The sequence below is a fragment of the Ambystoma mexicanum genome, chromosome 6p, assembly GCF_040938575.1.
Source record: "Ambystoma mexicanum isolate Mex_15411 chromosome 6p, UKY_AmexF1_1, whole genome shotgun sequence".
In the NCBI taxonomy this organism is placed as follows: Eukaryota; Metazoa; Chordata; class Amphibia; order Caudata; family Ambystomatidae; genus Ambystoma; species Ambystoma mexicanum.
Genome location: NC_090935.1, coordinates 789,689,720 through 790,781,006, shown reverse-complemented (window position 1 = coordinate 790,781,006; position 1,091,287 = coordinate 789,689,720). Strand labels below are relative to the sequence as shown.

At 45.3% G+C, this 1,091,287-nt stretch overlaps 1 protein-coding gene across 1 annotated transcript; it reads left to right on the top strand.

Moving 5' to 3' along the window:
• The first annotated feature begins 161,449 nt into the window (after positions 1-161,449).
• On the top strand, positions 161,450-1,051,229 carry LIX1 (limb and CNS expressed 1). Its single transcript, XM_069625450.1, has 6 exons — positions 161,450-161,895; positions 495,826-495,989; positions 708,210-708,350; positions 776,591-776,686; positions 949,195-949,272; positions 1,046,350-1,051,229. Exons 1-6 carry the CDS (start codon positions 161,814-161,816, stop codon positions 1,046,632-1,046,634), a joined length of 846 nt encoding a protein of 281 aa, XP_069481551.1. The 5' UTR covers positions 161,450-161,813; the 3' UTR covers positions 1,046,635-1,051,229.
• The last annotated feature ends 40,058 nt before the right edge of the window (positions 1,051,230-1,091,287 follow it).

The window sequence follows — 1,091,287 nt, the reverse complement described above, 5'->3', positions numbered from 1 at the left end:
TTCCTCCCACTTACCCCCCCCCCTCCAGTCCTTTTTCAGAGCGCCACGGGACCACTCCGGTGGTGATAGTGCGCGGTACAAATATCCTTTAACATTAACACAAAGGATCCAATGGGAACGTACTATGGATCAGTTGGCCGGGTATATTTGCGTATGGTTTTCCTCCAACACCACTCTTGAACAAAGTAGTCCACAAAATGCACCAGGAGCACTTGACAATGGGCCTCATTACAAGTTAGCCGGTCCGGAAACAGCAGTAGCGGTAAATCCGCCACCACCTTTGTTTCTTGACCGGCTGATTCCGAGTCCTGCAGGCGGGAGGTGTCACTCCCGCCAGGTCTGACCTGGCGGGAGTAACACCACCCGCCTGCAGGCAGACATGGAAACACCGGCTCTGTCATAGACAGAAACAGTGTTTCCATGGTCCCATGGGACTCCATGGGAATGGGGATTTACAGAATTCTGCCTCCAGAATTACCGGGTCACCAGGGTTGTAATGCCCCAGTGATTCCGGAAATCACAGCGGCAGAATGGTATTACGGGTCCGGCGACAGCCTGCCGTTTGTTCCGGCATGGCTACCACTGGACTCTTAATGAGGCCCAATGATTCAAAGTGCTCCAATGTGGGCACGTCAAACGTGGTATTCCCACGTATTAAAATGTACATTTGCCTACCTATAAAGCTAACATGCACTTAAAACATGTCACAGAATCGGGGTTTAATCCTACATCCTCAACATCAGACAACCAACTTGGAAGCTTGGCTCCTGAAGTCAGAGTTTTGACACCTTAATTAGCCTGACAGATTCATGGAAATTAAAAAAGAAACCCATAAACCAAACACCAGACACTGCTACTTTAACAAATGGAAAGGATTTGTGGCATGGTGTAAAAGGTCAAATATCAACCTAATTGAATGTTCAGCATCACATATAGTGCGCTATCTACTACACTTGTTAGACTAATTCATTAAAAGTTCATTTAGCCGCACTATCTGCATATACAACATTGCAAAACAAGGTTTCTTAGTGGAAAGTTCCAGTCGTGAAAGCCTTCATGGGGGAGTAAAAAGGCTTTACCCTATGGTTGCAACCACACACCCTGGTTGGATTTAATTATTGATTTCAATAAAACCATGGGGCCTCCGTTTGAGCCTATGCATAAAGGCAGCTAAAAAGATCTCCCTTACAAAGCCGCTTTCTTTAGAGCCATCACTTCTATTGGAAGGGTAAGTGAGCTTCAGGCATTGTCTGTGACAGAAACCTTTGCCACAATACATAAAAACAAGGTGGTCTTAAGAACTCACCCAGACTTCTCACCAAAGTACATTTCTAAGTTCCATGTCAACCAATCTATTGAACTGCCAACTTTCTTTCAAGACCCACAGAACTGTGGGGAGAGAGCACTCCAAAAACTAGACGTTCATAGAGCAGTCATGTTCTACCTCAACAAAACAAAGCCACTCAGGAAAACAGACCAGTTCTTTGTGTCCCTTAGCAGCATGAAGAGAAGGGGATCCTGTTCCAAAGGCTACCATTGCTAGGTGGTTTCTAAGATGCATACAGCAGTGTTACACATTATCAAACACAACACTGCCATTTACTCCTAGAGCACACTCTACACATAGTACAGGGGATACATTGTCATTCATCTCAAACGTGCCTCTGGAGGATATCTGCAGGGAAGCCACATGGACATCAATGCACACTTCCACACAAAATTACTGTGACACATAATCAAGACATGACTAACGTGTCACACCCCTGGATTATCACACAAATCCTTCCTAGCCACGGAAGCCAAATGCAGTTGACCCCTCCCACCTTAGTTGTCACGGGCTCCTGATTTAACTAGCAACAGTCCCCTCGAGGCAGCCAAAGGGGGGGAAGAGGGTTAGGGAGAGGTTGTGGATTGGTAGGGGGTGGTTAGGGTAACCGGGAAAAGGTTTAGGGAGCTTGCAATAGGATAGGACTGGGGAACACGGGAAAACTCCTAACCTGACCATGTAGCAAACACTTGTCTGAACCCTTGATTCTTAGATAATCAGTACCCTTCTTGGTTAGGATACAGGCTCCTGTGTCTTAAATTCATACATCTTCACAGAATGAGCGAAAAAACATAAGCACATAAAGCATGAATGACCTGAAGCCCTGGATGACTGACACATACACATGTGAACATAATAATGACTACAATAATCTTCTTAACTGGCAATGCCTCAAGAGCATGACTCAACCCCTCTTACTGCAGTCAGAACATGATATAGAATTAAAGGTTGACTTGAAAACGTAATGGATTTGTACAAACATGAAATGGACTCAATGAGCAGCCACAAACAAACATAGCGTTACTTCACGCCATGCATTGAATGCTGCTCCCGTATTCTGAATGTTCCGTTCTGTGAAACATTGATATGCCGCTTATGGTTCACACTGCTAGGTACTAACACTGCGTGCGTTTGAGAAAGGCACACAAATTCACACGGTGGTACACGATAAGTTCAGCAATGATTTCAAGCTACAACAATATCGCATATTCAAAGTTCCCAACCACTTAACTGAGGCCTGGGGGGGCTCGCTGTCACCTCCCCAGGCAGATATTCTCCTGCGTTGTACAGACTTGTGCCGTGCTCCTGCTCCACTACGAATGCAAGTGTAACGTTGCTTGGAATGCAACGTTTCACAGCCTGGCCCGGGAGCTGTGGATATGCCTCCTACATTCGCTGTGTCTCTGCACCTGCTCCCTATGGCCCGTGCCTGCCACGCCAACAATCCCCAACAGGCAGCAAGGTCCTAGGGATGCCTTAAATAGCAAATGCAACACACCTGCCTCTCTCTGGACCAACGGCACCCCAGAGGTTCATGGGAACTGTAGTTTCTTGCCTGATTTCGCCCGCAACAACCTCCCACGACTGCATTTCAGGCCCCTTTTCCTCACCTTACCCCTCTTCTAGAGCCCTTCCCTGGACCTGTCTTTCCTGGGTGAGACCGACGAAATAGTCTGACCAAACTGTCTGCATGTACCTCCTCAGCCGGCTCCCAAGAGTCATCCTCCGGCCCACAACCCACCCAAGATATGAGGTACCAAAATCATACACCACGCCACCTGGAGTACAAAATCATCTACACTTCAAATTCCTCTTGACCATCCTTCATCACCCCCCAGAGCCTTTCTTGTCATCACACCAGGAGCTGCAGGTTTAACCAGAGAAACGTGGAACACTGGATGAATCCTCATATGAGAAGGCAATCGTAAATGTAATGCAGTATCAGACACACATTTCATCCAGTATAAGGCCCTATGAAGCGGGACAAACATTTACTCGATCGCCCACCACATACTAGAGACTACATCTTCTCTTTCGATCTGCTGTTTCTTATGATTCACCTTGGCCTTATTCAGATTTTGCTGTGCCCGCTCTTGTATCTCAAGAATCTCTTGCGAACGTTCAGTTACTGCCGGGATCTTATTGAACTTAGGCACCTCTTCAGGTAGCATTTGGCAATCCCGCCCATACAAACAGAAATGAGGAGACATGTCCAATGAATCATGTTTGGTATTATTGTAATAAAATTCTGCCAACCAAAGAGACCGAACCCACGAAGACTTGCCCTCGGCCAAAAAGTGTCTCAAGTATTGCTCCATGGTCTGATTTACCCTTTACGTTTGACCGTCCATTTGCGGATGGTAACTAGTGGATAATGCACAAGAAATTCCGAGCAATTTACAGAAAGCACGCCAAAACCGAGAGGTGAACTGTGACCCTCGATCAGACACTTTGGTTCTTGGTAAACCATGCAATTTTATAATGTGCTGCAAGAATAATTCCGTCAAGATACCAGCACTTGGAATTCCATCACATGGTATAAAATGAGCCTGTTTTGTTAAATAGTCTACTACCACCAAGATGGTGTCACAATTTTCATTTCGGGGCAACTCTGTCACAAAGTCCATGGACACACATGCCCAAAGTTCTGTGGGAGTGGCTAATGGCTGCAATAATCCTGCTTTCTTTAAATGATCTGCCTTGGATCGTACACAAGTCTCACATTCCGTCACATGTTTCTGTACCTGAGAGGCCCACCCCTCCCACCAAAAATATCGTTGCACCATATCTTGTGTCTTCCTCACACCACCATGCCCTGCCATGGGCGAATTATGGCAACAAAACAAAGTTTTCTGTATCAATGCCTCATTAGGAAGGAACAACTTCCCCTCATGATAAGGCAGACACTTCAGTATGACTCTGGCTTTCCCCTTTTGTACCCACTCAGTACACTCATCCTTGGGGAAACTTGGGGAAACTCTGACGAACTTCCTCCAGCACCACCTCTGTTACCGCCCCCACAATCATTTCCACCAGAATGATACTTCGCTCCACCGGACACTGCCCTCCCTGATTCTCCTGCGTGGATAGGGCATCGGCCTTGCCATTGCTCTGACTCGGTCTCTATGTTACCACAAAATCAAACTCTTCTAAGAATTGGGCCCATCTGAACTGCCAAGAACCCAACGCCCTAGCTGATCTTAAATATTGTAAATTCTTATGATCAGTGATGACCACTACCGGATGTCAGGCACCCATGAGGTAAGTACGCCATTCCAAAAAAGCCTCCCTAATGGCCAGAAGCTCTTTATTCATGATGGCATAATTCTGTTCACATGTTGTCAATTTACGAGAGAAGTATGCCACTGGGTGTAGTATACCCCTCCGCCCCCCATCTGACTGTGACAGAATTGCCCCTACGGCCAAATTAGAGGCATCAGTCTCCACTTGAAACAGTTTCTCCAGATTGAGGTGACAAAGAATCCGGGCCTCCGTGAATGCAGTTTTTAATCTCTGAGGCATCCTCTGCCTTCTGATCCCACTGAAACTTGGTAGCTTTCTTTAACAATCTAGTAATAGGTGTGATAATCGCAGAAAACTGTGAATGCATCTTATATAGAAATTGGCACAGCCCAAAAATGATTCAATGTCCTTCACACACTGAGGCGCCGGTCACTTGGTCACTGCCTGTATCTTCCTCTCATCCATAATAACTCCTGATGGTGTCAAAATAAATCCCAGAAATTCCACCCTGGTAGCATGAAATGCACATTTCTCCAGTTTGGCGAACAAATGTTACTCCTGTAATCAAGTCAAGACTGCTCTGACATGCTGTACATGCTGTTCCTCCGATTCAGAAAAAATCTAAATATCATCTATGTACACAATCACAAACACATCCAAATATTCTGGCAACACCTCCTGCATAAAATGTTGGAAGGCAGCAGGGGCATTACATAACCCAAAAGGCATCACCAAATATTCAAATAAACCAAACTTTGTCCCGAAAGCCGTCTTCCATTCATCACCCTCCTTCAACCTGATGAGTTGGTACGCGCCCCCCAAATCCAACTTAGTATAGATCTTAGCCATCTTGACCTCGTCAAGCAAAACAGAAATTAAAGGTAATGGGAACCGATTCTTAATGGTCACCCTATTTAATGCTCTATAATCGATGCAACGTACCCTCCTTCTTTGGCATGAAAAACAAGGGAGATGAAATGGGTGACTTTGAAGGTCTAAAAAACCCACAGGCCAACATCTCCTCTAAGTATTCCCGCAAATGGTTTGTCTCTTTTTCAGATAAGGCATACACCCGACTGCAAGGTAACCTAAGGCCTATGGGGTGGTAACTGAGATGCCCCCCTTTGTCAAACTCGTCAGCAAATTCTTGATACATTACAGGCAGGGAGGTAGCTACGGCCCCAATTTGCACCTGCTGGTTTACTCCTTCAACCAAAAAAGGCAGTTGGACCCCTATCACTGTCAAATGAGAGGCACACTGTTCTTCCCCAAAAGTCAACATTCTTCCTCGCCAATCTATGCAAGGATTATGTGCCACTAACCAGGGCATTCCCAAAATCACACTAAACTGAGGAGCCACAATTAAGTCAAATGTGATGGCCTCCTCATGACCCTCACCACACCACATCTGCACTTCTGGAGTCTGCGTGGTAATGGGACCTGACGTCAAGCATGACCCATCCACTGCCTGCACCAATTCACGCTCCTTCTTGATTCTTGTGGGAATTCCTAACTTGGTAGCCAGAGCAATATCCATTATATTTCCTGTGGGCCCAGAATCCACCACTGCTGAAACCATTTCCTTGCTATTTGCAAAAATCAAAGACACCAGTAGATATATTTGAGGGGCCTTAATCTGCACCGTCACAGCTACTGCTAAAGGGAACTCTGTCTCCTGCTGGTTCAGTTTTGTTGTTCCCTCACTTACAGAGCCCCTTCTTTTCCCGCCTCCACCCTTTTTTTGCCCCCACTTCGAGTGGGAGTATTGGGACAGTTCCTGATGAAATGCCCCGATGGTCCACAATACAGGCACAAGTTATTGGCCTTCCTTTTTTCCATTTGTTCTGCTGTCAAAGGTCCCCGAACACTCCCAATCTGCAGGAGTTCTCCCTGCTCACCACCTGAATGTCCTCCATCTTCCTTACTCCTATTCAAATATACAAAAGGCATTCCGTCTGTCCTTCTCTTCTCCCCTTTCAGTTTCCCCAATCTATTGTCTAATCTCAAGGCTAAACCAATTAAAGCACTACATGACTCTGGCTGGGGTTCCACATGAGCTATGGCATCCTTAAACTCATCCTTTAATCCTTGATAAAATAACGCAGCTTGCTTGGGTTCTGGCCACCCTGTTTCCACTACCAAATGGTTAGATTGCATCACATACGTTACTAAATCTTTAGTACCCTATCTCAATGCTAGTAACTCCTTTTCTCCAGCATGGGATCTGGCTTGGATTCACGTGCTCATGAATATTCCCCGTCGTCAGGCTGGGAATCCTCGGTAAAGAAAAAATCAGTTTCAGTTTCGTTTCTGAACTGTCTTTCTACTAATAACCAATCACTGGTCTCTGGGTCATACTGCCCCCAGCCAATGACTGCCCTCTACCTAAGCCCCTCCTCTGGCAGCCATCTTCAGATTTTTACCGCACGTTCAAGTGTTGGGAGTCCTCGTGCTTAGCTCTCGAGCTTTAACTGCGTGTTGCGTTTTTTTCAAAGAGTTTACTCTCATTTTTCGGTCAAATTCGAGCCTCAAGCTCCACCGATTCATTTTCCGATTAACGGGGACCCGTTTCGGAATTTTCTACGCACCTCAAGGGCGATTTTTCTTCTAATTTCACTTCTTGGAGAATTCCGGTAGATATTAGAGGCCTACCACGCGTGGTCTTGGCTCAAGACAAAGGAGACTCGACGCCCGTTGGATCGAAACTGTTCAGGAACTGGCCAGGATGTGGACTGCAGAACGTCTTCAAGGAGGATGAGCAGATGAGCACTCTGTGTCTCTACTGCCTGCACGCCGACAAGTCGCACGTGGAGGACGACTGTGCGTTCTGTAAGAACATGTCCGTCCGGACCATGAAGGACCGTCGGAAACGACTCGCTGACTGGCTGGAGGCGAAGAGCCCAGCAGCAGGTGAGAAGAAGAAGTCTGATTGGTCTTCTAAGACCTTTGAGGGCACTCTGGCGACGGGGGCCCAACAGAAGGCAAAGCACTGCGAGTCCACAGGCACCGGGAGCGCCGTTTGTTTGGGCTCCTCGGCTGCCAGGCCGTGCGCAATGTCACCCACGCCATCAATCACGAACCAACGCTCTGGCTCGGTGAAAAGGAAGAGCAGAATCCGGGTAAGCTTCGGGAGAAGCCCCGGTCGATCCCAGCGGAGAAAGTCAAGGGGGAGCAAGGCAGTGACCCTGCCCCCACAGGGAAGGCCTCTGACGCACCTAAGGTCGTGAAGGCCCACATTCAACCGGCTAAGGCCTCGATTGAGTGAGTCGTGGCGTCCCTGGCAAAGCCCGCAGAGGCGACCCCAGTGGATACGGCCTCCAGACCTAGAGTTTCCCTGCCTTCCCGGAGGGAATCGTCTTTCCAAATGATCAAAAAGACCCCTGTGAAGCGTCAGCTCCACCCCTAGTGGACTCGGATACCTCCTCCGAGGACGAGCTGTCTGTCATCAAGGCAGTCCTGCACAAGAGGTTAGAGGTCGTCAGGCCCGGCGGGAAGGATCCCGACAAGGTGGACATAGAGAGCGAGGGTGGAGCTGACGAAGAGCGGCAGGTTGAGGAGGAACCGGAGGAGCCTCGGCCCACGCTCTTGTTTCAGCCGATGCCAACACCATCCGACAGGTCGGAAGACATCTTGTTGGCACTGCACACCTTGTGCACGGAGATAAGGACAAGGTTGCCCTTACCGCCGGCGGATGATCCATCGGAGCCTGGACTGGCAGAGAGCCTTCCGACCAAGCGAGGCGAGTCCATCCACCCCCACCTTTCCATCGTTCACCTCCATCCCCTCCTCCGAGGGATGAGACGGCGACGACAGGGACAGACGATGGCGGAGACAACGGAACAGACCTCCCATCGCCCCCTCCCCGGCCTTCCCCTCCCAACGAAATTCCCTTGTTTCACGCCATGATCGTCAGGGCCTCGGAGCTCTTCCAGCTATGCCCCGAAGAGCAGAAGAAGGAGGGATTCCTGTATCAACAACGGGAGGCCAAAAGGAAGACCGTACTCTCAGTCCCGCTGTTGGATGACTTCTGGGATGAGGGACTGTCCCTTCTGAAGAACCCGTCCACGGCCCCTGCGAAGAGAGACCGGTACGAGAAGAAGTACCGAGTCCCAGATTCCGCTCCTATGTGCCTCACGGCGCAGCCGTCTCCAGACTCAGTAGTCTCCGCAGCGGCCAAGAAGAAATCGGCAGGGACGACGGCATTGACTTCCACTTCCCCGCCAGATGGCGAGGGGAAGAAGCTGGACGCCATGGGACGTTGGGTCATCTCGTCGGCAGCGACGAACATTAAGGCGGCCAACGCTCTCGCTATCGTGGCCCGCTATGATAGGGAGCTGTGGTTTAAAATCTCCCCCCTCCTGGACTTCCTCCCGGACGACAAGAGAGCAGGGGCCCTCGAAATCCTGCAGGAGGGCCAGGTGGCTTCCGATCACGCCATCACGGTAGACACAGACATCGCTGACACCGGGTTTCGCCAGATGGGCAACAGCGTTTGCCTTCGCCGGCACAGCTGGTTCAGGACCCACCGGTTTCCGTCAGGACGTGCAAACCAGGGTACTGGACATGCCCTTCGACTGGAACAATCTGTTCGGCAAGGCAGTGGACGAGTCACTGCAGGCCATGAAGGCGGACACTGAGATGGCCCGTGCCCTGGGCACGCTACATCAGCGATGGCCATCCTTTCGGACCTCCGGAGGCAAGTCCCACGGTGCCTCCAAAGGATTTGGCGGCAGCTCGTCATACCGCCAGGCGGCCCGTTCTTCATCGCAAGAAGCCTAAAGAGGCCGCAACAAGGCCGGTGGACATCGTCGCCATCGCCAAGGGGACAGGACCTCGGCGAAGCAGGACTGAACCGGCCGTGACATTGGGCCCCCACCCGAGCACCCCGGTGGGAGGCCGACTGGCGACATTCATCAGCGTGTGGGAATCCATCTCCACCGACGGTTGGGTGCTAGATGCCCTGGCCCACTGGCACACTCTGGAGTTCCAAAGGAAGTGCCCAGACTTTCCACCGGTGGCCTGGAAAGAAAACCACATCCCACAACTACTTTGGCAACGGGCGCAATAGAATTCGTCCCGAAGAGGCTCCGGGGCTCCAGAGTATTCCTCGTCCGAAAGAAGACCGGCGATTGGCAGCCTATCCTGGACCTCCGCCGCCTCAACAGGTACATAAAATCCCAAAACTTCTGGATCGTCACGCTTCAGCACGTGCTGGGACAGCTGGAAGAAGGGGACTTCCTGTCGCTGGACCTGGAGGATGCATACTTCCACATCCCCATACACAAAGGACATTGAAGGTTTCTACGCTTCGTGGTCCAGGGGCGGCACTACCAGTTCAAGGCACTGCCCTTCAGTTTGCAGTCGGCACCAAGGGTCTTCACCAAGTGCCTGGCACTGGTGGCGGCGCGGCTGCGCCTGCAGGGGATCCACGTCTACCCCTATCTGGACGATTGGCTCATTCGAGCGAAATCAAGGTAACTCGCCGTCGACCGCACAGCGAGGACCATCCGCCTGCTCACGGAACTGGGGTTCTTGATCAACTTTGTGAAGTCCTGCTTGGTGCCATCACAGGACGCCCTATTCCTAGGGGCCAGGCTCAACACGGCGGCGCGGCTTGCTTCACCGTCGGACGAGAGGATAAAGGCCATCCTGGACAAGGTACAGCGGCTGTTGACCATGGAAGTAGCCAGGGTGAGGTCCATCAAGTCCCTGCTCAGCATGATGTCGTCATGCATCTACCTCGTGCGTCTGTGCAGGTTGTGGATGCGGCCACTGCAGGAGTTCCTCAACGCCCGTTGGATACAAGTGGCGGGAAGCTTCGAAGACAAGATCTCCCTCAACGAGACTTTCCATCAAGCGATCCGGTGGTGGGGCACCCGTGCGCATCTCGCGGTGGGCATGGACTTCCAGACCCCAGCGCATCAGGAAACTGTGACGACGAACGCCTCCCTGCCTCCCTGGATGGATGGGGCGCGCACACCAGAGATCTCCACGCAAGAGGCCTTTGGCTCCCGGAGGAGAGGTCACTGCACATCAACGTCCTTGAGCTCCAGGCCATGTTCTGGGCCCTCAGGTCCTTCCTTCCGTCCCCCAAGGGCAAGGTGGTACGGGTCTTCACCGACGACACCACCACGATGTTCTACATCCGGAAGCAGGGGGACACCAGATCTCCAGCTATATCCAAAGAAGCGCAGGATCTGTGGTGCTGAGCCGTCGCCCAGGGGATGTTCCTGGTACCCTTTTACCTGGCAGGAGTGAAGAACACCGTCACCGACTCACTCAGCAGGGAGCTGGGCTCTTGCCACGAGTGGGAGCTTCGGCAGGATCAAGTAGATCTTCTATTCCGACGATGGGGCAGTCCCCTGATCGATCTGTTCACGACTGCGACGAACACCAAGTGCCGGAGGTTCGCCAGCAGGTTTCCCCAGCCCGGGAGCATGGGGGATGTATTCTCCTTCCCCTGGGACGGACTGTTCCTCTATGCATTCCCACCGTTGCCGCTGCTACTGTGACTCATCAGTCAACTCAGATGGTCCCGGTGCAGGATGATCCTTGTCGCACCGCCGTGGCTGAGGCAGATATGGTTTCCGGACTTGTCAGCGTCCCCTCCAGTCAAGCTTTCGGCTGACACTGATCTTCTCGCCAGGGTGGAAGGTGCGATCCTGCATTATGACCCAGGATCTCTGAACCTGCAGGCCTGGCTCCTGCAGCACTAGAGTTTGGAGGCTACGATATCCCGGCGGACTGCAAGGAGGTACTTGCAAAGGCCAGAGCATCGATTCTTAAGTGCTATGGACATAAGTGGAAGAGGTTCTCTGTCTGGTGCCATGCAGAGAAGATCAACCCTCTACGGATTACGGCCCCTCAAGTACTGCCGTACTTGCTGTCGCTGGCCAAGGCAGGGCTGGCACGTGCCTCCATCAGAATTCATCTAACGGCTATCTCACGCTACACTATAACTCTGGACGGTCATTGCTGTGGTCCCACCGCCTGGTGAAGGAGTTCATGAAAGGAATGTTCCACTAGTTCCCTCAGTGATGGCTCCGGTCCCGGCGGGATCTCACGTGGTGCTGAACAGGCTCATGGGTCCGCCATTCGAGCCTTTGCATTTGGCACCCATGAAATTCCTATCGTGGAAGACGGTGTTTCTTGTGGCCATCACCTCCGCACGACGAGTGGGAGAGATCCAGCCCCTCTCCTGTAAACCGCCGTACCTGACATTCCACCAGACGAGGGTAGTGCTGAGGACACACCCCTCCTTCCTGCCCAAGGTGCCGTCGGACTTCCACCTCAATGAGCCCTTGGTGTTGCCTGTTTTCTTCCCGTTGCCGGCTGAGAGGACTTTGCACTCGCTGGATGTGGCTAGAGCGCTGAAGTTCTATGTGGACCGCACAAAGAGTTTTCGGAAGACATCACAGCTGTTGTGAACTTTGGCCCTGTGAACCAAGGGAAGGCCCTCTCCAAGGCTTCCATTCTAGAGACCCAAGCTACTCCTCACTGATGACGCCCAACAAGGCTGAAACATGTCTGGGGATGCTTGTGGTCTCGTGCAGAAGGGATGTGACCTATCAGTTTGGGCTGGACTGCCCCTTTTGGGGTAGCACCAAGCCTGATTTGCATATGGTTTTTCCCCTTCTGTAATGGCTTGGCAGGCTGAAAAACGATGGTCTGGAGAGTTGCCCAGAGCTTTGCCCGTGGTTATGATTAATTCAAAACCTTCCAGCCATCACCTTTCTGTTTTGCCAAAGTCACCCCGAGTGGGACAAGTATGCCCAGACGTGGGTCCCGTGCCTGCTGTGCCTAGATACCCAAGCTTCTCCTCACTGATGAGGGCCAACAAGGCCGAAACATGTTTGGGGATGCTTGTGGTCTCGTGCAGAAGGGATGTGACCTAGCAGTTCGGGCTGGACTGCCCCTTTTGGGGTGGGACCAAGCCTGATTTGCATATGGTCTTTCCCCTTCTGTAATGGCTTGGCAGGCGAAGAACGATGGTCTGAAGGGTGCCCAGAGCAATGCCAGCGGTTAAGATTCATTCTAAACCTTCCAGCCATCACCTCTTTGTTTTTGCTTTGTCACCCCGAGTGGGACGGGTATGCCCAGACGTAGGTCCCGTGCCTGCTGGGCCTAGAGATCCAAGCTACTCCTCACTGATGAGGCCTAACAAGGCCGAAACATGTTTGGGGATGCTTGTGGTCTCGTGCAGAAGGGATGTGACCTAGCAGTTTGGGCTGGACTGCCCCTTTTGGGGTGGGACCAAGCCTGATTTGCATATGGTCTTTCCCCTTCTGTAATGGCTTGGCAGGTGAAGAACGATGGTCTGGAGGGTGCCCAGAGCAATGCCAGTGGTTAAGATTCATTCTAAACCTTCCAGCCATCACCTCTTTGTTTTTGCTTTGTCACCCCGAGTGGGACGGGTATGCCCAGACGTGGGTCCCATGCCTGCTGGGCCTAGAGACCCAAGCTACTCCTCACTGATGAGGCCCAACAAGGCGGAAACATGTTTGGGGATGCTTGTGGTCTCATGCAGAAGGGATGTGACCTAGCAGTTCGGGCTGGACTGCCCCTTTTGGGGTGGGACCAAGCCTGATTTGCATATGGTCTTTCCCCTTCTGTAATGGCTTGGCAGGCGAAGAACGATGGTCTGGAGGGTGCCCAGAGCAATGCCAGTGGTTAAGATTAATTCTAAACCTTCCAGCCATCACCTCTTTGTTTTTGCTTTCTCACCCCGAGTGGGACGGGTATGCCCAGACGTGGGTCCAGTGCCTGCTGGGCCTAGAGACCCAAGCTACTCCTCACTGATGAGGCCCAACAAGGCCGAAACATGTTTGGGGATGCTTGTGGTCTCGTGCAGAAGGGATGTGACCTAGCAGTTCGGGCTGGACTGCCCCTTTTGGGGTGGGACCAAGCCTGATTTGCATATGGTCTTTCCCCTTCGGTAATGGCGTGGCAGGCGAAGAACGATGGTCTGGAGGGTGCCCAGAGCAATGCCAGTGGTTAAGATTCATTCTAAACCTTCCAGCCATCACCTCTTTGTTTTCACTAGATAGTATAGCCTGGATCTGACATACTTTGAATCCAGGATGTCCTTGACCTCGAATTCTGGCTCTCCTGCGATTACTAATGGCTTGGGTGGTGGTGCTACACGGGTCCCAGGTTGAACAGGCTTTAGGAGAGACACGTGGAACACAGGATGAATTTGCATATTAGATGGCAGGGCTAGTTTGACGGCTACCTGATTTATCACAGAGGTGATGGTCAATGGGCCCAGTTATCTCAGACGGAAGGTTCGGGTTCCTTTAATGGGCACATGTTTAGATGCCAGCCAGACTTTGTCTCCGACTTTGTAATTGGGGGCTTTTATTCGGCGTGTGCAAGGTTTTATTTGCTGGTATTTCCAAGGTCGTAGGGACGTCCAACTCAGAAGTGAGTGGATGCCGGCCATATATGGTATAAAAGGGCGTTTGCCCTGTACTGGTGTGTAGGGAATTATTGTTGGTATATTCAGCTATCCATAATAGATCTGACCAGCTCTCTTCAGCTTGATGTAGCATACAGCATAGATACTGTTCGAGCATTTGATTTGTTCTCTCAGTTTGACCATCCGTTTGGGGATGGTGACTGGTGGATAGTCGGATGTCGATTTGGGCCATGGAGCAGCACTTCCTCCAGAGGTTGGACACGAATTGAGTACCTCGGTCCGAGACCAGAACCGAAGGAAACCCATGGAGCCGTACGATGCGTTCAAGAAATACCTTTGCCAGAGTGGAAGCGTTTGGGAGGCCCCTTAGAGGAATGAAGTGTGCCATTTTAGAAAACAGGTCTATGACCACTAGAATGGTGTTAAACCCTTGACTGGGTGGTAAGTCAGTAATAAAGTCGAGGGATAACGTGTGCCAGGGTGCTGGTGGAATATCCAATGGTTGCAAGAGTCCAGCCGGTTTCTGTTTGGATGATTTGTTTTGTGCGCACACCCCACAAGATAGGATACATTGAACAATGTCTTTACGCCACGTGGGCCACCAGTAATTCCGTTTCACCTTGGCTAAGGTTTTTGCAATTCCCAGATGGCCTTCGATTAACGAATCATGATAGCTGGACATGACTTGTTCTCGTAGTTCTTGGTTTGGCAAGAATAAGCGGTTTCCTAAATAGGGCAACTGGTCCTTTACCGTGTAATGTTCTCCTTGTGTACACCACTCTTGCAATTGCTCAGAACTCATCACGTTTTGGATTTTTTCGTGTAACTCCTTCTGAGTTATGGTTGCAGTGATTCCTAGGAGTTTGTCACATGGGATAATGGCTATTGGGTCAGTGGTATTGTACCCTTGTTCTTCAATACCCATACGGGAAAGGGCATCGGCCTTCCCGTTTTTCACTCCTGGTCGAAACGTGTTCACGTAGTCATATTCAGCGAAGACAAGGGCCCCGCGTAGTTGTCGTGAAGATAGAGCCTTTGTGTTTTCAGGTACTGGAGGTTTCGATGGTCAGTTATTATGGTGATTGTTTGTCTAAGAGTTCTTTGTCCGTGATAGCGTAATTGAGCTCGGGGGGGGGGGGGGTGAATTTATGCGACCAGAAGGCGACAGGGTGTAATTGACCCATTTCTGGGTCCTTTTGTGAGAGAACAGCGCCCATGGCCATACTTGACGCGTCCGTCTCCACCACGTACGGGAGGTCTGGGCAAGGATGACGTAGAATTGGGGCAGAAGTAAATCGAGCCTTAAGTTCCTGGAAAGCCTTTTCTGTTTCTTCTGTCCACTGACATTTTTTATTGCATTTTCTTAGTAACGATGTGATGGGATGCACTATTTGTGAGAACCACGGAATGAACCAGCGGTAGAAGTTTGGGAAACCCAACATGCTCTGGACTCCCTTGAATGAGTTTGGTGATGGCCAGTTTAGGATCGCATCTACCTTGTGTATATCCATTCGGATACCATTCGAGCTGAGAATGAAGCCAAGGAATTCCACCTCGGAGACAGGGCCGGTCTTTGCGTCAGGCAGCCCAGGCGGCTGCCTGACGTCAGTCAGGCTCTAGGGGCGCTGCACCAGCAGTCCACAGTGCCAGTGCTAGAATACACGTGTAACACGTTTGTTTCCTAATATTATAAAAATTAATGTGCCTGTTCATTTTTATAATGTTAGGAAACAAACGTGTTGCCAGTTTATTCTACCACTGGCACTGCTGCAGGCTGTGGCCTCGGCCAGGGCAGTTTCTAGTCCATTTGGTGCCCAGGGCGAAACACTAGGAATGCGCCCCCCCTGCACCCCATCCCATGCGCCACTCCCATCGCACCCTGTGCTCCACTCCCGCCGCGTACCACTCGAACCGCGCACCACTCCCACTGCACCCTGCGCTACATTACCAAACTACACCGTTAAGGAACTCCTACACAAAGTCAAACAGTCCGTCACACAAGGAATGAATTGCCATTTGCAACAGTGGACCACTTTTTCACTGGTGCCCAAGACAATTTTATGCCCCAGTCCCACTTAGGCTGCAGATAATGAGGACTGGGCACACCAAGAGACCATGAATATGGCATAGGATGCAGTATATACAACCAACAAAGAACACAAGATGCTGAAGGGGGTTTGGAGGCAACCAAAGCCAAAAGGGCAATGACAAGAAGACACCTGAACCCAATAAAAATCACTTTAACATTCTTTGAATGGGAATCAAGTGTATGCTTTGATACAGGGAAGTCTTGACTGTTGTAAGGATACATGGACCAGGATTATTTATGTATTCATGCAATTTTTGTCGGGTACCTGCATATTTATTTATGCAATGTGTGTCGGATACAGGTATCCGACAAACATTGCATGAATAAATAAACCGGTTTGTGGCTTAAAGAGTATTTACTCAGCAACACTGGTCAAAACTATTATCCGCATAGTGAAGTAACTCATCACCAGTGCCATGGAAGTGGTTTAAAGTGTAATTGATATATAGTTTGGAAAAGAAGCGGCATGAAAGAAATAGCGCTGCTTTAAACTATTATTTTGGCCATTTTCTGGGCTTGCAGGGACGCACCATGGGCCCAAACGGGTCTCTGTTTGTACTGTGTCGGGGCCCACGGCGCGTCCCTGAAAGGCACGCCCACAGCCCACTGCACCTCCCCTCCCATCTCAATGCCAGCACGAAACCATTTAGTGACTAATGGGCCACCATTAGCAGTTTCCTGCCGGCATTGTGAAGAAAGGGGCTGGTGTTAGTTGCAGGGGGACCTAAAGTGTTTTTATTGGTGTGCTTATGCCCCCCACCCCAAGTGGCGCGAAAGTGGTCAGAGGGATCCTCTGACTTCTGTAATGTCACGTAGTACTTTTGTACTACGTGACATCACAGTCGGAAGGAGCAGCGCCAGGACCTGACCTGCGGAACTTTCACCACATCAATGCACCGCCCCACAAACTGGGGAATTCCATCCCCTCCAGCGGCTGCAGGGACCGGGGCAATTGCGCCCCCCCCGGGGCTATTGCACCCCGGGCAGTTGCCCGCCTCGCCCGGGCCAAGAAACGGGCCTGGCCTTGGCCCTCAGGCAGGGCAGACAATTGGCAAATAAATTAGCAACATTTGTTGCTTTATTACATTCCCCCGGCCCCTGGTGGCGCCGGTGTAAATTTCAGGAAATCCGGCAGTAACTACAGCCTGCCAAACAAGCACACTTCTTTCCTCCTGCTCCCGTCCTCGCAGGGGAGGCCTATTGCTGCATAGGTGTTTTATTTATTTTAAAATGGTATTGCGGAGATGACTGGGCCAACCAAGAACGGCCTCTAGGGGCCACAAAGCTAGACACTTTTGTCAAGGCTCAAGTAGTCATGAAAAAGGAAGCGAGCACTGGTGGTGGACTCTCCGCAGGATATCAAAAGGCCAGTTCTCGGAAGACCTGGGGAGAGTGTCACTGTCAGCAGATCTTAGACAGTTGCAAGTTCCAGCGGGGTTGGATTGGTCCGTCCGTTGGCCATTCGGCCTATGGCCAGGCCAAAATCACTTCGAGGGCGAGGCCTTGGGGGCCAGTACCACGTGTGGGCCGGTTTGGAGGTTACTGCGCCCCCTTAGTTCCCAAGCAAATTGTTCATTGTTCCCTCTTTCCTGGGCATGCACTGCTGACTTTATTTTAGTGCAAGAGTTTCATACATGTCACTGTTCGCTCAGACTTGTCTTATACTCTTCTTTGTCGTTGTGCTTCTTTTGTTTGGAATAGCAATCAGGCTAGTCTAACGAGATAAACAAACACCTACACAAACGTGCCTTGTGAATGATGGTGTGAAGGATGGATGCAGGCGCTGGACCAAAAGCTGAGCGAAGTCTGCACAGCAGCTGGCTTGGGAAAGCAACTACAGTAGAAACCGTCTCCGTGGATGGTTGGCCCGTCTTCTGTATAATGCAAATACCCAGACTTGCAGGATGCATGCTTCATTGGGGGCGACATGCTGTAGCATCAATTCATGGCCTTTAAAATACCCTGCACGGTGCAGCTTCCGTTCTCCTTTAACACAAACGCTGGGTTGGCCATGAGTAGCTAACGCCACATTAATCAAAGCCAGGTCTCTAAAGAATGGTTCATGTGTTGGGGAATCACCTGCTCACACTTTCTGTCGTGTGTCAACCAGTGCGCAAAAGGTGTTTCAGAGCGTGGGGCTCTTGATGCCACCCATTTCTGCATTTGATACACCAGCAGCTAAACACACCCTGGGGAGGCAGCTCCTTCTGCATAGTCAATTTCTCTCCCAAGCTCGGGACAATGTTCTTTAGCATAGTGGAGAATGTGAAAAAGCGCAGGGCTGCAAGGCTGGGGGGAGAGGGTGGAGGGCAAAGCGCACTACGCCTGGGGTACACTGGAGATGCTTCCCCTGATACCCGCAGTACTCCAAGTCCCTTGAAATGAAATTCGTCTATACACTGCACAATGTGCAAGGGCCGCTGTTATTCAAGCAGCACGCAACTAGTAATCTGCAAAAAGTAAACTTAATGAGTCCCAAGAAAAGGTTGCCTTCCACCCTTTAAGAATTTGATTGTTTTTGTTTTTATGTTGGGATGATAGACATCGTTTTTCTTTGCGATCTTACAGTTTCATGGTGCTGTCGGGAGCTAAAATGAGTGATCACTAAGGAAACATTTAAGAATTTTGAGAGTTCACAAGCATGAGCGAGACAAACCCCAATACTCAAACTGCCATTTCTCTGCCGCAGTAATGCACTGCAGTGTGTTTCAATGTCCACATTGTAATGTCATAATTTTAGAACGCCACCTCTCCAACATTAACATTGGGAGCTATGTTGAATTGTACATGCATGTCAACTCTCTGCATATGTTTAAAGTAGACTTTACCACTCACATGGAGTAGTGATATTGTTTACGTGTGTCCCTCCTAAATATATTTAACTTCCCGTGAAATATTTGATGCAATACATATTGCATAAATGCATGTATTTTAATGCTGAGGTAGACGGTCTTGTACAGCTATCAGTGGGTATGTTGCTGGTGCTTGTTCTTGGAGGTTCGAGTAACACTGTTCAAGACCAGTTCACCTTTTAAGAGTGGCTAAATGTTTGAGGTCATACGAATGACATTAGTGTAGATCTGAAATTGTCGATTCTCTGACCTGAGTCACAGCAGCAAACTGGTCATTGTTACTAAAAATGAAGAGCAAAAGCAGACTAACATAACCAGGCCTGTTTGGGTTTGACTCTCTTATTGCTGTTTTCTGAGGTTCATGAAATTCAGCAGATGCCAGCATTGACAATTTTGTTAACTCATAGTCCCGACTCCTGCTTCTCAGCCCATGACGCATGCATGAGATCACCGGTCGGGGGAGGGTGCGCCAAAGATGCTTCCCGCCTGGGGTGCAATCTGTTGTAAGATCGGCCTTGCTCGGAGACATGAAATGAACACTTTTCGAGTTTGGCATAGAGCTGCAGTTGGCAGAGTTTTGCCAGTACGGATCAAACATGTTTGACGTGGTCCTGTTTTGATGCAGAGTATACTAGGATATTGTCAATATATACCAAAGTACAGACATCAATTAATTCCCTTAAGACATCGTTCATGAAGTATTGGAATGCAGCAGGCGCGTTGCAAAGGCCAAAGGGCATTACTTGATATTCGTACAGGCCATACTTGGTACGAAAGGCAGTTTTCCATTCGTCACCCTTTTTAACTCGAACGAGGTGATACGCTCCTCTTAGGTCTAATTTTGTGTAGATTTGGGCATCTTGGACTTGATCAAGCAGTTTAGCGATTAAAGGCAGAGGGTAACGATTTTTTACGGTAATCTGGTTCAGTGTGCGATAGTCGATGCACGTTCTCAAGTCCCCTTCCTTCTTCGGTACGAAGAATAGGGGACTGGCTGCTGGGGACTTCGAGGGAAAGATGATCCCGTTTGCCAGGTATTGGTCGAGATAGGACTTCAGGTGCTGGTTTTCTGGTTCTGTGAGTGCGTAGATTCATCCACAAGGGATCTGTGCGCTGGGTATCAGGTTAATCTGGCAATTGTATGACCTGTGCGGTGGTAGGGTATTAGCTTGTTCCTTCTGGAATACATCTTGAAAATCCTGGTACTCACTTTGTAGGGTGCCTGTTGCCACTGTTCCAAGTGCAGATGTTCTGGCATCAATTGTTTGTTTCCCTTGGCGATAACACGTTTGAGCACAATCCTCAGAGAAGGCCAACTCCTTTGCTCGCCAATCTATTCGAGGATTATGAGCTGCCAATCATGGCATTCCTAAAATCAACCGGAACTGAGGTAACTTGATGAGATGAAAAGCGATAGATTCTTGATGTCCATCCTGGCACAGAAGTGTTAAAGCTGCAGTTTATTGGCATACTGGACCAGAGGATATTTCCGTTCCATCAACAGTGGTTACTGTGTCTGTGGTTAATTTAGGACATAAAGGAAGTCCCATTTTTGCTGCGAGATCTTGGTCTATGTAATTCCCAACAGCTCCACTATCTATGTACGCTCTTACTGCGTGCATCCGAGATGGTTGTTGGTGATTGATCAAGATCACAGATAGTGCAAAATGAGAAGTCTGTAGTTGACTTTCTTCGCTCGACAAGTGGACCCCTACACTTGCCGGGCTGGGCAGTTTTCCGACTCCTTGGTGGTGTCTTCCTTGTCTGTGGCCCCTACTGTTCTCCTCGGTGGCTTCACTGGGCACTCTTTAAGGAAATGGCCCGATTTTCCACAGTACAAACATAACTGCTGCTGTCTCCTTTTATCCCTCTCTGCTTTAGTCAAGGCGGATCTGACCCGTCCGATCTGCATTGGTTCCCCTGAGCTTTGTTGTTCGAGAGACATTGTCCTTTGAACGCACATACATAGGGCGAGGGTCTGGTCTGGTTCGATCTGCTCTTCAGTCTTGCAATCTTTGATCTAATTGAACAACAAGGTTAATAAATTCTGCACAGTCTTTCGGGGGATCCACTACTTGTGCGAGAACATCCTTTAGCTCTCCCCGCAGACCCCGATGAAATAACGTGGTTCTCTTCTCCTCAGGCCATTCTGCTTCAACCACGAGTCTATTGAACATGGCTATGTATGTTAAGAGGTCTTGGTTCCCTTGACAAAGGGACAGAAGTTTGTTGTCTAATGCCTGTCCATGAGTACGACAGGCGAAAGGTTTTTCCATTTCCTGTTGGAAACCCCTGAAATCATGTAGCAAAGGATCGTCTTGATTCACAAATGGTACAGACCAGTCTGCGCCACTTCAGTTCGGATAGGATAGCACAAAAGCGACCCGTGATTGGTCATTTGGAATGGCCCCTAGTCTTCAGAGGAAGTGCAGACAGCATTGATTCATGAAAGTTGCATACTTCTTGGGATCCCCCATGAATCGCTTGGGCGGGGCCAAAGGAACTGCCCCAGGAAGGGTTATCTGAACAGGGTTGGCTGATGGTACTGGCATTGAAGGCACGTTACCCGGTAATGGTGCATGCCCCGCTTGCGACTAGAGAAGTTGCCGGCTTAAGTCATCAGTACGTTCTTTAGCAACTATCAACTCTCTCCTCAGGGTGTTGGTCTCCTGCCTGGCTGCATGTACTTTGGAACGTAACTGCTCCAACATTTGGGCTAACTGGTCGGTTTCTGACGTTTCCATGACGCCCAGGTGGATTATGGTGTGAGGCTTTGTGTTCTGTAACGATCACCTGGTATCCACTGGGACGCCACTCAGCCTGTCTGGACTTCCTACGACCTCAAACTCTTCCCTGGAATCTGCTCGACCGAAGACTGGGCCTGAAACACAGGATTGCCAGAGTTTAACTCTCTATTGGCTCTGCTTGCTTGACCCCCTCTTCCTTAGGTCCAAACTTTCCCCCTGTCCACTCCTCACCTTGTTTTTTTGTGTAGCGCACTCTCTGTCCTTCCTTCGGGACAGGGGTGCGTTGACTGATGCTGGCTCGATGTTGCCTAGTTGCTTCACTGGCAATGGCCCGATGGACTGGGCTTGCTGTGACTTCATCCCGACCGGTAAGTAGAATGAGTCTTATGAACAGTTCTGTTGGCTCTTGTCTCTTTAATAATGTGTATTTCCTTCCTTAGGTGACGGAGGGGTTTGAAGATGGCGACGCGCTGCTGAGGTGAGTAGAACCAACGGTGAGTGAGTGCGCAGAGCGCGATGCTAATCGCTCTTCTTTGCATTAACCAATGTTCATTTTTGTGTCCTTTTAGGTGCCGCAATAACCCAGCGTGGATGCGAGCTGAGGAGATGAGATGCAGTGAGTAAGCGCGATGTGTGGCGTCTCCTAAAGCTTTCGCGCTAACCTGGTATGTCTTTTCCCCTTTGCAGGTCGACTGGATGCTGCAGAGCTGAAGTTACTCCGATCGGCGGGAGTTCAGGTAAGCGTTTAAATCGTCTTACAGTTTTCGAGCAAGCTAAGATATGCAGAATGCTTACTAATGTCTTCTGTTCTTTTATCCTTTCGTAGGATGCGGCGTGCCGAGATGGAGATGACACCGTCGTAGCAGCCTGCAAGACTGGAGGAGCGATGGACAGAAGCTGGATGCTCTTCAAGGTAAGGGTATTATTAATGGTGTTCTTGTTCTTGCAGGAGCGCCGGGCGCGCAAGAAAGAAGAAGGCCTCTTGTAGAGAGATCTGTCATGATCTCTGCTTCCAAAAGGTCAGGGTTTTCCCAACTCCCTTGGAAGCAGATCCATAACCCAGGTTCCGAGTGCCAACCAGTCCCAATTGGGACCTTTTGGACCCAGTCCTGGCGCCAGTGGCACCAGGCTTATAAATATGCCCAGTCCCAGCGCTGGAAGCGCCGGGCTCATAATGCTTGGGTGGACTTACCTGCAGCAGACCATGCTGCTTACTTGCCTGCCAGTTGAGCCTCTGATCCTCTTCTGTTTGGAACTACTTTTCCTGTTGGGTGGGGCAGGAGCCACTCCCTAGATTCAGAATACTGGAACTCTTCTGGAAAGCAGGAACTCTTTTCTTACCTAGGCGTGGCTGTGGAAGGAGACACCTAAGCACTACAGGAGGCTATTTAAACCAGACCCGATGGATGAATCTTGCTTTGCGTTATTCTGCATCCTCTGCAGCAGAACGCTCATCGTGTCTTCTGCATCTGATCCTGGGCCTAAGGAAAAAGGCTTACCATCCTGAATCCAGTCTTCAGCAACACCTATAAAGACAAGAAAGAACAGGTTAGCATTACGGTCTTCAGTGACAGCTCTTCACTTACCTGGTCCATCGGCTGTCACCAACGCCTCGCGCTGCATTCCGGCATCTGAAAGACAAAGGCTTATCTACTCTTCGTGCGCTCCGGAGGTCTTCACACTGCATTCCGGCATCTGAAAGACAAAAGCTTACCAACTCTTCGCACGCTCCGGAGGCCTTCGGCGCTGCATCCTGCATCGGAAAGACAAAACAAGGTGCGTTTAAAGACATTGGGGATCTTTAATACTCACGTGCCATTACTCCTTTCCACATCTAACCCAGTGGGTATTCCGGCACCATGCAGCCGCTCCGAACTTGTACCTGCAAAATAAAAAGACAGTTAGAGCGCATCGTGAAGCAGGCAACACGCGCTTACTTACGTGCTTCCAGGCGCTTCTATTCATCACACGGGCTCCATCTTCAACTCACTTCAGCCCGTCATCCGCCATCGCCGGAACCCTGCAAAACAAGAAACATCATTACTAAAGACTTTAAAGACATTAGAATTACTCGAAACTTACCGTTCGTGCAGTAAACGACGGACAGCAGTCCTCTGAAGTCAAGAGGCCTGCTCCCCTTATCCAGTGAAGAAACTGGTTACAGCACCCTGCCCCGAGGCAGATGGAGAGCACGGCTTTCACTTACCTAAGGTGAGAGCGTTAACCTTTGGGGTTCTACAGGAGAAGAGAAAGGGAAGAAGAGAGAGACATTCAATAACCCAGTTCCTTAATCCCATATTTTCTATCTGCAGACATCTTACCCTTCGCGTCAGACATACAGTGCACAGAGGTCCAGCCCAAAGAGCCAGGCGTGTGTTACACATCACCTTTGAAGATACGGTATACGCCCAGTCAAGACCGGCGCCTCTACGGGAATCAGGTGAGGGTTACAGAACGCAAAGCCTACCACAAAACTCCCGTCCAGGCGCTATGGAAACCTCGGATACCGACCAGCTAGCCCAGTTACTTGGGGAACTAAGGGCAGAAGTGCATGCAGCCCGTCAGGAAACGAACGCTCTAAGAAGGGAACTGATTATTTCCAAGGAGCGAACAGATGATCTCGCTAGACAATTGCTACAGTCACAAGCCGGACAGACCCCGTTACCCGCATCTGGGGGAAATCTTCCTTCTGCATCCTCTATGAATCCAGTGCAGATCAACCTACCTGGGAATGTACCTCTGGCTCCGCCCGAACGATTTTTTGGTGACCCAAATAGGTTTGCCGTATTTATCAATCAGTGCCGGTTGCATTTCTTATACCGGCCAGCAGCCTTTCCAACTGATCCAGCTAAAGTAGCTTTCGTGCTTTCGTACCTTAGTGGCAATGCGGCAGACTGGTCGATCCCTCTAGTAAATCAAGATGATCCGGTCCTCCATGATTTTCAAGCTTTTCAGCTCAGTATGGAAAAACTGTTTGCAAGACATTCACAGGGGCAGGCCTTGGACAATGAGCTTCTTTCGTTGCGACAAGGTAATCAAGACCTTTTGGCTTATATTGCGTCTTTCAACAGACTGATAGTGGAAACACAATGGCCTGAGGACAAAAGGATTACGCTGTTTTATAGAGGTCTACGTGGAGAGCTCAAAGATGTGTTAGCCCAAGTAGTGAATCCCCCACAAGATTGTTCGGACTATATAGACTTAGTCGTTCAAATAGATCACAGACTGCAGAACAGGAAGGCCGATCGTTCCAAGTTTGATGCTCGAGTATTTTCCAAACCGCCAACTCCTTCCAAAGGAGTAGACTCCGGGCAACCCATGCAAATAGGGGGTCTGAAAGGTCCTCTAACACAAAAGGAGCGGGAAAGGAGAAAACAGTTGCAATTATGCCTCTATTGCGGAAACTCAGGGCACTTTCTTCGAGACTGTCTGGTGAAACCTGCCAAGAAGGCAGTAGGAGCTGCAGTTACCAAAGTTACAAACTCTGAGCAGGGAAACAACCTCGCCCGACAAGAATAGAGGTCCTCTTGCCGAGCGTGAAAACCAGTTCCGTGACCTCGCATTTCGTGATACCTATGGTCCTCATTAGCCCTGATAATCCGGATCGATTACATGCAATTGAAGCTTACGTCGACAGCGGTGCCATCGGCAATTATGTGGATCATGAAATGGTTTTGAGGATGAATCTAACTCTTTGTCCCAAGGCTGTAAAGGACGTCATTACTACGGTGGATGGTACGGAGATAGCCTCCGGGCCAGTAACGCATACCACTCAAGAGGTGACGCTAGTAAGTCAAGATGGACACCATGAGAAGATCGTGTTCGATGTGATCAAGGCCCCTCAGTTTCAGATTATTCTAGGAATACCTTGGTTAGAGAAACACAATCCTCTGATCGATTGGCGAGCAAGAACGGTCCAGTTTCCAGAATGTGTCTCTACTTGTCACCCTCCACCTGGTGTTGCACTGGCAGCAATTTCTTCAGAGACTCCCCAGTTACCTCCCGAATACCTAGAATACCAAGATGTTTTCCGGAAGGATCAGGCTAACTCTCTACCTCCTCATAGGTCTTATGACTGCCAGATAGACCTGATACCTGGATCTACTCCTCCTTGTAGTAGAATTTATGCCCTCACCGAGCCTGAGAACCTTCACCTTCGACAATACCTGGATCAATACCTGGCAAATGGGTTTATTCGTCCTTCCAAGTCCCCTGCTTCTTCAGCTTTGTTCTTCGTTCCAAAAAAGGAAGGAGACCTTAGAACTTGTATAGATTATCGCTCCCTGAACCAGATCACCATTAAGAATAGATATCCGTTACCTTTGATCCCTGAACTCCTGGACCAAGTCAGAAAAGCATGCATATATACAAAGCTGGATCTTAGAGGAGCTTACCACTTGGTACGAGTAAAAGAGGGCGATGAATGGAAGACGGCCTTCCGCACCAAGTATGGGCTATTTGAATATCAGGTCATGCCCTTCGGACTTTGCAATGCCCCGGCCGCCTTTCAATATTTTATGAACGATGCCCTCAGAGAGCTCATAGATGTGTGTGTTGTTGTTTACATTGACGACATCCTCGTTTATTCTTCATCGGAATCTGAACATCGGAAACACGTGAAAATGGTCCTCGAAAGATTGCGTCAACACAAACTTTTCGCTAAGTTGGAAAAATGTGTTTTCAACGTGACTGAAGTTGAATTCTTGGGATTCATATTATCACCTGGCGGAGTGCGTATGGACTCAAAGAAGGTCGATGCAGTTCTCAAATGGCCATCACCATCCTCCGTAAAAGGTGTGCAAAGCATGTTAGGCTTCGCTAACTTTTACCGCAGGTTTATCCCCGAATTCTCTCGAATAGTCCAGCCCATCACTGCCTTGTTAAAGAAAAATAAACGTTTTGAATGGTCTACCGAGGCGGAATAAGCTTTCCAGGATTTGAAGACTAAATTTATCTCTGCACCAATCTTAAAACACCCTCGCCCCGAACTCCCCTACATCGTGGAAACTGATGCTTCAAGCCTTGCCATGGGGGCAGTTCTATCACAAAAGGACCCGGTAACCAATCAGTTGCATCCCGTGGCATTTTGGTCCCGCAAATTCTCGCCTCCTGAAATCAATTACACGATTACTGACAAGGAACTTCTGGCTATCAAGTCTGCCTTTAAGGCTTGGCGGCATTATCTGCTGGGGGCCCGACACACCGTTACTGTGATTACGGATCACCGAAACCTGCAATATTTGAAAACCGCAAAAGCCCAATCCTCTAGACAACTCCGTTGGGCATTATTCTTTGCCGAGTTTGACTTCATAATTACCTATCGACCTGGTACAAAGAACGGTAAAGCTGATGCCCTTTCTCGGATGGGAGTGGAAGAACACTTGATTAACCCTAAACCTGTACCAATCATTCCCGAACAAAGAATTCTGGGTGTAATCGCCACAGAATCCATAGAGGAAGTTAAGGATAAAGCCAGGCAACTTGTAACTCCAGCAGACATACAGAATTGGCATCTGCAGGGAAAGGACTTTGCAGTAAAGGACAACTTATTGTATTTCCAAGAACGATTATACCTACCCAGCACAGATTTACAGAAAAAAGTAATCTCTTGTTATCACAATTCTTTAATGGAAGGACATCCCGGTATGGCGAAGACCTCAGAAAAGATCAAGCGCTACTTCTGGTGGCCGTCTTGGAAAAAAGATATCAGAGACTTTATAATGTCCTGTGGAGTATGCGCCCAAAACAAGAGTCAAAAGGAAAGACCAGCAGGCCTCTTACGCCCTATTGACATCCCACCTCGCCCTTGGCATACGCTTTCTATGGACTTCATCACCGATCTACCTCCATGCTCCGGATACAATACGATTCTAGTAATCGTGGACTTATTCTCCAAGATGGCGCATTTCATTCCGCTCAAAGGCTTGCCAACAGCAGCAACTCTGGCCCGAGAATTTCTCGAAAACGTCGTCCGAATGCACGGTTTTCCTTCGGTTCTAATTTCGGATCGAGGTAGTCAATTTATTTCTCATTTTTGGCGAAGTTGCTGTCGGTCTGCTCAAATTGATGTGAGACTATCGACCAGTCACCACCCTCAGACCGACGGACAAACCGAGAGGACCAATCAAACTCTGGAACAGTATTTACGCTGTATGCTGCAACAAACTGAAAAAACTTGGAAAGACATCCTTTGGATAGCCGAATATGCCTACAATAACTCTGTCCATTCGGGAACTGGGAAAACCCTGTTTTTTCTTTTGTACGGCAGTCACCCTCGAACCTCGGAGTTGGATCCCCTCCAAGATCTTGAAACACCAGCAGTAGACTACCTGCATTCTACAATCACCCAAGCCTTTAAGGAAGCTGTTTCTCACCTTCAAAGGGCTAAAGAACAATACAAGAAAGGAGCAGATCAACATCGGAAGGAAGCCCCTCAATATCAAGTAGGGGATCAAGTCTGGTTATCCACCAAATATCTACCTCTAAAAGGGCCACGCACATTCAACCCAAGATACCTTGGTCCCTATTCCATCACTACCATAGTAAACCCAGTAGCGGTCAAGTTGGACTTGCCCCCGCACATGAAGATACATCCGGTCTTCCACGTCTCTCTATTAAAACCCGTGCAACCTCAAACCCGACTAACTAAATCTCCAAAACCTATCCTAGTTGATGGAGAACTCGAGTTTGAAGTCAAAAGCATTCTGGACTCCAAGATCTCCAAATCTAAACTATTTTACCTAATTGACTGGAAAGGCTACGGCCCCCAAGAGAGATCCTGGGAACCTGCTGAATATGTCCACGCTCCTCGCCTAATCAAAAGATTTCACCGAACATTTCCTGACAAGCCAAAACCCCCGGAGAAGCCCGGTTTGGGAGGGGCCTTGAGGGGGGGTACTGTCATGATCTCTGCTTCCAAAAGGTCAGGGTTTTCCCAACTCCCTTGGAAGCAGATCCATAGCCCAGGTTCCGAGTGCCAACCAGTCCCAATTGGGACCTTTTGGACCCAGTCCTGGCGCCAGTGGCACCAGGCTCATAAATATGCCCAGTCCCAGCGCTGGAAGCGCCAGGCTCATAATGCTTGGGTGGACTTACCTGCAGCAGACCATGCTGCTTACTTGCCTGCCAGTTGAGCCTCTGATCCTCTTCTGTTTGGAACTACTTTTCCTGTTGGGTGGGGCAGGAGCCACTCCCTAGATTCAGAATACTTTAACTCTTCTGGAAAGCAGGAACTCTTTTCTTACCTAGGCGTGGCTGTGGAAGGAGACACCTAAGCACTACAGGAGGCTATTTAAACCACACCCGATGGATGAATCTTGCTTTGCGTTATTCTGCATCCTCTGCAGCAGAACGCTCATCGTGTCTTCTGCATCTGATCCTGGGCCTAAGGAAAAAGGCTTACCATCCTGAATCCAGTCTTCAGCAACACCTATAAAGACAAGAAAGAACAGGTTAGCATTACGGTCTTCAGTGACAGCTCTTCACTTACCTGGTCCATCGGCTGTCACCAACGCCTCGCGCTGCATTCCGGCATCTGAAAGACAAAGGCTTATCTACTCTTCGTGCGCTCCGGAGGTCTTCACACTGCATTCCGGCATCTGAAAGACAAAAGCTTACCAACTCTTCGCACGCTCCGGAGGCCTTCGGCGCTGCATCCTGCATCGGAAAGACAAAACAAGGTGCGTTTAAAGACATTGGGGATCTTTAATACTCACGTGCCATTACTCCTTTCCACATCTAACCCAGTGGGTATTCCGGCACCCTGCAGCCGCTCCGAACTTGTACCTGCAAAATAAAAAGACAGTTAGAGCGCATCGTGAAGCAGGCAACAAGCGCTTACTTACGTGCTTCCAGGCGCTTCTATTCATCACACGGGCTCCATCTTCAACTCACTTCAGCCCGTCATCCGCCATCGCCGGAACCCTGCAAAACAAGAAACATCATTACTAAAGACTTTAAAGACATTAGAATTACTCGAAACTTACCGTTCGTGCAGTAAACGACGGACAGCAGTCCTCTGAAGTCAAGAGGCCTGCTCCCCTTATCCAGTGAAGAAACTGGTTACAGCACCCTGCCCCGAGGCAGATGGAGAGCACGGCGTTCACTTACCTAAGGTGAGAGCGTTAACCTTTGGGGTTCTACAGGAGAAGAGAAAGGGAAGAAGAGAGAGACATTCAATAACCCAGTTCCTTAATCCCATATTTTCTATCTGCAGACATCTTACCCTTCGCGTCAGACATACAGTGCACAGAGGTCCAGCCCAAAGAGCCAGCCGTGTGTTACACATCACCTTTGAAGATACGGTATACGCCCAGTCAAGACCGGCGCCTCTACGGGAATCAGGTGAGCGTTACAAGATCCGAGCATGGTGAGTCTCACGCTGCAGGTGCAGAGAAACGCAAAGCGTGTTTCTCGGGCCGGGCGTGGTTTAAATAGTGTATCCCTGGGCTGGACCACACCCAAAAGGCTAGACCGTCCACTCAGTTCAAGGAACTGAATTATATGGGGGCATCCATCTTGCCCATAATACATTGCAAGTCCAATGCTAAGTGGATCTTAGGGCTGTGTGTGAGATCGGCGCCGCAGGCGCCAGGTCTGAGTCCAAGTGGGTCTCTGGGGGTATGGAGAGGCCCTCAGGGGCCAAGTGGGTGACCATGGCCTGGCTGCAGCCTAATATCTCAGAGGGCTGGGCGCAGGAATCGTGACAGGAGGTCAATGCACACCTTCACGAATTTCTACTTCGTCGACTGGGATTCCAGGAAGGAGTCCAGAGTCGACCAAGCAGTGCTCGCTTGAAGGTGAGCCTGGTGAGGTGGTAAGAGATGCTTAATGTTGAGTTGTTGAAATGCTTTATGTTGAGCCTTGCCACCTCCCTTGGTTGTGCATGTGTGTACTGCTATGTATTCTTGTATTCATGAGCATGTGAATCCATGCGAGACCCCATGCTGGAGAAGGAACAAGTTACTTACTTGTAACTGTTGTTCTCCAGCATGGGTCTGGCATGGATTCACATGCAAACCCTCCCTCCAACCCCTCTGTGGCTCTTCTCTTGGTCCTACTGCCACTTTATGTGCTACCAAATCTGAAGATGGCTGCCAGAGGAGGGGCTTAGCTAGAGGGCAGTCATTGGCTGAGGGCAGTATGACCCATAAACCAGTGATTGGTTATTAGTAGAAAGACAGTTCAGAAACGAAACTGAAACTGATTTTTTCTTTACCGAGGATTCCCAACCTGACTACGGGGAATATTCATGAGCATGTGAATCCATGCCAGACCCATGCTGGAGAACAACAGTTACGGGTAAGTAACTTGTTCCATCTTGAGCCAAGGACACATTTCGCCAGTCAAATAATTGTGCAAATTCAACTGAAAACCCTGCCCAATCATAGAGGATTTGCTTGTCATTTTGTACCAGTGGAATTAACCATGCTGCTGTGTCTCCAGTTAAATAAGAAGTAACAAAAGCTGTCCTGGCCTGTGCAGACTCAAAGGCGGTAGGTTTGCACAAGAAATGTAACTTGCATTGTGTCAAAAAAGTAGAAAACTTTCTTGGGTCCCCTGCAAACCTCTCAGGGGCTGCTATGGAACACCCAAATGTTGTTGCACCACCACGGTAGTGGACCAACTAGATGACCCTGCTGATGACGTCATCGCTGCCTCCCCATGCAGTGGCGTACCTTGCACAACTACCCACTAACTTGCATCTTCAACGTAGCCGCCTCTTGCAGAGACTGAATCAATTCTGCCTGAATCTCCTGTAAGGCTTTTAACACCACTGTTAAAGGGGAGGGGACTCCATCTGACTTGGGTGGCTGAATTATTCCAATTTGGGGCTTGGTGAATGTGTCACCCCTGGAGTATCACACAACTCCTTCCTAGCCACGGAAACCAAATGCAGTTGATCCCTCCACCTTGGTTTGCACGGGCTCCTGATTTAGATAGCAACAGGCACCTTGAGACAGCCAAAGGGGGGGGGGGGAGGAGAGGTTGTGGATAGGTAAGGGGTGGTTAGGGTAACCAGAAAAAGGTTTAGGGAACTTGCAATAGGATAGGACCGGGGAACACAGGGAAAAAAACGCTAACCTGACCATGTAGCAAACACTTGTCTCAACCCCTGATTCTTAGATAATCGGTACCCTTCTTGGTTAGGATACAGACTCCTGTGTCTTACATTCATACACCTTCACTGATTGAGCGACAAACATGAGCACATAAAGCATGAATGACCTGAAGCCATGGATGACTGACGCATACACATGTGCAGATAATATTGACCACAATACTCTTCTTAACTGGCAATGCCTCTAAAGCGTGACTCAACCCCTCTTACTGCAGTCAGAACATGATCTAGAATTAGAGGTTGACTTGAAAACGTAATGGATTGGTACAAACATGAAAAAGACTCAATGCACAGCCACAAACAAACATAGTGTTACTTCACGACATGCATTGAATGCTGCTTCCATATTCTGAACGTTCCGTTCTGTGAAACATTTATATGCCTCTTATGGTTCACACTGCTGGGTACTAACACTGCGTGCGTTTGAGAAAGGCAAGTTCAGCAATGATTTCAAGTAACAACAATATCACATATTCAAAGTTCCCAACCACTTAACTGAGGCCGTGCAGGGGCTCGCCGGCACCCCCGCAGGCAGAGATTCTCCTGCATTGTATGGACTCGCACCATGCTCCTGCTCCACTGCGAATGTGAACAGAACGCTGCTTGGAAGGCAGTGTTTCACCGCCGGGCCCGGGTCTTGTCAAGTTCACCACCTGGCCCGGCACCTGTGCATATGCCTCCTACATTCGCTGTATCTCCGCACCTGTTCCCTCCGGCCCGTGTCTGCCACGCCAACAATAACCAACAGGCAGTACGGTCCGAGGGTCGCTTTAAATGGCAAATGCAACACACCTGCCTCTCTCTGGACCAACAGCACCCCAGAGGCTCATGGGAACTGTAGTTTCTTGCCAGATTTCACCCGCAACAACCTCCAAGGACTGCAATTCAGGCTCCTTTTTGTCACAACAGGTGGGACAGGCAGTATTGAAACATTTATTTGCCTCTGTTCCTCCTATCAACCCACCGCCTTCATTGACACTGCTACCTAGTCTAGGCAAAGCATGTGATTTCTAAGCAGATCCACAATCCTCAGAAGACAAAGATTACATACCTGTAATAGTCTTTCTGATGCTTATATTTTCTTACATGCGCCCAACCATCCTCCCTTCTTTGGGAGTAGAAGGTACCATAGGAAACATATTTAATGTAAGAGTTTGCAACAGACTTCTTCACATTCAGATTTCACTATACACTTCAGACGACCTCAGGTCAGAAAAATAATAATCGGAGGACCTCAACACGTGAAGGATTAAGAGTACAGTAAATGTCACAGTTGGGATAGTATTACAGAAATGCCCCGTTGAGATACCTTATCTAAAATCAAAAATAATGTAATACTCCAGATCAACCACTAGATGTAGGCCTATGCAAAGCATATGAATCTAAGCTGGTACAAGCATCAGAAAGACGATTACAGTTATGTAATGTTTGCTAAGATTGACCATTTGAGCCAAGTCACACAATACACAACGTAACCTAGTAGAAGTCATACGTTCTCCAGTTCCAAGCCACATCAACAAGGCATTGCAGATATGGAAATCAGCCCACATGCAATCCTTTTTCTCCAGGAAATTGTCTTGGTCTCAAAGGGCAGTGTGTCACCCTTATTAGGGATCATCAGTGCAATATAGTCCCAACAGCCTTTTCGTTGGCGCATTGGGCCATGTATACACCAAGAAAGTTATGGTGGGTTTAAAAAGGCTTGAAAAATCTTTCACCTGAAATGTGAAAGTAAGATAGTCCATTTTAGCCAAGTCACACATTCCATGACGCCAGTAGTCACCACTGGAAGGTCACCTCCAGTTCCAAGCCACATCAGCAAGGCATTGTGGGTATGCAAATTATCCCAAATGCAAAGCCTTTTCTCCAGGAAACCTATACACCTGATTTCACCCTCATCCATGCAGTATAGTCACATATGTATATATTTTGTTACGGATGTATATATATATATATGTTACGTGCCGAAAGGCCGCAGACATCAGGGCGCGGTTGAAAGACGGATGAAAAAATGTTAAACTCAATTAGGAAGGATTCTCTGTAGTAAAAACCTTAGGGGCAAATACCTTCCTGATATTAGCCTGCGCTTTATCTAGGGTGGTGAAAGTATGAACATAAGCAGAGAGTTCTTTAATTAATCTTTCGCCGAACAAATTGCCTTAGGTCTTTGGACCTACCTCCCCTTCTGCCATGTCTGCCAACTTAGACTCTATTCTCATAAGTAGCACTTTACGCCGTTCCTTGGAAATGGTGGCGTTGGTATTGCTGAGCATGCAAACCGCTCTCTGCACCCAGCCCCGCAGGGTCTGCACATCTATAGGTGACTGAGAAATCGCAGCTCCATCTGCCATTATAAAAAATCTGCGTCAGGGGACCCAGCATGTCTAACAACTTGTCTTGACAGCCCCGCAATGCTTCATATACCACTTTTGTGCGTCCTTTCCTTTTTGTGACAAGAAAGAAAGCATGAACTGGTCGATATCGGGAGTGAAGGCCACCTTGTCTGGGATGACAGGCTTAGGACACTCGGAGAGGAGCGTGTTCCTATCTTCCTTAGGTAAGGGTCTCCTAACCCAATGCTTTAAAAAGGAAGAGACAGCGTCTGATGGATGCCACTCCGCTGACCTGGGATGTTGAATAAGGGAAGGGTCAAAGAAAGGAAACCCACTTTCGTCCAATAAAGGAACCCCAGCACCCTGGGAGAGATTTACTGAAGGATCTTTCCTTCTTCGCCTTTTAGGCTGGGAGTCAGAGTCTTCAGAACTTTCTTCCGAAGATATGGGTACGGAAGGAACTCTAGTAGCTGGCCCTGACTGACTTGCTCATGAAAGGAGGGACTGAGAGTGACAGGAGGCCCCCTCTGCAATTTTCCACTTAAAACCCTTTCTAGGGGATAGGTCCTGAGATGCAGAGGTGGAAACCGGACTTAGTTGTCCTTCCAAGTGCTTGGACATTGCAGCACACTTAGGCGGTGCTTGTGAAGGGAGTGAAGGTCCTGCCTCAGAGTAATAATGGAAATCAGAAATTTAATTTATGAGTCTATTAAATGCCGAAGCAAGAGTGGAGCTAAGGTCATGTAGTGCAGAATCCATTGTCTCCTGAATATCCTGTGTTACTGAAGAAGGGGCAGAAAGGGACGCCTCCCCCGACCCCTTGACTGAATTATCTTCACATTATGTGTCACTTTTCTTTGAAGACCTGAATACTTGCATCAGCAGAAGAAGCCCCTGCCCCCCCTTATTGGTTACCATGGTCACTGGAGTTAGGGAAATACGTGGGAAGGGATAGAGAAACAACAAGAGTTGTATCAGCCTTGTGGAAAAAACACACCAGTGTAAAGCAATTAAATGTTGAAATTGTATACTGACACAGCGTAACGTCTGTTGGATAAATAAGCCACTTCAAGTGTGCTTCACTACACACACGCTGAGCTGCTTCTTACAGCTGTTCCTTTTCCCCCTTGCAGGGGGTAGGCCATAGGCAGCCCGAATAACGTGGTGAAATGAGGTAGAAGCAATATTCTCCTTACCGGAGCAAAGCGAACATGGCAGTTGAGCAGGCGTCACGCGGGTGGGGATACTTTGAGTCAGGAGGTGCCCGACACCTGCTGCAGCACCACACGTGCTGTCTAAAGCAAGTCTGCGCGCAGCAGACTGAAACCACCAGGGGAACAGAAACCAAGTTCACGCTGCTTCTCTAATACAGCGAGGTGGCGTCTCTGTGGCACAAGCGCAACCCAAGACGGCTGCATATTAATATAATGACTGAACGGTCTCAGGGGAAAGACCTCCTACAAGGCTGCAACCCCTATGGTTGGAAGGAAGAACGTTTCCCTTGAGGGAACGTCGTTTGAAACCACTAGCAGACGAAACCTCTGACAATATTAAAAGAGCACCGTAATAGAATTCAAAGGCTACAAAATAACGTGTTACTGAAACTATAACACCTGACTAGCAACAAAGTACACAACTGAAGGGAGTGACTTAGCTTGTGGCGTCAGCAGCAAAGAAAGAGTATTTGTTGTTAAAGGAAAGGACTTATATGGGGGAGGGTCTCTGCCCATTGGTTGATGCCAGGGCATGACCTATGCTCCATCTTTGTTTGGGACGTTTTCCCTGCACTTTGGTTAAAGTACAGTCTTTCAGTTTTGAAGATAAATCAAACCTTTTGTGTTTACGTTTGTTTCTCTTTACTGCTATGGTGTTAAGTAGTAAAGAGTGTACAGCATACTATGAATCCTCCTATCTTGACTTAGAATCCTAATTCAAAAAGTAATATTTTCTCTTCCGAAGCACTTATCTCCTAGAAACTTACCAACAGTATACGTTGCTATAGTGGAAAATAGATGGTATGTCGACTTGTGTGTCCTGCATGGTTGCCATACCAGTAATGTGTCTGGGTGGACACCAATACACAGAGTAAACCAATGGTAACTGAAAAAGAATTTCCTGCAGCGCTTGAACCATCGACACGCATGGATGCTGTCCACACTTTGTGTCGTCTTCACATAATCAAGTTTCCAGGCATATAGATTTCAGTAGTGAGTGTGACGTCCATTTGTACGAGGGGCTAGGCGTGCACCTTACAAAAACGAGTGTCTCCATTAAAAGCTGTGTGGTGGTCGGAGGTTACCAGATGTGCTTCAATACTGTGAAATACTCCACTCCGAGGCACAGGTAAGGCCACAAGACAATTAAAAACAAAAACGCGCTCCTGAGTGCTTTTCCCCCGGCCTGGCCTTCTTCCTGGTTCCCTGCTCCCTCCTCCCACCAATCAGCATGGTGATTGGCCACTAGGGCCTCATCAACGAAGCAGTGGCGAACTAGTTCACCTGCACCAGAGCCCCAAACCTCCACTCCTAGGCACAAGTAAGGCCACAAGACCCCAGCGCCCCAGTCTCGATTTTAATAAAAAACTAAAACAAAAAAAGGCTAACGCACTCTCGAGCGCTTTCCTCTGACCCACCCTTCTTCCTGGTTCCTGTCTCCCTCCTCCCTCCATCCCGCCCACCAGCACGGTGATTGACCAGTATTCCTTTCTAACACACCATCCCAGGGCAGCCCCCTGCCCAGCAGCACCTGTGGCTAAGGGCCCCAAGGCAAAGGGCGGCTCCTACATAGGTGGGTCCCGACTGTGTCTGTAAGTGTCAGCAGGAGAAGCCAGTGGCCAGCCGTCAACCAGCAGCGACTTTCAAGGTAGGTGTGGCCTGGGAGGGGAGTAGAGCAATCACTCTACCCCAGAAGCCCTGCCACATAGCAAACTGGATTAGATTGGGATAGTACTGTGAATATTAGCCTGTGCCACATTAAGATAGTATTGTGAATATTAGCCTGTGCCACTTTAAGATAGTACTGTGAATATCAGCCTGCGTCACACTCCTAGATAATTGTTGATATTGCTGTTAGTCACATCTAGAGAGTGCCACTTCAACATAGTACTGTGAATATCAGCTTGCGTTGCACTCTTAAGAGAATTCTTAATACTCCATTGAGTCACATCTAGAGTGCCACTTCAAGATAACATTGTGAAAACTAGCCTGTGAGAGTACCACTCTAAGATGGTACTTTGAACACTAGCCCGTGGCACATTGGGACATTACTGTGAATATCAGCATGAGACACATGCCTGAATATTTGAAATTGTCCCATTGCCTAGGTGGCTGAAATCTTGTTGCTCTAACTACTGCCTGCTACGTTTCGAAACCTAGGCCTCTTTCACGCTGTCTGGGTGTTCCAATTTTACCTGTCACTTTTTGAAACCTAGCACTTTGCTCCCAGCATCCAGGTATCTCAATTCTAGCTGCTCTATTTACTGTCTGATGCTTTCTAAGTACTGCCTGCTTGTCATTTTTTGAAACCTAGGCCTTTCTCCCTCTATCCAGGTATCTCAATTCTGGTTGCTCTAATTACTGCCTGCTGCTCTCTAAGCACTGCCTGATTGTCATTTTTTAAAACCTAGGCCTTTATCCCATTAGCCAGGACTCTCAAATCTAATTATTCCAATTACTGACTGCTACTCTTTAAAACCTAGGCCTTTCACCTGTATCACAAATCTAGTTATTCTAATTACTGCCTGCTATTGTTTGTAAGTGAAAGAGACTGGGCCCTATGTTTTAGAACACTCCTGCACTAAGCTCTAGCTTTTTTGTGCTTCTATGTGTATTGCAGCAAGGTCACAGGTTTTTGTTGAGGTGAAGCCCACACCTGCTTGTGTGATTAGGAAAAAGGGGTATTCCTGGCTACCTTGCAAATCAAATTTTTGGGAAAATAAGTTCTCCACGCTTTTTGCGTTTATTTGAAAAGTGTAGGTTTATTTCACCACAAGTGTGGACTCTTATTCCTAGTATTGGTCAGCCAACACGTATTTCAACCTCATGGGTCTTTATCAAGGCAAGGGTTGATTAGGTCTGGCCCGGATGGGGTTCTAGATTGGTCTGTGAAGATCCTGTGTGATCACAACGTTGGCCCTGATGGACCTTGTGTGAAAATTCCCAGGAGCGTTTTCTGATGCTGTGTTTGCAGGTCACTCACTTGCTATTGTTTGTAACCTAGGCCTTTCTCCCATTGTCTAGGTGTCTCGAGTCCAGGTGCTCTAATTGTTGCTTGCCACCCTTAGAAACCTAGGCCTCTCCCTCATCTCCAATCTAGTTATTCTAATTACTGCCTACTACTGTTGAAACCTAGGCCCTTTTCCCATTGTCTAGGTGTCTCAAACTGAGGTGCTCTAACCATTGCCAGCCACTCTTTGAAACCTAGGCCTTTCTCCTGCTGCCTAGGTGTCCCAAATCTAGGTGTTCTAACTACTGCCTGCAATTCTCTGAAACCTAGGCCTCTGTCCTGAAATCCAGGTCTACCACCTCTAGAGATTTCTTTAATACTGCTTGCCAGGCCTTCCCAGACCTTCTTGTGCTCGCTAGGTATAGAACACCTAGGCATCTAATCATATAGGCACCCCATATCTTGGCACTGGATCACTGCCTGCCATTCTGGGAAGCCTAGACCTCCATCCTGTTGTCTAGATCTCAAGCCTTGAGGTGTTTAATCTATTGCTGGGACTCGCTGAATCCTAGAATACTCCCGACCTGCGGAGATCCTACATCGAAGAGTAGTCTCTCATGTAAACATCAGGGAAACCTAGGCTCCAACTGTCGTGTTACATCTAACTTCTGGGCATTCTATCAGCACCTACCATAATAGAATCCTACACCCTCCGATACCCAATAACACCCAGCAGCCCTAAAGCTAGTAATTACCCAGTTACCCAGCACCCCATAACCCCAAACAGCCGAGTCACATGAACCTGAAGACTCCGCCCTTCAAGATGAGGTAGCAACACCCTTGAGATTAATGAGGATGCAGAAGTTACTCAAACATCAATAATCAAAACGACTCAGGCAGTTGGCAAAAAGGATAACTGTTTTAATATCAATTATCTAAAACAGGGAGTACAGCCGACATAAACGGACGTCTCAGCGTATGGTTCTCTCAGTGCATCCTTAAAAAAGCATTCTTTTATAGCAAAAAATCGTCATTGATGACGTCAACCTGAGTATTTACTAACGTCATCCTACGTGGCAAACTAAAAAAACCTATTGGAGAAAGTAATTGGGTCTAGGGGAACATCTAAGTATACGTTCCATACTAGTCTGAGAAAGTGATAGGCTTCTTAACATCAGGTGGGGCAACTAAGCCCTCCCCTCAAACAGGTCACTATGAACGTCACTAAATACACAGCGTCCCATTGGTTACCCAACTATAGGACCCTTAATCACGCGGCCCCCTACAATTGGTTGGCACTCTAACCTCTGTTCGTACTTTTCCACCTACGTGTAGCAGCACGCAGGCTGGGCTTCCAGGTGCTTGTGAGCTAGTCTTCAACCATAGCTTCCTACCAATTAGCATATGATCTATCATCTCCTCAGTGGTCTGCTCTTAATTAGGACTTTGAACTTGTCCTTGGGAGCGTTCTTTAGCTCTGGAGAATTCAGGGGAGTGAAGGCACGCTCTGTCTTCATGTGTAGGTGTGGTCATCATGTTCTTCCAACTACATCCTTCCACGTGACTGAAGACCACAAAATTGAGCTCTAGTGCATTTAAAATACTATTTTCTAATAAACCTGTGAAGTCTTCCTTGTTTTTGTCCATGCCCTGTTCATTCAATTGTTTTTAACTGCGACACACTAGAAAAGAAGCAGTCCTTTTTTAGTCCAGCTCTGCTATAATGCGCAGTGGAACCATCCATTCTTTACTCACTCCTATATATATGTATACATTGGCGCATGTCGCAATCTTTTCACTATAAAGCTAGCTTCAAGAATACTTCATCTGCTTGCGTTTCCTTGCATATGTACACATGTAAAACGACTTGATATCTTCATCAGTTCTGTAGCATAAGATTCTTCATCTTGATCCTAAGATGTCACTTATCTTTGATACTTTCTTGACGCCTTATAGAATATCTTCATTCTCTTGTCTATGCATCTCTTCTATGTACGTCAGTCTTGCTTCATGTGTGACGTCAACATTCTTCTCTTCCATTCTGCTGTCCAGTTTCTTCTGGGATTTCATTCAAATGGCCATCATACTGTCTCGTATGCAAGTATGGTTTTCTCAATGGGAAGCTTGCTTCCAGGATTCTCCTTGGTATCTGTATATTCAATGGGTTTGCTCATGTCTCACACTCTGGTTCCCAGCATACAGGCAATATGGGTGAAGTCGTTGAGGTGGGGGCATTTGGCTCCTTCTCTACACTCCCCCCTCTGGGCGATTCATTGACCACTCTCCCATCATCCTTTATATGTAGACATCCTTGTCTGAAAAAATGCTTCTTTGGGATCCATATCTTTATGACTCCTTTCAGGCATCCATCTGATTTCACATGCTCACCCTTATTCCAAATCATGGGCATGCACTTTCCACTTGGGCTGCAATAGATCCATTTTCCCACAGACTTCTTATGGTTCTTTGGATACAGGAACTTCGCTCCCTCAGGTGCTTGGATGCTGGCCTTCACAAAATCTCTGATTTCTTCATCTGTCAAGTCTCTGGCCTTCCATCCTGATTCAACATCGATCATGATTTTCATCCATATGGCTTTCTTTACTGTCTTCTTGCATTGTGTGATTTTTATCCTGATCACACAAAATCCAAGCAACACCAACACGATCAGGGCTCCAAGGAACTTGTCTGCCATCCATTATGGAACCCAAGAAAAGATCGATCCAAACCAGCTATCATCAGCAATGTCTCCTACTGCATCTATCATCTGGACGTGTAGCTTTGTCAGTATCTCTATGGCCTCTGTCAAGGTGCCATTCTCGTCATCATGAGAAGGTATGAACGTGCAACATGATTCTCTGATTTTTGCACAAAACGCCTCCATCCATAGCTGTGATCATGTCCAGGACGTATCTATTCTAAAGAGTCATCAGTCGTATGGCTCTCATCTCTTCTCCGATAGCATTGAATCCCTTTATAGTAGGGTTGATTGTCTGCAGCAATTCCCATCTGGTAATCTGCAGCCATTTGGTTTTTGCTCCAACCTGGATTCTCGGCATGAAGATCATCGTGTATACTGACGAAGTCTGGCTAAACAGTCTGGCTAAACAGTCTGTGTTCATATGGGATGGAGTCAAAAGCTTCTATTGACTTGGCTTCATTTAATCAGCTCCACAGATCTCTTCTTCCTCAGGTGAGCATCTGCTTTCAGGAAACTGTCAAGACTTAGTCACTTTTAGGAATCACCAACACTGGAACATGAACATTCACTAGTGAGGATCGTCCTCCCCAGACCTTGGGTAACTTCATGTACGCTCTGGATCCACAAGCCCAATAGTGATCCATGATCACTGCTGTTCTTACTCCCATTTTGGAAACATCAACTGTAGTTTTGCACCCTACATTAGCTGCCATGTGCTTTTTTCCTTTTCTCTGGATGCACTCTGTCGCACTAATCAATGGGATCAAAGTCATTGGACCCGATTCATCTTCAACCCACGTGCGTTGTTTGGCATACTTGGCTTAGAACACTCATTGGCTATTTTCTGTACTTCTCGTAAATATTAATCTTTTAGCAGGTGAGCTGTGCATAACACCAGCCCCACTTCCCATCCTGTTCTGGACTTTACCATTCCATAGATTAACAGCTGGGCTCATTCCCAGCATCCAGGCATCCAAGTTATCTCCTCCTTCTCAGAACAGTTCAGTCTCTTCATTTCTTCAATAATGATCTCATCCTGTCCTGTAGCAGGATGCACAAGCATTTTATTTTTCCATTTAGACTCTTTTTCCATCTGTGTAGTCTTGATCCCCATTGCAGAGCAGCCCGACTTCCTTGAAACTGGCATCTTGTCATGCATGCTGCAAGGTGGTTGAGACATCTAGCCTCATTCTCTGGAATTTCCCTAACAATTTCCCTAACAATGAAAGTTTGAGCAACAGTTTTAGCATAAGGTACGAGAGCACAAACGTAGCAACTCTCTTTAGATGTCCTCTGTCCCACTTCTTTCATATGCTTATACCATATGATATTCCCCAAGTGTGCTGTACTATCCAGGTAATCATTCAACTCATGATCATTCTCCCTAGCACTTCTCTTAGGTCTCATTCTTTTCTTATGAGCTTCTATAATCATCTCTTGAAGTATTTCAGCATAACGCTTTCTTATTGGACGTATCAAAGAAACATTTGTCAGTGGACTTTACATGTGCTACCTGTGTAGGAGAAAGTTCTAGAAGCCTTTTCCTATCCTGATGGCTTTTCTTAGCAGCGATGTATGACGGCCATAGAGAGTCTGCTATAACCTCCATACGTGACCTCCCTTCAAAAGGTAACCCAGGTTTATTTATCACAGGACCAGGTGCCCACGTATGTACCTCTAGAGTAGGAACAATTACATAAGGTCTTGGCTGCCTTGTAGTTGCCACATCTGTACCCTCCTTTGGCGTAGGAAGATCCAAAGAAATCTTTGCTCCATTTGCGTCTATGTAGTATGCAGTACGCACTGTAAGTGAAAGCAATATCACTATAAACAAAATGCAAGTGTAAATCACGTATAAGTATGCCCATTTACAACAATAGCTTCTTGCACATCATGGACGTCTCTCGTGATCTGCCATGATGATGTTGCTATTGATGCTGCCCATTCTTACTCTTTTTTTAAGGAAGGAAAAACTGTTTTTTTAATTGGGCAACATCATGCAATACTCTGGAAGCTGCTGAGCCGGCTCCACAAGTTTCCTCAATCAGCTGGCTGCTACTAGACGATAAACAAAAGTTCCCAATGAAGATAGCGAATTGTCCTTTCACCAGACGATATGAACATCCTCCTTCAGCATGAAACAAAGTACTTGAACCAGTAGACTTTTGGATCTTTTCCCTCGAAAGTCTCATTCAGTTCTCAGTGTTCTCTCAGAATAAAGGTTCACCTGCGTTAGTATGTCTCTCAGTATTTCATTAAGTGCTGCATTATTTCCCCAGGTATCTCTCAGGAACGTGCGGACATCAGTTTGTCTCCCAACAAGATGCGGGCATTCCTCTATCAGATAGTAGAACACCAAACCGACCACTCTATGCGCATTATCAGCTGATGGGGGCATTTGTGTTTTCCCCACTGTACTCAGGAAGATGAAGAACTTGCTCTATTATAGCTGCGAGCAATCTCCTCATGATTGGACCAGACTTAGGATCTTGCAGGAACAGATGAATGCTAGTAGTTCTCTCCACAAGTGCAGGGTATGCGCACAAAATGAACAGAAAAAATGGAAAGAACGATCCGTGAAACATTGTCATTGGGCACCGCCGAAGAGAAATTCAGTGAGAAAGAATTCAAAGAACTGTTCCCTCTTCCAGTCATTGAAAAGGAACTCCAAATCTGGCATGCTTTCCTTCTCGATCAAGAATTAAATGTGTCTCAGTCCAATGTCAACAAGTTCCTGTGGCTCAAGAACAAATAGCTTCCCTTAACTCCTTTTTTAGTGACTGAAAAGAGTGTCCCAAAATAAACCACAGTCCAATATACTCTGTTTATTTGACAGCTTCTGCGTCCTCTTTCTTGTCATAGAGCTAGTCTGCATGTGCTGTGGTTCTGTAACGCTCACCTGGTATCCACGGGGACGTCACTCAGTCTGTTCTGACCTCTTACGACCTCAAACCCTTCCCTGGAGGCTATTCGACTGGAGACTGGGCCTGAAACACAGGATTGGTAGAGTTTAACTCCATGTTGTCTCTGTGTGCTTGAACCCCTTCTTCCCCGGGGTCCAACGCTTCCCTTTGATCCACAGCTCACCTTGTTTTCTTAGATAGTGTGCTCTCTGTCCTGCCTTCAGCGCAGGGGGGCGTTGATTGATGCAGGCTCGTTGCTGCCTAGTTACTTCACTGGCAAGAGTCCGACAGGTAAGTGTAATGAGTCTTTTGAACAGTTCTTTAACTTCGTTCCTTTCCTTCCTTAGATGATGGGCGACGTCCGGGGATGGCGGCATGCTGCTGAGATGAGTAGCACTGAAGGTGAGTGAGAGTGCGATGCGCAATGCACCCCTTTCGTATTTGCATTGAACAGAGTTATTTTTCTGTGTCTTTTAGGTGCCGCGACGTTTTCAGCGTGGATGCCGGTTATGAAGAACAAATGCAGTGGGCGCGGTATGCAGCGCCTCTAGATGTTTCCACGCTAACCTGGAGTGTCTTTTCTCTCATGCAGATCAATGAGAAGTTCAGGAGACAGAGTTCCCCCAGAGTGGCTGGGATTCAGGTAAGCGTTTGAAGCTCATACAGTATTTAAAAATAAGCGAAGATTTGCTGAATGCTTACTAATGCCTTTTTTCTGTTCTTTTCCCTTTTCCTTAGGAAGTGGCGTGCCGGGATGGGAATGACACCGCCGAAGATGCCCGTAGAACAGAAGAAGCGATGACTGATGGCCAGAAGCGCCGCAAGGTAAGGCTGTTCCTAACGGTGTTCTTGTTCTTGCAGTCGGTGAGCGCAGAAGAATGAAGCAGGCCTACTGGAGACCGATCCGAACACGGTGAGTGTCACGCTGCAGGTGCAGAAAACACAAAGCATGTTTCTCAGCCTGGGTGTGGCTTAAATAGTCTCTGGGTATCCCAGGTGCCTCTGGACTGAACCACACCCAAAAGACTAGACCGCACATGCAGTTCTGGGAACCGAAATATGTGGGGGCATCCATCTTGTCCCCATCAATGCACTACAAGTCCAATCCCCAATGTTATCCTATGGGAGTGAGTGAGTCTGGTGCCACACGCACCAGGTCTGACTCCAAGTGGGTCTTTGGAGGGATGGAGAGGCCCTTGAGGGCCATGTAGGTGATCGTGGCCTGGCTCCAGCCTGACCTCTTGGAGGGCTGGGGACATGAGGGGCAGGAATCATGACAGGTTCTTCCCCGATGCTTGCTTATGACGGGGGTGGGAGTGCAGGGGGTTCTCCAGCTTAGATGTTCACGTCTCTGAGAAATATCCAAGCGCGCCTGCCTTGTACCTTCACTGCTGACAGTGTCACGTCTTCCACTACGAATGGGCCATTAAAATGCATCTCATGCCACCTCCACGTAAAGTCACGAATCAAGATCTAATCACCAGGAAAGAGTTTGGGAAGACAAAGTTTTTGAACTCCGGTTGTTGTAGCATCTCCTTCTGTGTTCCTGCCCCACACCCTTTCCGCTTAAGCTGGTCTGAAATGACAGAGATACTTGTAGTCATGCATGTAAAATAATCACGTAACTCCTTTCCTAACAATTCTGCTGTTTTCTGGGCATCACTTCTAGACGGAGGTGTGAGAGGTGTCCTCATTTGCCTCCCTGTCGCTATTTAATGGGGTGTAAGATGGTGGTTGTAACCTGGTTGATTTCTCAACACATCCTATGCCAGTGGTAGCCAATGCAACCATTCTTTCTTCAAGGTAAGCTTCAATTTGGCTATTCTTTCTTTAAGCAAGGCATTGAGTCTCTCACAGATTCCGTTAGCTTGATGGTGATAAGCTGATGAAAACTTGTGCTTTTTACTAAGCAACAACCTTATCTGTTAAAAGACTTCATTAACAAAATGAGGGCCATTATCTGATCTTAATACTTCACATATTCCACATCTAGGAAACACTTCTCGTACTAAAAACTTTGCTGCACAGGTGTAGTCTGGGTGTGTACATGGACCAGCATCAATCCACCCATGAAAAAGGACATACCACCACAATCATATATCTGTATCCATTGCATTAGTGGCATAGGAGACCCATCAAATCTGGGGGGGACAGGGGACACCTTGAGACTTTTATTTATTTACTTATTTATTGATTTTAGTCAAAGAACTCGACTTTTTGTAAAATTAAAATAGGCAGTATGTATTAAATCACATATATCATCACTGTATAAAACAAGGGAAAAGAAAAAGAGAAAACAGACGAAAATTAGGTAAAAGAAAAGCAGTTCAGTCAAGACTCAGTCTGAGATGTCCTGTGCATGACTGTGAGGTGGGCTGTTTCCCTGTGCAGACCAGACACTGCCTGAACACAGTGTGCACGTTTGGGACACTCCAGTGGTATTGCCACCCACACGCAATCTGTACAGGGTGGGTGCCAGTACTTTGGAGGGCCCAGCCCGCTGCCATTAGCCTGTTAATTGAGAGTGGTTGTCATACAAAATCAAGCATGCGTGAGCAGTGCCCGCTGCAGAGGTTCATAAGACCGACATGAGACCACCTGAAGTAGACATGGGGTTTTCAGAACCAGGGGATGGTGACAGTGATGGTAACATTGCGGAGAGTGTCATTAACCTCCACGAGGGAAAATAAATGCAAAGCGGGGGATCGTGCAGAGTACCAGGCCACCAAAGTGGCAGATTCCAGCTGGCGACTGCCCAGCCTGTGAGCAGGGGCTGCAGCTTGGGCAGTGGGCACACTGTGGTCCCCTGCAGTCACGAGCCCCACAGGGAGCGATCAGTGATGTGCACCTTCTTTGGAAAGTCTAAACCTGGGGCAGCTGTGGACAGATACTGCGTGGGCTCTGCCCCAGGGCAGAACTGTTGGTCGCAAAGACATCTTTCCAGCACTCAGGCCTTCTGACAGACCAATGAGATAATGATAGGCTGCACTTGCAGGCAGCAAACAGAAAGCAAGCAACTCCTGCGAAATAACTTTAACCTGTGTGGTGAACGCACCAAACTTTGCAGGAACCTCCTTGATGAGTCCTGGAAAGCAGAATCCCCATATCCTTGTCTGCTCTCTAGGACATCACTTCTCATATTAGGAAAAGCACCCAGCCACCTTAACATTTCCTGTCAGCTCAGACCCCCTCTGGTTAATGCATTTTCCATTCTTGTTGTTTACTTCTCATTATTAGGCTAAATGTTTTATGCAAATCAGCTGACACGAAGCCAGGCGACCAATCTAGGAAGGCTGTAATTCCATCGGATGAGTTCATTCAAGTGAAATCTGTATTTAATTTCCATAATTATACCTCCCTATTCTGATAATGGGAACTGATTGCTCCGAAAACACAAACTGAAGAAAATCCACTTGATTTTAAAATATGAAAATTACACATCCCTTCTGGGGAGAGGGTTTTGTTTTACAAATATTTCTCTATTCTCTGCAGATGGCGGATCTGTACTAAAGGCTTTTCTGAGTATGCTGGCAAAAAGACATTTCACTTATGATTATAAATTACTTTTATAACATATTTTTGTCAGGACATGAAAATAAATCACGTCCCCTGTATACTAGAAATTATTTGAATGTCTTAACTATTATCCTGCTGAAACTTACATCTAACCTGTTTGTGCTGTAACTGTTTAGAAAACGTTATTTCCATGAGAAAATCAAATAGAAAACATATCAAACAGTGCACAATTGTGTACACATTTTATCTACACAGCAAGATGTTTTAAGTTCATAAACAATCAGAGACCAACCTACATTGTTCTTCAACAGTGTTGCTTACAGTACACGCTTCACAAGTTCAGAAGGATGAAAGGCGGAGTTGCCCTGAATTGCTGTGAACCAACTGTGATCTGAACATTGCACATGTTTTACGGCAGTGGGGTGGGCTCACCACCCTTGTTTCCGGTGAAATGCAGGAGTAAAGAGCATCCACAGATCATGGGCAGATGTCTTCTAACTGTAAGGCAGCCCCCCTAAGGGGGCACATAGAAAGAGTTACCCTGGGAACTGGCCATGTTTTTCAAAGTGGCCCCATATTACACAGTGTGAGCAAGCCTGACCCCTTTTCCATAAGAACATTTGGGAACAAAAGAGGCAACCACACGAAAGAGGCCAATGATGCCGAGGCCCACCAGGACAGCTCCAGTATTCCGTGTAGGCCAGCCCAGCCCTACTCAAAGGATGTCCATTGGGGGCGCTAGTCTCTTCCAAATAGAGAAAGGTGGCTGCTTTAGCAATTCTAGCATTTCGTGGGGCCCACCAACATTATTTTTACTCAAGGGGGTCAGCATAAGCAAGTTTGGGACCGGCTATCGACGTTTAGTGTTTTATTCTAGTGCGACATGGAAGGGATAGGCATGGTTTTCAGAGGGGTCTGACATGTATCTATTTTACGACTGAGCTATCGGGTCTCAAATGCGGCATTATTGGGCATTCCTTCAATAGGATTTAAGGAAGGGCAACTGGCCATGTCTAAACTTTAGGATAATTGGTCAAATCCACCATCCATCCAAACAATGCAAAACATATGCTGTGTGCAAACTTGTGGGCACGTGAATGTCTACAAGTCGTTCATAAACAAGAGGACATTTGATAACAGTAACTACGAGAAACCGTAAAAAGGGAGCGCGTCGCTGCATGCGTGAGCACATCACCTTGTGTACCTATATGGTCAATATGGTGGGGGTGGGAGGAGTACATTAATGCACATGAGCAGCGGTTCTTGGAAGTCAGGAAGGAAAACCATTTACTTTCATCCTTGCAACACAGGGCACACTGGCATGCAATGCTAGAGCGACAACACTGCACGTGTAACCCGCATGACCTAATTAAATGCCAGGTGTTGGGTGATAACAACTACCAGGAATAACTGAGGTTCAGGGTCCAGGTCGCTCTTTGAAAGTTGCAGGAGTGTCATAGATCTGGGTCTGTAGCCTGTAGCCTGGGGTGCACTGGGCTCTGCCAGAAGGCCAAGAAAATGCACCTGGTGTACATTTTGTTGGCAGGTGTCTGCTCTAGGGGGATCAAGGAGCAGAAGGGCTGAGAGCAGCAAACATAGGCAGGGTAAGAGACAGACCAATGGTAAGATAGCTCCGTGGGTTAAGCCCTCGCTGCTGTGATCTGTGTGTGATCAGCAGGTTGCAGGTTCGAATCCCGGCAAGGCCACCTCAGCCTTTCGTCCTCCCGAGGTCGATGAATGAGTACCAACTTTGGTTGGACGATATTGTTTGTAAATATGTTCTATGTAATTAAGCGCTTTGGAGAAAGCACTCTATAAATAAAACATAATTATCATCACACTCCATGTCTACAGTCCCAAGCCATCAGTGGTGAATATGAAAGGAGCATTGCTTTAAGCCCATGGGGAAAGTACCTCTGGTGACATGTCTTGATGGCTTTGGTGCTGCCCACTACCAGGCATGTAAACACTAAGCCTAACACGTGCCACATGCCAGTATGGACACACACAGAACCACTGGAACGAGGCACAGGCACAAAAGGGCTCAGGGCACCAGCAAAATACTTGCATAGCAGACCTCCCCACACACACGAGAACCCCTAACTGGCTTGTACTCCAACTCCATGACAGATCCCAATGTGAGCAATGCCTGTAAACATAGCCTATTAGTACCATTTCTCCCTGCTTTGCCCTCCAAATCTTGGAAAGGGCCACACCGACATCTTGCAAACTGTACACTTCAGCAACACCAAAATATCCACACCTTAAACAATGCACCCACTTGACAGGGTCACAAATGTGCCACCTTTTGGGCGCAGTATAAATGTTTGATAGCAGAACATGCCACAAGACACAGTCATAAGGCAAGACATAGGTAGGAGGTGCATCTGGCGCAAGATGGCTTACTTTCATTTCGGTGGCCTCCGTCAGGGACAGAAGATAAAGGATTAATTTTGGAAGATAAATATGTACCAACCTGAGACAGAGAGAGCTCAGGAGCAGAAAGCAGACAAGCAGTCTTCTTCTATTCTCTCACTGTCCTTCGTCATCGTCACTCACGATCCTCGGAAGCCACACAGCACACGTTGCTGCCTGCTGGCTTGGCTTCTGAAGATGAGGGAGGCTGGCAAGCTGCGCTGAAGTGCACTGTGCACTTCAGCCCAGCCTGCACTAGCACATGCCGTGTTCCCTAGGGGTGGGAGAGGAGGGGAACCCACAAGCAAGAGTTGTTGTCAATAACTCTTGCTCATGGTCCTCCCCCACTGTTGTTGTTGTACAGTGAATCAATCATGCCATGGATGGGAATCGAATCCACAGTGTCGGCCCGCGCCTGCTGCATGCAAACTTCAGACAGACATGATGGACACAGGACACACAACTGGGGGGGATAAAGGACATTGTATCCCCCCCACTTATCTCCCCCATGTCCTACGCCCATGCATTGCATGTCGACGTAGTCGATGGGAAAATGCTGAAAGGGACCATTAGGTCTCAAGATAACTCCCTAACTGTGCGCAGTGTATGCCCAGCGGTAAACCTTTGACATATGGTACAGTTTACTACATAAAATGCAACGTGTTCTACCGAATTCGGAACAAACCATTCCTCCGCATTTGTTGCAGAGAGGCTCTCTCTAATGACCTGTGCCGGGTAGTGTGTTGTTCTAACGGCTCCCTTAATAAGGCTACAGGCATCACCAGTTCACCAGTGCTGTCTTATCGCCAAAATGCTTCAGAGGGGGATAAAGAACATCCCTTCCATGTCCACAGGTCTTTCTCATCCTGAGGCACTTCCCCTTGGATTTCTACTAGCTGAGTCCTAGACAAATCATTATAACAATCAGGCACAATCATAATCATCACCATGCTTTTATTCACATCAGGCATATCAAATGACATAATAATATCTGAAAATGCAACTTGTTTTGCTTCCTCGTCTGCTGCTGATTTCCACGTGAGATCAAGTCTGCCCTTTTAGTGAGTGCTGCGCATTTAACGACTGTGATGGCTACTGGGAGTTGTAGTGCTTTAATGAGTCTGTCCAATAAGGCTGCGTGCTGCACTGGAGTGCCGTCCGCTCGGAGTTAGCCCCTCCTTTTCCAACGTGCTAGCCCTGCGTGCACCGTCAACGTCACATAGGCGCAGTCACTGTACGCTGTACTTTCTGGTCCGCATGTCTCTCGAGCGCGACAATCAGCGCCACTCATTCTGCAGCCTGTGCCGAAAAGTGAGACGGTAGTCATGCACGTATCAATACTTCAAACTCTCCATTGGCCATGTGCTTCACCACAGCGGCACCTGTATATCTTTGTCCATCATTTTGATCGATTCTAGAAGAACCGTCAATAAAGAGAATCTCCCCAGGTGCCAACGCATTTTCTTTCACCCTCGGGAGCTCATCATGGAATTCCTCATAGTTCGAGCAATCATGTGCATGCTCGTCCTCTGCCAGTGGTTCTGCTACAAACATGGGAGGATTCACTATTCTGCATCAAACTATTTTAATCGCTGGATTCGATTTAACCACCTCATAGGCAGAAGCCCTTTGAGATGTCAACATGCCTTTGGGTTTTTCTAAAATGGCAAACAAAGCATGTTCAACGAATAACGTCATACGACAACCCATTACTATGCTGGCAGCCTTCTCAATGGCGAACGTGGCGGCTGCCAAAGATTGTTCACAAGAAAAATTACCCCTCATTATTGGGTCTAGGATCCCACTGTAATATGCCAGAGGCTTGTACCCCATTGTGAGTACAAATCATCCAGAAATCTTTCACACATGGGCAGCGCCACTATAGAAAAAAACTTCTGTAGTAGTTCTTTTGAGTAAGTATTTGTTTTTAATATATCGTGGTAGCCCTTAGTTGAGACACATGTTTTCGGAACATACTGTGCCTTTTTCAATCAGGGCTGTTAGCGAGTACATTTGCAAATTTTGATTCAATTTTTTTTTAAAGTAAACCAACAATAAATCAAACAAGGAACATTTCACATGTAAAAATAAATATATTTGAAAATCATTAACAGAAAGCGATGAAAAAAATGGTAAAAATGCATTTGAAATGTTTATGTTTGGTTATTCATTTATATTGCGCACCAGACCCGAAGGTATAAGGGCGCAGGAGCAGCAAGGTTAATCTCAGCTTGGTTACAGTGCTGTACAATAATTACAGCGTGTACATAGGTTAAAGCAGTTGCAATTTATTGCATCATAAAAAGGAAATGGTTTTCCACAGAGATTAGGAGGGGGGAATGGGGTGGATATTAAGGAAATAGAAAAGAGAGAGGAAATACCAAATTGGTAAACGTTTGTTTTTTAAGTTCTTCACTATATGTAAAAGAGCCATGTGGTGTCACAAAAGTTAAAATAAAGCTGGTTTCTTACCAGTAGTGGCTTTAAGTTCTGGTTAGCTAGGATCATGTACATCTATCATCATTGGTCGTATAGTTGTCAAGGGTTAAATCCCTCCTAGGGAACAATGTAATATAGCTCAGTAAAAGTCTATGTACTTTCTGCATCCTTTATCTATTCCACGCCGGGCAGTTATATCTTTGTCGTGAAAAAATTGTGAAATTCTAATGTTTCTGAAATTAATAAAGGCGCGTTCTACATCGGCGTCCTCTATATTTCTATCTGCCATAGTTGTAATATAATACATTTAACTACACAAAGGGCAACATTAGAGTAGTTACACTACCACGTTTACTATCTTTCCATATTTGCTCTTATTTGCGTTAACACTCTGAAAATAATAACAGCACATTATTCATCTGTGCGCTCTACATTTATATCTGCCACAATGTAGTGTACACTATGAGGGGTAATCTGTACTGTGCTAAATTTAACTAAACAGTCAACAACATTAAAAGGGTTTCATTGCCGCGTGTACTATCCTTATGTGTTTACTCTTAATCACGTTAGCACACCAGAATATGTCACAGTATGTGGTTTTAATAGCCCGATCCGCAAGGGATGCAGGAATTGTCCTATTCCCTTGACCGTGATTAGGGCTTAGCTGAAAAGTATCTATGCAATCTCTGCGCGTCGGCACCATTACCTTTGCACGCAGCATTCTTTTTAGTCTCCTTCGTACTAGTGTTGCTATAGTAACGCTAGCCCCTTCTTACTTTTCGTTCTTTAGCATTCACGGCTGCCATATTTTGGGCCCTGTGTGAGTACAGCTGTCATAACAGTGCCATTCATGTGTAAAAACAAAATAAATTCCTCAGCATAATTGGGAATCCGGAGCTGTGCAAATTGCCTTTAAAATAACAAATATGGAAAACTTGAATTTAGCGCTCCAAAAGAGACTGGACAATGAAGCGGAAAAAAACGCTTCATGGCAAAATAGGCTGAGTGACCTCGCAATGAGAGACAACAATGACAAATCAACCTTAATGGAGGCCATATTAACCTGCCTGAAACAACTAATTCCAAAGGTAGCGGACACGAACTCCAGAGTACACTAACAGGAGCGGCAAGGCGGAAATTCGACCCAACAGACAAGTAATGAAATTTGGGCACATGGACAAACACAAGCACACCTGGAGATTCCAACTATGGACCAACCTGATGGAAGCTCAGAGGAACACATGAAAAGAATGCCCTTCTCAACACAGGACGACAACCTACCCGCACAAGGTCCCTGGCAAGTGGACCCGATGCTAAATACCAAAGACAAAGGACCAATTGCGGTCAATGTAACACCGAGCAAGAAAGTAAATTCAATTACAGCAGACGGCGAAACAGACAAAATAAAAACAGTGATTTTAATGGATGATACACCTCGAAGCCTAAATAAAAATAATTCCTGCACACTCTCAAAGATAACTTTTGGTATATTTAGCGGAGCCCCCAAAACCTTGCCCAAAACGACCAACACTATAACAAAGCAAAAAGAAAAAAAAATTCAAATAACAACGCTGGTAAAAAAACAATGGACCTAAAAAAACAGACAAACAGGTCAAGAAAATTTATAAGGAACCTAACTATGCCAACTAAACTAGGCCTATTCTTTCGCGAGACATCAGAATTACCCAAAAAACCTGTACAATTGGCATCTGTAATGACTATAGCTAATGTACATAAAGAGCCTAACGTGAAAAACCCCAAAAAACGCATGAGACGGGAAACAAATGACATGTCGACCGAGGTAACAGCATCTTCAGTGGACTTATGCAACTTATCAACCTATTCCGTTGACTCAGATGAAAGTAACAACTGGGACTGCCCTGAGGAGCTGAATGAATCTCAGCATGCACAAAGGTGCTGAGTAACTTGGCAGTGCATACATCAACACAAGCACAACGTCAAGCAAGTCCAAAAGTAAACACGAGTCAAAGGTAATTTGCCCAAGCGGCTAAACAAGTAAAAACTGTCAAAAAGGTCATTGCTAACATGACAAGAAAACCGAAAGGCACAAATAACAAGCAATAAGGACATTTTAACCCGAGACAAACCACATCGCAGAGACAGAAAAATGTTCAACAAGTAGCTAAATAAACTCTGGCTGAGACAAAGGCTGCATCTTGGAAACTTCAATTAGAAAATGTCTTCGAAGATGACAACAAAGTCAACTTGTACCGAAAAAACATAATGCATTTATTGCACACGGTGCCAGCTTTGCGGACCGTGACCACGCATGATATACGTATTGTGGAATACGCAACTGAAGAATGAGTTGACAGAGTGCTTTTACAGATAAATTCTCAGGCAGTCTGAAAAACTCTAATGGCAGCAAAGAGGAACTGCTTTTTCTTGGCTTTGAAATTTCAGAAGAGATTCACAAAGAAAACGAAAATCAAAATAGTAAAAAGGACATTTCCTCACCAGCTTCATCTAATGAACAGAGAAGAGACGAGCTAAGGAACACCTTGAAGATCACGTCAACAGCTCTACCATACAAACAAGATGGAACCGATAAAACCAAAACTAATTCACATAATTTAGAGGTCTGTAAGCATTAGCTAGAACTTAATGGAAGAGAAGCCCTATCTACCCTGATATCGTGGAACACGAGAGGCTTCCAACATTAATTGAATTAATTCTCAGTAGACTTGAATGACAATTTCGCCATCTGCCTACAAGAGATGCGATCTCCACCAGTGAAAGACGGCTACTTAACACTCTTAAATCCAGCCCAGAAAAACTCACAAGGACGCCCATTCTCAGGCCTATTAACACTCCTAAAAAATAGGACAGACTGGGAAGTCATCAAAACCGAAAATCCAAACAGCTTTGTATAAAGCACTCTGATACAACATTCTATAGGGGAAATGCAGAGATTCCAACAACTGCTACTGATCAATGTCTACTAGAATCCAGCCAAAATTTCAGCAGAAAGATTTATAACTTCAGTAATGTCCCAATTTGACAACTATCAAAAAGATATGTTGAATTATCAATCATCATCTTTGGGGGGATGAACCTAGCATGGTTCAATGTAAAGAATGAGGACAAACTGCTCAAATATAAGCAAAACCAGAAAATAAACTCGAAGAACAAGATGGGATGCCGAAATAGAAGCCCAAGATTGTGTGATGGTTAACGGGCAGGTAAAAGGAGACATGCACCCAAATCCGACCTGGCACAACTTGGGTCTCAGGAAGACCTGAGATTATATCTGAACTTCGAGAAATCTATGGCACAGAATTGAACAATTGACGATAATTCCAACTGCGAACAGTGATCATGACCCCTTAGTAATGCTCTGGCATGTTGATCGGAGAACTGAGCTACACAACTCAGGCCAAGAAATGGAGATAAATTGTGGAAGGAACAGACTCAGGATATCTGCCAAACAGATTAACAACTTATCTGCAACCTTTCAATCAGTGAAAGGATCACTTGTGGAATCGACAAATTAAGTACCATTTTTACTCTATCAAAAAACGGGGCTAACGGTGATGAAAAATGCCAAACAAACACACAACCATGAATGGAGCACAAAGGTGAACAAAGAAAGAAAACAACTCCATAGAGATATCCGGTATTTAAAAAATAAATTGGGAGAATTAGCCTCATGTGATATTAAAAAACGGAAACTAAAATATCGGAACTGGTTAAAAGCATTTGCATACCTGCGTGATCAAGAACGTGGGGAGCTGATGCTGTCTTTAATAGGAACACACAACTCAAGAGACATTTGGCAAATTCTAAATAAAGGGTATGGAAATCAAAACGAAATAATGGCCAATGGTGTCTCAGAGGGTGCTTGGATCAAACACTTTACGGAGGTATTCTTTGCGATACCCGAGATAATGGCATTCTCAACTTGGGAAGACGCAAATACCTGGGACACACGAGTTTGTGTTGAAGACATAATCAAAGTTATATCAAAGCTAAAAAACTTGCGCGCTGCTGGCCCAGACGGCATCACCAATGTGATGCTGAAAGCAAACAAACAGGAATGAGCAAAATGTATAGTAATACTTTTCTCAAGAATCGCGGACCAAAAATCTGTTCCATCGTCTTGGGTGTCGGCGATAAGTGTTCCAATTTTTAAGAAGGGCAACCAGGACGATCCATCCAACTTCCGCCAGATTGCCCTTCTAGATACCATTGGTAAAATATTTGCATCCTTCTTGCAAAAAAAACTAACAAACTGGGCAACAAGAACTGGAGTAACCGACTGCCGCCAGACAGGTTTCGCCAAGGGAGTGGGAATCGAGAACAACTTGCTAAATCTGCTAAAACTTGAAGCGCTGAAAAAATGTAAAATCTCTTCATGGCATTTGTAGACATGCAACAGGCATTCGACACAATAAATCGCGAGATGCTATGGCGGAAACTTCAAAAATTGGATTGTCCCGACAATATACTACATCCAATAAAAGCGCTACGCCAAAATACCTCGATCAGAGTCCGGATAAATGCAAAAGGCTATCCGAGGCTATTGCCACCAACAAAGAAGTAAAACAGGGAAGTCTGCTTGCTGCGTCCTTGTTTAAATTGTGCATTGCCAACATCCCAATTGCCTTTGCAACTGTGAACTGTTTTCCTCCCACAGCAAATGGACACCATACAAATTATACAATATACACAGATGATATAGTTCTATTTGACTCTACCCAAATAGGCCTCTAAATGCTCCTTACGGTCTGCTGTCAATTAGAACTTTTAACTTGTGCTTGGGAGTGTTCTTTTTCTCTGGCGAATTCAGGGGAGTGAAGGCACGATCTGCCTTCATGCGTAAGTGTGGTCGTCATGTCCGTCCGACTTCATCTTCCACGTGACTGAAGACCACAAAATCGAGCTCTAGTGCATTTAAAATACTATTTTCTAATAGACCTCTGATGTCTTCCTTGTTTTTGTCCATGCTCTCTGAACAGGAGTTTCGTTCTTTCACACAATTTGTATCCAATGTCTGCTCAACCCAGCCCAATACGGCCTTGGCTTCTTGGGCTCATTCAGCCTCGCCTGTCTGAGTTTCACTCCTGTTAATTCAATTGTTTTTTAACTGCGACATACTAGAAAAGAGGCCTTCCTTTTTTTAGTCCAGCTCTGCTATACTATGCAGTGGAACATCCATTCTTTACTCACTCCTATATATGTATGCGTTGACGCATGCCGCAATCTATTCACTATAAAGGTAGCCGCAAGAATATTTCATCTGCCTACGTTTCCTTGCATATGTACATGTGTAAAATGACTTGATATCTTCATCAGTTCTGTTGCATAAGTTTCTTCATCTTGATCCCAAGATGTCACTTATCTTTGATACTTTCTTGATGCCTTATAGAATATCTTCATTCTCTTGTCTCTGCATCTCTTCTATGTACGTCAGTTTTGCTTCATGTGTGACATCACCATTCTTCTCTTCCATTCAGCTGTCCTGTTTCTCCTGGGATTTCATTCAAATGGCCATCATACTGTCTCGTATGCAGGTATGGTTTTCTCAAAAGGAACCTTGCTTCCAGAATTCTCCTTGGTATCTGTATTTTCAATGGTTTTGCTCGTGTCTCACACTCTGGTTCCCAACATATAAGCAAAATGGGCGAAGTGGTCGAGGTGGGGGTATTTGGCTCCTTCTCTACAAACACGTCCTATGCCTTGTACCCCCTAACTCCTTGGACAGTGATCACACAGAAAGAGGAACACCGTAACGCGCCAACTGAATGGATAGACACCCGGTCATCGCAACGTAAGAGGAAACCTCAATACTGTCCTAGAACAAGACATGACAGGTGGCCAATTACACTGCAAACCCTACACCCAGACCACCACCTACCACTGAGGACCCAAAATGCCCCGACACAGAATTGGACGCCGACAAAGAGAGCAGGAACATGGAACAATTAATACGGATACACATACTTATTGCCTTCAGTAGAAGCCACCTTGAACACAGAACACACCCTGCCAAATACTACGATCAACAGAACAAACGTTGTAAGAGAAAAATCCTTATATCTTACACTGTACCTCGCAACAACCGCAGAGCCTCAATACTACGACATTGACATCTCGAGAAAAGCAAAGCAACACCCCAAACAATCGCAAAAAAGACGAGAGTACCCAAGAAGAGATTGGGATGATACCAACCCCCTAACTCCAGATATCACAAGAACAGAAGGGCACTATCGATATTCACATCAAACCACACAAGATGATTAAGCACTAGGCCTCAACAACTCAACTATCAATCTAACAGACTGATTCAATCAAGATGCAGCCTTTGCTGATCTTCAACCAACCGACATCAATATAAAAGCACCCCGATTGAACAACCACAAATCAAAACAAGAAACAACAAATAAACAAAACCATACCATTGCAATCTAATCAGTGCAAGGTCGATGTCCAAACATGCCACTGAAATCTACGACCTCCTATGTGCCGAAGGTATCGACATCTTATTTGTAACTGAAACATGGCTAGATGTCAATTACAAGATCACTCTCAACACCTGCCTGCCTGATTACTTCAAATACGTCCAAGCAAACAGGAAAACCAAAAGAGGTGGTGGATTGGCAATCATCCACAAGGAACATCTGGAAATTAAACTAGAAGACCCATTAAACATCGATAAATGCAAATCTCTAATCCTCCGCCTAACACCAAACCCCAGAACAAACCTGAAATTCATACTATTATACAGGCCCCCAACTTACGATTATACCTTCGTAGACGCCTTCACGGAAGCAATCACCAACATAGCCATCGAGCACAATCATCTGATTATCCTCAGAGACTTTAACATCTGGTTGGCTGAAGAAAGCACTGCCACACACAAATCTAAAGCCATCCAACTAGCAACAATGAATCTACATCAACTAGTCAAAGGAGCATGTTAGCCGAGATTAAGTTCAATACAGGCTATTATGCTGTGTGAATCCTCAATTTTGTTAAAGATTTATAGTTATCTGCACGGTTGGACACCTGTATTGTGACCGTTACAATACGTTAAAACGTTGAATATTCTCTCATGGTGTTCTTTGCTATGCGCCAACTATATTTATGATTATCCAGGTGATGTGAGCGCGGATGGGCGTTGCATGGGACAATCGCATCCAGTCAAGAGTTTAAAGCAATCAGAAAACCACAACCGAGCAGTTAGAAAAAACTGGAAAACAGTCAGAAACATGTGAGAAGAACTCCCAACAAAGAACAGGATTCTCTCCCGATGATCCATGGGAAACAAACCATGGTGAAACAGGTGTAGAGAGAAAATACAGTCTGCCTCATCACGAGATTGGCGGTAACCCTTAAATGCAGTGGTAATGCTATTACCGCTGCATTTAAGGGTCCGTCAAATCACAGGTTTTGCCGCCTTTACCCACAGCTCTGAGCTGGGGGCGAGTCTGCCGCGATTTTATCAATTTTCGGTGCTATTACTGCTGCGCTAATACCGCTGGTGGTAATAGTGCCAAATATTTCCTATTGGGCCCAATGGCGAATGGGAATTTACCATTCCACCAAACCCGTGATCTGGTGCTAATAGCGCCGGGGGTTGGCGGTAACGCTAATTTCCCTGGCAGTGATACCGCAGGGGATACTGCCCAACTCATGATGAGGCCCTGTGTGTGTAAAAAGAGAAAAATAAATTAAACAGGTGTCAAAAATGATGAATGGATCAATGTGATTATTGTTGAAAAAGACGTCACCCGGACAATCATACATATAGTTGGTGCACAGCAAAGAAGACCATTGGAGAATATTCATAGTCAAATGAGCAATCCACACAGCAGGACATACCCTAGAGGTAATCTACTCCAAAACAAAAAAACTCATTACCACGGCACCACCAATTCAGATCCTCTGGAGCGACCACCTCATCATTCCCTGCATACTCACAATGCCCACTCCAATGACCAAGCAACAGGACAAGCCACTGATCATCAAAAAAAGAAATTGGTGAAACCATCAAAAACACCAACCTAACTGAACTACTACTGGAACTCCGCAAACCTCAAGCAACAACTATGGATGAAGCTGACCTAGACAAAAAAATAGATCTACTCCACAACTGAATAACAACAATTGACGAGATCGCCAAAGAAAAACCTTTTACTGCTTCATGCAAAAGAGCTACGGCAAAATGGTTCACCCCTCTACTCAGCGCCATGAAAAGAAAAAAAAGAAAACTCAAACTAGAATGGAGGATCGAAAACGACTGCAGAAATAAAATTCAAACTTCACCAACATACCCGCTCATACATATAGGAAATACAAAAAGCAAAAAGGAAATACTATGACGACAGAATCTTCAAGGCACCAAATACTCAAAAGGAACTTTTTAAAATCATAAATGAAATAAAAAACCCACCTAGCTGCAACAACACGCCAATCCCATCGAAGAAGCTATGCAATGATCTAGCAGACCATTCAAAAAACAAAATCATTACCATCCAACAGACAATACAAAGCAGACCATGCCCACAGAGTACGGAACACATCTACCCCCATGAGGAACGCCCGAACAAACGCTGAAGCTTCCCCCAAATATCAGTGGAGACATTCGTCAAACTGGTTAATCAAAGCAACAAAACAGATTCCCCCGCGGATCCCTGCCCCCTGGGCATATACTAATCAATCCTCTCACAAGGAACAGCCATGGAATACCACAGGAACGTATTCAACCTTTCAATCTCAACAGGAAAGTGCCACAACCCTTGAAATCGGCATACATCAGGCCGCTACTCAAAGATATATCAGGAAACGTGTAGAGGAGCTCTCCAACTATAGACCCATCTCCAACCTCCCATACCCAGCTAAACTGCTCAAAACATACATATACAGAACTACCCAAGAATTCATATAAGAGCGCCGCCTACTAGACCAGGCACAAGTAGGTTTTAGACCAATGAGAGGAACGGAATCAGAACTCCTCTCAGTATGGGATTACCTAAAGGCAAACGCAGATTCAGACAACAGTACCGCTTTGATACTTCTAGACCTCTCAGCAGCATTCGACAGAGTTAACCATGACATCCTCATCACTTTATTGGAGGAATTTTGAATCACCCACCATGCACTACTATGGATCAAATCCTTCTTAACAAACAGAACAGAGACCATATGGATCAAACCTTTCAAATCCAACCCAAGAGAATCCTCATGCGGAGTACCACAAGGATCATCCTTCTCCCCGTTATTATTCAACATCTACCTGTCTCAACTAATCAAGATTATCAAAAGTCACAGCCTCACCTGTTACAACTAAGCTGACGATATACAAAAGTCTGAACTCGAATTACCTCAAACTCAACCCAGGCAAAACAGAAATAATGATCATCACAAAAAACGGAGGAGATAACCACCACATCCCCTAACCAAGGGACCTCGGTACAACCCCAACCTCATTGTCAATTGTAAAAAACTTAGGAGTCCTGATGGACAACAAACTTACTCTAGAGCCACAAGTAAACACTTTAATCAAGAAATGCTTCTTTCTCCTACTAGCGGTAAAAAGGATCCTACCATTCCTGTCATTCACCAACAAAACCCTCACCGTCATCGCTCTCGTCATATCCAGAATAGACTACACCAATAGCTTATATCTGGGCATGCCTGACCGACTTCTAAAGAAACTACAACGCATAAAAAATGCGGCGGCCAGACTGCTCCTCAAACTACCCCGAAGAGAACACATCACACCAGCGTTGAAAGCACTACACTGGATACCAATAAGACAGCAAATCATGTTCAAATCAATGTGCATTGCGCACAGAGCAATCCACGACCAAGTCACAGAGTTCCTAAGAAAAAAACCCTGCAACAACAGAAAATTCAGAGGATCTTCTTTCTCTCACCTCGCCCCAAAAACCTGGAACGAGCTACCAAAGAACATACGTAACACAAGAAACCACCTACTATTCAGGAAACTCCTCAAATACTGGCTTTCCACCCCATAGCTAGAAGAACACCTACGGGGGCATATACACAGCTGAAACAATGCTGAGTGAAAAAAACGATCCCCCCGATCCTCCTAAGCTATCGCCCATAAACAGAAGTTAAGGAAGAACAACCTACAGCATATCAATTTACCAATTTGAGAGATAGATATGATAGGACGATACCTTAGAATGAATACAGATAGATTGGAATGTAAGTGCAAGGACAATATATCAATAACACCCTGGCCTGCACATCACATACAGGCAACAATGGACCACCAACAGAAAATAGGTTAACAAGGGGGAATGGGTGACTGCTAATTTACAGCACCAATACCAGAGTGGGGGACAAGAGACACCACTTCCTATCACACTTAGTTCAAAACAACAGAGCAGGAAACGTGCCACAACATCATCCATAACAATTAGATGGACAGGAAAGAAAAGTGGAAATGTTGCCTACTGATAGGACAACCGGACACATACAACAAGATTTATACAGACGTAGAGATATATAACCCACTAACCCTATGCTCAAATCTCTGCATACTTAAACTCACACAAAAATCCACACAACCATCTTCTCGCTCAGCGAACCACACCCACTTCACCGCAACAGCAAACAAACGAAATATAAACCGCACCAACAGCACACGAGGTCTCGCATCAATTCGATATTCACACCAAAGCTCAACGTATGGTGAAAACCGACCTAAAGCACACCACTTCTCTCACTTTCCTACTCCCTCTTCACCCTACTAACCCACCCCACCTTCTAGTTTACAGATCCGCTAGAAAGCCTGGGGACCAATTCCGTTGGTGACGTTGCAAGGTACAAATACCTTTAACATTCCAAAATGCGATTTTGGGGTAAATCAATGAGTGTACCACTCGTTTTCATTCCATCTGTGTTTTTTGTTCCTGTGACCTAAAGTACCGAGTAAACGGCGAAGCAGAGTTTACTGTGTGCTTGCACTGTTGCACATGGAGCTCGCGGAGGCCCTATATACCTGTTGACCATTTGGTGATTGGCACAATGGTAACTGCGGCCCCTGACGTGTTAGGTGAGAGGTCAACTGCTTTCACCTGTTGCTAGTTTGTGTTTAAGTATGTGCGTAGCTATGCATGGGATTTGTAAAGTGCAAAACTCGCTGGCAAGCAGCAGAGTACTATGCATAGGTGATACACCCAGGGGGTTGCAAGTGGGTGCAGGAGTGGCATAGGAGCTGGGATGGGCAGAGGGGGAGAATTAAGGTTGAATGGAACGATCAGTGTTTAGGTTTTAAATTACACCCAGTATGATCGTGTCACTGCTCTAAATCCTCTGCCTGCAATCTTGGAGTCTTCATGATTGCTCTGGGGCTTTCTTGTCCCTAAAAGGCTTATTAAACACACATATCCATAAAGATTCCCATACATTGCAAAGGCCACCTAACATGTTTTGACAGCTATGTTCTGAAGCGAGCTACACTTTGTTCCCTCGTGTCACATAAAATGCATGTGCTTTCTCTACTCCCCTCCTTTTGGATACAACCCTCTCACTCCTTGCTTTTATTTCCAGGACGATTAAGTTACTTGCATTTTACAAGTTTCATAACCGCATTCCTTATTTCATAAACACCTCTCCTGTGGTCTCCCGTCAGCCGTTAAACTGTATTTATGCCGCCAGTGCACTAGGGTGGAGTCCAAAAAGTTTTATTTTCAGAGTCACGCTTTGGTATTTTCAAAGAGATTTACTGAGCAGAGCGAGATTTACATGTTTCAAACGTGTTTTATTTCCAATAAAAACGGTAACGACCCCTGTTATGCCTGGAAAGTGGTGTGGGTTCGAGCGGACTCTAGATGTGGGAGAACATTGGACCCCGTATGCCCCCGCTGCACCCCGAAATATGGGCGAATTTCTTTCCAGTTGCCAGTGCCGCCTGCTCCCCAATCTCCCTCGAGCCCTTCCCAGAGGCCACTGGCTGTTTTAGTTGGCTGTGCTGCTGCCCAGATATGCTGGGAAGGTCTATGATTTTATACAGACGGATGTAAGCTGCAGATAACAATTTAGCAACATGGAAATCCAATTGGCGACTCTTCCTGATCTCCCCGCGTCGGCCGCCATGTTAAAGTTGTTTCAAATGAACAGACTTCTAGGCTGACTTATGGAATGGACTGGCATCATATCATTATGTAGTCCCTTCTCCACGGAAATATTCATTCTCTTTTAAAAGAACCTGAGGCCATATAGATGTCAAAATTCTATTCTAAATGTCAGTCTCATTGTGGGTGGTTAATTACTCGTGCCTATCATACACCTGTAATGTGGACATTCTCTGTATTCTAAACCAGATTTTGTATGCTATTTTGTGATATGGGTTGATTACATTTTAACTTAAAAAGGCCCCTGACTTCCGTGTGTAGTATCACTGGTTGGGTTGCAGGCTAGCATGATGTCATGTTGTGGTCCATTCACCCCTTGGTATTCATTAAATGCTTTTTCATTATATGTCGTTCCAAGATCACACAGCTTTATAGAAATGAACATCCATATGAATACATTGTATTCTACACAATGGTCTCATTGATGTCGTAGTGGACAAATGATTTATCTAGCCAGTGACATCGCTCAGTATTTTAAAGTCGATTTTTCATCTCTCTGTTATGGGTAGTTGGTTACATGCACTCTATCTTATGGCCTTACTAAAGGCCCCTAACCGTCTCATGTTGCTTTACTGGTCAGGTTGTGCTCATACCTGTGTGTGGGTGGGAGCCAAGTGTGTGAATCTTTTCTCCGTTATAACCTCTGGCCTTTGTATGTTCTCTTCCATTTGTTCAGATGTACTGTCGAATTAGAAGAACAGTCCCCACTCGATACTTATGTTCAACCCCCTCCTTATGCTGTCCCATTTTTGGATCAATTTTTGTTCCAATTTCCTTAGTGCCAGGTCTCTATCTCCTCCCGTGTATTTGGTTTTACGGTCTGTATTATAAACCAAAACATATCTGTGAGGCTATGTTTCTCACGGCAGACGTGTTCCACCATGGGCTTGTCCGGAACTTGATTTTTTATGCACGATCTGTGCTTGCATATGCGCTGTCTAATTTCTCTTTTCGTTTTTCCAACATAAAATAGGCTGTAAGGGCATTTGATCGCATATACCATGTCGTCCTACAGTTTGTAAATTCTTTCAGGTCCTATTTGATGTCATTAAGGACATTTCTCATCTTTTTTGTTAATCCACATAGCAAGCATTGATCACACTTATTGTTGCCTATTATCGGGCTCAGTCCCTACATGCTTGTGAGGGTCGCATGAATGGACCAACATCTGTTCATGGTTTTTGGTCTTTTTGAACTCAAACCAAGGTTTGTTTGGATGGAAGTCAGTTAGTTGGATAGTTGTCCCATTCTTGAGCACTACTTTTTTAGTGTGTCACTTATGGGACTATGTGTAGTCTTTCTTGTGCCTCTTTGTTATGTTTAGTTAGGGTCGTTTCCCTGTCAATGGTTTTTGCTCTTTTTCATGCATTTTTTATTATTTTGCAGGGGTTGCCACTTTACCTAAGGTGTACCACCAGATTTTCCAGAGTGTACCTTGTATTGGTCTAAGGTGGAACAATTCCTCCTGATGCCTGAGAATTGGCCATAGGGAAGATCATTTTTTAGGTTGTTGGGGTGGTAGCTGCTAAAATGTAACTTAGGGTTTTTATCTGTGGGTTTTCAATACAGGCTTGTCTCTATTGCTTTTTTATGGATGTTAAGATGTAAAAAGGCCACCGATTCTATGTCCCACGTCATTGTAAATTTTATGTAGGGATCACACATATTAAACCAGGTCTTGAACAGCTAGAAATCACCAGAGGTACCCCTCCAAATCAACAACAGTTTGTTGATGTACCTGTGCCCGTTTTTGATGTGTCTTCAAAAGGGATTCAAAATTGTCCATATATAAATTTGCAAAGTTGGGGCGCGAATGTCGTGCCCATACTCATCCTGTGTATTTGGCAGTACATCGTTTCTTCCAACAGAAAATGTTTTTCTGTCAATGCCAAGCGAATACACGGCATCCAGTATGAACTCTGTTGGTACTCTCTCTTCTGGGTTAGGGCTCTTGTCTAAGTATAGCCTCATTACTTCAATGCTTGCAAATTGTGGTATGCTTGTGTAAAGCTCCTCAACATCTAGGCTTACCAAGATGTTGTGTTGCTCTATATTAACATTGGCCAAAACGGTCCTCATTACAGGTCCGGCAGTAACCGTGCCGGAAAAACCGGCAGGTAGCCGCCAGACCTGTAATGAATTACCGTTGCCTGACTTGCCGGAAACACTGGGGCATACAGACCCGGCGGTCCTGTAAGTCAGGCGGCAGTAATTGTTAATCCCCATTCCCGTTGAGTCCCACAGGACTCGATGAGAATGGGGACCACTGAAACACTGGTGCCGTGTAATAACGGTGCCGGTGTTTCAGTGAAAGTCTGCGGCCAGGTGCCGTTCCACCCGCCAGGGCAGACCTGGCAGGCAGGACGGCACACGGCCGCAGACTTGTACTTTGCAGGTCTGGAACCAACGATGGTGGTAAGCTTACCGCCACCATTGTTTCCGGACCGGCAAAGTTGTAATGAGGGCCAATGTTTATTATTTCTGTTGTGTAGCATATGTATGATTTCATATTGGCCAAAAAGGGCATCATAAAAAAGTCTGCATACCTAGACAGTGGTTCTAAAATGGAGCCCATTGCAGACACAATTTGTCTACCGGGAGGGTGGCCATTGTATTAATGCATCTTCGGTAGGATGTAGAATGCTGCTGTGGTGGGATACAGTTTGTTAAGAAATGTTTCTGTTCTTCCTTCTCTACTTGCATGCTGGGTTAGTCTGGCGATTTCTTCTTTCAGTTTGGTGGTTGGATCTGCATATAATGGTTTATAGTGTTATTGATTACCCAATAGTTTAATTTTTTCTTTTTTATATTCTGTCCTTCCCCGCCAACACACAGGAGAGCTTATACATTCACATTGCTTGTAGTTTCTCAGAACATATAGGCACAGAGTCCCCTCCTCCCACCACATGCGTTTCTCGGTGGACGCTGTTCTCGGGCCTCATTCAGCCTGGTCTGGCGGCGGCGACGGATCGTCCATAGAATGAAGGGCTCTCACAATCAGGCGTGGTTTATATGTCAGGGCCGGATAGTTCTGATCATAGTCCAGCACCGGTGCCCAAATGTCCATAAATCGGTGAAGCGATCCCGCTGTAGCTGCCGTAACCTTCTCGGCTATCAGAATATCCCAGAGTTTGACCCAGCAGAGGGTCATCAAGGGCCCTTCCGTGGACTTCCAAGTGCGGGCCACCGTGGTTTTAGCTGCCAGCAAGAATTGGGATACTAGGGTTGCTCTCCTCCCTGATCTCAGGTATGAGTCTGGCAGCGGAATGGTCACCTGGATGACATCTTTTATAGTGGCTAGGCAGTGGGTCCAGAACTCCTTCACTCGGGGGCAGGTCCACCACATATGGAAGTAGGACCCTGGGAGGCCGCAGAGACGCCAGCAGTGAGGGTCTAGGGCCTGTTGGAAGTGATGGAGGCGTAGGGGGAGGGGGGGTAATACCAGCGCAGAAGCAGTTTGTGGTCGCACTCCTGGTTGGTGATGCAGTGGGATGCTGTGCGCATTCTTGTCCAGATGTCCACCCACGTGTGGTTTTCTATAGCGTGCCCAAGGTCCATCTTCCATTGAGACATATAGGAGGGCTTGGAATGAAAAGGGTCATCTTGTAGCAGTCTATAGAGGGCTGAGATCTTTCCCCGAGCTGGTAGGTCATTCACTGTTAGCTCTAGTGGAGTAAGGGGTCTTGTGGCCGCCGCTCAGGTCTGGGGGTGGGAGCACCAGTGCCTGAGTTGGGCGTAGGTGTATCTATCTGTCTCCGCTAGCTGGAATGTCGTTTTACAGCGTTCGAATGTTAGGGGGGAGTCCCCATCAAAAAGTTGCCCCAGCGTTTCAAGGCCTCCTGCGACCCAGTTCCTAAAGTTCCTTGGATGGGCTGGGTTGAGGAAGATTGGAGAGAGTGCACTCAGGTCTCCTGGAACACCACAGTGTCTGTGGGCCCACTCCCAAGCCTTTATCGATTGTTTCTTGGCAGTCAGTATTCCCGGCCAGCTCCGGCATAAGGCGGTGGGGAGAAACGGGAGGAAGCGAAGGGGGAGAGGGAGGCAGGATTGTTAGATCTTCACCCTTTGTGGCCGCCCTGTGGCGAGCCGCCATGCTTGGAGGTGGGCCAGCTGCGCTGCCATTTGATATTTACGGAGGTCGGGCACCCCCAGTCCACCCAGTCTCGTGCTGGCCATCATCGATCTTTGCGAGATGCGTGCTTTCTTCCCCTTCCAGATGAAGTCAACCATCTTTCTTTGGAGCTGCTGTGGGGGGGGGGGGCGGGATTAAGGTTGGGAGGGAGGCGCAGGCATAAAGAAAGCGAGGGAGATTTCTTGCGACTGCCAGCGGGTCAGGTCCTTTTCCAGTTCCTCAAAGAGTGGCGGAAAATTAGACTGATAGACTTTCGTTGAGTGAGCGGGGATCTGGACCCCCACGTATGGGATCGATTGGGTGCTCCGTTGAAATGGGCCTCTCTCCTCTCAGGCCTCTCGTTCGGCCGGAGTCAGGCCCACTCCGAGCGCCGCTGACTTTTGGAAATTAATGGCGAATGCCGATGCCATCCCGAAGACATGGATTTCAGTCAGGGCCACCTTCATGGAGCCTTCGTTGTTTGTGATGGTGAACAGAACGTCGTCTGCGTAGAGGGCAACTTTATGTTGCGCGGAGCAGATCTTCAGACCACTGATACAGGGGTTTGAGCAGTGGGGACAATGGGCATCCCTGTCTTGTCCCGCATGTGTGAGGGATTGAGTCTGATAGGCGGCCGTTGACTCTCAGCCTGGTCTTAGGGGCCTGGTAGTTCGTGAGGATCATTTTCCGAAAGGTTGGGCCAAAGCTGAAAGCCTCTAGAGTGAGGCGCAGGTAAGACCAGTCCACCATGTCGAAGGCTTTGGTTGCATCTAACGCCAGTAGGGCCAGTTGTTGGGAGTCCCGATTGGCGATCTCTATTAGGTCCAGTGCCCTGTGGATGTTGTCTTTTGTCGACCTGTGATTTATAAAGCCTGTTTGATCCGGGTCTATGATGCTCGGAAGGATAGGTGCGAGACGATTGGCCAAGATCTTAGAGTATAGATTGGCATCCACATTCAACAGAGAGATGGGTCTATACAAACTGATTTCTTGGGGATCCTTCCCAGGCTTGGGGATGAGGACTGTGATGGATTCCTGCATCGTTGGGGTGACCATTCCAGTGGCCACGAATGAGTTGAAGAGGCGGGCCAGAGGGGCCACTAATTGGGGCTGGAAGAGTTTATAAAAGCAGGTGGAGAATCCATCCAGGCCTGGGGCTCTAGATTTTAAGCTTTTGATGGCTGCCTCCACTTCCTCGGTTGTAATCAGTGCTTCAAGTTCTTCCCTGGCCGCCGGAGTCAGATGCGGGAGGGCCGCCTCTTGGATGTATGAGCGCTGCTCGTCCGGGTCCCTCAGGGCTGCCGTCATTATTTCTCAGTGGTGGGCGGTCGCCAGGCGTAGTTTCTCATGGTCCGCTTAGTGGATCACACCCTGCTGGTCGCGAAGGCCCAGGATGGAATTTCTACTCTTCTCCTTGGCCAGCTTGTTAACCAGCAGTTTGTTAGCCTTATTGTTATGGACATAATACCATTGCTTGGTTCTTGTTAGTAGATTTGCTGTGGCGTCGGCGTAGTGGGCTTCGAGCCTTTTCCTTGCCATTTGTAAGACCCTTTAGGATTTCGAGGCCCAGCCCTTTCTTTTGTGGGTGGCTTGAGCTTCACAGACTTTGGCTTCCAGGACGGCACGGGTCGCTTGCTATCTTTTGTGGAATGCGGCACCTTGGGTGATCAGTTCTCCTCTGAGTACTGTTTTCATGGCGTCCCAGGTGTTGGCAGGGTCCTCATCATGGTTTTCTGCAAAGACGTTTTTTATTGTTCCGGCAATTGAGTCCCCCAGATTAGGGTCTTATAGGATCCACTGGCGGTGAGGAGGAGGGTCCGGGCCTTGGGACCGCAGGGTTAGTGTGACTGGGGTGTGGTCCGAGAGGATCCGGGGGCTGATTGCTACATCGTCTGTGAAGGTCAGGATCTGGGGGGAGGTCTGGAGCAGGTCGACCCTGGAGAAGGTGCGATGCACGTACGAGTAAAAGGTGAAATCCTTCTCATACAGGGACAATACCCTCCAGGAGTCCACAATGTTCAGTGTGCGGAACAGGTGGAGCAGGCCAGTGGCCAACTTCATATCTCTGGATGTCGGGGGGTGGGATCTGTCCATGAGGGGGTCCGGGACCCCGTTGAAGTCCCCTCCCATGACGACATGCCCCTCAATGAATGGAAGGAGGGAGTCTTCTAGGTCTTGGTAGAAGCCTTCTTGGTGTTCGTTCGGAGCGTACGCCGAGATGAGGGTATAAAGTTGACCAAGGAAGGTGCATTTGATTGCCATAAAGCAACCATCCTGACATCGCAGCGAGTCCAGGATCTGGGGCTTCAGATCTTTTGCGAATAGGATAGCGGTGCCTCCCTTCTTAGTTCCGTTGGAAGCAAAGAATTGTAACGGAAAGAGTCTGTTTCGAAGGCGAGAAAAGTCAGCTGGGATTAAATGTGTTTCTTGCAGGAAAGCGATCGAGGATCCGTCATTTTGTAGCCTTTGCAGAATGGATTTTCTCTTCAGGGGGGAGTTCAAGCCCCTAACGTTTAAGGTGGTGAACTTAAGTTTTAGATGCAGGGGCTGGTTCAAAAGATTTGCTTGCTGTGGGGGGGGGGGGTTGGGGGAGATTAAGTCAGCTATGGATGTGAGAGCATGGTTATTTCAGGTTCTCCTGTGGTTGAGGGTTTTAGAACTAGTCTCCAACGTGAGATATGAGCATTCAACAACAGCAGGTCCAAACTGCGACCAGAGGGGCCAATTTTGAACTATCGGCGTGGCCCCTGGGTGCCCAGGCTGTCGTCGGACAAAGCCAACATGGTTGAAAGTCCCTCCAAGGGTAAAGTGGTGGCATCCGCCTTGGAGGAGGGTATGGACCGCATGGGGTCCGCGGCGAGCTTTAAGAGATTTAGGTGGTTCCAGTGCTATGTGTCCTGTGCGGCCGTCCTTGCACGTCATTTGGGTTTGCGGTTCCTCTACACTCTTGACCAGGTGGCCCATTTCGGCTTTGGGGAGGTTGTGTTTGGAGCCGGGCTTGTTCGGCCCGGGAAGGATGGGTCTGAGGTCCCAGGGGAGTCTGGACGAAGAATTGATGCTGCATCGTCGAGGTGGCTGATGGTGCGCGGGGTGCCCTTGTACGAGAATTGTTGTGCCGTGGGAAAGAGCCACCAGTAGCGGATCTGCTGGTCACGGAGGAAGAGCGAAAGTGGCCGGAGCATTCTGCGCTTTTGGAGAATTAGCGTGGAGAGGTCCTGGAAGATCTGTAGTGGGGCGCCTTGGAATGAGAGCTCGCCCTTTGAGCGGCCTTTCGCTGCGATGGCCTCCTTGGTGGTGTAAAAGTGGACCCCTGCAATTACGTCCGGAGGGGGGTCTGTGTCCATACCCCAGCGAGGGCACAGTCTGTGGGTTCGATCCAGCAGGAGCTGGGCCTCATCCAAATCTGGCAGGAGAGACTGGAAGAAGGTGCTGACGTATTCAGGGAGCTCCTTGTAAGAGAATGAAGAAGGCACTCCTCGGGGGCGCAAGTTATTGCGGTGAGAGCGGTTTTCCATGTCTTCCTGTTTGTATCCGAGAATTTTGGTTCTCTCCATTAATGACTGGACGGCGCGTTGTGTCTCCGTTAGCGAGTTGGAGTGGTCTGTGGTCAAGTCCTCGACCTCCCCCACCCTCTGCTCGATGCTGCTGACCCTTTGCTCTGTTTGCTCTAGTTTGGCAGTGAGTTCTGTCATACAGGTTCTAAATTCTGATTTAATGTCACACATGAAGGCCTGGAGGTCCTCTTTGGTTGCGAGCGTCCCTTTGTCGTCAGTCGCCTTCTGGGGTGTAAGTTTAGGGGGGTCTGTTTTCTTTCCCCTCTCCGAGGCCTGCAGCATGGTAGAGATGTCAGCCGATTTGGGGAGCTTCAGTGCTTTGGTCATGGCTCCGGGATGAGGGGGCGCCCTCCGGGGGGTTAGCCCCGTGTCCACGTCCTGTGGAATCTGAAGAGGCGGTGGCCGGGAAGGTGTGGGGATGGATAGGGCCGGGGCGTCCCAGGTGGTTGTACAGGCGGGCCGAGCTTCCAGGCCCTCAGGGAGAGGTGAGGTTCGCCGTGGTGGAGCAGTCCAGCAAGGTAGGGTGGCTGTCCAGGGTGAAGGTGACGAAGACAGGCACTCCCCGGCTGGAGAAGAGAAGAAGTGGGCAGGGGCGCCCCAGGAAGCCGGGGGAGGTGTCACACTCCGTATTGGGGGTCAATAATTGGGGGACTCAGGGGCCCTCGCAAGGAAGGGGGCCAGCGTGGTTCAGCAAGCTCCTGGGGGAGGTGTTTCAGCGGGCACCAGAGCGGCTAGGGGGAAGGCTGGTAGAAGGTAGCAGGGGGCCTCTGCACCAACCAGGATGGCGTTCAGCGGATGCTGGATTGCTGCCCCAGATGTCCGTGGGCAGGTGCGTTGCTGGCGAGGCCCGTCGGAGCTCCAGTCACGGTCCAGTGATGAGCTTCAGGCAGGAGGGAAGGGGGGGCACTTTTAACTCAGCCCCTGCCGTGAGCGTTCTGGTGGTAGATGGGGGAGTCAGGGTCCCCCCCAGCAACAGGCAACAGTAAGCAGGAGGTGGGCAGGGGCGCCCCAGGAAGTTGAAGAAGGCGTTAGTGCAGGGCAGAAGTAGGCGTCAGCGGAGGATCCGTGAGGGCTGCTGGAATTCAGGTGGGGGCCGTTGTTGTGAGCTGACGGTGGGCGGGCTGCTGCCCCTGAGGCCGGTCCAAAGCTTATGGTGCCGTGGCCACTGGTGATCGAGTGGATGGTGGAGGGCTGCAGGAGTTCAGGTGGGGGCCATTGTTGTGGGATGATTGTGAGCGGGCTGCCGCCCCCGAGCCAGGTCTAAGCCTCTAGTGTAGTGGCCACAGGAGGGGATTAGGCCCCTTCAGCAGATTTGGGCAGGGGCGCCTCAGGAAGCCAGGGGGATGACCCTGCGTGGCGTTGTCGGGTCCAGGCAGGCCGGGGCCCCCAGGGGGCCACCAGCGCTCAGATTTGCGAGGGGCCACCCCACTGGGTCAAGTAGATGGTGTCCGAGCCCCTGGGGGCCCAAGGCCAGCAAATGTCGATGGAGCGTCCCGCTCCCGGAGGATGGCCCCAGGTGCGCCCGCTCCCCAGGCAGTGGGCGATGGTGCTGTGTTGTTGGGTCCCCCCCGCTCCCGGAGGCCAGTTCCAGGTGTGCCCGCCCTCCCGGGTGAATGCGGCAGCGTTGTGCAGGCTCCGGTCCAGGCAGAGAGCGGGGTCCCCACGGCGAGGAGCCGGGGCACTCCGGCACTGGTGAAAAGCGACTCGTGGAGACGGGTCCTGTCAGAGGGCAGGCTGGGTTTCACACGGCGCCAGAGCACAGCCTCAGGGAGGGCACCCCGCCACAGTGTGCAGATCAGATCAAGCCTCGTAGGTAGGCACCCCGCCACCCGATGCGGCTCAAGAGCTGGTGAGGGTTGCCAGCCGCCAGTCCAGGAAGAGTCGCGGAGATGCGGCCGCCATTTTGGGCCGGACTACAGATGCGGGCAACAGTTCTCCCCGCCACATTTTGGCAGTTCGCAAGAGCATAATGCTCTCAAAGTGCTGTCATCGGCACCCCAGGACCTCCGAAGCCGGAATCTCGCCATTCCATATAAAAAGCCCGACTGGAAGCAGACATAATAGGGCTTAGCCGCGGAGCCATGCGGAGGCCATAAAAGGAGCTGCCTCATCGCCGGCGCTCCAGGCTACGCCCACCGGAACTCCAACTTTTTAATGAAAATATAAAAGTACAGATTTTATTGTTTTAAGATTTACATATCTCACCTTCATCAACTCATCTAATAAAAATGACTTGCAATACATACATTAATATAAAGTGCAAAAGTGTGCAATGGGGTTAGTTAAAGTGCCTTACGTGCAGAATAGTTGATGAAGGTCAGCTAAGTAAATCTCAAAACAATCAAATCTGTCTTTTTATATTTTCATTAAAAAGTTGGAGTTCCATGTGAAGTGATTGGAGTTATTGGCTACTACATTATTCACAAGATGTTCATTTGAAATAAGTAGAGAGGAAGAGGGGCACTATGTGGTGTTTGTAGTATTTTGATAGAATGTATCCCTGTTCTGCCACAAACGCCCCGAAAACAAAAAATAAAGGTCTAGACCAGTTTTTTTAATGAGTTTGGATTAAGCCATTACCAACTAAAAAGCCCTGCTAGTTCACTATGGATTGGCCCAGATGGCATTTTTGTGGGTTTGCTCTGAGGCCGGCCTTTCTCAGGGCCCAGGTGACCTCATATATGTGGCGAAGATGTTCGGACCAACTCTCACTATGAATAACAATATCATCCAGGTAAGCTCTACAAGCTTGAACTGAAACAGGCCCTGTGGTGTTGAAAAGGCTGTTTACTCTCGGTCTGCTAGATCCAAAGGTACCTGCCAATAACACTTAGTTAGATTTAACATTAATATGTGTTTAGCTGGCCCAACTTTTTGATGAGTTCATCGGTTCTTGACATCGGGTAATTAGCAAACAATGAAATTGAGTTCAATTTCCTGAAGTCAATGCAAAAGGCCCAGAACGATTGGGTTTAGCTAGTAACATTATAGGGGAGCACCAGGGACTCTCGGATGGCTCGATTATGTCTGCCTGTGCATGTCGTCTATCTCCTGTTCAATCATTTCTTTTAGTCTCCGAGATCCCATAAGGCTTAGGATTCATGCTTTTTCCTGCCAGGGTCCTAATGTAATGAAAATATGTGTAACTCTCCCTGTGTAGTTTGAAAACACTTTGGGAATTTGATCTAATACATCTCTATGGTCTGCATCCATCTGTTTGTGGTATGAGGTTGTTTAGTTAGCCCTTTTGTTCTAATACTTTGTTGGGACCATACCATCGGGAAACTATTTTATTTTCTGAGGTAGGCAAGGGGACTAATATTGGCTGCCCAATCAAAAAGGTATCAGTGACTGCACGCCTATTATAGACAGCTTGTTGTTGTTCCTGTGCCTGTCCCAGATGTTTTCTTACAATTTCTCACACTGCTTTCATATGAGCTTTTAACCTATGTGCGGTTTGAGAAAAAAAACAAGGCTGCCTCTCTCCTCTCCCAGATCTCCTTCAGCATATCTAAAACATCTTGGCATTCCTTTCCATATAGAAGTTCAAACTGAGAATATTCAAGGGAGGTTTGTGGGGTTTTCATGACTGCAAAGAAGGCCCAAGGTATTATTCCGTCCCAATTCTTTCTGTCAGTCTCCACTAGTTTTCTTAAAATCTGTTTACGTCTGGCTAAAACGTTCTACAAGACCGCGGTTTGGGGATGATATACAGACGTCCCTAGGTTCATAATATTTTCCTTTACCTCTTGCACCAGGTGGGACGGACATAAAGGTTGTACCTTGATCCATAAGGATTTCTTTTGGGAACCCTACTCTGGAGAGGAATGGTAGTAGGAGTTTTAAGATTTGTTGCGTAGTATTATTATGCAGGGGAAAGGCCTCCAGATAGTGAGTGGCCTAATCAAGGATCATAAGGATAAAGTGAGTGCCCAAGTTGGAGGTTTCTAGCATCCCACTATGCCCATGGCAATCCTGGAAAAAAGGAATGTCAATTATTGGTAATGGTTGTAAAGGAGTGGGTGGTACAGGATTGCTGTCTGCCTTTTAACATGAACCTGTGAATAATTTGGTTCTGGGTTTTCCCTATCCCTTGGTGAGCTGCGGTGAGGTGGGAGTGTGCTAACTCTAACACTGTTCCTCTGTGAGTATGGGGGTTCCACCAATTGTGTTCGGTGTATTCCATCAGGTGTTACATCGTACCTATAAAGTAATCCCTTTTTTAGGAAAAAGAAGGAACTAGGCAGATTACGTCCAGCTTCTTCAGGAGCTACCTTATAAAAGGCTTCTGTGAGGATGGGGCCATTTCTCTGAGCAAAGGACAGATCTGGTAAAGGACCATCTTCTTCTAGTTCTAGATTTTTCTCTACAACACGTAGGTCTGCTTCCCCGAAACCTTTAGAACCCCATTCAGTTTCTTCCTGTTCTTCCACTCCTTGGGGAACTGGGAACAATGCTTTCTCTAAAATGCCTTGAGCAACAGTTTCTCCTTCCCTTACCATATACGGATTCTTTCCATGATTATGAAAAAAGAATATTAAAATCCTTTCTGAAGTCAGGATCTATTACTCCTGCCATGATATCTAAGCCATGTCTCAAAGCCAGACCTGACTTGGAGGCGAGTCTAATAAAAGTCCCTTTTGGAGGGGTTAATATTAACCCTGTGGGAAAGAAATGCCTTTCACCTGGTGGTATCTCGATTTCTTCTGTACTCTGCAGGTCAAATCCAATGGATTCAGCTGCCACTGTGGTGGGATTTTTGGCCTTGGAAATCAATTTTGTGAACTTTATGGCTCCCCAACTTCTATCAGATGGTATAGATCCCACTTCTAACACCATTTGTGGTGAGTCAGGAGAAGGACACAGGCTCACTGAGGGCATGATACCAAGGGCCTCATTGCGAGGATGGCGGTAACCCGCCGGTGCTACTGGTGGGTTTCCGCTGTCTTTGTAACACTGAAGCTGGTGCCTGACTTCCCGGTGCCACCCGGACATCACAAGTCCCGGTGGATCAGGAAGTCAGGTGCTGGAAAATGTTAGTCCCTGTTCCCCTGAGTCCCACAGGGCTCCATGGAAATGGGGACACGGAAGCACTGGCACCCTGGCTAACGGTGCCGGGGCTTCTGTGAAACCTCTGCAGGTGGGTGCGTTACACTGCTGGGCGTAACGGCCCCCGCCCGGAGTGTCAGAGTGTGGTGGTCCGGAAAGGGTGATGGTACGTTGCTACCAGCACCCTTGTTTCCTGACCACCACACTCATAATGAGGCCCTATGTATTTTATTAAACTAAAAGGATAAAGCCAGTCTTTCTCTAATACTATGGGTGTTCCCTATCTAAGCTATTAACTATAGTGTCACAGCACGCTAGATGCAGTGGTCTCTGTGGCAATGCTGGTGGCATCTGCTGGAAGCCTCCCAAAGGCTGCATCGCGGAAACCCCAATATCGTACCCGCTAGGCATTGTAGCAGTCTAGGGGGCGTCCATAGGCATGCAGCATTCATTGGAGTGAATCAAATCCAGGAAGTCACGATATCTACAAAGAGGGATGCAGAACGCGAGGTCGGCACGTCGCTACTTCCAGAATTTAGTGCTCGTGAGTGTTCGCTCCTAGGGAATCTGTGTGTTGCGTGTGGTGTGAATGCTTCTCTTATTTAATACCTCGCTGTCATTCCTGCATCCTTACTTAGTGCCTAAGTTACCTGCAACCTCCATCCTCTCCTCCAGAGCTTTTGTCTCCATCCTGTGTAGATATCATCAGACTGTCTCCAATACCTGGTTTTTCAATCGCCATCCATTTTTAAAGATGTGCTTACATCAGGCGCTGGAATTCAAGACACATCTCCAAGACATCTACCAACAAGGGTTTTCTTCCCGAGAGGATTTCCCTGTTGCCTTTCTACCATCTGGGACACCTGTCTACCAGAGGGTGGAGGTTAACTGGGAGGTCCTTATTTGCAATCGTGAGGTGTATTTGCTCTAATGGTCAGTTTAACATCAGCGCTCAGCTTCTCATTACATATGGTGCTAGTCAGCCAGTCATGAAATGTCCAAAAGGAATGCCAGCTTTCCAAAACTAACCTTACCAACCCTACCACTATAAAAAAAACCTCAAGTTATGAGAATGACTCCCTTCTCCTGAGGGTACTTCTAATACCATTTTTTAGTACCAAAAGCCTTTCTTGACTTCTTGGACCAGAATTCTTCACTTCCTTGGTTGGGTTTTTGGGCTCTTTTTAATACATAATCCGCAAATAGTCTCTTGCGACTTCTTAGATTAAGCTCTTTAGCTCCTTAATTGGGTTATTGGGTTTTCTCTACTCTTTGGAGATCCTTTTTGGAGTGCTCTTATTATTTCTCATTTTTTATTGTACTTCTGAGCTTTGTTGTACTTCACTTGCAGTGTGATTGAAATGTTTACTTTCAGTAGGTTCTCGCCGTCTCTGGTTTCTTCTACAACACTATATTTACTTTACATAATGTTCTGAATTACTTCCCCCTTTTCCAAGGGTCTTTTTTTTATTTTCTCTTCTCACATTATTCACTTGTTCACCAGTTCTTTCTCTAGAATCACAATATTTAAATCTTGTTTGCTTCACATTTAACTCTGTTTCATATATGTCACTGGGAGGAGTTAACTGTGCAATATAATGATCTCCCTGGATCCTCCCATGCTTCCCATTCTCTCAGTTATCTTCGTTTTGACAGGAGAAAGTCCTCTGGAGCCTTCTTCCATGGAGGCCCTTTTTCTGTTCCCTGCTTGCTGACACCTTCCACTCGCTGGCCTCTCTCGTTGTGCTTTCCTCTGTCTCTGTTGTGGTGACCCGGTCCCCTGTTGCATGACCGGACACCCCATAGGCTTCTTGTGTTGGTGGTATTTTTGGACCCTTGCTCCAATATGAACTCCCTTCGTGATCTTGCCACCACCTCTTATTGAGCTCCAGCCCTTGTGCTTTCTCGCATTCCAGGTACACCGCAACTCTGGCGTACTGTGCTGTGATGCTGGGCGAGTTCGAAAATCACAGCTTTTTGATTTCCTTCTCCGTCAGGACGGGTGCAGCATGGGGTCTCACCCTGCCTGCGTAGGTGGTTCTATCTCTCATTTCGTTCTCTTGCGTCTCTCTCTGAGGGCAGCTTTATCCACTCACTCATCTCAGTGGATGGGACTTCTGATTTAAAGAGACATGATTTGCTTCCATAAGAGTACTGTATCTATTAGTCCCAGTACTGATACACTGTTATTGTGGTTTCTTTGTCGCAGACGTGATAACTTGCTGTATTTGGTATGTCAAAACATTTCATGTAGGCCACTGAACTGGATGGACCCCAGCCGGCCCATAAGACTGGGGGTCTCCAAACAGCCCTTTAAGATGAGTAGCAGCACCCTCGAGATAGATGGGGATGCAGGTTCGTACTCTTGCACCAAATAATAACGACAACTCAGTAGTTTGGCAAAGGGAGTCCGTTTAATTACAAGTACAAAAAACAGGGAGTTCAATGAACATCAGCAACCGCTCGATCTTCCTTCCTGCTTAAACTCCACTTAATTTCAGAAAAAACACAGTATTTATATCAAAAACTCATCATCACTGGCGTGCAATCTTAAAATCCTAACATGCAACGTGATTGGTTATAGGAAGGTAACTTTAACATAGGTACTATAACTGTATGTGGTAACGGGGAGAGGGAATTGGATAATCAATGTCAGGTGGGCCAACTAAGCCCTTCCTTCAAAATGGCCACTATAAACGTCACTAAAAGTACGACGTCTCATTGGTTCTACTCACTATAGGACCCTAGATGACACGGTCCACTGTGATTGGGTGGCATCAACCCCATTCATACATTTCCACTTACGTCTAGCAGCATGCAGAAAGATTAGCCAGAGCATGGAGTTCGTCTGCATCCCAGCTTTCCCTCCAATAATGTTACAATCATTCATCACCTCAGTGGTCATGTGTCAATTACTTCTTTGTGGTTTGGCCTCGAGTCTGCTCTTGCTCTGAGAAAAGTAAGGAGTATGGGTATGGCAGGGGTCCATGCGTAGGTGTGAAAGTCTCATCTCTTCCTGCCTCCCTTGTCACGTGATTCGGACACTGTAAAATCGGCCTCTTCGTCATGCATTTTCATGTATTTGATTTAATTCTGCCAGTCTTCTATCATCTGTGTCTTATCTTGACCTTTCTGGACAGGATATTCTGTTCTTTTTCTCTTTAATTGTATCCACTGTTGGCCTCTTCCAGCCGAATACGACCTTGGCTTCTTGGCATGGTTACCCTCAGCTGGGTTTCTCTGCATCTTAATTCTCTATTTGTTTGCTTCAGCACTCTCCTCTTGAGACCTTTAGTAACCTTTGTTCAATTCTGCTCATGTGCATAGTGGATTTACACTCATCTATAAAGTGCTTTTGATGTATATATCTGCATATTTAGCGCTTGCCGCAATCTATTGTACTACTAAGCATGAGCAAGCTTCACGATTCCTTTGCTTCTTGCGGTTTCTTGCATCTATACACGTTTAAACTAACTGAATATCTTCATCGTGCATATGGCATGTGTTTCTGCATCTTGACATCAACTGCTTCACCTTAGGCTCAGGATGTCACTTATCCATGGTATTTCGTCTCTTTGTCAGTATTCTCAGATCATTATATCTTCTATATGTGTGTCCGTCCGATTTATTATGACGTCACCATTCGTCTTCCTTTAATATCTTCTTGGCTTCTTCGGGTATTCCATTCTGACAAATGTAATTTTGTCTTGCCTGTAGATATGGCTTTCTCAATGGGTACCTTACTGTCCAGATTTTCTTAGGTGTTGGTACTTCAATAGGTGCTGTTACTCTTATAGGCATTAGGGAGAGCCCAGTTGCGGCTCTCTGCTGGTTTATCTGTTCATCATATGTCACATATTTCGGTGTGAACGTACATGGCACTTTCAAGGGAGTGGCTGGAGTGTGGATGATGTTTGGCACTTCCTCTTCACTCCCCCCTCTGGGTGATTCATCGACCACTCTCACTTCTTTCCTGGCATTCACTTGTATTTCATCCTCTGGCTGAAGACATCTAGGTCTGAAAAATGCTTCTTTGGGGTCCATATCTTTACGACTCCCTTCAAGCATTCTGCTGTTCTTACATGCTCATCTTTGTTCCATGTCATTAGTTGAAATTCTCCACTTGGATTACAGTAGATCAATTTTCCCACATATTTCCTGTGTTTCTTCGGATATCGGAACTTTGTTCCTTCTGGTGCATAAATGCTGGCCTTCACAAAGTCTCTTATTTCTTCAACAGTCAGGTCTTTGGGCTTCCAGACTGACTGAACATCAATCTGGATTTTCATCCCTATGGCCTTGTTTGCAGTTTTGTGGCACTGAGAGATTATTTGCTTGATTATACAGAATCCAAGCAATATCATCACCAACAGGGCTCCTAGGAACTTGAATGCGTCTCTCATCCATTATAGAACCCATAAAAACAGCGATCCAAACCAACTGTCATTATCAACTTCGTCAACTTCCTCAGTCATCTGGTTTTGTAGTTTTGTCAGCATACCTATTGCTTCTGTTAAGATTCCATTTTCGTCATCATGTGACAGTATAAATGTGCAACATGATTCTCCGACTTTTGCATAAACACCTCCATCCATATCTGTGATCATGTCTAAGACATATCTGTTCTGGAGTGTCATTAGTCGAATTGCTCTTAACTCTTGTTTGATTGCATTAAATCCCTTTATGGTTGTTTTGATGGACTGCAGTAACTCCAATCTGGTTATCTGCAACCATTTAGTGTTTTCCCCAACCTGAACTCTTGGCATTAGGATTGTGGTGAACACTGATGAGTTCAAGCTGAACAACCTATGTTCATATGGGATTGCATCAAAGGCTTCTATCCATTTGGCACAGAAGTAGTTTTCTCTCTTCATCCTGGTTATCAGTTCCACAGATCTCTTCTTCCTCAGGTGAGCATCTGCTTTCGGGAAACTGTCAATATTCAGATCACTTCTTGGAATAACCAATGCTGGAACATGGACATTTACCAATGTACATATACCTCCCCATGAGTTCGGCAATCTGATATATGCTTTGGATCCACACGCCCAATAATGATCCATGATCACTGCTGTTCCATGCATCATTCCTGTAGCATCGAAGATGCGTCCAAAGTTCTATTTTCTCCCATTTTTCTTGTGCCATTGTTTCTGAAGCACAGTTTGGAATTCTCCAATGGCACTTTTTGTAGGGGTCCTCCTCTATCTTCGACCCATGTTAGAAGTCTTGCAAGTCTTGGCCATAATGGTTTGCATATTATCTGTCCATTTTCAATTGTTTCTTTATAGTATCCAATGATCATCCATGCTCTGCAGATCACTACTCCTTTCTCCCATCCTTCTGGAGAAAGCACTGTTCCCCAAATGTGCATTTGACCTCTGTCTTCCCATCTTCAAGCTTCTTCTGTAGATTTCCCTTTGAAGTTCAGCGCTTTGTTGGTTTCTCTTCTGATCTCCGCTCCTTTAACTCCAGGCTTCTCATATCTGATCACAATGTTCTTTGTTTTGCCATTGTTTCTCGTCTTTATGTCTTGGACATAATCATCTTCTTCTGGGTCAGTTGCTTCAGTTGCCCATTTGAGTAAAGCATAATTTCCCATGAACTGGCCTCTGGTCGTGTACATTGCTTAATGTGATAGGCAGTGCGCTGTCTTGACATCTATTTCAACAGCTACGAAGATTTGGGACTTCCCCATGCTGTAGGGTAGGAGTGCACACACAAAGCATTCTTCCTCTGAAGTTCGTCTTCCAACTTCCTTCATATTTTGGTGCCATATGTTGTTTCCCAAGTGTGCCGTGCTGTCCAGGTAATCGTTCAATTCATTATTGTCTTCTTGTGTGCTTCTTCTAATTCTCAAGGTCTTCCTGTAGTTTACTATAACCACATCCTTAAACACATCTGTATAGCTTATTCTTGCTTGAGGATTCTCAGGTATCCCCATCAATGATCTGGGCATGTCCTCATGTATTATTCTTGTAGGAGTTTGTGCAATTTGCTTCATCCTTTCAATATTCAATATACCAATCAGGCATGAAAATGCCTCTTATAATTTCTGTATGTATCTTCTCTCCAGGCACTGCCCTGATATAATGTCTTGTAGGATCAGGTGTGCTTTCAGGTGTTGTCTCTCTTTGCTTATTCTCTAAAGCTTTTTGTCTCTTTAAAAGTTCAGCTTTCTCCATTTGTCTCTCAACTTCTCTTGGTGTGGAACTTCTCATCGTTGTTTGTCCAAGCTTCCCCCATTCTCTGGAATGTGATTCTGAACTTATTGACACTGGACCAGGTGTGTATGTACTCATTATCTGTGTACTTGTACCCTTCATCAACCCTTTTTAAGGTTCACTTTTCCGACCCTGTCTCTGGCGTTTCAATTCATTTGCTACCATAAGTGTTGCGCATGTCTCATTATTTATCACATCCATCTCAAGTTCAGTCACTCTATCATTCTTTCTAGGAACTAGAATGACTATCTAAGGTCTGGGTACCGTTGTAGGTTTCATACGTACATCATTAGGTTGGTGCATGGGAACCTGAACGCTTTGTGCACCAATGAAAAACGCAGTTCTAATCGTCAATGACAGTAGTATGATAATGAACACAATGCATGTTTAGATGATGCACCTATATGGTCATTTACAGCATTTGTGCCTGGGCCAATATGAATGTCTTTCCTCATGCGGGAGGACAACGTTAATGTTCTGGTTTCCCATCTCGATCATCTAAAGAAACAAAACAAATTCTTTAATACATGCCATTTTATCTGGATTCTGCTGCCTATGCTTGCAGGTCACAAATGCTGGACTGTTTATCCTCTTTGTCCGAATAAAAGACTGTCTCTTGTCTCTGGAAATAGTTTTTTTTCCATTAACGAAAGTTCCAAATGAGGCAATAAATTCAGTAAATCCCTAATTTGCATATTCCATGTAAACCAATTCCCAGTCTATGCATCTAATCTGTTTTACTCCAGATGACATGTTCGTTCTTTGTCAGCATAACCAAAAGTGAAGTCCTTTGCAACATCTTTACGATCTGTCCCTCGAAGGAATGTTGGCACACTTCTCCTGTGATTCTGATGCTGACTAGAAAGTTCAACCTGCATTACGATACCATGCAGGAGCATACTCAGATGTGTAGTGTTAGCTGGGTCTCTGATGAACGTGAGGACGTCGACATTGGCATGTCTCCCCACAAGTTCTCGAAAGTCTTCAATTAAGAGAAAAAATATGTTACTGGCTAGTCTGCTATTCTCCTGTGACAGGAACATTTGTCTTGTCCTTGCTGTACTACGGGAGAAAAAGAAACTGCTCTGCAATCACTGTGAGCAGCCTCCTTATTGTCTTTTAGTTTTCAGGATCTTGAAGACACTCTGTTATGTTTGTGAGCTTTCCCACCAATGACGGGTATGACCTCAATACTAACTCGAAATAGATCAGAATGTCTTTGGTGAGGTCACTATTGCGTGACACCATAAGTAAGTCCAAACAGGGGTTCTGTGTCGAAAGAATCAGGATACTGTATTCTCTTCCAATTGATGTATCCTCGATCAAAATTTTGAATCTCTTTTCTTATCAAGGCTTCAGTGTGCCTCAGTCCAAAGTTCAAAGTCAACAAGCGATTTTGTGGCTTATACGTGCAATTCTTCTTCTTCACCCTGCAACTAGGATGCACAGAGTGTCCATGTTTTTATGTCCTTTTTCCCTTATTTTGCTCAAAGGAAGTGTCCAAAACTAAGCCACAACTTTGCACAAAAGGTCTTTGTCCTTGCTTTGCTGGTCATGCGTCCTTCTTCCTCATCATAGATCTCGTCTGCACGTGCTTTGGTTCTTCCCTGTTGTCTGTAGTCTCTTCGCGTTGGGGTGCAGGCAGAGGGTCTTCTCCAATGTATGGCTTGATGTCACCCAGAAAGATCCAAGCTCTTCTTCCCTGTAACCTCACTGCAGAGGGTGTGACGTCCCCCACTCTAAAGGGGCCGTTGAACCTTGGCTCGTCCCACTTTTTTCTTGTTTGATTTCTCACCAGGACTGTGTCCCCAGGGAATATTGGAGGAACACATCATTCTGAAACTTGGCATGTTACAGCATGTCCTTCTGTGTTCTGTACTGCCCTACACCCTTCTTGTTTTTGCTGCAGCTGTCCTGAAATTACAGTAAGACAAGATGTCATGCAATTCAAGTAATTTTGCATTTCTGATTCTAACTCTTCTCCTGTTGGCTGAGCATCACATCTAGCTCTATTTCGAGGTGTTAATGGCGTGTGCATCCTCATGCCCGTCACGATTTCGTGCGGTGTGAGATGATGCTCAGAACCAGGCTGGTTTCTGAGTGCATACAGTGCCAGTGGAAGACAGTGCAGCCATCCCTAATTCAGAGTAAGCTTCAACTTGGCTATCCTTTCCTTTAATAAACCATTGATCTTCTCACATATGCCAATTCCTTTGAGGATGATACGCCGAAGAAAACTTGTGCTTTATACCAAGCAACAAGCTAATCTGTTCAAATACTGCATTAACAAAATGAGGACCATTGTCCGACCTCATGACTTCATACACTCCCCATCTGGAAATACCTCCTCCACCAGGAATTTAGCCACACAGGTAGAGTCTGGGTGTGTACATGGACCTGCTTTAAATCCATCTAGAGAATGGACACACCACAACAATTAGATACCTATACACTTTACATACTTGAATCATATCGACATAATCAATATGCAAGTGCTGAAAAGGCTCATTAGGCCTTGGGATAACTCCTCTAATCACACGTAGTGTATGCCCAGCCGTGAACTGCTGACAGATCATACAGTTTACCATGAAAAATACAACGTGTTCTGCCAAGTTTGGTATGAACCAGTCGAACCAGTCTTCGGTTTAACAGTGCTGTCTTGTCGCCACAAGCTCTTGGAGGGGTTTAAAGAGCACCCTCGTCGCTTCCATAGGTTCCTCTCTTACTGTGGTGCTTCTCCTTGGAGCTCCATTGCCTGAGTTTTGGGTTATATTGCTATAGCCTTCCGGCTTGCTTCGTGCAACAATCATTCTCTCATGCACATCAATTATTTTCATATTCATTATTATTTTGTCTTTGGTTGCCACACGCTTGACTTCAGTGTCTGCTGCTTGATTTCCACGTGAGATAAAATCTGTCCCTTTCGTGTGGGCGGTGCATTTTACGTCTGCTATGCCCACTGGGAGTTGTAGTGCCTTAATGAGCCTGTCCAATAAGGCTGCGTGCTGCACTGGCGTGCCGTCCGCTCGGAGGTAGCCCCTCCTTTTACAGCGCGTTAGGCCTGTATGTACTGTTGACGTCACATAGGCGGAGTCACCGTACGTTGTTACTTCTTGGTCTGCGTGATTCTCAAGTGCGAGAATCAATGCCAATAATTCTGCAGCTTGTGCTGAATAATGTGAGGGTAATCGTGCACTAATAAATACTCAAAACTCCCCATTTGCTGTGTGCTTTACCACAGCGGCGCCTTTATATCTCTGTCCATTTTGATCAATCCTCGAAGAACCATCAACGAAGACGATTTCTCCTTCTGCCAATGCATTTTCTTTTACTCTGGGAATCTCATCATAGAATTCTTCATAGTTCGCGCAATCATGTATTGGCTCTCCTTCATTGACTGGCTCTGCTATAAACATAGCTGGGTTCACTATTTTGCATCAAACTATTTTAATCATTCAATTTGATACTGCATAATTGGGGATCCCTAAGACTAGTGACTAGTGACATGCAAATGGCCTTTTTTAGTTTAACAAACACTTCTTCGATGGTCTCGGTCCACACAATTTTTTCTTTCGTTGCCTGTGCTTTCTTTAAGACTTGTAACAAGGGCCTGGTATAAGAACTGTAGTCAAGGACCCATGCCCTGACATAATTACATAATCCTAGAAAACTCTGCATTTGTTTTATCGTGTGTGGGTTGGCTGTTTTTGAAATGGCTTCAGCTCTTTCAGGGGTAACATTTTTTCCTTCATGTGAGATTAGCTGGCCTATATACAGCACTTCTTGTTGACAATACTGTAACTTCTCTTTGTCAACTTGATATCCTTTCTCCGCCAGTATAGTTAATAGCTCAACAGAATCGTGTCTGCACTTTTCCTCTGTTGTGCTGCAAATATAAATGTCATCCACGTATTGCAAGACAACACTCTCTAATGCTATATTGCTTAAGTCCATCTGCAGGACTCTGTTGAAAATCGAAGGAGACTCAAAATAACCTTGAGGCAGCCTCATGCTTTTCAGACGAACTTGTCTGAACGTGAACGATTTCAAATCTTGTAAGTCTTTGTGCAATGGGATTGAGAAAAATGCATTTTTCAAGTCAATCACTGTGAAATACCTTACTTCAATGGGTATATTACATAGAATCGTGGACGGGTTTGGGAATAGAGGGAACTCGGCCTCGACTATCTGGTTTATCGGGCAAAGATCTTGGATTAAATGCCAAGGGCCTCCCTTTGATTTTTTAATCGGATAAACCAAAGTATTGCATGACGACTCTGACATCACTAAGATGCCCTGCTCCATCATGGCAGAAATTCTCTTAAAAATTCCTTCATGTGCGTCCCTAGACATGGGATACTGACATGGTTTTGGTAAAATTGCTCCTGGTTTCAATTTAATCTTCACTTCTCTGACTCCTTTCAGTAATCCTACGTCATAAGGGCCTGTAGTCCATACTGAGACAGGCACCTTTGCCATGGCATCATCAAAATATTCAGGATGTTTTTGTGCCGGCATCACTCTCTGAGACACCGCTCTTTTGATCATTTGCACCCAATAAATGAGATTAACCTCAACTGTCACCTCATCTTCACCTATTTGCTCTTCAAATAGATCGTCATCAGACACGTCAGTCAATCTGTAACCTTCCCCAATGGCGATTACTGCGCACCATTGTCTGCCTTCATCATCACACCCATCAAGCAAATTCATCTCTCCTCGCACTATGGCTGCTTGTATTGTCAAGGGAAACACTTGTCCCTTTTCCTCATGCATAGGTATTCTTGGACTGAACAGAAACTCATCTGGGGTTCCCATTGTTTTGTCTAGAAAGCCTGGTAGACATGACATTAATATAAGCGAATATTTCGGGTTATAATGGAATAGCTCTAATAGCCATTTGTCCTGTGTGTGCTCTAATGATTTCACACATGTTCAAATAATGCATTCCTGGAGTTGAACATACCATGCCCTTTTCTTTGAACAAGAGTCTCATGTTTAACTGTGTCATTAGGTCTCGTCCCAATAAATTTACCGGTGTCTGCCTTGAATATAGCAGTGGCAAGTTCATGTCACATTCTCCTATGGAAACTGGAAGTTCTTTCGGAAAAGGAACACGACTTGTTGCTCCTGTGAAGCCCTGAGTATTTATGGCATCGCCGGACATATAAAACTTGCCTTCACGTATACACAAGCATGTCGCACCCATGTCAACTAAGAAGGAATATTCTTTTTCCCCTATACAGAAATCTACCCTTGTTCCTCGTGAGGGTTCGGTGTCACTGATAGGATAGAACACATCAGGTCTCCCAGTGAGCTGTCGTAGTCCATATATAATCTTGTCCCATTCTGAGTGAATGAATTTCCCCTGTCATTCGTGGCATCTCTTATTCCCGAATTCAGTACCTGACCTGTGCCTGTTGTTTGTAACAATTGCATTGGCGACTGTTGAGACTGTCCCTGTGGAAAATGTGTCACCTTCTGCTGTGGTTGCAAGCTTTGCTTTACTCTCGGCGCTTGCTGCTACACCGTGTGATTCTGTGTAAACCCATTTCCACCCTGCTGCGAGAACGCAGATGGATTCACCATCCCTCCTCTTGTGAACTGGTCATTTTGCACCATTCCTTGCCTTCTGCACGTGCGTGATAGATGCCCTGTCATCCCACATGTCGAACATGTTGGCGGTGGTCTGATTATTTGCCCATTTTGCATATCCTGGTTTCCACTTTGCATATTGTGAAAACCTTCTTGATCACTCTGCCATCCTCTTCCTCAAAAGCCTCTTCCCCTTGGGTAAAGCCCGTTATTGCTTTGATCAAACTGCCTTTGATTTTTGATCTGCTGTGTATTAGATCTGTCTGTGTTAGTTATCATTGCCCCCTCAATGGCATAGTTCGATAATTTTTTCTGCACTAATTTAGCTTCTTCACCTTTTCATGCAACATCCTTTTTGCGATTCTTCTCTTGCAGCAATCTGCAATAGTACGCGATGGTCAACTGTATTTCAGACAATGGCTTAGCCTCAATCCCTACCAATTTCTTGAGCTGTTTCTGTACCTGTTCTGGCAGCCCTTGGCATAATATATGGTAAAACACGGGTATAGATTTCCTCCAAGATTCACGAGTTTCCAATACCCAGGCGTCTTGAAAATTCTGAATGTAAAGCAAAGGATCATCTGACTCCTTCATCTTGCGTGTCATTATAACTCCCATATCAGAAGTATCCGGGTATAGCACTCGAATCGCTTTCCATACCGCGGTTCTGCAATTGTTAAACGGTGCTCCATCATGCTCATTATTAACTGTGGTCACCCCAGGGTAACCTGCACGTGTGCACACATCGTCAGCTCTATCAACAAGTATGGCGATTAAAAGAACCTTAATATCCCCTATAGCTAACATGTTCCCCCCGTCATTTTTTCTAACTCATGTATCCATTTTCCGGCTCCAGATGTCAACATTGGGTGCTTATTTTTCAGGTTTTCTCTATCCATGTGTGGCCAAGGTATATATTGTGGCCTTGTGCCTCCTTTTTCGAGTAAAGGGAACTGTGACACATGACACTCCTTTTCCTCTCTCATCATTTGTCTGTCTACCGAAGGGGTAATATTCCTGCATTGCTGTCTACCTGGCAATGTCCTTAATCTGCTCACATAGGGTGGTGGAGACACCCCCCTCTGACTGTATGATACTCCTTCATGCCGATCTGATTGTATGGCTAATTCCGATGTCTTGGGTGCAGACCCACTAGAATCCAACCATCTTATTCCCTTTCCCGTAGAGGAGCATTTTTCGTGCCTTCTCTCGTCTTCTCTTTCTTCACATTCTTCTCTTTCTGCGTCCGATATTGTTTGTGCCCAACTCATGCAACTTCTCTCATCCTCCTCATTTCTATTTAGAGTTAGCCTATCTAATGACAGCTCTCTATTTCTGCTACTTCGGGAGGCATCCTCAGTATCGTACAGCTGAGTGCTCTCAAGACGCTCATCCTCTGCTTTCCTTTGGGGTACCTTTTCAAGCCCCATCTCATCATAAATCCTATTGATCGTCTCTCCGATGCTTCTGGCGTTGAAGTCATCTTCGATATTTGCCCTTGACGTGCCTGGTACTGAATTGTACTCAGGGAAGAATTATTCTATATCTTCCCAATCTACTACTGGATCAGGTTTTTTAACCTCTCTTTCCAGATATTTGAGATCCCGTGCTCTCTGTCTTCACTTACATTCTATGTCATCATCAAACTCTCTACGCTTCCTCGCTTCTTCTCTGACCCTCTCTTCTTCTTGTTTCCTTGCATCGCTTCGTTCATTTGCCCTTTGCATTTCCTCTTCTCTGTCTTTTTATTCTCTTCTCTCGTATCTTTTGTTCTTCTTCTTCTATTCTCCTTTGTTCTATTCTATCCTGATCATCAGCTGTTCTCTGCTTATGATCGCGTTTTCTTTGTTCCTCCGCCTTTTCCTGTTTTCTGACCTGCTCATCATGATATAACTGCTCTCATTTCTGCCTATCTTTTTTCTTAGGCCCTTTGTCTCTCAATCATTTTTCCTTCTCTTTCCTTTCTAAGTCATCTTGTTCTCCCCTTTGTTTCACATCCTCAATGCCTTTACCATCGAGTTTCAATAAAATCTGACCTCCCATCCGTTCGTTCTGTGTGAATGCCATCTCATCAGTCCTATACTCATCTCCTTTCCATCTCTTTACCTCTCTTCCCGTATCTAGAGATGTACTTGCTTGTGCTTGGTCTCCTTTTTCCTTTTCGCGTCTCCTTGTCCTTCGGGACATTGGAGGTAATATCTCTTTCTCTGTCTTTCTATGGGCTTTCGTCACTACTTTGCATAGGCGACTCATATGCCGGGTTGCTATATCCTGTGGCTGCTTTATATTCCCTCAGTGGGTATAATCCTTTGTCTTTACTAGCTTCGCTTTTCGCTTCAGACGGGGCGGGTGGCGCAGAAGGCTCTTTACCCCCCTCTGTGCATATATTCAGTATCCAATCTAACGGTGGCTCCTCCTCCTTTTCCTCTTGGTACATTTTCCAAAGCTCTAAACTAGCTAGGCGTTTGTCTAACTTTTTGCCTGTATACGTGGTGTGAAAATATGTCGTCATGTGCTGCAGGACCGTTTTAGATAGCGATCCGCCTTGTGGCCATTGCATAAACATTTTGTTTGCGGTCCCTTTAACTCATTCTGAACTGTACTGTTTAAGCTTGGGTGCATGCTTCGGCAGCTGTTTTTGCATGTGTATCAATGAGGTAATGTCTTCCATGCTTAACCTGTTTATCCTCTCCTCTATATAACACTTTGTTATGCTTTACGTTTCACAAACAAGATCAACAACGTGAGCGAGCACCAATCGTCGCAAGCTCCAATCCCGTTTTTCCAACAATAATTTCACTTTCACTTTTGTTAATTACAACCATCAATCCATGCCATGCAACATTTAATCATCACAATCGTGCAATTTTCATGCTATTTTTAAAAAGTGTTTTACCTTATGATGTCATATATCTACTAAAACACATAAAACAGACTCCGGCCGGCACACGAACATCATGCCATCTGCTTCCTCAGATGCATTCTGCCCCTAATTTGTATTCCGACATGGAATTTAAGCCCATTTCTTTCAGATTGTCTTTAATCAATCTGGCCGTCTACGTCATCTTATCAATTCAGGATTTTAAATGAAGGCTTCTGCTAGCGCTCTTTAAAGCCTAGGAACGTGTGCGTATACTCTTATCTCGGTCACTCCCAGTATCTCTCTATATTGCTCGGCCACCCTCAAGTCAATATTTTCCCCTTTTATATACATTATACTCTTACTCTGATGTTATTTTTGTCCCACCTCCCTCCGTTACCTTCCCTTTACTTGTTTTAAGGCATGCAACTTTTTTGCCAAAGCATTCAGTCTTTTTCACTCACCGTTTGCATGTTTTTCCTCTCCGGATGCTTGGGATCACCGCCTTGGTTACCGCCTTTCTGTGCCGCTCGTTCAATCAGCTGCTCGTTGACGTGGGAAGAGGTTTTTGGGGGAAAGCAAAGGTCCCTTCGCACCTAACCTGCAGGGTTTTTAATTAAACTAGCCACTATGGGGAGCTTCTCGTTCTTTCATCTGGATGGCAAAGGACTTCTGATATTGCTGAGGACCCAAAGTTACTTATGTCGATGGTCAATGGGTCTCTTATCTAATCTTAACCATCTAATCTCTGCTACCAAGTGAACTGGATGGACCCCAGCCGGCCCATAAAACTGGGGGGGGTCTCCAAACTGCCCTTTAAGATGAGTAGCAGCACCCTCGAGATAGATGGGGATGCAGATTCATACTCTTGCACCAAATAATAATGACAACTCAATAGTTTGCAAAGGGAGTCCGTTTAATTACAAGTACAAAAAACGGGGAGTTCAATGAACATCAGCAACGGCTCTATCTTCCTTCTCACTTAAACTCCACTTAATTTCAGAAAAAAATACAGTATTTATATCAAAAACTCATCATCACTGATGCACAATCTTAAAAACCAAACATGCAACGTGATTGGTTATAGGAAGGTAACTTTAACATAGATACTATAACTGTATGTGGTAACAGGGAGAGGGGATTGGATAATCAATGTCAGGAGGGGCAACTAAGACCTTCCTTCAAAATGGCCACTATAAATGTCACTAAAAGTACAACGTCTCATTGGTTCTACTCACTATAGGACCCTAGATTTCACGGTTCACTGTGATTGGGTTGGCATCAACCCCATTCATAGTTTTCCACTTACGTCTAGCAGCAAGCAGAAAGGCCATCCAGGTGCAGGGAGTTCGTCTGCACCCCAGCTTTCCCTCCAATTATGTTACAATCATTCATCACCTCAGTGGTCATGTTTCAATTACTTCTTTGCAGTTTGGCCTCGAGTATGCTCTTGGTCTGAGATAATTAAGGAGTATGGGTATGGCAGGGGTCCATGCGTAGGTGTGAAAGTCTCATCTCTTCCTGCCTGCCTTGTCTCGTGATTCAGACACTGTGCAATAGGCCTCTTCTTCATGCATTTTTGTGTATTTTATTTAATTCTGCCAGTCTTCTGCCATCTGTGTCTTATCTTGACCTTCTGAACAGGATATTCTGTTCTTTTTCTCTTTAATTGTATCCACTGTTGGCCTCTTCTACCCAATACAACCTTGGCTTCTTGGCATGGTTACCTTCAGCTGGGTTTCTCTGCGTCTTAATTCTCTATTTGTTTGCTGAGGCACTCTCCTCTTGAGACCTTTTGTAACCTTTGTTCAATTCTGCTCATGTGCGTAGTGGATTTACACTCATCTATAAAGTGCTTTGGAGGTATATATCTGTATAGTTGGCACTTGCCGCAATCTATTGTAGTACCAAGCATAAGCAAGCTTCACAATTTCTTTGCTTCTTGTGGTTTCTTGCATCTGTACACGTTTAAACTAACTGAATATCTTCATCGTGCATATGGCATACGTTTCTGCATCTTGACATCAACTGCTTCCCCTTAGGCTCAAGATGTCATTTATCCATGATATTTCATCTCTTTGTCAGTATTCTCAGATCATTATATCTTCTATATGTGTGTCCGTCTGATTTATTATGACGTCACCATTCGTCTTTCTTTAATATCTTCTTGGCTTCTTCGGGTATTCCATTCTGACAAATGTCATTTTGTCTTGCCTGTAGATATGGCTTTCTCAATTGGTACCTTAATGTCCAGGTTTTCTAAGGTGTTGGTACTTCAATAGGTGCTGTTACTCTTATAGGCACTGGGCAGAGCCAAGCTGCGGCAGGGCCGGTCTTTGCATCAGGCAGCCCAGGTGGCTGCCTGACGTCAGTCAGGCTCTAGGGGGCGCTGCACCAGCAGTCCACAGTGCCAGTGCTAGAATACACGTGTAACACGTTTGTTTCCTAATATTATAAAAATGAATGTGCCTGTTCATTTTTATAATGTTAGGAAACAAACCTGTTGCGAGTTTATTCTACCACTGGCACTGCTGCAGGCTGTGGCATCGGCCAGGGCAGTTTCTAGTCCATTTGGTGCCCAGGGCAAAACACTAGGAATGTGCCCCCCCCCGCACCCTATCCCATGCACCACTCCCACCGCACCCCGTGCTCCACTCCCGCCGCGCACCACTCCAACCACGCACCACTCCCACTGCACCCTGCGCTACATTACCAAACTACACCGTTAAGGAACTCCTACACAAAGTCAAACAGTCCGTCACACAAGGAATGAATTGCGATTTGCAACGGTGGACCACTTTTTCACTGGTGCCCAAGACAATTTTATGCCCCAGTCCCACTTAGGCTGCAGATAATGAGGACTGGGCATACCAAGAGACCATGAATATGGCATAGGATGCAGTATATACAACCAACAAAGAACACAAGATGCTGAAGGGGGTTTGGAGGCAACCAAAGCCAAAAGGGCAATGACAAGGAGACACCTGAACCCAATAAAAATCACTTTAACATTCTTTGAATGGGAATCAAGTGTATGCTTTGATACAGGGAAGTCTTGACTGTTGTAAGGATACAGGACCAGGATTATTTATGTGTTCATGAAATTTTTGTCGAGTACCTGCATATTTATTTATTAATGCAATGTGTGTCGGATACAGTTATCCGACAAACATTGCATGAATAAATTATCCGTCTCCATGTACCCGACCAACATTGCATAAATAAATAAACCGGTTTGTGGCTTAAAGAGTATTTACTCAGCAACACTGGTCAAAACTATTATCCGCATAGTGAAGTAACTCATCACCAGTGCCATGGAAGTGGTTTCAAGTGTAATTGATATACAGTTTGGAAAAGAAGCGGCATGAAAGAAATAGCGCCGCTTTAAACTATTATTTTGGCCATTTTCTGGGCTTGCAGGGACGCACCATGGGCCCAAACGGGTCTCCGTTTGTACTGTGTCGGGGCCCACGGTGCGTCCCTGCAAGGCACGCCCACAGCCCACTGCACCTCCCCTCGCATCTCAATGCCAGCACGAAACCATTTAGTGACTAATGGGCCACCATTAGCAGTTTCCTGCTAGTATTGTGAAGAAAGGGGCAGGTGTTAGCTGCAGGGGGACCTAAAATGTTTTTATTGGTGTGCTTAAGCCCCCCACCCCAGTGGCGCGAAAGTGGTCAGAGGGAGCCTCTGACTTCTGTAATGTCACGTAGTACTTTTGTACTTTTGTACTTTTGTACTACGTGACATTACAGTCGAAAGGAGCAGCGCCAGGACGTGACCTGCGGAACTTTCACCACATTAATGCACCGCCCCACAAACTGGGGAATTCCATCCCCTCCAGAGGCTACAGGGACCAGGGCAATTGCGCCCCCCGGGCTATTGCACCCCGGGCAGTTGCCCGCCTCGCCCGGGCCAAGAAACGGGCCTGGCCTCGGCCCTCAGGCAGGGCAGGACAATTGGCAAATAAATTAGCAACATTTGTTGCTTTATTACATTCCCCCGGCCCCGGGTGGCGCCGGTGTAGCTGGCGCCAGCCAGGCCCATGAGCGCACGTACGGTGTGCCCTCCTCCAGGCTATGGGCGCGCACTGACACTGAAGTGTGGATCGATTGGTCCTGGCTGGTGTTGTTCGCCCCGGCCATTACAGAAAAGAGGAGCGATTGGGTCACTAAATCCTGAAGTTGTTCCCATCACAAGCACACACTGCCAAGCAGCAGCAAAATCAGCAAATACAAACAGTTGCCGCATTCTGCCCTCGCTGATTGGGCCTTGTTTCAGGAAATCCGGCAGTAACTACAGCCTGCCAAGCAAGCACACTTCTTTCCTCTTGCTCCCGTCCTCGCAGGTGAGGCCTATTGCTGCATAGGTGTTTTATTTATTTTAAAATGGTATTGCGGAGATGACTGGGCCAACCAAGAACGGCCTCTGGGGGCCACAAAGCTAGACACTTTTGTCAAGGCTCAAGTAGTCATGAAAAAGGAAGCGAGCACTGGTGGTGGACTCTCCTCAGGATATCAAAAGGCCAGTTCTCGGAAGACCTGGGCAGAGTGTCACTGTCATCAGATCTTAGACAGTTGCAAGTTCCAGCGGGGTTGGATTGGTCCGTCTGTCGGCCATTTGGCCTATGGCCAGGCCAAAATCACTTTGAGGGCGAGGCCTTGGGGCCAGTACCACGCGTGGGCCGGTTTGGAGGTTACTACGCCCCCCTAGTTCCCAAGCATATTATTTGTCATTCCCTCTTTCCTGGGCATGCACTGCTGACTTTATTTTAGTGCAAGAGTTTCATACATTTCACTGTTCGCTCAGACTTGTCTTATACTCTTCTTTGTCGTTGTGCTTCTTTTGTTTGGAATAGCAATCACGCTAGTCTAACGAGATAAACAAACACCTACACAAACGTGCCTTGTTAATGATGGTTTGAAGGATGGATGCAGGCGCTGGACCAAAAGCTGAGCGAAGTCTGCACAGCAGCTGGCTTGGGAAAGCAACTACAGTAGAAACCGTCTCCGTAGACGGTTGGCCCGTCTTCCGTATAATGCAAATACCCAGACTTGCAGGATGCATGCTTCACTTTCTTTGTTCCATTGGGGGCGACATGCTGTAGCATCAATTCATGGCCTTTAAAATACCCTGCACGGTGCAGCTTCCGTTCTCCTTTAACACAAACGCTGGGTTGGCCATGACTAGCTAACGCCACATTAATCAAAGCCAGGTCTCTAAAGAATGGTTCAAGTTTTGGGGAATCATCTGCTCACACTTTCTGTCGTGTGTCAACCAGTGTGCAAAAGGTGTTTCAGAGCGTGGGGCTCTTGATGCCACCCATTTCTGCATTTGATACACCAGCAGCTAAACACACCCTGGGGAGACAGCTCCTTCTGCATAGCCCATTTCTCTCCCAAGATCGGGACAATGTTCTTTACCATAGTGGAGAATGTGAAAAAGCGCGTGGCTGCAAGGCTGGGGGGAAAGGGTGGAGGGCAAAGCGCACTACGCTTGGGGTACACTAGAGATGCTTCCCCTGATACCCGCAGTACTCCAAGTCCCTTGAAATGAAATTTGTCTATACACTGCACAATGTGCTATTCAAGCAGCACGCGACTAGTAATTTGCATAAAGTAAACTTAACGAGTCCCAAGAAAAGGTTGCCTTCCACCCTTTAAGAATTTGATTGTTTTTGTTTTTATGTTGCGATGATAAACATTGTTTTTCTTTGCGATCTTACAGTTTCATGGTGCTGTCGAGAGCTAAAATGAGTGATCACGAAGGAAACATTTAAGAATTTTGAGAGTTCACGAGCATGAGCAAAACAAACCCCAATACTCAAACTGCCATTTCTCTGCCGCGGTAATGCACTGCAGTGTGTTTCAATGTAAAGTCCACATTGTAATGTCATAATTTTAGAACGCCACCTCTCCAACATTAACATTGGGAGCTATGTTGAATTGTACATGCATGTCAACTCTCTGCATATGTTTAAAGTAGACTTTACTACTCACATGGAGTAGTGATATTGTTTAGGTGTGTCCCTCCTAAATATATTTAACTTCCCGTGAAATATTTGCACAGCTATCGGTGGGTATATTGGTGGTGCTTGTTCTTGGTGCTTCGAGTAACACTGTTCAAGACCAGTTCATCACCTTTTAAGAGTGGCTAAATGTTTGAGGTCATACGAATGACATTAGTGTAGATCTGAAATTGTCGATTCTCTGACCTGAGTCACAGCAGCAAACTGGTCATTGTTACTAAAAATGAAGAGCAAAAGCAGACTAACATAACCAGGCCTGTTTGGGTTTGACTCTCTTATTGCTGTTTTCTGAGGTTCATGAAATTCAGCAGATGCCAGCATTGACAATTTTGTTAACTCATAGTCCCCGCTCCTGCTTCTCAGCCCATGACGCATGCATGAGATCACATGTCGGGGGAGGGGGCGCCAACGATGCTTCCCGCCTGGGGTGCAATCAGTTGTAAGACCGGCCTTGAGCTGCGGCTCTCTGCTGGTTTATCTGTTCGTCATACGTCACATATTTCGGTGTTGTAGAGGAGTTCCCAAATAAAGCCTGAACTCCAACCGCCCATTTCAAAGTACCAGGAACGTTCACACCAAAATATGTGACATATGATGAGCAAATGGACCAGCAGAGAGCTGCAGTGGGGCTCTGTCCAGTACCTATCAGAAGAACAGCACCTATTGAAGTACCAGTACCAAGGAAACCATGGACAGTAAGGTATCCATTGAGGAAACCCTATCAACAAATGAAACGAAATGAAGATCGTCTAAGTATAGTCCCTGAAGAGACCAAAAAGGTCTTAATGGAAGACGAATTGTGACGTCATGAGAACCCGGTCTGACTCGCATATAGAAGAAATGATGACCAGAGAATGACGCAAATAGATGAAACGCCATGAACAAGGATATCGTGAACTTAAACTGAAAGGGCGATGTCAAATGTAAGAAACTTAAGCTGAAAGCATGGCAAAGATATTTGACCAGTTTACACCTGTACATATGCTTGGAACTGCAAGAAAACTAAGAAAATCATGTGGCTTGCTATGCTTAGTAGAAAGATAGTGTGGCAAGTGGCACTATACATAATCTACCTCAAATTAAGCACATTATATAAGTGTATTTCCACTTTGCACGAGAAGCAGAATCAACCCAGGCTACTAAAGGCCACACGAGAAAAAGCTTCCTTTTTAGCAAAATCGAGAACAGACGGCTGAAACGAAACTCTGCATAGGCAACTCGTGCAGGAAAGTCAAGGTCGTACCAATAGAAGAGACGAACAGTAGCTACATTTAATTGAAACTAAGAACAGAATATCCTGCCTTTTAAAGGTTGAGATAAGAAGACGAAGGCAGGTGGTGGGTGAAACAAGAATCAAATACACGAATTGATGGAAAAGAGGCAAATTCACCATGTCCGAATCACGTGATCAGCCGAGCAAGAAGAAGCAAGGACTCACACCTACCATGGCACCAGGCCAGGTGAAGATATCAGAACTTTTCCAGACAGAAGATGCAGTCTCGTGGCCAGCCACAGTGAAATAATTGACACATGGCTACTAAAGTGATGATTGAGTGTAACAATAATTGGAGGAAGGCTGGGTAACTAAGGGGCACCACGCACCTGGCCGACCATTCTGCGTGCTGCTAAGCAAAGTGGAAAAGTATGCATGGGGTTGGCGCCAACCCAATCACAATGGACCAAATAATCTAGGGTCCTATAATTAGTAGAACCAATAGGACGTTGTACTTTTAGTGACGTCCGCAGTAGTTGTTTTTGAAGGAAGGGCTTAGATGCCCACCTGACAGTGTTTACCCAATGCCCTCACTCCGTTACCATATACAGATATAGTACCTATATTAAATGTACCTTTCCCGAACCAATAGAATTGCATGTCAACTTTTGAGTGTTACACATCAATGATGAGAGTTTTCAGTATAAATGCTATGATTTTTGTGAAGATCGTTGGAGTTGAAGCGAGAAGCAAGATCGCACCATTGCTGATATTCATAACTCCCTGTTTTTTGTACTTGTCATTAAACGGACTCCCTTTGCCAAACCGTCGAGTTGTCATTATTGATTTGGTGTTGAAGTATATATCTGCACCCCCATCCATCTCACGGGTGCTGCTATCTTGTCTTAAAGTGCTCCTGAGCAAACCCCGACTATATGGGCAGGTTGGGGGTCTCGGAGCACACTTGGTAGCAGAGGATGGTTATCGATTATCGATTAGAATAAGACACTCATTGACCGTCGACATAAAGTAACTCTAGGTCCTTGGGAATATCACAAGTCCTTTGCCATTCGGCTGAGTAGACTGTGAAGCTCCCCGTAGACAGAGGTAGAGTAAAAATAAAATCTGCAGAACGAGGTCTGAAGGGACCTGTGCTTCCCCACATAACCCCTTCCCACTCCTACGAGCAGATGAGCAGGAGAAAAGCCGGAGGAGGTGGTGACGAAGGCGGTGATCCCGAGGATCCAGAGAGGAAACATGCGAACGGTGAGTGAAAAAGACTAATGCTTTGGTAAAAAGTATATACCTTAGAACAAGTAAGGGAAAAGGTAACGGAGGGAGGCGGGAAAACAAAATATAGTCAGAAGTAGAGAAGAATGTATATATATATGGGGAAGGAAATAATGACTCAAGAATAATTAACTAGACAGAGAGAGGATACCGGGGAGGACACCCGAGAAGAGAGAGGATACCGGGGAAGACACCCGAGAAGTGAGAGGATTCGCCTAATTCCTACACTTTTAATATAAGCGGCTAGAAGAAACCTGCATCCAGAGTCCCAAATAATGGTGAACGAATAGGCCACCACCGCGATTAAAGGCGCTTTTTGTGAAAGGGATGGGTTTAAACTCCATGTCGGGGTAAGAGTATTAGAGGCAGAGGAATATGTGGCCAGCTGAAGTTCGTCTAGTCTGTTAACATCTGTCTTATGTGTTGTTTGTTGTGACGTCATATGAGGAAATCCGAAGGGCAAATGAACATAGAGACGCAAAGAAAGAGGAAGAAGATAAGTTCAGAGAAGAAGCGAGGAAGTGCAGAGAATTCGATGATGCTGTAGATCGTAAGTGAAGACAGAGAGAACGCAATCTTGAATATCTGCAAAGAGAGATTAAAAAAACCCGATCCAGTGGTAGACTGGGACGACAAAGAAGAATTCTTTCCTGAGTACGATTTGGTACCAGGCACATCTAGAGCAAATATTGAGGATGACTTTGACACGAGAAGCATCGGAGAAACAATCGATAGGACATATGATGAAATGGGGCTAGAACAAGTACTCCAAGGGGAGGGGGAAGATGAGTGCCTGGAGAGCACTCAGCTTTATGACACTGAGGATGTCTCCCAAAGTAGTGGGAATAGAGAACTATCCCTAGACAGATTGGAAATAAACAGGAACAAAGAGGACGCAAGAAGTTGCACGAGTTGGGGGCAGATAATGTCTGACACCGAAAGAGAGGAGCGTGAGGAAAAGGAGGAAGAGAGGATATGCGAAAAATGATTCTCAAGGGGAAAAGGAATAAGATGGTTAGACATGGTGAGTCTGTACCGAGGGCATCAGAGTTAGCCACACCATCAGACCGAAACAAAGAAGTATCTCACGGTCAGAGGGGGGTGTCGGCACCACCCTATGTGAGTCGGCTAAGGACATTGCCAGTTAGGCAGCTATGCGGGAACATTATCCCTGCAATAGACAGAAGAACAATGAGGGAAGAGAGAGAGGGCTATGGGTCCCGATTTCTGTTGCTTGAGAAAGGAGGGGCGAGACCACAATATATTCCATGGTCACACATGGATCGGGAAAAACCTGAAAAATAAGCTTCCAATGCTAACATCGGGAGCCGGAAAATGGATACATGAGCTAGAAAAAATGACAGGAGGGAACACGATAGCTATCGGGGATATCAAAGGTCTCGTTATCGCCATACTTCGTGATAGAGCAGATGATGTGTTGACACGGGCAGGTTACCCTGGTGTGACCACAGTTAATACCGTGCATGACAGGGCTCCATTTAACAATTGCAGAGCTGCGGTATGGAAATCACTACGAGTGCTATATCCAGATACTTCCGACATGGGAGCTATCATGACACGTAAAATGAAGGAGTCAGAAGATCTGTTGATTTACATACAGAATTTTCAAGACGCATTGGGTACTCGAGACTCAGGAATCTTGGGGGAAATCTATACCCGTGTTCTACCATATATTGTGCCAAGGGCTGCCAGAACCGGTACAGAAACAGCTCAAGAAATTGATAGGAATCGAGGCCAAGCCATGGTCAGAAATACAGTTGACCATCGCACACTATTGCAGGCTGCTGCAAGAAAAGAACCACAAAAAGGGGGCTGCATGAAAGGGTGAAGAGGCTAAATTAGTGCAGAAGAAATTGTCAAAATATGCTCTTGAAGGAGCATTGATAACTAGCACAGCTGAATCGAGAATGCCACAAGTCAATAATCCACAGTAGAATAATCAGGGCAGTATGGGGTTTTACCCCAGGGGAAGAGGATTTAGAGGAAGAGGATGGCAGAGTAATCAGGGAGGTTTTCAGAGTAATCAAGAAGGTTTTCAAAATATGCAAAATGGCAATCAAGATATGTCAAATGGGCAAGTGGTCAGACCACTGCCAGTATGTTGGTTGTGTGGGATGACAGGGCATTTAGCACGCACATGCAGGAATCAAGGCATGATGCAAAACGGCCAAGGAATAGGAGAAGGCATGGTGAATCCACTTGTGCTTTTACAGCAGGGAGTTGCATAGAATCACACGGTGCAACAGCAAATGCCAGGAGCACAGCAAAACTCGCGACCTCAGAATTCAATGAGTTTTCCACAAGGACAGCCAGCAGTCGCCTATGCAACTGTCACAGACAGTAAGTACAGGACAATCTATGAACCCTGGAATGAGGAATAATACTGGTGATGGGAGGAGTCCATTTGCACAGGTGGGACAAAATTATATATGGACTAGGACAGCTCACTGGGAAACCTGATGTGTTCTATCCTATCAGTGACACCAGACCCTCACCGGGAACCAAGAGTAGATGTCATTATAGGGGATAAAGAATATTCCTTCCTCGTTGACACGGGTCCAACACGTTTGTGTATATGTGAAGGCAAGTTTTCCTTGCCTGGCGATGCTATAAATACTCAGAGTTTCACAGGAGCTACAAGTTGTGTTCCCTTTACAAATGCACTTCTAGTCTCTATAGGAGAATGTGAAATTAATGTGCCTCTATTATATTCACGACAAACCCCAGTAAACATTTTGGGTTGAGATCTAATGACGAAGTTAAATATGACAATCTTGTTCACGGAGGAGGGCATAGTATGTTCAACTCCAGGAATGCACTATTCAAACGTATTCAAAATGATTAGAGCATACGCAGGACACACAGCTATTAGGGATGTACCATTGAAGCCCGAAATATTCGCGTATGGAATATGTGTGCTAATGGCAGGGCTGCCAGGCCTTGCAGACAAGATCATGAGGGCTCCAGATTAATTTCTATTCAGGCCAAGAATACCTATGCACGAGGAAAGGGGACAAGTATTTCCCTTAATAATACACACAGCCGTGATGCGAGGAAAAGTGGTTTTGATTGATGGTTATGATGATGAAAGCCGACAATGGCGCACAGTAATCGCCATCGAAGAGGGGTACTAATTGACTGACGTCACTGTGATCTGTTTGACGAGCAAGCAGATATGGGAGAAACAACAGTTGAGGTAAACCTCACTTTTTGGGTGAGAATTATCAAAATAGAAGTGCCTCAGAGAATGATGTTGGCACAGAACCGTCCTGAATATTTTGATGACGACATGACCCAGGTGCCTGTCTCAGTATGGACTACAGGCCCCTATGATGTAGGCTTATTGAAAGGAGTCAGAGAAGTGAAAATTAAACTGAAACCAGGAGCCATTCTTCCAAAAGCACAACAATGCCCCATGTCCAGGGAGGCAGATGAAGGCCTTTGTAAGACAATTTCAGCTATGATGGAGCAGGGCATCTTAGTGACGTCAGAGTCGTCATGCAATACTGGAGTTTACCCTATAAAAAAATCAAAGGGAGGGTCTTGGAGGCTAATTCAAGATCTGAGTCTGATAAATGATATTGATGAAGCCGAGTTCCATTTAGTCCCTAACCCGGCTACAATCCGGTGTAATATACCTGTTGATGCAAAATATTTCATGATGATTGACTTGAAAAATGCATTTTTCTCAATCCCGTTGCACCGTGACTCACAAGATCTGACGTCATTCACGTTCAGACAGATGCGTCTGAAAAGCACGATGGCTACCACAGGGGTACTGTGAGCCTCCTTCTATCTTTAACAGAGTCCTGCAGATGGACCTAAGCAATATTGCATTAGAAAGAGTTGTCTTACAATATGTGGATGACATCTTAATTTGCAGCACGACAGAGGAGCAATGCAGATACGATTCTGTTCAGCTATTGACTATACTGGCTGAGAAAGGATATAAGGTTGACAAAGAGATGTTACAGTATTGTCCACGAGAAGTACTCAACATAGGTCAGCTGATCTCACATGAGGGGAAAGGATTTAACCCTTTTAAAGAGCAGAAGCCATACTAAACACAGCCAAGCCACACACGGTAAAGCAGATGCAGAGTTTCTTAGGCCTGTGCAATTATGTCAGGGCATGGGTCTTCGACTACAGCTCTTACACCAAGCCTTTGCTTAACTCAAAAGAGCGATTTGCACAGCACCAGTTTTAGGAATCCCAAATTGTGCAGAGGAATTTTACCTGTTCTCACACACGGATGGCAGCGTTATGACGGCAGTGCTCACACAGAGAACCACATTGGCTTACAAGCCCCTAGCATACTATAGTGGAAATTTGAACACAGTGATGAGAGGCCATTTCGTGTGCGAACAATGTTTAGCTGCCGCAGTGTTCGCCATCGAGGAGGCTACTACCATTGTAATGGGCTATAATGGGATCCTCAATGACGTGGTACGTCGAGCACTCGCTATTTGCTATTCTAGAGAAACCGAAGGGCACACTAAAATCTCGGAGAGCTTCTGCTTATGAAGTGATCATATCGAATCCTTCCATTAAAATAGTCTGATGCAAGATAGTGAACCCAGCTATGTTCATAGCCGAGCCAGTCACTGAAGGAGAGCCAATACATGACTGTGTACTCAGAGACCCGCGGCCGGCCCATAGAGCCGAGGTTCGCTCAGAAGTGCTTTAAGACAAGATAGCTGCACCTTTGAGATGGATGGGGGTGCAGATGTATTACTCCAACACCAATCAATAAGGACAACTCAATGGTTTGGCAAAGGGAGTCCGTTTAATGACAAGTACAAAAAACAGGGAGTTATGGATTTCAGCAGTGATGCGATCGTCCTTCTCGCCTCAACTCCAACGAACTTCATACAAGTTGTAACATTTATACTCAAAACTCATCATAATTGACGTGTAACACTCAAAAGTTAACATGCAATTCTATTGGTTAGGAAAAGGTAACTTTACTATAGGTATTATATCTGTATATGGTAACGGAGTGAGGGGACTGTCAGGTGGGCATCTAAGCCCTTCCTTCAAACATGACTACTGTAGACGTCACTAAAAGTACGTCGTCTCATTGGTTCAACTAACTACAGGACCCTAGATTATTTGGTCCATTGAGATTGGGTTGGCACCAACCCCATGCATAATGTTCTACTTTGCTTAGCAGCACGCAGAACGGTCAGCCAGGTGCAGGGTGCCCCTTAGTTACCCGCCCTTCCTCCAGCCCTTGTTACAATCAATCATAACTTTAATAGCCATGTGTCAATTAGTACATTGTGGTTGGCCTCGAAACTGCATCTTCTGTCTGGAAAAGTTCTGATATCTCTGCTTGGTCCGGTGCCAAGCGTAGGTGTGAACCCGTGCTTCTTCTTGCTCAGCTGGTCACGTGATTCCCACATCGTGAATTTGTCTTGTTTCTCTCAATTTGTGTATTTGATTTTCGTTTCACCCGCCACCTGCCTACGTCTTCTTATCTCGAGCTTTCAGAGGCAGGATATTCTGTTCTTAGTTTCAATTAAATGTAGCTACTGTTCATAGCTTCTATTGGTATGTTCTGGGCTTCCCTGGCACAAGTTGCATCTGCCGAGTTTCGATTCAGCCGTCTCTCCTCGTGTTACTAGAATATGAATCTTCTTGCGTTTGGCCTTTAGTAACCTAGGTTGGTTCTGCTTTTGTGCAAAGTAGAAATATACTTATAATAAGGTGCTTCATTTGAGGTAGATTATGTATAATGGCGCTTGCCGCACTACTCTTCTACCAAGCATAGCAAGCCGCAGTATTCTCTTAGCTTTCTTGCGGTTCCAAGTATATTTACAGGTGTAAACTAGTTGAATGTCTTCATCTTGCTTACAGCTTGAACTTCTTTGTATTTCAACATCGTTCTCCCCCTTGAGATTCAAGGTATCTTTATCCATGGTGTTTCGTCTCTGTGTGTTATTCTTTGGTTGACATTTCTGCTACCTGTTAGTGTGTCCGGGTCCTCGTGACATCACCATTCGTCTTCCTTTACGGCCTTTTTAGTTTCTTCTGGGACAGTACTTAGGCAATCTTCATTTCGTTTCATTTGCTGGTAGGGTTTCCTCAATGGATACCTTACTGTCCATGGTTTTCTGGGTATCGGTACTTCAATAGGCGTTGCTCTTCTAATAGGAACTGGGCAGAGCCCCACTGCGGCTCTCTGCTGGTTTATTTGCTCATCATATGTCACATATTTTGCTGTGAACGTTCCTGGAACTTCAAAATGGGCGACTGGAGTGCAGGCTTTATTTGGGACCTCCTCTACACTTCCCCCTCTGGGCGATTCATCGACCACTTTCACTTCCGTCTTTGGATTCATCTTACTCGGTTCTTCTGTATTTATCTTCCCTTCATCGCATGGTTTCATCCCTTCTTCTTCTGAATCTGTACATGATGGTTTGAAGAAGTGTCTCTTTGGAGTCCAGATTTGTATTACTCCTTTCAGGCTTTCTGCTGTCCTTACATGTTCGTCTTTATTCCAAGTCATCAATTGACATTGTCCATTTGGGCTGCAATAAACCCATCTTTCCACATAGTTTCTGTGCTTCCTGGGGTAGAGAAACTGTGTTCCCTCTGGTGCGTGAATGCTGGCCTTCACAAAGTCTCTTATTTCTTCATCAGTCAGGTCTTTGGGCTTCCATCCTGGTTTGACATCAATCATGATCTTCACCCCTATGGCTTTTTTCGCAGTCTTCTGGCATTGAGAGATTATTATCTTGATAACACAAAAGCCTAGTAATATTGTTACTAGCAGGGCTCTCTAGAACTTGAATGCATCTGCCATCCATTATGGGACCCATGAGAATAGTGATCCAAACCAGCTGTCATCATCGACTTCCTCAGTTTCATCGATCATCTGGTTCTGCAGTTTTGTCAGCATACCTATGGCTTCTGTTAAAGTTCCATTTTCCTCATCGTGAAAAGGTATAAATGTGCAACATGAGTCTCCGATTTTTGCACAAACTCCTCCATCCATAGCTGTGATCATGTCAAGCACATATCTGTTCTGGAGAGTCATCAGTCGGATGGCTCTTAACTCTTCCTTGATTGCATTAAATCCTTTTATTGTTGTTTGATGGTCTGCAGTAACTCCCATCTGGTTATCTGCAACCATTTAGTACTTACTCCAACTTGGATTCTTGGCATGAAAATCATTGTGAACACTGATGAGGTGAGGCTAAACAGCCTCTGTTCATATGGGATTGCATGAAAGGCTTCTTCCGATTTGGCAGAGAAATCATTTTCTCTCTTCATTCGAGTTAGCAGTTCCACAGATCTCTTCTTCCTCAAGTGAGCATCTGCTTTCAGGAAACTGTCAATATTCAGGTCACTTTTCGGGATCACCAGTGCTGGAACGTGGACATTCACTATTGTGCATATGCCTCCCCAGTTTTTCAGCAGTCTGATGTATGCCTTGGATCCACATGCCCAATAATGATCCATAATTACGGCAGTGCCATGAACCATTCCTGGGGCGTCAAAAACTCGTCCACAGTTCTGATTCTCTCCCATTTTCCTTGTGCCATTATTCCTGAAGCAGAATTTTGGGCTTTCCAATGGAACTATCTGCAAGGGTCCTCCTCTGTCTTCGACCCATGTGAAAGGTTTTGCAAGCTTTGGCGTAATGGCTTGCATCTGGTTTGCACTATGTTGATGGTGGGCTCGTAGTGACCGAAGACCATCCATGCTCGGCATATCACTACTCCTTTCTCCCATCCGTCTGGTGAAAGCACTGTTCCCCAAATTTGCATTTGGCCTCTGTTCTTTCATCTACGAGCTTCTTCTGGAGTTTTTCCTTGGACATCTAGATTCTGGTTCGCTTCTCTTCTGATTTCTGCTCCTTTAACTCCAGGCTTCTCATATCTGATCACAATGTGTTTCGTCTTTCCATTGTTTCTTGTCTTTATGTCCTGGACATAGTTGTCTTCATTTGGATCAGTTGCTTCAGTTGCTGTCATGATTCCTGCCCCTCATGTCCCCAGCACTCCAAGATGTCAGGCTGGAGCCAGGCCACGGTCACCTACATGGCCCCCAAAGGCCTCTCCATCCCTCCAAAGACCCACTTGGAGTCAGACTTGGCGCTTGTGGCACCAGACTCACTCACTCCCATAGGATAACATTGGGGATTGGACTTGTAGTGCTTTGATGGGGACAAGATGGATGCCCCCACATATTTCGGTTCCCAGGACTGCATGTGCAGTCTAGTCTTTTGGGTGTGGTTCAGCCCAGAGACACCTGGGATACCCAGAGACTATTTAAGCCACGCCCAGGCTGTGAAACATGCTTTGTGTTTTCTGCACCTGCAGCGTGACACTCACCGTGTTCGGATCGGTCTCCAGTAGGCCTGCATCTTTCTTCTGCGCTCAGCTCCTGCAAGAACAAGAACACCGTTAGGAACGGCCTTACCTTGCGGCGCTTCTGCCCATCATTCATCGCTTCTTCTGTTCTGCGGGCATCTTCGGCGGTGTCATTCCCATCCCGGCACGCTGCTTCCTAAGGAAAGGGGAAAAGAACAGAAAAAAGGCATAAGTAAGCATTCAGCAAATCTTCGCTTATTTTTAAAGACTGTACAAGCTTCAAACGCTTACCTGAATCCCAGCCGCTCTGGGGGAACTCTGTCTCCAGAACTTCTCATCCATCTGCAAGAGGGAAAAGACACTCCAGGTTAGCGTGGAAACATCTAGAGGTGCCGCATACCACGCTTACTCACCGCATTTCTTCTTCATAACCAGCATCCACGCTGAAAACGTCGCGGCACCTAAAAGACACAGAAAAAGAACTCAATACAAATACGAAAGGGTTGCCTCGTGCATCGCGCTCTCACTCACCTTCAGCGCTACTCATCTCAGCAGCACGTCGCCATCCCCGGACGCCGGCCATCATTTAAGGAGGGAAAGGAACGAAGTTAGAGAACTGTTCAAAAGACTCATTATACTTACCTGTCAGACTCTTGCCAGTGAAGTAACTAGGCAGCAACGAGCCCGCATCAATACACGCGTCCCTGTGCTGAAGGCAGGGCGGAGAGCGCACTTTCCAAGAAAACAAGGTGAGCTGTGGATCAAAGGGAAGGTTTGGACCCCAGGGAACAAGGGGTTCAAACACACAGAGACAATAGGGATTTAAACTCTACAAATCCTGTGTTTCAGGCCCAGTCTCCAGTCGAGTAGACTCCAGGGAAGGGTTTGAGGTCGTAAGAGGTCAGAACAGGCTGAGTGACATCCCTGTGGATACCAGGTGAGCATTACAGTTGCCCAATTCAGTGAGGCATCACTTCCAATGAACTGGCCTCTGGTCTTGCACATTGCTACGTGTGAAAGACAGTGTGCTGTCTGGACATCAATTTCTACAGCTACGAAGATCTTGGACTTCCCCTTGCTGTATGGTAGGAGTGCACAAACAAAGCATTCCCCTTCTGAACTTTGTCTTCCAACTTCTTTCATGTGCTGGTACCAAATGTTGTTTCCCAAATGTGCTGTGCTGTCCAAGTAATCATCTAGTTCGTTGTCGGCTCCGTGCATGCTTCTCTTGATTAGGTTTTTGTGTAGTTCGCTATAACTATATCCCTGAATGCATCTGTATGGCTCCTTCGTACTGGAGGATTCTCAGGTATCCCGGTCCATGGTGAAGGCCTCCTCATCTGTGCCATTTGAGTAGAGAAAAATCTGGCAGTTCCTTCCTTGTCCTCATATATCTTTTTCTTTCTGGTTAGAAATGTCTGCATCCACAATGGCATTGGTTCAGTATATGGCTGTACTGTAGAACTTGTTCTTGTCCCTTTCATTAGAACATATATGCTTGGCAATGTTGTCTCTGTGGGTTTATTCTTCAACTCCTCCTGTCTTTTCCTTGCTCTGGCTATGAATGGCCATAATGTATCTATCATCAGTTATGCTCGTGCAGAGATCATCTCCGAGTTTGCTTTTGCCTTTCTTTGTGTTGGATCAATAGTTTCTGATACTGCGGTTTCTGTTGGCTTTTTTTCAGACTCTTCTTTCTGACATCCGCTTTCTTCATTTGGCTCTTTGCTTTGCTTATAGTGAGATTTCTCATAGTAGCCAGTCTTTTCTTCTCCCATGCTTTGGATTGTGGTTCTGCAGTCATTGACACTAGGCCTGGTGTATGTGAATTCAATGTTTGCATGCGTGTGGTTGTCAGTAACCTTTTTACATTCATACCCTGCTGACCCTGTCTCCGGGTTTTTGATTTGCTTGTTACCACAAGTGTGTGTTTGTCATTGCTAATCACATCCATCTCAAGTTCATTCATTCCACCATCAGATCTTCTAGGGACTGGAATGACTATGTAAGGTCTGGGTGCCTTTGTGGGTTTCATGCGTGCATCATTAGGTGGGTGCACTGGAATTGGAACGCTTTGTGCACCGATAAAAAATGCAGTTCTGATCGTTAATGACAGTAAAACAATGATGAATATGATACATAAATACATTATGCCCCTGTAGGTCAGGCGGCAGCATTTACTTCCAGAGAAACGTGGGCGTCTCTCCTCCTGTGGGAGGACCAGATTGCTGCTTTGGATCCCCATCTCGATCATTTGCAAATGTCCACCCTTTACTATACTTCTTTGACCAATACTGTTTGTCAGATCCTGTGTTTAAGAGGTTCAGATGTACGACAAGTGTGCCTCTTCTTGTGGGCGTGAATCGTCTCTTATTTCAGGATACAGTTCCTTTGCTAAAGTATGGGCAAAATCAAATAACACTTCAGCAAATCCTTTTACTGTGCATGCTCAACGTAGGTCAGCTCCCAGTCCACGCCTCGGATTTGCTTCAGTCCTGAAGACATTTTGTATCCTGGTCGATATGAAGAATAGAGAAAAATAACAACAAATGGAAGAATGGGACAACCTTGACACTGCTTCCTCGATCTGTTCCTCGGCGGAAAGCTTTCTAGAATCTCCTCAGATAGTTCAGTTGATGGTTCGAGAGTTCTATTTGTAGTACGATTCCATGCAAGAGCATGCCCATCTGTGCAACATTAGCTGGATCTCTAATGAATGTGAGGACGTCAACATCGATTGGTCTCCCCACTAGCTTTGGAAAGTCAGTGACTAGACGAAAGAGGACATTGTGAGCCAACCTGCTTTCTTCTAGTGACAAGGACATCCGTCCTGTCTTGCTGAGTTTTTCAGGATTGTATGTCTGCACTGTCCGCGTGGAGTGCAACTAAGATCACAATTTAGTTTAGGAGTTGGCTTAGATGTTGGGTATTCGCTGGATCTCGAAGAAACATGAGTGTATCTGTTGTTCTTCCGACAAGATTTGGACAGTCTTCAATTATACAAAAGAACAATGTGTTGACAAGCTCATTTATTTCCTTCTCTGTTTGAAACATTTGGTTTCTCCTCACTGTATTCAGGAAGTAAGAGGAATTGTTCGGCAATTACAGTAAGCAGTATTCTTATTTAGTTTTCAGGATCTTGAAGAAAGTCAGTGACACTGGTGAGCCTTCTCACCAATGAAGGGTATGATCTTAGCACTAGATTAAAGTATGTTACCACGTCTTTGGTGATGTCACTACTGTGGGACACCATAAGTAATTCCGAATAGGGTCTCAGTGTGGAATGAGCCTGTATACTGTATTTTCTTCCAATGTTTGTGTCCCTTTTTTATCAAGGCCTTAGGTGTTCTTCAGTCCAATGTTTAAAGTTAACAGACTATGTTGTGGCGTTTGTGTGCAATTTTCTTCTTCACCCTGCAACTAGGATGCACAGAATGTCTGTTTTTATGTCCTTATCCCCTTTTTGCTTAGAGGAAGTATCCAATTTAAGCCACAATTTACAAACAGTTCTTTATCTTTGTCTGGCTGGTTATGCGTCCTTTTTCTTTGTCATGGATCTCGTCTGCACTTGCTGCGGTTCTTCTCCGTCGCTTGTAGACTCCTCTCATTGGGGTGCAGGCAGGGGGCCTTCTCCGATGTAGGGTTTGATATCGCCCAGGAAAATCCAAGCTCTCCTGCCTTGTAGTTTTATTGTGGAAGGAGTGCAGTCCTCCACTGTGAATGGACCGTTGAATCTAGGCTCATCCCACTATTTCCTCGTATGGTTCCTTACAAGGACGGTGTCTCCAGGGAAAACGGATGGTACACAAACTCCTTGAGCTGTGTCGGTAGTAGTATCCCTTCTATGTTCCATGCTGCCCTGTACCCCTTTCGTCATCGCTGCAGCTGATCTGAAATTACAGTAAGGCAAGATGTCAAGCAGTTCAGGTAATTTTGCATTTCAGACCCTAAAATGTCTCCTGTTTACTGGGCATCACATCTAGCTCTATCTCAGGGTGTCAGAGGAGTACCCATTCTTCTTCCTGTGGCTATCTCGTGTGGCGGAAGATGATGGTCGGAACCGGGTTGGTTCCTACGTGCATACAGTGACAAAGGAAGGCAGTGCAACCATCCCTTTCTTAGAGTAAGCTTCAACTTGGCTATCCTTTCCTTTAATAGGCCGTTGAGCTTCTCACAGACCTTGTTACCTTGCAGATGATATGCCGACGAAAACTTGTGCTTTATACCAAGCAGCAAGCTAATCTGTTTGAATATTGCATTAACAAAGTGACGGCCATTATCTGATCTCATGACCTCGCAAACCCCCCACCTGGGGAACACCTCTCTCACTAAAAATGTGTCCGCACAGGTAGAGTCTGGGTGTGTACAAAGACCTGCCTCAATCCATCTGGAGAATGGACACACCACAACAATTAAGTATCTGTACCCGTTACATACTTGAATCATGTCGACATAATCGACATGCAAGTGCTGAAAAGGCTAGCCTGGGGATGACTCCTCTAATTACTTTTAATGTGTGCCCAGCTGTGAATTGTTGGCAAATTATACAGTTTACTATAAAAACAATGCAACGTGCTCGGTTAAATTTGGCATGAACCAGTCTTCTGCGAGTGTTGCTGCTAGATTCTCTTTTGTCATGTGTGCCGGGTAATGTAACTGCTCCAGCGTTATTTTCATTAGGGATGTAGGCATCACCGGCTTACCAGTGCTGTCTTGTCGCCACAAGCTGTCAGAGGGGTTTAAAGAACACCCGCAACGTTTACAAAGAGTCTTCTCTTCCTGTGGTGCCTCCCCTTGGAGTTACATCAACTGGGTTTGCCCAAGATTGTTATATGCTTCAGGTGTAGTTCGTGCAACCATCATCCTTTCATTGATAGGGATGACTTCCACTTGCATGATCGTCTTACTTTTGGATGCCATACGCTTGTCCTACTTGACTGCTGCGTGATTTCCACGTGAGATAAAATCTGTCCCCTTCGTGTGGGCGGCGCATTTCACGACCGCTATGCTCACTGGGAGCTGTAGTACCTTAATCAGACTGTCGAATAAGGCTGCGTGCTGCATTGGCGTGCCGTCTGCTAGCAGGTAGCCCCTCCTTTTCCAGTGCGCTAAGCCTGCGTGCACTGTTGACGTCACATAGACGGAGTCACTGTACAACGTCACTTCCTGGTCTATGTGATTCTCAATGGCGAGTATCAACGGCAATAATTCTGCAGCCTGTGCTGAATAATGAGATGGTATTCGCGTGCTAATAAGTACTCTGAATTCTCCATTTGCTGTGTGCTTCATCACAGCAACGCCTGTATATCTTTGTCCATCACTTTGATCGATCCTTGAAGAACTGTCAATAAAGATGATCTCTCCTTCTGCCAAGGCTTTTTCTTTCACTCTGGGAATTTCGTTATAGAATTCGTCATAGTTTGCACAGTCATGTATTATCTCTCCTTCAGTGACTGGCTCTGCTATAAACGCGGCTGGGTTCACTATTTTACATCGGACTACCTTAATCAATGGATTTGATATGATCACTTCATAAGCAGAAGCTCTCTGAGATGTCAATGTGCCCTTTGGTCTCTATAGAATGGCAAATAGTGAGTGCTCAACGTACAATGTCATGGAGCATCCCATCACAATGGTTGTAGCCTTCTCTATGGCGAACGCTGCGGCAGCTAAAGTTTATTCGCACAGGAAATGACTTCTCTTTATTGGGTCAGAATTTCCACTATAGTATGACAGGGGCTTGTACCCCAATGTGGGTCTCTGTGTGAGTACTGCTGTCATAACGCTGCCATTCGTGTGTGAAAACAGGTAAAATTCCTTTGCATAATTGGGAATCCCTAGAACTGGTGCTGTGCAAATGCCTTTTTTGATTTCAGCAAATCCTTCCTCCATGGTCTCAGACCATTCAATCTTTTCTTTTGTCACTTGGGCCTTCTTTAGGGCCTGAAGTAAAGGCTTAGGGCCTGATCACGACTTTACCGCCGGCGGTATTAGCCCTACCGCCGAACTCCCCGGCGCTAATAGCGCCGGATCACGAGTTCGGCGGTAATGTAATTCCCCATTCCCCATTGAGCCCATTTGGGAATGCCCCATTCCCCATTGGGCTCAATGGGGAAAATGTGCGCTCTTACCGGATTTCCCGCCGGCGGTAATAGCGCGAGTTTTCGGCGGATTTCCCACCAGCCAAGAGCTGGGTCGAAATCCGCCGAAGTCCTGATTTGGGGGACCCTTAAATCCGGCGGTAATAGCGCGACCGCCGGATTTAAGGGTTACCGCCAAAGTCGTGATGAGGCCCTTAGTGTAAGAGCTATAGTCGAAGACCCCTGCTCTGACATAGTTGCTTAGGCCTAAAAAGCTCTGCATCTGTTTTATTGTGTGTGGCTTAGCTGTGTTCAGTATGGCGTCAGCCCTTTCTGGGGTCACTCTCTTTCCCTCATGTGAGATCAGCTGGTCTATGTATAGCACTTCCTGTTGACAATATTGTAGCTTCTCCTTGTCAACCTTATATCCATTCTCAGCTATTATAGTCAATAGCTGAATAGAATCGTGACTACATTGCTCCTCTGTCGTGCTGCAGATCAAGATGTCATCCACATATTGCAGGACAACACTTTTTAATGCAATATTGCTTAAGTCCATCTGCAGGACTCTGTTGAAAATAGACGGAGACTCACAGTACCCCTGGGGTAGCCTTGTGCTTTTCAGACGCATCTGTCTGAACGTGAATGACATTAGATCTTGTGATACACGGTGCAACAGGAATGAGAAAAATGCATTTTTCAAGTCAATCACCGTGAAATATTTTGCCTCAACGGGTTTATTACATAGGATTGTAGCTGGGTTAGGGATTAAAGGGAACTCGGCCTCAACAATATAATTTATTGGGCGTAAATCTTGCATCAGCCTCCAAGACCATCCCTTTGATTTCTTGATCGGATAAACCGTAGTATTGCATGATGACTCTGATGTCACTAAGATGCCTTGCTCCATCATAGCCGAAATTGTCTTAAAAATTCCGTCATCTGCCTCTCTGGACATGTATTGTCATGCTCTTGGGAGAATTGCTCCTGGTATTAGCTTAATTCTCACTTCTCCAACCCCTTTCAATAGGCCTGCGTCATAGAGGCCTGTGGTCCACACTGAGACAGGCACCTGGGCCATGTCGCCATCAAAATATTCAGGACGGTTTCGTGCCAATATCATTCTTTGAGGCACTTACCTTTTGATCGTTCTCACACAAAAGGTGACACTCACTTCCACCATGGTCTCTCCCATATCTGCTTGCTCTTCAAACAGATCGTCATCGGTGACATCAGTCAAACGATATGCTTCTTCAATGGCGATTACTGCGCACCATTGTTGGACTTCGACATCATAACCGTCAATCAAGGCCACTCTCCCTCGTACTGCAGCTGTGTGTATCATCGAGGGAAATACTTGTCCCTTCTCCTCGCGCATGGGTATTCTTGGTCTAAATAGGAACTCATCTGGGGTTCTCATGGTTCTGTCTGCAAGGCCTGGCAGCCCTGCCATTAGTATGCGCATACCATACGCGAATATTTCTGGCTCTAATGGTATAGCTCTCATAGCTGTGTGTCCTGCGTATGCTCTGATCATTTTGCATACATTTGAACAGTGCATTCCTGGAGTTGAACATACTTTGCCCTCCTCCTTGAATGAGATTGTCATGTTTAACTTTGTCATTAAATCTCTACCCAAAATGTTTACTGGGGTCTGATGAGAATATAGTAAAGGCACATTCATTTCACATTCTCCTATAGAAACTGGAAGTGCATTTGTGAAGGGAACACGACTTGTGGCTCCTGTGAAACTCTGAGTATTTATGGCCTCACCGGACAAGGAAAACTTGCCTTCACGTATACAAGAGCATGTTGCACCCGTGTCAACTAAGAAGGAATATTCTTTATCCCCTATAATGACATCTATCCTAGGTCCCGGTGAGGGTCTGGTGTTACTGATAGGATAGAACACATCAGGGTTCCCAGTGAGCTGTCCTAGTCCATATACAAATTTGGCCCACTGTGTGCTGGTGGATTTCCCCCATTACCAGTGTCACCCCTCATTCCAGGGCTCGTTGTTTGCGACAATTGTAGCAGTGACTGTTGGGACTGCTCTTGTGGAAAACTTACTACATTTTGGGGCCGTGGGTTTTGATGAGCTCTTGGTGTTTGCTGTTGAACTGTGTGATAATGTGTAACTCCCTGCTATAAAACTGCAGGTGGATTCAACATGCCTGCTCCCATACCTTGGCCTTTTTGCATCATGCCTTGGTTTCTGCATGTGCGCGCTAAATGCCCCGTCATCGCACACAACCAACATACTGGCAGTGGTCGGATCATTTACCCATTTGACATATCTTGATTGCCATTTTGCATATTCTGGAAACCTCTTTGGTTATTCTGAAAGCCTCCCTGATTACTCTGCCATCCTGTTCCCCAAATCCTCTTCCCCGTGGGTAAAACCCTGTATTGCCATGATTATTCTGCTGTGGATTAGTCACCTGCTGCATGCTCGATTCGGCTGCGCTGGTTATCATGGCTCCCTCAAGAGCATACTTTGACAATTTCTTCTGCACCAATTTCGCTTCCTCACCCTATTGTGCGGCTTCGTTTTTGCGATTCTTTTCTTGCAGCAGTCAGCAATAATGTGCGATGGTCAGCTGTAATTCTGCCCATGGTTCAGCCTCAATTCCTACCAATTTCTTGAGCTGTTTCTATACTGGCTCTGGCAGCCCTTGGCACAATATGTGGTAGAACACAGGTATAGATTTCATCCAGGATTCATGAGTCTCAAGTACCCATGTGTCTTGAAAATTCTGTATGTAAATTAAGGGATCCTCAGACTCCTTCATTTTTCGTGTCATTATCGCTCCCACATCAGAAGTGTCTGGATACAGCACTCGTAGCGCTTTCCATACTGCGGCTCCATCATGCACTGTATTAAGTGTGGTTACACCAGGGTAGCCTGCTCGTGTCCACTCATCGTCTGCTCTCTCACCAAGTATGATGATTAGGAGACCCTTAATATCCTCTATAGCTAACGTGTTTCCTCCTGTCATTTTTTCAAACTCATGTATCCACTTTCCGGATCTCGATGTCAGCATTGGAAGCTTGTTTTTCAAATTTGCTTGATCCATGTGTGGCCATGGAATATATTGTGGTCTTACTCCCCCCTTCTCGAGTAGTGGAAATTGGGATGCATAGCCCTCTCTCACTTCTCTCATTGTTCTTCTGTCTATTGCAGGGGTAATATTCTCATATCGCTGTCTGCCTGGCAATGTCCTGAGCCTGTCCACGTAGGGTGGTGACAACACCCCCCTCTGACTGTGAGATACTTCTTCGTGTCGGTCTGACTGTGTGGCTGACTCTGATGCCCTCGGTGCAGACTCGCAAGTATCTGACCATCTTATTCCTTTTTCCCTTGGGAGTCGTCTTTCGCTCCGTCTCTCTTCCTCCTTTTCCTCGCGCTCCTCCCTGTCTGAGTCAGACATTGTCTGTGCCCAACTAGTGCCACTTCTCGTGTCGTCTTTGTTCCTACTTATTTCTAGTTTATCCAGGGATAGTTCTCTATTCCCACTACTTCAGGAGACATCCTCAGTGTTGTACAGCTGAGTGCTCTCCAGGCACTCGTCTTCCCCCTCCCTTTGGGGTATTTGTTCTAGCCCCATTTCATCATATATTCTATCGATTGTTTCTCTGATGCTTCTGGTGTCGAAGTGATCTTCCATATTTGCCCTAGACGTGCCTGGTACTGAATCGTATGCAGGAAAGAATTCTTCTATATCTTCCCAATCTACTACAGGATCAGGTTTTTTAACCTCTCTCCCCAGATATTCAAGTTTGCATGCTCTCTGCCTTCGCTTATGTTCTACATCGGCGTCAAATTCTCTGTGCTTCCTCATCTCTTCTCTGACCCTATCTTCTTCCTTTTTCTTTTAATTTCTTCGTTCATCTGTCCTTCGGATTTCCTCATCTCTTCATCTCTTTATTCTTTTCTCTCGTATTCTTTGCTCTTCCTGCTGCTTCTGTCTGTCTTGATCATTGGCTGCTCTTTGTTTGCGATCAAGCTGTTTTTCTTGCTCTTCGTGATATAGCTGTTCTCGCCTTTGTCTATCCTTTTTCCTTATTCTCTCGTCTCTCAATTCCTTCTCGTTCTCCTTTCTCTTTATATTGTCTAATCTATCTTTTTGTTTCGCATCATCAAGGCCTTTACCATTGAGTTTCAATAAAATTTGCCCTCCCATCCATTCGTTCTTTGTGAACGCTATCTCATCAGTTCTATCTTAGTTTCCCTTCCATCTTTTCCCTTCTCTCTATTTATTGAAAGCTGTACTTGTCTGTGTCGGGTCCCTTCTTTCATCCTCACGTCTCTCCTTGTCCCTTGAGACTGTGGAGGCGATATCCTTATCCTTTTCTCTCCCGTGATTTTCGTCACTACTTTGCGTAGGTGACTCATTTTCTGGGTTACTATACCCTGTAGCTGCTTTAAGTTCTCTCAGCGGGTATAACCCCTCATCTTTGTTCTCTTCAGCATCCGTTTCGGATGGGGCAGGTGGCGCAGTAGGTGTCTCACCCCCCTCTGTGCATACATTAAGTATCCAATCTGTTGGCGACTCCTCTTCCTTTCCCTGTTCATACATTTTCCAAAGTTCTAGAACAGCGAGGCGTTTGTCTAACTTTTTACCAGTGTATGTGGCATGCAAATATGTCGTCATGTGTTGCAAGACAGCTTTAGATAAGGACCCCCCTTGTGGCCATGGCATAAACATTTTGTGGGCGGTTCCTTTTACCCACTCTGTACTGTATTTTTTCAGTTTAGGGGCATGTTTCGGCAACTGTTTGCATAGGTGTGCTAATGGATTTATGTCTTCCATGCTTAGATCTATTCACTTTCTCCTTATATAACACTTGTCAACGCCTCACGTAACTTCCAACAATATGAGCAAGCACCAAACACTGCAAGCTCCAGTACAGATTTTTTTCACAAAATTTTATATATTCTATTTAATTCAAAAAACATCAATTTGCATGCGATATTACCTCAGCTATTCAATCGCGTAAATTTAAATCAGTTTCCTCAAGGAAAATTGGTCGACTTGTGACGTCACACCAAACAACATGTAAGACAGACGTTTAACAGGCTAGACGAACACCAGCTGGTCACAGGTATCTCTGCCTCTAATGATTACCCCTTCATGGAGTTTAAACGTACCTCTTTCACGGCGTCTTTATTCGCTGTGGTAGTCTATTTGTTCCCCATTATGTGGGACTCTGGATACACATTTCTTCTAGCCGCTTATATTAAAAGCGTAGGAATAAGGCAAATCTTCTCACTTCTCGGGTGTCCCCCCACACACCCCGGTAACCTCTCTCTTCTCGGGTGTCCTCCCCGGTAACCTCTCTTTTGTTTATTAATCCTCGAGTCATTATCCTCTTATATATACATTCTTAGCTACTTCTAGCTATGTTTTGTTTTCCCACCTCCCTCTGTTACCTTTCCCTTTACTTGTTCTAAAGCATGCACTTTTGCCAAAACACTCAGTTTCTTTCACTCACCGTTCGCATTGTTCCTCTCTGGACCCTTGGGATCACTGCCTTCGTTACTGCCTTCTTCGGCTTTTCGCCTGCTCAGCTGCCCGTAGGAATGGGAAGGGGTTGCGTGGGGAAACACGGGTTCCTTCAGACCCTGGTCTCCAGACTTCTTTTACACTACCACTGTCCATGGGGAGCTTCACAGTCTACTCAGCCGAATGGAAAAGGACTTGTGATATTGCCGAAGACCTAGAGTTACTTTATGGCGATGGTAAACGGGTGTCTTATTCTAGTTAATAATCGATAGTCGATGACCATCAATCTCTGCTATCAAGTATACTCCAGAGACCCCCGGCCGGCCCATAGAGCCGAGGTTTGCTCAGAAGTACTTTAAGACGAGATAGCTGCACCCTTTTGATGGATGGGGGTGCAGATTTATTACTCCAACACCAATCAATGAGGACAACTCAATGGTTTGGCAAAGGGAGTCCGTTTAATGACAAGTACAAAAAACGGGGATTTATGGATTTCAGCAGTGATGCGATCATCCTTCTTGCTTCAACTCCAACGAACTTCATACAAGTTGTAACAATTATACTCAAAACCCATCATAATTGACGTGTAACACTCAAAAGTTAACATACAATTCTATTGGTTTGGGAAAAGGTAACTTTACTATAGGTACTATATCTGTATGGTAACAGAGCGAGGGGATTGGGTAAACACTGTCAGGTGGGCATCTAAGCCCTTCCTTCAAACATGACTACTGTAGATGTCACTAAAAGTACGACTTCTTATTGGTTCTACTAACTATAGGACCCTACATTATTTGGTCCATTGTGATTTGGTTGGCACCAACCCATGCATAATTTTCTAATTTGCTTAGCAGCACGCAGAACGGTCAGCCAGGTTTGGGGTGCCCCTTAGTTACCCGCCCTTCCTCCAGCCCTTGTTACAATCAATCATAACTTTAATAGCCATGTGTCAATTAGTACATTGTGGTTGACCACGAAACTGCATCTTCTGTCTGGAAAAGTTCTGATATCTCTGCTTGGTCTGGTGCCAAGCATAGGTGTGAACCCGTGCTTCTTCTTGCTCGGCTGGTCACGTGATTCCCACACCGTGAATTTGTCTCGTTTCTCTGAATTTGTGTATTTGATTTTCGTTTCAACCGCCACCTGCCTACGTCTTCTTATCTCGACCTTTCAGAGGCAGGATATTCTGTTCTTAGTTTCAATTAAATGTAGCTACTGTTCATAGCTTCTATTGGTATGACCTTGGCTTCCCTGCCATGAGTTGCATCTGCCGAATTTCGATTCAGCCGTCTCTCCTCGTGTTATTAGAATATGAATCTTCTTGCGTTTGGCCTTTAGTAACCTGGGTTGGTTCTGCTTTTGTGCAAAGTAGAAATGTACTTATAATAAGGTGCTTCATTTGAGGTAGATTATGTATAATGGCGCTTTCTGCACTACTCTTCTACCAAGCATAGCAAGCTGCACTGTTCTCTTAGCTTTCTTGCGGTTCCAAGCATATTTACAGGTGTAAACTAGTTGAATGTCTTCATCTTGCTTACATCTTGAACTTCTTTGTATTTCAACATCGTTCTCCCCCTTGAGGTTCAAGGTATCTTTATCCATGGCGTTTTTGTCTCTGTGTGTCATTCTTTGGTTGACATTTCTGCTACCTGTTAGTCTGTCCGGGTCCTCGTGACATCACCATTCGTCTTCCTTTACGACCTTTTTAGTTTCTTCCAGGACAATACTCTTCATTTCGTTTCATTTGCTGGTAGGGTTTCCTCAATGGATACTTTACTGTCCATGGTTTTTTGGGTATCAGTACTTCAATAGGCGTTGCTCTTCTAATAGGCACTGGGCAGAGCCCCACTGCGGCTCTCTGCTGATTTATTTGCTCATCATACGTCACATATTTTGGTGTGAACGTTCCTGGAACTTCAAAATGGGAGACTGGAGTGCTGGCTTTATTTGGGACCTCCTCTACAACTGTGCGAATTATGAAAAATTCTATGATGAAATCCCCACAGTGAAAGAAAATGCATTGGCAGAAGGAGAAATTGTCTTCTTTGACAGTTCTTCGAGAATGGATCAAAACGATGGGCAAAGATATACAGGCGTCGTTATGATGAAGCACAAAGCAAATGGAGAATTTCGAGCACTGCTTAGTGCATGAATACCATCTCATTATTCAGCACAGGCTGCAGAATTATTGGCATTGATACTCGTGATTGAGAATCACGCAGACCAGGAAGTAACTGTGTACAGTGACTCCGCCTATGTGGCGTCAACAGTGCATGCAGGCTTAGCGTACTGGAAAAGGAGGGTCTACCTCCGAGCGGCGGCACACCAGTACAGCACGCAGCCTTATTGGACAGACTGATTAAGGCACTACAGCTCCCAGTGGGCATAGCGGTCATGAAATGCACCGCCCACATGAAGGGGACAGATTTGATCTCACGAGGAAATCAAGAAGCAGACACAGAAGCCAAGCATATGGCATCCAAGAGTGAGACGATCATGAAAGTGGAAGTCGCTCACACAAATGAGAAAATGATTGTTTCACGGATTGCACCTGAAAGTTACAATAGTCTGGGACAAACACAGTTGATGGAACTCCAAGGGGAGGCACCACAGGAGGAAATAAACTTATGGAAACGGCGAGGGTGCTCTTTAAAACCCTCCAAAAGCTTGTGGTGACAAGACAGCACTGGTAAACCAGTTATGCCTATAGCCCTGTTAAAAGTAGCGGTGGAGCAGTTACACTATCCGGCACACATGACAAAAGAGAATCTAGCGGCAATGCTCACGGAAGACTGGCTCATACCAAACTTAACCAAGCACGTTGCATTTTTATAGTGAACTGTATAATCTGCCAACAGTTCACAGCTGGGCATACATTAAAAGTAATGAGAGGAGTCATCCCAAGGCAAATGGCCCTTTTCAGAACTTGCATGTCGATTATGTCGACATGATTCAAGTATGTAACGGGTACAGATACCTAATTGTTGTGGTGTGTCCATTCTCTAGATGGATAGAGGCAGGTCCATGTACACACCCAGACTCTACCTGTGCGGCCACATTTTTAGTGAGGGAGATATTTCCCAGGTCGGGGGTATGTGAAGTCATGAGATCAGATAACGGCACCCATTTTGTAAATGAAGTTTTTGAACAGATTAGCTTGGTGCTTGGTATAAAGCACAAGTTCTTGTTGGCGTATCATCCGCAAGGAAACAGAATCTGTGAGAAGCTCAATGGCTTATTAAAGGAAAGGATAGCCAAGCTGAAGCTTACTCTAAGAAAGGGCTGGTTGCACTGCCTTCCTTTGGCACTGTATGCACTCAGGAATCAACCCGGTTCCGACCATCATCTTACTTTGCATGAAATAGCCGCAGGAAGAAGAATGCACACTCCCCTGACACCCCGAGACAGAGCTAGATGTGATGCCCATTCAACAGGAGAAATCTTAGGGTCTGAGATGCAAAATTACTTGAAGTGCATGACATCTTGCCTTAGTGTAATTTCAGACCAGCTGCAGCAACGACGAAAAGGGTGCAGGGCAGCAACGAACACAGAATGAAATACTACTACATGCACAGCTCAAGGACTTTGTGTTCCATCCGTTTTCCCTGGAGACACTGTCTTGGTACAGAACCATACTAGGAAAAGGTGGGACGAGCCAAGGTTTAACGGTCCCTTTACAGTGAAAAACTGCACTCCTTCCGCTGTGAAACTACAAGGAAGAAGAGCTTGGATCTTTTTGGGTGACATCAAACCATACATCGGAGAAGGCCCACTGCCTGCACCCCAGCACAAAGAGACTACAGACGACGGGGAAGAACCACAGCACATGCAGACGAGATTCATGACGTGGAAGAAGGACGCATGACCAGCAGCAAAGCAAAGACAAAGAACTTTTGTGCAATAGTTGTGGTTTCACTTTGGACATTCCTCTGAGCAAAAAAGAGGATAATGACATAAAATACAGACACTCTGTGAATCTTAGTTGCAGGGTGAAGAAGAAAATTGCATTTATAAATCACAACATAGTCTGTTGACTTTGAACTTTGGAATAAGGCACACTGAAGCCTTGACTAGAAAAGTATATGCCAATTTTAATCGAGGACACATAAATTGGAAGAAATTACAGTATCCAGATTCCTTCTACACAGAGACCTTGTTCGGAATCACTTATGGTGTCCAACAGCAGCGACATCACCAAAGATGTGGTGACATACTACGATCTAGTGCTAAGATCGTACCCGTCATTAGTGGGGAGGCTCACCAGTGTCACTGACTTTCTTCAAGATCCTGAAAACGAAAAAGACTATAAAGAGATTGCTTACTGTGATTGCCGAGCAGTTCCTCCTACTTCCTGATTACAGCGAGGTAAAACCAAATGTCCCAAGCGGAGAAGGAAGCAAATGATCTTATCAACGTATTCTTCTTTCTCTTAATCGAAGACTGCCCAGAACTTGTCGGGAGAATTACAGATGTATTAACTTTTCTTCGAGATCCAGCAAATACAGAATGTCTGAGCATAATCCTAAACAGCATAGTAATCCAAGTTGCTCTCCACGCAAATGGAAAGTTTAGACATTGTTTACAGTGAAGTGAAAGCCTACAGTCCTGAAACTCAGCAAGACAGGACAAATGTCCCTGTAACCAGAAGACAGCAGGTTGGCAAGTAATGTTTTCTTTCGCCTAATCACGGATTTTGTAGAGCTAGTGGGGAGACCTGTAGATGTTGACGTCCTCACATTCATCAGAGACCCAGCTAATTCTACACAGATGGGCATCTCTTGCATGGCATCGTGATGCAAGTGAAACTTTCTAACCATCAACAGAACTATTTGAGAATATTTTAAACTTTCCACCGAGGGACAGATCGAGAGAACAGTGCCAGAGATCTAATTTCTTATTTTTCATATGGACAAGGACACAGCATGTCTTCGGGAATGAAGCAGATCAGGGGCACAGACTGGGAATTAGTATATTTTTAACATGCACAATAGAGGGACTTGTTGGATTATTGCCTGTTTTTGACACACACATAGAAAAAGAGAACTGTGTCCAGAAATAGACAATCCAGTGTTCAAACAAAGAGAGACAATTGTTTTGATACCTGCAGACCACAAACCGAACCAAACAGAATCCAGAGACAATATTGTTTAGAATTTGCATTAAAAGTCAGCACATTTTGACAGATGATCGAGATGGGGGTCCAGAGCAGTACTCTTGTCCTCCCGCAGGAGGAAAGATGTTCATATTTCTCCGGAAGTAAATGCTGCCGCTTAACCTACAGAGGCATAATGTCTGTATGTATTATATTCATCATTATTTTACTGTCATTAACGATCAGAACTGCATTTTTTATTGGTGCACAAATCATTCCAATTCCAGTGCACCCACTTAATGATGCGTGCATGAAGCCTACGAAGGCACCTAGACCTTTCATATTCATTCCAATCCCTAGAAGAACTGATGGTGGAATGAATGAATTTGAGACGGATGTGATTAGCAATGACACACACACACTTGTGGTAACAAGCAAATCGAACAGCCGGAGACAGGGTCGGCATGGTATGAATGTAAAAAGGTTACTGACAACCACACGCATGCAAACATTGAATGCACATACACCAGGCCTAGTGTCAATGACTGCAGAACCACAATCCAAAGCCTGGGTGAAGAAAAGACTGCCTACTATGAGAAATCTCACTATAAGCAAAGCAAAGAGCCAAATGAAGAAAGCGGATGTCATGGAAAGACAAGAAGAGTCGGAAAGAAAGCCAACAGAAACCGCAGTATCAGAAACTATTGATCCAACACCAAGAAAAGCAAAAGCAAACTCGGAGAAGATCTCTGCACGAGCATAACTGATAGCAGATACATTATGGCCATTCATAGCCCGAGCAAGGAAAAGACAGGAGGAGTTGAAGAATAAACCCACAGAGACAACATTGCCAAGCATACATGTCCTAATGAAAGGGACGAGTACAAGTTCCACAGTACAGCCATATACTGAACCAATGCCAGAGTGGATGCAGACATTTCTAACCAGAAATAAAAAGATATATGAGGACAAGGAAAGAACTGCCATATTTTTGTCTACTCAAATGGCACAGATGAGGAGGCCTTCACCATGGACCGGGATGCCTGAGAATCCTCCAGCAAGAAGGAGCCATACAGATGCATTCAGGGATGTAGTTATAGCGAACTACATGAAAACCTTAAGAATCAAGAGAAGCATGCCCGGAGACGACAACAAACTAGACGATTACTTGGACAGCACAGCACATTTGGGAAACAACATTTGGTACCAGCACATGAAAGAAGTTGGAAGACGAAGTTCAGAAGGGGAATGCTTTGTTTGTGCACTCCTACCGTACAGCATGGGGAAGTCCAAGATCTTCGTAGCTGTAGAAATTGATGTCCAGACAGCACACTGTCTTTCACACGTAGCAATGTGCAAGACCAGAGGCCAGTTCATTGGAAGTGATGCCTCACTGAATTGGGCAACTGATGCAAATGAAGATGACTATGTCCAGGACATAAAGACAAGAAACAGAGCTCATACTAAGAATCATGTAATCAGGTACGAGAAACCTGGAGTTAATGGAGCTGAAATCAGATGGGAAGTGAATCAGAAGCTAAATGTCCAAGGAAAAACTCCAGAAGAGGCTCGAAGTTGGAAGAACAGAGGCCAAATGCAGATTTTGGGAACAGTGCTTTCACGAGACGGATGGGGAAAAGGAGTAGTGATTTGCAGAGAAAGGATGGTCATAGGTCGTTACCAAGGTACCATTGACATAGTACAAAATGAATGCAAGCCATTGTGGCCAAAGCTTGCAAAACTGCTGACATGGGTCGAAGACAGAGGAGGACCCTTGCAGATAGTGCCACTGGAAAGCCCAAAATTCTGCTTCAGGAATAATGGCACTAGAAAAATGGGAGAGAATCAGAACTGTGGACTGTAACGCTCACCTGATTCCCACAGAGACGCTGACCCGAACTGGACTGCTACCGTTTCTTCTATCGTGAGGCGCAGGGCCCGGAAGATGCTCTGGACGGGGCCTCCGAATTTGGATTGCCTTGCTTGTAGAGTAAGTTTTCTGCAGGTGGAAGAAAAGGGATTGATTACCAGCTGGGGTGGATATGTGTTCCCACCAATCTCCCGTTTCTCACTCTTCTTGACCCCCCAACTTGGTTTCTGCGAGCTCTCACCTTAGGTATTGTAAAGATGAGCTCTCCATCCTGCTTCAGGTGCAGGGGTGCGTAGAATCCAGTTACGTCACTGGATGGGAAATAGTTGCGGACACTGTGTCCTTCGTCTCTCCTACGGTAGCCGTAAGTATGAGTGTCTTTTCTCCACAGGAGCCGGGGCCCAGAAACCTAAAGCTGGTAAGTCTCTTGGTGAGTATTTGTTCTCCGTGCTTAGTTAGTGCTCACCATGTATTCCTCTTATGCAGGTGCTGGGATGTAGCTGGCGTCGTGACCGCGGTGGAGGAAGGTAAGTGAAAGAAAAGCGACTGCTTACTTCTAATGATTGTCTTTTTCTGCTTACAGGTGCCGAGATGCTGCCGGCGACACAGCCGCTGTCGCGCGTGATGAGGCACGTAAGTAAGTGGAAGAAATGTGTCCGCTTTAGAGCGGGCACCTCTAATGACTGTCTTTTTCTATTTTTCAGGTGCCGAGATGCTGCCGGCGTCGTGGCCGCGGTGGAGTTCGGCGAGGCCACGGATGGGTAAGGCAAGGCGGCGCGGCTGCGAGCGTTTGAGAGCGCTGCTAATCTTGTACCTTTCCTTTGCAGGATCGTCGGAGGTAGGATTGCTGAGGCCGGATTCCGGTAAGTAATTTCTAATGCTCGCCTTCTCTTTTCTTGTCTGTTTGCAGGTGTTCCGGGTGCTGGCGGGCGTGTCAGGAGCCAGGATGCAGGAGCCGATTCGGTGAGCGTCCTGCTGCTGATGCAGAATAATGCGAAGCACGTGTATTCCATCGGGCGTGGTTTAAATAGCAGAGAAGTGCTTCAGGTGTGTGTTCTTCCACCGGCCCCACCCAGGTAAGAAAAGAGTTCCTGAATAGAGGAAATAGTTCCTCCCAGCCCTGATGGCTGGGGACTTCAGCCAGACTGTATTGTTCTGGGTAAGTATGCAGCATGGTCTGCCTCAGGTAAGTCCACCCAAGCATTATTACACAGTTTATCAATATGAGCCCGGCGCCTATGGCGCCGGGACTGAAGTCCTTTATGAGCCTGGCGCCAAAGGCGCCAGGACACGGTCCAAAGGGCCCCTGTAGGGGTCTGCTGGGTCCGGAGATGTGGAAGAAGGGTCTGCTTCCGGGGGCGCTGGGCCAGTCCTGGCTCCTCGGGAGTAGTGCTCATGACAGCACCCCCCCTCAAGGCCCCTCCCAAAATTGTCTTCCCCGGGGGTTTTGGTTTATCCGGAAAGGTTCGATGAAATTTCTTGATTAGAGGAGGAGCATGGACGTGGTCATAGGGTTCCCATGACCTCTCTTGAGGCCCGTAACCCTTCCAGTCAATCAGGTAGAACAGCTTTGATCTGATGATCTTAGAGTCCAAAATGTTTTTAATCTCGAATTCAGGTTCTCCATTCACTTGAATTGGTTCTGGAGGTTTGGTTAGTCTGGTTCCAGATTGCATGGGTTTCAAAAGCGATACGTGAAAAACAGGATGTATTCGCATATGAGCTGGCAATCCTAGTTTAACGGCCACTGGGTTTATTATGGCCGTAACTGGATATGGCCCCAGATATTTGGGATTAAAAGTGCGAGGTCCTTTGAGTGATAAGTGTTTGGTGGACAACCAGACCTGGTCCCCAATCTGGTATTGAGGGGCCTCGCTTCGGTGTTGATCTGCTCCTCTCTTGTACCTTTCTTTAGCTTGTTGTAAATGTGCAGCAGCTTCTTTGAAGGCTTTGGTAATAGCAGTGTGTAACTGATCCACGGCGGGTGTTCCAAGATCTTGAGGTGGATCGAGGTTGGAAGTTCGAGGATGAATTCCATACAAAGTGTAGAAGGGGCTTTGCCCGGTTCCAGAGTGAACGGAATTATTGTATGCATACTCAGCTATCCAAAGGATGTCCTTCCAGTTACTCTCTGACTGTTGTAGCATGCATCGTAAATATTGTTCGAGAGTCTGGTTAGTTCTTTCAGTTTGACCATCGGTCTGGGGGTGATGGCTGGTTGAGAGTCTTACATCGATTTGAGCCAATTGACAGCAACTATGCCAAAAATGGGAAATAAACTGGCTTCCTCTATCTGAGATTAGTACCGATGGGAATCTGTGTAACCGGCCAATGTTTTCAAGGAATTCTCTGGCTAGTACCGAAGCTGACGGTAAGCCTTTTAACGGAATTAAGTGGGCCATCTTGGAAAACAAATCCACAATAACGAGAATAGTGTTGTACCCGGAGCAGGAGGGTAAGTCTGTGATAAAATCCATAGAAAGGCTGTGCCAGGGAGACGGTGGAATGTCTAATGGTTGGAGAAGACCAGCCGGTCTTTTCTTTTGACCCTTGTTTTGAGCGCACACTCCACAGGACATCACAAATTCTTTTATGTCTTTTCTCCACGAAGGCCACCAGAATTGTCTTCTCACTTTCTCTTCTGTTTTGGCAATGCCAGGGTGGCCCTCTATCAATGAATCGTGATAGCAGGAGATTACTTGCCTTTGCAAATCAGCGTGTGGTAGGAATAATCATCCTCGGAAATAAGGCCAGTCATTGGGCCTCATTACGACCCAGGCGGTAAGTTACCGCCTGGGTCGTACCTTTACCACCATGGCGTAAACTATGTTTACGCCATGGTGGTTGGCAGACTTACCGCCCCATTCCGAGGTGAGTGGGGCGGTAAGTCCCCATTAACCCATTTACCCTTCCCCATTCCCATTTTTGCCCCATAGGGCATAATGGGAGTGGGGAAGGCGTTAATTACGCCACCCTAAATTACGGTGGCGTAATTAACAACAAGGTCCCTTAGCGCCATGGATTTTAACACCTGCTAAAAGCAGGTGTTAAAAGCTCCATGGCGCTAAGGGACCTCGGAATCAGGCGGTAAGGGTCGGCGCTGTTTACGCCGCCGTAAACCCCTTACCGCCTGGGTCCTAATGAGGCCCATTGTTTAAAGTGAAATCCATTCCTTTTTGTAGCCAGTTCTGCAAGTCTGTTGGGTTCAGAAATTGTTTAACTTTTGCCTCAATGTCCTCGATGGATTGTGAAGAAATCAGGCCCAAGATCCTTTGTTCAGGAATTATCGGTACAGGCTCTGGGTTGACAATGGTGTCTCCCATTCCAATCCGGGAAAGAGCATCTGCTTTGCCATTTTTTCTGCCGGGGTGGTAAGTGATCACAAAGTCAAATTCGGCAAAGAACAGGGCCCAGCGGAGCTGTCGAGAGGATTGAGCCTTGGCGGTTTTCAGATACTGTAAATTCCGATGATCAGTGATCATCGTGATGGTGTGTCTGGCCCCAAGGAGATAATGACGCCAGGCCTTAAAGGCGGATTTAATAGCTAACAGTTCCTTGTCTGTGATGGCGTAGTTAACCTCAGGCGCCGAGAATTTTCGAGACCAGAACGCCACGGGATGTAATTGGTTAGTCTCTGGGTTTCTTTGTGAGAGGACCGCTCCCATTGCTAAGCTGGATGCGTCGGTTTCGACGATATAAGGGGGATCTGGGCGTGGGTGCTTCAGTATTGGCACAGAAGTAAACTTGGCTTTTAGCTCTTGGAAGGCTTGTTCAGCTTCTTCAGACCACTCAAAACGTTTATTCTTTCTTAAGAGAGCCGTGATGGGTTGTACCACTCGTGAAAACTCCGGAATGAATCTGCGATAAAAATTGGCAAAGCCTAACATGCTCTGAACGCCTTTTACAGAAGTAGGTGATGGCCATTTGAGAATAGCGTCCACCTTTCGCGAGTCCATGTGGACGCCTTTGGGTGTCAGGATAAAACCCAGAAATTCGACTTCAGTGGCATGGAAAACACATTTTTCAAGTTTGGCAAATAGCTTGTGTTGGCGAAGTTTTTCAAGTACTGTTCTAACATGATTTTGGTGATCTGCTTCCAAAGAGGAGTAAACAAGAATGTCATCTATATAGACGACAACACAGACGTCAATGAGCTCCCTGAGGACATCATTCATAAAATATTGGAAGGCGGCCGGTGCATTACATAGTCCGAAAGGCATCACTTGGTACTCAAATAACCCATATTTAGTGCGAAACGCTGTCTTCCATTCATCGCCTTCCTTGATCCGTACCAAGTGATAAGCCCCCCGTAGGTCTAGTTTTGTATATATGCAAGCATCCTTCACCTGGTCAAGGAGTTCCGGGATCAGAGGTAAAGGGTATCTGTTTTTTACCGTTATCTGATTCAGAGCGCGGTAGTCTATACAGGTTCTGAGGTCACCTTCTTTTTTTGGCACGAAGAACAGAGCCGAGGATGCAGGGGACTTCGATGGACGAATAAAACCATTGGCCAAGTACTGGTCCAGGTACTGTCGCAGGTGAAGGTTCTCGGGCTCGGTAAGGGCGTAGATCCTGCTGCAAGGAGGACCGGGTAGTAGATCTATCTGGCAATCATATGACCTGTGGGGCGGTAAGGTGTTAGCCTGTTCCTTTTGGAAAACATCTTGAAACTCTCGATACTCTAGCGGTAATTGCAAACTGTCGGCCGTTACTGACGCTAGGCCAATGTCTGATCGTAGATAGCAGGTTTGTGCACACTCTGGGAACGTTATCGTCTTTGCTCGCCAATCAATCTGAGGATTGTGTTTTTCCAACCAAGGGATTCCCAGAATTATTTGAAATTGCGGAGCCTTGATCACGTCGAACACTATTACCTCCCGATGCCCGTCTTGGCCTAGTAATGTCACTTCAGTAGTGGTATGGGTTACCGGCCCGCAGGCGACCTCAGTCCCATCCACAGTGGTGATGACATCTTTAACAGCTTTTGGGCAAAGACGTAGGTTCATCCTGGAAGCCAACTCGCGGTCCACGTAATTTCCTATAGCTCCACTGTCCACGTATGCCTTAATTGCATGCAATCTTTCTGGCTGCTTCGGATTTACGAGGACCATTGGCATAATTAAGTGCGAGGTCAAAGAACTGGTTTTTAAGCTCGGCAAGCGGACCTCTACGCTTGTCGGGCAAGGTCGTTTCCCGGCTCAGTCTTTTCGGAATTCTTGTTGGAAGCTCCTACGGTCTTCTTAGGTGGTTTTACAGGGCAGTCTCGAAGGAAATGTCCCGAGTTCCCACAATAGAGACACAGTTGCATTTGCCGTCTTCTGTCAAGCTCTTTCTGGGTTAAGGGGCCCTTTACAACCCCAATCTGCATAGGTTCGGTGCCATCGACACTTTTGGAGTTGCTCTGAGTCTTAGTGAAGATTCGGGTTTCAAACCTGGATCGATCCGCCTTCCTGTTTTGAAGCCTGTGATCTAATTGGACCACCAAATCAATATAATCCGAACAGTCCTGAGGTGGATTTATGACCTGGGCCAGGACGTCTTTGAGTTCGCCGCGTAGACCTCGGTGAAATAGCGTGATTCTTTTCTCCTCGGGCCATCCAGTTTCCACAACTAACCTATTGAAGGATGCAATGTAGGCTAAGAGATCCTTGTTGCCCTGTCGTAGGGAAAGGAGTTCATTGTCCAGGGCCTGCCCCTGGGAATGCCTTGCAAAAAGTCTTTTCATACTCGTCTGGAAGGCTTGGAAATTACGAAGGATTGGATCATCTTGTGTAACCAGTGGAATTGACCAATCAGCGGCACTGCCGCTAAGATACGAAAGTACAAATGCTACCTTGGTCTGGTCATTCGGGAAGGCCGCGGGCCTAGAGAGAAAGTGCAATCGGCATTGATTTATGAACACTGCAAATCATTTAGGGTCTCCAGCAAAACGTTCAGGTGGTGCCAGTGGCACATTTCCAGGTAGGTTGATTTGAACGGGATTGGTTGAAGTAACTGGGGTAAAATTCCCACCTGGATTGGGCAGAGGGGTTTGCCCCGCTTGGCTCTGTAATAACTGTCTGGCAAGGTCGTCAGTTCGTTCCTTTGACACTATTAACTCTCTCCTGAGGGCGTTCATCTCCTGGCAAGCAGCATGAACTTCAGCCCTTAATTCCCCCAGTAGCTGGGCCAGTTGATGTGTATCAGAAGTTTCCATAGCGCCTGGGTAGGAGATTATTGGTAGGCTTCGCGTTCTGTAACGCTCACCTGATTCCCACAGAGACGCTGACCCGAACTGGACTGCTACCGTTTCTTCTATCGTGAGGCGCAGGGCCCGGAAGATGCTCTGGACGGGGCCTCCGAATTTGGATTGCCTGGCTTGTAGAGTAAGTTCTCTGCAGGTGGAAGAAAAGGGATTGATTACCAGCTGGGGTGGATATGTGTTCCCACCAATCTCCCGTTTCTCACTCTTCTTGACCCCCCAACTTGGTTTCTGCGAGCTCTCACCTTAGGTATTGTAAAGATGAGCTCTCCATCCTGCTTCAGGTGCAGGGGTGCGTAGAATCCAGTTACGTCACTGGATGGGAAATAGTTGCGGACACTGTGTCCTTCGTCTCTCCTATGGTAGCCGTAAGTATGAGTGTCTTTTCTCCACAGGAGCCGGGGCCCAGAAACCTAAAGCTGGTAAGTCTCTTGGTGAGTATTTGTTCTCCGTGCTTAGTTAGTGCTCACCATGTATTCCTCTTATGCAGGTGCTGGGATGTAGCTGGCGTCGTAGCCGCGGTGGAGGAAGGTAAGTGAAAGAAAAGCGACTGCTTACTTCTAATGATTGTCTTTTTCTGCTTACAGGTGCCGAGATGCTGCCGGCGACACAGCCGCTGTCGCGCGTGATGAGGCACGTAAGTAAGTGGAAGAAATGTGGCCGCTTTAGCGCGGGCACCTCTAATGACTGTCTTTTTCTGTTTTTCAGGTGCCGAGATGCTGCCGGCGTCGTGGCCGCGGTGGAGTTCGGCGAGGCCACGGATGGGTAAGGCAAGGCGGCGCGGCTGCGAGCATTTGAGAGCGCTGCTAATCTTGTACCTTTCCTTTGCAGGATCGTCGGAGGTAGGATTGCTGAGGCCGGATTCCGGTAAGTAATTTCTAATGCTCGCCTTCTCTTTTCTTGTCTGTTTGCAGGTGTTCCGGGTGCTGGCGGGCGTGTCAGGAGCCAGGATGCAGGAGCCGACTCGGTGAGCATCCTGCTGCTGATGCAGAATAACGCGAAGCACGTCTATTCCATCGGGCGTGGTTTAAATAGCAGAGAAGTGCTTCAGGTGTGTGTTCTTCCACCGGCCCCACCCAGGTAAGAAAAGAGTTCCTGAATAGAGGAAATAGTTCCTCCCAGCCCTGATGGCTGGGGACTTCAGCCAGACTGGATTGTTCTGGGTAAGTATGCAGCATGGTCTGCCTCAGGTAAGTCCACCCAAGCATTATTACTATGGCGCCGGGACTGAAGTCCTTTATGAGCCTGGCGCCAAAGGCGCCAGGACACGGTCCAAAGGGCCCCTGTAGGGGTCTGCTGGGTCCGGAGATGTGGAAGAAGGGTCTGCTTCCGGGGGCGCTGGGCCAGTCCTGGCTCCTCGGGAGTAGTGCTCATGACAGCAACGAGTTTTTGACGCTCCAGGAATGCAGTAATTATGGATCATTATTGGGCATGTGGGTCCAAAGCATACATCAGACTGCCGAGAAACTGGGGAGGTATATGCACAATAGTGAATGTCCACGTTCCAGCATTGGTGATCCCGAAAAGTGACTTGAATATTTTTTTTAAAAAACTTTATTTTTGTTCAGAGAAAGGTACAACAAGACAAAACTGGCCAGCCGTCAGCGAATCGCAACACCCTATAACAACATATACGAACATTTACAATATACATTACACTTTTGCATTTTGCTTGACAGTACTAGAGCGGTGACGATGGATTGTCCTCTTCATCAGATAGCATATTGCATAGATAGAGCCTGAACAGCGACCATATATCTTTGGGGCGGCATCTTGATGGCAGTGTAATAATAAATTGTTCTTCAAGTTCATTAACCATCGACAGGTCTTTCAAGAAGTCCTGTCGCCTAGGAGGATCTATGGACTTCCAACATTTCAATATATTTTGCTTCGCAATCACACATGCTAAATTAAACAATCGTCTGATGGTAGTTGCAGCTTTACCAATATCCCCAAAGAGGTATTTCCGCGGGAAGGGTGTAGCAGGTCTTGCCGTGATGTCTTCCAAAATCTCTGCCACCTCCCCCCAGAATTTAGATATTGGTGGGCAGGCCAATATATATGATAGGAGTCTGCGTCAGGGGCGTCACATTTAGGGCATTTCCCTGTGTGGCCCTGCACAAACTTAGCTAACTTGGCTGGGGTATAGTGTAACTGGTTCAGAACTTTAAACTGAATAAGACGTAGCCCTGAGTTCATGGATACACATTTAGTCAACTGGCAGTATCTCGACCATGTGGCTTCACACAGCTCCACCCCCAGATCTCGTTCCCAGGTCTCCTTGACATTATTGCATGGCCTGGAGTGGGTCTGAACAAGGCCGTGTAGTGCTGACAGACTTTTCGTGTATCCCCCTGATTCCGTCATGCCTGCAATACATTCGTGTGTGGGTGGCTCTTCTGGGAAGGAAGGCCATTTGGCACGAAGGCAGATTTCATCCTGTGAAACTGAAATCGCTTTAGGTGATCACCCCCCACTGCCCCGACAAAGTCATCTAGTGTACAATACCTCCCTTCTGGGAACATGCCCCGCATTCTTAATTGCTTCTGTGGGTCCCAGGCACCCTGGACTGCCTTATCAAATGTGGGGTTAATGCTCGGGAAGTTCCACAATGGTACCTCCGGATCATATGGGGTCGTAATGGCCAATCTCTTATATATCATGTCCCATGCATGTGCGGTGGCGCCCACAGGATCATATCTGCACGTGTCCTTACGATTAGGGTCAAACATGACAGCTCGCAAGTCTGAGGGAGATGCCGCAAATCTTTCCAGGGTGATGTGTGGTGCCGTGTCCTCTGGATCAAACCAGTGTCTCGCAAAGTGTGCCTGTGATGTTAAATAGTAAAGTTCAAAGTCTGGTGCAGCAATCCCACCTTTTGCAAAGGGTTGTGTCATTTTGGACCATTTCAACCTGAGCGTTTTCCCTCCCCATACAAATGTAGTTGCGAGCATATTGAGTTTTGTGAAGAATGTTCTGCCCGGGCAAATCGGTATATTGCAAAAAAGGTATAGGAGTTTGGGTAGCACTACCATCTTCAGTAACGCTATTCGGCCACATAGGGATAGAGGGAGCCTGTTCCAGACTTGTAATTTAATAGTCAGGGATTGTAGGAGCAGTGTACTCCCGTCCCTGGATACCATGATCCCCAAGTAACGGATGTGTGTTGGTGACCATTTGAATCCCTGTGTGTCTGACATATCTCTAGTTTTAGGTGTAAGCGGAAACAGTTCTGACTTAGAGACATTAACCCTGTACCCCGAGTATTCAGAAGACCTCTTGACCTCAGCCATAATTGGCGCTAGATTTACCTCTGGGTTCATAATATATAGTAGGGTGTCATCTGCATATAAGGAAATGATTTGTGGTCTCCCTGTCATGCGAAGACCTCTACATGCATGGTTTTGACGGACGTATTCAGCCATGGGTTCTATTGTAAGTGCGAAAAGGATTGGGGAGAAGGGGCAGCCCTGCCTGGTGCCCCTACCCAGGTGAAACAGGGATGACATGGTTTGTTAGTACCTTTGCACCCGGGCGAGTATACAACAACCTGACACAGCTAACGAAATATCCTCCCAACCCAAATCTCTCCAGGACCTGAAACAGATAGACCCAGGAGACAGAGTCAAAAGCTTTCTCAGCATCTAGGGACACCGCCACCGCATCCGCCGCTGGGTCTATCAGAGTCATTACTCCAAAGAGTCTGCGCAGATTAAGAGCAGTGGACCTTGTTGGTATAAAGCCAGCCTGGTCGGGATGTACCAATATAGGCATATAGGGCAGGAGCCTGGTAGCTAGGACCTTAGTGAAAATCTTCGCATCAGTATTAATGAGTGAGAGGGGTCTATAAGACCCCATGTCCTGTGGGGGTCTACGGGGCTTAAGAAGGACCATTATCACTGCTCCTCGCATAGTGTCTGGAAGTATGCTGCGCTCCATTGCCTCTTCCCATACTTTCAGTAAGACCGGGGCTAGTATATCATGATATTCTTTATATAATTCGGCACCTAGGCCGTCAGGGCCTGGGGCTTTACCTGATGTTAATGCTTTCATTGCCTCTGTAATTTCCTCAAGTGATATGGGGGTGTCTAGTATCAATCGTGTCTCCGGGGTCAGGGTTGGGAGATCAATCACGTCTATATATTCCACTATTTCTTCATTAGTTTTGGTGTCTTTATTAGCATATAGTGATTTATAGAATTCAGCAACCATATCGTTAATTTCTTGGTCCCTACTGACTATGTCACCACTAGGTGTATGGATTGCCGCTATAGGGGGATTGCTGTGTTCGGCCTTAAGCATCCCGGCTAGGAATCTCCCTGCCTTGTTACTCTCCCCGTATCTACGAGCCCGGGCTGGGGCAGCCATGTATTGTACCTCCCTCGCAGCAAGTTTATTAAATTCTGCCAGTGTAGTGTGAATATCTAGTAGGGCCTTTTTACTGTGTGTACAGGTGTATTCGAACTCTAGGAGCTCAAGTTTGGCCTCCATTGTATCCAACTCCTGCCTAACCGCCTTCAATAGACCCGTAGTTTTGGCCATAATTGCGCCCCGCACCCATACCTTAAATGTTTCCCACAGTGTAGCGCACCGGTTTACTGACCCTTTGTTTAGTTGGAAAAATTCCTCTATTTCAGTGCGCAGTGCTTCACAAACGTTAGGGTCTCTAAGTAGCACAGGGGGCATTTTCCAGCGTCTAGCCCTTGGGGCTGCCTTGCAGACACACAACATAATTGTCACAGGGGAGTGATCTGAAAGGGTACGGGGGTACATATCACAGTGCTGGACCATATTCGTGAGCGTGGAGCTGATAAGCCAATAATCAATTCGAGATTCAGAATCATGCACCAATGAATAAAAGGTGAAGCACTGTTCTTGGGGATGTAATTCTCGCCAAATATCTACCATGGCCATCTGTTGCATTATTTGTCGTATCCCTAATGTGGTTTTGGTCAAGGTTCTATGAGAAGTTGTAGACCTGTCGAGGGTTGTGTCGAGTATTGTGTTAAAATCACCTCCCCAGATCACTGCCGCATCATCAGCTTCAACCACCAAATGATATATAGCATTATAGAATTCAGGGTCGTCAATGTTGGGGCCATACGTATTAACTATGACCATCTTCCGTCCCGCCAGCTCGCCCCATATTACCACATATCTCCCTTGAGTGTCAGTTTTTGCGTGCTGTACACCACAGAAGCCCAGATTCGGATGTATCAGGGTCATAACCCCTCTGGATTGGGAGGAGTACTCAGTATAGTATCGCGATGCATCCCATCTCGGGAGAAAATTGGAACAGACCTGCCCCAGTGCGCGAGTTTCTTGCAGTAACACTACCTGGGGGTTATGTCTAGTTATGTATCTAGCTGCGATTTTCCTGGCCTTAATCACGTTAAGTCCCCGGATATTCCATGAAAGAAGTTTAACAATTACCTCCCTGTCCCCCAGTACCATGATGTTCCAATGACTATCAATGTGTGTAGTGAATCGCTCACGCCACCAGCCGTAACATTTGTACCCAATGCAACCAGTCTCTGCGTTTTGAAACTCCTGCCAACCGTGGCATAACTTTGTACCCTGCCCCCACCCCCGCCCGCACCATCAACCCCGACCCGATGATGTAACCCAATCCCTATAACCTGTGGAACTTTCCTGAGGGTCGCTAGTTGCATTCCAGGGCCTCCATCAGCAGAGGCTCACGACCCCACCTCAACAAACAATATCAATTGGAGCCATTGCTCTCAGGAGAGAGGTCTTCACAGCTAAGTATGTTTCCGTAAGACCATGTCAATCAGCTGAATCCGGGACTTCATCTCCCGGTCTTGGTGGCCCGTTCCGATCTCGCGGATGTTCTCTGGGAGGGATGGGGATGGATGCCTCAATGTACATTATGGCCTCCGCCGGGGTCTCAACGAAATGCGATCTGCCGCCATGTTGAATCCGTAGTTTCGCCAGGAAGATGAGGGCGTACGGGACATGTCACAATCTCAGGAGCTTTTTGGCCTGTTCGTAGGATCTGCGTTGCATTTGGACGTTGGGCGAAAAATCTGGATAAATGTGGACTCTGCTTCCTTCATACTGTAGGGAGCCTTTTTCCCTTGAAAGTTTCAGGATCGCGTCCCTGTCCCTATAGTTCAGGAGGCGCGCAATAATCGTGCGCGGTGGCGCCCCAGGTTTGGGTGTCGGCGCTAGGGTACGATGGGCCCGTTCAACAAGAAAGTGGCTAGAGAAGGATTCGGTGTCTAGAAGAGTTTTCAAAAGGGCCTCAACTTGTCGCTCCATGGGCCCCTTACAGAAGGATTCCGGAATGCCGACAATGCGGATATTGTTTCTTCTAGATCGAGATTCCAGGTCATCGCATTTTGCTTGAGTCTTACGCAGTTCCCCTTTCAGCTGTGCTATGTCTCGACCATGTTGCGTCAGGATATCTTCATTTGTGCTGATTTTGTTCTCAGGGTCCGTAATGCGAGTGCTCTCATTGTACACTCTAGCCTTAAGGGAGCTGATAGTTGAAACAATGTCGTCCAGCTTTACGTTCACTGCAAGGAAGCCATTCTGCACCATGGTCATTAGGCGGTCTTCTCTGTCGCCCTGTTCAATCGCAGTAGGATTGTCGTCCCCCATGTTTATGGCGGCCGGCGTCCCCTGGGGTTGGGAGCTGGCATAGGAGTCCATTGGGCCAGTCTTTTTCATGCCTGTGCCTTTCTTCTCGTTACGACCCATGGGTCACCCGTGCGAAGCAAGGGTCGATGACTCGGGTCAGGCCCGCCGTCCGCACAGGATAAGCACTGTCTCTGGGTGACAGCCAGTGTAAAAAGGATTTTATAGAACTTTTACTCCGTGACACAGCCGTTGTCTCTGGGTCCGCACGGCTCTACCTCCCTCACCTGCACTCGCAACGTCGGGCGAGGGTTCGCTCGGCAAAAGGCCCAGTGCATGATTCGGCTGTGGCCTTGCGTGAAAAGATGGTGCGCCGACTCAGTTGTTATCCGGGAGGCGGGCCGGAGCCTGATGTCTGCCCACACGGTTGGTCCCAGGCCCGTGTCGCGGGCCTGCGCTTCGGTGTTCAGCGCTCCTCCCCCTCGCGGCATTGTGCTGATGACGGCACCTCGGTCTGGCGTAGGATTCTTCCAGAGCCCCGAACGGGCCCCGGTCCACTGGAGAAGCCGTTAGGTCGAAACGGTCTGCAAACTCCCCCACACCTCTGCGGTTTCGAACAGGATCTGCACACAATGTGCAGTAGGAGTACGGGAAACGGACGGTGTAGTAGTTACTTCTCTCTGCGGCTCCAATAAGGATTTATTTGTATAAAGGAAGTTCGTGGGATCGGAGCGCTCCGATCAGGCGGCCATCTTAGTTGCGCGCAACAGCGCCTCCAAAATGACTTGAATATTGACAGTTTCCCGAAAGCAGATGCTCACCTGAGGAAGAAGAGATCTGTGAAACTGCTGACTCGCATGAAGAGGGAGAATTACTTTTCTGCCAAATCTGAAGAAGCTTTTCATGCAATCCCATATGAACATAGGCTGTTTAGCTTCAGTGTTCGCAACAATCTTCATGCCAAGATTCCAGGTTGGAGCAAATACTAAATGGATGCAGATAACCAGATGGGAGTTACTGTAGACCATCAACACAACCATAAAGGGATTCAATGCAATCAAGGAGGAGTTACGACTATCCAGAACAGATATGTACTTGACATGATCACAGCTATGGATGGAGGTGTTTGTGCAAAAATCGGAGAATCATGTTGCACATTTATACCTTCTCACGATGAGGAAAATGGAACTCTAACAGAAGCCAGAGGTGTGCTGACAAAACTGCAGAACCAGATGATTGATGAAACTGACAAAGGTGATGATGACAGTTGGTTCGGATCACTATTCTCATGGGTTCCACAATGGATGGCACATGCATTCAAGTTCCTGGGAGCCCTGCTAGTGATGATATTGCTAGGATTCTGTGTTATCAAGATAATAATTTGCTCAGTGCCAGAAAACTGCAAAGAAAGCCACAGGGGTGAAGATCATGATTGATGTCAAGCCAGGATGGAAGCCCAAAGACCTGAGTGATGAGGAAATAAGAGACTTTGTGAAAATTAACATTCATGCACCTGAGGGAACAAAGTTTCTCTATCCCAGAAAGCAAAGAAACTATGTGGGAAGATGGATCTACTGCAGCCCAAATGGACAGTGTCAACTGATGACATGGAACAAAGACAAACATGTAAGGACAGCGGGAAGTCTAAAAGGAGTCATAAAGATATGGACTCCAAAGAGACATTTCTTCAGACCATCATGTACAGACCCAGAATATGAAGAAAGAATGGACCCAGGCGATGAAGTGAAGGTGAATACAGAGGAACAAAAGAAGATGGATCCAAAGAAGGAAGCAAAAGTGGTTGATGAATCGCCATGAGGGGGGAGTGTAGAAGAGGTCCCAAATAAAGCCTGCACTCCAACCGCCCATTTCGAAGTACCAGGAACGTTCACACCGAAATATGTGACGTATGATGAGCAAATAAATGTAACGCTCACCTGATTCCCGTAGAGGCGCCGGTCTTGACTGGGCGTATACCGTATCTTCAAAGGTGATGTGTAACACACGGCTGGCTCTTTGGGCTGGACCTCTGTGCACTGTATGTCTGACTCGAAGGGTAAGATGTCTGCAGATAGAAAATATGGGATTAAGGAACTGGGTTATTGAATGTCTCTCTCTTCTTCCCTTTCTCTTCTCCTGTAGAACCCCAAAGGTTAACGCTCTCACCTTAGGTAAGTAAACGCCGTGCTCTCCATCTGCCTCGGGGCAGGGTGCTGTAACCAGTTTCTTCACTGGATAAGGGGAGCAGGCCTCTTGACTTCAGAGGACTGCTGTCCGTCGTTTACTGCACGAACGGTAAGTTCCGAGTAATTCTAATGTCTTTAAAGTCTTTAGTAATGATGTTTCTTGTTTTGCAGGGTTCCGGCGATGGCGGATGACGGGCTGAAGTGAGTTGAAGATGGAGCCCGTGTGATGAATAGAAGCGCCTGGAAGCACGTAAGTAAGCGCTTGTTGCCTGCTTCACGATGCGCTCTAACTGTCTTTTTATTTTGCAGGTACAAGTTCGGAGCGGCTGCAGGGTGCCGGAATACCCACTGGGTTAGATGTGGAAAGGAGTAATGGCACGTGAGTATTAAAGTTCCCCAATGTCTTTAAACGCACCTTGTTTTGTCTTGCAGATGCGGGATGCAGCGCCGAAGGCCTCCGGAGCGTGCGAAGAGTTGGTAAGCTTTTGTCTTTCAGATGCCGGAATGCAGTGTGAAGACCTCCGGAGCGCACGAAGAGTAGGTAAGCCTTTGTCTTTCAGATGCCGGAATGCAGCGCGAGGCGTTGGTGACAGCCGATGGACCAGGTAAGTGAAGAGCTGTCACTGAAGACCGTAATGCTAACCTGTTCTTTCTTGTCTTTATATGTGTTGCTGAAGACTGGATTCAGGATGGTAAGCCTTTTTCCTTAGGCCCAGGATCAGATGCAGAAGACACGATGAGTGTTCTGCTGCAGAGGATGCAGAATAACGCAAAGCAAGATTCATCCATCGGGTGTGGTTTAAATAGCCTCCTGTAGTGCTTAGGTGTCTCCTTCCACAGCCACGCCTAGGTAAGAAAAGAGTTCCTGCTTTCCAGAAGAGTTCCAGTGTTCTGAATCTAGGGAGTGGCTCCTGCCCCACCCAACAGGAAAAGTAGTTCCAAACAGAAGAGGATCAGAGGCTCAACTGGCAGGCAAGTAAGCAGCATGGTCTGCTGCAGCATGGTCTGCTGCAGGTAAGTCCACCCAAGCATTATGAGCCCGGCGCTTCCAGCGCTGGGACTGGGCATATTTATGAGCCTGGTGCAACTGGCGCCAGGACTGGGTCCAAAAGGTCCCAATTGGGACTGGTTGGCACTCGGAACCTGGGTTATGGATCTGCTTCCAAGGGAGTTGGGAAAACCCTGACCTTTTGGAAGCAGAGATCATGACAGTACCCCCCCTCAAGGCCCCTCCCAAACCGGGCTTCTCCGGGGTTTTGGCTTGTCAGGAAATGTTCGGTGAAATCTTTTGATTAGGCGAGGAGCGTGGACATATTCAGCAGGTTCCCAGGATCTCTCTTGGGGGCCGTAGCCTTTCCAGTCAATTAGGTAAAATAGTTTAGATTTGGAGATCTTGGAGTCCAGAATGCTTTTGATTTCAAACTCGAGTTCTCCATCAACTAGGATAGGTTTTGGAGATTTAGTTAGTCGGGTTTGAGGTTGCACAGGTTTTAATAGAGAGATGTGGAAGACCGGATGTATCTTCATGTGCGGGGGCAAGTCCAACTTGACCGCTACTGGGTTTACTATGGTAGTGATGGAATAGGGACCAAGGTATCTTGGGTTGAATGTGCGTGGCCCTTTTAGAGGTAGATATTTGATGGATAACCAGACTTGATCCCCTACTTGATATTGAGGGGCTTCCTTCCGATGTTGATCTGCTCCTTTCTTGTATTGTTCTTTAGCCCTTTGAAGGTGAGAAACAGCTTCCTTAAAGGCTTGGGTGATTGTAGAATGCAGGTAGTCTACTGCGGGTGTTTCAAGATCTTGGAGGGGATCCAACTCCGAGGTTCGAGGGTGACTGCCGTACAAAAGAAAAAACGGGGTTTTCCCAGTTCCCGAATGGACAGAGTTATTGTAGGCATATTCGGCTATCCAAAGGATGTCTTTCCAAGTTTTTTCAGTTTGTTGCAGCATGCAGCGTAAATACTGTTCCAGAGTTTGATTGGTCCTCTCGGTTTGTCCGTCGGTCTGAGGGTGGTGACTGGTCGATAGTCTCACATCAATTTGAGCCGACCGACAGCCACTTCGCCAAAAATGAGAAATAAATTGACTACCTCGATCCGAAATTAGAACCGAAGGAAAACCGTGCAGTCGGACGATGTTTTCGAGAAATTCTCGGGCCAGAGTTGCTGCTGTTGGCAAGCCTTTGAGCGGAATGAAATGCGCCATCTTGGAGAATAAGTCCACGATTACTAGAATCGTATTGTATCCGGAGCATGGAGGTAGATCGGTGATGAAGTCCATAGAAAGCGTATGCCATGGGCGAGGTTGGATGTCAATAGGGCGTAAGAGGCCTGCTGGTCTTTCCTTTTGAGTCTTGTTTTGGGCGCATACTCCACAGGACATTATAAAGTCTCTGATATCTTTTTTCCAAGACGGCCACCAGAAGTAGCGCTTGATCTTTTCTGAGGTCTTGGCCATACCGGGATGTCCTTCCATTAAAGAATCGTGATAACAAGAGATTACTTTTTTCTGTAAATCTGTGCTGGGTAGGTATAATCGTTCTTGGAAATACAATAAGTTGTCCTTTACTGCAAAGTCCTTTCCCTGCAGATGCCAATTCTGTATGTCTGCTGGAGTTACAAGTTGCCTGGCTTTATCCTTAACTTCCTCTATGGATTCTGTGGCGATTACACCCAGAATTCTTTGTTCGGGAATGATTGGTACAGGTTTAGGGTTGATCAAGTGTTCTTCCACTCCCATCCGAGAAAGGGCATCAGCTTTACCGTTCTTTGTACCAGGTCGATAGGTAATTATGAAGTCAAACTCGGCAAAGAATAATGCCCAACGGAGTTGTCTAGAGGATTGGGCTTTTGCGGTTTTCAAATATTGCAGGTTTCGGTGATCCATAATCACAGTAACGGTGTGTCGGGCCCCCAGCAGATAATGCCGCCAAGCCTTAAAGGCAGACTTGATAGCCAGAAGTTCCTTGTCAGTAATCGTGTAATTGATTTCAGGAGGCGAGAATTTGCGGGACCAAAATGCCACGGGATGCAACTGATTGGTTACCGGGTCCTTTTGTGATAGAACTGCCCCCATGGCAAGGCTTGAAGCATCAGTTTCCACGATGTAGGGGAGTTCGGGGCGAGGGTGTTTTAAGATTGGTGCAGAGATAAATTTAGTCTTCAAATCCTGGAAAGCTTGTTCCGCCTCGGTAGACCATTCAAAACGTTTGTTTTTCTTTAACAAGGCAGTGATGGGCTGGACTATTCGAGAGAATTCGGGGATAAACCTGCGGTAAAAGTTAGCGAAGCCTAACATGCTTTGCACACCTTTTACGGAGGATGGTGATGGCCATTTGAGAACTGCATCGACCTTCTTTGAATCCATACGCACTCCGCCAGGTGATAATATGAATCCCAAGAATTCAACTTCAGTCACGTTGAAAACACATTTTTCCAACTTAGCGAAAAGTTTGTGTTGACGCAATCTTTCGAGGACCATTTTCACGTGTTTCCGATGTTCAGATTCCGATGAAGAATAAACAAGGATGTCGTCAATGTAAACAACAACACACACATCTATGAGCTCTCTGAGGACATCGTTCATAAAATATTGAAAGGCGGCCGGGGCATTGCAAAGTCCGAAGGGCATGACCTGATATTCAAATAGCCCATACTTGGTGCGGAAGGCCGTCTTCCATTCATCGCCCTCTTTTACTCGTACCAAGTGGTAAGCTCCTCTAAGATCCAGCTTTGTATATATGCATGCTTTTCTGACTTGGTCCAGGAGTTCAGGGATCAAAGGTAACGGATATCTATTCTTAACGGTGATCTGGTTCAGGGAGCGATAATCTATACAAGTTCTAAGGTCTCCTTCCTTTTTTGGAACGAAGAACAAAGCTGAAGAAGCAGGGGACTTGGAAGGACGAATAAACCCATTTGCCAGGTATTGATCCAGGTATTGTCGAAGGTGAAGGTTCTCAGGCTCGGTGAGGGCATAAATTCTACTACAAGGAGGAGTAGATCCAGGTATCAGGTCTATCTGGCAGTCATAAGACCTATGAGGAGGTAGAGAGTTAGCCTGATCCTTCCGGAAAACATCTTGGTATTCTAGGTATTCGGGAGGTAACTGGGGAGTCTCTGAAGAAATTGCTGCCAGTGCAACACCAGGTGGAGGGTGACAAGTAGAGACACATTCTGGAAACTGGACCGTTCTTGCTCGCCAACCGATCAGAGGATTGTGTTTCTCTAACCAAGGTATTCCTAGAATAATCTGAAACTGAGGGGCCTTGATCACATCGAACACGATCTTCTCATGGTGTCCATCTTGACTTACTAGCGTCACCTCTTGAGTGGTATGCGTTACTGGCCCGGAGGCTATCTCCGTACCATCCACCGTAGTAATGACGTCCTTTACAGCCTTGGGACAAAGAGTTAGATTCATCCTCAAAACCATTTCATGATCCACATAATTGCCGATGGCACCGCTGTCGACGTAAGCTTCAATTGCATGTAATCGATCCGGATTATCAGGGCTAATGAGGACCATAGGTATCACGAAATGCGAGGTCACGGAACTGGTTTTCACGCTCGGCAAGAGGACCTCTATTCTTGTCGGGCGAGGTCGTTTCCCTGCTCAGAGTTTGTAACTTTGGTAACTGCAGCTCCTACTGCCTTCTTGGCAGGTTTCACTGGACAGTCTCGAAGAAAGTGCCCTGAGTTTCCGCAATAGAGGCATAATTGCAACTGTTTTCTCCTTTCCCGCTCCTTTTGTGTTAGAGGACCTTTCAGACCCCCTATTTGCATGGGTTCCCCGGAGTCTACTCCTTTGGAAGGAGTTGGCGGTTTGGAAAATACTCGAGTATCAAACTTGGAACGATCGGCCTTCCTGTTCTGCAGTCTGTGATCTATTTGAACGACTAAGTCTATATAGTCCGAACAATCTTGTGGGGGATTCACTACTTGGGCTAACACATCTTTGAGCTCTCCACGTAGACCTCTATAAAACAGCGTAATCCTTTTGTCCTCAGGCCATTGAGTTTCCACTATCAGTCTGTTGAAAGACGCAATATAAGCCAAAAGGTCTTGATTACCTTGTCGCAACGAAAGAAGCTCATTGTCCAAGGCCTGTCCCTGTGAATGTCTTGCGAACAGTTTTTCCATACTGAGCTGAAAAGCTTGAAAATCATGGAGGACCGGATCATCTTGATTTACTAGAGGGATCGACCAGTCTGCCGCATTGCCACTAAGGTACGAAAGCACGAAAGCTACTTTAGCTTGATCAGTTGGAAAGGCTGCTGGCCGGCATAAGAAATGCAACCGGCACTGATTGATAAATACTGCAAACCTCTTTGGGTCACCAGAAAATCGTTCGGGCGGAGCCAGAGGTACATTCCCAGGTAGGTTGATCTGCACTGGATTCATAGAGGATGTAGAAGGAAGATTTCCCCCAGATGCGGGTAACGGGGTCTGTCCGGCTTGTGACTGTAGCAATTGTCTAGCGAGATCATCTGTTCGCTCCTTGGAAATAATCAGTTCCCTTCTTAGAGCGTTCGTTTCCTGACGGGCTGCATGCACTTCTGCCCTTAGTTCCCCAAGTAACTGGGCTAGCTGGTCGGTATCCCAGGTTTCCATAGCGCCTGGACGGGAGTTTTGTGGTAGGCTTTGCGTTCTGTAACGCTCACCTGATTCCCGTAGAGGCGCCGGTCTTGACTGGGCGTATACCGTATCTTCAAAGGTGATGTGTAACACACGGCTGGCTCTTTGGGCTGGACCTCTGTGCACTGTATGTCTGACTCGAAGGGTAAGATGTCTGCAGATAGAAAATATGGGATTAAGGAACTGGGTTATTGAATGTCTCTCTCTTCTTCCCTTTCTCTTCTCCTGTAGAACCCCAAAGGTTAACGCTCTCACCTTAGGTAAGTGAACGCCGTGCTCTCCATCTGCCTCGGGGCAGGGTGCTGTAACCAGTTTCTTCACTGGATAAGGGGAGCAGGCCTCTTGACTTCAGAGGACTTCTGTCCGTCGTTTACTGCACGAACGGTAAGTTTCGAGTAATTCTAATGTCTTTAAAGTCTTTAGTAATGATGTTTCTTGTTTTGCAGGGTTCCGGCGATGGCGGATGACGGGCTGAAGTGAGTTGAAGATGGAGCCCGTGTGATGAATAGAAGCGCCTGGAAGCACGTAAGTAAGCGCTTGTTGCCTGCTTCACGATGCGCTCTAACTGTCTTTTTATTTTGCAGGTACAAGTTCGGAGCGGCTGCAGGGTGCCGGAATACCCACTGGGTTAGATGTGGAAAGGAGTAATGGCACGTGAGTATTAAAGTTCCCCAATGTCTTTAAACGCACCTTGTTTTGTCTTTCAGATGCGGGATGCAGCGCCGAAGGCCTCCGGAGCGTGCGAAGAGTTGGTAAGCTTTTGTCTTTCAGATGCCGGAATGCAGTGTGAAGACCTCCGGAGCGCACGAAGAGTAGGTAAGCCTTTGTCTTTCAGATGCCAGAATGCAGCGCGAGGCGTTGGTGACAGCCGATGGACCAGGTAAGTGAAGAGCTGTCACTGAAGACCGTAATGCTAACCTGTTCTTTCTTGTCTTTATAGGTGTTGCTGAAGACTGGATTCAGGATGGTAAGCCTTTTTCCTTAGGCCCAGGATCAGATGCAGAAGACACGATGAGCGTTCTGCTGCAGAGGATGCAGAATAACGCAAAGCAAGATTCATCCATCGGGTGTGGTTTAAATAGCCTCCTGTAGTGCTTAGGTGTCTCCTTCCACAGCCACGCCTAGGTAAGAAAAGAGTTCCTGCTTTCCAGAAGAGTTCCAGTGTTCTGAATCTAGGGAGTGGCTCCTGCCCCACCCAACAGGAAAAGTAGTTCCAAACAGAAGAGGATCAGAGGCTCAACTGGCAGGCAAGTAAGCAGCATGGTCTGCTGCAGGTAAGTCCACCCAAGCATTATGAGCCCGGCGCTTCCAGCGCTGGGAATGGGCATATTTATGAGCCTGGTGCCACTGGCGCCAGGACTGGGTCCAAAAGGTCCCAATTCGGACTGGTTGGCACTCGGAACCTGGGTTATGGATCTGCTTCCAAGGGAGTTGGGAAAACCCTGACCTTTTGGAAGCAGAGATCATGACAATAAACCAGCAGAGAGCCGCAGTGGGGCTCTGTCAGAAGAACAGCACCTATTGAAGTACCAGTACCAAGGAAACCATGGACAGTAAGGTATCCATTGAGGAAACCCTATCAACAAATGAAAAGAAATGAAGATCATCTAAGTACATTCCCTGAAGAGACCAAAAAGGTCTTAATGGAAGACGAATGGTGACGTCACGAGAACCCGGACTGACTCGCATATAGAAGAAAAGAAGAAATGACGACCAGAGAATGACGCAAATAGACGAAATGCCATGAACAAGGATATCGTGAACTTAAAGTGAAAGGGCGATGTTAAATGTAAGATGTTTAAGCTGAAAGCATGGCAAAGATATTTCACCAGTTTACACCTGTACATATGTTTGGAACTGCAAGAAAGCTAAGAAAATCGTGCGGCTTGCTATGCTTAGTAGAAAGATAGTGAGGAAAGCGCCACTATACATAATCTACCTCAAACAAAGCACGTTATATAAGTGTATTTCCACTTTGCATGAGAAGCAGAATCAACCCAGGCTACTAAAGGCCACACAAGAAAAAGCTTCATATTTAGCAAAATTGAGAAGAGACGGCTGAAACGAAACTCAACAGAGGCAACTCGTGCCAGGAAAGCCAAGGTCGTACCAATAGACAAGACGAACAGTAGCTACATTTAATTGAAACTAAGAACAGACTATCCTGCCCCTGAAAAGTCGAGATAAGAAGATGAAGGCAGGTGGTGGGTGAAACGAGAATCAAATACACAAATTGATGGAAAAGAGGCAAATTCACGGTGTCCGAATCACGTGGCCAGCCGAGCAAGAAGAAGCAAGGACTCACACCTACGCATGGCACCAGGCCAGGCGAAGATATCGGAACTTTTCCAGACAGAAGATGCAGTCTCGAGGCCAGCCACAGTGAAATAATTGACACATGGCTACTAAAGTGATGATTGATTGTAACAATAATTGGAGGAAGGCCGGGTAACTAAGGGGCACTACGCACCTGGCCAACCATTCTGCGTGCTGCTAAGCAAAGTGGAAAAGTATGCATGGGGTTGGCGCCAACCCAATCACAATGGACCAAATAATCTAGGGTCCTATTGTTAGTAGAACCAATAGGATGTTGTACTTTTAGTGACGTCTGCAGTAGTCGTTTTTGAAGGAAGGGCTTAGATGCCCACCTGACAGTGTTTACCCAATCCCCTCACTCCGTTACCATATACAGATATTGTACCTATGTTAAAGTTACCTTTCCCAAACCAATAGAATTGCTTGTCAGCTTTTGAGTGTTACACGTCAATGATGAGAGTTTTCAGTATAAATGCTATGATTTTTGTGAAGATTGTTGGAGTTGAAGCGAGAAGGAAGATCGTGCCATTGCTGATATTCATAACTCCCTGTTTTTTGTACTTGTCATTAAACGGACTCCCTTTGCCAAACCGTCGAGTTGTCATTATTGATTTGGTGTTGAAGTATATATCTGCACCCCCATCCATCTCACAGGTGGTGCTATCTTGTCTTAAAGTGCTTCTGAGCAAACCCTGACTCTGTGGGCTGGTTGGGGGTCTCGGAGCACAGTGTGAATGTACCTGGTACTTCGAAGGGAGTGGCTGGAGTGTGGATGATGTTTAGCACTTCCTCTTCACCACAATATGTGCAGCCAGAGGTAGTTACTCACAGGAATGGGAGTCCTTGTCCCCATCACCAGGGTTACCCTCAAAGGCTATTAGCTGAGAGTGGGGTGTGAATGGACTAAGAAAACAACAAAGCCTGAACGCGGAGACAAGGGCAACGCGTCTGGCTCTACTGTTTCTGCTGCTGTGCTGGAAGTCTGTTAAATGTTCCAGTGCCTGTGAAGAGCAGGGTTTTGCTTCTTTTGACCTGTAAGGCGAGCCTGATAGTCTAAGGCTAAGGCTGAACAACATTAAACAACATTGAACAGCTTACCCCTGTTGTTTTAAGGGGATTGGATTTGCTGGCCACGCCCACCAGGAAACCAGCTGTCTTAAGGCAGGCCACGTGACCCTTGCGGCGCTAAGCCCAAATGCGTAGACAAGGGCAACGCGTCTGGCTCTACTGTTTCTGCTGTTTGTGCTGGGAGTGTGTGGAGGAGGGGGTGCCGTCGCGAAGCATTCGCCCTGGAGCACTGGAGATCGCACGGCAGAACGCCTCTTCTTAAACTGCCATAAAGGGACGGTAAGGTTTGTCTGCATCACACCACACTGACATTAATTTGGTCGGGTACCGCAAGAGACTGTTGAAGTTCTCTCCTATGATCTTGTGGGCCCCGGGCTAACCTGCCGTGATATACGTGGCTCTAATTGACATTATTGGAAATCAGCAACATTGAAATTCTATGGAACGCCGTGAGCAGCAGGCGTGAGAGTCTCTTTGCATATAGTTGCTCCTTGATCGTGGGGCAACTGGGGCAACTTAGCTGAGCCCCATTTCCTTTAAGATCTGACCGAGGACTGTGGGTCTAAGACCTTTAACTCGGTCGGAGGCTCTGAAGGTCTCTTTTCAGCCCTCTTTTCCCTCCGTGTTTGTTAAAACCCGGCGGCCAGATATCGGTCTGAGAAAGGGCTAGGAGTGACGGAGAGTGACAGTCCTGCAGTCCTGGCAGGCCGGGTAGCCAGAGCCAGGGCTGTCATGGACTCTCCCCCCCTTGAAGAGGATGATGGCCGATGTCTCCGCAGCTCATGCCTTAGAGCGCCCACAGTAGTTTCTACACCAACAAAAACAATTATAACTTTAAAAGACATAACCAATGAAAAGTTGGACCAGGCATTATGTCCAAAACCAAAAGGGAAGATTAAGACCTCTAAACCACCCAACATACCCCTGACAAACACCAACCTTGTTGAAGTGACAGGCCGGGAGACCTCGGTGGCTGCTGAGACGGGGCTTTCCAGCGTGGAGTCTGTGGATGTAGTGGCCGCGGAGGGCGTGCCCGGAGTCCGGGCATCGCTGGTCGAAGTGGACACGCCTGCCCTTGGCTTGCCGCCCCCTCGGCTCCCAGCGTTGCCTCCTGGAAGGGGGGCTCCGCTGGTTGGGGCGGGTGGCGCCGCGCCTGATCGGGCACCATCGCCGGCCAAACGCGGCGAGGGAGAAGTGGGAGAGGTTCCTGCAAGAGGCAAAGCTTTGGTTTGCTCTGGTGCCTCGGGCCACGGCCTCTCCCCCTCCGGTAGGCCTGAGCTGGCCCCCGTGGGGGTGTTGCCGGAGGACCCGGAGGCGGGGGCCATGCGGGCCCGGGTATTGCCGGAGGCGATAGCTATGGACCATGAGCCCTGGGAGAGTGGGGGCCCCAACGAGCAGTGCTGTGAGGCTTGGGGGGGAGGAGAGACCGCTTCGCCATTGGCTTCCACGCCGGAGGGAGTGCAGCGCCCAGACCCAGATCAGGAGGCGACCTGGGCGCCCCCTCTGGATTGTAGCCGGAATGTACAGGCTCAGAGCCGACAATAAAAACTTTACCGCCCCCGGTGGTGGAAAACAAAAAAACACACGAACTTCTGAAAAATGGCAAAAAACGCCAAAGAACTATTCAGTCCCAGAAAATAGGGAGCTCTCGCAGTAGAAAAAATGTAAAAAGCTCAACAAAGGGGTTACTGAACCAAGGAAATTACCTAACCCAGAAAAAACCATAAACACGCACATTAGCACTGTAAATTTGAGAGACTTTTTCAACCTTAAGCTACCATCAAACCATGTTAGAAGGGTCGAACTAACAGATCTTGAAATTCTAGAGGCCCTAAACAATTGTATGCCAGCCTACAAACAGAGACGGATTGATTACCCTACATCACAGGGTCCCTCCTATCCATCAAAGGAGGACCTTGATCTAGCTGGACGGAGTAAAGAGCAGTCGCCTCCAAACAATAGAGGCCAAGATTTCCAGAAGCGGCTGGCGCATCAAACATCACCGTCTACTGGTCAATTTCTGAACCAAGAGCCTGTGGAGGTGACAGACAGTCCCACTACAACAAAGAGAACTTTGGCTGAAAGTCCTACTTTGACAGAAATCAACCCACCTCTCCCTTTACAGTTAAAGACTAAAATTCCAACACTACCAGGAAAAATAAGGGTACTTAACACAATCACTTCACCCTTGGAAGCCAACTCTTTGATGTTGATGGCGAATTCAAACTTAACTACCAAAGACTTAACCTTTAACATAACTGAGGACGCAAACCCTGCTTCAACGCTCACACATGCTAAGTCCACAGAAAGTCCACACTTGGCACAGGATAATTGTGAGGGACTAGAGGCAGGGCAGAAAACGAGGCGGGCACAAAGTAACAAAAGTGACCATTCAATTGTTATCATTGACAAAGAACCTCTAGAAACTGCTCAAGGCAAATTGGTCCAAAGCCCTAAGTCACAGACAAACAGCACACCATCATGTATAAAAAATACTGTGCAAAGATTTAACAATGACCAAGACCTGTGTGACCCCTTAAACGTGGTTAAATCACGCAGAAAATCTCTGGACCTTAACAAACCCTGCTCCTCGTTTCGAATGTGCTCTTCGCCTCATTGGCTCGACTTATCAGTGAAAGGGAGATCCCCTTTGCCCACAGCGCAAAATCGGAAAATTCCTACGACAAACAACCTTGATATGCCCGCAATTATGTCGACAGTGACAATCGCTCCCTCTCCATTCATGAAGCTGTATGAAGGGATTAGCGACACGTTGAAAGATCACACATCAATACAATTGTTACAGCTGACCAAACTGACTTTTTTGGATGCCTATATTATATCACAGGAAAACACCAGAATAAGTGTAGCCCAAGAGAGGGCCCTGGATCCCGTGGGGACAGGGTTCCACCAACACCCAAAAAGACTATCCAACAAAGAAGTTGGCACCCAAACAGCTTTCACAATTGACTTAACTGTGAGCTCAAGCGAGCCGCCGACAGTAGCAAAGGCCAATCCAAATAGTGCGGCAAAACCTGAGACGAGCAAATCTACACCAATATTGGAGCCAGTATTTGTGCTGAATAAATCTAATAAAGGGACGCCTAAAGAAAATGTCAAGTTGTTAAATAAGTCTGGAAAAAAAGCACCTTGAGTGGCAGTAGCGGAAATAGCAACAACAATTGAAGTCTTAAGCACAAACGAATCACCGAAAAAAACCGAAGAATTCTTGGAGTGTGATGACTTGATGAACTTGAGCACTTACTCTAATGAGGAAGTCCAGCAAAAAATAAGGGCTGAAAAACCAAGGAAAGAGCCTAAAATTGTAACTCCCTGACAATCAGAAAATCTCAACAAACTCACTAAAGAAGAAGGAAAATCTTATAGAGTGGAGAGTGGACACATTAATAGTAGACATGGAAACCGAAAAAGTCCTACCAACATTGCGAAATCAGGAAACTGTGAGAGTTCTTCGCGGAGGTACTACAAGAGACATGAAAGATCGCCTTCCCCTCAGCGGAAAACAAAAAGGTATAAAACATTGCCAGAACCCAGCGAAATACTGCACGGGCCTTTAAAACCCCATTATGTTTCAAGAACGGAAAAGTACAACACAGTACACACTAAGAAGAGGCAACAAGATGGATCATGAAACTAGAACAGATTGACGGAAATGATGATGAGATCACGTTAAATCGTGGCACAGTGCTCGCCTTGTTTAGTTACATGCCGTCACTAAAGCAAATGAGATCTGAAGAGCTACTAATTGTTGACGCGAGTCATAAACGGGGAAAGGCACTGGCCCATTTGTACATCGCTTCCATAGACATCAAAAACAAACTGAAAAAAGATTCTAATAAATTGCTTAAAATGGGATACAACCTAACAGAGTCCTCGAGAGAGGTCACTTCAAGGTCAAGCGTATTTTCCCGTTCACGTAAGCGCGCCCCGAGTCAGAGACGAGACATATAGGCCATAAACCATCTACGAGAGAGAAGGTGTAAACTTAAGGACCACTTCAAGGAAACTAAAAAGTCTCCAAAACAAACGTTGGGAGGGCACGCCTCCAGGTCCTTACTAGGGGACCTTAAGAACAGAGAAACTGAATTCACACCTTCAAACAGACTATCGTCCCAGTCTCACCACGAAACACGGAGGTCGAACATCCGTGGACAAGACGAAAAACCAACCAAGACGGTGGTCTTCTCTAGAAAATCCCTGGTAAGGAACTTGTGGGCTTGGCTTCCAAAAGTGCTACAAAAACAACATAAAAGTTAGCAACCCCTGACTCTGGACCACGCCGACCAACTGCAACAACACCTAAAGCCAGCCACAGGAGAAATAAAGCTTTGCTCCTGGAATACAAGAGGCCATGGTCATTTTACGGCACCCAGCGATATAAAATTAACAGCATTTGACGTCCTTTCCTTCCAGGAGACCTGGCTAACTGAGCTGCCCTCCCTCGATGGTTATGAAATCTTCTTGGCTCCTGCTAAAAAAGGCCCGTTGGGGCGCCCTTCATCGGGAATCTTGACAGTGGTTCGACATAACTGTGGTTTGTCCAACGCAAATGTGTTGAGAAGCAACCAATCTTTACTAATGATCAGTGCTGAGCTGGTCGAGCTCAAAACAAACAAAGTTAAGAACGCAAAGCTGACAATAGCAATAATGAATATGTACTGGAATCCATCTTCTGTTGACGCCAGTAACTTCGTGAGATCGATGGAACAAGCCATTGATGAGGCTACTGCTTTGCACGTCGCCTCATATCTATTACTCTGCGGAGATATCAACGCGTCTTGCCGTCAGGGAAAACAAAAAGAACATTTGGGTCATATCGCCTCGACCTCAGTTTCAAGAGGGAAGGTTTGGGCAAACCTTATGTCATCTCGAGAATTACACAATATGAGTGAGGTTTTGCCCAAAGAAACCTTGTTGCCCACATGGGAAAATGGTTTATCCAGTGCAACGATTGATTACATCTTTGTCTCTGACAGTTTGGCCAGACTAATCACTACATATGACGTGATACGGACAAGTAAAAGTGACCACAACTTGCTTTACGTCACCTGGCAAATAAAACAGACTCTAACTTCGAAGTCAATGACGTTCTTGGAAACAAACAATCGAGGATCTAGAATAAAAATGTCAGCTAAAGCAATAATTGACCTTACACAAAAGTACTGCGCCCAAAACCCTTATCCTTCGGCAAAAGATATTGACTACTTACCACTCCTAGAGATCTATAAAAAGAAGAGGGGATCAAAAAACAACGTAGAATCTAGGAAACACGTGTATGACAAACATTTGGTTGAGAAAAGGAAAGCGCTAAGGAAAGTGAAGAGGATTGCCAAAGCCCAAGGTTCCATAAAAACAAATCAGGCAGTAATAGAGGCCACCAGGTTATATAAATCATGGCTAAAACACCACAGATTGACACTATACCAGCAAGATGCCGAGGAAATCCAAATAGCCATACGAGGGAACAAAAGCCGAGAATTCTGGTTGCTCCTAAATTCAACAACACTACAAGATAAAGCAACTATAATTAACAATGTAGGTGAAGCCACATGGGTAAACTTCTTTAAAACTCTCTTTGCACCACCTGAACCAATCATGGCGTCAAAAAAGATCCTTGAACCAACAAAATGGATTGTTATGGACGATCAAGAAGACATAACTCGTCAGATCAGGTCACTTAAGAACTCAAGAGCTCCTGGTGCTGACGGTATTACAAACGTGGACCTTAAGGAACATCCTGAAGAATGGGCAGCGCTCTTGTGTGAAATCTTCCGAAGATGTGCACAATCAAAGTCAATCCCGCCATCATGGAAGTCAGCGACGGTGGTGCCTATTTTCAAAAAAGGGAACAAGGGCGAGCCGGCGAATTACTGCCCAATCGCCCTGTTAGATTGTATAGGAAAAGTGTTCGGGTCTCTCCTCCTAAACGAATTCAAAGCGTGGGCAAAAACGGCGCCCTGCGAGGATTATTTGCAAACAGGGTTTAAAAAAAACCTCGGTACATCTGCAAACATCTTGATTATGAACACCATGAAACATAAAGTTCTAGAGGGAGGCCCAAAGATCTTCATCGTTTTTGTGGACCTTACCCAGGCATTTGACCGCGTAGATAGGTCACTGCTATGGAATAAGTTAGCGGCATGGAACTGTCCGCCTTCTCTCTTAGAACCCATTAAAGCCCTGTACACAGAAACCAACATGAGGGTGCATTTGGATCAACAAGGACTTCTCTCTACTTCGATTCCCACACAAAGAGGTGTTAAGCAGGGATGCCCTTTGGCCCCGGCCCTGTTTTTAGCATTCCTTGGAGACATTAAAACATCTGAAATAACTGTCCGAAGCTTTGCACCAAAGATTGGGAAATCGCAAGTTGGAAGACTCTTGTATGCAGATGACGTGATACTCCTAGATTATACACCAATAGGACTACAACGTCAGCTGAGTAATTTTCAATCATACATGGAAAAGAACAACCTAGAGATTAACGAGAAGAAAACCAAACTTATATCACTGTCCAAAAGCACAAAAACCAATGGAAAAACGAAATTAGTGCTGAATAAAAACCGGATTGAAAATGTGGCAAAATTTAAATATCTGGGTGTCATCTTGGACAACTCCAAAAACGAGACAGGCATGCAAAGTCTTCTAAAAGAAAAAACAAGAAAACTCACGGCTCAAGGCAGAGCTATCGACAGGAAATTGGGCCGATTTTCCCTGATTCCGGTGATTCACTTTTATAAAATGAAGGTGGTACCAACCTTAGTCTACGGAGCAGACGCCTTGCCCAACATCCCTATATCTCTTTGATCTACCTTAGAAGCAACGTTTTGGCGGGCAATTTTGGGGCTCCCAAAATGTGTCCCAATAGCCTGCATAAGGCAAGAACTCAGTTTACTTTCCCTCGAGGGATCAGTAAGATGTAACTCTATGATGCTCTATGGCAAATGTCTGCTTGTGGAGAAGCCTTCAGTATACTATCTGATCTTACAAGAAATAAACGACTTGAGCTGCAAGATGCTAAACAGCTGTTCAAATCGGATTAAGGAAATTCTACAAGAGGTCTCATTCGATGTGGAGACCCTCAATAACAATCCAGTAAAAGTACTGAACAGACTGAAGGAACTCGACTGGATCAAAACAGCCGAAAAAGCCGCATCTTACAAATTAACGAAACATTTGCCGGCGAACATCCGAAAACTGAACGAGCCCCAACCGTTCATCAAACAGTTTCCATCCAAGCAAGCAAGGTCCATGTTAATGAGAGCAAGACTGAACTTGTTACATGCAAATGAGATATTATACATACGAGGACGTGCAACAACAAATGGCTGTAGACTCTGTGGTCAAATGAAAGTGGTGGAAACCATCCGCCACTTGCTACTTTCTTGCCCTGGGACTTTGAAGGCAAGATCATCGTACCTGAGCCATGTTTTTTCAGACTTTGTGCTGCAGGACGAAGCCCTTTGTTGTGCTATGCTAATAGCGGGCGATAAGACCTCATGGCTATTGGCATCCTATAACATCGTACGTAAGAAACAAGAAATCTTCCAAGATTTAACAGATCCAGCGGCGACCAGTATTCCTTAAACCTCAGTCTCGCTGGCACCCGCATAACCTCTTACAGACACAAAAGAAAAGAAGAAAGACAAACAGAGATAAACAAAGAATATTTTAATTTTTTTTTTTATTTGATTAAGTGTATTTGGTTTATTACAAACCTTTCACCATCAATAAAACATTTCATTTTACAAAGAGATCTGTCATAGCCAGTCAACATCAAGCAGATAAAAAAAAAATGGAAAAAAGAATATTTTAATGGGAATAGAGTCTAAATTGAAACAGAGCTCTACTCTTCTTCTTTTAGATTGAGACTATGATCTTCGTTTTGTAAAAATCTTAAAAATTAAAATACAAAATAAAAAAATAATAATATTAGCTGATCCCATCCCCATAGACATCAATGGGGCATTTCTGGCTGTTCATACGACGACCCCTAGAATAAGGGCTTGGACTTCACCACAGTGGGTGGCTGCTACCTATGCTTTGCCTCTTATGTGGGAGGGAAGCTTGCAAGGTTACTGGCTGTGGTGTACAGTGCGCCTCTACTGTGATGGGGAAGGCTGCATATAGGCTTCCTGTGCTGGACATGCCAAGTGAGGGAAGCTTGCACTGCTGCTAGAAGTGCTGCAATCGTTGTCTGAGTGGCACCCCTGGGCTGCTGCTGCCTGTGCTTGACTTGTTGTGTGTGGAAAGCCTGGATTGCTGCCACTTCTCTGCAGCTGTTTAATGGCAGGGAATGGGTACTGATGCCTGAGATATACCTGCTCTGTTGGGGCAGGTATGCCAAAAGTGCCTAGATGCTTCTGGGTTCGGTGCGCTTTACAAATGTCATCATAAATAAATAAATAAATAAATACATAAATGAACATGTTCAGTACATTTTAGGGAACCGTGCACTGATGCTACCTATGCTGTATCTAGCATGGTAAAATGGGAAAAGCCTGGCAGTGTTCTGGGAGCTATTTGGAAAATGGAATATGAATCGTGAATGCCTGCATAACTGGGCAAGACATGACATGGGCTTGTGAGTCTGGACCCGGTAAATGAAGGATCTGTGAGGCTGTACCTATGCAAGTGAGGTTGCACCTGGGCGCATGGAAGTGTTCTTGGTGCGTGAGATCACACAGTGTGACTGCATCTGTGAAGTAGGACCTGGGAATATAACGCTGTTGTGGCATATGATGGCAGCGTCTGGGGAAATGAGGGCACACGTGGGCTTCTGATGGTTAACCCTGGGTTTATGGTGCTGAACATGAGCATGTGAATCTAGATACATGAGGATGTTTCTGGCAGCCGATAGCAGTACATTGCCATGCAAGGCTGAACCTGGGCATACAAAGATGTTCCTGGCATATGTTGACGGTGAATATAAGACTGGATTTGTCACATGAAGATGTCGCTGCCGTATGTTGACATGTCATGTAACACTGGTCCAGTGGGTGAGAAGGTGTCTCTTTCACAAATGGTGGCACATGGGGTATAGGTAAAGGAAGGTCCTTAATGAAAACGTCAAGATGATAGTTGTGGACATGCCCAAGAGTTCTTTAGTGATCCTTTAAGCGCTTTGAAACACATCGTGAATAGGCGCTATATAAATAAACTATCATATCAGAGAGGCTTGCTTGAAATTGAGGTTGTTCAAGAATCAACCATATGCAATTAAAGAACTGCATAAAACAGAGCAATATTTGATTCGATTTCCTGATCCAAAAAATAGATTTAATTATCTAAGGTTTAGATTGAATTTATGCCCAACAAATGAACTGAAAGTGATGCGTAAAATAATCACAAACGGAGACTGTAGATTCTGTGGGGTTCCGCATCAATTGGAAACTGTAAAGCATCTCATTGTAGCTTGTCCTGCATTAATTGAGAAAAGATGTCAATTTTTTAAACATATGTTTACTAATCAGTGTATCCTTGAGTATGAAGTACTATGGGGAAAATTATATCACAGTCAAGAAGCAAAAATGAATATTGCAATATTACTGTTTATTAATGCTCTAAACTTAAACTTAAATGAGCATATCCCGGTAAATAGCAAAGAATGATTATGGTACAGCGCAGAGATTGTGTGCTTTGTTACGCTTTCAAGTGAGATAGTGATACGTAGTATTAAATAATTGAAAAATGGAGAAGGATAATAAAAGATTTTGCTATGATGGGAAGGAAAGGTACAGATGAAATGTAATTAGAAATGTGGTATTTTATTGGGTTTTATTGTAAAATTGATAATTCGTTCCTCTTGATCTTGCTTTTATATAACGGGAGATAACAGCATATTTCTATATGTTGGGTTTACACTATGTAAATTGTCAAATATATTTTATGTGTAATGTGTATAAATTTGAAAGGCTGTGTCCAATACAGCTAAATCAAATAAAAAAAAAAAATAAAAAAAATAAACTATCATATCATATCCAGAAATCCATTTTTAAGTTTTGTCCTCTGAACCCCCAAAAGTTGGAGGCTAGCCCAGCTACTGATTTCGCAGACCTTCTGGCACCGTGATAGAGGCATTGCTTATATACTTGTGGCGTTGTTGACATGCGCAGCCGGCTCGAGCCATTCTCGAAGTTCGTGGAAGGAGAGCGGTCTATTATTGTGCGATTCTTGCTCCAGCTGAAAGAGGAACCCGTCCGCCTCAGCACCCCCGCTCAATGCCTGCCCCTGAGCGAGGAATGCCTTTCACTGGCCGGCTTGCGGGTGGGCGGGTCCCACAGGGGGACGCGGTAGGAGCGGGCCTGTCAGGCAGCCTTACAGCTAATTAGCTCCGCGCACAACAAAGATAAGCGAGCCAGGGAAGGGGGACCCCCTGGGCCATTCAGACCCCGGCCAATGTCTGATTGGCAGATGTTAAAAGGGATTCCTGGGTAATCCGCAGCATCAATGAACGGCCCAAATTCGGCCCAGAAGTGGAACGATGCAGGCATGAGGACAGTGCGCGGGTTCACTCTGGAGCAGGCAGCATGGACAGGACGCTGGAGTCGCTGCAGCTGCTCGTGAGCCAGGTGCTGCCTCACCGGGACCCCGGCGCCGTGTTCAGAGACTGTAAGTACACACTGCTGCTAGGCACGGGGGTGCGTGCCACCACATCACTCGCCCCCACGCGTCCGTGGGCTTCGGGACCTGTGGGAGTGTTGGGCAACCCGCGTCCCATGTGCGTCGCCTCAGCGCATCCAAGGCTGCACCGCGGTTCCCGGTCGTCGTTTTGCGTGGCCGTGGACTTGAACGCAGCTATGATGCAAAGTTACACTTCCCCGGCGCGCTTCCCCCCTTCTTTGTGTGTGTGTTTGTCTTCTCCCCATGGATGGAAGATTTCTCTCAAAGGGATCGTCACCCGCATTCCATTTTTGGATGGCCATTTGAATAGTGCAGCTTTAGTCTGGGTTGGAGATTTCTATGTTCTCGTTATTTCAATTAACGCAATGAATTATATCGGTGCCATTACTAATAAGTTGTGCATAGTCTATCCAAGACAGTTTCCCTAACTGTATTTCAGGAAGGTTATTTTTCGAAACTACGGTGAAGATGAGGAGGGCGATGGGGGGCGGGGGTGGGTTGTGTGGGAATTATTTTGACAAGTCTCTCTGGGGCCGTGAACGTTATTAACTTGGCAATCTCGGTCCTAGGCTGCGTTAGTGACAGCGCTACCCGATATCCGGAGATACGGCTGTGGGCGAGGTTCCCACGCTCGATAAACACGCTGCTCGCGTGCACATCCAGCAGAGTGCGTGCGTGTGTGAGTGCCCTCGAGCTCCTCGCGCGAAGTATTATCCCGCCCTGATTGGTGGAATTTGGCAGCGACTCCCTTGAAGCTACCCACAATAAGCCTGTAGCACGGATCTCTTTCGGACTTGGCTTGGCAGGGGGTTTCTTGCTCCCTTTACACGGGTTTCCTGTGAATATATCAATGCATGAATGCATGGCCACGCTTTTGCAGCGCTGCTTTGCTAAATGGTCTTCTCAAAGCGCTATCTTTTCTATGAAATTAAGACACGTGCAGAGCAGCCATAACTGCCTTACAACACGGGCCCCGCCCACCAATAATCAATAGTTTTGTGTTACATTGATAGACTGGTCACGTGTGATATTCGGGTGGCATGTTTTCACGGGCAGGCGCCCCACCTCGCGCTTTAAGCTCTTGGTCTACAGGTGTGGGTGACCTGATGAGGTGATGTCACCGGCAGCACCGTTTCCCCACTGATGACGAAGGCCTTCTGGAGCCTGTAGTGTTGGCCAACTTTCAATGTAACTGACAGTGCTTTAGGTACGCTTGATTTGCAAGTGGAAACGCTAGGGACGACACGGTTGGGCTCGTTTTGTTAAGATTGTCGCACAGCGTGGAGGGCCATACAGTGCTCAGATGGCACCTGTCTCGGCTCGCTGTCCAGTGGCTTGGACTCGTCTGCTGGTCTGGAGGTGGACAGTGCCACCGCCTCGAGGGTGCTGTTAAATCACCGTTTCACTGAAGTGCCACATACATACAATGTTATTTTAATTCCTTTTGTGATATTGTGATTTGCAGAAATGTTGCCAGCTTCAAAGGGTTCGGAACCTGCCCACACAATGGGTTGCAGTACAACATGGGCACACAGAGTCCTAAAAAAATATCACTCGGTTGGAGTGACGCGGTGGCCCACTGTTAGTGCTCTAGGAACGTGATGCCTATGTCGTCGTCGCCCGGGTACCGTGGTCTCGGAGACACGGGAGAGGGTCCCAGGCCAGATAGGCGCCTTCTTCGCGTGCGCAGCACCGTGTGCTTTGGGGGGCGTGTCAGAGGTGGTGTTGCAGCAAAAACACACACCCGGCGCGTAACCACTTTTTCTCTGTGGGATTGTGCCCAACTCATGGGGCACTGGACCATCTTTATCGGCGAGGCCATATTGGTATGGGGCTGTGTGCTAAAAAGTGACTGCAGACCCTCCCCAATGGACACCATCCTCCAGAACCAGTTATTTGACATGTTTCCTTCTCAGCAGGGGTTTCCTCACACTTCAGGCAACGGTGATAAAATGTGCACACGTGCAATGGGCGCTATGCTAAATGCACACACACCTGTCGCATTGCCAGGAACCTTCACTCACTTCCGCCCTGCGCCCTTTTCACACACGTGGCGTTACAGCTAGTGCCATCTTATGCCAAGGCAGTACAGTCACAGTACCAGCTGGACACGAGGTGTACCTTACTGCTAAAGGCACGGCGCTTGTTACACGCACCTGTAGCTACAATTCGTGTCAGCAATGTGCCCCGAGTTGCGCACGCCCAGTGGGACCCTAGGGCAATGGCGAACTTGGTGTTTAGTCTAATCGAGGGCATTTTGACATGACAACATCGAATAGGGGGCCCATTAGAGACTGCGATGACGCAACAGTGGCGGCTGCTGAGTTTTTTAACTGGAGGGGTGTACATATTTGTCCCAGATAGCGTAGTGCGGGACCCCGAACCAATGAAGGTGGGTTCGGCAGGGATGGGTAAGGGGGTCCCCCCCCAAGAATTTTTTTTTAAATAATTAGTTTAAATGGTGCATTTTAGACCACACTTTTTAGAAAAATTGAGTACAAAGCCAAACAGTTTGCAATTGGTTTTGAAGGGTAACTCATAACAAAAAATCCAATGGTTGCAAGTCACCAACAGTGCACAGGAGCATTTCTCCAAGACAGTTTCATGATGCCTTTTCCCACGCGTGCCAGTATAAAACATTTTCACAGGCTGCACCCATGCTGACTGCACCATTCTACCTAGTATTCCCATATACGAACATGCTCAAGTTTGCTTTGTGCATAAGGCCAGCAATGATAGGTCCATGTTTGTTCTGCCAATACATGGCAGTATCCCCACATGAGAACATACTCCAGCTGGCTGTACCATTAAACATGCATGCCACAGTATGAAAACCTGTCCAAACTGGCAGCACTCAAATACCAGTTGAGCTTCATAATAACACTTATCATGCTTGCTTTATCAACCATGCCTTGTAAAAAAAAATACCATGCCTGCTCCATGGTGCGCCAGCGACTTGCACTCAGACATAATCACATTAAATGTGATTATGGGTGAGTGCGAGGTGCTGGGGGCCCCAGGAGGCAGATGTATGTCAGGAGCTGGGGACCCAGGGTACAGCCATGGCCATTTTTACTGGGCATAAAAACTGGCATGCCCGCCTCCTGAGACCCCTGAGAGCCTCATAGGCACACATTCATGGTATTCTTTTTATAGATGCCCATTAATAAATGGCATTCCTTCCCACATTGCACTCCAGCTCCTCACATGCACAGATCATCAATTATGTCGGCATGCAAGACCGTGGGCTTAGAGGTCCGGCCTGACATTGCATGTCAACACAAGCATGCACGCATCCATACACATCATTTACATAAAAAATACATGAACATCAACAAACTCACCTTCTGCCATGGGTCCTAAAGTTTCCTCTCCAGCCTCTGCTAGCATGAACAGGAATCAGGGAGCTTCCTGGTTCCTGCACATGCATGCAGGGGCCTGAGCTGAGTGACGAGACTCCCCACTACAGCCTGCTCTGTGCAGGAGCGCCCTCTTGCACATACAGACATGCAGTTCCCCAGCTAGCATTTCCAATGAGCTATGCAAGACTGGGCAAGCAAAACGCCCAGAGCCTTGCATGGTCATTGATCGTGCGCGGCTGAGGAATGTAACCGTCAAAGGGAAATTATGTTTCCCGTTGACAGTTCAGAGCCCTGCCTCATCTGAAAAATAAAAGCTGAGGCAGCGCTCAGTGTTTCACTGGGCTGGCTCCTTAATAATGGGCAAGAGGAGGCTAAGACGAGGTGGTTCAACACCCTCTCTGCTTATTATGGTCGAGCAGCCCCTGCTGGCAAGCTACGGTTTTGCAAGTATTCAGTGGCTTTAGTGACTGGCTGTGTCCATGGTGGTACGGGTAGTGGGGGGGTTGCAGAGGTGATTTGGTGCTTCACCTTCAAATCCTGTAAGGGCACACAGAGCCTTTCATACTTCGGGTGTTCTTCAGCGTTGCCAATAAAGCATTTTAAGGCCAAGACCAATCCAGTGCCTCCTCATGTCTCCCTCCGTAGCTGGGCTGCACTTTCCATCAGTGGTTGCTGCGTGCGCTATTAGAAGTTCCAGGCCTTCTGTTGATGCACGTGCACAGTGATGGCAGATGAACGTTCACTGTTAAAGTGCGTGTCTTCTTTTAATTGGCTGTAATGTTTAATCATAAGGTGCATTGTAGAGTGTCCTCCTTATGTTGTGACTAAACAGGAGAGTTTGATTAATCTATGCACTGCTTCATTTTGCAAAGACTAACTACAGGCATTTTTGGTGATGCAGGACTCGCCCCACTTCCTTCCAGTCTCCCTTCTCTTCATTTCCCCCTCTTTCTGGATACGGTTTTCGTACCCTGCCTTTCCAAGCATTCTGATCCCTTCACCATTATTTGGGGTTGGTCCTGGTTGTCCTTTTTGGTTCCATTTTGCTAGATGCAGATTGAATGAGTTGATTGACGTGTTGTTGTACGCGGGCTTTCGTTTAGTGGGTTCTTTTCTATTTGCAGTGGGTTAGTTTCCTGATTAGTGCTTAGTATTTACTAATGTACAATAGGATTCGGATTAAGATTATGTGCCTCATCAAGAGTTGGGTGGTATTACCGCCTGGATACCGCCAGGGTTAATAGCGTTACCGTCCAAACCCCTGTTGCTGTTAGCACCGGAACACGGGTTTGGGGGAAAAGTAATTCCCCATTGGGCCCATTGGGGAATTCCCCATTGGACCTAATGTGACATTTTCAGTGCAATTACCGTCAGTGGTATTAATGCGTGGTAATTGCACCAAAAATCAGCTAATTCCTGGTGCATTTACCCCCAGCTCAGAGATGGGGTAAATGCTGCCAAACCTGTGATTTGGTGGACCCTTAAATGCAGCAGTAATAGAATTACTGCCTCATTTAAGGGTTACCGCCAAACTCGTGATGAGGCCGTATATGTGAGTGACTTTTTGCATTTAGGCATTATATAATATGTTTAGTTTTGGCAAAATATTACTGTAGGAGATGCTCCAGTGTATGGAAACAGCCCTCTCGTTGGATTGCTGTTTCCTTAATGCAAAAGTGTTCCCAAAAAAGAATCGTTTTTTTTTTTTATACCGTTCAATTTACTGAACACACAGTAGCAAAACGTTCCAAGCCACTCTGGATGGGCTGCTGCCATGCAACACAATATTCAGGAATCCGTGTGTAGCATGACGACTGCTGAGTGGCTTTTCAGTGCTTGGAAACAGAAGTGCAGAATGAGCAGATTTAGCAGTAGCAGTCCAAAACCAGGTGCGGCACAAATCCATTTTTAGTTGTATGTGATAGACAAAATGATCCATTCTAGTTTTAAGGGCTTGAGGAAGATTGGTAAAGAGTCATGTTATTGTGATTTGTACCACACACTGCTGCCCTTTTGATGGTCTCCAGTCGCCCAGGCGGGTCTGAAAATGAAGGGGGCTGGGATGGATTAGTTGGTTAGTTGGATTGAGAGGGAAAAGCGCAAGAGAGCTTTGATTTACTGTTGGTAGCTTCAGTTCGTAAAATACGGTCACGGTGTGCAGCTATGTTTTTAGTTGTGAGATGGTCTATGTGACAAATCACTTGTCTCCTACTCTTGTCTTTCTGACACCCACAGATTCAAAAAGACAGACTTGCACTTATCAGCAAAGGTTCCGACCAGGATAATAGCATAAAACATCTTCCGGAAATTCCAGGGCCATATTCATAAAGCCTATGTGGGCCATTGACCAGGGCTTGCAAAATCTAATATCTTATTCGCGTTGCTGAGGAGATTTTATGCAGGGCAAGTATCATTTGCATGGTACCCGACCTTGCCAGCAAGTATGGGGATGCTTGAAACTTTTATTTGAAATTCACTGTAAACAAAGTTTGTTTGGAGTAAATGGCAAATGTATTTCGGTGCTTAGCTGGCCCTTAGGTGTCAACATTGCACCAAATATGAAGTGTGTGTGTGCATGGTGACATGCACCATTTTACCGAAAGCAATGGCAAATATTTTGTCACCCATCACCATGGGCCGAGAGCATTTCTATAAGGACGAGTGTATACACTTAGGCACACGCCCTGCAGGTCTAGTTGGATTTTTAAGAATTTGCAAGGCCAAGCTGCACACCCATCCTGGGAAACAGTCCTTTTTTTGATCTGTCAGCCAGTGCAGTTGATCAAGAGCTTTTAGACACAGATGCCAGGTGTTTTGTGGAGGTGATTAGTTAGGAATCATCATTCTGCGGCTTCTATAGACAATAGATTGGTTATGCTACATGGCGGAGGTACACTCACTACATCTGTGTAATCCATATGCAAAATCATTAACGCAAGCATTGCTCGAATTGTGCTAGTGAGAAAGAAAAGAAGTAACCCGTCTAAGTACTTGCAAAGCATGGAATCCTGATTTTACTTCAAGAATTTGAAGTGCAGGTGAGAGTTTTTAATGCATGATATCTCTAAGATTTCACATGGGGAATCTTGCATGGGCCAGATATTTAGATGCCAGTCAATGAATGGAGCACGTGCCACCAGGCCTGCCATTTTGAAGGTGTTCAATTTTAGTTTGTTGGCCACAATCTGTGCCCACGTTCATCATACACAGCAAGTCATTTTCATTTCTCTCAGAAGATGAAGAGGCAATTCAAATGAAACACTTGCGATCATCCTGATAGTGTAAGTATTTCATATGATAAGCTTCCAGAAGTGTCATCAGTGGGAGAGTGTAAATGTTAAGCAATAACAATAAAGAGGATCAATAAATGTCACCAGACTTTTTTCTGTGGTCTGAGCAGAATGTAGGGATGGTAACAGTTCTCTATGACCCAGAAACTGTTAAAATCCAGTTCACAACTGTGCGGGTAGCCCAACTTGCTGCCACCTGCTCAGGAGGACATCCTGTTCTAGAGCGTCACATCCTCCCAAGTGATCCAACGAAATGGCAGCACCAACCTCAGTGAGGTTAATAGTGTTTCACAGGGTTATCTACTTGAGGTGTTAACTTATATTTATTTTAAAAATGACATAGAACAGAGGTCACATGGGGATCCAGAAGTTTTGCTTTTCTGGGCCAGTGAGAGGAACACAGATGATGGGAGTGTAATAGTCTTTAAGGGGAAAGCAACAGTGTTTCAGGAGTTACGAATGACGATGGAACATGTCGCTTTCCGCATAAGTGGTGTCAATCTTTTGCACAAAGAACTCAGCAAGTCTACTGCATAGTCCTTGTGTCTTTTGCACAAAGAGTTCAGCAAGTCTACTGCATATTCCTTGTGTCTTTTGCACAAAGAGCTCAGCAAGTCTACTGCATGGTCCTTGTGTCTTTTGCACAAAGAGCTCAGCAAGTCCACTGCACAGTCCTTGTGATGGGTGAATGAGCCTGAGTTTCCAAGGGATTCAAAAGTCCTGTAAGCATGTTGTAGAATCCCTCTGTGCAGCAGAAGATGTGGCTGTGCAACCATCTATCCCAAGGGCAACACAGGGTTCCAAAAACAAGCTAGACCAAACTCTCTGTGTGTGGGTGGCAATGGCAGAGCACCCAGGCTTCAGTGACGGGCGGGGGGAAGGCTGGTGGGCAGGTGCAGATAGTCCCACTAGATAATACTAGAGGTTACCACACACAGACTGAAGAATAAACACTCTTCTTATAGGGTTACACAAATCACACTATGCTCAAATAAGTACTTTAGTTGGACACACTAGTACAGTATGTAAATATATATAATAGAGGAGAGGGCCTTGGTAAACTCTTCCCATATCTGAAGCTAAATGTTTGACCTGTTCCTGGTTAAAAACTCAGTGCTTTATAATGGGAGAAGAATAAAGTACCCCTACACACACGCAACACAATGCTATAGTAGCGTTCACTGTATTCCTCACATCCTCATGCATACAATAACACAGGTTACGAATAGGTAAACCATGTAGATCAGCGTAGCACCAAAAGGATCTGAAAGGGTTAACAAATTTCAAAATGCCCACACGGCCCCCAAACGTTGCCATACTGCTTCTTTTACCATAATTAGAGAGTTTCAATGCACTACCAGAAGTATCTGGAAACAAAATGTCACGTCAGGCACATACCCTTCATTATCACTTTGCAGGAGCTAAAACATTTATAGAAAATGTCCTCATTGAAATAAAGACGGGCAAACCACGGTTATGGGTTCAAACTGGACAAAGGACAACAGGGAAACCCCACAGGTGCGGCAAAGAAGCAGCCAACGAAAGGATCACCAAAGAAGACCACCTCTAAGAACTCCAGGTACGAGACCCAGACAGCTGGACAGGAATGGATGCTAAACAGATTTCACTCCCCGTTCTCAGTTCCAGGCTTGCAACAAATCCTGAAATATTCAAATAAATAAACATTGGAGCCAAAAGCAGTTTCTTCCACGCTAGGGTACTACAAGATTTCTGATATGCGTATTCACTGGTTAGTAGTGCTGCAGCCTGACCCCAGAATATGTTCCTCCCTGGGTGTACAGTAAACGTGATCTAATCTTACTCTATAGTCTGGGGCCCTGGACCTGCCCTCTTATGTATTTCTGTATTGTCTAATCAAGATGACAGTCTGTGCCTGTAGAATAATTTATTATGATCTTGCAAAGAAATGTTCTATTCCTTAGTTTCAGTGATTGTCCAGTTTATTAACCATCACATACATTCTTCCACCTACATGTCTTTTGAGTTACAAACTAGTCATCTGAGTGTATTTTGGTGTCTTTTATAATTGTTGAAGTTAAAATCCCCATGACTGCGAGGCAGCTTTATTCCGCTTCATTTGGTAACTTCATCTACAATAATGTTCATGTCTACAGATCCACAGTAGCCCGTCCTCCCGTTGAGTTCTCCAGCTACATCGACCTATCGCACAATCTATCGTAGACCGGGCCACATCCGGCGGCCCACCTTGTACGTCCACACTTACTATTTGGGAGTTTGCTCCATGGAATGCATTTAAAAGGTAATCCCTGGTCAAAAAGCCACCACAATGTAACTGGGAAGCAAGAGCAAATCTGAAGCCCATCACACACCCAAACACTACATGTTTGTAATTACCTATTTCCCCTTTAAAATGAACCATCCCGTGATGGTAGCAACCAACACCGGGTACCCAGGATGGCCAAATGTGGAGTAGTGGTGACCCACTACTCCTCTAGTCCCAGGGAGACCCCATACCTTAAGGAGCGTGGCCCAGAGGATTTCAGAGGGAGGCAGCAAGATCAACTACCTAGAAATTACCCCAGCATGGGACAGCTGGTCCAGCCAGTAAGGGGACTGGTAGGAGGATGAGGGAAAAGCCCACCAAGGGATTCCATCTGTCAAAGAAGTCAGGGTTCAACCAGTATGGCCAAATCTGGTCCCAAGGTGCACCTCACTGATGATGGCAATGAGCCTGAAATGCATCTGGGTTTGCTTTTGGTCTCATGCACAAGGGATGTGACCTAGTCTTTCAAACTGGACTGCGCTTTCTGGCATGGGACCCAGCCCGATTTGCATATCATCCATCCTGTGCTGCACGCCAGCCCTAGAATATGCTAGGAACCTTTTCCTCACCACCGCTGGATGAGAGGTGTTGGTGGCTGTATGGTCATTCGGCTCTGGCGATATATGCACCTGGTACACCCTTCTGTGCCACCAGCACATGTGGTTCCTAGAGCATGGACCTACCTTGCCACATGCTGGTTCCCCCACTTGCCACGCTTGCCACTGTCCTCTTCATGTACTGGCTTGTCAGGCTGAAAAACAAGTGTCTGGCATTTGCCCAGAGCAATGTCTGTGGTTATGATTAGTTCAACACCTTCCAGACTACACCTTTCCTTTTACTCAGACCTGTTCCTCTAGTGCAGCAGTGGCAGCAGCCCATCTTCATGGTAATCCTCCAGCAATTCAGTTCAGTATCTGGGGAATGTCCAGGGTCTCCCTTAGATGATCACACTCACTCAGAAGCTGGCGTAAACCAGCCCTCTAAAATGATCACACCCCAAGTGAAGACGAAACGAAATTAAAGCAAACGCAAGCCTACATCCAACACACTTGTAGGCTGATACTCACACTGAGCACATCATGAGCACATCATGAAATGCTTAAAAAGCACCCCTTTCTAGGAGTCCTAATGGCTACAGTAGGACATTGCATCAATGGGTTGCAGTGGTAGGGGGACTTCAGTGGAAGTCCTTTTGACCACAAAAAACAGACCCAGAAAGTCTTCAGGCAAATATTTTAGGGGTCCCCTATAAATGAACAAGAGAACCCCAAAATAGAATTCTGTCCTATTATGCAACTTCCTTAATTGTTTACAGATGACGAACATGTCCAAGTGGGCGGCATTTGGGTTGCAATTGCAGGTTTGCCTCCTCTTCCTTTCTGCTGGCTTCTTAAGGTGCTTAGGTTTGGAAATGTGGCTAAACTGTTTGGTATTTGCTATGCTTCCTGTTTTGTTGAAAGGAATCCAAAGATAAAGTACAGCAAGAATAATTAGAGATTGGAGGAATTGTTGCTCCGTATTGGAATCTGATGCTGTTACGTGAGTGTCCTTTAAGTCTAGAGTTTTCCAATCACCATTAATGGAGACATGGGGCTGTTGGTCATAAACCATGGCTACAATTAAATGAAATAATAAAATACTCTGGAGCGGGGGGTTTCACTTTAAAATTGGGGTGCATCATGCTAAAATAATAGGTCTACGGCATAGCCCTTATCGTGAGTATGGACTTTAACTCATTGGAAGAGGTTGAGACTATCCATCCCTCTGGCCCGAACAGTCTGGCAATAAAATCACAGAGCATGCCAGAGTAAGATTGTTGTTAGTAATACAAAGTCAGGAGGTCTATGGACTAACGCGTTATTCGCGGGTAAGATAGATGAGGGGGTTGAGCGATTGCTGCTGCGATGTTTGTGTGATCTGCAGGTTCAAATCCCGGCAAGGCCAGCTCAGCCTTTCATTCTTCCGACGTTGATAAATAATTACTAACTTTGGTAGGGATGAGTAATGTCTTATTGCTGAAAAAACGGAACTCCTTTATTTCCCTGCTAACACTCTTCCTCCTCCCTCCCCTCCTCCTTTCATTCTCTTTCACCCTCCCAGCTCTCCTTCTCTCCCCATGCCCGTATCCTTGCTCTTCATACTGACCCCCACCTCTCTCTATCTCACCACATTTCTCTTACTGCCAAATCCTGTCACTTGCACCTCTACAACATTCGTAAAATTCGATCCCTCCTTACCTTTCATGCTACTAAACTTTTAATGAACTCCCTCATCTTCTCCAGACTCTTCTACTGTTCCTCCCTTCTCTTTGGACTCCCGTCCTCTCATCTCTCCCCCCTCAAATCTGTCTACCACTCTGCCATCCGCTCCCTATGCCTTCTCTCACCTCTTTATTCCATCTCCTCTTCTCTCACCTCTCTAGGTTGGCTCTCTTTTCACTCCCAGCTCAAATTCAAGTTCCTCTGTCTTGTCTTCAAATCCCTCTATGGTCTTGCCCCCCCCTACCTCTCCTCCCTTTTTACTTTCTATACCCCTTCTGGTTCTCTCCGCTCTGCTAATCTTTTCCTACTCTCTCCTCCTCCTCCACCCTGCGCCCCCTCCCGCTTCCGCTCTTTCCAACTCCTTGCTCCCTTCCACTGGAACCACCTCCCCCTCCACATTCGCTCTTCTCTAAAATCTTATCTTTTTCACTCACCTCCCTAACACCCTTTGTTTCCTCTCCATCTTCTACCTACCCCTCTCTTCTCACCTCTTACTTCTGTTCTTCCTTACCCTCTCCATCCTAGTTACCTCCTTCCTCCCTACCGCCTGCTCTTATCTAGTCTTACTTTTTCCTCTCTTCTTACTCACACATTCTTGCATTCCCTCTTACTCCCGCTCGTACCTCCACTAACATCTACCACTCCCTTGCACACCTCTGCCCCTCCCTAATCCCTCCTCACCTTTGCAATATTGTAAATTGTTCTTTATACTGTTTTTGAGTTGTGATTCAATTGTCATTTTATGTTTGTTGTATTTTACTTGTTCTCATGTAAAGCACTTTGGATTAAAGGGCTATATAAATGCAATAAAATACAAATACAAAATAAATATGCTCTATGTGCAGTGCTTGGGTGCAATAACACATCATTATCACTCTTCAGGTTTGTGTGGTGTGAGTGTTCATTTAATAAGCATGGTTTCTCGTCCTGTGATATCTGAAAACTTAAGCACGATATGGATATTTTGTTACTGAAAGAAAACACGGGTCAATACATTTTATTTTTCCAACATGTGCTTACTTATGCTTTGTAACATTTTGGGCACCGTATCTAGGAAAATAGGGTTTCAAGATTCAATGACTCTTCTAGGTCATGTAGATGAAATCATTTTAACAGCCAACCTTGCATTGTTCAAGGTACCCACAAACTGTTTTTAATCGGTAATGAAAAGTGGACATTCGCTTTGTTGTATTGAGTGCGTTTCTGGCATGGGCGGTCACTAGATGCCACGGGGAAGCAGCCATGTTAGTAGAGGCGCTTCAAGTCGTTGTTGTAATCCAATTCTAGTGGATTCTTTTTGCCTATCATATCTTCTATAAATATTGATTCAATTAATGTGCTGCTACTTTAAGAAAGTTGGTGTAGCTTTAATTTCTCTTCAGCTATAGAAAAAATGCTTCAGTTGTTGCAACCCAACTGCTTTCAAGTGTCTTATGTCTTTGAAACCAAGCCTTCTAGTTTTCACTTGTTTCTCTGAACTCATTCTATAGACCTGCATCTGCGTCTTTGACTTTGCATTATTGATAAACCTGTCTTAAATTGTTCAAAAAAGATCTGGCTATTGGCTTTCATGGGACAGTATTTCACTGGTGATGTTTACAGCCAATGCTTCCCAACCCACCTAAACACTTCCCTTCTATTAGAATAATGGCTAACAAAGTGTCTGGAGCACCAGTGCTTAATTTGTGGCAGTGTTTGCCGGGGCTCAGCCCTGGTACTTATTTTTGAGGTTCGGCACTTATTGTCTCAAACTCACTTTAATTATGAAGTGATGATAGTTGGTGCATCCATCAACCACAATGAGCAGGTGCTAGCTGTAGTATAACTCCAATATGTTGACACTGTGGGGAGCAGCGATGGGGGTGGCAGCAGTGGTGCGGAACTGGCCAGCCACTGTCACAGGAGTGCTAGAAATTATTTGGGCCCTGGCACTTATGTTTAACAAATTAAGCACTGCTGGAGCCCCTCTAAGTGCTGTGAATCCTGCTTCTTTTGGGAGCCTTCTTATTTATTTAATGGTCTTCTTTGTCGGATACTATGTGGCACTTCATGTCGAAGAATCCACAGTGGCCGTTTCAATGGATCACTCCCAGATGTGATTAGATTACCCTTGTCAGAGTGCTTGGCTTCATTCAAATGTAAGACGCACTGACAATACTCTGCCTTTGATACATGTGTGCACCAATTCCAAAACTAAAAAGCAGACAAAAAGGTGCGCACAAGAAGGGCTCATAGCAGAGCAGGACGGGTTCCCGTAATGCCATTATAAATGCAATGTTCCCCATGCCGTTTGGGTGATGAGTATCCAGTCCTGTGTTTAGTTTGGGCTATTAGGTGGCGCTTGCGTCACCTATAAGCCGAAACGATTGCATTAGAGTACAGATAGAGAAACATGGCATATGAGGAGAGACAAACAGCTTGTAGGTTTGTCTATTTGCCCACCCGTTAACTGCCCATGGCCATGCTAATCCCTATGGCCGTTCCCACACAGTTCCTACCCCCGGCCCGCCGCAAACCCCTCCTCATAGAAACTTTGAACTCACTTTAATCAAGCCTTACCATGAAACTTTTACACTTGAAGTGCCTGTTGGGGTTTTTGGGCAAAGAAGTCTTCTGAGACTTAATTGGAGCTGTAAACCGGCTACTGGTGTAATAAACATGTCTTAACCAGGTCTGCCATCAGCCACTCGATATATAAGCACTATGCCTTGTCCTTCCCTGAACTTCTGTTAAAAACAAGCATCGGCAAGGTGAACAGTTTTGGTGTGTGTGTAGGATTAGGCATTTGCCAGGCACTGCTTTTAGAGCCCCAGGTACTCGCACCATGTTGCACCTTCTGCCATTCGTGGCCAGTTAATAGCACTATGGCAGTACCTGGTAAGTGCCTTTCCCTCATGCCTACATGAAAGCCCAAAATGTTGGCATTGCCAGTGTTTGTTTTCTTTGCATTCTAGGACTTCACTTTTGTTTTTTTTCCATTTTAAATTCTGGACTACAAATCCCAGAATGCACATAGTGAAACCATGACTGGATGGATGACCATCTCCCAAATGACACGTGGTGTGTTTGTTGCCTCTCTGACTGTGATTCCGTGACTGATGGTTGCTGCTATGGATCTGCAAGTGCTGCTGCGGGCTTGCTTTGCGTCTTTCTCTGTGCCCCATCTCCGGGTGAATGTAACACTGACTTTTTATTGTGTTTGTTTTATATTGTATTCCAGTAAAACCTTCGACTGTAGTATGATAGCATAATAAATGTGCTTCACGTGCTGCAGTCTGTGTGTGCTATGATGTTGCTGCAGAGAAAGGTGGCGTTACTTGTTTTTCTGTAAAGTTGCTCAGTGGGTTGAATGCCTGATGCAGCAATAGCGTAACTGGCGCAATATATCCTGCAGCCACTCCCCCTTTTATCCTTCCCAGGTCAGTAGCAGGGACATCATTCATTCGTTAAAAGTGACATATTAAAGGCACCAATCAACACTTCTGTCTGTGTTCCAATTTGCAATGCTCGAAAACAGAGCAGCACCATGAAAAAAGATGAATTCAAAGTCGAGTGCTGTATGCAAAATAAAATATTTGAATGCATTTGTTCAAACACAAGTAATGCAAAATCCCACATTTTAAAATTGGGAATGCGATGTTTAAAGCCAATTGTACATCAATAAGAAAGTGGCTTTCTGATTGTTTTGCAATAAGTCCCAGATGTCTGAACAACCTTCCAATAAGGGATCTCACAAGTGTATCAACACATACATTGTTCTGCAGCACAACAGCTGAATGGCCTCTTGACACTTCCATTTTGCAACCTGCTTCTGTTCCAAAGCCACCATGGCCAACATGAAGACATGTGTTGGATGGGTGGAGGGAGAAGGTGTGGGGAGTCCCCTGGGGGTCGTCTGTCGTCATGCACCGACCGGTGACTTGCACTAACTGATAAAGGTCAACTGGGTTTTGCTTTATGCCCTCTATTGTATTTGAAAGGCATATGTCAAAAGCTACATTTCCAACAAAATATATGCTGAATTCAAATCCGTAGATGTGGGGGTTCCCAGGGGCTGAGGCTTTCTTCCAGTGAATGAAACCCCACCCACTGTTATCTACGGTTGTAACCCCCCATCTAACCGGTCCAATCGGCTTGGAGGTTCTTGGGACACCCAGAACTAGCCTTTCCCTTTTATCGAAGTACGTTTGGCTGGTGGTATCCTCATGGCAGTTCTGGCTGGATTGTGGAAACTGGCCTTCCTATGCCAGTAGACATGGCGTAACTATGCAGCCCGTGCCTGCAAATGTTGGCATCTAGTCTTACTGTGATAACCGTAGCTGCGGACATTGGCTTCCTCCGACCCCCTCCCCGGCCTGTGGAGTCTAACATGACCGTGCTAACTGAGGCCCATGGAATCTGCCATCATCACTGTTGCTACAGAACACAATTGTCTCTGGTTCTTTTGTGGTAAATTCACACTATAGCAGGTGAATGTTTCCAGGTGTCTGTTGCAAGATGATTTCAGAAGTTCACGTGGAAGCCAGAGACGGCCCATCTCACCGATCCTTCAAACCTAAGAGTTGCCAAACAGTGAGATATATACATGGGCCTTGAACTGCTAGGAAACGTATTCCCCACGCCATTATACTTCCTCGTGCTGCCGTTATACAGATGTGTTAACATTGGTCTCCAGCCGCAAGGCTTGCCGGGCCTGACCTCCATGATCTCGGCTATGCAACCACATTCTAATGCCACTCGGAGGAAAGGCTAATTCCGAGTGCATACAGATAAACGAGTCCCTTTTGCATGCAAACTCTATGCCGGCCCACACCCATGCTTAAATGAAATGTATTTCTCGGTTATTTCTATCACGCTTCTGAGCATGGGAAAGCATATCTTACTACAGTAATTCCAGTGTTACAGGGCCCTGTATGATGAGACCATAGGACTTTGATTCAAGGTGGAATGCATTTTTACCCACACACACAGATTTAATTTCTGTGCTTTTGTGAATCTAGCAGGCTTATAAGTCATTTAAAAAAAAAAAAAAAAGGATAGCAGATCAAAAAGGATGTAATTGAGACGAGACGTGTACAATGATATGTACATTTGAACATTTCACAAGTATGTGAGCTCACGGGAAGATGTGTTTTTAAGAAGGCGACAGTTCTGCCAGGCACAAGTCCATCTGGCTTCCAATGCTGCTCACCAAGGGCACCTCTGTGGGTTGATGTACAGGAGACTGCCCAGCACGTGCGTTCATTTTAGGACACTTGACCAATTGAATGCTCAAGTGGGGGGAACCCCGAGTTGAGAGGGGTTATCATGATATCTAAATACCAACTGATAAGAAAGAAAAAAGTGAAAACTGCCCTGTATACACACGGCACTTTGTAAAACACTATAAATACAACAATTCTAGTTTTTGTTACACAACTATTGCCTTTGTCAGTGGTTGTTATATTATTGCGGGATTGCTAATGATTGTTCTTATACTTTAATTTTGCTGGCAAAACAATAAAAAGTATATCATTTTGATCCCTGAGCTGTGAGCCCACCGTGCAGTACAGCCGGCTTACACACAGCTCTGAGGAGGTAGCCCTGGGCACGTTTACGTCAAATCCATTCACCCAAGTAATTAAGTATACTATAAGTGCTGAAATAAGGCTGGGCTTGTGGATAGGATGGATGGGTTCGTGATGCGGCAGGCTAATTGTTAAAATTAGAAATTATATAATTGAATAATCCTCCCTTAATCCCACGGGAATCTCAGGCCTTTGAATTTACAAATTCTAGAAAGTAATTTTTCCAACTCGTTTCTTGGGAGGCGCCCAAGACTATTTGAACAGTTGACTTTCAATAGCATCAAATGCTTAGGCTTATCCGGTTCCATGAAGGCATCCGCTCAGCTGGGCAAATTTATATTAACAAAAAGTTACTCTTGATTATACCAAAATACAATCATTACTAAAAAATGTGACCTGTCCTCTAGTGAGGTAAATACTGTATCCCTTGTGTCTAATGTGGCAGCAACAGAGTCATAGTGTTTTACAGTGGCCTAGAGGACACACCAATGCCCCAGAAGTCTCAAGGGTTTTAATTAAGATTTGGATAAGATTTTGGAGCAGGGACCCACTAAAGTCTCTCTCTCGCTCTCATGAGCTTTTCCCTCCCTAGCCCATGCGCCCCTATGCACCAAGCTAGTTCCTAGGCATCGGTAAGCCCTTCTAATTCTGGTGGCCTAAAGGTAAACTCCTTAGCCAGCTGAATGCCTCTGAGAATTCCTAGGTGGATCCTATCCAGGGTTCCCACAAAATAAAACTAATGTCTAGAATCGGAATAAGTGCTTTCCAATTGCCCAGACGCCAGTCATCCTTAATGCTCATTCCCTCGTGTTCCTCACCTTGATCTCTGGCCTCCAGTCTCTAACTCATACTGTTCTCCCACTTCTTCCTTCGACTAACTCTTCTGTCATTCCTGATGTCCCCTCTCTCTACTTCCTACCTCTACCCTCCTTTGCTATTCTGTAATACTCTCTCCATTCACTACACTCTCCTCTCACTCCTCCCACAATACTCCACTACTCTATTCTCCTCTACTTCTTTTCACTTTACTCCACTCACACCACCTCCCCAGTCAACCTCCTTTCACGTTCATTCACCCTTTTAACTCATTCCTGCTTACTTGCTCTTCTACACTCTCACTAAGTCTCGCTCCCATTGCACGCACTCACACCAGTACCACTTTCTCTCACCAAGCAATGCCTCACCTTTCAAACACTCTCTCTAAGTTTCCTCTTTGCTCAGCTTTAGCAAATCTTCCTCTGCCTGGTTTCTTGATCCACCTCCCTCCCCCTTCACATCAGCCGAACAACCCACACTCACCGGTCCCCTCTGCTCTCGTTTATTCTCCCTCCCCCTTACCTCCTGATTGGTGCTCTGCGTCAGCAAGTTCACCTGGACAACTGTTGCTTTCTTTCTCCCCCTGGACCAGGTTGCAAGTGACAGAAAGTATAAAATGGTCTTTAAACTCTATACCCTTTTCGCACACGGGTCAGACGGTTCTTTGTAATGGTGGCCCAGTATGTACAAAGTCGCTATTACAGTTCTTGTCGTTGGATGGTGTTCTCAAATTGCTGATTTGACTGGCATGATCCTGTTACTTCCTCACTTTCTGCCACCTCTCTCACCTCTGAGCGCTGAAGTCTGGCTTTCCCTGTAAGGACTCCTGGTAGCTGTAATCCTACGGGGAAAGAGTAAGACTGGCCAGTATTTTGCACAATGGGTAGCAGGTGATTAACAGTGGTACTTCACATTTGCAGCCATGCACTGGTGGAAGAGTGAGAGACTGTATTTGTTTCTGCCCACCAGAATTTGGCGTGTTACAGGAGCGGACTCCTGTCATCCCTTGTTCCTCTCAGGAACTTTGGACCTGTCTCCTGCTTTCAAACCGACACAGGCACTGCAAGCTTTGCTCTTGCCTGCACCGGCCCGCTTCCTGGTGGAGGCAGAGTTAGCCCATATCACGTGGGCGATCACGTGACCCGGCAGCACACTCAAAGCTGCGCCAGAGCCGCCCGAGCGGCGTATTTGTTTCTGCCCACCAGAATTTGGCGTGTTACAGGAGCGGACTCCTGTCATCCCTCGTTCCTCTCAGGAACTTTGGACCTGTCTCCTGCTTTCAAACCGACACAGGCACTGCAAGCTTTGCTCTTGCCTGCACCGGCCCGCTTCCTGGTGGAGGCAGAGTTAGCCCATATCACGTGGGCGATCACGTGACCCGGCAGCACACTCAAAGCTGCGCCAGAGCCGCCCGAGCGGCGTATTTGTTTCTGCCCACCAGAATTTGGCGTGTTACAGGAGCGGACTCCTGTCATCCCTCGTTCCTCTCAGGAACTTTGGACCTGTCTCCTGCTTTCAAACCGACACAGGCACTGCGAGCTTTGCTCTTGCCTGCACTGGCCCGCTTCCTGGTGGAGGCGGAGTTAGCCCATATCATGTGGGCGATCACGTGACCCGGCAGCGCACTCAAAGCTGCGCCAGAGCCGCCCGAGCGGCGTATTTGTTTCTGCCCACCAGAATTTGGCGTGTTACAGGAGCGGACTCCTGTCATCCCTTGTTCCTCTCAGGAACTTTGGACCTGTCTCCTGCTTTCAAACCGACACAGGCACTGCGAGCTTTGCTCTTGCCTGCACCGGCCCACTTCCTGGTGGAGGCGGAGTTAGCCCATATCACGTGGGCGATCACGTGACCCGGCAGCGCACTCAAAGCTGCGCCAGAGCCACCCTTGCGGCGATAAGCCCTGTGGCGTCAAGCCCACTGGCTGTTGAGCGGCTGTTTGGCGGATGGTGGCATTATACCACCATGCCTCAGGTACTGTTTATTGCCGCTGCACCTACTAACATTAATTGCTTAAATTCCGAATTGATGTGTGGTTGAAATTTTATCAGTTCTTATTGCTATTTGAGTTTGGTGCCCTGCATTTTATCAAAGGAGAAAATTGCATCAAACTCTATCGTTTTGATATAAATCATTTCATGTTTACCCTGAAAACAGGTATGCCATCGGAGATCACTAGAGACCCCATGGTTACCTCCCCAAGTTCAATGCCTAGTCCAACGGATCTAGCTTTGCTTTCAAAGACGCCTGTGAACCAAAATATCCCAAAATCACAGGAAAAGACCAAAAGTCAAACTCGTATTTCTAAGAAAAATATTATTTTAACCCCAATTAATAAAACTCCCACTCAACCTGACATTCGTAAGTTTTATGAGACAAAGTCAGGTGGTATAGCAATGTCTGATCCGATTAACTTGGCATCTCTTGTTAAGGTATCTTCGAATCCACCGCTACCTAATTGTTGTCCAGGTAGTGAAACTCTAAACCAATATCCTACCCTTAACAATGAGGCTTCTACTTGCCCTTTTGAGTTCTACTATTTCGGATCAAACTTTATTAACTGTACCTCATTTTCTTATTAAACCTATCAAATCTGTTCAAACCTTTGCTACTGTTTTAGAAGAGTCGACTCTTCATATTGAAGACACGACAATCGAAAGCCATAAAGTAGTGCGTGATATTTTGACCAAGAACGTCTCGCTGGCCTCAGTAATCATCGAAGACGTGGGATATGTCAGTCCAAATAAATCCATATCTCCTCCCTGTCAAAATTCTCCTGAATGCAGGGACTTAGAAAGCTCAAGAGCTTCAATAATGACTGACTATGCACAACCGTGCTCCATGGATTCAATAAGACAGGATGAGGAGGTGTCTTTTTTACATCCGACCCCCCGCCGCTGTCAAACTACTGACAGGAAACAACAATCTTTTGCTACCTCGGCTAATCCTGCCTTATTAGAAATCACTTTGGGGGCCATTAACACTACTATGTCCACTCTATTCAAGCTTTTCGACTCTTTAGACCAGACGATAGCTGTTCAAACTGTTAAACTAGACCATATAAGTGATTGGATGAAAGACACCTCACTTAAATGCGCTAAAAGTCTTTCATTAGGAAACCTGGAACAAAGAGTAGTCCATCTCGAATCTCATTTGTTATCCCATCAAGGTTTAAATGAACACTCTGGGGTACCCATTACACAACGTCTCTCACATCTAGAAAATTTGACTCGAAACCCTCTGACTATTACCTCAGTATTGCCAACATTTTCTAAAATTATCCGTCCGATTGAATGTGTGGAGGAAATTGTGACTTCAAAAAATAATGAGTCCTGGATCGGTGTGGCTTCTCCTGTGAAGAGTGATGTTCAATCTGCCGCCAGTAAACAAAAGGGGGGCGTCAACCAAAACCCACAAAAAATTGGATCTTTACTAGTGAACAACAAAAAAACAAAATCTGTCTTAACCAAAGCTACACAAAGAAATAAAAAAACTCTGGCGGTGATGGAAATTGCTGTTCACAGTGCTACTGCCCCTTCAGATAGTCGCAATGTGGTTACGAATAGCGAATCTTCTGTTGTTAAAGCTTTGCCAGCCAATTTCCCATCTTCTCAAGTTGCATTAAAGGAGGTCCCAAGGTCGCCTCCTATGTATTATCCCTTGAATGAGTTGGTACATCTGTTAACATTCAAGCCTGATAATATATAAAAAAAAAACAATCCCTCCCTGTTGTACAAACAACATTACCTACTCAATGTGATGTCATCAATACAGGTGCTAGTAAGTTACCCCCCTCTGCCGCTTCTACAGTGGGAGTTGAAGACCGTTTAAGCTCATTAAGAGCCGCTGTAGACTCCTATCTACTAAAACAAATTTCTGAGGTGTTGCCCGAAGCTTCACATGCCATTGATCAACCTCTTCAAACACATAACCCCTTTCATAATACCCAAAATGAAGCTTCACTTCTTTCAAGCAGAACAGATAATTGTATGAATTCCAAACCTTCTCATTGTAATAGGAATTGTCCTCAAGATCTTTCAAAACAAAATAATAAGAGAAATTCTGATTTACGTAATGATGGCACCAAACCTTACATAAATGACGATGACATTGCATTTTCAAAGAAACTCAATCAATTCCATACTTTAATTTTGAAGTGTCGCGATGGGTCCTTTCCAAAATACGACTTATGTCGTGCTAGTGTTTTAAATATATTTGGAGATATTGAGGGGTTAGATGCCATTTCCTCCACTGATTTGGATCAAGTTGAGTTTCTTTGTGACAAAAATCTTTCCATCGTTAGACTCTGGATAAAGTCTGGAATCGTTCGGAATACCTTGTGGAACGCCAGAATGGATCTATTCAATCTTGGCTTTTTACTAGCCCAAGATCCAGCACGTCAGCAGTCTAAGGAGATTGATGGTAACAAATCTATCGTAGGAACCACCCTTGCATCGTCTTGTGCTTGCAATTTTTGCACTAAAGACTCTTCATCAGACCCCAGAGCATCTGGTAATTCTCACTCATAACCACGAGCAGTTATTCCCACTACTGAACTTTCACTTGCCAGCTGGAATATCAGAGGCTATTCTCATCTGCAGTGGACTATAAACAACGAGTTGAACACTTATGACATAGTGGCCTTGCAAGAAACGTGGCTAGTACATCCCCCTATATGGGATGACCATGAGATTAGTCTGCTGCCAGCAGTTCAAGCTTATAAAGGTAGACCTACAGCTGGACTGTTAGTTGCAGTGAAAGTGAGTAAGGGTTTAAAGATATCTCCCTGGAAAGCACCAAATAAATTTATGCAATTGGTTAAAATCTCCTTTAACTCACAGATATACGCACTTATTAATCTTTACAGAAATCCGTTAGGAATCAATGATGACTGCTTTTATGATGCGCTTTCTCTTCTCTTCGAGTACATTTCTGCACAAAATAATATCTCTGGAATCTTACTCATGGGTGATCTGAACCTTTCTTGCTTTGATTCGTACACCAGGAAGATGAATCGTGAGGGTGCAAAATGGATCTCCTTTATGGAAGATCACGACTTAAAGATGGCAAATGGTGCGATTATAGGTGACATTCCCCCAATGAACACCTGGGAGAGAGGCAACTCAAAATCCACGATTGATTACATCTGTATGTCCAATAGCATCTTTACGAATACCACCAAATTTATCATAGTAAAACAGTCATCTAGTGATCACCATGTTTTAGCACTATTTTGGGCAGTTGAAATTGAAAATCACTCGAAAATTGCATTTTACTACAATCAACCTGTATCTGTTAATAATGGTAAAAACCGCTTCAAATGGTCTGTTAATAAATTACTAGCTTTGCTATTTTAGACAACCAACGGTTACATAAGTCTGGTTCGTATATAGATGTGTTAACCACTTTTGCGAATCTTTATCCCACTCATAGTAAATTACCTAAAAGACATGTGCATGGGTTTGATCTAGCTCTCTGTGAAAGAAAAAAGGCTTACAGAAGAGGGATCAGAAATCATCGTAAACTCCCCATGATTGATCAAATTAAGGCAGTTAAGGTTGCTACATCGAGATATCGAAATTGGGTTCGCATGAGGCGAGCAACTATGTATCAAATAGACAGCGAACACTTTTTGGTAGCTTGTCGTAGCAAAAACTCTGCCTTGATTTGGGATTTGTTGAACAAATGTAATACATCACCCCAAGGTCATGCACAACTCAATGGAGTTTCTGAATCAGTGTGGGTCACACATTTTGCTACTCTATATGATGACTCCAAGATGACCTGCTATAGGTACAACAGCAGCTCTATAAATGGGTGGGCTCTGCACTGCACAAGATCTATTATTCAAGATTTTATTAAATCATCTTCTTCATCTAGAGCAGCAGGCCTGGATGGTCTTACTAATTTAATGCTCAAAGAAAATATAACAGAATGGGCACTAATCTTGAACAATGCTTTTCACCACATCATACAAACCAAAAATATTCCTGATTCATGGCGCTCTTCTGTGATCATTCAGATCTATAAAAAAGGTGATCGAATGGACCCTAAAAGCTATCGTCCAATAACGTTACTGGATGTTCCAGGCAAAATATTCTCTAGGTTGGTGTTAAGAGATTTTAATGTTTGGTCAAACAAAGCAAATCAACGTGACCCAGCACAAACTGGTTTTGTTGCGGGTTTAGGTACTGGCATCAATTTAATTACTTTAAATGCTATAAGACAACAAGCATTTAACAAGAAACAAACCAGATACTTTGCGTTTGTAGATCTCCACTCCGCTTTTGACTCGGTCTCAAGACCAAAACTCATAGATAAGTTACTCAAAGCAGATTGTCCTCCAACCCTTATTGATATTATTTTTGCCCTCCATTCATACACTAAGGTCTATGTGAGATTGAATTCTGAGGGTCTTCTCTCATACCCAGTTCCAACATTTAGAGGGTTGAAACAGGGGTGCATTTTAGCACCCGCCCTGTTTAATTTTTTTATTAATGAGGTACGCTGGATCTTTAGCAACATAACAACTGATGCTCTCAAACTGAACGGTGTAAAAATTTGTGCCTTGTGGTATGCGGATGATCTTGTTTTAGTGTCTAAAACTCCCAGTGGTTTACGTAATCTTTTGTCAGCACTATGCTCCTATTTTAAAGAAAATGAACTAGTAGTAAACACTGGGAAAACACAAATTGTCACGTATGTTCCGAAAGGTTTACGTAAACACTTGTTAGAATGGCAAATTGAGGGAATACCCATAAAGATGGTACCAAATTACGTTTACTTGGTCCTAATTTTCAATGGTTGTCCAACGCTAGACTCGCATCTGAACAAAATTAAACATAAGCTAGTCACGGCAATCTGTCAAACTCGAGTAATTGTTTCTAAATATGGCAAATTCTCTATCAAAGCTGCCATCACATATTGGAACCAGAATGTTGTAGCAACTATCCTTTATGGTTTAGAAACGTTAATTGTTCCCCCAGGTTTTCTCAATTTATTAGAAGCTAAGTTTTGGCGTGCAACTTTACATCTTCCACAGTGTACTCCTGGTGCGCTGATTCGCTATGAATTGGGATTAACCTCTCTAACTGCCATATACAACTGGCGTCTATGTGCCCTATTTCGCAAATGTTTGTTATCTTCATGTGATAATTCCACACTATCTTCCATCTCTAGCTATTTGCTTAGCTCCGCAGAAAAATTTCCGAGACATTGGTCTTCAAAAATCTTAGCAATTATGGTGAACGCTGACATATCACTCGAGCTTCTTGTACTTCATCTGGAGCAAGCCAAGAAGAAGGTGCACATGATGGACTGGATTGACACTAGAACTCAGTGTTTAACCTACAAAGATTTTGACTCTACAATCTTTGGACCCAAGCGTTATAAAGACACAGCTGCTTATTTACGTTTGGCAATATTTGCTGCTATAAGAACGGCCATTCTTCGGTTGCGGTTTAACATCTGGCCCACTCGTGAGGTTAAAACAAGAAGAAAGCAAATCCCCTCTGACCTTAACTGGTGTAGGTACTGCAAAAATATAACGATTGTCGAAACTTTACAACACTTATTATTGAACTGTCCTGCACTATCCACTTTAAGAAAATTGCACTTTGTTAACCACTTTGCGTATTTTGCACAAATTGATCCTAGAAATAGATGGATCGCCATGGCAGCCACCGAATGCATGAGCATAAGAATCGCAACCATCAATTTTTTTAAAAACCTTGAATATGGAATGAAATTAAGAGTTCTTTGCTTATCTCTTTCTGAAAAATTTGTATGATGATATTTTAGCATTTTATAAACTTTTATGAATATTTTTGCTACTTGGATTTGATGTTTATGGATTTTGCTATTTCTTATAAATTGAAAAAGTTGATGTAATTTCAACTATATTCAATAATAAAAAATAAAAAAAAGAGAGACTGGGGCCCCTCCCAACTCTCACACTGTGCCTCTGGGGCAGGACTGGCTTTGGTAAACTCCTTGGTAAGCATCCTTCTCGGGTTGAGAGGGGTTCCAATCCCCTTTTGACCGGGTCTTAACCCTGGCCCTTTCACAAGTGGTATTTGCTCAAATTAATAATTGACTGTTTTGAATTACAGTGATGGACGGAACTATGTGATTATTTTGCGGACAAAACTATCGAGCGTGAAAATGACGAAATGCATAATGCTGAGAAACAGAAACTGCACTTTCTTAATAAACGTCTTAAAAGTACCTATATTGTACATGTGAAATCTTTTTTTAATGAAATATATTTACCTTTCCTATGTATCCTCATAGGTTGCGTTTGTCTAGGAAGTGATTTCCTTTTCTCAGACTTCCCTATCAACACACGCAAGATTTCACGCGACCAGTTTTTTTTTTTAACAACTTTATTTGCAAGCTCATGCTAGACGTAACTAAGTCATTTCGTACCACCGCAACCCTGAACCAAAGCAAAGGAAAGCAGGGGACATCCCCATAATCCCAATCGCAGCATGCTACCATGACAGAAAGTGATCAAAGTAAAATGAAAGGCGCACGGAAAAGAACGTGGTAAACCTGTAAGTGCAAGAAATTCGGGAATATTTGTATAGGCATATTTCAAAAATAATAGTCAATACAACCTTTTTATATTCAAAATATTTTCGGGTGCCAGAATGGTGTCTTGCTTCATTCACGTGTGTTTTGGTGTTTCGTTTATCTAGAAAAGAGGTCACATTCTAGCTGCAGGTAGCTACTTCTTTTCTCGAGAGACAGCACCCAACAAATGGCACAGAGTTTTTTTAAACACCAGCAACAATTTTGAATTGCATACTTAAGCAAAACCAGAAGTATTGAAAACCCTAGTAAAGCAAACCTGTCTTCAGCCATTCAAAATGGTGCTTTGCCTCAATGGACCAATGTACTGAAAGCCAAAGAAAACCGGTGCCGGTTTCTATATTGTGAGGTAAATGTTGAAAACCACACCCCCTACCTATTCACCTGTAATTTATAAATCAAAATGTTCGTATGCATTTCAAATGAAGCATCCCATTATATAAAGTATTACAGTAATGTAAAAATTACTTCTGGGAAAGCAGGTGAAATATTCAAATTAAAACAGTGTATTTACTGTCGCATTTATCCAAAATACCACTATTTCAAGAATATGTTGATCAGAGAAAATATTGTGATGTACTTCTAAACACCATTAGAAACTTATTATAAGTGGCCTGAGTTATAAAGCTACCTGTTAGATTTTATAAAAGGTATATAGTACTGTTTGGAATCTATAGGACAGATTGTTTTCTGAGTTGGCTTGGCCAGTGCTGTTTTGTTGCTGACTTGACCACCTGTTAACCTCCACCCTGCATACATGGTGGGGAAGGGTTAAATGTCCTAGGAGACGTGCCTTGATCATCTGGAGTGAATAAGATTTGTTTGCCTTTTAATCATGAAAATCCATTAAGTTCATAGATCAAGGGCTAAAATGTTGCATTTTAGCGCACAGTTTTTAATAAATTGGGTAAAAAGTAAAACCATTTGCAATCGGTGCTAGGGGGCCCATAGGGCAGGCATGGTATTTTGTACTGGACATCTATCATAGATGTCCAGTAAAAAGATACCATTCCTAGCCCCTCTGCCCTACAGCGCCTAACACACACACACACACACACACCGCCCCCAAGCACCCATCATCATACAGGCGCTCATAACACAAGCATACACGCATCGATATACACACACACACATACACACACCCCGCCCCCGAGCACCCATCATCATACAGTCGCTCATAACACAAGCATACACGCATCGATACACATATTTAAAAAATAAATGAACATAAACTTACCTTATGCCCAGTCCTGAAGTTTCCTCCCCAGCCCCTGCATCATGAACAGGAATCGGGAAGCTAGAGTACATGTGTGCAGGGGCCTGAGCGTGGGTGCTGAAACATCCAGCTCTAGCCTGCTCTGTCTGTATGTGCAAGGAGGTGCAGGAGCACCCCTTCACACATACAAACATGAAGTTCCCCAGCCACCATTTCCAATGAGCTATGCAAGACTAGGGAACCAAAACCCCCCCAGCCTTGCATGGCTCATTGAGCATGTGTGGCTGGGGAACTGAAATGTCAAAGGGAAACTGTGTTTACCTTTGACAGTTCAGCCAGCCCGGGGCACTCCCTCAGCTGGAAAAAGCAGCAGAGGGAGTACTCAGTGTTTAACTGGACTGGCTCCTTTGCTCATCCATAATGGGCAAGGGGCAGCTGGGTCGATGCGCCCTTGCCCATTATGGACAAGCCACCCCTGTCCTGGGCTTCCCCCTGCCCTGCTCCCTCCTACCCCACTCCCTGCATAGTCCCCGGGCTCCCCCTACCCCACACCCTACATAGTCCCAGGGCCTCCACCCTGCTCCAAAAGACCACCTGCGCTTTCCACAAGCAACCCCAGGGTTACCTCACCCATTTGCAAAAACAACCCTAGGACCCCTCTCCTTACCTTGTATAATCCCGATCCCGTTTTGTTCCTGCAACTGGATTCAAACCCTGGAAGCACGCTTTTTGGAAAGGAATAGAGAGCGCACTTTCAGGGTGTCTATTTCCTGGGTCAGCCTCTCCTTCTGACCCTAAGCCTGCTGCCGTCACACTGAGCATGTGCAGCGGGACCATGGTAGGATGGGATAGGCACAAACGTGCATGTCCCATCCCACGCTGGCTTGTTCTTTCCTCCCTTTTTAAAAATATATATATATATTTTTTGTCAGTTTAGGTTGGGGTCCTGCCCCCCTGCCCAGGGAATCAGGCTGCACCCCCTGGGGGGGCCTGCCCCACAGTTTGAAGACCACTGATCTAGGGAATGGGATCCAATCGGCTTACCAATAAGCTCTTTAAATCGACCCCAGAAATGTGGGCGCCAGTCTTGGATATATTCTTCAAATCGATCAAACATTCAAAACTGTTCCCTAAATCATGGAAAACCTCCTTTGTAAATCCCATCTTTAAAACAGTCTCACGCAGCAATCCAAAAAGCGATCTCCCTATAATGATTATGGATGCTGATAGTAAAATCTTTGCGTCACTTGTATTAAGACAGTTACAAATATGGGCTGTTGAAAAGGTTATCTTTAAAAAATTCAAATTGCCTTCAGGAGAGGCCTGGGAACATCCTTGAATGGCCTAATATTGACGTGTATTCAGGATTTTGCCTGGTGCAGGAAGTATGTCTCAGTATACGCCGCATCAGTAGATCTTACTTCCGCCTTTGACATGATGTCCAGGGATTGCCTCTGGAGGAAGTTGGCAGTGTGGGGGATTGAAGACTGTCTTCTCTCTATTTTGGTAGGACTCCATGAGGCTTCGAATATCCAAATTAGATTGAACCTGGAGGGCACTCTGTCTAATAAAATGAAGACAACACTAGGATTGAGGCAGGGGTGCATTCTCGCCCCATGCCTCTTTAACCTATTTATGGCCGATCTCATATCAGTTGGATCTCCTATTCAGATGACTTTGTTATTTGATACAACTTGCATAGGTCTGCGGAGGGTGATCAAAGCATTTGGGAAATTTGCGGTCACTAATGGGTTCCTTATAAACCCTCAAAAAACAATAATTGTGTAGTCTACTAGTTGAAAAAAAACACACAATTTACCTGCTCTGTAAACAATATCAAGGGAGGACGGCCTAATCCATTTAGGATTTCCGTTCCTGAGCAGGCCTCTCAAATATGTGTTCTGGAATTATTTGAGAAATAAGGCACTGACACTGTCCATTCAGCCGAGACAAATTGGTAGTAGATATGATAAATTCTTGGTTATACCAATGGTAAAATATTATGAGGGAAAATTGTCCCCAAACCTCTGTATGGAATGGAAATGAGGTCTCTGTGGTTGGTACAGAGTTTGGCTCGGCTTGAAGGCCTTATATGGAGACGGGCTCTACCCATGCCAAACTGTACACCGATTGTGTTTTTCTGATCTGAGCTGGGGTTGAAATCAGTGAGGGTGAGATGTGAATGCATCATGAAACAAGTGAAGTAAGACATGGACAACAGATTCATAGTTCAAAATAAAATGGTTTATTAAATCAAATGTCAAGATGGTAGAAGGCCTGACTTGCCCTATGCGAAGGTGTCAGGGATGGCACTCTATTAAGAGTGGCACAGGACACCCAAAAAGGGTTTGGGTGGTTGTGCCTAAATAAAGTGGACAGAGAAGCACACACACAGCTGAAAGGAAGAGAACAAAGAGTAGGCAAGAGTAGCAAGGAAAAGGTACAGAATGAATTCCCTCTTGGGGTATATGCAGATATAGGAAAAGAGTATTCCACGAACCTTAGGAAATACTCAAGCCTTCTGCACAGTTTGCTATAACAGAGGCCCACGCTGTTTGCTCATGGCTTGGAACAGCAGCTATGGGTGTCTGTAATGTAGAAACGAGACAAGGGAAGGGGCAGAGGTTGACTGATGGGAACCAACAGACAAGCTCTGTACAAAAGGGTCTACAAACAGGACAAGAGAAGATACTTACAGACAAATCCAGGAAAAGGAGGTTGATAGCAAACTAGCAGAAGGAAATGAAGGGAAAGTCGTGTAACAGGATAGTATAGCAGAGGACAGTAAGGAACAAGGTTGAGAGCTCAGAGGAGCAGGAAAGCAATGAGCAAGCCCACAGGAGCAGGGCTGTAAGGTAGAGAGCCCAGAGGGAAAGGGCTTAGGGCAGCAGAGTAAAGCAGGCTGCACGGCAAGGAACCCAGAAGGACCGGGCAGCAAGGAGTGAGCCCTGAGGGGCAAGGCCGCTGACCGTAGAAGGTTGCAGAGGACTGTAGAGGGCTGCTAGGCCGAGAACCCAGCGGAAAAAGGTAGGTAGTAAGCAGCGGAGCGTGATCAGCTGCAAAGTAGGAAGCCCAGAGAACAAGGGCTGTAGGCAGCCGGAGTGAGGCAGGCTGCAGAGCAGGGAGCCCAGAGGACAAGGGCTGAGACTGGAAAGCAGCAGAGCGTGATCAGCTGCAATGTAGAAAGCCCGGTAGGGCAAGGGCGGAGGCTGGAAGGCAGCAGAGCGTGATCGGCTGCAATGTGGAGAGCCCGGCAGGGCAAGGGCAGAGGCTGGAAGGCAGCAGAGCGTGATCGGCTGCAATGTGGAGAGCCCGGCAGGGCAAGGGCAGAGGCTGGAAGGCAGCAGAGCGTGATCAGCTGCAATGTGGAGAGCCCGGCAGGGCAAGGGCGGAGGCTGGAGGGCAGCAGAGCGTGATCGGCTGCAATGTGGAGAGCCCGGCAGGGCAAGGGCGGAGGCTTGAAGGCAGCAGAGCGTGATCAGCTGCAAGGCAGGAGCCTGGAAGAGCAGGGCTGAGACAGGGAACCCAAAAGGCTAGGGCTGTAGGCAGCAGGGTGTAGCAGACTGCAAGGCAGGAGCCCACCAGGGCACTGGAACAAAGAGCAGGTGAACTCAGGAAACAGCATACAAAGTTTGTAGCTCGAAGCAAATAAGGTGCTGGAAGGACACTCAATGCAAGAGACTGAGCTCTCGCAGGCAGCAGCCTTTATACTTCCCAGCCCAGCACAGAAGCAGGCTAATTGGTTGCACCTGGCTCAGCACACCTGCAGACAATCGGCCACCTCCCTCTCTGTTCCTGAGCTGGTGGAAGCAGAGCAAATCCCTAGGGCTTCTGGGGATTGTAGTTCTGATGAAAAAAAAATAGGAATAGCCAGGAATGGATGGTTATACCCAAGTGCATTATGGTAAGTGTAGTTTTCTGGGAAAAATAAAAAGGCACCAAAGTCTTGCAAATGGGAAATAAAGTCCAAATAGTGAATAGCTGTTGATCCAGGAGTTTTCTGTAGATAAATGAATAACAATTTGTCCATATTGATTGCCAATGTATGCGCCCATGGCGCAGGCATGACAGAAGGTGGGATTTCCCTACATGAGCGAAACTAAGGAACGTCTGAGTCAAAAAGTTCAACTTAAAAGTCAGTCGGTGTCCAAAACCTATCCTTGCCCTCACAACTAAAGCTAAACAATATGTAGGGATGTCAGTAATTAAACAAATGGTGATCAACACAAAGTTCAGAGATTCCTCCATCTCTTAGCTTCCTTTTCAGCTCCCCTTCCCCAAGTTCAAGAAAGTTCCATAAAAGTCTCAAGATGACCTTTCCCAAGTTCAAGGCAATACACTTACACACAATCCTCGGGGTTCCCTTCCTCAAGTTCAGTGCAACACATTTTAAACAAAAATTGTCTTGAGGCACCATCCTCAAGACGGTATTTGCAGTTCAGCAAATCTCAGGGTTCCCTTTCCCAAGATTTCACTGTGCCAACTTGTACTGATTTTAATCTTTCAAAGTTCAACATAAATCTAGGTCCACTTGATCCTCCTTCTAGCTCTTTTTACCAATTCAATCACAATGCTCCTTCTTGATTTATTTCAAAATGTCCACCCATCACAGGTCGTGCAATCAGGATCCTTAGGCTCTCCAGCCCCCACAGGTTCTTCTGTACTTGCCCCGGTGCACATTCACCTAGTTTCACCTTGGCGGCCTCTTGGCTCTATGTGCAACTTTACACTCTTCTGGTTAACCTCTTGGCTTTGACATAACGTGTCACACACTTCTTGCCAGTCTTTAGTCTTGCCGCACTGAGTCCATTCATAAAGTTAACTTGATGGTGTTCTTGTTCATGCTCCACCTTTATGTTGCACTCTTTCACGCTCTTTTCCATAGCTTTCTTTCAAATGGGCACTTTCCCCTTTGCCTTTCATCTGCTATTATCTTTGCCCGTTAAGTTTCCTTCAATTCAATATTCAACATGTGTAATTTTGCATTGTTTCAAATTTTCCTTTAGTTCGGGATTCAGTATGCGCCAAGGGACACTTCGGTATTCATGAGTAGCCCTTCAGAGCATCCCGGCTTTGCGTGACATCTCCTTCCACTCACCAGTCTTCGCCAGTCCTCCTTCGGCAACTACACAGCTTCTATTCTGCTTCACCGGCGAGTGTGCCGATCCGTGCTAGTCCCGCTCGCACTCTGGGTGCCTTCAGGCACACGCTGGCAGCTCTGCTCTCTTCCACTGATGCAACAGTGTACTCTCTTCCTTTTCCCTTACTCGCAGCTCCAGCTGCTTTCTCTAGATAATGGAGGCTCCCTCACCCGTGGTAGCCAAACAGCCTGACTTGCCTTCGGCTCCACAGGCCTTCTATGATATCGGCCAGCATCCTGGCTTCTTCTCAGGTCCCACAACTGCTGCCTCCTCACGATACAGGTCCCCTGCTGGTCTCTCCCACACAGGCCTTCCTGTTGCTCTCTGCTACTCGTTGGCTCTCTTTTTATACATCTGCACCCACTTGATAGGATGCAGGTGTGAATTCTCAATTGGGCTTGCCTGACTATAATTAAAGGGATGCCCACAGGCATCTTTTTTTTCCCAGTACTAAAGTGGTGAAATGAGGTTTTAGTGTTCATCACTCCTAGTCGACTCTTCCCCGTCCCAGTACTGTCAGAGGTAAAATGTGGTGAAATGAGGGGAGAGGTTTTACAGTAGCTAATGAAGGCTGGGGGAGGGTTAGGTTGGTCTTCAACAGGGAAAAGAGGATACCATGTCTCGCCTGTGGTCTCCCCATTCCCAATCTCCAAGTACCCTTCTCCTGCCTCACTTCTCCCCCCTCAGGGGCAGGATCCAAGAGCGGTGGCCTTTTCATGGCCATCTGGAAAGAGGATCCAGGGGGATCCAGGGGGAGAAGGAGTATGGATACCATCAGGTTTCTCACAGAGAGTAGATTGGAGGGTGTTGTCTCTGGTTCATAACATTGTTGCTTCCTCAAAGGCCACATGATATGGTGACCTATTGTTGCTAATGGAGATGAGACGCAATGCGACAATAAATGGCCTCTCAGAATATACTCAAAGGTTGTTGGGAGAACTGGGCACTGTGAGGAACCTCAGGGTATCCTCACTTTTTCCACCTGGATTCTCCTCTCAGGTGGCCAGGGAAAGGCCATTGTTTTTGGACCCCCGACCCTTGGGGTGGATATGCGAGGGAGGATCACCTGGGCAAAGGGAACTTGGGGAGTGTGGAGAGGGGGATACCAGGTCTCCTTAGGTGAGACATGGTATCCCTCGATACCATGTCTCCTTAGGTGAGACATGGTATCCCACATTCCCTTTTCAGAATGCACCTTCTATCCCTCAAGCCTTTGTAGGCTACTGTCAGCCCTTTCCCTTTTCTTCCCTCCAAATTGTCCCCCAGAAACACTACCTTAACACTAGGACGAGGAGGAGACCAATTAGGAGGACACATCCTCATTTGATTGATGCAAACCCATATCAGAGACAACAACAAGTTATTGAAACACTTGTGTATAGGCGCGTTATAAATGCCATATCATATCATATCATATCATACATACTCCTTTTATTGAATCTAACATCCCCAAACACCACTCTGGTACGGAGATGAAAAAGAGTGCAATGTGGGTATGCATACAGGTGGAACAAACAGGCATGTCCATCCAAGGATATCTGCCATAGTCAGGTAATTGGACTTAATAACCCAGACCTGGAGTCAATTCACATTCCTCATGGATATAAAAATGCTCACCGCATGGAAGGATGAGGAACAGGCTGGAGAGAAGTGAGCTGAAAATCCAGGTGCCAGGAGCGGGGTCAAACAGGAGAAAGAGATGTTAAGGCTGGGGTTGGCTGCAAGAGGATTTTGAAGTCTTGCTACCCTCCATATACGGTCCACACAGCAAGAGCTGTGGCACTCCCACAAACCCCAGCCTCCATGGGAAACCAGGAGAGCGAGTGGTGCTTTCTGTGGCTGCCGCGAGGGAAAGACGAGGCTTGGGGAAGCCAGAAAAAAGAGTGAGGAGTGTTGAGAGGCCTGTTGCAAAGGACAACAAGCAGAAGGGAGCTCGCGCGTGTGACCAGTGAGTGGAAGCCAGGGAAAAACACATACCGGGGCACTCCGGGAACTTGTAACAAAGTCCTTTTGAATACCGAACAAACTGAAAGTTATTGCAAGTACTTTTGAATACCGAACAAACTGAAAGTTATTGTAAGCACTTTTTTAATACTACATAGTGTAAAAAGCAAGTTGAACACTCGTTAATGGAGTGAAAGAAAGGTGGTGCATGTAGAAGATACCATGCAATGTATTGTACGAAACAGAAGTATTGGCAAAGTCAAGAGAATACCAAGAAGGGTATGAAATGAGAAATTAAGTATTGGCCCAAAGCTAAAAGGGTTTCAGGAACTGCAGGTTTAAAGGAAACCTCTGTTGGCAAGAGCCGGATGAATACAGAAAAGTGTACCAAAGTGCATGTTGGCCAATCAAGCCATGGTACAGTGTCAGAAGAGTGTGACACTGGAGAACTAATCATCACTGTCAAATGGAAGCAGTAGTTAATTGTAGATGGAAGCAGTCAAGAAGGGGTATCGGTTGTGTGACCTGTAATGGGTGGATTGTGTGGTCGGACAACTGTGCCTAGACCGATTGGCCCCTGTATGGAAAAGCCAATGAAAGTATCCATAAAGAAGTTTGTGTTTCGCAAAACAACCATGTATGGATTTTGAAGTTAAGAAACAGAACTGCTTATGTGAACTGGTGAAAAGTACTGTGTGGGTGTCATCAAAGGCCTCAAATCAACAGAACTCAAGGGTCCCCTGGGAAACTGACCTGCCAGCATTTAGAAACTTGCACACTGAAAAAGTGGGCCTTTTTAGGCAGACTATGCAGGTGTCTTTCTGGTGAACTGTGACCATTCAGACCCACTTTTTAGCAGAAAAGCAAACAGCAAGTGATTAAAAGTATATTGTGTTAATGCCTGAAAGAAACAGCCCTGAACATTCAACGCACAAGCAAAGTGAACTCTGATCAGTAAAACTCAGTGTGTGTCAAAGAATAAAGGCTGATGTTAGAAAATGCAGTATGGGAGTTCATTTCAGCCAAGGACCATGGGCAAAATTCACAAATTGCTTCCCCCACTGCCAGCCTGGTTTGTCCATCCCATCTGTTTACAACTGCAATACAATGTGTTGTGCCTGAAGAGTGCTGGAAAACAAACTTTCTCTAGACTTGCTATCTCTGAAGGCTTGGCTCTCTGCAGGACAATTGGCCCTGGCTGGTGCATTACCAAAATGTGGGGGGGAGGTGTGAAAACAAGGGCTACAATCAAGGGAAGCTGAAACTTTGAAAGAAATGCAAGCCTTTCAGATCAGAATGACGTTTCTCTTCAGATAAGAGGACAGGCCTTGTGACATCACAGGGCTGGCCAGCTCATTATCTGCAGTGGGAGATCTCTGTTAGCAAATGCATCTCCCATTTACGATCTGGAGCCATCAACTTCAAACAACCAACTTCAAACAACAAAGAGACTAATAAAAACAGGTTACAGCCTGGCCAAAAGCGACAAATGGCTTGCAAGAAGCAGCACTCCTATTTGCATTAAAATAAATATTTACTATTAATTTAAAATGACTATTATGACAAGTTACTTGTCCCAGAAACCACGAGTCGTACTATATTGATTTGTCATTTATTTAGATAATTTCCAGGTGATTTAGTGGAAATAAAATCACTCCATCTGCGACTTATAGAACTGTAAGGGCCATCTAAAATGGGGTTCTGGCTGATCTGAAAATGTCCCGAATTTAAGAGTTGGCAAACTGGTGGAGGGTAAAATTAGGAATATGGGGAGTAAATTGCATGGTGCAGACTCCGGCTGTCATTTTATTGCATTCCCCATGATATGCTGAGTCAGAAAATATATACATTATGGCAGTTGCTAGTAAAGCACAAAGTTTTTTCCACATAACACATTTTTGCCAAACAGTTGCCATGGGAACAAAAGGGGATTTCAAATTAAAGTTGCCAAATGTCTCTTCCAGACTTCTAAACCAATCCATAGAGAGAGGCTGGACTTGGGAGGAGAGAGAAGAGCAACTGTCCAATCCTGGCTGCGGGAACTCTTACAGGGCACTGCCCAAAATTGAAATCTTGATGGTGTCATCACTGCTATATAAAGTGGACGCCCTATGAGAGAAAGGGAGAGCTGATGAAAGTTACCATTCGACAGCTGTAAAGAAACACCAGAGGAAATTGCTGTGATTGGGAGCTGTCTATTGCTGGGTAGACCTAACAACGCTAACTGGGCTCTATGGTGAAGAGTGGGGGACCATCATTGAGAGTGGAGTGACCAAACCCCTGCTCTGTCCTTGAAGGGTCCTGAGATGCAGCTTGCTTTCGTGGAGTTTAAACAGAGGCTTTCAAAGTGAGTAGAATTGAGCCAATTGAAACCAAATGCGGGGGAATCTGCTTGCCTTAAATCCGTTCCCTTTGTAGTGGGTGTGGGGCAAAACTGTGTAGCTCCTTAGCCTATTTACAAAACAAATATTAATTTAATGAATTCCCTTGTCAGCACACCACAGTGTGATTTCTTTTTAAATTCAAAATTAACAAAGCTCATTGCCAGTGTGTGCTGAAAACTATAGTCTGTAATGTAATTGGGCAATCTTTATGTTCACCATCTCCCAACACAGGCCTTTAAGTGGAGGGGGTCTGAAATCAAAAATTCTTAAATCATTTTAATTGTTCTGTCCAATTTTCCCCAACACAGACCAAAGTAGGGAGGGGGTGTCCTGAAAAATCCACTTCTAAATCACCCTGTTTTTTTACTGCTAGCCTTTTAAGCAGGCAGGAAAGTCAAAATTGCAAAGCACTACATCTGTAAATTGTTTTGTTCACTGACCAGCGCTAATTATTTCTTGAAGTGTAATTTGTAGCAAGAAAAGTATTGTAATTTGTGTTTTTCCCAACCCATTGTTGTGATTTATTTGTGTAACAAGAATTTAACTGTGAGCCACAAAGAATGTGGTGTGTGTAGTTTAGTGGGATTTCTATTACCTATAATTTGAATAATAGACATATATTTCCTTTACACCGGCCTGGTTCTTGGCTCCTTGGTAGCTCAGGGGGAGGGATCCAAGGGGTATGATATGCATCATAAATAGGGCTGAATAAAGACCTGAAATGAAACTATTTATTGTGTGAAACCTAGATTGGAGAGGGAAGGAACTCCCAGTGTTGAGGGTGGCCTCTCAATAAATCATTACAAATGATATCAAAAGAGCTGGGAAATGTCTCAAGGAACTGTGTTGTTTTTGAAAGCTGGAAGATTTGAACTTTTAGTCAAGGGAAGCCAGATATCTTGTGAACTGTTTTGCCCTTGGGGAAGGGGAAGCTGAATACAAGCCAAGAGCTGGAAGAAGCTCTGAACTTTCTTTTGAACGCTATTCAGTTTGATGCTGACATCCCTGTACATTGTATACAGTTAGTTGTGAGGGCAAGTATAGGTTTTGCAAATGGGTGAAGTGTAGAGATGCACACCTGTAGAGTTAACAAAATTATGATTTGAGTTCTAATTTCTATATGATAGGTCAATTTTTTAAACGACTGTAGGTGCTCCCAGAGAGTAAAGTGCTACCTTTACTGAGAAATACTTAAACTGGGAAGATTCACTGCAAAAGCACGGTGAATGAACTGAGGCACAGCAATAAGCAACCACTGTTGCAATGATTTAGTTAAATGTAAGGAAACATAAATGAGTATATTTTAACCAAAGTAATTCAAATAATTCACAATTGTATAGAATACACTTTCAATACCAAAATTTATATAAAGAACACATATGAGTATTTTCCAGCATACACAAGTTCTATTATTCCAACTAATTCTGTCAACAGTGAAAGAAACAAATCAGTCCTTCACATGACAAATGTGCATTGCAATTCAACAATATCTTCATAAACACAATAACAATTACATAACAAAATTCAAGAAATCAAGTCCCAATATACGAGTTGACTTAAGTTGTGTGATGTTTGTGTAACAAGTGTCCTCTCTTCTTAACTACGCGTTTCGGGCGATAAACGTCCTTCTTCAGGTTATATATATTGGGTGAAGGTTCTTTAAATCCCTCCTGCAAGTAATTATAAAAATATTTCAGTGGGAGTTGTAATTTTGAAGTACGTGAATATCAATACTGAATTACTTAACGGTATAACGTGGCACTAACCTTGTTGGTGGACCTGGAGTAAAGTCCAAGTATTTACATTCTGGTAGACTGTAAAGTCACTGAAAAACATATGTATATCCGTGTTATTCAGAAGCGAAATAAAGCGTGGCTCAGGGGGAGTAAGCGCCAAAAATTAGCGCTGGGTCCCCCTGTCGCCACACATGGTTCAATCAAACAATACAAATGTACCAAAGGCAACAGTCTGAATCTTACCTAAAAAATATGTGACCAAAATCAATCTGTTTAGGTCGGTAGGGGAGACTTGGTAGATTCTCAATGTGCCGGATTGAATTCTGATAACATACCTGTAACATATATTATATTTTTTAATTTCAGGGGTTGCTAACATATTTCAATGTGTAAGTGGTAGGTGATTAAGGAGAGACAGCCTACCTGTCTCAAAGACAGCGTACAGCGTACGTTCTAGCTTGATGCAAGTCACGGCACGATAACTCGATTTACTCGTGTTTATGTATTGAAGAAAAAATCTCTGCTGAAAATACCAAAACAGAGTATCAGATATGAAGGCACTATATATGTAGCCGTAACGCTAGATGTGTGGTTTATAACTCGTAACCTATAAGTACCTTAGTTTTATGAGTCCACTCTGTATCCTTCTCTTTGCACACTTCCAATGTCTGTTTACCTCCGCCGTCTCAATTGGAGAAACGCGGGTTACATGGGAATGCTTCTACCTTAAATGTCCTTCTATTATTTCTATGGCAACTCGAGCATGGGCGCCATCTTCGATTGGGCAAAGACGCTATTAACCATTTGAATCTAATTTCTTGCCTGGTCTATTAGTGCTCGTAATGATACCAAAATTAAGGGAGAATATTACAGTTTTGTAAGCCATTCAAAGTGCAACTTATATGTTGATATGGTAATTTAAAGTCAATTCAACAGAGAAATACATCCCAACACAGCATGTTGAAACACGGGTAACTGGTTTCAAAAACCCCATCTCCAAACACGTAGTAGCATTTAAAATCTACAGTGTATACCACTTCCTAGATGTAGGTACATTATTTAAAAAGGCACAATAATGTAATTTACATATATAATTGCATTACAAAAAGAGAGTCTCAATCCCTTTACCCCTAATTTCAACAAGATTACATTGTCACATCAATTCCCACTTAAAATCTCACAAAAAACAGTTCAGATCCCAATCAATATTCATTCCACGGGGATACATAGTATCAAGCTTCTCGATCCAAAAGATCTCTCTCTGTTGTAATAGTTTCATCAGATTACCCCCCCTTCTTGGGAGTTTAACTGATTCCAAAATCACAAATTTCATCTGTGCAATGGTGTGTCTTTCTGCCATAAAATGTTCTGCTACAGGTGATTTGGTAGAACAATTCCTTATATTTGACTTATGCTCTCCCCATCTCACTTTGGCTTTCCTACTGGTGAGTCCAACATAACATATGCCACAAGGGCATTTTATTCCGTATATTACATTTTTTGTATCACAAGTAGATGTGTGCAGCAATGAGATTTTTTTACCATTATGAGGATGGCAGATAGAGCTTCCTTTCAATACATTGTTGCAACAATTACAATTGTTACATGTTAATGTACCCCTGTATGTTTTTTCCACTTTAGTTTTTTGTGAGAAATCAGATTTAATTAAGTGGTCTTTCAGCGATTTACTCTTGCTGTAAGCAAAAAGTGAAGGAGTGGGGAATAATTTTTCAAGTGTTGGATCTAATGACAGCACATTCCAGTTATTCTTGATGATGTTTTTTATTTTACCACTTTGTTGGGAGTAAGTAGTGACATACACTAACTCGTCTTCTTTTGATTTTATTTTGGGCTTAAGGGCCACTATTCTTGGAATATCTCTCACCGTCGAGTAATGTTCAGAAAGGACTGGCTCACTGTACCCTCTTTTAATGAATTTGTTTTTTAACTCCATCGATTTTCTCTCAAAGTCTTCTTCATCAGAGATAATACGCCTATAGCGTAAGAATTGGCTCAAGGGTATACTGGTAATGGTTTTCCTGGGATGGAAACTTGTGGCTAAAAGTAAACTATTCCTATCTGTTTCCTTAGTATAGACTGTTGTAGCCAATTTGTCAATTTTCCAATACACCTTCACATCCAAAAAATCAATGTAAGTCTTACTGGTCTTATGAGTAAACTTAATTCTTGGCGCCAATCCGTTCATGTATTCAAAAAATTCCTGGATTTCGTCTTCATTCCCATGCCACACACCAAGGAGGACTGGAGGCAATGGAATGGATGTTATTAAAAAGTGGAGAACAGGTGAAGAGTGATCCTCTATTTATTCTTAAATTACTAAGCACAGTACTTGAGAATAATTTTTTCTCCTTTGAAAAGAGGTACTTCATTCAAATTTCTGGAACTTCAATGGGTGCAGCAATGGCACCTAGCTATGCCAATATATATATGGCTTATTTGGAAGAAACAGGAGTTATCAACAATCCAAGATGGAACAATAAGTTGAAATTCTTTACCAGGTTTATTGATGACCTCTTTGGGGTTTGGCATGGGACTGAAGATGAAATCCAGGAATTTTTTGAATACATGAACGGATTGGCGCCAAGAATTAAGTTTACTCATAAGACCAGTAAGACTTACATTGATTTTTTGGATGTGAAGGTGTATTGGAAAATTGACAAATTGGCTACAACAGTCTATACTAAGGAAACAGATAGGAATAATTTACTTTTAGCTACAAGTTTCCATCCCAGGAAAACCATTACCAGTATACCCTTGAGCCAATTCTTACGCTATAGGCGTATTATCTCTGATGAAGAAGACTTTGAGAGAAAATCGATGGAGTTAAAAAGATCAAATTCATTAAAAGTGGGTACAGTGAGCCAGTCCTTTCTGAACATTACCCGACGGTGAGAGATATTCCAAGAATAGTGGCCCTTAAGCCCAAAATAAAATCAAAAGAAGACGAGTTAGTGTATGTCACTACTTACTCCCAACAAAGTGGTAAAATAAAAAACATCATCAAGAATAACTGGAATGTGCTGTCATTAGATCCAACACTTGAAAAATTATTCCCCACTCCTCCACTTTTTGCTTACAGCAAGAGTAAATCGCTGAAAGACCACTTAATTAAATCTGATTTCTCACAAAAAACTAAAGTGGAAAAAACATACAGGGGTACATTAACATGTAACAATTGTAATTGTTGCAACAATGTATTGAAAGGAAGCTCTATCTGCCATCCTCATAATGGTAAAAAAATCTCATTGCTGCACACATCTACTTGTGATACAAAAAATGTAATATACGGAATAAAATGCCCTTGTGGCATATATTATGTTGGACTCACCAGTAGGAAAGCCAAAGTGAGATGGGGAGAGCATAAGTCAAATATAAGGAATTGTTCTACCAAATCACCTGTAGCACAACATTTTATGGCAGAAAGACACACCATTGCACAGATGAAATTTGTGATTTTGGAATCAGTTAAACTCCCAAGAAGGGGGGGTAATCTGATGAAACTATTACAACAGAGAGAGATCTTTTGGATCGAGAAACTTAATACTATGTATCCCCGTGGAATGAATATTGATTGGGATCTGAACTGTTTTTTGTGAGATTTTAAGTGGGAATTGATGTGACAATGCAATCTTGTTGAAATTAGGGGTAAAGGGGTTGAGACTCTCTTTTTGTAATGCTATTATATATGTAAATTACATTATTGTGCCTTTTGAAATAATGTACCTACATCTAGGAAGTGGTATACACTGTAGATTTTAAATGCTACTACGTGTTTGGAGATGGGGTTTTTGAAACCAGTTACCCGTGTTTCAACATGCTGTGTTGGGATGTATTTCTCTGTTGAATTGACTTTAAATTACCATATCAACATATAAGTTGCACTTTGAATGGCTTACAAAACTGTAATATTCTCCCTTAATTTTGGTATCATTACGAGCACTAATAGACCAGGCAAGAAATTAGATTCAAATGGTTAATAGCGTCTTTGCCCAATCGAAGATGGCGCCCATGCTCGAGTTGCCATAGAAATAATAGAAGGACATTTAAGGTAGAAGCATTCCCATGTAACCCGCGTTTCTCCAATTGAGATGGCGGAGGTAAACAGACATTGGAAGTGTGCAGAGAGAAGGATACAGAGTGGACTCATAAGACTATAAGGTACTTATAGGTTACGAGTTATAAACCACACATCTAGCGTTACGGCTACATATATAGTGCCTTCAAATCTGATACTCTGTTTTGGTATTTTCAGCAGAGATTTTTTCTTCAATACATAAACACGAGTAAATCGAGTTATCGTGCCGTGACTTGCATCAAGCTAGAACGTACGCTGTACGCTGTCTTTGAGACAGGTATGCTGTCTCTCCTTAATCACCTACCACTTACACATTGAAATATGTTAGCAACCCCTGAAATTAAAAAATATAATATATGTTACAGGTATGTTATCAGAATTCAATCCGGCACATTGAGAATCTACCAAGTCTCCCCTACCGACCTAAAGAGATTGATTTTGGTCACATATTTTTTAGGTAAGATTCAGACTGTTGCCTTTGGTACATTTGTATTGTTTGATTGAACCATGTGTGGCGACAGGGGGACCCAGCGCTAATTTTTGACGCTTGCTCCCCCTGAGCCACGCTTTATTTCGCTTCTGAATAACACGGATATACATATGTTTTTCAGTGACTTTACAGTCTACCAGAATGTAAATACTTGGACTTTACTCCAGGTCCACCAACAAGGTTAGTGCCACGTTATACCGTTAAGTAATTCAGTATTGATATTCACGTACTTCAAAATTACAACTCCCACTGAAATATTTTTATAATTACTTGCAGGAGGGATTTAAAGAACCTTCACCCAATATATATAACCTGAAGAAGGGCGTTTATCGCCCGAAACGCGCAGTTAAGAAGAGAGGACACTTGTTACACAAACATCACACAACTTAAGTCAACTCGGATATTGGGACTTGATTTCTTGAATTTTGTTATGTAATTGTTATTGTGTTTATGAAGATATTGTTGAATTGCAATGCACATTTGTCATGTGAAGGACTGATTTGTTTCTTTCACTGTTGACAGAATTTGTTGGAATAATAGAACTTGTGTATGCTGAAAAATACTCATATATGTTCTTTATATAAATGTTGGTATTGAAAGTGTATTCTATACAATTGTGAATTATTTGAATTACTTTGGTTAAAATATACTCATTTATGTTTCCTTACATTTAACTAAATCATTGCAACAGTGGTTGCTTATTGCTGTGCCTCAGTTCATTCACCGTGCTTTTGCAGTGAATCTTCCCAGTTCAAGTATAGGTTTTGGACAGACAGACATTTGATTTGAACTTCCTGACACAGACTATACTTAGTTTTCTTAAGATAGGGAAATCCCACCTTTGCATAGGGAAAGTTATCCCTTACTCCATCCTGCCTTTTAAGTTAATAAAATGTTTGAGAGCCAATTTTGAATCTGTTGTATGTGTCTACTTCATGATGCTTTCACAACACCTTGTTGTATGAACTATCATTAAATCCAGCAAACATAAAACAAATGTTACACAGATGTGAGCAACCAAAGGGTGTCTCACCCGCTAGTCCTCAGGGACTTGTCATCCAGGTGGCCAGGACACCGCCATCACTTTTGGATCCAGTTTCTGGGGGTGGATCTATGCAGGAGGATCACCTGGGTGAGGGGTCTTCGGGGATTGGGAGTGAGGCAGCCGATGGTGAGACACAGTATTCTCCCCTATTTTGTTAATCCACCCCATCCTATTTTTTAGGATTCACCGAGGTCCCAACTTGCCTCCTCCATCCCCCTTTTTACACAAATACTGGACCAAAGAAGAGGGTGACTGAGAGTAACAACAATCACTTTCACACATCATACTGGACATGTCCCGCTTATCGAGTCAGGCAAAGTCAGGCACTTGACTCTAAGTGCATACACCTGATACCAATTGGCGCTCATCACATGAATAATAGGCAGAACCCAAAGACCACCCTGAACAAAATGGAACACGAGTACGAGCAGAACTTCTGGGATGAAGGCAAATCTACTAGAGCAGAACGACAGACAAAGGAGCGAGAGCAGCAGGTCGAAAAACCCAAGAGTTCCCTACCGGAGGTCGTTGCCTCTGACAGGTTGTGGAAAACACAGGTAGCAGGCCAGATCCCACAAGTGAAGACTGCATTGTGTTTCAAGGACACCAGTGACCCTCCCGGGTGAACGGCAGATTGGGGAGGTGAGGCCAAACCTGTGGTACTAACCTTGAATCTTGAATTGGATATCGCAAAACCAAGAAAGACACAAACAGCCGGTCAGTTGGCAAGCTGCCTGAGAGACCGGTGTGTGTTACTGTTTGAAGTAGCAACATTATATCACAAGTGAAGCCTGCACGTGTGTGGATGAGGTGCAAGGAAAGGCAAACCTGTAAATGAGCTTTGAAGTAAAAGACAGCAACAAAATCAGCGATACTAAGTAACGGAGTGGTCTGGCGAAAAGAAGTAGCCTACTCAAAAGTCTCTGTGAAAGGTAAATTGTTTGAAGCGATAAAGTGAATGAACAGAAAAAGTGAAATGAAGAACTCCTACAGAAGAGGATAGTGAAAGTTAAACTGTAAACTTTGAGTTAAAGTGGTCCTGCGTTGGTTTGTAAAGAAGCCACGCACATTCAAAAGACTTTGACAGCCGAAAGTGTTCCGAGCCCAACCGAGGGAGACCAAAGTATAATAAGCATGCAGAAGGGAGCTCCCTTGAAAGTTTGTGAGAGGTCTGAGCCCAACATAGAGGGATCTACGTGAACTGTATGGTGAAAGGATTGAGCCCGACAGAGGGGGACCTTTGTGAACTTTTTGGTTTAAATATTATTTTGGAAGTCAAGAAAAGTGACTTTAATGGGACAGGCCAGGCGGGCCTCGATCCATGTTCTTTGAATGGTTTATTGTGTTGTAAACCGAGCCAGAGTGTGCCATCCTGCCTACAGGGACTGCCTTACTCCGCAAGGTCTAATGTGGAGAGGAGAGCTGGTTCAACCACATTTATTCATTCGAACACTGATTTTTCCTTTTGCATCTATTTCTCATTTTTACACTTTTTGTACAAGAGATAGGGCAGGCATTGGGTTTTGTTATTATAGGCCATTTTGATTTGACGGACTCCACTAGTACTGCATTATTTATTATTTGATGGTTGAGAATACTCCCATCTTGGTTACGGGCAAAAGTAGGAGTTTCTCCAACCCCAACAATTTAAATAAAGGTTGTACAAATTGTACACATTGTGTCAGTGTCATACTTGTGATACCATGCCTCCCCTACACAGAGCAGATTGGATCACTACAATGAATGAAATGCATGGTATGAGCTCATTACAACACATAAACGCTAAGCATTAAAAAATGGACAGAACCGCTCCATATCTGACACGTTTTCCTTGTGCAACTGCTCGTATGACACTAGAGTTTGTTCAAATGTCTTACCCACTAGAGAGGTCTTGGCAAAAACAGACACTGTAGCGGGAAACCTTGCTCGTTGTCGACATTGCTGAGATACTAATGAACCAGAGACCAGGAAGCACATGTTTCTATTTTGCCCGACATTGTTGTTTTATTGTATGTTGTATTTTAGACAATTTGTATATAATAGTAATTATGTGGACAAAGAGATCTTGTGGAAAGGAATTTTTGGGTTTGTCATCTGACGCCATCGGCTTAGCAATATGGGGATTTATCCACAATTTAAAAGAATATACGTCCTGAATGTAAATTGGTACAGGTTTAGAAATGTGTTTTATGGGGGAATTGATTATTTTACTGCTAATCCGTTTTATTTTCATTTTTTTTAATTGACTTGCCCTCTTTCTTTCGCTTTTACTGTTCTTAAGAATTATTAATTTATCCGATGTAATTTTCTCTTATTTGCATTTTTTGTATTCCGTCTTTATTAAATTGAGTAAAGGATGTACATTTACAGCCGGATGCAAATAAAAGATATGTTTTAAAAATCTGAACATTTATAAATTAATAAAAAATTATAATACATACTTATGCAGCATGTCCCTATGCGCGTCTATGATGAGGGATTCCAGACATCTATATTTCATTGATGTGCCATGTTGCTATGATGAGATATGGAGACCATGATTGTGCATTCAAAGGTATGAGCAGGGAGCCCCCTTTTACACATAATTGAAAATATGACTAACCTCTGAAGATTGCAGTTGTGTATTCTCTGGGCGTATGCCATTGAGCAAGCCAATAAAAGGATCTGACCAATCAAAAAGTGTGAAACCCTAATCACAAAGTGTGGGACTATCACCCATTATCAAAGAGAAAACACATAGGGAATAGGGAGAAGAGATACAAACTGAAAAGCTCATTTTGGAATAAAGGGCTGCCAAAGGAATCAGTGCTGTCTCCATGATTAAAATAAATATTAAAAAGTGAGTATAAGAATTTCTCAAATTGAAGTATAAAGCCTCTTTAGAAATAACTTTCTATTATGTCCCAGCAGTGGGTGCGCTTGAGGGTGCTACTAATGGTAGCAGGGCTCATTCCTCATAAGATATATTCATGTTATAAAGGGAGGTGCACCTTACCTTCTCACTGTATTCAGTACCAAGTGAGATGTTATTTCAATGAAAACCAATGCTATGTTTCTGTGCTATGTGTCCAATCGATAGCACTTCTGTGCAGATAGACTGTAGTTCATTGTAAAGTAAATCCAATTAAATTGTGCCTAATGTTTTTAAACAGGTGTAGACAACCAGTTAGACAGTGGCTCGAATGCTACAAGGAGGGTGACGAACTGTATGATCACCTGCACTGCGTCTGTTATTATTCGTGTTGGTTATGAGAAAACCTCCCATAGCATTTGTCTTGGTGAAGGACCTACACCTTGAGGGCCTAGATAAAACAATGACAAATAACCAGATACTGGAAACAATTATGCACGTGGAAAGGTACTGTGAACAAGAAGTGTGATTTAATGTATCATCAAACTACAGTAATCAAAAAATTGAAACATCAATGCAGGTGGATCCTGCATATGTAAATTTAAAGCATTTACAAAGGACAGCCGACACGTGTTTCCACCATAATGCAGGCATTTTTCAAGGCTTTAACAACAATACATCAATTAACAATTTATAGCAAAATATCGATCACCCAAAAAGTGAGTCCCAAAAAGGAAAAAAATGACATTTGAGTACCCATAATGTACCCATGATATTGAAAATGTATATAATAAGATGCAATTGTACACAATCTGCGAATGACAAAAAGGAAAAACATATTTAGAGTTTACGATTGATATGTGCAAAATTGGTAAGCGTCAGTAACAAGGGGGGGGGGAGAGAAAACAAGAAAAACAAGCAATTCAATCCTAATTACAATACATTTCTGTTACGTATTGGGTATGCTAAGTGACCACCTTAAGAAACTACCCGGGTTGGTACTCCTGTGCTCCATGAATCAAATTCAAATTAAAAGTGCATAGGAATTGGAAACAGTCCCAGGTGTGTGTTTGACTAAACATATGTGGGACCTGAGAGCTGAAGTGAAAAAGGCCAAGTCCATGCTGCATGGAAGAAGTTGAACCAATAGCCTGAGGCTGGAAGCAGTGGACAGGCGACATTTGCTTATATAATTCTACTTTTCATAGAATGATGTTTGTGTTTCACTAAACAGCCCTCTCAACATATTGGGCCCAATACTGGCTTTTTTCAGTGATACTCTCACAACCAACCGATTCCCCGCCAGTGTATAGAATCCAAGCCCAAATGACTTGACATTTGAGAATGATCGTTGTTTAAGAGCATACTATTACATATGTGTTTTGTGGAAGGAACTACTGGGGTGATCAAGGTTCCTCTTCACAGGTCTCCTTCAAAAGGAATTTACCCGGGCACATGACGTCTTTTGTCGGCCACACCAGACAAAGCCCACAACAAGGCAGGCTTGTCTGAGATCAATTTATGATACTCTAATTAGGATACACATCTATTTGTTAACTCCAACGAAGCTGGCCTCTGATCACTTCCGCTATCAGGCTTTGTTCCCTCCCTGTTGCTACACTGAAGGGTGATTAGGGGTATCCGAAGGGTGGGCTCCTTCTCCTAGTAACTGTTGGGATGTGACAGGTAATGAAATGACTGGACCCTTCCATTCTTTGATTGGGTAATTCTCAATAACATTAATTACATGTTTGTATAAATAATAGTGAAAGCAGCGGCCCAACACAAAATGATGAGTATACCACCTCCCAAAATGTAATGAAGGGCCTATGATATTCTCACTATTCAGAGACATAGTTCCTCATTATGAGTTTGGCAGATTTGTGAATATCGGTTTTTGGTAATTACCACTACTGCATGGGGTATTTCTGGAAATACTCATAATTATGACAGCTGCCCTGGTCGCCATAACAAGTGCAGGTTTCCGGAATGCAGCATGGAGTTTGCCTCATGCAATTTTTCAAAATCAATTTGCACCGTCAAGAAAAGGATTCATTCAGTAGCAGTCCATAGTGCTGCTGCATAAAGAAATGTAAATACACAAAAGGGGTCAATCCTGCATGGGAAAGTGGGTGAGCAGGTGCGCAGTGGAGGTCTGATACCCATCTCCTGACCCTCTTTTGAAGGTCCCCATGTAAGACGTTTACTGTCAGTGAGGCGCATGCGCACCCCTTCGCCACAGGAGAATAACTTTAAACACGTCTAGAGATTTTTTAAAGCACACAAGAGGTGGAGTTGACATTGGAGCTGTTTTATGAGTTATTGAAACTCATAATAATCCACTATTTCCAGTATGTGGCATTCTTCGAAATACCAAATGTGCTAAATACCCCACACCTCAATATTTTTAGGGGTGGTGGAAACAGGCAGTTTTTGGAAACACCACCTGTTTCACTGTTAATCCCAAACGTATAATGAGGACAACATAGACATTTCTTTGGCCCATCTGGGGTGCTCTCAAACAGTGTCCCCCCTCCCTCGCATTGCGAGGAATGTAGTGACACCTTTCATACCGCTGCAGAAAACTGCTGTTCCAGAAAAGGTGCAGGTAACCGCTGTCACTGGCACATTTTTCCTGACCGGCATGGCCGTAGTGAGGCCCAATGTCTCTCGCACCGTGTGCCAGTGACTCAAGGCAAGGACCCATCATACCAGTAGTGACAATGGGCCTCATCATGAGTTGGGCGGTATCCCAGCACTAATTGCGCCGGATCTGAGTTGCAGAGGTTTGGGGGTGCAGTAAATCCCCATTCCCATTGGGTCCCAATGGAGTTGGGGGCGCTACTACTGCTGGCGGTAATAGCTCTGAAAATGGCCTTGAAGCTGGCTCTGCCCAACTCGTGATGACCCCCAATGTCTCTCCCTCGCGGTGTGCCAGCGACTCCGCGCAGTCTATGCATGGACCCAATTAAAAAAAAAAAGAGTAGTGCCTGAACCCAAATTTGGTGCGGTAGGAATTCTCTCTGCACAAAGGGGAGAGAGCTTTCTTATTGCGCTTCAGGTCTTGCGCTGTTTGACTTAAGCTCTGACTGTGCATTCGAAATATGTTATTGTTTTGTTTGTGCAGTTTTATTGGTTTTAATGTGACTGTTTACAGTACAGATGACTTGATATTCGAAAGGTATTTTAAACGTAACGGGCCCTCTTTTAGCTTATGGTAAACTCCCCTCAAACATTGCACGTACTCTGAGCACTCTTCTAGCTCTTATCGCAAGACTTTATTTACAAGAACCGAATTTCCAAAAACTGCAACGTCAAACGTCACACTTCTCTGGCACTTTCTTAACACAAGATTATCTTTAGAAGGACCGGGTGACAGCAGAAAATAGACCCACCGCTGCTCTCCTTAAGTAAGTGCTGAGCAGTTGTGTCTGGTGACATTTTAAAGTGGTGAGGCACTAATGTTTTTCGCAAATTGGCACGTGTGAGCCTGGCCTGACAGGGGATGCATGGGAGCGTGTAGGGGCTCCCACCTCCTTTTCTGAAATAATAGGTCGAACTTGTGCTTTTACAGCACACATTTCAGAAAATTGGCTAAAAAGTCACAAAGTAGAATGCAATGTGCAGGGTGAAATCATTTATCCTTGCCGTAATTCATTGTCTACCTTCCCCTGTCCCTACCCTGTTTTCCCTGTGGGCGCTTTGAAACCATATTTTACTAACTGTATAAGCGCCTAATAAGTGACCAATAAAATAAATAAATAAATAAAATATGCCAGGATCGGCCAATGCTTCTCAATGGCACCCACAACACCCCAGGCTTGTGTGTTACTGTGTCCCACATCCAGACCAGCAGATGTTCCTCAATCCAGATCCACTCTGTATCCCCCCTCCTCCCCGACTACCCTGTATTTCAGTTCTAGAAGCCGCACACAGATATGCCATTGCAGCCACACATAGAATTATAGATGGGTGGCTATCACCTACAGGGATATATCCCACTATGGGGGTCCATAGGGCCTCTGATAGTCGACGAGAGCGACGCTAGAACTGTCTGTCACTCGGAACCCAGAGCGGAAATGCACCCCATAATGAAAGACTGCCCATCTATAATTGTATGTTGTGTATGGCCTCCCCGCCCCCTTTTTCCAATCTCTGTGCTATCGCTCATGGGCCAGCAGTGCACAAAAGTAGGGTAGAGTGGTGGCATGAGGGACTATTTACAAGATAAAAAATATGATAAAAAACATAGGGCCTCATTATGGGTTTGGCGGTCCAGGAAAAAATGACCATAAAGTAACAACAATTGAATTGCTAGCACTTTACCACCAATTTCTTCCACCGCCAAATTCTGAGTTTGGGAATAAAATGGAAGAAATGGCACCAAAACCTGCTGAAAGATTTTACTCCGCTCTGTTGCTAAAAAATGGAGAATTTACCACCGGGTGGAATCCTAAGTCACCTGGGGTCCTAAGAATCCCAGGAGTGGGGCTCCACACAGCCATTTTGCTGCACGTGATGGAGTGGATTTTCTTGAGTACAGATTGAGGAACAGTGAAAAGGGTTCAGTGGTTTCTCCACAGGCAACGAATCCTAACTTGTAATGAACCCTAAATTCCCTTTTCCTTCACCCACACTCAAGGCACCTAAAAGGGGGATACGCCTGGCAGAGAAAATACTGCATCGCCCTGCTGTGACGACCTAGCAAGTGATTATGACTTTAATAATCGTCTGCTATGACGACACTGCGAGAAGATACAGAATGTGGAAATGGAAATAGTTGCTGGCCATGCATGACCTTCAGAATTGCTGGCATTGTTACTTTAGTTCTAGTGCTGGTGCTGTTCGTTTAAAAGCATCCTCCATAGTTCATGAATTCATTTTGTATTATGCACTTAGCACTGGTGACCAGTCTTTAAGCGCGGGCCTGGATTAGTTTGTCTTCCGTCCAAGATAAACTCGTTGCCCTGGACCTATCCTCCATCCGTTCTGCCAATGTCTCCTTACAAGACATTGCAGCCCTCATTCCTGATGTACAATGCCCCTAACCATTCCAATACACCGATGTAGGCCAATGTGTTGACTTGGCTCCTGTCACCCGCCTCCAGCACATGCAAGTCGGTAGAATACTGAACCCTCTGCGTAGGGGTTTTGCCGTATTGCCACTTAACATTGCAGACAAAACTAAAGTGGCCTGCAGAACAGACTATCTTGGAACTTCCAGTTGCTTCGAACTGGGCGGGGGCTGTAAAAGCATGCAAAGCATACTTGGCAATAGGGAAAACGGTGGATGCTCGATTTGCTTGTGGCACCACAAAAACAGGCCAAAGAATTCTTGAACCTTCTTGTGTGGTATGGGAGATCCACCCAACCAAATTCCGATCAAAGTGAATTACCAGCTACGCTGGAAGAATGTAGACTGAAATGTATGGGCGGCAGGCAAGTAAAACGAAAAGATGGAGGGTGATAATTAATGATATGATATGATATGATATGATATGGTATTTGTAATGCGCCTATACACAGGTGTTTCAATTACTTGTTACTGTAGACCTTAAGATTCCATTGAGAAGCCAGTGGACTAGCGGTAATACAAGTGTCGGCGTGTCCTTGACTGAGCAAGAACCTGCCTTGGCAACCAATTGGCAGGGTCAGCGGAAGCTCAGGCTGTGATATTCTTGGTGATACGATGTGGGAGTCTGGTGTTTAATGCCAACCCGGATCCATCTGAATATGTGTAGATATGAGGCTGTCCAACCTCGCAATGAAGCGCGAGAGACATATCAAATCTACCCTGGATGATGTTGTGAGAGAGTTGCAAGGGGCGAGAGTATTTGCCAAACTAGACCTGCAGTCTGGGTACCATCAGCTGGAGCTACACCCGGATTCGTGCTACATCACGACCTTTAAGACCCACCATGGTTTGTACCCGTACTTCGGAGTCTCCTCTGCGGCCATAGTTTTTTCAAAACATCATCGGGGGTGGGGGGGCTGGAAGAGCTTTGGCTGGCCTTGAAGGGGTAATAAACCTGAGCGCTGACATCCTGGTCTATGCCATGTCAGAGACTGAACATATGGTTCACCTTGAGAAAGCGCTGGAGAGAATCCAGAACCTAGGACTTACTCTGCACCTTGAAAAGTAAAAATTCCTAAAGGATAGTATGGAGTTCTTTGTTTTGTCTCTCAAGCTAACGAAAGTCAGAGACATCCAGGAGGGGAAACCACCAGAAAACATGTCGGAGGTGAGAGGCTTTATAGGTATGGTGACATACTGCAGTAGGTTTGGCAATATCAATCTGACAACCTTCTTGGAACCCCTCCGGATGCTGACTAGGAAAGACACGGCCTGGGTGTGGTCTGACAATGAACAAAGAGCCTTTGATACCATTAAAAAGGCACTCGGAGGCGAGGAATCAATGGCTTTCTTTGACTCGGGGAAAGAATCAGAAATTATCATTGACGCGAGTCTGGCCAGAATAGGAGCAGTACTCTCCCAGCCAGATGCCCAAGGACAGATGAAGCGAATTGCATATGTCAGCAAGGCACTCACCAGCACAGAACAACAATACTCACAGATAGAGAGGTAGGCGCTGGCGGTATTAAGGCGATACCGGAAATTTCACATATACATACTAGGAAAGCCTGTCACTGTGATAACTGATCACAAACTGCTACTCTCTATCATGGTGAGGTCATCATCAAAACCACCCCCAGGATTGAACAGTGAATGCTGGCCATGATTGAGTATGGAGTTGTACTGACCTACAGACCGGGTGCCATAATCCTGCAGACTACTTATCGCGACACCCCAGGTATGGCGGGGGACAAGAGGAAACAACATCTGTGGACGTTGAGGAGCAGGTTCGTCTGGTGGTGGAAGCCACAAAGCCCGTGGCTCTCTGCCTTAAGGTAGTGGCAGAGGCCTTGAAAGAGGATGAGTGTTTTTGAGTAATCCAGGAGGCCATGGTCAGTGGTGAGTGGAAGACTACTATCCACTACTACTTGCAGAAACCGAGAGATGCAACATGATCTAGAACAACTGTGGCGAGTCTGACATGAGCTGTCAGCGACAGGTGACGGATTACTACTACGGGGCTGCCAGATAATAATAACGCATGCATTGGTAGAAAGGGTGCTAGAGTTGGCACACTGTGGCCACCAGCGAACAGCAAAAACCGAAGCAAGACTGTGACCAAAGGTCTGGTTGCCGGGCTTGGAAGCAAAAGTAGATATGGCCACGTGGGCAAGTGTGTCTGGTGCCAAGCAACTGCCCCAGTCAAAAGAGAGCCAAGAATTGAATCCATCCTCAGGAGTGACAAACCATGGGACGTTGTCTACGTTGACTTCGGGTCAACAGGAAGAGGGATGTATTTCCTTGTAATGATAGACCAGTGGACCAGGTACCCAGAGGTCGAGCTGGTGGAGTCCACCTCATGTGAGCAGATCATACAGGTAATGGAGAAGGTATTTGCCACACATGGCTTCCCCAGAATCATCTGCTCGGACAATGGACTGCAATTTCATTGGGGAAACTTTGCAGAGTTCATGGCAGACTGTGGCATTACACACAGGAGAGTGACACCAGGATGGCCTTGGGCCAATGAAGAGGCTGAACTCTTCATGAGGACACTGAATAAAGTGTTCCACATAACCCAAGGCCAGGGGAACGAGCTGAGGAGAACTCTACCAGTTTCTCAGGGAGTACAGAACCACCCCTCACCAATCTACGGGTGCCGCCAGCTGAAGCACTCTTCAGGAGGTGCCCAAGAGGTCTTCTTCCACTGGTGGAAGGTCGGTCGCTGGGCATCATTGACGACAACAAGACTTTGGAGGACCAAGGGTAAAAACATCCGATACTTTTTAAACCACCAGACATAGAGGTGGGTGACACTGTCCTGGTATGAAACCATCATCCTGAAGGGAAGCAGTCCTCACTTACGAGCCCTTCCCCATGGGAGTTGTCCAGGTTAAGGGCTCAATGGTGACTGCTGTTGACCAAAGTGGAACTGTGACTAGGAAGCTGAGAGATCGATGGGTGGAAGCTTCTCCAGCTCTGACCTCCAACAGGGTGTCAACTCCTGAAGAGAGTGTGGGAGAGGCCGAGCCCACACCAGGGGAGATGGAAGAAGAGACCAGGGAGGCATCAGCTGGAGAGAGATACCCCCAGAGAGAAAGCCGGAAATGCCCAGTGTGCTTCAGAGACTACATAATGGGTGACCAGATCTGAAAGTACTGAGTCCCCCACTGTTTCCCAGGTTGGGCCTACCACTATTTGGTACCTTACCATGTTAACATTTGTCATGTTGACATTGATTGTTGCTAAAAAGCTTTGTTTAAATTTTATTATGAAAAAGGAGGAATGTGATGGTGTCACGTAGTGCGACAGCAAGGTTCTGCCGTCGCGCATGCGTACAAATAAGGGGGCATTCCTGCAACACGCCTGTGTGCTCGGGGAGCCCGATGATATAAGCCGTGTCCGTGTGGCTTCATTGAGGTACTGGAGGGCAAGGGAACCACAGGGAACCCAGGGCCTATTACATTATCACACACTGTATCCTCACAGGGTTGAAGGTTGCTGACTGCCACTGTTCCTGTGTTTCACCACACGTCAGTGCTCCCAGATCAACAGAGACAATGAAGAGGTGGGATAAGCAACGGTCACTTCCTCATCCTCTCTCTCTGGCAAAAAGCGACTTGATCTACCTATCTGATGTCTACTGGCATACACCAGCTAATTTGGGCAGTGAGCCTATACACGCTTCCTAGAATTCACAACGTAGATCCCTGCACCATTCCCCTAATTATCAAGTCGGGGTCATGTACAGTTCGCTAAATAATCTGCTTCCCGAGACCTCCTTGGACAGGTTGGTGAAAGTTGACTTCTGCTAGAAGCTAAAGTGTCATTTTTCGTCTTTTCACAGCTATTGTTTAGTACTATAGCTGATACCAGACATATGTTTCACTAGTTGATAAACATCCATTTGCTGTGTGTTCTGTTAAAAGAACGATTCCAGTGTTGAAATCAAAGACTTTGATGTTTAACATTGAACAATGTTTTCGTTGCTTAAAACATTTGTGTATTTATTGATGATTTGATTTTCAACTATGCGATGGTTGCTCCAAGGAACCCCAAATCACAACTTAAAGGTTAACGGTCTGCTTTTCACGCAAAACGAAGCTGCAGGAACTATGGGATGCTGAGGGGGGGAAGGGGGGCGCAAGAGGGGCAGGAGCAGGTTGTATGGGTCGAAAACTGCAGCAAGAAACAACTTTGGCATTGGCACAGCGAAAAGTTTTGACTTTCGAGTAATACATCCTATGCTCCACTACTCTCAACTTTTGGCAGCTAGTGGCCACATATGATGAAGGACTTGTATCACCACCAGGGATTGACTTCAAATGTCTAGGTACACAAACCATTGGCATGCATTTCCTTTAAATGCCCAAGTTCTCGCAACACTGCTGTGTTTGTGTGTGTACTGTTTTGGTGCGTGCAGTGTGGGCTCAGGCTGTGTGTGCGTGTATGTGGGCACTGTTACTGTATGTGGAAGAGTGTGTATATGGGGTCCTTGTGCATGTAGGGGCAGTGTGTTTGGGGGTCAGTGGTGTGGGGGGCATTGTAGGTCTGATCTGTATGTCAGGGCAGTGCATGAGTGGGGCAATATGTGAGGGCAGTGTCTGCATGTGGGAATTGTTTGTGGGAGGTCAGTGGTGCATGTGTGGGGTGAGAGGATTGCGAGGGTGCAGTGCGTGTGTGGGGGGAGATGTGACAGTGTTAATGTGTGGGCAGTGAGTTTGGGTTAGGAGTGTGTGGGGGGAGTTTGTAGGGTTAATGGGCGTGAGGGGGCAGTGTGTTAGTACAGTGTGCCTGTGTGTTGTGGGGGGGGCTGTGTGTGTAAATGCGGGGCAGAGGTATGTGTTGGGCTGTGTGTGCATGGTGCAATGTGGGCGGAGTTGAAAGGTGTGTGTGGGGTGGCTATGTGTGCATGTGTGATGCTTGCCAATGTGTATAGGGAAGTCTGCATAGAGCAGTGTGTGATGGAGCTCTGTGGGGCAGGGGTAGTGCGTACAGGCAGTGCAGATGTGGCGGAATGCATAGGCAGTGTGTGTGGAAAGTGTCTGGGAGTTTGTGAGGGGACTGAGTGTGTATGTGTGGGGACTGTGTGTGGGCCAGTGTGCATAGGTGGGCCAGTGTGCATGGGTACAATGTACATGGAACATGGTTGGTGTGTGTGTGGGGTCAGTATGTTTGGGACAGTGTGTGTGGGGAGTGATGTGTGTGTATGCATTGTATGGGCAGTGTTTGCGTTAGTGGCTAGTGGGTGCATGTATGTTTGGGCACTAGGTGGACATTGTGTGTTTGGGGGTGCAGCATGCATGAACGTCAGTGTTTGTGGTTGAGGAGCATCAGTGTGTAGTAGGGCCCTGCATGTATGGGGAAGTGTGGTGGGGGAATATCAGAATGTATGGTTGTCGGGTATATATGTGTGTGTGGGAGAGCACTGTATGTGGGGCAGTGTGCGTGGGGAGCAGTGTGTGTATGGGTAGTGTGTGGGGTCAGTATTTGTGGGGGCAGTGGATGTGTGTGGAGCAGTCTGTGTTTGGGCAGCAGCGTGAGTAGGGTCAGCGTGTGGGGGGAATTGAGCATGGGGACATTGTGTGCATTCAGAAAGGATTCGTGTTTGGAGGGCAGTGGGTGTATGAGTGAGCAGTGTGATTGATGGCCATTGTTAGTGTGTGTGTTGGCAGTTGGCACTTAGTGTGTTTGTGGCTAATTTGTGTATAGAAAGTGTATGTGGGTGGGGGCAGTCTATGAAGGGAGTAGGAGGTGCGTATTTGCGTGGTGGCAGTGTGTGGGGGCCAGTGGATGTGTAGAGGAAGCAGCGGGTGTGTGTTTTTATGGTCAGTGTGTGCGGGGCAGTGGATGTGTGTGGGAGCTGTGTGTGTGCGCGCGCCTATGTATTTGATAGAAATTGAATGATCTCACCGCTCCCTATAGCTCCATAATCTACACAGTACTCAAACGTGCTTTAAAAAAGCTGTATCAGTTCGACAACATAAAGCAAATATTCTAAAAAGCAAATGAATGGGACTTCACCTGCCAGTGCCAGCTTCCAAGTATGGGTGGTGATGTGCAGATATTTCATAGGGGAGTCAATAATTGACCCCTTTAGGGCCTCTTTCCGTTTCCTAATTCTTCTAGTAGCACTCGGGGGTGCATTGCAGGTTTGCTGATGACCCTGGGAGATGTGCCCACAATGGACAGCAAAGTAAAGTAGTCTGCAAGGCGTGTGCTTGGTCAGAGAGGGGCAGGTGTGGCGAGGGAACGGCTTTAGCTGGGAAGACAACCAAACAACACATCCAGCCTCTGTCCCTCCTCACTTGCCATCTCCCCCATATGGACTATTCCCAGGGTAGTAGCTTCAGCTGTATAGGTGGATGGCGGCAGCTAAGAGCCAGCACCTCAAAGGCCATAGAGCGGGAGAGTAAAATGTGGGAAGCGGGAGGCTAAAACACCACAGGCAGCAAACACAGTATTCAAAGAATACCTAAGTTAATGAAACCATGAAAGAACTTAGGTGTTCTCAGGATCAATGTCTTCCATAGTTATTTTGGCTTGGACTATGTGTATTGGCACTCTTTTGCTAACACGCTACATACACGCAGTCCTTTCTCATTTTCGAAATGATTTGAGTTGGGTTTCGTTTTCCCCCCAGCAGAAGGGGTCCTCGCAGACATCTCCACTCTTGCTAGCTAATGAAAACCGGGCTTCGTTGTCAGCCAATAAAAAGCTTCACCTGCAATGTATTTTCTTTCTTTTCTTCCTGTACAGCTATACGGTCCATCCATGCATGCCTTGAGGTCTGGGGCGCGAGGTGTTTTGATTGAAACCTCAAGCGGTTTATGACTGAGACCGAGCCCTAAATGCTTCCCTTCTTTTAACCTCCTTCAGATGAAATCCTGAACCCACTCCAGGTCCTGGGGTACATGTTGTGTGTGCAGAGCTGTCATCGCAGGCAGCACCTCGCAACACGTTTCTTTGCTTTCCTTGTGTGCACCTGTGGCATGTTAGTGTAGGTCTCCCCTTTGATGTCTAGCGGCGTGCAGGCTGTTTCACCTCCTTAAGTGCATCTAATAGTGACTTACCGTACTGTGGCTTTCTTCGGCGCATGCCTTTTTTTCAAACCTTTCACTATTAAACAGTGTCGTAAACCTACTACCATCCTTTAAAAACATAATTTGATATAAGTTTGCTTGCTTTGGATCATCTAAGAAGGACCTTGTAACAGAGGACAGGGCTGACAAGCCAGGGCGCACAGGACAAATACGAGTGCAGGCCGGCCAGTGAATAACCTGATGACACCCAATGAGAATGGCCAACTTGAGTAAAATTGTAGAGGAGCAGGTGGATGCATTTTCCATAGCTCCCACACCCTCGCCGCCATCATTCTGTAACAGCAGGAGAAGAGCTCTATATGGGACCCCATGTGCTTTCCCTATACCGCATCGGGTGTATGAGAGATGATTTGCACTCAGGCAACCATACTGAATGTACCCTCGCACTGAAAGAGTGCGAGGATGTCAGCATGCACCATTGGACATTATGTAGTGTTGGAGTGAAATCTGATGAGGCCAGAGTGATGTCATGAAGAAGATCTACGAGGACATATTGAAACGATATGAAAATACTTAAGAATGACGATATAACTGAAGTGACAAGAGAAACATGTGTGAAATGATAAAGTAATCATATATACAAAGAAGATAAAGTAACATGCTGACCAATATGTTTAAATATGCAGTAACGCAAAGTAGATGAGACATATTGAAGCTTGCTATAGAGGAAAATATAATATGGCTAGGACGGCCATCGGCCATGATAGGAAAATGGACGCCGGCTTGTGACAAGGATCAAGGGTGCTAATTTAAGGAATAATTGCAAGGCACAAAGGGAGGCAGACAGATAAGCCATGTACGTAAGACATATTTCTCTTAGATTAAAGAAGAAGAAAACATTTGCAAGAGCCAAGTATTGGACAATTAACAGTGAATAGGGTCTATACAAGAAGGATTGAGCAATTCTCTAGCGGCCAAGAGGAGCAAGAACACCCAGTATAAGTAAATCAAATCGCAGTAAATAAGAGGTCAAAATGGACAAATGCGCGGTCTCTTAACACGTGATTCAGAAGTCTAAAACAAGGGCTATTCATTAAGATTTGGATCAAGATAGTGATGTGCTTACACGCCCTCGAATGTCCCAGAACAGAGAGCAGACTACAAACGGAAAACTTTGGATTATGGTTGGACTGAGAGATGATGGACTCATTGGGAAAGTGGGGAGTAATCTTACGTGACTCAAGCACCTGGATTTCGTTTTTCCCTATGTATTGCTAGTGAGCCGAAAGTCCAAGGTTGGGTGAGCATGCCAACCAATCGGAGGGTTTATGGGGCAACGTGCTGTCGGGGGGGAAATTCTCCCGGGGTCGGCTGGGCCGTCTGCAGACCTCCGGGCAGGGAGGCCCCAACTCCTCCCGTGTATCCCAAAAATGAGTATGAGGCACACGCAAGAAGCAAGGTGATTCTGCTGTTTATTAAACAAAACGGCAGGGATGGGTCAAGGATCGTACGCGTCCGTCCTGACACTCTCTCTCCATTCGTGGGGCTCGCAGGCCCTTTTAACCTTAGTATTACGCGCTACTTGCGTCACCTGGGAAAGTTAGCAAAAAACCTATCGCCACTCTGGATTGGTTCCTCGAGTGGTAGGGTTAGTATAGCATACATATAGAGAACGCTGTTAGTGGTTGAGGGTCAGTCAGGTGGTATACTTGGGTTGTCCCTTCAATTAGATACATGAAAATTGTTACATGAAGACCCCTGAGGATTGGCTAATGTTAATGGCGTCAGTGATAAGAGCCCCATGTTCTGAATGTTCCACTCGCGAGCCCCCCAGTCTGGGACCATCGCTGTTCCCAGCTCGCGGTGCACCTGTCATTTGCAACAATGTATAACTATGGGTATGTGCAGACAATGCGAGGATTTGTTCATATGCTGGAGGGCAGACTACTTCCACTGCCGCAGATGTCCATTGAGTCGCTTAATTGTTGCTGCCTGTGTCTCAAAACGTGGGATCCAGGCGCCTCCCTCCTCCTGGGCCTGGCACCCTGTCAGGTTCGGCTTGGTCACGTGAGGAGAGACCGTGGTTGAAGCAGAATTCTGCACATTTAATATTGCATCTTCCACTGTGTGCCTGGCTTAGTTTGCAGGTGTGACCTTGGCTTCGGCTTGTGGCATGCAAGTTTGCAACATTGTGCCCTTGACTGTCTGCTCTTGCCGGGCGCATTCTGCAGGGTCAGCAATTGTACTCTTGCTCGTTCAATGTTCATGGAGGCTCTTGCTTGCGGTCTACTTGGGCCTGGTGCATAGGTGGGGACGTTTGATGCACGGCGCTTTAGGTTATGGTATCATATTGTTTTATCCCCAGTATCATATCTTCGTTATATTTCTCATTGCAATGCATGGGGTAGGAGAAGCGTCAGCAAGCATTTTAGATGAGTTCGTTGTGCGCCTTGCGTTTCTGCATTTTGAAAAAGCTATGTGAAAATAATAAAAATGCGCGTCAGTGGGTGTGCCCGTCACCTACGTCATAGCACTGGATATGTTCTTCGTGTGGATTGGTGTGGGAGTGTCCAGTGTGCATGTTTGCACGGGTGTGCTGACCGTTGGCTAGGTTGTCATAGCATCTCTAACGATGTGTTCATTTACTGTTGAATGGTTCAGTCGAGTTCATCCATGCCGCAGGCGTCGGCATGAGCAGGGCAGGCTGGTGGGCAGGCTGGTGGGCACATCCGTATGTTCCTGTACCAGGGTATTTGGTCGTCTGGTAGATAGGCAAACTCCTCTCGTGGCGGGTGTCTGGGCCGCGATCCTCTAGGCCAGGGGCGTGAGGGGATTGGTGGGAGTCTTTTGTTCCATTCTCCCACTTCAGTCCCCCCTCTGGTCGACTTGTCGACCACAAACATATCTTTTTCCTTATCTCCTCTTACTCTCCATATTTTAGTTACTCCTCCCAAATGCCCATAGTGGTTGACATGGTCTTCAAATGATCAATACATATATACACAGGTTCCTCCAGGTGTGCAGTATACCCATTTCCCTATGTAGCTCCTTGGGTTTTCGAGCTTCACAGATGGTGGGTCCAGGTTGTTGGTGATGATCTGTTTGCGCAGTTTTTCTCTCTCTTTTATTATTATGCCTGTGTGCTGGCCATCGTCTGCGGCATCAAGGGGTGCATACCAACCATTTCGATCATTTCGTCTGTGGTGCGTGCCTTCCGGGCCTTCCAGAATCTTATTATGATCAGTACAGCTCCAGCCAGTATTATGCATCCAACTATAATCTTCAGTCCGTCCGACAGCCAAGATGGCATCCATGTCCATAACAGTGAAAACCAGCTGTCATCCTTCTTCACTCCTTTACTTTCATTCATCATTTTGGAGTGCATCTGGGCCAGTTGTGATACTGCTTCTGTCAGTGTACCATTGTCAGCATCGTTAGCAGGAATGAATGTGCAGCATGATTGTCCTATCTTTGCGCAGACTCCTCCTTCCATTGCTGTAAGGAGATCCAATACATCTCTGTTCTGTAGTGCTACCATCCTCACTGCTCGCAGTTCCTCTTTTATTGCGTTGAATCCATTTACTGTAGAATTAATTGTCATCATTAGCTCCCATCGAGTTATCTGGAGCCATTTTGCGTTTGTGTAAGCTTGTAGTCCCGGATGTATTATTGACGAGAAGAACATTGCTGCTCTGCTGAATAGTCTGTGTTCTGGTGGGATTGAAGTGAGTGCTGTTTCCGACCTTCCCCATAGGTAATTTCCTGTCAGAGGTTCTCCTTGTCTTTTCTTTCTATTCAGGACATTGTTGTTGTTGTTGTCTTCGTTCTCTGGCCCCTTCTGAGGTTTTACAGATCTCTTCTTCCTCTTGTTTCCTTCATCCATTTTAGGGAAGTTCGCCATGTTCACATGTTTCTGGGGCACCACTAGTGATGGTACATTAACGTGTACCATTGTGCATATACCATTCCACAGAGGGGGCAGTGTGTGGTATGCCTTGTCTCCGCAGGCCCAGTAATGGTCCAATAATACTGCTGTTCCTGCTCCCCCCTCAGGTAACTCCATCACGCTTGCACAGTTGGTGTTGTATCCCACGTCCACTTCTCCTCTATGTTGGTAGCATACCTTAGGTGCAGACAGCGGCAGTATGGTTATTGGGTCTTCATCCTTCTCTATCCACGTTAGCATGGGTACATACTTGACCCAAATCGTCCAACATCTGTCATTGTGTTCATTAATAGTTGTAATATTTTCTCTTGTTACTATGTTGCTGCCAACCACTCCTATGTCCCACAAATGGGACATAGGAGGAATGTACAGGGAATGTACACCTTCCCTGTTATTGTTACCAGTGGTCTTTCCCAACATCCTTGTTTACCAGGAACTTCAGTGGTGTACCAGTCACATGGTAGGTATTGTAGTGTTACTTTCTTTGTTTCTCCCTTTTCAGGGCCACTTGTCATGTATCTGAATGCTTCAGCATGCAAACTGGTCTTGTGGTAACTCAAATAAGTCTTGAGGAAGTTGTTTTCGTATGGATATGTGTCTCGCGTTTTCCATACCAGGTTCACCACCGTCCCTTGAAATCTCCCTTTCGTTTGGAACAGTGCCAAGTATACTATACATCGTGCTGTCTTCATCTATTTCCGTGGCAACGAATGTTCGAGAAGCGCTCATGGCGTATGGGATCAATGAGCAGACGTAGCAGCTGTCTTCTGTTGTCTGCTTACCTATTTGGGTCATGTGTTGGTACCACATGTTGTTCGAGACGTGTGCTGAATCTGTTATGTAGTTATCAATACCTTTATTATCTGAGTATGTGCTGCGTTTAACTCTATTTCCCTTATGTGGAATCTTGCTAGTACCACCTGACGTGACACCTGTTGCAGCCGTGGGTGGGGGTATATTAGGTTTGGGTACAGCCAAAATATTGATAGCATAACTTTTCTGCCATACAGAGGCAGCCAAAAATCCGGTGATCATCAAAATCCCTATCATCTTTATTACAAAAGCTAGTCTCACCGGCATTTTGCTCTTACCTTGCTGCAGTCCGGCAGCTTATTCTTGCGACATTAAAGTTGCCCGCCTGAAAATTCTCAATAGGCTTGTTATTAGTGTTAGTTGTTGTTTTCAAGCTCTCCCTATCAAGTAGTCGTTCAGTGCCCAGGCGAAGAGCTGTTCCCACGACAATCTAAGCGATCTGTCTCTTACGGCAGGCAAGTGTTGGTGAAGATGGGGCATTGATTGTTCTATGGCCAAGATAAATGCTGTGTAGTAGACACGTACCCTCCTTCTTTTCAGGTACTTTGGCCTTTTTATGTGATATACAAATTGGTGTGATAGCTCTTGGGCAATGAACTTTGTTAGTTATCTGTTTTCTTAGCAATACAATAATACGCGGTACCTGCATGTGCGAGAAAGAAAAAAGAGAACATTCAAGTGTTTACATGTGTATATGTGCAAGACAATGTCCTGTAGTGGGTAGGGGGTCGATGGGCAGAGGGTTTGGGGCTCAACTGGCGGAAGTCTCTTTACTCTTTGATCGTGTGACCATGGGGTGGGCGGTATGGGAATTACCAGTTTCTATTTCAGTAGTTGTCTCTGGGGAATCTGGGGGGTGGCAGGGTATGGAGACACTTAGGTCGTCAGCTGTGGTATAAGTCTCTTCCTCCGTGGGTGACGCTGTTGCTGTTCTTCCAATGGCCCTGTCGGTGACGCTAGGGCGGGTCTGGAGTTTGCAGATCTTTACGTCGTGTAGGTGATTCCAAGCACGTTTGTCCTGCAACTTTACTGCTCTCGTAGATACCTCCTCTACCAGGTGGGGGCCAGTGAAGCGTGGGCTGTTCCACTTTCTATTGAAATTGCGGAGTAGCACGTGATCACCTTTAGCAATTTTGCACAGTTTTTCCTTTTCCAATTCTTTATCCGCGTCTTCTTGTTGATCACTCTTAGACCCGCCCCGCGTGCGCTCGAGCTGTTGAGACACAAACACTACACTAATAATCAAAGAAGACACATATTGGTACATTTCATCACCAAGAACAGTTGCAGTGTTTTCATAGTCTGTGAATGCCCTTGATGTTGGCGTTAGAGGAAGGCGCATTTGTCGTCCGATCACCACCTCATGAGGAGTGAGGTGGTGGTCGGAGCCTGGTCTATTCCTCAGCTCAAACAGAGCTAGTGGAAGGCAATACAACCAACTCTTCTTTGTTGTTTGCTGTATCTTTGCAATTGCCTCCTTCAATAGGCCATTCAGGCGTTCGCATAAACCATTGGCCTGTGGATGATATGCACATGCAAATTTATGCTTGATGTTCAGTAAGGATGTGATGTGCTGGAACATTTCATTAGCGAAATGCGGGCCATTATCCGACCGCAGTACCTCGCACACTCCCCACCTGGGGAAAACCTCCCTCACTAGAAATTTAGCTGCTCTAAATGCGTCTGGATGTGAGCAGGGTCCTGCCTCAATCCACCTGGAGAATGGGCATACTACTACAATCATATACCTATTTCCTTGACATACGTTGATCATATCAACATAGTCAATATGGATGTGCAGGAATGGTCCCTCTGGCCGGGGTATAGTACCTTTTATCACTTTCAGCGTGTGACCGGCCGTAAACTGGTGACATGTGAGACAATTGCTGATAAAATTTGTCACATGGGAATTTAACTCGGGACAGAACCAATCTTCCCTAATTCGTGCTGCAATAACTTCCTTGCCTGTGTGGGCTGGGTGGTGGAGTTGGCTCAGGGCGGTGTTCAATAGTGCCAATGGCATTACCATCTTTCCAGTGTTACCCTGGTGCCATAGTGCATCAGTTGGTGACATTGTACATCCTCTTTTTACCCATATTTCTTTTTCTCCCATTGGTGCAGCCGCTTGTAACTCCATTATCTGTGTGGCTGGGAGATGGGTGTACCCTTCTCTTATCAACATCCCTTTAGCTTTCCCCCTCCCTCTCCCTCTCTTTGACTGGGGGGTTCCATATCTCACCAAAATATGCAGCATACTTCGCATGTGCGTCTGCTGCTGCATTTCCTTTTGAGATATGATCTTCTCCATTAGTGTGTGCGGTACATTTGACCAAAGCTAATTCTTGTGGGTCATTTATTACTTCAATTAGTTCAGCTAATAAGAGAGCATGTTGCACTGGGGTGCCGTGAGCTCTCCTAAACCCTCTTCTCCTCCATTTGGACAATCCTGAGTGGACAGTAGACGTGACATATGCGCTGTCAGAATATATAGTCACTCTTTTGTCAAAGCTTTCCTTTAACGCCAAGATCAGTGCAACCAATTCTGCTGCTTGAGCAGAGTAATGTTGTGGTAATTGTACGCATTTCACCGCCACACACACCGGTTCCTCTGTCATTTTTACCACTGCTGCCCCAGTTCTCCTTATCCCATCACTTTGGTCTATTGTTGATGACCCATCAATGAACAAGAGCTCTCCTCCATCTAGTGCGTTCTCTTCAACTTTTCTAGTACATGAGTACATTTCGGAAGTCTGTGTACAATCATGTGCATAGTCTCCTTCCTCAATTACTTGCGATATAAACCTTGCAGGGTTAACTGTGCTGCATCTAACAATTGATAATTCTGGTCTAGATAAGATGATCTCAGAACCTGACGCCCTCTGCGTGGTTAGTGTGGACTTAGGCTTGTTCAATATTGCAAATAGTGCATGTTCCACAAATAGTGTGGTTGGGCACCCCATTGTGATTGATGATGCTTTCTCTACCGCAAAGGCAGCTGCGGCGAGACCTTGTTCGCAATGGAAATGTCCTAACATCACAGGATCCAAGTGGCCACTGTAAAATGCTACCGGTTTGTAACCCATGCTTGTTTTTTGATCCAACACTGCTTTCATTACTGCTGAGTCACAATGTGAAAATATAAAGAATTGTCGTTCATAATCTGGGGTGGCCAGTACCGGAGCAGTTGATATTGCATCTTTCAGTTCATCAAAGGCCTCTTTCATTTCCATTGTCCACCCCAATTTTTTCTCCACTTTGTTAGCTTCTTTTAATGCCTCAAGTAGGGGTCCTATGTATGAGCTATAATCAAATACCCATGCTCTACAGTAGTTGCACAGTCCCAGGAACTGCTGCAGTTCCCTCACTGTTTGGGGCAACAGCGTTTTTGATATGGCCTGTGCTCTTTGTGGTGCAATCTTTCTTCCGTATTGGGATATGAGCTGACCAATGTATAGTACCTGTTCCTGACAGTACTGTAACTTTTCTTTGTCTACCTTGTAACCCTTTTCAGCCAATATTGTCAGCATCTTCAATGAGTCCTCTCTGCATCTTTTTTCGCTTGTGCTGCAAATTATTATGTCATCAGCATACTGCAACACTGTGCTTTCCACTTCAATGTTACCCAAGTCCATCTGTATTACTCTGTTGAAAATTGAGGGTGACTCGCAGTTTCCTTGTGGCAATCTGGTGTGTTTCCATTTTGTGTTTCTGTACGTGAAGCTTGTTAGATCTTGTGAGTCTGGGTGCAGGGGTATTGAGAAAAAGGCATTTTTGAGGTCAATCACTGTAAATCGTGATGCCTCTGCTGGAATGCCACACAATATTTGGCCGGGTTTGCTGCTATGGGGTATTCTGCTTCCACTATGTTGTTCAAGGGCCTGAGGTCCTGGAGGAAACGCCAAGACCCTCCTTTAGCTTTGCGCACTGGGTATACAGCTGTGTTACATGGTGATTCTGATGGTACCAATATGCCATTATTTATAAGGGCCGTTATTGTTTCATATATGCCCTCATCTGCCTCTTTTGATAGTGGGTATTGCTTCACTCTAGGGAGTATTGCACCTTTTTTCAATTTTATTCTTACTCTCCCTATACTCTTTATGCACCCCACGTCATAGGGACTAGTAGTCCATAATGATGTTGGTACTTTTGCCATATCCTCCTCAAAGAAGGGAACTGGGTGAATGTGGGTGCTTCAAGTGCAATTGCAATTTTCTGTGCCACTTGTTTGTATGTCACTCTTAGCCATATTTCTACACTCATCATAAATACCATTTCACCTTCTTCCTTTTCTTCTGAGAAGAGCTCTTCGTCTGACACCTGGGTGAGCCTGCATCCCTCTGCTAGGGCTATTACTGCCCTCCATGCTCTTCCTTCTCGGTCTTGGGCATGTACTGCGATGTAATCAGCAGTTGCTATAATGCTCTCCATGCTCACTGAAATCACCTTTCCTTCTGGTTCATTGGCTGGAGTTTCTGGTCTGAACAAATAGGCTGTTGGCCTCCTCCAGATCTTTCCTTCTATTCTTGGCATCCATGCAAATGCCATGTCTGTTCCATACTGGAATAGTTCGCCATCTACTGGCTCAGCCCTAATCACTGTCTGTCCACAATATGCTTGCATAATTTGTCGTGCAGTGAGCATGTTTATTCCTGGAGTGGAGCAAATGATGCCGTCCTCCGTAAAGGAGATCGTCATATTCAACCTTCTCATTATGTCTCTCCCCAGTATGTTTACTGGTGAGGCCCTAGAATATAAAAGCGGGACGGACATGTCATAATCCCCTATTGATAAGGGAATGTTATCAGTAAAGGGAACCAACCCCCTAGCCCCAGAGAATCCTTGGGTGTGCATGGCTTCACCTGACATCTTAAATTTACCTTCCTTTATGCAAGACCGGGTCGCCCCGGTGTCAACAAGGAATGACAATTTTTTGTCACCTATCGTTACCTCTATGCGTGGTTCCTCCGCACTATTAGGTGTTACCGACAGGATGGGACACACCAAGGCCGTCTGTGGGCTGTCCTATTGTGGGTATAATGATTGACCACTTCCTGTGTAAGGGTTGTGTCCCAGGACCGTCACCCTTCCCAGTTGTGTTTGCTGTAGTTGTGTATTGGTGGAGGTTATGTTATGGTCTTGAATTTGGGCAGGTTGCTGTACTGCCTGCGCTTGGGGTTGTTGTGTTATCGCTACCTGTTGTTGTGGCAGTGAATATGTCTGTGGCTGTTGTTGTGTTACTAGTTGTTGCTGCCCATTTCCCGGTTGCAATGCCTGCTGTTGCTGGATGCCCTGCTGTCTCTGTGTAGGCCCTTGTTGTCCCTGTTCTCCCCATGATGGTGTGCCTGGTCTCATTCTACATGTGCGTGACATGTGCCCTAGTAATCCACAAATCCAACATACCGGTGGTTCCCTGTTCTGCCATGGAAAGCTCCCTGAGTTGTCCTGGTATAATGGATGCCCGGTGGGGTAGAAATTTCTTAATCCTCCCCCTTGCTGTTGTGTGTTATAGCCGTATCCCCTCCCCCTCATCATTCCTCCCCTTCCTCTGTTATAATTATAATATCCAGCTCCTGGCGTTGAGTATCCTCCTCCCATGTTAGTCGTGTATGGTTGGGGTGGTGGCAGCTGTTGTGCTACAATCTGTGATGATTGTATTTGGGAGGGATTTTGTGCAGCCACTACTTGTGTGGGGTTTTGGGTCATTGTTGCAGGTGTAGTTATTAGTGCACCTTCCATCGTGTATTTAGTAAGTTTTTTCTGTACCAATTTAGCCTCTTCCGATTTTCTATCCTCTTCCTTTTGTTTCATTTTTTCTTGCCATGTCCTACAATGATGTACTATCGTCAGTTGTATTTCTGGCCATGCTTTTGCTTCCATCCCCACTACCCTCAGCGCTTGCCATAATGCATGTCTGCAGTTTGCGAATGGTGCCCCATCGTGTGATGTTTGTTATTGTGACCCCGGGGAAGCCTGCTCTCTTCCAGATGTCATCTGCTGCATCCCCCAATATTGATATTAGAAGGCCCTTTACATCCCCCAATGCCAGTTTCTGTCCTGCGGTGTGTTCTTCCATTTCATATATCCATTTTCCCGTACCTCCACTTAATGATGGGAGCCTGCACTTTATATTTTCCTTGTCTGCATGCTTCCAAGGGACGTATTGTGGTCTAACCCCTCCCCTCTCCAGAAGTGGCATTAAGTTGTGTCCTGTTTGACCCCCTGGGTTCCACAAAATCGAGTCTGCGCACCCCTCCTCTTCTTCCGTGTCTTCTACATCGTCAATTGCGTCCATATTTCCCCTGCTCGTAACTGTTTCTTCTCCATCTCTTCCCCTTCTTTCATCATTTCCTTTATTTAATGTGGGCGTGTGTATTCGTTCTCCCTGCCTACATCCAGGGAGGTCTCTAAGCCTGCTTGCATAGGGTGTCAGTTCGTGGGAGAAGGGTGCGAGTTTAGGTGGGAATGTTGCACGTAATGAGTGTGGGGTGGTGGAGCATGTTGGACGGGATGATGAGGGTGTAGCTGCACGTGTCTGCCTTCCCGCCATTCCTTGCTCTTCCCCCTCACTTCCCTCCAGTTCTTCCTTTCTCCTGCAGGCACATGGTGAGTCTCTATTTGTCCGGGTGATGTATAATTTATCTAGGCTTTCCCTTTCACTATTTCTTCCTTCCTTCTCCATTCCTTCTTTTTCCTAACTACAAAAGTCATTCATGAATGGCAACCCCCAATCTGTCTTTTTCCCCCTAATCGTTACTGTTTTTAAGTCTATTAGATCCGCTCCTCCCGTTTCTTTTTTACCAATTGCTCCCCTTTGTGCTGATGTTGTTGCTACTTCTGTGTCTCTGTGTACATACCTCCTTACTTCACTCTCCCCTCTCCTATCTTCTCTTTCCCCTTCATTTTTCTCAGCTATTACTCTACCAATTTCCTCTCTTTTCTTTTTTAATTCCTCCATTACTTCACTACTCATTTTTTCCAATATCCTTTCATCTTCTTTCTTCCTTTCCCATCTCGCCCTTTCCCGTTCTAATATACTCTCTATCATCCTCCCTTCTTCGTATTTCCTTGTCGTTTCTGATAGTAATCTCCTCTTCCATATTGCCATTTCTTTTTCTTTCTCTTCTTCCTCTCTTTTCCTGTCACGCAGTGCTGCTCTGGATACCTTTTCTGCTACTGCCTGTACCCTTTCGGCTTCTCTCTTTTGCTCCTCAGTTCGTTCCCTCATTTTGTCCAACTCATTCTTACTTTCTTTCCTTTCCCGGGCTCTCTCTCTTTCCTCTCTCTCGAGCTGCTTGATCAGTGCATTCTGCTCATCCCTTAATTCTGCTAATCGTTCCTCCAAAATCTCTTCCTTTTGTCGTAACAGCTCTTCCTCCTTCCTTTTCCCCTCTTCCCCTTTCATTTCACTCTCCCTGGTATTATCCTCGTCCATTTTCCTTACTACCTCCTTCTCTTCTCCTGTTAATGAACCTCGTAATTTTAATAGTACCTGCGCATCTACCCACTCATCATGTCCTATTTCCGCGATCTGCTCTTCTCCAGTCCTCCCCTCCCCTGCGGGCATCTTCCTATGAGCTGATCCCGTCGTACTAGTCCGCTCCCCTCCCGTGTGGCCACCTGTAGCTGTATATGGTGGCGGGCTGTATGCCGGGTTCGAGTACCCCTCAGCCGCCCTTAATTGTTCTCTTGCTATTTCTCCTAGTTCTCTTAAAGGATACAACCCCCCTCCCTCTGTTTTCACTACCTTCGCTAGGAGTATATCGTCGCTCTGTTCCTTTTTTATTTCATTTTCTTTTGAGTTGTTACTCTTTTCTCCTCCCTCTTGTCCGTTCCCCGTGTTCTGTGTGCCTTCACTCTCTTTTTCCCCATTCTCTCCTTCCTCCTTAATCTCCTTTTCTTCCGTTGTTTCCCCCACAATGAACATTCCGTTTGGTCCTGGTCGGGACCCTTGGAACATCCTCCATAAGTTAAACACCTCCACGTGGTGTGTCAACTTCTTCCCCTTGTATGTGTTATGCAGATGGGTTAATAGTGAATGTTGGGTATATGGGTCGAAACTGCCATTAGGCGGCCATGGTGTCGTCATTTTGTTGTCCGTCCCCTGTGTCCATTCTATGCTGTATTTGATCAGTTTCTCCCTATGGGGTGACAGTGTTTTACATATGTGCTGTAGCGGGGTAGTGAGGGTGTTCCCCCACCCTCCCGATCCTGTCCCGTATGACATAGTAGCACTTCACTTTTTATCCTACCCCTATCTGGTAGCGGTTATCTTGCTAACAGTGTACGCTATACAATCTTAGATCTTTACCTGGCCCCGTAATTTTGGCGACTTGCGATTGTCCGCTAAGGAAAAATAGTAAAATATAGCATTTGCATTTGTATACTCTTTCCTTTCTTTTCTTCCTTTACCGAACACCTTTACGACCCCCTGCGGCCGAGGCGCACGTAGCCCCCTGCGGCTGCGTGCCCCGTGTGACGTTCTTGTACAGCCGTCCCACTTTCTTATACCCCTCCTCCTCTTTCTTCACTTGCCTTGGTCGGCGTTCTCCGTGCGCAGCCACGTCCCCCTTTTCACCCTCCCCCAATCTACTCGTTACCGTTTATCTCCGTCTCCACTCCCTTACCATAATTCTCTTCCCCACCACTCTCCGAAAGAATAAATGCCTCGTGTTCGAGATGTCCTATGAAAGCCCTACTGGTGACGTCACCGATCTCCTCCAAAAGTACAGGTAAGTTCTTCACATGTTTTTAAAAGTTCAAATTACGCTTGTAATCTACCCCCGTTAACCCCACAGCTGTCTTCCTGTCACGCCTGGAACAAGGTAATCAACAATACAATCGGACTGCGCACGCTGCGTCGCGTGTGATACGCCCCTCGACAGGAGGGCTTAACCAGCCAATTATCTTCCGTATTAGGCAACCAGCTAGCTACCGCCTACAGGGAAACGTCATCTATCTATCGACTTTCCTGCTCGATCAATAGGGATCCTCATCTACTCATTGATCAATAATCACCAAATCGTAGGAAACCGCACACACACACACCCTTACACGTGGTCGCGACCTAGGCCAATCAGTGTCTACGGGCGGCCGCACGTGATGTTTTCGTGCTCCGCCCCCTCCTCTCCCGTAATGTAGCGGACTGCTCTCGCACTTGTCCAGCTACCATTCACTTCACCGTCAACACTAATTTATCAAACCTTCGCCGCGCACCTGTGTAACACCTCCCGCCTCCCGTATTCTATTCCTCCCCCCTCCCTCACAATTTCACATTGCTTGTTGGGCGTGGCATACTCACCAAGTTCTCTTGATGCGGGGCCGCTCGACTGCGTGCACCCCTCCAAGCGGCTCGCAACCTCCCATCGTCTGGACCACGTCTGGACACTCGCCAACCGCGGGCGGGATACTTCTCAACCGGCTCCCTAAGGCCAATATCCAGATTGCGCTGTCCGGTCTTCTCGCAGTTCCGCGATGGTCCTGTAGTCCTCAAAAGGGGGCAGCGGCAGAGGGGGGCGCGCCGCCGGGCCTCCTCGCAACGGGAGCACTTGGAAAAATAAAATAAAAGCAGATCTTAAACAGATCTCAGCAGTGCCTCCAACTTGTCGGGGGGGAAATTCTCCAGGGGTCGGCTGGGCCGTCAGCGGACCTCCGGGCAGGGAGGCCCCAACTCCTCCCGAAGCAAGGTGATTCTGCTGTTTATTAAACAAAACGGCAGGGATGGGTCAAGGATCGTACGCGTCCGTCCTGACACTCTCTCTGCATTCGTGGGGCTCGCAGGCCCTTTTTACCTTAGTATGACGCGCTACTTGCGTCACCTGGGAAAGTTAGCAAAAAACCTATCGCCACTCTGGATTGGTTCCTCGAGTGGTAGGGTTAGTATAGCATACGTATAGAGAACGCTGTTAGTGGTTGAGGGTCAGTCAGGTGGTATACTTGGGTTGTCCCTTCAATTAGATACATGAAAATTGTTACATGAAGACCCCTGAGGATTGGCTAATGTTAATGGCGTCAGTGATAAGAGCCCCATGTTCTGATTGGTCCACTCGCGAGCCCCCCAGTCTGGGACCATCGCTGTTCCCAGCTCGCGGTGCACCTGTCATTTGCAACAATGTATAACTATGGGTATGTGCAGACAATGCGAGGATTTGTTCATATGCTGGAGGGCAGACTACTCCCACTGCCGCAGATGTCCATTGAGTCGCTTAATTGTTGCTGCCTGTGTCTCAAAACGTGGGATCCAGGCGCCTCCCTCCTCCTGGGCCTGGCACCCTGTCAGGTTCGGCTTGGTCACGTGAGGAGAGACCGTGGTTGAAGCAGAATTCTGCACATTTAATATTGCATCTTCCACTGTGTGCCTGGCTTAGTTTGCAGGTGTGAACTTGGCTTCGGCTTGTGGCATGCGAGTTTGCAACATTGTGCCCTTGACTGTCTGCTCTTGCCGGGCGCATTCTGCAGGGTCAGCAATTGTACTCTTGCTCGTTCAATGTTCATGGAGGCTCTTGCTTGCGGCCTACTTGGTCCTGGTGCATAGGTGGGGACGATTGATGCACGGCGCTTTAGGTTATGGTATCATATTGTTTTATCCCCAGTATCATATCTTTGTTATATTTCTCATTGCAATGCATGGGGTAGGAGAAGCGTCAGCAAGCATTTTAGATGAGTTCGTTGTGCACCTTGCGTTTCTGCATTTTGAAAAAGCTATGTGAAAATAATAAAGATGCGTGTCAGTGGGTGTTCCCGTCACCTACGTCATAGCACTGGATATGTTCTTCGTGTGGATTGGTGTGGGAGTGTCCAGTGTGCATGTTTGCACGGGTGTGCTGACCGTTGGCTAGGTCGTCATGGCATCTCTAACGATGTGTTCATTTACTGTTGAATGGTTCAGTCGAGTTCATCCATGCCGCAGGCGTCGGCATGAGCAGGGCAGGCTGGTGGGCACCTCCGTATGTTCCTGTACCAGGGTATTTGGTTGTCTGGTAGATAGGCAAACTCCTCTCGTGGCGGGTGTCTAGGCCGTGATCCTCTAGGACAGGGGCGTGAGGGGATTGGTGGGAGTCTTTTGTTCCATTCTCCCACTTCAGTGCTATACAATGTTGCTAGACCAATCCTCTGCTAATTTCTCTGCTATAATCAGTATTATACGTATTTAGAGGTAGTTTAAGGCGTGCCCTACAGATAAGGGGCAGCCAATGAAGTACTAACCCCTATATATGCCAAAGGTACATATGCTCCCTTAACCAACCCTTCCCTTGCAGTTTACCACGTAGTATGACATCCTAGATGACCCATCTTGGGGTTTATAACCTCTGTATAATAAAGTTTGTGTGCAAGTATCAGTCCTTTGTACGTCAGTTCACCCTGCTTTATTGAACTGAAAATAAAGTAGTATTTTGCCATTTTTTTTGCGTCTGTCCGGTTATTTGGTCTGAGATCTTTATTGGTAATTCCATCTAGCACAAGAGACGCTTCAAGGTGCCGGAGCACAACAGGACAACCATTCATCGCCATAAGGTGCCTGGGCAACTCTCCAAACCGATCTCCTCTGTCACTTGTTGTCCTGAGGCTAGGATCAGCTCAGTGGTCCCAGTTAAAGAAAGGGAAATACTCTCCCCAATTCCCCCTAAATACAATGGAACAATCAACAAGCATACAGTGCTAGTGCATAGAGCAACAGTGCAAAATAAATAGGTACAACTATGTTGCCTGCAAATATCTTTCCCTTGACACTGCACATTCTGGTGTTCTGAACTTAAGTACAATATTCATGTGGTCACCAGCTTTCCCCAAGGTGGAAAAGGACCAAGCAACACAGTAGAAGGACACCAGATGTTTGTATTTTCTATACAAACAATGTTACCAAATAGTAACACTGGACATCTTGGAATCCCCTTCCTGGAGAAGTCCCGATGATTGGGCCCTGGAGACAGTTAGGATGTCTGTTATCTGGACTACATTCTTTAAGCCAGACTCATCCAGGAGCCTTTGTGCTTCTCCCACAGTCATCACCTAGACGAACGGAGATGTCATGATGTGCATCAACTACCGTCGCCTGAACACCTGCACCACTGTTGACCAATACACCAAGCCCCTTGTGGCAAGGCCTTATATTGCTTAGTGAGCAGTAAGTGGTTTTCAGTCCTAGACATACAGGAGTGTATACTAACTGATCCCAATGCACCAAGGAGAACACCGCATTCATCTGCTCCTTGGGGTTTTAAGAGTTCTTCAGGATTCCGCAAGGAGTCTCCAGAGCTCCAGTGAATGATGGATAAGACATTCAGAGACATGAACCTCCTAGATAGTCGTGTCTACCTGGATAACATCTTTGTGTTCGGGTGGGCATTGAAGAAATACAACGGGCGGTTCATGAAGATGCTGGATGATTGAGATCAAAGATTGTTTCACTTCACCCCACCGTGAAGGCATCGAAGCAAGGCACAAACAACAAACATAAAGTTAAAACAAAAGATATTTATTAACTTAAATGTCAGGATGGTAGAAGGCCTAACTTGCCTTATGCTAAGGTGGGTTTTCCCTACCTGAACTAAACTTAGGAAAGTCTGAGTCAAAGAGTTCAACATAAAGTCTGTCCAAAAACTATACTTGGCCTCACAACTAAAGATAAACAGTTTGTAGGTATGTTGATAATCAAAGAAATGGTGATCAACGCTTCTTTCTGCTCCCAGCTTATTCTTCAGCTCCCCTTCCCCAAGTTCAAGACAGTTACACAAAAAGGTTTTAGGATTTACTGTGTTCAAATAGTTCCACACACTTCTCATGACTCTCTTCCCCAAGTTCAAAGCAACACAGTTCAAACAAAAAGGTTCTTGAGGCCCATACTCAAGATGATACTTGTAGTTCATCAAGTCTTAGGGTTCCCTTCCTCAAGACTTTAATGTAGCAACCAATATGTAATTCCATCTTTTATAGTTCAGCTTAACACTGGGTCAACCTGACCCTCCTTCTGGTTGGTCTCACCAGTTCACTTGCAGCCCTCCATCTAGTTTGGTTTCACCATGTTTTTACCTTCACAATGTAGGGCTCACTAGTCTAGGCGGAGTTATCAGTCCACACGGTCCACCCACCACAGGTCACACAATCAGGACCCCTTTGGCTATTCAGCCCACACAGGTTCCTCCTCATTTGCCCCTGTGTACAAGGTCACATTCCTTTAGCCTCTTGGCTCTCTGTGCAATACTTTCACTCCTGTGTCTTCTCCTGATTAGCTTCATGGCTCTGCCGTAATGTGTCTCACGCCTCTTGCCAGTCTTTGGACTTGCAGCACTGCATTTACTCACAAAGTTCACTTTGTGGGGGTCCTATTCATGCCCCACTTTGGTTTCAGTCCTTTATGTTTTTTTCATTCCCCATAGGCTGCCAAGTCTTATGGGCATTTTTCTGTTTAGCCTTTATTAGCCTTTGCTTTGTTTATAAAGTTTATATTTCCTTTCAATATTCAGTCTGGCTTTAATTTGTAGGTTTTCTGTTAATTCGGTATTCAGTCTGCTTGAGGTAGCATTGTTTTAAAATTTAGATTCAGTTCAGCGTTCAATATACGTTGTTTATTTCTGTTTACAACTTTCATTTAGTTCTGTATTCAATGGGTGTAGTTTAGCGCTAATGTTCACTTCCATTCAATTCAGTATTTAATATATACAGTGTAGCGCTATGTAGAAACTTCCGTTCAGTTCAGCATTCATTATGCCTTTATTTTGCTTTGAAGCTTTCATTCATATGGCACTTCATTTGTTGCATGTATCCCGCCCGGAGCGCCCCGGTTTCTGACTGTCTTTTCCCAACACTCAACGATCTGCTGCGTCTTGCTCTGGCGGCTCTTGCTGCTTTCTTGGGCTTCCCAGGCTAGCGCACCAAACTCTGTGAGCCCTGCTTGCATGCTGGTTCCACTTCTCAATGCACCTGCAACCCTGCTGCCTCTGGGTGGACACGGCCAGCGTCCAGTCTTGTCTCCTTTGCTTGTTTGCAGTTCCCAGCTGCTTAAGCTCTTTCACAGAGGCTCCCACATCTCGGGATAGTAGGCCGGTATCTTGGTCACACTTCAGGTCCCACCACAGCTGCCACCTAACAGAAAGGGTCCCCTGGTATCTCCTACACAGGCCTCCCTGTTGCTCCCGTTCTCTCCTCAATGTTCTCCCTTTATACACCTGCAGCCCCTTGACAGGCTGCAGGTGTGGGTGTCTAATGAGACTTGACTGAGCATGATTAAAGGGACATGCCTGACCCTTACAGCACTTTACAGGCATCTTCCTTGTCCCAGTACTAGAGTGGTGAAATGGTGTTGTGTTCACTACTCTTAGTCGCCTCTTCCTCGTCCCAGTACTGTCAAGTGTCACATGTGGGGAAATGAGGGGAACAGCTTTATAGTACCCCATAAAGGTCTGGGAGGGTTAGGTTGGTCCTCAACAGGAAAAGGGGATACCATGTCTCTCCTATGGGTAGCCCACTCCCAATCCCCAAGGACACTCCCCCCCCAGGTGGTTCCCCCTCGCTTCTCTATGTCCATGGTCGGGATCCAAGAGTGCTGGCCTTTCCCTGGCCACCTGAGCAGAGGATCCAAGGAGAGTAGGAGTGAGAATACCCTCAGGTTTCTCACACCGCCCAAGATCCATGGTGCTGCTTTTGGCACTCTCTGAATCTCAAAACCATTTGCTGCATTTCCCCATCCTGTCGCCGGCTCGACCCATTGAAGCATGTCAACCCGATTGATGGCTCGGGCTCAACATTGTTGGGGCATCTGACTTGAGCACTGACTCAACTGCTGGAAGCCATTGATCGCTGTCTTGAATGTCAATTCTACCTAGCAGAGCCATCGTCTTGCTGCTAACCCAATCACCAACCCAAACCATTGAAGGCTATCGTCTCCCCAACAGACACATTGGGAGTCCGCAACTTCAAACTGGCTCTACGCTGACCGCTTGTGGGATAACATCCACTCTAATGTCTTGCTGCCGGCTTGACTGCGGCAAAAGCACCTAGAATCCCAGTTCAATGCTACTGACCAGCAAATACAAGCATAAAGGTACTGTAAAGAGGCCCTCTCGCACCCGTGATCCACGTTTTTGGATCATAGTGGCTTCTAAAACCCCCTTATTTACCCTTTTCCTTCTAAGACCTATGCTTGAACAGTGACATCATAGCCAAGCTATTGCCTAAACACCACCGCTCATATTCCCAGAGTGCCCTTTGGGAAAAGTCTGCGTTCACTGTTTCCTTTACAGGGTTGAGGTTTTTTTCTAGTACTTTCTATGTAGTTGATTGCATTTTATTGTTTGATTAAAAGTGTGCAGTTTTATAGAACCTTGATTTGGACATTCCTTTCTTTTGGAACCATTTTCCTTAAGCTGTTTGGGTTGCTATTGTTATCAGCTCACCCCCATCCTGAAGATCTAGCCTGCACTCGGCTTGTGCCACCACATAAGAGAAAGGAAGTGTACCTTTTCGGGCTGTGCCCATATCACCTTTTATTGGGATCACTCCTGGTTTAGTAGTAGTGGCGGCTGAGTAAGCGGTTTAGCCACGATCCCTCTCTGCACGCCTGCAGAGCACTAGCCATTTCTTCTCCATGGGAATCCTGCTGAGACATGTTGGCACTGTTTCCTTTAATCTAAGATATCATCTTACTAGTGCATCTACCTTTTCCCCTCTCCACAGTCTGTGTTTTACATGCTATGGAGGTAAAGGGCAAGATTGACTTCATGCTCCAGCATTCCCTTACATCTTAGTTGAGACTCCCAACATGTTAATTATCCCCTTCACACACACTCCTACAAAACTATACACCAACACGTTTTTTATACTGCTCAGACGAATGCATTTTGCTGAAAAAGGCAGACTGAAATACATGACTACTGCTCTACAGGAGTACAGGGATGAGTAATGGTTAAAGTGCCTACTTAGCCCCACACTGCTATCTAACAAGTAGTGACCCCAATCATTATGGTTAAAAGGGCACAGTCTAATAGATACATCTCCTCTGCCATTTGGGATAGCAGGGGCCGACGGCAGGCTATGCTCTTCAATAGGCATGTGGATTGTATAGAAGCAATCCAAGCCACAACATTACTGTGGTAACAAAATAAAAAGACTATGCATCAAAGTTCAATGAAATTAGGGTATTTAAATAAACAAATAAAAATGTACACAAAGAAAACTCGCTTCTATTCCACCTCTGTAAGACAAGTGACTAGGTAGGTGAGCCCGCTGTCGAGGCAAGTGGGACCTCGCCGGGAGAGACTCCCCCTTTGGGGACAAGGACTCCTATTTCTGCGAGGAGCTCCCTAACAAACCTTCTAACGGCACCTCTTCAAGCACATCCAGTAAAGAAAGGTATGAAGAAACCACCAACATCTGCTATTATTGTCCAGAAACTCTGACCACTTCTTTGAAAGAAACCGCCAACCCCCTTTTACTGAGATGAAGAAGATCTGTGGAGGAATAGGGAATGCAGAACAAACAGAGAAGGAACATGAAATTCCTCTGGGGCCATCCCAAGGGTATGCCATAAAGAAAGGGGAGGAGACTCGAGAGACAGAGGGGAAGCCCGTAAGATACAAATCTGATTGCTGGCTAATAAAGAGATGAAAGTAGACGTGTGGCATCCGGTGGTCGAGAGAGGGCGAATTGGATACCCGGCATCAGGAAACCAGAGAGGCAAGAAAAGCGAAAAGGATGCAAGGCGTCATCATCCAGAGGGAGAACCGAGTGGTGGTGTGATCACAACCGAACTGTGGTGGACAAGTGATCCCTTGAATAACGCTGGTTCCACTTTGCTAAACCTGAAGCAGAATCTACCGGTGAATGAGAAACCCGAGAGCTTGCTTGTGCAGCGAGGCCAAAGTCTCGTGACAGAGGAGTCACGAGAAGCCATTCTATGTTATCCCTGAACACGGAAGGTAACGGGGAAAACGCGAGAGGGGGACAAGGCATCATTATTTGAATGCTCATACTCATCGCAGTCGGGATAATGCATTTGTTTTGAATGAAGTGAAAGAAAATCAGCATTTGGACATTCATATTCATCACAGTCGAGATAAAGCATTTATATTGAATGTTGTGATTGAGAATCATTACTGGAGTACTTCTACTCGTCCCATTCATGAAGAACATCTTGATACCAAACAAAATAAGAGGGAACAAATCCCAAAGCCAGAATGTTTAAACCAGACCAAGAAAGTCTAAGTAAAGAAGAGAGATAGCCTAAGAGAGAAAAACTTTGAGAGAAGCTGGGAAGAGAGAAAAAGAGTCGAAGTCTAGGAGAAAGTAGAGATTGTGAACTGTTTGTCAAAGATCAGAAACCCAAAACGGCGAGCCCTAAGTATTGGATAAAGTTGCCTTGTGAAAATAGAAAGATAAATACAAGTAAAACAAATCCAGGAAAGAGCAAGAGAGGAACAGAAAATGGCTACATGAGAGAGGAGAACCTGACGTTGAACAACCCTGTAACAGAAATATATCAACGGATACAAATCGTTCCCAAGAACTACTTAAGGATCTTTTTTTTAACTGAACTGTACTCTGAAAATCTCAACATTCAGAGAAGGGAGACATCTTCCTAGTGTTGGCTGTTATAATAGTGGTAGGGTTATGTGAGGGGTCAGAAATGTGAGGTGGACGAATTTGTAAAGAGTTTTCAAAATTCACCATTTTAATAGATCAAAAGGGTTGGATGAACGCCTCACTGTCCCACCCCTAAGAAGGATTTACCTGCCTAAAGCAACTAACGGAAACACTCTAACACAAGGATATCCATCTCTCACACTCATACATTCAACAAATCAATAAAGTATTACTTGGCAACACAACAAAATAATATCACAATTGAACCTGTAATATGACCACAGCCCAGACATATGATCTGGGTAAACTTCCTTTCACCGGATTCAATCCAGACTTTTTCCACAGTTCAAAAGAAAGTAAGAAAGTCCTGGTTGGTAACAAAGTTCTAGCACAGTTCATTGTAATTTCCACTGGACAATAGAAAGCTCTTATACTTCAATATAGAATGTTCTTTCTCTTCTTCGCATATGAATGAACGTCGAAATAAACATCTCTGCAATGAAACACAAATTGTCTTTGTGAGGAGGATATTTGCCATAACTGAATGCTTTCAAGAAAAAGTAACTCCTCCACAGCAGGATTATACAATTCTTCCTTCAGCACCATAAATGATGTAATATTGTCTCTTCTCCATAAGGTAAAACAAATTGTCTTTGTCAGGATGATTTTTACCACAACTGTATGCTTTCAAGATATGAACCTCCTCCACAGCAGGATTATACAATTCTTCCTCCAGCACCATAAAAGATATAACATTGTATATCACAACCACAGTTCAGCACTTTGTCAACTACTACCTGGTGTATTCCCGTGCCAGGCCTACTATTTCAGCGGTTTGCCATCCGGGTATACTTCCCTGCCCGAACAGCTCTTCACAAATATATCATGCATCAGTGGTAAACTTTAACTTGAATAACTTCACAATGTCTTTGGTTGGCAGCATTAACTTTTATCAACCTTTCAGGGAAACAATATTCCTCTGCAATTTATGCTAATGTCCCTCTGAATAATCTTCTTCAGAAGGGCAGCCTCTTTGCCACTTTTGCTTCCCCATTGCACCAGTAACCAAATATTGACAATGATATACATTTGTTTTACTTCTTTCTTGGTTTTGGCAATGTGTGTTAATATTAGATGTTATTAAATAGTTCATCAAACATGAATAACAGACTTCACAACCCTGGGGTCTTCTATTACTTCCCTTTTGTCTTTGGCAATATCTGTTGGACTTATATTGATCAGATGTTAGACTCTCTTGACTTGGGTAATAGCTGTAGGCATTATCTTTTAACAATGTTTCCTCCCCGGGTTGTTGGACTTTCCATAAACTCAAATGCCCAATTTTACAGTCACTTAGTTTCTTAATCGGTTGCTTTCACTCCTTTTTAATAGTTTGGCATGCAAACGTATTGTTAACACTTCTTTCACTCATACCCAACTGAAACTCTCTGCCTGCACCACACGAGCGTCATTGGAGCGTCCCAGAGTCACTTTCACACCGTGAACTCACCGGGTATTCTGCACCCCTCCGATCCTCTCTGCGGTTGCAGGTAATCTTCTGCTGTGGCTTCCAGCGACCCGACAAACACCATCTCCTGCTCTCCCAATGCCCATGCTACTTGCTTGTGCATGTCAGCCACCAGAGATCTCTCTAGAGGGAAAACTTCCCTTGCTGCTTTCTCCTTCCACTGTGCAGCAACTGCAGAAAGAGCCTTCAACGGGCCAGAGTTCGCTCGATACAATTCCCGATACAATTCCCGCTGCATGGCCTCTGCACCTGGGACATCTGGAGACACAAGACCCTCTCCAGACCAGCCGCAGTCTCTGGCTTCCCAACAGTCTCAGCATCTTACTTTTCCAGTCCCGACCTCGGCTGCATACACCATCTGCACCGCTCTTTCTGCTCGCACTGCTCTTGTGTCATAAGGGTCAGTCATGGGGCTTGATTGATATGAGGAATAAAGTTCTTTGAAATTCAGACTGTTATCATTCACATACTTCCTTTAGCTATACTTTTGGGAGTTAGTTGTAAGGGTTACTTTGGTTTGGGAAGGGGTTTTTATTTCTTTTTGTACCATAGGGTTTTTGACTATTTTTACCCACAGAAAGAAGTTCAACTTGTGTAATATACAAATTATTATGACAACAAGTCAATATATATTTTGGCATTTGCAATATGTCTTCCCTAAAGGAAGACACCTATTGCGTCTCGCCCCTCTTACTTCCCTGGGCCTTTTCTCCTCCCAGATGATCCTCCCATACAACACCACCCCCCAAGGTCAGAATCAGGAAGTGTCTGCCTTTCCCTGGCCACCGGGAGGAGACTTTAGGCAAGGGTTTAGTGAGGGATCGGTAGGATAAATCACAGTTAGGATAGGTTAGTTTGGATGTTGGACAGATTTCTGTTTTTGACATTCATGGATAACTGACCAGCACCTTTTTTTTTTAATATCACAAATCAAATTAAATGTAAATGTATACCAGAAATGAGTACAGCACAGAGAATAAAGAATATTTCAAGACAAATCATGAGTAAGCAGGTCGTTAGCCCCACTCCGCATCGGTGTCCAGTCATAATGTCGAATACAATAATATCGAAAGTCAAAATGTCGAAAAAAAAATGTCGAAAATAAAAATGTCGAATTTTTTTCGATTTTTTTTTCGAATGAATGTTTAAATAAATAATTAATTAATTATATTTTATAAAACATATTTTTTTTAAATGGTTAAAGGTATATCCATGGTGAGTGGGGGGGATGGGGAGGAGGGGGGGGTTGGGGTAGGGGTTTGGGATGTTTTTTTTTAATAATTAATTATTTAATTAATGTTTTATTAAATACCTTTTTAAAAAAATTAAAGGTATATCCATGGGGGGTGTTGGGGGGGATGGGGAGGAGTGGAGGGTTGGGGTAGGGGTTTGGGATGGGGGGCTTGGGGGGGGGACCCCCCCAATAAAAAAAGTTAGTATATGTGATATTTTACAGTTATTTTAACATTGGTTTTTCGATTTTTTTTCGACATTTTATTTTCGAATTAATGACTTTTTCTATTATATGTATGTGTTTTCGACATTTTTGAATTCGACATTTTTTTTTCGACATTTTTGTAATTCGACATTATTTTTTCGATATTATGACTATAAACCCTCCGCATCCCCCACCCCAGACTCCTTCCACGACTCTGGATCTAAAACATGGACTATACATTTAGCCCTGCTCTTCCCAGTCACCCGAGTTTTTCTGGAATTTTGCCGGGCAACCCTGTGCATTGTACACCCTTCTTTCCAGTGAGACTGACAAGCACCTTAGTTAGTTTCGTTAGGTAGGGAGTCCCCATAGCATAGGGAAAGATAGGCATTCATTTTTTACTTTAATATAATTATCAGTGAGATTTGTGTCCTTCATTTGACCCCTCACAGTCTGCAGCACTGGAAGACTTGGCGGCCCTGAGTGCAGAGAAGTGGACACTTTCTTTTGCCAGTCAGTGGCTTGACTGGCTCAGTAAGGCATCGTGGTACTGCAGCGGCGACGTCTGGGGACGCTAAAAGACTTGGTGGGTCTTGGATGGAGGAGTTGTTGGAGATTCGTTGTTGGGTGAAACTACCATATGTGTGAGTCGTTCCTGCATAGAAATTTAAGATAACTCTGGTAGTTCCCTTGCAGAAGCTTGAATGGTATGGAAGGTGCGTATACCAGTGCCAAAGCAGTTTTGAGGTGCCTGGACAGCCAGGGGTTGCTTACTTCATTCTTTGGTTGATGGTCATCCCAGTCCAGGATGCCAGGGGCAAGGTAAGTCCTTACTACTTCACTTTCCATCCGCAAAGGTTGGTAGAGAGCCCTTGCAGAATTATTCCACCTCCAGTGAGCAGTGTCCTTGGTACCAGTGTCTCAGTTGCAGTAGGTCTTGTCAAGCCATCTGGTTATCCCAAATAGGCCCTTCGGATGGATAAGGGGAAGAGATTTCCTCTCCCTTGGATCTCCTTGTCTTCACCTCTCTAACAGAATACTTTTAAGTAGACTGTACCCTCAATCGGTTTCAGAGAACCCTTCCTCAAGCAGTGTTGAAAGAAGAATCCCTATTGGGAAATCTGAATCGCAACTGCTGGCGTTGTCCAATCACATAATAAAACTAGCTGGAAAGTTTATCTTTTGGAACCAATGACTTTTGGGCACCAGGCCCCAATCCATATTGTGTTGCTCTGTGTGGACTTATCGTAGCCCTAGAAGACTCTCGCACTCCTCCTAAGTCTAAACCATACCGCTCTGCTACTTACCTTGATTGGGTTTGACTGGACTCCAGTGTCTTTCCTATTCACCCTAATATGTTGGCCTTTCGAAATCCACCCCAAAGTGCAATCTGGAAATCCATCTTAAACACCTAGTTTGGGGGAAAATGTTTTAGAGTCTCTCCCAAGCTTGAGTTGGGATCTTTGCTTAGAGAGGCTGCAAGTATTACAAGTGTGATTGCCAGTATGGAAGAGCATACTGAAGTCGGTCTCCAAAGGAGATGACGCAAACCTGAGTGTAAATCTTGGGAATATGTTGACTTGAAGGGGGTGAGGCTTTACAAACAGGATGTTTCCTAATGTAGCACAGCTTCTAAAATGACAGACGTGTTACCTGGCCATATTGGCCCATAGGAAGAATAGTAATCAGCCTCTGGACTAGCTAGATAAAGGGACAGACGCCAGGAAAAGTCCCAACATGTCACCATCTCGTGACCTACGGCCTATACCACTCCTTGGAACTCTATAATATTTTATACAGGTTGGGTCAAGATAGCAGTAATTGTACTTCGTGGCAGGTCAAAATGTATTCATAAAGTCGCTCACAGTGAGGTTACTTTTGCATTTCCATAGCTAGCTTGAAGCTGTGACAGATGCCGTCCATGCTTGGGTGCCAGGCCAGTGCTGCTTTTTAAAAATTCATCGCTGTGGCAGGAAGTGGACTAGGAAGAGGAAGCTGGTGGAGGCAGTGCGGGCGATCAGAGATTTGAGGGGCAGCAGGTGGAGACCTCTTGTTTGCAGCACAGGCCTTTACTGATGGAAACAGCCCAATTTCCAAGCAACCTGATTTGCTGCCCCCCTAGGGGCTAATGTTGCACTTAATAAAAGTGACTCCCACAGAATACTGGCCAGTTGGTAGTGGGAGAGGGGCTTCAATACAATGACAGCCACCTCCCAGATAAAGTAATCTCCACCTGAATAACACAAGGAATTCTGCAAGGTCTTTGGCTAGCCAGGTCTGTGGCTCAGGGGACTAGTGCATCCACTACACTACATTACATTACATTACATTACATTACATTATATTTATAAAGCGCACTATGGGCCCATAGGCATGAAGGCGCCAACAGAACAAAATAACATACATACAACAAACATAGTCTCCTATGCTATCCTATGCAGGTCCTATCTCATGCGGTCAAAGAAAAGAAAAAAACATACCTATTGGTAATATGGTGCTGCCCCGAAATGCCAGATTATGAAAAAAGAAAGGTTTTAAGTGATTTCTTAAAGCTGTCCAGGAGTTTATTTTTGACCAAATGATCTGGAAGTAAATTCCACAAGATGGGGCTTTAAAAGAAAAGGCCCCATTCTCTGCTGTAGAGGTTTTTGGTCTGAGTTGCTCCAGAAAATTATGATCTCCAGATCTTAGCGCTCTGGTGTTTACTTTGTTCTTGATATAGCATTGGAGATATGGAGGTATCATTAGCATTCTACACTTACATGTTATAACCAATGTTCTAAATTTGATTCTAGCCTCCACTGGAAGCCAGTGAAGACCCCGTCTGGCTTCTGAAACATGTTCGCGTCTGGCAAGTCCCGCTACAACTCTCACAGCCCAATTCTGAACCTGTTGGAGTTTCTGTAGAGCCAGCTTGCTGATGCCTAGTATTAGACTGCAACAATAATCTAATTTGGCCCCTATTATGGCTCTTGCTATAGTTTCAGCACTTTTCTGAGATATAAGAGGTCTCAGATGTGATAACAGTTTAACATAATAAACTGATGAAGACACGACCGAGGACACATGTGCTTTCATATTGAGGGACTGGTCAAGGGTAACGCCCAGTATTTTTGTTTTTGGAAGTGGGCATATGATATCAACCCCCAGCGTGAAGGAGCTATAGGCATGATCTAAAACCTTCAATGAATGTGGAGAACCCACAATCATTAGCTTGGTCTTGGCTCTGTTAAGAGCCAAATAGTTATTCAACATCCAGTTTTCATTAAGCAGAAAATTCTATTAACTTCTAGCTCATCATGACTACAGGGGCTTGTGTTTGACCTCATGGTCACAGGTTCGAATCCTGGCAGGTCCACTCAGCCCTTGATCCTTCAGAGGTAGATGAAATGAGTACTATTAAATTGGGTAACAATATACATCTGTTATTTGCCAATAGCGCCAAGATGCCCCTCTGGGGGTGAACGTGTGCTCTACAAATAAAGCTGTTGTCTTATGTTATTCTTGGAGGGGGCTTTTCTGAACACTGATGAATGGAGTGGGATGGGTGCACAATAATAGCTGTTGGGGAAATGCTCAAACTCCTGCCTAGCACTGGCAGATGGTCCAGCTGGATGGAATGACCTGTGCATAGCACTGGCAGAAGGTCCAGCTGGATGGAATGACCTGTGCATAGCACTGGCAGATGGTCTAGCTGGATGGAATGACCTGTGCAATAATCACTAATGAGGTAACTCGCTTTACTAGTTGAAGATGTGAGTGTGCCTCAGAGAAGACCTGTATAGAACAACATACAAGTGAATGGTTCTGGGGATTCACGTACAGTAAGAGTTGGTCATTTTTTTGGCGGTCAAAGTTGCACTTAATTTATTGGGTAAAATGCATAAAAACAAACCTTGACAAAGCCGATAGATGTAGTGTTTACTGTTGTCCTTTGCATTTTGTATTTAGAGGCACCAGTGTGCAAGCAAACTTTGCAGAGTTTCAAGGGAAGATGCAAGAAGTGGTGCAGGTATACAAGAGACTGAGAAGGGCAATGGAGGAAGCTATTGCAAGAGGGTGCCATCGATGGCGAGCAAAAGGGGATACGACCAAAGAACTGTGAGGGGGAGGGTATAAAAAGTGAGGCTGTGAGCGGAAGGATGAGAGTAAAAGTAAGGGCTGTGAACAAAGGTGAGAGTTGGAGAAGATGGAATGAGGGGATATCTTAAAGGGTGAGAGGGGAGAGAAGGGGTGCAAGGAGGCAGGGGATAAGGGTGCAAGAGTGACAGCATAATGTGGGAGAGAGAGACGACGCATGGAGAGAGTGAGTGAATGTACCAAGTACAAGGAGAGAGTGAAAGCAAATGGAAAAAGGAGTGTGAAAGCCCATGGAGAAACAGGGATACATTGCACGGCAAGAGAGTGTGGAAGTGCATGGAGAGGGTTATATATGTAAACATACATAGCCAGTCAGTTTCACAGACACTGACTCGCATATACAGCTTGAAATGCATTCTAACAGGCATGCATACACATACAGTTTATTTTACTGACCGTATGCATTCCAACGGTTTTATTACACAGAACACTCCAACCGGGACTCCTTCCCTGACAATGAATGTGGCGCACAATAAAAAAGCTTTTTATCTTTAATATACTACGGATTCTTTCTGAATAGGCCTCCAACCCGTCTCGCACCCAAACTTTACAAACACCCCGGGTCACAATGGACTAGAAATCAGGCCGGTGTGTATCAATAAGGTATTTATTGATTTATGGTTAATGAAAAAGAAAAATCAAACCATTTTACAGCAGCCACCAATGTTGTGGCAACACAAATGCAATGATTCCTACCGAACAATTGGTTCAGATATCCTATCACAGTTTGCACAGATCTTTAATGGCAAAACAGAAAAAATAACAGTTTTTAATCAAGTGATAGCATCAAAGTTTAGCACTCCCCCCTGCAACACACACCCCTAAACATCAGCTAACTCAATTCCTTTGAATGGAAAGCAGTGGCAAGGAGTAAGGCTAGAGAGAGAAGAATCGGATTTGGAATAAAACCCACCACCCCAAGATGGGAAGCCACAAAAGAAAGTGAAAACCTGTTTTCAGAGCAAAACGCCAGAATCCGATTTTGATTACTCGCACGCTACTCACAACTGCTTGGGGACAGTTTGAAAGGAAATTCATGTTGCTACACTTGATGAGATAGGGAAGCATATAGGATACTAATCAGCACACCATAGCAAGGTGAAAAGAAAAGGAACATTCGATTTTGAGGAGAAAGCAAATGCAAAAGGAAATACAAACGGCAAATGGAAATTCGTTTTACACAGGATTTACAATGACAGGCAGCTAAGGATGGGGTTTAGCTTTCAAAATCGGAAATCAGTTTTCAAGGACAAGGACAGAGGCACATAACAAGTAATAGTCTAGCAAAAGGGATTGCTCTCAATGGGACTACGGTTTTGGGTTTTCAATAGGACAGATGCAATTTAGGAGTTTATGGGGTAATACACACAATAAACGGGTACATTCGGTTTTCAGTACACAGAGACTAATTATTTTGAGGCAATACTTTAATGACTAGAATAATTAATAAAAACACTTGACAAGATTGATTTCGAATGGCAGCAATTTTCAACGTGAATTTCAATGGGGGAATTAATTTATTTCAAATGATACTAAGGACTTATACAGACAACTGAGAGATTTATCTAAGGAATACGCTAACATACACAGGCTAGTACAGATTATTCTATGGAAAGGTGAATGAATTATACTGGCAATTTGGGACTTTCAATGGGATTTTTTTCAATTGGGTTTTCAATGGGGTTATCTGCTACTTACAAAGTAAGCCTTGGTTTGGGTTTCTGGAAAGCCAGCTAGTTCTCAGGACACTGCGGACAGCTAGGACAAGGGGTCTGGTCACTGCACTCTCCTGGATGGGATTCTGGCCAGCCAGTTAGATCTCAGGACACTCTGGACAACTAGGACAAGGGGTCTGGTCTCTGCACTCTCCTTGGTATGGTTTAGCTGCCTCCTCTCCGTCCTCCTTCTCCTGTCTCCACGGATTCTTGTGTGTGTCTCTCTGTCTAGTACAGTCCCCCCTTATATAGCCCAAATGACATCATTCACTTTACAATCTAGGCAGAGTATTCTATAATTACCCCTATACTCTGATAGGACAATTTACCATTCCTCTCCCCGCCCCCTGGCATCATTGGTTCAAGGGGAGGAAGCATCATCTGTCTGTTTGGCATTTATTACAATTCTTTGTTTCTCAGGTCAACCTTTTAGCAAATCTGAGTTAGGTTGCCTAACTTCATATTTATACTTGCCACCACCATAGGAAATAGGTATGTGGTTTCAATTAGTCATAGGAATTAGGTAAGCTGATCACCAACTCCATCCGAGGTAGCGTGGCCCTGTGGTGCATTTTTTGTCCTTTTCATAAAATATATAACTGTTATAACTCTGCAAATGATTAAGCATGTTCATAATCTCATTTTCCATCTTTCCATCAAATCACATGCTTGTCACATTTTTAAATCAGCCATAAATGAGTCTTTACTGGCCATTTCTGTCCACAAAGTCCTAGGGTAATGCACTTAGTCCATAAACAAACGCCTGGAAATCACATGGAAAATAGCAGAAAATGAAATTAATTCTTCTGAGTGCTGCGAAAAATGCCTAAAATGAATCAATCCTTTTATGTCAATTTTGAGGATCTGTCACATGTGGGAGGGTGGTGCTTCATCCCCCACAGCCAACTGTCTTCCCCTGGCTCAGTCGATGATGAAAGATTTTTATTGCACCCTTTGAAGTCTGTCAGTTTGTCCTTGGTAGTGGGTGCAGGAGGAACTCACACTTCCTGGTCAAACACTAGCCACACTTGCTTTCTTTGTCCACCCTGAGCCCCCTGCCTTAAAGTCTGGCAGAGCAGGGAATTATAACACCCTCAGTCACATCATATGTAATTGCGGAATAGTTCACTTATAGGTGCAACTTCCAATGGGAGGCAAGGCTTTCAATTGAGAGGTTTCCTGCCTGAGCTAAAAAAAGGGGGGTTTTCTGGTATTCTGAGCCTCTTCCAAGGTGATTGAAGTCTTGTGGGGGGAAACATAATGTACATGGCTTTAGTCAACACCCCACCCACAACATATTTCCCTGACATTTTCTGTGCGAGCAAAGCTATCCTTTTACAGTGGCTTTTAAAAGTTATGTTTCTTTATTTCACACGTGTGCAAGACGTTTTTCATCTAACGTTTGAAATGCTGTTCTGTAGGTCATGGGATTCTTTAATTTGTCCTTTTCGAGTGAGATTGCATCTGCTGTTGGTCCATCGACACAGAGGGGTAGGCCCCCTGCACAGGGTTCCTTGATTTGACTCTGAATAAAAGTAAACAGCAAGCCGTTTTTCTTTCATTTACAGTGTTCTAGAGGGCTGCTGTTGACATGAAAGGGAAAACAAAAGCAGTGTTGGGTTACAATGTTGAAATCCTTGCCCCTCATGTGAATTAAAAGTAAGACAAGGCCATTTTTATATCTAGTGCATAACTTTTTGATCATTCAGAGGAAACCCTGAAACACAGGGCCATTTTGAATGGAGTGCATAACTTAATGTTATTCAAATGAAAGAAAAGCAAACACAGAGCCGTTCTTGGTGAAATTTTCAAATACTTCCCACACATGTGCCAGGGAAAGCAAAGCACAGCCGTTTTTGACAGCAATGTTTAATGCAGCTTTTCAGGTGACCGGGATTTCTGTTTAGGGCCTGTAAATGCACCCCACAGCATACATTTTTGTTTTACATACCTACACATGTTGCAGACACAACCAGTCAGTCTCACACACACAAACTCACCAACACCTACACACTCGCACACACATTATACAATCACACACAGTCCATCCCACACACACACAAAAAGTGTATGTGTAGGTATGCAAGTTAGAATTTAAGCAGTGTTTGTATTTAACCTGCAACATGCAAACACTCCCTTTACTTACCTTCACATGCTGCTGCTTTGGGATCTTCTCACAGTCCTGATTTTAAATAGTAACCCCTCACACACTTCCTAGGGGTTGCATGTGTTGTGGGGCCTTTTTCTAAGGGAAGTCGGGCTTGCTTACGTTTTTGTGCAATCAAGCCCACATTCCATTTGGAAAAAGGCCTACAAACGTGTTAAAATGATGTTGACGCCCAGACTGTAAATTGTGGGGATGTGATCAGAAGCATGGGTCCCTGCTGTTTGACTGGCCAGAATCAGGGGTCCCCCAATTGCCTTAGGGCTTCCCCCACAATGTGGGTGCTGCAGGCGTCCCTCTTACCCCATTGGGTGAGCAGGCAAAAGAAGGGTACAGGACGTAAGCTTGTGATTTCAAATAAGACTATTGATTGAGAAAAACCCCTGTGCATTGGTTTGCATGGCTAAGGGACACAAAGAAATACTTTCCTTCCCAGCATATGTGCTAAAATCAATAAACCAATAAGAAAACTCTAGATATGGAAACATAACATTATTTTCCAGGCCCACAGGATTTTGAGCAAGTAAGGAAGTTTGGATTCAAACCCAGGTCTCCCATCAAAGGTCTTGGCAGTCCAGCAAACGATTAGGAGGTGCTTTTCCATCTCCAAATAGAAATGTGACCTAGCACTGATACAAGGAATGCCCCTTCACAGACTGCAGTGAGACTAGGTCTCCACATCTCTTTTGGCCCTGAATGTCCATAAGAGGAATAGTGAAGCAATACTACTAGACACCTTAGAGAGGCTTGGCTTCACCTCACGGAGGAGGCCCAACAAGGCCCAACAAGTATCTGGGGTTGCTGACGGTACTTTTGTTCAGAAGAGAATTGCCTTGCATTTTGGTGCTGGAATGCCATTGTGGGTAGGACCAGACTGATATGCAAATACTTATTTCCTCTCTTTAAATGGTGCAGTGAGCTAAAATATGGTTGTAGACCTTCTTTAGTGTGGTACATCCCATAGACCATAATTGAACCATGGTCATCCTCATGTTCTTTAAACGTCCTAGGAAATGGGTACCACCCACCCCCCGCCCCTGCATACCTTCCCTATCCATTCAACACTGGTCCTGGGAAAGGTGTTTATGTTCGGGTGTTGTCTCCTTTGCAGCATGTGTCCAACATGGCAGGCCTTTGCTCAAAATCATGGTCCATGGGCGTCTGCCAGTAGTTTTTCCATAACTTTCTTTTGGAGTGAATGATACCTTCATGGCCTTCCTGCACCTTCGACAGGAGAGGAAGACAGTGGTGGAGCCAGGGGCGTGTGGTGGTGGGCAGGGAGGGGGCTGCCCCTCCCCTCTGGCTCCACCCTGGTGCCTGGTGCGCTCACCCTAGGTCTCCCGCTGGTCTGTATGTGGCACTTATGCGCGATTCCCAGCCCGCATGCACTTCATCTATTGTGTCTGGTGTGGCTGCGGCAGCGAGCTGAGTACTAGCCCTCACGCAACCACCTTACTGGGTGCTGCCTGGTCTTCACAGTGCCGGGGGCCAGGCGGTGGCCCTGATTGACATTCCAGTAAAACTTTTTCCGATTCTACAATCCATTATCCACTGGCCAGCCCATCTGGCGCCAGAACCCGATGCTGCCAGGCACATTTGCTATAAATGTAGCAAATCCAGAAAACAAGTGACGTGCCTTGCTTTGAGACCAATCCCCATGTCCTGACGTCGTCCACACATGCACTTTTCAGCCAGCCAGCCCCCGCCTCCTGGACATGTGCGTTAGGGCAGAACTTCTACAGGTTTTGCCGAAGGGCCTGCGGCACTGGAAATATAGGGGCCAAAGTATTGGTCGATCTATGGTCTGAGGCCATATTGCCAGAGATGAATAATTATGCCGTGCAGTGCTCCATAACCCTGGACTGCTTCAGTGCCGCGGTGCGGGTTGAATAAGATGAGCTTTGTGGTTCAAAGGGCGTCCAGCCCAGCATCACTGCAGAGGGAAACACTGCTTCAGCCTCCTCGCCAACGAACACCCAGTAGAGCAGTTGCTGCTCCAGGTAAGCGCTGTGATGCAGGTTAAATAAGTTCAGCCGTGTGGGTCAGAGGCGTCCAGCCCAGCAGTCTCTGCAGAGGGACTCGCAGTTTCAACCTCCTCGCCAAAGAAGTCCAGGGAGAGGAGCCGCTGCTCCAGCTAAGCCTCCAAAATCGGGAATGGCTTCTGAGTCTGCGTGACTTGTAATCCTACAGACCCGTAAAGTCCTGGTCTTACTGTTTTGCAGTATTTCCAGATGAAATAGGCAAAACTCGTGATCAGGCCCTAGTGCTTGCAAACCTCTGAGCAAAGCAGCACAGTCTCCGATTGCTAGGACATTGCACAGCCTCAGCACCCACAGCCCCCTCGGCCACCTCTACAAGCATACATACAGGGACAGTGTGGCAAAGTCTGAACCACTGTACTAAGGTGTGAGGTAGCCACTGCAAGCATGCATACAGTTACACTGTGGCAATGTATGCACCACTATACTAAGGTGTAAGGTAACCACTGCAAGCATACATACAGGGGCACTGTGGCAATGTATGCACCACTGTACTAAGGTGCAAGGTAACCACTGCAAGCATACATATAGGGACAATGTGGCACAGTCTGGACCACTGTGCTGAGGTGTAAGGTAACCACTGCAGGCGTACGTACAGGAACAGTGTGGCAAAGTCTTGACCACTGTACTGAGGTGTAAGGTAACCACTGCAAGCGTACATACAGTGAGAGTGTGGCAAAGTCTGGACCACTGTACTGAGGTGTAAGGTAACCCATGCAAGCGTACATACAAGGACGGTGTCGCAAGATCTGGACCACTGTACTAAGGTAACCACTGCAGGCGTACATACAGGTACAGTGTGGCAATGTGTGGACCACTGTGCTGAGGTTTAAGGTAACCACTGCAAGCGTACATACAAGGACGGTGTCGCAAGATCTGGACCACTGTACTAAGGTAACCACTGCAAGCATACATACAGGTACAGTGTGGCAATGTCTGGACCACTGTGCTGAGGTTTAAGGTAACCACTGCAAGCGTACATACAGGAAAAGTGTGGCAAAGTCTGGACCACTGTACTGAGGTGTAAGGTAACCACTGCAAGCGTACATACAGTGACAGTGTGGCAAAGTCTGGACCACTGTACTAATGTGTAAGGTAACCACTGCAAGCATACATACAGGGACAGTGTGGCAAAGTCTGGACCAATGTACTAAGGTGCAAGGTAACCACTTCATGCATGCACACAGGGACAGTGTGGCACAGTCTGGACCACTATACTAAGGTGTAAGGTAACCACTGCAAGCATGCATACAGTTACACTGTGGCAATGTATGGACCACTGTGATAAGGTGTAAGGTAACCACTGCAAGCGTACATACAGGTACAGTGTGGCAAAGTCTGGACCACTGTACTAAGGTGCAAGGTAACCACTGAAAGCATGCATACAGGGACAATGTGGCACAGTCTGGACCACTATACTAAGGTGTAAGGTAACCACTGCAAGCGTACATACAGGGAGAGTGTGGCAAAGTCTGGACCACTGTACGAGGGTGCAAGGTAACCACTGCAAGCATGCATACAGTTACACTATGGCAATGTATGGACTACTGTACTAAGGTGTAAGGTAATCACTGAAAGCATGCATACAGGGACACTGTGGAAATGTCTGGACCACTGTACTAAGGTGTGAGGTAGCCACTGCAAGCATACATACAGGGACACCGTGGCAATGTCTGGACCACTGTACTAAGGTGTGAGGTAGCCACTGCAAGCATACATACAGGGACACCATGGCAATGTCAGGACCACTGTACTAAGGTGTGAGGTAGCCACTGCAAGCGTACGTACAGGGGCAGTGTGGCAAAGTCTGGACCACTGTACTAGGGTGCAAGGTAACCACTACAGGGACACCGTGGCAATGTCTGGACCACTGTGCTAAGGTGTGAGGTAGCCACTACATACATACAGGGACACCGTGGCAATGTCTGGACCACTGTACTAAGGTGTGAGGTAGCCACTGCAAGCATACATACAGGGACACCGTGGTAATGTCTGGACCACTGTACAAAGGTGCAAGGTAACCACTGCAAGCATGCTTACAGGGACACCGTGGCAATGTCTGGACCACTGTGCAAAGGTGTTAGGTATCCACTGCAAGCATTCATACAGGGACACCGTGGCAATTTCTGAACCACTGTACTAAGGTGTGAGGTAGCCACTGCAAGCATGCATACAGGGACACCGTGGCAATGTCTGGACCACTGTGCTAAGGTGTGAGGTAGCCACTGCAAGCATACATACAGGGACACCGTGGCAATGTCTGGACCACTGTAGTAAGGTGTAAGGTAGCCACTGCAAGCATACATACAGGGACACCGTGGCAATGTCTGGACCACTGTAGTAAGGTGTAAGGTAGCCACTGCAAGCATACATACAGGGACACCGTGGCAATGTCTGGACCACTGTGCTGAGGTGTGAGGTAGCAGGAGCGCTCCTCAAAGTGTGCGCGTTGTGATCACTTGCAGGGGAGGGCGAGTAAATAACCTGCTGGGCAGTGATTTCTAGTATCTGAAATGGGCAGAGCGTGACTTGAAGGCCAAAGTTTGAAGTTGGGCGCCAGGCACCATCGTGGTGTATCCCGCTTTCGGTAAAAATGCATTCTGTGAAAGTGGCTGGACCCTTCTTTTTTCATCAACAGAATGTTATGATGGAAATCACGACATAATGCAACAATGCAATAGTATATGTTTCAAGCCGCGAGAAATCGCTGGCAAATAAATATCACGTCAGTTATAATATTACCGAAACGTGTAAGGCACACCATTTGCTTTGTGGTCGTTCTGAGTCTCGATGTGACCAGCACACATGTTTCATGATATGTAGAGCGTTTAGTCTGTAGGATGACTGTTATGTATTTATTAGAGGCGGTAGAGAATTTCTCTTTGTTTAAGACCGATGGGTTTCTTTTCCAATGCATTTCTGCAGCTCTTTTAAGACTGCGCAAGGATTTGAGATTGATGATATACCACGTATTTAGATGTGCGAGCAGTTTAGCTTTGCGCACTCTTAAAGGAGCTACTTCATCTACAGCTTGTAGAAGGGTACGATTACAAAGCTCGACCATGGAGGTTGGATCCAGCCTATTGGAGTTGGTGTAGCTAGTAATCGGGAGCAGAAGAGGCAGCAGCCTCTCAGCTGTGATGTTACGTTTACTCCTAGTAGCTGCTGGCAGTGCTTGACTAGAGCCAGTGTCTGGGAGGGGCGATATCCTGTATGGTAAAGCAGATGACATGATAGTCCGACCAAGCACAAGGCGTATTGGGAAGATTCTTAGTATCACAGTTCAGATCAACCAGACAGTCTAGAGTTCTGCCTTTGCTATGAGTAGGGTTAGTGATTCGGTGTGAGAAGCCAAGCTCAGATAGTGTGTTGGTTAAGGATGAGGCATTGTCATCGTTAGTGTTGTTGAAACCTATAATTAAGTTGCCCAACATCATCATTTGGGAGCCTGGTTTGGTATTCTGTGTGAGGAGGTGTGTGATATCGTCTTCAAATGAGATGTGAGACCAGGAGGTAGATAAATGAGATGGATTGTTAAGGTTTCTTTTCCAAGGAGCAACCGTCTTTTGCGTAACTCTTGTTGCATGCTAAATTGGACTGTGGTAGTTCACTCTCATTCTCCCACTCTCGTTCCCTGATGCTTTTATCGGTTACAGAGGAAGGGTTTAATCTGGTCACTATCACTCATTCCTGTTTCTCTCACTCTAACATAGCTCCCTCGATTAGGACGCCTGGCGTGCCAGGTAGCCTGTTTATTGGATGATCCATTGATGAAGTCCATGTTGAAGTTAAGGCTGCACGTTTTGTAGCCTGGCAAGCACATCGTGTGCCTTTCATAGGCCGAAGGATTATGTCGAGATGTCAAAGATTCTTTCCATTCATGACAAATGTGCCACGGAATATATGTTCCGGTATTATTGTGCATTGCAACCCTCAGTCGCCTAGCTGTAGCATCTGTGTCCATTCCTCACATATTGATCAACATGGTTCTTCCTTTCGCTGTGTGCTGATTTCTCCAAAACGTTAAGTACTTGTTTGACCAACTAGCAATCCACTCCATCTGAATCTTTGTTAGTAGCGAAGACATGCTTGCTGTGTTTTGCTCTGCACATGGCCACAAAGTGACCTGTCCTGCCCGGCTCCATGAACTCTTTTCACAGGCTGGATAATCTTGGGGCTTGACTTTGTAAGAATGGCCTCCACTTATGTAACGCACCAAGTTGCAGTCTCTGTTGCAGTGTTACTCTGTACTTCATCCTGGAGTTCAGGCTTGCAGTTCTTGCATGCATAGAATGGACTCTTCTTCACTTTTGGCATTGGTTTGCCACTTCTTCAAGCAAGGGACCCCCGCCGAGCCATAGGTATTCTTGGGTTTTTGAAACCTGATGGTGAACTATGAGTTGGTTTCAAATTGCTCACATTCTGTGCCAAATGCACACATGATTATTTAATATCATAGAAATGTCTCAAAGCCATATTTGAGTTCCTTGTTTGATTATCATTGAGTGTCAGGTTGTGCTCTTCCAAGGCAATGTTGACTTTGGTATCAGAATGCCATTATCTTGGTCTGCAACACCTGAAAGGCGGCATCTCAGTTGGATTCATCTGTTCCCCTTTGGCAGCCTCTGGCCTTTTGTACCCAGTGCATTCAGGAGAGGGGCTTTCCATCTTTGTTTTTGTATTTATGGGGCAAAATGGATGCCATTTCGATCAGAAATTACTTGCACAGGAAGTAGTAGAGATGGGAGAGGCATTCCGTGGGTGTGTGTTGACTTTACAATGGAGGGTGAGTGTCTAATTAGGAGTTCAAATGTTGATGTAGGGCTAGAATTATGCCACAAAGACAAGGGGCCTTGACTGATAAAAGACATAGGCAAGCTAAGTAAAATTGGCCTAGTTCCATAACATGTGATAGAATGGGATCAGTGGGTGAGGGGCAATGAAGGGATGAGAGACACCCGTTCTTTGGTTAAGTGAGTTTAAGTCTATCCTTCGTCGCGTCCACTGATTCGTTGGCCTTAATGCGCTGGCGAAGGGATGCAAACAGGGAGAAGGTACGGAAGCAGGAGGGAGCACACAGGCGTGCGGGGAACGGAAAAGTTAACACAGAAGAGGATTGTAGCGTTTGGGGAGAAAAGTAGATAGCCATGCATTCGGCAAAGTAGAGGGGGCAAGGCCATGGATAATTTGTAGACAAGAAGTAGAACTTCAGAAAGCAAGTTTTGCATGGAAAGCCATTGAGTAGGGTGTTGGCTCTCCACCTGTATCTCTCGCTTGCCTGTGAAGATGGCTGGATGTGGGATGAAGAAGGGAGCAGGTGGGAGCTATGGGACAAAGTTTCACGACTCCTTGTTATTTTGGAGTCGAAGTAGAAGGCATAGTGGCCGGGAGAGAAAGAGGATAGGCAGAAATTATTGGGGAGGAAGCCATGGCCTACAGGTTCACAGAGAGTGTGCAAGGTGGGGGAAGAGAGAGGTCAGTGTAGTAGGAGGATTTGGCTGAGTCAAGAGCAACAATGAGGGCATGTAAGGAGTGTGTATTAGCAATTAGAAGAGTAGGTTTGTAACACTTGCACCGGCAGTGTAGCGGGAGATGCAGGGGTGAGAGGGGGTGAAGGAGTCAACAGAATAGTGAACGTTGAAGGAGGAAGTAAGTGCATTATGGAACTACGTAAAGGCATCATTGATGGAGTGCGCAAGCGGAGGAGAACGTTTCCTGAAGAGCGGACATGACTTGGTTCAGCTACGGGGCCATGAAGTCAGGTTTGATCTTTTTTTGTGATGGATTAAGGGGGTGGGGGTAGAGGGAGAATCCACAATAAAGGGATTAAGAGTGATCAGTGGGAAAGGGGTCGATGGAGTGTAGAGCAGTGGAATTTGGCTGCTGGGAAGAAAGGGCCAAGAATGTGATAGTGTGTGAGGCAGAAGGATATGTAGTTTGACTAGGGAGCAGTCCCAGTGAAGTCAAGCTGTACTTGGTGAGCCTCAGTAGTGTTGAGAAGGTTGACTCCGCCTAGTATGACCATGGGCACATCCGGGGGGGGGGGCAGATTTGGGTAATAGGTAGAGTTCAGAGAGGAGGTTTGTGGCAGATGAGGGGATGGTAAGAGGGGTGAGAGCAAGAAATTGGAAAGTGATGTGCTTAAATGAAGTGGTGGTGAAATTGCAGTGGGGAAGCAGGGCAGAGTCGGTATTAAGGGCAGTCAAAGTTGCAGTGTTGTGGGAGGAGATCCAAACGTCAGTGATTACGATCAGAGAAAGATGAAAGAGTTTAATAGGTCTGTGATAAATACATTTTATTGCAGAGTAACTCAGTGTTCCAGAGATCCAGAGTGAAGGCTCGAGAGGGAACAGGGGGCGTAAAGGGGTAGGTGAGGGTTGTTGAACAAAGACACAGGGTAGATGAGGATGGCGTGGAAAGCATGTGGATGTCGACGTGGCCATGGTGATGTTTAGCAGGAAAGTGGAGCCTGGAGATGGGATAGAGAGAGAGTGAGAGTGAGAGATAGAGAGAGAGAGTGAGAGAGTGAGAGAGTGAGAGAGAGAGTGAGAGAGAGAGAGTGAGAGAGAGAGAGAGTGAGAGAGAGAGCACGAGAGAGAGAGCACGAGAGAGAGATGATCTATACGGGGATTGATCTAGGGAGGTGAGGTATCCATTGCTTCAAGTTCCCACTTTCTCTTTGCTGTCGGCGGTGCCCCTAGTATCTGAATTAGAATTAACTGAGGAGACTCTAGACTCTGAATATTTCGAGGAATAAGGCTGCTTCGTCATTGGCCAGAGCAAAGTGTGCAGAAGCCTGATGTAAGTCTCCTTGAAGGGACATGTGCAGCTGGAATATGAGTGGGTGCCAAACAGGAGACAGAGACTTCTTAGTGCCACACATGCACGGGTACAACACTTAGTGGCTAAAGGAAGTCTAATGACACTGAAAATGCCAAGAATTCTTCTTTTTGGCTTACTGCACAAAAACCCAGACTCATTTAAAAGTGGAAAAGGTCGCTTTAATGTGTCAGGCCAAAGCTTACAATCAAAACGCTTAACTGGCTCCATGGCCTAACAAGCTAAAGAGATGTTTGAACAATCAATTAAATAACTTAAACATTTTCATTTTCATTTTCCCCCCAACAATTAAATAATTAAATAACCAATTTCCTCCCTAATGATCCCTTGGATCCTACCGTCTCCTTGCCCCTTTTCCAGCCGTCACGCTTTCTCCCAGGGGCCATGCCCCTCCAGGCTCAATACATGTTCCCCCGGGGTGACCTGCTTGTGCAAACAGCGCCACCCCCTCCTTTCCCGTGTCATTCCCCCATTGTGCTTCCCTCCCCCCACATCAAAAGGGGCCATGCCCCCAGCGCCCCGACCCACTTCAACCCCTTTTAAACTCCCCTCTACACCAAACTCCCCCTTCCTATGACCTGCAGCCAGCCTGACCTGCCACATCAGCAACATATATTACACACAAACTTTCACAATGCCCTGACCTGTCACACGAAACTACCAACCCTGCCCTCATAACAGACCCCAAAAAACCATAAAAACTCCCCCTGACATCTAGAAACCCCCCCCTAATCCCATGAACAATGCACCCCCCCCCTATACCATAACTGACATTACCCTAAAACCAAAATGAAGGGGTGGGAGGGCGGGACAATCACCAAGTCCTAACCGTCGCCTGCCTCCCGAACCTTCCCTGAGCCCTTAAATACCCCTAGGGAGGCGCTCTGCCCCCCCATGGCCACTCGCTGGCCGTGTGCAGCGCCAAAAAACTCCCCGGGGGGAAATGCTTCGCGTTCCCCCCGCAGCCCCCCTTTTGGCTTACTGCACAAAAACCCAGACTCATTTAAAAGTGGACAAGGTCGCTTTAATGTGACAGGCCAAAGCTTACAATCAAAACGCTTAACTGGCTCCATGGCCTAACAAGCTAAAGAGATGTTTGAACAATCTATTAAATAACTTAAACATTTTCATTTTCATTTTCCCCCCAACAATTAAATAATTAAATAACCAATTTCCTCCCTAATGATCCCTTGGATCCTACCGTCTCCTTGCCCCTTTTCCAGGCGTCCCGCTTTCTCCCAGGGGCCATGCCCCTCCAGGCTCAATACCTGTTCCCCCGGGGTGACCTGCTTGTGCAATCAGCGCCACCCCCTCCTTTCCCGTGTCATTCCCCCATTGTGCTTCCCTCCCCCCACATCAAAAGGGGCCATGCCCCCGGCACCAGAAAAACCCTCCCCCGAGGAGTTCTTTCTGCCCCAAACCACCCCCCCAACTTTCCTACCTCAAACTCTTTACCCAGTCTCCCAGCCAAGAACCCAAGTCCGCCAGGTAGTGATTATTCCCATACACGGACAAGTGTACCCCATCCTCCCTAAAGATAAGAAAACCCTCATATGTTATTTCCTTATGGTCCATGACCCTCACCGCCACTGAGGCACAACATTTTTCCATTTCCCTGTTTATCCCCTTCCTGGCCCGCTCTATTGCTCCCTCACTTCTTGCTCCCCTCCACACTCTTCGCGGCAACAACTTAGTCCACACCACCACCGCTTGAGGCCACATATCCCTAATCCACACTAAGTCCCTCTTCATTTTCTTTAGCAGAGCCACCCCCGTATCTCTCACCAGGTCATTCTCCCCAGCATGCAGCATCACCACCCGTGGAACTCCATAGTGTTCCCTCATCCCTGCCAATATTGGCAGCAGCTGATCCCACCGCAGGCCCCCAAACCGTGCCACCTTACCACCACTTCCTTGTAACTGCACCCCAACTGCCTTCCAAACACCCTTTTCTCCGCCTCTTTACCAGCCCACTTCACAATTGAATGGCCAACAATCCAAACTTGCGCCAACTCCCCCTTCTTTTGCGCAGCATCTGAAACAGAAATTACAAAATTACTGACAACTCAAATTATTACACCAACAACATCTTGCCCACAAAGTCCTCCACCATCTTTCTTCAACAATCCCCTTTCCCAAAATCCCTGACGTAACCCTTGTATTTCCCCGACCTCCAACGCCCCAAACTTTTCACTTTATCTTCCGAAAAACCCAGTCTGTTACCCTCAGATGCTGCGCCCATCCTAAAAGAATGAGTCCCGAACTCCTCAGCCTTTTCTCCCACCGTGGCCAGCGCCTTCCGCAATACCCCTAGCACCTGTGCCGCTGTAACCGGCGATCCATCCGCATGCTGGAAAACCAAACCTGACTTACCCCCACAGCGCTCCTTCCACACCTTACCAGCCTGAACTGGGCATAAAACCTCGCTCCCTCGACCCAGCAGGACCCAAGAGCCCCTTCCCTTCTGATCCGTCTTGGACCTTTTAATCTTGATGTCTAAACCTTCTTCTGTAATTTGCACATCTTCCCATTGCAGTCCCCCTACTCCCTCGTTTCCCCCGACCAACTCAGAAACCCTGAAGGCCCCAAAAAATAACCATGTAAAACAAGCCGCAAACAGTTCCCCTTCCCATACGACCAGCAAACTCCCCCCACCACCTCAATCAACCTCTGCAGCAATTCAGCCGATATCGGCCTGCTCTTATCCTTGTCCCTCTTACTCTCCCTTGCCCATCCTTCCAACATCCTACTCGCCATCTCCCCCCCACTTGGTTGAAAAACCCAAAACCATTTCCCGTAAAAGGCAATCCCTGCTAGCTTTCCTGCTATCGTTTCCCTTGACCAGCCCCTATCCATGCATATCAGAAGGAAATTCGTGACATCATCCCTCCTTCGCTCTTCCGCATCCCATCTACCCTTCCAACTACAAGCTCCTCCTCTAATAAAATCCTCCCAGGTCCTCCTGTATGACTTCTTAGATGCCGCGGCCAATGAACCCTCCACCAGAGCAAGCGCTCTCATCTTCCTATCTTCCACAGCTCCTCCGGAATCTGCTGCCCCTCCTGATCTGCATCTGGAGCCAGTCCACGGAATCTCTGCCATTGAAAACGAGATAATGCATCAGCGATGCCATTATCCTTCCCTGGCACATGTGTTGCCTTAAACACCACATTCCATTCCATGCAACGCAGGACAAATTCTCTCATCAGCCTTGCCACCCTCTGATCCCTAGCTGACTGTCTGTTTACCACATGGACCACGCATTTGTTGTCGACATTGAAGTTCACCTTCTTGTTTTGCAACTCCTTCCCCCACAACTCCAATGCTACTAGTAATGGAAAGAATTCAAGAAATGCTATACTCCTCCCTTCCTTCAACCATCTCTCTGGCCACTTTTCCGCACACCATTTCCCCCCCCAAAACACCCCAAAACCACCGGCCCCCGCTGCATCCGAGAGTATCTGAACTTCCCATGTCACCGGGTCTCCCTGCTGCAACCACATTGACATTCCATTGAAACTCTCCAAGAAGCGCAGCCAAATTCTGCAATCCTCCCTCACTGCCCCCGATACTCTTATCCGATGATGTGGGCACTTTTCTCCCGCCCTGGCCCTTGCCATGTTCCTGCAAAACGTCCGTCCTGGGGCCACCACTTTACAAGAAAAATTCAGATGCCCAACCAATCTCTGCATCTCCACCAGCATCATTTTCTTGGCCCCCACCGCTTTCTCCAACAGTACCACCAATTTGCTCACCTTGTCGTGCGGCAAGCGTGAGGTCATGGCCACTGAATCCAGTTCAATTCCTAGAAATGTTAACACCACTGCCGGCCCTTCTGTTTTGTCTTCGGCTAATGGTACACCCAGCTCCTGCATCAATTCCTGAAACAACTTTAGCATTTCTCTGCAATCCTCCTCTCTTTTTGCCCCGCTAATGAACAGAAAATCATCCAGATAGTGCAGCACACTCTCCCACCCCGAGCTGAATGAGAAAACCAACTGTAGAAAAGAGCTGAACCGTTCAAACAAAGCACAGGAAATTGCGCACCCCATTGGCAATGCTTTGTCTATGTACATGTGGTCCTCAAACTGCAAACCTAACAACCAAAAGTCCTCCGGGTGCACCGGCAATAACCTAAACGCCGCCTTGATATCGCACTTGGCCATGAAGGCCCCTCGCCCTTCCTTCCTTATCAGCTCAACCGCCTGGTCAACACTTGCGTACACAACCCCACATTCTTCCGGGGCAATGAAATCATTAACTGACATACCCTCCGGCCATGACAAATGATGAATCAGTCTGAACTCCCCCAGAGCTTTCTTGGGCACCACCCCCAATGGGGATATCACTAAGTCACCCGGTAGGTCATCAAATGGGCCCACTATCCTTCCTGCCGCTATTTCCTTGCTCAATTTTTGTCTTACCACCTCAACATTTTCTCTTGCCGACTTCAAATTTTCCGCCCACCGCCGCACCCTTGGACCCTGGTAACCTAATCTGAACCCCTGACAAAACCCCTCACTCAAAATCTTAGCCCCTTCCCTATCTGGATAAAATTGCAACCATTTTTCCAACACACCCACTTTAATTGGAGTAAAAGATTTTCCCCCAACCCCTTTTCCTGCACCTCTCCCCCTCCCCCTGTCTCCTTGTTGGAAACACTGCGTGAGAGGGTGTTTTCCACCGCACTTGCTACACTCGTGCCTGAACCTACACAGGGTCCTTGCGCAGCTATCCTTATGGTACCCCCAGCACGCTGCTGAGGACTGGCCCCTGCCTCCTCCCCTCACCCCCTCATGGGCGGGGCGACCAAGAAAGGGCCGGAAAGGCACAGGCAGCCCACTTACTGTATGTAATGTCGGGGCAGGCCTCGTTGGGGCCATCCATTGCAGCCAGAGATCCATATCTATCTCCCCCCAGACCGCCTGACTGTCCTCTGCCATTCTCGTTCTAAATTCCTCATCATACCTTACCCAGGCAAAGCCCCCAAAGCTCGTAAAAGCCTTCCTTATTACATCCATATATTTAAGCAGGGCCACGCAACGCTCCGGGACTTTTTCGCAATACACACTGGCATAAATGATAAACGCCGACATCCAATTCTCAATGGTCACCGGGACCCTCGGGCGTGAAGCCAGTTCCCTCTCTTCCTCCTTAGACCCCTCCTTCGCTCTCACTTCCCTATGGAGCAATTTTAAGACATCCACAAATTCCCCTGCCTGGATCTTCTCCTTGGTCGCTGCCATCAAGTGCGCCCCCAATGGTTTTGTTATCCCCATGTATGGCAATTTCTTCTCCTTCCCTTTCACTTCCACCTCTTTATCTTTACCAGCTTGCACTTCGAGCCCCAATGGCTCCACCACTTTGTCCGTTTGGACCTCCACTGAGCAAATGCTCTTTTCAACCCCCTCAGCTCCAATGGCCTGCACACCGACTTCCTTCGTTACACCTTGAAAACCAGCCCGTTCATCCCCTAGCCACCTATTTGTAACCCCTCTCTGCCATGTAGATGACCATTCCCTTTCCCGCTCACCTCTTTCCACACCTGCCACCTGCGGCCTGGCGTCCACACCGGTGCTCCTCCTCTCCATTCTTAGAGGGCTCCTACTGCGGGGACAAAACATGTCAGCAAACTCACCCAGCCAATAGTTCCCTTGACCCCTTTCACCCCGTCCACCCTGCACTTCCCTTTCCCTATCCCACCTTGAACTTCTTCTCTCCTCCCCCCTTTCCCTTTCCGCCCTGTAATCTTCCAATTCCCATTGCCCCACATATTCCTCCCAACCAACTTCATCACCCCTTAAATAGCATTGTGGATGCAAGCTCATGCCCGAGATGAGTTGATGATCTTCTTGCGAGCCCGGGGCGTCCGCCCCGCCACTCCTTTGACGTCTTCTCGGCGGGGTTGTGGGAACCCCTGCCTGGTCCTCTTCTCTCGGCGGGGTTGTGGGAACCCCTGCCTGGTCCTCTTCTCTCGGGCGAGGCGTTCCGACCTCCACCCTGGAATCCTCATTGCTAGGGGCTGTGCTGCGCCCTCTAGGCTCTCCTTGTGTTGACCGAGGAGGGGCCGTACTGAAACCCTCAACCTCCACCTGAACAGCGGGGGCTGCGCAGCGCCCTCCGCCCTCACTCCTCCTACCCGGGGGGGCCGTTCCGTGCCCCACTCTGCCCTCCTCAAGTGAAGGGGACCTTTCCCTCCTTCTCCCACCTGCACTCTTCTGCAGGTATTTACCCCCTCTTCCCCTCTGCCCTGACACCCCCTTCTGTGCCCCATCCCTGCCCCCACTGTTGTTCCCTCGAGCCCCACCCTCTTGAGCATTCCCATCTTCCCTAGGGCTATCATTCCCTTCCTCCCTCCCTGGCTGCCCACCCGACATCCTTACTCCCCCATCCGCCCTCCTGTCTATCTCCCTCCTCATTTTCCTGCCCCTGGATTCCCAAACCTCCCCCCTCCCCGCCGTAGGGGTGCAAGCCAACACTGCCGCAAGCGCCCCATCAGCTGCCGCTCTATGCTGCGGTCTACCACCCCTTATCTCCCCCTCACCTGTGACCTCGCCCACCGCCCCCTCCAACTGGACCTTCAATGCCCTGCTGATGATTTCCAGGGCCTCCCTAAGAGCCCTAGCATCAACCAGCCCCTTCTTGCTAACCCCTTGGCCCACCATCGTGCACTACTAATCTGAGAGCGCACTAAACTTCGCCCTGACGCTCACTAGCTAAATATGCCCCCGAGCCAGTACCTACCTGTGGGAAAATTACTCCTAGCAGAGGGAAAAACCAGCAGAAATTGTGCTATAACCCTAATAACACAAAGGGGTTAAATAACCCCAAAATAGCACTTCTCTTTTTCTTTTTTATTCAAGAATGTTTTTTTTATTTTTTTTTTGCCCCCCCACCTAAAAAATACCCCTCTCCCAAAGAAAAACCCCCTTCTCCTACCTCTACTTCTTCCCCTGCTAAATGCACACCACCCAGGATCCCCCTACTGCTGCTGCTGATAATCACCCCTAATTCCCTTGAACTTATTCCCTTTTTTTTTTTTTTTTTTTTTTTGAAAACCCTCTAAATCAGGTAACAGTCCACTATCGCACCGCCCGCCCTGCCCCCTGGTGGCCCACGAGCTGCACCGCACTACTAGCAGCCCAGCAAAACAACACGGCCCCTTTAAGGCGCCTGCCCTGCCCCCTCTGACAGGAGGCTGTCACCGCGCCGGTATACTCCCAAAAAGACAGGGCCGCCTGGGCTCTGCTAATCACATCCCCGCAAAAACCAAGAGGATCTGGGCAGGGAAGACCCGGCGCCGTGGGGAGAGAGAAAAGGAAGTGTCCGCGGCTCCTGCACGGAACCACCTAATGTGCAGCCCAACCAGGCCTGCACTCCCCTCCCTCCCGCGCGACGGAGGAAGAAGCCCTAAATGGGCCCGACGAGGAGAAAGTCCCCTCTCCCTCGCAACGACTCCGTTCCCCAGAAGACCGAAGACTGCGCAAAGACAAAACACCTGCCCCCATGATCCCGCCGCCCCACCGTGCACGGAACGCCAACGGCAGCTCAGGTAAGGAGGGGGGGGTAGCTTATTTACGCTACTCCCCACTGGGCGAAATTCGCCGACACAAAGTTGTTTTTTTTTTTATATAACTTTTAAATAACTCCTAACTACCTGCACCACCCCCAAAATACTAACTAACCCTCCTCACCTACTCTACTCTGCAGACCAAAGGCCGAGCTAGCTTCAGGGAAGGCTCGGGAGCGGGCGACAGGACTGATACAATCACCAAGTCCTCACCGTCGCCTGCCTCCCGAACCTTCCCTGAGCCCTTAAATACCCCTAGGGAGGCGCTCTGCCCCCCCACGGCCACTCGCTGGCCGTGTGCAGCGCCAAAAAACTCCCCGGGGGAAACGCTTCGCGTTCCCCCCGGGGCCCCCCTTCTGTATTCTTCCTGGCCCCTGAATTGGTGGGCTGGCCTACAGAGAAATCTGGAGATTGCCAGGTTAGTCTCTGCACCGTGGCCCTTATTTTCTGTCTTAGAGATCTGGTTTCCTGCTCCTCTCATCCAGTGGTCGAAAAGAAGTCGTGAAACTATGTTTCCTACTGGTCTGCCCCACACCCCACAAGCCCCATCACCACGCCCCCTCCCACGTGTAATCCAAACCCCAAACAAACAAACCTGCTATTTAAGGAAATGTTCAGGTAAGGAGATGCGTCCATTCAGGAAACCTGATGCACCAGGACGATCAACAACCTGCATTTTACTCTTGAGGGCACTACACAGTTTGTGTACAATTAGAATCACGGTTCCATAAGATGCGCTTTGTCTGTCCCAGGAGGATAGCTCAGTGGCAACGTGCTCGCCTTCGAAACAAGACGACACGAAGCCACACAGGTTCGATCCCCGGGTCTACGCTTAGAAACCTCTGGGTATTAAGCACGTTATAAATACGCAACTGAGGCATATTCCTGTAACAGTGCCTCAATGCCCCCGGGCTGTGTGAGCGCTTTAAAAATGCAAAAATAAAATGTCTGTCCCTTCACAGTGAATTTGGGTCATCGTGGCCCAGGGCTCATGCACACTCTTCTCCAGTTTCTCTGTGTCTCTCTCAAACCCCACTTCCTCTTAAATCAATTAAATGAATCCCTGATCAGGTGGGATAGCGAAATAGTTAACAGACCCAGGGTTTACATCTGATCACTGTTGGGGTTCTGGTTCTGTTCTACATTGGGGGAAATGCCAGTAGAACACCTTGGTCCCGTGCCCGAGCGCGATGGCTTCTCCCCTATTGTTGTATAATTTCTTTCGACCGCATTTTACAATAACGTGAGTTGGTCTGAAACGAATTTTAACAACTCTGTGGGTGAAGTTACAGCCGGTAATGGGCTCCAGCTGGCGGGAAGTGCCCTTGTGATTTCTCGTTGAAGTGATACGCTTCCCCTGATGATGTGCTGCGGATGGATGGAGGGAATGCCAGCCAGCCCTAGAAGCCTTTCACAGGAATGTTCTTTGTGCAGAGCATTACTCGCTGAAGTTTTAATCCCAAGGACTTCCTGTATGGCCGTGCTTTATCTCCACCCCAGTCCTCCCTCCTCCCCCCTCAGCCCGCTTCCATCTGTGCAGCTCTTTCACCATGGCGGAAACACCCTCTCTAGGACTTTACTGCCGGGCCATAATCCCTTCCATTTTATTCATTACATTATTTTGAAGACCCTCCTAGGAAAGGCTGCATGGAAATTAAACGGTGGATGGTAAAGACATCGGTGAAGTAGTCCACAGAGGAGCAGTTGGGAATGCCATCAAGCGCAAACGCTTTATGGTACAAGGGAAGAGGGGACGGAAAAAGCCAAAGAATGGGTGGATCCAATGCAAGGATAGAAGTGTTGCTCCTGCAGCTTCTCTCTATGGCGCTGCAGTATAATTTATAATCGCTCTTTTATAACGCGATTAATACCAACGAGTGGTTTCTTTCTAAGTGTGGGATCGGGATTCAGACCTGTGTTGCGCTACGTTGTCTTGCTTCCAAGACAAACCTGTTGCCCCAGAGTTATCCTTCCTCCCCGGGTTCTGCGATACACGCCTGACAGGGTAAGGACTACCAGTGCACGTACTTGGAATTGGTTGCACCCCTGTACTTGGAATTGGGTGCGCCCTTGTACTTGGAATTGGTTGCGGCCCTGTACTTGGAATTGGTTGCGCCCCTGTACATGGAATTGGTTGCGCCCCTGTACTTGGAATTGGCTGCCCCCGTGTACTTGGAATTGGCTGCCCCCCTGATTACAGTTCATCATGTTCGACCCAAACCAGATCGGAAGTGAGAGAACAATGTATCTCAATGCAGTGAAATCTTTGCTCATTATCTGCAATGACACCCGTATGCATACCTGCCTACATTTGAAAATCAAAATTCCTGAGATGTATGCCCCGCCCACAGCCACACAAGACTCCGCCCATTTGCACACGGCTCCACCCACACACCCCTTCCACCTGTAAAAAAGGTAAACTCGGTCTTTGTAGCCTTCAGTTTGCTTCATAGCATTAATTCAAAGCTATAGTAAGCAAAATGAAGGCGGCGCCGCCACCGAAATGACATGGATTGAAAGCACTATTATTATAGTGGTGCAGCAGTGGGCACGAACATTTCGCGCCGTTTCCGGTCCCGTCACATTCACCACCTGATTGGCTACCGGCACCACCAATCAGGTGGCGATTATGACGGACCGGCAAGAATCTCAAAATTCCTCAGATTCAAGGGACTTTTCCGGAGACCCGTAGAAATGCTTAAAATTCTGGAGTTTAGGCAGGTATGCCCGTATGTATTGTCCTCGTCCAATAGTAGAGTGGGCAACTACGTTCTTTCATGTTCTTTTGGCCATATCTGAGTGTGACACAAAGGTGTTCGTCGTGAGGAAAATCAATGAATCCTCACATGTTCAGCTGTTCATGCAGAGTGCACCTAGAGTTTATTATACAATAACATATACAATAACATGGCTCTACACATTGCACTCCAAATGACTTTTAGACACTTCCCTGTCCTGACTTGACTCCCTAGCAATCATCCGACACGAACACAGTCTCGTGCAGGGACCCGGAATGCAGCAAACCTTTTGCAATCCCATCCCCTTCCCTTTTGCATGCTATTGCCCTGCCGGGCACCGCCTTTATTACTCTAACGCGCATGCGCAAGCTCCCTAGATGCTCGCACATGAGTACTTCGTGTACGCAGTACACAACAGGCAGCTTGGATTTGACGCACTACAGCGATTTCTTCAAGTCTGCCACAATGGGGCCTATGTCCCCGCCCCTTTACTCTGCTTCTGGACCAAAGCACCTCCGAATTCTGTTCACGGGCTGGACAAAGGGCTGTTGGTTCATGGCAAGAGTGCTGGCCAAGCTCTTTAAGAGCGCTGTTTTACATAAGCCAGTAATTCCTGGCGCCTTGTCTAGACCTTGGGTCCCTGCAAGGGGCTGGGCCCCAGGCATGTTTTGTTACTGGCTCTTATGGGAATTTTCTCACACAGCTGCAGTGTGGCTTGGTCTTGGCCAGTGCTTTAAATGGGGTGGAAAAGAAGTGCAGGCACTCACCAAGCTACAAGCCGGACATTCTGGCGCATTGCTTGCAGCGCCGGTCGTTTTGGCATGGCCACTTGGGCATAGTTCCCATTTAGGCACACCCTGTTGTTTGCAGGCAATGCCCAGTGAGATTAAATGACATGCCAAGGATCACACACTTTGGTAAAGCAGTCTATCTGGCCCCCTGGCACGCAAACTTCCAGTGCGCTGCTATGCATTGTGTTAGGACAGTTTTAATATCAATATAAAATGAGACTTTCTTTTTTGCGTATCAAACTAGCAGATATCATAGCCGTAAAGTAGCTTTAGAAGGGGAGTTTTATTATCGCTCGCCTTTTCTTTGTCTAATAAGAAATTTGGTTGGTAACTGGATCTGTGGGCGAGTTTTCAATTGAAAACGTTCCAGCACAACTTCACTTGCTTAAACATTTACATATTAGAATAGGGATTGCTAATAAAAAAGTTACCTCTTAAAAAAGTAATTTCCGAGGCTTTACAAATCAATCCCTGCTCCATAGGGACAGCAATGGTAACAGGTGAAGCCTACTTAGCGAACGCGCGGAACAGTGCAACGCGCCTGCTGTGCTGAGAGCTTAGGCGCTGCATGCCGTCACTCCTTTTGTTCTGCTGGGTGGGCCCTGAAGGATAGGTGATGAGCACTGCGGGTAGTGAAGAGAAGAGGAGCACTGGCTTAACGGGGCCCCCACAGCCCCATGCTGCCCATGCCCTCAGCACGGCTTGCAGGGGCCCCCCCACATTTTGAGTTATGCCACTGAGGAGGAGCGAGAGGCCGCTGCTTTCACAACAAAGCCTGCAGAAGCTTAGTCTTATAAGTTGCGATAAAGTGAAATGTAAAGCTTTCATTTTCAACTGGCCACATATTTGAGTAGCAGTACTCTCTTTCAGGCATTGAGAAGTGCAGGTACTTAAATGCTCAAAAATAAGAAGTGCAGGTACTGAGGGCCGGGTAGGACCGGCCCATTTAAAGCACTGGTCTGGGCTGGAGGTGACTATCGGGGGCTCTCTTCACTGGGGCCAGTGAAGGAGCCACTGTGCACAGGGCTCCCTCACCTCCATGCCCCACCCCAGTGGCGGGAGCTTGTGGCAGCAGTTTGCTGGCCTGTGCTTGCAGTCAAATATTTTGCATTGTGAGGGGACGCTGGGTGGTAGTGGTGGCAGAGTGGAAAATTGTACTAATTTGTGTGTGCACTGGGTATTACTGAGGCGTGGTGCAAATATGATCTTCACTGAGGATTAATGGGGGGCTGGTGCACGGTATGGCAAATTCAAGTTGTTCCACAAGATAACACCAGCCTGAGAGTGAACATATTTTCTAGTGAGTTGGAAGAGAAATAACCTATTGGCCAGCCTGTTGTTGCTACGCAACAGTGCAGCAAAACCATGTTGTGGGAAGGCAGCCATGAAATCCCAGTCTCTAAGCAGGTTGCCATTCAGCACAGATCCCAGCAGCTGCATTAGACTTTTGGTTGGCCTCATGCCACCACCCCGCTGAACATTGCAAATCTTGGTCCTCTTGCCAGAGGTCAGGCAAAGCTGAAGAGACTGTCCGGCCTGATTCTTCGCCCAGGATAAAGAGCCCATCACACAGGCTGTGTGATACTTCGGTACCTGAAGTTGTACTGCACATTTCCATATCCTGAGGATGGCACCAGATATCCTGCAGCCAAAGTGCTATCTGTCCTTTTGACTAACACCGTAGTGGCTCAATTGCAGTAGTGTGATGCAGTGTGTAATTTCTTTGTATATCTATTGGATGGTGTCAGTGTCTGACCCTTCTAATGTGCCGCTACTAGTAAACTGAGTAATGGACTAACGAACAATACCAACCCAAAACCCTCCCGTCCTGTATTATCCGTATACTCGGGCATGGTATACCAAGAAGTGCACTGATATGGCATAGAGCCGACCTATTCCATAATTACACATTTAGGCTTTTGTACGCTAACTGTATTAATTATGTACCAAGTATATTGAAAGGCCGCGACTACCTATGTTAATACATCTTTTACTAATGCTTGGCCAAACGAACTTGTGCAATATCCACTGCAATGTAATGTAGTCATAACTGTTTCCACTAAATCGCTATCTTAATCCAGCATACCTCTCAGCCATCAGCACCTCTACTTGAGTCTGCACTGTACATACTGCATGGTATTGATGTCTAGTGAAGCCTCGTTATCTTCACATTACTAGACTTGATCTAATGGCCATCTGCCACTTGCAACACCGCCTATTACTCTTTTCTACTGAGATTGCTTAACCCACTTGCCCTATATTTTAGCCCCGTATAGACAGGCAGTGAAACTTCTCACACTTCCATGCTGACTCCGACTGCTCACATGGTCGCTAGCATTGAACCAACAACATAGTGCCCACCGAGGGATACCACGCAACTTTCAACTACCTCCTTTTTGAAAGTAACTCGATTTTAGGTTATCAAAGTAGCTGTGGTTCCATTCCTACTTTTGATAGCTTTATACATTCTTTGTGTCCCTAGTATCGAAGTCTCTCTCCCTTAATAATACACATATCTCTATCATGCACCTCATAGGGAGTTTATCGCTATTCCTCACTACTCTGACTATCAGTGGATGCTTAGTGATCACATTGGTAGATTACCACCACTACATCACCAAAAACCTCACCATGGCCCAACCACCCTCACTTACAAGTGACCCACAGCCTATAAAATTCAGTACGCAAGAAGCTCTACTGAAGGCCCAACCGTGCACCACTACCAACAGAAATGCTATACTTCGTGAGAGACTAGACAAACTTCATGAACCATTAGCCAGAACCCTTGTCTCTACCAACATCAGATCTAACTATATCTCTGCCTCGCCCATTACCAAAACTAAAAGCCAGCCCTTACTCACTACCCTCAACCACTCCACCACTAAAACCCAAAATGCTACGTGCTCCCCAATATCAGTTTCACCCAACAATAATTTCAAGGGCGCCTTAATCAATGTGCGTTCCATGATTGCTCATGCAACAGAGATAGCAGATATCATCCACTTAGAATACCTCGGCTTCCTAGCGATTACTGAATCCTTGCTTCATGCCGCTACAGGACCTGCCCTTTCACTAGCAATTCCCAATGGATTTACCATCTTAAGATCTGAAAGAGTTCACACCCGTGGAGGAGGTATCGCCCTCATAGTCAGAGACAATCTACCGATAAGACTAGTGCCCACCACTGACATTAAAACTTGTGAAAATTTGACAGCCAAACTTAAATTAAATAGCTCCCAGACCTTGACGATCCATCTGATATACAGACGCCCAGGCCCTATCGGAATGTTCGAGGACGACATATCCAATATTGTAGCCAACAACCTAAAAAACTCCTCCCAAGTTTTACTACTAGGAGACTTTAACTTAGGTTATAATGACTCGAAAGATATACATGCCTCAAGTGTGGCAAACATCCTATCAGAACAAGGCTTCACCCAAAAAGTGCTCCACCCAACACATGTTAAAGGAAGAACACTGGACTGGGTGGCAGACCACAATTGCTATGCCAGGATCTCCGCCATATCTCCTCAGATTTGGACGGACCATCACCTCATAACCTTCTCCATAGACACCATAAAACCCATCTCCATGCCCATGTCATTAGCCCTACCCATTCCTACCCGGAACAAAAAGAACATTACCTGTGACAGCTTACTTCCACTCATCCTCTAGACTTTGAATGCCATCCCGGAAAACGTGGGACCTGATCTACTGGTTGAGGAATACAATCAGATCATGACTTCCTCCCTAGACTTAATAGCGCCACTTAAATTAAAACAAAGTAAACCCAAGGCCCATCTTAACTCCTGGTATACACCTCAGCTAAAAACACTACGCACTAAAAAAGGCAATGCGAGATATCCTGGAAATTACATCCAACTGAAGATAATAAAACCAATCTCAGCACTATCACAGCCCTATACAAAAAGGAAATTCTCTTAGCCAAACGTGAAACGATACTGCCAGAATAGCCCAAGCTAATTCAGGTATGAAGGAGCTCTTTGTCATCCTCAAAGAGCTAGAAGCGCCCATCCCAGTGCCAGACAACTGTATAAAGGACAAACTCTGGTGCTCAAACATACAGCAAGCATTAGCAAATAAAGTCTCCACACTCCAAGTAAAAATTGACAGGAAAAAAGCTTCACTAAACAGCAATACGCCCATCAAAACCCCTCCAGTTTCATCTAACAATACGGTCCCACCTCCTCGCTTTAAATTCTCCAAAGTCACGATAATGGAAACTGAAAAGACTATATTATCTCTCAAACCCTCTAATTGTCAGGGTGACAAATGCCCTGCTCAACTCAGAGACCTGGCCCCCTTTATCACAAAACTCATTAACGCATCTTTCGCGTCCAACACTATCCCATCTAACCTCAAGGAATCATGGGTGCTCCCATTACTGAAAAAACAGACTTTAGATCCCCTTATTCCCACTATCGACCGATTACCACTGTGCCATTTCTTTTGAAAATCCTAGACAAAATGGCTTATTCACAAATCCAAAAATATTTGGAATCCAACTCTCTATTAGGAGTAAGGCAATCAGGCTTTCGCCCTCAGCATGGGACTGAAACCGCACTAATAGATCTGAAGGCCCAGATTGATCAACTCGGGGATAAAGGGCAGCCAGCCCTTCTTCTTCTCCTGGACCTATCGGCTGCTTTTGACTTGGTCGATCATCGGGTGTTATGCAGTTATCTGAACTCAGCGGCACGCTTCTCAACAGAAGCCATAGCGTGCATACAATCCTTCCTAAGCAACCGGACTGTGAGAGTCTTCTCACCTATGGCGGCAGCTGACCCTATCCCTATCCGTATCCCTTGCGAAGTGCCCCAAGGATCCTGTATCTCCCCTATCCTATACAACATTTTTACCAAGCCCCTTTTCAATGATCTGGATCATCTGGGTATCACCTACACGAACTATGCAGATGATACTCAGATCCTCCTACCTCTTACTGGTGATTATGACATGGATTTGGCCTTGGTGAATAGGGTGTATCTCATCATCCAGGCATGGATGGCCACGCATGGACTATGCCTGAATGATGACAAGACAGAGATCATCATCCTGGGAACTCCAACCTCCCTTCAAAAACATAGTCCCAATTATTTCGCATTCAACATAGACCAAAATATCATCACTGTCTCTAAGGGGGTAAAAACCCTGGTATTTTACCTGGACTCTACTCTCTATTTCAACAAACAGGTGAACAACATGGCCTCAGCCACGGCCTATACCTGCAAATTGATCAGAGCAGACAAAGCCTTCCTCTCCGACACTAGCTTCATTACCCTTGCCAGAGCACTTATTTTATCCAAGCTCGACTACTGCAATGTCTTGTACATAGGAGCTAACAAACAAACCATCAAGAAAATCCAATATCTGCAAAACAATGCTCTTAGAGCAGATTTGGGAATTGGCAGGAGAGAACACATATCTGAGACAAGAAGAGCCAACAACTGGCTGTCCACCTACGACAAAATCAAACTAAAAGTCACCTCTCTTACACATAAATGCATGAACAATGCGGCACCCCGGTACCTTTCAGAAAGATTCACCACAAAACTGGAGACTAGAACAACCAGACTCTCCAATTCGACATGTCTCATGATCCCCAGATTTAAGTTGACCAGGGTAGGAGGCAGCAGTTTCCAGGTCAAGGCTGCTCAACTGTGGAACTCACTACCCGCCCCACTAAGAGCTGAACTTTCATACCAAAAATTCTATCGGAGCCTCATACTGCGATTTAAAGACGCTGATCACTAAATCGACCTATGGTACTTAGTCTACTGGCCCTTTACACTGTCCCACATAAACACCTAGCCCCCTGTGCCTGATCGGAGCCCATGGCCTGCACCGTATGCATGCATAAACTCTGTATGTATATAATTTGTTTACAATTTGTATATAATTTACCTGTATGTAACCTAACTGCCTGATGTAAATGTATTCTCCACATGTAACCAAGGTGCGAGTGATCTTATGCAATGCGCCCTAGGACCTTTGGGTCTGGTGTGCAATACAAGTAATAAAACAAACAAACCCTGTCAAGGCAACACCTTTGGATGTTTGGAAGACTATGCACTGCAGAACAGTATTAGGTGCCATTAAGGACAGTTTGTTCCGAGTCAAGTAGCAGGTATAGTGTTCTGTCTTCAAGAGCCGTGAAAGGCGGTTCACTCTGGTGCCAACAGCATGTGTACAATCCATCCCAGTCATTCATTAAGGAACCTATGAAACTACAGGTTACCCACCCTGTCCCTCTTGGCCCCTTGGGCATTGCTCACAATGTTCTTTGATACTCGATTCTCCCATAGAACTCTCAGCATCTGACAAGAATGTACTGCTTAATCACCATGGGGCCCCTGTTGCCGATCAGAAGCCATTGTTCTTATGTTATGCATTATTTGAACTTTTATACAGTGTTGCCGCTACCCAGAGGTTCTCAGAGCACATTACAAAGTTCAATGTGAGGAGGCGAAAAAGGTGTTTTGAATCCTGCAGAGTCATCACCAGACCCCAGCCTGAGATCTCCTCCCATGTGGCCAGGGGAAGGCAGCCACTACCTGATCCTAACCCTGGGGGTGATAACATGAGGGAGGATTTCACAGGAGGAGATGACTGTCAGGGAGAAGAGGTGACTCCTTTGGGAGAGGCACAGTATTCATCTTCTTATGAAGATGAGATCCTAAATATGTAATGGCATGCTTTCCCCTATGAAAATATTCCAAATATGTTGTGCAAAGTCATCTAATAAGGAATTAAATGTAACATCCTCTAATTATCATGTTCATGTCTTAAATAGAGATGCAAAATCCAATGTTAAAACACCAACCTTTTTTACAAAAATCCTTAACTCTGACAATGGTAATTTTACAAAGCTATCCAAAGGAATTGATCATCAAAACCATTATGGACTTCAGGATCCATAATGCCCTTGGTACTGGGATGAAGAAGAGGGGGCCAGAGTTAGTAAGGATCAACAGTGCCATTAACTATATATATATATTTTTTTTTTCATGGTTTTGTTTTTCACTTATACATGAGATAAACGTTCCATATTTACAGCCATACACAATTTCAACAATGTCCTGTTATAACTCAATGTGAACTCTTCCAGCAACTGTCCCTCCCAAAACCTCACAACTCCCACCCCTGTGTTGCCTAAAGCACCAGCACACTGACGATGTTCATCGTCTTTCTTGGCTTGGATTGCTCTGACAGCTATAGTGGTGTATCCGCCTCACTTGTTTCAGTGGCTACCGGTGCAAACAGAGTCTGTATCAGGGCATCCCATGCCATATCTTCACTGATGTCTAATACACTCAAACGCACCGCCCCTCTCCAAGCTGCTGTTTTGGCCAGTGCCCACTGTTTCAGATCTTGCCACAAGTCTTCAACATTAGGACCCTTGGAGGATGTCCATGCCATAGCAATTCTGCGTTTGGCCAGTATAAACGCCACATGTTTCATTTTATGCATGTACCTTGTGCATTTGGGGTGTGAAAAACAGCCTAGCAAGCATGCACCAGGGGAGAGTATGTCCAACTCCAGTCCTGCCTTGTCCATTCTGACTGCCACCTCTTGCCAGTGTTTTCCAACCACGGGGCATGCCCAAAACATATGTAACATTCTGGCATCTGTGGCTTTGCACCTAGGACAACCTTGTGCTGTAGTGCCTGGGAACTGTGAGATTCTCAAGGGTGTCATGTATGCCATATGTGTTACTAACAGCTGTATCAGTTGCAACCTAGCATTCTGTGACACTCTTATGGTATTCCAGTACTTCCGTCCAATGTGTATCTATAAAAGGGACACCAACATTTTTCTCCCACTTGCATTTTACCGTCAAGGCAGTGGGGGGCCCACTAGTCAGCAGGAAGTTGTATATCCTAGATATGGTGTGTCCCCCCTCCGAGATGTCCTACAGGGTGTCTCGAATTAAATACCTTTCTATTATTTCGCCATACACGGGCCATCTATGTATGATCCTCCTCTTGATAGTGCAGTGTCACACATATTGGCCTCTATGCAAGCCTGTGTGTTCAACTAACTCTTGAAAGGGTATAAAGGAGGTATCGTGCAGTAGGTCTCCTATTGTAGCAACCCCATAGGGTTCCCAATATAAGCAAATTCCCAATCTCGCGTGAGTGGTGGAATAAACTACTGAGATCGAAGGGGTCTGTACTGAGAACGGATCAAAGAGCCCTATCACTCTGAGCGCCCTGTCCCATAGTCTCACCCCCAAAGACACCAGGTGCGAGCTTTGGCCGTCTCAGGGTCTTTTATTTCATAACAATTCCTTCAGATAAAAGCGTGACTCGTGGGTTGAAGCATTTCCGTGTCTGGAGTAGGGTCGTCTGCTAATCAGTCCACCACAAATTGTATTGGCCCAAAAATGTAATATAACTCAAAGTGTGGGACCCTGATTCCTCCTTCCTCATAAGGTCTATATAGAGGCGACAACACTATCCTGCCGTTTTGCCACAAAAATCCCCTACAGATGCTGTCTAGCGACTTAAATAAAGGTTTGGGTTTGTAGAACGGGACATTTATAAAGTAATGTAATAACCTAGGCAGGACCACCATTTTCAACAAATCTGCTCTCCCCATTTACAAGAGGGGTAACTTAGTCCAGAACCTCATGGAGTTCCTGATGCCTTCCAGAGCTTTCAGCGTGTTATTAATGTGTTCTGACCCTGCATCTGAATGTGGACACCCTCCACTGTAATGCAAGCACTGGCAGCCTATTTTGCCTTTTCTAAATAGTCCCGCTATCGAAAACCAGGCTGATTTATCTGTACTTATTGCAATTCCAGATAACTTCACAACTAGCGCCAGGGCTTCCATTAACAGCTCTAAGTTGTATTTTGGGTTCTGAATATATAGCAACGTATTGTCGGTGTACATCGATATCAGATGACTTACCCCATCAATGACAATGACATTGTATTCTGTCTTTTAGTACTGCACAATTGGTTCCATGGCTAATATGTAAAGCAATGGGGACAGCGGGCAACCCTGTCTGGTACCTTTCTCTAGCTCTCATTCTTCTGAGATGTGTCTACCTGTCTTAACTCTTGCAGCTGGTCTGGTATAAACCAGTTGTATCCATTTTATGTATGCCTGCTGGGAGCTGAACCTGCGCAGTCTTGCTTGAAGCTAGTCCCATCGCCCGGCTTTTACCTGGCACATATCCCGTTTGATGAAAATGTACCAGAGTGTGGGTCACCCTCTTCAACGTACCATTCAATATCTTATTGTTCTGGTTAAGCATTGACAGGGGCTTATATGAACTACACTTCGTTGGTGATTTGTGGGGTTTGAGGAGGGGTATAATAATTGATTCCCTCAAGCTGTGAGGAAGGGCAACTGCATAACAAGAGTCAGTGAAGGTGTTGAGTGAATGCGTGGCCAGCTCCGTCGCGTACTCTTTATAAAACCCACCAGGCAGGCCGTCCGAACCGGGAGTCTTGCCGGTCAGCAGAGCTTTGATTGTACATTGTATTTCATCCAGCATAATGGGTGCTTCCAAGCTGTTACGTGCCTCTTGGCTTAGGCTAGGGAGATTTATCTCTTCTAGCATTGCCTCTATTTGAGCCGGCGATGTTTGGGGCCCCCCCTGATAGAGGGACTGATAAAATTCCTGGAAAGCCGCATTGATTCCCATTTGGGAATGGTGCAGGTCCCCTTGCTGCGTATGTATCGAGTGGATAGGGCCACACCTTTCTTCTTTTTCATATAGCCGTGCCAGCAACCTGCCTGTCTTATCCCCCTCTTTATGCTGCCTCTCAATATACTTGGAGTACTTATGTTTGCCCAACTGCTCCCAACATTCCACACATTTCTTTCTCAGCTCCTCTGCCTTAGAATCGCTGCCAGTTTGATGCGTCTGCTTCAAATTCTGTAATTGTTAATCCGCTGAGGATAATTTTCTATTAATTGTTGCCTCAAAACTGCCAGACTAAAAGAGATCTTTCCATACAAAGCAAGAAAAATAGAAGGCCTTTACAGAGAATGTGTATGTAAAGAGTTAAACATATGCGGCAGGACGCCACCTTTTTGTTTCCAAAGTTAGTAGCTCATAAGTCCTCCCACAAAATTGAGCAGTCCCTTCAGTTATCCAGACTTGCCAATGACGGCTCTCCTGATAACCACTTTGAGAGCCTCCCAGAAAGTACACTCCCTGTGTTATGTGTAACAGAGTCAGTGATGCTATCTTTGATGTGGTCTCAGAAGGGGATATCATGCAAGGATTCACTCCTAAACCTCCACGTAGTTATTGTAGATCTCGGGGGGCACATACTTGCAGACCGAGCAGGCCGTGATCTAATAGGACTCTTCCTTTGTACTCTGCAAATGTGATGTGATGAGCCACTTCGTGGCCAGGGAAAAAATAGTCTATCCTAGTGTGTACTGCATGTGGTGCTGAGAAGTGCGAGAAATGTCTGGAGCCTAGATGGAGTGCCGTTCCCAGTTAAAGGGCCTTTGTCCTCCATAAGATGGTTCACCTCTCATTCATTCCATAAGCAATGGGGACACAGTCTCAGACAAAGGGTTAGTCACCTCCTTGCTCTCTAAGGGGGGATCTTTCCCAGTTAGATCCCACTTGCCCTGTCCCCTAAGGAGTATCTTGCGTGGTGGGCTCCCCTCCCTAGTTCCAAAGGGGGTGACTCCACCTTGAGGAGAAGGTACGAATTCCCTGGATTCATCACAGGGGTACCCATCCTTGTATTAGGAAATCATTTTCCGAAATTGGATGGGTGAGCCAAAATAACACTGCTTTCCTCACCAAACCTGCAGAATGGGATGAAACTCATTACAGCCGGCATTCAAATTATTCAAATTGCATGCACATAGATATAAACCCACAACCCCATGTTCACACAGGAGGGGAACTGATGTAAATATGTGTACATAAATGTCATTTTACTATGCAACATTTTTCTGATACCAATACTGAGAAACTCAAATGTTCTAAATTTGCTTGATTGATTGTGTGATTTATACGTATTTGAACAAACTGGCTGATAATGGTCAATGACATCAGTGAAGTATTTTTTATGGTGTACGTTGTATTTTGTAATTTTGAAGTTTAATAGTAATAAATAAATGATATAGAGCAACTTAATGTGTGTTTGACATTATGTGAGACTGTCATAGAAAGGTGACCTCGAATTGTGTGTGTAAGTTCCGAACATTCATGTATCTGATTGTGTTAATTTCTCCTGCATAAAGTAAGGAGTTCACCTTTTATTTTATTTTGTTGAAATATATTAGAATTTCAAATATAAAAAACAGCCTGTTTCTTGTTCTGGAACTGTGGGGTGGGAGTCTATACCAGGGGACATTAGGTCAGGCATTGAAAAGATCAACAAACATTTCAACAGACAATACAGCTGGGTTAGGTTTGGGGTAAGAGATGAGTTATTAGGTTTTTGCGCAAGGTGATGATGGAAGGTGTGATACGGGTGTGGGATGGGAGGGTGTTCTGGGCTCCATGGGTCCATTCGGTAAAGACTTGTTTTGCCTGTAGGTTAGCTTGCACAGTGGAACGGGAAGGACATTGTGGAAGGCTTGTATGTTTGCATGGGTCAGAATGGCCTTGTATATGATAGTCCTTTGAAAGAAATTCTCTGGGGCATGGGGCACCAGTGAAGATGTGGTGATAAGTGAGTGTTGGAGTAGGTACAAAATGAGTCTTCCTGCTGTGTTGGTATTGCTTGCAGAGGGGGCTTGAGTGTTGTTGGGGAGTTCAGTGCCTAGAGAACTAGTGCCTGGACTGCAGTACGGAAGTCATCAGGGGGAAAGATGTGTTATAGAACCTACAGCTACACCTCATACATAAAATGGTCTGGTGACAGCAGCTGTGTGATCTCTTGAGGATCAGGGGGGTGAAGCCTACAAACTTGACTGGTGTGGAGCGGGAAATGTGTGGATTGTCTATGGTGAGTTCTATGATCCACAAGTTGAGATCAGGTTTGGGCCTGGGTGGTGGGTACAGATGAGCCGGTATTCCATTTTGAATAGGTTGAGTTTTAGGAAGTGGGTAGCCATCCAGGTGGTGGTGGAGAACATTTCTGAGAGGGTAGGAGATTTTGAAGTATATTTGAAATATATTTCCATGTCATCTGCATTTTGGTGAAACCGGATGTTGTGGATGCTAAGACTGTTCGAGGGATTCAACATATAGGTTGATCAGGAGGGGAGACGATCCTCCTTGCAGTAGTCTGCATTTGGCTGAGGTGGGAATTGATTGATATATTTTTTTATTTGCTAAATTGTCATTAGACTTTGCCGATAGAGAGGGACTGGTAGGCGATGTGCTGGTGAGGGCAGGCTGCGACCACGCGCGTTGGTCCCACGTAGGGATAAAGGGACAATGTTTGTGATGCTTTAGAAAATGGTCCCATGGGATAGGGTGTCCCGGGGGCAAAGGGGAGGAAAGGGGACTATGTACTAGGAGTAAGATGGTCACTACGGTGAGTAACTTTGTTGATTTCGCTCTCTTCTCTCTTCCTCACAAGCGTCTTTCTCGCTTGCACTTCTTGCGCACTCTTGTCACCCGCGCCTAATAGCTACCCTTTCCCATCCTCAACTTTCCTCTGTAAAGTATCATCGAAGTCCTTCTCCAGCTGCTACATACTTACCTGCTCTCTGACCTCACCTGTACACCTCTCACTGACAACTGATTCTGTTGGCTTTTCATAGCTCTCTTCTTCCTTTCAACCTTTGGCCCCATCTCTGTAGAACTCACTCCCCCCACATATAATCGAAACTTAATCGACACACCCAAGACTACATGACCTTCTGCAAAGCTCTAAAAACGTGCCTCTTTCTGTAATGCCGACTATGACCATCTGAGGCGACTAAGACCTGCAACCTAATGACAAATGCTCAATGAGATCCCGAGCAATGACACCACTGAATACGCTTATTAAGTCACTATTAAGCAAACGCGTGCTTGAAATCCAGAATAGCAAGCTCATTAGATCATATCTCCACCCAAACACATATATCTCTGCTTACTCTCTACTCTACGCCAACATACAATGAGAGTGCAGCTACACCGCTCAATCAATTTCGGCCTAACTGCTCACATATGAACATTACTCCATGAACACCTCATAATCCTAATAAAATGCAGCTACATCCCATGACAAACTGGCCTAGCTGCACACATACGACTCCTACACAGGCCTAACGCAGCCAGAACCTAGTCTTGGTGCCCATCCTCCAGACTGCACACATTCAATTGACATCAATACCACCACACCTAATGCTAGGTTTCAGCTACCATTTGGCAATTTGCACCGGCTGTGCACATAATTGGTGCACCCAAGCGCTGTCATGATCTCTGCTTCCAAAAGGTCAGGGTTTTCCCAACTCCCTTGGAAGCAGATCCATAACCCAGGTTCCGAGTGCCAACGAGTCCCAATTGGGACCTTTTGGACCCAGTCCTGGCGCCAGTGGCACCAGGCTCATAAATATGCCCAGTCCCAGCGCTGGAAGCGCCGGGCTCATAATGCTTGGGTGGACTTACCTTCAGCAGACCATGCTGCTTACCTGCCTGCCAGTTGAGCCTCTGATCCTCTTCTGTTTGGAACTACTTTTCCTGTTGGGTGTGGCTGGAGCCACTCCCTAGATTCAGAACACTGGAACTCTTCTGGAAGGCAGGAACTCTTTTCTTACCAGGAACTCTTTTCTTACTTAGGCGTGGCTGTGGAAGGAGACACCTAAGCACTACAGGAGGCTATTTAAACCACACCCGGTGGATGAATCTTGCTTTGCGTTATTCTGCAACCTCTGCAGCAGAACGCTCATCGTGTCTTCTGCATCCGGTCCTGGGCCTAAGGAAAAAGGCTTACCATCCTGAATCCAGTCTTCAGCAACACCTATAAAGACAAGAAAGAACAGGTTAGCATTCCGGCATCTGAAAGGCAAAGGCTTACCATCCTGAATCCAGTCTTCAGCAACACCTATAAAGACAAGAAAGAACAGGTTAGCATTCCGGCATCTGAAAGGCAAAGGCTTACCTACTCTTCGTGCGCTCCGGAGGTCTTCACACTGCATTCCGGCATCTGAAAGACAAAAGTTTACCAACTCTTCGCACGCTCCGGAGGCCTTCGGCGCTGCATCCCGCATCTGAAAGACAAAACAAGGTGCGTTTAAAGACATTGGGGAACTTTAATACTCACGTGCCATTACTCCTTTCCACATCTAATCCAGTGGGTATTCCGGCACCCTGCAGCCGCTCCGAACTCGTACCTGCAAAATAAAAAGACAGTTAGAGCGCATAGTGAAGCAGGCAACAAGCGCTTACTTACGTGCTTCCAGGCGCTTCTATTCATCACACGGGCTCCATCTTCAACTCACTTCAGCCCGTCATCCGCCATCGCCGGAACCCTGCAAAACAAGAGACATCATTACTAAAGACTTTAAAGACATTTGAATGACTCGAAACTTACCGTTCGTGCAGTAAACGACGGACAGCAGTCCTCTGAAGTCAAGAGGCCTGCGCTACCTATCCAGTGAAGAAACTGGTTACAGCACCCTGCCCCGAGGCAGATGGAGAGCTCGGCATTCACTTACCTAAGGTGAGAGCGTTAACCTTTGGGGGTCTACAGGAGAGGAGAAGAGGAAAGAGATAGGGACACCCCAATAACCCCAGTTCATTAACCCCATATTTTCTATCTGCAGACATCTTACTCTACACGTCAGGCATACAGTGCACAGAGGTCCAGCCCAAAGAGCCAACCGGGTGCTACACATCACCTTTGAAGATACGGTAGTCGCCCAGTCAAGACCGGCGCCTCTGCGAGAATCAGGTGAGCGTTACAAGCGCCCTATGACACCTTACTCTCTCAATTGACCTGGACTACGGTCCCTGAGGGCGTTCAACCTACCAGTGCTTTGAGGTCATACCAATGATATATAGAGGGCTATAGAAATGCCAAATAACATAATATAAAATAACATATGGGGCACAGAGATTAAGTGTGCAATGCCTATTTGGAAGGAGATAAACCAGCCAAGAACAGTGTCTGAGAGTTTCATCCTGGTGGATAGGATATTTAGGTGAATGGTGTGCTTAATGGCATTAAAAGCTGCAGGAGGACGAGGGAGACGAGCACGGCTGTCTGTCCTTTGTCTTTGATGTTGTAGAGGTCATCCAGGATATGAAGTGTTGCAGTCCCTCTACTGTCGCTGGGACAGATACCTGATTGGAAGGAGTTAAGGAGGTTGTTTATGGCCGATGTGTTGTTGGAGTTGGTTTGTAAACAGGCGTTCCATGACTCTGACGAGGTATGGCAGGACTGTGATGAGACAGTAGTTTTTCAAGAGTTGTGTGGGGTCGAGGAATGGTTTCTTGAGAAGAGGTGAGATTTGTCCTGTTTTGAGTGTGTAGGGTATTGTGCTGCGTGAGAGACAGTAGTTGATGATGTTTGTCCATTATGGATCCAGATTGGGATGCAGCCTGAGCTAGGCATGCATAGACAGGATGTGGGGAGGTTTTTTTTTATTTGGGTGTCCGGGTGATGATCGAGTCTTGTTCGATAAGGTGGAATGTGTCATGTGTCGGATTATTTGAGATTGGTGGGTGGAAGTGGAAACGCGGATGGGAAGGCTTGTCTGATGTGTATTATTGAGTTGATTAATTCATGAGTTTGTTCGATACTGAGGGTGGATGAAAGTGTGCTAATGGTGGGTGCTGGCTTGGAGTGTGGCAATTTGTGGTGGGTGGGGAATATTGTGTGGGAAAGCAAGCACAAAGAAGATGGAAAAGTAGTCTGACCACATACCCAGATTCAATTATGTACAGAAACTGGATTGTTACAAGAAATCGGAAGCCCAAGAGTGTTGCAAGCTGTGTGTTTAGCAGGCTGTGTGTTTAGCAAGCTGTGTGTTTAGCAAGCTGTGTGTTTAGCAGGCTGTGTGTTTAGCAGGCTGTGTGTTTAACAAGCTGTGTGTTTAGCAGGCTGTGTGTTTAGAGGAGATCATATTGCTTTGCATCTCCCTTATACAAACTATGTATTCTTCGTTTAAAATGTTTTGATTTAAATAAAATGTTTCCATATTTACTTACACTCCTCTTCTTCCTCTCTCTGTAATGGCAGCACTCTCTGTTTGGGGCAGGCAGTGGAGGATCCAGATTTCACTATTTATTGCCTACTCTTCTCGGATACGTGAATACGCCACGGCTGTATTATATCCGATCGGTGCGTTCCGGCTGCGTGTGAGCGGAGAATGTTAAAGGTGTACTTTTCTTCTAGTGCACTTATTGTGCCTTATTTCAAATAGATGTGGTACTCGGACCATCGGCTGTAGCTGTCCCTATTTGTGAAAATGTCCTTATCATTATTTTGAATAGCCCCAAAGCAATTACTCTAGAATGATAAGCAGTTCATTTGTTTTGGGTACCAATGAACACAATGCATCATTGTGGCACAAATAACCTTCTGTTGGTCCTTTCTACGCGACCACCTTCCATCTCTCTCGGCCTGAATGACTAGGGGCACTAGCGCTGTCCTTTAACAGACCTTGCTTCTCCATGCCCCTATCCCGGGCGTTTTATTAGCATATGACAAGTAGCATTATTATCTGTCATTTGGCAGCCATAAGCAGGACGAATAATTTAGATGGGCACACGTTTGTCTAAAACCCCCTAACTTTCCTGGTGTCATTTTGGAGCGTCCATGGACGCCTCACACTCGGGCTGTGCTTTGCATGTACTGGGGCCGCCAGATTGGCCGTACCCATGCACTGCTAATGCAAGGCATGTGAATGGGCAATGTGGAGTCTCTCATTTGCATGAGACACGCCCCCACAGTTTTGTGCTTTTGCGTGAGTGCACTCCTTATTAAAGAAGGGACCTTGTGTCCCCTTGTGCAACATGAATATATGACCTCTGGAGGCAGGCAGCACAATGTGCTGTTTGTGTTCTGGGCATATGTTCGCTTTAGGCTCCTGATCTTCTATTCAGGGTCGGACTGCAGCACACAATTGTCTCAGGCACCAATGAAAAAGTGGCGCACAGTTGCAAATGCCATTTCATTCTTTTTGCGACAGACCCTTTGAATAGTACGCAAGGGGAGTTTTTTGATAAAATGTAATGCAAATTGCGCAATTTAAAGAATATTTTTTCAGCAACAATTGTCAAAACTACTGGCCGCAGAGTGAAATAACTCATCAAACTGGCCCACATTAGCCAAAAAAAGTGACCACATTGGATCCAAAAAAACTGGACCACACCAGCATGTTGTCTTTTTGCTTCGTACATTGCCCTATTGCCCTATAGGCCAGTCCAAGCCTGCTTCTCTCTCTCTTGGTTGCATATACTACGCACTGCTCTTAAGAGTACATGAAATGATAATATTCCATGTTCAATCCACCCAGGCAAAGTGTTGGTGCTCTGTGTGACCTTTTGATACTGCTCATTTTCAATTGGGGACAGGTAATGCAGTATCTTATACATACTTGGTTACCCCATTTACGGCTGATTCTTCTATGTTGTACAAAATGGTTGCCAAACATTGGCACATCCTGAGACTCAACAAGGATTTAGAGCCATATTTGACACTTAAACCTAAATTCACTTATCTGAGATCACCTACTATTAAGTCACAGGTGAGTCCCTCATTTTTTGATAACAAAATGGCTAATCCTTCATGGCTACAACAACTTACGGGTTTTTGCAAATGTGGGAACTGCAATCAGTGTCCTTGGGCTTTTCCCAAATGTGAAACCTTCTCTGATAAGTTTTATATAGTGACTATTAAGGATTTCATTAATTGTAGGACAACCCATGTGGTGTATGCCATTGTATGTTTCTGTGGCAGACTCTACATGGGCAGTACCATTCGCTAGCTTAGAATTCGTATTAGAGAACACTTGTCCAGTCTCCAGATGTGTGAACCAAAATCTCCTCTAGCAATTCATTGGCAATTAGAACATCAACTCAAACCTCTGATTTGCGTTTTATTGGACTGATGAAAGCACATAAGGGGAAAAGGGGCGGGAATCTCCAGCTTAAACTGCGGCAGATGGAAGCAAAACTAATATGTCTTCTGAGATGCACCACACGTGGATTAAATTCTGACCATGAGATGCACGTTTTTTTGTGAATCCAGTTCACTTATTAATGTTAAATTCTGCGTGTTTAAAATGCGTTTTCAGGTGTGTGCATCATTGATTAAGCCATCTGTCTGATTGTGGCCAGTCATCACCGTGGCGCACCACTGATGCGTGTCCAATCGCCAGCACTTACTATATTTTTTAATTTTTTTTTTATCAGTGTCATTTGGATATTGTATGTTTACTATGCAGAAGGAGTTCATATTCTATATTACGATTCGTTCTCCACTCGAGTCCCGTTCAACAAATAATTTTCACATGCTTTTTATCCCGCTTCTGCGGTTGGTACGGTTGATCTATTTGAACCTCACCGTAATCTTGTATTGTGTTCCGGCACTTGCGGGTATTTGGATCTTTTTTCGGTGCTGTGTTTACACTAAACGTCACTGCCTGCGACTGCGGTTACTTATCTTTCTGCTACCGTCACTTTGTTGACATAATACGTCACTACAGTGACGTAACGTGTCAACGTTTCCGTCAGCGTCACTCCTGTGACGTTTCTGGCGGCATCTATTATTTCGGAGCATTCACGATTAGCGAAGGTTGGATTTGTCCTGTTATACTTGAATCTCACTCGATTTGTCGAGTAAGTAATTATTTCTTTGCGAGCATCTGCTTCTTGTTCACGTTAACATCGCAGTTCCTCACTAATTTTGGTAATCTTTCAGGCTATATATTTTTGCCGGCCAATGTGGCATTTTGTCTTCTGTTTTCTTCCACTCGTAATATGTCCTGATTGACGGGAACCACTCAGCGTATACAATAGGTGAGTGGTTTTATTTAAATCTCTATTATCTGATCCATGACGCATTGAAGCTTCCGAACTGAGGTCTGTTTAACTTTTTTCCTTAATAGGATATTGCCATCGAACTGATTATTTGTAACTTTGTGTGGTAAGTGATTTATTGTGTCCCATTACTCTCTGACGGACTCCTCACTATAGGATGCTGGACTCGAGTGATTTTATATAATTGGTGTTTCGAGTTAGCTTTTGTCACCAATTAGTGGTTAATGTGTTCATTCCGGTATTCTTCCTTTAAATATCACAATTATTGTTTTAGTGTTTTCTAGATTTTTGGTGGTTATCACTTGAACTTTTTTGGTGTCTGGACTCGCATGTGGTTGTGCCACAGGGTGCTGGTCATAACTAGTCTAGAGATGGCAATAGGGTTTTAACCTTAACTTTTATTGATGAATCTTTTTTGATTATTGTCCATTTCTTCTTTTATTTTCATTGTGTGCCTACATTGATCCACAACTGCTGTACCACACCCCTTACCTGATTCTTGGTATGTCTTTTATTCTGTAATATCCTTAAAACACCTTTCCGCATTTATTTCAACAACAATTTCTTTATTGTTATTTATTGAATATGTTAATTATTATCCGCTAATGATGTTTGTGATTCAGCCTTGAAGACGACCCAAGTGTCGAAACACGTCTCGGCTATTCTTCAATATATTTTCATTAAAATACTGTACCTAGATTGTTGATTTCTGTACTTTAATGGTGTTAAGCGCAATCCTACCCCTCTCAACATACAACTGTATCTTATACTTGTACCAGGAAGCCTATAACCTCATAGCGGCAATGTGGTTCCACCCTCAGCAGTGCGATGCTGTAAAAGCAATGGCAGCGCATCCTTTTGTGGATTGCCGCTGCTTTGCCATTGGTCTAGGCCCCAGCCATGTTCTATTCAACAGTGGATTCCCCTAGCACATCTCTACATGCTCTTGCGCAGCTATGCATTGGAATCTGCCCAAATCTCAGTTGCAGCAGCTTGCACTCTTGCTTTGAGAACTGGAGTCTTTCCGTCTTAAACTCTTTCATGCCCTTTCATGGTTTCATCTTCCGAGGATGTATGTTGCGAGTTCCCTCCGCTGTTCTGGTGTACACTGTGTGTGCATCTGCAGTGTAAGGGGTTCTTTATGTTTCTAGGTATTGTAACTTACTTTAATTTACTTACACAATGATCACATCAAGGTCATAACTTGACGTCAAAGAATCTGCACACTCTATCTGTACATGGATTACTAATTATTTCAAGAGTTTCTCTGCAGTCCAGGAGGGTGGAGATACACAAACTTGCATATCTTTAGATGTCGCTCTTCCAAAGAACTGCGGTCATTCGGCCTCACGCTGGAACGTCTGGGACGAGGCTGCGGTTACGCAGGTCAAGTGCCAAGTGGAGAATTGCTCACCCCAAACGGGGATAGTGGTCTAAACACCCACGTCTCCTGTTCTTAATTGTGTTCCTACCCCCTGTGAGCTCCGTGGAACTAAAACTACTCGTCGTATTCAGAATTATGTTGCTACCCACTGTGGGCTCACTGGAACTACAACTACTCGTTGCATTCAGAATTATGTTCCTACCCTCTGTAGGGGCTCCCTGGAACTACAATTCGTGTCTCCCTCTGAATGGTGTTCCTACCCGCTGTCGGCTCCCTGGAACTACAATTCGTGTTTCACTCTGAATGGTGTTCCTACCCGCTGTGGGTTCCCTGGACCTACAATTCTCGTCTCACTCTGAATGATGTTCCTACCCGCTGTGGGCTCCCTGGAAGGACATTTTATTTCTTGTGAAGCTGCTAGGACAATAATGTTAAAGCTTTAGCGATCCTTTGAGACGGATCCTAAACGTTACCGAACATTTATTTGTGTACTCTAGCTTTTCTCTTTTTTTTATACATTTACTGCAGTTTTGCAAGAGTACAGCAATTGCATATAACCAATCGCAAAAGCACAATCTAACACGTGAATCCTAACAACCACAAAGGCCACATCAACTTCATTGAGCGCCTGAGACAGGAAATGACCGATGTAAGGCGAAGGATTGGGGGCAGGGGTGTTGCTAGGTCTGCAAAAAATCCAGGGCTACGCTAATGCCGGAACTGTTGGGACTCAGGGCTAGCTAGCCCTTTGTTTTTAGCCCTGAGCTTCTATCCAGGGCTACAAACAAAAGACCCGGGGCTATAACCCCCTCAACCCCCTCTAGCAACTCCTCTGGGTACCAGGTCAAGACAGGAGTGGGGGATAGTCTGGGAGAGCAGATGAAACATACCTGGTAGGCGCCATATTCTATATCAGTAGAGAGCACACAGCGATTACTCCACATACAGATCAGTAAAGTGCATCCAAACACTGCCTTATGTCTCCTGTGAGTCTTTGTGGAAGCCAGCCCGAAGTGTTCGGAATGCCAGATTTCCACATCCGGCCTGGTTTGTTACATCCAGTGCTGAGTATTCTTTTTGCGGAAGCGCCTAGATCGTTTCACTTCCTCCACAGGTTGAAGTGAGCCTGCCACTAGCAGCATTGCTAGTATTGGATTCAGCTGCAACCTGATCCCCCAGCAGGAGTCCAACTCCTACCTTCCACATCTTCCCAGAGGTTAGCCACCTTCATACATGACTAGAGCATACCAATGAGGCATGTGTCATTGGCCCCGCAATATCAGCAGTGGTGGTTGTCCTTGATGCCCACCTTTAAACATTTTGGTTGGAAATCAACAGCTCCTTAAAGAGTTGCCCTGGTGCATTAAAGATATTCGGGTCACATTAGTATCTTCACCCGCTCTGCCGAGTCAGTTTCCACTGCCTCTCTCTGGGATTTTATGGCCAATGTTATATCCCCTCTTGTGATCGAGTGGGGACAGAGCCTCTGACATTTCTGCTGGGAGTGGTCTCGAGACACACGACCGCAAGATGAAATTGGTCCTGCAATGAAATCAAATTGCAGCTGCATGGCTTTTTGGCCTAAGTGTACATTGGCGTCCTTAACCTGTGCTAAGCCACCAGACTCTTTTCTCCTCTTTGGGAGTTCCCATATTGGTGACTGCTCTTCATCATCACGTCATGCTTTGTTTCAAAAGAAGTCCTTTTCCATGAAAGCAACACAAGCTACCATTTCCATTCTAAAATGCAGGAGTAAACCAATTTGCATGGAACAGCATAACATATTTTATGTCGTAGAACGAGGGATGGATTCTTATTTTTGCCATTTCTATTGTCTATTTCTAAAAGCATTCATTAATGGCTATTTTTCCGCACCGACCCCAATTCCCATGGAATGATTTCTATGGGAATTTAGGACAGCCGCTAAAAAGCAATCTTCATGAAGTAAGGTCAAAACAACCAAACCTCATGTGACCCTGGTTAAAAAAAAGCACCAACCACCCCAGCAATGGCAACTGTGCCCTTTGAAGAGTTCCTGCTTGCTATAATAAGAATCCTAAAGGCGTGGAAGACCAGGAAGAAGCCTCGGGTTGATAACTGGATACACGATTTGCTTCTACTATCCAATTCCGAGAAAGTTATTTATTTATTTTTAATTGTTATAAAGCGCTACTCGCCCTTAGGCCTTAAAGCGCAATGACGGAAAGAAGCAGCAAATTGACTTCTATGAAGATATGGGGTTATCCTGCAACTTATGGATGGCTCTGAATTGGGAGAAGAACATTATGACATCTGGGTTTTTACTATGTGTTTGAGTATAGTTAACGTATGCATCATTTATTTTGTTTTCTGTTTAGTGTAGTCGGTTGTATATCCTTGGCGCACATTTTGTACATATATTTTGTATATCTGTTTTGAATATATGTCTCTCTTTTTTCAATGTATTTTAGCTTTGGTTTAATTGTAATATTGATTGAAATATTATTGTTTAAAAAAAGAAGTGCAGCCTACAAAGCTCTCCCTGGGCGCTTCCTCTGTCGTTTAGTTATTTTAGGGTTGCCTTGCAATGATTCTTACCAAAGTATGTGGCTGCCACACTGACAAATTGTTCTGATAGGTTTTAATGGGAAGAAAACTTCAATGCGCCAACCTTAATGTTCAATTTTGTTCATAATATTGCTGGTGAGTCAATGGTTCAAATAGCTCTCTGACACTTTTTCAAGTAAAAAAAGGAGACGTTTATTTGTTGTATCCGTAATTTTTGATAAAGGTGATAAACATTGATTTTCTTGACAATGCACATATTATTCTGAAACTTTTCAGTGCTCCTTCACACAAATAGTAAACTTTGCAATATTCATACTTTTCTGTATCTCTCTACTTTTCTGGATCTCCCAACAGGTGTTTCCCCATTGATTGTTGTCAATGGTTCATCAGGAGAGAAGAATTTCCTAAAATAAGAGAAAAAGAAATGCTATGTACACAAGGCGCTATAATGTCCATGATATTGTTGATAGAAAAGAAAAAAGAAAAGGATAATGTAGCTCTAATCACATGGCTCTGATACATTTTGATAGAAAATACTGGTTTGCACAGTACAAAAGTTGTGCTTTTGACTCAAACAGTTTCCTCTTATCCAATGTTTTTCTATTTTCTCAATTTTGTGAGAAAGTGATCCCTGCCTGGAAATCTCTTTTGGATATCAAGAATGGATTTCTTAAATTTTTTTTGGTTTAGGTAACTCTTAAATACTATTGTGTTCTAACCTATACCTTGGTTTGCGATGTACTTCTACTCTGATGCGAACAGCATTATGGTTTACTGTACTGCTTTTAATATGTTTATGGGGAAAAATCTATAAAGTTGATCAATAAAACCTTAAAAAATCGTCCTGCTTGCAATATAACCAGAAAGCTAAGCAGGTCTGCTGGCACTGGCAGAGCAGGACAGAAGGATGGGGTTGCAAATGATTGCAGTCGGGGCTGGTACATTGGAAAGGAACAGATTCTCAGTTGCAGGAATCTGTGAAAGAAACCCTGCATTGCTAGAAGACACTCGTAATGCACGTTGAGGGACCCTGGCAAGTATAATAACGTGTATTATAAGGGTCTTTAAAAAGTAAAAGGCCTTTTGTCCATTGATGCTGGCGTTATCTTTCATTGCACATGCAACCAACCTCTTTCAGAAAAGTTTGACTGCAGTGTAATTCTGTCGATGTACCCTCCCTGACACTAAGACAATGGGCCTCATTACGGGCCCGGTGGTAACCGTGGCGGTAAAACTGCCTGGTTACCGCTGGACTCGTATTACCATTCCACCTCCATGATTCCCGGAATTACCGGGGCATTACAACCCCGGTTTCCCGGGAATCACGGAGGCGGAATGGTGTTAATCCCCATTCCCATTGAGTCCTATGGGACTCAATGGGAATGGGGATCATGGAAACACTGGCAGTATCTCGTAATGCTGCCGGTGTTTCCTCGTCCGCCTGCAGGCGGGCGGTGTTAAACCTGCCAGGTCAGACCTGGCGGGAACATCACCTCCCGGCTGCAGGAGTTGTGATCGCCTGGCATGGAAACAACGGTGGCGGCGGGTTTACCGCCACCGTTGTTTCCATACCGGGCGATTTGTAATGAGGCCCACTGACTTTATGAGTCGGCCGGTGCAGTAATAAAGTGTGGGTATTCATGGATACTGGCACTTTACCGGCCCAGCCGACCACGGGTTTGCCGGTGGGGCACCTGGGATAGCCACAGCTGGAGGCAAGGGAGGCACCCTACCGGCAAAAATACCCCTAATTACAGGCACCGGCATTGCCAGCGCCGGTAATGACTGAACATCTCCCCATGGATCCTATGAAACTCCATGAAACTCCGTGAATGGGGATTAACTCTGTCCCTCCGGCACTCATAATCCGGCAACAGTGCCACCGGACCCAGTGCCGGAAATGGTAACAGCCTTTGCCAGTATCCTGATGGGTTTATCACCAGGATACCGGCAAGGTTGGAATGAGGCCCAATGTTCAGTACGTACGTGCGAGGAAGACAATGTCATTTGAAGGATTCGAAGCATGCAATTGCTGAAGTGTCAACACATTGAAAATTACATTATCGCAAATATTTGGTCCGTGGGACCACCTTAGACCTTTGAATACACCCCAGCATGAGGGAACTCCCAGAGGAAGAGAAAAGCAGCTCAGAGCGTGCAAGAGAACTACTCACCATTAGTTCTAGGAGCTGCTTCAAGCATCTAAACAGAACACACAATTATTACTGCAGGTGGTGGAATTGACAAAAGCAGTTTTATGTTCCATTAGCATGGGAAACTGGCAGAAACAAACTGACAAAGACAGGCAGTGCTTAGCTGTGCCAAGAAACAGGCAAGTGCAGAGAGTGGCCATAGAAAACAGGAAAACCAAGTGTTTTTTATGCTTGATTTGAGCTCCAGTTTAGAAGTCACTTTTATTAAAAGCACTCTGAACGCTAAAATCATAAATGGTTCACAACGCAATGCAATGGATGTGGAAGGAGACCTGGGATGGGCGGACAAATAAAAAGGACAAGCAGTTAAAACTGAAATCGTGGGCTGAGGAAAGGTGGGGGATGCTAGTTAGTGGGAAAGGGGATGCAGCTGCTAAATTGCGTGGGTCTCACAAATGCACATACTAATAATATATGACGCTGGAGATGTTCTGTATGTACCAGGAAAGGGTTATCCTAAATAAACTGTAAGAAACACTGATGCACAGTAATGGTGCCTAGGATGGGATGAGGTGGAGTGACAGAAGTTGATTAATACTCATGTTAGGATAAGATCTTGGAATACGAGAGGCTATAGATCATTCATGGACAATGTGAGGATTACTTTTTTTGGTCACAGCAGATAAATTCTTACTGCAAGAGACATGGGTCAGCCAAGACGCAATAATGAATGGGTTTGTTATTTTTCAAAGAAAAGCCACAAAAAATGTTAAAGGCTGCTCCTTTTGGAGGCTTAATAACAGCAGTAGCCCAACATTTAAAGGCCGCAGAACTTGTTCAGGTTAATTACCTGGACCATGTTTTGGATATTGAGGTTGAACTAATGATAAATAAAGAAAAAATGGAGCTTCTGCTGATAAACGTATACAATCCACTTGGTAATGGTAAATTGGAGGGTATAGTAGCGCATTTAGAAGATTTGATCGATATATGGTTAAGTAAACGTCCTAGTCGGCCATATTTCTGATAGGTGACCTACATTTTCATCGCCTTAAGTTTCCAAAAAAGAGGGTTTCGATATCCCAAGAATACAGCTACTTTGAAAATCGGGATCACATTTCGGCAGTTGGCCCAGCTGAAGCGGAGTCCATGATCGATCCCAGCCCCTGGTTACGTTTATTCCAGTCTCGTCAACAGTTTCAGCTGGTTTAGGTAAAAAGTGAACATTGCTTTTTTACCTGGGCAAATGGTGCACTTTATTCATGCATTGGTTTTATATTGACAACAGAAACTGCACTTATGATGATAAATTCATTTGTATTGACTCAGAATAACCTGAGTGATCATGTGGTAGTGGAATTTTCAATTGCTTATGATCCTCTTGAGTGCAGAAACAGAATGGTGGGTAATTATGAAATTAACCATAGAGGAACCGTATATATATTGGACAGAGAGAAATCTGACCACCGCTAGTGCCAAATTAATAGATAAGCTGCTTGGAGAGGAAGCTGCTTGGAGAGGAGGTGTGATCATTTAGCAATGCAACAGAGGAAAAGAATAGCCATCGTTAACGAAAAGCATAACAATGTTTTTGATTATGAAATTGCAAGAAAAAAGAAATTATTAAAATATGATATCTCACAATATAAGAAAAATGTGGCAGATGTACATACGCAAGTAAAAGCGATAACAAGTTTAGGAATGACATTTAAGAACTGTCATAAAATACATAAGGGAGCCATGGCATAAGCACAATGGAAGAGCATGCATAATGTACTGAAAAGTAAAGATACAAAAAAATGCTGGTATATATTTCATACACATAACCATTGACATATGTCTGCTGGAAATCAATTCCACCTCTAGTGTGGTATGCGAAAATTACATCATATTGCTTATTAAATGTAATGAGGAAGAGCTGGACAACATTATAATGGAGTTAAGAGCATCCAGAGCTCCAGGACCAGACGGTGCCCCGAATTCATTGTACAAAACTAAGGCAAAGATTTGGGTTACAATCATGTACATTGGGCCTCATTACGAGGTAGGAGGTAGCCATGCCGTTTATACCGGCATGGCTACCCCCAAACTCGGGTCCGGCTGCAGGTCCCGCAAAAGGGGAATAACCGGGCCATTCCGACCTTGGCGGGCCCAGTAATTCCCCTTTCGCGGGACCCGGATGTTCCCATTGCCATTTGAGCCCCCTACCATCCAGTTCTGCTCGCGGGTGCCGCTCTGCACGCCTGGTCTGACCAGGCATGCAGAGCGGCCCCCGCCAGCAGAACTCGTAATGTGGCAGCATGGTAACAACTGCGCCTGGTGCCGTTGTTTCCTTACCGCCACTATTGTAATGATGCCCATTATCTTTCCCAAAACTTTAGCTACAGGACAGATGCCCACATTATGGAGGCAGTCATGATGGTCCCAATATATAAAAAGGGAGCTCGAGATTCACCCAGAAATCATAGAATCTTGGAAATGATAGATTCAAGTGCTAAGATCCTTTGTAAATTACTGTTGGGGTACATTAATCAATGGATTGGGGAAAAAACATTCTGTGGGCACAGCAATCAGGTTTTAGGAAGGGTTTTAATATGGTGACGAACCTCTGGATTTTAATGTATTTTATTCGGGATAAGAGTAAAGACAAGACCTTGTATAATAGTTTTATATATTTTACTACAGCATTTGAGACAGTGTACAGGCATATTTTATGGGATAAATTGAAAGAAAGAAGCCTACATATGCACATTTTGTATTTCATACGAGCACTATACACTTACAATAAGATCTGCATAAGAACCAACTTGGAAGGAGTACTCAGTTAAGAACTAGACGTTAATTATGGATTGAAACAGGGCTGTACATTGGTGCCTACCCTGTTTAACATATATTTGGTCACATTGGGAAGGGCCTTACAAGACTGTGGTAACTCTCCTCCTCGCATATCATCATGCTCTATTCCCTGGATATCATATGCTGATGATATCATAATCTTTGACCAGGCAGCCATAGGTCTTCAACATAGCCTTGAAGCATTAGAAAAATATGTCTTAGCCCATGGATTAATCATCAATTTAAAGAAAACTAAAATTATGTCCGTAAAATCCAGTAGAAGAAACTTGAAAAGATATTATTGGCCAATTCAAGGAACGAAGCTGGAGGAAGTTAACAGTTATCTTTATCTTGATGTACTTATTACTAATAATATGGATGAAGCACAGCTTGACGAAAATATCGAGAATAAAGTCTTAGCAAAGTTTAGAGTGGTTAGATCATTTAGATCTTAGACGGGAGGATATTCTGCAGAGGGATTAATACAGCTGTATAAAGCCTGTATTGTATGTAGTATTCTATATGGGTTGGAGGTATATACAATGAAAGAACCAGCATGGCTATGTAAATTGAAAGTTACATTATGGAGGAAAGCCCTTGGGCTATTGCAGGCGGTGCCAGTGGAAGCCATATGCAGTGAACTAGGGCTCATTTCTCTCAGTACAAAAAATATGATAGCCATGTGTGATTTTTATGTGAAGATGCTGATGAATAAAGGTAACAGATTCCTTGACTCACTTTTTGTGGAGAATAGTGGTAACTTTGCTGATATTAAGACCTTAAAAGCCTGGACAAAAGATATTAAGGACTTCCTGAAGAAGATAGGTTGTTTAATTGATCCAACCAAAAGTGTGGCTTATTTATTTAAAGAAATTAAGCAAAAGTTGGAGGTTTGGGATCGTGATACGCGATTCACCTACCTATCTTGTAAAACAAATTATGGAGAATATTCTAGACACGCTTTCGTGGTAAATGCTCCTTGTGTATATTTAATCCATTTGCAAAATTCTTATGTGAGATGGTTTATCATGCTATTACGATTAAACAAACTTCCAACGGTGGCCTTTATTGGTACTAGGTATAATATTTCGCATTAGAGAACGTGCATGCAGAATATGTAACCAAAAACTAGAAACCCCTAGACATCTGCTGATGGACTGTGTGGAAATTATCATATTGTATGAAAAGGCATATGTATATCAGGGTTATGATATGAATTGTATCTGTTCTGATCAATGTTGGTCTTATTTATTTTCTGGGGGGAAAATTGATTATTAATGTTACGATATTTTATCTGGGGACTTCTTTTTTTTTAAGTTAACATGATTGCTCCAACATATTAGAGATGGATGTTTGTTTGTGTACTTGGACAAGTCATGCAGAAGTTTTAAATTGAAACATTTCTTTTAATATGTAAAAAGTGGAATTGTTATGAAACGTTTATTTTCTTTTTAATATGTAAAAGGTTATATTTAACCAATTAACATTATTTTTAAAAAAAGGGATGTGGAATCAAGAAATCTGGAATGGGGAGGAGTAGGAAAGGGCTTTGTGGGGAAAGCCTGCTGGCTAGGTGGGTAGCAGCCCCAAGCCACCCTTTGTGAAATGGATGCCTTTGTTTTGATTATTGGATCACTAGGGCTATTTCATAGCAGTATGTTTCGTTATGACTGCTTTACAAAACCATGTTGCATATTTGCTTTTACTTTTTTCGCGGACCACCTAGTGTCAGCAAACGGAACCAAAAAGACAGACCCTGATTGGAAATCATGAACTCTGAATTGTTTTGCAAGGAGTAGCTGCAAGGGTTCACTGCCCGAGTAATCACAAGTAAGTTGAGGTGACATTTGTGTTCCAAACCCGCCCGACTGTGGCAGTTGCAGGAGCACTGGGCAATAGGGCAATGCCCAAACCAAAAACGTGAAATGTTGGTGTGGGATGTTTTTTTTCTGTCAAAGTGGGCCACTTTTTTGGTCAAAGTGGGCCACTTTTTGGCCAATGTGGGCCAGTTTGGTGAGTTACTTCACTATGCGGCTAGTAGTTTTGACCAGTGTTGCTGAATGAATATTCTTTCAAATGCACAATTTGCATCATATTTGATCAAAAGCCTCCCCCTTGGGTACTAATCAAACAGTCTGTTGCAAAAGGAATGAATTGCCATTTGCACCTGTGGGGCACTTTTTCATTGGTGCCCGAGACAATTGTATGCCCCAGTCAGACTCTGATCTGAAGCAGCTTCTCTCCCCTTAGATAATCAAACTGACCACAGAAACGTGCAGGCCAAGGCTTAACCAAGCAAAGCCCTGTGCGGGAGCATTTCCTTCATACACAACCGAGAGAAATCCTGCAACAAGCAGAGGGGCTGAAACAAATAAGGGCTTCTGTCCTAGGGCATACAAAAGACACATATTCTACTGCAACTAAGCAGTGAGTTAAATACAACTCCTGAAATAGAAACCCTCCTAGCCTCGAAAAAATAAACAGAACAAAAGGGTATAAAAATTGCCTACATAGGAAAATCTAAGGGAGTCCCTTAACTACATATTTTCTGACCGCATTTCAATGTAACTTCTCAAGTAATTAGAATCAAACCGATTAAACTAGCACATTCATGTTAAATAATGCTGTATTATAAATCACATCTTCACCAAGCATTCTAATTGAGAAGTAGATATCAATAACACACTAAATTAAAGTGATTAAAAAGTCCTCAAAATGTTAACGCACAAAGTGCAACACAAGATGTGATGGCTGCAAGGTTTGGAATTAATCTTCACCTCTGGAAATTGCTCTGGGCAACTCTCCAGACCATCGTTCTTCACCTGCCAAGCCATTACAGAAGGGCAAATACCATATGCAAATCACGCTTAGTCCTGCCCAGTTTGGGCTAGACTGCCCCTTTTGGCATGAAACCACGCCTCATTTGCATATAGTATTTCCCTACAAGTTGCATAGTCCTATTCTGCACCACCTGCAGACCATGGCCATCATCGATTGCTGATGATGGGATTTGTTATTTATTTATTTTTATAATTTGCAATTGGTTTACAACAAACCTTTTCAAAATAAAAAAAGTAATAAAAAAAAACGAATCCGAACATCCTTCGATAACAAAAAAACAAAAATACAAACATATTGAGCCACGACATTATTGAAATGATAAAAGATCCCGCTGGTACAGACAGACTTTAAGTTAAAAACACACAGAATTGTACAGTAATTCATCATTATAAAAAACATACTATCATTTAAGACATTTAAATACACATACTATTAAAAGATCCACCCACAGAATAACAAAATAAATGAAAAAAAACACACAGAATTTAACAATATATCATCGCCAAAAATATGTCAACAGTTCAGTGCTTCATCAGACAAAGTTCACAAGGATCATCCAAAATAAATAAATAAAACTTCAAAGGTCATTCAACAATACAGTGTAAGATAAATGGAGGATAGCACCAAACTGCCATCAAGGTGTTACGAGAAAAGACTTCAGCAATTCATCAGACAGGATTATTTAGGTTCAGGGCTTTAATAAATCCTGCAACTGCCAAACTCTCCCTGGTGGCGGTGATGTTTACACATCTGTTCCAAATATAGTTGCAGTTAATCGAACACCACTGACTAGCTTGGTTCGTATCATTAAAAACATACTCCCCCCTAACTGAATTTGGGACTGCGCAATCCAAAATCAAATGTCGGGCGGTCTCAATCTGGTCAGATTTACCAAATCTGCCATTAATATCCGTAATTTGCAGGATTCCCCTTCTTACCAAAATCTCCTTAGTCAACAGAATGTTCCATTTTAAGCGCAGAAAAATATTACAATAAAATGTATTTGGGAACTGCAGCAGAATCCTTGTTGGGGCTGGGGCACTCCTCCTTCTATCAACACATACTAAATTGTGCAACAAGGGGTATGAGTGAAGAGAGTCCGTAGTACAGACCCAATCATAATCAAAGAGGACTTTCTTCACTCTCATTGGCTTAGATAACAAGGATGCCCTATCGATTACCAAATTATTGAATGCTCCTCAAGCTGCGAGAGGTAATTCGTTTTGATCTTTAAACCCGAAAATTGCTTTCCCAATAGTTCATAAAGCGATGCCGGGATTGGAGCAATTAGTTTTGAAAATAACATAAGTACGTTCCATTCCACCCGTGCCTTCATTGAAACCAACGCCAACTCGAATCTGATGGCTGCAAGTGGAATCGCGTTGGGTATACTCAAAATGTTACTAGACATATTTCTTAGAAGAAGGTGTTTTAGTGATCCTCCTTGCGCACCAGAAACAGGCTCGTAAGGAAAGACAAAAGAAGAGATTGTCTAGGAGCAAGCCTACACCGGTAGCACATGTAAAAACACCAAGTCCACTGATGAATGTTCCTATGATTGGTCCAGTAAGAAGGAATTATGCTGACATACTTCATGAGATGATTGTAGAAGCTCATAAGAAGATAATGGGACCCACGAGAAGTGCTAGGGAGGATGACCATGAGTTCAATGATTATCTGGATAGTACAGCACACCTGGGGAATAACATATGGTATCAGCGTATCAAATAAGCGGGAAGGAGGACCTCAAAGGATGAATGCTTTGTATGTCCACTCCCACTCCTTCTTTATGGCATGGGTAAGTCTAAGGTCTTCATAGCTATTGAAATAGACGTCCTGAGTGCACATTGTCTATCACACATAGCATTCTATCATACAAGAGGCCAGTTCATGGGTCGAACACCCTATCTCAAATGGGCAACTGAATCGACAGATCCAGAGGAAGATGATTATATTGAAGACACAAAGACAAGGCTGAGAACGCATACTAAGAATCACGTGATGAGATAAAAAAGGCCTGGAGTGAAAGGAGCTTGAATCAGATAGGAAGTAAAGAGAAGACTTGATAGTCCAGGAAAACCTGCAGAAGAAATTTGTAAATGGAAGAACAGAAGCCAGATGCAGATTTGGGGATCAGTGCTTTCACCAGATGGTTGGGAAGAAGGTGTGGTGATCTGCAGAGACTGGGTAATAATGGGTCACTACCAACCAACAATTGAAAACGCGGAAATGCTGTGTAAACCTTTATGGTCGAAACTTGCTAAACTATTGTCATGGGTCGAAGATAAAGGAGGACCCTTGCAGATAGTGTCTTTGGAAAGTGCAAAGCTGTGCTTCAGAAACAATGGCATAAGAAAAGTTGGAGAGGACCACAACTGTGGTTGAGTCTTTGCACCGGGGATGAACATTGGGACAGCAGTGATAATGAATCATTATTGGCCTTGAGGATCCAGAGCTTATATGAAAGTATTGGGGAGGATGATGTGCCCTAGTAAATGTCCATGTTCCAGCACTGGTGATTCCTAAAAGTGACTTAAGCCTTAACAGCTTTCCTAAAGCAGATGCTCACCTGAGGAAGAAGAGATCTGTGGAGCTGATTAATTGAATAAAGAGAGATAACTACTTCTCAGCCAAGTCAATAGAAGCTTAAATACTAAACGGCTACAGATTACCAGATGGGGAATTGTTGCAGATGATCAATACTACCATAAAGGAATTCAGTGCTAACAGGAAGAGATGAGAGCCATACGACTGATGACTCTTCAGAACAGATATGTTCTAGACATGATCACAGCTATGGATGGAGGTGTTTGTGCAACAGTTGGGGAATCTAGTTGCCCGTTTATATATTCTCATGATGAAGAGAATGGTACTTTAACAGAGGCCATAGAGATGCTGACAAAGCTACACATCCACATGATAGACAAAGTAGAAGACATTGCTGATGATAGCTGGTTTGGATCAATCTTTTCTTGGGTTGCACAATGGATGGCAGACATGTTTAAGTTCCTTGGAGCCCTCATCATGCTAGTACTGCTTGTATTCTGTGTGATTAGGATAATAATCTCACAATGCCAGAAGACTGCAAAGAAAGCCATAGGGATGAAGATCATGATTGATGTTGAATCAGGATGGAAGGCCAGAGAGTTGACAGATGAAGAAATCAGTTTTCATGAAGGCCAGCATTCATGCACCTGAAAGAACGAAGTTCCTGTATCAAAAGAACCATAAGAAGTATGTTGGAAAATTGATCTATTGTAGTCCAAGTGGACAGTGCATGCCCATGACTTGGAACAAGGATGAGCATGTAAAATCAGCTGGATGCCTGAAAGGAGTCATAAAGATATGGATCCCAAAGAAGCTTTTCTTCAGAAGAGGATGTCTAGATGTGAAGGATGGTGGGAGAGTGGTTGATGACTTACCCAGAGGGGGAACTGTAGAGAAATAGCCAAGTACCCCCACCTCACCATCTCACCCATATTGCCTATATGTTGGGAGCCAGAGTACGAAACATGTGCAGTACCAGTGAAAATACAGATACCAAGGAGAATCCTGGAAGCAAGGTTCCCATTGAGAAAACCATACCTGCATACACGACAGTATGATGGCCATTTGAATGAAATCCCAGAAGAAAAAGAACAAATGTCTGGAAGAACAGATTGGTGACGTCACACGAACCCAGACTGACGTACAAAGAAGTGATGCAGAGACAAGGGAATGAAGATATTCTATAAGGCACCAAGAAAGTATCAAAGATAAGTGACATCTTGGGCTCAAGATGAAGAGGCTTATGCTACAGAAACGATGAAAATATCAAGTAATTTTACAAGTGTACATATGCAAAGAAACGCAAGCAGATGAAGTATTCTTAAGGCTAGCTAATTAGTGAATAGATTGTGGCATGCACCAATGTATACATATATAGGAGCAAGTAAAGAATGGATGATTCCACTATGTGTTATAGCAGAGCTGGACCAAGGCAAGAAGGCCTTTTCCAGTGTGTTGCAGTTGAAAAACAACGAAATTACAGAAATGAATCTCAGAAAGGCAAGGCTGGATGAGCCCCAAAAAACCAAGGTTGCTCAGGGCTGGGATGAGCAGACATTAGTTACAATTGTGTGAAAGAACGAAACTCCTGTTCAGAAGACATGGACGGAAACAAGGAAGACATCAGAGGTCTATTAAAAATAGTATTTTAAATGCACAAGAGCTCAGATTTGTGTTCTTCAGTCTCATGGAAGGATGAAGTTGGACAGACAAGATCATCCACACCTACGCAGGGAGGCAGAGCGTGCCTCCACTCCCCCAAATTCTCCAGAGCAAAGAACATTTCCAAGACCGAGTTCAAAGCCTTAATTGACATGCAGACCACTGAGGTGATGATAGATGATATGCTAATTGGTGGGAAGCTATGTTTATGACCAGCTCACCAGCACCTGGAAGTCCAGCCTGTGTGCTGCTAACATAGATGTAAAAGTACTGATGGATGTAAGAGTGCCAGCCAATTGTAGGGGGCCGTGTAATTAAGGGCCCTATAATTTGTGTAACCAATGGGACGTTGTGTATTTAGTGACGTTCATAGTGACCTGTTTGAGGGGAGGACCTAGTTGGCCACCTGATGTTAAGGAGCCTATCACGTTCTTAAACTAGTATACTTAGATGTTCCTTTAAGCCTATCACAATTGCTACTAGGTTTTTGTAGTTTGCCACGTAGAATGACGTTAGCAAATACGTAGGTCAACGTCATCAATGATGAGTTTTTACTATAAGTATGATGTTTTTCATGAAAATCGTTGAGACCATGCTGTGAGATGTCCGTGGATGTCTGTTGTACTCCCGGTTTTAGATATTTGACATTGAAACAGTCAACTTTTGCCAACTACCTGAGTCGTTTCGATTATTGATGTTTGAGTAACTTCTGCATCCTCATTCATCTCAGAGTATTGCTACCTCGTCTTAAAGGGCTGGGTCAGCTGTCCCGGTTCATAACACTCTGCAGGGTGGATGGAGAAATTACTCCAACATCAATAATTCAACGACTCAGGAAATTGGCAAAAGAAGACTTTGGGCCTCATTACGAGTCCGGCGGTAGCCATGCTGGTAATACCGGCAGGCTGCCGCTGGACTTGTAAATTTTTCCAGCGCCTGGCTTCACAGAAACACTGGGGGATTACGACCCATGTGTTCCTGGAAGTCAGGCGCTGGAAAATTATTTATCCCCATTCCCATAAGAGTCAATGAATGGGGATGATGGAAGCACCGGCACCGTTAACAACGGTGCCGGTGCTTCCGTCAAAGTCTGCGGGCAGGTGTCGTCCTGCCCGCCAGGTCAGGCCTGGCGGGCGGGACGGCACCGCCCGCAGACTTGGAGATTGCGGTTCCGGTAGGCTTACTGGCACCATTTCTACCAGACCGGCACACTCGTAATGAGGCCCTTTGTCTGTTTTAATATCACTTATCTAAAACAGGGAGTGCAATGGACATCATCCAACATCCGGCTGTAAGGTCACATTTGCATTTCATAAAAAACATGATTATATAGTAAATATTCATCATCAGTGACGTCATCCTATGTGGCAAACGAAAACTTATGGAGGGTTGTGGTTGGGTACCGGGAAACATCTAGGTACATTTTCTATGAGGGTTGGTGTTGTGATTGGATCTCTACTGTCAGGTGGACAACTCTGCCCACCCCTAGTGCAAGTCATTGCGAGCATCATAAAATACACTACGTCTTATTGGGTCTCTAAACTATAGGGCTCTTTGGTATGTGGCCCTTTATAATTGGTTGTCTTTCTGGAATATTCAACTCGTTGGCAGCATGCATGCTGGTACCCCAGGTGCCAGTGGGTCGGGCTTGACCATGCCTCCCCACCCAATTAGCCCATCATCCATCATCACTCAAGCTGTCTGCCATGAGAATAGTCTTTGTACTCGGCCTTGTAAAATAGCACTGCTCCTGGGAATAAAAGGGAGTGTGGGTCTGACTTTATCTTCTGGTCTTGGTGTAGCCTGCCCAAGTCTATTTCTATCTAGGTCATGCGACTGGAGACCACATTTCGAGCTTCTCCTCTGTATTTGATGGTATTAGACTAACAGAACATGGCACCCAATGTCCTTCCGTCGCACCTTAGCAGTAGCTTGGCTTCTCGCCTTTTCATACATTGTATCATTCCATTATAATTGACTAGTTTCTTGGCTGCTTCACCCCTTGACATTCAGCCAAGTCGGTCTCTTGGTGCTCCTTCTATTTTCAGTTGAGTTTATCTTTCTACGCCACACTTTCCAACCCTTCTATTCACTGGGTCCAGTTTGCTCAAATACGATGTAGAACTTCCAGATTCCTATGCATATATATACCTTGGCACATCGCCGCAATCTATTCACTATGTATAGCTAGCCTTTTGATTTCTTCGTCTACTTGCGTTACTGCATCTGTACAATTATTAAATTGATTGTCATTTTCTTCCGTGCTTCTTTACACGGTTCTTACTTCATCATCAGAATTTATATGGTCCATACATCTTTTCGCTTTTATCTCTTCTGAGTAGTGTCACTTTCTGCATATGACATCATCAATCTCTTCTTTCATCCGTCTTCACGTGCTCTTCAGGGATCTTTCCCAAAAAGGCTGTCAATTCTTTGTGGGTACATAAAGAAATGTCTCCTCAATGGATACTTTGCTTCAAAGACTGCTCGTGTTATAGGCATCATTACAGGTGTCTTGCTTGTCACTATTTCCGTTTCCCAACATACAGGCAATTTAGGGGGAGGATTTACGGTAGTGGCTTTTGCCTCCTCCTCTACACTTATCTCTGCAAGGATAGACTACTGTAACTCGGCACACGTGGGGTCACCACACTACTCCCATTGTTCTCTTTCAGTCATTCCAAAACGGAGCAGCACGACTCCTGTTTACAAATGGGGAAGAAAGCCTATCACTCCTGCCCCCCGAAGCCAGTGTTTGCTCCCAGCAGCAAAAATAATACATGTGTAGCCAGCATGAGTGGTGCACAGAGCATTTAAACAAAAAGTTCCCTGCGTTCAATAGGAAGGAGGATTGACACATTATAACAGCAGAGATACTAGGCTCCTTTCAACTGAATCTTGATGTGGGAACTGGGGTGAAAGAAACGGAATGGGGGGGTGCGTGCTTTCTCGTTTTAGGCTTCTATTCTGTGGATCAACTACCACCCGATCAGAAGCCGATGATTGGAAAAGAAGGAGACGCACATAGATAATTCTGTTTCCATATTCATTTAGCCTCTCACTTTTCTGGACTGCTGTGTGTCTTTTCTTCCGCATCAAGAATGCCCCTTAGAGGTCCACAAACGCTTTAGAGCCTGATAGCACTAGGACTGCTAGAATGAATGCTCAGACCATCCACCTTATGGCGATTTTGCGATTTGCAAAAAAATCGCAAAATTTGCCATTTCCCGCAATTGCCGCTATAAATCATTAAATGAGCGCAAAAAAGACACGTTAGCTTAGTGTGTCTTTTTTCGCGCTCATTTAATGATTTAGAGCGAACACAACTGGCTGCTGATTGCAGCAGCTTGAGGGTTAACACCTGGGCTCTGCGTTGCAGGCCCAGGATTGGGGGAGGGTCACGCAGGCCTGGGTGATGCACAGCATTTGGCTGTGACCCCAGGCACCTCCAAGGCTCATTGAGTGCCCGAGCTGACAGTTGGTGAAGCTAGCCAGGTAAGCACTGGCCTGTCCACTCATCTGCCCCCAACTCAGAGCACCCAAAGAGGCCACTGGACTGTTTTCATTCCCGGCGCTCGACAGGAAAGTAAATTATTTTCCTGTCGAGCGCCGGAAAAGAAAGCATAAACTTAATGCTTCCTGACGCTCGTCTACAATTGGTGTCATGCAGCCCAGCCTCAAGACTGGGCTGCATGATACCAATTGAAGACTCTCGTAGCTGTATTAATTTCAAATTGCTTTACAATTGGTATCATGGGCTGCATGATACCAATTGTAAAGCAATTTGAAAACGAATACAGCTACGAGCGTTTGTATCATGCAGCCCAGCCTTGAATCAAGGCTGGGCTGCATGATGCCAATTGAAGACTCTCGTAGCTGTATTCGTTTCAAATTGCTTTACAATAATTGTAAAGCAATTTGAAACGAATACAGCTACTAGCGTTTGTATCATGCAGCCCAGCCTTGAATCAAGGCTGGGCTGTATGACACCAATTACGCAAAAAATTGGGTGTTAAAATTTATGAAAGGCAAATGCCATTCGTCCTGTGCAATTTTGGTGGTTATGCAAAGCCAATTTAATTATATATGCATATTTCATCTTGATATGCTAATTTCTGATGACATCACATGCCATTGCATTTGTTAATGAGTTCCCTCCCCCACTTTAATTTGTAGGACTTGACCCCTGGTAGTGTTGTGATGTTTCATTTCTGTTTGTGGGTGTGTTTAGTCACCATGTGTGGGTGGCATAACGAAGGAATTATGACCACCCAAGAGAGTTCATTGTTTGGCTAGGTATTATGGGCTTGCAGTTACTGCCACTGCATTGCCCCTGTGTCTCAGCCTCATGGATTCCTTCCATGGAGAAGTGTAGAATTGTTCCCCCTCTCTCCTGGGGTCATAGGACAAGCGAAAAGCAAACCTATGGGCTTCAACCAGGGTTACACTTTTGAATTCAAGCCTATCTGTTTATTTGCTTTCCACTTGTCTGCTGGAAGTAGTGGCACAGCACCATTTCCTTGGAGCTCATCAGGCTGTATCCCCTTCCCCCACCACAATCCAAAATGTTAGGCTGTGGTGACTCGACCTGGCTGTCCTACAGAGCGCAGCCAGACAGAACACATTTTGTTCCTCACTAACAAAAGCCTTGAAATTACTTGGTTTTAGGCTAAAAAAGATGTTAAATGATATATTTTTCAACGTTAGAAAATGCCGCAAAAAACGCAGTTGGGTGCCGCAATTTTTTTCTTTTTTGTGCCGCAATATTTTCCATTTCATGCCGCAATTTTCTGGAGGGTCTAATGGGCAGATACAAAAGCAGCAGAGAAGGAATACCTCGGGAAATCCCTGCCAAGCCTGTCCACTTTAGCATGTGTGCCCAGTGCAGAGATGTATTCCGATTCCACAAGACTTACCTTTTGGCTCAGTATGTTTTCCTTATTTAAAACAAGAATAATCATAATCTTTTTACTGTGACTGCACACAGAAGGTGTGTTAGGTTATGGTGCGTTATACAAACGGCTCTACCCGCTCCGTCTGATGTTTAATGAGTAGGGTATTCATATTGAGACAAAAAAAAGGGAAGGGCACTGAAAAGAATTGCAATGTGTGGCTTTTTTTCTGGAAAACCTTGCTTCTAGCACTTTTACACTTTTAGCACTGGTTACAATTTTGACAACAGTTATGGCAAATATTACAATCCATTAGAACAGAAACATTGCTCTAAAAAAGGTCCCAAAAGGGTGTGGTGGAACCACTGGCTTAGTGTGGGGCCCCCACGGCCTAATGTCCAAGGGCTGGGTATGATTGTAATTGTGAATGTTCTGGGTGGGTGTTTGCCAGTGTGGAGAATGCAGTTAGTGAATGCAGTGAGTGAATGTGAGAGAAGGTGTATGGGTGAATGACTGCTGGGTGAATGGGTACGAAGGTGGTTATGAGTGCATGCAAGGCACTGAGGGGCTGGGGACCACTGGAACATTAGTGACATTTCCTTAAGTGACATGGCATGTTTTACTGGCCTTTTCGGGCAAAACCAACTTGATGTGTATTATTACATGGAAAGAATGTCATTTTGGTGCAACCAGTCTGGCCATTTATTACTGTGGCATGAAATTTTTTCACCGCCCATCTATGATGAAGCACGCATGGTAACTGTTCTTACGGGTCTAGACTGGCCTACATTGAAGCCCATTTTGACACATTTTCTTATTGTGACATGGCATTTTTAATGGCATATGCAACAGGAGTATGTTCTTACATGGGTGTACTGGCATATGTTGGCAGAGCCAACATGGATGTGTTTTCCTATAGTATTATTACTGGCATTATGCATTCACAAAGCAAACATGAGTATGTTCTTATATGAAAATACTGGCATATATTGGTGCAGCCAGCATGGAAATGTATGGGCACAGCCAGCGTGGACATATTTCTATACAGGCGTATATCATGCAGAAAGGCATGAAAATGCATTGGAAAATACTCTTGTGCACTGTTGGCGACTTGCATCTATATAATGTTTTCATTAGTTACCGTACAAGATTGATTGCCAACTGTCTGGCTTTTTACCAAATTTTCCACAGAAAGTGTTCTGTAAAATGCACCACTTAACCCATTATTCAAAACAGTTTCTTGGGGGTTGGGGGGGCAGAATCCCATTCCACCCCCTTTTTGTTGGTTTGTGCACCTTCGCTACCCTTGGTCGCTCTGGCATACTTGTGACAACTATATACAGCCCTCCAATAAAGAAATTCACCAGCCAACACTTGTCCCGGCACCGTCCGCTTATTTCTTTGCTAGTTGAAAGATTGAAGCCTTGATTAAAAAACCTACTTGCATCTTTCACCTGGCACAGAGTGCTCGTGCCCCTGTTGCGGCATGATTATCATGGACATTGCGCACGCCTGGAGGTCCAGGCCGGCCCCTCAGCGTGGCACATCCCATGCTTTGTTGAGGAGCTTGAGGGGTTGTCCTTGTTATGGCTTTAGGGAGGACCACGCCATCATATTATGCCACTGGTCTGAACAGCCCTTCATGCTTTGCCCTTTAGGCCAGTCCAAGCATCTTAATAAAGTTCCAGTTTGCACTACTAACGGAAGCTGCACTACCTGTGCACTATAAAATCTTAACACACCTGTAAACAAAACCAGATTGAGGTTACGCCCTGTAAGGGCCCTTGCCAGCATACTTACCTAAACCTTCCAGCCATCACCTCTTTGTTTTTGCTTTTGTCACCCCGAGTGGGACGGGTATGCCCCGACGTGGGTCCCGTGCCTGCTGGGCCTAGAGACTCAAGCTACTCCTCACTGATGAGGCCCAACAAGGCCGAAACATGTTTGGAGATGCTTGTGGTCTCGTGCAGAGGGGATGTGACCTAGCAGTTCGGGCTGGACTACCCCTTTTGGGGTGGGACCAAGCCTGATTTGCATATGGTCTTTCTCCTTCTGTAATGGCTTGGCAGGCGAAGAACGATGGTCTGGAGGGTTGCCCAGAGCAATGCCAGTGGTTAAGATTCATTCTAAACCTTCCAGCCATCACCTCTTTGTTTTTGCTTACCTCAAAGGAAAACTTGAAAACTGTTCTCTTCAAAGCAGCTTTTCTTTGCCACCATCACAATGAGGCTGCTTCTCCCCTGCAAAGAGGTGCCGCCAACACAAACCACCCCCAAGACAATATTTCTCTGACCAAGTCATGATATAGTAACTTCCTTCACTCCATCACCAAGAACCCTACTGATGAGGCAAACCCTTCTACACGTGGCCAGTTCCGCAAAGTGCGGCAAAGCCGACATGCACATCCTCCCCCAACAAAATAAATAAAAAACATTGCGAACTACATTTTTGTGAAATATGGTAACGCTTCGCACTCAATCAAGCATAAAGAGATTTCCCCCATTTGCGAGAATGCCATTGAAGTGGTCAGACAAAAGTGACCAGGCATTAACCTTGCAGTTGCACGTCATCAGAACACTTCATGGGAGAGAACATAGTCAAAGCTACGTAATATTCAGGGCTTAAAAATGTTCTCCAACACGACTCCCTGCATCCAGCAGCCCCCCGCCACCCCCCCCCCCGGTCGAGACATCACAAACTGATGTCCAGGCAGTGTCCACATGGCTCCATATCGAATTTTTTTAGTGCAAACCTTCACCAGTTCACATCATGGCGCTGTAGAAATACTGACAGAGACAGAAAATTCATTGAACAGTTAGGTTTTCAGATTAAAATCTGCAATTCCACAAAGAGACAATGGAAGTGAGTTCCAAAGCTTCTGGCCTGCTACAGAAAAGGCCTGGCCACCACACCGTTCCAGAGACTAGCTAGGGACAAGCCGAAGAGCCAATGAGGCAGACCGCAACAAGAGACTTGGGCAATAGGGTCAAATTTTCTCCTGTAAAGATAGGCAGCCCCTTCAGTGATAGGCGCTGTGAGAGAGATTTAAACTGAACGCAAGTCATGCCGGGACGCCGATGAAGATCCTGTTGCGCTGAGGAAACACTGTCCAAAAGGCATAGCCCTGGCCAGATGAACTGCAGAATTCTCTAATCGATTGAGTCGATAGAGGGGTTGGGCCAGCAATGTGGCATGACAGTAGTCAAGACTGCTGTTAATGGTGGCTGCGATGACTGGTGCATAGAAGCAGGCCGGGAAATATGGATTAGCTTTCTTCTCCTCCTTAAGCTTAAAAAAGACAGCACTGCAGATGGAACCAATCTGGGCCTCAGACGACAGGGTCTGAGATCTTAATGCCCAGGCTTTTTACTGATTTAACAGGGACAGGTGAGTTGATGGCCAGAAATCCGTGGTCCATAAAGATGAGGCTTAAGGGGGTGTGGGAGCGAGCACCACCAGTTCTTCAATATGTAAATTCGTATGGCTGTGTTAGGCCACTCCTTTAATTACAGTCTACTACTCTTTTAAAGCTTTATTAGCTACTTCCAATTTGAGGCTGCACAAGACCCTTTTTAAGCTCTGCTCCCAAATATTGCATCACGGCGCATTAGAGCCCACCTCCATTTCTTATCCCACCTAGCACTGAGTGCATCCCAAGGTGGAAGTCCAGTTAAGTGTCGGCAGCCCCTTTAGAAAAGCTCGTGGTTCTGCAGTGCTTAATAAACGACTACTACTGCTCAACGAGTGCAGGGTTAACACGCTGTATTCTTAACATGAGAAGACTCTTCGCTGTGGTTCTCCGCAGATCTGTGGTGAGCCGCCGATGGAGCTAAAATGGCTTCCACATGTCTGCAGTCATGAACTCGCAGTTGGCATCCACCACCATGCCGTGGAAGGCGGCCCACCAATCCCTGCCTGCCACCAGGGCACATACTTTGGCAATAGCAAGGCCACCTTTGTTTAGTAACTGCTGTTAAAATGTATCCTCAAACCTCCAGTTAATTAAAAAAACTAAACAAAAAAAGCTTACACATTATTGGACCCAAGAAAGCACTAATAATTCATTTCTACCATCAGCAATCAATTAAACGAAAGTTGTTTGCAAAAACCAGTGCCCGAAGGGTTTATTGTTGAGCTTGCAAAAAAAATAGAAGCTGCTTAGAAGCAACACGACGAAAACTCCCTTTTCCAGACGCCCTGAACCGGGCATGCATTTCTATTGAGCATATTGTAGTGACGTAATCACGTCTCTACAAAATGCCTGGCCGTCTGTGGGGTTTCGTTTTGACAAAGGCCTGGCCCCTTGATACCAGCGGGTTTGCGCTCCTGTGTCTCCCATGCGACAAAGAGAACTGTGTCAGGTGCGCTTTGAACCCCTCGCATACACTGCACAGCTTCCCTGTTGGGAATATTTTCATTAGGAACCGCTCAAACGCCGGAATGCCGCGAGAAACGCGGTCCACGAGACTGGCGAGCACAGGGGGCCCAAGCGCTGAATAAACTCGAAATGGCGCACAATAGCCGGGACACGCCTCATTGAAAATTACAATAATTATGAAGATAATGCTACGGCGAAAAAAGTGGAGCCCTGGAGTGTCTGCGACAGAAAACATGCGATAGTACAATGACAGAGGGCAGGAGAAGGCGCAGTAGGTGGCCTCCCAGCATTCACTGCGCACATTGGGCCGCGACAATGCCCGCGGAGTGCGTTCAGGCTAGATTGGTACCATCAGGAGCTTGCCAGGCCAGATGTTTGGCTCTTTGCTCGCCTTGATCTGAATTTTAAAAGCGCTGCCCTCTTGTTCTGCACCTGTGTCTTCAGAGGCAGCTGGAGTGAGGGCACCTGAAAGCAGGGACATGCAGTATGGTTGTGGTGGTCAGGGACGCAGAGGGCAAACTACATGGAGACTGCCAAACTGCTCCAGAGTGCTTTATTATCAATTAGTACCTGGCAGTCCTATCCACGGGATTACACGGAAAGATGATTGGCGCATTCCTGAGTCCTACCTCATTGTAATCACGTGGACACTCTTTTTTTCAAGGCAACCTTGGAAAGGGAGAAGGAACCACACCTAGCCCCTGCTCCCTTTTCCAAGGTGGCCTTTTTTATTTTTATTCTTGTCCCATTCATTAGTGTGGAGCATCTTTGCCCAAAATGGCACCCCGTTGCTCTGTACTAATGAAGCAGTACATGCGTGTTGGGGGCGGGTCGGAGCCCCCACGCGGTCCCGTAACCCCCCACCACCTGAAGGATTCACACGGGCACCAGTCCTTCGTGTTCGGGCTTCCCGGTCGCTCTGCCGCGTAAGCCCGTCATCGGGCAGCGCCACACTCCTCCTTTTCCGGGAGGAACAACAAAATAGATTAACAGTAACTTTATTAACCAGAAAAACCACACATCTATCATAAACAATACTGCACACCCAAAACCCCTTTAATGTCATCCACCCAGATCTTCTCACCCCAGTTCACTAACCAAGCGTCCCACAACATATTCGCGGAGGTAGGCAGGTTTCCCTCGCCCAGCCCTCTGGGGGTACCTCCTGCCTACCTCCGGCACGTGACGTCCTTCCGCCGCTTCTCCCCGGACTGGGGATCTGGGTACTTCGTCCGAGAGGCCTCCGCCAGCCGGCATATCTGGTGGATCAGGTTCGGGTGGGGTTTCAGTTCGTGGATCACCCAGCTTCTTGAAGAAACTCACATTTCGGGTGACCGCAGATCGTCCATCCGAAGCCGTCACCATGGACCCTTTCACTGCCACTACATCCAATGGCTCCGGTTCATAGGGGAGCGAGAGCTTCCCGTGGGGGTGTCAGTTGCGGATAAGGACCTCATCTCCCGGTTCAAGTCTTTGAGGTCGGAGACCCCTGCGCAGATTTTCTTGTTCCGTTCGGACTCGCCTTTCAGCCTCCACCCGCTGACTATCGATGACCCCTGGTTCTTTCTCCCCAACTTCCGGCAACAGCCCCCGGGGGCACCTCCTGAATAACGCTTCTGCCGGCGCCACTCCCGTGGCGGCATGTGGGGTGGTGCGGTACACCCGCAGAAACTGATAGAGGGCGCGTTGTAAGGATTGCCCCTGCCCCTGAGCAATTCGGAAGGTTTTGTTCAGAGTCCGCATCAGTCTCTCAGCGTCCCCGTTTGCTCGGGACCACAGTGGGGAGATCTTCCGGTGCTGTATTCCGCAGCTCTCCATCAACTCGGAGAACCGCTCACTTTGGAAGGGCGACCCGTTGTCAGAGCATAGAGTGTGGGGAAAACCATGGGCCGCAAATATTTTCTCCATCGCCACCACCACATGCTCAAAGGCCACAGATTCGACGAACTCGACCTCTGGGTATCTCGAGTGTTCATCGACTATCACCAGGAAGTGGGTGCCCACTGATGTTGAGCCAAAGTCGGCGTGGACGATCTCCCAGGGCCTCGTGCCTCGGGGCATTGCCTCAATTGCAGGTTCTCGTTGCAGAGGAGAGGCCGCCTGACACCATACGCATGCCGCCACAAAGTCGTCCACCCTTTTCTCCAACTCCGGAAACCAGACTTTCGAACGGAGCCGCGCCTTGGTCTTGGCGGCGCCCTGATGTCCATGGTGGGCGAGACTGATCACATCGCTCACCTTTGACTGTGGAATGACAATCCGGTCACCCCGGAGTAGCAGCCCTGAGTCGGAGAACGACAACTCCTCCTTCACCTTCCACAACTGCTCCAGTGCTGTTTTGGCTTCCTGCGTGCGCCCGGACACAGCTCCGAGGATGGACTTCCAAGACCCATTACGCATTGAGTCCTTCAAGATTCGAAAACACTCGTCCTCAGCCGCAGCAGCCTCCAACTCCTCTAGGGACATCGCATTTGGTGTTGCCGCCTCCACCACCATTCGTACATAACTGTCCGCTTCTTCTCCGCAGGTGTCATGTCCCTCTCCCCCACGTACTCCCGGATGACGAGAAAGGTAGTCTGCGGCATTGTTGGCCCCTGGCCTATACACCAGGGTGACGGAATACTCGAGGAGAGCGAGCATCCACCTCTCAATTCTAGCCGGTGGTTTTGACGAGGAACCCACCAGTATCGGAAGCAGTGGTTTGTGGTCAGTTACCACCGTCACTGGACGTCCCAAGACATAGAGCCGGAAGTGTCTGCAGCCCCACAGCACCGCCAAGGCCTCCCGCTCGATCTGGGAGTACCTCTGTTCCGTTTCAGTGAGCGCTTTGCTTGCATACGCCACAGGTCGAACAATCCCGTTGCGGTCCACTTGAGTCAGCACTGCTCCCAACCCGAAAGGACTTGCATCGACCACAATATCCGATTCCAAAGCGGGGTCGAAAAACGCCATGGTGTCCCCCGTTGTGAGGGCACCCTTAATGTCCTCAAAGGCGGCCTGTTCGAGGGGGCCCCAGTGCCATGGTGACTCCTTCTTGGTCAGCACCCGGAGTGGTTCAGATCTCGAGGCTAAATTCGGGATGAACCGCCCACAATAGGTTACCATCCCCAGGAAGCTCCTCACATCCGTCACAGACTCGGGGGCTTTCGCCGCTTTGATGTCCTGGACCTTTTTCGGGTCTGGCGACACCCCCCCCTCCTTGAATATGAAGCCAAAGAACTCAATAGAGGGGCGCATGAACTCACACTTTTCCCTGTGAAGGGTGAGGCCCAACGATTGAAGTCGTTTCAGAGTATTATCGAGCCTCTTCATGTGATCCACTTCAGTTTTGTCGAATACCAGAATATCATCGCTAATGTTAAGGACGCCCTCCAGATCTGCTAGGGCGCCCCTGATGATATTTTGGAACACTTCAGCGGCAGACGATACTCCAAAGCTCAACCGCTTGTATCGATACAGTCCCTGATGGGTGGTAAACGTTGTTATGTACGGGACTCTGGATGAAGGACGACCTGGTGATACCCGGCTCGGAGGTCCAGTTTCGAGAACACTCGAGCCCCCTGAACATCAGCAATGATATCATCGATCGTTGGTGTAAGATGTCGCTCCCTTTTGATCGCCTTGTTGGGGAGCCTCATGTCCACGCAAATGCGTACCGAGTCGGGTTGCTTGGGCTTTCTGGCCACCACGATCGGAGACACCCAGGGGGTTGGGCCTTCAAACTTCTCGATGATATCCAGGCTCACCAAATTGTCCAGCTCCTTATCGACCTGCTCCCTTAAATGGAATGGTACTCGGCGGTGTTTCAATGCGATGGGCTGCACTGACTCATCGATGTGTAATCGAACCGGTTTCCCAGTCATCTTTCCGATCCCACTGAAGAGTGCAGCATATTTGTCGAGGAGATCATTAATGTCCTCCAGGTGGACGGAGTATGCAAAGCTGACGATACCTAAGGCCTCCGCAGCTGCACAGCTGAGCAAGGTATTATTGCTCACCGGGGTCACATAGAATCGAGCCTTGATTTGTGAGCCATCATGCTCCACATCTGCCACGAAGGCACCGTCTAGCGGTATCGGTTCCTGACCCCCAAAAGCAAATATGCGGGCCTTCGGTGTGACCAGACCTGGGAGGGGTTTGAGAGAGTCATAATGCCCTCTGGCCATCACATTGACAGAGGTGCCTGTGTCAACGAGCACTGAGACTGGGGAGTGGTTGATCTCCACCACACATCTCGGCTGTCTCCTGCTTTTTCCTTTGAGTATTCCCACGCTGGAGACGAAAAAGATGTTCTCCTCGTCTTCCTCTTCGGCTCCTTCAGGATGGGACTCGACTTCACCCTGTTCTACCTGGGCAACACTGGGCTGTTGGCTCTGGCGCGGAGTCCACGTCCTTGCCTGACCTCTCGGCACCATCACCGGCATGGCTGCACGACATACTCTCGAGAAGTGATCGGCCAGTCCACACCTCCCACAGGTTTTTCCAACCGCCGGGCATTCTGCCATGTGAGGGAGGTCGTACCCGCAATTCTGGAACGACTCCCCGGCTCTTCCTGCCCTGTCATGGGGTCCACCATCCGGGCGTCTCACTCCACAGCCACCCTGCCACACGACACACACCTCCTCCGGCCTCACTGACCGAGACCCTGCTTCCATCTTGTTGGCTCGGGCTTCTGCTACCTCGTGGCACCTGCCCAGCTCCAGTATGCGGGGCAGCGTGATGCCCGGCTCTCTCAGGACTTGCCTCCTGAGCTTGCCAGAGGAGCATGCCTGGATTAGCATCGTGCGTATCATGTCGTCTGCATCCCCCCATGCGCATCCGAGGGAGAGGCGGCGTAGGCGACCATAAAAAGTGTCCAGTGTCTCCTCTTCCTTCTGCTTAGCCGAAAGCATGATGAACCTCTCATAGTCCACATTTGCAAGGGGAAGGAAATGTGCAAGGAGTGCCGCCTTGGCCGCCTCATAAGAGTTGTTGATAGGTGTAAGCGATTCAAATATCTCCTGGACTGCCGGCCCTGCCGAGTACAGCATGGTGGCAATTCTGCTGTCATCATCCGTCACCTGAGCAGCCCTGAAATACATGTCGAGGCGACTCACCCATCTTCTCCATCGGGGCCCCATGCTCGAGGGTGGGCCCGATGCATCAAACTCCGGGATGGGCTGCAAGGCGGCATGGGCCGCGGGTGCTCGTGCTTGAGCCATGATGAGAAATCCTGGTTGTCCAGGTGGCGGTCCTGCAGGGGCTTGAATCACCGGAGGTAGGACGGCCTGTTGTTGAGCCGCTGCCTGGCCATTATCGCGGGGGAGTGACGCGGCTGCAACACCACTGTCTGAATCCTCAGTCACCCATGGGCTTGAGCGCACAGGCACCCCCACCTACTGTCCTGAGGGCCGCAACTCAAACTCCCACCATCATAGTGCGACTCACCCCTTCCTTTCCGGGCACACGAACAGTTCAAACAGGGGGAGGCTTCCGGACAGGGCACCAATGGATGCACAAAAGACTCAGACACCCAGAGCAGCCAAGCTTGATGATGAAGAAGACAAAGAAAAACCCACAGCACTCTGATGATGAAGGGGACAAAGAGAACACCGTGGATCCACCTTGCCGTAATCCAAATGGACCTAGGAGTTCCAAAAATTGAGCCGAGGCACTTGATTGGCCTAGACAGGCCCTGTCATGTAAGTCCTCCTCCTGGCTTTCACACGACGTAAGAGTCCCAAAACTGGGTTTTAAAACCACAAACCAGACATGGGCGTGCAGGGTAGACTTCCTGCTATAAATGTGTCCAAAAATTAGGCCCGTGTCGTCTTCACGCTCCAAACCGGAGCCTTGTGAAGTTTCACGGCCTCCAAGACAAAATGGCCGCCGGCCGCGTGTGCGTCCCGCGACCCGGCATGAAACGAAATGAATGTCCGTTCCGCTTTGTTCAAAAATTATCTTCAAAAGAGTACACCGCCGGGCCCGGGTCTCCCTCAACACTCGTCGCCACTGTTGGAGGCGGGTCGGAGCCCCCACGCGGTCCCGTAAACCCCCACCACCTGAAGGATTCACACGGGCACCAGTCCTTCGTGTTCGGGCTTCCCGGTCGCTCTGCCGCGGCCGGGAACGCCCCCTTTATTTATACACAGTGCGGCGGCGTGACACGTCACGCCGCCGCGTAAGCCCGTTATCGGGCAGCGCCACTCTGCGGTCTAGTGTTCCTAGAACCAGCGCGTACTGCAACGCAACCTTTTCAAACGGCAAAGACATGCTGCTTTAAAAGGTTTCGTAAGCCATTAGTGTTCCGGGGCTGCAAACTCGGGGAAACCAGTGTTCCGAGCCTGCAGACCAGGCTGCAGACCAGGGAATACTAATGGCAATAACCGCCTCACCGGCGGGCAATTACCGCCTTATGGTAATGCCCCCGGTGCCACTGTAACTTGAGGCCCCGGGGGGCATTACCATAGGCGGTAATGTCCCTATGGCTAGGCGGTTATTGCCACCTTATTAAAGGTATTAGTTAAAGCGGCACTACCTGAGGGCCGAGCTCTGAACGGATCTGCAGTTCACGGTGTATCCTTCCCGGCTCACCTAAGAGTGAGGTCTGGGCACTCCATCACAACGGCTAAACACGCTTTTGAAGATTTGCAGCCCCCGCTCACGTTGGACCTTCTTGTGACTCAACATCTGTTGCATGTATTTTCAAAGACTTGTTGAGTTAAGGTGTCTCTATGAAGAGGAATGCGGTGCGACCCCACAGTCATTTCCTGTATTTTGGCAAGCAACAGCCAGAGGGCGACCATCCAGCGTTCATTTCTAAACTTCGTGCGCCGCCTGCGTCTTTACTAACACTCGACTAGTAGCACGCGCACGTTTCCACTGAATGAGTTAACTGCACTAAAACATCTGCCCTTCTGCTATATGTAATTAACACCCAGTCACCCTCAAGCAGCCTCATTCGTATTTTGTGTTGCAAGTTGGTATTTTATAGTCAGCAAATTTGGTATGCAGGAGTTTGAAAGCATTTTAAATACACATTCTCCAATTTATTTGATGCAGAGACGCCTTCACCCACCCATATTGATTAGCTTCTGTATTTACTGATTTTCAGCGACGCACACACTTTTTCACTTATTATTATTTTTAACAGTGACCAAGTTAAATGCTCATTTTGCGTTGTAGGGATTATTTTTCTTGGTTTATTTCTTGGTAATGCGCCAGGGTTCTCAGCGATGTGTTGGAGAGCGGAATTGTGGCTTTCTAGAAACACAGGGGGTCATTATGGGTTTTACCGTTACCGGCGCTTGATATACCGCTACATTGTAATACCAGCTGGTTTTTGCCAGTGGGGCCCGATTTAGCTCCAGCGCTTGACTGGAGGTAAATCGGTCAAACCCGATGGCAAACTTGTAGTTTGGCACTGCGGGAAAAGTGGTGGCAACGGAATTGCCGCCACTTTTCCCACACCGCCAAACTTATGAGGCCCCGAATGTTTTGTTTCCCTCACTTTCTAAATGAAGGATTGGCGCTCCTCCAAATCCAGGCGGGATGATGGATGATGGCAGATTTGCATCAATCGCATCAACCACATTTTTGATCTAAACTAAATAGTGGTGGCAGAGCAACACTTTTAAAATGAAACACTGAACATTCAAGCCTGACAATTTCCAATAACTGTGCCGAAGCCTAATGTAAAACTATGCTCCCTGATGGACCCAATTAGGAGTATACCTTTTGCCACCAGAATGCATGTTCTGCACTCAGAAGGTGAGCCATTACAATTCCTATACATGTTTCTGTAATCTTGTGAGCAGTGCAATGTTCCTGTATACTAAACCAATCCTATCAAGCGCATTCACACGGCTCTGTATCTCTTCATTGTATGTGAGGCGTTTATTTGAAAGTCATGCTCTGGTCTTATTTGCTATCCCATTTTCGGCCATGCCGTATTAGCAACACAGATGAACAATCTACTTTGTTTTGTGAGGAAGGTACTTCCTGTTACTAGCAAAAATGCTACGGTATTTTAGTGGGAGTGACTGTTCGAATACATGCATTTTAATGAGCAGTTGATAACAAAAATATTTTAACCATCCACTGCTAAAAATGTCACCTTTTTCAACCAACAACGGGTAGTTTACATGTGCCTTCACCAGGACATAGAGCATTCCAATATAGGGTAAGTTAACTTTTTATATGCCGCTACATAGATCTTACTGGGTAGGACAAAGATGTCAATTTTCTTGCACTCTAAACAGGTGAAGATGAGCTAGATGGCTTATCCTGAGAAAGTCTGTGATACAAACTATCATACTTAGCGCAGATCAGCTCTTACTAGGGCTTTACGTGGGCCGAGGCTAGCGGGGCAGAGCCCGGGCCGTCTCCAAAAAGGACTCCCGAGCCGCGGCCCTGTCGGAGACCTTCCCTGGATGCATGGTTAAAGGGCTACCTGCAGGTGTTGGCACTTCTGATTAGAAAACTGAAGCATTGGCCAGTGCCTCTCCATTTGTCTAGTCAAACACAGACATCTGCAGGAATCCGTTTAACCACGCGATGCCTTAAATGAAAGGGCTGCCTGCTGGGGTTAGTCCTCTCACTAAGAAACAGAAGGAGAGCTGAGACACACTGCCATCATATCTTTTGTGCACCCTGCTTCTCCTTTTGTTTCTTAATCACCGACTCCGCCCCCCGCTCCACAGGCAGCTTGCCAGCGTGCTCAGAGGCCATGATTTAGGAACAAAAAGAAGGCTTGGTTCACCAAAGGTATGATACCAGTGCGCCCCAGATTTCGTGCAAGCAATTGCCAGGCCAACACCCCCATATGTGTTGGGCAGGCTCTATTTAGGGGCCGTGGCCTTAGTCAGGGTGGGTGAGGTACCCCACCAACCCGGACTTAGGGCATGCCCCCTAACTAGACCCCCCACCTTGGTTCTTTGATTCTGCCCCCCACTTAAAGCACCTGTTCTTAACTTTGTACTCACCCCGTAGCAGCAATACACATCTGCTTGGGGTATGCTCTGCGGTCCGTGTCCAACCAATTGCTAGAGCAATAGGAAATGTAAAGGGAGAGGTTTTAATATTTGATCACTGCTTCACCATTCACCCTCACTCTCATCTCTTGACAGCCAAGAGTCTTGCAATTAAAGTTGGTATATGCCTTTTCAACTCATGCATACTCTTACAAGTGTTAGTAAAATGTGCACTCTAGGCTAGTAGCAGTGCAATGAGCCTGAATTAAGCATGGAAAGAACTAACCTTTAGCAGGTTGATCTAAAGCAGCTGTACACATAATTTGGCTAAAACCAGCTCCCGGGTTACAGGCATCAACCAGTAGGCAGGAGCAGCCCCTGCGGAACCAGGAGAGCTAACACGGCACGGTGCAAATCTATCTTAAACATGGGGTGCACACTTTTAACTTTTTGCCCATTATGTAAGTAAGTCAAGTTTATGGGAGAAAAGAAATCCATTAACAAACAGTACATACAATGACATTAAAAACATGACTAAAACAACCTATTAACCGTCAGCCATGAGAGAATAAACAAAACAACGCTGAAGAGCAAAAAGGCCCAAAATGCAGTGCTGCCATTTCAGGAAAGTCCTCTTTCTAATTTTTCATCCAGAGCATCCTTAATAAAATGAGCTGAATCAGTGAAAAATGTCACATCATTACTGTGCTTGAAAAGAGCCAATGCATCTGCACATGACCTAATGGTACTCTAATGAATTGCAGCCTAAGTTGCTATTTGCTTAACTTGGCCAGGAAGTTTCAGGGCATTAATAAATGCATCAAATCTTCAGGGCAGCCCATACCAGCTCGGCATGCCTTCCCCAGACCCAGCCGTGGCACCCTTGCTCTAAGAGGTAACGTGTTTAACCTCGCCATTAATGCATATCTGCGTCACTCAGTAGATTTAGGGCCCCATTACAATTTTCCCGGTGTGGGAAAAGTGCTGGTAATTCGTTTACCACCACTTTTCCCGCACCGGGAAAATACAAGTTTGTCGGTGGGGTTACTGATCTATCTCCAGCCAAGAGTTGGAGGTAAATCGGGCCCCCACCGGCAAATAACTGCTGCGATTACCGTCACCGGTAATACTGGTGCCAGTAATTCAGGTAATTCCCCCCATGGAGTCCTATGGCAGTCCATGGAATGGGGAGTTAGCAGAATTCCCGGAATCTGATATTTTTCTACTTGTGGAGCCCTAGATGGTAGGTAGTCTTTCTTTATCTACAGTCGGCCTTATATACTTGGTTCGTCTTCGCAATTGTACGTTTGCAGTTTCGCAGTAACTTGCATGCGGCTTTTTTCTATACTCAAGGTACCAATAGAGTGTGCTTTATGTTTTGAGTAGTGTGCTACAAATGCATGAAAACCAATTACTGTATTTTTTGTAATCTTCAAATGTATCAGTTTGTGTGAATTACATGCACATTTTGAACATGTGTTACAAAACATATTAGCTATTCTTATACTAATCAAGTCGGGGTTGGATGTTGAAAGCGTGCTGTGAGATATTGACATTTACTGGTTCTTTGCATCATAATGTATATGGCATAATCTGCATTCAGCAGTCTTCATTATATGGATGAAATAATTAGATGTTAGAAAGGCATGACCTCTCCTGAGGATTTCCATGGGCGTACACTCGCTTGAAAAGCTGCAGGCAAGTCAGATGGCTGTTCACTTTGGTAATCTTTTTATTTTTGTTAAAGAAATGATAGCTAATAAAAACACTGTGCTTGAGGCGACACTTACTTGAAGGTTTATTGGCAACATGGCTCTCTTGGTGGTTTCCTTCTCCAGTGCTTAGGCTACAGGTTTTATTGATGTCTTGTGGGTGAACTTTCACCCAGGATGTTTTTTAGGAGTCTCTTTTGCATTTGTGGTCAGGCATTGGATCAGTTATGTTTGAATTACATTATTGCAGAATTCTGGTCTCGTTCAAACCCTCGCTTGCATTACCTCTTGATATTCTAATTCCCTGAAATCGATTTCATAATCCAAGTTCTTTCATCATAATTGAACGTGTAATTTTATATGCAGGTATGACACCGAGTTATGTGTGCCAGAAGGTAGCATCACAAGTTGCCATTTTGAAAATGTAGTCTTTGAGATGGATGACACGTCCGTTTGACCAACGCCTGCATGCTCTAGCAGCAGGTTCTACCATCCTGCAAGACTCCAAACTGCTCACTAGCTCTGACTAGGTTTCCTTTTAAGCTGACCTCGCATCTGGATTACCCTTCAGCTCAGTTGTCGAATGTCCACCTGTGACCTTTCTCAGGCTCTTAAAAACGTCGGAATCCTCTTTTCCTGTAAGATTAGCACCTTGAGGCAATTCCTTTTGCATGGTGTGCCAGCAACAAAAGGAGTAAGCACGACGTATGCAAGCTTAGTTACTTAGCATTTGCATTCAGGACAAAATACATTATCCAATAATTTACAATGTCAAACTATCAATAGCTTCCAAAGAATGCAAAGTGGCAGTTTACCTCAGAATTCACCCCCACCCAGGCCCCATACGAGTGAATAAGCCTGACCATCAAGAACAGCAGACATAGAAAGAGTTGCAAAAAGAACATCTGTTTATTGTGACAGTCGTATTGGAGCCCGATACCTTTAAGCTTAGCATACGTCTGCGAACCAGGGACTTCCGACCACCAAGTGCTACACGAAGGAGGTGAATGGGGGTTGGGGGTGATTTCCCAGAACCCACCTTATGTCCTAGATTGTCACGTTTCCTATCATTAAAAGTGGATACTAATTCAAGCATCCCGCAAAGTTAACTTTTTTCCCCCAACCACCTATGCATACTTGAGTGTGGCGAGGCTGGACCTTAAATCAATGCACGTACATATGAAGTGTCTCTGGCATGGACTTCACCCCGTGGGATCCCTGTCACTTTTATTTTACGCAACTTTGCACCTGTGCTCATGTCCCCACAATTCCTTCATAAAGAGACCTTTGTGGGAAACATGGCTGCCGCCGACTTCAGTGTTCCCTCTAATTAACACTCACACCCTTTCACACTAAGTTGTGATGAAGAAACAAACACATAAAGGCATATATTCGTTTTAAAAAATTGATTAGCAGAGTTTGCTAATTAAAATGTTTTTGATTAGCAAACAAACCCATTTGTTTAGCAATGTTGTACCAATATTTTTAGTGTCACCAGAAGTTATTTGTACCCAAGACATAACATAAGAAACAATATAGCAGTCTTGTGTATTGCTGAAGTGCGACATTATTGAGAGGAGCCAGGCCTTGCAAATTCTTTTAAATTCTGCTAGAACTACAGGTTGAGTAACTTAGTTTATCTACTAGACCTAAAAGACATGCACTTGGCTCATGGCAACAGATGACAACACATTTAAGTGCACTTTCTGTAAAATGGTGCATGTTACCACAAACTCAATTTATGTTTGGCACACTGCTACCACCCAGAGGCCAGCCAAACACAGTGCAACTTTTATTTGACATTTACTGCAAATAAAGTAAATGTTAAATAAACGTTTCAAATATCCCCTGCAAATGGTACTCACCCATCATACAATCTACTCCACTATTTGAGTGGGTGGAAAGACTTTGCCCGCCCTGGATGAGTGTCTGTAAAATGTAAAAGGTTAGCTGCATGAATGGACACAAATAAATAGATATGATAAAAAGCTCTGAAACAGTTTGGTGGGCTCTCTCGTGCAGGTGCTAGTATATAGTGTAATCATAATTATAGAGCAAAGCGAACTCGGGAGGCAATCTACAGTGTATGGTAGTGCAGCAGATCTGTCAATGTACCGACTGGATGCAACTATTGATCACGACTTTGGATCAACATCTAGTTAACTTTCTGTATTCATTATGTAAGAGGAAAGAAAGTAAGATACTAAGCAGAGAGAAGGCAAAGAACTCGGCAAATCAGGGGAAATATTTTAGTTTGTGGCCATCTCACTTGCAGGGTAGCTGGTATAAAGCAACAGGGTGATAAAATAGTGTCAAATGAGTATCGGATCAACTCATGGGTTGAGCACCAGTTACACAGGTGTATGCAACCAGCCAGTTACAGAACTAGGTTTGCTATCAAAAGCACATGTAATAATGAAAATTTTCAAATGTTTTCACTTGTCAATATGATATATCTTGGCCAACAAAAGGAAATATAGTTTGACGCTGAGATATAGATACACTAATCTAACTTTACTGTAAATCATGGAGTTGATGCAGTGTTTTACATTATCAATACTGCAATTATGTATTATGTCACAACTGAAATGTTTAGGAAAGGAACTGCATGACAGTTTTTTTTTATTACAGAGCAAGATAACACATACTGATCTTTGCCGGACAGGATATAGTCAGCTTAGTGAAAGTACCATCCCAATTACATCTGGTTTGCAATTATTTAAAAAGAAATTCTTGCCTAGCACTCCCACACAGGCCTTTGGTACTTAAGAGTGGATGGCATGATTACTACTGCATTACTCTCGATTAGCCTCTTTGAACTTACAGTGACCAGAGAAAAGAGGATCAAAAGAGCCTGGGGGCAAGAGAGGATTGCAGGGCAAGCTTTGCTTTCATTGAACAGGGTAACCTAAATAGCTAGCTTTGCTATACAAGTGTCAATTTGATTAGCAAACTTAAAGAAATACATGGCAAATTGCTATGCAACAGTGCTTATTTTATGCCTTGCACATGGCTTTTTGTAGCACCGCTGCAGTATGGCATGGAGTCCATAAGGAGATGCCGGCTTGTCCCTTCCGACCTCACTTCAAAGTGGTGGGAAGTCCATTTAAGCCCCGGGCTGCTGCTGCACCAGCATTAATTAGTTACGCAAAGGGAAACTATAATTGGCTGTAGCCGACATGACTTATTAATGGGGGAAAAAACCATGAAAGCAAACAAGTGGAAAGCAGGAATAAGCAATCACTTTCTGAAAGAGAAACCAAGAAATTCTTCAGAACCTTTATTGAATATTCAAACTAATCAAGAGTGCTAAAAGAGCAAAGGGCTCTGCAGTAGGGGTCACAGGCCCACATGTGGAGTAAGCGCTGGAGAACTGGTGCAAGGAAGAGAAAATTATGACAGAGAGAGCACCTAGTGGTAAAACCCTTTCTCCACTTATGACAGTGGCTGCAACAAGGTTGAAGCAAGCCCTGGAAGTACGAAAAAGGGTTCACAACTTGCCAAGGAGGATGACCTTCCCAGAGGGTGAGATTATGCGGTTAGTGCAATTTTGGAAAAGTGTCAGAGGAAGGCACACCTTGCTGCAGGGGGATAATGTTGCAGTCTGAAAATTGCCCTAAGCAAGAGGGAAGAAATGCTTACCGGTAGGAGGATTTTGAAAGGCATTCATGCTTGCCCAGCAGGGTGGGGAAGAAGTACTTGCAATCAGGTGTGCCAAGAAGCGGGCAAGATGCTAGATCACTAGCCTGAGTTTGCTCCTCTGCTACAATAACATAACAGGTGTATTTGTAGAGCGCATGTTCACACCCAGCGAGGTATCTTGGTGCTATTGACAGAGAATAGATGTTTATTGTTACTCAACTTAGTGGTACTCATTTTATTGACCTGCAAAGGATGAAGGACTGAGTGGACCTGCCGGGATTTGAACCTGTGCCATGATGTCAAATACAGGCCCCTGTAGTGGATGCATTCAGCGGCGTACCGAGCGGGGGGGGCAGCTTGCTCCCCACTGTCTGTTTTAAGTGCCAGACCGCCCAATGAGGGTGCTTAGCAGGAGTACAGTGTTCCTGCTCAGCACCCTCATTGTTCTGGCAGACACCTTTCCTGTTAAAGCTCTGTACAGCAGAGTGTCTCTCCCATGGAACTGACCAGTTGCTCTACGTCAACAGAGCATTACAATGGAAGCCTTTAGGCACTGATGGGAGGGAGGTGGGACTACTAGTAGGGACTTTTGTGGCTTAAGGAATGTGAACGGGGTGATCCGAAGTGAGAAGGGTGCATAATGCTGCATGCTTTATGATATAATGACTATGGCTTTAAAATCCAAGGGAGATTTGTTAGGCTCACATTAATCTACATGAAGCTAGTTTGACTTTGCATGCAGGATGGGGAGAATAAAATTAAAGCCATACTGTTATTGATCGACATATTTCTATGCCAATGTACATAGTGTAAAGTTAGTTGATTATGAAAGACTAGTTTATTATGTAATGAGGTTTGCTTCCAAGGCATTGCTATAAATAAACTATTATTTAAGCACATAAAATGCAAAGCAAAATCGTAATGAATATCTATATCAACTAAACCAGTGAAGATGCGTTCAGTTGCTTAAATTGTCCACATCCCGTTTTCACCATTTAACCAAAGTGTTTGATCCTCGACAAATCATTTAATTGTGCTGTTTCTTACTTGCAGCTCCGTAAGTGATTTACTTCATGGCTTAAGTAAATATATCAAGCAATAATAAAAAAGCCCCTCATGACTATAGAGTTGTTCCATGTATAATAATAGTGCAATTTAGGTATTTAGCATCACAAAGTTATTTGCCACTTGGCTTATTTATGGCAACGTATTCTAACGTCACTCCCATGGTGCCTCCAAGTAACAAAGGGTGATGCTCCTTACCAGCTCCCTTTCTGTGAAGTCACTTCTGTCGATGAAATCCATATGCAAATTAGGAGGTTTGCATGTATGGTATGTGTTGTTGCTAGGCTAGACTGGCATTTGGGGGCAGCCAGTCTAGCCCTTTCTTACTGTGGCATACCTTTTTGTTCTGGGTATCCTTTATGGGACAGCTGTGTTGCTGTGTGCCCTTGCTTGGCCTGGCTGCCTGTAGAACAGTGGTCTGGAGCAGGACACAGACCGTACTGTGGCTGTATGTTCCTGCTCTGCACCCTCCATGCACAATAGGGGGCATAGCAAGAGCACACTCCAGGCCTTTGACTGCACTGCAGGCCTGATGAGGGGCAGAGCAGGAGCACACAGCTCCATGTCCTACTCTTGTTCGAATGTTGCAGGGAGAGGGTACAGAGTCAAGTCATCATGTTGGGGCAGTGTCGGTTTAGCATTAATTTTCTAAGGTGCATTTGGGGGAAAAGTAGCAGGAATATTTTCGTGGCTCGCCCCCCGGCCCCCTTGCAATGTAGGATACTTCCCTGGATGCATTAGCCCACTGAGCCAAAACCCGGCTCAATAGCCATTTCATTCCATGGCGTGAATGATGTACAAGAAGACGAGTGCACTCTTTTCCATCATACAGGACAGACCTCACTGACAGAATCAGAAAGTGAGTGAGGATGCTTATACTCGCACGCATTCACTGAAACGTTGCATGCAAAGGCTCATTTGGAATAAGGTCAGAGTATCCGTTACATCCAAACTCTAACCTTGACCCAAATCATCAAGCTTTTTTATAAACTGGGCACTAATTGTACACATTTGAAAATGAGGGCAAAACCAAGCTTCACGTTCTCGGTTCCGGGTATTTTTGTAATAGCCATATTTTTCAGAATCTTAAAGTAGAGTGGGTCTCTGTTTAAGCAGAAACCCAAGTTATGCTTTTCAATCAAATGGTTAACTGTTTGATTCCTTGCTCCAAATGCATTCTTGAGGCTGTTAAGGTACACTGGCAACCCGGATTATTACGCATTGTGTCCTGAGACTGAAGCCTTAAACTGAAGTTGCTTCTCTTGTTCGCACGGGTCCAAGGAATGTGGAACTTTCCCATGCGAGAAACGTCATTAGAAAGTTACATGGGAGACTGAGGAGGGTTTGTGTGTGGTACTTGAAGCCGTTCACAGAATCCACTCCGCAGTTCACAGTATCCAGTCCACATCAGTTTTAAAGATTTTTTTACCTGTTTACATGGTCTGTTTAACTCTTTGCCACGGTTAAGCACTATGATATGACATTTATAACGCACCTATACACAAGTGTTTCAAGGCACGACGAGGAAAGGGAGGGGGACAAAGGGAAGACAGAGACAATGATCTTACTAGGCCAAGTGACATTGAGATTGCGCAAGTACAGGGGAGAGCGGTGGGGAAAAGTGAGAGGGGAAAGGTGAGGGGGTAGTGTAGTACATGGGATCAACAAAAACAAGACGTGCGTCCAACGGGTGTCAAGTGCAAGGGTAAGTGCAGACAGCACATGTCCAAAGTGCAGGTAGGGGGACTGTAGGGTTACAGATACAGATCCAAGTACAAGGGTTGCCGGGGGGCAGTGCAGGTGTGTATCTGGGTGGGAAGGGGACCTGGGCCCGAGAGCAGAGGGTAGCCAGGTGACCAGTGCAGTTTCATCCAGGAATTCAGCAGGGGAGAGGCAGAGAAAAGGCAGAAGCAAAAAGGAACGTGTTAATGTGCTTCCCGAACCGGAGATGGCTCTGCTCAAGTTTCAGAGAGGCCGGGAGGCTGTTCCAGAGGGAGGACCCAGCCGAAGGAAGAGATCTACCACAAACTCGTTGCTTGGTGAAGCGACGGACCCTGAGGGAGTTGGAGGCGGAGGAGAGAAGAGCTTGAGTAGGAAGGTATTTATGAAAAGAGTTGGAGGTATTGAGGCCCCAGGCCCAAGAAGGCCTTGTGGGCAATGCAGAGGGTTTTGAACTTAATCCTTGCCGCCACTGGGAGCCAGTGCAGAGATTTCAGTACTGGAGAGATACGATCCCTGGGCTGGAGGCCAAGGTCAAGTCTTGCAGTCCTGTTCTGAATGAGTAGCAGAGGGCAGAGAGTAGAAGCAGGCAGATTGATAAAGAGGCTGCTGCAGTAGTCCAGCCTAGAGAGAACGTTTTCTATGGAAGAAAGGGACCAGCCAGAGCTTTAGGAGAAGGTACAGATATATATACGCAGCATGAATCTCCTCTCCATCACTGTTTAAAGAATGTTCAAGGAATGCTCACTACACTCTGGGATGATATAGTGCTCGGGCCGGCACAAGGCATGGGCTGTCTGCAGGGGAGGACTGGCAACATTTGGCCTGTGGGGCAAGTTTACTTTTCTGGCCCATCGTACAATGGCCCAAGCCCAAAGTGCAGTGGCGACAACAGAACACATGAACTGCATACCAACCTTTCTCCCCCCACACATTCTCAATATAGAAGACATTATTGAAATGATTTCACTTTTATGCAACATAGTCTTCAGGTATGTTTGTGGTTTCTTAGAGACCCGGGCCCCTGGAAATACTCTCACTTACCAAACATAGTAAAATTATTTCACCAGGCCAATATAATTGGTGAAATGGGAACGCCGGGATTTTATCCCAGTTTTCTCTGTGTACAATTTGTAATTTGAAAGCAGGCTACATCTCCTCCCATCAAATCCCATCTTTAGTGTTAAAACAATGTAAGGAGGTGGTGATGCTAGAGCATTCATTGGTAGAGCAAAGCCATTGCTGAACCAGGGGGTCTGCGTTTGCTCTCGGAGCCAAAAATGAACTGGTATGGCAAAATAGTCATACCTGGCTTATTGCCTCCCCAGATCACAACACAAAACTCGTAGCTGCACTCTTTGTTCCCTATCCTTCCACAACATAAAACCCCCACTAGTCATCATGCCTCCTCACCAGTATGTTTAACATAAATTGTAAAAATTGTAATAATTTATAGAGTAACACTATAGAGTATAAACCCATGAGTGAGGCTTGCTCTACAGATAGCTAAGCAAAATAGGGCACAGTGATGAAAAGTGATTTACTCAGGACCACATAATGTATGAAGTGTGGAAGGCGGGGATTTGAGCCATCTTAAATATTAGAAAGAAAAGAAATGCTTAATGCAAATGTAAAGTTGTTATTCAATGGCTAAATTAGCAAACTGTTTATTAGTACCTGGCGAGAGACAATGAGATTGTAACATGCCATCTCATTGGCCCTCGCCGAATAGTTACCAGCCCGTCTTCCACGTCCCTCGATGTTTGCAGCTGGATGCCATGGAAAGGGAGAAGGGACCACGTGTAGTCCCTTCTCCCTAATCCATGGTGGTCATCTTTTTTTTGTTTTTGTTTTTTATTTTTCACAACTTCTTAAAACATTCTATTAGTACCCTGGTCCAGCGGGCCGGGGTACTAATAGCAATAAACCCCTCGCTGGGGGGATATTACTGCTTCAGGTAATTCCCAGGGTCCTGCGTTAAGGCCCTTGCTTCACTCAGGCCTGTACCTTTGGGTCCCGGGCACCCCTTATCTGAGGTGGTAATGCCCCCCCAAATCCCAGCTCGGGGCTTATTGCTTAAATGAATCTGGTTTTCAAAGCACAAATGTATCTACAAGGAGGGAAATCTATTTATTGTCTGTATCCTGCAGCAAGTGCATCTGATAAATATACTAAGATTATAATTGTAATGAAAACTTACTATAATTATAATCTTAGTGCTTCTATGTTCCTTTGCCAACTGCAGTTTTTTCAATGTACTTTTTTATGAAAAATGTACATTGAAAAAACGTGTCTGTTTTTGTTTTGTGTGGGGGTGTTCCTCCCAATAGTCCCCTTCCCCGTATTTGTATCCCTACTCCAACCCCCTATTTAACCCTTTTATGCCCTTACCCACCCTATATTTTTCGATAGTTTTTTCGATGTACATTATTCATAAACAAAATACATCGCAAAAACTCCTGTAAGCAAAACGACGCTATAACAATCTTAGTCTATGCAATTGTGTGTCCTTCGAAAGCTCGAAGTCACAGGATAAGGCAACCTGAAAAAATATAGGAGAAGTATAATCGAAATAGATGTTCATAAAGCAAGCATGCATCACTTAGTCAGAAAAAAGAAAGGGGGTCAAGCCTGTTCCACAATCGGGTGCAGTGGCATGCAGGTCAGACAAAGCTTTCAGCAGCAGGCAACCTGCTGACCTACCTTTCCAGATGTGTACCTCCATTTTATTAACCCTATTTTCTTTACCCATCACCCCCAGTGTCCTTCCCTTGCTTCCCAGGCACCACATTTCCAATGCCCCCTTTTTATTACAATTAACTTTCAGACCTCTGTTCCCCTTTCGTTCCATCCTTTAACTATTAAGTCAATCCCTTCCCGTACCTTGCACGCACCTCCTTCCCTTGCACACATTGCTCAGTCACCAATTCCTTACCACTCACACCTTCTAATTGCCCATCACACCAAGCTCATTCTTTGTGCTTCACCACTTTCCGTTGCTCTGGGTTACAGTTAGACAGTAGACCACCTTGATTTGCCAGTCAGCCTCTGCTAAACACAACCAGAATCCGTGGTCGGGGTCTTGCTGGTAATTGTGGTTATGGGGTCTGCACTTCGACAATGCAGAGCAAAAGACGGTGAGGGGACGTGGCTTTTTTTGTGCTTGCAAGTTGCACTTTCCTGGAAAGCAGAGAGTAACTGCAAGGTTTATACTCCTGGGACCTGGTGATAGAGACTGGGCATGAGCTGTCTATTATATTTATATGTGTTTTCAAATAAGGTGGAGTGTGTGTGTGTTTCAGTTTCTGTGACTGGGGTAATGTGTTTCAGTGTATTTGTGACAGTATAAAGTATATGTGGAAAGATGTTTCTGTGTGACTTTGTATCTATATCGAACTCCAGACCTCAAGGACTTGAAACATCTTGTTTTTTCAGGATATCCCTCATTAATATTCATGAGATACATTTTCATTCATTGATTGTAAATATATGCAATTTTTTTCTCATGAATAATTAATGAGGGCTATCCTGAAAACCCATCAGGATTCCAGCCTCGAGGACTGGAGTTGGACAATCTGGTGTTGATTTCCCTGTGGTTCCTTTGTTGGTCACATTTGAGAAGAGTGTCCTGGGCAAGGCAATTAAAAATGGTCAAAAATGATCAGACTTAGGAGCTTATTCGAAGTTGGGTGGTAACACTAAAATCGTCAGTATTTGGCAAGTACCATTGATTTTACCGTTCACCCAATTCAGGGTTTCATCAAATAGTATTGGTGGTATTTCATGGGAATACCTGGAGTGGTATTTTAGGTGGAGGTAAAAAAATCCAAGTTGTCCCCACATTATTTAAATATTTCATTTTACTGTACAGAACGTAAGCACAGGTGCTTCCCTTCATTAGAGTGAAACTGATTTTTTTTTTACAATGGGCCATGTTGAGGGGTAATGGAGTGTGCATCTCTGATTGCCTCCCCTCACCATAGTACCCATATGATGCATAAAAGGGCCATCATTGACCCTTGGGTGCATCAAGAAAATCAAGAATTGTGATATGAGCTATGTGAAGGCATCATTAAGCAAGACACAGACAACAGATTCAAAGGTCAACCAGAAATGTTTTATTAACTCAAATGTCAGGATGGTTGAAGGTCTATCTTGTCCTATTCTAAGGTGGGATTTCTCTACTTAAAGAAACTAAGGAAATTCTGAGTCAGAAAGTTCAACTTAAAACTCTGTCTGTGTCCACAACCTATATTTGCCCTCACAGCTACAGCTAAATAATTGGTAGGGATGTCAGTTATAAAGAAGCAGTGTTCAAAATAAAGTTCCGAGCTTCTTCCAGCTCCTAGTTCGCTTTCCAGCTTCCCTTCCCTGAGTTCAAAATTGTTCCACAAAGTCTTGGGGGTTCCCTTCGCCAAGTTCATCTTGTACTTATTCTCAATCTTTCAATGTTCAAAAACAGCTCCAAACCAACTTTATACTCCTTCTGGTTTCTTAACAATTCAATTGGATTGCTTTTTCTTGTTTCACTTCAGAAACTTCTTTGGCTTTCACAATTGGTTGTACCCCGGTCTAGGCACAGTAGTCGGACACTCATTACAGGTTGCGCAACCAGGAACCCTCAGCTCTTTAGCCCACAAAGGTTCTTCTGTATCTGTACCTGTGTGATGGTTCACACTCACATGGCTTTTCCTTGTCAGCCTCTTGGCTTTGCCACAATGCGTTTTTCCTTTGCCTGTCTCTTGGCTTTGCCACAACATGTTTTCGCATTTAGTTTATTTCGTGTTATTTTTGCTCATTCACCACCTTACTTTCATACTATCTCTCAATATTCCATACTTGCTTTTCATTGAATTTCATATGTCTTGTGCTTTGCTTTCAGCAGAAGATACTTGAATTTCACACAAACTTTCCTCAGGTCATAACTTTGCCAAAAACCTTAATTTAGTAAGGTATTCAATAACTGTGATATTTCAATCTGCTGCTTGTATTTTAAAATGTCCTTATTTTTCCTCTCAACCCGTTGCTTCGGGTTCATTAAATCTTGCGCACACTTTCCTATTCATTAGACATCTATTTTGGGTTCCCCACAGCTCCCAGGAGCACCCTGTTTTGAGGGCTCTTCCCTTTTCACTCACCGGTCCCTGGTGTCTCCTCCAGGCAGCTGTGCTTAGGGTTTCAGCTCCGCCGACACACTTTCCTTCAATCACAAGCCTCGCTCGCACTTCACCTTCGCCTCGTATCCTGCCGGCAGCACCGATTTCTCCCTGCAGACGCCACCCATCAACTTTGTTCCTCTCTTCTGTGTCCGCAGGTCTGGCGGCGGACCTCCGACCAGTGAGGCTCCCACACCTGTGGCCTTCTCGTGGCCTGCCCAGCCCTTGGGTCCACAGCTTCTCAGGGTCATCTTCCAGAGTCCTGGCTTTCCTGCAGGACCCATCTCGGCTGCCTCCTGGTATGCAGGATTCTCCCTCCAGGCCCACAAAATAGGCCTTGGCTCTCTCCTGTTGCTCTTCCTTCTGCTGGACTCTCCCATTTTTATACACCTACAACCACTTGACAGGTTTCAGGTGTGAGTCCATAATTGTAATTGGCTGGTTGTAATTAGTGGAGCACTTGGGACATGCCTGACCTTTACAACACTTTCTCCCAGTACTAGAGTTGTGGAAGTACTTGCTAGTGTTCACTGCTCCTAATCGTCTCTTCCTTGTCCCAGTGCTATAGTGTGTTGAATGTGGGGAAATTGTTCACAATAGCCCTTAAATTCCGCGGGAGAGGAGGAGGTTGGTTCTCAGAAGGAAAAGGGGGGGATACCCTGTCTCATCTGTTGATATCCTCTCCCCAATCCCCGAGGACCCTCCACCAAGGTGATCCTCCCTCATTTCTCCACCCCCAGGGTCAGGACCCAAAAGCGATGGCCTTTCCCTGGCCACCTGAGAGGAGGATCCAAGGGAAGAAGCTGTGAGGATAGCCTCAGATTTCTCACAGCCACTACTGTACATAATTCATTTTTCAATTCACAATGATACTGAAAATGGCTGAAATCAAATGATAAAATGAACCTTTTTACGTTACCGCCATTGGAGATGGTGTTTCTGAAATAGCATTATAGGTATTCCAGAAATACCACCTCTACTGGTGGTAAACTTTGGGTAGGGCGGATTTTCAGAAATATCACCAGCAGAGCTGGAAACTTTCTACAGCGGTATTAAAAAATCCACCCAACTATGAATGATTCCCTTAGTTTGTAGTCGTCTAATAATGAATACCTGAATATTACATCTTTATATATGAGTTTTTCAACTGTGTACAAAAGCAAGTACCATGAACAGTCCAACGGCCATTTCTATAACTACTATATAATTAACATCCCTTGGTGCTGTTCACGGTGCTGTTTTGTATGAACAGACTGGTGATCATGAAATTCACCAGAACATCGGGGAAGCATTCGTACAGAATCAAACCAAGGACAGACTCTAACAAGATATGGACCCTAACACCACGGGTTCAGATGGCTGTGTGCAGCCGCTGCACTGTTTTGCCTCCTCGTAATAGAGCAGATATGTGGAGATTTACGGTATGAAAACACAAAACCCTTAGGTGAGCCAAGACACGATGATGAAGAATCTTAGGAAGTCATTTCTACATGGTAGAATCCCCAATCAAATGTATGACCTTTAAAAAAACACATGGCAGGACACTGATTGTGCAAAACTGTCTCATTTTCATGAAGGCCCCCCACTAGGCGGAGTCATGAGAAAACTATTTGAAAGCGTATTGAACAGATTATCAATGCCGTATTAAATTTCACAACTGCATTGTTGTGCTAAAATGTGTCCACATTTCGTTGTTGTGTATCGGTTTGTTAAGAGCTCTATTGTGACAAACAATAAACACAATGGTGTAAACATTGGTTGCCATGCTATGTGAAGATACATGATTTTGTATTTTAATATTATGGTTTGTTTTGAATATAACATATTTCTGGAATAGGTATGTGCTGAATACTTAAGCTTTATTGCTTTACCATGAAGTGTATTTGGAGAGTTTTGTTTTATCTGTCTCACTCTGGAATGATTGATGAATTACATTTTGGAGCTGCTCTACTAGGGAAGGTTCCAGAGTTTTTCTTGGTTTTAAATGGTGGTGTCGTGGCATTGTGTTTTTACCGTTATGTGTTTGGCAAGTAGGTGTCACCATAAGCGCTGCGGATTGTAACAGACCAATGGTGCATGGGGAGCAGTGGTGCTAACATTACCATCCAGGGTCACAGAGTGCGTTATTTAAATGCATGCATTGCAATTGGGCGGGATGAACATGCCCCTGCAGCCTAGACTCCTAACACTCCCTGTGGAGGCCCATGTGCGAGTGTTACCCAGGCACTTGCACGTTCTGAACACTCACAAGGCATAGTAGGTTCATCTTCCCCCACACCCACTTTATTTAATATTTCTTTATGCATTTAATTGTTTTCATTGTTTAATTGATTCACATCCCCATTTCTATAAGGATGCCTATATTTCTGAATTACTATAATGATGCTGTGTGTACTTTTCAAGTCCTCCTTATAAAATAGAGTATTATTGAAAGCCAAATGTTAGGGCGGGGTGGGGGAGGGAATGCACAGAGGGCAAATTGGTTGTGATGATTTACCAGGTCCCATGGATGTGGGAAGCGAGGTTGCTGGATTGCGGCTGTTGTTCTCTCTGGTACTGGGCTGTTTTTAAGGGTACAAGTTGAGGGTGCATGTGCGTTGACCTCATCCGTCCTCTTTTTTTCACAGATTGTACACCAGCCCCTTTGGGTGTTTTTGGGACCAGCATGCAAAACATTTCTTTGCTGAAGTTTTTAGCCAGAAGAATTTGAATTCAGGTCTTCAAGCTCCCAGGGCACACACTTAACCACATTACCACATGCAAGTGTCTATAAAGCACATGTCTTGTATTGGTATTTTGCTTTTGATGGAATATTTCAATATAGATTTTTGGGTTTAAAAGGTGCACGCCGGTTATTCGTTGCCAGCAGTCTTATAGGAAAATCTCCTCTAGCTGGTTGTTTTTCCCGTATTGATGATACATTTTTTGAAATTCAATGCTCATTTGCCTTGTGCATTTTCTTCTACTAGGAAAGGCCAGTTAAATAAAATGTGCGTATTTCACTTTGAGGTACGTTCAGTCAGTGTGCATATTTTAGCCCCCGCTTTTAATCCCTGGCGACTTTGTAATTTCTTACTCTTACTCAATACCTTCCTGGTAAATAGGCTTTACGTCGATGGCTCTATAATGTTATCCTGCAGCAAAGGCACTTTGTCCCATCTGGCCCAAGGCCAGTCTCTGGCCTTACATCCTTGGAACCTGCAATCACACTAGGTATGCCTGGTTACTTCATTACTCTTTATCCTGCTATACCTCTTCACAGCACTTTATTTTGAGGTACCCACCTCAATTGTCAGGGACCCTTCTGTTATTTCCAATCTCTTTCTTCTTCATGCTCCGCCCCTCTCACCATGAGTATAACTGTTGCAGATGCCAATGTTATTGGTCTGACCTTTTGGCTCATTCCATCCATGTTGGGCGGGAGGCAGTTACTGTTACTTGGAAGAACAGGACTAGGAGTAATGATTATAACACACAGGTAATCTGCGCATTACTTCCACATCTCTTCCTCATCCAAGTACTTACTTTTAAGACATACCAACTCCAATTATGTATGGGCCTAAATAATCACTCTGGTCGCCAGATGCCATGCACACCTGCCACCACCAATTTGTTGGAGTCTCCAATAAGCCTAAATCTCAGTGCACACCCGAAGGCGCGCTTAAGGCAAGCCCGTCTGGCACCGTCTCAGACCACTCCGGGCCATGGGCCCTGTACACCAATATGGACAATAGTTATGAGCGGCGTGCTATCACCTATTCGCGCAATACTCTTATGCACCTGGCTCTCCCGATCGTGTGCTGGCCTGCAGGATGTAATACTCTATCCACGCCGATAACATCAAGGACTACCGTCACTTCCCTTTCTAGTATCAAATGCCTTCTTGTTAATGCGCGCTCTGCGGTTGCTCTCCGCGATGACATGTTTTCAGAACTGGATGACCTTACACCGGATGTCCTCTGTATTGCAGAGACCTGGTTTAATGCTGCATCTGGGCCTGACATGGTCCAGATGCTCCCTGATCAATATGATACGCTTCAACTGGATCGACCTACTTCTAGAACTGGCGGTGGGCTGGCTATTGTGTTAAAGAAAAAGCTTGAGCTGCTCCATTGTTGAACTCACACATAAACCTGCCTGTGAATTATTCTTTATAACAATTCAGGTCTCTCGTGAACACTCTCTCAGCTCATAAATCATAACCCTACCGACTCCGGGGGCGAGGGGGTTGGGGATTCAGCTAGACTTTATCTTTTCAGATATTCCTGGTCTCAGATATCTCCTTTCCTCCAGTACTGGTGCTCTGGTCTGACCATTTCTTGGTGCCTTTTTCCAATACCCTTACTCAGCCTAGAACTAGATCCATCCCCTCTGCCAGGCTTCGTCAATGGCTCAATGTTCCTCCTGAAAATATTGCGGCATCCATTGAAATTCTTACTAATCAGAGTATTCTTACTGATACTAATCCGTGTGATGCTCTGATTGAAGCCTTGCAATCTAGTGTGGATTTTTTGGCCCCTTCTAAACTTTCCATTACTCGTGCAAAGAAAATCTGCACCCTGGTATTCTTCTGATCTGCAAACTTTGAAGCAAAGATGCAGACAAGCTGAACGCAGATGGCACCGAATACTTGATATCCCTGCCAAAACTGCTTACACCTCAGCACTTAATCTCTATCAAGATGCCATAAAAAAATGCTGAAGCCCAACATTTTGCGGATCACATTCTGAACGCTAGCTGCTCTTCCAGGGAACTGTTTTGGGTGGTTAAGGAACTTACCACTCCGGTTCGCCCTCCTCCCGCCTTTTTGCTCACTCAAACACATTGCGACCAAATTTCGCTTTTCGTTAAGGAAAAGATATGTACAATTCAGGAGCTGATATGTGCTGAAAGACATGTTGTTGAGACTTCTTGTGTTGCCCATTCTCTCCCGGCTACCCCTGCTGTCAACAGCTTTGAATTTGTGACAGTGATGGACACCATGGTGTCCACTGCCCTTTCTAAGCTTAAATCTGGCTCTCGTTTGGATCTGATTCCCCCTTCACATTCTGCAATCCCTCTCTCATAAACTTGTCCCCCTCCTCACCTTGGCCCTTCAGCACTCTTTTTCTACTGGTTACATTCCTGACTCACTTAAACACGCTGTGATCTCTCCTCTTCTGAAGGAGCCACATTTAGAACATGTGGCTGTTGAAAATGACAGACCCATTTCTCTCCTTCCTATTGTAATGAAACTGCTTGAGGTGATTGCCACCCCTCAACTCTTCTTTTCTAACCATCTTCGCCATCCTTTCCAGGCAGGCTTTCGTCCAGGCAGGGGCACTGAGTCTGTTCTGATTTCTCTTCTTGATGACATAGCTTTGCTTCTAAGACCCCGTAGCATTGGTGCCCTTATCCTCCTGGACCTCTCTGCGACCTTTGACACTGTTGACCATCACAGACTACTTCAGTGTCTTTGTGAGGCTGGAATCTCTAGTACTCCTCTGAAATGGTTCTCATCTTTTCATTCGAATCAGGCTCAAATTGTCTCTCTTCCCCTTTTACTTCCTCCTTGGACTGCGGGGTTGCGCAGGAATCAGCTCTTTCTCCTCTTTTGTGTAACCTGTATATGTTAGCTCTTTCAAAATTGATTTCCAGTTACGGCATCAATTTTTTATTCTTATGCCGATGACACTCACATTCTCTTTTGTCTTAATGCTTCCCCCACTGATGCCCCATGTGAGCTAAAGAACTGTCTCTTTGCATTCACAGACTGGATGTCCAATAACTGGCTTAAGCTCAACAGTGACAAAACCGATATACTGCTGGTTGGCTCTGCCGGTCCCATCTCAGTCTGGACTTCAGACTACTAGCCCTACTGTTTGGGCCTGTGTCCCGCACCTGCTTCAGTTGATACAAGCCTAGTCATAAAAATCATGTCCTCTGGATCCAGGTCAGCTCAAGTGTGGGCAATTTGCAAAACCGGCTTTGCCAGCTTAATTTTTTTTAAAGTGCTTCCATTTCTTCCAACTGATTCTAGATCAGAAATTGTTATGGCCTCTGTTATGGGATCTATTGATTATTGTAACGGTATCTACCTGGGCCGGCCAGAATTCCTCCTTCAATGTCTGCAGATCCTCCAAAATTCGGCAGCCTGCCTTGCTCTGAATGCCACTCGCTGGGCTCATTCTCAGGAGTTGCTATGTCAACTTCACTGGCTTCCAGTGAAAAGCTGTATTAAGTTTAAGGCCCTCTGTCTCGTACATCGAGCTATCCACAAAGCCGGGGCTGAGTTCCAACAGTACAAACTGGTACCATACAGTTGCTGCAGAGTTCTCCGCTCGGCCAATCCTTCTCTGCTCTGTGTTCCTCGCTTCCTCTGGACTCATGCCAGAGGCAGGCCCTTCTCTGGCCTTGGTCTCAAAACCTACCTCTGTCCCCAACACTAATAATTTAAAGCAACTGTGCAAGAATGATTTATTCTCATAGTAAAGTATTCATGGTAGCTCCAACCAACAGAAAAGGTCCCAGTCTCTCTGGTAATCAAAACTGATGAAAATGGTGTTCACAAATATAAGGCTCAAAGGCTATGGTTGTGCCCCTTTCCCCTAGATATCTTCTTATCTCACTTTCCTTCCTTTTGGGCTCCTGAGCCCCTTTATCCTCTTAGGTAAATGCCACTGGGCAATTTACAATATGCTTCATGGATTCACACTTCTTTATCCTACCAACTTGGCACAGTTCGCTATCAAGCATAGGATTCCTTTTATCAGTCACAGGATTATTGATCCTCTTATTCTCAACCTCTCACGTGGGTGCAGGTCCCAGACTCATAATATTTTAAATGGCTTGGTTCACTCCCCTGCGTAGCAAGTGTCCTTTCATGGATGTTCTCTGTTTCTCTCAGTGTCCCAGACCCTCTTATTTGTCATTACTTCATTACTTTAAACTCGCAGTGTAGTATTGTGTCCGATCGGTTTACTCCCCTACCAAGCATACAACTCTTCCTTGTTTGCTTCTTTTTTCATCAGGGCCCTAGACCCTCTTATTTTTGACTTCTTATTTGTGTTCGGGTGACAGCCTTGCACTGTAGCATTGTATCTGCTTGGTTACTTCCCTGCCAAGTATACAACTCTTCCTCGTTTGCTTCTTTTACAATCGGGGTCCAAGACCCTCTTATTTTCGACTTCTTAAATGGTTGTGGATCTCAGACTTACAATTCACTAGCGTATCTATCTGGTTCACTCTCCTGCCAAACATACCATTCCTGTTTCTTTATCTTGGTTATTCTCAGGGTCCCAGACCCTCTTATACCTTGACTTCCATATGTCTCACGGTCCTAGACCCTCTCATTCCAGCTTGCCCGGAGTACCACTTCGGTAACCCGCGTAGAACTCTGGTTCTATAGAGTGATCCTCAGGCTCCCGATCATGTTCTTCTTCACAGGCAGGAGCAGTTTTAAAACTATATGCATGATACTTTGTCTTCTCTAGTATTTCAGTCTTGTCAAGTATATTAGGTTGATTGACTTGACAACAGAACACATTGGGCTTAGTTCACAGAAGTGTTTTATAATGGCAAAACCCCATTGGAAAATGCTCCGTGAATAAGGGTCATTGACTCTGTCCAGAGAGGGAGAAGGAGGATTTGTTATTGGAGAGGGGGTTGGGTTTATTGAAGTGGGGTCATATTGCGTTCTCTGAGAATGTTCCCCAACTCCCAAAAGGAATTCCTTCCCCATATGATCCTCCCTTGGTGCACTACCCCAGGGAGACTATTGTAGTGTGGACGCACTGCCCTGACCCTATGGGAAAGGTCTCCACATAGGGGAGAAGGGACACCATACTCTGATTCCTCGCATCTAAAAATTGTAATGAAATCTCCCCTAATGGTTCAAAAGGGGCATCCTGTGAAACTCTTAACACTAATGGAACATCCCAGAGGGGTTCTAACACCAAGCTACGGGTTTGGGTGGAGAGGAACCGTTCAAATCGATTCACCATTTTTACATTACCTGATTTAACCCAAGACTCCCTGAATGTCCCGATAGCTGCCCACTGCACTCATAGTGTAAATATTGCCAACCCCAGTTACAAACCCTCCCTCAGGAAATGAAGGCGATAAAGAAAAATCAGTCCTAGTCAGTCTGTCAAATCAAAATGGCCTATTGTAAAAAAACGAATGCCTGCCCTATCTCTTATATAAAAAGTGTGTAAAGGGGAATGTGTATGCAAAGGAAAGTCAGTGTTATAACATAAAGGATCAAGATGGCTGAGGCAGTTCTCCTCCCCACGTTGGACAGCATGGAGTAAGGCAACCCCTGTTGTCAGGATGACACACTCTAGCTCAGGTTATAAAAAGAAAGACAGTTCAAAACATGCAGGCTTGGCCTTCTACGTTAAAGTCACTTGAATTCACCCAAATGTTCTTTCACAGTTCAACAAAATTTGCATAGGTCTCCCTCTGTCGGTCTAGGACCTCTCAAGGCATCAATATTTCATGTAGGTCTCCTTCAGCCGGGCTTGGACCTCACAATCACAGTACGTGTAGGGATTCCCTTCCCCATTTCATGTTCTACGTCTCCCTGAGTCGGGCTTGGACCTTTCACTGATGTTGAAGACTTTCGAATGTGCAGGGTTTTTTCACAAACCTCCACATGACCACTTTGGCTTTCACTTCATCTCTTTCTTGTGGCATTTGCACCAGTGTCTCTTGCTATGGGTAGTTCCACAACACAATTGGTAAAGTTTAAAGAAGTCTTTCTCTTAAAGAAATCACCTTTTAACTTCCAGTTTAGTCTGGGTTAATCTTGACTATCAAGCATTTCAAACTTCATTCGCTTTGATGCTTTATAACAGACATCAAACATTTTGCATAGACTTTCGAGTGGGCTGCTTGCTTTCGCTGATGACTCCACTAATCTGTATCACTGGCTTCACAGTTTCCGCTGACTTTAGAGTTCACTACAGGTTTGTTTTCTTTTGCATCTCATCAACACACGCACATCCTTCAATTGTGAGATACACTATTGCGGCTTCAATCTTTCCTTCACACAAACAGGCCCTTAATGTATTTTGCTAACTTACTGGTTGTGTGCATTCTTTTCTGTTCTCTGAGGTATTGATTCATGAGTCAAGGTGAACACCACAGACTTGGGCTTGCCTCCCCAACTCTGCGGTTCACCCGGGAGGGTCGATGGCATCCTTGAAACACAATGCAGGCGTCTTCCTGTCAGGGTTTTGGATTTCTCTGCATATCTCTCACGGTTTCCCAGAGGCAACAACCTCCCACAGCTAATTTCAGGGTTTCCCGACCCCTCACTCTGGTCCCTCGATCAGTCGTTCTTGTCCAGTGGGTTCACCTTCGCCCCGGAAGATCTGCTCCTTCTCATGTTCCACCTTGCTCAGAGTGTGTCTCCATGCTCTGCCTTTTATCCGTGTGGGGGGAGCTAATGGGTATCAGATGTATGTGATTAAGGTCAAGTGCCTGACTTTGCCTGACCTTATTAACGAAACATGTCCAATGGGATATTGAAGGGTTAGCCTCTTTTCTCTCAGTCCTCCTCTTCCTCGGCCCATTATTTGTGTAGAAAGGGTGGGGTTGGAATGTCAGAGAATCCTGTAAAATAGGATGGGATATGGGCACAGGAAAAGGGTGGATACTGCGTCTCACCATCAGTTGTCTCACTCCCACTCCCCGAAGACCCCTCACCCAGGTAATACTCAAGCACTGGTCCACCCCCAGGGTCTGGATCCAAAGGTGATGGCCGTGCTATGGCCACCTGAGAGAGAGATCCACAGGGACTAGCAAGTGAGACATCCGCTGGTTTCTCACACTGCCAATTCCCTTCAATTGGGGGAATGGGCCACTTCTTGAGCCAACTTTATTTCTTGATGCCTCTACCTCTATTACATCTCACTGTCAGTTGTAAGAAGGATCGGCAAGGGCTCCAGACATACCCATGGAACCAGATAGAGACACGAGGCCATATGCCCCTGTATTTGTAGAAACTCTCTGGCTGTCATCTGAGATTTGGACAAGAGAGCATCGAGAACTGCTTGTCGGTGGTGGAGGAGCTCTGGTTGCCCAGTAAGGGAGCAGAGGGGGATTTGTGTCTGAGAAGCCCATGTAATTCGCCACCTGAATCAAGCAGAAGCCATTGCCTCTTTATAAGGGTACTTTCCAGTATGATCCTTTTCGTGGGATGAAACCTGTTCTGGGAATGATTATGAGGAAGATCAGAATGAAGAACCTGAAGACTAGTGGGACTAGAGGATATTTACTTTTCTTTTCCTTAATTCCCTCTTCTTTAATGACTTTCTTAAGCACTTCTGGCTCTCTCCGGAAATGAGGAACTGGAGGACTGTAAATCTGCCTTGCATGCTTCCCTATGTTTAAAGACCACTCTGCCATCTGCCCACTAGGAATACAATGAAAGGGGAACCTGGGACCCAGCATTTAAATAATCAGCACCCTCGAGTGCATGCGTGAAAGCTGAACGGTTCCACAAACCAATATGGCCGTCTTTACTGCATGCATTGCTCTAATAACATGCCTGTTCTAAACGGTCTGTACCAGCCTCCACCGTCGTCTCATCTATGCCCTCGGATCACTCTGCTGCCCGAGGCGATGTTGCTGCAGACTCGAGCTCAGCCACTAGGATCTTGCAGTACTCTTTATAATCCCTGAGTCATGTCATTAGCTTAGCTGTGACATGCTTTTTCTATTACCATTTCAACCAGAGGTTCCCTGCCCAGCAGAAGCCCCTGGAACTCTACTCTTCATGGCAGGTCCCCCAGGCGCAGCCAAGTAACTTCGGACAGAGGATCCATTCTGTCGGTGCCTCTCCAAGCCCTGTAGGGAGAGGATAGTATATGACAGCCCGGCAGCATTCCCGAGACCCTGCCCAAGGCAGGAACAATTTAAACTACAGTATGTTGGGGCACTGTGGTGTTATACACCCAGTTGGAGGGGTGTAACATAAACCGCAAGGAGAATGGAAATAAAAAAAGGGTTCCTGACAATTGTGCTGGTTACCTCATAAGTATGTACTGGGGTGAGGAAGAGGGACCTGGAGGAAATGTAGCTCTCTGTGCGTGTTTTAAAAATAATAAAGCATTGCTTGGAGATTCATTTCTTTGACAGTCATCATAAATATCTAAATTAAAGGTATATTGCTAGTTTGGACAATATGGCCAAATATACACACCATACAAATAAAAGCAATCGTGAAAATGCTGCAAAAACAACAGTTAACTTCAGTTGGCAAAAAGGAAACACCACGTTTATGCCCTGCATTCCACAGTCCGATTGTGTTTTCAAACCTAAGCTGCAAAAAGACCTGTCACAAACAATATTAGTACTATATGCAGCTGTGAAGATATGTGTTCAAGTGCCTCAGTTGCAGATTGGTCTAAAATTCTGACTTAGACTTTTGACAAAAATGTGTGCTCCCGGGCAAATCCATTTATCTCACTGAGTCAGACCAGCCAAAATTAGACGTCTCTACAAATGATTCGTTTCACTCTGTTGGCTAATCCAAAATAAGCCTTACTCAGGGACGTCATTTCACCAAAATGCCAGGGGTAGCGGAAAGTGACTTCACATGACCCCCGCTGACATCACAGGAAGTGATGTCATTTGACCTTCACTGAAGTAACATCACATGGAGCAGTGTCACACGACCTTTCACGCCTTGACAAAACAGGAAGTGGCATCAAATATGGTTACGATATCACTAAAGTGATATACATTTCATACAAGAATGGATCACCATATGTATCGTTAATATCAGCGCGTATAGGGCCATTTACCAAATTACTGTCAATGCAAACAGACGCCCAAGGCCAAACGATAATGATGTGTTATTATATAGCACTTACGCGTAAGCGCTTCATATAGAACACATATATATATACAATATCACCCAACCTGCGTTGGTACTCATTTATCAACCTCAGCAGGATGAAAGGCTGAGTTGACCTTGCCAGGAGCCGAACCTGCAACCTGCAGAGCACACGCACATTGCAGCAGCGAGCGCTCAACCCACTGAGCCATCTTACCGGCTAAAGCTATAAAAAAATAGCCACTCAAGAAACACAGAACCACATGCTGCTGGCCACAGCTCAGGAGCAGTTTTTTGTAAGTTTTAGCAAGGGAGACCACAGGGGTAGCAAGGGAGACCACTAAATGACGACCCTGGCCTCACTCCAAATATTTCCACATACGCAATATTAACAGTTAAAATTCATATACAGAACGTCAGTTTATTTAATCCCCATGCATATCAAAGGCTAATGTCGTGACATCAGTTTCTGTGAAGCAAATAAGGCTGCCCCACACATCTTCGCTGTGCAGAACCCTGCAAAATCTAGGGCCCACCCAGAAGATCCTAAAGTTAAAACTGTGCCCAATTTTACTTCAGCGGGTGCTATCAGCCAGCACCATTTATCTGCAGTGCTAGGCCTTGATATCGAGATTGCACGCCACGAGGGTGAGCAGCGTATGATGACAGTAATGGACGAGGCGATGAGGTAAGTGTTAGGCCCAGAGTGCGTGTTATCTACTCGGCCTGGTCGTTCCTCTCAGCCAAGGCACATGTGCATGCCAGTGACCTTTCTTAATTTACCACTTGCGACGACAGCGTGATAAGGATGACCTAGTGCTTGTCTGGCTCCGACTCAGAATTCACTTTTTACTTTTTATGGAAGTCAGCAAATACTTCATCCCTAGCCTCAAGTTGTTTGGAGTACACTTGCGCACTGATAATAAATGTAATTTACAGAACACCCGCTAGACGCTATTGCAGAGTATTCCTGAGTAGACCAGTCACTGGAGTGCTGTACAAAAGCAAAATCTATAACACAATTATGTGTACACTTGGTTTATTTTTTTACTTCCACAAGGAGGCGTGTGATTATGAAAAAATTGACAAATGACTGCATGATTATTGAACAACCAACGAGGCAAATGGTGCATCTAGATGATTGTATATAAGCGCTACTAGAGAACACCAAAATAGCAGAATTTGCCCTGCGTGAGTCCCAGCTACTTTACATTCTGTTAAATTTGCCACACAGGTAATTTTAGTTATTTTTTTTTTTTTTTTTTTTTATTGTTTAATCACATTGGATTTTTACAATACAGGTCTTCTCATCATTTCATACAATTATTTATCCGATCAGTTTGTCGCTTTCTGTGAGCAATTTGTGATTTGTCGGTTCATTTGATGGATGTTGTGGTCACTGTTGTGTTTGTTCTTGGTGACACCCATTGTTGTTGAGTAATTGTTGGTCAATGTATTCTAACATTTTTGCTGCTGCAACTTGCCATGTGATTCTATCACCCCCAATGAGCCTGCACCACCAGGTATTTTCCTCGTGTAGTATATTAAAACTGGGCATGTGTGACAGATACTGTTGTCTAATAAAATTCGTTGCTGGGCATGACATTAGCAGATGTCTTATTGTTTCTTTGACAGGGTGGCTGGCATTATCGCAAAAACGACAGTCATTAGTTGCTGTTTGTCCTCTAATATGAAGTATCTCATTTGTTTTCATTATGTTGAGTCGTGCTCGTAAAATTAGATTTTGCGCCTTTTTATTTGGAAATTGGTTTATGAAGCCTTGCAACTCATTTCGTTTCAATATATTATGCGGTAAGTGAGCCATGAGTTTCGATCTTGTTGTAACGTCGATCGTCGTTGCCCAATCTGCATCTTTAATTTTTTGTAGAACTTTACATGGATTTTCAATCAGTTCTTGTTCGTCCGATGCTATATCACATAGTACACCTAGATTTTCCTCTTGCCATGTTATTAGCATCTGACAGTTTCTGGCATCCATTTCGCATTTAATCATGTTGAAGATTTTATTGCTGGTGTCCATTCTGCTTTTCCTAAATAGCATTATGGTGTTGCACACCACTGTGCATTTTAAAGATTGCAGGCTGAGTTCTCGGCGTATGGCCACCCCTGATGTCGATTTGGGTAATTTCAAGACTTTTCGCCAAAATCGGGCCTCTAGTTTGGCCCATATTTGCTTTGGCATCATGGGCATCGCTTCCATCCCATATGTCAAGGTAGGTACGACCTTCATTTTATAGAAGTTTAAAACTGGGACAAGTGAGTATTTCCCAAATTTGCTATCGATAGCTTTTGCTTGGGCTGCGAGTTTGTCTGTCTTTCCAGACAGTTCCGCTTGCATTGTGTTTTCTTGGCGTGAACTGTCTAGGGATACTCCAAGATATTTGAATGAGGTGACGGACTCGATTTCAGTGTGGCCCAGCCGCCATCTGAAGTTGCTGTTTTTTTTCTCACGATTTTGGAAGGTCATAACTTTTGTTTTGCTTATATTAATTTCCAGGTGGTTACTTGTTGCATATTGCTGTAGGGCACTTAACTTTCTTTGCAGACCTATTTGTGTTTGATCAAAAAACGTTAGATCGTCCGCATATAGGAGATGGCCGATTTCTGTGACTCCGATTTTTGGCGGGAAAACCCTTATTGTTTGCCCAATGTCTTGAATGTCTCCAATGTAGCTGATAAACAGCGCTGAGGCCAGCGGGCATCCCTGCTTGACTCCTCGGGTGCTCTTGACTTCGTTGGACAGGTCTCCTTCTCGGCTGAGACGCACTCGCATTTTGGTTTCCTGATGCAGAGCCTGTATCGGGGCTAGTATGTCTTCCGGGCAGTTCCATTCTTTTAGTTTTCTCCATAAGATCGGCCTTTCAATACGATCAAAAGCTTGAGTGAAGTCAATGAAGAGTACAAACAGACACTGTTTGTATTGCAGTGCTTTGCTTTTTAAGATGTTACACGCCAGAATGTTACACGAGGTTCCTGCGTTTTTCTTAAAACCCGTTTGATAATCATCATTGCATTTTAGTTATTTATTTTACTTTTTTATTTGTATAGCGCACATACCCGCAGATATCAAGTCGCTCAATGACTTTTCTAGGTTTCTTTTAATATCCTCTTTGTCATGCTCAAGATTCGGGCATAGTGTGACGGTCTGGGTTGCTGGCTCTGTCGTAGCATGGTGACCTTGGATGCCCGTTCCAACATGGTGTTCTCGGGCATGTGAAAAACCCAAGGGCTTTTTACCTATCAACCCCATTGGTATGCTCTCTGGGGGTGGATAGGAAGGGGTTATTGCTGTTGGGTCCGGACCCACGGAGTGGCAAAGAGAGGGAGGAGGAGTCCCAAGGTGCGACATGGTGTCCCCCTTTCCTTAAAACCTCACTACCCGACATTCCCTCTTCTACCAGACACCATTTTGAATCCTATACCATTGCCCCTCCCCAATTCCAACAGTTACGAACAGAAAAGTGAGGCGTAGGAGAGAACCAGGAAAAGGAGAACATATGTAGCATCCCATGTTTTACAGTACCAAGATTGTTCCTCTTCTCCTAACAGCATTTTTTTATTTATAATTTTCATACCACCACTCGGAAACACTACAACTCCCATAATTCCTCCCCACAGTTTCCCCCCAAAATCACTGGGACGAAGAAGAGGCAAACTGGAGCTATGAAGATTACCCATAGGAACTAATGTACCATGTATTCCTATGGGCGGTCTCCATCTTGTCCCGTTAATCAGGTCAGGCAGAGTCAGGCAGGACTGGACAACCACTCAAACCTGACTCCTGTTAATTCTTCCTGCCAGTATAAAAGGTGGAGCACACAGGCACACAGGGCTCGAGGTGGGGCTGCTGGAGGAAGCACGGAGGCCAAGAGGAAGAAATCTGAGCTGGAGACACCCTGGAAGGCCCGGACCAAGGAGGACTGCCAAATTACTGGGCCTGTGAGTACAGGGGAGGCTGCAGAATGGCAAGGGAGCTCTGATTCCAGGGAGCTAAACCAGGAGCAGCTGGAGTTACCTGGCAGTGCCAAAACAGAACTCCTCCCCTGGGTGAAACAGGAAAGCCCAGGCCTTGAGGGGCAGATGGCAAGACCCTGACCTCGAGAATCAACCCCATTAAACCCCTGCAGCTCCCAAAAACCCAGAGTGCTGTTTAGGGGAGCTGGGGAAGTGGGAGCAAAATAAGAACATTCCAGAATGGTACTTGAAGTCCAGAGACATTTTCTTGTGGTTAAACTCTGTGCAAGGTGATGCACGAGAAGGAGCAGTTCTTCCAGGGTGACGGCGAACCAGGCGGAGCAGAGCGACAGGCCAAGGGACGGAACCGAGGTACGGAGAAACCTTGGACACCCCGGCGAGAGATTGTTGCCTCCGAAGGGCCTTGAAGGTTGCGCAAGGAAGCCCAGCCAAAGAGAAGAGACAAACCACTTTTTGTTTCAAGGATACCAGCCACCCTCCTGGGTTAATGGCAGAATTGTGGAGGTGCAGTAGCAGTTGTGGTATCAGCCTTGACTTTAGGATCAAAGCCGTGAAAGACGAAAATGAATTAACAGAGCCGATGAGTTAATGAAAGCAATGAAAGTCTCTCTGTGTTAAATGAAACTTGACGGCAACAGTATCTAACAAATGAAGGTTGCGCGTGTGTCGATAAGATGCAAGAGAAAGCAAAGCATTGTAAAGAACTGTAAATTAAAGATAAAAAGTAACAGAACGGACCAGCAAAAGGAGATTACCCAATCAAAAGTCTCTGAACTGTCTGATGCCATAGAAGCGGCGGGAAGAGAAAGACACAGAGATGCAAGATTTGAACTGTTGTTAGGTTTATCAAGAGGCCATGGTGTAGGAGAGGAAAAGTGACGTTTGAGGAAAGAAGGTCAAAGTGGTCATGCTGAGGTAAGAGCAAAAGCCTTGCAGTTTCGAAAAGTCTTCGACAGCAGAAAGAAAGTGAAAGAGGGAAGCCTATGAAGGTGTGATTCAAGCTTGGGGAAGGGAACTCCCACAAATTGTGATTGAAAGGTTTGAGCCAGGCAGAGGGAAACCTGTACTGAATTGTGGTAACCAGAAGGAAACACACTTTTATTGAACTGTATTACAAGCTAAAAGACGACTTGGTCCCTGTCCCTCCTTGCTCGCTGACAGTATGGGATTCTCTGGCACTGTTCTGAATTGGTGTACCTCCTCCCTCTGGGGCAGACGGGAGGACATCCAGATGAGCACATTGCAGAATACTGGCGAGTCGATCAGAATGCAGAGTCCCCCAAGGATCCATCCTCTCACCAATCTTTTTCAACCATTACATGGAGCCTCTTGGCACATTCCTCAACGATCCCGATATAGTCATCCACCAATATGCGGAAAATACTCTGTTGTACGTGAGAGTACATATCCCACTGGACATCGGTTTTCTCTGAGATTACCTAGCCATCAACCAGTCCTGGATGCAGACTACCTACCTCCACCTTAACGCCCCCAAAACAGAATTCATACTCATTGGTACCCAAGGTAAACAACTTGTCCAACAATGGATCAACGGTATGCACCTAGGATTTGATCTGCAACTCTCGGATTCAACAAAATCCTTCAGCTTCACCATTGACAGCAGACTGTCATTCCAGAAACACATAGCCAAGATGGCCCAAAAGGCTTAACTTCAAATATCTACCCTTCGCAAAATCAAACCCAGAATCCTGCATACAGAACTTCTGGACCGTTGTGTAGATCAACTGGGAAGACACACTCCTGATAAGGCTCCCAGCTGCTCACTTGGCTCTCCTAAAAGCAGTCCAACATACTGCAGCACGCCTTATTCTGGGTGCATGGAAATTTGACTGAATCGCTCTCATTCTACACAACTTCGATTGCTTCCTCACCAGGCCAGCATACTGTTCAAGACTGCATGTATGATATACAAAGCAGTCACAATTAGCACATCAGTGTCCCTGGCGGCTAAGCTCCACATATCTAGTGACACACGCTCCTCAAACAGCAAATCAGCCAACCAGTTCAAATCACAACTCGTCCAAAAAGAGTGGACCTGCATACAATCCTTCCCTTGTCGCGCACCAACCCCCTCAAACTCAAAACCAGTATCGGCTCGGGCATGCGCCACCATTTTTAAATTTCAAGAATTCTTAAAACGTTTTTTTCAACATCTGACAAGGATTAATCCTGTGGACGTCATTTAGGGGTCACCAGGGGTCGCAATTGCAACCCTTCAGGTCTCCCCTGGTTACCCACAAAAAGTAAATTGAAAAAAACACTTAATTTTTTTTTTAACATTGAGGCTCATGGGCTGTGGCCAGCAGCATGTGCCTCTTTGCTTCTGGAGTGGCTGGTTTTCTGATAGCTATGGCTGGATCAGATAGCTCAGTGGGATGAGCACTGGCTGATGCAATGTGTGTGTGTGATCTGCCGGTTCGACTCAGAGCAACATCAATTCAACCTTTCATCCTGCTGAGGTTGATACATGAGTACCAACACAGGTTGGGTGACATTGTATGTATATGTGTTTCATATGAAGCTCTTAAGTGTAAGTGCTATATAATAACACATCATTATCGTTTGGCCTTGTCTGCTTGCATTCTCAGTGATTTGGTAATATGGGCCTATACGCACTGATATTAATGATACATATGGTGATCCATTATTGTATGAAATGTATATCACTTTACAGTGATATCGTAACCAGATTTTTCTAGTGTACTCAGAAACATATTGTGTGATGCCACTTCCTGTTTTGTCGACGGTTGTGTTCCATCGCTTCCCGTGATGTCACTTCAGGATGAGGTCAAATGACGTCACTTCCTGTGATGTCATCAGAGGTCAAGAGTCATGTGATGTCACTTCCGCTGCCCCTGGAATTTTGGTGAAATTACACCCCTGACTAATCTCAATGGACACACAGACTGACTGGTCAAATGGATTATTACCGGATCATCTAAGATTAGTAGAACTGTAGTGCTCTTTCTGTCAAATACAGGGCAATCCGCTGATGAATTAATCCATGCTTCATCAACATAATTTGTTTAAAGATTATAAAGATGGATACCAGTACACAGCTTGTTAGACCCGCCACCCCCATTAACATTGACCGTGATCCCTAAAGTGCACTATGGCTGTGCTCTTCTGATATTGATTTCAGAGCCACTAAACGTGTGTTACCAATGCCAATACCACTAGTGCTGACAAGTATGCCCAAGGAATAATATCAAAACCATTCCAACATCAATAAATGCCAGATGTGTTGTGCCCTTCCGCAGTGTCACAAACATATTTAATTGGGGATAGTCTAATTTCATGTTCCTCTGCGCTAGTGCCAGCAGTGAAGCCGGCATGTGCATTTATTAAAACACAATTTGACACAAGCCATAGATTGATTCTGTCCTAAACATTTTCCTAACAATTGAAAGAGGGATTGGTCTATAGCTGGTTCTTTTGTGTTTTTTCCTTTTTTTTGTACATTTTCTGGCTTTTTGTCAAGTTGAGGATACTTCTCTGACTTCTAATATTGACTTGGCATTCTTTACTATCACCGGTGCCCACATTTCGTTCTTGCTGGATTCTATCAGAGTTGTATCTGAGCTAGGGGCCAGGCCTGGTTTCATACAATCACTAGCATCAAGAACTTCTGTAAAGGAAAAGCTTCCACATTCTGTGATGGAGCCTGGCCTATTTTCATGGTATTGGATCCACTTTGTTCGCCTTTTTGCTTAACCTCTGGACCAACATATACACGCAAAGTGGTAATAGCAATGCTCTTCAGATGTGAAGGCTTCTGGGAACAAATTGAAACATAGCCTAAATTCAGAATCATTGTTTTCATTAGAGTGAAAAGAATCTGTTCACATTTTCAGATTGTACGGACTTCAGTTTGAATCCTGTTAACACAATTTTTAAGTACAACCTGATATTGAGAATTAGCACTTTGAAAAATATTTGTTAAAATATCAAATATTTAAAAATAACTTCTAATCTAATAGCTGGGCTGTCATACTGAATGCATATTAATCAACATCATGGGTTAATACCCAAGGAAATCTTCCCCTCCGCAAAACAACTTGTGCACACAGATCAATTACCTTGATGGGGCATTGCTCCAGATTTGATGATTGCCAAGTCATGAGAGTGCTCTCATAATTTCACATAATTTCGGCCATTATGTGTGGGCAAAGGTTATCCCGATCGATATCCTCTGTAGTCGATAACAGTTTTCTCTGCCATATCACCAGATCCTTTCCTTTATGTGTCTGCATATCTGCAGTTTGGCATTTATTACATTAGTCTGACTGCAGGTGGTCTTACTGCTTTAGCCAAGAGCGTCTACTGAGGTGATATTACACAAGGCAGCGGGCCAACCCTGTCGGTATTGGCCCGCTGCCCAAGTTAAGGGCCTGAGCAAAGCAAGGGTCCCTTAACACAGGCAGCGGTACTGTTACTGACAGGGTCGGCCCGCCGGTAAGTGTAATTCTGCCATGAACACCCGTGTAGCTACCTACATGGTTGTTATTGATTTAAAAAAAAAAAAAAAGAAAAACGCACCTTTAGCCCACAGCTGACGCTGCACAGTGCTGTCATCGAGGAAGTCCGTTTTCAAGGTTGATGACTGACACCATCAACATTGAAGTGGGACTGCCTGCACAACAGCGCCCAGCTGCGGGATGAAGGTATGTTTCTTTTTTCATTCCAAAAAAAAGACACCATTTGCACCCGTGTAGTTAACTAAAGGGAAGCGCCTGGCATGAATGAAATTGCTCGGAATGCACACTTTCCTTAGTGAATACAGCCCGGGTTCTGAGCATTCTCATTGGCTGATGGTGCTGCACGGGGTGCTAATGTTTTTCGCCCATTGTTTCAGTCACTTTAATTTGCATGACGAGCAAAATGTGCATGTGAATTAATTTGTGCGCTTCAACTTTCACTCACCACTAGGTGGGTTCCCTCCCGAGAAGCGAAATGAGAGTGCTAAATATCTCAATGCCAGATGGAGAATTCGGTGAGGTTTCTAGAACGATAATGTCTACTCACACGAATAAAGTTAAGGATGGAGACTACGCCAGTGTACAGGGTCAGAGCTTGGAAAGATACCCATATGACAAAGATTGGCTGACATGTTATACTAATGAGATTGCATCTTGTGTGCATATATTCGAATAACATTATGGCTCTTTCTTAAATTTGCCATCTCCACAGAACTCTTTTTTTTATGCCCTGAAGTAAAGTGGTCCATTAAAGTTGTTGGGCCGCTTCCAGCCGAAACTCGAGTAGGCAGTACTGGAATAAGTTCAGTCATCCCATTGTACATCATTGCTGGGATATAAGGGGATCAATTGCTGTGCCTGCCTGTTTCTAAAGTGAACGTGGCACATGTAAACAAAAACAGAAAAACAGAAGGTGTTGGACTGACATTTAATTGTAGGCCTAGGTGTACTTTGCAGGTTTTGGCTCTAAGCAGCTTTTTCTTGTATATTTTTGAGGTTCTTGTGTTTTACTCTGGTGATGCAAGCACTTTTGGTGGCGTTGTTCTGTTTGGAGGTGGGCACAGTGGTGACTTTGAGCTTAGTTCATTATACATCTGCCTTGAGTTGATGTCTTAATTCCTTGTTTTTACTGCTTTGTTGATTGATGTTTGTAATCTATTTAGATGTTCTTTTCCCTTGTTTATGAGTATTCCATGTAAATAAATATTTTATCTGATTAATGGTTTGAAGTTTGTATCTTAACTGAATGACATGAACTTTGTATCAGAAATAGCATTTTTAAGCAACAGGGGCCTTGCTCCTTTTTCCTTTTTGATTCCACTCTTGGGTCCCTGTTTTAAAATGATTGTTTTTGTGTTTCTTCTCCTGTGTGAGATGGCATCAACTTTCTGTGATGAATCCTACGCATCCCTCACTAAATCCCTGCCTAAAGTCTCCTCCCAGGTGGCCAGGGAAAGGCAAATGCTTCCTGATCCTGACCTTGGGCGGTGGTGGTCTGCGGGAGCATCACATGGGATGAGATGCAGGGTTTTTCTTCTTGTGGGGAAGATGTATCACACATGCCAGGTACATCATGGCTTGTTGTCATACTGATGTATATAGTCCACAAGTTAAACCGCCTGCTTTGGGTAAACAATAGTCCACAACCCCTGGGCATAAAAAGAAATAAAAGCCCTTCTCAAACCAAAGGAGTTTATACACCTGAAGTCTCCACTAACTCCCAATAGTATAGTGCAAGAAAGTACATCAATAATACCAGTCTGAATTCTAAAGAACTTTATTCCTCTTATCAATCAAGCCCCATGACTAAACGGTATGACAACTCTTGAAAATAACGTTATAAACGACAGGAAAACTACCTTTGTTCCTGGGGACTTCAAGTGCCATAATTCCCTAGGTACTAGGATGGGGGTTGAAGAGGAACCATGCAGGAATGGGTTGTTCATTAATGTAAATAACCCATACTTGAAGGAGGCTGGGAGGCTTAAAAGGCCCCCTCAGGTGCAGGCAATGAGCTGGAAGCAGGAGGAAAGCAGTGTGAGCAGAAGAAACCGTGCAGAGCGTGCATGCAGTTGAGGTCGGGACTGGGTAAGGACAACGCAGAGACCGTTTTGAAGCAGAGACTGTGGCTGGTCCGGAGAGTCTGTGTCTCCAGAGGTCCAAGGTGCAGAGGTCATGCAATGGGAAGCATGTCGAGGGAACACTGTCCTGTGAAGGCTCATCCTGCAGAGACTGCACAGCGGAAGGCGAAATCATCGAGGGAAGTTTTCCCTTTGGAGGGGTCGCTGGTGGCTGGCATGTAGCAGGAACTCTCAGAAGACAGGATGGGCTTCCAATACAAGTGGCTTGGGTGAAGGCGGAACCGGAGAAGGTGTTCGCTGAGTCGCTGGAAGCCACAGCAGCACGGGAGCTGCCACCGTGGAGAGGATCGGAGGTGAGCAACCCGACCGGTGAGTCCACGGTGAGAAAGTCACCCTGGGACACTTCAATGCAGCTCGCATGGTGGAGGCAGACAAGTCCACCCGCGTGTGAATAAAAGAGGCTATAAAGTGAATTTTGAATACCAAAATATTGCAAAGCAGTGAAAGTGGCCTACTGAGAAACCAAGTGACCGTAAAACTGGGTATGTGAGATTATGGCAAGCCCTCCAACCTGGGCAGGCGACCTTATTAAAAGCTAATGCCTATGACTATTACCCAAGCAAGGAAAGTTTACATCCTGAGCAATGCAAGTCCAACAGACATTACCAAAGACAAAAGGGGAGTAATAGAAGACCCCAGGGTTATAATGTGTGTTATTCATGAATTCTTAACTATATAACAACTGCTGATATAAACGCAAATTGCCAAAGCCAAAAAGGAAGCAAAGCAAATCTGTATTGCTGTCGGTATATGGTTTCTGGTGCAGTGGGGAAACAAGAGAGCCAAAGAGTTTGCCCTTCTGAAGGAAGCTGTTCAGAGGGAGATGAGAGCATATTTTGCAGAAGAATCTTGAAGAGCATAAAGGTAAATCTTGTTTCCCTGAAAGGTTGATGAACGTTTAATGCTGCTAACCAAAGATCATTGTGAAGTTGTTGCAAATGTGTTCAGGTTGTTGTTAGCACTGAAGCACAAGCTGTTTATAAAGAGTACACCTGGATGGCGAACCTTTGAAGCAGTAGGCCTGGCATGAGAGGAAACCAGGTAGCAGTTGATAAAGTGCTGAACTGTGGTGCTGATAAACACTGTGTTATCATTTATGGTGCTGAGGGAAGAATTGTAGCAACTGTTGTGGAAATTACATTTGTTGAAGGCATTCAGTTGTGACAAAAATCATCCTGGCCAAGACAGTTTGTGTTGCCTTAGGAAAAGATTGTCTTAAGGTGCACTTATACGTGTAATTGTCATAATGTATGGTGCTGAAGAAAGAATTGTATAATCTTGAAGCGTTTAATTCTGGCAAAGCGTAAATTTGTGTTGCCTTGTGGAGAGGATTATCCAGAGATACATTTGTCTGCTAAGGAGAGATGGAACCTTTTTTTTTTAAGTGCTGGAACTTTCTATTGTCCAGTGGAAGTTACAAAAGACTGTACAAGAGCTTTATCAACCCGGATGTTCTTACTTTCTTTTGAACTGTGAAATAAAGACCCTGGTGGAATCTGGGGAAGGGGAATTCATCCAGAGTATAAACCAGGACTGTGAACATATTCCAAGTTCAATTATGATGTTATGTTGTTATGTTGAATTGCCATGTATTTCTTTATTGCTTTGTTGAATGTTTAAGTATTAGGGACAGCTATCCTTTATTAGAGTGTTTCCATTAGTTACTTTAGGTGGGGAAATCCTCATTGGGGAAGGCACAATGAAGCGTTCATCCAGAATTTTTGATTTGATAAAACGGCAATTTGGAAAACTCTTTACAAAGTCGTCTGCCTCACATTTCTGACCCCTCAGATTTTCACACACAGCTGCGTTTACTGTGTGATGAACCCAGGGAATGTGTGTCACCCCCACCCTCAAACGGGACTAGGGATTTGAGTCTGCTCAGCTTACATCCCCTAAGTGACCAGGCAAGAGGGATCCCACTGGGGGTGACCCCACCCTTTGAGGTTAGCAGATCCCGTAGAAGGATATCAGTAATCCTCCCTATTCTCAGGACTAGACGATTTCTGTTGGTTACATGGGACTTCATTTGTGTAATGACTTAAAGCTTCCTATAAGGATGTAAGGATGGTTGGTCTGGTTTCTGATCCTCGACATGTACAGCATTCACTTGGACTGAAAGTGAGCTGGCCCAACCCACCCCTTTTCATAGAGAGAGTGAGAGAGAGACAAAGGACCAATTTAGATTGGAGAGAGAGAGGAGAGGAGCCCGCAGAGCCTGCAGAGTGATACGAGTTCTGCTGAAGTCAGAATCGGCTGGCGAGTTCCACCCACTCCACAATGCCAGAAGTAGATCAAAGAAGTGCAGTGAATTAACAGAGTCTCCCTAGGAGCACCGCTCAGGTGGAAAAGGTACGTGGTGGCTCTAGGGAGAAGGGATACCAGGAGAGACCGTAGCCCAAGGCTGGGTAGAGAACCTGAAAACCCAGGGTGGTCTGAGAGAAGTTGAACCCAAGAGCAGGATTTGAACGCTGAAAGTTGGCTAAGAGAAATCAAACCCCGATGCATGGTAGGGAACCTGAAAGCCCAAGGAGGGGTGAGAGAACTCAAACACCAGGGCTGGGAAGAAAATCTGAAGGCCCAGGGCGGGCTTAGAGAACAAAACCCTAGGCTGTGGTAAGAAAGTTGAAAGCCCAAGGAGGGCTAAGCGAAACCAAAGGACCCCAAGACAGGAGAAACAGAACATCGAAACCTAGATGTGGAAACTGACTCCAAACCATAAGTTGGAGTGGACAATCGGAGACCCAAGCCAGAGATCCACACAGATATTGTTTATACTGAGATGAACTTTAAAATTCAAGAGACATTGAGCTTTTGAATATAAACTGTGCAACCTGGCAGAAGCCCGATTGAACTAGTCCCACCGAAAGGGTTGGCCAGAAGCCATCCATTCAGTTGGCAGGGCCAAAGCCTAAGTGTACTTTTCCTGAGTATCTTTTTGTTTATTTGATAGTGGTAGGGTCAGAATTTAGGCAAGCATAGGTTATGGACAGAGGATCTTTTCTTTTGTGATGTAGAGGACCTCATGACGAGCACCCATCAACACCTTGAGACTTGGGGGCAGCATAGGTCTTTTTTCTCTTATCTAATAAAAGTAAGGTTTGAACACCATACCTCCTTTGTCAGTCTTTAATTCTGACTGACCACAACTGCCAATCCCAATAAAGTCTGAAACCTTTTCATTTTTGTGCAGCTCGAGAAACTTATTTTAACACCCGAGTCACACATGGCCACTTTTACCAAGAATATATTAGTGCCACCTGGACCATTAATGGTATGAGTGTTGGGAAGGGGACATAGTCTTCCCACACCCTCAAGCGCTACAGAATAAAGCAAAGACCATGTATGGTAATGTAAGAGACCAGGGGCCAGGGGTTAAAGGCTTCTACACAATCATATTATTGCATGCTTATAGATGTAGTGCACATGAGGGAACAAAAGTCATCTTAGATATCAGCAGACATATTGGAACATAAGGCCTAAAGACAGCACCGCAGCCAGCATCCCAGGCGTAGGCCACGAACATGAGGGAAATACTAGATTGGATTCTGAGCACTGATGAAAAAGGCCAGTGCCACAGAGATCCATAAACCCTTCATTGTCCTAAAAATGTTGCCAACCTTTGTGATCTGCGAAGAATGTGCCCTGTACAGCCATGGGAAGAGGGCTGGGTATCTATGTATGATACAATTCCACCAGAATGAGGGCACAGGCTTCCGACCCCCACCAGTCCAATTCTAAGTTATAGAACCCAAATGCCCCAGCTTTAACCTCTGAATTCCAAGATATCATCAGTCAGCCGCAGACCACTGACAATAAACCTGTTAGACCCCTGATCGATCAAAAACATCAGAAAACAGGGCTTTTCTGCCTTCACTTCTAGGTCATGTTATTTGTGCTGTGAGGTACAGGGAGGGATGAAATTACAGCCCAGAACCAGGGTGGAAGACCTTGGAGGGGTGCTGGCCTGTCTGGGAGTGAGTGAAGTGTGTGAGTTGGGATGACCTTGGCTTTCCCCCGTGCCCCTGTCTGGCCATACCAGGTGCACGACTACATAGATAGAGATGTGCTTAATTTGCAAACATTTTGCCAATTACCAAGCTTGTGACCGATGACGAATGCACCATCGCCCACAGGAAAGAAGAGGGACGGGCAGGGCAGGGACCAATGGCCTGACATCCCCTATGGAGCTGGCCATCCAAGCATAGGGTCTCACCAACCAGCTGCACGGGTTCCTACTATATGTAATGATGTCACTGATGTCGCTATGTACCTTTATAATGTGCTGGCCCTGCAGATTTTACCAGGACATTCCGCGGCAGCAGAGTTCTTTGTTGGTGCTATCCATTTTTGTTTGTTGAAATAAACTTGTTATCCTTGAAAGTGGTTTATTGGGCCTTTTTCCCGAGTGGGCTGTATTTTTTCTGGTCCGAATATGTAAGGGGGCTTTCCTACACTTGGAAAACTGTCTGAAACTTGCAAAACCCATGAATGCTGCCTCAGCTGCACTGGATTGGAATGCTCTGTTGTGCTGGGTTCATTGCCCGAATGAACAGTAAAATGTCTTTCTGTTTTCAGGATGTTGGCAGATAGTCAGTATGAGAAAAAAGTAAATATTGGCAATCTCAGTGCATATGTGTATGTTTTTGGTCCCTCTGAAAGCAATTTGGCTACAACTGTTAAACGGGTCCAACCCTCCTGTTCTTCAAGCTTAGGCTCTGAGTTCTAAATGTTTACTTGTTCGTAATGCAACCCTGTATCATTGCTAAAGATGTATAACCAAACTACCAATATTCTGTATGGCAGTGATGTAATGGACTCTGTCAACCCTACTGAGCAATTTATCTATACTTTCACGTATTGAATTGCTTTCTGGAGAAAGTGCTTGTAGTATATGAATAGGTCAGAGGGCTGCTATCTCTAGACCAGGGCTAGATTTAAGTCAATTCAACATACGTGGACTGGAATTCATACTGGGACCGTGATAGGATTTTAATAGCGACCAGGAAATAAAAAAAATTCTAAAGTTTCAGGTCCCAACGGGCTGGGCTAACATTGTTTTTAAAAAATGACCCAGAACAATGGGCTTCCTTTTTGGCGATATCATTTCACAAGGACTTTTGTCACATATTATCCCTGAATCCTGGCGAAGTGGCCTCTTGATCCCTGTCTATAAGAAAGGTCCATGTACTACCGCAGCGTATTATCGACTTCTTTCCATCTTAGATGTGACTGGGAAGATTTTTCATCCTTTGCTCTCTGGGAGTTACAGCAGTGGGGGGATGCCTTTCATATTCTGGACGACTTTCAAACTGGCATTCGCCCAGGTTGTCCCATCTCACATAATTTACGCCTAGTTGATAGTTTGATATTAAGAGCTTATGCTGCAGGCAGCCCGAACCTCTATGCCATCTTTGTAGATTTTCAGGCCGCATTTGATACAGTTAATCGGGACAGAATCTGGCGTAAACTAGAAGTGATGGTTTGTCCAGCTAATCTTCTTCAGATTGTCATACTATTACACTTGGGAACTAAAGTGCAGCTTTGGTTGGATGGAGCGGTCCATTTTACAGATTGGATAACTACTACTGGGGGGGGGGCTTAAACAGGGTTGCCGGTTGGCCCCTTTTTATTCATTCTGTATCTGACCGATCTCCCCCAAAAATTAAGAGCAGTCGCTCATTGTCCCCCTAAGTTTGGTAAAGTGCACACTACTTCCCTTATGTATGCAGATGATTTAGTCATCCTTGCTCACACATTCATGGGCATACTTAGATCTATCAAAATAATTGGCTGTATATGCTAGGGAGAACTACTTAGCGATCAACTATGACAAAACGAAGTCTATGCTATACTCTAATTACCCTGTTCAAAAGCTGCCCTTGGTTCTGTATCAGAAAACTATAGAATATGTGACCAGCTATACATATTTGTGTCTCGAATTGAGATCATCGGATCAATATTTGGAATTGTTCTCGATAAAAGTCCAGACGGGCGGCATTTTTGACAGGTTTATTTTAAAAAACAGACAGCTGGATATAGTCTTGCCGGCCTCAGGAAACTTTACATCCAATGTTTTTTTCCCCTCCATTTTTTATGGACGGGCAATCTCAAATCTCAAATGCGGATGGCCAATCTCAAATATAACTGTGTTCTCCCTGATTAGCCTATTGTATTGTGAAACCTAGGCCTTTCTCCCACTATACAGGAATCTCAAATCTAGGTGTTTTTCTTCCTTATCGGCCTATTGTATTGTGAACCCTAGGTCTTCCTCCCACTATACATAAATCTGAAACCCAGGTTTGTCCACTCATATCTGCAGTTTGTAAAACCTAGGCCTTTCTCACGCTATACAGGAATCTCAAATCTAGGTGTGGTCCCTCTTGTGTGCCACCCAGGCGTTCCCCATTGTCCAGGCTCACCCAGCTAACCGCTCAAAGCAATTACCTACAGCGAAGTCACTGCCCCAGTTAAATACAAACCCGTCATCTAATTCAGGAAACCTACAGTCATACCAACTGCTCTACCCTCCCCCAATGCTTAGTACCCTGACACCGCCCTGCTTAGACCCTCCATTCATGGAAGGAAGAAGACCAGTACCGTAACTCACTACTTGGTCACCTGCCCTGAACCCTGAGCTAACTACCCAGATCATAGAACAACCCAAACCCAGAATCCCCTCCAACATCTGCAACTCATTCTTATGCAGACACCCCAGCCAACCTACATCAGCAGCCTCAATATCACCACCACCACCGGATCATAACCAACAAATGAAGACACAAGCCCACAGAGTGCATTCCACTATCACTGCGCAAGAGGTTAAGACTCGACTCCATCCAAAGCACACAAGGTCCTACAGGCGGGCTACAGCCCCTGTAACCCAAACTCAGAGCCTTCCGACCACCAAGGACCCTAAGATGCCCCGACACAGAGATGGACACCACAAAAGAGAAACGGAACAAAGAACAATCCGAACGGATACACACCCTCTACCAGCAGAAACCACCACTAATACAGAACAGACCCCTAAAAACACCCCAGCCAACAGAACAAACACCACAAGAAGAGAAAAATCCCTACATCTAACACTGCACCTTACAACTGCCTCACCACCTCAACACCACCAACATGTCCAGGCACACCAAGAACTCACTAGAACACCACAAAAAAGAAGAGCAGACCCGAGAAGAGAAAGGAATGAAATCAACGCCCTCCCCCCTTAAATCACAAAAACACAAGGGTAGCGGCAGCAACCACATAAAAACATAGAAGATGAAGCAGCAGAATGATTCATGAACCCAACAATCAATCTAACAGATTTGTTTCAGCGACGAAGTAGACTACACAGACCACCAACCAATTTGTGACAACAACACAGAAGAACCCTAACAAAATAACCACAAGACGAAACCACGTCAAAAAGATCCATTGCAACCTAATCAACACTAGAGCAATGTCCAAAAATGCCACAGAGATCTTCGACCTCCTGTCCGACAGGTTATCGACATCTTATTCATAACCGGAACATGGCTAGACGACAACTACAAAATCACACTGAATAACTGCATCCCTGAAAACTTCAAGTGGTCACAAGTAAACAGGAAAAACAAAGGAGGAGGAGGACTGGCGGTAGCAAACACGGAACACCTGAAAATCAAAAGGAATGAAACACTAAACATCAAAAACCGTGAATCCCTAATCCTTCACCGAACAGCAAACCCCAAAACAAACCTCAAATTTGTTCTGGTATACAGACCACCTTCATATGATGTAACCTTCGTTGACACTTTCACTGAAGCCATCGCCAACCTAGCCAACGAGCAGGAACATCTGATAATCCAGGGAAACTTTAACATCTGGGTTGATGAAGAAACAGCTAGCTCACAAAAATCACTAGCCAAACAACTGAAGACAATGAAACTGCATCAGCTAGTCAAAGGAGCAACCCACATGGTGGGACATACGCTAGACACAATCTTCGCCAGCAAAAACCCCATCACCACGGCGCCACCACTACAGATTCTCTGGAGCGACAACCCCACCTAAATAACCCTTTGTAATCCTGCTTGACGACAGATAAACAACCCGATAAACTGCTGACGACCATGAAAAGAAACTGGAGGGCCATCAAAGCCAGCAAGTTAGCAGAATAACTAGAACTCAACAAACCACCAACAATGACCATGGACGAAGATGACCTCAACAGAAAGACAGAACTACTTCATGAATGGATCGCTGGAACAATCAACGAAATCTCCAAGGAAAAACATTTCACCGCATTGCACAAAAGAGTGACAGCAAAATGTATTACCGCATTACTCAGCACCATGAAAAGAAAGAACAGGAAGCTTGAACTAGAATGGAGGAAAGAAACGATCAGGGAAAGAAATTACAACTCAAATGACAAATCCAGTCATACAAAAAGGAAATCCATAAGGCCAAAAAAGAAATTCTACGATAACAGAATCACCAAAACCGCCGACACCCAAAAAGAACTGTTTAAAATCATAAACTAAATGAGAATGCCTCCTGGCAGAAGAAACACACCGATACCTTCACTGAAACTATGCAATGACCTTGCAGACCACTTAAAAAACAAAATGGGCACCATCCAACCGATCATACAAAACAGACCAAGCAACTACAACATGCAACCCACCCAGCCATCCAAGGATCGCCAGAACAAACTCTGAAGCTTCCCCCAAATATCAGCAGAGTTATTTGTCAAGCTGGTAAGCAATAGCAACAAAGCAGGCTCCTTCATGGATCCATACCCCCCAAACATACACAAGGCAATCCTCACATAAGGAACACCCATGGAATACTACATAAACCTTTTCAAGTAATCACTTTCAAAAGGGAGAGTACCACGATCATTCGAATCTGCATACATCAAACTGCTCCTCAGGGACACAGCAGGAAACATGGAGGACCTCTCCAACTAACATAAGTCTATATAATAACACAAGAATTCATATAACACCACCAACTGCTGGACCAAGCACAAGTAGGCTTAAGACCGTTGTGAGGAATGGAAATGGTATTGCTTTCAATCTGGGACGATCTAAAGGCTAATGCAGACGCAGACAACAGCACAGCTCTAATATTTCTGGATCTCTCTGTAGCATTTGAAACAGTCAACCATGAAATCCTCATCAGGAGATTGGAAGAAATAGGATTTACCAACCTAGCCCTATTATGGATGACATCCTTCTTAACAAACGGAACAGAAACCAAATGGATCAAACCTTTCAAATCCACTACAAGGGAATCCACTTGTGGAGTACTACAAGGATCCTCCTTCTCCCCTCTGCTCTTCAACATATACCTGATGCCACTAATCATACTCAAAAACACAGCCTCACTTGCTACAACTATGCTGATGACACTCAGATTGTCTACAAAATACAAGATACACAGGAAGGAAACACAACCCTGGAAGACTGCCTACAAGAACTCTACAGCTGGATGAACACTAACAGCCTCAAACACAATCCGGACAAAACAGAAATAATTATCATATCCAAAAACGAGAAAACAATCACTACATTCCACGGCCAACTGAACTGGGAACAGCACTGACTCCTTTAACAATAGTAAAGAACCTGGCAGTCTTAATGGATAACGATCTAACACTTGAGCCACAAGTAAACGCTATAATCAAGAAATGTTTCTTCCTCCGAAACACTGTAAAAAGGATCCTACCATTCCTCTCTTTCACCCACAAAACACTCACCATCATCGCACTCCTGTCCAGAGTAGACTACGCCAACATCCTATACCTAGGAATGACAGAATGGCTATTAATAAAACGTCAGTGCATCCAAAATGCTGCGGACAGACTCCTGCTCAAACTACCGGGAAGAGAACACATTACCCCAGCGCTGAAACCGCTACATTGGCTACCAATAAAACAGCAAATAAAGTTCAAAACGATGTGCATAACACACAGAGCAATCCACGCTCAAGGAGCAGAGTTCCTAAATGAGAAAATAACCTACCATCAGACAAGACAACTCAGATCAAGCAGCGACATTCGCCTGGAACCAAAACCATACAATAAAAGAAAATTCAGAGGATCATCTTTCCCTCACCTGGCAGCAATATCCTGGAATCACCTACCAAAAAACATATGCAACACAAAGGATCATCTGGAATTCACAAAACTACTCAACCTGTCTCTTTGCTCCAGAAATAGGAGGAAACGGCTAGGAAGCATAGACCTAATGGGAAAAAGATGAATCCCAGGGAGGAAACCTTGACCCTAAGTTCATCTTCCCTAAGCAGAAGGTGGGGGGGCGCGGATGCCCCGACCACATATGTCCACATACCGCTAATTTAAAGAGGAAACCACATGGAATCGGCAGGGAGAGACCAGAATCTTCTAACCTAAACATCCCCAACCCCTGCCAACTAGGCGGACAAGCTACAATACCAAACACACAGGATAATCATAAATGTTGAGCACAGAAACGCAAAAAAGAGGTAAGGAAAACCCTCTAACCCAATTCTTAACTTCCTGCACACACTTCTCGTACAGAAACTCACACACCATCTGTTGGCACTGCAATCCGCATGCACTTCACCACATTGCAACAACAGACTTACAACACATAACCTGGCACAACAGCACAGGCGAATTTTCACAGACCTGAAAATCACACTTAAGCTCAGCGAACGGTGCAAACTGAACTCAAGCTGCCAACAGAACATCACAACTTCTCACTTTTCTATTCCCACTACACTGTACTAACCCCACCAGGCTCCCCTTTCTTTACACTCTCCTTTTCAGATCGATCAGAGTGCCTGGGGACCACTTCAGTGGTGACGGGACGCGGTACAAATATCTTTAACATTAACATTAACATGGATTGGAAGCATTAACTCTCCATGACTTGGGTTGGCTTAAGATCTTGCAGGGCCCTTTTTGGAAACATTTGTTACATCTTCCTTAGTCAGTCCCGATGGAAATTTTAATGCTGGGATTGGGTTGAACATCTTTGAAGACTATGGCCCTGAAACGTCGGGGAGAGCTTTACTTGAAGTCTGTTGTTTCCCCTAAATGACCCCTTCTGGGGCTTGCTATGGGGCATGCTGACAAAGAGCCTAGGAAAAAGGGGAATCCATTTTGGGTTACTGAACAAAAGGCTCTCTGAATCTTTTCATTGGTATCCCGAAGCTTGTAATGTCGATGATCGAGAGGATTACTTCAAGTTAAAACACTCCATTGATAATAATTAAAATCCTGCTGTGGGATTGGAACCTCAACTTCTCCCATTTGGAGAAATTGACGTCCTATAAAATAGTTTTACGGATGTCTTATACATTTTTTATCCCTCCTAAGTATTTTATGGAATCTCCTGATTTGGAAGTGAGAAGGTTGTCATTAAGATTACGAACTATCCAGCTCCCGGTCCTGTCTATCACAGGGCCTAGGCTGGGCCTTCCCATTGGAAATAGATACTGAAGGATCTGTAAACTGCAACATATGCTCAAATCCCCATGACATGTTATGACAGAATGCAAGCAGCTTGGTAGCGTGTATATGTGCAATCTTGGATCGTCTGTTGGTGACTATGACATCAAAAACGAGGAATTCTGGTATTGCTTAAATTCTGGTCGGCTTCATTTGCAGATTACTTTATATCGAATTTGGAAAACAGTTTCCAAATATTTTTGGGTCTGTTGAGTAGATTATAATATAGTGAATGCATAGATTATGATTGTTTTACTTGACATTGTATATATTTACTTCTATTTTTCTATGTATTGTATTGTGTTTTAAACAGTTTGTTATATCTTATGTGAAAAGTTCCTTGTCAGCTAAGAACATTCAAATAAAATGAAAATAAAATAACCTTTCGCATGGTTATCTTAGTGTCTGGAACATGCTTGTGTATTGCCAGTTGTTCATGCTTGGCATAAAAAGTATTTGCGTATATCTGATTTGGCAATTCTGGATGTCTTTGAAGTGGGTGACTGGGGAACTAATCGTTGGCTGTGCAATAAGCTGAGGCAGGTATAATGTGCGCATGTTCGCCAGAAGATGCAATTCCATGCTTTGGGTCTGGCATGAAGACGCTTCAGTGCTCTGACATAGCTTTTAAAGATGTGTATTAGAAGGACCTGGTGCCAATCTGCTGCTCTATGATGCAGAATGGGCACATCATTGTTAAAGCTCTTATAATGGCACCCATTTTGTAGGGGACAGTGGAACGACCTAAACCTGCCAGGGATTTATTGCATGATGATCTTAAGAGTATGTTTATTTTTTCCACTTTTGTCTGCGTGTAAAATCGATCCAAATAATTACCTGAACAAATGCCTCATGTACAAAACTGACCTCCAATAAAGACATTCACTTTCTTGCTTTAAGTCCACAACAGACACGTTTTATTCGGATTTCTCCATTTACATATAAAACAGCATAGATCAACATTACCTTAAACACCCTCATGACATAAAAAGACTTTCTTAAAAGGAGCACCCATTTGAGGATCTCAACCAAACTGTATCTGCAATCTGAGTCTTCACAGTTCATCATGCACCGCATTGCTGTTCGACATGTCCTTATTTCATGTGCCCTGATGAAGGTCTGAGCCAGAATCTGCAGAGGGCCAAAATTCGGGGGCAAATAAAAAGAAAATGAATCAGATCTTCCTCCTGCCCCATTGAGCATACACCCTAGGTTTCCGCATTCTTCCATCTTGTGTGTTTGTTCAGGGGCAGTAAATGTAATCTGATGAGCAGCAGCCACCTTCTGCAGCCCGGGGATCTAATCCTGATCATATCCCCTTGCATATCTATAATGTAAGCAAGGAAAGCTTGTTTATCTATTGCTCCTCTGCATCTCTTCTCCCTTTAGTCACTTTTTCTTTCCTTCCTTTCCTCATGCTGCTTTGATTACTATATCGGTTTATATCTTTGTTGTTATCTTCGTTCGAACATGCCTTCTACAATCTGATGCCTGCAATATACTACCTGTATTTAGCCATGGTCTGCCTAACTGCCATTTTAGATAACCCGGCATTCACATTGCTAGAGAAGCCCATATGGGTCTTTAAAAAAAGAATAGACTCCAAATCAAGAGTGTGCTTTGAAGACTATACTCGTTGCCCCCAATTCCATTCTCGGTGAACTGTTCAGCGTGCCTGCGGGAAGGCCGTCTAACTCCCTTAGGAATTTGCTTTGTACTATTTCAAATTTGGTGCAATTTGCATGGCCTCAAATTTCACTGGCATGCAAAGTCATTGACCGGAGCTTTGTCTTGTACAACTCAAAGCTTTTGTGAAGCCTTAGGCCTCCATAGATATGATGAAGATTTTAGGAGGTCTTTAGACTCCAGGGAGGCTTTTGCTGCTATGTTCTTAATATAGTCAGACTACTCTCCACTGAGCATAAATGTTAGCACTAGGTATGAATATTCTTCCACTACTTCTATATTAGTGTTATTAAGTGACCACTTATATGACTTTCCTTTTTTCCTGAATACCATATTTTTATTTAACTTGATTTATTTTTCATGTATGCCCAGGAACACAGCAAGGGCTAGACTATGCTGAACAACACTTCAGCATAGACTAGCCCTTGCTGTAGACAGGCGGTGTCGTCTGTGTATAGAAGTACACTATAGAGAACAGATTTCAATTGCAGAGAGAACTCTTTTCTTCTTTTATGGATCAAATCTGTTAAAATAGAAAACGTAGAAGTGGGACCAGCGGGCATATCTGCTTCACCCCTCTATTGGTGGAGAAGGACATTATCCAGCTGTGGTATCTTTATAACACAATTGCACCCATTTTAGGAGCCCTTTTGGAACTCCAAGAGAATCTAGTTTCTTCCACAGGATGTTACAGTCGACCGAATCAAAAGCTTTTTCCAAAGCAAGACAGGCTGCATATTCATGCCCCCCACTCCCCCTTACCTTGCAGTACTTTATAGTATTCAGGGTGAAACACTGTGCCGAACCCACTTCTAAAACCTGCCTGATGAGGTTTCAATATAGAATTCTCACAGACCCATTCCTCTCATTTGGATGGTAAACATTTATATGATGAATGGAAATAGGTCTCTAACAATGAGGTTCACTACTTCCACTCTTTTTGAATAGTGGCACTACTAGGCCATGCTGCCATATCGTAGGGAGAACTCCTGTGCTACAGTTTGCTTGGAACACTTGGAGCAAATATCTAGGGTCCAGGAATTGGAGCCAAATGTCCTCCGTTACATGAGGTTTAGCATCGTAGAACTATGCCATGCATTTTGGAAAAATAAAAGTGGCCGCACCGTGGCCTCCCTAGACGGTACCTGTGGAATGCCATCACTAAAGGACACTGAGCAAACGAAAATGGAATCCATTCCAAGCTAAAGGTTGGCCCACTCATGCCAACACCAACCTCTTGCAATTACTCGATTCTCACTTCCCCGACACTACTCCATTACTTAGACCAACTCTTCCTCTGGGTCCAAGCCTCCCCGTTTCCATTATGTGGATGCACTTTTGTATTCTGACCTTGTTCTGGATTGCACATACTTTTCTGTAGTGCAAATGGATACTGCTTCACCCCATAACACCATGTGTGTTGGTTTTTCTCCTCCCTTTCCCACTCCGCATGTAACTCCCTCTTTGGCGCCGCCTTTTCCCCATGCACACTTTGAAGCTACTTCATCTGGAAATAAGGAGCCAGGCCAAACCACAATAACATAAATAAATAAATAAATCACATTCTAACTTTCCCCTGTTAGGAGTTTACATACAGGAGATGCCTATTAATTGAAATGTTTTCAGCATGTTTTTGTGCTGCAAGTTTGTATACGTAGCTCCAGTCTCTCTGTGCGTGGGCTGAAGTCCCACAGATGCAAGCAATCTGTTCTTCCACATCCTAACCTTCCCCAAATTCCCACATGAAGACACTCGATTCTGATGCTCCCTCTCCCCTAAACAACAGCCCAGAGAGCAACCATTTCCTTCTTTGGCCACAGGAAATATCTGTCGGCGCAGAACCGCACTGTGTCTGGAGTACTTCAGCTTCCTCATACCAACCAATGCCAGCTTCCCATAATGTGCAACTTTCTCTCATGCGTTTTCCTTTCTATACTGCATGTGTGGAATGTTTGCACATTTACTAGCGTGGCAGTGCAACCTACGGTTCTGCATCGAGGTGGTCCGCCTGTTCCTTTTCCCTAATATTTGCAATAGGCTTTATTTTTTTACTTTGGTATTCAAGGGATCCCAGAGCAATGCCATAACATTTGGCCTGTTTGCCAGCTTCCCAACCCATTAAATCCCTCCTCAGCAAAGGGATAGGGATTCAGTACGGGGGCCCATTAACAGAATCCACGACCAAGATTTGACTCAATATAACCATTAGTGATGCAGTTCCCTCTCTTTTTTTCTTCAGCCTTTTCTCCTCCATTTTTTCATTATCAATCTTTTGTTTAAGTCTTTCTAGAGAGCTTTCATAGTCCACAAACACTCTTGAATACAGGCTTGCGGTTGCCACTCGGCTGCTCTGTGATGCCTCATGGGTAAAGCTCTCTTACAGCGGTAGCCATGTTGTAGGAGGAAGGGGACTGTCTTTTGGAGCGATCTGTACAATGATGCTTTGAGAGCATGTTTTCATGCGGCTTGGTACATTGATGTTTCTTTTAGTTTACCTTTGTGCTGCCTTAGTTATGAGGCACTCAGTACATAGCATTCAACTAAAGCACTATTTTTTATGGGAGCTATCATCTTCAATAGGGTAGGGGAATACATTTGCAGCATGAGGATGCACACATGTGTGCATCCCAGGAATACATGCACACTTGGAAACCGTGTTTGCATGGCTTTGTAAATGTACAGAGTACAATTTTGCAAAGCCCTCGCAGGACAACAAAGGTTTATCCTCTACACTTGTAAAGCCAGGTGTATTGGCTTTGCCAAAGCTTGCATTTCCCGGTATTCCTTTGCTTTGCTTATCGGGGGCACTGGGAAACCTCCATTCTGTCTGAGTTGTCTTCTAAGGTTCAACTAGGGATGCTGAATAGACTATTGTGGATGATGAGCAATCGATATGAACCAGGCACCCCTCCAGCTAGTGTGGAAACTTTGCTGGTCTACGAATTTCTGAACCTGATTCTAAGCATTTGTTGGTTTCAGTTTTAGACGCTACCAAAAAAGCAGAAGATCGTGCAGAAAGGAGTGGGTATGGTTGAAGCCAAAACACGTCACAGCATTAAAATAGTATCCGAATAAATTAGAAGTGGTGTGTGCTACCTGGAGTTTCCATGTTGATAAAACAGAGTTCTGTATATAGCACATGCCCATAATCTAGATCCATTGATATAAAATCCTGGATTAGTGATTCCTGATCTGTAGACAATAATAGGGGACAGACCTCTGACTCTCTTGATATACTCAGCCTTAGCCAATACACCATGGGAGAGAGGGTGCAGTATATGTTGGAATTTCCAGGCCTCAAAGTGATCCTATCCCACCGAGTATTGCGCTAACCTCCCCATATGAGGTAGGGCATCTTTTACCAGACCACCAACTGTGGCAGCCTTTCATTAAATGAGGGATCTTTGTGGGTAGAGGGGAATTGGGCTAAGTGTCTTCTCAAACACTGATAATGTTTTAGCAGAAATAGAGGCCTGCAGTTTTGGCTACAGCCGCCTGGGTATCTGGTAGCATTCTGTAGCATCTTTACCCATGGTCAGCTTGCTTTGAGGCCACCCGTGAGGCATGCTGGGAACTCGCATTGTATTGCAAGTTATTTTGACAGATGTGGTGAATCACTGGATATTGTCACTTCTTCCCAAGGGGGAGCCCCCACCCCTGTGAGGCTTGGGAGGTGAGCCTGCTCTGCAATACCCACCTCAGGGGTAGAGGAATGGGAGGCCTCACTGGGAGAGACTCCCCCCTGTGTGGACAAGGACTCCCGTTCCCGTGAGGAATTCCATAGTAGGCATTCCAAAATAACATGTTCAAAACTTGCTGATGAAAATATGGGTGAAGAGAAAACCAGTATGTGTTATTGCCAACAGGAAGTAGAAGATTTCCCTTTAAATTCCTATTATACTGTGATGAAGAAGAGGGCGTGCAGAGAAGAAAATCCACAGAGAAGAAGGAACAAAGGCTTGCACAGGGGAAGCCCAACTTTGATTTAAGTCCAAAAGGGGGAGGAACCTGAAAGAGCCAGCGAGTTACAAATGCTAACTCCAGCAAGAAGCAGAAGCAAGATGTGTAGCGTCTTGCAATCATAAGAGGATGAGAGGTGTTAGACTCGCTACAGTCTGTACTGAGGAAACCAGGAGAACAGGAGCTGGACACGTTGCATCCCGAATCAGAGAGACAGGAAGAGTCCGAAAGCACTCTACCAGAGCAGATACGGAACAAACTGATATACTAAATACCGTATGGCCATCCGAGACAAGACCGAAGATGAGGCAGTCAAAGGCCACAAGAAACCAAGTTGGAGGGAAAGCAAACCGACCCTCAATGACCAAAAACCCTGATGATGTTAGCCCTAAGAACAGAAGGTAATGGGGATAATGGGAGACTCGTGGGAGTGAATGGTCATCCGTATTGGAATACTCATACTCATCACAGTCAAGAGAAGGTAATATCATAATTACAGAAAGAAAAGTGAATGAGAATCATTATTGGAATGATCCTATTTGTCACAGTCAAGAGAAAAATACTGTAAAACCAGTACAAACAGGAGTAAATAAATGTTCTGAGAGAGATCACATTTGTATAAGTCAAGGCCAAGAAGGCCTAATCAAAATAGAGGGCCTAGTGATAAAAGAAAAGCCTGAGAACAAAGTGGACATAATAAATATATTTGAAAGCGAAGAACAGAAAGAAAGCAAAGATTGTCAACGATTCAGAATTAGTCCAGATGGAAAAGATACTTGTTCCATACGTTTACCAGGAGAAGAGGAGAGAATAACTCTTTGTAGAAGAAAACCAAAGAAGAGACAAAAGCCCAATGCAACAGTCAATTAACTATACAAACTGATAAAAGCAGTCACCAGAGACTACCTGAAGATCAATGATTGAAAAATTGGTGAGAAACCAATAAGCCTCAGGAGAAGGGAGACATTTTCCTGACGTTATTAAGATGGTGGTAGGGTCAAACAGGTTTAGAGTTGGGCAGTTTAATTTCTAGACTAACTAAAGACTGACAAGCACCTTAGCTGGTTTCATTAGGTAAGGACGCCTTGTAGTATAGGGAAAGCTAAGCATTATTTCTTCTTTTCTTTAATAAACATAACAGTGAAATGTCTAATCAGTGTCTGTGTCCTTCTTTTGTCTGACCACATATGGTGTCAGGAATGGTATCGGTACCAACTGATAAAAGTTGTCGCCAAAGTAAGTTAGCCTTGTAAAAGCAATGAGACTTGCTCTACATGAAAGGGGTGACCATCTCTGAATTTACTGGCCTCTGTACGTTTTGCTTTGCTTACAGAAAATTGGTTTTGAAAACCAAGGCTAAAGGCCTAATCTGACCACTATTCACTTGGTAGGCAGTGACTTCAGTGAGGTTAAGTGGTGGCTCCTCTTCTGCCACCTGTGCGAGATTTGCCTTGTTCAGTTCAATACAATAGGGTGTCTCTCAATTTGTGGCGGAGACCCCAGAAGACTTCTCAATTTCCTTGATAACTTTGCATAAAGCTAAATAGGCACTTTTTCTCCAAAAACACTGAAAGGCCTGGGAGTCGTTTCCTGGCTGGATCCTGGTAAATATTTTTTAAGCGGTAATCCGCTATGCCATGATCCCTTCTTCATTGAAATATACAGAAATAGTAGTGAAGTCTGCTCGCCAAACAAGGGGGACTTTAAGTTACTTTATTTATGATAGTATATACGTAAATATAAAAGGGGATATGAATGCTGCAGCTGTAGCCAACACAGCCGCCTCTTCTCCTGATCAACCACCGCTCTCCAGCATTCCCATTCCATGCGTTCCTCTTCTGGAATGCTCACTCTCTGCTCCGGCTACATGATACTACACATCCTCCTCCTTTAACAAGCCCCCTTAATCAGCAAAGTCTTTCAGATATCCCGGTCTCTGATGACTCCTTCCAAATCTTGAGGTCGATGTCACTGGAGTCATCCTCATCTTTAGGGTATCTGATACATCTGACAAGGAAACGTATTTTTCTTCTTTGCACTCTCCATCCTCACTCCTCACACTACAATCACCAGAAATAACCATCACTCTGCCATTATTCCAAACCCTTCCATCCTTCGTTCTTACGGCATGCTTAAACACTTCTATCACCTCAATCGGTTTAGACCACTTGCTTCTATCCATCCTCAGCACTTGCGGCAATCTGATCCTCATACAACCTCCCACCTGGGGAACATTGGATGCTCTAAACCTTACACTGTCTTTCATACGCTTGTTGTTAAACAGTCTCTTCCTAATATTCTCTTCCACATTACTCAGTGACACCTCCATACTCATCACTTCATTCATCCATCCTGGAAAAAATTTGGTGTTTGCTCTCCTCCCCCTGCTAAGTTCAAACAGTGAAAGACTCGACGTACTATGCGGTGTGAATCTATGCGCCACCACCATCATCCTCATTACCTCTTTCCAATCCTTCCCATTAGACCAAGCCCATCTGATCACCTCTTTAAACACCCTGTTATATCTTTCCACAATACCATTGGTCTGTGCATGGTATATGGCACTGATTTTGTTGACAATCGATTTCTCTCTCAAATATTCTCCCATCTCCTTAGATTTAAATTGAGATCCATTATCCGTTAATATCTCTTCCGGATAACCTTCACGCCACACACTTCCTCCAAAAACTCAATGACTCCTCTCGCCGACACACACTCACCAACACTTTCACTTCCTCCCATCTCGTCAATATATCAATAATCACCACACAATAGGACAGTTAACCATTACTCCACACTGGGCCTAGAATGTCAATCGCCAACCTCTTCCACGGCCTATCTGGTACTTCCATCAAAACCAGAGGATATTTTTCACCCATGCTCCCCTTATCACAATTACAGCAAAGGATACAATTCCTGAAATTTCATTCAACTTGAACATCACATCCTGGCCACCAGTATGTACCTCTTATCCTGCTCTTAGATTTGGTAATGCCTTGGTGACCTTCGTGACCCAGTGTATGATCTTCTCCCTGATCCCCTCCGGAGGTATCCGTCTATCACCTCTCAATAAGTAGCCATCTTGCATAGAAAGCTCATCCCTCACACTCCACAATCCTTCAGCTCCCACTTCACAAATTTTATTCAATGGTACCACCTTTTTATCTAGATTCTCCACCATGAACATCATTTTGACATCTTTCCTCATCTCATCTGTCCACTCCTGCTTTGATATGGCAGATTCATAAATCTCACAAATTATTTCTTGTTGCTCTTCTCTCTCACTTTCTTCCTCCCTCCTCATGATTAGCTAATCTTAATAAACAATCTGCTGCGTTTATTTCTCACTCCAGGAATATATGATATTTCAAAATTAAATTCCTGTAACCTGGAGACCCATCTCCTTATTCTGCCAGAGACCTTTTCCAAACCTTTGGTCGAAAACACCTCAACTAATGACTTATGATCCATGTGCAGATCAAATTTATTCCCCAAACAAAACTTCTGAATTTGTTCACTGCCCATGTAATAGCCAGAGCTTCTTTCTCAATCGTCGCATTTGCCTTCTCCACACCTTTCAGCAAACGCTATGACTTGTTCTTTACCTTCATGTATTTGTGTTGGCAGAGCTCCCAAACCAACATTGCTGGCATCAGTTGTTTTCACATAGTACGTCTCCCACCCACGTATGTATTTTAATGCCATTGCAGACTTCAAATCATTTTTAATGTACAAAACTTCTTCCTCACATCCTTTACTACAGTTAAACTTTTTGTTCATCTTCATTAATTCTCTCAACATTACTGTATGATCTGAGAAGCTCCTCACAAATTTCGAGTAGTATTCCGCCATTCCCAGAAAAGTCCTAAATTGTTCTTTGGATGTGGGAATGGCCATATCTTCAATTGCAGTTGTCAATTCTGTTCTTGGTGCAACACCATCTTTTGAGATATTTTGCCCTAAATATTCGATCTCTTTTCTATTGATCTTCAACTTCTCTTTGCTGATTGTCATCCCTACATTGTACAACTTTCTAAGTACCATATCCAACCTCCTGTTGTGTTCTTCTTCGGTATCTGCATATATTAAGATGTCATCTTGGAAGAAAAGAACACTTTATCACCACCAAATATTCTATACATTATTTTTTGAAAACTGAGGCTGCCGAAATTAACCCAAAGGGCATTCTTCGATATTGATACAAGCCTCCCGGTGTAATAAAAGCAGTAAGGTGTCTTGATTCCTTATGTAATTTTACCTGATGGTAGGCAGATGTGAGATCCAATGTAGAGAAGACTTTGGCAGACCCCATCGTCGCAAGTAGTTCCTGAATATTGGGCAGCAGATCTCTCTGTGGTACAATACATTTATTGAGTTCCCTCAAATCGATGCATACTCGAACCATCCCTGAACTCTTCCTCACAATCACAAGTTGAGAGACCCACTCTGCAGCATCAATTTGTTCGATTATCCCTTGACTTTCCAGATTACATAGTTCTTTTTTTACTTCTTCCTTCATGTCTATCGGTAAATTTCGCAACTTCTGGGTAACAGGCTTACATCCTTGCTTAATTTGAATGCGATGTGTGAAACCTTTTACGCAACCAATTAATCTCTAATTACTTGTATACTCATTTTTCCTTGGTTTACCTCAGTTGCTTCTATCGCATATACTGATTCTTCAGCACTGGCATCTAGCCGTACTTTGAGGAAACTCTGGGGCGTCCAATTCAATAATGGTGATGCTCCCCTCTTTGAAACATAAACTTTTCCTGCTGCCGACCTGTCTTTGAAACCCGAGGCAGCTTTGAACCACCCATGATATCAATTTTTGCACCTCCATACGCTCGGGGGGTTAATGTCCTATTCTTGTCGCCACATGAAGTATGCACGTCAAGCAAAGGGGACTTTAAGTTACTTTATTTATGATAGTATATATGTAAATATAAAAGGGGATATGAATGCTGCAGCTGTAGCCGACGCAGCCGCCTCTTCTCCTGATCAACCGCCGCTCTCCAGCATTCCCATTCCATGTGTTCCTCTTCTGGAATGCTCACTCTCCACTCCGGCTACACGATACTACACAGTAGCCATTTATAAAAAGGCTAAATGAGAAAACCCAGAAAGATTTAGGCACATATGCTGGCAAATTTGTAACACTTGGCGTTTCAGCCTAAATTAGAAGTGTAATCCAGACATAAACCCCATGCGCTCACTGCACAGAGAGACAACTTCTCCTAAACGATGACATGAAAGACGACAAACATGTGTCTGCAGTTGCTGTTGGTGTGCCTGTTCAGAGGAGAATTGGCTAGCATTTGGGCACCGCACCGATCTTGGCGGCAGCAACCGGCTGAAATGCAAAGGGACATGTCTCCCCCCCCTGAAAGGCTAAAATGTGGTTTTAGACCCCTTCGACTGAGAGCAATCCCAGAGAACATGTTATTTGGCAGCGTTCGCTCTCAGAGGGGCTCCCACAATTTTATCAAGCCTGTAAAATATGTACCTATATATTTTATGCCAGGTGAAAGACATTTGGTACAATTTTGTTAGCCTGGTGCTGGAAAAATCAGTAGCACCCAAGACTGGTTTCAGCAAGGGTCAGGAACAGTGGAGCGGGGGCTTATAGCTAACTGTATGGAGCTGCCTGTGTCTTTTTTATCATCATGAAAGCAGCCTTCATTTCCATGGCTTGGAATCTGTTATGGGATGTGTTTTAGTGAAAGTATGGATGATGACTTAATCCATTTTCGCAACAGTCTCTACAATAACCTGGTGCATCATGCTAAGTTTGACCCTACTGGAGAGGTAACAGAGGATTCCATTCGGGCTGTTATCACCCTGCTTTTTAATATAGGCTTAATGGCACAGAGGGGTGGTTTGTGAAAGAGGGTGCTAACCGTGCTGAAATGGGTGATGCTCAAGTTCCCTTTTGTTCACTGAGGTTATCACCTTGCTGTAAACCGAGAATAAGTTCAGTAGATTGCAGGATAGCATTCACACGCCTAACCATCAACTGCAAAATGATGTAGTTGATGGTTATGCACGCTAGGCAACCTCTCATCCAGCAGATCTACATTTCTGGCTGAAGTCTGGAAACGTTTCCTTTTTGGTATTATTACCTTGGCATTGTATGGTCATCCTCGGGAGCCTGGCCATGGCAAGTTGAAAAGAGGGTTGTCACTCAGGCATCCAGCTGTTATCATTTTTTGTTTCTACTGAAAGGTTCAGCTGTCTGCTCATATCGTTCCAAAGAATTTTAAGGGTTCAAGTTATGGGACATGCACACATCTACCTGCTATATGCTGGGGAAAGTATCTTTTTGGAAAACTGTTCTATCTGCCTACTCATGTCTGTTGTGAGAGGAACCCTGCTCACTGTGCTCAGAGAGGCACAGCTTCACCTCACTGATGAGGCCCAACAAGGCTGAAACACGTGTATGGGGTTGCTGTTGGTACTCTTGTTCAGAGAGGAATTTCCATAGCATTTCTGTGCTGGACTGTCTATGTGGGCGGGGCAAAGACTGATATGCAAATGGATATTTCCCATCTGTGAAAGGTACAGTGAGCAAAAAGCGTGTGCTACAAACTCTCATCTCAGAACAGGTTATCATGCCATGTTCTTTCTGGAAAGGAGCGCCTGCTACCTTTTTTGAAATACGTGTGAGAACCATTAAGCCCGGGAAGGCTTACAACTCCTCTTGTTCTGTGTCCGGGTTAGGCCTTGACGGAACCTTGGGCCTACAAAAAAGACCTTGGCATACTTATGTCTATACACTGTGCATTCCTGATCCTATTGTCCTCCTATATAAAGGACTTGGCTGATAAGTTGCAGGTGCTTTTCCTCTGGGATAACCCAAAATCGATCAGGACGCCCCAGTTTAAGGCCACGAGGCCTTTGTGGAATAATCCAGGCATCATGCTGAGCTGAGGCGCGTGCTCTCTTAAAACCAAAGTTAGGATGCGTGTTGCAACCGCTAAAGTCACTGATTTGGCTTTGGGGAGGCCTGGATTCTAGTGGGTGCCTATGTCCATTCAGTTGCTCAGGCCAGGTAACTGTGACTCGTACTGCTTTCATTACCATCATTTTCTTACTTTAGATGGCACTGGATTAACCCCCTGTGAGAAGCCAGGGGTGTTCAGGAGACCCTTATTTGGTCTCAAAGTACTATTTATCCTGCAGTCGTGCAGGCTTTGGATAGCCCTGGCAGGGTCACAGTCACCACATCACATACAAGCCTATGTGCTTTGATACTGCTACAGTATAACATAACAACCTAAGGTAACATGTGTCAGCAGAACTGTTTAGCTGTAGAATAGCCGACGTAGGACGTGGGTGCCCATTTAGTCTCAAGATGAGACGTGTATTCCCTCTTTTTTCCCCCTGTGTTGTGTTGCTTTTATATCTTTGTTTACTTGTATACATAATTGTTCATATGTGCACGTCTCACTTTTTACTTCATATAAATCAAGTGCAGAGTCATATGTTGCAATTAGCCCACCTTGTAGTCCCTTCGGTATTATGTTTTCTTTGGATACTTTTCAGTCAGTCTTTTACTTTATTTTGGCGTTCAGCCATAAAAGTATGTCACAACAAATATAAAACATTACACATATTTCAAACAATGCAATCCATTCACAAAGAAGTGAAATAAAACAATATTAAATACAATGAACCTAAGGCCCAGTTTTATCCCATCGGGGACTCCGTTCATGGCAGGGGCCTCTCAGCATAAATTAGAGAGGGGTCTCCTGTGAGGTTATCACCCCAGATGCTGGAGGAGTCTGCACCGGAAGTGATCACCTGATGACCTTTTCCCCAATAGAACAGCATTTGCTCCTGAAAGCACAGGCCGCTGTGTCATGTTTTCCAGTGGATGGGCACTAAGTTCTATTCCAGTTTTTTCTCCTTTCAAAGCTCAGTATACCCCCAGCCGAGCCAGGGTGCTTAAAATCAATTCTAAAAGCAATTCTTAAAATCAATTCCCCATTGTTGGCAAATCCGGATGCAGTTTACAATTTTCTCCCGGGTTATGAATAAACATCCCCTTACTACCCCGATCCAGTATATGAATTTGTTTAGGGAGGCCTCCCTATGCTCATGTTGATTTGGGGCGACTTTGAGGACCTTATGTAAATATATTGACCACCCTGCCCGAGTTACTATTGGCCTGCTGGATTTGGTGATGGGGAACACTGGAGCACACCCCATCCTACTTACTACCTTGTCAAGTCCAGCTTTTGTCTTAAATGCACCATCTGCCTTCGGGATAGAGTTCATCAGTTTTGGGAGGGCAATATATTGCCGCCTGCTCTCGGTAGAATCCCAGTCACTTGAGTCCACTGTGGACGGTGACCCTTTATCAGCTGGGGCTCTTGTGATGTCAGTGCTAGCTTTATTTCCACTGGTGAGCCCCCTCCTGCCTCGGATGGTTCTGGTGTTATTAGGGCTAACTGTGAGCAGGAGTAATCCTGCTTCCTCTGGGATATTTGGGACCCTTCATCCACCCTCTAGGTCATGAGGCAGACCCCCTTATCTACTCCCTTCCTGACTACTTCAAACAGAGATAAAACCAGATGTTTTAAGATTCGGGGTTCAGATAGAGCAGTGCTACGTTGGCACCCATTAGTCACTGGCGCATCAGACTGTTCAAGGGTGCACTTTGTTGCTTGCTCACAGGGAGGTGATGGACTATACAGGCTAGATATTCTGCTGTCCAGCGCAACATCACCAATCACCCCAGTTGGCATTGCCATCGTCCACTAGGCCATGTTGCCCCTGTTGTTAATCTGGGAATTTTCTCCACTGATCAGTGCCACCTTATGGGAGGCCATCTGTGCTGGGGGTTTGCTTAGTAAAAACCAGAGGCTCGTTGGTGGCGCCTGTTTTAGGTGAAATTGTGGACCCCCGCCTCTTTGTACAAGGGTCTTGGTCGATAGCAGGGGGTTGCTGATCCTCCAGCGAGCACTGACTGCAACAGTGCAGCGAAAGCTCCCGAAGTCACACAAGTGAGGGTGGGAGTTGGAGTGGAGATGACATCAAGAACATCAACTTCCGCTGTGGCCACCGGTCCATCAACACTCAGATGCGGCAAGTGGGGAGGGGCCTGCTGAAATGCCCACCAGGGTCTGATTGGTCAGCAGGAATCTTTGTCCAAGCATCGATGGGCCAATCCCCCATGTGGCACGCAATGTCCATACTGTCGTTGGGTACGCATATATGCTTATGGGCTATAATTAAATCCTTGGTGTTTTGTGACATGTTTCAACCCTCCCTCCCCCCCACACGCTCCCCAGTGGTACAAACTGACAGGGGCATTGAATGATCCAAGGAACTGGTGGATCTCGCTGATGAACGAGGGAACTTCCCCCAAAGACTTTGTTGGATTAGTGGAGTTGCTCTCAGTGACACGGTACGAGGTCACAGTGGATGAAGACTGCATTTTCCATTTCACTAACAAAAGGTTCCCTTTAGGTCTAGGTGCGGGGACAGGAGCAGGTGTTTGAAGTAAAACGGGAGTTAGCATGATTAAAAACAGAAGAGGCACGCCAGAGTTCCAAGAATGCTCGTTTAAAATGATCTTAGGTTTTGGGAGCCCCTATGCAGAATCAGCCCATACCATTTCCAGTCCATGCCAATTGGGGTCAGGGGCTTGCTCTCCTCCGCTTTGGCCAGATTAAATGCTGCAACAGGCAGAAGGCAGGTTGGAGTGATTAAAACCCTCCTCCAACCCGCAGGGCTCCTCTTCGCTGAGTGAATTATATATATTATATATCAAGAAAGGCACTCCATGGCAATGGATGTCAGAGAACTCATCAGATTTTGTTTTCTCCATGGCTATCCCGCAAACCTGTGTGCCCCCCTCCCAGCCCCCCAATGCAGCTTCCAGCAACAGGGGAACAGCAGGGAAGAGCCCGCATCCGCTTATACTTTTGATTATAAGCCTCTATTACCAGTTTGTTTTATTCTTTGGATTTTAGGTAACCTAGCGTATGAGTTTATTGTAAAGTTGCAAAGGGATAATGCGAAATACAATTATGCTTTTTTCCAAAGGTCTCAGTATCATGGTTTTCTGAACTTGTATGCTCTGTTTAACTGTTTTATATCTTGTGAAGTCAAATGACTACAAAACTAAATACTGATTCATTGAACCACAACAACCTTAAAGCTGTGTTATTTGTGTATTTGTAGTTATAGAATGCTACATCTATGTTGGAAGATGTGAAACGAACATGACCTGGCTACAAAGTGATTAAAGTAAAAACAGTTTAGAGGGTAAAGGAAACCATGAAGACAACTACAATGAAGAGATCAGTCCAAACCAGAACAAATGAATATTACAGAAATGCCTGGGATTCTGGGGCAACCCACAATGAGCAGCCAGTCCAGAACTATGGGCTATGATTGAGTCCATCCCATGGCATCAGCAATATCCCTTTCTTTATCCTTTGGTTTTCCCTGTATCCATCGTCTGACAGTAGCACTGCTGGAAGCCAATCATGGTAAAATATGAGTATTACATCCGAGAATGTGCCATTTCATAGTACCCGGAGCACTAATGTAGTGACGGTCAACCGGGAAGCTGGGTTCATCGACTGCGGTTGCAGGAAGGGTCTCACAATCTTCATGAACTTACTTTTACTTGAGTGTCTTTCAGAACATGCACTATTTATTTCCATTTTTATCTAATTTCCATTAAAGACAATTTGCAAACATCCAATCAGGCTTCAGATCTGTCACATTGATGCCTTGTAATGAAACCAGAATCTGAAGGTCATTAGCATAATGATGACCGGTCAGGTCATTGCCTTGTTAAATGGCCAAATGGTGAGGTATAAGGACCCTTGCCCATCTTTAGAGTGCTGCCCTGGGAAGAAGGTGATCAATTCAATAACAACAACCCATCCCCAGCCTCCGTAACATGGCTAGGTCATGGGCAACAGATGCTATGATCAATGACTTCTCATAGTCCTAGAATGACAAGCTTTGAAATACAAATTCTGTCTTTGGTCAACATGACGCCCAATATAAAGACCAAGACTGACTGTGATCCATAACACTCTCAAGGCATATTGAGAGGCATTGAAGAAGCAAGCATGTTTCCAGCCCACCTCCCGAAAAGGGTAATTTTGAAGCGAGCATAATAGTTGGTAAAAAACATCATTATCAAGGCTGCTGCGCTCACTACCTGTCAGGAAGTGTAGTGTTGCCCATCTGCTTCATGGCAAGGGCTGTTGACATTTTGGTAATCACTGTCTTTTGGGGTAATGCATGTGCTTCAATGATGTGTACATTTAGAGAGGTATACCTCATCATAGTTATTTCTTGGAATTGTTTTTAATCATTAACTGTGTGGTGTCCAATGAATAAATATTCCTTGACTTGTACACGTTTTGAGTAATGTTAAGCTCTATTTTAATACCAACCCACCCTGTGCTTGCATTTTGTTGGCATGTGCATTGGTTGGGTTCCTGGCTAATGGTGATGTGGGGCCTGTTGGCACCCAGGTTATGACCCCCAAAGGAAAGAGACATGGAGACGCGGCCTGCCTGTGACTCTGCTTTTTCAAACTGCCCATTTCCTTTTCCTGGTCCTCCCTTTCCTCTTGGCACAGTGCTCCCTCAATGGGGCCCTATGCTGCAATGTTCCTTAAATCACAATGCCTCCCCCACACATCTGCTTACGTCCATCTCATATCTCTTCAATTAGTCTATTCAGCTGCTTGATGGTTCGTTGGGGCTGGTCGCCTCCTACTTCCGGGGGTCATCTCTCTTCCAGTCGAACTTCTCCTTCCTCCCGGTCCATTGTCCTGTCAGCATTCTGTGTCAGTGCAGGTTCCTGTTCTGATGCTCTCACGAGGTGTTTGAAAAAGGATGCCTTGCAGGTTATCTCTTTCCTCTTATTCTGGGCTGTGACCATTGTCCCTATTGTCCCTTTTATTTCTGTCACCCTCAGGAGCGTGGTCTCATGTCTGAAGTTGGTCTTCCGTTGTAACCTCTATTTTACTATTACTTCATCCCCTTCATTGAAAACCTTTATTTCCGCTCCTCTATCCTAGTCTGTCCATTGTCTCGTCAATTCCTTCCCTTTCGCGTCTCTCTTCTGTTATCTCCACTTCCCCTTCTTCTATCCACTTCGCACAGCTTGGGGCAGCCCTGTCTTTGCAGAGTAGCCTATCATCAGGTCTCCAGGTGGCATTTCTGTGGCAGATTGTGGCGTGTTCCTGTATTGCCGCAACATCCTGCACAGTGCCTGCTGTATTGGTATCATGGCCTTCTGGAGTGTACTTTTTATTGACACCATGAATCACTCAGCCATTCCATTGGCTTGGGGCCAACAGGGTTTGACCCTAGGTGTACAAACCCAAGATGTCTGGCAAATGGGTGGACCTCATGACCCTTGAATGGTGGCCCGTTGTCTGTTTCAGAGTGTGTGGAATGCCCCACTCGCTGAAGACTTCATCAATTACTCCACAACTTTTGCGAATGCGGTGGATGTAGTTCTCCCTACAAAGGGAAACCTTGAGAATTCATCCATGATGATCAAGGAGTAGTCACCTGTTTCAAGGGGCCCACATAAGTCCATTGCGATTCTGTGCCACATGCTCTCGGGATTCCCGGTCTCTTGCAGCGGAAGAGTTGGGTTGCTTCTGGATGTGCACTGGCATGGGAAAACACTCTTGATTGCCTCCTCCACCATGTAATCCATGTACAGGGACCATATGGGCTGTCTCAGAAGCTTTTTGGTGGCGTCCACCCCCCCCCAGTGTCCTTCATCTGCTGTCAGCACTATGCCTCTCCTGAGAGCTGAAGGCATGACCAGCCGGCACCCACTTAGCAGTATCCCTTGATCCGACACGGCCATGTAGTGGGGCAATTATTGCAGGTTCTGCCCCCTGCCTTCCTCCGAAGAAACAAAATTATAAGATAAGAAAGGACACATTTGAAACTGCACTTTAAATGCTCCTGGAAATGCAGCTGGCACAAAGGATAGTTCTTTTTGCTACCCAAGTAGTGGACGGAAGGTGTGTACACAGGATAGGGACTCGGCTCACTACACAAGTAGGGCAGGATAACTATAGGCAAATAAGGTTGTTGATAACCATAGGGAGAAATATAATGTGACATACATGCACCAGGAAATCGGTAAATAACAAGCAAATGTGTCCTGCAGAGGAAATTAACGTGACAAGCAGATGCCATTTTAAAACTGCACAAAAAATACAGCAGAGAATTAAACACTGCAGCCTTAAGAGAGGACCCAGTTAAGCAAGCTATTTGAACAAATACTATTAATTCAGGAAAATGCTGTGGCCAGCTAGATCGTAGCTGCCCCAAAGGAATGTGAAGGCCCAAAAGACTCTGTAGGGGAGGGTTACGTGGCGGAACAAGATAACATTGTGTGCATCCAACTGTCAGGGTAAATCAAGTTGCAATAATGTAGCAGACTATTTGAAGTCTATGGGACTAACTGAAAATCCAAGGAAGTTTCATAAGTAGTTGGCATATTAATGACTCAGCCATCGGCTCGGCTTGACACAGAAATGCGATGCGACAAAACAAAACAATTGCTGCGATGACATCTTAACAGGGTGGAAGAAGCATGACTCACAAAATAGTTATTCATAAATGTGTCAAGAACAGGATGGTGAGGTTACTGTTGCAAGACCAGGTCCTTCGGACTCAGCAACATCATGGTGGAGATAGCATGGGCTGTTTTATTTACAAGAACAAAGGCAATATGCTTGTCCTCTCCTCCCATCTACAATAAAACATGTCATCATGCCGCAAGTTCACGGAGTGTGTGACCGCATGCTAACTGATAAACACATGTCTTTTTCACCACAGAAGTAATTTAGAGCCTACCAATAATATTCAAGAATGATGAGGTAGCACATTTTTATGCAATGGTTTATCAGTGGGATCTTAGATAAATGATTGTCCAATCATTATTGTTGGACATATAGAATTATAGATGTAGCTTAGTAGAGGGAGCCAATGACCAGGATCTGTAGGTTTTCATAACTATGACATCAACATGGCTATAAAAACTGCTGTTTCCTGTTGCGATGTGGGGAAAAATCTTGAGTGAGAGCTTGGCTGTTAATCATTTTCTTTCTGCCGGTTTTACATTGCAATGAAAGTTTTGGCATACCACAATCCACTCAGTGTTGTCTCTTTATTGGCAAATACCCGTCTGAGGGCTATATGGATTTTTGACTTCTGTTTAAGCCAGCTCTGTGCAGACTTGGATAAACGTACCATCTCTTTCCTGTCTACACACTGGTGCAGCTGTAACTGCCCCCTGTAGTCTTTCCACTTATTGGTGCAGGTCAATTTAATTGCCATGATGAGGGACGGGTCCTCCTGTGACGATTTTGCTAACTCCTCCATTGTCCAAGCCGGTGTCAGTGTGTGCAGTGACGTAACAAAGGTACTCCACATTGCCTTCCCTCAGTGGCTGTTGTCGCAGCTCAGGGTGCGTGAGATGTAGTCGGCTGGGTTGTTGTCTCCCTGCCCCCCTGGTCTGTGGACGATGCAGTAATTGTATTCTTGGCGGCAGATGCCCCACCTCTCAATCCTCAGCGGCATATTTGTTTGTGGGTTGCCAAACAGCAACAAGAGGGCCTGATGGTTCAGTGTAAATCTCTTGCAGATGATAAAGTGGTGATAGTACTCACATGCCCAGACTGTGGCCAGGCTCTTTGTTGGCCTAGGAGTAGGTGTGTTCTGTTTGGGACAGGGCCCGGCTTGCATAAGCCACGATGTAGCTTGCCTGAGCATCAGGACTTTCACGTTGGGCGAGTAAGGCTCCCAGCCCCAATGGGCTAGCATCAATGACGATCTCTGTGTGCCAGGCTGGGTTGAAATAGGCCAGGTGGGTGGCGTTTGAGAGCTCCACCTTGATGGTGTCAAAAGCTGTCTGGCATTCGAGACCACTGGAACAACTCATCCTTTCATAATAGTTTTCTCAGTGGTTCCATATTGATGGCATATCGCAGAAGGTACCTGGCACAGTTTGCCACCATGCCCAGGAACGACTGGACACCAACCAACTGGGTAGGTGCTGGCAGCTCGTAGATGGTCTGTACTTTCTTGGGATCAGGTTGCATCCCTTGACCTGAGAAGATGTGTCCATAAAAGCGCAGTTTGTCCTTATTGATATTGCACTTCTTGTAGTTGAGCGCAAGGCCCACAAAATGTTACAAACCACCAAGAATGCCTGATCATGTTCCTCCTAGGTGGTCCCATCAACCAGGATGTCGTCGGAGTAACTAAACGCCGACTTGACGGGGAGTAGCAGTTTACGGATGGCCTCTTGAAAAAATCTCTGTGACCAAAGTGATCTCAAAATTGAGGCATTTGTAACGAAACAGTCCTTCATGAGTGGAGAACGTTGTGATCAGCCTCGACTCTGGTTGCAACTCCAGCTGATGATACCCCTGCTTGAGGTCCAGTTTGGAGAACTCGATGACATGGTTCAGTTGGATGATCATGTCTTCGATCTTCGGGCTTAGGTGTCTTTCTCTCTCTGTCGCTGTGTTGGCCATTCTCATGTTCAAGCAGAGTTAAATTTTGTCTCCCTCTTTCAGCACTACCAACAGATGAGTTCCATGGTGTTGTCCACCCTGCTTTTTCGATTAAGTCACTGTCCATCAGCTGTTGTAGTTCTCTGGCTACTGCCTGTTGCAGGTGAAATCGTACCCTCCTGGGGTGTTGTGGTACAGGCTGTATAATTGCATCAATGTGCAGTCTCACCACGGTGCCCTTCAACTTCCCCAACCCTCGGAATAGATCGGGAAATGCTTTCCTGATGGCTTCTTTCCCCATGGTTGTCTCCGTCATGTGGGAGATGCTCTCTTTGGCTCTGGGGCCTCCACTGTACCGGACCACTTTGTTCTCTTTATAATGGACATTGATCAACCCTAGCTCCTTCGCCTTCCGGTAGTTGCGTAGACACTTACCACTGACGGTGCTTCTGAGCACATGTATGGTAGTGTCAGTTGTCTTCCCATTGTGTGATGGTGTTCTCTGAAATTGCCCAAGGGACGGTAACCGTGTGTTGGCTCCCCACTGGAAAATGTACACCTTTTGATTGTGTCACCTTTCTACTGTCCCCAATCTGTAGGAATTCCTTTTCTCCCATTATATTTATGGTGGTGCCTGTATCTATCAGGAAGCAGTGTGTTGCCTGTCGCAGTCTGACCATCACTTTCAGGGCCTCTGTTCCTTCCTGCTCACCATGCATCAGATTGACAAATTTGTCTCTATATTCTGGGTACAACTTCTGTAAATACTCTGCGTATTTGTTGTATAGGTCCCCAGGATAGTCATACTGTTCAGGAAAATAGCCAGCTTGGGGCTGCTGTTCCTCACATAGTCTTTCCCTAGTCCAGGCCTTGGTCCATGGCCGTTATTGTTCTCCGTGGCATCTGAAGATAGATGGGCAGTGGCCTCCTACAGAGCTTGCAGGCTCTGTAGGTTTTCGGGCCACCACCCCCTGGGCATTGGCTATCTCCCGGTCGGGAGCAGTCTTCCTTCTCGATAGACGGTGTGAAAATGGCCTTCCTGCTCCATTTCAAGCACCATTGCCTGACAGCTGGGCACATGCCCACATGTGGAAACACCTGGCTGCATCGAAAACATGTCCTATGTGGACAAGGGCGCATCCTCACCTCAGTTTATCCCTCTTTCGGTGGACCCCTCATCATGGCAGTGCTGTTGGTGGGTCCTTTGGTTGTTGAGAAGGCTGCATCGCTATAACTTCATCATTCATTAAAGGCTTCTTCAGGAGTTGTTTCTCGAGTGCAGATGACACACAGCCCTTCATGACGCAGAGCTGGATGACCTCATCGTCTGAGAACTGGGAGATTTTGCAGTGGACCAGTTTTTGACAGAGACGTGTGATGAACTCCGCCGTTTCATGTGAGCATTGTGAACATTGAATGCGTACCTCTCATAGTCTGTTGGGCTGTATCACCAGCTTCTTGTTCAGGGCAGAGACAAAGTCATCATAGGTGGTTCTCTCCTCTGACGGGTGCATCTTGACGATGCCTTTGATCTCCTTCCCCTGCCAAGTTCATGAAGATATCCATGAGAACAGGAGACTTTTCCTCTCCTGCCGCTGAAATGAAATTGTCAAATTCTTCGGCCCATTCAATCCACTGTAGGCCCTTGTCTTGTTGTGGTAGTAGTGTAAATGGACTTGGCTTCCTCAGGAAGGATACGTTTGCACTGGCCAGTGAGGCCACCATCAGTGTGGCACCTTGATCCTCCATGGTGTCCTAGAGGTGAGCATCAGGCACCTCAGCCGGCAGCATGTCTGTGCACCCACTGATGTGTTGAAACTTCGAGGTCTTGGATGTATTGGAGTGGGCCAGGCATCGTATATTGTAGTGCAACGTGTGGCAGTGTGTCCATCAGATGCCCTATTGTGATGGGTGTGTATTGGCTGGGGGCAGCGTTGTCCACGCTACCGCCTGCAGGTGCCTCAGTGTGCGTGCAGTGTCAGGGAGGCTCCTACAGCAGCACGCACGCACGTGCACCAGGACACATCTTTCATGGCTTAGTAGCATGGTGTTAGTATCCAGTATGGTTAGCATGCCTACCAGGCACGTACCTTCTTCTTTTTGCTTTTTTTGTTTTTGTTTGTATCAGCCCACATCGGCTTCCCACTCTAAACTGGCCTCTTAGCAGGCTGGGAGCACTGACAAGCAGCCTGCACTCAACATATGGGCAGACCAGCTGGCGGACGCCTCATCCGGCGGGATGCCGCAGGGCCAGTGGGAAACTATGACATGTCGGAAAGATGTAGTAAGCCGCCTCTGGTGGTGGGAGCCCTCTGGCAAGGGACGGGTCGCACAAACACTTGACACAGCATGCCACGCTTGTTGCAGAACAGGATACTGCAACCGGTAGTGCCAGTAGGCTCAGTTGGCAAGGATGCGTCGCACAGGCGGTTCAAACAGGACGCCACTCTCGTGGTGAAACTGGATGCTGCAGTGGGCAGTGCCGGGAAAGTCTGTCTCCTTTATAGTCAGTAGTTGGCACCCAGGTTACGACCCCCAAAGGAAAAGACAGAGACGTAGCCTGCTTGTAACTCTGCTTTATTAAAATTCCCATTTCCTTTTCCGGCTCCTCCCTTTCCTCTCTGCACGGTGCTCCCTTGAAAGGGCCCTGTGCTGCAGGATTTCTTAATTCACAACAGGGCCTGGCTTTTGAAGGGGCAAAGGCAGTGTTTCCAAAACCAGTTAACGGAACGAGAGAGCAAAAAATGTTTCACAATTACCGTTGTGGGAACTCTGTGTACAGATGGTTCCAGTACAAGTGTCTCATTCTCAGTAATTTGTTGTGCGTCTTGGCTGATCAGTGTTTCAGTGCAATGTTTTCTTGATATAAAACCCAGTTTAATTGTGTGTGATGTTGCCAAGCTAGTCTATTAATGTTGCTCTAATGATGAATATGTGTTGTATATCATTGAAAGTATCAAAATGCCTTATAATAATTCCATCAGCTGCTGGCCCACTGAAATCTAAACCAGCTGTTTTATCTAAAAGCATGTGAGCATTAAAAGGTAGCAGTGATGTGAACGTACAAGAACTTTTCATGTTCAGCAAGCAGATGTGCGTGCTCAGCCATCAAAAGACAAACTGCCCTGTGCTAATTCATGTAACACGGCCAAAACCGGACTAAGACCTTCAACGGGAGGGCATGACGAGGGTACAGGCTGGATCCTTTTGCTTTAGTAATTGAAGACTTAAGAAAATAACGGTGACAAATCAACTTCCGGGGCACCAGTGGTCCAAAGGTCACTATCGGTTTCTAAACCATCAATCAGCCCCACACTTCTAGTGTACCAGAGGGATCCTAACGGAGTGGAATAAAAAGCAAATTACAAATCTCTTCGTCCAATTTTGGTAACGGTGACGGAATAGCAGGCGTATCTCCCAAGGGTTGTGAATCGTTGGTTAGTTGCAACACAGCAAAAACACAATTATTACCCAATGATGAGAGGAACTGTCCAGTTAAGGTGTATCAAAAAGATCTTCTTTATTTATATCGCAACAGACAGTTCTAGCAACACTAGAAAATACAACCCACCCTGTAAAGGAATGCTTAGGACAGACATCTTCAAAGAAAGTAAAGGAATGCACTCTGAATACTGACAGGATGGTAGTCGGTATGGTTAATAACCACAACAGTTTAAGGTTTCTTGGTTTTAGCACAAAGGGAGCAATGGGTCTTAAAATGTCACTAATGGCCTTCTGGGAAGGCCAGGGGGACAGACCCACAATGTACCTTGTGCTGTAGGTGTTCTTGATGCTCGAAAGGGTCAAGTCATCTTCAGGGCGCTTTGCAGGCTTCTTTGGCAGAGATCAAGATGGGTGACAGCTGCGGGTTTCAGGTGGCAAGACGGTTTGGCAAGCGAAGTTAGACGAACAGCTGCAGACTGGCCTACATGGCAGCTCGGGGTCAGGAATCGTCTCAGTGCTGTTCAGCGGTTCTGAAGCACTGTTCGACATGTCTCAGATGTCTTTAAGCAGCGGCAGGTTGACAAAGGTCAGCGTTGCCATCTGTTGCAGATCAAGGAACCCGACTGGCTCAAATATACCCTTTAAGGCAGACGCTGGTAGGTGCTCGTCGAGGCACTTCTCCCAGCTTCTTCAGTGGGCTTGTGTCGTCGTTTAAGGTGGACGGCCCAAAACTGAAGAGTGTTGCAGGCACATGCCTTGTCCTTTGCGGTTGGTTCACAGACCTTCTGGGACTTCCTACTTTGGAAGCTTGCTGCAGAGACTAGCAGGGTATGCTGTGTGCTGGCTCCGAGTTCCAGATCTCCCTGTGTTCCCTGCAAAATGTTTAGGGGGAGGGATATTGCTTCCCTCTTTGGAAATGTTGGCCTTCCTTTACTGGCGGAAGATGTAAGGCAGACTGTAGCCAAATCTACCACCATGCTGTACCAAAGAAAGAAAGAGGAACGCAACAAGCGCAGTAACGTAACTGATGCAGTCTAGATTAGGGATTTTCTCAATCTATGCAAAACATCTGCTCCTATATAGGCACGATCGGTGCACTCAAAATCGATAGGGGTGAATATGTGGGAACAAAGATGTTAGATTAGACAATAGCACTAGACTTAATAACAAATTGGGAAGACGAGCAAAAGGAGAAAAGTGAAACAACTGAATTCATAACATCAATTCATAATACACTATTATTACCTATAAGCCAAACTTGGAAACTACAGATCAATCTATATTAAGAAATCTGTACCTAAGGAGTAGGACTAGTGTTAGAATGTTGAGACATGAACACATAGCAAGTTAAGGGCATCTGCAAAAGTTTCGAATTTGTAAAGAACGACATCTAAAATGTACACTCATAATGAGGATTTACAACTTCTGCACTATATTAACAATAATAAACACGTGTTTCCCGCTCGTCAGTCTTGACCAACTGGCACCTGCCTGCTGTGTCGTTCTTGGTAGCGCGATGCTGGCGCTGCGTAACGGGTGGAGGGCCTGCCTTGCCAGCAAAGTGCCCCTGCTGGCCGATGCAGTCCACATGTCCCTCTAAAGTGCCAGAGACCCTGCAGGGCAACTCTGCATGTCTAGGCCGGTGCCCTTGCTGGACAACACCGGCTGTGTGGCCGGGATGGCCTGGTTGCCTCGAGGCCATTGAAGCGCTCGTGCGATCACGGGCCGACAGGGTGCTTTGTGTCACTGGATGTGTGTGCTGGGTGCCGCCAGCAATGGTCAGAGTGGCCTACGTGGCCGCAGGTCCAGTCACAACAATGGTGACAAGGGGAGTAGCGGCAATGGCACTTGAGGACCCCTGTTTGTTCAGAGTATTCTAAATCACCTGGAAGGAGGAAAGGAGGATTCGTGGGTACTGGATGCCGGCAGAGGTGCATGTCTGCTATCTGCGGTGCCGGTGCTTTGGAAGCGCTAGGTTCAGTGTGTTCCGGATCAGGACTGTGTGGCAAGAAGATGGGTGTGCGGCCCGACTGCAAGCCTGAATTTCACTGTGCCAGCAGCCCCCAAAGGGATCCTGGGCCAACAACGGAAAAATGAGGTGCTCTGTGTCAGAGCAGGGGAACATGGGCGTAATTTTTGGGGGGATGGGGGTGTTTGTTCCCCCTAACTTTCATGGCACACCATTTTGTCCCCATTCATTTGACTGGGGCACCTTTTCTTCAGATGTCATGTCCCCCCGCCCACCAACATTTTCAGCTAAGTTACTCCACTGCAGGGGAAAATGCAAAATAAAGCGGCTGCCCGCGTTTCAGTTAATGTGTGGGGTGGTAAGCCCTCCCTGCTGGGTCCGGGACCGACCGGTGGTGAAAAGAAAATGAAGTGTTCCGTGTCGGAGCAGAACAAAATAAGCCGAACAAAGTAAATAAACCGGCTGCCCGCACTGATTGAGAACACTGGGCTGTGCCTGCCTGCAATCTGCCAACCCGGCTGGGCGGTGAGTTCTGTGCCCAGTGATCGCAGCGGAGCTGCAGGGTGTAGCTTGGGGTGTCGACTTTGATGTGCTAAAGCAAGAGAAAATAAAAGAAAGAAAGGTGCTTCTCATTTGCTCCGTGTTTGGACTTTCAAAAGACAAATACCAATGTGTGTCAAAACCCCGAATTACAGCAGAACACTCCCTGCTAGCCCAGTGTTCTGACCCCACACAGATAAGTACCTCCCACCTGCACAGCGTGCTATCCGCAACCTGACCCTGCATGGATGCAGCTAACTGCAGTGGAAACCCAGCTGTGTGAAACCTGGGGCTCATTTCACCATCCGAGAAATACTTTGCACATAAAGGAAAGTGCCTGCTGAGCGCCCTGGACAAGGGTACTCGGAAAAGATGGGGAAAAAATGGAAAAGCGAAGGTGCACCACTGCGCTCCGTGGCTACAGTGAGAGTAAACATAAAAGAAAGACGGTGGCTACAGTGAAAGTAAACATAAAAGAAAGATGGCGGGATGCTGTGTGCTCTGCCACATCAATGTGGCAAAAGAAGAGACTGTGCCCTCCATGGAGCGTTTGAAACAGGAAAAGTGTCTGCTCTGCCACCAGTGCCCTGCTGCAAGAGGTTTTGGAAAAAGGCATTGTAAATGAGGGTTGCAGCTCTGCAGGAGTGCTTATGCGCCCTCCTATGCCAACAGCCCCTGCCTGGGAAGTGAAGCAGATCCCCATCCACCAGTACTGTGCTGCTTCCTGCTCCATCATCCATGGACTGGCCCGATGTGGCCCCTGGTGCACCCAGGTGCGGCTTTGCTGGCACGTGAACTGTGAGTTTGAGTGTCCGGAACAGATACTAATGCAAGTTGAACTGGTCTCCTGTAGTCCCGCAAATGCTTAAAATGGACCCAGTAGACATCAATATAAATGCTGGGAGCCTGCAGACCCTGGACATGCTTAAAGTGGCCTAAAATATGATGTGAACTTTGCTTCGGCATATTGTGGGCATGCTTTGAATGGTGCCAGGAGCTAACAGTGGTGTCATTCGGTAGCTTGCGTGCCACTCACCTAGTTTTAAAGTTTTTTTTGTTGAAAAAAATTTGGCATTTCCAACGTGTCACCAGCAGTCCACCAATCCTGACTGTCACTCTAAAATGTATACCAAAGCCCAGTGTAGGTTTTGTGTGTGAAACTACCAAAGTATGTTTGTAGGTAGTGGTTGTTCCAACCTGCGCTCCAATGTACACCCGGATTCCAAGTGTTACTGTTTATGACTGTTAATTGATTTGATCTCCAGTGATGCTTGCCATTTTGTTTGTTATGGAAAAGATGATTGTGGTGTGCCACCCCTTTTAGAGAACGAGTCCCTCCCAGAGCTCGTGCTAATGTCACATGTTTGTGACCATGTGACTTACTGAATAAAAGGCATGAGCGGTTTTCCGCTCGTCAGTCGTGACCAACCGACTCCTGCCTGATGGGTCGTTCTTGGTAGCATGATGCTGGTGCTGCGTAGCAGGCAGAGGGCCTGCCTTGCAAGGATCTCTTCCAGGACAGTGCCCTTGCTGGGCAATGCAGTCCCCATGTCACTCTGAAGTGGCAGAGCCCCTGCAGGGCAACTCTGTATGTCTAGGCCAGTGCCCCTGCTGGGCAGCACCGGCTGTGTGGCCGTGATGGCCTTGGGTGCCCCCTGGCCATGGAAGTACCCATGTGATCACGGGCACGCAGGGTGCTCCCTGTCACTGGATGTGTGTGCTAGGTGCCCCCAGTGATGGTCGGACTGGCCTTTGTGACCGCAGGTCCAGGCATGACAACATGGTAACACACACCCATGTTCCTGTTGTTTCAGAAGAGAAAATGGGGTCCATCAGGACTGATTGCACCCAGATTTATCGAGTTGAATATATTGTGGGAGTGTTTGGATTAAGAAATAATATCTAGAGATTGTTTATAAGGAAAGCAGGCAACAGCAAACCCCTGAAGAAATGTCTGTAGATTCTTTTTAGTGACAGAGAAAGGAATGAAACATGTTGGGTGTATGGAGTGTAATTTGTATGAGAGGGTAAAATTGAGTTTTTTTAATGAATGTATAGTGTTGTGTAATTAACCATAATGTACTGTATAGCACAAAGCACTTTATTAATTCTATCATGTTGTATGGCTGCAGTGACTTTCCTGTTTGTTTTATCTTAGAGAAAAAATAAATTAAATTAAATATATTTTGTATATTAACAAATTGGTGTTTTCTTCAGACATGTTGAGTGAAATTAACATTATTCTTATGTAAGGTGTGACCCTCACTCTTCTGAAATGACTTGACTCAGTAGCTTTGTTGTTTGAGTAAGATTAGTACATTTCCCTCTAGTCTCAATTTTGTTGTGGAGCCTGTACCTTCAGCCAGGGTCCAAGGTTGACTTCTTCTTTGTTACTTGTGGTGAAGTCATTAGATGATCTGCTAAAAGAGGGGATCAGCACAATTTTAAAGCCAAGTGGGCCACAGTGATTGATGTAGGCTAATTCCACCTTGATGAACCAATCATTGGATCCCCAACAACAATCTCCTGTATGCATGAAGTCCTAACCAGAGTGCTTTGCGACAGGAAAGTTAAAGGGGTGAAAACTTGTGATACTAAGTACCACCCATCTTCCTGTCTGTTGTTGATCAAATAGTCTTTCTGGTTAATGGATCTCTATGGTGTTCCTGATTAAAGCGATGTGTCTCCCTTGAAGCTGCGGCGAGACCAGGCTCTCTGGCTCCTGCAAACCACATTGTCGTACCTTATGAATGGGGTCCCTCTAGTGGGTTGGACTACTGTAAATACACAGTCCCAGACATGACAGCTCACTGTCCTTGATATTGAGGGCGGGAGCTGGCTTCAGGTTGACGGTTACATATTAACACACTTGCAGTAGAGTATTTACGAACACAATGTAGCACCGATCTGCGGAACAAAAAGCGGAAGACTGCATCGTACCACACAAATCCATTCTCAGATTCACAGACATCATGGAGGTAGAGAGGAGACTCGCAGAGGCTATGTCAGGCCCCCCCTCTCCCTCCCTCCTCTCCCCTGAAACAGAGCTCCATATTGAATACAATCAGACTAGGGGGCAATTACAGCTCCTTAGCACAAGGGGAACAGGGATAAAATCCTGAGGTGAATTCGGAAACAAACCACCTAATCTCAAACATCATTAGGGCAAGTTTGAAAAGGGGTCTGTCAGAATAATTTGGCACAGGAGTTTCAGAAGGAGAGATGTCGCTGGAGAGAGACTGAGAACAAGAGACAATGACAATTTTCTCAAGTAAAGAGAGACTGCTGGGGCTAACGCTTAGAGCCCTGACAGTGCCAGAAGACCAAAGGACAATGGCTACAAGACGGGATCTGGCTGGAGCCGGGGAGGCACAGGTCAAAGAAGCTGAGTGTAAGCTAACCGGGGGCCATGGCCAAGTTTCCTGGCTGTTTTCAGAGAACCAGTAAGAAACATAATCTGAACTTGATGTGAGCTTAGGCCATGGTGGTTGACCCTTAGCTGGTGGATGGAAATAACTTCAATCTGAAAAGCACCTGGTTGGTGATGAGTGGGGAATGCCAGATAATATACCACTTTGTGTTATATTATGTTACTTGGCATTAATATAGCACCTTATGTGTCATTGGTATGACCTCAAAGCGCTGGTAGGTTGAACACCCTTGTGAACCGCAGTTCAAGTCACTGGAGAGAGAGAGAGAGAGTGTCGTATGGTGCGTGGGCGTACCGGATATGTGTGCAGCTGGTGTGGTTGTAGCATGATAGCTGCTTCTTAGCGGTAGGTGTGGTGCTGAGGAAATCAGTTGGATGTGTTCAGTCTAGAAGGTGGACACAGACACTGAGTTCTGGCTGCATTAGGCCTGAGGAGACGCCTAAGCTAGCCAGTATGTGCTCAGCTAGCTGTCTTTTATAAGGATGATGAGGTGTTCGTGGGGTCATGTTAGTATGAGAACAGCTAGACCGAATGTCTCATAGTATAGCTGTATTCTAGTTGAATGATGGTGTAGAGGAGAGAGTAAGCGCAGTAATGTGATATGGTGGTTATTAGTAAAGCGCCTGCAACCAAGCACGAGAGCAGGACAGGGGGCGTACATAGCGGCTTATGTATAAAAGTGACAGGGCGGACAGGGTCAACATGTGATACAGATAAAATGGCGATACGGGTACATATCATATACATAGCATAAATAGGAGATACAAAGATATATCCACTCCATCCACAGTGATGCTATTGGGGACACTTTCCAAATTCAACTTTGGCACAGTGACACTATTAGGCACACTTAATCGCGGCTCCCCATATGTTTGGACTGCAACTTCTATGATTCTTTACCATTGCTGGCTAGGGCTGATGAGAGTTGTGGTTCAAAACATCTGGAGAGCTGACCTGCAGACTTAAGGCAAGTCTTTGCCTGGTAGGCATACCTGAAGTCTGCACTCTAGAACCCCAGGAGAGGAGCACCAGATACCCCCAGAAAATCATGGAACAATTGTCAAAGCAGCTAAGGAAGCTTGCTGGGATGCTATAAAGTGTGATAGTGAGTGAGAGTGACTCGGAGCCACCCAGCTGGTGGCTATATTCTGGAACTGTTAATAAGTACAAGGACCAGGACCAGGACTAGTACATCAGATTCTCTGAGGTTAAAGCTGTAACAGTCATGTTTGAATGAATCATAGAGTGGGACATAAAGACTCTAGGGCTACTTAATCCTGGACAAACCCCACTTGTGATCCCCCTCTGAGAAGTGTTATGGTAGCATGTGGAAGGCTCTCCTGCAGTTAAACATCAGGGCAAAGTGGTTGCATGTGACATAGTTATATAGCAACCCAGCGCAGAAATATAGCGAGGAGCAACAAAGTAGGTGTGCCAAATTCACAACATCCAATGTACCCCAAGGCGAGCTGCAAGAATGATGAGGGCTTGGAATGGAGGGCTGGTCAGAGAGAAAATGAGTGGCTGCAAGCCCCTCTAATGAAACTGTAGGTAAATGCAAAGTGGAAGAACCATATTGAGGAAGTACTACTGACCCTCTGGATGCAGCGATCCAGAGCTCAGGTCCTCCATGCCACCACGCTGAACCTGCCTGGTTCAAGGATGGCAGACATTGCTTGTAAACCCTTGGGCCACAGAACTGATGATAGACATGAAACACATAGTACCCGTAAGAGAAAAGGAGGAAATGGCTCCAGTGGAATCCATCTATAAATTAAACAGGGATCACATTCAAACCTTGGGCGAATCAAATGCACACAATAATCCGCACTCAGTAGGATTTGAACATTGCAATATTAAAACAGATCTATGCGGAAGGGAAGCTGTTATTAAACTTAGTGTGACAAGTCACATATCCTTTGACCTTTAAAAGCTTGCTGACAAAGGTCCCAACAGGCACTTGGACACAATGGGCTGCTGACCTAACGGGGATCAGATGGCAAATAGAGCTGCTTACCATCAGGAGTGTGCGGTAGGCATAGGAAAGGATTGGCAAACCTGCAATGAGGTACAGTGGATTTCACTGCTCGTTTGGCACTTCCCACCACAGAAGAGACCACAGATAACTCAGGAGCAGCCATGATCAAACTAGGATATTCCAAGATGGCGCCACATGCCGCAGACACTTCTCAGTTGCAGGTCACAGGGGATGAAATCAAACACCCACTGGGCAACACAAATAACCAATCACGAAAGAGCTAGTAAGAGGAAAGATCAGAATGTAACCAATCACAGGATGGGAGACAGAGACGGTTGGGAAGTAGCCAACTAGAGTCCATTGCACCACGGCCCTATGGGTATAAATTAGGCTGAATTAAGTCCTTCATTGTCTCGGACCTGGAGGAAGCAAACATACATGCTGATGATCTCTTGATACAGGAAGGCTGATTGAGGGAGTTCTCCTGGAAGGACTGCTCAAATGATTACTGACTGGAGGAAGGCAGTTGAAGCCTGGAGAGACACTGAGAAGTGGGTAGCTGTTAAGCACTCAGAGCCCTAAAGGTGGAAGGCTGCATGGAAGGTCCCCCTTTGGGAGAACTGGAAAGCCAAGGGCTGGGCTGGCCACCTACGACCCCTGGGGAAAGATAATAGGAGTTTCCAGGCCCTGGCAGGAGGTATCGAGGCCTATGAGGGAGACCTGCTGTGTGTGTTGAATTCAAGGCCTAGAAAAAGATCCTGTTAATCTGTTACCCAAGAGCATACAAGTGACCTACTGTGCATGTTGTACTCTTGATGTAAAGAGGACAGAAGAAGAAAGGAACAGGATACTAGGGGAGCCATAAAAAGTAATGTCCAGGAGAGACTTGTCGTTAATCATGAAGCCAAGGTCCAGGAGGGACCCATCGTGAAATGTGCAATCCAAGGTTCTTAAGGGGCCTGTTGTAAAACTTGAGGGACTTAAAGAACACGTGTGTGTGTTTTGAATTAGAATAAGGCTGGATTGTGAAGAGTATGTCCATCTTCAGTTTTACACATCCCCCTAGTATCTGTTAGGCGTTTGTCCAATGCTTAACTTAATATTGAAAGGGATAATAACATTTTTATAACCATACCGTCTGGTGTTAGTGTATGCTTGCTCATCATACTACAAGAGGCAGAAGGAAAATTAATTTACCAATAAGAAAAGAAACTACTTAGCTATTCAATAACATCAACAGCAAACAAAAAGCCAAGTTGGAAGAAATTGGGACAGAGGAGAGAAAAGTGACTACATAGTGAAGATTCAAAATGTGCTAATTAGATTTTATGCAGCTCCAATACTCAAAGAAGTGGACAAATAATGATGCTCAAATGTTCTATTGGCTTGCAAGAAGTAAGACATGTTGAAAAGCATGAAGCTTGAGAATGAAAGCAGTCCCGGTCAGAATACAGAACTTTATAAGTAAATGGAAGCAATATTAGTACCCGTCGAGAGTCAACCAGGATGTAAATCACATTCTGATTGGCTCTCGCCGGGTCATTACCCGGGTGAGAATCCCTCGGCTGGGATTCCACTGCTTTGTCCACAGCGGGGGGTGTGGCAGCCCCTCAGCCAATGAGGAGGCTCGAAGCGGGGCCATCCCCACTCCGAGCCTCCACATGGCTGGAGGCTGCCCTCGTCCCCGCCAAGGATTCAGGTAAGTTTTTAAAAAAAAATGTTTCTTTACACCCTCCCAACTCCACTTACCTTCTTATTTGTTGTTTTTTGGGAGCGAACACGCTGGGAACACTTCTGTTCCCAGCGGGTCGACTCCCGATGGCTGCCATGGAAAGAGAAAACGGACTCAGTTTTCCCTTCCCCGGTGGTCATTTTTCTTTGTCATTTATTTTTTTTCTGTTCTGAAATGCTGCAGCGCTTTGGGACAGAAAAATATTCTTTTAGTTCCCTGGTCTTGCGGGCCAGAGTACTAATAGCAATATGCCCCTCACTGCTGGTGCATTAACGAGTCCGGTAATGCCGCGGGGCCTTCATTAAGGCCCTCGCTTTGCACGGGCCCATAACTATGGGCCACAGGGCATTACCTGACTCCGTAATTCCCCGCGGCTCGGGGCATATTGCTTAAATATTGCCTGTTATGGTCAATGGCCCTCATTACGACCCTGGCGGAATTCGGAAAACGATGGCGGAAATGCAATACCGCCATCGAATAGCGCTCGGTGCGACTATGACCCGTCACCGCAAAGTACGAAGCCATTAGCGACACCGTAGTGAACGCCAACGCAAACTGCACCAAGCACGCGCGCGCGCGCCATGCCAAACCGTAAACACCACCATGGCGCAAGGGTACGCCAATTCCGACCCTAGCGGACATGTACCTAACGCCATCAAGCATGGCGGAATGAACCATTCCGCCATGGTGAGAAGTACGGCATCGCGAATCAACCGTAAACGGCCCCACTGAGTGCCTGTACACCGCTCCCTGCCCACAAAGTACAACTCCCCGTAGGTGCAATGAAGTCACAATGCAACCATTGAAATGTACAAGTCACCCATGCATGCCAACGAACAAATGAAACACAAGAGGGGCCAATGGGAGCTGCAGGGCACAGATGGCACAAATACAGAAGCCATCCCAATGGACATGACCACAGTCCCCCACCAAGAAACGCACGCAAACACAGGCACCTGTGACCAGCAATATTCCGAAAATCACATCATTCCACCAGTCCACCTGGCTGACCGGCATCTGTTACACAAAACCCAATCCCCCGCCCCTGAGCATGACAACATTCAAACAGTCATATTGGCAGCCCCCATCCCTGACCTCACGGGCTTCGTAGGCAAACGCGTCCAGTACAGTACCACGCAACTAAACTTCGAAGCTGGAACCCAATGCAGATCTCCTCACAATACATCGCTCCCCAAATAGGAATATGCCACATCACTTGCAAAGAAGAACGCTACACGGGCCAAATCAGAATAGAAATTTCATGCACAACAAAATCACCAAGCCCATACAGCCATCAGGCCATGAACTCCAAAACACATTTCACCATTGTGGGCTGCATCCGCAAGAAATGACCAGCCACTACTTGTGTGACGCCCTGTTCCATCATGGTACACAGAGCCACATTCACGTACGAAAAGGCAACATGGAAGCGCACAGAACCGCAGGGCCGTCCCAATGGGGAGGCACTAGTCCAGCTGAAAGGCCGAAATGTTGCTCCGAGCCACCAGTACTGCGTAAGGGCATGTGGCCCATTGGCGATCGTCCCATAAGATCGTAATGCTGCTCCACTGATTAACACGAAGCAGCAGGTGTCGGGAGTAAAACCCATCTGCAGGAGTGGCATACAGATGGCAGTGGCAAAAGGGGAGGAGATACCTGTCAACCAAAAGAAAAGAAAAAGAACAGAATGGCCATCAGAACTACATTCGAACAACTCACTTCAATGATCACACTAAATCCACAGCCATATGCATGCTAGCCCACTCCAAAGGTTCATCACCACCCAAAAACCACTTGCGACTCATAACTATCTATATCGAGGTGTAAACACCATCACAAACGAGTGTACCTGTGCATGCGTCTGTCAAAACAGAATCCATCAGATGGGATTGGTAACGTGCATGGACACAAGTGTCTGAGGGCGCGTCGAGACAGGGAGGGCTCAACAAGGCCAGATAGACGATGGTCCCACTATGGCAGCCCTGCATCACATAGCGCAGGGGAGGCGGATAGATTCCAAGAAGCCCTGTACATGGCAAACTCTGTATCAAATCACCTGCCCATGCATCCATTCATCATTCCCTCATCCCGGGATTAAAACGCCTGAATATTTACTCACATAACATTAGAAATATCCATTGAGTCTGTGCGTTATGCAGCCTGCAAAATCCACAGTGCCCCAGCCCGTAATGCCAGTGTTGTGAAGTAACATGTATTTGGGAACGTCCGGCCTCATCGCCCACGTCGCTATTGCGCATCCCAAACCATTCATATCAATCATTGCATCCTCGCCATGGCCCCTGTCCCAAGGACATTGAACAATAGTACGTTATATTTGCAGACAGACCTGTGGGCATTTCCCCGCCGCTAGCTGAAAACCGAAAGCGCCGCCCTTCGAATTCCTCATTTGCAACATCACGTCGAAGAAGCATCTGTGGCCGTTTGAAATCAGTAATTAATCCATCAAGTGCGGCTGTGTGTGAAAATGGCAACTGCCTTCACCCACAAATGGGACGCCCCGCCCGTCGTTGCAACTCGGTACAGTGATGCATGAGGGCCCACCGTTACTCGAGTACTACGTACCACTGACCCTTCACAAGTCTGTTCGCGACTGCACAGATAGTATGTGAAACAATGGGACCATAGCAGAATGAACATATCAACCAATGTTACACGGCCATCGGGTACAAATACATGATTGCAATAGCAAGATGCCATTCCCCGAATTGCAGCGTTGTGTGCGGGACGTGCTCGGCCAAAGGGGAGAGCAGTTTGCACAGGTGGAATGAATCACCACAGGTGGAGGCCATACAGCCTGAAAACACATAAATTGCACAGCCAGTCTCCTCCCACAACCACACCGAAATGCTACCGGCAGGACTCGCGATGTTGGCCCTGGGGGACCTGATAGCACTGCAAGTACTCCAACTCCAGGAAGAAGACGAACACCAACTACAACCGGGCGCACGGAGGAGACGCAGGAGGAGGAGGAGGGCAAGGCAGGGCCAGCAAGGGCCGCCAGCACAGCCACTACCACCACGCAGGCAGCCCGCAATCCCACGCCTCCGAGCACATCCGTTCAACCTCACTGATGAGCAGATCCACACCCTCTACCGTCTGGACCGGGACACCATAGCCGCCATTGTGGACATGACACAGGCTGACCTTGTCAGCATGATAGACAGCCCAACCGCCATCCCACCCCTACTGAAGGTGGTGTCTGTACTACACTTCCTGGCCACAGGCACCTACCAGCACACAGTCGGACAGTTGCATGGCATTTCTCAGCCACTGTTCTCACGGACACTATTGCAAGTGCTCGATGCCCTCCTGCAGCACGCAGACGACTACATCTCCCTACCACGCTCGGAGCAGGAAATTACCAACACAAAAGTGGGATTCCATGCACTTGCCGGTATACCGGGTTGCATTGGTGCCATCGACTGCACCCATGTGGAATTGGTCGTTCCACATGCCATGGAGGCTCAGTACCGCAACCGAAAACAATTTCATTCTCTTAATGTACAAATGGTGTGTGACTCCAACAGGATCATTACACATTGTTGTGCCAGATTCCCTGGATCAACCCATGATTCTATGGTCTTGAGGAACTCTACAATACCACGCTACATGGAGCGACACGCAGGGAACAGATCCTGGCTACTCGGTGAGTCTCATTACATGCATGATAATGTGGGGTATGTGATTCGGCAATGACCTGGCAGGAAGGGGGGGGGGGTGTGCGTACGTAGCAATGGCATTCCACATCATACGTTTCTCGTCCACATACAGGTGATGCTGGATATCCACTGAAGAGATGGCTCCTCACACCAGTCCGGAACCCACGGGACCAGCATGAGGAGGACTACAACCATGCCCACTCACGTACCCGTGTAGTCATAGAACAGGCATTCGGCCTACTGAAGGGTCGTTTCCGCTGCCTCAGCAGGTCTGGCGGGGCACTCCTGTACCGCCATGAGAAGGTTGCAAAGATGGTGATGGCATGTGTCATGCTCCACAACATGTGCGTACGTAGAAATGTGCCCATGCCCCCTGACGCAGAACTGCAAGCACCTGATGATGGTCATGATGAGGGCGGGGATGTGGCAGCACCTCAAGGAGTCTGCGAGGCACCGGAGGGCCGTGACATTCGTCAGCATCTCATTGATGTATGCTTCTAGCACTCACGCCTGGTGGCTGATACATGGACACGGGACTCGTGGCACTGTGTGTGTCTGGGACATGCACAATATGGACTGTACGCCTATGATGGCCTAGTACACAAAGATCAATGTCCACACATCTCATTGGTTGATCGTGCACTGTTTATGGCATATGTGATATCATGTTGAACACCCTATCGACCCGCCACCCAAGTGAGCCCAACACACCCCCTCCACCCTCCTACCTCCCCCCCGAACACCAGTGTCCAAAGATGCTCATTGTCAGTGGGCTGTCGCTATTGCAAGCCCCCTCTGCGGGTATCAGGGGCACCCCTGCCTGTGGAGCGCAGGTTCCTCCCAGATCTACGTTGGGGGCTGCCCTGGACGGAACTTGCAACGGATGATGTCTCTGCCTGCTCACGTCCATACATGTCCCTAAGGGTTTGCGAGAGCTCAGTGAGCACACGGCGCACTGCGGCAAGTTCGGCACATACGTCCTTGGACGTCGCATGCAGTTCCCCCCTCAGGCTCTCGGTGCTTCTCTCCATTTGGACTCCCAGGCTCTTGGTGCTACTCTCCATTTGTGCCCTTAGTGTCTCTGTACCTCTCTCCATTTCTGCCCTAAGTGTCTCAGTTGATGTTTCTATGTCTGCCTTAGTGCCCCCACATTCATCGGCATGGTCCTTGAGGAGCGTGGCCAGTTGCTGCTGTTGCACGATTAACTGGTCGAGGGACTGTTGCCTCTGCTGGGCCATGGCCATTTGCGGGGGTGTCACAGAGGAGCTGTTGACCTCATGTTGCCTTGCCACAGGGCTTGTGGGGGATGGCCAGTCGTCGTCTTGTGGGTGCCCCTGCGTGGTATCCTCATGTTGTACGGGATGGGACAAACAGGGGGATTGGGACAGGTCATTGATGGATCTGTCTTCGACATCCCCGTCTTCTGTGTCGGAGCATGCTGCCATCAATGGGGTGTCACCTATGGTGCTGCTGCCACCAGAGGCAGTGCCTTCTGTGGCATCCGTTGGGGGGACCTGTGGTGGTGGTGGTGTGGGCATGCTGGCTGCTGGGGTGCCTGTTGATGTTCCCTCCTCTGTGCTGCCACCTGATTTGTGCTGCTGCCATGTCTTGATGCGTGCAGCTGAGGTGGAGGGTCTTTGGCCGTTGGTCTTGGCCCTCTTTGCAGGTGTGCTGGTAGGGGTGTCCTGTAGCTCGTCGTTTGGATCGGACCCTGTGGTGGAGTAAAGGAGGGCAAGGGTTATTGATGGGTCTGTGGGAATTGGAATGGCATTGTATCACATGCATTGGGGTGGTACCTGAGGGTGATTTGGGTCGGGGCCTTGGAGGTGCTTTCATTTGTGTGTGGAGTGAGGGTGCAGTTGTTTGGCAGCCTGCAGTTAGGGTGTGCCTGCTGCACGTGTAGTGCGTGTTTTAGGGGTTTTTAATTATTTATGTATTTATTGTGGGTTTTAACGTGCGCTATCAGGCCGATGTGTGTGGACGTTCTCCTGGACATGTGTTTCTGTTGCACTATGTGGACACATGGTACTTCACATGGTTGGACTTTGTGGATTTGGCATTGTTTTATCTGGCCCACCTACCTGAATCTTCGGATGTCTGCACTCCTTTCTCCATCCCTCCGACTCCCTCTATGCTCTCCATTCCGATGGTGGAGGCACAGATTTCTTCCCAGGGGGTCAACTTGATGGGTGATTCAGGACCTCCCCCGGTGGCTGTGGCAATGTTGCGGTTGGCAGAGAGTATGCTGCGGACGCGTATCCGCAGGTCGTCCCATCGCTTTCGGCATTGCTGTGGGGTGCGGGGTGCGGTCCCCACCGCACTTACCCGCTGTGCCACCAGAGCCCATATGGCCTTCTTGTTTGCAAGTGCCGTCCTGGTCATTTGCGTGCAGAAGACGACGGCAGCATTCTCCTGGAGGGTCTCTGTTAGCACGGTGAGTTCCTCACGGGAGAAGTGGACCTGCCGCTTGCGGTTGCACGCTTTCTTCGCTACTTTTCCCATTTTTCTTGGTTTCGCTAGGGTGGATGACGGGTTGGGGTGTGTCTCAGGGTAGTGTTTTTAGTGGTTGTGTGGTTTTAGTGGTTTTATAGGTGTACGCGGGATGTTTCCCGTTCCGGGCCCATGTTTTAACTTCCGTTTCCGTATATTTCCGGTCACCGTACTTTCCGGTAGGCGCACACTGCGGTGTCCGCTGTGATGGGTGGCGGTATTGCACCTAGGGCGCCGTACGGCGGCGGTGTGGGCCATTTTGGGGTCTTTTCCGCCATCGCGGACTTTGCACTTCCGCCATGCCGTGGTGCTCGTGCCCGATGGGTCGGAATGGGCCGCACTTTGCTCCTTCGTACAATGGCGGAAACGCTATTTGCGCTGTGGCGGTCCGGTCAGTCACTTTCCGCCAGGGTCGTAATGAGGGCCAATATGTTTAATAATGTTCAGGAGACCACCCCCCCTCACAGTTGGAGGCTGCCATCATCCCCCGCTGGGGATTCAGGTACGTTTAAAAAAAAAAAAAATAATAATTCCCCACCCTCCAAACCTCACTTACCTTATTATCTGTCGTTCTTCAGGAGCGAACGCGCTGGGATCAATTCTGTTCCCAGCGTGTCCACTCTCGATGGCCGCCATGGAAATGGAAAACGGACTCGGTTTTCCAGTCCCTGCGGCCATTTTCTTTGTCATTTATTTTTTTTTCTGTTCCGAAACACTGCAGCGCTCGGGACAGAAAAATATGCTTTTAGTACCCCGGTCTTGCAGGCTGGGGTACTAATAGCAATATGCCCCTTGCCGCCGGTGCATTACTGAGTCCGGTAATGCCCAGGGGACATCGTTAAAGCCCTCGCTTTGCATGGGCCCATAACTATAGGCCACAGGGCATTACCTGACTCGGTAATGCCCCCGCGCATCGGGGCATATTGCTTAAATATTGCCTGTTATGGTCAATCTGTTTATTCATGTCCAGGAGACAGAGAAAAGTAATGGAATCATGGGGAGAAGCAATTACTAGTACTTTCCCAAAGTATGGAAAACATCACACAAGGTGTGAATCAGACTGCCCAATATTCTCAATTAATTCTGAGTCTAGTATATAGTCCTCTATTCTGGCAAAGAGAATGAATACAATATTATGAAATGTAGTCTACAAGGAACAACATGGCTGTGTCTTAAATATGGGCATCCACAAACAACCAGCCACCCCGATATAGCGTGCACTTTTGCCTTAGCAGGAAAAGAAGATATCACTGGAAACAGCTTGGATAAAAACTCATCCAGAGGTCCTCATTTCCCATGCAACCTATGCAAAAAAAGTGTCATTTATGATCATCTCATATAGTTGCAGGCACTTTACAACATGACCAAAGCTGACATAGCTGGAAATGGAGAACTAACAGAAGCAATCTAGACTGGTAGAATGACTAGGCACGGGTGCCCATTGTGCCCCGGCATACATACAACCACTAGCCTCTGAGATGAATGCCTCTGGTGCTTTTAGTCTTCCAGATCTTAAAGGTTTGATCTCCCAGATTTCCCTACATGCAGATCAGATCATCTTTCAATGTGGATGAGTACCCCTGATGCTTCCTTGGAAAAATTAGATTGTGCAGGATTTCTGCCAAATATTGGGTTGCCGGGTGAATCACTTTGAATCAGAAATACTACTAATGATGAATATAATTCAACTGGTGTTAAGGGTAAGATGACTTGGGGTTTGGATGACTGCAAATCGAAGAAATGTTTAGATTACATTTAAAGATACCCTAAGTGACTTAAAGGTTGAACTTGACAGAATCAACAGCTTTCATCTTTCAGTAACAGGCTACATACACAATGTAAAGAAGCCTGTGCTGCCAAAACTATTAATCCTACTCCATCCTCAAGTCTTGAAGTTCCAAAGGGCTATTTGTATAAGTTGAAAATGCTGTTCATTAGATGTTCATAAAGGCTTAAAAACCCTTATTAGGCATTTTGAGTATTAGAAACTAACTGCACCTCAATTAGAAGTGAGGAACGGAATGTCCAGATTTTTAAAGTATTTCTATTGCTCAAAAATAAAGATGTTGGAATAATGTATCCATTGAATGACTTAAATAATCGACCAATAGATAATATGTAAGTAACGCGTGCAGTTGGAGGGCTTTATGAATGTAATAACCCAAAAGGAAAAGAATGTAATAAAATAAACGCATGACCATCAAATCAATTCTGTTTAACAATATGGCTTCGCACTGGGATAAAGAATGATATTAATAGATAAACTTCATTGTGAAAAGCCATATTTTAAACGCTGAGTTTATTGTGGGTAATTCATGTTCCCAAATTAAATTTAAAAATGGTCAAAGATCGGATAGATTTATTCAGAAGGCAACACTTGTTTAGACTTTGAGATGTGAAAAGAATCTTCTCAAATCAGCAGTTAACAGTATTTCGACCTTCAATCCTGTTTTGGGGAGGCAAGAGATGATATAAATAATAACGTAGATGAAATAGAGGAAGAGATAAATCATACAAGAGAATCACTCAATACTATCATCTTTGTATCTCCAAGAGCTGAAGAGAATAGAGAATGATAAAGGAAGAGAAGTCAAACAGGAGATATGGAAAGAATCTTCTAAAAATCTCTTTATGATAAATAACAATGCCGATGAATCATTATTATACTAAGTATAGATTATATTATACCCTGGAAAGCTATTAAAATGGATGTTCAAGCAAGATGACACATGGTTCAGTTGCCAAAGGTAATGACAGGAACGGTGTCCATGCTTTAGTAGATTGTATAGAGCATCTTATTTTGGAATAATGTACAAAAGCAAACTAATAAGATTATTTGATTACAAAGTAGTGTGGAAGCCCCTCTACTGAGAATGAACATGGGTCAAATGCCCTGTTCTATGGGATTTCTTCCACTTGGGACGGCCTACAACCACCTTTTAGCTCACTGCACCCGTCACAGAGTAGAAATATCAATTTGCATATCATTCTTTGTCCCACCCACAAGGGCAGTCCAGCACCGAAATGCTAGTCAGGGTTTTTGACCCACACCCTTGTTTAATTTGTAAAAGTTGGGATTTTACCTTAATTTATCCTGGGTAATCCAGGTGTGGACCCCTTTCTCACTGTGCCTTAGAGTGGCTCAGCTTCACTTCACTGATGAGGCCCAACTAGGCCGAAACACGTGTCTGTGGTTGCTGATGGTAATCTTGTTCAGTGGAAATGTGCATAGCATTTTGGTTCTGGACTGCCCTTCTGGGTGGGACCAGACTGATATGCAAATGCATAGTCCTCCTCTATGAAAGGTGCAGTTAGCTAAAATTAGGTTGTAGGTCCTCCTGAGTGGGAGAAATTCCATAGAATAGGGTATTTGACCCATGTTTGTTCTCAGTAGAGGGGCTCCCACACTCTTGTGTAATAAGATATTTGTCCCTTTAGGTACTGAAGAAGACCCCAATTTACCTACTTATTTGGCTGAAAAAGCTCTGATACTTTAATTATCACAGGCTGACAGCATCCTATGAAGACAGGAATTGGCAACATGATCCAAACCTCTGTCTGCTGAGCCGATATATCCCAGGCTGCGAGAATGGAAATCTTGATTTAGACCAAAGCTACAGAAGATAATTAAAAAATCTGTCCAAACCAGTTACATACTCTGGTAAATCGATCAAGGTTCTATTTTTGTTGATTGTTCAAAGATACAGGGCCTCATTACAAATGTGTCAGTATTTCAATGATAAATCGGCTAAAATTCTGCAAACGGGATTAAAGTTGCCACCACTTGGTTCCACAGATTTACCGTGGGATTACAAGTGGTGGTAGATGGTGTTAGACCTCCTCTTTTAGAGCCATTGGGACGCCGTGGTATTTCAACAGAATTTCCACAGCTGCATTTCTGACGATTTTGCTGTTGTTTTGGAGGAAATGTGGACGATTTACCTCCAGGATTTTGCTGCAGGAAAATCCTCCATTTTAGCATCAAAATTGTAGTATGGCGGTGTGATAATTCAGCTGTAACTTTGTACGGCTGCATTACCACCAGTTTTTCCCGCTCCACCATCCTCGTAATTAATTTGAATTGTTTTTTAATTTATAATGTGCTATAGACAGCACATACAGCATCTCTGTGCCCACAGGGGCACATAGATCCTTAAAGAAGGAGGCAAACATAGCAAAGTAATAGAACTTAGATCTTTGCATGTTAGAGGGGGAAAGAAAATGAGTGAATGGGGGCAACGGGGTAAAAAAGGTGAATCGAGTTAAACCCAATAAGTACAATTGGTCTATAAAATATGTAAGATAATGAATGCCTTGAAAAACAAAATGTGGGTTTCCTATGTTCGAAGCCAGTCCAATTTTTCTTTCCATTTACTGAATTGATGAAATACTGTGTGATGACCGTATGTTCAAGGTACTCGCCCATTTGAAGTGGTGGAGACAAGGCAGTCTGAGGGGGAGGGGAAGCAGCAGTTTTGTGTTCCTACAAAACACATGTGAATACCATAACTGTTCCTTAGAAATAAAAGGGCCCCACTATTTATGGTCAATATTGAGGCACCTGAGACACAGTATATAAGCTAAGAAAGAACGAGCCTAGCGGTGTTTGGAGTAAGGATGGCATTGTATGGAGTTAGTGTGATAGCGGCATTAGTACTTGGAGAAGACCACAGGAATAGCCTGACATGGTGGGCCTCAGAGATGTCATCGGGCCCTTTCAACCTTTTCAGTTGAAAGGGGCCTCGAGCTTCAGCGGGTCCCCAGCAACTGCCCCCATGTTGCCAGTCACAAGTCTTATAATACAACAATATATTTATTTCTATATTAATTTCGTTCTGGGGCGTTAAATGTGTGCTTTGCAGTGCTCTCCTTACATGCAGCATTTGTTGGCGCCATTCTGGCTGTCCTCACACTCGCTGTATAAAGAAGTGTTATTCCGTCATTGTCTTTTAAGACCAGTTCCTCCACGTTAGCCACTTGCTGACAAAACATGATTTATAGCTTATCAGTGGGCATTTAGTGTATCTGCTCCCTGCAAGTGTGGTAATTGTTGGCTATTAACCACCGGCTGCATTTCTTTGTCTCCATTAGAATGTATGCACCACACTGGTCCCTCACACTGTTTTCCGCTCTAAAGGAGGGTCCCCCCCCCAATCATCATGTTGAAATGGGCCCCCACACATCTTCAGCTGGGCCTTGTGGGCCTTCAGAGATATCGTTGCTTTGTGTTTTAGTTGGAGCCCTTTAGTCCTGTAGTATTCCTTCAACTATGTACCCAATCCATAAAAGTGAGCGTAACCCAGACGATTAACCCGTGAGACCCTAACTAGAATGGGATACATGTTCAGTAGCAAGACTTTGACCGTCATTTGCCACTGGGACATAATGTTCGTCCACAACCAGTTGAACTGTTTCATTTGGATTTCAAATGTGGCCTTTTTGTTTTGTTGTCCCTCCTCTAGGGAATCATCCAACGGCCCCAGCCCGGTGTATGAAATGGAGCTGTGCTCCGTATTCTTTCATCATGTGTAGTGAGTGTATTCTGTTCTTTCCCCATCATGACGAAGTGCCTGCACTTCCTTCCTTCAGGGGGGACTCATTGCGAAAACATTGCACTTTACAATGTGTGCAGGAACGATGGAGATGGGCTACTCTCGAGAGCATGTGCGAGCAGGTGTTGGTAGCCTTTTCCTACGGGCTGAGGCGAGGGACATTCACATTTCCCATGTTCTGAGGCATTATATTGTTCTGTCATAAGCGGGCGGAAGGTTCAAATAAAATGCGTATGCTTCATCAAACCGGTTTACATGAACCTTGTAAAAAAAAATAAAAAAAAGGAAAAAGAAAACCAGGGCGTTAGTTGCTTCCCTGTTGAGTTTTCATGAGTGTGCTTTTAACGTTTGGCAGACTGTCTTCTGCCTGGAAGGGGAGGAAAGCTTGTCAGCTTGGTCAGTGAGCCACGAACCACTTCTTTCTCTTCAGCACCATTTAAACGGTATCGAATGTCTGCCTGGTTTTAAATTTACAAGTCTTTCTGTCTGTGCGAGATGGTAGGCGGAAGGGATGTCATGCAGGGCATGCTGTGGGCTGCTTTACATTTCTTCAAGTTAATCTTTCTGCTTTCATTTGAAAAGAGAATCCTGTTCCTTGGTTGACCTCACCAGGGCTGACCACATATCCAGCAAGGGTTTTGGCCGAACACTGTCTGCGGTCCCAGCCTCTTAGATCTGCATCTCCCACAGTATAGCGCTGAGTAGAAATAAAAGAAGTCTAAGAGTATGGAGATACCCGCTGGATTTCCTCATTCTGCCTCTATTCCTTAACCCCAGGGGCGTTGCTAGGGGGGGGGGCTAAGGGGGCTATAGCCCCTGATCTTTTGGTTGTAGCCCCGGATAGAATCTCAGGAGCTACAGCCAAAAGACTAGCTAGCCCCCAGTGCCAACAGTTCTGACATCAGCTTAGCCCCGGGTCTTTTCCAGACCTAGCAACTCCCCTGCTTAACCCTCTGGCTTTCTTTCCGATCTCGAGCATGGAAAAGCCAGAAGCCTGATGTAATCTCTGATTCCTCCTCACCTTTCCATCCCCTCCATTTCCGAGCATAGGTATGCGGAGCAGCAGTGCCCCCAACTCTGGTCCCTCCGCCTGCCCAGCGACTCTGCCTCCCTTCTCTGTACAGTTCTTGAAAGCTTGCCCTATCTGCTATTGGGAGAAATCTTGCATAACCAAATGGATCCTTGTTGGGATTTCTCACCTACACAAAAATTTCGTACAGCAGTAATCAATGCCTGTTAATGAGCTCCACTGCATCCAGAGCTATTTTCCCTGTAACGAGCACTAGTTCTTCTCTTCCTTTCTCTCTCTAATTCTTGCTCTCGCTTCTAGTCAGCCTTCTTTACTACTCTGGTGATCTTGCTATTCCAACCGGTTCTGGACTATAGCTACGAGTTAGCTATCTTGTTATCGCCAGATCTTATCACTGTCCCCAGTATTTAGAAAGGTATCTAGCAACCAATCTGTGAGCTCCAGGCCACTGATTTGTCCACCTAGTTTGCAACTTGGCACTAGCCGACCTCCAGCTCTGCTTCCACTGTGCTGGCACTTCTTCTTTCTGTAACTGTCACGACCCCTGACCCAAAACCCCACTGGCATGGCCACATGCCAGGTAGGGTAAGGACTCAGGGTTCACTTGGGGCCCCAAGGGCCTTGCATTATCATCATAGACTCTCCTGGAGTCAGTCCTGGTGCCTTTGGCGCCAGGCTCATGTTCAGATTGGGACATTATCTTGAAGGGACAACTTTTTCTGTGAAGGCCTGCAGCCAACATGGAGGTACCCACACAGTCTAGTACCTAAGAACCCGACTGTGCAGTGCAGTGTTTTAGCGTGTGGTAGCCCGAACTACTTTACCTGGACTACTTTACAGAGGGCTATATAAACCACACCCAAGCTACAGAACGTGCTTCGCGTTATTCTGCAGCCAGCAGTGTGACGCTCATCGTGTTCAGAGACCAGCACCCGGCGATCCTTGAATAGCGGACCTGCAGAGGAGACAAAAGAACATCACCAGCAGTCTCTGCTTACCTGTAACTTTCTATCCATTGATTCCTGCTGCTCGCGGTCTTCCATCCAGTTGGCAGCATCATCAGGAATTTGTAGTATGGCGGTGTGATAATTCAGCTGTAACTTTGTACGGCTGCATTACCACCAGTTTTTCCCGCTCCACCATCCTCGTAATTAATTTGAATTGTTTTTTAATTTATAATGTGCTATAGACAGCACATACAGCATCTCTGTGCCCACAGGGGCACATAGATCCTTAAAGAAGGAGGCAAACATAGCAAAGTAATAGAACTTAGATCTTTGCATGTTAGAGGGGGAAAGAAAATGAGTGAATGGGGGCAACGGGGTAAAAAAGGTGAATCGAGTTAAACCCAATAAGTACAATTGGTCTTTAAAATATGTAAGATAATGAATGCCTTGAAAAACAAAATGTGGGTTTCCTATGTTCGAAGCCAGTCCAATTTTTCTTTCCATTTACTCAATTGATGAAATACTGTGTGATGACCGTATGTTCAAGGTACTCGCCTATTTGAAGTGGTGGAGACAAGGCAGTCTGAGGGGGAGGGGAAGCAGCAGTTTTGTGTTCCTACAAAACACATGTGAATACCATAACTGTTCCTTAGAAATAAAAGGGCCCCACTATTTATGGTCAATATTGAGGCACCTGAGACACAGTATATAAGCTAAGAAAGAACGAGCCTAGCGGTGTTTGGAGTAAGGATGGCATTGTATGGAGTTAGTGTGATAGCGGCATTAGTACTTGGAGAAGACCACAGGAATAGCCTGACATGGTGGGCCTCAGAGATGTCATCGGGCCCTTTCAACCTTTTCAGTTGAAAGGGGCCTCGAGCTTCAGCGGGTCCCCAGCAACAGCCCCCATGTTGCCAGTCACAAGTCTTATAATACAACAATATATTTATTTCTATATTAATTTCGTTCTGGGGCGTTAAATGTGTGCTTTGCAGTGCTCTCCTTACATGCAGCATTTGTTGGCGCCATTCTGGCTGTCCTCACACTCGCTGTATAAAGAAGTGTTATTCCGTCATTGTCTTTTAAGACCAGTTCCTCCACGTTAGCCACTTGCTGACAAAATATGATTTATAGCTTATCAGTGGGCATTTAGTGTATCTGCTCCCTGCAAGTGTGGTAATTGTTGGCTATTAACCACCGGCTGCATTTCTTTGTCTCCATTAGAATGTATGCACCACACTGGTCCCTCACACTGTTTTCCGCTCTAAAGGAGGGTCCCCCCCAATCATCATGTTGAAATGGGCCCCCACACATCTTCAGCTGGGCCTTGTGGGCCTTCAGAGATATCGTTGCTTTGTGTTTTAGTTGGAGCCCTTTAGTCCTGTAGGATTCCTTCAACTATGTACCCAATCCATAAAAGTGAGCGTAACCCAGACGATTAACCCGTGAGACCCTAACTAGAATGGGATACATGTTCAGTAGCAAGACTTTGACCGTCATTTGCCACTGGGACATAATGTTCGTCCACAACCAGTTGAACTGTTTCATTTGGATTTCAAATGTGGCCTTTTTGTTTTGTTGTCCCTCCTCTAGGGAATCATCCAACGGCCCCAGCCCGGTGTATGAAATGGAGCTGTGCTCCGTATTCTTTCATCATGTGTAGTGAGTGTATTCTGTTCTTTCCCCATCATGACGAAGTGCCTGCACTTCCTTCCTTCAGGGGGGACTCATTGCGAAAACATTGCACTTTACAATGTGTGCAGGAACGATGGAGATGGGCTACTCTCGAGAGCATGTGCGAGCAGGTGTTGGTAGCCTTTTCCTACGGGCTGAGGCGAGGGACATTCACATTTCCCATGTTCTGAGGCATTATGTTGTTCTGTCATAAGCGGGCGGAAGGTTCAAATAAAATGCGTATGCTTCATCAAACCGGTTTACATGAACCTTGTAAAAAAAAAAAAAAAAAAGGAAAAAGAAAACCAGGGCGTTATTTGCTTCCCTGTTGAGTTTTCATGAGTGTGCTTTTAACGTTTGGCAGACTGTCTTCTGCCTAGAAGGGGAGGAAAGCTTGTCATCTTGGTCAGTGAGCCACGAACCACTTCTTTCTCTTCAGCACCATTTAAACGGTATCGAATGTCTGCCTGGTTTTAAATTTACAAGTCTTTCTGTCTGTGCGAGATGGTAGGCGGAAGGGATGTCATGCAGGGCATGCTGTGGGCTGCTTTACATTTCTTCAAGTTAATCTTTCTGCTTTCATTTGAAAAGAGAATCCTGTTCCTTGGTTGACCTCACCAGGGCTGACCACATATCCAGCAAGGCGTTTGGCCGAACACTGTCTGCCTGCATCTCCCACAGTATAGCGCTGAGTAGAAATAAAAGAAGTCTAAGAGTATGGAGATACCCGCTGGATTTCCTCATTCTGCCTCTATTCCTTAACCCCAGGGGCGTTGCTAGGGGGGGGGCTAAGGGGGCTATAGCCCCTGATCTTTTGGTTGTAGCCCCGGATAGAATCTCAGGAGCTACAGCCAAAAGACTAGCTAGCCCCCAGTGCCAACAGTTCTGACATCAGCTTAGCCCCGGGTCTTTTCCAGACCTAGCAACTCCCCTGCTTAACCCTCTGGCTTTCTTTCCGATCTCGAGCATGGAAAAGCCAGAAGCCTGATGTAATCTCTGATTCCTCCTCACCTTTCCATCCCCTCCATTTCCGAGCATAGGTATGCGGAGCAGCCGTGCCCCCAACTCTGGTCCCTCCGCCTGCCCAGCGACTCTGCCTCCCTTCTCTGTACAGTTCTTGAAAGCTTGCCCTATCTGCTATTGGGAGAAATCTTGCATAACCAAATGGATCCTTGTTGGGATTTCTCACCTACACAAAAATTTCGTACAGCAGTAATCAATGCCTGTTAATGAGCTCCACTGCATCCAGAGCTATTTTCCCTGTAACGAGCACTAGTTCTTCTCTTCCTTTCTCTCTCTAATTCTTGCTCTCGCTTCTAGTCAGCCTTCTTTACTACTCTGGTGATCTTGCTATTCCAACCGGTTCTGGACTATAGCTACGAGTTAGCTATCTTGTTATCGCCAGATCTTATCACTGTCCCCAGTATTTAGAAAGGTATCTAGCAACCAATCTGTGAGCTCCAGACCACTGATTTGTCCACCTAGTTTGCAACTTGGCACTAGCCGACCTCCAGCTCTGCTTCCACTGTGCTGGCACTTCTTCTTTCTGTAACTGTCACGACCCCTGACCCAAAACCCCACTGGCATGGCCACATGCCAGGTAGGGTAAGGACTCAGGGTTCACTTGGGGCCCCAAGGGCCTTGCATTATCATCATAGACTCTCCTGGAGTCAGTCCTGGTGCCTTTGGCGCCAGGCTCATGTTCAGATTGGGACATTATCTTGAAGGGACAACTTTTTCTGTGAAGGCCTGCAGCCAACATGGAGGTACCCACACAGTCTAGTACCTAAGAACCCGACTGTGCAGTGCAGTGTTTTAGCGTGTGGTAGCCCGAACTACTTTACCTGGACTACTTTACAGAGGGCTATATAAACCACACCCAAGCTACAGAACGTGCTTCGCGTTATTCTGCAGCCAGCAGTGTGACGCTCATCGTGTTCAGAGACCAGCACCCGGCGATCCTTGAATAGCGGACCTGCAGAGGAGACAAAAGAACATCACCAGCAGTCTCTGCTTACCTGTAACTTTCTATCCATTGATTCCTGCTGCTCGCGGTCTTCCATCCAGTTGGCAGCATCATCAGGACACCACGCACGCACCGGAACGAAGCACCTGGAGGGAGAGAGAGAAGGACAACGTTAAAACAGGTTACTCACGGCATTCACGGCAGTAATCCCAAAATCCTTACCTGGCTGGGCATTTCTTGACTGGTCCGCTCTGGAAATCTTCACACTCCCAAAAAGACCATTGTGACCTGAAAAGGAATAAAGAATACAGGTTAGCAAGAAAAGACATTACCGCGCCGCACTTCGCGCTTAACCTACCATCCATCATATGCTCCTGCGTCCATCATCCTGCCAGGCGCCTGATCCAAGTAGCGCACCCACCGAACCTCCGTGCACCTAAGGGGAAACAAACAAAGAAAAGACATTAATAGCAAGAAAGGAAAGCAAGGACATTTAATGACTGCTATAACCAGACCTACCTCCTTAAAGACACTTGAATGGGTTAGCACCAGTGAAGTTAACTCGGTCGCTTCAACCCGCAGAAAACTACGCGCCCCTGCAAAGAAGGCAGGATGGAGAGCACGCCAGACATCATAACAAGGTGAGGAGTGGGCCATCAGGTCGAGTCCAGGGGGCTGGTGGGAGGAAACGAAATCTGTTCCTAAGTCCAGTCCTCCTGTGTTTTCAGGCTCGACCGCCACAGAAGACATCGTCCAGAATTGGGAATGCCCAGGTGAATCCGGCAACCAGGCCATAAGGGCGCCCCTGCGGATACCAGGTGAGCGTAACAGTAACTAACTTTTCATCTGTCCTTCATGGCAAGGCCACACTGATTTTACCTTTATCCCTAGGCTTGGCGAATTCTCTTGAGTTGCTATTCCCTCTTGCCAATCTCTGCTCGAACTTCAGGAAATGCCCTACTTCTCTCCTCAACTCCCACAGTACCCCTCTTTATACTGAAGGTGATTGAAAGATTGATGGGTTTGTTTCTATCTGTATCATGTCTTTTGACTGCTCCATCCTGTACAGGCGCATCTCTTTTTCCAGGTGTAGCCCATTTTCTTCAATTAGGGTTATCCCTAGTATAGCCTTCACTGCAGCTCCACAGACCGAAGCTACAAAGAGGTGTGCTGCCATCTTGGAGTCAAGTGGTCTGACATGGCATCTGACTGATCCTGAAATGATTCTCTATTGATTCTACCATCAACCTCCCTCTTAGAGGCACCGTTCTTAGCTCACAAATGGGCACCACAGAGATTTAGCCTTTGCGTTCTCCCAACGGTGCGATCCTGCACAAGATTAATGTTGCCCATCAAATGTCTAGGAGGATGTGGATGATGACTTTGGTGGCTGACATATTTACTCAGACTGCCGCAACCAGAATAGGATCTGAGAGCTCTGGGGTTCCCATCCAGGGGTTACATAACTGAGTGGATGGCTCCCTCTGTTCCCCATCAGCAGAATTATTCTCGCACTCATTTGTGCGTACTGGTGGTGGTGTTGGAGAGGGAAACTAGTTAAATCCAAAACCTCTGTGCTGTCTGTTTCCCCTAGCTTGTCAGTAGATGCAACATGCAGATCCTCCACACTTCTGCCCCAGGGACAGTGGGCTGAACCATCTCCGTCTCTGGTTGCAATACCCAAGGGTATGTTACTTGATCTTGCACACCAGAGCGATGTTTGGCCAAAGGTTATGATGCTGAATGTAATAATGAGGACTTACATTTTCCACACGCATACCGGGTATTCTTGGTGCACACAGTAACTGACTGCTATATGCTGTCGGCCGGCCGCTTGCCTCCTTCACACTTTTAGGTCCTCAATTCAGGTTAGCATTCAAAATGGCTACTTCTCTATTGCCACAAGAAGATGGCACGTGTGTTACTGGTTGAGATTGAACCTCGGAATGTAATCTCCTCCTTCCTCCGAACAATCCTTGGCATTTGTCTCCCCCTTCCTGGTCACTGACACAAATATTTTGTGTGGATGTGTCAGGAAAGGTGCTCAATCGGACGCTCTCCTCCCCTTTTAGTAGCCAATCAATCACTTTATTCGACATAAATAAAGTACAACAACATGATAAAAAAAAATCAGTAAATCACCTGGCATAAGTACATTCAAACTGTTGCAATATGTATAGAGAGGATACCAGTGAACAGTATTCAGCCAATTTCATGGTCAGATAGTTCAAAATTATTAATTACTTAATAAAACGACAAATTCACATGGATTTGCTTGCAACATTTCATGAAACCTGTAGGCTTTCTACATGTTTTCCTAAGTAGCCACGCTCTATGAATGTATTGTGCTACTGCCAGAAGGACCCCCTCGCTCGGTGTTTGTTTACTATTTGTTTACTACTGTAAACAAAAAGACATGGCTACTGTCAGTTTTTATGCCGCTTTCTCTCAGCACTGGTTTTAAATGAAGCATTATTTTATACAAAGAACCCAATAATGGAAAATGTTCACTAGCTGAATGTCTTTATACAGTGCCCAGTCCTTGTGTGAAGTTCATACATTAAAATTCTTAATGTCTTCTAGCTGGACAGTTCTCTGTTCCCCCTCTCTAGCAAAAGATACATTCTTCTTCCTTTATGTTGTTCTGCTGTTTACCACTGGTTAAATCCCCCCAGGACCACTTCAGCTTTGTGTTAGTAGTAAAACCCCTCCAGGATACTTTGCATATTCTTTTCGGTGTCCCACCTTTGTGGCACTGGGACTCCCCAAAGTCCTGCAGCTTATTGGTTCTCAGTCTAATTACTCTCATACATTTGCTGGCTTCCTCAGCCTTGATACGAAGCACACATATTCCTTTCACAGTTTCACTCCCTGGTTCACAGGACATATGTCACATAATTCTTACTTGCTGATTGTAAACGGCTTCTCCAGCCTTTATACACAGAGTTCGTATTTTCTTCACTCTCTTTTACGCGGTTTGCATACGCGTTCCACTCTTTCAGGCTTTCACGCTCATGGCGACTTCTCCAGACTTGGTATACAATATTCACATCTCTCTCCCTCCGTGTTATCAGCATCTTGTGCCCGTTCCGGTTTCCCGTACCGGGAACAGATTTGGCAGTCTTTGACCGCACAGTTTACAACCCTTGCTGGCGTCCTCATGGCGGGAGTGTTCGCTTCCCTGTTCGTGCTCCTCTCGCTAGTACCGCCACTTGCCATGTGGACCCGGGTTCCTTGCTTTCTCCTGGTCTCAGCATCAGTTGCTGGGCACCTGACACACCAGTATGCTTTTGTGGTTGCACCACCAGGAAAGATGGTTTGCTTCCCGTCTATGCTCCTATCCTGACTGGAGCCTCTTGCTTGGTCAGCGTATCTGCTTTGTAGTCGCCAGCTAGCGTGTCTTGCTCCCGCTGTGCTACTGCTGGCTCTGCAGCTGCATGTAGCTCCACCCATCCAGGACATGTACGTGCGTCATAACATTCAAAATAAGCGTTTTCTAATTCCTTTGCATCAGATGAAAGTCAGCACTACCTGAAGATAGCTCGGTGGAAGGAGGATTGCTGATATTTGTAGTTGAAATCTTTAAACCAGTTCTTTCATGTTCCATATAAGAGGACAATGTAGTCCTATCGGAGAGCTCCTGCTTAGGCTGGGAGTCCTTATCCCAGAGAAGGGAGTCGGTCCCTGTGAGGCCCCACTTGTCCAGACGCCTAGGCAGGGTCTTCGGGAGAGGTCCCCCTTTCCTAGCCTCATAGGGGGTGTCTCCTCAATGGGGAGAAGGGTCGAATTGTCCAGATGCGTCACAGCTCCCAGTGCATTAATGGTTTAAGCTCTATTTCATAAGAGATGCTTTGGAGCCCAGTTTCTAAATGCAATAGGACATTCGTGGTTCTCTTAGGTAAGCAAAGTATCTTCAAAAAAATATTTTCTACAGTTGTTAACTATGTGCCATTCAGGTAGCTCCACAGTTCTGCCCCAAACAGTGCCGCCTGTCTTGCCTGCATTTTGTACATTTTCAAGGATGGTGGTATGGTACCAGTACCATGAGTTGATGCACAATTTACTATCGCATTACTTCTTCGAGTGCCACAGCGATTTCTTCATCTGATTACCACACATCTAATTACTCTTGCACCTGATACCAAGATAGTCGTAGGAATCTATGTGAGTAATAATTCTCCCATCTGCGTATATGCGCAGCTTATTTTCTTTTTTCCAAGTCGGGAGGAAAAACATACATTTGGTTTTCTCAACAGTAATATCCAGTCCCCTGTCCTGGCAGAATCGAGAAGACATTGTGAACTGAGTTGGGGCATCTCTAAAATACCTTTCTCAGTTCAAGTATTAAAGTGGGGACAAAATAATGTGGGGGCAAGGATACATCCTTGTGGGACTCCCTTTTGAACTAGACAAATTCTGGTTTGATCACCCATTGCACTCCAGCGAACGGTAGACTCATTATTGTGATATAATGTGTAAATGGATCTTTGAAGTAATTATGGGACACCAATGATCTCTAACCGCTCCCATAAATTGGAGCTTGGTACGCCATCAAATGCTGTTTTCGAGTCTGCATATGTCACATTTAGGGATGCTTTCCTCAAGGTTATATATTTCTGCAGCCACTGTTGTAACCTAAAACATTGATCAACTGTACGAATTCCACATTGGAAACTGGCTTGCAGGTGACTTATGACCGTATTTCCCTCCACCCATAATGCCCTAGGAGAACCCTGGCATACATCCTGCCCATCACATCTGGCAAGTAGAATGGCCAATAATTCGCTGTCAAGTCCTTTCCACCGTGTTGTATATAGGTTGTGTTATTGAAGTGTTTATATGCAGAAACTAGATGTATTATGTCAGTGTATTGGCTTGCGCTAGGCTGGTATCATTCTAGGTTGGAACCTCATCTATGTCATTAGCTGTGCATCAGAATGTTGTTCTTTAACTGTGAGCAGTTGGACCCTGGACACTGCCTGTGCTGGGGGTCTCTCACGTTTGCTTATTACTAAGATAATAAAGCCGACATAATACATCGATGGTGTGATCTGCATCCTTCATTACAATGGCGACGAGGATGGGATGACATTCCCTTGCGAAAATCAACTGGATTTCTAACGTAACGACACCTATCGCAACAGAGACCCCCAGCCTGCAGGATCATAAGTTTGGCCGTAGCACCAGAGGAACCAAGGGAAGGGAGAACGCCTGTTTAAGAGGCTGCAGTTCAGGGGCTGTCGAGTATTTGGCTTTGGTGTGTCCTACGAACAAGCCGTGGCTTTTTGTCTCTAAAGAGTGAAATGCATCAGCTCACCAGCACAGGCGGGCGACAGCGCTGACCGTTCCGACTGCAGCAGTGCAGAAGGAAGTCCTGAAGGAACCAGGAAGCAACCCTGCACTACGCGGACCAAACCGCGACACAGAAGATCTTCCGAATCGCTATTCCGCAAAGGTACGTGCGCAGCGAAATCCGCCGGCGGTGGCAGAGGCGAGTTTTTGGTGCGAAGGTGCGTGCCCAGCGAAACTAGCCGGCAACGGCAGAGGCGAGTTATTTGTCGACCCCAAAAGGTACGTTTCGTTCATCACACGGAAGCGGCGTAACGCAACGTGGATGCAAGTCCCTCAGAGAGAAGGTTGCTGATTGGCCCAGTATCGAAGCTCACTACGTCTCAGAGTCACGGGGTTTTCAACACAGGGAACAAGGAAGTGCGATCTCCCAGTGCAACCCTTGAGTTTAACGTGGTTGCCACACTTTGGGAAAAGCAGAGTTTGTTTTTAAAATTTGCCCTGGGCCCTTGCAGGAAGGCAAATCAGGCTTGGATCACAGGTGAGAATCGACACATTATCTGTGTGCCTACAGTTCTCTGCCATTAACGGAAATTATGGCATTGTCTGGAGTTCCGGGTCCACAGGTATTCATGCCCTCACCAGGTCCCCCAAGAATTAAATGGGTGCCTTGGAAAAAGGGTTTTCTTCACTATGTTAAGGCTACATGCGGAAATGGCATGTCTGTTGAGCGCAAAGTAGCAATGTTGTTGCATTTTCTGGGCTATGAAGGGCAGAGGATATATGACACTTTGCCTGAAGTTTCGGAATTGGATGTGGAAGAAGGTGTAAATGACTTTGATCTTGCTCTGATTAAACTTGATAAACATTTTGAAACTAAGACTAGTACAGTATTGGAAAGATATCATTTTGGTATGAGATGCCAACATGAGGGAGAATCTGTTGAAGATTACGTAACTGCTTTAAGACATTTGTCTCTACATTGTAAATTTGGGAGTGGCTTAGACGAACACATAAGGGATCAGTTTATGTTACATTGTGCAAATGATAAGATTCGTGAAGAAATCTGGTTAAAAGATGATCCCAATTTAGATGAAGTTATTAGCATTGCGAAGAAAATTGAACACACCCTACAATGTGTGGCAAAGTTGGCTGCCAAAGAAAATAAGTCAACAGTAGGAACTGAAGTGTTAAGAGTGAATGATAAAAGGGGAACTTGCCCAAAAGAAAAGAAGAAACAGAAAATCAGACCAAATAGGCGTTATGATGGTAACCAAATGAAGGGTGGGGGAGCTGAACAGACCAATAAATATGTCCAGAGGGATAGCTCACAGTCCAATGTAAAGAGGGAAGATAGGTTATGTTTCCGTTGTGGGAGTGCACGCCACCTATCAACATCTCCTATATGTCCAGGGAGGCGTGCCAAATGCAATATATGTAAAAGATGGGGTCATTTCGAAAATTGTTGTAAAAATTATCGAATAGGAACAGATGGTAAAGGAACACTCATTGTCGAAGAATATGATGGTCCTTCCTCAGAGGAAGCGGATATTTCTGAAAATGAGATTGTCACGGTCCATATGGTAAAATGTTTAGAAACTGACGAAAGTGAGCATCCTTCAGCATGGATAGAAGTTAATGGTCATTATGTGAAGATGCTTGCTGACTCTTGTTCTAAAATCACGTTGATGTCCAAGATGGTTTTTGAGAATGTGGTTGGAGGTGCCATTGAACAGCTGTGCCCGTCTGATAAAACCCCAGGGGGATATAATGGTGATAAAATAGAGATATTAGGATGTTGTGAAGCTGAATTAAAATTCAAAGGGAGAGTAGCGCAAGGAAGGATATATGTCACAAAGAGAGGAGAAACATTGTTAGGTTGGAGGGAACAAAGAGCGTTAAAAATCAAGTTAGATCCCAATGGTGAGGAACAAGTTTTCAATGTGGGCTACCCTTCTGAGTCCAATGATAAAATTGCCAAATGCGAAATGATAATGAAATATCCCGAAGTATTTCAGGAAAAGGTAGGATGTCTTAGGGGTATGGTTCATAAGATTGTCATAAGGGAAGGAAGTAAACCCATTGCATCAAAACTTAGGCCGTTACCGTTGTCGATGCGGGAAGCAGTACGGAATGAATTAGTAAAGCTTGAGAGGGAAGGAATTATTGAGCCAGCCAAGGCTGTAGAGTGGATATCCCCGGTGGTGGTCGTAAAGAAGGGAAGTGGAGATTTGAGGGTGTGCATTGATTTGAGGGAACTTAATAGATGTGTTGTGGCAGACCGCCACCCATTACCCAATATGGGTGAGCTTTTAAGTAGGATTGGGGATGCGAAGTGCTTTGCAAAACTTGACATGGCGAGTGCTTATCATCAAATTGGTTTGGATAATGAATCTCGCAAGTTAACTGCTTTTATTACATATGAGGGCATATATCAATTCAAACGCATGCCATTTGGATTGGTATCGGCTTCCTCAGTATTCCAGAAGGTGATGGATAAGTTACTAAAGGAAGTAAATGGGGTATGGTGTTTTCAAGATGATGTCCTGATCTGTGGTAAAGATGAAGAAGAACTGAGATTTAGACTCGATATGGTTCTAAGAATATTCAAGTCGAGGGGAATAACTTTGAGGAGCAAGAAATGTGTTTTCATGACTCAGGTGGTCGAGTATTTAGGCCATGAAATATCTGAACAGGGTCTCAGGCCGAAAAAGAGTTTAGTAGAGTCGATTATGAGGACTCTGCCACCAAAGAACAAAAGTGAATTAAGGTCATTTTTAGGTACCCTTGAATTCTATCATCGTTTCGTAGAGAATTACGCGGATTGCATAAGAAATTTGAGGTCATTGCTAAGGAAAGGCGTAGAATTTGTATGGCACAAGGAATGTGAGAAGGAATTTGAGGAGGTAAAGAAGAAAATAGATATGGCAAAACCCCTATCGATGTTTGACACCAGGAAAAAAACAATTTTATCGGTAGATGCCAGTGACACTGGCATAGGAGTAGTTATGTTACAACCAGGTTTCGACGAAAAAGAGATGGTGGTGATGCATGCATCCCGCATGCTGAAGGGTGCAGAATTAAATTACTCAGTGTTGGAAAAAGAAGCCCTGGCATGTCACTGGGGAATTGAGAAAATGAAGAATTTTGTATGGGGACAAGAATTTGTTCTAAGAACAGATCATAGACCTCTCAAATCAATTTTTGAAAATAAGGGACTGGATAAGGTATCAAGGAGAGTGGCTGGATGGGTGACAAGACTACAGTGCCATAAGTTCATAATTGAGGTGGTTGCGGGTAAGGAAAATGTCAAGGCCGATCATGCCTCAAGAGTGAAAGTTGAAAATGCTGTGACTGACAATGATAAAAACCTTTATGGTGAAAATGAGATGGTGTTTGCTACATTGGAGGGCATAATACAGAAACATGAATGGATTCAAGCGTTGAGATCCAGTGAGATGTGGAGACGGATTATGGCTTTTGTAGAAAGTGAATGGCCAGAGAAAAGATTATTATCGAGTGAAGAAAGGTCAATGTGGGAGGTGAGAAATGAATTATCATTGAAGGGAGAGTTATTATATAGGTGGGACAAATTGGTTGTTCCGGGATGTTTGAGAAGTAAACTAATAAGTCGGGCACACCAAGGTCACATAGGGATGTGTAAAACCAAAGAAGTAATTAAAGATGATTACTGGTGGCCAAGGATGGATCATGAAATTGAGAAAGTTGTAGGTGCTTGCGCTGATTGCATCAAGTCGGGGAAAAGTTTACGTGCTAAGTCGCAACCAATGGAGAAAACTAGGACCCCAGTGGGTGTGTGGCAGGATTTAGCTATGGATATTTTAGGTCCATTAGATATGGGTGCAGGTAAAGGAAGGTTCGCCATAGTACTTGTTGATACATTTTCTAGATGGACTGAATTTAGGATTGTGAGGGAAGTTACCTGTATGCGGATAATAGAATTTCTGAAAGATGTTTTTGAAAGAGAGGGTTTACCCAGTAGTGTACTTACAGATAATGGCCCACAATTTGTGGGAAAAATGTTTTTAGAGTATCTTAGTAAATGTGGTATCGAACACAAAAAGACACCCTTGTATTACCCACAAGCGAATGGAATGGTTGAGAGGGTCAACAGATCCATTATGGATGCTATTCGGGGAGCGAATGTAAGTGGACTTGACAGGAAGGTAGCTGTGAGAGATAGATTGTATGCGTTAAGGATGGCTCCGAGGATTGAGACAGGAGTCAGCGCATTTGAATTGATGAGAGGACGGAAAGCTAATACCTGTGTATCTCCCGCCTGGTTGGGTAAGGCGAGAGAAACGAATACAGTGGTGAATGAGGTGAGGAAAAAGATGGATGCCGACAAGGAAAGGTGGGTGAAGAGGGTTAATAAGAAATATCCAAAGAGGAAGACTGTGGTTGTTGTTGGAGATTCTGTGCGGGTAAGAAGGGCTGTGGTTTCTAAGAAAGGGGAACCTTTATATTCAGAACCTGTTAGAGTGACAAAGATTTACAAGAATGCGGTATGTGTGGAAGGTGGACAAGTCTGGAGCTTATCCAGAATTGCGAAGGTAAAAAGATGAGTATGTAATTTTAAAGAGAAAATTTTTTTTGGTTCATAACATAAATGTTGTAATTTCCCCAATAAGTTTGATCTGGTAATGTTAAGATTGAAAGCATTAATGTGTAATAAAAGAAGTTTTTTTTTTTAGGGGAGGGAGGTGTGTTGTATATAGGTTGTGTTATTGAAGTGTTTATATGCAGAAACTAGATGTATTATGTCAGTGTATTGGCTTGCGCTAGGCTGGTATCATTCTAGGTTGGAACCTCATCTATGTCATTAGCTGTGCATCAGAATGTTGTTCTTTAACTGTGAGCAGTTGGACCCTGGACACTGCCTGTGCTGGGGGTCTCTCACGTTTGCTTATTACTAAGATAATAAAGCCGACATAATACATCGATGGTGTGATCTGCATCCTTCATTACACACCCTTCTTGTAAAAAGGGACAATGGGCCTCATGACGAGTAGGGCGGCAAGGGATACCGGGCACCAGTAAGGAGACCGGTACCGGTAATCCCTTACCGCCCTACTATGAGTTCCCTTAGCGGGACCCTCCTTTAACGACTGCTCTGACCAGGCGTTATGGACGGATCCCGTTAAGGGAATTCAGAGCCAATAACGGTATCGCAATTTGTGGTACCGTTATTAGCGCCTTCCTCAATTCCATTGAGCCCCATGGGGGTTCAAATGGGAATGGGGAATGGCTTTTTCAATGGGGACTTACCGGTCCCGCAAAGGTCGCACTACACCGGTAAGTCCCCATTGAACGAAACCGGTGCCGGACACGTTATTGGTGGCAGTCATGGCGCAAATAACGCCATGACTACCACCAATCTCGTAATGAGGCCCAATATCTGCTGTTCCATGAGTCTGGAATGTTGCACAGCATTACAACTGCGTTACATAGTCTGGATAAAAATGGAACCCATAGACCGGGTTCAGATTTCTAAACTTCAACTGGTATTTTGTTGGGGCCTGGTGCTTTTCCAGAGTTCTGATTTATGGCATCAACACACATTTCTTCCATTGTAAATTTAAACTCTCCCGGTTCATTTAGTGTATCAGTCTTGTATATAACGCAATTGGTAATGTATTCGGTCCTACCTTCATTGTAAAATGATTTTAAAGCAACGCACCACATTATCTCAGTAATTCTGCCATGTATTATATACTTTCTGGAGCTTTAGTGCCTGCCATGGCCAGCTTCAAAAATGTCGAGGAATCACCCTTCTTAGATGCCTCAAGAAGAGCAGGGCATTCACGTTCAGCAGAAAGCTTTTTATTCTCAGTTATACTGCTTTTATGGCGGCGCCTAGCCAGGCATAGGTTCTCGCTGGCAACTCGATCAGGGTTTGTTGGGCATTCTACCAATTCTTGCACTCCTCATCATACTGCTTTGCCAGTGCTTAATTTGTAAGTGGCCAGACCCAAGGAATGTTGGCACTAATGCCGGCCCGGCGGTGCCGGCGGCCCGGCTCGGTGCTAGATGGGCCTACCACATGCCCATCACACTGCTGCTGCTCCATATCACATGTTTGGCACTGCAGAAACTGCGGACACGGGATAGTAGTGGGATGGATGGGGAAGGAGTACACATGCTTTGAGGAAGTATAGCCCAGGTTCCATTACACTTAGCTGAAATATTATAGCATTGTCAAAATTCAATTACTCCCATTTAGCGCCGAGATCCATTATGCCCAATTAGAGCAGCATGGCCAAATTCCAGTGTGGCCAGTTAACATAGCATGAATGTATTGCATTAGGCCCAGCATTATCTGGTTAATTAGGTCCAGTTCGCACTGCATGGCCAGTTCATTTTAGGTACAGGTAACCAGTCCAGTGTACAAAAAGACAATGGTTGGAAAGAGATGTGGTCTGCTATGTTGGGGTGACTTTTTTTTCTAATCCTGATTCCCGCCCACTGCACTACATTTTGCAACGGTGGACAAAACTATTTAACTCTGTGCACCCCAATAGGAACGCTTACACTTAGAAAGTGACTTAATATCAGTGCATAGGTATTAAAGTTAAATATATAAAATAATAGAGTTCCACTGTATCATGTTAGAACCCATGTTGCTTCAGGTACACTATGAAGAAATACAATTATTGCACAAGCTTAACCCATGTTTTTCATGTTGCATTCATGTAATATAATCTCGCTGCGCATACCCCAGGTAACATATACAAATACTAACATGTATAATGATATGATATGCTATGGCATTTATAATGCCCCTATACACAAGTGTTTCAAGGCGCGATGAGGCAAGGGAGGGGGAACAGAGCGAAGACAGACAGTGAACCTACAAGGCCAGGTGTCATTCAGATCGTGCATGGGTAGGGGGAATGGGGAAAGGACAAGGGAGAGGGGGAAGGGAGAGTGCAGTACATGGGATAATAGATTAATAACAAAAGTAAGTACCGCCAGCTGGTGGCAAGTGCAAGGGTAAGTGCAGATATCCAGTGTCAAGTGCTGGAAGAGGGACTGTAGGGATACAGAGACTGTCTCGAGTGTGGGGCTTGCCAGGAAGGCAGTGCAGGTGTGCAATTGGCGGTGGAGGTGACCTAGGCCCGAGATCAGAGGGTGGACAGGTAACCCATGCAGTTTCAGCAAGAGGTTCAGCAGGGGAGAGGAGGAGAAAAAGCGGAAGCAAAGAGAAAGGTTTTGAGGTGCTTCCGGAACCGGAGATGGTTCTCCTCAAGTTTCAGTGAGGCAGGGAGGCTGTTCCAGAGGGAGGCCCCAGCTGAAGAGAGAGATCTACCACGAACATGTTGCTTGGAGAAGCTACTGACCCTGAGGGAGTTGGAGGCGGATGAGCGAAGAGCTCGAGAAGGAAGATATTTAGGAAGAGAGAGTTGAAGGTATTGAGGCCCCAGGCCCCAGAAGGCCTTGTAGACAATGCAGAGGGTTTTGAACTTAATCCTCACTGCCACTGGGAGCAGTGCAGGGATTTCAGTCCTGGAGAGATACGATCCCTGGGCTTCAGCCCAAGGATAAATCTTGCAGTCTTGTTTTGAATAAGTTGCAGAGGGCAGAGAGTAGAGGCAGGCAGGTTTAGAAAGAGGCTGCTGCAGCAGTCCAGCCTAGAGAGAACCAGAGCACTGGAGACAGTGAGCTTCTGGGGGAAGGAGAGGAAAGGAAGAATACCTCTGGGGAGATGCAGCTGGTAGTGTGACTTCTTAGAGACATCAGAGATGTGAGGAGAGAAGGAGAGTGTGGAGCCGAAGATGACCCTGAGGTTTTTAGCCTCACAGGTAGGCGCAGGAAGAGGGCTAAGAGAGGCTGGCCAATAACAAATGATGCTTTGTTATTTATATAGCACATTCACCAAAGCACTTGGAACATGTTAACATTAAATTATCACCCAACCAAAGTTTGTACTCTTTTACCGACCTCAGAAGGATGAAAGGGTAAATTGGCATTGAGGTGTTCGACCCTGCGACCTGCATATCACACACAGATCACAGCAGCGAGACATCAACCTGCTTGGCTATCTTACTTGTGTACTGAGTAATACACGTCTTTTGCTCAAACGTGTCCCATCCCACTTACGGAATGATTATCACTCTTTCAGGCAGAGACTGAACTTTGTGCAAAAGGATATAGGGATGTGGCAACTTCGAGAGCATGCGCCTGACTGTGCCCCAGCACAAGTGGCCTTTATGAAATACTGGCCTCTTGGGAGATGCATTGTACTCCATCCTTCACTAGAAAGGCTGAACTGGTGACTGTGGTCTCTGGCAACCTAGAATGTAACCCCCTACTAGGTGATATTGTGTAAACAGGGGCTCATTTATGTACCCTCATGTCTAGGTTTCCTTATATGCCAACCTCAGGAGCAATGTCTAATGCCAGTGTACAAGTATCATACATTTGTAAACTAAAATGAATAGAATCCGGGCTGCTTCACGCTAGAACTGGAGCTGTGTCATGATGTTGACTTGCAGTGTGCACTTGCAGTGTGCACTCGATGTATTATTACAGACAGAGCTCTTGGTGTGGCCTTTATATCCGTGTCTGCTTGCTAGAACACACAAACCACAACACAAGTGTCGCCACTCGCCAGTAGCACATCATGCACTGACGATTTGTGGTGCTTTTGGGATCACCCACATATATTGACCTTAGAAGGGTGAAAGTCTGAGTCGGCCCTGCACTGCTTAGAATCTCTGGCACTCGGTCATGGTGGCGCTTGCCTTCGGCCAGTCGTCCGATCCCCACAATGGGCGAGCAGAGGTGTAGTATCTTCATAATGAATGAGAGCCTTTGCAACCTGCACGCTCCAATGAACAAAGCAACCAAAACTGTTGCTTGTTTACCTTTAATGTGTTCAGCCTTAAGACAGAGCGATTGCTCCACATCCATCCATTATAGTTATGCTTGCCAATGCCGGCAGTGACACTAGTCCACCATCCGCTTGATATATATGTATGATGATCACACACAGAGCCTGTTCCTCCCCCCTTCCCCCTAATGGATACAAATATATATCTGCCTGCCTGAGAATCTTTATGACCAGATGGAAACAAGAAATGATGCCAATGCCATGAGGGCAAAGTGCAATTAAATAATTGCCAGCATTTGTTGTGGGGCGATAAGATAATGCAGCCCGCCTGCTCCTCGGTCCACGTTGCCCTCCAAATCTCGGTAGTGGTGCTACTGGCCTGCCGCCGTCTGGCCTCCACCCTGGGCCCAGCCTGACTATGTAGTTCAAGCTACCGTGGGGGCTCGGGCCAGGCCTCGCTTGTCTCAAGCTTTGCTCTCTTTCACATGTAGACTTGCTGGTCCACACCCTTCCCAGACAGTCTCCAAGGGCCAGGCAGCAGAGAGTGAACAACAGCGCTGGATTGGCTCACTGCAGCTACAAGCTGCATGAGTCATGTGAAAGCCTGTGTGAGATTGGTTGCTGTGCTGTGTGTGGTGGGTAGGGCAGCAGAACCAACTGAAGGGGCAGAGCCATACACAGCCATACACAGCACAAGCTGACCTGGCCAGGCCCGCCCCTCATCAATCTTAATTGTTCTCCTGCCATCATGCTGTGAACTTGTGGCTGGCCAACATCAACCCTGCGGGCCTGTCCTGTAGCAAAAGAACAAACAAACCGATTGCCTTGGGTGGAAGCTGCCGTGATAAGGGAGGTAAGTAACAGTGGCACTGACTTGTTTTTGGTTTTTTTAATGTGCCTTCAGTGCACGGATGGACACAGGCGTTTTTGTTCTCCATGCCCCCTAGTAATCAACTCGGCAGCTTCCGCTACGAGCTTGGCTCCACCCCTTCAAAACCTGGCCAATAGATGAAAGACAAGGTTGGGGGGGACTTGCCAATTGCCAACCAGCCTTAAAAGCATCAGAAAACTTCCAATGGGAAGCAGGACCATGTATGCCACGCCAAAGGCCAACATCTAAAGTAAATGTTATGTCGTAGCATATAATTAATCGAAACATCAAATTTAGAACACATTATTCTGTGTCTGCTTGTCAAAGAACACAATATATTTCCAACTGTATTTGCCTTTAGATATGTATTGTCCGGTTTGTTTGAATTCCTAGTTAAGGCCCTCTCTCTTAAAGCAAGTTGCTTATCTGTTTCATCCAAGTTAGCACAGTGTTGTCGATTAGGAGAAGCAAGGCACCCATAACGCCTTTTAGGTGCTAAGTAGTCTAGAAGAGGACCTGTTAATGTGTTTGAGCCAGTCCTTTCTATAAACTACAATGGTAGGGTGAGCTTACACATTTAGTGCGCCCCATAAATAGTATCATATCAGTCATGCACAGAACCGAGGATTCTCAACAGAAGAGAGAAATCTTGAGGAATATTTGAAATTGCTTTATTTGCAAATTACTGTAGCCTTTAGTGGATGACACGTGTTTCGGCAAAAATGGACTTGCCTTTCTCAAATCCAGGCCTTGCTCACTTGCGTGAGTAGAAGCATAATGCAGGTTAGTGCAGTCATGGGCTTAATCCCACCTTATGCGGATTTGTCCTCAGCTTGATGAGTAGTCCCATAGTTCTATAAACTATATCTCTAACTTTAGTGTGCACAACCTCGAGCCACGTGGGCAGATAGCCCATTTGGAGATCCTGTGGTGGCCCCTCCAGGTTACCCAGGCTGGGGGGCCCGGGACCACACCCCACATATAAAAACATCTGTAGCAGTCAGATCTCCCAATAAAATGGCAAGAACGAGATGGCCACACAGCACACCAAGGCCCCTGCCGCTTGGGTGGCCTGCTATTAATCACTGTGAGTGCTTAATAGCAGGCCAGCTACTGCAGATGCCTTGGTGCGCTGTGCGGCCGCCTCGTTTTTGGCATTTATTTTTAAATGAAGATCTGACTGTCACTGTCTGCTCGGCAGCGGAGCACTGGGAACAGTCAGCTCTGATTTCCAAAAATCACAAAAGAAAGCCCAACAACAAGGTGCCACCGGGCCCAAGTGTGACCAAGAAAGGACTCTGCCGTCTGCAGACTCAAAACATTGTCAAAAAGAGTGCCAGTGTTGGCCACTTGTCACCACGACACAAATTAAGCACTGCATTTTGCTTCCTTCAGCCTATCTATTTTAACAATGCTACATGGTTTGGTTATTGGCGGTTAAAATACTTTAACCATATCAGTGAATTAATTGAGGATTTCACTATTAGAGGGATAATTTTCTCTAAAAAACGCCCTCCAAGATTGGTAGACGATTTCAGTATAGCTGTGGTAAATAAATTTTTCAGATCCATATATTCCCACCTAATCGTACACCTTGACTGCCCTTGAACTGTGATTATCGTATTTGTCTCATCCCTACTTATATGCAATCATTCCTCATATAGTAGAACTAAGCTAAGTGGTCTGTGATCAATTTTGTGCCGGATTTGTACAGCAAAGCTTCTAATTCTATTCAAGTCTCTTTAGTATGTCATCAATATGAGATCTTTTATTCCCCGATATATAAATTGTAACTGCTAGACTATCTGTTAACACCCTTCCCTTAGAGGCTTTAAGTTCTAGATTATGTAACAGGCGTGCTACCTCCAGGGCGTATATATTTTCCCGCTTTGGTGGTTTGGCTCTCAAATCGGGTATATCCCAGCTTTCATCCTCATCCTCGAATCCATAACCAACAGCTTCCAAGGGATTGAACTATATAAAGAAGTCTCCAAGCAGAGGATTCCTCTACATGCCACAGATTTCTCCATTTCTCAGTGTTGGATTTGAGTAACTTTATAGTTTTCATGCCATTTGTGTTTATTAACTCTGTTGTCGATGCCATAACAATATTCTATGACCAATATTAAGTTCGATATGCAAGTCTTGCGTATCACATGAATTAGTATTACACGCTGTATTTTGTGCATTGAGAGATGTGTCTATCCAGGTTATTAGTCACACATTTAAGGCCTGATTCATGGAAGTGTTTTATAATGGCGAAATCCCATAGGAAAACATTCTGTTAATCAGGCCTTTAGGCTTCCACGCACCCCTTTGCTAGCCAGGAGGTGGAAAGACAGGTATCTTTGAATATAAACATTAGTTGTTGACTGGATTTCTTGAAAGCACACTATGTGATGTGCTCTAACATACTCACACAAGAATGTGTCCAGAATATTTTTAACTAGCCCAGCTATATTCCATGAAGTCACATAAAGATCTCCTTCCACCTTTTTGGAAGGACTATCAGCTTTGATCAAAATGTTGTCTTTCAGATGCCTTATTTTTCAATCTACAACTTCTGACCCTTCTTCAGGATCCATATTGTTATAACTGCCACAATGTAACCTAATAGTAGTCATCAATGGTCACAAAAAGATGGCCTTTCTTATTTCAGTTCAGTTTTGTACCTCTTTCTGAGCTAAACCCTATTTTAATTGTCATCCTCTACCTAAACAAAATCCTATTGGAATCTTCTCCTTCAACACCCATGCAAAAATGTAAGGTTTCTTGTTGTTTCTCAACGAAAGACTGTTTCCACAACTGTTCTAGCAACCTCCTACAAGACTGATCCTAAAATCAAACCAGGCATGCCCGATTTACATAATTTCAGCCCAAATGCCCTGCTGAAGCCCAGAATAAAATTACAGAAATCCCCAATGTTCAAATGATCTGGGATGTAACCTATGTGAGGCGGACAACTGGATAGGTTTTTCACAAGTAGCCATTTCATTAAACTATATGGGTGTGAAAAACTCCTCACTTCCTCTAACCCAGTGGTCTTCAAACTTTTTTGGCCAGGGCCCCCCTGAGCAAAATCTGGGCAGGTCGGGACCCCCCAGAAATGCCAAATGGACAGTATATATTGCGCGCCGTCACCTGCTCCCATCAAAGTCGCTGGGCTCCCTCATCCCACTCCTACCCAGTCGCTGGTCTCTCCCCACCCCATCACACACCCAGGGCTCTCCCCACTCTGCTCCCATCACTATCCCATGGTTCCCGCCCATTGTGCTCCCACCATAGTCCCTCGGTTCCCCCATCCCGTTCCCAACACAGTCTGAGGGCCAGTGGCGGCTGGTGAATCTTTTTTAAGTGGAGGGGCATTAAGGGGAGGTTCGGGGGGGTTTCCCCCTGTGAATTTTTTTTTAAATAATAGGTTAAAATGTTGCATTGTAGAGCATACTTTTAACAAAAAATGGGTAAATAGCCAAACAGTTTGCAATTGTTGCTGGGAGTCCAGGGGGCAGGCATTGATATTTTATTTCTATCGCGCTCGTACACACGTGTTTCAGAGCGTGACAAGGCAAGGGAGGGGAACAGAGGAGAATAAAACAGCGATCTTACTAGGCCCAGTGACATTGCGAACGCGCAAGTGTGAGGGGAAAAGTGCATGGAAGGGGGGAGAAGTGGAAAGTGCGAAGCAGAGGAGAAACAGATAAATAACAATAAATAAATAATAAAGGCAACAAACAGTGGTAGTGCAGCCAGCAATTTGCAAGTGCTACGTTTAAGGCAGCAGACAGGGTAGGTCTGATAAGTGCAGGAAGAAAGATGGTTCTCCTCAAGTTTTAGAGTGGCAGGGCGCTGTTCCAGAGGGAGGCCCCAGCCGAAGACGGAGATCTACCCCCAGCTCGTTTCTTTGATAAACGACTGACCCTGAGGGAGTTGGAGGTAGAGGAGTGAAGAGCTCGAGAGGGGAGGTATTTGCGGAGGAATAGCTGAAGGTATTTTGGACCGAGGCCCCAGAAAGCCTTGTGGACAAGGCAGAGGGTTTTGAATGATAGATGTCCGGTAAAAAGATACCATCCCTGTCCCCTGGGCCCCACTGGTCCTAACACAATGAACATGATTATGTGTATATGCAAGGCGCTGCACATTCATACAGCAATCACTCTATCATTCACATGAGCATCCATCACCATACACTCACTCATAACGCATCCATACACATGTTTAAATAAAAACAATGAACATAAACGTACCTTCTGCATTGGCCTGTGTGTGGGTGCTGCTCCAGCTGCTCTGTCCGTATGTGCGAGGAGGCGCAGGAGCTCCCCCTCGGACATACAGACATGCAGTGCCCCAGCCAGCATTTCCAATGAGCTATGCAATGCTGGCGAAGCAAAACGCCCCAGCACTTGCATGGCTCAGTGAGCATGTGCGGCTGGGGAACTAAACTGAACTGTCAAAGGGAAACAGTGTTTCCCTTTGACAGTTCAGCCAGCCCAGGAGCACTCCATTAGCTGGATAAAGCAGCTAAGGGAGTGCTCACTGTTTCACTGGGCTGGCTCCTTAGCTCCTCCATAATGGGTGAGGGGCCACTATGCAGTTAGTAATGTTGACCATTGTTGCTGAATATATCACAATTTACTTACATTTTAACACAAAGCACCCCTTTGGGTACTATTGAAACAGTGGGCTTCATAACTACTCTGGCGGTAGCTGTGCCGGTAAAACCAGCACAGCTGCCACTGGAGTTGCATCCGGGTCTGGCACCCGCGAATGGGCAATTACTAGGTCATGCCGAGTTAGGCGGACATGATAATTGCCCTTTCGAAGGTGCCGGTAGATCCCCATTCCCATTTGAGCCCCATATGGCTCAAATGGGAAGGGGGAGCTCGGATGCACCGGCACCGTTAATAACGGTGCTGGTGCATCCGACGAGCTGAGGTCAGACCTGGCGGGGGCTGTCAAGCACCCACGAGCACAACTCTTACTATGGCGGAACGGTAGCAACGGTGCCGGTAGCTTAACAGCACCGTTGTTACTGGTCCGCCATAGTAGTAATGAGGCCCAGTCTGTGACTAAAGGAATGAATATCCATTTACAACTGTGGGCCACTTTTTCATTGTTGCCTGAGACAGTTTCATGCTTCAGCCCGCCCATGTGGGCCACCCCTGCCCATTTCTTCCAATCTAAAAAAAAAAAAAAAAAAAAAAAAAATCTTTTTTCATGCTGAGCTCTCAGGGCCCCCCTGGGATGCACCCACGGACCCCTAGGGGGTCGCGACCCACAGTTTGAATACCACTGCTCTAACCCAATGAGGATTTCCCTACCTATGAATCTAAAACTAAAGGAAAACACTCAAATATCAAAAGGTATCTGTCCCGCACACTTATACAAACATCAAAATCATACAGCTATTATATGGCCATTTAACTCAACAAAATAACAGTTAGATTCACACATATACCATATGTCTGTGTAACCAGGGTTGGTTCCCCTTCTGCAGGATTAAAGCAGGATTTATTCAATTTAAATTTCAAATCAATAAAGTTATTTTCAATAATCCAGTTCTGATTCAAAAGCATACTCTCAATAGCTAGGTTTTTGAAATGTTATTTGATTTTTATAACGCGCCTAATACTATACCTGAGTTCAGTTTCTAAGCGCGGATCTGACATTCAAACCTCTGTTGCTCCTCATGGTCTTGCTTCCAAGACCAGCACATTGCCTCTATGCTATCCTCCATTCATACAGAAAAGAAAAGAAATAGCAGCATATTGAATTAACAGCTCCTGACAAGGGGAATGGCTTCCCGAAACGCGTAGAGCAAATATTCAAGGAACTAGGACACTACCTTAATCTCAATTCCATCAATGTGTAAATGTGTATAGGACTGGTTTGGATAAAATTGGACCAATATTTGTGTTATACCTTATGGAGACAAAATAACAGATGAAACTGTAATATTATCAAGTTAATTTCTCTTGATTTTTGTAAATTAATTTTGCATTGAATTTGTTAGATACAAACAAATGGAATTTAGGGTGTGAAATATGCTGTAGTATGATTCATACGGAAACCAATATACAGGAACAGTAAAAATATTTTAATTACATAACATGTTTACAGTGACATTATTATACCAATAAAGGTAATAAAGTAAACAGTACATTTGTGGTTGTTCTACAACATATATTGGGTGTGCAAGGGACGGGAGAGTTCCAGAAAGGTGTGGACTTCTGCTGTGTGTCACTACTTTAGTTATTTCTCATGAGTTCTGTATGAAGTAGACCGGTGCTTGAAGAGCTGTTTGTGACGATCCTATTTAACACATTTGCTGGTTGTGCGTTCACTTGTTTCAATTGCGTTGATAAGAGGCAACAAAATACAGTTGCTGGGTTTAGTTTCATGAGTGAGCAGAAAAAAAAATGTTCAGGCCTGGTAAAATAAAAGCATATTTTGCCATGTAGGCCATGCCTTCTGGGCCCCATTGTTTGATAGAAGAAACATTGCAGGCGTGGCTGCTTGTCTATAGTATGTTCCTTAAGCCTCTCCATAAGTCAGTGGCCCATAAAAGAGCCAGACCCCCATGTCTGCAGTTGGCAAGAGTCTATGATTCACAATATAAAGAGCACAGGAGGGTTCCCAAAGCTCGTGGCAGCTTCTGCTGAGAGGGATCTGGTGCCAGCTGTCATTGCTCGAATGTTTGCTCTGCACATTTTGCGGAGATCGGCTTGACATTTTCAGAGATTAACCTCTGATGCTGCAAACGGATCAGGGGTTTGGTAGAGAATTATGGGGTTTCCTGCTATTGTTCTTGGACCCTCTAAGTGCTGTCACCCGATATTTCAAAAATAAACGGTGCTTGCTAAATTCCACTTGTCCCAAACGGATCTTTAGCCAACAGACCATCCTCCGGGGCCTCTCAGAGCGTATATGTTTTTCTTGTCTCTATCGCAGGGCCCGGTTTCAGAACGAGGGCTTCTCCTCATGCCAAGCGACCACCATTCAAATAAGCACTTGAAAGTATGCAGCTCTTTGTTTATAAATACGGCAGGAAGTACATCTGTGAACACAGCCAGTGCTCCGCAGAGACAACACTGGCTGTAAAACTTCAAATATACTAAGCCGTTTCCCCTGCCTGGACCCTAAGAATTTGACATTTTACCAAAGGAGATTTCAGGAAACAAATAGACGGCAAACACGACCCTCTAGCACAATGAGATGTCAGTCTCTGGCTTTCTCCTCGAACAGATGCCTCCGAAGTCGGTAGCTTTTACAGAGAATCTTTCTCAGTGTTCCGGCATGGCCCCATTCATCAGCTTAAAAACTGACCCCGATTTCTCAGAGTAGTGCCACATTTTAATATAAACTGCATAAATTAAGGTACAGGAGTGAAAATTATGCTTAACTTCTTGACTCCTGCGATGTCCGTTATGTCAGAGCTGACATTTCACTGCATGCCATAGGCCAGAAGAATTTCTGGGTGGTCAGGGGGAGGGGATGAGGGGATGAGGGAGCTTTAGCCCTCGGTCTTTTGCTTGTAGCCCCGGATAGAAGCTTGGGGACTACAACCAAAAGGCTATAGCTAGCCCCGAACCCTGCCAGTCCCGACGTTAGCTTAGCCCCCAATCTTTTCCAGACCTAGCAACACCCCTGTCATAGGCACTGTGGGTGGGCGGTTGGTGGACACTAGTGGGGGCTCTGATCTAGAGAACCGAACCCTGCAGGGCTATTTGGAACTTTCTCTCCTGCAGTGGTAATCTTCTGTGGCACTCAGCCTTGCCCCCTGCTTGGCCTAGGCACGTTGGGTTGGTTGGGGATGACCATTGCATTCAAGGGTCCAATGATGGCATCTTGTGCCTACCTCTTGGGTTCCTGATTCAGCCGAATCTCACTCTCCTTGCCCAGGCTTGCTTTGGTTTCTGCTGTGGGGTGTGGCTGGCCATTCCCTCTGCTTGCCATATGTACTCTGTGTGTACTAGTGCTGCACACCTCAGAGCGTACGGACCAGAAGATACCTTGCAGACCTGGGGCGCCCTAGCTTGGACCATTCAGTACTTGGCTGCACACAGGAAGCTGGGACCCCTCCCAAGCCTCACAGAAATCTGGTCTGGATGCCACCTCAGGCTGGTGGCTTATGCTCAAGTCGAGGGTTTCCACTTTGGAGTTGGTTTGGGGGGGGCTTTTTAAACTCGAACCTGTGTGGTCGCCTGAACATTGTTTGCGTACCCGTTATGGGCTGGCTGGGTAAGAAGACTTAGTGACCCAAGCTCTTTAATGTAAGTTTATTGGCCCACTGGTACACATCAGGTAGGTCACATAAGTAGGTTTCTGGACATAAGACACTGGCACATCCACACCTTCCAGCTCCAAGATGTAACTGCCACACATAGAATCCCCAGCAGTCACCCACACACAACATTCCACCATGACCTCAACACATTGCAGTGCACCTCACTACATTCCGCATACATAGTACTAACACCTCCAGGGCAAGACTACTACAGTTCCATTTCACACTTCCTATTTTCAATGGAAGATGACATGGTCCCTTTTTCCAGGATACCATAGGTGACAGCCGGAACTGTGACAACCCATGTATTGGACGTCTTTCCACACCTAACTGTGCAAGGATTTTAATGAGCTTTCATTAGACCATCCATGACAGCTTAGCATTTGGTCTACCATTCAACCTAATGGCAGCTCAGTCTAGGGGGCTCAGCCTGCAGTTCTCTGTCTCATACTGGAGATGGTGATTGGCAAGGACATTCCCCTTAGCGTCTTGCCCAGCCTTGTCTGCCCCCCACTTGGCATACTTCCTTTGGGTCCACTAGTGGTGGCTGTCTGCTTGGGGCATTGACTCAGAGGTTCAAGGCCCAACTCGTACAGCCCTCACTTGGCCTGGGACACGGCCTGCCTGGGTGCCTGCAGCTGGACCTGGTGTAGACCTGGTGTTTGCTGTCCACCTCCTAGAGCCCTGACTTGGCCTTGCATTGGAATCCTGTTGAGGGTATGTGTGGGTATCTGCTGCTGGATTTGAGCCGTTTGCGGTTGCACTGCGCTGGCCATGTATATCTTCTCATGTATGCTTAGCCTTTAACATAAACACGCTACTGGCAAGGTTTGCCAGGAAGCGGTAACTGCTGGAGATTGGTTGAGAGGGGAGCCACACGCCCACCTCACCTACTGACCTTATCACCCTCTGGGGCTGCGAGACATTAGTATCAGATGTGTCCACACATGCTCCACGCATTGGTATGATCAGTCACAGATTAGCAGCCCAGCCTGCTCTGATGGCTGAGGGAGAGACTGGGTTTAGGCATACAAAGTCTGCATCACCACTAGACAGCACAGCTATCTCCTCCGGACCCTGAACACCCTGATTCCACAGCTTCTGGGCTGCTGTCAAGCCACCCAGCCTTTGCTTTGCTGAGCAGAAAAAAGCCCCCTCCCACTGATGCCCTGCAGCAGCCTACCTGGTAACTACCTTTGAGTCACAAAAGTATGAGATGGGTTAAAGCTCTTTTCTTGAATTCAACATCCTTTGTCAGCCAGGCAGTCCAACCCCCCCATATACCAAATCAGTCAATCAGTCATGTGTCATTGATAAATGCAGACAACATGTAGGCAGATCAGTCTGGCTTCTGTGTAAAAGTCCATTCTTTTTTCTGTAGATTATCTTTCCGGGTCCCTGGAAGGTAGGCATCCCAGAAGAGAAACACACTTCACAGGGGTGTGGGACACCTCCAGCAAGCCAGTTCCTCTGGGGCATGTTCTGGACTTTCCGATGGGAGACCGTATTGTGGAAGGGAGCCCCATTCCCAAGAGATGGACACTGCAGTAGCCACTGGGCTGTGTAAACAGGGGAAACCTTAGTAAGCCTCACCATGTGCTGCCAGGAGGCTAACAAGGACTCCATCCGTAGCTGGGGACCTGTGGTCCGTACTGGGTCCTCTTTCTATTACATGCAATCATAGGCTAGACCGCTGCCAGGGGAACCCACACATGGGTGCCAAGTTGCCTCCACTGCCCTTGGTCTGAGCGGCACTCACTGGACTCCAGCCTCCACAGGAGGAACAGGTGCAGGGATCATAGCATAATACATAGGAGGGGCCTGAAGCTGGATTGAGTATTCATGAAGCTTGTGGAAGCAATGATACCCAAGAAGCAGGCAGACGGGAATCGTACAAAGTCTAAAAAAATCCTGAGAAAGTTGATGAAGTTATCTTGGTCTCTCTGTAGACTGGGAGGTAGAGGGGAAGGCCTGATCAAAAGTATCCAACCTCCTTGTGGACCCAACAATAGAGAATTTCTTTTCAAATGAGCCTTAATTGAGATGTCCCGGGATGCCTGGCACCATGTCATACCATTCCTTTGCCATCTACGATACGGCTAGGCAGAGAGCCGGACCAGTTGTTATTGCAATGCATGCCAATGAGTCTTTGCAAGAAAGGCATCACTCACCCTGACAAAAGACTGTCAGGCCCACTGAGACCCAGGGAATAATGATCAAAAACCCTGCAGATGTGGAGTGTCTCCTGGAGCTATAAAGATCAAACTGAAAGACATGAAAGCAAACTCCCCCAGAGGAGGCTATTACTGCTTCCAGTGTGGCTAGATCCGAAAGCAGCCGACATTACCCCACATGTTCATGTGGCACTTTCAGATGTGTCAGATTGGGTCCACAGAGGGAGACTTCTCCTGGCGATGATGAAGATCTGCTCTGAGTATGGACTGGCACCTCAGGTCGGTGGCCTGAGCCCAAATCCAATGGCAGCACCCCAAGTGTGCTTGTGTGACCCCCTGTACTTTAGAGAGCACCACTCCATGAGTAGAAGGTACTTCTCCTGGGACTTGTGGAGCTTGCGGTAGGGTAGGTACAGCCACCCTGGATTAGTGGATGGAACACAATGCCAGGGGCAGAAGACCAAGCGCACTTCCAGGACACTTGGGATTCTAATTCAGACTTGAGCGATGATCGGAACAGCATTTGGAATTCCCTCGCGCTTTGTACATTAATACACAGGAAGCTGGCATAACTTTCTTGGAATCTGTGTACCCTCAGTGATGCAGGGGGAGTGAGTTCTGAGTAAGTATATCCAAACCCCTTGAAGAGCCAACTGAAGAAAAATAGCCTTCATTAGGACGTTAGGTTACACCATTCGTTTCTATGGCACACCATGTTATTGATTCTTTTACTTTGGCAATATGCCATAACAGCATACTTCAATATAAACCGCAACCATAAAATAAGAACATGCTCATGCGATAATCACTTGATAATAAGTTCAGTAAGATAGAACAAACGTGAATCCATATAAAATTCGAGTGCTTCGTAAACGTAAATACAACCAGCTAACATATTTCATAACAGTATTCAACCTCACGGGCATATCAACTCACATAGCAATAAGAGTGGTCATATAATTAAAAACACTTATCTATCATAAAGCACAATATTCATAATACATCATCAGGGGACAAGAAAAGTTCATCATTGCTTTGGCTTTGAATGCAGTTAAAATGTAGAGCCTCAGATCTACCTTAGCAAGTCCTGGTGTTGCATAACCAATATACAGACTGAATAGTGTTCCTTAGATGTTATCATCTAGTATCAAATATGATCTTCCTACTGATCCATACTCAACACAATTTAAATGGCTGATAGCTATTCCTTAGAATTTGTGATTTAATACTTTCTTCCAACAAATCGAGGCACCATATAAATATTTGGCCACAGCAAAGATAAGAGCTCTGTTGTTTGTTCTTCTACGTGCCATCTTGGCAACCGATGTGTTACGAATACCAAGATCATTAAATCTCGGCTTCAAATGCAATGTTCCCTGGCTAGCACACATGGGGCAGATCCACATAAAGTGCATCTCCGTCGCGCTCACCTCCAAACACTGAGGACAATAGACGGATGAAGTCCTGCCCCACTTACAACTGCTTATGGCACACCGAAGCTTGAACAAAAGCGCGCGTGCCAGTTTAGGTCTCAATCTAGGTTTTGGTGATAACCCGTTCCAGTCCCATTAACATTTAAGAAGAGGGGAACTCACGCTCTTGTCAATATCCTGTTCCAGTTCTCTGTCGAAATTCTGTTTGAAAATTGATGGACTGATTTCGCATTTGATTTATTAGTGGCTGGATTAATCCAATAATTGTTATGAACCAGATAAGAGAATAATTCTTTGACATGTTTGCACCAAGGCAATCTGCTGCCCCGTGCTGATTTAAGGCATCCTGTAACGCCTCCCTATATTTAAGGAGTGAGAGAGCACTCCAGATCCAAATCCAGCAAAGCAGGGCCTGGAGTGCACCAGCACGGCCAATATACCCTAAGGGGGTCTCCTCATGAAGGGGGAATGAAGGTGTACCGCGTGGCAAGTTCAAGACATGCTTTAGAACCGTGCCAACCATAGCCACCAACATGTTCACAGTACAATGCCCCTAATCTCTGAGCCATCGAGGTCCTCCTGGCAAGCTTGGAGTTAGTACAGTGCTCCATCACCACGGTCTCTCGCAGATCTTGCTGTGGCAGCCATAGCTCTACATCTACATCGTGCTTACAAACACAAACCCTTCAATGCATGCACACAGAAATAATTTTTTATTTTTTATTTTCTTACCCGCAGCCCAACTCCAGGTTTCAGACCATTTGGCCTTGCGCTGCCTCCTGCAAAGAATGCCTACCTGCTTCCACTCAGTGTACAGCAGAATTCAGGAAGCACAGAGTGCTTCCCGGCTCCTGCATATTTGAAGTGGAGCCGAAGTGCTCCCTTGCACATCCAGGCTTGCAGTACCGCAGCCTAAATCCAAAATGGGCCATGCATGGCTGGGGAAGCAAAAGACCCCCGGCCTTGCATGAGCCATTGGGAATGCACGATTGGAAGCTGCAAACTGCCAAAGGGAAAACATGCTTCGCGTTGACAGTTATAGCCAGCCCAGGAGCCCTCCCTCATCTGCTTGCTGCAGCCCGGGTAGTGCTTGTGTTTCCACTGGTCTGGCTTTGCTCCGCCATAATGAGTGGTCAGTCGTTGCCCCATCGCCCTCTACGGATGAGCCACCCCTGCTCTTCTCCCACATTCGTAGATAGAGGGGCAGGTTCCCCATAAATGCTGCAAGTAAACTAGGCACAGAAGAAGTGAAGTACTTTAGGAAATGCGTTTGTCCCCCGATTCCTAAAAGTGATAGTTGTTTTTTTTGGGGGGGGGCTGTGCTCCAGAATAAATGACATGGTCCTACCACCAGAGTGGATGCTGGGAGTGCATTTCAGAGTGAAAAGGTCCTGTCTTTGTAAAAAGTATTTTTTTAAAAAAAAGCTGTTCTTGCCCTATTTGTGGGTTCGGGGAGGGGGGGCGGGCGGTGGTTCAATGGTGACAGCAGTGGCTTATTCCACTGCTGTTACACTTAAAGAAAAGGTATGAGGTATGAAGAGGGCAGAAAAGACCCTGTCGTGCATTGCGCACCCACTTGTGCCTGTTCCAAATAGGTGCAATAAATGTGGGGGGGGGAGGGAGGTTCTGCACCTGTTAAAGCATATGCCATTTGTGAACACGGTGTGTACTTTAACGTGCACAGACACATCCTCTGATTTGTGCACATTTTGCTGAATTTGTGCATCTTTGATGGGCATTTTCAGATAGCCATTGTGGACGGGGTCGGAACAGCTGTTTTTGCTGCAAGTGAAGGCGATGCGATAGCAATCTATATCCCTGGGGTGTGACGAACCATTCCTGGGGACTGTTTTTCAACCTCTGTGATCGTACCAATCTTAACTGTCATTCTTTTAAAATGATGTGTACCTCAAACGCTTGGATTCTATAATATTGAGGTAAAAACATATTCCAAAAACTGTAATTGTGAGGGACAGAACTGGGTTTCAAAACACAGCTGACCGTTTTAAGTGCACTTACAAAAGTCTACTGTCCCCACTCCCAGTGACTTCTCATGGAGAGCCAATGCAGGGCGCACTGCACTGCTTTCTAATGTTGTGAGTGCTGGTCATGTAACTTGAGATGCGGAACTGTACAAACTTTAGAAGCAATCCACGAAGTAATGAAAACATTACAACACCGTTTCACTATGTTCTCGCAATCTTTATAGTCCTCCATGCCCTCTCCCTCACGCAGTCCACTTCTTCCCAACGTCAGCTTGCAAATGATTTCTACAGTCAATTATGTCATCATTTAAATAAACATTCGAGGCAGCTTAAAAGTAAGACCTCATGGAACGTGCATTATGAGAACACTCTCAAAATGGGCTGACCCCTCCTAAGGGCAATTTGACTGTGATTGAAAATGAAAACGGACATGGTTCAAAGGTAAGAGGTCACATAGTGTGTGTTCTTGGAGATGAGATAGGCTGTTGGAGTTATAAACCGTTTGAAATGCTTGCGCTGATGGACATTTCTGATGTTTGTGCAGATGTCAAGAGGAAGTACATTGGTATGGATCCACCGTGCACAGAGGCCCTGAGTGGGGGTATATCGAGTGAGTGTTATCTGGGCACGGTCTTACATAAAACGCAACTTCCTTGGTTTATATGCACGGGGTCCGTGCAGAACTCCAGCTTCAGAACTGCCTTCTCAGCGCGCATGCTCATTGGGCATGTTTAGCGCGCATGCTCTTTGGGCATGCTGCTTAACCCGGATGTGTTTGCTAGGGCTGAGGCCGGGCTTATTTCTGAGAATTGACTCATGGTGTCTCAGACTCCGTTCATTTATGATGCAGAGTTTTGGAAACTTTACTTGCTTAACAGTTAACTAGTCTTAGTCACAAAACAAGCTACAACAATGCGAGCCACACTGGCACTGCTGTGCTGCTTATCCAGTTTTATCAATATTAATGATCCAGAAAGTGAACTCGATGGGCGCTTGTGCTGGTCATGTCTTCCCACTCCTCTAGTCCGCCCACATGACATTGGCACCTTGGGCATGTGGTGCACCCAGGAGGCCAGGGTGCCAGGTGCAGCTCACTAGTTAAGTGTGCAGGGGGCACTCACATATGTAAATGTGCTAGTGTCCGTATGAGACTGTCTTTGCTGCACATCTGCAGGCGGGGCTACAACAAGGGCCTTGTAAAGCTTGCCTCAACCCCTTTCTGCTCTGGCAAGTAGTCCATATTCGATGCACCAATATGTATGCATATGCCAGGCTACCAACTCACTAAGTTTTGAGCACACACTAGCACATGACTGGTGCTGCTGGTGCATTCATCAGGGCAATTAGTGAGCCAGAAGGGCACAGAGAGGATTACAAGACAGTCATTGACCAACAGCACCACCAGAAGGGCAAGGCCAGGAAAAAGGCTCCTGCGAAGGAGGATTACCTGTGCTGAACGCCGACCTACACATGGTCTTGCTGACATGTTTACAGCCAAGTTCATAAGATGAGCAATGATTTTGTCTGCATTTGTTGATCAGTTTATTATAAGAAGAATGCACTTTTGCTCTATTTTCTGTGGCTAGTGGCGTAACACAACATTTGGGGGCCCCCATGCGAGTCAAGGTTGAAGGCCCCCCCCTCCTAGCTCGGCAACAAAACATGGGTCGCGCCACACTCTGGGGCGGCCTAGATTACCACACTTGTGCAATACACACAAGCGTGCTGCTTCAGGGGTACGCCACACTCTGTACTAGGAGCAGAATATATATATGTGTGTTTTAATGTATTATACAGCACGCTTTCTGAGAATAATTGGCTAAAATGCCAGAGTGTTTGCAATTATTTTGTAGGGTAACACCAGTGTTAAACTCTAATGCATGCAAGTCACCAACAGTGCACAGGAACATTAATGCTTTAATTAATTTAATACTTTGCTATTGCCACAATGAAAACATGTTCAACTGGCTGCACATTATAGAGCAATCTAGACACATAATAACATATTACAGTAAAGCACGCCAGACCGCATTTAGACATACCTAGACTGGTTGCACCAAAATGGCAGTCGAAGAAATAACACTTATCATGGTTGTTTTATCACAGATTCCCAGAAAAATATACAATGCCACAGTAAGAAATGGCTAGACTGGCATCAGCCAAATGCCACTCTAGCCAGGTAATTACACTTAGCAGAACTGCTTTATCGGAGATGCCCAGTTAAGGAAAGTCAAGCCAAACTAAGAAATGACTAGACTGGCTGCACCAAAATGCCCCTCTAGCCACTAATACTTTTCATGCCTGCTTAGCCTGGAGATGGATTGCCATTATGATTTATCCCACAATCCATGCCCCCCACACATCCCCTCTCCCTCCAACCCCCTGCTCCAACCCCCATAATCAGCACATCGGTCCAGAATTACCTCCACGTGCCTCTCCCTTGTCCCAGTGCTGACGTATGAGGCACCTTGCCTCATAGGTCAGTACTAGGATGAGGAAAAGTGGGGTTAGAAGTAATGAAGATTCCAGGTAACTAAGCCAGGCATTACCTCCATGTATCACTACCTCATCCCAGTACTTGTGCTTACCAGCACCCTTGTTTCCAGACTGCCACACTCCGAGTCTGCTTGCTGGGGCTGCTGCGCCGGACAGCTCTGACCCTGGCGGGCGCAGCGGCCCCAGTAGGCAGTCTCATCAGGAAAGCACCGTTAGTGATAGTGTCGGTGCTTCTGTGAACCCATTCCCATGGAGTCCTGTAGGACTTCATGGGAATGGGGACTAACATTTTACGGCACCTAGGTTTCCGGGAAGCCGGGACTTGTAATGTCACAGTGGCACCAGGAAGCTAGGTGCCGGTAATGGTGTTACGAGGTCGGTGGCAACCTGCAGGTCGCACCGGCAGGTTACAGCCAACCTCGTAATGAGGCTCTAGTTCTTTTTTAAATCATTGGACCCCCCATGCTTTGGAGGCCCCTAGCCTTTAGGTTTCCAAGTTGTGAGGTGGGGGGGACCTTGGACTTCATAAAGAAATAGAATCTTTGTGTTATTCACTCTGCCTTCATAAAGACATTCTGTCAAAAAAATATTTGTGAAGGCAGAGTGACTTCAGAAAGAAACGTTTTCTTTTTTCCATTTTTTTTATTTAGTTTTGTAAACTTTTTTTATTTTGTTTTAGTCTGAGGGGCCTCCTGCACCGCGGTCGGTGCTGGCTAGACAGTCAAATGGTTTACTTGCCTAGAATGATGTGTTCAAAGAAGCAGTTAAACATTGGTTAACTACTATATTATTTTGATTGGTATATGAAAATCGCTCATGTCATGGGCAGTGCACACATCACCCCAATGAGCCAGTGGGAGTTGCCGGGCGCAACCTCACATTTGTTGACTCTGTGGGGCGCTGCGGTGGTTGAGAGCTGCAGAGGGTGGCCTGCTGTCACCCCGACGTTGCACATGCATGTTAGAAAATAATTGGGCCCTGGCCCTTATTTATATTCAAATTATGCACTGTGCTGTGGTTGGTACAGCTCTTTTCTGCAGGCAAAGCAAAGAACCTCTCCCAAAGACAGGAATGCACTGAAGTACTTTTTTCCACATCACATCTGATGCCTGAACATGGAAAAAGTCCCTCTAATCTCGAGGAAATGATACAGTGTTCCATTTGTGCTTTAAGAGGCGTGTATCCGTATACAGTGGGGCCTCTTCTGTAATACCAAATGTACACCTGTTCACTTTGCTGGAGTACTTTTAAAAAAGGCTGTTCCCTCGTTTGGGGGAATGCCCCACGAAAACGAAGCAATTCTATTTGACCATTCTCATGCTTTGTGCTACCAATCTGACCCTGCAAATTACTCTGCATGTTCACCATCTGGGATGTCGTGAACCGGCGGTTTACACACCCATGGACCCTCTGCACATAGGACAACCCTGGCCCCTTTCCACCCCTTTCCATGTTTTGCACTTCCATGTTTGAACAGACGCAGGGCAGCTCATGCATAGCAGGAGCACTGGCGGCGCACTTTTACAGAGCAGGCCTTAACCTGTGGTTCTTTGTAAGAATTTGTTGTGTTCTCTCTATATCACAGAACTACTCGTTCAGACAATAAATGGTGGCAACCCAAGGAGAGGCCACACAAAGTACATCTTCTTTATTCTCTCACCCTAACCCCCAAATGGCTCCACCAGGGTCGGACTGGGACAACAAATCGGCCCGGACACCAAAAGTAAAGTGGCCCACCCCTCGCCTCAAAAAAGTGACCCACTGCTCGCTTAAAAAAAGTGGTCCTCAAACCATCATCCGTGAATTGTGTCAATTCACGACTTTACAGAAAATGCTATGTATGGAGGGTTCATGTGTCTGTTACATTACAACACAACTCATAAAATAACATTACTTTGCCTACAGTTCTGCAACAGGGTCCGTCCACAGCTCTGAGGCGCAAGAGTGGCATGAACCAATCACCCCCACTGCGGTTTTGGGACCTGCTTCAAGTCAATGCTTATACAGGGCTCTGCAACTCCAGCAGGGAAGGAGGGTTAGGGTGACAATGGTTGGATAGGATGGGTGTGGGGGGTAGGGAAACCGGAATGAGGTTTAGGGAGAGGTTATGGATAGGTTGGGGATGTTAGGGTAAGGTTTGATTACTGCACACGCTTCCACCTCTAGCTGTTACACTCATAGAAACACACGTCTCTGCTTCTCACTCTACACACACATACAATATCACTATAGCAGTATACAAAGGTACAGCAACATAGTAAACACACATGTGGTAATGCAGCACTTACTTGTTAGTTGTCACCAGAGTGTTCCTTGTTGTCTCCTGCGATTTCGTTGTGCCAGGATGTGTCGTAGTAGCTGTTCAGATGCTGCAATAAAGTGCTACTATTACTGCACATGTCAAACACTGCCGGGTGTTGATGTTCACATGCTTGTCCACATGCAAGAGACTTAGAGAGGCCGTACGCACGTGGCTACTAAACATGCATAGTAGGGCTGTCTGTGGCTCTGTTAAGTGGTGGTAAAGTGTTAGTGCATGCAGGAGTAAGCAGTAATAGTAACACCTTAAGAAGGTGTTCTGATTTGTGTCCACAGCTAGCAAGCCGACCCGCTATCAAATGATTTATGGTGCTGCACATGGCTGGGAAGCACTGATTAGTGTTGTGCTCTATTACGTGGCATGCAGTGCCTTACTGTTGCCTTTGTAGGAAGCAGGCGCTAGTTGTCTCTGTCTGGTGGGGCTGGCTGGGCCGCCTGCGTGACCCCACTGCTCCCCGTGGTTATGCAGAGCGCTGCAGCACTTATCTGTGTCAGGCAAGGGTCCGGGATGTCGATCTGGTGGGGTGTGGCCCCTCACAATGATATGAAGCCAGAGTTGCTCTGAGACATGTCTTTCAGCAAGAGGACTTGAGCCCAAGTTGCTAGGGCTGGAAAAGATCCAGGGGCAGGCTATGCTAATGTCGGGACTGGCGGGACTACCCCCTGAGCTTCTATCCAGGGCTATAACAAAAAGAGGACCCAGGGCTATAGCCTCCTCAGTTGCCCCACACCCTCTCTAACAACGCCTTTGCTCATGGGAACTCTTTGAGCTCACTTTAATCAGGACTTATCAAACTTGCACTTGAAGTGCCTGCCAGTGTGTTTATCAAAGCCATCTTCTGAGAGTTAATAGCTTAATTGGAGTTGCAAATTGCAACTGGTTTAATAAAAATGTCTTAACAAGGTCATCCTACATATCTTAGAAGCTGCAAACACTTCGGATTCAGATGAGCCGGTTTTCTACTTTTTTAAAACATTTGTAGTGGTAGTATGCGTGTGCTATTTCAAGAGCGCATAAGTTACAATGTAAAATAGTGTACTAGTCTTAACTGCCAAAATATACTCAAAAGGTGTACACTTCTTTGCTTGCCAATGCGTGACACAAATAAGCAAACCCGCAGAATGAATTTGCTAGGTCGTTTACAGAGGCCTATCATTAATCACTTCTTATTGTTCAGCAGTTTCTCTAATTATATGTTGGTGGGATGTGTTAGTTTGTAAATAAACCAAATCCCAGAAATGTCTCTGAAATATATGTTCTTTACAAGCAAAAGTATTTGCAACTGTCTTGAAACGTGGCCTAGATGAAAAAAGGCATCCCAGTTTTTTGGACACTGCTTAAGAAAGGTGTTGGGAAGAAGAGAGGTTGAGTGAGTTAAGCTAAATACTATGCACGTACTAACCCATCCACTAAGATATCCAATCAAATATTGTAAACGGCTTTCATTGCATCGTAATTAGGAATGGCAGCATTGGCAGTTTAGGGAGAGTGAGTACAGTCACATTGCAGCTGATTGGGGCTGAAAAGCGAAACACACTGTGCACTGCACTCCGTGACAATGTTGTTAAGGCAATAAAACACACACACACACACAGCAGGATAATAAAAATATAAAACTGCAGGTGCCCCGGTGCCTCCTATCAAGGCAGCCCATGTGCTGTGTGGACCCGAAGACCTGCTTCTTTCAGGCCCGCTGCTGCCCCTGCAGGCGATGAGAGGAAGGGTAAAGGTAAACCGCGGACCTGGGGATCGAATCGAACCAGGGTTGCTCCACGTGGGACTGGTCTTGCTTTCAAGGCAAGCCCGTTGCCCCTGGGCACCTAAGCAGCTAAGAGTTGGAAATGTATGTGCACATGAAACCTTCGCCTGACGCCAAACACACGAGCTCGCCCCCACGAACCATTACCTTACTTGACAGTAGTGCCGCGCATCACAGCTCCTATTGGCATGCACTGCACTCGAGAGCCATGCAGGGACTGCAGCCCATTCATGCCAACTCTGGTACCAACCTGCGCCAATGAATGCGCTTGGACGGTCCCCTAAATCCGACAACTGTGTAAACCTCGAGACCACCTGAGAGGCCCCTCAGCTGCTTGCGGAGATCAGGTGCTGCTTGCGGAGACCGGGTGCTGCTCGCCCTAGGGTTAGGCTTCGCCCTCAGCCCCGCCGCGTCACTGCAGCCGGACCCCAAGACCTTATGAGAAATAGGTTCTTGCGAATGGCACAGTCACTCTGCACACAGGCCTGCTGTGTATTTGCACCGCACAACACACGTGCACAGTTTTTTTGTGTGTGCAGAATCTGCACCTACGAGTCTACAAACGGCATCCAAGACAATCTAACGCACACATCATGCGTTTCTAGAGCCCAAGGTACCACAAGTATATTGGTCTGGGCCTGCCTATGTTTCACTGCAGTCTGAATACATCAACCATCAATTTGTTTGGAACAGCATATATTATTATTATTTTTTTTAATAGTGACTAGATACATTCTAAAGGATGGCTCACAATTGCCATTTATTGAAGATACGCGTGTGTGCAAATGTTACAAATATATGACCGTGCTTATTTCAGTCATATGAAGCACAGCGGCTTAAAACTGCTGCTTTCACGTCAATGAAAATGCACATTGCCTTGTGCCATGACTTAAATTGTACCGGCACACGTAATTGGAAGTTGGGACACAGTCACCCCTGACTTAAAACTACCAATTTCCAATGTGCCCTTATTGGTGCGCACACAGGAGCCGCAATGCATGACCCATAGTAATGAGGCGTTTTTATGCCTCGTCTAGATTATTCTGTCCGTATGCAGGGCGAGAGCTACGCTTGTACTTGCAGCGAGATTTGCACATTTATGTGACTTAATGGCTTTACTCGCGCGCAGAGAACACATTTAGATTTCAGTCAAATCCTGATTTCTGAACCAAGGAACCTGTTGGGCATTGCGCGAGACGCGCTTGCTGACTGGAACGGCGACAGCGTATCTCATTGTGATTGGATATAATGTTTATTTTCACGCCTCTATACATAAAAACGATGGCAACTGGGCATTACTCCTTGCCATGATGTTAACTTTGCAACTCGCTTTAAAGTATAAATGAAGCGTAGCCTGTGTCTTTTATATTGGCGCATTTTAAAACACAACAGTACATCTGGCAATAGACTGACACCCAGTAGGTAATCTGGTGTGGTTGTCAAAATCATGCCGCCCAGGGTCAGAGAGGCCTAGCAAATATCATCAAAATCATCACGTCACGTGGTGTGATGATGCCATTGGACCTGGCGGCACAGAGTCTGTCGGGTGGGGGGCAGCCGGCCCTGTACCGAATTTTGCTGTTTCAACTTTGCAAGAAGTGCAACAAATTTGTTGTTTCTTCCTGCAAAGTTGAAGTGAAGCAATTTGTGTGTGAAGTGTTAATGTGTGTCACTGCCTGGCTGCCTGCCGTGCCAAAGTGCCGGGGGGCGGGCGGGCCCAGGCCCAGCTCCCAGCCCAGCCCCAGGGTCAGGAGGAGTCAGAGGTGACCATGGTGTTAATTGCTTTTAGTTTGCCATTTATACAACTCAGCCAGCCCGCCGCCCGAGCGAGACGAGCACACTGCATGCATACGCATCTGCATGCATCATAAATTATGTTGCATGCATGATGCAATCATCAGAACATCTCAGATCTGTAGTGTTACCTTGCTTTGATTAATTATTTATGCTGCTGCCTGCAGTCATCTGACTGCAGACACTGTGCTGCCTGTTGTTTCCCAGCGGCCCAGCCCAGCCCACCATCCCCCTCACCCTCATGAGTCTCAACACTGGACCGCCGGCACGGCAGCGGCCTGCTGCGAGGCGAACTGCTCCGCTTCTGCTCTCGGATCACATCTGGCTCGGCCGCCCTGCACATAAAGTCTCATATCAGAGACAGAGTGACTACTACAATTGTGCTAAATGCTAATACCAAAAAAAATAATTATAAGAAAAAATATTTATTTAACAAAAAAAAACGGCCCAGGGGTGACTGCTGAAAAAACCGGCCCCAGGAGTCCCAAAATCCGTTCGGCCATGGGCCGAACGACCGAAAGGGCCAGTCCAACCCTGGGCTCCACCCTTTCCCGCCACGTGTGTCCTGCCCGAAAACAGAGAAAACAGAATCAGGGCAACACCCTTCATCTCTCTCACGCAGGAATCAATAAATGCCACATTACTCCATTTCTTCAATCCATCTCGACGGCTTCTTGATCACTCTCTTAGACAGGCTTTGTTGTACTGCTGATTCTTCTAACTGACTACAGTTGCTGTCTCCAGTGTCCAAATCTCCGTCCATGCAATCCAAGCAGCTGTCTGGTGAACTGGAAAAGTCTGACTCTTCTAGAAGAGTTGCATCGGTCACAATTTTCCTGAGAAACAATGAGTTCCTGCTGATGGAATGACCTTGGCCTTCCGCTGAGATCATAGACCCTTTTACTTCTGTCAGAATCAAAGGACTGGGTCTAAAGGCCAACAAGTCCTTTGGCGACTTACTGGTGCACCAGAATAGAATTACCTAGTTGCATCGGCCACTCCGGGGCCCTTCGTCAACCACCAGCCTATGTCTTCATTTGTGCCTTGTTGCTTTCATCCGCTCATCTAGCATGCTAAACTGCATCTTGGTCACTTGTTCATTCAGACACTTCTGGCAGCTGTGTTCTAATTTTCCTCTTAAACATTAGTTTGGAGGGACACACTCCCGTAGTGCTATGCGTAATGTTCCGATAGTCTCTTGCGTGAACGACCCTCTCATGATGGTGCATACCTGCCGGGCTCGTTTAATGTTAGCCATAAGTCGTTCCACAGCGGGATGATCTCCCTGTGCTGACTTCCAAGCTATTCGGCAAACATGGTGAAGTCTCGTCCACTAAATAAAGGACCATTGTCGAATTTTACAAACGTGGGAATTTCATAGTCTGCAAACATTTTATCTAGCTCAGGGATGATGGTGTGAACTGCTGTAGAGGAGACCAGATGTATTTCCGGTTACCGGAACATTTCATCCATCGCCACCAGAACATATTTGCTATTGTAGAGTGGTCCAAACAAATCAATAGATACCTCATCCCATAACCTCAATGAATGGATGTCCCTTTCAGGAGTTCCGGGAAGTTACGGGGTGTCACTGATTTGCAAATGATGCTTGTTTCAAGAGCCTTCTGTATCTTGCTGTCCCTCTTGTAAAACCATACATTGTCCTGGAGTTGTCTTTTTGTGGACACCATGCCCCTGTGGACTAAATGTTTAAAGTCTATTACTCGATCTTGTAGAAACATAGGAATGAGGATTCAGTTTTCTTTTAATAGAAGCCCTTGGGGGCAGACAGTTAATCTTTCATAAGTGTAAATGTTTGCAACATTTTCTACTCTTCACCAGAGTTACTTTTCCTTGAAATTGCGCTGTCTCCCAGACAATACCCTTTGCTTTATTAGCGTAATGAACTTATTTATCTCTGCACGACTCGTTTTATGATTTCCTCAACATGCATGGCTTTAGGGAGGGCATTATCGATGATGTGATTAATGTACTGGTCAGCCTTGGACGTTTGAGCATCTTGACTCGCTGGGAGCGGGTGTCTTGATAGGAAGTCGGCCAGATTATCCTTCCCGGGCTTATGCCCTATGTCAAAACAGTATTCCTGCAGACAGAATCCCCACCGTGCGATACATGGTGGCATTCTTGCATTTGGCATTCCATAGATCGTTGTGTGGGCCTGATGATCAGTGACAATTGTGATTTTCTTTCCCCGTATAGAAGTAAATGGTAATGTTCACATGTCCATACTATGGCCAGGCTCTCTTTCTCTGGTTGGGAGTGTGTGTATTCAGTGCTGGACAAACTCCTACTGGCGTAGGACACTACTCGCCCTGGTGATGAAGAGCCGGGTTTGAAATGTGCCAAAATGACCCCTTGCATCAACAATCAATTCCGTTTCTAGCTCAGGTTCGTAGTAGGCCATGCAGGTTGCCAAAGAAATGTGCGTGTTAATTTCCTTGAAAGCCTCATCGCACTCATGAGACCACTCAAACTCTTGGACTATACTTATAAGCAGCTGTAGTGGTGTGCTGACAGAAGCAAAGTCCTTAATATGTCATGTACATTAGCTAGCCATTCCCAGGAATGACTGCACTGCCGATGCGGACCTAGGAGTAGCAATCAGTGCCTGTACTTTCTGCGGATTCTGGTTGAAGACCATTACTCGAGAAAATGTGTCTGAAAAACGTCAAAGTGGACTTGCTAAATTCACATTTGTTAGCGTTGAGGGTCAAATTGGCATCTTCAAGTGCATGTCGCCATGAGCTTCTTGAGTAGCTCCAAACATCAAAATATTGTCACTGTAATTGAGGTACTCTGGGATGTGTCGAATTATTTGATGTATTTCATTTTGAAAAATGTCCACCGCTGAGGAGGCCCCAAAGCTTAGCCTCTTATATGTAAATAGTCCCAAGTGTGTTGTGAACGTGGTGAGATAACGGGACTTGGGGTGCAGCTCTAGCTGGTTATACCCCGTGTTTAGATTGAGTTTTAAGAATACCTTTCATCCATGCAGCCGGTGCTTCATATCTGTCATTCTCTGTGACTGGTGCAGTTCCCTCTATAGCTTGATTAGGAGTGCGCATGTCTCTGCATAAGCGAATCTTTCGGCTGTTTTCTTTCTGAGGCACGGACACAATCTGAGAACCCCAGGGTGTTGGCCCCTTGGCATGTTCAATAATGTCCTGTTTTAGCAGTGATTGCAGTTCATCCTCTAGCTGTGATTGAATGTTCAGCGGGATGCCTCGATAATGCTGCTCCATGGGTTTGATGTCCTTGTTGACATGCAGTTTGATGTGTCTATTCTTCAATTTTCCCAGACCTCGAAACAGTGAGGGAAACAGTAGTACCATCATGTCTTTGGCACTGGAGGTACATGCGTACATTAAATGTACTAGTCCCAGTTGCATGGCGGATTTAAAGCTAAGAATGCTTCCACCAGGTATATCTCCTTTGACGACGTAGAATACAAATGTTTCCCTTTGGTCCTTGTACGAGCATGTTGTCTGAAAGATCCCTTTGCATGGGAGGGATGTTGTTGGGCCGTAAGAGAAGATGTCGATGTCGGGTGTTCTCAGTTTTGCAGCATACTTCAAGCCTTTACATGTCTCCTCATTCATCACGTTAACAGTGGCCATTGTGTCTATTAGGAATTCATGAGCACTTACGTTCAGCTGCAGTGACAATGTGGGGCTGTATTCAATTGCCGATCTGTTTCCAATTGCATGGATGTATCCCCTCCTCTTGTCTCTGTTGGGGGAGGATCTGGAATCCTCTTGACGCTTAGGCGACACCTTCATGTGACTTATGTTCTGGAACATCGATCTCTTTTAGTGTTTGTCTGGAGTGGACACTCGTTGATATTCTTGTCCTCTTCCGGCTGCCCTTCTGGGTCTATGTGGGGACGATGGATGCCTTTCCAGTGATCATCTTTGCATAGGAGCTGGTGCCCTTAGTTTCATGGGTCGGAAGCTCTCTGAGTACCTCCAGGATTGCCTTCTATCACTAGTACGCTGACATATTTTAACATTCTTGCACATGGACTGAAAGGGATTTTTCACTGCCACATGCATCACACATGTGGTCAATGGCAGGGCATGTCCCGTCATGTGGGAAGTCATATCCACATTTGTAGCACTGCTTTGTTCCCTTTCATCTTGTTTTTCGTTTGTCTGTATTTGACATAGCAGTGTTGGTGTTTCTTGCGATATTTTTAGTTTTCCCCATGCTCTCAGTCTGCATGTTAATGGCCATGTCAGTTTGAGGGTACACCGTCCTTTCATCGCGGGATGTTATTTAGCTGGGTTTTTGCCGCAAATTTATTTTCGAAAAAAACAATTGTTTTTTTTTTTTTAGCGGAGGTTAGTAAATTATATATATGGGGTGTGGGTGTTTGGGAATAAATACACATCAAAGAAAATGGGAGGTCAGGGGGCGGGTACCTCCCAAAAAGAATGTAAAAAATATTCGATGGGTTTTTTCATTAAAAAAATGCAGTAAAAAGCCCAGCGAAAAAACATCCCATGATGAAATGACATGGAACCAATTTGAGATAGCATCATGATCTCTTCTAGTGATCTCATCTTTTGTAATAATTTCTTAGAAAATTCTGGAGAGACTCGCAGCCTGCTATCGCTTACAACCGGAGAGCTTCTTCCGTGGAATAATGAAGTCACAGTATTTGACCCTTTACCGAAGCATCGTGACAAATGTATCCAAGGTCTCACCCTTTGCTTGGGGGGTTGTATGAAAGATATGTCTTCCATAGTCAATGTTCCTGTGCAGAGCAAAAAGGTGTTTAGTGAATCAATTACACCTGTGAATGTATTGGTGGCATTTGCTGGCCTTTCATACACTATATCATGCACCGTAGGCCCTAAGGACTGCATTAATATGCCTCCGTCTTTTCTTTTCTCGCCGTCGGGCATGGCTGGATCCTGTTGATCTGGAACTGGTGGTGCATGATCACCTTCTTTCATGTAAAGTTCATATTCCATGCAGCACACATATTTCCTTTTGTGCTTATCCTTGTTTTTCTCTTTTTATTTTCTCTTTGGGTATCTGTGGGCAGCAGACTACTGGCGCAGGCTGGATGATTTCTGGGTCTTTGATGTAGACGTCCTCATGATTGCCACGCTGCGCTGCCATAGCTGGAGGGAGCGGGCCTCCCTGCTTTGCACGTCAGAGCACTGACGTCCTGAGACTCTGCCATGATGCGGGACACCGTCAGCCTGGTCGGGCTCACCACTACTCAGTGGAGCCGTTCCTCTGGTGGTTGCGCCCTTATGCTTTGTCACAGCATGGCGTTCCATGCCACATGAAGTGAAGTGCAGCAGGCCTGCGACACCTGAGCCGTGTAAACAATACCAAAACTAAAGGGGTGATGGCTGGAAGATTACAATTTAATCTTAACCTCTGCCGCTTGTTGGGTGTCCTGACCCACGTTTAAGCTATCATGCCACAACATTTGGTGCTGTGGGCTTAGAAAATTCAAGATGGCGGAAAACCCACATGTGCGCCGAAATCCAGGAAAGCTGCGCAGTTTGTGCGCACACCAAAATGGTTGCCTCACTTGCCACCCACCAGTGCGAGAATGAAAGGCCGGGTTGCCATGAGGGAAATGGGTTGCCAAAGGAAAAACAGTAGCGCCGGTTAGCTTCAAAGCGCTTTAAAACCACCATTGGACTACCCGCACAGTAGTCTGAAACCATTGGGAATGGCAATGCTGATTGCCAAATGCAACCTAGAATTGTTGGGAATTCATTTTCTTAAATCCCAAAAATGGGTGCAGTACCAGTACTCACCACTATCCAAAAGCCGGCAGTTTAAAACCACCCTGTGTTTCTCTGAAGGCAGGCTCAAACTGTCTATTTTAAACATTGCAACACATCTAAAAACTCACTGGACACCAGCAGACATTTGGTAGAATGGAGTGTTGTGTGCCTACAAAATCTGGGAAATGAAGAGCCCAGAACAATGCTTATAACAAAACTGGCTGAGCTATGGAGTCAGCAGTTTAAGTTGCACTGGATTTAAAGACACTAAAATCGAAAATGTTTAGATCAAATGAGTGACCTATGTTTGGTGTCACATGCCTTTGTAACTGTTGAAATGCCATCGTTTTGCACTTAGAATCAGCCTTCTAGCTGCATATGTGAAAATGTTTAGTTTTATTTGAAGGCAGAAACTGGGGAACAAAAAGTGACATTTTATCTGAAACCTGGCTTAAGGAACTGAATTTTGCCTGGCAACTACCCCCATCAGGAGTGAAACTTGAGTCACAGCTGTGTTCCCAGGCCTAGCTGCCCTTTTGCTGCTCACACTAAGGATATGCCATCTATCTGATAATTGAATTACCTGTGCTCTGCAGGAAAGTGAACAAAGCCCTGTCCTGGCTCAGGCAAAGGTTTTATTGGCAGGAGTCGTAAATGGTCGTAAAAAGTGGCTTCCTCCTGAGGAAAGGGGAGGGGCACTGCCTGTGAGAGCAAGCTGGCTTGGCAGAACTGGAAAAACCAGAAATTCAACCTTGTGCTGAGGGTAAACCACACCCCTTTGGAGCCAGAACATAACTTTAAAAAGATGAATAACTCATAGAGCGGACATGTGAAAATTTTATAAATGATACCATAATTCTTGTGATTTTTCTGCCCACAGTTTAAGAGGTTTTTAGAACCGGTGGTATGTTCAGGGGGGTGTCAGCGGAAAAGTGGGGATAACTCTAAATGTATGCATGTTAAAAATCTGAAACTTCATCAGTTAATGTCCGTACTCCCTGCGCACATGTATGTAAAGTTGGGTCAATGTCAGAAATTGCAAAATCAGTTAAAAAGTGAAATATGTGCCATTTCTGAATGCAAGCTCCCAGGAAGAGCAGAGTTTGAACAGGGCATACCTACTGTAATGCATGATGGGTGCATATGATTTTAAAACAATATGTACCTCTGCAAATATGTATTTGTTTCAAATCTAGATTTGTGTGTAAGTTGACAGGAGGAGTGGACTTTCTGCAGGCTGTAAAATGACATCACTCTGACTCACAGTTCATTCCCCAATCAAATGATAAATGGAAGTTTGACCAATTAGAAGCTGAGAGAGAGGTAGGGTCAGTGATGCTAGAACACACCCACATTCTAAACACATAAAAGCAGACAGACAGGACAGATAGGGTTTTTTTCACTTCCATCTGCAGCGGGACGCTCTGCCGGAAAAACCCATGCTTTACCTCCATCAAACCTCCAGAGAGCCAAACTAGAGACTTCAATCTATCCAGAACTAGAGACCCAGACCAGAGAACCAGAGAGAGCTGACCCAGATCACTGTGAAGTGCAGAGACCAGAGGCGAGTTTAAAACCTGACCAGATCCATGGCGAGGCCCATTTCACTCAAGAATATAGTGTGAGTACCTAGAAAACTGTGCAGAACCAATCTCCTAGTTAAAATAATATAATTCAATCCTATTTTAATCTAAGTAGAACTGCCTCCTAACTGTCACCTGTCATTTGTAAAGCTGTCACTTGTCATTTCCTAGCTGCAAAAGCTGCACTTGTCTTTTTGAACTTTAAAATTTCAAATCTGAAAAACGACCTTTATTCAATCGCTCATATCTCCGCAACCGTTTGTGCTAGAGACTTGCAGTAACTTTCATTTGGAAGATGAGATCGTAGGCTTTCCTAGGACCCCAAAACGATAGAGATAGTCCTTGTGGTTCCTCTGTAATAGCGCTCGGCGCATCCGCGAATTTTACCGCGATTTGCAAATTTCTCCACATGTAAAATCAGCTGCTGCTTGCCTTCCATTTGCCAGAAATTCGTTTAACCTGCTAACTATCCCTGCATCATTGCTAGTGTGAGCCTGGACTAATATTAACTAGATACCACTCACCCTGAACCTCTGAAAAGGGAATTAAAAGCATTTTAGCATATTTTTTAATTCATTGCCAGCACATATCAAAGCAATTTGGGCCTGTGTTTTCAAACTTCTGTAGTCTAAGCTTGCTGGGGTGAACTGAATCACATTTGATTGCATTTCTGAGAACTGTGTGTTTTCCTTCCATTTCCTTGCCTTGCATCAAGGGGGGGAGGGGATTGCCAGAGAAAAGTGATTACATTGTTTTGCTGAAATCATATCAAGTTGTTTTCTATACTGCATTTCATTCATTCAACCTTGCATTTCCTTGAACCTTATAAAGCATTCTCTACCACATTATACTTCTGTACCTATTTACCAGTGTGCTACCTTATCCATTTCATGTCAACTCCTTATTGATTATAGAGAAGCGTGTTAGTGCCAGATTCTCCGTTGTTGATCTTTATCATATCAGATTAAGTGTGATATTCAATTATTAATTTACTATAAAGGGTGATATATATCTATTGTTTAAATTATCAAATAAACCTTTTAATTTGCAAAACAGAACTACTTCTTGGCTCAGTGGGGTCAGGGGGATTCCAAGAGAGGGGTGTTATATAGGGGTAGTCATCCAGAACGCATGAACTGGACATAAAGATACATCAATAAGGGTTTTCATTCAGTATTATAGACTAGGCGTTGACTTAGCTGTAGTGTTGAATTGAATCCTCTTACAAATTGGGGGCTCGAGCCGAGACGTTGGGTTAGATTTACCACTTGTGCAGCTTAATACAGTGTGCTAACTGACGGGATACATACATCCGGTCGGATCACCACGCTGCATTACGCTGTGAAGCATTCCTCAAAAGGGACACTCCAAGAAAAGTTCTGTTCTGCAAAAATAAAATACAAACTTCTGTAAGTCAGGACAGAGACCAATCTCTAGAATGACGACCTTAGTAGACATGAAAATAGCCAGAGAGCACCTCTTGCATAAGCTATTTGTGAGAGGTGAATGGACCGAACAGGGCCAGGATGTGTGGTTGCAGGCCATCACACAACAGGTCACTGAAACAGGGTCAGATATATATAGAGATCAGGGTCCCTTACATGTGGCCCTGAGTGAACTATATATGGCTCCTAAAGCCAAAGAGGAACACAATAAGATTGCCAGGATAGCAGCATACCTGTACCTATATATGGGAGACATGCAGGATAGATGTGCTGAAAGCCAAAATCTGGCAAATAGGCAACAGATGGCATTACAGAAGGCCCAATCTGATCTGGACTCTTCTGAGCAGAGGCTGCAGAGGAGCCAGGAGGCAGAAAATGATAGTAGGCAATATATCATTAAAATAAAAGAGGATATGGGCATCCTACAACAGGAAAAGACAGACCAGGATACCAGATTTCTGGCCTTGCAGAAGGAGCACCAAGACAGTTTGAACTCCCTACTGCAGAGCCAGAAAAAGCTGGAGCAACAGATCAATTTCAACAGGGCATGCACAGAGCAGGTAGCCACCCTGCAAATCCAACTAGACAGAGAGAAAGAGGAGAGCAATAAACTGATCCTGAAAGACCTGGATACCCAGGCAGAGTTTGATCAGGAGCGCCAGAAAGCTGGTGCCTTCCAAAGGCAAAGGGACGACCTGGCGGCACAAATGCAGGCTCTTAGTCAGGAAAGAGACGCCTTAGGCCAGGAAGTCTGCCATTTAAAAAGAAAAATGGAAGAAAATCACCTGGCCCTCCAGGGGCTGGGTGATCTCCAAAAAGAAAACCAGAACTTGGTAGAGCACACCAGAAGGGTGGAGGATGCTCTAGCAAGAAAGGAGCAGGCCAGTAGGGACACAGCTCAGGAGGTAACCCTCCTGCAGCAAAGACTGGCCCAGTTCTCCAGGACCAACCAGGAAGCACAGAGGGAAAATGAGGCCCTCTGTCAACACAATGATAGGCTCCAACAACAGGTAGCGATGCAGGAGAGACTGATAGAGTCGAGTAAGGCCTTAACAGAGGAACTGAAAGCACAAATGCAGGCTCTTGCATTGCAACAGGGAGCAGGGGCGGATAGAGATGAGGTCCGCTGGGAAAGAGAGACTCCTGACCATAACCGCAGGAGCCCTAACCCCAGGGGCCTTCATCTCCCCCAGTCCCTGGACTCTACCACCCCCATGTCCCCTGGCGCACATGAGCACAGGGCCGCAGGGATGGCAGATCACTATCCAGCTAAGAGTATGGGGCTCATAGGCCAGTACCACTCAGGAATGGAGGGGTGGGCATCCGGGTATGGGCACCCAAGTACAGTACAGTTCAGTGGGGAACCCCAGGAGAGTAGGCCCATTAAGGGCATCCTGAAAACCTCTGCCCAGTTAGGTCAGTGGAGGGGGTACCCATCAAATCCTGGCAGCAAGGAGGAATCTGAAGACTCCTCTGAACTGCGCAGGACACAGGAGACCAGGTCCCCACATTCTGCCAGCCATTCCCAGGCTCGCAGAATCCAGGAAAACCTGGAAGATCAGACGGGAACCTCTGGGAGCAGTGCCTCTGAGTCCGAGGATGAATGGACAAGGGTTACCCGAACCAAAAAGGCCAATAAGGCAAAAAGGGCCTTGCTTAAGGACCCCTTAAAGCAGATTAAGGCGATCAGGAGCGTCATTACGCCTTACCATAAGAACGCTAAGTATTCTGTTTGGGAGCACTTAGAGTTGTTTGAACAAATGATGGAGACTTTCCATTTGAAGGACAGCCAAAGCTGCATTCAATATGTAAAGTGGACCTTCTCCCCGGAATACTCCAGTTTCTTTGCGGGGCTGGAGGACCAAAATCATTTAAGATGGTCCACCTATAAGGCGGCCATCCTGAAACATTTTTCTGTTCACAGAAATCCTCAAGAGGCTCGCAAGGCAGCCTACAATTTGCAATGTGGGGAGGATCAGGCCCCACAAGAATTTGTGCAGGAGTTAATGCGTGCTTTTGCACAGACCACAAGAAGGGTGCGCACAGATAGCAGGGAATTTATTAATACGTTTTTCCATGCCTTGCCCAAATATATCATGACCCAGCTCGTGAGGGATTTTCACGAGAAAAGATCTTTAGACTGGGTCATTGAACAGGCTACCCGGATCTATGAGGTGCAGAAACCGGTAGATAGCAAAAGTAATGCCCAGAAAAACCCCAAAGCCAACAGCACCCCTGCTGCTGCCAAGGTGGCAGAGGTAAAGGTCACCCCCGTTTTGGATTTGGAGATGGGGGGGCCTAAAAACCTACCTGCACCTAATAATGCTAGGCCCAGGAGGTCCTCGGGTCAGTCACAGACCGGGAGCCAAGGAGGCAGCCCCACAAATGGGGTCCCTCGCTCTCCTGATTATGTAAGTCCCCGTTACAAGGGAAATCGACCCATCCTGGGTTATGTGTGGACTCCTCCAGCCCAAGGGGGGGGGATCCAGCCAAGCACCTAACCCAGGGAACTTCCCTCCAAGCTTCCCACAGGAGGGCAGAAATTTACCAAACCCTGGGCAGAACTTTTTCCCCAGATATCCACCCGACTTTCAGCCCCAAAACCATCCATCCTTCTTTCCCCAATTCCCTGAGCCCAGACCACTGAATCCGGGAGAGGGGAGGCCAAGGGTGGAGGGGTACCCAAATCTTCCCAACCAGGGGTACTACCAAAGAAGGGACAGCTACCCTTCCCGGGATCAGCCCAGGGGAGAAAACAGGGCCCCGTATCAGCCTGAGCGGGTTTCCCAGTTAGAGCGCCAGGTTCAAAACATGGCTCGGGATCTGGGTCACATACTGAGGGCTCAGCAGAACCCTCAGATGGGCGTGCCGGCGCAGAACGTACCCAACTCTGGACCTGGTGCTCCAGAACAATGACGGGGGCAGCACCCCGATAACTCACCGGTTCCCAGGGAGGAGGCACAAAGGGAAGGGGGGTGTAAAGCCTTGGAGGAAGCTTCCTTCCTCACTTGTAAACAGCCCCTGGAAACCCAGGAACCGGAAACAAAATCTCTTGCCCCTGAAAGTCTGCCTCCTAAGGAGCAGAGGGGGGGTAGGAGAAACAAAAGACCCAAACAGACTCAGTTTGAGGAGGAGGTACAGATCTTCCAATTTGAGGGAGAGGGATCCTCAGAGGATCCTGGGAAAAGGATCTTCTCCTTCAGAGAGGGGGGAACTCCTCCCAAAGAAAAATGGGTCCCTAGGGATGCAAATCCAGACTGGGGAGATGTGGAGACTGAGCTACCGCCGCCCACCATCTCATCCCAGAACCAACAGCAAGAAAATCCCCTGGTTCAAACCCATCCTGGTGACTGCCTCCAAAAAGGGGGGGGCGGCCCAGAACCGGAACCAGGGGAACCCACAATGGCTCTGATCTCCAGTTGCCAAATTTTTCTTTCAGATTCCCAAGGCTCTCCACAGAATTCTGCCCAAATCTCTTCGCTAGCGATGTCCAAAACCAGAAAATTAGCCCACCAGTTGTCCAAAAATGTACATTATCTGTGCCCCCTTGAGGAGAAGGAGGGAAGATATTATGCCCCGGTACAAGTACAGGGGCAGGGTACAATCTCGGCACTGGTGGACACTGGATCTCAAGCTACCCTTCTGTCCAGAAGGGCCTTTGACGAACTGAATGCAGGAAGGGGAGAGAATTACCAAATTCCTCTCACCTCTCTTCCGGGACAACTACAGAACTTTGACGGGAAGGAAATTCCCGTTGAGGGGACTGCAGACTTGGACATTAAAATTGGGCGACATAAGTTGAAACACCCGGTCATAGTTGTGACCCCAGAGGGCACCCCTTGTTTACTAGGGAATGACCTCCTGAGAAGGTTGTCACCCCTAATAGATTGTGTAAACAAGGTCCTCTGGACCCAGACTAGCCGACCAATAAAATTAAAACAGAGTGTCAACCATGTTAGTTTAAACGGCACCTGCCACATGGTTGAACAAAAATCTGACCAAGTAGAATTTCACTTCCAGAACAACCAAATTCCAGACGTGACAGTAATAGCAGTAGGACAACAGACTGGTGATGGGGGGTCCTCTCTATTTCTGAAAATCAACCTTCCTTCCAGTTTAAAGTGGTATTCCACGCTGGAAGGAAACACTCTGAAATTTTATACCAATCCACAATCTGAAACTCCCACTCCTATAGTCCAGAAAGATGTGAAATCAGCTCAAAGCCTGGCTGATATTCAGCAAATTGGAGAGCAGTTGTTCATCCCTGTTCAGTTAAATGATGGGAAGGACTCTGTTCTCGCTCGAGTGTGTGTGAACAACGGTAAGAGCTTCATCAGCGAAGCCATGTTTCGCCAACTTCCAAAAGATCCAGCCATTCCCACCTTCAAACTGATAGACAAATGGGAGATGGACCTGGAAGCACCTAATTCCAAACATCTCCTGCCAAGCAGGTGTATGCTCAAAATCTCCATTGGCAACAAGAGCATAGTCCACAATTGTTGGGTCGTGCGAGACGTCCCTGCCGCCTTTTACTTAGGCAGCGACATTCTCAATCGCTTTGCCATTAGTTTGGACCTAATAAACTTCAAAGCTTGGTCCCGATTAGCGGATAATCCCATGGGCTTTGATGATCCAGAAAAAGCATTTAGGTCAGCTCAACTGCTACCTTATGCAGTTGAAATTCAGGTTAAAGAGGAAGTCACCATCCCAGAAAGGACCCGACAATTCTCCCTGGAAGTGAAAGTTAAAAGGGGACAAGAGTTGAAAAACCCTGATGCTTACATACATCTAAATGCTTCTCCCCAACAGCAAGGGTTGGGGGTAAACCCAACACCATTAGTCAACATAGAACATGACACCATTCCAATAGAGGTGGATAACAGCGACTTAAAGAGTATTACTCTAGCCGCAGGCACCATTATTGGAATGGCGGTTGATGACCGACATTTTTCCATCGACTTAGTAAATGAACTGTTAGGACCAATCCCCAAGGACTGTTTTGACAGTGACAGTGATGACAATACAACACCAGACAGGATTTTTACCCGGCATGGGGGGAACTTCCTGGTGTACACTTCCTGCCCCTATGGTAAGGAAGATGTGACTTGTGACTTCAGGAGGGATGAGGTGATTTTCCAGGTCCATGAGGGCTGCCTTTCCCACCTGAAGCCTCCAGTCCAAATCAGCACTCTGACCAGGGACTTCTCCACCCAGCTGGAGGAGGCCGCTGAGATAGCCAAGCCAGAAGTCTTTCCAGGCTTCAGGCAGATGGTGGAAGAGAGAGTCAACCTAGCTGATGCCTGTGTGACTCTGGAACAAAAGCAAAAGTTGAAACAAGTTTTCTTGGATTTCCAAGATCTCTTTGCGGTAGACTCATATGACTGTGGTCGCACCGACATCCCCACGGACCCTGGCATGACTCCAGTGTTTGTGAAGCGATATCGTTTGCCTCTCGCATCCATGGAGTCCCTTACTGAAATAATTAAGAACCTTGAGTCCCGGGGAATAATCCGTCCAGTCCACAGCACCTTCAATAATCCGGTGCTGGGAATATTGAAGCCAAACGGCCAGTGGAGACTCTGCGCCGACCTCAGGGAGCTCAACAAACGGGTCCATACTTCCCGATGGCCTCTGCCCTACATTGACCAAGGTCTGGCCCAGATTCAGGGGTCACAGGTATTCACTGCAATAGACCTGACCAATGGATACTGGACCATGCCTGTCAGTAGGGAGGACCAATACAAGCTGGCTCTTACCTTTGGGGGCCAGCAGTACACATGGACCCGGACTCCCTTCGGATACCTCAACTCCGGCAATGAGTTCAACATTTTTCTACACAAGGCCATGCCCGACTTGGGTGCAAGGGGTAACCTGGCTTATGTAGATGATGTCCTCATCAAAAGCTCAACTGTTGAGGAACACATAGCGGAGATCCGTTATGTTCTGACACAGTTGAGGGCCGCCGGAGCAAAACTTTCCTTTCAGAAAGCACAGTGGTGTAGAACCCGTGTTAATTTCTTGGGGCATGAGATTACTCCTCAGGGCCTCTGTCCCCAAGAAAAGAAAGTGGAAGCACTTCAGAAACTGAAAGACCCCACAACTCTGCGAGAACTAAGGAGCCTCCTTGGACTGACTAATTACAGCAGGAAGTTCATTGAGGGCTACGCAGAGATCACCAGACCCCTGATTCATCTCCTGAAGGGGGGGGGTCAAGTGGGAATGGGGTCCAGAACAAGCCGAGGCAGTAAAACAACTCAAAAGAAGCCTCTCACAAGCGCCTTGCCTAGCTTACCCGGTCAGAAACAAGGAGTTCTTCCTGGAGACAGGGTTCTCTAATACGTGCTTGACGGCAGTATTATATCAAAAGCATGACAAGGTCAATAAAGTAATCTCCTATGCGAGCAAAACTTTATCCTCTGTGGAGGAAAAATTCAACGATTGTGAGAAAGCACTCCTGGCGACGGTGTGGGCATTGAAGAATTACCGCCCGTTTATCCAGGGGGAACACATCATAGTGGAGACTCCACACCAGCCTCTGCAATATCTCCAAAGTGACAGAATCCGGGCCGGAAATGTGAGTAATTCCCGAATTACTTCCTGGATTCTGTCAATGCAAGGCTTTCCTGTGGAGGTCAGATATGGCCAAAACAAGAAGAGTCCCCTCGCGCAAGGTCTGGCTGACTTGCATGATTGTGCCAGAGAAAACTGTCTCGAGGACGAAAGTCTAAAAATAAAGGACAACATGGAGGCATACCTTAATTCCCCCCACAAAGTCTTTGAAGAAGACAAGTGTGAGGGAATGCCCACTGTGTATGTGGATGGATGCTCTTACCATGTTGACAACAACGGGGAGAAAGAACTGGTGGCTGGCGTAGGGAATGCATGGGTGAATGAGTCCCCAGAACCCTCCGCTGGATACAAAATTGGTCCCCGAAGTAGTCAGGTGGCAGAATTGATGGCTGTGCATCAGGCCATCCTCACTGCTGTCCAGCATCAACTCCACGAACTGGTCATAATCACAGATTCGGATTATGTACGGAACGGGTTCGTGGAGCACCTGGTTAATTGGAAAACCAGAGGCATGTTATGTGCTAACAACAAACCCTTGAAACATGGGAAGTTGATCCAAAACATTGATGATCTGGTCACCTCGAATGAGATGACCATCTATTGGAAAAAGATCAAGGGTCATTCCAAAATAGAGGGACCAGACAAAACTGGAAATGACTTAGCTGATCAGCTGGCCAAAACCGGGGCCATCCAAGGGGATCTAATTGAGATTGAGTCCCTATTGGGGGAAATCCAGGTCACTGCTATCACTAGGTCCCAGACAAATGCTCACAACGACCTTTCAATTGCACAATGGAGCAAGGAGACCCCTGATGCTGATTTGATTACCGCTCAGAAGGGGGATCCAATTATTGGTAAATTTTACCAGCACCTTGAGGACCCTGAGAACTTTCCCCTGACGGATACCGATTACATTGGGAAAGAGGACCTAAGAGTGTTGATGAAATGTCCAAAAATGTTCCGAATCCAAGACGGTTTGTTGGTAAGGAAATCCAAAGCTGGCCACGACCAGTGGGTGGTTCCTACCTCATTCCGAAGCCTGATGTTAAGTCACGCCCATGATGCGGCCACCGCCGGTCATAGGGGGTTTCACACAACATTGGAAATCTTAAGAGAGGTTGCATACTGGCCACACATGGGGCAGGACCTCGACCAATACTTGAAGGGGTGTCTTGTGTGTGCACAATTTCAGCCATCATCCCTCACGCACCGGGCGCCTTTACAAAAGAGGGGAATGACACTGCCATGGTCAGATTTACAAATCGACTTTGTAGGCCCTGTGATTCGCTCGGCTAGGGGGAATAAGTACATGTTGACTGTGACATGCTTGTTTACCAAGTGGGTGGAATGTCTCCCAGCCCCAAACTGCAAGGCAGAAACGGCAGCTGCCTTGATGATTAACCACATCTTTTCCCGTTTTGGTCTACCTCAAAGGATTGAGTCAGACAGAGGTAGCCACTTCACCAGTGAAGTAATGACAAAGATGTGGGAGATACTGGGGGTCAAGAGAAAGCTGCATATTGCTTATAGACCAGCTTCTTCTGGGGCAGTAGAGAGATATAACCGAACCATTGTGAGCATATTAAAGAAGTTTGTGGCAGATTCTGGGCCAAGTTGGGATATCCGATTACCCCTGGTCCTAATGGCTATCAGATCTACCCCTTCATCTGCAACCAAAATGTCACCATTTGAGTTGATGACTGGACGCAAGATGGTGCTTCCTCAGCATTTGCTCTACAGGACCCAAGAGCAGACACTGATAAATGCCTCCACTACTCATGAGTATGTGGAGAATTTAAGGAAACACCTCCAACATGCTTTTGCTTATGCTCAGCGGAATCTAGAAAGATCAGCTGATAGCATGAAGACCCACTATGACCTGAAAACTTCCAGGAAGGAATATCAGGTGGGGGACCGGGTCTATCTATACAACTTCCAAAGGAACCAGGCCAAGCAGCGCAAATTTTTGCCTACATGGAAGGGACCATTCGAGATCATAGACAAAATCTCCCCTGTGGCCTACAAAATCCACATCCCCAAAGGTCCTTTGGCAGTGGGGGAAGACAAGTGGGTCCACATAAACCAGTTGAAATGTTGCCATCCCAGGCACACTCTGCAACAACTGGAGGAATCCTCTGGAATCCTAGCGGGTACTGTATCAGACTTATTCAGTTCCAACCATAAAACATACCACATCTAGTCTCTAAAATATTGTGATTTGCATGAAACTGTCTCTTAGTTATACTGTTTTTTTTTTCAAAATAAGAATGTAATGTTTCGTTATGATGAAATGCATATGCTGCCCCACTATCTCAACAGTGATGGAAAAACGTCTATGAGTAGGTATTGCCGCTCTTCCTTTGTCGTCCTAGGAGAAAGAAAACCTGAAGACGGGCCAAGGAGGGCGATCCGGAGACCAGGAACGAAGATCCGATGGGCCCAGTGGACCGCCCAATACTCCCATCAGGACTGGCGAGGAGAACCGATCGATCAGTACCGGATGGAGAAGAAGATGCTGAACTATGCCATCTACAGAAGAGGAAGAAGATTATGCGGACAGACCGGTGCGTGGGTCAAAACCCTTGGGCACGCGACTCCCCATCGACTCAAATTCAAAGTTCAGTCGCGTGGGGGGGGCTTGTTGGGTGTCCTGACCCACGTTTAAGCTATCATGCCACAACATTTGGTGCTGTGGGCTTAGAAAATTCAAGATGGCGGAAAACCCACATGTGCGCCGAAATCCAGGAAAGCTGCGCAGTTTGTGCGCACACCAAAATGGTTGCCTCACTTGCCACCCACCAGTGCGAGAATGAAAGGCCGGGTTGCCATGAGGGAAATGGGTTGCCAAAGGAAAAACAGTAGCGCCGGTTAGCTTCAAAGCGCTTTAAAACCACCATTGGACTACCCGCACAGTAGTCTGAAACCATTGGGAATGGCAATGCTGATTGCCAAATGCAACCTAGAATTGTTGGGAATTCATTTTCTTAAATCCCAAAAATGGGTGCAGTACCAGTACTCACCACTATCCAAAAGCCGGCAGTTTAAAACCACCCTGTGTTTCTCTGAAGGCAGGCTCAAACTGTCTATTTTAAACATTGCAACACATCTAAAAACTCACTGGACACCAGCAGACATTTGGTAGAATGGAGTGTTGTGTGCCTACAAAATCTGGGAAATGAAGAGCCCAGAACAATGCTTATAACAAAACTGGCTGAGCTATGGAGTCAGCAGTTTAAGTTGCACTGGATTTAAAGACACTAAAATCGAAAATGTTTAGATCAAATGAGTGACCTATGTTTGGTGTCACATGCCTTTGTAACTGTTGAAATGCCATAGTTTTGCACTTAGAATCAGCCTTCTAGCTGCATATGTGAAAATGTTTAGTTTTATTTGAAGGCAGAAACTGGGGAACAAAAAGTGACATTTTATCTGAAACCTGGCTTAAGGAACTGAATTCTGCCTGGCAACTACCCCCATCAGGAGTGAAACTTGAGTCACAGCTGTGTTCCCAGGCCTAGCTGCCCTTTTGCTGCTCACACTAAGGATATGCCATCTATCTGATAATTGAATTACCTGTGCTCTGCAGGAAAGTGAACAAAGCCCTGTCCTGGCTCAGGCAAAGGTTTTATACGCAGGAGTCGTAAATGGTCGTAAAAAGTGGCTTCCTCCTGAGGAAAAGGGAGGGGCACTGCCTGTGAGAGCAAGCTGGCTTGGCAGAACTGGAAAAACCAGAAATTCAACCTTGTGCTGAGGGTAAACCACACCCCTTTGGAGCCAGAACATAACTTTAAAAAGATGAATAACTCATAGAGCGGACATGTGAAAATTTTATAAATGATACCATAATTCTTGTGATTTTTCTGCCCACAGTTTAAGAGGTTTTTAGAACCGGTGGTATGTTCAGGGGGGTGTCAGCGGAAAAGTGGGGATAACTCTAAATGTATGCATGTTAAAAATCTGAAACTTCATCAGTTAATGTCCGTACTCCCTGCGCACATGTATGTAAAGTTGGGTCAATGTCAGAAATTGCAAAATCAGTTAAAAAGTGAAATATGTGCCATTTCTGAATGCAAGCTCCCAGGAAGAGCAGAGTTTGAACAGGGGATACCTCCTGTAATGCATGATGGGTGCATATGATTTTAAAACAATATGTACCTCTGCAAATATGTATTTGTTTCAAATCTAGATTTGTGTGTAAGTTGACAGGAGGAGTGGACTTTCTGCAGGCTGTAAAATGACATCACTCTGACTCACAGTTCATTCCCCAATCAAATGATAAATGGAAGTTTGACCAATTAGAAGCTGAGAGAGAGGTAGGGTCAGTGATGCTAGAACACACCCACATTCTAAACACATAAAAGCAGACAGACAGGACAGATAGGGTTTTTTTCACTTCCATCTGCAGCGGGACGCTCTGCCGGAAAAATCCATGCTTTACCTCCATCAAACCTCCAGAGAGCCAAACTAGAGACTTCAATCTATCCAGAACTAGAGACCCAGACCAGAGAACCAGAGAGAGCTGACCCAGATCACTGTGAAGTGCAGAGACCAGAGGCGAGTTTAAAACCTGACCAGATCCATGGCGAGGCCCATTTCACTCAAGAATATAGTGTGAGTACCTAGAAAACTGTGCAGAACCAATCTCCTAGTTAAAATAATATAATTCAATCCTATTTTAATCTAAGTAGAACTGCCTCCTAACTGTCACCTGTCATTTGTAAAGCTGTCACTTGTCATTTCCTAGCTGCAAAAGCTGCACTTGTCTTTTTGAACTTTAAAATTTCAAATCTGAAAAACGACCTTTATTCAATCGCTCATATCTCCGCAACCGTTTGTGCTAGAGACTTGCAGTAACTTTCATTTGGAAGATGAGATCGTAGGCTTTCCTAGGACCCCGAAACGATAGAGATAGTCCTTGTGGTTCCTCTGTAATAGCGCTCGGCGCATCCGCGAATTTTACCGCGATTTGCAAATTTCTCCACATGTAAAATCAGCTGCTGCTTGCCTTCCATTTGCCAGAAATTCGTTTAACCTGCTAACTATCCCTGCATCATTGCTAGTGTGAGCCTGGACTAATATTAACTAGATACCACTCACCCTGAACCTCTGAAAAGGGAATTAAAAGCATTTTAGCATATTTTTTAATTCATTGCCAGCACATATCAAAGCAATTTGGGCCTGTGTTTTCAAACTTCTGTAGTCTAAGCTTGCTGGGGTGAACTGAATCACATTTGATTGCATTTCTGAGAACTGTGTGTTTTCCTTCCATTTCCTTGCCTTGCATCAAGGGGGGGAGGGGATTGCCAGAGAAAAGTGATTACATTGTTTTGCTGAAATCATATCAAGTTGTTTTCTATACTGCATTTCATTCATTCAACCTTGCATTTCCTTGAACCTTATAAAGCATTCTCTACCACATTATACTTCTGTACCTATTTACCAGTGTGCTACCTTATCCATTTCATGTCAACTCCTTATTGATTATAGAGAAGCGTGTTAGTGCCAGATTCTCCGTTGTTGATCTTTATCATATCAGATTAAGTGTGATATTCAATTATTAATTTACTATAAAGGGTGATATATATCTATTGTTTAAATTATCAAATAAACCTTTTAATTTGCAAAACAGAACTACTTCTTGGCTCAGTGGGGTCAGGGGGATTCCAAGAGAGGGGTGTTATATAGGGGTAGTCATCCAGAACGCATGAACTGGACATAAAGATACATCAATAAGGGTTTTCATTCAGTATTATAGACTAGGCGTTGACTTAGCTGTAGTGTTGAATTGAATCCTCTTACACATTGCTCTGGGCAAACCTCCAGATCATTGTTCTTGGCCTGCAAGCCATTACAAAAGGGGAAAGACCATATGAAAATCAGGCTTGGTCCCACTTGAAAAGGGGCAGTCCAGCCCGAACTGCTTGGTCACATCCTTTCTGCACGAGACCACAAGCAACCCCAAATATATTTCAGCCTTGTTGGGCCTCATTAGTGAGTAGTAGCTTGGGTTTCTAGGCCCAACGGGCATGGGACACACGTCTGGGCATATCCGTTCTACTAAGGGTGACTAGAGCAATAAAAAAAGGGGTGATCGCTGTAAGGTTTAGAATTAATCTTCACCTCGGTCATTGCTGTGGGCAACCCTCCAGGCCATCGTCCCCTCTCTGAAGAGGGGACCTGGCCTAATACTTCGGGCTGGGTTACTTCCAATGGTGGCACTACGGGCTAAAATACAGTGATGTGGAGGGTTGCCCAGAGCTGTTCCAATGGTTCAGATGAATTCAAAATCTTCCACCCATCACCTTTTTGGGTGTATACGATAGGGCAGGAGTGTGCAGGCAATGCCATCACTGACCTTCATTGCCAATTTTGTGTACGGTGTATATCACAGAACTACTTGTTCAGTCACAAATGGTGGAAACCCAAGGAGAGGCCACGCAAAGTGCTGGGGGTATGTCTTCTTTATTCTATCCCCATAGCTCCAACTGGCTTCACTCTTTCCCGTCACGTGTGTCCTGTCGCGCAAACAGAGAACAAAGAAACAGGACAAGCCGCTGCAGTATTCTGCACTGCTCCTGATGCTGCGGGTGCACGTGGGACCAGAATGTTTTTTTAATGGGGCACAAAACCACGTTCAATGCCTGGCATAGCATCTGTGCTCAGTACCAGCCACCACACGGGACTTGATTAATCTGGCCAAGACAGCATGTAATAGCAAACATTTGGTGAGACAAGGGATTGCTTTTGGTCTACAGCTCTTTTATGTGATATGGGCTTGGTGTCCGATATCGAAAAACCTTGATCGCCAGCATATGAAACCTCCATAGAACACATTTTAAAAGCAAGCCTGGAATTCTCTCAAAATTCCCATACGTCAAAGTCTTCGCTCCGGGAAGCCCCATTGCAGTACTAGAACCTCAACGGAAAGATTTTAATTCAGGGTTTTCGACAAAGTAGTGATGTGGTCCCATTCGAACTCAGCTTGAGGAGTGCGCCGCCTGACTGTGCAAAGACAGGCTAGGTTTCTGATGGATGTGACCAGTGGTCGAAGTGGGCGGGAGCGGTCGTGAGCGGTGCTCCTCTACTTCTTTTAATTAAGTTTTACAATTCCTATATTTTTATTTTAAAAAGAAACCGTTCCGGAACGGTTTAGTTTTAAAATAAAAGTGTAGGAAGAAGTTGAAACTTGCACTTTCAGTGCAGTGCACAGGACGTTTCAATAAAGAGCAGGCACATGTTATTTGGGGTTTTTATTGTGCATGGGAGGGGGTGCGGCGGTGAAGTCTGTGGGGAGCGGTGCAGGCCAGTAGGGAACGTAGTTCCACTACTTCTTTTCATACACTTCGATCACTGGATGTGACTACTTTTCGTCTCTTGAAACAATGAGTTCCATTACACATTATGGGAACACAGTGCCTAAAACAGTTCAGTTTGTGGAATGCTGGACATGAATGCTTGGAGTTGTTCAACTTCGGTGTGACTAAAGTTAATTAGAATTTCTCGCAAGAGGGAGGAGGCTTCGCACACCAAAGTGTTGAAAATTGACCTTTAAAAGGCATGCTTAAATTGATTAATTCCTAAAATATATACTTGTGAGGAAATAATTGACTGGACTGTGCATATTACATTTCACTTTAATAGATTTTCTTTTTTGGAAATTTCTGAACTGGTAGAAGTCTGTGCCCTTCTGTGGGAGCATTAAGGGAGCTCGAGAGCTCGAGCGCTACTCCGGCGGTGGCAGGGAAAGTTCAGTCTCTACTCTGGCTGCCCAATGTGAACTTCTATATCCATATGTTACAGATTTTCACTTCTGCCCAAATTATCAGGAATATGTAATGTATCGACTCTCGGACACGGTGACACCGGAAAGTGGCAGAGGCAGGTGTGGTGCCAGGTGGGGACGAAGATCGCGTATGCGACCTAGTTAGTACCCAGCATTTGGACTACCTGTTAAATTGTGCAAAGTGTCATAGTGTATACACCCATGGGGGCGGGGGGGCGGGGTGATCTATTATTCCACACAGCATCTTTGGCCCGGCCGGCCGGCCGCAGGACAGGGAGAAAAGTGAATAAGCCCGAGAACTAGTTCAGCCGTCTAGCGGGCCGGCTGGCCGTAGGGTACAATGCGGAATCGAAAAAGGAACAGAAAAGGCAAAAGAACAAGAAAAAGATGGAACATATTGTGTGACACATTTATCTGCACACACACGCTCCACTAATTAGTAGCATAACGCTTTAGTGCCCTTAGAACAGTATCTGTTGTGGCTGCTGGCGAGGGCACTCGAGCCGGCCCTGTCGGTGCTGGGGAAAGCAGTACCTGGGTTGGAGGCACAGTGCCTCTGAGGGTTGCCGGGGATCACCCGGTCTTATTGAGATGCGTAGCGGACGCTGGCAGGCCTGTGCAGACCCTGGCCACCGTACTGGCAAGAGGGCCCCACTGCAAAATAGTCTGCAGGCCCCATGATCACACGGTGCAGGCCTGTAGGCCTGAAGTGAGACACGGACTCAGTCATTCCATTCTTGGAGTCTGCAGCCGTTCTCTCTCACATGCCTGCAGGAGCTCCTTTCATTGGGTTGGGCCATGACAGTCATGACCCATCGTAAAAGGACAATACACATTGGGAGGGTCACACATAACACTCCTCCTTTTTTCATAACAAACAAAAACAAATATCACGTGAATATGAATGGACCCCCTTTCCCCCCATTACAGAATGACCATGTTTAGACCATTTGGGAACTATAGGCTACAACCAACGATGCATACACAGGGACTCAAATGGTTGCAGACATATAATATATATCGAACACTCTATAAGTATTCAGCGGTTGACAGTCGGGGTCGTGGTGCTCTTCCCAAGGCAGCAGGAGACCACCCTTAGTCTCTCCCTCCCATAGGGAGGAGTTGTTCACATACCCTCACCCAGGCAGGAGTTCCATTCCTCTGGGTAGCGAGTGTGGGGCAGCAAGACACTGGTGGCCGGTAGGGGCACTGGTGGCAAAGTATCTGAAACCACCACCCCTTTTCATCCAGCAGGCAGAGCAGTGGAGGGCTCGCAAGCACTCCTTATCCTCTTATTGAGCGGAAACGCCCACATGCTAGATAAGTCCTTCATGATGGGTTTGAGTCACTGCAGTACTGCCATGTGCTGGAGTAGCCAGAATCGAGACAGAACTCAACCAATCAGCCACCCAATTGTTCCTGTAAGCAGCATGAGTCACTCATTCCCTCATTGTCGACTTCCAGGAATTGCAACTGACCGCCTGATACAGAAGAACCATTTGTAATGTCTCTGTTAAATGGTAATGTTGTTCTCCTGACTGCTGTAAGGCAGACACTCCCCGCACACACGGCCCAGGATCTACTGAGGGCTATGTGCCTTAGATAGCAGCAGTGCTTTATTGAACGTTCACCAAACGGCGGTTTACTGCGAAGGGTGCGAGGACGGGTACTTTAGTGAGATATCCGACATCGGATCGCTTGTTTTAGAAAACCTCAAGTACCTCTGAGACGACAGCGTGCATCCAGGACAGAGGCGTTGCTAGGGGGGGGCTAAGGGGGCTATAGCCCCTAGTCATTTGGTTGTAGCCCGGATACAATCTCAGGAGCTACAACCAAAAGGCTATAGCTAGCCCCCAGCCCCGACCATTCCGACATCAGCAAAGCCCTGGGGCTTTTCCAGACCTAGCAACACCCCTGATCCAGGATGTATCAGGGCGTGCAAGAAAGGACAGTCCCAGGCAGCATTGTGTTCGTCCCCGTCGCAGCCCGAGCCCATTCTCATGGCTGGATTCTCAGGGCTTCGTCTCGTGCATAGGCTTCTCCTTCTTACTTCCGAACCTGTTGTACCCGCTAAGGAACGTGTCTTCCACGTCGCTACACAGCATAGGCTTTTCTTGTAAGTCATTGTTTATTAATCAACAAATGTCGTAGATGGTGATAGCTTCTCTTTAGCCAAAGTATTTTGTATCTGTGACTCCTTCAGATTTTCTTGTAGTTCCCACACTCCTCTTCTCGCCACGTGTCTGTGCTTCTTCTCGCATCTGTCTCCCCTAGATAGTGATCGAAGTGAGTGGGAACTGTCAGGAGCAGCGTTCCACTAGTTTTATGTTTTACTGATAATAGTTTCACTACTTTTTGCAACCATTTTCTTGAATTCGGAACTGTTCTTTGTGAAGTGAAAGCACACTTACACCCAATAGAAGTTACAGCTAAAATGAAATCTGTTTCAACTCAATTCGCTGTCAACAAGCGTGACTGCAACCCTTGGAAAAGGTGTTGAGCTGTGCTCACTTGCTGCCTACTCTGTCCCCCGCTGGGGTCACAGTTCCACTACTTTTTTTGATAGCAACTTCTCTAGGAGCAGTGTTAGAAGTGTAACACCACAATTCAGAGTCTACTGTCTTATTTTGGAGCAATGCTCTCCAGCATTGGCCACTTGTGATGTTCTTGAAAATGATAGTGTCACAATATGCCTCCTTCATGTGCGGATATTTGAAACCTTGTAATCCACTTCAGGTCATTCTCCCTTGTGTGGCTATATAGACTTCCCTTATGGGAGCTCTATACTGGGAAAACACAAGAGGCCTGAAGGACTCTTCAAGATGTCTCGCCTCTTAACCTGGAAGGTGCGTGTTATCTTCTCAGCACCTCATTTGTGAAGTGTTCATCTCAGATTCACATGTGGCAAGTCCGCCTCTTTCCTACTTGGCACCACATGTGGCTGGTGCTCATTGCTGCTTCCCAGCACCTCATGTGGCAAATGCTATTCTCTCCTGCTCTTCATCTCCATCTGCCAGTGGCCAGCTCCCACTATCTGGGTGCCAGCCCTAAACATCAGTTCCCCTTTTGTCTCTCCTGTCTCTTTTATGTTCCATCCGTTCAACTCTCCATCAACTTCTAGGGTTTTAATAGACCACCCTCATCAGATTTTAGACCCGATTAGCTGGGACTCCAGTAACGCCTCTTCTCCACATCGGTGCCTCATTCTAAGAATTATCACATACTGTGCCCGCCATTGCTTGTTTTTCTACTTCATCGCTTAGTCAGCATTTACAGGTCCAAACTCACTCTCAAATATGCAATATGATCCTGTCTGGGTGCTCGCAAACTCCTCCACTCTACGCACTGTCGCTGTCCGGATGAATCTCATGGCACCAGCGCAGCGCATTGTCACAAGTACACAGACTTGTCCGATAACACATTTTAGGTTTGTGATCCTACCTGACCTATGTTTAACTCTGTCTATTGTCTGCTTCATAACCTCCCCCTCTATCCTTGAGACACTCACGCTTGGTGCTCATATAGAAAAAGCAATATTAATCGTCGCTTCTAAGGATAAGCTTGCATGCATTCGTTCTGCCGACGGGCAGAAGCAGATATATGCAGAATGAGTTGTAGAGCAATAGAGAGGACCGCTAAACAGATGCTGAGCTACGAGGAAAGGGATGGAGAAGGATTAATGAGAGGTGAGATGCGCTCACGAGATCCAAAAGCTGTCCGGAATGCATGATCCCGTATTTTCTGACCCTGCTCTGCTGCTACAGGGTAGCATGCCATCACTGGGCATTCCATTACTGCGCATATCAAAATGTCGAATTTCGACAGCCCCATTTTGCTACATATATCAGTGGGGAGTGGGTAAAGTTAATAATAAATAGGGGGACGCATGGGGGCGCTGCAGGGGTTTCCCCCAGCATATATATCCATCAAAAAGCAGTACCTTCATTATTCGTAGGAAAAGATGTGCAGTGATCACACAGATACCTGATGTCAGAACACAGAAAAAAGACACATGAATGAACTATGATTTTCAGAATGTAGCATTTTGAAAGGGGGTTCTGATTAGCAGCCCCCCCTTTCATAAACCAAATTTCCCATATTTTAATTCTAAAAATAAAAAAATCAGGCTCTCCTGCCGTCACCAGATAGCATTCTGTCACATATACGTTTTAGATGCAACCTTCAAAAGTCCATTGTAAAGGCAAAGGTCACATTAAGATTTTGGCAGGCAGTGTTCATGGGGTATTACCAGAACCCACTGCCAAACAATGTTTATTTGAAGAATCTTCCTGGTTTGTGATAATTTGGTATAAAAGGGATCATTTTTTGTGTGCAATGGTTGACTCCCCTTTAAAAAATTTGGGTGTGAACGAGATCATTTTCTAGGAGAATGAAGTAAAATTAGCAATACTTGTGCAGAAATCTAACGAGCGCCAGGTTCCAATCAGATTCCAGACAATTATTTTTTAAAGGAAACCTGATATCTGTGTAAGTAGTTTTGGCTTTTGTGGGTCCGGTCTGTCTAGGCGACATAAATAAGTGGTACAGTTAGGCTTTGACCCAATATAGTAAACCTGATATCTGGGCCTACTTCTTAATAAGGATATTTAATATGATAACTGCAGGACACAGAGTTCCCGGATAGTTGGCGCAGTGCAGTAATAAGCCCCATCTTTAATAGGGGAGATCGCTGAGATCCAGCAAGGTAGTATCGCGCAATATCATTAAAAGATTCATGTGCCAAATTGTATGCTAGTTACTTTGGACCATACAGAGGAACAGGCCGCCAGAGCAGTATTCTAGTGGCTGTATAGGCTGGTTTTAGAAAGGCTCTTTTGACAGTTGACCACGTTTTAAGGCTGTTTTTGTTAATAAAACAAATGGGTGGTTTTACAAGTGCAGAATTCGTATTTGGTTTTTGTAGATGGGAAGACAGCGTTTGGCACTGTCCCGAGAGCGCATATGCAGAGAAAAATGGGCCAGCCGGGAGTTTCGCCTCGCGCAATATCCACATTATGGTCTCTCTATAAGGATAAGACAGCTAGAGTCCGATTTGGACAGAAGGCCGGATCTACAATAAGTTGGTCTGTAGAAGAGGGGGTCGGGCAGAGGTGTCTCCTCGCCCCTTTTTCGCTCCTATTGTATATTAACTTATTAGCTTTAGCTATAAATGGTCTGGAAGCTGATGCTGGGTGGGAAGAGAATGGGCATATTATTATTTGCGGATCATGCAATATTTATTCCTAAGACTACATTTGGGCTCCAGACACAGTTGAATGTTTTCAAGAAGTGGTGTGAGGAGAAGGGGGTTACAAATCAACCCAAAGAAACACACATTTGTGAGCTGCAACATGAGGAAAACCAATGCTACTCCGCTGTTACTTTATCCACACATATTTTGGTAAAAGTAGCAATTTTGTGGATGGCCCAATATGGGAGCTGTCTTCCCAGGTGGTGACGAGCGCTGTAATTCTGGCTAAATGGGGGAGGTGGGTGCAACCGTGAGATTTTCGAACAGATGTGGTGGTAGTGCAATCGCAGCCTCCCACAAAGTTTACTGTCGTCAAGCCATGTCTGCGGCATTGCATGGGCTGGGATCTGGGCAGTGGGCGTCTGCATTTCCTGAAAACAGAGTAAAAGAAAATGTTAATATCATTGTGATCTCTCCCTGCAAGCGCCTCCAACGTGGCAATGAGGTTGAGGACTAGCTATTAAGGGGTCGGGGTGAAGACCCTACTAAAACCCCTTCGATGCAAATTATTTAGTCTCATAGGGAAGACATTCGTGGAGCCCATGTGGTGATGTTTTTGGTGTGGTTTACCGATATCCGAGCAATGAATATAGCCCTGGATATGCCCCATCAGTATTGGCAAAGCGACATAAGAGCAATTAAGAAACAATGGGCCTCATTATGACTCTGGTGGCAGCCGTGCCGGTTACTGGCACGGCTGCCGCCAGACTCCTGAATTTTCCGGCGGCTGGGAATGGGCAATTGCCCGGTTATTAGAGCCCCGGCGGACCCGGTAATTGCCCAATCCCGGGTGCTGGATAATATTACTCCCCATTCCCATTTGAGTCACATTGGACTCAATGGGAACGGGGTGGACGGAGGCACTGCCACCATTCCTGAATGGTGCCTTTGCATCCGTCAAGGTCTGCGAGTTCCCAAGGTGCCATTCTGCCCGCCAGGTCAGACCACCCGCAGAACTCGTAGTTTGCTGGTCCGGAAACAACGGTACCGGCAGGCTCACCGGTACCGTTGTTTCCGGACCGGCAAACTCATAATGAGGGCCAATGTCATTAAAACGTTATTGTTAATTGTATGAAAGATTTTGAGTCTAGAGCTTTGCTATACATGTACCAAACAGAGAAATACAGTCTAGGCCTGGAAAAGTATCTAGATGTGATCAAAAAAACTACCAAGTGGGAAAAATCGGCTATTACAAATATTTATTGTAGGCTTTGTCTCCATGCTACAGATTTAATACACTTTTTAAAATATTGTTGTGCTATTGTTTCTTGTCTGGGTTGTTCGTTATTTTTTAGGTGCTGCACTTTTATGGTTTAGGCCGAAATAAAGCTGTTTTGGCTGACAAAAAATGTACATATTACCATCTTTCTCTCCTAGGCCCCGGCTTTAACATCTTGCTCTTCCAATAGCTTTCTCTCCTAGGGCCCGGTTTACCATCCTGCTCTTCCAATAGCTTTCTCTCCTATGTCCCGGCTTTACCATCCTGCTCTTCCAATAGCTTTCTCTCCTAGGCCCCGGCTTTACCATCCTGCTCTTCCGATAGCTTTCTCTCCTAGGGCCCGGTTTACCATCCTGCTCTTCCAATAGCTTTCTCTCCTAGGGCCCGGTTTACCATCCTGCTCTTCCAATAGCTTTCTCTCCTAGGGCTCGGTTTACAATCCTGCTCTTCTGATAGCTTTCTCTCCTATGTCCCGGCTTTACCATCCTGCTCTTCCAATAGCTTTCTCTCCTAGGCCCCGGCTTTACCATCCTGCTCTTCCGATAGCTTTCTCTCCTATGCCCCGGCTTCACCATCCTGCTCTTCCATTAGCTTTCTCTCCTAGGCCCCAGCTTTACCATCCTGCTCTTCCGATAGCGTTCTCTCCTAGGGCCCGGCTTTACCATCCTGCTCTTCCAATAGCTTTCTCTCCTAGGCTCCGGCTTTACCATCCTTCTCTTCCAATAGCTTTCTCTCCTAGGCCCCGGCTTTACCATCCTGCTCTTCCAATAGCTTTCGCTCCTAGGCCCCGGCTTTACAATCCTGCTCTTCCAATAGCTTTCTTTCCTAGGCCCCGGCTTTACCATCCTGCTCTTTCAATAGCTTTCTCTCCTATGCCCCGGCTTTACCATCCTGCTCTTCCGATAGCTTTCTCTCCTATGCCCCTGCTTTTCAGATATTTCAGTTCTAAGGAATGGGAGGGAGCAACAGGAGTTTGGGTTTATCTGCAAAGTGTGGCATTTTATTTACACTCTGAACTTTTTTTCATAAAGATAATAATCTTTGTACATAAAGAGCCCTTAAGTGTACGTGTCACGTTTTTCTGTTCGACCGAGGCCTGCCACAGAGGATCCTAAGATGTTCATCAGATCCTTCCCCCGACGCCTCAGCTCAGCTCAGCTGCCGTCTGCCCAAATAAAGTTCTAACGGCATAACGAGCCCTTTTCCGGGGTCCCCTTCATATTCTATCTTCCTCCGCCCTGCCTCACGCCGCCTCCCCGTTGCCTCGCAGTACTGAGTGTCTCCCGTCACATTGGAAATGTGCAAGCAAAACTGAGCAGCCGACCTCGAGCCAACCGTTAAGTACATTTGAATACAATCCCTCAAACTGTACATGAAACGCAACATACATCATAATTCATGAGATTCCATGTAGGGCCTGATTCGCAGAGCGTTTGTGAATGGGATTGCGCCATCATGAAGCACTGCTGTGAATCAGGCATGTAGCATTTATTGAGCACACTCCTCCTGCCCTTCGCCATCCACACCCAACCATTGCTGAAAACGCAGTCTTTTTGTGTCCTGCCGCAGGGGTGTTGCTAGCTCTGGAAAAGATCCGGGGCTAGGCTAATGTCAGAACTGTCAGGACTCAGGACTAGCTAGCTTTTTGGTTGTAATCCCTGAGCTTCTATCCAGGGTTACAACTAAAAGAGCTGGGGCTATAGCCTCTTTCCCCATCCCCACCTCCCTGGCAACGCCTCTGCGGTTTATACCCCCTTTCAAGGAACGGGAGGTGGATGGAATAAGCAGGCTGTATGTTGGCCCTGGAGCCATCGCTATGTCCTTTCTCACCCTTACATTGTACGTAGGTAACAGGTCTTTGTGCAATTAAAGTTTCACATCTTTTTTGGGTTTTGTGATTTGTTATTATTATGCTTCTATTACATTTCCTTCTGCTGCCCTCTTGACATCACCATGTCCCGCCCCACACCCCCTTTAACCTTTGAACACATGGAACAGAGAAGGGTTTCACAAATTCTTGGCCCCACTGAATCTTTTCTTTGAGTACGGCAAAGGTGGCCTTCCGAATTTCCATGCATGGTCATCCTTGCATGGTTTCTGACATCTCCTTAGCACCTACTTCCCCTGCCTGTGGCTGCCACACCCCCATACCTGCTCTCTCTCCAACTCTGTATTCTCTTAGGGTTCGCTCACCCCCATGGCCGTTGACCTTTTTTTTTCTTCTTTCTACTGGACTATACCTCTCATAGATAGGGGGTCTGCTTACTGCTCATGATCCCATTTATTTGTATCCTCTCAGCAACCATTTTGCTCTCTGTTATCTTTGCCCTCCCAGTTCCAATGTAAGGTATCTGATGTTATGGACCCTCTAATAGTCAAGTAGAACCATTGCAGAACCATTGCAGTTCAATCCTCCAGAACATTCCATGGCTTATGACCTTGAGTGTTGAACTGAATGGGCCTTCGTGTTCATTATTTTCTATGACATTCACATAATACAGAGTGATGGTAACGAGCAAAGCATGATTAACTGTGTCTTTCCCCAAATCTGTGTCTTTCCCAGTGAATGTTGTGGCCATATTACAAGAGTTCTGGGAGAACAAGGAGAAGCAGAGGTCTGTGTTCCCATGTGAAGGCACAGTGGTGTACGAGTCGGTTCCTTCCCCAGACCCTCCATTTGTATGTTACGTGACTCTGCCGGGTGGAAGCTGTTTTGGCAACTTTCAGGTAAGAAGCCTTTTAATGTACATATGTACTCTGTTTAAGGGGGTAACACAGCTTTCTGGCAGCAGATACTTTGTGGCCATTCAAAACGGGCTTTGAGGGCATTCTGGGATTTGTTATTGCAGAGCCAACTGATCCCAGAATAAATCGAGGAGAGGCCTTTAACTGACATGGGTTCCCCCCCACCCCCAGTGCCAAGGCCTTTTTTGGTGATTTCGGTATATCGCCATACAATGCCTTCTAACGTTTTCTCTTTCATTAACCCCTTAAGTGTCAAGGACGAGGTATCTTGTCCTTGGCAACAGGAGGTACGCCCAAGGACGAGATACCTCGTCTTTGGCAGTTAAGGGGTTAACAGGACTACTGGGGTAACACCGGTACAATAGCATTTATTGATACAACATCCCACTCTGACTCCATTTCACAAAGGGAACCCGTGTTCTAAACAAGATCAAATGACATTGTTTCCCATTGTGGTAACAGAGGTATGTGTCAAAAAAGCAAATCCCTGTAGTACTGGTGAAAAGGCGAGGGCACAAGCTGTAGTAAACCTAATTCCACAGAATGCAAGCCTAAAACAGTTGTGGATTCATGAAGGATGCATATGGCGTATAGCCTTGTCTTTCACATGCACGACTTGAATCGAGCAACAGTAACAGATGAATAAGAAACACATCACTCATGCACCCTAAGGCCATGATGTGAGTTATTATGATGACTGTGAGAAGGATGCACCATACTACACACCGCTCATGGTGGTGCAGCATACATTAGTTCCACATATGAATGTGATCGGAGGCCTAGACGGGAGCTGCTGCTTTAGCCAATTACCTGAGAACAGGCATTTACATCGGATCTAAGTTAACCATGGGCACAAATGTCCCCAATGATTGACATACAACATGTGCTATGAATGACATAACATGGAATATTTACTGGCCACCCCACCATGAGTCAAGTCCAGCAAGTTGTTCTCAAAGTGCATGATCAAAGGAAATCAAAGATCTCATGACTCTAACAAGGAGGGATGCGAATGGACCGTCCCTTGCGGCTAAGCTTTCCATTTTACATGTGGCGCCCCCAACCATACCGTGACTCATGGCTGTCAACACTCTGAGGGGGACTGTACTGAGGATAAAGCATGGCTATGGTATTGATTACTGGGGTTGAAAAAGGTCCTGTCTACCCTGAGAAGGTTGATATTCACCTAAACCTCAGGGTCGTTGAGAACGTGTACGGCTCAACCTAAGGGACACTGGTGAAGTGACCAACTATTGCTGATGTGGCTTATTGGCTTTTTGGAAGCCTCACTATGATGTGGTAGGTGTCTTGCTATTGAACATGTTACCAGTCCCTACACTATGGGATATGGCACATGGATGGGGACCATGACAGTAGATGCTCGCTGGAGTTTTGAACCGGGAGGGGATGACTCATGGAGTGCATGGAATGGCATGCTGCCATATTACTATGTGCCACAGATTTGTAAAATACAAAACTTGTTGTGACATGTACCTTGTAATGACCCAGCATCATGTACCTCTGAGTTTGGATGCAACAGATTGGAGTTGTAGTGTTTTAAAAGTGAACACATGCCAAAAGCAGTACTTTCCTGCTCCTCTGCATAAAGTTGCCTTGAGGCGATACCCACGCGCTCATAAACCAATGTCATAGCCCAACACAATGTGGAAAAGGTGACACCCCTCAGTGATCAACTTTCTGAATTTAGCAAAATGTCTCATTGCGACGAAATGGTTATGATAGAAGAGATTGGAAGTGAAATTATGCAAGATTCAACCAATTATTACCCATACTGGTTATAATGTATAGATGTGTATGAGTAAACCACTATTATTTTGGTGTTCTGTATTTTGCTCTTTTTGTTCAAATGTATTTGTGAAAGTGGTCAGTAATGTTGCACCTGCCGGCAGACAGCTTGATTGTATCTCAAGAGGAGTAATGACCTGTTCAATTAGTGTAGTTATTCTTTAATTGCAAAGGCCTGGTCTAAATGGCTAGCCCTGAGGAGCATTATCAACAGATTGGGTGGGGGTTCGATTGAGGCCAAATTGATGGCATATTAACAATATATTGTCCTTGCTATTATGTACTTACTGGGGGTATTGCCAGAGACCTCTGTTCGATGGTTGGAACGACATGAGGGCGAAGATTCTGTGTTCCTTGTTGGGCTTGATTTGCTCTGTACCTGTGCAGGCTGTCAGGTTGGAGCTTGGCTTGCAGTCTTCACTATGGAAATTTGCCATCTGTAGACTCTGGGCAAAAATTATGCTTGAGGTAAATAACCAGGCTAATCTTTTGAATCACTCTGTCATGCATGCATGGGGGGGTTTGACGGGGCATTTGGTTTCGTGGGCTGGTAAAAACAGTCATGATCCACTTCTCAGACGTTGGTCTAAGTACCATTCCTTCCTCAATGATGATCATCTGGCTAAAATTGAGGAAATGACACATGTCTTTGACCGTGCCCAATCTACTGATATATTGGCTTTACGTCCCAGATATGTTCGATATACCCACAAGGGCTTTCTTGGGAGTAGCCCATGCAGCTACTTGATTAAATATTGTTTTCCTGGATTAGTGCAATGTATTCTATAGCTCAGGTTCAATATCCTGCCCGTGTTGTCTTTCACTGGGGCTTGGACTGGAATACCTCGTGACCTTAGAACCTGTAGGATTTGTGGTGTGGAAATGGAGACAGCTCGACATATCTTGGCCCATTGTCCATGTCTCCAACCTGTGTATGATAGGGAGTATGCGCCATATCGTAACATATGGTCTAATCAATTTTGGAGTCTTTTGTATGGGGCAGAAGCTCTTGTTCTTACCACAGGGGCATTTCACATTTGGGAAAAGGTGAAACACTGTTTGAGTGTTTAGGTGGTTTTATTCTTTCTGTGTTTCTTTCTGATGGTTAGAATGGTTTCTTTTTAATTGTGTGTAACCATTTACAATTTTCTTGTAATCTGTTTTATCCTTTTTATGGTTTTAATGTAGTGCGAAAGGTACATTTGACACCATATGCACTTAATAAAGAAAAAATAAATAAATACATTTCACGATTGCTCAATTTACAGAGCAGGGATCATTACCAGCTGCAGGTAGGGTCCTCCACCCATTAGGGCCCTCCACCTGTCGCACAGTGTTTCAAACAAATTGATTACTGAAGAGGGACGAAATCCCTGACAATCCAAAGTACGAATTTAAACACAGGGAAAGGGGGTAAACATTTTGAGAAAGCAAAACAAGCAGTGGTGATTACTCCATTTGACATAAGCAGCCCAGGGTGAAAGCTTGGGCGGAAAGAGGTAACTACCAAACACGGAGTATTAGCTTGTACAATTCTTGCAGCCCTTCTGTGTACAGAGCCAAGGGAGCAAACTGTTCCCATTTTGAGGGGACAGATAGCAGAGCGCCTGTAAGTCAGTACTAGGGGCTTTTTCAATAATAATAATGACAAAGACAAGACAATTTCAAAGGTAATGCAGCCAAATAAAGCCAAATAGAATATTCCAGAATGACTGTACAGCGACATTTTCTTTTTATCTATGTAAATGGCCACAACATTATATAATCAGATCAATTGAATTACTCAAGACTTAATCTGTCTTTTTTATACAGCTAGCCGTTCTAGCATACCTTAAAGATCAATATTGGTCAGTAATTCATAGGGTCACTTCGGTCTCCCAAATATTGGAATTACTACTGATCACTTCCAGGAAGGGGGCGTAGGTCCTTGTGACTAATTAATGGTCATTAAAAAGGCTATACGTATAGGTCTTCTTTTGAATTTGAAAGGCATATTTGTATCAGATGGAATGAGAGGTATGCGCAGTATAAGAACAGTATTTAAGTTCCATCAATTACACTGTGTCTTTGTAAAAGAATAATTGTCAACTTTGTTCCATTGCAGAGTCTCCGTGATGGCATAAGATGGCGTAGTAGCCATAGCCCAAGCCATAATTACAGCACCTACTTTCAGTTTTAGCTTGTGAGGAGGCATTCGTCCTACAGCGTTTCACTCTGCTGCGGTTTATTATACAGTCACACTCAACTCAGGGATTTCCTTTCCCCCAAGCAAGGTGACACACAACAAAGCACTGTTCATTCAAGTTCAGTTTGGTGAGGCCTCCAACTCTTCTCGCACCCAACCCCAACAAATACCTGGTTTTACCAATGGACTAGGAGCCAGGCCGCTGTGTAGTAAGAATATGTTTATTCATTTATTGAATCAATGTTTGACAAACAGACTAACAGCCACCAGTGCTGTGGCAGCACCCAATATCGCAACCATAATTCTATTCTTCAAACAACAAAGATGACATTTTTAAACATGCAATTGCAACTTACAACAGATTGAATTTCATTGTAACCAGTGAAAAACATTCGCAATACAATACAAAATCCGCAGAAATGACTTAATTTGAAACAATACTTTTCTCCCAGCAGCACCCACCCTCCTGGCCTCAGTTAAATATGACCCCTTTGATTGAAAGGCAAGGTGCAAGGAGTGTGAGCACAATGGAAAAATCTTTTGCTGCTGATTTAAAAAGGCACTGTTTGGGAAAGGAATTCAATGAGAAAAATCGTTTTTCAACACACTTGAAAATAAAAGGCAGGACTTGATAGTTTGGGGTCAGAGAAAAATGAAAACAAAAGAAAAATGTAGTTTTGCACCATGCATGCAGATGAGATACAATGCTTCGTAATTCTGGTTTAAAAGGAATGGAGAATTTGTTTTACACCCTCCACACTGACTTGAATGGTGGAGTTTTGTGGATTACTTCCTTTTGGGATGAGGGACACTCCTGCTTTTCTATGTGGAAGTCAAGGATTTCAGTGACAGTCAACCAGGTCTTTATGGGCTATACCAGCTCTAACACACTGGGCATGTGCTGCTGTTAGTTTCAAATTCTAACAACCATCATCCTGTGATTTTCTATATGGGAATTAATTGATTTACTTTAATCAAATGTGCTAAGGGTCTACACAGTTTAGCCATACCCACACTTTAATGGACAGGTGTAAGTATGGCTGCTCCAGAAACAATGCAATTTCAACAGAGGGGTGGTTTTCTAATGGGGAAATAAGTATGAGTAAGATTTAATAAATTGTGTGAAGGGCCTACCCAGTTTCATCCCCCACTACCCACTAATGGAAAGGGATAAAGCCAGGTGGCTCCCCACACAATTGATGGCTTTGGGATATGTACTTCCATGGGAGGCTTTGGTCAGGGAAAGCAGCAGCGCTCATCTGAGGAAAGCACAGGTCTGGTCAAGGGCTTTCAGTCAGGGATTTTCTCCTGCACCCAGAATACTTTGGTTCCTCTGGTTTGGGTCCCCGCTAGCTTCTCTATGTCCCAGCCACTGTCTCCAATCCAATGATTGAGGCCTCTCTGTTAGTTGTTCCTTGCAAGAGTCGAGCAGCAGCTTTCTCCCAGAATAATTCACAAAAAGCCCAGTTCTGATGCAAACTGGTCCTTTTTTCTATGGCTAGTGGCTCAGCAACATTGTCATGATTCCCGCAGTCCGTATTTGCTTCCTTGTTCCCTTCACCTCCCCCCACCACACCCCCTGCCTGCTGATAGGACCAGGAGTTGAGAGATATGTATGATATAGGCTGTGGCACGGGAATAGATACATAATTTCAAATTGACAAGAATTCCTGCATTTTTTATTCTGAAAAATCTCATACTATAATAACTCCCTGGGTCTTTCAAATAACCCCATGATGATACATATGTATGTGTTCTATACTTACGGCGAATCAGACCATCCTAATTTTACCTCGGCATGCCCTTCCTGAGCGGAGTTACCATTTTTCGTATGGGAAAAACCTATTCAAACGCACACCTTTTCTTCTAGCAGTCTGTAACTTTTTTAAGTTTAGATGTATCTGAACCAAACTTTCCAATTCATTTGCTTCTCGGCCAGAGCAATTGTTCAAATAATATCATGCTGATTCATCAAGGGTCAAAGAAATTAGCTGTAGTACTTTGGGAAACTCAGTGGATTAACTATAGAGTGATGGCGGTCACCCTATAATATATATATATTTTGTCCAAAGTCTCAAAATCCAAATGTGTCAACAGTATTTATTAGGTGCTGACATAGATCCACTTGCAATATTGTTAGTGCAAGTCCTCACCACCCCAGCCCACCTACAATGAGCCTTTGGTTCATTTGCTAAGGCGACCACTCTTCCACTTCCCCTTTGCCTCTCTTTCCCCCGCTACTCCCCCACCCCTCTGTTCCAAACCACCCTTAGTAATCCTTCAGACAGACCTTTTGGTTATTAAGAGGTAGAGGACAAGGACCAGTTAAATTTTTTGTATGAAGCTTTGCCAATTCGAAAGATGTTGATACTCAGAATTAAATCAAATGAGGCATCCAAGTGTTGGAAAATGTGGTCAAGAAAATTTTGGAAAGCTTCCACAGAGAAAGACATTGAAATACCAGGTGCCAGCAGACCCTACCAGGCCGAGAGATCTGAACTCTCCCAAGACTGAGTGAGGAAAATGTACCCTTTCTCAGCCACTTGCTTACTCATTGCACCTACATGTAATGTGACTGTCTATGAAGCCCTCCTTGAAGGATCTGACCGCAGGAGCCCTTTAATGTGCTGCACCTTCAGTGTCTCCATGCAAGCTACACACATAAATAAGCATGCCATGGTATAGCACTCTATGATGAACTTCAATAAGACCCTTTCCATGCCTTTCTTTTGCACCAGCGGGATGCAGACCGGTTTCTTTAACGGGTGCATGCAACGCTCCACATTCCCATTGAAACAAGGCCACAATGAAGTGATCCTCCTTGAAGTGATCCGCAACTGACCAAGAAGTCTTGTAAGTGTGGAACCTCAAAAGGCAGGCCACTGATTTTTCACACTGGTTCCGTGGTACCTTACGCTGCAAATATTTTCTCCAAAGATGGTATAGCAATCGCTGCCACCGTTTACGATAAACTATATCTGGTTATCTGGGCCATTTGTCCATTATGACTGCAAAATGGTTCTGCCTCACTTCTCACAACATTAATGTTCACACATAGCCCAAGCACTGACCTTCGTGGCAGTGGGTGAATCAGTGGGCACCTGTTTGGGGTTCCTTCGGCCTGACACTCCAGACTGTTACTTACTGCTTTATCACTTTGACCTTGAGGGCTGGAAACTACACATTCTCTCTTAGGCATAGTTTTGTTTTAGCCATGACTTGATGACTTGCATCAGGGCGATTAATCCCATTTGACCAGTGCTGATGGGTTTCAATATGGCTATTGTGGAGGAACATGTAAGCTGAGTGGATCATCGATAGTAACTTGTAAAGTGTTTGGCATCCATGGTCCTGTGACCTCCTTCCCCCATGACTTAAGTACATTGTTTGAGTGAGCAGACACACCGCTATTAACTGAAAACCACACGTCCACTGTGGTATCATCAATGTACATAAAGAGCAGAATGGCATCACTCAAGAAAAAAACTTTAGTTGCAGATACGTTCAGGTGAGCAATACATTGTAACAGAACCTTTGAAAATCAAGGAAAAAACTTTAGTTGCAGGGACGTTCAGGTGAGCAATACATTGTAACAAAACCTTTGAAAATCAATTAAAAAACTTTAGTTGCAGGGACGTTAATGGACGTTAAGGTGAGAACTTAATGCAACAAAACCCTGGAAATTCAGCTAAAGCCACCTTAACTTCGACCACCCCTCCCACCCCCTGTTGGGCAGACTATGACCACAAGACAAAATAGCATTGGACTTAAAAAAAAAAGTAATGAACACCAGACAAATAACCTGGGAGAGAGGAATTGTTCCCAAAAATATGCTGGAAATGTATAAAAGATGCTCACCTTCAAAACCTATTAATCGCTGCGAAATATTCCCTGGAAAGCGAAATCCTAATACGAAACAAGTGCTTATGGTCTTGTGAGTAAGCGTCTGTACTGGGAACATGACAATCTGATTAAAATCCTGGTATCCAAATACTTGCGCAAGCTTGCCAACCTAAACGAAACCCAAGGTCCGCCCGCTGAAAAAAGTTACTCTTCACCCACATATGTCCTTTACTTGTGCCATGAAAAGCCACTATCAGGGGAAAATAACTGCACCAGTGTCCAGGATTCCTCACCCCCATTTCTGGCTTTCAACAATACTCTGCTTTTTAAAGATAACTTGAAAAGTACACATACCATAGTGTCACTGAAATATATACATCCTTATAGAACTATGTTAGGCAATTGTGGCATTATTCCCCCCATCTTGACTGTGAGACTACAAATACCAGCATGCAATTCAGCAAAAGGCAAAATAATTGTGAGTGCAAACCTTTCAAGGACTAACAGGTTTTAAAAAAATAATGTGGATGCTGTGTGATATAAGATATTTAAAACTTTGAGAACTCACAATGTTTTTATGCAATGTGCAGTGTGATTAAATTATTTTCCATGTAGCACACAGTTTGGTTAAGCAGTGTTCTCCAAGCGGCACACACCTTTTCGGCACTACCATTTGGGCTCGGGCCGATTTGGCATGTGCATTCCGCTGCAGCGCCCATTTCGGCATGCCCTTTTCGCCACGAAAGCCATTCCAAGGCTGTTACTTTGGCGCGAGGGATGTTTGGATGTGGCTGACATTGAAGCCATGTCTAAATGCCCTCATGCTAAATATTACAGGACTGCCCTGCAACAAACTTTGCCACCTCCCACTTGCGTTGCTTTTCTTTTAATTAAATTAAATTAGTTAAATAAAAAATAAAAACATACAGCCTTGAACACTGGTCTGCCAGAGATCAAGGCCCAGCATTTAACCACTAGGCCACAATGGTTTGGTGCATCATGGGGCATTTATTTCATACTTAGCCTATGATTTAATATGTTCAATGATAAAAGGCTAGGTATGAAACTTGCAAAAATCCAAACATTAACATCATTGTAGCATAATGGTTAAGTGCTGCATCTCAAATTCCTTAAGGCCAGGGTTTTCTGATAGCAGCGTTCAGCATAAATGTGATTTTATATATTTTTTTTTGTTTTATAAAAATGCAGATGCTGTGTGTTATTAGATATTTAAAACTAAGAAAACACATGACATTCAGGAACGTGGACGAGAAAGGATCCAGCCCCTTTAGGCCATGTTTCTCTAAGTGTTTTTCTAAGGGGGTGTCCATGTATTAGGCAACATAGACTTAGTGGGCTGACCCCTTCCTTACTTTGAAGCTAAGCAGGGTTTGCCCTGGTTACTGCAGGGATGGAAAACCCACTGTTGCTGTAAAAATACAAATTTTCAAATTTTTTGTATTATTGACTGGCAGAATACAAATACCAGAATGCAATTCAGCAAAAGGCAAAAAATTGTCTGAGTGTAAAACCTTCATGGACTGACAGTAGCAAGGTTTGAAAAAAGTAAATAATTCAGATGCCCATTCAGTCACCCATCCATGCAGTAACCAGGAATGACCCTGCTTAGCTTCAAAGCGGGGCTGACCCTGCTTAGCATCAAAGCAAGAAAAGGGCCGGCCCATTCCTCTAAGTGGTCTTATACGTTTGGTTCATTAATCTGACAACATGGCGTGAGGAGGCTGGCCCCTTCCTCACTTTTAAACTAAGCAGAGTTTGTCCTGGTTACTGCATGAATGGGAGACCTTGATGGCAATTGAGTCACTGGCCATGGCATGGCCAGTGATGTTTCACCCCTGACGTCACTATAGTTGTACAAATATCTTTCAAAAAAATAAAATCTAAAAAATGTAACTGCGTGTACTGAAATACACATACCCGCGCTTATTCTTTGTAGCTGCGCAGACAGAAAAAAAAGCTTCCCTGCTCATGCAGGCCATCACCAAATGCCCCCCTTATCTGTGCCAGCTCCCCCCACTCCCCAGACGGCCTCCTTACCTCCCCTGCCCCTCCCTTTCACCCCAGAGCACACGCTGCTTCTGTGACGCAGTTTGCTTTCAAATGTTGGCTATAGCCGGGGCTACAGAAAGCTTTGTGTTGCAAACTCGGTCCCTGGACCCCCTCCAACTCCCACATTTCACTCAGTGCTTTCTAGCCATCCCCCACATCTACCCTGATGGCATTTGTATCTTGTTTGGCCTGCAAGTAGCTTTTTACTGCATTTAATTTTCCCATAACCTTGGCTATAGTTATGAATATCTCTTGCATCAAGAGAAAAACAAAATGGCGGTCAATTAATTTCTGAAAACCATGATCCTGCAATGCACCATGGGAGATATTAACTATCATTTTAAAATAACTACGGCATGGAGTAACCCCAAACCATACCTGGATCGCGAGTCAACTCTTCGTGCCCAAGTAGTTTTGGACCTGTTCCAAATCCGTCCAGCGGTTTGACCTTTTTTGTCGGTGGGAAAATGACTGGGAAGTAGTCCGCACTTTTCGAAAAACAAAAGATTTTGGACACTTAATATATATTTTCTTTTAACAAATATTTACGAAACTGTGCAGTCCGGGGGGGGGGGTCCGCAGACTTTTAATCACTTTCAAAATTTCTACCAAATCCGTTAATTGAATCAAATGTTATTAACAATAGAATTTTGAGGAGTTCCTATGTGTCTCAGACTCACCTTAACTATAGGCACAGCTCCACCTCACTGATGAGGCCCGACTAGGCCAAACCACATGTCTGGAGTTGCTGTTGGTACTCTTTTTCAAAGGAGGATTGCCTAGCATTTCGGTGCTGGACTGCTCATGTGGGTGGGACAAAGACTGATATACAAATGGATATTCCTCCTTTGTGAAGGGTACAGTGAGCTAAAATGTGGCTGCAGACTCTCGGGTGGGTACCTCCACATAGAACAGGTCGTTAGGCCATGTTCGTTCTCACAGAGAGGCGCCCCTACCTCTTTTACACCATCTTGAAATCCCACAACATTTTGGTTTCTACTTGCAAACCGGACTCCTGGAAAATATGCCTGAATATCTCCATTCATTGCTTTAATATTTCACATTTGGTTTTGAATCTCCTGCCTTAAGATTATAGTCGAGAAAGGATGTTTGAGACCGTTCCACATACTATGCCTTCCATGTTGCATAGATGAGAATGTTACACTGACATTAAGGGCACTGGGGAAGCCTGCTAAAATGCTTCTAATGATATTTTGAAATATTTCACTGGCCGACAACACTGCAAAGCTCAACCATTTGCACCTGTACAGGCCTTTGAGTTGAGAAAATGTGATGTAACAATAATCGGGGTGTAGTACCACCTGGTGGTATCCAGTTTTAAGATTGACACCCCTCTATCGTGGCCATGGGTCGACACACATCCATATGGCCTTATTGTGAGGCGCATGTCCACACAAATTCTCAAACGGGTGACTTCTACTTTTTTGCAATAATTAGTGACATCCATGGAGTTTGGCCAGATACTTTCCCAATGTTGTTCTTTCTCTATCTTGTCCAGCTCCATTTTCACTTGTACGCAGGTGGAAAGGTACATACGGTTGGTGTACAGTCACCGGCTAGACCTTTTCATCAATGTGCAACGGAACAGGCTGGCTCTTGAGGCACCCAACATCTTGAAATAGGACCTATATGTGTGGCGCAGACTGGAAATGCTGTCCATATAGCACACACATGTGAAATGGACCACCTCCATTTATTGAACAGTGTTACATCCCAAAATCTGGAATCGCTAGACTTTGTGACATAGAAGTGGGCCTGTACTTATTGCTACTCATGGTCAATAGCCACTGAAAAGACTGCTTGCAGTGCTCTTTTGTGTAAGAGTGCCAAACCTGAAGCTACACACCTTTGTAAGGAGTAGACTTGGTTGTGAAGTAAATGTGAAATGTGTTCGCCATGATATTCACTGAAGCATCCGTGTCTACCAGGACAGGTATTTCTTTGTCTCCAATCATGCTACAGCACTGTGGTGGGTGTCAAAGATGATCTCTTTGACTTTGGTACCAGCCTCACCACTTTCCGTCTGATTGACCCCCACCTTCGATAAGCTTGCACCTGGACCAGGCTGTTGTCAAACATTTGGTGTCAGAGTTTGCGACCAACAGACCCTCAAATAAATGGTTGTCCTTACCACACCTGATGCAAGTCTGTCCTCTTGCAGGGGAGATGAGGTACCAAACCGCTCTACTGCCATAGAGGATTGGTGCGTGCATGGCAAGCGTTGTTGAATGATTCGCTCTTTGGGGCAATTCTGATGACCTTGCCTTCACCTAGCTCACAGGGGGTTTGCATATGTGGTTCTCTAGATTCTGCCAATTCCTGCCAGCAAATCAGTTCTAAATTTCTCTGCAAAGTAATTCCAGGTTCTCGTAGTAATTGTCACCTCAATCGAGTACAAAAATAACACCAGTTGAGTTGGACCTTAATTTTATTGTTCTTATCCATTAACCTGCGTGTGAAGGCCACTTGATATAGCGAAGTATAATAAGCATCTGATAAAGTTGCTTCATGACAGGCCTGGTGCAGTTGAATTCTTTCGTAGTTTTTGTTGGTCAATGTAATGCTATAGGCAGACTAAGCGACCTTCACCACAGCATAAGAGTCCCTGTGTTTGGTGAGGGTTCTGCAATATCTTGTGGACCACTCAACCCCATTGTCTAGAGAATCCTTGACATTTTCACAGTATAATGGCTCTCCCTCTCACCGCCATGAAGCACATTCTAATCTTTGCTACCATAGAGCCCATTTGGGACCCAGCCTCAAAGTAACCCTGGTATGTCAAATTCCTTAATTTGGGATTCATGGAGTTGAGATATCCATAACCCTGCTGGCTCCCACTACAGAGGAGATATGGACAATTCAGCTAGAAAGGTCTCATCACTGCCATCTGCCTTTGCGTCCTTGTGCCACCATCTCACAGACGACGGCATGAATAAAAATACCACAAACCGCACAAGTGCCCTGGATATCTGGGCTGCTAGCTCAAGTATTGGTAACTTGGTATGGTCCACACATACCAACAAATGGATCAAGGTGCTTTTATAATGTCTGTGGAAACGTCATTCTGTTTCAAGTAGTTACCACTGGGACAATTGCACCCACCGGAGAAGGAAAAACCTACAGCCTATTCAATAGCACTCCCTGTGGGGAACTTTAGGCATTGCTTTCAGATCCACTTGTGGATGTCATACATGTTGGCTGAGATATGCGTGGCAGGCAGACCGCCCATCAACATTCTTCAGGGCACGCCACAACACCGCTCTTGATGAGGTCCCAGCATTGCTGTGAGCAGACATGTGATATATACAGCATGAGGAGTGTGGTGTATGACCCTCTCAAGTGTATTGCCCTATTAAGATGGATGGTGTTGTGTGGCCCTCCCAAGTGTATTGCCCTTTTAAGATAGGCCATGACTGTGTCATGGGCCAAGCTAATAAAAGGGGCCACTGCATGCACGTGCCTCAGGCCGGCTGCAGACTCCATAACGGAATGACTGAGCCTGTGTCTCATTTGCACCTGCAGGCCCACATTGTGTGAGCACGGGCCTGCAGGCCATGGGGCCCTCTTGCCAGTGCGGTGGCCAGGGTCCGCACGAGATGGTATGGCCCGCCCTACCCCACAGAAGACCGGGTGCTTCCCGGCAAACCCCCGAGGCACTGGGACTCCAAGGTGCTGATGTCCATAGCACCAATGGGTCCGGCTTGATGCCAGTAGCCGACCCCCATTACAGGGAGGTGGCGCCACCTGCACCATACTGCTGCAAATCTGCAGGGTCAGTGGGATGAGTCAGCTAGGGGTCCCTGCATGGGAAACACCTCGGGACACACTCCACAATCACAGACACTGCACCAGTGTTTCGGTACTGCAGGAACAGTGCTGCATTCATGTTTGATACTGTCCACATGACACTGGAGTGCTCCTCACTTCGATCATCCCACACCTCCTTCACAAAAAAAGTCCACTCTCTGTATCGGGGGAAAGAAAGCACCGATGGCGCAGTTAAAAATGTGCATTAGAAAATGACAGGCACTCACTGGCTTTGGTTGCAGGCTGACTACGCCAGTTCATCTTTATCAGCCATGCATCATGCTGTCTTTATCACCATCACGCGTAGTGACATGACGCAGGTACACAACATCCAGAAAATACAGCCACACGTTGGGGGAAAAGTGGGCTGGGGCTTCCTCTGGAGCTTGTCCTAGAACAGAAACCTGTTCTATGTTTTCTTTATAAAGTACAAAGCACACGCCAGTGAGCAGTCCTTCAATGAAAACCACGTGCCGGTGTCTCCCCTGCCGTTCACGTCAGGGGGGCTTTTTCATCTCAGCAGGCGGGACGTTAACAGCCGCCGTGCCTTGCTGTTAAACGTTTGTTCGATTTCTGGAGAAGAAAGTTAATTCTTAAGCAAATGCTCAACACTTCATTTTAAAGAGCAAGCACTTTACCATATTTCGTCTTTCCCTCCCTTTTTTCCTGTCGAAAAAACCGTTTGGTCGCCATTGCCTTGAACGTCTGCCAGGCCCATGAAATGTACTTTTATGGGTTTCAGTGAAGCGCCACGACCCGTCCCCGCCCCCCTCCATGTTTGCGTCTCTGGGAGGGTCCTTTGAAAATGCTGTGCCTTCTCGCCCTTTGATACATGCTGAGGTCCCCTTGCCCTCTGCTGTTCCTCTCCAGGCTCTCTAGTAATGCCGCCTCACGCAGAGGTCAAAGGCCATTTTATAAGCCGTGTCTGCCACAGCAGGAACCCAAGATGATGTAGTGCACACATTCCATAGGACTTTCCACTCCGGGCAGCTTTTCGACACTTGCTATTTAACAGCCTTGCTCGCCTTATGTTTAACCAATCACATTACAAACTTCCCAAGAGTATTATTAACAGCCTCGCTTTAAACAGACCAGAATTTCCTGAATGGAAGTTGGCGTTGCCTCTTAAAAGAGATGCTTTCATGCTTGCCAAGTGATGGCACTTAACTTTCTGAGATGTCTCGTGTGAACGGAGAATATTTATGCGCTTCACTGAACGGCCGCACGCCCATACCTGCCTACATTTAATAATCAAAATTCTTGAGATTTATGCCCTGCCCACAGCCACACAAGACTCCGCCCATTTGCACACTGCTCCGCCCACACGTCAAAAAGGTAAACTCGGTTGTTGTAGCCTTCAGTTTCCTTACTGTAGCATTGAAAATAATTCATTCAATGCTATAGTAATCAAAAAGAAGGAGGCGCCGCCGCCGAAATAATAGTGCTTTCAATCCATGTCATTGGATGGAAAGCACTATTATTACGGTGGTGGTGCCGGCGAGCCACGTTCATTTTGCTTAGCATAGCACTGAAAATCATTAATTCAATGCTATAGTAAGCAAAATGAAGGCGGCGCTGCAGCAGAAATAATGCTGCTTTCAATCCAATGGCATAGCTATCCTTTGGGGAGTCATATATGCCCCATGGATTATGTATAACTGTATCTGCTGTAACCTCGCATTCCTCGACACTTTCTTGTGATATCCTTGGGCCCGTTCCAACATCCTGTCACTCATAGGAGCACCCAGATCTTCTTCCCAGTCCTGTGTTAGTTGTGTCACTTCCTTCCCCGCTTTGGACATCAATAGCTCATATACTCTAGATATCTCGTGCCCTCCTTCTGCTATGTTATATATTGTTTCTATGGCGGCGTCCGGTAGCTCCTCTAGTATTTCTGACCATGTCTCTTTGATCCGCCTCCTCATTCTGGTATATGCGATGTATTGCCCGTTATGCAACCCCATTTACCCCACCAACATCCCAAACTCCTTGATCCTCCCTTCTTGTATTACATCTCCTACCGTTGCTATCCCCACCGGCTCCCAGTGCTCCCTAGTCATCTTCATTAACTGTCCATCTTCCCCTGTTAGTGCCACTAGTGGTGCTTGCGTGGAGCACAGTATTGGGTTTTCCCTGACCTGGCAGACCCTACGCCACACCTTCCATCCCAATGTCAGCATCTCTGGGCGTTCTCTCATCTCCTCTTTGGGCAGCCATATCACCTCTTTCAGGAAGAACGGGGCACATTCCAGTCTCAATAATCTGGATTCTGCGGTTGGGTCTTCTGATAGTCATTTAGCCACATATTGTAGCTAGATAGTATATCTCATAGTTTGGCAATTTGATGCCCCCTCTCTCATGCGTGTTTTGTAGCTTCCAGAGGGCTATTCTATTCCTCGTCCCGTGCCAGAGGAAGTCCCTGGAAATGCTATGTAGTTTGACAAAAAATCGCATTGGTATCAAATATGGTATATTCCCAAAGTAGTGTAATAATCTCGGCAGGACCACCATTTTCAGCATCGCCCCCCCTCCCCATCATTGCCAGGGGTAGTTTCTCCCATAGCCTCATGCTATTTTCTATGCCCTTACCGCCCTCACCGTATTGTGTTGATGTTCTGCCTCCACCGTGCGGTAAATGTCTATCCCCAGGTATCTAAACGTGTTTGTCTCCCATGGTATTTGTAGGATTGGTAGCTGATCTCGTGGGGTCCCCACATACCTGCCCAGTGGAAATATACATGACTTTTTGGGGTTCACCGCCATACCTGATAGCGACGCAAATCGCTCCATCGCCATCAGGAGATACTGGAGGTTCTCTTCGGGGTATCGTAAATAGAGCAGCATGTCATCGGCATACAATGAGATTAGGTGCGGCTCCCCTTTGATGTTGATTCCTATTATGTCGTATTGCTGCCTCAAATATATTGCCAACGGTTCCAGCGCCAGGATATATAACATAGGGGACCACGGACACCCTTGTCTAGTGCCCCTGCAGAGTTGAAACGCTCCCGTCTTAACTCTGGCCAGTGGTGCACTATATAGTAATTTGACCCACCTAAGGTAACCTGGACCTATCCCGTAGTTGGCTAGAACGGCCATCAGCCAAGGCCATTTAACCGAGTCGAATGCTTTTACTGCATCTAGTGATACTATCGCTATCTCACCCGAATCCCTTTTGGTATGTTCTATGATTCTATGCAGCTGCCTAAGGTTATCAGATATGTTCCTGTTAGGGACATATCCGGTCTGATCTGGGTGTATAAGTTTATCAATAATCCCTTTCATTCTATTTGCCAGTATCCCCGTGAGTATTTTACTATCTTGGTTGAGCATTGACAGCAGCCTATATGAACCACAATCTTTGCTCGACTTGTTGGGTTTAGGGAGAGGAACAATGATCACCTCTCTTAGGGATTCTGGCAATCTTCCTATGTCATATGATTTGTTCAACATTTCCAAGAGTGGGGGAAGTATTCCCTCACTATATGCTTTATAAAATTCACTAGGGAGTCCGTCGGCCCTGGGGGTCTTACTAGTGGGCAGCTGCCGTACCACCACTTCCAGTTCCTCTAGAGTTATAGGCGCATCCAATATATCTAGCTCCTCTGCACTCATTTTCGGCATATTTATGTCTTCTAAGACCTTCTGTATTTTCCTGCGGTCACTTTGCTCTGCGTCTCCATATAATTGTTGGTAATATCTCAGGAACTCCCGGTTCACACCCTCTTGGGTGTCCTCTATTTGCCCATCTTCTCCCACTATATCTCAAATTGTGGTCCTGGGGGTGTCGCTTTTATATAACCACGCTAATATTCTCCCCGGTTTGTCCCCTCCCGCATGCTGTCTTTCTACATATTTTTTACAGTTAAGGTTGCATAGTGTCTCCCAATTCCCCATGCATTTCTGTTGCAATTTAAGTACGGTTTCCGCATCTTCTTTGGTGCCCTCCTCTCTACTTAGGACCCCTTCTAGCTCCACCTCAGTTTCCTGCAGTTCTTTTAAGATCCCTCCTTGTAGTCCTTTGGATTTGGCTATGGCTATCCCTCTTACAACTACTTTAAAGGCTTCCCAGAGCGTACCGGCTGACTCAACACTCCCAGTATTAGTTTCAAAATAGTTTGTGATTTCTTCTCTCAGATCCTCCCTAAATGTTATATCTTTCAGTGCCTCGGCTCTGAGTCACCATGTTGGAATCCAGATCCTTGGGGTCGGTATTGCCACCTCAGGATCAATGGCGAGTGGTCTGACAAAACCCTCACTTTATATTAAGTCTGTGCAATTTCCGCCAACAACTCCTGTCTGGCGAACATATAATCGAGCCTAGTATGCAAATTTTGCGGGGCTGAGTAGTGAGAGTACTGTTTTTCCTGTGGGTGGTGCTCTCTCCATACGCAGGCCAGCCCGAAATCTGTCAATATTGACTACAGCGCCCTAGTGGCTGGAGTTGGTCGGTCTATTTTTATGTCTGATCTGTCAATTTTTGGGTTCAACGTGCAGTTGAAATCCCCTCCCCAAATCATCGCCCCCCCCCCCTAGGTACATGCTCATTTTACTGTATAGTGCCACTGTGTCCTGGTTCGGGGTATACGTATTTATAATACTTATCTCTTTATTTTCCACCAGCCCCTTTATTGCCACCATCCTCCCATCTGCATCTGCTGTGGGCTATAGTACTGGAATGGTACATGCGGTGCCACCCAGGTGATCAACCCCCTAGCATAGGCAGAGTGTGTAGCACCCACCATGGTCCCCCTCCAATTCTTCCGGACCACCTCTAATTTGTCTTTCGTGAGATGGGTCTCCTGTATCAGGGATATATCTATCTTCTGACATACGCAAGTACATCATGACCTTGTTTCTTTTTAAATAGCTATTAAGCCCCCTGACATACCTTAAGGTCCCCCATAGCCTCTTCACGTCCCATCCCTCCCTTTGACTATCGCCGAGGGCTGCTCGGAGGCCATCGCTCATGTATGTAAGCCCGCTCCCCAACCTGCCCCAACATTTCCCAACGCCCCTTACACTGGTCCCGTCCCTCCCCCCTTCCCATCCCCAACAAAACACTCAACATCTCCCGCCCCCATCCCCCTCCCAACTGTAACCCAGCTCCATCCCTGGATCTCAGGCTCCCCCACATCTAGCCCCTTTCTTGGCACTGCCTGTACTTGGGACTCAGTGGGGAGATGCTGCTCTATCGGCGCACCTACTACTTCTACTGATGGGGATAGAGCGCATGCATCCTGTGGCTCTGATATATCTATAAGTCACTGCGCTGTGCATCACATATCCAGGTTATTTGTCACTATATTCCAGTCCACAATGTTTTCTTAGTGAGCGTATATGGCAGGTGGTCTTTACCCTACTACCAACCAACTCTAACGATCCATGCCCCTTTATCCCTATGTAATGTCACTCCCTCCTCTTTAGCCTCCATGTCGTCGGATCGCTTAGCCTCTCCGTATCGGTCCTGGTCCCCTCTGACTCTGGGCGTCCGTGCGTGTTGAACCAACCTGTCGCTTCCTCCAGGGTCTCAAAAAAGTGGACTTTGCCCTTGTGCAAAACTTTTAGCTTCGCCGGGTATAGGAGCATATATTTCATCCCAGCAGTGTGTAATATCCTCTTGACTGCCACATAGCTGAATCGTTGCCTCTGCACCAGCATAGTGTAATCCGGGTAGGCCGTGATCATTGCTGACGCTCAGGTTATTGTACCACCTTTCCGGAAGAATTCCAGGATCTTTTCTCGATCTCTATAGTTCAAAATGTTTGCAATTATAGCTCTGGGTGGTGCTGCTGGTTGAGGCCTTCTCGTCTGGGCTCTATGCGCCCGCACTTCCGTGAATCCTTGGGAGAGTTTGCCAGCACCTATATCCTGGAGTAACATATTCTCGACATAGTCCGTGGGGTCCGTGCCTTCTTCCGCTTCTGGTAGGCCCACCACATGTATGTTGCTGCGTCTCGCACTTCCTTCCGCTTCTTCTGCCCGGTTTTCCAAATTGGCCACTTGTTGTTTCAATTCGTGGACCTCTCTTGCATTAGTGGTGCTTACTTCCTCATTCGACTTCACAACACTCTCCAAGCTTTTAGTTTGGTCAACCAGCGCCCTCACATCTTTCCGCAATAAGTTAACATCTATCCCCACTCTGTTTATCTTCTTTTCCAGCGCTTCTTTGAGCTCGCCATTGCCTTGCCCCACGAGGATTTCAGTTCTGTGATAGCTTTAAGTATTCGTTGGTCATCTCTCGGCGCGTTCTCAGTCTCATGCGCCGTAGTCCCAGGCTGTGCTGGCGGGGTTGAGGGCTGCTGCGCTTTAGTGAATATATCCATGGTCGGCTGCTTCACTTTTTCCTTTGGGCCATTTTTTTGGGTGCCTTTTTGTGCCTTAGCAGCTCACTTCTTTTGGCGGTGCGCCATTTTGCTGCTTTGTTTGTCCCTCTGTGGCCCTCCGGCAATGGTGCTCCTTGCTTCGTTTCTTGCCCATGGCGTGGGTCTGTCCCTTCCAGGAAGAAGTACTATGCCTTATGTGTCTGTTGTGCACACTTCTCTCCTCTGTACTTGGGCCCTTCCAGCAGCCAGCTCTTGTCTGCAGTTGCTGCCTGTGCGGACCCCAGCCTCCGTGGCCTCTGTGCAATCGCGCGGTGGGTCACTGTGCCTGCCAGCCCTTTGCATGTGACCCTTCACTTCCTGCAGTCCTTCCGCCGTCCTCCCTATGTGAAAGGCCAGTATCAGGACTGGTGTCTCAAGGCAATAGTCCCCTGGGGTTTGTCCCACAGGCCCTTTTACGCAATCACAGTGTTGCCTGCCTTTTGTCACGTGCTGTGCTGTATCTTTGTGTTGCACGCACTTTGATCCCACTTGCCTTGTGTTATGGGTGTTGCAGGTTATTTAGCTCTCCTACCGCCTCTGTTATGCTGTCCTTGTAGCTCTCACAGTGCTGTTATGCATTGCACCATGTGGATGCTGCTGCCTGGGGCTGCCTTATCTGCCGGGTCTACTTTATTGTGGAGGCTGCCAGCTTCAGTTATGTCTCAGTGGCATTGCCTGTCCCCCTGCAGCCCCGTGCATGGGGTTATTTTCTCCCTTCGCTGCATGTCAGGGTTACATCTGGCAGTGATCCTTTTAAAAAAAAAAATATTTTTTTTTTATTTTATGTATTTTGGGGCTCCCAGCCGCCCTGTACCATCGGAGCTGCCCGCTCCACGTTGCTGACAAGTTCACAGCCACGTGCTGTTCTTGCGGTCCACTTATGGGCTGGCAACAAGCTCTTGTTTTTGCGTATTGTCACGGCCGGACCTCAGGGTTATGGCTCGCAACCCTGCGTGCCAAACTATCATCTGATTACACTGTGCAGACAGCTCTCATGCGGCGGCGGTCCTTTATCTTGCTACTTGGGGCTCCCAGCCATCCCACGCCTCCGGAGCTGCCCGCTCCACATTGTGAACGAATTTGCAGCTTGCGCTGCATATGGGGGATTGCGTCTGGCGGCAGTCCTTCATTGCGCTTCCCGAGGCATCCAGCTGTCCCATATCATCGGAGCTGTTCGCTCTGTGCTATAAATGAATTTGCAGCCCATGCTACACCCCGTAGCCGCTTCTGTGGCAGTCCTTCTTTACGCTCCCCAGGGGGCTCCCAGCCAGCACGTTTTGCCAGAGCTACCCGCTCCTCGCTGCAAGTTGGATCGCGCTTCGTGCTTCCCCTACAATCCTCTCATGGGCAGACGGCGGCTCTTTGTTTTAGTTTCAGCTGCCAGCCATCAACACACCAGCTGCTCCTTCCACGGCAACGCGCCCCTAGTGTGTTTTAGAAACCTCTGAGGATTCCTTTGTGTTGGCACGCCGCCATCTTGTTGTCTGTTTCGCAGCCCCGGTCTAGGATACAAAGTAGCTTAACTCTTGCTACTATGCCTCGAGCCTTTCGCCGACACGCTCATTCTTCTCCTGGCATATTCATACACGTTTAGTGTATCTTTGGTGCTGAAATCACCCGTCGAACTGCACGCACTTCCACGGATCAATGTAGCGGATCACGGAGCTCTCAGGAATTGGAGCCTGTTCCATTGATGCCTAGCCACGCCCCCAAAGACTAGCAAATATGATGCTTAGATAAGAGGATCGCATTTGTGTGTCATGATTTCTGGGTGAGAATCTGAAACCTAATGTGTGCCCTCCTTACCAGTGCAGTTTTCACTGAGTCATGTTTGAGGTCAAAGCGAGGGTGTCGCAGGAACTCCAGACTGCAGTGTGCTGCATATGCCGACTTGGTGACATCTCCCCCTGGATGCTAGAAGAGTCTAGACGGTGAAGCCAAAGAACAAGCCACGATCTCAAAATGCTGTACCCAGCAGGAGACCTGCCCTTGGCTCATCAGCGTGACGCATCAAATCGTGACTGGGAACTTTTTTAAAAGTGACTTTGATATCCGGCTTATGGCTCCCAACATGGACTGGAAGGTCTTGTAACGGACAAGCAGATTGGCTGAAGATGTTACCTTGGATCCCAGAAGAAGGTCGGTCTCTTCAGCCAGGTTTAGAGGCTGTCACACTTGGAAAGCACATCAGTCGGGTCCTGCTGTCACATATTCAAACAATTCGGAATAGCACCATATATTGATGGCTTTATGTGTGAGTTCAAAGATCTCCAGGTTCAAAGAGAACAAGTATAGCAACGGCCTTCTACAACTCTTTTTGGTACCTCTAGCTCTGAAGGTCAGTGCCTCGATGTCCCTGGGCTGTTTGCGTGCTATATAAATAAATAAATGAAAGGTTTAGACCTGTCAGCTTCTGTCCAGTAGGACAGAGGCACTCTCACTCTTCGTTTGGTGGCTACACTGCAATACTACCTTTTTGCTTTCAGTGCTGCTCTTTTTAGCTAAACTTGCAGTGAAGTACAGTACTTGTGCATAATTGTGCATGTGCGCGTACGCGCAGACTAGTTGGTCAGTGTGTCCTGCACCCGCATCCTCCTGCTTTCTACTCCTTCCCTTCTCTTTTCTTTGTAGGCTGCGCGTAAGATGGTCGTCTGGAAGGACTGCAATTTCTGTAGGGGGCTGTTTGGAATGCTCTGGTCAGAGGCACCCACACCCCTTGTACCCGCAACTAAAGCGGAGGTATGCACACAGGCCTATGGAATGTTGTGTGCTAGGAAGACAGTCCAGTTGCCCTGGAGGCATCCACAAGAAAAGCCATCTCTGCCACGGAACTGGGGTAGATGTTGGCTGTAGAAGTCTTAGTGTATCTATGCTGACGTGTAACTGTGCCTGGCCCGGATGGAATGTCTGCCCTCACCATGCACCTTGCCCAATCCTAATAACCAGCGAAGTGCTGGCACATGTGTGAGCTGGAACCACGGTTATGGTTTTTCTGCACGTTAGTGGATCCCATTTAAAGACGATTCTCGCCTGCATTGTTGGCACGTGGAGAAACACATTATTGCACTGGATGACGTCCTTTGTAAATTAGCTATTAGCACTGCACAGGTTTCTTTTGGAAACGCTAGTCTCTTTGTATGGCTGAAGGCAGCTCTGGCACTGCAGAATGGGAGAGGGCAGCTATGCATTGGCTGTGCAGATTTCTCTCTTGGAGCAACCTCAGTGAATTGGGATGGCTGTCTTGTTGGTTCTCATGCTGCTATCCCAATGTCATTTCACAAATTCAAAGACTGAAGGAAAGCCAACAAGTGGAACACATTCAGACGTAACCTGGGGGAACTAGTACATCTCCAGGAGTCACGGCCTGCAGAATGTGGCATGGTTACACATTCATCTGCCCCCATCCTCCCCAGTAGCCCGCCTTGGATGGCGCTCTGCAGAAAAAAACACTGTGCCAAATGTAGGCCTGGAAATTAAATGTTAAAATTCTCAGCACCCAGGCCAACACATGCCCATTGTCCCTAGCTAAGTGGTTTTTCTGGTTTGCGTTTGCAAGGGTGTTCATGAAGGTCTTGTATTTTTGCAGTGCAAACTCCTGGCAAAGTCAGCGCATTTCATTTTTGCAGTTCAAAATGACGTTGCCCGGACTTTGCCCTGCAAAAATACACTTTTCACGGTTCCATGAATCAGGGTTTTTGTCGGCAGTGCAAAGTCACTTTTCAGCAGTGCAAATTCACTTTGAACCCGGCAAATATTCCATGAACCGGACTGATATGTGTTAGATTGCAAACAGCATTGCACTAAAAGATAGAAATGCATTGCAAGTCTATATAGTATAGTCTCATTATTGGGGACTATCCATTGGCCATCAGTGTCATCAGTGATGCAGCAAAGCCAGTCCACAGGATCGGTTTGACTGGCAGCTTCTAGTGCGAGGGGGTGATGGGTCAAGGTTGCACAGATGAATGCCATGTATTTCCGTTGATGTTTTGTTAAGGTTTCCCATGTGCATTTATCTGCTATGAGGAGCTCTATATCGAACACAGTAAACACTGTACAACATAATATGTGATCACAAATGGCATTTAGATTTCACAACCACAATCCATGACCAGATTAAATATCAATTAATTATGACAGCTAGGTATCTTTTCCTTTAATTGCGCTGTTTTGGGGTGTGGTGCATCTTTTCGGTATGCCAGTCACACATGGATGGATGGGGGCAGTGCCACAGTAGATACTCTGCACGGATACCACTCCAGTTTCGGGCACTACTTTTTTCAGGAGCGCATTATACACACCACAAGCTAAGAGTACATTGTAAGATTGAAACATCACTGTCAACAGAGACCACTCTGCACCTCTTACTTTTAGGAGTGGCCTGGGTTTCCAATTACCTCCTATATGATTCTTGACAGAAATATGCATTCTTAGCACTTAAGGAGTTAACACTATCTTTATAGTGTTTGCTAGGTATAGGCTACTGCCTGGGTTCTCCATGTATCATAATTTTGAGGTGGTACACATGCTGGTACGAGGATGTGTGTATGGTAAAATGGATAGAAATAAGTGGGGAGGGTTAAGTGGCATGTGTGGGGTAGAGTAAGTTTGAGTGTAATGGTTTGTTGGGATATTGAACATATGCTGGGGATGAGGGTAGGAAAGGACAGGAGGAGAAGAATTGGTAGGGTGGGGTGCACAGTTTGTCGGACATAAGGGATGCTCTGGGAATGTGGAGTTTAGGATAGGGAGTTGGGAGTTTAGGACATTGGATCGGGAAGGGGGATTGGCGTGTCTGGTAAGATGGATATGTTTAGATGGTTGAGGATTCGGTCAGGCTGAGTGTGCAGTAGGATGATAGAGGTGGGAGGGGCGTCTGCGGCGTTCAGTAAGACCCAGTGAGGGAGGGTCTGAATCAGTCTGGGAGGGAGGATAGAGTTAAGTTGTAGGAGTATAAGTGTCTGGGAGGACAAGATGGGAGGGAAGAAGGCGGGATAGTTAAAGGGAGGGGGCGGCTAGGGTGTGATCCTTTAGGGATACATTAAGTTCAGGGTTTGGTTGAATGAGTATGTGGCAGAGGGTTAGATGGGAGCCTCAAAGGTATGGTGTAGTTAGGAGAGTGGGAAATGGTAATAAATTAAAGGAATAGTGCGCGCAAAATTTGTATTATTTTAAATGATGGGCAATAATCAAAAACATATATTAAACATCTTTTTAAAGAAAGTTCCTATGTAAAATCTTTAGCAAATGAAGCTCAAATGTTTACTTGGGGGCATCCATTTTGGGATTTGAAGCAGCCTCCTCCGTGCATGTTAAGCTCTGCTCTGGCGACACTAATCAAGCAGCAAAAGCCCTCTACTGGGAGCTTTTGCTTACTACAGCCAGAGCAGAGTTTACCATAGAGAGGAGCTGCCTTCACTTTCATTTTACGTGTTCTGTGCTCCCCAAACTCCGGGAAGCACAGGAAATGTAAAATGAAAGGTAGAGCAATTATGAATACTTCGCCGGCTGCCAGCAGATTTGTCATAATTGCTGCAACTTTCTTTTCTAGTTTCCTGTGCTCAGGAAACTAGAAAAAGTTGCAGCAATTATGAATACTCTTCCGGATGCCGGCAAAGTATTCATAATTGCCTGCACTTGCCTACAATAAAAGGCGCGGCAATTATAAATACAATATTGTTGTAGTTATGATTGCAGTGGCTTTTGCTTTTGAGTCTCCCAGGCTCCCCCGGCCCAGTGGGCCTGTGGGACTCAAAGCAAAAGCCAGCGTAATCATAAATACAACTCAGTGTATTTATGATTGCCATGGTTTTCTTACGTTTCCCAGGCTCCCCCGGGGTGGAGGAGCCTGGGAAACTTAAAAAGAAAACTACTGCATTTATAAATACAACATGCAGCAGCTTTCGCTTTGTGTCTCCCGGACTCCGCCGAGCCGGAGGAGTCCGGGAGGCTCAGATCGAAAGCTGCTGCAGTTATAAATAAAACGCGGTTGTATTTATAATTGCCGTGGTTTTCTTTGTTATTCAAAGAAAAAGAAATGCACTTACCAGCAGCAGCCTTCCTCGCTGCATTTTCAGCCCTCGCAGCAATAATGAAGCAAAAGTCACGATAATAAAAGCTACCAGTAGGTGGCTTTTGCTTCATTAGTACCGCGAGGGCAGAGATTAACACAAAAACATGAGGCTCATCCATTTCAGAAAATGGATGCCTCCTAGTGCTTAACGTTTTTAGCTTTGAGCATTATTTGCTCGAAATTTTACATAGGAACTTTCTTTAAAAAGATGTGTAATATGTTTTTGATTATTGCCCATCATTTAAAACAATACAAATTTTTAGCGCACTATTCCTTTAAGGGATAGGGTCATGCTGGTTGGTGTAATAGGCAGTAGGAGAGAGAGAGAGAGTGTGTGTGTGCCGATGGTGAAGGGAATGGCAAAGTAATATCTGAAAAGTGGGTCAGAAGGTGTGGGTGAAAGAAGAGTTAAGCGAGGGGTTTACTAAGTGGGCAGGGAAAGGTATGGAGGAGGCGGAAAGTGGATGAGGTGAAGCAGATGTGAAGAGAAAGTGGCCATTTTGGGAGCAGCTACAGACAATGGTGGAATGTTGTTGGCCAAAGGGGACTGTGGATTGAGCTGCATAAAGGGGATACATGGAAGTGGATTTAAGTGGAGGAGAGGTGGGAAGTGGATTATTGAAGTAGAGAAGATATGGAGAGGGTGAAAGTGGAAGTGGCTGTTTGGGATGAGTACTGATCATGGATTCATTTGGCCAGGCCATTGGTCTCAAAACTACCCAAATGCCTAGGGATCCACTAGCACAATTCAACCAGGTAAGCAATGGTTGCCCTAGTAACCTGTCGTCCTGCAAATGGTTGCACAATTTTAACTGTGAAGCCACATGACCGAATTGCAACCCATCTAAACTAGAGTGATAAATTAATCACTTCCCCGCAGCAACGACATCGGGGAAATGATTCATCGCTGTTCATTCTTCACTATGCATGGTCACACTGACCAGATTGCCACAGTTGCCATCTTGTTCATTCATGCATTGCTTGCCATCACCATGGTGGCCTGGTTGTGCCTCTTACTTGTTGTCATCGATATGCATTATTTGTGATATGTGGCCCAGTGATGTGTCATGTTCCGTTTGGCCGGTTCAGGTCAGGAGTGTTTAGCTCTGCATGCATTCTCCAATCACCGGCTATTGCCACTCAGGTGCAGTATGCCCTCCCTTTCCCACCCAGGTGCAGTATGCCCACCCCCCTTTCCCACCCAGGTGCAGTATGCCCCCCCTTATGCATTTATTATTTATCCCTACACATCAGTACCACAAAGCACTGCCATGGGACAGTTGTGCAACTCACCAAGCAGCCAGGCATGTGGTGCAGCATGTCGCTCCATGTGACGGGGTAGCGTGGAGTTACGCAGTACCATGGCATCATGTGTTGATCCGGGAAATCGGGCGCAGCAATGTGTGATGATCTTGCTGGAGTCACATACCATTTGCACATTGATGGAGTGGTATTGCTTGCGATTGCGGTACACCGCCTTTATGGCATGGGGGACTACCAATTCCACATGGGTGCAGCCGAGGGCACCAACACAATTGGGCATGCCTGCCAGTGCATGGAAGCCTACTTTGGTGTCGGCTATCTCCTGGCCAGTCCGTGGTAGGGATATGTGGCTGCTTGCGTGCTTCAGGAGGGCATCCAGCACTTGGTTCAACATGCGTGAAAATAGTGGCTGTGAAATGCCGTGCAGCTGGCCCACTGTGTGTTGGTAGGTGCCTGTGGCCAGGAAGTGTAGCACAGACACCACCTTTAGTAGTGGGGGGGGTGGCAGTGCGTATTTCTATGAGGCTGGCAATGTCGTTCTGTATCATGTTCACTATGGTGGTGATGGTGTCACGGTCCAACCGGTACAGGGTGTGGATCTGCGCAGGGGTTAGGTTAAAAGGGCTGGGTCTGGTGCGAGGGATTGGTGGTTGCCTACGAGGCACTACTGGCTGCACTGGTGGTAATTGCTGGGCCTTTCACACCCTCCTTCTCCTGCGTCTCCTCTGTGCTGCCTGTTGTTGCTGCTGTAGTTGTTGTTGTTGCTCTTGTTGCTGTAGTAGTAGCAGAATGGGCATGTCCTCCAGCGCCATGATTGCAAGAGCTAGTTGTAGCATTTTGGTGTTGGAAGGGGTGTGGTGTGTGGGTGTGCTCATCTTATACTGGGCTAGCCTCCATTGACTCCACCTGTGGGGATTGTGTGCACCTGTGGCAGTTGCCTTGTATCCTGATTGCTGTTTGCGGGTGGTCCGCGATTCCTGTATGGCCGGCACCGTGCAGCCCGTGATTACTGGCTTTGTGATGCCGGTATTTGCATGTCCGCGTGGGTTGGGATGTCCCCCTATTACCGGCATGCCGGTATTAGCTCCCCGAATGGGTGCATGTACGCGCCCATACCGCTATTAGCGGCACCGTTATTTAGGGTGGCGCTAATACCGGGTTGCCGGGTCAGAATACACTGGAGCGGTAAACGATGCCGTTATTAACATACCGGCATCGTTTTTGCCTTACCGCCAACCTTATAATGAGGCCCATTATCCGCTCTGAACAGCTAGACCTCCTAGCAGTCACCGAATCTTGGCTACACGCCGCAGCAGGACCCTCCCTCTCACTGGCCATACCAAACGGATATACCATATTGGGATCAGACAGAACCGATACTCGGGGTGGAGGTATTGCACTCATAACGAGAAACAATCTACCTTGGAGACTAGTGCCATCCCCGGTCATCAACTCATGTGAGCTCATGACAGCCAAACTAAACATAAACGGCACCCAGACTTTCACGATATACTTGGTCTATAGAACCCCAGGCCCCATTGGGACCTTTGAAGATGACATATGAAATATCATCTCGAATCATCTAAAAAACTCCTCAAGTCCTACTACTTGGCGACTTGAACTTGGGCTATAACGACCCCAAAGACATGCATGCAACTAATGTGGCCAATATCCTAGCGGAACAAGGATTTACCCAAAGAGTGCTCACCCCCTCACACAACAAAGCAGAACCCTAGACTGGGTAGCAGGCTACAACTGCAACGCCACGATATCCTCCATATCCCCCCAGATTTGGACAGATCACTACCTCATAATCTTTACCCTAACTACTACCAAACCCACCCTGGCACCCACACCTCTAGCTCCCTCCATTCCTACCCAGAACAAGAAAAACATCACCTCATCACAAACTGCTACCCCTCATCCTCCCTACGCTTAACGATATCCCGGAAAATCTGGACCCCGAAGCTATGGTTAAGGAATTTAACCACATCATGACCACAACTCTAGACTCTATTGCACCACTCAAACTCAGACAAAGTAAACCCAAAGCACATCTCAATTCATGGTACACCCCATACCTAAAATCATTACACAACAAAAAAAGCCATTGTGAGACATCCTGGCGAGCACAACCTTCTGACGAAAACAAAGCCAGCCTCAGCTCCATCACAGCCCTATACAAAAAAGAAATCATCCTAGCTAAACGCGAAACCTACAATGCTAGAATTGCCCAAGCCAACTCTAGCACGAAATAACTCTTTGTCATCCTCAAAGAGCTAGAAGCACCCATCCCTGTGCCAGACAACTGCATCAAAGACCAACATACAGCAAGCACTAGCCAACAAAGTCACTACCCTTCAAACAAAGATTGGCAAGAAAAAAGCCACACTCTCCGGCAACAAGCCCATTAGTGTCAACCCAGAGCAACCAAGTAACTCCACCAATCGCCCCAGATTTAAGTTCTCCAAAGTCACCATATAAGAAACAGAAAATACTATACTATCCCTCAAACCCACCAACTGCCAAGGCGACTTATGACCCGCTCTACTTCTAAAGGATGCAGTGAGAGACCTGGCCCCCTTTATCACGAAACTTATCACTCGTCCTTCTCCACCAATACCATCCCATCCAACCTCAAAGAATCATGGGTGCTTCCTCTACTGAAAAAGCAGTCCCTAGACCCACTAATATCCACCAATTACAGCCCGATTACTACAGTGCCTTTTCTCTTGAAGATCTTAGATAAAATGGCATACTCCCAGATTCAATAATACTTGGAAACCAACTCTCTACTAGGAACTAGGCAATCAGGCTTTTGGCCCCAACATGGGACAGAAACAGCCCTCATAGACCTCAAGTTACAGATAGACGAACTCCGAGATGAAGGGAAATCAGCCCTCCTTCTACTCCTGGATCTATCAGCTGCCTTTGACCTGGTCGACCACAGGGTCCTATGCAGCCACCTGGACTCGGCAGCTCACTTCTCTAAAGAAGCCATAGCATGGATACAATCGTTCCTAACCAACAGGACTATGAGTCTTCTCCCCTATGGCAGCAGCCAACCCAATCCCCATAACTTGCGGAGTGCCCCAGGGATCTTGCGCTTCACCCACCCTCAACAATATCTTTACCAAGCCTCTTTTCGATGATCTGGACCTTCTGGGTGTCACCTACACTAACTATGCAGATGATACACAGATTCTCCTACCGCTCACCGGTGATTACGACAAGGATTTGGCCTTGGTGAACAGGATATATCATCATTCAGGCATGGATGGCCACCCACGGTCTATGACTCAATGATGACAAAACAGAGATCGTCATCCTAGGCACTCCCTCGATCCTCAAAAAACTCAGCCCCGAATACTCAGCATTCAACATAGACAATAACATTATTACTGTCTCCAAGGAGGTTAAAACTCTGGGCTTCTTTTTGGACTCCCTTCAACAAGCAGGTCAATGCCTTGGCCTCGGCCACGGCATATACATGCAAGTTGATTAGAGCAGGCAAGTCCTTCCTGTCACAGGACAGTTGCATCACCCTAGCCAGAGCCCTCATCTTATCCAGGCTGGACTACTGCAACGCCCTATACATAGGAGCCAATAAACAAACCACCAAAAAAATCCAACTCCTACAAAACAATGTGCTGAGAGCAGCCCTAGGAATTCCCAAGAGAGAACATATCTCTAATACTAGAAGAGCCAACAACTGGCTCTCCACACTTGATAAAAGCCTCCCTCACCCACAAAAGCTTGAACAATGCAGCACCCCGCTACCTATCTGACAGATTCACTTTGAAGCCTGCCTCAAGAATCACCAGACTCGCCAACACCAACTACCTCTGGGTTCCCAGATACAAACTTGCCAAAATTTGAGTCAGCAGCTTCCAGGTCAAGGCAGCCCTCCTATGGAACTCGCTACCATCCCCTCTAAGAATCGATAAAACCTATCACAAGTTCCGCCTGAGCATCACTAGTTGGCTCAAAGATGCCTACATCTAGGCATGTATCTTGCAGACTTTGCCCGGCACCTCTCTCTACACTGTATGCACCAACCGCACCAACTACTTTGTGAAACTATGCATGCCTTCAATATACCTACCTGTATATATTGCAACTTCATTGTGCCTACATGTAACCAATCGGCACCTGCACCTAAATGTATTTTACATGTTGTAACAAAGCTTTGAGTATCCTTATGCCTTGAGCCTGAATACCCTCGGGTCTGGAGTGTATTACAAATAATAAACTAAACTAAAGTAAACTAAACTAAACTAATGGATGGATTAGAAATTCAGTTTTGGGGCAGATAAGAGTCAGGACTTTTGTGTTAAAGTCACATGATTAAATTGAAAATTAACGAACATGTCAGAGCTAGGGTTAGGGTGAGGGTTGATGTCGGATTGGATGAATGAATATTGCTAATAAATCGTTTTATCATTTGATATAATCCAATGGAAATATTCTATAAAGTTGTATCAAAGCAGAAGCACCATTATAACGCTCAAGCAATGCTTGGTATTCAAAAATTAACTTTTTTTTTATTTGTTGCTCTATTATTTTATTGTTATATCATGTACATGCCTTGCATTTATTGCATTTGTAATAACTCTGCACTCTGTTGGGTAATCATCATTATAAGGGAGGCATGGGCAATATTTTAAAGGACCACAACAATTATCCTTCCGCGAGGCACTTATTTGTAAGGACATTTTCTCTGTATATTGGAGCACAGCATGGTATAACAAAACCAAGATCACGGAGTGTGTGTTAAAAAGCAGGTTGTTTACTTGGAGGTGCTGTCTAGACCAACACTGCTCTCTTCTTGCTCGCTGGATGCTGCCCTTCTCATTCTATTTTTGCCCATTTTCAGATCTCTCCTCGTGCCTATATTTCATCTTCTCATCTTTGCCTTTCCTGGCTTCTTTCTCTATCATTTCCTTTGCACAACCTTTGTCTCGTTTTGCCACCTCTTATTTGTCATCGCTCATCTCTATTTAAATTTCTCCGTTATAGTTTACATTCTCAAATCATTTTATTGTTGTTCCTAAGCCCCCTACGATCAATCCAGCTTTTACTCTTTTTCAATGCTGGCTCCTAAACATTGGAGTTCCTTATCTATTCTATGAGGTCTTCTCCTTCTCTCTCTCCCTTATTTCATTCTAAGTGTACTACTTTTCCTCTCTATCTTAATCTATTTCAGTGATGGTTTCTCTTTACCTTGTTCAGTTTGTACTAGAGAGACCCCCGGCCGGCCCATAGAGTCGTGGTTTGCTCTGCAATACTTTAAGACAAGATAGCTGCAGCTTGAGATGGATGGGGGTGCAGGTTTTCATACTCCAACACCAATCAATAAGGACAACTCAGTAGTTTGGCAAAGTGGAGTCAGTTTAATGACAAGTACAAAAAACGGGGAACATGGAAATCAACAGTGATGCAATAGCCCGTCTCGCTTCAACTCCCAAGAACTTCATACAAACAGTAACATTTATACCCAAAACTCATCATCATTGACGTGTAACACTCAAAAGTTAACATGCAATTCTATTGGTTGGGAAAAGGTAACTTTACTATAGGTACTATATCTGTATATGGTAACTGAGTGAGGTGATTGGATAAACACTATCAGGTGGGCGTCTAAGCCCTTCCTTCTAACATTACCCTTGAAGACGTCACTAAGGGTACGACGTCTCATTGGTTCTGCTATCTATAGGACCCTCGATTATTTGTTCCATTGTGATTGGGTTGGCTTCAACCCCATGCATAAATCTCCACTTTACTTAGCAGCATGCAGAATGGTCAGCCAGGTGCAGGATGCCCCAAGATTCACCCGGCCTCCCTTCCATCAATCATTACTTTAGTGGCTATGTGTAATTAGTTGGCTGTGGTCGGCCTCAAAACTGTATCTTCTTGTCAGAAAAAGTTATGAGATCTCTGTCTGGGCGACAGCCAGGCGTAGGTGTGAACCCATACCTCTTTCTGCTTGGATGGTCATGTGCTGCTCACACCGTGAATCTGCCTAGTTTCCTTCTATTTGCGCATTTAATTCTTGTTCGGCATGCCACCTGCCTGAGCCTCCTTATCTCGGCCTTCCTGAGATAGGCTGTTCTGTTCTTAGGTTTTCGATTGCGCGAAGCTACTGTTCGCTCCTTCTCTTGGTTTGACCTTGGCTTCCCAGGCACAAGTTGCTCTTGCTGAGTTTCGATTCAGCCATCTCTTCTCATTTTAGCTGGAATACGAATCCTGTCCTGTTTGACCTCTAGTAACCTGCGTTAATTCTTCCTTCCTTGAGGTAGATTGTGTATAATGGCGCTTGCCGCGGTCTATCTTCTACTAAGCATAGCAAGCCGCACTGTTTTCTTAGCTTCTTGCGGTTACAAGCATATGTACAGGTGCTTGCGGGTTGAATCTCTTCATCCTGATTACAATTTATGTTTCTTTATATTTCAACATCGTCTCTCCTCCTAGGTTCACGATATCCATATTCATGGCGTTTCGTCTCTGTGTGTCATCTTTTGGTTGTTGTTTCTTTCATCTGTGAGTCTGTCCGGGCCCTCGTGACGTCACCATTCGTCTTCAATTAAGGCCTTTTGAGTTTCTTCCAGAACAGTGTTTAAGCAATCTTCATTTCGTTTCATTTGCTGGTGGGGTTTTCTCAATGGATACCTTACTGTCCATGGTTGTCTGGTTATTGGTACTTTAATAGGTATTATTCTTCTGATAGGCTCTGGGCAGAGCCCTACTGCAGCTCTCTGCCGGTTTATTTGCTCATCATACATCACATATCTCAGTTTGAATGTTCCTGGTACTTCGAAATGGGCGGCTAGAATGCAGGCTTTATTTGGGACCTCGTCTATAAGTTATTATTGAACTGTTTTCTGTCTCTGTAGAGTGCTTTAGCAAAAGTGCTTTATAAATACACATACAAAAAGAACACAGCCTGAGGAAGCTCTCATTTCGAGGGTGAAACATGATGCTCTGTATAGCTCTACTGCTCGCCAAGGCATGACCTGTTCCTCATGCAAAATAATTGATTATTGATGCACTCTACATTTTCTGGGTACTGTCTTATCTTTCACAAAGGTCTTAGGATCCTATTTAATTTAAGTCTCTTGTGAAAGATATTAACATCTAGAGATGTTCTACAATAGGACTAAAGAGCCTTCATGTAGCAGGATCACACTCATTTCTACCAGATGTGTCAGAAAATATATTTTTATCCAGAATATGTTTAATAGAAATCGCAGGTCCATACTGTTAGACTATAACAAATCAAAAAAGAACCTTGGTCAGAGCAACAATCTAACATCAAAAAAGCCAAAAAAAATACAAAAATTGGTTAAAAACTGCAAAGATGACCCTTGAACAAAACAATGCTGAAACCATGCTGAGTGCAATGAGTGCAAGGAACACCAGAGATCCATGGAAACTGTTAAATCAATATCATGCTGGAAAGAAATAATCTCAGAATTACAAACTCTGTATTTTCTCTTGAAATATCGCTTGTACATTTTCCTTGTATTTTTGTTCTAGATTTTTGTATTTTTTTAGCTTTTCATATTTTACAATATTTTGCTTTAATGTTATCTTTTTTTTACAAAACAAATAGAAAACTCAACCCTCAGCACTCCTTATACCTCTTTCTGCCTTTCACTCCCCAAGGTCCAATCACAAGTGTTAGAAAAATGTACAATAAAAAAAAAGTTTCTAATGCAAGCCAGCAAACAATTGAAGGTTTTTGGGGAGATTTTCTGAGGGATACTTTATTTTAATGGTTTTGTTTTTGTTTCAAAACGAATAAAAAGATGGAACTTAACACATTTTCATTCCACTGATATACTATTATTTACAAAAATAACTATTCAAGAATTGGACAGCTAGCTTTTCATGTGGTTGCAAATGAAGTTCCGCAATAGAAGGCCTGTATCTTCTCTGTCCTTCCATGTCAGGTGATCAACCCACATGGAAGCCACATTACTCATCTGAACAAAAATAGGATCCAGGTTGAAATGCTGAGACTCGCCAATATGTAGAGGAGTGGGTATCCTTGTGTGAGTTGCACATGGCAATCATTCGTACCACACAGAAATGGGCCACAAGAAGTGGGTTCAAATGGCAAAGTGCTATATCGTCTGCATGCGAATGGCCAAAATAATCCTCGCTGGTGTCTTCGCGCTAGATGAGAGATTGTATAATGCAATTAATCGTTTATCGGAGACCTTTTTGTCCCAAAAATATCTTGTGCCAGTATTGCTACCATTGACCAACAATCTACCTTCTTTACATAACACTTTAGTCTTCCATGCAGCTGGTGCAAACTCCAAAACAAGCCTGTGCATGGGAGCATTCTCATTGCCATGTTAGAACATCTTCATGGACTCCTGCATCAACCTGACCCATCTCCAGAACCTTCTGCCTCAACTGCCTGTTGAGGCCCACCTCCCTCAGCCACCACCAGCACCACCTCTAAAACCTGCATAGATGCACCAACTAGCCGGCATTGAGATGCTCCAGGGCCACCCCTTCCTAATTTGATGAGAGAAGAAGAAATGATGAACAAGCTCAGCAGTATCACTAGAAACAGTGGAGATTACTTATGTTGTCTGTGCTGTTAATTTACACAAACCATAAACTAACAAAACTAAATCACAGGCAACTAAATATAACCTAGGGAAAGCCTATGCAACTGAATCACAGATAACAACCAACCGTGGTGGATTGCTTAATAAACGCTTGAGAAGTAGGCTTTTAGCTGCAACATATTTATTTTGTCGCTTTCATTGCATGTGAATCGTGCTTCAGGTTTCCGGGTCTTATTCTGATAGCTTTGCATTTGTAAGTGTGCATGAAGGATGCCTGTGTTGTGCCTCGATTGTGATGGTGATGGTGACATGGAGATCGACACTTGATTTCCTGCTAGCAATCATGCACAATGCTACCAATGTGGTTGCCTGCAGAAAGTGGATCTCTTTACTCGATCAGCACCATTGTGTTCCTTTAATCAAATTCTGTATTTTTTCCAAATTCACCAAATTATGGAAATGGTGCTGGGAAGAAGTCTTTCAGAAATGTCAATAGTACAGTGCCACAGTACTGTGCAACTGCAACAACAAAATAGTTCCAAAAAGACAGCATGCATCACAACAGTAGTGGAAACTGTCATTTTACCTGTGTGTTAAGTGCTTCCAAGGGAGAATACAGTCTCAATATTTGATGTACCAAGTTCTCGATTCAGCAAGGTTCTTGGCCCTCTACAAGTGTGGCAGGCTTTCATATGCTATGCCATTTTGATTGTAGATTAAAATAAGGTGGAATATAAGAAAGTGTTATTAAGTAGCGCAGCAGCATTTTTATCATTTTAACGCTGACATCGGAAAAGGGAGCTCTGCTAGGCCTGAGGACCCTTGCGCATGGAAACAAGGCACAATCACCATACACCAAGTGATACGACAGACTTGAGAATCGATTTCCAAGTACTAGAGTTTATCTGTAAAAACTCCAGGGGTCTTTTTTGACCCTCCATTGTCCTTTACTCGACAGACTAATTATCTCAAATCCTCCTGTCATTATTATATTCAGCTCTTATGGCAGATACGCCCATATCTGTCCAAAGAAAATCTTGCTTTGATTGCAGCTGCGATTGTGAACTGCAAGTTGGATTACTGCAGTAGTCTTCTGATTGATACCTCCCAGGCCAATCTTAAGACTTTGCAGGTAATACAGAACAGTGCAGTGCGAGCTGTAATGGGACTCAAGCGCAATATGCATGTCTCCGAGGTAAGGCACAGTTTACACTGGCTGCCAGTCCAACAGCGGTTACATCCTAAAGGACTGACCATTGTGTATAAATGCCTCTATAGCAAAGCTCCATCATATATTACCGTCAGGATAAAAAAGAAATTGGCTGGTCGCTCACTGCGTTGAAGCAGCGATACTATCTTAGCTCAACCTCTGTTCATCTTAAAAAAAATGGGAGGAACAAGCTTTGGTTCCTGGGCTCCGGCCTTATGGAACTCCATGCCTAAATACCTTGCTAACAGTTGCTCCTTGAATGTTTTTAAGAAACAACTAAAAACCTCCGTGTTTGATTAAGGTTAAGGTTAATTATCCTCTTCTTGTAGCGCTGGAGCATTGAATCTTGTATTCCACTGTATGTACCCTTACATCGGCTTTTTATTGTGAGTACTAGATGAACATGGCTCTCTTTTTGTGTTTTATGCTTTCTCCTCCTCTGAACCCTTCATGTTATCTGTTCGTCTGTCTTTTCTCCTCCTCTGTGTGCCCTGAGGCCTTTGGTTTGGTGGCGCAATACAAGAATCTAGATAGATAGATAGATATTGCAAAGCAAATATTCTCAGTCGGCTGACTGGGTCTAATGTCTCGCAACGTGTGTCACCCAGACCTCGTGAGACGCAAGAGAGTGAACATTCTATAACAGTATCATATATACAAAAAGACAATCATACAATCTCTTTGTGACACATCAAAGCCGCCCATAATGTATCTTCTTGAGGTAGGGTTCGGCGATTGACAATTATGACAAATATGACACATAATGACACGTTTCTTACTTAGTCTATATTACTCGTTTTAGCAACAGTTGCAATTTGCAGTAAGCAGACATAGTTCTTTGTTATGAAGAACACAAGGCACTTGTTCAGCGAGAATACTGTGTTCATAGGAGAGACACATTCCCAAGTATGTTATCTGCTGGTTTCTATTCATGAACTAGGGGTCAGCCTGATCTAAAGAGGGCCCCGAAGGGGAGCGCTGGGAAAGTATAATTCATGCTTTAATGGCCTGTTTCTACAGTTTCAGGGAGACCAGCCAGCACCTGGCTTGGTGATTAAATGCCTCTCTGCTCGCCTTCAAGGACTTGTGAGGGAGGAAAACAATGTATTTCTGTACTGTTTGGCATTTCTGTCTGGGCCGGTCTCTCAACATGTAACTTGTGGCCTTGCTCCATGCATGAGCAGAATGAAATAAAAATACATTTTGCAAAGCGTTTGAACAAAAAGGCAAAGAGAGTAAATGGCGGATCTTACACAAAATGGACGATTTATGGTTATGCTGACGATTCTCTATTGGCGATGTAGGGCATATGATGCGATTGGTTTTCGGCCAACATAATATACCTCTATGTTTTGGTAGAGTCATTTTTAGACTCACAGCTCAGTCTCACAGGCTTGCATCATCTGGTCTTACTCGTTTACCAATCACTGAAGCCTCTTTAGAAGGTAAAGTGGATGTAAGTTTCCAGCAGCGTCCATGGATGGCATATTTAGCTCATGATGTGTTGGGGTAGTTGTGACACTTAAGCAGTCTCTAGGATGTCTTCAGCACTCATGTGAAGGGTAGGTGTGAGACTCTAATGGTCCCAGCTAGATTCTTCAGGTCCCGGAGAGTGTAGGGTCGGTGTTATATGCCAGCAGTCTCAGTTGGTTCTTTCCGCTCTCCCTGGGTGTTGGGTAGATGTGTGACTCCAACGGTCCAAAGAGTTTCCTCTGCTCTGTGTGTTGGCATTTGTGCATGTGACACCAGTAGTCTCATTTGCTTTTCTAGCTCTCTCAGTGCATTGGGAATTCTGCAGTCTCAAAGCTTTCATCAGCTCTCTCGCAGGAGTGAGACTCATCAGTCTTCTCGTTCCTCTGCAGCAGAAGGTTTTCAGTAAGGCTCAGCAGCTTCAATGACCTCTACAGGTGCTTCCCAGCTGCCGACTCCCTGCCCACTAACTAATAGCCAGGGATCTCCTCTTCTTCTTTCTTCACTTTGTGATTGGTTCTACGCTAGCTTCTCCAGTTTTCTGGCTGTCGTAAGCCCTGCTGAACTTAGCCCAGCCTTGTACTTCCTTAGGGCTCTTGGCTACAAAGTCTACAATGCAGTTATGGCTAGGGAGCGATAAAAAGCTCTGCCCCCCATAATTTATTTTCACATGTTTATGCAGGTTTTCAGCTTCCGAATCTGGGTCTGAGCGGTGTGTACCTTTTTTTCAGAAACTTCACTTGCTGATCTGGTGGTGTTTATTTCATTATTTCATTAATAAACGTAGTTAAGGGTGTCGTTGGCATGTTCACTGTGGTATACAGTGAAAATAACGAAAAAGAAATAACAAATTACTTTTTCAGTGAATACAAAATAATGAAAAAATATTGAATTTTGGGGTAAAAGTATATATCAGGGGTAGGGTAAGGGATTACAAAGCGGGGAGGGGTTTGGGGAGTGGTAATAATGCTAGGGAAACAGGGACTTGGGGGGGGGACCCACAAATTGAAAAACACAATAAATCAATATTTTTTCGTTATTTTAAATGTAATTAAAACTTTTTTGTTATTAGTGAATTCATTATAAACACATGAAAATGTTCACCGTGACCTTGTATTGGCAGGGTGCATGGCATGTTGTAGTTTGTTGGGTGGAGGATGCAATTCCCAAACACAGCCTAAAGTATCCTTTAAGAGTGGGACTCCAAAGCAAATGATCTACTCCCTTTCCATTACCCTCTCAATCATCCTAGCCTCCTCAGGTGTTATGCAAAATCTTTAGTCAAAGCACGTTTTGAGCATGGCTTTGCATGGTAAGTGGGGATGAGCGTTTTATCTGTCTGGTATTTATGAATTTATGTAAAAGTTGATGACACATTTACGGGACTCAATCTGGTATTATTAGTATACCTGAATAATATTGAATGTGTGCACCCGATTATCAGTCCTCTTTTATATCCACCTATACTGCATAGGAATTAGTACTTTGACCAAACAATCAGAGACACTGAGCTTGTTGTTAAAGGGGAGATTTTTCTGTGTGTCCTGTGACTAAATGAATTGGAAAGATAGTGGGCCTCATTACGAGTTTGCTGGTATCTGAGTAGTAAATCTGCTGAGATACCACCAAATGGATTTACAGTTACCATCACTTGGTCCTGTGGGGTTACCACAGGATTACAAGTGGTGGTAGGCAGTGCAAATCCCCATTTTCTGGATCCATAGGACTCCATTGGGGATTTTAGGCGCAATTGCTGCAGGTGGAATTACAGAGTGGTAATTCCACCAATTTTTGGAGGAAACGTGGAGGATTTTGCTAAAACTTCCACTTTTCCTCCAAAAAAACAGCAGGATTACTACTCAGTGATTCTTTTACTTACCTCAACTTTTTTCACACACTGCCAAACTCTCTTGGAAAACAGAGTACCACAGGAGCAGATATGCATGGTTACTGGTGCAGAGCTGATGCGCACCAATATATAAGACTAGCACCTGCAGATTGGGGTAGAGGGGGCCATTGTAAGAGCGTAGAGGAGCAGTTACATGCCTCTGGAGGAAGTCCCGCCCCCTACTTCCTATATGTTGAAATCTGAGATTGTGCCGTGTTTGACACCAGCAGTTGTGCCAATACCGCAGTGTATATTTGTAAGAAGATACGCATGGAGACAACCTTATCAAATGTATCCCCGAAGAGATGACAATCTGAGGGAGGAACTCCCTGAAGGAATATGAAAAAGAGCAAAAGAGAGGAGCTAGTAACGTTACAAAAGACATGTGCGACGTCCCGAGATACTGGCTGAAGAAGATACATGGATCCTATAAGAAACTAATAACTAAGTAAATAATCGAGTGAACTCTTAAAAATATGAAAAAGAAGATTACACATGTATGAAGTGCTGCAGAGAATCAACCATTTAATAATTGTACAGATGCTGAAACGCAAGGTAGATTAAGTCATCATGGAAGCTGGCTATATGTAGTAAATAGAATGCAGGCAGAGCCGTCAGTGTACTGGAGCTGGACATTGGTGTCATGAATTTAGAAACCCAAGACCCATGTAAAGAAAAGGCGAGGATTGTGTTGCAGCAAGAATAAGCTGAAATCGTGGAGCTGCATGACAAAGCTGTCTGGCCTGGTATCAAAACTAAAGCAGCCATGGTCGGTTATCTATTCTTGAAAGCAGTTAATGTGCAAAGGATGGATCATCTCTTGTTACGTTGCAAAGCAAGAATGCCAAGTTTTATTCATTTAAGACATTCAAAAACCTTCAAAATGGACCAAATCGTGGTCTCTTGTAATGTGAGCCAAGGATGAAAATAGAGTTAAACTTGGAGTCCAAGAAGGATAGTGAGTGCCCACACTCCCATGTATTGCCAGAGACGAGGATACTTTTCAAGGCCAAGTTCAAGGACAATCTTCATGGCAGAAGGCTTAGACGATGAGTGATGTTGGGTAGGTAGAGTCGGTTCCATCTCCTGGCACCAGGGTCTGGGCTTACGTGCTGCTAAGTGAACCAAATATTCCAGCGTACCAACCAATCATAGAGGTCTGTATAACAAAGGACCTTTATAGTTTGAAGACCAATTGAAACTGTGTACTTAATTATCTTGAAGATGACATGTTTTAGAGGTAGGCATTTATTGTTCACCTGACAGTGGGCAACCAATCACAATCCTAGTCCCTATGTAATGTATACTTAAATGTTCCCCTTAAGCCAATTATAATTCCTAGTAGGTTTTTTATTATTTGCCACGCAGTATGACATCACTTCTGACATATTTTTAGTATAAAATGTATGTTTTGTGAAAAGATTGAGAGAGACTGAACAAAAGTCTGTTGATGTCCGTTGTATCTCCCTGTTTTAGATCATTGTTAATAACAAAGTATCTTTGTCATCTTCCTGAGTTGGTTGATTCGGTTATTTGGAATCATTTATTCTGCGAACCCATCCATTGCATGCACATTACTAAAGGGCCCTAAGCTCACGTGGTAGCGGTGTGGATGATTAAAAGATCCAAAACAGTTTTCTTCCAGTATTTTGGATGACTGGGCATCCCACGCCATTAGCTGGAAGTTCGCAGGGTTTTCTGTGTAGAGCAGTCGATAGAAATAAATATGCAAGAAGAACCGAGACAGTGGGCAGGTCCCCTTTGACGAAATCCCTGCCTGCTTTCTACAGGCACTTTGCGGATGGAAGGCGAAGTGATCGGATTAAAGGAGGAGTCAATGCAGAAGGTCTCAAATCAATTAACGAATGGTGAGTAGACTAAGGGGAATGGCAAATAAAGGGTATGGGATTGTGATAATGGGAAATATTGTAAAGTGAAAGAGGTAGTGCCTAGATGGCCTGGCTCAAGGGAGACGGAAGGACACATCTCAAACTCCAACAGTAGAGCAGAAAAATAAAATGCGTAATCAGGATTACGTAAGGTCATTTTTCAAACCCTGTATAGGGTATAAATAAAGGCGATAGATAAGGTGAGCACAGTGTTTATGAATGGGTAATGTTTGACTAGTCTGAGTGTTGCTTGTCGAGTAAAAATATCGAAGAGCGATAGAGGTTGAGGAGCAACAGTGATTGAGCATAACAAAGTGATTGGCACCATTCAAGAGAATAGATCTATTAAACAAGAGAACAGTTAGGCTATTGAAATTAGAGGCTTGAGCAGCGATTGATGGTGCATGCTCATATTTGTTGTTTTTAAGACATTGAAAAGTGGTGATTTAAGCAAAGGTTTAAATTGTATTGAACAGTCTGGTAAGTATTGACAGTAAATTGAGACATGTCATTATGGGAGACACTCCTCTTATGCATTTATACAAAACAGTACCAAATCATATGCCCAAGCTCAAACAGTATAGTACGGAATGGGTAGAAGGCACGGCAGGTAAGATGTTTATGCCGTGGCCACAAGGGGATCAATGTCAAAGGCGGTATTACAGCACATGACCACATACTTGCACGTTGAGTACACTGGGAAGAAATTAGAGAAAAGATTAGCGATTCTAGAGCTCTGGAAAATGTACCAAGAGGAAAGAGAAGACCCGCGAAATGAGGAATAGATCCTTAGCATAAGGAAGAAGGAGTTGAGCCCTCAGCTCCCCTTACCTCACCTGAAGCAAAGGGTGTTACTACAGAAGAAATAGGGGTGTATCCTTTAAAGGAAATGAAAGCAGCGATGTGGTATAGTAATCCAATGTATGAGCCCCCTGCTTACAATATCGAGAATAGTCCAGAAGAGAATGGAAGAAAGGAAGAGATTTATAAGATTATACAAGACAAGGAAGACGAGTGAGCGGTCAAAATTTTCAACAGAGATAGACAGGGAGATTAAGAGATGGAAAGGAGAAGGATAAAGCTGATAAGATGGCACTCGTGCAAAACAAATGGATGGGAGGACAGATATTAAATAAGATAGATGGGAAAACTACTGAGGAAGTTAGGCAAAGAGAAGATAGGGACGAACAAGAAAGAAAAGATAAAGAACGAGAGTAGAGATTGAAAGAAGATGAGCAGAAAATGAAAGGCAGGGAGCGACGAGAGCAGATATCAAGAAGAACAGGGAGAAGAACAAAGAAAGTACAACAATAGACGAAGAACGATAGACGAAAGTGATGGATAGGAAAGAAAGTGAGAGGAGGAAGAAGTACAACGATTAAGGGATAAAAGATTACAGAGGCAAAGGGAAGAAGAGGAAAGAAGAGGAGTGAGGAGAGGGGAAGAATGAAGGCAAGAGGAAGAAATAATTAGAAGAGACGACAGGAAGCGAAGTGAAGTAGACTAAGAAATACAACGGAAAAGGAGTCAACAAGGCCTCAATGCCAGTCTCATATGTAAAGAACAAATGAGGCCTGAGCGCACAAATACGATGGGACAGAGTGGAAGAGATTCTTCCAATAAAGAAAGTAACGCCAGCAGTATCTAGAGTAGCATTGGAAGAAGAAAGATTTGATGCAGAAATTATTGGAGAAATGATTGATAAGGTTTGTCAACAGTTAAGGTGAGATAATGAGTATGGAACTCGAGGGAATAGTGATTGATCCCCAGTATTTCAATCACAAAGTGAGGAAGGAAACCTGTTTAGTAATGAATGTTGGCCATTGTCTTTAAGTAGACTGAATCTGGATAAGGGTGAAGAGGATGATAGTCACACTAGTTCGGGACAAGACATGTCAGATGAGGAAAGAGAGTCCGGTCTTGGGGCAGAAGGAGGGTGCGCGTGTGCCCCTGATGGAATACTACAAATGGATAAGGAAGTAAGGTGGTCGGATCTAGCACAACCTAAAGATAGAACTCCAGATCCTATAGCGTATCATGAGAGTCCCAGAAGACGATCACATAGTGAGAAGGGAGAGTTGCCACCATATGTGAGCAGGTTAAGGTTGTTACTCACAAGGAGACAGACAGGGATGATTAGTTCTGCCATGGATAGACTAATAGTGGGATCCGACTATGGGACGGGGTTTACACAGTTTCCCTTGTTAGAAAAAGGGGGAGCAAGAACGCAATATATTCCCTGGCCGCAGATGGACAAGGATAACTTAGGGTGTAAGCTCCCTAGTTTGACTTGGGGCACTGGAAAATGAATATATGAATTAGAAAAAATGACAGGAGGAAATATTCTGGCCAAAGGGGACATAAATGGTCTCCTGGCAGCTATTCTTGGGGAGAGGGCTGATGACATATGGAGAAGAGCGGGATATTCAAGTGTGACTGCACAAAACATGGCGCATGATGGAGCGCTGTTTATTAATTGTAGAGCGGATGCTTGGAGGGCATTCGGGCTACAGTTTCCTGATACATCAGACATGGGTGCAATTATGACACGTAAGATGAAGGAAGCTGAAGACCCTATTGCTTATATTCAGGATATTCACGAGAAATGGTAGCTTGAAACTTGCGAACTGCGGAAAAGACAGTGGGCCTAATTACGAGGAGGGCGGTAAGGGGTTAATGGCACCACTAAAGGTACCGCCCCATTACGAGGTCTGCTCACGGGACCCGCTGAGGATGCCTGGTTTTACAAATACCAGGCATCCTTAGCGGGTCCCGCGAGCAGCACAGGATGCTAACAACGGACCCGTCATTAACGGGCCGATTGTTGGCATCATCCCCATTCCTATTGAGCCCTATGGGGGCTGAAATGGGAATGGGGATGTACCGGGTCCGGGTTCCCTGAATGGGGAAATACCAGGCCCTCCAAGGTTGGAATGGCCCGGTACTTCCCCATTCAGGGAACCCGGACCCGGTACCCGGAATGGAGGTAGCCATGCCGCAAAAAGTGGCATGGTTACCTCCTTCCTCGTAATGAGGCCCAGTGGCATTATTTTACCACATTTTATGTCAGAGATTGCCTGAGCCAGTACAGAGTTAGATGAAAAAACAAGTAGGGATGGAAACTAAGGCATGGGCTGAGATACAGCTGATGATAGTACACCATTGCCAGTTATTACAAGACAAGAAAACTGACAATTTAATAAAGCTTTTAAGCATATACTTTGAGCTTCATCCTACATTTTTTTGAGGATTCACTACAGGAAAAACATTGTGCGGGAGGATCAGCTGGGATCACAAATATCCTAAGTGAGGGTGGCATCGAAGAACAAACTCAAGGAGGTTAGACTCTGAGATATATACAGCCTGTCAATGTAGGGATATGCTATAAATTAATTAATGTCTTCAGCCAGACCTGCATTCACTGCCATAACCAGTATTGCATTGCAGTTGAGCTTGAATGCACACCCCTAGACGCTCACACCAGAAAAATCCAACCTGCTAGGGAAAAAAGCTAAGAGATTTGTGCAAGGAAAACAAGTTTTAATTATGAAAAAAATGGGTGTGCCATCAAAGACCTCTGCTGCTCAGGAACGTTCTGAGCAAAATGGGTGCAAGCAAGGACTTAAAAAGGGGCACAGCATCATCAGTATACAGTAAAAATGCATGGTCGGCCTACTCCATAGGGGATGTCAGGCCATTGCCCAAGCACCGTCTGTCCATTTTCCATCATGTGGGGTCAGCTGGGCTCATCGTTTCTAGGGAACCAAGGTCTAGAATACAATTAAATGTGTTATTATTAAAATTCTACTCTATTACTACACAGGGCACCTGGCACGATCATGGGCTGGTACAGGGGGAGGCTCGAGGTCACTGTGACCCATACACATTTCACTCATCCCAGCTGTGTCGTCCGCCGTCCAGGGCCAGGGCTTCCACACTCGCTTTTGAACTATAATGTATCCCTGGCCGCACCTTGCATTGTAAATCATGCCATTGTAAAGTACAGATAGGATGACCATTCTTTTAGATCTTTATGGTTGTCTGGTTTATGGTCGGTGGCCTAGGGTCAGCTGGTATCTTGGAATTCAGGGGTCTTGGGACTCAGACAGTTGTAGGGGCTATAACTCGTAGTTGGCTGGTTGGGGTCGGAGGTTTGTTTGCTCTGGCCTGGTTGTGCACTGTTTCTGGCCTTGCAGGACACATTCTTTCTCGGGATAAAGCGTATTGGCAACAGTTGTCGAACAAAGCGGGGTTTCTGTGGAAATTAACAGCACAGGACTTTCTCTCGTCAGCGATTGGGCCTATTCAGGTTGCTTCAACAGGTTTGCGGCCTGTGTCAACCACGCTGACATGCAGGCCCAATGTTTCTGCCATAGCTACAAAATGGCCCCTGTTTATATGCGCGCACTGAGTCTAAACATCTACAGTTCGGTGTGCAGTCATAATGTCGAAAATAAAAAGTCGAATGACAAAAATGTCAACAAAAAAAAAATGTAAAAAAAAAAAGTCGAATCTATTATCTTTGTATTTATATGTATTTTTTGGGTTTGGTAAGTATAAAAATGGGTAAAATAAAAAAAGGGGGGGTTGGGGAACCCCCCCATTTCGGAAAAAAACGTATTAAAAAAAAAATGCGACTTTTTTTTCGACTTTTTTTTTTCTACATTATGACTTTCGACATTTTTGTTTTCGACCAAATGACTATAAACCCTACAGTTTGCGTAATATTATGTCCATGCAGGGTCTCTTAGCACCCCCCCCCAGACCTCTGGCATATCAAAGGTGTCTTTGTGGGATTTGCCTCTCCCTAAAGTACCTAGGCGTTGCTGGGATAGGTTCATATCCTTCCCAACAAACTTCTGCCCGCAAAATGTTCCATGTCGGGTAGTTGTTCTGATGCATCCATTGTCTCTGGGATTAATGAAAATTTGAGTACCAATCGTTCTAATGGATCGTTTTGGGCCTGCCAATCTTTACAAGAGTACACCTTTCCCACATTGTGGTTATAGAAATGATATTGGATTATTGGATACAATCTTCAACATGAGCTCCAAAAGCTTAAATTGATAGCTGCAATATTGTTGTCTTGCTCTACAGATTAACATGTGTGTCAAGAGTGGTCTGTTTTCCATGATGCACAGGCTCCCAAAAATGGCCAAATTAGACACATCATGTACCTAGACGCTCCTCAGCACGAAATGAATGGAAAAAGTGACACACCTTGTTGCCTCTAAATGTTATAATTGGAGGGGACAATATGGATTTTTTTCTTTTGGGGGGTTTCCTGTAATAAGGATGTAGAAGATTGCCATTATATGAGGAAGTTAGTCAATTTAGCATAGAGTAAATCGCATACACAATCTGAGGCAATGAGTCAATACGTACTAGGAAAACAGATTTACTAAAGGACCAGAGCTATCCAACATTCCTAGGTACAGACCCTAGCCAAAGCATGAAATCGTTCTTGAGTAACACTTGGGGCGCTGAATGAATATGAAATGAAAGTTGTCTCAGTAAGTTTAAAAAATCATTTGAGCCCTGAAGTTGACAATACATGACTATTCAAGCATGTGTTCCTCTCTTTTGACAATCTATGGCTTCCATCCCTTCCTTTTCAGTTCTCTAGCCAATTACCAAGCATTGAATTGAACCTTTACATCCAACAGCTGCATTTTCAAATTCCTTTCTGATGTTTACACACTGGGCACATGTCAAGCTGATATTGTCAAGCTGTGTCACATAAAGCCCCAGGAGAAGCTCCTCCCCAACCCCCACACAAGCTCCAATATCCTTATAGCCCTTACCATCAAGCTCTATTGTGTTCTAGGTGACCAGGATTTATGCTGCATCCTTCTTGCAGAATAGAATGTCTAAAGTCGTTGGGGTGAAGCTTGCTCTAAACCATAGAGGTTACAGTACGTTGTGCCACAGGGTGCCTGCCTCTCACCAGCACTTTTTAACGTATTTTGTCGTCTGCTGTGCAATCTCTTAGATTCATTGGGAGTTGGCCTTTCCAACTATGCTGACGACACCCAGCTGATTATAAATATTAGTGAAGACCATGAAAAAGATTCCCATCAAATTTCAAGAATCTATAGGTCCATTCAAAGCTGGATGTCCAATAATGGCATGTGTCTCAATGCGGCAAAAACAGAGCTACTTATTTGTGACTCAGCCCAGGCACGCTCAAAGCGTGATGACAAATATTCTGATTTCTTGATTCAAAATCAAGTCTGTACTGTAACAAAGGTTAAGACCTTTGGAATCATGTCCGAAGCCTCTCGCAATGCAGACACACAAATCCTGCACATCACAAGCAAGGCACAATATCTCCTAAGATTACTTAGGTTAATTAAACCTTTTGTCTCAGAGGTAAACTGTGCTACCATAGTACATGCTCTGATTATGCCACACATAGATTATTTTAGTGCCTTACTGGATGGCACAGCTAAGGGATGCATGCAAAAACTCAAAATCATGCAAAATTATGCTGTGCGCATCATTTCAAATATTCCTAAGAGCGAACACATTGTCAAGACCTAAACTGGCTCTCGGTAGAGGCCCGGGTTCGTTTTAAAGTTTGCACTGTAGTTCATAAATGCCTTTATGGCAACGCACCTACCTATCTGAAAGATTCTATTAGCGTCTCCTGTTCTAAGAGAATAACAAGATCTAGCGACTCCATTCACTTGACCATCCCTAAGAGTAAGCGGGTGAAGGGTCTCGGAAGTTCCTTCCAAGCGCAGGCAGCACATCTATGGAACAGCCTTCCAAAGGAACTATGCGCAGACAGAAACATGTTGACTTTCAGGAAACGACGGAAAACAGTACTTTTCGAATAATTGATCTTTGACCCTGAATTCTGAATAGATGCTGCTGTGCGCCCTTATGCCTGCGGGCTCAGGCACCTTATAAACAAGCAAATTAATTAAATAAATAAATGCATAAAAGGCCATTTATGCACGCCACATTCCTAGGGCTATATCTGATGCATTCAGGGCTAATATGGTACGCTCTTGCGCGTGGCACTTGTTGCGCTGCTGTAGAGCCAGTCTGCGTAAGAATACGTACTAGCGGAAAGGCGTCTATTGCAGTCTCCGAGTGCCCAAGCGGTTTGTATTGTTTGTGGAAGGCACCCAGGGCGTTTTGTGTTATTTGAATGAGCATATGTTTCTGTTTGCCGCCAGTTGACCGTAGTTGTGTATAATAATATTAAGAAGATAAAACGTTCATTTTGAGTGAGCTTTATCTTTATAAATATTTTCTGATACCCAAATGTACATATTGCTTAATATAAAAAAGAACCTGCTTTATTTCAATACGTGGATGTCAAGACTCTAAACTAGCAAGCTAACACTACTGCCAAACTAGTACATCATTTTTCAATACTCGTTTTCCTTTTTTATTGTACGCCTAAGAAATGCATCTGTGTGGTTCGAATGGTGAAAAGCCGGTGCTTTGTCCACTAAGCCACCTGACTATGCATTTCAATATACAGTGTGCCATATGTTTTCTTGACTTTTGCATGCGTTTTTGGCAGAGTAGTTGATCTGCGCAACCACATACCATGACCGTGAAAACTGTGTAGTAATTTCCGTGTATTGCCAGGAGACCTACGTTAGGATCGACTGGTCCGCTTCTGGCTCCTTGCCTGCGGAACTCAGCCTTTAAGGTGCTCACGACTTCAGCAGATGTTTCTGTGTTTGAAGGGAAGATGCTCTTGATTGAGCGTTGTGAAGGGGAAACCGTGTGCTAGCGGTGTCTCGCTGAATGGTCTTATGTGTCTTCGTATTAGTTCTCAAATAGGCAAGGATGAGCTAGTATATAAGGTAGTATAAATATAATTGTAAAATGTTAACTCATTTAGACCACAATTAACCCTTCACATTTACCCCGCACAACCCCTCTGATGGAGTAGCACTCAAGGCGCACCACTTTTAGTTGGCCCAAACATGGAGGGAAATCGAGGAAAATCAATTTGAGTGCCCGCCAGTCACCAGCAGAAATGTTCGAACTGGGCATAACCCCCAATTTTTCCATGAGCCGTTGTGCACCCATACAGAAAATACAGCATAACCCCCTCGTCCAGTGTACACAGGGCCTGTAGCTGCCTGCTACCCCGAGCCTAGGTTCTGAGTGCCTCGGACCAGCCCTGTACTCCCCCCCCGGAGGCATGGGGTGATTGCTATTCACACCCTCGGGTTCTCTCTGGGGTGTGAATAGATTGCATGTTTTTTTGCCGGGAAATGGCTTCCACTCATAATGCGTGTGCCAAATCTCCAATCAAAAAATACAAACATGGCTGCCGGCCAAAGCAGATGGAAAAGGGAAGAAGTGCCTTTTCCATTTTGATGGAGTCCATGGAGAGTGCAGCAGTTGGAGCATGAAGCGCTGGCCCACCAGATGCATCTGGAAAGGTTGGGTGAGAGGGGTTGGGGGATGATGTGGGGGCTGGTGGAACTCGGGCAAACACTGGCGGTTTACACCTGAGTTTCTAGCCACCTGGATAGCAGAGCACCCTTCCGCGTGGGTGAATGTTCCACAGGCATATGAATGTTCCATCATCTAGTGGGCTTCGTGCTACAAAGTGGTTGAAACGCAACATATCAACACACATACACCTGAGTTTCTAGCCACCTGGATAGCAGAGCACCCTTCCGCGTGGGTGAATGTTCCACAGGCATATGAATGTTCCATCATCTAGTGGGCTTCGTGCTACAAAGTGGTTGAAACGCAACATATCAACACACATAAAACAGCAAATAAATGTTGCTGCGGCTACTTCCAATTGGGGACATTGGGAACGACGATTGACTGTTAAGCATAAAGTTTGTTGCCTTGGCAGCTGAGTTTGTATTTGTAGTAATAGTAAGATCAGATCACCAAAACTTCATTTTTGGTACGATATCTAACCTCCACTTTGAATTGCTCCATAGTTATTAGTTGCACAGACCACTGCATTCCTAGACTAAGGTGGCTTGACGTTTGTCAAGTTCCTGGAGCACTTTCATTGCATACAATATTCTGCAATCTGATATAATCTGCCTCAAGACATCGTTCCCAACCTAATGTAATGCAGTTTCAGTTGAGATTGTAGCATAGCTGTTCCATGGTGCCGCACAGAGGATGTAAAAAGACATTCGTTCTGAGATAATCGCTCGCCCTGCTGACACAGTCACGCAAATTCGTATTATTCTATATCCATTTACAGATGATTACAGTGGAATTGTTTGTATAAATAGGAATGGAATATGACTGTGATAATCTTTGGCAAACATCCGGGGAAGCTGACTGATGTGGCCGCTTTCGAGGTTCTCCTCCGTTGACCATTGGTTAGGGGAAGGCATGGGTTCGCCGTGGCTATTTTTGTATCTAATTTGAGATTATATTTGCGGTATGCCATTCATCGGGCAGCATGAGGGAGCTTGCATCTTTCTTCAGGAACCTTCTGCAACTTTGCACTGGGATCTCTGGGTTACAACACATTGGAACCGGACATTGGGCCTCATTACGAGGAAGGCGGCTGCGGAATGAACGGTGCCGGTAAGGGACCGGCACCCTTCATTCCGGGCAGCCACATTACGAGGCCCGCAGCGGGTCCCGCTCTGAACGCCTGGCCAGACCAGATGTGCAGAGCGGGACCCACTTGCAGACCAGGATGCTAACAGCGGGCCCGTCATTAACGGCATCCTCCCCATTCCCATTGAGCCCTATGTGGGCTCAATGGGAATGGGGATGTACCGAGTCCCGAGAATGGAATTTACAGGGCCAGCTAAAGTCGGCATGGCCCGGTAATTCCCTATTTCAGGGACCCGGACCCGTTTTGAGGGTAGCCATGACGCTAAACACGGCATGGCTACCTCCAAATTCATAATGAGGCCCATTGTTTTTTAATTGTGATTTCAAGCCGAACAGTGGAGGGGAGGAATATGCCATTTGCTTGAAATAAAATCTGTCCCTGCAAGTTCTCTGACTTGATGAGAAATGCCCCACAATATATGAGCTCCTGGCTAACCAATGCACGTGCTATGCTTGTGGATGCGACTTTATGTGCTAGAGTTGGATCATATGGTGTGAAGAGCACTGTGCTTTGCATAATGAGCTGAGGAGCTCAAAGAAAATTGTGGTTTACCCAATATTGCTTTGCTGGCATTGCTTTAGGGAAATAGTGATCTGAGGGATCATGGTGGGGTTAAGAGCACAGACGTATAAAGGGGGCATCTAAGCATACAACGGCCCATTAGCCCAGAAAGATGCTTGACTGCTTAAAGCTATGCTCCCGATGGATGGGCCTGCTCTGCTCAACAGTTATCTGCATCTTGTTTATGTGCAAGTTTAATGTTAAACTTTGGATCTTTTATGAAGAAGACAAGATGAAAAGGGCATGGGCTGAGGCTCTGTTTGGCTCGTTCAGGTCTTGGTATGTCTAGGACCACCAATGCTCTATTATCCATTAATACATTTTCCATGAATGCAGAACACCCACGTGCATCGCAGTTCCTAAATTGGCACAATCAATGATGTAAATTTACACCAGTGCATATGTCAACTGCACCTTGTACTTTTCCAGGTCGCCTAGGACCGAGAGGTCCTTCTCTATTAACACCCTATCACTCCTTACCTACCATGCCCCTGCCAATTCTGTTCCGCCTCCTTACTGTTCTTCCCCCCTCTCACTCTTACGTCTCCCACTCACCCTCTATCTTCCTGCTACTGCACCCCCTCTTCTCTTCCCTAGTCTCCCTATCCCCAATATTCACTCCCTCACAAACACCATTCGTTCTGCCCCTCTCTATACCATTTAACCTCATCCACCCTACACACTTCCTTTAATTTCGTCCAGCAATAACCTCCTCTATCTCTGCTCTCCCGACTGACCTCATGCTGGGCCTCCGGAATACCCACTCTCTTTGCAAAATAACTCTTTTCTCATAAATATTGGTGATTCTCATCACCCCACACACTTGGTATTGGTTATCACGAAATCTGGATGCCCCCTTGACACAGCCACCCTGGCTGGTATCCTTGCTTACACACTTTGCCTCTTTTTCTCACTTCCCTCATGTCTCCAGTGATGGTGGCAGTGTTGCACCCGTGATCAGCAGGGACACACCATTGGCACCCAGTTCTCTCTTATTTCACTCACTTCTCCTTAGAGCATATGTCGGTCTCTTACTATCCTCCTTCTCTACCTCCACCCGGACACACACCTTCTTCTATAATGGTCACCTCTTTGTTTAAAAAAAAAAAACACTCTCAGCTGTTGTCCCTGACATCATAACTCGTTACATCAACCTCTTCAATATAACTAAGGTCCAACACGATTCCACTCTCTCTCATTCACGTCACGCTTTCTATTCCCCCCGACACTCCCATCCCCCTTCCATGCCTATCGCCAGGCAGCAATTCAAGCCTTACTCAAATGTCCCCTACCTGGACCAATTCAGCATCTCGATACAAGCGCTCTCTCCCCCATTGACCTTGTAGTCATCCATCACTTTACCATTCCATCCTGCTGTCAATGTGACCCCTTTGGACCACACATTGAGGAACTTGTACCTCTGCTTGCCTCTTCACCTTAGTCAGCCAATGGGCCTCATAATAAGTTTGTCGGTCCGGGATCTACGGTACCGGTAAGCTTGCTGGTACCTCGCGGGTGCCTTTCTGCCCGCAAGGTCTGACCTGGAGGGCAGAGCGGCACCTGTGAGCACAGTATGTCGGATGCACCGGCACCACAATGATGCCGGTGCATCCGGCTTCCCCATTCCCATTGATCCCTATGGGGCTCAAATGGGAATGGGGAGGAATATTTTCCGGCGCCCAGGAATGGCCAAATACTGGGTCTGGCAATGCCGTAATGGGCCGATTATTGCCCATTCCTGGGCGCTGGAAAAGAAAATATATACCGGCGGCAGCCATGCCTGTATTACAGGCCCAATGTCTCTCAACTGGATCTTCCAGGCCTGTTACAAAACAGCCTCAGTCATATCTCTCCTCAAGACCGAAAGGGCTGACCGGAATAGCCCCCGTTCTACAGACCAGTTACTCTCCTTCCCTGCTACTCTAAAATCCCAAACTGCACAGTCCATTATCTTGGCGCTAACTTACTTGCAGACCCCCTCCATTGTAGATTCCGGTCCAAACACTCCAGAGACTCTACTTTTCCATTTTGTCAATTCTCTTACCACTTTCCAACTCTTTCACCTATCCTTCATTCTCGTTCTTCTATATGTTTCCACTGCCTTTGACTCTATGGATCATCCCACCCTCCTTCAAACTCTTTCCCTCCTTATGTTCGAGGAAACCATACTCAACTCTCGTCATCCTAACTCTCTGACTGCTCCTTTTCCATCTCATGGGACTCCAGCCCCTCCTCCCCAGCACCTCTTTCCATGGGTGTCCCTCCAGGGTCAGTCCTGGGCCCACTTCCTTTCTCCCTATATAGCTCCTCCATACTGACTTTAACTATGTCTTCGTAACTGATGATACTTTGATATTCTTCTGCTTCTCCCTCCTTTACCCCTGCAATCTCTGAATGCATAACTAACAATCCAAATGTCATCCACCAATGCTAAACTCTTTAAAGACCTAAGTTCCTTTTCTCCCTACCCCCAATGCCAAACCCACTCTCCCATCTCTTCCTTCCTTTCCCCCCTAATCCTGTCACCCATGGCTTGCAACCTTGTGGTTCTTTTTGATAGTGACCTTAAACTCTACCAATTAATCATGGAACTTGCCAAACTAAACCGCCAAAATCTTCGAATAATCTGCTCATACGTCACGCACCACTTAACTAAAACCCTAATCTCTACTCTTGTGCTCCCAAAACTGAACTACTGCATGAACCTCCTTCTTGGTCTACCCCTTTACTCATGTGCTGTCCTTAACTTTGTGACACACTGCTTTTGAATCTATGCAGAACCTCCCCCATATCTACCTATCGTCACCATGCTGGATGGCTCTTCATGCAAATTCCTACCACTCATCACTAAATCTGTCCATGGTGTTAACCCCCATTACCTCACAGAATGCATCCCACTGTACTTTCCTTCTAAAACTCTGTGCTCCTCGTCTCATCACAATCTATTAATTCCCCGCCCATCCGGGCCTCCTCTTGCCTTCGCTCTTTCCCCCTACTTACCTCACTCTACTGGAATGCTTTCCCCTTCCACCATCCCCAGCCATCAAAGCCATCTCTTAAGTCTTCAGTCTAACTATTCAATAGTGGTTACAACTCCACCTTCTAGGAATTAAATCAGTCCCCCAAATTCCTCCACCATCCTTTCCAGACTAACTGCCAAACCCCCCTCTCCTGCATTCTGCCCTCATGGCTACACATTGTCATTTGTAAATACTTTCCTCTCTTGGAATGTCCTTCAGTTCTTGTCCCTCATTTATTTTCCTGTTTTTAATCGTTCACAGCCCTTTATACATCATGATTGTTAGACATCAATCAATACAACAATGCTCTTGGGTAAAGGCACCTTACTGTAGGACTGCCTCTGGCCTCTGTTATTGCCTTCTTTGTAAGTATATTCTGTTTGATGTGACACCCAGTTCTTCAATAGATACAAGTGAAAACGGGCCTTATGTGAGACTGTGAAAGATGATACCTGTTGCAAAGTGACTATGAGAGTATGTCCTTGAATACATTGTTGTCCCGGGACAGTTGTTTTGGGGCATCTGGTGGACAATACTCTGGGGCCACGCTACAAACTACCAATGGTGGAAAATAGGATCTCTGGTCTAGGGTTTATTTGATTTTCATCTGTGTGCCGATGGTAGTATATATTCTACTCTCTACCACACCTGTGCAGCCAAACATGGCCTTAGACCAACCACTGAGATTTTGTGTTTAAACTCTTGTAAGAAGTTGCACGGGCCATTTTGTGAGTTCAGAGTTCACTACACCAAGATAAAGGCAGCATCAAATGTTGTACCCTTTGACCGAATGTCTCTGAGACAGAACTCCAGGTGTAAACTCTGTTGGAATGTAGTGGCGACAGTGGTGGGTGCAGCAGGCACAAGGACTCGAAAGATAGCAAAAACGAACTGGTTGTCTGAAGCACAAGTCTAAAATACAGTGTTTGCAGGCTCACAAATACAATTCACGTGTGTGGCATCTCTAATCCTAGCAGGTGTCCTTTAGTTGACTAGACTGCCTGGATGCAACACCAGTCGGAGTGAAATTTCTAAAGAGCACAGGTTTCAGACTAGAAGGAGATGTATTACTCTAATAGACAATTTGACGGGAACACCCTCAAAGCAAATTTTAAGCTTGTAACGCTGCTGAACCTAGCGATAGCACAAATGATGGTTAACTAGAGACTTAGTCCTATAGAACCTTGGATGTTGTAATTCCATGTACCATGGTCTGCTAAACGTCGAACACATCAACTCGGGCTCATCCAAAACCTTGCCTCCAGACAGATCCAGACTTCTCTCAATGCACTCCACTGGCTCCCATTTGAGTCCTGAGTTTGCCTGAAAGTACTCTACAACCAGGGGTCCAAGTATTTCAGAGCCCCGCTGACCCCCTACTCACCATCCAGGAATGTCAGGTCATCAGGCAGAAGCCTCTTGGACCAACTCATGCACAAAAGGATAAGACACAGGAGCAGAACATTTGCTGTCTTGGATCAACTATGTAACAACCTGCCAACTTCCCTTAGAACTGAACTCTACTACAAAAGATACAAGCGTAGCCTTAAATCAACCTCGTTCAAGGCAGCATCCGCAGACACATAGAACAAACACCTGAAGTTACTTATCCAACCCAGACCGAGCTCTCCTTGAGTCGCCTCTAACTGACCCTTAAATTAGCTTGATCACCACCTACTACAGAGACCACTGTGCCCCTAGCTTCAGTATAGGATGCCATGATGCCCTTGGTGTTTTTTTTTAAATTGTATTCATGTTTAATTGCCCAAGAAGTTTGTTCTCAAATCATAATGTACCCTACTCAATGTGGGACAGCGATTGCGTGAAAGCATTATCCCGTTCTTCTTTCCCTTTGCACTGTGAGAAAAATGTTGGTTGTGAATCAGCAATATACAATTGACCAATAAATAAAATAAAAATGAGGCGAGATCAAAGCACTTACCAAACTGGGTTAAGGGTGAATGAGGTGAAAATGAGTTGGCCGTAGGGTAGGAGAGCATAAAACAAGCTAAAGTACCCTCAGGAAAGCACTGAAAAACCTATGAAAGGGGGAGGGGCACTAATTCCTTTACAGGTTTAGAACACATCATTATAGCACAAAACATGCTGGAAAAGGGCTGTACCCTGAAGAAGAAGCTTGTGAAGAATGCTCAGAGAGGCACAAGGACATGCAAGCTCTACAGGATGGACAGGTGCTCCTACAGTGACCCCAGAAACGTTGTAGAAGGGTGAAATGGAAGAAATGATACCTAACTGTCTAAATGTTACATAAAAACCTCAGTCAGTAGTCCAAACAATTGGGTCTTTGTTCTTCATTCGTTTCATTCTTCATTCGTATCTTACAATACACTAGATAACATTTCACAAGCATTTTGGATTAGGTGCCAGAGATCAGAAAGAAAAAGGAAGACTTGAATTGTGGGTCTTGGAACTACGTGCAGGCAAGGTATAGTTCAGATGCCAACTGTGAGGCGTCCTACAGAGTGGTCGTTTTTGTCAGAATATAGGTAATATCATGCTATATTATATACTTCAAAAGGAGTCTAATGTACACGTTCATGATGGTTTGATGTGAATGTGTGCAAACAAATGTAGATAATGGCATAAGATCCTGTTTTGGAGTGTGACAGTGAGGCCAGTACGTGTTTATGGATTGTGGTGTAGGCATGCATCAGGGCGGTTGCTGTATGGCCTCAAGGATATTGGTTTGGAGTGTGGCATTGTGGCCATTATGTGTTTCAGTATTGTGGTGTAGGCATGCATCAGCCGATGCTGTAAGGCCTCACAGGGCGTTCGTCTGGAAGATGCTGTAAGGCCCCACAGAGAGTGTTGTGTTTTGGAAGTGTCAGGAAAACACTGCAAAGGAGCAATGCATTTGTGTTAGTGTGTTGAGTACACACGTGTGGTACACGGTTGTCTCCCATGATATGGAGATGTTCGCTGAGGTGCTCAGTTTGATTTGGTTTAGAGATATTGTGACTTGGCAGCATTTGGATGTGTGGTCCATGATTGCTTTCGATAATAAGGGAAGCATTTGCTGGCACTAGTGAATTGATAGGGTTCAGACGTGCGGTACACGGTCTAGACCACTGTTAATGATGTAGTTTACTGACCACTTCCAAATGTTGATTTCTCTTTGTATTTTGTGCTGATCACAGCTCAGCCCATTGCATCCTTTCGTGGTGGAACACGTGCTTGGTCAGCCCGGTGACAGGTTCCACCTTCCCATCCGGTCCTCAGTAGTGTGTGATGCCATAGCAGTTTGGTTCTTAGTTGCCTGGCCAGCAGCTTTGAACACAGGGTGTTGACAGTCTGGTTGACATTTGTTGGATTTGTCACCCCCAGGTCACTGATTGTGATGGAGTGGTAGATTTCTGTCTCACATGGGTGTTGACAGCAATGTTACGCTTTAACATGTTAGTCCCAGTATGTCTCGTTTTGGTGTTCTATTCACCCTTCAGAAATCCATGCATCTAGCAGTCCGATGTCTTGGTGTTTTTCAGGAAGGAGCGGGAGGGTTTTCCGTGCCTGTGTTTCTCCCCTCCTGCTCTTTCCATGTGTTACCTGTGCAGATCCTTCCTGCTTGTTGGTTGGTTAAAGAGAGAAGGTGTTTTGTTTTTGTTTCGCCTTGCTTCTTTGGTGTTTGCAGAGTCTGCCTTGTTGGTTGTCTAACGGAAGGAAGTGTGTTTATATCCTGATTGCCCCACCTCCTGGCTCATCCGTATAGATTCATCCTGTGTAGCTGTGATATCATAGAATGCACAACACATGCTGATGCAGCAGTCTGGAATGTTATGCCTTGAACTTGGTTCCACCCAGAGAGAGGTAGAGAGAGAGAGAGAGACATGAAGCCTGGGTGGCAGGAGCTAGTGGGCTGTATGCCTGCAACCCATTAAAGTAACTTAAGGACTTACTTCAATGATGACTTCTGAACTTGCTTTGTAACAAGCACCCCACTTACACCCCTGAACCCATTTTGGTAGAGAAATGTGTGTTGAGGACAATGATAGAGAGAATACTGTCCGTGGGAAGGAGGGTTTACAGGAATTGTAGCATGTGCATACGAGCATACGTGTGCATACGAGCATACTTTGGTTAGTGCACAACAGTGAGGATCACACACACATCGCAGCAGCGAGTGCTCAAACCACCGAGTGATCCTACCGGCTATAGCTATCTTACTGGCCATAGTAAAATGAGCAATTACATGTCTGAATGTTCTGAACGTCGGAAAACAAATTACACTCTGTGGTGGATACCATTAAACTGGCAACTGAGATTTAACAGCAGGCCAGTTCATCTGCAGGTCTGGTGCAAAGTTGACCACATGTCAAGACTTCGTGGATATAATATTCAGGCTTCAGAGGTTGGCAAAATACATACCATTGGGAGTGTTCATAACTGTGTATTAAAGAATTTAGAGTAGTTCAGGGAAAGCAGAGCACTCACACAGACAAAATGCAGCTGGACCACTCTTCTTCAAACCAGAGGTACTGTTTAGACTTGGGGTACTTACCTCACTGTCTTTTAGCTGTGCTTTTCTCATTTGGGAATTGCATTGGCTTACTTTTAGAGTTGATTCCAACTCTTTTCACAGGCTCAACAGCTTGTGACCCTACAAGTGATTTTCTAACAAACTCTCTAACTTTCTGCGTGACTTTGATTCTAAGAAGTGCCTCAGCTCCATAGACTGTTTCCAATTGACTTTGGCTGTCCTGGTCCCTGCAGACTCTTTTAGCCCATTGACGTTGATATTGTTCATCCCTCATAGGTGGTAACTTGTTGTGTACTGTTACTGCTGGGAAAGGCTTGTCTAGATTTCATTGGAAGATTTAGTTGTCCTCACATTTACTGAGAACCTGTTTAACCTTTTCCTTCCTTAAAACTTTCCTTTCTGCGACCTGAGACTCTGCAAAGTATAAATAGTGTGATATCTATAGATGGCATTGTTGTCCTTGTGACTGAAGTCACCTCAGGGTGTAGGAATTGTGTAAGAAGCATATCTAAAGATTATCCACTAACTTGTTCTGATTCTGAAAAGTAATGTTAAAGTATATTTACATTGTTACATGAATTGCCTTTTTAAAGAACATTTATTTAAAAATTGATTTTAAATAAATAATGTATAACAGAAACCCGTATAACAGAAACCCGTAAGTGTTACTTTGCTATTTGTATTTATGGATTTCATTTGTACAGCTCTGCAGCTCTATTTACCCCTCTTGAGATAGGCCTGGCTGCTCAGTCACGTTACCAACTTGTGTAGTACAGACCTATACCAAAAGGTGAGTTACATAATACCAAGCAGATAACTCTTGTGTAGTCTCACACAGTGTGACTGCACCAATTCTTACCTAACACTACACAACTGCAGCACCACATTGACACCAACGATCTCCCCCAAACCTACCAATCCAGGCTCAGACCCAGATTTAGCATGGAGACAGCAACCATACAGGTGGTCGACACCCTCAACATGATGATGGCTACCCCTGCCTCCTGGCTCTACTCAACCTCATGGCTGATTTCGACACAGTAGACCACCAGATGCTAATGGACAGCCTTCATCAGTGCATGGAGATCAGCAACCTTGCCCTATGCTGATTCAAGCCCTACCTCGCCAACTGGCCACAGTTTGTTCACATTGACTCCTCCAGATCGCCAATTCTACCCGTCACCTGTGGTGTCCCACAGGGTTCTATCCTCTCCACAGTAATCGCCAATCGATACATGGAGCCACTGGGAGACCTCCGAACCACGCACAACATCCACATCTTCAAATACGCTGATGACACACAGCTATACCACAAGATCGACTCCATCAAGGGCATGCATAGGCTCAAAACCTGCCTCTCGCTGTTTCAGTCTTCGATGTCCAGTGCATGCTTGAAGCTCAACCCCTCCAAGACTGAATTCCTACTCTTCACCAACAACACTGACCACCCAGACATACAGACCTGGCTATCAACCATGAAGTCTGAAGGCTTCGCACCTGAGCTCACTTCCTGCTCCAAGTTCTTCGGGTTCCACATCAACAAACACCTCTCCTTCAAGACACACATAGCTATGAAAGTTCAGACAACTTGGTATCAGCTATACCTCCTGTGAAAAATCAAACCCTTCCTGCCTCCGGACAGCTTTAGATCCACCGTTCAAACACTGGTCCTACCCCACCTCAATTGGGGAAATGCACTGCTCAAAGGCATTCTGTCGTCCTCCCTTGTGCCCCTGAGAAGTGTCCTGCACCTGGCCGCTAGCCTCAAGGGTCTACGCAGATAGGACTACATCACTCTGGCCCTCCTCGGCCTTCACTGTCTCCCACTGCTTGCACAAATCACCTTCATGTCTTGCTTCATCATCCCTAAGGCAGTTGCCCTCAAGTCACCCAGCTACCTTGTGGAGAAAACCAGCATCCCCGTTGCACAGCACACCACCAGAAGCCAGGACATGTGCAGACTTGAAATCTGCCGCTGCAAAAAGGAAAGGACCAGAAAACAAGCCTTCTCTGCCTATGCCCCAAAACTATGGAACCTCCTCCCTGTCAGCATCAGACTAGCCCCCGCACTGCTACAATTAAGTAAGGAACTCAAGAACTACCGCTCAAGGAATCAATTTGCCTCAACACCTCGGCCATGACATCACCCCTAGCGCCACCTGACTCGCTAAATGCCACCTACCCCTCTCCTCCTCACCACTCGGTACAGTTGTACCCCTTCTCCGTGACCCTCTGTATCCCACTCCCTACTGTATATCTGTTCTGTTGTTAACTCTAAAAAGTGCTCTTTATGCATCTGTATTGTTGTACACCTCTGTAAAGTGCGTTGTTGTTTCTTGAAGCTAGATCCGCACTCAATAAATACCATAAATATATATACAAGCCTCTTTCCATTATACAATATTCATAGAAATTTAAAATCATTTGTCAGCAGTGTTTTCTCTTAGTGTAATAACATATATTTGAGTGTGCAATATTAGCCTTCCTGGTCCTGGTATATTTATGCTAGTTATCACAATTTGTGTTGTGTTGTTTGGGGCTGTGCAGTCTCAATGTCATGCCACACCACTGGAGTGTTTGGAGATGTTGGTGAATAGTGCTGGCAATTGTTACATCACGTTTGGAACGTGAAAAACAACTAGCGGTCTAGTTGTTTTCCAAGACGGCCGCCTTCTGCTTATTGCAGGCACTGGACAGAGTCTCCCTGCGTTGCAATCCTTTCCTCCACATTACAGGTGCAATGCTAATTCTTGTTCTATTCTTTCCTTGTCTCATTCCTCTACACTTGTGTTCCCACCACTTCTTCCTGCCTTGTTCTGCCCTCAGCTCTGAGCTCCAGCTCTTCCATATTCACACTGTGTCGCCCTTCGCTCCAAGACTGTGCTGTTTATTTGTCATCTCCAGAGTACCTCAGTCTGCCAGCTATTGTGGACGCCTCCTGTTACAGCCTAAAGAAGGGTATTTTGGAATCCAGGTTTTTTTGTGCCAAGAAGGCTTGTTCCCCATAAGGGCTGTCTCCCAGAATTTCACTTTGCTTGTGTTGTTTCCTCAACCAAGCGCAGTGGCCTCCAACTGGGGCAGACGCTATCTATTCATCGACAGACTCACTGACAGATAAGAGGGAAAAGAAGAAGGGGAAATTACCAGAAGCATCTCCAGACTCTTCAGGTGAGGACACTATTTCACATAAGGAAGACCCATAGAAGGCCAGTTTGGAGCAGTACCAAGAGCTGGTTGCTGCGATACAAGGGCTTACTCATGAGATGCAGAACCTGCAGGCAGACAATTCTGCCTTACAACTGCTTTTTAGCAACCCGAGACGATCAGAGCGGTCACCTTCCACCATTGAGCTTTCCCTTTGGGAAATTTGATGGGTGCTCTCGCAAACTTAATGAATTCTTGTACGCCTGTACCGTGTATTACAGCTACCAACCAAGGGCCTACGATTATGTCCTGGCCAAGGTTGGATTCTTGATTTCCGACCTGGTTGGAAATGCCTTGGCTAGGGCAACAGCCTTGATCATGGCTGTTAATCCTGATCTACAGAACTATTTCACCTTTGTTTGGTTATTCAAGGAAATATTTGAGTGACCAGAAGCTATATTCATCCTATGAGTCCCTTTTGGATATGCATCAAGGGTCCTCAGATGTACAGTCTTATGTTACAACTTTCCAGCGAATGGCCGCAGAAGCGGATTGACCGGAGTCAGCTTTGCAGACCATTTTTCGGAGGGGACTAAATTACGATATAAAGGATGAACTATCCCGGTAGTGCGTCCTGCTCAAGATTTAGTCTCTCTCTCTCTGGTACAGCATCCTTTCATCGCGGAACATTTTTTCACAGGGTTTTTACTGTGAATTTTTCATTAAAAAAAAACATTGAATTCTTTTGAGGGGGGTTAAAAAATTATATAAATGGGATGTGGGTTTTTGGTATTAAATATAAACTTAAAGGGAATTGGGGGTTAGGGGAAATCCCCAAAAAAGAAAAAAAAAATGTTATGGGGTTTTTCATTAAAAAATTTACGGTAAAAAAACCCTTGAAAAAACATCCCGCAATGAAATGACATGGAACCCCTCTCTCTACAGATGGAATATCGAATGGCTGAAAGAAAAGCAGAATGTAGATAGATGAGAGGTTCCCTAGGCTTGACCTCCACTCTGACCTCCCCCCTTGCTGACAGCATTCCCTCTGAAGAACCGATGCAAACCAGTACCGCTCATGGTCCTTTGCCTATGACTGAACGCAAGAGATGAAGAAACCTGGAACTTTGTACTGTGGGTCAAGAACTCACCTCCTTTGCAATTGACCAGAAGGGCCTCCTCACCATCAGGGAAACTAACCACCTCGGGCCTAACAGGGACCATAGATCAGGGTAAGTACAACAGTTCCTGCTACACCACCAAGAAAACTTTGGAGCTGTGTGACAAAGGGTTTGATGATTCTCCCCTGATATCTGGCCCAATAATGTAGGACACCCCACCCTCACAAATTAGGATGCTTTGTCATACGGAGACCGTAACTTTCGATCTCATCAGTACAGAGCATTTCCCCATCATTTTAGTTATACAATGGTTACGCAGGCACAATCCCCTTATTGATTGGCTTGTGAACACCATATTGCTCCAGTTGGAATCTTTCAACTGTACTCCAAGGAGATCCTAGAGGAAGCCATGCCTGTTAACCTGCCTACATCCATGATCCCATGTGTTTGACGACAAGTCTTCCAAAGAGTTACCACTGCATCGACAAGAAGACTGTGCTATCGACTTGGTACACAATGCTTCATTTCCTTTTGGTAGAACGTTATCATTGTCCAGAGAAGGAAGCCCTTAAGGAGTATCTCACAAACAACCTCAAGAATGGAATAAGTCTGCAGCTGGGGCCTCCCTATTCTTCATTCCTAAGAAAAATTAAAAAAAACCGAGACCGTGCATAGATTATGGTGGCCTCAACGCTACCCAGTGCCCGTTATTAAGGACGTTCTGGAGGCGATTCAAGGAGTGACACTTTATACCAGGCTGGGCTTGCATGGCGCCTACCACTTGCTGCGCATTTGTATGGGAGATGAGTGGAAGACCGCCTTCAGATCACCCTTGGTGCACTTTGAATATCAGGTGATGCCCATTGGGTTCGTGAATGCACCAGCGATCTTCCAACGGTTCATGGAAAAGATCTTCGCTGACATCCTCTTCCGTACTATCATAGTCTATTTGGATGACATTCTGGTTTTCTCTTCCTCCATGGCAGCCCCCTTTCAGCATGTAGCAGAGGTACTATGCCGGGGGTCTGCACAGGCTTCTGGCCAAACCAGAAAAATGTGTCTTCGAGGCTTCTTTCATTCCCTACGTGGGGTTTATTGTCTCTAAGCAAGGGATCCAAACGTCCACAAAAGACACATACTATCATGCAATGGCAGATACCTCAGTTTATTAAGGACATTCAACACTTTCTTGGATTGGCCAATTTCTATCCTAAATGTATTAGAAATTTCTCTGAAATAGTCTTGCCCATCACTGCACTTCTTAAAAAGGATGTCCACTTTCAATAGAATCCCAATGTAGACGAGGCCTTCCAGTGGCTGAAATCTTCCTTCTGCACCTCTCCAATTCTTCTACAACCTAAACAAATAGCCCCATTTATTGTAGAGACAGATGCATCAGTCAGTGTTATAGGAGCCGCAATACTACAGATGGGTGCTGACAAAGAGGAGCATCCTGTTGCATACTATTCCTGTACGCTTAGCTCCATTGAAATAAACTACTCCATCCTGGAGAAGGAACTCTTAGCCATCTGACAGGTCTGTGTGGAATGTCGTCATCTTCTCCAGGAAGCCACACACCCTTTTAAGGTCCGAACAGATCATTGTAACCTTCGGGTACTCCAATAGATGAAATGCCATAATTCTTGTCATGCAAGATCGGCATATTACTCTTACCAGTTTGATTTCTACATCACCTATCTCCCAGGGAACAAGAACATCCTAGCAGTCTGTCCCTCCAGAAGCATGGGTGACATTTCTGAAAAATTGAAAGCCAAGGAATACCTTTTCTCAGGGAAGATGTTTGTTTAGGAGGTTAAGGCCTTTCTATGGAATGTCAAGAATGCTCAAAACGACAGCCTGAGTTTGCAGCTTTTGGATTCACTGATTCCCCTCAGAAGGGAAGACGGCCTTTTGTTTTTGGGAAAATGGCTCTTTGTGCTGACTACAGAGTTGCAGACCATGGTTTTGTCCTGGTACCATGACCTCCATGGTTACAGTCGATTCTTTCAGTAGAATGGTGCACTTCTCTCCTCTTTCTGGAGTTCTCATCGCTCCTCAAATGCCCTCTGTTTTTCTCTGTGATGTCTTCAGATTACATGGACTTCCTCAGACAGTGGTATCAGAAAAAGGTATCCCATTTACTTTGTTGTTTTGGTCTATGCTTTGCAGTCTCCTGGGAATCCGTAGAGCTTTATCGTCTGGTTATCATCCCCAGAGTAAGAGGCAGATGGAGAGACTAAACCACACATTAGAGCAGAGGTCTTCAAGCTGTGGGGCAAGTTTTTGTTTTACATTTGTTTTTTTAGATTGGAGGAAAGGGCCAGGGGCGCTCATATGGTCGGACTGGACCATAAAACTGTCTCAGGCACCAATGAAAAAGTGGCCCATAGTTGCAAATGGATATTCATTCCTTTAGTCACAGACTGTTTGAGTAGTATTCAAGAGGGGTGTTTTTGTTAAAACGTAAGCAAATTGTGATATTTAAAGAATATGAATTCAGCAACAATGGTCAAAACTACTATCTGAATAGTGAAGTAACTCGTCGAACTGGCTAGAAAAGTGGCCCATTTTGTCTGGCCTACACTAGCATTTTACATTTTTGGTACAGGTATTGCACTATAGGCCAGTACAAGCCTGGCAGCTCATCCATAATGGGCAAGGGGGCGTCCACCCAGTGGCCCCCTCACCCATCATGGAGGAGCCGAGGAGCCAACCCAGTGAAACACTGAGCACTCCCTCAGCTGCTTTTCTAGCTGAGGGAGTGCTCCTGGGCTGGCTGAACTGTCAAAGGGAAACACTGTTTCCCTTTGACAGTTCAGTTCGCCAGCCGCAAATGCTCACAGTGCCATGCAAGGCTGGGGACGTTTTGCTTTGCCAGCCTTGCATAGCTCATTGAAAATGCTGGCTGGAGCACTGCATGCCTGTATGTGTGAGGGGGGTACTCCTGCGCGTTCTCGCACATACGGACAGAGCATCTCAGAGAATTTCAGCACCCACGCGCAGGCCCCTGCAGAAGGTACGGTTATGTTCATTTATTTTGTATTTAAATATGTGTATGGATGCGTGTTTCCTTGTGTTATGAGTGAGTGTATGGTGATGGGTGCTTCTATGAATGATAGAGTGATTGCTGTGTAAATGTGTGTTTTTGCATGTGTATGTTTGTTTTGGTCCATTGAGCTGATTTTGGTGAGTGGGGGGGGGCAGATGGGGGAAGGAGGGTTGTACAACAAAGGCATTTTAAAAATGCCTTTGTTGCACAATCCCCCTACCCACTTGCCAAAATCAGCTCTCCTTCTGAGGTGCTGTGGAGTCCAGGGGACAGGGATGGTATTTTCTTTACTGGATATCTATCACAGATTTCCAGTCAAAAAGAACATGCTTTCCCCTTTGACCCCCCAGTGCCAATTGCAAACTGTTTGGCTTTTTACCCATTTTTTTAAAGTATGCTCTAAAATGCAACATTTTAACCCATTATTTTACAAAAATTCACGGGGGATAACCCCCGAACTCCTCGTGATTGGTTCAGGCTCCCTCACTGCGCTCGGTCGCTGTCGCATTTTTGTGGGAAATATTTATGCCCTCCTCCACTTAAAAAATTCACCAGCTCCTACTGGACCTTGGACTGTGTTGGGAACTGGGTGGGGGAGCCCAGGGACTGTGGAGGGAACAGGATGGGCGGGAGCAATGGGATAGTGGTGGGAGCAAGGTGGGGAGAGACCAGGGTCTGTGATGGGGTGGGGAGAGCCCAGGGACTGGGTAGGAGTGGGCTGAGGGAGCCCAGCGACTGTGATGGGAGCAGGTGGGGGAGCCCAGGGACTATATTGGGAGTAGGGTGCGGTGACAGCGCGCAATAGTTCTTAGCCATTGGTACATACTGTCCATTTGGCATTTTTGCGGGGGCACGGCCTGCCCAAATTTTGCTCAGGGGGGGCAAAAAAGTTTGAAGACCACTGCCTTACAGCAATACATCAGGTGTTTCACCAACAAGGAGCAGGATAATTGGTATAACTTACTGCAAATGGCCGAATTCACATATAACAACACCATGTCTACAGCCATAGACATAGATCTTACCTGTGCTCACAAGGATGCTTACAACAATCTAGAAAGGAGTAAAAGAAGAAACAAACCCTATGCGGATAGAGGACGGAGAAGTTGTTTTGAGTGGGAAAAAGGACCCGAAGTGTGGTTGTCTACAAAATACCTACCTAGATGGATCCGGTCATCCAAATTATCCCCTCTGTATATCGGACCCTTTAGAATCCTCTCCAAGGTTAATCCTGTGGCATTCATACTGCAGTTGCCTAAGAGCCTGAGTCGGTTGCATCCGGTTTTCCATTCTTTCCTGTTCAAACCCTATTTCCTGTATAAATTCCATCGGAAGAAGAAACAGAAGTTGAACTTAAAGGAACCTGGTCCGGAGGAGTATGAAGTCTCTTGCATTATCGATTCCAGATACTATCGCAGGGCACTACAGTACCCTATCCATTTAAAAGGATATTCCGATGCGGAAAGATCTTGGGAGCCTTTGCACCATATTCGTGCTCCTCTTTTAATTCAACAGTTCCATCACCGACATCCCTGGAAGCCCGACAAACCCAGATTGACGAGGGGTCATACTGTCATGCCGCGCAATTGGAGTGTGCAGAGAAGTTGGCTGCTGTGTCGCGAATTGTTCCATCACGTTCAGAACGTGAAAACAACTAGCGGTCTAGTAGTTTTCCAAGATGGCTGCCTCCTGCTTATTGCAGTCACTGGACAGCGTCTCCCTGCATTGCAACCCTTTGCTCTGCATTGCGGGTGAGACGCTAGCTCTTGTTCTATGCTTTCCTTGTCTCATTTGTCTGTTTGTTTGTTTGTTTGTTTATTTATATTGCGCACCAGACCCAAGGGTATTCGGGCACAAAGGCAGAAAGAGGGTTGTTCAACTTAGGTTACATGTTACAAATAAACAGGGGTACAGCTACGGTTACAATGCTGTAGACATGTAGTGTCAAAAAATCACAGAAGTATGTACAGTGAGTTAACAAGAATGCAGATGTGACAGATAAATAGAGCAGAGCAAATATACAAAAAATACATGAAATCCCAAATGACAGTAGGGCGAAGTTAGGCATCATGATCTTTTAGCCATTGGATCAGATTGGATCTGAATTGCTGGTAAGGGAGATCTTCCCTTAGAGCAGTTGGAAGGGAGTTCCACAGGTGTGGCGCTTTAACAGCGAAGCTACTCGCACCAGATTTAGTAAGTTTGAATCTGGGTACTAACAAAAGGTTAGAGTTAGCTTTTCGTAAGGGGCGAGAGGCTGCTTGTCTGGTGAATCTGTCTATAAGGTATTGCGGGGCTGCATCGTTGAGGCATTTGTGTGTAAGGGAGGCTGTTTTGAGGAGGATTTTGTCTTTAGTGGAAAGCCAGCTGGTAGATCTCCTAAGGTCTGATATGTGGGCATTTTTAGGGAAGTTTAGGGTGGCTCTCGGGGCATTATTTTGAAGTGTCTGAATTTTGGAGGTGATGTATTTGTTACTGCCTATGTAGAGGGTGTTGCAGTAATCTAGTTTCGACAGGATTAATGCCCTTGCTAGAATGGCCCAATTATTAGGTGGAAGGAAGGGCTTGGCTGCTCTAATTAGCTTGCAGGTGTAGGAGGTGGCTGAAGCCATGGAATTCACTTGTTTACCAAAGGTAATCGTGGAGTCTATATAAAAACCGAGGGTTTTAACTACTTTGGCTACAGTAATGATGTTATTGTCAATTAAGAAGGAGTCATAGTTGGGGCCCAGTTTTTTGATGTTGGAAGAAGTGCCTAGAATGAGGAGTTCAGTTTTGTCATCATTCAGGCATAGACCGTGGGCGGCCATCCATGCCTGGATGATGAGGTAGACTCTATTCAAAAAGGCCAAATCCTTGTCATAATCTCCCGTCAACGGGATGAGGATCTGTGTATCGTCTGCATAGTTGGTGTAGGTGATACCAAGACCGTCTAGATCATCGAAAAGGGCTTTGTGAAGATATTGTAGAGGGTGGGAGATACGTAGGATCCTTGGGGTACGCCGCAAGTAATGGGTGCGGGGAAAGCAGCTGCTAGAGGAGAGAAGACTTGCATTGTCCTGTTATCTAAGAAAGACTGGATCCATGCGACTGCTTCCTGGGAGAAGCAGGCTGCCGTGACCAGATGATTGCATAGTATTGCATGGTCTACTAGATCGAATGTGGCAGAGAGGTCAAGGAGTAGTAAGAGTGAAGTCGTGCCTTTATCTCTTAGTGTGTCTATTTGTGCCTTAATGTCTAGGAGAGCAGTCTCGGTGCCATGCTGTGGTCTGAAGCCGGACTGTTGGACTCCTAGGAGGCAGTTTAGTTCCAGGTGGTGCTGAATTTGTTGGTAAGCTACTTTGTCTAGGATTTTCAGTAGGAACGGCACAGTGGTTATGGGGCGGTAATTGGTTGGGATGGAGGGGTCCAAGGTTTGCTTTTTGAGGAGGGGGAGGAACCAGGAATGTTTCAGGTTGCTGGGTATGGTACCTGATGTGAAAGAGGCATTTATAAGTTTAGTAATGAAGGGTGAGAGTTCACGGGCGGCGTCTTTTATGATTTGGGCTGGACATGGGTCGCCCTGGCAATTAGAGGGTTTGAGGGTGAGGATGACTTTCTCGACTTCTTTGGTGGAGACTTTGCGAAAGTAGAAGGGGGGGGGTGTCCAGAGGTTTCAGAGTCGGTAATGGGTTAGTGGTAGCCTTGGAGGGGGGGCCTATGTTAACAGAGTTTGGGGCAGTTATGGATGCTTTTTTGTTGTTGATCTTTGCCTGAAGCATTGTTATTTTGTTGGCAAGGGCATTTTGCATGCCTGTGCACCAGTTCTTGTCCTTGAGGCAGGAGTCGGGCGCTTGGGTGGGGAATTCTACTTCCTTCAGGATGGCGAACAATTCTTTTGTGTTGGATTTGGCTTGAGTGATACGGGTGTTGTAGGAGGTTTGTTTCACTAAGATGATTTCCTTTTTGTAGAGGGTGGCTAATTTCTTCAGGTTGTTTTTGTTGGTGTCTGAGGGGTCTGATCTTCAGGTTTTTTCGCTTAGGCGTTTCTTTTGTCTGATGTCTTTCAGTAAGGGTGTGTACCAGGTATTTAGGTGTTGGCGGGGTTTGCTCTTCCTAATTTTCAGTGGTGCAATAGTGTCCAGAGAGGCGAGCATCACTTCATTGTATTTTTCTACCATGGAGGCTGGGTCAGACTGATCTGAAATGGAATTTAAGGTGGGGGGAATGAGGGGGATAAGATTTTCAGGGGTAATATTTTTTTTGTTTCTAGTAGGTGCACTGGGGGCTGGGGTACTGTAGTTCATAGGTGTGGTGGCTTCTAGGGTAAAGGATACCATGTAGTGGTCGGACCATAGCTGAGGCATTATAGAGGTGATAGTAGTTGGGCAGTTATGTTCGGCAATCCAGTCGAGGGTCCTTCCTTTGATATGTGTGGGATCTGTGATCTTTTGGGAGAATCCTAGTTCCTCCAGGGTGTTGTTAATTTGTGTGGCATTGGGGTCACGTGGGTCATTGAATCCAAGGTTGAAGTTGCCTAGGATGAGGCTTTGAGTGGAGTTTTTTAAATTGTCAGATAATAGGTTCGTGAGGTCTTCCTCAAAGGAGCCTACGGGGCCTGCTGGTCGATAAATCAGGTGGATAATGATGGTTTGATTGTTTGCAATAGTGAGTTTAGCTGTGAGGGATTCACAGGAATTGGTTTTATAGGGTGAGGAGAGTCTTAGGTTGTTTTTGACAATTATAGCCAGGCCGCCACCTCTAGACGTGGTGCGATCCATGCGTATAAGAGTGTAATTGTCTGGGATAGCTAACAGAATGGCTGGTCCTGCTGCGGGATGGAGCCAGGATTCCGTGATGGCCAAGAAATCCAAGTTCTCATTTTGGATTGTGTCCGCTATTTCGGTGGCATGGGCTACCATAGAGCGGGCGTTTAATAAGGCGCCTTTTATTCCAGGTAGGGCGGGTGGGGCAGAAGTCGGTTGGGCTTTGTGTTGGCATTTAGGGGAGGAGGAATCTCTAAAGATTCGACTGTTGAGTTGTAGTCGGTGTTGGCCGGTGTTGGTTATGTGTAGTGGATTGTTGGTGGTAAGCAGGGTGTGCTTATTGTGATTAGAGGCGGGTTGGGCATTGGCTAAAGGGTCATAAATTCTTGGGAGTCTGGCACAGAGTCTAAGGTTACGCTGTTGGAGGCTGCATGGTTTAATGGCCATGTTGGTTTGCTCCGGGGGTACATTAACATGATGTAGCTGATTCTGTGGTTGAACTAGGTTCATGTTGTGAAGGGTGGTCATCAAATTGTGGCCAATGGTGGTCAAGTGGAGGATGGTTCTGAGTAGAACTGTGTAGAGTAGTGGTAGATACATAATAGTGGGCTAGTGTAGGTCAAGGAACCTAAGCTCACATTGCTAAAACAGGCACGCTAGATGCAAGTTTGCAGGGTGCAGGAAGCAGGCAAGAATAGATGGGCTGGAGGCTAGTGGGCAGATACAGGCACTTGCAAGCCAGTTACTAAAATAGGCAGGGGTGAGTGTGATAGCAAGTACATATGCGATTGAGCAAAAGGGGTTTGCCTGGATTCAGAGTTCGCACAATGGTTAGGGATGCATGTGTGAGCAGATACGGTTGAGAAGGGGAGGGGGGTTCACCTAGATGCAGGATTCAGAATTCACGCTATGGCTAAGAATGCATGTGAAAGCAGATACAGTTGAGCAGGGGGTTCATCTAGGTTTAGAGTTTGCACTAAGCTAGCGGAGGCATATGCAAACAGGGTTCCCCTAGATTCAGAATTCAAATTAGGGCAAAAATGCATGTGCAAACAGGGTTCACCTAGATTCAGAATTCAAATTAGGGCAAAAATGCATGTGCAAACATGCATGTGCAAACAGGGTTCCCCTAGATTCAGAATTCAAATTAGGGCAAAAATGCATGTGCAAACAGGGTTCACAGATATTCAGAATTCAAATTAGGGCAAAAATGCATGTGCAAACAGGGTCCACCTAGATTCAGAATTCAAATCAGGGCAAAAATGCATGTGCAAACAGGGTTCACCTAGATTCAGAATTCAAATTAGGGCAAAAATGCATGTGCAAACAGGGTTCACCTTTTAAACAGTTCCTTGCAGCAATGTGAGTAACAATCTGACAGAATAAACAACACAATGGTTGCAATGAAGGTTTGACTAAAACACTGGTGAGCTGCTTACCCTAATATATGAGTATGCAAGAACAGGATGTTACAAGTGGGTCCCAGGAGGAGCAGGGGCTCTGGCACTCGGCACTTTCCGGCTCCTGACAGGCTCACGACAAGAGGAAGCCTTAGGCAGTGTGCCTTTGGTGGTGGGCCGGCTTAAGGGCCTGCCGGCTTGCTATTGGCCAGGAAATAGGGACTCCAGGCCAATCAGGATGCGGATCTGAGCCTGATGTGTTTCCTCGAGTGGAAACTACTGACAAAGGTTGCGGCCGGCCATTTTAAATGACTATAGTCCTCATGGTAGTCAATGGCTGCAATTGCACTCCGGAGTACTGGAGGCAAGCCTGGTGAAAAACGAGTGGCATTAAGCACAAATTGTGTGTGCTGGCGAATTATGGAGGGGCTCCAGATATTTAAAATGGATTTTTTTCCAAAAGGTGCAGCGGACATCAGGGGGCTGTGGCATGAGGCAGATGGCCTACCTTGAGATGGGGGCAAGCCTCCTGGCTGGGCACTGCTCCTGCAGTGGTGAAAGGGAGCTCCAGCTCCAGCTTGGGTGAGCTCTCTAGTTGTGTTCCCTCTACTTCTTTTTGCTTCCTACCTTGTTCTGCGCTGAGCTCCAGCTCCTTCCTTATTCACACTGTGTCGCCCTTCACTCCGAGGCTGTGCTGTTTATTTGCCATCTCCAGAGTACCTCGGTCAGCCAGCTATTGAGGACGCCTCCTGTTACAGCCTAAAGAAGGGTATTTTGTTAGGGCTGTCTCCTAGAAGTTCACTTTGCTTGCATTGTTTTCTCAACCAAGCACAATGGCCTCCAACGGGGCAGACCCATCTCTTCACCGACAGATGGACTGCCAGAGAAAAGAAGGGGAAATTACCAGAAGCATATCCAGACTCTTCAGGTGAGGACACTGCATCACATAAGGAAGACTTTGAGACTCTGATTCTCTTTTATGCAAATGGGGAAATCAGTGCTAATGGGGAACATTCCGCTCAAATGCCAAGGAGAAATGTGAAGTGTATTTGTGCTATTCCACTTGACACAAATGCGTTTTGTTGCATTCACACCTTTTTGAGACATGGGCCCATAATGCAATATGAGATTACATGATATAAGGCATTTATAACACGCCTGTACACAAGTGTTTCTAGTTGCGAATATCAGTATGCACAAAAGCCACAAAATCAACCCATCACTTCACATTCAAAAATGTGATTTTGACAATGGGACGGGATGCTCCCCTGAGAACCTTCAGGGTGGATTCTAAAACAATTTATTTTATTTTTAAATTAAAAATGTATTCTATAGCAGAAACCTCACACAGAAGTGCATTAGAATGTTGTACAACAAAAAATATCCCCCAAAAATAACGCAATTAAGATTAATTAAACACAAACCAGACCACAATCTGAGATAATGGACAACTGCATCAGGACAAAAGTACTGCAACCAGAGCCGTGCTTATTTTTCTAAAGGAAAGCACCCCAGTAAACTGTGTCAGAGGGACTGATTACAATTCCAGCAGAAGCTAGATATGTTTCTTTGGCCTCCCTTCCAAATAAAAGCGAGATTCAGGGATGGTTACCACGAGTTAGCAGGTGTATCCCTTCAAAACTGGAGGTACGGTTTTGTCATCAACACAGAGAACCTTCACCCTTTATGTAAACCAAAGAGAGAAAACAACCCATTTAAAAAGATATGTTAACTCTATTTCACCAGCACCATTGCGAGAACAAAAGATAAAAACAATACAGCAAAAAGTTTTTTTAAAACAATAAAGCAAAAAGGTTTTTGAGTGAGGAACAGTTTGCTATAAAGTGTAAACCAATATACCCCAAGACATTTAAACGCCAGGTGATTGCTTTGGGAATTGAAGATCAGAAAGGCAGAGAAGAAATACTATAAGACAAATGAAACCGAAGAGGCCAAAATGATCAAGCTCAGGGTATCTGTCCAGGTAAAAAAGCTGAAAGATGAATTAGACCAGATAATAGAAATACCCACAGTCCTTCTTGGGGAAATGCCGTGGAAAGTCTTTGCATCATTTGGGAATTTCTTCTGCTCAATCCCTTTCCCTGGAGTGCTGGAGCCAGCTCAGTCCCTTTCCATGGAGTGCTGGCGCCAACTCAATCCCTTTCCCTGGAGTGCTGGAGCCAGCTCATTCCCTTTCCCTGGAGGGCTGGAGCCAGCTCAATCCCTTTCCATGGAGGGCTGGAGCCAGCTCAATCCCTTTCCCTGGAGTGCTGGAGCCAGCTCAATCCCTTTCACTGGAGTGCTGGAGCCAGCTCAATCCCTTTCCCTGGAAGACTGGAGCCAGCTCAATCCCTTTCCCTGGAGGGCTGGAGCCAGCTCTATCCCTTTCCCTGGAGGGCTGGAGCCAGCTCAATCCCTTTCCCTAGAGGACTGGAGCCAGCTCAATCCCTTTCACTGGAGTGCTGGAGCCAACTCAATCCCTTTCACTGGAGGGCTGGAGCCAGCACAATCCCTTTCCCTAGAGGGCTGGAGCCAGCTCAATCCCTTTCCCTAGAGGGCTGGAGCCAGCTCAATCCCTTTCCCTAGATGGCTGGAGCCAGCTCAACATCTTAACTTGGCTGTTCCCTCTGCACAGCTTTGTACTGCTGGGATTGAGAGACAGTCACAGTACGTTGGGCAAAAGTTGCAGATTTGACGAACTAGTTACGATGCACACAGGGTTGCCAAGGACAACAAAGGAAATACCTTTGCCAAGAAGCCTTCTTTCACTCAAGACATCCATCGGACGAGGCGTTCTCTTGGCAGAAGCCCTTGATTATAGCATAGTAGCCAAGAGAGCAGATGGCACCATAGGCAACAAATCTACTGAGACAGTAGATTCCTTCCTCATGGCCCTCTAGATTTTCAAGGTGGCAAGTGTTTTACCCAGCATGAAACAGACTTTAAATGCACTCTCGATTAAGGCCTCAAACAATCATCCAAAAAGACTTTAGGATGGCTGGCACAGTCAATGTAATAAAATGGATTGCATCCATTCTGTTCCCTGTTACCAACTAAGCCACTACCTTACGACAGACCAGTGCTCAATAGATGGGGGTGTATCTCTATTGCTCTAGTTCGACTGCTTGACATTAGCACCCGGCACGGGGGACCCACCCAATCAGGTGGCTAGAAACGCGCACTGAAACCTACAATGTCATCCCGCCTTCCAAGCCGCCTGACGGCTGTTTCCTCCGGCCGCCCTCTTCACCCCACCCTTCGTCCCCCTTTTGTTTCTTCTTTTCTCTCCATTTCCCAGCCCCCTGCCCAATCCTACTTATCTGTTTGTTGCAGCTTCCCAGCTTCTCTGGCCGCTATGGAAAGGGAAGGCGGGGGCTACGTGTAGAGCCCTGACTTACCTTTCCCTTTGCAGCCATTTTAGCACAGAATTTTAATTCATTAAACGGGACACGCGAGGCATCCAGTACAATGACTGAAAATAACATTTTGTTTTAAATATATTTTATAGCACCCCGGGTTACCGCTCTGGTAACCCAGGCTAATAATGTGGCATTCAACTCCTGTTCCAGGGGCTGGAATGGGGGGGTTACAGCCCGCCAGCCCAAGTTAACGGCCCAAGCATGTTTCAGCCCTTGGAACGGGGGCTTAACGCTACATTAATGCCCCTTTCCTACTGTAATAACTGGCAGCATCACTGCAGTAGTTTGTGTGGCTCTGGCATGGTGTGCGGTCAGCAGCCACAGTACCAAGTGCAGCTAGTTAAGCGGACAGGCTGGAACACACGTGTATATATTCTAGTGTACGTATGACCCTGGATTTGCTGTGCCTAGACAGTTTGGAGCACTCAGCGAAGACATGCAGGGCAGTATGAGGCTGGGCACTTCACGTATTTTCTTCTGGTATGCACAATACATGGTCGTGTACTAGGCTGCACACTTCCTGAGTCTGAAATACGAACAGGCACATGATTGGTTGGTGCCACACAGTCATCAGTGCCATTTGGTGGGGCAGAGATGGGCCCGGCACAGGGAGGATAATAGGACAGTCACCAGTCAACCGCACACTAGAGAAGCAAGGCCAGGGATAAATTCCGCTTCCAAGGAGGAGTAACTTTGCCGAGTGCCGATCCGAAGAAGATATTGCTGGCGTGTTTTACAGACAGGTTACCCATGTAAGCAATGCGTTTATCTGCATTTGTACATCGTTATACAATATAAGCATAGCACGTTTGCTCTTTTTTTCTTTCGGAAAAAAGGTAAAAGTGTGCCACTCATAGAATCAGAGAAAATGGACACTGGCCTGTGATGATATCCTGAGCTCCCTGGAAGGAGCGTGGGTCAGTGACTGGCTCCAAGAGAGCCGCTAGCTACACGTGTTGGTCTTGGGGTCCCACGGGCTGCACAGCGACAGGAGATAATTTGGGAGGGGGGGGCCCTGAAATTTCAACTTCCTAGGGGCCTCCTCAGGGTTTAATCTGGCACTGCCCCTGATTCCTCAGGCCGGCAATGTGAACTGCGGCTCTAAATGTGACCCTCAATGAACGCCTTTTATTTGAAGTTGGTAACACGGGCCAGAAAGAACAGTAAATTGCCAATTAAATATTCGATTGCAGAGCACACCTTACAAATTACCAATAAATACATTCGTTAATTGATGTCTCCCTTAGTTATGATAGGATCTCCAATTTACACTTTTAGGTAAGATATTAGAAATGTTCCCGACCAGAGACCAAAGGTCGTTTTATTTCTACAGTAGCACATAGGTTAGCTTCTAAGCCCATTGAGGTGAACTCTGCTATGATGTGTGACAAAGGATTTGCCTGTCGACTTTTAATTTGCTTTTTGATCGGACCGGTCAGTGAACCAGATATGATTGATAGCGGAGACCTGCTGCTGCATGCGCAGTGCATAGAAGTAATCTGGCAGCCAATGTTGAAATTATTCATCCCATTTTCCAACAGAGAACCACAGCCAAGTGGCTACGGGATACTATGTGTTATCTGGGGGCGTTCCCCCTTTTGGTCAGTGTTCCCCTTTTCATCAGTGTATGTGGTAACTTTCTGGGAGGCATCATTCATAGACATGTCTCTTGTGCCCACAATACGCCAATGGCACAGGGATAAACGTTGCATTATAACATAATCTGATACGACTTTTGGTTGCCTGGCTGCTTTGTTCCCACATTTGCCAGCTGAATATGGACACATTGGCTGCAACTAAGAAAAAACAAGATGGAACTGATGCCTGTGGGATCTTAAAGCCACTGTAGACTCTAGGACCATGAGCACATTCTCAGTGTCCTTTAGTCTTGGCACACATGCCTTGGTGGCCACAATTGACAGGACGGACTCATCAATTGAAGACACGGAGGGATGTTTGGATGGTGAAGGAGCTGACAACGGTTGCCCCTTATTTTGGCAGTGTCCGAACATTCATCATGAAGCAATGTCTTTGTGTTCACATGACTTCAATACTCGATGTTCCCTACCTGGAGGCATCGCACAGTTCATATTAGAGCTGCTCTGATGCTGAGGGCTGAAATTTGCGCCGAGCACACAGAAGTACACCTGTAATGCAAAACTTTTATTCTAATCTCCCATGCCTCTGGCCAGAATAAAGCTGAGAAAAATGATCTCAGCCAGGTTATTGGGTTGGGAACTACAGTCTCGGTTCAACAAGGGTGTCATCCTACTCAGACTTGGGATTTTGCACGTGACAGTGATTGAACACACAATCCAAAGTGCCACTCATTAAGGAGAGAACCTTCTTTGATACAAAATTAATGTCTCTAAGTCCGAACTGTTCCCACTAACCTCCAACACCGGGGATATGTCCGACATACAAGGGTTCAAATGGTCTCCTGTGCACGTCCGCTATTTGGGAATTATGATTTCCAGAGATAAAAACACACTGTACGCTGAGAACCATGGGGAATTATTACAATCTCTTTCCATCAAACTACAACTCTGGTCCAAACTCCCCATCTCACTGTACGGACGGGTAGGACTCCTCAAGATGGTGGTGCTCCCCAAACTACTTTACTATTTCTGCAACATCCCGATTTGGCTCGGTAGAGCATTTTTTGCAAAACGCAAGACCATTACTTCCTCCTTTGTGTGGGGTGGCAAAACAGCCAGGTTGAAATGGTCCAAAATGGCAGAGCCTTTTTCAAAGGGTGGGATCTCAGCACCTGATATTGAATTATATTATTTAGTATCACAGGCACACTTTGCGAGACACTGGTTCGACCCAGACGATACAGCCACGCACATCCCCTGGAAAAATATGCGGCATCCCTGACTGTTTTTGCGATCCGTAATGTTCGACCCCAAACGCAAGGACTCCTGCGAATATGACCCCATGAATACCACCACGCATGTGTGGATTAAGATATATATATTATTTTTTATTTTTTATTTTTATTGGGTTATGTTGCAACCCTTTAAAAAAAAAAGAACAAACACAAGCCAAGCCTTAACATTCATCTCGAATCAGTGCCAGCCCTCATCTCACCATCTATTTCCCATAACATGGGCTCGGGTATGGATCTCAGAACGACCCAACGATCGAATCCACCGAGACATCGTGTAGATGATCTTTTATAATACGAAGAAAAGAGACCAGTGCATATAGCATTGCTCTGTTTGATCCATCAAACAGGGCTCTCCACCAATCATCTCGGGTGAGGAACTGAAAGTTCATTGTTATTGGGCTAAAGATGTTAACTCTTTTAGACTCCAACACAGGGCGCATTAGGATTAGATGTTTCAGAGTTTCTTTAGAGGAAGCGCAGAAACGACAGGTAAGGTCCAAGTCCGGGGATTGTGACCAGTAGCAGAGGCGTTCTTTAGTTGTCATAACATTCAGTCTAAAGTGGAGATAAAGGGCCCGAGCCCACTGGTCCGGAAAACAAGCCAAATACAGAGGTACACATCCATATGCCCTTGCCTCGGCCGGCGCTCCGAGCATGGACCTCGATTTGGCTCGTTTATCACAGGTCTGAATCCAGTCATTTCTCCAGATCTTTAGTTTTGCCGCATCTGGATTTTCAAGCAGCAGTTGCATCGTGGTGTCGTACGTATTAAGCACATCATGGCATAGCTTGTTCCATTGGAATACAATTGTAGGGGCCTTGGCAGATTGTAAGTTGTGTAAAATATCCATCTGGGGCAATGTGCTCTTCATATTTAATTTCCTGAAAATGCTTAGAAGGTTCCAAGCGACTCTCGCTTGCATAGATATGTATCCAAGTTCATATCTAATGCACACTGTGGCGGTGCCTTTGGGAAGATGGAGAACCCTAGACCAAAAGATGTTTTCTAAGGAATTCCACACATCAGACCCACACCCAAAGGCATTTTCGCCAGCGTATATCAGAGACGGTACCACCTTCTGCTGGAAGAAGGTTAACGTTGGTCTTAAACTAAATTTTCCAAACTTTTTGTTGATTAAGACTGCTTGGCATGCCAATTGACGGCATTTTTTCTTGGCTGAATCAGCCCAGGGTGCATCATTTATGCTAGCACTTAGCTGCATGCCTAGGTATCTGGTGTTAAGCACACGCCCAATGGGTTCTTTGTTCACATACCATTTAAATTTCTGCCGAATCATATTAGATCCTTGGAGTCTTTCAAGGACCATGACTTCGCATTTCCCTCTGTTGATAACCAGCCCGTTCTCTGTTAGATATTTTTCCACGGCATTCAGTTTCCGCTGTAGACCTATAGGAGTTGAGTCTATCAGAATGATGTCATCTGCATAGACTAAGTAGTCCACATGGGAGCCATGGAGTTTTGGCGGGAAAGTGCGGAGACCACAGAATGCATTCTTGATGTCGGATATGAACAAGTTAAATAGGATTGCCGCAAGCGGGCATCCTTGCTTGACACCTCGAAAGGTGTCAATTGGTGAAGAAAGGTTGCCCTTTTGATCTAGTCGAACTCTGATGGTCGTGTCCGTGTGAAGATCATAAATAGCGGCTAACAGACTTGCAGGGCAATTCCATTTGATCAGTTTAGACCAAAGCAGTTCTCTATTAATGGTGTCAAATGCCTGGGACAAGTCCACGAGGGCGAGATAAATCTTGGAATTAGATCGTAAGGCTTCCATTTTCAATAGGTTTAGTATTAAGAGGTTGATACCACAGCCCAAACCTTTGACGAAACCAGTTTGTCTAGGGTCCATCTGGTTGCAATTTGTTAACCATTCCGTCAGTTTTTGTTGAAGGAGAGTAGCATAGACTTTGCCCAATACATCAAGTAGAGCAATTGGTCTATAATTCTTTGGATTGTGGCGGTCGCCTTTTTTGAAAATGGGTATAATCACTGCCGATTTCCAGGACATGGGAGTCTTACAGTTATTGACAATCCTTTTAAACAACAGCTTGCAGAAGGTGGTCCATATTTCAGGTTGGAGCTTGAGCGTAAAGTTCGTTAGGCCATCAGGGCCAGGGGCTCTTGAGTTGTGCAAGTTCTTAATGACTCTCAGTATATCCTCATGATCGAAAACCAAGTCCCAATGTGACAGTGCAGGTGGCCTCCAAGCAACAACCTCATTGTTATTGCAGTAGAGGTTTGCATAGAAGGATACCCACTCGCCCTCAGACACCAAGTTAGCCTGGAGAGCATGTTGAGGAGCAAGATTGTCATTTATCAGTCTCCAATATTCAGCGGCATTTGAGCTCTTCATTTTTGATAACATTAGCTCTGCATCATTCTGCAACATGATACCTTTGTGGGACTTAAGCCAGTTCTTATAGCGTTGTTTGAATTTTTTGACAATTCCGTTGGCAACGCTGGGGGTTTGTTTGCGGGCCGATCTTATCTGCCAGCGTAGGAGGCGTTTCCGTTTTTGCACCTCAAGATCAAATTTGTGCTTCGATGAGAACAGACTGTTGCCCATGTGGGTCCTGTTTTCACGGTATTGAGTTAAAAGATAATCATATTCCGTGAAATCAGAGGTCTGGAAGCCCCTCAGGATGTTGCTTGTCTCAGTACAATCTAGATTTAAGCGAATCCTACCAGTCCCTGTTCTGATAGGAAAGGCCCACAGATCTCGAGGATTTTCAACTGTTTCCATGAATGTCAAGACCACCATGTCATGGTCGCTGTGCTGCATTGTTTGGACAGACAGACTAGTCGTTCTCATATGGATCCTACTGGATACAAAGATGTAGTCCAAGGTTGAGTTGAGATCGCCTCGACGCCAAGTAGGAGCAGCTGGAATATCGCCCAACGTTTGACCATTCAGCATCATCAGGTCACGTGTCTTCATTTCCAGACACCATTGGGTTACCGGAAGGAATTCTAAGTTATTTGCAGTCTTCTTGTAACCTGATTCATTCGAATGATCAAAGCAGTCAATATTAAGATCTCCACAGACTATCAACTCATATGGGGGGCCAGCTTCCATATACTCGTCCAAGGACTTCGTGACTTCATCTATGAAGTTTATGGTTCCACTCACTGCATGATTCCAGTAAAGATTAAAAATACAGATGTTAGTTGTAGCTCCAGCGGGTGTACTTCCCACCCCGACCGTAGTCACCTGTATATATGGAGAGATGTTAATTGAATTCAGAATCCGAAGACCTGAGTTGATCCTGGCAGCTACAAGGAGACCTGCCATCGGTCTCCCCCTAGTCTGTTTGAGCGCCGGTGTATGGGCAATTTCAAATCCCTCCAAAATGGGTTTTTCACAGAGCCATGTCTCCTGTAGGCAGATAATATCCAAGTCATCGGCCCAGGTGGTGTTGAACAGGTGACTGAAGCCTCTTGTGTTCCAGGAGCCCAAGGTGAGGGTTTTTTTGTTGTTATGGTTCTTGGGGGCCTGGCGTTAACAAGACATGGTGTTGTTTAGGGTTTCAGCAACCCAGGCCCAGTCATTCCCTTGCGTCATAGATGATATGTCAGACACTGGCCGGTCTTCAGTTCGATGTGTTTGGCTGACTCCTTGGATTGTAATCTTGATGTTGTTTTGGCTAGGTAACTCATTCATAGGCTTCCAAGGCTTCTGTACCGGGGAGACGGGTCTTGAATGGAAAGCCGCAGTAACCCGCTCACTTGAGCACTTTGGAGGAATTTTGTCATCTCTACCAGCTTCCATTGGGTTCGCGGCTTCATTCAAGGTCTCTGTTGAGGCCCTTGTTGAAGCTAGTGAGATATCAAACCCTAGCGACATTAACACTGGTCAGGCTTGGAGCAAAGTGTCAGCTATGATTTTTGACTGAACATGTAAAATGACTGCATCATTTTTGGTTTCCTCGAGGAATTCTACAATTTTCAGGTCACCTGATTCAATTGCCCGAAGGCTTGGGATCAGGTGACATAGCCATAGAACATTGTGGCGATTCAGTATCAAATCATCATCCGAATCAATCCGTTCTAAGAGTACCTGATGGTAAGAAGACTCACTCTTCCAATGTTTACTCTTAGGATGTTCGTTTGTTATGTGCTTTTTCAATGTGGAATTTCCTTGCGGCACTCCGAAGTCCTTAGAATACAATGGTTTAGTCTGAGTCAGGTCCTGTAATTTAGCACCTGAAGGATCAGTCTTAAAGGCTTTGGGTAGTTGCCGATTAGTACAGGGGATTAAAGAAGCTTGAGTTTCTGGATCTTTCGTTTTAGGAGGGACCTTATTAAACTGGCTGCAGGTCTTACGGCGTTTCTCCTCGAGCGTCATGAAGGATTTAGAACAAAAGTTCATATCATCTATGGAAGTGATGATTGGCCCAGTTGCTTCACATATAGATATGATTCTAGATGTTTTCCGGGCCGGCACTTTTGACGGAGAAGAATTACTGTCAGCCAAATTTAATCCAGTGTCGGGCCGGTTAATTATTGTAGGGCAGACTACATTCGAGAGAACAGCGTTGTTATCACTCTGCCTGGATACGTCCAGGGGGGTAACTGACAACAAATTGTGCTCCGCAGTCCCATCCACTATGTCGGCTACTTCGTCGTCATGTACCGACATGTTTAACAGCTCCTCCGATATGCTACATAAATCAATTATAGGTTCAGTGGCCGGATCTAACTCAGTGGCAATAGCATTTGGCTGAGGTGCACACACATCTTGTTTCTCTTTTGGAGTTGTTTTGTTGACGATTACATTCAGAGTTTTTAAATTACGCAAGAATTTCCTGGAATCATTACCTCGGTTCTTTTTTTTCATTGGCATGTTTTTTGATTTTTTGTGTTCGTTGCCTCTGTGATTTCCGGTTTTCAGACCAGTGATGGGCCCTCTTGTAGGGTGTTTAAATATGTCGAAGACTGCAACAGCAGCATCATTTCCAGATTTTAGTGTATCGACCGGCACCTCTTTAACAGGAACAGGACCAAGATTTAGGTTTGAAGAGGCAGCCACTTGAGTATCATGAAGGGCCCAAATTCTCTGCATCTTGAGTTTCCAGGCTCAGCACAAGTGTAGTCAGATCAGTGGCGGCGGAGGCAGGCTCGACCGTTTGCGGGCCTGTAGCACATGGATTGAGTATCAACAGCGATTGCTCCTGACCATCTTCGGGTGTAACCTTTTCAGTACAAGCTACCTTGTCTGCACTTCTGTCGCACTCGAGAGCAGTGGCTTCTGCAATCTGGGCGCACGTGGCTATTGGTATCCGAGGAGGTGAACATGCTACATGGTTATTTGGAGTTCGAGAGGTCTGTGCATTTCTGTCTTCAGGAGCCTCAATGTAGCCAGGATTGTCGGCTTTTTGTTGAAAGAGGTGTAATGCCTGTTTAGCCACTTCAGCCAGTAATTTTCTGTCTAAGAGTGCGTTTTTGTTACTGTCTATTAGAGCAACGAGTGCCATTTCCACCTGTTTGTTGGTATGTAAGGATGTATTCATTAGAGTCATTTGAGAGTTCTCCAGATTAGCAATCTTCGTATTTAAACCACTAATTGAAGCTGTTAAATCTTTCATGGTGTCATTTATGTGTTCATACATTTTTAAAAAAGGAGCCAAAGCAATTGTGGTTGATGACATAATGAGAGTTTGAAGCTCTTGCATATTTGATGTATGGCATGCATTGCCAATGCTGTCCATTGTATGGCCTTTAGATCGCCTTTTGCCCACTGGAAGGCGTCTAATCTTGGGAAAGGGGCGCTCCATTATAGATGAGTCCGATGAAGATGAATCTGACTTATCGTCAGATTGGGAACTCACGCTTGAGGGTCCATGCATACGTTGATGGGAGTTAAACGATGCACCATTTTGCGATATGATGGGTTCAGCCCCTTTCGCAAAAGCAGATTTCTTTTGTGAGCATAGAATGCTCGGTGAGAGACTCGAGCGTCCACTTCTACTTTCGTTCAGATTGGTCGTAGCAGATTTCTTCTGTGAGCATGAAATGCTAGGTGAAAGACTCGAGCGTCCGCTTCTACTCTCAATCAGGTTGGTCATAGGAAGGCTCAGCGGGGGGCTTTTGGCCAACGACTCCGATAGGGGCACACCAGCCACAGAGTTAGTGGGCGCTCTCGTTGGGGCTATATCACCCGGCATGAAGTTTTTTGTGGCCGAGATATTTGATCTGCTTTTATTCAAATGCTTAAGGTCCATCAAGAGCTTATTAACAACTTCTAAGGAATTTCTGCGGTTGATTGGGTCTTTTTCTTGCAGAGTCGGCATCATCTCTCCCTCAGCATTTGTAAGGGAGTCACGGGTAAAGGATTGTAAAACCGGGTTTTGAACCGGTTTAATCACTTCATTAAATGTGAACGCTGTGTCAGGAGAACTACCTTCGTGCAGCGTGTTTAGTGGCGACGCCGGGGAAGGTAGCAACTTCTCATGTGCACTGTAGAATCGTGGGCGTGGAGAACCATTAGTTGGTTCTTTCTGTGTTAAGACACCTACTGCATCACAATCACCAGGGCTCATTTGGAGCACCTGGACACCAGACATCACACTATTGAGTTGACAAAGAGGCGTTTGCATGACAGCGAGATCATTTCGCATTGGGCTACTGTCATATGATGAAGTACTAGCTGGGAATTCAAAAGGGCCAAATGTTAGGGCCGAATTAGACATGTCCATCGGAATATCGTGTGTTTCCTGGGCACTAGCACACTTATCAGGTGGCCCGTCACGTTTACTTGGACACGGGGAGTGGGGTGAAAAAGCATGGGGAGTGGCCGTTTTGAATGGACTGGGCTGGGCAATAACGATGTCAATAGTAGGCTGTAAAGCAGTTGCCTCGGCCACTCTCTCAGCCCCCAACCCCTCTGCCGCTCCTCCCATTAGCCGGGAATGAGAAGGAGAGTCCGGGTCCGCACCTGAAGTGGCTGCCACACAAACACTTACTGTTTCTCCATCGTTGTCGTTGTGTGTATGTGTCGATGTTAGCTGCATCAGACGCTCACCTTCGTTCTTAAATTGCACACCGTCGGGGTCAGCAGCGACAGCAAGGGTAGCTGTATAAAGTGCCACCGGAGACTCCGCCGAAGTCCATGAGTGTTCGGAGTCAAGGCACGCTGGCTCGCGCACACGCTTCCTTTGGGCTCGAGTCTTTATAGCGTCACTCGCAGTCTTCCCTTTCACCAGAGCCGTGTAAGCGTTGGTTCGCATTATAGCTGCGACTGAAGCAGAAGTGAACACAGTGTGCAGGAAGCCAGGGGAGTCCAGAGGAAAGTCCCGGTTTCCACGGACTTCCTCGGACTCCTCAGACTCTGCCAGATTCCGCGCACGCTCCGCGGGAGAGGCAGATTTTAAGCAAAAGTCACTCCCACAGCAATAGAAAGCAGAGAGTTACTGGTCACTCCTCAGACTCTGCCAGACTCCGCGGGGAGAGGCAGATTTTAAGCAAAAGTCACTCCCACAGCAATAGAAAGCAAAGAGTTACTGGTCACTCCTCAGACTATGCCAGACTATAGATATATATATATATAAGAGAATCGGTCTCATGTCCCCATACGACCCAGAGATACCACTATGGATCTTTCCTGGCATAGAATCCACATTTGACAGGGCATTATAGAGGGCATGGGATCCAAATAAACCGTTTAAGATGAGGGATATGTTTCCAGAAGGCAAGTTCTGTGAACTGGGGGACTTCATCGAGGCAGTGGGTGGGGGACACCTTAAACAATTCCAATTCTATAGAATGAAAACCGCTTTCACTGCCAAGTGGCCCACATTGCCGATAGAGCCTACTACTCATAAATGTATCAGCGCAATGACCGGGACGGGTGGACACAGGAAAGGAGTCTCTGAACTATATAACTTGGTCCAAACACACTCCAAAACCTGTAATAACATCAAAGAGGCCTGGGAGTGGGACTTGGGAGTAGAACTGGGCGAAGCTAGCTGGTAGAGATGCTATCAACTCACTAAGAATGTATCCATGAACTCAGGGCTGGGACTGATCCAACTTAAGGTACTCAACCAACTTCACTACACCCACGCTAAACTGGCTAAGTTTGTGGACGGCCACACAGGTAAATGTCTCCAATGCGATGCCCCCAAGGCAGATGCGTACCATATGTACTGGGCTTGCCCACCCATGGTGAAATTCTGGGGGCAAAAATCCTAGAAGACATCACCATGATCCCAGCCACACCCTCCCCACTGAAATACCTTTTTGGGGATATCGCCAAGGAAGCTGAGACCACCAGACGACTGTTTAATGTTGCATGTGTCGTTGCAAAACAAAGCACTCTGAAATGTTGAAAATCCGCAGAGGTCCCTAAAAGGGAAGAATATTTGAAAGATTTATCAATGATAAACAAATGTGAGGAACAATTTACTGTAACTACTGAACCATAGTCATGCTGACCTAAGGATATATGGTCACTCTTCCGACTTTATCTATGTAATAGGCTCCCTGAAGACGACAGCAACACACTGTCGCCATCCTAATTAACTGTGAACAAAATGGAATGTACAAATAGATGTACACTATTTGTTGATGTAATTTACCAACTGCATGGAGCGCTGATCTGATGTAACTCTCTCTGAAAAAAAAAAATTAAAAAGTTTAAAAAAAGGATAGAACCTTCTTCTACCAGGCATTATGTTTGCACCATCGCTCAATTCTGATCCGGCTCCCTGCAAGACCTACGCAAGATATGGCTTTCCATCATTCATTCTCCTGTCCACGGTTTAAGTTTTATTGTGTGAAGTGTGCCAATGGCCCTTCTAGCTAAGGTGCATTACTAGTGGCTCTGATTAGGATGCCTTTGCAGCGTTGACAGTCCGGCTTATCACTTATTTTTTAATTGGCTTCCCGGTATTGTTTCTTTAGCAGTTAGTTAAATTGAAGTGATGACTTGTTTCTATGCGGATCATTTTTTGTACAGCACTCTGGTACATCTCTGTTTTTCGAAGGGGTTTCAAAGGGCTCCATACAAAGGTTTATAAAAGAAAATAAATGAGGATATTCATGAAGTAAGGCAGGATGGATATGAGCTTCTACATTCTGGGTCACGCAGACGGTCCAAAGCGCCACACATTGGAATGTTATATTTTGAATTGCTAAGTGCCCACCAGAGGTATCAGTGTTGAAGCATGTGAAGACAGTGGTCCCCATTCTGGGGTGGTGAAATCCACTGTAAAGTATAAGTGTGCTTCTAGTCCTAGCTGTCTACTCCAAAATGAGATTCCACAGACCGGACAGCTAGCAGGGTATCCGCAATCCAAGCCATTCCATGTATCTCCATACCGGTGCTCTTCTCTGGCCAATGAATATTGAAAGTATTTAGTGGACCACATTTCGAATTTAGAAATGAAGGCAATCCTATCTGCGGCCTTAAATCAGGGCATGGCCCTGATCCCTGGCCATGAGTAATTCCTCTGCAAGTTTTTTTAAGAGGGCTCTTGCATTACCCCATCTGGGATGACTACCCAAAATGAAGTCACTGAACAAGGTATTTTGATTCAGGTGGGAAGCTAGTTGTACGATCCCCTTTTAATTAATGCCCATAGCTAATATGCGAGACTGGGGATCGGTCTGTAATGCAGTGCCTTTGGCTCTGTACTGTGGTTATATTCTGCAGACCTTATCCAGAGTTAATAATGACTTCTGTGAAAAGGGAAGTGATAAGAGGCTGTCAAATTTGAATTGCTTTTGTGTTACATGCGTCAATTGTGTGCCACCGAGGGCTTCACCATGCTGATATTGTTGACATCCACTTTGCCAACTGGTGTGAACCTAAAGACAAATATGGCGGACTCTTCTTTCCTGCAAGAGGAGGAGAGAACACCTTCCCAGATGAAGCTGAAATGAATAGTCAAGCATCCCTTTTTGTAACATTTCACACCAATCTCCAAGATGTAGCACTCGGGGAAAATTGAAATACGCCTTTTCAGTTTGTGATCTTAACCAGAGATATTTGTTGTGTATAGGAAACCATTATCAACTGCCTTGCTGTCTGCTGTATCCTCCTACATGACATCATAGCAGAGGATTATGAAATGCATAATCAACCGCAGTGGCCTGACAGCAAGGGGATAGAGCTTTGTCTTTTATCTGCTGGGTATCTTCTCCTCTTTTCTGGGTTGCTATTGAGTGAGGTGAGAAGGAAGCTGGTATTTCTTCCAGTTGCATATAGGCCCCTCGTGCCTCCACTCCACACTGCCTGCATTGCTAGCGCACGGGGACAGTGGAATGGGTACGAAAATGATGCAGGGAAGCTGCGCACAAATATCTTCTACCAGGGCGTCCCCTCCACCAGGTCTAAAGTGCACTTTATAAATATTATAGATCGCTGGCTTTCAACTATGGGGTGTTCTGAGTGACTACATCGACAACTCAAACTTGACTCTCGTTGGCTTAGCAGATGTCACTTGCGGTGTTACCCAAATTGACCTTTTACAATTGACCTCATTATAGTGGTCCTAATTGACCTTCTGCACAATTGACCTTTATTTTAGTTATTTTATATATGTATAAAATTGGTTTTGGAGTATAAATAATATAAGGGGATTGGGTGGCGGGTTGCGGGGGGTTTTGTATTGGGTGGTGGGTTGCAGGGGGTTTCCCCTGCATATATGTCCTAATTGACCTTCTAAATTAGGTCAATTCTCCTGAGGTCAATTCTTCCGAGGCTAATTGTGAAAAGGTCAATTAGTATACAAGCGTCACTCGCAGAGCGTCTGTGGGAATATATCCCCGAAATTGATAGCTACCCATCTATAATTCTGTACGTTTGTTGGGTTTGCACAGATATGTGGCTTTGCACAGAACAAGATAATGCTTGTGTGATGTGGGTAGTGCTTTTCTCCTGTAAGTAGTGGTCCAAGAAGGAATCACCCCGCGTCTGCTCCCCGACTGGCAATTTCTCGTCGTGAGTAATTGGGTGGTGTGGGGGAGGGGAGAAGGGTTGATGTCGCCTTTGAGTGCAGTTAGAAGGTGGACTTGCCCATGTTATGTCCTCTGTATGTCCTTTCAATGATTGCATTCTGCACATTCGGCCTGCATGTCGCTACTCATCATGAACACGTTCATCACCCACAATGTTTTTTCTTTTTTGCGCACAGTGATGCTGAGGTATGACGTCTATAACTATAACTGCTTTGGGAACGTGGGACATAGGGTGGGGAGTTATTGCTTGCCTACCAATTAGAACTATTCATTGGAACATGTCCTGGAAAATGGGGGCAATGACATAAACGGTGCTACTGAACAATAGTCACATTGAAGAATTAAGAGCGGGAACCCCTGTAGAGCAACTCTATTTGGTGGATCCGAAATACAGGCCAAGACGTGCCATGTTCTATTATGGATGGAGATGGGGGCACAAGCAATCGGTGTTTTACATTTCTGTGCCAGTGGGCTACGGTCAGTGGCGTCTTCCAGCCCTCTCTCTCAAAGCGTCAATGCAATGCAAGAAGACGCCTTGGTGCCGGAGACCCCCACAAAACCCAGGCGCCTTTTCCTTTTATGGGGATTGCACAAATGTGCAACTGGTATCTCAAGGGAGGAGGCATCTTGGACATGCAAGCATCCGCAGAGCATCGATTTGCAAGACGTCATTAACACGCGGGATGCATTTCAGTCCCAAGGCCCAAGGAGGCTACACGGAATAGCATCTGCATTCGAGTTTCACAACAATGGGCCAAACAATAGCACCTGGTGACGTAGTACGTACACGTGGCGCCGAGCGTGTGAGGGAGTGTTGCAAAGAGTCAGGCATACAGCATGAGTGTCACCGATTTGCTAAAACGTGCCCCTCACCTTGTTGCTATGCAGCAGCAATTAATGTGACGCATTGAAGTGGGTAGCCGGTCTGGTTGTATGAACAGAGCAGCTCATGCCACAACCCTTGGCATAAGAGAGGCATGGAGTTGGATCGTGGTGGCTATAACTGTAATGCATGTATGAATATTATGTTGCGCTATAGCAGCTATTGCACGTGTTACTGGTGCATTTTAATGTGAAAGGTCACGAATGAAGAGGTGGAATCTATATTCCATTGACATTATAAATGCAATTTCATGTTAAAAATATGAATGAGGAAAATCGCTCCACTCAATATAAGAATGATTGCCAAATGCCGTGTGTAACAATATTTCCATAATAAAAAGGGACTGTTACTTGGGAATTGGTTTCCGCAGACCCAGGAAGAATATTCCAGAAGCGAGGGGGCGAACGGAAGGGCATGTGAGAGAGAAAATATTGTGCAAATTAATTAATCCCCAATGGCAAATTTGTGCTGCAAGAACAGTAAATCTTTATTGTTTTGATTGCAGTGAAACTAGTTGAAAAATCAGTCACTCTTAAAAGCGAAAAAAGTAATTCTCCTTCTTATAGAGGCCACACGGAAATCCATTTGAATTCTTTCTTGTCTAAAATGTATCATTAGTTCCCCTCCTCAGGGTGTTGCAACACACACGCCGTTATTGGGAATCTCTGGAAATGTGCTTCATGGTTCTGCCAAGCTTGGCAGTATTTATCAACTGCGTAGGTCGCATCATTGTGCATATGATGGCATTGATGTGCTCTGTGGCAAGCCAGAAGGAGGGCTCGGACCAGACGACATGGTTTAAACAGAGTTTTATGTACATTGAAAGAAAACAACACACTAACCCTACTATTAAAATGGGAGTTCCCTTCCTAATAAAACTAAACTAAGGTGCTTGTCAATAGTTTAAAAAATAAAATAGTCCTCGGTCCCAACCTATTCACTAAAGTGGGCTACCGCTTCGAAAGATGTAAAATAAAATAGGTTGAGTGCCCTGCACTCTGGTTTTTCCACCCCAGTCTCTCTTGGCATCCCAGGATTCCCTTCTGGGTCTGAAGCCAATAATTGTCAGTTAATAGGAACAGTTCTTGGCAGTCAATAAAAGTTCCTCAAAATGTTTCCCAAAGTAAAAATATATATATATCTCAAGTCCCGGAAAAAAACACAAGACCAAATTTCTTTAGGTGGAGGGCTATTTCCCCGACCTCTTTTTATCACCTGGGTTGATATCTTTCCACTGTGATCAACTGTTGGCAGCCTCTGTGCTCCCGTGGTGTAGGCTCTTTTCTTTGCTTATTGGGCACTTTTGGCTCCATTGGATTCCTTTGTCCACAATGTCTCACCTATCTCTTTGGGTACCTGTGACCCCTCTTTCCATCTGGTTCTCTAAGCTCCTGTAGGCCCCTGTGACCCTTCTGGAGGTACCTATGAGCTCTATCTGGTTCTGGCTCTTAGTTCCCGCGGGTTGCTGTGACCCTTCTGGAGGTACCTGTGGCCTATCTCTCCTTTTGGGTCTCCTAGTTCATGTGGGTCCCTGTGACCCTTCTAGAGGTACCCGTGATCTACGGCTCTCCTTCTGGTTCTCTTAATTCTCGTGAGTCCCTGTGACCCTTCATGAGGCACCTGTGATCCCTTTCTTACTCTTAGTTCTCGGGGGTCCCTGTGACCCTTCTGGAGGTATCTGAGATCCCTCTCTGTCTTGCATAGTCCTTGTGGGACACTGTGACCCTTGAATGACTTTACGGTAGTCTCTCCCTCTCTCCACTCATCCTTTCCTGTCTTCTCTATCAGATCTAGGCAACCCGTGTACCTGCAGTGTTCTGGGCCTTGCTCCAAGGGTCTGTCTCATCAGCAGTGACAGCGTTTTCCACGGCATGCCTCTCTTCTGCTCTACAAAATAGCTTATTTTCGGTTCCGCTCATCTCTGCGTTCTCTCGTTGGTTTGCTCTCGGGATGAGAGCAGAAGATCCAGTCCTCCCTTCATGTGTGGACTCTGTTTACAGGCTCCGGGCCTACCACGTTCTGTAAGTGGTCTCGCCTCTAGAAACGGTTTGCTTTGCACAGCCTCTGTTCCTTCTGCGCTGCAGCCAGCTCTACTGATCTCGACGGCTCCACCCCTCGCTGACTTTCTTACATCAGAGGCTCACCTCTGTGTTGGATTTATCTTCCTTCATTAAAGGGTTGTTGATCCTTTATTCTTGCACAGAGATTGAAAAGGGGCGGATTGTTCATACCGACTGTCAAGCCTGTGGAAAGATGAACATTACCTTGAGCCTAACCCACAGAGATAATGTTAGTGTTACCTCGAGTTCAACACAAAGATGTGATGTCAGTCTTTCTTACTCCCATGTAGGCAGATCATACTTTATGTATACGCAGTTCCCCATGGGAATGGGGGTCCTTGTCTCCTGAAGGAGTCACCCCCAATGAGGCCCAAATTTCCCAATCCCTACAGGGGGTTTTGCTAAGCGTGTTCACCTCCCTAGCCTCAAAGGGGGTGGCTCCCCCTATGGAAGTAGGAACAAAATCCCTAGATTCACCACAGTTCCTTTCTTTCAGGTTTCCTCTGTCAGGTGTCATGGATGACTTCAACAACTCCCAGATCCCCAACCCGTTCAAGGGTTTTTATTTTTACAATGGTAAAATGTACTATTTGTATTCAGGTCAGCTTGCGGGCAGGGTCATCTAATGGGCTTCACAACCTTCAGTGGGCTCCCTACGCTATAACCCAGGTGTCCCTAATCCCAGGTTTCCCATCTAGTGATTGGTAAAACTCACTATCTAAGGCCAGCTGTCGCTGAAGGCCTAAAAGCAAAACGCTTTTTCTATCTGGCTCCCTCTGGGCATTTCCTTGAGGTGTCCTAACTAACACTCCTCAGGTTTTTCAACAGGGAATGATGTTTCAAAGGTGCCAAGGCCAGGTACTCTGGTTCACCCTCCCCCTCAGTCGCTCCCTTTCTCTTCTCTCCCTGCTCTTACTTCTCCCTCTGTTGTACATTCTCTCGCTGCCCTTCTCCCGTCCTGTAGCACTCCTTCCTGTTGCCTTCCCGTTCTCTCTTTTGTGTCCCTTTGATGTTTACACTCTCTCTCTCTAAGCTCTTTCTTCCTCATCCTTCTCCCTTTCTCTCTCTCCTCACACCTCTCCTTTATCTTCACCACTCTATTCTCCTTTCCTCTTTCCACTCCTCTGCTCTCTTTACTCTCCCTTTATACTCTACTCTCCCATCTCCACTCTACTCTCATACACTCCTTTCATGCAGTCATTCTCCTGGCTCTCACTCAATCGACCTTCTACTTTATATCTATCCTCTCACAGGGTCCAGCAAGCATTCACTCTTTCACATCCTTGCACTCCCAATCAGTTACTACTCGATTTATATTCCCCTGACTTCCTTTTCCTTTCATCCCCATGCCATTGGGTACCCTGCTAATATGGCTCTTTGGACCAATATAGGCTTACTTGTCCTCCTGGGGTTGGGCCAGAACACCTAGAGAAGTTAAAAAAAAACATCTAGCCCAGCCCCATCTGGTAGTGATTGAATCAGCCTCTTTGCAGAGCATACTGAATTTCAGTTGCTGCACAGCCTTCTGATACTATTAGACCTATAATGAAACCCAAAGAATTCTGGCCAGAATATGCTTTGGCAGGCATTGGTGATTGACAGTAACACTTTCAACCGGCATGGCATATGTAGGGGTGGGGCAGGGACGAGGGTCCGCTAACGACTCACACAACCTCTGGGGAAGGATTAGCTCTGTTGAAAACCGTGCTAGGCCTTGCGCCACAAGTGGAGAGCAATCCTTGTTCCTCCCTGATGGGGTCATGACCCTGACCCTGTCGCACACTGCTGATGTATAATTGTGCACATTTCCACTGTAATTGAAAATCCCATCTGAATTAGTTATATAACTAAGACATTTTAGGGCATCAATACGAGTTTGGCGGTATGACCAGAAATGGTGGTAATGCAGTGATTACAGTGTTACCACCGCATTACCTCTATATTACCACACCGCCAAACTACGGGTCTGGAGGGTAAGGCAGAGGAAAAACCTTCAGCAGAATGCAGAATGCTGGAGGTAATTCCTTTGCTTTTACAGCCAAATAACAGCCAGATCTGTTGAGTTACTGCCGTCGGTAATTCCACCAAAATCCCCATTGAGTCCTATGCATTCCAATAAATGGGGATTAACACCACCTACCACCACTTGTAATCCAGCGGTAATTCCGCCAAACCAAGTAGTGGTAACGGAAAATCCATTTGATGATATTTCAGTTGATTTACCGTCGAGATACCACTAAACTTGTAAGCCCAAAGTATTTGGTCACATTTTCAAATGTCTTAATCTCATCTTTGTATTTGACGCAGATAATTGTAAAGTTAGTCTTTGGTGTTTGAAAAGTTGTGTTTGGTGCTCTAGTGAAGGCTCCTCACTCACCCACCCCTCTCCCATTATTCACCCAAATACATTTCTAAATGCCATTACATTTATTGAAATAGTTTTCTCTTATTCAGGCTTTCCACTCGTATTTTTATATAAATCTGCGTCATTTTTCAGCAGTAAATCTTTCCCTGATCATTCTTCTCACATCTTACCAAAATGTACCTCTATTTCATGCAATGACTTTCATATTTAGTGTATTTCTAAAATCATTACATGCACAATGGGTGGAAGAAATAAGGTGATTTTTATTTTGTGAATATGAAACTGAGAATCATATCTTAACAAGTCTGAGGACAACCACAGGTGGCAGCAGAATATAGTTCCACACTTTTATTGACTATTTTCAAGTGGGTTGGGTTTGGACACCTATAAGGCACTAGGGGTTGGAGTATAACACAAAGGAATACTTAAGTGTCAGGATTGATAGCTACATGGATGTCGGCATATCTCAAGAGCTTCCAGTCCTTGTCAAGTTGTCCCTAATCTAAGATGCTCCTTCTCAGGTTTATAATGCCCAATTTGCTTCTTAACTTTCCTCTTGGCTATTGGATTCTCCCTTTTGGCTGTGGAATACCTCCATAGGCTTTGTGGTGAACCCGATGACAACTTAATGACATGTGCCAAAAGGGTTTTATTTCAAATAAAAGAAAAATTCGTAATTTGCCCTATCTCTGAGTGAGGTTCACTGCCTAGCACAATAAAATCTATGGGTGCACGTTAAAGTCAAAAATAAAGTTTTTCAGTCCAAATCCTATCCAAACAACTGGCCCTACCACTTTAGAAAATACCTAACTGAATAGGAAAATGCAAGGATGTATACAATAGTCTCAGCAGGGCTTCTGCCTGGCCTAAGTTATGCTTGACTTGTTCTCAGTCTTTAAAAGTTCTGTTGCACAGAGTGTGACGATTCATGTGATTGCGTCACTTTTTCCCAGAGGGGATCACTTCCCTGTGAGGCTAAGTAGGTTAGCCCGCTATGCAACATTCCCTCTAGGGATGGCAGAAAGCGGGTCCTTTGAGGGGGAGGCTCCCCTCATGGGGACAATGACTCCCATTTTGTGATGGAGCTTTCTAACCTTCATACCCTTGAGACCATGAAACCCATAAGGTCTGCTGAGAAACCATCTGAAAACACTACTGTATGTTATTGCAATACTCCTTCCTTTCTTCCTGTAAGAATGAATACCACCAAGACAGTCTGATCTTAAATCATCTTCCTAAAGTACTAAGAAGAAGAAGATTGAAGGAGTTATGCAAACTACTCCGTTTCCAAGTACAGAAGGTACTGGGAAGAGGTGGCCCTAAGGAGGCATCAAGAATACGCAGTGGACACATACAAAGGACTATGACACTCTGCTTGGGCAGACGAGCTGTATGGCATAAAAATTAACAGCACCGATACCGGCTGGCCGAGAACCCCGTGGAGCTGCAGCACGGCAGCAGGGATTGGAAAGAGGCGCAAGGAGAGTATTCATCAGGAAACGCAGTGACTCAACACCCCAGGAACAACCGGTGACGTGCCCCAGCCAGAGACGAGGTAAGGGGAGTCATGAGAGACCCGGTAGGGGATTGGGGAAGGGTGCAAAGGTGCAGAAAGACAAAGTGGAACTCCCAAACAACGGGAACAAAAATGGAGCAAGCTAGAGTACACAAAAAGGTGTTCCCGTGTATGAAATTAGTTAACTTTGTAAGTACAACTTATGCTATTTAGATGTTGCCTTAAGTGGTGAGTATTCATGGTCTCAATTATGCCAGAATCGAAAAAAAAGAAAAGAAATAGTAAATAGAGTGTACAACAAATTGTTTTTTTTTGTGCAAAAGAAAATTGTCTGAGATTCATGAAATAGACATTCCGGCTTAATATAGCACCGATAAATCAAAAAGTGATACAAAAGCTAAATAAAATAGAGCAACTTGCTATTATTTCAACAATTAAACAGTGATTGTGAAAAAATCTAAATGTACATTTGAACATAATCATATGGGGAATAGCTAGCAACAGAGAAAATATTGTTGTGAGGAAACACAAACAGTAAGTAAGAAAACAGTTTCAACATGAAATGGAAAAGCACATTCAATGTAATTTGAAACAATATTAGCCCCAAGAGGCATCTATGTGTTTGCAAAACAGAAAATACAGCTGAATTGTCAGACTGTCCCAGGCTAATCAGCGAAGTTAAGCCATCATCACCTGCATATTGACGCTAGAAAAAACAATTGCAACTTATTGTGGACATCAATAGATCATTATAAACATGAATAAATAATTCCAAAAGGTATTGGTTAGAGGATACCAGTTTAAGATTTGTAAACATATGTGACTAAATCACCACTTAGGGCAACATCTAAATAGCATAAGTTGTACTTACAAAGTTAACTGATTTCATACACGGGAACACCTTTTTGTGTACTCCAAATGTGCAGAAGGCATCAGGATCAATCTCCCTCGCTTCAATAGTTGTGTCAAGAGTATCAAATGGGAAACAAGCTTCGGGAGTAATTTCCCTCATGTGAAGAGTGATAAAAGTACAAATGTGAAGATTACATCAAAAGTGATCTCCCTCATCTCAGTTGTTGTGTCAAAGAGAGTAACATAGAAGAGCAAGTCGGGAGTAGACTCCCTCATCACAATATTCTCAAGAGAGACATTAAGGCTAGAGAGTGCCACAGGAACTGTCTCCATTGCCAGAGTGTTAGAAAGAACCAAGGACCTTATGGGAACAGTGTTAGGCAGAAACCTGTGCAGTTCCCTTAGGGACCACTGAAAAAAGATTTAGGACTACATGTGGTTGGCAGTAAACCCAATTGGTAGCAGTCTGTACCACCTAGATTTACCTGGTAGCTGTGGCTGAGCAGTCAGACTTCTCTCAAGATGAGTTAGGCAGTATATAGAGTATACACAATAGGTACGGAGATACAGTAGCACAAGCAAACACTGACCAGTGCTTTGGTGTAAAAGTATATAATTATTTATTTAAAGACACACTTGTAAATTACACTAGCACAAAAAGAGGTAAGTAAATTCAACACACAGTCACTATTATATATATATACAACCCTGATTACTTATTAGACAAGTCTTAATGAGAAACACCACTTATTTTCAAACAGAGGTGAGCGCTTAACGTAAGATGGCACTCTAATAAGATATTTAAAAAGGGAGAGAAAAGGCAAAGTTATGAAAGCACACAAATTTCAATACTTTTCAAATAACCACAGTGAGGCAGGTTAGGCAAAGTCTACTGGAGAGCAAGGAAGTTCAAATGCCAGGACCACTCTTAGAGAGAGCAAGCGAAGTGTGTCCAGGATCGCACAGTGGGGTTATGCCCAAAGAGTCTTTGTAAACAGTTGCCAAAAAGATTGACATCAAGTCAGGAAAAGTTAGTTAACATGCCCCAGGCTAACCCAGGTTAGAAAGTTGAGGATTTACTGTCACCCCGAACGATCTGTCGCAAGGGAAGCCAGGCGGGTACCTAAAAATGGGAAGAACGCTCCAGCGGGGGCAGTTGTTCCTGGCAGCGGGTGCAAGTCAGTGTTTCGTCCAGAGGAAGAGGAGGCCTCGACGTGGATGAAAGCTGGAGGTCGTTGCGCCGCCATGGAAGAAACCAGCCGCAGAGTTTCCCGGTTACAAGGTAGCACCCTTTTCTTCGCGGTAGTGGTAAGCCCTGGCATTCCAGTTTGCTGGGGTGCTTGGCACGGGCAAGGCGGCCACGAGATGGTCCAGGAAGGTGAAAAGACGGGCAAACTGGTTATCCCCACCAGTCAAAGGGAGAAGACTATCCGGGCTGGAGATCTCCTCTGTCGTCGGGAAAAGTGGTGAGACGGTTCAGCAGGGCTCCACCAGTGGTGTCGTCGTTGCAGGTCAACTCGGCTTCTCCCTCCTCGGATTCTTTAGGTCCTATGACGACTTCTGAAGTTCCAGTCCCCAAAGACCTGCTTTTATGCAGAAAACCCCCATTCATTCAGCCTAGCTGTCACTCAAACATGCTACGTGGTGAGCCGGGCAGCTCACCACTTGGGCCAATCACACAAGAGTGCAACTTGAGTTGCCGAGGCAACTCAGTCCAGGGTGCCTAAACCCCCTCCTACACCCCCTGTGGTACCCAGACAGAGTGGTACCAGTTTTGGAGGATTCTGTGGAGAAGCCTGCCAAAAAGTGGAACAAAGGTCTCCACTTGGGTTGGAGTCACAGAAGCGAACACAAACGCCATTTTGGAACCAAGTTTCAGCAAAAAATATCAACCGGTGAATTTATTTTAATTTCATAAACGGGCGGTATGTTCGAGGCTATTTAAGTGGTAGGAAATGGGAAAATCCCATAGGAATATATTCGCGGTCGAATATAAAAAGTAGTATCCACTGCCACCAGCCAAAACTCGGTCAGGGGGGACTGGACAGTGTCCCCTCGAACAACAGACCCCGGGGCAATCAAATTGCCCCGACCAGTACGTCCACAATATGATGGTTTGTACTGGTTCTGTTCACAATTTGAGACTAGTAAAGCCAATGGTGACTTTACATGCCCTGGGAGACAGTAGTCAGTCCCAGGGTATGGAGTCTATGTTTGGGGGTCGCTACGACACCCATGGGTTAAGGCACGGAGGTTGCTGTGTAACCCACATACCAAAAATACATGAAGCCCTATGGGGTACAGGACCCCATAGCCCATAAAACACATACAAAGTCAAAGGAACACCTCAAATCATGTCTAAGAGTGGGAGGAAAAGAGTCTCACTCTTAGCAGGTGAAAAAAATAAACCCCAAAAATCCAGCAAAGCTGCTGGCTGCTGGGGGACTCACTAGGTTTGGGAAATTAGCCTTTACAGAGAATTCTCCCTAACAAACAGCTTCCGTTGTTCTGCGAGACAAGAGGAAAATGTAGAAAGTCAAGGAATACCTGTGTGTTGGAAAAAGGAGTGTAGGACCTTTAAGCAAGCCCCGAGAGATGCCATGAAATAATTGCAAAGATTGGTAAAAAAAAAACAGTTGCAGGAAGTTACCAAAAGACAGCCAAAGGCGGAGCCAGCTGAACCAGGAGAAGGGAGTCATTTTCCTGGTTTTCCACAGAATTGTTGAACCAGAAACTAAAGCAAAATGCTGCAAACGACCAAACCACAGGCTGGAGGCTAACCAAGTTGACCAAGAGAATAGTGTCATTTTCTGGTCTTTTAAATATGTGTGTGCTGAACTGGAATTACTTTAAGAAACTACCCAGAGACAGCAGTCGCTGCACGGTTAGAACAAGAGAAAGGAGTCATTCTCCTGGTATTGACCACAAGTGCAGAAGTTGAAGCATTATCACAGACTAATAAAAAACTGCCCATAGGGCTGATCACATTGAACCAGGAGAAAGGAATCATTCTCCTGGAGCTATTTATGTTTGTCTTTTGTTTAGTTGTAGGGCTAGAGTAGGATAGTTACGACAGAGGACGGACACTGAGTTTGACATCTACCCTGATGACAAACACCAAATTATTCTTTAGTTAGGAAGGGAAACCCCTTTAGGGATAAGGAAAGATGGGTCTTTTCATTTTTATTTAAATAAATATTAACAATGAAAATACCACCCCTTTGTCCGACTCCTAAACCAGCACACCACAACAGCAAGATATTCTTCCCAGTCTTTAAGGCATTGGGACTCCCCCAAAGTCCTGTAATCCTCAAACTGGTTGTTTTCTCTTATCCAAGTTATTCCACATAGGGTGGCTGTGCACTTTGTTCTGTTAGAGCTTTATAACCTCTGTGACTTTCACATGCCTTAGTCAAAGTGTTCATGTCTCTTTCCTTCCCCTTTTTCATAGGGTCTTTGTTCATTTGTGTTATGTGGCTCCCGTAACCTGGATAGCTTTCTCAGTAGTGATTAACAATATTTGTATCTTTCTCGATCCCCCTTCTATAGGGTGTTTGCACACTTGGGTTTCTCAGGCTTCCATAACCTTGATAGCTTTCCCAGATTTTCTTAACAATGTTTGTGCCTTGTATCGGTATCTTTCCCGTTGGGGAAAGCTCCCATAACCTCATTGGTCTTTGTAGACTTCATTCAGTCTGTTCGTACCTCTCAGCGATACACTCTCTGCCAGGTTTCTCAGGCTCCCATAACCTTGTCGACTTTCTCCGTAGCTACTGCTCCTGATAGCTATGGTCCAACTCGTGCGTAACTTGGGTATGCAGGCTCCCTCATATGCTCTGGTCTCAGCATCTGTTACTGGGCTACCGGCCCACCACCACTCCTTCGTGGTAGTGTCACCAGATGGGACAGGTGTGTTTCCATCTCTGCTCCATCTCTGATCTCCGTCGGGTAGAACGCCAACCTCCAGGAGGTTGGCCAGCGTCTCGCTCTCCTTGCTACCACAGGCTCTGCTACCCAGCATGGCTCAACCCCTTCAGGACATTGATACTGCAGGGGCTCACATCTGCGTAGCCATTCTCCCCCTTGCGTAGGAGTTTCCTTTCTTATACACGTCACAGGGATAAAATAAATGTTGTCCTTCCTCATTATCCATGGCATTCAAGCTATGTTCTGCATTACCTGCTGCCAATATGGGTAAAGAAGGATTGTTGTAACATATAGTCATTACATGGGATATTACAGTCTTTTCCCCATGCATATGTGCAGACAAGGTGGTTTGGACTGGGAGTTATGCTCTGGAATGGGAGTCCTTGTCCCAAAGAGGGGAGTCACTCCCAGTGAGGTCCAACTTGCCCAGACCCCTACTGAGGGTCTTGCATATTGGGCTCACCTACCTAGCCTCAAAGCGGTTGGCTCCCGTCTGGGGAGAGGGGACGGACTGTCAAGATTTGTCACAACCTCTTGATATGATGACTGCCATACTCCTACCATGAACAATTTCTCCTTCCTTGCCTTAGGGTAGTGGTCTGAAACCTGTGGCTCGCCCCCTGTTCTGGCCTATTACTCCATATCCCTCACCATTAATTATGCTGGTGGAGGCTGATGGGAGTTGTAGACACACATCTGGAAAGCAGCAGGTGGCAGATGTCTGTCCAATATGCCCTCCTGGGCTAGAGCCCTTTAGCTGTCTTTGGTTACTCCTTTCTGACCTTTTGCTCCAGCCAGGTTTTGAGATACAGCTGTTGGAAGGATTGCAGCAGCTTCTTGTCCTGTTGCACCGAACTCATTCAGTGTCTATGACATAACCATCAGTAGGCTTGTGCATTTGATTCCTCCATCACCACTGGTCATGACCAGTATCAAGGTTTTTGGCAGCCTGTTGTGCTCTATTTGGCTCTCTGGTCACTCCTCCCTCTAGGATGGCCTTCCTGATTGCCTCTGTGCCTTCCAACACCTGAGCTCTTATATAGGGACTTGAATTACCCTGACTATTCAATGATCCTGTCAAAACCAACAGTATTCTGTTTTCTTATAAGCGCTGACCATTCAGCTGTAATGGACAGAGCAGCACCATAGCCATGTAGGGTGCAGAGAGGAAGTGGTAGAGAATGGAGTGGCGGCTCAACCATCTTCAAGGCAGGAAGGGCTTGCAAATTGGTTTTGTGACAAGTAATGAAGCACGTCATTGTTGCAAGCATGAGGGACACTGGAAGTATAAATGTCCCCACAGGCTATATAGCACCAGGCTGCTGTAAGTTCCACTGCCCTCCTTTTCCAAATTTGAATGCACAGAATGTTCAACCCCAGGCTATTGGGTCTTAGGATTTGCCTAAAGGTTCACGTTCCACAACACGGCCAAAGTTTATGGTATTTCTAATAATCCTGTGGTTCACTCTGTTACCCCCCTTTTTAGTGTCTGTAGATCCCATTTCAAATGAGCACACCTTCCGCCTAAGCCCTCTCACCCCAGTAAACTTACTAGGGTGTGACGTAGTGTATACATTAAGGTGCCCCATCTATTGTAGTTTACAAAGGCACATTCTTAGCTATTCCTAGAGAAGATTAAAAAAAAAAGTGTTGACAATGTTGCAAAAAGAATTATTAAAATCACAAGCAAATGGGTAGTTGGATTCTGATTTGATTACACCGTCATCCAAAGTGCCTGACAAATGATGGTTTCAACTCGCAAATGAGGTGGGGCTAATTAAACAATGCTGAACCAGTTCAAATTCAAGGTCACCCAATGAAACATTCCCAATGAAAGCCACAGTAACCATTGAAACAGAAGCAGAGAGGCTGAATCCATAGTCCTAGAATCCTTACTGCAGCAGGGTATTATTGTTGCAGTGTACTAGTCCCTGGAACAAGCAAGTTTAACCATAGAATAAATTGGTAAAGAATTTCCAGTACTTCTAAAACTGGCAATGATACTTTCTTGCATTCCACTTACAGCTAGACATACTACTGTTGATTTGTGTTCTGCTTTCTTCTCGATGACTATAAATCCTGTCAGTCAATATTTATTCGCCTTTACTCATTCTAGTTTGCAGTATACATGAACTAGACTTACACAGAGGTGTACAGAAAGTATTATCTTCTCCCAAACCCTCAAAAAGTATGTACATGGTATATTTTGTCCTAGTGGGAGAGTAAGGATTCAGGATGTACATGTCTTTCTGGCTCCATTGCCGTCATGTGAGGTATCTAAGCAAGACACACTGGTACTTTGAGCAGCACTTGCTGAAATGGGGCATAGAGCAGAACATCAAAAAAGTGTTATACTGTGGCCTAAATAGTGTACTTTGGTTTAATACTTTGGAAGGTGCTAGAAGCCTGATGGATTCTGGTATAGAAAATATTCTGATATTGGCCAAACCTGCATTGATTACACAAATTAGATCCTTTCTGGGGTCAAAATGGTACTGCAGCAATGGTTATTGGCAGGGTCCGACTGGGCCATAAAATTGTCTTGGGAAACAATAAAAAAGTGGCCCATAATTGCAAATGGCTATTCATTCCTTTTGTGACACTGTTCGAATAGTAACCGAGGGGGAACTTTTCGATAGTGTTGTGCAAATTGCGCATTTTAAAGAATATTCAGCAACACTGGTCAAAATTACTAGCCGCAGGGGGGGCGGGCCAAGCAGCAATGAAGATGGCGGCTTAAGTGGGAAGCTCCCTCGAACAGAGAGACAACAACCTAAATATGGGCACTTATTACTGACTTTCTAAGCTTCATAACATAATTTTGGTGTTTTAAATATCAGCGGGTTTCCACTTTAGCGACCTTTCAGAGTTTCTGCAAACAAAGAACATTCTTACCGTAATAATGGTAACTTCGCATACGAGGTAACGCTACAACCACTTTTGCTCATGTGTCTTTCCTCCACATATATTCCTGGATTATGCTGGATAGCCAGCCAAGGTACATGAAAGAAGACATTTGCTGACATCTAGCCTTACTCCGACATTGTCTGCGGTGACACAACCTTGTAAGTGTGCACGGTGCACACTTATGAGAGACTTGTGAATTGCTAACAAGAGCAGGATATAGTTGCAATATCATGGAAGGGAGCTGGAATTCAATAGTCAGTGGGAATTGTCCTAATTTCGGACACAAGCATTTAAGGAAGTTTGCCCAACATACTTGGACAACTGTCCTTTTATAAAAGGTCTGCTAAAACGTGATAGAAAGGTGACTCATCCGTGTCTTATACTCCTCTCCTTCCACCCAAATTCTCATCAACAATTCATTCTCTCCAAATAAAAAGAGGTATTCATCAAGACTGCCCTCTCTTGCCTTTATTGTTTAACCTCACGTTAGAACCCCTTTTACAAAGTATAAGAACAAACACTAACATAAAAGTCATCTCCAGCAATAACATAGAAGTAAAATGATCTGCTTACGCAGACTATATTTTACTCTACCTCTCAAATCCTGCCTCTTCCATCCAGCATCTAATATCTACCACAAATGATGTCTCCATTGTCTCAGGTTACAGATTAAATATTGATAAATCTGAAGTTATGCCTCTCACTAATGCTTGTACTCTAATCACTACTCCATTGTTCGGTATATCGTGGCTATCTTCGCATATCAAATACCTAGGTCTCCTCATTACTAAAGATATTCATTCTACAATTACCCTTAAACCAACCTCTTGATAGAAAAAGTTACTAAAATGGGCTCTGGATGGACACTTCCTTTCGTATCTTGGTGGGGATGTCTCAATTTCATAACAATGATGATCAGCCCCATAATCTTCTACTCTTTATCTATGATCCCAGTAGCAATTCATACTAAATTCTTTAAAAAACTTGACTCCCAACTCCTTAAATTCTTATGGAATCAGAATACACCAATAATTTACACCAACAAACTAAGACTTCCTAAGCATTTAGGTGGAGTACAATTTCCCAACTTTCAACTGTATCATAAAGCCTTTATCTTAAAACAATGAATTACCTTCAAATACAAAACTCCCCTCAAGGACGCCCCTTTCTGGATCAACATTGAAGCTAATATTATTGCACCGCTTTCCCTCTCCCACTTCTTAGTTACATCCTCATGGCCTAATATCACCTTATTCCCTTCTCTACATTTTTTCAAATCCATTTGGAATAAACTTCTTACCAGTTCTTTTTCTGAAGCCGAACTAGGAGACATCTTCCTTTGGTTCAATAAACACTGCCCTATCAAATCAAACCCCATTAATATATACATAGAACTACTCATCAGGCATCACATTTGTCAAGCACTTTTTCCATAATTTTGTAGAAATCCCCTTTGCATAGATTTGCCTTCAATACAATATCCCTGAATCGGATCTACCCCTTCACACATCTTTCCTCAAATCGTTAACTAAAGCCTTACCCACACTAACTCAAAAATCCCCCTATCCCCTACTGACATTCTTAATTAGTAATCCTCCCATTAAAGCAGCCAAATTATATGCATTTCTAAATGATCCCCGATCTCCCAGCTCGATTGGAACTTTCAACCTACCTAAGAAATGTGGGTTCAAATTTGGAAATTGTATTACTCTTCATCTGTAGCTGCCAATCTAACTCAGACTCATTTATTTATTTTACACCGTGCATTCCTTACACCCCTGAGAATTGTAAAAGTAGCCGGTAACTCACCTAGCAATTGCAGGCCATGTACCAAATGCCGATTTTCTTCATTTAATTTATTATTGTAAATTTGTATATGCGTTTTGGACAAAAATGCGGTCATGCGTGCAAAAGATATTTCACTTTAAAGAACCTTTGTCACTCTTGAATCTTATGATTGGCTCCATTGTTAATCCTTTTATGCAACATATTGAATCACCTGCACTATTTAATGTATTCATCAGCATTGCTTATCATAACATTACTTATATCAGGAAAAATACTTCCAACTTGTCTTATAAGATCTGGTGGAACTTTATTTGCTCTACTCATCGGATTGAAAAATATCATGCCTTCTCTGTTGATTGTTTACTCAAATAAAAAAAATGGAATGTGTATATTCAATATCTTAAACATTCTAAATAAGTAAGATTAATTATATATCACCAATGACCCCTCCTTCTACTTTCCTATTGTTTTCTGTCTCGTTTGTGTCCCTTGTTCGTCTCATTATTAATTCACAAAAACAATCATAGCTTATTCATAATACCAACATGTTCCATCAAATGTTATGGTGTAATGCTCTACTAAAGCTCATAGCTTATATTTATATTACCTGTTAAAGAACTTACCTAATAAAAATTATTAAACATTACAAAAGAACTACTAGCAGCAGAGTGAAATAACTCATCAAACTGGCCCGAATTGGCCAAAAAATTTGCCCAAATTGGCCAAAGAAATGGGCCCACACCTTCATTTTCAGTTTTTGGTTCAGCCCTGGGCCTTTTGCCCTATAGGCTAGTCCGAGCCTGGTTATTGGTTATGTTATGATGGTGAGCTGCTTACAAGAAATGACACATTTGCATACAACAGAGCATTTGGTGTGGATAATGACAGTGGAAGAAGCATTTCTAAAGGTAAACAAGAACTTGCTAGTGCTGTAGCCCTTGATTTGCCAGATTACAAAAAGCCATTTGTTTTATATACCCATGAAAAAGAGGGTTATGCCCAAGCAGTGATAGTGAAAAGAAATGTCCAATTGCCTATTATAGCACTTCGCTGTATCTGGTTGCAGCATAGCTGCCGCCTTGCTTGTGGTCGGTCACAGCAGACTTTTTAGCTGTACAATCCTCAACATTTGGTGCTAGAGTCTTCAGCAGTTGTAGCAGTTGTAGCTGTGTCCCATATGTAAGAGGATTCAATTCAACACTCCAGCTAAGTCAATGCCTAGTCTGGGATACTGAATGGAAACCCTTATTGATATATCTTTATGTCCAGTTCATGCGTTCTGGATGACTACCCCTATATAACACCCCTCTGTTGGAATCCTCCTGACCCCACTGAGCCAAGAAGTAGTTCTGTTTTGCAAGTTAAAAGGTTTATTTGATAATTTAAACAATATATATATATCACACTTTATAATAAATTAATAATTGAATAGCACACTTAATCTGATATGATAAAGATTAACAACGGAGAATCTGGCACTAGCACACTTCTTGATAATCACTAAGGAGTTGACATGAAATGGATAAGGTAGCACACAGGTGAATAGGAACAAAAGAAGAAGGTGGTACAGATGCTTTATGTAAGCTCAGGTGGATGCAATATTCAATGAATGCAGTACAGAAAATACTCAATATGATTTCAACAAAACAATGTAATCACTTTTCTCTGGCAATTCACCCCCCCTTTTATGCAATGCAAGGAAATGGAAGGAAAAGCACAAAAAATGCAGTTAGGAGACAGTTCTACTTAGATTAAAATAGGATTGAATTATATTATTTTAACTAAGAGATTGGTTCTGCACAGTTTTCTAGGTACTCACACTATATTCTTGAGTGAAATGGGCCTCGCCATGGATCTGGTCAGGTTTTAGACGGGACTCTGGTCTCTGCACTTCACAGTGATCTGGGTCAGCTCTCTCTGGTTCTGCTAACATTGGCCTGGGTCAGCTCTGCTCTCTCTCTGGTTCTGGAAATTTGATAGATTTGAAGTCTCTATGTCTGCTCTCTGAAGGTTGAGGGAGGTAAAGTATGGATTTTCCCGGCAGAGCTTCCAGCTGCAAATGGATTTGAAGGTCCCTATCTGTCCTGACTGTCTGCTTTTATGTGTTTAGAATGTGGGTGTGTTCTTGCATCACTGACCCTACCTCTCTCTCAGCTTCTAATTGGTCAAACTTCCATTTCTCACTTGATTGGGGAAGGAACTGTGAGTCAGAGCGATGTCATTTTATGGCTTGCAGAGAGGACACTCCCCAGTCAAATTGCACACATTCTATATTTGATAACAAAAGACATATTTGCACAGGTAAACATTGGTTTAAAATTACATGCACACATCACATATCACAGGAGATATACCCTGTCCAAACTTTGCTCTTCCTGGGGGCTTGCATTCAGAAATGGCACATATTTCACTTTTTAACTGATTTTGCAATTCCGGACATTGACCCAAATTTACACACATGTGCGCAAGGAGTATGGACATTAGTTGATGAAGTGTCAGATTTTTCACATGCACACATTTTGAGTAATATCCTCTTTTCCGCTAAAACCCCCCTGAACATGCCACCGGTTCTAAAAACCTCTTAAAATGTGGGCAGAAAAATCACAAGAATTATGGTGTCATTTATACAATTTTCACATGTCCGCTCTATGAGTTATTCATCTTTTTCTAAAACCATATTCTGGCTATAGAGGTGTGTCTTTTCATGTCACATGGTACAGAAACCAGTCTTTCCAGTTTCTGGCAAGCTCAGAGACCCTGCCCCTCCCAGCTTCTGCCAAGAGGAAGCTCCATTTACGACTCCCGCCAATAAAACATTTGCCTGAGTCAAGACAGGGCTTTGTTCAATTTCCTGCAGAGCCCAGGTAATTCAATCAGGGAAGTGTCATATCCCTTTTGGTGTGAGCAGCAAAAGGGCAGCTAGGCCTGGGAACACAGCTGTGACTCAAGTTTCACTCCTGATGGGGGTAGTTGCCAGGCAGAATTCAGTTCCTTAAGCCAAGTTTCAGATAAAATGTCACTTTTTGTTCCCCAGTTTAAGTCAAGACATTTTTTACATATGCAGCTAGAATGCTGATTCTAAGTTCAAAACTATGACATTTAAACATTTAAACAATTGCAACCTATGTGACACTCAAAGTAGGTCACTCATTTCTCTTAAACCTTGAGATTTTTAATGTCTTTCAGTCCAAATTTACTTAAACTGCTGAAATCCCCAGCTCAGCCAGTCTTGTTATAAACCTTCAAGTCACTTCAGAATATAACTTTACATTGGATCCACCCCTCAGTAAGTCTTTCTTTGGCCTGTTTTGGGTTCATTTATTCAGTTTTCTACAACAAAAGTAAAATCTGGTGGTTTTAAAACGCCGGCTTTTGGATAGTGGTGAGTACTGGTACTGCACCCCTTTTTGGGATTTAAGAAAATGAATTCCCAACAGTTATGGGTTTGCTTTTGGCAATCAGCATTGCCATTCCCAATGGTTTCAGACTACTGTGTGAGTAGTCCAATGGTGGTTTTAGGCAGTGTCCTTCTGTGCCCATAACATCGGCAAAAATGAGTGGCAGCCTATTCTTCATGCATTTCCCTGTGCATTTTCTGGGAAGCTCTGGCCATCATGATGTTTTCCATGTCAGTACTGCACAGTTTTGAGGTAGGGCTTGGATGCGTGGATAAAAACATCCCACAAGCCCCCCTCTTGCGATGGCCATTCTGTTTCACTGATGGGACTCGCAAGACCTGGGATGTTTCCTCATCTTCTTCCAATAGATGGCACAGTTCAGCATCTTTTCCTCCATCCGGTACTGATCGATCGGTTCTCCTCGCCGGTCCTGATGGGAAGATTGGGCGGTACACCTGGCCCATTGCGTCTCTGCTCCCGGTCTCCGGATCGTCCTCCTTGGTCATTCTCCATGGTTTCATCTCTCCTAGGATGATAAAGCAAAAGCGGCAATACCTACTCATAGACGTTTTTCCACCACTGTTGAGATAGTGGGGCAGCATATGCATTTCATCATAATGAAACATTACATTCTTATTTTGAAAAAAGAACAGTATAACTAAGAGACAGTTTCATGCAAATCACAATATTTTAGAGACTAGATGTGGTATGTTTTATGGTTGGAACTGAATTAATCTGAGACAGTACCCGCTAGGATTCCAGAGGATTCCTCCAGTTGTTGCAGAGTGTGCCTGGGATGGCAACATTTCAACTGGTTTATGTGGACACACTTGTCTTCCCCCGCTGCCAAAGGAGCTTTGGGGATGTGGATTTTGTAGGCCACAGGGGAGATCTTGTCGATGATCTCAAAGGGTCCCTTCCATGTAGGCAAGAATTTCCGCTGTTTTGCCTGGTTTCTTTGGAAGTTGTATAGATAGACCCGGTCCCCCACCTGATATTCCTTCCTGGAAGTCTTCAGGTCATAGTGGGTCTTCATGCTATCAGCCGATCTTTCTAGATTCCGCTGAGCGTAAGCAAAAGCATGTTGGAGGTGTTTCCTTAAATTCTCCACATACTCATGAGTTGTGGAGGCATTTATCATTGTCTGCTCTTGGGTCCTGTAGAGCAAATGCTGCGGAAGCACCATCTTGCGCCCAGTCATCAACTCAAATGGTGACATTTTGGTTGCAGATGAAGGGGTAGATCTGATGGCCATTAGGACCAGAGGTAATCGGATATCCCAACTTGGCCCAGAATCTGCCACAAACTTCTTTAATATGCTCACAATTGTCCGGTTATATCTCTCTACTGCCCCAGAAGAAGCTGGCCTGTAAGCAATATGCAACTTCCTTTTGACCCCCAGTATCTCCCACATCTTTGTCATTACTTCACTGGTGAAGTGGCTACCTCTGTCTGACTCAATCCTTTGAGGTAGACCAAAATGGGAAAAGATGTGGTTAATCATCAAGGCAGCTGCCGTTTCTGCCTTGCAGTTTGGGGCTGGGAGACATTCCACCCACTTGGTAAACAAGCATGTCACAGTCAACATGTACTTATTCCCCCTAGCAGAGCGAATCACAGGGCCTACAAAGTCGATTTGTAAATCTGACCATGGCAGTGTCATCCCCCTCTTTTGGAGAGGCGCACGGTGCGTGAGGGATGATGGCTGAAATTGCGCACACACAAGACACCCCTTCAAGTATTGGTCGAGGTCCTGCCCCATGTGTGGCCAGTATGCAACCTCTCTTAAGATTTCCAATGTTGTGTGAAACCCCCTATGACCGGCAGTGGCCGCATCATGGGCGTGACCTAACATCAGGCTTCGGAATGAGGTAGGAACCACCCACTGATCGTGACCAGCTTTGGATTTCCTTACCAACAAACCGTCTTGGATCCGGAACATTTTTGGACACTTCATCAACACTCTTAGGTCCTCTTTCCCAATGTAATCGGTATCCGTCAGGGGAAAGTTCTCAGGGTCCTCAAGGTGCTGGTAAAATTTACCAATAATTGGATCCCCCTTCTGAGCGGTAATCAAATCAGCATCAGGGGTCTCCTTACTCCATTGTACAATTGAAAGGTCGTTGTGAGCATTTGTCTGGGACCTAGTGATAGCAGTGACCTGGATTTCCCCCAACAGGGACTCAATCTCAATTAGATCCCCTTGGATGGCCCCGGTTTTGGCCAGCTGATCAGCTAAGTCATTTCCAGTTTTGTCTGGTCCCTCTACTTTGGAATGGCCCTTGATCTTTTTCCAGTAGATGGTCATCCCATTCGATGTGACCAGATCATCAATGTTTTGGATCAACTTCCCATGTTTCAAGGGTTTGTTGTTAGCACATAACATGCCTCTGGTTTTCCAATTAACCAGGTGCTCCACGAACCCGTTCCGTACATAATCCGAATCTGTGATTATGACCAGTTCGTGGAGTTGATGCTGGACAGCAGTGAGGATGGCCTGATGCACAGCCATCAATTCTGCCACCTGACAACTTCGGGGACCAATTTTGTATCCAGCGGAGGGTTCTGGGAACTCATTCACCCATGCATTCCCTACGCCGGCCACCAGTTCTTTCTCCCCATTGTTGTCAACATGGTAAGAGCATCCATCCACATAGACAGTGGGCATTCCCTCACACTTGTCCTCTTCAAAGACTTTGTGTGGGGAATTAAGGTATGCCTCCGTGTTGTCCTTTATTTTTAGACTTTCGTCCTCGAGACAGTTTTCTCTGGCACAATCATGCAAGTCAGCCAGACCTTGCGCGAGTGGACTCTTCTTGTTTTGGCCATATCTGACCTCCACAGGAAAGCCTTGCATTGACAGAATCCAGGAAGTAATTCAGGAATTACTCACATTTCCGGCCCGGATTCTGTCACTTTGGAGATATTGCAGAGGCTGGTGTGGAGTCTCCACTATGATGTGTTCCCCCTGGATAAACGGGCGGTAATTCTTCAATGCCCACACCGTTGCCAGGAGTGCCTTCTCACAATCGTTGAATTTTTCCTCCACAGAGGATAAAGTTTTGCTGGCATAGGAGATTACTTTATTGACCTTGTCATGCTTTTGTATAATACGGCCGTCAAGCACGTATCAGAGAACCCCGTCTCCAGGAAGAACTCCTTGTTTCTGACAGGGTAAGCTAGGCAAGGCGCTTGTGAGAGGCTTCTTTTGAGTTGTTTTACCGCCTCGGCTTGTTCTGGACCCCATTCCCACTTGACCCCCCCCTTCAGGAGATGAATCAGGGGTCTGGTGATCTCTGCGTAGCCCTCAATGAACTTTCTGCTGTAATTAGTCAGTCCAAGGAGGCTCCTTAGTTCCCGCAGAGTTGTGGGGTCTTTCAGTTTCTGAAGTGCTTCCACTTTCTTTTCCTGGGGACAGAGACCCTGAGGAGTAATCTCATGCCCCAAGAAATTAACACGGGTTCTACACCACTGTGCTTTCTGAAAGGAAAGTTTTGCTCCAGCGGCCCTCAACTGCGTCAGAACATAACGGATCTCCGCTATGTGTTCCTCCACAGATGAACTTTTGATGAGGACATCATCTACATAAGCCAGGTTACCCCTTGCACCCAAGTCGGGCATGGCCTTGTGTAGAAAAATGTTGAATTCATTGCCGGAGTTGAGGTATCCGAAGGGAGTCCGGGTCCATGTGTACTGCTGGCCCCCAAAGGTAAAAGCCAGTTTGTATTGGTCCTCCCTACTGACAGGCACGGTCCAGTATCCATTGGTCAGGTCTATTGCAGTGAATACCTGTGACCCCTGGATCTGGGCCAGCCCTTGGTCAATGTAGGGCAGAGGCCATCGGGAAGTATGGACCCGTTTGTTGAGCTCCCTGAGGTCGGCGCAGAGTCTCCACTGGCCGCTTGGCTTCAATATTCCCAGCACTGGATTATTGAAGGTGCTGTGGACTGGACGGATTATTCCCCGGGACTCAAGGTTCTTGATTATTTCAGTGAGGGACTCCATTGATGCGAGAGGCAAGCGATATTGCTTCACAAACACAGGAGTCATGCCAGGGTCCGTGGGGATTGTTGTGGTGTGGATGTCGGTGCGACCACAGTCATATGAGTCTACCGCAAAGAGATCTTGGAAATCCAAGAAAACTTGTTTCAACTTTTGCTTTTGTTCCAGAGTCACACAGGCATCAGCTAGGTTGACTCTCTCTTCCACCATCTGCCTGAAGCCTGGAAAGACTTCTGGTTTGGCTATTTCAGCGGCCTCCTCCAGCTGGGTGGAGAAGTCCCTGGTCAGCGTGCTGATTTGGACTGGAGGCTTCAGGTGGGAAAGGCAGCCCTCATGGACCTGGAAAATCACCTCATCCCTCCTGAAGTCACAAGTCACATCTTCCTTACCATAGGGGCAGGAAGTGTACACCAGGAAGTTCCCCCCATGCCGGGTAAAAATCCTGTCTGGTGTTGTATTGTCATCACTGTCACTGTCAAAGCAGTCCTTGGGGATTGGCCCTAACAGTTCATTTCCAAGATCAATGGAGAAATGTCGGTCATCAACCGCCATTCCAATAATGGTGCCTGCGGCTAGAGTAATACTCTTTAAGTCGCTGTTATCCACCTCTATTGGAATGGTGTCATGTTCTATGTTGACTAATGGTGTTGGGTTTACCCCTAACCCTTGCTGTTGGAGAGAAGCATTTAGATGTATGTAAGCATCAGGGTTTTTCAAATGTTGTCCTCTTTTAACTTTCACTTCCAGGGAGAATTGTCGGGTCCTTTCTGGGATGGTGACTTCCTCTTTAACCTGAATTTCAACTGCATAAGGTAGCAATTGAGCTGACCTAAATGCTTTTTCTGGATCATCAAAGCTCATGGGATTATCCGCTAATCGGGACCAAGCTTTGAAGTTTATTAGGTCCAAACTAATGGCAAAGCGATTGAGAATGTCACTGCCTAAGTAAAAGGCGGCAGGGACGTCTCGCACGACCCAACAATTGTGGACTATGCTCTTGTTGCCAATGGAGATTTTGAGCATACACCTGCTTGGCAGGAGATGTTTGGAATCAGGTGCTTCCAGGTCCATTTCCCATTTGTCTATCAGTTTGAAGGTGGGAATGGCTGGATCTTTTGGGAGTTGGCGAAACATGGCTTCGCTGATGAAGCTCTTACCGTTGCTCACACACACTCGAGCGAGAACAGAGTCCTTCCCATCATTTAACTGAACAGGGATGAACAACTGCTCTCCAATTAGCTGAATATCAGCCAGGCTCTGAGCTGATTTCACATCTTTCTGGACTATAGGAGTGGGAGTTTCTGATTGTGGATTAGTATAGAATTTCAGAGTGTTTCCTTCCAGCATGGAATACCACCTTAAACTGGAAGGAAGGTTGATTTTCAGAAATAGAGAGGACCCCCCATCACCAGTCTGTTGTCCTACTGCTATTACTGTCACGTCTGGAATCTGGTTGTTCTGGAAGTGAAATTCTACTTGGTCAGATTTTTGTTCAACCATGTGGCAGGTGCCGTTTAAACTAACATGGTTAACACTCTGTTTTAATTTTATTGGTCGGCTAGTCTGGGTCCAGAGGACCTTGTTTACGCAATCTATTAGGGGTGACAACCTTCTCAGGAGGTCATTCCCTAGTAAACAAGGGGTGCCCTCTGGAGTCACAACTATGACTGGGTGTTTCAACTTGTGTCGCCCAATTTTAATGTCCAGATCTGCAGTCCCCTCAACGGGAATTTCCTTCCCGTCAAAGTTCTGGAGTTGTCCAGGAAGTGAGGTGAGAGGAATTTGGTAATTCTCTCCCCTTCCTGCATTCAGTTCGTCAAAGGCCCTTCTGGACAGAAGGGTAGCTTGAGATCCAGTGTCCACCAGTGCCAAAATTGTACCCTGCCCCTGTACTTGTACCGGGGCATAGTATCTTCCCTCCTTCTCCTCAAGGGGGCACAGATAATGTACATTTTTGGACAACTGGTGGGCTAACTTTCTGGTTTTGGACATCGCTAGCGAAGAGATTTGGGCAGAATTCTGTGGAGAGCCTTGGGAATCTGAAAGAAAAAATTGGCAACTGGAGACCAGAGCCATTGTGGGTTCCCCTGGCTCCGGTTCTGGGCCGCCCCCCCTTTTTTGGAGGCAGTCACCAGGATGGGTTTGAACCAGGGGATTTTCTTGCTGTTGGTTCTGGGATGAGATAGTGGGCGGCGGTAGCTCAGTCTCCACATCTCCCCAGTCTGGATTTGCATCCCTAGGGACCCATTTTTCTTTGGGAGGAGTTCCCCCCTCTCTGAAGGAGAAGATCCTTTTCCCAGGATCCTCTGAGGATCCCTCTCCCTCAAATTGGAAGACCTGTACCTCCTCCTCAAACTGAGTCTGTTTGGGTCTTTTGTTTCTCCTACCCCCCCTCTGCTCCTTAGGAGGCAGACTTTCAGGGGCAAGAGATTTTGTTTCCGGTTCCTGGGTTTCCAGGGGCTGTTTACAAGTGAGGAAGGAAGCTTCCTCCAAGGCTTTACACCCCCCTTCCCTTTGTGCCTCCTCCCTGGGAACCGGTGAGTTATCGGGGTGCTGCCCCCGTCATTGTTCTGGGGCACCAGGTCCAGAGTTGGGTGCGTTCTGCGCCGGCATGCCGGTCTGAGGGTTCTGCTGAGCCCTCAGTATGTGACCCAGATCCCGCGCCATGTTTTGAACCTGGCGCTCTAACTGGGAAACCCGCTCAGGCTGATACGGGGCCCTGTTTTCTCCCCTGGGCTGATCCCGGGAAGGGTAGCTGTCCCTCCTCTGGTAATACCCCGGGTTGGGAAGATTTGGCTACCCCTCCACCCTTGGCCTCCCCTCTCCCGGATTAGGTTGTCTGGGCTCAGGGAATTGGGGAAAGAAGGATGGATGATTTTGGGGTTGGAAATTGGGTGGATACCTGGGGAAAAAGTTCTGCCCAGGATTTGGAGAATTTCTGCCCTCCTGTGGGAAGTTGGGAGGGAAGTTCCCTGGGTTAGGTGCTTGGCTGGATCCCCCCCCTTGGGCTGGAGGAGTCCACACATAACCCAGGATGGGTCGATTTCCCTTGTAACGGGGACTTACATAATCAGGAGAGCGAGGGACTCCATTTGTGGGGCTGCCTCCCTGGCTCCCTGTCTGTGACTGGCCCGAGGACCTTCTGGGCCTAGCATTATTAGGTGCAGGTAGGTTTTTAGGCACCCCCATCTCCAACTCTAAAACAGGGGTGACCTTTACCTCTGCCACCTTGGCAGCAGCAGGGGTGCTGTTGGCTTTGGGGTTTTTCTGAGCATTATTTTTGCTATCTACCGGTTTCTGCACCTCATAGATCCGGGTAGCCTGTTCAAGGACCCAGTCTAAAGATCTTTTCTCGTGAAAATCCCTCACGAGCTGGGTCATTATGTATTTGGGCAAGGCATGAAAAAATGTATTTATGAATTCTCTATTGTCTGTGCGCACCCTTCTGGTGGTCTGCGCAAAAGCACGCTTTAACTCCTGCACAAATTCTTGTGGGGCCTGATCCTCCCCACATTGCAAATTGTAGGCTGCCTTGCGAGCCTCTTGAGGATTTCTGTGAACAGAAAAATGTTTCAAGATGGCCGCCTTATAGGTGGACCATCTTAAATGATTTTGGTCCTCCAGCCCCGCAAAGAAACTGGAGTATTCCGGGGAGAAGGTCCACTTTACATATTGAATACAGCTTTGGCTGTCCTTCAAATGGAAAGTCTCCATCATTTGTTCAAACAACTCTAAGTGCTCCCAAACAGAATACTTAGCGTTCTTATGGTAAGGCGTGATGACGCTCCTGATCGCCTTAATCTGCTTTAAGGGGTCCTTAAGCAAGGCCCTTTTTGCCTTATTGGCCTTTCTGGTTCGGGTAACCCTTGTCCATTCGTCCTCGGACTCAGAGGCACTGCTCCCAGAGGTTCCCGTCTGTTCTTCCAGGTTTTCCCGGATTCTGCGAGCCTGGGAATGGCTGGCAGAATGTGGGGACCTGGTCTCCTGTGTCCCGCGCAGTTCAGAGGAGTCTTCAGATTCCTCCTTGCTGCCAGGATTTGATGGGTACCCCCTCCACTGACCTAACTGGGCAGAGGTTTTCAGGATGCCCTTAATGGGCCTACTCTCCTGGGGTTCCCCATTGAACTGTACTGTACTTGGGTGCCAATACCCGGATGCCCACCCCTCCATTCCTGAGTGGTACTGGCCTATGAGCCCCATACTCTTAGCTGGATAGTAATCTGCCATCCCTGTGGCCCTGTGCTCATGTGCGCCAGGGGACATGGGGTTGGTAGAGTCCAGGGACTGGGGGAGATGAAGGCCCCTGGTGTTAGGGCTCCTGCGGTTATGGTCAGGAATCTCTCTTTCCCAGCGGACCTCATCTCTATCCGCCCCTGCTCCCTGTTGCAATGCAAGAGCCTGCATTTGTGCTTTCAGTTCCTCTGTTAAGGCCTTACTCGACTCTATCAGTTTCTCCTGCATCGCTACCTGTTGCTGGAGCCTCTCATTGTGTTGACAGAGGGCCTCATTTTCCCTCTGTGCTTCCTGGTTGGTCCTGGAGAACTGGGCCAGTCTTTGCTGCAGGAGGTTTACCTCCTGAGTCCCATCCCTACCGGCCTGCTCCTTTCTTGCCAGAGCATCTTCCACCCTTCTGGTGTGCTCTACCAAGTTCTGGTTTTCTTTTTGGAGGTCACCCAGCCCCTGGAGGGCCAGGTGATTTTCTTCAATTTCCTTTTTTAAGTGGCAGACTTCCTGGCCTAAAGTGTCTCTTTCCTGACTGAGAGCCTGCATCTGTGCTGCCAGGTCGTCCCTCTGCCTTTGAAGGGCACCAGCTTTCTGGCGCTCCTCATCAAACTCTGCCTGGGTATCCAGGTCTTTCAGAATCAGTTTATTGCTCTCCTCTTTCTCTCTATCTAGCTGGCTTTGCAGGGTGACTACCTGCTCCGCGCATGCCCTGTTGAAATTGATCTGTTGCTCCAACTTTTTCTGGTTCTGCAGTAAGGAGTCCAAACTGTCTTGGTGCTCCTTCTGCAGGGCCAGAAATCTGGTATCCTGGTCTGTCTTTTCCTGTCGTAGGATGCCCATATCCTCTTTTATTTTAATGATATATTGCCTACTATCATTTTCTGACTCCTGGCTCCTCTGCAGCCTCTGCTCAGAAGAGGCCAGATCAGATCGGGCCTTCTCTACTGCCATCTGTTGCCTATTTGCCAGATCTTGGCTTTCAGTGCATTTATCCTGCATGTCTCCCATATATAGGTACAGGTATGCTGCTATCCTGGCAATCTTATTGTGTTCATCTTTGGCTTTAGGAGCCATATATAGTTCACTCAGGGCCACATGTAATGGACCCTGATCTCTCCATAGGTCTGACCCTGTTTCAGTGACCTGTCGCGTGATGGCCTGCAACCAGGCATCCTGGCCCTGATCAGTCCATTCACCTCTCACAAATAGTTTATGTAAGAGGTGCTCTCTGGCTATTTTCATGTCTACTAAGGTCGTCATTCTAGAGATTGGTCTCTGTCCTGACTTACAGAAGTTTGTATTTTATTTTTGCAGAACAGAACTTTTCTTGGAGTGTCCCTTTTGAGGAATGCTTCACAGCGTAACACAGCGTGGTGATCCGACCGGATATGTGTATCTGGTCAGCTGGCACGCTGTATTAAGCTGCACAAGTGGTATTCTAACCCAAACATCCCGGACGAGCCCCCAATTTGTAAGAGGATTCAATTCAACACTCCAGCTAAGTCAATGCCTAGTCTGGGATACTGAATGGAAACCCTTATTGATATATCTTTATGTCCAGTTCATGCGTTCTGGATGACTACCCCTATATAACACCCCTCTGTTGGAATCCTCCTGACCCCACTGAGCCAAGAAGTAGTTCTGTTTTGCAAGTTAAAAGGTTTATTTGATAATTTAAACAATATATATATATCACACTTTATAATAAATTAATAATTGAATAGCACACTTAATCTGATATGATAAAGATTAACAACGGAGAATCTGGCACTAGCACACTTCTTGATAATCACTAAGGAGTTGACATGAAATGGATAAGGTAGCACACAGGTGAATAGGAACAAAAGAAGAAGGTGGTACAGAATGCTTTATGTAAGCTCAGGTGGATGCAATATTCAATGAATGCAGTACAGAAAATACTCAATATGATTTCAACAAAACAATGTAATCACTTTTCTCTGGCAATTCACCCCCCCTTTTATGCAATGCAAGGAAATGGAAGGAAAAGCACACAGTTCTCAGAAATGCAATCAAATGTGATTCAGTTCACCCCAGCAAGCTTAGACAACAGAAGTTTAAAACACAGCCCAAAATGCTTCTATATGTGCTGGCAATGGAGTGAAAAATATGCTAAAATGCTTTTAATTCCCTTTCAGAGGTTCAGGGTGAGTGTATCTAGTTAATATTAGTCCAGGCTCACTCTTGCAATGATTCAGGAATGATTAGCAGGTTAAACGAATTTCTGGCAAATGGAAGGCAAGCAGCTTCTGTTTTCACACGTGGAGAAATTTGCAAATCGCGGCAAAATTCGCGAAGGCGTGTTCCGCGATTGCGGTAAAACTATAATTTCAGATGAAAGTTACTGCAAGTCTCTAGCACAAACGGTTGCGGAGATATGAGCGATTGAATAAAGGTCGTTTTTCAGATTTGAAATTTTAAAGTTCAAAAAGACAAGTGCAGCTTGCAACTAGAAAATGACAAGTGACAGCTTTACAAATGACAGGTGACAGTTAGGAGACAGTTCTACTTAGATTAAAATAGGATTGAATTATATTATTTTAACTAAGAGATTGGTTCTGCACAGTTTTCTAGGTACTCACACTATATTCTTGAGTGAAATGGGCCTCGCCATGGATCTGGTCAGGTTTTAGACGGGACTCTGGTCTCTGCACTTCACAGTGATCTGGGTCAGCTCTCTCTGGTTCTGCTAACATTGGCCTGGGTCAGCTCTGCTCTCTCTCTGGTTCTGGAAATTTGATAGATTTGAAGTCTCTATGTCTGCTCTCTGAAGGTTGAGGGAGGTAAAGTATGGATTTTCCCGGCAGAGCTTCCAGCTGCAAATGGATTTGAAGGTCCCTATCTGTCCTGACTGTCTGCTTTTATGTGTTTAGAATGTGGGTGTGTTCTTGCATCACTGACCCTACCTCTCTCTCAGCTTCTAATTGGTCAAACTTCCATTTCTCACTTGATTGGGGAAGGAACTGTGAGTCAGAGCGATGTCATTTTATGGCTTGCAGAGAGGACACTCCCCAGTCAAATTGCACACATTCTATATTTGATAACAAAAGACATATTTGCACAGGTAAACATTGGTTTAAAATTACATGCACACATCACATATCACAGGAGATATACCCTGTCCAAACTTTGCTCTTCCTGGGGGCTTGCATTCAGAAATGGCACTTATTTCACTTTTTAACTGATTTTGCAATTCCGGACATTGACCCAAATTTACACACATGTGCGCAAGGAGTATGGACATTAGTTGATGAAGTGTCAGATTTTTCACATGCACACATTTTGAGTAATATCCTCTTTTCCGCTAAAACCCCCCTGAACATGCCACCGGTTCTAAAAACCTCTTAAAATGTGGGCAGAAAAATCACAAGAATTATGGTGTCATTTATACAATTTTCACATGTCCGCTCTATGAGTTATTCATCTTTTTCTAAAACCATATTCTGGCTATAGAGGTGTGTCTTTTCATGTCACATGGTACAGAAACCAGTCTTTGCAGTTTCTGGCAAGCTCAGAGACCCTGCCCCTCCCAGCTTCTGCCAAGAGGAAGCTCCATTTACGACTCCCGCCAATAAAACATTTGCCTGAGTCAAGACAGGGCTTTGTTCAATTTCCTGCAGAGCCCAGGTAATTCAATCAGGGAAGTGTCATATCCCTTTTGGTGTGAGCAGCAAAAGGGCAGCTAGGCCTGGGAACACAGCTGTGACTCAAGTTTCACTCCTGATGGGGGTAGTTGCCAGGCAGAATTCAGTTCCTTAAGCCAAGTTTCAGATAAAATGTCACTTTTTGTTCCCCAGTTTAAGTCAAGACATTTTTTTACATATGCAGCTAGAATGCTGATTCTGAGTACAAAACTATGACATTTAAACAATTGCAACCTATGTGACACTCAAAGTAGGTCACTCATTTCTCTTAAACCTTGAGATTTTTAATGTCTTTCAGTCCAAATTTACTTAAACTGCTGAAATCCCCAGCTCAGCCAGTCTTGTTATAAACCTTCAAGTCACTTCAGAATATAACTTTACATTGGATCCACCCCTCAGTAAGTCTTTCTTTGGCCTGTTTTGGGTTCATTTATTCAGTTTTCTACAACAAAAGTAAAATCTGGTGGTTTTAAAACGCCGGCTTTTGGATAGTGGTGAGTACTGGTACTGCACCCCTTTTTGGGATTTAAGAAAATGAATTCCCAACAGTTATGGGTTTGCTTTTGGCAATCAGCATTGCCATTCCCAATGGTTTCAGACTACTGTGTGAGTAGTCCAATGGTGGTTTTAGGCAGTGTCCTTCTGTGCCCATAACATCGGCAAAAATGAGTGGCAGCCTATTCTTCATGCATTTCCCTGTGCATTTTCTGGGAAGCTCTGGCCATCATGATGTTTTCCATGTCAGTACTGCACAGTTTTGAGGTAGGGCTTGGATGCGTGGATAAAAACATCCCACACATACAGTTAGTGGGGAGGAGCTACTAGCTCAAACTAGCCCAAGTCTCTCTGAACCACACAAGCTGACACATTATAAACATGTTTGCAACAGAGTTATAACTCTCCCATATGTTTTATTACAATCCACCCCATACGTGATTTGTCAAGACATATACAAATAATTCTTCCATTGTCATTGGTAGCCATTATCTTAACTACAATCTTCAGCTCATGCGTAGAACACACCTCATTTTAGGATTTTCCCATGGTAGGTCATGACATTGTCACACAATTGAACATTCACCTACAAACATAATTCATTACAAGTCCCAGCTGGTCTGCGATCTCTTAATCTTAAATGAAATTTGCACATGGTTTACACAAATACTTCAATAGATATGAGAGAGAGAGAGAGAGCAGAAAAAAACAGGTTCCTTTTGAACTGTCGATAGCCATCTCCTGCACCCCTACTTTTGCGTCATAGGAAAATCTAATATAATGATTACCATTTCAACACGTACGGCACATCCTGAATAACAATCAAAAACTCCTGAATTTCGGTCACTCCTGGCCTGGAGCGGTACTTCATCAGTTGTTTATTACTTGTCAAAACAAATAGCTGAATACCTTTGTCGGGCTTTCATGCCCTTAAGAAAGACTACATCTGCGTTCTGCGATACTGCCAGCCCATAAACTCTTGCAGGTTTATTAGCTGAGCTGGCCATCTGCTTAAGGTCACAGTTACTTATTTACCCTTCCTGTGGCCCTGAAATTCAGCGAAACCAGTTTCTCAAAGTCACTTTAAAATTCACCTTGCAGAACCCCTAACTGACGTGTTTTAATCAATTTGTAAAAAAAAAAAGCAGTACGTATAGATTTATGAATTCCCTGTGTTTGTATATTAGTGTGCATGCATGTTTAATAACTGTCATATTTTCTTCATAGTAGGTTCTCTATGACCAGTCCTCTACCTTGCATGCGCCTTATGAAAAACTCCTTGTTGCCCAGTTTCTAGACACTTCATAGCACACCATGTCTGAATCATGTTTTTACATTTCATTTGACGGTTTTGGCATTTTATCTTTCTATGCGTGTGCAAATCTAATATGTATCAACTTTAAACAAAAAGTAACTGTAAAATGTAACATATCCTATTCACATTTAACTACACTGGATACATATGAAAATGCAACATTGTGCCCAGTTTGCCACACCGCCAGTCACAAATATGGTGCGTGCAACATGAGCACCTCTTTATCATTGAGACCTTTCCTGACCACCCCAACATACCCAAGCAGCGCATAAACCAAAACATAGTGACGAGTACCAACTGGTTGCCTATTATAGTAGTTGACTGGATTAGGTTGCAGCTGGACTGCCACCTTGCTTGAGGTCGGTCACAATGGCTGTTTTAGCTGTACTATCTTCAAAAAATGTGGTGCCAGGCTCACCAATCATTGTAGAAGTGGCCATGCAGTCACTGAGTTACTGTTAAATACAAAAACACAGGGTCTTTCTGCTTCACATCCTAGAAAATATGAAGCTGTTCTCCTAAACTATGCTAATGTTATATTGACGTGATGTTCTGTTTTAAATCCTGTCTTGCTCCTGCTGAGCCCAGCAGACAGCAACACCCATGATTGTATTTTGTGAAGGGAGGATAGCTCTGTGGCAACCCGTGGGTCTGGGAAGCAAGACCACATTGAGCAGCACAGGTTCAGATCATGGATCCATGCTTGAAACCAAGCGCATTATAAATAACCTGCACTTGCACGATCTGAATGTACAAGGCCTAGTAGGATCATTCCACCCTCACCCCACTTGCCTTGCTGCGCCTTGAAACACACACGTGTATAGGCGCATAATAAATGATCTATTATTAACAGCTGCCCTAACAAAGCCATAGAAAGATCTATTTGAAATCTCATTACAGATTGTATGATTATAATGAAAAGGAAATGAAGGAGAAAAATAAAACGCATGTAAATTGTGCAACGAAGGTCAAAAGGGAAGACTTTGAACCCAACAGAATTCTGTTTTCTCATAAGCACTGACCATGCATCTGTAATGGACAGCGCTGCTCCACAGCTATATTTAGTAATGTGATGCTGTGAAGCCCTGTATGAATGGGGTTGGTTGGCACACATCAGAAGACACATAAATCTGTGTGGCTGGCTGGCGAGGACATTGGATGCCCAGTGAAGTGTGACACATCACACCTAAGAGTGTGATATTCTTGCCTGACAACTGGATCAGGGTCACGAGGGTGCAGGTCACCAGACCATGACTCGTAACATATGATGGATGATCTGCCATGGATGCAGAATCTGTCACATAGGTAGACCAAACAGAATTGTACAGCCATAGCATGGTGCTTTTAAGCCATGCCACTCAATTACACAAGCTGTTCCAGTAGGAATGTTATTCATGTAATACGCTAATAGCATCTTATTGTTTTTCTGTTTAAACCTCATTGTGTAAAATCCCATAAAACCACAAGAAATATGTTTGGGGGGCACACTTTTGGGGATGAGGGTACTCTGACAGTTTTTTGTCCATTTTCTGCAGAACTGTATAGAAATAAACCTGACTATGTTGCTGCTGCTGTAGTTATGATCTTGGATTTTGCGGTTTTCCATAGTCCTATGGATTGACTCATCTCCTCCCTCACACCCAATGGGACACAGGATTGGCCCTCAACTATTTTCCTTTCACTCCTTTCAGCTGTTTCTCTTTTTTCCCTCCCCGAGATTCTCAGGTGCCAATTCCCACCCCCTTGGTGACTGACCATCTGGCTTAGTTTCTTGGCTGGGACTGAGGGTTTAAAGACTGGGCCCACCATTTTGGAGTAAGGAGGAAAGGAGTCTATCGTGTGGCTCAGCACAGTGCAGCCCGGGACCATCACAGCAGAGAGCTGGTTTAGGTAGGGAGAGGGGACACCAGATGTTCTGTTCACATAAATTAGGCATGTGCCTTAAATGTGGCACTTGAACACTGCATCAACAGGTCACTATCCTTTACTCTAGCTTCCTGGGTCTGTTTCTGAGAGGTCTGTACTCATAACTGGGTTCCCAGTAGCACAAGGGGTTGGGCATTTGGGAGGAACTCTGGGATATCCCCCAATATACTACCTAAAGTAGCATATCACAACAATTGAGGGCAACATCAGCACCGAATATAACTTCATACACAACATGATGCACTTCCAATATTTGTTTGACTGTTTAATGCATTATGTGGAGACTTTTTGAAAAGAAGCTACATGTGCTGTAGTATATAAGGAGTGAAATCTCTTGACTTGCTTGATCTGAAAGTCAGTTAGCAAAGGTGCTTGATAAGCTAATGCTTGTCTGTGAATACAAATTCAAGGGATTCCTTAAAGGAGTATAAATGCATTTTCACTAGGACCAGGATTCTACTGCATGAGCATGGACAAGAAAACAAGCTGGAGACTGGATGATGGTGGTTGTGGCACTCCTATTTTGCTTGACTTGCTGGCAGCTTTTATCATGGTTGATCTTCCACACTACCTGACTGGCAACTGTCATTGGCACTACCCTGCATGTGATCCATTCTTTTTCTTCTAGCTGGGTTGAATCTGAAGCACTTCCCTTTTCAGTCCCTCATGAATCTTCCTTACTATCCATTCTTTTAAATATATATCTGCAGTCACAAACACTATTCTGCATTGATTTGCAGTGTTTTTCATGTATATCAGTAATGCTTAGAACCTCTTCCAAATAGAGGAAGGCCCTGAGGACCTCTTAAGAAAATACCAGGTCCTGCTGTCCAGGTCTTGTGAGTTGTTAGATGCTCCACTACTTTCTCAAAAGAAAATCTTTATGCCTGACATCACATCATCTGGAAATTCCAACTGCTAACCCATAGTGATGAGGAGTTGTTCTTCCACCCACTGCCATGGTGAAGAATATGAACATCTTTGGGGACTCCAATTGATGTCTTTAGGCACAGATTGGTGCAGTTACCAGATCTTGGCACTTCAAAGTCGTATTGCTACCTATACTTACATCCAAATGAAGGCTGATACAAAAAATGGTTATTGGTCCCCAAGGCAGTGGGCTGTCTGCCTCCAGAACCTGCAAAGGTTATTTTTGAGCAGTCGCCTATTTTCCCATTGTGACTCAGATAGATAAGGCCTGTCCCAGGTGCACCCTAGGACAGAAATGACAAAGGGAACATGCACTGTAAGACTGATTTGGCCTGAAAGGAAAACATCTGTAAAATGTACTTTTAAATTACTGTAACAGTCATAGTACACACTACACATTCAGTCCCTGATCTGCTTGAGCATATGACTGACAGGACAGCCCTACATAATTCCAAAACACCCTGTCACAACAACTAATAAACTACCAGGTCCCAAGGAAACCGAGTATTCAGGACTACATCTCCCAAAATGTATTAGGTGTACAGATCCAAAACCCAGAAAAGATTTTAGATTTCCTTTTAGGGAATCAGGGAAATCTATGCTATGATGAAACAGTAGCACTTTTAGAGAGACCTTTCGTCTTTAGTGAAATTCCACAAAGGGAAAAACCCTAACTTATGCCAACCTCTCCCCCATCAGCAGCGCTTGGGAAGGAAAACAGTTTACTCCCTCCCTCGCAGCTTTTAAGAGAGCTATTTCCTTCCCCTTTCCCAAAGGGAAAAACTAATACACACAGGTGGGAGATTACTACAGGTTTTCCTATCCCTTGTGATGGTCTTTTTAACATCAGAAACCCACAAAACAAATTTCCATGCAGGAGACTGCCGGTAGACAAGACAGGACCAAAACAGCTAACAAAACCCATCTTTAGCACTTGGAAGCTAACTGAGAGATCCAAGATGGCAGGAAGCCTTTTTGAAGACTTCCTTCCCTAGCTTGAAATGGGAAGATAATTATCCAATCGATTTAAATGTTTGCCTCAGCCAATGGGAGAATGGTGGGGGCTATAGAAGAGAGGCTGAGAAACATAGTGTCTTTTCAGCTGGCAGCTGAGGAAAGGAGTTTGATGAGGAAGCCAGAGAGGACTAGAGCAGTGGAGCTCCTTGAACCCAGAAGAGGGGTGTGTTCCAGTGAGTGCTAGATTAACCGCCCTGCACCCCAAAGGTTTGATCTGCTCCAGTGAGGGGGAGAGGAGCCCCTGAACTCCAGGAGGGGAGTGTGCACCTGTGAGGTGGAGGATATCCCCCTGTACTCCAGAGGAGGGTTATACTCCTGTGAGGATGAGTTTAGCCCATGGGACTCCAGAAGATAGGGGTGGTCCAGCAGAAGAAAGCCCGGTGAACCCAGACGTGGGGTGTGCTACAGTGAAGAGTGAGTGAGCAGGGCACCATATTCCTGGGAGAGTGAGGAGTGCACTTTAGCCCTAGGTAGGGACTAGAGAGAGGGGCACTATATGACTTGGTGTGGAAGAGTGAGTGGGGCACAATATCCCCTAGTAAAGGACAGAGGAGGAGAGCCCTTGGCCCCAGCAGAGGGGAATAAGTAACAGAGAGAAGGAAAGCGCTAGTGAAGGGAGAGACTTTTGGGACACTTGGAAAAGGGAGGAAGCCTTAAATCCCTAATGAGGTAGAGAGGACTTGTGGTCCCCAGAAGAAGTGATTAAGACTGAATGCTAGAGCAACCTGAATAGGAGGCCTTCCTGTCTGGAACTTTCTGAGTGCCATTTTGTTTGCTGTCCTTTGTTTGTAATCAAGGACTACAACTCCCAAGAATTTTTATCAGAGCTATTCTAAATCAATTTCCATGCAATAGTTTTATGTTTGACTGGTCAATAAAACCCTTTAACCTTATTTTGGTATCAGCAGTTGTGTGTTTTTCCGACCTTGTGGCATTCATTGATTCCTATCGACAGTCATTATCTTCTATGGACTCTCATTCTGTTCAATGGACTGTATTCATTTTAATGGGCTGGAATTATCCAGCAGACAAGCTTTGTTTTTCATCCCATTCCCCAGACAACATCCGCATTTTCAGTTGTAACAGTTGGAAGATGTTAAATTGTTTTCTTTCCTTCTCCTCCTAAACCTATAAAGGAGGTTCGAGCCCTCCCCTACACCACTCCCCCAGGAGGTGACAGCCCACCTGTGCCTAGTTGCAAGATGTCAGTTGGACACCTTCTGGAGCCTGCCTTTATTTATTTAATGTTATGGACACAGAAAATGTTTAATTTTATTAATTGTTCATTTTATTGTCATTTTAATGTTGGGTGTTAGTTTAATGTGCATTAATCAGTTAGCACTTAATTTGCAAGTCATGGTGTATAGAATTTCTGTTGCTACCTCTTTATATGCAGGGCTCCCCGCCACCAAATCCACTTGGTCTGTCCCTTTGGCATAGTTTTGGCTGTTTCACCAAAGGCCTTCATGAGAGACGGCACCCACTGGTGTCCTGTTGTCAAAGCCTGTGCCCCTGCTTCTGGAGGCCTGTCATCCTGGCAAGCCCTGAGCATGCCTTTGTGCTGCCCATCCTGCCATTGCTGGCACCACTGCAGTTGCTGTGGTCCCTGATCTCGCGTGAGCACCCTGCTTCATGTGAGAGCTGCTCCCAGCTTCCAGCACTCGATGCTTATTAGTATCCAGGCTGTCTGCTGCATAGCTGGTCATCCCCCTGCCTTTCCCTGCTCCTCCACAGTATTGGCAATGAGGTTATTCATTGCAACAGTGATTTCCCATTGCGCCTTCATTGTGTCTGTTAAAGTTGCATTCTCCCTTTTATGTACATATGCCTCTACTGCGATATATGTGCTTTGCTTAACCCTGGTGCTGTAACCTAAACCGTTAATAGGGGGTGCTGTGCTCACTTTTCCATCAACTCACATTGTGTGATTTAGTTTAAGTGCAGTACCTTTTGCCGTTGAATTTCCGTACACCTGTGTCTCTGAGAGTACTGGGCATGAAGTGTGAAATGTCTTCATAGTAGGTTTACTCTGCCTTTACACTCTGTCTAAGAGGAAACTGTTAATTTCAAGTCATGCATGTAAAAAGTGTTCATAAGTAAACAAAGGAGAAAACGGTTGAAAACTATACGCGCTGCGCTAGTTTAATGAGAAAACCGTGGGTGTTCATTTTGTGTTGTAAAATGGACATTATACTGGAACGTTTAGGGTCTGTAATTTTGAAACGCGTACAGTCGGAAGCGGCCTCTATCGGATTATGGAGAGAGAGGGGTGCGGCTTGACACGGCTTGACACGTTGCGAGTGTTTCTTTGGGTCCTTTCCTCTAGCGTCGGCGGAGTATCGGCGGAGTATCGGCGGAACAGAGGAGCGAGGAGAGAGCCAGCGAGCGAGCCTTGAGAGTCGCCGGACGGACGAAACGAGGCAGTCGGGCATCGGCCATCGGGTCCTGCGCGGCGCTGCCTGGCTTGCCTGGACTACCCAAGAAGTGCAACACGGAGAAGTGCTACGCTGGTGAGAACACAGGGACTCTGTGGGTGAACCCACTCTAGGCCTCGGGCCAGATCCAGTCCGGCGGTTGGGGGCCCGGGTGGGGGCTTCAGTGGTCCGTGGAGCCAGCGGGTGAGACTGGACTGACCTACTGAAAGCAGGTGCAAGGGCGCGGGATTGCGCTCCCTGCTGGGTCTGGACTACGGCAACCTCAAACACCGTGTCATTAACTCCCCTACCCACCCCCAAATGTGGCATCATGGTCAGTAGCCGCCAAAAGGTTTGAAAATATGAGAGCCTTAGATTGTGCGGACTAGTCCCACAACACGGACATCAGAAATTGGCGTAGGAGCACCTTAGGACGGGGGCTAACTTTGAGTCCTGAGGCCGTTGGTGTACGGCCGGAACCACAAAACGTGGCCTGGCCCACCGCATGGTTGACTTCCATTACGCCACTGTATAATTTAACCTTAATCTAAGTGGTCATTACTTGGAGACTGCGGGCTGAGGCCTTTGATCCAGGTATAGTACACTCACAGTGTGTAGCATTGAAAAACAGTGGCGTGAACTCGGTAAACTGAAAGCTGCCGTAACAAGCGGATCGGGCAGCTGCAGTGAGGCTACGCATAGCACTCTTAATGCAACTAGACCAGAACCCGAGTCACTCTACATACAATCTAAGGCAAACCAAGTCAAGAACAGCGGCCTGGGGCCCTGCTACTTCAAAGGTTGATATGGAAAAGCTGCCAGCTAAAGCAAAAGCGAAAAAAAATCCTACAATCAAGCAAGGTGCGATCACCTCATTTTTCCCCCCTCGAGAAATAAATTCAACTATAGTTGGAGAAGAAATTCCCGATCAACACGAAAACCCCCTATTGTGTAGCTCAAATGTTGAAGACATTGACAATAACTCTCTATTAGAATTATGTCTAAGTATCCAGAGAAATATGACGCCATTACCCGTAGCAAGATCGGATAATAATAGCGGACTATCAATAGATAATTCAAGAACCTTACAGCCAGGGACCCCTAAGGTAGGAGTAGGCATTGAGAGACTCTCGACATCACCTAACTTGGTATTTGCCTCAATGGAAGACGATCCAGATGAAGCAATTGACTGTAATGACAAAACATGTACAGGGGCCGCCGGAATCGCCGAGATACAGGCTTCGGTAGCCTCACTTCAATTTGCTCTCAGGATCTTGTTGAAAATGTCGGGGCGAATTTTGACCAACATGGATATTCTCCTCGGGGGTAACAAGGAGAGAACGAACTCTGCTGAAGAAGCAGAGGCAAATCTATCCGAGGCAATCCATATAACAAGTGATATTGAAGAGCGACAAAAATCTGAATCGGAGGAGGAGAGAGACAGACCCGATCCATACTTTTCTAAAAAACAGAAGAGACTGGCAAAGAAAACATACAAGGGCAAAAGGGACAGTGCCATACAACCAGCAAGGACAGAGAAGAACGAGAGGGAAATTACTACTAAGAAGAGCAGGAAAAGAATAGCAAGAGCCAAGAAGAGAAAGGCCACTCGAGATGGATACCTGACCAGTGGGTTACTCTCCGAACAGGGCCCCGCAGTGGAAAGCGAAGAAAGAACTGACCCCGTGGAAGATGCGGAAGTAAGTCATGGATCCATCGTTGACATAGCCATGCCTACAAGTAATCTGGCAGTAAATGAAGATCCACTTTCTGAAGCAATAGCCACGTTGGCTGATAAAAAGGAGAAGAAAGGCAGTCGTATATGCCTGATTAAGAACCTTTATCAGAGCAAGGTTAACAAATGGTTATCACGATCTGAGCTCTTGATAAGACTATACTCGGTCCCTCAACTGCGGGTGCTAATCTCAGACGACTTTCAATTTGTAGAACCTCTGAAAGGTCCGAACCCTAATGTTTCCGCCCTTCATTGTAAATTTGTGGCCACCGCGGAGCTGCTAAGAAAGTACAAAGAGGAATTAAAATCAGTAGACGTGGAAGTGGATGTCGACATAAATGATATAGATCTCAGCTGTAGGGAGGAAGAGATCACTGTCACTACAAATACAACATCTTGCTCTAATATGGAGACTAATAAGGAAATGGAAGCGTCTGAGGTACGACGAGCACTGAAATGGCTGGCTGATGCTCTTCCCGAGATCTTAAGGAAACCATGATACCTCTCTGTTGTATCGTGGAATTGTCGGGGTTTCTCCCATCTACTCTCATCGGAGGGTTCCTCGGGGATGCTCGATAAATGCTGCTGTTTTTCCCTACAAGAGACCTGGGCACTTGACCCTTTGGTACTAGATGGTTTTACGATGTATCATGCAGCAGCCAAAAGAGGAGAGAAAGGCAGGCCTTTTGGTGGCCTGGCTATTGGAGTGATTAACACTTGGGGGTCCAGGCAGATCGACTGCAACTGGGGGAACAACTTACTTGCAGTTGAAGTGCTATTCGATGGCAAAGATCCTATAGGTTCTCTTCTGCTGGTAAATATATACAGTCCGCCAGGAGGAACGCTGAGTGAACAATTACAAGATGCCTTGCAGGATCTGCTGGCAAACTGGTCACCTGCTACTACCAATTTGGGAATAATGGTCATGGGTGACTTCAACTGCCACATGAACGGGCGGGTGTGCAAAACACAGAACACTAATTTGAAAGAAAAAGGAGCTATGCTTCATAATAAAAAACAAGATCGGGAGGGCAACGCATGGGAATATCTGTTTGACTCCTGGGACATGATAATGCTGAATGGCAGAATGGCAAGTGATTACCCTGGACAACATACCTGGTCAAACGGTGCCTCGTGTAGTACGTTGGACTACGTATTTATTTGCCCGGGGTTACAAGAACAGATTGAAGATCTGATCGTCCTGCCCAATGACTGGAGTGATCATGCTGCCTTAAAATGCACGATGAGTAATATTCGAAGTCAACCCCCATTTAGCAATACGGGAATTGTAAAAGTTAATAATGCAGGCACTAGGATTTCGTGGTCAGAGAGGAATATTGCACTTGCGGTAGAAACCCTAAGAGTGGTAGAGCCTTGTGAGCTCCATAAATTTAATACTATGACCATCAACTCCATAGAGGACTGGATAAGTGCTTTCTCAGGCAAACATGCGGCAGCCCCTATGGGTCATATGATGAGCTGTAAGGGAAATAAGCTACCTCACGATAAAATAATCAGAGACCTCAAACGTAATTTTAGAGCTGATCTACGTAAGGAATGTTCCCGGGAGAGCAATACTATCAAACAATCAGAGTAATTAAAAATAAATATAGAGCGGCTATTAAGAAGAAAAATAGGGGGGATAAGGTTCTCTCATCACAGAAATTGGTGAAGACAATTTGCGAAGGGAAAACCCGTAACATCTGGTCCCTCCTGAGTGAGGCTCAAGGTATACAGAAGGGGGCACTTGTTAACCCTATTGAAGAAAGAGTATGGGTCAAATTTCTGGAAGATAGAAATATGGAGGATGAGAAAGTACCATTGCTGGGCAGCCCTCCTAGTGAGGCCCCATTCCCCATAACATATGAACTTATCTTGAATAAAATCAAAGAGATAAAATCATCAAGAGCACCGGGACCCAACGGGCTGGCAAATATTACCATGAAAGCGTACCCCGAGTTTTGGGCAAACTTACTAAACATCCTATTCCAGAAAGTATTAAAGATGGGCAATATACCCTATTCCTGGCAGACTGCAATATTAATTCCAGTCTATAAAAAGGGCAATAGATCCGACCCTAGCAACTATAGATTGCTTTCTATGCTAGATGCGACTGGAAAGATATTTGCATTACTTCTGCTCAATGAGCTACAATCTTGGGCAGAAAATAAGGGAATATTGTCTCGATTTCAAAGTGGTTTCAGACAAGGATACTCTACGGCCCATAATATCTTGATAATGGACATGTTACGAACCAGAGCGCTGAGAAGTGGATCGGCTCCGCTCTATGCATTATATATAGATTTCACAGCGGCATTTGATTCGATACCTCGTAGTCGATTGTGGAATAAATTGCACTCTATGGGTTGTCCGTATGGCCTTATTTATTATCTAAAACTTCTGCATTTAAATAACACAGTTAAATTGAAATTAGACCAAGAAGGCCATACAACGCAAAGTGTCATACAAAATAGAGGGGTTAAGCAAGGATGCGTAACTGCACCTTTAATATATAATTTATATGTGTACGACATCCCAGATGCATTAAATAAGGTTAGCGATTGCCCGCCAAAGATGGGGAAAGCAAGCTGCCCAGTTTTAGCATACGCAGGCGACCTAGTGATATTTGATCACACCATTAGCGGGATGAGAAGATCTGCGGCTGCAATATGGGAATATGCTGAAAGGAACGGTTTGAGCATTAATTTAGGCAAAACCAAGATCATGAGATATACAAAAAAAAAGGTTACGCGAGTCCAACTAACAGTAGGGGCTGTAAATATAGTATATGTCCCTCATTATTGTTACTTAGGAATAGACTTTGAAAATAATGGGGATTACATGACATGTAAACAAACACGTCGTATTAAAGCTGCGCAGTTGACCGCGCTGTTCCACAGATTTACGGTCAGACAAGGCGGATTCTCACTATGGGGGACACGACAACTCTATATTCAGGTCTTTGCTCCGGCGATAATATACGGCCTGGAAGCTTTATTAGAGTCTGATCTAAAATGGCTGCAGATACTAGAGGGCAAATTCTGGCGACGTGTTCTTGGACTGCCTCCCTCGGTTCCTATGGCCATTATCAGATTAGAACTGGGACTAACCTCCTTAAAGGCTTCAGTACTTAAGAAAAGGGCCTCGCTATATCTCAGAATGACCCGAGATACAACTAATGGACTATTAACAGCGGTTAATCAAGAAATTGAGAAGGAAGGGCTGACCTGTTCAATTACTGACCAGATGAATGACTTGTTCTTCGAAATAGGCTGGCGTCACAGAGATGGCAAATAGTCGGAGAAGGTAAATAGAGCACTGTGTAAACGTGTCGACCTCTGGGACTGGCTGGAGAACTTTAAACATCTTAAAAGTCTGAGCAGCTTCCAATTCGTGCAATATAGATTATTTGATTTTAGGAAACCACAGAGATACCTAAATATTTGTCCATCTGTAAGACTCGGACGGTTCATATTGCTACTCAGGCTTGAACAACTCCCCACTCTTAGCAATACGGGGAGAAAAGACAGGATTGCCGTAGAGGATCACAGCTGCCGTCTATGTAAAAAACAAAAGCAGTTGGAGACGGCAAAACATGTGTTGACGGAATGCTTGATGATGGCCAGCATATATTTACCCCTCCTTGGTAGCCATGTACATGAAATAATGCATATTGGGGACGCCTTGTTTTGGCATCATTGCCTTAATTCGAATAGTTTACGTGTATTGACAGCCCTATATACTATCTGGCTACAAGTGGAAATAAGATTGGGCTTAACCCTTTAGAGGTGCATGCAAAAAAAAAAAAAAAAAGTATATATGTATTTTATTATTTTATTCATATGCTATTTATTGTTGATTCTATTTTCTTTCTTGTGTAAAGTTTATAAATTTAAACTATAACACAATAAATAAATTATTATTATTATTTGTAAAGTACAAATGGAAACTTCTGATTGGTATCGCTGCTGTGTATATTCTGCACATTTCTCCACGTTGTTCCAGTGTTGACCCTTGTGCTGCTTTTGTGCAAATCTGTCGCTAAACGTTGTGTGGCTGCTCTATTGTTTGTACATGTTTGTTCTTTGTGGGGCCCTCTATTCATTTTGGCATTCACTTTGATTTGCCTGGAATGGGCCTTCTGACTAGAGCTGCTGCCATTTTGTGTGTGCTTGCCCACTCCCTGTCCTTTTATGGCAGGCTGGCCTTACTCCATTTTGTCAAGAACTCAGGTAGGGGATCACGGTTAATCCATGTACCGCATTCCCCACCCTCATCATCATCCCAGAAACCATGTGTTCTTGCAGATCTTAAGGGGGTTCCCATAGTTTAACTCGGGTAATTACGAATTGGTCTGCCTGTCTAAACTTTGCTAACAGGGCTCATGTGTGTCTTCCACCTGCATCTATTTAGTATCGGCAGCGCCATTATAGCTGGGCGATATGTGCAGTAAGAGCCCCTATCTGGCCCCATGGCCAAGGAGACTTCGAGCTTATTTTGCCATTTACACGAGCACATATAACATAGCATGCGCACTGTGCCCAGGGTCTGTTGTCTCGGCACAGATTCACTCAAGTTTGCCTCATTGAAACGGTTCTACGTTATTTCGCCGAACGAAATTTCATCGTGGGACTTTTCATCGCCGACCCTTTCATCGCCAACATTTTTTTTAAATTTTTTTTTTTATTTATGGGGGGGCTGCGCCCCCCCCAAACCCACCTTACTTAATCATACCCCAACCCGCACAAACACCCCCCCTAAAAAAATAAATAAATAAAATGTTGCCGATGAAAGGGTCGGCGATGAAAAGTCCCACGATGAAAAAGTGTTCGAAGAAATGCGTGTATACCCATTCAAACATTGCTAAAGTAAGTGCTTCGTGACTGAATTAACTATTGAACACACTTTAAACACCAAGAGCTGAATATCGTGTAGTTTTACTGCACCGTAGACCACGAGGAGACTGTAATATCCCCTCGGGGCATTGGCACTACCCAATTTGTGAAATAGGTCAATTCATGTGACTGCTTCTGCAGCAAGCTAGCCTTCTTGACAGACTTTCCGGGGGTTCATGCGGTCTCCACATTATGGGAAATGTGAAATATCATTTACACATTACTCTTCGGGGCTCCGTATCCTGTCTTCAGAGTGATTGACAGCAAAGCATCCCCAGTGTGCAAGCCTCCCTTGTTAGGCAGTCTGTCATATTAACATCACCTAGAACAGTCTGAGCGTCCAATACAAATAAATGCACAGGAATATTGTTTCATGCGGTTCTTCCATTGGATCATCCGTTTCTCTGAGCCAAGAAGGCGAACGACAAGATTGAATGGCGCGCTTGAGTCTAAAAGTGCAGTTTCTCACCTCCTGGTTGCTGCTGCTGAAGCTTTTCTAAACTTTCCATGGAGCGTATTGGTTTCAGATATGAATCCCCAGCTGAAAATGAAATTGCCTTTACTTTTGTTCTGAATACTAGTATGCTAGAATGATTGATGGTCTGTCATGCTAATATAATACATGTAAAGGAGTAAAAAAATGCTGTTGTGGTCTTTCCACTTGTGTCATCCAAACCAAATCAGTTGATTCCTGTCCACATACACACGTGACCCATTTCCCTCAAGTGCATTTCAGAAGATTGCGTTATGCTCTCTGTGCCTTTGATGTGTGTGATGGGGTATGGCCCAGCTGGTGCCTGTGCGGTGTGTGGCACCTGTTTTGTATGTGGTGCAAACTTCCACTGCTGATGCACATCTCTGCATCTTCTATCCATGCTTGCAGATTGGACCTTGCACTGCTTTCTGGCCTTGTAGCCATAGATGTTGCCCATTTACCCTCACACACTGACAGCAAGTATTTCAATCATGACCAAACAATTCCAGCAGCCACCAGGTTCCCGCTCACCCAACTGCACCTCTCGCCACCTCAACACAAGGAACACCTAACCCTTCTTGTCTGTAATCAGTGCTGCCGGTTCACTAAAGTAGTGTCTATGTACCCTTCCCTGGTGCTCATTTAGGTGCTGTCTCACCAGCTGCAACCAGTCCACTCAGGTCAGGCTAGCTCCTACTAGTCAGTCCTCTGCCAGGTTACTTTTCCCAGGGCCTGCCGCGGTCCCAGTACTTAAGTGGTTAGTCACCAGTTCAAGCCAATGCCAACTCGAAATCACCCCTCCCCACCTTTCCTAAAGTGAGGAAGGCATAGTATCAAGTAGTAGATACAGACAAAATGGGTACAAGTTTTTAAAACCTTTATTTAAAGTTTAGTTGGGTTGGTACAATTCCTAAATGGCCCTAACTCAAAAATAGGAGTAATCTCGACCATTAAATAAATAACAAATGTCCACTTCAGTCTGGTCAAAATAAAAAGGTCTATACTAAGAAAACCTAACCTTGCCCTCCTTCTCAAAATGACAAATGTGTTAAGGGAATACAAATGAAAAAAGTGTCTCCAAAAAGAAATGTCACAATGGCTTCAGCATTAACTCCCTCTCCCAGGTTCAACCACACGTGGCCTAAAGAGTCTCTTAACGCCTTAAGTGCCAAGGGTGAGGTATCTCGTCCTTGGGATTAGCTCCCTGTTGCCAAGGATGAGATACCTTGTCCTTGGCACTAAAGGGGTTAATGCAACAGAAAACATTAGAAGGCATTGAAAGGCGAAATGCCAAAATCACCAAAAAAGGCATTGGCACTGGGGGGGAAAACCCATGGCAGGTAAAGGTTAAAAAAACAAAGTTGGATGGCACAATTCCATCAGTATTGCGCACTTTGGCTTACTGGTACAATTCAACAGTTAAATCTTGGACTTCCATCTTCTGGTAGTTCAATCACTTCCTTAAGGCTTTGCCTGCCTTGCAATCAATATATCAATATTCAGTTTGCATTTATGTTCTCAATTTCTCACAGTTCTGCACAGGCTTCACTCTGCCAGGCTTGAGCCTGCTCCACTTTATCACATGGTTCTGCACACGCTTCCCTCTGCCGGGCTCGTGCCTGTCTTGTTTTCAGTTTATCACATAGTTCTGCATCAGCTTCCCTCTGTTGTGCTCGAACCTGTCTCTCCTCCGTGCGGGTTCCCTTCCCCACGTTTTATGTAAAGTTTTCTTTTCACTGTCTAAGACTTTCGAAACTGCAAGAAATTCACATAAACCTCTGCATGACCACTTCGACCTCTCTTACAACAATCCTTCAATTCGCAATCTTCTCTTGCAGCACCAATGACTCTTGGTACTTGTAGTTCTTATTCTTTTTAACTTGCCTTCTTGGCCTTTTCCAAAGTTCTTATATTTTTCCCTCTTGGCGTATTCACAGTTCATATATTTCACTTTCCTCTTATTCAACTTTCTTTATTGCGGTTACTTTCTTTCCTCTGATCTCCGCTGTAATATCTTTCAAAACTCATAACATTTCACTGAGACTTCTGAATGTGCGACTTGGCCATGCAGGACCATTCGGTTACTTTGTATCCTTTTCTTTCATCAATTGTTCTTTTCATTTGCGTTTTATCGGCTCACGCGCAACCTTCATCTTTCAAATTAGTCACTTTCCCTTTAACATCAACCAGACTTTTGTTCCCTTCGATAACACACTGGTCATGTTAATGCGATTTCTTTAATCTTTTTCTTGCAGCTCAAGGCCATTACCAACGCCTCCTCTGCCTCCTCCCAAACTCTGCCGTTAACCCAGGAGGGTCGTGGGCCACTTTCTGGCAACTTGAAGGTTTTTTTGCTCCACTCACTCAGCTTTGCTCTTCTAACGCTCACAGCTTACTGAAAGCTTGGAAATCTTGCCTGGCTTTCTTTTGATCCTCTCAACTGCCGATCAGCCTTTTGGCCTTCCAACTTCCACAGCCTGGTTTGCATCAGCCTCAGAAGAGCTGTTCCTTCTCGTACCCAGTCTGCTCAAAGTGTGCTTGTGTGCGCCACCTTTTATCTTCACAGGGAGTGTTAATAGGTGGCAGATGTACCTTGTTAGAACGTGTTAAGAGTCTGCTTAAACCTCTTAGCTACTGGAGAAATTATTTCGAGTACACAAAGGATCAGACCAATGATGAACTTTTGGCCGACATGTAAACTGGCAGTACGGCAATCCCTATTCCACATCTTGATGGAGTGTGGAGGAACAAGAGACCTAATAATCCAGTCATTTTCCGGATTTGTTGATAATACACGATAGCTGGAAACAAGAGATTTTTGGTATTGTTTGTCCTTGGGGCATGAGGTCTTCCTGTCTATGGAACTTGTGTAAATACTTAAGAACTGTATGATAAAATGCCTTGGGGACTGGTTGGTTGAATTGTACATTTTTCTTTTGCTGTCGCTGTGTGTTTTTAATTATGTTTTATGAATATTTGTTAGAACTACATGCCTGACTCTGCCTGGCCTCATAGGGACAGGGCCAATGCAAGTCAGGGGAGGAGATCTTTCTGGCCTCATTCCTCATCTTCCTCAGTGCATTACTGTTGTTAAGATGGAGTAGGGAGGAATTATGGGAGTTGTAGTTTCCCATAATGTAAATCGGATGGAGTTAGATTGTTTGTGGAAAAAGGGAGATACCATGTCTCACCATTGAGTGCTTCTCCCCCACTCCCTGAGGTCCCCCTACCTAGGTGATCCTGGGGGGTCCTCAGGGAATGGGTAGGGTGCCCTCCTTCGCTTGGCCACCCCCAGGGTCTAGATACAAAAGCGATGGCCTTTCCCTGGTCACCTGAGTATGGGATCCCCAGGGACTAGGTCGTGAAAAACCCTCTGGTTTTTAACACTGGCACCTGGATACTGCTCCTGAACAGTCTGTTGGGCACCAAAGTGATAAGGCTGTATCACCAGCTGAACAAGTTGCTCATCTTCCAGGGCTCTGTCCTATCTAAAGGTAATGGAGCAGGCTTTCAGCTTGGCCCGCATGGACCTGTGAACTGCCCAAGTAAGGCCAGACTTCATACCACCAGTTACATAATTGCTTTACTGTGACGAATCGAGGGAATTTGCCCCTTCTCCCCTGGGGGGAGCCCCACTTATGAGGCTAGGGAGGTCATCCCACTCCACAATACCCTCCCTAGGGGTAGAGGCAAGTGGGACCTCACTGGGAGAGACTCCCCCTTAGGGAACAAGGACTCCCGTTCCTGTGACGAACTCACTAAACCATTTCACGTTCAAATCAGTTGGCATATATGGAACTATCTAATATGCCAACTGATTTGAAGTCCCTATACTTGACTGAAGAGAACTAACTTATACCATTGTAAATAAGAAAAGGAATTTGCCCCTTTAAATGAGGACCTCCAATTAAGTGGGATGAGTATGTTGATGAACAAGTACACGCCAATGACGGTAAGAGAGAGGAGAGAGATGAATGCATACGCAGGCACGGTAGGCCCCCTGGATGTGCAACACCTGATGGAGGTGGAGCGAAAGAGAGATGCAGATCATGAATGGCAGAAGGAGATGCTGGAAGCCCAGCATGTGTGAGAAGGAAGAACAGGGTCCATGGGAGGCCAAATCTCAGTGGTGGCGTGACCAGAAGAGTTTGTCTAACTACGCCGACACCACCAATCACAAACCGCAGCAAACGTTCCGGTTACCAGTGGAAGCACAGAGACCCCGTGAAGGAGAACCACAAGAAGAAGAGAATGGTGGCAAAAAACAAACCAACCAGGCTGAGCAACAACAAAAGGTCCTAAACCAATACAGGTCCAGGAGATGTTCACCCAGAGCAGTGAAGATTATGGGGAGAACAGGAATCAGATACTCATCCCAGTGTAAGTGAGGAACACTTGAAACAAAAGCTAATGAACTTGAACTGTATGAATGTGAGAAAGAGAATCACAGAAGACCCTGAGAGAGAAACTAATAGTGGTTGGGGATCACTACCCTGGAAAGAGGGGAAACCATCCCAGTATTCAACAAGGAAAGAGTGGACTGTAACTGAGAGAAAGGATTGTCAACTAAAACACAGGTAAACCACTAAGATAAATAATATGCAAAAGATACCAGGCTGTAAAGCACTGAACTGTAATTGTCCAGAGAGCAAGAGCCACACAGAGAAATATACTTTCCAAGGTTACTCAGAGCCCATTAACCCGGATCCAAAGGTTAAAGAAAGACATTTCTAAAGAAGAGAGAAGACCACAATAGCTTGAGAGAACTACGTGAGTTGATAAAGGAAGTAACAAGAAACGATTTTAAAATTGCATATTAGAAAGAAAAAGTCAGAAGACAACTGCAAGAAGCAGTTATTAGGAGGAGGGAGTCATTCTCATGACCTTAGTTTATTTAGAATAGTGGTAGGGTCAGTTAGGGCTATTTTTGGACAGCAGAATTATTCCTTTTGGACATTCACTGATAACACTACGCTCTTTTTTATTCAATGTGCAACTTGACTATACTGTAACCTTGGTCGATAAGTCTATCTCTCATATGTACCCTTTATGTATAGTTCAGTAACTCTGTAATCTTATGTACTCTTTATGTATGTTACTGTAACTTTGTCACAAGCCTCAGCGCCCCGTTGCCTCAGGGCTAGGTGCGCTTTATAAATAATAAACTAAACTAAACGGACGAGCACCTTAGTTAGTAAAATAGGTAGGGAACAACCCGTTGTCATAGGGAAAGATGGGCTTTATTCTTCTTTAATAAACACACATTGGAAATGTCCTCAGTGTCCGCATCCATCTTCTGACCCACCACAGTTTATTCCCCTGATGCTTTAAAGGAGGCCATGCCAGACCATCCAAGATGACACAACATCAATGGCTAGTGAGTGATCACTCTCAACAGTGAACCAAATAAAACCTCTCCTTGCTGTACATGTTGCATGCCCAGCCCACAGACACTCAATATGGGGGCTTGTAAAGCCTGTGGCGCGGGGCTGGGCCATGATGTACCAATTCCTATCCCATTCATACCAATTTCTTCCACATGTGTTTTCAGCACACATTGCTAATGTGATTTGGGGAAATGAAAAGAGAACACTTTTAAAGCAATACAAACAAAAGGAATGTGGCCGCAGCAACCTAATGTCCTCTACCAATTTATAACCTATTCCATGTGAGTTAATCCCTAGTTCTTATATACAGAGCAGCGTGTAACCTTATGCTGCTTTACAGGGTTTATGGGGCAGCTAACGTATGGAAAACCCCCTTACCATGTGTACATGTACTGAATATGCACATAGACCATAACAATGTGTTGACAAAGCGCCATTGCACGCACTTGCCCAATTACTACTGTCAGTGTAGCAGTGTTATATAGCACAATTCAGATACAATATTACACACAAACATGTACCACCACTGAGAGTGTTTTTATAATTTCATATTTAGAAGTTCTGCTGATTGGGTACAACGAGATATTCACTTAAATTCTCTGGATTACTAAAACCTGTACCTTGCCCATAATGATGAAAATCTGGTACGCTCCGATGTTTCTGGCAAAAGGCATATAGTGCATGAGTGGATGTGATCTACAAACTCTTTAAATGGAAAAAAACTAGTAGAGAGGAATGGTATATGCGCAATCCATACATACTAGCATGCTATTAAAGAAACGTGATGATGAAGGACAAGCAACATATATACCTTAAGAAAATCCAAGTATGTGGGTTCGATCTGACTTCTGTGCGCTAATGACCACTCGCAATTAGCAAAATCTGAAATTTTATCCAAAAAGGTTTGGTGGCAGCGAACACACAATTCCCACAAACCACCCACAGGGGTTGTAAAGTTCAGACAGTTAATTAATGGTTAATGGTCAAGGATACATTTGATAATTCTGTTGCTCACACAAACAGTAACAATTTTGGTATACAATTTACAAGTTATCCTAGTCCTGTATGTATTGATTTTTTGGACCTACATATCTTTATATAGGAAGGGTTTTTGCAGAGTAAAACCAATCGCAAACAGACAGAAGTTAACTCTGTGCTTCTTGCTCAAAGCAGTCACCAACGATCTACGATCAATAACATCCCAGGGGCGAATTTTACAGGGCGAGGAGGAATTGTAGTAGCAACATTGATTATCTGGAAGAATCTAATCTTCTTACAAAAATGTTTTTGAACAGAGGATATCAAAAAGTAAGATCAAATCAGAGCAGCAGCATATTGCTAGTACACAATTTTGAGAGGATTCCTCTACTCTATATTGAATGGCTTTAAAACACTGGCATATTCTCAGACTCGACAAAGATTTGTTACCTTTCTTATCGGAGAAACCGAAATGTATTTTCACTAGAGCACAAACGATCAAGCAGAAATTGAGCCCTTCATTTTTGAACAATACTGATCCAAATACCAATAGAAATTGGCTAAATCAAACCAATGTTTTTTTCAAATGTGGAAATTGCAATTTTTGTAAATATGCTCATGATAATTGTAAAGCGTTTTCTGATGTATCTGGCACTGATGTTAGGATTAATGATTTCATTAATTGTAAAACCTGCTACGTGGTTTATGCTATCATATGTATCTGTGGCAAGTTATATGTAGGAAGTACTATCAGACAGTTGAGAGTTCGTATAAGGGAACACCTGGCTAGTCTCAGGAGTGCCGACCCTAAATCACCACTAGCCACACATTGGGGCAATAAGGACAATTTACAATTCATTAGACTGATGAAAGCAAAGAGGGGGAAGAGAGGTGGAGACCCAAGGCTCAAATTGAGAAAACAGAATGTAAATGAATCTGTTTTCTTAGATGTAGCACCAATGGACTTAATTGTGATCATGAGATGCATGTATTTCTATAATAATTTAGCGGAAGCTAAAACTGCTGCCCATTGGTGGTCTCCTCTTACAACAGGGGGACTATAATAGCACCCACTTATACAAATTGGATGTGAAGCCATTCTCAAGTCCCATCTGGCCCTTTTTATCAACTTGGTTTCTTGTTAACATCATATTGTCATTTGTTTAAACCGAGTATTTAAATGCAATAGGGCACAGCACATAGTCTTTTCAGATCTATGACATTTGGGTTGTTTTTTTTCGTCCCGTTATATATCATATCTCTTTTAATCACATCACACTGAGGGTACAGGGTAGTCCTACTCTATGTAAGGTTTTTTTCTCTATAGAGCAACTGATAAAACAGTTGGAAGGATCAGTGATCCTATCAGGCAGACTAGTACCCTTGATGATATTTCACTAACCATCATATGATTGGAGATCTACCTATTTCTAGACATGTAGCTCCCTATGCTAATTGTCAATCTACAGGACCTATTGATAATTCAGTTTGGATATTGGTTAACATACCATTAAAGTATGTGACAATTCTAGTTAACTGACCTATTAGGATTTAGAGGCAATATCGAATCTTAATTTCGTGTTCACTGAGGTTGAAGAAGCAACATTTCACTATACACCCCTGTCTTTGTTGATATGACATGCATTCTTGTTCAACTTAATGCATTTTATCACCTCTAATGTTTTTATGATAACTAGTTTGGACAGTTGTTACTATAATTCTGCAGTAGGTGACAGTCACACTGATAATTAATGTTTGGATTCTCCAATCATGCTATTGCATTCTACATCACCCGCATTCTAGTTATTATGGCTTTCTAGCAATCAGATTGCTCATTAGCCAGCGTTAGTTTCGTATTCCAATACTTAGTTCACCCATTTTGAAGTATCAACATAGCTTTGTTTGTTATCTTTCATTTTGTCTATTATGCGCATTCTTTCTTTACTTCTGACGTCACATGTTACTGTACGCATGACGTCATCGCGTTTTTACGCTTATGCGGAAATACATATGCAAAGGGAACTGCTCTGTCCCCTTCGCGATAGCTAATTCTGCCGGGCACCAGCCAAGTGATATTGTCCCGAGGGACTTATCCCTAAGACTTATTGTTTCAACAAGGTAAGCGGATGATTATTTTAGAGCGGATACTAGTGCACAGGATGCCATGGTTAGATTTTGCAATGGGTGCAATGTGGTTCAAGATAAATGGTTTACATTATATATCAAGCGGAGGCGAAATTGCGCAAATATTATTTTAGGGGACATGCAAGTCTGATTGCACATGATCCTGCATCTATATATACGTAATTAGACACATTTAATATAGCATCAAGTCTAATGTAGACAAACTTATTTTTTTAGGTGTACTCAATACCTCATGTTGAATAGCGCTTGATATTTTGATTACTATCTTCATTTGACCATCGAATATTCCATCTGGATCGCATCAGGGAAATTATACTATGGGTAGGAGTTTTCTAAAAAGCTAACTTTAGGGTAATGGTCCATTATATTTTGCCAATCAGTCGGTGATTGTTTCTCACTATTATATTGTAGAGGTCAACACTATTTTATATATGATTTGAGATTGACTCATCGTTTGAAAGAATACCTGATCCAATAAGGTATGTCCTAATCTGTATTTCACCAATGGTCCATGTAGGATTTTAGTAGTGCACTTCCAATTACGGAATTTCACAAGTTCGCTTTCTTTCGGTTTCATATCTCATCTGCAGAATAGGAGTCTTTGCCATATCCACGTTAGGTGAGCAATCGCTTTCAGCTGTGAACACAATCTACCCATTTATCACACCCACTAATGCTTTATTTCCAGTTATTGTCCTCACTCATTCATGTTTATATATCACTACACCTAATAGCACAGTTTATTATCTACAGGATGGACAAATATTTACATCATCAAAGGGCGAGCAGGTTGGCTTCACACCAGATGGCTCTCACCTAATTTTAAGAATATGGGACATGAGGTAGCACTCCACAGCATTATGACCACAGTATATAATTGTTCCATGAGCAACCAATACATGCTTTTTGTGTATGGTCTAAAATTCTGACTAATTCAGTTTTCCTTTCACCATTTTGACATCGCCCTCCGTTTCTGACCTGAAATGTGGCTTTCTTTGGTATGTTTTATATTTTATTTTGTCTTTGGGTTCCAACTTAATGTCTCATATCTCGATATTGTATCGCTGTGAATGACGTGATGATTTTGGGGATAGCCATTATTCAGCCTTGAAAACATATATACCTTCATACTGTCTTCTTAAAACCCAACACCATGGCCCCCGTGGCTTATTTAGCCCATGGTGTGTGCAGTGCAGCTATCCCTGCCATGTTTATCCTATAGCTGACGGAAGCAGTCCGTGGGGGAACTGATGTAAGAGCCCCAAAGCTGTGAAGTGCTACCAGCCCGCCTGAATAGCAGAGCACACCTGGCCACAATAGTAAACAATGTTTCACACTTCTGTTGTACCATGTACCATGCGTGACAGGGAGGACATGAGGTTCTCAAACCTCTGTATTTTGAGGTTGAAAGGAAGGTCGATCATAGTGAAAACATACCCACATAGAAGGCCTTCATCAACCGGCTCACAGGCTCAGCACAGAGGACTATAGCCAAACTTCAAGTGCTGCAGAATAGTGCTGTGAGGATTGTGGCACGCCCCAAGTGCAGGGCGTGCATTCCCTCTGCTCGCAGAGCATTACATTGGCTGCCGGTGAAAGAGCGTCTGCGTTTTAGGATTCTCACCATTTCCCATAAATGTCTTTTTGGGCAAAATCTGGCATAACCCAAATAGAGGTTGTAAGTTAGGCAACGCAGGCGCTCCTTGAGGTCCAATCAGAGCAACCTACTGACCGTGCCCCAAATAAAGCTGGAGAGGGCCAGTAAACGCTGGTTTGACTTTATTGCCCCTTCCCTCTGGGATGGATTGGCCCCCAATCTAAGACTGGATACTTCCCTCGTATCATTTAAGAAAGCCCTCAAGACGTTCTGCTGTACTTGACTGGTCCTTTTTAGCGTCTGCTTGGCCTTAAATGTGGCTACTATTTTTATTCCCACTTGATTTTTTACGAAATAGTTTATTTTTATAGTTGATGCTTACTTCCTGTTTTTAGCCTTTTATTGTCTTGTTTTTGTTTTGTTGTACCTTGATGTTAGTCTGTTTCTTCACCCGTTTGCCTGTAGGCCTAGTGTGCAATATAAATGTATCAATAACAAATCGGGGACAATGGAAAGAATGGCACACGCAGCATAGTTGACTCTGGCCGACCAGCAAAGCACATTACCCAAAATATTCATTTTAAGGACGATTCTCTTGTCTGAATAATGTTGGGATAAACTCATATGGGTGTTAGGAGCACCCCTGTTTAGTTGTACATAAACACCTATCTTGGAGGTATCTAGCAAAAGGGTGTCAAGATGGGTTAAACTATGTTTCAGGAATCTTTTTCTGAAAGGGCTACTGATCTCCCTCTGGTTCCCTACTTGGTATACTATACAGTCCCAGGAATATAGCGCCCATCGCACTTCTTTGCCAAATCGCAGTCTCACATAGTGCCCAGCTTGTTTCTCTGCCGCAATCTCTACAGTTTGGAGGATACAGCACCCACCACCCTATTTCGAATGCACCTGGTGCCTAGCTCCCTTCTTCTTGATTGAATTTATATGGTTCCCTTTATTCTCTTTAGAAATATAGCGCCCAGATGACTACTCAGTGATATAGTTCAAAGCCCTCCATGCAGGGTTATAGTAGCCAGCTCACTTCTCAGTTGCATAGTGCCCTCTTAACAGTTCAGCAGTCCTAGATCTTTGTCTCACAACCTTTCCAACCTCACAGGCTTCTCAGCAATTTAAGGAAAAAAGTTCCATCAGGCCTCCACGTTTTCCTAGAGTTCTCGGCTCTTTTCCTCGCTCCTTCAGATCTCTAAGGCACTTGACTTTTTAACCCCTCAGCTTTCCTGCAGTCAGGCCGCAGTGCTTGTATTCTTTGTGGCTCTCACCCCTGGCAGAGTGCTATCTGCTTACCTGCATCAACGTGGACTACCACACGTTGCATAACTTAATGCGGTCTTAAGTAGACCTCAGACCTCCTGACCCAATATATCATGACTCTAGAATGCTTAGGGTATTCTCTCTGATGTGTGCAGGCTACTAAGCGGCTCCTTGGTTTCATGACTTCATTTGCACTAGCTGACTGACACGGCGTCCCGAGACTTTTATAAACCTCAGTGGTCATCTTAGATTTCAGTGGAAGTCCCTTCCCTTGCTGAGTTTCCTTCCATTGTGTCAGGCTCTTTGGCGACATTGCTGACTCCAGCCAAGTGGTCATCTTAGACTTCAGTGGAAGTCCCTTCCCTTGCTGAGCTTCCTTCCATTGTGTCAGGCTCTTTGGCGACATTGCTGACTCTAGCCAAGTGGTCATCTTAGACATCAGTGGAAGTCCCTTCCCTTGCTGAGCTTCCTTCCATTGTGTCAGGCTCTTTGGCGACATTGCTGACTCTAGCCAAGTGGTCATCTTACACTTGAGTGGAAGTCCCTTCCCTTGCTGAGTTTCCTTCCAGTGTGTCAGGCTCTTTGGCGACATTGCTGACTCTAGCCAAGTGGTCATCTTAGACTTCAGTGATAGTCCCTTCCCTTGCTGAGTTTCCTTCCAGTGTGTCAGGCTCTTTGGCGACAATGCGGACTCTAGCCAAGTGGTCATCTTAGACTTCAGTGGAAGTCCCTTCCCTTGCTGAGCTTCCTTCCATTGTGTCAGTCTCTTGGGCGATATTGCTGACTCTAGCCAGGCTGCTGTCATTTGAATTGCAGGTTCTCTATCTCGTCTGATAATGGCCCGCGGGGATCCCTGTTGGAGAGAAGAGGCAGAAGGAAGTTGGCGAGGAGAGTGGAGGAGGTGTGGGTGGTGCACCACTGGGGTGTAGAGGAGACAGTGCGTTGTTCAGTACTCTTGGGTTTGAAGGATCTTGCTGTTGAAATGGGATGCGGTCTGATTGCAGAGTTCTTGTGTCCCAGAAGGTGGTGTGTAGCAAGCAGGTGGGTTTTTGAGTTCTTGTATGAAATTAAACATTTCCTTTCATCTATGTTTTTGCCAATTCTCTGTGTTGGTAGTAGTGTGTTATTGTTGTGGTTTTTAGTGAGCCCCGTAGAGGTTTAGTGGTTGATGATTGGAATATTTGTTTGGTATGTTGTTTTTCCTCTACAGTTTCTCTAGTTCATGGTTTTGCCTTTCCAGGCTGTTTAGTTTGGGGGTGAACCATTTTGCCAGCTTGGTCGTTAGGCCGTTTTTAAATGTTTCTTTAGAGCAATGATGTCCAAGGTGGACATAATCCAGTTATGAATGATGTGGAGTTTCTCACCTGGTGTAGTTGTTGACCTATCCATGGAGAAGGCTGGCGTGTTTGCTTCTAGACTGGACTACTACAACTGATGCATACATAATTACTAAAGGCACGAGGGCAGATGCCTGTATTGAGTGCAATGGACACAGTGGGCCTCATTACACAGAAGGCGGTAAGGGTTAACGCTCACCTTTAATGGTACCGGTGACCGTTAACCCTTACCGCCTTACTACGAGGTCCCTTTGCGGGACCCGACATTAACGGCTGGTGTAGACCAGCTGTTAAAGTAGGGACCTGCAAAGGGACCAGGGTGCTAATTATGGTACCGCAATTTGTGGTACCGTAATTAGCACCTTCCCCATTCCCATTATGCCCTATGGGGCAAAAATGGGAATGGGTTAGGGCAATGGAGGAAGGGAGAATTTCCGCCCCGCCAACCTTGGAATAGGGCGGTAATTCCCCTTTCCTCCAAGGCGGTGCTGGTAATTTACCGCCATGGACCAAGGTGCTAATAGCACCTTGGTCCACCGCCTACCATGTAATGAGGCCCAATATTTCACTTCGTCCCTATTTCTACCACTTAACCTCACCAACAGAACTGCGTTTTTAGCAATGCAATACTCTGAGGCAATTCTCTTGAATGGTAGTCTGTTTCCTTGATGATTCAATGTACAACTTACCTCACCGGTCACATTTATGGGTGCAAGTCAACGGCCACTGTAGCGTGCACGACATTTTCACATTAGTGCCTTTTCCTACTTTCTCTATCTTTTACTCACTTTGGGGCTCTAATCTTTGCATAAGTCGGTATTTCCCATCTTTTCACTTCATTTTCTGTCTTTCATTGCACGGTGTTCTTATTCTCTGTTTCACAGCCTCCCTTTTCCCCCCTGCGTCATTCTCTCCCGCTCTTTGCGTGCGTCGCGCTCTGCTCCAGACCCATACGCACTGCGGCCTATTCCGAGCTGCGTATGTTTCTGTTTATATCTGTCGTTTGGCAGAAGGAGAGAGTCTTGGTTGTATTTCACACATTAGGGTAACCGGTGGGAGTATTGTCGGTTCTACGCAGTTTTGAATTTCAGCAGGATAATAATAAAAATCTGCAGCTTGTTTTTAACATGCCATTGGGTATTAGTAAATGATTTATAAGAACCAAATAATCATTATTGCAGTTTCATTGCCAAACAACGAACATGAACTGCGAGGCTTGGGGGATGGCTGTTATGTGAGAATGGAGAGGGAGTTTCACGCTGGAGCGAAAGCAACCACTTCAACGCTGGCTGCAACTACACTCACCCTGGGGTCAGTTTGTGCAATATGATTTAACTATTGCAACCCCTCTACCTTTTTGTGTTACTGTTTACCTTTTATGCTCTGCTGGAAATTGAAGATTAAATAATGTGTGCATTTCAAAGTAGGTGAAATATTGGTGTTATGTCTGGGTATTGTAAAGCGACATGTTCTCTGCTCCAGAGTCTGATCTCAGATACCTTTGAAAATAGTGTTTAGAAGAAAAATGTGACCTCTGTTGCTATGGCAATAACCAGTGATTATGGCCAGACACTGGTTTGAGATAATGTGTGCCAAGCTACACCTCACTCATGACTAGGCCTGGATGAACTGTTCCACAGCCAACCTGAATAACCAGAATTTTGGGTGATTTTGTGAAGGACGAACCTAGTAATTGGAAAAATGTGCCTGGTGTTTTTTAACATGGTTTAAAGTGGGGTGAGTGTCTGAGGCTCCCCTTCTGTCGCCAGCAGCTTTCAGAGAGGTAGGTGATTGTTGCTGTAGGCAGGGCTATGATATTTAGGAAAGTGTAGGGGTATTTAGAGTCTTGGATGAAGTGTAGGTAGAGGTAGTAAATGACTAGGACCTAGACAGACACTACGATTTAGGGTTGGTTTTGCTTACATAGCACTATGCAACACTTTTTCTGGAATTTAAAAGGCTGAACCACTTGAAGTGCCGCCTTCACACATTTGGTGAGGCGGGTGATACTCCAGTCAGTGCCCTTCTCTTGACGCGAGTGTACAAGAAATGTGCCATTGGGTGGCGCATGCAGGGAGGAGCAGGAGGACCCTGGAATTCTTGAGGGCAGCTTGTGGAGGAGTCACGTTCACCTGATTTTTTCAGGGAGGGGGCAGCTGAGATTCAGAGACGCGAGTGAAACATCAGCGAGTCTTTTGATGTTAAGTGGATGAGATGCATTCCTTTGAGTGACACCTGGTAGGAGGAGCTGGAGGACCAGGAATCCCTGAAGGCAACGCGTGGGAGAGTCACTCCCCACTGATTTTGCTGTGAGGGAGCAGCAGAGATTCAATGAGGTGCACCCAAAGGGGTGAGGGGCTTGGGGTGCCATGATGCTTGTGGTCTTTTCTTTCCTGAAGCAGCATTTGCTGCGTGCAATGGGGAGGCATGAATGGCACATGGCTTATGAGGAAATCATCCAACTCAATATCCAACAGTCAGTACAAGAAAATGCACAAGTATTGCAGCATGACAATGAACGATCATCGAGGCCGACAGAGGAGGGTGCATTTTAAGTTCATCCCAGCATCTCGTGACAGAATGGGAAAATGTGCACATCTTGTCTAATGAAGATCTGGGAAGAAGGACCGATGGAGCAATTGAACAGCGGGAGGAGGCTGGAAAGCTCAGGCCTCTATCTGTGCCGTCCCCATCGAATGGGTCGAACAGTAATGATGATGATCTTGACCAGGATTAGGCTTCATAAGAACCCAGGTGTGAGTGCAAGCATTGCTATTGGAAAGCTGTGATACTGATGTGGACGAGGGGAATGACACAACCAAAGATGCAGAGGCCATAGTATTAATTGAAGCATGGCCCCCGCTAGAATGCAGACTGTTTGAGAAACAGACTAGCCATTGTAGATCAGAAATCACATCACATCATTACAGAGCATTCTGAACTCCACTAACGCCGCCATGACTAACACACCCTGGGGAATCCAAGTTTGGCAGTTCTTCACAGAACATAAAAGGTCGACCAAATCTGGCAACATACACGCTATGCAGAAAAACTGTGTGCCAAGGGAAGGCAGGAACACAGTTTTGCACTACATTTGTGTGGCTCATATGCTACAGCACCATGCACAAACATGGGAAGACGTGAAAAGATCTGAGGTGCATATCTCTATATACCATTATACAAGTACCACACTGTGACAAAATTACTTCTGCTCTGCAGGAGTACAAGGATGAGTAGTGGCTAAAGCACCTACTCAGTCCCCAAACTGCTACAAAACAAGAGTGGCCCCAATCATAAAGATAAAACAGACCCAGTTAAGAGATATGCCTCCTTCACCTTTTGTGGTAATGTGGGCCGAGGGAAGGCTATACTCTAAAGAGGGATGTGAACGTGATCCAGTAGCAACCCAAACAGCAAAGTATAACAGTCCAAAATAAAGGCATTGTCCAATAAAGGTTCTATAAATATATATATATATATATATACTTTCATTAAACACACCATCGGCAATAATCATTAAATAGAAATACACTACCCCTGAGCAAAGAACAGAGATTATGCAAAGGTGGAAATATGCAGCACTCTGCGTAGTGAATCAGGGGTGAAAGGCAAGTAAAAACAACAATGTTCTTAAAAATGATATGTTATTGAGTGCAAAGGGGATTAAAGTGACCTAACCAGTCTAGGGCAAAAAGAGCGACCCAGGGGGCATTTAGCTGTCAGTAATACCTTCTGACATGCTTGACAGATTGACAACGTGAAAACGTCTTTTTGGTACTGTTTGTGTGGTTTGAATCCGGCTCAAATGGGTTGCTTACATTGTTACAGATAGGGAGCGGGTGTCGAGCTGAGGATCGACCTAATGTTTGTTGTGGTTTGAGAAGTGCGGATCGTGTTTGACGGAAAAGATGCTAGTGACTAGATGCGCAGTTCGAGGCAGGCAATCTGATGCGGCATAGAGGGTTGCGGTTCGATAATGCCACCATGGTCGGTTCGACTGGCGATGAAGATCAACAGTGAAAATGTTGGCAGTTTAAGGGAAGCTCGAAATGGCGTTCAGTGAAATGCCAATCATGAGATTCACCAGGCTCAATTCAACAGTCGGTTCGACAATGAAGATGCTGGTAACTGGATGCACAGCTTGAGTTGTTCGGCTCCGGCGTAGTGGTCAATGAAGATCGGCAACAAATATGCTGGCATTTTGAAAAAGCAGTTCAAAAGTGGCAGGTGCAAGAATGAGCTTCAAGTTCGGGCTGAGGCAAGGATGTGCTCTGCTGGTGCTGTGCGGTAACTAACTGGTTTGAGAGTGCAGAACATCAGTTTGAAGATCGAATAAGTGCCAAAGGCAGCTGTGCATCGTCGTGTTGATTTGAACGGTGACAAACACCTTGAATCACAGCTCATGGTAGTTGGATGCCGACAACACAGGGCTCTTGGCTGTCTTGACTCTCAGGTTGCTGGGAGTCTCAATCCAAGAACTCAAGGATAAGATTAGTCCTTGTTCTCAGGCTCCCATCATGGACGAGGCTGGCACACACCTCCAGGCATCCTGTAACAGTCAGTTCCTGGGTAGCAGTGTGGCTGGCAGAGATGTATGTATTGCTCCAGCAGCATGCCACCCCCAATGTTCCTGTGGAATGCTTAGGGGGCAGAGCTTGCCTCTGGCTTGGACTCTCACTCTTCATCCGCAAACGCAGGGCTTTGGAATGTCAACTCTTTCAACAAAGGTCCAGTGAATTCTTCCTCAGGTGTTTGCTCCAAAGTGAATTCAAAGAGTGGGAGACCCCTTCTTTTTAAAGGCAAACCTCTGCAGGCGATTGGACACAAGCAAGCCTGTTTTAAGCATCAAATCCCCGTTCTTGGAGCAAGTAAACTTTGCCTTCTGACATCGCACCCAACTGGAGGGCACAGGAAGGAAGTGATAAGGAGAGAAAAACAAAATGGTGTACACTATTCTTTTAGCCTGGAGCTTAAAAATGTAGATCTAGTTAGCAGGCTTTGCTTCCTGAGATGGAATTACATGTATCATGTTATTAATTTCATAAAAAATGAAAAAAGCCTGGGCTTCTACACTCTCGCCAGATGGTAATTACCCCTGAAAATACAGAAGCTGCACCAGTGTTTCACATGGAGTACCACACCAAGCCCTATATCCTGTATCTCAGCCCTATTCCCTGCACTTCAGCAGTGCTCAGCAGTGACACCTTTGCTCCAGGAGAGTGTTATGGAAATGAGTCAGAGTGGCCAGAAATATAAACAAGATACAGAACCTGCTTGATCCTAAACTCCATATAATGTTGGCAATAGATCCATTGCCCTACTCATGTGTGGGACATGCTGGATAACAATGCATAACGAGAAAGGTTGATCACTGCTGGGATGTTCGGGACAATGTTTTTTCTCCTGCACAGTGGTACTGGAATTGTACGATTAGGTCATTTTTTATTGTATTATTGTGTTTTGGTTTACACATTAATAAACCTTTCACAAAGCATTTGTACCGCTTACTACACAAAATATAGGACAAGGAAAAATATAGACACAAGATATAAAACATATAGGCCTACAATCTTAAAAAAATGTACAATTTACTTTTAAGAAACCTTGAAACTTAATTCATTAAAATATTTAAAATGTCACACAATTGTCTTTAAAAAAACATTTCAAAATTGAAATCGGTGAGCCTTGATGTTCATTAATCAGTTTAACCCAAAAGGACTCGCTAGTACACCTATTTCAAAATACAAGAATTTTGAAAAATATCTAGTTGTAATATCTCTAATTGGTGGGCATAATAAAAGCAGGTGTTTTAATGTTTCCAATCCACAATTGGATTTACAGAACCTGCAGGTTCTGTCTTTTTTTCCTGACCCTTACCCTTGGTCGAAATACCGGTACCGTTGGCATATAAAGCGTTCTTGCTCGGAAAGATGGGAAGCGAATGATGTAGCTAGGTAACTTTCCAGCTAGCTCTAAAGAAATGTACATAGTCCTTCTATAAGGAATATGTTTTTATTCTGTCCAGTGTTTATCCAATGCTTATCCAATGTTTTCCAATCCCAGTCATACAGTTTTCAGTCCTACATGTTTCACCCTAACAGGGTTGAAGATCAGTTTGGACGAATTTAGTCCAAGGCAAAGGAGCATGATTTCTTTGCAAGCGACCCAACCATCCAACATTTGTGAAGAGTTGGCTGCTAAGATGTTACTCAGATCTTGGAATGTTGATCCCTGAGAAGGGTTTAATACAGTCTTGTAGATATAATTTCTACCAGAATACAAAAGTGTTGAGGATGATTAATGCTAATTTGTATCATATGACATAGTTTGCTAAACTAGGGGGCAATGATAAAATATTCTTTAAAATCCAATATCCCCGCTGCCCCCAGGATATTAAGAACATTTCTAATACTGTGCACTCTAATTTCCAATCCATAAATCATAATGGTGTCTACCTTCATAGAATAGTACCAAATGACTGGGATTAAAGAGAATTTCGGCAGCCTAAAATGCATTTGTTGGAAATGAGCAACTAGAGGTTTTGCCATATTTCTAAGCAATCCCTCCAGTCTCTTTTTTGAAGATAAATTAGATCTATGAAAGCCCAGATAAACATGACTCTGAACTCTCTCCATCCTATTCCCGATACTGTCCATTTCATGGTGTTAGGTAATCTTGATTTGGTGAATATTACAATTTTGGATTTTTGTGAATGGACCACTAAGTTGTTTTTTCTTACATAAGATGAAAATGCTGCTGGTTTTCTCTGGAACCCTTTTGGGGTGAGGTAAAAAATCAAACATTTGTCTGTAAATGCAAACCAATGCAGGAAAAGATATCCAGGTTTCACCGAGAAAGAGTTAATCATGTTCTACACATATACATTAAAGAGTATTGGAGCTAGAACACTGCCTTTTCTGAGGCCAACTGACGTTTCGATTGCCTTTGTCAGATCTGAAGAGGGAGACCTAAATGTGGCCCTTGTTGCACCCATCCCACTCTCAGCTCGGCGACAGATAAACGAGAGATGTACATTGCTTGTGAGCTCCTCCTCTCCAACATCGATGTATCGGAGATGCGAGAAACGCAACTCACTCAATCATTCAGACCGTACCCGGATGACAGTATTTAAGAGATGCAGTTGTCATCAATCAAACAAGTTTACTGACTTCAACTTTGGGGAAAGCTGATGACGTCATGACTGACACCATGACATAGATACGTTGGATACGAAGCACATACGCATCCCTGCACGATGCTACACAGACATTTTAGTTTATTGCTGATAGACATGAAGAATATGCTTATGACTTGCATTGCTAGAGGACTGATACACGTACACCTTTTGCTAAGCAGAAAACCACAAGATGAATAAGAATACATATGAACGGCTTGCAGACGCTTAATGCAACTAATAGGGATGGCCATGCGAATAAAGATGGACGCCACAGGTACATTGGAGTGAATGGGAGAAGCTTTGAGTACTTGAGGCACAGAGAAGGCTGACAGGCTGATCCAGTCAAAGCTGCCAGCACAGGCTTCCAGCGCAGCTACACAGAGAGAAGGAACGTTTCCAAATAAGCAGAAAGGATAGGGCACCCAAACTGAAAACCTCATAATTACAGCCATCTTTTTTTAAACCCAATTTGGTATTTCAAAATGATTTCCGCTTTAGCCACCAAGAACTCCAGTTCTTTAAGAATTAAAGATGCAAAGTTCTTACTCGTAGTGTGCAAAATGGCGATGGGTCTATAGTTTGATAGTTCCTTCTAATCGCCCTTTTATATAATGGTATAAGGCATGCTAGTTTCCAAGAATTGGGTACTTTACAACATGCAATAATGTCTTCAAATAGGAATATCATGAGGTAATGAATACAGAGGGGTGGGAACTACATCAGTCTGTGGGCAAAAGTATTTTTCACCTTGGTCATGTGGGCCAGGTGGCAGAGCATTGACCTCATGGCCATCACAACAAACTGGGTGACCTTACCTTCCTACAAGAGCCAAAATGGGTACCGGAGTAATCCAGGTGGGCAGCAGGTGTGTGCAGTTTGGCACCAAGCAAATTGGTGTGCATGCAAGCATTTCAGGGCAGAAGCCACAGGGGTGCAGGCATTTGAGAGAAGGTGGAAGTGCAATGGCTAAGGAATTGTAGTTTACAGTTGTGCTTTATTGCATCAGACAGTGGATCAAGTTTTATTGATGGCTTATAAATTTGTACGCCAATGAACGCCCCTTGCTTTGCACATGGCCTTTACTTCGTTGTCGGGCATTTTATCAGCAATGGTCTCCCTGTAAAAGAAATGAGTCAGTGTGGCTCAGAAGATTAATTCCTATTTCAGCTGGGATTACCATGCCAAACATCAGCTACTCTGTGCCATCTTCAATTGCCACATACGTGGCCACTGCGCAACCTGAAGTCCTTGGTGGCCACCTTTTTTTTGGAGCTCTACTATGCACTTGGTAGTGTGGGTATGTGGACAATGCAACACCATCAATGATTACTGCAACACTCATAGCAGACCTCTAGATGAAGTATTTTTAACAGTGTCAGTGGCATCTGCTGTATGTCTGCTATGTGCTACAACCTTCAGTGGTGGCCACCAAGTGGGTTAGCCATCACAATGCATCGTTGAGTTGGACTTCTTCTCTGGTCTTCTTGCTTGAGTTCAACCTGACCAGTGTCGAGGACGTGTGCCTTGCCTATCTACCTGACACTTCTCCCGTGGGAAGGGATTATGGGCCATCACAATAATGGGACTGCCAGCGGGCCGTCTGGCCAGCAGCACTTGTGCAAGTTGCTCTTGAATTGTTAACCTGCCCCACCATACATGTGCAGTCTGAGAGTTTTTAGTGTGGCCAAAGCTATTATCTCTATCCACAAGAAAAGCCGCCCAGTAGAGCAACTGCCATTTATAAAAATGACTGCACTACATTGCAGAAGAATATGGGCATCTACTCATAGCCAGCACATCAGATTTGAATATGATGCTTTGCTACACAGTACATGACAGGCACTGAAAAGTGGAGCAGGGCTGTTTCAATGCGCCAGTGGCTGGCATTTGATAGCTGCAGCCGTGACTGTGACTGAGTAGCACTGATCATTTGCTACTTGACACATTTCATAGAATTGAGTTTACTACAAGCAATGTTTCTGAATTCTGATCACACATTTGTCAAATGTGTTCATGTTCCCCAGGGTATAAGTATGCAGCAGCCCACTAAGTTTGTTGTGTACTTTTACAAGGTGCACACAGCCCTCTGGCATTCTTCAGCTGTCCCAGAGACTGTGGCGTTCTTCCTTATGCCTCCTCGGGTGGCTGTACGCCTTTATGTTCCAGTTCCCCAGTGCTAACCAGCCGCCTGCAAAAAGGGTGCAGGTACTCTCATGCCACATGATCTTTGTCCAGGGGGTTTTGCCCAAAGAGGCATTCTGTTGGTTGAGGTGCACCACCCTCAACCGCTTAGGGAGGTGGCACAAGCAAAAGGGGCCTGGCCACTGGCCATTAATGCTTTGTATTCGAATTTGTATTTTGCTTTTATATAGCGCGCATGACGGACCAAACCGTATAGTGGCACAGTTGAAACAGTAAATTCACATGAGGCAGAACTAAGCCCAAGAAAGAAGCACAAACAAAAAACAGGGGTAACCTTATCTGAACAACAATTTCTTCAAGGCCTTATGAAACTGATAAAGTGATTCAAGGGTCCTGATTTCTAAGGGAATAGAATTCCACAGTTTTGGACCAAAAACTGAAAATCTTCTGTCACCCCTTGTCATATAAATTGAATGGGGAATAGACAGAAGGAGACCGTCTATAGATCTTAAGCATCTTAAAGGATGGTATTATTGAGTCTTATCCTTCAAATATGTTGGAGCAAGCCCATTCAGGCATTTGAAGATAAGGCAAGCTACCTTAAATCTGGTGCATTCTTCCACTGCCAACCAGTGGATGCCACGACGAGCAGGTGAACCATGGGCAGTTTTGCCCAACATGAAGATCAGTCTAATTGCAGCGTTCTGGGCTTTTTGAAGTCTCTGAACTTGTTTCGACAGGATGCCAATCAACTGGCTATTGCAATAGTTCAAATGTGCATTTGTCAAAGCGCCCACCACAGAGGCATGATCCTCATTGGGAATATAGGGAAGTACCTGCCGCAAAAGTCTCAAGGCATAATACACCACTTGAACCTTGGCTCCAAACTGGCCTTCGCTGCCAAGATCATCCTGCCAGACGCAACCTACGTTCTCTTAACCTTGGAAACAAATCTTAAATTGGTTCCTAGGAGGGTTGGAATAGGCAGTTTCTTGGCAGCATTGAATAGGTGTCTTGGGCCAAACAAAATGAGTTCAGTTTTAGCTGCATTTAACTGAAGCTGATTATTAGACATCCATTGACTAACATCATCCAAGCACTGTTTAAGCTTACTAAATGCTTCGTCAAACTTGACAATTTTGATGAAGATTTGAATATCATCCGCATAGGTATGGACACTCATCCTCTATTGTCTTAAGATCTCCAGCAGTGGCCGCATATAAAGATTGAACAGCAAAGGCGAGAGTGATGATCCCTGCAGGACTCCACAATTCATCTTGATGGAGTCCGACAGAAACTCACCCAGTCTCACCCGCTGTTGATGATCTGTCAAGAATGATTTAAACCAAACAATGGCATGATCAGAGACCCTTCCAACCCCTCGCAATCAGTCCAAGAGAATATCATGATGCACCGTATCGAAGGCCGCAGATAGGTCCAACATCACCAGCAAGGAAAGTTCACCTTGATCCGCGTCCTCTAATAGGTCATCTCAGACAGCAAAGAGGGCTCACATAGGGGGACAAACTTCCTTTAGGTGATTCATGCCCTCTGAATGGATGCATGAACTTGACAAATCCTCTTCGAGGGCCGTTATTGGCTAGATGCACCCAACGAATAAACCAGTTACTCGTTATGAGATCCGCTCCTCTGGATTAGACAACAAAACTTCTCGTGAGACCCGGAAGCCCACCACGAGTTTGTCTGGGATTTCTCACTTTTCAAAAAGTCATCTTGTTCTCACAGTAGGGACGAATCTTCCCTAAAAGACACATCCACTACCACAAGTCCATTTTCAAGAAGTTCATCCAAGACTACTCATGACGCCAAACAAGGCTAAAATATGTCTGGGGTTGCCTGTGGTCCCATGCAAAAGGGGGGTGATGTAGAAGTTTGAGCTGGATTACCTCTTTTGGGGTTGTAATAAGGCTAATTTCCATTTGGCTTTTTTCCTTCTGAGATGGCACAACCCAGCTAAAAACCATTGGCCATGATGGAAGGCTAGCTAGTAGAATTTACAGCGGTTATGATTGATTCAAAGCTTTATTTATTTATTGTGCATTTGTTAGGCGCTTATACAGTGAGTCAATTCTGTTTCAAAGCGCCCACAGGGCAGCGTGGAGGGAACATGGGATTGAAAAACAACGAATACAATGGAAGATCAAGACGAGCCTCCTATGCCTTGTGAATATTCAGAATGTGCAAGTGCAGCAAGAAGAGGGGAAGGGGGGTGGGGATAAGTGCTGGAATGTCCATTCCTGTGGGTGAGCAGCAGATGAAGTGCATAGGTCAGGGGCCGCATTGGGTAGAAAGTGCAAGCCTACAGGAGTGAGGCCGATGGGTGCTGAGAGGTAGAAAGAGGCTGGGGCGATTGGGTATGGGAGGCCAGATCCCTGAGGGATTCATATGGGCCCTGGCCACCAATCACAGCAACTGTGAGATTAGCATAAGACGAACAAAGGTAAGGAGGAGGTGAAGAGGAAAGTCTTGAGGAGCTTCTGGAAATTAAGGAAGTCCTGCTCAAGACGGAGAGGGAGCCAGCTGAAGAAAGTGATCTGCCTGTGGCCCTCTGTTTAGCGAAACTACACAGAGAGTTGGTGCCAGAGGACCACAGAAGTCTAGAGGGAGAGTATTTAGTAAGACAAAGTTGCAGATAGCATAGTCCCAGGCCTCAGACAGCCTTGGGGATGGTGCAGAAGGATTTGAATTTAATCTGTGCTGCATTCTGCATGTTTATAATTTTGTTTAACTTCAATTGAGCAGAGAGGTCTCGAGCAGCAGATGCCAATCTGCTGAGCCTGGGTGATCATTGATTTCATGCTCCCATATGCGGGCAGGAGTTAGTGGCAGCAGTGACTTTGGTCTTTGTCATTCTTTTTATGTTGTTCGAATTCACGGAACCTGCTGGAAAGAGAAGTTTAGACAGTGTGTCGGGTCCGAAAGAGTCGAGCACTCTCTGGACATGTTGACCTCCTTTTCATGAAATTCTAAAGAAAATGCCCATTTCTCTCTTTTGCTGGAGGGGTTTCCCTGCCTTACTAAAGTAATTAAAGGTTCTCGTCTGTCATCAGGAAGTCCAAAGTAAATGTCCTCAGTCCTAAACCCCCTGCCACTAATACAAAAAACCAAAGTCGGCAAAAAGAATGTCTCATCCCCTGGTCATTTCTCTTTGTGCCTTGTTGGCTGCGGCTTTCTCTAATGGTTTTTATCTTGGTGCTTAATATTGTTAATAAACAAAATTTGTTTTAGAAATATGTTGTTTATGTTGATCTTCTCTGATGAATTATAAGTAGTATAATAATTGTTCTTTTATAACGTGCTTAATACAAAATAGTGGTCTCTAAGCACTGGATCGGGATACGAACCTGTGTTGCGCTGCGTTGTCTTGCTTCCAAGACAAACATATTGCCTCTGAGCTATCCTTCCTCCCCCTCTATTGCAGTTTCCTTCATGAGCTCTTGTAGCTCAGCCCACCTGTTCATCAGTCCTTTACTCTCTTTAGAGTTTTGCTTATAAGGATTCTCCTGAAAATGCTTTCTTGCAGTCTTTCCTTTGCTTTCAGCTTCCTCGCTTTCTTGAGTTCTGGTTTTGTAAGATTGTATCTGTGTTAGGAATCCCCCTCTCCTGGTGGAGTGTCTTCCCCATGCTTCAACACTGATCTCCTCTCGTTGTTTCCCCTCTTCCCAGGGGTTTTCATTTCCACCTTTCCTCCGTTTCCCACTCATCCTTGTTTGTAAAGCGCTTTATTTGTTCTACACATATCGACTTACTCAGGTTTACTGTTCGAATGTCTCTCTCAGGCCTTTCACGCATTCTTCTCTTTACAATTGATTGCCCCGGTGCCTCCCACCGCTCCCATTTACCCCTGTGCCTATGTTTGTTCAAGGTGACGTTGCAGGGCTTGGCACTAGCTCGGGTAACCTGCTTCGCGTTCTCGGTCTCTGCTTTCTTCAATGTTCCGTTCCTTGCATCTGGCGGCTGCTGTGGTCGAGGGAAGCTGGCGGGTGGGAGCTGTCAGCGCTCCCTGCTGCACTGGTCTCAGCATTGTTAGAAGGGCAATCTGGCCCACTACAGGATGGTTGTCGTCATGCCACCAAGTCAGACACGTTTTCTCTCCCCATCCTCACAACAGCTTCCCCGTTGTCTGCTTTGCTGGGCCTCCGGCATCTTAATCTGGCTTTCTTCGCTTTTTGAACTGTCGCAGTTCTGTGGCTTCCTCCTGGTCTGCCTGATTAAAGCAGGGGTCTTCACTGGACTCTCTATCTCCTCTTGTGATTCAGTCTCAGTTGTATACAAATCTCTTCTTAAAGTGATGTTGTTTATGGAAGGTAATCCCATAGATGCAGATACGGTGGGTGGCCTAGAGAGTTCCTTGTGGGAACTAGAGTCCTTGTTCCCAAAGGGGAATCCTTCCCAGTGAGATCCCGCTTTCCCAGACACCTGGGGAGGGTCTTACGGAGCGGGCTCACCTCCCAACCCTCAATGGGGGTGGCGCCCCCCTGGGGAGAAGGGACGAATACCTTTGATGTGTCACAGCAGTGAGAAGTGGATCCCCACCAAAGTGCCTTGACTATGGTCTATGATGTTTCCCAAAGGTATGACTAAAAGCTGTGGTGGCACCCCTACACCTGCCTCTTCCAGTAATGCAGGTGTGCCCAGCCATGAGATATGAAGGCTGAGTTCTTGCAAGGTAGCGGATCCAGAAGTGTGTGCTTTGTCAATGATGGTGTTTGTGCAAGGAGCTAGTAGTATTCTTTGATATACTGTAATTTAGGGTTTCGTCCAAAATGACCAAATAGAAATGACCTACCCAACCAAAAGTCCTACATAAGGTACTACTAAATGTTCTACCTTCTAAAAGTTCGACCTTTGGTTGGGTAGGTCATTTCTTTTTCGGTCTAGGGCTGCGGGAACTGCGGGGGTGTCTCCCGCACACCCTGCTCACTATACTGTGAGCGGGGGTTGCAGAGGTGTCACCCGCAGGTGTCCTGCAGTCCCCAAAAAAAGAAAAAAGGGCTCAGGGGCTGCAGGGGTGTCCCCCACAACCCATGGTCACTGCAATGAGTGGGGATTGCGGGGGACACCCCCGCAGCTGTCACAAAAAAAACAAATAATAAAACAAAAAAGGAAAGGACCCTGCGGTGCCGGATCCCGATCATGGAAGTGAAAGGGAACAGGCGTCACAGAGAGACAGCGAGCCGGACTAGAATGCAAGGTAAGTAGGGGGGTGGGGGTGTGTTGGGGTGTGGGTAGCGGTTTGGGCACATCGATAATGTTTAGGGGAGAAAAGACCGAAGATAATTTAAAAAATATTATATTCTGTCTTTTCTCTATCGAACATTTCAAATTAGGTAATTCAACCCCAAACCTAATTTACTGCTATAGAAGAACAGCACTGTGGTCTTAGTGCAGACCTTGGTTTTGTGTTGATTGATTGAGGATGCAGCATCACTGTGTGTTGCACATTTGGGAGCTTGTGGTAGTGTTTACAAATGTGTTCATGTTCCCCAGGGTATAATTACGGGTATAATTACAATAATTCCTCGTACGTTTAATGGTGTTGGGCATGATCCATTCCCCTCCTGGTGTCTTTTTGGTGTTGGGTGCATGAAAGTGAGCTGTTTGTGTCATTTGTCGTGGAATGGTAGTGGTGTTCAAAATTGACACAATAGATTGTTATGACCTTATATGTTGTTTTTATTTCAGAGCAGGATGGTGTGTTCGATATTCAGTGGAGCTGACGAGCAAGCCTGCTGCCTTCTGTATGGCCATGGCTCTGCCTTGCTTAAGGAACATTTGGTGGGTTTAGTCTCTTATGCTGCGGTTGCAGCATCATTGAAAAGGGAAAGTTCCACATCTTGCCATTGGGCAAGAGCAGGTTGTGTGGTGTTGCTGCGTCTAGCCTTATTATTCAAATAAAATACACTCAACACTTGGTTCACTGTCTACGCACATCTTCAGGAGGTAATAACATTTTGTTGCAAAGGTTTAATGTATTAACTTTCCCCACTTTCCATCTCCTCCTTTGGGGAGTGTTTCCTTATAACCACATCCACTTCGAATCAAATCGCTATTTGTTAACTTCCTATAGCATGATTTTAATTCGAAACATTGTTGACACCGCGGCTGAACATGGTTGAAGGGTAAGACTCCTATCTCTTTAAAAAAATAGACCATCAGCTGAGACCAACATAATCTCCTTTTCTGCTATTTAGTCTTGAACCCTGGCAGTCAGGTTTCTTGTGTTTGCCCACAGCATATGTTGATCCTCTTCCTGAATTATTAATGCCCATGATATCTTCTCACCCAAAGCACCAATGACATAAAAAGATTCCTCGGATTTAAAGGATTGGCACTTTTAATGCATTGCAATGCAATTCGAAATTTCAATTTGTTGCGGCACATAAAAGTGTAATCAAGAAAATGAACTTTAAAAAGTATGACTTTGGGCCATGAAGCAAATTAAATCTGTGGTACAGAAAAACGAGATTACTTACATGCTAATTGCAACATCAAACTCCCTTGGTGTGTATGGTTTTAGGATTCCAGTGTCCCCTTGGCACCAATTGGCAACGGGAACTCCGGGACTAAAATATGGCGCGCCGGGTGTGTTGTCTAGAGCCCAATCCTGCGCAACCAGGGTACTTCTTTGCATAAATAACCCCACACAGGCCTTCAGATCCCCACACCCTCAGACAGTGCCCAACACAACACAACACAATGCATGCAGCACAAATACAGCCTTGAGCTCCCACACACATACCCACGCACTGAGCGGCACTCTGTGCCATCTCACTCAGGCATCCCCCAATCAGCTCCACCTACAGGGCTCCCACACACAGGCTCCTCCCAACTCACAGCAGTGGTCACAGTGGGCGGGAGCGCTGCTCATCCACTTTTTTTAATTAAGTGTTACTGTTCCTATACTTTTATTTTGAAAAGAAACAATTCTGGAATGGCTTTGATAAGTGATAAGTGTAGGAAGGATTTGTATTGTGCACTTCAGTGCACTGCACGGAACATTCCTTTAAACAGCAGGCGCATTTGTTTGCGGGTTTGGTTTACGTGTGGAAGGGGGCGTAGTGATGGGGTTTGTGGTGAGTGGGGCAGGCCAGCAGCAGGGAGGATAGTTCCACTGCTTCTTTTCGTAGTGAAACACATTGTGTATAGGTGTTATTTAAATAAACTATCAGATCACTATCATATCATACACTACGACCACTGGGTGCAACCATGCACAAAAGTGAGAGGAGGCGCTAGACTCTCATACAAACACACCCTGTGCCAATTAATGTCCATGTCGCGCATATAGGTTAAGTTCTGCCTCAAGTCCATGCACAAACACGTGCCTTTTGGGCACACTAGTGATTATGGCTAACAGCAGAAATCAATACCGCACCTGTGCATGCAGAAATACTTTTTCTTTCGGCCACTTTTGTCATTCTTTCTTTTGTTCCCCGATTCGAGCGTGTTCCTGTAGCCCTCGCCCCCTTTCCTTCCTCTTTTCCTTCTTTCTTTCTGGCCTCAGGTCTTCCGGTCTTGCACTTTCCCCGTCTTGCCGTCTGCACTTCCTTCCGTTTTCCTAACCTCGTCCCCTCAAGGCAACTCGCCGAATATTCTACGCATGTAGGTAATCTCAAACCAAGTGTTGCTGCTAAAACGTCTAATACAAAAAGCATGTCCAGAGACAAATTGAAAGCAGAACTTTTATGGGCAAACGGCATGTTTTCGTAGTGATTACGGAGAGTAGCTTTGGCTCAAAAGCACCTTGAGCGAAGAGGAAGTTGTAGATTGGAAGCATGTGCCGTTCGAGGCGATGATTCCGAATGCTGTTCGGGTTTAGGTGGCGGTTTCCAGAAATGCGATCGGGAGAATCTACATGTCGAATCTTAGCCTGTGTTTGCAGAGGGCAGAGCGACCTGATCCACGGAGCCAATGATTACCGCACCGTCTCAGCGAAACCGCCCTTGTGGAGTGATTTGCAATTCGTATGTGCTGCGGCGACATTTGAAAAGCAGGATGGAGGCAATGTTAACCAGGAAACGTAGCAGGAATTGCCGTGATATGGGTACGGTGCCGAGGGTGGAACGTCAGAATGCGCCCCCCCCCCCATCCCCCCACCCCACCCGACAGGCACACGTCACTCCCAAAGTACACCTCTGTCGTGGTGACAAAACCCCTCTCCAATATGAATAAATAATTGCTATATGAATGAAGTTGATTTCATTACAGTGCAATTCAAGTACTTTACAGGCGGATTGTAAACATGAAAACATAGCTGGTGTTGCCCAGGAAAAGGGTTTTTCTGTCACCTGCTCTTAGGGAAGGCCTTGCCCGAATTTAGTTTCAAACTGTCCATACTGGCACGCTGTGGTGTGACTAGCCTGCTGGGGTCTGAGGGCCCACTGACCACTGGCTCTGTGTTGCAGGTGTTCTGTTCGTGCCACCTCACTTGTATTTCGCAAGGGGAAATACTAGACTAACCATATGAATTATTTTCTGATAGAAGGTTATCATTCCAAGATGGACAGTCTGGTACACTCCTATTGCACTCTTTCAAAATACCTCTCTTAGAGTGGGAAAGGGGACTAATAGCACCAATGAGGATTCGTGTATGCTTTGCATTAAATCACAGAGCATTTCTGGGCTATAACAGTGATCAGTGATCTGCACATTTGATAAAATGTCTGTGATAAAAGGATAGTATATGTGAATCTCTAAATTGATAACTGATGCATAACTTGGTGCTCACATCATGGTTCACAATACTCACCCTAACATTAAAATGTTTGTTAACATGAACCATACATGCTCATCTGGACAGTTCACGTTTTTGGATGCAAGTATAAAATGGCTGCAACATCAGCCACTTAAATCGGGTACAGTGGCGTCGCCAGGAATCAAATTTAGGAGGGGCACAGAGGGGGCCAAAGACAAACGTAGGGGGGCACAGACAAAAGTGAGGGGAGAACATGGTCACTGCTCGTATTAGGTAGGAGGGCACACGGGGGGCACACAGGGGGCACAGGCTATCACAGGGGTGGCCCTTGGCCCCCCCATTACCCCCTAGCGACGCTACTGATCAGGTACAACGGCTCTTTTGCCTCTTGTTTCTGAAGACTTTTAGAGGAGGAAAGGCTGTGTCTCAGTGTGAGCATGCCCAACCCCAACACAGACAGAAACATCTTTAGGGAATTATGCATATATATTATACAAGAGAGACCCAATATACAATGCACAGAAAGGAATGTACCTCTTTCTAACTTTAGCCTGACCAGTAATAAGCTGATGAAGCATTTTAAACAAAACTGGCTTCTAATGTATGGTAGAGGGTCCACAGTTCCTCAGCCACTACCTCCTCCCCATTACACAGGCCTCGGGGGTTATTTCAGCAAAAAGAGCAGGACCATGCTTTATCTAACAGAGCTGGCATTAGCATCTCTTATTAGTGCTGGCCTCCAGCTAGTGGAAATCATGGTGTGGCAGTGTAGAAAGGGCTTGGCCTAGTGGATTTACAATTTAAGGCAACTTTTTTGTTTGCTTTATGTGTCTAGGTTTGGGCGCAGTACGGCATGCTCGTCAGAGTCACATACACAAAACATTTCAGTGTGCTCTTGTATGGACATTGGGCACATCAGACAAAAACAGGTATATGTGCTGTTACATAAGGGAGCAACATATATAGTCCATTAACCAACAGGGTGGTGACTTGGGCAGCGCACAATACATTGCTGCACACATACCACTGCATTGATTTGCCATGGACTACTGTCTGCATGGTGACAGACACACCCTGCTTTCCTAATCAAGGTGGCAAGTCAAATTGAGGTGCCATCTGGTGTGCGCTAGGCAGTGACTGGCTTGTTAAGAAAACGAAAAGAGCGTTGATGCTAAGCTGATGCATTTAGTCCATGTCCCAAAACAGCATCGAGAATACTTAAGAAAATTAGTTAACCTTCCTAGGGATGCGCCATATGTAACTAAAAAGTAATATACAAAAAAAAACTTTTGCTGTGTCAAAGACACATGAAAATAAAGAAAATGTTTTAAACCTTTCGGTGTGGCACGTTATTTCTCTTTGAAGAATGGTAGTTTTGGTCAGCTAACTGATATTTGTACTGGCCTGGTGAATAAAAAATGCCCCATGTTCAGTTCTTAACACTGAAATGTTAAGCACATGCTGTGTAAAAACAATGACTTGTTAAGTGAGCCATCACTTATAAATTGCCTTACTTGAAAGGCTGTCAGCACAAAGAATGAGGGGCACAGGGTGTGTGACTCCAGAGCATCTCACAGGCTGCATTTGGAATATGTATTCCTTTGTTTGCATATTCTGAACACATCGCTTCATCCACAAGTCAGCAGAGAGCAGCCAGCCGCACATTGTAGAGGAGCGCACACCGGCACAGCAGGCTGCTTGATCTGTTGTCCAGCAAGCTCAGAAGCAACTTTCTGGGTGGGCCCCTCACTGCGCGCACCTCCTGAGCTATTTAGCTCTGTGCTGCGGGCGGTCGCCCGCTCTACCTGGGCCAAGAAACTTGCTGCATGGGGCAATAGGGGCAGTTGACCCCGTACTAGTTGAACCACGTGGGGCAGGAGTGTACTTTTGCCTCCCGTTCATATTCTGCATGCATTTGTCACCAAAAACGAAAACAAAAAAGGTTTGAGTGTTGTGCACTTTTAAATCACTCAGTGTAACTGGCTTTCTGGCTCCACACTTGCTGGGCTGAGGTTTAGTGAAGTGTTAGCAACCATCTTGCAAAATTAGCAAGTGCATGCTCACTCAAAAGTGTGAAGGCCGCGTCATAAATATGACAACTGAACCCTAATTGCAGGATGGAAGGAGAGCGGTGGACAGGTCAAAGCTGTTTACCAGGCACATAAGTAGTAAGGGGAAGGCTGAAGTCCGAAAGTATAATGCTGAGGAAAGACAGCTCAGCAGGTTAGACGACTGTTGCTGAATTGTTATATGTTTAGACATGCCTGTAAATCCTTTGGCTTTCTTTCCTATTCTTGCTGCAAAATTTGCACTAAAATGGCTGGTTTCGACTTATGGACAGGTATGGCCCCCTCGCTTCACTCAATGTGGAAATGTTTGCATCTGTAGCGAGCTAAGGGGAATGTGGCTAACAGCACTATCCAGCAATGAAACAGGAAAGAAACAGACCTATCCCTCGAGGACTATACTGTCAGTGAGGCACATTATGCCTGCCCATATTATATGTAATGGGGCAGGAATAGGGAACGGCCAAACCATAACATGCACTGTTCAGTGGCGAACATGCATGGTCCAAATGTTTAGGTAATGGTAAAAGGAAATGCAGTCAGACACATACAAGGTTATAATGCAACTCACCTCTTGTAGACAATCAACTAGGCACAGGGCTGCATGGTGGTACCATTTCAAAATGATGCTGGGGGAGGGGCTTGCCTAGAGAAGGGAAACCCCGCCAGAGGTGGATGTGTGGTGCATAGATTATAATACGGATGTTTCCTAATAAATGCTGTATTAGAGGATTCCATAGTGCTATCATTGCAGGTGCATAACACAAGCCCCACCTTGAGCTTCATTAATCTTCAATCCTATTCACTGTCCCACACCAAAGAGCTGAAAGCAGGGTAAACATATCTGTCAAAAGTTAACATCTTTTAAACAAGTCTGCCATTGGCCGGCAAGCACACTTCTAAAGCGGCACAGCCTTTAGTTTGTGAAGACTGATGATTCCTTAAGGAATATGTGCATATCATCAACACCATCTCGCAGCTTCATTTTGTGGCAAAATCCTAGATAAAGCAATGGAGGGACAGGGTAAGTAGCTGACGATCATCACATGGCTGGTTTATTGGCCTCTGCATGGCAGAGTTAAGAAACCATCCATCAGGGAGCTGACACTCTTAATGGCCACTTAAAAAAGCTAATGAGCTTTCTTTTTCAGAGTCACAGGGGCCACCAGGGTGGGGTGATCCATATCAATTGAAATTGTTGGAATGCCCTGAAGCCGGGCCTGAATGGACAGCAAATGTAGCCATTCAACATAATGCTGTCCAGCTGCCACCTCCCATATGTGCCGCTCATTATTCCCCATAAACACCACACATTGCCTTTCACCCACTACCAACCGCTTATCTCAATGGATAGACAGGTTGATTTGGGACATGTGTGGGGGTGGGCCTCTTAATCACCTTAACCCGAGTGGGGAGAAACGAGTTTATGTTTTGTGTGTAAAGCAAGTTTATTGTACAATGGTCTGAGGAGCAGTTACATTATGCTGTGGAGTCAAACTAACCCAGGTCTCACTGAACCACTTAAGGTGACACATTATATACAATTTTGCAACAATTAAAACACTCCTATATATTCTATTACAATCCACCACTCACATGTCATTGGACAAAACATCTTCAAAGAAATCCCATCTTTCACCAATTCCTAAATTCTCATTGATAGCCGTTATATTAACTACCATCATCAGCTCAGATGTAAAACACACCTCCTTTTAGGATTTGACTGTGGCAAATCATGACATCATCAACCAGTTAAACATTTGAGTGCAAACATAATTCATTAGTAGTAATAACTGGCCTGAGCCGATATGACGAAGGCGGAGCAAACAGGTTCTCATTGAACGAGCGATAACTATCTCATCCCCCAGTGCCCTATCTCCATTGGAACATTCTAATCTAAATAACTGGCATTTCATCACACACAATACATCTTGAGAATACAACTGAAACACCTGGGTTTCAATTACCTTAGCCTCAAGCATTGCTTCACCACACATTTTACTGCTGGTCAAAAACAAATAGCAACAAACCTCTGTCAAGCTCCCATGCATTCAAGAGATTACATCTGCTTTCTGTGATACTTTTCAGACCATTAAAACCATGGCCAGCTCCTTCAGCTGAGCTGACCATCGCTAAGGTTGTAGTTACTTATTCACCCATCCTGTGGCCTATGAAACTCTGCAGAACCAGTTTCTCAAAGTGAACCTCTCACTGCTGTATTTTAAACTGTGTATAAAAGAGACAACTACATGTAGATTTATAAATACCCTTTATATGTTTTCTCAGTGTGCATGCATGTTTAATAAATAATACCTTTCCTCTACAGTGGATTCTTCAGGACAGGCCCCCCTTTCCTGCGTGTGCATTTAAGAAACTCCTCGGGCCTGCTTCTGGGCACACCATAGCACATTATGTTTGAATCGCGTTAAAATTTGTTTGGCGGTTTTAGCATTCATCTTTCTACATGTGTGCAAAGCTAATATGTATCAATTTAACAAAAAATTAACACTAAAGTAAAATATCCCATTCACAATTAACTACACTGGATACATATGAAATTACAACATCTCGCCAGGTTCGCTGCACCCCCAGTCACAAATATGGCACTCGCAAAATAAACATCTCTTGATCGTGGGGACCTTTCCTGACCACCCCCATATTCCCCCTTTTAGGTACCTGGACAGAACAACATCGTAAGAGCGTTTGACAAGAGCAAAAAATGATGAGGAAAATGACAAAAACAGGTAGGAAAATCTTCCCTGCAAGGCTCATCCAAGATGGTACCTAGGAATCATTGGTGACTGTTGCCTTATTTTCTACGATCAATCTGGGTTTATGCATGGCAGTGATGGGTTGCGACAGGGACCCATTCTCTGAGTCATTGGGAGGCAAAATGTGCAACAAGTACTCCCAATATTTTGACATACACCCTCTTCCATTGCTGTCTGGAAGCCAAGGATGTAACGGTTTTGCAAAGCCATGAGCTGCAGGGCCTGTAGCTCTTCCTTAATGGCACTAAATGCTAACTCAGAGAAATTTACAAAAAGAAGTTCATATCTGGTCACCTGGAGCCACTTGGCATTTACCATGGTTTGGATGCTGGGTACAGAAGAGAAGCCAAACATTTATTTTCAGTATTACTAAAGAATGTCCATTAAGGCTTTTGATGAGGCCACTAAAAAGTAGCTCCAGTGTTTGATTTGTTGCAATAGTTCCTGGTTCCCGTTGTCAAAAAAGTAATTGATTTGTCTATATATGAAGATGAAGGGGACGCAAGGGGCACAGGGGACAAAGGGGGCACAGATGTAGCTTTGAGCATTGGACAGGCCAGCACCAGCTGTACCTCTGGGATGATGAGGATTGGCACATTAGGTGTAGAGAGACTGCACACACCTCACCAGGCTGGTGGCCACTTCCTATAGGCGTACAATCCACAGGTCCAAAAATTGTCCAAAAGGGCAGCCATACCTTCTGCCAAATCAACAATGCCATTGCCCTTAAAACACAGAGATGAATGGGTAAGTGTCTGTATTTTAGCAGGTTTTTCTGGCTCTTTGAACCATGTCAGATGTTGCAAAAAACTTCACCAGGCAGTCCCACATTCTTGGTTTATTCATGCCACCTCTTCTGAGAATCCCCTCACTCCCCCAGCTCTGCAACTCTTCACCCCCTGCTCCCATCAGTTTACAGATAAAATAGCTCTTTCTAAACTCAATTGAACTCTTTTTATACACTGGACATTCTTCTGCTCTCTACGATTTGCAGTTGAGCATTCTTCATCGATAGGCCAAATGGATGCTGTAACGGATTGCTCTTTAAAATGCTCTCTGACCCTGCAAAATGCTAGGTGCAATAGACATAGTGCATCTGGTACTTCTATTTCGTTTGTGATAAACACCCTAGGGACACCAGAAGCATGGGGGATCGGATAGCAAATGTAGCAATATCCTACTGATCTCGCTTTCCCAACCTTACTCATATCGCTGTACCATACATTATCTACTGCAAAACCACATTCATCTGTTGTGGTATCTATGTATTCATCCCCATTATCCAAGAAATAATCATCAATACTTCTTCTTACTCTTGACAATACATCCTCAAATTCTATAAAACTAGGCACATTTTAAACTTCTACATTTACACTCGTCATGTTCAAACATAATGACAAGAGAACCACAAAAAACATATAAACACCCATTTCAGCACACATTATACATTTGAATATTTCTTCCTTTTCTTAACAGAAATATTCAAGTGCCAGATTTTCGTTGCCACCCCCTTTTTCCACTAGAATGAAAGGTGGAGCCTTATGGCATGCTTAACTCTGAATGCATGAAAGAGTGTCTACAACTTGAGACACTCCCGTCCCCTGCACACCAATTAGGCTAGAAAACCAGTCAATGTTTTAGAAAATCAACTAAACTTTTTACTGATTCTTAAATCATAACATAATACTTAACAACGAAACATATATACATTTCACATTTTTCAATACAAAATAAACACATTCAATTAATCAAATAATCTTTCTCCCAATCAATGGGGCAACATTAATTACTAACAAAGAAACTTGTGGCTCGCTCTACGCGTTTTGGGGGAAACCCCCTTCTTCATGAGTGATAACTGTAAAATGACATATACATAAACTCTGTAAGTAATAGATCAGATATTGATTTCAACAAAAATGTACATGAACATTCAGGATATTAATGTTTTTCTATATCCACAACTATTTACGTCAGCAGATCAGGGAATAGATTTCAAGTGTCCATGTGGGTTATAGCAGTTAAGCCCAATCCACACATGCTCTAAATTTGAATACCCAGGAAGGTGGATTTAAAGAGAGGGTCTGAATCACTGTGGTAAATCGGGTCAGCTAAAAGGCGGAATTGATGAGTGCTAATAGCGTTGTCAAAAGTGTGTAAAAGAAAGTCGATACCCAGTGGGACTCTACATGCTGTCCACTCTGTGAGGTTACTTAACTCAAAATGGAAGAGACTGTGCATACACACCTATCAATGAAAGATATTAGTTATACATTAGCGTCTGTCATATTGGTTAATCGATAAGTGTAGGGCCATGTGCAGGTGGAGTACCTGCCTGTATGCCACAGCTAGATACTTGTGCAATAATTCAAGTTGCAACAAATTGCACGTTAGTGGAGGGTCATCAGAAACCTTCTGTCCGCTTCTGGGGAGATCCTGTAACAAAACTTAATCGGTATGGTCTACAAAAAATCTGTCATGAAGGACAGACAGGAGTTAACCTAGAGAAAATAATAAGTTTGACTGAAACCAGTAAGTACAGCGGGTCCTTACCTGTCACACCAGGTGAGGACTTAGTGCTTAAATCAATAGACGTTCCTCTGGATGTCAATATGTTGTGCATTTAGACCCAAACTCCATCGTCTCGATGCCAAAAGGACAATTCTGGAAAAGTAGGATGTCGAGTGTAACCTGCAGAGAGTGCACGTACACCATTAGGAGGTATGTCGTAGACTAACTCTTACAATTTATAAAAAGTGATATAAGCTGGAATCCGTATTTAAACGGAGATTCCCCAACAACGATACCTTAGTCAGTGGTACTCGGACCCCATTTCTTAGCCCTTTCCTTCTGGTAGCAGATTCCGGAACTCCAGTGATCAGGTGACCGATCACGTGGAGCTCCAAGTGCAGCTTTTAAATAACGTCCTCATGTTCATAACGCTGGTTGCCATGACTTCATGTACCAGTGTACAGCCATGAGGCGGACTGGCCATAATGCTTAGGTGTAATGCGTATTCCAACGAAAAGGGGAATATGCACTTATGCATATGGACAAGTATACTGAACTAATCCCTCATGTGAACCAATTTAATGGATGTAATCATAATGATGCCCTACATGGGTATCTGTGATATCCACAAAGTCTTGCATTTTAGTTCAAAGTCCATAGCTCCATTGCTAACAACGACAACAGACCACAAGGGCCCCCGTTGTCAATGGAGATAAAGTGGCATCTGTGTGTATACACATATATTGGAAGAAACCTCTTGGAAAGAATTACCAAAAATGACTTCTATTTAAAATATGGTCTCACAACTGCTGCAAAAAACAGATCATCACCCTCTAATACTCATATTAACACTCTGCGTGGTACTGTATTCTCAATGAAAGGTCAAGTAGATTCAACAACTGTATAATCCCAACATATTAGTCAATCTTGACAGTAGCGTCATAAACATGAAGTTGCCTCCCTGAGTAAACCAGTCACTCGCCCTCTATCTGAGATTCAGATAAAACAATTAAGGGAGAAATCTTCGCTCATCCCTCTGGGCTCAACGGTATCCAGTAAATGGATCCAAAATATTTCTCTCTGTCTCAGTTTAGTATTAAAGTCTCCCCATTTTGGTGATCTTCTCACAACCTCAAGGATGTTGAATCTTATTTGGGCAATATAATGTCTCTGTGCCGAAAAATGTCTTGCAACAGGTGATTTCAAATTTTGACAACAAATGTTAGATTTATGTTCTGTCCATCTCTCACGTGCTGATCTCGCTGTCTGTCCAATATAGAGGAGCCCTCATGGGCATTTGATGCTGTATACGACCCCTGTGGACCTACATCTGGCAAAGTCTTTAATCTGAATGTTTTTACCTGTGTGTGGATGTTTAAAGTGGTCCCCTTTGAGTATGTTATTGAAGTGACTCATGACAGACAGGGAAAAGTCCCCTTTTTTTGGATGTACGGGTGGTCTGTTCATCTTTACTCACCTTTTCTGCTTTGACCATTTTGTCTCTTCAGCTCATTACCCATCTGTACACCATCATTGGCGGTTCGGGGAATAACTTCAACAAAATAGGGTCATGATGTAGAATCGACCAATGTTTTTGGAATATTTTCTTAATGTGGTAGCTTGGCCACAATAGCTCATCTTTCGTTATCTTAACTGCTCTACCAGTGGCTTCCTGAAGTACCTCTTTTGGGTACCATCTGTGCGAGAATTTCGTAGACAATTATGTACATTCTTTAGTAGAGGATAAAGGATCAGAAATGATTAGTTTCAACCGTAATATCTGACTGTATGGGAGACTTTTCGTCATAGATTTCAGATGAAAGCTTGCAAAGTGTAAAAGATTGTTAACATCTGTCGGGTTATGGTATAGTGTGGTAGAAACTTTGGTATTCACAATTTCCAGCTGTACGTCTACAAAGTGTAATATGGGCTCTCCATATGCCAAACCATATGACAAAAATATCGACGATATAACATTTCCAAATCAGTATCTTCGAAGCCCATTTCATATTGTGTAGAACATGCATTTTCTCAAACAGGTACTTAGCTTTGAGCCTGCTCCTGTGCTGGTTGAGGGGTGTTGTTATCCCTTAATGTATCACTGACGTGGATCCAACTCTTGTTACTCTACACAGCATTCAGAGTAGCATAAATGACACAGTGCCGGCCAATGGAAATGCCACTCGTTCCAGCGATGTTCGAAGGTCTAGATGAAAATCCTGTCTCCCGGGAGTAGCTATGGCTTTCGTTGATCGTTGATTTCCTTGCTATTTTCTCCTGTAGTCTGTTGGTGAGTCTGTTGGTGAGAAGACACAACCGGCGAAGATATAATCTTGCCATTTTTGGTTAAAGCACTATGTTACTCCCCAAACTCCTTCTCTGACCTCTGTGGTCTTGTGTGCATCTGTGGTCTTGTGTGTGTCTGATGCAATACAAGCGGGTGAGAGAGGTGTGTGTAGCCTATGCCCCGTCATGGGCTCAAGTGGTGGTCTTTTCCTGGCTGAATTCTCAAATAAAACAGTGCTAAGGGTAGACAGTGGTATCACAACTTTTTCAAATCACTGCACACCTTTGCTACCCGGACCTTAAGGACCCCATTTAGTCTCTCCACAATCCCATTGAGCTGCAGTTGGTATAACAAGTACAACCTGTGCTTGATTCCTAAAAGTAAAGTAATTTCTGTGAACAAGACATTAAAGTGAGTTCCATTGTTGGATTTAAGACCTCACAAATTCCCCACCTTGGAAATACATCCCTCACTAGAAACCTTGCTGTGGACTTAGCATTAGAATGTACACAGGGACGAACCTCAAACAACCGGGAGAATGGACAAACAACAATAATGAGGTACCAATAATTGTTGCACCTCATGATCATGTCCACAAAGTCTATATGGAGCACCCTGAATGGCCCAGAGGGCCTAGGCAAGACTCCCCTTAATTACCTCATGGTGTTTCCAGAATTTAATTCTCTGAAAACTACAAAGTGGCTTACAAATCTACTTGCCTGTTCCTGGAGTTTCGATATACGCCATTCTTGCTGGAGCTCTGCTGCAATTTGTTGCAGAGAAGTGTGCAACAGGTAATGTAGTTGTTCTGTAGCTAAAAGAGGCAGCTCTACGGACATTACTACCTTCCCCGTTAACTCCTGTCTCCACAGCAAATCCGTGGGTGAGAGGACACATCCTCTCTTTTTCCACAGCTCCTGTTCTCCTCTGGTGGCTTTTAAGTGTAACACTATGATCTGAAGCACCAGGACTGTGGTGTATGGGGCTGGCAACTATGCCTGCTGGGATACAGTTACCATATTCTAGGGAACTGTAAAAGGAAAGCACTCCACTTCCTTTGATGCCTTGTCTGCTGCATCATTTCCAAGGGCTACTGGATTAGTGTGGTTAGTATGTGCAGTGCATTTAACTAAACCTACCTCTGCGGGCAAAGTTAGTGCTTCAATTAGTCTGGATAGCAGGGTAGCAAGCTGGGCAGGGGTCCCGTCAGATTTCCTTAACCCTCTTCTCTACAACCTTGATAGCCCTGAATGCACAGTGGAGGTGACATATGCAGGGTCAGAATAAATAGTGACTGCCTACCCTTGGCTCGTTTTTAGCTCCTCTAAGTGCTGGTAGTTCTTCCACTTGCGCGAAGTAATGCAAAGACAACTGTTTCTTCCATCTGACCCGGTATTCCCCATCCACAAAGCCTGGTTAATGGATGAGCACTCATCAACAGAAAGTACCTCTCCTCCCTCTCTTCCTCTTCCCCCTCAGAAGTGGTACAATCATGAAGAATATCATCATGCTGTACTGGCTCGACTACAAATGTCGCAGGATTGACTAGGTGACACTGCACAGGATGTATTGATACATTCAATAGAATTACCTCGTACCCCGAAACTCTTTGGGTCATCAAAGTCAACTTGGATTTGTCTAAGATCGCAAAGACTGCATGCTCTATGTGCAATGTCACTGGCCAACCCATAGTAATGGTTGAAGACTTTTGAAAGGTTTGTGGCCTAGCGATGTCTGCTGGGTCAGGACCACTGCCATCCCCTGCCCGTTCAAATGAGAAAACAAATAGAATGGTTTCTTGTAATTCAGGGTCACCAAGACCGTAGCATTACTGATGGCCCCCTTGAGTTCCCAAAAGCAAGTTGCCATTTCTTCAGACCACTCTATCAGACATTTCACCTTCTGTGCGTCCTTAAACCGCGGTACTAAGGGCCTCATGTAACTAGAGTAATCAAGGATCCACGATCTACAATAGTTACAGAGACGCAAAACTGCTGCATTTGTTTCACTGCGACTGGTTGAGGCATATTTTGAACTGCAGTGGCTCTCTCTGGCATTTCCTTCCTTCCTGCTGGTGATATTACTTGCCCCAAATATACTACCTCTGTCTGGCAGTATTGCAATTTTTCTTTGCCCACTTTGCACCCTTTCTCTGCAAGCAGGGTGAGGAGCGTTATTGAATTTCCTTGACAATGCTTCTGTGAAGTGTTACAAACTTGCAAATCGTCCAAGTACTGAATTACAGTACTAGACACATGTAAATTCACAAACTTCATTTAAAACACCCTGTTAAGTATACTCAGAGATTCACAGTACCCCTGAGGCAACCTTGTGTGCTCAAATCTCTGACCACGATACGTAAATGCTGTGAGGTACTGAGAATTAGGGTGCAAGGGAACCAAGACAAATTATTTTTTTAAACCAGTCACCCTGAAGTGGGTCAACACAGTAGGGATGTTACAGAGAATGGTAGCAGGATCCGGTACCACTGGAAATTCCTCCTCAACAATATTATTGAGGGGGTGCAAATCATGGACCATCCTCCAACTGGACACCTTCGCTTTCTTCACAGGATAGAGGGCCATGTTGCATTGGGGGAACAGAAGGTTGTCTTATTCTTAATTTATTTATTAATGTGGTATAGTTTAAATTTAAACTTTACACATACTAAATAAATTATGCATATTCAGAAAACAAGTAAAAATGCATAATTTTAAACTTAAACCAAACCTACATATACAGTAAAAAATAAGTAACATAAGCCATTGAAATAAAATAAGACAGGCTATACTTAATCCAATCTGTCATTTGTTAAAATGTCTTGGCACATATATAATCAGTAAAAACATCTCAGATCATGTTTAAAGAATCTCAATAAAATAAAATGTAAGTGTAGGAGCCCTTCCTCTATTCTGACCAAAGCAACATAAATTCATTAATAGTAATTCTCAGCATGATAGGACTCCCTACCATCCCACTTTTGGAACATATTACAGAGTTAAAACTAAGCTTGTTGTCCTGAGATTGCAGTACATCCAAATCATGGTTTGCCTCCTTCTAAAGCTCATTCACTTTGTTGTTGAGGAGCCAGCTATTGAGGCAACCCCCTACATTTGCCCTGTGTTTTCTAGCTCTTAACGCTCTTTTCTTTGCTTTTTTTGTCGTTTTATCTGGAAAACCTGTTTCTGACAGTGATGAGGCCATATCAGATGATTTCTCGTCCTTTTTCCAACTCTGTTGGTTCCGTGAGAAAAATATGGCAGATTCATCTGATACTGTCCTTCATACTGCAGAGACTGGATTTGTCTTGGGGTACTCGATAATTCTTACTGCTTCAAACAAATGGTGTTCAGCTTCCTCACTGTTTTTTGGAGGCAGTAATATTCGCAGTGGCCAAATTATCAGTGTTTTCCAAAATACGGCCACACATCTTCAATAAGATTTTTAAAGGAAACTGAAGTGCAGCCATCGAGGATTACAATTCGGCTAACTGAGATGGAGCTTGATAAGTTTCAGATGCTTCCATTTCCATTCCCATTAACGAAGATGGAATATGAATCATAAGATTAGGCGAAGCATGTAATCGGGTTGCAGTCACCTCCGGATTAGGTACTTCAATCTCAGGATTAGTATGCTGTTTCTCTGAATTGATGCCCATCTGTTTGGCTGGGGCAGGGGTCATCTGTCTCTGCATGCTGAGACAACGTTCAAGCAGAGAATTGTTGTGAATATCTCCCAGATTGGTAATATCCAGGGGAGTGCTACATCTTTGGGCTATAGGTTCCCCTTCGTCTATCACCATTGAGTTAACTTCAGGCAGTGCATTCACAGGAAAGAAATCAATTATTTCCCCAGATTTTGATGGGGTAGGATTTTTAGATTTCCTATTAAGGTCTGCATTCTCTGTAACCCCCTTCTCTTGATTCTGGCTTTTGTTCTTCGGGTTACGTAGGTTGTATTTGGGGAACTTATTGTTTGCTGGCATTCTGAGTTCTGAATTGTGCACCTTTTTATCGAGTTATGTCTATAGCAACAACTAAAAAAAACACTCAAGGGGTTAGCTCCTTTTCTTAGTCTCTCTTTGGTGGGGTAGGGATCAAAGGCACTCTGCCCACAGTCTCCCGTCCACACCAATTGTGATGACACTTCTGTTGCTTAGATATAAGGGGTAGGCGAAACAGAAAATCCCTGATGTCTGTAATTCGCTGAAAAAACTGGCGCAATGATGTAGTGCCACAGTAATTTGTAAAAGATATGCAAACTGTGTTCTGAATACCCCACTAAGGTTATAATATAACACCCACTCTGGGCTTCACACCACACCAGATTCTATATGGGACTTTAGAGAAATACTGGCCGGTTCCATCAGACCAGGGGGAGGGGGGAGGTAACTGCAATAAAAATTCAAATAATAATCAGGCCAGAAAACATTTCCACTCAGGCCGTAATGCGTTTACAGACACTTACATATAATATCACAATAGAGCAGTTGTGAGCAAAAGGACCCCACGCGTATCACTTGCACGATGCGCGGCACCCTTGTTTAGATAGAACCTGTTAGGTCTATTCAGTACAGGGGCACTTCGAGTTACACTGGGTTTCACAGGCTTCGCGGACTGTCAGAGGCAGAGACGAGAGCTAAAATGCCATTGTGCAGCATAGGGGGCATCCAAAGGACCGCTTACCAATTCTCCCTTGCTACAGCTGCTCACTGCTCACGATTCGCACCCCGCTTCTTAACACTGGCTTCTGCTGCTTGCAGCTCTCAATTCACGGATTCCGCAGCTCCCGCAGCTGCCTGCTCTCTGCACACCTTCTGACACCGTTTGACGCTCCAGGAAAGGGAAGCTAGAGAAAGGCACACTAAGGACTGTCAAGCCGCACCAGCAAGAGGAAATGCCTCAATCTGAATCTCAGTCTCGATCTCGGCCGACTGAATGACTGAATGACAGGCTGGGCGCTTCCAACAGTACAATCCCGGTAGTCCTTAACCTGTGGTAATATCGCACCAGGTTTCAATTTTATTTGCGTTGCTCCAGCACTCTTTAGCAGCCCTACATCATGAGAATTGCTGGTCAATAAATGGTCCAGCACCTTTTCCAAATCCTCCTTGCAATATAGCGATGTATTTTTAACAATGAGCATGGTCTGTGGTGCTTCCCTTTCATCTATCGCTATCTGGAAAGGCACCCCAGTTTAAAAAACTATCTCTCCTGTGTCTTCGGTTTCTTCGGACAATTGCTTGCCAGACACATCCCTTAGCAATAGGGTCAGATCAATTCACAGAAATGTGCGCCATTCTCTGCCTTCCTCATCTTTGCCTGAGAACCACCCTGTTCTTCTTGATCACTACTGCCTCTAAGAGAATTGTAATAATGGTGCCTGGTGTTACTTACTATAGCACAACAGGCCAAAACAAAAACTCCATTGGTACCCACTATATCTGATTTCTGATCCCAGGAACCCAACTCAAAAAAAACATCACCCCATAATTAAACAAAGATGAATGTACAAGTACCCCCTTATTGCACTGTTGCTACAATATGCATGTAAACGTGCTACTTCTCTTACGGGATGCAAACCTGGTGTTGAACATACTGTACCTTCCTTTGTGAAGGCAATCGACATCTGCAGCTTGCTCAGGAGGTTTCTTCCCAAAAGATTCACAGGGGTGTCTGTACAATACAACAGGGGGGCAGATACATTTGTTGTACCTTCCTTAGTACAGAGATCTTCAGTATAAGGAATCGAAAGGATAGCCCCAGACAATCCCTGGGTGTCCATCTTTTTGCCTGACAAGGGGAACTCGCCTTCCTTAATACAAGATTTTGTAACCCCTGTGTCGACCATGAATGAAAATATTAGGTCACCTACCTGCACATCTATCTGGGGTTCCTCTTCTGGACAAGTGGTAACAGACATGACTGGAGACATCAGACGCCCCCGTGGGCTGTCCTACTCCTGGTACATACTAGCACCAGAGCGAGAATAAGAACTCCGTCCAAAAACACTTGCTCCAGTGTAATGGGTAACCATACCTTGGGGTAAATAACTTTTCTGCCATGTATGTACCAGTGCTTATGCCGATATGGTCCTTGGGGTCCCATAGGTCTGTGCAGCTCCAGTTGCTGGGCTCTTTTGAAGCTGTGCCTGCTGCGATTGCACAGAGCATATTCCATACGGCAGGATTGGGGATTGCATCTGCTGAACTCTCACGTTAAAATACTGTGACCTGTCTGGACAATCTCATGACACATGTCTCAAACTCCCGCACAACCATCGCTGAATCCCAAAAAATCCTCCATAGTTATTTCCCATTGGACCATTAAACCGGGGACCCGTTCCTCTGAACCCGCCAAATGACCCACTTCCTCGCAGAAATCCTCCTTTTATCCTCAGAAACCCTCTCATTTGTCTTGTACCAGGAGCATACTCGTCCATCTACCCCTGTACAATATCCAATACAACCTGTCCCTGTTGTCCCAGTTGCCCCTGCTGTCTCCCCCATGGAGTTAGCAATTACTGCTCCTTCCAAACATATCTTTGCTAATTTCTTCTTGACAAGCTTGGCCACTGCCTGTTCTATACCCTCCTCTTCCTGCCTCCTTTTACAAAAATGCACAATATGTGCTTGAATTTCTGGCCAGCTCTTGGCCTCCATTCCTACCTCTTTATCTAGATCGTGCTGAACTTCCTTGGGAAGTCCCTTCTTTAGTATGTGGTAAAAAAAATCATCACATTCTTGTCCCGTGCTTCTCCCGCCTCGGCCTGCCACATCTCCTGAATTTGCTGGATGTGTCTGTGGCAGGATAATCATCCATCTTCATTGTTTTGGCTTGAATTGAATTGATATCAGACGTATCAGGATACATAATCGGCAAGGCCCCCTCACCTGGAATTATTAAAAACTGCTCCATCGTGGGCATTCATATCCAACTGAACTCCTCAATACCCCAATCTCTTCCAAAGCTTATCTGACCGCTCTTAAGCTGGTAAGCAAAAGTTACCCTTTTGTTTGACCTAAAATCCCCCAACTACAATCTTTTAAGAGGACAAGGTAACTGCAGCCCGAGTTCAAAAGGGATTTAAATACTGGATTATGCAGAATTTTCCAGAAGAGCCCAGCATCAGTCCAAGAAAAATCTTGCCTCCCACGCCCCTCAAGCCATTCTAATAAATTCCTAGCAGGCCTCAAGTACTTGCCTTGTGCTTAGCCTCCAGAGGAGCCGGAATTCAAAACCCAACCTTGTTTAAAAGTTCCCATAGTTCATCCCAGCTGTACAGTCTACAGAACCTGGCCATTTGTTGGTAAATACAAGGTATTTTTCCTCTCCTGTTCCCTTGTGCATAGTTTGAAAACATCCTGGCTCACAATGGCACACTAGCATTGTGGAGGTTTAAAAGCCTGACCACCCCTGAGAAAAAGAAATACTTGCATTACGTTTGAACACATCATACAAAAATGTGCAAAAAGGACAAACATCTCAACCACCTCTCGTGACCTACCCTGTTTGTCGCACATCCACAGTCGTCTTTCACTTAGTCTGTTGAGCACAGTTTGGCTATGGACCTCAGAGTATGTTTTCTCACTGTTGGCGTGTACATATTACTATAATTTGAAAGCCTACTGCCACGTAAAGCACCGCACTTACATCATCAAACATGGATCAGTACATCTCATCCCTCATCAAGTTGCCAAGCAGGTATGGCTCTTGATGGTTCGAGATTACCACTTCTTCTCATTCCTCGCCCCTTTTGTGTTCCATGCATTCACCCATACACAGCCAACTCTTGGTTCTGGCATTCTGTCAGGCATCTTGCCAACCCCCAGATTATCCTCCTAGATAAATGGGATATACATGAAAACACTTCCTTGGGAAGAAGCCTCAATACTTCAAGGGGACACTTGAGTGCATCCCAAGTCCATCACACAACCATGCACTGACTATTTCTAATACTGTGGAATCGCTGGGAAGATCGTGGTAGCAGAAATATCCCTCCCGGCATTAGAGAGTTAAAAAAAGAGGGCTATTTTTCTCATAACAAGGAGAGATAAGTTTACAATTTGGAAACAATGGACCAAATGGATGTACAAGTGAAACAAATAAGTAAAATAAACATGCACGTGCCAAAGATATGAAAATCAGCACTTTCCCTGCCCTGTGGGTTCAGCCGAGAACCATAGAGGACTCATCATTCCCTATATATTTTTGTCTGGTGTCTTTTACCAGGCCCCAAAACACCACAAACATACCCCACCCGACAAAAAAAAGAAAAATACTATCTATTAATGAAAAGACAGTATTCAAATGTCTCATCTTCTCTCTACCACAGGTAGAAAGCATGGCTTTAGCATTGCAAAGGCTTGTATTCTTTAGCACTTCAGCAGTGAGCAGGGTGCTAATTGATGTAATCACTCCTTTCGTGTTTCAGTACCTAGATGGACCCAGAAGGATAATGGACAGGCCCAAAAGTAACACTTGAAAGTACCAGTACATATGTATATCCAGCAGTTACATGGTATTTATTTGTGGATGAACATAACCATTGTGCTTTGTGAAAGGAAAGGAATTATGATAATATGCATATGTAAGCCTTTCCTTTCACCTGAAATGTGCAGGTGTGCCAGTTCAGGAATAAAGTGTACATCAATTTTTTTTTTTTATTTAAACTTTCATACAGCCCCTTCAAAACCAGAGGTTCTTGGAGTGCATTGGTACATTCCGCCCATAATGTTACACAGATAGTGGAGCAGAATTCCAGGCACTTCCGGATTCTGGCACCTTTTTGGCAGTGAGCGGGCAAATATTTCAGCCTCTCATAGGCTATACTGTTTCCTCTCTCTGGATTGGACACTTGTGGAAAACAATGCAAAATGGTGAAAGTTTTGTCTCCTAAAATATATAAAAGTGGCGATTTTAACACTGGTTCCTCCACGTCAGCCACTTGTTTATAAAGGAGGATTCTTTGCTACTCAGCGGGCATTCACTGTTTGAGCTCCCTTGAATCCTTCTTTATAAGCAAGTGACTGACTGCTGGCTTGCAGTCTCGTGCTAATTGGCAGCTATTAACCTTATCTTTATCTCCATTATAATGTATGCCCTCCAGGGGTGCCTAAGACTGCTTTCCTCTCTAATCAAAGGAGGGGGTGCATACATTATGATGGAGATAAAGATAAGGGCAATAGTCACTCTAATAGAGGTGCAGACTATTGTCAGTGTGCCTGACCCCAGCAATGGTCCCCTGAAAACTGTTTACTTTTGTAATGAAATGCTTGATGTGGGCGTATCTCATTACAAAAGTAACCACACTTCGTGGGCCAAATATCGCGGAATGAAGGGCCGCATTTGGCCCGCGGGCCGTATGTTGGGCACCCCAGCAGTAGACCCATCCCAGTCACCCCTCACAGTGATTGCATACATGCATACTATACTTTTGGGCTAGTCTTAGTTACTTGGGCCCTGCCCAACAAGCGACACCTATCAATGCACAAAAATACAAAACATGTGCTGTTATTGAACAGTTTATTTCCTGATAATGTATTCCTTTCACGGTTTACACAAGCATCTTCCATAGACAACAAAGAAAAGAAATGAAATAAAGAATGGGTATCCATATTTTAAAGTATGTTTTTAATTTACAAAGTGTTTTCCTTTTTTACATAACTTTATTTACTAAAAAATGCAATTATTCGGCTCCGACCGAATACTTGTCCAACTATTCTGTATTCAGCCAAATACTTAAATCTATTATTCGGTACACCCCTACTTGTAGCTTGTTTTGTACCAGATAATACCTCTTGAAATAGTGAAACCATTGTATATTTGTCCCAATGATGCAACAATAGTCATTCAGCAAAATGTGCATCTGCTTATTTTTTTTCACCCTTTCATCATCCGTCTAGCATTGCACTAGAGGCAAGGGGCGATATTTTTTGTTGTTTTTTTTGTAAAGCTATTCTTAGCGCACACTGAAAAATAAAATCTGAACGACATGCGTTTTCTCTCGGCACAAGTTGCAACCGTTCCCAACCGACAAAAAACAAATGGGGAAGTTTAGGGTTCTCATTGACTGGACTTTCTATGCAGCATTTATGCCTCGCTGAGGCTCCTGCATGCACCTCACAGTCAAACTGAACATTTAAGTTAACGTGTACGCCCGGAGAATTTGGCTGCTCATAGTCCCTTCTTCATGTCTATGAACACTAAGCTTTGCTGCACTTTCGTTCAGGCTAGCGCTTCATGTATATGTGGGATTTATAAAGTGCAAACCTAGCTAGGAAGCAAAGCACTCCACATAGGGGGCGTTCCCCCTGATGTTACAGGTAAGGTACCATTGCATTATAAAGAGGTCTCACGTTTTTTGAAAATGAAAATGGTATTTTGTGCCAACTCCATTGGTTATTTGGAGCCAGATGTTAAGATGAGTGCAGTACTGTAGTTCCTACTTCTCGCCCCGTCAGATTATTTTGGTTGTCATTCAAATGGACTATAATAGTTTGGTTTCTGACAATAAAGCAGGAGTCAGAAGGGCAAGCGGTGAATGGCTCCATGCCACCGCTGTAGGCAGCTGCAAGCCAGGCCTGCCTGGATGGCTGGATGCTCTGCACTTCTCTGCTTCGCGATGGGCACCGTGAGCGGAATGTTAGATTGTTTTTTGACTCTGGCGGCCTTGTGAAAAGTTCTTTGTACTCTCACTTGGCCTCGGATGAGCATTTTTATATCAAAGGGCAGGGAAGTGACCGAGAAAATATTTATGAGAAGCTAAATCTGTGGTTATTCATCTTGCCTTATCCTCACAGCTTGTTCGGTACATGTTCTCAGTTCTCTCCAGCAGCCGGGTCCAGGTCAACCTCAGCAATGCTGGAGATGTGAAATCGTCCAGATGGTTCACGTTATTCTAATAGAATTATGGGCCACTGTGCATGTGTCCTCTTTCTCCGCAGACACGGTCCAGCCAGCTTTCTCTGCGAAGAGAGAAGCCACCCTCGCGCTTAAGCGCCTGATCTGAGGCAAGGGCCGAAAGCATGACGCATGCTTCCGGGTTCGCGTTTTCCCACTGACCTTTCACCACCTGTGGTGCGTTCTTATGCTAAATGTAGCAGCACGCACCGCACACACCAGCGCCCGCTGTAACGTCTTCAGTGCTAGAGGGAAACCCCTCTGGAATGCTGGAGGAGGTTTAGGAAGGGGCTGGACATTCGCGTCCTGGGAAATCCTGTGTCTTTTGGCCTCACACCAGCGTCTCTGAAGTTAGTGGCCACAGAAACCCTAAATAAGCAAAATATATGATCCCAAAGCCGGGTACCTAAGATTAAATAGAACTGTACATTCTGGTGTTGGGTGATAATCTAGTGCAACCCTAGCTATCTGGGCGAACTAGTGCTGCGAAACCTGCAACGAGGATGGTTTGAGATCGGGCACAAGAGTGACGGTCACATGGTAGCATGTTACAGGGGAGACACTGGAATCCTGATCAGGTTGGGTCAGGAGGCCAGGCCTAGCCAGTAGAGTGGGCATAGCCCAGTTTGTGGTGCGGGCAAGGAAGGAGATGTGTATCAGAGTGACTCACTTTATTTAGACTACTTTCTGGATTTCAAGAGACTTTGGGTGACCCTCTTGTGAATAGGGTTAATCTTCCATATCGCTTGGGGGCAGACATTGCAAAAGCCTGCTTCCTGCTGTACTTACCTGTCCTCTTTCTTTCAGAGTTTGGCTTTAGCAGGTTGCCAGCATCTTTGTGCATCAGGGACTTCTTTGCCTCCACGGCTTGATGTAACAGGTTTTGAAGATGCTACAGCCAGGCAGAGGAGTCCAGTGTATAGCAATCAGGGTGGGTATGATGAGGTGGGATTCCTCAGCTCTCGTGTTCAGTCGGCTGGCTGCAAGTAGAACACCTTTCAAAGGCGGCCCTGTTTGGGTGGGGGGAGAGGTGCTGATCCAGACTAGAAAGGAAATAGAACTGTCTAGGTTGTGTGCATTTGCGGATTTATTTATTTATTTTACATAGCAAACCTAGATGTGAAGCAACAAAGGAGGTGCAGTAATAGGGTTCAGTTGTATGGATAAACAGGCCGACTGTTTTTAATGGCTCATTACAGAAAGGCCTTTTACCAAATTCTTGGCATTGGAGTCTCCCTTGATAAAGGCTTCATTAGATTCATTACATCGAGTTAATTTCTTAAAGCATTCTAATATTTTTATTGGGAAAATCGTAGATAGGGAGGAGGAAGACCGCCCATTAGGCTCTGAGCCCGGCTTGAGCCCCACAAGGAGCACTGGAACCACGGTCCTCCGATTCATGAAAAACTGCTCCACCTGAGGGATAGTGGAAGAGCTTAATTGGACTAGATCTCTCATCAGCATTTACCACCGTAGAGTTGACCACGAGACCCCGACTCACCACCTGGAGTACACCAGGGGAGTCCAGGGCGCGCCTTGCCATGGCCTTGCTCTTTGCTGAGGTGATGGGAAGGGATCACATCTCACCAAAGCACCCTACCCCAGTGGAGCTTTGCAGGGTTTGACCCCCCCACCCGTCTTATTTACCATATCAATGTTTCATGTGGAGGGATTTGGTCTGTGGTCTCAGCTTTACGCTGAGGACACCCAGATACTGCTTCATCTACATGGGGATTCTGGAGAGGCTGTGGGTGTTTTGTGCCCGGAGGAGGCGCCGTGCTGGATTTCGGGACAACTGGCTTCACCTAAATGTTAATGAGGCATAGGTTCGGCTTCCTGGCTGTGCCTCCCCCCACCAGCGATCTTCTCCCAAGCGCCCAATGGCCTGATCATTTAGTCCAGCCCTGAGTGCCAGTGGATTTGGCCAGGAACCTGGGTGTTCCATTTGACAGCCGGCTGCCCTCCCCTCCTCAGGTGGATGCAGTAATTAGGCTAGATCATTACCATCTACAGAGCATCATGAAGATCCGCCGCCTGCTGCAGATACAGCGCTGTGTTCTGATGGTCTAGGCGGCTGCGGTGTCCAGATTGCAGTGTTGCATATCTGATTATCTGGGCATCTGTAAAAAAAAAAAATCACTAGCCCATGTGTAGAAAACCGAGCACTTCCCCTTTAAAGGAGTCTGACCATGTGCCATTGGTTCGCGTGGCTCTCCGCTGGCTTACAATGGAGGCCTACATCCAGTTCCGAGCCCTCACTCTGATTTAGAAGATGCCCAATGGTGGTGCTCCATCGGATCTGTCAGCTGGTATCCTCCTGGTCGGTCACTGTTGTCATGCTGGGCAGCTGGCTGGAAACACAGGTTTCGGAGGCAATCATGTTTGGAATGCTCTTCCATTGAACAGCAGAACGTGCACTTCATTGACTGTCTTTAAGATTAACGTGATGTGTTATTTGCTCGCTAGTCCAGCCATCGAATTGCTCCCCTTAGCAGGGGCCTAGTTCTGATCTCTTGATGTGTAGTTGCCATTGTAATTTTGTGTGTGTTTTGCTCATGCTATTTTCTGTAATATTTTATATTATGGTCTGTCCTAAGGCCATGAAACTGTTCTGTGGGATCTGCCCGTGCCTAATAAAACATGTGTACTACTACTTCCAACCATGCAGTTTACAAAAGATGTAATGAACCCCACACACCCTCTACACCAGACCCCCCTCCCGCCCCTCGAATTGTCAAGGCTTTGAGTCTTGGCGAAGGGGCCATAACTTTTATATTTTACTGGCATAGACATGCTATAATGTAATCGTTTTTGTTTGTTTCATTAGTTCTTTTTTGTTTCTCTTTAAATTAAGGAAAATGCTAGGTTTTAAAGGTTAATGTGTACAAGTCGCTTTATTACACTAAATCTAAACCTGTACACCAAAAGAGAACGTTATCAGGTAATAATGTCCCCATACATAATGTCGCCGGCAAAAGCCATCGGCGACATTATATATGGTGACATTATGTATGGGAACGGGTTGCGGGGATGTCCCCTGCACCACTTGTAAAAAGAAAAAAATAGGTGTGCGGGGGTGTCCCCTCCATGTTCAATGTAATAACGTCCCTGCAAAAAACAGCGACTTTTTTGCTCAGGAGACAGTTTTGCGGGACATTATTACATGGAAGCAGGAGAACAATGTTATGGATGCATTTAGATGGATATGATATTAAAGGTACTTGTGTGCTCATTTGCATCTTAAGGGCAACATTTCCCAGCAGACAATTAATAATAATTTTGCATTTATATAGCGCTACGAACCCTAGGGCATCTGAGCGCTGCTAATTATTACCAACAGTTTGTGGTGCTCATTTATCGACCTCGGAAGGATGAAAGGTTGAGTTTTGCCCCTGCCGGGATTCAATCCTGAGTCGCAGGCTCTGCACAGATGTCAAAGCGGGCGCTCTATTCGCTGTTCTATTTGACCAGCTAACTGACATGTGCTTGTCAGCGCTCAATCCCTCTTAGAATGCTACCAGCTCTGCAGAGCTTTTCTTCCACACACCAGACAAATGACTTCTTAGTCTTTTCTGTTTCTTTGGGTAAAATTGCCCAACGTATAACTGAACTGGTTCTTCCACTCGTTATTACAGTCAACTCAAATTGTCTTTTTGTTTTGAGTCTTTCTTGGACTCAACTTAGAAGGGCTTTTTACTCTTGTCTTTCTTGGGCTGCTGCTGGGCATTGGGATTGCAAGTGCCAACATGCAATTCCAATTCACATGTAGCTCTTTAGCCTGTAACAGGCTTCTTGGCACACTTTTCAACTCAAATGACTTACCACCTGCCCCCATTTAAATTCTTGATGGGCCCTTGAACTCCCCCAAAAGTTGTGGGATAAAAACACTTCTTTTTGCAAAGTTATTGCCCCCAAGCGTAATTCTGTTTTCACCATGCTGCATTAAGGTAAGGAAGAACCCAACCTGGCGATTGAATTGTTCAGGAGGGAATAGTTGGGAGCCATGTTGAATATGGTATGGAGGAACTACAGGTTAGCCAGTGGTAGAGCGACATGCCCCTTCTCAACCAGACCTTTTCATCCCCTCTTTTCAAATGTTGGCCATTATCAAGGCATATCCCAAATCATGGTACTTTGCACGCACTTGACGCATTCCCAAAGAAGTGAGCCTAAGATTACCCGAGTGTGAACCCTAGAGTAAAGGAAGGGGGAATGCCCTTCAGGGGGAAAAACTGGGACGGCCTAGTTGTTTCACTGGAAACATACAAAAATGACACCCCTAACACTGCAACCTTACCTTTACTGTGCGTTTGCGCCTTTCTAAACACTAATCCCCTCCCACTACACCGACTAATGGCAGACGGCGTTGCAGGGGTGTGTAGAGAAGCGCCTCAACGATCACTCCAGAAAAAATGCAACCCACTAGGGAAAAATGCCCAGCACACCTCTTGCATGGAAAACAAGGTTTATTTCCACAAAAGTAGAGATGCGCCAGCAAAGCACTCTGTTGCCATGGAACCGTCTGTTTAAATCAGCATTAGAAACACTTGATGAAGGCACACAGCGTCATCAATAACGTAAATTACATAAGGTACAAATCCAAATGGCTGGTTGGTGAGGCCCTATACATAGGCTACCTGCTCCATACGGGATGCCAGGCTATTGTCCCCGTCTGTCCATCTTCTTCCAGGTGAGTTCCTCTTTGCGCGTCATCAGCCATGAAGCTACAATTAATTGGTCATTATGTGAAGAAAACAATACATGCTTTATCTCTAACCTAATGTACACCTGGTGCTGCAAACAAGGGCTAATAGGATACGTCGAGGTCATTGCATTGCACACACCAGCTCGATTCCAGACACGTCGGCGCCCATCCAAAGCTCCCTACCATCGTTTTAGATTTTTTAAATAATAATAAATAAAAATAAATAGAAAATGGAGGCAATAAACAGTGGTAGTGCAGCCAGCAAGTGGCAAGTGCTGGGTTTAAGACAGCAGACTGGGTAACTCTGATAAGTGCAGAAAAAGAAGAAAAATAGGGGGGGGGGTGTATGGATACAGATACAGTCCCCAGTGCAAGGGGTGGCAAGGAGGCAGTGCAGGAAGGTGGCAGGGTGAGCAGGTACCTGGGCCCAGGGGACAGAGGATGGGCATGTGCACAGTGCCAAGAGAGAGCAGATCAGCAGGGGAGAAGGGGAGCGAAGGCAGAAGCAAAGAGGAAGGTCTTGAGGTGCATCCGGAACCCAGGATGGTTCTCCTCAAGTTTTAGAGTGGCAGGGAGGCTGTTCCAGAGGGAGGCCCCAGCCGAAGATAGAGATCTACCGCAGCTCGTTTCTTTGAAAAAAACAATTGACCCAGAAGGAGTTAGAGGTAGAGGAGCAAAGAGCTCAAGAAGGGAGGTATTTGCAGAGGGATCGCTGAAGGTATTTTGGACCCAGGCCCCAGAAAGCCTTGTGGACAATCCAGAGGGTTTTGAATTTAATCCTTGCATCCACTGGGAGTCAATGTAGATCATTAGGCAACATCTAATTAGGCAAGCAAGACTAATACTATTTCAAGTCGTATCCACAATTGGAGTACTGGTATTTACAACGGAGTTGGCACTCAATAAACCCCCTAGAATTTCTTCAAGTCCCAGTAATTGCCCAAAGCATAGTTAAAGATAAGATGAACATACTCCAAAGTGGGAATGCATGTGAGAGAACCATTGCCAATAGCTATGAATTGTCCTCCGAGCTTGTCAATTCGGTTTTCACACATCCCTCTCAAACATGGTGTGCACCAAGAGATGAGACCTAAGCTTCATATCCAAAAACTCTTTTCACTCACCATTACGTTCTAGATGAAATCCCACCATAAAGCCTACCTTTCAGCTCACCTCACTGATAAACCAGCAATCAAGCTCTCATTATACCCTTATGTGATAGCAGCCATCCCACATTTACCTTCGGGCCTTTGCAGCACTGGTAATAGGATCATTCAAGGTAACCAATTAACCATTTGATTGAAAATATGAAGATTTCAAAACCACCTTTATTCTAAACCCTCACCAACCCCTTGACCAACAAGCAAGTCCTATCAACAAAGCACACCTAAGTAGGCCTTCCGCTTTACCACCTGATCCACCAATTACTTTTCCTGGATCTTGCATAGAATTACTAGAGCATAACTGGTTTCTGTGGGCCACTCAATGACTCCGGTCATCACCAGTCTAGGCCCTCTGATTATCTGCCTCATCATGAGTTTGGCGGTAACCCTTAAATGCGGCGGTAACACTATTACTGCTGCATTTAAGAGTCCACCATATCATGGATTTGGCAGGATTTACCCCCAGCTCTGAGCTGGGGACGAATCTGCTGCGATTTTGCTGATTTCCGGTGCCGTTACCGCCGCTCTAATACCACCGGCAGTAGTAGCACCTAAAATTCCCCATTGGGCCCAATGGAGAATGGGGAATCCCCGAATGTGCCCAATGGGGAATTTCTGTTCCGCCAAACCCATGATCCGGCACTAATAGCGCCAGGTGGTTTGGCGGTAACACGGGATACCGCCCAACTCGTGATGAGGCCCCTATGTCACATACTCTCCAGCCAGTATAGCGATCATCATCTGGTCAGACCCGTCATTTAATTAGCTTAATCACCAACCACTCATGTTTTAGGCCAAAAACAAACCACTAGTCTCCTGTAGAAAGCCTCCACCCCAGGCCAGAACTCTTGTCAGATCTGAGAAGGTTTCCCACCATCTATCCCCTCAAATGTCCAGCAACTACGACCAATAATGTTCCGAGGCCCCTGGCTCGCACAAGTCACATTTTATCATCCCTGACAGACTTGCTCTGTCTGCCTTGCTTAACACTGGGACTTGTACATTTAGCACACTGCCTTACCCACATTACCCTCGCCACTAGATTCAAAACCAGGACTCTACACCATCCAAACCTCTACTATCCCACAGCCTCGCCAGTTACATCAGGTAGTACTTACGTTAGCCAGTTGACACGCTAACCTGCACATAAACTGCTGTAATGGAGAGCTAGGCAGAGTTACTTCAGCCCACAGAGTAAATCTTGTGTCCTGATGTTGTTGGATGTCTGTTATCTTTAATACCATGCACCTTGACATCCTTCCACACCTTTGTCCTACTATGGGGATGCAAGACATTGTGCTGCAATGGTTCTCATACTGCTTTCACATTTGCTCCTCGCTCTTTGAAATAACAGACCATTGTCGCGTTTTGTGGGGTGCTGAAAACCTACGGTCTGTGTGAAAATGTCCCCAGCAAAATATAGTTGTGTGAAAATGTAGCCAGCAAAATGTTTTTTCAAAACTGTAGTCATTCAATAAAATCAATGCAAAATGTGACAATGCTGCCAGTAATAAAATCACCCAAAAAGCTATTTTTCAATACATAAATGTACACTGCTGTAACCCAACAATGATCCAAACTTTTAATAAAACTCCACAATCACCCTAACTTTGTTCCTGAAACTTCCCCTAATTTTAATTACTACCCTGAACTCTTCCAGAACACTAACCCTTCAGCGTGCTAAAGCATTTTATTTGCATGTTACTCAATGCCAAATCATTGGAAAATGAACAGTGAACCTAATTCCAACTTCGTCACCGGCTCACCACAAATGACTTAGCCCTTCGCCAAACCCTTGCTCTAATCCTAACCTTGGCCATCACCAGCCCTCCCAAACTCCCCTATCCCTTTCTTTAAGACTTTACCCTAGGCTTCCCATAATCCCTACCCTAACACTTAACCCTGGCGACTAACCAAACCCCAACATCACCAGCCCTTCAGCTTCCTCCTTGACCCTAACTCTTACCCTAATTCTGTCCAAAATCTTTGCTCTAACCTCAACTACTATCTTTACCCTAACCCCTATTCTAACCTTAAAACAGGCAACCGTAAACCCACAAAACCCTCCTTAACACTAACATAGCAGCACTACATTTTTGACTACTTTTTGCTTGGCAACTTTTTCCCTGCAGTGGTATTTTCACCACAGCTTTTTCACTGACTACATGTTTGCTGGCATCATTTCCACTGGATACCAAACTCACCTGTTGCACAAGCTATGTATTCCATGTCCGCCCCTGTAGTGTCTGTGCAAAAGGACAGTCTAGCCAGTTCCACTGAGAACAGCAGGCAGCGCCAGAGACAGCCACTGGCTCAGGAGAGTGCGGGGGGAGGGTTGGGCTTAAGCACTCCCAAATTGAGGACCTTTAGGACTAATGTTTAGCTGGTATAGAGTAGTGGTTTACAATTGGCTTTACCTTTTGCCACTATGAGTAATGAAGGGCTTTCGCACTCTGAGGAACACATCGCAACCATTATTAGTGGACCCTGCTTTTTTGGAAAATGTGTCTATAGAAGGTAATTATGCAACGAAAAATTGGCTGCGACAGCCTCCTGCGTCTTAAAAGAAGCAATTCAGAACTGAAATATCTCCTCCTTAAGAAATATCTCCAGAGCAATATCGTTCCCATGAGTCTTCAGATTAAAAAATCACCATGCCTTTTTCTTTTCAGTCTACAATATAAAACATCTTTAATTAAAATTGCTGTGTTGTAGAGACCTTCTGGATTTAACTACCACTACAGCACAAAGTGAAAGTCATAAAATAACCCTAGAAATAGAGAAAGCAGAGGAGACATTTCAAACAGATCCACTTATTACAGATGTAAAATACAACATGAACAGAAACACCTAGATGACTTTAAGACCTTTACTTTAATCAAAAAGATGGAAAAACGTAAATATCTATTGAATTTTAAAAAGGAAACGGTGTACGCGTATTTAGTCGATGCGGTTTGTGCCCAAAGTAAGGTGGTATCTGGTAGATTCCAATAAAAGACAGCCCAAAGAAGGTGGGTCACATTTAATGACCCCTCATCTTCTAATTCATATCCAGAGTTTGAGGGTCCTTCAACATCTAACAATGAAGCATTTTTCACTCTGGGAAATTCACACACTTTTTTAGATCGAGGAGGCTACATAGGACCTCGACGGGAGAGGTTGCATGGTGCACCAAATCAGATGTACAATCAAGAATTCTCAGAACAGAACAAATTCAAGACACGAAGGAGAGTTTATCACAGATAAACCATCAGGACACACAAATAGCTGTGTTTTATCTTACTAACACACACATAACCAAGCCTGAATTAAGCCTCCTTAATAAATAAAGGTCTGTCTTTTGTGCCAAGCGAGGTACCCTCTAATCTTCAACTTGAAATGGAGATCAGGCAATTTTTGCAAAAAATCAGTTTAAAAATCTTCTTTGACTGTGACATGGCTGAATCACCTAGTACGCTCTTTCAGGTTAAATCCACGTTCATACATCTGATAAAGGGCATGCATAAACAATTCTTGATGTTTAAGGCTGTCATTATTAAAGGCATAGATACCATTCAGACCTCCAATAACTTTGTTAAATACAATCTATCGAAATTAAAATATCAAGCCCTACAAAACTGAAGAGACACTAGCATCATCATCAAACCCGCCAATAAATGCAGAGATATTGTTATTGAACACATTCAAGATTATAATAAGGAATCTAATAGATAGTTGACTAACCCTGCACATTATCATCTACTTACTTAGAATCCCACAATGGATATTGCTCATAGGATCAAGCATATAAATCAAGCATATATAGATGGAATTTGAAATTCCCACAAGTACACTTATTTCAATCCAAGAATTTCAGAATTTATTTACTGCCCAAAATCCACAAGTCCTCTTAATAATCCTCCAGGGAGCCCCATTGTTTCAGCATGTGGATCCCTATTAGAACCTGTTGCAAAGTAGGTGCATTCTTACATTAAACCTTTGTCCAAGTGAGCTCTCTTCTACTTAAAAGATTCACGGGACGCGATCAAGTTAGTTGAGGGAATTACCTATTACCCTACCAATTATTGGCTAGTAACCTTTAACACCTCAAACCAACCTCACCATATTAGCTTCCCGCTAGCCAAAACAAGTCCACTAGTGGCTCACTGAGAAACCTGCACCTGAGCTAGTAAGTAGAAGATAGAATCCACTGGGCTGACATACACGAAACCCAGGCAGTATCTCTAGAGATGGACTTGCATCTCACACGACTAACCTGACACGCACAACCAAAATCAACTGGAGACATCGGTATGGTGATTGCCTTGCATCAAATCTGGACACAGTGGTGATAATTGAACCGCACCGCATTCAGATAGCTCCACAGGAATGGGCATAGGCCACAATTGGCTAAATCCGTGGGGACCAGTTTGCATCACATACAGATCGGGATAGGAGGGTTGGCTTGAGTAGCAACAAAGATAGCATTGTAGGGACTGACTAGCGTGACATATATTTACAGAGAAGCGAGGGACAACCTTGTGTCATCATGGAACAAGATCCCCAAAAGGAAGGACATTTGTCCAAACCTTGAAAGACCCACAAAATGAATGTGCATCTCTACAGACAACAATGCTAATAAGCAACCCTACTAAAACCTCACCCCTCTGCATACACCTCTCAAACTGTAAATAAACACAACCATACCTCTAAAAAACACAGCAAACTGCACGCATTTCACTACACTGCAATAACAAACAAACCACACATAGCCTTACACAACAGCACACAACGGATACCGACCGTATATCACACCAAGAAGCTGAGTGAACGGTGTAAACCGAACTGGAGCTGCCAGCAGCACATCACAGCTCTCTTGCTCATTCTCCAAACTTTGTTCCACTAACGTACCCCAACCGACCCCCCCCTTTTTTTCAGATCAGCCAGAGTGCCAGGGGACCACTCCGGTGGTGATAGTGTGCGGTATAAATATCCTTTAACATTAACATAGTCACTTTATACTAATATCCCACAAAGGGCATCCATAGAAATAAAAACTAGTTGCCTAGACCAACGAGAAGCTCAACCTCGAGTGCCGACTGAATTAATTACTGATTTAGTGACTGTAGCATTCTCAGAAAATTATTTAATCTTTAAAGAAGTATTTTTATAAACCAATGCAAGGTACTTCAATGGGTGAAGCTTTGCCCCTAGTATAGCCAACCTTTTGTTGAACAATTAGAAATGACGTGCATTGTGTATATCGCCACAATATAGACAATATTTTAATTATTTGGTGAGATAACTTAGACCATCTTGTTGGATTTCTTACGCGGGTTAATTCCCTCCAAACTAACTGGAAATTTACAGCCACATCTAGTCAATCTGAAATTCCATTTCTAGACTTCCTCATTCGAGTTAACCAAGGCAAGCTAGAAGTAGCCTTGTTTCGCAAACCAACCAATAGACACATGATTCGCCATTTTAACAGCCAACGCCTGGTGAGTTTGCATAGAAATATATTGTTTAATCAGTTTCTACGGGCTCAAAGAAATTGTACAATGTTAAAGAATTTTATCAGCAAACACAAGTAATAAGGAACAGACTACTTAAGAGAGGCTACCCTAAGCAACATTTGAAATGCTCAATGAAGAGAGCATGTTCTATCCAAGAGAAAACCTTTCACAACAAATAATCATTTGGTTTGTGCCACTGCATTTTGTCCAGTGAGCAATCGTAAGAGGAATTTAGTATTATTGAACTAGCAAATTCTACAGGTTTATTACCTCAATGTTGCTAAACCTCTACTCGCTTTCAAAAAGGGCATTCATCTTTGACAATCCCTGATACATGCTCTTGAGTAAAAAAGATTAGTCAAATTCGGACACCTGTAGCTTATTATGTCTAGCACCTACTATTGGACATTATACCTCTGGATATTGCACAATTTGCCAATTTTCCACCAAAACCTCTGAGTTTCTCTTCGAGGGAAAGAGTAGGCAACTCCAACAGTTCACCAACTGTTAGACAGCCAACATCATCCATGTGATTGTGTGCCCATGTGGAAAATGCTATGTAGGCAAAACTAAGCGACCTGTACACCTTCAAATAAATGATAAACAATCCTGTATACGCAATAAGATACTAACCGAACCACTGGTAGCATATTTCTGTGATTTAGAAAACAGCCAGGATGAATTAACATGGCTAATTATTGAAAAAATAACTGGAGATATTAGAGGCGGTTCGATAGATGAAAAGCTAGAAAGACAAGAGCAATTTTGGATTTACAATTTGAGATCCCATAGTGAGGGACCTAATGATCAGATGTAATGGTCAGTGTTGTTCTGATTAGATGCATTGATAATATCATATGGATACAACATCAACGATTTTCCTCTGGATTGAGGCATTATATATTTTGATCATTTGTGTATATGGCCCGAGTTTTATAATAGTTTAACTCAAAAGGATGTTGCTATTCATCTCATGTTAAAGCCAACCACAACTGTTCTGCTCAGCCTTTAGATGCCTCACACATCCAGAAAATTGGCATCCTTTTTCTAAACTAAATATCCTCAGAATTGGGGTGAAATATTGTTGTAAAAGGCCAAAGAAAGGCTTAGAAGCTATTCCGTCTCCTGGTCTCAGAGAAAGGGGGGATGATATTGTAATCAGTTCTACGGCAGCTATATAAAGTTCCTATTAAGAGGCTGATACAGGTTTGCTTGCTGTGCTTGGACCTGTAGTCGACACATCACTTAAAGATGGACAGTTTGATTTCTATCAAAAGTAACATATCAGTACTGACCCGCATCCTTACATTGTTTTCCACAGTTTTTCCAGGACCCTTTGGAACAGAGACCTATGTGTAAGGGTTTCCGAGACCACTCTTCACAAAGCAAAGGCATAGCTGGTAGCGGGCATGGAGACAATTGCAGAGGGATGAAGGATCATTTATGGACCCACTTGTAAAAACTGTCTTCCAGCCTGCCAAACATTTTGAGATTGGCTCTGCCTCTGAGAGTAGGATTGAGAGACCCCGGTAGTGCACGCCCAGGAAACAAACCTGCTGTTCCTGATACAAACCCTGTTTTAGGAGAAGATAACACTGGAAACACTGGATGTGCTGCTTGGCCTCGTGTAAGTGCAGCGCCACACTTTCCTCAAAGGACATTGGTAAACGTGGGCTTGCTTTTTCATCACCCCACTGTATGTACGCTCTTTAAAACATGCCTGGATAGAAGTTCAAAGGAGACCGTTCATTAGTCTGAATGGGGAACGGTTTATTCCTTTCCATAGACTAGTTACGAGCACTTGCAGATATCGTCCTATTAAAGCAGGGTTCTCTATAGCTCAACAAAGAGTACAATGGAAACCTGGCTGGGAGCTATGGAGGTCCTGAACAGGGCCTAGAAGAGCCTGGTTGGCTTGACACCATCAGCTACCAGGAGATTATTTGGCTCCCCAAGCCAACTGGCGCCATACAAATATATCTGACTATAACTATTTGTCTAGGAATTTGTAGAATAGTTGCAGTGGTAAACACCTAGAAGACGTGTGAAACATGAATGGTTATATGTACTGGACACAGTTACAGTTGCATTTCATTTTGAAGTTAGATTTGTTACATGCTACATATTTGCACGTCACTCTGCACCAACATCAGAGAGAAAGAGTGAACAAGGTCGCATCACAGAAAAAGAGGTGGCAGCAGAGATAAAAATGTGTCTGGGAACAGAGTGTAATACAGTAACAGATGTAGTGGCAAAGTTATGAAGTAGCAGCAAACATAGGTAAAGACTAAATGGGAAGTAGCAGACAGAAGAAAGAACTGAGAAAATAAATGTAAAACAAGAAAAAGGGAAAGCAAATTACAAAGAACTTAAAAAGTGAAGGTATGTAAAACAACATGGCAAGAGACGAAGGATTCAACAAACGCAGATCGTAATAGAGTCCAAGACATAGCAACACAGCACAGGGTTTGAAATTGCTGGGAGCTGAGAGCTATTTAACTCCCGCTTCTAGCCTAGGAGAACCTAGTTAGCTAGAAACTAACAGCTACCTTGAACAACGTTTGGCTCTTCGGGCAGTGTGTGCCTTAGAAACATGTACATGTAACAATAACTTTGAGTAATGCTAATAAAAAATAATTAGAACACATCTAATATACATTTGAACACATGGGTTCATACATGATGGGCAAAACGTTAAAATAGCATCTCCGGGTAGCTCCTGGTTACCATGTGGTAGCTCCTGCATACAGGGTTATGCCAGACACCTAGATGCTGGTTTTAGCTCCTGCTCATCAAATATTAATGCTGATCTCTGCAGCAATGGAAAGAGGGGTTCAAGGAATGTACATTTTTAGGTGCATGCCAGTTTGGGCACTACATTCATAAGAATGACCTTTAAAAGAACCCCTGGTCAGATGAAAAACCTGACACCTAGGAGCTAGTTAAACCCCTGTAAATCTCTGTAAAAACAAGGACAATAAAAGTCGACCGGAAGACACACCCTCAGATCTAGGACACAAGGTAGCCACAAGTGACGCAAATGTAGAACAGTGCCCATTGGAGCAGGATCTAAACAATGGTACTTGTATTGCTATTGAGACCCAGGATTTGAGAGTGAAAAATACTGCCTACTTTTCAATACTATAAATTAGAAAGTATCTGAAAAGAGTGTTGGACATATTTAATGAGGACACTCAAAGATCAAGAAGCTAATCGGCTACAAATCAATGAGTGCTTTAGAAACAAAGTCAAATATTAGCCTAATGATCATGCACTGTCTCTTCCTCTCCCTGCACTTCAGAGGCCAGGTGCAACTCTGCGGAAATAACCTGGTAGTCCAGGACTAATATTCAAGGTTATTCCACCAAGAAGCCTTCATCAATAATCTGTTTTTTGACAGGCTCAAGCTAAAACAATACAACGCCCACAAAGTTCTGGATGAGACTACTGCAAGATCTGGGTTATAAAAAATGTTATCACTACAATCCACATTTTGAACTGATTCCTGGTTTTGGAATCTGTATTTTTCAGCACTAAATCCACCACACTATGCTCTCTTATTCGGAGATCAGGAACAGGAGTATGCACTTGTTTAGCGGTACATTCACCACAATGCACAGTGTGGCACTATTGGAATCTTTGGAATATCAACCTGAACTGTTCAACCTTCCTGAGATATTGATTCTGTATATTATACAGTAAAACACCTAATTTCCCACACAGCAGGTACTGGTCCACTGAACTGTCACTATCAACATGTAATAACATATTCCTGTTGGCTTTACCAGTAGGAAATGCAATGCCACAGTAGGACAACCTGTGCAGACTGGCTGCACCCCTGTAGACCAGTGTGGCAATGTAATGTAGGAACACGCATTTTGGCTTTGCACTTGATGCCAGCAAGACATGTCATGCCACAGTAAGGAAATATGGCCATATTGGCTGCACTAGGCTAGTAAGGCCATGTAAGATCACTCATGTTGGCTGTAGCCCGATACCAGTTAAATGCCATGCACCAGTGTGAAAGTCATTTTATGTGGTTTTAATGACCTACATTAGGGCAGCCAGTCAGACTGGCTGCACCAATGTAGTGTATGGGAAAACTAATTGTCAGTGCACACCAACTCAAGTTCAGAAAAAGATATGTTTTTGCAATGTTATAAATAATTTGGGTGCAGGGGAGGAATAACGACACTGACACAATATTGTGGTACAAACAACTAAAGATAAGAGTCCAATCTATGGACCCTCCCACCCCCTGCACACCATTGTATGCAGGGGATACGAGGGTCCATAGATTGGACTCTTATCTTTAGTTAAAATGTAGTGTAGGAACATTTCTACTGAAGAAAAGTATGCAACGAAAGAACAGTGACATTTGAAAAACAAACCTGTGATCCTCCAGCCTGCATACAGCATCTGAAAAACAATGTTTGCAGCCCAACAAAAATTAAAGCATATGTGCAACATTATTGGCCAGGCACACAAAGGGAGTGTTGTTACATGGAGGAATCCAGTAAAACTTTATTAAAATGGAAAAACAGTTCAATCTGGGGTGACATTCCCAGCATTCCACAGCAGAGCCAAAATCAAGAGGCCTCGAGGTGTTTGTTTTTATTTCCTTTACATGATTAAGAATCAGTATTTTGAAACCTACAGATGTTACACATGTGGACATTTTAATAGAAATGTTATTACCATTACAAAGAAAACCTTATAATGTTGTTCTGTTTTAAGTTGACAATTGCAACTAGGAGAATAAAAGGAATTTTCAAGGGTGAAGGAAACCAACAAGTATGGAACTAGGCCTGAATTGCCAAATGGTATGCCTTCCCTCTCCCACATCATAGCAACACAGCAAGAACAGAACTGAGGGACTTGGTTTACTTTCACATTACATAAATGCAACTCGAGGCTTAGGAAGTGGAGCCATAACATGTTATGACTGTCCTTCTAGCTGATTCACTGGATTCAGGCCCTACAATGAAAAACACATGGCACCCATTTACAGCTTATATTTGTCTGTGATTGGGATTACATTCTTAAATATACATTGAATGTATTCTGAGCAGGTGTTAGTAGTGACCCCCTCATCCAATCTGATATTTCAATCAGAAGGACATTCTTCACACCTAGGAAGACTGGATGTCTGATCCAGAGGGCTGCAAATATGATCAGATGGGTATACCCCATAGCTCATAGATACCTGGGGCCACCCACATAACATACAAGGAAACTGTGTCTCACAGGAAAGAATCAATACATTTTCAATGTAACAATATTTAACTGTGCAATCTTAATTCGATATTACAAAAGTAAATTCTCAAGGAAGAACATAGAACAAATTGAAACAAATATTACTATATAATCACATCAATTTAAATATTAGAGGTAAAGGTATACAAAGCATAACATTCAGTAAAATCTACACATAACCATCGTACTTCACACAAATACATTGATAAAGTGCATCTAATTCACCCTAAACATGGAAACACTGTTCATGTGCAACAAAGTATAGCGTGCATCACGCTATCAACAATCAATGTGTCAATGATCAAATAGACCATTTACCACAGATCCTAGTAACAGAGAATTGTAGTAGTCCTCAAGAGGGTGCCCACCGGTCTGTGAGACAGCCAAAAGAAATTCATATGCAAGTATAATATAAAGGGGAAATAATCCTGAGGAGAGTGATACTATAATTGGAAAGATTAAACCCTGGGCCTTGTCATTTGTAAGTACTGAGTGGTGGAAGTATATAGAATGATTGTACATCCTGAGAAGCTAGGCAATATTTCAGAAGTGTTTGAGCTTTTGGAATTGTATACATACCATTGGATCTTTTCTATCAAAAATATAAGGGGATCCCCTCACTCCTCTGTGTGAAGACGTCTAGCACAGAAGAAGTATTTTGGGCATCAAAAGGACATCCCCTTGTGTGAATTCCTAGAATAATAATGTAATTGAAGTAATTCCTTAGGTGCGCAACCAAGCAGAATCATGTTATTAGTGCTCAATTGCTAAAGACAAAAGTTGAAGGGTGATTATGCGCTACTCAGTTTCCCGGATTTAAGTTGTCCATTAAAAATTGCAAGTGTACATTTTTTCACATTAATGAAATAGAAACACCACATGTCTATTGAGTAAGGGGGAGGTACCTATTTCAATAGAGGGGAACTAGCGAGATTCAGATAGGCAGGGATGTTCCCATTTTAATTTGGTTTTTAACAAATGAAAGCCTTATTCTGGACCCTAATGCATTTTTCAGTCTATGGCAGATGTGCGCTCGGGCTAAATAAAAATGTGTATGTTCGTCCATTAGTTTAAACAGTCTACATTCATATAAACATTGCATAAAAAAGTGATGCGACCAGTGCACTGATTATTCTTAATTGAAGTCACTATCGATGTTGGCATTTCATAGATGTATAATTTGTGTATTTGTATTTATGTATTTGTATTTGTTTATTATTTATATCGCGCACTGAACCCTGAGGTAACTGGGCGCTGGAAAAGCTTGAGAGTTACATACAGGAAAACATGAGACAATGGCAAATGTGATGACCAATGGTTACAGGTAGGTCGGTCTGAGGAGACAATGTACAAAATGGCGTAACATACATGAGACAATGGCAAATGTGGTGACCAAGCAAGAGAGTAGCTAAGTAATCAAAAGGCATGGGTGAAGAAGTTGACGGGTGCCTTATTGGGGTGGTTTATTGTTCAGCCAGTTTTTGAGACCAGATTTGAACGGCAAGAGGGCGGGTTCTTGTCTGAAGTTCAGGGGTATGGGATTCCATCGTTTGGCTGCTTGGACTGGGAAGCTGGCTCCTCCCGCCATTTTTAGGTTGATCCTGGATACTACCAGGCAGTGGGATAGAGCAGATCTGTTGGGGCGAGAAGAATGGTGCTTGCAGATTTTGTCAGATAAGTATTTGGGGACTGTGTTTGTGAGGCATTTGTGGGTGATTACCAGGGTGTGAAGCGTGATTCTATCACAAACGGGTAGCCAGGTGGTCCTTCGTCTATATGGCAGGATCTTGATAAGTTAAGTGCTGCTCTCAGTGAGTTGTTCTGAAGGACCTGAAGCTTGTTCAGGTTGAGTTCAGATGAGCCTAGAAAGAGTGTGTTGCAATAATCAATTTTTGATAGTGCAAGGGCTCTGGCTATTATTAGGCAGCTGCTGGTGGACAGGTAGGGTTTGCAACTATAGATGAATTAATTTGTATAGGCTATGGAGGCAGCTATGGAGCTAACTTGTTTTTTGAGGGATAGTGTCTTGATGGAACCCCAGAGTTTTTATTACTTTGAAAACCTTGACAGTGTTACCATCTATGATGAAGGATGTGTATATGTGGTCCAGTTTGTTCAGGCATGCTTGAGTGCCGACAATCAAGAGCTCGGTCTTGTCGTCGTTCAGGCATTAACTGTTTGTGGCCATCCAGGCCTGGATTTCTAGGTATATGTCATTCAGTAGTTTAGAGTCTTGCTCGTAACAGCCTGAGAGGGGAATGAGGACTTGAGTGTCGTCTGCGTAGTTGGCGTAGATGACTCCCAGGTTTTCCAGGCGATCGAATAGGAGCTTTGTAAATATGTTATAAAGCTTGGGCAACACGCATGAGCCTTGGGGGACTCCACAGAGTGTGATATGATATGATATGATATGGCATTTGTAACGCGCCTATACACAAGTGTTTCAAGGCGCGATGAGGCAGGGGGGGAAACAAGGGGAGACAGACAACGATCCTACTAGGTCAGGTGTCATTCAGATCGCACAAGTGCAAGGGTAGAGGGGAAGGTAAAAGTGCATGGGGGAAAGGGAGAGGGGAAAGTGCAGTACAGGGTTATTAGCATACAGCATACAGGATAAATAACAAGGGCCAGCTGGTGGCAAGTGCGAGGTAAGTGCAGACAAGTGCTGGGAAGGGGGGCTGTAGGGATACAGACACAGTCCCGCAGTGCTGGGCTTGCCAGGGAGGCAGTGCAGGGGAGAGTGGCTGGGCCAAGGGCCAAGAACGGTGAGTGGCCCACTTGCAGATTCAGTGCAGTTTCAGTAGTATTAGCAGGGGAGAGGGGGGGGGGAGAAAGCAGAGGCAAAGAGCAAGGTTTTGAGGTGCTTCCGGAACTGGAGATGGTTCTCCTCAAGTTTCAGGGAGGCAGGAAGGCTGTTCCAGAGGGAGGCCCCTGCAGCGGAGAGAGATCTGCCCCCAACTCGTTGTTTGGAGAAGCGGCTGACCCTGAGGGAGTTGGAGGCGGATGAGCGAAGAGCTCGAGAAGGAAGATATTTAGGAAGAGAGAGTAGAAGGTATTTTGGCCCAAGGCCCCCGGCGGCCTTGTGGACAATGCAGAGGGTTTTGAACTTGATCCTCGAAGTCACTGGGAGCCAGTGTAGTGATTTCAGTCCTGGAGAGATACGGTCCCTGGGCTTGAGGCCAAGGGCAGGTCTCGCAGTCCTGTTCTGGATGAGTTGCAAAGGGCGGAGAGTAGAGGCGGGCAGATTTAAATAGAGGCTGTTACAGTAGTCCAGCTTCGAGAGAACCAGGGCTCTAGAGAGTGTGAGCTTCTGGGGGAAGGAGAGGAAAGGAAGGATACCTCTGAGGAGGTGTAGCTGGTAGTGTGACTTCTTAGAGACGTCAGATATGTGAGGAGAGAAGGAGAGTGTGGAGTCGAAGAGGAGCCCGAGATTTTTTGCTTGCAGGTAGGAGCAGGAAGAGGGCCCAGAGAGGCCGGCCAGAGAGCAGCAGGGAAGGAGGGAGTGGGAGTGTCGATGAGTAGAATCTCAGTCTTACTGGCATTAAGGCAGAGGTCGTTGGCGGCACACCATTCCTGGATAGCAGAAAGACAGTCAGAGATGAGGGAAGGAGAAGAGGAGGCCGAGGGTAGCCTGAAATTGAGCTGGGTATCATCCGCATAGCACTGAAAGTAGGGGCAGAGAGCGGCGATGCGGTGGGCGAGAAGTGCCAGATACTGGTTGAACAGCCAGGGAAAGTGGTTAGATCCCTGGGGGACACCACAGGTAGAGAAAAAGATAGGAAAGACCCCAGTTGGACCTGGGAGGGTCGATTTGAGAGGAAAGAGGTCAGCCACGCCAGAGCCTGACCAGTGATACCCAGATTATCATGGAGACGGTTGAGCAGGATGGTATGGTTGACAGTATCAAAGGCAGAAGAGAGATCAAGCAAAATGAGAACCCATGGAATGTTAGAGTCAAGGTTCGAGAGCAGGTCCTCACGGATGTTCAGGAGAGCAGTTTCCGTGCTTCTGGCAGCTCTGAAGCCAGACTGATGGTCATGAAGACTACCAACAGATTCAGCATGGAGATTAAGCTGGGAGATGGCCAGTTTCTCCAGCAGCTTGCCCAGGAAGGGAGTGATAGAGATTGGGCGATAGCTAGCTTAGCAGGAAGGGTCGGAAGAGGGTTTCTTAAAAAGGGGGTGCACAAGGGAGTGCTTGAGAGGGAATGGGAAGACTCCAGAGGCGAAGGAGTGATTGCAGAAGTCAGCAAGGGCAGGAGCCAAGGAGTCAATGTGGTCCTTGATAGTTTTGGAGGAACAGGGGTGGACCTGTTTTGATGAGACTTTCATTGATCGGACTTGTCTTGAAACCTCGTCAGCAGTATGGGGCTCAGGTCTGCTGAAGCTGATGGAGAGAAGACTCTGGTGGTGCGGTAGAAGCGAAAGAAGTTGACCCAATCCGAGGCATTAGTAGAGAAGGCTGCTGCTGTGGAGAGGTGGCCAGTTAAAATGTGGTGGTAGTCGACAAGGTCGAAGGCAGCAGACAAGTCTAGGAGCAAAAGGATCGCTAGAATGCCTTTGTCCTTCGCCTCATCCATTTGGATCTTCAGATTAAGAGTGTTGTCTCGGCGCTGTATATTTAAATTGATTCAATTATTTATTTTATTACTAGACATTTTGTGCAACCCTGTGTATTTCTCATCCTGAAAGGTGAGTGAAGCTATAGAGAATCAATATTGTTAAATTAGGCGTCCCAAGTACATAACAAGAACATTATCAAGTAAAGGAAAATTGTGTGTGCCTGGTTTGGGGTGGATGGAAACTTCCCCTCAATTAGATGTCGCCTGATTAAAAAATAAATCATACAGTAGGACATTTTGGCCACGTAAGAACACTCATGTTGGTTTTACTCTTGATGCCCTTTAAACAAAATTGGCATGCCGCAAATGTAGCCACTACAGTCGCCCACCAGATCAGAGGTCCACTCCCTAGCCCTTCACATACATAAGCAGCTCATTTATATAGCATAGAGGATCTTCTTCACACATGCATACGCTCTCGTTCAACCGCAAATTCATACAGCACACAGTCACATTCACCTACACACCCATACAGCAATCGGACAACCCCTTGCAATTAGGCATACAGACAAATACACAAACATTTACTGTTGCCTGACCTAACTGCTTGCATCCTCAGCACACTGCCACCACACTCGACAAGAAGAGATGAATGGCCCTCCCCTCGTCTCCTCTGGGCAAGCTGACGAACAGGAAAGGACACCTCTTCTGTCAGTCAGGATACTCCCGCTGCATGCACATGCTGTTTGTGCATTAATGAGAGGCAGCAGGGCCGATCTTCCTACTCCTCACAGGAATATCATTATTGCGGTTGCAAGGGCTCCACCCTGGAAAAGAATAAAAAAAACATATCTGGGGATGCACCTATGCTCAGAAGCAGGCTCTACAGTCCCCGTCTAAAGAATGCACCCGGCTTGACTTTGCTGCCCTGCACTGTGCTTTGGGTGAGAGATAATGTATGTTTATATTAATATTCTAAACATACATTAGGATGTTAATTTAAACATACATCTCTCTACCCAAAGCAGGGGAGCAGTATGGTTCTACAATAGTGAAAAAGCTCCCTCTTGCACCCGCTCCATATTAACAGAAACGTGCAAATAGTGTAATACTCTTACACTCAGTTCACATGTATTCCCTATAGCACTACAGAATCTAGTGCAGAGCAACATAGCTGTGTGCAAATACCTGTACACTGAGAAGCTTTGCAAGGAACAGTGGGGAGATTTGTAGGGAATATTGGTGTGAGTTTGATACAATATTTGTTACATTTCGTGGAAGCATTAGGGAGAATTTCATGGCCTATCATTGAGAGTTTGGGAAATCATTGGATACACTTGCAAAGCACATCAGGGAGATTTGGGGAGAATCGAAAGTAGAGACGCTAGGAAAAGGCATCTCAATGAGTTGAACGTTCTATGAGGGAGGGGGGGCGGGTGGGGCGTATGTGTGTGTGTGTGTGTGTGTGTGTGTGTGTGTGTGTGTGTGTGTATATGCGTGCGTGCGTGCGTGCGTGCCCCGCCCCGCCTGTAAGGTTTGAGGGTGAATAATTTGACTACCATTCAAGATCTGCACCTTGCTTTTTACACCACAAATGAATGGCAACATTTGGGACCTGTGTTATGTAGCAGAATTACTGCCACTTTTAAACGCACTGCCATATTCTGAGTTTTGTGGAATATGGAAATTTGTCTTGAGGCTTTTCCTCCACTTTACCTCCAAGAAATGGCGGAATTGGCACCAGCAGTAATTTCCTGAACCCCAATGAAATCCTAGGGGATTCCATAATGGGGAATATCACCATCCCAGAATATGGAGGTGAGCACAAGCATCTGGAGTGCCCCTGGACGCAAGCCCCTGCCTTAGAGCATTTAATCTTATTTTATTGCTAATTATCAAACCATGATTCACCTGCTCAAGTGCTGCTTCGTATTGTGCATGGAATGGTTTGTTTCTCTTCAAAACTGCATGCGTCACGCAGGGCAGTGATGTCACTATTTTAGTTACTCCAAGAACAGAGTGGCAATGATGACCTGGTCTGATTATGATCTTTGGTTTCCATGTAGTGTTGCTCCAGTAGAGCAGAAGCCCGCAGAGATGCAGCAAAGGTGGCACTGATCAATTCTCTCTTCAACGAATTGCCCACTCGAAGGATAACGAAAGCGTTCATTCTGGAGAGTGTCCAGGAAGCGGTCTCTTCCACCAGTGTGAGTACCAGCCGTGAATTCTAATGTCACATCACTGCATTGCAATGGATCGTCTGCTGTTGTGCAGGATCAAGGAGTTTACCTAAAAGGAGATGCTTTTCAAAAAACAATATGTGCATGGTAGCAATTCCCGCCAAAAATGTAATGCCTGTATTTTTATTTTTAAGATGTGCAAAACCTCAAGCCAATGCACTAGCATGTTTATTCCATACTCATAGATATCAACTGGTACCAGTGGTTATTCCTAGGTCCCAAATACGCGATTGCCACTATGGCTCACTACATGGCCTGGGCACAAGTTGTTGCAAGAGATGGCAGGATGGGTGCCACTTGTTTCAGCAATGTTTATTTATATAACATTTGTGTATGTTTTAAATTCTGGCAGGGATAACTCAACATGTCTGTCGTTGATAAGATTAACACTAGTTTTTTTTATTAATTAAGTGTCATTTGATGGAATATAACCTTTAACACTATACAAAGAAATACAGTAAGTAAACATTATTTAGATACAAATTCATAGCCATAGATACATGAATGCATTTGATATGACAATAGAATACAGTTTAACATGAATGTTATACTATAAAAGCCTCTAAGAACAGATCGCTTCCCTCGTTTATACATTCGCCCGATCTTATTGTTTAAAATATCGTGTCTTTCTAAACCACCAATTCCTTGTGTCCTGTGCAACGTTTCATACAATTGACATTTGGACAAAATGCATTATAGTAATAATTTCATATTTTCTTCTCACATACAATATACAGTAAAATTTAGCACAATGTTCCTGCCTTCATAAATCGGAGACCAAAATGGATTCATGGTGATAAAATTCATGTTGTGGACCCGCATTGAATATCCTTTCTCATGTATGGAACTTAGGCCAATGCATTCTGTCAATAAGTGTTGTGCAGTTTCCAGTTGTTCCCCACATATTCTGCATGCTCGTTCCTGCATTGTAGTCTTTCCCCACCTTCTCCTATCCACCAACACAGGAAGCTGGTTCAATCTTAGTAGAAGGATCAACCTCCTTACCTTCGTGTTTTGCAGGTTAATAAGATAGGAGCATGCGGTGTCAGGTTGGCACGCTTGCATAGAGTATATCTTGTTGATGGACTTCCCGGCTACGTAGGTGGTTCGCATATCCCTATTCCAGATCATTACTTTTTTTTTTTTTTTTCAGAACAATTTGTGGCTAAGTTGTCATCTGGCATACGTGTGCAACCTATTTCCTCCAATCTCACTGCACCATGTCTTCAAGGCCGGAAAGGTGCACATTTTGCCATTTTGATCACAGAAATATGTATACACGGAGTCAGTATTGCTTTCATTTAACCTTATTGTAAGATACAAATTACACACTGCAATCATTTTCCTGGTGGTCAAGGAAATCAATGCCAACTCAAAGCATATTGCTTCCACTGGAACACCCTGAGGGAGACCCAAGGCACTCTTCCAATGTTTCCCTTCTAATTGCTTGAGTCAGTTTGCCCCTTTTGCAGAGAATACTTCAAGACAATAGAGTGCACTAGGGATTATACAAGTATTCTACAATTTCAATAGGCCCTCTACAGAGTACCCACCAGATTTAGAAATAAAAGACCTGGTAGCCTTGCACTGTGTGGCAATCTTCCAGACTATATTTTTAGACATAGTCTCCTTATGTAGATTATTTGAAATGAGCATTCCAAGATATAGGGAAGTTTCTACTTCTTCCACAATATTGTTGTCAATTGTCCATCAACGTCTCTTTATAGTTTTACAAGTCAATTCGATCGTCATGACTTTAGATTTGGACAACTTGATAACCAAACCATGTTGTTCAGAGTATAGTGCTAATTTATTCAGGCTTTGTTGTAAACCTAGCACAGTCTGATCAAAGATGACAATATCATCTGCGTAGGAACGTCAAGCAATGGGATGGACACCTATACGAGGAGGATGGTTATTAAAATTATTGAAGGCTCTTTCAAAATCTGAGATGTATATGTTGTTGAATATCTCGGCCAAGGTGCACCCTTGGTTTAAGCCATAATTAACAGGGATTTGTTCACTCAACCCGCCCTCTTGATCAATTCTAAGCTGTACCATATTGTCACTGTACAGTGATTAGACAAAGAATAACATTTGAGAGTGTAGACCACCTTTCTCCAACTTTTCCCAGAGTATCTGGCGATCAACCACGTCGATAGCTTTGCTATATTCTATACAGCAAACATACAATGCTTTGATTTTGTATAGCAACGTTGTACGAATGACGTGTGTTAGAACCCAGATATTAGACATGGTGCTATAACCCTTGCAGAAGCCAGATTGTTGGTTACTAAGAATCTTGTTTTCAGCTATCCACACATGTATGTAGTTTAATAACAATTTGCTAAAGATTTTGGCACTAGAGTCAATCATAGCCAGAATTCTATAGTTAGACGGGCTGTCTCTAGGACCTTTTTTATAGATATGTATTAACACGGAACAACTCCAGGAATTCAGTATTTGGCCCGTGTATAAGATCTCACTGAAAATAATACACAAAATTGAGGCCCATACGTTTGCGTTTTCCTTATATAGTAAATTCGGTAAGCCATCAGGGCCGGGGCCCTAAATGGCTTCATATTCCCAATTATTATTATTATTTTTTTTTCTTTTGATGATTTAGTTTATTTGTAAACTTTTTCATCGTTTTTATCGTTATCTGGAAGTGATAAGAGCTAATAGTTTAGATTGAATCTCATGATGTTCTTTTGTTGAGTTCCAATATAGTGCTTAGGAAGAGAGTGATTGTGTATGTATATTTATTGTTATGTCCACTGAGTAGGGCGGCCCATCTTTCTTGAGTTTTCATTTGTTGTGCTGAGAGTTGAAAGAACGCTCCAAATTGTTTACGCTGGGAAGAAAGTGATTATGAAATATGGTTTCTGGGATTGCTTGATCCTTGCAGAATCGACAATAGTTGTTTGTGACGTCAATCTGTCTCGTTATTGATAGGTATGAGTTTGTAGGTAGAATGTTCAAACGTAGTCTTAAGAATGTTGTTCTAATGCTCTCGTCTGGGAAGGTTTGAAGGTATGATGGTAGCTCATGAATTTTCCTGTTATCTTTAGTGCATTGAAGATTCTGTTTGTAGGCATTCTTTTTTAGAATAGTGTTTATCCAGTCGTTCTGAAGAAGTTTAATTTTTGCATGTTGTGGGCGAAGATTTAGCAGTTCTTCTGTGATGTCTTCATTTTCCATTTCCTTCCTCATTGACTGTTTCCATTTTTGTAATACCGTGTTGTTAAAGGTATTAGCTTGGGCTCGGAGGATTTGAATAGCTGGGGTTTTTTGTTCGGTAAGTATTTTCCGGAAAATATCTAGTCTTTTCCATAGTACAATGGATTCGATTGACTGGATTGCCATTTCATATCGAATTCTGGGCATTGGTAATGATTGTGGTAGGTGGAGAATTTTGCGCCAGAAAATAGTTTCAAGTTTCATCCAGTTTATTGTACGGGCGTTCAACATTGCTTCTGTTCCATATGTTAGTATCGGGATGAACTTTTGTCTATAATAGGCAATGATGGGTCTGAAATAAAACTGGCCGTATTTCCTGTGAAGTATACATCCTTGTCTTGCTAGGGTTTGTGCAGTTTGTTCAATTTTGTCGATCCATTGCTCCTCTGATTTTGATTGTTTTATTAGGACACCAAGATATTTGAAAGTTGTCACATTTTCAATGTGGTTCCCATTGATATTGAAGCTCGGTTGATGTGGTTTTTTTGTGAGCGGTTTGGTTAAGGTCATTGTCTTAGTTTTTGCAATGTTGATCGTTAATTCATTTTTTTCCATGTAGCTACTCAGAGCTGTCAGAGATGCTTGTGGTCCAATGGGTGTTTTGTCCAACAGAACAATGTCGTCTGCATATGCCATGGCAGGAACTGGTATAGAGTTTATTTTTGGTGGATTGATTTTGTTGGATCTTGGATGTTCTTCGATGTCCGCTGTAAATAGATTGTATAAAGTTGCTGCCAGTGGGCATCCTTGCTTTAGACCATTTACTGTTGGGATTGCGGTGGTGGTTGCTCCTTGTTTTGATAATCTCACTTTTATGGTGGTTTCTGAATAGAGTAGAATGATTGGCTCGAGGATATTCAGTGGGCAGTTCCATGCTCTGAGTTTTGACCATAGTTTGTCCCGTGAGATGGCATTGAAGGCCATCTAAGTCGATGAATGCTGCATGTATTGTAGTGTGAGAATTGATGGCTTCATATTTTATTAGTTGGAGTAATATCAGGTTGGCATTGGTTCCGACATTAGCAGTGAAGCCTGTTTGCCTGATCGAAAATTTGTCATTTTCAAGTGCCCATGTAGTTAGTTGTTTCAGTAGTACTGTGGCAAATAGCTTCCCAAGTGGGTCTAGTAGGGCAATTGGACGGAAGTTTTGGGGTTCATCTCTTCATCGTTGCTTGTGGATTGGAACAATTATTGCCGACCTCCAGGAGTTCGGTATTCGGTTGAGTGTGTTTACCAAAGTTGTAATATGGCACATGAAGTTTGCCCAGGCAGACGGGTCTTTCTTGATGACGGCATTAGATAGTCCATGAGGACCAGGTGATCTAGATGTGTTCAGGTTTTTGATGAGCCGCATGAAGTCTTCATATTCTGCATTTACATACCATTTCGGTTCGTTTGTGAGCATTTGGTTTTGAGGTTGCGTTATTCAGGCTCCGTAGATGGTCAAAAAGTGCGTGATCCAAGTTTCCTGCGCAACGTTGTCTGTTAGTTTGTGCTGTTTTTGCAAGTTATCATTGAGCAAGTTCCAGAGCTCTCTCGTATTGTGTGTCTTGTGTAGTTTCATTATATTTTCTGGGTCTGCCTGTTGGAGAAGTTTTTGTTGAGACTTTCTCCAGTTGGCATATTTCTGTTTCAGATTTTTAATCTGTTTCCTGTTTTCCGCAGATGTTATTTTCTTTAGATGTCGTATTGATCGAGTTAAGCATTTTTTCTTGTCAGCTATTTCTTGGTTGTATGTATGGCGATGATCTGTATGTGGGCGGTTTTTGAGTGTTTCCCTGAAAGGGAGTAAAATCCATTTATACTTGAGTTTCTCAGAATCTGTCAGAATGTCATCATGGAGTTTCTTTGGTAGGTTTGCCATGGCTGGTTGTAGGATCCTTAATCTTGATGTTGTGCCGTCGAGTTCTACGGCAACTGTTGGAGCTGGTTCTCTTTGTTGAGTTGATGACCAAGAATGGACAGTGAGTTGGTTATGATCACTTTCATCGGTTATTATCATTTGCAATTTTATGACAGATTCATGTAGGGTGTATGATAGAAAAATGTAATCAATTATTGCATTTGATGATCCTCTGGTCCAGGTTGGCGTATAGGCTGTGGAGTTGTTCTTTGCATGGTTCAGAAGGATGAGGTTGCGAGTTGTAATTTCATTCATCCATCTGCTTGCTTTCGTAGAGAGATGTGAATGGGTTCGGAGAGATCCGTTCTGATTGTGTAGCTTGATATTCAGGTCCCCACAGATTATTATTTCTGGTAGTTGATGGTTTGTCATGGCCTTGTCGATCGCCAGGAACACACCGTCGATGAATGCTTCCGTTGATATTTCTGCAGGGTTCCAATACAGGTTTAGTATTGCAACTGTTGTGCCATTTTATTCCCATTTGAGTGGTTCTTGTTGCACATTAGTTTTGTTAATTGGGTCCAGGGATTGATATTTTCAGTGCTCAGTGCTGTCCAGTGAGGGTTTATCTTGATTAGGGTGAGGAGCCCTGATGCTGGTCTTCTTTGTTTTTTGACAATGGCGGGGTTGAGAAAGGTAAGAAAGCCATCACAGGCTGGAGGTTCACTGAGCCAGGTTTCCTGGAAGCATACGATTTGATGGTGTTCTAGGTCTTTGGAGGGGTTTGTGAAAAGATGCAAGTTTCCTCTGGTATTCCACTAGCAGAGCGACCACGTGTATCCCAGGTTCATTGATTGTTATGAGCTGGAGATCATTGAGTATTCGAAGGATGCAGTTTCTGTGGATGACGTTATTTTCTATTTCAGCTTCAGAGAAATTCAAAAATTCTTTGTCCCCTATGTTCCAGTAGTCATTACTAATTTGCGATTTGGACTCGATAGTAGAGAGACAGTATGTAGGTTCTCCAGCAATCACTAGAAATAGGGTTAATCTCTCGGATTCCTAGCATTTCAGAGTTATATTTTTTTAAATGAATGTGCCAGCATCTTTGCATATTGTTATCCTTTAACACCATGAACATTAGGTTCCACTGTACAGAAGATGTAGAGCTTCCCTAGCTTGGGGTCCTCAATATTTTTTTTAGCCAACGAATATTGCTATGAAGTTCTTTTTTCCTATTTGCTATAGACAAATTGTGTGTGTTCCTACGAGTACAACTGCTAGAGGGTTTTTTTTGTTGATGGTTCAAAGTCTCTCGTAGTGAATTAAAAAAGGCCTCCATATTGGCAAATGAAGGGAGAGTCCTCAGTCAATGCAGCTAATAGCAGTTCATTGGTTTTACAGAGTTTGTTTCTGTTCCGTTGTATACGATTACCCTTACTATTGATATAATAGTCTCCTTTCAGTTTCCCCTGATCAGCATTATATGCTATTTCCAGAGAGAATTCAATTATAACGTGATCGGTAAAATTATTGGCTATATGTTTAAAATCAGTGATAGGTACAAGCTCAGCTAATTTAGATAGTACAAATTCTATCCAGGAAAATTGTTGTCCATTTGATCAAGTGTAAAACAGATTGTCCTGCCCCACATTAATCAGTTGATACAATTGGCATTTACTAACCAATGACGTCCAAGGATTTTTGCTAATTGACCTCTCATCTTCTTCGGAGCCAATGGCCCACACCGCACACTCATTACTCATGTAGGTATAACATTCTGGCACCCTCACCAATTTATACAAAAAATGGGGGCATTGGAAGTTCAGGTCTCCTATGACATAATATTGCCCTTTAGGTTGTTTCATTTTCCATGAATCTATCAGATGTTCTATCTGATTTATAATGGATTCTGGGTTATTTTTTCCTGGCGGGTTATATACGCTGATCAGTAAGGTTCCCACTTTCCGCTCCACCCCTGGGATGCCTATCGTAGTGGCTAAAATATGATCAGAGCTACAATCTAGTTTCTGTATTGTTGCCTGCAGGTGATTATAAATAGCAATACTAAGACCCCTGAATGGCCTACCTAACTTATGTTTCCATGCAGGGGTTTGGTGGATTGTATATCTGTCAATGTAGGCATTTTCCCTCAACCAAGTTTCTTGCAATAGTATAATGTCAGCTGCTAATAATAATCGAGTGCCTTCAGGATTAGATATAAAGGAGTGGTATCCTCTAGTGTTCCAGGACCTGATATGTGATATGCGATTGGTAATGGGAGCCACAAATCAGTCCACTTCTTCCCAATTCTTGGCTTTTGGGATGAAGTTATCTTGTCTCATTAGTAAGTTGCCTTTTGATTGGAGCTCAAGCAATATCCTGGTAACTATATTATTTATCATATTGTCCGTACGACTTGCACTCTTTCCCTCTAATATATGTATATTTTCTGAAGGCTCCCTATGGAGCGGCACCCTTGCAAATTCATAGCCTAGATCACGGATAAAGGAGGCTTGTGTCATAATTAGCTCAACTATAATGGGTGATACCAGTGTAAAACAGCCCAATTAGGTCCCCAAATTGTCAGCAGGACCTCAACTCTCTTTAACTCATAAGATGAAATCTTACTGAGTGCCGGGAGTTGATGCAACAGTTCTAGCGATTCAAGAACGGGCTTGCAGTGGTGCCATATCGATCAGTAACCAAGATTTTATCAGTGCTCATGCTCTTTAAAACATCATCAAGGTCCGCCATAGAGCTTTTTGGAGGTAAACATTTCTCCCTACTATGTGTCAAGTTTCCATCCCCGTCTCCAAACAATCATTTCCCAAAATGTGTTCTGATTGCTGCGTGTTTATGACCCGTTGTGCAGTGCCACTAGGGCAACATGTGTTATTTCCCGTTCTAGTATTTTCTACTGACTGGAAAAAATTCTCTCGTATTTGTGTGGTTCCAGACATTGGATCTTTTTATTAAATGATTTGTCGGATATAACCCTGGTCTTTTTTTGGTTTTGCCGTTTGCCACAGTTTAAAACCCCTTAGGGGTTTCAATGCAAGTCATATTCTTGGGAAAGTTAGAGGACAGGGCGTGTGATACCATCCTGGTATTAGTGTGATTATCAGTACCAGAATTGGCAATTAGTGCACTATGCTTAGACTTTTTGGTATGCTTCCTGTCAAAGGCAGGAACAGACTTGCCGCCTTTCGTTATGGAGTTCCCCAAACAATATGTTTTGCTCGCTATTTGCCTCTATCTGAGGCTGTTTGACTGTATCAGAGAAATGCATAGGGGACCTTATGAGGAACTGGGTATCCTGTATAGTTATAATGGGAACAGCTATCTTATCCCCATCCAGGTTTTGCTTCCCAGAATATTGTGGCTCACTGGCAATGTTACTATTTTTGCAAGTTGGGATTTCATAACCAATTGTTCCATATGAATGTTTTTACACAAATCAAGCAAACAGTTCAATATAATAAAAAAATTCTGTCTCCATCCTAAAAGTCTCTGGAGAGTCTGGAGAAGAAGGGCTCTCATGGTTACCTGTCGGTGTTGCACATGCGTTCATGGCAATCAAAGTTTAATTTGGGGGAGCGTGTCAAGTCCATAGTAGGATGGTTTGTGGCTATATCTTGTTGAGAGTCAGAAGGTATAGCAAAGTCCATGTTTGATTCAGCCTCTAAGCTCATAGCTATGGCCGTCACGATATTGTCCCGCAGGGAAGTGTTAGCTTGGTTTGTTGATGCTGTCTTCAGTGGAGAGCTAGTTTTGCTGTTATGATTACAGTTAGGTTGTAAAAAGAGTGTTATCTTTCCTCGTTGACACTCATTAAGGCCATGCAAGTCACAGATGGGGTTAGTAATCCCTGCCATAGTAGTCTTCGCCTCTTAGTTGCCTGCTTTTTTAGGTTACATGCAGCATTTAATGTTCCCATGCATGCAGCACGATGGTCAGTACGTTATGGGCGACTCATGGTAACTGCAGGCATATTTAAGAGTAAAAGGGTACGAAATAATGACTTATGTTGTGCTGAAAATCTCAATACGAGAGGAGTTCTCTCGAAGTGGGTTTGTTAAAGACTCCAAGGTACCCAGTCCCTGCTGTTGCCTTTTCACGTCAGAAGCAGCCATGGTTGTGATTTGTTTGAAGGCTCCAAGGTATAGATCACCTTGCGGTCACCTTCTTCTGGCTAAAGAGCACCAGGAATAGCTGTATACACGTGGCTTTTATTACTCTAAAACGTCCATACAAATGAATAAAGGCTCCAAGGTTTAAAAACCCTGCGGTCGCCTCTTGGTTATGAAAGTAGAGGATGGACAGCATTGTTAAAACTCCACTTCTAGAATGCTTAGGGATCCCCGCAAATATCTCTATGAGCAATAGGGAAAGGTTTGAAGGGTGTGTGTATTTTTGGCTGGGTGGCTGAGCAAAGGTAGCTTATCTGGCAGTTTCCTGCTTTGCGAGGGCGTACCGGGGGCTTTCCAGCCGGGACTTCCGAATACGGTTACTTTGTGTGCACAATCCCATGAATACCGTTGAGTGCAGATTTTCTTAATCTTGCAGCCTCGCGCAGTGTCCTTTTTGGCGCACACCCATTGCGCGATTTCTACGTGTAATTCCATGAACCGGCCCTTATGCTTCATCCACAAACCAGGCTGAAACAATCCAAGTGGCATGGAACATAATTTAGTAGCAAATTATGTTTAATTTGATTTCGCACTCTGTTTGCGTGTGGGTGTGCATGTTATATAAGTGAAAGGTTTGTGTAGTTACAATGTTATATAAGTGGTCGCTAGAACAATGCAATGGGCCTCATTATAAGTTTTCCGGTCTGGTAATAATGGTGCCGGTAAGCTACCGGCGCCGTTACTACCGGACCAGCAAACTACGAGTTGTGCTTGCGGGTGCTTTTCTGCACAACTCGTCGGATGCACTGGCACCATGCATGAATGGTGCCGGTGCATCCGACCTCCCCATTCCCTGTGAGTAATGAATATCGGCTCCCTGCAATGGGGACGGACCAGGTCCGCCGGAGTCAGAATGCCTCCATACGTCGTTTTACCAGCACAGCTACCGCCAAACTCGTAATGAGGCCCAATGTCGCACCTAGAAACACATGTGTACAGGCGCATTATAAATGACTTATCATAGTACATCAATGTTTGCGACGGCATTGAAGTCAGTAGATTAGGTGTGTGAAGTAACTGCTGATATATGCCCTCTGCTTTAACCTTTCAAACTTACTTCGCTGCCATTTTAGCTTCAATTACAAAAAGTCCTCTCATTATGAAATTATCCATTAGGAATTAACTGTGGTCCATAGCAGATGTTATATTGAAAGGCAGTTAACTGTAATAATAATCACACTACATTGAACATTACATGAAGATCAATATCTATAAATCTATTATATCCCACAGAAAAAATAACAAGGTGCCTGGAGTGGTTTGTTCTCAGCAGCCACGTTCACAACATGATGAGGACAGAGGGGCAGGACTTAAAAAGGAGCTGGGCCGCGTCTGCTGGATGAGGCCCGGCAAGGTAGCTATGGAGGTCACGAAGAAGAGCCCGGGCAACGTCTGTCAGGTGTGGCCCAGTGATTATGCTATCCTGTAAGGAGGGGCAGCGCCATCAGCCCCACCTCAATGTAAGGAAGGGTGAGGGTTTGGTGCCAGGGCGAATCGTTCATGTGTGGCCTTGGGGAGGAGCGTTGTTCCCTCAGGACTGTCAGCACGGCACTGCCTCTGATCACAGGAGCATCAAACTGAGAGCACGGAGCAACGCTGGCAGTAGAGCTCTCAGTGTGGCGCTCCAAGGATCTGAGAAAGCACTGTTCAGAGAGTCTTGCCAGCAGTGCGTTCACAATGGGGGAATAACGCAGCATCCCTGTATTGGCCAATTACCAGGCAATACAGGGTTAAAGAATCATACCAGCTCATATGGCCTGGAAATTGGCCAACGGGGGAGTGCCACATCACTCGCCCAGGATACAATGGGCCTCATTACGAGGTTGGCCGTAACCTGCGGTGCTACCGGGGGGTGCCACTTACCTCAAAACACTGAATCCGACACTTGACTTCCTGGTACCACTGAGACATTACAAGTCCCAGTGGAGGCTGGGGATTCGGTAAGTCCCCATTCCCGTGGAGTCCAATAGGACTCCACGGGAATGGGGACTCAGAAGTACCGGCACCATTGCTAACGGTGACAGTGCTTCTGGGAAAGATCTGCCTGCAGGGGCCTTTGCGCCAAGCAGGTCTGACCCTGCCGGGGGCAATGGCCCCTGCAGGCAGATTCGTAGTGCCCCTAAACAAGGGTGCCAGTGAGTTTACCAGCACCCTTTTGCCCAGACCGCCACACTCGGAATGCGGCCCAATGTGTCTTACATTTTCTCATTGTAACTTCATGAAAATAAAACTCTAAATACATGAGATCTTTGGGTGAAAATCTATTTATTATTACGCTGCAGATTATTTGAGACCTTTCAAAAGATTATTTGAGACCTTTCAAAAGATCCTTTTATTATTTCATTGCACACACATTAAGGGGTTGTTACAGGGTACATGATCTTCCTTTCTTCTGTGGAATTGGCTTTATCCTTCTTGAGTAAAACATGGCGTATATCAGACCTCTGAGGAGAATCACACTAACTGGTGATAGATGGGGCAGGCACAGCCACATGTGAATAATGTCCATATCTAGACTGACTAGCCTGGAGAAAACTATTCAGCACTCTGCTGCATTTAGTTCCCTGTGGGGTAGCTGGAGCGGGCAAGTCGTGGAAAAGAGAAAAAAGTAGCCGCATTCATCTCTTGTTAGGAGAGAAAATGGGGACTGGCATGGGGGAATACCCTTAGAGGAGTTCATTTTATTTTAAGAGTCTATCCAAGATTACTCCCAGGACACTCCTGAGACTAGGGACCATCCAGAGCCTCTGCCAGGGTGAATCCGCAAACAGTCACAGTTGGTTGGCTCTAAGTGAGCGCGCATCAAAGCACTGATCACCAGAACATGCAGGGGGCGAAGATCTTTCATAAAAAGGTGGCCCACTGTCTGAGGCTTTGCAACTTTTTGTTGCAGGATTCTTCTTAAAAATGTGGGTTATCTTGCTCTTTGGGCTCCAATCATATCTACTGCCCAGATGAGGCTGCTCCACACACCTTCTCGTACACACATGGCTATTGTTGGTGATATAACATCACACTCTGACCTGATGCAGACTCTGTGTAAACACAGCTAGCCAGTCACCTGAACTCGTGTGTCCAACACAAGCCCTTTAAGATGAGGTAACAATACTTTGAGATAGATGGGGAAGCAGAATATACTCAAACATCAATAATCAAAATGACTCAAGAGGTTGGCAAAGTACGTCTGTTTTAATATCAAGTATCTAAAACAGGGAGTTACAACGAACATCAACAGACTCACTCGATCTTCTCACTCAACGCATTTCATTAAAAAAGTAGCTTATATATTAAAAACTTCCATCCTTGACATCAATCTATGTGGCACACTCCAAAAACCTACTTGGGAAAGTGATTGGCTTACAGGGCACATCTAGGTATACCTTCCATACTTGTCAGAGAAGGTGATTGGGTCTCTACTGTCAGGTGGGTCAACTAAGCCCTCCTCTAGTGCAAGTTTCTATGAACATCATCAAATACACGACATCCCATTGGTTATACAAACTATAGGGCTCTTCTACTACGTGGCCCTCTATAATTGGTTGGCACCCTCATACCCCTCTGTAATATTCCACACAAGCAAGCAGTACGCAGGCTGGCATCCAGGTGCTGGTGGGCTGGTCATAACCAAAGCTTCCCACCAATTAGCCTGTCATCTATCATCACTCTTGCCTTCTGCCAGTGAATTAAGTCATTGAACTTGGCCTTGGAAATGTTCTCTGCACTGGAGAATAAGAGAGAGTATAGGCATACTCTGTCTCTTGGTTTTGATACAGTTCGTCCCAGTATCTATTTTCATCCATCCGCGTGACTACAGACCATGTTTTGGAGTCTTTCTGTATTTAAAATACTATTAAATGATGAACCTCTGATGTCTTCAGTGTTCTCGCTCCTCGCCTAAGATAGGAGTTTTGTTCTTTTCACATGTTCTGTAACCACTGCGCGAACATTTAGGCTCACGGTGGCCTTGACTTCCTGGTGCTGGGCAAGCCAACCCTTTCTTCAATCCACCTTTGTAATTCAATTGCTTTCCAACTGCGACATAATTAAAAGCCTTTCTGCATTTTATTCATGTCTGTATCTGTTACATAGGTGGTGCAGGTTTGTGGCATATCCTGCGTTTACATGGTGGAATCCCGGCAGACTGGGATTTTGTGTCCGAAGAGTAATACCTGCTTGTGTGGTTCGAGCCATTACTGATAACTTCCCCATTGACACAGGACAATACTGTGAATTGATGCAGCCAGGATGTCACCTGCCGCAGTATAACATGTAGTGTCACTGATATCCACCTTATCAAACTAAATACAAACATTAAAAATAATTCAAGGTAAATAGTTATGAGAAAGCTTTGCAAGTGCACTACACGTTCAAACATATAAGAGTATAGTTACATATTGGTGTGCAATAACACGTGCATTGGCCTATTTTGCTCGCCTCATCCTTATATACCCCCCTCCAGTATCAATGGCAGTTGCCACCCGTGATCGTGCACTCGGAAGGGGATTGGGTGGATGGGGACGCTCAAGGTGCAGTACACAATGTGCACCTCAAAGGCATCTTATGCACTGTGACTACTGCTTGCCCTATCTTCATCCTGCCCCTCTCACTTTTATCTAGACGCTCAATGTATGTAGAGCTCTGGTACTTTTGAATCTATATCATCACTGTGCTGCCTGTAACTGCACCGTTGAAAAAGTCAATGCCAATTACGGCGTGGTGCAATGATCAGATAGATCACTTTTCCCCCACAATACACCAACCCTCACCCCCGTGCCACCCCACTTAACTTTACCGCGGTGCACTTCTGTGTGGGCGGCTGACCCCCTTGTGACCCTGTGGAATCAGTTCCTCCCACTTACATGGGGCAGTGCTGACACTGCATGGTCCTTTTAAAAAAAAAAAAAAAAAGTGTTCTTTTTCCTGTCCCCCGCTTATTGTAATGGTAAGCGGTAGACACCCCTGAGACCCCTGACTCCCATTACTGCGACCAAGGAGAGCAGAGGACACCCCTCCAACACCCCGCTCCACTTGGGCATAGTAGTGGGAGTTGGTATAGTCTAAAATGCTAACAGCGTAGTAAAAGCGCAGTCAGCATTTTAGAGTCACAGTTTTTGTATGTTTCCGTACTTTCTAGGGTGTACTATTGCAAAAGGACGTTCTTTAATCTACCCACTTTCTCTCTCTGCCCCCTCCAGCATTTGCAATAAGGCTGCGAGACCTCAACCTTTTCTTGGCACCTCTAGCGCGCCTAATCTCTACATTGTTTTCTAACTTTTAGTTTTATGCGGATGACACTCAGCTCTCCCCCAACCTGTGTGTTGCATCCACTTTTCTCTCACGTATTGCTGACTGTGTATGTGCGACTCAGGAATGGTGTGCCTCCAACAATGTCTGTCTTAATGCCAGTAAAACTGAGATCATTCTTGTTGGACTCCTGCTACTGCTTTCCCTCTTTCACTTTGGCTGTCCTCCTTGGGTCCTATGCCTGCGATTTACGGTAAGGAAAAAAACCTTGGTGTCATCTTTGACACCACCCTCTCCTTCTGTCCTCACATTACGAACGTCTTTAATAAGTCCCAGTACCAGGTGCACCTACTGAGAGTATTCTTGCTTTTGTAATCCCCCAACCCCAGAAGCCCACTGTATCAAGAGCTCTGGTTATTTCTAGGCTGGACTATTGTAACAGTCTCTTTCTAAATATTCCTGCCTCTTCTCTTCAATGTATCCAGAATAGTACTGCAAGACTTGTCCTTGGCCTTAAGCCAAGGGATGATATATGTTCAGTCCTGTAATCTCTAAACTGGCTCAAATTGGTAGCTACAAGGATCAAGATCAAGACCCTCTGCATTATTTAGAAGGCTTTCTGGGGCCAGGGACCACACTACATGCACCTGTATCTTCCTAAGTAGTTTTGTTTTTGCGCTCATCCACCTCAACTCTCTGAGGGTGAGATGCTTCTCTAGGTAGAGAGTGGGGGGGGGATATTTCTCTCCTCAGCTGCTGAGACCCTCTGGAAAAGCTTCACTGTCTCTCTCAAACTTGAGCAGAAACACCTCAGTAATTGAAGATGTTGCTTTATGCTTCTGCGTTCTCTCTCTCTATCCCCTGCTGAGGCTCTCGTTCTGCTGCACTAACTGGTTACCTGGCCAGCCTGTAAACCTCATGAGGACCAGGTTCACTTATGACCAGTAGCTTCATGCACTGTCTCTGGGCCCACCATGCACTTTGGACTGTATCTGCAAGCCCATGGTGCCATACCTCTTTGCACTTAGAACCGGCCAACCCTGAATCACATATTGAGGTTGCTTATTGCACTCTCCCCTTCCTTCCCCCTGCCGCTTCGCCTCTCGTTTCCCCTTGCACTTGCACAATATGAATGACACAAGTCCTAGTAAGATCATTTGTTTGGTTTCCCTTTGTTTTATCCTTCCTTGTCTTGTTGCACCTAGAATCAACTATGTACAAGTGCGTTATAAATGATTTATATCGTATCATTGTTGTTTTGTTCCCTGCCCACCGCCCCCCCACCCCTTTTTTGGTCTTGTGGTGAAGTGCACATTTTCTTTTGGGTGTAGGCACTTCACAAATAACCAAGACTTCAAATAAATGAAGTCTGGACACGCTGGGAAGTAGGTACAATAAGTGGCTGCAGATTGCAATAGACCAAAGGTTTATGTGCCACAGCGTTAGCTAACATTGAAATAACGGGTGAAGGAATTTGTATTGCCAATGTGCATTATGAACATGCGCCTGTGTCCTTACTGTGGAGGGCAAAGAGGGGCGCGTGCATGAATGCAGAAATTGATATGATTGCGGGAATAGATGTACACAGAAGCTAGTAAGCCTGTACTTCACTGTTTGTGTGCCTACACTATTACATGATCACTGTATTTGTCTTTACATTACTATTATTCCTTTAGGTTCCAGTAATTATGCCGGACAAAGTGTGATGCCTTTGTGGTTGTTTCAAGAATAAAATTCAAGACCCTTGCATGATCCACAAGGGTGTCTGAGGTGTGGGAACACATTACCTGCAGGTGTTCTTGACAAACTACTTTTCTTCACGATACCCAGAGAGCAGGGAGCAGATTATTATTGACGTGTAGGAAAATCCATGCCTGTGTGAACCGCACCTGAGCTTATCTATGAAAGAAAGCGTAAATGTATTGGGAACAGGCATGTTGAAAGCGGTAAAATGGAAGTAAATAGTATGCTATGTGCTATGTGGTTTACTTGAAATATTTTGTAGTTTTTCAGTACACTGATTGCCAGTAAAGGGTCTCATTGTTGTGTCCTTGAATACACCACAGTAAGAATTTGCAGGAATTTGTCGAAAATGCATAAAGAAATGATAAGATTCGCTAAATTGAAAGCTGACGTCGGAAAGTAAAGTTTCTATTTCGGAGAACTGTGTTTAGAAGCGGTTGGTCATCAGCTACATAGGAAGAATGGATTTGCAAAACGCAATGCAAGCACAATTTTAAATAATATTCATTGAAGTGTGGTTTGAAAGTGTACTGTGTGCCTTATGATGAATGTCCTGACGGATGACTGTTCAATTTGACGCAAACAATAGACTTTGTACGTGTGAATTGAAATTTAAATGTATAGCCAAAATAAGAATGTACTGTGTATATTTAACTGAAAAGTGGTTACTGAAATACATATTTTTTTTATCATCTTTATTTAATTTTAAATCAACATATCAATAAAATAACGGTGAGAATCAAAACAATGGACAATTTTAAGCAAAATCTCAAATATCTCAAATATACAAATATCACTTATCCCATTATAAACCAACCTTTTCCGAAAACTCCACCCCCTGTCTTAATTTCAATACAAAACTCCACAAACTACCACCACAAACAAACAAAAACACTACAACAACCCCCCACCCCAACCCCACAATATTCCAATCCAAATTCTCTACATATTACCCAAATAAATCAGTAAAAGAATCCCAACTCTCACAATATTCAGTCTCCCGATGTAACCGGCAAGTACGAGATTTTTCATATTTTGCTAACAAGCGCAGATCTACCAACCAACCCTCAACATGTGGCTTTTTCCATAACTTCCATACTTTCATAATATGTTTTACTGCCATCATCAGTTCTCTATTAACCCAATCAGTACCACCACAGTTTGCAAAACCCCCACTTCCATTCAAGAGGAAAACCGCAGACAGAAAAGTCCAAGGCAATGGACTACCCAACACCAAATCTACCCAATCAAAAACATCCTTCCAAAAGGTGAGCACCTGTTCACATTCCCACAACATATGTAAATAGGTTCCCTTTGAACGAGTACAACTCCAACACAAATCTGAATCCATCAAACCCCTCTCCTTCATTCTCACTGGGGTCCAATAAATGCGTCCCAAGATTCTTTGATGAGTGTATCTCAAATTCAAATCCATTTGATCTCTCACCGTTACCCTCCAAGCTCTATCCCATTCCGACAAATCCTGACCCAACTCCATTACCCACTTCATACATAAAGTCTCCCAAGAGACCCGCATACATTCTTGAATAGGCATCAATTTAGTAAACGTAGAGACTACATTTGTTGCAGCACCATACAACACACATACTTGCGGACAATCACCCAACGGTTCACAAAGCATTAGATACCTTTCTGACAATAATTGCCTCAGGGACAAATACCTATTAATCTCATTATTACCCAATCCATACTGGCACACTAAGTCTTCAAAAGCCACCATCCGATCACCTTTCCACACATCCTCAATTTTCAGGATTCCTTTGTTAGCCCAACCCCTCCAGTACAACATTTTATTCTCAATCTGCAAACCCGGATTTGACCAAATGGAAGCATTATTATAAAAAAATAATGCTTGACCACATCCCTGAATAAACAAAACTAAAGCAGCTTTTGTAGCCTCCAATGCCTCCATTTTCAATCTGGGTATCAGAGGCTTCCCATATGAATATAAACAATCGATAGGAAGTGGGTTCAACTTCTTTTTTTCCATCCGAAGCCAAAATAGATCAGGACACCCATCATTTCTAAAATAATAGGAAGCTTTCTTTATAAGAAACCCCTTGTAGTAATTCTCCAGTAATGGGTAACCGAAACATCCATCTCTAACACTACGCACCAAAATATACCTTGGGATCTTTGATTGTTTTCCCACACCCCATAGACAATCCATAAAAATTCTATCAATACGTTTCAACACCTTTTTAGTAAACTTCAGCAGAAGAGATTGTATGTAATACAACACCTTCGGAAGTAGCACCATTTTAACTGCATTTATTTTAGCCCACAGACTCAAAGTCTGTCAGTCTTCCGCCCACTGACAATCCCAATCCAATAATCTTCTACTAATTGGGTCCATCTTCAACGGAAAAACCACTGTCTTTCCCCAATTAACTTTATAACCTGACAACTGTCCCACATCTTGTAACATACTCCGAAGCAGTTACCCACCTTCAATTGGATTCGACAACACCACCGTTAAATCATCAGCGTATGCAAGTACCTTTATCTCAGAATCCTTCAATTTCCATCCACGAATGTCCCTCTCTTGCCTAATATATGACAACAATGGCACCAGTGCTAAATTAAACAAAAAGGGAGAAAGTGGACAACCTTGTCTAGTTCCCCTAAACAATTTAAAGGACTTGGACATCACCTCGTGTACCCAGATTCTAGCCGAGATATCATATTGTAAGGCACCTATCATGTTCAGAAAATGTGGGCCAAACCCCATTCTAATTAACGTGTAATTTAAAAAAGACCAATTAACACAGTCAAATGCTTTTTCAGCATAAAAAAAACAATCAAAATCTCATCCACTTCTGTATTCGACAAGCCAATTATATTCAATAAGGTTCTAATATTATCTACGATACAGATCAGGTTAAATCAACAAGGCGAGCTGAGCCTACCGGTAACAACTCAGAAAGGCGCCAAGCAAGGATGCCAGTTGGCAGCAGAACTATTCAAAATTGTCATAGCTGACCTGCTGGAATGGTTAAACTCTGTTCTATGCTTCTCGCCCAAGATCAATGACACCCCAATTAAATGTATTGTCTACGCAGATGATGAAGTCCTAACTGACTACACACAGATCGGTTTACAGCGCCTTATGACACAATTGAATGAGTATATGAAAACAAATGAGCTGCTGATAAACACTGAAAAAACAAAAATCATGAGTATCAGCCATACGCTCAATAGGGCAGACAAAAAATGTAAATGGCAAATTGCTAATGACAAACTCAGTATCGTAACATCTATAAGATACTTGGGCGTGATGTTTAACAACTCTGTTTGAGAAACAGCATGTATTAATGATCTGACCAGTAGAACAATCAAACTTGGTCTACAAGGAGCAAAGATCAATCACGATTATGGGAAATTTACTATCGCGCCAATATTGACATTCTATCTACAGAAGGTCATTCCGACCATTGTGTTTGGTGCTGAAGCGGGTTGGAACTTGGACTACCGTTTATGGCAAAAATTGGAAGGCAACTTCTGGAAACGTGCATTGAGGCTTCCCCACTACATTCCGATATCGGCCTTGACATACGAACTGGCACTCAATTCACTCCATATGACAGTCATTTGGAAATCTCTCTCTACCATGAGGAAAATGTACTGTGGCCAAAAGATACCAAAAGATACCAGCCTATAAAATCTTCAAGATCGGAAACGATGACATGCATCCAAATCTGGAAACAAAAACTAGAAGCCATTATGGAAGCTCCAAACATAAGCCAACTCGAGCTAATCAATCGCCCACAACACGCTAAAAAAAAACTAGAAAAATGGGATTGGATTCAAAATATCGAAAAACGCATGGAACTTAAAACTGCCCTCCCTTTAGGCACAGGAGAAATCAAACTGCACAAGGCACCGAAATATCAACTAGACTGCCCTTCACGTTACCACAGGAACAGGTTCCTAAAATTCAGGCTAAATGCCTTAAATAATCGAGAAATGCTCTGGATAAGACGAAACAAAGACACCACGGACAACAAATGCAGATTCTGTGGAACAGGCAAAACGGAGTCCTTAAAACATTTGATACTTGCCTGTACAGGCACAACTAGCCAGCAGACTTTGCACTTGAATAGCTTTAAACCCCAGAACCATGACATGAATGAATGGTGGACATATGTAAGCGCCGGTCAAAACATCAAGCTATCATGTAGGTTAATTGATTATCTAGACATGATTCTTCGTGATAAAGTTTGTGTTCGATGAACGTTACCTGTATAAAAATCAACAGGTTAATCAATAAGGTCCCATAAGAATCACCACTATAAACAATCATTGTGATTAAGGACCTGGGTGCTATGATGTGATGTGGATTAGGCATAATTGTAACAAAAGTTTGATATTGATTTATTAAACTGTAGTTTTTTTTACAATAAAAAAAAAATATTATATTCATACCTATTCTCCATAAAACCGGCCTGTGAATAATCTATCAATTCCACTATATACTTCTGTAGCCTAATAGCCATAATCTTCGTAAAAATGTTCATATCTACATTTAAGAGAGAGATGGGTCTATAATTACTGCATTTAGCAGAATCTTTACCTTCTTTTGGAATTAGCATAATAACTGCTTCCCGCATAGAAGGACATAGTTTCCCTTCTGAAATAAATTGATTATAAAGTACACACAACCTTGGAACCAAGGCCGAACTGAAGGTTTTATAAAACTCAATCAGTAACCCGTCTAGACCAGGAGACTTATGCATTTTAAGTTGACAAATAGCCCCAATTACCTCATTTTTACTAATTGGAGCATCAAGAGCCTCTCTCCCTTCTACAGACAGAACGGGCATTTCTATTTTTGAAAATAATTCACTCTGCACCATTTCATCAGATTGCGAGTTATCCGAATACAAGGATGCATAAAAAGCCTGAAAGCAATTACAAATATCCCTACTCTTAAACTTTATATTCCCAGCGTCATCTAAAATCATGTGAATAAACCACCTCTCAGTTAAACTCTTCAGCTTATTAGCCAATAAACGACCACTCTTATCCCCTTCCTCCCAAAACTACTGCCTCATACAATACATGCCTTTTCAATTTGTTCACCCAAAGTCTTTTTCAGTTCGCCCCTAGCCTCGTCCATTTTAACCTATCCTTATTATTATCAGACAGTGCATAGTTTTGTTGTGTAGACTTCAATTTCAATTCAAGATCAGTGATTCGTTTTTCCCCCTCTTTTCTTTTCCTGGATGTCCAATTAATCAACACTCCGAACAGTAGCTTTGAAAGCATCCCATACCACTAGATTATCCGTGGAACCCATATTATCCATAAAGAAATTATCAATAAAACTACTTATTTCGTCACAAACTTTCTTATCTTTTAGAATGAACGTTTTCAATCTCCACTTATCCATACCCGATTTAACTATTCCCTGTTCAAGTTTCAACTTTACCAATGCGTGATCCGATAGACCCCTTTCTCCCATATCTACACTCACAATATCATCAACCATCACATCTGTCACCAACAAATAATCCAATCTTGAGTAAGAGTCGTGAGCTGGAGAATAGAACGAAAACTCCTTATCTGCAGGATTCAGTAACCTCCAGCTATCCACCAAATCAAATGTTTCAAGGAAATCACCAAAAACCCCACTTAACACTGAACCCGAGAACCTGCACTTTGACAACCTATCCAAAGAAGCATCCAAAACACAATTGAAGTCACCACCCAAAACTATTTTATCGCCCCTCATTGTTTCAATCTGTTAGCGTTCTAAAAAAATTAATACCATTACTACAAGGGCTATACACTGATCCCAACGTCAAAAGCTTCCCTTCATATATTACATCCACCAAAATAAATTGTCCTTCATCATCCATAACATTCTCAACTTTCATACCCAAGGATTTAACAAACCCACTCCCCTTGACCTGCTCGAATAAAAATTCAACAGGACTTTCATAAACTTTGAAACCCCATAAATGTTTCCAGTGTGTTCAGTCAAATGAGTTTCCTGCAAAAAGATTACATCTTTATTTTCTTCCTCAACTTTGTCATTATATTTTTCCCCTTCTTTGGACAGTTCATCCCCTTAACATTCCATGTAATAAAACTTGATGTCCCCATCATCAGCAATTCAATAGTTCATATAAATAGAAATAGCAAACATACAATGGTCCAATCACACAAAGCAAAGCCATGTCCATAACACTGGTAAGATGGTGCAGAATAGGGAATATGGCCCCCCACCCAACAGACACACAAACAAATACACACACAGAACAAAAAACATCAACCAAATCATCCTGAAAACTGCCTGGAATCCAGACAGACTAACAAAGGCCAAAGAGAAAAAACACATTGCTAGACCAAAACCCCCAGAACCTATGCCCAACGTATATATAATCATTACAATACTCCCTTTTGAAGAAATACAGCAATGAAGATAAAAAGAAACAAAACCCTATCCATAAAACATCTAACAGAACTTGCTACGTATCTCATCAACAATCTCCTAATAATATTATGACGCAAATCACGTGTATATCCACTTCCCGCCGTAATCAAATCGCATGAATAACCCCCACCCAAGTGATCTTCAAACACAACCAATTGGAAACTTTTTTTTTCTTTTTTCTACACCCCTATAACCTCCACTAAAACACAGATCTGAACACTTAGCAATCAACTATAGTGTTCGTTCAGAATTCAAAACACACCAGCACAATAAGGAAATAACAATACAATTCTATAGCCAACCTTCCCCATTCTACACCTAAAACAAACAACTAAGTCTTCGACCCCTCACTAAAAAATCCATGTCAGTACTATAAAATCCACAACAGATTCCCTTTCCTCAATAGTATCAAACCAAATGTTCTAGTCAGGACAAAATGCCCACAAAATCCAAGCCCCCTAAGCAATCCCCCATTTCACATACAATATAACATCACGTAACATAAAAGTGAGCAGAAATCTTCAAGCCTATCGACAGCCAAACCCGTCCCACATGGAATGTCTTCGGTTCATTAAGAGCCATTAATGTACATTGTGAATAACTCACACCAACATCTTTTTCTTGCAAACCCTCGCATTAAAATTTGAGGTTAGTTCAAAATATCCACAGTAAGACCGAGAGTCAAAACATTTAATTCTTCAGAGCTGCACATTCAGAGTTGCACATTGGGCACTGGTAGTTCCATAGCACTTCCCTGTACACGCCTCAACCATTCACCTTCCATTGGTGGCGTAAAGTGTCCCAAACAATAATGAATGCCTTTAAAAGTGTCACATAGCCAAATCTGTATACAGTACTCCTCATCCAGATGTCATTGAAAGTATAGGAGGAAAGACGAAATAAGCATTGTGTGTCTCCGCTTGTGAAATGTGCCAGCCTCACACTTTACAACTGCTACTGAAATAAGTTTTGGCATTCTCGATTTTATATACTTATACAATACCGATGTGCACATGTTATGGGCATAGTCTACCGGCCAACGGCTTTTTCAACAGTATTTGGACAATAATTATGAACGACGGATATGTAATAACAATCATCTCGGATGATCGCCAGACAACAGTCTGTCCTTTTGCAATTCCAGTAACAAGAAGCAACATGGGAGCATATAGGTTCTAGAAATGTGTGGATGTGAAAGTGTTGCTCTTATTTAAATTTTAAAGCACTCATTTTTCATCTGTAATGGAGCGCTATGTGTGTACATTACTCGTCATTCATGGAAGATAATTTTTGATGAAGAATGCAAACACTTGCATTAATGGATGGATGATAGCATTTGGCATTAGTAGATCACCGTTGACAATTTCACTGAAAATAAAAATGATGCAAAGTTTGGTAGCTATAAACTGTGTTCGAAAAAGTTAACAAACTTTTTGTTGACTAAATTAAATGTTTTTATCATTGTATCAAAATGAAAAGTACCTGTTACCATCCCGACGATTGTTGTTTTCTTCAAAATAAAATGTTTCCATAATGTTTGTAAAAAGAAAGAAAAGTTTTGCATTTGTTGTGGAAGTGTGGGTTTAAGTTCCTCGTTTTGCATTAGATAACCTTATGACGCTGGTGATGACAGGATACATTTGGCTACGCTGCGCACTAATGTCATTGAAATAGGTGGAGCTCATTTTGAACGTACAGTGATGTTAGCGTTATGTGAGAGCTAACGTATTCAGTGACTAAAAGCCTTTTGACTCCATAAGATTCTATCGTCTTATCTGCTTTATTGAGAAATGTAAAGTAGATGGAGTCTATAAGATAATTTTGTTAAGTTCATTTGTTTTACTGTGAAAGGTTATTCCTCAAGGGAACTTATTTGTTTCTTGATAATTTTTTTTGGAGAAGAGCTTAGAAAGGTGGAGAGGGAAATGAGACAAGAGGCACCGACCACAAATATGGAGGGGCAGGTGGAAAGGGGAAGATTTTGCGCGTGTGTAACCTCTAAGGTAGGGGGCAGTGTTTCTCATGCTCTTTGATTACAGCTTCGAAAGTACTTTGAAATTACTCCCAGAGTGCAGAGTGGTGTGTTGCAGTCTATACAGAGTACTGTTGTCTTAAAAAGATATGGATCAGCAGCCTCTTTTATCTCTTGCAAGGTAGCTGATGGGATTTTGTGTCCCATTGGAGTAGGCTCTGTGGTTACAGCATTGGTTGAGGAAGATGAGGTGGAGAAGGACAGCCTACCATTTCTTAAGAAAGGAACAACCTTTCTGAGTGCATTGTGGTGGTTGGATTGTGTGTAACGGCTTATGGAGGTGGTCCCATAGGTGTACTGTCCAGGTAGTCCGCGACTGTGTACAACATTGCACCCACTGCATTTTATTTTGTTCGCTTTAACCTTTGGTACATTCCCAACAGTGGTAAAGAACTAGCACACTCGTGATGCTCTCTGGGTGCTAGAGGTAGGCACTTCCTCTACCTCATTTTCTTGGTCCTCTTCGTTGTCTTGTGAAGTACTGCACTTTTTTTGTTGTGTGGGTCCTCCAGCTGGTGGTGGTGCTGGCTGCTCTTGGGGAGGAGGGAAGGAAATAGCTGATGCCATTATTAAGATAAATAGTAGTTTTGCTAATATTCTTTCATGTATGTGCTCTGTACTAGATCATTAATGGACAATGAGTAGGAATGTGTGTTGGAGCTATGCAAGGGTACATTTTGAGCTTGAAAGTTGCTAGATCATCAGAAAATTCAGTCCCAAAACAACCGCAAAGCACTGACCAGATCACCAAGTGCAGACACGTCATTATGCCGCGCGCCATCCTGGAGTCATGTGAAGCTGGTCGGAAAGTCTACCATGATGTCGGACGTTCGCGAACGTCGACGAATGCAAAACCGGTCGAAAAAGTTGAAAAAAGTGTATAAAAGTGTTAAAAATTAGGTTGGAAGGTGACAAATGGTAGAGTTTTAAGATTAAACTTTGCAAATTGCTCAACAATGTTGGTATATTGGGGTAAGTATGATATTAGTAAGTTGTAGGAAATTAGTATGCACTGGTAAAAACCCATGAAATTCACTGTTAAAGGGACGTTATGGTTAAGTTGCACTAATAAAAACCTATGAAATTCCATGAAAAACACTTTGTTATAGGGGCATTATGGTTACAAGTAAAACCGAAAAACCCATGAAATTCGCCAGCTATGGTAAGCTAAGCATCCTTAACCCGCGCCACCACCGTGCACTGCTAAGACTAACAACCAGGACATGAAAGATGACATCACAAATATTAGAAAACCCAATTTGCACTTGCACACCATCACACAAGACTTCTACTCTTTTCACTGTTATGTTTGTAACACTCCCTCATTGTCTGCTTTAAACCATTCACACATACATCCACCAATCACTTAAAACACCTCTACGTATAGCCTATCGACATATTAAACTTCCACCCACCAACTGCCACTTAACAATGTTCTAGAAATCTTTTGCATCTGCACGTCTCATAGTGCTCCTATAAATGCACATGTGCATTATGCAGTGACAGAACTCCATAAATAAGAGGCAGTATGGATGGACAAGTGTTCATGGGAGGCCAGGTGGAAAGTGCCAAGGGATGCCAAGGTGGGAGGCCACCAGTTGACTGCTGGGGCACAGGAGTGCCAAGGGTGGGGTACATCTTAACCACAACATCCATTTAACAAAGTTAGGTTTTTATAAGTGAAAATGTTTCATAATGTTACATCACTATATGGAACAAGTTACTTACCTGTAACTGTTGTTCTCCAGCATGGGTCTGGCATGGATTCACATGCTCATGAATATTCCCCGTCGTCAGGCTGGGAATCCTCGGTAAAGAAAAAATCAGTATCAGTTTCGTTTCTGATCTGTCTTTCTTAGTAGTAACCAATCACTGGTCTCTGGGTCATACTGCCCCCAGCCAATGCCTGCCCTCTCAGCCATCCTCAGATTTGGTAGCACGTAAAGTGGCAGTATGACCAAGTGAAGAGCCGCAGAGGGGAAGGAGGGAGGGTTCGCATGTGAATCCATGCCAGACCCATGCTGGAGAACAAAAGTTACAGGTAAGTAACTTGTTCCTTCTCCAGCATGGGGTCAGGCATGGATTCACATGCTCATGAATATAAGAATACATAGCAGTACACACATGCACAACCACGGGAGGTGGCAAGGCTCAACATTAAGCATTACATAAAACTCAACATTAAGCATCTCTTACCTCCTCACCAGGCTCAACTTAAGCGAACAGGTTGCGCAGCACTGCCTGGCCGATTCTGGACTCCTCCCTGGAATCCCGGTCGACGCAGTAGAATCTCATGAAGGTGTGCATCGACCTCCACGTAGCAGCCCTGCAGATGTCCAGCAGGGGCACACCAGGCAGGAACGCCGTGGTAGCAGCGATCGCTCTGCTCGAATGAGCTCTCGGACAGCCCAGCAACGGTCGGTTTGCCAACCGATGACAGTGCATGATGCAGCCGGAGAGTCATCTGGAAATGGAAGCCTTCAAGAGAGCCTTCCCTTGGTTCACAGGTCCAAAGTTCACAAACAGCTGTGATGTCTTCCGAAAACTCTTCGTTCAGTCCACGTAGAACTTCAGCGCTCTAGCTACATCCAGCAAGTGCAAAGTCCTCTCGGCCGGCGACGAAGGCGACGGGAAAAAGGCTGGTATGAAGGAGGGGTGCGTTCTCAGCACCACCCTTGTCTCATGGAAAGTCAAGTATGGAGGCTTGCAGGAAAGGGCCTGAATCTCTCCCACGTGTCGTGCAGAGGTGATGGCCACAAGCAATGCTGTCTTCCATGATAGGAACTTCAACAGAGCCGAATGCAAGGGCTCGAATGGCGTGCCCATGAGCCTGGTCAGCACCACGTTGAGTTCCCACGCCAGGGCTGGAGCCTTCACCGGTGGGAACGATTGGAACAGTCCTTTCATAAACTCCTTCACCAGGCGATGAGACCAGAGGGACGACCGTCCTGCAGTTCTGGTGTATCGGGAAATCGCTGCCAGATGTATCTTGTGGAAATCGCTGCCAGATGTATCTTGATGGAAGCGTTAGCTAGTCCAGCTTTGGCCAGCGACAGTAAGTACGGTAGCACTTGAGGGGCTGTAATCCGTAGAGGGTTAATCTTCTGTGCACGGCACCAGACAGAGAACCTCTTCCACTTGTGTCCGTAGCACTTGAGAGTTGAGGACGCCCTGGCCTTTGCAAGAACCTCTCTGCAGTCAGCCGGGATATCGTACCCTCCAAACTCTAGTGCTGCAGGAGCCAGGCCTGCAAGTTCAGCGACTCTGGGTCGTGATGAAGAATGGCGCCTCCTTCTCGGGAGAGAAGATCTGCGTCCGTCGACAGTTTGACTGGTGGGGACGCTGACAAGTCCAGAAGGTCCAGGAACCATATCTGTCTCGGCCACCTCAGTGCGACGAGGATCATCCTGCACCGGGACCTCTTGAGTTGGTTAATGAGCCTGAGCAGCAACGGCAACGGCAGGAATGCATACAGGAACAGGCCGCCCGAGGGGAACGAGAAACCTTCGCCCATGCTCCTCGGCTGGGGGAACCTGCTGGTGAACCTCTGGCACTTGGAGTTCAACAGGTCGATTTGGGGTTTGCCCCATCGCCGGAAGAGTTGATCCACTTGATCCTGGCGTAGTTCCCACTTGTGGCATGAGCGCAGCTCCCTGCTGAGTGAGTCGTCGATGGTGTTTTTTATCCCTGCTAGATGAAAAGGCACCAGAAACATCCCCTTGGCAATGGCCCAGTGCCACAGATCCTAGGCTTCCTTGGACAGGGCTGGCGATCTGGTTCCTCCCTGCTTCCGGATGTAGAACATCGTGGTGGTGTTGTCGGTGAAGACCCTCACCACCTTGTCTTTGAGGGACGGGAGGAATGACTTGAGGGCCCAGAACACTGCTCGGAGCTCCAGTATGTTGATGTGGGGTGGCCTCTCCTCCAGGAGCCACAGGCCTCTCGTGTGAAGATCTCCGGTGTGCGCTCCCCACCCCTCCAGGGAGGCATCTGTCGTCACCGTCACCTGGTATGCTGGGGTCTGAAAGTCCGTGCCCGCGGCGAGATGCGCGTGGGTGCGCCACCATCGAATTGCATGGCGGAATACTTCGTTGAGCAAGATCTTGTCCTCGACGCTGTCTGTCGCTTGCGTCCAAAGGGCGTCGAGGAACTCCTGCAGAGGACGCATCCGAAGCCTGCACAGGCGCACCAGATAGATGCAAGAAGACATCATCCCGAGAAGGGACTTGATGGACCTCACTCTGGCCACGTCCGTGGCCAGCAGACGCTGTACCTTGCCCAGGATGGCCTGCGTTCTTTCCTCCTCCGACGAGGCCAACTGCGCTACTGTATCGAGCTTGGCTCCCAGAAACAGCGCGATCTGCGACGGAACCAGGTGGGATTTGGGGAAGTGATGGAGAATCCCAGGTCCATGAGCAGCCGGACGGTCTTTGCTGTGTGTTCGACGGCGAGTTCCCTTTTCCCTGCTCGGATGAGCCAGTCGTCCAGGTAGGGGTAGATGTGGATCCCCTGCAGGCGCAGCCGCTCCACCTCTGGTGCAAGGCACTTGGTGAACACCCTGGGTGCCGACTTCGATCCGAATGGGAGGGCCTTGAACTGGTAGTGCCGCCCTTGGACTACGAACCTGAGAAACGTTCGGGGTCCTTTTAGGATGGGATGTGAAAGTACGCATCCTCCAGATCCAACGACGATAGGAAGTCGCCTTCCTCCAGCTGGCCCAGAACGTGCTGGAGGGTGACCATCCGGAACTTCTGTGCCTTGATGTATTTGTTTAGCCGACGCAAGTCCGGATGGGACGCCAACATTCTGTCTTCTTTCTGACGAGGAAGTATCTTGAGTATACTCCGGAGCCCCAGAGCCTCTTTGGGACGAGCTCGATGGCTCCTTTCTTGAGCATCGCCCTTACCTCTAACAACAGTTGAGGGACGTGGTTTTCCTTCCTGGCCACGGGCGGAATTCGGGGGAACTTTTTTAGAAATCCCAGAGTGTGCCCGTGTGCAAGGGCATCCAGCACCCAACGGTCGGTGGAGATGGACTTCCACACGCTGATGAACTTTGTCAGCCGGCCTCCCACTGGGGTGCTTCGGTGGGGGCCCAACGCGACGGCCAGTTCAGTCTTGCTTGGAAGCAGCCTTGCCGCCTTGCCTTCCCTGGCGATGGCAGCGAGATCCACCTGACTTTCCTCGTCCCCTGTAGCCTTCTTGCGACGAGGAGCTGGCCGCCTGACGGTAGGTCGAGGAGCAGCCGCCGAATCCTTTGGAGGCACCTTGCTTGCCTCTGGAGTTCCAAAAGGGCGGTCGCCGCTGCTGCAGAACTCCCAAGGCCCGAGCCGTCTCCGTGTCGGTCTTAATGGCCTGCAGCGACTCATCCACAGTCTTTCCAAACAGATGGTTCCCGTCAAAGGGCATGTCCAAAACCTTGGCTTGCACGTCCTGGCGGAAATCCGTCTCCTTGAACCACCCCCACCGTCGAAGGCAAATGCCGTTGCCCAACTGCCGAAAACCGGTGTCAGAAATGTCCGTGGCCACAGTTATGGTGTGGTCCGACGCCACCTCACCCTCCTGTAGGATCGCCAGGGCCTCTGCCCTCTTGTCATCGGGAGGAAGTCCAACAGGGGGGCGATCTTGTACCACAATTCCCTGTCATAGCGGGCCACAATCGCTAGGGCGTTGGCCGCCTTAATCATCGTCGCCGCCGACGAGATGACTCCAGCTTCTTTCCCTCGCCGTCAGGTAGGGAAGTTGAAGATGAAGCCCCCCCCCCGCTTTCTTCTTGGCCGATGCAGAGACGATCGAATCCGGGGTCGGCTGTGCCCTAAGGCACACCGGGGTGGCGTTGGGGACCCTGTACTTCTTCTCGTACTGGTCCCGCTTGGCAGGTGTCGTGGACGGGTTCTTGAGAAGGGCAAGTCCCTCGTCCCAGATGTCATCCAGCAACGGCACCGCGAGGACCGTCTTCCTCTTGGCCTCGTGCCGTTGGTAGAGGAAGCCTTCCCTCTTCTTCTCTTCGGGGCAGAGCTGAAAAAGCTTGGATGTCCTGGCAATCATGGCGTGGAAGGAGCCAATCCGCCTGTTGTGGCCCTGTCTGTTCCCGTGTCGTCCCTCGGGATCGGGGAAGGCGACAAAGGCTGAGAAGGCCGTGAGGGCTGAAGGGGCACTGGATTAATTCTCCTCCTCTTGTTTGGAGGGCTTCCCGATGGACCCGGTTCAGCCGGGTCGTCCGTCGTGGGTAGGGGCAGTCTCATCCTTATCTCCGTGCATAAGGCTTGGATTGCCGTCAAAATGGCCATGAGTTGTCCTGTGGCTCGGGCTGCGACGGGCGTGACGGGCACGACGGTTGCTCTTCATCCACGGGAACCTCGTCGTCATTGCCACTCTCGCTCTCGTCGTCCCCCTCGTTGGGATTCCTCCCGTGGGACTGGGCCTCTTCCAAATTCTCGGTCAGTCCCTCCTCGGAGGTTGTGTCCGTGTCTGTAATGGCCACCGGCCCCCCCCTCTTTTTCCACCGGGGTCTTCACGGGGGTCCTCTTGATGGGCTTAAAAGAGGATTCCCTCCACGGAGGCAGGGAAACTCTAGACCCCGAGGTCGCCTTCACTGGGATAGCCTCCACAGGCTTCACCAGGGCCACAGCGACTCCCTCGATAGAGGCCTTAGCCGGGTGGATCAAGGCCTTTGCCGCCTTGGGCGAGCTTGAAGCCTTCACCTTAGGAGGAGGGTCACCACCTTGCTCCCCCTCGGCCAGTTCCTCCGAGATCGACCGGGGCCTCTCCAGTAGCTTAGCCGGGTTCTCGGATTTCCTCTTCCCCGAGCCAGAGCGTTGGCTCGCGGTTGATGGCGTCAGTGAAGGTGCGCCCTGCCTGGCAGCTGAGGAGCCCGACCGTTCGGTGCTCCCGGTGCCCGCGGACTCGCAGTGCTTTGCCTTCTGTTGGGCCCCCGTCGCCGGGGCGCCCTCACAGGACTTAGAAGACCGCTCTGACTTCTTCTTCTTCTTCTCACCTGCTGGGCTCTTGTCTTCCAGCCAGTTGGAAAGACGGGTCCGGCGATCCCTCATCTTCCGATCCGTCATGTTAAAGCAAAACGCACAGTCCTTCTCCATGTGCGTTTTGTCCTCGTGGAGGCAGTAAAGGCATTTTGAATGCTCGTCCTCCTTGAACACATTTTGTAGGTTGCATCCAGGGCAGATCCTGAACAGTTTGCCGGGAGTCGAGCTTCCCTTCTCCTGGGCCATGTTCTTCTCATCCACGAGGTAGGCCTCAGAAACTTCTGGAATCCTCCAAGAAGCGTAACTCGATGAAAACTTCACCCTTGAGGGGCGTAGGTAGATCCAAAACTTGTCCCCGTTGATTGGAAGTAGGAACGGTGGAGCTTGAGGCACGATTAACCGAAAAAATTAAATAATCTCTTTGAAAAAGCGCAAAACGCAGTAAAAGCTTGAGAGCTATAGCACGAGGACTCCCAACACTTGAACATGCGGTAAAAATCTGAGGATGGCTTCCAGGGGTGGGGCTTAGGTAGAGGGCAGTCATTGGCTGGGGGCAGTATGACCCAGAGACCAGTGATTGGTTACTACTAAGAAAGACAGATCAGAAACTAAACTGATACTGATTTTTTCTTTACCAAGGATTCCCAGCCTGACGAAGGGGAATATTCATGAGCATGTGAATCCATCCCAGACCCCATGCTGGATAAATGTTAATAATTCTTCTTTTAACATATCTTAAACAACTATAAACCTCCTTTAACAAACCTATTCTTTGCAACGCATACTTATGTGTACGTTATCAGCGGCGCATGATGGGAATGCAACTCATTGTTCAATTGCCTAGGGCATGAGGCTCAACCATGACCCCAAGCCCCACCAAACCACCCCCGTTATTCACTGCACCTACGCAGCATCCTAGTTGAGTGTTCAGTATGCCCTCATAATGTAACCAATGGCCAGTGGTCATGGCTTGCATGGCCAGTCTGCACAATCCATGAGGCATGGGCTTTGTCCATGCTGCATACCTCAAAAGGAAAATCAGAGTAGACATTTGTCCTTGCCGAGGGCCAGGCCCTTTGCCTACAGAAAAAAGGTTATATCACAGTTTTTTGTACTTACGTTTCGACACTTTAAAATAAGTATAACACAGGACAGATTTGCAAAAACCTCTTTTCAGGTCCTTGCTAATGCTCCTTGCCCAGGTTTATTGCAATCCCGTCCAGGGCTCTGGGCTACAGTCGCAGGCAGAATTTTTTTCCCATTTAAAGCTAGAGCTTCGTCCATGCCGCTTGCCCAAATAAGTGAATCAGAGTAGGCATTCGTCCTTGCCGAGGGCTATGTCCATTGTCCATGCACCAAACTTATATCACAATTTTTTTGCTTACATTTGGATACTTGGAAAAATAAAGCACAACACAGATTTGCAAAAGCATGCTTTCAGGTCCTTACGGATGCTGCTAGCGCACGTTTGTTGTAATTTAGTACAGCACTTCAGGCTGTAGCCGCAAGCAAATAATTTGTTCCCGTTCAAACCTATGGCTTCAGCCATGCTGCATGCCCCAATAATCAAATCGTGGTACACAATTATAAAGTAATTGCAGGGCGGTAGAGTGATAGATCACTGCGCTTTATCTAGTACTAAGGATCACCCTGCTGCTAGTGATGGGGTTCTTTTGTGAAGGTGCCCTTCCTTCTTCAAGTGTTAGGTTTCGAATAGGAAAGTGAGCCCTGTTCACCTTAGCACTGGGTTATTCAATAAGTAACTATTGTTGCAATAAAGCAGTCTTGAAAACCATTGTTGGTGCTATATTTATTGTTTGACGTCAGCTGACACATTTTAGACTCTCTATGTTCTTTGTCAATGTGGATGGATTGTGGGCCAGTAATTGCTGTGAGGTTGTGGAAATGAGTCCACCATGCAATCCCAATATCTTGTCCCGGTATGGGCGCAAATAAATGTGGTTAATGATTTGAAGGGGTGGCCTGGTGACCACTTGGGAACCTGGTTTGGGGTCCTCAGTAATTATCTGCTGATTAGCATTGTCTCGGAGTGTATGCAGCGGTAGTCACTGCAATCTGTTGATGCAATCCTGTGTAGCACTTCGAGCTGTAGCCACAGGCAGAATTTTAGCCAAAGGCAAAAAAGAAATTCCCATTCAAACTTATCCTGATTTTGAAAAACTTTAACCCCAATGCCAGTCCCTCATGGTCATGGCCAGTAGCTAGACTTTGGCCATGACTCAGACAATCTGGCTACTGCCTATGGCCACGGTCCATGACTCATACAATATGGCCACTGCCCATGGCCACATTCCATGACTTGTACAATCTGACCTCTGCCTATGGCAACGGGCTATACCTCAGTCAACAAAGGTATATCACCATTTTTGTACCTACATTATGACACTTTAAAAAAAATAAAACATGGACACATTTGTGCTCCTTGCACGTCTTTGCTGCAAATCGGTCCATGTTTTTATTTATTCAAAAGTGTCAAAATATACGCACATAAAATAGTTATATAACTTGGCTCCCACTACAAAATCCATTTGCACAAACATTCAAGGTTGGGTCTATATTCTTTCTAAAATCTTTTGTACACATTCATCAAACAGCAACAAAGTTATAAACCATTTTACAATGTTCAAATACCCCTCTAATTTTGCCCCATCTTCACAAAATCCCACCAGACTTTGCAAAAACAATAAATTATGGGTCTAAAATCTCTTTGCAAACCTTTGTGCAGATTCATGAAACAGTATCATATTTATAAGCCTTTCAAATATTTTGGGAATACCCCTCTAATTTTGTTCTCTCTTGCCAAAACAGCACTACACCTTCAAGAACCATTCAAGGTTAGATCTAGAATGATATCACAAAATTTCATACAGTTTATTTCAGTGCCACCAAAGTTATAAGCCATCCAAAAACTACTTTTCACCAACCCTGTGATGTAAAAATATGTATGGATGCCCCCGAACATCTGAGATGTTTGCGAACATTACCGGGCTGTCCCGAACTGTTTGTGTACTTCAAAGGTGGGAAACCACCCGTTTTTTGGGGCTTTTTATGGCGATATCCTATCCTCATCACCCGTCACTTCCCCAGATATTGTTTCATTAGTTTGACAAGTGCAATGTTGTGTTTTTTAACATGTTTTTACTGTGATGTCCGCCGACAACGTCGGCTGTATCCGTGAATCCAGCATTGCCGCCGTTTCAAAATATCTGACGCTGGTCACGTTTTTCACCATCCAATCAGCGGGTGCATCCGATATCTGCGGACATCACGCTGCACCCAGATTGGTCCAGGGGGATGTCCGCGCCCCGAATAGGGAAGTGAGTCTGTGGAGCAAACCCAGATATCACTAATTTCTTTTTACCTACTTTTGGCAGTTTTTAAAAACTACTGGATGGATTTACACCACTTTTGGGACCAGGCCGCCGCTCCTGATGCAGATTTGGTGAAAATTCATCCAGCGGTCTAACGATGGCAGGAGTACATGAATTCCTGAAACAACAGCTACGCGTTCCACCCCTGGCGGAGCTTCGTCAAGCTGATATCAATAAAGAATGCACAAGCATTTCGTCCTAATAAAAACAAGGTGATGTCTGGGTGTATCACAGAAAATCAAACATAGAAAGAGGACGGTTTCTACTTACTGGTATGGACACTGAAACAGGTGTAAAGTGAGTACCATTTTGAACTAATGTTACTATCTTGTTTGTGCTAGCATGTACATAAACCAGTAAAACAATTAACAAGAAATCCAGTCCATTGTGATGCAACCAGAGTTTCACTTCTCATAATCAGTTAATTATGCTTCAATGTGCAAAAGTAATGCAGCATTTCATAAAAAAGAGATCTGTATGAACATCACTGTGTGTTATAGACTGTTAGTCCCAGTGAGGGATGAGCAATTCATGACATTTAACACGACCAGAGTCATTATTTCGTTTTTTAATCTAAAATGTTATTTCTCAAATATAATATTTGATTCATAACATTCAGCTCCCAGAAATGGTTTGCGATCCATTATGTGATTTCAGAAATGCTTTTCTCATCTAACTTGGAGTTGTAAATATCTTGGCACGTCAGTATATCTAGCGGCCATCTTGCAGCCATTTTCGGGTTGCTGTTCTGGTACTCAGGAGCTGACATTTAATTTATTTTGATTCTCTTAACTTTCACCGATATTAGAGTAATTACTATTTTATTGGGATCAGCATTTAACAGCATTTTGTTTGGGATATCGGTATTTGAGCCTAAAATCTAGCACACTTGTTTTTAGATTTAGTTACACCACCTAAGGAATACATGAGGGGCTGTTCATCTCCTGCATGAACTACTGGATGACCACCAGATAACCTCATATTTAGGTGAGTGGGCCGCCCCAATTGTTTTAATGATGCAAATACACAATGCACACATTAAATTTACCAGCATTGGTAGTACATTAGGACAATATCACTTAGATTTCGTTTTTCTTATTTATATAACAGAAGTGGAACCTAGAATAGCCATCTACACAGGAAGTTACGCCACTCACTACCAGTTGAGGCGCTGTGTCAATTTGAAGTGGGGTGAGTTAACATTAGGCTGTGATTAAATTATAGAGAACTACATGAAATACAGCGTCTGAGCAGGTTATATGTCTTTACAGGCCAGGATCTAGACAATATTTCTAATGCAAGACCTCATATCCACAAGGGACTAACCTCAAGACAACTTTCTCTTGCTTCCCACATACCTCCAGAAATGTTTAAGTCCTCTTTAGTATTCCTTGATCATGAATTCACTACTCCTTGATTATCATTTTTTTGATTTACCTTAGGAATAACAGAAGCTCTATTGAAGGACCTGATAGTCTACATTACTATACAAATGACTATTCGGGGAAACCATAAGGTACTTGTTTCTAAATTTCACACAGTGTATTATGGAAAGACTGCAATATAGATTTAGTGATTTGATGAGTATAAATGAACACTTACTTATGACATTTTCTCTATTCTTTTTTAGACATTTTTGAAAACTACCCCTGATGAAGTGAGATTCTTTCGAAAATACGTTGAGCCACATTAATAAACACATGTCATGTTTAATTGATATTTCCTTGGAACATATGTTGTCTTTACCTTATTTGCAAACATCATGTTTTTCAAGAGTTATTTAGATGTTACATAGATATTGTAACCATAAGAGATGCTAATTTGATTTGTCTAAATCATATATTGAATGTTTGGCTGAATTTCTTGGCCTGTGAAAGTGTGCAGGGGACGTAAGTTCCCTTCTTTGGAAACTTTGTCTCTTTCTATTGTTGTTACCAGACCATGTGTCAGGGTTGGTTTTTTCTCTCCTGCACTTCAAGATTGAATACTTTTCTTCAAGTTACATGTACACGTATTCCTATTAGATATAATCAAACCTGAGGTGTGTACTATACATCATCCTTGGTATCATGCTGCAACACACCTCATCATAACACTAAAACTTCAACTAACCCTCAAAGAGCTGCAAGCGCTACCTCTTCAAACATGCATCATGTTCAGGCATGCATCATGTGCGAACAAACATCATGTTCAAGACTTCCTGCCTCACCGACAAAGCATTCACAATCAAAATACCACTCTACATGAAGGAGAAACTGACCATCTATGGAGGACCGTGCGCCATCAGTTGCAGATCACCAGGCTGGGAACTAAGACATTTCCAAAAAGGCTTTCTTCTGCTGTGCACAGTGTCTCTGGAACTAGTTACCATCACAGATGAGAATGGTATCCTCCGTACCCTCCATCCTAGATTTCAGGAAGGTGATGTATCCCTACTCTTTAAGGAACATCTCACCAATCATTGACCACTCTACTCAACTCTTTTTCACCACCTCTTCTTCCCCCTCACGTGCTCCCCCTAACCATTCCAGCTATCTCTGCTACCCCAGTACCCTAACTGTAACCCCCTGGGTGTGCCTCCTATGTAAAGTGCTCTGTTGCTTCCCAGATAGGTGTGCACTATAAACTGCATACATACATACATACACACATACATATGTGGAACAGGCTATTGCTCAAACTTTCCATATTCTAACAATCAATGCTCTTGAAATCAAATGGTCTCTAGTTATAGGGCGTTAACACACACCTGATATTTTCCTAACAAACCATCAATATTGACTAAAATAGAGCCTGGCATGTCACAATAAGAATCTTGGCCTGCTACAAATCGACCAGAAGGTGTGATGAGGAGGAGGCAATTTACTATAGAACTTTCCTCTCAAATCGTCTGGACGATAATTAGTAGTACAATTGTTGCTAGCAGACATCAGGATGCTTACATTAGCCTGATGTAATTAAGGCACGTGGATGGTAAATGACTTTCCAGTAAGTCCCATGCTGCAGGAAGTAGTTAGCCACAGTTCACATTTTGGCTGTGTCTCTCTAGATAAAAGCCACGTCTGAGCATGTCTGCTCTACCACACCGTTCACATCCAGAGTGAATGCTGGCAGTCGGCTCTAACGCCAGGACAATATGCCCGAATAGGCATGCAAAGGATCAGCTCACACCAGGACAACAGCACACGGATGTAGTTAGCAGCAAACTGTTTTATTGCCGTTTGGGGCGCGGCCTCTTTAACTCAGATCACATGATCCATCTGTCATGAATGTGCCGGTGTCACCTCACATTAGGTACGGCACTACATCTCCCCCCAAAATAATAGTGTCCTACCCTCTCTCTTCAATTCACTGCCGTGGGCGACGATGGCGCTCCGTGGTCGCGCGTTGGCTCAGGGATGGAGGGACTCCTCCGTTTGTCCACCTTCATGATTGGTGTTTCTCTCAGCGTCAGACACTTCTTCGTCTCCTGTGTATACCGACTCTTCTTGAGCTGCACTATTGTGTTCCCCCCACCCTAGGTCCTCTCCCTGCTGTTGCTGGGGCATCTTCGTGAAGGAGGGATTCCTCGTTACACATTTATCAGCTCTTTCGGCCGTGACCATAGAGCCATTCATGTTGGTAATTGTAAGGGGTCGAAGATCAAATTGCAGTTCCCCTGGGAGGCTGTCTCCTTGGTGAGAACCCAGTCTCAGATGTGTAAATGTGACTCGCGAACTCTCCATTGGCGGTCAGCATATGTTTTCATCCGTTATTTTGTTTCTGTGTCCTTTGTTGTACTTCAGTCATTGGCTCCGTGTTCTCGCTCCTTGCTGTTGTGAGGCACTCTTGAGTGGACTGGGTGCCTGCTGGGCATACTGCTGTGGTGTTGTGTTGTGTGGTGTGTTTCAGTAGTCTCTCAAGAGTCGCTATAACAAGTGCTCAACGGGCATGTGGATGATGGCGGATATCCTATTGGCCCTCTTGACGTTTGCCATAAAACACTCTACTGCCCCATTTACCTGGGGCCATAGGGGGGTGACCTTCTTGTGGTGGAAACCCATGTAGCATGCAAAGTCCTGAAAGATGTGCCTGGTAAAGGGGGGGACCATTATCGGATTTCACTACCTTTGGAATGCTGTATGATGAGAAGATCCGGTCTAGTGCTGTGATCACCCTAGTGGCTGCTGTGTACTGCATGATCTCGATCTCGGGGTACCTGGAATATTTGTTGAGTACCACTAATATGTAGTCACTGGATCTGAGGCAACCCAAAAAGTAAATAGCTACTTCTTCTCACACCCTTTCCCGGGAGTTTTGTTGTCATTTGCTGAGTTTCAGGGGATGTCTGAGGTTGTAGACTGAGGCAGATGTGGTGAATAAGGAGGGTGCGTTCAATGATTCTGTCCATGCCTGGGAACCATACCTTCCTCCGGAGCATTCTCTTGGTGGACACAATCCCCCAGTGGCCTTTGTGGGCTGTGTCCACCGCTCTCTGATTTAGTGGTTCAGGTAGTACGATCCTGTCACCATTGAGTATTAGCGTGGATGGGGACACAGATAATTCTTCTCTCAATTGTGCGAGCATCCCAAAGAGTATTTCGGCCGTCCACCGTAATGTGTTGCTGTATAGCGGCTTCTGTAGACTTCCATCGTCCACTTTGGATGCAGGCAGCTGCGAGTTCAAGTGTGGCATCTTCAGCCATGCATCGCACTAACTCATACAGGGGGATGGCCTGTGGCCTGTAGTAGTGGACAATGTAGTTCATGTAGCCATGTGCTCTGCTCCTGGAGGGTTGTAGGCCAGGAAATCAGCTGGATTCTCTTCTTTACCTGGCTTGTGCACAATGTTGAAGCAATATTCTTGCAGGCATAAGCCCCAGCGGGCGATGCAGGCAGCATCTGCCCATGGATTTGCCATAGATGGTGAATAGGGCCTGATTGTCCATGATTATGGTGAATGGTTTACCGTATAAGAATAGGTGGAAGTGTTTTCAGGCCTACACTATGGCATCACCTTCTTTCCCAGCCTGCGTGTATCGTTGTTCAGCTTCTGCAAGGCTTTTGCTGGCATACAACACGATCTTCCTTTGGAGGTTTTCAGTGCTGGAGTGCTGGGCTAGGATGGCACCTTGGACGGCTGGGCTGGCATCGACAGTCACTTCCGTGTGCAGATTGGGGACGTAGCATGACATGCATACTGTCGTTGCGATGTCTTTACTGATCTTGTTGTTTGTTGTGCTGGTACCCATGCAAATTTGTGGTCATTCTTGGTCAGTGGTCGCAGAGGGGCGCCGGTGGAGGCTAAGTTCGGGAGCGGTAGCATGTGCAAAAACCTGCCAGTCCCAGGAATGACTGCACTTGGCCAATGTTCATTGGGCGGAGGCCTCCGTTACAGCTGATCTTGTCAGGGTCCGGTTCAATGCCCTTTTTCGAGAATATGTGGCCAAAGAACTTGAGGGAGGCTTTGTTAAATTAGCACTTTTCTTTGTTTAGCATAAGGTTTGCGTCACTGAGCGCTTTGCAGACTTTCATGAGTGTTGCGTCATGGGCCTCCTGCAATTTCCTAAAGATGAGTTAATGCAGTGTGGTATGCGGCAGATGACTCTGAATTTCCTCCTGGAATATTTCTGCAGCTGAAGAGATTCCGAAGTTTAAACGCTTGTAGCGAAATAACCTGAGGTGTGTCATGAATGTCGTGATGTAGCGGGACTCTTCCTTCAGCTCAATCTGGTGGTACCCTTTGTTTTAGTCCAGCCTGGACAAGACCTCAGACCCATTCAGCAGGTGCATCATATCAGTGATGCAGGGGGATTGATGATGCTCCCGCCATATTGATTGGGTGAGGATGCGCATGTCTATGCACAGCCGTGTTTGTCCTTCTGGGCCTTTTTTTGGGACAGGCAGGACCGGTGAAACCCAAAGAGTAGGGCTTGTCGCAGTTTCGGTTATGTCGGCTTCGAGAAGGGCTAGCAGTTTGTTCTCAACTTGCCACTGTATGTTGAATGGTTTTCCTCGATAGTGCTGAGAAACAGGCTTTACTGAAGTGTTAATGTGCAGCTGGATTTTGCATCCTTTCAGTTGACCTAATCCTTTGAACAAGGCCGGAAACTTTGCTTCAATTCTGACGGCTGGTGTTATGTACTTGCCTGCCATGATGTGCTACAGGTTGTGGATAAGCCCCATCTGGATTGTTGATTTGAAGCTCAGTATGCATCCGCCCGATCCATCCACCTCGATGACATGGATGAGTAGGCAGTCGTGCTTGTCCTTGTGCCTGCAGGTGGTAGTGAATACTCCAAGACATGGGAGCGGCTGCTTGGCACCCTACGCATAGATGTTCACTCAGGTTTTTTTCAATCGTGGTGCTTGTGCAAGTTTTTTGTATTCTCACTCAGGCATTACGTTGACTATTGCTCCTGAGTCAATGAGAAAGTCGAACATCTTTCCCTGCAGGGTGATGGGTAGTGTGGGACTGTGTCATGAGGCGGAGAGGTTACCCAAGTCATACAGGTGACCTCTTGTCCTTCGATCAGTGCTGAACTGGGATTCGGATTGACTTGTAGGCCGTATGGCCGTGCAGAGGTGGTAAACCCAACGTCTGCCTTTCCTGTGAAAGTCTGGATAAGGGGAGTGCTTGGATTTGGCACCACATCGTTCCCTGACGTATTTCCTTCCAGGGTATCGATGCCACTATTCCCTGTGTTGTCGAGGTGGTGATTTGTATTTGTGGGCCTTGTTGTCCCCTTGGTTCAGTCTTTGAGGCCTCGGGTTACGACATATGGATCGGTAGTGGTCTATTGACCCACAGGACAAGCATTCTTGGCTGATGGTCGGACATGTGCCCTCATGGGGAAAGTCATATCTGCATCGGAAACACTGCTGTTTCCCCGACTTGTCATCTTTGCTGTAGTCGGCAGTGTCACTACTTTGTTTAGAGACTCGTCTTTGATTGCTGCTGCTGGCAAGATGTGAATCTTGCTCAGGGTCGATAATTGCTGTTCAAGTGCTATGGTAGTCCTAGCTCGGAGTAGGATTTCTGCTAGTGTATTGGGCTTCTGCAACAGTCTTTTCTTGAGGACCATTGATTCGCAACCCGCGATGACTTGGGATTTTATGGCCCCTTCATTTGTGTATCGGTTGAAGATGCAATGTTTCACCTTGGATCTGAGGTGTGTCATGAATGTATCCATGGTTTTGCCTGGGAGCTGCATCGTGGTGTGGAAAACGGGACGTTTATAGTCCTTGTTTTTGTGGATGGAAAAGTGTTAATTCAGTATGTGTTTTAGGTCTGGATACGTATATTCAACATCTTCGGGCAGTTCAAAAATGATATCTCTCACTTCTGGACCTGCTGTGAGCCTGAGTAGACCTGTGATGCGCTTGTCATCTTGCGGTCCTAAGGCGTTTAAGTATACGTCAAATTCTTTCATCCAACAGGACCATCTGGGGCCCAGGTTGTATGTATATGTCATATCGAAGGGGAGCAGAGACGGTATGGGGAATGAATACCTCCTCTGCTGTGCTGCTGGGCCTGGGAACGGTGCTGGATCTCCCATCTTTCCTGTGGGTGTGGCGGTCCACTGACCACTCTTCAGGCACCTGTGCGCTGACTTAACACAGGGTGTTGCCTCTCGCCGGTGCAGGTTCCTGGTCTCTTGTGCTGTGTTGCTTTCCTAAGTGGTGCACTTTGCAGTGGTGAAAACGTCTGCATTTCACCTGCTGGCACTTCTCACGCCTGCTTGCAGTTTACTGAGCACCCTATGTCTTGGGATCAGGGGCGTTGCTAGCGGGGGCTAAGAGGGCTACAGCCCCTGATCTTTTGGTTGTAGCCCCGGATAGAATCTCAGGAGCTACAGCCAAAAGACTAGCTAGCCCCCAGTCCCAAGCGTTCCAACATCAGCGTAGCCCCTGGTCTTTTCCAGACCTAGCAACTCCCCTGCTTGGGGTTGCTCTGACTCCAGTACCTGCACTTTGAGTTTGGGCCCCCTAAGTGGCCCTGTGTTATTTCTTTCTTTAATTTCAATATTCATTTGCGTACGTTTTGTTTTCTTTAGCTCTGCGGGGCTGGGGTAGTGCTCACTGCTAGCAGCTGTTGGGCCATGTGGTCGGGAGCTCTGATGCCGTGTTGGGGTGTAACGTGGCCTCTTCCTCCTCTCCTCTGCCACTGGGGCATCCATGCTTGCCGTGAGCATGGGACATGTAATGGTGGGCTGGGCTGGTGGTGGTCCTCTCCATCATCAGATGCTGTGTGGTGGGTAATGCCTGGAGGAGGGGCCCGCTTTCGTTGGGCTCCCTCGTCACCAATGTCGGCTCTAACGCTGGGACAAAATGCGCAAATAGGTGCGCAAAGCAGCATCTGACACAAGGATGACAGCACACGAATGTAGATAGCAGGGAACTGTTTTCTTGCCACCCAGGGTACAACCTCTTTGACTCGGATCAGATGATCTATCTCTCACGGACGTGCCGGTGTCACCTGACCCTAGGCACAACACTTCACTGGCCTATGCATGCCAAGCAGTTGGTGTCACGCAGTGCAGGTCCACTTTAACCCTTTCGTATTATTACTTCTGCTCATTATTTTCAAAAGTGCTTCCACATTCCAACAATTGAAGACTCTGCAAGACCTCTATTATTAGAATGTGACCACAAAAGTGATGGGTGGATGGTTTTGAATGAATCTGTACCACTGGCATTGCTCTGGGCAACCTTCCACACCACTGTTTTTTAGCCCGTCTGCATCATTGCAAAAGGGGTTCAGCCATATGCAAATCAGTCAGGTGCTGCCACCAATGGTAGCAGCCCAGCCCGAACTGCTAGGCCAGGTTCCCTCTGCACAGAAACACAAGCAACCCCAGACAGTTTTCGGCCTTGTTGGGCCTCCTCAGTGAGGTGCAGCTTGGTTCCCTATGGCGCAGCGAGCAAGGGGCCCACGTCTGGGCATACCCTCTCTCAGGTACTGCCACCAATGGTCATAAGGAACCAAGCTGCACCTCACTGAGGAGGCCCAACAAGGCCGAAACATGTCTGGGGTTGCTTGTGTTTCCGTGCAGAGGAGACCTTGCCTAGCAGTTCGGGATGGGCTGCTACCATAGGTGGCAGCACCAGACTGATTTGCATATGGCTGGACCCCTTTTGCAATGGCACAGGCGGGCTAGAAAACGGTGGTGTGGAAGGTTGCCCAGAACAACGCCAGTGGTGCAGATCCATTCAAAACCTTCCACCCATCACTTTTGTGGTCTCTATTATTAGAAGCCAGACATTTTACATGGACTGGCACTTTTCACCATATTTAACGTTACTGTTATATTCACGGCTCATCTGTTGTTTTCACTATTACTAAAAAAAAGTGTTGCTCCATGAGACTCAATGCATCGTTTAAAACAATGTGAGACTAGTTCTCCAAGCCAATTGCCTTCGGGCGAGGGGGAGCCACCAGCACACTTGCCTGGCGCCAGGCATAACGTTTCCCTGTCAAAGTTCCACTTCTACAAGGGGCAACGAAGACTGCAATTTAATAACTGGTCGAACGGAGCCCTGCTTGTCATTCTCGTCCAAGTGTCAGCTCATTAAGAGTCCTCTTTCTTTCTTCAAGGGAAACCGCCGAAGCTCAATTTAGGTGAGCCTGCAAACTTCTTAGTTTTTCTGAAATTTAATAAAAATGTATCTGAATGAAATATTACTTCGCAGGCCCTTAATCAAGGCCAGTCGGTGTGTGAAGGGGGGCGTGGGGTCCCTTTAACCTTTGTTCTTTTAGAGAGCTGACAGAAATCAAACGCGGTTTCTTTTTCATTTGCAATCCTTGCCTTTGATTTATCGAGGCGGGAGGGGAGACTTCCAGAAGGAAGGCAACAGAAACAGAGCAACTCAAATGGGAGCCCTCGCAGTTTAATGGCACTGGTAAAGTTACGGTAGACAGAAAAGGCTGGACTTGACCCTTGGGCAAAAGTATTCTACGTTCTGTGGATCTGATTCAAGTTCTGGGAACCCGAGCGCAGGTTAAGTCAGAGGTCTAATTTATGGATCTTGGGAGGTTTTTGGAGTAATTCATCACTTTTATGGTCATGTAAGGTAAAAGGGAATACTTAGTGAGCTTCGGGGCACAATTCCCCCTTGGGATATTTGAAAGCAAGCATAAATAGTTTAGCAGCACTGTGTAAATCTTAATGCAGCAAAAGCTTTACATTCACCGCTATATTAGTCAAAGTGGCCTACCCTGCGACAGCATAGTAAAATGATTGTTCTCGACCACGTAGTAATTCACCAGTAGCGTTTAGCCTGCGCGCACTGTGGCAGTTTGCTTCAACGATCAAGTCACGTGACTTCTGTGCGCGCAGCCCATACATTTGAAAAATCAACATTCCAACCATCTACAATGTACATTTTGGACAAACTGCAGTACAACCTTAAATGTGATTAAAATATAGTTACAGACTAACCACAAATCATGAAGATTAGAGCAGGTGGATGACTGGAAGACCTCGTGTGCTGTGTAAGGAATAATGTAGACATGCAGGCGTTCCTTTGAATCAGTGTGCTTTTTTTTTCTTATCTCTACTTAGTTCTCACTTTTAATTGTTTCTTTCTTCTGCGATGCCACGTGATCCCATCATGCCACAAGCACTGAAGGAGAGGTCAGTAGCATGCAAGGAGCTCCATGGCATCGTTTCTGTACATCTGTGTGGAAGTGATGTTAAAGTTTGCACGAGACAGAACATAATAAATGTAGTATCCTTGGCCTTTGAAGTGAACGAAAGCCACTCTTCCTGTCATGCACAATTGAGCACCTCCAAAATGTATTTCCTTAATGAGCAACCTGACCTTGATGAATGACAGAGGCATCCAACTCTGGCATAATATTCAGAAGTGCACTTTTCACACATGCTTCTTCTGGGAACAGTAACTTCATTCTCCACTACTGACTATGCAGTAGCCCTGCCATGCTTCACGAGTAGTCTCACGGTTAATATAGAACAGTAACTACTGGAAAAGCCAGTTAACATGGGCAAATGTGCATAAAGGAAGACATGTTCAGAGTGTAAATATATTATGTGGTGTATTTTGACATAATTTATTTTAATATAAAAAAAAGTGTAAAGGATCTTGCTCCTTTTACGTGGAGGAGTAGTAACCTCAAACAAAATCTCACACAATGGGCCTCATCACGACCCAGGCGGTAAGTTACCGCCTGGGCCGTGACTTTACCACCATGGCGTAAACTACGTTTACGCCATGGTGGTTGGCGGACTTACCGCCCCATTCCGACCTTGGCGGGGCGGTAAGTCCCCAATCCCCATTTACCCTTCCCCATTCCCATTTTTGCCCCATAGGGCATAATGGGGGTGGGGAAGGCGTTAATTACGCCACCGTAATTTACGGTGGCGTAATTAACTCCATGGTCCCTTAGCGCCATGGATTTTAACACCTGCTAAAAGCAGGTGTTAAATCCGCCATGGCGCTAAGGGACCTCGTACTCAGGCGGTAAGGGTCGGCGCTGTTTACGGCGCCGTAAACCCCTTACCGCCTGAGTTGTAATGAGGGCCAATGAGTTGAAAGTTCAACATAGTACATAAGGCCAATTGTTGTATCTGCTCCTCATTGTCTGGGATTCCACTTATGGGTTTTGGACTCAAACATATAATGTTGAGGGATGTCAGAGCATTACAATTCGAGTGCAGCATGATTCGAAGTAGACATGACATCATAAAATAGAGTAAATTGAAGTCAGATAAAGTTTAAAACGTACATGAAGAATATTATTGATATAATGATACATACCAAGAAATATTACAGTTAATAATTACATAATACATAAGTACATCGAAAAAAAAGTAATTAATTTTGTTAGAGAAATAGTGTTTAATCAAATGAATTTCTTTTTTTTTATGTATGTATCTTTTTAGTGTATACAACTTGAAGTACGCTATTAAAGTGGTATCCATGTTGTGGGCCTTTTCTGCACCTAATTGTATGTTATCATTGATTAAATACACATTTTGTTCACCTGGAAGATGAACTTGAAGTCATATTGTTGTATGCGTAAGGCAACAGCTCCCTGATAACAGTATAGTATGATATGCAGCATGTTCTTTGCAATGTTGAGTTTCTTGCATTTTCACTCAGTCTAAAGAGATAATATAGGTCCGTTCCTTGACCATGATGCTTAACTTGGTGAGGCATAACCCGTAAGTACCCCCAGCACACTGTCATCTTATACCACTCATGGGCACATTTTCTCCAAAACTGTGTCATGTGTGGAGATTGAAAACTTCCCAGGCTGTGGATCGGATGGGGTGACTCAGCCTACTTGGCGTGGATGGGGGAAGATACAGACAAAGCAGAGGCTCAGACTGGCACCCAGGGCTACTGGGCAAAATATGCCAAGAAGTGTTGCTAATGGAGCTTGGATCTGTGCCTTTTAGGCTTGTCCCCCCACCCCCGCACTCGCTGTCATGCCCTCTTTGCTCTATATATCTGGCTTGGCCCACTAGAACTGAAGCAAAACCATGAAGGCCCTGCAGGTGAGTAGAGCCAGTGAGTTGTGGCATGGATGGTTGTTGCTGCGGTGACCCGAAACTGCTGTGCCGGAGATATATCCTATAAGTGTAGATGGAGGAAAATAAGAGCAGTTTCTCGGCACAGCAGAGTGTAACATTCATAGACTTGGTGGTGGGCAGACCTTCTGGGGGTGGGGGGCTTCTGAGAAGTGCTATCTCATATTGGGGTTCTGTAGCTCTTCGTGCCCATGTGATTTTGGTGCTGACCTGGGGCTCAATACTGCTAGTTCGCACTGTGTGGCTAGCCTTTGATGCATCACCATGGTACAGCTGAGCTGCCAAAGGTCCTTTCGGTAGGTGGTCCTCAATGAACTGAGGTTTGGACAAAAGGAATAATCTGTGTGGTAGACCACGGGAACCAAAAGGATCTAGAAAAACACTCCCACCCTGCCAACATCTGATGGCAACGTAAAATGGGTATTGACCTGTTTGGACAGTCTAATCAGTCAAAAAGGCAGTCTTTTGGCGTTGACAGTGTCATAGAGCCAAATGATAAATATGGCTTTATTCGTGCCCTCCAGATCACGAGACCCTCACGCTTTGTTTAAAGCCTTTCAGAATTATCTGATGCAAGAAATTACTTCATTCAAGATGGACGTTGATTCATGCCTAGCGGAGTCAAACCACATGGATTGTGGGTTTCTCTGCAAAAATCCCCTCCATGAAAGTTGACATTGGCACACTTCATACACAACAGCCTTGCTCCGCTCATAAAATAAGGACATAGAATACCTCCCTAGGTGGGGGTGCATTGCGCTCAATTATCTCAACATTTCTAAGTGATGTGAACTACTTTCACTTCCCGGCTCCTGGATGAAGATCCTGAATCTGTGAAGGTATGAGAAGAGAGACGGGGGCACATTTTTATTAAACTTGTGCACCTAAAAAAAGATTTCCAAAGCTATTCAGGAGAAAGGCCCTTCTTGAGTTTATGGATTGTTGGGTAGAACGCTTCCACGATGCAGAAGCGTAAAGCCTTCTGAAAGGTTAGAGAGGTTCAGGACATGGATTAGGACCCCTTCCCTCACCCATGAGCCCCTGCTGCCATTGCTGGTTTTTATCTGGGTCCCTCTGATCCCTCATAATATACATATTGAGTCGGAAAAGCCTCTGTTTAGCATATGAAACCTTTTATTGTATTTATAGCACCTTCGTCGCAGGGGATCTGTAACTTTGTAACACGCCAGGCGCTAGCAGGGGCTGAAGGACAGGTGTACTGGTTTTATCTTTATTTCCGTCCTCATACAGGCAGTGCAGGTCAATTTCCTATTGTGTGAGTGCAACTTTGTATCTTCAGGACTTCCACTGTCTGCTCAAGTTTGACTTAGTCAGAATTGTTTCCCTCTGCATTGGTGTTGGAGAAAGAAATGTACCGCTCCACTTGCTGGTCACTTTGAAATGTTGCACGTTTGTGTCCTTAAAGGAGAAGGCTTTATTTCCAATGCAGGGTATTTGGGTTTGGACAGGGAGCTGTAATGGCTCTCTACACGGTCAACATTTTGCTAATGGGTATATTTAGGGGATTCCAATTTCCGCCTTCCACCCTCTGGATCATGGGTATCCCTGGGGGAGAAAGTGATCATGTGACTGTTCCCTGCTTTTATGCAGAGACCCACTCAGTGTGACTCCGGCTCTTGGATCATCCCTTTCACTGCCTGTCCCCCAAGTTTGACTTTGTCAAAATGCACACACTTTTTCATGAAAAACCTGAAAATGTGTATCTAATGATCTCTTTTTAAAGGTTAGACTTTACACTATTAAACCTTGTTTTATTTTCTCAAAGTAACACACATTCAACCTTTCAATTTACATATGGAGGTCCTTTATTTCAGGTCATTGTTAATTCGTTAAACAGAACACTTCTAATAATAATACTGTGTTTCATGTTGGAGTCCTCCCACTTCTAAGCGTTGTATTAATAGCTATTATTACCCAATTGACTGGCGCTCCACTTTGTGTAATGAAAATAACATCACGGTTGTCATGATAACTACTTCCAGTGGCCTTTCATTTGGCCAAACCATTTGTCAACCAATGTTTGCAAATATAGGTAGAATGTATCAGATCACTCTCTGGGTATTTAGTATTTCTTTTATTGCATTACAAACGACCCATTTTTGACAACTCGCCAAATGGCTTTCACTTACTTTTCTCTGACAGAGCCTTGTTTAGTCTATCAATATGTGCTAGGCTGGCAGTTTGTCAGGATCTTTTCCAGTTTTCGTGAATTTCTTGTTTTCAAATTCAGACACTTGAATAGATCTGTTACACTAGCATGTTATTTGTCCTGTTATCACATAAGAGCAAATATAAATCTGCTTCAGTTCAGGGTCTTGGGACCCTCAGAAAGCCAAGAGGGTTAGTTCTCTCAACCTGCCATCAACAGTGGGAACATTGGATTACCATTTGCTGGATTTTAAAGTAGTAGGTAACATGTTCGTTAAATTAACAAGGCCTACTCAAGAATATAGTGGGATAGGAGGCAAGGGTAATTATACTGCCAGGTCCCTTTCGATTGGTGGCCAGAAGTCAAGCAACGGCCTATCTTTTTGGAGTACTATATCATTTATAACCAGCCCTGGGTAGTTGGTGCAGTGTTGCGCAATACGTTTTCTTTAAAATGCTGAATTTGCATTACACTATAAAAGAAAAACTTGGTTGGCAGAGGGAATTAACTCGTGAAACTGGTCCAAATTGGCCAGTAAAGTGGCCCACTTTGACCAAAGAAACTGCCCCAGACCAGCATTTTGTGTTTTTTGGTTCGGCCATTGGCCTATTCCCCTAAAGGCCAATCCGGGCCTGGTTTCCAGCAGACTATAGTCTGACATAGAATAACAAATAACAAATGACAGTACATATAACATATTACAAAAACAATGTTGACATGTTGGATTGCAAAATGATGGGTTGCCATGTGCTCTCTGGTGTGTGATGTCACTCGCTAGTACTATATGTGGTACTGGACGCATTAAGAGGGTGGCGCGACAGACATTGGGACACTTGCAAAGGAGTTGTGCATCATCGTGGGGTGTAAGGTGCACCATTAGCAGGAGGGAGGGGCTGGTGGGACGAAAGTAGGCATGCGGAGGAAGAGAAAGACGGGTGATGAGGTGGGGTGATAGTGGACAGGGTAATTGTAGCAAAAAGAGAATGTGCATCATTTACTATGGGCAGTGTGTTAAATGGAGGTGTTAATGCGAGGCGTAGTGCTTTTACGCCCTCATTTAACACTCTGCCCTATTATCATGCTCTTCAAAAGTTTAGGAGGGGCACAAAGAGGAGTTTGCATCTCCACTCTGCTCTCCTCCTGCGTCTTGGAAAGGCGTCAGGGTTGAGGCCTACATGAGATTTTCATGCAGGTGTAAAACTCAAGGATTCTGATGGAATCCACCGCTCAGTTGCACCTGCTAAATACCAGGCTGATTCCATAGGAATCCAATAATAAACTTATTTGCAGGCAGCATTTATTTTTTTCAAAACTGAGTGGAAATGGAGGGTAAGAGTGATTTTGCCTTGTTTTACTCTTCATGATTAAACACCGCCTTACACATTTCGAAAATTGCTCCACAGGACCTGAAAGTACATAACTGCTAAAGTTTATGGTGCCCTGCAGGCTGGGACTGGCCTATAGGGCAATTGGGCAATGCCCGAACCAAAAATGCAAAAGGCTAGTGTGGGCCAGTTTTTTGGGTCAAAGTGGGCCAGTGTTCTGGCCAATGTGGGCAGGTTTGATGAATACTTCACTATGCGGCTAGCAGTTTTGACCAGTGCTGCTGAATAAGTATCTTTAAAAGACACAATTTGCATCGCATTTCATCTAAAAACTCCCCCTTAGGTACTACTCAAACAGCGCAAAACAGGAATGAATTGCCATTTGCAACTGTGGGCCACTTTTTCATTGGTGCCCGAGACAAATTTATTCACCAGTCTGACCCTGCCTGCGCGCAATTTGCACTTATATTAAAATCACCCTATATTTGAGCAAGGGAAGGTGGGTTAAGAGAGTCAGGCGAGGCAGAGGGGCAATCATTTGTATGGAGTGTATGCTTGCTAAAATTGTTAATTTTCTGTGGTTACACATTGATAAAGGCATTATTTAAGGAACTGGAAGATAGAAAGGGAACAAATAAGGTTTGCCCACCACTATCCCATCAGGGTAAGACTTGGGATCTGGAAAGCTAGCATAAAAACTACACTGTAGAACTTTCCTAAATCCATAAACCACAATGGTCTTGTAGGTTTTGCAGGGAATTATTACAGATCACTTGTCTCACCTATATTTTCCTACCATCCGCCAATCTTTACAAGTTAAAATTAATGGCCTGACAGTGTAATCGAAAACTACGCCTGGCCGGACCCCAAGAACCATCAGAGGAAGGTTCACAAGCAACCGCCTGTTTAAGGAACCGAACTTATTCTTTAAGCATTTGGACAGACAGTGCCCTCATCTTGTAAAAACATGGAAGCAACAGTCTAACTTCATCCTCCATAAAATGAGAAAAAAGGATGAAGAGCAGACAATTGGAAAGTCAGCCTGGGAATGGGCAATGACGGGGGCATAGAACTATTTTACGATTTATGCTCGCGTGAGAAGGAGTCTGAAAGAAACGAGCAGCACAGCACAGCAGGCGGGCTAAAGATCAAGAATGACACGCTTGTCTATCACAGGCGGGGATGCATAGACACATTCTCTGACGCTAAGCCAAGTACATTTTTGATAATGCCATAACGTTGGTAGCTATTCTCCTTTCGAGGCATTCAGTATGTGCTGTAAAGTTTGGGACCCGTGCTGTGATTAGAAAGGGTGTGCAGGGATATGCCCCGTGCTTGATTTTTCATCTTAAAAAACGTTTATATGTGATTAAATATTCGTTAGATGAATTGGATCACATTAATCTTTTATTTGTTATTGTATTAGCAGGTGTGTGAGAGACTTTATTTTTGATGGTCTTAATATCATATACTTATGGTATGGATTTTTTTTTAATAAAAGGTCAAATCATTGGCTATAATAGGCCGTCTTGAAGCAATATCTCGGGAGGACAGCTCAGCTGCAACGTGGGTTCGATCCCCGGGCCCGCGCTTAGAAACCTGCGCGTTATAAATAACCTATCACATCATATCATTCAGGCTGCTCTTATTCAGGGTGATACAGGAGCTGAAGCTGTCTCCCGCTGGCAGGGGGACAGCTGAGATGACACATTGAAGATTATAATTTGCACCCCGGTTTTACAGTACTTATTTTTCATGTTTTTCTGCATTTAATTTTGACGCCTGTTCTGTGAGTTTCCTTTTTGAAATGACGTCAGAACTAGTAGATTTTTCACATGTATATTTAATTCTCCATAGTTTATTGTATCTTTCAAAATGGCCTGTAACGGCACTTTGAAGCTATGGGATTCTCCCGGAAAGCATATTTGCCTGACCCCGTGCTTTCCTCTTGGCTGGCTACAGTGGCATGCCTGCAGCAGCCTGGAGGGACTGCCACCTTCCCTTCCCTGCCAGGCAAGGCTTGGCAGTGGCAGCAGCACCAATGTCCGGCGGTTACCCTTGCCTTCCATGTTTCGTTACTTTCTGTATTTTACAAATGCAGACAAGAAAACAACCTATTTTGCTCTGAATTTAGCAGTAAAAACAGTAAACGCAGAGCCCTAGTTATAATCCAATCCGCAAGTAGGGATGTGACGCCTAGAAGATTAAAAACACATTATGTTCTATTAAGTGTGTGTGTTTATTTATATATAAGGTGAGAAGTTAATGCAACAAAACCCCTGAAAATCAGCTAAAGCCACCTTAACTTTGCACCCTCTGTTGCGCAGACTATGACCACAATGATGATATCAGAGATCACATCACTGATGACATCACTAATTACATTACAACAGTAACTGGCATTAAGCAGGGCCTTCAGCCATGGCCAGTGTGCATGGCCAAATATACTTTAACACATTTATGGGTAATAGTCATGGCCTTCAGTCATGGACACTGACCACAGTCTTCACTCATGTGCACTGTATATTTTGGCCTTTACCAATGGATACAACTTTCAACCATGTCCACTGTATATTATATACACTGATCAGGCACTAGCCATGGACTTTAGAACAATACTGGCCAGTGGCCACAATCTTTGGCTGTGCCCACTATGTATTCTAACATATAAATGGGCCACTAGCCATGGCCTTTGGTCTTGTTTGTACATCTTTTGGCTATGCCCACTGTATATTTTGAAATAATCAAATGCAATAAGAGATGGCCTTCAGCCGTGCCCACTGTGTATTACACAACGCTAACCAGCCACTAGCTATGGCCTTTCGACCGTGCCCACTGTATATTATATACACTAACCAGCCGCTAGCCATGATTTTCAACACAATACTAGCCAGTGGCCATGGCCTTTGGCTGTGCCAACTGTATATTCTAACATATTAATGGGCACTAGCTATGGCCTTTAGCCATGGCCACTGCCTATAGCATTCAACATTGCCCACTGTATATTTTAAAACAGTAATGGGCTACTAGGGGTGGCTTTTAACTGTGCGCATTTTATTTTTGAACACTAACCCACCACTAGCTGGCCAGTGACCACAGCCTTTGTCATGGCCAAGTCCATGGCCTAAATTGTTATTAAGGTAATCAAAGTTCTCATGAGCTAATTTATAAATGATGTTATGTCTAATTCCATTATTGATGTAATCAGTTATATACAAGGTAATTGGTGTTGTTACCAGTGATGGCATCAGTTGTGATTTGTAATGTCATCAAAGTTCTCATATAACATGTAATTAGTGATAGCATCAGTGATGTGTTCTGTGATGTCATCATTGTGGTCATAGACTGCGCAACAGGGGGTGTGAAGTTAAGGTGGCTTTAGCTCAATTTCATGGACTTTGTTGCATTAAGTTTGCACCTAAATGTCCATGCAAAAAAACTTGTTTCCTTGCATTTCTATGGTTTTGCTACCATGTATTGCTCACCTTAACGTCCCTCCAACTAAGGTTTTTTCCTTGAATTTCAAGGGTTTTGTTATTCCATAGATTTTCAGAACGCTACCAGACCACTAGCCATGGTCTTCAGCCATGGTGGTGGGCACGGTCGAACACTACCAAACCACTAGCCGTGGCCTTCAGTCATGGCCGGTGAGCATGGCCACGCTATATTTTAAAACACTTGCAACCCATCGCTCAAAGACGTTCATCAATCACAAATTGATTTTGTCCTGTTTTGATAGTGGTATAGTTATTTATAAAAGATTGCAGGCTTTGAGAACTCAGAATCTTTTTAGGCAATGCACAGTGAGATTAAATTATTTGCCATGGACCTTACACTTTGTTTAGGCAGTGTGATCAAGCCCCTTGTTTTATGACCGTTCTCTTGGTGACTGTTGTGATACATCGCACAACCCCAACTAACCGCATTTAAGCAGCACAAAAAAGGGAAAAAATTGCCCAGTTGCAAAAATAACATATGCCATTGTACCTTTTACACAATTGCAAAAATCAAAAGCTGGCTCCCATGAATATATGCACAGTAAGTGAACATATATCTTAAAGTGAAATATACAAATGTTGTTCAATTGACCTACTCCTTAGAGGAAAGTGCGCATGACAAAATAGCATTGGACTTTAAAAAAAGTAAAACACCAGAAAATAGCCTGAGCGAGGAAATCTTCCAATAAATATGCCTGCAAAGTATAAAAGGTGCTCATCATTTAAAACCAGCAATCTGTAATTAAATATTCCATGGAAAACAAAATCCCAATACAGAACAAGTGCTTGTGGTCTTGTGGCTAAGTGTCTGCACTAGGAACATGACAAGCTGAGTAAAATCCTGGTATCCAAATACTTGAGCAAGCTTGCCAACCTCAAAAAAACCAAGGGGTTGCATTCACCCTCTGAAAAAAAGGTTGCGCTGTCCACTCAGATGTGACATTTATTGGTTCCCTGAAAAGCAGCCACAATCCGGGGAAAATAACTGCACCAGTGTCCAGGATTGCAAACTCTCTTGCCACATCATGGGCAAATATGCATGACTTGCTTGCCCTCATCATTTCCCCTCCTCACCCCCATGTCTGGCTTTCAACAATAAGCTGCATTATAGGCCTAACCTGAAAGTACACATACCATAGTGTCAATCAAATATATAAATCCTTGTAGAACTGTTAGGCAAAAAGTGTACAATTGTGGCATTATTCCCCCCACCTTGAATGTGAAATGACAAATGCTAGAATGCAATCCAGTAAAAGGCAAAAAATGGTCTCTGAGAGAAAAACTTTCACTGACTGACAGCAGCACGGTTTTAAAAATAGAATATGGATGCCGTGTGTTATGAGACACACAACGTCCGGGACTGTGGACTGTCTTCCATCCATGCATTAACCATGACCGACCCTGCTTAGTTTCAAAGCAATGAAGGATCCAGCCCCCTTAGGCCATGTTTCTCTAAGTGGTCTTGTAAGGTTGGTTCATTTATTAGGCAACGTCGCCTTAGGGGGCTGGCCTCTTCCTCACTTCGAAGCTAAGAAGGGTACCTCCCAGTTACTGCCAGGATAGGGAACCCACTGTTGCTGTAAAAATCTTTTCTTTTTTTTTTTTAAATGATCCAAGCCCTCTCCAAACCACCTATTCTTACTTTCACCATATTAAAAAAATGGATCTACCCTGCATTCCATCAGTATAAAGTGTGGTATTGTCAAGAAGGCCAAACACTCACATTAAAATGAGGGGCAGTCAAGCATCAGCTCTTGCACCTAGTGCTTGTCTCAAGCACCCAACTGCATCTTTCAGGGGCAAAAAGAGGAACCTTGCTCATAAAACTCTACATAACATTGGAGACTCAACATTTTTACAAAGTCTTTTTATACAGAATGGAGGGTTTTTTTGTTTTAATTTCAGCCAAAAAAGCTTCATTTAGTAAGACCGCTCAGATTTCTCTTAGCAGTGTTTCTAAATCGAACTGTCAAGCCCCTGAAAGCACACCAAGTGAGCGCAGGGGCTAAAAGGCATCGCAGAGCTGGAAGAGGGAAGTCGTGGACGGATCAGGTGGGTGTGTGCAGTTGTGTCTGATTCTGCACCTGTTTGTGGGAGTAGGTGGAATGTTTACGGTGGGGAAGGTTGAGGGCGGGGAGCGGGTAAACGTGAGTGTTTGCATGTGTGTTTATGTGGTGAGGGGGGATGTTTTGGGCAGGGAAGGGAGGCAGCAGGGGAGTGAAAAGGGTAGATGCAGAAGGTGAAGCCCCCAATTCTAAGAAATCCCGACAGCAGAGGAGAGGATGGGGGTGGGGTGGTATCGCCTTCTCACGGGTATGGGTGGGGGGCAGTGAAACCCCCCCTGAGAATGTGATAATTCTGTGTTTTGAAAGCCACACAAAATCGGTTGAATTAAATCAGTCTTTTTTGTGTTCGGTCTCCAAAATGTGGAATTATCATATAGAACCATTTTTATAAACCTATGGCATATCGCGTTTTGGTAGAGTACCAAAGATCATGCGGTCAGTCCTGTAATCTTCCTAACAAATTACAATCTGTATTAAAATGGGATTTGAATTGGCATGGCTAACTTAGGAGAAGCCTTGTACACATTAATAGATGGATTTCCTCAGTATTAGCCAGACATTGATTGTTGTCTTTGCTGTCAACATCAAAGTTAGCTCAAGTTCAAGTCAACCTGCATCTCAAGCACTGGTCCATCAGAAAAAGGTAATATTTTGTTCTTCATGTTGTTGTTTAACAGAACGTGTTGCTTACGCTCCTTGTCCAGTAATGTCAACTGCTGTTGTAAGTTGATGCCTTTTATAAGGTGGACACCTACATCATTAGCGTACAATAGGTATTTAACTGACCAAAGTCTTATACTCAGAGAGGAGCACCTGCAGTTGAACAGAATTGGCATGGAGGTAATGTCATCTGTCACCAAGTCCACTAATTCAGTGAACGTTCTTGGAGGCGGATCATTATCGTGTTAAAGGTTTTGACTGAGATGTCAAGCAGCAAAATCTGCTAAAAGGGACGAAGTCCTTTTTTGGCCCATGCTTTTAAATTGATACCTTCCAGAATTCGGGTAATCCCATCTGTATTACCCAATCAAATAGTGGACTGCTTACAAGCTGTGATGAAGACAGACCAGCGGAACACTTGAGACATATAACTTGTAGATATACAAAGCTAGGTTTGGGGTGAGATAATGCCTATTATTCAGCGTGTGTTTCTCCAACATAACTGGACGGCCTAAATGGCTTCCTGTTATAGAGTAGGGAACTGGGCTAAATGACGAATTTTGAGGGTTAACTAATCCCCATATCTTCGGCAGGCTTTCTCACATTGACACAATTCAGCTTTTTGTACCTTCCCACCAGCCTTGGCTTTGTATGGGGGACAGAAAGGGGAAAACGCCCGAAAGGCCCAGAGAGTGCAGCTATAGCAGAAAGCTAAGCACCATTGCCATTGCCTGCAGTAGCTGCTTGCTCCCTCTGAGACCAGCAACAGAGGGAGATAAGAGCAACAAGGCGTCTGCCCTGACAATGTACTTCACCTGCTCCACCCACCAGCGATCTTTCCTGCCAAGGCAACATGCTCTCAGTTAATGATTTTAGCACAGTCTTGCCAGAGTGCTATTTTTTTGTATTGGTCATTTATTGGCTGCCATAGTCTGGCAACTATGGTGAACTATAAGGCCCCCTCTCGTGAGGCTAAAACCCTCGGCGTCAACTTCGACTCCTCTCTCTTCTTCTCTCCTCACATCGCGGGCCTTGCCAAAAAGGCCCACTTTCAGCGGCACCTCCTCATAGGCATTCTCCCTTTCGTCACCTTTCCCCAGAAACTCAATGTCTCCAGAGCTCTGGTACTCTCTAGGCTGGACTACTGCAACATCCTCTTCCTTAATCTGCCTTTATCTTCCCTTCGCCCCTTCAGCTAATCCAGAATAGGACTGCAAGACTTATCCTTGGACTCAAGCCCAGGGACTGCATCTCTCCAGCCCCAAAACCTTTCGGTGGCTGCGAGGATCAAGTTCAAGACCCTCTGCATCACCCACAAGGCTTTCTGTGGCCAGGGACCCCGCTACATCCAACTTGTTCTCTCCCTAAATACCCCTCTGCTAGAGCCCTTTGGTGTTCTAGCTCCAACTCTCTGCAGATCAGATGCTTTTCCAAGCATTAAGTGGGGAGGGGGGTAGATCTCTCTATCGGCAGGACCTCCCTTTGGAATGGCCTCCCTGCACCTCTCAGGCTTGAGCCAGATCTCCTTAATTTGCGGAAGCTTCTCAAGACCCTCCTTTTCTCTTCCCTCCCCTGCTAATGCCTCCCTCCCCTGCATTGACTGACTGCCAGGTCCCTTCTGAGTCCTACAGTGCAACAGGCCATCCTCGCCCAGTCTACCCCAGCACCTTGACTTCCTGACATCTCCCGCCCCCTAGCCTGCACTTGCTTCTGTGCCCCCTGCTCCTGACTAGTCTGACGGGGGTGCATCCCTACCGAGCCTGGTCCATCCCCATCCCAGCACTTAGGATGTGGCCATTGATATTGATATTGATATTTTATTTCTATCGCGCTCATACACAAGTGTTTCAGAGTGTGACAAGGCAAGGGAGGGGAACAGGGGAGAGCAAAACAGCGAGTTTACTAGGCCCAGTGACATTGCGATTGCACACGTGCATGGGAGAGGGGAAAAGTGCATAAAAGGGGGAGAAGTGGAAAGTGCGAAGCACAGGAGAAACAGATAAATAATAAATACATAATAAAGGCAACAAACAGTAGTAGCGCAGCCAGCAATGTGCAAGTGCTAGGTTTAAGGCAGCAGACAGGGTAGGTCTGATAAGTGCAGGAGAAAAAAGGGGGGGGCGCACTGTATGGGTACAGATACAGACCCGAGTGCAAGAGGAGGCCTGGAGGCAGTGTGCAAGGGTGGCAGGGTGAGCGGGTACCTGGGCCCGGAGGACAGAGGGTGGCTAGGTGCACGGTGCCAAGAGAGAACAGATCAGCAGGGGAGAGGGGGAGCGAAGGCAGAAGAAAAGAGGAAGGTCTTGAGGTGCTTCCGGAACCAGAGATGGTTCTCCTCAAGTTTTCGAGTGACAGGGAGGCTGTTCCAGACGGAGCCCTCAGCCGAAGACAGAGATCTACCCCCAGCTCGTTTTTTTTAAACTCCCTGCACTCCCTGCATCCCCTGGCACTTGCCCACCTGGCCTTCCCTTAGCACTTGCCTAGTCCCAGGGGCCCTCTTCTTCCCCTACCCCTGACCCCCTGAACTTGTATACCTCCACTTGCCTCGCACCTCACTCCAACTGTAGAATTATCCCTTCCCCCAACCGGCTTTTCCCTTCTCCCTCCCCACCCCTGCACTTCTTGTTACTGCCCTTGCAGGATCTGAATGACACAAGGCCTAGTAGGACCGTTATTGTGTTTTTCTTCCCTGTCCCTAGCCCCCCTTTTTTTCTTGTGGCGCCTTGAAACACCATTTGCTGTACAGGCGCTTTATAAATATCCAATAAATAAACTACCACTGTAAATAAAATCTCATCTGCTTCTTTCATGGAGTAGAATTCTGACAGATGGCAGAGAGCCTGATGCACATGGAGTTCATATACTTTGGCACTAGAAGTGGAAAAGTCACGCTATGCAATGGGAGAGCCAAGCTGGAGCCACACAGGAAGACTGGCTTGCCCCTCCGACCCAGACCACGAGCCGAGATATTGTCATTGAAAACATGTGTGTAAATTAAAAAGCCGAATGAGATAAGTGAGATAATCATGCTGTATTTGTCACCACAATAATAAACTATAAAAAAAGGTTAACATTTCAGCATCTACAACCATACTGGACTAGAAGGCCTCTCAAGACTAGTTAGCATACATTAATACCATTAACCAGTTGCACTGAAACGCTTTCAAGCCTAGGAGAACGCTATCTTCATGTACTTTTGCCTCCAACCAGTGGCATGTGTACTTAATGTTGTGCGGTCCCATACAGCTGTGCTGCTAAACTATCATAAATCACAATTGCAGAGTTAATCTATGTAGCAGGCTGGGATTCGATGGAGTCACAGAGATATTGGTATCTCTGCAGGTTGCATTCCTGTTCAGGACTGTTTGAGAAAAAAAACATCTGCTGAAATACATTGAATATCTTGGCCTGGAGGAGGGGTCTCCTCAATCAACCCAGATTGTACTCATGTATGTTTATGAAATCACTCAATTACCTACAAATCTCACTGTGAGGCAAATCCAAACGTTCCTGAGGTCTTGGACGGAAGGAATATTGTGATGGCTCACAGCAAAGAAAGGGTGATTTAAGGGTAATTTACCTAAAAATAAATCAAGAATACTCATTGGACCTTTTAAAGATAGTCACTTGAGGGCTATGGTCAGACGATCCTCATTTAAATGGGTTGAGATATGTAGTCACATGAGACGGGTGAGACATTAGAAAAAACATGTGTAATTTAGGCAGCCTGGTATTTAGTAAATAACACAAGTAGCATAATAAAAATTATGTAGTTGCCATCATCATTACACTGTACAATAAAAAGGCTACCATTGAATTATACAGAGTACAATTGAAGAGTGGTATTAATTTACACAGCCCTGTGCAGTGGTCACCAGGGTCACCAGGCATGAAGGGTTTTGGGTAATAGAATAATATCACGTTTGTATGTGCCACTGCATGCCCCATTCACCCCACAACTAAGCATTGTAGTAATCAGTAAATTCTTGGTAAAACACTTTTTAATGTATTACACAATCATTTAGAAAACATTCCACTAGAAGGAGGCAACTTAATAGTATATACCAATACACTAGAATACAAAACTCTAAGCTTTTGAGACAGTTTGAGCTCCCCTGAAATAGGAGCCAAGTGGCAGTTCAGTTACTTAGCAGTGAGCAAAATAGACAAAAGTAAGTAGAATATATTACATATACTTTCTAGGCAGTGCAAATAGTTTCAGTTCACCAGAAGAGTTCAATTCAAGTCAATAGGCCTGGCCAAAGTCAATGGGCTAGTGTTCTGGATAGGAAGGAGCAGTTCTGGTATCAAATGGTAAAGTCTTTGCAAAAGTTCTCAGAAGTAGTTTAGGTGAAAAGAAATAATTTGTGGGGTCATAAGCTGATTAGGCCTGCGAGTTGGGAAAGTGTCACAAACTTTCACCGTGAGAGTGGCGTTCTCTCAATCGGGTTGGCACAGTACCTTTGTATGAAGAAACAAATGTTGCTGAAGTCGTGGTTCCTGCCTGTTCCTGCAGATCTCGCTGTTCCTGAGCCTCAGTATTGGGGACAAGAGGGAGGACGTCGGGGGACTCCTGCACTGCACAGGATCGTTGAAGAAAGCAAACAAAATGGAGTCACTTCAGTTCCAGTAGCTGTAGATTCAAGACCACAAACTGGTGTCCCTCTCCCTGGTTAATCCTAACCAGCCTTGAGAATGGTATCCAGGTGTCTTATGAGTTGATTGGTCCCTCCAACTCAAAGGAAGAAGCCGTCCTTGAAGGAGCTTCTCTGTCGAATGGAGTTTGGCAATTCTGACCTGCAGCAGGGCCACACCGGGCAAACCAAAGGTCCAGGAGTTGCCGCAACCGTCCTCTTCCAGCTCGTCTTTGGTTTTTTCATTCCAGTGGTCGACCCTGCTTTCCAGTCCACGAGACACGCCTTTCAAATAGTTCTCTCCCTCTCATTCCAGCCTAGCTGTCACTCACCCAGCAGGGTGGCTGTCCTTGCCAGACAGTCAGCCAGCCAATCACGCCAGAGTGCATTTGGGTCTAATAGGAGACTAAGCACAGGGAGTTTTGGGCACCTCCCTCACTTCCTGCCCACCCCAGACACTCAGACGCCAAGGGCGGACTTCAGTCCTGAAGCCCATCAAAGGCACACGAACAAAGGGACCAAACCTGGTTTGGCGCGCAGAGACAAACACTAGAAGGACCTTTCCAAAAAGAAATGGCGAAAAAAGAAGACCGGGACCCGTTTAAACAAAAGGGGCTTAAGGTGCCATCTTGAAAAACATGCCTCCTGTGATTTCTAGCTACCGGTGTTCGCGGTCGGGAAAAATCATGGCAGTTAGTTTGTTGTAAAACCACTGCCACCAACCTTATCAATGGGAAAGGGTAGCAGTTGACTGCTACATGAGTGTTTAGACACAGGGGACACGATGTAACCCCTCTAGCACTCCATTGTAAGACTGTGTGTGCTCGGTCTAGGAATTTGGAAAGACTAGTAAAGTCAATTTTGCTTTACATTCTCTGGGAAACAGTAGTTGATCCCAGAGAAGGTATTTAAACCTTTGGGAAGTCTAAAGGACATCCCTGTGTCACTGCACTGAGGGTGCTGTGTAACGCACATCAAAAGATGATGCCTATGGAGTTATCTAAAACTCCATAACCAAAATAAACACAGAAAACAAACAGATTAAAAAGTTCAGAGTCCCATAGTTCAGCAAAAGAGCTGGGGGTCTCTAAGGTAGAGGGAATTAGCACATTTATGAGAATTCTCCCTAACACCAACTAATACCTATATGGAATTATATTTAATTTGGCAACTCATTCTATCAACAAAAACAGGGAACGGCCATGAGTGCTGCATTTGCCTCCAGTCTTGCATTTTATATGTTTGACTATGAGAAGCAACATGTGGTTACTCACACAAATCCAAATGAAAACAATATTCAATTTTGGAAATGGTACATAGATGATATCATTTTAATTTGGCAGGGGGATTTAGCATTATTTGAATATTTTATTTAATTGGCTTAATTCCTTACATCCTTAAGACCAATTCAGTAAAACAAGTGATCACCAAATCAATATCTTAGATATTACAGTGAAACATGTCAATGGTAAACTAATGAGCACTTTGGTCAGCTAACCCACTGATGGGAATACACTGCTTTACCACAATTGTTTTCATCCCCGAGCATTAAGATATAATATGCCATATGACCAATATCGTAGGAATTGTACATCTTTAGTAGGCACAGGCAGCTGGCTTTGACATTAGGCTAAAACGAGGCTATCCCAGGAAACTGATTGGACAATTTGATATGTAAGCTAAATATACTCAACGGGACCTTGTTTAACACCTAGGACCAGTGACAATGCTCCAGATAAAATAGTGTGTGCTTTGACCTATGATGCGATTGTCAACATCAACAAAACGGTAGCTTGCAAAAAATGGTCCATTGTTCAACTCTCTAACATCAATACCAATACCCCTGTTTGCACTTAGGAGTCCCAATTTGAAGGATCAGCTTATACATTATAAACATTGTACTTCTAATACCTTCTGTCAAACCACGTTATCGAATACTGAACCAGTAAAAGGCCACTATCCTTGTGGCTACTGTGATGTCTGTAATTCATGATTGATGACTGGATATGGACTCTTGTCTATGACTAATTGGAATCCCGGGGAGTCCTATATTGTATTGAATGCCTATGTTGCCTAAGAGACACAGGCCAGACAATACATCCTGTAGAATACAGGGACAAGATCTTGCATAAGATGTAGAAACATTGATTTACCACTGGTGGCTCATTTTTTTGGAACTCAATCCCAGCGAGGAGGATATCCGCTGATGGGTGGTTGATACTGTACTATTGGACAGTCACAGTAACTCTCAACTTGATTTGAACGAACAACAATGGATCCATAGTTTAAAATCACATATAGAGGGGCTCAATGAGCTATTGAACTGGTATCCAACATCCGGTTAAGTAGTGCCTATATTTAGGCTAGATTGATCTGGATGGCTATATTATTCTGTTCCCATCCTATGCCATAGTAGACTGGTACCTGTCTATTCTGATTAGGTACAATCACTGAGCAATGATTTCTTCAGTAGTCTCATTCAAAATTGGCTTATTTCTACCTGTACACTCGACTTGGCGAGCTTGCTGACTTAGTTTATATTATTGATGCACGCACTGCGTGATGATGTCACTATGCGTTATTTATATAACGCATTCAAGATGGTGCTGCACTAAGCATTTGCTGCGTGGTGGGACAGCGTTTTGTCTGTCTGTATCCTTCTGGGGTAAGTGGCGTTTACCATCCTTACCATCTGAATTAGTCTGCAATAGGGGATTCCAATACTAACTTAGCTATGACATACAGATATACCCCTGTTCCTTTTAAATAGTCATTTAATTCCCTTTAGATACCAGCAACCAATCATACATTTGGATATGGTTGCATATCAACGTTATGAGGTATGTGTAAACCGTTGCTTTGCACCTATATATTTTGAACCTGTTGGATTTAGTAGTGACCGCTGGCCACTGTTTACAGAATGTATTGAAAATTGATTTTTCATCGATGGACCCCTCAATTGAAATTAATTTGAGCAGGACACTATGCTCTCAACAATATTCATTATGAGATATGTTATTTTGCCGTTATTTAACATTTTTTCACTCATGAACTTTAATTGTTTACTAGACTATGTTCAGGAGGTCATTGGCGAGGACCCACAGTAAAATCTGTGGTATCTTTTTACAAAACATTTTAGTAGACAGATCCCATTCATAACATAAAGAGGATATTATTTATATCTTCTCTATCTTTTCCCGTTCTGCCCTAGTATTTTACTGCTTTTACACTGAGCCTGAATATCAGCAGTCCATGTAATTGAGCATTAAAATGAAATGTTTTCATTTTGATGAATGTGTTTAATTGTCCATGCCGAAAACATTCCCATGCTATCTTATTAGCTAATGTAGACTAGAAGTATGGGACCAATCCCGAGGATTTTGTAACCTCACTCTAATAAACTGTGCAGTATCACCTGGAGCATTCCAAGTGCTGAGTGAATGAGATTACCACAATAACTGATCTCAGGCCCAAATAACCAGACAGACTCAAAGAATATGGCAAACTATTACTTTATTATCAGTTCAATAAAGTAGCGAAACCTGGCGATCAAAACAAATCGCAGCTCACACACTCTCAAATGCATTTCCATTCCACAAAGGCTTTATACCTCGATGTACATCAGCTATAACGTCATCCTACATGGCAAACAGTAAAAACCTATCGGTGGGTTTTTGGTTAAGGGATTATATATGCATATAGCTTATTTAGGTGTTGGTAAAATCATTGGCTGCCCCTTATCTGTTAGGCTCGCCTTGAACAACCTCTAACTTCGTAAAATACAGATAATAGCAGAATACCATCAGCGGATTGGCTCCTGTAACACTGTATAGTCCACAATTGTACAGGCCCTCATGATTGGTTGGCACTCTCTTCCAACCTTGGACATTCGGCATGTTTGCAGCACATAAGCAAAACGAAACCCAGCAGCAGGGAACAATGTCAGAAAACTACCCACTTGGCTAATTAGCCTACCATCTCTCATTAGTTAGGCCCTGAGCCAAGACTTCTTCTTTGTAGTTGACCTGGCTGGCTGTTCTCTTCTGCTAAACTTTAAAGGGAGTGAGGGTACATAGCTATCTACCTCTGGAGCTTTATGAATTGGCCTGGCCTCCTAGTCTTGTACCACGTGTGAGGAGACCATTATTTTATCCATCTTGCCCTTGTATTTAGTGCTATTTGATTAAATTATAATGGATGCTATTACGCTCCTCAGCCTCTGGAGACTTGGTTGCTCCATCTTGCATATGCTTTCTATGTCTTTAATTGTACAATATTTGGCACTTGGAAATGTTCACTATTTTGCTTAATCTAAGAGAAATATGTTCTGCGTACATAGCTTATCCTCTTCTACTCCTTTCAAGCCTGACAGTTGCCACTTGCTGTGGCATACTTGATCCTGAGCCAAATAAATATTCTTTGTTCTTGCACAAATGTGTATGCTATTGTCTGTGAGCTCTGCAGCCTTGTTCCCTCTCCTTCAGGCTTCTTGCTTACTTTTATACAGAGCTGACGTCCATTTTCTCATCGTAGCTGCTTTAGCCGTGTTATATTTTGTACTCCAGCAAGCTTCCATATGTCTTGCCTAACTTGCGTTTCTGCATATATACGTCTACTGCATCTCTTCTCACTTGTCTTCTCAGTGTATTTGATGTCTTCGTATTGCATGTATGTTCACTTTGTCACTTCAATCACATCTTCATTCTTTAAGTACTTGTATATCTTTTCAGTGCGTCCTTGTGTCTTCTCTTCTTGACGTCACTTTACACCTGTCAGACTTCATTTATAGTTCTTCTATGTTCAGTGGTGTCTGCAGACATTTTTCTGCCACTTCAGTTCGAGGGTACATTCGATACAGTTGTCTGAGCACATAACCACTCTCATCTTCGATGCAGTATAGGGATGATACCAGATGTCATACACAGTGCTTTCTTGCTGTTCTTACAATATGACGGAGGTGAAGGGGTGGACTCTATAGACAATGTGTAAATCTGCCTCTCTACAAAACATTGGACTAAATTAGTTTAGTATTGGTAAACTTGAACAATAACTTCCGTTAGCAGTCACATACATATTGATTAATACATGTACTGTGCTAACCATTTAGTTCTATTTATTAAATCACTAATGCATAATGTAATTTTTGTTTCTTATATGCATGATCTTCTCTTTTATGTCTTGTTGATATTGTGATTTTGTTGGTTCCCTATTTCTGTATATTACACATTTAGAAATGTATTCATTTTGTTATTTTGGGAAATGCATTATGTCCATTAAATGTACGTCTTTATCTTTTGAATTTGATCACCCAATGGATGTGTATCTGGGATTTCAGCTATTAAATGTATATATCATTGAATGTTGCTTTGATGTAAATTCATATGGCAATTAATTTGCAATCATTCTTTATAATTCAATTATGATTATTATTGTAACCCAGCAGTAATGTTTTTGTTATTTTGTGTAACCAATACCTATGCACAAGTTCAAATCCTTGGCTTTGCCACTAGCAGGCTAAAGTTTGAGATCCAAAGTTTGAGATGGCATTTTCCAATCCAAGACAGACCACAGGGATTCAGACTATACTGTACTGAGGATCCCTCGTGAGTTTGAAACATAAATGCAATTGTATGCAGTAGAGAACTGTCTGTCTTATGTTGAAAAATGCTGTTTATAAAATAGCAATGCCCTTTAGATAACATTTCTTTTCTGCAGCAAAGAATTGACATTTGAGCTAATTTTCATGCCCAAAATGCATTGTAAAACCAGCCGCCCTTAGCGGGACCCGCTAAAGGACCTCCTAATGCGGCGGTAAGGGGTAATCGGCACCGGCACCTTTACCGGCGCCGTTAACCCCTTACCGCCAACCTTGTATTGACCCCCATAGACTTTCTTTTTTGTGAATCTGTTCTGTTCGCAGCCAAGAGGTTCAGTAGGTACAACCTGCGTGTCCTGCCATTTTTTTGTAATTTATTTTTTTGTAAATATACATGTGTGCCCAATTTGTGCCTACCAGAATGTGTATTTGCTCATGGAATTACTTAGAAATGGCTGCCCATATGTTTCCCTATCCAGAAGCAGGAAAGATAAATGACCAGGAGACTAACATGTGTAAGGTTAACATTATGTGTTGTCAATGCCATTCTAAATCATAACCAATGCTTATTCTTCTTTTCTTCTCTCCCTAAAGGGCGATTTAAATGATGCCGATGATCCAAGCACAAGCATTGGAGCCTATCATTATATGCTGGAGGCCAATTTAGGGAAAACAATGCTAGAGTTTCAGGTAAAGCGAAATATTTTGGTAATTTCTTTCTGTTTTCGCCCTTGCTTTCAGATGGTTTGCATTAACTGACATCTTGGAGAATTAATCATTGTCGAATAGTAATGGTTCGATGAGAATGAGCACATTTAGTCTACAAAGTGACAACTTTGTTCACAAGGTCCAATAGAATGTACAATTTGTTTTAATTTGTTTTGAAAAATGTACTCCCCTTCTGTTATGACACTATCCTGTATGCGCTAGTAAAAGACCAACCACCATTCAACTTCCACTCCTAATACATTGAGACAGAGACACCACTAGGCTCATAACATGAATACGTTAGCCATACAAAATAAAGTAGTCATATTTATAAACACCAATACATGCGCTTATGACAGCCCATATTACACAATAATAGTATAATTGTTAAAGTTAAGTTTATTAACTAAGCTGACTCTCCATAGTTAGCCAGCCCCCTTTTTTGCTGGACAGTGGTCACTTTTTACGGGCTGACTGTGTCCATCTGGCCCTGAAACATGCAAAAGTGAAACACCTGCTGCAGAAACGTTGAAAAAAACTTTGTTGAAGCAGTTAGATCTTGCTAACTTTGGGACAATATTCCTGCTCCCCTTCCAGACTTCTGGAATCTACATAAGCACCTGGCTGGGGGGAGCCAGTCAATCAGGTGGCTAGGAACCCAGGCTTGAACCGCCGGTGTAAGTCCTCGTTCCAAACCGCCTGACGGCTGACTCCCGTCACCATCTTCCTCTCGCCGCCTTTCCCAGCCCCTATTTTATATTTTAAATCTGCCTTCCCCCAAACTTACCTTATTTCTGCTGCGGCAGCACTCACCGCCACAGCCACACCTTCCTCTCTGCTGAGAACAGCCGCCATGGAAAGGGAAGAGGGGCTTTGTACGGAACCCTGCCTTCTCTTTCCTTGGCAGCCATGTTGGTAAAGGTTTTTCCTTACCAGAATGGGATGCAGCGCGCCTCCTGTTGGAGGAATGACACTTTTTTGTTAGCACCATGGGTTGCTGCTTTCGTAACCCAGGGAGATAATGGCCATAAAACCCAATCCAGCCTGCCGGATCGGGTGTTAACGCCACAGAGATGCATTAGCTTCAGAAACCGCAAAAGTCAGATGACCCAAGCCCTTTTCAGGCTGGGTTCCATGCTAACCATAGTACACAGGCAGTATCAGCATCCTTGTTGGATGATATCCGCAGTTTGATGACATACTGTGCCTAGGCTCTAATAGTAGGTCTTCTGAAGTGTCCCTATGGGTTTTGAGTTTAGTCTCAAGACCTTGATTGGATTGAGTTGTTCCTCTCTGAGATGAAACAGTTGATGGCCTTTTCTTCTTTTGAGTCCCTCCCCAGTGGCCTAGTTTGTGGCATGCTTCCTGGATACCCTCTGTTACCTCACCTCTTTAAGCCATAATTGTTATCCTCTTGTGGATCTACTAAGACTCTACAGTAGGAGATTGTATATTGATACAATGGTATGCAGACACGTTTTCACTTTGTGGGAGATCTCAACAAATTGAAATGGTGCATGTTGGAATTCAGGACATGGATGGACTGCAAGAGATTTAATCTGACCAAAGCTGAGAACCTCTTCTGCAGGTCTGGCTCCTGTACAGCATTAAGAATTCTGTCTCACTTCCATGACCGTGGTGCAGACATGGTGGTTTTTACTGATGCAAATCTAGCGAGTAAGCGATATTAGAGATTATAGACCTCTTCGCCCATGGTTTTACACTAGTCAATGCGTTTGTTTCTCCAAGGGTTGACTACTGCAGCTCTTTGCATCTGGGATTACCAAAATATGCACTTGCCGCTGCCTGCCTTCTGCTTTGCTTGGCAGGCGAGACCGGTTACTGCTGCATGAGAAGCCTATAATGTCTTACAGCAGCAAAATCAATGCGCTCCAACAGAGACTGTACTGTTCATCCAGCTTTGCTTAGCAAAGATACTCATTCTATTCAGAAAATGTTACTATGCTCCCCTTAAACCTCATTGTTCAGTCCAACAGCTGTGACGGATGGCATCTCCTGGGATGAAGTTTGGAACCAGTGGGAGATCCTCCACATTGAAAGTCTCCCTCCTGTGAAATTCTGTTTTGATGTCATTGCAGTCTATGGTCAACCACCTTAAATTTAGGAAACATCTTAACACCAATATTTTTCTAATTATTTTTCATGTGACCTTGTCTGTTATTCTCCTGCTCTTTCTTCCTGTGAGTACTGAGATGCAGAGCGCTTCACAAAATGGACTTGCATGCATCATTGAAACACGCATGCTAGCTGGATGAGTGTCGAAAGGAGGATGGACCTTTTTAGAAATTCCGCCACCCAGTAAGGCAGCACACGGGTAGGAAGGAAGCCGGCTATAAACTTGGAAATGGCTCAGGAATTCTAGGCAGTCTAAACAAGAAGCCCTAGCATAACCATTGGATATGATGATATGATATGTCATTTATAACGCGCCTGACACAAGTGTTTCTAGGCACGAAGAGACAAGGTAGGAGGCATAGGCAGTGCTTTAAGTGGGGTAAAAAATTGAGGGGGGGCCCTCGTTTGGGGGCGTGGCTTCCATTGCGGGCGTGGCCTAAAAGTGCACAAATCATAGTAAGGTGCGCAAACAAATATATAAATGTATTTGAGCATTTAAATATTTGTTTGCGTACTACTATGGTTTGTGATTTTTCAAGCCTTCTTTTATATACATAGCAATGTTACATATTTCTATGTTTATACAAGGTGGCTTGTAAGTGCACAAACCATAGTAAGTTACGCACACTTGTGTGCTTACCTTACTATGGTTTGTGTACTTTTCAAGCTGCCTTTTAAAAACATAGACATTTGTAACATATGTCTATGTTTATAAAAGACGGCTTGAAACGTAGCCATCTTTTATAAAGCGTTGAGGACGGACAAAACCCAAGGTGGCTTTGTCCGTCGACAAAGCTATATAAAAGATGCCTTGAATTGTGTACGATTCAAGCCGTCTGTTATAAACATAGAAATATGTCTACGTTTATAAAAGATGGCTTAAACGTACACAGTTGAAGGCATCTTTTATAAAGCCTTGCCAAAGCAGAAAGGCGCCTCGGGCTCAGTGATCTCTGCTTAGAGCAGAGATCACAGAGCCCGAGGTGTCTTTCACCCTCTGCGAACCCGCGGACTCCGTGATCTAATCTGCAGATTAGATCACGGAGCCCGTGGGTTCGCTGAGTGTCAGTGACCTGGCGAGGGAAAACTAAGGGACTCTAGCTTCCTCTGATGGCCCCTCAGATGAAGGGTCATCAGAGAAAGTTACAGTGACTGACGGAAGTGCCAGCCAGTCACAGCAACGCTGTGCCTGGCTGGCACTTCTGTCAGCTTGCCTGACGTTAAAGTGGCGGGCGCATCTCCCGTTGCGGCTGCGGCCGCGGCGGGATAATGCGTCCTGCCATGGCGTGGTGAGGTCGGGGGCCCCGGCAGGGCCCCGGCTCAGCCCCACTTTTTGGAGACTGCCGGGGCCCGGCCCCGGCAGGCCCCGGCCCACTTAAAGCACTGGGCATAGGGACAATTAACAAACAATCTTACTAGGCCTTGTGTCATTCAGATTGTGCAAGTGCAGGGGGGGGCGGGAGAGGAGAATCGCCAGGGGGAGGGAAAAGGGGGAAGTGTGATCAGGGCAACATTGCTCTGAGTAAGTGCAGCCGGGGGATCGGCTCTGGGTAGTGCAAGGAGGCAGGGGATTTTACGGTTACAGATACAACCCCTAAGTGCACGGAGGCGCGGAGGTAGCACAGGTGTTTGCAGGTCGTCGAGGTGATAGAGTGAGGATTACAGCTTTGCCTTTGACAAGTCTTGCAAGTAAGTGTGAATATTTGAGTCATTCACTCTTCAATGGGTGTATGTGACCTTAAAGACCAAACACAACATAGCTAGTAATCCAAATACAGTACTAAAACTTAAAGTAGATTTGAAGGTTTTGTCTGAGTGGTATCTCTCAACAACTGAACTGTTAGGCAGTTATAACATCACGGTTGAGTACCTTCTTGCCGTTCCAAAAAGAGTAAAAAAAGACGTTTTTGAACTTGCCTGGGTAAAAGAATCGACCTTAGATATGGACTACCATATTTTTTTACCATCTTAAATATGAAATTAAAGCTTATAATGCCCTACCTTTTGTATCTACAAAAGCATCCATCCAGAGAATATAGACAAGATATGTTGCGTTTTAAAATTACATTTGTTTTCTAGTAGAGGGTTAATGGGTGCTTGGGAAAACATTTGGAGGAATGAGCGTACTTGTAGGTTTTGTGCTAGTGATGTAGAGACACGTTTTCCTCTTGTGATTGTCTGTTACGTCCTATCTGAATTACTCTTTGAATTTCTTGGTAGGTTTGTTTATGATGAACGTTTTTTAAAGACAGAACAGTTTTGATCGAGAATTTTAAATAGCAATGAAATTTCGCAGAATAATGCAATTATACATTTTTGGCAAAAGATTTTAAAATACCCTATTGATTAGATGTGGGAAGGTTTTAGCTTATGAATTTAAAAATATGCTGGCTTGCTCCTCACTCGACATTGAGACCACTCCCAACAACTAAGAAGTCGGCCATCTAAGAAGGAGAATACTTTGTACCCAATTCATAGAATGTCCACTACGTAACAGCCCTAAAGCTTAATATTTCTTAAAACATTAATTCCAAAAGGTATACTTTGTTAGGTGATTACTACTGGCATTCCTTTTGTTCGTAAAGGAGCTCTCATTTTAGCAGGGCCACAGTGGGCATACACGAACATGGCACTACTGATTTATTTGAGCATAATCCAAGATGGCATTGCTACGCTATGCTTAATGGGCACAATGCATTTCTATTCTAACTGGCCATTTCCATGACAACGCTCTGAGAACCTGGCCTTTGGATTGCCATAGCTGCGAGTACAAGGGTTCTTAATAAGAAAACCTGGACATTTTGTGAGTACCTGGATTTGTTTATGGTATACCTGCAACCGTGTGTGATGCCAATGCCAGAGCAGATTCAATTCCAGAAAAAGGATGGTACTCCATTGGCCTATGTTGGTAAACGTGATGCCAGTGAGGCCTGACAATAGCTAATACATCAGTCAAAGCTATGGGCTTTGTCAATGTGTTTCGCATTTGCTGGTATCATAGCAACAGAATCCCTCTAACCTGAGAACCTTCCATAACCGCTACGTCGCGAGTGTCACACAATGACGTTTTTTTTCTTCTGGTTGGGCACAGTGTGCATAGGGTGCTCTGCAAATTATCAGCCAATGTATCTGATATTCTCGGTTGTTGAACTGCCAAGTGAATAGGCAACCCCATTGCAACAGTTTATTGCAACATCTTTTTTAATTTTTTATGCCGTCCTGGGGTTTTCACTCTGGCATTTTTATGGCTGCAGCAGAGTTATTGCCATATCCTCATGGAAATGTATGGTGCTTAGCTTCAGAGTGCAGGACCCTTACACAACCGAAAAAAATGTGGATTAAACCCAAGTAAACAACACTTAAAGTATGGTACCCCGGTGCAACACAGTTCACTAACTAAATAAAAAGTGCACAAAAACGACCCGTTGTCGTTAAAAGAAACAATCAATGACATTATTTAAGAGTGGTCTGAAATTTCTGTTTGGACTTTAAGATTTTCAGACCGAGGCTAAAATAATCGCGCCATAAAACAGCTGTTCTAACCGACACTAATGGGCCACACAAGAAAAACATTACAGCATATGTGATTCGGGCCTTACTATAAAATGAGAGGTGCAGGGAGTCGTAAACTGCTTTTATGGAGTAAGTGTTTCCAACAGCGAAGAATAAATAACATCATATGTAATGCCGTGTCTGTGCTTGCGTTGAAACATGTTAACACCCAAAACACACGCTAGGACTCAACTGATACTAAAATGTGGTGTTCTGGTGCACTGCCAACGCCAGTTGCGAATATTTCCAGCACATTAGCGCGCCATTTCAAAGTGCACTGAATGCCAGAAACCCAGCATTAAGCTGGAATAACATAAGGAGTATTCATAGGAGGTTTGAAATAATACCCCAGCAAGCAGGGGATATGGTGTACATGAAACCAAAGGGTACAATTGCAGACAGCAACGCACGTGACAGGGAAACCACCCACCTACCGGGTCCATCACATGCAGCCATGTTGCTTCAGCTGCTCTGCAAATCTGCGCCACTGGTACTTCCCAGCGTGTGTAGTAACAAAGCAGAAGACACGTATGTATGCTGCCAAGCGTTACGTTCGGTATTGCAGGTCATGTTCAAGGCATAACATTCCCAACAGATGTTTAATCACATAATTATGTCAGATGTTAGCTCAGTCGGATAGCACAGCGAGTTGAGCGCTTGTTCTGACACTCGTGCATAGCCTGCTGATGCAGGTTCTAATCCCGGCAGCGCCAACTCAGCCTTTCATCCTTCCACCTTCCTAGGTCGATAAATTGAGTACCACGCAGTGGGATAATAATAACTGTTGATGCAGCGCTCAGATACCTGCGGGTTTGTAGTGCTATATAAAAACTAGTTATTATTATTATAATTTGATTAAAACTCAAATATCTGTCAATGTTGGTGTGCCTAGGTAAAACATCCCCAATGCTGCAGCCACATACTGTAACATCGAGTCATACTCTTTCAGATGGGCCCCAACAGATCTCAGCACTGCCCAGTAACCTACAGACTTCCACACGGCTCCATCTCGGGAGGATAGCTCAGGGGCAACAGGCTCGCCTGGGAAACAATACAACACAGAGCAACGCAGGTTCGATCCCCAGGTCTGTGCTTAGAAACCTCTGGGTATTAAGAGTGTTATAAATAACATATATCATATCATCCATTCTACTGTGGACTTCAACTTCTATATGGAACCTCTGGGGGGACTCTGTGCCAAAATTAAGATCAAGGAACATCAACATGCTGATGACACGCAGCTTTACCGAAAGATCAATTGCATCACCAGCATCCATCAACTCAAGCACTGTCTGTCCCTCATCAAGTCTGGATCTAAATTGCCTACCTGTAGATTAATGCAACAAAGACCAACTATATTCTCAAAGGAAACCCAACTAAGCATGTCCAAGCACAGGATTGGCGGTCTGCCTGAAGTTCAATGGATTCACAGCTCAAATTCCAACAAGTTCAAAATCTCTCAGCAATTGTCGTCTGAATGCCTATGTTTTTGAAGGGATGCCTAGGTTATGCTCTGATCACATGTCACACTCGCCTCCCCTCCACAGCGTGCTTGTGGTCACAGCAAGTTCATGCAGGTGCTTCCACCACTGTTGAATGGCAAGGAGCCGCCTTTCTGTGAAATGATAAACAACATCTCGAAAGGCTGTGTACGCCTAGGATGAATGATACTTTGGGGCCACACCAATGTCAACGGGGCCTATTCCGATGATTGGGGCATTATGTAAACAATGGGTACCTCTATGCAGTTGGAAATGTGTTCTTAATTGGTCGGTTTTTAATTTTAAAACGGTTACCAAGGAATGGATGGTCGTTGGGGAATGGACTTCAGAGCACATGATTGATGTGTTATTTTTGTGTGTTCTATAACGTGTTAGTTTAAAGTTATGTGCTCCTTTATTGTGATTTCTATTTAAGATGAGTTTGCTAAACACATAGACAAAGATTCATGGAACGTTTTCCTATGGGATTGCGCCATTATAAAACACTTCCATGAATCCGGCCCATAATGTTTAATAATTAGTATTTTTTATTTTGTTTGGAATATTTTTTTGGATGCAAACACTGGAGTTGGTTTGAAAGTGGTGAAACATTAAATGTAGATTTTAGACAGTTGAGTATTAGTGCGTGTAACATTTCTGAAGGAATATTTTTGCATCGGTAGTCGTTCAAAAGGTCTGAGTAATGGTTAAAACTATTTTTAGAATCATATGTTTAGATACATTCTGTGTATTTTGTTCTGCAGCAGGCATACCGTGTAGATCTTTGCTTTGAGCCATTATATACATTGTCTTGTGAAATCATATTGCTTATTTTGGATTATTCAGATGTTTGTATGCAAATGAACGTTTACAGGCGTATGATCTTTGTCTCTGCCCACATTTGTCATCCATCATGATTTGTGTCCTGTTTCCTGTTAGAACTTCTCTTATTCTGGTCTGTTCTTTTTGTGGGTAGGAATTGTTTTAAAATCGGGAAACTCTTGTATTTTTTTCACAGGTACATTTTGAAATGCGAGTCTTAGTACGTGTTTAATGTCTGTTTGTTTTCAAAGTTTTACAAGAATGAAAGGAACGATTACAGCATCTGGATTGTGTGCGTGAAGCATGTTTTATTACAGCCTACCGCTTTCTTTATAATGACATGAGTTTAATAAGTATAGAGGACGCATTTCATTTGTAGATGTTATTGTTTTTGCCATAATCTATGTTCTCCATGATTATTTGCAATAACTAGATCTTTCTTATAATACATATTTTTGAAAGACTATGGGCCTCATTACACGGAAGGCGGTAATGGTTAACGGCCACCGTTAATGGTAACGGTGACCGTTAACCATTACCGCCTTACTACGAGGTCCCTTAGCGGGTAGGTGCTTTAACGCCTGCTTCCCCATTCCCATAGAGCCCTATGGGGCAGAAATGGGAATGGGGAAGGGCAATGGCGGAAGGGGGATTTACCGCCCCACCAACCTTGGAATGGGGCGGTAAATCCCCTTTCCGCCAAGGCGGTGCCGGTATTTTACCGGCATGAGCCATGGCGCTAATAGCGCCATGGCTCACCGCCTTCCGTGTAATGAGGCCCTATCTGTCTGTTTGTCCGCTATAGAAATTGATGAGGAACTTCTTAATTGGCTCCAAAGGAGGGTGACGGGGTATCTTTTTATGAGGAATCAAATGGTATGGTTGAAAGTTGCTAAAGTGACACCTCAGCGGACACATTTATTACAAATGCTCATTTTTCTTAATTTAAAGTAACTGAAGTAGCGCCCCAGGTGGATGAACTTGGAACTAATGTTAAAGGTATTTGTAACGCGCACCGTCACTAACGGAGTTGGTCCCCAGGCTAATGCTTATTTTGCTTAACAAGGGACCATAGCTATTTTGCTTGACATATGACCATAGCAAAAGCTAAAAATTTGCTCAACAAGCAACCATAATAGAAGCTGAAAATGTACCAAAGATTAGTATAAGAAAAGCAGGTAAATTAAGACCCGAGAATCCAGGCAATTTCTCTTGTTGACACTCAAGTAGTACACGTCTCGGGTGACAAAAAACCTGCAATTTAATCATTCTGCCATCCAAGAGATGATCTACTTTTCGAGACACCAGGACAGAAACAGGACACACAACAGGCTGATTCAGCCAGACAGGCAGCACAAAGACAGCCGGACACCCAGAAGAAAGGCAAAGCAGACATTAGCTCGATGCAGCTACGCATGCTTTAAAACACCGGCAAGAGACACCAGATCAATGTCAAACAAGACTCCAGAGTGAAAGGGACTGGCAAGCAAAGGCAATCGTGTTTTGTTTGTTTATGCCCCTACTGAAAAGACACAGAACATTGTGTATAGTGTGGTGTTCAGATGACAATGCTAATTATTTCTAAGTACGCACATGTGTGACTATGCATGTATACAAAAGAGCATACTATTTGGCCAATTTTGATGTCTCTACGTTCACTAGTGGAAAACCATGTCAAAAGTTTGGTTACTTTTTAGCCTGGGCAACGCCAAGTATATCTGCTAGTCTAATTTATATTTGTGTTAGTGTCTGTCCACTATAGAAATGAAGGGGTGACTATCTAGGGGGCTGTAAAGGTGTCAAACAGGAGTAACTTTTCACAAGGAATCTAACAGCATGGTATAAAGTTGCTAAAGTGGCACCCTGGTGGATACAATCAAAACAAATGCTTAGTTTGCTTCATTTAAAGTCACTGAGCTGGTCCCCTGGTGGATAAAACTAGAACTGATGCTCATTTTGCTTAACACACGAACATAGCTATTTTGCTCAACAAACGACTAAGACAAAAGCCAAAAATGGGCCAAACATTAGTACAAGTAATGTGGGAAAATTAATAAAATCCGCGAAATTAGTCTTATCAACAAATCCCCAGTGACAAAAAACATGCAACTCAATTATCATGCCACCCAAGAGACGATCTACCTTTGGAAAGTCGACTGATGCTCGGTTTAAAGAGGAAGCCAGGGCATCCCCGTAGCTCACAAAAACGTCATTAACCAACTTTCCAAGATTTAAAAATATTTTCTACCTTGAGTGGTATGTTAGTGATCAAATGGTTCACTTGAAAGGTTGTAATAATCTTGAAAAAATATATCCTTCCCAGTAGTGAGATTGGGAAAGTGACCCACCTCTGAAAGTACCTATTTATTTGTCCCTATAATTTATGAAAATTACTTTTCACCAAACTCTGCAAGCTTCTATGTAGATCAATGCCTAGATATCTAAGTGTATCTGTATTCCTGAGAACTATCACTTGTTTAAACAAAACAAAAAAAACCTGTCTGGATAGCTACAGGCCAACAGACGTAGCTCCATTATGCAAATTACTTTTTTACCCAGAGTACACTCCTGAACGGAGTCCTGTATCCTTTAACGTAAAAAGATAATTGGCAGAGAATAGTAATTTAGGCTCTGGATTGCCTAATGCCTAATGTGATGCCCGCATTTTAAGGGGAAGAACTCATTTTTATTGCAAAGGGCTCTAAAGCAATTGCAAAAAGTAAAGTGGCAAAGACCATCCTTGACGTGTCCTCGTTTTCAACACAAAAGGCTGCAAACTCAACTTACCCGTTGATACTTGTGCTTGTGGGGGGAACTATAAAGCATAGTAATGAAGAATACAAAAGTATGGGGAAAGTCAAATGAAAGAAAACAGCATCTATGAAAAGGCCATTCTACAAAGCTGAATGCCTCTTTGGCATAGATCGAAACCAGGGCAAATAAGCCCTCCATTTTCCATTGGTTTGTCATCTTCATGATCTATCTAAAATGGTCTGATGACATTCTATTACCAATAAACCCCACCTGCTAACTCTGGGTCCTGTGTGTAAACATTTCTGGACTCGCTCTACTAAACTTTTTATCAGACTCTTGAGGTCAGTACTGCAAAGGGAAATGGATAATGATCGATCCCAAAGAGAGGGTGGGTCCGTCCCCATATCTAATATTAAAGAGGATCAGATAAAATAGTACAATTTCATAAGACCGAGTACCAACTCTTTAGCGCTTTGTGTTTAGTTTTCAAATGTAAAGTGGTCCGTTCCTGGACCCTCTTTATTCTTCAAAGTAGCAATGTCATCTTTAACCTCAAACTCTGTGATTGGTTGGATTTACGTTCTCATGCTTTCAGAGGTAACGTGGGCATAGTTTGATTTTTGTAATACTCTACACATCCAGGTTCAGAATTGATCAACTGTTTATCACAGGCCTTGGGAGAGTGTGGTGGTTACTAACTTCGAACAGGAAGTGTTACTGGACGATGCCTGCTCACTTGATTGATTGTGGAGAGGGGTGCCTCCCTAAAGAGTGGGGTGCCTTCAACTGAAGGTAGGCTTGGCAGCAGAGACTTGAGGTCTGTTGCTGAATCTTCTTTCCGAAAAAAAAAAGCACTGTTGTTGATAGCAGCAGCATTTTTAAAAAAGTGTGTGGTGTGTGTGATCACCACCAAAGGACTGAGTTTCGCCAATCCTCTCTGGTGACGTCACAGCTCGGGGGATTTTGAAATGACTGCAGAGCTGAGCTGAGGTCAATGGCACCCATACGCAACCATGACATGTGTGACCTGGTATGACCCTGTCCCAGTCCCCAAACACAATCAATCAATAACACATACATTATGCTTTTATTTTTCAGAGACAAAAGTTACTGCGCATCTTTACAAACATGAGTACTGTTGGGTCGGGAATATTTCAGACCGTAAGGGAGGTTGTCAAATAAAAATACATACTATTTTTTAATTTTTATCTGCTCGCTTACCAAGCCTGTATAAGTGAAGTTTACCTAGAATGAGGCATAATCTGGTATTTTTTTTATTTTTTTATTTTATTGCATTTGGTTACACACCCAAACCCTTAGGTATCACGGCGTAGGTTACATACTTCTTGGTGAGTTTATGCAGTTACATATATCTTGGGTATCTTGAGCAGTAGCATTCATCTTAGGTATCTTGGTTAGTTGCATCTTAGACAAATACATACATCTTGGGTGATAACATATAACTTTGGCATGAAGTACAGTTAAATGGGTTTAGAAGGGAGAGGTATGTCCATGCAGAAGTGTGGGGTAAGCAGGTAAGGGGTCGTGTTGGGTTGGGTTTAAGCTGTTAGTGTTTGTTAAACAGCCATGTTTTAGTGCTTTCTTGAATTTCGGGAAGGAAGTTTCATTGCTAAGGTTTTGTTGTATAGTTCTGGAGCTGAGTATAATCTGAGACATCGACCCCGCAGCACTCATCAAAGGCTGTGCAGAACCCCTAGTCCCGCTGATCACAGCCTTCATCAATGCATCACTCTCCTCGGGCATCGTCCCCCGCGCTCCCTCAAAGAAGCCTGGGTTCACCCGCTTCTAAAGGAAACCTTGCTTGATCTAGACATGCCAAACAACTACAGACCTATAACCACTGTCCTATTCTTGCTTAAGCTACTGGACAAGACAGCATACCTCCAGATACAACAATTCCTTGAAGACAACAACATCCTGAGTAAGAGGCAATCTGGTTTCTGGCCACGCTATGGTACCGAGACTGCGCTACTCGACTTAAAAATGCAAATTGAGCAAACCATGAATAAAGGGGAAACCAGCACTGCTCCTGCTCCTTGATCTGTCTGCAGCCTTCGATCTTGTAGAACACAAGACCCTATGCAGACACCTCAAGGATGCAGCCCTTTTTCATAGCAAGCCACGTCCTGGATCACCTCCTCCCTGGAGGGGAGACTAATGAGAGTGTTCTCGGACCAGGCATGCGCCACTCCCACCCCCACCCCAATCGACTGCGGATTCCCTCCGGGATCCGGTACTCTCTACAACAGTTTTACCCTCCCTCTCTTCAATGACCTTGACGATCATGGCATAACATATACTATCTACGTTGACGATATGCAAGTGCTACTCCCACTCACTGGCTCCTACGAACAAGACACAGCCACACTCAGCAAGACCTATGCCCTCATCCAGGCCTGGATGGTGGCTAATGTCTATGTCTCAATGGAGACAAGACCAAAATACTACTAGTCGGTCCTAAACAAATCCTTGAAAAGTTGGATAGCAAATACTCATCATTCAACATTGACAACACTACCATCACCACATCAGCGGTAGCCGAAACTCTAGGAGTATACCTAGACTCCGCTCTATCCATGTCACGTCAAGTTGGCGCCATCGCCTCATCAGCTGCACTAACAACGAAGATCATTAATGCTGTCAAATCCTACCTCTCCCCCAAAAATTGCGTGTCCATAGCCAGAGCCACGGTGGGGGCAAGGCTGGACTACTGCAACGTCCTGTTCCTAGGCACATCAGTCAAGAACTTGAAGAAACTCCAAACCACACAGAACGACCCCCTTAGGGCAGCCCTTAGCATTCCAAAGAGGGAGCACATATCCCAAGCCAGGCGGGACGCCCATTGGCTCCCAGTTAAATACAGCACCCTCTTTAAAACCCTCTCCATCGCACACACTTGCATATCAAACACAGCACCCCCTTACCTCTCACAAACCACTCACTGTGCCACGTCTGAAAGACCCAAGCGGGCCCAGCACTGCAACCAACTTGCAGCCCCTACCTTTAAAAGATCCAGAGCAGGAGGCACGAGCTTTGCAGTTCTAGCTCCAAAAAACTGGAACATGCTACCACCCACACTCAGGAAAGAGACCTCCCTCACAGTGTTCCACATAGCACTGAAAACTCAACTCTTCCAATGGCCACTGTCTCATATGTGACAACCGAATGTTTTTGCTATTACCAACGCATCAACTTTCGTATGTATGAGAACACACTCTGTAAACTGTTGTAAAATACATGCACACTGTTGCTCGCTGAAGCAAGTATCCTGTAACAGCGCCACGATGCTCAAGGGGCGATGTGCGCTTTATAAATGCAAATAAATTTTAAAAAATTTCAAAAAGAAATAATGTTATATTAAGAAAAAAAACAAAGTAGCAAACTCCCAGCTATAGCTTCAAAATATTATCACTGAATCATAATGAGCGCCTGGAGACTGACCCTGGGTGGTAGTGCTGCTGACCATCTCAAACACTTGCTGTGGGAAAACGTCAAAAATAATGTCACGTATTATAAACTTTTTTTCATGTTTCAATTCCGTATTTGGCTAATTCCAGGGTATCTCATGGCTCCTGTTCTACATCCAAAAATGCAAATTAAATCCATGGGCAAATGTGAAGGTCATTCAGGAGGACCCCATTGTGCGTTTGAACAACGGCGCCCATTTTGTTTTGTTCCCCTGGCAGCTAGAAGCAATCAGGGGCCTCCTGCTTTTCTCTTTCTTTTACTAAACACATTGGGACTTGCGCCAAGTATTTCCAACTCGGTAGGCACTGCTAATTGTCTCCTCTCTTGCCTGGTCCTTTGAGATGCTAATGGTGAGCAACTGCATAAGGTACTCGGGTCTGTAAAGAAGGAACACGTTTTCTTTCATCAAAAAACCAACACGTTTTGTCTTTTTCTTTTTGTCACTGTAGAGTGTGCATTTCTCTGGAAACCAGCGTCTCCTCCGTCAATACCAGCACGATTTATTTGGGCATGATATGCTCCTCGCATTCTCATTATAATTCCAAGTGAAGAGGAGCTGCTACGTTTGCTGTGCTCTCTGACTGTTCAGTGGCCCTGCGCCTTTCCCAAGGCTAGACCTTCTCCCTCTTGATTGACTACGGCCTTTCACCATTAAAATGGTCACCGCCCTACTTCCCTCGACTGCAGCTCCCCCTGCACTTATCGTCATCATCGTGTGCCCGTTGTCAGGCCGAGCTGTGAAAACTTTCTGCAGCAGGACCTGGAGCAATGTGTTGTCCCTTATTGGTCGCAAAATTTCACGCGAAAACTAATACACAATATGTCCCTTTTGTGACAGCGATTTACTTCCTATCTTGATCTGGCTTGCACAGTGCTGGAAAATGACAACATTTAATGGGGCACTTCCTCCGGTCCCCCGCCCCTATCTACATTTGTGTAAGTGGGGGCGGTATTATTTTGTCAGTGGGCCGGCGGGACTGAGGGGCGGAGCTAGGTGTCGAATAATGCGAATGCTTTGAATATAGGATGTTGGATGCTTTGCATAAAAACTAAGTGAATTTTGTGAACATAGTAATGACCACCAATTTATCAAACATCTCTGTGATAGTAATTCAAATGTGCGTTCCTTCTGAGCGTGCAATGAACACTGGGTAAGATGCGCGTTTCATCTGTTGGAATAGTCACCATGACTGTAAGATGTGTGCAAAGGATGAGGCATGTATAGTTTTGGACTGGTAAATTGTTTGAGTTTGGCCTGCACTGCTGAGCAAAGTGTGACTTTCAGGTGCAGTTTGTGAAATCGTTGCCTAGTGCCGCTCACTTTGCGACTCTAAACGCACAGCATTCAGGAGACTCGCGGCAGTCAGGGGCAGGGAGCTTCTTTAACTTTGAGGGGTTTGGGCATTCGGTTTATGCAGAATAGCGCTCCGACAAGACCACTTTTTGCCGGTGCACTGCTACTTCTTGTTCCAGCCCAATTCCCTCCCTGCGGTTGCACCCACCAAGAGGTTTGCCATATGTTATGTCTGAAATTGTGAGGTCACTAAAACTAGCGTGCCCTGCTTCCGATAAAACATCAGGATGCCTCTGCTGGTTTCCACTATGTTCCAAGAAGCGAAACGTTGGCCTGCTCTTACTTTGCTAGTGGATGTTCAGCATTGTCAGCATGGTTTCTATCATACACCTTGGTTGTTTTAAATTGTGTACTTAGTTTCTGCCTTCTTATCCTAGCCACTCTGGATGGAAAAGCCCAACCTAGATTCGTGTTCCATGACCTGGGGCAGATACCTGCTGTTAACTAGTTCTGGGGGACCTTAATTAAAACTTCCACTTGAGATCTCAAGGTGATTTGTGGGTCCCCATGCAACTTGCAGTTGCATAACACTCCAGCTTGAATCTCTGTGCACTGACTGTGGCCTGCATGAATAGATCCCCAGTCCAAAGCTCTGAACTCCCAGAAGTGTTTCAGGCAGCCACTCTGTTGTGCCCTCCATCCTCTGACAGGGGTTTAATGGTCAGGCTGTAGACAGCAGAGCTATCCCCCTAAATCCCACATACCGTACATGCTTAAGCTTTAGACAGCAGAGCTATCCCCCCTAAATCACCCATCCTGCAATATACATGGTTGCAGCATAGGCAGCAGAACGGTCTCCCTAAATTACATATACAGTAGCATGCATGCTCAAGGTTTAGACCATAGACAATAAAACTGGCCCCCTAAATTGCATAGAGTATACCTTACATGCTCAAACTTTAGACAACTGAGATATGCCCCTAAATCACATGTGCTTCACAATACATGGTCAGACCACAAACGGAGCCAGCCCCTAAATTGCATCCACAGTAGCTTACATGCTCGCTTTTTAAACAGCAGAGCTATTCCACTAAATCAAGAGCCCATGCGCCACAAGAATGTAAACAAGCATAAGCAAAGACAATACTTTTGGCATTTACTGCTGTTCTTTGTATTTTGCATTTATAGGCACCAGTGTGCAAGAAGGAGAGTGCAAAGGTTCAAGGGAGGATGCGAGAAGTGATGTAGATGTAGAAGGGGAATAGTGAAAGGGAAAAAGCCTTTCAGAGGGGGTACCTTCGATGCTGAGCAAGAGGAGATATGAGCAAGAAAGGGGGAGTGGAAGGGTAAAAAAAGTGAGGCTGTGAGACGAAGGACGAGAGACAAAGTAAGGGGTGCAATTAAATGTGCGAAGATGGAATGATGGTGCAAGAGGGGATTTCTAAGGGTGGGTAAGGGTGCTGCGAAGAGAGAGAGTGAAAGCACAAAGAGAAGGTACGAGTGAAAGTGCAAAGAGAAAGATTGAATGCACCTGGAGAAAGAGTGAAAGTGCATGGAGAGGGAGAGATGGCACACAGAGAGAAGGTGATAGCCCACAGAGAAAGAGTGACAGTGCACGAAGAGAGCAGAGAAAGTGAGAGCACACAGAGCGCAAGAGAGAGACAGTGCAGAGAGTGTGGCAGTGCATGGGGAGAGAGAGGAGAGTGTGGCAGTATAGAGAGAGATAGTGTGGCAGTGCACAGAGAGAGAGGCAATGCAGAGTATGACAGCACACAGAGTTGTGACTGTGCACAGAGAGGGAGAAAGAATAACAAAGTGTGACAGTGCAGTGAGTGCGTGAGGGCCAGGGAGAGTGTGACAGTGCAAGTAGAATTTGTAGGAGATTGTGGGAGGGCAAGAAGGGATTGGGGGGAGTGTCAGGGCAAGGAGAGTGTGCCACAGTGCAAGTTGAGAGTGAGCGACTGTGCAAGGAGAGTGAGATGGAGAGACAGTGCAAGGGGAGAGAGACAATTCATGGAGAGTGATAGAGAGACAGTGCAGGAGCATGAGATGGAAAGACATTGCAAGGAGAGTGTGATGGAAATATAGTGCAAGGAGTGTGAGATGGCGAGACAGTGTAATGAGATAGACAATGCATGGGGACTGATACATAGGCAGTGCAAGGAGAGAGAGTGAGAGTGTCAGTGCAAGGAGAGGGAGAGCTTGACAGTTCAGGGAGCGTGTGGGTGCAGGGAAAGGGAGAGTGCCAGCACAAGGAGAGGGTGTGGGAGAATGTTGCAGTGCAAGGACAGAGTGTAGGAGGGTGTGACAGGGCAAGGAGAGAGAGTGACAGTGCAAGGAGGAAGGTATAAAGAGAAGACAGCTAGAGAAAGTGGAAGCAGAGAGGGAGAGAGTCAGCCAGTGCAAGGAGTGAGAGATTGAGAAAGCAAGGAGTGAGAGACAAATGCAAGGAGAGATAGAGGAGGCATGCAAGGAGAGAGAGTGAGAGAGAAAGACTGCAACAAGACAGAGTGACAGTGCAAGGAGCAAGAGTGAGAGGGTGACAGTGCAAAGAGTGGAAGTACAAGATGAGCGAATGAGATACATTAAAAGGAAAGCGAGTGGGGAAGTGTGACAGTGTGTTGACAGAGAGTTGGAGTGGGTGACAGTGTAAGGAGAGGGAGGGAGAATGGCCATGCAAGGGAAATTGTGACAGAGTGTGACAGTGCTTGGATTGTGTGCGTGCAGGGAGGGGGAGGCTGTGACAGTGTAAGGAGAGGGTTTGGGGAGGGTCACAGGAAAGGAGAAGGTGTGGGAGTGTGTGATGGGGAAGGACTGAGTCTGACAAGGCAAGGGGAGAGTAAGAGACCATGCAAAGCGAGACAGTGAAAGGTGAGAGTGTGACAGTACAAGGAGAGAGCGTGGAAAAGTGACATTGCGAGGAGAGTGTGTGGAAGGGTGTGGAGAGAGAGGGACATGGCACACACAGACACACACAGTCAGACTCGCACACACATACATGCACAGCTTGAAATGCATTCTAACATGCATGCGTACACATACAAACACCTATTTATTTTTCTCACCATCACATGGTGCTGCTTTGGAGTCTCCTCGCAGTCCTCGTCGTGTTGAATAGCAACCCCCCTCACCACTGTGGGTTTGAAAGTGTTTTGGGACTCTTTCCAAGGGAATTCGGGCTTGCTTCAGTTTTTATGGAAATCGGCTCCAAATTCCCTTAGGAAAAAGGCCCCAAAACATTTGTTAAAAACGATATTGATGCCTGGACTGTAATGAATGTGGGGCTGCTAACAGAAGCCGGAACCCCTGCAGTCCCTGCTGTGTTAATGGCTAGCACCAGAGAGCCCCCACTTGCCCTTGGGCTCCCCCACAAAGTGGGGGCTGCAGGGGCCAGTGATACACCAGTGGGTGAGCAGGCAAAGAAAGGATAAAAACACTAGTACAGGATGAAAGCATATGTTTTCAAACAAGACTCCATATTGGGAGACTAATTTGATAATGCCCATGCATTAATTAAATGGCCCTAGGACACACAAAAAGTTACATTTTCCGCTTTTGCAAATTCTCCCCTTAGCATTTCCAGTTACCATGTCAACCAGAACCTGTTGCTCAACACCCATGCTTCTGTCTTATGTTAACAATGCATTGCCACATAGGTGGGGATAGCACCACCATATGCACCAAATCCAAAAATGACCAGGCAACCATGTGGAGCCACACATTGCCAAAGCATATGCATTTCCGTGGTTTTTGGAACCAGCTCAAAACGAAGCAAACACAATACTGACCTTCTTCCCCAGGCACCTCAGGAACTTTTGTAAAAGTTGTAAATGCCAGAGCATAGGAAAGGCAGCTTCCCTCTCCCCTTCCTCTCCTTTGTAGTGTAAATATCTGTTAATGGGTGAAATTGTATCCTCCTAGCTCTAGGACACCCCCTGTGGGAAACCGTTGACACCTTGTGCCTATGCAAATCCCTGCGAGCCCCTCCCTACCCTTGGAAGGACAGTCCTTAAAATCTGGATGAATAACGCATGGCTGTTTCAGCCTGGTCCCATCATTGAGCTGTGGAGCACAGCTTTGTAAGGAAATCGGCCTGAGACACTTACCTAACAAGGAACCAGGGAGTGTTCAAAGTCGAGATTGCAGTGCTATTGGAAGATGCATCCTAACCCCACCCCCAGGTGCCCTTTCTCTCACAGCCAGAATACTGCTATTCACCGCCCTGCAGCTTCCATTTCCCCTTTGAGGCCTTTGTGCTGCGCTTTTCAGAAATCCACACTCTGCCTTCTATCTTTTCTGCTCCTTGTTCCAATGTGAAGAACCCCCTGCAATGTTACAGCATCACTCTGATGCCAAAGTCCTGGTGTGCCTCAAACCTGGTGAGTTCTGGCTGTGGGAGTGTGGGGGCGTCATTGTGGACTGTGTAAGAGGAGTTTGGGGCTATTGGGATACAGCAGGGAAGACCTTTGGGGGAAAAGAACAGGGATGCTGGCCCCTGGTCTGACTGCATTACGACCACCTTGCAAACGCTTTGCCCTCCCCTCTACTGGCCCTGCCCTCAATGGGCAAAGGACCCAGCAGGCCACTGAGCACAGCACGTGATCATTTTACAGTGAGGTTTGAGGCGCCTTTCAGCCTTCCATCCAACATACTAAAGAAGGGGAAGTGGGTGACTCTAGACCTCAAACATAAAACATCCCTTTCTCTGAACCAAAGGTTCTTGCCTCCCATACCCCTCAGGATGTAGAGTATGGCAATGAGTGGAGTTGACAGATCGCTCCTTTCCCTTGTGTGCCAACTCGCAGTCGCTTGTCATCTTGTACATGGGATACAAAGTATCGAGATGGGAGAGAGCGATTGAATGGGAATGACATTAAATGGGAATGACAATGGCAATGGGAGCTAGAGAAGTGGGACCTGTCTGTAGGAGACCAGTGGTAAAAGTGCAGGGTTGCAGTTTGTTTTGCCTTGTAATAACAACTCTTCACGTCCCCCAACTAATCGACTCCCTCTAAGTTCTCCTGACACCTTAGACAGCGCGTGCAGACACACCCACACATACACATACACACACACACACCTTCCATAAACCTAGCAATTGGCACGTCCACACAAAAAGTACCACAACAAAGCTCTCCTATTTAGCACTCTCACACCCTACCACATAATAGGTTAGCCAGATCCAATGTGTTGTAGTCTATCAGCTTTTGGGTTCTTCCCTATTGCTAACACATACATGTGAACATTCAGACACAGCTGGGAGGGAGATTTCCAAAGGGAAATCGGGAGACCAACATTTCCCCATAGGAATGCATTGGGGCTACAGCTATTTCAGGGATCCAGTCCTGCTCCCACTTCCCTCCCAATTCCCTGATCCCTCTTAGGAAGCTGAATAGCGGTTTCGTATTCCCTTTGGCCATTAGTCGTACCACCCCAATTCAGTGGCTATTTAATTTCATAATGCTATGCTAATCACTGGAGGTGTGGGCCATCTAAAAGCTGAGCCCAGAAGTTAAGACATGACCAAAGCAAACATAAGTGTTGCTACGGGGGTAAACTGGACCACATTGAATGAAGGCAAGTCTAGCCAGTAATAACACTTATGGTGCACAGCCAGTCTGGACATGCTTCATGCGGCATGGCATTTTAACTGGCTGGGAGTCCTTGTATGGTAATACTGGCATATATTGGTGCAGCCTGCATGCACATACATTGGAACAACCAGCATGAATATATTTTTATACTGGTATATGTTGTGGCCAAAGGTTGGTGACTTGCAACTATTAGGTTGTTCCATGTGCTACCATACAAAATCAATTGCAAACTGTATGGCTTTCTACCCAATTTTCAAAGAAAGTGCTGTAAAATGCATCATTTTAACCCAATGTTTCAAATATTTTCGTGGGAATGTTTTCCCCTACTGTGCTGTGTCGATCCTGCATAATTGGGGCAAACATTTAAGCCTCTTCAGTTCAGAAATTCACCAGCCTCTACTGTACCTCATCTATCTGTCACTGTGTATGATATGTGTTTAATGCGCACACAGGGGCAGGGTTCTCCTCATGCACCACATGCTGTCATGCCATCCTACATATATTTATGCTTATGATGCAAAAGTTAGTCTGGCATAAACCTCTCTTCAGTAGAGAAATCTAACTTTGATGTAGTTGATTTGCAGTTGTAGTAATAAAGCATATTTGTGTCCTCCACACAAACTCAAGGGCAGATTTCTCTCATCTCCTGTTTGCAGCAGTGCCTCCACTGGCCCAATGCAAAAAATTGTGAGGGGGCCTCACCAAATGTTTTGCCCCGGGCCTCACCAACCCTTGTGACAGCCCTGGGGACCAGCAATAGCAATGCAACAACAAACTGTTGCAAACAGCCAATGAAAACTACCATTCTGTTGTTACTATGCAGTATTTTGATACATTCTGTATAGTAACCAGAATGTGCAGTTTTCATTGGCTGTTCTGACTGACATGGTGACGTGTTGTTATTGTCACAGGAGGCAGCGCAGCACCACCTTCGTTTCACAAGTTACTGTGAACTGAAGGTGTCTAGGCGTGGCGTTGGTCTTCGAGAGAGCCTGCTGAACTGCTTTGTTGCGTGCGGCCTAGTTGCTGGGGGCTGGGCCCTGCTTTTTCACTCACAATAGTGCCTGTCAGTCTGTCACTGCCCCCTCTAGACCCTGACAGGAGACAGAGAGTCCCCACCAGCAGCCGACTTCAAAATCAGGTAAGTGGACACTCTCTGACCATGTAACTTAAGCAGTGTGAAGATTCCAAGGTCCGGAACGGTGGCGCGGTCCCCTGGTGGTGTCCACACTCCTCCTGGGGCCTGGCTGGGCCTGGGCCCTTGCCAGGACAGAGGACCCAGAGCCAGGACTCAGGAGTCACTGAGCCAGGAGGACCAGGAGACTGCGCCGCCACCCGGGCACGGCTGTCTTGTGTTCACCCTTCTAGTCACGGAGGTAGCCCCCCCCGACCACATACAAAGGCAGATGTCTGTCTGGAAGCCCTTTTGAGAGGGAGAGCGAGTGCGCCACGAATCGCTAGCTTTGGTCCTGGTGGTTAGTTGGACACGACGTAAGCAGAGGACTGTCTGTTTGAGATTGTTTCGTTCAAGAGGAGTCAAAGAGGGACCAGCATCTTTGTCATCGTTCTAGTGATGTGCGTCACGGTTCTCATCAGTGGCCATTAGTGTGGATGTCCTTGAAGGCTCCGTTTTGTTGTAATTTGGCACACCTACTCCTTTGAAGTCAGTGGCGTTTGGTGTTTACTAGTGATTTTCATTTCCCCCAGTGTTGAACCCTGAAGTGACTTTATGCATTTCTTCATCCATGTTTTTTTTACCAGGTGTTTACTGCCAGTACTAGGTGGCTCTTGTCCCCCAACGTGCAGTTTCCCCTTTGGGAATTCAGGACGGTGTAGGTATGAGGCCAGTATTGTGCCCTCCAGGAGTTCTGTTTTCAGAGCTGTTATGTTGATTTTTACTGTGCACGGCACAGGCTCTTCCAGTTCCGAAATGTTTTTCTGTCGTCAAAGTGAGTACCCCAGATGTTTCTGGACTATATTATGATAGGGTACCGTGGAACTTGTGTTTGTTTATCAGGCTGTTAGGGGGCGCTCCGCCTTCGCAGGTGTTTCCCAACCTTTTATCATCCTGAATACAATGCTCGCATGGGTTTTTAATGCGCTGCCTATGGTGTTGGTGTGAGGCGCTCCAATCTTTGCTCCGACTTGCGTGCCATGTATTCTTTAGTCTTTGCTAGTCTTTGTAGTATGGGTCCAGGGATTGGGATGGCACAACGTCACCCGTCACGTAGTCCCGTTATATGTAACCAAATGGTCCCTCGCCTCTAGGTAGGGGGCTCATTACATTGTCCTCGGTTTCCCTTCCATCTGTGTCCCAGGGAATTCAGGCGGCATGGATTGGGAGTCCAGCTGTATGTGTTTCAAAAAACGATTACCACGTTTTGGACGCACAATGAGTTTGGATGTTGCTTGGTTTGGGTGATCAGTACTGCGAACATTGGTTGGTGTGTGCTGGGGGTGGAACTTATTTGTACTTGCTGGAGGCCGCAATGCTCTGAATACACATTTGCCATCATGATCCAGTCCTCTCTGTCTCTGTGGGTGATTTCAGTCCGTGTTTTTTCTTTAAATTTGGGAACTTGTAGTCTGAGTTTTATAAAGAGATAAAGCAGAACTACAAGTCCCAGAATGCAAAAAAAAAGAGCTAGACTGGATAAGCACCAGATTGGAATGGAACATGTTGGCAACTATGTGAATATTGGTTGGTTGCGTGAGCTGCAATATGTTGTTTGTTATCATTCCTTGTTTTTGAGCTGCACTGTAAGAACATTAGCAGTAGTACCGGCAGCTGCGCTATGTTATCATTGGGTTGTGGCCACAATACAAAGAGAGTGAATTTGAATGTATTCTCTGTGGGGGCTTGGGCCCTGCACAGCAACTACCGCAAATGCTGCATAGAGCTTCTCCGAAGAGGACGGATTTCCATTTGCAACCCTACAGAAGTAATACAAGGCTGGCGTGCACCGGGTCAATTAGAGGGACCATGCCATGTAGTCTTAATAATCACACAGGACCTCATGAATCAGAGTCTGGTGTTACCGGTAATACTCTGTGTCATTTCCAGTACGTCTATTTTTTAAATACTGCCTAATTATGAGTTGGGATTGTATGGAGTATTTCCTGCAGGCAAGGGGTTCATAGAAAGTACTGTATGGGGTAATATGTGTTACTTAGCCCCATGCAGTACTTTTCTATGTACCCCAGGCAGGAAATATCACTTTTGACCCCAACTCATAATTTAGGTCTTATTTAAAAAACAGGTGGTATTTGCAATATCACTTTTTTTTTTTTACCATTACCACAATACTCATAATGTTCCCCATGGAGTAAAACATACATACAAGGCTGACACTGGGCATGAGCAGGCAGCTCGAGAAATCATGACGTGGGGCCTGCAGATGTTCCCGAGCGGCGAGCCATCATAGGGCAGGCCATTTTATTTATTTATGAATTGTTCGCCTAACAAGTAAACAATAAATAAACAAAATGGTAAGCCATCTTGACGTGATTGTTGCTTGGCATGCTTGTTTTGCAGAGCACAAGTACATAACACCCATTTCAGTTTATTAACATTTGTCAGTGCGCCCTCAGGCTAAAGAACCGAAAATGCACATACGTGTGGTGTGGCCAGATTCTTGGTGTCCCCATGGCAGCAGGTTGGGACACAGATTTCGGTGTCAGGGCGGCGGGCGCCCTGTAATAATCTGATAACATATCGTTTTATGTATCGCTACAAACCCTCAGGTATCTAAGTTCATATTATTATCCCACTGCGTGGTACTCAATTCTTCGACCTCAAAAGGATAAAGGACTGAGTTGGCCCTGACAGGATTTGAACCGGCATCAGCAAGCTGTGCACAGATGTCAGAATGAGCACTCAACTTGCTGTGCTATCTGACAAGCTGGTGCAGCTTTTTGAAGTTGAGAAAATAATTCAGTAGATTGCTCACAAGTGTATTGTTCACACCATAGCAAACATTCCATAACGTCACCTAGCAATAGCATAGCATAGCGAAACATAACATGACCCAGCACAGCATGCCATAGTATAATAAAAGAAGCACAGCAAAGAGTACCATAGCACAGCATACTTATATAGTACAGTACAAGGCTAATGAACATACCGTAATACATTTAATAAAATAACACAACTAAGTATAGCAATGAATCATAGCATAACCGCGCATAAGGGTGTGTCATGAACACGTGTCACTTCTTTTAACAGTGATCGAATGCATGCGACAAGTGTTTAGCTAGGCCATGCTGCAAGGTGGTATGGGTTATTGAAGTACAACTATGCAAGTGCTGTGTGTATTACATGCATATCGCAGAACGTTGCTGCTTAACACTCATTGGCTGCCGAAACACCCTTTACGGCTGGACGATTGGCCTTGTGACTGAGTGCTTTGGCCTTCACGGACCTGAGAATGATCTCCACCTTCCCGTATCACACAGCTGTACATGATATTATGGAATCTATCATGTACTCAGACTGAAGGCCACTGTAGTGCAGGGGTCTGCCTCCTGTGCCTCAGCCGATGCTTTCCCCATCCATCCCACTACTAGCCTGTACCAGCAGTTGCTGCAGCACCAAACATGTGACATGGAGCAGCAGCAGTGTGATGGGCTGGTGGTGGGTCGATTTAGGTCTAGCACTGAACTGGCCTGGGCCTTGGCACCCGCACTAGGGCTGCGGCCGGCAGCCCTGGGGCCGGCATTATTGGGCCAAGATTTTTTGGGCCCTGGCACTTATTTTTTTACAAATTAAGCACTATAAGCAGATATTCTGTTCCACTCGTATTATTTCATCGACAGGCACACAATGGCTGATAAAACGTGTGACAGACACAGGGAAAGCAAGGGACAGGATTCACCAATCCTTAGGGCATCAGTGACACTACAAAGCCTAGTTCCTACTCTTTGTAGCAAAGTCACTGTGCCAAAACCTTCACACAGAGCTCCATTACCCCATGGCCTTTGCCGTCAAAACCTTACATGCACAAAGTTGCCTATGGTGAAAAGCATGTTCCTGTTGCAGCGCTGAATTGCTCTGCAACCTCTGGTTTCCAGTGATAGATGGGAAGGTCACCCAATGTACATTCATGGCTATGAAATCAGTGCTTCGGCCACATGACTGTGGTGAAGTGGACATGTTTGCTCTCAGAGCAGATTAATGCCCTACCCTCCCTCCCACCACAACCAAAATCTGGTTTTAGAAATGTGGTACATCATTGCAGGATATGTACTGCAGAAGTAATGCAAACAGGGAATTTTCCATCAGAGACAACTCCCCAATCACTCGGATGGCGCCACTTCATGGGGGAATGGTACCAAAGTTGGTCCCATCATTACTTTGGCAAACAGTTTGTAGGTCCCAATATATCGTTGTTTATAGTCATCTGTGGATATATCACTCACTAGTTGGATTTCTGTAGTGGAAAAAGTTTTTTATTTTTTATTTATGTAATTACATGGAAAACAATGCATTTTGGCACAAAAAAGCTTTCAAAACGTCTTAAGTGATTTACAGATCGGACCAATGTCCTTAACAATGGGTGAGAGCATGTGCATATAAGACCAGATGATGCAGGGGAGGTAGAAACATGAACCGGGGACAAGGACAGTAGAGCATGATATAGGAACGGGATAGTGGAGGAAGTGCTAAGTTTTAGGATGAAGGGATAAGTGCCATGGGGATGTGTAGAGGGGTAGTGGGAGAGGAGGACAGGAGGATGTGGTGGTATAGAATGCTATGAAAGTGGTCCTTTAGAAAGGAGGAGAACTGAGAGGTTGGATTTAAATACAGATAGTGGGAGTAGTGCGGAGAGGGAGCGGAAGAGCATTCCAGAGTAAGGGAGTGAGGAGAGGAAGGGAGTGGAAACGAGCGGGAGTGCAAGGTGCGTGAGAGGTGGCAAGGAAGTGAGCCGAGGATGGATGTTAGGGAGCTAGGGGAAGAGTAGGTTATGAGATGGGCCTATAAGTAGGCTGGGGCAAGTCTGTGTATAGTTTTGAAGATGATGAGAATGTGTTTATAGTGTCCCCTCGACTCATAGATAACCAGCCTAAACGATGAGCTGGGGAGGTGGAGGTGAAGTGAGGAAGGTTGAAGAGTGAACGGACAGCAAAGTTTCAAACTTTATCAAGTGGTGAAAAAGCATAGTTGTGAAGGCCATGCATTGACTGGCACAATAGTCCAATTGAGAAAGTACTATACTAAAGTACTAAAGAGGAAATTGGGTGCTTAGCAATGTTGAAGGGAATAAGATGTCTTATTTCTCTGATATTGTGTAGATTAAATCTGGCACCAGTGTCAGATTTGTAGCTAAAGAGCAAGAAGTTGTGGGTAATATGTGAATAGTATTTTTCTGTTTAGGGAATAGAAAAAAAGACTGATTTAGAAAGACCGCTCTGTGACTGCACAGAGCAGTCTTTCTAAATCTAACTGTCATGTCCCTGCCGCACACGAGTGTGGAGAACAGAAGTGTGTGTGTGTTTGTGTGAGTTTGTGTGTGTGTGTGTTGCGTGTTTGTGTGTTTACGGGCTAGGGGTATGCTTGGGTGGGGACGGAGGCGTAGCAGCCAAGGACGGATTTGGGGGTGAAACCCCCCCATTTCAAAGACATCCCGCTAGCGAGGGTGGGGCTGGGGGGCAAAGGGATATGATATTTTTGCATTTTGCAGGCTGCTCAAAATTGGCTGAAAAAAATCTGTCTTTTGGTAGACGACCAACAAAAAGCAAAAATGGTAAGTAGAGAAATTCAGTCTTAGTGGAGTTTAGCATGAGCGAGTGAGATTCCCTCCAGTATTTGATGGCAGGCAGGCAGGTAGACATTTCTGACTGTAGCTAGTCTGATATGAAGGGGAAAGAGAAGATCTGAGTGTCATCAGTGAACAGTTGATGAGAAAATCCATAGGAGGAGATCAAGGTGCAAAATGCAGGGGTATAGAGAGGGAAGAGAAGTGGACCTCGGGCTGGACCTTGGGGAACACCAACAGTGAGTTGGTGGGGAAAGTGGGGGGAGGTAAGGCTGTTCTAGGACTTCTGGGAGTGTCTATGGGCAAGATATGAAGCAAACCAAGTGATGCCCTTGTCCCGGATGCCTAGGAGAGATAGTGTTGAGACTTCTCTCAACATTATCTCTCCTAGGCATCAGTTCACTAAGTTCCTTGATACAGACAACCTCAGGGATCCTATTCAGTCTGGCGTCTGGCCACTGCACTCTACTGAGTCAGTTCATCTAAATGTCAGCAACTACATCTCTTCTGCTCGTCATGCTTACCGTTCATCTATTCTTATTCTTCTTGACCCCTGTTGCCTTCAAAATCATCAACCTTTCTGACCTTCAAAGGTTGATGGTAGCCGACTAGTAGGATGATGGAAAAGTGGCACTGTCAAGAGAGGAGTTGAAGAGGGAAGTAAGATATGGCGCGACCCTGGGGGCTATGATTTTGACTATGTGTGGGGATAGAGAGTTGATGGGGGCACATGAAGGGTTAGCCATGAGGAGAAGGTCAAGACTCTCTCTAGGTTTAGTGGGGGCAAAAGAAGACATTGTCGTAGAAGAGGAGGGTAGAGGTGGTGGGGAAAAGTGAGCAGGTGGGGGATATGAGGTAATTTGCGAGGGTATTTTGAATGGTGTACATTTGTGAGGCAAAGTAGAGAGCTAGATCATTAGCAGCAAAAGCAAAGGAAATGGTGGTGGGTTAAGGAAGTGAGAGAATTGAGTTACGAGCTTTTTGGAGGTGCCTAGGTTTGAGAGGATTGAGATGAAATGAGAGAGTCACATTTGGCAGAGTCAAGAGCAGGGGAGTACTTTTGAACAGCAGTCAGATAGAGCTGAAGATTTGAGGAGTGTCTAGATATTTTCCCAGTGCAAAGGTTTTTCCTCATTGTTTTTTTCAGGTTGCGGTTGGTAGGTGTAATCCAAGGCCGGCAAGTGTTTTGTAGTGAAGGTTGTAAGATGGAAGTGAGAGGAGAAGGGAACGTCAAGATCACGTTAAAGTTAGTGACTGCTTTATTAGTGGATGGAATTGTGAAGTTTGCATTAGAGGAGAGAGTGGTGGATGTCAGAGAGGTAGATAGGGAATTTGGAGGAGGGAATAGAGAGAATGGGGAGAGTAGGAGTGGAGAATGAGGCAAAGACGATGGAATGATCAGAGGGAGTAGGAGCGATGGAGATATCAGAGGCAGAGAGTTGAGAGGAGATGAGTATTAGGTCGAGGGAGTTCTCATTTGAATGGGTCGGCAGAGAGTGGACAGAAGAGGGAGACTAGTTAAGGAAAAAAGAGCTAAAGTCAGTAGTTAGAGGAGTGGGAAGAGAGATGGGAGGTTAGTCACCAATGACAATGAGGTGATGATGAGGAAGAAGAGTGTTGATTAGTTGAGGGAGGTGGTCAATAAATTCATCAGCAGGACCAACTGGCCAATAGAGAGATATAATATGATTGCCATAGGAAGCACTGGTTGTGGTGATAGTATATTTGAAAGAGGGAGAACTAGTGGGAGATAGGGGAGTAGGAGAGATAAAAAGAAAGTTTGGAATATGCAAACAGTCCTACACCACCATCCCTGCCAGTTGGTCTGGAAGGGTGCCCAACCCAGTGTCATGATTCCTGCCCCTCATGTCCCCAGCCCTCCAAGATGTCAGGCAGCCAGGCCACAATCACCTACATTGCCCTCAAGGGCCTCTTCATCCCTCCAAAGACCCACTTGGGGTCAGACTTTGCGCTTGTGGCACCAGACTCTCTCACTCCCATAGGATAACATTGGGGATTGGACTTGTAGTGCATTGATGGGTACAAGATGGATGCCCCCACATATTTCGGTTCCCTGAACTGCATGTGCAGTCTAGTCTTTTGGGTGTGGTTCAGCCCAGAGACATCTGGGATAACCAGAGACTATTTAAGCCACGCCCGGGCTGAGAAACATGCTTTGTGTTTTCTGCACCTGCAGCGTGACACTCACTGTGTTCGGATCGGTCTCCAGTAGGCCTGCATCTTTCTTCTGCGCTCAGCTCCTGCAAGAACAAGAACACCGTTAGGAACAGCCTTACCTTGCGGCGCTTCTGCCCACCATTCATTGCTCCTTCTGTTCTGCGGGTATCTTCGGCGGTGTCATTCCCATCCCGGCACGCCGCTTCCTGGGGAAAGGGGAAAAGAACAGAAAAAAGGCATTAGTAAGCATTCAGCAAATCTTCGCTTATTTTTAAAGACTGTACGAGCTTCAAACGCTTACCTGAATCCCAGCCGCTCTGGGGGAACTCTGTCTCCGGAACTTCTCATCCATCTACAAGAGGGAAAAGACACTCCAGGTTAGCGTGGAAACATCTATAGGCGCCGCATACCGCACTTACTCACCCTATTTCTTCTTCATAACCGGCATCCACGCTGAAAACGTCGCGGCACCTAAAAGACACAGAAAAAGAACTCAATTCAATACAAATACAAAAGGCTTGCATCGCGCATCGCGCTCTCACTCACCATCAGCGCTACTCATCTCAGCAGCACGTCGCCATCCCCAGACGCCAGCCATCATCTAAGGAAGGAAAGGAACGAAGTTAGAGAACTGTTCAAAAGACTCATTATACTTACCTGTCTGACTCTTGCCAGTGAAGTAACTAGGCAGAAACGAGCCCGCATCAATCAACACGCCCCTGTGCGGAAAGCAGGACGGAGAGCACACTTTCCAAGAAAACAAGGCCCAGTCTCCAGTCAATTAGACTCCAGGGAAGGGTTTGAGGTCGTAAGAGGTCAGAACAGGCTGAGTGACGTCCCAGTGGATACCGGGTGAGCATTACAGAACACAAAGCCTCACATCAAAATCCACCTGGGCGTCCTGGAAACGTCAGAAACCAACCAGTTAGCCCACATGTTGGGGCAGCTATGTTCCGAAGTACATGCAGGCAGGCAAGAGACCAACACCCTGAGGAGAGAGCTGATAGTAGCCAAAGAATGCACTGATGATTTAAGGCAGCAACTTCTCCAGTCACAAGCAGGGCATGCACCATTGCCGGGAAGCGTGCCCTCACTGCCAGCACCATCAGCCAATCCCGTTCAGATAACCGTTCCTGGGGCAGTTCCCTTGGCCCTGCTTGAACGATTTACGGGGGATCCCAAGAGGTTTGCAACGTTCATGAACCAGTGCTGCCTGCACTTCCTTTGTAGACCAGGGGCCTTTCCGAATGACCAATCACGGGTCGCTTTTGTGCTATCCTACCTGAGTGGTAGCGGCGCGGACTGGTCTGTACCCTTTGTGGCCCAAGACGATCCTTCGCTGCATGACTTCAGGGGCTTTCAGCAGGAGATGGAAAAGCTGTTCGCCCGTCGTACTCATGGGCAGGCATTAGACAACAAACTTCTGTCCCTGCGCCAAGGGAATCAAGACCTATTAACATACATAGCCACGTTCAATAGACTCGTAGTTGAAGCAGAATGGCCAGTGGAGAAGAGAACCACGTTATTTCATCAGGGGTTGCGGGGGGAGCTCAAGGATGTTCTCGCACAAGTAGTGAACCCCCCGAAAGACTGCTCAGAATTCATTGACCTTGTTGTTCAACTGGATCATAGGTTGCAGGACCGAAGAGCAGATCGAACCAGACCGGACTCTCGCCCTATGTATGTACGTTCAAAGGACAATATTGCCCGCACAACGGAAGGTTCAGGAGAACCAATGCAAATCGGGGGGGTCAGATCCCCCTTGACTAAAACGGAAAGGGATAAAAGGAGACAGCAGCAGTTATATCTGTACTGTGGAAGGTCAGGTCATTTCCTTAAAGAGTGCCCTGTGAGGCCACCGAGGTGGACGGTAGGGGCCATGGACAAGGAAGGTACCATCAAGGAACCGGAAAACTCCCCAGCCCTGCAAGTGTAGGGGTCCACTTGTCAAGCGAAGAAAGTGAACTACAGACCTCCCATTTTGCACTATCTGTGGTCTTGATCAATCGCCAACAACCATCTCGGATGCATGCAGTAAGAGCGTACATTGACATTGGAGCCATTGGCAATTACATCGACCAGTATCTTGCGGCAAAGATGGGGCTTCCGTTACGCCCTAAATCAACCACTGACACTGTTACCACTGTCGACGGCACGGAAATAGCTTCTGGTCCAGTATACCAATGCACTGCAGCTTTAACCCTTCTGTGCCAGGATGGACACCAAGAATCTATCGTTTTCGACCTCATTAAGGCACCACAGTTCCGGTTGATTTTGGGAATGCCATGGTTGGTAGCTCACAATCCTCGAATCGATTGGCGAGCAAAAGAATTGACCTTTCCCGAGACTTGCGCCCACACATGTTATCGCCAAGAGAAACAATCAATAGACACCAGAACCTCCACGCTTGCGACTGTGGCAATCGGCACCCTACCAAGTGAATACCAGGACTTTCAAGATGTCTTTCAAAAAGAACAGGCTAATACCCTGCCACCGCATAGACCATACGATTGCCAAATCGACCTGATTCCCGGCGCACATATCCCTTGTGGGCGAATTTACGCACTCACGGAACCAGAAAACCAGCACCTGAAGGCCTATCTTGACCAATACCTGGCCAAAGGGTTCATCCGTCCCTTGAAGTCTCCAGCAGCCAGTCCTCTATTCTTCGTACCGAAAAAGGAGGGGGTCTTGAGAACGTGCATCGACGATCGCGCACTGAACCAAATTACCGTAAAAAAACGCTACCCCCTGCCACTGATCCCTGAATTGCTTGATCAAGTCAAAGATGCCCAAATCTACACAAAACTAGACCTGAGGGGGGCATATCACCTTGTTCGCGTAAAACAAGGGGACGAATACGGCTTGAACGTATATCAAGTAATGCCCTTTGGCCTTTGCAACGCACCTGCAGCATTTCAATACTTCATGAACAATGTCCTACGGGAATTGATTGATGTCTGTGCTCTAGTGTACATCGACGATATTCTAGTATATTCCGCATCAAAGCAGGACCATGTTAAACACGTCTGATCCGTATTGGAGAAACTCTGTCAACACCAGCTCTACGCCAAGCTCGAAAAGTGCTACTTCCACATCTACGAGGTGGAATTCCTGGGCTTTATTCTCAGCCCGAATGGAATCCGATTGGATGTACACAAGGTAGATGCTATCCTGAACTGGCCATCCCCAAATTCATTCAAGGGGGTTCAAAGTATGCTGGGTTTTGCAAACTTCTACCGCCGGTTCATAGCAGGATTTTCGCAAATCGTGCATCCCATCAAGTCATTGCTAAGGAAAAGCAACAAAATGTTCCAGTGGACAACAGAAGCCGAGGAAGCTTTTCAGGAACTCAAGCAAGATTCAAATCTGCCCCAATCTTACGCCACCCTCGCCCTGATCTCCCATACCTGGTGGAAACGGACGCCTCAAGCATGGCTATGGGAGCCGTCCTCTCACAAAAGGACCCCGAAACGGGCCAGTTACACCCTGTTGCCTTCTGGTCGTGTAAATTCACACCCCCTGAACTCAGTTACGCTATCACAGACAAAGAACTCCTGGCCATTAAGTCAGCCTTTAAGGCATGGCGGCACTACCTCTTGGGTGCCAGACACACAATCACCGTAATAACTGACCACCGGAACCTCCAGTACCTAAAAGCGGCAAAGGCCCAATCCTCACGACAACTACATTGGGGTCTTTTTTTTTGCTGAATATGACTACGTGATTTCGACCAGGAGTGAAAAACGGGAAGGCCAATGCCCTTTCCCGTATGGGGGTGGAAGGGCAAGGGTATCAGACCCCTGAACCAATAGCAATCATCCCAAGTGACAAGCTTCTAGGAATCACAGCAACCATAACTCAGAAAGAATTACATGAAGAAATCCAAAACCTGATGAGTCCGGAGCAATTACAAGTGTGGAGTGCACAAGGAGAACATTACATGATAAAAGATCAGTTGCCCTACTTCAGGAATCGTTTATTCTTACCAAACCAAGAACTACGAGAACAAGTTATGACCGGTTATCATGATTCCTTGATCGAGGGCCACCCCAGAATCGCTAAAACCCTAGCCAAGGTAAAATGAAATTATTGGTGGCCCACGTGTCGTAAAGACATTATCCAATTCATCCTATCTTGTGGAGTGTGTGCTCAAATCAAGTCATCCAAGCAGAAACCGGCTGGGCTATTACAACCATTGGAAATGCCACCAGCACCCTGGCACACGTTGTCCCTCGATATTATTACTGACTTACCACCCAGTCAAGGGTTTAGCACTATTCTTGTGGTCGTGGACCTATTTTCAAAAATGGCACATTTCATTCCTCTTAAGGGGCTCCCAAATGCTTCCACTCTGGCAAAGGTATTTCTTGAAGGCATCGTACGGCTCCATGGGTCTCCTTCAGTTTTAGTCTCAGACCGAGGTACTCAATTCGTATCTAACTTCTGGAGAAAATGCTGCTCTATGGCCCAGATCGACATCCGGCTATCCACCAGTCATCATCCCCAAACGGATGGTCAAACTGAGAGGACAAATCAGACGCTCAAGCAGTATCTGCGTTGCATGTTACACCAAGCTGAAGGAAGCTGGTTCGACCTATTATGCACAGCTGAATATGCTTATAATAATTCCCTACACACCAGCACTGGGCAGACACCCTTTTATACCATGTATGGCAGGCACCCACATACTTCTGAGTTGGACGTTCCTACAACCCTGGAAATGCCAACAGTCAAAACCTTGCACACAACCATTTCTCAAACCTTTAAAAGGGCAGCTGAACACCTACCTCAAGCTAAGAATCACCAAAAGAAGTTTGCTGATCAACACCGAGCAAAGGCCCCCAACTACCAACTGGGAGACAAAGTCTGGCTGGCATCTAAACATGTGTCCATTAAAGGAACCCGAACTTTCCGTCCAAGGTACCTGGGTCCATTCACCGTCAGCTCTGTGATAAATCCTGTGGCGGTCAGACTAGCTTTGCCGTCAAACATGCAGATTCATCCTGTGTTCCACGTGTCTCTCCTTAAACCTGTTCAACCTGGGACCCGGGTAGCAACGCCACCGCAGCCAGTAGTCGCCGGGGAGCCAGAATTCGAAGTCAAGGACATCCTGGATTCAAAGTACGTCAGATCCAAATTATACTACTTTGTAGACTGGAAGGGGTATGGTCCATAAGACAGGACATGGGAGCCTTGTGAGTACATCCATGCACCTCGCTTGCTTAGATGATTTCATCAAAACCATCCAAACAAACCAGGACCAGACAAAAGAGCCACCTTGAGAGGGGCCTTGGGGGGGGAGTGCTGTCATGATTCCTGCCCCTCATGTCCGCAGCCCTCCAAGATGTCAGGCTGGAGCCAGGCCACGATCACCTACATGGCCCTCAAGGGCCTCTCCATCCCTCCAAAGACCCACTTGGAGTCAGACTTGGCGCTTGTGGCACCAGACTCCCTCACTCCCATAGGATAACATTGGGGATTGGACTTGTAGTGCATTGATGGGGACAAGATGGATGTCCCCACATATTTCGGTTCCCTGAACTGCATGTGCAGTCTAGTCTTTTGGTGTGGTTCAGCCCAGAGACACCTGGGATACCCAGAGACTATTTAGGCCACGCCCAGGCTGAGAAACATGCTTTGTGTTTTCTGCACCTGCAGCGTGACACTCACCGTGTTCGGATCGGTCTCCAGTAGGCCTGCATCTTTCTTCTGCGCTCAGCTCCTGCAAGAACAAGAACACTGTTAGGAACAGCCTTACCTTGCGGCGCTTCTGCCCATCATTCATTGCTCCTTCTGTTCTGCGGGCATCTTCGGCGGTGTCATTCCCATCCCGGCACGCTGCTTCCTGAGGAAAAGGGAGAAAAACAGAAAAAAGGCATTAGTAAGCATTCAGCAAATCTTCTCTTATTTTTAAAGACTGTACGAGCTTCAAACGCTTACCTGAATCCCAGCCGCTCTGGGGGAACTCTGTCTCCGGAACTTCTCATCCATCTGCAAGAGGGAAAAGACACTCCAGGTTAGCGTGGAAACATCTAGAGGCGCCGCATACCGCGCTTACTCACTGGATTTCTTCTTCATAACCGGCATCCACGCTGAAAACGTCGCGGCACCTAAAAGACACAGAAAAAGAATGCAATTCAATACAAATACGAACCGGTCGCATTGTGCATCGCGCTCTCACTCACCTTCAGAGCTACTCATCTCAGCAGCACGTCGCCATCCCTGGACCCCGGCCATCATCTAAGGAAGGAATGGAACGAAGTTAGAGAACTGTCAAAAGACTCATTATACTTACCTGTCGGACTCTTGCCAGTGAAGTAACTAGGCAGCAACGAGCCCGCAACTATCAACGCGCCCCTGCGCTGAAAGCAGGATGGAGAGCACACTTTCCAAGAAAACAAGGCCCAGTCTCCAGTCAAGTAAACTCCAGGGAAGGGTTCGAGGTCGTAAGAGGTCAGAACAGGCTGAGTGACGTCCCCGTGGATACCAGGTGAGCGTTACACACAGGCACACCTATTCAAATTTGCCAGATACAAATGACAGAAAGCAGGTGGCAGCAGCTTCCCTGTGGTAGTTGCCAAACTTTGGAACACTCTACCTCTATCATTAAGAGCCGAAAAAGTCCTTCTGTACCTGAAAACATGGCTATTCACACATGAGCAGTAATCTATGCATACTCATACTGCCCCACCTAATTGCCTCACGCCTAACACTCCTATACTCTTATTCTTTACCTATGTTGTAAATACATCTTGTCCATGATAAACTGTATTTATCTAATTCGTGAGCAGAGCTATAACTCCACTGTACCTGTCAAGAATTGCACCCAGATGCCTCAGGGTTAGGTGTGCTTTATAAATGCCTAAATAAATAAATAAATAAATAAATAAATAAATAAATAAATAAATAAATAAATAAATAAATAAAATAAATACATATGGTGTAGGCAGTGTTGTGAAGGGCAGCAAGGTGCAGAGTCTGGGGGAGAAATCCAGGTTTCTGCAAGGGTAATTAGGTCAATAGAGGGAGGATGCGAATGAAGGATGTTGGGGGTAAAGGAAGTCTTGTTACAGACAGATTGTGCATAGAATAGACCATGTCAGTGAGAAGAGGGGTGGCATTGAGGAAAAGAGATGATGGGGATAGGAAGAGAGTTGAAATGGTTTTGAGCAGAGGACAATGAAGAGAGTAGAAGAGAAAGGAAGAGATGGTAAGAGAAGTGCATGGTGAGGGCAGGGCTGAGCGAAGACGCAAGTGGTACTCAATTAGCAGAAGACAACAAAGCAATGGCTCAACGTCGAAGAGGCAAAGAGGCTGGAGGAAAGGCTGAAGGTAGACCCTGAACTTTTAGCCGTTTGCTGGGTCGCCCGGGACTGAGCCGTCCCAAAGCAAGGAGTCAAGCACTGGAAGTGGTGAGGAGCATCCAATGGTGAGAAGGGGATTAGCAGCAGGAGCTGGTGGGGGAGCCAGGCCACCTCTGCAGTCAGCCTCTGGCAGATGGAAAAAGTGCCTCTGGTGCCAGATGGAAAAAGTGCCTCTGGTGCTGTCTGTTTTTATGAGCTATGATATTGCTCTCATCCCAGTAAAATCCCCCGTCAGAGGTGGAAAGACCTTTCAAAGATGGTATTTCTGGGAGCAGAGGTCATGCGAGCAGTCCATAGATCGATCCGGGATGCTTCCTGTAGGTGCCCTGGCCTCTGCATGCAGCCTCAGGCAGATGGAATGAGTGCCTCTTGTGCTGTCGTGAACTTTGTGTTGCTCCCAGCCAAGCTGAAGCCCCTTTGGAAGTGGAAAAGGTCACATGGAAGGGATTTCTTTTGGCAAAGCTTTTTTTGAAAGAGACTGAAAGACAGAGGCAGATGACTATCCGACCCTTGCTGCGCACTTGCTGCCTAGGAACTGCTCTTGCCTTAGTCTGTCGTTACTGTGTCTACCCCGCTGCCTGCACTCTATCTGGCATTGTCCTCCAAGGTATCATTGGGGAGTCCGCTAATACTTGTGGCATCCTTGTATTAGCTTAGGTCGAGGGGGGAGGGGGGTCATAAACTCTATCTTGAACAGCATTATTATTTATGTCTGAGTCCGTTAAAACAACTGGGGGTGAGGAATTTATTTCCTTCAATCCCCTTTGTGTGTATCACACTCAAGCTAGTTACTGGAATATTCTCCCCCATAGTCACCCGTATCACACTCAAGCTTGACATGTTCTAACTTTTCAAAAACAATTATTTGTGTATCACAATCAAGGGAGTCACTGGGAGTATGTGTTTCCTGTGAAACAAGTCGTGCCTATGTCTCAGAATCAAGGCAGTGTCCCCGATGGTTATGCTCCCTCCTCCACCCCAAAAAAATGACCACTCTGCTAGTCACTGATTTTCAGTCGGTGAAAAACCAGGCCTTCACGTTGATCATCTTGTTGCGCGTGTGTTGAATGAAAATAGAAAAAGAAAAGTATGAATTAAGAAACCCTATCCTAATTCTAATTGTACCCTAAATATAATTCTGAATTAATGCTAAACAAGCATGTTTCTAAGTCTCTTGTGTTCTAATTCTACACACCTAAATATAATGCCGCTCCCATTCCCCCACCTGCCAGCACAGCACCCACCGGCTGCTCTGGAAAAACTTCCAAAGCCGCCCAAACATCCCTAAAGTGTTTGCTGCTTACGTAGCCAGGAGGATAACGTAGCCTAAAGGATCTTCCAGAAGGTTGAACGGCATCTCAATTCTGACGATTGTGAGTTCGGACATAGTTTGCACTGGGCTCCTGCTACACAATACCCTCCTGCATATTAGAGGTAGTCCGGGAGGATGGCCCGGTCCCGCGCTTATGGTATTAAGTGCGTTATAAAAGATCAATGAAGAGGTAGAGCCAGATGAAGAAACATTTGCATTACCCCCAGGATTCCTCTCATAAGGGGACCATAAAACCTGATGTCAGCACCTTGCTAGTCGCAATCTTCCATTTGACAAACTCATGGAAGTTGCATTTTAGGAGAACGTCGATTGAACAAATGGAACATTGGCGACTGGTAAAAAAATATTTGTAAAGTTTAAGGCCGGTCGGTACTGGAGACGAGGTGCCTTATTGCCATGAAATCATCTGGTCAGCATGCCCTTTGCCGGAGCATGAACGTTTATATTGTAATAACATTTTTAGTAGGACTATGGTTCGATGGCTGGGCATATGTTGAGGAAAAGCCCAAACTCCATAGCCTGTCAAACAACAAAATGCCAGCTGTTCTTGGGTAATGGTAACACCTGTCATAATAGCAGTGAGAGGCATCAATTTGTCTTTGGCGCAAATCTTGGTTAATCTCCTCCCGCCATCTAGCATTTTCTGGAAACCTCTACAAATTTGCAATATTTACTGACTTTCAACAGATCCTTTTTTTGCACAACGGCTCCTATAGTCGCCAGGATCGACCAGGAGGTCAGCATTAGGACTATGGCTTTGCAGGTACGTTGAGAGATGCAGTGCCCTGTGGTCGCCATAGTCATGCTGGCTCTACCTCCGGCACAGGCCCGTGTCCCTTGTTTTACTCGCGTTCTAGTGAACTCATGTGTGTTGGCCTGTGGAAGAAGGCACTTAGAAGCCGCTCTCTGAACTCCTTCCAGCTCCTTACTCTTATTTTGGCTGCTGCCCACCACTTTCTGGCTGCACTTTTAGGCACCTTGTTAAGAGTAATCAACGTTTCCTGCCCTGGTGACCACTTTAAAGCTGTGGCTTCTTCGTATTACTCTATAAAGCTCGCAGGTTTAACATCATCGTTTGCTCTGATGTCGGAGGAGACAATGGTAATAGTGTATTTACGACCACTGGCATGCGCTATTTGATCATTCCGTCTGAGCTCCTACAAGAATGCCGAGGACTGCGGACACACAAATGCTGCTTCGGCTAGGTGAAAGCCCACAGACCTCCCTAACACAATCCAACGTCTGCCTGCGGCCCGCTGCGGTGTGGATCAGTGGCAAACAAGACAAGCCCAGTCGGAGCGAGGCAAGAGATGTGCTTTTGGTCTCCATCTCAAAAGCTGGACTTGAGATATTTGCCCATTGCGAGGGACAGGTTCCCAGGACAAAGTGATAAGAACCTCTGCACCACAAATGAGTCTATTGCGAAAGCCTGCTTATGCCACGACTGGATCCTTGAGAGGATTTCCGTACTTGGCTTGTTCCCACAAGGTGGCTCCATACATGGTTTTGGTAGACTACCAGGACTATACAAATGGCCTGAAATGTGGTCTCGCGAGGATAGCTCAGGGGCAACGTGGAAGCAAGACGACATGGAGCAACACAGGTTCGATCCCCGGGTCCACGCTTAGAAACATCTGGGTATTAAGCACGTTATAAATAACCTATCGTATCATATCTACCGCCACAGATCCTGAGGTTCCAGTGCATCCCAATCTGCACTGCTGCCCTCACGTGCTATTGATCACCAGCACACAGGTCCAGTGCTCTCCACTCGTTGCCTCTAGCGAAGCATGTCGGGGTGCTTCAAAGCACTCTGTGCAGCGCATCAGGTCCTATTATGAACTTGAACCCTTTTCCATTTCAAGCAAATACTGAAACTCTTTTCCACAACACCTCCTTCCATCTACCAATGATCTGCTTCACCTTCCCATTTGCAAAGAAACCCATCAGGTGGCTCTGCATACTTGGCTCAGGCAGGTCACATTAGAAATGACACACGTGTGTGACCGACTCTTCATGAAACACCATTAAAACCTGGTGGTAACATCCTTAATTTCCTGCACGTGGACACCATATTCCGCCTATCAATTGCTAGCTGACTTTCATAGTGCCAAGTGTCTACTCCAATTGTTTATTTGCATTTAGTTGGCGATGATGCATAACACTAGCATTTCTCCATGCCTTGGTTTTGTTTTCTGTCGCCTAATTGGTAAAAGTATCTTCCTGTTCCAGCGCTTCTTTGGATATTTGAAACTTGCACCACTAATGCTGTCCTACGAACAAATGATGCGTTAACGGTATTGAAATGATCATAGTGGGGTCATTAGGTTGAGAATGTACAGGCATATGCAATGGAATAAGAAAACAGCATTGGCAATGCCAACGTTTAGGACTTTTGTGTAGGCATGGGGAAAGCACTTGCCAGACACGGCCGTAGTGGTATTAACTGGCTATTGATGGTGGCAGGTGCAAAAGGGCGTGAGTACCTTGGCATCAATAGCAGTGCCTGGCAAATGCCTAATACATCTATGCACAAAGCAACACTGTTGGCTTTGCCGATGCTTGTTTTAACAGGACTTCAGTGAAGAACGTTCATAGTGCTTATAAATTGAGTGGCTGAAGGTGGACATTTTCATTACACCAGTAGCGCGTTTACAACTCCAACTAAATCATTAACTCTCATAAGACTGCTTTGAGAAAACAGTACCAGGCACTTCTAGTGCAGAGTTTGATGGTAAGAGTTGATTAAAGCGAGCTGAAAAAGTTCCCATGAGGAGGTAGGGGCAGAAACTGGGTGGGAATGGCCTTAGGGATTAGCATGGGCATGGGCAGAAAATGGGTGGGCAAATAGACAAACACCACCTAAACGCTGTGTGTCCCTCTTTATATGCCATTTCTCCCTATCTGTACTCTAATGCAATAGTTTCAACTTAAATGTAGCGCTAAAGCACCACTGAATAGCCCAAAACTAAAGCTCAGTGCTCTCTGCACGCTATTCTGAACTCCCCCACCACCCCTAGCTGCTCCTGAATCAAACCTTATGTCTTTCACCTTTCTTAGAAGCATGTGGCGGGTGCTAGGCCCCTACTGCCCAACTGTACCAGCCCCCCTGTTTATGTTGCTGCAGCTACAGGCTATGCTATTATGGTCACTTTAAATGACTTTCAGAAAGCTGCGGCCACTGTCAATGCCAGTATAATAACTGTAAATAACTTGTATGTAGCTGTACCCACAATTATGCCAGTAAGGCCAATGTACATCACTTTCATTAAGCTGCAGTGACACTCAATGCCAGTATGGTCATTTGAAATCCCTATCATGGATTGAGCTCTTCCCACATATTTGAGACTTCTTTCTGAAGTCTTTTGCTTAAAGTTGTATTGAATCATTCCCCCAACCCATGTGATACCAGTCCCCCCACATCATTCACAACAGGCATCTTCCGTGAGGTACAGTGTCGCACCTGGCTACCAAAGGACACCTGAAAGACTCTTCTCTACAAACTAAGGTGTCATGTTAAACTCCTTGCTACACTGCTGTCCAAATGATTTCCTGAGCTGCTCCTTCGGCCGAATACTCCAAGAAAATGTGTAACACTCCTTTTTCAATGTTGTTGGGCTAAGCACCCCAAAATAATAAACCTAGTTTCTCAGGAATCCTGAAATATGTGTCTGTGAGCACTCATGGGCTGACCACGAGTATGGCATTGCAGTGTAAAAGTCACAGTAATGGAATTACCGCCACTTGGAATGTACTGCTGTATCCCATAGTTGGCGATGATGTGGATGGCCAACCTCCAACATTTGGCTGAAGGTTTGTCCTCCACATTCCCTCCAATAAATGGAGGATTTAGCCTGGGCGGAATCTCCACTGTAATGTCGCCCTGAGCCTCATTATGTGAGGCGGAGCGTGGATGGGGCGGGAGGGACGACAAGTGATGACGAGGGCAGCAAGGTCCTCAGATAGAAAATAAAGAAGGATAGAAACAGTGGATACTGGTGGTCCGCGTCTTTATCTTCACAAGTGAGGCCCACCTGTTGCAAATCGTCAAAGTCCCCAGTGCAGTCCTAGGAGTCTCCGAAATGCGGATTAACATTGCCACACTGCCCTTCAGAATGTGGCATATTTGTCTCCGAATGCCATAACACAGGCAGATGATCGAAGTCCAGCGGTCGGGTGCCCACAGGATGCGAGGACAGCCTAGCGCAAGTGTAAGTGGGGAAGCACCAGGGGAATACACAGCCGCAGTCATGCAGAGACTCCACATTGGCTGTCACTCGTAGGGCAGGTCAGTGTGGCGTTGCCCCGCAAGGGCTGCGCACGCGGCGGCGTGATGTTGCACGTCGCCGCGTGCAGCTTTAATAAACAGGGCGTTCCCGGAAGCCGGCAGAACGACCGGGGAGCCCGAAGCCGACAGACGTGTGTGAGTGTGCTCTGTCGGGTTGGGGGCTCACGGGCACGCATGGGGGGCCAAGGACCAACCCCCAACAGTGGCGACGAGTGGTGACGGATGCCCGGGCCCGGCGGTGAAAGGCTTCCGGAATTTTTCATCATAACGGAACGTTCACGGACGTTTCGTTGCACGCCGTGGCTGCGGACCGCACACACGGCTGGCGGACATTTTGGACACAAGGCCGCGGAACTTCTCGGGGCTCCGGTTTGGAACAAGAAGGTGATCCGGGTCTAATTTTTGGATTTCATGATAGCAGACTGCATAACCTGCACGCCCATGCCTAATTTGTGTGTTTAACTCACATTTTGGGACTGTTACGTCGAGTGCAAGCTAGGACAAGGACTACTATGGCAGGGCCTGCTTAGTCCAGTCCACCCACACAGCTTAATTTTTGGGACCTTTACACTGCGGTGCATTGCTGCAAGGTGGCGACAAGGCACTTCCTCGCCCCTTTCATCATCAGGACACTCTCTCTTGATCCTCTTCATCATCACAAGGTAGTGGCAGTTGGTGTTTTTCTTTGTGTGCAAGACTCTTTGGTGGTGCTCAGGGAAGGGGACACACTTCACCGTCGTCTCCGCTCTCCAAGGTGGACCATTGCTGTGCCGGGCATGGGGGTGAATCCACCTGCATGGTGATGGTGGGGATCTGAGTTGCGGCCCCAGGACTTGAATTGGGGGTGCCTGTGCGCTCAATCCCATGTACGACAGCGACCAGGACGGTGACGCTGCGGATCCTTTGGAAGACTCTCAGGACGAAGGTCAGGCGGCCCAGCCTCAGCAGGGCCCACAGCGTCCAGTGCAACAGCCTGCAACACTGCAACCGTTGCCACCGGGGAATCAGGCGTCTGCACCCCAGGCATTACTAGGAGCGCAGCCAGCCGCTCCACAAGGGGCTCTCATCATGGCTCAAGCGGGAGCCCAGGCCGCCCTACAACCGATACCAGAATTTGATCCAACGGGCCCCCCGTCCAGCCTGGGGCCCCGATGGAAGAGGTGGGTGGCCCGCCTGGATATGTACTTTAGGGCTGCTCGGGTGACGGATGACGACAGCATGGTGGCCACCATGCTGTACTCAGCGGGAGCCGCGGTTCAGGAGATCTTCGAGTCGCTGACACCGGTTGACCAGACGTATGGTGAGGCCAAAGCGGCTCTCCTTGCATATTTCCTTCCCCTCGCCAACGTGGACTTCGAGAGGTTTGTCATGCTGTCGGCCAAACAAAAGGAGGATGAGACCCTGGACACTTTTTACGGCCGCCTGCGCCACCTTTCCCAAGGGTGTGCGTGGGGAGACGCGGATGATATGATACGAACAATGCTGGTCCAAGCATGCTCCTCCGGCAAACTGAGGAGACAGGTCCTCAGAGAGCCGGGGATCACTCTGCCCCGCATACTAGAACTGGGTCGATGTCACAAAGTGGCCGAGGCACGGGCAAACAAAATGGAGGCGGGATCACGCTCGATCAAGGCCGAAGAGGTGTGCGCTGTTTGGCGGGGCGGCCGAGGAATAAGAAGGCCTGGTGGAAGCCCCCACGACAGAGCCGGAAGATCGGGGGAGTCATGTCAGAAGTGTGGCTATGACCTCCCCCACACAACAGAGTGCCCAGCCGCAGGAAGAACATGTGGCCGATGTGGACTGCCTGATCACTTCTCAAGAGTGTGTAAGTCGGCTCTCCCTGTTATGGTACCGAGAGGCCCTGCCCGGATCTGGACTCCGCGCCAAAACAGGCCATCTAACGTGGCCCAGGTAGATCAAGCGGAAGAGGAGACCCAGATGGAGGGGGCTGAAGAAGAGGAGGAGGAGAACATCTTTTACGTCTCAAGCATGGGGGTCCTGAAAGGCAAAAGCAGGAGGCAGCCAAGGTGCGTGGTGGAGGTGAACCGCTCACCTGTTCCCGTGTTGGTGGACACAGGGGCATCTGTCAATGTAATGGTGAGGGGACATTATGAAGCTCTTGACCCGCCACCCAATCTGGCTGTGCCAAGGGCTCGCATATTCGCCTTTGGTGGTCTTGAGCCCATACCGCTGGACGGGGCGTTCGTGGCGAAGGTGGAACATGAAGGCTCGATGATCAGGGCTCGATTCTACGTGACCCCTATAAGCAACAACACCCTGCTAAGCTGTGCGGCTGCGGAGGCACTCGGGATAGTCAGTTTTGCGTACTCGGTATACCTGGAGGACATTAACGATCTACTTGGCAAGTACGCGGCCCTGTTCAACGGCATTGGGAGAATGACCGGTGATCCAGTCAGGCTGCACATTGATAATTCAGTACAACCCGTTGCCCTGAAACACCAGAGAGTTCCCTTCCATCTGAGGGAGCAGGTCGACAAGGAGCTGGATAACCTGGTGGCCTTGGACATCATCGAGAAAGTGGAAGGCCCCACACCATGGGTGTCCCCCATTGTCGTGGCCAGAAAACCAAAACAGCCGGACTCAGTTCGCATCTGTGTGGACATGAGGCTGCCCAACAAGGCCATCAAAAGGGAGCGACACCTGACTCCGACCATTGACGACATAATCGCTGAGGTGCAAGGGGCCAGATTCTTCTCCAAGCTCGACCTCAGAGCAGGGTATCATCAAGTTGTCCTCCATCCCGATTCCCGGTATATAACAACATTCACCACCCACCGGGGACTCTACAGATACAAGAGGTTGAGTTTCAGCGTGTCGTTGGCTGCGGAAGTGTTTCAGAACATTATCTGAGGTGCCCTTGCTGATCTTGAAGGGGTGCTCAACATCAGTGACGACATTTTGGTGTTTGCCACCACGGAGGTGATCCACCTGAAACGCCTGGCCAAGACTTTCGAGAGACTGCAGTCATTGGGCCTCACCCTCCATAGGGACAAGTGCGAATTCCTGCGCCCCTCCATAGAATTCTTTGGGTTCGTGTTTAAGGAGGGAGGAGTGTCACCCGACCCGCGGAAGGTCCAGGACATAAAGAGGGCACAGCCCCCGGAATCGTGTCGGAGGTGAGAAGCTTTCTGGGCATGGCGACCTACTGCGGTCGGTTCATCCAAAACCTGGCCTCAAGGTCTGAGCCGCTCAGAGCTCTTACTAAGAAAGACACGGCCTGGCACTGGGGTCCACTGGAGCAGTCGGCGTTCGAGGACATCAAGAGCGCCTTAACAACGGAAGACACCATGGCGTTTTTCGACCCAGCGCTACCCTCGGAGATCGTGGTCGATGCCAGTCCGTTTGGCCTGGGGGCGGTTTTGACGCAGGTGGACCGGGATGGAAGCCTCCGTCCCGTAGCGTATGCCAGCAAAGCGCTCTCGGAAACGGAGCAGCGGTACTCCCAGATTGAGCGGGAGGCCCTGGCGGTCCTGTGGGGATGCAGACACTTTCGCCTCTATGTGCTGGGGCGCCCGGTGACTGTGGTGACTGACCACAAGCCCCTGCTCCCGATCCTGGCGGGCTCGTCCTCAAAGCCCCCGGCCAGAATTGAGGGATGGATGCTCGCATTGCTGGATTACGGGGTCACGCTGGTGTACCGGCCAGGAGCTAACAATGCAGCGGACTACCTCTCCCGGCATCCCGGAGTGCGTGGGGGAGTGGCGGGAGACACCTGCGCGGAAGAGGCGGACGACCATGTCCGGATGGTAGTGGAAGGAGCAACACCAAATGCGATGCCCCTGTCGGAGCTGGAGGCTGCAGCGGCCGAGGATGGGTGCTTTCAAATACTGAAGCAGTCGATGCAGAGCGGATCCTGGAAGTTCGTCTTGGAAGCTCTCGCGGGGCAGACCCATGAGGCGGATGCCGCCCTTGAACAACTGTGGAAAGTGAAGGACGAGCTGTCATTCTCTGAGTCGGGACTCCTGCTCCGAGGGGATCGCATAGTGGTCCCCCACTCCAAAGTAGGTGATGTGATCACGCTGGCCCATCACGGGCATCAGGGTGCCGCCAAGACTAAGGCAAGGCTGCGGATGAAGGTCTGGTTCCCAGAGCTGGAGAAAAGGGTTGACGACTTTGTGGCAGCCTGCGTATGGTGCCAGGCAGCCTCCCCGGTGCAGAGAGAACCGGCCATCGAAGCCATGCCTCGGTGGAGCCGGCTCTGGGAGGTCGTTCATGCGGACTTTGGGTCCACGTCCGTGGGCACCCACTTTCTGGCCATAGTTGATGAGTACTCCCGGTACCCCGAGGTGGAGTTTGTGGAGTCGGTGGCGTTCGAGCATGTGGTAGTCGCCGTGGAAAAGATATTTGCAACCCATGGATTTCCCCTGACGCTATGCTCGGACAACGGGTCGCCATTTCAAAGCGAGCGGTTCTCAGAATTTCTAGCCAGCTGTGGAGTCAAACATCGGAAGATATCCCCATTGTGGCCTCGAGCCAACAGTGACGCAGAAAGGCTGATGCGAACCCTGAACAAGACATTTCGGATTGCGCAAGGACAAGGTCAGCCTCTCCAACGGGCTTTGTATCAATTCCTGAGAGTGTATCGCACCACTCCACATGCATCCACTGGGGTCACCCCGGCGGAGGCGTTATTCCGGCGATGCCCCCGGGGGCTACTGCCAGAGGTACAGGAGAAAGAACCCGGTGTGATCAATGACCAGCAGGTTGAGGCCGACCGGCTGGCCAGGATCAGCCAAGAGAACTTGCGCCGGGGTCTTCGTCCCCAGCGGCTGGAACCCGGGGATGAGGTGCTCATCCGGAACCGACATCCTCACGGGAAGCTGTCCCTCCCTTACGAACCAGAGCCCCTGGATGTGGTCGCCGTGAAGGGGTCGATGGTGACGGCCTCAGATGGGCGATCGGCTGTCACCCGAAATGTCAGCTTCTTCAAGAAGTTGGGGGACTCGAGAACTGAACCCCCTCTGGACCCTGGTGTCGCTGAGATACCGGAGGATGATGGGCCCCCTCTCGGTGCCCTGGCCTCTCCGGTTCGAGGAGCTGCTGCTGATGGACTGCCGGTGCCGGAGGTGAGCGGGAGGTACCCCCAGAGGGCTGGGCGAGGGAAATCCGCATACCTCAGCGAGCATGTGTTGGGACAGTTGGAGAGTCATCCGGAGTGAGGGGACCCGGGTGGCTGACATTAAAGGGGCATGGGCTCAGGACGGGCAGTTTTGTTGTGTTGTGTGATGTGTCGTGTTTGAATAATGTTGCAATTGTGTTTCCTCCTGGAAAAGGAGGAGTGTGGCGTTGCCCCGCAAGGGCTGCGCACGCGGTGGCGTGACGTTGCACGTCGCCGCGTGCAGATTTAATAAACGGGGCGTTCCCGGAAGCCGGCAGAGCGACCGGGGAGCCCGAAGCCGACAGACGTGTGTGAGTGTGCTCTGTCGGGTTGGGGGCTCACGGGCACGCATGGGGGGCCAAGGACCAACCCCCAACAGTCAGGAATATGAGGTCATCCGTATGTGGCAGACAGCAAAGGGGGGCTAATGAAGAAGCAGACTACCTTGAACAGGAGCTTATTTTATGGAAATACCATCACACCCCCTCATGTCCCATTGTGGCATCTATAAATGTAAAAAATCCGATGGCAATCCGCTTTTTAGCAAAATTATTTTAAATTATGTATTGTATCATTGTTAACCCTAAACTATTCCAACACTTGAATGGTACCGTTTCTGTCACTAGTTTGCTTTTTTTTGCACTTCGTAACATGCAGCATCTCTAGTTTATATTACTTTTGTCTGTGGTAGCTCATATATTTCTACTTCATTGTGAACACCCCTCCATTCCCCCCGTGAATCTGGTCTCTACATGGAAAAAAGCTAAGAAAAGAAGACGAAATGTCAATGTCCCCCGGTCCTTGCGCAGATGGATCATCCGCAGTCAACCGGCGCCACTGATGACAGATTCGCATTTCCTGCTGCATCGCCTGTCATCAAGACACTGCCTTCTCCCTCACACACACCCCATCTTCACTCACTGTGCATATCCTGTACACGTGAAAACCTGCGCCCTCGGCAGCAACACACTCCAGGTCCCTCTAGGCACAGCCAGCAGCAGGCTGTAAAGCCCAGTGCAATGGAAGTCATCAGTGATAGGAGTGTGTACCACAAAAGTAGTGCAACTCTGACTCCGGCGGGGGACAGAGTAGGAAGGAAGGGGTGTGCAACCCATTTTTCAAGGGCTGCAGTCTGGCTGGTTGCCAGCCAATTGAGTTAAAACAGATTTCAGTTTGGCTGTAACTGATATCCACTGCTAAAATGGAGACGTGTACTTTAAATACTCAAAGAACAGTTCCCGAATGGTGAAAATTGTTGCAAAAAGTAGTGAGGCTGATAAAAGTAAAACATTAAAACGAGTGGAACACCGCTCCCCAACGTTCTTGCTTACTTCGACCATAGTATGTTTGTGATGCCTGCCAAGAGTGCTTGCCGGATCTTGCCCAACACATTGTATTTTGTACAGGTGCTTGTGCACTCGTGGCTCTCCCAAGTATTTAATACAGCAATATCCACATTAACCATCACTTGAGGATGAGGCCCTGGTCTAATCTTAGTGCGATGCAAACTGAAGTCGCGAAATAGTTTGTCTTCTCGGGCACCATTGTGATCTCTGTCGGGAGAGCAGCGGCTAGTGTGTCCACTGGGTCCGGCTCGATTCTGATCTGTGGTCTCAGGAACACCACGCTTGCGGGCTGGAAAATGCATGGGAATCCAGAGTCTGTCCATGTTTCCGTGCCCTTCACTGCACGCATGCAGTGAATCTGGGGAAACCCATGCATGGCTGATAGACTCATTACCCGACTGATTTCAACGGATTGCGCTTTCTTTTACCAGGCACAGGAGAAAGTGGCACAATCCACTGAAATCAAGCCATTTAACAAGCTTCAGAATGATGCCCCAAATCTTTGTGGGTTTCCAGCAGTGGCACGGGATCGATCCCTCGTGCCGGGCTCACGTACCGAGTGGGAATTCAAGAACATACGTATCATATGGAAGAGTAGGAGTTAGGCTGCCACACAGTGGGGCTTAGCGAGGAGAAGCCAAGAGAATGTGACACTGGAGCGGGACCATGGATTCTGTTGCGCTGTCTACTCCCGGGCCCTCCTTAAAAGCATCATCTGCATACTGTTGCAAGGTTCCACCTTATATCAGGAGTTGCTAATGTGGATCCCACCCTACTAATCCTGGTGCAACCCTTTCCATCGAACACTGGATTTCCCCTCTGCCAGTGTTCTACCTGTCCTCGAGTGCTCAGAATTTGGATTGTGCCACTGTACCAGCTACTGCTGTGTATCGACACTGTGGTGTCCCGTCTGTTGGGAAGAGGACTGGACAGCATCAGAGTAGACCGTGTTCGCTGCTCGCTGGACTGTCACCAGCTATGTTGTGGTCTTGGGACCACCCTCTTGCCCAGCAGGCGTGGTCCTGGCTCGCTGCTTTTTAGTTTAGTTTAGTTTATTGTTTGCTTGTTAGTCACTTATACAGGAAGTAATATTGTTTCAAAGTGCCCACTGGGCAACAGGGAGGGAACATGGGATTGCAGCACAATTAAAATACACATAACAAATGGGGGAGGGGATGGCGACACCTACTTTGCCTTGGAGGTATTCAGAAGGTGCAGGTGCAGCAGGAAGAGGGCAGTGGGGTAGGTGCTGAGGTGTCGGTGCTCAGGGGTGTTCTACAGTCTTCCCTTAAATTCATTGGTGTGCAACTCCTTTCCTGACCACGCACTAGTTATCCTCTGCCTTGGGGAACCCACACTCTTGGCAACTCCATCGACATGCTCATGACTTCCATTGGACCTTCTCCCGTTGAGCATGCCATACTGCACTTACTGTATCCATCCCTCCACCACTTCACTCTGGGCCCTCCGGCTCTCATTGGCCACCAAACATAAATTCGGACCCAACCCCGTGGTTCCATAGCATCGCCACCTACCTGGAAAAAGTTGTATGTGATGTAATCGTTGTGGAAACATTTTGTTTGACGAATGTTGGGGTACAAATAAAGTATGTAGAAATATCGAACACAGGTAAAAGCAATGGCAGGATTAAAAATATCGACTGAAAAGGAGTAGTTTAAAAAAAAAATGTGAAAAGCTGATAACCATTTATTTTTAGAAGCATTCTGGAAAAAGAAGTGACAATATGCCAACAAAAGGCTAAACGAGTTGCAAAACTTAAAAGAATGAGGAAATCAGCATTTATCTGTTTACACAAGCTAGATAAGGATTGCAGCACCCCTTCATCCCAAGGCAACAGTAGCAGGGAGGCGGGACCTATTATACGGGTGATGTTAGGTTACGGAGGGCTATCTACTGGTGTGAATGCATGTAACATGGCCTGCATGGATACAGCTTCTATCCACCTGCAAAATATTATCCCCAAAGATCTGCAAAACCTATGTTGGCCAATATAAGTAATGAAACCAGACCCTTTCGGGGGTGGGTTCACACCCCCAACCCCGCACTCCCCCTACCTCTCCTTGGCAACAAAGTTCTAAACATGTGCTAACCATTAAACCTAATTAAACAAAATCCTTCTGCTTACTATATAATAACCATTCAAATTAATTAAGCCAAACCCTTTCAGGAGGAAACCCCCCTGAGCCCCCTGAACCCCACACGCTCCTAGGCCTCCAACAACACCCCTTGCCACAATATTCTTTATTGAACAGAATGTAGAACGATATTATGTATACATTCAATACAGTTTCCCCAGTAAGAAATACACTTGTGTGGTCAAAGCTCTTATTCCTACTTTCTGGTAACATCAATCTGTAGAGCAGAAAGGAATCAAGAGTCTTGTGTCACATCTATTACCCACATTGATGTACCTCCTTAGTACAAATATTTATTCAAATCAATGTTATTAACATTTTCTTTAAAAACGATATTAAAGCAATTGTGATAAGTACATAGATCAAAATGCAAAATATCACCTTACACAATTATCATACTAACTTTCACACCGCAACCAATTTATTTATAATTGTAAGATCAAAATATCCCACATTAGTACTCCGGCTGCCATTTTTTACTTACCTGCTGGCGCCCATACGTCCATTTGCAAGCCTTACTTGACCAGAAATACCTCTAATGGTATTCCATCTCACGCCCGACTCTGCTCAACGTTCTTTCCCTTTCCACCTTCGCCAATCTTCCATTTCGTGGCCGCCGTTAATTAGCTTCATCTTTCAGTGTACGCATCTTCTTCATCTGAGCCCGCATTACTTCTGAACCATTTGCGACCCACGGCACAGCAAATTCGACAATGAATTGTCCAACCATGACACCCTGCCAGACAGATCACTTGTATTACAGTGAGAAAGCTGCTACCATCTCATTTAGATTAACCAGGCCTTTTTCCATAGAGGAGTGGCTGGAGGATTTCAGTAATGAAACAGAAAACGGACTTCCAAAGTCTGCAACATTGCAAAACAGCTCACATTTAACCAATGTGCCTGGCTGCAATGGAAGGTGTAGCAGTAATTTTGACATGACTTTATATAGCCATTTAGATAAACATAATGTACACAATGCTGGAAGCAGCATTAGTAGGACCTTTAATATGGAATGGAAGGAAGCATTCCTTCCAACATGGCTCCCTTCCACTTCATATTCATGGACTGGAATGCACTGTCTAGTCTTTCTAGACAAAAGCGCACTTCAAACTGCCACGTTAGGAGAAGAAAAGACCCCACGCAATAAAGCTTTGAATCCCCTTTAAAACGATTAGTATCCTGGGGAATTTTACCCCGGAATACTAATGACAATAAGCCCCTCACCAGGGGGGCATTACCATGTCAGGTAATGCCCCGGGACCTTCATTAAGACTATCGCTGCGCTCGGTTGTAACTATGGGCCCCAGGGCATTACCTGACACAGTAATGCCCGCGGCTCGGGGCTTATTGCCTAATAAACACTAATTTGTGCAAATTAATACAGTGGATTGCAACAAATTGACATAATTACATCCCACAATCACATTAGCTACTTAATACATCTGATAGGCTAGATACAATGTATTTCACATACAGTTTCTGTGTGGAAACAACCCAACATGTAAATGTTTCTCTCCATTACCCCTCAATTGCTGGACCTTCTTCAGGGGTAAACAATAATGCAGTACATACAGAGTGTCCTTAATATGAATGGTCAGGGGATTTAGAATTCCTTATCCTTTAAGATGTATGCACGAAAACCAATCACACTCTCAACCCTGCGTCTCGGGTGTCGATCTCTGGATATAACGCTCCTAACAATTAAAAATTACGTGAGACTTGATAACTCAAAATAATGTTGGCTTTCACATCAAATGTATAACCATCACACCCTCAAACTTAACATCTTCAGTGAAATACCTGGTAAGATCGATGGTTACTCCACTTTGTACTATTGTGTCATTCGTACAGAAGAACTCCAGTGTTCCTTGGTAATCCTGTTATAAATACATTTGTTACTGCACTGGTTCAAAGGTGACTTGTCCAATCCAACCCTTCTTGGTGCAGGCACATGCCATTTTCAAAAGAGGACTAATGTTTGTGACTGTGTAGGTTGAAAGAGGTAAGTCCATGTTATGCTCCTTTTTTTTTTAGAGCTTTCACCAATTGCCACTTTTTTCCCCCTTAGGTCTTAATCCAAGTGGCATGATTGCATGCATCACTGGCATATCAGGGAATACTGGCGAGTTGTATATTTACTTAGCCTGCCTCTTGGCCATACCCTTTAAGAGCATATGAAGATGTGATCCATAGGGGAGAATGTAGCCATGAGCCCATCAGCAGCTTGGGTAGTATTTCTTTTGTTTCTATCTTGGTTTGGCCATGCCAAAGTAGATTTATTAGAAAGCGCTCTATATCCCTGTTGTATTGTTCTGAGCTTTCGATTTCCTACATTCTGTTACATTGGGTTTTGTTAACACTTTTGTTGATTCTAAAGTGGCTAGCTTCAATTGGTTAAAAGCAAAACTTCATTCATGCAAACTTAAATCATTGTAATTATTTATTGTCACATATGTGATAAATCATACAAAATAAATGTTCTGAATTCTCTTTTTGGTATTTGTCCTCCCTGCTCTCCCAAAATCTTCACACTCGCTCATACTCTTTGTCAAGGAATTCATACATTTGTTTGTGTAGGGAACCATTTGTTTACGTGCTTGTATGCTAAAAACGGTTCTTTGGTATGGTTTCAGTCATACGTATGATTGATGAGTTCATAACAAAAAGACAATCCAGAATTCCTTTGTATGATTTATCACGTGTGCAACACAACTAAATGAACAATTTTCATGAATAAAGGTTTGCTTTCACCCAACAGAAGTTAGACAGTTTAGAATAATTAAACAATTAAATTAAACCCTAAGCAATATGTGTGGGCTGAGATATGCAAAGCGGTCAACTTGATAAAGGTTTTTCACAATAAGCCATTTTATCAACTTAAAAGGGTGTGATAAACGCCTTGCTTTCCCTAACCTTATGTGGGTTTCCCTGCCTATGAAAAGGACACTAAAGGAAAACACTCTAACATAAAAAGGTATTTGCCCCTCACACTTACACATACAAGGAAAACATTTCAGGTATGGCGGTTCAGATTCAACAAATTAATAATTTGGAGCCAAATATTCTTGTTACCAGGGTCGGATCCAGTCCCCAGAAACAAACTAGAATTTCCAAATAAAAGTTCCATTGAATAAAGCTCACTCCAATCATCTGGTTCTACTTCAAAAGGTCACATACAGTTTCCTTCTAATAGCCAACATCTGTTTCCAACACAAAGTTCCTTCACTCATGAAGGGTTTCACTTGCCGTCGGGATGGTTTTATGATTAAACAAAGTCATCACTCTTGAAACAAAAAGTTCCCACAGGCTTTTGTTTGTCAAACCAAAAGTCTTTGTCTTCACTCTTTCAGTGAATATTTCAATACGAGTTCTCTTCTCTTGAGAAAGACATCTACTACACGCTTATTCTTGATACACAGCAATGTTTTCATCAGTATGGTTTTTACCACAGTTGATCAAAAACATTAATGGTTTTACCACTTTCTTTCCACTACAACCTTTCACCACAATGCAGTGCTTCAATGTCTTATTCCTGGCCCACTAACCTGCCAGGAATACCACTAACATTCCCTTTCCTGGTGTACTCCCCTGCCAGTATAAATCTCCTAACACTACTACAAGTACTCTGTGGTGTGGTTCACTGCAAACATCAATAAAGTCTTTGACTTTCAATAACAGTACAATTCACAAGTTCCTCCATAAGGATACAACATCCATTGATGCTGTTTGTTCCACTGATTGAATTGCCACATGCAATGCAGGTTATGTTCCTCTCCCCTTGCCGCTCTCCACAAGGAGGGCCACTTTCCTGCCACCTTTGGGTTTCCACTATCACACCAAGTAATTGTTGGTAATATCTTTTATTCAATGTTCTCTCTCCAAGAAAGCTGTTTTCTCTTTTATTTCCAATAACCTTTCCTTGGCTTTGGCAATGCTGGTTGTTTTGTCTCACATATTGCCTCCTCTTTACTTTGGCAATGTTGGTTATAGTTTTCATTTAATATGTCCCCGTCTTTACTTTGCCAATGGTGGTTATACTTTGGGCTCACACCCTCTTTCCTTGGGCAATGGAAGTCACAGCCTTTCTTAAATATCATTCTCTCTTTTCTTTGGTAGTGATCGTTATAAATGTTCTCTTCTCGTTTCCTCTTCATCTGAGTTTTAAGCCAAACACACTTTCTTTCAAAAGTTTGATATTCAAAAAGTCTATAAGTGGTCAATGGTTCTCTGCAGAGTTCGCTGGGGTCACTTGTCAAAGCTCAATTCACTGCTTGCTCCCTGCATGTTCGAGTGTCCTGCTGCCGCTGCCACTTCTTCTCTGCTCATCAGATTCAGAGATTTTGACTGCTCCGGTTGCAGTTCCGTGACTCGCACCTTCCCGAACAGGAGCCCATGTTTCTCCTCTTGCTCTTTGATGTTCTCCAGCCATCAGATCCTGGCACATAGCGTGGAGAGCGCTTCTCTCCCACGGGGTAGCCTGTCACAGCAGCGCTTCCTGCTGCGCAATCTCTGCAATTCTGGCTTTGCCTTTTCACGACTCTCACAGCACCATCACATCGCTACAGACATGCCGGTGGTCCCGGCGTCCTCGACTCTGCTCCTACTGCAAACATGGCCGCTGATTACTTCTTCTACTACTACTGCTGCCACTCCTTCTGATCTGCACCTGAAGGGGATTTAAATAATCAAAATTCCCACTCCGGTGTATGTTGTCAGGAACACTAGACTGCATATTGCAGTTTGTTGCCTCTGGGACCTCCTTACTCGTCTCAGTGCCTATGGCATTATGGGACTTGAAGTCCCCAACTTTTTTCTTCTTCTTTTCTTCTCATATTTCGGTTTTAACTTTACCAAACTCATTCTAATGATAAGACATTTCTGGATAAAGGTTTTAAAGATATTAATGGTTGGTTCTTAATTTCACAACTGAAACTAAACAGGAAATCAGATCTTTAAGGAGTAATGGTATTGATTTTTGGACACTTACAAGTTCTATTCTTATGTGGACCATAAAGGTTTTCATTATCAACATGTTGGATACCTTTGGGAAAGGGAGCTTTACTCTGACATCAAGCCATTAGATAGTGTGGCATCATAGATATCTCACCCTCTGAAGATGAGTACCGTGTATCTCCTAGCGTAGCCTTCCTATTCCCCTGGGGGCCTTCTCCTCCCAGGTGATCCACCTGGCTACTACAACCCCCAGTGTTAGGATCAGGTAGCGGCTACCGCAGGATTCATCACAAATATAACTGGGATATAGATCATTTAAATAAGAATAGATTGGTATAGGGTGGATTTGCATTCTCTCTATCCCTCCACAGGATTATCCCACCAATTACTGTCTAGGACCTAGCACTGAGAACATATTAGCCAATCCCTTTTACTCATATTGATAGACATAATAGAAAGACTAATTCCTGCTCTGTCCATAGCATAGGCATGCCAAAGAGCTGTCCTTCTTATGTGTTTACCATTGCAATTAGGCCAGTGAATGTGCCTGCTTTATTCCACTGTCAGGAGAAGAAGGTTGTTTGCATAGCCCTATGGGGGCGTAATAGTGGGAGCACGGTTTCCCCCGAAACCAAACATGTTTTTAATTGCTGTTTGAGCAGGGTCTCCCGAATAATGTGGGAGCTGTAGGCAGCCAAGAATATTCACTGGTCACCTGAATTGTGTGCGCCCAACCCACAAATATTTGCATATGCTTTTTTAGAAGATTCACCAAGGATTACCAAGTGGATCACAAACAGGCTGTAAATTAGCAGATTAAAATTGGTATTGATAGAATATAATGATACCAGAGTGTAATACGTGTGTATATTGACAGTACCTTACTTGTATGGTAACTTGAGCACATCTGCTCTGCATGGATTCCACAAAAAGGAAATATTTCTATCAAGGAGGCAAATAAAAGCCACAAAAGCCAGATTCTATAGCAGGTGTTGTAATGTAGTCCCATTGGCTTTGCAGGTAAATTGGATGAGGAGGGTGCTGGAGGAAGACTCTTGCTCCATGATGCCAACCCCAAAGAAGGTACATGGAGGACGGCTTGAGACCTCATACCATATTCCCAAGCTCTTCACTAGGACGATGGTGTCCTCCCAGACAACAGTCACGAAAGGGATTCAGACATAGGTCGTCTGTCGCAATCTTGATACACTACATCCGATGGCAATCTTGGTGCAGATTAGTGTGGAAAGGTAATGCATGAGAGCACAGTTTGGGGTCTGGGTTGTGGGTACGATAGAAACCTCACCTATTTTTCTGGCTAGAAGGAGGCACAAGGAAAATTATGGACAAACATGGGAAGTAGATGTGGAAGACGGAGTGATCCACAAGCTGACCCAGGAAAAGCCTTGGGAAATCAGACAGCCCACCATTATAAGAACTCATACCGTGGAACAGCAGGCTGACCCCACAATGCAGACAGCATTCCAGACACATGGGTCTGGTATGGACATATGACAGTCCAATCACAAATCAAGTCCAATAATCAAAAGCCAGTGTCACCACTAAAACCGCAATGGTCCCAATCACAAATAGAGCCGAATATAAAAGGGGGCAGGGACCAACCCAGTGTGAGGGAGTTTGGAGATTAGTGAGCAGCGCTGAGGTGCATGGAGGAGGAGAGAGCAAGGAAGAAGTAACAGGGAAAGGATGTATACATCTGGAGTAGGAAAAGACTAGGATAAAGAAGGAATGAGGAAACCGGAGTGAAAGGACGAGTTACAGGATGAACAGAGAAGTACAAGAAGGACAGGGTTTGGAGAAGAAGAGAGGAGATAGGAAGTAGGAGACCTGAGGAAGGGGGAAAGAAAGAGATAGTGACGGTGGAGCCAAGAGGTACCAAGGCTGGAAAGGGGGCTGAGAGGCAGATGTCAAGGCCAATGGGGGCAACGTTTTGCTTTGGGTTACCTCATTGCTTCAACGCCTGTGTTTTGGATTTTAAAAAAAAGTTCTCTTTAAACTTTGTGTGGGTCTAAGATCATCTGTTGAGTCCTCGGCATGTGATTGGAGACAACTGTGGATGGTGAGTGACACTGTGTACATCTGATAGCGGTAGAAAAGTGAAGCTATATGCAAATATCAGAGGTAGAGAATGGGGTATCAATGAGCAAAAATGTGTACAGCGGGCCCCGCACTGTGAAAGTCCTTCCTATCAGCTCAAAGGGCCAATAGGCAATCGCAGTTGAAAGATGTACACATTCTGCATACCCTTCATAGTAAGCCACGCAGCACAGTAGCCACTGGCAACATGAGGCCGAATGCTGGCTCTGTGGCCACTGTGAATAAGAGCAGGCATATGACAGAATAGTACCATCTTGCTCAGCTGTGCATGCGCTGTGGGGCAGATGAGGTTCTCTTTGGTTAGAATTGAATTGCAGTACTTCCAAATCTCACTTGCTAGAAAGCTATCTGAGGGAGGTCCCCGGCAGGAAGCAGTTGTGTGAGGGATCTAGCGAGACACTAGGAGACTGAGTGACTGCCTCATTCTTTCTGCACGCAATGTCTCACAATTCACTCTCATCAATGACTGGTTCCTTCGTGTGGCAAAGAAGCTTCATCCACATGTACGTGCACGACCCTATTCCTCGCGAGCGCGTCGCTGCGCATGCAAGTGGAGGCCAGGCTTTGCTCTTAAGCACCTTATTCACACAATAATGAAAATCTTATCATTTAAAGTACATTAACAATTGCAGAATACGTCCCCCTTTCAATAGTATTCATTAACTCAAGGACATAAATCGAAGCATGTAAAAATCCTAGACCCGTTAAACAACAACTAAACCAACAGATTAAAATGATAGAATCGTTTGTCATCAGCGAGCCCTTTTTTTAACTATAAAAGGCACGTCATTTTGAAATGCTGAACACTCTAGAAGTGAAAGCCATTTCCAACCCATGAAGGAAAAATAGAATGCAATCCCTGTGTTCTTTTGCGTGACCTTGATTTCTGATGGTATCTGTTTCAACGCACGTTCCGTTCACCTCACGTCTGCACGCTCTAAAAGCACGCAGTACCTGGTAGTACATTCCATCGACCCCATTTAATCAAATATCTGACTTTTGGAATGTGACTGTGGTCGAAGTCCGCCCCACGGTGCACAAGTCGAACAGATGTAAACCTTTGCTCACAAAGTTAAGGGACCAATTAACCGCAATTTCCCAATGATAGCTAACTGTAAAGGCATTGGCCCGCCACCTCGTGGCTTATTGCCACATTATTCCCTTTTCCCCTGGGCCTCGTATTATCTTTGCTGTCAGGTGTTCAAAGACCTCGAAAAAAAAGTGTCCTCTATAAACGGACACTGCCGTCCCCTGCACACCTCATGTACTAACAATATAGTCAGGCACGCCTTACTGTAGAACATAAATATTCTTTAACTGTGTTGTAAATAGACGAACCAGTCATCTAGAATTAGGATGTACAATGAACATAAGTGTGCAGTATTCATAAGTAGATTTCAACAAAAATAGTGCGAACAATAATAACACAGCTTAAATTAAAGGCGCTCAACGTGTTTCGGGAAATACAATCCCTTCATCAGGAGAGAAAATTCATAACAGTTCATGTGCTTGTGTCAGTCTTCAAACTTCAACTCTCATCTGCAAAGTAAATCAAATGTTCAAGCAAGTTTTGGATCTCTAATAGTATGACTATTTTAATAGTTTATATATGTACAAATGTTTATTCATCTGCTTGTCAACGACAAAGATCCTCTGAGTCTGTTCTCCACAGTACAGGGGGATGTCATCGCTTCTATTTTAGACAGAGAACCAAATAGAATAGTCTGTGATTCTCCTGCCGAATCTGTTTTGTACAAAATTGATTCAAAACTGAAAGTGAGGACGCACACCTCTGTTATTGTGAATCTCGGCATACTCTTATGGTGTAGGAATGGTGTGTAGACGGTTCTAAGCAGTATTCGTCTTTCTGCATCTAATATTAGGGAAAATGATAATAAAATGAGAAGAGGTTTCAAAATTAGAAGACGGATTCTTCACAATGTGGTACAGTTGTACAAATAAAGTAAATACATTAAAAGCGCGATCTTACCTCATATAATGAGATGGTGCGCGTGAGTTGAATGTATTTAGGCAAAGAAAAGGAGTTCAGATCGTATGTCTACAAAAGAGCAAGTATGTTGCTATTGAAATGTCTATGTACTGTATGATGGTATCTCAAAAGGCTCGAGATGAGTCAATCGTTATTTTAGAGAGAATCCAAAGTGCTTACCAAAAAGGCGGAAGTACGAGTGCTGCCGTTCGACTGAAAGCAGAGGTTAAATATGACATCCAGCGTGTGCACATGCGGGCGCGCTGACGTCATATGTAAACAATGATTCGGTCCATGAGAGGGCGGCCAATCTAATGCCTGTCGCAATATATTTATAGAAAACATATCGTGCAGTGTTATTCCATGTAATATAGGACACATTTTTTCGTGATTGTATATTGGCGACTTTTTGTGCCAGCACCACATTTTCTCCTCCTGATATTCCGTGGTACAGAAGGTGTTCTTGGATAGCAGATAATATTATTTTCCATATTTGCGCATGTGTAAATCTCAGCCCAGGGCTCCCCATGCACTATATGCTTTTGTGTACATTTTCCAGAGGACAAAATACATGTATTATCAGACTGGTATTTGTTATACCGTTGCCTGTTATTTCTCTCAAGCTTTTGCTATAAGGAAAAATGTGTACGGGCAGGACTAATAGAGTGGCTGACCACCGTTTTAATGTGTAATGGGGTATTCATATAAATGATTGAAATGTAACTTTGGTGAATGTTGTTGTTTTAGGTACTTTGATACAATTTTATGCTAAAGAAACTTCTGATTTAACTTGACCTCCCTTTTGCTCAGATGTTTTAAATACAGCTGGTTCATTACCCACTTCTTACCCCACTCGAACAGGGCCTCACTCACATCTGGTGGGCTGTTTTGACATTACCCCACTTTAAATAAGACCAAAAGCCATCCCTAATGGAACAGGCACAGTCCAGGGCCCGGTATTTTTACTGCCCAATTCAAAGTGGCAGGCATGCACATGGCAATCTAATGCTTGTGTGAACGTCTGTAAATTCTTATATAAAACACATTTGAAGATTCATGCCCGTCAACAGAAATAAAAAGTTATCTGCCGCGGGCCTAGAAAAGGTTTCCAATCATGTACTTTTCAAAGCCGTATTCACATTTCCTTCAGCTAGTTCAAATATATACCCTGGGTGTATTTAAAGCTATTGGGGGCCATGTCCCCTGCACTCGCGATGTGTTTGGGGGCATCGCAGGGGGCTGGGCTAACCACCCGCCATATGATGTGAGGCTAAGTGGTGGTAGGAGAGGAATCCCCTTCTCTTCCTCACACTGGTGGGGAGCCAGAAGGCAATTACATGGCTTATGCTGCTGGTACTGCCCCTTTAAAGAATCAGACTCTGCACAGAATATTGACATGCACGTGCCTAGTAAACCAGGACCCACAGTATTGGGCCTATTGAGATATGCCTTTAGAGATTACCAAAACAGAATCCAGGGATGACTGTTTGGCACTCCTGTGGTGAAGGAGCAGCAGACCAGGGACCAAATGTGGCTTCTGCCTGCTCCGCTTGCAGAGCATGGGGCACGCATGCATTATTGCCACATCCAAGATGGCATACTGGCCATTTAGAAAATTGGTCTGCGTTGATAGAGAGAGCAAAGAGCAGCAAAGTCAGAGTAGATACATCTTGGAGTGGGAAGCCTGTGCGAACCAACTAATGCCTGAAGTGGAAGACATAGGGTTGCAGGAAGAGACCGGGGATTGCAGGAGAAGTGGGGGTTGCAGGATGTGTTGGAAGGATAGCAGGAGAGTGTGGTTGAAGACAACTTCTGTCATCTCTGTAATGAAAAGGTAAGACTGCCAGAGAAAGAGGAGGTTGAAGAGCTTGTAGGAGTAAAGATGGGCAGTTTGGCAGTTATACTGGGAGGAAATGCCTGACAATCCAATCGTCTTGGTACTTGTTTACTGATTTTCCCATTCAGTGGGAGTTTTCTTGGTGTGTGACAACTTTCGGCTGCAACATGTAATGATACATAATAATGGATGAATTACTGCTTTATATTACAGAACATTTTTGCTGCAAGTGTTTTAACTTAGAGCTGTGTGGAATGTAAGAAACATTATAGTAAATGACTCAGTATTTTATTAAATGACAGCATTTTCACTTGGACTGCTCTTGCAGTGTTGTGTACAACATATGTGTCAGTGATTGGACATACCTGAGGTGTCTTCTTACTTTTGGATTTGCTGAATACTGTCTGGTCCCCACTGAAAGCCACTCCACCACCTGTCTAGTTTGAACCGGTATGTCAGTTCCCTCCAGGGATGCCTCCTGAACGGAAACCCTCTGGGGGAAGAAAACCCTTCTCCACAATGCCTAGTATGTAGGGGCAGGGTGATGGTGCCTGGAGGTCAGAGGTGATGCCTGGAGATCCTGAAGCAGGAGGAACGTGGACCAGGAGGACAGGATAGAAAGCGGGGTCCAAGACATAAGTATACACGGAGGAAACGAAAGGCAAGATGCAACAGAACATGGAATCCCGCAGAGCACTGGAGACAGAGGAAGAAACAGGATTAGGAGAAGATGAATGGGGAAAGCCAGGAAGATGGGTAACAAGGTACATCAGGAATGAAAGGAATACCTAAACACGTCGATACACCAGGTGTCGTAATCTCCTTCTCTGTGTAGGCAGAAGTGGGTCCCGGTAACCGTAAACGGAAACCATGCAGAGCAAGAGCCAAGCTCCATCTTTGAATGCTCAAGGAATCCAATGGTGGCCACCATGTTGGTTCTGGCAATGCTTCCAGTGTTGCCATAGAGACCACTGTGAACAAATGTGGGCATCACACATGACAGCATGCCCCCTCCTTATGCTAGCCAGAGTGGATTTTTTAGGGATGCAGCCAATGGAAACATTGAAGCGACAATGGGGCGTGAACATGATCCGCTCGCTCCCACGTACTTTCACTGGGGCCGTAATCCTTCCAATCGATTAGATACTGAAGTTGACCCTGGTAGAAACAGGAATCACAAATGTGGGACACTTCACATTCAGGACCTTGGTCGGTGAGGATGGGTGCAGGCGTATACCTGGGATACTGAGAGAAATGGTCCGGTACATGGATATTTAGCTGGAGCACGTGAAAAACTGGATGGATGCTAGACTAGGATCGCTGTAGTGTAGTAATCTATCCTGATAATGTATTATATGTATTTACCTCGGCTCCCCGCCTGCGCGTGAGTTGGAATGTTTGTAAGAATGCTGGGAGGGGAATCAGAGCGTTCGAGAGAAGACGGTTAGTTGGAGATGATAAGTTCATGAGAGGAGACGCAGTGCGGGGCGCCGGTTCATAAATAATAGTAAATAAAGAAAGTTACTTACCTCTTTGAGTCTCACATACTTCAAATGGCGACGAGGATGCCAGCGCCCGGAGGACCCACGAAGAGAAGTGGAGTTGAGAGCAGTTGCTCCGAGCCGATACGCAGCATTGCGTAGGTTCGTGCTGATTTTGGCCCAGTGAAGAAGTGGAAAAAGGGAGAGCGGAAGCTCCGAGCCAGTGCGTGTTCCCGCGTTGCCTTGTGCAGGTGTGTTCCGGGTCCACGGCTGATTTACAAGGGAGAGCAGATACTCCGAACCGCTGCGTAATATCGCGTTGGTTCGTGCAGGAGTTCGTGTCATTTTGTTTATTACGGCTCCGGCAAGTACGCTCCGAGCACGTTTGACGCCGTAGTACTGGGGGTTAGAGAAAAGGACCCGCCAGGAAGTCTACAAGTCACGTGACACGCCTGACCTGGCCCAGACGAAATGAAGAGGAGACAGTGATCCCTTCATTTTCGTTACAGTACTTTTATATGGAATTTTGGCATTGTGAATTTGGAGATATCCAGCAAGAGTTATTTGCTGATATAGCACAGGAAGTGTTTTGCCCAAGTAATTATTACACTGTTGTTGACCATAAATCATTAAACTCACAGGGCCATGCAAAACATTAACATTCAACCACCAGCAAGTTTCCTTCCAGCGCCAGGGCAACCTGTGGTGTTATGGTCGGAATGGAAAGAGTTCTGGATGAACTATATTCAAGCAGTGGAACATGAAGCACTCACATCTCGGAAGAAGAAGTTATTATTGTTACATGCATTGGGATTGGAAGGACAAAGAAAATTCAGGGAACTGCCAGAATTGACTGTAGACAAAGCTGGCGACGCTGATGAACACGATAAGGCTATAAGACAATTGGATAAGTATTATACCCCAGAAACTAATGTAGCCATAAATAGATGCAAATTCTATACGCGTGTGCAAAAGGAACATGAAAGCATTGAGGAATATGTTTCTGCATTAAGAGTGTTATCACGAACTTGCCAATTTGGCAATGGCATCACCCTTGATGAGTTGATCAGAGATCAGATCATTATTCACTCGAAGGACAACCTAGTATAAGACAGATTGTGGATGGTAGGCAATCCATCCCTCCCGGAAACAATAGCGATCGCTAAACGTGTAGAACACAGTAAATTATGCTCAAAGGAGATGAAGAACAAGAAAGAAGAGGTTGTACAAAGTATGCAGAAACATAGTAGCAAGGAGATACAGGAGAAAGAAACAGAAGAACAAGGTCAGGTTAATATACTACGACCTAAAGACAGAGGTGGAACAAATGTTAGAAACAAAGACAAGAGTGAAGTTAATGCAGGAAGAGGTAGCAAAATGAAGAGCTTTGAGTAAAGAGGGGGTTCATACAGAGGAAAGAATTGGGTGAGGAATGAACCAAGAATTCAATATGATCAGAGATTTCAGAATACTCAACAGAGAGAAGGAGACAGATGCTATAATTGTGGCAGAGTTGGTCATTCTGCCCCAATGCTGGGCAAAACAGTGCCCAGCATTGGGGCAGAAATGCAGAAACTGTGGTATAAGAGATCACTTTGCGGTCACATGTAGAAGAAGGAAGAAAGTCTCTGCCATTATGGAAGAAGAGGAAGACTCGGAGGAAGAAAGGGTATTTCTGATACGTGAGCCACCAGATGGAGAATTTAAATGCCCGAGCTGCGAAGTATTCCTAGACAATTGGAAGCTGAAGGTAAAGGTGGACAGTTGTTCACCATGGACAGTTATCACTAGGAGACATGGAAGAACTTAGTAGCACGTGGTCTCAAGAGCAAGATGGAAGTGTCAGATATACCAAATCCTGGTGGATTTGAAGGATCTAGGATCAAGATGCTTGGATGGTTTTCGTGTATTGTTCAATTTAAAGACAGACAGTCTCAGGTGAAGGTGTACGTAGCAGAAAAAGGAGTGAATGCACTGGGTTGGAGAGATCAAGCTGGTCTGAGAATCAGGTTAGACCCATGTGATGAAGAGCAAATTCTGATAGTAAACGGGAGTAGTCAAGAGCGTGAAAGCAAGAATGCTAAAGAAGAGAAAGAAGGCAAATAGAAATTGGGTTTGCTTGAAAATTTTGCGCACAGGATTCGCCTCAAGAAGGGAGCGATGGCTGTTAAACACACGAAATCCAGACCAATTCCTTTTGCCATTGCTGACAAAGTTGAGCAAGAACTTGCAATATTGGAGTCGGAAGGAGTTATAGAGAAAATTGAATCATCTGAATGGGTGAGCCCCATAGTGGTTGCATTGAAGAAAAATGGCAAACTCAGAATTTGCGTGGACCTAAGAGACGTCAACAAAAACATCATAACTGACATTTTCCCGCTTCTTATTATATCTGAAATGTTGAATCGTATTGATAATGCTGATGTATTTTCTACTTTAGATCTGTCGAGCGCTTATCATCAGATTTCCTTGACAGAGAATTGTAGAGACATTACAGCGTTTATTACACCGCATGGGTTGTATAGGTATAAACACATGCCGTTTGGATTAGCATCTGTGGCAGCAGTATTTCAGAGAGTTATGATGCATGTGTTGAAGGGTTTAAGTGGAACGCTGGTATATCAAGATGATATAATTGTATTTGGTAAAAGATCTGAAGAACATGATGGGAGATTGAAAGAAGTGTTGAGGAGATTGGAAGAGGTTGGGTTAAAAATTGAAAATAGCAAATGTAAATTTGGAGTAGAGGAAGTGGAGTATTTAGGGCACACTGTGAATGGTAAAGGTTATAAGCCTACGAGAGACGCCATGAAAGCAATCAAGGAGTCACCTAATCCAAACAACAAAGTGTCATGATGCCTACCCCCGGAGCACCAGGCTAGGCCCAGCACCCCCGGGAGCAGGCATCATGCCCCCGGGTAAAAGCCCAGCGGCCCCTTATAGGGGCTCTTTGGACTCTGTCCTGGCGCCGTTGGCGTCAGGCTCATGTTGGACATCAGTCCTGGCGCCATAGGTGCCAGGCTCATAAAGGAAGGTGTTTTGTGCACTTACCTGATGCAGACCATGCTGCAAGATTCAGGCCTCCCTGAGACCTGAAAGGGACTATTTTTTCATTGGGACTATTTTGCCACTCGGGCGTGGCCAGGCAAGGATACTTACCTGGAACTACTTTAGGGGCTATTTAAGCCACGCCCACACAGTAGCTCACGCTTCGCGTTGTTCTGCATCCAAGCAGCTGAACGCTCACCGTGTCTGCTCCTGCATCTGGTCTCCAGCCACGCCCGCCTCGATCCTGGAACACCTGTAAGGAAAGAAGAGAAGAGAAAGGTGAAAACCAAGAATTTTATCAAACTTCTTACCTGCATCCGGAACCTTCCCGCCAGCGTTCCTGAGAAAAGACTTTCATTTAAAAGCACCGCGTTGCTCGCTGCAGCGCCGCGCTTCACTCACCTGTCCTCGGGAGTTCTTCTGGCTCCACCGCGACGGTCTGCACCGGTCGCCACATCTCTGCGCCTAGGGGAGAGAAGAAGAGACAAAAGGTGAGCAGAAGGAACATATGAGGAAAGCCTAATTTTCCGCCATAACACTTACCAGTCTTCTGTTGGTGGACATTTCCTCATTTCGGGTCGGCGCCGCTTCGTTGGCAGGTACCGCACCCCGGCCCCTATGGGGAAAGGACAAAAGACATTACTGGAGGAATATAAAGACATTAAGAGGGATCGCGCCCCATCGCTAACTCACCTGAGTTTACCATCGGCAATTCAATCCCTCAACGCATCGCCTTCATTCTGCACCTGAAATAAAGGACAGATCACAGGTTAGGAAGGCAACAGAAAAGGAGGCTCAACACTTGAACTTTTGTAATCTTCATACTTACGGCGTTCCGCTCGGAAAAGTCAAGTGGATTTTACCAGCGCCATTCTGAAAACCAGTGAAGTAACTGGACAAACACGCGCCCCTGCACCAGAAGCAGGATGGAGAGTTCATCCTTTCAAACCATAAGGTGAGCTTCAACCGGGGATTTCGGAGGAAGTTAGAGAAGAACGAAGGGGGGAGGGGGGAGCAAGCACACTATTCTGCAGACTGTTAATCCCCTTTCTCATCTGCAGAAGGATATTCCTACGGGCCGGCCAAGCAAGATTCTGCGCATCACGCTCGAAGAGGCCACAGCAACCCAGACTAGACCAGCACCTCCGTGGGAGTCAGGTGAGCGTTACACAAAGATGAGCTGAGATCGTTTTTGGGATTATGCGAATATTACAACAGGTTTGTGAAAAATTATGCGAGTGTAACAGAACCATTGAGGAAATTGTTAAAAAAGGATGCAAAATGTACATGGAATGATGAATGTCATGATGCTGTTGAATGCATGAAAAGAGGAATTTGTAACTCTTTGGAATTGGGAGGATTTGAGTTTGGGAGGTTGACTAAGATCACGGTGGATTCCAGTGGGAATCGTTTAGGAGCAGTTTTAACACAGATAAATGAGGATGCTAATAAGAAGATAATCAGTCATGCTTCTAGAGCTATTTCAGAAACAGAGAGCAGATATTCTGTGATTGAAAAAGAATTGTTGGCTTGTTCATGGGCGGTGAATTACTTCAGAAAATATTTGTGGGGAAACAAATTCATAATCCAAACAGACCACAAACCTTTAATTGAAGTTCTTACGGTGAAAGGAATGTGTAAAGCTTCGCCGAGATTGGCCAGACTTAGTCTAAAATTACAGGGCTACAATATTTCGGTAAAATATGTACCAGGGAAAAGAAATGTAGTTGCTGATTATTTATCTAGATTACCATTAGAGAGTGGTGAAACAAGTGTGGATTTGGATGAAGAAATGGTGGCGGTCATTTTTGAGGTTACGTCCAAGGATGTGTGGATTGAAGAATTGAGTAAAGATGATGAATTACAAGAGATAAGGAGATACACTGAATCAGGGTGGCCTGAGAAAAGGAAAATCAGTGAAGGTTGTAGGAAATATTGGGAAGTTAAAGATGAATTGTCCATGGAGGATGGATTTTTAGTGAGGGGAGATAATTTGATTCCCCCACACATGTTTTGGAGTGAGTTAATCGAGAAAGCGCACCAGGCATGGATCTCATGATCGAGAGGTTTATTAGGAATTGTTGGCCGTGTCAGAACAGTGACAAGAGCTGCAGAATTGTCAAGTCTAAGCCAATTAACATAGATAAAGGTAATGCACCAATGGAGATGGTAGGAATTGATATCATTGGACCATATGAGAGGTTGGTTAGGGAGAAGAAGTTCCTGATAGTTCTAGTTGATTACTATTCAGGGTGGGTAGAAGTCAAGGCGGTGAGTAGATTTGATACAAATGAGATAATAAAATTCATAATGAAGATCTGCAGAAGGGAGGGATTTCCCAAAATAATATTGAGTGATAATGGAGTTCAATTCAGAAGTAGAGAAATGAGTGAATTTGCTAAAAGAACAGGAATTGAGTGGAGATTTTCGTCGTTATATCACCCACAAACCAATGGGTTAGTGGAGAGATATAACCGTGTAATTGTTGAGGCAGTAGAGTTGGCCTTGAGTAACAATATGCCGGTAGACAAAGTTCTTAAGGAGAGAGTATGGAGCACTAGAATGTCCGTTAGAGAGGAATGGAGGTCTCTCCTTTTGAATTAATGAGGGGAAGAGCTCCAAATACTTTGCTAAATCCTGAATGGGTTAATCGTAGGAGAAGTGTTAGTACTGGATTACAAAATTCTGACGAAAATCTAGATAGATACAGTAGGTATACAGGAAAGTTCAAGTCTCCAGAAAGGAGTAAATTGAGAATTTTACCAGGAGATTTGGTGCAAATTAAATTTGGACGCAATGTTAAAAAGGGTGACTCTAAATACAGCAGTCCCGTCAAGGTAGTACAAGTGTTCAGGAGAGCTGTAAGAGTTGCGGGAGGATCGGTATGGAATATGGTCAGGGTTAGTAAATGGATGTGGAGGGGTATGAATGAAAGAGACAAACAAATCAAAATTGAGAGAAGAGCGATTGATTTATTTGGAGATGATCATATTCAATATGGAGTTGAAAATGCGAATATGAATGGTAATGTGATGAGACAGGTTGAGAATGCAAGCGCTCAGCAAGGTGAGGGAGTTTATGAAGATAGGAGTGTGCGTAGTTCTAGAGAAAGGAAGTTACCGTTTTGGTCCAGAGATTATGTCATGCAGAGTTAAATAAATTTCCTTACTTAGAGGAGGTTTGTATAAAGAACTTTGAGATTGTTAAATAATTGTGCGCTTTGCACAAATGTGTTATGTTTGAAATGTTTTCACTACATGTACTTTGCACAGATGTGTTAAATTTGGGAATGTATATCTTTTCCCCTGCTCAATATTGTGAAGGGGGATGATGTAGTAATCTCATCTATCCTGATAATGTATTATATGTATTTACCTCAGCTCGCCGCCTGCGCGTGAGTTGGAATGTTTGTAAGAATGCTGGGAGGGGATCAGAGCTTTCGAGAGAAGACGGTTAGTTGGAGATGATGAGTTCATGAGAGGAGACGCAGTGCGGGGCGCCGGTTCATAAATAATAGTAAATAAAGAATTTACTTACCTCTTCGAGTCTCGCATACTTCATGTAGCTCCAACACAAAGTATACTGGATTAACCCGCTTGAGAATCTTGAAAGGGTCAAAGAAACGGGGAGCCAACTTGCTGGGTGCAAGATGAATCAGCAGGTGATGAGATAACCATACCATATCTCCTGGCTTTAGATGTGGAGCGGGCAAACCTTTGGCGTCAGCAATGCTCGACTCTGTCACAGTATTCAGCAAGGCTTCAACGGGCCTGTTGATGTCCTTCTTGAATCTGTATGACAAGTTCATTGACCGCAGTATGGTCCGTGTGGGGGGAAAAAGCTGTAGGATACATAGCAGGATGGACCCTGTAAGAACAAAGAAACGAGCTAAGGTTCATAGCAGAATATGTGGTGGTGTTGTATGCCATCCATGGAGTTGCCAATAGTTCACTCCGTTAGGCTGAGGTTGATACCAGATGAAAGAGATCATTGAATCCCCAATGTATTGAAGAGATGGGTCCAAAAGCGCAAAACGAATTACGGGCCTTTGTCCAAAATTATGAACTGAGGAGCCCATGGAGGTGAAATATGTGCTGGAGGAAGCACTTGAACGCAAGGCATGGGGGTGAAATGTGCCTGTTTAGTCAATTAATCAACAGCCCCCATAATAGCCTTGTTACCTTCTGAAAGACGGAGGTCAGCAATGAAATCAGTCTATATATTGTGCCAGGGTATTGTGGGTAGCCCTGACTGATGCAGTTGTCCAAATGGCAGACCTTTGGGCATTTTGGATTGCATACAGATCCTGCAGGCTTTCACATAGTCCTGGACGTCCTTCTCCATTCCAGGCCACCAAGTGTGTCTTTGAATGGTAGACAAAGTTGTTTTTGTGCCTCAGCATTTTAAGGTTTGAATTTCCCAGGTCTCAGTTCCTTTTTCTCTTGACCCTTCTCTTTTTATGACGCAATGCTGGAGCTTCCCCAGATTCCAAAGGAAGTCTTTCATTTGTGTTGGCTTCATATTCACTTTGCCTCCTGTTGGCTTTGTTGTGTCAGTATTTGATAGACAAGTATTCTTCATTACGCTTGTGTTCTTACACTTCACAGTATCAGGATGACATTGGTCTTCTGGTATTGTGTTATAATAATACATATATATATGAGGAGTTTAGTTGTCGGTCAGTTAATGAAGTTGTACTGGTTTTGAATGATAATGAGAAGGGAGTTGCCTATGGAAAAGGCAGTCCTTATCCCCAAGAGCGGAGCCTCTCCCTGTGAGGTCCTGCTTAAAGCCACTCCTAGGGGGAATGTTGCGTAGTGGGCTCACCTCTCTAGCTTCACAGGAAGGGGCTCCACCCCTTGGGAGAAGTGACTGAATCCCTTGATTCATCGCATACCCTTCCCATTGGGCTGGTCGCTTCCCCTGGTTTGCTGTTAGCGAATCTACTGAGGAAGTCTGCGTTCCTTTGCTCTTTCCATTTTCTATGCTTGATGGTGAAGCAGTATGGTTGTAAGTCAAGAAATCACCTGATACTATGAGAATTTGAATCTTTTCTAAGATTTAGCCACTCGAGTGGGGTATAGTTGGTTACTAATCAGAATTTCTGACCGGTTAAATAGTATTTTAAACACGTAACCACCCATTTAATGGCAAAAGCCTGCAGTTGAATGGTGGCATAGTTCTGCTCTCTCGGGAATAACTTCGGCTAATGTATAAGACAGGATATTCTATGCCATCCTACTCTTGAGAAAGAACGCCTAGGGCCACCTTGGAGGCGTCCGTCTGTAGGATAAATTCCTTATTGAAGTCAGGGACTTTCAGAACAGGTTCGCCAAACAGAATACCTTGAGGTTTCTTTGAGCTATCTTGATTTTGTTTTTTCCCACATTCGTTTTTGTGGTTCTGTGTTTTTGAGCTTATCAGTGAAGCTAGCCGTGATGGTGGAATAATTGGGTATGAATCTATGGTAGTATCGTGTAAAACCCAGAAAGGTGCAGAGTTATCTTTTTGTTTTCAGAGGGGGAGTCTGTTGGACAGCTGTAACATTTTCTGTCTGGGGTTGCATTAGGCCATTGCCTACAAAGAACCCTAAGTACTTAACCGCTGAATGGGCCAGATGACACTTTTTAGGATAAGCTGTCAGACCTGCTTTTTGTAGGGCCCTGACTATTTCGTACAGGTGAAAAAGATGTTCTCCCAGGTCTCACTAGGAATGACGATATCATCCAAGTATGTGCCACATAATTGGGAAATGGGATTGTAATACTTTAGCCATCAATATTTGGAAAGTAGTGGTGGCCTTGTGTTAGAACAAACCCAGACGAGTGGAAAAGCTATTTTTTCTATATCAACAGGATTTAGTGGTACCTGCCAATAGCCCTTGGTTAGATCGATCATGGAGACATATCGTGCCTTTACCAATTTGTCAATTAATGTGTTGATCCTAGGCATAGGATAATTGTCAAAAATGGGGAATTGAATTTAACTTTGTAAAATTGATATAGAATCTCCATGACCAATCTGGTTTTGCTACAAGGACTGTTGGCAAGGACCAATGACTATCCGAAGGCTCTATGTCGGATTCAAGCATATTCTCCACTTCTCACAGAATGATTTCCTTTCTGGCTTCAGAAATTCTGTTTGGTTTTAAATTCACTACTTCTCTTTGGGAGTTCTAATGGTATACACAACATTTCTCACCTTACTTGGTTGATGACTGAAGACATCAGGAAATTGGTATAAAAGGTCCTTAGCATCTTCCTGTTCTAGGGTTAATTCCGAAGGGACCAGACTATTTTCTTGACCCTCGTCAGTCAACAAGGTGTAGCCATCCTTATGGAAGAACTTTTGGTGGGGTCAGCTTTCTATTCTTTTAATAAATTAATATGGTATAGCTGAGTCTTCTGTCGCCTGTCTGGTTAAGAAAACACATAGTTATAAGGGCTTCTTTTTCAATTATGTCATATGGTCCATACCACTTAGATGACATTTTCTGATTGCAGGTAGGTAGTAGGACTAGTACCTCTGGGCCACCGAAAAGGAACGAGTGATTGCTTTTTTTTAATCATATGTGGTCTTTTGAGACTCTTCGGCCTGTCCTAAATGCTTATTAACTATCTCTCATACGAGTGTCATGTGTTGCCTCAAATGTTGGGCGGTCTGAGAGATCAGTACAACTGCCTCTTCCCTTTCCTCCCAGGTTTCTCTCAGCATATCAAGGACATCCATATGTTCTCTTCCATGAAGGAATTCAAAGGGTGAGTAACCTAGTGAAGCCTGCAGTGATTTTCTCACTGTGAACCGCACCCACAGAATCATCTTAACCCAATTTCTGCCTTCCACTTTTACCAGTTAAACAAATATTTTCAATGTTTGTTTGAAATGTTCAACATGTCTATCTGTCTGCGGATAATAAACAGAAGTCTGTAGAGTTTTTATTTATTGTTTCCTTTACCTTGGACATGATTTTGGAAATGAATGTTGTCTGATGGTCAGTTAAAATATCCTTAGGGAAACCCACTGAAGATGGAAAATAGGAAAATGTTTTAAGATATGCTGACCTGTTTTGGAGGGCAAAGGTTTCTGGATAGTGGGTAGCATATTCTAGTATGACCAGTTTGAACGTATTCCCTAGCCTAGCTGGTTCAAGAAGCCCGACAATATTAATTCCAATGCGTGAGAAAGAGACCACTTTAATAGAGAGTGGTTCTAAGGGCACTGGAATTACTTGTTGACATACAATGTCACCCAACCTGTGTTGCTACTCATTTAGGGACCTCAGAAGAATGAAAGGCTGAGTTCAGGTGTTTAAGAACAGACTAAATCAGTGACTCACCCACTGAAGTGTGCCTGAAACAAACCTTTAATGAGTCTAGCTATTAGTACATAGAATTCCAGAAAGACACATGTGGGGGTCATTCCAAGGTGGGCAGTAAGGGATACAGTGCACCGGTAAGGAGACGGGTGCTGGTAATCCCTTACCGCCCTACTACAAGGTCTGTTAGCGAGTCCCACCAGGAACGGCTGGTCTGACCAGCCGTTCTGGATGGGACCCGTTAAGGGACCAGGGCACTAGCGCCCTCCCCATTCCCATTGAGCCCTATGGTGGCTCAAATGGGAATGGGGAATGGTTTGTTCAATGGGGATTTACCGGTCCCTCCAGGGTCGGAATGGACCGGTAAGTCCCCATTGAACGACGACGGAGGCAGTACCGGTATGGGAGGCAGCCATGGAGCTAGTTGCTCCATGGCTACCACCTTACTCGGAATGAGGGCCACATTATTTGTTACTCCTATTCTTTCTTATTTAGGGTCAATGCTCAAAGTGTTACACCTTTGGAACCCCATGTTTCTAAGAGGCCTGAGCAAGAAAGGTAGCCACTCCAGAAACAAAGAGGCACATGGCACTCGCCCACAGCCCAGGATCTTACATTTAAAAAATAAAATAAAAAGTAAAAAATAAAAGGTTCTTTTTTGTTTAGGGGGTAGCAAGGGAGACCACAGGGTTAGCAAGGGAGACCCCAGGGGTCGCAGTTGCGACCCCTCTTGACCCCCAAATGATGCCCCTGTGCGACGGGGGAAAAAAGCAATCCACACAGCAGTCAGCACTTAGGTTTGAGGGATTCATCCAATACTGAAGAGTGATAGATGGAATGTACGGAATAAATCACGACCAGAGATTGCTCTGGACAACCCTGCAAGCCATTGTTTACAGCCAGCAATGATCAAATCTGGCTTGACCCCAAACCAAAAAAGGCAGATCAGCCCGAACAGCAAGCTCAACATCGCTTCTGCATGAGACCGCAAGCACCCCCATACCTGTCCCAGTGTTGCATTAGTAACCCCGAGTGGGATGGTTATGCTCAGACTGGGGTGTCCTGTGTAATCCACCCTATATGGAAATATAACATGATTTGCAGGAAGAAATCAGCAGTGTCTAATCCTATAAGGGGCTCATGGGGATGGAAATGAGATCTTTGTGTGATTTCTAGAGTATGAATGACCGATTCTCGTCTAGAGAAATAAACACAAACAAGGCTGCAGAGCAGAGTGGGAGCTTGGAAGTCCATGGAAGAAGCTAGAACTCCCTCAAGGTTTTGTCTACAGTAAAAAAAAGCATTGGCAAAGGTAATTGTACATAACAAGTATATTTCTAGCTTCGTGGTTTTCACCATGCACTGCTGCCATTTGCATGGTCTATGGGCACACTGCCATTGGGGGCTTTCAGAAAATAACCCTCTACATTTACAAAGCTAGGTGTATTGGCTTTGCTAATACCTGTTCTTTAATGTGTGATTAACCATTTTCCTGGGGGACACACACTGAGGGTCATTTAAAAAGGATTTTAATTGCATGCAGGAGACCATCAGCGCTTACTTACATGTTGGTGGTCTCCTGCATGTGGTTTTCCACCCCAACAAAGCGAAGTGTACTTTTGAACAGTAAATGAACGTGAGATTGCCTTTACTCTTCACTTTTACTCTTAGCTCAAACTGGCACATAGTGTCAAATTGCATGCCCAACATGCTAGCGTTGCCCCGTCTTTTGGCTATACTGGGCAACTTTGAGTTACTTCGCTGTGCAGCTAGTAGGTTTGCAACACATATTATCATACATCCATTTGTAAAAGTGGGACACTTTTACATTGGCTCCCGAGCCATTTTAATACCCCTGTCCATGCCTGGATAAAACAGATCCTGCAAAATACGCTTTGCAGGTGGAATTGCATAATGGATTCTACTGGAATCCGCCGGGAGGTAAGCAAAGGCACATCCTATTGTAATCTTTTGGTTTTATAACTACATGGAAATCGCACGCAGGCGTCAAACCGAGTGCTCTCTCAAGGAGGAGGAAAGCAAAGCCGAGATGCAAACTCCCCTTTGCTGCCCTTCTACGCCTCGGAAAGGCACACAAATAAGATGGAGCAGAAACAGAAAGCATTAAGGCACTTTTACACTTTCATTTTGTGTAACGGCAACCCCTCATTTGAAAATGACCCCCACTGCTTCTTCCAATTTCCCTCTGCTGTACACCAAACGTATTCTGAGATTGACTTGTCTCATTTGGTTCCCATCCAACTTGCTCTCTCTCTCTCTCTCTCTCTCTCTCTCTCTCTCTCTCCCTCTCTCCCTCTCTCTCTTTTTCTCTTTCTCTCCCTCTCTCTCTCTTTTTCTCTCCCCCTCTCTCTCTCCCTCTCTCTCTCTTTCTCTCTCTCTCTTTCTCTCTCTCTCTCTCTATCTCCCTCTCTTTCTCTCCCTCTCTGTCTCTCTCTTTTTCTCTCCCTCTCTCTCTCCCTCTCTCGCTTTATCTCTCTCACTCGTCGCTCTCACACACACACGAATCACATAAATACCCCGTTTAATGGGAAAACAATGAAAAGTCTGTTACAGTCCATAGACTTTAATGTCTGCAGACTGTAAGGCGCTTACACATTAAGGATACAATGTGATTTAAAAGTCTTTCATCTCAGTAGGGCGGAGAAAATTCGTTTTCTGCCAAGCACATTTCTGTTAATAATGCCACATGTGTTGGGGAATGATATGAATTTTTGTTTTTGTTTTTTTGTTTTTCAAAGTCTCAAAGCTGATTCAAGACCAGCAGTTTTTTATATTGATTTTCTTGGATTATCATTTTTTATTTTCATCAATAAAGTTTGCAATACAATCAGAAGTAAACAAGCGTCATAAAATTACAAACCTGGTCACAAGATTGAGCCCAAAAGAGAAGAAAAAGAAGAAAAAATCATCTCATAATGCATAAATGATATGACATTTGAGAAATGAAACAAAACCTTTTCGCTGAAGTAGTTTCAAAACATTTGAGTTCCAAAACATTTGATTTACCAAAGCTGAATATTAAGTACAAATGTATATAGAGGTAACACGTGTCCCTGTGTCCCCAAAATTGTTCTACATATCCCATGTAAAGTTCCAATGTAAAAAGCAAGGGCATCAAAAGGAAACCGACCACAGAATCATGAAAAAGGAAAATTCCAATAACCAATAACCGTGAAGACTAATAGGGATGACAGCTGGTAAAATAGAGTTGGAGGGTTACGGGCAGTGGGCCTCCTTCAGACACATCCCATGTGAAGCTCCTGAAACAGCCTGCTCCCACAGACATGATACAAACACGCAAAATATTCAGCAGAAAAGCCTGTTGTAATGCAACCCCTGCGTGTTTACTTCCAGCCAGGGTTTCACATTCTTTACTGTTGATGTAGGTGGGCGGCTTGGGGTCGTGATCAGCTACTATGAAATAAAGTTATGGTTTCTTTACCTTCACTTCTGCCTGAGCCTCCTCACTTTGCTGGCGACAGGGATGATGATTTGAAGCGGATTCAGGGAACCCACACACGTGCATTTTCAGCAACTGCACACCATCACTGTGCCCCCAGCTGCGCACCAGAAGGGGAGTGGATCTTCCACAGCACCCAAAGCTGTGTCTGTGCCTTGGTGTCCCGGGAAAGTCAAGGGGAAGTCCCGCTCTCCATTCGCATTTGGGGAGCCACAGATGAGTCTCGGCTATTCTACTATGGCGCGAGCGCGGCCTGCTGCGTGCGCTCACAGCGGACTGAGCCGCTCTGAGGAAAGGACCCATCTGCGTCTCCGGTGTGGTGGCGGTCTTAGGTTGCCTAACAACCCAGCATTTACTGTGTGATCATCCGGAGTACCACAGCACCAGCCCTGAATTTGACATGAGCATAGCTGGAGCGCACCCCGCGCACGTGAGCACCGGCACAAGGTACTCTCTTCCATACCAAGGTACTTTCACCACATTCAGGAGCAAGGAAAATAAGCACAAAGTACACTCTACCACAACTTTTAAGCTGTTGGCAGATCTCTTTGGGAGCCACAGGGAGGTGTGACCATGCAACAAGGCAATGCCAGACCCCCACCTGCGTTTCTGGTGACACCAGGCAAACCCCCAAACTTATGGGACCTCTGGATTGATGCCTTTAAAGTGTATTTGAGGGCAGCTGGTGGTGCTAAATACACTGATGAAGAAAGCGAAGTGGCACTTCTGAACTGTTTGGGAACTGAAGGCCTGAGGGTATTTAGACATTTGCCTGGTGAGGATGTATGTATACACCGGTGGATGGGAAGTAGAGACTATAGTGAGCATGTACAAGATTGCACTGAAAAAGTTGGAAGGGCGTTTTAGCAAAAGGCTAAATGTGGTATCACTTCTTTTCAAAGGCTCATGGAGTGGGAGAGTCAATCGACTCGTAGGTCACAGCTTTATGCACTCTCATCTCAACCTGCAAATTCACTGGTGTACAGGATGAATACATAAGAGACCAGGAAATGATGAAAAACGAGTAATGGCAAGGTGAGGGAGAGACTATGGATTGACAGGGACCCTCCTCTAGACAGTTATTTAACTAGCCAGAGCCCTTGAAGAGACTTGGGGGAGTGTGCAGGCAGTCACAGAGAAGGTCAACAGAATGGGCCAAGGGGAGCCGGTACAAGCCATCCTATCACCAAAGAAAACAGTGGGGAGATAAAAAGCAGAACCGACAGAGGAGACAGCCACTCGAACAAGAGTAACTGAGGGCCATCTGGTCCTGTTGGCAGACAATCTTGCAGAAGATGTGGGTGGATGGGCCACTCCACTGGAACCAAGGGGTGTCTCCGTTGGGGCGTGGAGTGTAGGAGATGTAAACACCAGAGGACATTATTCCAGGATGTGCAGAACGAGGGGTCAGGGTAGACGAGCAGTTAAGATGGTGGAAGAAGGTGGTGTGGATGGAGTGGTGGGGTACTTGAGTGAAGTGGCACATGAATGTATATTGCGTGTGGGAGTTGCTCCCAAGAAAGGGCCATGGGATGGGTTGACCATTAAAATGGACTGCAGGTAGAAATGTTAGTAGATTATGGATCACCATACACAATAAATCTCTGGAATTATACACAAAGAGTTACGGAAAGTCACTAGCTGCACTCAAACCTACCGACATCAACCCCTTCGCATATGAGCAGGTACCCATAAAGGTTTTGGGTTACGAATGGGCACAAATGGAGTTCAAGTGGCGCACTACAGAAGGGAAGCTATACATAGAACGCAAGGGTGAGGGGGTCCTTGGTTGATATATTTTATTTATATTGTGTCCATACACAAGTGTTTCAGAGCGTGACGAGGCAATAGAGGGGTACAAGGGAGGACAAAACAACAATCTTACTAGGCGTAGTGACATTGAGAATGCACAAGTGCAGGGGAGAGGGGAGTGGGGAAGTGCAAGGGGAGGGGAGCAGTGGAAAGTGCTGAACAAGTGATCAAAACAACAACAGATCAGCAGGTGACAAGTGCAAGAATGAAGCACAGACAACGGGTGTCTGACAAGTACAGGTATGGGACTGTAGGGTTGCAGATACAGACCCATGTGCAAGGGTTGCCAGGAGGCAGTGCGTGTATGCAGCTGGCTGGGCAGGGAACTCGGCCCGAATTCAGAGGGTGGCAGGTGCCCAGTGCAAAAACAGGCAGATCAGCAAGGGAGAGGTAGAGAGAGGCAGAAGCAAAGAGGAAGGTCTTGCGGTCTCTTCCGGAACCGAAGATGGTTCTCCTCAAGTTTCAGCAAGGAAGGGAGGCTGTTCCAGAGGGAGGCCCCAGCGGAAGAAAGAGATCTACCACCAACTAGTTGCTTAGAGAAGTGACTGACCCTGAGGGAGTTGGAGGTAGAGGAGTGAAGAGCTTGAGTAGGAAGGTATTTCTGAAGGGAGAGTTGAAGGCATTGCAGACCCAGGCCCCAGAAGGCCTTGTGGACAATGCAGAGGGTCCCAATGAAGATATTTCAGGGCTGGAGAGATACGATCCCTGGGCTTGAGGCCAAGGACAAGTCTAGCAGTCCTGTTCTGGATGAGTTGCAAAGGGCAGAGAGTAGTGGCAGGCAGATTTAGAATGAGGCCGTTACAGTAGTCAAGTCTCGAGAGAACCAGAGTTCTAGAGACGGTGAGCTTCTGAGGGAAGGAGAGGAAAGGAAGAATACCCTTGAGGATATACAGTTGGTAGTTTGGCTTCTTAGAGACATCAGAGATGTGTGGAGAAAATGAAAGTGTGGAGTCGAAGATGACCCTGAGGTTGGGACGAGCAAACTGCACTGGATATATAATACACCCTGGAAAGGCGATTCCACATTTGACTTATCTTCTGCTCACCACAGATACATTTGCACAATGAATCTCAACCCCTTACTTCCTTTGTCACACCATTTGGGGCATAGAGATTTTGCTGCATGCCTTTCGGTCTGGCGTCTTCCTCTGCTGTGTTTCAGCGACTAATGCAGACACTGTTCGGGGAGTACAAGGTGTAAGCTACTCCTAAAATTATATTTTAGTATGGGTTAGGATCGCAAGGAGCATGATGAGAGGGTACTTTGGGTCATGTTGAACTTGCCGAAGAGTGGTTTGACTGTCAAACTGGCAAAATGCAATGTAGGCGTTCCAGCATCACTTATCTGGGACATACAATGGTTGTAAATGGCATAAGGCTTAGAGAAGGATTGGTCAGGGTGGTGAGGGAGGCACCCTCTCCTGTGAATAAAGAGCAAGTTAGGTCATTCCTGGGCATGACGGAATATTAAATGAATTGTATTCCATCCTCTGTGGAGAAGACTGAATGCATGCATACGTTGCTGGAAAAAAAAATGTTGTCAGGTTTGAGTGGACGGAGCGTTGCCAAGAGGAGTTTGTCAAATTGAAGGAGGATATGGATATTGCCCCATCACTGGGTTAATTTCACCCAAGGAGCAAAATTATACTTTCCGTGGTTGCGAGCGATGTAGGATTGGGGGCAGTGTTGGAGCAGTGGCAGAATGGCAGGTTCAGACCCATTGCGTTTGCATCCAGAGTGCCCAGGGACGCTGAAAGACATTATGCAGTGATTGAGAGAAAAGCTTTGGTGGCCTCTTGGGCATTAAGGCATTTCAACAATTTTTATGGGGCATTCCATCTGTGATTCGAACAGATCAGAAGCCCCTCACCTATGTATTAACCACTTATGTGTCTCCGAGGATAGCGAGATGGATGGGAGAATTACATGTGTTTAATTTTAGAGTCAAACACATTGCTGGGTCAAGAAATATTATGGCAGATTGTTTGTCCTGTTTGCCTGGAGATTGTCGAGAGGCAGAGGGGGAGTGCGAGAGCAACACCCAAGTTGCTTGTGTTCTTCTGGCGGTAGGCAGGTGTGAGTGGGAGAAGGAGTGTGCGGAGGATGTGGAATTAGCATAGATTAAGGAAGGTTTTCACATTGGCTGGAGGAACTTAAAAGTCAAGTAGGAATGGAAAAGGCTATGTACATATTTTGAGTGAGCTACCTGAGGGGCAGGGGGGCATTGTGAGAGGTGATAGGTTGATTCCTTCCCTCCATTTAAGTCCCAAGCATGTAGAGTTCGTGCACGAAGGACATTTGGGCAGGTCCTTGATAAAAGGAAGATTACAGGAATCGTATTGGTGGCCAGAAATGGATGAGTAGGTCGAACAAGTGGTACAGGAGTGTGTGGCATGTTGCATAAGTGATAAGAGCAGGTTGTTGCATCCGCAGCCGGTCTACCCTGTAGAGGTTCCTGGCGAGGTGTGGTCAAAGTTGGTCTTAGACATAGTGGGCCCCATGAATGGTCTTGTCAGAGAGTTGAGGTTTCTGGTGGTTTTAGTGGATTACACGTCATGGTCGGTGGAGCCTGCTGCATTAGAGATGGTAACTACAGAAACAATGTTAGGTTTCTGTTCAGGGTGTTTGCTAGGGAAGGGATTCCGGCCAGCGTTGTTCCGGACAACAGAGTTCAGTTGATGTCTCTCTGCATACCTGAGTTTTAGAAGAATTTGTGCATACAGCATCACATGACCACCCCTGCCCTACGGATTGGTGGAGAGGATGAACAGATTTGTTAAGGTGGAAATTCAGTTGGCTGTTGCCAATGGGTTGGTTTGGACTGAAGTTTTGTCAGAAGCTTTGGCTGCTTATAGACGTATGCTATCATTTCTCACTGGACGGACACTCTTTCATCTTATGAGGGGAAGGAAAGCGGGTTCGAAATTGTGGATGACTGTTCTTGGTGGTGATGTTTGCTCTGAGGTGAATATGTCAGAGGTCTTGGAGAGAGTGCATATCTGTCAGGAGAGGGTCAGGTGCAGCAAGTAAACAGGAAGCCACTTGAGGTGTTGATGGGTGATAGTGTTTGTGTGATGAATCCAAGGTTTGTGCCCAAGGGAGGCAGTGTTTACATGCCCCTGCGGACCATGGTGAAGGTGGGTGCAGGATATGTAATCCTGGATGATGGCTCATGGTGGAGCAAGAGAAGGTTAGTGGCGAAGAGAGGTACACCTGTTATGCCAATTCCAAATGAGGATGCTGTTTGATTTTGGGAACCTGATAGGGGTTCTAGTACTAATGGTTCTACGGGTGAGCAGGAAAGTGTGGCTGTATGGGTAGAAAGTGGTGTGAGCGAAAGTGTTTTGGAATGTGTGACTGCCACGGCTGTTGATCAAGGGGTGGGCCAGAGGGCCTTTTCGGGAGTACAGGGTTTTGGGGCAGAGTGGCAAAAAAGCAAGTTGGCATTAGTCGTGTTCCATGGATCAGGCTGCCTCTGATCAAATGTAGAGACTATGTTGGGTGGGGGTGTGGGAAGGTGAATGAGCACTGTGGGTGTGATGTTTGGGGTGTTCTTGTTTGTTCATTCATCAGTTGTATGTCTATCCATCTGTCCCCTCTTTCCTTGTTATCAGCTCTTTTTCCCTTATTTTTTTTCTTTGTTCTACTGTATGGGGGGCAGAAGTGTTGTAATGGAACCCTGGCGTGTTTACTTCTTCAAGCCAGTCTTGCACGTTCTTTACTGTTGATGTGGCTGGGCAGCTGGGTGGCCGTGGTCCGCTTCTATGAATAACAATGATGGATTCCTTACATTACTTACTACTTACACTACTTCATGAGCCTCCTCACTTCAAAGTCCGTATGAACATTCCACATGCATGCCTCGTAGGACGACACTATGGCTGTTTAGACACCCATTAAACCATTAAACAAGATATGTTCTCTAGCACATACGTGATTCCTGTGTGCATGACAGATGTAGGGTGCACATGGTACTGGAACCACTGGTGAAGACATTCGACAGAAGTCCTGGCCTCTTATAATATCTGCTGATGACACATAATGTTATTGTTAAAAACATTGTAAAAAGCTAACATATTTAACAAGGTCACCAATTACACACTGTGTAGGGAAGTAATATTTCACAGATTAAAACACACCATGAAAGGTTTCTGTGCAATCTAGACACAGTGAGGCGGTCGTCAGCCAGAGAGAACAGGTATGTGAAGGTGTGCAAACAATCAGACACAGGGGTACACGCCAGGAGCAGGAAATGCACATCGCCGGCCAAACAAGGGTGTGTAAAATACTGGTTGTCAGGATACCTGTGCTCAAACTGACACACCAGTAACTTCACGAGCCAAGGGCCCAGGGCATTGGTGTTAAAGCACTGACAAGAAGCACAGAAAACAATTTTACTTCTATGCCTAATGCAATTGGCTGGTGTGTAAGGTATTTAAAAACATGTATTTTGTTACACACAACCAGAGGCTTACATTAATATGGTATGCATGCTGTATCTCTAATATCCAAAAAGAAGGAACGGGTAGCTTCTGTCCCTGGATGAGCTCACTCATAAAACCCTATCCGGGGTTTCAAAATAATATTCCAATCAATTAATCACTGTCATGCAGCTAGAACACAATTACTTATTTCTGTATAGCTTTTCTCAAATCTCATTATTTATTCCTGACTCATCAGTGTTACACAGTTTTAGCCAATGCATTTCGGACCTCCGTCCATCGTCAGGGCTATTAACACTGTTATCCATCAACCAAAAATTATCCCATCAACATGTTGTAATACATAAATACAATTTAAACCAGTTGCCCATCATAAAGTGCACCCCGAAACACGAGCAGAATTTGAAGTATGAAATATAGATTGTATACATTTCACATACCAGGTGATGGTTGCAGTCCGGGTGAAATTCAAGAAACAAAAAAACAAACAATAAGCAAAAGAAAATTCATTGTAGTACATTATTCAGCTGTTTGCTTAACGTATGTCTTAAAAAATTCGACTCGCTACCTGTGTGTCTTTTGTCTCCCAGAGCGCTGATCCACTCTGCTTAGTTGCTCAGAGCAGCCTGCATTCACTGTAAAATTAAATGTACATGTTGAGTCCCCCTATAGTTCTGTTCTAATCTCTCTATTCATCCCTCCCGTGCATTTGCTTACCTTACGTCCTCCGTTCTGCAGTGATGAGCTGGCTACCCAAAAAGAGTTGCCGCCATCATTGCAAGCGTATATAAACACACTGTTCCCTCTCGCGCAAGCGCGCAACTCACTGACTCTTTCATGTGCTTGTTTGCATTCTCCGTAGACCACAACTTAAGGGTGTGTAACTCTTAAGTGTACATAACCACTTATTGGTCGCTAACTATACTGACGGGAGAAATTTAAGGGAACAGTTTTAAACCGAATGGATGATTTGTTATACTTACGTGGCTAGTGTACACTACACTCTCGGGTGCCACGCATGCACGCGAGACCCAAAGGTAGTGTTTCACTGTCCAAATTGCAAACGGATTTCTCATGGGTGCTTAGAGTACCGATCTACAGATACCTACATCTTTTCTACATGTAAAAGAGTGTGTTATAGGGTTTGTATGATCGCATGTGATCACAGGTGTACATCTATGTTCTCCTGCTCAATGTTGGATGTTATTAACAATGTCACCAATGTATCATTTTCATTACAACTCCTCATGCCCACGGTGCATACATTGTTTGCATACATGTGATTTAATGACACTACCTCCCTCATACAATCCAATCTGCCTGATTATATACATCTCCAAACTAATGGGGTTAACCATCTGACCTGTATGTATTGAAATGACCAGAGTTCTCTCTCACTGCAATGAATTCTGCTCTGCGTATTATATATTCCCAGATTGATCAAACTAACCCCTGAACCGAATCCACTGATTGGCAGTGCTCACTGCCTTACATCCCACAGGGGGTTCATTCCCTGCGGGACGTGTCGTGGATTCAATGTTAGTGGCATATATCAACAATCATGAATGTCATATTGCCAATCATGTTCATTTGCAACTTCAAGTTACAGAAAACACATGAAGTTCAATTCTTCATTTATACCTCCTGATCTCAAGGAGTCAAGGCGATCGATCCAAAACGACTCTCGTTGATTGAGTCTTTTCACCAAATCTTCATGTGCATTGAGTGGCTTGATGACTTCTAAAACCTGTATCCTCATTTGGCTGACGTTGTGTTTCTTTAAGTTCCAATGTCTTGCCACCGCTAAATTTACATATTATTCCGGACACACGATCTGTGCTCATTCCACAGTAACTTTCCTGGTCTTTTTGATTGACCTACATAATAAATGCCACATGGGCATTTTATTCCATAAATTAAGTTTGGTGTATCACATGTGGCGTAACACTTTAATTTGATCTTTTCACCCGTGCGTGGGTGCTCTATGATGTCTCCTTTCCTTATGAAATTACAATTACTACAATGTAAACATGGGTATGTCCCTTTTCTTATTGTCTGTAATGTTTTCTATCCAGGTCTCGTTTTCACCAATCTATCTCTTAAATTCGCACTCCTTTTGTACGCAAAGGTGGGCATTTCTCTGAACAGGTGTTCCACTCTTGAATCGCTTGTCAGCGTGTTCCAATTCTTTTTGATCACCTTTTTGATCCTGTTACTTTGTACAGAGTAACATGAGATGTAGACTAGATAAGGTTCTTTCTTTTCCTTCTTTGGCTCAATGTTGGGGGTTTCGTTAAACGTTCTTTTGCTGCTACTATTTCTGAGGGTTTGTACCCTCTTGCTTCAAATATTTCACCCATATTTTCATTTTCTGTTTCACATGTTGTATGGTCACTTACAATCCTTTTCACCCTCATCATCTGGCTGACGGGTAAATTCCTTATCAAACTTCGTTGATGGAAGCTTAAACGGTGGAGAAGATTGTTGCGGTCTGTCTCTTTTCTATAAATGTTGGTTGAGAAGTTGTTGTTCTGAATTTGTATGGACACATCCAAAAAGTGTATCTGAGTTCTTGACGTTTCGTGAGTAAATTGTATCCACTGATCAACGCTGTTGAGGTATGTAAAGAAGTAATTCAGAGATTCTTCTGTTCCGATCCAGATTCCAAAAATATCGTCGATAAATCTGACCCACATCAAGATGTAATTTCTCCATATTGCGTGATCCAAGACATGTTCCTTTTTGAATGTATGCATGAAAGTATTTGCATATGAGGGGGCCATTGAAGCCCCCATCGCTGTCCCAGATGTTTGTATATAAAATGTATTCCTGTATTGAAAATAAGAATTTTCAGAAATGAACTGTAATAATAAAAGAATAAATTCCTTGATTGCCTTCAAATCGCCTTACTTTAAGAGTAACCACTCTATTGCTTCCATGCCTAAGTCATGAGGGATGGATGTGTAAAGGCTCTTTACATCGACCGTGAACATGATCGAATCCACTGTATATTTGTTTTTCTTCAATTTTTCCAAAAAATGGGTCGTGTCCTTGATATAGGTATCCGTTTTCTGTATGAGTGGTTGTAGAAATTGGTCAATATATTGCCCTAATGGTTGTAATACACTGTCTATACCAGAGACGATGGGTCTGCCTGGTGGTTTAGTTAGATGTTTATGTATCTTAGGTAATGTATAAAAGTTTGGTATTCTTGGGTGTTTATTAGTGAGAAAGGATCTTGTTTTATCACTTATCCAACCTAGTCCTTCGGCTTTCTCCAAAAGTTCTTCTAGATTTTTCAATATTTCTACCGTGGGGTCACTATCCAGTTCTGAATAGACATCAGAATTATTTAGTTGATCCATGCATTCATTGTGGTAATCTTGACTATCCATGATTACAAGTGCTCCCCCTTTGTCTGCAGGGCGCATAGTTATGTTATCATCTCCAAACAGACGCTTAAGCAAATTAAATTCATTAGGTTTCAAATTGCTGTACTCTGGTCGTTTCAATGAAATTTTCTTCAGATCTTTAAGTACCTGTCTATGAAAAATGTCTATTGATGGAACACTTATTGGTGGCATAAAATTGCTTTTCTTTCTGAATTCTTGTAATTCTTCCTGGTCTTGCTCTTTTGTTTGTACCATTTCGAGTTAATCAAAAAACACTTTCAATTTTAGTTATCTTATCAATTTAAATAAGTCAATTTTCGTCTCAAACATGGTTGTGCTGTGTGTAGGGACAAAGCTTAAGCCTTTTTGAAGCAAAGTTACCTCCTCATTGGTCAATATTCTAGATGATATGTTAACCACTAAGTTTTTTTCTGTCTTGCTCCCCTGGTTTCCACTCTTTGTGGAACAGCAAATGTTAGTGTGTACATCATTGAGAGGAGTGTTCTATGGAGACATGTGTGCATTTAGACACATGTATACTTTATCTACAGTTCTGTACTATAGTTCTTTTAGAATTATACCTTGTGTGAATGGTGTATACGTGTAACAAAATAGAGGCAGTAACCTGTTTAAGTAAAATCTTGTATTGTTTTAAATAATCACAAAAACGAATGGACTATTCTGAATATTCCACTTGAATAATTTCCCAATTAAATTTTGAATTTCCCTACATCATGCCCATTCCTTTTCTTCTATGAAATTATCTGAACCTAAAATAACATATTTTATCCACCACGGCATCCTCCAACCCTTTGATCACATTCTGTACTTCCATAACAACCTCATACAGCCCTCCGACCACATTCTCTTTCATTCCTTCACTACCTCCTGCAACCCTCTGATAACATACATGTGAACTGTTGGATAAAGGATGCAGTGAAGAAAGGGCAAAGATTGAAGTTAATCATAAGTTAGCAGAGGGTTCAATGATATTGTGCAGGAAGGGCTGAGTATGCTCAATACTCATGCCTTCCTTCTACCTACTCTTTTCTTCCGAATGTAAGTGATTTGACCAAATCCATGTTTTTGAAAGAGTGAAGTGACCAAATTACTATTTTTTAATTGTGAGGGGAGACCCACAACAACCTCTCCTCCTTCCCCCTACCTCTAATAATATCCCTTACCCCACCTCCACATATATTTTATTTTAAAAGTAATTTTTTCAGTAAAAAATGTAAAAAAACAATTCAGTCATGTCAACCTCACAACCCATCCCACTCCACCACCACACTCCTCTCCCTCTCTCCTCCTTCCTCCTTCTCTCCTGTCAAACCTGAAGAAGTCACCAGAGTTGTCGGTTCCATGAAGGACATAGAACCGACAGCTTCCATGTCCTGGATGAGCAGGGGGAGATCTGTTTAGAAGAGTATTCTAAACAGATCTCCCTCTGCTCATCCAGGACCATCAAGGATAACTTTGGCTCTCTTTCCCCTGCTCTTGCTGATTTCTGCAATCATTCCTTTATCACTGGATCTTTCCCCGCCTCCCTTAAGCACTCGCTGGTGAGGCCACTCCTGAAAAAAAACATCCTCTGACCCTATCTGCCCTGCCAGCTATCACCCTATCTCCATCAGCCCCTTCCTGGCGAAGCTAATTAATAAGTTGGCTTTGCACCAACTTAACTCTCACACTGAACTTGCTGGCGGCCTCCATGACCATCAATCTTGAGTCCGAGCATCCAGAGACACGGAAACTGCTCTTCTGAACACCTATGAAGAACTGCTCTTTCCGCTTGACTCCAACTCCCCAGCTTATCCTTCTTGATGTTTCCTCGGCATTTGACACAGTTAACCACTTCATCGTCATACAAAGGCTCCACAATACACTTGGTATCTCAGAATGGCCACTGGATTGGCTGTCCTCTTTCCTCACTAACCGCTCCTCCCAGGTCCTCCCAATTCATCCTGGGCCCCTTCTCCTCTCCTGCCTCCATCGCCACCTCTGGTGTCCCTCAGGGCTCCATACTCTCCCCCTGGCTTTATAACATCTACCTTGTTTTCCTTGCATGCCTCATCGCCTCTTTCTCCTCCAACTTCCAGTGTTATGCAGATGACACAGCTCTTCTTCAGACTCCCTGCTGAGCCCCTTGGACCCTCCATCATCACTGACTGCCTTTCTACCATCCAGTTCTGGTGTGCCTCCAGTGATCTTTGCCTCAACGCCTGTAAAACTGAGATCCTTCCCATTAGGACCCCTTCTCCCTCCTTCTTCCCTTCACTCTGGCCTTCCTCTTTGGGCTGTCCCCCTGCACCTTCAACCGAAGCCAGGAACCTTGGAGTCATCTTTGACTCCTCCCTTTCCTTCCTCCTTCACACTCAGGACATTGCCAAGAAGTCCAACTATCAGCTCTTCCTTCTCAAAGGAATTCTACCTTTTCTCACTTTCCCTCAGAGGTTCATTGTTACTCAAGCCCTTGTTCTCTCTAGACTTGACTACTGTAACAGACTCCTACTGAACCTTCCTCCTTCCACTATGTTGACCCCTCCAGCTTACCCAGAATAGGGCAGCAAGATTTATCCTTGGCCTCAAGCCCAGCAACCCCATCTCTCCAGCACTAAAATGTCTTCACTGGCTCCCGGATGCTGCACGGATTAAATTCAAATCCCTTTGCATCATCCACAGGCTGTCTGGGTCCAGGGACCACACTATCTTCAACGTTATCTCTCTAAATACTCTACCTCTAGACCACTTAGCTCGACTGGCACCAACTCTTTGAGTGTAAAGTGTTTTGCTAAGCAGAGGGCGGGGGGTCATTCACTTTCCTCTGCGGGCTCCCTCCTCTGGAATATCCTCCCCCTCCCCATGCGCCTCGAGCAGGATCTTCTCCAATTCCGGAAGCTCCTTAAGACTTTCCTCTTTTCCTCCTCTCCTTCTTCCCTCCTCTGCTAATCTCACAGTTGCTGAATCAGTGTACTTGGTCGTTATGCATCGTCAGGCCTTGACCTCCCACCCAATTCCTCCCAGCTCCTGTCTTTCCATAGCACTTTGCATCTGCATGTCCTCCACTCTGGAGACTCGCACTTACACCTCCCTTGGATCAGGCCTTTTAGTACTCAACATTCTAGCACTTCGTCCATGGACCACCCATGGGCTTGGACTCCCGAGCACGTACCCCCTATTCCCTCTTCCTTTCTGCACTGCACCCTCTATTCCCTCTTCCTTTCTGCACTGCACGTTTTGAATTACTCACAAGGCATATTAGGCCCGTCCCCCTTGCTCTCCCCGCTCTGCTCTTAAATATTATTTTGTAATGCTTAATGTATTTCCCTCTCTCCTTCCGGCTTTGAAACCGTATGTTCTTATTGTGTAAGCGCCTAACAAGCAAACAATAAATAAATAAACCTCAAACATTGGATTCGGTCACTTCTACTTTATTGCTTTCTTCCTTCATCTTCCAACGCTCTTCCTTCCTTCACTATGTTTTCCAACCCTCTTACAAATAGGTATCAGAATCAATTTTAATTAAGACAATTTCCTCTCAATGGACAGGCCACATAATGTCCGTCTGTTTTCTGTTATCCCTGATCCAAAGCTAGTTTTAACATGTTTCAATGTACTAGAAACTAGTTCACATAATACAAACAAAAGTTCAAATGTACGGGCCGCTGTAAACATGTTATATATATTTGGAAATGCTACTTTTAGGCCATTCAACACTTATAGAGAAACAGGACCATTTAGGGTACTTCTAGGTTGCTTTTGTAAATTCTACAAAATCGCATGCTTCACCTGTGCCAATTCCACCTCACCTGGCAGGAAATCTAAAACAGACTGGTAAGTCTTGAGAAAAGGGGCTAGGGGGCAGGAGGGGTAGTGTGTTCAACAAATTTAAAATTAGCAGCGAATCGTGCATTCACAGCCCCGAAGCAATTCACAGTTTAAAATAAAACCTCTATTTTCTATCTTGTGAAACATTAGATAAATTCGTGAAACAAGTAATTCAACTAAACATTACAGACTTACATTCTGTTTCTCTACTCTTCAAACACCCAAAGTGGAGTTGCTATTCATTTTGAGGACAACATGGCCTCTGTGACTTGTACTTATGCAACTGTAGCTTGGAGTACCCAGAAGTGCATGCCAACGCACTGCCCCTTGGTCACAGCCACTTATTTACGCAGGCAGGATGCCTATACATTGTCAGTGTAAACATGGATTTTAAATGATGCATTAGTTAGTATAGATTATGGTATAAAGAAACCAACCCGGCAACAGCCGGCTTCTGAGCATTTTACAAAAGATACAGCAAAATAAATGTACATTTCTTCATACTTGCAGCTTTTAAAATCCAGTGTCAGGAGTTGCTGAGGGGCCCGCAGAGTCACTTTGCAGAATTATACAAACACAATGGATAGTCATCCACAGTGTTTAACTTGGGTTGTTCCAAATGCTGTCCAGGGAGGTACAAGGGCAGGGGTGTTGCTAGGCCCGGAAAAGATCCGGGGCTATGGTAATGTCGGGGCTGCCGGGACTCGGGGCTAGCTAGCCTTTTAGTTGTAGCCCCTGAGATTCTATCCAGGGCTACAACCAAAAGACCCGGGGCTATCGCCCCTTAAGCCCCCCCAACCCCCTGCCCAGCAACGCCTCTGTACAAGGGGATCAAGAAAACCTCAACATTACCAAGATAGGCTGCATCTCTAAATGGCTAAATTGGCTAAGATACACTACGCCTCTATGTTGCTTGTAATTCACCCTGGTTTACCAGAGAGTAGCGAGGAGCGTTTCAGTTTACAATGGTGTATGCCCAAAGGCAAACTCATTAAGAGACCTGGGTTTAAGAGAGATGAACAGGGGCATAATGGCTGAGGGATCTCCCTTCTGCCCCAACACACGAACAGTTACATCCTGGGGGGAAAGTGTCTTCATAAAGAACTGTGGAAGAGTGCCTAGAGCAGTGGTATTCAAACCTTTTTATGCTGAGCCCCCCCTTGAGTAAAAATGGTGTTGGCGAGCCCCCTCTTGAGTAGAAATATTGCTGCTGGGCCCCCCTAGATGTAATTTCTGCTTATATTTTCTATTGAAATCAGTCACTGTACCCCATTTTGGAAGACCCTTGCGCCCCCCCCTGGACACCCTTTGGCCCCCCCAGGAGGGGGCAACCCCACAGTTGGAGGACCACTGGCCTAGAGTGATGGATACTGCATCTATGTGTGATATGTGTGTGAAGGCTTCTTCCTTTAAGCACTGAGCCATGGGAATGTGGGGGTGGCATTACAGATAAGGTGCTAGGGGGCCGCTGATTAGAACAAACCACAACAGGAAGTGGAAACGGCTGAAAAAGGGGATAGAGGGATGGTTAGGGATGTTCGAAGTGGAGGGGAAGACACGTTTGAGCAGGTAAGGGTGGCAGAGGGTGGCGACCTGTGCCAAAATCACCAAGAGTTAGGCCATATCTTTTGACTCAATCATGTCAGTAGTAGAATGAATGAAGTTATGTCCTCTGAATAGGCCGCACAGAATGTGCATGCTCCAGGTGCATCACGAAACATGAAGAAAGTGCAAGTTAAAGCGTAAAAGGAAGCACAATGCCTTTAAGGAGTGAAAGTAGTGGTGATGGCAGGGCCAAGACTGCCTTAAAGTTGATCTGAAGTGCTGAAATGTGGACAACTCCCTATCTTGGCCCATGAGCACCCCTATGAAGAAACCCACCTGGTGGCCAACCGAACTGTACCCTGTACTGCTCTGTTCCACCCTCGCTCCTGCATTGGTCCCCAGTCATCCCCACCCTGGGGATCAAACATCTCCCTGCCAGGGATAATGACCTACACATCCCAGCCACAAAGCACACATCCCAGGTCAAAGCACACACAGTGGAACAGTCCCCAGGCTCTCATTCTCACCAAACTCAAAAGAATAAATCGGATGTCCTGATGCACGCTTGAACATGAGGTTTGAACCGGATTCCAAAGCACAAACCCAGATAGTCAAAAGCAAAGGTGACTCAGGGACACAGGGAACTAGCTACCCAAATCAACAAATCGAACTGTACTTTTGAGCGCAAGGCTCCACTCGTATTAGGGATTGGGCTGCCTTTCAGTTAGGATTGATAAAGTGAAGGACTACCTAAAAACTATTTACACTGTATGTACACTTTCCGTACAGAATGTGGACCCTTAGTGTGTGCCATCTCTTTTAGGAATTGGTTACTGTATATATGTTTGATAATAGTGTTGTGATGGTTTGGTTTTTAGTACTGTGTTTTATTTCTGTGTTTGATTTGAAAGGCCTTTAATACATGTTCATGTATTTTCGATATATACACCGGACTGAGAGTAATTTGTAGTCTCCTTACTGTGTGTGCTCATTGTGGGCCTTCCATCACCCTCACCCCTCCTGAGACATAGTCTTGACCGCTGCCAATGCTACCTTGGTGGACTGGCTTGTCCAGAAGGTTACCCTGTTCCAAGAAACTAGGCTGGTCTTCTGAACCTCTGCCCACCAGGTCAGAGTTCAGAAATCCATCTTAACAGTTGTCACTGTATTTCACTTTTGTGATGCTGGTGATACCCTCTTACTCTGCCAAACAAAATACATGCACCCCTCATGCTTGTGCGCACACGCACACCTTTACACACATAATCTACTTATTAAGTCTTCAAGTTCTCTCCAGTCCGGGATGCCCAGAAACATCAGGATGTCCCATCATGGGAGCAAGACGCAGGAAGAGCAAACACATGGGATGCACAATTCGGGAGGAATCTCAACTTTGTTGATAGCAACAATAATCTAGTTCAACAATAATCAATGCACCAGTGCCCAATGTCTATTATAAAATATCAAGCGCAGTTAATATTTAGGATTTTTCAGAAGTTAAGCACAATGCCAGCTTTTCAGGGAATTTAGAGGAGTCTCGAAATGGTTGGGAGTAAAGGCTTCACCAATTGACTGCATGCAGAAGGGGGCGGCAGTGTCTGTGAGTGTGTGAAGAAAATGGTGCTATTTTGCCTATGGACATATAGATACAGTGTAATTTCCATTGGGAATCATTGCATTATCAGCCTTCTGGAGCCCTGGATGTACAGCACTGAACAGGTTACATTATCAACGGGCAAAACACCTAAATCCTAATTCCTTCAAATTGATTTACATTGTATATTTATAAGTTTAAAAATTCCAAATTCTGTTCACTTGCAGCTAATGGCTAGTTGCCTGATCTGATTTACCGCAGTAGCACTGCTCTGAATGCTTTTGATTCACACATCTGGCACTGTTTAAAGTGCTGTTCTAGCACCTGCCCTTCTCGAAACTGCAAAAAAGATGAGTGGATGGCCACTCGAAAACAGCCTATTCTAAGTTCACAATTAGATCTCTCAGGGAATGATTGCTAGGTCCCACCGTAAGCGAAGAACAAGTGTTACCGGGCAGTTAAGGTGAAAGGAATGCGGTAGCAATAACACTATTTGGAGAATAGTGGTGATACCCAGGGGCGGATTGGCCCGTCGGCCGATCGGCCCGTGGCCGAAATACTTTGGCCTGGGAATGGCTGGGCCGGTTTCATATGCCACTTCTGGGGCCGGTTTTATTTTATAAATGATGTTGCCTGCCATGCCATCGCTGCGCAGTGGCACGCAGATGGATGTATTCATGCATGTACACTGCACATTCATCAAAGAAAGTAAACACTTAGTTTCTAAGTGTTTACTTTGCTTTTATGAATGAATGCAACACAATAGAGGCCGTGCTGGAAGTGTCACCTCCGTGGCGCCAGCCAGGAGGCAGGCAGCTCCGGCCTACCCCTGCTCCGGCTCCCTCAAGAACAACAACAAATGGTGGGGTGGGGGTGGGTCAGTCGTGTGAGATGAGGCTGAGCTTGTGAGCCTCGAGTCCAGTCCATGTTTGCTTTTGCAGGCGTGCAAGCTACCTGGGGTGGGGGGAGGGGCTGGCCCGTGGCTGCAGCCTGCCTGACTCCTGACTTGAGCTCCGTCGTCTCGGGGCAGGTCCAGGGGGGCTGTGTGGCTGTGTTGCTGTAGCAACAGGCTGAGGCAGCAAATCATGTGCGCAATGTGGATGTCCCACGAGTATAATGGGCTGGGTCATGGTGCGGCCACCATAACCCAGCACATGCTGACTGAGAGCAGATTTGGACACCAAGGAAGGAAGTGGTGACTACCATGGAGGGACTGCTGGAAGACTGTGAGCAGGCCTCAGCTCAGCGCTAGGCAATATCAGTAAGGTTGGGTTCTAAAAATATAATATGAGGTACACCAAGCCTGTCTTTTCTTGGTGCAGCTGCTGGCTAGCTAAACTCCATTAAATCGCGCCTTGAAACACTTGTGTATAAGCGCATTGTAAATGCCATATCATAAATGCTGCCCTTTTTTCTTGTGCGGCAATGGTTAGCTAATGGTCATTTACCAGAACAGACACGTTGTAAATGGCAGGGTTTTTGTTAACGTACGGATTCAGGATGGTTCATTGAGTGTGAGATTATGCTTTAGTGCATCGCCATGGTAGGGTTTGCTGAGGGACCAGGTGGGCAGTGCTGGAAAAGATAGCTCAGCGGGTTGAGCGCTTGCGGTTTCAAAATGTAACTCACTCCTACTTTTCTTTATGTGCATCCCAAAGGTACCAAAGCCCAACTTCTGGTAATGACTGCACTCATGTGTAGAGCCAAGAGACCGCTGCTATACTAGACATTTACATTAGCTGCCGCTGCAACAGTGCATTGGATGACACAATTGCCCGGGCATTTCGTCTTGTTCCAACATGAATTGCAAGGGCCAAACGTTATGGCAGCCGCCCCTAAGTGAGATGAATATCCCCTACGCCTGGGTGGCTGCATCAATGGACTGCCATAGTCTGTGCTTGCAAATACACAAACCGGACAGGAATGTTTTTGTGAAAGTAATGGGGTCTTCAACGTTCGTTTTGCACAGTAAATTACCGTTTTGCTGCTGGTTAAGCGAGGACCGGTTGGAGCACCATGTGCTCTTTCCATAGAGTGTGCGTGATGTTCTGGATTTGCCTGTTGGTACGGCGGATGGAGTGGCTACAGTTCCTCTTGCTGACCGGTACACACACTGCAGTGTGTGTATTGGGGCTTTCGTGCCCTTGTTGGCTGGATAAAGCAGGTAGAGGTTGCGAGGAATGTATCCTTTGTTCTATTTGCACAAGGACATCTCATCCAAAGATGACCGAATAAGACAATGTTATTGCAAATGTGTGTTCTCTTTTGAGGGACCTCAACGCAATCTGAAAATATGTTTCTGAGAGGAAAACGTTTTTCTTGATTATGTATCAAGGAAAGGGAAAGTAAATATACGGGTTACATGGTAAAAGCATGCACTCTTGTCCTTAATAGCAAGAGCCCCACGCTAGGGACAATCCTAGTTCGGTTCCTACTGTTATTATGTTACTGGCTATGAGGGGCGTTTATATTTGACAATGTTACACGCCTATAAACGTTTGTCAGCAGAGAGGGGGCTCTATCCGTGGGCGGCCCTAATTTTGTTGGGTTTGTGGTGCTGACTACTCTTCTATGCACACTTCTGTGCCGCTGTCTTTTTCCATTGTCACAGCCTTGTTTGTGCTTGCTCTGTCAGATTCCAGTAGTGATTTTCTTTACTGCTTGCTTGTGTCGTGGTCTGTTGATGGTGTAGTGCTCCCACGCACGTTGTATGTATAGTTGCACTCGAGAGAGCGTGAAGCAGGGGCGGATTGGCCTGTCGGCCGATCGGCCCGTGGCCGAAATACTTTGGCCTGGGAATGGCTGGGCCGGTTTCATATGCCACTTCTGGGGCCGGTTTTATTTTATAAATGATGTTGCCTGCCATGCCATCGCTGCGCAGTGGCACGCAGATGGATGTATTCATGCGTGTACACTGCACATTCATCAAAGAAAGTAAACACTTAGTTTCTAAGTGTTTACTTTGCTTTTATGAATGAATGCAACACAATAGAGGCCGTGCTGGAAGTGTCACCTCTGTGGCGCCAGCCAGGAGGCAGGCAGCTCCGGCCTACCCCTGCTCCGGCTCCCTCAAGAACAACAACAAATGGTGGGGTGGGGGTGGGTCAGTCGTGTGAGATGAGGCTGAGCTTGTGAGCCTCGAGTCCAGTCCATGTTTGCTTTTGCAGGCGTGCAAGCTACCTGGGGTGGGGGGAGGGGCTGGCCCGTGGCTGCAGCCTGCCTGACTCCTGACTTGAACTCCGTCGTCTCGGGGCAGGTCCAGGGGGGCTGTGTGGCTGTGTTGCTGTAGCAACAGGCTGAGGCAGCAAATCACGTGCGCAATGTGGATGTCCCACGAGTATAATGGGCTGGGTCATGGTGCGGCCACCATAACCCAGCACATGCTGACTGAGAGCAGATTTGGACACCAAGGAAGGAAGTGGTGACTACCATGGAGGGACTGCTGGAAGACTGTGAGCAGGCCTCAGCTCAGCGCTAGGCAATATCAGTAAGGTTGGGTTCTAAAAATATAATATGAGGTACACCAAGCCTGTCTTTTCTTGGTGCAGCTGCTGGCTAGCTAAACTCCATTAAATCACGCCTTGAAACACTTGTGTATAAGCGCATTGTAAATGCCATATCATAAATGCTGCCCTTTTTTCTTGTGCGGCAATGGTTAGCTAATGGTCATTTACCAGAACAGACACGTTGTAAATGGCAGGGTTTTTGTTAACGTACGGATTCAGGATGGTTCATTGAGTGTGAGATTGTGCTTTAGTGCATCGCCATGGTAGGGTTTGCTGAGGGACCAGGTGGACAGTGCTGGAAAAGATAGCTCAGCGGGTTGAGCGCTTGCGGTTTCAAAATGTAACTCACTCCTACTTTTCTTTATGTGCATCCCAAAGGTACCGAAGCCCAACTTCTGGTAATGCCTGCACTCATGTGTAGAGCCAAGAGACCGCTGCTATACTAGACATTTACATTAGCTGCCGCTGCAACAGTGCATTGGATGACACAATTGCCCGGGCATTTCGTCTTGTTCCAACATGAATTGCAAGGGCCAAACCTTATGGCAGCCGCCCCTAAGTGAGATGAATATCCCTTACGCCTGGGTGGCTGCAGCAATGGACTGCCATAGTCTGTGCTTGCAAATACACAAACCGGACAGGAATGTTTTTGTGAAAGTAATGGGGCCTTCAACGTTCGTTTTGCACAGTAAATTACCGTTTTGCTGCTGGTTAAGCGCGGACCGGTTGGAGCACCATGTGCTCTTTCCATAGAGTATGCGTGATGTTCTGGATTTGCCTGTTGGTACGGCGGATGGAGTGGCTACAGTTCCTCTTGCTGACCGGTACACACACTGCAGTGTGTGTATTGGGGCTTTCGTGCCCTTGTGGGCTGGATAAAGCAGGTAGAGGTTGCGAGGAATGTATCCTTTGTTCTATTTGCACAAGGACATCTCATCCAAAGATGACCGAATAAGACAATGTTATTGCAAATGTGTGTTCTCTTTTGAGGGACCTCAACGCAATCTGAAAATATGTTTCTGAGAGGAAAACGTTTTTCTTGATTATGTATCAAGGAAAGGGAAAGTAAATATACGGGTTACATGGTAAAAGCATGCACTCTTGTCCTTAATAGCAAGAGCCCCACGCTAGGGACAATCCTAGTTCGGTTCCTACTGTTATTATGTTACTGGCTATGAGGGGCGTTTATATTTGACAATGTTTCACGCCTATAAACGTTTGTCAGCAGAGAGGGGGCTCTATCCGTGGGCGGCCCTAATTTTGTTGGGTTTGTGGTGCTGACTACTCTTCTATGCACACTTCTGTGCCGCTGTCTTTTTCCATTGTCACAGCCTTGTTTGTGCTTGCTCTGTCAGATTCCAGTAGTGATTTTCTTTACTGCTTGCTTGTGTCGTGGTCTGTTGATGGTATAGTGCTCCCACGCACGTTGTATGTATAGTTGCACTCGAGAGAGCGTGAAGGGTAAATTATCTGGACATACAGATTTTCCAGGGTACTGGGTGCTTAGGCATAGCTGGGTATTATAACACGCATTGCACTGTCTGTCAGGGCATGTTTGCGCTATATGTGCTCAAATTGGTTTGGTAACGAACGGGTATAGTAACAGATCACAATTTTAATTTGTGGCGCTTTGGTGCAAGGAAAATGGTGGCGAGTGACATAACCTCTATGGCTGGGGGAGCTTTTACAGCTGACATAGAAGCAGGTCCGGCAGTTGTTTATAAAGATAGCGAGTGTGGATTAATTTTGCATTAGGAGAAGCGTAGTTTACTTTTGGCAGGGCCTTAAGTGCCAGGCTATTATGCAAGTCTATGCAAAAAGGACGAGCATACTCGTCCTTGGCACTTTGATAGGAGCAAGAATTACTGAAGTGCCAATTGAAGACCATGCTGTTGGGTGCAATTCAGAAGGGGCATGAGAGTTATGAAAGGGCATTATTTTATGAATTGCTGGGGGAGTATGTTTTGAATGTGGCGCACAAAGGATTGGATTAGCTGTTGGTGTGGACACGAACAGTTTACAGTATATCTTCCGCCAGGGGGACCTTTAAACCGGCAGCATTTCCTTTTTATGTTTTAGAAATATTTTGCCCAGTCTCGGTATTGAGAGAAGCAATAAATGCTGGGAAGCGCACAGATTTCACGGTTGTGGGTTATAACGAAAGAGTGCAGCCGGACAGAAACTCATTTATGGTACAGTGGGTTTGGTTAGTTAGTCACCAAAGGTTCATTGCAAAGTTGGCAAAGGGGCCAGGGATCTGCAGGTTCGAATCCCAGCAAGGCCATCTCAGCCTTTCATCCTTCTTGGGTCGATAAATGAGTACCAACACAGGCTGGGTGATATTGTATGCATATTTGTTCTATTAAAAAGAGCTTAAGCGTATGTGCTATACAATAACATATTATCATTTGGCCTTGGTCGTCTGCTTGCATTTACAGTAATTTGACAATATGGATCTATAAATACAGATATTAATGATGCATATAGTGATCCATTCTTGTTTGAAATGTAGATCACATTAATGAAATCATAACCATATTTTTCGTGGTGTACTTAGGAACAATGCTATTTGATGCCAATTCCTGTTTTGTCAAGAGGTGAAAGGTCATGTTTCATCGTTTCCCAGGATGTTACTTTCGGGTGGGGTCAAATGACATCACTTCCGGTAATGTCATCAGAGGTCAAGGGTCGTGAGGCGAGTGGTGGGCCACTTTTTTGAGGCGAGGGGTGGGCCACTTTTTTTTGGGTGTCCGGGCCTATTTCTTGTCCCAGTCCGACCCTGGCGTGAAGGGTAAATTATCTGGACATACAGATTTTCCAGGGTACTGGGTGCTTAGGCATAGCTGGGTATTATAACATGCATTGCACTGTCTGTCAGGGCATGTTTGCGCTATATGTGCTCAAATTGGTTTGGTAACGAACGGGTATAGTAACAGATCACAATTTTAATTTGTGGCGCTTTGGTGCAAGGAAAATGGTGGCGAGTGACATAACCTCTATGGCTGGGGGAGCTTTTACAGCTGACAAAGAAGCAGGTCCGGCAGTTGTTTATAAAGATAGCGAGTGTGGATTAATTTTGCATTAGGAGAAGCGTAGTTTACTTTTGGCAGGGCCTTAAGTGCCAGGCTATTATGCAAGTCTATGCAAAAAGGACGAGCATACTCGTCCTTGGCACTTTGATAGGAGCAAGAATTACTGAAGTGCCAATTGAAGACCATGCTGTTGGGTGCAATTCAGAAGGCGCATGAGAGTTATGAAAGGGCATTATTTTATGAATTGCTGGGGGAGTATGTTTTGAATGCGGCGCGCAAAGGATTGGATTAGCTGTTGGTGTGGACGCGAACAGTTTACAGTATATCTTCCGCCAGGGGGACCTTTAAACCGGCAGCATTTCCTTTTTATGTTTCAGAAATATTTTGCCCAGTCTCGGTATTGAGAGAAGCAATAAATGCTGGGAAGCGCACAGATTTCACGGTTGTGGGTTATAACGAAAGAGTGCAGCCAGACAGAAACGCATTTATGGTACAGTGGGTTTGGTTAGTTAGTCACCAAAGGTTCATTGCAAAGTTGGCAAAGGGGCCAGGGATCTGCAGGTTCGAATCCCAGCAAGGCCATCTCAGCCTTTCATCCTTCTTGGGTCGATAAATGAGTACCAACACAGGCTGGGTGATATTGTATGCATATTTGTTCTATTAAAAAGAGCTTAAGCGTAAGTGCTATACAATAACATATTATCATTTGGCCTTGGTCGTCTGCTTGCATTTACAGTAATTTGACAATATGGATCTATAAATACAGATATTAATGATACATATGGTGATCCATTCTTGTTTGAAATGTAGATCACATTAATGAAATCATAACCGTATTTTTCGTGGTGTACTTAGGAACAATGCTATTTGATGCCAATTCCTGTTTTGTCAAGAGGTGAAAGGTCATGTTTCATCGTTTGCCAGGATGTTACTTTCGGGTGGGGTCAAATGACATCACTTCCGGTAATGTCATCAGAGGTCAAGGGTCGTGAGGCGAGTGGTGGGCCACTTTTTTGAGGCGAGGGGTGGGCCACTTTTTTTTGGGTGTCCGGGCCTATTTCTTGTCCCAGTCCGACCCTGGTGATACCTAAGCGTGGCACACGTACACATCTGTCATCCATGTCAGGTGGAACACTACCAGACATATAGGGAAATACAATTAAACTTCATGAATATTTCTGTTTTCTTTTGGAGGATCACTCCATAAAAGCACAATACATCTAAACATAAAAAGTTCAAGTCAAGTACATATACATATAAAATCTAAAAAATGCCGACATAAAAATCCCTTGTGCAATGATAACAAAGGGTGCCCCTAAATTGGGCAGTAATACTATGTGCAATTACCAAGCAATCTTAAAATGCACAGCATGTAAAACCTTGATAAGCTGAGAATTATCAATTTAAATTAGATCTGTGTAAACATTAACGCGGCTCCAATAGACGGGCTAAAATACAATAAATGCTACGGTGCATACTGCGATAACAAAATATACCCACATAATAATATACTTGTTATTTGTCAAGAGATCAAGTTCTGGTAGCCTTGCATGTAGAGCACGTGTCGGCTGTAGAATTTAATGTAAAAAAAATTCCAGCTTCATAGAAGTGTCTGGTTTAAAACGCCATAGCCTTGATCACCCTTCTGATCATCTGTCTGTTCCAACATAGGACAATCCATTTTTTTCACCGAATGTATATAAAGGACAGAAATATATCATGTGGATGTCCGTTTCCATTTTATGTGCTCTCAGGGGGCATTTAGAAGCGGAAGAATAGCAGTTGGCATCAACATATGATAGTGGTGAAATATTCATACATAATAATATAATTGGGAAACACCCGTGCTAAAGCCACAATGCAGCCCAGTCTGGGTCACCTCTGAATATTTGCAAACTAAAGTTGATGGCTGGAAGGTTTAAAATAAATCATAACCTCTGGCATTGCTGACAATGGGCCAATCAAGGCTGGTCTCACCCCAAAATGGCAGTCCAACCCGAACTGCAAGGGCACATGCCTTCTGCAAGAAGCGACAAGGGACAGCGGACATGTTCCAGTCTGATGGGCACTTCCGAAAACACCAGGACTTGTAAGTGTAAGGTTAGCATTGCAATACATCTGAAGAGCCCTCTGTGGGCTGACAGATTGCCTTTGTTTACAGAGTATGCATACGTCCTTTGTACTCTGCCCCATTCATGTTCACTATCTCTGGCTACTATGAGCATGATAGCCACAGTAAAATGTATCTGACTGCTTCTTGTTGTGGGTAATGGGTAGCAATCATATGATGAAAATAAAAGAAATACTGCTACTCAGGCCTGAAGTAAAGCAAACGTGACTCTTACACCAAAGAACACCATGGATGTGGGGGCATGACTGCTTGCCAAACATGTACAGGCCCCCATATAACATAAACTTTAAGTGGTCTTCTTCTCTGCTCATAGTGCAACACAGAGCCATTCACTTTCACATTCCATGTATTTAAATCTTTCCACAATCCCCTACCTTATGTTACACCAGCTGACCCTCTTCAGACATCTCGATGCCTTCTCTGGTCTCAAACATCCCTCTCACTGCCCATCCCCTCCCTGCGCCTACTGAAGAATTACGTAATTCCACTGCTGATACCCACACCCTTGACCCATATTCTACCACCTCCCTGAACTCCTTAAAAATAATCACGTTTACCATTTTGTGCCGTCCCGACTCCACAACGCTTGTGGGATGTTCTAACCCACTAGTCCAGGCCCTGCAACATCACTGTGCATTGCTTGCATCAGAAACATCAGAAATGGCCGCCGGAAAGCATTCTGCTTGCTAAAAATCACCCAGAAGTGCGCAGGAGAACCTGAAAAATAGGCCGCCAATCCACTTTTGCCCATGTCAGTGGTAACAAAGAAGTCCACTGCCAAAACCCACCATTGGGCTACCTACAGAGCAGCGTGAAACTACTTGAAAAAGAAATGCTGATTGCCAAAAGAAACACAGAGCTGTTTGGAAATCAGTTTTTCTTGGTTGTCAAATTTGAAAAAATCATGGTTCACAGAGCACACAAAAGATCCAACCTCCTGGTTGAGTGTTAAACATCATTCTACTTCAAGAAGCCACATGAATACAATGTTAACAGAAGTACATTTTATCATAAGAAAAATCCACATTTAAAGATGCTTGCTGGAAAGAAATATGTCAAAAATGGGCGCAGTACCGTTACTCGCCTCTGTCAGAAGCTGGCGATCTCTAAACCTGTCATTTTAAAGTTGTACCATGAATCAAAATATGCCAAAGAAGAGACTTCCTATCAAAAGGAAGATGGGTTGTTACAATTCAATCTCTATAGTTTAAGAAGGCTGAAATTAAGAGATTTGTGGATATTTGTTAAAAATGTAATTTGTATTTTAGGACAAAACTGTTAAACTTGGTTTTCAAAGTGAATTAAAGCCAACTACACTGGGCTTCAAAGACATTCCACACCCTTTTACCCAACAAAGGAATCTTTCCGCCTGCTCTCTGCTAAGAAACTGGCAGGCTGGAGTGAAAGGAACTGGGAGGGGGACTTTGGCCTGTTGTTCTGCTAGCAGACAAAGGACTCCTTTGAACTGAATGGAAATGATAATTTGGGTGTGAACTGAAACCAGCCCTGGCAGGAAGAAGCCCATGTGACTCTCTAGCCCAGCCAAGACCTTGGAGGTGGAGACAAACCATTGTGTGTATTCAGAGAGCACAGAAAATATTGCTTTGGAAAAGACTTATAAGAAATTGTACCGAACTGGCAAAAATATGGAATTTAGAGATTATTAAAATGTAAATATTGCTCACAAGCACAAACTACTCCGGAATTTTTACGATGTTCAGAGACTGAACTATCAAAATGTGGACTTTGTAGCAGTTGTAATTATGTGAAAAATATGAAAATGTACAGGAATATGTCCAGAGGGTATGTGCATGTATGGGGAAAAGGTTGTGCAGATTTAACAATTTGAAACCAACCAAAGCACGAAAATGTGTCATTTGTGAACGAAAACTCTTATGAAGATGGGACTTGAACAGAGACGTGCTTTAATTAATCTGTGATGTGTATATATAATATTAACAAGTTGGGGATATTGTGAATATGTTTTTTAGGAAAAATAGATTTTCTGGAACAGAAGCAAAGGGGAGGATTTTTCTTTGGACCATAAACACAGTGTCACTCTGACACATCATGACACTCTGTTCCTTCTCAAATCAGGGGAGAGGGAATTCTCTGACCTATCAGATTCTTAGAGGGTTGGGCATAGTATAATCAGCCTCCCCACCCCTTTGGAAAATGGATAAATAGGGACTGCTGAGGACACGCAAGACACAAACACATTCACTCATCATTGATCTACTGGCGAAGCGCTCTGAAGGAGAATCCAGATCCAGAATGTCCAGACTCCAGAACCCATATCTAGACTCCAGAACCCTGAAGCAGGGGCCCAACCCAAAAAGCTGAACCCTTCTCAGCCGGCCTGTAAAATCTTGCAACTTGATTTAACCCCAAACTTCCACGGGCCTAACCCATTCAATAGCCTGGCTGTGCTGTTTTGGCTGCTTCTCGCTAAGAACCCTCGCTAGAACCCCGAGATCCAGATCAGTCCAGCAGAGCTGTACCCAGAACCACCCGTCAGATCCAGTCCAAGAGGCCGTGCAGACCAGAGTGCCTTGCTGAGAGCAGAACTAAGCACCTGAGAACTGTCCGGTGATGACCAAATTCCAGCCAAACCTTTGACCAGATCTCTGACAGGCCCATTCCAACCCATAGTTGTGAGTATTTAGCGTAGAACTGTCCATAGCCATCTCTTAGTTTTAAGTAATCCTATCCAACCCATTCCAACATATCCAAAACTGCATTGTAGAATCTCTTGTGCCTATCCTGAATCCTTCTCTCATCCACATAATCCTGTGATAATTGTAGTGATAATCATCTTTGCACTAATATTTTTGCTTAAGAAGGCAAGTGTCGCAGTGGACAAAGATCAGACAGAGGCGCCCCTGGACTGGTGGCTGTACCGTTGGTATCTTGCATCTTCATAGCCTCCCTTAGTGTTAAGAAATCCTTATTTGTAATCTTCAAAAAGCGCATCTCTCATTTGAAATCTTGACTCTTTTCTGAAAAATAACATCCTCAGCTTTCAAATGAACTAAGAACTGCATTCCAACTCCTTATAGTTTTGCTGTAATCGCGTTTTTCGTGCCCTGAAAAGTTAGCCGCCATTTTGCATTTGGCTCAATTTCACCACATGTAAAAACAGCTATTTCTTGCATTCAACCTCTGAATTTCGTTTTCCAGCTGCTACTCATTCAACAATCATTGCTAGTGTCTACCTGAACCAACCCAAAGCAACTCTTACTAGGTCTGAATCCTATTTAGCTAATTAAAGTCATTTTAGCATCTTTCCCATCACTTCATATTACATTCAAAAGCATTTGACCTGTTTAAAAGCAAGTTCTCTAAACTTGCTGGGGAATTGGGAATGAAACTGCAATGGTTGATTGTTATTCCTGAAACCGGTGTGCCCTCATTACATCTCTTCATATTGCTTATTGGGGGGAGTGAGTAGTATTAGGGGGATAGAGTGATCACTTTGTCTTTGATTGAATTCATATCAAGTTTCATTTCTGTGTTGCATACATTTCATATCATTGCATTTCTTGAACCCACACAAAGTTTTATTCTCTGCTATATTGTTCTTCCTATTCCTACTCCTAATTGATTAAAGAGATTGTTGATTATTGTAATACTACCCATTGCTGATCATTGTAGAAATATTCATAAGTGTGATATTCAGATATTGTTCATATTCATAAAAGTGTTATATATATATATATATATTGTTCACTTCTTCAAATAAATCTTTTAACTTTGCAAAACAAACCTATTTCTTGGTTCAGTGAGACCGGGGGGATTCAAAGAGAGGGGTGTTATATAAGGGTACATCATCCAGAAATATAAGAACTTTTGACATAAAAATATATAAATAAGGGTTCCAATTGGGCATCCCATACTAGGCATTGACTTAGGTGGAGTGCTGGGTTGAAACCACTTACAAATTGTGTGGCATCAGCATGTACAGAGTGAGACAGGATCACCAAATGCACTGTGGCCCATCCCATGCCTTCCAACCATGTCAGTCAACCCTGTGCCTGAGGTAAGTCTCCCACCAGCCTTCTCCCCATCTGCGCGACAAGATGTACATATCTAGGCATCATGCCACACCTTCCAGATGCAACTAAAACTGGCCGAACGCTGAAGATTCAGAGCCCTCTGCATGATGTTCTGCCAGAAGGCTCTATATACTGGTTCCAGCCTGGTCACCAGCGGCTATAAGGCCAGAGCCAGCTCCACCTGGCTGCCAATGCCTGCCCAATGAATGGTGGGAGTGGACCACTTGATCCAAAGGGCTTTTCCAGCTGCTCGCCTTTACTGCATTGTAAGATCTTCTTGATGCTTCATTGCTCACGGGATCAGATAATTGATGTTGCTGCACTCTACTTTACCAAGGTATCTTATGGTTGCTTTCCATAAATGTACTCTTCCCCTGACGCTTGGAAGAGTGGCACAATGAGCCTTGCAAAAACACCAAATTAAGGAAATGAATGTTTAATGCATCAATGTCACCCGTCACCCGCTCTCAGAAATACTCTCCATACTCAAGTTCCTCAACGAAGAATCTCTACCTTAGAGGCTTGGTCTTCCTCCTCTCACAGTCCCCCACCTACCCTTCCCTGTCTCAAGCTCTTGCTCCCTGCGCTGTATGCCCTTAATGCAAGGTGGCGGCAAGTAGATAATTTCAGGCCATGCGGAGGAGTACTGTCAAGTAGGCAGGTGAGTTGGCTGTATCTTGAGTCTAAAGGGGGAACGGCTTCACCTGCAAACCTACCTCTCTTGCCCGTCCATGGTCTACCGCAAAAACTAAAAGGCAGATGGCCCTGCACGCCACTTTTAATGAGATTTCGATCATTCAGTTCTAGTTCCAAACGGAACAGACATGGCTATTGGCTCTTCTTGTTTCTCAACAACTAAAGACGAATGCTGCAACCTTTGGCTCTCAATCTGTTCCGGACTTCAACTCCACTCAGCCTATGCTAGCCTAGTCAAAGGTGAGGGATCATGGGAATTGCGTCCAAAAGATCTGGAAGACAGGTTGCAGACCCTTGATTACTAAATGAACAGGGGATGAAAGCACAGCCAAACTACTAGTCCTGTCCAATCTACCAACCTATTTAACCAATGTTTTCAAAGAATGCTTTTGAGTGCCTGCTTCCTTGTTATTGGCTTTCTTAGCTGCTTGGTTTTACAGGTCTCATAAGTGGGGCTGCTTTCTCAGAAGAGACCCATCGCAGGGTCTTCGGGCCTGCTCCCATGGCTGGGTCTGCTCCCTATAGCATAAGGCATTGCATTTCTGTGGCTGGGCCTGATCCCTATAGCTCAAGGCATTGCATTCCCATGGCTGGGTTTGCTCCCTATAGCTTGAGGCATTGCATTTCTGTGGCTGGGCCTGCTCCCTATAGCTCAAGGCATTGAAGTCCCATGGCTGGGCCTGCTCCCTATAGCTCAAGGCATTGCATTTCCATGGCGGGCCTGCTCCCTATAGCTCAAGGCATTGCATTCCCATGGCTGGGCCTGCTCCCTATAGCTCAAGGTGTTGCATGTCCTTGGCTGGGCCTCCTCCCTATAGCTTAAGGCATTGCATTCCCCTGCCTGCTCCCTACAGCTTAATGCATTGCATTCTGTGGCTGGGCCTGCTCACTACAGTTTAAGGCATTGCATTCCCGTGGCTGGGCCTGCTCCCTATTGCTTAAGGTGCTGCATTCCTCTGGCTGGGCCTGCTCCCTACAAATTAAGGCATTGTATTTCCATGGCTGGGCCTGCTCACAATAGTTTAAGGCATTGCATGTCCACGGCTGGGCCTGTTCCCTATAGCTTAAGGCCTTGCATTCCCGTGGCTGGGCCTGCTCCCAGTAGCTTAAGGTATTGCATGTCGTGGCTGGGCATGCTCCCTATAGCTTAAGGCATTGCATTTCTGTGGCTGGGCCTGCTCCCTGTAGCTTAAAGGCATTGCATTTCTGTGGCTGGGCCTTCTCCCTATAGCTTAAGGCATTGCATTCCTGTGGCTGGGCCTGCTCTCTATAGCTTAAGGCGTTACAGTCCCGTGGATGGGCCAGCTCTTTCTAGCTTAAGAATTGTATGTCCATGGCTGGGCCTGCTCCCTACAGCTTAAGGCATTGCATTCCGTGGCTGGGCCTGCTCACTACAGCTTAAGGCATTGCATTCCCGTGGCTGGGCCTGCTCCCTATAGCTTAAGGTGCTGCATTCCTCTGGCTGGGCCTGCTCCCTACAAATGAAGGCATTGTATTTCCGTGGCTGGGCATGCTCACTATAGCTTAAGGCATTGCATGTCCACGGCTGGGCCTGCTCCCTATAGCTTAAGGCGCTGCATGTCCATGGCTGGGCCTGCTCCCTATAGCTTAAGGCATTGCATTCCTGTGGCTGGGCCTGCTCTCTATAGCTTAAGGCGTTGCAGTCCCGTGGCTGGGCCAGATCTCTCTAGCTTAAAGCATTGTATGTCCATGGCTGGGCCTGCTCCCTATATCTTAAGGCATTGCATTCCTGTGGCTGGGCCTGCTCCCTATAGCTTAAGGTATTGCATTTCCTTGGCTGGGCCTGCTCCCTATAGCTTAAGTAGTTGCATTCCCGTGGCTGGGCCTGCTCCCTATAGCTTAAGGCGCTGCATTCCTGTGGCTGGGCCTGCTCTCTATACCTTAAGGCGTTGCATTCCCATGGCTGGGCCTGCTCCCTATAGCTTAAGGCATTGCATTCCCGTGGCTGGGCCTGATCCCTATAGCTTAAGACATTGCATTCCCGTGGCTGGGCTGCTACCTATAGCTTAAGGCATTGCATGTTGATGGCTGGACCTGCTCCCTAAAGCTTAAGGCGCTGCATGTCCATGGCTGGGCCTGCTCCCTATAGCTTAAGGCATTGCATTCCTGTGGCTGGGCCTGCTCTCTATAGCTTAAGGCGTTGCATTCCCATGGCTGGGCCAGCTCTCTCTAGCTTAAAGCATTGTATGTCCATGGCTGGGCCTGCTCCCAATAGCTTAAGGCATTGCATTCCCGTGGCTGGGCCTGCTCCCTGTAGCTTAAGGCATTGCATTTCCGTGGCTGGGCCTCCTCCCTATAGCTTAAGGCATTGCATTCCCGTGGCTGGCCCTGCTACCTATAGCTTAAGGCATTGCATGTCCATGGCTGGACCTGCTCCCTATAGCTTAAGGCATTGCATGTCCATGGCAGGGCCTGCTCCCTATAGCTTAAGGCGTTGCATTTCCGTGACTGGGCCTGCTCCCTATAGCTTAAGTATTTGCATTCCTGTGGCTGGGCCTGCTCCCTATAGCTTAAAGCATTGCATGTCCATGGCAGGGCCTGCTCCCTATAGCTTAAGGCATTGCATGTCCATGGCTGTGTCTGCTCCCTATAGCTTAAGGCGTTGCATTTCCGTGACTGGGCCTGCTCCCTATAGCTTAAGTATTTGCATTCCCGTGGCTGGGCCTGCTCCCTATAGCTTAACGCATTGCATGTTCATGGCTGGGTCTGCTCCCTGTAGCTTAAGGCATTGCATGTCCATGGCTGGGCCTGCTCCCTATAGCTTAAGGCATTGCATGTCCATGGCTGGGTCTGCTCCCTATAGTTTAAGTCGTTGCATTTCCGTGACTGGGCCTGCTCCCTATAGCTTAAGTATTTGCATTCCCGTGGCTGGGCCTGCTCCTGATAGCTCAAGGCATTGCATTCCTGTGGCTGGGCCGGCTCTCTATAGCTTAAGGCATTGCATGTTCATGGCTGGGCCTTCTGCCTATAGCTCAAGGCATTGCATTCCTGTGGCTGGGCCTGCTCCCTATAGCTTAAGGCATTGCATGTCCATGGCTGGGTTTGCTCCCTATAGCTTAAGGCGTTGCATTCCTGTGGCTGGGCCGGCTCTCTATAGCTTAAGACATTGCATATTGATGGCTGGGCCTTCTCCCTATAGCTTAAGGTATTGCATACCCATGGCTGCACATTGTTCAGCAGCATTTTGTATTCTAGGAAAATGAAGTGGTACGTCTGGGAGGATAGCTCCTACCTATGACATGGGCGAGCCTTCACTCCGCAAGTGGGGGGCTCAGTCCTTCATCAACGCATGATCGATAAATTGAGTAACAATAACCGCTATGCTTGCATTTAGAAACGGAAGGAATACAGCATGAAGCGCTATGTAAAAACCTGACTGAAAAATTCATGTTCTTGCCCTTGTTTCAGAAAACTAGATCCCAGAAGGGGCTCGATGGCTGGGCGCTAGATTACCCCCGTGGCAGCAACGCTGGCACCACTTCCAGTGAAGGGGATGCCAACACAGCACTCTGCCAGAAGCTGCATAAACCCCATTTTGTCCCGCAAGGCAACCTTTAGACCTGTGTTCTTGCATTCATTTGTTCCACTCTTTTCTAAGAAGGTATTACTTGATGTTCAGCCCCTCGCGGGTATATTACCCGCTTTGTGGGCTGCAGGAGTCCAGTTTTACTGATGTGCCTTCACTGGTTTTTACTAGCTGGGCTTGGGCTCGAAACCATATGAGACAACAACTTAACCAGCCAGGTGACAGGTCTGCCAAAAACAGCCTCTGTAGCAAAGGCCAAAGCTAACCACTGCAAAGCGAGCTTTATTCCTCTCAAAGACATCTGGGAAGTTGATAAAATCCCAAGCTTTCTCGCTGACACTGGCAATAAAAAGAACAGAGAAGGCTTAACAGAAATACGATTTGGCCAAATAAAAACCAGGAATTTGGGAGGCATATGAAAGAGACTCGTTAGATCTCCAGAGCGTGTTTGTGTAACGTGAACCCCGCGCGAGGCATGTCAGATAGACTGTATTACTGAGGCTTTCCTGTTTTAGCTTCCTCGGGCAGGCCTAGATTAGAGGCCTTCTCCTAGATGGGAAAGCGCGCGACTACGGGAGCGCTGTAATTGGACTCCTCAATAATGCATCGACCTTGGAACAGTCGCAATTAGTAAGGTTACAATGATTGCAATTAAAGGGGGCGCTTGCAGCGTCACAGAATGCCATATCCGGGGCACTCTTCGGCTCCTGATGTGAGTAGGCCGAATGACAGGCAGCCACCGCATGTCACTTTAATCATCCACAATGTACTGTACATGAGTTTCACGAGGTGCATTCTTGTGAATCCAAGTGCATGGAGCAACACCACCACCCTGCATGTGAACGAATCACTGCGCCTGAGTGTGAAGCTCACACTTTAAACAGAATTCCTCCTGGATTGTGGCATCTAGGGGGACTACACAAAGGGGGATATGGTGATTATCTCTGCATCGCATCATAGTATTCTAAAGAAAGACAGTGGGCCACATTACGAGTCCAGAGGTAACCCTGCCGGTGCTCACGGCGTGTTGCCGCCGGACTCGTGACATTTTATCAGCACCTAGCTTGACGGTGCCAGCGGGACCGGCAAGTTAGGTGCCGAAAATGTTGTTCCCCATTCCACGGGAATGGGTTCACGGAAGCACCGGCACCGTTGCTAATGGTGCTGGTGGTTCTGCGGCAGCTCTGCCTACCGTGGACGCTGCACCCGGCAGGTTCAGAACTGTCGGCTCATTGGCTCCGGAAGGTAATGAGGCCCAGTGTCTTTTGAGCCCAGGTCTCCTTGTGCCATCTGAATTCACAGCCCTCTAGATCCTTAATGCAGATCAACATTTTCACATTTTTTATCCAGAGGCTCATGTTCCAATCCTGTATTGGATGGCCTTAAAAAACTGGATTATCACAAGAGACAAAGGAGTGAAATACAGAAGCAGATTAAAGATTGCTAAACCCGTGCCAAATCCAGTTATTGCTCTTCTGTTTCAGTGACACATTGGTTTGATGGGGTGAGATCAGATAGGCGTCATGCTAGAAAATAATCGTGTTTGATGTTGGCTAAGAGCTGTGGAAGTATACAGAGCATGCAAAGAAAAAGGCGGCATCAGTACATGTTTCGTGGTGAAGGAACTTCTTTGGGGCTCCTTTTTTAGATGCGCTTTCCTGATAAACCGTGTCCCTATGAAAGTAGACCACACCCCAGACTACTCCATTTTCAAGGGGCTCGGAGGCAAACACCTCCCTAATGCCACCTTCTTGGCAAAGTAAACCTCCACACCGAATACAGACATTTTGGAAGTCGGCTGAAGGCTGCAGCAGATCCGTTTAACAAATGCCAATGTCATTTAGTGGTACAAGCGACAGTCAACATAGTTGTAGAGTACTCGAGGTGACACAAACTGCCAGCAGTGTGGTTGCCCCAACCCCATTGGTTCACATGTAGGTCATTTTCTAAGCATTTATTTGCTGCTCTACATTGTTAATTGAACAATATATACCTGAACTGGTGGACTCCAACCCCTTAAGGCGAGGTAGCAATACCCTTGAGATGGATGGGGATGCAGAAGTTACTCAAACATCAATAATCAAAACGACTCGGGTAGTTGGCAAAAAGGTAACTGTTTTAATATCAATTATCTAAAACAGGGAGTACAACGGACATCAACTGACGTCTCAGCGTAAGATCTCTTAAAAAAGCATTCTTTTATCGCAAAAAATCATTGTTGATGACGTTAACCTACGTATTTACTAACATCATCCTATGTGGGAAATTACAAAAACCTAGTGGCAATTGTGATAGGTTCTTAAGGAATCTCTAAGTATATGATCCATACTCATCTAAGAGAGTGAAGAAAAGTGATAGGTTTCTTAACATCGGGTGGGGCAACTAAGCCCTCCCCTTAATCAGGTCATTATGAACGTCACTAAATACACAACATCCCATTGGTTACCCAAACTATAGGACCCATAATTATGCAGCCTCCTACCCCTAACATATTTACTAAGCCCCTTTTTGATGATCTGGACCTTCACGGTATCACCTACACTAACTATGCAGATGATACCCAGATTCTCCTCCCACTTTCTGGGGATTATAGTAAGGATTTGGCCTTGGTAAATAGGCTGTATATCATCATCCAGGCATGGATGGCAACTCATGGTCAATGCCTGAATGATGATAAAACAGAACTTATCATCCTAGGGACTCATGCTAAGCCCTGAACAATGCCACACCAAGGTATCTCACAAACAAATTCTTAAAAAGAAACCATACACGCCCAGCTAGAACTGTAAATGGCAATAACCTCATCATACCAATATTCAGGCTAACTAAGGCTGGGGGAGGCAGCTTCTAGGTTTGAGTGACCCAATTATGGAATTCGTTGCCTCACCCGTTACACGAGGAACAGCCCTTTCCGAAATTTAGATCCAACTATATCAACCTACTGAGGTCTGCAAATGATTAGCCCACTAGCGCCTACCCATTGTCTCGAGACCCCTATTATAGATATGCTACTGTCTTGCATTTTGTTACTTTTGTGGACATTTTCACCCTGCCCATCTGGCTGATGAGCTAATGCCCACTTAGTGCCTGTACATATACTGTCCTCATTGTACCTTGTACTTACCATGCCTGCATGTAAACTGCATTTGCCCTTCTACCTGTAATGTAATATACTATATTTTGTATGTATCCCATGACCCTACCCTGTAACTTAAGCCTCGCATTTTCTGTACTGTTGCGCCCCGGCTACCTACAGGTTTGGTGTGCATTATAAGTGAATAAAACAAATAAACAAACAAACATTGGTTGGCACTCTAACCTCCATCATTACTTTTCCACCTATGATAGCAGCACGCAGGCTGGTCTTCCAGGTGCTGGTGAGCTAGTCTTAACCATAGCTTCTCACCAATTAGCATATTCATCTATCATCACTTCAGTGGTCTGCTGTCAATTAAGGCTTTGAACTTGTCCTTGGTAGTGTTCTTTTGCTCTGGAGAATTCAGGGGAGTTAAGGCATGCTCTGCTCTCATGCGTAGGTGTGACCATCGTGTTCGTCCAACTTCATCCTTCCACGTGACTGAAGACCACAAGATCGAGCACCAGAGCATTAAAAATACTATTTTCTAATAGACCTCGAACGTCTTCCTTGTTTTTGTCCATGTCTTCTGAACAAGAGTTTTGTTCTTTCACACGATTTGTATCCAATGTCTGCTCACCCCAACCTAATAAGACCCTGGCTTCTTGGTCCAGTCTTGCCTTTCTGACATCTGCTTCTATAATTCAATTGCTTTTTTAAAAGCGACACACTGGAAAAGAGGCCTTCCTTCTCTGGTCCAGCACTGCTATAATACATAGAGGAAACATCCATTCTTTACTCACTTCAATACACCCAGAGGGGTGAGGGCAGGAGCCCCCCCAGCCCTACAGCCCAGCAGAGGATCCACAGCAGGACCCAGGCACGGAGCGTGCCACTGTGCAGGGCCTGCCTGACCCTGTCCGGAAGAAGTGCCTGACTCGCCCATGCCGGGCGCATCGCGGCACGATATCGAGGCTGAACCTCGATTTGATCTGAAAGAACCGCCGGCAGGCGGAATCGCCGGCGGCCAATCCTAAGGCCATACAAAGGCCTGTTCTGCGCCCAGGTTCCCCCATTTCTCCCATACACCCAGAGGGGTGAGGGCAGGAGCCCCCCCAGCCCTACAGCCCAGCAGAGGATCCACAGCAGGACCCAGGCACGGAGCGTGCCACTGTGCAGGGCCTGCCTGACCCTGTCCGGAAGAAGTGCCTGACTCGCCCATGCCGGGCGCATCGCGGCACGATATCGAGGCTGAACCTCGATTTGATCTGAAAGAACCGCCGGCAGGCGGAATCGCCGGCGGCCAATCCTAAGGCCATACAAAGGCCTGTTCTGCGCCTGTTGCGCGGAGTGGCCATCAACTCGGCTCAACCTACACCCCACCCTCCACCAGAACCCTCTCGCATAAGGAGAACGTACTGTAAGTACCTGCAAGTACCGGGACATTACTACACGCATGTACTTTTAGCCACCTCTACCCAGATGGTCTAAGGTCACTACTACCAGTCACACACCCTCTGGTCATATACTGTGTTGTGCCTTACGGTCGTATCTAGACCACACTACTGTGTTGTGCCCTATGGTCGCATAGTGACCTCACTACTGTGTTGTGCCCTATGGTCGCATAGTGACCTCACTACTGTGTTGTGCCTTATGGTCGCATAGTGACCTCACTACTGTGTTGTGCCTTATGGTCGTATTTAGACCACACTACTGTGTTGTGCCTTACGGTCGCATAGTGACCACACTACTGTGTTGTGCCTTATGGTCGTATCTAGACCACACTACTGTGTTGTGCCCTATGGTCGCATAGTGACCTCACTACTGTGTTGTGCCCTATGGTCGCATAGTGACCTCACTACTGTGTTGTGCCTTATGGTCGCATAGTGACCTCACTACTGTGTTGTGCCTTATGGTCGTATTTAGACCACACTACTGTGTTGTGCCTTACGGTCGCATAGTGACCACACTACTGTGTTGTGCCTTATGGTCGTATCTAGACCACACTACTGTGTTGTGCCCTATGGTCGCATAGTGACCTCACTACTGTGTTGTGCCTTATGGTCGTATTTAGACCACACTACTGTGTTGTGCCTTATGGTCGTATTTAGACCACACTACTGTGTTGTGCCTTACGGTCGCATAGTGACCACACTACTGTGTTGTGCCTTATGGTCGTATTTAGACCACACTATTGTGTTGTGCCTTATGGTCGTATCTAGACCACACTACTGTGTTGTGCCCTATGGTCGCATAGTGACCTCACTACTGTGTTGTGCCTTATGGTCGTATTTAGACCACACTACTGTGTTGTGCCTTACGGTCGCATAGTGACCACACTACTGTGTTGTGCCTTATGGTCGTATCTAGACCACACTACTGTGTTGTGCCCTATGGTCGCATAGTGACCTCACTACTGTGTTGTGCCTTATGGTCGTATTTAGACCACACTACTGTGTTGTGCCTTACGGTCGCATAGTGACCACACTACTGTGTTGTGCCTTATGGTCGTATCTAGACCACACTACTGTGTTGTTCCCTATGGTCGCATAGTGACCTCACTATTGTGTTGTGCCTTATGGTCGCATACTGTGCCCTGATTTTGCTGCCCACATAGCATTCTGATTCTAGTTGTGCCATGTTGAACGATACCCTCGCCATGCCTCAACAATCCACTAGCTCACCAGCTGCCCCACTGGCATTCCCCTCCAACATTCCTCCTACCTACTTCCTACCATCATTCTTCACTGAAAGTATCCCCACAGCACGTCACCCTCCACCCAGCATAACTTCCTACACTAGACCCATCCACACCAGGAACCAACTCCTAGGTCTCCGTTCTAGATACCCTAGACTCACCCACCAAGCACCTCCCACCACTCTCAACACGCCTAACACGCCATCCCTTACAGTCAAAACACCCTTACCTAAACCCACCATGCCGCACCCCATCCCGGCGACACCACTCAACACCACCCCTACCTCGGCCCAACACACACACAACCTACAGTGTGCCCTCATAAACGCCAGATCCATCCCTGCCCATGCCATTGAAATTCACGAACTCCTAATTAGCTTGGACCTTGACATCTTAGCCATCACCGAGACTTGGCTGCACAGCGCTGCAGGGCCAGCCCTCAACCTTACTATCCCACAGGGGTACGCCATTATCCGGCAAGACCGCCTCTCCTCAGTAGGTGGTGGGGTAGCATTCATCCTGAAAGATCACCTCGAGGCCAGACAAATCACCTCCAATCTAGGTGACACCATAGACTCTCTAGCTATAAAAATTGCCCTCTCCCCTAACTCCACCATCACCTTCAACCTAGTCTACCGCCCGCCCGGCCCACTAACTGAGTTCCATGAGAACCTTGTACACCGCCTAACAGAAAACCTAAAACTCACCTCCAAAAGCATCCTTCTAGGTGACCTTAACCTGGGGTATAACGACAAAAAGGACAAGCCAGCTAAATCTCTTGCACTAGCCTTAAAAGAACTAGGCTTCGACCAAAAAATAACCTCACCCACACACAACAAAGGCCGTATCCTGGACTGGATAGCTGACCACAATTGTCACGTCGACATTAGCTCCATCACCCCGACTCCTTGGTCAGATCACCACCTCATTCACTTCTTTATTCCCGCCGTATCTAACACAAACAAACCTAACCCCATCCCCCCAGCACTGGCAAGATGTGTAAAAAATCTCACGAAAGATAAAATTACACCCCACCTTCACATCCTCTCCACAGACCTCAAGTCATCTGACCCGTCAGAATTAGCAGATATCTACAAGAGCACCATAAGCACCGCCATTGACGCCATTGCCCCCTTGCAGACCAAAAAAGCCAAAACTATCAAACACTCAAATACCTGGTTCTCCACTGAACTCAAAGAACTCCGCTCACAGAAAAGAAAAGCACTAAACTCCTGGCAGAAATCGCCTTCCCCAGCCACCCTATCCTCCTACAAAAAAATCACTGCCCAATACAAAAAAGCCATAATCACAGCTAAATCAGTCTCTTATAATGACAGAATTGCTAATGCAAGCTCCGAATCCAAAGAACTCTTCGCCATTTTCAACGAACTCACCACACCGGCCACCAAATCACAAGACATTGTTAAAGACCAAATCTGGTGCAACTCCATACAATCTGCCTTGTTAAATAAAATTGAACTCCTACAAACAAAAATTAACGAGCACCACAAAAACCTATCACTGCACCTCAAATCTCCCACCACCACGAGCCACATGCCCACCCCTAGCTCGGGAACCACATCCACCAAAGCCCCCACTACCCCGTTCAAATTCAGGGAAGTCACAGAACACGAAGTTATTGAGATAATGAACAAGATCAAACCATCCAATTGTAAAGGAGATCCCTGCCCCGCCAGCCTGATCAAAGACTGCACTGAAACACTCGCACCTTTCCTTAAATCATTCATTAATGCCTCTTTCAAAGCCAATACTGTCCCTGACAGTCTAAAAGAAGCCTGGGTGCGCCCGCTTCTAAAAAAAACCACCCTCGACCCTGAAGTAGCTACCAACTACAGGCCCATCACCACTGTGCCTTTCCTGCTCAAGATTCTGGATAAAATGGCCTACACACAAATCCAGGATTATCTCGAAACCAACCATATCCTAGGAAAAAGACAGTCAGGCTTCCGACCAGGTCACGGAACAGAGTCAGCCCTACTTGATCTGAAAATACAGCTTGCAGACACTATGGATAAAGGCAAACCTGCACTCCTTCTCCTACTGGATCTATCTGCCGCCTTTGACCTTGTCAACCACGATATCCTAGGCATGCACCTAAAAAATGAAGCACACTTCTCCCCGGAAGCCATTGCATGGGTGGCCTCTTTCCTAAATGGCAGACGCATGAAAGTCTTCTCAGACACTGCCTCGGCAACCCCTACCACCATCCACTGCGGCGTCCCACAAGGCTCCTGCACCGCCCCCACTCTCTACAATATATTCACCCTTCCTCTCTTCAATGACCTCGACTGTCGTAACATAGCGTACACCAACTACGCAGACGATACGCAGGTACTACTCCCTCTAACTGGTACCTACGAAGAAGATGCGACAGCATTAACCAAAATCTACACAGCCATCCAAACCTGGATGGCGGCCAACGGCCTCTGCCTAAACGGGGACAAAACCGAAATCCTCATAGTAGGGACCAATGAAATTCTCAACAAACTCCCCCCCCAATACAAATCCTTCAACATCGACAACTCCACCATCACAGTCTCCAAGACTGTTAAAACCTTAGGCGTTCACCTAGATGCCTCACTATCTATGTCTCGCCAGGTCAACGCCATAGCCTCTTCCTCGGCACTTACCACCAAGATGATAAATGCTGTCAAGCCTTTTCTCTCCGCTAAAAACTGCCTGTCCATCGCCAGAGCCACTATAGGGACAAAACTAGACTACTGTAATGCCCTGTTCCTAGGCACCTCCGCCCACAACCTAAAAAAACTCCAAATCACGCAAAACAATGCGCTCCGGGCAGCACTGTCCATTCCAAAAAGAGAACACATCTCGCAAGCAAGGAAAGATGCTCACTGGCTACCCGTGAAGGAACGCATACTCTTCAAAGCCATGACCATCACACATAGATGCCTATCCCTGGATGCCCCACCCTATCTCGCAGAAAGAATCACACCGAAAGCCTCCATCAGACCCACCAGAGCTCACCGCACCAACATGATTGATGTCCCCACGTTTCAAAGATCCAGGGCGGGAGGAACCAGCTTCCAACACCTCGCACCTAAAAACTGGAACTCCTTACCTACCTCACTAAGGAACGAAAAATCATACCATACCTTCCGTAAAAACCTCAAAACCCTCCTATTCCGCTAAAGTCTACCACATGCACTCTCATGCTTGCATTGTAACCACAGCATAGCATAACCTTTAAGCTCAATGTTTATTACCAATGTGAAATGTACTCTGTAACTCGGTTTACATCTGTAAACACATTCCTATGCTTGTGTTCATGACTAAGTCTGCTGTAACAGCGCCACGATGCCCCAGGGCAGTTCTGTGCGCTTTATAAATGCAAATAAATAAATATAAGTATATGTTGGCGCATGCTGCAATCTATTCACTATAAAGCTAGCCTCAAGAATACTTTGTCTGCTTGCGTTTCTTTGCATCTGTACATGTGTAAAATAACTTCATATCTTCATCGTTTCTGCAGCATAAGTTTCTTCATCTTGATTGCAAGATGTCAATTATCTTTGATACCTTCTTGATGCCTTATAGAATATCTGCATTCTCATCTCTCTGCTTCTCTTCCATGTACGTCAGCTTAGCTTCATGTGACATCACCATTCTTCCCTTCCTTTTATTGGTCCTGCTTCTTCCGGGATTTCATTCAAATGGCCATCATAATGTCTTGTATGCAGGTATGGCTTTCTCAATGGGACCTTCCTTCCAGGATTCTCTTCGGTATCAGTATTTTGACTGGTACCGCACGTCTCTCACACTCTGGTTCCCAACCTATAGGCAATATGGGCAAAGTGGTTGAGGTGGGGGTACTTGGCTCCTTCTCTACATACCTTTGGGGCCCGCTCTGTTGGCCTTGGTCAACATATCCATGACTGCTTTTTCAGATAATTCCTTAATACCAGTGGTAGCTTGCATATGATGAGCCTGAGAATCCAAAGTGTTACTCATGGGGATACTGCAGCTCTCCGTACCTCATCTCTACTCCCTCTTGGTGTACAAGATGCCCCCACCAGTGCACTGGATAGTGAGCTACCCACCCAGCATTACCTTAGAAACCCTAGCCAAAGACTTGGTCATGGCTTGTGCTTGTGATGAGTCTGTTTGCAGCAGTCATGGATTCCAACTCCAGAGAGAACGACAGGAGACAATCCTTTCATCTGATGTAATACTACTAATAACGCCTTGCATAGCGCTTTTGGCCACAGGTTTGAAGTTTCATGGTGCTATAAATCATCGGTTTTACATCCCTCATCTAAATAGCACTTGTTGTATTGGACTTGGACAAATGGCCTGCAGCGAGATCACTGGATTGACTGCTGTGAAACGCATAACAGTTTGTGAGCTCCTGTTTGCTGGTCTGTGATAGGCCTATGAACAGTTACCAGTTATATTTGCAGCCATCATTCCTCCTCCCTGCTATCTTAACCTCATACTGACCAATGAAAGCACTACCAACGGTACTGCCAGCACGTGTACGTGTCCATGTGGCCCGGCACTCCAGGTGAGCCAGCACTTGAGGCCCGCAGTGGCTTCCCAACACTTTGCTTTCTAAGGAAAAAACATTCTTTAATACCAACATATTGATCAAGCAAAACCAAAAATGCGAAATGTGTCAATAGTGTAACAAAGCAAGCAAGCTGTAACAGAAACCAACCAATGCTTCGCTCAGGATTTTCAGAGGAGGGGCATTGATGTATGAGTTGGTTAAGGGAACTTCCTTGCCTGCTTCGAAGATCCAGAAATTACTTGTGCCATGGTCCATCCCACCTGAAGATACTGTGAGCAGGAGAATTGAGTTTTCTTCTGACTTGAGGTGGGAGGCACATGGCATGGAATGGGAAAAGGCAAGAGAGTGATTTTAAGTAGTAAGGTAGGTTTAGAGTTGAGAAACCCACTTGGGAATCTGGACCGGCACCTTTTAACCTAACTAGGCCACTGCCGCCCACAAAATGAGGCTGAAAAGGGGTGGATCATATGCAGATTACCAGAAGAGCACAGCCATCCTTAAAAGGGGCCCAGTCTCCACAACACCTAGGAATCCTCACAAATGTTCTGTCATGTCACAGTGACTGTCCAGTTAGCTTCTGGACTGTATTCTCAGCATGAAACTGGTCTATTGCAAGCCACCCTAACCTGTACATGTCTTCGGGGTCACCCTCTCATCCCTATTATAGAAATTGCCATTTGGGATTGAGGTGCCCTTCAGAGTTTCTCTTGGGGAACACTGGTTCTTACACTGCTGGCTTGCAGCTAGAAATATTTCCTCTCTACTCCTCAGCCCTGTGAGCATCAACTACCATCTATCTAGGGTAGGACATAACATATTTACTTTATCAACAGTCACCTCTCACACTTCCTAATCTTGGATTAAGGAATCTTAATCCAAGACCTAGAATTAAAGTTCCGGAATGTATCTTCAGTACCATAAATAGACACGGTTGTTCTACATATCTTCGAGGATTACCCAAGCACTCTCTCAAGCCCCTCACACACCGAGCACTACCTGAGCTCTCTCTTGTAATACTCCAAACTGCCTCGGAATCCCTGATGCCTCCATTAACTCAGTACACTCCCCTCTGTGTTATCTCCCTCAAGAAGTGTCACAACCCCGAACCCTGGCTGTGGGTCTTGGGCACAATGGCCTCCACCCCAGTACTGTTCCAAGGCCAGAAAGGCCCACACTAGCCTTTTGCGGGTGCCTTGGACACAATCTTGGCGCCGTTGGCACCAGGCGCACTTGGCAGGTATGGTTTCCAATGGACAATGGGGGAACATGGCTGCCCCACGAGGACTATCGGGGAACTGCAACAAGCAGACTAGCTTCAGGGCGGCGTCCGCCCCTCAGGCACCTGGGATACCTGCCGGGTATTTAAAGCATGGCCGAGGCACGCGCTTCGCATTATTCTGCTATTGCAGCGTGACGTTCGCCGGGTCCTACTCTGTATCCTGGCCCACTCGGACGAATAACCTGAAAGAACATCGCTTTTCTTACCTGCTCAGCTCCAGTTCTTCATCCAGTAGGAGTCTTCGAGGATTTCTCCATCGGTCCTTGGCTACATATTCAGGACTAAGAGGCAAGAATTAGAAGCTACTTACCATCTCACCTGGAAGGCCTCTGCCACTCCGAACTTCACCTTTGGCGTACAGTCCTCCAATCCACCATCGCTTCCAGGAATTCTCCGCGACCTGAGAAGAAACAAAGCACAGGTCAGCTCACTTGCAAGGACGCTTTCAGCGCCGCATCTAGCGCATCCTTACCTTCTCGAACTCAGTAGTCGGCCTCAGCATTCTCCATCAATCTCTACAAGACAAAAGAAGAAGGTTACTGAGACATTTATCAACAGAGACTTTATTCAAAAGAAACAGTAAAGACTTACCTGAAAGGGGGAGTCACAGCTGGTCTGGACTCCAGGCGAACGCCAGTGAAGTAACTCGGCGGATCAAGGCTACAACAACGCGCCCCTGCATGGCACGGCAGGACGGAGAGTGTGGCATTACGAAAATCAAGGTGAGCGGAGTCCCAAAGGGAAAATCGCAAGGGAAGACTGGGAGGTGGGCCACGGGAGACAAGGAGAAGTCGCTAAAACCTCTCTCCCATTTTCTAGAACTGATCCTAGGCAGAACGAGGTTCGGGGGAGTTGCAGAGAGCCCAGAGGTGTCCCGGACCAGTCCAGAGGCGTCCCTGTGGATACAAGGTGAGCGTTACAGAACGAACGCGAAGCCGTACTTAATAATCCACCTGGGCGTCCAGTATGGAAACCTCAGAGACAGATCAATTGGCCCAATTGCTAGGGCAGTTGCACGCAGAGATCCACTTGTCGCGGCAGGTAACCAATGCCTTGAGGAGAGAGCTAATTGTGACCAAGGAAAGGACGGACGACCTTAGTAGGCAACTTCTTCAATCACAAGTCGGGCAAGCTCTGTTGCCTGGGGTCACCCCCTAGACATCAACACCAATGAGTAATCCGGTCCAGATCAATCTACCTGGAACTGTGCCTCTAGCCCCTCCAGAGCGGTTCTCGGGAGATCCCCGATGGTATGCAACCTTTATGAACCAATGTCACCTTAATTTTCTGTGCAGGCCCGGGGCATTCCCAACCAACCAGTCACGGGTGGCCTTCGTTCTTTCCTACCTCAGTGGGAGTGCAGCTGATTGGTCGGTGCCATTCATCAGTCGGGATGATCCCCTATTGCAGGATTTTGGAGGGTTTCAGCGGGAGCTGGAAAAGCTTTTTGCCCGACGCCACCAGGGACAGGCGTTAGATAACAAACTTCTGTCCCTCCGACAAGGGAACCAGGACCTGTTAACATATATCACCACTTTCAATAGACTGGTGGTAGAGGCTGATTGGCCCGTTGACAAGCAAACTACCCTGTTCCATCGGGGCCTGCGAGGAGATTTGAAGGATGTTAGCTCAAGTGGTGGATCCATCCCGGGATTGTGCTGAGTTCATTAGCCTCGTAGTGCAACTAGATCAACGACTGCAAGACCGAAAAAGCGATCGTGGCAAGCCAGATGCCCGTCCAGTGTTAGTGCGACCCAAAGACCAAACTCCCCGGGGGTCTGAAGGTGCCATCGAACCCATGCAGATAGGAGTCAGACCTCCTTTAACCAAAGTCGTACGGGAAAGAAGGAGAGAGTTGCAGTTTTGTTTATATTGTGGCAGGGTGGGCCACTTTCTAAAGGAGTGTCCTGTAAAACCACCCAGAAGAACCGTCGGGGCTACCGACAAGGAGAATCCCGGTGAGGAGTCAGAAAACTGCCAAGCCCGGCAATTGTAGGGGTCCAATTGTCGAGCGAGGAAATTCATCTACAGACCTCCCATTTTGCTGTGCCTGTAATCCTAATCACTCACCAGCACCGATCGGTCATGCATGCAACATAAGCCTATATTGACAGTGGGGCAGTGGGGAATTATATCGATCAGGACGTCACAGCAAAGATGGGGCTACCACTCTGCCCTAAGTTAACCACCGAGACGGTCACAACCGTTGTCGGCACCGAGATCGCCTTGGGACCTGTGTCTGAATGCACCACAGAACTCACCCTCTTGTGTGAGGATGGACATCGTGAAGTCATCACCTTCGATTTAATCAGTTCTGGCTAATCCTGGGAATGCCGTGGCTCGTTGCACACAACCCGCAAATCAACTGGCGTGCCCGTGAGTTGGTTTTCGCTCATAGCTGCACACACTCTTGCTACCCTAAGGGTCGGAAAGGGAAGCACGCCAGGTCTCCAGTGCGTGAAGATGCGGTGAGTCCTGGGGGGGGGGATGCCACGTTGCCTGCACCCTATCAAGACTTTTGGGATGTTTTCCAGAAAGAGCAAGCAAATACTCTCCCCCCTCGTAGACCCTACGACTGCCAGATCGATCTGTTGCCTGGAGCCCGGATTCCGTGTGGACGTATCTATGCGCTCACAGAACCAGAAAACCAATACCTGAAAACCTATCTAAAGCAATACCTGGCCAACGGTTTCATCTGCCGTCTAAGTCATCGGCTGCGGCCCTGTTGTTCTTCTTACCGAAAAAAGAAGGGGATTTGAGAACGTGCATTGATTACTGTGCCCTGAACCAGATTACCATCAAAAACCTTTATCCTCTGCCGCTCATCCCAGAGCTGCCAGACCAGGTCAAAGAAGCCCAGATTTATACTAAACTGGATCTCAGAGGGGGCTACCACCTAATGCGCATTAAAGAAGGGGACGAGTGGAAGGCAGAATTCTGCACCAAGTACAGCCTATACAAATACCAAGTAATGCCGTTCAGACTGTGCAATGCCCCAGCCGCATTCCAATACTTCATGAATGACGTGCTTAGGGAACTCATAGATGTCTATGCTCTAGTGTACATTGATGACATCCTGGTGTACTCGACATCGGAGCAAGAACATGTAGGGCATGTACGGGCCGTCGTGACCAAGCTTCGACAACACCACCTCTACGCCAAGCTGGAGAAATGCTCATTCCATGTCACGGAGGTGGAGTTTCTGGGTTTTGTCCTTTCACCCAAGGGAATACGCATGGACGCTCATAAAGTTGATGCAGTACTCAACTGGCCAGCACCAAGTTCCATCAAGGGGGTCCAGAGTACGCTGGGTTTCGCGAACTTCTACAGCCACTTCATTCCCGGGTTCTCCCAAATTGTGCATCCAATTACTTCGCTCTTACGGAAGTGTAACAAGACTTTTTGCTGGACAGAGGAGGCGGAGAAGGCGTTCCAGGAACTCGAAGCGAAGTTTACCTCAGCCCCGATCTTGCGGCATCCACGCCCAGACCTTCCCTATATTGTGGAAACAGACGCATCCAGCATGGCGATGGGAGCAGTGCTGTCGCAGAAGGACCCGCTCACAGGTCAACTGCATCCAGAGGCCTTTTGGTCACGGAAGCTCAACTATGCCATCACTGATAAAGAGCTGCTGGCCATTAAGGCCGCATTCAAGGCTTGGCAACATTACCTATTGGGGGCCAGGCATACCATCACAGTGATAAATGATCACCGAAATCTCCAATATTTGAAGGATGCGAAAGCTCAGTCCTCCCGGCAGCTACGTTGGGCTCTTTTTTTTTTGCGGAGTACGATTTTGTAATCGCGTATCGACCTGGGGTTAAGAATGGCAAAGCAGATGCCCTTTCGCGCATGGGCACTGAGGAAGTGGCACTGGTGCCCCCCAATCCTGTGGCCATTATCCCTAATGACAGAATCCTCGGTATCACCTCCACCATGACCCAGGACGAGCTCTTATACGAAGTTCGACAAGTACTAACTCAAGAACAACTACAAGAATAGGGTTCCAGAGGCGAGCACTTTTGTGTTAAGGACCAACTGCTGTACTACAGGAACCGGTTGTTTGTGCCGGTGAAGGAACTGCAAGAACAAGTTATATCTGAGTACCATGACTCTCTTATAGAAGGACACCCGGGAATTGCGAAGACCTTGGCCAAGGTGAAGAGGAGTTACTGGTGGCCAACGTGGCGTAAAGACGTAATCGAATTTGTCATGTCTTGCGGAATCTGTGCCCAGAACAAATCCTCCAAACAGTGACCCGCAGGACTCCTTCAACCTCTGGATATTACGCCAGCTCCATGGCACACACTGTCCCTAGACTTTATGTTAGGCAGAAACATGTGCAGTTCCCATAGGGACCACTGCAAAAAGTTTAAGACTACAGGATTAAGCAGTAAACCCAATTGGTAGCATTCTGTACCACCCAGAGTTACCTGGTAGCTGTGGCTGAGCAGTCAGACTTCTCTGAAGAAGAGTTAGGCAGTATATAGAGTATACACAATAGGGCTAAAAACACAGTACCACAAGCAAACAAGAGCTTTGGTATAAAAGTATATAATTATTTATTTAAAAACACACTTGTAAAAATACACTGGCACTAATATGTCAAGCAAGTTCAAACACAGTCACTATAAGTATATACACCTCCCTAGTTAATTATTCGACAAGTCTAGGTTAAGACACCACTTATTTAGCAAAACAGAGGTGAGTGTGTAACCGTAGATGGCACTCCAATAATTTGTTTAAAAAGGGAGAGAAAAGGCAGAATAGGAGCATAATACAGTACCAACACTTTTAAGAAACCATAGCAAGCCAAGAAAGGCAGGGTCTACTGTATAGCAAAAAGTTCATAGGCCAGGCCCACTCTTGGAGAGAGCAAGGCGGAATGTGCCCAAGATCACACAGTGGAAATGCACTCAAAGTCTTTGCAGAAAAGTCAAAAGAGGTTGGATCAGTTCGGAAAGGTAAAGTTAGCAAGTCCGAGGTCACCCCAGGATAGAGAGTCAAGGATTTAGGGGACACCTTGGACAATTTGTTGCAAGGGAGACCAGGCGGGACACAGTACCTGAAATGGTGAGAAAGCTCCAGCGGGGGCAGTTGTTCCTGGCAGTGGGTGCAAGTTGGGGCTTCGACCAGGGGAAGAGAAGATCTCGACGTGGAGGAAAGCTGGAGGTTGTTGCACTGCCAGGGAAGAAACCAGCTGCGGAGATTCCCGGTTAAAAGGTACAACCCTTTTATTTGCAGTAGTGGTGAAGCGTGGCTCTCTGGCTGCCGGGGTGCTTGGCACGGGCGATTCGACCACAAGACGATCCAGGAAGGTGAAAAAGGCAAACAGGTTGGTCCCAAAAGCTCAAAGGGAAGAAGACTCTCCTGGAAGAAGATCTCCTCTGTCGTCGGGGAAGTGGTGAGTTCATACAACAGGGCTCCACCGGTGGTGTCGTCGTTTTAAATGGCTCAGCTTCTCCCCTCTTCAGATTCTTTAGGTCCTGTGGCAACTTCTGAAGTTCCAGTCCCCAAAGCCCTGCTTTTATGCAGCAAAACCCCCATTCATCAGCCTAGCTGTCACAAAAACATGCTAAGTGGTGAGCCGGGCGGCTCACCACTGGGCCAATCACACAAGGCAACTCAGTCCAGGGTGCCTAATCCCCCTCCCACACATCCTGTTGACCCCAGACAGAGTGGCACCATTTGGAGGGATTCTGTGGAGAAGCCCCCCAAAAAGTGGAGCAAAGGGCTCGACTTGGGTTAGCGTTTCAGAGGCGAACACAAACGCCATTTTAAAACCGAGTCCTGGCAAAAAGACCCAACCGGGGAATAAGTATTAAATAAATAACCCAGTGGTATCTTTAACATTGCACCAAAAAGTGGTGCGTTTAAAATGAATGGGAAAATCCCATAGGAAATATTCTGGGGGAATATTTCGCGTGGTATCCACTGCCACCAGCCAGAAACTCGGCAAGGGGGGACTGGACAGTACCCCCTTGGAAAACAGACCCAGGGGCAATCGAATTACCCCTACCAGTACTTCCACAATATGATGGTTTGTACTGGTTCTGTTCACAATTTGAGACTAGTAAAGCCAATGGTGACTTTACATGCCCTGGGAGACAGTAGTCAGTCCCAGGGTATGGAGTCTATGTTTGGGGGTCACTATGACACCCCTGTGTTACTGCACTGAGGGTGCTGTGTAACACACAAACCAAAAACACATGAAGCCCTATGGGGTAAAAGACCCCATAGCCCATAAAACACATTACATAATCAAAGGACATTCTCAAATCATGCCTAAGAGTGGGAGAAAAAGAGTCTCACTCTTAGCAGGAGAAAAAAAAAACAAAAATCCAGCAAAGCTGCTGGGGACTCACTAGGTTTTGGAAATAGCCTTAACAGAGAATTCTCCCTAACACTTTATCACAGACCTCTCTTCTTGTCACGGCTACGACACAATCCTGGTAGTTGTGGACCTATTTTCCAAAATGCCTCATTTCTTTCCATTCAAGGATTTGCCCAATGCCTCCGGCCTCGCTCGGATCTTCCTCGAGCAGGTAGTGCGCTTGCATGGGTTCTCTTCGGCCTTAATACCTGACTGCTGAACTCAGTTCTTGTCCAACTTCTGGAGAAAATGCTGCTCTCTTGCCCAGATAGACATCCGACTGTCCACCAGTCACAAACCCCGAAACAGACGGTCAAACTGAGAGAACGAATCAGACCCTTGAACAGTACCTACGCTGCATGCTCCACCAAACCGAAGGAGATTGGAAGGACCTCTTATGGATTGCCGAATATGCCTACAATAACTCTTTACACAGCAGTACTGGACAAACACCGTTCTTTACGGTTTACGGAAGACACCCGCGCACGTCCGAACTAGACATTCCAGCTACTCTGGAGATGCCAGCTGTCACCACCTTACATACGACCATCACACAGGCCTTCAAACAAGCTCAGGAACATCTGCAACTAGCCAAAGCATGCCAGAAAAAATATGCAGATCAACATCGCATCAAGGCTCCGGACTACCAAGTAGGGGATCAGGTGTGGCTAGCCTCAAGACACATACCTATTAAGGGGAAGCGGACATTTCGCCCACGGTTTCTAGGACCGTACCCAGTGGAATCTGTCATTAACTCAGCTGCTGTAAAATTATCATTACCCGCCCACATGAAGATACACCCAGTGTTCCACGTGTCACTTCTAAAGCCAGTAAAGTTGGGAACCCGGCTTACTACCCCACCAGGGCCCGTAATCATCCAGGGAGAACTGGAGTACGAAGTAAAGGGGATCCTGGACTCTAAGTATGTGAGGACAAACTCTACTATCTGGTGGACTGGAAAGGTTACGGTCCGCAGGACACAACATGGGAACCCAGTGAGTACATCCATGCTCTGCGCCTGTTTCAACCTTTCCATCAAGAGCACCCAGACAAGCCAGGCCCAGACAGGAGAGTCACCGCGAGAGGGGCCTTGGGGGGGAGTGCTGTCACGACCCGAACCCTGGCTGTGGGTCTTGGGCACCATGGCCTCCACCTCAGTACTGTTCCAAGGCCAGAAAGGCCCACACTAGCCCGTTGCGGGTGCCTTGGAGACAATCTTGGCGCCGTTGGCACCAGGCGCACTTGGCAGGTATGATTTCCAATGGACAATGGGGGAACATGGCTGCCCCCACGAGGACTATCGGGGAACTGGAACAAGCAGACTAGCTTCAGGGTGGGGTCCACCCCTAAGGCACCTGGGATACCTGCCAGGTATTTAAACCATGCCTGATCCGAGGCACGTGCTTCGCGTTATTCTGCTTTTGCAGCGTGACGTTCACCCAGTCCTGCTCTGTATCCTGGCCCGCTCGGGCGAATAACCTGAAAGAACATCGCTTTTCTTACCTGCTCGGCTCCAGTTCTTCATCCAGTAGGAGTCTTCAAGGATTTCTCCATCGGTCCTCGGCTACATATTCAGGACTAAGAGCCAAGAATTAGAAGCTACTTACCATCTCACCTGGAAGGCTTCTGCCACTCCGAACTTCACCTTTGTCGTACAGTCCTCCAATCCACCGTCGCTTCAGGAATTCTCTGCGACCTGAGAAGAAACAAAGCACAGGTCAGCTCACTTGCAAGGATGCTTTCAGCGCCGCATCTAGCGCATCCTTACCTTCTCGAACTCAGTAGTCGGCCTCAGCATTCTCCATCAATCTCTGCAAGAAAAAAGAAGGTTACTGAGACATTTATCAACATAGACTTTATTCAAAAGAAACAGTAAAAACTTACCTGAAAGGAGGAGTCGCAGCTGGTCTGGACTCCAGGCGAACGCCAGTGAAGTAACTCGGCGGATCAAGCCTACAACGACGCGCCCCTGCCTGGCACGGCAGGACAGAGAGTGTGGCATTACGAAAATCTAGGTGAGCTGAGTCCCAAGGGGAAAATCGCAAGGGAAGACTGGGAGGTGAGCCGCGGGAGACAAGGAGAAGTCACTAAAACCCCTCTCCCATTTTCTAGAACTGACCCCAGGCAGAATGAGGTTCGGGGGAGTTACAGAGAGCCCAGAGGTGTCCCGGACCAGTCCAGAAGCGTCCCTGTGGATACAAGGTGAGCGTTACAAGAAGATGGTTCACATATAATAAGTAAACATGCACTGTGGCGGGTCAGGATAAGGAGTCAGACACATGGAGGACATGTTACCTTTCTGTAATGAATGAAATAAGAAAAAATACCATATTTCCCTATTACTAAAGGGATCACCCTACCCATCTAAATTAACTAGAGGTGCTTGGCTGTCATCAGGATGTCAAAAGGTTTATTTCGTTCTCAGTCCCAAACCTATCTCTATCTAACCCTACCACTAATATAAATGACTCAAAATAGACAAAGAAACTGTCTCTTCTCCTGGTCATCTTTCTTCTTGCCTTCTTCCCAGCGGATTTCTCTTTAAGTCTGTATCTTATCTCTGGTGGTTATTGATACACAAATGTCTCCAATTAGAATATAGGATTCTTTAAGTTATCTTCCGTGATATCTCTCGACATTCCCTTCATGAGCTCATGTAGCTCTTCCCATATATTTGTGGGCCTTGGATTCTTTTTAATGCGTGCTTTACGACAATTTTCCTTGAAACATTTCTCACATTGTGGTCTTTACTTTTATGTCTCTTACACTCTTGAGGGTTCACTAATCCTAGGTTTTTCATGCCTTATCCAAATCATGGGACTCACTCTCCTGGGTTCTTGGTATTAGATTCTCTCTTAGGATTCTGTTCCCTTGACAGTCTGATTTCACAATACTTGTTACACTTCTTGCCCCCTCTTCAAGCCTCAGTACCTGGGGGCTTCGCCCTTTCTCCCAGGGTATTCCTTTCCACTGTCTATCTATTTCCCAAACAGCATTGTTCGTCACGCTCTGAATTTACTTCAGATATCTCCGATTCTGTTCACTTAATGTTTGACTTTCATACTTATGACATTGAGAGTTTTGTCTCCACCCAACACGTAACCCTGCCTCGCCCGTTCTCCACAATACCTTTGACAACTTGGCGAAACCTTGTGGGGCTTGGCGCTTACGCGGGTTTTCCACTTCTTGTTTTCTCTTCTCTGTGCCTGACTTCGCCAGCGTAGCGTTCTCGGCTCCTCGAACGTAGGATATTATGTACAGACGTGGGCTGCAGGTAGCTGGCAGTACGCCCTTCACTGGTGATCTCGGCGTCATTCATTGGACGTCTCGCCCACCACAAAGCAGCCATGGATGCGCCACCACCTTGCACAAGTCTTGGGTCCCCACTTCCCCACTTGGGCAACGGTTCTCCTGTTGCAGGATTCGACGGCTCTCTGGCATCTCACCCTAGCGTTCCTCACCTTTCAAAAATCACAGGTTCTGCGACTTTGTTCTGCTCCGCCACTTCAAGATGTAATCACGTCAGGGAGCTTCCCCTGCATACCATATTCTCTCTCCTCACAAGAGCTACTCGTCCCAGTTATATACATGCTTTTTTTTTAAAGAGATGTCTTGTCTTTCTTGGTGTGGCTGTTTTGTTCCCACATTGCCTGAAGCCAAACATAGGGATGACAGGTTGATCTTCATCGCGGGCAGTCCCATATATGCAGATATGTTTTTGGGTCTAGGGAATTCCTCATCAGAATGGGAGTCCTTGTGCCCTAGGAGGGGTCAGTCCCATTGATGTCCCACTTACCCATATCCCTAGGGAGGGTCTTGCAGAGCGGGTTCACCTCCTTAACCTCACGGGAGAAGGGACAAATACCTGTGATTCGTCACAGCGCCATACTAATACAAGCATTTATCCATGCCTAATTTCCTCCCTGTGCCTACAAACTCCTTTCCCACATTCCCTCCCTATTACTTCGTCCTTGCTCATGCTATTCTTGCCAGCAGAATAAGGTCTGGTGACCTGGGACGGGGCACAACATGCCTCAGACAAGGATCTGGTGCTTTGAAACTACTATGGTTGTGATTTGGTGCAGTTCAAAAGCAGAGTAATGTAACAAAAAACATCTGCTCAGTGTTTTGACATACTGTACAACACCACCTAGTAACCACTTTGCTGAACTAAACATACTGACCAGAGTACCTGAGACAATGCAAATGGCAGCAGCACTCAGTACAGATCCTGATAAAATCGCATCACTATTGCACCTCGCTAAAACACCTATACAAGGGAGTAATTACTTATATGTAATGACGAACTATGCATCACAGAGATTGTTGTAAAGTAAGGCTTTTAAATATGTCCACCAACCTCAGAACAAAATGTTCCAGGGATTTTATTTTTGACTGCAGTGTGGGATGCCTAAGGGAGATCGCTAACTCATCCCTCCATCTCGTGTGAGCTCCCTCAACCCTAATCCAGGTGCACTATTACATAACGGTGTGATGCAAGTAAGCATTGGTAAACCATATTGCCCAAGCTGGTCTATCCTAGTCTATCCTATTGGTGAGAGCCTACAGGTTATTTCCCTATCTACCATACTCCCTCTGGGACTTCCTAAGGATTCCCTAATTTTCCTGATGCCCAATAATTTTCTGAGTGATCTTCCAGAGGCTGCCTGTCTTCTGTCTCTCACTCACTCTTTCCCTCATTTGTTTTGCTATCCTCGTACTCCTCGTGTCTCCCTCGATTCTCTCCTACTATCTCTTCCTTCACCTTTTCTGATCTTGCCTGTCCTTCCCTCTCTGTCACCTCCTTCTCTCCAACTTTACAATCTCTCTTTTTCTTCTCTCTCTATACTCCTACTCTCTCCAATCTCCCACCCCATCTCTCCCTCAAATCCTCTTACACTCATGTTTTTCTCACATTCTCTCCTCTTCTCTCTACAGTCCCCCTCCTTACCTACTGCTCTCTCCAATCCCTCCTTCTCTCCTGCTCTGTCCCTCCAATCTTCCTACAACCCTCCTCTCTCTCTCTACACTCCCGACTCTTCCTACTGTTCTCGCCTATCTCTGCTCCCTTTTCTTACACTCCATCTTGCCCTTTCTGTCCTTCTCACTCTACCACTCACACTTCCACTTACTACTCTTACTCTTTTCTACCTCCTACCATCCTCTCTCTAATTGTACACCCTAACACACATACTCTCGCAAACACTTTCCACATTTTACAATGGTACCATTCTCCCTCACAACCAATACATCCCCTACACTCGTATCCATCAGATCCAAGGTCAACTTATTGCTCCACTCCAACTGCTACCTTCCTTCTGGCCTCTCAGTCAACCTCCACACCTCTTGACCTTACCTGAACACCTTTCATTCTGTTGTATGCATGTAGGCTTTTTATAACTGTGGTCTCCTGTTTTCCTACCCCTGTCCATTAGTTCCCTGTTTCACCAAATCTCTGGGGCCAATCTCGTTCTAGGCTTCTCTCTGCGACCAGGTAATCATGGTACACATGTTCAAAATCCCTGGTAGCACCCACCCCCTATTCATTCGCCGGTGTTCTTGCAGATGCCTCTACCCGGTCAGGGTGGCGTTCGCTGGTTTCCTCACCTTCTCTCTGTGTTAGGATGCAACCTTCCGGACTGGGAAGATGGAAGTTGCGATGAATGGGAACTTCTTGTTCGGTGACTTTCATTCTCTGCCCCTTTGGTTTGGTGCTGCCATGTTGAATGCTGGGTCTTGTGCTCCTAAAACAGGTTAAAAGAAACATTGCTGGAAAAGAGGTTGATAGTTATCACATGATTGACAGTGGTACTGCCATACACATACAAGACACACTCCGGTATTTCAGGGACTGACCCCTTCTGCCAACTCCCTCACCCCACCTATGTGGTTGGATCGTCTCTGGTGTATACTCTGTTAGGCTGCCAATCCCATATCAGGAGAATTCCATGCCCCTCCTCCCTCGACAGGGTCAAGCCGCTGATGCTGTCACATTGTTTAAACAATGCACATCTCACTTAGGCTATCCTTGGGTCATATATGTGCCTTGTTTGTTGCTCCTGGTTCCAGTCTTTCGTAAGTCCTACTTAGCCCACCAACACAAGAGTAACTTTATCATATGCAGTTCCTGTTCTGGTGTTGAAGTTGCACATGTAAAGAGCAGAACGATCTCATAGTACACTTTTAATGGCCTACCACAATCAGTCTGTGGGCTTAAGTTGGAAAGGTCATAGAGTAATGACTGGGTGACCCAGTGGTTGAAAAAAATTACTAATACATACAGAGACATTATAGTTCATATCTATATAGGATAGCTACCTAAAGGTTCATAGCTTACAAACTATTGTACTTCAGTTGATTGTTTCTCCTCTTCCCTTTCCGCTTACCAGACATGTATCTGTATACGTCCAAATTTTGGTGCCAGCACATCAGTCAGCTGGCTTCTCAAAATCAGTTCTCTTCCCGGAAACACAGTGTTTCTTACAAACTATACTGGAGAAAGCCTCCGCACTACAATGGCCCACTTGAGCACATCTCAAATACATCATGCAACCTTACACCAACTGCATCTAGTAGTGTCTGGTCTAGATATTATCATTAGCATTTCTTTTAGTTCAAGCTTTACAGTCCTGAAATGTCCTCTCATGCTTACTGATAACTAATCACAGTTAAACATGAATCCTACCACCGCAGCCATATCATCCCCACCACGTTCCACTTATCTTTTCCCTTCTATATTTGTCTGTCTGCTGGCTAACCCCACTTTCTTATCACATTCCACTCCCAGAACTCTTCTTTTTTTCTATCCACAGTGTGACGAATTGAGGGAATTTGCTACTTCCTCCCATGGGGCAACCCCCCGGGAGGCTAGGGAGGTGAGCCCGCTCTGCAATACCCTACCTAGGGGTAGAGGCAAGTGTAACCTCACTTGGGGGACAAGGACTCCCGTTCCTGTCAGCAACTCTCTCCAGTGATGCATACTATGGCCTACATGGGGTGTACTACAATATCAGACCCTGTGAAATACCAGGACTGGTACGAAAAAACTACAATACCAGAACCTATGAAGTATCAAACCTGGGGCAATTCAACTCCTAATAGATATTGTTATCTTATAAGAAAAGGGCATGTCACTTTAAATCAGGATGCCAAATCTACGGAGACGAGTATGTAGATAAATGTGCATTCAGAAAGAGACGAATGAGAAGGAGAGATAGAGAACCACATATGTCAGCTGGGGGAGGCCCCCAGCTATGTCAACCTTGACGGAGAAGGAAAACTGTAAGCCTGCAAGTTTTATACTTGCTTAACTTTGCAATACGGTATGCCAGAGCTATGGCAAACCAAAAGCACAAGAGAACTGAAGGGCAGAAGCCCAGGTGGTGATAGGACCATGAAAGTGAATCCAAGGTGGACAGCAGGTCCAGGCAACGTCACTGATACACTCGAAACAACAAGGTTGCAGGGTTAATTGTAATGGGTTTTTATAATATGCTTTATACCCAGAGGTTTCTAAACACAGACCCGGGGATCGAACTTGCATTGCTACGCATAGTCTTGCTTCCAAGAGGAGCATGTTGCCCCTGGGCTATCCTCCCAAGATACGCAATGGAGGACCGGGACACCGTGAAGAAACAGGAAACCGTAAGGAGAGCGACGCCGAAGAATAAAAGGTGCTGCCAGTCCATGAACCAAAAAAGGGTCTCCAAGGAAGAAGGCCCCCCAAGACGTTCTCTTATTGCAACAAAGGTAACTGGGAGAACAGGAGGCCAGGGAGGAACCAAGGTGATCATTATACTGTGCACTTTAAATCATTTCAGTGGAAATTCTGTAACTGAGTTAAACGTGAAACAAAGGAAGTACAAGTGTTGTGTCTTTACAAAGTGTTGTATCTTTAGAGAAAGAACTGTTGAGCAGCTAAATAATGAAAGAAGAGAAAAATTGATAAAAAATATCCTGGGAAAAAGGGAAAGTAACTAGACATCTTCTACAAAATCAATGTAAGCTTAAGGAGGAATCAAGATATGGAAAATACCTTAGAGAAAGTAGGCAATTGAAACACATATTAAGCAAGGCTCAACAAAGCTTGGTTAACTTTCAAGGGTTATCCAAAGAGAAGAGAAAGTCCAATAACCCAATTAAGGAACTGAAGAGTTTGACCCAAGAAGTCACAAGAGACTAAAATGACTGGTACTAGAAGTAACCTCAGGAGAATGGAGTAATTCTCCAGACCTGAGTTAGGTTTAATAGTGGTCAGGTCAGAAAAGTGTAGATTTGGACAGCTGACTTATTCCTTTTGAACATTCACGACCAACTGACGAGCAACGTAGTTAATAACATAGGCAGGGAACACCTATGGTGATAAGGAAAGATAGTCTTTATCCTTTTACTCTAATAAAACACTAGACACCATGTCAAAGATGAGTCTGTGTCCTCCTTCGGACTTGCCACAACAGACAAAGGTCTGGCATCACCCTGGCAAGATCACAATATGCCACCTCTCATACAAGCTTCAGGTGCTGTGAGACCACAAGGATGATCATGGGTGCAGTATAAATATGGAATAACATAGCATAACAAAACAGACTATCTTTAGTTATGATGAAAACCCACTGGTTGGTGTTCTGAGATGTGCTGCGCTTGTCTGACAAGTGTGGGCATATTATTACAAAGGGTGTAAAGATGCATTGCAGTGGAAAATTATTGGTTAGATGTGTGAAAAATAATGAAGCAGTACTGGACAATACTCTCTAGAAATGTCCAACTGTATGTGTTTTGCATATATTAAATGTATCATTTTAGTCTACATTTTCATCAAAAAGCAGTGGCCACTCTGAGCTTTGGTGATAGTCAAAAAACATATCCTACAGTTAGGGAAAAACAGGAAGCAGCACACTCTGGAGGGCTCGCTTAATGAAATGAGCATTATATCTAGATATGAGAGCAATATATGAACATACACAAGACATTGCGTTAAATCAGCATTTCCAGTCAGCATATAAAGAAACATATGCATAATTTTACTGTACTAGAAAATGTATGGTATATGGCTGACTGGCCAACGAGGATGTTCTGGAGGCTTGCTCCTAATGCCATAACGTACCTTCCCTCTATACCGTACGTCTGTCCATTGTTGTTGTGGATTACTGCTTGTCCTCTGTAAACAAATCAATTTCTGGTTCAGTATTGTATGTATTGACAAGACATGTTTACCCCTTCTAAATCTGCGCAGAGCATGATGTACGACTAAAGTAGGGGCCGGTCCATGTCAGGTGGACCTTGATGTTCGCAGAGCCTGTCCAATTTCCATGCACCCTGTTTAAGAATTACTTGCTCAATTGACTTTACATATTGAAAATGCTGATATTTTAACTCTTCAAAAATGCACAAATGTTAAATTTTAAAGGTATTTTTACCGAGTACCGTCACTAATGGAATTGGACCTCCGGGGCTCAGGTGGATCTGTAAAACAAGAAGGCAGGCAGGTTGGGTTAGTCGGGTGAACAGGGAATATGAAAGTGAGTGAAGTGGTGTGCTATTGGCAGCTTCAGTTCGGTTTTCACTGTGCGCTGAGCTTTGGTGTGAGTATCGGATCGATGCGAGACCTCGTGTGCTGTTGGTGCGGTTTATGTGTTGTTTGTTAATTCTTACAATGTGGTGAAGTGTGTGTGGTTTGCTGGACGAGAGATGGTTGTGTGGATTTTCGGTGAGTTAAGTTTGCAGAGATTTAAGATTGGGTTAGTAGGTTAGGTATCCTAAGCCACTACAGGTCTTGTTCTATTTAATTGGCATTCCTGTAGGTAATTTTGATTTTCACTTTCCTTTCTTGTCCATTTAATTGTTTTGAGCGATGGCGTGGTGCATTCCCGGCTCTGTTGTATTTGAACTTAGTGTAATGGGACGGGGTGTGTCTGGTCCCCCCCTCTGGTATTGGTGCTGTAGATTAGCAGTACTCTACTCCCTCGCTATATATTTCTGTCACTGTTCTGTTGGAGCTTGTGTCTAATTCGGGCCAGGGTGCTATTGATAATCGTCCTTGTCTTCCGTCCTGGTCTAGCTGTGTATTCAATCTTTAGTTTTGTCCTGTCATAGCTATCTCTCAGTTGGTGAGTTTGGTATGTCTTAGAGTGTCTTCCTTAGATTCTGTTTGTAGTTTGATTGCTTAGTGGGATCTAGGGTCAATTTCTTCACTCATCATTGTTTCAACTATGTATATGCACATGTGGGCATTTTTCTAGTTATGCTGTGAAGAGCCAGGATTTGAGGAGTTTTCTGAATCGTAGGACATTTCTTGCGTTATGTATGTTCTTTGGTAAGTCATTGCACGTTTTTGGTGCAAGGTGAGAGAAAGAAGATCCTCAGTTTTCTTATGTTGTAGGGTTTCGGCTCCAGCGGATATCGTTGCTTGATCTGAGCATCCTTGGTTGGTGATGTAGGCTTAATTTGTCTCTCAGGAACTCTGCGCCTTGGTTGTGGATTGCTCTGTGTGTGAGGCACATTGATTTGAATTTTATTCACTGTTTCATTGGTAGCCAATTTAGTGTTTTTAGCACTGGTGTGATGTGTTCTCTTCTGGGTAGTTTGAGGAGTAATCTGGCCACCACATTTTGCATTGCATTATCGTTTTTTTTAGAAGTCGCTCAGGCATACCCAGGTACAGGCTATTGGTGTAATCTACTCTGCAGATGACAGTAAATGTTTTGTTGGTGAATGACATGAATGGTAGGATACTTTTTACCACTCGCAGGAGAAAGAGCATTTCTTGAGTACAGTGTTTACTTGTGGCTCTTGTGTAAGTTTTTTGTCCATCAGGACACCTGGGTTTTTTACGATGGGTTTGGGTTGTACCGAGTTCCCTTGGCCAAGGAATGTAGTGGCTGCCTCTTCCATTTTTTGTGAAGATCATTATTTCTGTTTTGCCTGGGTTGAGATTGAGTTAGTTGGAGTTCATCCAGTTGTATATACCACGAAGGCAGTTTTCCAATGTTGTATTTTCTTCTTTAGCGTCTTGTATTTTGAAGACTATTTGTTTATCATCAGCGTAGTTGTAGCAAGTGAGGCCATGTCTTTTGATGATCTTGATTAGTTGAGAAAGGTAGATGTTGCATAGTAAATGGGAAAAGGATGATCCTTGTGGTACTCCGCATGTGGATTCGCTTGGATTAGATTGGAAAGGTTTCATCCATATGGTCTTTGTTCTGTTTGTTAAGAAGGATTTGATCCACAGTAGGGCGTTGTAGGTTATTCCCAGTTTTTCAAATCTCGTGATGAGGATGTTGTGGTTAACTACTTAAAACACACAGATGTCCACACAGGATTAAATCTTATCAGAGGTTTCAGCAAACAGTAATACATTATTAAAATGAATGCAACACAAAGTGATTTATCTGAATGTGACAGGCTTAGGGATTCTCATAATGAGAAAAGTACCACCCAGCCAGGTTAGGGGGTTCAGGTAGCTCATGCTGATCAATTCCAAACTCTAGTTTACTGCTTTTTCTTAAGGTCAAGGAGTAAATGGGAAATTCTGCATGGGCATTGTGGAATTGGTTGAGCCCAGGAAAAATGAGCTGTAAGGCCAGGTTAAGGCTTAATGTGAAATACATTGTTCTTAAGCACATTGTTGGTTGAGAGACAAAAAGCAGCATTTGTCATGGGAACTGCCGCACATCAAAATGCGGAAAATTAAGAGTACAAAGTGGGCCTTGCAGGCGAAATGCAAATCCATATGAATATATTTCCTTTCAGGTGACTAATGCCCACTTTTCAACACAGAAACTGACGTCATGTAAATAAAAATGCAGGTCATGAATGACAAAATGAACAGCAGCCCTTCACTTAAAGTTTGTCACATTAATAAAAATTGCTGTGGGCAAAGCAAAAGAAAGCAGAAATGTAATTTCTAATGGACAGTGGGGCTGACTTCAACACAGATATTCAGAGATTCAAAAGGAACTTCCCCCACTCCTGGCTTTGCTCAGGCTTCCCTAGCTGATAAACAATTGCTTTGAACCTTTCAAGGCCCAACAGAAGGATGTAGCCACAGCGTGACATGTATTTATTGGTGGGCTGAATCAAGGCTGCAATCAAGTGAAGCTGAACTTTGAAAAATACCCCAAATTGAAGAAATGTGGACTAATTCCTGGCTTCACTGGGGTATGACATGCCATAAAGAGAATATACAATGATTGTTGTATCCCTTAGCTCAACTTTTGGGCTCGACAGGAGTGATTGATCATTTTATTGCAGGCCTGAACCAACACCCTAATGCACAGGCCTGGATCATGTGGTTTCAAGAAAATGGAAACTGAAACTTAGGAAAAGTTAGGATTTGCATACATGTTGAAGATTTCCCATTAGTTTAAATGGACTGTCATAAATGGTGATTTCTCAGCAACGATAAGCCACACCAAGTTCATTCCGCTGCCATTTTAAAAGCTAATTGAAAGGCGGTTGTGTTGCCACATATTTCATCCACATGCAATTTTCGGGTTTTGGGACTCCAGTTATAATTGAAAAAGTGTTTCTAGCTTCCCCGATAATGTTCTGAATCTGAACATTGGGGAGCTAATAACTTATTGAATTAGCTATGTTATTATGACGTTTCATATTCCCAACTATGTTCATTTTTTAATAAAGGGCAAAAATTCATATCACGCCTGTGCTATAGCGTGCTAAAATTAAAGTAACTTCTACTGAGTCGTCATGAGGAGGGGAATATTAATATCTATATATTATGGCATTTATCAGTAAGTTACTAAAATGTGCCATGTAGGGACTTTTTGAAGAAAAAAGCTCTCATGAAAAGTTGCAATTTATAGTGAACTGGGGGACTCGACCCAGCCCTGAAAGATGAGGCGGCAATACTATGAGATGAATGGGGATGCTGAAGTTACTCAAACATCAATAATTGAAATGACTCAGGTAGTTGGGAAAAGGTTAACTGTTTTAATATCAATTATCTAAAACAGGGAGTACAACGCACATCAACGGACGTCTCAGAGCATGGTCTCAACGATTTTCATAAAAAACATCATACTTATAATAAAAACACATCATTGATGACATTAACCTTCGTATTCACTAACGTTATCGTACGTGGCAAACTAAAAAAACCCATTGAAGAGACTGACTGGGTCTAAGGGAACATCTATGTATGCGTTCCATACTAGTCTAAGAAAATGATAGGCTCCTTAACATCCGGTGGGGCAACTAAGCCCTCCCCTCAAACAGGTCACTATGAATGTCACTAAATACACAATGTCCCATTGGTTACACAAACTATAGGGCCCTTAATTATGCAGCCCCCTACAATTGGTTGGCACTCTCATATTCATCAGTACTTTTCCACATATGTTAGCAGCACACAGGCTAGACTTCCGGGTGCTGGTGAGCTGGTCATAACCATAGCTTCCCACCAATTAGCATATCATCTATCATCACCTCAGTGGTCTGCTGTCAATTAAGGCTTTGAACTTGTCCTTGAAAATGTTTTTTTGCTCTGGAGAATTCAGGGAAGTGAAGGCACACTCTGCCTCAATGCGTAGGTGTGGTTTGTCATGTTTGTCCAACTTCATCCTTCCACGTGACTGAAGACCACAAATTTGAGCTCTGGTGTATTTAAAGTACTATTTTTAATAGACCTCTGATGTCTACCTTGTTTTTGTCCATTGCTTTTGAACAAGAGTGTCATTCTTTTACACAATTGTAACTAATGTCTGTTCGTCCCAGTCCAATAAGACCTTGGCTTCTAGGAGCTCATCCAGCCTTGCCTTTCTGAGATCTGCTTCTGTAAGTCAAATGCTTTTTCAACTGCAACACACTGGAAAGGCCTTCCTTATCTGGTCTAGCACTTCTAAAACACATAGTGGAATCATCCATTCTTTAATTGCTCCTATATGTTTACATTGGTGCATGCCGCAATCTATTCACTACTTAGCTAGCCTCAAGAATACTTTGTCTGCTTGCGTTTCTGTGCATATGTACATGTGCAAAATGACTTGATATCTTCATCATTTCTGTAGCATAAGCCTATTCATCTTGAGCCCAAGATGTCACTGATCATTTGATACTTTCTTGATGCCTTATAGAATATCTTCATTCTCTTGTCTATGCATCTCTTCTATGTACGTCAGTCCAGCATCGTATGTGTGACATCAAAATTCTTCTCTTCCAGACATTTGCTCTGGTTTTTCTGGGATCTCATTCAAATGGCCATCATACTGTTGTGTAGGCAGGTATGGCTTTCTCAATGGGAATTTTACTTCCAGGAGTCTCCTCGGTGTAGGTATTTTCACTGGTACTGCACATGCCTCACACTCTGGTTCCCAACATATAGGTAATATGGGCAAGATGGTTGAGGTGGGGGTATTGGCCCCTTCTCTACAATAGAAAGTTTGTACCCTTCCACTTCACCTTAACCAAGGGCCTATCAGCACAGAGAGGTTGGCTTTTGGGGGCTAGGGTGTCCCAGAGTATAATCCTCGCAATAAACTGGCAGCTTCTAATTGTAATAATTGGAGGTGTGGCTTATACATTTAAAAGCACTTGCTCTATGCAGAAGGGGATAACAAAGACAGAAGGAAAGAGAGACCAGGAGAAAAAGGAGAGTTGCTAAACATCATGGAGGACCATCTTGGGTGGAGAGGCCTTAACATTAAGAAGCCTTAAACTTTGCCTGGGAATAAGAAACTGGGGAAGCCAACAGCTGAGTAGGCCCTGATCCTTGAGTAGAGCCGAATGAGGGATGAAAGCTGGTGACAATCACTGACTGAAGTGACCAGACCCTGTGATGTCCAAAGAGGAGCCTGACTGTCATCCCTGAGTACCCCAAAACAGAGGTCCCATGTAAGTAGAATTGATCCATTTGAAACCAAGTGTGTTGGGGATCTGCCTGCCCTAATATCTTTCCTTCATAGTGGGTGGATGAGGGGCAAACTATGTCGGGCCTTAGCATATTTGACTGTATATTAATTTAATTAACTCCCAAATAGATTGATGCAGGGGCGAGGACTTGCAAGAGTTCAAAACTCTCCTAGCGGGAATAATGTTGTAGTCACATAAAGTAATTGGTGTGTCCTGGCCACAAAAACAACATTCATTTGTAATTGTCACCATTCCCAAACCCTGCCTTTCAAACTAAAAAGTGCCTGTGTTTAAAATAGTCCTTGTCCGTAAAACGAAATTCCCAGCTGATACGCCTTCCCAAAATGTTCTTTTAAACAAAAGGTATACTTATCCTAGAACGAAAATACCAATATATCGTTAGAGCACTGCAAGTGTATCACAGGGTGCCAGGGTTAGTTAGAAGTCAAACCACTGTGGCTTCCAAGGGAGAATAATGAAATACTGCACCCCTTTTGCAAGGCCCCTTAATTTTAATGCCATCCCAAAGCATGAGTTGGCATTTGCTCCTAAATGTTCCTGTGGGAGGTAGGTGTGAAACTGGAGTGCAATGCTTCACTCCCAACATGACAGAGTGAGCCTCACCAATTCTGGAAAATGAGGAGAAAGGCTCAATAAATTCACAGATGATGCCCCATCAAAACTAAAAGAATGGGTTCTCTCAGGAAAGGAGGGGCTTGAACCAACAGAGCCCGGTCACAGTTACGAACAAATACACACCCAAAGACCCCAATATTCACAAGGAGCTCAGGCTAAAGCGTAACAAAAGCTGTGGTCTTCCACCTCCCACCCTCGGATATCAAATGATGAATTTGTGAAGGTGGAGAAATTTGAGAGCAACAAAACCATTAGTATTCCGAAGGAGCATTTCTCCCCCTCTCCCAATGGTAGTATGGTTGGAACTGCAACTGTGCAGCAAGGCCTCAGCTTGCAGTCGGAATCACAAACCCTGAAGCCTTTCTACCTTCATGAAATAAACAAAAGGCAGAAGGTTTGGACACAGTGGCCCACCAGCTGTCCCCTTCCCCTGATGCCCTTCCCCTCATGCCCTTCCCCTTTATTTTTAAATATCTTCCATGAGGGAGAATCACAACGCAAAGGGCTCAGTGCAGGGTGTGGGGGGAGGGGCAACGGCTGGATACAAGCTTTGCAGAACCCACTGGTCAGGTCACAGAAGGAGGGCCTAGTATGGAAATAACCCCTGTATGGCACAAGACAGCTAAACACTACAAGAACTGCCCAGCCTCAAGGATTTTAGCTTCCACAGAGGGGGCCCTCGTGACACATCACATTTTAACCCCGAATGATTGGGACTTTGAGTAGTGTTGGAGCTACAGCACACCAACCGTACCAGAAACCTAAAAAAACAAAGCATTAAAGGGACCTTAGTTAGATGTAGACCAGCATCCAGCCTCCATCGTGGTGGCCATACCAGAGAAGAATTATGGGAGATTTGTCAAGTGCTTAATACAATGAAGTTATACTTAGTTAAAGGGAAAGGGCTAGAGCAGTTGCCGGTCTCCTGTCCTGTACATGACCCACGCTCATACTGTTAGGCTTAGCTGAGGAAGGGGGGCGCAGTGGCCATGTTCAATGTATGTGCACAACTTCCTCAAATATACCGACTAGATCTCCAAGGCTGTGTATGTGTTGTGTGCTGCATCCTGACACCAGAGCCACAGTGAAAAAAATATTTAAGTAAATAAATACATTACTTATAGCACACACTTGCTTGTATTTTAAGGTCCTAGGACCTTTTGGTAATTTAGCAAAATGCTGTCAAAATGATAAGGTCCATTTGTTCATGTGTCCCATGCATTTCTTATCTGCCCCTGGCTTCACCCGAAGCTCCACAGAGAATCACAAGATGCTGCGGCCTGTTTGCTGCTCCTCCGCACTGACCCCCCTCCTACTCACCCAAGGATGTTTCTGGAAGATTCATGTGCATCGAGTTCTCATGCCTGTTATCTCTGCGGGATGCTCAGCCACGCCTCCCCTCCCTCCTGTCGCACGCAAGAAGGCCCTCCATCATGGCTGCGGCGTTAGTCACCTCCTGTGAATAACGGGAACGGCATGCCTACACCCACCAGGAACGCCCTGATCTTGAGCAGGCCACTCCTTGTCCAATGCTTCGCCCAAGAGCTGCTGTTGGCGTCTACTTGACAGCAGTAGAGCGCCACGTTTGGCAGTGCACGTCCGACTCTTTGCTCCGAGATTGAACTTGTGGGAAGTGCACGTGCACACACTGTAATCCACATGGGACCTGTTTGTGGGAGAAATAAGCAGTCTGGAATCTGAGGGTTTCACCCTCACGAGGGAACTGGGAAGTCTCATGGAAACGCAGATAAGCGGAAAAACTCTTAAATGTACATCTTTAAATGAACACGAGATTGCTAAATTGCCAGAGCACAGTTAACGAAAACGTAAATGGTTCGTATATGGCCGCGTACGTTTGCACTCCATCTTGCAAATGATGCTAATTGCACTGGAGGGGGATCACATTTCATGAAGTGCAAAAGAAGTTTCAACTTCCTTTTGCACAAATCATAAAGGCTTTGTGTATTGGCAGACGGCATTTTCAACTGAGTCCTCTGGAATCTGCCTGCATATTCTAGGTGCAGGTTCCACAAGACGCCATTGCTTTTACGCCATTCAAACTGGTGTGAAACTCCGTGGTTTCTGTAACTGAAACATAGGGCACAGGTGGGATCGCAAGTTCTAATCCATGCACCAACACTGCCTACAAGACCTGTGACATCCCCAGCCGCGCAGACATTGACGTTAACACAAGCATGCAGGTGTTCCAGCTGTTTTTGGCATCTCACTAGTGCTAGGTCAAACGGTTATATCGGTACAATCACAGAGTGGTACATTTCATCGTGGGCAAAACACTGATTGATTTTTTAAAATTTGGGCCCCCCTTCAAGTACCCTGATTTTCTACCATTATAATGGCACCCCAACCCCATCCCGACCTATTTTAATACCCCTTGCCCCTCTACCCTTTATTTATTTAATTATTGTTTGCTGTGTTTTATGGTGTTATTGTACGTGGTGAAATGTACCACTCTGTAATGGTTTAGATGAATTGACTGGGTGCCAGTCAAACTGTAATATCTAGGACCCAGACATGTGGCATAGTTTTGCACCAGGTGTTAGATCACATTTGGACACTAGCTGTGTTCGGCACCTGAGGCAAATTAAGCAAATCACATTATACTGAGCACCAGATTGCCAAGCACAATGGCCATTAATTGGATTGGGCCTTTAGGAGAGAATCCTAGTAGGGCTGTGCTTTGGTGTGTCACCCCGTTAGAGATTGATAGCGCGCCTTGGTTGGTTATGGTGCGTCGATAGTTTTTATGAACAGTTATCCTGCATTGTACAAATTGATTTTGGAAGAAAATTCCAGAGTTTGGCCGTGACGATGGAAAGGGCTGGGCTTTCATTTCTCTTTCCGACGCACCACTACATTTTTGGAAGTCTGTTATTGCTGAACCTACGGGTTCTCAGTGGGTTTGGGGTGATCGTTTCTGGGATGAATTCAGTTCTACAGCCATGAAGAGCCCTGTGGGCAATGTAGAGCGATTTGAAATTTGGTTTTATTGGACTGGTAGCCTATGGCGTGATCTTGGAACTGGTGTGATGTGTTCTATAGAGTCTGATTAATAATCGAGTAGCCGTGTTATGGATGCGTTACGTTTTTGTTTTTTGTTGAAGTGATGTAGCAATAAATGCTGTTGACAGAGATCTTTTATGATAAAAACCAGTGCTATAATGGGAAGAATGCATTCTGAGAAGGTGAGATAGGGCATTATCTCCCTTTATTCTGGAGCTTCTGGGCAGGTGTCCATCTATGTAGGCCAACGGATTGCTGCCTGTGGTGCATTGTGGGCTGATGAGGTCATGAACTCCATCTTGTCCGGCTCAAGTTTGACATTGTTGTTCATCGTACATGTCTTCACCTGAGCAAGACAATTAGTGAAGAGGGCTTGTGTCTGTTTGAAAATGTGTCGTTTGTAAGTTGTAGCAAGTAAAGCCGTACCTGTTGATGAATCTCATTAGTGGGGCCAGGCCATGTGCATGTTGACGAGCAAAGATGATACAGGCTTGATACTTGCAGTACTCCACAGGTCATGTTGTGGGAGTTTGGTTTGTAGGGAGTTAGCTAGGTTATTGCTATTCTGGCCGTACACAATATCTCATCCATCATAACAGTATTGCATAATCTTGCTTTTTCTGTTCTCTTTATCAGTGATGCACGGTTTATAGTGTTGAATGCTGCTGCAATGTCTAGAAGTAGGAGGGCCTAGGTAGCGTTGGCATCAATGATTTTGTTTCTCTCATTGGTTTGAATCCTACTTCATTGGTTTGAATCCTAGTTGGGCATAGTCGAGGATGATGTAGTCATTCTGTTCCAGGATTTAAGTATAAACATAGGTTTCCTGTTTCCAGGATATTTGCTTGAATGGTAATTTTGCCATCATTTGCTAGTTTCTGGGATCATCCGGGTTTCCAGAATTATGTTTAAAGAATGGTTTAACGTAGGCCATATTGATATATTGCAGTTCTATTCCTTGCTATGCGTGTCTTTGTAGATGTCAGGGTGGCAGGGAAGGATTGTGGAGCTTGCTTTGTTGCTTTCCTTCACCAGTTTGGAGAATGTCACTTCAGTGATGGGCTTGAATTGGTTAGGCACCGCAGTTGATGGTGTGGATTCTTTGCTAAGAATTTACTCTTTCCTATCGATTAACACAGAGTCTTTGGCTTGCTGGATCTTCTTGCCCTTGTTTTGGAAGAGGTTGATGATGTCATTACATTTCTGGGAGGGAATTGCCATTTTGAAAGCTGCACACAATCTAAGAAAAGACTCAAGAGGAACCAAAAAGGTTTCCGCATAGTTCTTGCCACAAATATAAATAGCCTGATTTTAGGCCTATCACAGAATCAAGTGCAAATGAAAGGAATGTCGCGATTTGTGTCAGAAACTGACGTTAAAGCTGCTTTTGATAATATTGATAGAAACCGCCTGTGGAACAATCTTGCTAGTTGGGGATGCCTGCCTCATTATTGCAGATGGCTATTGCGATCCATTTCAATACTATGATACTGAAAAGAAGAAACAGACAGGGCATGCTGACTGACTAAATGTATACATCCCTGCATCTTAGGCAGGGATGTGTTTTGGCATTCTGCTTGTTCAATACATTTCTTTCTGATGTAGAATCTTATCTGTCAAAATGTAGGCGATTTAATGTTACTGGACTATACACCCACTGGGCTACAAAGATGCATTCTGGGTTTCCAACAATATACCCAGGAAAATAGGCTTGTAATTAACATCCAAAAATCAAATTAGATTATATTTTTAAAATTGCTTAAGCAGGTAAAATGTGCATGGTGGATTGATAGTCAAGTTGGAACAACTGCAACGGATAGTCATCTTGGACATTGTAATGTATTCACACCCATCCATTAAGGATACATTTGAATGGCTAGAAATTAAGTCTCTTAAATGTGTGGCCCAAATAAAGGTTATAAATAGGAGTTTTTGTAAAATTCTATACAATTAAAGGGATTCCAGCAATTACTCAAGGGCTGGAAATGGTGGGTAATTCTGTTTAGGGAGACTTCATAGGTTGTAAGCATTAATCTGGTGCAAAACACTAGCTCTATCCAATTGTGTCGCAGTTGGAATTATTAGGTTTGAGCCACATCTAGTTCCTTGGCGGACATACGCTAGATGGAACAGACTACATCTGCCAATAGAAAGAGAGCCTAAAACAGGAGGACCAGAGTGTAAACACCCTGCCAGCCAACCCTGTATGCTGGGCTTTCATCCAATCAGCTTCCAACAGGATGAGGAGTCTGGCTATAAAAGAAGAGCCAGCTCATTTTGAACTTGTCTTTCAGGGGCAGTTTCCATGTACTTCTCTCCAGACGCTGCTGCATGAAGAGGAGCTGTATCCCGAAGGAGAAGTTGCTTCCTTGGTGGAGGAGCCTGCATTATCCTGGATCACTGCCTGACTGGAAGCTGCCTGAAGCGCCAGGGGCAAGAAGAGTACCCCTGCATTCTAACCTAAGCCAGAAAGGGTGGAAGAGCTGAACTGCCTGGGAAGCACAGGAAGAGGTCAAGGAGATTAGCTAACACAGGGGGAAGGAGAGTATACCTGCAGCCCACCTAAGCCAACAGAGTGGACTTGCTTGAGAAGCCTGAGAAGCGGCAGAGAAAACTGACTAACCCCTGGGGAAGAAGGTGAGTACCCCTATAACCAGAATGTTGAAAGATTTGACCCGCCTGAGAAACCTTGGAAGAGGCTACGGCAAAACCTTGCTAAAAGCCTGGTAGAGAGAGACCAGAACAGAAGCAGGACCCCTGAGGACGAAAGGGGCAAAAGGAAAGATCCTCTGAAGAGGAGAAGGGCAACAATCCAGGTCCCCTGAGGACGTGAGGGACAAAATAAGAAAGAGAGAAGGAAGGTAAGGAAGATACTCCTGAAGGAAATAGGAGTCACGCAGAGAGAGTAAGAGGGATGAACCACTCGAAGGATGGAGACAGAGAACCAACGCCCTGGACCCAGCTGATCCCTCACCATACGAGAAATCTTGTCAATTAGATCTAAGAATAAGGACATTTTATACTCTTGTCATATCAGTCAAAGTGATAATATCGAGTCACTGTTTCATTTGTGTATGGAATGCCCAGCATTAAAAAAAAATCAAGCTCTTTCTGGTTATCGAAATTTGGTTATGATGGGTAGATATCCAATAGGAATTCCTTTTGGTTTTGAATACTTGCAGGCAAACAAAGTTCCTTAATACTGCCCTCAATTAATAGTATAAGAACAGTTCTTCTGTATGGAAAAATGACAAATGGAAAATATAGCAGTTCTTAACTTTACCTTCCGGACAGTTCTTTTGTGATCATAAAAAGATTGCACTTTGCACTATAATGTTTAGAGTATTAGGGTCTTATGTGGGATGTTAATGTGTAGAGCAATGAGCGGTGTAGGGGGGGTTATGTTGTCCTCAGATTCAAGTCTCTGATCTGCTCTAAAGTATATTGATAGACTGCAGAGTCTTAACCCCCTCCTGTCACATTTTCTGTTCTAGAAGATTTATTGTTTTTACATTTGGATTGCTTCCGTTTTATATAGACTGACCTATTATTTAGTCAAAGGGGTGCTTATTTTGGTCTGTAAAATGTAGTCACACACTCAAAAGTATAGGATCCTATGGGGCAGGTAAATCTTGACTATTTCTGCCTGGCCCTTCATTGACCATGGCACAACAACCTCCCGGTAAGCCCAGAAGGCGTAATCTATAGAGCTATTATCACCCTCTAAGGAGGGGAGGTCAAAAAAGCTCGCAACTGGCTAGTTCTTAGCAACCACATCCAGCTTGTTGGCGGGGAGTGGCAGGGCAAAGGATGAAGCAGGGCCAAGTTGAGTGAGTGGCATGGGAGGCGAAGTCTGCCCGTGTATGCCAGGAGCGGCCCAGCAGACGATTCTGTCTGCCCCCCACCTCAAGTTAAGGAAGAGGGGTGGGGGAATAGGGATTCACTTTGCCCAGGCTGCCTCTGTTAGGTGCGGCCCGGGGTCTCAAAAAGATGCTCCCCGTGATGATAGGGAATGCCACACTGAAAGCCCTACACACGGCGGGGCAGTCAGCATGGCAGTCCTTGCGATGAGAGGGAGCACCATGCTGAGTTCCCTTGCTGCGGCTTGTGATGACGGAGCGATGTGCCGAGGCCCCTACCTAGTGGAGCTGTCAGCGCAATGCTCTCATCACAGAAGCACCACGCTGACAGCCCATCTGGGGGAGCACATGGCTCCCTCTCATTGGCCAATTTCTAGCCCAAAATGGGTTTTCTGAGCCATATCGGCCTGCTTGGCCTGGAAATTGGCCAATGGGGAAATGCCACGTCTCTACCCCGGGTGATAATGTTTATTAGACACAAGACAGTATTATATTCAACACACTACTGCTAATTAAAGCCACCAGACTAGAGGTAGAAGACGCTTGGTTTAGGTCTCCCCAGTTGATTTGAATGCAGACGTTCAGTATGCAGTGGTCGGCTTGGCCAGTGCTAGTCGGAGTAGCAGTCCTTCAGTGGGGGTCCTTCTGTTTCCAATGCTTGGATCTTGTGGTCAGCTATGTTCAAAGGCTTCGGATCCTCTCATGTGTCCAGAATTCGGTATGAGGTTTAGCCCAGCCCACCCATGGAAGGGATCTGCAACATTGGAACAGTCTCGACCAGACCGTCCCAAAATGCAGTTTCAGCCAGTTCTCTCTCTCTCTCTCTCTCTCTTTCTCTCTCTCTCTCTCTCTCTCTCACACTCACACACACACACACACCCCCTCTAACTGGGATTCCAGAGCTGGACTATCATGCATGAAAGTGCACTCCCTTAAATCGCAATTTCTGACCAGAAAAGCAAACGGAGATGTCCAGCATGGAGAATTGCACAAATAAGGCTTGTAATGGAACAGCCATTTTGAGTAAATGGTACTCGAAAAATAAATGTTCCCAGTAAAATATAAAGGTGGCACACTCCCATGCACTGCATAGGGACTGATCAGTGCACCCCAAATGAAAGGTGGGGGAAGCAAAATTGACTTATTTACCGCTAAAAACACTAAGGATCCAGACAAAAAAAACAGATAATCTGGGGGATGTCCATGAAGCCAACGGAAAATAGTTGCACAAAGAATAGTGTACCTGTCAACACCTCAGGTTTGTGTAGATCATCTTCTTTTAGTCGATACGTTTGTTTCTACTAGTACTTTTTTAGCAGCATCCAGTGAACGTTTGGTCTTCATATTTCGGTGCTCCTCTTGGTGCCCTTGTTATTCGGAATGGTTTCTCGGCCTTCCTAGTATTTTGTTTGTAGATTGTCTCAGATGCTAAGGAACCTATGCTGATCTGATTCCAGGGTATTCTACACTAGTGACAGGGTGCAGTTGTCTTTGTTGTGCGCTCTCCGTGAGGACTGGTCTTTCAGCAGTTTGTTTTGATACCTCGAGGGGTTTTCTTTTAGGATGTCCATCAGCCAGGTTTTAACAGGCACATAGCCAGGATACATAATAGTACCCCATCTGGCTATCGCTGTCACTGATTCACGCATTATGTGGCCCTCCAGATGTTTTGGATTTCAACTCACATCAGCCTTAAACAGCATAACCCGTGGTAAAGGATCATGGGAATTGTAGTCTGAAACATTTGGAGGGCCACATCATGAATAGCCATGAGATGCTGCTACGCGCGTTGTGTGCTTGTGAGACATGAGTAGTGTCATGCTTCCTCTAGTCCCAACTCCTGCATTATGCTCCCTGTTTAGGATATTTTTCTCATTGAAAGAAGTCTCCCCCATCACGTGTCTGGACGCCTCCGGTGGGGTGTCTCCATTGTACATGCACATTTCTCTCAAAGTGCTTCTAGAGCAGTGGTCTCTGTAGATTTCAGTACTATCCGGTTCCCGCCTCAGAGTCTTAGGCCTGCTGAATTCTTTAACTATTGAAACTTCATTGGGTGGCAGAGTAGTGTATATATGCTGCTCGGCCAATCTATGTTTGGAGAGGATGCAATATTCTTATTTAATGGATCCCCAAATTCTCTGCCCTTTGTCAATCAATCACTCAGGTTAAGTCCTCTGTTTTCAGATTTGCCCCGAAATCGCCTTCAGCGCCTCATAGGCTAGTGTGACTTATGTCTCCTTCTCAGCTGATGTGGCTTTAAAATGAGTGCATACTTAAAGATCTCCACTTTGTAAAAGGTCAGGGTCCTCCAACTGTGAACCCTCAAAAAGATCCCTCTGCTTGGTAATTCTTCCCTCTCTTGCTGTGTTGTGATTGCTCTGGTCATCTCCTGACACTCCCTGTGTCTGCGCACTGTCCCCTCTGTCTACCATCCTGAAGATTCTGCCCAATTACCTCAACTCTGCCTTTCTCCCAGGTCAAATGGCTGAGATGCCCATCAAAACAATGCCCACCAAACCAACAATACCAACACACTTATCAATGCCTGTAGACCTTTTCTATCATCTTCCAGCTACCTCACCTTATCCAGAGCATTGATTTTGTCTAAATTAGACTATTGTAACACACTCTTCCTAGGTACTACCTCCAAAAATCTAGACAGACTCCAGATCCTCCAAAACAATGCCTTAAGATGTGCTCTTAACCTCCCGCGCAAGGCACACATCTCCACGGCTAGCAAAGATGTCCACTGGCTCCCAATACGAGACAGAATCAAGCTACGAACTCTTGTCATTACACACAAGTGCCTCTCACTGACTGCCCCGCGATACCTATCCGACAAATTCGCTAGACACAGCACTTCTAGACCGACCAGAACTCCCTACTTGCACCAACTCAAGGTCCCTAAATTCAACCTAAAAACAGCAGGAGGTTCCAGTTTCCCGGTTCTTGCAGCTCAATTTTGGAACACCCTCCCTCTTGTAATCTGATCGGAAGCTTCCTTTTGGCCATTCAGAGCCATGGTGAAATCATGGCTCTCTGCCTAAACACGGTGCTAGTTACTCACGCACCCTAGGTCTTAACTGCACCATGAAACGGATCACCATGTAACCCGATCCGCTATTTTCTATTGTATTCTTTGCTTATTTTTTACTTCACCATTTGTCTGCACAATTGAATGTATGTACTTTTCCTGCTGTGCGCAACGATATGTAACTATGTTGTCCATATGATTATGCGCCCAGCTACCCGAGGGTTCGGTCGCGCTCTATAAATTAAACTAACTAAACTAAACTAAACTAAAGCAATCCTCTTCCACACCTGCCTTTATATTGGGCAAATAAAGGGTGATGTACTATAATTGTTAAACAACCCTTTCTGGAGCCAAATAAAAGAACCTTACCTTCATGCAGTCATTTTCTTATGTAACCAACTAGTAGAATAATATTTCTGACTTTTACCCGGAGTAGAAGCATTGTCTTGAAATGACCCTTAGGACCTAATTTTAGAATCTCCCAGAGTGGTTAAGGGAGGCTTAAGGAAATGCCTCCCACATGGCCCTGAGCTATGTTCAGGTATTTGACACAGTTAGAGCCAGGTCAGTGATGTTGGTGGAGATCCTCTGGATGTCTGTGGAATCCGCCAGCATTCTCCATCTGCTGGTGGATTGCATAGGAATTCCACATAAATGCCTCCTGCTATGCACAAATACGCTGGAACCATTTTGGAAAAGGGTGTAAACATAACACGGAAACATGCGTCCATCCAGATTTCAGTATTCGTTCTGAAACTGCAATGATGCAGTCCTCTCTGTACAATTATTAAGGACTTTGAAAATCAGGCTATTAACGAAAATCATGTGGGTTACATACATAGATACATTCAGGAAACTTCTGAAAACAAGGTTATTCATGTAATATTTGGATAATCAGAGTGCCCTTTCACGCCTTCCTTTATGTGTTCAGCGCCTGGACTCCTTAGGACTTTGGCACCATATAAATAATTTAACATAACATAACATGTATATGCCTCCCAACTGTAAGCAGCCTGCTCTCTCCTGTAAGACTGTAATCCACCCCCAATTTGTATTTGTATTTGTATTTATTTGTTTATATAGCACTTTACACCAAAGCGCTGCACAATTGAACAATATAATACATGAAACATAACAATATAACGGTAGAAGCAAATTACAATATGAATCAGTCAACAAAACCGTAAGAAGAGCAATGGAACTGAATTAACTGAATGGAATAGGGAGAGTAGTCGAGTAGGGCTGTGTGGGAGGGAGAGGGGTGAGGAGGAGGGGAGGGGAAAAGGTGAGAGTGGGGAGGTAGGGGAGGGGAGGAAGATATTCAAGGGGAAAGATAAAGGAGGGAGGGGAAGCAGGAAGGGGAAGGGGTTTCAATGAGGAGAATGGAGAATGAGTGATTTAAGGGAGGTGCGGAATGAGGAGAAGGTAGGGGTAGAGCGGATTGCGAGAGGTAGGGAGTTCCAGTGTAGGGGGGCTAGGAGTTGGAAATGGGAGGGGGAACAAGGGGACGGAGGTACAGTGAGAAGGAAATGGGCAGCTGAACGAAGGGAACGGGAGGGAGAGTAAAAAGAGAGGAGGGAGGAGAGATAAGGGGGAGCAAGACCATGGAGAGATTTGAAGACAAGGCAGAGAAAGTGAAATTTAAGTTGGGAATAAAATGAAAGCCAGCCAAGGGAAGAGAGGGAAGTAGAGATGGAGTCACAGGGGTTAAGGAGATAGAGGGTACGGACAGCAGAATGGTAGATAGATTTGAGGGGGGCGAGATGAGAAGTAGGTAGTCCAAAGAATAAGGAAGAGCAGTAGAAGAGGCGGGAGAAGATAAGGGAGGAGATTAAAAGTTTGGTAGCGTGGAAGGTGAGAGAGGGGCGGACTTTGTGAATATTAAAGAGGTGGTAGCGACAGGCACGAGAAGTGAGAGAGATATGGTGGGAAAGAGAGAGAGGAGTCAAAGTGAAGGCCTAGGTTACGAGCATGGGGAGAGATAGGGAGATTAGTGGGAGGGAAGAGAATGAAAGGAGGAGGAGAGGGAGGGGGAAGAGAGTTAGAGGGAAAGAATAAGACTTCAGTCTTGTCAGTTTTAAGGGAGAGAAAGCGGGAAGACATCCAGTTCTTTATGGCAGTAAGGCAGGAAGAAGGTTTTAGGTGGAGGTCAGTTGAGAAGGTAGAGAAAGAGAGGAAGAGTTGAGTGTTGTCAGCATAGAAATGGTGGGAGATGACAAACAAGGAGATAACAGGGGCAAGGAGGGAGGTGTAAAGAGAGAAGAGGAAATGTCCAAGCACTGATCCTTGGGGAACGCCATATTCTAAAGGTTGGGTAGGAGAGGACCGACCACCCCATGAAACAGTAAAAGAGCGGGAAGAGAGGTAAGAGGATAGCCAGTTGAGAACAGAGCCTTTGAACCCAAAGGAAGAAAGATTGTGGAGAAGAAGGGGATGATCGACGGTGTCGAAGGTAGCGGAGATGTCAAGGAGAATAAGGATAGAGGATTGCTTAGAGTGTTGAGCAGAGAGGAGGGAATTAAGGATGTAGGTGAGAGCATTTTCAGGAGAGTGTTTAGGACGGAAGCCAGATTGGGAGAGAGAGATTGGAGACAAAGGATGAGAGCTGAGAGTAGGCGAGGCGCTCGAGAAGCTTAGAGAGGAATGGAAGAAGAGAGATAGGGCGGATGTTAGAAGTGAGAAGGGGATCAGCAGAAGGTTTCTTCAAAATGGGGATGATCGTGGAGTGCTTAAAAGCAGAGGGAAAGGTGGCTGAGGAAAGACAGATGTTGAAGAAGGAAGTAAGGTAGGCAATAAGAGGGTAGATCTTAGGGATAAGAAGGGATGGGAGAGCGTCGGTTGGGGCGGACGTGGGGTGGGCTTTGGAGAGGAGTTTGGAGACTTCAGAGGGGGAGATAGGTGAGAAGTAGGACATGCAAGACGAGGGAGGGGGGGAGGAGAAGAGGGAAAATCCGAGGAGCAGTTGATTTTTTGCCGAAGGGTCAGGATTTTGGAGGAGAAAAGCTAGCGAAGTCAGAGGGAGAACGTGTAGAAGAGGAGGAGGGATCGGGGGTAGGGAGGGAGAGAAGTCGAGAGAGAGTTTGGAAGATACGGCGAGGGTGGGAGGCTTGGGAGTGGAGAAGGTTAGAGTAGTAGGAGCATTTAGTCGAGGCAAGATAAGAGTCAAAGAGAGCGTGATAAGAGAAATATGAGATTTGGTTGGAAAGCGAAGGAGATTTGAGCCAGAGTCTCTCCAGACGTCGGAGAAGGCGCCGCATAGAAAGGAGTTGAGGAGTGAGCCACGCTTTAGAGGGTTTCCGGGTTGGACAGAAGAAAGACCGGGGATAGAGTTGATCAAGGGAGGAGGAAATAGAAGAGGAAAGAGTGGATAGAGCATCTTTGGCTGACAAGGAAGAGAAGTCTTGGAGAGAGGGGAGAGAAGAAGAGCAAGTGTCAATAAAGAGGGAAGGATCAAAGTTGCGAAGGTCACTCTGTGAGAAGATGGGAGGAGAGAGTTTAGTAGAAAAGGAATGTGGAAAGGGAGTAAGGGAGAAAGAGAGTAAGGCATGATCTGAGAGATAGACAGCAAGAGTAGAGACTGGGGAAGAGGGGTAGGATGAATTGAAGATGAGGTCTAGAGTGGAGCCAGAGGAATGAGTGGGGGAAGAAGGAAGGGGGGAAAGGAGGTAGGAGTTAAGGATGGAGAAGAGTGGTGATGAATGAGAAGGAGAAGGGAGGTGAAGATTAAAGTCGCCAAGTACAGTTAGAGGAGAGGGGGAGGGAGAGATGAGCGAGAGGAGGTGATCGAGATCTTCATAGAAGGAAGAGAGAGGACCAGGGGGTCGATAGATCATTAGAAAGGAAATGGGGTGAGGAGAGGAGAAAGATTTGTAAAGAAATTTGAAGGAAGGGAAAGAAGGAAGAGGTGGTGAGGAGGAGGAGGAGGAAAGGTATTTGGGGTGGTAGAGGAGGCCAATACCTCCGCCACGGCCAGCAGCGCAATGTTTCACCCACTTTCAACTCTGCAGAGGAAACATATTAAGACCTCTTCACCTACCCCCTGCCCCTACATACACAATGAATTGTCAGGTTAATTTCCCTTAGATTACCAATGGGCTTGAACACTGTAGCAGGCCACTGAGGGGAAAGCTGGCTTCCACTGACCTTCAGAGAATGCCAGGCAAGCAGGGATGTGTGGCATCCCAAGAAAACGTGCAAGTCAAGTAGCAAGTACAGTTCTTCCTCTGCCACCCCCGCTCGCATGCACTTACCCCCATGCCAACTGTGCATAAGCCATGAGGTACTGGGATGTTTCCCAGAAAAACACTGGTTTCCTGATGGATGTGAGATATTAGAATTTAGGCACGAGCAGATCAGGAATTCTACCACGTGCAAAGAAAGGTATGTCCTTACTTCCGGGTCGTTGTCTGGAAATGAAACACACATTGTGCCGTAGTGAGAGTGATTACAGTTGTGTGCAAGACCTGTTAGAAGCTACTCAGGGCGTTCTACTGCTTCACATTAGGTTAGCCGGGCCTCCTTTGCACTTGGGACACATTAGCTCACATTAAAACCAGTGACAAGCCTCTGCCAAATGTCCCGAGCACCAGTGTTGCTGCTTGTGCAATGCAGAATGGAGCAACTCGGTTTTGTCCAAATCCAGGTGCCATTTTTTACACTGGGGCAAAAATGGAGGGGAGGCATTTTTGTACTAGGTCTGCTGCATGGCATTAAAATAAACCAATGTTGACTGATGCAATGGCCCATATTTTGCAATGGAATAGTGCAAGGGGGTTTATTGTTTCAGTTCCTTACATTGCATGAACCAAAAAAATGGCGTCTTTGGTTGTCTTGCCTTGTTTCAAACTATTTTGGAGTTGGGTCCAAACCACATTTTTAGAAAGCCAAATGAGCAAAAACCTTCCACTCCATTGCAGCAATCTTTGCGTGATATGAATTTGGGCAAAATCTGTTTGGCTCCATTCTCAGTTATCTGTATTACAAAAGAAGCCATAACTATGGTCAGGCACCCACCTACCTCAAACAAAGCCTTGAACGGTGCGAGCCTAGTAGATCCTTACGCTCAAGTAATGCCGAGTGCTTGGTTTGCCCTAGGGGTAGACGAGCAAGGGGGAATGCATCATGTGCCAGGAAAAAAACCTGCTGGCTTTTCGGAAACACCTAAAAACGTGCTTATTTCATTAAGCGGCCCAATGCTTTTTTTTGTGCTCATCCCGTCTTTCTGAATTGTCTCTTGTGCTGATGTGCGCCCTGATGCCTGAGGGCTTTGGCGCTCGATGAATAAACAAATAAATAAACCACTGCTGAGGTACATTTGCTCAATGTTCCGCATTGGGGCGGACTCTCGATAATCTGGCCCAGGTCTTAGCTGCACATCTCTGTGCAGCAGCACAAGGAACATTCTGATGGAAAAAACAAGATGTACACCGCAAAGCCAGGCAATGGGCTGGATGTCCCCATCATGATATTTGTGAGCTCAAATGCTGAAAATACTTTCCAAAACCAAAGCTTTTGAATTGTTGTATTGTGTAAGAAAGATGTTCGAATAGAAGCTCTGTATATGGGGCATATTCATAGCAGCAGCTATCCCATTGCTGGGGGCTTTTACTTGGAGTAACTGATATGGTCCACATAACCAGGCGGGGGGGAGGGGGGGAGGGAGGGATGGATGGATGGATGGATGGATGGATGGATGGATGGATGGATGGATGGATGGATGGATGGATGGATGGATGGATGGATGGATGGATGGATGGATGGATGGATGGATGGATGGATGGATGGATGGATGGATGGATGGATACAGAGAGAGCAAATGAAGGCAACACAAGGCAGAGGGCATACGCACCTACAGAAAATACAGTCCTACAGCTTTTTACATAGGCCAATGTAGTGGAGAATGGGTTATTCAATGCAACTTCCACCAGAACTAATAATAAAAGTAATTTTATCCCTTGGAATGTTCAGAGACCTTTCCTATTGGACAATCTGCTGGCTAGGTGAACCAATATGCGCCCAGAGTGGTCTGAACTCTACCTTGCAAGGCTACCCGTTGCACAGAGTTAATTTATGTTAAAGTAGTTTATATAGCACGCTATAAACCGAAGGTATCCTGGCCCTTAGTGGAGAACGCCTTCAACAAAGGGACAGAGAAGCTAAAGTACATCATTTGGGGGATAGGAAGATTTTGGGCAGTTTCCTAAATTGAGAAAAAACTGCAGTCAACCCGAGAGCAAGGGCAAGTGAGTTCCACAGAAGAGGGGCAGCTACAGAGAAGGCCTGGCCTCCAAAGATGGCCTTCCTAAATCTGTGAACGACCAGAAGGTCAGGTTTTGCAGAGAGAAGAGCCCTGGTAGGGGTGTAGGCAGGCATATTCTCCTGAAGAAAAATGTGACCTTGCCTGTGGAGCGCACGGTGAGTCAGGCAGAGAGCCTTAAACTTGAGTCTGCTCTCAACAGGCAACCAGTGGAGCTGAGCCAGGATGGGAGAGGTATGGGAGAATTTAGGCAAAGCCATACCAAGATGTGCGGCTGAATTCTGCAGGATCTGGAGCCTTTGAGTATGGTACTTAGGCTGGGTGAAAAGACAGCATTTCATATAGTCGAGGACTCCAGAGATTGACGTAGCAATCGCAAGACCGCATAAATGCACTGGTCAGATGGAAGTCACTTTTTCTTTGAAGTGTTTTAAACTTTTAAAAAGCCAGCCTTACAGATGGCACTTATCTGTGGCTCAAGCCACAAGGTGGAGGTGATTTTCACACCGAGATTGTCCAGAGAGTCTACAGGCACAGGCATGTTCCATAAACTGGGAGGCCAGAAATGTGACATCCACGCCTGACTCTAAGCCAGAGGGCCGATGATCATGACTTCGGATTTCTTGCTGTTACACTTGAGCCAGTTTGTGCTCATCCAACTACCTATTTCTATAAGACAAGATCTCAAACGCCTAGCAGAATCTAATGGATTCGAGTTTACTCTCAAAATAAGTTGGGTGTCGTCCACGTAAGAGTAAAAACAGCAACCGTGGGAGTGGATCCGTTTTGCCAGAGGCCTTACATAGATATTAAATTAGAGAGGTGAGACTGCAGAGCCCTGCGGGACGCTGCAAGTCACAGTGGATGGCTCGGACCTAAAATGGGGGAGGAAGAGAGACTGTGATGAGAGAAAAAAAGTAAGGCACTGAAGGAGAGTTATAGTGATGCCAACATCCTTGAGACGTTGACACACAGTGGGGTGGTCAATCGTGTCGAACACAGCCGATAAGGCGAGCATAATCGGGAGAGCCGTTCCACCCTGGTCTCTGATCAAGGTGATGTCATCTAGACCTGAGACTAATGCTGATTCAGTACCCATCAAAGTGCAAAATCCTGATTGATAGTTATCAAGAATTGAGTACCAAGCCCCATTGCCGGCCCAGGCAGATTTTTGGACTAAAAACACCCGTAAACATATACAACATATATTGTCAAGAGAGGCATGGGTTATATTCCCTTTGGTTGTACCTGATGTTATAGGCCTAAACAACCCACTAAACACCCATCCTATGCACAGGCTTCACGGCCCAAAACGTCCAATACAAACTCAGGACCTGGTCTATAGAGCGTATTTATGCGTCCTATGTTCACCATTATGCAAACAAAGTTGATCATTGTGTTCGATACATTTGAACAAATTATTGTTCTCCATACAGGCGTAACCCAGTAGTTGACAAAAACGAGTGCAACTTTTTAAAATGACTGAATTTTTTCACATGTAAAGTAGCTCACATACATTAAAAAAAAAATCATGACACAAGAGTTGTTGCCAGTTACCAATTCGATCGATCTCACCTTCTTTGCACTCGCTCGGGATGGTTTGCCATAGCTTGCTCAAGCTTTTGTTTTGCAACAACTTTGAACATATCAGCAATTTCTTTAGCCAAAAGTTAGCATATGAAATGTTCACAAAGAGAAACGAGTAGCTGCGAAGAGGGGGGAAAAACAAAAGCATATATCTTATGAGGTTTGTTTTCAGGGCAGTTCCTGACCTGACATTGATATTGAAGCTTCAATAGATTAGAGACTGAACAGGAAATCGCCCATTTGCCTTACTCATATCTTGCTTCCGGAAATTGACTCGGATTGAAACTGTGTGTGTGAGCAAATGGAGGAACATATGTTAGTGATCAAGGGGGTTGTAGAATAGAAAAAGGCCATGCTCCGAACCAGGTAGCATCAAACTGCCGAGGGAGCAGGAAGTGCTAGGGCTGGCTCTTGTCGTAAAATGGCGACTGATGGTTGAATGGCAGAGCAAAGCAAAGGCATCAAACCCAGTGCGCTGCCCAATCTTAGTGTGTGAAACACTTGCTCGATCTGTTGTGGAACGAGTCCGAGGTAACCGAGATAACATGCATCCATTTAATGATTTGAGTGATGGGCAGGATGTAATTACAGTTTTTGGCAGTATTTAGGGGAATCTTATTGCAGTCAAATTTCAGGCATATGGTCCTGCTTTTGCCTCCGTTCGACATCTGTTGGACATAAATACTGGCCACCGGCAAAGATCTGTTCCCAGGCATCCCAAAGGTATGTTGTCTGCTGTCTGCTGAGATGAAAGAGGTATTGTTGACTACCAGCTGGAATGCGAGCCATGTGCTCGGCTCTTCGGAAGCACAACAGCCAAGATCAAGCACCCCATCTTTTGAGCACAGCCCAGCTATTGTTCCACAGGCCTCAGGCGTTGGTAGCTCGCTGCCAGTGATGGTTTGTACTGAAGCCTCTGCTAGACTAGAATGTCGCCAGCTTTCTCCTTTTCCCTTCACCCCAGCCTGGCGCATAAGCAAGGATGGCGCTCCTGTGAGAAAGTAACATTGCCGCTTCCCCGGCATGCTCATCCAACGCTGCATGTGCTGCCAACACTTCATAGTCCACCACTTCCAGAAAGAGGCTGGATTTGAAGGTTCTTTGAATGTTTTTATTATCGCCCTCGTAGGACGTGTTGCCAAACCAGTTAAACCCTTGGGGAATGCAAAAGATCCACCATAATTATGCTGTTCTCCGAAAACCTTAGCTCTTTGTATCCAACATTGACCCTCTAGACTCCTGTTATGCGTGTTGCTGCCTGGATCCTAATATACTCACTGCAAAAAATCCTTTAAGTGTGTTCAGTAGCAACGCATCCATGTTGCTCCTCAGTGAAGCATCGCCCCATCCCCCATTATGGAAGAAACATGGGAAGCGTAGGCAGCCCACGCTCCAAGCAGCATCTCTACCCGAGGCTGAGCACCCTGCTCGTCAGCAGTCGGCTCTGAGCAGGGCTTACACACCCAGGTAGGGCTGGCTGTCCAAGAAGCATGTACGTGGATGTATGTGATTTCTTCGAAAATGTTTCACCCAATGGAGATTTCCTCAATTCCATTTCACCGAAAAATAAAATCTACTTTTTACGTTTTCTATGTTTTCTTTATTTTTTAAGAAGGGAGAGATGCCCCGCATACCTACCTACCCTAATTTATACCCTTACCCCACACCCCACCTATTATGCATTACACATATACCATTTCCCCTACCTTTTTTGCTAAAGTGGATTTGGTGAAGTCTCATTAGGTGAAATGCTATTGGAAGAAATCTACGGTAACGGTTTAAGAACAGATCTGTGCATGCCCAATTGCCACCTGAGAGCGGCACGCTGCAATATTCGTTCTGCCGCATATTGGCATGTGCATTTATGTCCGGGCACTGTGATGTGCGATCTTGACAGGCAGTAGAAGTCATCACGAGTATTAGGATGTCCCCACTGTTGCATGCACAGAACGTGAAGTCTGAGATAAGCGTTGTCTTCACTGGGGTCTGTACAAGCCAAGGGGAGGGATCATGTACACCAGTCGCTGTCTTCCGCTTCCTGTATGTTCTCCAGGGACACTTGTGGGTATGTTTTTGCTTGCACTTTTGTGGAGGGTGTGGATCTGCGGGCTTGTATGCCTGAATGTATGCATCTGTGTGCGTTTCTGGAAGGGAGGTGATCAATGGAAAGAGACATGGGGTCCTCTTCTTGGGCAATGAGAAGTAACATGAGCCAGTCTTATGTGGTGTATACATTATTGTGCATGTATGTTATCATTTTACTAACGCACACCCTCTAATTTATCACCTCCTTGTAAACAATCCCACCCTACAATTCTGGACAAGAAACAGGCTGTATTTGGAGGTAATACTCTAGTTCATTTAATGAAAAACTGCATTCCGCGGTGGTCCCCAAACTTTATGCTGGGGAAGTCCCCTCAATAACTTAGTCACAGGCAGCTTGTCTATGCAAATAGGATTTTACCTGCCTGTAAAATCTCACTACTTCCGCACACGTACGCAATTATGTCAATCAAACAGTACTATATCTAGGCATCTATTTCTAAACATCACAATGCAATTTACATTTCCTTTGGAGCATTGCCTCTTGTCTAGTGTAATTTGAAGACATTCACAAAACATAAGCCATTCAAGTCCCTTTAATTTAGCTAAATGACAGATTCTGACAAGCACTTTATTTTCTCCAATATCAATAACAATTACTGGTATTAGAGAAAGATTACACAGGAAAACACTACACTTTTATTATATTCAGTATCCATCCATTCCCCATTAGCAGTGCGTTCCCATGTGCAATGTGGTGTGGTGGCTTTCTAGCCCATTCATATAAATGGAACACAAGCAATGGTGGGCTGCATTCAGCTCTATAGGCTTCAGTTAAGAAAAGCTATCCTATTACTTTAGAATGCACAGAATATTGCTTTCTCTGCACGAAGTATCAACCCAAAATTATGATTTTCTGAAATGACAACAATTAGAGCCCCAATTCCCTTGGATGATTTGGGTACATCTAATTCAGGGCCCTCTCACTTCAAGACAATGCCATTGGTGAGATTGGACTGCTCATTCAAAATTGCATCACTCTCTAGGGGAAGCTAAGTAGTCCAGATAAGCTCCATTTCATCCCAATCGGCCTCTTTTTAAATGTAGATGGTGCCATATAGAAGCTTTAGTGATTTAAACATACAGAAAGAAAGTTGTGACTGGCGGATGCAGTCAACACACTTAAAATCATGCAAACTAAAACAGACTAAATGTGTCCTTTTCAACTTTTTCCCCTTACATATTGTACTCATGCTTACACATATGCGGATGGTGTAGTCAACTGTGATCAGTGTGAGAAGTAAAACATGGGTGAAACCTATACTAAACTCTCAAATCTATTGAAAGTTTAAATAAAATATGAATTAGAACGAAGACTGCAGTTAATCTAAAAATGGGAAAGATCAAAGTCAAATGAGTCTCTAGAGAACTGAGATTGTGTAATAAATATTCACCCAGTGAGATAACATCACTCAGTGATATTGCCGTGCGGTGGCTTTTTTGTGCTCACAGAGCAATGTCACGTACCACCTTTGTGTGGCCAGAGTATTATGCTCCGTGCATGTGATCTCTAGTCCCCAAGCAAAAGAAAAGGTGGGATTGTACCCGGTCAGTGCCAATTATTTCGGTATCAGATAATATCACCATACATATGGTTGCCGTAAATATCGCCGGGAAAATGTCGTGGCGATATTATTTTGTGACCATATATATTGGGACAGGGGCAAAAAAAAGAAAAAATGTTTTTAAAAAAAAAAAAGTTTGGGGGTTGCGGGGGTGTCCCTTGCATGTTCCATGCAATCATGTCGCCACAAAAAACGGCAATTTTTCTGCGATATTTTTGCATGGCGAGATTTTTGTGGCGACATTATTACATGGAACCATTATTTCAGTGTCGAAGGTGAGCCGCAATCCTTGCCAAGAAGGAATTGCAGACAGCAATATTCGTTTGAGACTAAAGGGAACCGGAAATATGGGTTAAAAATCTACGGCAACTAGCCTTGTGTGGTATAGTGAGAGGGTGGCTACCTGCCGGGGGTTTCCAGGTGGCTTGGAATCCTACCGACCACATTCAGGGATCTTCCTGTACAATGCCAAGCCGCGGGTAAAGAACTCCAATATCCTCTAGCTTCAAAGCTTCCATGCCAACCCTTGCTTGCATTGTCTGCCTGGGATGCCCATGTCACGGAAAGCATCCCAGAAGGCCCAGGCTTGGCAGAAGCGCGTCGGCTCTGTTTGAAGTGTGTGGTTGTTTTGTGACAATGATTATGATCATTTGTAATGGTGTGTATCTTAATGCTGCCCTGTAGTACTGGCATACAGTTAATTGGAGTTGTCTTTTTTGTTGTGTTTAACAGAATGGTATGCATGTGGCCTTCTGATTCAGCAGTATAGGTGACGTCGGATTTCCTAAACCTATCAGAGAACGTGTGCAAAGTGTAATTCTTGCTGTTGTTGGAAGAATTATATTACTTAAACTTGTTTTAGTGAACAGAAAGTACACAGACAATAAAACATCATAACTGTGAAGTCCATAGTGCATGTGGTGACTATGGCAGGCTACCAGTTGCATTAATGGGACATATGTGGGTGCATGTGGTGTATGCTGGCGGCACCCGGACATGTGGGGCTAGCCCTTACATACAGGGCCTGTACAAGGAATATCATGCCAATATTGGTGTATCTGGTGCTGCATTTGGCATGTGATGCAGCACCTGTAACACTATACCTAAGGTGATTTAGCTGTCATATGAAAGTATTATCTACGTTTTCCAGGATGCACATTGCATTTAATGGCAGCACCTGAACATTTAGGGCCATGTCTTTGCCCATGGTGACTATACTAAGCATACTGTGGCGTTATTCAGACATTCGAGGCTGCGCTTGACATATGACAGCCTACACCTATTGGCTTTGCTAGAGCTTGTTTGATGTAAGTTTCTGCCGTTTTGTATAATCCGCTTGGTTCAACCCCGTGCTACTTGCCAGACAGCAAGGCTTCCATGCTGTCTTTAAATGCCCATAATTCCCCACGCGCTCATCTCATTTGAATGTTGCTTTGTAAGTTTGTAAAGTAAGGTTGTGGGCTAGTGTAGCAGCCGCAGAGATCTCAATGGAACGATCCCGAGTGCCTCGTTCTTTTGTCATTTCAAGGTTGATACATGTGTACCATTTGGGTTGTGTTGCGTAAGTGTCAACAGACAAGTGTTTTTGACATGTATTCATAAATGGTATTTAGTATTATTAGTTGTGTAGTTTGTTACAGCTTTGCTCACGTGACCTTAAATGTGAAATTTTTTTCGATTTCTAATTGTGAAACTTTAATGTATGCCACTCCCCTGCAAATGTGAGATAGTGAAATCTTAGCTTGGGTATCTGCTCATCCACATGATTTGTTTTCCAGTAATTGTTTAGCTAGACCCGCCAATAGGTAACTCCCCATTATCGGGTTCAATGTACATGCATGTGACATGTGACTGGGCATGTACAGACCGTTTCCTAAAATCTCACCCCTTTGTCTGTTTTGCTGGGATTCCTTGATGTGCCTTTGCAACTATGAGAATCGAAAAATGCTGTCACTGTGGGTGTATATTTTGAAATATTCCTCTTTATAAAAAAAAAATAAGTGACAAGCAAATGTTACAGGGGGAGGTGGGGTGCCCAATGAGCTGACAGTGCTGGCAATAAATGGGCAAAATACTGACAGAGTGGCACAGACATCTTGAACATATTTTCTTAAAGTAGCTAAAAGCTTGGTTATTCCTGTCATCCCAAAAACACATCCTGAGGTAGTGAGTGCGTTGATGGAACCACGTTACTTTCAGGACTGGTTATTGAAGGTACAATGGATCTGACTATGACCATAGGTAATGGCCATACTGAAACCATTTGGTTTGACCTAATAGCAGAACCACAATACCGTTTGATCTTGGGCCTTCCATGGTTGGTGTTGCACAACCCAGTCGTCGACTGGCAGGCTGGAGAAGTAGAATTTGTCTCTAAGCACTGTGAGAGTGGTTGTCTGGGTGATTCAAAACCCTACAACAATCCATGTTGACCACTTTTGTTTCATACCCCTGCAATCGGGGCTACCACGTCTTCTCCCCTACCAAAGGAATACGAAAGCTTCCAAGACGTATTTGATGCCAAAGCTGCTGAATCACTACCCCCACAAAGGCTGTACGATTGCCCCATAGATCTAGTGCCAGGGGCTCAACTACCATCAGGGCGAATCTACTCTTTAACTCAGAAGGAGGACCTGATTCTCAAGGAGTACATAGAAAAGTCATTGAAAACGGGCTTCATTCGTACATCCCGCTCTCCTACGTCTGTTCCATCATTCTTTGTGCCTAAAAAGGAGGGAGACCTACGTCTCTGTATTGATTCCCATGCACTGAATTCCATTACTATAAGAAACTAGCATCCAATACCTATGATTTCTATTCTCCTGGACCATTTAGGTTCATCTGTGGTATTTACAAAGCTGGATCTTAGAGGGGCGTATAATCTGGTCAGGATCAGACGTGGTGATGAATGCAAAACGACGTTCAAAACTAGATACGGGCTATATGAGTATTGTGTAATGCCGTTTGTTTTATGTAATGCCCCAGCCACATTTCAACACTTTATCAATGATATCTTTCGTGACATGATGGATAGGTTTGTGTATTCGGACTCTCTTGAAGCACATGTTAAACACGTCACCCAAGTCTTACAACACCTTCGTGAACAATCATGGTATGCCAAACTTGAGAAATGTATATTCCATGTTCAAAGTGTCGAGTTTTTGGGCTATGTCATTACCAATAAGGGCATACAAATGAGTGCCACTAACGTACAAGCAGTCTTGAATTGGCCAATACCTACCTGCTTGAAGTTTCTGCAATCTTTTCTTGGTTTCGGCAATTTTAATAGGTGTTTTGTGAAATCTTTTTCGGACGTCGCTGCTCCTTTGACTAGGCTTACGAGTAGTAAGAATCGTTTCCTATGGAATAGGGATGCTGATTGAGCCTTCGGAGATATGAAGACCGCCTTTACCTCTGCCCCAGTCCTTCAACACCCAGATCCGAACTTGCCTTTCATTGTGGAAGCCGATGCCTTAGATCTAGCCTTAGAGGCCATACTTTCCCAAACCTGTAAAGACACTCAGGCTCTTCACCCTGTGGCTTATCATTCCAGGAAGCTGACCAGTTATGAATAGAACTATACAGTCACTGAAAAGGAGCTTCTGGCAGTCCAGGATGCTTTTCTTGTTTGGCGACATCATTTGCTGGGTACCACCACTCCTGTTGTAGTCTATACGGACCATCTAAATCTTTTGGCCTTGCAATCAGTGAAGTGCTCCGCGGTACGTCACGATCGTTGGCACAAATTATTATCGCAGTACAATTTCACCATTACCTATCATCCGGGTGCTAAGCATACAAAGGCCGATGCTTTGTCCCGTCTTGATGGTTTTACCACGAAACACATCGGTAATGACACTTTGCTGTTTCCTAACCAGGTTGTTTGTGGTTGTACCCTACAGTCTTCCTTGAAGACGACCCTACAGACCTGGATTAAACTGAACCCTCAAGTCATTGAGGAAAGAAATCTTGAAATCATTCAATCTTTACCTTATGCCCAGGAGTAGCTCTTTTTGCCAGACACTCTGTTTCGTCAGATGGCCATACAGTGGTGCCATGATTCCAAGATCGCCGCTCATAATGGCAACAGGAAGACGGTTGCACTGTTACACCATTGATGTTGGTGGCCAGATATGAATGAAGACATTGCTTTGTATGTGGCATCTTGTGCTGTTTGCGGACAGGGTAAGGACACACAAACCAAGCCCGTTGGCCTTCTACAACCATTACCGGTCTGGGAATCTCCTTGGTCCATGATTTCGATGGATTTTATAGTTGCGCTACCACCTGTACCACGATTCAATACCATTTGGGTGGTTGTAGATTATTTCACAAAGATGGCCTTGTTCATTCCATGTAGGGGTCTCCCGAGCGCTCCTATATTGGCGGATTTGTTCCCACAGCATGTCTTTAGATCATTCGGGTTGCCTAGTATCATCATCATGGATCGTGGATCCCAGTTCACCTCCCGTTTTTGGAGGGCTGAGAAGATGAGGGCCAACAGGAGGACCGCTCAAACATTCACTAACTGGATGGAGGAAAGAGAGAAAAAATCCCACTGCACCCCATTCATATGTAACAAAATGTGTGTGTCATCTGCATAAGAATTTTAAGTAAAATCCAGTACCTTCAGGAGATTTAAAAACGGTACTAAATAATCATTGAACAAAACTGAGAGCAGCCGGGAGCCCTAGGGGACCCCACATTCCAGTCTGGTTAATGAGGACCAGTACTACCTTAGCTGAACTTGCCAACAGTTACTTAGAATAAAATGCACCAATCAGGGCCCCTGCCTTAATGTGGGTGCCTTCCGACAATCGTGTCAAGATAAGTTGCTTGGCAAAAGCCTCTTACACAACAAATATAACATGATGAAGATGGAGAGGTGGTCTTCATCTTCATAATTGAGGGTATCATCGCAGATTTCCAACAAGCCTTTTTAAGTTCCATGATGGGGTGGGATCGGAAAACTGATTGGTAAAGGTCAAGTATATTGATGGATTCAAGGAGGTCCTGTAACTGGGTCGTGACATCTTTTTCCAAGATATTGGGAATCCAGCGCATTCTAGTAGTGGGATGGTAGTGCCAATAATTACTCAAGACAATTGAAGGCTTTTTAGCAAGGGGGCCAGAATGGACTGTTTCATCAAGTAAAGGACCTCTCTATGGATAGAGACAGCCTTGTCCTGTACGACCTTTTTATCAATCACACCAAAACCACCTCCTGCTTCTTGTCCCTAAACAATTCACTCCATGGACATGTAACTGACTGCCTCTCCGTCATCCAAACCTCGATAGCCAGGCGCTGTTTTATGCATAACCAAAATCATAAACTGTGCTTCTTAGATCGCCCCCAAAAACCTTCCTTCTCTCCTCCAATTGCCCTCCACCAACAACAAATCAATCCACGTTGACAAATAAACGTGGGTGTCAACCATAATTGCAGAGACCACTACACCTGCTTACGCTCCTCAATATCCACTCTGCCTCACCCTCTATTCATCAATGCATTGATCACTGACTTGCTGGTCTGCAAGCTGGACCTCCCCTACAATTGCTTCCTTTCTATAGAACATTTCTCAACTCATGACCGGTCCTCTCTGTTTTGACATGTCTTTGAGCACTAAGATCAGGGTATGACATTGTGTACATTGCTAGGCATAAAGACGGCTGCAAGCTTCTCCATGCTCACATGGTGGTATTGTAGCTCTGATGAAATAGTCAAGATCCACTCGTATGGGGGAAGAAAGGAAGACACAATAACAGTGTAACATAATATTGCTTAGAGTAGCGTAAAGTTAGTAGAGGGTTGCTAGAAAAATATACTATGTTGCAGGAAAAGGGTGAGGTGAATACAGTGATGAGGCAAGATGAATATGGAAAGTCTTGGGGTGTCTTTCATACAGTAACCAAGTGGTTATAGTTTATCACAGTTAATTGTTTTGTATCTAAAATATTCAGCCTTCACCTGATATCAACAAATGTTATGTTGCCCTCCTTGCTCCTGTTTAAAACATTTTTTTTTAAAGGTTGTATTGCCTTGTTAATATGTAGTTGTAGTGCTTATGGCTATTCAAGCACTTTTATAATGTAGACTTTCTATTATTTGACATGATAGGAACTGATGATCATCTTTCAGCTGCTGCACTGGAATGGAAGTCTTAAAGCCCTGCGAGAAACAAAGTGCTCCCGCCAGGTAAGAAGATTCAGCAACGACAAAAATTGGATGAAGCATGCCCTACACACCCTACTGCTTTCCTCCCAGTTAACACATGATCATTTGGGACTGGTGTAATATTACTGATCTCGAGGAAAGACAATATTGGTAGACGCCCATCTTTAATAAGTACAGCGTCAGAACACTGTTGTTCATCCAGTGAGCTACGAGTTGACTTAAACACAGATTCTTGAGTTAGCCCAATGTTGTGGTTGACACCAGAACGTGTGTACCGACAATATTGAGCCGGCCAATCTCCTAGCCCTGCCGTGAGCCTGTGAGTGACCATTACCAATTCGCTACTCCCAATCCCTGAATTTTGAGACCTGGGTGTTTCACTAAAGAACATTTTGAAGTCTATGGGATGGGTCATATTTTTGAAAAATGTATTTGACAAATCGTTGTCTGGACACTTGGGTTGGTGCACAAATGGAACCCATATATGAACTGGGATTTGGAGAGGACCTACCCACATTTCACTTTTAATGTGGGTATGCACTTGTAATATTACATCACTTACAAAAGGTATGGAGAAATTACGACTATTCCCAGTACAACAAGGTGGTTTTCGCTCAGTGGTGTTGACCTGGTACCATTGTTCTTTGTGTGTTCTTGCTGACCCTCCTTCAATAACGCAGCTCCTAAAAACGAATTCTGCACCAAAAATAAACTATGTCCTTAGTCTCCTACCACTGAAGATTAATACACGATACTGGAAAGAATTTGATGGGCTCATACAGAGTTTTTTATGGGATGACATGCCACTGAGACTAAAGCTATGGAAGTTACAGTTACTGCTTGAAAAAGGTGGATTGGGAGTCTCAAACTTTTATGCTTATCATCTTGCTTTCAGGGCTCAGTTCTTTATCCCGTTCTTGGTAAATGAACCAATTATATGGGCAACAGCGGAGGCAGGTTTTGTACGACCGCTAATGCCAAGGGCTATTTTTTCAACAACTTCAAGATCTAAGAGTAAAACTAATTCCATCACGGAATCTCTACAGACCTCTCCAAAAGATTTTTTTTTATCTACTAGGAGGAAATGCTTTTAAGAGCTCAGATGCTTCCATTTGGCTTAATCCAAAAATTAAAGAAAATGGGAGAACTTTATTTTGCCCGGACTGGTTTCTAGGAGGGATTATATGGTTAGGAGACTTAGATAAAAATGGGAAGTGGCTCACGGAGAAAGAAGTGAGAAACAAATGGGACCTAGATAACTTCTCTCCCATGGAGTACAGATCCTTAAAGAAGGCAATAGGAGAGGTTGATTGCGAGAAGGAATTCAACTTCGAGGCTTTAACAGTTAAAAACAAAAATGGTGAGGGTGGTTTGGCGTGTCCTTTGTATAAAGAAATTGCTTCACGATATAAGGAGAATGGTTTGTTGATAATGGAGTGGAGTAGAAGGCTTCAATATGATATTTCATCAGAGCAATGGTCAAACATATGTAGAAATGTCCACTTACGCTCATTCAGTTTGAGTGAGTGATCACGCCAAATCAAAATTTTAAATAGGGTTTATTAGACCACCAGAGCAATTACACAAAAGAGGTCTTTCTGATTCGAATGAGTGCTGGGGGTGTATTCATCAGAATGGAACACTAGAACACATGCCAAGGGACTGTGTAAGAGTGCATGATTTCTGGTTGAAAGTGTATGAAATAATTGATGAAATTCTAGGGGAGAAATTGAGTTATTATTTTAAAACCCTGATTTTAGGGGACAACGAAATGTTGGAAGGCCTTAACACCTGCCAAAAGAAATGGATATTTATGGGGGCTTTAACTGCAAAGAAAATAATATTGAGAGTGTGGAAATTGAGGATAACCCCACTGCTGAAACACTGGTCTGATGAAATGTTCAAATTAGCTGAGATAGAGAGAATAATCTACCTTAGAGAAACGAAATACTTCTTATTTGAAAAGATTTGGGGAAAGTTCATGGATGTCTATTAGTCTTAATTAATTTAATGGATACATGGGGTTGAGGGTGGAATGAGAGAACTGAAATGTATATATGGTTTTATGATGTGTATAGTTAATGAAAATGACTGTTTAGTTTATAATATTATATGTTATTTCTATGTTTGGATGTTTTAACTCTAGAATTTCAACAACGATTTGATTTATAATGTAAACTAAGAAAATAAAGAATAAAAAAAATAAAAATAAATAACGCAGCTCCACGCGGATCAAGGTAAGAAGAGACAAGTATTTCATCCACTCAACAGATCACCATTCAACCGCCTCTGCTCGCGTATCTCTCTCCCTCATTCACATTCTGGTGAAAACATTCCTTAAGATGTTACCCTGTGCCTTCCCTCAAAAGGGAGAGACAGCTGCTGAAAATGCAATCAAAGTCTCCTGCTAAAGTCCTGCCTGTGAGATGTAGCACTGTACACACAATGGTACTGCATTTCAAGCGGCATGTCTCTAGCAGTGAGGGGTTGTGATTCAATGACTGTAATGATCGAAGTTCAGGCACGCCCTACACCTACAATGCAGATTGGTTATCTGCATTATTTGCAGGCACTGCTCTCAAATACTTTGATTATTGATCAGCTTGCTTCTGATACGTGGACCAACACTGCTTCTATTTGTAAGGGGCAAGATTTATTTGCATTGGCACTGTACTGTTTTTTAACTGGTATAAGACTGTGCTATTGGTCTTGATAGATGGAATACAGAGGTGCCTCATGTGTGCAGCCTATTCTGGACTCTTCTCATTATGATATGGCATTTATAACGTGCCAATTCACAAGTGTATCTAGTCGCGTGGGGTTGTTTGATTATCCCGCTATGATTTGTGGGAGTGCTCTGTGGGTGGGAGAAGATATTTGAAGGCTATAGCTCTAAAATCATTCTTACAGGACATGTTGAAGTCAGAGGACCATATGTGTTTGTCATTTATTTTGAAATGTTTTTATTGGCATTTAACATTTACAGTTATATTACGGACCATTACACTCCTGGTTTGTATCAATCTTGAGTTGCATATCACTTATGCCATATTAGTTATGAGTAATATTTAACTGTGAACGGAACAAACAAGAGGAAAAAAAGGGAAAAGAAACAAAGAAGTAAAAGTGATAACAGTGACTGTCTCTTGGTCTCCGAGTTATTGTGGACTTTGCTTGTGGAGGTGAACCCCTGTCTCTATTCCGTTGGGCTCTGAATGGTCTTTGAGGTACGCGGAGGGGGGGTGGCTCGTGCAGGCTGGATGCGACAGTGTACAAACTTGGCCATTGCAACATTTGTGGGTGGTTGATTCAGGGAGGTTTATAGGTCGACGAGAAGATCATGTCTCTCAGAAGGATCTTCCAGGCCTCAAGTGTGGAGCTCGAGTCTTCGCCTCCCCGATTGCTTCCCTCCTCCCATGCTCCAGTTTCTGCTATCGTCCATCTTTCCATCTCCCTAATCCAAGGTTCGTACCTGGGGCCTGCTGGGGATTTCCAGGCCATTGCGATCGTTCTTTTTATCAGTACACATGCTATGTCCATTAGTTTCATCAAGTGCTTGATCTTGCTTAGCCTCGGGTAGGTGCCTAAGAGGCATTCTTTCGGTGTCCATTCATATGTCTCCAGGCCAGCTTTCCTGCACGTCTGTTCAGCAGCGAACCATAGTCTCTGAGATTTAGGGCAGGTCCAAAACATGTGGATCATGTCAGCGTGGTCGGAGGGGCACCATGGGCACATCGGGCTGACTTTGTCATTGAAGGCGGATATTCTATGTGGGGTCATGTAGGTCCTATATAAGACATTGAGCTGTATTAGCCTGAACCTGGCGTTCCTGGATATCTCCTTCGGGTATGCTAGGGCTCTAGACCATTCTCCCTCCGTGATTTCGGTCCCCAGGTCAGATTCCCATTTCTCTTTCAAGCGTGTACTTCTAGGGTTCGATCGGTCGTTTATTTGGGTATATAGTCTTGATGTTGGTTTCCAACCGTCGCTGACTCCGTGCATCTCTTGGATCAGGGCGTGTGTTTCGGGTTCCTCAGGCCACACATTCCATTTCTTCTTGGCAATAGATTTAACCTTTTGGTTCCATAGGTAGTGGCACGGGGCGAGCCCCTCGTTTCCTTGTAGTGATTCAAAGTCTCTGAATTGCCCTTCGTCAAACATGTCCCCCCACGTGTAGACACCACAGTTCTCCCATCTTCTCATTATTGATAGGTCATCGGGGGCTCCACATACGTCAGCAAGAATGGGAATCTCGGGTGAGTATGGGTGCTTCAAGCCCAGCATAGATCTAGTCCTTTTCCACACCTGTCGACCCACCTGCACAATTATGGGCGGGTCAGGGGGCCCTATTTTGTTGTTCCATATTAGCTCTTTAGGATGCAGGGGTGAGGTCAGCTGGCAGAGAAGGTTCGTCTCAGCCATGGGCTCATCGCTCAGCCATTTGGCGACATGTGTTAGTTGTGCCGCCAGATAATATCCCTGGAAATCGGGTAGTTGGATTCCTCCAGCGGAGTAGGGAAGTGTGAGGATGTTCAGAGTAATCCTGTGCCTGGTTCGTCCCCAAAGAAAGTCTCGGATCAGGGATTCTAGCTTCCTGAAGAAGGATGGAGGAATGTAGTATATTATGTTGGTGAAGTAATAAAGGAATCTAGGTAGAATTATCATTTTAGATATTGCAGCTCTGCCCATCATTGATAGTGGTAGTTTTGTCCAGAATTTGATGGAGTTCCGTACCCCCGATAATGCGGCTTCAGTGTTGCATTCGTGAGTGGAGATTGGTGTATGCTTTATGGTGATGCCTAGGTAGCGGAAGGACTCAGATTGCCACTGAATCCCAATCTCAGGTAGCTCCTCTGTACTCTTCCTCCTAAGGCCAGCCAAAGGGAAGGCGGATGATTTCTGTCGACTGAACTTTATGCCTGAGTATCTCGAAAAATTGTCTAAGATGTCTAGGGCTATCGGGGCATTTATCTGGGGGTCTCGAAGGTATAGAAGAACATCGTCTGCGTACAAGGAAATGATGTTGTCCGTACCGCCAATACTTATGCCCGCATCAAACAGCTGTTTCCTGAAGTAAATTGCTACTGGTTCCAGGCCTAGTATATATAGCATTGGCGAGAGCGGGCATACTTGTCTGGTTCCCCTCTGAATAGCCCAGGCTCCCGACACCAAGCCCCCTGTCTTGACTCTTGCCACTGGGTTACTGTAAAGGACCTTGACCCATCGGATGAAGTATTCACCCAGTCCAAACTCCCTCAGGGTTTCGGTTAGCCACTCCCAGTAGATTGAGTCGAAGGCCTTGATGGCATCGAGCGAGAGGACTGCCAGGTCTTCTTTGTATTCCTCTGTCTGTGCCATTATGTGCTGAAGCCTTCTCAAATTGGCTGTAGTGTTGCGTCCAGGGACAAAACCACACTGGTCCTCATGTACCAGGGAGCCTATAACCTTTGAGAGCCTTTTAGCGAGTATGGTCGTGAGAATTTTGCTATCATAATTTAGGAGCGCAAGTGGGCGATATGAGTCACATTTTTCAGGTGGTTTTCCTGGCTTGAGCATCGGTACTATGAGGGTCTCTCTCATGGTGCCTGGCAGCGTGCCTGTCTCGAATGCCTCCGCGTAGACTTCGTGTAGTATGGGAGAGAGAATCTTTTCGTATGTCTTGTAGAACTCGGGGGTAAGGCCATCGGTCCCAGGGGTCTTGCTTGTGGAGAGGGACCTAATCGCGTCGGTGATGTCTTCGATCGTAATGACCTCTCCTAGCATATTTCTTTGCTCGGGGGCCAGTTTAGGTAGGTCTACTTCTTCGAGGGTGTCTCTTATGTCTGACTCGGGTATAAGGTCGCTGTGAGCATATAATTCCGCATAGAAGTCAGTGAAGGCCTTGTTTATTGCTTGTTGTGTTTTGTGGCTTGTGCCGTTACTGTCTCTGATCTCTGTAAGGGCCTGCTTCGGATGTTCCTTCCGGCACAACCAGGCTAGTATCCTGCCTGGCTTATCCGCCTCTTTATGGGCTTTCATGGTGCGGGTAGAGAAGTCAAACTTCGAGAGCCTTTCCCATGCTGTTCTGCATTCCTCCCTAATTTCTCTCAACTTGCTCTCTGTCTCAATTGTGGGGGGGGAGTTGCTTTCGAGGTGCTTGATCTTTTCCTCCTTGGCCTCCAGTTCCCTCCTCAATTGTTTCCTGATTCCACCCGCCTCAGCAATCACCTCTCCCCTCGTCACCACCTTCATTGCCTCCCAGAGAGTACTCCATTTTACTACTGATCCCTTATTGATCTCTATATACTCCTCTAGTTTCTCAGCCAGGTGGTCCTTAAATGCAGGGTCAGATAGTGTCTCCACTGGCATACGCCACGTTGGGATAGGAGGTAGGGGGGGTCGCAGGCTGAACTGCATTAATAGTGGGGAGTGATCTGAGATTGATCTGCCCAGGTACTCTGCGGACTCGACCTGGGGGGTCAGTTCGTTGTTTATGAAGAGGTAGTCTATCCTGGTGTGCAGATTATGGGGGGCAGAGTAGAATGAATATGATCTGTTTGTGGGGTGAAGGTCTCGCCAGGTGTCCACCATGTGCAGGTCTTCAATTGTTCTGTGGAGGGCCAGCGCAGGGAGATTATTGTTTCGGCGTGGTGTGGTGGATCTATCCAATTCCACATTAATGACGCAGTTGAAGTCGCCTCCCCACAGGAGGCTATGGTCTCTGTGGAGCACGAGTTTAGCGCACATCTCCTTGAGGAAAGAGGGTATACCATGCTGGGGGAAGTACGAGTTTACTATGCATATACGGGTGCCCTCCAGCATGCCCCATATCAGCAAGTACCTGCCTTCGGTATCCTGCTCCATCCCCAGCTGTTGAAATGGTGTGTCTGGGCTCACCCACGTATACACACCTCTTGCATACTTCGAGTATGATGATCCGTAGCCTTGGCCCCCCCAGTAGTTTGGTAGCTTATTTGCAGAGTCGGCCGAGAGGTGTGTTTCTTGTAGGAGTGCGATTGATACTTTCTTCCTCTTTAGATAGGAGTGAATTCGATTTCTCCTAAGGTAGGACCCCAGCCCCCTGACGTTCCATGTGATTACTCTAAGTTTTGGTGCCATTGCTTGGTTGTGTTAGTTATTGAGGAGGGGTTCACGACCACTTCGGGATTTTTCAGCTTGTTATTGTGAGCCATGATCTGTCCAGAATGAGTGGAGTGATTAGCTCCTGTGGTGAGGTTTGGGTTCGGTTCCATTTGGGCGGATGTTCTCGGAGTAAGGGCAGTCAGAACGATGATAACATGTGTGAAACAATTAAAACTTGTGCACCCAGCGACTGACACAACGGTGGAGTGCTCAGGTGCTCCCGCGCTGCCTGTCCCAATCCGGGTGTCTGGAGCGGGTAGGTGTGTGCTGGCAACTGGCCTGCACTGGTTTTTCGTGGGGTCGAGGTCTTCGTCCATGCGTGGGAGAACGGGCGAGCCCCGCAGCCTTTTAGCAGCTCACATAGTAGTTTTGCTTCTTGAGATTAGAGTTCCCTGCCCTCTCAGGCTGCTGTAGAAGGGTACAAGCATCTGTGTCGGGGCGTGCAGCCCTCATCTTTAGGTACCTTCGTTAAGTTTCCCGTGTGGGGATTCCATAGGGATATCAGCCAGGTTATTGTGCTCCATCCACATGTTAGCCGCAGCTGGAGTCTCGAGAAATATTGATTTTCCTTTGTAGATTACCTTCAACCTGGAGGGATATAGGAGCATATATTTTAGGTCTACTTTCCTCAGCCTGGCCTTAACCGGGATAAAGGAGTTCCTCGCTCTCTGGACCGCCTGGGTATAATCAGGGTATATCGTGATTCTCGAGTTGCCTCGTATTATCTCTCCTCCCTCCCTTGAAAACTTCAGGATCACCTCCCGGTCTCGGAAATTGAGGACCTTCGCTATGATGGGGCGAGGGTAGGAGCCTGGGGGTGGTTTCTTCTGGAGCGATCTGTGTGCTCTCTCTATGGAGAAGCCCTGCGAGAGGTTCTCCGCTCCGATCTCTTGTTGGATTAAGGATTCCACGAAGGTCGTCGGGTCAGCAGTCTCTGTCCCCTCCGGTATGCCCAGTATCCTGATGTTGCTGCGTCTAGCGCGACCCTCCGCTTCCTCGGACCTCGCCTCCAGCAGGGTCACTTTACGTTTAAGCTCTGCCAGTTCTGATTTCATGGCTGCCGATTCAGTCGCCATATCCTCTTGATGGGACTCCACAGCGGTGACACGTTCAGCTAGGTTGCGAGCGTCTTGCCTTATCAGCTGGATGTCAGCTTTTACTTCCCCTATCTTTGTGTCTATGAATGATTTTAGGGCCTCAATCGCCCCTAGCAGCTGGTCATGCTTGGTGTCCGGGTTGTCTCGTGTTGCTGAGTTATCTGTTGAGGTCTGGGCGATGGGGTGAGATTTCGCCGTGACAAAAGGATCTAGGGTGGCATTTTTGGTTTTGTTTCTTGCTGCCGCCATGATGGGCTGTTACAGTTCTGGTCGGGAGCGCAAGGGGATTCCCGTCGGGGCAGGCGGCCTCTCTGCCTGGCTTAATTTCGGTGGGACATAGAGGTTCGGGGATAATGGACCCCGTGTGGGTCGAGATCCGGGCGCGCCGCGGGTGTGGGCGCCCCGCCTTCAGTGGGACAGGAGAGGACAAAAGAGGTCTGGGTCCCACCGGGAGATAGCGTTGCCCAATGAGGTTAGCCAGGGAGAGTGCAGGAGTCGGGGGTTCGGTGGGAGCCGCCTGGGGTGGGCAGGCAAGGTCCCGCCACCCCGTGAGAGAGTCGCCGGGCCCGGAACGCCGGGAAGGCCTCACCTGTGAAAGTAGTTTGGGTGGGTCTGGAACCAGTTCGAGGAGTGTAGGTCTGCGTTGGTGGGGGGGTCCGCTCCCCGGAGAATAGGCGGTCCGAGTCAGGAATGCAGTAGGTGGTGAAGGTCCAGTAGCTCCGACTCGGCGACCCCCTCCACAGTCGCGCTCCGGCTTCGTTGGCGGTGTGTCGGTGGATCGACGGGGTCTTGTAGTGGTCCTCGCCCCGGGACGGTAGGGGCAGTGATAGAGGCGCTTGGAGGGCTGGGATCTGGTCCCCGCAGGGTGTGCGCTCCCTGTCCCGCTCCGGGGTCGCTCCGAGATCGTCAAATCGTCATGGCCGCCATCTTGGAAGTCTCTTATGGGAGAGAGGGGGAGCCCGACCGGAGCGTCTCAGCGGGTCCCGGCTCTCCGTTTTTTGTCAGGGCAAGAAGTCGGGTGCAGCCAATCGCCTGATTTACGGCTGCACCAAAGGCTGGGCGCCGCAGAGGAGCCGCGACGCTCGAAACGGGAAGCGATCCCGCGCCTCGGTCAGATCCCGTGCACCTCTCTCAGGGGGCCGGGGGAGGTCGGGGCGAAGCGTCGGAGAAGCTCCCCGACCTCCGATTTCTGTCGGAACAAGTCGTAGGGTGCAGCTAATCGCCTGATGTACAGCTGCACCGAAGGATGGTCTGATTTGTTGGGTTTTCGGTACCCAGAACAGGATCGGACTGCGCGGCTCGGCCGGAGCTCACGGGAACCGCGTCCTCACACCATGGACATCAGGCCACGCCCTCCATATGTGTTTGTCATACCAATAGAGATGGGCCCTACTGAATTGCAGCAGGGAATCGGTGTAACTTATCCCATATGCTCCTGAGTTGGAATGTCTGTGGCCCCAAAAACGGTATAAAGGGCAGGAGAATTGACACATACCAAGATAGACGAGGAGTAGAAACTGCAACACTGCAAAGGTTCTGTGTGATGTGGCCAGAGAATGGCACATTTGTAAAGTAGTGCAAAGTATTGCATTTCTTTCTTCTTTTACTTCAGGGGGTAATCACTTTACTAAAGCAATAGAGCCTGAGGAGGGGGGCATTACTGGTGTGGTAATGTCCCGGGATGTCAGTTATAAGCCCGATCGAAGTGCGGTCTTTCCCTGTGTGGTAAGGACCCCGTTACGAGCCTCCTCATTGGCTGGGAGGCTGTCACTCCCATCCCCTCGCCGGGTACTATCACTGTGCTTCTACTCCACTACTACTATCAAAAGGAAAGGCAGTGATGAATATGACACCTTTGCAGAGCAATAACACAGATTCCAAAATACGCATTTATTTTGAGCTGGTGACTTAACACAATTCTGGATGTTTTTCACGACCGGACTGGCCCTTGAGAAAGCCCACTTGGCATCAGCCTGTGAAATACTTCAGATAATGGGGCTCATTCTGAGCCTGCTGGTCTGGAAACAACAGTGCTGGTAAGCTTACAGGCACCGTTGTTTCTGACCGGCATATTATAGGTCTGCGGGCGGGTGCTATGCCGCCCAGCAGGACATACCTGCCGGGCGGAACGGCACCCGCACACAGAGTAGTCACAGAAGCACCGGCACTGTTACTAACAGTGCCGGTGCTTCCGTGGTCCCCACTCCCATGGGAATGGGGACTTAGAATTTCCCGGTGCCTGACTTTCCAGTCCGCCAGGGTTGTCATCCCCCGGTGTTACCGGGAAGTCAGGCGCTGGTAAATCATTAAGGGTCCGGCGGCAACCCGCCGGTATCACAGCACGGATACCGCCGCACCTGTAATGAGGCCCAATGTCTTTCTTACTTTTTTGGTGGATTTATAGGGGATTAATGATCCTTACATATGTGAGTTCCTTTTTTAATCCACCGTGTATGACATGCCAGAGACTGGAAGGGCCGCTCTGTTACCCTACCAGCCGCCCAGTATCCTATTACCTTACATCTCACCTACCATAATGCCTCCTTTCCACAGGCTTGTAATACACGATCACTCAACATTGTCATCAGTGTACAAGGTTTTATAAATGGGTGTCCTGTATAATTTTCTAGGAGGTGGTTGCTGCTTTATACGTGCACGCATGCTCCTGTATGGCAAGACTACTTACTGTGCAGTTTTCTTTTCTACCTATTGGTCTCCTGTTTAGACCTGAAGCAAAACCACTAACTTGAAACGTATGCAAATGCTTGCTCTGAACCTTGAAAGCATTTTTAATGGCCGCCGTGGGATGTCATTTTAAGAAAGATTACTGCCAGAGACACCGAATGATGGTCGATTGCCTTTCCACCGATGTTTCTGCTACCCAGGACTGCTCCAAAGAAAACACACAGCAAACCACAAACACTTTTAAAAGGGTGATTTGACTTGAAATAAAAATAGCTGTTTTATTCTTTTTGACAAAAAAAAACACAAAAAGCCAAATGAGCTGATCCCCGCGTGGCGGCCGCCATCCTGCGAGCAGAGTCAGTACATGGTTACATGCAGCAGTCAAAGCTGCCTGCACTTTGGACTAATCTCACATCTGCTTTCCCTATCAGTGTAGACTTGCCAGCTGTTTTCGGTTATCATTAGGTTGATGTTAGCCATCACTTACAGGATGTGAATGGATGGTATTGGTTCTCTTTTTGGGTGGGATAACTCCCAAATAAACATGCTTTCTGCATTTAATGTTATTATTCTCACTCATTTCGCGTGCCACTTTAACCCCAAGCTCACGCCTAAGATTCCTTTAGCCCCCTAAAGTACATTTTCGTCCTTAAGTACATGGGAAATGTTTGTAAGACCCTCCCACTGCCTCGTGTGCATCCATTGGTTAATTCCACGGCACCTCACCACTTCTGCTTGACTTGATTGGATGTGTTGTTTCAAAGAGCACATCTTCCCCCTGAAAGGGAATCTTGTCGCTGGAAATACAGGTGCAGAGAATGGACATCTGAACAAGCAGAAAGCAAACACAAATAAAGGACAGTAAGGTAATGTGAAAAAGAATCTGGTAATTACTGGCACGGCATAAAGAATCAAGGTAGCAAAAGCAGGGTCTAGATGGGCAATAGGCTTCACCGCTGTCTGCAAAGCAGGGCGCTATCATCTACGTATTCTCAGAAAGGTTCTCCCTCTTATCCCTGTTTATCTTCATCCTCCAGTTGTGGCGGCAATTGTATTGAGTCGATTCGATTACTGTAACTCCCTTTATATATATCAACCGAAAGGTCTTATCCTGCGACTTCAACAGTTGCAAAACATGGCTGCTCAGGTTGACTCTGGTTCCCCATATGGTGCCCATATATCCCCGGTCTTGCGGTCACTCCATTGGCTACCGGTTTCCCAGTGCATTGTTTTCTCTCGCTACCTCACAATGCTGTCTTTGCACTCGGCAACAGCTGGTCTTCTTGCTGCTCCTGTGTTTCAGCGCGCTCGCTGTGGGGGGCGTGCGTTCTCTGTTGTTGCCCCCAGACTTTGGAATGGTCTGCCGCTGTACCTGAAGAATCTGGAGGACCATCTTGCCTTCAGAAAGGCAATAAAAAAACACCTGTTCCAACTGTCTGTTGTTGTTAAGTAGAGCTCTCCCTCCCGCAGTGCCAAGATACCTTTGGCGAACGTACGCTTTACAAGAACACCTAAAATAACATAACATAACATAACATGAAGCAGCCCTTCATCTACATAGGCGGTAGGATTCTGACTGCATGCACCGCCCGGCCCTCACCCAGTGCCTCCTCCCAGTCCCCAGCCCACAGATACCTTGCCTGTTCTTGGTCAGAGGCTTCTGCCACCTCTCTACATCTTTATTTTTGGATGGAGGGAGAGACCTTTAGCTCTCTGCCAAACTCTTCAATAAGTATCAAGAGGAGCCTTGTTGTCAATCAACTGCACTGTGATGCAGAAAGGGACTCTGATTGGATCATTGCATCACGGCTCCGCCCCTCAGTTGCATAGCTTCAGCTTCTAACGTTGTCAGTTCAAGAACCCCAGCAAAAGACTGCCTGAATCGCTAACAAGTCTTTACACCAGAATATCTAGCGGACGTCTTAATTTTAGGGTGCTTGAAGCACAAAGATGGATCTGCATCACCAGCTTCCTAAAAAACAGAGTGTCTCGACACTTCTAGGTTTGTGCCTGAACATTTGGGATCCACATTCCCTACAGAGCCACAGCTGGCCCCTTCCCTTGCCAGGAAAAGTTCTTACTCAAAATGAAACCTTCCCAACATGATCTGACCCTCTGCCTTTGACTGCGCCACTACCTCGGCATTCATAAATCCTGTGTGGAGGTGACCCTCTTTCTTGTGCCCTCCTGCATCAAAGTATTCACCGCCTGACTAGCAGAATGACTTGCACTGAGAAACCCTTTGCATTCCTAATCATACAGTCCTACCACCCTACTGCTTCCATCTATTGTGCCCGAAGTGTCTAAGATGGTTCCCTCTTTTTAATGCAAGAGCTGTTTCTTTGCAAACGCATTTTAATTCAAGATGTTTTGCTGTGTTGTAGTGAAGACGTTGTCACCATTTCGTTGGGTGTTATCTCTGATATATTTTTAGCATATAATGTACAGATGAGCCTACAGGTGCACTCATCCTGGCAAAAATAAATGCCATTAGAACTAGGTGGCTCTCACTAAATTAAAACGGTGTTCTTGCCTCTGAACAATTTAAGCACAAGGTGCAAAGAAGGGACGAACTGTTGAGAATCCAGGGCCCCCTCTCTAATATGGATACTGGTCTCAATGTGATGGCAATAAGGCTCAGCTTGCGTCTTGACGGGTACACATAATTGCAAGCATATAGTGCTGTGTGCACTCACACACACTTCCAGGGGTATAGTGCCCATCTCACTTTCAGGGACATTGTTCTCGGCAGGGACATAGCCCCGGTCACTTCCAGATATGTAGTGCCCTGCACACTCAGTTAGATCATACCCTGCCCAATATGCACCTAGGGACATATCCTGCTGCTCGCGCTCTCAGTCAGTGCCAGATGGTCTCACCCCTTAGGCCGCGGCGTGGTTCTTGGGTCTTCTTGACCTCTATTCAGCTCCTCCATTAAATCACAGACCATTGACCTCTGAAGTACTTTTGTTTTCTCCTACTTCCCAGGCCTTCCAGCTCCCATGCTACTGTCCAAGGTCATTCACCTCTCTTTATTTATTCATGACATGTGTTGATAGCAGCCAGACCCAGAAGTATCACACGCTAATTAAGATTAATATTACAGTACACGCAGACAAATCATGAGATGGTCATACAGACATTAGATAAGTTTTCAGTACAGGCCATACAGTCATGAGATGGTAGGACAAGCATTAGGTATATTTGTTAAACAGTAAAGTTTCAATTCTTGGATACATGGCAGTAGGGCATTCCCGAGAGTGGGAGCTCTAACAGTGAAAATAGCTCCACCTGCTCTCTTTCTGGAGAATCTCAATGTAACTAGCGATTAGGTGGTGGAGGAGCGTGCCCGTCGTGGTTTGGCACTTTTGTGGATGTGCGGGTTAAGGTAGGTGGGTGCAGTGTTATGAATGCTTCAATGTGAAATTGATAGGACTTTAAACTCAATACAGGTATTGATGGGCAGCCAGTGGGCCTCGCGCCTCACATGAGAGATGTGGTCTGATCGTTTCATACCCCAGACACCCCAAAGGGCATTGTTTTGGATGAGTTGGAGTTTGGTAAAAAAATGTTGTTGAGGCTCCAGAGAGGATGGCATTACAGTAGTCCAGTTTATTGCCAATGATAGCCCTGGCTAGTGTTAGGCAGTTGTCAGAGGACAGAAATGTACTATGAAGGTTGAAACGTTTTGTTGAATAAGCTGCAGGGGATGCAAGAGCCTTAATATGTTTTGCATGGATAGTTAAGAGTCAAGGTAGACTCCCTGGGTTTTCACATGGCTAGGTACCGGAGTAATGTTGCCATCAATGGAGAAGGAGGTGAAGGTAGGGTGCAGATGTTTCAGCCGGTGGGGGGAGCCTACGATAAGGAGCTCTGTGTTGCCATCATTCAACCAGAGATGGTGGTTAGCCATCCAGGCTTGGATGATACTATAGATCTGATTGATATTCGCTGAGTCTAGGCTGTCATTTCCGGTTAGTTCTTTAGCCCTTTAGTTCTCTTTGGTAATGCAGCTCTCCTATGCCACTCTCCTCCCTCTCCTTGCCCCCCTCAGCACTGGCTAGCCCTCATTGACCTGCTTGACTCTCCGGGCCCACTCAACCTCGAGTGTTCTGATCCTCCTACTTCTTCCTCCAACCTTTGGGTTCTTCCTCTGCTGCTCTTCACCAGCTGCAACGCTCTTTCGCTTTGATGAGCCTTTTATATGGGTTGGTGTGGCCATCGCTTTCTAACCAGGCTCTGCATGGGTGGAGCATTTCTGAACATTGTGTACTATTTGTTTACTGGCATCAAACTGTCTCAGCTATATGCTCTAGGCAGTCTGCCTGGTCTTTAAATGTCTGGGTGGCTATTTTGAGATTATGCGGAAGTCCTAGCTTCATGCTGCCCTGAGTTCACGGCAAAGCCCTCGCCTGCCATACTCTACTGCTGACAACAGGGGCTTAGGCATAGCCCCATTATGCTTTCTGACTGCATGTACACTAGTGAAACCCGAGTGAGGATAAACATGGCTGTCCGCAGCATTGCCTGCTTGCTTTGTATTTTTCTGATTCTGCTGTTATGGCTCCACCTACCTCTTTCTGGGTTGATTTGATTTTTATTTATAGACTGCTGTGGTGGGCCAAAGGCATAAGGGCGCTATACAAACAAAAAATACAAACTGACAACAAAACACAAGTAAAGAACTATCATAAAGAGCAAAATGCTTGGGAGAAGGGTCCTTACATCCAACAAAGAAGCAATATAAAACAGAAAATGTTTTGCTCCCACTTAAGGACACGCATTATCAAGAACAATTCCGACATTAGAACAAGAGGACAATTCCGCCAGGTATTACAGCGGGTCAAGAATGCAGGATAGTCTGCCCACCATATACGAAAGCATAATCAACATTATTCTCTGTGGACCAGTCCTTAACTTGTATCCTTCTCAGGAATCTAATGTCCTGCATTCTCGTGCATCTCGGCCCCGTTCTTGCTTGCAACCAGTGGAAGACCTTATTTCTGAAGGATTGTTCACATAAACCCTACAGTAGTCCGGATTGCATTCTACCACTCTCCTAATGACACTACAGAGTGTGTGAGGGAGAGAGGCAGCAGGAAGCAGAGGACGCTCATTCTGGCACTTGGGGGTGGGCTCTGGTGATCCCATCTTTTACCTCCGTCAGGTAGCTCATGCCACTGGCCCCGTGGCTGGTCAGTTTTCCTGGTCCTCAGTGTCTTGAGAAAAGGTCCAGAAGCGTTCTTTGCCACAGTTCCAGAGACTGTGCTACTTTGAATAGTTCTGATATTCCAACTGTGTATGAAAAAAATAAAAAAGAATTCTCAACATTCAATGGTGGAAAAGACACTGCTGAAAAGGTCTCAAAAATGCATTAGGATTTGCTTTTTTTTTATATCATGTTTCAGTTAGTGTGATTCAAGTCGTTTGATAAAGAATTAAATAAACAACTGGGGGAGGGTGTCTGGTCAATCAGGTGGCTGGAACCTGGGCAGAATCAGTCACTGATTGTGTTCTATTGGCCACCTGTTTACCTCCCCTGGGTGTCCACCATTGTCACCGCTAGTCGCTACATACCTCTCCCGTCCCCACCACTGCAGTCCCATTCTCCCTTTTTTCCCCCCACAATTCCCCCCATACTCCCCACTTATCTTCTCTCCTGAACGTTGCAGCTTTCTGGTCTGCCTTCCAATCATGAACATTGAAAAGGGACTATTTCCCTTTCCCATTTCCTCAGGTGTTCCTTCCATTTTAGTTATTCTTTCCATTTGCATTCAGCACACATGCAAAAGAAAAAGCTGCTTTCATACAGAAAGAATACAATTATTATTACTATTATGGTATTTATTGAGCGTGGACCTAGCTTCGAGAAGCAATGGAGCACTTTACAGAAGTATACAACAATGCAGATGAATAACGGAACACTTTCCAGAGGTAACAACAGAACTGTTTTATTGAATATGAAAGGTGTTTGAATAGAAGCTCTGTATATGGGGCATATTCCTGGCAGCAGCTATTCCGTTGCTGGGGGCTTTTACTTGGAGTAACTGATATGGTCCAAATAACCAGATGGGGACGGATGGAGACAGAGACAGCAAATGAAGGCAACGCAACGCAAGGCAGATTGCATGTGCACCTACAGAAAATACAGCCCTACAGTTTTTTACAAATGGACAGTCTAGTGGAGAATGTGTTACAAAATAGGTTATGGTTAAGTTGCACTAGTAAAAACCTATGAAATTCAATAAAAAAACATTGTTAAAGGGACGTTATGGTTACAAGTCAAACCGAAAATAAAACCCCAGAAATTCGCCAGTTCTAGTAAGCTAAGCAACCATAACTCGCGCCACTACCGTGCACTGCTAAGACTAACGCCCAGGACATCAAAGATGACATCACAAATTTCATTGATGACATCACTGATGGAATCACATATTTGGGCCACTTTCGTTGCTCACTGACATATATATAGGCCAGGTGGTTTTGTTCACTGACATGTCAGAACAACCAGGGTCCACAACAAACTACCTGCTAATGTCGTATTAGGCTGGGAGATTCACATGGCACCTCAGGTGAGCAAGGCTAAATATCGTCCTGAGAAAAAATTATTTAGCACATAGTAAAAAATGTACAGAAAGGATGAAGCCCATTCAAGTAAAAACTTAACAATGAATCGACAGTAACAGGATCTGTTTCCAGCCCCAGAAGGGTTGATACCAATAGCCGAAATTAATAGCAGATGTGTATTATTCCCATTGAGTCTTTCATCAGGACACTTGCAATCCAATTTAGAAGGCTTTTTGGATGTCGTTTTGATGGTCTTTTTTTACACTTTACACCAGTATTTCTATAAAAAACCATAAAAAACATTTTACTGACCAATCTTGCTTCGCCATACGACCCCTGAGGTGACAATTGATATTCTAGACAGCCTAGGCGTCTAGCCTTTATACGCATCAGCATGCTTGTGTATATATGCAAGCTCAGGAAAAAGGGGCATAATTTAAGCCCATGTAACATCAATTTTACATCATCTTATTTTGTTTCTAAATCTGCTATTAATTTCGGCTATTGGTAGCAACCCTTCTGGGGCTGGAAACAGATCCTGTTACTGTCGATTCATTGTTAAGTTTTTACTTGAATGGGCTTCATCCTTTCAGTCCATTTTTTTACTATGTGCTAAATAATAAAATTGCATTTATATTTTTGTTAACTCCGACTCTATCATCTCTATATTTTTCTCAAGACAATATTTAGCCTTGCTCACCTGAGGTGCCATGTGAATCTCCCAGCCTAATACGACATTAGCAGGTAGTTTGTTGTGGACTCTGGTTGTTCTGACATGTTATTAAGTCCTCTCCCAACAAGCCCCTAAAAAAAGAGGACACCCCTTTTGCTCGTTTAACGATTGCACTTTGTTCACTGACAGTCCGAATATTACAATTGAAAAGGTGCTATATATCTAGACGTTAACATTATTATATGTTCTTAAAGTACGTTCCTTAGGGTTTAGTCTCAGCTAATACATGGGGAAATAAGCAGGCCTCAAACTCACAATTTATTTGTATACATGTTATTAACATTTTCTGATGATGCTCTTTCTTTCTTCCTTACTTTAGTTTCCCTGTATGTGCCTCTGATTTGTATGCATTGTGGTTCTTCATATGTATTAGCACAAGTGTAGTAAGTCTTGAATTGTTAGCTAGTTATTACATGTTTAAGACTACTCAACACTTGCATTCATTATTGTAATTTCCAAAATTACAAGATTATAAATATTGTACTTCTATGGTGCATGCTGCAGCCATTGCCTATGTTTATATATGATTAGGTTCCTGTACTAACAACAACACTCTAATACAAGGGTGTTTAGATGAGTACATTCTTTAATACATTAAGTAGTTTATGATAGGTCTCCCGATCACCCCTGACATCTTGTTACCAACATTATTAACACAACCCCTTATAGGGACTTTTCATCAAAATTAATTTCACATTTGATGTCATCATTGATGTCCTCAATGACATTTGTGATGTCATCTTTGATGTCCTGGGTGTAAGTCTTAGCGGTGCACAGTGGTGGCATGAGGTATGGTTGCTTAGCTTACCATAACTGGTGAAATTCTGAGGTTTTTCGGTTTACTTGTAACCATAACGTCCCTTTAACTTAGTTTTTTCAATGAATTTCATAGGTTTTTATTAGTGCAACTTAACCATAACATCCCTTTAACAAAGTTTTATTTCAGTGAATTTCATGGGTTTTTACCAGTGCATGCTATTTTCCTACTACTTACTAATATCATACTTACCCAATATAGCAACATTTGTGTGCAATTTCCAAAGTTTCACCTTAAATCTCTGCAATTTCCCACCTTCTAGCATCATTTTTAACACTTCTATACACTTTTTGCAACTTTCTCAACTGATTTTGCGTCCGTAGACATCCACGAACATCTGACTTCATCATGGACATTCCGGACAGTACCACGTGACCATACACTGGCGCGCAGCATGATGACGTGTCCAAGAACGCGTCTGCACTTCACGATAAGATCCGGGCTTCGTGGACAGTTCGGAACTGCATTTTCTACTGATCTCGGAACTTTCAACTTCAAAATTTCCCTTGCACAGCTCCTACACCTATTCTTACTCATTATCCATTAGCAATCTAGTACACAGTACCTACTTGGATGAATGTTAGCAAAACTGCTATTTATCTTAGAAATGGCATCACCTATTGCCATCCCTCCTCCCCAAGAGCCACCACGACCACCAGCTGGAGGACCTTCACAACAAAAAAAGCGCAGTACTTCCAAAGACAATGAAGAGGACCAAGAAGATGTGGTAGAGGAAGTGCCTACCTGGGTGTGGCAGTTCTTTACCATTGTTGGGAATGTACCAAAGGCTAAAGCTAACAAAGGGAAATGCATTGAGTGCAACAGTTGCAGACTCTCCGGACAGTACTCCTACGGGACCACCTCCATGTGCTGCCACACCAAATCCAGTGACCGCAATGCTCTCAGAAAGGTTGTTTCTTTGTTAGCAAGTAGGAGGCCATCTTCCTCCACCTCATCTTCCTCAACCAATACTGTAACCACACAGCCTACTTCTGTGGGACACAAAATCCCACCAGCTACCATGCAAGCAGTAAAAGATGCTGTTGATCCATATTTATTTAAGACAGCAGTCCTCTGTATATACTATAACACATCATTCTGCAGAGGGAAGCAATTTCGAAGTGCTTTTGAAGCGGTGATCAAGGAGCATGAGAAACACTGCCCCCTACCTTAGAAGTAACACATGTGCAACATCTTCCCCATTCCACCTGCCCCACCATAATAGTGCTGGGTGCCTCTTCCCTCTTTTCCCTCCCCACCTTTCGTTCTAAGCTCTCCTGCCAAAAAAATAAATACATCAAAAAACAACAAAAGAAATGTTCCTTTAGGAACCACCTTTCACAGTTAAAAAATAGAAATAAAAAAAACTTACACTCCATCTACTTTACATTTCTCAATAAAGCACATAGACTCAATAAGATATTCCAACATTTCCATTAGCATGTTGTGTTAGGTTAATGGGAATATTGTGGCGTTCATCCCCTGTTCCAGGGACTGGACAGTGGATACCAGCCTGGCTGCTCAAGTGAAGTGAGGGTGGATAACGAGGTCTCCGGACCATTATCCCCCCATTCCAGCCCCTCCAATGGGGGATGAAGGCCATCAGCACCCCAGGTTCCCAAAGCGGGAACCTGGGGTGCTAAATAAAATTGATTTTTCTTTTCTGCGGGGTCCCGGTGTAGGAAGGAAAATCCTTTTCCAAGATGGCCACCATGGAAAGTGAAGGTGGGGTTCCAGACAGGGCCCCTCTTCACTTTCCATGGCAAACTGCAGAAGGTGGAGAGAGAACCCTATGACCATATTAACACAACCACATTTTTCATCCCTTTCAAAGCTATCCCACTTTTGAATAACTTTACCACAAAGCCCGTCCCAGGTGGACATGGCCACTTAACCCCATGTGTTGTCCCTTGTGATCACGGCCAGATTGTCCAGATCATTACCTTATTCCATGACCCAGACAATGTGGCCACTGCCCATGGCCACAGGCTATACCTCAGTCACCGAAGGTATATCGCTATTTTTTGTTCCTACATTATAACACCTGTCAAAAAATAAAACACTGGCACATTTGCAAAACTATGCTTTAAGGTCCTTGCCAATGCTCCTTATACAAGTTTCCTGAATACACCCATGTTTTATTTTTTCAAAAGTGTCAAATGTATGCACATACAATAGTCATATAACTTAGCCCCCACTTGACAAAATCCATTCAGGCTTTACAAAAACATTTATATCTAGATCTAAAGTCTTTTTGCAAACTTGTGTGTAGATTTGTCAAATTGCACCACATTTATGAGCCTGTACAATGTTTTGGGACCCCCTCTAATTTTGCCCCCTCTTGAAAGATTCCCACCAAACTTTTCAAACTCATTCTGAATCAGGTCAAGTATATAATTGCATAATTTCCTCTAGTTTCATTAAGTGGTGCCAAAGTTTTAAGCCATCCAATAACTGCTTTTCACCAACCCTGTAATGCAGAAGTGTCTGCGAACCCCACAGGACTGTTTGCGAACATACGGACTGTTCGCTGACTATTATGGCGGAAAACACCTGTTTTTTTGCTTCTTGCAGCCATAGCCCATCCCATCGTCATCACTCCTCACCTCCCCAGAGATTATTTGATAAGTTTCACAAGTGCAATGTTGTGTTTTTTAATATGTTTTTACCGCGATGTCCGCGGATACCGGCCGCTGTCTGCGAATCCAAGATGGCGGGTGTTTCCAAAAATCTGAAGCACTTCACGCTTTTCACCATCCAATCAGTGGGTGCGTCTGATGTCCACGGACACCATGTTGCCTCCTAAACCAATCAGAGCCCTGTCCGCGGAACGAACAGGGAAATGTGTCCGTGGACTGAACCCAGAAAGCACTAATTCTTTTGGACCTACTTTTTGATCGTTTAAAAAAAAACTCCTGGACGGATTTCCACCAAATATACAAAAGCACACTTTTGTGACCAAGCCTCGGCTCCTGCTGCAAATTTGGTGAAAATCCGTACAGCGGTTTGGGATGTGGGCATGAGCAAAGTTTTTCTCCGTTCAGTCTAAGGAAAAAAAGAATTTGGGACTCCCCTAGAACTTCCCCCCCTTGACGAAACCTCACCAAACTTTGCAAAACAATTCAGAGCGGGCCCTACACTTTCTTTGCAAAGTTTGGTGTGGATTTGTCCAGGGGGAGTGTAGTTATAAGCCGCCCAGAACGTGTTCTTCCTATGGGTTTAGCTGGGTTTAGCAACTTAACCCTTACTACACGGCCACTACCGCGGTCCGTGTAATACACCATATATTGTCAGGAGAGAGACACAGGTTAAATTACTATTATTATTGCCATTATTATTGTATTTACTGAGCGTGGACCTTGCTTCAAGAAGCAACAGAGCACTTTACAGAGGTATACAACAATACAGATACACAACAGGGCACTTTACAGAGGTATACAACATGACCGGTGCATAACGGAGTGCTTTTCAGAGGCAACAGAACAGATATACAGCAGGGTTGGGATACAGAGAGGCAGAGAGGCGGGGTACAGCTGCACATGGTAACAGGAAGGAGAGGGGCAGACAAATCTAGCATGTCAGCTGGTGCAGTTGGCGACGTGATGGCCTAGGTGTTGAGGAAGAGAGACTCCTTGAAGAGGTGGGTCTTGAGTTCTTTTCTGAATTGTAGGAGCGTGGGAGCGAGTCTGATGCTGACAGGGAGGAGTATTCATGGGGCATAAGCAGAGAAGGTGTATTTTCTGCTCCTTTCCTTTTGCAGTGGCAAATTTCAAGTCTGCTGGTGTCCTGGCTTCTGATTGTGCGCTGTCTGCCGGAGATGCTGAGTTTCGCCGCGAGGAAGCTGGGTGACTTGAGGGCGACTGCCTTAAAGATTATGCAGCAAGACTTGAAGGTGATTGTGTGCATTGGAAGCCAGTGAAGGTCAATGAGGGCTGATATGATGTGGTTGTATCCACGTAGACCCTTGATGAGGCATGCTGCCGTGTGTAGGACACTTCCCTGGGGCAGAAGGGAGGACGACGGGAGGCCTTTGACGACGGCACTGCCCCCATCCAGGTGGGATAGGACCAGTGCTTGAACAGTGGATCGAAAGCTGTCCGAAGGGAGGAAGGGCTTGACTTTCCACAGGAGGGAGAGCTGACATCAAGCTATCTGAGTTTTCCTAGCTATGTGTGTCTAGAAGGAGATGTGTTTGTCGATGTGGAACCCGAGGGACTTGGCGCAGGAGATAAACTCGGGTGTGAAGCCCTCACAGTTCGTGATTGATAACCAGGTCTGTATGTCTGGCTGTTCGGTATTGTTGGTGAGGAGTAGGAATTTGGTCTTGGAAGGGTTGCGCTTAAAGCATGCCCTGGACATCTAAGACTGGATCATCGGGAGGCAGGTTTTGAGCCTATGGATGCCCTTTATGGAGTCAATCTTGAGGTGTAGCTGTGCGTCATCTGTGTACTGGAGGATGTGGATGCTGTGTGTAGCTAGGAGGGCTCCCAGCAGCTCCATCTATAGATTGACGATCAATGGGGAGAGGATGTAACCTGCAGGAGTCCATCTGAACAAACTGCTGGTGGTTGGCGAGGTAGAAAATGCCTTTTTTGCAACTATTACCACCTCAGGGTGAAAGTCCTGGGGTGCTAATACGATAACTCCCATGTTTGAAGGTGCGCAAATCCGTAAACAGCCCTGAATCCTAAAGGTGCCCTCGCTTCCTATGGGCCAATATAGACTCGGGCAGGCAGGCCATTACCGGGCCTGTTTGCCCCTGAATGTGAGGATTATTCCTAACTTGTTTGGCAAGTGCTCTACTACAAAAAAACAAATATCATAACCTGGTACGTCGGTCAAATTGGTTTCATTGTTTTCAGCCTGCACTAAAACTCCCGGAATGCATTTAAGTAAGTTAATGAAAGCATGAGACCTGTCTCAGTTGTGCAGTTGAATTTCCTGTTAGTCACTGAGATCATGGAATGGGCAAAAGTGAAAAAATGTACGGCCCCTTCTACCAATCTGGGGCAGCTTTAGTGATTGGGAGGGGCATGGCTGTGCTCTTTGCCAAGCCACTGAGCCATGTTTAATGCCTTTGTCTGTCTTGATAATACAGTTCTTTATAGTGTGTCCAGTGGCATATAAAACGTCCCTCTTTGCTTTTAATCTGCATTGCAATCCTGAATGAATACCATGTGTTAATAATGATAGAAAATAACTTTAGTATCCCGTTTGGTATGAAAAGTCCTGGAGTCAGTTTTAGTTAACTCGGTTTCTAAAAATACCTGCACACACAGCAGTTTGTTTGTAGTTCTGCCACAGAAAAACCATATAAAATATTCGGATGTTTTGAAGTGTTTAAGTGCTTTCACATTTGTTGGCAGAGGCTGATAATTGGAACAAGGTTCTCAGTGGCATTATTATCTCATTGAAAGATACAGAACTCCCATTGTTCGTTTTCCTGGGAGTGACCCCTTAACCCAAACTCTGCTTTTCGACTGGTTACTTCCGGTTCCTTTTGCTTGCCAGAAGTATGAGCTCATTTGTTTTCATTTTTCGCACTTACTGTTCATTTCCTCCGAGGAAATACCTACAGTAACTCGCCTGCTTCACCTTCCAGGAGCTCGTTCTGAGCCTAGCGGTACTGGCGGATTCCCTGTCAAAATGGCTTTGCGCAGTAATTCACTGCTACTGCAGATTCCATGCGCCGCAGCACGGGGGCCTGCAGTACTGAGCACATGTGCACACAGCGCACAGGTACAGGATCACTCCATGAAGCAGTGCATGGGAATTCCAGCACCCAGAACCTGGTTCGTCTCTGGGCAGTGCATGGCTTTGCTATGCTACCCTGGACTACTTAAAGCGAAAAGAAAAGGGAACCATGTCCCAGGCCACCCCCCTTGGAGGGGCCCTACTTGGCTGTCTGATGCAAAGACGTCGGTGCACATTTTTTTACAATGCACACTGCGGAGGACTGATGCCTGGCTGTTGCGCCAGGGGACCACTCTGGTGGTGATAGTGTGCGGTACAAAAATATATCCTTTAACATTAACATTGACAGCTAAATTCCGTTATTCTTGATTGATCCTGGAAAGAGTTCTGTATTCGATGCAGAACATAATGTGTGTGTGTGTGTTCACTACAGCACAACCTGTTAGTATTTTCGTTTTCCTTTGCAGAGTATATTGATCTCATACAATAGCCGAAGTGAAGCACATGCATACGTTTGGGTGCTAGCAGGGTTCATAAAATTGCTCAGTGTGTCAAGTGTTGCAGCTTCTGTTCAGATGCCAGATCACAGTCCCAAAACACAGCAAGAGTAACTCAGCTTTTCCCCTCTCTAAGGTTGATACTTTCTGATGATAGGAACACTGACTGTGCTTCAAAACCACATACCAGAAAGCACTAGTTATAATAACTAACAAAGTATCAGTATGGTGCAGATTTAGAGCTTCCTCTCTCCAAGAAAGGATTGTAAAAACTGAGCAGCCATGCACAATGAAGCACATAATACATTAATCAAGAGAGATGATTAGTTAGTCAAATTTGGGACAGTGCAACTCAAGTGTAAATGCTCATATCTCGACTTTGCCATTGGACGATACTGTGATCCTGCCCAGATAATCATATCTCACTGTATTGTACCGTGCTGTCTTTGGTGAAAAGGTTTACCTTCTCAAATTCCTTGGCATTGTTTATCCCACAGACTGCTCGTTCCTTTCATGTAGGCCACTTGAGTGGAAAGATTTATAGACTGGACAGAAACATGCAAATGTCACAGGTTTTTGGGCAAGCTTATTTCTAGGTCTGATTATTTGACAGAAAAACAATGTGACTTTTGTCTACAATTTCAAAAATTCTTCACATTTTTAATCTACAGTGTGTCTCAAGCAATGAATACAACTAAGTGACCGTATCACGGTTTTGGTTGTGTGTAATTCAATTTTCTTAGATTTTTTTAGGCTCATCAGTTAGTATTCTGATATTAATCAACTTTGAATCTGTCATTACTGCGACCCCCATTACTGCAACCTCGAAAATGCGGACTTGTTTTTATTTCAGCCCCTTTTACACCACATATATATGCGGGGGAAGACCCCCCCATTACCCTCCTACTTGTATTATATACCATTCCCCCCTCCCACATATATATGTGGTGTAAAGGGGGTCAAAAAAAGAAAAGTTGCCATTTTCGGCAGTCGCATGGTGGCGCAGTAATGGTATTATTCCATCATCTTAAATTTATGGTGGAGAAAATAAAGCAACAATTCTTCTTTGGCATAAAGTTTTTCTAGAAGGTATTTTTAAAATAATATTTTCATGTTGGTTTAACATAGGATTTGTATAGTTTTCCAATGTCTACAAAGCATGGTACTATTTGTCAGTTATTGACAAATTATTCCATCTTGCTGTCTAGCAATAACTGAGATACAATGTAGTTAACTGTGAACATTTCAGACTGTACTTAAATCCAAGCTGTAACAATTCACCAACGTATGTAACCCACTGCAACTAATGTAATCTTATAGTGCCCAACCAATTCAAAAGTTACAGTCACTAAATATTTCAAAATCATTAGTCCCAAAGGGTGATTTAGGTGTCTCAGGGTAAGCGCTTCAAAAAATCCTTGCTCAAGGTTTACCACTGGCTATAGTGTTGCTTCATATATAGTAATAGGCCCCATTAAAATATTGCACACCACAAAGTGAATTCTGTCTTGGGGAAGTCATGGGATCGCCAATTGAAGTCCATGGTCCTCTTCTAATCTCAATCTATGCTCAGATACAACTTCCTCTCTGATGAATTCCATATATGCTACATGTTCCTCATTGCTGCCAATCGGCCTCCTGCATCCATGCTTCAGAACGTGTACATTCTGTAAGAACCCAAAGCATATTCTCTGGTGTATCTAACCTCTATGTGATGTTTAATCTGCATCCATGGCTCCTGACCTCTTCCTCTCTGATAAATTCCATATATGCTATATGTTCCTTCCTCATTGCTACCAATCGGCCTCCTGCATCCATGCTTCAGAACGTGTACATTCTGTAAGAACCCAAAGCATATTCTCTGGTATATCTAACCTCTATGTGATGTTTAATCTGCATCCATGGCTCCTGACCTCTTCCTCTCTGATAAATTCCATATATGCTATATGTTCCTTCCTCATTGCTACCAATCGGCCTCCTGCATCCATGCTTCAGAACGTGTACATTCTGTAAGAACCCAAAGCATATTCTCTGGTGTATCTAACCTCTATGTGACTCCTGACCTCTTCCTCTCTGATAAATTCCATATTTGCTATATGTTCCTTCCTCATTGCTACCAATCGGCCTCCTGCATCCATGCTTCAGAACGTGTACATTCTGTAAGAACCCAAAGCATATTCTCTGGCGTATCTAACCTCTATGTGATGTTTAATCTGCATCCATGGCTCCTGACCTCTTCCTCTCTGATAAATTCCATATATGCTATATGTTCCTTCCTCATTGCTACCAATCGGCCTCCTGCATCCATGCTTCAGAACGTGTACATTCTGTAAGAACCCAAAGCATATTCTCTGGCGTATCTAACCTCTATGTGATGTTTAATCTGCATCCATGGCTCCTGACCTCTTCCTCTCTGATAAATTCCATATATGCTATATGTTCCTTCCTCATTGCTACCAATCGGCCCTCTGCATCCATGCTTCAGAACGTGTACATTCTTTAAGAACCCAAAGCATATTCTCTGGCGTCTCTAACCTCTATGTGATGTTTAATCTGCATCCATGCCTCCTGACCTCTTCCTCTCTGATAAATTCCATATATGCTATATGTTCCTTCCTCATTGCTACCAATCGGCCTCCTGCATCCATGCTTCAGAACGTGTACATTCTGTAAGAACCCAAAGCATATTCTCTGGCGTATCTAACCTCTATGTGATGTTTAATCTGCATCCATGGCTCCTGACCTCTTCCTCTTAATGTGGTGCTCAGATGCTTCACGGCAGAGGGATTTGGAATGTGTCATGCCCCCCACGCCTCCCCCCCGGTATATTTGAACAATTTGGAACTTTATTGATGTCCAAGGTTAGACAGGGATATTGGCTATTCATCGTAAGAAAAGCATCAATGTGCTTTATTTTGTTTTCCTATGTGGGCTGTCAAATGGAAACTTGTGGACACTGCTTTTTTTTTGCTTGTGTTGTTTCATAGATCAAAGTGTTGCTGTAGTATTACTTTGGAGCAGGTCAGTAACTGAACCTGAACAAGGTTCAACAGGGATGGTAAACAAGCTTAACGTTTGCAAGGGTCAATACCAAGCATTATTGACTAACTCCACAGTAAATATGACTCTTTGCACACGCATTTGCTGAGTGCTTGCACCCCCTAGCACGCCATTTGTTCCTTTCCACCCCTTTCCTCTTCACCTCTGTCCCAGCCCTCCAGCTCTCACCTGAATCAGTGTGCAAGCCGTGACTTACGTGAAGGCGGCTAGTAGTGAGTATTAGAAGAAGCAAGTGGGTGAGAGGAGGTAGTGAGGCATTATGCCTATGCAAGCACATGATATAGCCCAGCACTGAAACCCCCTTCCTTCCTCTGGTGACATTTGTCTTGCACAAACCCACCCCCACAGTCCTATTTACTCATGCCCTGAAGCACCGTCTGACTCCTTCCTGTTCATCTCTCTGTCCTCCCCCCTTCCCCTGCAGAATTGACATATCTGCTACCCTCGTCCACCTGCGCACGGTCCTCTCACCTACCCCTGCAGAATTGACATATCTGCTACCCTCGTCCACCTGCGCATGGTCCTCTCACCTACCCTGCACTCTTACCTGCGTTTACATCTACCTCCACAAGCCAACACATCTCCCCTGGCCTCAACCTCCCTTCTGACGTATTCAATGTTGTGTTTCTATTGCACACACAGGCTCTACTCACCCACTGCCTTTTCAGACCCTTCTTCCTGTCCCACTATCATTGTTCCTCTAAACGTGGTACAATAAGGTGGGTATTGTTTGCATGCTGAGATATCTGGTTGCCTAGCTGATGGGAGTCCTATAAATATGCTTAATATGTCTAACTAGATCAGTAACCAAGAGGTAGTGTAATAGATGTGCTCTTTGAAAGAGCATTTCCTGCAACTTTGGCAGAGAATTCTGGCAATGTTTGTCCCCAAGAATCATAATGCCAGCTGAACGCTGGCATAGATACCGACACTCAGAAATGAGGAACCTGTGTCAGGATTTTTGAACATTTTATGCACATCAAAAACGATTTCCCCGAATGATCTAGTTTATAAAGCGTGACATCTCATTAGGCCACCCGTTTTCATGGATCCTGTCAGCCAGCGCATGAATTTCTTCCTTTTTAAGCTAACATGCAAGCACATTTAATTGCCACAAACGATCCATTTGAATGGATTGTGCCCTCTCACGTATTCCTCATCTTGGATAATTCTTTTTCCAGCTTCAGCTGCTTCGGAAAAACAATTTCTCAACAGAGGGTTCTGTGCGGTAGCGTCTATGACTCGATGTTCCTTGAGGGCCTCTGTCTGGTCGTAAATGTAATCCGCAGTATATGTAGTACGCGCAGCACCCACTGGCTTCAGTTCCATTTTTCCAATGCTGCTTTTGCTTCGAGAGAAATTACGACTCATTTCAGTTCTTTAAAGAAAATGTCATGTCTTCACAGTTGACTCCATCGAAAACCAAGACAGGTTTTAAGAAATGTCAGGATTGTGGGTTGAAGATGTCCATCATCGAGCCTCACTGTGTTTGCATGTGGTGCCTCAGCACGGAGCATCGTTCGAAGGTGTAATTCCTGTCAGGCGATGACTGACAAGGCTCTGAGAGAGCATAGAGGTAAATTGGCAGTGGGTAGAAATCCTAAGTCCCCGTCAGTTCAAAGAAAAGCATACTTCTGATGAGTCGAGAGATTCTCCTCGTCGAAAAAGATCAAAGAAATCTCGATCGAGAAGTTGTTCGCGTCATTCTTCATTTCATTCTTCATTCCAAGAAGCTGAAGAAAAGACGTCATAGGTCTCCTTCTTCCTCGATTGACTCCTCACTCGAGAGATTCACATGTCCAATGAAATCCGACTTCCCAGCTAAATGGGAAGAGTTTTGGAGGGAAATGATGAAAATCTTTGAGAGAGAAGCTCCTACTCCCTCGAAAGAGTGGAAGAGAGACCATGTACTTGTCAGTCTGCATAGAGACGACAAAGGGAAGTCTAAGGCAAAACCCTGTGCACCCTCGAGTCCGGGACGCAAGCCTGACAATCATCAAGTGTCTTCGAGGCATCGACAGAATGAAAAAGTGTTGAGGATCTCGACAAGTCAAGAGTCCTGCCCTTGGAGGGCTTTGTCAAAGACAACTTTGATGAAAACAAGATCGGTTACATCAATGCCCTCGACATCAGAAACTTCGACACCCATATCAAAGCCATCGACGCCTAAGTCAAAAACCTTGACTCCATTGGCCTCGAAGCCTTCTCTGAAGACTTTTTCAGAGTCATTGAAGGCTACACAAGAGAAATCTTATAAACCTCTGCCACAAAAAGATTTCTTCAAGTCTCTTTCCTCAATTTATGAAGAACATGAACCATCTGAAAATGATCAAACACCTTTTGGCCCTCAATATGGCACTCCAAATGTGCAAGATGAATTTATTTCAGAGGAATGTATGAAAACCTACAATCAGATACATCTCCCGAGCTGGAATTTGGGAAGCTAGATCCTGCATATCAGGCTGATAGCTCATGCAGACAATTAATGAGCAAAGTAGTGGAATATTTGGGATGGAGTAGGCCTGCTCCTCCTTTTCAACAAGATGACTTAACGGACATATTAGACCTAGGTCCACTGAGGGATCCCATTTTTCCCTTCCATAATGCTTTACAAAAAAGGGTTACAATAAATTGCAAAACCCCAGATCCTATTGCTTTGCCAAAAGAACTTGCCCAAAAGATATAGGTCATCAAGCAGTGACCCAGATTATTTAACCAAGCACCTGACTCCAGAAAGTTTGATGATCCAGGCAGCCACGTCCACAAAACAATCTGCTTACCCTACCATTCCTACAGACAGGGATGATAAACAAGTGGATGTTTGGGCACGGAAAGTATTTACTGCTGGTAGCATGGCTTTGAAATCAGCAAATGCCACTTGTGCCTTGTCTACATTTTCGTTCATCCTGTGGGATTATGCAGCAATGGCAGCTGACCACATCCCCAAAGGGGAAGAGACAGAAGGCTTCCTGGCTATCATCAGGGATGGTAAGGAGGCAATGTGTGAGTGCCTCCAGTCAGGTCTGGATACTGCAGATAGTATTAGTATATTCATGATGACTAGTACAGTGCTATGCAGATTTGCGTGGTTGAGGAAGTCTGGGTTTGCACCGGACGTGCAATCTAGATTACTCAATATGCCTTTTGACGGCTCGAGACTGTTTGGTAGCAAGGCTGGTGAAAGTCTGCAAAGGCTGCAGACCTCAAAATGGGTGCCTAAATCTCTTAGTGCTGCCATTAGACAGCCCAACATTCCTACTCCGTTGCATCATCTTGGAGGGGAGGTAAGTCCTTTCATTTCTACTCCTCAATTGGAAGAGGGAGAAGACAAGCCAGTCATACAGGACAAAGAAGATTCCCTCGTGGTGGACGAGGGAGAGGTACTAAATCGGCCCAAGCAGTGGCAGCTTTACTCTCAGCCGCTGTTTCATATGCCTCAAAACCTCTTTGAGGCCTTAATCCATAAGACCCCATTGGGAGGCAGGCTCTCACAGCATCTGAAAGAATGGTGAGACATTACTTCATATGCTTGGGCACTGGAAATGGTAGCCCAGGGTTACTGCCTTCCTTTTCTACAAATGCCTCAGGCTCATCCACCAGGGAACAGCTCATTGAAAATTCCAGATCTGCCCCTTCTGCAGGAAATTTTTACCCTGCTAGAGAAAGGTGCAATAGAACCAGTACCTGCAGCGGAGAGGAACAAGGGTTGGTACTCCCCGTATTTTCTAATCCCCAAAAAGGATGGAGGATTGAGGCCCATCTTGGACTTAAGAAACTTGAACAAGTTCCTCAGGAAGGACAAGTTCAAGATGGTTACGCTTTTTCATAGAGGAATTCACGTCTACACCTACCTGGACCATTGGCTGATCAGGGCTCTTTCTCCCGAACAGACCCTGGAGCATCTCAGCGTGACTTGCCACTTTCTCCACAAACGGTGCTTCTTCCTCAATTATAAGAAGTCAAACATGATACCATCTCAAAGACTTCAATATATCAGATCAGCCGTGGATGTCTCCTCGGGAAAAGCTTCGCCACCCGAGGTGAGGGCTCATCACATTCTGCAGATGGTCACCAAATTTCAGATTGCCCAGCATCTTCCGCCCTTTGACTTTTTGAGGGTGCTTGGCCTCATGGCATCCTGCAGTTTTATGGTGCCAGAGGCTCGTCTGAGAATGAGATCCCTCCAATGGGCTCTCAGGAGTCAATGGTCCCAATTCTCAGGCAAGATATCAGACCTACTTCAGGTTCCAAACAGGGTTGCACAGGATCTCCTGTGGTGGGCCTGTGAGGACAACATTCTGAAGGGAGAATAATTTTGGCAACCATGGCCGGATATAATGGTAGTGATGGATTCCTCATCATGGGGTGGGGAGCACATGCCAACGATCTGACAATCAGCGGTCGTTGGTCTCCATCGCAGTCCAAACTACACATCAATCTTTTGGCACTGAGAGAAATTGGACTTGCGCTGAAGGCTTTTCAGCCCTCTGTACGGGGAAAGAATGTCCTGATAAAGATGGCCAATACAATGGCCATGTACTACCTCAACAAGAGAGGAGGTGTAGGGTCACTACCACTGTGCAGAGAGGCAATGGTTCTGGGCAATTCAAGAAGGAATCTCCCTATAAACAGTTCACCTAGCTGGAGAGAACATGGCAGTAGACACTCTGAGCAGGCAGAGCACAGTCTCGCACAAGTGGAAACTAGCTCAGGAATTCCTTCAAGAGGTTTTCACCCTTTGGGGAACCCCTCATTGGATCTGTTCATGACTAGTGTCAACCGGAAGTGCGAGCTATTCTGCTCAAGGGAATTTCCCCCAGGGGGAGCTCTAGGACACACATTTGTGGCTGACTGGGAATTCCCACTTCAGTGAGCATTTCCTCCAGTTGCCTTCATTCCTCGCGTGATCAGGAGGTTGAGAACGTTTGGGAAATCCATGATTCTAATTGCCCCGATTGTGCCAGGAGGACGTGGTACCCGGACCTCCTGGGCAAATCCATGTGCCCTCCAATATGTCTTCCACAGAGGACCTTCTCTCGCTGTGAAAACAAAATCAAAATATCGAGGCTGAATACACCAAAAGGAAATGCACTGAACACGGGTTACAAAGGAACATACAAAGTACTTTATTTTATACTGAATCCAGTTACAAAAACAGAGCAAAATCAGATAGCTATTGGCCCTCAGTACAACACAACGAACTCCAGCGTGTTTCAGTGTGTTCAGTGAGAGACGCTATACATTAGAATGCATTGGCTTTTTATACACTTTGTGGGCACGATGTCCAGCCCCACTTCGGGTTAAAATTCCACTTAATACATCACCGATCTAGGGTTCATGCCAAGTCTCGAACAACCGCATATAACTGGTTTGCTTTTAATACATGTATCAACAAGCCTATACAGCAACTGTGTAATCTGGGATTTTCCGTGTTAGTCTTCTTAAACATTAATACAATTTGGTTAAACAAGTGTTCTATGTTCAGTATTTGAATACATTGTTTTTATAGTATACTCGTGGATTAGTTTCTTTACACGAGTAATCCCTTACACACAAGTCAATGAAGGGCAAGGACTCAGTTCACGACCTCAACAAGTGGCCTGCAGGCAAGTTACATATTAGCTATGTACAGAGGTCAAGACGGCCATGTTGTATTTTTGAAATGACATCGTCCACCATTTTAACTCACAGGGTGACTTTACAAAGCGAATCCTAAAATGGTGGATTGACCTAAAATGGCGGCTTACATTGATTTTAAGGTCAGGACCTTGCAACACGGATTCTTTCGCAAGCGACTTTGGAGCAGCTTGGCGTAGGCCAATATACATACATTTATTGTAAATAGGAGGCACGATATAATTTCACTTTTGACAAACCCTCCTTTTGGCCTATGCCAAGTGCTAAAATTACTTTGGATCTCCTTGCAAATAACTCCATGCATCATCATCCATGCACCCCGAATCACTGTCGGAAATATCTAATGCCATTAGGTCATTTGCTAAAATTTCTTTCAACACATATTCTTTGGAAGTTTTATCTGCGGCATACACTTTATGTCCTATCGAACCTATCGCTTGTGCACAACATCCCCCTAGCATCGTACAGATACCAGGTAGACATTGAATACAGAAACAAAGAAACAACAGGATTCCCAAAATAATTAGCAGGACCGAAAGTACCTTCCAACCCCAAGATCGCAAGAAGTCCCAGAACCAAGCGCTTCGATCCCAGTTTCCCTCGGGATCATGCATTTCGGAACTAAGGACATGCAGATTCTGTATTGCCTTGAAGATAGTTGGGGAGGAATCTGGTACGAAAACAAAGCAAGCGGGTCCCACTAATTTACACACTCCACCACGCTCAGCCAGAATGACATCTAATGCCACCCGGTTTTGAAGTGCTACTAGTCTTATCGCCTTCTGTTCTAAAGTCATATTATAGAGTGTGTCCGTGGTCCGGTTGATGGTTCTCTCCAGTACTCTCGCTAGTTTTCTGATATCTTCTGAATTCGCTATCTGCCCCCAAAATGGCACAACTGATTTAGCTATATCACCCAAGATTTGTGCTGGGGTGTCACCATTCTCGTCCCGCCGTGGACGAGCCTTTGAAACTTCTCTTGTACTAGCTATAAACACCCCAAGTAACAGGATCCCTAAAAAACAGGTTCCCTGCCAATCCCTGGGCAACCATGGGAATGCTACATTACCGCAGACAAAGTAGACAGGTTCGCCTACATACAAAGGTCTGTTTTCCCCAGTCAAATTTGCAACGTTGGCACAACCTAGAAAATTTCCCATTGACTGAGTTCCAATCCTCTGTATGCAAAAGGAAACTGAATCGGGGCTATGATTAACAGTGTAAGAAGGAGGCATGGCATCCTTATTGCCTCTTGGAGCCATCCTAAAAGAAATCAAAGATTGGAAGGGACGAGACAGTCTATCAGAAGGCCTAATAGAAACAATGTAGGGTTTACTCCTGTTTGCAAAAAGCGAGCATCCCAGGGGAGTCAAAACTATTCAAATTGGTGCCATCAAAGTTCCCCGAGATGCTATCATTCCATCGGCCAAAGAACAGTGCTCTAAGAGAAGCATAGCAAGCAGTTGTCAAAGGTAAAGGATGAATATACCAACCTAGCCCCTTATCCCTGTGTTGCGGTAAATGTGAGCAGACCCAACAGTTAGACTTATTAAAAATGGCATGTGTAGCATTCATGATAAGCAGTAGAGTGTTATTGTGGTACCTTTGTCTATGCTGAGAGTCCCTAGGGGATAGAGTACGCAAATGTACAAAGGGAGTAGGAACAATAGGTATACTTTCAGTAGGTAACAAAAGTTCTAAAGAATGAGTTTCCTCAAGGTACCACAATCCCAAGGCAGCGACTATTAAAAACCCAAATATCATTATAAAAATACAGCAATACATTTTCGGGGCCCAGGCATTTTGTCCATTGTCCCGGTTGGTCACCCCCTTATTTACAAGTCCCATACGAGCGGTAGCAGTAGCAGGCATTGTAGTCTTCAAACAGATACCGCAATGTTCGTTGCTGGCGACCTCCTGGTCGAGCGACTTCTTAGTCCTTCCACAACCCTAGCCAACAGAATCCCCTTTCTCAAATTTGGGCAAAAACAAGCCCTCGATGATCCTTTTCTTCTTCAAATGCACAGCCGAACCGTGCCGTAAGTCTATCAGATGCACAGCAAAACCGTGCCGTAAGTCTATTTTCTTGGACGCAAATTGCACCTTATTTTTCCCGGTACTGATTGATCCGGAAACAATATGTCATCACTTCCTGCTGGAAGCAATGTGTCGGAAACAAGTGAAGATGCCGAATTTGAAATAGCAGTTTCCGGATGCAAAACATTTGGAGAGTGTGGAGACAAAATGGCAGCTTCCCCAAGCCTCACGGGCTCAGAAAGATTCACCGACACACACTCGGCGCTATTTACTGCTTTGGGATCATTGATTGCAGCATTAGCGAGGGGTTCTGTTTCTTCTGTAACGTGTGGCACAAGGTGAGGAAGTTTCTTGACGTGAGATGCGTGGATCCAGTTCTTTCTCCCACAGACCCGCACCACTGTCTGGGTGACCAACATGACTTGGAACAGCCCATGCCAGCGAGGCGCAAGGCAGGAAGAGCGCTCAAATGCTTTGACGAGCACCCAGCATCCAGGCCGTATACTGTGGCCCGGGCCCTCGTATCGCACAGGTAAAGCTTCTCGTACCTGGTGATAAATCAAATACCACCCCAACCCAGCCAAATATGAACACACACCACCCAAACAAATTAGGCCCAGAGTACTTCCCCCTCATCAAAACCATACTCCTAGCCAGAAACCCAACACTACCTCCAAACCAGCCCCGGACACCCCCAATAAATTACTATCCACCTTTAAAGGAGCGCTTATCAATGCCCGCTCCTTAGGGGCGCATGCTATAGAAGTTCACGACCTCATTATGGAATCACAGCTCGACATACTAGTAGTCACAGAGTCCTGGCTCCATCAAGCATCAGGTCCACTACTAACTCTGGCAATCCCATCCGACTACACCATATTTAGAACAGATAGGACCCACTCACAAGGAGGCGGTGTTGCTATAATAGTCAAGACTAAATTACAGCTTAGATCTTGTCCCATCGAAAGTATTGAAGGGTATGAAACATTACTCGTAAAATTTCCCATAAATGCTAAAACTACGATTAACTTAATAGTAATTTATAGAGCACCTAGCCCTAACAACCACCCAGAGACTGAAATTCCATTGCTATTAGCTCCAATAATAAAACCTAGCTCAAAATACATCATCCTGGGCGACCTTAACCTAGGTTTCAATGACAGCCAAGATGCCAAAGCAGAATCACTTCACTCCGCCCTGAAGGACATGGGCTTCAGCCAACTAGTTAATGCACCCACACATATCAAAGGCAGGACTCTTGACTGGATCCTCTCCCTTAATACCCCCATAACCATTGAGGCCATCTCCCCTCTTACTTGGACCGATCACCATAACATTGTATTTACAATCAATCCCTCCGAACCCACACAAAAGAAACCTAAAACCATGATTACCTATGAAACCAGAAACGCCTGCAAACTCACGCCAGAAAACCTCACGCCTCCTCTTTCAAAAATCCTAGATTCTACCTCGATCACTAGTGACAACCCCTGTCTCCTAGCAGACATATATCACAACTGCCTCACTGCAACCGTTAATGCTATAGCACCGCTCACCACTAAGGCAAAACGCTCAGACAAGCGATCTAGTTTCTGGTTCAATGATGATCTTATCGCCCTCAGAAGAACCAAACGCGCGTGCGAACATGCCTACAGAAAGCATCCTACTGCAGAGGCAGAAAAAGCCTACCAAGAAATAAACAAAACCTATAAAACAGCTACTATTACCTACAAATCTAATACGTATAATAGTAGGATCAGCAATGCGACCTCAGATACCAAGGAACTATTTGCCATTCTAAAAGAATTGGAAAACCCTACCCCAGCCATAAACCCAACCATCCCTAGCAAGGAATGGTGCACCACTATTCAAGACGCACTAACAGCCAAAATTGAACTACTCCAAATAAAAATCACATCCAAAAAACAATCACTAGCCAACAAACCTGCCCTCCTTAATCTAAATCGACCACATCAGGAATTTACCAGCTCCCCATTCCACTTCACACCAGTATCCCAAAATGTAGTGTTTGACACCATCGCCAAACTTAAAGCCTCCAACTGCAAAGGAGATTCTGTCCCCGCATCAGTAGTCAAATCCTGCGCCCACATCCTCACCCCCATTATCACCAACTTCGTGAACGCATCCTTCAATACTAACCTAGTACCAGCTAGCATTAAAGAAGCCTGGGTCACCCCTCTCCTGAAAAAACCTACACTAGAACCTACTGTGCCCACTAATTACAGGCCAATAACAACTGTCCCATTTCTCCTCAAAATATTGGATAAATTAGCATACAACCAAGTCCAAACTCACCTTGAACAAAACAACCTCCTTGGCACGAGGCAATCAGGCTTCCGCCCCAACCACAGCACAGAAACTGCACTCCTTGACTTAAAAATCCAGATGGATACCATCAGAGACTCAGGAAAACTCTGCATCTTCCTCCTACTCGATCTCTCCGCTGCGTTTGATTTAGTAGACCATAATAAACTGTGCGCCACACTAGCGAAAGACTTCAACTTCTCCACCGAAGCTAATACCTGGATCAAATCCTTTCTTGCTGACCGCACCTCCAGGGTCGCCATAGGTAAAGAAGCCGCCGACCCCATCATAGTACCCATTGGTGTCCCCCAAGGTTCCTGTCTCGCACCAACATTATACAATGCATACACTAAACTCCTCTTCTCAGCGCTAGACGACATGGGTGTCATCTACACCAACTTTGCAGACGACACCCAGATCCTCATCCCTTTATCGGGAGACTACACTCAAGACACCGACACTATCAACAAAATATATGCCATAATCCAAAATTGGATGGCACTAAATAGCCTCTGCCTCAATGACGAGAAGACCGAGGTTCTCATTGTGGGTTCCCAATCCAAAATAGAAGCATTACATGCTGATTACTCATCCATCAACATCGATGGCACAAACATATCAGTACTCAAACAAGTAAAAACACTAGGTGTCTACCTAGATGCCAATCTCACCATGACCAAGCACATTAACGCCCTCTCTTCCTCTACCTCCTACACCTCAAAACTTATTGCTCTCAGTCGCCAATTCTTGACACCCACCAACTGTATCACGCTGGCAAGAGCTTTAATCTTATCCAGGCTCGACTACTGCAACGTACTCTACCTGGGTACCTCTAAAGCCAATATAAACAAACTACAGCTTATTCAAAATAAAGCCCTTCGGGCGGCCCTTGGATTAAGGAAGTCAGATCACATCTCAAATATTAGAAGAAACCATCACTGGCTCCCCATCAAAGCCAGGGTCACATTCAAAGCCCTGTGCGTCACATTCAAATGCATCCACTCTTGTGTCCCCATATACCTCAACCACACCATCACCAAAAAAGTATCAAAGAGGCCCCTCAGATCTAACAGTCAACTACTCCTAGCCATCCCCCGTTACAGGACAACCAAGGCAGGAGGCAGTAGTTTCCAATACCTCGCACCCACATATTGGAACACTCTTCCCCACCCCATCAAAAATGAGCAAACGTTCTCAGGCTTCAAGAAATCCCTGAAGACGTGGCTATTTAACCAAGACTAATATCCCCTTCCATGCTTCAGGATATATCACTGTACTGAAGCCCTGCATTAAATGTCTTCATGTATGATTATCTTGTATTCACATGCACTGCGCCCGATTGGCAATCTCTAAGAAATGTTTTAACCAAGCTGTCTGTAACATCGCCGTGGTACCCAAGGGTTTGGGCGATTAATAAATGCAATAAATAAATAAAAATAAAATAAAATAAATACAAGTTTTTAGTCAACTGGCTGCAATAATCTGAAAGTAATACGTTTTCAACATTTATCAATGAATTGCATTTAGGAAGGTTCCAAATATTGGCAGGTCTCCCCATTACCACCTCAAATGGAGAGAGCCCAGTCTTAGTTTGAGGGGTTGTACGCATGGATAACAACATGATCGGTAAGGCGTCCGGCCATTTTATTTTGGTGCCAGCACACGTTTTAGCAAGATTGTTCTTAATGATACCGTTGTGTCTTTCTACTAATCCGGCGCTCTGAGCATGTCTGGCCGAATGGAACCGTTTGTCAATTCGTAATGCCGTACATATCTGCAGAATTACAGCAGCGACAAAATGTGGACCATTGTCTGAGCAGATAACTCTTGGTAGCCCGAACCGCGGGAAGTATTCCCTTAACATGATTTTTGCAGTAGTCATGGCTGTAGCATCTTTAACAGGGAAAGCCTCAGCCCATTTACTAAAAGCGCAGATAACCACCAGCACATATTTTTTATTATCACATCGTTCCATTTCACTGTTCAAGTGGATCACTCTGAAGGGGACAGAGGGTGGCCCAAAACTTCCCCTTGGAGTTACTGTCCCCTTTCCCACATTGTGTTGTAGGCAAATCATGCAATCCTGGACATAGCGCTGGGCAATTTTCGAAATTTTGTCATTCACCCAAACTTTCTCTAACATTTTTGTCATCTTCTGGGCACATACATGCATAGGACCATGGACCATGATGACCATCAGCATTATATACGCGTCAGGGAGTAGCCATTTCCCTTCCGCCATATCCACCCAACACCCGTCATCATCAAGTTTCCCCAAGCCTTCAGCCCACCTTTTGGATTCTTCTAACGTGGCATCAGCTTGAATATCCCATACAGACCCAACACCCTCATCCATTGCATAAGCATTTACAGTCTCCCTTGAAAGGTACATCTCCGTAAGGAGATCGGTAGCAGTTTGTTTAGCTATCTGATCAGCGAAAGCATTCCCTTTCCCTATATCATCTATAACCTTTCAATGTGCTGCACATTTCATAACTGCTAACTGAGTAGGGAGCACAAGCGCTGAGAGTAGTTGTACTATTAGGGAGCCATGTTGGATTTTGGTACCATGTGAAGTTAGGAACCCTCTCTCTGACCAAAGTCTCCCAAAGTTGTGAACCACCCCAAAGGCATACTGACTATCAGCATATTTACTGCAGGCCCTTCGGAAAGTTCACAAGCTCGGGTCAATGCTATAATCTCTGCGGCCTGCACAGAATTATGCGTGATTCTCTTAGTTTCCATAACCGTGCTTAATGTGGTGATTGCATAAGCAGCTGTGGATGTACCATCCGGAAGTTTGAAGCAGGAGCCATCACAGAACAGCTCTCCTTGCGGATTATACAAAGGAGTGTCTTTCAAATCAATTCTACCCTTTGTCTCTTGTACGGTAGTATACAGACAATCATTAGGCTCTTCATCGCCGCAAGTAGTATCTTGCAGGAAAGGTAGGAGTTCAGCCGGATTAAGAACACAACACCTCTTGATTTGAATGTGAGGATTAAACAAGATCAATTCATATCTTGTCAACCGTGCAGAAGTGAGGTGCTGCGTTTCAGTTCGGTTCAGTAGAACATCTACAGAGTGAGGTACCATCAGGGTTAGATCATGGCCTAGGACCATTCCCTCACTCTGTTTTACAGACGCAGCAGCAGCAGTGACAGCTCGCAAACATCTTGGCAAAGCGCATGCTACAGGATCAAGGGCGGAAGAAAAGTAACCGCACGACCTATTCTTCCGTCCATGTTCCTGAGTTAATACAGCCAAAGCACATCCATCACATTCATGCACAAACAACACAAAGGCCTTTTCATAGTTTGGTGTGCCCAAAACTGGTGCAGAGCATAATGCAGTCTTAAGCAAGTCAAACGATTGCTCGTGTTCCGCGTTCCATGGTAATGGCGAAGAAATGCCCTTCTTCGTCAACGCCAACATCGGTTTGATCACTAGTGAAAAATTTGGGATCCACAACCTACAGTAAGAAGCCATACCTAGCAAGGCTCTAACTTCCTTCTGTGTATTTGCGACAGACATGCCAGAAATGTGTTTTATTCTTTCAGGTGTCAATCTTCTTCCCTCCTTTGACAGGAGATAGCCTAAATAGGCGACCTCCTGGCAACAATATTGAAATTTTTTAAGCGAAGCTTTGTGACCATGTTTAGCTAGATGGATAAGCAATAACACAGTGCCCTCCTTACAGGTGCTCTCAGAGTCAGCAGCTAAAAGCAAATCATCAACGTACTGAAGCAATGTACAGGTAGAGGGCATTCAAGGGTATCAAGTTGTTCTTTCAAAGCCCTACTATAAATGCTAGGACTCTCTGTGTACCCTTGAGGTGCACGAGTAAATGTGAACGAGCATCCCACTAAGGTGAACGTGAACAAGTATCTACTATCCTTGTGTATAGGAATACTAAATAAAGCATTCTTTAGGTCCACCACACTAAAGTAAGTAGCTGTAGCTGGAATCATGGTTAGGATTGTTGTTACATCAGGCACAATTGGAAATTGTGGAGCCACAAATATATTAATGGCACGTAAATCAATTATGAAACGGAATGGAATTGCATTATCGCCTTTCTTGTACATGGGTAAGATGGACTATTACACAAACTTCCTGAAATTTCTTCAATCACCCCGCGATGCACAAAATCGTAAACAATGCATTTCAAAGCTCGCTCGCCCTCAACAGAAATCTTATACTGGGGAATGCGTGGCAGCTCAATTCCATGTTTCAAAACTATCTTAACAGGTTCAATCTGTAAAACACCGACATCATTGTCATCCACAGCCCACAAGCTCTCTGGTACATTAATGAATTCTGGCGGCAAAGGTCTAGTCAAGAATTGCGAGACAGAAAATTGCTGTGGTGAAATCATCAAGCGCACTCCATCAGAAGAACAATAAATCACTGCATTTAATTCTTTTAATAGATTCAACCAAGTTCTCTCCACAATTCGAAGTCAACAGAAATGGACAGTGGTCCATAAAGGGACCCAAAGAAATAGGTACCAGTAAAGAAACCGGACAAACAACTGGTGTGCCAGAAAACCCTACAGAAACATTGGTTTGCCCTGACAGTGGAATGTTTGGAACCCGTGAATGATCAATGGAACACTTCTGTGCTCCAGTGTCTATCAAAAATGGATGTTTCCTATTTCCCACCATCATTTCAACGTAGGGACCTTTCTGATTGACCAAACCCTGCTTCGGGCAATCCTAACGAAACAGAATGTCATCAAAAGGAAGCTCTTCAGATAAATATGCAGTGGAAGGATGATCAAATATGTTCCTGGTGTCCACACTCGAAATCTGATTATCCTGCGAGAAAGGTTGCTGAGGGTCCTGTGTAAACTGACCTCTACCAGGGCCCCCTACACCCGGGCGACCTCTGGATCGTCTACCCATATTTCCGAATGTATTATTTGACCTTTGTTGAAGGACGGGGCATTGTGCTCGCCAATGACCATCTTGACGACAATAAACGCACTGGTTAATGTTCACAGGACCCAAGGGCACATTCCCTTGCGGGACATACTGACCTCTAATCTGAGAACTACCCCCTCTGGGGCCTCTAACAATTTGCTGCAATAGCACTTTAGTTTTCAAATCACCTTTTCGTTTTTCAACTCTATCTTTTTCATTATTGACACGGTTCTCGTAGTACTGAGCCATGTGCAGTACTTCTGTTCGCCTGCCAAGCGCTCTCAGAAGACAACATTTGTGACTGGATGTCAGGCAGCAATCCACGCACAAATTTGTCCACAAACAACCTTTTCCCAGACTCTGTGCCTAGGTCTTGTCCACTGAAATCCAAGAATACCTGTTCGAACAGTTTAAAGAACTCGGTAGCGCCCTCAGACTTTCCTTGGACACAGGCCGTAAATTTGTCCCATATAATTCTTTTCTCTGCAATTATGGTTTTCAATTTAGCAATGATTCTATCAGGCAAAGTTAATATCACCTGAGGCGGTCTTTCACCAGCTGGTCTTTCTCCATCGAGTCTAGTTATATTCACCCATGTATCTCCCAACCCTGGTACGTCGTCTATAGTTCTAACTTGTTTCCACAAATCTACGGGCAGGAGTACAGGGAATAACAAATCGATATCGCCTAAGGTGAATACTGAGGATTGTAAGACGGACTCTATTTCTTTATAGAATCCTGTCGGATTTTTCCTAATATCAGGAATAGATTGCCTAATAGTATTCACGTCCTGTCTAGAGAACGGGACGGGAACAAACTGCGATACATAATCTGCAGGAATGTTCACAGCGACTATATTTTGTGCAACATCGGCCGCAATCTCAACCTTCGGGACAAATGTCGGAGGAACCTCTCTCATAGGCAACTGAGAAGTAGGTGACTCCGAACGCTTACTAAGCAACAGAGCTAAATCGAGCGCTAAAGCAGTCGAAGAAGTGTCAAGTGAAAAAGCTCTCTTGTAAATACTCAATAACTCTGTGGGACAACTAATCTTTCTTTTTACACAATCATCCTGCAGGTACTCTATCATTACCTGTATCACTTTCCTCTGCATTTCTGGCGTATACTGACTATATGTGTCATGTACTTCAACTGGAGTTATTGACATATCCGAAATCCATCTAAGCGCGTCCTTCGTACAAATTCGTGCTTCCTCAGATATCGATTTACGACAAGGAAGGAACCGTTTCTTGTACATACATACTTTCCTCCTCATCATCCTCATTCTGCAACTTTGCTAACTCCTTTCTATACTCAAATAACCTCTCGACATGCTCATTTACTTTCACCACGGTGTCTCTAGCAAACGCTAAAGTATTTAGATCCCTTAACCCTTGAGGGAGATCTGTATTATTTCATTTTCCCCAAATTACACATAACTGAATCCCTAAACCTTCAATAAAACATTTTTCTCCGGAAAATTATCCATATTACAAAGTGTGGCAAAAACATTAGCTTGATCATCCTTCCCCATACAATACTTAGCCCATGCAATTAACTCACTTTTCTTCTCCGGTGGTACAGTATTGCGAGTGACAACCTTTGACCCTGCACCTCGATCGATTACAAGCGGCTCAGGACCACTTGGAAGAGAGGGAGCAGGCAAATTCAATGGAGGTACTGGTGCGATAAGAAGAAGTGGAGGAGCTGGAGGAAGGGGAACATTAGGAAGAGCAGGAACAACGGGAACAACAGCAGGTAGAGCAGGAAGAGGCAAAGCAGCAGGAAGAGGAACATACAGAGGTGGCGCAGAGGCACCAGGCCTTCGTTCATTTAGCAATTTATCTATAAATTCATCGGAGGTATGGAGGTCTTTGGACAGATATATATTTTGAATTCCAAGTGAGAAAGCCCTATCCATATTCCTAGTCGATTCAGAATGCTTATCTTGGTCATACAATAATGCTTTTTCGGCGTTCGTCTTATGACGGCGCACATGCTTTTCTCTACTTTTAAGTTGTTGCAACGCTTCTTTTTTCCAAGTCTGCAAAACATCAAATGCTGCAGGTCTAGCCTTTTTCTTTAATAGAATTGACTCTAAATACTCTATACGAGGGATTTCAAAACTACCATTGATTGGCCACTGAAGTTCGGAGGCATGTCTGGTTTGTCTGTGCCAAATGTCATTAAATACTATACTTCCAATGCCATGCTTACAGTACATAGTACATGCCGGCGACCCCTCCTGTGGTGCCGGATGGCTAAATTCCAAAGATTGTCTATTGCTGCGGAACAATGCCCTGAAGCAGGTAGACAATTTCCCAGGCATATCAAATTATTGGTGTTACCTGGTCAATAATTGTGTCTGCAGATACAATGCGCCAAATTCAAATTTTCAGGGTTGAATTAAGAGTCGGGTCATGACTCACCTGAACAAACCTAAGAAGGTCCGATCGGATTTCAAAGAATCTTACGTAACTAATCTTAACTCGTGTATGGCGATTTCGGCAAATCTTCCCGCCTCAATAAGTGGACCCTCGTCAAGATGCCGTCTCAGACCACAAGCTAATCGTCCAGGGATCAGGTTGTGCAGCGCTGCTGAGGTGTCGTGTCTCGTTCAGTGGGGCCCCTTTTTGTCACACCGTCCAATCCCCCTCCGATAGCGTATGTCAACCTTCAACAATCCGGCATCAATCTTGAGGGTCCCTATTCGGGCGCCAACTGTGAAAGCAAAATGAAAATATTGAGGCTGAATACACCAAAAGGAAATACACCAAACATGGGTTACAAAGGAACATACAAAGTACTTTATTTTATACTGAATCCAGTTACAAAAACAGAGCAAAATCAGATAGCTATCGGCCCTCAGTACAACACAACGAACTCCAGCGTGGTTCAGTGTGTTCAGTGAGAGACGCTGTACATTAGAATGCATTGGCTTTTTATACACTTTGTGGGCACGATGTCCAGCCCCACTTCGGGTTAATATTCCACTTAATACATCACCGATCTAGAGTTCATGCCAAGTCTCGAACAACCGCATATAATTGGTTTGCTTTTAATACATGTATCAACAAGCCTATACAGCAACTGTGTAATCTGGGATTTTCCATGTTAGTCTTCTTAAACATTAATGCAATGTGGTTAAACAAGTGTTCCATGTTCAATATTTGAATACATTGTTTTTATAGTATACTAGTGGATTAGTTTCTTTACACGAGTAATCCCTTACACACAAGACAATGAAGGGCAAGGTCTCAGTTCACAACCTCAACAAGTGGCCTGCAGGCAAGTTACATATTAGCTATGTACAGAGGTCAAGATAGCCATGTTGTATTTTTTGGAATGACATCGTCCACCATTTTAACTCACAGGGTGACTTTACAAAGCGAATCCTAAAATGGCGGATTGACCTAAAATGGCGGCTTACATTGATTTTAAGTTCAGGACCCTGCAACACGGATTCTTCCTCAAGCGACTTTCGAGCAGCTTGGCGTAGGCCAATATACATATATTTATTGCAAATAGGAGGCATGATATAATTTCTCTTTTGACATCGCAAGAGTGGGGCTCGGTTCTCCATCAAGAGGTAAAAAAACTCAGCCTTCACACATGATTTCTGAGAGCCTGCGGTACAAGGATTGGGACCTCACAGACAATGTAATGGAGATTTAGCTTTCGCCCAGGAGGCCAGCAACAAAATCCTTATACCGCCATTGTTGGAACAAGTTCAGCAGTTGGTAAAGGGATATGAAGGTGGATCCATTTCAGTGTGATACACCCACAGTGTTATCTTTTCTACTTCACTTAGTACATCTGGGGCTCTATATCACAACAATAAAGGGTTATATGGCAGGCTCTCATCAGAGGAAACCTCATAATTCAGTTTCTCAAAGGACTCACTAATGTGTTTCCTCCTACTCCCTTTCAGGTCCCAGTTTGGGATTAAAATCTTGTATTAAAGTTCTTAACATGCATCCCTTTTGAACCCATACATTCATGTCCATTAAGACTATTAACGCAAAAAACTGTTTTGCTAGTTGCAATCACATGTGCCCGCAGGGTGGGCAAATTGCAAACAATGGGCCTCATTACGAGTTTGGAGGTAGCCATGGCGCTTATCGCATACCGGGTCTGGTTCCGGGTCCGGGTTCCCTGAATGGGGAATTACCAGGCCATTCCAACTTTGGAGGACCCGGTATTTCCCCATTCAGGGAACCCATCCCCATTCCCATTCGAGCCCCCATAGGGCTCAATGGGAATGGGGACCATGCTAACAACGGGCATGTTAATAAAGGGCCCGTTGTTAGCATGCTGGTCCTTTAGCGGCTCCCACTAAGGGTGCCTGGTAAAACCAGCCACCCTTAGCGGGACCCGCTAAAGGACCTCGTAATGCAGCAGTAAGGGGTTAACGGCACCGGCACCCTCACCGGCACCATTGACCCTTACCGCCAACCTCAGAATGAGGCCCAATGTCTTGTAAACCTCCATATACGGTCTTCTATAAGGATAAGGTGATTCTTAAAGACCTTTGTTTCTGCCAAAAATAGTCTCTGACTTCCATTTGTCCCAAAAGAAAGGAGGTGGAGAGGTTACTAGGCTAGACCCTAGGAGGGCTCTCAGTTTTCATATCTCACGAATGTCAAAAATTCACCAGGATGACCAATTATTTATCGGACGACAGGTCATAAATTGGGTTTAGCAATAAAAAACAGACTCTAGCCAGCTGGATTATTCTGACTATCCAAGAATGCTATAGATTGGTTGGTGAGGATCCCCCTGAGGGTCTAAAAGGTCACTCAACGAGAGGCATGGCTACTTCTTCCGCTCTTCATAGAGGATTACCAATTAAAAACATTTGTGCGCAGCCACTTGGTCTACCATACACACCTTTGTAAAACATTACTTCCTAGACACTTCTTCGACTCAAGAGGGAGCTTTTGAGAAAGATGTCTTGCACTCTGTCCATGATAACTGGTAAGGACACATCTAAATAATGTTCCCACCTCCAAGGTTATTACTGCTTTGGGAGGCTATCGAAAATGAGGAATACCTGGGAAGCCACAATCCATTCGAAGAATAAGTTACTTACCGCTGGTAACGTTCTTTCTATTGGATGTTCCTCCCACATATTCCTCATCGCCACTCCCAACATACCCCACTGCAGAATGTATGTGTTTTTACACTCAACTCTCTCTAAGTGTCTTCTAAGATCTAGGAAGGTACTAGTAATTCCTCTAAACATGGAAAAACAGAACTTAAGCGAACGGGCGCTGCTCATACTACATATACTGTGGATGACATTGACAATCGGACGGAGGCCTTCGAGGGACATCGAGTCATCGACGCTACCGCACAGTGCCCTCTGTCGAGAACATTTTTGCTGAAGCTGGAAAGATAATTGTCAAAGATGAGGAATAGGTGGGTGGAACATCCAATTGAAAGAACTTTACCAGAGGTAAGTAACTAATTCTTCTGTGACATTATTACTCCCGAACCACCAACTCCAAGCTTGCTTGCTTGCGTATGGAGCTCTGTTAGTGTTCTTTGGCTTTGTCTTCAATTCAGGACTTTTCTTTAGAATTCTTTTTTAATAACCGGAAAACGAACTCTAGAAAAGTTTGTATTTTTGCTGGAGAGCATCCGGTGAAATTCATTAGTCAAACCAGAAGCACTGCCTATTTTGCCTGCACAAATGCCTATCTTCTGGCCAGGTCTTTAGGCGTATGCAATTATTACAGCTTTTGGATTAGTGAAAGCCAGGCTGGAATAGTGTAAAAACAAGACCTGACCAATGTTTTGCTCTCATGTGAAATGCATTGAAAGTTTGTTTTCTGTACGAGGGCAGATTTTTCAAAGGCGGTGTAAAGGTTTTCTAATATAGCCCCAATATTTTTGCATTATGGCAAACTTGCTAATGCCATGCAAAATTGTGCTTGCACTGGTGCAAATTTTCTGTAGTCTGGCCCTAGGTGAGGATAGCATAGTGATGGAACAAGTAGACTAGAAAGCCTTGTCTTCTCACAAACGAGGTTTGGTTTTTCACCCTGAAGAAGCATTCACCAGCTGTCAAAACTGTTGTCAGTGTGAGCAGGGTCCATCTCTTTCCCCTGGCCCTCTTCTCATTATTTTTGGGATTGCCATTACTTCAGACCAAGCTAAGATGAATATTATTAAATAATTTGATATTGTAAGATTTACTTTTTGGGTGTGCTTGCCCTGTTTTGCATTATCCTTGAATCATTGATATATGTTTTGTGTTGAAATACTGTATTGTTCTATGAATGATTAGTTGTTGGTATATTCACTAAAGCATGGCCCTGACGATGGTCATAGACCGAAATGCATTGGCATATGTGCTTACTGATGAAACAACCTTTGTTTTTCGAAGTTGCCTCACTATATGAAAATCGAATTGGCGATACTAAACCTAGAAATGTGAATAAAACATTTCTTGTTGAAGAATTCACTACAACTATTTCATATCTTTGAATCAATATTCAATACTTGATTGTATATTTGAATAGAATTTCGCAACCCTGCCAAGGGTCAACTGAGAGCTCTAGCCTTTAGTAAGGTAATGCTACCTTACTTTTCTTCTAAACTGTTCATCGAGATCCGGATGCCATAGGATCTTTTTTCAGACTGGAAGCTCCAGGTTAAAACATCTATAAAAATCACGGAATAAGCAATATAGTGTCATTGTAGCAGAAATCCCTGTGGTGCCCGCCGAAACTCTGTACTTCTTGCCCTGTTTGACGACACTGAATTAACAAAATGATTATTTTTAGCCATCAATGGTCACAAGGAATTATTTTGAAGAAAGGGATAAACAGAAACCTTGAGCCAAAAACAAAAACCCAGTTCCATGAGAGAATACATTTCAGTAGTCATGAATGTGAATTGCACTGGACATATTTGTTTTTTAATGGTGCTACTAGGAGAGTTAAATGTGTCCAGAGTTATTTAATGTAACCAGGTGTAAGGCCCTACTGGTCACTATGACTAAACCAGGAAAAGAGACAAAATATTTGAGCTCCTACTTCCCCCTGTCCTTACTAAATACGGACATGAAAGTACTCTGCGCCCTGTTACAGTCGACTGTGACAGGTTTGATACACTCAGACAAAGCAGGTTTTATGCACAGTAGGAACATGTCACTCAATCTGAGACGCCTTCATCATGTGATTGCGCAAACTCAGGATAGAGATAAACAATGTGCAGTGATGTCTTTGGATGCGGAAAAGGCATTCGATTCAGTAAACAGAGTGTTTATGGGTAGTTCTGGAAAGAATTAACCTGGGCCCAAGGCTGAAATGGTGGATTAAGTTGTTAAACACATCTATAGCCTCCACGGTTAAGACGGGCAGAATGATTTCAGGGAAATTAAATGTGGAAAAGGGCACTAGACAGGGATGATCCTTGTCCCTCATCATGTTCGCTTTAGCGTTGAACCACTTGCATGCATGTTAACCGGGACATGTCCACAGCGGGGATAGTGTTGAATGGTGAGATAATCCTGGTCTGAATGTACCGATATTGTTGGAAATACTAGATTTTTTTTAACCTTGTCAGGAATCCAGATCAATGTGAGCAAATCCTGTATTGTCCCCTTGGCAAGTCTGGCATCGACACCTGCCCATGACCGACCTAGTCTGCCAATAAAATGGGAAGCCGAGGCATTCATATATCTCAGTATCGGGATCAGTTGAACCTTTCAGGATACACATCAGGATAATACTCAGCGATTGAATGGAGTGATGGGCAGGATAGCATTGGCGAAAATGGTTGTCCTCCCAAGATTGCTGTATTTCTTCACAAGCGTTCCATATAATATACCTGTGGGTGTATTCAAGAGACTAGATTACACTATAAGGGAAATCCTGTGGGTGAAGGATCGAAGACGGGTTGCACTGTCAACACTTCAGGAACTACATCATATAGGTGGCTTGCAGGTGCCAGACTTTGGGCCTCATTACACGGTAGGCGGTAGGGGTGTACCGGTAAGGGCACCGGTACCGGTAATCCCCTACCACCTTACTACGAGTTCCCTTTGCGGGACCGACTTTAACGGCTGGTTTTACCAGCCGTTAAAGTTGGGTGCCGCAAAGGGACCTCGGAGCTAATTAGGGTATTGCAATTTGCAGTACCGTAATTAGCACCTTCCCCATTCCCATTATGCCCTATGGGGGCAAAAATGGGAATGGGGGAGAGCCTTGGTGAATGGGGAATTACCGCCCCCGCTCACCTTGGAGTAGGGCGGTACTTCCGCCATCCACCAAGGAGGACACGGTAAAATACCGGCGCCAACCATGGCGCTAATAGCGCCATGGTTACCGCCTACCGTGTAATGAGGCCGTTTGACTCTTACTACCTGGTGACACAATTTGCTGATGACTTAACCCCTGAATTTAGACTCCTGTCAACTCTGTGAAACCTTACAATCACAAGGAGGTACTGTGGGTGTATGACATGGGGCAGGTGGGTGGTATATTTGTTAGACCTGGGTAGATACATTTGGGAATCTGTGCAGAGAAAGATAGGGGTTCATGGCACCTATTTTTTGCAGACCACTATTTGCAATTAACCATTACATCCCCTGAGCATGAACACCAGCTGCATGGGCTTCTCCTGGAGGAGAGCTTTGGAGGATTGGGGGGCAAAAGGACTGGTTGTATGGGGATATTTATTAGATGATGGTCGACTAATGTCTTATTCTGACCTTTGTAGTGACTTGGGTCTACAGAAGGGCCAGTTTCTATTCTACGCTGGGCTAAATGGTAAGGTGCAGAAAACGTGGAAATCACTCCCTGAATAACCGACGTTTGACCAGTTGCTAGCTGGGATGTATGCCCTCGGGGATGGAGGCCCCCCTATTACTACAATACATACACTTGTACTGGAAAATAGGAAGAGGAGGGGGATCAATGTGTTGAAAGATTGGGAGAGTGACTTGCACTAGATGTTGGATGAGGATCAATGGCACACGATCTGCTCCTATATGAAAGTGGTGTCCCGAAATGCCTGCAACACTCATACAATACATATTCTTCACATTACTTATTTAACGCCTATCATACTGCATACGATGAACCCCTTGAAGCCTAAGGCTTGTCCCAAATCGGACTCTTTAGAACCGTCCTTCCTCTACATGATATGGCACTGCCCAAAGTTGAATACCTTTTGGAATGCGGTAATAGCAAAGGTCCAAGATATGGGATCCACCCACCAAAGTTGGTCACCATCTCTGTGGTTATTAGGGCTATTTCCTAGGCGCAAGTCAATGAAACTGGTTCATAGAATGATTGATTTGTCATGTCCCTCTGGCCCAGCAGTCACTGCTTGGAGGTCTGATTTATTAAAGTGGGCAAGGGCTGAACTAGCGACGTTCATGAGAATTGTGGTAGATGGTGATGCCACTGACTCATCAAAGGATGGACTGGGCAAATTTGCTTGAAGGCTTACTATATCCCTCCGATGACAAACCCCTTTGAGACTAATTTACACACTAAGGAAGTCGAATATGATCAGATGGTTGGGGTGGATGGTACCGTACGTACAATAACTGCATACCAGTGGAAACATGCAATAGTCTGCAACTGTGCTCAAGCCGGTAACCTGTGAGGTGGGGGGGTTGGATGTTGGGATGGGAGAGAAGTTTTCTTTGGTTATCGGAGTCTGTATGACCTACAAGGCTGTTTCTGATTGTACTACTGTATTGCTATTGCTAAGGAAATGGTAATAAACATATTTATTTTTAATGTAACCAATTGTAAGAGGAATAGATATAATAGAATGGATGGAGTGCACAAAAAGGACAAAACTGTATTATTTGTAAGGTAGATATTGTGGGCCAAAATGTAAACATTCCACAAAACATTTCTGCTTTAGGTTATGAAAACGCTATAGAAGTTCTGCAAAAAAAAAAAAATTCTCTGCAAAACTGATTCGATGGAGCGGCAATACCACCTAGGTTGGGTAAAAAGGGATCTTGGTTTCTGGCATAATTTTTGTCTGCACTCTTCTTTGTTGTGAGCTGCTGCTCGAGAACACCAGGAAGGGAGTCAGCCCAGCCTATGGAGAGTCAGCGTGACCCCAGGATGCTCGAGGGAGTACCCCGATTGCAGATGTCCTAAAGACGGGGCAATCTCTTCATGCAGAAATTATAAATGCACAACCACAATTCTATTTCAGATACATAGGTGGGAATTATGCTTACCTATCTTCATTTTACCCAAACGCACTGAATAAGTAACATTATAGTAACACTAATGTAATAATACCTACATATCCCAGAAGGTGGCAGGTGGGATACTAAAAATAGGCTAAGACTGGTCCTCTTCGTGACATGGCTACTGTTTTTGAGCTGCAGCAGCTGATAAGTAAGCCCTTTTTGTATGATGAGTAGGCAGGAAAATAAACACAACATAATACCTAACCAAAAAGAATTCATGGAGACATGTCTTTTTGTTGTTATTGTGTTTATGGTAAAAGCAAACTTTACACAATTTATAAACTACAACTCATGGAGAAGATGAGAATTTGGAGCCAAAGACCACGAAGAGGACACGAGGGCCACTTTGATCAATAATAAGAGCCACACCAAGTTAAGGAAAATAGAAAGAATAGTGTATGAACAACGAAAGAATGGGGGAATTGCAGAGCAATTGGGGTTTTATTTCCAAAGATGTCAGGAACAAAAGCATGTCATGACGGGACCAGATGCTCATATTATGCTTATTGAAATGCGTTAAGCGGTGTCTGAGCAGGACGAGCGATCACTATGGAATGAAAGGCCTTCAAATTCAAATAACTAGACCAATCTGTGTCTTTCCCGATAGCCTCTAATCAGGCGCCCTATAGGAAAGTCCTTGGGCCCATAGTCCCTAGAGCTTAGTGTGCCCCAAAAATGGATGTAATTGCCTGCCTAACTCATATGCCATTGAACCCAAAAAGCTAGGATTCCAACAAACCGGTGGGTGAGGTTTCTAGAGAGAAATAAGTAAATGAGGCCAGGCCATAAAACTGAGAGGTAGATTTTCAGCTTTTACGTTCTTGCAAACGTCGTACAAAGCTCAGTTCGGCATTGTCAGTGAAACAGTAGAAAATAGTACTTAAACTACACTTTCTTCTTCTAGCAATATAAATGGAAACGCCTTCAGAAATAAAATATGTATTAGAAACACTGAGATCTCCAAAATCGTAAACCTTTTAAAATGAAATGAGGAACAAGAGTGTTGAGTTTAGCGGAATGCACTTTTAAGTACAAAGTGGAGTTCTCCGACCAATGAGAGAGAAAAGATAGAACTTCATTAAGATCCCATAAAGATTCATATTTGGGAGCCAGAGAGGATTGAGGTTGTAAACTCTTCAGAAGGTGCTTAATAAAGACTATTTACAGTGTAAGGGGTGACCCAAAGAGATAGCTTAACCAGAACTTTGATAATCCTGTGACCTATTCAGATGGAAGGCAAGAGAGGACACAAGTTACAGGTTTACCATCGGCTAAGGCCAACCAATGATTATTCGTTCTTCTTGGGCCCTTCAGAAGCTTGTCACAGAAGGCCTGGCAAGGTGAGCGGGTGCCTCAAATCAACCAAGAGACCAGGACCAATGAGTCATCCAGGACCATGGAATGGGGAAGACTTGTGGATGCATCAGAAAATGAGCAAACATGACTAGCCGAACTGGAAAATCCATAGAACACTCCAGGAGCGCTGGAAACTATGGTGTTCTTCACCAATGGGAATGTGATGAGAGTCACAGCATTTGGCGTCCTGACCCAATGAATAACTCTGGAAATCATGGCAAATTGTGGAAAGGCAGAGAGGAGAGTCTTTAACCAATAATGAAGAAATGCATCTGTTGCCAAGGCTTCCAGGTCTTAACGCCAACTGTAGAAGAGAGTACTCAGACAGTTGAGGCAAGAGGCAAATACCTCCATGCAAAGAGGACGGGGTCCAAGAGCCCTGAATATCCGAGGGAGAAGGGTCCAATCAATGTGACCTAGAACTTAAAGCAAGTTTCAATCTGAAATCGTGTTGCAAATCCCTGGCATATATTCCACTTGAAGACTGAATGTTGGCGGCCAGAAATCTTTGTCCAGATTAGTTATAATTTTCGACGTGGTGCACTCCAGTCTGTTATTGTGTTGGACTGCTGACACACCCATTCTTAGGATACACATTTTTCCTTTGACAAGCTTTTGATGATGAAGAACCCTGAGAGAAGTTCCAGGCAACTGATGTGAATTGATTTCTTATTTTTTGACCTCGTCCCTCCTGTGAAAAGATCTCTGCGCCTCCTCACAACCCAGCCCAGGGAGCAGGCATCCGATTCTATAATAAAAACCAGGAGATTTGCCAAAACCTTCATGGTCATTCCACACTAACATGTTTTGGGTTCACCACACTACAGCAGATCCTCTTTGGCATCTGGAGGCAAAGAAATTAGGTGGAAATATGCAAGATCGTTAAAGACGTTTCAATACTTTAAAATGGTCTAAGACCCAGTCATGAAATTCTGCACGCAGTTTCCCATAGCTCCATATTTTGGTGTTACTGTATTGAATAACCCTTCCATAATCAAGCAGGTGGTAAAAGTATGCAATATTTAAGATACTGCATATGTTTACTTTTTTGCCTAACTCGTAAACAACCCTATTAGCGCCATGGTTGCTGCCGGTATTTTACCGATTCTGCCTTGGTGAATGGGGGAATTACCGCCCCATTCCAAGGTTGGCTGGGCGGTAATTCCCCATTCACCAAGGCCCTTCCCCATTCCCATTTGAGCCCCTATGGGGCTCAATGGGAATGGGGAAGGAGCAAATAACGGTACCGCTATTAGCGGTACCGTTATTTGCCCTGAAGTCCCTCAACGGGTCCCTTCCTTAACGTGTGGTCTGGCCACACGTTAAGGACGGAACCCGCTGAGGGACCTCATAGTATGGCGCTAAGGGATTACCGGCACTGGTGCCCTTACCGGTGCAGGTAATCCCCTAGCGCCATCCGTGTAATGAGGCCCAATGTGTCTTTTTATAGTATTTGAAGACTATAGCTAGTTTTTTAAAAATATTTCATAGTATTGCTTTTAAGCAGAATACTATATGAAGACTGTTCATTGTGATGAATACTAGTCGATTACTAACAAAATACCAAACAAATGCTTGTTTCTAATCTTTTCGACTTCACTTAGTATTGAATACTACATTACCACTTTTGACCAGTACTGAGAAGACACAAAAAGAATGAAAAGAAGAGCTTCCATTTTGGTGAGGGAAGGCTTTAGGGCTCATGATAGGTTTGTTATACTGACCGATTGCAGTCCCACAGATCATAGCGATACCTCCCTCACCAAAATGAAAGATCTTCTTTTGAGCTTTTATTTGTCTTCTCAGTAGTGGTCAAAAATGGTAATGTAGGATTGAATGCTAAATGAAGACTACAAGTCTCGAAACGAGCATTTGTTTAGTATTCTGTTAGTAATCGAGTAGCATTTAGCATGTTGAATAGTCTTGATATAGTATGCTGCTTAAAACGAATACTATGGAATACTAAAAAAGACTAGCTATAGTCTTCAAATACTATAAAAAGACAGGTTAAATAGTATATGTAGTATTCGACTTTGGTAAGGGCTGCCTTTGTGAGCTCTTTGCCCTACATAGGGCCTCATTACGAATCAGGCGTTAAGGGGATAACGGCGCCGTAAACGGCGCCGACCCTTAACGCCGGATTCCGAGGTCCCTTTGCGCCATGGTGAGTTTAACGCCTGCTTTTTGCAGGCGTTAAAATCCATGGCGCTAAGGGACCTTGGTGCTAATTACGCCACCGTAATTTACGGTGGCGTAATTAACGCATCCCCACTCCCATTATGCCCTATGGGGCAAAAATGGGAATGGGGAAGGGTAAAATGGGAAATGGGGATTTACCGCCCCACTCACCTTGGAATGGGGCGGTAAATCCGCCATCCACCATGGTGTAAACGCAGTTTACACCCTGGTGGTAAGGGTACGACCCAGGCGGTAACTTACCGCCTGGGTCGTAATGAAGCCCATAGTCACCCTTCATTCAATCGAAGTATCCACTGGATTTGCATTGGGAATGGCTGAAGTAGTTGTTTGATATATGTTAATCCATACGTTTCCATTTCAGCCATGTGCTGCTTGATTCTTTGTTAATCTGCAAAACAATGTTATTGTCACTGTAGGTTCTGTAAGGAACTCATGGTGGCAACAAGTAAGACAGACACAATTGATCACAGTTCAAGGGTGTTTATTGAACAATGAATGCTGTATGCAGGTATGAAAAATGCGACAGTCCTAATGGCGTTGTGTCAAATAAAAAGGGCATATACTTAAAAACCTATTGCCAAGCCTTACAACTAATATGAAAAGTGTGTGGGATCGTTTTCAAGAAAAGATAGAAGTGTTCTCAAATAATATGTCAGGATGCGGTAGCTTGGGGACTTCCTTCCCCATGTTTTGAGCACGGAATAAGGTTGGATATTGGAGCACAGTATTCTCTCGAGATGACCGTTCTGTTCCAGCTATCAGGGCTGTCGATGGCCAAGTCTTGTTTCACTTGAAAGTCTCTTGCCTTTGAGGACCCGATGTATTTAAATAACAAAACAAGCAAACAATCTCTTTTCCAGGGGCTTTGGGTGGCAACTTTCATTCTGGGATTCACTTCTTCTGGATGTAAATCCCCCAAAAGTTCCTTAATGATATCAGGACCCCGGATAGCTACGTTCTCTCGCTTTTAAGGGCCTGTCATGTTCCAAAAATAAAGTTCAAACAAAAAGTTCCTTTAACAGGACTGTTCAACCCTGGGACCCCCTCTTCTGGGTGCTTACCCCTCTTGAATCTTAGCCTCCCTTGGTCATGTTCACTATGTGGCTTTTCCTTCTTCACAATTCTTAATGTCTTTTAAACAATTCCAGTGGACATCGCTAGACCGGGTTCACTTTTGTCAACACACTGTTTCTTGGGACTTTAGACTTTGCCCCTCTTCTCTGGCATCCCTCGGTCGGGTTCATTCTTGCCGTCTCGCTAGTCACTTTTGCTTTTACTTATGGCTTTTACTTTTGCCAATCTTTTGGGTGACAACCTTTCACCCTTGGATCCTCCTCTGCCTGACTCTGACCCCTCTCGACTCTTAGCCTTTCTCCACCAGGTTCACTGTGGCTCTCGATTACGGTGATAGAGACTCCCCCTGGACCCCCCTCTTCTGGGCTGCTGGCCCCTCTTTACCAATACATTTCTACTTCTCCACAGTTCAATGTTTGCAGGATTCACTTTCCTTGTTTTCTCACAGTTTGTAGATCAAAGTCTTTCGATCGTACGGGGATTTTGCTTGACCCTCAGTATGACAAATTTGACCTATTTCGGTGGCCCTCCTATGGCCTTCTGGTATCTGTGTTTCACTCAACTGGTTATTGACCAGAGTCTCTCGAGTTAGCACCCACGTGGTGCTGGTTCCTTCTGCAGCTAGTCTCCCCTCAATACCTTTAACAATTAATTGAACAGTTCAAACTGGCCACTTGGCGATTCTCTTTCAACACAGCCCGGTTCTTATCTGTTCTCCCCTCGACTCACCAGCTTTGATGAACCACTTGACTTCTCTCTTTATTGGAGTGAAGGCCGGTACCACGGTTGCGGGAGCGTCCCTCGCTCGTGCTTATCGGCGTAGTCTTGCCTCGTATACCATTGACATCTGCTGCAAGACACCTGTGCTATTGTTCATAGTATGTCTTTCTCTTCGAAGGTTCCGCAGGCTGGGGCAAAAAGGGCAAAGTCACCTCTCTCCTCACCACGCTCTCGATTCCTGCCGTCTTTCTCCTTCTCTTGAACTGCTGCACCTTGTTAGCCGTCTCGTTGTGCTGTCTGCCGTGCTCATGCTGTATTCTCAGGCTCCACTTTTTATCCCTGTGGAGAAGGGATAGGGGCGTCAGGTGTGTGTGATTCTGATAAATTGCCTGACTTTGCCTGACCTTTGTATTGGGACGTGTCTGGTAAACGGCTCTGGTGTTAGTCTGTTGTTTATCGTGTGGCGTGAAAGTGTTTGTGTTGGAAAAGCCACGGGTAGTGTTTTTGAATGTCCTACATGCAAGGATAGGAAAAAGGTGTTGCAGTAAGGGGGCTACCGCATATCACCCATCAGTGTCCCCCTCCCACTTCCCGAGGACCCCCCCTAATCAGTGTTGATTGAAGAGACCATAGTTTATGTGAGGAGTCACTAAGAAACTCTTGTGCGAAATAACAACGTATAGACCCTGGGTTCTTGGAAAATGATCATAAAAAACGATGCTAAATGAATAACACGTGTTAAGTCAAAAAAACACCCTCTGTCTCAAAAGGAATTTAAGTAAGGATGCGACTGTCAAGTTAACCTTGGTGAGGAGCAGAACCCTATTCAAAGAGAAGGGGAACCATGCGTCTCTCCACCGACTGAATACTGCTAAAACATTATTTGCAATTCCAGAGGCTATCTGATGAATACTGAGGTGATTCAAAAGACTGCAAGGGTGTTGAATGATGATACCAGAGGAGGAAAGAAGGCCAGGTGATCCTCCCTCACCGGACCACCCCACGAACTGGATCCAATAATAATGGCTGTGTCCTGACCACCTGGATGACAGAGCCCCAGAGTTTAGTCAGAGAGACACCTTCAGGTTTCTCATAGTTCTTTGAGGCTGCCACCACAATTTTATGTCCAGATGTAGAAACCTGAGCCACATCTCTAAAATACTAAATCATTGTTACTAGGAAGAGCTGATATTTTTTTTTTTGTTAACCAAATGAGAATCTTGAACTTTGGCCATTTTCCAATTGTGCCATCACTGTTTTTTTTTAATATACAAAATGAGCGCTTTATTCTTATTTTGACAAGGGAACAAACAATTCTAAATGTTTACAGTTTGTGAAAAGTTAAACAATGTTTCAATAACGTTAACACTAAGTTGATTAGTGTGCTGTGATTACATATTTTATTTCTGTTCTATTCACTGTAATAGGTTGGAGAAAAAGCAAAATCTAACATGCCCAAAAATTGACCTGGTTTCTTGAAATGTTTACACCTATCCCTGTAGAACCCAGCCTGGGTCCCCTGTAATTTCAAAAAGATAGGTGCCATATTGGAGAATTTTAGCAGAATTCGGTTCCATTCCATTTACTGTTGTTGGGTAAAATACATAAACAAATTACTTGAGTCACCTGGCTGTTAAACTACTCTGCGAATTGCAAACATCATTTGAAAAGCAAATCACACCCCACTGTTGCACCACCACTCGCAGCCCCACTTAAAAGTCCTCACATTTCCACATCCATATCGAAATCTCTACTCACATCTCCACCTGTTTCAAACTCCTACTGAAGAAACCTGCACTCCAAACAGATGACCTCGCAAGCTACTGCCTCATCATTGCCAAGGTCAGTTTTTGGGTATCTTAGATTTTGCTTTTTCTCCAACCCATCACAGTGAATAGAAGAGAAATAAAATATGTGATCATAGTAAGCGAATCAACTTAGTGTTAAAGGTATACATTCATTGTTTAACCTTTTATAAACTGTAAACATTTAGTATTGTTTGTTTCCTTGCCAAAATTAGAAGAGTTCATTTTGAACATTCAAAAATACCCAGTCATGGCCAAATTGGAACATTTCCAAATGGCTCTTAGAGGTGCCCGCTTGCAACTCTGAGGATCTGAAACAACATGCAATCACTAAAATAAGGAGAGCACGGGCAATTCTCAGTCGCACTGTGCACAAGAGTGCAATATAGGCATATGTTGCAAGTAATTGAAGAGAGATGTGGTTATAAGTCCGATGGATTTATTTGCAAAGTAGCCTGATACCTGTTTCGAGTCTAAACCGAATCTTCATCCGAGGCTAAACATAATACACAACAAAATCATAGACATTTATGCACCAATAAACAAATAATGTTGGTATAAAAACCATGCATTGTGTAAATTCAAAAACAATGCAAGAGGCATAAAACACAGAGGCAAACAAAAGGTATAGGTAGATCATTTTGTCATATGGCATATAAAAAAGGGGTCACAACATAAAAGAAAAGAAGGATTGAAGGGTCACATTATATTAAAGGTCATGATAAAAATAAGGCTCTCCCAAAGCCAAAAAGGAGTAGTTAATGTATGTTTTCCCCGTTAAGAGAACTGGACATTGCAAACGAGGGAAAGCATTTAGCAAAAGAAAGAAATATCTTTGTTGCTGGTATCAAACATCCGCCGAGGTGAGAATCACAATATTCTATCATGGCACTTGCTCAGTGAATGTGCTCAGAACAAAGAGGCATAGTACACTTTCCAGTGGCACTCACTCAGTAAGGCTGCGCAACCAACATGTGTGAGTGAGGAGAGAAATAATGCATGTTGAGACATGTCAAAGTTTCATAAAAAGACTTCAATAATAGAATGCTGGTCAAATGCAGGCCATGTCAAGAGTCTGTGTAAGGGAAACGCTAAATTCATGTTGGCCCTGCAGTCCAAAGGTCCTCACAATTTAGGGAATGATTGTATACAAGAGAAAACCAGACATATCTTGGTACTTGTAGTACAAAGTATAACAGACATTTTAAACCATTAACAAGCTGGCAAGTATCAGGCCAAATCTGAGTACTGCTGGGAAACATTGAGTAAGGTGAAGCAAAAAGGTATTTGGTTTATCTAGATGTCCAAGCATAAGAGGCATTGAAAACACTCATTTCAAAGTCTATGAAGTAAACCAAGGGTTGAAGTCTAAAAATCATTAAAAACATTAATCATATATTCAATGAAGTGTCTAATTGCCTATGAATCAATAAAGGCATTCACTATATATTTTTTTAAATGCCTAATTGATGAAGAGCTGTTGGAAGTGTGTTGATAAAGTATTGAAATACCTAATCAGTGTTGATTGAAGAGACCATGATTTATGTGGGGAGTCACTGAGAAACACTTGTGCAAAGTAAGAATGTATAGCCCGTGGGTTCTTGGAAATTATCCTAAGAAACTGCGCTAAATGAATAACACTTGTTAAGTCAAAAAACCACCCTGTGTCTCAAAAGGAATTTAAGTAAGGGTGCGACTGTCAAGTTAATCTTGGTGAGGAGCAGAACCATATTCAAAGGGAAGGGGAACCATACGTCTCTCCACCGACTGAATACTGCAAAAACATTATTTGCCATTCCAGAGGGTATCTGATGAACGCTGTGGTGGTTCATGAGACTGCAAATGTGTTGAATGATGATACCGGAGGAGGAAAGAAGGCCTCTTAGATACCACAGAATGAGACTTTGAAGAATCAACCGCCATTACGAACTTTCCTTTAATACATCGTTAGTTTTACTTTGCATCCAGTCTTCCATTTGTTTTTACTGAGAGCAAGTATGTCAGAGTTCCCTAGACAGGGTTCAAAGTCATCTGCATATTGATGGATTCTGTTGTTAAATTCAGTAAGGCGGTCCCCTAAGGGTTCCATGGACAGATAAAAAATGATGGGTTAGAGTTTGGCACCTTGCGAAACACAGCAAGTGACTGAGCAATTGGGCGTAATGGTTGTGCCCATCTGGATGAGCTGTTTGTTGGAGGAAGGAGCGGAATCACCATAATACTGATTCATTGAATCCCACGCTTGTGGTGAGGGGATTGGGGAAAATCCTTTGGTTGTCTCTGTCAAATGCAGCAAAGAGGTCAAGCAGAACTAGTGGGCAGTACTTCCCTTTACCCTGGATATGGAGTGAGTCGTCGATGACCTGGTTGTGGCTGTCTCAGTGCTGCGTCCAGGCCGGTAATTGGACCTCTAAGCCGTACCAGGTTGTGGTCCGAAATTCATTTGTGCAGATGTTGATTCTCTTATACATTTGTGTTGATAGTTTTACAGAATAAAGGCAAGGGTGTGATGAGGCAGCATCTTGCCAGGTCATCTGTTTGGAGTGCAGGTTTCTTTAGTAAGTGTTGGAACCAGGTGGAGCTGTAAGTGGAGATGTGAGTAGATATTTCAATATGGATGAGTACATGTTAGACGAGGATTAAGTGGGGCTGTGAGCAGTGGTGCAGCAGTCTGTGTGAACTGCTTTTCAAATGATTTTTGTAATTTGCAAAGAGGTTTAACCGCCAGGTGACTTAAAGACAAAAAACAAAATGAGCGGTACTGCTAATGAGAATTGTGCATTGCCCTGAGTGTGTGTAACTATGGTTGGAGATGTGTGTGCAGTGAATAGGGCAGCAGTCTGTAGCTCTAAGTGGAGTTGATCTGCAAGTCAAAACCTCAGTGTGCCTGTAGCTAGGGTTGAGTGTGTGGGTGTTTATGGAGGTTTGAGTACAGATGCAGGTTGAACTGACACTGTAAGGAGGTTGGAAATGAGGGAGGACTTTGGGAAATGCAAGTATAGATGTGAAAGAAGTAGCAATCTGAGCTCCAAGTAGTGGTGCAAAAGCAAGCTTGCTAATAAATCCGTTTTTGAATGATTCTGTACTAATTTTCAAGTTCACAGCAAACAGACACAAGAATAAAATAAATCACAGCTGTTTTCTATTCCTAATCGGACCTAATGCTTCAAAGAATATACCATATTGATAATTGAATGTCAAAAAAAATTATTTAGGAACTATTCAAACTATTCAAAGGAACTTCTCAAGTGTCTGCGTACAGAAAATTGGAAGTCCAATTTTCAGTGAAGGGCTCTTTCCAAGAGCAGCTGGGATAAAAGATCGGAAGAAGAGATTTGTGGATAACATGAGAATATCTCTACTTGTGATTGTAAAGAACTGGGAAGTTGCTGGGAGGGAATGGGGTCTTCATAGACTTTTAAAAGACCAGGACAGCCAGCACTAGAGACTATCATTAAGTAGAAGAAGAAGGATGTCAACATTGAAGACCAAACAGGATATGTACGGTAATCTGCTACATCTGCTATTCTACACCGGGATGACCCAATAAAAGTTGTAGTTGATCTGCTGACTTCATAATTACACAGCTATTAGGCTCTAAATCTGTATTAAAAGCACATTTCCTTTGGTTAAATTGTGTATTAAGTAGCTGGTAGACCATATGTAATTCTATCCCAATAGATTTTATTTTAAAGTTAATAATGTAATGCATCTGCTTCACAGGTTGCTGTGGATACAATATTTTGGGCAGTAGATTTAAATGGTAAAGCATGTATTTTTACTATAATTCAGATGTATTTGGACAAAGTCTCTTACCAACATTGAAAACACGCAATTATTTAAAAGTGGAAATACAGAGTGGAGTTTGCATCCAAAAACTCTGTAGTCTCTTCATATGGGACCATACAAGCTTCTGTGCATCTATGAACACACTTGACAGCAACTTGCTTCATCTCTTCCTCAAGTCCCTGTTTCTTGGTCCATCTCAGATCAACTTGGGTTTGGTTTTATCTTTATTAGTCTTTAGCTTCATACTGTTAATGAATAGTTGATGGACTGTTCCAACCTTGGTTTAGTTAGTCCTGAGATATCTTTAATTTAATCAGGCTCTAGACTGTATGTGACAAGTGTCCTGCCTTTGCCCAAACATCTACCTCCTTCTCGAAGTTGCTTCCAGCCCTTTGTTCATTCTGCAACATAGAGACCCTGACCACACTCTTTGCCTGACTCTCACACTGAAACCAAGTGACTCTGGGTTAATCCAGTCCGGTCTGAATTCGGCTCCAACTTGCCCACCTCCAAGCCCCTGCAAAAATGGATACATCTCTCTTGCTGAACTGGATTGTTTCCCCAGACCGAAGAAGCCTTCCCTGCAAGGTAACATTAAGCCTATCACTAATCTCCTTATCATCCATAAGATTATGGAAGATTATGGATGAACCCACACTGTCTGTCTCCATTTCAGTGGGATTTTAATCATGACATGAGTAAATGACAGTATTCTTTTTAGAACAATGTTATTTCAGCCATTGAACAAGAGAAAGGGGTTTTGTTGGTCATTCTTGCTTTTCATGCATGGTCCATAACATCTTAATCTACACTCTGTCATTGATGACCAGAGCCACATTGCAGTGGTTCAAATTGTTTTAGCTGACAAGACAAAGAGGATCCATTTGGGGCACGTTACTCTTCTACCATTCCAATTTCTTGTGGGGTCCATCAAGTGTCAGCTCTGTCCCCTATGCCCTTCACTGCGTATCTGATCCCTTTTTTTAATATCCTAATGGGATTTACTGTAGCTATCCCATCCTATCCTGAACACACCCAGGTGTATGTTAAGGTCCGAGGGCCAGGTGGTGAATGCTCCCCCCACCCTACATGTTTAGAAAAGATTGAGGATAATGAAAGGGAGAAGAACATATTACTTAATGCATCACCAACACTAATGACCACATTATGTCAACACAACCTTAATATACATATATGTCTCTCTCTTTACTAATTTCAATTCCATGGAAATCACATAGAAAGTACAAAAATGTTGAAAATACACAAAGTTAAAAATAGATGACGAGTCTCAAATGCCTCCTTGATCTGTATTAAAGTGCAATATGAATATCAAATCTCAGGTTACTTTGTATAAAGTATCCCAACACTTATCAATCTGGATCAAAATGTTTGGCACATTTAATTATGCGCTCATATGCTTTCCATGAAATTGTAATTAATAAACGGTGAGAGAAATATATGTGTATCCAGGTTGTTGACATAATGTGCTGATTACTGTTAATGGTGGATCAAGTGATAGGTACTTCTCCCTTTTTGTTATACTTTGAATTTCTCAAATAGTGGGAGAAGGTAGTTGTATCTGCTTAGTGTTGGTTATTCGTTTCTACTGATTAGAAGAGAAAATTGACCAATGGATGAAAGATAACTTCTCCTGACTAAATGGGAGAAAGGTGAGCTGATCATGTCCAGAACAAGGACGCGCTCAGCCCTAAGTGCCGTAGCAATTTCATCACTGCTGGGGCAAACCTTCACCATAAGTGAAAGAGTAAAACACCCAGGGTTTTACTTTGATGTTGATATGACATTGTCCCCCAGAACAACTATGTAGTCAGCTGTCTTTTTTAAGCTTTAAATCCTAAAAAAGGTAAGTGCTCTTATTGGTGATCTTCTCTCTAATCTCGACACCAGCCCTCCCTCTGAGCGCAACCTCCTTGACCTTTCCTTGGCTTTCGACACAATCAATCACGCCACCCTGATCAACCGACACTGTGAGGCAAAAAACCTTGATGTCATCTTCGACTCTACTTTCTCCTTCTCTTCTCACATCATGGACCTTGCCAAAAAGGCCCACTTGCAGCTGCACCTCATCAGAGGTATTCTACCTTTTCTCACCTTCCCCCAGATTTGCACTGTCTCCAGAGCCCTGCTTCTCTCCAGGCTGTACTACTGCAACAGCCTCTTTCTCAATCTGCCTACCTCTACTCTTCGTTCCCTGAAGCTAATCCATTGGCCGAATAACCAAGAAGGTACGTGGCAGTGCTGGGGTAGGCTTAGCCTGAGGGACAGAGAGTTTCAGGTGAGAGGCGAGATTAAAGTGGTCAGTGCAAGAGAGAGGATTGGTGAGAGGGTTAGAGAGGGGGATGTCTGAAGAAGAGATGAGAACATACAGGGTGTGTCTGGCAGAGTGAGTCGGCCCTGAAGGGTACAATGGAAAGAGAGTGCTGCAGAGGTTGCAGAAGAGCCCAGAGGGATTAGAAGCATCCAGGTGGATGTTGAGGTCTCTGAGGAGGCAAAGTTGAGAGGTAGAAGCAAGGAGAGAAGAGGTCAGTCTACTCTGAGAGGATGAGGGCCGCCTGGCCAGGTCGCCTGTAGATGGTGGCCACAGACAGAGAGAGAGCAGGAGAGATAGAGAGCCTGCAGACCAGGCATTCAAAAGATGAGTAGCCCTGCGTAAGGAATGACAGAAACAGGGACCCACTCCGAAAAGATCAAGGCTACTCCACCTACGGGTCGGTTGGTTCAGGGTTTGGGGGGAATTTGTAGCCATCAGGGAGGAGAGTGTCAAGACTTGTGACAGAGCTGGCCGTGAACCGTGTTTCTGTAAGAGCGAGGACATCCAGGTCAAGTTCTTCGAGGAGGTGGCAGATATCATAGGAGTGTTTGACAGCAGAGCAAGAGTTAAGAGTAGTGATGTGGAGCTAGTTGCCACATTTGAAAGACATCTGGGCTGGGGTACAGGCTTGAGGTACACCAAGCCTGAGAAGTACTAGGAGGAGTAGCAGAAGAAGGATGGAAGTTGATAAGACGTGGGAGATGCCTATTGAAAAGGAGATTTGGCTGAGGGCCCTGGACCGAGTCGCTGCCATTTAAATAGACATTAATGATTATTTTGAGGGATGGAAGGAGGCCAAGAGGGCCTACCACCGAGTGCCACCATTAATGAGAGAGGAAGAGATAGCAGAGAGAGCCAAGACCATATGAGGGGTCCAGAGGTCTGGTGAGGTAACAACAAAGAGGATGTTGGTGAGAGTCTGTCTGGAGAAAAGATGGAGATGAGGATGTCCATCTTGATCTTCTTCCTTCTGGACATAGTGAGAGGGATATAATAGGAGATAGAGTAGCAGTTAGAGAAGTTTGTAGAATCAGAGAGCACCATAGCGGTGCAAGGAGGAAAGATAGAGAGAATGGAGAGATGCACAGCCCAGCACCGCACAGCACAGGATATGCCGAGGGGGGTGGGCGGGTCACACAGAAAGAAGCACACAGGATGAGCAGACAGGTGACACACAACAGTAGAAAATGTACCCCCTTCTAGGTGGGGACCTAGAGAGTGGGAGAGAACCTAATTAGACACAGTACACAGAGCAACAGTAACCGCAATTCAAAAGGGACCTAGAGAAAGGACAAAAAACACAAGTACGGCTTACCGCTAAGGGGAGAGCCTAGGGTTGCTCAGAGACACAGTATGTTATGTCAGACAATTATGTGGAAGTACACGCAAAAGGCCAGGAAGTTTAATAGGGAGCAGTAGTGGCTGCTTCCACTTCCCACACCTTTCTTACTTATTTTGGTCGCAGCTGGTCGACGGCTGCAACGCATGCTCACACTCTGTGCCACTACCCCTTTGTCACCAAACGCCTGCCTCCCACAACACCACAGCCTTGTACTGCGAGGGCTTTGCCGCAGAGGGTCCGATCCTCGGTTCTTAAAGGTTTCCTTAAAGGTGGACACATTGCCTGGGTCATCGAATGGAAGCATGGGTAGAAAGTCTGAAATCACATTCTCCCTATCTCTGAATGTACTCCATATTAAACTCATGCCCTTGTAGGGTGGCCTCCTATCCAATGATGCACCTAGAGGACACCTCCAGACACTGAGCCTTGAAGACCCCCAATAAGGGCTTGTGGTGAGCACACATAGTACATTTACGTCCCCACAAGAAAGTGTAAAATGTATTGACTGCCCAGACTACACCCAGTGCTTCTTTCTCAATTGCTGCATACTTAAATTCACCTCTTGTAAAGTGTGTGAGACAAACACTATAATTGTTTCCATCCTCAAGCCCATGTTGCTGGCACCAGCCATTACCATGGTATCACACTCAGTACCAAACCTGCCCAGTGCTGGTGCCCCCACTATGGTCATCATAATATCTCCAAATCCATTTTTACATACATCCGACCGTGCAATCTCTACATCCTTTTTACACACCTGGAAAATGCCCTTACACCTGTCCACAAAGTGGTCCACAAATTGACAACACACCCTTCTGGTTTCTGGGTACAGGCATGTCTACTATGGCTGTAACCAAATTCCTCTTGGGTTCCAAACCCAACTCACTTAGCTTACGACCCAAATAATTTATGGCTGGTAGCCTGAACCTGATTTTCTCCCTTAGCAATGTCAGCCATGCCTCAGGAAGGATGCACAGAACACTGCCTAGAGTCTGATCATGTTCCTTCTCTGCACTCCCTGACACTTGTATATCAGCTTGGAAACAAACTACACCATCCACTCCCAAACCATGCATGATCCGCTGATCCGCTGGAAAAAAGCCTCAGTTGAACCCGTCTGAATGGCATCCTTTTGAATTGAAATATCCTATCCAGTGTTGTGAAAGTAGTGTCTTATGGGAGCCGGGATGTAGTTTGATTTAGTGGTATGCAGACGCCAGGTCCAGTGTACTAAACACCTCAGAACCTCCAACTAAACTCATCAACTCCCCAATGTTAGGAAGGGAAACTCTTCCTCTACGATTCACTGATCAAAGTTCCACACACAAGCAAATCTGTCCACTAGGCTTATGCGCCACCACAATGTGTGAGACTCACTCTGATGCCTCTTTGAATTCAATTACCCCTTGGGCCTCAAATCTTTGCAAATCTTCTGCAGCGCCTTATGCAGGCTTAAGGGTACACAATTTAAATGTGCCACAACAGGCACAGCATTGGCTTTAACTCGGATCTTAAATTGAAATCCCATTAGTCAACCCAGTGCCTCCATGAACAGCTATGCTTTTACCACAGGGCTCCCTTCTACCACCACAATATGATGAGGCACATTATGGTTGATTATAATTCCCATGTCTCTCTGCTCATATCAACCTAGGAGGCATCCTCCATGCCAGGAGGCATACAATCTGGGTCAGGTGACACTCCGCTTGCATTCTAGGGAAGCTTGGGAACCACCCAGAATTTCTCTATTGTCCCCTCTGTGTTTTATTTTATTGTTTATTGGCTAAATCAAAATGTTCAACTTTAACAATAAAAAATAGGAAAAGGAAAATGAACATGTATACATAAAATCAGATTCCAAAATTCCAAAAAAGTTATAAAATCTTCATTTTGTACAGTAATAATTGCGTTCAATTCTAACGAATTACAAAAACCTACTACAGAAATACATAATTAACTATTAGCACCACTAAGACATAGGGCCTCATTACGAGTCAGGCAGACCCGTAATTAACGGTGGCGGTAAGGGACCGGCACTAGTCATTACGGGCCACCACATTACGGGTCTGCTCACGGGTGGAGGAAAGGACGTCTGGCCCAGACCAGACATGCTTACCGGCACCCACGAGCAGACCAGAATGCTAACAATGGGCCCGTCATTAACAGGCCCGTTGTTAGCATCCTCCCAATTCCCATTGAGCCCTATGGGGGCTCAAAGGGGAATGAGGATGTACCGGGTCCGGGTTCCAGGAAAGGGAATTACCGGGCCCTCCAAGGTCGGAATGGCCCAGTAATTCCCTATTTCTGGTACCCGGTATGGGGGTACCTCCATATTTGTAATGAGGCCCATAATATCCAAAAGCTTTGCAAGTCAAGAAATTTCATTTCAACAGAATCGCAGCAAAGATTTTACTGTCCGCGTCATTGATTGAAAGAGGGCAATTAATTCTTAGGATAACATCGGGCACCACGCTTATAGATCATGATTATGTAAGACGGGCTCTATGATGGGGGATATTGTTATTTCTTAACAGTGCCATTAAATAGGATAAATAAAATAATAGACCAAACCTTTGGATTCTCCTTAACAACTTTGTTAGATAAATTATTGGGGCCAGGTGCCTTTGATTGACTGGCTCTTATAATAACATTGAAAATAATCTGATGCAAAAATTCAATCCAGCTGCTACATTTTACTATGGTTACTACTGGATTGACAGGAAGGGAGAGGTCTGATCCCCTTAATAAAGTGCTAAGAAGTGATTGACCCATTGCTGTTCTGATACCGCATTAAACTAGGCTCCCTGTTTTAAGTGGTTACATGCATTCACCAAGTTCCAAAAGTCAGTATTTTTAGATTTAAGATTCGCTAGCATCAGTTCAGAATCTTGGTGCTTAAGTCTCCCCCGCAGATGCTTGCACCAATTCTCAAAGTGAAGGTTTTTGTTTAAAACTAATTTCTTTCTAGTTCTAACTTTATTGGTAGGGCCACTTTTTTAATTACCCTAATGGCAGTACTTAATTGCCTCTTTTTCTCCACTATCTTAAGATCATACACATTTGTTTTCCTACTGATATTGTTATTCATATTACGTCCACCTCGTCCAAGCACACTTAGATTGAACAGATTAGAAGACACAACGTGTTCAAATTCATCCATAGTAAACAAACCCAATTTCGTATCCAGGCTAGAGTGTTGCATCATGTGGGTTTATCTGTGTATTACATCTCTTAAGTGAGTGTTTACCACATTCAATTCACTGCATTTCTCAAAATAAATGTGTCCATAAATGTGTAATCTAATGTGGAGAGACAATGTCCCCCCTCCCAGATCCGTTTAATTTATAAATACCCAATGGGCACATACAATTCACATACAATTCATCCATTTTGCACCATTGTGTTTTTTTTCTCCGTTGTTCATCCATTAATGCAATCAATTTCTGTTTCCCAACTCCATCTGCGGACACTTAGAATTAAGATGACCTAAAATAATAACGTGTCTGGAGCTGTTCTGACTCAACCAGTTTTCAACACAATTTACAATTTCCCTTAAGAATATGTCCAGTACAGAAACCCCCCTCACATGCCAGTAAGCATTGATCAATAAAATGGTCCGTTCATCCCTACCCCCACTTGGATAAACCAGTCCCACTGCTAAATAAGCCCTAGTAGGTTTCAAGTTTTTTACTTTTTTAATACCGCTCCCCATCTTAGAGATTGACATACCTCAACCAGATGGTCATCCAAACCTATCTTCTCTAGCAGTTTGGAAGCAAGTTTGTCATCATTCCAAGCCTGGAGGGGAGGTGAGCCAATGTTCTTGGATACACACAAAAGTTCTAGGTTGTTACATAGAGCACTGTGACCACTAGAATTCCATGTCAGGATTTTAAGCAGGCAGGAATCGGCTCGAGTTTCTTTTCAAAATGTTTGAATGGCATGTTGGTGCGAGAGAGCCCCTCCTAACCAGGACCAGTCTCGCTCCATCACTCTGATCCCTGTAGGTGTTTCAGTAAATCATAGAGTGATTGGGCTGTTCCCTATTCTGGACAGAAATCTTAATCATATCAACTCCCAGACTTCTCAGGCTTAACCTTTCTCGTCTAATAGCTTAGGGCACCAAATTAGAGCCAACATGAATGATTACTGAATTGCTACAAGGCAAATTACTGAATTCTACTCGATCAATGTCCCTGAAACTCATTGCCGATTAGGCAATTCTGAAAACAAAACTAAGAGTGCTGATCAATTCAAAACAATTGCAACGTCACCCTTAAGAGAGCTCTTTAGGAGGCATTTATGGGAGTAAGTCACCTGTGGTATTCTATTTTCTTCTGAATTCGGTCATTTCAAACTCCCTGCTCTTTGATCAGAGGACCATGAGTTGGAATGCTCCTCATTTGCATCTTTACCGCAAGTGCCCCTCAAAACGCTATATACTTTAGATTTCCCCAAAGTATTGGGTAATTTCATCTTCGGGGCCTGAGCAGAAGAGTGTGCCCTCAGTTTATCATACATAGAAAAAGCTTTTGTGCCTGGAACATTTATGTCATCTATTGTTTCGGAAGCAGCCAAGCGATTTGAAGTAATATATTCAGCTCCTGCTTCCTTTTGTGGGCGTAATTGATCACTAAAATGCAAACCTGTTTCCATGACCCTGTAGTCCCAACCATTCCCTTTAACATTATTATCCCAACCCAAATGAGTTATGGGCTGTTGCGCAGAAAAAATAACCATATTCATATCACCCATTGTATGGGATAACTGTCCATCCTTGCTTTGATTCACAGCCTTTCCACCAAAGTTATAGAACTTAGTAAACCCTGTGTGTTGTGGTACCTGCTTAAAAGATACAAAACCTAAGGTGATGCCACATGGAACAATACTGTTTTACTTCAATGTATGCCTCATAGGCACAAGATAGACTCCATTGAGGAATACAGGGGTGGGTGGACAGTGTATAGCGAAATAGGCATAAAAACACTTATCGAAAAAATATTTTTCCTTTATTATACAAATGTTATTTTTTAAAACATCAAGTATCAAATACAAATATATATTACAGAGTTCTAGCATCAAGTATGTATACATTCAAACTCATATGCTCACTCAATTTCATGTGTGCATTTTTGAAATACTGAGGCTAAATATCCAATCAACTAGCCCTCAGAGAGCATTGAAAACTATACATTTGTGCAAAATTCCCATGTGCAAAATAACACAAACAGTGAAAAGACGCAAGAAGTATTATTAAGCGCCTACTAATAGTATAAGAAGCAGAAACTTCAGTTCCCTATTAAACGGGGTCGTCCCACTAGGGCCAAACACTCAAATAATGGTCAACTAAAGGTGTCAATAGAGGCTAGTGTCTAAATTCCTCTAGCTCTCATTCATAAAGACTTCCCTTATCTACTAGTTTCGATGATAGATGATCTAGCCACCCCTCCTTGGGTGCTGATATCCGTCTTGTTCAGGACATCACAGACAGTAGCCACATGTTCTTCCAGATTTGTGGCTTAGAAGTTGCTAAAAACAAAGAAAAGCATGCTACTATTAAAAGCCATACCACTGCTTCACCACCCCTTATTCACCCATATGTATGGAGTCACTCTTCTCATTTAATGTAAGGAGGAGCCATTTACCTATTTTGTGCCCCACTCCACTCCTTAAAGTATCCTTATTTCTTTTATTCCTTTTTTAGTTGTGCAAATTATTATTTTTGGTTGCTGCAAAACAAAATCAGAAAAGGAAACTATAATTATTCCTTTTCGAGGGACCGAAATTAACAGAGCTAATAAGTCAACAAAATGGCTGTCGGGCCATTTAGACGGGTGCATCCACTCATTTATCATCGATCAGCCCCTATTTTTAACAAAGCACATCTAAGTGATAGTCTATCAGCGTTTAACGATTCTATTTTATCAATCTCTCTTAATGTCATCTCAATGAGCACACTATCTTAACCATATGGTATATTCAATGTCTCACATACCTTCATGTTCATGGAGCGCATTCAAATAAAGTTCCATATAGGTATGTTGCTCTTCTCATGGTGTAAAATGAATCATCACTTAACGAACAGTATTTCACTCCTGAATTCTACTTTCTCTAATCATAATGCAGCGAAGAGAGATACATATCCTGTGGAGGAGAAGTTAACTTCATTAAATTGTGTGTTCTCGTAAGCGCCATCATTCTGTGGTTCGTGTATTAACTCTCCCGTAACAACCACGGGGCAATTAGTTAAAAAACATGCGTCCTCGTAATAGGTAAGTTCAGTTCCTCGAACTGCAAACTGCTTCTTACCTGTGTGAAATGGTAGCATACTCGCTTTCCCAGCTTTCGGAAAGATCCTTTTCGTCTTGTTGTGCCAGCGTTAACGGCTGCGCCTGCGCGTGATGTAAATAGACATCTGAGCATTCGAAACATGCGAAATGGAAAAGGGACTACGTCGCTCAGCGCTTCGTGTTGCACAGACCCAGTCATAAAAAGAGGACTGTGGGCCCGATTCTATTTTGAAGAATATGTTGTTATAAAGATGCATAACATACGCTTCATATAGTGCAAAATAATTTACTAAAAGTATATCTCCCAGTCAGGAATTTTGATGCGGGCATTGCACATTAGGCACTAATCCATTTATCTAAATGGATTGTATATGTAATGTCACCAATTATATATTATCCTAAACTGTCTATCTGCAATTTGGAAAATTCACTGCCCATTTTTATTCGTCACTCACTATGGCGCCAGGGTATATCATAGTTTATTTTGGCCCTATCTCTCACTGTGGTCATCATAATAGAGCCTTAGGTTCCACTTAGCACTGTATCGCTGTGTCCTTACTAGATGGTATGATTAGTTTTTAGTAGTCATAACATACTGGCAGAATATTCTGATGGGATCTTGCATTCCACCCCGTGCATTATTGCCAAGCCTTAAAAGGGACCTTAGACTTTATGTTTAATCAATAAAGCTTCAAATTATCCTGATCATTTAATTACAATTAACAATAGTTATATTACCAAGAGGTAATGGAATCTGAATAGAAGGTATCATCTGTGGTCCTGGATCTTTAGAGGCATATATAATGTATCAGTAAGAGACCACGGTTAAATATTAAGACTACCTTATACATTGGTTCCATTCTTCCTGCAAGTTTAATCCACTTATATAGCTCTGAGTATGGTACAGCCACCATTGTTCTCTCTGCGATAGCCTTATTGCGGTATTAGCTCTATCTGTACCCCAGATTTTTTCTGTAGCCCACCATTTAAGCTATGGTCTAATTCGATATAATGCATAGCCAAAGGTGCACTCATGTTTTTTTTCTTATTTTCGATGTGTGCTCTGATATCCTTAATTTCACCGCACTAGGTTTTTGGGAAAGGGCATGTTATCGCATAAATGACATTATTGCTATTGCATGTTGTGTGGTTCTTCAGAAGCCAGTTCCTGTTAATATTAATGTTGGTACACGCTGAATTTGTCACAACCCACATCCAAAAACCCCTCTGGCAAGCCCATGGGCCAGGAGAGGTCTTGGCTCGGGTCTCCAATAAACCTAGGCATCCACTGCCTAGGCCCTCTTGGAGCCAGTCCTGGCGCCTATGGCGCCAGGCTCTTACATAGTGAAGACGTGTTTGGGGAACTACTTTATTTTGAAGTTGCCAGCCAACATGGAGGCATCCACACAGCTTGGCTCCTAGGAACCAAGCTATGCGGTATAGTGTTTTGGGTGTGGTAGCCTAGGAACTACTTTACCTGGACTACTTTCTTGAAGCTATTTAAACCACACCCGACGTGGATAACATGCTTCGCCTTATTTTGCAATCCTGCAACGTGACGTTCACCTTGTCCAGCTATACCCGCGAACCTCAGAGAAACAGCACCTGTAAGGAGACAAAAGGAACATAGTTAGCAGCAGCATCTTACCTGCAATTTTCATTGTTATCTGCCTACAGCTCCTGCAAACAGCTTCCTAGGATCAGCACGTCTCCCGGACCGACGGATCTGCAAAAAAGGAAAGAAACAAGGAATTAGAGACATTACAACATAACGAACTGTGCCAAAAAGCTTACCTAGCAAGTCGCCCCTCGACCAGCATCGCCTCGGAATTCCACACCCTGGATGAACACCGCGATCTATGGGAAAGAAAAGAAAACAGGGTAGCAAAGGCAAGGCATCACTGCGCTGCGCATAGCACCTACTTACCGTCTCATAGCGCTCATTGCACGCCATCATTTATCGCCGAGACCCAATTCAGCCAATGTACCACACTGGAATTCCGCACATCTAAGGAAGAGAAAGAGACATTATTAAACCAAGAAATGCATGCAGGAATAACAACAATATACAACAGCAACAAGACCTACCTGAAAGACTTCAAATGGGCCGGCATCAGTGAAGTAACTAGATCGCATCTGCCCACAAAGGACAACGTGCCCCTGCCAAGAAGGCAGGACGGAGAGCACACCTGAATCAACAATAAGGTGAAGAGAGGCCCCAGAGGGGTTGAAGGCCTACGGGGTGGTGGGAGGCTAATTACCCCACTTGGCCAGTCTTGAACATAGCCCTCCTGTATTACAGGCAGAACTCCCCCGCTGGCCACATATGGGAACCGCAGAGAAGGATACCAGTGTCCCTACGGCTGGGTGGCATCCCTGTGGATACCAGGTGAGCGTGACAGAACGCGAAGCCTGCCAAACCAATCCACCTGGCGCCATGGAGACATCAGAATTAGACCAATTGGCCCAATTGTTAGGGGAACTTCGTGCCGAGTTTCATTCTGCCCGACAAGAGACTAATGCTCTCCGGAGAGACCTATTAGTGACCAAAGAGCGCACTGAAGAGATTAGCAGGCAATGCTTGCAATCACAGGCAGGATAGACGCCTCTACCTGGAAGCAATTCAACGATGCAAAACCCCACCATACCATCCACTACCTCCACTCCGGTACAGATTATGTTACCGGGAACAGTTCCTTTGGCACCACCGGAGAGGTTTGCAGGCGACCCACGGAAGTATGCAGCTTTCATGAATCAGTGTCGCCTTCACTTTCTTTGCAGGCCTGGAGCATTCCCAAATGACCAAGCTCGGGTAGCCTTTGTTTTATCATACCTGAGTGGTAGCGCAGCAGATTGGTCAGTGCCATTGGTGACCCATAATGATCCTTTATTACATGACTTTGGGGGGTTTCAGAGGGAAATGGAAAAGCTTTTTGCTCGCCATACCCGTGAGCAAGTAGTGGACAATGAACTCCTTTCTCTCCGACAGGGGAATCAGGACTTGTTAACGTACATTGCTACTTTCAATAGATGGGTTGCCGAAGCTAGGTGGCCTGAAAACAAAAGAACCACGTTGTTTAATCGGGGCTTACGAGGCGAATGAAAAGACGTTCTGGCCCAAGTGGTTGATCCTCCCAGAGACTGTTCTGAATTCATAGATGTGGTCATGCAACTAGACCACCGGTTGCAAGATCGAAAAGCAGACCATTCCAAAATGGACCCTCGGGCTGTGTATGTTCAACCTAGAGACAACGCAACTTGAGTGCAAGAAAACACAATGGAGCCCATGCAAATTGGAGTGGTACGACCTCCACTAACAAAACAAGAGCGAGATAAAAGAAGACAACAACAACTATGTCTGTATTTCTGAAAACCAGGACATTTCCTGAAGGACTGGCCAGTAAAATCCCCAAGGAAGATCGTTGGGGCCACAGAAAAAGATGAAGAGAAGGAATCGAAATCGGAAAACTACCCAGCTCGGCAAACGTAGAGGTCAGTTTGTCGAGTGAGAGGAAAGAGCCACCGACCTCACACTTTGCAATACCAGTGATCTTAATTAACAACCAACGGTCATCAAGAATGCATGCCGTTGAAGCATACATCGACAGCGGAGCAGATGGGAATTATGTAGATCAAGACCTGACAGCAGAGATGGGGCTTCCCCTATGTTCCAAGCCAACTACGGACAAGGTAACTACAGTGGATGGGACAGAAATCGCTTCCGGACCCGTAACCCAATGCACAGCCGAGGTAACTCTGCTGTGCCAGGACGGACATCGGTACTTATTTCGTTCGATCTCATCAAGGCACCTCAATTCCGGCTAATACTAGGGATGCCATGGTTAGTTGCTCACAACCCTTTGATTGACTGGCGGGCACAGAAATTAACCTTCTCCAGCGACTGCTCCCCAGCCTGTTATTATCAAGAACAGAAACCTGCCTTTAGTATCCCTACGACTCCCGGAACGACAGCATGAACTCTAGGAGTAACTAATACCTTGCCTAAGGAATACCACGATTTCCAGGATGAATTCCAGAAGGACCAAGCAAACACGCTGCCGCCGCACAGGCCCTATGACTGTCAGATTGACCTTGTTCCAGGTGCACAAGTCCCTTGCGGCAGAATCTATGCTCTTACAGAACCTGAAAACCTTCATCTGAAGTCTTATTTAGACCAGTACCTTGCAAACGGATTCATCCATCCATCGAATCCCCTGCAGCCAGTCCTTTGTTCTTTGTACCGAAAAAAGAAGGGGACTTAAGAACCTCTATTGACTATCGCGCTTTAAACCTGATCACCGTGAAGAACCGTTACCCCTTGCCACTTATCCCTGAAATGCTGGACCAGGTCAAAGATGCCTAGATTTACACCAAATTGGACCTTCGAGGAGCGTACCACCTGGTCCGAGTCAGAAGCGGAGACTAATGGAAAACTGCTTTCCGTACCAAATACGGTTTGTACGAATATCAAGTCATGCCCTTTGGGTTATACAACGCTCCTGCAGCATTTCAATATTTCATGAATGACGTCCTGAGATAATTAATTGATGTCTGCGCCCTAGTGTACATAGATGATATCCTAGTGTACTCAACCTCGAAACAAGATCATATCAAGCACGTTCGTTCAGTCCTCACCAAACTCCATGAACATCGTTTATATGCAAAGCTTGAAAAGTGTTTTTTCCACGTCACTGAAGTTGAATTTATTGGTTTTATCCTTACCCCAGGAGGCATCAGGATGGATGTGCATAAAGTAGATGCCATTTTGAAAGGGCCATCACCAACGTCCTTTAAAGGGGTAGAAAGCATGTTGGGCTTTGCGAATTTCTATCACCGGTTCATACCAGACTTCTCTCAGGTTGTACACCCAATCACAGTATTTCTATGAAAAAACAATCAAAAATTTGCCTAGACCGAAAAAGCAGAAAAGGCTTTTCAGGAACTCAAGAAAAGGTTCACCTCCGTGCCAATCCTGTGACATCCTCGCCCAGATCTCCCTTATATCGTGGAAACTGATGCTTCCAGTATGGCAATGGGAGCTGTCCTCTCACAGAGGGATCCAGAAACCGGCCAGCTACACCCAGTGGCCTTCTGGTCGAAAAAATTCTCACATCCAGAGAATAATTACACCATCGCTGACAAAGAACTCTTGGCTATCAAATCCACCTTTAAGGCCTGGCGGCACTACCTTCTGGGGGCCAGACACACCATTACAGTTATCACGGACCACCGAAACCTGCAATATCTTAAAACAGCTAAAGCCCAGTCCTCACGTCAATTGTGGTGGGCCCTTTTCTTCGCCGAATATGATTGTCATCACGTTTTGACCAAGGGTCAAGAATGGAAAAGCTGATGCACTATCTCGTACGGGCAGTGATGACGTAGTATATACGACTCCAGACGCAGTACCCATTATACCTGAAGACAAACTCTTGGGCCTCACGACAGCCTTAACTCAAGTAGGACTGAGATACGAGATTCAACGGACCATGAATCCTAATGCTTTCCTTGCATGGCAAGCGCAAGGGGAACAATATTCCATCAAAGGCCACTTACCCTTTTTTAAGGATCGTCTGTATGTACCCACCAAGGAGTTACAACAACATATCATTTCAGGTTATCACGATTCACTGATCGAAGAGCACCCTGGAATCACCAAGACTCTAGCTAAGGTGAAACAAACTTCTGGTGGCCTGCCTGGCGTAAAGACATTATCCAATATATTCAGTCCTGAGGAGTCTGCGCACAAAATAAGTGACAAAAACAAAAACCATCTGGTCTTTTACAACCTTTAGACATTCCTCCCACTCCATGGCACGCTCTTTCCCTCGACTTCATCACTGACCTACCGCCCAGTCAAGGGTTTAACACCATTCTTGTAGTCGTGGACTTATTCTTCAAAATGGCACACTTTATTCCGCTCAAAGGCCTCCCTGACGCATCCACTTTGGCCAAAGTATTCCTGGAAGGTATTGTTAAACTACATGGCTTCCCATCAGTTCTGATCTCTGATCGAGGTAGCAAGTTTGTCTCCAACTTCTGGAGAAAGTGTTGTGCAATGGCGCAGATTGACGTCCGGCTATCTACCAGTCATCACCCCCAAATGGACGGTCAAACCGAGAGAACCAATCTGACTCACGAGCAGTATTTATGGTGCATGTTGCACCATGAACAAAGAAACTGGAAAGAGTTACTATGGATAGCCGAGTATGCATATAACAATTCTTTGCATTCAAGTTTGGGACAAACACCCTTTTATACCCTTTATGGTAGACACCCACATACCTCTGAACTGGATCTCCCAGCTGGTTTGGAAATGCCAGCAGTGAAAACTCTTCACACTAACATCAAGCAGGCTATCAAAAAGGCCAAAGAACATCTTATTCTCGCCAAGGAAAAGCAAAAGCAATTTGCTGATCAACACCGGAAGAAAGCCCCTGACTATCAGGTTGGAGACACGGTTTGGCTGGCCGCTAGATTCGTACCCATCAAGGGAACCCAGACTTTTCAACCCAGGTACTTAGGGCCTTATACCATCAAGGCAATAATCAATCCAGCGGCCGTCAAACTAGATTTACCACCTAACCTACAAATTCATCCGGTATTTCATGTGTCCCTTTTAAAACCAATGGAGCCCGATACTCTGATTGGGACACCACCAAAGCCCATACTTATTGACAGAGAACCAGAATTCGAAGTCAGAGGTATCCTGGATTCCAAGTATTCTAGGGGCAAGCTATACTATCTAATCGATTGGAAGGGATTTGGACCCCAAGATAGATCCTGGGAACCCTGTGAGAACATTCATGCACCACATCTGATCAAACAATATCATCAAAACTTCCCAACTAAACCTGGGCCGGACAGAAGAAACACCATGAGAGGGGCCTTGGGGGGGAGTGCTGTCACGACCCACATCCAAAAACCCCTCTGGCAAGCCCATGGGCCAGGAGAGGTCTTGGCTCGGGTCTCTAATAAACCTAGGCATCCACTGCCTAGGCCCTCTTGGAGCCAGTCCTGGCGCCTATGGCGCCAGGCTCATACATAGTGAAGACATGTGTTTGGGGAACTACTTTATTTTGAAGTTGCCAGCCAACATGGAGGCATCCACATAGCTTAGCTCCTAGGAACCAAGCTATGCGGTATAGTGTTTTGGGTGTGGTAGCCTAGGAACTACTTTACCTGGACTACTTTCTTGAAGCTATTTAAACCACACCCGACTTGGATAACACGCTTCGCGTTACTTTGCAATCCTGCTACGTGACGTTCACCGTATCCAGCTATACCTGCAAACCTCAGAGAAACAGCACCTGTAAGGAGACAAAAGGAACATAGTTAGCAGCAGCATCTTACCTGCAATTTTCACTGTTAGCTGCCTACAGCTCCTGCGAAGAGCTTCCTAGGATCAGCACATCTCCCGGACTGACGGATCTGCAAAAAAGGAAAGAAACAAGGAATTAGAGACATTACAACATAACGAACTGTGCCAAAAAAGCTTACCTAGCAAGTCGCCCCTCGACCAGCATCACCTCGGAATTCCACACTCTGGATGAACACCGCGATCTATGGGAAAGAAAAGAAAACAGGTTAGCAAAGGCAAGGCATCACTGCGCTGCGCATTGCACCTACTTCCCGCCTCATAGCGCTCATTGCGCGCCATCATTTATCGGCAAGACCCAATTCAGCCAATTTACCGCACTGGACTTCCGCACATCTAAGGAAGAGAAAGAGACATTATTAAACCAAGAAAGGCATGCAGGAATAACAACAATATACAACAGCAATAAGACCTACCTGAAACGGGTCGGCATCAGTGAAGTAACTAGATCGCATCCGCCCACAAAGGGCAACGCGACCCTGCCAAGAAGGCAGGACAGAGAGCACACCTGAATCAACAATAAGGTGAGGAGAGGCCCCAGAGGGGCTGAAGGCCTACAGGGTGTTGGGAGGCTAATTACCCCAGTTGGCCAGTCTTGAACATAGCCCTCCTGTATCACAGGCAGAACTCCCCTGCTGGCCACATCTGTGAACCGCAGAGAAGGATACCAGTGTCTCTATGGCTGGGTGGCGTCCACGTAGATACCAGGTGAGCGTAACAGAAGTAGAACCGCAGTTGCAACACCCTCTGCATGAATAATGACCTGTGATGGGAGGCATACCTTACATCATGGACATTTTGAATTGTTTGTCTCCTGTACAGTTTCTTTCAGCTTTTGAAAGCCATTCTTTTAAATGTCTACCCTTTTTGAAGGCATACATGGGCTTTCTCAAAGTGGGAATATTAACTTGTAATAGATGCCAATGTTTAGATATAATTTTCCTTATTTTATTGTGTTGAGTATTGTATGTCAATGCACATACCAAGCTCTCGCTGTTAGAATCAATCTTAGTCTCTTTATTCAATAGCTGCTCTCTGTGTTGGTACCCAGCTCTTTTTTTGGATTGTTTCAACAACTTGGTCGGGTAACCTCTGTCCTACAGTCTATCCTGTATAATTTTTGATTGTATAACAAAATCTTCCACCTTGGAGCAATTACGTCTCGCTCTTAGAAACTGCCCATAGGGAATATTAGACCACAGAGCCTGAGAAAGAAAACTACTATAATGTAAAATCGTATTTCTGTCCGAATCATTTCTATATAGGTCTACTAGTAATTCACCATCTACTTCCTTAATTAGTAAATCTAAAAATAGAATTTGCTTGCAATTGAAATTCATCATAAAAGACAAATTGGGATTAAGGTCATTAATCCACTGAAGAAACATTATTGTGGGCACCTTTTTTACTGTCCCATGCAATAAAAATATCTTCGATATATCTTTTATAGAACTTGAGAGCTTTTTTGAAAGGATTAGTTTCAGTCATTATATTTCACTCTTCAAAGTCCCACATGTATAAAGACGCCCCGATCACTGTACCTTTTACCTGCATGTAGTAAGAGTTCTTACATTCGGAAGAAGTTTCTGGTGAGGGCTATCTCTAAGAACTCGATCAAAAAATGACTTGGAACACTTCTTGTATCTTCTCTTCTTTCTAGGCATTTCTTCATAACAGCAAGAGATTCAATTTGAGGGATATTGGAATATAAAGATTCCACATCTAATGTAATAAGAATCTCTGAACTACCGTCATAGGGAAAATGTTCTATTTCTTTAATGACGTCGGTAGTGTCCGCCAGAAAAAGTCTAGATATTGCCCAATTGGTTCCAAAATTGATCCGCAAAGTGACACTATAGGTCTGCCCGGGGGATTTTTGGAGTCCTTGTTTACCTTGGCCAAAATATAGAATAATGGCTTTCTAGTTTTCAACGGAGTAAGAAAAGAAAATCCTTTTTGGTTAGAATATCTTTTTCCAATGCAGTATTGCAAAGTCTCAGAATGTCCCTTAATATAGTTTCCGTAGGGTCTCCTTTTAGTTTTACATAGAAGTCTACGTTATTCAATTGTCTCATGATTTCTTGATCACCTTAAATGGTGGGCTATAGAAAAAATCTGGGGTACAGATAGAGCTCATACCACAATAAGGCTATCAGAGAGAGAACAATGGTCGCTGTACCATACTCAGAGCTATATAAGTGGATTAAACTTGCAGGAAGAATGGAACCAATGTATAAGGTAGTCTTAATAGTTAACCATGGTCTCTTACTGATACATTATATATGCCTCTATAGATACAGAACCACAGATGATACCTTCTATTCAGATTCCATTAACTCTTGGTAATATAACTATTGTTAACTATAATTAAAAGATAAGGATAATGTGAAGCTCTATTGATTAAACATGAGGTGTAAGGTCCCTTTCAAGTCTTAGCAATAATGCATAGAGTGGAATGCAAGATCCCATCAGAATATTCTGCCAGTATGTTATGACTACTAAATACTAAGCAGAACATTGAGTAAGGACACAGTGATTCAGTGCTAAGTGGAACCTAATGCTCTATTATGATAACCACAGTAAGAGATAGGGCCACAATAAACTATGATATACCCTGGTGCCATAGTGAGTGACAAATAAAAATGGGCAGTGAATTTTCCAATTTTCAGATAGACAGTGTAGGATAATATATAATTGTTGACATTGAATATACAATCCATTTGGATAAATGGATGTCAATTCCGATAGCTTCCATTCTTACCCATAGCGCCTTATGTGCCATGCCTGCATTAAAATTCCTGACTGGGAGATATACTTTTAGTGAATTATTGTGCACTATGTGAGGCATATGTTATGCATCTTTATAACAACATATTCTTCAAAATAGAATTGGGCTCACAGTCCTCTTTTTATGACTGGGTCTGTAAAACACGAAGCGCTAAGCAACGTAGTCCCTTTTCCATTTCGCATGTTTTGAACACTCGGATGTCTATTTAGATTGTACGCAGGACGCAGGCACAAGTTTATTAACTCATTGCCCCGTGGTTGTTATGGGAGAGTTAATACACGAACCACAGAATGATGGAGCTTACAAGAACGCACAACTACATGAAGTTAACTTCTCCTCCACAGGATATATATCTCTCTTCGCTGCATTATGATGACAGAAAGTAGAATTCAGGAGTGAAATACTGTTCGTTAAGTGATGATTCATTTTACACCATGAGAAGAGCAACATACCTATATGGAACTTTATTTGAATGCGCTCCATGAACATGAAGGTATGTGAGACATTGAATATACTATATGGTTAAGAGTGTGCTCATTGAGATGACATTAAGAGAGATTGATAAAATAGAATTGTTAAACACTGATAGACTATCACTTAGATTTGCTCTGTTAAAAATAGGTGATGATCAGTGATAAATGAGTGGATGCACCCATCTAAATGGCCTAATTGACTTATTAGCTCTGTTCATTTAGGTCCCTCGAAAAGGAATAATTATAGTTTCCTTTTCTGATTTTGTTTTGTAGCAACCAAAAAAAATAATTTGCACAACTAAAAAAGGACTAAAAGAAATAAGGATACTTTAAGAAGTGGAGTGGAGCACAAAATATGTAAATGCCTCCTCCTTACATTAAATGAGAAGAGTGACTCCATACATATGGGTGAATAAGGGCCGGTGAAGCAGTGGTATGGCTTTTAATAGTAGCATGTTTTTATTTGTTTTTAGCAACTTCTAAGCCACAAAATACTGTCTGTGACGTCCTGAAGAAGACGGATATCAGCACCCAAGGAGGGGTGGCTAGATCATCTATCATCGAAACTAGTAGATAAGGGAAGTCTTTATGAATGAGAGATAGAGGACTTTAGACACTAACCTCTATTGACACTTTTAGTTGACCATTATTTGAGTGTTTGGCCCTAGTGGGCCGACCCCGTTTAATATGGAAATGAAGTTTGTGCTTCTTATACTATTAGTATGCGCTTAATACTTCTTGCGTCTTTTCACTGTGCGTTATTTTGCACATGGGAATTTTGCACAAATGTATAGTTTTGAATGCTCTCTGAGGGCTAGTTGATTGGATATTTAGCGTCAGTATTTGAAAAATGCACACATGAAATTGAGTGAGCATATGAGTTTGAATGTATGCATACTTGATGCTAGAACTGAGTAATGTATATTTGATGTTTTTTAAAATAACATTTGTATAATAAAGGAAAAATATTTTTCGATAAGAGTTTTTATGCTTATTTCACCATACACTGTCCATCCACCCCCTTATCCCTCAATTGAGCCTATCTTGTGCCTATGAGGCATACAATGTAGTAAAACAGTACTGTTCTATGTGGCATCACCTTAGGTTTTGTATCTGATAGTTCTATGCCCAGATGCCCATAAAGAAGGGGATCCCCCACTTTAAGGTTTCATACCTGCTTAAAAGAACCATTATTAGGTTGAAATACACCCTGAATGCCAGGGTTCATCATATCAGATGTTACCATATTAACATTAGTTGGCGGAATCTGAGACATCATGCTTGGGCAGGTGGGTAACATGTTGTCAAGAATCGGGGTCCGCGTAGACTATGAATACCTCCATCCCCAAGCACCAGTCAGGGAGATATAAAGAACTAGCTGACCGGTTATTGAGGCCACAGGTGACTGGAACAAGAGCACCGGCAGTTTAGTGTTAGACAATGTAGGTCAGTAAAAGCAATTATGAATAGTTATACCAATGACAAGGCACCTACCAGTGGGCTACTTGGGAGATGTATACCTGGAGAGGAAGGTGGACTTGCCCCCCCCCCTGGTCGGTGCAAGGCTTGTTCCCCCAAGATGGTAGAGTGCAACTTTAACAGGAAAGGACCAGTTGAAATGGGTCGCAAGAGGCACTTGCTGGGTAGTCACCCGAGACCAAAGTTCCAGAATGATGGCACCAAGGGCAGTAATAAAAGGGCCAACGTGGTCACAAGAATAAGTTCCAATGAGAGCAGGATACAAGGCTGAGAGCAAGAAAGTCCAGGAATGCACGTCGTGGCAAAATCGTAATACTGAGGCAGTCCGTGAGGCTGTGCAAGGGTCGAGCAATTCATGTAATACAGCAGTGGTAAATGCTGTTGCCAAGAGTTGATCACAAGGAAATTTGGAAACAAAAAACCAAGGTCGAAGTCCATGAACACAGAGTCGTAAACGCCACTTGCCGAGAGTAATGACAGCTGAGAAACGCAGTGTTCTGCAACAGGTGTTCTTTGAAACTGTTACCATGGAAGCGCGGCTACGTGAGCGGGTCTGCGCCAGAGCTGGGCGATCACGTGAGGGGACCTGTGTCATGTGTGCATGCCACCGCACCTGACGTGTGTTACACCGTTTCCATGACAACCGCCATGGATTCTGCCTCTGTGTTATCGGAGCGTACTTTGATGACAGGATACCACTATGGCGAGCCATCCGAACACCATGTCTCAGCTGGATAGGGCGTGCCTGCCCCTTATGAACAGAATCATGTGCTGTGTGCCTGTCAGAGGTGCCCTGATTTGGTGAGTGTGTGACACATGTTCAAAACAGAGGTGGCCCCCACTCCTATTGTGGCAGGGGCATTGGTTTGCGAGGAAACCGTTAAGCAGCTTTCCCTGCCAAATATAAGCAATTGTGGTGGTTCCCGTTCTGTAGACATAGAAGATATCAACGACGGGGTAACCCACCTCCCCCTATTGACCGGTTGAGTTTTTCCAGTGATCTTGAGGAACAATGAGTTCAGGGATGCCACCGTCCTCAGAGAAGCTGTCCACAATAAACTCCAACAATGGTTTAGTAACTTCCAAAGTAATTTTTACTAAAGACTGCTCCGAGATCTCTTTACCTGTGCGTTGTTTCATGTTGGCCACTGCATCTTTAATTGGCAGGTTATGCAGAAACTTCCTTGAGGAAGAATTTTTCACATGGGATGCTATTATATTTTTGGATTTTTTTAGGTTGATGCTTACTATGGCAGCACAGTGGTCTTTTTCCCCTGGCCGTCTTTTTCTAGTAGATCGGAGTCCTGCCGAGAAAGAATAGAAGGACAGGAATCCAGCTCTTGAGAGGAGTCTCTGCCCCATCCTTAATGAACCACAGGTCTTTTCTCTTCCCTTCGGGTCTTGCAATCGTAATTGGCCCTGTGAAGCCTGGTACTGATATGGTCTTTAGTACAGAGGCATTACAAATATTGGGTGTGTCAACCTCTACAGTGCTGTCGGGCATTAAAGCCCCCGAATTTTGAAGCGTTTGGACAGCTTGAGCGAGGTCAGACATGCCCTATCTTTCAAGAGGTTTTGATATGAAAAGCGAACTTCTTTCGGCTTCATTGGTTGCAGATTCGAATTATCTCTGAATTAAGGTCGCATTTGGACATCAGCTTTTATTCCTTCAAACAGAGAGATGAATCAGGAGAGGAGGTCATTTAAAGCGATCAATGCTTTTGCCGAGTTTGCCTCACTTTCGAAATTATTCTGCACTGTTGCATTTCCACTAATGGAAGGGGAAAGAAAAGAAGTATATATTTTTCCCCTTTGGATGAGGGGTCGAAGAATAGGAAGAAATCGAAAAGTCAGTCTCACTCTCATCTTTCTCTGAATCAGAGTAAATGTATGGTGAATGAACGTTATTATTATCCAATGAAATTTCCCCATGGTGGGCTAGTAATTCCTCTGTTATAGCATCTATCATAGGGGAACTCTGCACTTCATCACTTATGCCTGGTCCCTGAGTTTCACAAGTCTGACTCAGATGAAAAATTATCACCTGTCCGAGGCGCTCCAAAGGGTGTAAACGGAGGGGGTTAATCTGTCTCCACCCTTCTGCCGGGTAAGGGCAGATTCCTTGCCATGTCAAATTTTTCTGCGATGGATTTGACTGTGGCCCTCATTACGACCCTGGCGGAAAGGGGTTTACGCCGGCGTAAACCATGGCGCCCCTTTCCGCCTGAGTACGAGTTCCCGTAGCGCCATGGTGATTTTTACGCCTGCTTTTTGCAGGCGGAAAAATCCATGGCGCTACGGGACTTGTTGTTAATTACGCCACCGTAGTTTACGGTGGCGTAATTAACGCCTTCCCCACTCCCATTATACCCTATGGGGCAAAAATGGGAATGGGGAAGGGTAAATGGGGATTGGGGACTTACCGCCCCGCCAAGGTCGGAATGGGGCGGTAAGTCCGCCAACCACCATGTCGGAGTTGGCAGCTTAGCGCCATGGACCATGGTGCAAATTGCACCATGGTTCTCCGCCAGGGTCGTAATGAGGGCCTGTGTGTTTTGAAAGGCTACAAAGAGCATACGTGATTGAATACAAAGGACAAAATGCACTTACTGCACTCAGCGTCAGTAACAACCCAGCAGCCCAACAGAGCTGCCAAACTGCTCCTCACGGCTCCCCGACTTAGCTGCTGACTTTGCATGCGCTTTCGCGCTGAACAGGTGTCTTTGTGCACTGCAGGACTTGTTAGCACGTCGAACACCCACTGCTCCCAGACATTAGTAATAGATGGCTGATAGCGTTTACAAAGCAAATCAGTCAAAATACCCTGAAACGCGCAGTGTGATACACACTGGGTCCTCTGCAAAACTGCCCCTCACAGTTCCTCGACTTAGCTGCCGACTTCACGCTTGCTTTCGCACTGAACAGGTGTTTTTGTGCACTGCAGCACTAGTAAATTGCACATCGAGCACCCGCTGCTCCCAGACGGTGGATGGTGGATAGCGTATACTAGGCAAATCAATCAAAAGAGTCTGAAACATGCAGTGTGATACACACAGGGTCCTCTGCAGGCACTAGCACTAATCTCAGGTTTCTCCAATTCGAACCCTGGAGTATTGACATTTTCTTTCAAAGCCCTCCATTCAATTATAGTGTAATCTGACCTGGAGTCCACTAACATGGGAACATGGGAACTGTTTTGCCAATCACTAACACTACTGTATGCAGTGTATTCCCATTCCACTCTTAAGGACCTACAACACTTACTGGAAAGGCCACCTCAACCCCCTCTTCTCATCCATACCTTTTCCACTTTTGGCACCCAACAACTCTCTCACCACAACCCTTGGGATGTTTTCACAGCACCTTGCAAAGTGCCCTTTCTTGTAACATTTTCTACGTTATGCTTTATGGGCTTGACAGGCTAAAGAATGTGCTAGATGTAGCCATCTTCTGTAGTGGAAGCTTCTTTTCACACCCTCTCTCTGCCCCTTTTTCTTAGGACCTGCCATAGTTCTGCATATTTGTTTCTTTTTCCTCACACCCTTCCCAGAGCTCATCTCCATCGTTGTTTCACACTTCATACTTCTTTTCGGCTCCTTCACTACACTTCTGTTCAATCTCCATAACTGCAGCCCATTCCCTCCTTTCACTCTTAACTTCCCTCTTTTTGAACTCCTTTATATTTTGCATCACATGTTCAATTTTCTTAGATCTTTCGAGTACCTTGAGGAAAATGGGATCACCCTCACTCCATAGTTCTTTCCTAATCTTTCGTCCCCTTACCCTGAGCAAGAACTGATCATGGACATGCTCATTGTAATTGTGTCCAAACCCACACTTGGTTGTCTATCACAAAATCTTCCACCCCCTCTTTTCCTGTTCATGATTTTCAACGTAATAACGTTGTGATATAGAATTGGACCTCTTTTCATGGGGAAGTTCCAACTTCTTTGTTGTTGTTATTTTGATTTTATGAAGTGTAAACGTTTGGCCAAAGGCATCTTGGCACTATAGAAAGTCACAACAAAGGTGAAACACCAAATACAGCAGTGAGGTGAGGCTAGCATTCGTTAGATCTGTAATGCATATCGGGAACGGCTGAATAAGAATGTTTTCAGCTTCTCACTAAATTACACATGATTAGTCTCTTTGTGAAGAGTTAGGGGTAGTATGTGTCCCGACGTTTAGTGGCCTGTACCGTGAAGGCTCTGCCTCCCTCACTTATCTTCCTACAATAAGGGGTGTGGACTAAGCTTTCAGTTGCTGATGTTAAGGTACATCTCGGTATGTACCATTTAAACTTAGATGATAATAGCGAATCAGAGGAAGAGTTTAGACTTTTAAAAACAAGACACAAGCTTTTAAATATTATTGCCGGGCAGGGGTAGTGTGGTCTGAACGTTTGAATTTCATCAAAATTCGAGGTGCTATATGTTGGATTCTATGGATACAACTCGGAGAGAAAGCTTGAAGGCCCAGGTAGATGTTACTGTTAAAATCCAGTCTTGCGTTCCTCACCCTTACCTGGTGGGAGAAGGTGAGGTGGGCCATCATGTGTTTACATTTCCTAATAAAGAAGAAGAATGATTTAGTCACAGACCCCACTTGTTTACTTAGGGTTAGTTCCTTATGAATGAATATACCTAAGTTCCTGGCCTCTTGCTTTAGGTTCTGGGCATTGGCCAAAGTTCCCAGGCCCAAAGGCAGTGTGAAAGGGCGATGGATTGGTGTTGACAACCAAAGTTTCTGTTTTATCAGGGTAGATTTTTGGTATGTTTGTATCAGTCCAATCTTTAATTGCAGCAAGGCAAGTTCTAACATTGTTATTCCATGCTGTGTTTGATGTTTCTAAGTCTAGAATGATCTGAGTGTCCTCCACATAATTATGAAATATTACAAAGCTAGCTATAAGATCCATCAAAGGGCATAAGTACAGAATAAACAGTAGAGCGGACTGGGCAGAGCCCTGCAGAACGCCACAGTACGCAGCATATTGAAGGGATGAGAAGGTATCTAGGCGTACTTGTTGAAACCTGTTACTTAAGAATTTGTTTATCCATGCAGCAACCGTATCATGTAATCCATTATCTGTCAGCCTTGATACTAGAATTTGCTGGTCTATTGTATCAAAGGCTTATGGAGAAGTCTAAGAGTATGACAACACCAAGCTTTTTTCGAATCAATTTTTAGCCTAAAGTTGTCAATAATAGCCGTGGTTATCAACTCTATGCTACGCGATGGTCTGAAGCCATGTTGGGCTGGATGGAGTATTTTAGAGTTTTCTACAAAATTTTGTAACTGACCAGTAGCCACTCCTTCGATTTGTTTTGCAAGGAAAGAGAGCTGAGCCATAGGTTGATAGTTGCCAGGATCTTTGAGTTCCAGGCCAGTTTTTTTCAGAAGGTGCTTAATGATGGCTAGTTTCCATTTATCTGGAAAACTACAGTCGCCAAAGAGGAGTTCAATACATTTAAAGTTTCAGACAGAAAATGGGAACTGAGAGTTCTTTACAGAGTTTCATATGCATTTAGGGTCTCCCCAGCGCTTGCCCCTTCCGCACCCTCATTGCTGTGTCCTCTCAATGTCAGCAAGCTTTGGAGAATCTGTCTGCCCTCGAATCCTCTGCATTGCATTAATAGGACCCTATTCATTTTTGTACTGCACGTTGGCCCATATATGACAAGCATGTAGTCTTCGTAGTCTTCCTTCAATGTCTCCCATTTTTTTGTTGGTTCTACTGATGTTGGTAGGGACTGTGGCAGGAGATTACTTATCCAGTCTTGCTTATAAATAACCACTGAGAATTCTCATATGGGCTTGATCCAATGTAGGGAGTCTTCCTGCCTTAAATCCCTTTCAGGCTTTGTTTATGCAATGAGACTCCCCATGCGGACAGTACAGTCAGATACTTCACAGTCAATTACTTCCCTATCGACAATGTTGGCATGCAACCTTTCTCAATCGATGTTGTTCTTCTATATCTGTAGAACGACGTAGGGTGCTTTATTCCATTCCATGGTGCTCTGTACTCCATAGTCCACTGAAACCTCAATTCATTCCATTCAGTCAATGTTCTGCCACTCCTTCTCGCCAGCAGGTGGAATTGGCTCCCGTGGGACAAGGCCTGGCTGCTGTGCCACCCAGGATGGTGGGTGACATGCAAGCGGCCCCTCTGCACACTTGGATCCCTTGGAAGGTCAACAGCTCATGCATCCCCAAAACGACAGCTTCAATACTTATCGCCCGGTACCTCTCACTGACCTTAGCTCCACTCTTGGCAACAGAACACAGGCAGTCTGCCTGCAGGTCCTGTCAGAACAGGAATGAAAGACGAGCCTCAAGTGCACTCACTGGGGGCCTAACTGATTGCTGAGCACTCATCGCCACAATTTTTGTGTTTAATGCGCCCAGATGCCCCAGGACCCGGAGCGCAATACAATACAAATAAAATAAATACAAATAAATACAAATTAATAGGAAACACTCATACACCGATCGGGTCTCATTAAAGTAATACATTTATTCAGTGACACCTTCCTCAAGTAGGACATCAGGAAAGAGATGGCCAGGAGCTAGGGCCTACATGGCCTGTCCTCCAACTGCCCTTCCGGCCTCACTCCTTTCCAAGTTCCACACTAGTGTTCTGCCCTAAGCATGTATATATTGACAAGGCATATGGACACATGATAACTAGACATAACACAATACACTTGGAATAACAAGCAAGCAATAAAATTCCTCACAATATCCCATCACAAGGACATATCAGAAGATCCACAATTGCTCGATTCTCATTTGAAACAAAGTTCCTGCTTAAAAAGGAAAAGAGTGAACAATAAACCAAAGATTGCATGTGTACAGTAGCTGGTGGACCTACCGATGTAAAAAAGCGCCACATGGGATATCCCCACTCTTGGTTTTGCACTCTATGTGCCTCATTACACGGAAGGCGGTAAGGGTTAACGGTCACCGGTAATGGTACCGGTGACCGTTAACCCTTACCGCCTTACTACGAGGTCCCTTTGCGGGTAGGTACTTTAACGCCTGCTGTTTAGCAGGCGTTAAAAACCAACCCGCAAAGGGACCAGGGTGCTAATTACGGTACCGCAATTTGCGGCACCGTAATTAGCGCCTTCCCCATTCCCATAGAGCCCTATGGGGCAAAAATGGGAATGGGAAAGGGCAATGGGGGAAGGGGGAATTACCGCCCCGCCAACCTTGGAATAGGGCGGTAATTCCCCTTTCCACCAAGGCGGTGCCGGTATTTTACCGGCATGGACCAAGGTGCTGATAGCACCTTGGTCCTCTGCCTACCGTGTAATGAGACCCTATATCTGGATCCGGGCTGGCTTCTCTATATCAGTCTTTAACGTTTGTCCTGTGGTCATTTCTGTGCTCTAGCCCTTGAACCGTCTCTTGGCTCAATGGGATTACCAATAAAGATCTCAGAGCAAATAACCGGACAGACTCAAAGAATATGGCAAAGTACTACTTAATTCTCAATTTAATAAAGCAGGGCAAACTGGCAGCCAATCAGACTGATGCTTACACACTCAAACACAAACTTGAGAACACAGAGATTTTATAAGCCAATATGTGTCATCTATGATGTCATCCTACGTGGCAAACTGTAAAACATATTGACGGGAGGGATTGGTTAGGGGAACATATCTACATATAGAATACATAGGGGTTAGTACACCATTGGCTACCTCCTATCTTTACGCCATGCCTCAAACTGGCTCTAAATACATATAGTACTGATTATAGCAGACAAAATGGCAGTGGATTGGTCTATGCAACATTGTATAGCAGGTTACCCCATAAACCCACTAATTGGTTGTCATTCCCACCCAACCTTGGACTTTCGGCTCGGCCAGCAGCACATAAGCAAAACGTAACCCAGGCGCTTGAGTCACGACAGATTACTCCCCACTTTCCCAATTAGTCCATCATCTCTCATCAGTCCGACCATGAGCCAAGCTTTCCTGCCTGTAGTTGACCTTGTAGCTTGCTCTCTGTTCTGGGACATCCAAGGGAGTGTAAGCACATCACTATCTTCATCCACAGATTAATGAATAGCCCTTATTTTCGACTTCTAAATCACATGTGAAGAGACCACAAATGTGTCCATTTCGACCTCTTATTTACTGCTATTTGATTCAATTATGCTGGGTGTCATTGCTCCTCTTGGCCTCTAGAGACTTGCTCACTCTATCTTGTACAGACTTCATACATTATTAATTGTCCAATACTTGGCTCTTGCACAGTGGTGGACCGGGAACCAAAATAGGCCCTGGAAATAATTCTAAAAGTGGCCCCATGTTACACATTTTCAGCACGCCCAGCCCTTTCCCTATGAGAAAATGTGGAAATAAAATAGGTTGCCACACAAAAGAGGTGCCTGGTGTGCAGAGGCCTACTGGGAAATCTCATGTTCCCTACAGGCCAGTTCACCCCTGCTCTTGCAAATGTTTCTTCTTCTTTAATTTAAAAACAATATGTCTCACGTCCATGGCTCATCCTTCTGTCTCCCTTTGTGCCTTGCAGCTTTTCTTTAAAAAGTAGCATCCTTGATCCCAGGCCAGCATAGACTCCTCTTCGTTTTGCACACAAATCTGTTTTCCAGCATCTCCTGACTCTGCAACCCTGGTCTGTCTCTGAGTTAGCTGAATTAAGTCTTAGCATGAGCCGGCATCCATCTTCCAATTATGGCCGTCCTAGCCACGTTGTATATTCCTCTATAGCAAGCTTCTGTTTGTCTTGTCTACCTTGTGCTGCTGCGTATTTGAACTTATTGGTCAGCAAGTTTCTTCATCTTCTTTTGTATACATGATTACTCTTTTATTTCGTACATGTTTCTCTTATCACTTCAGTTACATCATCACTCTTAAGTATTTTCATATTGTTTCAGTATATCTTCACACATCTTCTTCATGACATCACTCTGCCTTCATCAGATTTCGCTCAGTGCTCCATGATGTCCAATGGTGCATGCTGACATCCTTCCACACAATATCCTTCCCATCTCTGTGCGAGGATACATTTGATACTGTTGTCTGAGTGCATATCGTCTCTCATACACTCAATGCGGTTTAAGGACAATACATGGAGTTCCATAAAGGGCTCTTCTCCTACTGTTCCAATATGACAGCGGTGAGGGGCGGGAGTTAGGGAAAATACATCCACCTGCTCCTGTACACTACCAAACCCTTGTTTTGGAACTGAGTGGATGGGTCTAATCTAAGTGGAATGAATGTCTGGAGTCCACTGTCCAAACCCTAGCTCGGGATATCTGCGTTGTCGCACCCTAGAGGCATCATTCAGTTAACTCAGAGTATTTAAATTGCTCAGGAACACATTTTTGGCTGTGGTAATTTTCTTCAAAGGATTTGTTCCTCTCCTGGATTCTATATGTGTAGTTCTAACATTCTCATACCAGAGCAAGAAGACCTTGTGCATCCATCCACCCCCTTTCCCTGGGGTCACCTTCCGAGGTAGTAGGCAGGATTCCCCCTCTCCCCACCCACCTGGGCACTTTTCATGATGCAGGCTTCCCCAGCACCCTCCACCAAATAAGATCACCATCCTTGACTTCATCAGATTCTCAAGACCTTGAATACCTTCCAGCCTCAGGGCTCACCCAGGTAGCAATGTTTCACTTTCTCTCCAACGCTGGTGGATTCCATCACTCAAATTAGGGTCTGGGCTATAACCCTCTGTAGGCTAATCAGACTGTTTATTCTCAGTAGTCTCCGGCTCGGCCAGCTTCTCGATAATAGCCTCCACCAGGCCCTTTTCACCTCATTATCTCAGCATTCTCATAGGCTCGACTAATTGGCTTAGCCATGTCAGAGAAAAGCAGGCCCACAATTCAAACAGAGGAGGTTTGTTTATTGGTTTGCAAGTTAAGGAATGCAGCATCCTGCCCATAGTGAATCCCATGTAACTAACCTGCCCCACCTCCCAGACCTGTTACCTTTATTGCCCTATTGCAGAGATCCCTGCATCTGTGAATTCTGCTTGCAACAGGAAGCAACGAATTCACAGCCCTGTGTGAGAAGCATGCTCAGATGCAGTGCCTGCATTACATGAATATTTTTCTGGTAGCAATGCTAGACTCACTTTATAAGACTGCGAATGGTTTCCAGCTTAGGGTTCATTTTGGGAATGTTCATTGTCCATAATGAGTACAACACTGTGCTTGTTAAAATAGCCACAACATGTGCTGCTAAGAAGATGGTACCAAATGGATGACCCAGAATGCTCCCCAATGCAGAGACAGGCCATTCGATAAGATATATACTCTGTAATTAAATTCATGTGGTATTTGGCCTAAATTGATATCCAATATTGCCCCACTGCGGACTCGTGCACACGATACCTTAGGATGTGAAGAGTTGTGGGGATGGGTGATAACCATGCGCTGCCTTGTTCTTGCTCTCTCATGAATAACATGTGGTTAAACATCATCCTAACAGGCGGTGTTGGTCATAAGCCCCATGAAGGTTTTAATGTACAGCGTAAATGATAATATAGACTGGATATCTTGTGCTAAGTTTATCATTTATAAAAAAACAACAACACAAATATAAAAGAAACATTTGTCTCTGAAACACTTTTTTTTTTACTTTGCTCAATAGGAGGTCATTGCGTATTATTCTGAGTACTCATTGGACGAAAGGATGCGAAGTCACATGGCGCTGGATTGGATCATGAAGGAGCGAGATGCACCTGGGATTATTTCTCAAGAGCTGCAAGTGTCGCTGAGAGAGATGGAGGAAGCTCGGAAGGCTGGGCGAGAGCTGCGCTTTTACAAAGAGAAGAAGGAGATCTTGAGTCTGGCACTAAGCCAGACCTACCGTGATTGTCTAGACTCTGCACGAGACGGCGATCAAATGAGCCTGACTCTGAATGGTTATCACTAGACGAGCACAGCCACCATAGCCCGGACTATCTGGGAAGCCAAGCAGGTCAATATTCTTGCTTGAGCTTTCCTGGGCACATCCAAAAAAGTCTTGGTGGGGGATGTTAATGCTCGGCAACCATTATGGCTTTGAGGAACATCTGCTACCCGCAACCCGCACCACAACTATTGTCTGACATTTTATAAGAAGCTCAAAATACAGTATGACTGTAGACTGCAACCAAACCCTTAACGTTTCCAAAGTACAGCAAGACATTCGGGTGATGTCTTCATAATGCAGGGATGCTTAATATCATTCAGCATGTTCTTTTATGCTATCATTCCATTATTGTGACATCATTGAAATGTAAATGCCCTGTCTCATTGTATGCTTCTTAACACAAGGTTTAGCTAATAATTATTCCTAGAGGTGCACATGTACTTAGGAGCTCATTTTTAATAATTGAGTAAATTGCATGGGGGGGGAGTTGTGACGTTTGCACTCACATGAAAAAGAGTCCCTTCCATGCAATTGTAATCAATTGTACTACAAAGTGCAAATAAGTGTGCAAACAGGCAAAAACACCTTTACACCTCTTTGCACTTCATAGTGCAACAATGTAAATGCAGCCTGCCACGTGACATGGCAGCCAGCATTCACAATTGATTCCGATCTAATCCGCCTGCTTTTAGCATGTGCTACAAACAGGCAGATTCCATAGGAATCCAATGCATTTGTGCAAGAAGGAAAATGTCATGCTGGCGCTGCGAAGGGGGGTAGGCGGTAATTGCGAATCCATAAACTGCCCCAGTTCCACCAGCAAAATAATGAGTGTCCTGGACTGGTATCTAAGGCATAAAACAACGTGTTTACATTTTATGGCTTTCTTTTATGCCTCAGAAACCTCTCCAGGTACTTAGAAAAGTAGGTCCTTTGTGGTTTGCTGAGGAAAACACAGTTTGACCAAGTAGGAAGCTGGTATTAGAACGCAAGTGTGCAAGTTTCACTAAGCTGGGCGGCTATTCTGTCTGAAGAAGATTATTTTCTTTCATTCTAAACTGCAGTACAGCAACAGACACCTTCCTCATCCGCAATCTAGAGCATGTTTCACAGACACTCCACCTTCTGGTAGCTTTGCAAGATTCTAGCTAATTCACCAACCTGCTCACTTCTGATATTGACTTGCCTTAACATGTTCCTTCAACATGGCATGGGGGTAGGCACAATCCCCTCGCCCCCAGTCATCTGGTGGAACCATGGGATTCTTCTATTAACTACTTAGCTACCGAGGCCACCTACAACCATTAAGACTTTGCACAACTGTACCCAGAAAAATGTCATAAGTTGGAAACAACCTATGAGAGAACTCAGTATCACTGGGCACATCTTCAACTGAAACATGCCAACACAACGCAACACAAAACAATCCCGTGTGACAAGGTAACTGTTCAAAGGGATGCAGACATTCATTTACCCACAATGTACCACATCCTCAAACACAAAAAACGAGGCCTAGCCTCCCTCTTCATCCAAGTTGTGCTGGGAATTAGGACATAAATATCCCCAAAGTAACCAGGGCTCTGACGGCCCCCTCAAAAGCCAACATGCAGGAAAACATAGTAACTCGATCCCCATTCTCAGACAAATACAACACAGATGCCAGCATGTTGATTAAGAGCCTAAGGCTAGGCACAAGACTCAGGTTACCGCTGTCCAGCAGCCATTGCATCTCTGAGGTACAAGACTCAGGTTACCGCTGTCCAGCAGCCATTGCATCTCTGAGGCACAAGACTCAGGTTACCGCTGTCCAGCAGCCATTGCATCTCTGAGGCACAAGACTCAGGTTACCGCTGTCCAGCAGCCATTGCATCTCTGAGGCACAAGACTCAGGTTACCGCTGTCCAGCAGCCATTGCATCTCTGCATTTATCAACAGACTGTTAAAATCCCACATGGTCACACCACTTCCAAGAATGACTTCCTCATTGTGGCGCTCCAGTGGAACGGTAATAATTGGCACTGTGCAACTCTAGGCATGCACGGAATCCAACACTATACTGGCCACATACCAGTCGTGATGCTTCAACGCCACAGACAATAAACTGCACTGATGCCGGTATGGAAATACCTAAAGGAACCAAGGCTCCATGAAAATGTTGCTCACATGGAACCCATATGCAGTTTCTGATAAAGTAACACATGTCAACCTTCTATACTGCCTACATATGGCCAAGGTATCTCCTCCCACACTCAAGTGGTCTATGTTCTTGTCAGACTGTGCGCAAAGTGTTTGATTATGAAACCTACTGTCCAAATCCAATGTCAATGACTACGGGGTATTTCAGGATTATCTGTCCATACCGTCAACATTTATATAAAACGATTAATGAACCTAATAGGCAAACTTCAAATCTTTTGCCATTCCCACGATGATGACATTCAAATCTAATTCGGGGGTCACGGGTCAACAAGACAGATTTGTGATTGTATCAAACAGCCTGAAAGCCATAAAGAAGTGAATGGGGCAAACAGTCTTGAGCTTAATTGTTCTGAAACTAAAATCCTAGTGCCTCTCCAAATCAAAGAAATAGGACCTCATTATGAGTCCGACGGTAATTGTGCCGGTAAAACCGTCAGGTAGCAGCCGGACCCGTAATGATTTACCGGCGCCTGACTTGCCGGAAAGACCGGGGCATTACAACCCTGGCAGTCTGGTAAATCAGGCGCCGGTAATTGTTAATCCCCATTCCCATTTGAGTCCCATAGGACTCAAATGGGAATGGGGATCACGGAAGCACCAGCACCATTAATAAGAGTAGGAAGCTCAGTGTGCCTTAAGTACTTCGATTTCCAAGGATAGGTCCCTTGTATCATACACCTGTTTGCCAAATATTAATATCTGTGGTCATTGATATGTTCCCAAAATGTTCTTTGATTTGATAAAAGTCAGGATGGAACCCACATTGGTGTTATTTGTCCCCTTTCTTAAAGGGAGGGGTATTTTGAAAGAGTACAATAGGAGTGTACTAAACTTTCCATTTTGGAATGATAACCTTTTTATAAGAAAATAATTTATATGGTCAGTCTAGGTTTTGGTATTGTGCTTTGCTCAGTATGACAAATATAGCATTTCTGTTATGACTTAAATATATCCTGGAAGTTATTAGAAATCAAAATTCTACATTTTGTGAAATAGCCAGGTTATAATGTTAGTGCAATTAAATAATGTCCATCTTTTGAATAAGTGCTTAAAAAAAAGATGCACCCACAGAAATGATATGAACTAAGACGGCTCTTAAAAGAAACACAACCTCCAACCCGACTAATGGTAAACAATGCCTTTCTGCACCACCAGTCACCATTGATTCTCTAAACATCTCGGTCCTGAGCCTACCTTCCATCTAAACCTTTTGCCTCGCCACCGCCAGGTGGCGCATCCCGCAAGTCCTTGGAGTACCTTTTCAGTCATGTGGGTACCTCTTAAGAGACACTGCATAGGAGATCATTCGGAGTTGTGCACATCCTTGACGTCCATGCTACAAACATCAGTGCCTTATCACGCTTCGCAACATGTGCATTGGAACAGGTCGCGATTGCAGGTCTGCCGTTCTGAAACTCACTTTTGGGAAGTTTATTTTATTCAGCAAAGTTCATAAGGTATGCAAAATCGTTAAATCCACGAAAGAAATAGAATACAAGTAATTGATAAAGACAATTAATATTAACATCCCGACGTATCCTCATTTTGTATAAAATGATTTTGTATACAATGCCTAAATAGAAGGAAGCCCCTATAATTGAAAGAATGTATCACTTAAGAAGTTCAGAGTGCCTGGAGACTGCCCTTGGGTGGTAGCGGTGCGCAGTACTAATCAACATAACATAACTAATGATAGCCCCTTTGCTTTCTAATTATGTGTTATTTTACCCTTCCAATCCCATAGTTTCGGGGCTTCAGCGCCTCCCCGTCTAGATAGTAAGATGGTGCGGGCAACTGAGGTCCTTTATACCATCTGGTCCAAGGTCTACTTTTGAAGTGCTGAAGCTCCCTGGTTCTCAAACTCCCTCCCTCCCCATCAGTCCACTTACCGCTTTCCAAAACAGCCTGATTTTGGGCAGGTCAAGAGCATGTATCCCGAGGTACCGTCTTGGTGATTTAATCTCCAATGCCGGTTTTGCTACGGGGAACATCCTTGAGATGTGCTTGGGAGAGCAGTATAGACGGAAAATTGAGAAAAATGTAATCCTCTATAAGTTAGCTCTTGAAGGGATGGAATGGGATTTAATATAACGTTTTCTATCATCCTTAGCATCAAACTCCACCCCATTGCCTGCACGCCAGGCCTCTCGAATGTTTGCGTTATCCGCAACATCGAACTCCAAAGAATCTGATAGCCCTCCGATCTACTACTGGGGTTACCACCCTAAAATGCACATGCGGACAGTGATGACGGAATCTCTTGTTTGTCCTTTTATCTTATAAAAAGAATATAGTTGTAAATACCCAAAGAGGAAACCCCTGTAATCCCTGGTATAACATTCTTTCATCGACGGGTACAATATTGTGGGTTTTTTACGAGTACATTTTACCGAAAAAACACATCGAAATACATAGGGGTGGGGGGTTGGAAAAGTATATGTAAGGGGTGGGGGGTCGGGAATAGGTAAAAGAAACAATAGGGGGTGGGGGTGTTGGGGAGGAACCCCCCAAAAATAAAAATAAATACATTTCGATGAGTTTTTTCAGTAAAACATACTCGTAGAAAGAAATATCAAAATTTCACCTGTTGATGAAATGACATAGACCCGTAATCCCCATCTGCCCCCCACCAGCTCTTCATTAAACGGTTTGTGCTTATTTATATAAGTCTCTGCGCCATTTAGGTCCTGCCAACTGAAAACTCTTAGGCAGTTGGAGTTACTCCAAAAGGGAGTTTCCATCATTATCACCGGAGCTTTCACTTTCCATCTTACTCTGCTCCAAGTAGGGACATGTTCATTGATTAGCCATGTCTCAACCCATGCCCTGGGACTAACAGAAGCATGACTAAAGAACAGCATCTGCCTTACAAAAGTGTGAACCAAGGTGAGGTGATATGATATGATAGTTTATTTATATAGCGCCTATACACAATTTATTACAAAGAGCTTCACGACAAGGGAGGGAACAAGGGAAAATGCAAAACTTTCTTACAGGCCATGAACAACAAGAATGTGAAATTAACTATCGTACTTGCCGTAGCGACATTTCAGATAGAGCAAGTGCTAAGACACAGATAGGAAGGAAATGGGAACAGACAGACGACTACCGAACTAGGCCTGATGACATTTCTGGTAGAGCCAAAGAGTTACACAGGGTGAGGGAGAGGGGAGGACAAAGGAGGGAGAGGAACAAAACAAGCGACTATCGCACTAGGCCTGGCGACATTTCTGGTAGAGCCAGAGAGTTACACGAGGTGAGGGAGAGGGCAGGAGAAAGGAGGGAGAGGAACAAAACAAGCGACTATAGTACTAGGCCTGACAACATTTCAGATAGTGCTGGAGGGGGAGAGGGGATAACAAGTAAGGGGGGAGAGGAGACAAACATTTGTTACTATCATACTAGGCCCAGGGACAAGTCTGATAGAGTATGTGCACAGAAAAAGTAGGGGATGGGGGAGGAGAGCGAGAGAACGGGAAGGGAGAGGAGAAGAGAATAGAATAAAAACAGTGAAAAGAGCAGTGACGCAGAGGGGAGGGTGAAAACACTTTCAAACTGCAATGTTCAGCCAGTGGGTCTGTATCACTGTTCTCATCTGAGGCTGTTCCTGGTATGGGCATTGTGGGAGAAGTGCAAGCCTTTTTCTCCCTTGAATGGCCCTCAAGCCACCAAACCATTAAGTAGCTCCTCCCACATGTTCCTGCTCTTTTCTGAGCTTGTCCAATGAAGATTTTAAAAGCACATAGAGATGGTTTTCTGTCATGGAGATATTGCAACATTTGCTCGCCTAACATGGAAGCACTTACCAAACAAAGAAAAATCGAAAGAACTCTTGTTAGGTGAATACCTGATGCTCAAATGCAATCCTTCCCTAAATATTATACATATACTCCCAGAGTTGTTGTTTATTTCACAGAACGTCAACCTCAAAAGGAAAGCACTTACAAATGTATAAAACACAGGTACCAACCTTGAAGCTGTATTTCTGTGAGGTTCTAAGACATCTGAAATTCAAAACTGCAGTGTTCAGCCAGTGGGTCTGCATCACTGTTCTCATCTGAGGCTGTTCCTGGTATGGGCATTGTGGAAGAAGTGTCTGCCTGTTTATCCCTTGAATGGCCCTAAAGGCACCAAACCATTAAGTAGCTCCTCCCACATGAAGGGAGTCCTCATATAAACTCATGTAATCTTGGCAGACATCCAGGCATTGCACAGCAAGGACTCTCCTTTCTCACCCCACATTGCTGTGGATACCTGATACCGCCCGGGTTCAGCTCCCCGTGCACTTAATGTGCATCTTTAATGCCAGGACCAAAGCATCCCGATGAGTGAATCGTGCTATGTGCATGACATGAAGTGGTAGGAAAGTTGATTCTGCCCATGGAATGGAATGCTAACTCAACACGTCTCAATGCTCACCCTCCCAGAAACAAAGAAGCCATCTCTCCTGGCAGCAACGCTCAGATTGGATCTCCGGAGGCTGAGGAGATGGCCTTCTCTGGCCGCTCTATCTCCTTCTTCGAGATGTGCCTTGGAGAATCTTTCACAACCTTCCACTCCCCTAGGCCTCCAATGTGGGCTGAAGGATTTACGTGCAGCATATGTTGACATATAACCGACCCTCAGAGCGATGCCGTGCATCGTACTTGGTCTGGCAACTGAATTGGTCATTAAGACCGCTCTGCAGGGCTGTATGGCTGGTAACGGGCTGGAGCCCGGGTTAAAGGCCTGAGTATAGCATGGATGTTTAAGAAGGGCTATCAGTGCAGTCCATTCCTAGATGGTGACAGGCAGGTGTTTATCTCCAATAGTACCCGCAGGATGCGACGGCTAATGCTACGGATAAAATACCCTTTGCTCATAGGTCAAGCTATAGCAGTCCCGGAGCAAATAGGAAGGAAGCCGGGAGAGGAAATACACGTTTAAAAAAAAAAATTCTGGTTTTAGAAAAAGCCTGCAGGCAGCCAGTGCAACAGCAGTCATTGCTCAGAACTTGGGACTGTGCCACTAGATAAAGACTTCATTCTGGGAAACCTGTGGTTGCTGCACCCATCGCGAATGCTAATTGGCAATACCACAAATATGATAGACTTTATCCAACTCAATGGCAATCCCCCAAAGCAACACAAACATGCAATCTAAAAGTAGCACAACAGTATACATAGTGTGTTTTTGATGGAGAGAAGCCACTTTCCTCGTTCAATTGTGACACCATTTTGGAATAATAAATTCAGCACTTGGAGGGCATTCAAGTGCAGTGAGATGTTCTTTATATCGTCTCCAGTAATTTCTGGTTTCCTAGATAGCAAATGCAGACGAATTATCTGAAAGCATTGTTTCTGCCAGTCAGAATGCCTTGTGCTCCTGCCTCTTATCCCGTCCCACTTGTGGGTCCTCCCGGACTATGTTTCTTGGATTTTGTTTACCTTTTGGAAAGCACACCAAACTTGTCTTTGGTCAGCTGGTCAGCTGGTATAACATTTGCATAGTGCATAAGTGTGGTACATAATTAGCATACAATTAACTATAATGGAGGCTCCAACGCAAACACATTTTCCAACCCCAAAATGCTGCTAACCGTTAAGCGACTTCACCGGTGGCGACACACAAGGCTGTCTTTGGAATGTGGTGCACATTAGTTGCTCAGTTTGAGAGCACTTGCCACAAGGCACATGGTTATGCACCACACTCTTGAAGAGCTGTGTGTTATATGAATGCGAGCTCGCGGGCATGCACATTCACTACACCCCAGCCACACAGCCAAAGGAGGAGAGCCGGGAAGCCAAGCACTCTCAGCCACTGTGCCCCAAGCTGAAATCCACTGCTGCTCTTGGTGCCAGCGTTGGCGAGGAGACTTTTGAAAGGCGCGATGGTGGCGGCCACGCCTTTTGTGCCAGCACCACAGTGAATCTTCATACAGCACAGTAGCACATAGACCTCATCACGATCTATGTTTGTTCTTACTGAAATTATTTATTAGGGCATGTTGCCATTAGTTTCTCATACTGCTACAATTTGTTAATTCCCATTGTGACCCTAAATACAGAAACTAAAGGGCACTGAAAATCCTCACTCGGAGGCGCTGGAAGAGCCGTGTGTGCGCCTATCACCCTCAGAGCTGTGGCAGGCCAGGAATGGAATAGTTGTTGATGCTTCAATCAATATTCTTATTCTTCACAGGGAGATGGTTTAGAAAAAGATGTGTGTGCATATATATATATATATATACATATATATATATATATATATATATATATATATTACTTTACCATCACAAATGGTTTAGTTTATGTACCCAACCCAAGATGGCTGATCTATGTAATAGACCAATAGGAAATGAGAGTGACTGTCTTCACTGAAATCATAGAGTTCAAACGTGGTTAAATAGTCCTTCCTTTGTGTTTCTTGCCCTAAACGTGAACAAGCGGTTTGTTACTGCGAAACGCGTCGTTTTTCGTGTTTTTTTCTCTTTTGTCCTGGACATATGCTTAAAGTACATTTTTTAGGCTGATTTAATGTTTTGTTGCCTCAGTGTTTTGCCGCAATTCCTGCAAGCAGAACTGCTTCCTGGAGTGCCTTCCGCTTTCCCTGTACCTTTGTACAGGGTTTACCATATATATATATATATATTTTTTTTTTTTTTTATTTCTTTTTTTTTAAGCAAATTCCCAAATGACACAAGGCTAGAAATTAAGGTGGGCCAATATCCGGCTACTCATGTTGCATTGATGTGAACAGATCGTGGCCCGATGCAGCCATGTAAGTGGGAGGGAAAAGCCAGCCAGTGTCTAGCGTCCAGATGTACTAGAAGGCACCCGTAGCGGGGCATGAGTGTCAAGCAATGCCACCTCACCAAATAAAGTCCTGTAAAGCATTGCTAAGGGTATGCCTTTCTTGGTGTGAGCCAGTGGGTTCCTACGCAAAAGTGGGAGCCTGGCACGTCCATCAGCCCACACTCATTTAAGCAGGTGTCCTGCCTCAATCTGCAACGATGGGCATGCAAGTGTGGCTGGCAGCTTAGGCTAGCAAAGGGCGAGGCAGGGAACCGCCGTAACCAGGTGAGAGTGTAGTGTGCAATATGACAAGCTACACACTGTAAGCTCTTGGAGGGGGTGGATGATTGCCAAGCAATGGCGCATCAACACAGGAACCGTAGATACGTCATTAGTGTAGATTTTAAGAATTCATTGCCCATATGGGATGATGGAGCTGGCCAATCAGGTCCGGGCCAGTCGGTTGAACACTGGTATTGTCGACTCTCCAACCTTTGTAAAGGCTGTAAACCCAACCTTCATCGACCAAATTCAGTGGGCCACTACACAAAGTACACAAAGGAAGCCTTAGGTGCAGGTGGGTGAGTGCCGAGGGTGGGCTGTGCATTTAGAATCGCTGCACAAAACAGAAAGCCTCACTCTCCAGCCATTCATAAGGCAACCTTTACCAACCAGGGCCGCTGTTGAAGACATTAACGGGAGTTTTTGGCCTACTACATCTGAATGTTTGATGCCTTAACTGAGGCTCGGGGGTGGGGGGTGCTGACCAGGGGAATGCTCAAAGTCCCCCATGTTTCCTGTTACTGCTGGAAGACCAATTCCCAGTAGCATTGCCTGTAGAAAGGTTACAAAATAGAAGACTTCAGTGCAGTGGTCTTCAAACTGTCGGGTTGGGCCGCTTGGGGGGGGGGGCAAAGGGCGTTCAGGGGGGACGTGAGGCTCTTCCAAACAGGAGTAAGTGACTGATTTTAATAGAAAATATAAGCAGAAATTGCATCGAGGGGGCCCAGCAGCAATATTTTTCCTTAAGGGGGGAGGGAGTGGCAACAATATTTTACGTCAAAGGGGGCTCGGACTAAAAAAAGTTTGAAAACCTCTGCTTTAGTGTGAGTTCATTACCATCTCCCTTGACTCTCCTTTCTACACTCTACTTTTACCCTACAAAGGGAGATGATGCCTTCAGTTTGGCCTCCATCTGCCATGTGCTTGTGTTGGTTTATAGTGAAATGTTCGAATACATAGTTTCGAACTACAATACATTCGAACCAAAAGGATCCAAAAAAAAAATCGGATGCAGGTTTTTTTTTTTGGGTCCCCCGCCAAACCCATGTTTTGGGGGGAAAAACCACAAATGTTTCCTATACCAAAACCAAAAACAAAAAAAAATACATTAAAAAAAAAAGCATTCTAACTTTTTTTTGTTCGATCCTTTTGGTTTGAATGTATTGTATTGACCCTTTTGTATTCGAAATAATGACTGGACACCGATTGTGTTATGTAAAGGGCACCTTTGGCTGTAGCCGGTGCTCCGGTTAACATCCCGGGGAGGAAGTCGTCAAAAGACAAGCCTATAAATGTGGATGTCGTTGCATGTTTTTGAAAATCATGCTTAAAATGGTGGCAGTAAATGCTGAAAACACCTAAAAATGGCATACAGTGTTTATATCGAATCTTTTTTATTGAATAAACATTATATCGACATTTTTTATAACGAAAAATGTCATAGTGAATGCATTTAGGAGTGGGGTAAAGGGTTAAATATATTTGGGAAACGGTCGGGGTGCGTTTTTAGGGGTGGGAAACGGGGTTTTGGGTGGGAAACCCCCACCCAAAAAAAAAACACTAGAAAAGTGCATTCTCTATAAAAGATTTCGCTATTAAATATTCGATATATGTTCGTTCAATCAAAAATGTTTTCGGTGTAGACATGTAACCGTTAGAAAAAACAGAATTCACCTGCCGTCTGCTTTCAAAGCTTTAGAATAAAATGTGGACACATTTGCATTTGACAGCATCCCAGACGGGGTCCCAGGGCGGTGATGGCGGATCCGGAAGACGATCCAGGAAAACGCAAATGCCGTCAGCAGCTTTAGGAACTCTTCTAAGGCTCCACGAGTGGAACTTTATAAACTGTGCAGTCTTTGGAAGTCTTTCACTTCATGGCCTCCATTTTTGGGGGAGTTTTCCACCTTTTCAGTTCTTTGAAGCATCAGAACATGGCTTAACAGAAGCAAAGCCCACAGCTGAAAACGGCCTCTTCAGCTATGCAAGGCTTTGTGGTTGCCTGAATGCCTGCGCAATTGTATGGTCCCCTTTTTTAAAAAAATGAACGCACATTGAAGGGAAGCATTGTGTCTTTTATAAAATACGAGACCAGGTCTCCAGACACACCACCAAACTAGCGACCGGCTTTCCTGGTCCACATACTTGGGTCAAGGTCCCAAAGTCTTGCTCTGCTTCCCAAGACACACCCAAGCAGGGGTCACAAATAAGAAGGTGCATCTCCTGGCGGTAACTCCCTCACTAAGATGTACCCCCCTCTAGTAGAGGGGTCGTTCGTGTGTGATGTGAACATCAGGGTACTTTGGATATTTCTGCTGTGCATCACACCACGTTTTCTACAGCCCCCCTTATTAAAGTTTAATTTCTATATAAAGACAATCTCGCAACTATTAAAAGCAAACACAGCTGTAGCCGCCGTCTCCAGGAGCAGCAAGCAGGGCATACACAGCGGTTCCTTGCATGGAGCGCGGCAATTCTTAGCAGGCACATGTTTACACATACCGGAGCAAACCCTTCGTTTAATTCTAATTCATAGCGCTCTGCAGCCTTCAATAACCAACCAGCTCTTTTTATTTATAGCGCTATACCCAGCTTGGAGCGCTTTACACTCTTGTTATGCAGGTCTGTCCCAGGATTACTTAAATCAGTAGCGCTTTGGCATACTCACAGCGCTTTACCTTTTTCTTGATGCCACCCATCGGTAGTAGGTCTCCCTTTCCTGGGGCGGGGGGGGGGGGGGCTTCTCGTCTGGCTGTCCTCTTCCACAGCTCCTTAACAGCACTGCAGGTTCGTTTCCAAGCCCCCTTGAGTACCACTCGTGGCCAGTGTAATGATGGAAAGCCCTGCCGCTCAGGTGGGTGGAAGCAGGTTCCTTTATTAGCTCTTAGTCCATGGTTACAAGTACTGGGGAAGGAGAAGACCCACCGGTGCCCACTACCCAGGTAGCTCTTCTGACTGCAGCTCATGGGACCTAGGGAACCTTCCGTATTATGCATGCATTCCGGAACTCTCTGACCTCACGACTACAGGCTTACCAACACAGATGACCTCATTACCGGTGGGTTGCCTCCAGACCTGTGATAATTTACAATCACCTGACTTCCCGGTGCCACCGGGCTATTACAAGTCCGGCGGCCGAGAAGTCAGGCCGGGTACATTTGTTAATCCCCATTTCCATAGAATCCTATGGCAGTGGGGACACGGGAGCACCGGTACTGTTAGCAACGGTGCCAGTGCTCCCGTGACATGTCTGCCTACTCTGGCCACTGTGCCTGGCCGGGTCAGATCTGTCGGGCACAGCGGTTCCAGCAGCCAGAATCGTAGCTTGCCGGTCCGGAAATAAGGGTGCTGGTCAGCTTGCCGGCACCCTTGTTTCCAGACGGCCAACATTGTAATGAGGCCCAGACTGAAGGGAATACAATACACAACAATAAACCAGATATTTTACCCGCAGAGAGCCCCTCCCTTAAGTACAGCTGAGGGTAATCAAAAGGCTGATGGGGCTATTGCTCACCCCAGAACCTACTGTTGTGATGTGTAAGGTGGTCTCTGCAAGGAGTGAACCTCAACTTCACCAAAGCTTCTGTCTCCCCTTGAATGATCCTGTAGGTTGTAGAAGGACTTGACTGAGAGTTCAGGTGATGGAGAAAGGCCATTTCTGTATCTCTCCCCCAGGAAACCCCACCTGGGGCATGAGAGGCCGAGTCGTGAACATGTACACATCGTATCAATATTTAAGTAGCAAATGCTTTGGTAAGAGAGTCTCCCAGTTCTTCTAATAGAATATCGTTCTTAGAGCATGCGCGTGTATTACCTATCATTCCATGGCCTCCCTGAAAGTGAGTGAAAAGCATGTTGTATTTTTTTTTTTTTTAAACTGGCACTCAACCGAAAGGTACTCTATGGAAATCCCATCAGGGAATTTGACTGCCATCACCTGAAACAATTTGAAGACCCATTTCAAGCAGTGAAACTGTAGAGGCCCATGGACGTCCATTTTGTCTGATGGTACAAAACGGTCTTGTTGACGCGTGGTGAATGATTGGCTGAGTCCCCCCTCGAGAGTTATCTGGAAAAGATGTATTTTTCCTGATGGGGAAAACACCACATTAGTAATCTCTGAATTGCTCCTGATGTTTTGTCCATTAGACTCTGAGCTTCCTCAGTGCCGGAAAATGGTCTTGTCCTTTGGTGAGTGATTTTTTGCTTGGCATGGCGGCCATGTGCAACTCTCCGCTGCTCTCGACACGCCGGCCTTGCTCTTCCAGATGTCCATTGAACTCTTCGCTCTGGGGACGTATTTGCACGGCAGGGAGCGTCATGCACATGCATCCTGACAGCGCTCGTAGATCATCCCACAAAATGGCTGCCAGTGAAGTGAGAATGAGGATGCGCAAAGCTGTGCTCGCTTTCAAATCAGCACAAAGTGAATTATCAGACACTTGTCACAAAAATAATATCCATGAAATTGATTGTTTAGACCGCCGCTGTCGTACATTTTAAGTATTTTCTGAAGAAGAGGAATTGAGGTGTTTTGTGTTCAGATTTCAACCTTAAATTGGTGTGAAAATTACCAGTATGTATTTTTTTCCTTTTGATTTTATAGTTTCACCATGCGGTCGACATCGGACATGGAAATTCTGTAACTAAGGGCATTTTTGATCTGTAGATTTTGTTTGAAAAAATAAAGCGACTTTGCAAGCTGTTTGTGTATTTGTGTACCTCTTGTAAGAAAGCCATGTTCTTTTAATTTAATGTCTTGAAACACATTATTTATCTGGAAATATTGTTCAACGGCAAGACGTCACCTGACGGTTACTTCAGAGCACTGGTTAGCATAACAAAAAAATCGTTGGCAAAGCCAGATTTTAGGCGTTTAAATTGTATATTGCAGTTTACTTTTCAGACATGAAAGTGAAACATACTTTTCTCCTACGTGCCAAGTAATTACTTTTAAAAATCCAAAACTATCTGCAACTTAGTGTTTGTAGATTTACAACATCACTATTGACACAGTAAACTGTATTCTGTTTATAGCAAAGCAAAGGGTTACTACTACACGGTAGTAATGACCTGGTATGGAGGCCCCACGTAATTATTGCATTCACGCTATTACTGTCAATAAACCGCTAGAAATGCAACAAGAAAAAAAAAGACTTCACATAAATACTTATATCAGGGCAATGAGAAGCCAGCCGGACAAAAGGCTACCTAGCAAAAGAGGAAACCCCAGGATTATTGCAAATCAAAGTAGAGGTGTCAGCTCCCACATGGGAATGCGAGGAGTGTGAGGGTTCAACTGGCCTGCAGACAGGGGGCAGAACCTCGCCTTCTGTAGATCCAGATGGCAGAAAACGGGGCAGACAACCCCCCCCAACCCCCATAACACGCACTCATAATAACAGCTGCGTAGGTTCCGTGGCACGTGGACAGGATAAAAGGTGCACACCTTTTATTTCAAACAGGACACTTATTTGTGTGAATATTTTGTCCCGTGTACAAGATTGTAAGTACAATATGAGAGGATTGGAACAAATAACGCAATGGGAGAACAGGCTCATTCCATCTGTCTACCAAACAGGCGAAGATTATAATGTCACCTGAATATGATGAAATAAGGAAAATATTTAGTACATGAGGGAAGAGAGGGGGGTTTGTAAACTAAGAAAAAAACATTTGCCAGAGTGAAACAGGAAGTAGGTTCAACATCAATAGGAAACCAGCATGGGCAAAGCCAACAGTTTTGGCTTTTATGTAGGCAAGCAAAAGGTAATTTCCAGGCACTGCCATAATGGTACTGTCTGTCCATAAAATGACAACAGCTTATTAATGGTGCTAGCTCTTTGGTGTAAAATGATGGTGCTTGGCAAATGTCTATCTCATACCTATGCAAGAGCCAAAACTATTTGTTTTGCCAATGCTTGTTATTGACAGGAACAGAAGCAAGGACACATATATTGAGTATAACTCAAGTGCCTGAAGGTACACTTGTTTGAGACATTTTTATTACACCAGTAGCTGGTTTATAGTTGCAAATACGCCATTACCTTACAGAACACTGCTTAGAAATAATGTAGGCTTCCCCTTAAAAGCCCAGAGCTAGCTCAGAGATCCTGGGTCAAGGGTGTTTTAGATGGGGAGGAGCAGGAAGTGGGCGAGAAGAGTATAGGGTCTAGCATGGCCATGTGTGGTCAATGGGTGGCTCCAAATCCAAACAATACCCACAGTGTGTGTGTGTGTGTGCGTGTCCCTCACTTCCCATCTCGCTCTTAGCTTCCCTTCCCATGCCAATATTTGTCGCTTATAGGCTGCGCTTAAAGCACCAGGTCATTGCCAAGACTTAAAAACCTTCGGAAAAATAAACCGAAAGCCCTTTATCTCCTTATTGTGCTACTTGTTATTCCAGGGCTCCCAAGTGACCATGTGCTAGAAGATCATCCATTCCTGTTTTGCTCCCTTTGGATCCTGGGAAATGTTTTTTTTCTTTCCCATTTCAAATTTAGGAAAACTACAAGCTCCAGAAGTCCAAGCAAGAACAGTTTTGCATACCCTTCTCAAACATCAGGCATAGCCCGGGGAAACGTGAGAGCTCTGTGATTCCTGCCTGCATGCCACACCAGAAGAGTTAAACAATTGAGCTTGTGCTGCAATGTTATCAGTGAGCTGAAACATACTATAAGAACGCGATTTCCCTCTGTCTTTAAACCAATGCTTAGGATAGTATTTTGTGATTTGCCCCAAGCCCCTAACACCAGTGTCTAACACAGGACAAACTGAAAGTAAAAGGAGTTGCTGTAAATATTTAGGAAAGAATTATGGGAAACGAAAGGTAACATGTGGCCACTCTAAAAATGAAAGGTGTGCATTGGCCTTGACAAACTATGAATGGAGAGCATGACAAGCAGAAAACGCATGTCCATTACACTTTGAAATAATCAAGGACATGGAAGTATATACCTTTTGAAAGCTACTGCTGTGCAAATGTCCCAGCATGCATAGTAACAAACCTTGGTTACAAATGAACGATCTATTGAAAATCAATGTTGTGGCTTTTCTCGCCCATTCTCCATGTGAGGTTTGAACCAATAATTACCAGAAACATGCATGGACTGAATATCCCTTATTTATTGAGAAACCATGTGATGGCCACTTTAGAAATGGGTAAATGTAAAGAATATTTTCACTCATTAAAATGTAATTATTTTGTGCAATAGGTACAGCCAGTTTGAAGCTGCTCATAAGCAATCATAAATCAGAACAGGTTCGTGTACTGCGAAGAGATGTCTGAATCAGCACTTGAAAAGGTGGGGAACAGGCCTTGTTTAATGGTCAAATTAAATCACATTTCTTTACAGCTCTCAGACTGTGCTATGTCAGAATTGAATAGTCTGAGAAAGTCAGATAAAACTGTTGGCTTTATCAATGCTTATTTTTAACTGGACTTCAGTGCACGGAACAGATATAAATCAAGTGGCTGAAGGTACACTCATTTAAGGCATTTTTACCACACCAGTAGCACATTTTACGCAGCAATTAAGCCGTTAACTGTCAGCAGACAGCCTGGAGATAATATCAACAGCAGGTTTGACATTACTGCTTGACAAAGATATCTCAAAGAGATCACAGAAGGTTATGTTTTGGGCAGGTACTGGATAGAAATGGCAAAAAGGGATTAGTATGTCCATGGGCAGTCAATAGGTGGGTAAATAACAAAACTACGCCCACACCTACAGCTGTATGTCCCTCCTCACATGCCATCTTCCTTCCAGCTGTACACCAATGCAATAGTTCTGGCTTGTAGATGGCTCTGAAGCTCTGAAGCATCAACTAATTGCCCACCTTAAAAACTGGAGTGACTGATGCAAGAAACATTACATATGCTTTAAAGTGGCATGCTGTTATTATTTTGCAGAACATGTCTCAAAGAATACAAGTAACTTCTGTGGTTCTCCTCTCACGCTTGGATTACTGTAATAGCCTCCTACTTGAGTAGTACCTCTAACATCAAAAACATCTCCTGCGGTGTACCACAAGGTTCTAACCTTTCCCAACTCCTTTTCAACATATACATGTCCCCCCTAATGAAACTCTTTCGAACCGACAGACTGCCTACAACTACGAAGATGATTCACAACTTATCTTCCCGATAACCTCAACCCAAGACCCAAACAGCACCCTCATGTAATGCCTCACATACACATACACCCGGGTGACAATCAACATTCTCAAACTAAACCTGACCCAAAACAGAAATATTTATCTCCCCTTACCCTCAGAGGATAATGCAACAGACACACAACTGAACTAATCACCAGGCATGGGAACCCAACTGGAAGCATCTGCTGTGAGTAAAAACCTGGGAATAATCATGGACAACAGACTCTCACTAAAAGCACAAGTCAACGCAGCAACAAATAAATGCTTCTAACTTCTGTGACTAATTCGAGGGATTCACCCCTACTTCTCCTTCTCACACAGACCCTCACAACCATCTCCTTAGTACTATGAAGAATTGACTACACAAACAGCCTCTACCTTGGAATGACTTAATGTCATGATCTCTGCTTCCAAAAGATCAGGACTTGCCCGACTCCCTTGGAAGCAGACCCATAACCCCGGTTCCGAGTGCCAGCCAGTCCCAATTGGGACCTTTTGGACCCTGTCCTGGCGCCAGTGGCACCAGGCTCATAAAGATGCCCAGTCCCAGCGCTGGAAGCGCCGGGCTCATAATGCTTGGGTGGATTTACCTGCAGCAGACCATGCTGCTTACTTACCTGCCAGTTGAACCCCGGATCCTCTTCTGTTTGGGACTACATTTCCTGTTGGGTGGGGCAGGAGCCACTCCCTAGGTTCAGAACACTGGAACTCTTCTGGAAAGCAGGAACTCTTTTCTTACCTAGGCGTGGCTGTGGAAGGAGACACCTAAGCACTACAGGAGGCTATTTAAACCACACCCGATGGATGAATCTTGCTTTGTGTTATTCTGCATTCTCTGCAGCAGAACACTCATCGTGTCTTCTGCTTCTGATCCTGGGCCTAAGGAAACAAAGGCTTACCATCCTGGAATCCAGTCTTCAGCAGCACCTGTAAAGACAAAGAAAGAACAGGTTAGCGCTACGGTCTTCAGTGGCAGCGCATCTCTTACCTGGTCCATCGGCTGTCACCAACGCCTCGCGCTGCATTCCGGCATCTGAAAGACAAAGGCTTACCTACTCTTCGCATGTTCCGGAGGTCTTCGCACTGCATTCCGGCATCTGAAAGACAAAAGCTTACCAGCTCTTCGCACGCTCCGGAGGCCTTCGGCGCTGCATCCCGCATCTGAAAGACAAAAGAAGGTGCGTTTAAAGACCTTGGGCAACTTTATTACTCACGTGCCATTACTCCTCCCACGCCGAATCCAGTGGGTATTCCAGCACCCTTCAGCTTCTCTAAAGCTCCGAACTTGTACCTGCAAGATAAAAGGGACAGTTAGTGCGCATCGTGAAGCAGGCTACAAGCGCTTACCTACGTGCTTCCAGGCGCTTCTATTCCTCACGCGGGTTCGATCCTCAACTCTCATCAGCCCGCCATCCGCCATCGCCGGAACTCTGCAAAACAAGAGATATCATTACAAAAGACTTTTAAGACATTTGAAGCGCCCAGAACTTACCGTTCGTGCAGTTAACGACGGACAGCAGTCCTCTGAGGTCAAGAGGCCTGCACCCTTATCCAGTGAAGGAACTGGTTACGGCACCCTGCCCCGAGGCAGATGGAGAGCTCGGCGTTCACTTACCTAAGACATCTTACTCTTCGAGTCAGACATACAGTGCACAGAGGTCCAGCCCAAAGAGCCAACCGTGTGTTACACATCACCTTTGAAGATACGGCATTCACCCAGTCAAGACCGGCGCCTCTGCGGGAATCAGGTGAGCGTTACAGAACACAAAGCCTACCGCAAAACTCCCACCCAGGCGCTATGGAAACCTCGGATACCGACCAACTAGCCCAGTTACTTTGGGAACTAAGAGCAGAAGTGCATGCAGCCCGTCAGGAAACGAATGCTCTAAGAAGGGAACTGATTATTTCCAAGGAGCGAACAGACGATCTCGCTAGACAATTGCTACAGTCACAAGACGGACAAACTCCGTTACCCGCATCAGGGGCAAATCTTCCTTCAACATCCTCTACGAACCCAGTGCAGATCAACCTACCTGGGAATGTACCTCTGGCTCCGCCCGAACGATTTTCTGGTGACCCAAAGAGGTTTGCAGTATTCATTAATCAGTGCCGGTTGCACTTCTTATGCCGGCCAGCAGCCTTTCCAACTGATCAAGCTAAGGTAGCTTTCGTGCTTTCGTACCTTAGTGGCAATGCGGCAGACTGGTCGATCCCTCTAGTTAATCAAGATGATCCGGTTCTCCATGATTTTCAAGCTTTTCAGCTCAGTATGGAAAAACTGGTTGCAAGACATTCACAGGGGCAGGCCTTGGACAATGAGCTCCTTTCATTGCGACAGGGTAATCAAGACCTTTTGGCTTATATTGCGTCTTTCAACAGACTGATAGTGGAAACTCGATGGCCTGAGGACAAAAGGATTACGCTGTTTTTTAGAGGTCTACGTGGAGAGCTCAAAGATGTGTTAGCCCAAGTAGTGAATCCCCCGCAAGACTGTTCGGACTATATTGACTTAGTCGTTCAAATTGACCACAGACTGCAGAACAGGAAGGCCGATCGTTCCAAGTTTGATGCTCGAGTATTTTCCAAACCACCAACTCCTACCAAAGGAGTAGACTCCGGGGAACCCATGCAAATAGGGGGACTGAAAGGACCACTAACACAAAAGGAGCGGGAAAGGAGAAAACAGCTGCAATTATGCCTCTATTGCGGAAACTCGGGGCACTTTCTTCGAGACTGTCCGGTGAAACCAGCCAAGAAGGCAGTAGGAGCTGCAGTTACCAGGGTCACAAACTCTGAGCAGGGAAACAACCTCGCCCGACAAGAATAGAGGTCCTCTTGCCGAGCGTTAAAACCAGTTCCGTGACCTCGCATTTCGTGATACCTATGGTCCTCATTAGCCCTGAACATCCGGATCGATTACATGCGATTGAAGCTTACGTCGACAGCGGTGCCATTGGCAATTATGTGGATCATGAAATGGTTTTGAGGATGAATCTGACTCTTTGTCCAAAGGCTGTAAAGGACGTCATTACTACGGTGGATGGTACGGAGATAGCCTCCGGACCAGTAACGCATACCACCCAAGAAGTGACGCTAGTAAGTCAAGATGGACACCATGAGAAGATTGTGTTCGATGTGATCAAGGCCCCTCAGTTCCAGATTATTCTAGGAATTCCTTGGTTAGAGAAGCACAATCCTCAGATCGATTGGCGAGCAACAACGGTTCAGTTTCCAGAATGTGTCTCTACTTGTCACCCTCGACCTGGTGTTGCACTGGCAGCAATTTCCTCGGAGGCTCCCCAGTTACCTCCTGAATACCTAGAATTCCAAGATGTTTTCCGGAAGGATCAGGCTAACTCTCTACCTCCTCATAGGTCTTATGACTGCCAGATAGACCTGATACCTGGATCTACTCCTCCTTGTAGTAGAATTTATGCCCTCACCGAGCCTGAGAATCTTCACCTCCGACAATACCTGGATCAATACCTAGCGAATGGGTTTATTCGTCCTGCTTCCTCAGCTTTGTTCTTCGTTCCAAAAAAAGAAGAGGACCTTAGAACTTGTATAGATTATCGCGCCCTGAACCAGATCACCGTTAAGAATAGATATCCGTTACCTTTGATCCCTGAACTCCTGGACCAAGTCAGAAAAGCATGCATATATACAAAGCTGGATCTTAGAGGAGCCTACCACTTGGTACGAGTAAAAGAGGGCGATGAATGGAAGACGGCCTTCCGCACCAAGTATGGGCTATTTGAATATCAGGTCATGCCCTTCGGACTTTGCAATGCCCCGGCCGCCTTTCAATATTTTATGAACGATGTCCTCAGAGAGCTCATAGATGTGTGTGTTGTTGTTTACATTGACGACATCCTCGTTTATTCTTCATCGGAAACTGAACATCGGAAACACGTGAAAATGGTCCTCGAGAGATTGCGTCAACACAAACTTTTCGCTAAATTGGAAAAATGTGTTTTCAACGTGACTGAAGTTGAATTCTTGGGATTCATATTATCACCTAGCGGAGTGCGTATGGATTCAAAGAAGGTCGATGCAATTCTCAAATGGCCATCGCCATCCTCCGTAAAAGGTGTTCAAAGCATGTTAGGCTTCGCTAACTTTTACCGCAGGTTTATCCCCGAATTCTCTCGAATAGTCCAGCCCATCACCGCCTTGTTAAAGAAAAACAAACGTTTTGAATGGTCTACCGAGGCGGAACAAGCTTTCCAGAATTTGAAGACTAGATTTATCTCTGCACCGATCTTAAAACATCCTCGCCCAGAACTCCCCTACATCGTTGAAACTGATGCTTCGAGCCTTGCCATGGGGGCAGTTCTATCACAAAAGGACCCAGTAACCAAAAAGTTGCATCCCGTGGCATTTTGGTCCCGCAAATTCTCGCCTCCTGAAATCAATTACACTATTACTGATAAGGAACTTCTAGCTATCAAGTCCGCCTTTAAGGCTTGGCGGCATTATCTTCTGGGGGCCCGACACACCGTTACTGTGATTACAGATCACCGAAACCTGCAATATTTGAAAACCGCAAAAGCTCAATCCTCTAGGCAACTCCGTTGGGCACTATTCTTTGCCGAGTTTGACTTCATAATTACCTATCGACCTGGTACAAAAAACGGTAAAGCTGATGCCCTTTCTCGGATGGGAGTGGAAGAACATTTGATCAATCCTAAACCTGTACCTATCATTCCCGAACAAAGAATTCTAGGTGTAATCGCCACACAATCCATAGAGGAAGTTAAGGATAAAGCCAGGCTACTGGTAACTCCAGCAGACATACAGAATTGGCATCTGCAGGGAAAGGACTTTACAGTGAAGGACAACCTATTATATTTCCAAGAACGGTTATACCTGCCCAGCACAGATTTACAGAAAAAGGTAATCTCTTGTTATCACGATTCTTTAATGGAAGGACATCCCGGTATGACCAAGACCTCGGAAAAGATCAAGCGCTACTTCTGGTGGCCGTCTTGGAAAAAAGATATCAGAGACTTTATAATGTCCTGTGGAGTATGCGCCCAAAACAAGAGTCAAAAGGAAAAACCAGCTGGCCTTTTACGCCCTATTGACATCCCGCCTCGCCCTAGGCATACGCTTTCTATGGACTTCATCACCGATCTACCTCCATGCTCCGGATACAATACGATCCTAGTAATCGTGGACCTATTCTCCAAGATGGCGCATTTCATTCCACTCAAAGGCTTACCAACAGCAGCAACTCTGGCCCGAGAATTTCTCGAAAACATTGTCCGACTGCACGGTTTTCCTTCAGTTCTAATTTCGGATCGAGGTAGTCAATTTATTTCTCATTTTTGGCGAAGTTGCTGTCGGTCGGCTCAAATTGATGTGAGACTTTCGACCAGCCATCACCCTCAAACCGACGGACAAACCGAGAGGACCAATCAAACTCTGGAACAGTATTTGCGCTGCATGCTACAACAAACTGAAAAAACTTGGAAAGATATTCTTTGGATAGCCGAATATGCCTACAATAACTCTGTCCACTCGGGAACTGGGAAGACCCCGTTTTTTCTTTTATACGGTAGTCACCCTCGAACCTCGGAGTTGGATCCACTCCAAGTTCTTGGAACACCAGCAGTAGACCACCTGCATTCTACAATCACCCAAGCCTTTAAGGAAGCCGTTTCTCACCTTCAAAGGGCTAAAGAACAATACAAGAAAGGAGCAGACCAACATCGGAAGGAATCCCCCCAATATCAAGTAGGAGATCAAGTCTGGTTATCCACCAAATATCTACCTCTAAAAGGACCACGCACATTCAACCCAAGATACCTTGGTCCCTATTCCATCACTACCATAGTAAATCCAGTAGCGGTCAAGTTGGACTTGCCCCCTCACATGAAGATACATCCGGTCTTCCACGTCTCTCTATTAAAACCCGTGCAACCTCAAACCCGACTAACTACATCTCCAAAACCTATTCTAGTTGATGGAGAACTCGAGTTTGAAGTCAAAAGCATCCTGGATTCCAAGATCTCCAAATCTAAACTATTTTACCTGATTGACTGGAAAGGCTACGGTCCCCAAGAAAGATCCTGGGAACCTGCAGAATATGTCCACGCGCCTCGTCTAATCAAAAGATTTCATCGAACATTTCCTAACAAGCCCAAACCCCCGGAGAAGCCCGGTTTGGGAGGGGCCTTGAGGGGGGGTGCTGTCATGATCTCTGCTTCCAAAAGATCAGGACTTGCCCGACTCCCTTGGAAGCAGACCCATAACCCCGGTTCTGAGTGCCAGCCAGTCCCAAGGACCCAGTCCTGGCGCCAGTGGCACCAGGCTCATAAAGATGCCCAGTCCCAGCGCTGGAAGCGCCGGGCTCATAATGCTTGGGTGGACTTACCTGCAGCAGACCATGCTGCTTACTTACCTGCCAGTTGAACCCCGGATCCTCTTCTGTTTGGGACTACATTTCCTGTTGGGTGGGGCAGGAGCCACTCCCTAGGTTCAGAACACTGGAACTCTTCTGGAAAGCAGGAACTCTTTTCTTACCTAGGCGTGGCTGTGGAAGGAGACACCTAAGCACTACAGGAGGCTATTTAAACCACACCCGATGGATGAATCTTGCTTTGTGTTATTCTGCATTCTCTGCAGCAGAACGCTCATCGTGTCTTCTGCTTCTGATCCTGGGCCTAAGGAAACAAAGGCTTACCATCCTGGAATCCAGTCTTCAGCAGCACCTGTAAACACAAAGAAAGAACAGGTTAGCACTACGGTCTTCAGTGGCAGCGCATCTCTTACCTGGTCCATCGGCTGTCACCAACGCCTCGCGCTGCATTCCGGCATCTGAAAGACAAAGGCTTACCTACTCTTCGCATGTTCCGGAGGTCTTCGCACTGCATTCCGGCATCTGAAAGACAAAAGCTTACCAGCTCTTCGCGTGCTCCGGAGGCCTTCGGCGCTGCATCCCGCATCTGAAAGACAAAAGAAGGTGCGTTTAAAGACCTTGGGCAACTTTATTACTCACGTGCCATTACTCCTCCCACGCCGAATCCAGTGGGTATTCCAGCACCCTTCAGCTTCTCTAAAGCTCCGAACTTGTACCTGCAAGATAAAAGGGACAGTTAGTGCGCATCGTGAAGCAGGCTACAAGCGCTTACCTACGTGCTTCCAGGCGCTTCTATTCCTCACGCGGGTTCGATCCTCAACTCTCATCAGCCCGCCATCCGACATCGCCGGAACTCTGCAAAACAAGAGATATCATTACAAAAGACTTTTAAGACATTTGAAGCGCCCAGAACTTACCGTTCGTGCAGTTAACGACGGACAGCAGTCCTCTGAGGTCAAGAGGCCTGCACCCTAATCCAGTGAAGGAACTGGTTACGGCACCCTGCCCCGAGGCAGATGGAGAGCTCGGCGTTCACTTACCTAAGACATCTCACTCTTCGAGTCAGACATACAGTGCACAGAGGTCCAGCCCAAAGAGCCAACCGTGTGTTACACATCACCTTTGAAGATACAGCATTCACCCAGTCAAGACCGGCGCCTTTGCGGGAATCAGGTGAGCGTTACACTTAATGGCTCACTAAAAAAACTCCAACGCATCCAAAATACTGCAGAAAAGATACTCCTGAGACTAAATGGACAAAACCATATCATACCAGCCCTGAGAAGCCTACACTTGCACCCAGTAAAAAAATGCATTAACTTCAAAACCCTCTGCATCGCTCAGAATAATGACTACACGGGCAAGGAGCCGAATTCCTGCGAGCCAAAATCAACCGCTACCAATCAGGAATAAACCCAAGATCAAGCAACAACCTCCAAATCAAAATGAAACACTACGAAAAAAGGAAATTCAGAGAAACCTCATTTTCCCTTCCAATAGCCAATCTATGGACTAATTCCCAAAGGAGATAAGAACGACAGAAAACCTCCTCACCCTCAGAAAATGACTCAACACCTAGATATTCAACTCAACGTCCAGTGTCTGGGTTGTTTGTTTGCGGAAGTTTGTTCTTTTGGCGGATGTGACTTTTGTGAGTGTGTTAGTGCTAGCCCGTTAGTTTGTGTGAGGTATGTGTGGAGTATGCTGAAGAGGAGCGAGGTGCAAGGGTGTGTGACGAATCCTCAGATGTTGTCCCTTCTCCCCTAGAGGAACCCCTTTTCCATGAGGCCAGGAAGGTGAGGCTGCTACCAAATAGTCCCCCCTGGGGTGGTACTCAGCAGTAGGATCTTATGGGGAACAATCCCCTCTGTTGGACATAGGGCGACTATCAGAGGAGAACACAGTTTAATTTAATATTTATTGTGTTATAGTTTAAATCATAAACTTTACACAAATTTAACATTAAATAACATATAAAATCCAAATACAATTTCAAATACAAATAATTCATACTCCAAATTCAATCTAAATACAGCTAATTAATGACGTTCACAGGAAAAAAAAAAAGAAGAAAGAAAACAGAATTAAATGAATAAAATAGATAAAAATAACTAATTTATATACATATATTTCATACACTCTATTTAATATTTACCTACATATTATAAATGTAGTCATCTAAAGAGTTATACCCAGTCTAACTTCAATTTGTAACCAAATAGTGTACAGGACTGTCAGCAAACGTATGCTGTTAGAATTGAGACAATGATGCCAAAATAAAGCTTCCCCAATATGCGTGTTTTCGTGGACATAACTGACAAAGAGAGGGGAAAATATGCTAGCCATCTTGGGACATTCAGTCAATAGATGCTTTGCCGTCTCCAGCTGCTCTTTGTTTTTATATAGACGACATATATACGATTCTCAGTAGCAATCATGTCTTTTCTCCCCGTGATCATAAGCGTAGGTAATTGTTCTAATCTGAGCAGCAATACAAACCGTCTAAGTCTGGCAGATGGACAGATATTCAAGTATTTCTGAGCTTTCCTAAAATCAAACAATCTATACTGCACAAAGTGGTAACTACTCAGACTCTTAAGGTGTTCAAAATTCTCCAGCCAATCCCAGAGATCTGTACGTCTGCTCAATGCTCTGTTTACTTCCTCTAAGTATTTACCATCTCTTGGTTGCCAGCCTATATCGCGAAACAGATTGTTCATCTGGTCAACGGTTGAGGCAATCGAACTTTCCTTTTCTAATTCCTGGTGGACCGCTGTTAATAGTCCATTATTTGCATCTCGGGTCATTCTAAGATATAACGAGGCCCTCTTTTTCAATACTAAAGCCTTTAAGGAAGTCAGGCCCAATTCTAATCTGATAATGGCCATAGGTACGGAGGTGGATAGACCGAGGACGCGTCACCAGAATTTGCCCTCAAGCACCTGTAGCCATTTCAGATCAGACTCCAAAAGGGCTTCCAGGCCGTATATTACCGCCGGAGCAAAAACCTGAATATAAAGTTGGCGGGTTCCCCACAGAGTAAAACCGCCTTGCCTAAGAGTAAATCTATAGAACAAGGTGGTCAATTGTGCTGCTTTAATACGGCGCATTTGTTTGCAGACAAATAATCTCCAGAATCTTCAAAATCTATGCCTAAATAGCAGTATCGAGGGACATAAGAAATGTTCGCTAGCCCTACTGTAAGTTGCACACGTGAGGCCTTCATTTTAGTATATCTCATGATCTTTGTTTTTCCTAAGTTAATACTCAGACCATTCTCTTCTGCATACTTTCATAGTGCAGCCGCCAATCTACGTATCCCACTGATGGTATGGTCAAATATCACCAAATCATCTGCATAAGCTAATACTGGGCAACTTGCTTTTCCAATTCTCGGTTGACAATTGCTGACATCATTTATTGCATCTGGGTTATCGTAAACATATAAATTATATATTAGGGGTGCTGTTACACAGCCTTGTTTAACTCCCCTATTTTGCATGACATTTTCAGTTGTGTGGCCTTCTTGATCTAACTTCAATTTAACTGAGTTGTTTGAATGCAGAAGTCTAAGGTAGTATATTAAACCTTCCGGACAGCCCATTGAGTGCAATTTATTTTTCACAAACGGCTACGAGGTATGGAATCGAATGCCGCAGAGAAATCTATGTAAAGTGCATAGAGAGGGGCTGATCCGCTTCTCAATGCTCTAGATCGCAAGATATCCATTATCATGATGTTATGGGCAGTAGAGTAGCCTTGTCTAAATCCACTTTGGAATTTAGACAGTACTCCTTTACCCTCAGCCCAAGATTGTAGATCATTGAGCAAAAGTGAAGCGAATATCTTTCCAGTAACATCTAACATCGAGAGCAACCTGTAATTACTGGGATCGAGTCTATTACCCTTTTTAAAGACGGGGATTAGTATTGCCGTCTGCCAAGAGCAGGGTATTTTACCTGTTATTAAAACTTTCTCAAACAGGATATTTAGAAGACTCGCCCAGAACTCTGGGTATGCTTTCATAACAATGTTGGACAAACCATTGGGTCCCGGTGCTCTTGACGATTTTATCTCTTTAATCTTATTCAAAATCTTCTCATATGATATAAGAAATGGGACCTCACAAGGCGGGTTGCCCAACATTGTTACTTCCTCGCCCACTGTGTTTCTGTTTTCCAGAAATTTTACCCACACTCTCGCTTCTATGGGGTTAACTAGAGCCCCCCTCTGTGCACCTTGTGCCTCGCTCAAAAGAGACCAGATGTTACGGGTCTTTCCTTTACATATGGTACTCACCAGTTTTTGCCATGAAAGTACCCTATCCGCCCTTTTTTTGCCTTAATGGCCGACCTGTATCTATTTTTGATCTCTCTAATTGTTCGATAGTAATCTTCTCCAAGGGCCATTGTTTTCTTGGCCCTTCGTAGGTCAGCTCTGAGGTTACGTTTCATATCTCTTATTATTTTGTCGAATGGCAATTTATTTCCCCCACTACCCATCATTTGTCCCATAGGAGCAGCCGCGTGTTTACCTGCAAAAGCACAAATCCAGTCCTCTATGGAATTAATGGTCATTACCTTAAATTTGGACAACTCATTGGGCTCCATTGTTCTCACAGTTTCAACTGCACGTATTATATTTTTATCAGACCAGGACATCCTAGTACCTGCATTGTTGACTTTTACCACACCCACATTACTAGATGGAAGCTGTTTTCTGGGGATGCTCATCACACATTTTAAAGCAGCATGGTCGCTCCATTCGTTAGGCATAATTATCAGATCTTCAATCTGCTCTAGGAGCCCAGGGCATATAAACATAGTCCAGCATACTATAAGAGACGCCATTGGACCATGTATGTTGCCCAGGGTAATCACTGACAGTTCTACCATTAAGCATTGTCATATCCCAAGATTCAAACAGCTGTTCCCATACATTGCCCTTCAGGTCTTTTCTGTTATGAACCATAACTCCCTTTTCTCTCAATTTCGGGTTCTGCGTTTTAGACTCCCATCCTCTCATATGGCAATTGAAATCACCCACAACCATTACCCCCGTATCAATAGTTGTGTGTAGCCAATTTGCCAACAAGTCCTGTAAAGAGTCTTGCAATTGTTCATTCAATGTTGACCCAGGGGGATTATACAGGCTCATCAACAGAAATGAGCCCATAATGTCTTCACTATCAAGTATCACTTCATATCAATCTGCCTAGAACCCAAAGTATTAACCACTCCTATAACAAGTCCACCAGAAGGCCTGCCCTTATCGCCTCTTGTAGCGGCTGAGTGGAACAGCGTGCAACCATCTAATAATAAAGGGTCTATGGCCCATGTCTCTTGTAGACAGAAACAGCTGCATCTGTCAAATATTTTCGTGGAGCCCTCTGATGTAAGTAAATGCGAGAAGCCCCGACAGTTCCATGATACAATGGATAAATCTCATTGTTTCCTTAAGATCTCGGGTAGAGCGTTAGTCAACCATTTCAATACTTGTTGGACGTCAGCTGCTTCTATCTTCTTGTCCACAGGTATATTTGGGCAAACTGCTGTTTCCACACAGATGGCAGCCTCTTCCTCCTGACAACTTGGATCTATTTCATTTAAATCGACATCCACTTCTACGTCTACCGTTTTTAATTCTTCTTTATACTTTCTTAGTAAATCAGCCGTAGCCAAGAACTTACAATGAAGCGCAGAGACATTTGGGTTCGGGCCTTTCAAAGGTTCCACAAATTGAAAGTCGTCTGAGATTAATACCTGGAGCTGTGGAACAGAATATAATCGTATCAACAGTTCCGATCGTGATAACCATTTATTGACCTTGTTCTGGTAGAGGTTCTTAATCAAGCATATGTGACTGCCTTTCTTCTCATTCTTATCAACCATAGTAACCACTTCTTCAGCTAATAGGTTTTCCGGCACTGTCAATTGGCATGCTGCCATAGCCGTGTCTGCTGTGGCACTATCATTCACCTCCGCCTCTTCCACAATCTCTACCATTTCTTCCCGGTTCAAATCGGACTCTTGTTCAGGGAGTAGCCAACTGGTCAAGTATCCATCGCGGGCAGCCCTCCTTTTCTTGGCTCTTGCTACTCTTTTCCTGCCTTCTTGGTTGTCATTCCCATTACACTCTTCTCTGTCATTATTGATTGTGTGGCACTATCTCTTTTAACTTTATTAGCTTTTCTTGCTAGCCTCTTCTGTTTTTTTAGAGAAGAATGGATCCGGTCTACTCATCTCCTCCTCGATTTCCAAGTTTTGTTGGTCATCGATCTCACTTGTCATATGGATAGCTTCAGATAAATTTGCTTCTACATCTTCAACAGAGATCGATCTCCCCTTGTTTTCTCTAATTAAGATATCCATATTGGCCAAGATCCGTCCCGACATTTTCAGCAAGATCTTAAGTGCAAATTGTAATGAAGCTACTGATGCCTGAATCTCAGCAATTTCGGCTGCCCCCGAGTATGGTTTATCTGAGCATTCCACTTCTTCATCGGGATCATCTTCCATCGAAGCCAATGCCAGATTAGGTGAAGTAGAAAATCTCTCTAATCCTTCTCCTACCATAGATGTCCCTGAGAGTATGATCATTGGCTTATCTGTCTGTGATCCACTGTTATTACTCTGTCTTGCTACAGATTGTGGTGTCATACTTCTTTGGATATTTAAGCATAAGTCTAATAATGAGTTATTATCAATATCTTCGAAGTTTGACGCATTCAATAAAGCATTTTCTTGTTGGTCGGGTATATCTTCTTCAATTATGGTCGAATTTATTTCTCGAGGAGGAAAGAATGAAGTAATCACACCTTGCTTGATGAGAGAGGTTTTTTTTGCTTTTGCTTTAAGTATCAATTTTTCCATCTCGACCTTCTTGTTAGCAGAGCCCTGGGCAACTGCTCTTGACTTGGTTTTCCTTAGATTGTACGCTGGGTGGTTCAATGCAATCAGGCAAGGTTCTTGCCTGATTGCATTGAAAGGGCCACCAATGGGATCCCAGCCAATGATCAATCTACTTTCCTCAGTGGCTCTCAATTTCCACTATGCTTGCTCTACTGCACACCGTTATTATTCTACTCCTGGATCAAAAGCATAGGCCCACAGTCTCCAGGTGTTTATCGGAGTGAAGTGATCCTCTCTACAGGGTATGTATATGCCTCCTGCACATTCGTACCTACTAGGCGTTCAGTCTTTCCACTATGTCAGGCTGCACCTCTACATGTACTACACATTTGCTTCGTTGTTATAAGGCCACCTGCAGGGCCACCTCCGGCCTGACGCTAGATGTACCAAAAAAAAAATCAAAAAAAAAAAATCACTGGGACACTAATAGTAGATGGCCAGATATCACTGCTCCACACCTACTCAACAAAGACACAGTATGTCCAGCAATAACATGTACCTGTACCATTAGGTGCGGCTCGTCCCCTTTTCCACCTTAGTCCACCGTAGGTGCAGCAGTGAAAATCACGGCCCTCAGCAGGTCTCGTAGCTCCCCCTCAGTCAGTTGCCACACTCCTTGAATCCGTGTATGCGAGGGACTGGATGCTGGCGAGAAGGAGGGTGGGCTCTGTCTCTGTCGGGTTCCACGGATACGACGCCGGTACGAGCGCGGATTCAGCACAGTGCTCCGCCTCAGCCTCGTAGGTTTCGAGGAAAGGACCTTGATCGCTCGCACGCTATCCAACGCAATCAACGCGGTCTGACTCAAGCCGCACCTCGTAACCTCGTAACGCTAGCAACGGCAACAGCAGTTACGAATAGAGGCCGCCTCCGAGTCCGAGTCCGAGACTAATGAAGAATGATGATGATGATCATGAGAACACAGTATAACACCCAGTTCCCTTCACCTAACCCTCCTTTAAGCTATCGCCACATGTGTAAACGTCTCACACCCATAGTATTAACAGTAGTAGGATTATGAAGAACACAACCGACCCAAGGTAGATCTACGGTAGAAATACTGAGACGAGGAGGATGTCTGGAGGCATAAAGATTTCCTCTATGCACCAAACTGAACTGTCAACTGGTTGCCAACTTCCTATTGGCCAAGGTGGAGTACAAATAGAAGAGAGAAACCAGGAAGTATTGTCAAACCCTCCCTCAAGGAGAAAGGAAGCAGTGCTCTATTAAGAAGGGCTGTGGGCCGGTTCACCCACCAGACAGACGAGAGACATTTGCCAGCCAGCAAGGGAAGCAGAGCTGGAGAAAGCTGCCAAACACCTCACAGGAGGACCCAAAAGCAGATGCTCCCTTGAGGAACCAAAAGCAGGCCGCAGAGAACACCAGCGGGAAACTGGAGCACTGGAAGGCGAGAAGCACAGTGTCTAGGGGACACGCCAAGAGACCAAGAACCGAGAAGCTGGCTGGGCAAAGTGCCGGCAGCGCAGTACTGCGGGACCACATGGTCCAGCTGAGAGAAACACGCCAAACAGGGTCAGAAACCGTGGAGCCGCTGTAGTACACCAGAGGGCTTGACAGTGCCGGAGCCAAAGAGAGACACAGGGAAGCCCGCAACCGACTGGGGGGCTGCAGCCAAGACCCTAAAGGTATTTGGGTGGCTGAGCCTATGATTGGGAATACCCAGAGGGTACAAGGAACCCTAAATACAACAGTGCATGGAAAGTGAGGGAAAGAGGATAACCCCTACCAGAAATTAGGAGAAACACTATCAAGGCACTGTAACAATGAGGCCTGGTAGAAGAGAACCAGGGTCTGCAACCCCATAGAGAGAGAAGCAACAGTGCATGGAAAGTGAGGGAAAGAGGATAACCCCTACCAGAAATTAGGAGAAACACTATCAAGGCACTGTAACAATGAGGAAAGAGTCTCTGACCCTTACAGGAGAAGGACATAGCACATATCTTCTTCATGACAGTACTTGGAGAGAAGGCGGCCCAGGGCTGTCAAATATCAGAAGAGAAAGTGAAGAAAACTGTGATAGTAATTTCTTTGAAGGCAGTACTTGGCAGGAGGGTCAACCAAGTCTGCATGTGACATGAAGAGGCCGTAAAGAGAACGGTTAGAGTAATACGTATGGAGATAGTACTTGGCAGGGAAGTAAACCAAGTCTGCATGCGAGAGTAAGAGACCATAAAGAGAACTGTGAGAATAATAAAGATGAACACACAACCTGGCAGGCAAGTAAACCAAGTCTGTGTTTGAGACTAAGAGACCTGGTAGAGAAGGAAACCAGGTCTGCCAACCAGGGTCAGGAACCCATCACAGCTTGGAAGAGCATCCACACCACTCTTCTTGTCGCAAGGCCTGGTAGAAGAGAACCAGGGTCTGCAACCCCATAGAGAGAGAAGCAACCTGAGAAAGGCAGATTGGGAAAGGGAGACATTTCCCCACCAATTGTTGAACTGTATAATATGCCTGGGGAAGGGAGACATCCCCCCAGAAGTTGATGAACTATACCAGATGCCTGAGGAAAGCGGGGAAAGGGACACATTCTCCCAACACTTGAGAAACGTGCAAACCAAGAACTGTCATTTAGTACCTCTCACAAAATCACTGCAGACCCAAAACAATTAAGGGATGGTACGAATCCTGGAACCCACAATAAAACAACTACACTGTACTGAATACTACCACCCCTGCTCCTTGTTCCTCTCCAGCATACCCCATACATACCTCTCACAAACTAATGGGCTAGCACTACCACCAACACAGCACAAAACGCGTAGAACTGCAAAAAGAACAAACTGCTGCAAACAAACAACCCAGACACTGGGTGTTGCCCCCCGGACACAATAACCCAAGGGCGCACAATCCAAGCACACTCAGAAAGCCGACATGCACAGACGCCAGTTTCTCCTGGTTCTGCAAGCAGCAACAGAAGAGCCCAACCACTATCCTATCCCTCTTAGCTCCCTAACCTACCCAACCCACTTTCTTACAGAGCCACCTGAGTGCCTGGAGACCATGCAAATGGTAGCAATGCACAGTATAAATCAACATAACATAGCATAACAGTATATAGGGAAACTTCCATCAAACTCAAAAGCGGTGTGGTCTGCATAGTGTGACAGGTGACCATGCCCCCTGTTGTTAGGACCTTGACCTTTGGTCAAGGTATTTTTTTTAAGGTTGTGCCACACCCTTGTTTTCAAGGTCGTAGCACACCCCTGTTATCAAGGTTTCATCCTTCCTCACCAAGGCTGCAATAGACTGGACAAAGGTGAGGGCAGCCCGGCCAATTGGCAGCCATGTTGGGAGACAGGCACGTGCACACTTGAGGAATCTAATAAGCAGGGAGAGGGGGTGGATTAGCTGAATGGACCAATCAGTGGCTAGGACATATATTAGCATAATGTATATAAAGTATCTTTGTCAGGTATAGTTTTAAGGCCAGCGTATATCTTTAAAACAAACCAGAATGGGGGGTGTGGCCAGCAGCTCAACTGATGTGGCAGCTCTGCTGATGGCCTGCATGCAGAGCCCGCATTAATGTGATTATAACAACGTTCGCGTGAAGAGCTGAAGCATACCAACTGTAACGCTCACCTGATTCTCGCAGAGGCGCCGGTCTTGACTGGGCGACTACCGTATCTTCAAAGGTGATGTGCAGCACCCGGTTGGCTCTTTGGGCTGGACCTCTGTGCACTGTATGCCTGACGTGCAGAGTAAGATGTCTGCAGATAGAAAATACGGAGTTAATGAACTGGGGTTATTGGGGTGTCCCTATCTCTTTCCTCTTCTCCTCTCCTGTAGACCCCCACAGGTTAACGCTCTCACCTTAGGTAAGTGAATGCCGAGCTCTCCATCTGCCTCGGGGCAGGGTGCTGTAACCAGTTTCTTCCCTGGATAGGTAGCGCAGGCCTCTTGACTTCAGAGGACTGCTGTCCGTCGTTTACTGCACGAACGGTAACTCAAATGTCTTTAAAGTCTTTAATAATGATGTCTCTTGTTTTGCAGGGTTCCGGCGATGGCGGATGACGGGCTGAAGTGAGTTGAAGATGGAGCCCGTGTGATGAATAGAAGCGCCTGGAAGCAGGTAAGTAAGCGCTTGTCGCCAGCTTCACGATGCGCTCTAACTGTCTTTTTATTTTGCAGGTACAAGTTCGGAGCGGCTGCAGGGTGCCGGGATACCCACTGGGTTAGATGTGGAAAGGAGTAATGGCACGTGAGTATTAAAGTTCCCCAATGTCTTTAAACGCACCTTGTTTTGTCTTTCAGATGCAGGATGCAGCGCCGACGGCCTCCGGAGCGTGCGAAGAGTTGGTAAGCTTTTGTCTTTCAGATGCCGGAATGCAGTGTGAAGACCTCCGGAGTGCACGAAGAGCAGGTAAGCCTTTGCCTTTCAGATGCCGGAATGCTAACCTGTTCTTTCTTGTCTTTATAGGTGTTGCTGAAGACTGGATTCAGGATGGTAAGCCTTTTTCCTTAGGCCCAGGACCGGATGCAGAAGACACGATGAGCGTTCTGCTGCAGAGGGTGCAGAATAACGCAAAGCAAGATTCATCCACCGGGTGTGGTTTAAATAGCCTCCTGTAGTGCTTAGGTGTCTCCTTCCACAGCCACGCCTAGGTAAGAAAAGAGTTCCTGGTAAGAAAAGAGTTCCTGCCTTCCAGAAGAGTTCCAGTGTTCTGAATCTAGGGAGTGGCTCCAGCCCCACCCAACAGGAAAAGTAGTTCCAAACCGAAGAGGATCAGAGGCTCAACTGGCAGGCAAGTAAGCAGCATGGTCTGCTGCAGGTAAGTCCACCCAAGCATTATGAGCCCGGCGCTTCCAGCGCTGGGACTGGGCATATTTATGAGCCTGGTGCCACTGGCGCCAGGACTGGGTCCAAAAGGTCCCAATTGGGACTGGTTGGCACTCGGAACCTGGGTTATGGATCTGCTTCCAAGGGAGTTGGGAAAACCCTGACCTTTTGGAAGCAGAGATCATGACAGTACCCCCCCTCAAGGCCCCTCCCAAACCGGGCTTCTCCGGGGGTTTTGGCTTGTCAGGAAATGTTCGGTGAAATCTTTTGATTAGGCGAGGAGCGTGGACATATTCAGCAGGTTCCCAGGATCTCTCTTGGGGGCCGTAGCCCTTCCAGTCAATTAGGTAGAATAGTTTAGATTTGGAGATCTTGGAGTCCAGAATGCTTTTGACTTCAAACTCGAGTTCTCCATCAACTAGGATAGGTTTTGGAGATTTGGTTAGTCGGGTTTGAGGTTGCACAGGTTTTAATAGAGAGACGTGGAAGACCGGATGTATCTTCATGTGCGGGGGCAAGTCTAACTTGACCGCTACTGGGTTTACTATGGTAGTGATGGAATAGGGGCCAAGGTATCTTGGGTTGAATGTGCGTGGCCCTTTTAGAGATAGATATTTGGTGGATAACCAGACTTGATCCCCTACTTGATAGTGAGGGGCTTCCTTCCGATGTTGATCTGCTCCTTTCTTGTATTGTTCTTTAGCCCTTTGAAGGTGAGAAACAGCTTCCTTAAAGGCTTGGGTGATTGTAGAATGCAGGTAGTCTACTGCTGGTGTTTTAAGATCTTGGAGGGGATCCAACTCCGAGGTTCGAGGGTGACTGCCGTACAAAAGAAAAAACGAGGTTTTCCCAGTTCCCGAATGGACAGAGTAATTGTAGGCATACTCGGCTATCCAAAGGATATCTTTCCAAGTTTTTTCAGTTTGTTGCAGCATGCAGCGTAAATACTGTTCCAGAGTTTGATTGGTCCTCTCGGTTTGTCCGTCGGTCTGAGGGTGGTGACTGGTCGATAGTCTCACATCAATTTGAGCCGACCGACAGCAACTTCGCCAAAAATGAGAAATAAATTGACTACCTCGATCCGAAATTAGAACCGAAGGAAAACCGTGCAGTCGGACGATGTTTTCGAGAAATTCTCGGGCCAGAGTTGCTGCTGTTGGCAAGCCTTTGAGCGGAATGAAATGCGCCATCTTGGAGAATAAGTCCACGATTACTAGAATCGTATTGTATCCGGAGCATGGAGGTAGATCGGTAATGAAGTCCATAGAAAGCGTATGCCAAGGGCGAGGTGGGATGTCAGTAGGGCGTAAGAGGCCTGCTGGTCTTTCCTTTTGACTCTTGTTTTGGGCGCATACTCCACAGGACATTATAAAGTCTCTGATATCTTTTTTCCAAGACGGCCACCAGAAGTAGCGCTTGATCTTTTCTGAGGTCTTGGCTATACCGGGATGACCCTCCATTAAAGAGTCGTGATAACAAGAGATTACTTTTTTCTGTAAATCTGTGCTGGGTAGGTATAATCGTTCTTGGAAATACAATAAGTTGTCCTTTACTGCAAAGTCCTTTCCCTGCAGATGCCAATTCTGTATGTCTGCTGGAGTTACAAGTTGCCTGGCTTTATCCTTAACTTCCTCTATGAATTCTGTGGCGATTACACCCAGAATTCTTTGTTCGGGAATGATTGGTACAGGTTTAGGATTGATCAAGTGTTCTTCCACTCCCATCCGAGAAAGGGCATCGGCTTTACCGTTCTTTGTACCAGGCCGATAGGTAATTATGAAGTCAAACTCGGCAAAGAATAATGCCCAACGGAGTTGTCTAGAGGATTGGGCTTTTGCGGTTTTCAAATATTGCAGGTTTCGGTGATCCGTAATCACAGTAACGGTGTGTCGGGCCCCCAGCAGATAATGCCGCCAAGCCTTAAAGGCAGACTTGATAGCCAGAAGTTCCTTGTCAGTAATCGTGTAATTGACTTCAGGAGGCGAGAATTTGCGGGACCAAAATGCCACGGGATGCAACTGATTGGTTACCGGGTCCTTTTGTGATAGAACTGCCCCCATGGCAAGGCTTGAAGCATCAGTTTCCACGATGTAGGGGAGTTCGGGGCGAGGGTGTTTTAAGATTGGTGCAGAGATAAATTTAGTCTTCAAATCCTGGAAAGCTTGTTCCGCCTCGGTAGACCATTCAAAACGTTTGTTTTTCTTTAACAAGGCAGTGATGGGCTGGACTATTCGCGAGAACTCGGGGATAAACCTGCGGTAAAAGTTAGCGAAGCCTAACATGCTTTGCACACCTTTTACAGAGGATGGTGATGGCCATTTGAGAACTGCATCGACCTTCTTTGAATCCATACGCACTCCGCCAGGTGATAATATGAATCCCAAGAATTCAACTTCAGTTACGTTGAAAACACATTTTTCCAACTTAGCGAAAAGTTTGTGTTGACGCAATCTTTCGAGGACCATTTTCACATGTTTCCGATGTTCAGATTCCGATGAAGAATAAACGAGAATGTCGTCGATGTAAACAACAACACACACATCTATGAGCTCTCTGAGGACATCGTTCATAAAATATTGAAAGGCGGCCGGGGCATTGCAAAGTCCGAAGGGCATGACCTGATATTCAAATAGCCCATACTTGGTGCGGAAGGCCGTCTTCCATTCATCGCCCTCTTTTACTCGTACCAAGTGGTAAGCTCCTCTAAGATCCAGCTTTGTATATATGCATGCTTTTCTGACTTGGTCCAGGAGTTCACGGATCAAAGGTAACGGATATCTATTCTTAACTGTGATCTGGTTCAGGGAGCGATAATCGATACAAGTTCTAAGGTCTCCTTCCTTTTTTGGAACGAAGAACAAAGCTGAAGAGGCAGGGGACTTGGAAGGACGAATAAACCCATTTGCCAGGTATTGATCCAGGTATTGTCGAAGGTGAAGGTTCTCAGGCTCGGTGAGGGCAAAAATTCTACTACAAGGAGGAGTAGATCCAGGTATCAGGTCTATCTGGCAGTCATAAGACCTATGAGGAGGTAGAGAGTTAGCCTGCTCCTTCCGGAAAACATCTTGGTATTCTAGGTATTCGGGAGGTAACTGGGGAGTCTCTGAAGAAATTGCTGCCAGTGCAACACCAGGTGGATGGTGACAAGTAGAGACACATTCTGGAAACTGGACCGTTCTTGCTCGCCAATCGATCAGAGGATTGTGTTTCTCTAACCAAGGTATTCCTAGAATAATCTGGAACTGAGGGGCCTTGATCACATCGAACACGATCTTCTCATGGTGTCCATCTTGACTTACTAGCGTCACCTCTTGAGTGGTATGCGTTACTGGCCCGGAGGCTATCTCCGTACCATCCACCGTAGTAATGACGTCCTTTACAGCCTTGGGACAAAGAGTTAGATTCATCCTCAAAACCATTTCATGATCCACATAATTGCCGATGGCACCGCTGTCGACGTAAGCTTCAATTGCATGTAATCGATCCGGATTATCAGGGCTAATGAGGACCATAGGTATCACGAAATGCGAGGTCACGGAACTGGTTTTCACGCTCGGCAAGAGGACCTCTATTCTTGTCGGGCGAGGTCGTTTCCCTGCTCAGAGTTTGTAACTGTGGTAACTGCAGCTCCTACTGCCTTCTTGGCAGGTTTCACCGGACAGTCTCGAAGAAAGTGCCCTGAGTTTCCGCAATATAGGCATAATTGCAACTGTTTTCTCCTTTCCCGCTCCCTTTGTGTTAGAGGACCTTTCAGACCCCCTATTTGCATGGGTTCCCCGGAGTCTACTCCTTTGGAAGGAGTTGGCAGTTTGGAAAATACTCGAGCATCAAACTTGGAACGATCGGCCTTCCTGTTCTGCAGTCTGTGATCTATTTGAACGACCAAGTCTATATAATCCGAACAGTCTTGTGGGGGATTCACTACTTGGGCTAAAACGTCTTTGAGCTCTCCACGTAGACCTCTATAAAACAGCGTAATCCTTTTGTCCTCAGGCCATTGAGTTTCCACTATTAGTCTATTGAAAGATGCAATATAAGCCAAAAGGTCTTGATTACCCTGTCGCAACGAAAGAAGCTCATTGTCCAAGGCCTGCCCCTGTGCATGTCTTGCGAACAGTTTTTCCATACTAAGCTGAAAGGCTTGAAAATCATGGAGAACCGGATCATCTTGATTAACTAGAGGGATCGACCAGTCTGCCGCATTGCCACTAAGGTACGAAAGTACAAAAGCTACTTTAGCTTGATCAGTTGGAAAGGCTGCTGGCCGGCATAAGAAGTGCAACCGGCACTGATTGATAAATACCGCAAACCTCTTTGGGTCACCAGAAAATCGTTCGGGCGGAGCCAGAGGTACATTCCCAGGTAGGTTGATCTGCACTGGATTCATAGAGGATGTTGAAGGAAGATTTGCCCCTGATGCGGGTAGCGGGGTCTGTCCGGCTTGTGACTGTAGCAATTGTCTAGCAAGATCATCTGTTCTCTCCTTGGAAATAATTAGTTCCCTTCTTAGAGCGTTCGTTTCCTGACGAGCTGCATGCACTTCTGCCCTTAGTTCCCCAAGTAACCGGGCTAGGTGGTCAGTATCCAAGGTTTCCATAGCGCCTGGGCGAGAGTTTTACGGTAGGCTTTGCGTTCTGTAACGCTCACCTGATTCTCGCAGAGGCGCCGGTCTTGACTGGGCGACTACCGTATCTTCAAAGGTGATGTGCAGCACCCGGTTGGCTCTTTGGGATGGACCTCTGTGCACTGTATGCCTGACGTGCAGAGTAAGATGTCTGCAGATAGAAAATACGGGGTTAATGAACTGGGGTTATTGGGGTGTCCCTATCTCTTTCCTCTTCTCCTCTCCTGTAGACCCCCACAGGTTAACGCTCTCACCTTAGGTAAGTGAATGCCGAGCTCTCCATCTGCCTCGGGGCAGGGTGCTGTAACCAGTTTCTTCCCTGGATAGGTAGCGCAGGCCTCTTGACTTCAGAGGACTGCTGTCCGTCGTTTACTGCACGAACGGTAAGTTTCGAGTAACTCAAATGTCTTTAAAGTCTTTAATAATGATGTCTCTTGTTTTGCAGGGTTCCGGCGATGGCGGATGACTGGCTGAAGTGAGTTGAAGATGGAGCCCGTGTGATGAATAGAAGCGCCTGGAAGCAGGTAAGTAAGCGCTTGTTGCCAGCTTCACGATGCGCTCTAACTGTCTTTTTATTTTGCAGGTACAAGTTCGGAGCGGCTGCAGGGTGCCGGGATACCCACTGGGTTAGATGTGGAAAGGAGTAATGGCACGTGAGTATTAAAGTTCCCCAATGTCTTTAAACGCACCTTGTTTTGTCTTTCAGATGCAGGATGCAGCGCCGACGGCCTCCGGAGCGTGCGAAGAGTTGGTAAGCTTTTGTCTTTCAGATGCCGGAATGCAGTGTGAAGACCTCCGGAGCGCACGAAGAGCAGGTAAGCCTTTGCCTTTCAGATGCCGGAATGCTAACCTGTTCTTTCTTGTCTTTATAGGTGTTGCTGAAGACTGGATTCAGGATGGTAAGCCTTTTTCCTTAGGCCCAGGACCGGATGCAGAAGACACGATGAGCGTTCTGCTGCAGAGGGTGCAGAATAACGCAAAGCAAGATTCATCCACCGGGTGTGGTTTAAATAGCCTCCTGTAGTGCTTAGGTGTCTCCTTCCACAGCCACGCCTAGGTAAGAAAAGAGTTCCTGGTAAGAAAAGAGTTCCTGCCTTCCAGAAGAGTTCCAGTGTTCTGAATCTAGGGAGTGGCTCCAGCCCCACCCAACAGGAAAAGTAGTTCCAAACCGAAGAGGATCAGAGGCTCAACTGGCAGGCAAGTAAGCAGCATGGTCTGCTGCAGGTAAGTCCACCCAAGCATTATGAGCCCGGCGCTTCCAGCGCTGGGACTGGGCATATTTATGAGCCTGGTGCCACTGGCGCCAGGACTGGGTCCAAAAGGTCCCAATTGGGACTGGTTGGCACTCGGAACCTGGGTTATGGATCTGCTTCCAAGGGAGTTGGGAAAACCCTGACCTTTTGGAAGCAGAGATCATGACACCAACTCGGCATTCTGTGGCCGAAAATGGCAAGCGGCTTTTGTCGCCGGATAGAGGACTGATCTCTAATGCAGAGCTCATGAACTCGAAAGGATGGGGAGTGAGGGGATCGAGAGAGCGGTGTCTCAAGATAGCAGGCGGGCACATATGGCATTGCCCCACCAGCCTGAGAACAATAAGGAGTGAGCACAGCTGCTGCTGTTCCTGACAGTACTGCGGATTAGGTGAATCGGTGGTCCCCTTTGACGGAAAAACCCCAGGGGAGGCCACATACCTTGAGGAACACTGAAACTCCAGTTTGCAGTGCTGGGTGAGGCGATCAGCTTCCCCCTCCTGCCAGGCCACCAGCCGTGCTCCTGCCAGAGGGTATGATTTAGGCACTCACACCCCCAACACAAGAAAATCCACGCAACTGCATCTGGGGGCCCCAGATCTGAATCGGCTGTTTTCTTGCTGTAACCCTCAAGCGCGGGAGCCCTGCCCGAAGGAGTCCAGCAGGGAGATCCAACAGCCCTGGCAGAGGAAATAGGCAAATAGCCTCCTGCACAGAATATTGCTCGACAAGCGGCAGTTATCTCCCTCATCAGGTGAGGAGGTGCAGGCCACACATAAGCACATATCTACCCTATTCCAGATCCAACAGAGTGTGGCCGCTCACTGCCATGATGCACATAGAGGCTCTTATAGTGTCTAGAAAATAACCTTTGGATCTACAGACCAGACAATGTGCTCCTGAACTGAGTCACTGTCTGATATAGGAGTGCAGGCCTTTGGAAGCTTCCTAAACACCTTGATTCCAGGCCCCCCCTCTGGGGGCACCCCACTGCATTCCAGTGTGCAGCTAAACAGGGGGAGACATCATATCACTGGAGTGCCAGCAACCAGCCTTTTCGGAAGTGCATACCCTCCGGTGGACTGCCTCCCCAGGAGACGCCTGGCTCTTGAGCCATCCCGGCTGGGGGCTGTATTTCCCAGATATGGGGTGCTGGGAAGCGGAATAAGCTAAAAGACCACTGGCTGGTCAGCGTGCCCAAGCCTTTAGCTTAAGTGAACTAAGGAACGCCAACTGGAGAACAGGAGGGCATCCCCCCAGCCCCCTCCTGCACTGCGAGTTTTGGGGCCTTGGAGAAGGCTGCTCCCGCACACACACTCCTGGAGTACAGCTCCACCAGCAGATTGGGCCCATCAAAACAGCATAGCCGGGCCGGTAATCTCACAACTTCTAACCTGCTGGCTTCCTCCCCAAAGCCGGAGACAACCAAATCCACGCCGCAAGCATCACCTGGAGGGGCCGGACAAATGGCCACTTAAGAAGATATACAGGCGTTTATGATGGACATCAAATCAGAATTCCGCTCCTGTATGACAGAACTTACCACCAAACTCGAGCAGACGGATCAAAGAGTGACGGAGGTGGAGCAAAGACTGGGAGAAGTAAAGGACCTGACTCAGGAGCACTCAGTGACACTTCTCGAAGTACAACAACAGATCCGTGTCCTGACAGATAGAAATGAGATCTTGGAATACAAGCAGGAGGAATTGGAGAACAGGACCCGACGAAATAACCTGCGAATTAGGGGGGTGCCTACTTCGGTCCCTGACCAGAACCTGGCAGAATACATGGGGGACTTGTTTCAATCCCTTCTACTACATCTTGAGAAGTCCCAGCTCCTGTTGGATCATACTCACAGACTGTGGCCCCGCAGAGGATTGGACACAGAATCCCCTCTGGATGTGATCGCCCCAGTCCACTTCTATACGACAAAGGTGGCAATAATGGCGATAGGCAGCTCCTGTAATGAACTGTCGTTTCAGGGGTCTCCCCTGCAAATCTTCCAATACCTGGCCGCAGTGACCATACAGAAACAGAGGGCCCTTAGGCCTCTGACACTATTCCTTCGAGATGTGGTCCAGGTTTCCTACAAAGGGGTCCCCCGAGCGATTGCTCATCTAGAAGACGCAGAAACGATCCTGAACTCCGCCTCGCAGGATAAAGAAGGTGGCTCGTCCCTTGCCCCCACCGGGGAAGCAGACGATCTGCCCCGAAAATGAGACGTCCGGTCTGGTCAAGGGTCCAGAAGGGTCGAAATAGGAGATAATGGGCCCCATCAATCCGCACCCTCGAACCACAGATAGAGCGATGGTAGCGCAAAAACACACATTGCCCTCACCAGATGCCCCGCACGGCCGGTGCAACGGAGCTTACAGAAACAGGGAACATGATGTTAGTAACAGGGGGCTCTACACGGTCTAAGCCTGACTCCAAGGTAGATGTCACCAGAAGGCACTTGGAGTGTACTGCCATTGGTTTGTGGCAGTCGAACAGTTGGGAGTCCAGAGTTCGGACTCAGTTCAAAGTTATGTTGTTTTTCATTGGGGGAAAATTCAGCTGGAGCAGGTAAGCAGAAATTCTTATACTATGAATGGCAACTTCTGATCATGTGACTTCCCCCCACCACTCACGCCCGTAATGTCAACAGAGGAGAGCTCCGAAACTCCATTCCAGTAGGTGAACTTCATCACTCAGAACATAAAAGGCCTCCACTCACCGGTGAAATGGAAGTCCATACTGAAACGTCTGAGATACCTAGAGGGAGCAGTGATATTTCTTCAGGAGACCCATCTACTACCAGAGGACTGCTCCCGTCTCTGGAGCAGAGACTTTCCAAAGCAGTTCCTGGCCTCGGGAGGCACTGAAAAAAGGGGGGACAGCAGTCATGTATGCCAAGGACGTTGCGTTCCAGGAATTAGACACCATCACAGACCCTGGCAGCCGTTTCATAGGGGTGAAGGGGATGCTCCTAGGCCAGCTGCACTCGCTGGTCTCGATCTATGCCCCAAATGAGGGCCAGGAGCATTTCCTGGCAGACTTGGAGTCCACCCTCCTCCCTTTACTGGAAGGCCAGGTCATCATCAGGGGAGACTTCAACAGGGTTCCGGACCCGGTCCAGGACGAATCACACAAGCCGGCCCCCAGAGACTATAAAATTGCATTGGGAATCCTCCATTTGTTTAGATCCCTGGGTGTGGTGGACGCCTGGAGGGTGCTGCACCCGGAGGAAAGGAATTACCTTCTTCTTGCATGCCCACCGCACTTCCTCGCGCATTGACTTGCTCCGAGTTTCGCCCCATCTTTTATC

Coding starts and splice junctions, on each gene's coding strand:
- LIX1 (XM_069625450.1), top strand. CDS start 161,814: ATGGACAGGACGCTGGAGTCGCTGCAGCTGCTCGTGAGCCAGGTGCTG. Junction 776,687..949,194: donor AAACAATGCTAGAGTTTCAG/GTAAAGCGAAAT, acceptor TTGACATGATAG/GAACTGATGATCATCTTTCA. Junction 949,273..1,046,349: donor AAACAAAGTGCTCCCGCCAG/GTAAGAAGATTC, acceptor TTTGCTCAATAG/GAGGTCATTGCGTATTATTC.